The sequence below is a fragment of the Columba livia genome, chromosome 7 (genome assembly GCF_036013475.1).
Source record: "Columba livia isolate bColLiv1 breed racing homer chromosome 7, bColLiv1.pat.W.v2, whole genome shotgun sequence".
NCBI lineage: Eukaryota > Metazoa > Chordata > Aves > Columbiformes > Columbidae > Columba > Columba livia.
Genome location: NC_088608.1, coordinates 31,441,869 through 32,336,575, shown reverse-complemented (window position 1 = coordinate 32,336,575; position 894,707 = coordinate 31,441,869). Strand labels below are relative to the sequence as shown.

Sequence of the window (894,707 nt, the reverse complement as noted above, 5' to 3'; positions counted from 1 at the left end):
CAGAATCAGTGCTTGAATTAATGTAAAGTAACCAAAAATAAATGCCCAAAGTCTTTGGGAAATGAAAAAACAAGAATCTAAAAAAAATGCTAATAGCTGGTCTGAAAGGAGAGGCACCAGTTTTACTTGCAAGCTTAAAAAAAAACACAAAAAACTTAGCAATTAAAATACAATCTGAAGATCAGATAAAAGTGAGTGAAAATGAATTATATAATTCAGTTCAGACTACAGCCTGAAAAAAACCATGATGCAGTCCTGCAAGAGGGTCTGTTACTTTGTAAAACTATTATTTTAGCATTTTCTTTCCAGAGATTGTAGCATTCCTCTCCCATTTTAGACACATCATTGAGAAACTATGAGTACTTTGGCACTGTCAAAGTCTCCAAATTGTAATAGAAGAGCAATGTTTTGGCATCAGATCATCACAACACTGCTGAGGCAACAAGAACTGTTGTATTCCTTCATAAACTCTCTACTGCCAGCTTCACCACTGGGTTGAGCTTGATATACATCAGGGCTTGAGCTCATCTGGGTTCAAGAGATAGAGGGCAAATATTGGCATTCCTTTCTTTTTGTCTTGCAGGGTTGCTTTTTCCCCTTCAGAAGAAAGTGATGTGACCAGAACAATGTTCTTTCATCCATATCCAACCCAAAAGACTAGTCCTGAACTCACAGAGAATCTCAAAGAACAACAAAAAATAAGCAGAAGTGGCATCACAAAGTGCAACACCCAGGAGTCAGTATTTCCAAACCTGGGAGATTAGAAAGAAGTCACAATGCAGCTGGGAGGGCTTCAAATGAAGTCCTTATTCTCTTAGGGAAGTTTCCAATTCCACCAGAAATCACAGAGTAAGCATAGCTGCACTTATATCATACAGGCAAGCACAGCTGATTACCATCATGATACTTCTCTCAGCAACAGGTTTGCTGTTAGCCTTTTACACAGAGCTGAACAAACAAAATGCTAAGCAGCACCCTTGTCTCCCTTCTCCACTGAGTTTTCTCTGTGTCTGCAGGCCTAACTTTGCCCTACGATTTTTACAGAAGACTTCTCTATCTCACTAGAATTTGGAAATGTTATCCACAATCAAAGCCTCAGAGCTTTAAAGCTCTGAAAGCTTTAAAAGGCCTCAGAGAAGTGCTTTAGAGAAGATTAAGGCTGAAAAACAGTAATGAAGGACAAGAGGATCTCAGTCTTCTTGGTTTATTAAAGGTATAAGTTAATAGCTTAACCAAAGTGCAGAGGTAGTAGATTTGTTTAAAAAAGCCTACACAAATATACATGTCCAACTATGTCAAGAATTAAAAATAAATTACAACTAAAAGAGGAAATCAGTTAATTTTTTAAAATTTGCAAGTATAGTGACAGCTGTTCGTGGAGAACTTTAGCAATGAACGAGTTCTTCATAAAGTTTATGTTCTACATTCAGTCAAGAGCTAGTTCAGGGTGTCCCATGCTTTGCATTTTCAAAAAAGGTCAGATACAGTCATCTCAATGACACTTTCTGTGAAACAAAGTTCAAATGAGAAGTTGTACCAGTTCTACCATCTGTGGAGATTCTCTAATATCCTAAAACACCCCCAAAGTTTGTTTGCTTTTAAAGAAGAATCACTGATTATTATTCTCCAAAGGTTTATACCTTTGTTTGGAAACAGTGTTTGGTTGGCAAATTCTAAGCTCTTTATGTCATCCCATAATGACTCTATAAATGACCTGATCGTACAATATTTTTCCTTCAAAAGGCATAATAAGCCAACTTGTTTCTCTCCACCATATTGAGAGCCACCTACTATAAATACATTATATTTAGTTATTGCTAAGCTGAATTCCGAACACCCAATTCACCCTGCTTTATAGCCTCATAAGAGTCTGAGTTATAAATTATTATCCTCTCACAAATGGCAATAACCAATGTTGTTACTGCATCCCATAACTTCTCATGAAAGAGACACAGAAGCAGCATCTGCTGCAGCTTGAGCATTTCATTAGACAGTTTACTTTTCTCACGCAGCAAAGGCTAAGCCATGCACCTTAGCCAGACAAGTTAGAGCATCTGAAAAGTTCAATCATGAAAACTGGGTGAACTAGAATGTTCCAGAGTGGTGTTCATGCTCCCAAGCCCTAAGGGCCAAATACTCTTTCAGCATTCAGAGCAACATGCCCCCTTCTACTGAATTCAACAAGCAAACTGACTTTGATTCTGGCAAGTTGAGTTAAAAAAAAAACAGAACATCCATCCAAGCTAATTTCGGTTATTCTCGCCCCCCCCACCCCCCCGCAGGAAGGGATCCAAAAGGTCCAGTTTATGCACCTCATCACAACAGAGAAGCAGCCAGCAAAGAATTATCTGCCCCACTGACTTTTACACAACCATTTCTGATTGTTCTTCAGTGCAGCTTTTGGGCAGAAGGGTCAAGGGAATGTCATCACTTCAGCTTTTTGAATGAGTGCACAGTGTGGCCAGAAGGACTTTAAAGCCATTATCAGAGGGACAGTCAAGAGGCTATTGCCCACATGGTCACGGTGGAACATGGGACCACAGCTGGAAGCCGGAATGAGTTGGCAAACATCTTGTTCCAGCTTCTGCTGTGCCATCTGGCTTCCAGTTAGGTGACTGACGTTAAATGTCTTTTCTCCATATTACCATCTGGCAGCTGCTTGTTCAACAACAGAGTAACATGCAGAATTTTGGCTAACGATTATCCTAAGAATCGTATCAAAGATACTTGCAAGACAGACTCCAAAACTAAACAAAGAAGCAAGCAAACAACAATACAACTTACAAGGGAAGTTTCTTTAACCAACAGCATTACATGCAGGACTAAAGGAATTGATTAAAACAGTCTCAAAAAGATGGCACCTTAACAAAAGTGTCATCTAAAAATCTAAGTATTGCCAAATAAAGTGTAATACACTATGAAGTGCAGTGTAATAGCTGTATTGCCAGGTCTTCATATTTATAAAGGTCACATTTACAAAGCTTAGGGGCCATAGTAACCTTGCTGGGCCTTAACTATAACAGTACGAGGTGCTTTAAAAAATGGAGTAGGATTTTTAATAAATATGATCCCCTACTAAATCAATACATTTTCTATACTGCCTCCTACTGTGCATTCCTGCCTCTTTCCTTGCTCCTGTGCTGGTGCTCAGGAGACCCCCAAATATTTATAATCTGAAACACACTAGTGCAGATAAGAAAAGGGGCTGTTTTTTGTTTGGGTGGGTGTGTTTCTGTCTGAATGCTAGATATTTTGCTTTCAGAGTTAAGGTGAAGTTATTAAATGTAGTACTATTTTGTCTCCACTCTGCAGAAGAACATCCCATGTAAAAGCTTCTGCTGAGTTTCCAGATATTTCTCTAGATGAGACCTAGGACATACAAAGTATCTGAAAAGAAGAGTTTGAGTTGAGATTGTATGAAAACAAGAATGCATCAGCACTTTTGCTGGTGTTCATTTTCCTAAGCATTTTATTAAAAGCATCACTAGCAATAGCTGGAATACTAGTGATACTATTGAATCACCTAATACAAAAGCAGTTTTTCTTTGATAAACTTCTAAAATTTAGTCTGGCTTCAATTTCACATAGCTCTTTCACAGGAGAAAATGAGACAGTGCTCTGCTCAAAACCCAGTTACATGAGTGCCAACAGAAGTATGAAGGTTTGACTGCACTTACAGAAAAATTTGGATGTGAAGAGTCAAGTATTTTGTCAATAATGCAGAGTGATCACACAGCACAGATTTTACAGGGTGTAACGCTGTGAAGTGCAGGTTTCCCACTGGAACTGTAATCTATATGGTCTCATCTGTACACTGGAACGTGTAATAAAAGTTATTCTATCCACACTGATGCTGCTGTTCCCAAGAAGCCTCTACATCTTTTGGTAGTGTTGCCTCTGAAAATTCTCAAGAGCATTGGACAGACAGTACATTTTGGGTCTCCCTAACCTATACTGGGGAATATTTCTGCATCACAAACAAGATTAAATTTCACTAAGAGAAGAGAGGTGGCATACAGTCATTTTTTATTTTAGCAGTCTAAGTGACCTGTGTTCTCTTTAAATTCCAGTTTTATGGACAGTTTTTTATGCCGCTTACAGAAACTAATGATCATCTGGTTCCTGGTAATTAGGGGCTTCTCATTTGATATGTTCTCTTTGAAATTAATTTTAGTTAATATGCTTTTCAAATTTAGGTAAATTTTACTATAAAGAAACTAATATGCTGGTACTACAAGCTAAAAATACTTATATGTAACAGTTGTATAAAGGAAAGTCACCATCCTTCACACAGAAGACCAGAGAAAGTAAAGTGCTATATTGTCTTTATGTGCTTAGTAATAGAGGCAAAAATTGAGACTCCATTGTGTCAGAAACCACACAAACTAAAGGGCAAGCAACAGAAAAGCAAAAATTATTATTTTATTTTACTATGCTTCCAACAACCCACTACTTGTTACCCAGGTAATGCATCTTCACATTGGAAGCCTGAATCTCACACTAATTAGCAAATGCCAGAATAATTTTAGCTGGTTTCTTTGAGAGAGAGTGGGAGAATATATGTGTGCACATGAAGACACAACACAGTAAAATTTCCTGTCAAAATCAGATTTAAAGTATACATAGAGGAATATATCTAGCAAAAACCAAATTATTCTAAACTGTTGGGTGCTTTTCCTCCATGCACCCAGTCCTTTCTGTATCTTAATCAAATACAGCACAGAAAACTTCACTTCTCTTCACTCTTGTTGCCCTAAAACATGTTTTCCTGCTCTCTGTTGCTTTCTCACCTTGGACCCATTGTTTCCTGTTTACTTAGGTTTTTTCCTATTCTGATCAATCTCCTTTGAAATCTGACAATTTCCATTTGTGTTTTTAGCAACTTTGAGAGTCCTTGGGTATGTCTTCAACAGGTTTCTTTTCAGAGATACAACTAGAAGATATTGCATTACAAGAAAAAAAGCCAGAAAGCTATAAAAAGAAATCGGTCTGAGAGGTCACAGAATTTGACGCCAGATGGGCAAGAACTAGTAGGGGGGATTTGTAGCCAAACCAACTTTTGCCACCAGAGTATTTAGCCAAGCCTGTCACCAACAGCTTAGAGCCAGCTGCATTGATCGAGACCCAGCATGGAATTTTAACTTTATCGCTATTATTTTGTTTGCTTTTAGTGCAGCCTCATTTTCTCACATAAAGAATGTGAAGACAGGTAATTAGAAGTCAAGCCATCCACATCTAATCTGTCTTAGCTGAGGGTGGCAGTGCACGCCAGCTTCTGTACGTTAATATATAACAGAGACTGCGCACAGGCTGTCTCTTTATGTCCAACTTTTTCCTTGTTATTATTAGCAAATACACGACTTGAGGCAACAACTCTAAAAATAATCTTTTATCCAGAATGTTGGATTTTTACAAAGTCTTTTACATCCAATACTGATTGCAATTTGTGATGTGAGTGAAGGATTTCATGGTTTTGATTTTCATGTATCTCTGATGAAAGCAACAGTACAATATTGACACCCTATACTTAAATGTCAGAGCTTTGCTTTGTTGGTTTTGTAATATTTTGTTTAAATACTGAAGTGCCACAAAAAGTCTGAAAATGCTATGTTTAAGTTCATTACTTTTACCTTCATGTTGCTTATAGCACAGCCGTAACTTCTGCTATCAGCCCATTTGCTCATTTTGGTATAGAACAGAATGAGCAAATATTGGTAATTCAGCTTCTCTTAAAATATACCTAAATCCTGGACACTCTGCACTGCATTTGAAGATGACCAAATGGGTTTAAAATGTGCTAGTTCACAAACTAGAAGCTAATTATTTTTTTTAATGAACTCTTACTATGATTCATGACACTTTATACTTCAGATACATTCCCAGTAATTTAGAGCTAAATCCCCAAGATAAGCTGAGAATCTAGAGAGGCCTAAAGGGATCCAAGCACCTGAAACAAGAGGAAAATCCTCTATGTTTCCACTCACTGTGAATCCTTAAAATTGGCCCTGCCAGCTTTTTCCCCTTTCTGAAAAGAGCAATTGCAATGCTGGTGTCCAGGAGAGGTTTTGCTTTATATGGGCTCTGCTCTTCTTCAGTCCACTCCCTGCCACCAGGGATGAGGTACCCAAGCCCAGGAGAATGATGTCACTTCAGATACAGCTCTCACCAGTGCTGTGTTGTGACCAGAAGAGACAGTTCCCAGCTCTGTGTGTCGATCACTGTGCCACCATCTCCAGGCAGCCAGCTGTCAAAACGTGGTTACAAGACAGTCTGGGGCTGCTGATGCCTCTCTGATGCTCAGGAAGAGAAATGTAGCCTTACTTTTAACAGTAGTTTATTCTAGTGGAAATTAAGGTGATACAGTTATTTAAGGACAACAAAAGTTATTAAAATTTGCCAGATTTTAACAAATACTTTAAAGGCAGTTCTCAGACCCTTCAAAAAATACAGCTGGTTTGGAAGAGTAGCATCAGAATTCACTCAGATTAACCTCTAATAAGTTATGGACATATATTTGTACTTTACTGGGACATAATCCCCATATCTTCATTGCCAGACCACCTGTCTGCCCATCTTCTCCCTCACAGCAGATCCACAACTCACCTTGCTGCACTTCATAGAGTTGATCGCTCTTCAAATGGTTCTGCCCAGAAATGGCTGTTCAATGCCAGCTCAGCAATGTGTATTTCCCTATCTACCACCCTTTTCTCATGGCCAGAATCAGTCCAAACTCCACATCAGAGCGTTGCTCCTTACAGTCTGTTCCATATGATGGGGGAAACAAAAATATGGGAAGAAAAAAAATAGGGTGCATAGCCCACGTGTATCCCTTTTGACATTTCCATCACAGATGTGCAATTTTCACTTCCTACAGTTCTTTATAAAGGTTTTTAAAGCAGAAGGAAACGTTTCAGTTTCCACAAGCGAAGGACTACAAATCAGTGTTTTTTAACATGACAAGTGACTACAGTTGTAATTCCCACTCATACTAAAGGCAAGATCACTTGCTCTATTAAAAAAAAAGAATATCACAACTTTATGGACAAAAACATCTTTACATATGAAGTTGGGTTCTGAGTGAGCTGGAGTTTTTTCAGGAGTACATATTTGTCCAGGCACAAATTCCTCCTTGTTCACTGTTCAGGAGGTACATGCATGTATGGCACAATGCCAAGTATGTCTGTCTTCAGGTGCCCTGATAGACTTCACATGATGTCAGACCCCTGGTGCCCCATCAGCTGGAATACTTCTAAACCTGGACAGCCTTCCTTTTATGCTCCACTTGGCAAAGCAGAGCATCTTGCCAAGTCTTCACACCCCCCCCTTAGCCCATGCCGGGCAATTTCACAGTGAGCCAGCAATTACTCAGACTGGCACATGGTCAGGTCGTATGTCAAAGACATTTATCTCATTTACAAGCAGAAGATTCCCCAATTAATAATTCGGAAAGAAACAATCACCTTCATGGTCCATTTTTCTAACACAAGGCTCTTACTCTAACAAGCACCCACTGAACCTAGTAAGACATATTGACTACAGAACTAGCAATTTAAAAATCACTGTGTGTACCTCATGTGCAGACATCACCCGGTGATTTTACCTACCACTAAAGGCAAAAAGTAACCTGTTGGCCTGACCCTCAGATGAGGTTTCCCTACCAGGTTAAGATGGAGCTGGACTGGATCTAACAAACTGAACCCATAATGTCCATCATTCACAGGCTCTCATCAGAAGTTAAACTACTAACTTTCTGGAAGCTACTTGTTATGTCCTTTTCAACAGCCACGGGGCACACTGATCTGCACAAAACTTATAAAAATGGCTGTAGCTTCAATATGATATTGCCCAGCAAATTTAACGTTAAGGAAGGTGAACTTGATATCAGCTATGTTTTCTTCATCCTTCCATTTTTTAAATGAGATTTGCAATACTTCATAAACACACAGCTAAGTCTGTTTCCTCCTAATTTGAGCAAGAATCTCTATTATAAATGTATTAAGACAGCACAAAGAATGTGTTTCTCACATCTGTATAACATCCCATGGGCTACCTTACTTCTGCAAATGAAAAGGCTTAATTTTTGGCAATTACACAGGAAAAATATAATTTATGTTAAATAGCAAGTCTGATGAAAAAGCATAAAACTTAACCTATTTGCCTCAGTTTGCTGTGTTGTTTTTTTCTTTTCATACTAAGAAGGGCCAGCAAGATCAGTATAACTGTGATGTCTATCCCAAATCCTCTTAGATCTGAAGGAGGATGGGTAGGACCAAAAGCAAGTCCATTTTTTTTTTCTAACTACATCAGCTAGTCTAACTCAAAAAGATTGTCATTCTTATCAAAATTCAGCTGTTCCTGATACTCCCCACTGAAGATGGCAGCCTGTATAAGTGTTGTAACTGTCAAACCCCATTAGACACCTTGCCTGTTTCATCATCACACTGAACAATGTCTTAAATGTCATTTGGTTAACAAGTAACAACATTCTAAGTACTGGGAAAACGTTGACTAAATTGGTGCCCGTGTCTGGCTGTGACAGCAGTGCCAATACACACAGACCAAAAGCTTCACTCTGAAAACCCAGTCTGAACTGGCACTGAAAGCTGGAAACCAGCTCTGGGTCCAGGTTTCACAGATGGACTTTTAAAAGTCAGCCAAAACCTCCATGCCTGAACATTTATTCTTGCACATGCCTGTAAACCTGGATCACAAATTTGCAGCTTAGTCCACCTTGGAGTTATTGAGCATGATGACACTTCATTGCAAACACAGTTTCATAGAGCTACCAGTTGTTAGGATACAGCTTTGTTCTCCACAGTTAAGCATACCATCTCAATTCATCATGCACCCACCATACCATGAATCTGTTAATTAAAGAGAGACTCCTCTTCTGCTACAGTATTTTTGCAACAGCCTTCCTCCTCTGCACATATTCAGTTATGTTTCTTCCGCTAGACTGTATCAGCTTTATGTTTCCACTGGTCACAGCTAATTAGGACTGAGTGAGCTATGCTATTGTAAATCTGAAAGGGTGATGTTCTAAAGCAGTTCATACCCATCTCCTGCCCACATCCCGAACCTGGAAGGGTGAAAGGAACCTCCTGAAGAAGCAGGACTCTCTGTTGCAGCCTTCCTGCTTTCCTGGCCATAGCTGCTGCTTTCTGCAGCCCCCTTAAAGCTGTCCAGGAATGAAGACCAAGCAAAACTTGGATCAGGCTCAGCTGATTTCAACACCAAAGCTTGTACCCAGCTGCTGCAAAGAGCAGCCAACATCCAGTGGGTCAAATATGAAAAACTAGTATAGCAGAGGGTCTCCACATGTGAACACTTACAGAAGGACCATTTGACTTCGTCACCATTGAGCCATGTACTTTATCAATACCAAGCGCCTGTATGAGAACTGTTAGCTTTGCCCATAAGAGTTGTCTGTTTTTCTGCAACTGTATCAGTGAAAATGAGGGCCCTTAATGGGGATATTTCTAACCTTAGACTGAACCATCCTCTTTACTCCTTAGCCATTACTGCATAAAGATCTTTGCTTCTGCACAGGGAATTTATATTTTAACTCTGTCAGTTAATCTAATAGTGTATTAGCTGTTCCTTTATTAGAGGGAAAAATTCAAAATGTGTTAAAATAGAGGAAAGGATCCCATAGCGGCAAATGGTTGTTCGATTAGGTCCTCATGGAAGCTTTTTTCCTTCCAACAAAGCAGAGTAAGTTTCCACAGAACAAGCATTATTAAGGCAAACCATTAATAACAATTAGAAACAAACAAAAAGCCAACAGCACCAAAAAATGAAACAAACAAAAAGGCAAACATTTGCAACTTTCTTTCCTTCTTATCTTCCCAGGTGTTATCACTTCAGCTTGTCTCCTGTAATAGTGATAAACCATGGCCATGAAGGACTATGTGTTGTCTATAACTGAAGGAGAGACAGTGAATCTCTAACAGAACACTTTTTTCCGCCAAATTAAATAAGAAGTGCACATAGTAAAGACCTACATGGTATTTAAATTATGAATTAAGACACACAGTGCCCTCCTCTCCCTGCAGCACCTTACACAAAAAAGCATGGCTGGCAGAGCCAGGATCCCTGACCGGCAGAGCCACACACTCCAAGGACCACTTTTATTCCAGTTTCTTGTCTGTCCCAGGGAGCTCTCAGAGTGATTACCATACAACTATATAAGGCAGTATTCTACTGCATAGTACATAGGTAAAGGGTCCCAAAATACTTTTCCTGAACAGCCTACAGATCCTCATACTTTAAATACCTTCTCTAAGCATGGACAAACCTAAAAAACCCTTTTCCTTACCTCAACTTTCAGTGCACCAGCTCACATAATAAGAACTTTTCAAAACTTCTCCACATGTTACAGATTGTCCTTCCATTTAAAAAGAAAATTATTTTTTTCACACTTAAAAAAAAGTAAGGCACTTTTAAATTATCAGGTATTTGGGTCCTAAGCATGAGGGTATTTTGTAGATCACGCTTTGAATTCGTTGTTATTTCCCCAAGGATGTTGCACTACTCAGTTTCTCTCCCAACCAGCAACTTTACAAATTGACAAACTATAAGAAGGGCTTCTGCTACAGAATGAAGAATCAATAGCTGTCTACTTGGATAGCCTCAAAAAGTGCTTAACTTTTAATTGAACGCTGGAAAAGAAATTGCAAAGCACAAGAGCTCAAAACAGCATGAAGCCTGCATAATTATCTTTCTCCTTGCAGTTCCTTATGCAGACTGGAGACTAATTAAACACATGTGCAGACTAGAAAATTATTTGCAAAGATACATCTTTTGTCAGCTTGCAAGAGGACCTAACCAGAAGAAAAGTACAAGCAAGGAGCAGGAGCCATTGCCAGCTGCCTTGTACTATTGTTTTCACTAGTACCTTGGCTTTTAATATCACCCATCTACAGCAAAGACAAATTAGATTTTGCATCTGCCTTGCAATGAGATGTACAAAGTTCAGAACAATGGTTAACTCAGGCTCCAAGAGTAATAGAATCACACACATAGGGGTTTTAAAGCATTTTGGTTCCAGCTTCATACACTACACAAATACATTTCTCAATGTAAAGCTACATAGCCTAACATGACTCATTTATAACACAGAAACAAATGAAAATAAGGTTTTCCTTCCTAGCATTGCAGAGAAGCAAAACCAATTAAAGCCTCTAATTTTAAAAATCTATTTTTTTAGTGTTTATAGTGCTAACTAGAAGACCTAAAACAGCCATTAATAAACATATTTAGCAAAGTATTTCTCTAACAAACAATCTCTACCCACCTCTTCTTTCTCCTTTCCAGGAGAAAAAACACCTCAGCTTGTTCACCAGGGCCTTAAATCATGTATCTTTTCACATCCAGAGTGAAAGCACCTGCTCAATCTGGCTCTCAGCTGGCAGGATTGAATTAAAGCCCAGCAACCATTGCCCTAATAGGAGGCAATATTATTAACTTTAATTCATTCACATCAGCATTGATCACAAGCAGTTACTGAGCATCAGGAAGACATCGGGATGTCAGTACATGGCGTTCAAGGCCAGTGTAATTACCGCAGAAGGATGCTGTGATCAGTCCAAACAGTCGTATGTAATTATAATGGAAAATTCTGATCTTTTGTGGTTTTTATCCTGCATGCGCCATCTGAAGACTCACGTCATTCAAAGTGCTGTGGTTTCTGTGAGTCTGGAGTCCAAAAAATTTGTGTCAGCCGCTCCAAAAACTGTAGCTAGCGAGTACATTTTTAAGGTAATGATGACAATCTTCAAATGATATTTCCCACTAGTGAACCACTGTAGAGCAAGAGAAAGGCTGCACTGCTCATAAACGGTGCTGCTCCAGGCTTTCAAACCCCTGCTCAAGTTAAAATGAAATTTTAATATGTTATGGCACTACGCGGTCCTGGCAGAGTAGTTCGATGCCACTTTGGGATCCCAAGAGGCCTGGTGGAGTGAGACTTTGCATGTGTTAGTCTCTACAATAAAGCATTAGTTTTAGATATCCAAAAGCCTGAAATCCCACATGCAGAGGCATGCTTTCCAGAAAACACATTTTCTGCGAGAAGGGCTGTGTTAGAAGTTGGGAGAAGAGAAATCTTGCAAGATGAGTGATCCTCTCTCATATTTACCAGCAATTGCACTCCATCACCATTTTAAAACCTCCCATGTAAACATCCTGACTCGGGTTCTCCTCCGTTTCCCCAGCTCCTCTCCTCCTGCCAGGCACCCACTTTGTCCCTCTGCATCTGGGGAAGCACAGGAAGCATTGCAGGGACGCACCATTGGTGACGACTGGTCTCCTTTGCTCTCACTCAGGTGCTCTCCAGATGAAGTCCCTGTCATTAAGCATCACTGCCCCTGGCCCCAGCAGGAACTTTCTGGCCTCAAACTCCACCTGTCATCTTTCCAAAATGCCGAAAGGAAGAGGGGACAGCGGGGACAAGAAAGCCGGTTCCCCATTTGTATCCTCACTGTGGCAAATATCACGCTCAGATTCAGCTCAGTGAACACCACCTGACCACGCATAGGCTGCCTGGGGCCACAGAACATCCCAGAGCTGTCAGAGATCAATGCTTCTAATTTCAGCGTGGGGCAACATCAGCTCTGCAGGAGCTTTGCAGGGCCTGGTGGTGTGTGCACAGCTCTTATAGCTCAGCACCTATAGCTCCTGCAGGATGCACAGCTCCTGCCAGCACAGCCGGAGCTGCCACAAGTCACCATTGCATGGCCAATGCTGCCACCCAAATGCAAAGCAAAGAACAGATCTGCAGCAGGCACAAAGACGTCGGCCCCATCCCTGCACCCCACAGCCCTGCCACGTTCCTGCAGAGCCCGTCAGGGACCCCAGCTGGGGGCATGGGGCTGGGGGATGTTCTATCTGCTGATTTTCAGAGACTGGAGAATAGGCACAATAAGCCTCCCACAAGGCATGGGAGTTTATCAGCAAGCTGGTAAAACAGATGTACAGCACTATAGGTGCAGCCCTTGCTGATGGAGAGCAGGGAGAGGAGAGGCCACTTGCCCTCCTCATACCCTGTGTGGTCAAATGAAGAAATAATTTCTTATGTGCTCTTTCTCACAGTCACATGATGTGAAAAATCGTTAAAAGAATCCTTGAAAGGCTATCCGGCAGAGCATTAAACTGATAGAAAAAGACTTAGTGCTGTCATTTTTATCTATCTTAAGACATTAGGTAACATGAATATTTTAACAAAGCCTAGAAATATGAAGAATAGCTAAAATAAATGCTCTTGCCTATTAGTTTAATATTTTCTCTGTGTGAATATTTCACTAATTTCTTCTCCAATGAAAATTTCCTCCCAAAAAATGGCAATGCTGACATCTACTGTCAGCAGCAGAGAACCTGCAGACGGGTTATCCCTGTGCCAGGTTTGATAAATAGCAGCTCTGGTGGAGGGCAAACACAAGTACCAATAAACTAAGGAAATGTAACTAATGCCACGATGTTACAGCCCCAGAGAACGATCTGAAATGCAAATATTTATGGAAGGGTGTATTGCACTAATCTCATTTTTGTTATGGGCTAAGGTACCTTCAAAATGTACGTAGTGTGGGTAAACATTTGCTTTCTTTAGAAGACCCACAGGACTTTTATGCATTAATTCTCTCCTCCTCCTAGATTTATTTTCCCTATTAAGTTTTATACTGTTCCTTTCATCCAATTAGTACTAAAAATTTCTTTTTTTTTTTTTCATCACAGTGCAGATAAGAAACTTTTTATTTCCTGCAGCAGGAAAGAATAAACTGCCAAAAAAAAAAAAAAGCCTTAAAGATTACAAATGAAGCTTATAAGTGTTTGTGCCTCTGCTATAGTGTTTAAATGCTGCATCTCTAATAACATTTAAGTGACATTCAGGAGCCCCTTGTGTACATTATCAGAACCATCTATGGGGGGAGGAATATACCTTGAAGCTGCAAAGCAATGCAACACTGAGAGACACCAGCAATTAATAGGAATAAAGAAATTCTGTATGGCTGTGCATACATTAGGGGAGTTAAGAAAAATCCACCATTTGCATGCACAGCCAAATAAGCAAACTGGCTTTCAGTTCTACATCAAAAAGATGCAAAAGTTTACTGTAAGGTGAGTGATTCCTAATGACATTTTTAAGAGTGCCCTTATTGGAGCATTCCCAATTATAAGCATATATTTTTTTATAAACTGGTACTACAGCTATTCCTGCTGGCATCTCCTCAACACACCATGCACAACAAGCAGCTATTGGTGCAAAGTACGACAGACTTCTGAAATGATCCTGCCATTTCTGATGTATGTCATCAAAAGTCACTTGAAAATAACAGAAGCTTGGTGCTTGTTTTTCCTCTCACACCTTTATCAGTATTCAGAGCTAGTATGCATGAGGCCCAGCTGTGGTGCATTGGCACAAAACTATGTAAGATCAACACCTGATGAGCATTTTAACTATAATACAAGGTGTATTTAAGCAGGGGTGATGGGTTTAGAGAGGCCCTTGAGAGGAAGATGGCAGCTAAGTTGGTTGGAAGTTGTCTGATGAAAGACTTCAAGAAGATAAAGTCATCTGACAGGTTGGTAATGGTGGGGCTCTCTGGTATGCTGCAGAGCTTAAGCCAAGCCCCTCTGTTGCTCAATTTGGCTTTATATTTTCTTCCTGCTTTCTTTAGTGATGGCTAATCTGGACTAGCAATGTTTCTTTCTCTACTACTTCTTCAGCAATGTTGTATTCTTTTCCATTAGAAAGAGAGAACCTTGAAAACTCCACTTCTCTGCAAAACAAAAAAAGAGGTATCTTACTGAGTTGTTTTCTCTCCTATAATAGTATTTACATTGCAACACTATCTGTCTCTTTTAACATGTTTGTGGTACATATGTACCACAAAGAGCTGTTTGCTGGGTGGATAGATGCAGGAAGGCCAGTGGGGTCACAGTGCTATCCCAGCTGTTTTCTTGTGGCTAGTTCTGGTTTTCCCTTTGTAGGAGCTTACATGCTTCTCCTGCACCAGAGTGCAATGTCTCCTGTGATTATGTGTATTTGTATTCAGGAAACACTTGCAGACCCTCCCTATGGTGGGGGACTTCATGCTCTGGACACTGAACATAGAAGAGGTCCCAGTTGAGCATCAGGGAAAGAGATGGAGGAGAAAGGGCTGCATGAGCCAGCAAGGTGAGGGGATAGGAGTCTATGACATTTTGGTGGCCACAGACCACCACCCTGCCACCATAGAGCCATGGGGACCTGAGCTAGCACACTGTCATCTTGGCTGAAGCTCTATGAGCAAAGAAGAGGGTTGGACATTTTCAGGAACCTCCAGCCCATTTCCTGCAATATGGGAGGTCCTGCTTGCAACCTCCTAAATTGGGAGAGATAAAGGCATATGTGGAAAGGCTGCTTTGAGTTAGATGTGGTGCTTTCCAACAGAATAACAAAATAAAACCCAGCTGTCTCTGAATGCAAAGAGGGAGAAAGCCTTGAGATCTATGTTCTTCTATCCTAATTTGGAACACTCAGCCCTACCTGCACACTGGGGTGCTAAAACCAGTTGGTGTATCAGCAGAGCAGAGACAAGGTGATGTCGGATCAGAGCTGGCTGCTCTAAGTTATCTTCTTGGGTTTTGGGGGTGCCTACAACTGGAACTTTCCAGCTTGGGGAGGCGTGGGGGAAAGTATTTTGAAGCATTGATATAATTCCACTTCTTTCTCAGTGGATGAGGTAATGAGTATTGTTAGTGCTTATAGGTGCTGTGTGGAGCTGTAGGGCATGTGTGAATGTCAGTGTTTTATGGAAGGGGTGGTTTTACTGCCAGCAGACTTAAAAAAAAAAAGAAATCCCTGCAGTTTATATTAATAAGACTGGATGTTATTGCATGTCAGGAGTTATTGTGATTTATAAAGTACTTTTTACTTGGTGTGTAATGAAAACATTTGGCTCTCAGTCCTAGTCACTAACTGGAGATGATAGCAGCTTTATCTGCAATAGCCAACTTGACCTGGAACCTTCTATCACTTTTAATGATATTTTAGTGTTGCCTTTTGCTTTCACCTGAGCTTAGGGTAGCCTTAACTTTCCCAATGTGAATAAATAATAGAATCCTTTTATTAAAAAGAAGGAATTTAAGAAAAAAGGGAGAAAACTGCACTGCCTGGTATTCATGCCCCAAACAGCCCTGCTCCATGAGTGCAGATCCCCATTGTGCAATGTTGCAGAGTAGGTCCTTTAATAACATGCTCTGCTTGCTGTTCCCAAGCCTCTCATTCAGGACTATTATTCTTCTGTTGAGAATTTGACACATATTAAAGATGCCAAAAATATATCAAGGGGAAAAGGGTGGAGATGGGTGTAAGTAGATGGATGGGTCTGGGGCTAAATAATTGTTCCCAAGTGTGCTGCTTTGAAAAAACACCTTGTATTTAACATCAACAGTGTGTTACTGTGAAATAACCATGAATAGGGAAAAGAGATTTTCAGAAGGGGGCTTCTCAGGACCATGCTGGATTATTTGTTGCCCCAAAACCAAATATATGCATTTAAAAAAAAAGCTAACAAAAAAACCAACAGAGCTGACATGCACAAGGCTACCTTTGTTATCACCCTGTTCAGCTGTTCTTTAAATGATTCAGTAAAGTAAGGGTATGGCTTGATAACTGGGCATCACTAGCCTTGAAAAAGTAGGGCTGGCTCCTAAGATAATGCCTTTGTTTCCTATTATGAGAATACAATCCATTATAAATCTTTTTACCTGTGCATCATCTCTGCATTAACTGTTTAGTACAATCCTATGGCATCCCTTGGGTGAGAGTAAGTGGGGGATTACTGGGACAGCAAAGCAAACTCTGTGTGGATAAAGGTGTCCAGGGAAAGTTTTATTAAAAAAAATAAAATTAAAAATTATAAGTAACTAATCCATCCTGCTGGTCTAAATTTAATGAATCTTCTGCCTTTCCCTGGCAAACTGGGCCTATCCTGCTGTGCCCGAAATGGGCTGCATGAAGCTTGGACCACCCGGCAGGGAGCCAGCAAAAAGCTTCACGCTTGTGATGCTTGTAAGCTGGCTGATGGAATCAAGTATTAATACAATATAACTCTTTTTTAGGGGTAGAGAAAAAGAAGTTTCTGCCTGGGAAGGGGCTGAAAAAAATCATAAATACCCAGAAATGTGTCAGTTTTTGGCAGAGAAGATGGGTGATGTCACCTGGTTTGCTTTGGACCTCTTGTCTGTCCCTGGTGCCATCCAGCCCCACTTGGCGTGGGAAAAGCTTCCACCGGCCTGTCACTGAATTTCTACACTTGTAAAATCCCATGAGCTATTTCACCAGCAGTTGGGACTTGTGATATGGCCAAATCAAGAAGCTGGAAAAACCTGGGTAAAAGGAATTGCTACTAGATATATCATGTTGGCAATCCAGTCTTTTAGTTCATGCTTATTTTATAACTAAATGTGAGACCAGGTCCAAGGTGGAAATACAATGTAAAAGGAGAATAAAGATTAAATACACTGGACTTCTTTAGGTGGTTAATGCTGTCCTCCTTTGAGATAGAAAGGTGCATCAGGAAAATGGCAAGGAATAGTCTTACAAAGAATTATTGTAGCAGCCCTGAGAGCCAGGTAGAAGGGACAGTACAATTACCTTAGAGAATGGCAAATATTTTACAGGCAGTGTTCCTTTGAAATGTGGGTGGAGAATGACCACAGATGCTTACAGGAGACTTAATTGTCCTTGCCAGCAAGGCTCATTATCTGTACATAAACATATGTGCTGCTTCTTAACAGCAAAGTGTGTTTTTTCAAGAGAATATTTTAAATATGAACTTCTTGAGTGTCAAATTAGTTGAGTCTGGCTTCATTTTAATTACACCAGCCATTGGATTGTGCAGGAGGATGAGGGATGTGGTGCTTTTGTAGGCAGAAGAAGGTATGTTTGCGGAACTACTACCTATAGAACATTGCTCTGTCATTCAGCATTGCCACAGGAGCAATGTCAGGGGTCAGTGGTGAGTCTTAATGCCTGATTCAGTGGGGTTTTGCTCAGGGCCTCAGCCAAGGTTACCTTTTTAAGAGGTTTCTGCCTCTTGTTGATTGAATAGATGTAAAGTGAGAGCTGCAGCTTGGGTCTGTTACCCTACACCTCCTGCAGTCCCTTATACCAGAGCAGGCAGGTGGAAAACACAGCCAGGTTAGATTAATAACTTTTAAAATCCTCATTCTGCATTTGTGTAAGGCACTGGTGAGCTCAACCCCAGGGAAATGGGCAATTTCCTGCAGGAATTTAACAAGGTGTGGCAGGAAAATGAGGAGATGGCAGTGGCTCTGGAGGCAGAATTGCCAACAAAGCTCTTTTCTCTCCTCAGGCTCCATTTATAACCAACTTGCTGGTGATGAAGTTGAGCAACAGGTACTTCAAAGCATGTATGATGTTGGGAGTGGGCTCAGAAAGAGCAGCCTTCGAAGTGTGAATGAGGAGCAGTGGGCTGGGCATGAGGCAAGAGGGGTGAGCATCATGACAAGTGGAACAGGTTGGATGAAAGGAAGAAGGGGATTTTTTTTTTTTCCCTTAGCTATTGTATCAGTATTAACCAGGAGACCTCTTTCATGTCTCTTCAGCTTGGCCAGATTTTTCAAATAATAGTTAACTGTGGTAGTCATCAGACTGCTGGATATTCTAGTGAGTGAAGTATAATTGAAACCTCCCAGAACACAGCTGCTGTCAGATGCAGCTCAATCAGTAAAAGGGTTGTCATGAGCTGGTGTTCACTGCCTGCTTTCATGGTCATTGTGAAGAAAATAAACAAACACAGCCTATTCCAGCAACTGGGCTTGGTTGGGGCATGACACCCCAAGCTTGCAGAGCTCAGGTGATCCTGCGCTCCACCAGAAATTAAATAAAATCACCAGGGTTATTTTGCATGTACCCTGACCCCAGGTGAAGTGCCTCTGGGGTCCCAACACCACAGCTCAGCAGTGCAAAGGGACACTGCTAACACCACCTCTGTCTCCCCACAGCCTAAGCATGCTGTTTCTGAAGCACAATATGTGACTTCATTTTTATTTCCTAGGACTGAAAAAGGTGCCGAGGACAACAGAGGCCTGTCAATGCAAGTTGTACCCTTGCATGGGTTCCTTGTGCAAACAGGATGGTGAATTTTCCAAGTGTGGTGTTGGGGTGTTTTTTTCTAATAGCCAACTCATTACATGTGAATGTGGATTTTGGGGGCTGATGAAAGCCAAAATTACAGTGTTAAAAGCCTTTAAAAAGTGCATCTGTCCTTGCACTGTTAATGGAGCAGGAAAAGCTCTATGTGTGTAGGAACAGAAACCTGATGCCTGCAGCAAGTCTCTCTCAGCTCATACCATTTGTGAATAAAGGTTAATAACATTTGAAACTCTTAAAACTCAGAGTTCAGTCTGCCATCCTTAGGCAAAAAACAAACACCCAAGCCCTTGAAGAATTAATTCAGGATTTCCCTTGTCAGAGCAAGGCCATGAACTGGGGTTCTGCAGGCTCCTGAGTGCTGCTTCTGGAATCTCAAGCCACTTGGCACTCCTTGTATTCAAATTGCTGTTCCTTCTAAACAAGCACTGTGTACTTGCAACCAATAACACATTGTGTTGGTAGTGCTGCTATTTCCTGAGTAGTTCAGGCTGTAGCCGGTATCAGACTCTATGCACAGAGGGAAAACAAGTTGTATGTTTTGTCTCTTAGAGAAGTGAAAAGCAAAAACCAAACAAACCCCACACAACAAAGCTAAAGTATAGCTCACCAAGCAGTAAGAGATTAGAAACCAGAAAAAGACATTATAGTCCATCATACCTCTTACTGTAAATGCTTCAGCTTTATAGCTTGCATTCTCACTTTTCCCAGCTGAAGGTGCTCAGCTTTCACTTTTTCCTATCTCCCCTGCTATGATAAGCTTTTACTCATTAAAAAAAAAAGAGATATTTCTAACTCCAATGGGACCTCTAGAAATCAAGGTGATGTCCTGAGGCTGAAGTCACAACCACAAGCAATGCTAACACATTGGATAAAGCAGCAACAAAACAGACAATTAGAATAACACCCAATGTACTTATATCTCCCAAAAAGGCACAAATCCATTAAAGAAAATATCTTAGCCCGGCTGGCTATTCCAGCTGCTGTGGAGGGAGTCATAACTGCAGCCCCACAGCATGGCTGGAGCTTGGGGGAGACACGGGACTGGGGGAGTATCTGAGGACTGGGGGTGCTGCTGAAATCTTGCCCTTATTTGGATTCCAAAATCCCCAGTATTTGGCGTTTCCCATGTATTCAAAAATTATCAGCCAAATCCTGCAGAAACTGTTTTGCTTTTTTTTTTAAAAAAAAGCACCCCAAACCAGGATTTTTCAATCTGTTGTTTGCTTGCTTTCTGGGTTTTGGAACCCATTAAGTGTCACTGAATGAAAGTTTTCCATACTTGTGAGAGGTACATACTTGCCTCTGAAAAACTACGAAATCACTTGAGGTACTGACAGAAAGCCTGGTGATGGAGCAACTTTGGGATTTGGCTACAGCTGAAGGTGGTCACATTGGCAGCTTTCAATTACCATCAGCTACAGTCTGAGCTCTGTGGCTTGTTAAGGGAGAAGTATTTTTGGCTTAAAAGCCCCCTGCACCTCACTGAGGACTGCCCTGAGTGAGGGAGTGTGAAGTTTGAGTTCTTGTGAATATGTGGTTGTGAAGCTGCTTGGTGAGTCCTGTTGCATTTGTCCTTTTGGGGAGTTTGGAGGTCTGTTCTCCAGTGTGTCCTTTGTACCTGTGACGGTTTTGTGAGCTTGGTCCTGGGTGTAGCTGGTGGCTGCTACCCACAATATATAGGGTCTCTTACAGTGTGGTCTGAATCCTAACTTGATTCTCCAGGAGTGAGCAGAGTATAAAGAAGGACAGTAATATTGTTGCTTGTGCTAGTTTGGCTTTTTCTCTTATCTTGCTTGCAGAGAGACAACTTTCCCCATGTGCTCAGCTTTCTGCAGTAGAGCACTTGTGGACCCCAGCCTCAGAACAGTCATAATTTGGGTAGAAAAGCCTCACTTGTACTAATAAGGTCATAAATCTTCTCTAGTCCCACCCTGGGTTGATTGTCTTCCAAGGAGTTTGCTCAGAGCCTCTGAGATCACTGGAGTCTCCCACTGTGCACAGATCAAAGAGACCAGCTCTCTGTGATAAAGGTACGAGCTATCAGGACATCAACAAATAAACTGGATTTCTGGCCAAACTGTCAGAGCCTGCAACTGAATGCAGGGTGGGTGATAGCCAGGCACTATTATTATTACGGAAAATATCATATCTAAGATGATATCCCCTGGCCCTGTTCTCCCAGAGTCTGCCTTGAAGATCTTCCATTTTGAGCTGGCTTCTGTGGGGAGGAAGGGAGTTGCTTCAGGTTACTCAACAGCTTGGGATAGAGCTAAGGATAAATGTGGGCTTTACCAGTTGTCCTAGCAAAGCTTGCATATAGCTCTTGCAACAGGAATGAGCTGTCAGCTCCCATATTGCCTATGCAGGGACATCTTGTAAAAATATTCGTTTCTTTTTTTTTACTTGCTCACTTTCCTATTTCCCAGGAGACTTCTCCTGAAAATACCAATGCTGTAACGTTTGTACACATGTGGCAGGGTTCCTCTAACATTTGGTCTCATGCCACCAAACCCATCTCGCGTGTTGGCTGCTTCCCCTTCTCCCCTCCTGCGTGCCTTCCTGGGGAGCACAGGCTGCAGCCGCCTCCAGGTGTGCTGCCTGAAAGGGCCTTGCCAAAGTTTTGCCTGCAAATTTGCTGCTGTCAAGGTTTGCTTTGTTTTCCCTTAACCAAACTATTGTGAAAGTTTATATTTAGTAAGGGAAGAGCCTCAAAAGTGTCAGTTTCTGTGCTCGGGGGAGAGATGGCTGCTTCTTTTAAGATTTTCTTAAAAAGTGCATGCTGCAGAAGGAAAACTTGTGCAACAGAGTCCAGCAGCTGGCAAAGCAGCCACCTGCTTGGTTCCTCTCTTGGTCGTTTTCAGGATGCTCAGGTGCTGTTTTGAAACACACCAACAAGCTTTCCATTGCCGGTGAGCCTGCAAAGAGAGGCTGTTCTGTGTGGGTGATTATTTTGTTTTCTTTCTTTTTTTTTCTTTCCCCCGCCTCAACCAGAGCCTTGGCACAACTTCTGGCTCTCCTACGTTGCCATCTGACTGCAGACGGTGCCTTGCACGGTGGTTGGCACCTGCAGGCACCTGCTTTTGGGGAGGAACAGGGAAGTCTGCATGGTGGTAGGGATGCAGTGCGGCAGGCTGTGGTCAGCTCCGGGTTCACATGTGTGATGTCCCTCCTGGGGCTCTTTTCCCTAGTGCTCTAATGGGGAGTTCACCTCTGCAGAGGAGAGAGCAGGCAAAGGAAAACCAAAATTCAGGCATTGTTTTACCTCTTACTTATTTTTGAGACCAGGCAGAATGCCTTCCTTATTTGTCATTGCAATTGCATAATGTGCATCACTTCCCTTCCTTAAAGAAGTTGCTTAAAAAAAAAAAAACAAAACACTTTTCTTTACTTTTTTTTTTTTTTTATTCCAACTAATGGCAAAAGAGTCTCAACTGAAACATACTTGTTGGTTAACTGTATGCATGTGCATTTCTAAATGTGCTCAGAGGGCTGTGAAAATCCCCAAGCCTGCAGCAAAATCCAGCCTGGTAGCCTGGTCTCCCACCCTCCCTCCTGTGGGCACCTTGTGGCAGCCTGAAGTTTGAATGCCTGGAAGCACTCGGGTATGGGCCATTAGCGCATTTAAATGTTTCTCCTAAATGCTAGGAAAGGCCTCAGTAGGGGAAAAAATAATTAGGATGCTTAATTAACTGATCAAGATAGTTAATACATGCCCAACTTCAGGCCTGCAGGGAGGGTGCCAGAGTCAATGGAAAGAGCTCTGTGAAGTTTGGCAGATATTAACCCTGTGCATCGCCTGCTGAATTAGTTCTGGGATGAGGATGTGCACGGGGTGCAAAGCCCTGGCTAAGGGATTTTGCAGGCTTGGGGGAGACTGATTTGGTTTAATGGACAAATGACCGTGGCCCATGGACCCAGCTGTTAAATAAATTTTGATGGTAAAGCTGTTCTCTGCTCCATCGGTGAGGTTGTGAGAAGTGTAGTGGATTAATGTCTTTTTGTAGCTGAAATATTAGGATATCCTGGCTCTTTTAGAGCATCAGGGTTTAGGGGACTTTCTGCTCCTGGGCAGAAGAGACTTCCTGCACAGGGCAGAGATTGCTCCTGCCTGGCCCTGGCATCCCTGGAGCAATGGTTGGGGATGCTGAGCTTCTCCAGGTGCCTTTGGAGAAAATGCTGCCAGGCTTGGGATCTGCCAAGCCTTCCCTGTGGGTAGACTGGAGGTGAAAAACAAGCGTGTCTGTTCCACGCTGAAAATGCCCACGTCTTGTCACACAAATGTGCAGCACAGATAAAAACAAAAAACAAGCTACAGATGGACACTGGAAACCTGTCGCTAAGCACAAGCCTCCAAATTCAAAATAAACATAATGCAGCAGCTATCATCTTCTGAATGAGATCTGCCGAATTTCCATTGTGTGATGTCTTGATAGTCGTTTGTGATTGGGACTTAATTTCAACTCTAATTTCAACAGCATATCAAATTCCTGGATGGGTCATAAATTCTTGTATTGGTTATTGGTGCTGCAGGGGCATGTCTGAGTTCCAGTGAGGTATAAAGGCCCTGGGAATTGCAGCAAGCTTGGCCAGAAAAGACTGCTAAAGATGACTAGATCTGTTCTGAGACTTGTCAGTGCTGCTTAGGTCACCCCTGAGAAGTATCCCTGATCTTAGAAAACACCACCAACAAAGACACCAGAACCTTCAGGAGCAATTCACCTCTTCTCATGCCTGTATCCCCCTGACATTAGGAAGTTTTTCCTTGATGCTTCTCCTGGCTCACCTTGGCTGCGGGTGGCACCTCCTGCTTGCCCTGTCCTGCGCTGTACAAGCCCAGGAGAGGCGGCAGCTCTCCCCAGGAGGTCAGGCAGGCTGCTCACAACAGAGAAATAGCCGAAGGAAACCATGCTAACATCATTCTCAACTTATATCAAACTGTCCTGGCTAAAGGGGGATGTTTCTGGAGGGCAGAGCTGAGGAGAGCCCTGGGCAAAGGTATTTCTCTAGAGCTGCAGCTCCTCTGGGCTGGCTCCCACGCAAAACTTTTTCTGGAGGAACTTAAGAGGCTTTAATTCAAGCTGCTCGCTGCTGCCAAGGCTTTCTTCTCCTACCTGAGGAGATAAGAGCAGCTGTGCTTGGCCAGACCTGAGCGCCCTCTCGCCCAGTATTTTCTTTGACTGAGATCAGAGGTGGCTATGAGGAGGGGAAGGCAGGCGCCTTCCCTCATCTAACCTCTTCACCAGCCCCACATCACCTGGCTGTGGTTCCTGGAGCCCCAAAAAACCTCAATGCTCACCTCTCCCTGGAAGGGGGTCCCAAGGGGACACGGGGGAATCAAGGGCCAAACTGGGGAGAAAAGGTTTTTGTTGACTGTGGTGGAATCCTTGCGAAGTTCACTGTGCTCCAAGTAATTAATCGTGGAGTACATGGATGTGTGTGTCCAGAGCAATTAACTGAAGTGAAACACATGTATTTCTAATCTTACATGCTGTGGTTATGATAGAAATGAAGACGACCATCAAATTAAATTATTTCTTTATTAGCAAGGCTCAGGGCCATCTCTACAGCTACATGATTAATTTTAATTGTGCATCTGAGTGACTCCTGTCAGGGTTTCAAGTGTGATGCTGTATTTGTATCCCATGAGGAAGACCATGACTATTAGTGTATAGGAAGGTATACAGAGAGTGCGGACTTGCTGACCTGTTTTCCTTTCACATTTGAAAATTTTCAAGCAGACGAAAATAGAGAAGCTGTTCCTGAGAATGTCTGTCTTCATCAACAGACTGAAGAAGGGATCTCTGCACGTTTTATTCTTGAATTTACACAAAAAGAGACTGAAAACACAATGACTGCTCTGGTCCTGCAACTATTTTCTCAAACGACATGACTGACACCAGCCACTCCATTGTGAGCGTCTCTGAGGTCTCGCATCTTGCTCCTACTCACGTCCACCTAAATTTGTTCAGTTGGGATTTATTACCCAATATCTGCTTCTTTAGGTTATGTGTAGCTTCCAGGTATGTCAAGGAGTTTCTTGAGTACATTAATGTACATGTGGAGGGCACATGACAGCACAGGCAGGAAAAGAGGCCATGGAAGGACTTTATTCTGCTATTTTCTTTGTCATTAAGTTGTTGAAAAACCTGGATGAAAACAGCAGCAGCTTGACAGTTTTCCATACCATTAAAAGCTGCATCATTCCTGGGTCTCTATGGCATCATGTAGGGAAGCTCCGAGGTCGTCTTTGGACAAATGTGGCTGTGGTTCAGTGGGTAGAGGGGGCACATGGCTGAGTGCAACATCATTATAGATGGGGGCAGGGAATGCTGAAATGGGAAACGCGGGCAGAGCAGGGAAAGTCCTCTGCTCATCTCCCTGTTTCTTGAAGCAGGTATAACCTGTCATTGCGACACCCTGTTTCTAGTTATCTGCATAGTAACTTAAAATGTTTTTCGAAGGCTTTAGTGTTAAAGCACAAAGCAGAGTTACGAAGTATGACCTTTATCATTATCATCATGGAGAAAATATTTCTGCTGTCTTAGCTTTCGTTTGCTGATTAAATACCATCTAGTAGCATTGGGGGAAAAATAATCAAACCAACAAACCCCAAACTATGCTATGTTTTAATTGCAGCCTGGCTTTTGATCAGATGTGTATTTCAGAGAAGGTGGGGGTGGGAAAAGGAGGAGAGAGAGAAATGTGGCTTTGTGTGTATTCTGTGTTACATTATTATTCAGTAAGCCCTAAACCACAAAAGCTCCTACGGGAAGATTCATTATCGCATTAAGCACGAGATAGGGAGGGGATGCCTTGCTGGCAGTCGAGACAATATGTTGCTGTGTTTTACTTTGTTTGGGTTAGTCCCCCCCCTCCCTTTTGGGGGCTGCGTGCTCTAGAGAAACAGTTTAAAACATTGTTGGGTGTAAAAAAAAAAAAAAAAAAGAAGCAAAGGGCAGGGGTGGAGGGGGCAGAGAGAGGCAAGTGACCGCAGTGGAAAGCTCTGTTTCGGCAGGCTGGGGGTTTCTAACGGCTCCCCTCCGACTTCACACGCCTCCCCAGCCTGCAGACAGCCCCGCCGTGCGGCTCTGCAGCCTGATAAGCATCGCCAGCCAGAGATGCTGCAGTACCGGCATCTCCACACGGTACCCAGCCTCAGCCCACCGGCACCTCCTTGTCTCCCCGTGGGCTTTCCAGCACTGTGCCAGGGATCCCCACCCTCTCTGCTCCTCTGTGATGTTGGGTTTTCTCCCCTGGTCTTTTCTTCTCCTGCCTTCTGAAAGCTTTTCTTGCTTTCCCTTGGGAGTTGGGTGCTGTTGGGTGATGGGGAAGGCGATGGCCCAGGTCTGTCAGGGAAAGGACCTTTCTGGAAATAACCAGAACTATTTGTAGAACACCAAGATTTCTGTTACTTGCAACACAGGGAAAAGAAAGTGTTTTTTTCCCTAAACTGCTGATTTGCAGTGGCTTAACTTGTGTGTGACTGATCAGAGACAGACGGAGTTTTGGAAAACACTCGACACCTGTCTTCTGACAGGACGCAGGTTTCAGGCACATCATATGGGATGCTCAGTAATGAATAGCCTGACAAGCAGGGGCTTTTTTTAAAAAAAAAAATAAAAAAAGTTTAGGCCATTTTCTCAAAGTGGTGATACTTAAAAACAAACAAACAAAAAAATTAAAGTCCGTTTATTTGCTTTGAAAACTGAAGTCCATGCAATGGAGGCCATGCCTGGATTGTTCTTTTGGTTACAAAACCTCCATTCTTCCTGCAAGGGAATTCCGCAGTTTCAAGACTGACTGGTTCCCTAATTTGTGTCTTTAAAAAAGAAAAAGACAAAAAAAAAAGATACATCACTTGCACATTACATTTTATTGATGTTACTGTAAAATACATATTTGCTTGCATTCCTAATTGGGGAAGCACAGATGGCAGTGGCTTCTGCTAGAGTGATATGCTCTTTAAAATATCTGGTAACATTACAACAAAGTACAGTCATTAAAATGAGTGTCTGCATGTGCCGCAGGAGTTTCATTCTCAGGAGCAAGGCACTCTCCTGTTTTAAGTAGGAAGAGCTTGGTTTAACCCTTACCTGGGCTGGTAACCAGAATGGAAGGATAAATCTGGAACAGCAGGATGAATCCAATACAGTTACATGAATGTGGTGCTGTCTAAACCTCTTGCTTGAGGACAAGTTTATCCTTTCTGCATGGAGGTGTTCATAAGAGGGTGATGTACCTGCAGGGTCCAGAGCTAGCAGAAGTCATAGATAAATTTATTTTAGTTTTGTGTTCCCTGCACACAGTGTGTTCAATAAGAGGAGAGCTAAGGAGCAGCAACTGCTTCCTGGAAAATGCATTGGTGCTTACTGTGTCTGTCTGGAGGACTTGGCCCTTGGAAGGATAGTACTGCTTTGAGAGAGAGGAAAAAAAAAAAAAAAAGTAGTATTGGATGCAGGTAATTCATCTTCCTCAGAAGACTGTTTTAATTCTCTCTTCTTATCCAAATCAAGCTGCCATGAGCAACCGCAGAGCAAGTGAGCAGCATTTTCCAGAGCGCTTGCAATGTGTTGGCAGCAAGCAGGGAGGCAGGGGAAAGCTCCTTCAGTCGTTTCATGTTTAAAGGCAGTTTTGCGATGAAACTGCCGCTGTCGGGTATCCTGTGCTCTCTGAAACGCTCCTCTCCCCTGCTGCAGCTCCTGCCCAGAAACCTGGCTGTGACCAGGGCATTTCAGCACTGACATTTCAACCCCTCCAGTTCAGGCACAACTCTGCCTTTAACAGTGCCCTTACACCTACCCTCCAGTTAGGAGGGTTAAAATACTAACAGCTCGTCAGGAGCTGGAATTTCATTAACTTTTTGTTTTAAAAGGCTCCCTTCCAGCCACATGTTTGCATATGTACCTGGTGTTATTAGTTTTGCAGTCTCTGGTGAGGTTAATTATGTGCATGGCTCCTCTCAGTGTCCCTGTTCCTGTCAGATGGTGTTTTTGGGAGCCTTTCCCCTGTGCAGGTCAGGGGGGACAGCCAGGCTGCCAGCAGGCACTATGAGACACTTTGAGCTATCAACTCCTTTGGTTTTATTAATAATTAGAAGCCTTAACTATCCAGCTCGCAGACCCATGTGGTTATGAGGGCGTCTGTGTTAGAGAATCATTTTGGTTGGAAAAGACCATTAAGATCAGTGAGTCCAACTGTTAACCTAACACTGCCAAGTCCACCTCTAAGCCAACTCTCTAGTCACCACATCTCACGCCTTTCAAACACCTCTAGCAATGGTGACTCCACCACTTCCCTGGGCAGCCTATTCCAATGCCTGACAACCCTTTCCATGAAGAAGTTTTTTCTGATATCCAATCTAAACCTCCCCTCCTGTAACTTGAGGCCATTTTCTCTCATTTTCTTACTTCTTACTTGGGAGAAGAGACCAACGTCCTCCATGCTACAAGCTCCTTTTAGGCAGTTGTAGACAGTGGTAAGGTCTCCCCACAGCCTCCTTTTCTCCAGGCTGAACACTCCCAATTCCCTCAGCCACTCCTCATAAGACTTGTGCTCTAGAAACTTCAATATCATGGTTTGCTGTGGAAATTAAACTTGGCTGGTAAAAATCCTGGCCTTTGGTGCAAGAGGGAGTGAGCAGCCTGATGGCAAGGTACGGAAACTGTGTATCACCTACGCATCCCTGCCTGCTCTGCGCCTCTTTGCTGGAGTGGAAAACATTGCAACAGGGTGGTATATGATGGCTATAGGGTCATTATACACCTTCTAGTGGCAAGTTTGCCCTTCATTCAGTGGTAGCAGAACTGAACAAGCCATAGCACTGGTGCCTTACTGGAAGGATGGGACACTTTGGGGAGCACTCCAGCAGCGGCTGACCCTGTTTTCCACGCAGAGCAGGTAAGAAGCTGTAGTCACACACACAGCCCTGGTTTTGACTAAGGTATCAATACACCTCCAGCCAGGAGGGTGCGGGGGGAGGAGGGCAGGAGAGAGGGGGCGAGGTACCAGCTGCATTATTAAGCCTGATCTCAAACCCTTTGAAGTCAATAGAAAAATTATCCTTGACTTTGATACACTTTGGATTTGGCCTTTTAAGTCATGTGAAAGACATTCATGTTATTAAAACAGCAGTGGCAGAACACTGTCGGTTACATCTGCTTTTATTTTTTAATGGCAATGGTAGGTTTAGCCTTGGGCACTATCTGAGACTCATAAATAACCCATGTCAAGTGTAACACACCTACTGAACAGCCACAGAAGACAGAGGACTTGGCTGTTTATCTCCCTGCATTTTTCAGTAACGAGCCACTTGTACATTAGGAGGGGTAGATGTCCTCTAGCATTCATTAATAAAGCATCCTTAAACAGCCAGGCTTCTCCTTGGTCATGCAGGGCTAATGCGATAAATATCTTCTTTCCACACTCTCCTGACAACTGAAAGACAGGAATGCAGTCTAACTTACAACGTCAGTTGTGCAAGAATATTACAGGACTTATTTCTTGTACAGCTAGGTATGGCACCCGCTTGTTGCTGGGATAATGAAAGCAGAGCAAGGAGGCCTTCTGGAAAACCATTCCCAGTGCAGTGCTGGAGTCACCCCCCATGGTTACGGGATAGTGTGAAACCCCATAGGAAATCCAGGATCACCTCTGAAAAATTATTCCATAGGTGCCCAGATGGACATGCTGTGTCAGCCCCAGCCAGCTCTGTCAGTGAGGTGCAGCCAGCAAAGGTCAGGTGCCACCACCAAAATCCTTCAGGGATGACCAGTTGCTCTTGGGAGTCAAAGAAGGCCTAAACCATCTCAATCTGTTAATCATTGCTTCCATCCAGTGTTTTGGTTTCTTTTTCCCAGTGGTTCATTCCAGCAGGAAGGCCCTATATCAATATATATCACTGATAAGGTATAGATGCCAGCCATGCAGCCATTGACCTGTGGCTCCAGTGTGTCCCAGAGCAGCTGTGGAGAAGCATCTGTTTAATTTGGGCAGCACAGAATCACACTGGAGATGTAGTTTAGACCATCACATCAGTTGCAACCCACCAGTTCTTGAAAACCCTGTGCATGGGGGCTTGCATTTTGTTTTTTTTTGTTTTGTTAACTCACGTGTTTTATTTATTTCCACCTCTTTCCAAACAGGCCGGTGTCTTGTCTGAGCCCTCCTGTTTTCAGAGAGAAGGGGAGAGACTCAGCTGCTATCAGTGCTGCGCATAGATATTTATTTTCTCCTTTATTTTTACCCCTGTGTTGTTAAGCATCTCTCTTCCCACCTCTGCCACCTGCTAATGATCGAGGAGGTCTATACCATTGCTGAATGAACCAGCAGCTCCAGGGCTGACATTGCTTGGGTGGTGTTGTCTCTCCCCGTTTTATTGTTGATTTACCAGTGAGGCAAAGCTGGGGCTTCCTGCTCAGGAAGTTTGAGATGTTTGGTGGGGAACAGGTCTGCAATGAGCTGTGTTTGCAGTCAAAGCAGCCGGATTGCTGGGGACACCTGGTGTAGAGCAGCCTAAAACATTGATCCAAAAAGTGTTTGTTTCTAAGCTATTTAACCCCTTAAAAGAAAAATAATGAGGTCAACCATGAAAGGGAATTTAATAAATGCAGCTCATATATAAACATTTGCTTCTGCTCCCAAGTGCCTGATTCCTCTAGTTTCTCTTGCTAAAGACGAATACCCATGGGATACTCAAGTTTAAAAATGTTTCTGTTTCCAAAGCTTTTTAAGGACCTTATGTCTATACAGTCTTTATTGCTCTGGGGCAGGGAGAGGGGCCAGAAGGGACCTGCAGATGCAGAAACAGCTCTTCAACACATTCCCTTCTCCCTGGGTAGGGATGCAGAGCAGATCCTCCTCCCTTCAAAAAGTTTTTACCTTTGTCCTTCCCCTCCCTGCACCCTGACCTGGCAGCAAGTCGAGGTCTGTAAGGGTTTCCACCCCCTGCTTTTGGAGCAGATCCACCCTATCCTCAGGGCAGCAAAATTCACAGAGGAGCGCAGTGAAATGGCATCTCTGGAGCTGTGAGAGTAATTCCAGACTTGTCCTGCTGCAGAATGGGCAAGTTGAAGATCGGAGCTCAGGCTCTAGCTCTTTGTGTGGGTATGAACTGGGCTGCAGGAGCAGAGAGCAGGCAGGGCTTTGGGCAGGAGGCTGCTTTAGGGGAGTGTGAATTAAGCCCCCTCCTTAACCCCTGTTCGAATGGTCACAGGCCGGAGGGGATTTTAACAGAAGTTAAAGGCAGGCACTTTGCTGCCTTATCCCCATGGCTTTGTATTTTCAAAGGAATTTGAGTATGCATAAAGATTTTTTTACTCCACAGAGGCAATGCGTTCTCAGCAGTCTCCTTTTCTTATGCCGTCTTTTCATCTCCATGATCCTTTTCTCCCCATTGCTGAGCCACATGTCTTTCCTGAAACCAAAGCCTACATTAAAAAAAAAAAAAAAAAAAGGAAGGCAGTTTGAGTATTCAACCTGTGTTTTCCTCACTAAGATTTGGATGTGCAAGTGACAGTCCTTTTCAGCAGAAACCTTAGAGACAAAGTGTTAATTGCTGAAGATTTGAGGTTTGGTTTTGCTAAACCACAAGTGCAAGTGGAAACAGTCTCATAGGATACAGTTGCGCCAAAAGCTGGCAGGTGTTAAATAGCACACCCAGGGCTTCAGCATCCTTCGGCTCTGCAGCTTTGTGGTGGTTTCTGACTAATAGGCACCAACTTCATTTTTTACCTTTGAGAAGCCTTGGCAGGCACTCACTGAACTCCCCCAGGGCTCAAGCCACACTAAGTTAAAATTGTAGTTAAACCCTTAGAGGCATACTCCATCCCACAAACCTATGTATCAAATGGGGCTGCTCCAACAAGCATCTTAAAAGCAGCTTTCCACTCTTGCATGTGGGCAGAAACCCTGAATCCTAATGACATGTATGTGAAACTGCCTCTTTCATGTTGAGCAGTTTCCATCCAAGACACTGAACTGAAATTTTATTTTGACATATGAAGTGTACCTAAGGTTAGTTTCTTACTGGGCAGGAGATGGTTGCTCCAGCCATCAAGAAGCAACTATAAGATGGTTGCTTCTAGTTTCAGAAAACAGATCTTACCAAAAGACCATTTAAGAAACTCCCTTGTCTCCCCAACCTCCTCTTTCCACCTCCTGATCTTTTTCACAGGTAGGAACAAAAGTTTGTTTGCTGACTTGCTGTATTTCTGGCACCAGATGCTTTGCTTTCATGAAACTGGGCTGTTTGCTGCAGCACACACACACACGATCCTGTACCTAGACTTTACACATTTATCATCCTGTGTGTCCAGCTGGCCTTTTTTAGCATAAGAAGTTGGTTATTGGGTCTTTTAAAATGAAGAATGCTCTAAGTTTCCCTTTTAACTTAAAAATTAAAAAAAAAAAGGGGGGGGGGGGAACCGCTGGGAAGCTCCTGAGTTTACCAAATCTCACAGCATTTCTGCTTATATCAAGAGAGTTTAAATGAGAGATTTTTCTAGCCCTGATGCTTCTGACTGAACAGCTGAGCACAGGACCTGCCTGTGTGCTGAAATCCCAAACCAGACTGGCAGCAAGGACCAGTTCCACAAACTGAAGATGCATTTTCAGGTGGGTGAAGGGAGAACATCTGGTGATGCAAAGCACTGATAGTCCAAATGCAATCAAACCAGCATTAAATCTAGGACATTTATAATGAGTAGAGGTCATCTGTTCCCCCTGGCATGTTGCAGAGGAGAGGTGACTGAGGGTCTCCAAGCCAAGGCAATGCCAGCACACAGATTGTGGTGCCATGAGTAAGGAAGGGACTGTGTGCTCCTTCTGCTTGTCTCAGATACAGAAATGGCTGTTTAAATGCAGCTGTTCGCATCCACTGCCTCATACTGTCCCAAATCTCTTATCTCCTCACCCTTCCCCCTGCACACCTGCCTCTCTCTTCACTTGCTGGGCTTCCTCCCTCTGCCCACAGGACAACATCTCCTGCTCCTTGTCCCCACCAGCTGCCAACTCCCAGCGTGCCTTCTGGCAGCATAATGGCCATGTTTGATGCAGGGGAAGCTACCATCAGAACAAGCAGCACCCCCTGTTTTCATGACCGTGAGCAGGTGGGGAGAGGGGGAACACCCAGCTTTCTGCCAGCACATCTGGAGCCCACAGCTGGCAAGCAGGGCCACAGCTTGCTCTGCCCTCAGACATGGCTCTTCCATGCAGAGAATTTTTGTTTTTTTTTTTTTTTTTTTTGTGGGAGAAAGAGTGAGAAATGAAGGAAGCACATGAAATACGCGGGAGGTAGCAATCAGGGGGTGGTATAGCCAGAGCAGGGAGGCTGGGGAAGCCACCATACCCTGTGTCTTTTCAACCCTTTGTAGTTACGCTGCTTACCCCAAGCTCAGGGGTAACTGGTAGTTCACCCAGCCCTCTGATTCTGCAGGACCCTTTAAGACCAGTTTTTCACACCGTGTCCAATATGTTCCTCTGAGACTGGTCTCGGGCAAACCTTCTGCAGCAGGTTTCCCTACAGAAACCTTTCCCAAATCCTGACAGCATGATTCCCTCCTGCCTGCCTGCCTTCAGGTGTGTCCCTGTCAGTAGTCAGATCCCAAACCCTGCTGGCATTTTGGGCTGTGCATCTTGGACCTCACCATGGCCTCCCTGTGACCATGGGGACATGTGGTACCTCTTGGGGCTGCCTGTATCTGAGTCCAGCAGTCAGTGATTAAGCATCCCAACTGCATGGCCCAGCCAAATTCATCCTCTAAACAAAGCCAGACTTAAAATGCTCTGAGAGGGGAAGAGGCGGGTACTTTATGGGGGCTGTCAGTATGGCATTTTTGTGTTGTAGTAGTTCTTTTTTTACAAAAAACTTGAAATTGAGGACTGTTTTTCATCAAAATGTCCCTTGTATACATGGTAAGAGAGAGGAAAAGATGGGGTTTTGTTGTTTGTTGGGTTTTTTTTGTTGTTTTAACCTGCAGAACATAAAGGAACTGAACCATCTCTGCATATCTTAAAATCCGTATTACTCCTGTGTTCACTCAGAAGCCAAAGATGAGCAGGGTTTAATTTTAAAGCCTTCGTTCTATGTCTTTGAAACAAACACTCTTTTCCTTCTGATAAATGATTAAAGTAAGAGCAATTTATTTTTAAAGGAAAAGATCACAGGAATTTCTGAGCTGCACAACTTGACTCAGGTATAAATTTGTCCTTGCTGAGGTGATACTCCTGTCCTTTAACTGTCATATACTTCCCACCCTAGTAACACAGGGAGCAAAATGATGTTGCCCTGAATTAATATGTGCAGTCACAAAGAGATTGTGGTTTTATTAAAGTTTTCCTTATATGCTTGATATACCAGTTTCCAATAGTGACTTTGTGACATTGAATCCAGCAACAGTGAGTCTGGCTTTTCAGGTTGTGGTGTGGGGTTTTTTTTTGTTGTTGTTTTGGTTTGGGTTTCTTTGTGTGTGTGTGCTTTGGCTTTTAAAAAAGTTATCACAACCAATGTTATGGACAAACTTGAAGGTGTAAGATTTTATTCTTCCTCTGCTACCACAGATAATGAAGCTTTATCAACTCCCTTTTATTATAGTAATCTAAAACTGTATCATGTAATAGGGTCATAAACATTTAATGAAACTCAACGCTCTATGAATAAAAAAAAGAGAGAAAGAGAGGGTCCAGGGTGGACAAATGGAGAACAAAAGAGAATTCAAGTAGCCTGGGTGTCTCTAGTCCAGAGCCTCAGCAAACAATGCTCCTCCATCCTCATCTCCATGCTGGTGTGTAGCCTGAGCACTCTTCCTTAATTTCCTTTCATGAGATTTTGCCCTGGGTTTAACTTTGCCATACTTGAAGTGAGGTGTTGAAATGCAGCCCTGATCTTTGTGATTTTTTTTTTTTTTCCCCCTACTGTTTAAACCATTTCTGGTGTGTTCTGTGGGGACTTTTAATGTATTGTTTCATCACATACTTAAAAGGAAGAGGATGTTAATTACTCTGACACCATGAAAAGCACAAATACTGCCTAACTGACATTCACCGGTGCATTTCAAAGAGCAGATGTATATTACTATACCATGGCAGTTACATGTGCACAATGACAATAGGAAAAACTGATAATAAACATCAAACTCATCTGCCTTTTAGCACAGAGAAAAATAAAGTTTAAGTGTGGTGGAAAGTTTTGGAGGTTGCTTTGTAAATTACCCCTTGCTGCCCTGCTCTAAAACCTTTTGCTGGGGAAAGTTTTCAGGCTGGAGAAGACAGAGAGCAAGTGGCCCACGTGCTCCCTGATTCTGGTTTTGGAAGAGATTCTCGTGACGCTGCTGTCCTCTTGTGCAGAGGTTTTATCTGGGCACCCTTGTGAGGATGGCAAAGAGCTCAGGAAGGATGGGGATGGGGGATTGATAATGTCCCACACAGATGGATCTGGAGAGAACTGGGAACTGTGTTATTGGAAACATCAGGAGCACGTTTTGCTCTGGAAGGGACGTTCAAAGATATTCCCTGCAAATGTGTGTAACTTCGAGGCAGCTTCTGCAGTGACATGTTTTATCATCTCAATCCTTCACAAATGCAAGCCTAAAAATATCTGTCATTAATTTTAGGTAGCCAGCCTACTGTGAACGATTCCCTTGCTGAGAAGTGGCTGATATTAAACAAAGGTTGATAACCTGGCCTGTTATCAAAATATGATAGCATGGCCTTTGCCGTGCCAAAATGAGCTTGTAGTGCCCTAAACCAAATAAGCGTAGGTAGGGGTAGGAGATTAGATAGCGCTTTGGTTTTCTTACTGGTAAGCATAAAAATGGGCAGAAATACTATAGTTCCTTTTTTGTAAGGGCTGTTTGTTGGGAACTGCTCATGCTCAGCAACATCAGCCTCAGTTTGGGCGGGCGGGGGGCTGTGTTAAAATACACAGAAAAAATGATCTGGAAATCTGGAACACCCTGATATTTGTGACTGTGGCCTTGGTTTCATTTCTCAGATTTGGTGGGAAGAAGTCATTGTATATTGGGGCCTGTTAACTCTGAACAAGGCACTTGATGAGAATCAGGCAAATAGTATTATTCCTTAATTATTCTCAGTGTGGTTTTCCTTTCACTGAAGGTTTGCTGGGGGCTTCTCCTTGTTTCTTTCCTGTTTTCAGTGTGTTGCCTTGCCTGTGGCTATGGACTAAACACAAGATTAAAGCTTAATCAAGCTGGAAAACTTTCTATCTTTTTTTAACAGAAAATTTTAATTTTAACTAAAAAAAAAAAAAACAACATAAAAAATCATTTCCATTTAGCATGCTGGTTTTTTCCTTAAGAAAGCTGAAGACCCCAAATCCAGAAATATCTGTTCAACAGTAGAAAACTTAAAATAGAAGTGGACTTCTTTTCAAGTTTGGCAGAAAACAAAACTGAAAACCAAAACAAAAACAGTTTGGGTTTTTGATGGAAAATGTTTCACCAAACTACACATTCTCCTGTGCGTTCAGCTAAATTGTAAGGGATGGGTCTCCATGTATTACACAATGAATTTGCATAGGTTATTTTATTTCCTATTCTGAACTAATGATATTGACAAGTTTATAGTAATTTGTACTAAATTCTAGCTTTCCCCTATTTTTTTTTTTATCTTACTATGTATGATGTAGTTTGTAGCCCAAAAGAACGAATGTGATGGAAGTTTTATTCTTTACACAGGTTTCCCTTTAGGAATATCAGAGGTGGGCTTTCCCACACCCCTTTGTTTTAGTGAAAATGGGGAACATCGTTGTGAAAAGGGGAACTTGAAAAATAACTTGCGATGTGGAAGCATGAGTGCATAAATTATCAGAGCCAACTTTGGAAACATGCATTTGCAAGTGTTACAATCAGACATGTTTCTGAAAGTAAACTAGTAGTTGTAAGATAAATGGCTCCCCAGAGGAAAGCAATAAATAGTACAGACACATGCTTACTATGCCTCGGCTGTGTATTTCCATTACTTATGAAAAGGTAGAAAGCAAGCCACAATTCCAGAAAACTCTATGATCAGTCTATTTATTTTTTCAACTACTTTAAAAATAATATTAAAAAGCCCAAAACAGAAGAGTCAATGAAAGGCTATAAATTTGCAATGGCTTTAAAACATGCATGAAGGGAAAAAGTTGGGATAACTACAGAATTTTCCTTGAAATCTCTCCCTGATATCCATTATTCTGCAAAAAAAATATTACACCACTGGAAACTAATTCTTTTTGTGCACATGATGTTGCCCTTTGTTTCTCTGTCCTTGCTTTTTATATATGCAGATTATAACATCTTCGAGCCATTTTGTTCTGTGATGGCCATGAGAGACTCTTACAGAAAATACTAAGTACTGTTACTATCAGTGTCTGGAGGGGGGGGTTGAATTTATGTTGGAAGGGACACCTTTGAAGCTCATCCAGTTCAATCTCATAATGAGAGAGAGAAAAAGAAAGGCTAACTTCAAATGAAGATATTGGTTTAAGTGCTTTGTTGGATTGAGACTTAAACCTGAAAACTCAAAGGCAGAAGTCTGTATGTTTCACACAGCTGAAAGGAAGGCTGAAAGACCACAGAAAAAAAAAAAACACAAAACAACAACAAAAACAACCAAACAAAAACCAACCACATTTGCAGTTCTGTCTTATCAAAGTAAAAAACAAGCAGTTGTCTCATGACAGAAACATAGCTGGTAAAATCACGGAAATACTGGTTATGAGTCTGTAAACAAGTTTGCATTGAAAACACAGTTACAGCTGGCTCTTGAGATTTTTCTCCCTGAATTCACGTCACTTCTAGAAATTGTCTGGATTGCACATCTAGGCTGGATGTCTGGATCTCTGTATAGATTTTGAGGCATCTCAATGAAGGTATGGGATGTCAGAAGGGATGTTGGCCCTTCACTTTTTTCAGGGTTTCAGTGTCTTGAAGTTCTTCTCATTTTATACTGAACCATCAGACAACAAGTAAACATATATAAACACACGGTAATGTATGGGGTATGTGATTAGTCTTTTCCCAGCAGCACAAACTTGCTGGGTACCTTTTTATTCCAGTGAAATATATCCGTAGATGACTGTGAATGGTCTCCACATCATCTCTTTTTGAGGGGCTTCTCAGCATCCAAACCTTTGAGTGTGTCAGTGTCCGTTTGCGAAGGGCTCCCATGTGCTTTTCAGAAGTGTCCTCAAATCATTTGTTGCTATGTAGAGAAGACTGTTGCTTCCATTGCTGCAGATACACCATTTGGTGTTAATATGAGCAGATGGAAATACGGGTAGTAAGATACTAAGCTCACAGTTTATGGCACAATGAAGAGGTCTCAATAGGATGCAGAAGAGTGGATGTGATGTTTAGTTTTAAACAGCAAAATATTAATAAGTTCAGGATGGTACATACACTTAATATGGACTTGGGAATTTGCAAAGCGGAGACACCCCACTATAACTCACATCCAAACAGGTCCAGGGCTTCAGAACGATGCCCTGATCACAGGGGAGAGTTCAGGGACTTGGTGTTCAAATTTGTCAACCTCTTCTTGTGCCTCCGTGGTGAGAGCTGGAGCAAATCATCCCTCTTTGCAGACCTTGAACAAGCAAATACTCAGGAGGGCGCTGGGGTGGGTCCTTTTTTCAGAAATCGCTTTGAAAAATGAAATTTGAAAGCTAAACAATGCAAGGTTCATCTATATAAACAATTCTCTCCCCCAGGAATCTCACTATGTAGAGATAAATCTAGTCTGAATAAGAATATTCAAATGGAAGCCAGCAGAGAAAGCATATCATTTGTGTGGGTGTGAATAGAGATGGGGACTTACCCATATCCTCACAACCCTATGGTTACCTAAGGCATAGCCTGAAAATTCCAGGGCTCTTTATTGAACATCTTTTTTTCCTCCCCTTTTTAACACAAAAAGCAATTTACTGACAAATCATTCTGATGTAATGGATTTTTGTATGCCTGAAATCACGGCTAAGCTTTAAGCAATGAAAATCAATAAATGATATGTAGCCGTCAGCCATGTATATTGCAGCTTAGTATTATTTTAATAATGTTATCACTGCAGAAAGAAAGCTGGGAAGAGGTATCTGCTGCTTCACTCCAGTGCTGAGCATGACCACCTCTCTGTAGAGAGGGCTCAGGGAGCCCAGTTCCCCCCAGTGAGGCCACAGGGTGTCCCCTCTGTCCTACCAGTGGCCACCACCTCTGGGAGATGGTGACATCTGGGGATGAACATGCTCCATATTCTCCAAGTAACCACCTCATCCTCTGGCCATGAGGCTGTGCATCATAGTTTTGGAGAAACTGAATTTCAGGCAAGACAAGAAACCGAAGTGAGATGCAATAAAGAATATTTTTACTGCGATGGAGAGCTTCCCGCTTGGCACTTTCTGTAATAACTCTGATGAAGCTGTCGACCCTGGACTTGGGAAGTCAAGATGGGATCTTCCTCCCTTGTGATATTGATGCTGGGTATGTGGCAATGAGTGGCCCTAAAATTTTTGGCCACTTCCCACTGACAGATCTCCCCTGACAGATCTCCCCCCGGCCTGGGATACAGCCTGTCCTGAAGTCAGGCCGTGGGCATGAGGAATTCGTTGAGGCTCAAGTGGATATAAATAGCATTAGTGAAATAGAGAGCAACACTATGGCCTCTATTCATCTTAGAGAGGCTCCTGTCACATGTTGCCTTCAACCTTTTAACCAGTTATTGAACATCAACAAATAATCTTCTAATTTCATCAAGTTCATCTAAAGCAATGCATGGTGATCTTTTTCTCACCTGGAGAAGTTAAAAGCAAAAAGAAGAACTGTAAAATGGAGTCAGAGTTTAATTTCTGTTGCACGTTTCCAAAAAAAACTTATTTAAAATATTAGAGTAGCTTGCCTATTCTTGAAAAACCTTGTGAATATGAATGTATGAGTGTTCAGAAAGGGGGAGCAGAGTTTACCCTGGTTTCCTTGTTCCCTTGAGCTGAGCCAACCCAGGCAGTGGCACAGGCAGGGAAAGTGTGTGTGGATGAAGCTGCTCAGTGTTAAAAAAAAATTCTTCCCCATTTAATGATGTAAGTTACTCTACACTGCCTGGAAACTGTGATAAGAAACAGGACGGTGCTTTAGAGAGACCATGCTTTAAATTTAGAATAATGTACTACCGGGATGTTTAAAATACCTAAAGTACAAACTGATCACACAGGCATAAAAGGGCATGCTGGTTACATAAAATATAATAAGGTACCCTTCAGCAAAGTGACATCTTCCATGTAGAATATAATGTACTATATGAAATCAGTAACATACAAGAGAGTGGAGAAGAGTTTCAAAGACCAGACGGGAGCAAGGAAAAATACCAGAGAGTAGAACATGATGATACATGACATGTGGAGGAAATAACAGAATTAGATTGAATCTCAGGGAAGATTGAACTTCTCCATGAGGAGATAAATATAATCTAAGCCAAAGGTATTTGGAAGGAAGGAGCTACTTATAAGGCAATTGTGTTGGAAGTGCCAAAGCAGATAGCAAATCAGACATGAGCATGCAATGTGATTGAAAAATAAATGTATAAATGCCAATGTAATTCTGGCCTACGCAGTGACAGAGTGGCAGAAAGGGACACTTCTTTGCATGACACACAGGTGACAGTACTTGGTAGGAAACATTATCTTTGGGAGCCTTGATAATAAAGCTGCAGCGATCGGAGGTGACGGCATGATGAGGAACAAGGGTACTGCAAAGACGTGTGGGATGCAGAAGAGATGGATTTCTGCTGGAGCAGAACTGAGTAAGTCTGTCCGAGGGGCAACCAGAGCATGGATGGCTGCTTGCAAATACCTGATGCAGGGGAGTGTGGTGGACCATGGGCGCAGCAAGCCTGAGATTGGTCAAATGAAATGCTTTCTTCAATTTCAGGGGAAAAAATGGTCAGTAAAGCCAGTTCGTCTTCCTACGGAAAAGGATAGGAGCCCTGTCATTTGTCTTGTAAAAGGAGTTTATGCGACCAGTCCCCTAAGGAGCAAAGGGGAGCCTGAGCATCACATCATGCATCCTCACACTCCATGGCAGTGGGGAGTTTGGGACTCCCACTGCCAAGGTAGAGGCCATGTGCTGTAAGGAAGAAGAGCTGAGACGAGCTAGAAGGTTGTTCCACTTCTATTGCTCCTGCTCTGCCCTGAAGCAATGGTTGCTCAATAGCTCAAAGTATTTCAAGTACTGGGGGTGGCCAGTGGGTGTCAGTTTTGCTCTATGAAGCAGCTGATGGAGGTTGCCTTATCTATAGTAAGAAACTGCCTCTTAAAGGAGGCAGTGGGAAAAAGCATTCCCATTGAGAAAATCGGGGTCAGCCCCACGGTTTGGCATTCCTGTTTTTTTCACAGCTCTGTCTACTTTAAGAGCAGTCACAGATAGTGATTCTTACAGAAGTTGTCATCTTAGTTTTTCCTGTTTCAGTGTCTCTGATTTTAGGGAGATGACAACTAAGTGAGGGTTTTCAACAGAGCTCTTGTCTTACAAAAGAAGCAGCCACCATCTACAGCCAGATAAACACCTCATTTCAAAGGGTCATATGTGCAAATGTGCAAAAGTCTTCCATGAGCCATCTAGGATAACATCACTGGAGGGTCATGATTTTGTTGCCAGGCAATTAAGACAACTGAATATAGTGTGGTAATCAACTTTAGGATCAAGTCAATGCTAAAGACCTGTAGCTACTTTGGATACAATTTCCACGGAAAACATCTTCACGTTTTAAGGATCATTTTCAACAGCTATTTTTAACCAAACTTCAGAGCTGAATGTAAAATTATACCCTTGTTGAATTAAAAACCATCCCAACAAACCCAAACCAGCAGCAAGCCACTATGAAAACCATTTGCCTTTCTAATGCACTGAGTAAGCTGAGACCTGGGACTGCTATGGGGCTTCATAATAAACTCTGTGAGTGTTTTGCATGAGCAAAGTTTTGTTATGAGAAGAACACTCTTCAGCAGTGTACAGATGCAATAAACCAGCAAAAGCAATTCAGAGAGGAATTTTTAAGACAAAGATGATGGTCATATCTGCAAAGGTTTTTCTATTTATGTCCTCATTCATAATGCTATAAAATTTGAATCTTTATTTTTCACTTTTGTAGATTTTACATGGGCTCTTTCCAGCTGAAGTCAGTAGTAGATTTTTTGTTGATAATAGCGGCATAAACTGAAGCCTGTGTAGGGAAGAAAAGATACTTGATAAAATGACATCTTCTTTAGCCATTGTTCTATCACCCAAAATCTTAATTGTTGCTAATAAGCAGAAAGTAACATTTTTTCTTCCAGGTCACAATAAAAATGGCAGTGTATTGGCAGTAGCCGGGAGTAAAAGATCGTCTTTTTAATATAGAAATTGAATGATGTCCTCATTGATTCAAATCCCCAAAGAAGAACTAAGAAACGGAAACACCTCTCTCTTAAAAACAAAAAAAAAAAAAAAAAAGAAAAAAAAAAAAACAAACCAAGAAAAAGGAGGCAATTTCAAACTACAAGAATGAAGTTATATTTCCTTTGCTTGCACAGTTATGTGTGGGTAATGTAGAGAAATGTTATTCTTTTCCTGGAGTAAAATAAGAATAATAAAAACAACTCTAAAAAATTAAGAAATCCGCTACCACTAAACAAAATCAGTCTCCTAAAAAAAGGCCATGGAGCACTTCATCAGCTCTGCTGCTAGAGCGAGGCAGAGGAATGCTTCACAGTAAAAATTAACATGCAGCTTTTAAAGGCTGTGGTCAAACAATTCATGTAACATTCACAGCAGCGTAAAAAGATGCTTATGTTTTATTTTTATGATCTGAATTGTTGCTTGTGGTTAATCAAAGTTAACCTGGCTCCACTTCAAAACTGATTATGTGGCCAGTTAAAGTGACCGTATTTTCAGTCAAACACGAGGACAATTGATGGCAACACTTTGCTTGTGGGCACAAGAGAGGCACACAAGCCCCCCAGTTTTTCAAATGTCTCTCTCTTGCACTCTCGCACGGTCTCCGTCACAACCGTACCCAAGCCCCTGCCCCTCTTGCTGAGGTGCTCCTCATTCTTCACTCACGTGGCAAAGGAGAAGAAATACTATCAGCTTTATTTTCTAGGTGAAGTGCAGAAGTATAAATGAGTATATTTGCCAACTGTAAGTAACTAATTTAGCCAGCTGATATCTCCAGCTTCTCTGTATAGTCACCAGAAAAAGAAATGTTCTACCAGAGAGGGACTACAAGCCAGAGTCTAATTTTGGTGCTTTGAGTTGCAATCTGGACACATCAGCTGTTTCAATGCACTCTGGAAGCAGCTGAGGGAGGCTAAACAAGGTTCCTATAGCACAATATCTTGTGTGAATGGAGGGAGAAATGAATGTCCCTCTCCAAAGCAAGGCACTGAAAGCAAGTCGTCCACAATCCAGACTCAGGCTTAGTCTCCAGGCTGTCCTTCACCTCTGAGATGAGTGTCAGCCTGTGGCTCAGCTGTGCCATTTCTGGAGGTGGAGGGCTGGGCGTTTTTGTTTTCTCTGACAATTTTACATTCTGACTTCATTACTCATGAGACTCTGATGACATGCTGTTTCTGCAATGATCAGAAGACTGGTTCGGACAGCAGCTTTTCACCCCCAGTGCTCACTGCAGAGATGGTACTTCACACTGAACTGTTCACCCCAAGACCACGCATTGTGCCACAGAGGGGACTAATCCCTGGCCTGGGACCACCATGCCTGTCCCCTGGTTCAGGCCATGTTACAGAGCCCCACACCAGCAGGAGCTGCTGTCAGGCTGAAAGATGGTTTTGCTGTTTAATCCCTGACCACTGCCTCTCCCCATCTCCCTACAGACACTAGCATGATGCTGGGAAAGCAGTGAAGGAAGAGGGACAAGGACTAATAATGGTAAAGTACATGCCAGTAAATGTGCTGACTTTTTTGTAGCGATGTGTGGCGAACAGAGGTGGTGTTGCTTTTGGAAAAGTGGCAAGTGAGGAGTGAAATGAATAAACAGGACATCCTTCAGGTGTTTTGAAGAGAGGTCCTGGCACCCTGAGGGAAATCACACAACCACCCAGGTAGAATCAGGGAAAACAGCCTGTGTAACTTCCAGGGAGATCTGCAAGCTCCTGCAAGAGAAGGTGAGACCTGAGCTTAAAACATACCAGTTACTCCCCTCCTGAACAGCATCACTCTTCAGCAAAGGAGGAGGGGATGCCAAGCAGCTCCTGCTAAGCCAGAGCCTGCACAGTCAAATAGACTATCTGACTTCATTATAAGGTCAGCTGTTTGTTCCCTTGTTTGAAAACTCCTACACAGAGCTGGTCAGAGTTGAAGCCGGGTTGGTTGGCAGTGTGAGGACCCTGAAGGCACTAACAGATCTTAGTGACCCTCATCAGCCTCAGCTGGGGTCTCCACCAAAACTCCTGCTATTGGGCCAAGAGCCCATTTAAGCTCAGCCCCATGCTTTGCTCTTCGTTTGGGTGGTGGGTTTGGAGTGCTCATCTTTGTCTTGGTCATAGTTGTGCCCCTACTTAGCCAAGGACTTTTCTGATCTTGACTTGCAGATTGACTTCTTGCCTTGTCCTCAGACTTGGCTCATTGCTGCAAACTTGCCTGAAGATCAGGGTTCTTTGTTAGATCTGGCCACCATCTCTGGCCTGCCCCACTCCCTGACTGGGGGCTGTGGGGTGGACCCTGGCTGGTGAAGTTCCTGCTGGGCTGGCCTGGGGCACCCCTGTGGCTCCTGGCCCCCAGGGAGCCACCAGCTGCTGCTGTGCACTTACCGGTAGGTTGGATTCAAAGAGAAAATGTCCTCATTCCTCAGTTCTTTACCAAACTTCAGAGAGCTGTGGTGCAAACTCTTTTCAAGTTCAGAAATGTAGGCACAGGGTGGCCTTATCTATTCTATGTTTCATCCAGGGTGAGAACTATGAATACAGCTGTAATATATGAGGTTGAACCTGGAAGGTGTCAGAAGCCTTACAAGACCTGCTCCCACAATGTTTGCAGCCTAGTTTGGTAGAAGTCTTCTGTATTGTGGAAGCCCCTTCAAACACAAGTGGCAACTTTTGACCTTTTGAGATTCAAGCCTTCATGTTAATTCTGTCATAGAGAAATGGACGAACTCCATTCCCACCAAACTGGTGCAAAGCCCTGAGCCTGGTCATTTGTCATTGAATACCAGTTCCCTGGTACTTTGCAACACTCAGCATAACTGACACCTAAAATTTTGCCAAATTTCAGCTCAAGTAACAACTGTCTCTCTACCTAAATGTCTCCAGCAGCTCCAGTAATTTAAATAGATCCAGCACACTTTTGTATCTGCTGCTTCATGAACTTCCTAATTCTGTGTTTTTTGTTGTTTGGTATTGGATGTATGCAATTCATGCTCTTATTGTGGTTTCCGGCCATAAGCACAGCAAGAGTTAATTCTTATTTTTGTTCAAGTACTAAGTGGGAAGCTAGGTCATGCATAAATCCTCACTGTGCTAGGTGCTGTACAAGCAAAGAATAAAAATGATCCCAGGCTCAAGGCTTCTGTGTTAGTAGCTTGTGTCATAATTAAATTTTGTTAGAACACTTTAGAATTTCTCTTCCTCATAAGTGATGTATCCATATACATTTATATCTCCATAATAAAAGAGAAAACCTGTACACTTTTATTATTGATAATAAACCAGGAAATATAATACTATTTTCCAAGTAACTTGGATATAGTTATTGGAACACATTGGGGTGAGGTAAAGGATCTTTGTTGCTTGCATACTTTTGGGGTTATATGCACCTAAAGTCCACTTCATAGAAGAAGGAAGAAGTATTTGTTGTGAAAATTGTCTCACACGGAGTGCACTGAATTCAGGTGGAGAGTACAGAGCAGGATTTGGTGCCTCTTTAAGAATCAAATATTGTGTCTTCATGAATAAAGCTCATAGTAAAGATAAGAGAAGAAAACACAGCAACAATGTGATATACTAGCAGAATGTTTTTACAAAGTCCCCCACAAAGCATCCGCTGCTCTTGAAAAGCCTAACCAGCCCAAGTGAGAAACTATTCACAAATTTAGTATTCAGATTACATACTCTGCCTTTTCAACTGCTCTCTGTACAATGAATGCCTGTACAACTACAGTAACAGACACAGATCTACAGTTTCTGTGGCCTTTGAGCTATTATGAGTATTGTGCCTCTCCATAAATTACATCTGCACGTCCTGAAAATACCAACTGTTTTAACAGGAATTAATCTATAGGCTTTTATCCTGGTGAAATACAAGGGGTACAGTATGTTGTGTCCCTTTTAAAATTAACAGGGTATGCTCTGAAGATATTCAAGGATGTTCATTATTTTCTTTATAGGTCTCTTCATTGATGCATATAAGCATAAAACAGTGCTTTATTGTGGTAAAGAGGAGGAGATGGAATAATGAATAGATTAGTGCTTATATGGTTTTTAGATTGCCCAACGCACAGTTAAGTAAAGAAAGGTCTACGTTTGTCCTCTTCAAAGTATGTTGGGATCTGATCCAGTTTGTCTTCAAAGTGCCCCTTCTGCGAGTAGAGAAGAGAGGGTTCAGTCTAGAGGCAAGAAAGCTGATGCAGGGGTCTGCTGCTCTGTGGTGCTCACGGCTGTCCAAGGCAACAGTGTGTCAGATGTGTCTTTTTTAATTTGCTAAGAATAAATAAATCTGGAGCTTATGCTGTGATGAGCTACTGTTTATGTGAATACCTAATACAAGCTCCTTGGGAGTGAACTGCTAGAATACCTTGACCTTATACAGGCATATAAATATACATATATAATTAGATAATTTAAATCAGAATTTATATTAAAAAGCCCTATGGTTGTTTTGTATAATAATTCTCACGTGCATGTTCATATGCACACATATATAGGGGTTAAATTTCACTAAGAACAGGCTGACCCCCTAACTGACCTATCAAAACATGTTACTGAGGAGCCATGAGGAATTAAATTCTCCTCCCACGGTCCCTGTGAGATGGGGGAGTTCTATGATCTCCAGCACACAGGAGGAGAACTGAGGCCCATGGAGACAGAGCAAATGCCTGGAGGGACATCACGGGTGTCAACAGCAGGTGGCTGTTGGCACAGCCTGTGGTCTCTGGGGCAACTGGGCTTGTGGGGCAGGACAGTGTCCCAGGGCAGGCAGGGCAGCGTGAAGGCTGCTTAGGTCTCATCAATGGAAAGGGAAGGGAAAGAGTCTGCTCGCTGGAGCTCCAGAGATGGCTCTTTCAGAGGTGTGCTGAAGTGACCTCTATAATGTGGCAGACGTCCATGACAAAGCTGAGATTCGCTCCTGAGGCATTGTTCAGCACAAGAAATCTCTCATTGCATTAATCACTTCATTTTAGAAGTGGAGAATTGAAACACGGAGAAATAATGACTTGGCTGAAATGGCGTGGAGGGCTTCTGGCCATGGCTGGATGTGAACCCTGGGTTCCTGATCCCCAAACCATCACTTGGTCCTCAAGATCATCGCAGCTGCTCTGCCAAACATCATTTGGGGGCAGGCATGTGGTTGATGTTAATCATGGTGGAGCTCTTGCTGCAGCCCCCAAGCTGAGTTTTGCATTGAAACCAGTGATTCACCCCCGTGTTGCTGTAGTGAAGATGTGCTCATCTCTGCAGTCCTTGGAGTTAACAAGACTATTTTTAAAGGCAAACCCTTTCACTTCATTCCCTGTCCCTCTTCCTTTGGTCACTCTTCCTTGTTTTCACAGCTTCATTTGGTTTTGCAAGTTTGTGGAGCAGCAGGATTAAAAAATCAGAAATAATTAATGTAGAGGATGGGTCTGGCTTTTCCCATCAGCTTCAACAGCTCAAGCAGGTTCCATCAGCTTTGAGAGAAAAGCTGTTAGCTATTAAATTATTACCTGTAAGGAGAGCCAGCTGGAAGCTTTCAGATTTCAACATTTTGATGAAAAGCACCATAAAAATCTCGACAACAAGACTTGTAGCATTTCAGTGACATGTTTTGCATTTGTCCTTGCTTTCCAATGGCCTGTAAAAGTGATCAAAGGCTTCAAAATATTGCTGACATCCACATCTTGGGAATTCTGACCCCTCAAAATGCAAAGAGGAAAGGGAAAAAAAAAAGAAAGAAAAAAATCCCAAAGTGTGTACTGTTGAATGAATTCACTTGGACAGCTTTTGGGAAGACACTTTCCATCTGGAGGAGAATGTCCGCAAAGAGCGTTATTCCAGCATAAACTGTTATGGTATAATTACACAGCTATAGCTGTGCCAGTCTATTTTCTGATGTAGGCAAGCCAAGTCTAGTTGTTGAAACGTAGGCGTGGGAAACAAGAAGTCTTGCTTTCTAGGCTCAGCTCTGAGTGCTCTTTGTGGCCTTGGGCCAGTCCCCTAACCTTCCTGCCTCCTTCCTATGCAAAATGAGAAGAGTTAAATCAACCCACTTCACAGATGTGGTGTAATGACTAATTGGCTAAAATTTGTAGTGCTGAGGAGAGAGCTGTCTATTAACTTCAGTGTCTTTGGCTAGCTGAATAATTTAGTGTACTTTTAAAAGTGGAGTTTGTCTGCCTCTCTCAGGATAGGGCAGCTCTGCCCCAACAAAGCAGAATGTCGTTTCATGTGAAGTAGCTGAACTAATAAAATCTGGATTTTACTGCCTCTAACAACTGTTACACTCATGTGCAGATGGAGCAAGAGTTAAGGCTGTAGTTAAAGATTTTGCTTGAAAGAAAAACTTACAGGTATCTAGAGCCTTTGCAGGCTCGATACACAAAGAACATGGCTATGTAGTGATGAAGGTACCCTCACCAGCACATGTATGAAACGCACTGGCAAAAGATGTGTGTGGTTGGGACCAGTTGCAATAAAGGATAACTCCATTATTCCTGTCGGCTGCTCTATTGGGTGAAAAGGTTCAAGTGCGCGTGGGCAGCCTGAATTCTGATGCTTCCTCATGTTTGTGTGCTTAACTTTGCAACTTAATAATATCTGTGTATATAACACATGACATACACAACCAGAGCTTCTTAATGGACTGTTAACTCTGGTGCCTAATGACGGCATCACCATGGTCACCAGCACCCAGCCGTTCAGCTTCAACGTAGAGATGCTCGAAGGAAAAAGGATGATGCTGTTGCACCTGATCTACGACCTGTTGAAGGCAGGGGAAAGCTCCTGCGAGAAAGCACATCAGGCGCTCACTATCAGCACTGAAGGCGTCCGTGCCGGATTTGGGCCAGGCCCTGGGATGGGACCACGGCACCCGGCAGTGTCACTTCAGCCTCGGCTGTGAGAAGAGCCAGGGTTTTCCTCGGGAGAATAGCGCTGGGTCTTCCCCTCTCCCCATCGCGCCGGCTTCTCGGGAGATGGGAAAAAACAGCCTGCAAAGGATTTTATTTTAACCGGGCTTCCTCTCTCTTAAAAAAATGAAATAACCTCGTGTTTACTTCGAATGCTCGGTGCGATAACCAGCACGGCAGCTCTGACCCCTTCCCCTCCGGCTGCCCCCCCGGGGCGCAGCCAACCCGGGCGGGCGCAGCGGCGGGTCGGGCCGCGGCCCGTGGCGGGCGGGCGCTGAGCACCCGCGGCCGCCCGCCGGTTATAAATAGAAGTGCTGAATCATGACTCCGCCGGCAACTTCACCCGCCCGGCGGCGGCCCAGCGGCTGCGGCTCCCGAGAGGCGGGGATCGCCGGGGGGGACACGGGGGTGCGGGGCGGCCCGGGGTGGGGGTGCCGGGCCCGCGGCGCTGCCCTGCGGGGGCGGCGCGCGCGCGTGTGTCCGTCCGCGTGAGGCGCGGGGCGCACACGGCGGCGGCACTTGTCCTCTAATCGATTGCCGAGCGTGCTGAGCGGCCCTGAGCGTGCGGAGCGGCCCTGCCGGCGCGGGCACCCGCCCCCCGCGCCCCCCCGCTCCGCTCCTTCCCCCGTTCTCCAACCGCCCCCCCACACACACTCCGCGCTCCTTCCCGCTCCCGCCGCGCGCGCGCTTGGGTGAGGCGCCGCGGGGCGGCTGGGGCGGCGCGCGCGCCCGCGGGGCTGCGCGCCCCCGTGCGCGCGTGGGGGTTGGGGGGGGGGGGGGGTGACCGGCGGCCGCGCGTGTCTGCGCGAGCGTGTCCGTGTCGCCGTGTGTGTGTGTGTGAGTGAGTGCGGGCGTGCGGCCGCCGCCGGATCGGTTTCTCGGGGTTTGACCAGCTGTCCCAGGCTAACCCTGCTCTCTGAAGATGGAGGAAGTAAAAACAGGATTACCCTTAGCTACAGCTCCACTGCCTTAGTTTCCATAGCCAACTGCCGTGCACAAACACACCTCCACTAGGCAGAGAGAGCCGACACTAATAAAAACACAAACAAAAGGGTGATGGAAGTGATTCACTGCCTGCGCGGCTGAGGTAAATCTGCGCCTGGCTTCTTTTTATTTCTTTCTTTATTTTCTTTTCTTTTCTTTTTTTTCCCTCCGCTCCCTCCCTTCCCCTCCCTCACCCCGGTCTCTTTCCCCGGTGGGAGGACAGCTCCGGCCGGCGTGCGGGGCCGGCGGGGCCGCGCGTGTGTCCGTGTGTCTGCCGAGGGGTCCCCGAGTTAAAGTGCGGTCGTGCGCGGCATCTCCCGCACGGCGGTGGGCGCCAGTGACTTGTTGCTGTTAGCCCCCAAAAAAACCGCCCCCCAAATGCATCCCGAGCGGGCGGAGAGGGGCGGCGGGTGTGCGTGTGTGGCGGGGGGGGGGGGGGGGGGGCTCGCTCGGTCCGTTACTCAGCGCCGGCCCCAACTGCCATTTCCCTCAGCGCCCGCCGCCACCTGCGGGCCCCCGGGGGGGCTGCGGCCTGACGCGGCGGGGGTGCGTGGAAGGGAAAGGGAGAAAATAAAATAACATGAAAAAAAACCCCACAAAACAACCGAGACAGGACTTCCATGACTTTGACAGGTTGTGGTATGGGCGGGGAGAGGCAGGGATGGGGCGCGGAGCCCGGTGTCGCCCAGGGCCGGAGCAGCACTCCGGGGAAGTTGGCCTGGGCTTCCTGCGCGGGGTGTGACTGCGGCTGCCGGGCCCCCCCTGCCACATCCCTCCCCGCATCCCCTCGCCCCATCCCTTCTCGCATCCCCTCCTCTCCCCCCGTTTTCGTGCCGATTCGTACGGAACCGGTGGATCAAGTTTTTCTATCTTTCCTTTCTCTCCTCTCTCTCTCTGGTTAATCGCATTGCTTTAGCACCGACTGACCTCCCTCCCTCTCCCTCTCTCTCCCCCTCTTTTTTTTTTTTTTTGTTCTTCATCTTCCTTCAAAGTATGTGCCATTCTTGAGAGAGTTTCCCCGCCGGCTCATCCCCGGGGCTGCCTGGCTCCGCATGCCCCACCTGTAAGTGCCGGGGACGGGTTTCTCTCCTCTGTCTCTCCCTTGCTCGCACTCTCTCTCTCTCTCCCCCTTTCGTTAAAAAAAATATTTTTCAAACTTTCCCCATCTTGCTGTGTCTTCAGCCCGAGCAGAACTCTCTCTCTCTCTCTCCCCCTCTCTCTCCATTCGTTGTGGAGAGGGAGGCTTAGCAGCTGGGATTTGCCATCACCAGCCTCAAAATTGTGACCAAACTTTTTTCTTTTTCCTCCTCCTCCTCCTCCCCCCCTTCCTCCCTTGAAGAAATAAAAAATAAAAATCAAACCGTGTTTTAATTTCGGTTATGGATGTTTCTGTGTTTCTTTTTGTCTTCTGTTCTCTTCCTCCTCCCTTCCTCCCCTTTCTTTCCTTCCACTTCATTGGCTGGGATGATCTTTCCCTGTTGCTTCTGATGTTTCTTTCTTTTTCTCAGTGTGTGCCTGCCTACCTGGACTAGGGGGAAGATAAGGTAATTTTGAAGGGCTTGAGGAGGCAGCTTACCTGTTTTGAAAACTTTTTTTTTTTTTGAGATTTGTTTTTAAGAGTCATGTGAAAATCAGTAATTGAAGAGAGTTTGGTAGCAGCTGGGCAGGTTGAAATTTAAGTGTTATGTGCTGAATGCCTTGGGAATTTGATCTGCTTTATACCAAAGAAGAGTGCAGAGAAAAGTATTTATTTATTGGGGGAAAGGCGGGGGGTGGAGGGAAAGGAAAGCGGGTTAAGGGAGGGGGAGGGAAGTGGTTTTGGAGACAAGAAGTGAAGCTGCCTGTTTTCCAGTAAGTAATGGAGAAATTCCAGGAGCCAGGGCTAAATATACTTGGCGATCAATACAGAAATGGCTCATTGTGAATAATTTAGCTGCCTGGTGCAGTGAGAGTTTTGAAACTAAAGGCAAAAAAGAGGCCGTGGAGGGAGAGAGGAAATAAAATTCTCCTCTGGTCATGTCAGATTCTTAACTTTTCCACTTAAAAGAACATAGTTATGATTATTGATCTCTCTCTTTTTTATTTTTTTTTTTCTTTCCCTTCAATATATATCGAATGATAGCTAGGGGGTGTCATTCTATACAGTTACTTGGGTTTCTGGAAAGTAATAGCTTGTTCTGTGTCAGCAAAGTGCTTCCAGAAACTTTAAGATTGCTTCACACCACAAAATGCATGATCTGGGATTATTAAGTGTGACGTTTGGCCCCATGCTGTGGCAGATAAATAGGGTTAGAGTGAACAGGTGCGTATACAGGTGTGTGTGCACGTAAGGTGGTGTGAGACAAAGAGTTGTAATAACTCTCTCTTGAAGGGGAAGAGACACGGGAGGGCTTTATTTTGTTTAGATCAGGATGGAGTCTCTCGGAGTGTGTGTGAAAAGAGCAATTGTTAATTGTATCCATCTCCTCAAAGTATCTTCTGGCTGTGAGAGCTGATAACTGATAAAGCATTACCATCCCAGCTCAAGTAAAATAAGTGGAAAGTCAGGGAAAAACTCTCAGATCAGGTAAAAATGCAGGTGAGGGGCAGACAGGGGTATGGTCAGACCAAGGTGATCCCAGTGCCACCTGCCCAGGTAGCAGCTGAATTTCTCAGATGATTTGCAGGAAGGGTTCAGTGATTTGCAAACGAGCATACACAGTACACTTGTGTGTTTCTCTAGGCAATGGTTGCAACAGCAGCAAAATGTGCAACTACTTTGGGCTTTAAGTAAGTGTAATCATTTAATGGTTGATACTGACAGCCGTCTTTGAGGGTGTACTTTTCTGCCTTACAGCACCGCACTTTGACTATGGAAGCAGAAGCTGCTGATGGATATATAACATGTAAGTAGTAGTTTCATTTGATTATTCTGAATTGTTTTCCTTTCCCCACTATCTTTTATATAATGCAGCGACCTGAAACTTTACCTTCATTGTGTATGGTCTTTGCTTTGAGATTATGCTGAATAAATAGCATTTTAGCATAAACTTTGTGTATGATTGAAAAATGTGTGGGGATGGGTGCATGGTTGAGTAGCTCTAGATTTAAACATTTGCTGAGGATGAATGAACTTTGCAAATGAGAGAGAGTTCATTTTCAGAAATTCAAATTGCAGCAAAAAAACTTTTTGTGCCTTTCACTCTACATTTCTCCTGTTTTCTGTATGAGGATGAAACATCTTAGTTTCTTTAAGTGCTTTGCTTAACTGTCAGTTTACTGGGAGCTTTGAGGGGAAGGTCTGTACAGTGAAGTAGTTTTTCAGTCTTCTGCCCAGCCTGGATTCTCAGTGTAAAAGTGGAAAAGTAATCCTAACTTCTCTTGAGATAAAACAGCTAGCGCGAGGTTTGTCACAGGTGTGTGTGGAGAAGACTGATGAGAGCAGGTTAGGGGGGGGCTCTTAAAATCAATCAGTCAAATGTTTGCTTGTGGCCACTGAGAATCCAGTTTTTACAGGCTGTGGAAGACCCTGCTGATAAAGGAGGGAAGGGCGAAGGGAGCAAGTTGTACTTTTAAATGGCTGTGTTGCTCTGCTGAAGGTGGGCATGGAAACTTACGTGGGACATGTTTTGTGAAAGCAGGTGACAATGAGCTTTCGCCCGAAAGGGAGCACTCCGGCATGGCCATTGACCTCACCTCCAGCACACCCAACGGGCAGCATACCTCCCCCAGTCACATGGCAAGCAGTAAGTCTCTTCTTAAACTTGCGCCTGTGGGTTAGTCTGGTCCTCGGCTTGCTTACCGGGTCTTAGCCACTGCTGCAGGCATTGCTAATAAAAGAAGGACAGGGTAGACTTTTTTTTTTTTCTTTCCTGTGTTTCTTGTTCATGCTGGTGTCTCATCTAAACATGAACGGGATTACTAGTCTGAACTATCCCAAGGTGGCATTTGAGAGCTGGTCCTTACCTGTTCCAGGTAGGAAAACAGTAGGTTTGACATGTGGTGGTTTTGAAATCCAGATGGGAATTGTTGTTATTATTACTTACTGTGCTTCCCCAAACAGCTTGAAGTAGCTTTATTTGAAAACAAACACATTTTATTTACAAAAAGGCTTTACTCTGGCAAAAGTATAAAGTTAAAATATCTGGGTTTGGTGGCAGATTGTACTTTATTGTTCCATGTAGAAACTTCAGCATCCTATTCAGTACCTCAGCTTTGCCCTGGCGAGTCTGAAAGCAGCTGGGATAATTGGAAGTTTATTGCACTCAGTAGTTGACTCTAACAAACGAAAGGATTTTGGTTTAGAATGTCAAGGGAGAAATTGACAAAATGTAGAGACATTTGGGAGGCTCCACAGAGTGTGAGATGCTCATAGTATTTTTATAATTATTTTTGTGCTATATTTTGGAAGTGGATAAATGTAGTTTACACAGATTACATCAACATCTTTCCTGTGTGTGAGTGCCATAGCTTATTTTACTGCTGGTTACAATGTTACAACAAGATATTTACTTTAAAGTAACTCTGTACTTGTCTTCAAAAATAATGTAACATGCTTTGTTTCCAATATACTTTCAGAGAGTTTCTGTCTATGTCATACTGATTTACTTTCTAGTGTGTTGTACTATAGATATGTATTTATATTTTTAAATTGAATGTTTGTATAATAACCCACTTAAAACTGTAAAGGAAAAAGAGAGCTTTTAAGGATTTCTTGCTTTAAAACACAGAGTGTATTGCCTTCAGAGTCTTTCTTACTGCGAGAAAGATGTTACTTTCCTTTAAGAGTTCTTCTTTCCTCCTGCAAATTATGAGTAAAACACAGTTTTTATGAGCCTTTAAAACTGAGGGTTATTATGAAGATCTCCCAATTATATACATGTTTCTAGAGAATATGATTGCTAATACTCTGGACTGAACTTTATATGACAACTGATCATAATTCAGCATCTTTAGACAATTCCAATCCGGCTGCACTGGGATTCTGATATATTTTATTATGTTGTAAAAGTTTTACTACTCACTTTCTTCATTTTCTTTGTTTCCTTTTTATTAATGGGAAGCCTTCATTGGGAGGGGAAAAAAGCTCCCTGTTTTAAATCTTCTTTATCATCTAGACTAAAGACCAGAGTCAAATTAGGGAATAAAAAGCTCTAAGATGAAGTAATGTAGAAATACTTTAGCACATCAAATATTTTCCCGTTCATTGTGTTAACATATTCAATGTTTTTTAAGCTTTGTTAGTGCTTGCAAGACATGTATCTGCAGCCTTGGTGAATATCTTATTTTTTTAGAATTTTTTTTTTTTTTCTTTTGGTCTCTCACAGGTGTCTCAACTGCTTTCATCACTGCTGCTTTGTGTTAAGCATGTGCTATGTTGAAAAATTAGGGTCTTTGCCTGGGTTTCCTAAGCCAAGCAAAACTTGAGCTTCTTAAATTTGTTGTAATTTACTTAGCCTTTGCAGGCATAAGAATGTTTTGAAGACAGGTGGTTTGTTCTGTCTTAAACATGGAATGTATTGATTGGAGGTTTGGGACTTTTGTGGCAGCTGTTACATTGGCTCATTTAAGGTTTTTGGCCAAATCTTGAATCTGGTACATGGAAACTAAATTGCCAGGCTGTGTTTTCCACTTGTGTTGTGGGGCACAGGAAATCCTTTTAGAGGTTCAGTAATCCAGGGGCCTATGAGCTCTTTTTTTTAATTTTTTTTTTATTTATTTATTTTTATTTTTAAAGGAGAGGTGAAGGTGGGAGAGTAAGGAGAAATAGCTGTTCACAAAATTTTGTATGAATTTGGTAGTTCCCAGTGGGTTGATCCACCATCCATCCTTGGAAGCGGAGGAAGTGTCTGCCTCGTATTTCAATACAGTTTAATTTCTGGTGGAAACTGATTGACTGTTGAGCTGCCATTATAGTGAAGCCCAGGGCATGTTGTTTGCGGCTGGGTAGGGTTCGCCAATGGAGGAGGTGGTACATAAGATGGTACATGGATCAGACCCCAAATATTTCACTGCCGGTTTTGTTGCCAGTCCTCCCCAGAAGGAGGATGGCCCTATTTAGCTGTGCACTCAGGATGTGCACCTGCAGGGCAGAGATCTGTGTTTCAACCTTTGTTCTTGCGTTCCATTGAGTCGTTTTGAAATGCAGCTCTTAATTAAGCCTTAATTTGTGTCTGGCTCAAACAGACCTGCTGTAAGAAGCAAATTTCTTGCATCTGTACCAAAATGGCTGAGCAGTGCCCTCCCAGCAACAGTAGAATTACGTGCTAGGTAAAGAGTTTTCTGTGTTTGTTAGGACCTGGCAATCCATGTTAGTCAGAGTTCTGGCTGGGCAACTGATGTTTTTGGGTTCTATTCCAAAAGGTTTGGGGTTAAATAATTTGGCTTCTTTTGTAGAGTCGTCTACTGCATCCTTTAACTTATTATCATTTTCAAGTATCTAGATGGTACGTATAGGTTATGGATGGGGCTGACACTCAATTTTCCTTGTGAATGAGAAGATTCTGAAAGATAAATCACAGTGAATCGCCTGTCATAGCTAACTAATGATCTTACATATACCTTACGGTATGTAGCAGCCTTTAGCAGCATACTGTAAGTATGTTGGCAGATGCTCTGTTCTAAAATACTTTATTGTAGTTTTATGTAAGCAAAGATTTTAAATACATGTAAACAGTCAAACTGAATAGGTTGATACATCACCCGAATTTTTCTCTCGAACAAAAAACAAATTAGTGCTATAACTGCTGAGTACAGATGACACATTTACATAGCCCCAAATCTGGAAGTCCAGATTTTCTTCCTATCTTTTGTAGTAAAACTCATCCAAAGGCTAGCATCCAGAGCTGCATGTCAAGGTCCTGCTCCATTAACTTTGTGTTGGTACTAGAGAGTTGTGTGCATGGCCCTAAGCCCTCCTATGGACCCCCCAAGTTCAAGGCCATCTGTCTTGTCGCCTTCGGTGAATGTTGAACTGGGCTGTAAGTGATCAGGAACTTCCAAATAGGAACTGGCATGCTAATTAAAGGCTGATGGAGAATCCTTATAAAAGAGGCTTTAGAAAGAAAGAATTCCCAGTCACCTCCTCATTAATACCACACTGAGTTCTTACTATAGTTATTAGAGATACATATTATTTTTTCTTCTTGTAGGTTAAAGTGGACTTAAAAGAACGTCCCCCTTAGAAACTGCAGGGGCACAGTTGTTTGATTATTTGATTCGATGACCACTTTATACAGGATGAGGGATACTTGTCTAAGACCACTTACCTGGTATCATATGGAAAATAATAGCACCAGCTATTACCATCTGACAGTCAGTGACAGAGAAAATTTCCTCTTAAATTAGCAACTTTACAGTGGGTGTCCTAAATAACTTTCTTATCTTTGCTTTCCTCGACAAAAGGAGCCCTTAAACAAAATGCAGTCTGAACAATCATAAATATCAAACCCAACATCTGATGTTTGAAACTGATTAAAATCGTAGTACGCTTTCAAGATGTATTTATAGTAGCTTAAAGGGTTACTAAGTTATGAGAAATAATTTATTAAGAAAATAAGCATTGTCAAATGACTGTTGCATTTTCTCTGTGGTGGGGAACGATCGCGCTGTCTGACAAGATAGCTACTGGGACAACAGTATTGAGTGTGAGTGATTTAAGCAGCAGTATTTTAAGAGAATTTGGGCAAGGTCTAATTATAATGTACCTAACACTGTATTTCCAGTGATTGCGGTGGACTATCAGTTGCACTTTTTTTTTCGTGTAACTTCAAAGCCCCAAGTCTTTCTTGATTACTTTTGTTTTTCAACTCTAACTTGTCATACAAGCTCTGTTTTGTCACAGTTGTGTTGCCCCAAGCAGAAAGCTTCATGAACCGCAGCTGTAACAGCACCACATCTGTATGGATAAAGAAATGTAACCATGGAGTCTGCCTTTTGGAATAAAATAGCGTAAAATTAGAGGTTGCTTCATGCCTCAGCTACGCGGCAAACAAGCCTTCCATCGCCAGAGTCTACTGCCCAGGCACGTGAGGCTGGACCTTGCGCTGGGATTCTTTTTGGCTCAGGATGTGTGTTTTTTCACCAGGATGAGGTGGTAGAGGCTGAGCCTCTGCAGGAGGCTTTTCTTTAGGGGGGGTGGTTGAAGCTGTCTGGGCTGGGCTGCAGGGGGGCAACTGAGTTAATGCTGTGCTGCTGTCACTCCCCTGGCACATGCACTGGGGCATGAAGAATTCTGGCAGCCAGACTGCTCTGCTCTGAAATGGGGATTCAGGTCTCCAGTTCTTCCAAATATCTTGGAAAGTGTGAAACACTGCATATGGTGCTAAAAACTTGGACTGGATAACCTTGAGAAGCTGAGAAATCTCTTTCCTTAGCTGCCTTTAAGGAACAGGTAGGCAACATCTCTTGGCCTGTGTATCTTTGATCCTGCCTCAGTGCAGGGAGGTGGACTTTTGACAGTCACTTGATGTCCTCCAGTCCCTTGTGTCTGGTTTTCCAACCTTGACAGTTTGATATTTAGAGAGTTCAGCTGTGGAATTTCATGATGATGCCTGATATAGTCATACCTATGGTTTTACAGGTTGAAGGGTGGTGAAGATGCACTATGCCAAGATGAGCTTAGACATAAGGGATGAGCTTAAGAAAATGTGGTAGAGTACTGGTAGAAGTGAGCTACTTTGATGCTTACACTCCCTGAGAATTGCCAGGGGAATAATACTCATGAAAGTTTTGACCTCCTTAAGGAGGAAAAAATGAAATAAGAAAAAAGAGGTGACAATCAGGCTTTAAGCAGAAATCCAGGGTTTTGTCCACATGTATGAAACTGAAGCTCTGTAGTAGTGTTACACTGTGTTTTTGTTTTTTTTTTCCTTACAAAAACCCCCCAAAAACCAAAAAAGCTTACCTGGAAATGAAATACCTGTGTGATGCACCTTGGATTGTTCTACCTTCACAGATATCAGCTTAGATTTTTCACATTGGTATGGTTAAAATCATGAAGTAGTTGCTCTGATACAAACTCTGCACATAGATGAAAACTGGGTAGCCACTGAAACTAATAGGTGTTTAAGTAACTACTGTCTGTAGCTCACACTCCAATGGTGAGGATTCCCCTGTGTATTTTTCCTATCTTCTGTCATGGTCTCTCTGGCATTCCCTGGCTGCAAAAACATTCCTCTGTCTCAGTGAGTGTTGTAATGAGGGTGGAGTGAAATGATAATTTAATCTCATTAAATAGGTTTTTATTCATTCTGATGGAAGCCTCTTGAGAGGTCATCTACCAGGGCTTTGTTGCAGCACACACCTTTCTTGAGGAGCTTCTGTTATTCTCTTGGACTGTCAGATTCAGTTAACTTTCCTTGGTACACACCCTGTTACAACACTCTGTGCTCTTGCTTGCTTTGTAGTCAGCAAGTTTTCAATATTTGCTTCTGGAATTTCAGTTCCTTTTCAGACATGCCAACAAAAAGAGCAATCCTTGTCTTCCTTGAAATGCAGCACTTTGATAGCAGCTAGATGACGAGATACCAGTTAGAGACCACTCTGTCTTTCCCATCCTTGAATCTGTTGAAATTGATGAGTAAAGGATCTAGGGCTTGTTTCCCATTCCTGTGGGCCACTGTCTCTGTCTAGTCCTCCAGCTAAATGACAGATTGCAGGACTAGGTTTTACAGGTAGAAATGCAGCTACCTGTGCCATCTTTGTGCATTTCTGAGGGTGAGCGGTGTTTTTTCTTCCTGTGCCGAGAGGACACCTTGGAGGAGCAACACTATTCTAGCCAGGAGGAAAAGGCATGGTTGTCTCCTGCGTTTTTTTCCTCAGGAGTCCCAATAAACAAAACTCCTTTCAGGATCCACCTTGAAGCAAGTCTATAGAAAACTTAAGGCTGTGCCATTGCTCTCTGTAGTAACAAGGCCTGTTGCCAGCCTGGGTGCAGAGCCCATGCCACAGCATGTTGTCCCTTGCCTAGAGCAGTGAGCGCTAATTTGGAGTCCAGGTGGCTGGCTGCTGCATCGCAACGGAAGGAAGCAGAGTTGTGGTTATCACTGAGAAGTGATGAGGCTTGACAGGTATGGTTCTGGGCTAGGTGACCAGAGGACCAGTTTTTCTCCCGACTTTTGTCATCGTAGGAGAGTTCCTTCATCTTTCTGTGTTGCTTTTTTTCCTCTTGCCTTTTTTCATGAATCTCAGAAGCTGTAGATAACCCAGGATGGAGGCTTGGATGGTATGTCTTAGGCCTTGTCAAAAGTAGGAATTTTATTATTATAGTTGCTTTACTTAGGGGTTGTTTTACGTTTAATTTTTACAGCCCCATAAGGAGATGCATTCAGAAGTACCTTAATAGTAGCTTATATTCTGTCCCATCCAGGAATAATTGTGGTACTCATAAAGCACCCTGTTCTTGTGTGATTACATTAGAGCAACCATTGCATTTTAACTCTTCCCGTACAGCTGAGCATTACTAGGTCTCTGTGTGGACAAACCCCTGCTTACACTGCCCAGCAAAATGTGGCCTTGATATGGAGCCAGGTCTACATTACCGGCTTCTGCTGGCACTGCTGTGTCAGCCTGTGGCTTTGAGAAGCTGTAATCCTTCACTGGCAGAGAGATCCTGGCAGAAATTCCTGCTGGGAGCACAGCCCTGGCTGGCAGAATCACCTGTGAGTGGTGTTACGGGTGGAATATTGGAGCAGACCGTAACACAGGAGACACTCTTCCTGGAAAACCATGGTCTTGATTCATCCACCTCAGATCTGTGCTTATAGGTCATTTAAACTTCTGTGAGTTAGAACCTCTTTTAACCTATTTTTTCTAATAGCTTTTGCTTTTTTCACACCTTTTCTTTTTTTTTTTTTTGACCTTGCTTTCCAAGTTTTGGGTTTATTCCTTCAATGCTGTGTGGCCGAGCCATAGCACCACAGAGCTGGTGGGCTCTTGTGTACATGTACCCACTCTTTTAGCTCATGGTTGCTCTGTGTTTGGCCTGTCCAGGGAGCTCACAGAGCTCTCAGACTCCCCCCGATGAAGCTGAGGTTGCTGCTCAGACCCCTGTGCCCCCTCAGGAATGTGGGGACACCTCTAGGTGATTGAAGGTCAGTCCTAGGGCCAAACTGCAGTCCCAGCTCTGGTGTGGAGAGGGTGAATATCTGCATCCAACAGACAGCAGATTTTAACCGCATCATCTTCCTAAATAGGTAGGAATCCCTTTTTTTAGTAGTCTGTGAGTTTTACACAAGGCATGAGCCAAGGAATCTGACTCCAGACCTACCTGCACTATCTCCACCATGGCTTCATGTTGCTTGGAGAAGCTGCACAGACTGTTTATTTTCACTCCCTCTTTTAGCTCAGGTATTGGTACCACCTGTGATGCTGTTCTGGGCACAGGTGCAGTTGCTCCAGCAGGGGAGAGAGGAAAGGAAGACTAGAGAGAATATTAAAGTCCTTTTCCTGTCACTGGGCTGGAGAAGGCTTTTTGAGGACTTAGTTCTGCTGTCCACCCTGAAGCTTCATGCAACAGGGATAGAAGACCCAGCCACATGTTGGTGCTGGTAGTGTCCTGGTGGGTGGAATAGTGAAACAGTTTCCAAAGAAGGTAGGACATACAGAAGCATAGAAAATCCATTCACTTTGTCTCCCTGTAGTGTCTATTGCCTTTTTTCTCATGAAGTTTTCTCTTATGTGAGAGGGTAAGACAGTCTTTCATCTCTAGCTAATGGAAGATCTGGGCAGGGCTTACAATAGAACTGCTCCATTTACAGTTAAACCACATACGTGACAAAGCTTGAGTTTCCAACAAGGGCTATTTTCTTGCTTATCACTTTGTTCCTCCACTTGACAAAACAAATATTATCCTGAAAATATTGATGCTGTGACCTTCCACAGTAGGTGGGAGTCTTCTCAGCTCCTTATTAGTGATGATGTCCTGTTTCTCCTCAAGTGACATGTATTCCCTCAGTCCATGAAAGTTATGTTGGTGAGTGGCTCAGAGAGCTGGCTAGCGAAGCCTGTGATATGCCCAAGTTCGTATTAATTCTTCTCATAACTATTCTTTAATTTGGGTATGTGTGTGTGCATGCAGTCATATGAGAATTCACACCTACTCTTTCCTAGTCCTCAGCCTTTGGACATTTTATTATTCCCTCTGCAAGCAAACGTGCTCTCTTAGGTAATGATCTAGCCATAAAATATAAACAGAGAGAATTTTTGGTAACACTATCTGTGTATCCTTTAAACTCAAGCAGCAGGAATTAAACACCTGCTTCTGTCCAAAGTGCAGCAAACAGGATGGTATGAATTCCGTTATTTTCAAAATGAAAGAAGTTGCCTTTTTCTGTATGAAAACAGCAAGTCTTTTTACACAGAAGAGGTACTAGGTCTATTCATTTGGGGAAGGGTAGCTATTCTCTTCAAGTCATGGAGGGTTTAAGAGTTTCCAAGAAAGAGTTAGAGTAGATTGAAGACCTTGTTCTAGTTATAAGCCAGATCTGTGAAAGGGGGGAAAAGCTCAGACAAAAGCAGACAACGGTGTTTCGTTTGGGTGGTTTTAAATTTTATTTATTGAGAAACTGATATCCTGCAGTGTGTGTTTTGCCTTGTCCAGATAACGGTCCCTGAAGGAGAACAAATCTCATTAATTAGCAGTTTTGTGTACTGCTTGTAATTGTCTGTTTCAAGGTACATACTTTGTATTGCATGTGTGGTGTTGTGGTGAGGGGCCTCTCTCCTTCCATCTCTGGGAGAGTCTGCAGTGATCTGGCACCGGTGCAGAGTTTGCCCAAGTAGAGAAATATTTTGGAATACACCATTGGGCCTAAAATTCACTCAGTGCCTTAACACACATCACCTTTCAGGTGTAGGCATGTTCTAGATATAGATGTGTGTAATAGTTTTACACTTTAATCTCCCCAAATTAGGTCAACTTTACCAGTTGTTTTGACCTTCTTACCAGCACAGGTGGTTCCTAGGTGAGTTTAATACATCTCCATGCAGTTGCATGGAACAATCTGGGGTATTGGCTTTTACCTGAAACCCCTGTTGGAAATTTTTCCCCTAGCTTCAATACACAGGCCTCTCTCTCAGTCACTGTTAGGTATTATCCTTTGGATAATCTATTCTTATAGAGTGTAATGTAATAATATCCCCTCATTATATCATGCTTTTTCAACAATAAATCTTTAAGAGCTTCACAAAGGATGCCAGTTGAAGGGATACGAATGGGTGAATAAAATTATAGACTGAAGAGGTGGAGAAAAATTAGAGAAATTAGTACTGGTGTGAATTCAGCTCCTATAGGTGGGAGGCAGTCAGTTTCATCATTTTTGTATGTGACTTCAAAATGTCAGATTATAGGTAGCTCTCAGCAGTTCACAAGAATGATATGCTAGTTGTATATTTAAGGGTCAAGTAGTACATGATGTTTAGCAGACTATGAGAACTCTGTGAGTTTATTCTTGCATTCTCTTAAATTTGTGTTGTCAGTTGCACAATTTCTTTATTTCTCCAAAATCCCATGCATTTATTTGTGAATCCCAAACCACAGCTTTCTCAGAGTATAAATGCCATCACCAGTCAGCTGTCCCCAAATTTGCTAATACCAAGTAGTGAAGGTTGGCAGTTGGAGAGAAAAAGACAAAAATGTGTCCGGCTCTGTTTTATGACAAACCTGTACACATGTGATGTGTGAAAATACAAATTGAAGGCACAGAGTTTCAGTCACATACGATAGGGAGGTACAGGCTTGAAAAATATTAGAATCATGCAAGTCTCATGAAAATAGGAAGCCAGAAAGAGGAGAGGTATGTGAATTGTGCCTCCACTAAAGGAAAAGCTATTAAGCGCCACCCTTTTCAAATGTCAAATGCATGAGAAAAAGTTGTTGGAAACCAGTGTCTGCTAAGTCTGCTGCTTGCAGAACCTACTTTTTGTTACATGTTCGTCAAAATCACCTCTCTGGTCAGACTGAGACCAGACATGACTCAGGCTATCAGCATGTTACATGGTTTCAGGTTGCTGTCTTACTGCTCTTGCGTTAAAATGCTGTAAAGAGGTATTTGCTTTTTCCTCACACTTTTAAAGTGCTTCGTTTATTTAATGTCATTAGTGCTATTGTTATTCTGACTAGTAATCATTAAATATTTATACAAAAATCAATAGTAGTGAGATTTTTTGCTGTAGTAAATATATATCACATATGTATTCAAAACCAAAGCAAACTGCAGTGCATTCCAGGAAATAATCTATAATGATGCTCTGTAAAGTACTTGCTCATCTCCACTTCAAGATACTTTATCTGTGTCCCAAGTGCAGCCATTCCTGCAGCGTAACCCTGGTTGGTTTTTTTTAATAGCCTAGAACAACACAGAACAGGTTCTTAGGATAAGAGTAAAGATGATGTTTTAATTGTAGAAAAGTGAATGATAATTGCAGATAATTATTCAGGTTTCCTTAGTTACTGTAGGTGGGGAGATCCTGAAGTTTTGTGTTGCATCAGCTAGACAGCACACAAGCAACAAACTACCGTGCTAGAAGAAAATTGCCCTATGTTCTGCTTTGCATATGTTGATCGCTACCATCCGTTCTGTTTTCTCAAACATGTGAATGTCGTTATGTGCCCCAACTTGTCATGGTTTCCTTGCCTTTGCTGTGGCATCCGAATGCCCTTATGAAACTAGTGGTGTATGAGGGTCCCTTTGAGCAATTTCTGACGTGTCTTCTGTTGTGAGATCAGTACTCAGGTCTGGGTGGAGGCAAAACCAGCCCTGTGTTTGGGAAGGGGAAAGTGGTTTTGAGAGAAGATGGCAATGTGACAACTGAAGATGATGCTTTAAAAACATTTAAAACCAATGTCTGATTAAAAAATGAGGACTGTGACCTTAAGCTAGCCTCAGAGGCAGACTAGGGTTCACTGGAGGGGTATTGACAAAGGCATTAGATGTACGGGATGTCTGACATAGTGGAGAAAACAATTTCTTCTCCAGTTTGAGTCTCTGCATCATTCTCTCATGTAACTGTAAATGGAATAGGTCTTAGTAGACCATCAAGGAGATGACTTGAATTAATTGTTCTGGCCAGGTGTTTTGGAAGGAGGAAGCTTCCTTATGAGCTGGCAATAAAATTTCAATTTATAATTATGACTGTAGTTTATAATAATAATTCTAATTATATATATAAACAGTTTAATCTACTATAATGTAATATGGTAACATTTGCTGAGCTTTGGCTGGTTTCAGATAGTGAAAATGTGCTGGTGGTTGTTGGCTAGGATTCAGAAACATTTGTCAAGATTTTGTGCACTATATGAACAACAAAATTTTGTGTGGATTAAGCAGTTATTAATTCTCTCCCATTATCCGTCAGATAAAACTACAACTAAGTCATTAACCAAAATTAATCATAAATAAAGCCGATCTGTTGTTGAGGAGGCTAATTAGAATGGTAATTGTGTAATGATGATGCATTTAATTTCAAAATGCAGATTTAAAAGCTATTCGTTTTGGCCGTGATAGAGCAAGGTGTTCTGAAATGAAGCGGGATGCTTATTGCTGTCATTGTCCTCTTAATTAATACCACCAGGGTTGCCTGTGTTTTCAGTCTTATTGTTTCCCCTTTAGAACACTCGCAACACTCCTAATTCTGTTCGTATTGAAGCTAGTGGTTAAAATGTGGGATTTTTTTTTTTGTTTGTTTGTGGGGTTTTTTTTGTTTGGGTTCTTTCTGTTTGTTTGTTTTACTTCAATGGGAAGGAGGTGCTGTGTGGAAGTGCTAGTGTAAGACACTTCACACTCCTGGGTTTAATAGTGCAGCAGTGCATCTGCATGTCTGAGCTCTGGGAATACCAGCTGCACTTTGGGATTTGCTGCTGACTTGCCATGGAGATGGATCTGGAGTTTCAGGCCAGCAAAACTGAATTGTGACTCAACATTTTAAAAATGATTGAGTGACTAATATTCCATGCAGTTTCATTACAGTATCTTTTGCCCCAAGGATTATTTACTGGAGATTAACTGCCAGCAGTTCCTCCACTGCTATATGTAATCTGGAACTTCAATAAGAAAGAAACTATTTAAATAGGATTGTGTTTTTATCCCAAATTTCCTGGTTCTAATGGTAAAATTAGCATTACTAGTAAAATCAGCAGTTGTACCTGCTAGACTGCATGCACAATTTATGGTGTTTTTTCTTAGTTTGTTGTCAAAATATATTAGATGCTATTACGAGGTGTCAGGGTCTTTTAGAATAGTGTTTTTTATTGTAACAAACTACCATTTGAATCATTAACACGGAAATGGGCATTGGATACAGAATACATGATTCACGTTGTCTTATCATTTGTAATCACTACTGGCTTTTTTCCTTCTGACTTGGTTTGGAGGCAATAATAGAACTGAATCACAGAATTAATCTTGAGTGTTCCTACTAATGAGACTTGAAAGGAATATTGAGCATAAATACACTTTACCTATTTTATTTTTATCTTTTTCTCTGTGAGTTTTGTTGTTGTGCTTCCTGGTTCATGGGGAGAAAAACCCTCCAAGCATGTTTTAGTTACATCACTAATATTAGAACTGAGTAATCGGGTGGCTTTGGCAGCAGTCTCGTTTATAAATTGTTGGTGAGCAGATGGCTCACCAAGTTGGCATGCCAACTCCAAACTTTCACAATCATGAGTCAAGTTTGAAATCGCAAGATTGCCTTAGATGCCATGAGAGATTTTTGTGTGTGTGTTTGTTTAATAAGTGTAATTCTCAATGTATCTTCTTGTTTCTGAGCTGTGTTTTGCACCGGAGTATGGCTTTTCAGCAAACTCTAGGATTGGGAATGCCTTTTTTCCTCATTTAATGAAAGTGGAGACTCTTCTAGTCACTTTATCTGAAAATCTTTCTGCTAAGAAAAAACAGTAAATATCAAGCTGAGAGAAATTAAAGTGAGACTTGGTAGTCCTGGTTAATGTCAAATAGTTCAAATGATTGAGATTGTTCACAATTATGCTTTTAGCAACTTCTGATTTGTAGGCACAATAATTTACTAGAAATTATTTGCTGATATCTGTAATCCTGAATATGCAAATCTGTGCAAATTTGTTTCCTGAGTGCAGTGCTTAAGTCATTAAGGGGCATAGAATATAAATGTTACGTTTTGAAATCCAAGAGTGAATATTTTCTTTAAGCAAAACGTAGCAATAAGAGAAGATTGTTGAGCTGAAGTGCTCTGATGTTCTCACTGTGAACACAGTGAAGTTCCAAAAAGGGTCAGATCTCGATCCACCTGAGAATTTGGACCCATATTCCTGGAAGTGTATATATATGTATTTTTTTTTTCCTTATTTAAGCTATTCCTTCAACTAAAATTAACATGGTGTATGTGGGTTATAATCCATTGTGGAACCTGTTACAGAATTAGACCTTATTTCTGAACTATTCCACACTAAGTGTGCTGTTGTAAGTGCTAAACAACTGTGTTTCATCCATTATCATGTAATTGGTGTGTGCACCTAATCATTGTGTGTTCAGTTTAGGCCCAGATTTTTTGGAAATGTCTCCTATTCTGGTCCTGATTTAGCAAAGCTCTTAAACAGATGATTAACTTCCATTGGCTTTAATAGGACTTAAGCACATTCTTAATCAGGGGCATTGTGTCAAATCATGTCTCTTGGTGACAATTGGAACAACCTGCTAGAGCCGCAGTAAAAATATCTGTAGGTCTTCCTTAAATTTAGATTAATCATTTCTTTAACTTGTGAAGCATTTTGTTTCAGAATCTGAAACTCTGTGCAGATTTTTGTGTGTATATATATATTTATTTTTTTTTTAAGCAAATGGTTATTGTCACAATCTAATTGTATGTATAAAGATTTTAACTAGCTTGGCAGGAGGCTGTTTACATCAAATCTGCTCAATACACCTTTGAGATGGAGAAGAAGAAAATATGCATCTGAGAGTGCCTTGCTGGAATATAAATGTCAGCGCTGATAGATATCTATGATAGAAAATTTGTGTGGGAGTAATAATTTAGTAATAAAATAGGTCAAATTAATTCTTATGCTGAAGGGGATACCTTACAATAACCATTTTGTAATTTTATGTTTGACAGTTTGCTCTGCATTATGTGGATAGGTGGAGCTGAGATAATGTAATCCATTTCCAATTGTAAACAAGATTGCTTTAAGAGCTGCTGTAGTAAGATGCGTGTTGGCTGACTTTAAGCTGAAAGGTAATTGCCTCTGAATATTAATGTGCATGTGGGGATTTTGTTTTTAATTCTGGGATTTCATCTTTGCCCTATAGCAGCTCTGAAGAGGCCCTTGTTTTCCCAAACCCTACTTTCCTGCTAATTGAAGCTGATGGCAAGTGTTGCGCTTTGGGCCCTTTGCTTTTATTTTATGTGGCCTGTGTACCTCGGAGAACGCTGTTTTCTTTTTGTGTTAACCACCTTTGGAGCAGATGAGGTTTTTCAGAGATGCTCTTGCTATCCTACAGCAGCTATGCCTTGTTCCTGGGCTAGGGGAGGAATGATACGTTATGAGAAAGGGGAGAAGTTGCTGCACTAATTGAATTGTAGCCTCTTAGATTAAATGAGAGTTAAGGTGCAGATCCTGTGCTGTGTAGCTGGAGAGCTTCCTCAGGAGTAATTTAGGACTTGATCCAAAGCCCCATGTAGTCTGTGAGAGATACTCTGTCTATGTCCACACACTTTTGGAGCAGACCACTATCATGGGGGCAAGTTGTTGTTAATGACAAGTGTAGTCTGGATGAACACTGACTGTCTACATTTGTATATGAAATTGTTTTAGGCTTGGAAGGGAACAGCCAATCAAGTTGTACCCTGTCTTTCCACTTAAATTCAAGCACTTGGCTTCTATGAGCAGTATTACCTGCTGCTTACGGCAAGGCTCAGCAGCGGGTACTGTGGGGCTGGGGCTGGTGCTGAGCAGGATGGAACTGCAACTCTTCTCTGGAGCAAACTCCAGGCAAACAGCACTGCAGGAGCCTGAAAATCTGTTGTGTGGGGGGTTTTAACCTGCACATGTTTTAATGGTGTTGGATGTGTAGGCTGTTGTTAGTTAGGACTCTTTAAAGACGTTATGACTGGCCAGTGCCCCACATGCCCTTCTAGCAGAGATGACTATTCCTGAGGCGAGCATTCAAAGCAGAGTTCAATGTGCCTTGTTCTCTGTCACAATGCCAGCGGTTTTTCTAAAAAAGAAAAGCCAAACAACAAAATGGGGTATTTTTAGCTTGGATCGATTCACTGATCCAGTTTACTGCATGGTCTCACACAGTGAGAGGTGGTGTCTGGAGCAGGGCTGGGAGCTCCTGATGCTGGTGTTTCTGCAGAGGCCAAGGTGCGCTGAGCTGTGCTAATGATGCCAGGAGTGAACAGATCTGTAAATTGTGTTGGTCCAGGAGGCAGCAAATTGGCTTTTCTGCTGCCTCTGGCCCAGTGCAAAAAGTGGTCACCTCTTGGTGGAGAGGGGGCCAGCAGCTGAGAGACACTGGCTCCACCACCAGCCTTTTTGCAAGGCTCGTGGTTGGACAGTGGGCTGAGGACAGGTGTTGTTATGGGCGGGAACCACTAAATAAAGCTAGACTTGAATCTTTCACATTCTTGTGCCTCTCACCAACTTTGGAGTATTGAACTTTTTGTTTTATAATTATTTTAAATTTCCATAGTGCCCCATCTCCAGTGATTTGGTCTGACACTTATTGAAGTCAAGGGGAGTCCTTGTGGTAATTCAGTCATTTTCGCAACGTGATGCTGCTTGTAGTAAGGCTGTTCCATGGATGCCTTTGCTAAAAAATTACTGAGCTGCAGAAACATTTGACTGTAGGCTGGTAAGCAGAAAAAGTGAGGGTGTGTGGGTTTGTGAATGTGTGTTGCCCATTAAGGAGTCTCGCTCTATGCTGGGGCTGCTTCATTACTATGATAAAAATAACACAAAAGGATTCTGATAACTAATTAACTTGTTCCCTAATGGATCAAGCATTGTCTTAAGGGCAGTAGTTTAAAAGAGTCGTTTTAAAGAAAGTTGACTGGAGGTATGTCCTGTGGCTATTACAAACTTTGTTTTATAAGAGCATGTATTTTTCAGTAGCTCCTTGCCATGCTGTAATGTGGTTGGAGTGGGAGAAATAGAAAACTGGCCATTTCCCGGCAGATAGCTATAAGTTTCTACTCAGTCAGAATGCTCTATACACTGTGATAGGTTTATAATTATTATCCTAAGATTGATGTTTTTTGGGGAGTGTAAATTTGTGCAGCAGTAATCCATTAAGAAATCAATAATCATTCCATCCTGAAATGCAGTTTCTCTACGACATTATAAATACACACCAAAGATTGGAAACTCTGCTTGTGTCCCCTTCTCTGCCCCCCTCCTCCTGTTTCCCTGAACTCCAAGTTCAATGTCCTTTGCTGTGTTGGAGAAGCAATTATGTGGTAGGGCTCTTCTGTTGGAAAAATCAAGGGTGATAATATTAGCTTAATCCTGAGATGCAGTAAAACCTTTTAGTGTGAACTTTGCTTCCCCCCAGTACCCTTTTGATCTTGGGGAAATTCCCCCTCTCCTCTGCATAAGTATCATCCCTGCTAGATGGGGAAGATGAAGGTTCATGCCTTGTTTCTCTGTAGAGCACTGTGGAGGGGAAGTGTTGTATAAGTGTGAAGTCGTGGTATGTCTACATTTCCTTTTCTTCACTCCTCCTCATTTAGTCTTGGTTCTTCATGTAAAGAGTACAGAGGCTTGACTATCAGAGGTCAGCAGGTCCTGCAGAACTTCCCTTTTTGTTCTGAATTCTCCCCAGTTGGGAAAACACATTTTTGAAATATTGCTATAAGTTATCCCCTGATCTAGAGAGCTGGAAACCTACTTTATCTCAGAGTAAAGGTGTTTGTAGCTGATAACTAGTAGACTTTGTGAGGGAGACTGAGAGTATTATTTATGTTTCTCTGTGGAAGATTAAATTATATGGAGCAAGGTGCTGGGCTGGGCTGCCTTTGATCTTGCAGAGAAAATTGTGGAACAGGCAGGAAGATGCTATTACTGTAGTAAGTACCACAAAACATGGAGTACCTTTAATATTACGTTTCTCTGTCTTATTTTCATTCTTCCTGTACTTCCTTTTTGTTAGAGCTGGTTGAAAAATCAGTTTTAATGAAAAATACTTCAATTTTCCTTTTAAATTTAAATTGCTATTATTTTTAGCCAACTCTGATGTTGATTAAAAACCGGGGCATTCTTTAATGATAGAATTGTATCTTACATCTGTGATATTTGTTGTCCAGGCCTGATTTCACTCTGTTTCTTCATCTGCCCTGGTAAAAGGCATGTTTGGCTTGGGGTGGGTGTGATAACTCAGTACCTGCGTTTTACTCTTCTCAGAACATAATCATCGAGTGCATGGATGCTCACCAGCATTTTCAGCTTTGAGAGGGAAAGACAGACCAAAGTGTTCATCACATCTTCCCTTTTGAGATTTGAGAATCTCGGGTTATATCCAGAGGTCTAGCAAGTGTGAAGCGTGAGTTTTGCTTGTGATTTGGCACCTGTATACCTTGGCTTATCAGAGCACCCCATGGGAATACCCACACAAGTAGAATTATTCATGTGTTCTTGCATCATAGGCATGGATTGTGGAAGAGCTGGTGAGGAGCAAAACTGGACACTTAGAAATCAAACACTCTTGTCTATGTAGTTGCTCTAAAGTGATTTAAGGGTACTGTTGTGCTAAACTCCCTCACTGTAGTCCTATATCAGGAGAGATTTTATGCGTGGCTGGATTGTGGGGCAACTTGACTTCCACTAGTTTGTTTTGGAAAGTGTGAAGTAGTGATGCTAATAGGAAAAGGCCCAGATACCAGCAAAAAAGTTTGTCTTGTCAATTGTGTTCAGTAAGTTTCTATTCAGCATTGACGCTTTTTCTGGTGAATTGCTTATTTTCTTCTTTAAGGCCAGGAACCCCATACTGGGTTGCTTTCCTATCAATAAAGAATACTCTTTCGTTTACCTAAAAGTGTCCCTCTTGCTCAGATGCTGGTAGCATATGAGTTTAGCGAGAGCTGGCACTTCGTGGATTTTAACTCTTAATTCAATACCCTGTAACTTATGTCACTTCTCCTTTGGACCACATACCGATCAATGGCATTTGTATGTCAACACCATTTTAAATTTTTGGAAATAACTATTTTTTCCCCCCTCCAGTCAATTTGTGATGTAGAAGCAACAGCTGATTGACAGCTGATTTTTCTGCAATGATTTGCTGAAGTGTTCATGCAAATGACATGTGGCTTTTCAGCGAAATAGAAAGACTTTATCACATCTTTTTGGGTTTTACCCATTACCATTATTTTCCAGTGGTTGCAGCAGAATGGTGAGTGCTAAAAGCCCAGTTTCAGCTCACAGGATGCTGAGTTTAACAGATAGAGCTTTATTAGCTCTCAGCTGCATTTGTCTTTACTTCACAAGTCTCTATTTAGAATTACCTGTGAGTGGTTATTTTTTCCAGTGTGGCTTTCTAAGACAAACCTTTTCATTTTTTTTTTCCTTCTTTTTTTTTGTTGCTGCTGGGTTTTTGTGAACTACTAAAAGCTCATCACCATGAGCTTTTAGTTAACTGTTTAACTGTTATGAATGTGTATGTGTCCACCAATAGCTTGAATGGCAAGTTATAGAAATCGGTGCAAGTGGCTCTTTGGTAAGAAAATTTTTCAAAGAGAAAAATTTAACAAATTGAACAATTAAGAGATACCATCTCAATCAATAAATTAGAGTTAATCGACTGTGTACAAAGCATTTTTAAATAACTTCTGTGAAGATTCTGCATATTAGGCTTAGGGTGCATTTCTAGGTAGGCCAGACTGTGAGCCTACTTTCAAAGGTCGCGTTCTTCTGAAACAGGCTTATTTTCAATTTTTTTTCTCATTTCTAGACTCAAAACCATTTTGCATTGTAGCTATAGATCTCGCTGAGTGAGTTTTAAGACTGTTCAATAACAGCTTTGCCGTTCTTTTTTTGTGTGTGTTGTCTGCTAAGAGTATCCCATGCTCTAGAGGCTGCAAATTGCTGCTCTAGAAAACAGTCGCCAGCACTGTCAGCCCACAGGCAGTAACAGAGCTGCAAATGTATTTCTGTCTCTTTGTCACCTCATTTTTCTATTTCTGTGGCTCTGAGCATTATCTAAGTCTTTCAAGTGCAACAGGTTGACCACAAGCCACGTGTTAGCCAACTGTCCTAAATTGCTAGTTCAGCTTTATGCTTGTTGACATGGCTCAAACCCTAATGGAATTTAAAAAAAAAGTACCCCAAGCCACCTTATTAGTTCTTGCAAGCTGTGGATAAGGAAGGATATTTCATCCAAAGGTTTCAAAACCCTTTTTAATGATGTACAAGCAGTGTTCTCTGTACTGTAAGAGAATGGAGGTGGGAAGAGCTTGTGCCACCTGTATTTGGGATGCCTCACTTGTGGTATTCTAGGTCTGACTTTTAGAGGTGGCATGGATTGCTAGGTCATTTGAAAATTCGTCAGGAATACATGAAGTTGGACACTTGAAGAGTTGGTCCTAAGTGACCTGGTCAATGACAGGCAGTGAGTTCATCGAGCCACGAACAAGCTGAAATGCTTGTCTTCCACTAATGGGTCCACTTCAATTAGACCAGTGTTTCTCACTCTGGGGGCTGTGTAGAAGTGTTAATGTATTTAATGAAGCTCCCTCCATCTTTTTCTTTCTTTCTCCCCCCTCCTCCATCACCTCAAAAAGTCAAAGTGAACTGTAAGAAAGAATGAAATCACTAGCATAAAATCAGTATAATTAAGTAGTGCAAAGCATAATGCTTTCTCTTCCTTAAATGTCTGTCCTGGAAACTGTTCTTCCCTTTTGGCACACCAAGGGTCCTCACTGAGACTCGTAAGCTGAAGGAGGGAAATAGTCCTCGAATATTTTGAGCAATGCTGTGTTCAAATGGAGAAATATTAACAAATCTTGTTCAGGGTAATTCTCCCTGGAGTGGTTGGGAAAAGTGGGGGGTGGGAGGGGGGTAAATCATTGAGTAGGTATATCTTCCATTCAGCAGGAGCTGCACATGATGGGATTATTAGTAGTTCTAAACTAAAGCCCCTGACAGATCCTTGGATGCTTAAAGCTGTTGTGATGCTTTACCAGATGGTTCAGAAACTCAGGCTGGAATATCTCATTGGCTGGTGCTGAACAATGACATTTCAAACCCACACGTTCATTTGGATTTTAATTTTCAGGAGGACTAAAGCTTTTTGGGATATGGGCTGTCTCTTTCCATATATATGCTCAGCACCTTATGTAGTTTAGATGCTTTTTCAGTGCCTTTATAATTCACCGTATTACTTATGAAAGAGCAGTTTGAACTGTTGCACATTCTTAGCTGTAAACCTGGTCCAGCAAAGTGCAGACAGAAGCGTGCAAGTTGTTGCCTCACTTAATGCAATGAGCATGGCGACTCCAGCTGCTTTGTGTTGTATCTGCTAATTGTGTGAACATGAAATTTTCGATGCTGTATCCCTCTGTTCTTTTCACATCTTGTCTTTGAAGCCCAAATCCTGCAAATACTAATGCATTTGCATAACTTGTATCAAGTAGAGTGGTGATCTTCATTCCTGCTAGGTGTTGAGCTCTACAAAGTACTTTGAATGAGACCCTGCTGCTCTGTGGGAGATCAAAGAAAATTGGTTGGGTTTTACTCCCTTTCAGTCCCATGGCATTTTGGCAACAGGATGGAGTGCCCCTCTGGCAAAATTAAACAAAAAATTTTAGGGTCTGCCAAGTTAGGCAATCCTCCCTGGCTGCTCACGTGACTGTCCTGGTTAGAACTAGGACCTTTCTGCTACTTCTGAGCTGCCATGAAGCAGGGATGGGAGTATTACTAATAAATTCCCTTCTACATTCCTTAGGGCAAAGATTGCTGTTTTGTTGGGTGTAGATATATCAGGTGATGGTAGGTTACTGTGTAAAAATGTAAGTGCACAGACGATTTTGGGATCAGGGGAAGGACTTGAGCTTCGTGTTTGGGGAATGGAAAACTTATTTATAACACTTGTTTAAACAACAATGCTAATACACGTTCTGCAGAACAACGAACCAGGATGTTTTGCTGACAAGTCTGAGAGGTTTTGCTTTTTTCTTTTTTTTCTGGCCTGTCTTACCCCTGACAACTCTGTTAAGAGAAAAACATTAGTGAGGAAAGAGTTTGGTTATGTTTAGAAGAAAAAGGACATTTTATATAATTTTTTTTTTTGTTAGACTGGTACATTCAGTCCCATTGTCCTCCATATGATTCATTCTATTTGTACACAACTGTTGCACGATATTAAATAATGTGCAGGGTTGTGGTTGGTTTTTTTTTTTCTGTTTAACAAGTATTCCCTTACCTTGTCACAAAAAGCTGACACATGTTCATTCTTCACTCAGGGAGTTCTGCATCTGTCGGCACTTCAGACATAATCAGTTTAGATTTCAGCAGCTGATTAGTGCTCACCTCTAACCAAACTGAGAAGCTGCTCCTCCAAATGGTAACAAATAATATCCTAATTAGTCCTCTGCATAACAATAGCAGGAGTCTTAGCTGAAAGCTACTGATCTCGGAGGCCTTTCTGTTCTAGTCCACTGCCTTTACAGACTGTTGGATCAGCATTTATGCTGAGCTTTTATTCCCCCTGCCTCAAAATGCCTCACAGAGCAATTAATTATGCACCTGAAGATACGCATTAGGCACGCAGCAATATTCCACACACAGTTATGAACGTTTCATTAGTGCCAGTTAATTTATATATGATTATGAAAGCAAGAGCAGGAATGTTGGGCAGGACTCCAGGATTATCCTATAGCACTTGTAGATGTTAAGTGTCCCCGTGAAGCTATTTGACCTGGCCAGCCAGTACAGACAAGCACAGCTTGTGCTGCCTTAAATACTGGTTTGCTCAAAGCAGGAACCCAGAGTGTGAACGGAGCAGCAAATGAAGGGAGTAGAACAATAGGGAGAGCGACTCCTCTGTACCCCAGAGACTGGCTGGTTGTGACAGCACCAGGTTTTACCAGGAAGTTTTAAATGGGTTTATGCTTTTCTGAGTCTGATTAGCTAGTTAGCAAAACATGCCCATCCCTGTCTATTAAACTCTGTGTACTTCCTCTTAGCGAACACTATTTTGCACAAGCCTGGAGTTTTTAAATAAATAAATGTCCACAAAGGCATAATTTAATAAATACAACTTGCAGGGATGGTAGAGTAGCCACTGGCATATCTCAGCACAAAAGTAATGTGAGCAACTATAGCTGGATTAGTGTGACCTCAATAGTACAAAGAATTGAGGAAAAAAAAAAGAGGAAGAGAGGATGAGGGAGAAAACGCCTTAAGATGCCTTCAGGAACATATGCAACCAAAGTTGTCCAAAGGTAAGCCGAGCAAGCTGAACACCCCAGTACACAGATAACCAATAGTTCCAAAAGGGAGTTTTAAAATGTCAATTGAATTTTCAGGTTCAGTGCAACAACTTTTTAAAACCCTGCTTAAGTTTGAAATTGAGAGCCTATTTTAAGATATAAATTGACTGTGACAGAAAAAAAAAAAAATCACTTATTTAAGCAGCACTTTTGCTGTTATTTATTGCTGCTGAGATGTTAAGGAATGGCTAGCTACTAAAATTTGGGATGTCACAAAATAAGCACCTAAAAGCAGAGCTGTTGCTGAAAGTGCTTTATTACTATAGTTGTTGCTTTTTCTGTTGGTATAGGGATATTTTCCTCAGTTTATTCACAGTTCAGTCAAAGTGGGTGAGACAGCTCGAAGATAAAGCAGAAAGACTCTCCTCTGCAAGCTGGTGAATGAAAACTGATATGAGAGGTTGAGGCCAGTTCCAGTTTGCATTTAGGGTAAGGTTGACCCAAATAATGAATTTAAAAATCATCTAGGAAATGAAGCTGTTAATTATCTTTAATATATTACCATGTAAAACAAATGTGTGAATAAATGAACATTAAGCTTTTTAAATAAGTACACAGTATATTGCCTGAGGCAATAAAAAGAAGTTCCCGATCTGCTATAAAGCTTACATTTATTTTTAATATCACTGGTCTCTGTGGCTAAAAGTTTTTGTTTAGAAAACAACTGAGAAGTCCAAATGTGAGACAACCTTCAGCTACAGTATTTAAATGGAGGTATCCTGGTTGCTTTTTTTAAAACCCCAGCTTTAAAAAGCTTGATGATTAATTGATTCACCATTACTTTCTCTTTAAAAATATATATTTATCTTAGAAACAAGACACACAGTATACCTGATCTACCTGCATTTTGATAGAGCAGCTTATATGCTGTTATTGAGAAAGTTGCTCTATCAACTTCTGTCTTCTTAGTTTAACTATTATAAAGCACATGAGAAAATGTCTAAACGGGGGTCATGGCAGGCTATAATAGATAGGAATTATCAGGCTATGAGAAGGTTGCAAACTCTTCCTGGTTCAGTCTCAAAACAGATATGTTTCAAATATTTGTTAATGGATTGCCATTAATAATGAGGAGGTACTGATTTATCTTCCAAGTCAAATCAGAAGGCAATATCAATGTGAAAAAGAAGCAGTAACTTGTACAGAAAGAGTTGACGCTTTTGGGCTGGAGTGATGAAAATGAGATGAAACAATATAGTGAATGGTGCAAGGTTGGACATACAGGGATTAAGAATTTCTGTTGTAACCTGCATGCCTGAAAATGATGGAGAAGGAAAAAGATCTGAACATTTCTAAGTGACACAAAATGTCTGTCAGGCACCAACACGATAAAGTTACGAAAAGGCACATGCCATGATGTGATATTGCAGGTAAAGCGTTTCCAGCATAGAAGGGAAATGTTGACGCTGTTTTACAAGCCTGAGAGTCGGGGTAGCTTAGCCCACGCAGAGGTCTGCGCTTCAGCGACTAGACGTCTTCCGTTTCACAAACTGCCTTGTAAAACTAGTTCGGGAATCTCTCCTCTCTGTCAAGAAATGAAGGTGCGTTCTGCCACGTCTAGTCAGCCTGGTAAGTTAAACCTTTTGAAAGGGCATGGGATTGGGCCTATTGAAAAGTATAGGAAGGGGTAAATATCAGATAGGATGGCAAGCTATTTAAACTTAGGAAATTGTCATGAGAAGCAGCAGACAACGAAAAAAGCTAAGTTACCCTTTCACTTCTGCCAGAATGTGGGCAGGAGTCTGACACATTTCTGAATGGGATCAGATGGCACGACGGCCTGACAGCGGGGGGCTGAAAGTCACGTAGGGCGACAAGGCGCTGTTTCACTTTATAGAGGTCACCAATTGTGTGGCCTGCCTGGAGCCATAAGCAACGCCTTCCTCATCTTCTCAAATTCAAAGGCTGATGACAGTCCCTCTCTACTCCGAAGTCCAAGCCAAGGCCTGCAGTGTCTGAGCACATACACAAGGTCTTGCTTTTCATGGGCCACAGTTAGATTTTGCAGCAGTAGAAATATTCTTTCCATGCACTTTTCTTGACTTTTAGCAACTCCAGTATGAGTTTACTACCCTGTTGTTTGATGTGAGCTCTGGTAGGAAAACTGAGGTTTTCCTTGGCAAGACATACACTGGGTCTATAGCAAGGAAGAAGTTGCCTATGAGAAGACTTGAGATACATGGAGGCATGGCTAAGAGCTGCCTTTAGTTGGATGAGATGTTCCATATTTTCCTATAGATCTGGGGAAGCTTGCAGTTATTGAAGGCTGGGAGTCTGTTTATTTTTCTTTCTTTATTTTTGTTTGTTTGTTTGGTGTACCATAAAGCACGGCAAAAAATGAAAATCTTCAGACATTTGTGTTTCCTCCTCTCCTTATGAGAGGAAGGTGAAAGAGGGAAAGTTATTTCCCTGGGCAGCTGTGGAAGGAGTCTAAGTGATGTAACATTTTGGCACTATTAAGTGTTGTGCTTCGTTAGCTGTTGGGAGCAAGGTGACTTCACTTCTCTGTAATAACCCTTGCTATCCCAGCTTGAGGCCGGCCATGTGTCAGGCTAAATATTTTGAGGAGGGGAAGAACGAGTGGAAAAAAAAGAACATTTTAAGTAATATGTCTCTATTCCTAATAAAATTAAAATATGTACGTTTCCGTCTGACATCTTTCCCTCAAACTATGTTTCATACCCCTTATATGCATTTTAAGTGGCTTACATATTATTTTCTGTACTCCTATACCTAATCTTGAGTACAAGGGAAAAGTTAGATTGAGAGTGTAAGCTTGAGGATTCAGTGTTTCTTACTGGTGACAAGTGACAGTAGGTGTGGAGTCTGAAAACCTAGCGTGTTCCCGAGGAGTTGGTAAATGTAGTGCGTTACTTTTTCTACTTGCTTTGTTCAGGGCAAGGTTAAGCCCACCTTTAATTTTAAATGAATGAGTTGTGGCAGAAAGCAAGGCTCAGGCCTGTGTCTGGAGCACTGGAGTTTTAACTCTCCCTTGGATAACTGAAATTCTAATGGTTATTACAATTTGGCTAAGTAATTTTTTGTTATTATTTTTTAAAAATAAAACCTATTGTGGGTTGTGTATAAATATTCTGGAAAACTGGCTTTGAATTCCATGGAAGATATTCATACGGTATGAAAATCCTCAGCCGGTGCTGAATTTTCATTTGGTGTAAAGTGCCATCAGTATAGATCTAATATAGTGCTTCTGATTTAGAGTACCTGATGTTCTAGTTTACTAACATTTATTTCTTTTTAAAAAATGTGCCATCATTTTTATTTAACATAAAGCTCCATAATAAAACATTGTTTGGTTTCCTTTCTCATATATTTATCATAAGAGAAGGAATGCCATTTTTCTGTGGTGTGGCTGAAATAATTAATTTGCTCCTGTGATCAAAATTCCATTTTACAATCTAGCTCTCCTCCCCTGTGAAGTAGGGTGGTGTAATGTCACTTCAGTCAGACAAATGAGGTATCCTGCTCAGACAGTAGATGAGACAAAGGATTAATTGGGGCTGGCTAAATGGAATTTTTGGATAATAGTTTGTAGACCAGTGTTTTCATACAAAGAATAAATTATAATGTCTTCGAGATTTGTATAATAAACGTGCATGTTAATGCCAGAACAGTCTGGGATATATTTTCCAAGCAGTGTTCGCTAATCCTGTTAACGAATAATGGGATTTGTGTGTGTACCTCCCATAAGTTGCTTTGAAAACGTACCCTTAAGTGTCAGAAGTTTTCTGGACACAAGTTTAAGACTTGCTGTATTCTTTAGAGAGTAAGAATAGGAATTTCCCAGTGCTCTCAGGTTTTATTGTATCTAAAGTAGCTACTATAAAAACTACTACAAGTGATTCTTAAAAAAAAAGATTGCCTCAAAATGATCTTTTAATGCAGAATTTTCAAGTTTCTGGGTTGCCCGATGTGACAATGAAAGAGGCTGGGCTTTTCTAGGAGATATGTTCAGTATCTTTATGTAAGAGAACATATCTATAGTGCTGTTCAGGAAAAAGCTATTCTAACGACCCTTACCTCAAGATATCTTGTCTGTCAAACCTGAACAATGAGAAATGGTGCATGTATATGCTTTGAATATAATTTGATGTTTTGGTATGTTTTCTGGGGCGGGGGGTGGGGGGTGTGTGTAAAATTCACCACAGATTAGTACCTGCTCACCCTGAGGCTGGTTCTTGGAATATGATAAGTCCTTATCTTACAGACAATGAGACAAATAGGGATCAGTTCTTGCAAATTTGTTTCCATGTCTACACCTATTTCCACTGCTGGGTTTACTATCTTTACAAGGGCTGCTTGACAAGAGGAAGCAAAAGCACATTTTGATTGAAAACTATCACTGAGTTTTTACATGTTTCCTTGAAATAGAAGAGTGAACATAATGCTTTTTTTTTTTTTCCTTTATCGAAGTATTTATTTGCTGGAGGCAAACTGAAAAATGGCACATGAGGTCTGTGGGTGCTAATAGACCTCGGTGTAATACGGCATCCTTTCAATATTGCATTAGCAATATTAGTAAGACTTGATAGGTCCAGAATTTTTCGATGCCCATGGCCTGCAATAAAGCTGAAGAAACGCAAACTTGTGAGGTATCTGTGTCTAAAAGCCAGGAAGTAGAGAAGCATCTTCCTCTGTCCCCATGGTAGTTCTGCTGAATAATGATTTGGTAAACAGCCATGACACATTAGAGAAACTCATGGTTGTGGTTTATGTATAGGACACCCTGAGAGGCCAAGAGCTTTGCTAACATTTAGCTGGATGTAGGAAATGCTTTGTGATAAGAATGGTAAATTTCTTCTTTTTCTTGAACCATGTCAGTGATCTGCAGTATTTGAGATACTTAGTGCAAATGAGCAAAGCTGGTGTTTTTGTCTGCTTGATGGCGGTGGAACTAGCGAAACTGAGGACACTTTAGGGAGACAGTCTTTGAAATTATTTTTCTCTTCTTTCCTGAAAAAAATATCAGACGGCCTGTGTTCACTGTCTTTCATTCCCTCTGAGCCCCTGGAGCTGGATTTTGGCTGTTGGTTGGCTTTTCAGCAGGGACTGGTCCAACACAAACCAGTTGATCTGGGAGCTTAGGTGGATTTATCTAGAACTGCTATTTTGTAAATCTTCTGTAAGTTCAGTTAAAAACTTCAGTTTTCTTCAAGTTATATTTGCCTGAGTTAACCAGGCATTGAAGCAAATCTGTTTACTTCTGTTCTTCTTTTTACACAGCTTCTTCTTTTCTGGACCTTTTACCACTGTGAAACAGTTGGTGTGTGAATGATGTCTGTCCCTCCTGTACTGATAAAAACATTTCAAAAGTTCTCCTAGAAATTTTCTCTTCTGCTGGGAATCAACCTGCTTTCTTCAGTTATTCTTCATAAAGTATGGGTTTTGGTATTTGGCATTTTCCTGATTGCTTTTCATTGTGCTGTTTCTGGGATAGTACCAATATGTCCTTGAGGAACTGAATCGGGTTTTATACAAGTTAATCGATACAGGTATTAAGTGAATGTCTTGGATCGGAATTCAGTAGCACAATATTTAGTTAAACCGTTACGTGCTTGTTTAACTTTGAGTAATCCTCTCCCTGTTCACCGGGGGTCTGAAGACACTAGCAAGCCCCTTTGGCTTGTACAGGATTTTTGTGTGCACCTAAGACCATTGTTGAATGAAACCTTCTAGAAGAATAACCACATACTTTGCTTTTTTACTGTTTTCTGTGTATGGTACTGCAATTTCTCAGCAATGTTTTTGCTGTGATCCCTAGTTAAGAATGGAGGAGCCTTGCTGTCCTTAGCTGTGACAGAGGCAACTATCTCTCAGTTTCCTTAAGCTCCACATTGAATTTGGTTAGGCTTTTTGCCCCCTCTTCTCCACAGCCTTTCTAGACCTTTTCTGTTTTCCAAAACAAATGTCTTTGTGACCCATGTGAATGCAGCCTAATCTGTTTTGTTTTTGTTTGTTTGTTTTTCTTGACCAATGTACTGGCTTGTGGTTTTGAGTAGGTGTGTGTACTAACCCCCAAGCATGAACTATTTAGTTTAGGCACACATGGCTGTATGCTGTTGTAGCTACTTCAGGCTCCCATCTATCAAACATCACTTGACGTGTGATGGCTCTGGTTCTTTACTGATCTAGTCCTGTTTCAATTCAGGTTCATTCTTTTGCTTTTTAGCTACTGTAACGTGATGTGCAAATGCAATACACTGAAACATGGAAGAGCACACCAAAACAACATTATGGGCTTATTATACTTCTGTCAAATACATGAATAGGCAAGAAGAGCCTATATAAATAAATGAGTATAGTGTATTTTTTAAAAAAAGATTTAAACTGACCTCTGGAGTGATGTTTTGATTTCATTCCAACCTGAAACTTTTTCACTTTTGGTACCTTTTGGCTCCTGCTCTTAAGTCTATTTACTGTATTGGCTCCTACTTTAGTTCTTAGCTCTTGACTTAGCTATTGCTGTCTGGTGCAGAATCTCGTGAAATTCTTTTTAGTGCTCTGAGTATACAACATCCCCCGAAATTCCTTTATGTCACTGCCGTGCTGTCCCTAGGGAATTCCTGAGGCTTTGCTAAGCACAACCTCTTTTGCATCTGTCCAACTGCCACAGCCTTAAGCTCATCACTTCCCACATTTTTCTAGCGTTTCATTCTTATGGCATGCAGTTTCCAAAATTTTCTCCTTGCAGTTGATTTTCAGCATTATGACTAATAATGTCACTGCTTATCTCTTGACCTGATATAAAGTGATACTAAACTGAAGGTTTTTCTACCATAATTCACTGGAGATTAAGCACGTGTTGTAGAAATCTTGGTACAGGGTCATTTGTGTGACAGCATCGTTCTTGACGATGGACTTGAGTTAAGCTGCTTTCTACATAAAAGCTCGTATTTCTTTTAGAAGTTTGAAATGAATAAAAAAGTTTTTTGGCTCATTACTCTTGGGGATGCAAGTTTTGTGGCCTTCCTTTGTTTTGTTTTGTTTTTTTTTTTTCAGAATGGTATTATTTGAAAACAACGTAACATGCTTATTTCTCTTTTACAGAGAAGGCGTTTTTAGAGAAAGCTGAGAGTGAGCCAAAGTTTCTGAAACCTTATAGTTGTGGTTAGCAGACAGCCAGGCTAGGAAATTAGGTCACCATTACCTCACTTTTTTTCATATATATATATATATGTTTTTATATATTTTTTTATTATTATTATTATTTTATTTTTTTTTAATTCTGTAGTATATCCTGTGGTTGACACTGTTGCTGTCTTACCAATGCCTCTGAAGATGGATTGAATTGCAAGCTGGCAGCAGGAAGGAGACTGAAGGAAGGGCCTGAGGCATCAGAGGGGTCAGTTCAGAGTGTGGAATCAGTGCCAGGAGCAGAGCAGCAGTGGAGGTTGGCTGGATTGTTTGGGAGGGATGGTCTAAGCATAAACTGGTCTCTGACACTGTAGGAGTAGGTTGGATTTGGGGAACTCGATAGTTTGCAGAGCTCATGGTAGGAGTTGCCTCCCTGAGGAGTTGCGGCTCATCCGAGAGGAGGCCAGGAGCAATCACAGTCCTTGGGGGTGATGCGGCTACAGATGCTCTCTTGCCTGAGTGGGTATTTGCCTCTGTGCTCTCAGCTGTTACAGCCTCCACTGCAGCAGAAATCATCCCCGTGTGGGTTGGTGGGATGAGGTGGGAGCAAAAGTAACTTGAAAACTCATATACCTATTTATATAGATATTAAAAACAATTTTGATTTTTCTTCTCTTAGAAATGCTATTAGCAGAGTCTGGGAGTAGCTGAAAGCTTTATTCCCATCTGTTACGCTGTACATGGCTCTTCTAAGGTGTGACCTTATCAAAGCTGGAATCAAAACACAAAGTAAAACTCAAGGCAGGCTCAATCTAGTTGAGATTCCCTTCAGTAGACCATGGCAATGGGGAACAATGGATGTATTCGTTCTTTCCTTGAGTGTGGTTTTATTGGCAATTAGTGTGTAAAAATAGCACTTACTGGCTTCAGGATCCTTCCCCCAGCTTTCAGACTTGTATTTGCTCACTTTGCCTAAAAATGAGGGAGGTTTCTACTCCAACTGTAGTATTGACTGAGCCAATAAGCGTCCTGTCAGAACAGGTATTTGTGCCTTGTCAATGGGGTTGTTTGTTAAGTTCCAGCTGCAGAACTTTTATTGTTGGGTTTTCTTTACAGGCCAGGAGGAGAACAATTTAAGTCTTGGATTAGTCTTCTAGGATCAGGAAAACAAATCCTTTCAGAGAAAGCTAACATAGCATTGTACGGAACTGGATTTTTTGGGTTGCTTTTCAGGTGTGCTTTTGGTGTTCGTGAGTGCTTTCATGAACCAGTGGGAATATTGTGACTAACTTGGTCACAGTGTATTGTTGGGAGAAAAGACTGAAAAGGGAAAGGAGGGATCCAGTGGACAGACTTCATTTTTACTTGTCGGTAATACCGTGACTTCTTAAGCAGATAAAGGTAAAGTTGGCATTTCCACCATTAACCTGAGTCTCTCAGGCTGCACCTGTTTTCTAGGGAAAATGTTTGACCCCAGAAGCTTGGCTTTATGGAGGAGTGATTGTTTCCAGGGAGGTATTTCTCAATGCAAATTGGAAGATGTGAACTGTATTTGGTATATATTTAAGTAGTTTTCAGGACCTTAACAAATACTAAATCATTAGCCTTGATGCCTTTTTTTTTTTTTTTTTTTTACTACTTCATCTGTGACAGCTTCAGTTTACAGACTCCATTCTTCTTGTGGAAATTTTATTGTGTGACCGTTTCCTTGTTTAGTAATACAGTGGCTTGGGAGGAAGCAACTTTATACTCTCGATCTAATTTTAAAGCCTCAGAATAGGTCATTCACTCCTTCAAAAAACAATTTCTAAAGGTTTTCAAATAAGGCACAACTTGATTTAGAAAGCAAGGAGTAAAGTGACAGGGCCAAAACTTTGAAGGAGCTTTTATGTGTAACCTTATTGGGATTTTTAATGGGCTAAATGCAGCACTGTAGGCAGAAGCTGTAAGCTGAGAAGCCCTCCATCTCAGCATATCCTTGGGGATATGCCCTTGGGAGGGTTTCATACTGCAAGAAAATGTGGAAAAACAAGAAGATTGCTCTGCAGGGATGGACATAATGTAGGGAGAGGTTGGGAAAGATAAATCCTTCTGGCCCCCTTCATTATGAGAGTAAAACGACACTTTTGGCTAGAGGCCAGTGAAACCTGGGAGATCTAGGATGGTGCAGACAGGACTAGCAACAAGTTTTGTCAGGGAATGGATTGGATGAGTGCAGATCTGCCTCAGCTTTGTGGTTTTTGTTCTGAATACAGAGTGTTAACCCCTCCGTTCCTGCTGCTTTCCAGAAGCAGAAATGAGGCAGAGGCACTCAGCCCCTCAGAGCAAATGGGAAAAAAATCGTGGTGGATTTTAATTAAACTTGGAAAAACAAGCGGGGGTAGAGGAATGCTCTGATGGGAGGTGTAGGATTGTCAGAGGGGCATGTTGTTGTGATGCTGACCCGACAATACAGAGGTTAACAGCCTGTGTCGTCCCCTCACAATCACAAGGTTCAGCAGCACTGTGGAGAGGGCGCTGCCAGGCAGATTTGCTTACTCACAAAGATTATTAAAAAAAAATGCGTTTTTTAAATTAAAATAAACTGAGAATCATTTTCAGCAAGAAATGTTCCAATCTGTCATACGGAAAGGTGGTGATTTTGATTTTAAATGTTGGCACACCCTTTTAGTTTCCCTCAATGTTGGCCCGCTGAGGTATGGCTGAGGTGCTGCTTTCAAGGAGATGGAGAAAATGCTTGTGTAAGTCTTAACTCTCAGATAAGCTAAAAGCAGCACCTTTCCTATGGCTATGGAAACTCACTTATTTTTCTGTAAGTGTAAATTTGTCAGGTCTATGACAGGTGAAAAAGTCTGTTAAGAGCTAGTTTTTCAGAAGAAATTGGGGTCACTCTGCTCCCCTGAAAGCACACCTGTGGTGTGGTCATAGGTATTTGCATGATCTCGTGATTTTCAAGGGATGGTATTTATTTTTTTTATGGGACCTGCATGTAAACATGGGAGGGTGGAATTTGGCCTGTAAATAGGATCTATTTGGGAATAAGCCTTTTCCAGAACTATATAATGATAGTTTTCATTTCTTCAGTTAGAAACAAATGAGGGCCCCAATCCTAAACAGGCCTACGTGGATGCTTTATTTTAAGTTTCACCAAGTACTGAAATTAGTCTGTAACTTCAGGGCTTTTAAGTTGTGTTCTTTTTCAGAGCCTCTGGCCATAGAGCAGTTCACCTCAGAATATTTGTGCAGTTCCAACTGCTGTAAGTCTAGGCACGACATCTTTCTGTTTTCAGAGCCTTAGATTTATTTTGAAGTCTGGCTTTTTACAACCAGGAGATAGCAATGGGCATTACTTTCTAGTGATATGAGGTAGAACTGGCCGGTTTAATAACATTTCCTATTTCTAACTAGGAGGAATTAGCACTTGTGCTTTTAGAATAGGAGGCCAGAACGACGAAAACATCCATGGAGCGTAACTCTGAACTGCCTGGTGTCATCAGAATTTTTCAGCAACCAAATCCTTAGGAAACATACTTTAAAAGGTTTGAGGGCACGAGGCATTTAAATTTACATCCCTTGGGTTTTTGTACTGGCAGTGCCCTAACGAATGATACCATTGATTAAAAAAGTTATTATCCTGAAACTTGTAACTAATCTTTTGCCATGTGAAGAGGAAAAATGTGGGGATACAGTGCTGAGTTGTTAACTGAGCACAGACCCAGGGATTCAAGAAAGAAATCCAAATTGCCTTGTGTCTGAAGGGTTCAGAGGGCACTGGAGAGGTGTGGAAAGAGTTGCTGTTTGCAGTCAGGTTGTTAGGCTTAGTGTGCCAGCTTAGTCCTAATTTTATGCTTTTACCTACTTGTATCATCAGCCTCCACTGTTCCCAGGTTGCTTAGTTATAAATCACACCAAACCTTTGAATCCTTCAGTCATTTTTCGCTATGACTTTTCCTCCTCTGTGGTATGAAGTACATGCGTGTTATCTGCTCACCTGGAGCAGATCTGAGAGGTGGTGTGGTCTGCAGGAATGAAAACTGGGTTGGGAGGCAGGAGGTGGTGAAACCTAGTTCTAGCTCACAAGGCAGACTTAAGCAAGCTGCTTCACCTTTCTGTTTCATTTTTCTCACCTCTGTGAGGGAAAGGGTAAGGACTTTTCCATGCCTGCCTCCCAGGATGGGTATTGGGCAGAGGAGATAATTAAACTCCACCTGAATCTCCAGAAACACCATCGTACAGGACAGGAATATCCTTTAATGGCTTTTAAAAGTGGTCTGATATGCAGCCATGGTCTGTCCTTATTTACTCTGCAGTTGGTCTGTGTGGTGCACGCATGATCTGTGCTTTCTGCATTCCTCATCGTGTTTGCCAGTGGCTCTGAAGGAGACGTCGCAAAGTTTATCTCCATACACATTACAGACCAATATAAACCCCAGTTTTCTGGTGTGGGGTGTCTTTGCGCTCTGACATACACTTCAGTTGTTCAACATGGTCAAAATGTGCATGTCCACTGGACACTGAAAAGTCACGTAGGGGAATCCTGGCTCTCACTTTTTGCTTTTCTTCTGCCGTTTTACTTTATGAGCACCTTTCCTTCAGCTGGGGGAAAGGCTGGCAAACAAACACTCTCACACCTGCCAGCAAGGACCACACCTTGGGCTTCCTGAGAGTCATAGCAGTCAATAATTTATTGCAGGGAGTACAAATCTGTTTTCCAGCTCTGCTCAGGCAGCAGCCAAAGAACTCAGACCAACTAGTGATAATGTCTATTAGAATAATCTCTAATTTGAGAGCAGCCGCTCTTAATATAAGCCAAAAACTAATTTTTCTCCCCTTAAATAGCATAGAGAACCTGTTGAGCCTTTGCAGTTTCACTGTAGGAAGAAGTGATTATTTTTTCCACCACTCAAAACAGGATCCAGGCTTGAGTGGCGTTGCCGTGTGGTTGTTCCAGCAGCAGTGGATGGGATAGGACCCTCATCCCTTGCCTGCTCATTCTCGTATCCCTGCTGCCACAAACTGTACACTGCCTGTTCTTCTGGTTGAGTTGTGTGGCCAGGCTTTGCTTCAAAAATCGGGAGGAAAATCTGGAGCTGTGGAAAGCCAGAATTTAAAAACCAAAACACAGTGTTTTGTTGGGGGGGTGAACATAGCTGGTACAATTCTCTTGAGCACTAACTAAAAGTAACTAACTAAAGAGAGTAGTTATTTTTCTCCATTATCTTCTTTTTTAATGTCAAAAAATATCCAAGTGTAGCTAAATTCTCTGTTTCTTTTTTTTTTTTTTTTTTTTTTCCCCCTCCTCTGAGTAAGCCTGTGAGGTTTCTTTTCTGTGTAAGCTTATAGGTCTCTTCTACAAGATCACTTCTTTCGCGAAGGGTGGGGAACAGTGTGAGTCAGCTTGCAGGACTTCTGCCCTAGCAGCACTTCTGGAGTTAGGAGGAACTCCAGCTTCTATTAATCTGCTCTTTTTCCATGGCTATCCTTTCATACGTGCTCATAGCCTGAGATTAAACCTGGCCTTGCCCAAAGTCCTGGCTAGAAGTTTGACGGGAAGGAAGACTTAGCATGGTGGCCAGCCAAGTGCAGCCCTATGCCCCGGTATTTTCAGGGCAGATCACAGCACGCCTGTAATGGATCCTGAGTTAATTACATCAGTCACACCATTAGAGTTCAGGACTGTCCTCAGAAGAGTTGTGTATGTAATGTGCTTGCTATTCACGAGGGAGTGAAACAAGTTGATAGGAACCTTTGCACTGCCTGCCTCTGGCACCCGCGGAGCAAGAGCGTCAGTGGTTTAAGGAAAGATAACAGCCAACAAGCTGTGTCTTCAGTGCAGGCACTGATAGGAGAAGCTCTGTGAGTAGAGAGGTCAGACTAGAAGATCATGGCAACCTCTTCTGATCTTAATGTGTCTCAGTCCTACCTGGCTCTGGACTTAAACCACACTGCACTCTTTTCTATTGATAGTTTTCCTTTCAGTGTTTCACAGTGACTTAATGGTAGGTTCTGTCTCACTAAATGACATTTTGTGTGAATGCTTGTAACCTTGTTGCAAAGTCATAGTATATGAAAGCTTTCATAGGTGAGTTTGTTTCTCCACTTCTTTTAACTCTTGCTATTTCTGCCTTGCGAACAGGGGAGAGAAAAGGGTCTTGTTTTTACCACTGTGTAGCGGAAGAGTAGATTTTGCTCATTGTTGGAAGACAAGTACCCATTATTTTTTCCTCTTCCCAGTTCGAGTTTTTATTTGTTTCTGCAAGAATCAATAAGATAATTAAAATGACAAGGGACAAAACAGGCAAGAAAATAGAATGGAGGTGATGGTGGGCAATATAAACATCCCCCCTGTGCTATGGGCAGGCGTAGCAACATAGTCCAGCTTTGCTTGATATCTAGTGAGGATGACTTCTAGCTCTGAACATGGTTTAGAGCTGTTGTCTTAGTAATAAATGGTTTCAGCTGCAATAGCAGGTAAAAGATTTTCCAGCTTCTGTGGAAGGGTCTGTGAAGTTCTGCACTGAATAGTCCTGTTCATGTGGAGTTCATTTTGAGGAACTTCAGCCCTGCAGAAGCTAGATATCCAGTCCAAACTAGTAATTCGCCTTATTCTGTAGGCTCTTTCAGAAATCATCATCTCACAGAACAGGTAGGATGAAATTATTTGCCCTCTGGAAATGCTTATTTATTTGGATTGACTTCACAAGAAACCTAGGCAGTGCTAGCTGGGACTTGGCTAACTAGCTGTTAGATGTGTAAAACTAGGTGGCATAAATTTGCCCTTGCAGCAGTAAATGGTGAGGTGATAGTTAAACTTACCATGGCTAAGGACAAAGACAGATGGGAATGCGTACACAAAACCGTTCTGGAATTTGAGTATGTTGAGGACATCTCTGATGTTGGTTACTTTAAATACAGTGGTTGTTTTGATATACTATATGCTCATAACAGTAATGATCTTTGTAGCATCACCCAGGGTGCCATCTGCTACTGGAAATCGTATGCACTGTAATGAGGAGTTTGGTTAAATACACGTACCACCAGATTACATCTGAGATTAAACTGGGGATAAGAAGTACAGACTTCTCCATTTGCTCAAATAACAGAGACATAGCAACTGCTGTATGAGCTTGATGATACTTTTTATTCCTTCTGGTATTACTGTGGTACCTGGAATCCTTACCAAGGCGCAAAGTCCTTAGAAGTATTTATTTAAATTTATAAATATGAAGCGGTTTCACTTTTCCCTGCTCACTTTGCTGATATGATAAACTAAACTAGCCAGCCCTACTCAAACTCTAACAGTCCTTATGCAACACTTCATTCAGGCTTATTTCTCCACCATCTCCCATTGCTCATCTCCATTCTGGTTATTTACGCTGTGGACTTTATGGAGTTTTCTGTGGTTGGTATTTTGTTTTGTATTTAATAGGAAGGAGCTGGGGAAATGGTCCCCGTCTGGAAAGGGCTTACACTTCCATCATGGTCAGAAATATGTTAAGGCTCTGCCTTGTTCTTAGGTGGCCCCTGAGTAGGTGGTGTGTCGGTTTTTGTCTCCTTGAGGATGTGATTAAACCAGCATCACACCCGGCCTTTGGTTCCCTGTTTCAGTTAAAGTGGATATCCACTTACAACAGGATGGATTCAGAATGGCTTTAAGCTTCATCTAGAGCGAGGCTTCAGCGTCCGCCTCTGGATCGGCAGCTAGACAGCACAGCTGCTTTGTGAAGGGCTGGTTTCACTGAGGGAGCCTTTGTGGATTAAGATCTAATTTAGCATTTGTAAGGTTGTCACAAGTAATAGTGGAGCCTGACAAACAGCACCGTCAAGAAAATAATGCAGTCCCTCAAGGTACTATAGTTTTCTGTTCTAGATGAGGTGCACAGTCCAGTTTTGGAATTACTAGGTCTGAAGCTTCTCTTGTTCACTAAATTGTAAGTTCAGAAAAACAGTTTCATTGAAAGCAGGAGGACATAGATGGCATATGAGACCTGCCACTGCCAAGACTGGGCTCATGAGCGTTGGTCCCAAATGTGAATAGTATAGAGGTTTGGTTTTGTTCTGTTTTTAATTCATAACAGTGGCCTGCTGCTGAAAGCTACTGAACTTTTTTAAAGTGGAATTTCTGCTGAAAAAAATGAAAATTCTGAATAAATAATGAAATATGAGGCCAGTCTGTTATCTTCAGTGCATTCCCCACTATTTCTGCATCTCCAGATATGTAGTTTTGCAGGCTGACTAGATCTTTCCCTCCCCCATGCCTTCTAATCCATCAAATTGTGTCCAGATTGCTACAATTCTGAGGTTTTCTGTTGTTGTTTGGTTTGGTGCTTGTTTGTTTTTTCTAAACTGGGACAAATCCATATTCTCGGTAACAAATACCCTGACACTCAGCCAACACAAGTATAGAGCTGGCTACTAGTTATTTATCATTTGTTGTAAACTGTTTTTCACAAAGCTCCCTCACTATATCCACTGCTCCCTTAGACAGCAACTGGGTGTTAATCCAACAAGCAGAAAGGGTGCAGAGAAACTGCTGCAGCCTTTGACCAGCAATAAACAGTCTTGATAGCATCTGTTGTGTGAGGATAAGGGCTGGAAATGGTACGGCCAGTTTTGGAACAGCTATATATTTTTTTCTCTACCCTTGAGGACGAGAGGGACAAGTGCCTACATGTGTTGGATTTTGTTAGCTGGATCCAGTTGCTCTGTTGAGTTAATGGAGGTCATGTTAGTCTGTGGAATGCTGGGAAAGCAGGAGAAGCCGAAACCGAGCTGGCCCATCCCCAGGCAAACTGGTTTTAACCAGGAAAAAGTCAGAGAATGCGAAGAAACTTCTTGTACATCACCTCAGGCGGTTATGTATTCTGTTTCCTAGTTACATTTTTTTTTTTTCCTGGTATCAATTCCAAAACAAACAAATGGGGGGGGGGGTGAAAGAAGACATTCCTTAAAACAACCTTTTAACGTCTTGGGCCAAATTCTCCTCTCCTTTAGGCCTGAAGATGCAGTCTGTCTGTGCCGATGTTGGTAGAGAGCACCCCAGATATATGCTACAATGATTGTAGAATGAAACTCTGGTCACTTTTTATTCAGAAGTTGAGTTGTAGGACTGTGGCATGTATTAGGCACTACACTAAATAACAGGAAAGAGAAATGAGCACTGCAGGTACAGACCTCCTGACTTTCTGCTGTTGCACCTATTTCTTCTCTTATGTAAAACAGAGCACCAGGCAGCACGGGACCCTGGCATTGTTTGCGATCTGTAGGCACAGCTCTGCTGGAAGGGGTAGTAGTAAGTCTGTTCAAACAGTAACTTGGATATTTTGTAGTTCAGCAGAAGTGTTTCCCATTGGGCTCACTGGGAGAAATAACAGAGCCAAACGCAGCTCCCGGGCTGCTCTGGTTAGCTGACCTGCCCTGGCAATGCTGAAACCTCAGGCCTCCAGTGCTGGCTGCAAATTTTCACTTCACTGAGGTATTTGCAACGCATGATTGTCATACTGCAATGCTTCAATAAACCTTCTTTTTTTGTCTGTGGGTGATCGCATCCACTTTCCCCTCCTACTGTGTGTTATTCTAGTCTTTCAACTAACTTTCGATTCCAAAAATTTAGGGAGTTTATCATGCCCCACTTTGGAACTGACCATTTGATCTGCTTGAGAGCAAAAGTAGAAGACACTTCTCAGCTTCCCTGCACCGCTGCCCTCTATGTCATCCTGTTTCGAGCTTCTCTATACAGCTCTAAAGTGCTATATAAGGTTCTGAAAAGTATCGTGTTGCTTGGCTCGGCGCTTGAGGCAGTAGGGCACACAGTCTTTTTGGCGTGCTCCAGCAGCCAGTGGAAACAAGGGTAAGCCAGCTCATGTACATCTTAGCTTTGGCAAGGATGATCAGAGCCATAGCTCAGCAAGAAATCAGCATTCCCTCTGCAAGTGAAAGGTCAGGAATGCAGAAAGCTCACTGCCTTTTTAAGAAAGTTGAAAGTTTGTCCTCCCTTTTTTCCACAAAGAGGGCAAACAGGAGGATAACCATGCCATTTTCTGGTTTGTGTTTGGCTGAGAATGTGTCATCTAATCCATTTAAGGAAGGGTCACGTGTAATATTTTGCAAGGTTGCTAACCTCTGGGTCAAATCTGTTCCATTCAGTCCTGCCATTTGTTTGACTCACCACTGGCCAATGATATTTGGTATCCAGCTGACATTCATGTTCTTTCCTGCACCTAAATTCTCCAGCCACCAGATAAAGATACAATAGAAACAAAACCTGTTAGCGTAGGCATTTTCTCATTAAAACCTGTAGTGCTGGACTCTAGGACGAAGAGTGTTCTGATGAGCTCAGGATGCTGTGATATTTTTTAAGCAGGGGCATCAAACCCAAGCTAAGAAAAGAGCGTAGCTTCCGCAGCAGAAGCACATGTGTGTACATATATATGTATGCGTGTACCTTTTCTATCCAAAAGCACAGGTACAAATGTACTGTTATCAGTCTTGCTGTGAGAGTGGGTGGGAAACTATTCAGAGAAGCTTTTTTCCGCTGGAAGCCTTTGGTGTCTAGAAATCAAAGCTCTCTGCAGATGTTTGCAAGTCTTGATGAGATCTAAATTGAGAAGATTTCCAACATCCAGATGGAATTTCTGATGAAGACAGATGTGTGATCAACACCCTTGCCAGCTTAGAAGGTAGAGGCTGTGTCAGTGCCGTGGAGAGCCTGGCCTCAGTCAACCTGAGCAAGTGCTTCAAGTGTCACTGTAGACCCCAAAGCGAGGTGGAGGTTCTTCCCCTGCTGGAATCAAGGCCTGCTTCATCTTCATGATTTTTTTTTAATGACAGCCTGGACACTTCCTGTATAATGCAACCCCTCTTTAAAGCCAGCTTTAGTCATACACTGTGTTTACAGAGGGAGAGAATAATAAAATGTATTAAATACTAGATAGGATTTTGTTCCATGTCTCTTCAGATAGATACTATTTCAGCAGATGTAGTTACTTTTTCTTTCCAAATTACTATTAATGAAATACTTTCAATTAAATTAACATCCAGAATATGATTTTTTTTTTTTTAGTCAATATATTCTGTTTGCAATATAAGAAAAACTGACTGTAGTGACACAAATTTATTTTCCTTCTTAGTGTAGTACCCAGCCATACTTTTCTTCTAACATTGGAAACAATGAGTCATGGAATCAACAGCACGTGATATGGTCTTTGTAAAAGACATCTCAACTGGCATGGGGTCATATTAATAAGACATTAGCATTAGAAATTTCTTCCCACTCACTTGAACAATTTCTCTTTTGTGTAAACATATGCAAAGTCCTGCCTGCCTTTCTTTTTCTTCCAGCCTGTGTTAAACTTCAGTTTTGCTTGATTTTACATTCCAAGTAGTTCTGCATCAATTTCATTGAACCCAACAGTAGAGAACTTAAAGTATGTACAGAGATATTTTTTCTGAAGGGCTCATAAAAGAGGCAGGCTGCTACTACTAGCTTGAGCCAAAATATATGCCGTGAAAATTGTTCAAGTTTCTTTGTGAGCAAATGTATCTTGGCCCTGGTAGAGAGGCACTGGTTTTACAAATGCTGGGATTCCTTTAAGAAGTGTGTACTACTTACACTGAATTAGGATTTGTTTCTGCTTCCATTGACTTCAGCACGCGAACATTAATCTCCAACATTAATCAATTTATTGTCACTGAACCCCCATAACACAGAGAGTTACAACCTCTATTTTGTAGATGAACTGAGTTGCAAAGAGATTTAGATTCTTGTTTAAACATGTGTTGGGGCACCTAAGGATGCAACTAGATGCCAAGTAAGATTTATGGAAGTGCCTTAACTGATTCTGAGTAGAAGTTTAGGGCCCAGAGAAGTGAGGGGTTTTTATAAATTCAGCAAGGGACTGAAGTATCTATAGCAGCCATGTGCTGACTTCCCTGGTCTCACCTGTGTTTGCGAGCAGAGCTGGAACCGAACCCAGACTCGTACCCCACAGAAGGCAGAACGTGCAGGCACGAGATGAAAGATGGGTCCTTGAGGAGCCTGTGGATCGCATTGGGGTCAGCACTACTCCCTTTTTGCATTTATTCTCAGCAGCCCCTTTCCTGCCTGAGGTCATTTTTTCAGCTGGCACAGCAGAGGGTATGGCACCAGGACCCATGACTGGGAGGTGTAAGGATGGCAGAGTTTCTACAATCTGGCTGGGGCTGGGCAGCCAGGAGAACAGTGAGGGATTCTGAACTGAGCATCTGTGCTGAAGAAAGGGATAGGAGGTACAGCTGTTTCATAACCATACCATTAGAGAGTTAAGCGCACATAGAGATTTGAAATGTTTGCTTTTTTAGAGTGAGTTAGTTTTAAACAATGCCTCTTTCAGAAATTCCTTAATTTAAAGGAGTTTAGTGCTCCATTTGTTCCTGATGCAAAAGACTAGCTTGAGACTGGTTTGCATCCTTACAGCCTGCTGGGAACGACCTTGCTGTGAAAATGGCTAGGTGGACATGACAAGTAGTAAATTTATTGAAAAAGGCAGTTTGTGAGTGGCATTGGACTGAAATTTAAGTTAAGTTAGATGAAAATGTTGAGGGAGAAAACACTTCAGCAGCGTTGAAATAGCTTCTGATGTTTGAAAGTAGAAAACATTTCCATGTTTGTTTGATGTATTTCAGCTCAAAAGGGCCAGCACTTGAAAGGACGAGGTTATACAACTCAAGAAATGTTATATTTTCTTTTGCTCAAATAAAAGTCTTGAGTCAACTCAAATTATTTTCACAGCAAATGAAGCATTTCTATTTGTTTGACCCATATGATTTTTTCTTTCTTTTTTGTCTTCAGTAGTCACTGCAAAAACGCCTTTTTCCTTATGTCTCCCACCAGAACTAAAAGTTGGAAACTGGAATATTCCACCTCCGTGTGTGCGGGGTGCAGCTGCCTAAAATAAATCTCCAAGCTTTGAGCATCTTGGGCTCTGCCTCATGGTAAAAGCTTTATTCTTACCCTAGAGTGAGAATTCCCTGATGATGTTATCTTTAAGGAAGCCAATGATCCCAAAGCCCCAGGCCAGAAACTTGACAACAGAATTGTAATGAGGCATTGCTTACATGAACCAGTCACTTTCTGCAAAGACCGTTGAGCATATATGCATGGATAACGGTGGTTATGAATGTTCGAGAACATTCAAGGAAATCAATGGATCTGCTATGCACATGAAAGCAGATAAATGAAGCATCACATGTGATATATAAAATTATGTCCTACCTACTGCCTCCCTGGACCCCTCAGATCAGATTTGGCACCAGAGTAGTTGAATCCGACATGGTTCTCATCGTAACCTTTGCGACTAGATTTGTGCGGGCACGTACATTTGATGAGGATGTGACAAGAGAAAATTGAATGTGAAGTCTGCTAGACAGCCAATAAATTTGTTTTATATCTTTATCTCTTCCTTGCTTGGCAATTATTACAGCAGTTGCTGAACTACTTTCTGCTTGCTGTGAGCGAGGCTACTCAAATGACCTACTGTAAATTCTTGATATTTCCTGTACTTAAGAGAAGACATAATCATCTGAGGAACTTGTATATTTAGTGTGGACTAAGACAATTTTTTAAAAAGACCGAGACTGGTCATAACTAGTGGTAGGTTACTTAGTACAATAGAGCTGAAATGTGTTTCTATTGCCACCAAATCACTATGATCTATTTTTAAAATAGTGAGGTGGAGTTGTCGCTCAGGTCCATGTACATTATTTGTTGTAATTCAGTAGGCTGTTGATGACAGCATATCGCTATTAGGTTATAGTCCTCCTAGGTTATGATTTTTAGAACCGTAAAGCAAGAGTTGCAGGGTTTTGGAGGCTGATTACAGAGAGAAGTTTATTGTTATTTTTAACACTTAAATCTACTAGGTAAGTTAAAACAGCTGAGCAGGAGATCTGGAATAGAAATGATGTGCAGTTAAACACTGAAAAATCTCTATCTCTCCTATAGAGGAGAGCTATTAAAACTATTGCTTATTGTACATTAGTATTCTGTATTTGTTACCTGAAATGCTACTACAGGCAGTAGTTTGAGCAGGCTATTACCATTTCTAACTTCATGCTACAGTGTTCTCGCTTGTCTGCACAGTTGACCCGATCCTGTATGTCATCAGGGAGGAGATGTTTGACTTGTGACACTACTAATCCTTTCCTGAAGGCTTTTCGTTCTTCCTGAATGTTGTCCTTTCGTTGCTTTTGTGAGCTGGAACATGCTGGCTCAGCCCAGTGATGAATTCATGTAATTACCTATGTATGTACTGAAGTCCTGTTGACTTTAGCGTTGAAGATCAGTGATTGCTTAAGTTTTGCACTGAATCAGGACCCCCCAGGCGTTTTCACATGCACAAGCTAACTTGGGAGTTGATACATCTTGTAGTTCTTCACAGATGGGAATGACCAGCAGGCTGGGGACACTACCACCACCCGGCTGTCACTGCAAGTGCCTGGTTGGGCACAGGGACAGACCAACTGGGTGCTTATCTACCCCCAGGTAAATCTACAGGCTGCAGCTGGCCTGTCTGCCTTTGCATTAGTGCAGGTGGGATATGTGACAACAAATCATGATGTTAGATGAAGTTCAGAGTGTGCGTTTGGTTAATCCAATTCTGGAAAGGCTCATTAGCCTGTGTGCAGGTATGACTTATGCAAACGCACATGTCCACACCAGGAATGTGCATCCCAGTGTAGGTCTGGGTGTGTACCTCTGCAGAAACCCTGTTTGCAGGAGCTCGTGGTGCAGAGTCCTTTTGTTCTCAGCTAGGTTCTCACACGAGGATATGGATGTTTTTCCATGTGCCTCTTCAAAATGTGTTTGTCTCCTCATTTTTATTTTGCCGATCTAAACACATCTAATGCATTGTGATAGTGCTGTGTGTTATAGAGAAAGCTGCACTGCTGTCAAGCCAAAGAGTCCAGGTTTGTCTTGGTGTATGTAGGCATCAGGCCTTCAGAGAGTATGATTGTCCTCAGCTGGAATGACTGACAGTCCCAGGAATTGCATCTGAATTACGAAAAGCTCCTTGGGTCTCTGGTTCATATGGTGTCATAACTCAGTAGACACAGTCTATGTTCCCTGTAGAGGCTCATTCATGATCCTTTCTGATACGGTTTGCACTCAGGATAGTGTTAGCCCTTTGATAAGAGGGGAGATGTTGCTCTTAGAGTAGTTCCAGTCTGCTGGAGCTCTGTAACATTGCTTTCCCAGGTTGATGATGAAGGATCGGACTTTTGCTTTCTCCATCCCTTTAGAAACCATCCGTGCTGCTTCCTTAGTGCTTTGATACTCTGCCAGCTGAGGGAGGGAAGAACCATTTATAAATATTTCTGGTAATACAGTAAGTACTCTCACATGTTTTGCTCACTCATTTTCCGTATCCAGAAATCTATCCGACCAGAATTGGTTCACTCTCTTTTATTAGCAGAAGTATATCCACAACAATTAAAATTGATTAAAAAAAAAAAAAAGACCAAAAAAAATTGAAAAAAAAAAAAAAAGGAAAAATAAAAGAGAAGCAGCAGCAAGCACAACATCATATTGACTGTGTGTATATTCACACTGGCTTGCAATCCATGGCTAATTACCCCTCAGAGATTGTGTGCTATGTACAGTACAGTGATGGAATTATGCACTTTAAAGAGCTTTAGTGAAGCTCTTAGGATGCCAAATTATTTATTTCTTTTTTTTTTTTTTTTTGATCCTCCTTTTCATTGCAGTGACTAATGATTTTTAAATGCACATGACCCATCCTCAAAAACAAAGGCAGGCATGTCAGTGGTGTTTCGTTTCTCTGGGTCTCACTTTTCTGGATGTGACACAACAGAAGTAGAACGCCTATGAAATGAAGTCTGGGGCATGGTCAGGGGATCTCCCGGGATTGCTGCCCTTCGTTAGTAAGGGGAAAGGCAAGTGGAACTCAATCTGTTTGGCAGCAGGTATCTTAGTTGGGATTACTGCAAGGAAAGAGGACTTGAAAGAGACTGTGGGTTCAAATCCATAGAAAAGCAGGCTTCATTTGTTTGGCTGGTCATGGATCACCTTGCCTGAACACTAAGAACCAGTGGTGGTGGTTTCTCCGTCTTTGTCAGAGCCAGTTGAACTGTTTCGATTTGCAGTTTCACATCAAAAAAAAAAAAAATAATACTGCCTACAAATTTCAGACCAAATTGTTTTGGCAAAGTGATAAGTAAGTAAAAAACAGGGCCTCATCGTAGGAAGTGTCAAGCAATCTTAATTTTAGGCAGAAATACCAGCTCCTCCTAGAGGAAAAGAGCCAGCACGTAAATAGCTCCCAACAGATTCTTAACCCAAGGAGACAAAAGGGTGACGTGCAGAAGTTGCTGCTAATGCCAAATTTAAGCTTTCCAATGGGAAAGTGTCATGTACATGAGGTTTGAGTTTGTCTGTGAGATGTGACTTGATGTTGAGGCAGGGGTGCTTCTTGATACTCTGTGATATTTTGGAGGTATTAACAGCTCTCCAGATTCTTTGGAGAACACCTCCAAAGGTACTATGATGGGAGTTGAAAAAGGAGGTGAAACACAGCAACTGGGAATGAAGTTGCAGGGCTGCTGTACTCCTCTGTGGCGGGCACTTGTTCTTTGACCATCCCTGCAGCTAGTAAGAGTGAGTGGTGCTGTGTCCTGTTTCACCAGCCTGGACCAGTGGGCTGTTGTTTTAAAGAAGGGGCTTCCAAAGACAGCTTGTTGCTCATGAAGGGACTTTCCAGCTGGGACAGATGGTAGCAGCTCTGAGGTCCCCACAGCTGCCCTCATCCTGCTCAAGGGTGAATGAAGGTGGGCCTGGGTGTGCTCCCAGGGCTAGGTATGTATGTAGAAGTTGCACAAGCCAGCCCACGTCTCCCATCCCACCTTATTTGTGGTCCTGAACCCCAGCAGGAGCAGTGTTACCCACATCCCCATGCAACCCAGGCAGCAGAAGCTAGAACAAGGCAAACAAGGACCTTCCTTGATGCTGCTCGGCCTCAACCCCTAATGAAACAAAGGGCACATGCCGCTTTGCAGTTAACAAATAGTTCTGCTGTTCACCAGAGAGCTGTGTGCACAGCTGTACATGGCGGTTGAACGTCTTCCTGAATCTTCTGGAATAATACTGAGTGGTGTTCAAAGTCACTTGCAGCATCTTCCAGGTTGTTTGGTGACAGTGCATTGTGTGTCCTCCTCATCAGTCTGAAACATTTCAGCTTGGGGTTCTGTCCTGCAATCCCCAGCTCTTTCTCATTTGAGCAGTCAATTTGGGGGGGTGTCTGCTCAGCGCTCTTGGGAACTGTGGTGACAATGTGCTGGATGCTTTTGGTGTTTAAGTGGTTGATATGAGAAAATGTATGTGTGTGTGTGTGTATGTCCCCTCTATTCTTATCATTGCTTTAATCTAACTCGAGGAAATATTCCTTGCTTGTTAGATATGTAAATTTTTAGGTACCTAATTATCTGTTTTATTTGCCAACTCCCTCCAGCCCCTTTCTTCCATGATCCCACTACCCTCTTTCATTTTCATTCCCTTAAATATGTGTAGATGATGAATAGCAAATCTTCTCAGAGAATTCTTTAGGAATATTTACTGTAGGGTTTTGCTTTTGTTTGCTTTTCTGGTGACTTGGAGATGGCATGGTGAGAAAAGAAACATGTGAGCTAAACCTGTTGGTTTGAACATTGTGTCAGAAAATATCCATAAATTGCAAGTTACTACACAGATGTATAGATTTAATGAGACTGTGTAATGCCATTTATTTATGCTAAAGAATCTGACACATACGGTACTGAAAAAAAGTTAATACTCTAAGAGTTATTTTATATTTTTCCATTGCCATCTGTCACTGCCTACATAATAATGATACAGGTGAAAGCCTAGCAATGCTTAAAAAAAAAATCCGGAATGAATAGTCATTTAAATATCTTGCTGCTTTAATAGCTGGTGTGTTTCAAGTTGAGAAGGAGGCAGCAGAGATACCCCCCCTCCCCATTTTTAGTATTTTAAATTTTGGGTCTAAACAGATTTAGATTCTTGAAGTGACTTCTGAAAGTGGCAAATGATTACGATCAGTTCTATCCTTGAAATTTGGAAAAGACACTAAACCAGATTCTACCATCCTTATACCATCAGTGTCTGATTCTAAGAGTAGCCCTTTTATGTACATCTTTAGATGTAGGTGAATTTTATGCTCTGAGTCCTGCCTCAATGTGCTGAGTTCAGTACTGCTGAGGTCACTGAACTGTGAGTGGGTCTCTTTAGATCCCAGCTCCCCAGATCCTGGTCATTATTGGCCATCTGAAATCAATTAAAAACAAACAAACCAACCAAACAAACAAACAAAAAATGTGATGGAAATATACCTTTTTCAGCTGTCTCAAGTGAAAATACCTGTCTCAAAGCAGCACAAGCAGCACTGTGCTTACAGAACTTGGCATTTACAAAGATTCTTAACGTTTTCCTTCAACTTTTTGCAGCTGTACTGTGGCTAGGCAAAACTGCTTTCCCTTTTTTCTTTTAATCACGGTGGTATCCAACACAGCAATGACTGTGAAGTGCATGGAGAGATGTCCCTATGCTCAGATGTTTGCAGTGATCCCGGGCTGCAAAAGGTCCTGTACCTGGGGATCTGCCCATTGCTTTGCATTAACCACTTGCCTCCAAGGGTGCAGACAAGGCTTTGGCTCAAATAAATGAAACAGGTTTTGTTGTTAATCTCCTTTTTACAATGTGGTGACAAAGACAGAAAATATTTTTGTGACAGGCACTTATCCTATAATTTTCCATGGGTTGATGAGTCAGGGGAGGTGCCTCCTTCAGAGGAGGAGAACATGGCTAGGTCAGGTTGCATTAAGATGATTTAGAGTTTATATAATTAAAAATGAATATATTTTTTCCTGAAAGCTGTGAGTGATCCAAAGGTGGAACTTGTAATGAAAGCCTATCACTTACTTAAAATAATGTCTCTAGTAGTAAAAATGCCAGAAAATGAAACCGAGTACCCGTTCCAGACCCAGGGAAGACATTCCACAGGGTTCAAACAACTTTGTCAGGTGTGTATTCAAATATAGTGCAGATCCCTAATGGAAAGTCCCTTATAAACGAAATAATCATTACTATTATAATTACTACTCCTTGTGTACTTTGGAAAGCATTTTAGGAATTTGTGTACTTTTTAAGAAGCAGAGATGACAATGAGTGAGCAATGAGGTTTTGGCCAATTTAAATGGATGTTATAAATCATTTTCTTTTTGTTTATAACATATGATCCATATACAGCAGTAGTTTGTCAGCATTTCTCAGTACAAACTTCTAGTTTTGGGTATCACATAGAATTCTCAGCAGCCTCTTAGAAAATCCAATTAGAGGTGAATGTCATGTCATCGCTCAATGAGTATGTTTCTTCTGCTCCCTTATTAGAATTTGAACCAACCTTAAAAATAAAAAGGTGTTCGTGGTCTTAATGTTTTGAAAGATAGTGTTTCGCTACCAGACGGAAACTGAATTTATTTTTCTTCCTCTCTGCTTTCCAGTGTGCATCTGAAATAACTCTACTGAAGTAAAAAGAGCTGTGGTAGGAGAGGAGACTGACTTACAGTATTTAATGTACATGTTGCAGACAGTGAGAGACTTGCTTTAGATCAGCAAGGGCTGTGAAAGACCACCCACATCACTGAACCTGGCCTCCTGCAGCTCACAGTAACTGTGAAATAAAAGTTTACGATGAAAGGGGGCCCTGGAGAACACCTGCTGTGCACCACAGCCCCCCCACATCACCTGCCTGTCTGTAACAAGCATAAAGTCATTAAAACAGAGGCAGAAAGTCTTAGTGATTATGATGTGTGTCAGGAGAGAAAAGGGGACTACAAGGGCTGACCAGGTGTTGCATAGAGGCAGAAAGTTTGCTAGATGATATTTACCCAGAAAAAGCATGTTTCATGCAATAGAAAAAGGAGAGGAAAAGAAAATCCCTATTCCATCTCACCTCATCAAAGTAGCCAAAAAAGTAGCAGAGTGAATAGATGTATAGCCAACAATTGTTCCTAATTTGACCTTAGGGAAAAATCCATGAGTTCAAGCCTAATAACTGGCTTAGCCTGAGCATCAGTAGAGGGGGCGGCAGCAAGGAGCCGAGTGCTGCCGTGTTCCACTCTCTTTCACAGGGGCTGGGTTCTGACATGGCAAATGGGTAACGGAGCATGGGGGTGAGGAAAGCTCTTCCTTGCACCTATGGGGAAACAGCAGAAACCTTGTGTTACGTTAAGCACGATACTTACTGCACCATAATTACTTTGTAAGTAGAGGCAAAAAGATAGGGGGAGGATGGGTCATGAGGAGTACTTTTCGTACCCTGGGTTATGAATACATGACTCTCATTTGTGCAAGTACAAGTTGCATAGTTGTATTTGTGGGTGTAATTTGGCCTGAGGTCCTTCTGGAGAGGAGTCTTGCAACACTGAGCAATCATATATATTCAGTTAGGAGTTACTCCTGCCAGATGGAGGTATGCAACATGGGTGACTTGTGGTGAGCAAACACTCATACCTCAAGGCTGGGCATGTGGGGCAAATTCTGGTCTAGATACTGCCATCCTTACTTATACCAAGGTACTCCTTACTCAACCTCTCAGGCTTTGTGCTTCAGCAGGGTTCTCACTGGATGCAATTCAAAAATAATTTAAACCATTAGAATTTGGTCCTGTGATAAAAAATTCAGGTCTTCATGCTGCACTCGCAGGGGCGTTGTGTGTTTAAATCTGAGCCCTTCCAGCTGTAACTGTGGTCTTTTCAGTTTAATATTTGTATAAGCTTGTATAGACATTTGAGCATAAAAGTTGTTCCACAGGTTTCACTGCTGCAGTCCTCATTCCTTGGCTCTGACCATGGACAGCTGGGTTGGGAGAAGCTGCCTGGTGTTTTAAAACCATTGCTTCTGAAAGCATGCAGTGGCATCCAGGGTGCTGCTCCACATCAGCCAAAGCTGGTTTTGGGGAAGCCCAGTCCGCCCGGTCAGGGGCTTGATCCAGTGGAAAATAGTTGATTTTTCTCAGGAAGGTTAGTTTGCAGACAGATTGGTTTACCACCCTGTTCCATTAGCACTGGTGCCAGTATAAAAGACGGAAAGGGTGGGGAATGAGAGGATGGCAACCATGGTTTGTGCTAGCTAAAACCTGACTGAAGCTTGGCTTAGCTGTGCAACCACATCCTAATTTAAACTAAACTTGGGTTTAACAGATCTGTTAGTCTACACTTACTGCACACACCACCTCCAGAAGATATGAAATAAGTATTCTGTTGCATTTAGTAAGAGTTTAAATTGACTTCAGAGGTAGCAGGCTTAAACTGAGATTCCTCAAGTGAAAACTAAAAATTTCTAAGGGTGCCTAAATAAGCTGATCATTTCTCACTGAATTTCTGGCGTATTAACCACCTCCATGTGGGTTTCAAGCATCTCATTTGCAGCATACAGAAAAGCACTGGGCACAAGGCTTCTAAATCTTTCCTTTTCCCCCCCTCTTTTTTTTATTAGCTATTAAATATTTGATGTAACTGTTATGAATGGACACAACCCTGCTGAGGTCACTGTCACAACATGGTGTCAGCATCTAAGATTCCCACCTACCCAGTGGCCAAAAGCTAAATCTTTGGCAGCTTGTGATAAACAAATTTGACACCCAGCATCGGGGATGTCCATGTGTAATGTAAGAGGCCCTGCTTAGGCTTATGTCACGTGACTTGAGAAAGGAGTTGGGTAATTCCCCTTTCTTTGCAGGTGATGTTCACCCTCATTTGTTCCATCCAGATACAACTTCTATCTAAACCTCCAGAAAGCCTCAGTCTACTGTGAAAGCAGAACTGGCTCCCTTGAAACACACCTTTCTAACCCCAAACTGAAACATTTTCCATTACAGTGTTGTTAAAGCAGTGTTACCCACAGGTGTCATTTAAGACATCTTCCTTTCTCCTGGAGATCATGGAGATCTACCCCAAAGCAGCAGATGCGCTGGCGATGCCTCAAGCAGACCTGGCTCTCCTTATTCCTCAGCATCCCACCTACACAGCTTTGGAGCGATACCTGCTTTGCACTAGCGCAGCACGAGGAGAAGGGGTGGCCTGTTTGTTTCTCGGGAGCTAAATATAATTTCCAGCTAATTTGTTTTTTAATGTCAATGTGTTTGCCAAGTGCTTAGTGGCTACGAGGGGACAACAGATCAGATTCCTTACCCAGTTCTGCCACTGCTCGGTTGGCATTCACACCCTTTGTGTGTGTGTCCTTTTAAAAAGTGAAGATTTGTCGGTGTTCACTTGTTTACACGTTTAATAGCTCACAATTATGCTGAAATGGACTTGAAAAGCCTCATTAATTAAGAGCCAAATTCTCACAGCAGCAAGAAACTCAAAAATGAAGTTTTCTTTTCATTAAGACCCCTTTATACTATTCCAGGAAGAAAGTATGTTTAAACATGCATTAAAGTCTCACTACACTTCTGGAGTGGTGTAAACACCCTCTTTGAGGACCCTTTTTGCTACCAGAGTGCTCTTAGACTGAACAAGAGTTGGGGCTCATTGTTTCCAGCTTCTAGCATTCCTTACCTTGAACTTTCAAAATCCAACAAGGTCGAGTTTTCCTTCCTGCCTCCCGCTGCCCCCCATCCTTAACTTTCATTTTACAAAATGCTTGCTGGTTTGCCACCCCAGCTCTTAAAATTGAATGTATTCTACTCACCATTACTGAGTGCTTTTAATAGTATAGAAACAGGGCATTTAATAGTACAGAAGCACACCGCATCTGAGTTTTGCAACGTGTAAGAACTAGGCACCAAGGTTCAAAACATGCAAGAAGTTGGGTCATTTTCTATTTGTCTTTAGCTGCCAATTAGCAATGTCATTAATCCAGTGCCTAGGAGAAGTTCATTATTAAAACAGATGGTGTCACTGACCATTGACAAGATGATATGCAGAAGGTTGTGCTGTAACTGCCTGTCACTGTGCTGTGGTAGTTAAATCTTGGTCTCATTTTCCAGAAGAAAGTAAAAATTTGTTAAGTTCTTCGTGTTCTAGGGTAAAGACATGCATTATCCAGGCTTTGAATATTGTATTAGGTTGTATTCCAGACAGGGAATCTGCAGCAGACGCTGGGAGAGTGAATGAACCGCCTGTCCCTTCTCTCAGATGAGTTTGGTTAAAGAACACGTTGTGTCCGTGTTAGCCCCAAATGTCCTTCTCTGGGTTCGCCCACAGAGCCACCCCAAGGCTCGTTGGGGGCGGCAGATTTAAAGTTTTCCTCCTCAAGGACGAGTATCTGAAGCTGGGCCAGAGCTTTGTTTCCTGATGGCAAGAGAAGAGGAATGGGGGCAGAGGCAGGGGAGGGTTTGAGGGGTCAGGTTTGCTTTTTCTGCTGCTCCGGGGGCAGCAGGAAGAGGCTGGTGGTGCATGGCTGCTGCCAGGAAAGGCTGACCTCCAGCTGGAGACCACAAACCCTTGGTGACAGTGGCCAGCCTGGTTTTCCAAGGCCACGGATAAAATAAGCAATGACCTAGGACAGCAGACAGTGGAAGAGACAGAGAAGCAGCGTCCTGATGCTCACTCCCTGATGTGTTGGACAGAAGGATTTCTGTTCTGTAGTGGGAATTGCACTCTAGCTTGCTTGCTTAAGAAAAAGATGACCAGTGCTTTAATGTACATCCCACCTGGGGATCAGATCTCTCAACAAGACAGGAGTTTTGTTTTGTTTCATTTTTTTCCCCAGATCTCACTTTTGAGGGAAACAAATTTCCATGACAGAGCATGAAATACTAGGGATATATTTCGTAGGTGGATCTTCCAACTTCTGGTTTGAAACTATGTTAATTTGAGGGTGAAGGAAATATTTTGGTACTGAAAACTTGCCAAAATGCTGTTTAACAGGGGATTGCAGTTTAATTAGCACTTAGAAGACATTAACAATAATTGTATTTAATTTGGACACTCAGGATAAAGTGTGATTCAGGATCAGCTGGTTGGTGCTCTGAAAAAAAAAAAAAAGAAACGTTGCTGCGTGGTCTGGTGAATATGTGCCATTAGCTCTGTGTTCATAAGTAGAAGCTTTTGTGGCTGCTCGACTCTTCCTCCCCCTGTCCTTCCTCCCCCCCGCCCCCCGCCCCAAGTGTTGTGCTGGCTGGGAAGAAGTGGAAGGAACTTGTATTAACTGGATGGGAATGGTTCGACTTCAAGTTCATGCTTTTGCAACAAGCTGAATTACAGTTTATCCCTATCTCTTTTGCTGTGATTTTTAGGAAAAGTGCCAACAACTTTAAAAAAAAAAAATCCATTTACTTATTTTATGCTTTGCTTTGCCAAGGAATGAGAAAGCTTGCCACTTTTAGCAAGCCTGTGAACAAGAAAGGCAAGGAAACCCGGGGTGAAATTTGACATGGAGACTTGTGTACGATGCAGGATAGCCATACACATCCCTTGAATATTTCTCTTTTCTTTGCAGCAGAGTTCATTGTGCACTCTGAGTTTGTGGCTGTAGGTGGAAACAGAGACAGTGCCACAAAATGTAGTTTCAAAGTCTGGCTGAGAACAGAGGAGACAAACTATGTACAATTTAAGCACCTGTTTGTATGCAAGCTACCACACAAGCCTAATATATACACCAGTATGATGTAAGGCAGTGGAGATGACCTGATTAGCAAAGCCCTTGCAATGAGCTGAGGAGATCCCTGCTGCACCAGTGCTCCCCTCCTTGGAGACCTGTGACTAGTCCCAGCTGAAGGAAACCTTCCCACAGCAACAAGAGCTAGCAGAGGGTTTCTGCAAATGGCAACGAGAGTGCTCTGTGTGTGCGTGAAGGTGAGGGAAGTAAAAGAGTAAACAGCCTGCGCAGCTTCGCAGAATAGCTGGCATATTATGAAAGATGCAACATGAATTACTTGGGCTTTGTGAACTATGTTTGCAGGAGTTGTGGCGTGCTGTATGTTTGGGGGGGACTGCATTTCAGCAAAAGGCTCGCTCCGTTTTGTTGTGCTGTTTATCTGCTTGGATGAAAGCTGTCATTCAGCAGAAAGAAACGCTATGGCAAGATAAAGTAAGTGATCTTCCAGTTTGTAAGCTCTTGCAGCCTTGCTTTTGTACGTGCTGAGCAGGCAGAGGTCCGCAGACTTGAATGGGAACTTCTGGTGCTCGGCACTTATTACAGTCAAGTGTTTATTATTCCATGTCAGAGAAATAGAGACAAAAATTTATGTACGTAGGAAGACACGTAAGATACAAAGCTTTCTATCTCTCTTGTGAGTATGTATAAATATACACAATTGGTACCAGGATTTTATGGTTATTTTGTGCATTACTGTGCATGGAGGGTGTGTGGGCTTGTGGCAGAAATACGGGGTTTTTGGTGAGAGGCTCAGGCCACCATTTTGGCTCTGCCCGAGCTACTTGTGTGGCCAGATGCATTAAATCCTGCTCCTGAAGGCAGTGAACTATTTATTTGGGCTTCATTCTCAGGCTTGCTGAATACCCCCAAAGGCTGCTATTATTAGAGGGAACTGCCGTTCCGTAGCTCTGGAAGTGGGCTCTCCGTAAATCACCAACGCGTGCTTTCCACAGGGAGGTGGGACTAGGGCCTCAGCCTTCTCTCCCTGCCTGTGGAGCTGGCAGTGCTCCCGCTCTCCCAGCCCCTCTACATAGGGTGCGTCCTCCTGGTCCGAGGCTGGTGATGGCAGTGCCACTCACCAGACCTTGGGCTTCCCATCGCTTGCCATGGTGTGGCAGGGCCCTCATGCTCACCATGCAAACAGCCTCCTGCTGTTCCTGCCTTTCCTCCTCCCCTTGTTGAGGTGGTGGTGGCTTCACAGAAGAAGCTATTCAGAAAAATGTATCTTGTCTTTGGGGGGTGATCTGCAATTGCTTAAACTTCAGGGTGTCTTTTTCATGGCTAGATTTGCAAGAGGCTGTTTTTAACCACAGATTTCTCTGTGCGTGCTGGTGGTAGCAGGGTTAACACTGCAGAGCAGAGACCTGTCTCGGGGGGACTGTGCTGGGTATAGGTGGGATGGCCGTCCTGCACCAGCACAGCCACGTGCTGCCCAAAGACACTGCCATTGTTTATTTATTTAAGCAATAAATTCATCTCTGTGGCAACAAAAATATCAATTCCATTCTATAAATGAAGCACTCGAGTATTTTCTAGTTACAGACTGTTTTGATGATGGTGCCAGCACTGATACTAGTCTGCTGTGATCTGATCTGGCTGTGTCCTTGCTCTGAATGGGCTTTGCCGTAATAGTACTTTCATTCCTTAGCTCCCATTAGTGTCTTGATGAATAGTGGAAGATGTGTTTCAACAATTTTATGATTAAAAAGCAACATCTTACCGTTGTTTGGTCTCTGGTGCCTTTACCCTGCTCATTATGCTTTGCCTAGGAGTAGCAGCAGTGATTTAGAGTTACAGCATCAACATCAGTCTCTGAACCTTGTGTTTTCTTTAACTGTAAATTCTGGGGAGGAGAAGGGAGGATGAAGGTAGAAGTCCGAGTAGTAGGGTTTGTTCTGGCATTTCCAGGATGGCTGTTTGAAATTCTAATGTCTCACAGCCCTTAGATACATTTACTCCCACCTCTCTCGTTTGGTTACCGGATGGGTCCCCTTGGGCAGCTGCTCTGGATCCCGCCTGGTCAGGGTTTAGAGACTCTGGCCAGGCCCAGGGCACACATTTGCACTCTGGGTTGGCTGCTGTCACCAGCATTCGTGCTAATGGCCTTAGTACAGAGGTCAAAGACTGCTTAGATATGAAGGCTGAGTTGCCTCCTTTTTAAACCCCTCAGCAGGATCAAGGCTTAGGGAAGCAGGCACGTGGGCTTACCCTCGGGCTGGCGCTATGGATGTGGAGTGTGGCTCTGGGACCGGTCTATCAACAGTTTCAACCAACGAAGGAGGAGCTGTTGAAATGGGGGTGTCTGGTGATTAAAACACCCCTGCACCAAAACCCCATGTGAAAAAGCCTGATGCATTTATTTTCTTCAAAGATTTGCTGATCTCACCAGCTTTCATAGTTATTGGAGGTTTATCCTCTGACCTGAGGATCACAGAAATCAGTGACGAGCCCATCAGTATAATCATGCAGATATGAAAGATCTTCAACTATATTTATTTCACTTGCAAATATAAATAAACCAGCGGCCTATGCTGTGCTTCATACATGTTTGCCTGGATGATGTCCCATTTACGTGAATCAGAAGATGGGAGCAAAAAAAGCACTGGAGGCTCATCCAGAGATTGGTCTCCCCTCTGTCAGGAAACCTGCCTTTGCAGGCAGGGTGATCTGGAGATTACTGACACAGCCCACAAGCCTGGCTTCACTTGGTCCCTGCCTTTTGAACAATCCTGCTTGAGAAGGGTGCTTGTTTCTGTGAGCTGTGGTGGTGTCATGTACTGTATTTGGAAACCCTGGTCTTGTTGCATTCGGTAGGAAACACGTGGAAGAATCTGCTGTACCTATGTCCTTTGCTCTTGTGACCAGGGCTCCTTGAAAGGAAGGGAGCTACTGTGTTTCAAGGTGAGAAGCAGGAGGTCCGTTCTTAAGCCTGCTGCATCTCTGCAACTTTTGGTAGATCTCTGGATCACTCTGTGCCTTAGTTTTGAATCTGTAAATTAGGGATAGAAATTAGTAATTAAAAATAAAATCTAAACCACACAAACCAAGGCCTTGAAGAAATATGCAGTTGTGACTTGTGGTACCATCACCACCATGAGGTCCTTGTGTTGGCTGAGCTTCAAGGCTGTGCTTTATTTTTTATAAAAGTAGAAACGTATCAATATTAGTAATTGGGAATGTAGAAAGTACAAATTTTTTAATTATTTTTTCCCTTTTTTTTTTTTTTTTAATTTCAGCAAATTCAGTAAAGCTAGAAATGCAAAGTGATGAGGAGTGTGACAGGAAGCCCCTGAGTCAGGAAGATGAGATCAGGGCTCATGATGAAGGAAGCAGCCTGGAAGAGCCCCTCACTGAGAGTAACGAGATGGCGGATAACAGAAAGATCCAGGAGTTAACGAGCGAGGGAGGAATCCGTCTTCCGAATGGTAAACTGAAATGTGACGTCTGTGGCATGGTTTGCATTGGGCCCAATGTGCTAATGGTACATAAAAGGAGCCACACTGGTAAGCAGCTGAAAGAAATTCTCATGACTGCCTGTGGCGTCTGATGTTGATGTTACGTGACAACTCTTCTCTCTTCCCTTTTCATTCATGGGGTAACAGGAGACTGGGGAGGGGAAAGACAGGCTTCATTGGTTTGTTTCTCTTCCTGCTCCACAAATTCTGGTGATGCTGTTCTTCTGGCAAGCATGGTGCTTCCTTGACCTTGATTTCCAGCCTTTGGTTCTGAAAAACAGCACAGAAGTCTGGAAATTGCCTTTTTTACTGTTCTTGACTAGGGTCAAGTTGGTATGGCGACAGTCATTCTCTGGCATGTGGGGGTGTGTTTGTGTGTATTCATGTGCGAGTACATGTGCAAGGCTTTTGAGCCTTGAAGGTGAGTCTTAGATGGTCTTCCCATGGAGGTGCTCACAGGTGGACAATGCCAGTAGTTTCCTGGGGATCTCACACCTGCTTTGTATGTGTCTGGGCATGATGCTGGTAGCCCAGCAAACTTGGGATTCGCAAACCCCACAGGGGACACTCATTACCTAGCAATCCTTATGCTAAAAATACAGGTGGTGCCAGAAGATAGTACTCTTTGGTCTTGCAGAGGTCTACTTGGCAGAGCCATTGATTCAAAAAAGCACTTAAGCTTGTACGTTTATGAGATTTAAGCATGTTTAAATCATCTGAAGTGCTACAATACATGCTTAAGATACACACTTAAATCTTGTTACAGTTAAGCACAGATTTCTGTGTTGGACCCTCAGTGGTTTTTTGTTCTTCATATTTTTTTGGACAAAATGAAAGATATTTTGGTTTCTATCTTTCTCTGCTATTATTTAATGGGGAGACAGACTCACAGTGACTGAGATATCTGTTAGGATATAAAAAGAAAAGTGGGATTTTAAGGTAGCGCAAGAAAGACTTTGTGTTATCCCTTTGCAAACCTTGTAGTTTGCAGTCAAGTAGTGTGCTCTTCGTGGGAAAGAAATCAATAGATTTTCTGTACAAAGCAATAATAAATATATATTACATAGTTAATGCCCTGTATATAAGTTATATTGATAATAACTTAATATAAATGTATAATGCAAAGCATTGCAATATCATTTATGATGCAGTCATGATTTTAGACAGCAATTAGGACAGATGAAAAGCGTTAGCTGGAGGACCAAAATCTTGATTAACAATTTGACATGCTGTTACTAGAAAAGGGAATAAAGAATGTAACAGACTGAATCCCCAGATTTCAACCTCCCTAAAAGTTTTTGTTGGCACTTACATGTATCTGAGCCATATGTATTGTAGGTGCATTGGAGTCCACATATTTGAACTTGAGCAGCTAAATTAGACCTGCTAAATTTAGATTTAGGTACTTAATTAAATGGTCTGCATTTTTTGAGATATTGAATCGCTCGAGAATCTTTTAAATACAGACCAGCTGCCTTTTTCATGTTACAGAAGACATGCAGATTCAAAGCCAACGGAACAAAATCTCCTGTGCGTGCAGGCAAGGCGGCTGTGTGCGGTGCATGGGTAGGAATTGTGTAACTGGTGGCTTCTGCCTTCGGGCTACTGCTGGTTCCTGTAGAGCTCTGACTCTCTTCCCATCTGAGCAGAGGAGCTGTGATGTATTGCTCTTTACAGATGATTTCAAGCAAATGGAAATGGCATTCCTTTTCATGTGCAGCTCAGTGCTCTGCTCTCACTAAACCAGTTGGCAAATTTTGTGTGGGACTTTTTTTTTTTTCCCCCTCTGCTTTATTTGTTTGTTTTTTAATACATACTGCTACTTCACTGTCCGCAACAGAAGGAGAAGTTTGCTTGGATTTCCACATCCTTGCTTTTAAGGAGTATTTTTAACATACTGGTATCTTTCTTTTCAAGTGCAGTATTTTAAAATCTCTTGCCACTTCCTCGGCAGCCAGGCGCGATGGGCTGGCCCCAGCTCTGGAATGAGCCCTGACCTGTGGGTAGTCTGGTTTTGCAGCCCAAGGGAGAATGGTGGAGGGAAGGGAGGTTGTCCCTGGTGAGTGGAAACGGATGATATTCTTTATCAGCTAATGCAACTGGCATGTAAATCCTTACCTCTTAAAGCCAATTTAAGTATCTCTTGGGAGCTGAATCCCGCCTTGCTCTCCTCTTTCTCAGTACACAACCAAAGCATGCTCTGGCCAGTTGTTTGCATTGGCAAAAACTAAAGTCCTTTTCCCTTCCCCAAAATCCTGACAGCATTCTCTGTAAATCACACGAAATTCTGCAGTCCATAGTAGAGGCTGTAATTTGCATGTATGCTGGGGACCAAGGCTTTGCGAGAAGTTGTGCCGTATGGCTTTGGCAGTGTGCACACATAAAGGGGCACGGTTTTCTCCAGCCGTTACTCATCTGTTTCTAAGGAGCAGTTGTTTCCCCTGCGATGTTTTGATGGTTCAGTCAAACAGATACAGGGATGGGGAAAATAATCTGTGCCATGGCTGAGGCCAGAGTAGATAAGCTCAGTGTCCCATCTTTCATCCTCATTTGCTGGAGCGTCCGTTCCCTCTGATGTCTGCAGTTGCCCCTTCCCATGACACATCGAGCTGGAGGTTTCCCATTCATCCTTTGGATCCACACAAGCACTGCCTCATGCACGTGGTGCCAGCGATGTTCAGGTCCATGGCACCTCTGTCATGGAGCCCGTGGTCCTGCTCATGTGATACCAACGAACACAACATTTCTCTGAAACACTGATAATTTGAGGGAAGCATCTCTGTAATCTGTATGGGCATCAAGGAGAAGGCTTTTCTATTTATTTGTCATTACTGACAGTAAATAAATAAAACATTCAATGTGGGAATTAAGTGTGATGCACTCCCCGCTTTTGTGAGCAGGTTAACCCTCGCCCTCTCCCTTACATGCCACATCTTCGTGTCTGAAAAGTAGCATGTGTCAGGTTTTATTTATTTTCCTCCTCTCCCATACTATCTTCTCTTGGTCCAAATTTCATATTCCACAGCACATGCCCTGAGTTGCAGCATCTTCATCAGAGTTTTTTGTAACTGCAGGAGATGACTGGTCACAGAATATTGGCACTGGATACTCCAGGGGCTTATGCTTGGGAATGTTGAGGGAAGGGGAGAAGGGGAAGATAAAGTCAATAATCCAACGAGGTAATGAAAAGGAACTTCAGTGATTTCTCATCTCTTTAGGCTTTCTGTGAGTGGGCCTCAATGAAAATTTCCTTGCTTCTCATTTTTGGCAAAGCAGAAATCATTTGCTGACACAGCTGTGCTGCTGCCTCTGTGATCTGCGAGGTCCATGTGTTCTTCTCCCATGTGCTGTGAACTGTGATTTTTCTCAACCCAAATGTCTGGTCCTTTATCTAGTCCACTGCTGGATTCTGAAACACTTTCTAAGGGTGGACTAGGATCATGCTGCTTGTTTTAAGAATGCCCAGAGGTTAAATGCTTTCTCTGTCGATGCAGCGGAGGTCCCTGCATACACGGCACAAGGCAGCAGAGACAGCAGTCTTGCCCCGCTTTCACTTTGGGCTGCTAACAGGTTATTTTTAGGCTTTTTGGGGTTGCTAACTGCAGGAGGGTCTCAGATCTTTGCTTGCACTCTACATGCATTTTAGTATCATAAAGTCAGTGAAATGAAATACATTATGTGCTTAGGAGGGAAATCTTCACGTTCTGCCTTAGCAGCATCCATAGCATTATAACTGAACAGACGCAACACTGGAACTCTGAATGCTATTTAATTTTTTTTCATGCAGAGTTCAAGTTTTTGAGACACAATTAATAAATTGGGAAAAACCCAACCATGCTGTTCAGTGTAAAAGACTTTTATGTCTAAAGAGCTAACCAGGAACAAATTTAAACAAATGGTCATATTAACACATTACAATTAACTCTGTTGGACTGTCTGTCTTATTATTCTAGTTGAAGGGTTTGATTTGGTTTCACTTGTAATTCGTAACCTAGCGCGGGCTCCTACCCCGTGCAATATGAATCAGTTTGGCACTGAATCAAAAACTGTAGGGCCAAATTTCTACAAGTGGTGTTTTCTACTTAAATTCCTAAATCTAACTTTTCCAAAAGTCTCATTTTCTACTTAAGCATAAGGAAGGAGAGCTTAGATTCTTTGAAATTGCTCTCTGCAGAAGGATGTTTTACTTGCAGTACGCATTAACGAAACTCTTCTGATATTTTTACCAGTTCACTTAAAGGATTTTTCTCTCCTAAGAATACACTTATAAATCTGCGTACAGAGGACTGTCGGAAATCACCCAGGATTTCCCAGGAATTTTTCATGGAAGATTTGTCACTACTGTTTTATAATAAATTATCCTATCGGCAAGTAGGTTTTCACAACAAAAAACTAGTGAAATCACCAATTTCAGATGGTGTGCAGCCTGTTGAGTGAATCTGATAGAACAATAAGCAGGTACGTGGACTAGATAGTCCTCAGGATAACAAATACAGAAATAAAACCAAGTTGTCTGCTCTGTATCTCGCCTGGGTGAAGGCAGGTTGCAGCTCACTGCCTGTTGGTAGCACAGCTGATATTTCATCTGTTCTCCAGGGACAGAACAGAATCAGAGCAGTTGCAGCATCTGATGAATCAGGAGAAATGTTTCATTTTAACTGAATATTAACCAAAAAGCCTGCTACAGAAGGGTGAAAATTAATATTATTAGTATGAACAAATACTTTCTGATGGCAGCATGGGCATAGTAATCTTGCATTAAAAGGTTAATTAAAAAAAACAACATCCTGTTTGAGAAGTACCTAAGCTATCCCTTGCATATCGAAAGTATGTGCCAAACAAAAAAAGCCAAGATCTTAGATATACATTTAGCCAGGACAGATGTTAAATGTAGTCCATCTGGATCCAGTTCTTATATGTAGAAGGACTCTATCCTGGCTTTCCTTGTTATTTTGAAGAGACTTTAAAACCAATGTTATTCAAAAAAAAAAAAAAAAAGGAATTAAAACATTCACAGGATGGGACTGGAGCACTGCTGTGCAAATGACCAGGCCTTGCCGTCAATAAGAACTAGTGCACTATTTTGTGAGATGCCCCATTCAATTTCAAGGGAACAGAAGTTGTCAGCCAAGGGTTGTGAAAATCTAAGTCTCCTTGGTTGCAAGTTCTGCAGGCTCTTTGTCCTCAGTTAAATTTCTGGTTTGGTACAGAAAATATCACTGATGTATTTTGCACCGGTATGAGATTCAAAGAAGGATAACTCATATTGAAACTTCTGCGCAGCACTTCCGTGCTGAGGCGGTAAAGGAGAGTTATTGCATGGGGAAGCTTCCAATTAAGCAGAAAAAGGAGTTGGTTTGCTTTCTGAAAGAACGTTTAACATATACGTGGTAAAATATGAAAGCTATTAGTAGGAAGTTAATCAGTTCAGACGCCTGGTTTCAGGTTGTATCAGCTAGACAGTGTTGGTAGCTTGCGCTATGAAGTCTCCAGCCAGCTGCCATATATTAAAGATACTTATATGTTGTTAATAACCCTGACTCCATTGGTCGACTTTGCCTTTCATCTCAGTATTTGTTTGCACAACAGCAAGATAACTTGTGTACTTTAGATACTGGTCTAGCTAAAGAGCAGTAATATTTCAGTATTATTTTTCCTGGAGGAGACATAACTGTAATGGATAGGTGTTAAATAGTGAACTGTGAAGTTTCAGCAGTATTTTAATGTAATTTAGAGGTTAATGTTTGAAATCGTACCTTTTAATTAATACTTTATTTAACTGTAAAATGCTAAACCCCGATAGATTTATTTATTATTTTAATTTAATTCTTGAGGCTGTTCCCTGGCATAAGCTTTTCTTACTAAGCCTTTAGGAAAGGTAATACTCTGCAGCTCCAGCTTCCCTGCCCTGTCCATTCCTGAAGTAACTTTAGATAACTAACTTCCCTGTGCTGGAGAACAAGGCTTTTTAAGCATTCTTGGTTTTGTCTGGCTTTAGATCTTAAATCTGGAGTTTAAAAGAACCATCTTGTTTGATTAACTGTTCCTCCCTTCTCCCCACTCAGAAACTTTTTTTGTGTGTCACTAAAGTTTGAGGTTTTTCTGCCCTGGTTTACTTCTAAAATAGAGAAAAGGTTTGATACTTAAACTAGACTAAGAATATTTTGCAGTCATATAGTTTTCAATGTTGAAAAGCAAAATGCTTGCTCGGACATCTATCAGTAAATGCTCATCTTATGAAAAGTTCTTATTTTAATAAATCAGTATAAGTTTATGGAGTCAAACAGTAAATACGTAGGTAGCTATAATAGTGAAATACACACTGTGCTGCTTATTGTCTGTAGCCCCATGTAGATATGTGCCACTTGTTTAATAGGTCTGTAGTTTCTGGCGTGCCTGTGCTGCCATCACCCCCAAAGACAGGAAAACATTTTAGGCACAGTCAGGGCCTGCCATGTAGAGAAGAAATTTATTTAGATAAAGACTTTTTGTGAGTGGATCATTAGTTCGAAGGATGATTAGTTTTAGCCCATGAATAGAAACTTTTACTTTTCACGGAAGCATAACAGAAGTGAATAAGGATGTCAAGGTTGTTATTCTGTTATTAGGAAATAATACTGGGAACTGTTTACAAACCTACTAAGAAAAGACAGCAAGACAAATAATTGGAAAACAGTCCTAAGGCACTGAAGTGGTAAAGAAGGCTGGTTTGCTAGTATCTGGAGGGGGCATGAGAAAGCAGAGTCCTCTGAAAACCAGCAGAATCTTCTTATTATTCAGTTTTTACCTTTTTTCTTTCTTTTTTGTGCACCCTTCTATTGCATAATTGTCAGATTAGCTGTGCTAAGTGTAAAAGCTGCTAATCAGTAGTGTGAAGGTGTGACTAAAATTACGGTCATCCCACAAGCCTGCAGCTTAAACAAGGAGCAAGAATCAAATTATAGGAGCAAGTATAATAAACAGATCAAAGCAGTTATTTACCCTGAGTTAAGCCAGTAGGAAAAATGAATTCATGCTGGCTTTAAATAGATACAAAGGTTATTTAAGGTAAATTGGGCTGTTGTAGCATATTCTGTCTGTTGCAAGAAAGAAGCAGGCTATTGGTGACTATAGTGGGTGTTTTCATGTCATCTTTGCCACGGAACTTCAGTGCAGGGATTATCCAAATTCCTGCCCAAAGGCTTTCAGCATCTATTCAGCTGCCGGTTTATTGAGGAATAATACCTGCTTGTATGCGGCCTCCAAAATATCAAAGATAAGTGGGTGATGTAGTGGGTAAAACACATTCATTGCGGAGTTTGAAACACAGCAGGAGTAAAAGGAAAGACTTTAGACTTGGTAAGAAACTCACCACCTTCTTTAAAGTTGTCATCCTGAAACTGAAGCTATCATTCCTGAATACTGAGAAACCTGTCAAAGGAAGGGGTTTTGCCTGTTTTCTCAGACAGTGAAAGCAAAACAGAAAAGAAAAAAAAGAAAAAACAGCTTCATATATTTTTCTGCCGCAGTCTCTTTACATATCTCTGTTATGGACATTTTTAAATGACATAGAAGATAATGGCTAATCAGATCCTTTAAGTACAGTGTGGGAGTTTAAAAGGGAAACCACAAACTCTTTATCAATTCCAGTGAGCTCGTGCTCAGCACATTGGAAGAAGAGCTGTCTGCCCTGATTTTTTTTTTTTGTTTTAATTATTTTTTTTAATCATTACTGTGTAATATTCTTGGCAAGATTGTAAGAACCTTAGTGTCTTCTTCAGTGCACCTGCAGTGCTTTCAGATGGAGTTTCCAATTCAGGCACATGAAGTGAAGTTGCAGACATATGGCACATACATGGCACACCTGCCTTCTGCTGCCCTCCCGATAGGACTGTAAAGCTGGCAGTGATTTCAACCACTGAAGCAAGATTTACTAGTACATACCTGTAAGAGCTTTCTTCCTCCCTCTCTTATGAAGGATTACCATCAAAATCAGTTTTGCATGTGTGTGAGAATGCATGGGGTGAAGTGAGACGGTAAAGTGTAGAGTTTATTTTTTTCTTTTTGTTTTTAATCAAACGAGTCTTTTTTATTAGTTTTACTTAAAGCACAAATTTGCTTATTTCACAGTTTAATGGAATAAGATTTTTCTCAGTGTTTGCTACTGCCCAAAGCTTGTGGGTCTGATCCTCACTTGCATCATTTTTCTTTATATCACTCCAGCAATGCAAAACAGACTTCAAAAATGGATTTAAATTAATTTATAATGTAAGTAAAAGATTTGGTTTAAAGCAAAGACCTTAATATCTGTCCAAGTCTAATTGTTACGATCAGTTCTAAATACTCACATGGATTGGACCTAGACTAAAAATAAGTGAAAAAATATAGAGACAGGTACCACAAAACCATGGTTATGGATCTAAATTTTGAGCAGAGCTCATCTTTTGTGAAGGATAAAACCTCAGAGGTGGAAAACTTTATGAAAATCAGGCTGCGTTGATCACCTCAAGCTGAGGCTGCAGAAGAGCCTCAAATCGCTACTGGAGGCTTTGCTCCTTGCACAGAAGAAATGGCCTGTGACTTTAGCAAGTGCCATGTGATAGTGGTGGGGACTATACCTACATAAACTGGCACCGTTACAAAGAATGGGATAATGGGCTCTGTGCAACTTCCCATGTTTCTTGACTGCTTCCATTTCCCTTCCAGGTGAACGTCCCTTCCACTGTAACCAATGTGGTGCCTCTTTTACCCAGAAGGGGAACCTGCTGAGGCACATCAAGTTGCACTCTGGGGAGAAACCGTTCAAATGTCCCTTCTGCAGCTATGCCTGCCGACGGAGGGACGCCCTCACAGGACACCTCAGGACGCACTCTGGTGAGTCAGCCTTGTCTTCTCTTCCCTCTTGTTTTTCCCTTTGCCATTACCGTTTAAGTGAAGGAGGTTGTGAAAATAACTGTGTGTTCCTGGTGGCTCTGGGTTTGTACCATCCTCTTCAGATAGTCCAGCTCTGAACTTTGGGAAAGCCTTGATGTGAATCAGAAAAGCTGCGGTTCAGCCACACCTCTCCTTTTGTGTAACTGAGCTCCTCTGCTGATGCTATCATATTTCCCTTTGAACATCTCCTTGGGTGTATCCAGGCTTCACCGGCAGATTGTTTTGACACTCTCAGACCCAAAGTGGCTGTGAAATTCCAAAGATTGCAAAAAATAACTGTGCTTTTGGAAGCCTGTTTTGCTTTTCATACCTGCTTCTTCATCTAATAAATGCCATGTGCTGATGGAGTTCATACTTGTTCAAAAACCTCCTAATTGCTTTTTTGATTCGGTTACATCTTGCTGTGAAATCCTAATTCATGGCAGCCTCAACACTCACGCTAGAGCAGGTGGTGTCAGAGAGCCACTGGGTTTGTCTTGCTACTTGATAGTATCATGTCTATATCAAGTCTACTTGATACGTTCTGAAGAAATAAGCGTTGCGTGACGGCACGTTAGTAGTCACGTTGGTAGCCCTGATGATCAGGATCAGATGTGTTTCTAGTCCCTGTGCACAACACCAAGGGGCTGCATTCTGCCCACTTACTCATTTTGTGTAGGACTCTTCTGGGAGATCTTAACGTGCTGCGTTTTTTATCTCCCAGGATATTCAGCTTTTGTGTCCAGGCCATTTATAGAAAACTATGTTTTTCATTGTTGAATGAGCAGAGATAATTGGGCTGGTTACAAGTGACAGTGTTAGAGATGAACTTTTTTGAGGTGTTAGCAAATGTGTGACTACTGAAACACAGTGGTTGAAGTGCAGCCGCAGACAGAAACTCTGCATGTGAAAATGGAATCATGGAGCTTCTTGACTCTTTATACATGTTTCTTCTGCAGGGTCAGCCTCACTTCAGTAGCGGTGTCTGTTTTCTGAGCATTAGGGTGGTCTTAGGATCCAGAGTTGCTGTGACATTTCCAAGAATCAGAAAGGATAAGCTAGTAAGCTTTTCCAGATAGACTTTGGGGCAGTCCTGCTGACAGAAAGCTTGAGCTTCCACGGCAGTACAAGTGTGGGACTAGGTTGAGAGGGAATTACTTGAGAGTTGTCAGCCGAGAGGATTTGATCTGAAAGTCAGAAGGGGAAAACGTCTGTGCAACTGTGAGGTGCAATTTTCACACGTCTAGCCATAGCTGTAGTTTCAACTTGAAATGCAGTAAAAAAGAAAACACAATAAAAATATTCACAATAGGGAGTTGTGACATAAAATAGCCCACATTACAAAACATGAACATTGCGGTTGAAGACTGTTTTCATAATATGAATATAGATTTTGTTACCTAGATACAGTCATTGATAGTGATTGTTCGTTCTTCCTGTGTGAAAAGTACATGGCTGGTGTTTCTGCTTTTTGCATAAGGATGAAATGTAAAGGTGTGGGATTTTCAGAAGGCACCTAAGCTGCTTAGGCACATGAGTTCCTCCGGAGCTCCTTCCCTAACTGACCCAGAAGTGTTCAGCAGTGCTCCATTTGTAATTTTACATTTTGTTTTCAATGGAGAAAATGTCACTGCGCCCAGTATCAGCCACAACAGTTTTCATCAGAGGGCCAACAGGAACAGACAAATGCTCCTGCAATACTCTCCAAGGCAATTATTCGAGTAGCACTTAGAGATGAAAAGTTTAAAACCTGGAATATAGCCCTAAAACCTGGCACCCACCTACACGAAAGTGAAATGCCAATCTGAACGTGAGCACGGAAGTTAAGGTGTCTTTCTGTCCCTGTCGTGTAGGCAAGTGTGGTTGGCGTGTGCATGCATACGTGAACCTGGTCATGGAAAAGATGAGTAGATGCTTCCTAGAGATTTTCAACAGTTTTCTATCGGTGTACTATACAAGCACTTTCTGCTTTAATAAAACGCACACTGACATCTGGAAGTAGACCTTGAAGGTATAACAAATCTAGTAGATTTCATAGAAGGTATTTTCAACCTAAATAATTCTAGTAATGTTTACATCTTCTTCTGTTTCTGTTCAGAAAAGAAGATATCAGATAAAATATAGAAAGAAGAGGTTGAAAACTATTTTGAAATGTGAGACTTCAATCCAGTTTCAACCCAGTATACTTAATGTCTAACTAGAAGTGAGTCTGAATATGTTTTTATATCTATAAAAGGAAAACTCTTTGTATCAGATCCTCAGCTGATACAGATTGGCATTACATCCCCTAGGCAAGGAAAGTACTGCTGGTTTGCACCAGCTGAGAATCTCGCACATGATTTCATAACGCAAGACCAATTTCCTTTTTTTATGTTGTATGTCTGTTTCCTCTTTAAATAAGAGAGTGCTATTAATCAAAAAACCCGACTCTTTTTTCCTTCCCAAGAAGGTTTTACAGTACTCATTTTTTACAGAAGGCAGAGTATGCAAGAAAGGGATTGAAGAATGGTTTTTATTTTTCTTTTTTCTCCCAACTAGTCTGATCTGTGAATTGGAAAGCATTTTGTTTGTGTCACCACTTAGTCAGTTACACCCTCTCACTACTGTCACTTAGTCAGTTTTTCCTGTGCTTACAGTAGGGTTTGCATACAGTAAGACAGGAAAGGTGAAAAAGTAAGGAAATGTAATTGCAAACAGAAATTAGCAGAAGCATCTCAGAGATATTTGAAATAGCTGAAACTACTATTAACTTGAAAAAAAAATTACAGCTTTTTTTTTTCTTTGAATTTTTTGTTCATGCTTTTTAATATTATTTTCTATTTATTTGAAAAAGTTTCTCAGCATCACAATCCACATTTTGCCTCCCCTTCTTGTGAAGAATAATATCTTGCTATCTAAGTGTTCCCAGGGTGAGTGTTTAACAAAATATTAGTTTGCATCTGTAATGTTGCTGCTGTTTGACCCTAAATAATTAAGGACTTATCTTGCAGTGGTTTACTCCTGCGATTATTTACCTTTTACTGACATATGGAGTTCTGATGAACTTTGTCTCTATATTTTTCTCCCACATGCAGCTTTTTTGATTTCAGGAAAATAATGATGCCTTCAGGATATCGGTAGGATAATGCCTGGGGAGAGATTCATGCACAGAATTACACTAAGTGTGAGCATGAGCCTTGAGGTACTCATAGGACTTTCAGATGTTGTTTTCAGAATTAACTCCGTAGTTCTACAACACAGATAGTACAGGTGAGGTGCCTGAGTGGGCTGGAGGATATGAGCTTAAGGACAAGCTGTGGAAGGCTGGGGCAAAATTGGTAGCCCCTCCTGCAGGATGCACTTGACAAAACAGCAGGGATTTGCTTCACTTTCCTGCCTTTTGCTGCTTTTAAAGAGGAAAACATGCAGGTAAAGCCAATCTCCTGATGACAGTCACAGAGCGCCTGCTATCTCACCCTGAGACATGCCCATCTTCTCAGACTCACACAACGAGACTAAAGAGGACACAAACCAGATGAGGTGAATTCTACTGTAGGCCCTTAATAAACAGAAAACCAGAAGTTTTAAAGAAGACAGTTGATCTGACAGATCAACCTGATGGCTAAAGCACCTAGACGTTGACCTGCGTACTTGGAAATGTATGACGTGCAACCTGATGCTATTTCCCCCTGAAGAGCCAGGCATCCTCAAATGGGCATGTAAAATCAGCAGTTATGTCTTGACATGAATTTCTTCTGTGTCTAAAACAGAGCCAAATCAGCCCTCCACTCATAATGCTATTGTAAACATCAATGCTTTGATAGTTCTTTAAAAAGTCAAGGCTGCAATGATGAGTAATCTGGAAGAACCTATAGAAGACATTAGTGCATTAGTTTTCAGAGCAGGGCTTGGGCGGTAAGGGACAGGATTACTTGCGAAGGGGAAAACAAAACATAGAATAGGTTTTGATGAAGTGAGAACCACCCGTCCATCCTTTGTGCTAAGCAAGGATGGTACTGTGGGCAAATTATTTTGTGATTTTTGTGATCAGAAGCCTATCTTGTCATGCATACAGACAAACTAGCCATATGAAGCGTTCTCAGGCAATCTTAATTCTGGAATTTCCTGATTTTTCTCTATTTCTTGGCAACTTCAATCATGTTCCCTTACTGTGGGAGTATGTAAGTGTTATGCATATATGAAAGCAGTTTTACTGTTTATTTCTTCCTAAAAAATGGATAGTCAGATCATTATTTTTTTTCCCGTCACAGAAGCTTTTCCTCATGATACATTTTAAAATTTGCTTCCAGGCTACTGTTTTCCTGTTAAGAAAATGGTTTTTTCCCCTTTTCTGGTTTTAACAAATATTTGTTTTTTCCTCCTCCTCTTCTTCCTCCATTGCTGCTGCACATTGTTGTTGCCCAGCTCTTCAATAGCACTGAGCTAATGGTATCATTTTATTTGCAAAAGAAAAGCAGTGAAGCATTTGTTTTGAAAAGAAAGGCTTAGGCAAAAACTCCCGAAAGTACAATCTTAGCAAACTACGAACAGTGTGCAAGATAAAAGGCATGTATAATTAAAAAGAAAAATGCCCCCTTCATGGAAATGTAGTTTAGTAATTCTTTCTATGTTTCTTGGTTTGCAAGTTTATCTTTCTTGTTTCTTTTTCTCCGTGAGGACTTTATTCTCAGCCCCTCCTGGCTGGCAGTGAGCCCTTTGAGGTGTCCTGCGTGCCTGCAGTTGCATGGCTGTTGTTGGCAGAGCTGACGAGTGATATCTCTGTGTGCCACTGTGCTCAGAGGCAGGAGGAACCCGATTCCTAATTCTGTCGATGTGCTCGACTCCATAAGTGTTTGGGAGAGTCATCCCACCTGTGAGCGTCTCGGTCCAGCTGAAAAATGGAATGAACAAGCACAGTACTGAAAAACACAATGCTGGGCGTCAAATCCTGCCTGTCAAAAGCCAGTAAGAATTATTGAAACAGTGGTAAGGATGGTTATTAAGAATAATGAAGAGTCAATGTTTCAAACTGCTTTTTTCATCTTTAAGAGACTTTTACCACTACTAATATCTCCATTTTTAAAAGGCCCAGGATGCACTCTGTAGCTGTATTTTTGAGGATGGGAACATCATAATTAGCAGGATCCTGGGACCTGTAATTCTCATTGCACTCTGAGCTGGATTGACCCAAACACATTGTGAATGGGGAAAAAAAAAAAATAAAAATGTGAACAAGCAGGTTATTATCTGTGAAAAATGAAGTGAGCATGTGAAGAGGTGAGGGGATATTTCGCATACAAATCCCAGTTCTGCAAATAGGTTAGCAAACAGCATCTTCCCCCAGTTGTGATGAGCTGGTAGGCATTTATTCGGTTGATCTGATATCTAGAGCTCTATTTAATCACGCAGGGCTTCTCTTCCTCTCAGGTTTTCTTATGCTGTTTCAGTTAAACTCAGTGGAATTAAGCTCGTCACAAAATCATTTTGTGTTTTTCTTATCAGACTTCAGGTTCCCAAACTGTTATTAGCATGTACACAATACTGCAGGAGCACTGCTTTCTTATTAATGCTTCCAGTACCTAGAGGCCTTCACTCTCTGTTGTAGAGTCTCTAAAATCTCTGGTATTCTGGGTTTCATATTGCTTGTGTGTGCATTTTTTGGAATGTAAGGTCAAAATGTGTACAAGGGTAGGAGTTTGGTATGCCAGGTCTTTCATCCTCTAGGCATCCTCATTTCAAGTTTAATCCTCGGTAGAGCCAACTTGTATCCAATACTTTGCTAAAGCCGCATCTAACCCTGATCCTTGAAGTGGTGGAGTCCTCTTTGCCTCCAGAGCACTGACAAGTATTAGTATCAACTATATGAAAATATCATCTTTTATGTGCTCAGAATTATCTCAATATACAGGCTTGGTCATGTTAAACCTTTTCTACAGAGCACAATTATGACTGAGAAACCATTTTTTATTTAAAGATGCTGTAAAATCATGATCTTTCCAGGAAAAAAAAAAAAATTAAAAAAAGGTACATTTGGGCTTTGTTTTCTGGGGGAACTTGTGTAAAGATATGGTTCTACCCAAAGCAAGAAGAGTTGACTCTTTTCTAGTTGGACTTTTCAAAGTCTTGAAATTCCATAAAGATTCCCTCTTATCTGCAGTACTATGGACCAGTCTTTGACATTTCAACTCAGGAGGTCTGTTTCCAAGAGATAAGACAGAGAAACAGGAGAAGTGTTGCTGGTGAGCAAAGGTAGATGTCTTGTGTACCAGCATCATGAATCTCACTCTCTCCGAGGACTGGGTGTCAGCTTTTTTTCCTTTCCCCCCACCAGCTCTGTCTGGGGTGTGTGATTGCGATAACAGGAACAGATACCGTGTGGCTCCCTGCTTCTCGTGGTGCCCCAGCATAAGCAGGAGGTGGCTTGTTCCTTTAGTGCTTGGTGGCTGCCTGTAAATTGGCTGAAGAGAGAAAGGCTCACCCACTCTGCCAATGATGAGAGGCACCAACACCATGGGAGTATCTTTGTTCTAAATATCAGTTCACAGCAAGATTGGTAGGTGCTAAGATTTATTGTAGTATCTGTAAGGCAAGTCTTGTGCCTCCTTCTTGTATGTCTCCATGGAATATGGCCTTGCTATGACTCTGCTGCCAGAGAGAAGGGAGAGAGCAGGTCTGGAGGGAGGTTGCATCATCTCCTCCTTTCTGTGGTCAGCCAAGTATCCTTTCCTTAATGAGTCAAAGTGGTAGAATTGTGTATTTGGTGTCAGGTTAAGTCTTTGGACCCTTAGCAAGGAAGAGTTTTGTGTTAAAGCAGGAAGGTCTGCACCCCAAAGGGGGAAGGATACTAATGCCCCAACACTGGAGCTTTACCACAAGGGAGGGTTTCCCCAGGATGGATTTTAGTTCTGTAGTGCAACAAGGTGCTCACAAGGAGGGAACAGGGTGTCCTTTGCCCCTTTCTTCAAGCCTCCTGAACCTGCTTTCACCTCGTGCAGAAGGTCAGATAGCACCACAGTGCTTAGGGGTAACAAGTTCCTTGTTTAGACAGCATCATTGTGGTGTGGGATTCGTGTGGGATCACCCCTCATTAATTTCAACCAGTTCCTCTCTTCCTGATGGAATGCCTGTGCCAGGATGGAAGTTTGTGCTTGGGCCAGGAATGCTGATGTCCAGTTTACTGCGTGTTTTCTGTCTCCACCCCATGTTAGCAATTCACATCCTGGCACCATCAGCCAGACTCTGTCCCTCTCTGTGTTGCCTCAGGCCATATACAACCGGAATGAAGCGCCTTGTTCTGCCCTACTGGGCTGCTATTTGGAGAGAAAACAGATACTTCTCCACTGCTGGGTGATGCCAGTTCTTTTTCCTTTCTTTTTCTTTTGGGCTTTTATTCTGTCACAGTGCTACATGTGGGATTTCACTGGCATCAAAAAAGCAGATGAATGTGATAAGACTTCTGCGTCTAGAGCAGCAGTCCTTTTAAGCAGGATGCCTAACCTGTTTTTGAAACATCCAGAGAGACTGTTTCTATTGCCTCCCTAGGGAGACAATTCCACTTCCCAGCTGCTTTTTATAGCTGTGACTCTCATCCTGATATTTCACCTAAACTAGCCTTTCTTTTGCTGCAGACTATTGCTCTTCTTAACACTATCTTCTGTGACTCTGAGTTATTCCTGTGCTCAGTTTACACTGTGACAGTACATAGTCATATGTCTGGCATTGATTCTGTTCTAGTCTGTCTTTATCTTCCAATCCTCTCATGTCTTTTTTTTTATTACTAATTTTGAATTTTTTGCTTCTCCTATTCACTCATTTATGAGAGACCTAAATTCTTAAGTTCGTAAAATGGTTTGGATTGGAAGGGACCTTAAAGATCATCTAGTTCTACCTGCCCTGCCACGGACAGGGACACCTTCCACTAGACCAGATTTCTCACAGCCCTGTCCAGCCTGGCATTGAACACTTCCAGGGATGGCACATCCACAACTCATTCGGACAGCCTGTTCCAGAGTCCCACCACCCTCATGGTGAAGAATTTCTCCATTATCCAGTACATCCAGTACAGATGCAGACACCTTAGCCTCATCTTTGCCTCAGTTGCCTGTCAGTGAAATCAAAATAGAGAGAACTTATCAACCTGTCGCAATGGTGAGAGGGCAGGATACACAAATGACTGCAAGCCGCACATGTTTCTGCAATGAAGGTCATGTAAGTACATAGCAGAGTATTCCATTGCTGCTGGCACCCCTGCTGCATAGCATTGCATGTTATCTCCTTAGTTTTACTTAGCCTTTGTGCAATAGTGAAATGAGATAATTACAAAGTGGAAGGAATAATAACTTTGTATTGTTACCATAACCACTAAGGTATTATACTCTGATACCAGTGTGATTATCTTTGACACAATAGTAAGGTGATTATTAATAATACTAAAGGACTTACTACTTAGCCTGCAATTTTTGAGTCTTGTTTCCTTTACGAACCCTATCTATTTCATCAGCCCAAAGCCTGTGTGGAGTGTGTGTTGTTCCCTCATTGTTATCTGTTTTTCAGTGAAGGGAAAATGAAATAGGATAAAAACCCTGTGAGAGCCAATTTGTAAATTCAGGTACCTTCATGTGAATTACTTGTCTTTCTGCACCAGAACTACTATGGACAGCCTGGCAGGTGAGGGTGTAGTAGCTTAGGTTTTTAAAGATATGTAGTACCTTTGCTCCTTTAAGTTCAAGCTGTAAAGGCCTCTTTTGGCCTTGTTTTACTTGTCATCAAGTATTGCTTCACAAATCCAATATTTTTATGCTCGGATTGGCATATGGACATACAAAACCAGAATTTAAGGTGCAGCTGTAAACAGAGGTGTTGCACAGCAATGCTCCAGACCACCTTTGAGAGCTGGGTGTCTCATTGCTTTAGAATAGGCCTGAGGGATGAGGTGCAGTGTACTAAGAGTTGTTGAGCTGTAGAAGCAACCCTCTGAGGTAGCTGCAGTGGCTTTTGCAGAGCAGAGGTCCAAGTGGTAACTGAGAACTTTCTCGTACACTTGTGATGAAAACACAGTTTTGACTTGACAAAGCCGTGTCTCAGCAAAACCAAGACCACTTCTTACACATACGCTGATCGAGTAGCAAAATACCACAGCAGCTCTAAGGAAGGAAAAAGTTTGGCTTTTTTTTCCCCTTCCTAAGAAAATTATTTATAAGGGCAAAAAGCTTTTGCATATTGTCTCCAAGGAAAGGAGATCCAGCATTTGGAGCTGGCCTTTGTCAGTTCGTGAAGGAGTTTGTGAAACCTTTCAGCTTCAGAACATTTGAGCTTAGAATCAAATGGTGGTTTGAGGCCATCTTTCATTGCTATCTCAGAGCTGTTTTATGGGACAGTGTGAAATGGAGAAGCACCATTGACATTTTTGATAATATATGAGTGTTTTAAGGTGAAAGAGAGGTGTTTTTGCCATCTGGAAAGGAAGCCAAGAGAAAACAAAGGGAAAAAAATATAACCCAGTTAAGACCACACCATAGCAGAGCTGCAGAAAACTGCTACTGATACATTCTCCTGAGCTCTCAGCAACCTGTAATTATAAATTGGCTTACAGGTAAGATATTGATGGATATCACTCAAGAAGGAAAATGAGAATGTCTAGAGGTTTTTTTACAGTGAACCTGTACTGAACTCTGTGTGACTCTCCTCCTATTTATAACCCTGTGTGAAGTTCAAGGAAACTTGTCCTGGAGGTTTCCCATGAGAGGGAACTGTGTTTTTACCTGACTAAAGCTCTCTGGATATTTTCCCATTTTTTATTTGATCTAAGTGTGAACTTTCTCCACCCTCTGCCCCTCCTTCCTTTCTGGAGTGGTTAGAGAGGCTGATTACAGCCAGGATTACACAAGAGATGCCAGTTGCACACATGTTTTGCATAACTGTGCTGTGTTGATTTCAGACAGGGTGCCCCAAGTTCCCTCCGTGCCTTGCAACAGAGAGTCAAGATCTCTATCTTCATTCCTGAAGCTGGAGAAATGCTGGTGAGGCCCTGCTTATTGAAACGTTGACAAAGAGCACCTGGCTGGGACGCTCCCCAGCCATGCAGTTATCTGCATGCTCGAAGCACTCACTCTCAGAAAAGCCTCTGCTTAAACGTTGTTTGGGCTTTTTGCATTAAATACATGAGTTGCTCTGCCCCTGTGGGAAGCGCTGCAAGTAATTGGTGGGGCAGCATAACCAAGTAGGATTTTCATTGTTGAGATGCTGCTCCTGCCCCAAGACTCCTGCCCAGAGGGCCAGCTGCTCTGTATTAAGGATGGGGGAACATCCTTTCCCCCCAGTCAGAGAGGTGTGAATGCAGTCATGTACTCTGAGATGCTCAAGGGCCTGTGGTAAGGATCCTGACCACAAGATTAAGACAAGCTCATCCCAGTCCTGATTCTGGGACCAGTTCACCATGGCTCTTATCTTCAAAACCACTGAGGTCTGTTTGATTTCATCAAGAATTAGGGGCCTGGGTCTCAGCCCGTGCTTCAGTTGCTTTTGCTGGGAAATAGATACTTTCTTGCGCCTGCCTCTTTTCAGTTTGGAGTGAAAGCCTGGGACAGCAGAGAGCCTCCTCACAGCCCAATGGGACCGGGGCTGCTCTGAGCTGCCTGTGGCACAGTACTGAGTCATGGGATAGAGCTGGTCTCACAAACAGGCAGAGTCCAGACTAAAAAGCTTCAGGCTCTTCCTAGAAAATATATCACATGCAAGGGATACACTGCTGAGAATCTGATGATGAAATTTTTATATAGAAAAGCGACACGGGCCATAGACTCTCTCTCACTTGGATACCCTTCGTGCGCATGCATTTTGCTCGTCTCCTTGGAGACAGTGGCTTGTCTGAGAGCAGCTAGCCTTGGCTAGGAAAGGCCTGACATTTCTGGTTTGTGGGATGAAGCTGTGCTGCTGAATTTTCCAACAACCACAGAGACATGATTTGATGCGAGCATAAGCAATTCTGTACAAGGCTATCGTGTGAGCATCTTTCTCTGATATCTCTCCGGGGACACCACCGGAGTCCCTGGTGTGAAAGACAGATTTGAAGATCCTTGAGGAGAGCCGAGCAGTCCCGTCCCTCAGATATCAGAAACGTTTGTGAAATTTCTCTCTTCCCTTTCCTTCTGCCGAAGAGCTGAGTCAGCTGGACTGGCATGTCTGGAACTCTGTGGCATCGCGAGCAGGCAGTCTGCCAGCTGCATTACACACCGCATCCAAAGGAACACGTCACTCCTCTCTCTCTTTCTTTTTTTTTTTTTCCTTTGCAATCTCCACCTCTCCCTTTTATTTTTCCTTGTTGATCCGTGTAGGTGAGTCAGAGAAACCTGCTCATCCACAACCTGTTCCTTCTTGCCAAATCCTGGAGCAGCACTCCCAGTTCTTGTTAGGTGTCAGGAGTAGGTTATGAAAACAAAATCTGATACAGGCAGCATACTCGGTATAGAGCGTGTACTGTAAATGAAAATTAAATGCACAGTAAACGTGCCACTTACAATGTGTTTCTAATAGGGTGATGTCTTTTGTAGGAGGGCACTTTATTCTGTGATTCAACATTATATAACATATATAACATTAGTTTTCTTCCTATGAAAAACCAGGATGAAACAGGGAAATTATTTAAGGCATAAGTAAGAGCATATTTAGGGAGAAAAGCCATCTTAACTCCACTGGATTTTAAACCAACAGAAGAGTGGAAAATTTCCGGTAGGAAAATAAGTGATTCCTGAAAGCAATTTTGAACAAAATGACTGAGCTTTTGATGTCAATTGTAATTGCACTAATCTGAAGAAACTCCATTTATATTGGCACAATTCTTCAGTGTGTATACTATTGATGTGTTTCTAAACCTAGAAATTTAAAAAATCATGAATCTGGATGCCCCAGATCATAGACACTTAAAATGAGAGTGAAAGATGTTAAATTTGCCTTCTTATTTACCTTATGATATTTATTTCATGAATGTGGATGGAATGAGAAAACATGCAAGCCAACTCTTCTCCTTGGTCAACTGAGTCCAGGAGCTGGAAGCTGAAGGAAAGCACTATATCATATCTGACATAGGGTGGAACTGCAGGTGCTGGTAAGGCTGTAGGATCAGTTGTGTCTCAATATCCATGGCTACATTTCCATCAAGCAGCATCAAAGGATTGATTTTTGACATGTTTTGTTGGAATGAAGCTACTCAGCTTCAAAAAATAGATCATCCACCAGGAAAAGTGCTTTGTTTGACTTTTACATGCCAAAGTAAAATGTCCACGTTAGCTATATTGTGAAAAATTTATCCATTATGTTCATATCATTAGTCTTCTATGAGCAATGAGTTTGTCGCAAGAGCTAATGATGAGCCAAGTTCAGGAGGCTGCAAGTACAGTTTTGGTTGAGATGCATGAGATTTCTGCTTTGATCAGCGTGAAGTCTGGGATGAATTTGACCTGGCTGGTGTACAGTTCCTGGTGAAGAGAAGGGAAAAGGCTGTTTGGTGTCAGGTAATATATAACTCATAGTGAGAAACAGTCATTTCTCAGGGAGTTCAAGTCCAAGACAAGAAGGCTGCAAGGTTTGCTGCCCAACCACCTTCTGCAGAGTATGAACCTAAAATACAGACAAGAAGGGACTTGTCAAAGGCATCAGTGTTGCAGATGGGAATGAACCCAGAGGTCTTAAGTCCCCATCCACTGACTCGGTTACAAGACCTTCCACACAGAGGAAAAAAAAGTAGAAAACTTTAAAAGTAGGAAAATGAAAGGTCTTTTCTTCTCTCAAGTATTAAGAAATGAGAAGTTTTACACCCTTTCACTCTTGATTCAGACTTCACGGAGAAATCACCTGTTTTAAATAGCCTAGTGGAGGCTGCAGTGTGAATTTTTGTTTGGGTTTTTTTCCATCAAGGAAAGCAGTTCAGCATATTCAGAGTTTCCTAAATTCCCTCTTTTTACAGGAAACCTTTTGAAAGTACTTCTGGACACTTAGAGAGCTCTGTTTCGTGTTCTCCAGCTTTTTCTGTCTTTACTTGCAGCCCAGGCAGCTGCTTTTTCTTTCCTTCTTCTCTTTTTCTTCCTTTTGGATTAATTTCACACCCGTATTTAATTTCCTTTCGTTTTTGTCTGCCTCCCTTTCAGCCATGATAACAGTTTCTGAATCTATCCAGGCCTTGTAGTGCAAAACTAATTGCAGCAAAAAAGAAACATCCTAAAACCCCAAATCTTTCCTCCCTCCCTCCCTTCTTGTTCATTCCACAGGGTAGACCTAAAAACTCATAGGTTTTAGGAAGTGCTCTGAAACTGTAGTTACTTATCTTTTGTGTTACCAAAAAAATAACAAACCACCAACTAGGAAAGACATTGAAGCTAACAGGAATTGCTGAATTTTATTACCCAGAAAGGATTAACATAGCTTCAATGTCAGACATAGACACTTGGTGTTGAGGTTTGTGCTAGAACAGAAGCTGCCCAATATCCCACAGTCATGTCTCAGAGAGTTAAAGGATCCCATCATCCTTTAAAAGATATCTTTTCTGTTAATTTTTTCTGTGCTAGGAGTTGTTTTCGTAAAACAAAATTATCCTGGCTTCCTGCCAGGTACTATGACTGACTTGGCGTATGGAGCAGTGAGCACCACGAGTGTTGGTGATGAGCGTGGCAGGGAAGGGAGGTGTCTGCCCAGCCCTGGTGGCAGCACGTTCGTTTGCCTTGGTGAAGCTGAGTAAATGGGATGGGAGCTGGGATGAGCTTTTGGGAGTAGGGAGCAGCCCCAGAAAGCCTCTTCCTGGAAGAGCCTTAAGCATGAGGTTTTCCCAAATACACAGCACAGCGTGGCTCAGCGCTGTCTGCTCGAGAAGAGTCCCACCCTGATTTCGAGCTCCTCTGTAAGATTGCTGGTAAATATATGTTGTGAGGCGAGTTGGCAGAGAGCAACAGGAGCAGATAGGAAAACTGCCTGAGTAAAAAGAGTCACTCAGCTCTTTTTCTGTTTGACCTTATTTGACATCTGTGCAAGAGATGACAAAACCACATGCTTGAGCAGCAGATCTTTACGAGGGTAACACAAAGGCATGGGCCACATGAGTTCTGGGGCAGTAAGGAAACTATGAATAAAAATTGTCATGTCCCAAAGGGGCCCATTAGTTTCACAGCCTGACCTGTTTTTGGAAGCAAGGTTCCCTTTACTGCTGGCCTTGATCAAAATAAGCAAAAACTCCCAACTTCAGTGATTAGGAAAAGAAGAGGAGCTGTCAATATTATTCCTCCTGTGTCACTATTATCTTCATGACAGCTTGCTGTTAATAATCTGTTTCCAAAACTTTGTTTCTGACAGTGACAAGAAAAGGGAAAACTTAAGTAAAGGGAAACTGGAGCGTGTTCCTGCTGTCTCCTAATATATGACATAAAATTGAGAGATGCCAGGTGCTAAAAGTAATACGTGTAGATGGAACAGTGGACTCATTGCCACAGGATGGGAAGAAATGAGTGAGAGTTAAGGGCTTGGTCAGTGGTTTTATGCAGATGCAGAAGGAAACTATCTAGTGCTATAGTGGCAGCTAAATGTCATACATTCTGTCTCCCTTTGTTTATGTAGTATAAAATAATTGGTGATGCTATATTTGGCACTGCTTCCTTCAAATAATACATTGATGCTACTGGCTCTTCAATGCTTAAGGGTTCTACAAGATAGGTGGGGGGCTGCACTTGGAACAAATGTAGAACAGCTGATGTAAATTGACTTCAGGGTATTACTTCCATTGATACTACCTATGAATTTGGCCGAACACCTACATTTGTTTTACCCAAAGAGGGGACGAAAAAACCCAAAACCAACCAAAGCACTTCTCAAGGGAGTGTTTGTCCATCAGCATTCCTGATCTGCACCAAGGGACCCACACCCTGCACTGTGTGTGTGTGCAGCCGGAGCTCAGCTCACGGTGACGTGTGGCTCTCCAGTCACCTCCTCACATTCCTGCTGAGCTGTGGCACTGACGGGGAGCAGACAGGACAGGGCAGAGAACAACAGCCTGACCTGAACTTGTTTTCATTTTTCCTACTCACCCGTTTTTTGGAGCTGAGTTAAAATGAAGAGAAGCCTATGAGTGTATTTTGGAAGGTTTGTCATGTGAACCAATTAATGATCCACTTATCAAGTCAACTTTAATATAAAGCTAAAGGTCTGAAGTGAAGTGGAAAGTACAGACCTGGTACATACAGTTAAGGTTTAACCTCTGTCTTAAGCCGGTTCCCACCCACATACAGATAGCGCGGAGGCATTGCAGGGAGGAGCCTCTGTTCTGGAGTCACCTCTCATATTCATTGCAGGGCCTCTCCCCCTTTAAAAGTCAGTTGTGGTAAACCTGGCTGCCTTCAAGTGATTTTGAAGCTAACTAGGTGATAAAACACCCAATTATTTTGTGGACTTCCTGGTTTCTGTTAGTTTATCTCACCACCAGAGTGCTATTTAAACAGAGTTCCTTTTTAATAGTATTTAACCATTTCATAGTTGGTGTAAAATTCCTGGGAATCCCACCGATGCCTGGAGGATTGGGCCATGTTGTCCGTGCGGGACAGGGACAGCACTCCCAGCTTGGTGACCTCACAGTGCAAGTGCAGAACATTTGCACTTGAGATTTTTCAGAGATATCTGGGGGCATCTGAGAGCTCTGTTGCCATTAATATAAACTGAAAAATGAGTGTCAGGTGCCATTTGAAGCTCTCATATTGGAGGAAATAAGAGTAATGTATGAGGAGAGCTTCTATCTGTTGCAATATGTATTTCCTGGGACACAGAACTGGAGCAAGTATCCATGGATTTCATCTTTTTCAGAACTAAATACAACATCAGTGTCCTTATGTGTGTTTTCCATGACTTACTACATAATTTATTTGCATGGTTTCACATAGATACATACATTTTTTTTCTTCATTTTGCATGCATACATAGATACAGCATACAAACCTACAAAGTGATCTGTTTGTCTTCCGTGCTGCAATGAAAGAAAATGGGGTGTAAGATTCTTGCTTTTCTGTTTTTTATTGTTTAATAGATGCTGTGAGACTGTGGCAGGAGTCCTTCAAGTATCTGGACAGTTAGAGTGATTTCAGTAATTCTGTGGCTGTGCCAATGAAACAGGAGTTTGTTTGTTTGTATGTTAAACTTCTGGCACAAAAATGCCACCTACTTATTTATAACCCTTGTGGCAGATTGTAACATTGTTTTCTCTGTAAAATGCTGCAGATTAGTTAATAAATAAAAACAATCTGATGAATCAGATTAAATAACAGAACCACCAGTAGCTGCAGATTGAATTGTAACTACTAAAGTAATAAAAGGCTACAGGCAGAAACATCTTGAAGGTACAAATAAGGACCACAACCCTTGAGCTGTTGTACATGAGCACTAATGTTTACTGATTTACACTAAATTCTGGCTTTGTGCTTTATCTATAGAGAAGCTATAGATGCTTAAAAGTTTCTCCTAGCTAGTGTATTGACTTGTTCTCCATATGTGCATGTTGTCCTGGGTCCATTCTACCCAAAACATAGCACAGATGATACATTCAGAGTTTATATCTAATCTGATGTTTAATACTGTTTGCCACAGAAGATCAAGAGAGGATTGAACACCAGTACAGTATTTCACCACTAGCTGCTTATTTTACAATACTGTAAACAACTGGCAGGTAGATGCAGGTGTCAAGCTGCTGATTTGTGCCCTGGAGATATTTATAGGAAAGAAGGTATGTCTAGAAAACAAAAGGTGTGTAGGCACGATGTTTTGCCCTTGTTTTACTGCATGCTGATGTACTAAAGTACCTGGTGGTGTTTCACTGCTGGCTGCACAGGACTACTGTAATGGTGCATGGTAGTTGTCAACAGAAATAGCTTATCATTGACTGCCACTGTGCAAAAAGTCAGGAGAAGCTGTTATTAATTTGCTGGGAGGCTCACAAAATGTTGAACAGCCCCATATATTTCAATAGGCAATTGATACTAATCTTTACTAAGAGGCATAAGTGCCGTGAGATCATGAAGTGAGTCAAGTGCTTAATAGCATGTGTGTAGGCTTCTCCTGTTGTAATGCTGCATTTTGGGTTTTGAACCTTTTGGGGTGTCCAGAGTGTCCAGAAGCCTCTTTAAGCACAGATCTAGCTGTATGATCTCCTCTACTGTGTGATCTAATCAACCTATTCTATAGCACATGATCTCACAAACCCTAAAACTTGGCCCAAAAATATGATAGTCTAAAAAGTTCTTGTAGAAGGGAGACATCAGAATTCCATGAGGACTGGAAAGCTGAGTCCCATTAAATGTACCCCAGGTATTGCTGTCTCTGCTTGCACTGGCAAGCATTAAAAGATTAAGGCAAAGTTTTCATAATGTGTTTAGAGATTTAGTTCTTTCTGAAAACCAGACTGCTTTATGCTGTCACAGTTTGGATGCTCAGAAACAGAGGTACTTGACACTGTGTGTCACAGGTCTGTGTGTTTGTGTTGAGCCTGGAGCCTTATCTTAGATGTTTGCATGTTGTGAATTCTGCATGCAGGTTGTCTTGGATGGTCTCAGGTTAGCTGTGGGACTCGCTGCTATTTCTGAGCTTCAGTATATACTGCTTTGTGTGTGTGTGTGTAATCTCCCAGAAAAAAAATTTAAAAAAGGTAACAAATCAAAGAACCCTCATAAATTTCAGTGAATGCTTTTACAGTCGTTAAGCAGGGCAGAGAGATAGCACATCAGAGTGGGAGGCAGTTTCCTTTGCAAAGCTACATGCTGCTTAGGGCCAGCATGGGCTTAGGTCTCAGAATCTTTTTTGGTGATTAATTCATACAGGGGTCTGTTATTCACATAAATATTTTGGTGTGTGAAGCTTTGAGCTAGGCGGCTCTAGAAAAGCCCAAGTGCGCTCTTTAATTACAGTAGCGAACCAGAGGAACTGTGTATTGTCTCTCTGCAGCCTCAGCCATCCTGCCGAAACCTCAGCGCTGCCTCAGCCCTCCCTGGCTCTGACAATTGCTTCCTCAGCTTGGGGAACCTGGAGGTGGGAAGGATCGCAGCAGCTGTTATATCCACCTTTTTGTGACTAGTGCATGCTCTCTTTTTTTCCTTTTTGTCCTGTGTAGTGTTAAATGCCACCAAGCTCAGGGACATTTTACATTTCCCTGGGCTAACTGTTTCACGGCCTAAAAGGACACCTTACCTGCAAATTGACTTATATGCTACCGATTTTTTTTTTACGGGTTTGGTTTTCTTATTCCTGCTTGATCCTCTGCTCGGTGCCATCCTAACTATCTCTTCCACTCTTTAATGTTCACTCCCATATCTAATAAAATCACAGTGTGTTATTAAGTCCTTAATTTCTCAGTAGAGATATGGGCCGTATTTTTCTGTGTCTACCCTGCTTGTGTGAGCTTCACCAAATTAGCCTCTGTGCCTCTTGCAAAGTGCATGAATTCATTTACATGCTGTGAAGAAGGGAATTATTACCTTAATCATATATATGAATAATTGAAGCACAGGAAATCAGAATAACTTGCCTGCAGTCACAAAATTTGTAGCATAACTAAGAGTTGAACCTCGTGCTCCCTAGTTCCTACCCAGTGCCTTAATCATATTTCCTACCTCTGTGTTAAAACTGATCTTAGTGTGATAAGTCCCGTTCAAGGCAAAGGGCTGTTTTGTGGTAGGCACTGTGTAACTGCAGAACTGCTCCTCGCTCCCAGTCAGCTTCCAGTTTTAGGGATGAAAGAAGAAATATTGAATTGAGACTGGTTATAATAATGATAGACAATTCTGCAGCCTTACTGATAGGTGTAAACATCAGACCAAAATAACATTTTAACTTCCTCAGTGATGCTTCAGAAAGCTTCAATGGGAGAGAGCTGGGGTTTTCTCCAGCTCTGGGATTCTAGGGGCCAAGTGGGAGATCAGATTTTACAGAAATAAATTATGCTTGGTGTGCTGCTATCAGAGGGACTTGCTCAGACTGAAAGTAGTTATGTCAGATGGCCACTTAGTTCAGAAATGTTGGCTGGCTCTCCTTCCAGGGAGATCACTTCAGGATCTCCTGGCCCTATGCCTCTTAGCAAAGATTATCAATTGCCTTTGCTTCCTGGTGGTCAAAAATAATAAAAGCATGATACAAAGCTCAGTGCAAAGTCTCTAGTCCTTGGATTGGGCTGCCATATGTCACACAGCCATAGTAATGCCCTTTCCTGTGTGAGCTGGTGACGTTAGCAGTTGAGCTGTCACAGGGACTCAGGACACTTGCAGGTGAGTGGGAAGGCATTCTGTGCTGCTGCAGAGGGGAACATGGTATCCAAAACATGGAAAAGTGCGAGTAGTTAATCCTGACTGCTGAAACTGGTGTGTGTTTTGTCATTGGTCTTAATGGAAACAGGATTTTAGTTTGGTGAAGTGTATCACTGCTCTTTAACCTGTTCTGTAAGCCTTTCTCATGTTATATGCTTATGGCAAGGTATTACCTGGGCTGCCTTGTTATTTCCCTTTGACTTACTTTATATTCTGCTGTGCACTCCCATCTCTTTTGAGAACAAAATGCTGCACGAATGCCTTACGGGCTCTTTCTCTTTCACTGACCTTTTTTTATGACTTTAAAGAAGTTTCCCTAGGCCCAAGTCTGCTTTCTGTCTTGAATACTGACCTTAGAGTTACACCATCTCATTGTCGCTGCACGCAGACTTCTCAGCTATCAAAGTTCACCCACAGGACTCAAAGTATTCCTAAGTCAGAAACACCTTGTCTTTTGTGTCCTTTTCTTCCCCCTCCTCTGTCCACATGAGCATTTTAATTTTACAAGCAAACTCTGTTTCTCTGTGAATTTCAACAAGTGGTTTACCTGTTTCATGGTAAAAATTATACTTCAAATTTAAATGTCTTTTTCGCTGTGACTGTCATAATATTTTCCATTTGAGGCTGAGACTCCACTGTGGGTTTTCTCTGCCGCATTGTCATCCGTATGAATCTGAGCTTAAATGTGTGGAAACTCCAACATTTCATTAAGAAATACAAAGTGCTTTTTTTATATTCTTCAAGTTATCTGTTTCATAGGTATGGCCACTGGGTTTTACCCAGTGCCGTGGTCTTTCCCAGTTTAACAACAAATCGAAGATTTCTCAAGATTTTGAGCTTGTTTGCTTTCACTGTATTATGTCATTTCTATAAGAATGACTGATGGTAGTTTTTAATCTGATTACTTACTCTGAAAAGGTGATAAAGGAATAATTACCCCAAACCAGGGATTTCCAAGCTGACTTGGCTTGGGTGCCACCACCATTGGCAGTGGTTTTACGTACAGTGCTCAATGAGGTGTCTCGGTACCATGGTTTTCAGTGAGGTTCTTGGAGAAGGCAGCTTCACAACAAGCAAGCCGAGCTAAACTTTGAGCGGCTTTGTATAATTTCATAGTATAAATCAGATTTTATGCCTGTGGGGCTATGATGTCGTTGCATCTGTAGAGCAGGGGGAACAGAATTTGGATATGAACGCAAGGGAGTTGTATTGATTCTACTTAACTGGAGCACGTAAACTTTGTTCTTTACAGTAGGGTCTGGGCAGCTTCCAGTTGGGTCTTAAGCAACATGACTAACATTTATCACATGTTGTTTATTCTCTTATCTTCTCCCCAGAGGAAGGAGTGTGTGTGCTGGAGTATTTCTTTCCTTGGGGAGTTACATCCTTCAAATCCCATATTGCATGTAGGAATCATGCCTTTATCATTAGTTTTTATCATCTCTGTTAACCTTGACATCCGATGGAATTCAGGTAGCTGAGCATCATTGGAAAATCTCAGCCTTGTTATGTTATGTGGAATTGTTGCAATGCAGGGAACAACCAATTGAAGATGTGTAATACCACTGTTTTTTTGGTTGTTGAATCAATGTTTTGTACTGCAAGCTTGTAGGGGAATGTTTTGCTATGCTAAACAATGATATATATTTAATTAATTGTAGCTGCCTCTGGAATAGCTGAAAGCAACCATCCCTTTCCCTTGCATCATACAGTTTATCTGAGTTGCTTGATAACCTGGTGTAGCCAAACCAGGTGGGCTGATTCAGCCCTGCTTCAGCTCAGTTACCTTAATCCCTTCAATTGCAATGGGTTTTTTTGATTAGACAACAAGTTAGCTTATAATAAAGATATCAGACTGACAGACATTGCTGCCATCCAGATGCGTGACGAAGCATGGTAATGTTGATAATACAAGTCTCTCCATCCCAGTGAGCTGCCAGTGTGTTTATTTAGAGGAGCTTCCAGAATGAGGTGGCTGGTTTATGGTTAAGAGCTGAGGTTTGATCCACATTGTTCACATCAAGGGCAATTCCTCTGGGAATGATAATGAGCCCCACACTCAGCCTCCACTGAGATTCCTGGTGCCAATGCCAGTTATGGCAACAGTGCAAGCTAGAGAGCAAAAGAAAATAAAGACCACAACCACTGTTTCACTGAAGACTCTTTCCTGAAGGATAAGCCTTATCTCTCAATAAGGAGAAAGAAATCCACAGTTTGGATGCTTATTTAGAGCAGCTTTTTTGAAAAACTTGGTCGTGTCACTGAACCGCACATACAAACGAACTTTTCGAGAAAAACAAAAACTTTCTGCAAGTGTGTTCATTTCATCAAACTCTTTTTTTTTTTTTTTTTTCTGAGACAAAAACATTTGAAACTTTTTGACCAGCTCTGGTACCAGAGGCTCAGGCTTTTTCATCTTCCATGACACAGGAGACAAGGGGCAAACACAGGGATATCTGCTGCTCCGCCCTGCAGCCTCTCCTGCATTTTCCCTTCCTAGTGGTGACAGTGCATTTTAGCTGCAATTAACACAGCTTGGATTTCATTAAATAAATGATAGTGAAAAACTTTCAATATTGGGAGAAGCCCAACAGAAGAATTTATATTATCCAACAGAGAGGATGTTCTCAATTTCTTTGGATGGAAACTAAGATCTTCGAAACTCTGGAAGAAGTTTGACCTTCCCCATCCCTCAGCTAGCTCTGGAAATTGTAGCCAGTGGTGTTTTACTAGACTTGCAGTACTGACTTAAATTGCTCTTTAGTTATTGGAGAATAAACATTCATGTTCTACAAGTTTAAATTATATTAAAAACCTTTATTAGCATGGCTTGGCAAAATACACTTCTGGCTAGCTTTCTAGCCTTGGGTTAAGCCATTCTTGTGGTTTCTTAATTACATGCTACGAAAGGGATATACTTTATAAGAATCTGGTGCCAAGTTTTTTATGTATTAAGAGGCATTTGCTATTTGTTCTTAATGCTGCTGAATAAAACAAAACAAAATTTAAAAATCGGAGCTATGTCTTCATCTGGCTTAATTTTCATCATATATGGTCTTTCATATTGTAGTATATTTATATTATATTTTAATATTATCTGGTCTCTATGAATTACTGGTGGCAGCTCAGTTCTGCCATGTAGGAGTGCTGTTGCCAAAGTTACTTTCTGTTGCTTACCAAAGTTACTTTCTGCTGTCTTTTATTTTCCAACCTTCCCTTAGTAATTCTGGCAAAGTTTTCTCAATGAAAGAACAACTCTGTGCCACGTAATGGGTTTCCCCACAGTGGGGAGCAGAATTAGGCCACTGGGGCAGTTCATTTTTGTGAAGGCAACTGTTTGTACCATGGGCGAAATGTCTCAGAAGTTTCTTTCCCACGAGACTTGGTGACACACAGGCAGTGCTGGGGTGTGATTCAGCTGTTTGGTTTGTTTTCCCCTCTTGTCATCTGTTTATTTGCTTTGCGACCAACAAGTCCGCCTCTTTTTCCTTCTGCTGGTACCGTGCTTTAGTGTGAAAAACGTGTGGGGCGAAGTACCCAGCGGGTGGGAGGAGGTGTGTGTGGTGGGAAAATGAGGCTGGGAAAAAGGTCTTGGACTTGAGTAACCTTTCTTAGGTGTCTTTCCATTGCAGGTGTTGTTTGTTACAAAGGTGTGATTTTGTTTTTTTGGTAGCAAAAAGTGGGTTGCTGTGGATTTGACCTGATGCTCTTGTTCTCTCCGCAGTGGGGAAGCCTCACAAGTGCAACTACTGCGGCCGGAGCTACAAGCAGCGCAGTTCGCTGGAGGAGCACAAGGAACGCTGCCACAACTATCTGCAGAATGTCAGTATGGAGGCTGCCGGGCAGGTCATGAGTCACCATGGTGGGTGGAAACCGCCTTTTGAGGTCTCTTGGACTTGGAGCATCTCTTGAGGGTTTTTTTTCCATCTGTTTTTCTTCCTTCCTTTTGGCTTTGCATCACTTCCGTCTTACAGGTTGCTTATGCTCAGATAGGCAGGAGGGGAAAAGATGGGCTAAAATGCTCACTCTGTCCATTTTAACAGCATTGGTTTTGCTGTGTTTTGTTTTATTGTTTTTGGGTTTTTTTTTTTAAGTCAATATTTCACTTTTTAGTATGTATAAATATGTAGATATGGAAATAAAGCAAAGCCAACTGTGCAAAGTTATCCTAAAAATTAACTAAGTCATGTATAAAATGTATGATTCACTTTCCTTTCCAATAGTGACTGATAATTATAAGAGATAAGGATGGTGGAGGTATTCAGAAGTCATTATTCCTTTTCCCTGTAATGTTATCTTATACCTCCCAAAAAGGGAGGGTTAGATATAAAAATTTCCAGGGCAGAATGAAATTCAACAGTGTTGATTAAAGTAATTATAACAACAAAAGAAGTTTATATGCATTTACATGTGTTAGTATTACTATGTTAACTAACACTGCATGTGTTTAATATACATAAGGACTGAAGATTGCCAAAAAGATGAAAGCAAGAAATGTCAAACTCTATGAATTTGTTTTTGGAAATTTCTGTAGCTATTAGTATAGATAATGAGCATAATGTCTCAGACTACAGGATTGTAGGCACTAAACACTAAATGGTAGCTGTACAAAAATTTTAATAATTTCATTCAAAATTAGTGTTTCAGAAACTCTTCTAAAACTAAACATCTTTTAACTTTAGAATTTGTCTTTAGATGTTTGATACTTGTATTTTAAGAATTTCTTTCTAATCAGAAAATATTTAAATCGCACCTTTTCCATTTTTATTAAAAATTACCACACACCTAAGAATACTCAAAAGTTAGATTGTGGGTAAATGAAAAGGCAAAAGAATGTTTCCTTCTTTTTTTTTTTAATTTTCTTTTCATTGTTGGGTAGAGTTATATGGCTTTATTTGGAAATGGATTATGTGAAAGTTCTGAAAGGTCATTTTTAAAAAACTAAAAATACAACCTGAAATACAATCTATTCAGCATTTCTAGTACAGGCTGTTTTTTGGTGAAAAAAAAATCACCAAAAATTTTAAAGAGTACTTTTCCATTAACAATGTAGACCTATGAAGGCATTATAAATGAATTTAATATGTATTGCCAAAATGTTTATACAACTTTATTAAGTAATTATTATCTTTATAGGCACCCTGGAGACTAAAATCAACATTTAAAATGTAATGTGTTACTTTAAGGACATTGAAGTTAGTGATTATCTGCTTTAGGCTTGTCTTTACGCTTGTAAACGTCAGCGGAAAGACTGATTTCAAGCCTTTGCTATTTGTGGGTACCTGTCGTGTGCTTGATCTGTTGGATGGAGCGCTTAGTTGATAGCAGGAGTTCAAGCACCAACTCCATTCTCAACAAAATACCTGGTCTTCACTCTGCAAGGGTGTCCCTGTGTGATTAACCAGCAAGTGGATGATCTCCACCTTGCCTGATGGGAATAGCAGTGAGCTGATGTAGTGATGACAGACAGGATGTTTCAGAGACCATATTGTAGAGGATCTTCCCAAATTCCTCTCAACTTCCTGGTTTATTATTCAGTTATTTATTGAAATTAGGTTTACTCTGGTTGACAGTGTACTTCTGAGGAAACATAAAGCTTTTTCTAAGCTGTTTAATGCTATGACAAGACGGTTAAGTCCTTTGTCTGCCCAAAGAAGCTGGAATGGTTGACCTTGCACTGATTTTCCTACCAACTGAAGTTAAACCAGTGCAAACCCCATGTGGACAGTTTCTTTATTTACAGCCTGACTGACTTTGCTTGGGCTTAAAATAGAAAAATTCACATGAACACTTTACTTTTCTCAACAAAATTGGCTTAAAACCGCACTTGGAATTCGACTAGTGCCTCTTTCTCCTCTGGGCAGATATGCCTAAATCTCCCTGCTGAATGTTTAGGGGATGTTTGATCTGCTGTCCTCATTGTGCTGTTTAGTGAGGGAATAGCAAGGACAGGCAGCAACAGGAAGCTCCAAATTCAGCTGGGACCGGTAATAAATCTCATCTCACTCAGCATCACTCCCACCCGTGAAGCTCATCATGGGAATGTGAGGGTCATGACCACCAACCTGTAGAGGTCTGCAACAAAGTTCTTTCTCCTGGGATTGCAATGACACCAGGGAAGAGTATACAAATGATCGCTCAGCTTAAAGTTAGGTCTTAGTCTAACCCTGAAGAATGTATTACTTTCCTTCTCTCCCATGTCACATGTGGAAAGGGTATTCCTGAGGATGAGTGAGTGCATGCTCTGGAGATTGTGATCGTTGGTTTATTTTACATCATGTTTGGTTTAAGTTTCCTGACTCGTTTCCCCAATACTTCTGAAGTATTTTGTTCTTGCTGAGTGTTTTGAAGCTTCTGAATACATTTTGGTGTGACACCTGGTCAGAACTTCACTGTAATGCACAGAATAGGTAGTGGTGCAGATTTTCTTATCCCTACCAGTATCCTTTAAGGATGTAGGTGGCCGGGCTAGGTCTCAACCAATAAGGCCAACATTTAACATCAGCCTAAATTATTTCTGCAGAGATTAATTGTTCTACAAAACTTAAGGCAGCCCCTAGAGAGCCTGGATGTTTTTCAAGCATTGTGCTCAAGTTGATCAGTTTATAGGCATGTTACAGTCATCAACTTGGGTGCTTTTGCCATGGCCTGGTGAGGCCTTTAATTTCAATTATCTCTGTCTTGCAGATGGCTGAAGCCAAAGAGGGGAAGGCGGGCTAGTTTCAGTATGTGGGTAGGAATGTACAAGTCTCTTGCAGGGTGCTGGTTGCTTGCCGAGCTGTCCTTCCTTGTGAGAAGGTCCTGTCGCCTGCTCAGCACGACATGAGAGCTCCCGTGACTGGGTTGGTGGCAATTCTCGGCTGAGCAATGCTGGCCCCAGAGGTGGACCTAGCCAGGTCTCCCAGCTAGTGGTGTGCTGGGGGAGACAAAAGTGACAGTCCGTGAACTAACAACATTTCTCTTTGTTTGTTCCTGCAAATATAATGTTAAATGCTGGCTATGGTTTACACCCTCTTTTACTTCTTCTTCATCTCCACAAAGCAAAAAGTCCAGGGAAATTCTTAAAGTGGAGTGGAGAGGATGCTCTTTTTAGGAGAAGGAAGCCTAGCCCTAAGCTGCATGAGGCTCAAAGGCCAGCTCCACATGAAACACACAATGCCCTGGTGTCCTTCCCTCTTACAGAGTTGCTTAAAACATCGTTAAAATGCTGGTCCCACAGGAGACTTCACACCAGGGTCCATGGGAATATTTCCTGTCATTTCTCTCCACACACATACTTTTTTAAAATAGCAATATTGTGAGCTTAGGAAAGGAAATTGAGGTTGATGGAGTAATACTAATTTGTACCAGCTGAGAGTTAGCCCAGTGTCTGTTGTCTGCACACAGAAGTATTCATCAGCAAAACACACAGTGGGTATTTTTTTTACATTTTTCCCTATTATTTCGTCACTGGAACAGCATAAACTTTTTAATAGTATGTGATAGTATGTGTAGTTTCTAACAACTTAAGAAGCAAAACTAAAAGATATCTACTTTGAGCACTATGATTGAAAGACTAATGTCTTCAGGAAAATAAAGATTTTGTTCTGAAGATCATCCAGGATTGTGAATAGAGAGTTTGGGCTTAGAAACAACATTTGGTGTTAACTGCATCTGAGAACATTAGCAGTGTCAGAGATGGTGAACATCTGCATGGACAGTCCAGGAGAGCACCCTGATAGCTGGTTAATAACATCCCTGAACAGTAACATGCTCAAGCGTGGGCTTTTCATGGACTAGACACTTGATTTTTAGAATAAAAAGGCCTTCCTGAGCTGAGATTGAAGTTCACAGCATAAAATGAGTTGCTATATCAAAGCTAGTTACAATGTGTCAGCTGTTCTTCCTCAGCTCCCACTACCAAGGTCATGAGGAATAGTACAATGAAATAAAACACAAGAAAAAAGGAATTGCATTTACCACAGAGTAAATGTGTACGCTTGAGCTTTGACCACAGAGCAACTGATTTGTGATAACTCTTGGTTGTGTGCAATCAGTTTGTTTTTTGCCTTATTTATTTTGTTTCCCCACCCCCCCAAAAAAAATATGCAGGCTGGGCTATTTGTGCTTAATTTGTATATCTTTAAATTGAAATGAAAATTAACGTATCCAAAATTGACAATGCGATCTTTAACTTAAGGCTTTGGGTTTCTAAAATGTGACATCTCAGCCATTTGGTCCACTTTTGCATGCAATTTAAGTGGTTTCAGAAACTAGGCTATTTACATCTCTTCCTTCTCCCAGGAAATCTGCATAACAAAACATATTCCAGTAACCTATTCCCATTGTAACACAAATATTGGCATGATTCAGTGATTCTGTTGCAAAAGAGCCATGCCCTGGATTATAGAGTCGAGTTCTGAGGTGAGGAAAAGAGCTTGCATCATTAAAGACAGAAAAGAAAATGCTTTTATTGGCGATGATTTTACTTTTAGAAAGAGTCCAAGCAGAATTTTGCCTGATTTAAAGAAGAGCAGATGTCTTTTTTAGCACTATTCATTTTTCGTGGAAGAAAGGTTTCAAATTCAGCGTAGGAAATTTTACACTCATATGCCCAACAGTAGAATTATTTAATAATTACTTAATTGTTATGAGACATACAAATGTCACTGCATTTGGGGCTTAATCAGATGACTGTGAAAGTAAGCAGGAAGTTTTCAACTGATTTTCTGGGCAAGTACAGTCCTACAAAGCCACCATACCTTTAGGGAGTCTTCCTAGAAAGGATTTAGACCCCTCTGCACCTCCCCAGGTCCCACCAGCAGCCTCGCGTATCCTGTACGCAAGCGGCTGGAAATTCTTGAAGTGGCACTGGCGTGCAAACCTGGGATGGGTTTTGCCAGTGAGCAGGGATGCAGGGTTTCACACAGGGTGTGTGTGTGCATGTGCGTGCAGATGCAGATTTTTGGAAAGCCAAAAGGACAGTCACCGCCAAGTTCCCTGTGAAAATCAACAGACATCCTCTTTCCTTTCTTCTAAAATCTCCGCAGTAAACACTTGAGTGGAGCTAGTGTGGATAGCTCCTGATCAAGCACAGTATTTAAATAACTTGAAAATTTTTGCCTTAGCTATTAAAGTATGCCAGACCTCCCAGTCTGCCCAGGGCATTAATTAGGTCACTTGAACACTGCATCCCATTTTGTTGCAACATTAGATTCATTTCATATTTATGCTTTTTCTTCGTCTCTTTCACTGCTGCCAGCAGGACTGCCTTGTAAATGAGAAACCATTGTGTTTCTCAGGGGGAGCATCCCGTACAAATAAAAAAGCAGCAGAGTAAATCATTTTATAGCATATGGTGGATTTTAAGCCTCAAAGTACTCAGCTTTCTGTAGCAGCAGAGGCACAAATGGAATCAAATGAATAAATTGCCATGTTTTCTTATTATGAATGTCTGAAGTGAGAAGTTCACCTGAGCAGATACTCTGTTTTGTAATTGCCTAGTATTTGCTCTTCCTTGCTAGAAAGAAGGCAAAGACAGGGCTTTTATCACCCCATTTTTCATATATTATGTGCTGGCAAACAGCTGTGTGTTTAAGAACAGGGTAGTGATTATTCCATATTAGGATCCTGAAGGCAGTAAAGCTACATGGGAGGAAAGTAGGCTGGTGGGGTTCATTTGTGGCACAGTCTCAGACAGAAAGATGTCTGTGACGTGAAAGGCTGATGTGTTGAGAGACCAGAGAGGAGGACCAGCAGAAGATGTGGGTTTCAGTCTTTGTCTGCTACCTCTCCAATATCACTTGTGACCTCTCTGGAAGATTTATCTAATACAGAGAAATTGGTTGCTCACAGTTTACAAGTTGTAGGAAATCTTTGCAAGATCATCCCAGTTTCTATTTCTCTGCCATCCATTTTTCTCCACAAATAACTTTTTACACCTCAACCATCACATCAGCACAGGGACTCATGGCTGATCCTTCCCAAGATTTTCTTGCTACCTTCTAAAGATTAATATGGGACAATAAGAGCATGTATTGAATTAATGGAATCACACTTGAAATATATGGGCCTGATCTGCAGCACGCTACCACTGACCCTTCTTGGCGTTTATAAGAGGACGCTTAACAAAAACGGAGTGCTTTCTAGGTATGTAGTGAATAGCTATGTCAGCAAATGACATAAAACCCTGTGTGAGTTCGTTACTACCCTGGCTGGTAACTAATGTAATTCCTATGCTTCTCTCACTCTAGCACCTTATTCCCTAACTCAGCAAATGACAGAGTGGAAGCAGTAAAGACAGAAAGGGTCGTTCACTTCTTGTTATTGTCTCAAAGACCATTCCCCTAACAGAGTGAGCACAGGAATGTTCCCTGCTGATCCCAAAAAGTGGGAAGGTGGATATAGAAGACTTGCATTCAATGTTTGCTAGGTCTGTGTTTGAAGGGATAAAATATTAATTAAAAAATTGATAGTTTCTGAGGCTGATTCTGTAGGGCATTTCCACACAATGTATGTAATTCCAGTACAGCGTTTGCTGATTTTACAATCTCACGTATGGAAAGAGAAAGAACATGTTAACAAACAGATCCTTCATTCTGGAAACCTTTATCTTGGGGAATGCACAGCCAGGCCCAGAAAACACAAGTCATCAATACCTTGTATGTTTTTTAGTCACTGAGATTAGCATGAAAAGAAAATAAGAACGGTAAGCACACCATTTGATAAGCACGAAATTAAGGGAATACACAAAGAATGGTAACTGAAAAGTTACAGTGGCAACAGGTGACCGTAATGAAGAGAGAATAACAGAAAATGTCATCTACAGAGGGAATTTTCAGGAGTCTCCCCTCCTCACTGGGGATATTGAGTATTCAGAACAAAACAAGTCCTTTAATAAATAAAGTTGGGCTTCTGCTAAAGAAGATATTCCCCAAAAGAGGCATTTTGTAAATGTGGCTCTGCTCAAAGATGAATGCTATCTTGATGCCCAGTGTGTTATTGCACCTTGCTTTATTTTGTGTTGCACTTGTGCAATTAACAGGGCTCAGATGATTTGTGTTGTCTATGAAGTGTAGACCAGACTTGTCTCATACAATTTTTTGGTTTTATGTAGTACCTCCTATGGAAGATTGTAAGGAACAAGAGCCTGTGATGGACAACAATATTTCTCTGGTGCCTTTTGAGAGACCTGCTGTTATAGAGAAGCTGACAAGCAACATGGGAAAGCGTAAAAGCTCCACCCCACAGAAGTTTGTGGGTAAGCTTGAAATACGCCTTTTATTATTTTTAGTGTATAGGTTACTTGTAATTTGTAGTAGTCAAAAGAACAAGGGTTCAGAACTTGGTTGTGATGGGGAGATATAACAATGGAGATGGTTAAATCAGAGCAAGAAATTCTGAAAATTATTTAATTCATTTTACCAACCCAGAGAATTCAAAAGTGAGGCCCCCAGAATCATGAAAATGGATTAGAAAATCTTGGGTTTTTTACAGTGCCTTAAGGCTGTGTTTTTTTTTTTGTTTTTTTTTTTTTTTGTGGGTTGGTTGTTTGTTTTTGGTGGGGTTTTTTAACTTTTCTCTAGCCCTTTTGAGATTTAGACTTGTCATCTTTCCAGCTCCTTCTCCCAGCAAATAATCTATGTCTCTCACATAATTATTTGTCTTTATATGTGGATGTGTTTCAAAAAAAAAAAAAATAAAGTATCTCAAGACTTGTAACTTGTATTAAATTCCTGAGAGCTGGAAACAACTGGTCTGTTAATACTGGCATGAGGAAATAAAATCACATCACTTCTGTTTGAAGAAGCGCTTGCTCTAAGTGCAGTGTTTTGCACACAATAAACTTATTAACACATGAATATAGAACAGTATTGGGTGAGTTTTGGTTACCAAATTTAGAAGCCTAGGCTCAAAATTAATATTTTGTTGTGTATCTTGACATCTTAAAATTGTTTAGCTTGTAACAGGAGACAGTATGGGGAATTTTACTTGGTTTGCGTTGTACCCTAATGCTGCTTTTTACTGATACTGAGGCAGTGCTAAACTTCTTAGGAGGGGAGCTGGGACAGAATTATTTGGGGTAAGTGTATGCTGCTAGACACCAAAGTCACATAATGGGCATTTTCCACACTCACTCCCTGGAAAGACAGTCGTACAGATTTTAAGGGTGTTGCATACCAATTCTGCCTGTGCTGAAGACTCTTACAGAGAGAGGATCAGAGGACTGTAAACAATTAACACAGCCATTTAGAAAAGTCATTGCCCCTCAGCTAGATGCAGATTCAGCTGGGTTGGGTAAATGACTGCTGAAGGTGGTATTAAGCGAACCCACATGCTTTTAAATAGTAGGGGGCAAGCAGCATGTGGCAGCTCACCTGAGGGGCACTGACACACTGACCTGGCCGCTCTCAGTCATCTGACCCTTCCCAAATATCAGTGCTAAGCCAAGGTTAGGTCAGGAACAATCTATTCTGGCATACACAGGGAACACTGGGAGGCATCAGTATTTCCTGTATTGTTACTAGTCCTTCTGCGATAAAAGTTTAATTCTTAGGCTGTTGTCTTTAAGTATGGTCTCAAATGAATTACTGTATAGCTGATAAGAATGGGAGAATTTAAACTCTGATTTAATTTACTGCTGTGACAACAGTTGGGGTTGAAGAGGGTGGAAATGGGAGCAGAACTCTCTACTGACAAGCCAAATGCAGCTTTTATGAGTCTGTAAACATGGCCCCATCACAGCAAGTTTTCCTAGTGTTGCCTCAGCGAGTGCTGTATGTTCTTGCAGGTTGTGATCAACAGTGAAATAGTTAACCCTGCTGACACTTAAACTGTGTGTCTAGATCTCAGAAATACTACAGCCTCAAAATGAAGAAGGGCAGTTCACACCTTGGGCTCTTTTTTCCCCCAGGTTGTCCACAGGCTTGAACAGAATTGTGTTTGCAATACCTCTCAGAGGTTTTCTTTGCAGGGGCTGGAGACTTTGTTCCCTTCCCTTAAATTCTGGTGTCCACGTGCCTGCTCTCAGAGCAGCACAGTTCACTGATTATAAGCATACCTCACAACTGAGGCAAGCCACTTTTTAGATGGTATAAATTGAATCAGTTTTTTGGAAGCTGTAGATGATGGTCTCTTTTTTTTAGACCAGGAAGGTTATTTTACTTGTCCACTCACATGCAGTTGACCATATGTTGTCATTGTCTTCAAAGGCAAATATACTGCTTGGAAATCCTTGCCTGAGATGCACTGTAGCAGATAATTCTTCTATTCAGTAGGGTATACTACTTTGTTGTTAGATAAACCTGTCTCTTCTACAGGTGTAACAGATAATTTTGGTATTTCATTTTTCTGGGGCTAGGAATTCAGGATTTCATGTGACATGCAGCCTTCTATGAGATTCGGCTGTAAGGAAGAAGAGTCCTCTCTCAAATTTACTGTATCTAATTTTTCTGCCTTTTCTGATCTTTCATGGCATCAGAGTGGTTGAACTGAAAAACAGCAGGCTCCGCTTTGCTACTTTTTTTTTTCACCGTGACCTCACTTTTCTTCCCGTTTTCTCCCCAATGAAATATTGTTCAGCTGTATCAGGAAGAACTTGTAATGGTTCTCTTGCTTGCAGGAAATTTTCCTGTGCATACTGCAAGTGTGGCACCTGTCCAAAACAACTTAATGGTGTTTATGAGAAGGTCATGTAAGCATAAGCTAAAATCTTTTCATGCTACATCTGTCAATGCTTTACTGCCTTTTCTGATTAGCAATCTCCAAGGGACCTTGGTTGTGGACCACAGTCTCTGCTCTGGCTGAAATTTCGGGAGGAAAGGAAGCAGCATACAGCAAGTAGAGCTAATTTCTGAGTGAGACGCTTGGTTATATATCTGCTATTGAGGTACTAGTCTTACCAAATCTGTTGAAAAAGTGGAGGCAGAAAGTGTAATTTATGCTGCGCAGGAGCCCGAGTGCTTGGGTTTGCCTCTCTTCCACTGAGGGGAGAAGCGACAGTAGTGAAATTGAAACCAACGTCTTCAAGCTGATCACATGAAGCAGATTCATGTCTCTTCAGTTTGAATGTGGTGCTCACTCTCGCAGAGTGTCACTGAGGTTAAGAACTGACAGGATACAAAAGGAGACGTTTGTGTGACTTACCATAAGACCACAGTTGTTATGGGAAGAATTAAAAATACACAGGCAGCTCAGCACAGATGAAGATCAGCCAGCTTCAAAATTAGAGTCAGCTTCTAGTTAATGGGGGTCAGGATGAAATTTACACAGTGGGAAATTCTGTAACTGTTTTCTCCAAGATTTCTTGCAGCCTTCTCCCAAGCGTCCAGCATCGCAGTTGCTTTAGATACCTGATGAGGTGGACTGCAGGTATTACAGGACAGCTTTGTCCGTGTGCTTTGATCTAGCCTCAAATACCTGTTTTGAGGTGGTTTTGAATGTCATATGGTAAGATGACCACAGCAGGGAATGTTTCCTCTTCTGCTTTACTAATGTAGGGCAAGAATAAATAGAATTCGAGCATAATTTTGCATGAAAGTTCAAAATGATGAATCTGATTAGTTAGTTTTAGCACAGATATGGCTAAAGAGGAATTAAAATTGAGAACCATGTTGGACTGGCTTGTTAATGTTTCTTTTGAGCTCTGTGTTTTATACCCTCTCTTCCTCATGTTATAATTTATTTTACTTTTTTATGTCACTCTCCATTTATAAGGCTCTATCATCTTTGGAACCAGTTCATAATTAAAGGAATGAATAATTCAGGTCACTGGCAATTTACAGTTTTCTCTACTCTGCTGTCTGTGGTGGACTAACTAAACAGGGAAGATAAAAAGAATTAAAATAAGGTTTGCATCATTCATCCAAGTAGTCCATAAAAGTATTAGTTCTTGATCTATAAAGCCTGCAAAGGACTGGCAGCATGTTTGGCAGCTACATCAGAGTCTCACCAAATCCAGTTCATTTTTCAACACAGGTGGCCAGAGCAGGTGACAAGGACCAATGGACTTTTCCACTTTCATTTCTTTTTTCCCACTGTGCCGAAGACACCACGTGTCTCCTGGAGCTCTTCTCCAGGCCCACTTTGGTCCCACCTGGGAAGGAGCTGTTCAGTTTCAAGTGAGGCTGGAGCCACCTCCCGATAAAGAGTTGTCCATCTTCTCAGTGGCAGGACAGCTGGCCCACTGTCGCAATTCTGGAAAGACAGTGTTTGATGGCAAGGATTCTTGGCAAGGTCATGTTAGGTTACAAAGGCCATTGTTGAAGCCCTCCTTCCCTCCTTCCCTCCTTCCCTCCTTCCCTCCTTCCCTCCTTCCCTCCTTCCCTCCTTCCCTCCTTCCCTCCTTCCCTCCTTCCCTCCTTCCCTCCTTCCCTCCTTCCCTCCTTCCCTCCTTCCCTCCTTCCCTCCTTCCCTCCTTCCCTCCTTCCCTCCTTCCCTCCTTCCCTCGCTAATCAGGGCTAAGTTCCCAAGCAAAAGTGATGCATCATCTCTAAGGATAACATGATTGTTCCACGGGTAATGTAAAATTATTTCTCTCTCTATGCATTGCTTGAAGATAAGTCACACTAAGTGGAAAGAGGTATATAGTGAAAAGTAAAATGCTGAGTGATAGCTGTGTTGAAATGTACTAATGATATTTGGAAGAGATTTGGGATTACAGTTCTGTTTTGTTCTTATGGTGATTTGTACACATTTTGTTCCAAGCAGTTTTGGCAAAAGGGGATAGAAGATTCTTGAGTTCTTTAATTCTTGTGTAGTCAAACCAGTTGTATGTAGTGATTCCTTGAATTTATTAGCTTACACTATTGAATTAAAGTCTGGGTTTATGTACTGAGGCAGTGAAAAGTAGCAAAGACAACGAACAGAAATTATTTGTCAGACTTTGTAAAATGAGTTTCAAAAGTTAACTGTTAACAATTAGCTAATATTTGTGTGTGTGAAGACATACGAGCATGTGTATCTTGTATCTCACACATAATTATGCATATAACTTGTACTCTAAGGCCATCCCTGGAAAAGCAGAGCTGCTGAGTCCTGATGTAACTCATAGTAAATCTGTTAACTTCAAAGGAGCGCTGTGCTACGCAGTGTGCCCTGTGACTAGCATAATTTACCAGCATGTGGTTCTGGTTTTGCATATCTGTAATGCCATTGATTTAAAAAGGTTACAAGGCTGTGAATTTAGATTCACATAGTGATGAATCAGCCAGCTTCATCATCATTATGTATTTATTTATCCTGTGTCAATAAAAGTTGCTTTTGCTCTTTACCAGATGAAACTAAGCTATACAAGCATTTTCTCTATTTTTGTTTTCTTGCCTAAATAGACACTGGGGGGCACATGTCTTTTTTTTTTTTTTTCACTCAGTTCAAAACATTGGGATGGGATCTTTTTCTTGAAGGAGAGAACTACAAAGATACTATAGCCTGAACGCAAAATGGCAGGTCAGCCCCCGTTGCTCCTGTTATTTGCCCCATTCCGGGGCAGCATGCAGGGATTTTACATTTTTCCTTCTGACTGAAGGATTTACATACTGTTGCTCTAAAGGTGACACTGTAGCAGCTCTCTGTACCTGTTCCTTATGTTTCTGACTATGCAGCCATGTTGTAAATGGTATGTGTGAGACACCTCAGAGTGCAGGGGACATTGTGGCACTGCCTCTTTTAATTTCGGAAGAGTATGTCTGATGGCATAAGGCAGCGGAGCTTCATTGACGTCGATGGTTCAGTTCCATTGTCTAGCAGTTAACATGTGTTTCCAAACTTGAAGCATGGGCACAGCCAGGCTCAGTGAAAGGTTTGGTATTGATCTGGAGGATGTTGCAGCTGCATGTTTCATCTGGAACAAAAAAAAAAGCTGTTGGTGAGGTTGCTGTTTTACCCATCTCAGGACAAAACTTTGTAGGAGGTCAATAAACAAGTAGAAGGAGGCTAACATTGGAAGGAATTTCACCCCAAGTCAGGGGTTTCCTGTCTCTTCCCACCCCTTTAGCAATGAAACCTTGGAGTGAATATGTTGTTTTTTCTCATTCATTTGCTCTTGTCCCTTAGGTGAAAAGCTCATGAGATTTGGCTATCCAGATATTCCCTTTGACATGAACCTCACCTATGAGAAGGAGGCTGAGCTGATGCAGTCTCACATGATGGACCAAGCCATCAACAATGCAATCACCTACCTTGGAGCTGAGGCACTTCACCCTCTGATGCAGCACACACCAAGCACAATTGCAGAGGTGGCCCCAGTCATCAGCTCAGCTTACGCTCAGGTCTATCATCCAAACAGGATAGAAAGGCCCATTAGCAGGGAAACGGCTGACAGTCACGAGAACAACATGGATGGCCCGATCTCCCTCATCAGACCAAAGAGTCGAACCCAGGATAGAGAGGGCTCCCCCAGCAATAGCTGCCTGGATTCTACTGACTCAGAGAGCAGCCATGAAGACCGCCAGTCCTACCAAGGAAACTCTGCCTTAAATCCCAAGAGAAAGCCAAGCCCGGCTTATATGAAGGAGGACGCCAAGGCTCTGGATGCCACAAAAGCTCCTAAGGGCTCTTTAAAGGATATCTACAAGGTCATCAATGGAGAAGGGGAGCAGATTAGGGCTTTCAAGTGCGAGCATTGTCGCGTCCTTTTCCTGGACCATGTCATGTACACCATCCACATGGGCTGCCATGGCTACCGGGACCCGCTAGAGTGCAACATCTGTGGCTACCGAAGCCAGGACCGCTATGAGTTCTCGTCACACATAGTCCGAGGGGAGCACACATTCCACTAGGCCTTCTCATCCAAAGGGGACTCGTATGAAGTAGAAGAACTGCACATGAAGAAATACTGCACTTACAATCCCACTTTTCCTCGGACATTGAGACACCTATTTTGTTGTTGTTGCTGTTGTTGTTGGTGTTGTTTAATTATTATTAACCTTATTTTTTGTAGACCCAACCTCATTTGCTCTGCCCAGCTTAAGAATGGAAAGAAGGAAGGGAAGGGATAAAAGAGGGGTTAGTTGTTGCCATCACTTTTTGGTGAGTGACCTGCATCACTTTCTGTGGGAAATGAAAGGCAGTCTGTTTCTGTCTTAATCAGCTGTACGTTGTGTCCTGTGTCGGGATCTCACTCAACCCTGCTAGGTGCTTTAAAGTCCCAACAAGATGCCACTCATTTGCAATTTCAGACAAATAGGTAGAAACTTTTCAGAGGAGAGCTTTTTTCAAACTTGTAGATACAGTATGGAGTTTCAGTGGCTGGAGGAGAAGGGAGGAACTTTATTCTGCAGAATGAACAATTATTTTTAAAGCAAAACTCTTAGGGTTTTAGGAGCATGAATAAAAGTCAATATTCCTTTCAAGATTACTTTCCAGGCTGAGCTTTTTTGCTGGGTTCAGTGTGTATTGCCCCTCTAGAATATAACAAAAAAAAATAATTATGTCTTAACACTGTTCCATGTTACAGCAGTTTAGATTCACAAGTCTGAGGGCCTTCTGTGGTAAGTCTGAGGCTTTGTATTTTTATTTTCCTTAACTTATGAAGCACCTTTTTTTTAGAATTGTTGATTTGCTGTTACTCCATGCTTATGTGTTGACTCACTGGCTTCTTAGAGACCCTGGGAGCCTTACTTACTTAGTTGCACCCTATGTTTTAAGAAATAGCATTTAGAAATAACATTTAAACTTGCTTCTAGGACAGTAATTGACCTAGGAGTGGGTAAGAGAGTCTGTAGTTTACTCAAGAGGTTCTGCTGCTCTTCTGAAATAATTTTGTTTTAAAATTATGGATATGTCATTATGACAGAAGTACTAGTAGCAAGGTGTTCTTTAAATATCATTAAATATTTCTATATACCTATAGAAATACTTTCTCATTCTATTATCACAGTGTTAAACTCTTGGCAACAGTCCAAGCTAAGACTTGCAGCTGGGAAAACACTAGGAGCAAGGTCTTTGGCCAGCATTAATCCTCTTAGCTCCATTGAATCGGCTACATCAGGATTCGAGTCTTGACCATTTTTTTTCATCTTGTTGACATTTTATTTGCTAATTTGCTGAACCAGCACCTTCCTTGGTTTTAAGTCATCAATTCTGCTTTAATTTAGGGGTGGATGTGTTTGCTGATTTTGCTGGGTAGCCTTTGCTCTTGGAGAGCACAGAAGCCCTGCAAACAAACATCACATATGACCTTCTCTACTTCTTTAAAAAGTGATAGGTGGAGATGCAGGTGCGGTGCTTCAATTTGGATTTGCAGATTTCACTTTTATTCCTGATTTATTAATTTCACTATAGGGAATACAGATGGAGAAACAAACTCCAGAGCAAGTCCTTGAACTACAGACTGGACAAAGGAAAAAAAAAGTCTGTTTTGTTTCCATTCTTTCTCTCCCAATAAATAATAAAGCCAGCAACCACCCCACAAGTTGCAGGTTGGATCAGTAAAAACTGGGCTTAAACCTACGTGACAGATTGCCATTGAAACCCAACTGTTTGTACCAATCACAATTGAAATGTTGTTGTTTGGCAACAAGAACACAGCTTGAAAATGGAAAGATCTGCATGGGTTTAACCCCCTCTGTGCACGTGGTCTCCATGCGCTTGGTGAGACCTTTTCCAAAGTGTAAAGTTACTGAAGTATGAAAGAGAGAGCAAGATCAGGCCATAATGAGTTCCCATCTGCTCACTTCAATTTGCATACTCAATGCATATGCCAGTTTGCTGTTCGTTTTGAGGGTACTGGGTTTTTTTGTTCTTCTCTTCCTAGACCTGGAGCATTTGAAAGTAGAAGCTGAGTGGTATTGATTGAACTCTTTTTATGGTGACATTCTTGGCAGCTAGAACCTGTGTTTAGAAAGGATACAGTAGATCATGGCCAGATTACCTGATGACTGCTTCCCAGCACTGAAATGCTATTAAGTAGGAGCTGGTAAAGTCTTGCAGTAGCCTATTAATTATAATACAATATGGAGAGAAATGTCATCTTGTGTAATGTGAGAGCTATCAAGGCTGGGAATATACGGGCTTTGGAGAGACAGATTTAAAGACCTATTCCCAACATTGTTCTTAATGTCGTTGGGTTCCTCCCCCTCCTTCTTTCTTTGCCCTAATGCAGAGGAAACTCAGGCAAATGAACTGCTGCCGTCCTTCAAACCATTCTCATTTTCTTGTGCTTGGTGCAATCAAAGGAGTTTGTGCAGGAGAAAAAGGGGGAGATGCTGGAGGACATCGCTTTTATCCTGTACCACTGATTCTCTGCAGCTATGAAGGTTGGTCTAGGAGGCAGCTGGTGTTGTTCTGCATCAGGATGTGCTTGGAAATTCAGAAAAGGGGGCTTGCTTTTACAGCATACCTCGAAAAAGTGACTGTGTTTTCTGCTGAGGCAAGAAAAGGTGTTTTAAGGACAATGTGCAAATGGAAAGGTGCTGGGCCTAAAGTCCCTAGGCTTGCACAAGGCTCCAGAAAGACTTGTCCTGAGCCAGAGAGAAGGGTGGCTGGCTATCTCCTTTCAGTCTTGGGGGTACAATTTTCCATTCTCCCCTCTCTGGTCAGTGGAAATAAATGGACTGTGATTTCTTGGAACAGCTAGCACTAGGGAAAAAGTGCTCAAAAGACATGTCTGTGTTTGGGAAAGCACCACAGTACAGGAAAGGCAGAGAAGCTCTTGTGTATCCACAAATTAGTTGGCTGCAATTTTATCTGCAGTTCATCAGTGTGCACTTTCATTCATTGGTACCTCCTGTAGCGTGTATTCTGTAGCTGTTCAAAAGGCCAGATGGGGAGGCTCAGTGGTTTTGTAGCTGATTTCAGTGAAGCCCAACTTCTTGTTCCAATGATAACATGTGAAATTTGCATGTGAGCACTGCCATGTCCTGGTATCACAGACACAGAGAGCTGGGGAGATGCTGGTTTAATTATCTTCCAAAAACTGCATTTTTGGAGAGCAAGTAGCTGAAGCATTGCATTAGTTTTTATTATCAATGTCCTTTTCTGAACAGTCACTGAAATTTTCCATCCTAGATCTAGGGAAAGGTAGGTTAAATTCTAGATCAAATTTCGAACAAAGTTTTGGAGTAGCAGTTATTTGAACATTCACTTCCTACTGAAAATTATTGGATAGCTTTATATAAAATAGTTTGCCCCTACACATAAGTGTGCAAAATGGGACATTGGAGATTTTTTTTTTGTTTGCTTGCTTTCTGCAGATTTCTAAGAAAAGCTCTTGAGTTTTGCCGAGTTCATTAGTCATTCACAGTGTACTAGGAATTTCAGTAGAAAATCCTTGGCCTGCAGATCCATTCATTCTGAGTATTTGGTGTTGGAAATTGAACCTGGCTGATACTTATTGGACTCTCTTAAAATTCTTGGAATCAGGTTTCCAGTTAAAAACATGCATTTGCAAATTTAGAATTGGCTTCCTATGAGCATTCCCCATTTTCATTAAAAAAAAAAAGGCGCCATTTCGGCACACGTCCCTGCCAGTAAACCCTTTCACTTCTTTTTGCATCAAAAATGGCAAGATTCTGACTCAATTTAGAGTATTACAAGCCTATTAATTGAAATAGAAGTGTGACTGCTTATTCTACTCCTGGTATGATCCATATTCTTGGAGCAAAGGGCATTATCTATATATCTACTGTTATGGCTAATGAATTTTACAGCCACCTCTCTTTGCAATCAGTTAGGGGTGCACATCAAAATATATAGCATTTTTCAGTAAAGCCAGCTCTTCACTCAGTAACTTATGGGATTTAAACAGTTTTATTCTCCTTAAAAAGTGCTTCCATCTCTGATGTGATATGAAAGGTGTCTAGGCATTAACCTCTGTTGGTCAGTATTAGGAAGAAAGAATCTAAATTTGTTAGTTGGCCTAATTTTTTTTTAATTGTAGTAGTTTCTACAATGTGAGGACACAGCTCACAAAGTAGCTATGTGGAACTAAAGTATATTTACTACAAGGTGAAGAAATTAACAATTTTAAGTTTCCAAATATTTTCCTGTTTACAAGGGCATTCCTAAATTGGGGCTGTCAGGCAGAAGAGGAGGCCGGGAATTAAACCAAGCCCTTCAAAACTGGCCTTTAATAGGACATTTTTACTGTTGTCTAGGTCCTGAGCTGGCTTTTTCATATTTGAAAGAAGCCAGACAACGGACACTTCTTCATCCAAAAAGAAACTTTAGAGATAATTTGGGGAAAGGTGCTTATTTCAGCCAAGGACAGGAGCTGCAGTCATAGCATTCCTTTGCTAGGTATAATAATACTCCTTTAACTCTCGCTGTACATTTTAATATAACAAGGAGCAGAAGGGAAGCTACACTGAGACTGGAGTTACCTAAACTCAGTGTGAGATTTTAGGAAAAGTGTTATCAAATTGGCTTTGAAGCTAGAAATTCGCATCTTAGCTTGGCTTAGTATCATTTAAAACCAAGAGAGGATGGTAGTCATGGCCTGTGGTCTAGGGCAGCTGGGGATTTTGAGGAAGTATATTTTATATTTATATGGTACCGTATAATTAGGTATATGCTTTATTGTATATGTGCCTTTTTCAAATGCATTTTGGAAGTTTGTGGTGTTGTTCATGATATCCTACCATAACCCTTTCAGAATGCAGGGCAAAATCCAACCCAAAGTAAACATCCCTTCTCCCACGGCAGATCCCACTCCTCTTCTGCACCCTCCTCGGCAGCTTGGCCCGGAGACAGGGACTGTCTTAGCACTTTGCTGGGAGATTTCCTGGACTCAGCTGGCTTTTTTGAGTGGGAAGGGCTGAAAATTACCCAAGCAAAGTGCATTCCAGCTATCCAGCCAGAGCTGGTCTCAGAGCTGGTCCCAACCAACACGGCAACCAGAGCAGCACCAGGCCTCGCTGCAAGAGCCCCCAGCTGCACAGTGCTAGGGCAGCCATCTCCTGGCTTCTTCTCCTCCACAGCTTTAAATAAAGAACACTTGCAAATGGACTTTGTTGTGCTTTTAAGTTCCCACTGAGGAACAGGAGCAGACTTTAAAGCATCTGCCACTTGCTTCAATTGGAAAAAGAAATCCGGCAAGAACAAAAGTCTTTTGGAAATGGTCGCACTGCTGCCACCCTAATAATTGATGTAGAGATTAGAGAAGCCCATCTGTAGAAGAGTCGATGGGGGTTTATTAGCTGTGAGGCTTTGGTGAAAATTGCAGTGTTGTTTCGGTACTTCCCTGGCAGGTTGGTGACCTAGTTTCACCCTGCACAGGCTCAGTGTCTGAGGCTGCCGGCATGGGCACGGTGTGAAGCCCATGGCAGGGCAGGGGCCAGGCTGGTTCCTTGCACCTCTGCTGGGCTCTGGGCCCACCGCTATCACAGAGACTGTGCGCCAGGAGGAACTAGGTAAAAAAGAGACAGAATTTGCTTTGTAATAAATATATTTCCCATTGAGTTGTCCTGCAGGCCAAGGAGAACATCACCAGTTTCTAATTTAGCCTTGTACAACCATGCCTGGCAGTGTGTGATTTCTGTTCTTCTTCAATGAGACTCTGAAGTGAACAGGGGGCAGTCAGGAGGAGGTGGTATGCTGATGTTTTGCCATGCCGCACATTTAAGAGGCCAAGATAACTATGAATCTGGTATGTATTTAAATCACCTGGCTTTTCAGTTGTTCGTGCAGACACGCATTCTTGGTTCCTGTTCACTTCCGGCCTTCGGAAAGGCGGTTATAAGTATGCTCATGTGGATCCTCATTTGGGAGGAGAACAGTCCGTGCTCGCTCCTTCTGTAAAAGCTTTTCCTTTACATACAAATAATGGGACCTAATTAATCAGTGGACAGAACTATCAATTTCAACAAATACATTGCTGTAGTAAAAGCCTACTATTATCTACAGTTACAAAAGAAAAATTCTGTGATGTATTTACCAGCAGTATGTGAAGTACATTAACGGAGTGAATGGCAACAAAGTTGATCAGATCACGTGTTGAGAGGGGCTCGTATGGTGTGTACTCAGTTTGCAGAAAGGCAGCAGCTTGACCCAAAGCTGGCACTGATGCCTCCTTCCTGCACCAGGTATTGATTTTGGTGACTGCGCTGCAGCCCAAGAAAGCATTTAAGCACATGATTAGTCTCCTGCATCCCTTCAGTCAGGTCTGGAAGCACACAGGAGCTTTGCAGTTGACCGTGTGCCTAAGAATTACCAATATTTGCGAGATCAGGGCCTTATTTGCTATGTGGCACGACAGCTCTGGTCCGGTCTTGGTCGTCAGCACTCGTTGGCAGGGCTGTTCAGTGAAGATCTGTTTGTGTACAATTGGGTCGTAGCCTTAATCCCTTTCACCCGGCGGTACGGGAATACTGGTACCTCTAGTCTCTATTATTAATCATGGATAAAATATGGTCGCCTTCCGCAAGGCGTGGTGGAGAGCACGACTCTGTTATTGGCACAATGAGGCCAGTTTGCAGTAAATCGGGCCATTTAGTTTTACCTCAAGTGACATCGAATAAGAAAAGCTTCTTGAAGGGGTAGAGGTCACTGAATCCCCTACTATGCACTTACTGGGATTTGACATTGCTTACTGGAAATGGATGTTCATTCCTGAACGCACTGTAACAAGGGAAGGACTTTTTGGTTATTTTTGTAGTCGTTCAGATTCTGAAACTGTGATCAATTATTTGACGAATTGTCAAGTGTCCTCAGAGCTTGAACATGTTGGCTTCCTCTGCCATGTAGCAGTCTCCTCTGGTTTTCAGTGGTTTTCTCTTTCTTTCTCCCCCTTTTCCTTCTCTGAGCTTTAAGTCTGGGCCTGCTCCTATCTCGTGTAGCTTTGGGCTGTCTAGGGGTCTGGGGGTTTGTTTTGGGGGGTTTTTTTTGTTCATTGGCTGTACAGTCTGTTTACATATTTTTGTACTCAAGTGTAGTTTTGTATTAAAAACAGGAAAAAGAAAAAAAGATAGTTGATTTGAGAAAAAAAAATATTAAGGTACGTATTCTTTGTAACACTTTAAAGATCTAGGGTACCTTCTGAAGTGACTCCACAGTGATGTAATTATAATACTGTATATTTGCCTTCCTTTTTAGTTGGTTTTATTTTCTGGTTGTATTTTTTTTTCCTAAAATGTTTATCTTTTTATGAGAAACTGGAAGCTTTTAATGCAAATGTTTAGAAAGATTTAAAATTGTAAAGTAAAAAAAAAGTCATATAATTTTTTTTTTTTTTCTGTTGGAAGAAAATGCTTTAAAAAAAGTTTTACTACTGTTGTATTCCAGGGTGGGGGTTACCAACCCCAGATTTGCTTCTTGTGCTTCATTCTTGGATTTTGCTTTCTAAACACGCTCATTGCAGACATGGATGATTTGCTTATATTTGTTAAAAAAAAAAAAAAAATTGGCAACAAAACCACTTTTTTGGGTTATTTTCTGTTCAAGTGCAATACTTTCCCTGACATCTTATTAATGTACGATGGTTTCTTTTTTCTTTCCTCAGTCCACACAAATCAGTGAAACAAACTGCTCTGTCTTAAATACATTGAAATATAAGGTTCAAGTAAGTCTGTAAATTAAGATTGTGACTGACAAAAGGTGAGCAACTGTAAGTTAAGGCTAAAGCCCTTACCTTAACTCCTGCTTTTATTTGACATTGAAACACATCCAGCGTATGAATTAAGGACATACCTGTTCTTGCCTCTTCCCTCCTTTTCTTTTCTAATTGCAGCTTTCTTTTTAAGAAAAGCACTTAATATTGATGTTTATTAAAAATAACAAAAAAAAAATCTTTTGGTCTGATCCAAAACCCCCTCAGTTGGAGACTCTTGGTAACTTCGATGATGGATTTTGGATTAGGCCTAATCTCTTAGCTAGGGCAAAACTCCCATTTACTCTAATGGGAGAGATTTGCCTGTGTAAGAATTACAGGACTCATGTCCTTTATCTACCTGAGAGACCAGAAAAGCTTCTTTAGAGTTGCCCTTGTCTTACATAAGTTTAATGGGACTTGTTTTACATATCATACATATTTATATATATAGTGTATTTTTAATGCCTTCTCTCCCCCACCCCCCAGTAGACTGAAGCCGCTGTTCTGTAAATATGTATTTAGGTACAGAATAAAATAAAAAAAATCCCATGGAGATTTCTTTGAAAGGCAGTTACTGCGCATGCACAGTAGCCACTTTTGTCTTTTAAAATTATATTTAAGATATTTCTTTTTAATCATAACAAAGGTGAGGAGACTGTATCCCGTTCTGATTGTTTGCCAAAATTATTTCCAAGACTCTTGTGTTTGCATTCAAGAGGAAAAATGCATTCAGTGGGTGACTGCCATGGTTGCCCGTGGGTTCTCGTGCTCCTAGGGCCAAATTCTGGTAACCTCGCGTAGGATGTTGAGGTCCCCACATGAACGGGGCCCGCACTGCGGCAGTGGGATCGGAGCAAAGCTCGCACCCTTTTGTGAACGGGGTTTCAGGCTCGGGGCTCTGACCCCTTTGTCACAGCATCTTCCCTGACTCGTATGAGTTGCACTCTGCCCACTTCAGTGCTGTTTTTCTGAAGCAAGCCGGGTGAATAATCTGGCAAATGACCACTTGTCTCCCAGGTTACGATTGTTTTTCTCACTTCTGCAACAGATGTTCTGAGCTCAAATTGAGGAATCTTTAAAATAAATAAATAAATGGAAATCAGAGTTTATTCCAAAAGCCAGTGAAGACACTGGGAATTGTCCCATTGCTTTACATGGTCATTGGAATGTCCCCTTATAAAAGGAGTTCAGAAATGATCACTATGACAGTGGTGCATGTGAGCAACCCTAATGTATACCTGTATCTCCTTGCTAAAAAAGTTTTGCCGCTATAGACTGAACTATGGAACTTGTTATTATTTTTTTTTCTTAGTATACATGCATACATATGGTTCCACATCTGTATGTGTGTACTCTGTACATGTGTGAGTGTTGTACAGCCACGTGAGAGTGTGAGTCTGTATGTGTGTATAAATAAAAGAAGCTGCAGAAACTTTGTAATACTTTGTGAAAAGGATTATATTATAAAGGTTTGTACTGTCTTGAGTGCACAGCTACTGGAATAAATGTAGGGAATCTCAGGAACAAGCATATAATTTGTCCAAGAATTATTTCTTCTCAGAAGTGTAAGTGCAGTTTTTAATTCTGTATATTATTTAATATTTTACCAATAAAAATAAACTTCTGACATGAAAGGGTTTTCCATTCAAGCTTTCTGGAAACATTGGTGTATGCATACATTTTTCTTTCTTGCAGCAGGAAAACACACATGGCAATTTGGCACCTCAAAGGAATCGCATTTCTACCCAATAAGAAATCCTGTTAATTAACTAGAGACTGCATGCGTTATGAGTTGGGGTTATGAATGCAGGTTATGAGACTGGTGAACTGGGTGCAGATCCATTTCAGTATCCCTTGAAGCTAATGACATTCTTTTCATCAGCTTCAGTGTGAAATTAGAGAAGTATTCCCCCTAAGGTCCTACTATGTAAAATTGTGGCATTGGTTACCTGCCACTTGGTCTACCATGAAATGAGTTAGTGGCCCGAGGTCCAACTTCTTCTGGAAAATACTTGCACCACCTAAACAATTCCTTTGAACCCTTCCCTCCTCATGCTTTTTTGGCTGAGTTCTCTGTTGTATCCAGAGACGATCTTCCCAGTAGGGAGTTATTGGGTAGTTCACATTGCCTAACTTGTTCTTTCTTTCGTAACTCAGCTATCAATCTGGTAGCGTTCATGGTACAAACTCTCCGGAATAAAAAGAAGATCTCATGAAGCTTCGTAAGTTGTTTGTTGTTTGTTTTAAGAACTGCTTGTAAAATCTTGGTTAAAGATTGACCAGCCTCTCCCCATAATAAAACTGTTCATCATTGACATGATAATGGAAACTCCTTCAGATATTATCTGAATAAAACTTGATCTTCCTTTAAGTCATGTTTGGTGAATGTTGTCTCTGAGGAGTGCTTCTGTCAGATAAGCAGAATTTCCCATTTTCTTTCACTCAGGATTGTCAGATTACTGGTTTTGCTTTGAAAAGACCCAAGATTCAGCTAATGGGACAGTATAAATATTTAATGCATAGAGGAGAAATCACTTGCCATTGTAAGACAAAAATGACTGGCTTGACTGACTCAAGGTCCTGTCCCCAAACTTACTGGAGATGGTCATCCTCTTGTCATTGCCTTCCGACGAGGATCTGAGAAGATGAGGGGAGAGCTCATAGGCAAAATCTAAAGAACGGGTAATCATTAAGGCTGCTGAGTCATTTGCAGGAGAGAGATTCTGTGTATGGCCTCATGTTATTATTTATAAGAGTCTTAGGAATCTCCTGGCTGTGATTCAGGGCCAGCATGTTTTTAGTGCTTGTCAAAGTGTCTGGGTGAGAGTCACACCATGGTACACCATCTCTAGATCACCCTGTCAGCAGCTGCAAACACAGGGCAGGTTGACCTTACCCCTTCATTCTATCCAAGCAACAGGGAATTGTGTCTAATCCTTCCCCTGCATCATTTTTTTCTGTTTGAAAACAGCTTTTTCCTGCTTTACAGAAACAGAGACGTTAAAATTACTCCGGAGACCAATGTCTGTGTATGCTGTCATCATCGAGTCTTCATTTGGTCTATGGGAGGCGAGTGGTTTCAAAATTTTTCAGAGTTTTCTCTCTTACTGGATCAAATGATGTAATCACAATGGGTCTTTTAAACTTCAACATCAGCCTTCAGTCTCGTAGCCAGGTAAGTGACCTGCCTGTCTAGCGCCTTGGCGTTAAGCCAAAATTCCCCTTGTGACCAACAGGCAGTGACAACACAAGTCAATTCTGAGCAGCGTGTTCTGACAAATGCCTTCGATAACTTTATCAAAACCAATATAATTTCGCCAGTTAATAAAGAGTTGTTTCCTGGATTTTGCTTCTATAGTGTGAATATTCCTATTTTTATGCAGTAATTTCAAGAAATTGCTGAAGCTTCATCTGAGGGTAAATTTGTGTTTTTAAAACGTGGTGAATCAAAATAAGCTTTTCGCCATCTCTGTGCTCAGATGTCAAACCCCAGCCCTCCAGTGAATCATTTCCCACCAAGACACCACAAAGTGTACAACAGAACCATTTTAATGGGAGGCAACAGGAGGCCCTCAAAATCGCGTTATGAAACTCGCAATAATCGAGGGACTAAAAATAAACTTTGCTTGGATTGCAGTTTGAACATGCTTGTGTTTTGGTTTTTTCTTTTTTCTTCTTTTTTCTCCTCTTTTTCTTTCTTTCTCTTTAGTCAATCATAATGCAGTTAGTCCTTCAATAAACCCGGCTTTACCCTTCTGCCCCTCAGTGCTTATTTTTGTCTCTTCTTGGTGCGTTGTAATAGCATGTCATAATTTCCAGCATGCAATTATCAGTGTTCATTTTTTTTCACAGCAGAGTACCTTAGGAGCCACAATGACTTCTGGACTCAATGAAATATGAGTTGAAAGGATTATGGTGTAAGTACTCAGGTCGCTTAAAATTTAAGAGTAAGAATGAAAGCTCTTTTCAAAGGAATATACTCGTGAAATAGCCTCTGTATGTCCTATTAATTCCTGGTGTAGAGATTAGGGATGGGACCCCAGAATACAACATCTCCCGGGGATTTCTGTCAGTGGAGTAACCGAGCCCTTCTAATGAGACTATATAAATGCTCAATATTATCTCATTATTTTTCATTAATCCGCACACACCAACTCGCCTCCGCACGCTGTAATTCCATGTTACCACCCATGTTCACATTAAAATAGGAACAGATTATTCAAGACTCCCACACAAATCGTGAACCTCTATCCCTTCTGATCTGTCACCGGCCATCCCTGGGACAGAGGAACCTTTCCCCCAGGCAAGAAGTCATCTTTAACCCTGGCAACCCAGCCCTTCGGATCTAAATGCTTATTTTTATTCCTGGCAAATGGTTCTCTGGCATCCAACATCTGAGCCCAGATGAAACTTCCCTGTCAAAACTGATTTTAACAGAAAATTGCTTTTCAATGAACCCATTCTCTGTGGAAAGTGACTGCTTTTCATAGATTTGGGAGGGTCTGGGTATTTTTTTTCCTCGATAAGAAAGCCTGAAGCTCTAAACCCTCTGAAGGTTTCTGGGTTATTTTGTTTGGTTTCAAGAGGAAATACTTCCCTGCCCTCAACTCCTGTTTTCATATCAGTTCAAAAAATGTCAAGACACTATTTGCTGCTTTTTCCCATTATTTTTCTTACTTTTCCTGTTTCAGGCTGTCTGTGTGTAGTTTATAGGGTGTGGTGAGGAATGTAAATTATTATTTTCATGTAGGTGTGGTAGCTATTCAGTTGTAAATCCTGTTTTCAATCCTTCTGACTATTTTATTTGTGATCTGCAATATTGATCTGTCTTCAGGGCAGAGAACGCTGCAATCTATCAGGAGAAGGGACTTTTATTCCTTGCTAAAATAAAGCATTCAAAGCACTCCCAGAAATCTCCGAGATGGCAAAAAAAGGAGATCTTGCTTGAAGCTTTTATCTTTTTTTTTTCTTTTTTTTTGTTTTTTGTTTTTATGTTTTTTCTCTCTTTGAAATGAGTCAAGGAATTTGTTTCTGGGGTTGATTTGTTTTTATCAGTTAGTTGGAAAATCTGACTGGTCTCCCATTTTGAATTAGTCTATGGTAGCCTGCCACTGGCTGTCTCTTGATAACTGACTTCATAAAAAAAATGAGAGAGAAGCTTAAAGGTTGGCCTCTGAATGTGATTCATGACAGTGAAGAAACAGGACTAATCTACAAAAGGGAGCTCTGCGGTTGCTGTTGGACTCAAGCAAAGTTATCAAGCTGTGTTCAGTTCCACACGAGCCACAGCAGACGTGCCCGAAACGCAGCTGTACTTCCACGCAAGCTGAGAAGAGGCATTTTGGTCACTTCCTGCCATCCGTACCGTAGATGCTCTGGCTCACCAAAACCCTTTAGTGAGCCGGTCCCATCTGAGGAAGGAGGAGCTGCTGTGTAAGGCACGAGGGGCTCCGTGGCCTGTGGGACAGGATACCCAGTAGCTACAGATCTGAGTGGCCTGGCAGGAGCTAAGCTGATTTACCTTGGTTCTCTGGTAGATGCCAGTGCTCCTCTGAGCTCCCTGGGTTGTTGTGAGTGCGCTCAGGGATGTGCCCTCACCTGAGCATGTCCTCTCATCTGTACCGGTTCTGGTGAGAGCTGTTATAACCACCAAAATGGGGGATTTTGACACAGTATCTCCCTGTGGCAGTGCAACTTGACTTCTAGTTGTCAGTCCAGTCTATATCTCATTAACAGATAAATCCAGACATCTAAGAGTTGAGTCATTGCAGATTTTTTAAAATTATTTATTTGGATGGTTAGCTTGAGGCACGTAGAGCCCTTGTGCCTGAGGCTGTGGCTGGTATCAGTCATCGGTCTCCATGAAAACTCAAGTTCAGATGTCGTGTGCTGCATAATTGGAACTGATGGCCATGCTAGACTGTTTTGGCCAGTGCACTATGAAAAGTGTGGAATATAATTTTCTTCAGATACCTCTCTATGTTGTTATCTAGCAAAGAGGTGTTTCAGTGGTTGACCTGGAAACAACCAAAGTCCTACCAGCTTGAAAAGCTTCGCCTTTTGCTGAAGTGGCAGAAATGTCTAGTGTTTGGCTGACGGTTGTGTTTCCCGAGCAGCAAATGCACAGTGCGTGTGCCTGCAGTACAGACTGAGCCTGATGCTGCTGCTGTGTGGCCATGATAAGGCATTTAAAGTGCTTTTTCTTAGGAGTTCTTTTTAAAAATTAATTTCTTCAGTCAAATGTTTCTCTTTATTTGCCTTCAATTTTGTCCCCCTTTCTTCCAGTAAGAAAGCAGAATTAGTTAGTAGACACTAGAACACAACAAGGTTTAAATCAATTCAGGTTGATATTGATTATTTGCATCATGTTAGTTCTTAGAAGTCCTTCAGAATGAGGTGGTGTTCTAGCACAGGGCAAAAATAGGTCCTAGCTAGCACTAATGATTTTAGCTTCTAATTATAAAATGAAACCAAGCTGATTCTAATTTTCGGAAGTCCACAGATATTTTTGTAATACTATTAGGACTCCTTTACTTGTTCAAGCATGAATGACAGACTTGGAGACAGGATTCTAGTACCTGTCTTGCTGCTTCTTCTGGGGACTGTTCACCATGTACTTATATATGAGTATACACAGAGATATAAAGATATGGAGATATATATCTTCATGTTCCTATAAATGGCTTTTCAGTTCTTTGGAGTACTGAACAGTGAGCTGTGCTTACAATTGTGCGTTGCACTTTTACCCTGTGTTTAGCTGACTTCTGAGCTTTGGTTGAATCACTGCTTTTCAGAATACAACTCTCCTCCTTACAAATGAGACCAACATTTCTGGTCTTTGGGTGTCTGATTTGGAGTCTAAATGTGCTAGAACACATCTTTGTCAAATAAGTCCAGCTACCCAAGAGATCCAGATGGCTTTGCCTAACTGACATTCGAGTCTTTATCGTGCTGTCACAGATCTGCCTTATCTGCCAATGTTACCGCCTCTATTTCTGTGGGTTTTTTATTAGACCTTTTGATAAGATATTAATTGATCTGGGTCAAAACCAGATCTAGGTGGGAGCTTGCTATAAAAACTGCAGGTGGATGATGCCCTATTCACAGTTTCTGTTGAAAACTCCCCAGTACATAGATGGGCTATGATCCACTTAATATGTGATCAGTGATTTTATGTTTTCTCCAGAGAGGAGGAAAGCTACAATGGTATCGATACCATACCGTTTTTATGCTGGTCATATCTGCTGGAATAGAAGTTTTTAAGATAAGGTGGTGTCACACACTCCATACAAGACACTTCAACTGCTCTTAGGAGACAACTTTATGTAACAAATGAAAGGTGAAGGACTTTCTGGATTTGGTGTAGACTCAGTTATAAAAGAAACCTTAAGCTCTTAAGGAAGGAACGGTTTTGAAGATAATATCACTACCCAGTTCATTCAGCTTTATGTGAAATTACTGATATTTTAGTGACCTCTAGCTCTTCTGTCCTGCCAAATTCAGGTTACTGCAGCACTGCCTGCATACTCCATTTCATCGCGTGTATTGCCACGTTGCTGAGACTTCTTTGAGATCTAGGCCGTTAACCTTTGCTGTTATTTCAGGCTGATTTGCGCCCATCTAAGCTGGGTGGAATAAACCATGGGTGACCTCTGATGCAATTTTATCTGTAGTATTTGCCCCATTCCACTACCAAACTTACACAGTGCCAGAATCCCTAACCCGAAGTTTCTTTTTAGGGGAAAATGGTGATAGAATGAGCCAAATGGGGAATTTACAGCACAACAGTCCTTTACTGCTTCTCTCTCAGGGTGCCTTCTAATTTTTCATTCTCACAGCCTTTGCACCACTTGATTTACCCTGTTCCACACTGGACCAAAAAGAGGGTTTAGTGCAAAGCACCATGTATCTGTCTCAGCAGGTATTCAGGCAGGGGTATTCCACAACAGCTATTTTGGGCTGTTTCCCCACATAGAGAAGCTCTAGTGCTTATCTAGATGGAACGAAAGTCAGGCCTGTTATTCTAGATAAAATGCTTTCCCCTCCAACTGCCTGATGGCTTATCTCTGGTCTTGCAGCATCACCCATAACCCTTCTCCTGACCCACTTAACTTTCTGCTTTTAGCAGAGCTGGGGTGAAGGCAGGGAGACTTGATTAATGAATAATATTCACTTTCTTTTAATGTGAAAAACTCTTCAAGTGGTCCACGCTCTCATAATTAGGAGAGAAATCTCTATTCTTAATCAGCTGATAAATTATCTATGGGCAAAGCTTTAAGAATGTATTTCTAGTATATTTGATTCATATAAATTACTAGGTTTTAAGCATTTTTAAGAACCTCCTAACAAAGAAAAGGTTTTAAATACAATTTGATGCTTATCACCTTGTTTTCTTTGCCTGTTTAAAAAATAACCCCAAAACTGTGTTATCCATTTTCCATACCCAAACCAATTTCTATGAAATCAATAGCAAGTACAACAATCCACTACTGCTCATCTTTCAAGCTTCAAAAAATTGAAAAGGACAGAACATAGATAGTCAAGGCAGTAAATGTGTTCTCTTAAATCTCAGTTTCAGCCCAGTGACAGGTACAACCAATGCATGCTTGTTTGTTAATTTATTTGGAATTAAGCTGGTACTTTTAAGCCATTTTCTAGTGAATTATTATCTTTAAAAATGTTTTTATCAGGTGGAGCTGACTGTTGTTAATTGAGATAGTTTCTTGGAAAGCCACCACATGTGTAGTTATGCAGAATTCGGTCTGGTTTCCTATTTGAATATTAATTTTTGTGAATACCTCTGTTCTGCACAGCATGGCAGGGATTGCTCAGAAAATGCTCTTCTCCCTGAATCTGTGTGCAAACAAATCCAGCAGTGTGATAGAGATGGCCCTGTTTATATATTGCCACTGGATGGCCTGGCGAAATGAGGAAGGATGAAAATTCTGGCAGTTGTAAGTTTGTTAAGTTTTGGGACTCTAGACTCTCCAGGACAGGCTGCTGGAGATGAAGCCATGGACCCTGCACTTCAAGTCATGGTTATGAGGCAGGCTTAACATAAGGGTTTTCCACTTCCTCCCCAGACCAGTTTAAGGGACTGGTTAGAGGGCAACCAAAGTGTAGGTGACAAGATGCTTGGCTGACTATATAGTTTCAGTTCCAAGGAGAGGAAAGAAGGGGTGTAATCATGTGCACATCCAACTTGTAGGTATTGTTGCCAGATTCTGCTTTTGGGAAAAGGCAAAACAAGGAAGTAAATCAGTTAATGAATATCTTCACATGGCACACAGCTTTTTGCATTCTTGCATTTACCTTCATTGCTTTCATTAGTTATATGAAGTGTCACCATTACACCCGCTGCTTCCCAAGGACAATTTCACCCCGTCACCTTTTTTTTCCCCATGCATTCATTCACAGGTGAAGAGGAAGAATGCAACCTGCTTTACTTAGCCAGTATGGAGTTATGATTTCGCTACGCTGACATACTGAGTTGCAGCCATGTGTCACAGATCTTTTAATTGTCACCTCCTGTGTTCTTACTAGTCTCTGTCACTGTACAATTAATTCATTGCTAATCACTCACTCCACCCAGATGATACCCATATTCTTCTACTCACAAGGCACCAGCTGATGCTTCATTAGGGGAAGATGGAGAGAGGGAAAAACAAAACCTGAGATTTGTGCAGTGAACCAGTATAATTAATATATCCCATACGTGACATTTAATTTAAACAGTATGAAGACTGAAGCAGGCTTTTGATCAGAGCATTGCTTCTCCAGATATTGCCATGGAATTTTGTCTACACAAGGGAGCAGAAAGAGGAAAGGAGTCACATCTTCCTTTCTGAGTTTCTACAGGATCTATCACTCTTGGGTCTTGGTGGGTGACTGGGGCAAATTGGCATTAACACCATGTGGATTGTATTTATGTTAGAGTAACTATCTTCTCTGTGTCATTGCCAAAGTTGCTTTTGGTAGCTGTGCTCTGAGTCAGGCTGGAGTTTTCTGAATCACAGAATGGCTGAGGTTGGCAGGCACCTCAAAAGATCATCTGGTCCACACTCCCTGGTCAAGCAGGGTCACTTAGAGCAGGTTGCCCAGTGCTGTGCCCATCTGGGTTTTGAGTATCTCCAAGCATGGAATCCCCACAACCTCTCTGAACAACCCGTGCCGGCCTTTGGCCACCCTCACAGTTACAAACGTCTTTTTCTTGTGCACAGATCATGGCAGCGTTGGGAAACAGGGCGCCCATGTGGAGCAAGGTGGGGTGTTGCACGCGCCGGGCGGATAAGATCAGGGCTGAGCTCCTTTTTCGGTTGGCGCCAGTTGCTGGGCTCTGCTCCCTGCTCGCAGCACGTGTAGCAACGGGGAGCTGCCTTATCTACCAGCCCTGAGCAAGGAAGCCTCAAACCATGGCTGGGAACATTTTGAAAGATATTTTTGTCACCCCAGAGGAAACATCATAGAGAAATAACAGGCCCTTGTATCTATAAAGCAGTGATGACTAGATAAAGGCACCCAACTTGTCTTTGTACATGTCTAGTAGCATAGCAGCGGCTAATTTTTAATCCCTTTGTTTCAGGGTGGAAAAGAACAGGGACCTTTCTCTTTCTCAGCTCTTCTATCTATTTTGTTTCCTAATGTAATGTATGTGTATACCTATTTTTCAATGTGTATATAGATATGCAGGAGGCCTGGGGGTCTGTATGCACATATGGAGAAGTGCCACGTGCGAAAATGATGACCTGTGGCATGGAGTTTGAGGTAACATGACTATGAAAGTCAAAAGGTTTCCTGCTGTGTTGTTTGGAGCATCTCAGGTACCACTCAAGAGCCCAGAGACACAGCCCTGATGGCTCTGCTAGGCTTGATTGATGTGTCACATCAAGCCAAATTTACAGAACTCAATTTTGGCCAAAGGCAGAACCTTTCTCTGCTCAAAGGATGCCTTATGCTTGCAGAGGAGTTCTAGAAAAATGTGAACGGTGGAAAATGCGCAGAGAAGGCCAAGTGTGGTTCAGGTAGTCTTCTTCAGGAGACAAGTTGGGTTGATCTGGTGGCTGTCATCAGGTAATTGATAGCTGTCATTGCTCTCCTCATTAAAATAATGGACTAAGTATTAAATCTTTGTGGAGAAGTGAGGGAAGCCGGAACATCACTCACACGTGGAATAGGATCATATAAAAAGCTGCAGTATTCCAAATAAAATTTATTCACTGTATTTACTTCAAAATAAGCACCTGAACCAGTATGAATCAATACTAATGGAATCAATAAATGTATCTCAATTTAGTCTAGTCTAAAATCTATTTCAAAAGACAACCAAAGGGTACGCTCTTGGAAAGCATTTTAATACACCACTGCGTGAAATACTGCAGTCAAATAAATTCAGATTATCCTGGGTAAGGGCATTATAACACAGAATGAAAACCGGCAGCAGAGAAATAAAAGCAAAGAAACCATTAGCCCCAGTTTCTTGGGAAATGTCAAAAAGAATGAGGCGAGAAGTGGTGGTGTTTGAGTCCCATCACTAGCTAATATTTGTATTGCTGCTGTTTGCCCTACACTTCTGCAGTGGTAAGAGATGGAGTTCAGTCACCAGCAATGCCAAAAAATACTGTTTTATTTAACTTCTTGAATTTTACCAATAAATTAGAAGTACGTCTTGTTTTTATTCAAAACTTAGTAATCTCTGACATACCTGGCACCACTTCTGTTTTGAAAAAGGTGTTATTGTTTCCCAAATTCTTATGATTCCTGAATTCTTTGAAACCTAATTGTGGAGTACATTAATCTGGTTTTTACAGTGTTTTCTTATGTGAATTGGTGTCGGTACATGTTTCTGCCCGCTTTGCAATGTGTGCCACCAAAAAAGATGAAGTGAACATGAAAGCCAACCAAAAGCTGGACTAATGAAAAGGTCAAATATGTTATTAAGCATTAAAATTCTGAGAAGTCCCTGTTGTGCAGGAGATCATAACACGAAGAGGAAACAGCACAGCATGAGCAATCTCTCATGATAAAGATCTGGTGAGCAGAGAAGAGCAGAGGAAGTGGAGCATGTCTGATGATTCCTGTTACAGGACGTGGCCCTCCTCCTCCCCATCAGCTGGCATCAGTTGGTGTGCTCAGGGCTTTGGCTGAAATATGCTGGAATTTGGTTAAACTCAGAAATAATTTTGCCTTTTTGCTTATTTCATCAAGCGAATGGGAACCCTTGTTTTTATAGTTACAGAAGGCTGAAGTTGTCTGATCCCAATAAATCATCCTCTTCTCCTCTGTCCCCAGTGCACCCTGGACCAGACCTGGAAGGAGCTGGTGCCACATCTCTCCGGGATCACCGTCTCTGTGCCGTGCCTTGTATGTAACTCAGACACCTATTTTCTGAGACCTGGGATACAACTACTAGCCCTGTCCCATTTTGGCACCAAGCAGGTTGGTACCCAATTGCCAGGGCTGCTGACAAGCAGGGCTACAAAGACTCCGTTTAAGCTCTTCTTGTGAAAAACTTAAAGGTTTTAAAGCCTCTGTCATTACTGTAAGGCTTGAGTAGGTTTGCAATATTTAGACATATCATCTGAGGGATGAGTTGGTTAAATGACCTCAAATACAAAGAAATAAACTACTTTTCCTGGCACTCAGTACAATCTGCTGTGTACCTCCACCATGGGGGCTTGTTTTGAGTGTCACTTAATGATTAGGCTCTGCTTTTACCCACAGGCAAACCTGATGAACAAGGCAAGGGTGACAGAGATCCACCTATTTCCATCTGTACCCCAGGTGAGGTTCATCCCATAACACACAGATGCTGAGTCTCAGAGGATGGAGTGAGATACTACGAGCTCTGAGGGTACCAAATTGAGGAGAAGAGGAAAACAGTCAAATTTCACAAAGCTCATCAAACAGCCATGAGGGGTTAATAGCTGAGCGTTGCTCATGGCAGACTGGGTAGGATTTGCTAATTCACCTGTGCATGTAATTGTACTGCGTGGTGGGAAGAGATGATGGCATTGCAATATGCCATGAAAAGCATTGGGAACAGCAAGGAGTGAGGCGAAAAACCTGCTCTGTGCCCAGGGAGGAGAGGAATCACCTCATCTTTTGCATTTGGAAATTGCCGGTATATGCACAGAAATGCAGGTACCAACCAGGAATTTATGTTGGTCTAGGGGTGTTTTGACATGAATAAGGTTATTCTAAAATGTGCCTGAAAAAAATAAAGGTGAAAGAAGTGACTCTGTCACCTTTCCTCCCCATGCAAGTTTTCATCTAACTCCAGCAGTAAGTTAGAAGCACAGAAATGTAGAGCTGAAGTGGACTGTTGGAGACCAAGCAGTCTAACACCACCACACAGAGACAAGAATGAGTCTCTCATGTGCAGTCTGTCTGCAGGGGAGATTTGCTGTGCACGGGGGACGAGGCCCATCTTTACCCTGTACCTGCTCAGGCCACCTTTGTAGGTGGTGACAGTAAATCCTGGCAGCTTGTGGTTGATCTCTGCAATGCCCTTGGTCCTGTGGTTTGTGTTTCCCCATCGCACCCCAGCAAACATCGCTGCTGCAGGGCAAGAGGGGTGGAATCACCTGCCTGGCCCCTGGGAGAGGTTCGTGTTGGAGCCAGGATGTGCAAGGCTGGGGATAACAGAAAAGGGGACTTTCGGGTGCTGTCTTGCTAATTATTCAGCACTCATCAAAATAGCTAGAAAAATAATTTTGCAGATTGTATCAGAATAGTTTGTGGTTGGCTTGAACTGGTGCTTAATTCTGTAGGGAGTGAAACACGCAGCCTTCTTAAAGGCCTGGACTTATATAAAATGTTGACATAAGGGTGTTTTTCATTTCTTTCTTTCCTTCCCATTCACATAAGAAGGAAAAAATTGCTGAACAAAAGCCTATTTGATGCCTGTTGTTTTGCTTCCTTCCATGTTTTTATTTCTCCTTCTTGCTTGCTATGTAGTGTTTTCCCTGCCTTTGGAGATGCTTGTGAAGAAGCAAAAGGGGAAATGAAACTCTGGTGATGCAATATTTTCCAGATACATCTACATTTGCTGTGTGGGGATGAAAAGGAAAAGCTTGAATCCAGCCCTGAGATGTTTCAGCTTCAGGCCTCTGTATAATATTCTCGCCCTCTTGGAAACACTTTAGGACAGAACTTGTCTTACTATGGATATAGATAGAAAATAAATTATCCTTTTCTGATTGTACTGTGGGAACTCCTTACATTGTGCTATCCTACCCATCATGCAGCTGGTTCAAAGATCCATGTGATTTATCTTCTAAAGAAAAAATAAAATCATAATAATCTTTCCCAAAACAAAGAGCTTCCTTTTACCTCCTTCAGATGCCTTTCTGGTGAGGGCTGCTTTTAGGTCAAGAACCTGCCTCTGGTTTCAGGTGGCAGCTTGTCGGGCAAGATTGTTTTGTTTTGTTTTGTTTTCCCCACGGATGAATGATTTGCCTAATTCAGGAATTCTAAAATTATTATTATTCTCTCTGGGCATGAGAAACACACCTGTAATTTCTCACGGAAAATGCTTTGTGGCAGAAAAATTGCATTCCCTCCCTCGTTGAAGCGTGAGATGTATCCTTATGTAAAGAGCAGCTTAGCTCATCTGTTTATTGCTCCATCAGACTCTGCGGCTGTATGTAAACGCTTGGTGTGTTTGTTTGTGTGCCGGTGGTTAATGCTCATTAAGCAGAGAGACTAATTGCACTGCCTGGAGCCAAGCAATGTGGCAGGCAGTTACCATACGAATTTCCCCAGCTTGATTTGGCAAGTGCGGGCGGTGTTTAACCTCCGGCACCTCTGCCAGCATCGACTGCGTGAGCTTGTGCCAAAGCCCAAGATGACTTGATGAACAGCATCTCCCTGCACAAAAGGTGCTGATGACTGGGGTGAGGGAGTGGTGGGATGTTGCTGGATGAGGAATAGTGATGGAGCCATCCTGGTGGTCCTGGTCTGCCTGGGTTTCCTTTGTTTTTCCAAGCTGTGGTCCCCTCTGCTGTCTGCTGCTCCTCCCAGGCATCCTCCACTCCATTTTCATTGGGCTTTGCTGGCTCATTCTCCCCCCAGCTTCTTCTTTTGCACTCAGGGATTATCTACATCTGACAGCAGAGGGGAAACTGGGGCACCTGGCTATAGAGTGTGTGGTGTGAGAAATGTCAGCAGTGGTGTAGTGCTAAACTATGAGAAAATCTCACGATGCTGACAGGTCAGAGGAAGATCAGAGTGCTGATAACTCTGCTCTCTCCAGGCAGGAGAGATGGGCCAATGCTGAAAATCTGGCACAGCACGAAGGAAACACGGTTTTCCCCAACCTGTTTGCATCCCATGCGCTTGGAAAAAAGGTTCAATTAGGGAGAAAGATGAGAAGCACTTTGATTTGTTCTGTAGTTTGATTCTCAGAGATATGCAAGCACTAGGTATCCAGAACAGGTTTTTCCCCCAAAAAATTGTACCTGTGAAGTTGGGGTGTCTGCAGAGCTGGCACATATCTGTCAGTAAGTGCGAGAGTGGCTGCGATAAGAGGTGTCCGCAGAGACAATGCCCAGGGGGTGTGCCTTATCGGCGGCATCGGTTCCCAGCTCTGACAGCTATGAAATCACCTTGTCAGCTGCACTGGGTGGGAGAAACACAGAACAGACCCTGCAAGGGAGCAAATGTGTGAGGTGGTTATCAGGGAGCTGGGCTCCAAATGGAGTAACAGGTTTCTAATGTTAGCGTTCATTAGAGTCGTCTGGTTTGGACTTGGCAAGATTTGAAGAACTCTTGTTGCATGACGGGAGGGATTATAGGTGCGTGCGGCAAAGGCTGGGGTCTCACTTCAGGCAGACGTTGAAGGTATTGAAGGTAAATGTAGTGTGATGCTCCATGCTGTGGCTGGACGCTTCCTGAGGCATGTTGGGGGACATGACAACAGAAGAGCCTGTGCATAGGCTGGCTGAAGGGTACCGTGTTTGTGGAGAGAGGGTTTGAGGCATTGTGCATCACTTATAACCAAGGAAGAGCTTTTCTTCAAAGTCTCCTGGGAGGAGAAGAGCTGCAGGGGTCTTCGCTGAGGTTTTGGCTGCTCAGGATTGGGCTGGACACAGAATAGGTGAATATGGCAGAGAAGCTGGTGATACCTGGTTCTGCCTGCCCTGTGGCTCTGGCTGTGGCCATGCCAAAAGAGGCCAAGCTTTGGTCCAGGCATATGCAGAAAACCATACCTGACTGTATGTCATGCAAGTAAAAACAAAACAAATCAAACAAACAAACAAACAAAAAAAAAAAAAAAAAAAAAAAGCTAATCAGTCTTTTGTGTGATTGGGGATTCTGCCATATGTGGTGCATCTGGCTTTAAGTCTCTTGGGATATCAAATCCATTGCACTTTTCTCTCGTAGAAACAGGAAGATCTCAAGTCCACCGAGAGATACTCTACTGGGTGGTCAAAGAACAGACAAATGAAGTCTGAAGGTGATTGTTCTCAATGCTTATGGTTAAGCAGGTGGTTAAAATGGAGAGTGTTCAATACTAGAAAACTAGGCAGTGCTTACAGCGTCCACAGGTTGTTTCTATGACAAGCTGTGGCTGGAATGTGCAAAAGTGTCTATGGGATTTGAGTACCATTCTCACTCATTTTGTCTGACAGCTTTGGGCTTCTCAGCCTCTGCGAACTTCAGTGTAGCTTGTCTGGGTGATGAGTGCTTGTGTTCAGGTTATTATGTGTAAATAACTTTGAGTATCACTGAGTGATGGTGGCTCCATAGTAAAAGTTACCTTTTTCTCTTGGATGAGTTAGTCTTGAGTGACAATTTTGTACTTTCAGTGTGCAGAAAAGATGCCTCTGATCTTCAAACAGAAGCTGAAATTAGGTCTCGTGTTTGGTGAAAGTATTTTAACCAATGAGGTATTGGATGAAAACTTTTTTTCTTTGGGAGAGAGAATTTTCCTGCTCCAATTCTTACTCTGAAGGACTGAAGTGTCTCATTGAGGAGTGAATCTCAAGCATGACAAAGTCCCAGGAGTGTGAAGTTATGAGGAGGTGAGATGAAAAATACCTCCAATCCTCATCCCTCCACTGAAGGTTTCCTGGTCCTTTAGTTAAGCTGGGGTAACTGCTCCTTCATGTAATGCTTAAAAGGACCTTGTCCTGAGACACATGGCTCTTCCTACCCTTTCACAGCCCAGGGAACATCTCCATCCACTCCAAGCTCAGGTTTCTGCTATGGGTACCAGCCTGCTGGGAGCTCTGGTCAGGCTCAAGGCTGCAGCCCTTCAGCACCTTTCTGAAGAGCTTGACCTGATAAAGTCAATGGAAGTGTAACCATGGCCTTCTTAGAGTCTTTGGATTCATGTATATCTAGGAGCACATCCATAAGGATTGATGTACTGAATGCAAAATTCTGGAATGAGTTGATTTATTTTGACTTAACTTAATACATGTTCTTATTCTAGCTTAAGAGCATCCAGAAAAGCTCTTCTAGTCAATTTTCAAGTGTCAACAAGCTGTTTTTCTTGGTCTCACAAACTTATCATTGAAATGGGAATAACTTAGTCGTCCATATGGTGTTGAAAGCTACTTCATAGCGGAAATCTCCTGTATATTCATACAAAATTTTAGAGGAGCAGGTGGAAATTATTTGGCAATTAAAGTTAGTGCTATGGAGCTAGTACTTGGAATGACATAGTCAATCTATTGAAAGTTCACATCTCCCACTGCCAGCAGTTGGTTATGTGAATGTTCATCATGCTGCTCCTCATGGAGGGAAAAAGCCCTTGAAGAGATGGCAAAAGATTTCAGCTGATTTCTGGTAACTGCATTTGAGCAGATGATTACATTTATCCGAACGGAAATGGTTAAAAGCAGTTCTTTAGCAGTTCTGGCTCTGACATCGTTCTGCAGACTTATTGGGCTATTAATGAAGAAAAGTAGCTTTCTGTGAATGCAGGAAGTGGCCTCCAATAAAGTTTACAAAATTTCACAGAAAAACGGACATTAAAAGGTCAAGACTCTCCTCAGACATTCATGTCTGATTTTATTTCGAACAGCAGAAATCTCTACTCACTTATAATACTCAGGTTTGAGCAATAATATAGGATGGTTGCCATCATCTTGAAGGGGAAGTGTTCATCATCCTCTTGCAGCAGCAGCTAAAGGTGTATCAGTCACCATTTTTCAGAATTGTGTGGTATTTTTGTGACTATTCATAGCTGATGTTAGATCACCAGTGAAACGTTTTTCTCCGTTGCAGAAATGGCAAACTTCAGGATTCTTTTCTTTGTTTGTTTCTCTGGCTTTCTTCAGTTTATGCAGAACTAATTATTCTCATAAGTCCCTGAAAGGATTTGCTCAGACTTTCCAAACTAACTTGACTGCAAACCTGAATGAACTATTTCAGTCCAGGATGCACGACTTGTAGAGAGGAATAAGTATGTATAAACAGCTGGTTTGGCTGGAAATTGGCTTACAATATTATTTCAAATATATTAAAAAAATGAAGCACAACACTCCAGCAAGGCACCATAAACGGCAAGAAGATTTGCTACCTGTATCTTGTAGACATTACTCCTGTTTAAATTTCTCTCTGATGTTACTGTGAGGAGCATCATGGCATTGCTGTGATAACGTTGATTGGCACTGAGAATCACAAAGAGCATCCTCAGCAGTGTGGATGCTCATCCATTCCTGACCAAAGAGGAGTATGGCTGGTGGGAATGGAGGAGCTCCCATGGGGTGGCAGCATGTGCAGGTACAGACTGTACTGATGGACAGAAGTGCTTCGGGGTTAACCGTGAGGGTTTTGAGAATCAGCTGGGGTTTGTGCCATTCTAAATACCTAAAATTGCATATTCACTTCACCATGTGAGTAGTAAAAATGGGTCTGAGCAACCCAGGTGAGACCAGTTCACTGGAGAGCAGATGCTCAGGGATCTTAGAGCCATTTGAGACCTGATGATCAGGGAGTCAAGGGCTCTCTCCATCCCACTGGGACCAGAAGGTGATCAGGGATTTCAGCACTTAGAGTGAGCGATCTTGAAAGAAGTGAGAGCTTAACTGCATAAAATTAAGTAATAAAAATTAAAAGGCAGCACGATCAATCTCAGCTGGAAGTTCATGCTTTTTAAATATGGGATGATTCTTTATTGCAAATACCCCTGCTTTATTACAGAAATTGAAAGAGATAGCTTTCCACAGCAGGATAAGCACTTGACTTGGCTCCAGGCACAGCAATAGCTAAGAACCATCAAAGCTAGGAAGAAAATACCCACCAACAGTCCTAACTCAGATGATCCTGATTTTCTACTTGCTCTGTCAAAACCTGCTCCCTCGTTCCTTTCTGATGGAGCCGAGGACAGGATTTCCCTTCGAGAGCAGCTTTTGTTCCTACCCACGTTGACCATGTTTTCTCTGCAGGGTATGAAGAACCTTGGAAAGAAAACTCTCTCTGCCTTCCTCTGCTTCGCAGGCAAGAAATGGTGGGTACTGAGCACAGAGGACACATGAAATGGGAAGAGGTTTGACTGCTAAGGTTCACAGTGTGCCAGCAGACAGCAGCAACACATCTAAAACAACATTCTGGAAGGAACTTTTGCAGAAAAAAAGATTTTGCCATTGCAAATTACCAAAGGAATATTGTCCCTTGCTTCTGGCTACAGCAACTGGAAATACCAGACCAGCTCTTTTTTTTCCCCTCCTCCCTGAAATTACGGTGGGAAGCCAGGTAAGATTTCACCACCCCCTGGCAAGAAAACATATGGGCTGGAGAAATCTGTATGTGCAGACTGGGTGGCTGCTAGGAGATGTGCACCATTAGGTGACAGGATTCTGGTCCGAAATAAACCCAAAGCCTGAGTGTCTGAAGTTTCCCAATGCAAAAAATGAATATATTTTTGCAACTGTTTGCGATGGGGACTCTGTGCATGCTGTGCAGTTCCAGTGTTTTGTTTTGCATGCTCACGGAGCACTGCAACTGGAGTTTTATGGTGCTTTTTCTCTTGTTCTGGGAGGATCACCTTCCCAGACAGGTCGAAGAAACCGTGTTTGAATGACCAGCTAGGTTGGGTGATGTATAAAAACAAGAATGAAAAATATGACATTCTAACTGGAAAAAATATAAGCTTCAGGCATTTGGGCACTTTCATAGTCCTTTAATGTAACTTGGAAACAAATGGTTAGAAGTTGGCTAATAGTATTTATACCTAACCACAGATTAAGAAAAATGTCTATCTTATTGCTTTTTTGCCCATCAGGCTGTTTAAAACTACTAAGAAGTTATCTTGACTATGGGTTTTCATGCATATTTCGAGCTGCACACTCTTTTTTTCTTCTAATATGTAAAAAAATTTGGATTTTGAACAATATCATAGGTTTGAAGCTAGTCAGACGTAACTAATGGTTATGAAATATAGAGGGGGTTTCAGGTCATTCCTTGAGGTTAAAGCCACTGAAGAAAACCACGATTTGGAGCAGTCCAGCTCAAATACTTTCTTTGCTGCAGCTTTTGCTCTGTCCCGTGATTTTCCATTCTTTGTCAGGATATTTGGGATAAAGGCTCACCTGAAGAAAAATATCTTTTAAGTAGTAAGTAATATTTCAGTAAGAGTGTAGGGTGTGTGGCAGGTGTAAGCTGGACACCACCCTAATGGGATGGCTGATACTGAAATTTTGAACATGCAGTCCATGGTTTTGAAGGAAAAAATATAGGGGGCTTGCCTTTTTTAAGGAATTTGATCTTGAACTGAATAATATAACCTTTAAAACCCATAGTGGTGATGCCTGTCTTTCAGAAATCTATGCTGGTGTGTAACTCAGTGTTTTCGTACCCATGTATTTCTTCATGGACTAAGACTGCAAAATGTTGCACTGAAGTGCAATAATATTGCTTGGGGAAACTGAAGACAGCCTTGCCTTGAAATCCTATCTCCTCATTGCTATATGCATCTGAGTGTATTAACTGACCTTATAGTCATATGTTATACAATTATAAGCTATATATAGTTATAAGTTATAGTTATAAATAGCTATAAGCTACTTGGATACCCTAAAAACTGTGGAGGGGGAAAGGAAATGTTTTGGGAGGACCTGGGCAGCAAGAAGAGATCGTGCTCAGGGACACATCTCCCCTGTTGCACACAGACATGCAGGAGGGGAAAAGGGAACTTGAAGAGAATCCCCCACTGGGTGTAAGCAGGAACCTTGGGATGCTACTGCCACGGCCATGGTGGTAGTGCCCAGCTGTAGCAGTTGTCCACACGTTTGCCATTATTTGAAGGTTTGGGTCTGGTTTGGAGTGGATTTTTAACATCAGTGCAGAGTGTAAGGGCTGCTGGTTTGCATTTGGAAGGAGATGAGCAGTGTGTTTGTTCATCAGCTACTGTCAGCTGGATCTCAAGGCAAAGAGGGAAGAGGACAAGATGTGTAAGTTTGCATGATGAAGTGCTCTCAAGACTATGCTGCCTCAGCCAGCTCTGGTGCTTCCCAACCCCTTGCTCCTCCTTTCCCTACACCAGGGGTGTCAAACTCATTTTCACCAGGGGACACATCAACCTCGCGATTGCCCTCAAAGGGCCAAATGTAAATGTAACTGCCCCTAAATACAGTCCTAAAATTACATTCAGCCCTTTGAAGGCAACCATGAGGCTGATGTGGCTTCCTGTGAAAATAAGTTTGACAGCCCTGCCTTACACCTTTCCAAAGGGCTTCAGATTTGGGTCTCAGGTCTCTTTTACCCTCCCCTTCTTTCCCAATCTTACCCTGGAGCCTGGGGTGGCACTGAGGTAGGCAGAGGGAGGGTGAGCTTGTGCCCCCATGGCAAGGTGAGCCCTGACAGCGTGGGTCAAATTTGTCTGTCTGGCAAACCTGAAGCCTCCCCAGAGAACCCCACTGTGCTGGCTTGCAGGGTGGAGGGGAGGGAGAAATGGAAAATAAGGCACTAAAATGCTGTTCTTGGTGCATAGTAAGTGTCACAGGGCTCCAGAGCAGAACTGAAAATGTAACTCCTCGTTACATACAAGCTGTCTCTCCCAAGCTTGGGAGCAACTCTTGCTCTCTGACAGCCCGCAAGCAGCTGAGGAAGCCAGTGTAGTTGCTGTCATTGTGTTATGACACATCAGAAAAAGGCTCATTCTCTGATGCAGATTTTTACTCATCTATATCCTTAGAAACACAGGCCAGACAGGCACAGCATCCTCTTCTGAGCCTGCAGCAACAGGTTCAGAAGCTCAAGTCCCTCATAGATCCTCTCAGGCGCTTGTCATTGATCTTGGAGATGCAAATTGGTAGTTACTGAGAAGATTTTGTTTTTCCTGGGGTTAAAAGTCACATTTTGTCAGCATTGGCTTCGACTCTAAGACAAGTTTCCTCTTGGTGGTATCTGACACACAGCTTGCCACTTGCTAAATCTGAAATTAAGATGCCAATTTGGATCAAAACAAAATCCCATGCTATTGAGATATTATAGCTACGTTTTCTCCTGTAGGGTGCTGAAGTTTCTATTTAAAGGTGTTTTAATGGGAAGCATCCTCTTATGCTGATGGCAGCTCTGTCTGCTGTCTGCCTGTAGAACTCGAGACATTCTTGTTCTGTTTCTAGGTATTATGTCCATATGCTAAACTTCAAGATTGAGTTTTTCTCAGGAGTTTTTTTGATCTGTGACCCTCATTGGTCCAGGATCATGGTGCAAATCCTATTTTCATTTTTTTTTTCCAAGATCAGTATGATCAGGCCCTATGATCTGTCTGTGCTCTGCGCTGAGTGGCCACAATGTTCATCCCTGAGTACCAGCATCTCATGTTAAAAATGAAATAAGCTCATTCTGATTTTGTAGGTGACAGTCATGTTACCCAAAGACTGCAAGGTATGTGCAGGAGTGTATACTTGGTACAGATCTAACTACACTTTCAAGGAGAATTCCCCTGGGGTTTGTGGTTCACACTTGATATTACTTATCTTTATTTTCAAATGCAACGTGTCAGCTCGAAGAGAAGACTCTTAATATGGAAAAAGTCATATTCCAGCAAATGTGACGCTGGATCTGACCCAGATTTCTGGCCAGAAACTCCGATCAGTGTGAAGTAGCTACCCTGAAGTTCTTGCTCTCCAATTAGGGAGATGTCGGCAAGCGCAGGGCTAAGCGACAGTCTGGTAAACACAGGGATGTTTTTATTAAACAGCTTCGGGATAGAAAATTATTTATACTGACCTTGTTTTCCAACTCTTCAGAGGCCCAAGGAGAAACCTTGAGGCTCTGTAAGAAGTAAGGCTCCTTCATTATACTGCTTCCCATCTGTCAGGTTAGTTTTTAGGATCTGTATGTATTCATCTCTCGGGGAGCAATGGGGATTTCACAGGCAAGAAAACACATGAATGAAATTTTGTTTGTCAATGAAGGGTCTAAGAGCACTTTCATGTATCATACGGACATGAACTTAATGACAGCTGAGCGAGTTGCTGGGATGTGAGCAAGCTCAAGTTCATTCCCTGCTGTACCTCGGAACATGTAACCTGTAACTGCTGCATCCAGAAGCATGGGTGGATGGGGACTATAAAGTGAGACCTCAGGTTCATGTACAAAGAAATCAAAGCTTTTGGGTTGCAAGAGGAAAGGGAGGGGGAGGTAACCTCTCCCCTCGGTGTCTGCGATGATAATTTCCTAAAGATATCATACAAGGTTGTGGTTCTCTTGAACAGCTGAGAGCATGACAGGCAGGAACTGCTCTGATGGTATAACCAGTGAGAGCAAGCCCCAAGAGACTCAACTTTTCCACTTCAAGTCTGACAATTACTTAAGAGCATATGTTTCCCTTTTTCCTTTTTAGTCCCCGGTGAAATTTCCAGTGGGTTAAAGGGGGAGCAGCCACCATTCCTGAAGCACAGCGGCTGTGAGTCGGCTCCTGACGAGCATCAGCTGGGTAGAAGGCTGTGAGGAGCAAGCCGGGCTCCCTGGATCTGGCATGGCAGTAAGTGGGGCTTCTTGTGAGGGGTGACGTGACACCAGGCTTGACAAGCAAGCACCTGGCAGTTCGTGTTTGCTTTAGTGGAACTATTTATTACCTTTAGGAAAATGTAATTAAAAGTGAAATCACCCATTTTGACATATGGTTTATTGGACCCATCTAATTAAAGTCTGCTGAAGAAAAAAGTGCTGCAGTGAGCACAGGTGGGATCTCGATGAAATCCTATGCCTGAAATGCCTTCCCAGGGCATGTGCAGACCAGCGGAAAGAAAGATGGAATAAAAATAAATAATGCTGGCTGCAGAAAACAGGTGAAATTATTTCCTATTACACTTAACACACTTCTCCTCATTGCCATCCCCAGTGAATTGAGGCAAGAGCGGGGCAGTGCAGCACATGTGGGTTAATCCCCCAGCTGTACTCAGAGCTGGCAAACTCATTGTGAGTTTTCAACAACATTCTGCACTGCAGGGGCCCCACGGAGCTGTTTGTCTCTTGCCCTGCCTTTGATAGTCTTTCAGGTATACTCTTGTGATTTCAGAAAGCTCAGTCAGTCCTTTGTAAATTGGAGGCGATCTCTTCGGCACTTTTGCTCGGCATTGTTCAGCAGGTTAAAACATGCCCAGAAGTCAAATGTGTTGATGCTGACTTTTTTTCCCCATGCAGGGACAGGCAGGTGCGTTCCTCTGTGCATGGCTGGGATGTGTGTGGGAATTGCAAAAGTAAGCACCTTCTTTAGGAGGAGAGGCAGCTTTGGCAGCAGTTTAGGAGCAGCTTGAAAACTTGCAGCAGTTATTATGTCTTACAGGAGGAGTACATGAGCAGCACTGTCTTTGCAACGTGGGTAAGTCAATGGGCATCGGCTAACATCAGGCTGTGTCCACTGAACTCTGTTTGCTGGAGGCTGTGCTGCCACCACTGCCTGTGCTAGCTGGCTTACAGCAAGCCGGCTGGTCAAGATGCAATGACCAATGTGTACTGCAGTATTGATGTTCTTGATCTCTTTTATTGAAGGACCTTAAAACTGAGGTAACTCCTGAGTCCCCTAGAAACAGACCTGTATAAGTTAGAAAAAGGTACCCCCAAAACAAACAAACAAAAAAAATCAGTGTGCATCACCTTCTGTAGCTTTTCTTACCCAACCTGGTATATGTTATATGAGTTTAAATGTATGGTGAAGCACATGGCATAGAACCATGCTCAGGTATATGGAACATGCTCAACACCCTGTACCTATCTGGGCCCAAATACTTTGATGTTGCTCTGGCAATAGGGGATTTGGTTGTAACATGCATTACCAGAACAAACTGATTTTTTTTTTCAGTATTGCCCTTATGGGATTTTGTACTGCTCTGTCAGTGTTTCACCTAGCACATATTTTCAGATAACTGATGGAACACAGAGGATTTCTGCTCCTGTTGGAAAGCATGGGCCTTGCTCAGTGGCTGCAGCTCCCAGCCCAGTGCTCTGTGTTGCCCCAGGCTCTGCTCCTCCCCAGACACTTGCCCAGACCCCTCCCAGTGCCTTCTGAGATGCATCTGGATCTCTTCTGGGCACCTAGGTACAATCAGAGCATGTCCCCAGATCACTGTGCATGAGTGAAAACCCTGAGACAAGTAACCTTTCTTCATTAGTTCATGAGTTTCAAGGCGGTGCTGGGATTCATTGAGGAGCAAGTGGTCTGTCAGCTCTTAGAAGCTAAGGGAGTTACTCCATTTGGAGTGGCAATGGTGTGCCCACCTTCTTAGAGGCAAAGTAGTCATGGCATCTCCTCCTCCGGTACTGAGCCATGTTCAGCCTATCCCACAGCTCGTTCCCATTCTCTACAGTGGGGTTGCTCTAGACTAAGACAAACCTTGGAAGGAGGTGCCTCCTCTGAGCTGGTGAACGAGGGAGAGCTCTGCAAAGCTGCCATGGTGAAGCGGGAAGAGCTTTCCTTCTGCTTGCTGCAGAGCTGGGCTCTGTGGCACCCCCCATTATTAACCCTTGCTCTCACACCTGTTCTCGCTCTCGCACCTCCAGAGCTCCGGAGCCACTTCTTGCACCTCCCACAAGTGCACATGCTTTTGCTCCAAGAGCCTCCCTGGATTTCGGACCTGTATGTGATCAGAATGAATTAGACTTGGCTGAGGCATGGGATTATTGCAGACCTGTCACTTCACAGTATGTTCCTGTTACAGCCCACACTCATGTCTGCTAGTATTTTAAAGTAAACCTTAATTAGCATCTTCCAAAGAGTGTGAATAAATTGTTTTGTTGTTGTTTTAGGTTTGGTTTTGTTTTAAGGAAAAGAGTGTTTACTCACCAAGGACATGTTTCCAAACTCTTCATCCAATCTAGTCCTGGTTTTCTGGTATCTTGCTGTGCGTATAACTGTGAAGCTCTGCATGGTGCCATTGGTGGAAGCTCAGCAATGAGGTAGGATGTGCCGTGGAGGCACACACGAGCGCTGGAGTGGTTTTGGATCATGTTGAAGCAATACTGTCAGACTCCTGATGGTCAAGTGTCACCCATTTACTAGCAAACCACTCCAGGTTAAGTAGATCTGTATCTGCCTCGATTTGGTGTAACAGCACCTTTACCTATAGACCGATGGGCACGGCTTGAGCTCAGTGCCCTCAAAGGTCTTAAACAGCTTAGGATCCTCTGTCTGACAGAGATGAAACCCAGCAACACTGTAGAGATCTCCTCCTTACTGTAAATAACATGTCTAAGGTTCTGTTTGCAAGAAGTGTTCAGCATGTTTTCCAGCCTTCACTCCAGAAAGGGTGAATCAGGTATCTGTTGTGGTACAGACATCAGATCTTAGAGAGCAAAGGGGTGCAAAGGAGGCTAGATCCCTGAAGAATTAATTTACTGCTGAAATCCGTTGTATTAATACTGTATAAAGGTTTCTACCCACCCAACCCATTTACTAGATTGAATTTGTGAAAGTGGTGGAATAATGGACTGGAAGAGGATGAGCTACAGACCTCATACATACTCTCTGTATGGAGAGAGCATTAAGGAAAGGCTAAGAAATCAGGCAGGTGGCATTACCTGCTAGTGCTGGCACAGGGTGCTGATCCCCACACCATACTGTCTATTTTAAAGGGTGTTGTGTGATGTAAGGAAGGTAAACCTGCTACTCAGAATGCTGGAAGCAGGAGGAAATACACTAGCACTGAGGGAAAAACAGTGAATGTAAAGGTCTGGGGTATTAAGCTAATTTTTTTCCAGGAAAGAAGGTGTTGACTAGGGTAAACTGCAAGGACTCTGTTGGCTTTTGCATTGCAAGGAAATGTACTTGAGCAAATGTGCTGATATGAAGTATTCAGGCACATACGTTGGCTCCTTTTAGTTTCACCCATGCATGGCTGCAGTTCCACCCATCTTGTTTAAACAAACATACTTAGTGGGGATAAGGCAAGGAAAATCCTGTTCTTTTCTTGTGTTTGTTCTTCCCTCTGCTTCTCCAGCAGGGATACTCGAAACACAGATGGAGCTCAAGGTGGTCGGTTTTAACAGATCCAAATCAATTTGATGTGCCCTTAAAAATTCCCACAGCCATTTCCAGTGGCATCCACAGAGCTGCTAACAGTTGAACATGTGCCCAGTCAATAGCTGCTGCATGTATTGGTTTGCCTATACCAAAAACCATGATTTTCCTGTCATGTGAAGGCTTCAAGTGTGGCTTTTTGGTGGCATCAACACAAGAGCATCTTTAGAAGCTTAAAAGTGGCATTATCTGGAGTACCAACATGGGCACAGCAGGGCTGTGGAGACTGGGTTGTCATTTTGTGCTTCTAAAGCAGTTGTTCCCAGTTTCCTGGTGAGACCTCTGTCAGTGAGTGCCACATAAAAAGTCTCTCTGTAGATGGTCAGAAAATGGATAACCTCTGGGAATTGAAACACCCAATGCTCTGTCCCATCAGCAGTGAAAATGGGCCTATGCTGTGTCTAACTGATGTATGGCATTGTTTGCATTTGCATGAAAATGTATATTTGATGACTTGCAAAAATAGCAAGAGGCTTCAAAGCAAAGAGGATTGTTCTATTTATGCCACTTCTGCTTTCTTTCTTCCCCCAGGGTCTCATAGAAGTGATGGTGGTTTTGGACTTCAGTAGGTCTGTAATCCAACCTCCTGCCTGGAGGAGGACTGTCTCCAACACCAGATCAGGTCAGCTGTGGCTTTGACTACTTGAAGCTCAACCACTCCTGTGGAAGGAGATGTCACCAACCCCCTGGGCAGTCTATTCCAGGTCTGTGCTACCCTCCTCGTGCAATTTTTTTTTTCTTAATGTCTGAACTGAAAGTCCATTCCATGCAAGGAAAGACTGTTTCTTTCAGGAAAAGTTCACTTTCTTCCATGGCTTGTTCTACTGAAATCAAAGAAAGAGATAATTGAGTAGCTATTAACATTGGTTATCAGTATGAAGGGTTATAAGGAGCTGAGGTCTGATCAGGAAGCTCTGATTCAAGTTCCCAGTCTTCCCTATACTTTTCCCCTTCTTCTGACTCACCTGTTCTGATTGCTGCGTGTTGCCCCATCGTGGGGGAAGCAGAGCACTCAACACATTGCTCACCTCTCCTGTGACCCCTCTGGTGCCACACCTTTGTTGGATGACAGCAACAAAAACAGCGCAGAGAATTCCCAAAAGGGTGAGGACTTCTTAATCCCTTCAGAAAACCAACCCGATACTTCGTGGGTGGGTCCCTGCTAGTCTCAGAGTAAATTAACATCTCCTTCCTCATCCAGAGCTCTCTGCCTTTCTGATCACACTAAATGCAGTGCCGATCCCATGCGCCTCTGGCCATTCTGCCTCCCTGTTTGCAAAGGCGGTGCCTCACGGGGACAAGGGTCTCACCCTTTTAAAATCCAAGCCATTTTCCCTTTTCCTTGTTCCACGTATGGCTATCTAATCATGGGTCAACTTGTCTGCCTAGCAGCCAGTAAGAAAGTCCCCTCATCATCCCTGGATTAGATTGGTTGACCATTTTGCTGCTTCTTCAGTGACCTCCGTTAGAGTTTTCCATAACTGTGTTTCTCTGCGGACTAAATCCTTCTTCTATTTATTTAGCGTCCTTCCTCCATCCTATATTTTGTACAGTCATGTCACCAAAGTATCAAGGATCCCTACAGTCTGTATTAGATGTTAACCATTGAGATGTTGGAGAATTTGCCTTCATTTTCAGACAAAAAGGCTAAAAGCAGTCAGTTTCCCAGGTTATATGATAGACTGCAGGTGAGATTGAACTCGGGGACACCATTCTTGTTTAGTCAGATTATCCTTTCCATCTGGTGCCCCAAGAAAGTCATGCTCCCTGGGACAGTCCCAGCTCACAATCCCAGAGTTAAGAGATCTTGAAGTTTTCCTGCTTTCCCCTGGATTTGTAAGGTTGTGATTTATCAAGCAAGAACATAGCAAACCAATGTCTTGTTCTACAGCTTCACTGCAGAGGTGATTCACATGGATTGCTGATGGCATCTGGCACCAGGTTTTGGCTGTTCTTCTGGAAATACTGAGCCCTTTGTGGATATCTGGTCATTAGATGATGAGTTTTTGTTTGCTCTCACCCAAACTTCATTCAGACTTAGGTGCCACGCATCTTTATTAATCCTCTTAGCCGTGATTTGGTTGCACCCTCTTACCTGAAAGAAAGGAATTTGATAATGCACCGATGAAATGAGCTGCAGTGATCTGACGTTCAAATCCAGACAAACAAAACTCTCTCATCTCGCTTGGAGTAAAACCACATCAATTACACTGTCAGTTATATTTACCTTGTGCAGTCCCAAACCATCCCAAAGTTGAAACATGTGCTGTCAACCTCTGGGGCAATGCCTCTGCAGTTAAGGATGTTCCCCAGTTGCTGGGATGGACTGGGGGTGCAGCACACAGAGGTGCATCTATGGGCTGAGTGAGGCTGCAGGAACGCTGAAGAGCAAAGTCTCCAACACACAAATGCCACAAAATCTGATTGAGGTTAGCAAAGCACATTTTGTAAGCTTGGGATTGTTTAAAAAAAAAAAAAAAAAAACATATATATATAGGAAGAGAGAGGGAGAGAGAGATGTAAAAAGGGAAAGGGGAGGAAAAAAAAAATAAGTAAGAACCTGCTAGAAAGGAGGGGTTTCCCAAGTTCCTGCAACTTTAGACACTGCCTGCATTCCTGTGCCATGAGGACAGAGTAGTCCAGAAACGCTCACTTTGTTTGTTTTTCCCCCCCAGCCTTTGCTTCTTGTTTATGTCCAGCAAATTGCACTGTATGGCAATGCTCTTCTCTCCAATTCCTGGGCTGAGAATGGAAATGTTGCTCCTTACGGGAAGCTGGAAATAGCTGGCTGTGTGCCTGTGCAGAGGAGCAGTGGTCAAGAGCCCAGCTCAAGCCCTGGGCTTGCAACACCCATCGCTTTTGTCTCTTTTCCCACTGCTGCATCCCTTCTCCAAACTCGGAAACCTGCCATGGCAGCTCTCGAGAACAGTTCTCCTCCTGAGGCCGACAAGCAGAGAATAAGGAGGGTATTGTTTTGCTGTCATCTACCTCTTGCACGTTCGATGGGGAAAATTAAAACAGACACATGAGCGGATTAGGTGTCAGAAAACGTCTAATTATGGCTCATAAAATTACCGGCTCAGTGGCTTATGAATGGAAATGTGCAGGGGAACCCTGTTTCACTGTAGTCTCCAGCTTATTCCTGAAAGCCTCACCTCCAGAAAAAAAGGGAAAGGAACAAACCCATCAGAGCTGTCCTCTATGGCTGTGGAAGATGCAGACAGTCCAGATCCCATCATGTCTGGTTCCTTGAGAGTAGTGTATACCCTGTGTTTCAAAACACAGAATCACAGAATCACAGAATCACAGAATCGACTCGGTTGGAAGAGACCTCAGAGATCATCGAGTCCAACCCTTGGTCCAACTCTAGTCCGTTTACTAGATCATGGCACTAAGTGCCATGTCCAATCTCAGTTTAAAAACCTCCAGGGACGGCGAGTCCACTACCTCCCTGGGCAGGCCATTCCAATGCCTGATCACTCTCTCTGTAAAGAATTTCTTTCTAATATCCAGCCTAAATTTCCCCTGGTAGAGTTTAAGCCCATGCCCCCTTGTCCTATTGCTAACTGCCTGGGAGAAGAGACCAATCCCCACCTGGCTATAACTTCCCTTCAGGTAGTTATAGAGTGTGATGAGGTCACCTCTAAGCCTCCTCTTCTCCAGACTAAACAACCCCAGCTCCCTCAGCCTCTCCTCATAGGTCTTATGTTCAAGTCCCTTCACCAGTCGTGTTGCTCTTCTCTGGACCCGCTCCAGCACTTCAATGTCTTTCCTGAACTGAGGGGCCCAGAACTGAACACAATACTCCAGGTGTGGCCTCACCAATGCAGAGTACAGGGGAAGGATCACTTCCCTTGTCCTGCTGACCACGCTGTTTTTGATACAGGACAGGATACCGTTGGCCTTCTTGGCCACCTGGGCACACTGTTGGCTCATGTTGAGCTTCCTGTCAATTAGCACCCCCAGGTCCCTTTCTGTCTGACTGCTCTCCAGCCACTCTGCACCCAGCCTGTAGCGCTGCAGGGGGTTGTTGTGACCAAAGTGCAGCACCCGGCATTTGGCCTTATTGAACTTCATCCCATTGGAATCAGCCCATTTTTCCAGTCTATCCAGATCCCTCTGCAGAGCCCTCCTGCCTTCCAGCAGGTCGACACTCCCTCCCAACTTGGTGTCATCAGCAAATTTGCTGATGATGGTCTCAATCCCCTCGTCTAAATCATCAATAAAGATGTTAAACAGGACTGGACCCAACACTGACCCCTGGGGAACACCACTAGTGACTGGCCGCCAGCTGGATGCAGCCCCATTCACCAGCACTCTCTGGGCCCGGCCCTCCAGCCAGTTCTTAACCCAGCGTAGAGTACACTTGTCCAAGCCATGGGCTACCAGCTTTTGCAAGAGTATATTATGGGAGACAGTGTCAAAGGCCTTGCTGAAGTCCAGATAGACCACATCCACAGCTTTCCCCTCATCCACCAGGTGAGTCACCTGATCATAGAAGGAGATTAGGTTGGTCAGACAGGACCTGCCCCTCCTAAACCCATGCTGGCTGGGTCTGATCGCTTGTCCATCCTGAAGGTGCTGTGTGATTCCATTCAGGATGATCTGCTCCATAATCCTGCCAGGCACCGAGGTCAGGCTGACAGGCCTGTAGTTGCCAGGGTCAGCTCTGCAGCCCTTTTTGTGGACTGGGGTAACGTTGGCCAATTTCCAATCATATGGGACCTCCCCAGTGAGCCAGGACTGTTGGAAGATGATGGAGAGCGGCTTGGCAAGTTCTTCTGCTAGCTCCCTCATCACCCTAGGATGGATCCCATCTGGTCCCATAGACTTGTGAGGATCCAGATGGCTCAGTAAATCACCAACTATGTCCTCCTGGAATACAAGGGGCCTATTTGGCTTCCTATCTCTACCAACCACCTCCAGAGATGAGTTGTCCTGAGGGCCACCTGTATTACTGGTAAAAACTGAGGTAAAGTAGGTATTAAGTACCTCAGCTTTCTCCTCATCTTTGTTAACTATATTTCCTTCAGAGTCCAACAGAGAATGGAGGTTTTCCTTGCCCCTCCTTTTGTTATTAACATATTTGAAGAAGGACTTTTTATTATCCCTGACAGAATTGGCCAAGTTAACTTCAAATTGCACTTTTGTTTCCCTGATCTTTTTTCTGCATGATCTAGCTATTTCCATAAATTCTTCATAAGTAGCCAGCCCTTTTTTCCACAGTCGGTAAAGTCTCTTTTTATTTCTGATTTCATTCAAAATCTCCCTGTTTAGCCAAGCCGGTTGTCTTCCCCGCCGGCTAGCCTTTCGGCACACTGGTATAGCCTGTCTCCTTCCTGTAAGATGGCAAAAGATACACTGCTGTTCATTACACGGATCCTCTCTGCCCACTCTCAGCTCCTCGGAGCACTAACGTGGTTTCTGGCATGTTTTTTTTGCTGAACAGTGGGGACTAATGCTGTTCTCTGCACCGCCACAGTGCCTGGAGTCTGTGCCTACACGTGCAGTGGTTCAAGAAATTCAGATGGAGGCCTTACCCCTCCAAATCTATGATTTGATGGCTTAATGGTTATGTTTTGGTTATGGTTTAATGATATATAATGATTTAATACTTCTTGCTTTTAATAATTTTCCTTGAAATGCAGGGTTGCTCTTGGTTTTGAGCATAGTATGTTTTTGCAGTATAACATCTGTATGTTTGTATCCTATATGACAGAAACTGTCCCCAGAGCTGTTTGCCCAAGCATGGCAAGGCAGAGGTGTGACTCCTCAGTAGGTAATTACTTGTTTATCAGAAGTTATTGGGAGTTTTTGATGGACTTTGTGTGCATGAGAAATTCCAAATAGGAATTTACTGAGTTTTTTTTTCCCAACAATCTCCTTAAACCTTTCAGAATAGGTGTTTCAGTGAAACTTTGGTGCAACAACAGGAAATGTGTGACAAATTATTTTGTTAACTTTCTGTAAGGTAGCCAAAATCTGACCTTTTGATATCATACCAGCTACATACTTAACTGCTGGAGAGCCTGTAATCCTTCATCTCGGTAACTAATATTGCATTCCTGATATGTCATGTCCATCTTCCTGACTGCTCACAAGCCAAGTGCTGCTACAGAATCTGAGGGCCAAATCTTGGAACAGCTCAGCTTGGTATCATATAGACCATATGTACAATGGCTTTTTGTCCTAGTGACTCATGAAAATAGGTGTGCCTTCAATTTATTTTTGAGCATTTAAGTGGAATAACTCAAAAGGAAAGGAAACGCCTTATGCCTTGCATTGTGTGCTTGTACTGGTCTTACCACTGCACTGGTGAAGACCCAGAGTTTTAGTCCAGCCTTAGAGACATTCTAGGCACAATGTTGCATGGAGAGTTATTTAAACTGGGTTATTTTTTACAGGAAATAATGTTTGGTCATTACGCGTTTTAAAATGGATTGCAAGGCATATGAATCCCTGAGCTTCAAATCTCCATCCTTTGAGTATTTACCTGTGCACACTTAATGAGTGTTTTACTCATCTTTTCTGTGCAATTTCCTATAATGCCTTAGTTTCATAACCAAGATGAAGTTTTGCATGAGAATATCCCTGAGCTGCTACAGTAGGTACACAATCTGGATCATAGTAACTTTGAGAGCAAAGTTTTGTAGCAGTGGGAGACTAAGTATAAAAGGCTCTCCAACAGAGCTGGTTGCCCTGAACAGGTCACTGTCATACCTGAGATGGCTGGGGATGTGTGTGCACAAAAAACTTAGAGGCTTGGGTTTGTCTGTCTTCTCCTTCATCACCATATTCATGCAAATTTTAGGTTTTCAGCAAGTTAACATGAAAGTATTAACTGAATCTGCTGGAATCAAGACTTTTTCTCCTCCAAGGGGGCTGGGCAGGTATTATATGCCAGCAAAGTGAAAGGCTGTATTGCATCACATGGGTTTTGCAGGCAGAACTGCACTGCCCTGGCCACACAGCCTTCCAGCTGGCTGCTTCGGAGCAAGTGTGAAAGGAAGAGCTGGTGTGGCTTTGGCAGGTGATGCTCTGAGCACTGCTCAGCATATTTGCCCAAGCACAGCATCTTCAGATTGCACGTCCCGCTCAGGCACAAGTCTGCAAATGGCTGCAGTTAACATACCCACGGGCAGAAACATGGTTTGAATATTGGGAGCAGGTTTGGGGCCATTGGGACCATTTCTTGGTTGTAGCTGTGGTAATGAAATGGTTTTGATGGGATGTTGCTCCCTGTAAAGAGCGTGACCTAGAGAGCCAGTTTGCACCTGTAAAGGTCAGTGACACTTTCAGTCAACACCATGCAGTGTTTAACATCCTGAAGGAGGAGTCCTGATCCTGACACGGTGAACAGCAGAGCTCCAGTTGGGCTGAGATTTCACAGGACTGTTCCAGAAACACAGCTTGTCAGATTTATGGTGCAGCTTCCTCTTTTTCTCTGGTGCAAAGTTGGGGCTTTTTGACTAAAAATGACCTTTTTCATGTGCACATCTGCTTTCCACCCCAAATCTTGATATTTATATATCATACAACTGGCAACCAAGCTGTTCTGGCCGAAAACCAAAGTATTTTTGTGCAAAATGGCATTAGCACGTCTCATGGGAATTATGGTTTTCAGTACCTTCTGCTTCCATTCTCTATTCTGGGCCAAGTTTTTTTGCAACATGCAGCTCCCAGGATGTGCGTGGACAGAGAAAGTATGTGTGCTAAGCTAGAAAAGCCTTTGCTTTCAAGGTCTTATGAATTTTGGTGAAAAAAACTTAGGCTACAAAACAAAATGGGGCAGGGGGGAGCCTTAAGGGACAAAAAACTGAAGCACAGTGACACGTTTTTGAGTCATGATATTTCACTGAAAAATATTTTTCTCCTCTGGAAAAATCTGATAAAACCAAAATTGTGTGTCAGCACTTCCTAGAGCACAATTCCTTTTCCTTCAATTTTCATTCTAGTCTACTCCTATAACAAGAAAAAAGTTTTGACTGTAGCTGGTTTATGTGGGATTTTAACAGCCCAACAGAATGCATCAAAAGCCTTCAAAATATTTCACAGAAAAATTATCTTGAATTTCATGTTTGTTCAGTGTCCTGTAATTCAGGAAAGTATTTTGATAGCTGAAAGTTTATTTGTAGAATTACTGAGTTGGATGTGTAGCTGGCTGAAATCAATCTAACTCCACTGACTCTAGTGCTACAGTGATTCACAGTGCTGGTGAGGGCTGCTCAGTGATTTGAGCTTGCAGCTTGCCATGTGTACAGCCATCAAAATCAGGGCCTGCTTGGTATGAGCAACCTGTGCTGTTTTCATTCATTGATATGGGAAAAGTGGTATAATGTGGCTCCAACTGTTTATACACATGTGCTTGTTTCCATGAAGGGATAGACTTTTTAGGTTTTTATATTTGTTTTTTAATTTAGCCATGTCCAAAAGTAGTGGTTTTCTGGTATTAATTGTGTTGTGTAAATTAGAGCACCTCTGCTGAAATACTGAGAATTATATGTATGCTAGTCCCATCTGAGAAAAAATGTGCTTTTTGAAGTTAAAAAACTCCTCTCAGAGTCAGAAAAAAAAAAAAAAAAAAAACATTCAGCTATGTCAGTCCGTGGAAATCACTGCTTGTGTTTATACAGCAATTAAAGGGGGATTACAGCTGCCGTGGAGCTCGGCACCCTGTCCCCCCCCCTGCACGCACTGGGAGCCTCAAAGCCACATTGTTCCCCATAGCCATCAACGCCAGCCTGGGGACAAGGTGGGTTGTGAAAATGGGAGAGGGTAGTTTTTGCCAGAGAGTGAGATTGAAAAAAAAATAAATTAATAAAGGGATGATAGTTATGTTTTTTTTTATTCCAGAGGTGTTTTGCACGGCCACACTTGGTGCAGGGCAGTGGGGAAGGGAAATGTCCTTTCCAAGTGTGCTCTGGAAATGATCTTTCGATGGATGTGTTGTGCAAGGTGCTGTACAGGCTCATGGACAGATGTTGTCCTTGCCCTGAAAGCACTGACTTAGCGTGAAGGACTCTGTTTGGAGTTGGCATCCTGGAGGCTGGTGCTCCTGCTCTGCTCAGAGGTCTCGCCAAGCCCTTGTGCCACGGATGAGGTGAATCACAGGGGCAAACGTGTCTCCATTTCAGCAGGATCCCTTAGGCTCGGTGCGGTGGGATGGCCACCAGCAGAGCTGGATTCTTGCTCCCCATGGAAACAGCCTCCTACAGGGCCCATCCCTGCTCAGACAGCGCTAATCCTCCCTCTGGAGCCTCCTGGCTCTCTTATCAGTGAGGATCTCTCTTTGGCAAATATTTGCAAGAGGCTGCTTTGCAGGGAGGGCAGTGAGCCAAGGTGGATGGTGGGGACCCACACCATGGAGAAGGTGCTTGGCAGGGACAGGATGGGGTGGCAGAGCATGGCTGTGTGGTCTCTGCAGCATGTGGGGCTACTAAAACCCCCCCATCACCCTCCTGTGTTGGGGACACCTGGCCATGTTCCCCTGGGTTGCAGCATCCCCACCTCTGCTACCAGCAGAAAACCTTTAAAACTAGTGTCAGGGCGACTCACCCAGGAGGAGATGATCACTTGGTAACAGGGAGCATGACTGGAGCTGGGGAGATGTGTTTTTACCACAGAAAAAAAGCAGAGAGCTTTTATTGCAGAGAGAGGGGAGGGATGGAGGATGGAGAGCCCTGCTTCATGCCAGGGAGTCCAAGTGCTGAGAAGCCACAGGCTATTGCTGGGAGACAATGTCTTTGCATGTAAATGGTCAGATAGCTTTGTTCCCAGCTCTCAGATTTATTTTTTTTTTAAGACCCACCAGAAACCAAAATCCAGCATTTATCCTGTATACCTCATGGACACAGTAAAGTGCAGAAGAGATGTTGGTCCCTCCTGATGTCGGGTATAGATTCAAGCCTCTGCACAGTTCACCTTGATGCTCGCACAGACACTTCTTTCCAGGCTTTCTCAAGTAAATGTGTTTTTACTTGGCGGTGGGGTAGGAGCTGTTTTGGCGGTGCTACTGCAGAGGTTGTGAGCTGAAGGCCCCTGAGCAGGGGCAGCGTGTGGGCTGGGCGAGCAGTGCCAGGCAGGGATTTACAGCCCTGACAGGAGAAGGACCCAGGTTGGTACCTGAGAGGGAAAGGCAGGGCCAACTCAGGAGCAGAGGAGGAGGCCTGGGCACTAGGGATGAGGAGGTGGTGCATGCACAGTGCCACTGAGTTTGGACACAGCGACTCGAAGTGTGGGACTGTGAGAAAAGCTCGAGCGACCGATGAGAGATGATCCCGGCAGCAGTGTCATGGACAGGCCAGCAAGAGTCAGAATGAGTCACGAGGTGCTTCCTGCTCAGCCGCTCCATCCGCAGGAGGTGCGTGTTGGTACAGATCAGGCTGCAGATCCAGCCCCCAGATCTCCCTTTTTCTGAGTGCTCAGAAGTGCGTGGCCAGATTTGTAGCTGAAATTCATAGTGAAACTGGTGCTCGCCCCACCCACGGGGGGCACAGGAGTCTTGGGCAATCTCTGAAAAGAACATGGAGATCTTCAGAGGAACTGAAAAAGAAAACACCACCACCAAAAAAACAAAAACAAACCACCAAAAAAAAAAAAACCAAACAAAAAAAACCCACAACCCCAAAGAAAAAGGCTTTGGGAAAATAACAGGTCTTGTCCTAGCTTTTGGTCTGACCCTGGTCGTGATCACAGACACACCAAACCTGAGTGTCTCACTCCTAAAGATGACAACAACTTGGGCACATAAATACCTGTGCCTATAGCGTAAGCTCACTTTTTCTTTCTTTTCCCTCTGCAGCAGGCAGCATGCAGTCAGTCATGCCTTACAGAGGAAAAGGTGAATGTGGAAGCTGGAGGGGCTTTGTTACCCTGCTAATGGTATGTGAAGTAAGTGGGGGCCTGAGAACCATTGAGCTGGAAGCAATAATCAGCCGGTGTGATAACATCCATCTCCCTGGACAGGCAGCATCAAGAGCATTTGTCGAAATGAGTTGACTCTACAGAGTGCAGCACAGTAAGTAAACGATATCTGGAGCCCTTTGTAGCATTTGTTGGCTTTTTATATCTCCCTGTGTTGCCTTTTCATGCTGTGCAAACTGGCTGGTGGAAAAGACAGCGCACCTTCACTTGTGCAACAGCGCAGGGGTAGGTTCTGAAATCCCTTCACATGCACGTCCCATGTAGCTTGTTATAACAAGGCGATGCTGGTTACAGAGGTAACATCATCAAAAACCTTGGCAAGGATAAAAAAAATAAATCTACTTGCGTTGAGTCTCAGCTTTGTCTCCTGTGCCTGCTGCAACCCAGGCGGTGCCCAGCGGACTGCGTGGCGTGCAGGGGCATCTAGTGGCTGAATGCTGCAGAAGTGGTGGGGTATGGCAATGCTTTTATTTGTACCCTCCCCTCATACCGGCTTCTGTCAGTCCTCTCATTTCAAACAGGTTAGTGTCCCTCATTACACAAATACAATCAGCACCTGGAGGTCAGAGATGTTGTCAATAATCCGATTTAAAAGCTAGCCCTCTTGCCATTTCCCCCATTCTTTGTTCCCATAGTACCCACTTTGGACAAAGAACAAAACTTTGCAGGTGGTTTCCATCCTTCTTCTGTTGAATGTGTGGAAATGATGCTTAGTGGCAGTGGCATCCTTTCGGACATCACTGTGGCTCCCCCAAGCACAGTGGGGAGCTGCAATAAGGAAGCCTGAATGCAAACATCAGTTTGGAGGAAGCCTGCTGCTGCTCCAAAATTTTAGTTGCATAATGTATTTAGCTTAAGCATGTCTTAGCTTAAAAAACCAAAGAAATCACAGAATTGGGTGGGATGAAGAAAAATCATCATGTGCTGCTTTGCAAAGGCAAAATTTCTTAGTGTGCTACAGGTGTTCAGGACCAAAACTGCTGCCCCTGCCAGCAAGATGCTCAGGGAGAGCGTTGCATGGCAGTGGCTGAGGCCATCCCCAGCTCCAGGCAGGCTGGACACCACAGGGGACAGGCTGGACACCACAGTGACACTGAGTGCTGCGTTCACTTTCTTTAAATCTTCAGAGGCCGATACCTGTGGCAAACCCTCCCTGAAAGTAGAAGTGCAATATAGCATATTTGAGGCTGATAAACAAGGCTCTTTTGTAAGGACCTGTGACTCATGTCTCCTGGATTTTATAGGAAAATGCACATAAAAGCAATTACTGGGGTGTAAATTATTTCATTTCTTCATGGCCTGACAGTTTTGACAGCTCTTAACTTGTTATCTATCACAAACCCTCTTGATCTCCCAACTTTAACATGACTTTTAATTATACTTTCATATGAGTAAAAAGACAGACAATGTCTGGTTTCCATTCAGTCTAACATATTTAAACAATACGGGAAACTTTACCTTTTAGCAGGGTAAAAAAGGTGATTTGGTTGTCTAATATGGGAGATATATTAAAAAATAAATCACAAATAGTTCAGGGTTTGTATAAACGGAGGGTGGATCAGTGTGTTCCTCCCTTTCAGAGCTGCTGGGAAGCTTCTCCTCCTGGCTGTGAATTAAGGGGACTTTGCTACACTCATGTTTGCTGAGAGGGGTTTGAGTTTGACATGCAGCTGCGGGTGCTATTCCTAGTGTCCTGGGCTCTATGGAGGCTTCAGAGCTCTCCAGTTTAGGGTAAATTTATTTTCATGGTGGGAGGAAAATGTCTTTTGGTGAACCTGGTAGAGCTTTTGGTTTCTCACCTAATCGCAAACATGTGCAAGGCTGCTCTGCATAACAACAGTTGCTTCCCCCAAAAAATTGCAAAACTAGCTAATTGCTCTTCATAGTTGAGAAAGGAAAAATCTTTTCGTTCAGAATTTAGGAAATAGGAAATCATTTGACCACCACAGGCCTGAGCCATCAATGCCTTTGCGATGTGCCTGCTGTGGGGACAGTAACTGCACTACCTTGCCTGAAAGATGTTTTTCCTTTCTAAAATGCAGCCTTGAATTCCCATTCCTGCTGATGTTCGGCAGCGTTGTGCATCTCGCCCCCCATGGCCCATGTTCCTCCTGCTCGGCCCCTGGTCCAAGAGCAATGTCATCACAGGCCAGCACTAAAAGGCTAGATATATGAAGGATTACAAAGAACTTGGGAGCTCTAGTCATGGACATCACATACACTGGAAGAGGTAAGATGTGAGCTGGAAATAAAGTGTAAATCAAAGTCAGGAAGGTTACACTAAGATTACAATAGAAGTCACAATGAACAAAGTTACAAACTGTGTTTACTGTGTTCTTCCAGATCAGTCATTTAAAAGCTAGGGGGGGACCAGGGATGCTTGTACAACACTTTTTTTTTCTCCTTATGTATGTGCATAAGCTGGGGAATGACCTATTAGACAGCAGCATGGGGGAAAGGGACCTGGGGGTCCTGGTGGACAGCAGGATGACCACGAGCCAGCACTGTGCCCTTGTGGCCAGGAAGGCCAGTGGCATCCTGGGGTGGATTAGAAGGGGGGTGATTAGTAGGTCAAGAGAGGTTCTCCTTCCCCTCTACTCTGCCCTGGTGAGACCACACCTGGAATATTGTGTCCAGTTCTGGGCCCCTCAGTTGCAGAAGGACAGGGAACTGCTGGAGAGAGTCCAGCGCAGGGCAACGAAGGTGATGAAGGGAGTGGAGCATCTCCCATGTGAGGAAAGGCTGAGGGAGCTGGGCTTCTTTAGCTTGGACAAGACTGAGAGGTGACCTTATTAATGTTTACAAATATATAAAGGGTGAGTATCACCAGGATGGAGCCAGGCTCTTCTCGGTGACAACCAGTGGTAGGACAAGGGGTAATGGGTTCAAACTGGAACACAGGAGATTCCACTTAAATTTGAGAAAAAACTTCTTCTCAGTGAGGGTGACAGACACTGGAACAGGCTGCCCAGGGGGGTTGTGGAGTCTCCTACTCTGGAGACATTCAAAACCCGCCTGGACACCTTCTTGTGTAACCTCATCTGGGTGTTCCTGCTCCGGCAGGGGGATTGGACTGGATGATCTTTTGAGGTCCCTTCCAATCCCTAATGTTCTGTGATTCTGTGATCATATATTAATTTTTCCATATAACCTGTTACAAACATTTCTTACACTATTGGAAAAGAACAGCATATATGGCCAGAAGGCCTCTGGACTTGCAGAGATATTAAATAGATCCCATACATCAGTTGTTTGGTCTGTCTAGTGACAGGCTGCTGTTTATCTTATGATAAAATAGCATGTTAGGGAAATGCCTCTCTCAACTGCATTTCTATATAGAATGTTTTTGTAGACAGAAAATATAAGGACAAGGTAAGATGAGAAAAGTGAAAAAAAAAAAAAAGAAAAAAAGAAAAAGTAACTTGAGAAATTCAGGGGCAATAAATCACCACAGCAGATGGTATTCATCTGTGAATGTTGTGCAGAGCGATCAATTTAAAAAATTGCACAGGAGTGTGCCATTAAAATGCAGACATAATATCTGTCCATTTTCACTGCCCATCTTTGCTGTGTCTGAGCAGGTAAGAGGTGACTTGGTTCCACCTGCCAACATCTTGAGGTGCCTTCAGAGCCCAGCCGGCATCCCCACTACAGCCTTGGAAACTTGGACTCTGTGGATTATGTATCTGTTTATTTACTATTATAATTCTCTTGATTATCGTGAGGAAGTGTAATTAAATAAGTGTATTCTGAATAATATTTTAAAAATCCATGAGATATTGATTTACAATGATCTTTCTGCCAGCTTACACTCCTGCAGAAAAAAATACTTTATGTCTAGCTCACATGCCTTTTGTCCTAGGTTTTAGAGGGCTCAGGATGTGTTGGCCCTGTGTATGAGGAGGTAGCCTCCAGTACACCTACTGAAGATCAGGAATCAAGTTTCATGGTTGCCATCAACATGCAATCCAGCGGAGGCTGCTGTGTTGCAACAGTCAGACTGGAGTCAACACTACTCTGCAGACCCATTGTGGTCACCCTGCGTGGGGCTTTTCAGGTAATTCCCATGATTGGGCGACAATGGGTGGAAAATAATGTCTTAATCTGGCCTCAGCTCTGCAAGGTAGAGCATCAGCAATAAGAAAGCATCTCCAGCTGATGGGTGGGAGCTACCTGCCCTCCCAGAGAGCAATGTTATGTAGGGACCAAGCTATAAAATAGTGGGTGCGTTCAATCAGTATGTCAGATATTGGGGAGGGAGGGAGGGGGACAGGCCTTGGCATGCAGGGAAAAGGCACTTTATCTAATTTGGGGGTTTTATACATTCTTCGAAAGTGTTGGACATAAGGGAATCCAGGAGAAGGTGCAGAAGAAGTTAGTGCGCAGATTGAAAGCCTGAGGAATTGCTGTCTGCTTAAACTGGGACTTCAGTGATGTAAAACCCCTTCATGTCCTGAATCCTGTTTTCCTTACTTGATGGATCACAACGTGAGGATAGATTCAGTAAAAGACTGTGAAGTTATGGCAGGTAAGCAGTTACATAGAGCAAGAGTCTTTGCAACTGGTAACTTGCAGTGGGGTTCTGCTGTCATTTAAGATTTGGTAAAGAAGGAGGAAACACAGGTTGTTTCAGAAGCTGTGGCTGTGGCAGCGCACAGGCGCTCCTGCTCGTTGTGATCGGAGCTCCCTGCCATGCCGGTGACATGGCTTCTTGAGTGGATCGAGAAATGGGGCTTTGGGGAGCAGACTTCGCCTCAGGGGGGAGGAAGGAGGGAGCTGGGGACGCAAGCCGAATTGGGTGAACTCTCCGTATGGGCTCATAAGTGGGAAAATATTTCTCCTGTTTTAGATTAAAGTGGGAGATGCTGGCTTCATGCCCTGTGAGTCCTGTTTAGAATATATTCAGAGTGTGGGTACTTTTTTTTTTTTTTACACTTAATAAAGCAAAAAATGTGTTGTTTCATTTGCTAGTCCTAAGATCATGATTTGTAAAGAAAAGTAAATTCATTTAAAGGCCTCAGGAACAAATTGAGGGGTCAATTCTGACTTTAATTCCAACAATTAATTAAGGAACTCTTCTGGAGAGGTTTGTAAAATGAATATTGATCTCAGATCTCAGGCACTCTGCAGTCATGTCTCCGTCCTGGTTTATATCCTCCCATCTTGATTTATGGATGGGGTTTAGCAATAGTGAAGCTAAATGACAGGGCTGCTCAGCAGCATTGTGCGAGCGCCCATCCTGAGAGCACAAAGCTCATTGCAGTCATCTGTACAGCGGAGCCGGAATATTTTAACAGTGTGAATGATGGATGGGACACGTTCAGTGTGTGCTTTGATGTCCAGGAGTCATCTACTGCTGTCCTGCCCCTGCTCACCCTCCTGGCTTCCAGTTCATGTTTACCCGAGCAGTATTTTTGTCCCTATAGCAGCATAATATGAACTTAATTCTGCATTGTTCGGAGGGCAAAAATGCATTTGAAACTGGAAGAAGCAGAAATAGTTAATGGCTCTTTTTTTTTTTTTTTAAGGAAATTTGTCTGTATAAAGACTGCCAAAGTCATATTCTGTCATTCTGTCTTTTGAGCTCTTTAGGTCAGTTGGGTTGGGATTTCTTCATGGCAGGGCTGGAGTCTGGTTTGCTCCATTGGGATGTCCTGCTCCATAGCACGGGCACTGCAAGGCTGGGCAGAAACACAGCATTCGCTCCCTCAGGAGTGTGTCTTTTCTCCTCCTGCCAATATCTCATCCCATCCTGAACAAAAAGAAAAATCCTGAAATACTTACATGGAAAAAAAAATATAAAATCAAAACTATCTCATAGACATTTTCTCTTTTATTATATTTTCTTGACTCTCTTCTTCCTGCTCTGTTTGTACACTTCTTTTAAACCAAGATATTTTAAGGGCAAGAATTTGGGGTGAAGGACATAGCTCTGTTTTCAGTCAACCTCTGCTGTACCATAAACAGGAACTTTTGGGAAGGGTTAATCTGAACAGTGCCCACAGCACTTCACGTCTTTCTCTTCTCATAGCTGCCCTTCATAGTGACTACAAAGCACAGCTTTCTCCAGCTGAGTGAGATGGGTTTGCCAGGAAAATCGCCTCTTCCCAGGAAAGGCTTGGTGATACAAAAACGGCTTCAACCTTTGCAATCCTATGGTAACCAAAAATATCAAACAAGCAGAAGTTTCTGGTATCACCTGAACCTAAACCAAGAACCATCAGATTTAACACTATTGATGCATGTAGAAGCCTGGGAAACAAATTTCTGGCTTCAGAAAACGTTTTTATCCATTCAGTATAAATCATGTCCATTCTTCATGAGAGAATGATAACATTAAACAGGTAAGAGATATTTAGCATAACCTGAAAAGATTAGGTGTGAACTCTAGTCACAGTCTAGTGTAAAAAGTAAAAATCAAAGTTTTTTAACATTGGGAATTACTGCATGGCTGAAAAAGCACCCCTGACTATGAAAAACATAAGATATTTAGAATCATATTGTTTTATTTACTGCTGCATTTACAGCTAGTTATCCAACTACTTATAAAACATTTAATGTTTGGAGGCATTCAGTATGTCTATAAACTGATTTTTAAAGGCATGCAAATATAGTGTGTTAGCAGCATTATACACACTGAAGTTCCCTCTGGGAAAAAAAAAAGAACCCCTGTTTTTCCAAGTAGACTTGACCTGAGTTTTGTAATGGACTAAACAGCTCAAACTGGTTGACTTCCCGGCACTTGATGGGAACCACTTAAAAGGATAAACTCGAAGAGATCAATACCCCTTACATACTATAAGTGATGGAGCATCAAGGACTCTGGGGCTGTTAAAAATTCTGCGATAAAGGACTGCTCAGAAATTATACAAGAGGGAAAAAAAACCCACACAGTGGTTGTGGGGACTTAGTCGCACTTCATTGCACGGGGAATTTATCTGCAGAGCTGCGGGCTGATGATAATCTTTCAAGCAGGTTTTCCCCTGGTTTTATTCCTGATTTATACCGGTAGCAATGAAAACAATATCAGATGGGAAGACTGTGAGCAGGCGGAGATGAGAAGAGGTGCCAGAGAGACACCCGCTTGTGTGTTTATCCATTTATGAAAATGGGGAATCCAGAGGCAAACATGCTCAGCAGTCCCTCGGTGCAGATAATTGAAAGTGAGCGCTGAGAGCATGTGCTCCTGTTTCATGCTCTAAGGGTTAATAGTCTTCTGGGGCACTTAAGACGAAGCTCCTTCAGGAATCCACATGATATCTCCTGTCTATCCCTCAATCATTACTTTGTTTCTCTTTTCAGTAAATTCTTATTATTTAGGACGGAGTGGTGTTTTTTTCCCCTGACAAAATTCATGCTGGCTCACCCTTACATATTAAATTCATCAAGAGCCTTTACAGCTTCCCCTGGGGATCTTTGCTGTGATTTTTCCTGGCAGTGTGAGGAGGGACTGGGAGTCCTGGGAGAACCATTGGTTCCTTTTGAAAGGATTGATATGGACCTGGCCTTCTTCCAGTCCCTCCACTGTAGAAATTGTAATTTATCATACATTATTTTTGTTAGCAGTTCAGCTACTTCATTCTCAGTTCCTTCAACTTTTCTGGATGGGTGCCATGGAAACCTAAATGATTTATTGTAATTTAGTGGTTGGGATTGAACGGGCACCTTTTTATCTCTATCTGTGCGTCTCTACCAGCTCTGTGCATGGTGTAGAGCAACCCAGCCCTGACCCCTGGTCCAGGAGGGTCGGTAGGATCCAGAGGTATGGGGAGCGTGTTCAGCATCAGCTGCTGGAGTTGCTCAGCTGTGTGACAATGGCAGCAAGCTGAGTTTGAACTGGAGGCAGAGCCCAGCTTGCTCTTTGCTTCACACCTTCCTTGGGTGCATTGGGTCTCTGACTGGAAGGAATAAAGGCAAGAGACACCTCTCCTCCTGTGTGCTGCAGTATGAACATATTCATATATCTGGGCACACATCAGGGCTGCTGAAAAGTGGTGCTGTGCATTGGTTATTTTTCTGTCACACTGAGGTACATGCAGTGTCCCATGGCAAGCTGGCTCCAAGCCTTTCCTATAAAGCTGACCTATAAGACTGAGTCTTAAACTTGTTTCCTCTTATCTAAAAAAACCCTTGCTGCTTTGTTTTGGGACACTACTTGCTGTCCTATTGACATGGGAGTCGGAATAAGAACAGAGAGACTGAAGACTCACCAGCATATTCTCCATGAATCCTTCCTCTTCATTGACGTTTAGAGATTTTTTTTTTTTGACTTACTCCAGATATTTTCCTCAACTCAAGAGAAGAAACTCAGCAGAAATATTGCAATAAGAGAAGTAATGATTCTGCACTGCCTTAACGCATGTAGGAATGCTACACATGCTACACTAACAAATTTATAAACCAGAGTAATACAACAAGCCTTCTGCTGCCTCACATCTGCATGCACCTGTGGACAGGTAATATACAGCACAGATAATGCTGCCTTATAGTAACAGCAGGTTGGCTAAATAATACAGGACAGAAAACTTTCTCTCCTGAGATTATTTTGCTGGTGTAGACACCAAGACTGAGACATTTAGATGAGAAGATACAGATCCCTGAGGCTGAACATAAAATATTTATATGAAGAGACCATGGACCAATAAATTTCAGTTATAAATGTTTACAGCTGAAGGTAGTAATAAATAACCTTCCAAAAGCAATATTTCAATTTGCACTTATTGTACTTGTACTATGCGTTGTATTTTCAGGAAACAATAATAAGTATAGCAGGACATGGAATTAACTTACATTTAATGAATGATTACCCAGTTTAGTTGTGATCATTATAACATCAGGACAAATTAAAACTGTGAAATGTTGTTTATTCTGCAGAGAGGTGGGACTATTTCTCCATGAATACCATTTATATGTCCAACCAATGCAAAATCTGGTCATTAAATTGTGACAGAGGTGGGTACACTTAAATAAATTTGTCAGACAACTTCTAGTTCTTGCATTTCTAGTCATCTAATTTCAGCTGTGCAAGCTTCACATGGTCTTTGGCAGCAGAGGGTTAAAGCCAGGAGAAAATCTTCTCCTCACTGATCTTAATGGCCATCTCCTGGTGACCTGCAAGAACCCAAGTTCAGATCATCGCAGGTCATCAGATCATCCCCTCGACCCCTCCTGCACATTCACTGTACCCAGCATGGCTGATTTCTCCTCATTACTTAGGCTAATAGTGTTGTTATCTTCTGTAGCCTATGAATCTCTTATAGAGCAAGGCATAATTTTGTTTTAAGCTGTGATCTTGCAGTTAAATGCTTGGGATAGCTTTTAAAGAGAAATTCCTCATCTGGTGACACAGATGTGAATGCTGTGTTGACATCTATGTGAGGTTGATCCAGACTTGTCTGATGCAAGTGAAGTGGTTTATGCTACACAAAACTGAGTCATTCTTGGTGGGAGACAAGCACCTGCTAATAAATTTGGTTGTCTATCTCACCTTCTGGTGACTGCAGCTGTACTGTGGCAGAGACTGGAAAGCTCTTCCCAGAAGGGGAGAGCTCTTGGGTTGTCTGTCTGGCACATTAACCTCAGGGAGTGAGACAGTAGAGTCACAAATAACTCTATGTTGACTTTGAATGCAAGATGGAGAACTCTTATCTAACCTGAACCTGCAACAGATGGGCTTCACCTTTCGATAGGAATGGCAGCTGTACAAAACTGTTAAGCACTGTCCTTACGCTCCTGTGGGAAATGTGGAGAGAGGGAGAGATATCTCCTAAGGATAATTTACCCGCCCTTGTCATAGGATGCCACGAGTCTTCTCCTAGGAAAGCTTATTGCTTGTTGTTGACTGTAGACTGCACTCTACAATGGTCTCTGACAGATTAGCCTTCACTAGACAGACAGCTAAATATTGCTAAATATTATGAGATGACATCTGTGCTCACTGTTTTTGATATCCTCTGAGTGTCTCCTGCCTGATTGCACTTCATTATAATTTTTCCCTTTTTTTTTTTTCCTGCCTTTGTCTTTCCTCGGTGCTCTGTGTCTGGCTGCCTTTATTTAGCCTGCATATCTCTGTGGAGAAAAGACTGATTTTGGCATACAATGTGTTCTTAGCCTTTCCCAGAGAGGACATGACTTCTTGCAAGGATAGATGGGAGCTGTAGACAGAGTGAACCACGGTGCAAGGTCCTCCAAGCCCTCTGTAGATAAGTCTCAGAAGTGTCTTGGCCAACCTGGTATTCAGGACACCACCGAGGGGTGATACTTGAGATGTGAGGCGCTTCTGTAACTTCAAGGCATGAGTCTTCATGATAATGCTGTGACTCTGTTGGTTTCAAGATATGGGTGAAACAAAGTCTGCAAGGACTGAGTAATGTATGGAATAAACTACCATAGCTAGCAGGAGAAAACAGAAAAGTCTTAGGTCATGCAAGTGTAGAATAGAAACAGCTTGTTAACAAACCCAGAAATTTCAATGCTAAATGCAAGCTGAGCATGTTCCTCAACATGTAGTTAGTTTAGCTGTGAGAAAACATGATGGGCACAAGTAGAGGGTTTATTGGTAATATGGGAGAGGTGATTAGATGGCTATCTCCTAAGTGAAAGGTATCAGCAATTCATAATCTGGACAGCTTTTCACTGGGTTTGCAGTTAATAAATATGACAAGTATTTCCCAGGCAATGTCTAGATCTGCTTGGTGGGCGTTGGACTGCTGCACTTCTCATGAAGTTTAGTATCTATGGGAAAGACGTTTGGAGGCTGAGAAGTACAGTGCTGGAAAAATGGTGAGACAGAGTTTACTTACATTCTCCCTGGTCTAATGTCCTTGATAAACGTCCTTCTCTCTTTTCTTTTCTAAGACAGTAGGAGGAGGCTGCCCAATTTCCCCCTCATACTCCACATCTCCACTAATAACTACCTGAGACAAATTTAGCTGAGAAACCAAACCAGTTGGGTTGCCTTTTGTGGGGAAAGCAACCAATTTTCAGGCTTTGATCTTTGCTATGACATTTGGAATGTGCAAGGAGACAGAAAAAAAAAGAGAAACGGGCAAATATTTGAACGCAGCCCTCTGTGACAGCTCCCCTTAGTGAGCATTCCTCCCAGGAGCCCCTTGGAGAGCTTTTGGCTGTGTTATCTCACAAGTGGCTCTTAAATGTGCAGACAAAGACAGCAAAGCCAAAACTAAAAGTAACGACAGGTCTGGTAAGGATGCACAGTCTTTCCGCACTCCCCTCCACACTTTTCAACATGCTCTTGTACGAAGTTGTGACCCTCATACCAAAAAAAGAGTATCTCAGGCAAATTCTTCCCATTAACAAAAGCAGAAAGAGTATTTCTGAAAGCACAAAGGTGGCTCTGCTGCCATCAGTGAACAGCTCTTGCTCTTACAGCCAAGGCTTTGGTTGAACACTTTGGTGTGTTGGGACCTTGGAGTAGATGTGAGATCATGTGATGCAAAACGCATTACTTTGGGCTCTTGTTCAGTGGCTTTATGGTAGCTTTGTGCAGAACAGCTAGACAGATGGCAGAATGGGCACACTTAGACAAAATAATGAAAATATTAATACATATTAAGATTTCCATTAAAAACTGAAGTAATAATTTAGCTATTAAAGAATAACTATTAATATTTATAGCATCCAGATTGGTGAAGATAGATTAACCACAATGACATAATTTAACCAATATTTTTGAAATGAAACATTTGACACATAACATTTCCACCATTTTTACATCTCAAAAAGTGTGAAGGGTTTATAAATACATGCAATCTTTCTGATTCTAAACCACGGGTTTGTATGTTTTATTTTTATTACGGATTGCTTTATTGTAGATTTTATCCTCAGGTTGTTTCCCAACAAACTACTTCTACAGTCTCTATTACAGAAAGAAACCTATGGCAAGATAAACTTATAGTAACAACACTATGAATATATATATATATGGTGTAAGTATAGTAGTAAGTGCATAATATGGCTCCATTTCTCTCTACTGATTTTCTCTTTCTGAAGTCTCTATGACGTGGTGATTGATGTATACAAAAACCATTCAGGACATATTAAACTGGAGAGTCAAAATATTATTTTAAAGTTTTCCAAGATACATTGATCCAAATTTATTTCAGAATCTCCTGAAAGGTTACATTGGCCCATGCTTTGCAATATTCATTTTTCATTGCAGAAGTTCCTACATGACATCTTCCACCGCAGTGGAATTGTGGTATAATCTAATACATATATGCAAAATGGAGAATGCCATGAAGAAAATTTCTGAAACAACACAAGTGAAATTTGCACTTTCTGCAAAACATCGGATTTGTAAAAGCTTGTTTGGGCTTCTTTGTCAAAAACGATTTGCGTATGTTTTTATCCGTAAAAGGCTCATTCTATTGGAAGAAAGGTTTTTGGGGAAATCACTCCACCTGATCTTACAATAAGCCTAAGCCTGCCAAATTTTTAAGGCTCATCTGTTGGAACTCTTTGAACAGATGTTTGCTGCGTGTGATATTATAATGTTTTCTCTAAAGTATTTAACTGTGCTTCATAGGGAAAAATGATTCTTTGATTTCCTTCACAATAACATCATGTCAAAAATAGACTCGAGGTCTTGTTATTTATATTCCTGAAGTATTGAATGGCCTGGCCTGAGAACAGGCTGTTCTAGAGTTAGAGTAACTAACACTCAAAGTAAACAAGACAGACAAGGAGAAGACAAATGGAACATCCTAAAACCACCACACAGAAGTGATGGAATACAAGTGGCAAACCTAAGCCATTTTCCAAAGTATCCCACTGTTTTCTGTTTATTCATCTTTCTTCCCCATTCTACCTCTCTGGAAGCCAGGATGGGCCTGGGATGTGTTCCTGGTGACAAGAGGCAGAAAATTCCTACTTTGCTTCAGTGTTCATACTTAGAAATGAGCTTATTAAGGAAGCAGACCTAGAAATGCCCCAGGTTATACCTTGTAACTCAGCTGGTATTGAGCCGGTAGGGAATGGGGATGACTAAATTTATTCATTCAGTGGGTGGACATTCCTGTCTTGCAAACCATGATAACTGATCCGTTGTAAAAAGTCGGGCTATTAAATTGCTATTTAGCAAATGCAAACTGAAACACCTCCTGTACCTCTGAAATGATGCATCTTTGCAAGGTGTGGGGGTCAAGCTGGCCTGCCTGCCAGTGCAATTGCTTTAGTTACCTCTTCAGAGGCATGGCTACTGGTCCTTTAGGAGGTCATGTTCCCTGAAGCTCAGAAAGGAAGCTGGCTTACAGGTTCATTTTATTTAGATGTGTCTGTTATAATTTATTTATTTATTTGGGGGGAGAAAAATTACCTGCAAATGTGCAGTTTTTCCAAAGCATCAGAGTAAGTTTCTAATGTCTTCATTAGTGCCCTTTTCAGGATGCACGTGCCAGTCAATGTGGGTGCTCTCAACTTCAGTGTCTTCTGCCCTGGGTGATATCACAGCTTGTAACCTCCCTGCCATGACTTTACTGCAGAATATGTAGAGTTTGCAAATAATTTTTCCTTGCCTGAAAGGCAAGGTGATGCTTCTTCAGCAGCTGCTGTTCTTTGAACTTAACAGAGGGGTTTGTCAGCAAGCAAGCTCTCTTCAGGATTCTGCTCCCTCTGATATATTGGAGGCTATTTCTTGGCATGAAGTAATTAAAGGCAAGGCAATTTTACAGCGGAAGGCACAGGGATGCTCACTAATCACGGCCTTCTCCCTGCTCAAGTGCTGCGCTCGTTGCCGAACCCCTCCTTGCTGGAGGCAATTGTGTTTTCTGGGGCAAATCGGGTCACTGAGATCTGCACGCTTCCTGGTGGCGAATGCAATAAGCTGGAGCTCCAGGAGACATCTCTTCAGGATGGCTCTTGCTATGGGTCAATGTGGGCCCCCTGTGATGTGAAGGCCATCATTAACTGTTCACCTGGCAGAGTTTGGGGATGGGAGCTGATCTGGATGGGAGTTAATTTGCAAATAGGTGCTTGTGCTGGTCCAAACACAAAGAGGGAACAGGCAATATTTTTTCTGGAATGGGAGACTTTTCCAGCAGAGTTTGTGTGCCACTTGAAGTGATGCATTACAACATCCCGAGCCCCCTCAGAGGGAAAGTGGAACTGCATGAGGCTGTTGCACATCCCGTCGACAAGGCTGATGTTCCCCAATCCACTGATTGTTTTAGAAACACCTCTGAATGAGCAGGATGTTGGCCTGGAGTCTTTTTACTGATGATTGCAAATGTAAATGGAGAGTTTTGTTGTATGGGATATAAGGGAAGCCCAGATGTGACTCACTAAGTGTCTGAAAGGTGTGGCCTCTCACTACAAATAATGAAACCTGTTTAGCTCCCTCTGCAGTTCAGGTCACGATGATCTTCCAAAACTGAAGCTCTTCTCACTTTGGCATGCAGAGTTGGAAACTGCTGCTTGTCTACAGCCACAGGACCAGTGTATAATGCAAAAAGCTTGTTTTCTGTTAAGTATTGTGTAAGGTGTTGTAGTTTCTCCAAAAAGACAGCAATTCTCTTCCTCACCTTTGTCACCACAGCTGGAAGCCAAAATGGATTATTTCATTATTTTCGAGTATTAAGTTCCTGCAAAGAAGATTCAAGTGGAGCTTTGCTTGGTGGGACTCTTCCAAAAGGTCTCATTTCAAAGTTTCCATGGAGAAACTGCTCAAGGGCAGATGTGTGTCAAAACAGCAGTTTTCTTTGCCAGGAGGTATGTGGACAGAGGAAAAAGGTGGCAGTAATATAGCAGGTTTTCCTGTTCGTACCCATTCTTATTCCTGAAGTTAAAATCTAGCACCCTTGCAGGAGGAGCAATGCAGAATGGGAGCAGTGCCTTATCCTTTACTGGTGATGTCACACCTGTCAAGGAGAGAAAACAGAGAGAAAATGAGTTTTCTGGAGGAAAAAATGTCTTCCCAGCAGATGGCTCAGCCACCCAGTGAGGATTACAAACCTCTTTGGGAATCCTTTCTTTATGGCTAGTGAGAAGGTGATATTGCTGGTGACAGCACAGAAAGATTGGCTGAAATAAAATAAAGAGGTTTCCATGGTGATCCCTTCCTATTGCAATAAATATCATCTTGCAGTCAGCTGGGTTGTGTTTCTTCGCCCAGAGGAAGAATCCTTGGCCCCCCCCCTGTGTTATTAGTTGCTACCAGTGCTAACGAAATGCTGGCAAACCCAGAGCAAAGCCGGCGACACGGACATCTCTGTGATTGTCTTGTTAATTATCCCAAAGAAATCGGACTGTCCAGGCAGCCTGCAGGTGCTTTAGAAATAATCCTGCTTTCTGTTTTAAACTGTAAATAGATAAAGAGTAGGTACAACAATGTAGCTGTGGTTAAATATAACAGAAGAAAGAAGTTTCTTCCTATTTTACATCTGAGGAAAGAACCATAGTCAAATTGTGCAAATGCCCCAAAATCAGAGCCCAGCTGCTGTTCAAGAAGGGAATTGAACTTGTAAGTCCCAAGCTCCAGCACAGATGACACCTTTTCTCCTGAGGCTGATACTGGGGAAGGCAATGACCTGCAGAGGGGAAGGGAAGCTCTTTGCTCTTGGTTGACTGGTGCGCCATCACCTACGGGAGCGCAGCAAAGGGAATAGGTGAGGGATCATCCCAGGCTGTGTGTTTACAGGGGTGAAAACTATTTGACAAAAGGATGACCTATCTTTTGGGTTGATGGGGAAACCCCTCCAGCTGTCATAGCTGCATACTCACCAATTCCACGTAAATGTGCTCTCTCCTACAGCGTGGAAGAAATGAGCAGCTGCAAGACGTGTCTTGCTGTGGGTAGGCTTAGCGAGGAGCTTCCCGGCTTGTTACTGGGATGACAGCATCTTTCCATCTGCATCTGAATTTGAGAGTCACGAACGCAGTGCTAGTCAAGCTTTGCCACTTGAAGCATACTTAATGAGAAAAACGTTTCCCTAAGAAGGTGTGTCATTGAATGCAAATGAATGCTGCCTTAGGATCACGTTAATTTATGCTACAGAGCAAATCTCTTCTATCTGCTTAATGCACTACACAACCGAAAAAAATTAACCTACCCATGGCCACACTCAAACCTCTGTTAGTGGAGTGTCTTTGAGATCATTTGTTTCATGTTGTAAACAGTCTAATTGATATGCCGGAGACTTGAGAAGCAAAGAGGGATGTACAGGAGGGATGCCCTGAACGTTGCTAGCTGTGGTGGCTCAGGGTGTGTGAGGGCTCTTGGGAGAACAGAAGGTGCATGAGTGTGAGCTGCTCTTAAACATCATAATTGCTGAGGGTGGCTACCAGCTGGGAACTCACCACAGAGGAGGAAAAAGTGAAGCCTCTCAAGGCCTTTTGCTTTCTTTTTCTGCTGAAGTTAATCTTTCTTTCAGAGCTTGGGAAAGCTGAGATTTGTTTCTCTTGAAGCCATAGTGCTTGGCTTTACTGAAATGATGGATCCCACCTTCTGCTTTCCTGCTTGTAAATCTGCTACTACTGCCCCATCAGGAAGCCAGGAGCTGTGATCACAGCCCTGGACTTGCAAACGGGCCAATCCTCATGTTTTCTGCCATCCAAGCTCTGCACGGCAGCTGTGGTGGCCAAGGGCATGACGGTGAAAGGTCCACTGGCCACCAAACCAGCTGGCTGGACAGGCTGATGCATGCGGAGGTAATTCCACAGTCTGCACTGGGGAATGTGACACTGGGAGCCTCAGGATTAATGGCCTTGGGTTTGTCTAGCTCCAGCCACTTTTCAGGAGAACCTTTCATCAGGTGTGACACGTTTTGAGACAACCTTCCATCAGATGGAGAAGATAGAGAGGGAGGGAACATCGGAAGCTGCTTGAAAGATTTGTGCTTTTTGTTAGATTTTTTTTTTCTTATTTTGGTGTTTGGAGGAAAACTGTCACATTCAGAGACAGGAGGACTGGATCAGTGCTCCACAAAGATGTTTTTTGGCAGGACCAAATGGGAGTTTTGGTTGGGAAAGAACTGGCATGAAGTTGCCACTCTGAGCAAGAAAGTCATTCCAAGTCCTAATTTCCTGCTGTTGTGGATGTGAATTGGGGCTCAACCCTCCAGTTTGCAGTAGGGCAGCTACAAAAAAACATACTTGGCAGCCAACTTTTAATGCGAAACTGGTGCCATTCATATTATTATGCTTAGGGAAAGCTGTGATACTTTCCGCAAAGAGTTCTTAAAAAAAAAAAAAAAAACAAAAACACACAGAAAACAATGAGAGATCAAGACACATGCTGACTGACTCTGTGAGGAAAGTCTTATGAGGCAAAATAAAATGACCCAGGCTGGAGGCTGTGATTTTTATCCCAGCTCACTGCTGTGGAGCTGCAGTGCCTGGGCATCAGCCAGGTGATGTGCTCAGAGTGATTGCTCACTTCTCCCCAGGAATGGCATGTGTGTATTACTGGAGTAAATTTGCTTTGCAAATCTACCTTTGTCTTTAGAATAGCTTTATTTGCTCAAGGATTTCAGAGGCAATATGAGGGAATATTCGTGCTTCTGTTAGTTAAAATTTCTGCCTCTTGTTAACATCATACCAGCATGTCATGCAAGACAAGCACCTAATGTGGGTACTTTGAGGATGAGAGATGCATTTTTTCCTTTTCTTTTAAATAGTTTCTCTTGAAGTTACTGAATCCATTGTAAGTTTCTGCTGTGCACATTGTTGTGAATACAGCTCAGGTTGACCACTGGCTCCTGCTTTTTACAAGGTGGGAGTGCTGCTTAGCAGCACAGCTGAAAAATCACTGAGCAGGGTACGTAGAGCGAAGTCATCCAAGGACACATGTAAACATTAACAGCACCAGCTGTGTAGGTGTGCTTTTGCTGTCCGGTGCTCTCTGCTCTCCTAGCACTGCTGATGGTGCACCCTTCGTCTTCATGCGAGCACCTCTCAGACGTGCAACCTTCTCCTCAGAACGCGACAGTGAAACAGGAGTGCAGTATGTGGTCTTCTGGCTGTGAAGGCTAAAAAGTTATGTCTTACCACTTGCTATTCTGAGCAACCCAGCATTAATTTTGAGGATGATGTGAGAAACAGAACCTGATCACCTGTGCTGTCAAAGCTGGAGGGGAGTGAAGCAGGGGGTCCTGGGTCATGTTGTTTAGTCACCTGACTGTGCCAGAGGAGCCTTGAGATTCTCTTATTCTAATTGGAATAATGTATCATAGGCTTCTTTATTTATAAGCAGAGATAAACTCCTCTCAGTAGGAATTTTTGCCTGACCAGCCCTGCTCCACAGTGGCTGGGAAATCTGCTGCATGTCCAAATGACAGCCTAAAGACCTCAGCGCATTGCACCATGCAAACATGGGAGTTTCAGTCAAAGACCACGGGCATATGCAGAGAAGAGTCAAAGGTTTTCTTCAAATGATAGGAGGAGGAGGAGAGAACTATTATGGCTTTTTTTATAGCATAATAAAACACAATGAAATTGCACAAAATTATGAGTTCTGATCTCAAAATTGTATCTTTGGCTACCTGGCAAAAAAGCTTCAGCTTTACCACAAGCAACAGTCCCTGGAGATAGGCTAGAGATAGCAGAGCAGAACAGCAGGTGAAAAGGAGTGGACTGTTGCCAGAGAGGTGATACTGGACACCACACAAACCTTCTTGGTATGCTTAGGTGAAGCCAAGAAGGTGTCTCATTGCCTGTCCTCAAGCTCCAAAGAAGCAGAAGTCTGCTTGGTTTAGGCACCAGGCTAGCTGCCTGGGATCCTGGCAGACATGGTGGCAGGGAAGTGGGCGAGCTGCAGGAGAAGAGCATTAGGCTAAATGTGCTGCCTGGATGGCCCAGACCTCAGGAATTACCCAGAGTTCAGAAGTGACAGAGACCTAAGAAAAGCTAGCAAAGCAGCCTTGCCTGAATCTCTGCTGAGGTTCAGAGGAGCCCAGAAGTTTTTATCAGCCAGTGGAACAGGCTGCCGAGGGAAGTGGCAGAGTCACCATTCCTCGAGGTGTTTGACAGACATGTAGATGAGGTTCTTAGGGACATGGTTTGGTGCCAGTATTAGGTTAATGGTTGGACTCGATGATCTCGAGGGTGTCTTCCAACTAAAATGATTCTATGATTCTATTTTCTGGTGTCTTGGTGTTTTTCTTCACAGGCTCTGAAACCAGGGAGGGGCTGTACCCTGCTCTCCTCCGCTGCAGGACTCTGCAGTTTGCGGACACACGACTGCACATGATTGACATAGACATCCATCCACTAGAAAGCCTTAGCAGCATGCTCAGCAATTGCATTGAGGTAAGCAACCACCAACTCCAGTAACGTGTCATCTGCAGGAATTTGTTACTCTTTATGAAAAAAAAAAAAAGGTGAAATTTTTTTTTTTTTTACAATTCCCATTTGTAAATGTGCAGGCACCTCATTAACTCTGATGGTACGATATTTTTGGCTAGCTGCATTGCTAAGCATGTGTTAAGATCTGATGAAGTGCAAGAAATTACCTTTGTAACAGCAGTGGTGTCTTCTGAATGCAGTTAGCGCCTCCCCAGCACTGATAAAGGTGCGAAAAATGATCTTCCCATCTACAGTTGTGTCAACTGAATGCAATTAGCACCTCTACATGTGTTTAAAATCATGACCGCAGGTTATATGTTTCAGCAGCCTGCAATACATTAGCACTTAATCCCATCTTTGTGAATCGAAGAAAAAATTGCTGCAAAACCAGTGCAATGAATACAATTAAGTGCCATTAACATACCATTAACTATTTTTAATGAAGTAAATCCAATCCCAGATTGGCGAGCAATGGTCTGGGGACTTTTTGGAGCTCCCAGGCAGCAGTTGCTTGCTGTATAGACATGTGTCAGAGGAAGATCTCTTTACACCTGCAAGACCTTGTTTAAATGGCTCTGTCAAGCTTGGGTGGCAAAGCTGTGCTTTTCTCTTCATTCTTAGGGTACAGGCATCCCAGGAAGCAGGGAGTGCAGGGTGCGCTTCCCAAAAACATTGCCTTTTATGAGGGGGAAAAAGAGAAAGAGGGAAGAAAAAAAGCACAGTGGATATTTTTTCCTTTGGTGCAAGTAGCCAAGTTCTAGGGTATTGATCATTTATTATATTCCTCTCAGACAATTAATCTCTTCTCTAACTGCACAAAATGAGATCTGGTCTATGTCTCTGTGTGGAAGTCTATTCATGTCCAAATAATTATTGTCAGCAGTCTCCAGACTTCTTTTTCTGCTGTTTTCCCTCCAAGTTTGATTGACTAATACTTACTAGATGGAGGATTAGAGCTTCAGTAATTTCTTTCATGCAAACACAGGGTGCGTACAGAATAGTCATCTTCAGATGTCAAATACTTACACTTTTCTTATGAATATTTGAAAGCTGTAAATGAGAAAATAATGCAGACACACACCTCATGGGATTGAAAAATACTTTCATCTCAAACACATTTTTACAATATATATTGAACAAATGATCAGTCCAAGCCATCTTCTGCACTGGGACTTGTCTGGCTCTCTGTGCACAAAGCCATACTTCTCAAGCACTTCTGCTGAAATCACTGACAACGCCTCACGAAGAGAACATTCCTGCACTGGAGCTTGGCATGGAAGATGAACACAACAGCAGCACCTTCTGCATCTTAACTCTACTAACTTTTTAAAGGCCAGCTATTGATTTTTCACTTTGAGGAGTGTTCTGTAACAGATGTGAGATTTTGTTTGTGTGGTGGAATTGGTTTGTTTGCTTTGGTGTCCTTTTTTGTATTTTTTTTTCCCAATGTTTCTTTCTTTCTTTTTTTTTTTTCTTTTTTTTTTGCACTAGATTTGTAATTGAAAGGGACAGATGCCCATCTGCGACACTTGGCAGTGGATGTACAGGGGTTCTCCTGCTGCTGGCAGCAGCCCCATGCTGATACAGAGACTGTGTCTGATTAGGGCAGAAGGAAACTCCATCCCTGACTCATTTCACTCCCTACATAACACAGGATATACAGCTTTGCTCCATGATTCCTGTACAGAGCCAAATAACTTGTGGCTGAGCTAGGGCATATCTTTGAGAAAGACACACTCCTTCTTGCTGTAATTTATTCCTGACCATCCTTTCTTTTCCCTGTATTTTCACAATGCACAGCACTCTGCACAGGAGTAACTGCTCTGAGAAAAATTAACATCTGCAGAGTGCTCTGTGAGAGTGACACTGTCCTCTTTCTGAGCCTGAAGCCAAACCCTACTCCTATTAATATAAATGTCTACTGTGAATTTAGATGTTCACGGCTTTTTTCTTCTCAATGAAGCAAAGGTTGCTGCTGCAAGTTGGGCTGGGGGACTCCTTCGTTTCACCTCTCTCCCCTGAGCACAAGATGAAGTTATCATTCAAGATGATCGTCCACATCAAAAATGTCCTTCTTAGCCCTGAGAAGCCTCCAAGATAACTGGGATGTGAATGCAGTGCCTGGGATGCTGCTGTTGCCTTTCGCCTTGACAGAGCAGCACCAAGTGTCCTCCTTCTCTGTGTTCTTCTGAAAACCGCCTTGCAAAATTCCTTTTGCCAGCTGTAAATATTGCATTTTCCTGAAGCAGTGGGTGTGCACACCCTGTGTATTGCTGCAAATACAACCTGTGTTCCTCAGTTGGGCCAGGTCGCAACTTCATGTACCACAATACCCTGACCTTGGGGAAGGGTCACCATCTTTCTCCAGGTACAAAATATTGAGCAATCCTGATGTACAAGGCCTGAAGTGCTCCTGTTTGCATTTTGCAAGCAAACAAACAAAACCACCACCACCAACAAGAAATAACAACAACAAAACAAAAACAAACAAACAAAAACAAACAAACAAAACCACAAAACACACCAGTTTGAAAGGTTACACTTCTACACCCACGTCTTAGAACAAGAGCTTGGGTGTCTAAGTCAGTCTTCTGGATCAAGAGCATTAACCAAAAGTGGCCTGATCTGAGGCTGCTGAAGGCAGTGGGATTGGTGGTTAGGTCTGGTTGATGTTGTCTTTGCTGGCTATTTGTTTGACTTTTTGGTGGGCCTTGTATGAGATCTACAGGTCCCAGTATGGAAATCAGATACTGAGGAATCTCACCTGTACTTTTATTAAATCATCTTTTAGCAGTTCCCTTACAACACTAGGATAAATGCCTCTCTGCTATGTATATCTAAGTATAGTGTTACCTGAAAGTGTCTGAACCCTATTTTTTGCTGACCTGACACTGCTGAGAGCCACACCACCAATCTGAACATGCTGCTTTTCTTGGGACAATTCCTGCTGGCTCAGGGCTCCAAGAATTATGCCGACTGCTGCAGCAAGAGCTGCCAGGGGGAAACGGCATCCAAGCAAGATGAGCTTGCACCTCACAGGCAACACTGACTGAGGGTGAATTTGGGGACAGAGTGGTTGTGCTGACCTGTTACCTCCTCGCCCCTCTGACAAGCGATGCAACGTTGTGGTCAACAAAGCAGGTTGGGAAGAATTGAATCAGTTTTAAGGAAAAGTCCTGAAGCTGGAGGTGAGAAGAGACAACTCAGCATTATTCAGAGTAAGTGGATTTGGGGCGGCGTGCCCGACCGGGATGAGCCGGCGCTGCCGCAGCCTCCCGCCTGGAGCCGGAGCATTCTGCAGTCCCGCACGGATGCAGCCGGGAGGATGCGGAGCTGACAGCCATCCATTCTCTAAATTAAATTTCACTCCCATCGGTTGTCCTCGGCTCACGGCCCCGCTGGCTTGCTGAAGGATTGCTGATCGTGCAGATTATTATGGGCTGAGTCCAAAACCTGTGGGATCAGCGAGAAAGGCTTCAACAGCCCAGGGAGATGTGAGCTGGATGCCACAGGAGTGGGTTTCAGCTCACATGTTGTCTCCATCCAGGGGCATGATCCTTACTTGTGACTCCTGCTGGGTTTTCCAGTGAGATGCTGGGGAAAACCAGTCTATTTAGGCTACTACACCATGTAGGCATTTATAAAATTGTATCCATTTAAACAGAGGAATGCGCTGTTTCCTAATAAGGTCCCTCTCAAGAAACAGCAGTATGTTGCTTGACCCAGGCCTTTAACTGAAGCTGTCTTGGCAATTTAGTGAAATTAAATGGCTGGATTATGAGGAGTTCAGTGGTATGTAATCCAAAGGCTAAAGTTTTCAGAGCTAGTTCAGCTCTCAAACAATTATTTGTGTTCGCCAGATTCAGTAAAGCGAAACCCCCTAATAGGTGCTGGAAATGTTTATAACATGTTCATCTCTGATCTGGCGACAGTAACAGAAGTTCTGGGGTGACTTCATATTTCTGCATGAGATTTCAAAATGAAAAGCGCCTCCAGGATGGCCATGGGGTCCCTTGTGTTTCACTGGGCAGGCTAGGATGGATTTGCAGAGGCACTTCTGCTGTTTGACATCTCAAACCTCTTTCTTCTGGCAAAGCAAGTGAGGGAATCTCATTTCTTTCCAAACAAGCTTTCTCAGGCAGCTGCTGCTGCTGCCAGCAACGCAATGCTGAACCTGTGAGGGACTCGGGATTTCTTGTCACACCAGGCCACAGACAGGATTATGACCTATTTTATTTTGTGCCATTTGCCCAAGAGAGGGCATTTTAAGAATTTTGGCTGGTTGTAAAAAAGAATGCTGAATTGCTGCTGATTTCCTTTGAGTGGCAATTCAGAGGAGTGAGAAGGGTAAGAATCTTCTTCCTGCTGTGTAAAGGGAACTAGAAACCCAGAAACCGCATGTGAACATGCTTAAGTTTCACAATATTTAATTCACCAGGTATAAGCAAGATTTACAAATGAGTGAGCTGCAGCACCATGAAAGCTTTGGAAGGGAGTTCACTAAAGGATGCTGGAGTTAGTCAAAAGAATATCCTGACTCCAATATACCTGAATTTATTTTTTAAGGTAGCATGTAAAGACTAACCGAACCCTGTGCTGGTCCTTAGGGGCTGTCCACCATTAAAACCTTCATGGAAGGCTACGTATGACACATCCTAGAACTAACATTTAGTTATAAAAACCAAAAATCTCTTGAGTGAATTTGGTAGAAGTCCAACATAATAATGTGATGAGCCTTTGCATTGGAGCTGAGGGGCTGTGGATTAGATCCATGCAGGAAAACTTAAAGCTGTTGGTATCCAACAAGGAAACGGGGTTTTTCTGTAATTGCAATCCCTTTAGTGGAAAAAAACTTGCTAGGTTTAGTGTAGCTACTGCACAAGTTCTTCTAGAAGTGAATAATACCATCTGCCAGGTGCTTCTTGCAAAGAAATTCTGGTATGAATATTATAAAGGGGAAAACATCAGTCTGAGTAATAGATATCCTAAATATTGTCAGATCTGCAGTGGTTCCAGCAGTGCAGTTTTTGTTCTGGAGTGCAGAGAATGCCTCGAGAATCAAGTGGATTCTGAAAGGATGGTCACTGCCAAACATGCAGGGACCTGCGTATTTTTACTGGGGGTGTGTGAACCTGTCCTCATTTACACCAGGGCACTGCATCCCCAAAAACCTTGTGCTTAAGTGGGCATTGCCAAATACAACTTTCATGTCTTAACTTTACAGTATGGAATAAGACTGGAGATGTTATCCAGAGGTGGGATGTGAAAGGTCTCATGGCAGCTACAGGAGATTTTAAGTTCTGCTGAAACCTATATAGCAATCTCGTCTTTTCTTTAAGCTCGGGTCAGCTGCTAATCTTTGCAGGCATCTTGTCCCCCTCCAGGCTTTTGCTAGCCTGGCTGGCTGAAGTCCAGGGGCTGATGAAGAGCCAGTATTAGCCACAGTTCTAAAAAATCTCCATTCCCAGTGTGGTGTTGGGAAAAGCAGTCCTGTGCCTCCCTCCACAGGTGCTGTGCAAGTGCAGACATCCACCCTACAGCAACAAGGGGTGTGTTTTTATTTCTAAACCCTTCTTGCCACATAAGACAGAATCCTGACAATCCCATCTGAGCCATCTTTCTGCACTTGCTATGCCTGTCCAAGGCAGCCCTGCACTTGAAGTCCAGAGAAGACAAAGTCCATGCATGACCCAGCTGGGGTCTCAAGGTGCTGCTGTAAGTCCTGCACACCCATGCTGTGGCCATGGCATGGGATGAGACTTGTGGACTCTTGCTCATGCACTGGGTTAAGTGACTAGAGCAAAATGTGAGTACCTCTCTCTAAGGCTGGAATTTCAGCAAGAGACCAGCATGGGTCAGGTCCGTAGCTTCAGCAACATCAAGCAGGTTGTTTTGCTGGGCAGTGTGGGAAACCTGTCCATAAATGTCACTAGAGGTGTTGGATGCTCCCAAGGAAATGGCCTGAAGCACACGAGTTTGGATGGGAAATGCAGAGTGGGGATGGGCAGGAGGGACAAAAGCAGCACAGCAACGACATCTTGTGATGCACAACGATGGCTGCATGGGAGAGCCAAGCGCTGCCATGGGGGAGCCACTTGTCCCCTGCCCAGCTGGAGCCCTGGGCAGTGTCCCCACTGGGAGGGCAGGGTGGGTAACCGATGGACAGGGAGGAACGTGTCCCACAGCATGTTGTGATGAGCAGGAGCCAAAGCAGGATTTTGGCAACAGCAGTGGGGATGGGAGCAAAAAGGCTACGAAGACAGGCTCTGCTTATTGCAGCCTCTTTTTTTTTTTCTTTCTTTTAGTACATCGTTGCTGCAAAGCACTGAAATCTTTCTTGAGTGCTCTGTGGAAACCTGTGCTCCAGCCAATTGCAGGTATCTGCTGAAATAGGTACACAAGTAACATTTGTGTTTTTGCAAGAAGTGTGCAAGTGCAAATATTCTGCTTTATATCTGAGGATCACTGTGGCTGATGACCCATATCTCAAGATGCAGATGAGCATTTCATCCCAAAGTAGGGCAGTAGTATCCATCCCTTCCCGCTTCGACTGCACTGAAGAGGAGCAGTGGAAAAAGTTACTCCAGACTTGCATCCAGGGATTAAAAACTCAGAGTTTCTAGTGGAAAGGCAGCAGTGAAGGCTGAGAGCAGGTGGAGTTGGTGCCCCACCATCGCCCACCTGCTAAAGAGAGGACTCTTCAAAGTGTCAACCCAACCCATCAAGTGGACAATTCTTCTTAAAGCCTTTTAGCTGTAATCTGGTTGAATTATGATCACTTTTTTTACTGAACTCATGCAAAACAAGCCAGTTGTAGAACTGTGGTGTCTGAGTTTCTTTTTGAGACATTGTTCACATCAGTGCTTCAGTGCAGAGCTTGCAAGACAGAGGTCACACTCTGACATATGTCAGAAATAAAGGAATGCCTTTGCATTGAGCCCCACAACATCAAACTGCTGCACTTAAGGTAATTATGAGCAGAAACCAGAAGGCTGAGCTGTGCACTCCTGTCCAACCTGTGTGGCTTTACCTCTCTGGGTAGGATTTTCGGAGACACCTGAGGCACGCAGCAGTAGAAGCCCTACTGGAAGTCAATGAGACTTTGTTCAGAACAGCCTCAGGTGCTTTTGAAAGACTTGTCCTGTTGTGTGTTGCTTTAAAGACTTGTAAATTAGAGTTAATTCCTATGGCTTATGTGTATTAGCTGATAGAGCCCAGGATTAGATTCCTGTCCTCCTTAGGATCCCGCTGCTGGGGCCTCCTCCTGGGCAGCCTGGATTGAAAGGTTGGCAGGGCAGTAGCAACTGTGTGAGAGAGCCATGTGTATTGCTCATGTCCCCATGTCCCATTCCCCAGTCTGAAGGGACAGGACTGCATACCACAGCTGGGACAGTGCCCTTTAACCACAAGAACTTCAACTCTTTCAATGCAAGCTGCTGGGGAGCAAATAAAGAAGGTTGAGCTATGGTCATTCTCCAGGTCACCTCCAGCTGACAAAAAACACGCTGCTCACAGGGCAACTCTACAAGGAAAAAGAGAGCAGCTGCTGTTTTGTGTGGTTTGTAGTGCCAGCTTCTCTCTCTCATGTGGAAACAGAGGTCCCCATTGCACTCAGATTGAAATTAATGCCAGCAAGGATTGTAACTAAGCCTCCTGCCTACAAAGCCATAGTGCCATTACACTCCTGTGGTTTTCTGTTTGACTTTGATTTGGGGCTTTTTTAGGGAATATCAGTCCTTCCCATGTTATTAACAGATAAGCAGGAAGAAGTACCTGTGTAAATGAGATGAAAATCTGACAAGTCCCTATCTGACCTGTTATTCACTTTGGAGAAAGTTCTGAAGTTGGCTGCAGGTGGTGAATCAGCTACAAAGTTTTGTCTGCTTCATCGTGGGTTTTTCAAGCTGTTCTGATCAGAAACAGCTTGTTGCCTTCAGTGAGCCCTGGCCAAGGCTGTTGGCTTCAGATAGATCAAATTATCTTGTCCTATAGGTCAGATGGGTAAAACACAGTCCTCAGGTAACTGTAGAGGACTGAGGGTAGAATCTGGGGGGTATTAACAGTCTGTTGGAGAAAAGTCTCTGTTTTCTGTCCAGAAACCAGCGTTAGAGCTCAAAGCATCATAGACAAGGGATGTTGTTTTCATCTGAGTGCTTGTACAGCACCTGGTATGTGGGGCCACCAGACTCAGTTTCATTGTGCTGTTGGACTTTGGTGCTGTACTACATCAGAAAGGAGGCACAGTTACACCTGTCCTCTGGGTCTAAGGGAAAGTTCAGCTCTCAGGGGCAATTTGCAGAATTGTGACAGCATGTCCCAATTGTGCTAAAATTTCACAGAAAAACCTCAGACAAACGTTAGCTGTCTAGCTATCTCCACAGGCAGGTTCAAAATGAAGACCAAGGTTGTCCTCTCTGTGTGTAGTACAGTAAAAAATAAATTCTAAAATATATCCAGGAGGTTTGCTGCTCAAAGTCTTCCCCCGCTGGACTGGAAAAGGTGTATATAATTTAATTCATAATAACTTGGGGGGAGCTCAGAGTAAATGGTACTGAGCAGAAGACAAGGCCACGGCTGCAGACAGGGGCTCCTGTCTGTGCCTTGGGCTGTAGATAAGTCATTATGATGACTATCAAGTTTTGTGGGGCTTTCCCAGTGCGATCGTCATGACTCTGAAGGTGGCATTGTGCAATGGAACTGTAAGTCACCGTTGGCATCAGATCCTGGTTTGGAAACTTTTTCAGATGGTGCTGGACCTGCTGCCTCATCTGAAGCAGAGGAAGAGCTTCAGGTCAGGGGGTGTTCCCTCCTGTCCTGGGTTTTGAAGAGTATGCTGACACCAGAAGCTGAGCTGGGTAAAATCACACCAGGGACATGCAGTAATCCAGAGGTTAACCATGTCACCTTCTTTTTCTTAATCCCTGCAGACAGAAAGTCCAGCTGCTGATTAATCAGGAAATAGTGATTCATAGTAGAAATGGCTCTTGCACTAAGAAGCAGCCATTACTGTGTCTTCATGGTGCCCACACTGAAGACTAAAACCTTTTTATTGAAATTGGGAAGGATTGTTGAATTGTTGTTAGTCATCTCCAATGCTTGTGTGGATGAGGGTGGAGGTGGGTGGCATGTATGTCTTGGGTTTTTTTTAATTCTTTTTCACTTGCGCCTACAGATTGAAGTATCTGCAGTGCTGTTGCTCGCAGCAGCTCAAGGGTGACCAGCTCCTCTGAACAGTGCTTGGAGGTCGACGAGTGCTCAGACTTGCTCTTGGGACTACGGGGCAGCAGAAACAGATGAATGAAGACAGGGGAACAAGTCTATGAATCAGCCTCAGGGCACAGGGCGTTGTGGAACAAAATGGGTCTGGACTGACACTGGCATGCTTGTCGAGGAGATAGACGCCTGTCTGGGTGCAGTGGAAAAAACTTTCTGAGTGGAGTGCTCATGAACTATTTTAAGGTTGCGGTGCTGTTCATCTTACAAAGATAACGTAAGCGTGAAACCCCTTGTGGATTTTTAATCTCTTAAAATAGATCCTTAGGTGCTACATTTTCTGCTAATCAATGCACAAAATGATGTTGTGCATATAATACATCAGTTAATACAAAAGAGAGGTTGCTCGTTAAGCTACAGGGTTTGTACAACATCTTGTTCTATGATTTTTGTAAACAAAGAGAAGCCTTGTGTCCTTATGAAACCACTTCATCATCCCCTGGGAAGATTTGAACTTGTTGACTGATTTCTGTCACATCTTGTGTTTTTTCCAGGCCTTATGAGAAGAGGTTGGGTGAAGCAGCACTCCCTGCAGAGGGTACCCAGGGACGGATGGGCTCCTGGTGCAGGTTCACCTTTTGTTAATTTCCAACAAATTCAGTAGCACACAAAACCAGAAAAGAGGAGATTTCTGTCATTTTGCTGCTCATGGAACTGACTTCTCATCTCGATTAGAGAACTATTTGTATAACTGTACGGGAGGAAAAACCCGCTCAATACCTCTCTGTGCTGATTGCTGTCTATAAAAAGATCTCAACAACCTCTCCTGTGAAAAGCGCTCACACCTCCACGCTGCAGCATGCCTTTGATGCTTTAGCAAGTGGGTTCTCCTCAGGCTACTGAAGCGCCTTTCCTTTGTCTTCTGCACTGCTCAGCTCCTGCCAGCTCGCACTTGGCGGAGGTGAACCCCCTAGGTAGGTCAGGAGCCCTCACCTCAGTCTTCCTATGCCTTCTCATTACCTTTCCTTTTTGGAAGCAATAAGTTAAGACTCACATTCTACTTTAGAGGAATAAACCAAACCTTTGTCAGAGCTAGAGTTTCATGCTGAGATTAACATTTATCCTCTTTGGGGACATGTGTGCTGCTATGACAGCCACATCCACAGCTGAGATCCCCCCAAGAGTACCATGCTCACAAGAAATAGGATGCTGAAATCACAGCCTTCTCAAGGGTCACCCACTCCCTCTCCACTGAGGCAAAATCAGGCAGATCAAATATTTACTAGAAATGGATCCAGTGAAGGCTCCTCACCACCCTCAGCCACTCAGTGCTTCTCCCTTCTCATCATCAGAAATCTGCTTCCCAGTGTAAGCTTGAACCTCTCAATACTTCCAACATTTGCAAGCACATTAAAGAAATTGTTTCCCTCCTGTTAATAGCACTGATGGAAGGAATTATATGTTGTCTCCTTCAGACCTGATCTTCCATCCTCTTCTCATGGCTCACATGTTTTAGATGTCTGCTGCTGCCTGTGCTCTTCTGCAGCCCATGTCTTTGCCTTGAAGTCAATGCTATGCTTACCTGAGGACTGCAATAATCCTGCAAGGGCTTTTTCTACCTGATATCAAAGACAAATTGTTCAAATTTTGATCCCATTGTAAGGACCAGCCTACCTTTTTCACAAAAGCTGGAGTCAGCAAGAGAGATTTAAGTTAAGCAGCATTTTTCCTGTTACCTAAGACCTTTTTACTTTGGACTGGGTGTAAAATTAGTTCCACAGTTATCACTAAAATAATGTAATGCTTCTACCCAGATTAGCAAAAAATGCCTGATTAGTCCCCTAAAAACTCCTAAGTGCCTAAAAGTTGTGGTTGTAGCTCACAGAGGCTTTGGATCCAGCTCCATAACAAACTGCAGTAGACATCCTACCCTATTGCCTCTGATTGCTTTTGGATCATTCCCCGCAACTCCGATTTGATTTGATCTAACTATAGCTCGCTGGGAAATGACAATTCATGGTTAGGCAATTTTCAAAGTCTAATTGCTCCAGAGTTTTCTCAGTACTTCAGAATTTCTTAATTGTATTAGCCAAGGTGAGGATAATTGCTGCTTTCATATCCTTGAAACTTCTCATACAAAAGAGGCTTATGCAAGAATCTGCTCATTCTCTTCAATAAATGATCTCTCTGTTATTAAGGAGTGTGCATTGGGGGACTGCTGGGAAGCATTCCGCTGCACCATTATGTACTTGAACAAAACCTGAAACTTGCAGATACAAGACTAAATTATAGTCTGGGGCAATCATCAGAACACACTTTTTTGTTGTTTGTTTTTTTTTTTTTCCCTGGAGGTTGCTTTTTCAGAAGAAACAGCCCAAGTCTACAAATAACCCAGTATTTTGCACTTTGGGGATCTTCTGGGTGTGTGAAACCTCCTATTTATATGTTGCTGGTGCCCTGACATTGCTCCTCATCACAGATACTGATGGTGTTCCATTTAAAACTAAAAGTCTGGGCCAGTCAGTGGCCTTATTTTTGCTTTGTTCATGAAATCTTCAAGCAGGGACCATTTCATCCCGTTTTTTTCACAGCTTCAGGACCTTGAGCAATATGTAGGGCTTCTAGATGTCTGGGTATTGTAGCTGTGTGCTTGTGCCTGAAGTGCAATAAAGTCACTCCAGCAGAGAATTAGGCATAATGTTCTTACATAAGCTCCAGCAATTAAATGTAAACATATGCATGCACAATCAAATGCCATGTACCAGTTCTGACACTACAACCATTATAAAAAAAAAAAAAAAAAGAAGAAGATAAGATGAACCATGTATTTTCTATCACACCAATTCAATAGACTGAATGTGGGAAAGAGGCATTCCATGAGTCAAACACTTAATCCAAGAAGTATGTTTTACACAAATTGCTGATAAGGTAAGCAAATTTCACAGCCTGTTCCGGGAAAATTATACATTTCATGGTGCTTTATAGAAGACAAGAAATCCTACTGAAATCCTGAAAAAATATGTATACAAGTTAAGGTGGATGATGGAAACGATCCATGATTTTGGATGCAGAATAAGTGAAATTAACATCTCCTAAGGATAATAGCAAGTATCATAGAGGTTTTACACAGAATCCTTGGTAAGAAGTAATCTTATCATAATTACAGGACCAATTTCTCTTGCACTGCATGAAATAATGCTCAGAAATGGCCTAAATATTTCTTTCAGTTGCTAGACAAATTTAGGTAATAAATAAGATGGAGACTAACAATGAGCATTTGAAGGACTGTGAGAATATCAGAACTTCCAGGTAAGCTGTTTCCTCCTTCCAGGGCTTTAAATCAAGGTTGGCTATGCCATCATTTTGAGGCTGCTGAGCTATAGTTTAGGAACTTTTTCCAATTACTGTGTCTGGTTGAACTACAATGGCATGAGCTTTGCAGAGGCTTTAATGATTGCTTTTTAAATTCAGATGCCAGTGCTCTGGCTACAGAGCTATGTGGATGCAGGAGAATGTGCTACCTACGGTGTTCCCTGTCCATCTGGGTGTGAAGTGGATCCACATCCATTGGTACCAGCCTTGGCAGCCATAACTTTTGTGTCACACACTCTTGTTACACATGCTTTTAAGTCATTCATCTGGATTCTGTCTCTCCAGGACTAGATGGGTCTCCAAGTAGCTCTGAAACTTCTGGTAGCAACATAAAATTTCTCCGAATCAGGAACCAGCTCACCCAGAGTGAACTCTGCTCTATAACTACTGTTGCTGTTGCTTTCCTGTCACCCAATATGAAACCAATATTCTGGAATAATTTTCCTGTGAAACTTAATGCCAACTTGTTTGTTGGACTTCAATAAGAACCATTTCTTCTTCATGACAGTCAAGTACTGGGGGTGCTAAAATGGTCATAAGTGACCTTCTCTAGTGAAGGATGACAAATTATTAGCTGGTGGGGGCTGTGTCAGTTATCAAACACTCAGAAATATTCAAGGGGAAAAATTGCCTCCAAACACAGATTAGTTTACTAAAAATAGCACCAAGAATTACTCTTATGTCAAACGGTGTGAAATGATGTAAAAACCAAAGACTTCATGAAAGCCTCTATTACAAGGGTTGTATGGGATGCTGCTATAATAGTCATTTATATGGTTGCCTGCCAGCAGGTCCATATATTTGTTACCAGCAATGAATGTTCATGCTCTTGGAGGGAAAAATGTTTGTCCTCAGACTCTAACAAAATAGGATATCCACTTTGGATGGAGAGAGAAGCTTTCAAAGGAGAATTATATTCCTAGTTGCTCACTCTGCCTCTGGAAGCTTTTCCAAGAGCATTTTCACAACTGTGCTACTAGCCAGCTCAGCTCCTGCGAGCTTTCACGGGGGCACACTGACCTTGGACATGGGAAGAAGACATGAGATTTTCAATTTGACAGTCAGGGTTTGGATGTGAAATTCTGGTTGAATAGAAAGAGATGAGACATGCAACCTTACATATGTGTCTTCTCAGAGGGAGGGAAATACAACCTGGAAGGACAAACAAAAGCTTTCTGACAAGAAGAACTAAAGTTGCCCAGTCATTGTGGAGAGTTGCGGAGGGGACATGAAGGTGGCCCAACGGCACTGGAGGAGCAGGAGAGGGGAAAGGAGATGTCAACAGGGTCCAGCGGCTGAGGAAGCCCAGGATACCAAAGGGTCAGTGCTTCCTCACTGCTCCGCTGGCGTGACCGCTCATCTGACCCACCTATCACACTAGGAACATTTTCTCATTAAAAAACTTCTAAGAAGGAAAATACTTCTAATTTTCTTTTTCAAAATCCAAATAACTAGAAAATGATCTTGGAAAATAAAAAGGAGACTTGAAACAACGTTCAGACATGAAACTACTTGGTATTCAGGTGTAAAACTGTACAACTACAGTGAGGAAGCATTTTTTTTATTAATATTTTCAACTAAAAACTGGCTCAATGATGAGTGACAGGACAAAACACTATGATGAGGTTCCTGAGTCTGTAAATACACAGTTAATAACATACTTGTCTACATGAGGGGAAAAAAAATAAAGAATATAAAGGTTGGTATGAAGTAGCAAAAAACTGGCATGTGCCTTTTGGTATGGGAGAAACTGCCATCATTATTTAATAGGAAACATTAGGAAATGCTTTTGCTCTCAGAATATGTGATGTTTGTTCTTATAAACGTGCTCGGAAACATGTTTTAAGCTGTTTATATAAAGCGAAAGGGGTAACTGTAAGAGAAACTGTAAATCTCATTTTAGAAATGTTCCTCCCATTTTCAAGAGGAGCTGAGCACAAAGCAGGACTGCAGGAGATTTGTGCCTGAGTTTGGGTCCCAGTATGTGTTCGGGAGCAAAGGCTGGTGATATTTGCTGACACTAGCTGAATTAATAGGAATACACCAGATTTATGGGAAACCCCTTTTACTATGCATTTTTCTGGCATACAAAATGGATGGGTAAATTTTCCTGGGACCAAGATCCTAGATTTTCTGTGGTGCTTTCCTGAGAGTCTGGAAAAGTTTCTCAGGTGTAGCTACCTGCTGAAGAGGCACTGCCAGCTCCCTGCCAAGGATGCTGAGGGCTGCTTATGTAGTTTAAATAAGTTGCAGCTGCCTTCCCTTCCAGGCGTTCAGAAAAACTGCATGCTTTCTTGCCAAGAGTGCCCCTTGCAGAACTGCTGGAGACTTCCTTGAAGCCCGGAGCAGAGGCTGACAACCTTCCCACTGAAATGTGTTATGCTGAAGAAGCTGGATTTGCAGCTAATCAACTCTGCTGTTTCAGGGAATGATGTTCTTTTTGCCTTCTCTCTTGACAATGTTTTTCTTACTCTCCCAGAGGTACATTCTCTGCTCCATTAGATCTCCTGGAGTGCCATTGTCCCCATGGTGAGGCACCACTACCAAAGCCCTGGTGGTGTGCGTCCTTGGCTTCAGGACACTTCATGTGGGCCTTACTGCCCCACCATGCAACAAGACATGTAGACATGATACTTAGGGACATGTTTTACTTGTGGACTTGATAGTGTTAGGTTAATAGTTAAATTTGATGACCTCAATCGTCTTTTCCAACCTAAATGATTCCATGACTCTAAAAAGATGGGAGACCTTCTCTGGTAAGAGAAGGGGAAGAAAGCCCAGGACTCCTGACTGGGCGCTGGTTGAAGGTGAAAACAGTTTGGAAATTATTAAATGGGAAAGGTCACATGTGGGTAAAAGGAGAAGGTGTGGTTCTCCATTCATTTTTGGATGTATGTGAAAGTTTAAAGCTGGGAGATTGGGCTGTGTACCCTTACTTGGCTGTGATCTAAGGCTTTCTGTTTCTTTGTATATGATCCTCAAAGCTAACCTTCTGAAATGTGGGTCTTTCCCCTCTTGAAACATTTCTGACTTCCTATAGGGGCACCTTCAGCAGAGGAGGATGAGCTGATACAGACCTGGCTTTTCCCAGCAACCTGCTCAGAAGGTGCAACTATGGAAGAGGAAACATCTTCTTACCTGGTACAAGGTTGTTCTTACGCTATGGGGATACAGGTTTCTCTTCTGTTTCTCATCAGCCTCAAAGGTGGGCAGAAACAGTGTGTTGTGGCTTGATGCTGTTAGAGGAAGCAAATCCACATCAGATCCTATGGACATCATGGTGGAGCTTCCAACTGGACTGGGAACTTGTGGATAAGAGCATCTTGAGTGCCTGTTTGTAATGCTGCCATTTGCAATGTGATGCGACGCTTTCAGGAAGTGTTTAGATGACTTAATGGACACCTTATTGCATCTGAGAAGACAAGATTTGACATTCCTTAGTCAGTGCTTTGATGAGGACAACATTTGTATTTAATTAATATTGCTCTACAATAATGGGTACAGGGCTGTGGAAAGCTGAGTAAGGATAAGAACTACATCCCCAAGTCCAGCAATGCAGAAATAAATAATTAGACTAAAGGGGCATGAAATTATCCGTTCTGTTTTCTCCAAAGTTAATAGTACTTCACAATATAGTCTGCAGTGGCTGATGAAACCCTTGTCAGGGTTGTCCGTGCAAGAAAACCAAAAAATCTTTGCCTTCAGTATAGGAGTCTGATGGGTTGCTGTATGAGAACCACTCACAGATTATCTGCCCCTGGACACCAAAATGGACCAAAGACTGTTCCCTGGCAAAACTGACCTGCTTATTCTTTTACAACTCCTTTTTTCTTTTAATTACCCTCTGGCACAGCATTCAGAGGACTGCTGAGTATAAAGGGTATTTAATCAAATTCATGAGTTTTCTGCAAGGCACAATGGTCACAGGATGGGTTCACTGCAGGTGCCTTGCAGTGGTTGTGTGACAAGTGGGAGGAAATGTTCCCAGCTCAGCCTGGGAGTTACAGATCCGGATGGAGAATCCAGAAAATGCTGAATTGGGTCCCTGAAATCACTAATGCCTAAGACATGGGAAATGAGAAACTGAACAGCTTTCTTAGAGTTGATGGATGATAGCTGGTAGTAAGTTGATGGATGACAACATGATGCTCTAAGGAGCTGTTTTTAGTTTTTTCCAGGGAGGAAAGCTGGCTTCTCAGGCTGCTTTGGGCACACAGGTGTGGGAATTGAACAATGATGTTTCTCCAAATACTGAACAGGCTTTTGCATCTTTGTTTTGTCCCATTCAAATGGTTGAAAATTTGTCCAAAAATAGAACTATTTTGGAATAAAATTGCCTAAGAAGCCTTAAAACATAGATGATTACATGAATAGTTGAAGGCCCAATAGTGGATGAGTGATAAAAGACTGAGTGATAATAGACATTCCTCCAGCTCACCTGATCCAATTAATAGCAAAATCTCAGAACCCTTCACTGCATATGAAGTCAAAATAACTTTCCAAACACTGGTTTTCAGCTCAGCCTTGAAAGCCGTCCTATTCTTACCCCATTTTGAACCCACACCAGCCATTCTTGACTCAGTATCCTTTACCTCTGTGGTGTTGGTGAAGGGTTCTTCAACAGAAATGTGTAGCAATATGAGAATTTGTCTTGCTGTTGTGCGGATGGAAAATTGGCTGCTCATCCAGTGTTAATTAGATGTGGCTATGTGGCACGTGGCCCTTTTCTGATGTACTGCCATAAACAGAGATGCTGTTGAACGTGACAGAAAGGGGGAGAACCTTTAAAATTAAAATATAAACATTAAACACTTGCAAATAAGTAGCAGCTGGCTGAAATTACAGCTGTTAATGGCCTTATATGAAATGATTGAGAACCTGTTGCTTAACCAGCCCGTCGAGTCTTACAGTAATTGTTCTGGTGTTGAAATCAATGGCAAAACTGTTGCTTATTTCCCAGGAACCAGGCAGAAACACAAATACTTTCTATTTGCCAGAGATTTTAACTGAGTCATGAACAATCCTTTAAAAGAAAGGACTGAAACCTTGGGTCTAATCTACATATACTTTTACACAGGCATAGCATAACTTGAGTTACACAGAGCCACCCTGATTTGGACCTGCCTCTGATATGCAGGGCTCACCAGCTTGTATTTCTTCTATGCTTTGGTAGCCTCCAAACTAGGAGACCTTTTATGAACATCTTTAGACAATAGCAGGAAGGCTGAGGGCTCTTGATCAATTTTATCTTGTCTAAACCAGCCTGACTATAAGGAAAAGCATCTGACAAGTGAGTAGCTTGCAGCATGTGGAGTAGCTCTGCCTTGCCTGGTAGCAGTGGCTGCAAAACCAAAAGTGCACAGCTGATGGCTTATTCGTAAGACTTCAGATGTTTGGGTGCTTTGCTTGGAACAGTGAAAGGCTGACACAGTCACAGTTTTCCTTCAGCAGCACTTTGTTCTGATTGTGCATTTTTTTCACGTTGGTAGGAGCCGTGGCCATACCAAACCACACGCTGGGTGCTGACAAGTGGTTCCTGACAGGGTTTAAAAATAACCTCATCGTGGATTGTTAAACTCTTGCAGCATCTATCTGCTGGCTCTCCCTTCTCTCCCAGTAAGGTGACTTGACTTTTCAGTGGAGAATGTATTTCGCCAAAACAAATTAGTATTTTGTCCTAAGATTTAAAGTTGATTTATTGTTGATTGTATGATTTATTGCTTCCAGCCAATGCAACAGTTGAAATGTCAATTTATATTATCTTCTCTTCAAACCTGTATTAATAGTGACCATTTGAGCCATTGTTAAAGCAGCAGAACAAAAGGTGGCTGGGAGAGATCTCTGGTCACCCACTGTGGGGACATCGGGCTCCAAAAGCCACAATACAGCGTGCTTCCCAGGGCATTCATCTATTGCTTTGGAGAAACTGCTTTGTTGTGTCAAAAGCTTTTTACATCCCATGTTAAGAAGGGAAACGGTTACTGGTTCCTATCCTGCTGATCCTGGGTCTGCCAGGCACACACTTTCCTCCCTGAAAAACCCCTCTGCTAAGTGTGAGTAATGGATGCCAAACTTCCTAAGCGTGTGCCGGGATATAATGTAGTCCAGAGTGAATAGATGTGCTTTGACTTTTTCACACTGCACTGATTCAAGGCCCAGACTCTTCAGTCTGGAGGAGCACTAATGTCTTTTCAACATTTGTGATGGGATGGATCATTAGATGTTTGGTTCGTTGGCTGTTTTTTGTTTGATTTGTTTGTTTGTGTATTTTTGTTTGAGGTTTTTGTGTGGTTTTGGTGTGTCTTTTTTTGTTTGTTTTTATTCTACAGGAGGTAAACCAGAAAACTGGGTATTTTTAATATTTTTTTTTTCCTTTTGTCCAGGCTTCGTCTGAAAATAAGTCATAAGTGTACCATTGTATTTGGCTGCATCCTTACCTCTGAAGTGCAAAGGTCCTTGATTTATTCTTCTAGAGGGCAGTTTAACCTTAGATTTAATTTCAAATATGAGCATATCCCTGTCCTTTCAGTAAAGTTTTAGAGTTTTCCATACTTGCTTGGAATCTGGATGACTTTTGCAACACTTCATTTATGAATAGTGGCATAACAAGATTAAAATTGATCTTTCTACAGCAAAGGTGCTCCCCTACCTTTCCCCTGGGGCCTGTATGCTGCTGTTGAGTATAACTAGCACCACATACTTGAAATTCCATATTGACCTTAGTGCCTAGATAGCCTGTAAGAAAAATAAAGATTTATTTATTTTGTTATAGCTACTTGATGATGCACAATTTCTCATTCAATCAACACATGCAAAGTGAGATAGAGCCTACATCTACTGGTGGACAAAAAATAACATGAAACCTGCCTTTAAAATGTGCAGGTGTTCATCTTTTGATATTTTTTTGTTTGCTACTCCTTTATAGGTCCTTCATTTTTAATAACTTAGGAGTACTTTGAATGGCAAATGACAGTCCATTGTAGCTTCCCAGCACAGGCACCTTTGATGGTCAAAGAGAGAGTCAAGGGGTCACTCTCCTTCAGCCCTGTGCCAGGGGCATAGTGGGAACAAAAAGGATTTGGGGGAGGACCAGAAATGTGATACATCTAAGGACCACCTGAAAAGCAAGGAGATCTGCTGATTCCTGCAGTTATTGGTATCTCAGGAGGCTGCATAGGTTAATTTAAATTGTATTTGTGCTGAAGTCCAGCCCCGGTCAAGCCAATGGTCTGTGTGGAAATTTACTACAAGCTTTGTTTCACGAATGCTCGTCTTCAAGGACTGAAAACAGTTATTTCAGGAGGACATAATTTCAACTGATGTAAGGCAACCATGCATGGCATGATCTGCAAAGAAATTGTAATTAAGCATGTCACCTCACATGCACACCTCACAGGGTGCATGAGTAGCCTAAAGCTTCATTTCAATAAGATTTTTCATATTTGGACTTAAAAAACATAATCCAAATATACTCAACCATCCCACTGTTGGGACCCCAGGTAACATCTCTGATCCTGGTAAACAGCAACACACTCAGCAGAAAACACATGGCCATGAAAACCTCCCTGGGTTCCTTGTTGTATTGGAAAAGGTCTCTGGAGATTCCATCCCAGCTCTGTGTGGCTCATGGTTGCACAAACTAACACTTTATCTGTGAACAGAAGCTCACATCAGCTTCAAAATCCCATGTAAACTTCCAGAAAACTAGAGAAGACCTTTCCTTTCACCAGGTTTTTAGGCAGGCTGAGGCCATAGCTCTAGGCAGTCAGGCACTGTGGTTAATGTGGTCCCTCTCCTGTCTGTCACAGCAATAAATCCCAGCTGACACCTTAGCCAAGTGCAGGTGGGACATGCTACCAAGTATGTGAGAAGCAGGGTAACAGGTATACTGAGGTATTAATTAAAAAGTATAAAGAGTCATTAGTTTTTGAGTGAACAGTGCAAGTTGGGCAATCCTTGAGTATTTTTCTTTGTGTTTGGACAGAAGCTAAAGGCTTATTTATGAGCTATTTTCTTTCCTTTACTTTCCCCCAAATTTTTAAATCCAATTTATTTTAAAAGTGCATTGCACAGACTGTGTGTGCACAAGGAGAAGGGACAGGACTGTATTTTAAGCCACGTAAAATATTGCTAATCTGATATTGAGATGACAACGGGATACAATACACCTAGGTTAAATTTTTCTTAATCAGTTGATTTGAGAAATCTTTTATTTTCTAATTCAAATCTAAATGAAAGTTGGCTGTCCTAGTTACCTGAATCAAAGATGTTTGGGATACCTCAGTTAATGTTGTTGATGTGTTTGAACTAATTTTGTAACCTGGACTTAAAAATAGTTTAAGATCTTAGTAAAATTGCTTATGACAAAATTATGAAACTTTTTCATATAGCTAAAAAACAATTTGATTTCTTTTTCCAGGTCAAAACCTTGATGAACATTATACGATGTAGAAAAAGGGTTTCAGAGAAATGGGTATGTTTCCTTCCTTGTATTAAAAATTCTTAGCTAGGTCTGTTAAGTTACTCTTAGCAAACATAAGCATGTCTTTTTAAAATTTAGATAAAATTGGCAGGCACTGTCTGAAGTGGAATTAAGATATCTTTTGTGTCATGCATTTGTTTGACTCAGCACCTCTTCTTTAAACTACTATTTCCATGCAAAAACGAAAGGGGGAAAGTATGACTTTCTTTTGGAAACCTGTTGACCACCTGAGAGAAGGAGATTTTGCTGCTATTTCAGTGTGGCCTTGGTACTGAAGATGCTTTATGCTTTTATTTATTTATGTATTGGTAACTCTTCACTGTGACTGGAAACTTCTGCAAGTGTAGGTAAAACACTGACATCTAGTGCCTAAAAACAAAGCATCCAAACATGCTTTGAGAATGAAGTCTTGTTTCTTCTCTGCTGGGTGTTGACTGTCCAATAATACTATGGATTGGAGTATATTATGGATATTATATTGATATTATGGTTTGTATCTGGATTGGTGAAAGGAAGCTATTCATTTGTGCACTTGATATCACGAAATGTAGCTGAAGGGCGGTTGGTGAGATGATGTGGGAGATGAAGGTCTCTGTCTAGTGGGAGCTGGTTGTTCTGGGATGCTGGGGTGGAGTGGTCAACCAACCAGAGAAACAAGCCTTCTCGCTATCTCTTACTGCTTTGAAGATGCATTACTTTTGAAATTTCTCATGTTAAAGTACGGTAATATAGCACATTTAAATACAGGTTATAAAGGGTTGTTTTGTTTTGTTTTGTTTTGTTTTGTTTTAATGAGTCCCACTCAAATGTCTCATTTCTGTTTTAAGCCCAGTGTTTGCTGACCCCCACAAAAGGATGCCTCATAGTGTGGTGGTTTGGATGCTGGTGGCCTCATGTGTTCGAGGATTTTTCTGAAACACCCCAAGTTTCAAATTAAAATCCCCATGGAGGCCAGCACATGGGAGGGATGTGAACCTGAAGTGTAGCATCAAAATGCAGCATGTCTGTAAGTACATGCAGTCTTTGACATTGATAGATATATTGGGCTTGATGCGTTGTGTCAGCTCAAAAACTGGAACTGGTTAGAGTCAGCTCTATCTGTAAATGGCTGATGTCCAACAGAAAGACGAACTTTCTCTGTTTTTGCAGCCTTGCTCTTATACGCCAGTCGGTCAACATAAGACTTAGAGCTATTCTGGGCTCACCAATCAGCCCTCCTGGCCATGTCACCCATGGCTGAATACTCCAACCCAGAGGAAAGGCTTTTCCCCCAGGTAAATACAAAATCAAACAATTTAAAAATCTAAAAAAAAAAAAAAACCCAAACCAAAACAAAGCTGCTTGATTGTGCCTCTGGTATGTTACTAACTTGGCTTAAGCAGCTAGAAAGACAAGAATCCTTCTGGAAACCAAGAGTACAACAGGGCTAGCAGGTGCCTCTCCCAGAAGAGTGCGCAATGTGTCTTGGACACAGGACCCAGAGCAGCTATTTCTTCATTATTGTCACCTCAGCTGTAGGAATGTCAAAATGCTGGTCCCGCTTTGCTGGCAGTCAGAGCTCAGGGAGATGGCAATATAACAATGTCAGTGTTTGGAGGTGCAAATAAGCAGGCCCTGAGGCAGTTTGCTGTAGTTATTTGTTTCCCTGGAGCATTTAGCATGTAAAAGTATGTGGGAAAAGGCTTGGAAGGTTTGTAAAATCTGGGGATATCTTGAACAGGTCTCATATATGAGTGATGGTTGAAGATGTACAGAATTCAGTCACAGAACATTTAACCCTTATCTTAAATTTGGCGTATGTTAACTGATGTTTATTATTCCCAGGTGTAAAGATTAGCATAACCCTAGGTGCCTTCATAGACAAAAAACAAGCAAACAGGGTGTGCCATTAACCATCCTGGAAGGATACAACTCCTCCTCTGAGCTGAGGACTGTCAAGTAACCCCTTGCATAGCTGGGTCAAGCCACACATAAGAAGTGGCTATCTCTTCTGTCCTGTATTATTAATTTTAGAAGGCTGCTCCATAAATAGCGATTTCTAATGATTCTCAAATCTGTTTCTAAGTTCAAACTTAAAATATTTGTGGCCATCTAGACTGACTTGCTTCCGTGCCATTTCTAATATTCCTTTTCTACAGCAGACAGAAGGAGAAGCTGAGCTAAACACCAGCTAATAGAAGCAACTCCTTAAAGCGGTCTATCTCACCATGACTTTCAGTACCTTCCTATCTCCTCCAAAAAAGGGTCTCCTGATCCCTTTGGAAGTGATTTTTGCCTTTTCCTTGGCAGTCTCATGCTGATGATCCAGAGACAGCCTACAAATAAGCCAGGGGTTTCCCCTCATCTGTTGTTGCCAGCTGATGGACTGTGCTAGCAGCAGAGCCACTACTCATTGCAAAATGTTACTTAACATTTTATGCCTTTATTATTATACAGGTTCTTAGAATTGTTTATTTCCTTCTGTTTATGATGATCTGTATTAATGATGACCTTCAGCAAACTCTTCCAGAGTATCTCAGAGACCCACAGTTACAGAGACCAAAACTTTCAGGAATTAAGAATTCTGTCAACAGGACTCCTCTCCCCAGCTTCACTCTTTAAACCCAGAAAAAAAAAATACACTTTAAATGATGTGCCCCTAGATTTGATTGTTCCTTTTCCCCACACTCTTTCCCCTGCAGCAACCAGCAGCGTCTTCAACTCCTCTGTGGCTCACACACCACAAGCTCTTCTTGATTTCATCTGAGGCAACGCACTTGCTGTGCACAGCCACTTTACTAAATGAGGGATGCCTGCTGTGTTTTAACTGGCATTTTAAAAATTAACTTTTTCACTTCATGAAACTGGCAGAAGAAAGTTCTGGTTTGCTTTGGTACCATTGCCCCCTCATGCCCTTACTCCCTTCCCCTTTTTTAATGCTTAGTGAGATTTCTTTTAGTCATTCTGCAAGATGAACAGTGCAGACATGCACAGGTAAGTCCGCTAAGGGAGACCAAAAATGCAGCGGGCTTTGCAATGCTATTTTTTCGGTAGGTCAGGTTTTAGTGACTGGACTGAATAAAAATACAAATTCTTCTGCCCCTGCGAAACTCCAGATTGTAAAAGAGGATTTGAAATTCACAGTCAGGCGGATAATGTATCCACTTAAACGTCTTTAAAAAAAACAAACTAAAAAACTCCAAACAAATGAACAAAAAAAAAATATTTGTCAGGTATTTCCATGTGCAGAAACCAGCAAGGCAAATGTTAACTCACACTTTATTTCTACAGGCATCTCTGGTGTTTCCAAGTGCAATAGTGAATGAAGCCAAATTGCTTTTGTATTGATGCTTTCTTAAAAAATGTTTATCAGACTTCCCAGACTCAACATTACAGAAGTCCCTTGCCTTGCTCATGACGAAGCAGAAAGGGCAGCCTATAACATAGGCTGGGAACCACAATGAGTGGGCTATTAAAAAAAGTATATATACACATAGCTGGCTACACCTATTTCTCCAGAGAAGGTAGCTTAGTGTTTAAAGTCATCTAAGAAACCAGCTCAACAGCCTGGAATAATTATAGGGCATTTCTCACTCATTTTTGTGTAATCCGTTAAGTATATCTTAGGTTTACCTTCCTATTTGTGCCGTTATATGTCATTTGTCATTTCTAGTCTAAATAACTGTATTTATGGGATTAGCCAGCAGACAGGCTGATGAGATTTGGTATCTGGGACCTAAGCTCAGGAGCAAGGATTTTTCAGACTGCCATGAATAACCAATTTGATATTTATTTTCAATCTCTTGTGGTCTAAATGAAGTAGTGAATACGTTCTAGATACTTCTGTTCCATTCTGGCCACTAAAATATAGGAATTACAGAAACTTTCTATGCCAGGCTGTCTTTTAGGAAACCTGAAATCATGCCTGAGTTATTAATGTCAAAGTTTAATAGCTTGGGCAGGGTGGGGTGGGGAGTAAATACTTCCCATAGCGTCTTTCTCCATCAAGAATTTTGTTGTAACCCTTGGTGCAAAATTATTCCACTGGCATTATAAACTGCAGTGTAACGTCTTATAATGTCACCTCTTACTACCACAGAGAAGCCTTTTATGTTATGACTTAGATAATACATTCATAATGTACACCAAAAATGAAGATGAATATAATGAAAGGGAGATAGCTAATGTGTTAAGGTGGCATTTAAGCTGAGAATTTTTTTCTAAAATATATGTGAGAACATGGAATACATTAGCGATATCTTTGTCTTGCCAAAAAAGGAGGCAGACTCAATTATCTTAAATAGTATTTTGCCAATTTTCCGTCAATAGAAATGGTGTCTGTAAATCTCAGATTTGCTTTTGCCTTCACTGTTGATCCTTTAGTGGTTTTTTTGGCATGGTTACTGGTGATTTTTTTTTTTTAATGCTATAAAGTTGGGTTTGTCCATCAACTATCAGACTGATGGTCCCTCATTTACAGCCTTCATTCACCTTTTTCTTCACCTTTCCTCTTTCCCCACCAAAAACCCCACACAGACTCCAGAGAACACAGAGTTGGTGAAGAGCACCATGTGCTACAGCCTCTCCATCCCCAGGGGCTCCTCAGCACCTGACATATCTTGGATCTATGTCAAATAACAGCCCCATTGTAGTGTATGTTTTAGACTAGCTAGAACACCCACTTGTGTGAATAAGACCTTTATCATGCCCACACACAAACTTGCATGACACCAACATCTGCCTGTTTTGACCTTATCCTGGCAGGATGGGTCAACAGCAAGGCTTCCATGCAAGGCTCTGCTTACTAGACATGGTGGGACTTGATAGAAGGTGCATAAAACCTCTGGAAGACTCAGAGTTTACAGCTGATCCTAAATTTACAGAGAGCCAGCTCTCCTGCACCAGGTATGGAGGCTTTTGTGAATGTTGTAGGACCATAGGTCTGACATTTATTAGAAACTATTGAGATGTCCTTCCAGGACCTCTTTCCCATGAGATCATACCCCACGGGAAGTCATACTATCAGAAACAATGCTGGGAGTAAACAGTGCTTATTGGTATCTCTCTTGGCACCTGTGTCATCCCATGCCAAAAACAGATGCAGTTTTGATCTGGTGACTCTTCGTGCATGAAGAAGATGGAGGTATAGCAACGATAAGCAAGTAGACAGCCATAAATACCAACAATATGGTCTTCTGGTACATCTTCAGTGAGCTGTGAATTATCCTGACCTTCAGCTGGCCAGAACTAGGCCAATATTAGTTTATTTTGGGTGCATGAGAAGTGCAACTCATTGTCTGACCTCTTTGACTTCAGAGATTTAGGGAAAATGAAGCTAAAGCTGGAGCAAGTCTGGATGTCTCATTTAATGCTGAAATTTCTTCCATGGCTGATCCGGGGAAATCCTTGGTTTTTTAATGGAAGACAGTCCTTACTGTGGCGACTTGGTAGGAAAGGTACTGGAGATATTAGATCCTTCTTTTTTCCCGTTCTTTTGCTAGTAATAACTTCATTGATATGAAATTCATATTAGCATCACAGCATTTCAGTGTCCTTCCTCAGAAATAAAGTCTAGCCAGGCATGGGTAGGATGGCAGTGAAGAGAGTTTCCCATGAAACCTTTTGCTGTTGGAAAAGACAGGATTTGTTCACATAAAACACAATGCAGGAATGTGTCAGCTGTAATCAGCAGTGGACAGAAGAATGTCAGACACTAAATCTTTATTTGCTACCTGTTCGTTTTGACGTTGAAATGTTTCGCTTGAACTTTCTTTAATTTAGTTTTGACTTTGTGCTTTTTATTTCAAACTTAAGTGTAGGATGTTGCACTGAAGAATTCATACAGTTTGGAAAGAGGAGTATCTGTATAAAATTTCAGCTTTTTTGGAAAGAAGTTACTTGGTATTTTTGCATTAGACTGTTTTATGGACTTCTTTTTTTTCCCATAGGCTTTTGATTAATCCTTAAATGCTGTATTGCTGGGATGGGGAGTTAATTTCTGACTTCTTCTGGACAACCACAACCACATGGGAACTTAATTGTTTTAAAGGCATCAAAGCACATTGAGTTCTTCAGACTCAAAGCATCTTCCAGCTCTAACTGCCAGCTACAGCCTGAATTCCTTTTTCTTGTTTAATTGTTTTTAATCGCAGCAGTCATGTTATAGCAAGGTTATTTGCCTTGCCAAAAGATTTCTTAACGCCCATCAGCAGAGACAGGTTTATGACACATGCAGTGGTTCTACGGCTCGTATTTCAAGTGACCCTTACAATTGGTGAGCATCTACTGGCAGTGAAGCTTCAGCATTAAACGGTAACTTCTCTCATTTGGGGTCTTAATTGTGCTTTGAAATATTTGATGGCTTGGCTGACCTTTTTCTGGGTTAGCTGAAGACTGAGATTTGTCTGCCAGGAGAGAAGCCGCCAAGGAAACCTTGGAGCACAGCACTTTATTGGTTTCAATTAGACAGCGTGGTCTGGTATCTCTCAGCATAGAAATGTCTCCCAGGTTTTTATGGGTTTTGAATGGAGCTATAGGAAAAAGAAGACACTGGAAATGCCAGGAATTTTACAAGGAGTAGACAATGGATACAAGCTGAAGAACTACTTGTGTTAAATGCAGGGATTGGATGCTGTAATCTCTTTTTGTACTTCTAAAGCATTTCTAAACCTTCTTTTTCCCACAGGAGGTCTCACAGGGGTGTGGTGGGTTTCCCCTGTACTGGGAAAGTCCAGCATTGCCATTTATCCCAGACTGCTGCCCTGCTGCCACGGGGATAGTCGCCCTGAATCACAGCACCAGGTGAGGGCACCCTGAGGGGGCTGGATTGAGACCTTTGCCAAAAAGCATTATAGTTTGCAAAAATGTCCTTTTCTGACCTGAAGCTCTTTTAGAAACCTGCAGTTTTCTCTAATACTAACAATTTTTCTTTTTCTTTTTCTTTTTTTTTTTTTCTGTAGGTTCAATTCAACACTACATACAAGGACAAACAATGCATATGATGACTTTTCCCCATTCCTGTGAACACTCTCAATTTCCACGCTGGCCTTACAGCTCCGTGCTGACATTTGTTCTGCTGGTCTCTGTGGACCTCAGCACCAGTGCTGCGTCCCATACCACCTGATGGAGATAAGGCCTCCATCACCATGTGGTTAGTCTAGGAGCCATGAGACATCAGAAATCTCGCCTGGCCCTGTTTATGCAGGGGCTGAAGGGCAAAATCAAACACAGAAGGTAAGCAGGAGGCAGACAGTTGAATTCAGCCTGAAGGATGATTTGGGGCAGTGTGACTAGTGAGGGGATGTCATTTGAGGGGGCTGCAGGGTCTCCATGTCACCAGTGACCAGGCAAAAGGGAATTTGGTGCCTGAAAACAAATCCTCTTAAGACCTGTAGTAAAGATGCACAGGCTCATCCCAGATTAGCTGCATCCCAGCCCACACATAGTGCCTGTATTCCCATCAGAACTGTTAGCCTTTTTGTTAGCAGGACCCATGGGCTCTGGATCAGACCCCAGCGGGAAGGACAGAGTGATGAGGAGAAGAGCTGGCTTCTTTCCAGTCCTCAGGAGAAGGAATGGCATTGGCAGCTAGGGGTGCAGCACATTTTGGTAGAGATTATGAAATCATCTGTTATCAACCTTGATGTGCATGATGCTGGCATCTTACCTGGGGCTCCTGCTCTCTATGTAGCATCCCCATGGATTTAGAAGTCCTTTTCCTTTGGGTGATACCTTGTTAAATACTGGCTTCAAGCAATAATATTTTAGCTTTTATTTTTAAACCCAGAGGGCTGAAAAAGAAATACTGAGATTAATACAGTCCATTACCTTACCTTCATCCTTCAGAGCTTTGGGTTAACCACAGCCACTGAATAACTGTACCTGCAAAATAGGTTTTATTGGAAGAAGCAAGTGCTGGAGAACTCTGCAGCTGGCAAAGATCAAGATCAGTTGCCTTTGTAAAACCATTTCAGGCCTTTTGGCTTGAGACTACATTGTTACCTTATATCAGTGACTAATTTATGGACTATTTATTTTACATACACAGTTCAGTCCATAAGCTATTTTCTCTTCATTGTCAGCATGTCACACTGTAGTGCATTGTAGCTAATACTGAACCAAAATCCAGTTTGTACAGAAACACCTTTTGACTTCTTCACTTGCCATTTATCTCTTATCAGGAATAAGTCCAGGAGAGTTTGGTCTCTCTGCAAAATCTTGCCACTTATTTTTATCTTTTCTGGCAGGCCTTGGTCCTCAGCTCACTGTTGATGCTCCATTGAGATTGTGGTTTAACCATCCAGTTGGAGACATTGTGGAGAAGGGCAGTGATGGCATCTGAGAAGCAGAAAGTTGCTGAAGGAGAAAACGAAATGTCCGTGGAGCTGGAGGCCGCATGTCTGCAACCAGAAGGTAAAATTTGAGCATCAAAGTTTTTCAGTGAGTCTTGCAGATCAGGAAAAGACTGAAGAGACTGAAACATCATTGTGGATGGCTTACTGTTAGTCTGGGAGCATTCAAGTACAGCTCACACTTGTACCTGCCTGTTTTATTTCCAGCTCAGGAATGTGAGCTATGTAACTGAGATGTATGTATGGTCAACTTTTAATAGTATCTTGCACCTTTATTTTTTTTTTTTTTCTGGTAAAAGTGCCTGAGGTGCACAGGGAGTTATTTACTTGAAAAGTTAATCCAGGAGTTTCTTATACAGAGGAGAGCTGCAGAAGTGGAGCTCAGGGGGCACAACTGTGCATAAACTGAACCCCTGCCATTTGGTGTGGGCACAATTGACATGCTTGGGCCAAAGTAATGTGCACAAGCTGGTGGGAATGAGACAGGGCAGAAGAACAACCTCCCAGCACCGCCGAAGTAGGGTTTGGACCTTGTCAGGGGGAGGCTGTATGGACACAAGAAGGATCGACAGTGGCATGGAGGCCTCTTGCCCCTTCTTGGTGCCAGGGTGAAGGGGCAGGGACACCACACTGCATTTTTTTCCCCCCTCCATTCCAGCCATATCTGCTGCCCACACACCCTGAGTCATCCTTCATGGCCTTGGGGTAGCACCCAACTCAGTTTTCCCAGGCACCCATGGTGGCAAATCCTGCTGCCTTGTCAGCTATTGAGGCCACCTGCTCCAGGCAAAAGTCTCATCTTACCTGGGCTTAGTGCTGACTTGATGTCACCAAGGGAAGTTTTTCTGTGTTAAGAAGGAAAACCAACTCTTTTCAGTTTGCATGGCAAGGTCAAAGCAAAAACACTTGTTGGCAGCGGCTGATGCAGTGATGTGTGCTTCTGTGTTTGAGTGTCTTTTTTTGTTTTTTACGTGGGTGTAAACCCATGGAGAAGACTCAGTTCAGCACAGAAGCGAGGTGTTGCACCACACCGGGCATTGGTGGCTCAGCTGTCCCTTTGGCTTCTTCACCCCTGTATCAGTGACAAATGGCTGCAGGGCAGGGATCAAACCCACCCGTCTTATCTTCAGCCTGGGGAGCGGATGCGAGATACTGGTACCCAGATCCCTGCAGTGCTCTGCCCCCATATAAAATGGGGTGTACCTCCCAGCGAGGCTACAGCTATTAAGGGGTATAAACTCGGGGTTTTAGGCTAGGATTGCCTGTGTGCCCCGTAAAGGTCACGTTTAAGCAGCAGAGGAGCCATGAGAGGGCAGTGTTGTATTGCAGGAGGAGGATGCTCCGGCAGCCGGGAGACGGGGACCGCGCTTGCGGCATCCCCGATGGTCTCCGGGAGCATTTATTTTGACTGTATTTTGTGGTGTTGAGCTGTGGTACCTTGCAACGGGCAGTAGTTGCAACATGTTTCCTGTTGCAAAAATAAATTTCACATTCAAAGGAGTTTAAAAATACAAGTAAAACCTCACAGTCAATGGCTCACAGGTGGGCAGGTGCCCCAGCTAAGATGCCCACGATGCCCCACCACATCCCACGTGCTCCTGAGCCAAATCTAAGCGTCGCAGCCACCTCTGCTGCAGCTGTTAAGCCCTGGAGAAGTGGTTACACCACAGGTTTTCCCTGGTGTAGAAAGAATAAAAAGGCCTCATCAGTGACAAAAGTTTAAATACGTGAAAATGTGCTATGTCATTTTGGTTTGTGCAGTGCAAAGCTGCCTGATTCCCTACACTGCTTTGTTTGATCTCATTTTTCAAATGCTTAGTGATTGTGAGTCATCTTCTCTTATTTGATTTCCTCTGCTTTCCTGGAACCAACAACTTTTGATAGGTGAGAACTATTGCACCTGACCAGGTGTGGCAGTGAGCTGCCTTCACCTCTGCCTGATGCTGTAGGAGAGATGAATCCACACAACACCAGACCATTTGCAGATAATTACCCTTTTTTTTCATAAAAATTTACTTGTCTATCTAAATGGCATGTCAAGATGGAAAAACAGGAGTTCAGTTTCTCCCACACGGTCAGACAATGAAGAGATCATGATGATGTTTTTTCTCCAACAGCAGGAGATGCGTGTGAACTAGAAAAGCAACCAGCACCAGCCTCTTGTTGTTTAAGACAATTCACCTGCAATGGCAGTGACATCTGTAGCCTCCCCTTTCAGTGAGGTGGCTGTCGTGCTCTGGAAAGCTGGGGGCATGTCCAGCCCTTGATGGCTCCCCAAGGCTTGCTCCTGCAAGGGAGCTCAGTGCTGAGAAGTCATCAGGAAAAATGAAGTGAAGCCTTGTGAAGATCAGAAAGCTGCTCAGGAAGAAGCACTGAGTTTACAGAGGTCTGACTGGCTGGCACCTATGGTTTGTTTTACCTGGTTTCCACTGCAGGGAGGGAAGGAAGGACTAGTCATTTTGATCTTTAGTAAGTCTAGTAAATATTTAAGAAGAAAGTGATCTGTCTGTTCCGCATAGTAAAAAAAAAAAAACCAAACACACCACACCCCAAAACACAATGGAGGGAATATCTGTCTATCAGTGAGGCTAACCTGGCATTTCAACCCATTTCCCTGGGAAATTTTTCCAAGTAGTTAAAAGAAACAAGGCGGTATCAGAAACGCTCCTCGTTTCATGTGCTCGGGGCTTTGTTAAGCATGGAGAAAACCAGAAATGAATACATAACGTTTATCCTTAAGCCTAAGCCTGTGAAAAGAGAATGGGTTGGTTAATGACTCTCTTTTTACTGAAGTCCATCTTTGTAGGTATCCTGGGGTTTACAGTGACTAATGTCTTTCCATAACGCATCTCTCTATCAGCAGAGACAACTATGCTTACAGGGCAACATTTTTCCCCTGCTTGTCAGTGTGTCAAGCACCAATAAAACACACAATCTCCTTCTGAATCCCACAGCTCATCATTCATGTTTAAATCATCATGTGGTGTCAGTAATGGTATTGAGGTGGGTTGACACAGCCATGCTTCTGCGTTCCTATGAAGGGATGGAGATATTCGAAGCATCTACCAGAGAGGTGCCACCAGCTCTTTCCACTTCTTGGAAGTAGTTTGGTGGTGTGGTTTTTGTTGGCTGGTTGGTTTTGATCCGTGTGTATGTGTATTTGGTTTGTGTGTATGTGTGTTTGGTTTGTGTGTATGTGTGTTTGGTTTGTTTTTTCCTTTTTTTCCCCTTTTTCTCCTTCCTTTTTGGCTGTTAACAAGTTGGTACAGTGTTGACAACAGAGCTTTTCAGCATAGTGGGAGGCATAATCTACTAAATGTCACACAGCAGAACAGCCTTTCAATTCACATCTCATATACAGTGGCAGCAGAAGTTCCCCCAGATAATGCAAGCCTCATGTTTCACTTCTGAGGGAGGTTTATTCATAATGAAGGAATAAAAATTCAACCGTGGAAGGGAAAAATCACGCTAGGGGATAAGCCACAACTCATATATGTAAAAATCTGTGTTACAAGTCTTATCATTTTAGCTGTATTTTTCCAACCCAAATAAATATTTCTGTCAATTTGAAAAGAACGTAATTTCAATTTTCATAAAAGCTCTACAATGATCACGTTATTAAAAACAGAGGGAAAAGATAAATTGGCAAGTTGAAGTAGTTGCAGCCACACAGTTGTTTTCAATGATCCAGTGAGTCACTACATCTGAACAGCCTTTCATTTCTCCCTGTGGTTCAGACTAAATTGTTTATTAGAATTTTTGTGCATTATTTAAATTTTTTTTAAAAAAGGAAATTGTAGCTTTTTATTTTAAAGACTGCTGCAATAAAAATTCAGATTATTCAAATTTATCAAGTGCATTATATAAGAGAGTAACCACAGCTACTTTTTTCTTGATACCACAAGATATTCACTGGCTTTTCGATCTCATTCATAGTCGTAAATAGGTGGACTGTTTACAAGACATCACTATAGTGAGGAAAATTATTATAAAAATGGAAACTTGATCCAACCAATGTCTGAAATTGTAATGAAACACCTAAGTGGAAGGTAAACACCAGCTTAATGTAATGCTTTAAAAGTAATTCTTGAAAAGTGATGCGTAATAGCTGCTAAGGGGATCTGTACTTCAAATATTCTCCCATGTAGAGGCGTGGAATACAAACACAGCTATATGCGTATACAGCTACAAACATAGCTGTGATACACACAGGAGCTGCCAGAACAGACAAGCACAAATATCTGAGATATTTCACTAATTTTCCCTCACTGCAGGGTCAAAAATTCCTGTCAGGACCAATAATCCAGGAGCCTTTTGGGACCCTGCAGCAGCACCATTCCTTGCTCCTTGCCTGTCGCTTTTCCCCTGCCATCTGAGGACTCTTTTTCTCATTTACTTGCTGACTCAATATTTGGATCAGCAAAGCTTCTCAGTCATGCAGGGTGAGGGAGGAAAATGAGAACAAATGGCTCTTTAAATCACAAAGGTAGTGAACTTGGGGTTTTGTAGTTGTTGCTGTTTTTGATGGTGTTGTTTTTTGTTTGTTTTTCTCTGGAAATTGGGTAATTTTAAAATAAAAGGCTGTCTGCAAGCATCCCAGCTCTACAGGGATTTCTTGTGCCATTTCAAGGGAAGATTCACTGCGTTCTCGAATGTGTAAATATTGTTTGGCACTTGTTTTGGTTTTGTTTTTTGCTTGCCAAGTAAACTGAACCTTACAAACATAATTAGCCAGAGGCTGAACATTTAATCTTAAATTCTGAGTCTTCACTGAGTCTTTATTTAAACCCTAGGAGTGAAGGTTGCAATGATTCCCCACTTATAGGGATGGGTGTGATTTCTCACAGGTTTTTAGGGCAGAAGAGGGAAACTACTCAAATGATGGAAGCTCAGAAAAACTGCACTGAAGCCAGTAAGCGGTCAAATGGCTGTATCATGGATAGTGGGACAAGATCCGGGCTCAAGTCACCTCTTGCATGATCAAAGCAGGCTGATTGGGAAATTAGGTAGATGGTATGGGAGAGGTGGAAGGCTGAGTGGGTTGAACAACAAGGGTTTTTCCTTTTTACAAGGGCTGTTCCAAATCAGAATGCATTGCTTTGGGGTTGTGGCATTTTTTTGTCAGTGGTTTGTGGTGGGTTTGTTTGGTTTTGTGTGTGTGTGGTTTTTTCTGTGGGTGATCTTCCAACAAATGGCCTTGTTAGTTTTACCTAAAAGAGGAAAAAAGAGTAAATGTCTGAATTTGGGTCATTTTTCATCCATCTATTGAGACAAATTAAACTGCTATTATTGGACTTGAGATAAATTTCTAAATTAGAGATGGGGGGGAGGGGGGAAACTGAAGGGAGAAAAATTGCTTAAAACAAGACCTTGTATTTCCTTCTGCAAGTGCTTCTACAAGCTGGGAAATCATAGAGAAATGTGAAGGGGCTGTGATTTTTCCCACAAATGCTTTTCAGCTTTTTCAGTGATAAGAGGTGTTGAGTCACACCTCTGTGAGGCACACGCCAGACTCTCTGCACACAGAATGAGGCCCCAAAATCAGCAAAATTAAGTCCTGTGGCTTTTAATGCCAAATCTATTCACTTGTTTGATGTTGTCAGGGTGATGTGACCTCTATCATAACTTGAAGTAGCATTGTTTGGGGTGTTTTTATCTGACAGCTAAATATCCAGCCAATCAGTAACAGAGATTAAAAATAAATAAGAAAATAAAGTATGAAATTATATAAGAAGATTTGTATAATACCTAGGACTTGCTGGAAGTTTTGTTTTTTTGGGGTTTTGTGTGTGTGTGTGTATGGTTTTATTAATTTTTAAATTATTTTCTAGTGCATGCTCTTAAAGAAAGAAAGAAAGAAAGAAAGAGAGAGCAGCGTAAGAAGAGAGCATTCACCTCACAAACGGCTGGATTCCAGGGGAAAAAAAAAATAAAAGCAAAGCAAAAAAGGGAAAATTCGGGCAGAGATTTGCACGGCTGCCTGCAGACAAGGCGACGCGCTGGCCTGCTGCCTGCTCCTGCCCTGCCAGCGGAAGTTTAGCTCTTTCCTTGGCAGCAGCGCTCTGAAATTCTGCCGGGCATTGTGCTGCGGTTCCTGGGGGGCTCCAGCCCGGGGGTGCCTGGCGTGCGACAGCGTGAGCCGCCTGCCGAGCAGCGCCCGCAGCCCCGGGTACCACCTCGGCATCAGTGGGCACAGCTCCATCGCCTCCGCTTTCACCACCTTGAGCAGGACAAGCGCTTTTGCTGCCTGGATTTATAAAAAGCCGGGTTTTAATTCCTCTTTGGCAAACATTATGCCGAGTTACTGAGTGCTTCTCCAGAGGTCCCTTCCAACCCCAACCATTGTGTGATTCTGTGAGTCTGTTCACAGGGGCAGCTTCATGACTCCTACAACCATTTGGAAAATGAAGGATTAATAGAACTATTTAACACGGGAACAACAACCTTGCAAGGCTCTGACTACTGTAGTCAGCATTTCAAATAAACTCAGTATGAGCCTGCGCTCAGCTGCTTATAAGCAAATGGGCTTGCCCCCTGTAAGCATCCGTACATCTCATCCTGAGCACCTTAATGACCAAGCTTAAAATAATGGCAATTTTTGGAAGCAAATTTTGATAACGAGGCTCTTTTTGGAGCTATTTGGAGCTAATAAAGCTATTGAGGTCCTGGGAGTGCCCTTTGCCTCAAGCACAATGGGAAACTCTTCTCAGCGGCTTTGCTATAGAAATAATGAATTATTGGGCAAATGGTACCATCCAGCAAATTGTGCCAGACTGGGGATCTGTGCTGATAACGCAGTACCATTAATTTTCCCTATTTTTCTATAAGTAGAGCTTGCGTTGCCTATAGAAATGTAAAGAGGCAGGTGAGCTGGAGTGTCTATTATTTATAGACACATTCTGTGCTGTTTAAATGAATTTTTCATAGGAAAACTTTGTACAAAAAAAGGCATCAGAAACTGCTTCATAAATAACCATAACTGGAAGCTTCAAACATGCTTTGAGAAATGCATGGATATCCTGTAGTATCCCTTAAAATTGTCCAGGTACAACCCTGAAAACAGTGGAGTGCTTTGACCACAGAGGAGAAGTCGCAGCCCTGTTATTGTCAATCTACAGCACCAGGTTTGCAAAATGCTGAACGGCAGCTTGTATTGCCTTCAGTTGTCTTGCAAAAATGAGTCCCAAATAAGCATATGCAAACGTTATTAGTGTGTTGATGTGTTTGCATCGTATGGCTTTAGAAGTGATGTACCAGGACCAGACTGATGTATGGTCTACCTACTACAAGCAGAAACAAGAAGAAAGTCTTCTGGTGTCAAGCAGGTGACTTCTATATTGTCCTCACTGCACTCTGTTCAATGCCAGTTGGGAAGAGACTCTTCTATTTTTGAAGAGGGAGGACATGAAACATGGCAGGAAATCATTGAGCTGTGAGGAGCTGGCTGCAGATGTGACACCCACCACCACCAGGATCATGAAGAAAGTAAGGGAGAGGTGGGAAAGAAGGATAAGTGAGAAAGGTCTAGGCAAGAGAATGCTGTATTTGTATGTTGTATATGACTCTGGTAGGACAAGACCACAAACACTCTCACCTTTTTGCATGTGGACAAGAGACAGTAAGGGATGCATCTTCTACTGGACTGAGATCCAGAGTGCTGTAAGCGAAAGAGCTGTGAAATGTGAAGCCTTTGGAAAGGCAGGTTACCAAGGCCATTGATCTATACAGGAGGACCATGGAACTTATTTTTCTTTTTAGAAAAGATAATATGATACCCAGATTCAGAGAGGAACTTGCAGACCTGTCTTAGGTCTCCTTAAATTAAGAGTGTACTTAAATCCTTTTGCTATGAATGGACAACTGAAAAGCAAGTGTGATCTAAAATGCTTTCTTGAGCTCAGTTCTTAATTCCAGAAAATGCAGTTACAAAGTCTGTGTTGTATTGATTACCTACTACTTTTGAAATTTCATGTTTTGTAGTTTTTCTGTTAACTACGTGCCTGGCCTTTTTCAGGTTCCCAGAATACACTTCTTTGTGCTCCAGGGAAATTTTTGTTACTTCCCAAATAATAATTCTGAAAAAAAAAAAAAGACAAACTAGTGCATTGCACCACCCTACAATAGGCTCACTGTTGATGCCAAATTAACTTGCCTCAGTGAATGGCTGAGCTCACATCTCACAGCCCACTTGGAGCTCCACTCTGCTCTGCCTCTGGGTTATGATATCATCTCTGAAGTCCTGCAAACACAGCTGAGCTCCACACTGCTCCCATTGTAGGTCCCACTTCTCTAAACATGGCACTGGGGATCTCAGCCAAGCGGCAGAGCATCTTCTCTGCAGTAGATGGAGGAGGCGATGGTGCCTCTGTGCCACTTTTTCTCCCCACAGATATTTACTAGCTATCCACAAAAGCAATGGACTTTCAAAATGCTGCTCACATGGGTGTTTATATCCTGTACTTATTGTCCTGCTTGTCTATGCATGAAGGGAAAAGCCTGTATCTACATAAAACCTCCATAATTAACTGTCTGAACGTCAATATGAAGGTAAGTAAGTTGTCATTTCCAAGGTTGTTCAGAGGTGAGAAGCTATCTCCTTGCACAAGCTTTCTTCTTGCACAATGTTTTGGCTACTCATCGTGCATAAGTAAGGCTGTGCTGGTGTATGGGAAGGAATCTGAGTGAACATTCCTCTCACACAAAGCATTTGCATTTCTTTCAGGGCTGCTTGCAACTTTTTGCTGGCCTGCTCTGTGGGAAGATGCTCGCTTCCAGCTTCATGTGCTCCAGCACGTGTTGCCTAATGACCAATGCTTCTCCCTCAGCACAGCTGACAAGGAGCGTCTCTGTCACCCCAGCTGACACACGCTTGCTTTGTTAAATGACATAGGGTGCTGCTGTGCAAGGCACAAGTTCTCTCATGCTTTCAGCTAAACAATTTACTACTGTGATGTACATATCTTTCTCCAGCCCAGCGAGCAGGAGGAACGTAGAGTTTGTTATACATGCGCCAGCTTGGCTAGCTCCAACCCACTTGACATTGCAAGAAGCAGTGAAAATAAAGTGATGTACTGACCTAATGGCTTACATGTAAGATTCAAACCTACTCTGTGTGAGGTGTTTTGCACTCTTGAACTGCCTACTGGGGTCTAGCCCTGTGTGGCGTTTTTTGCTCTGCAACATTGCAGATTCCGCAGCCCTCCTGTCTCTGCATCAACCGGGGCATAAGCAAATTCCAGGGTTTGGAAAGCACGCTTTGCTTGTCCACGCAAAATGCAGTATCTTCTGCAAATCAGCGACTGGGAACATAACCAAAGAGTTGAGGGAGGAGAGGAGGAAACCACGCTTGATCCCACAGAAACCACAACCCAATTTCACATGTAAGGCAATTAGCCAGGCACACATTTGGTTAGGGTGGCTGCGCCACTTTGTAAAACATGACCTTTTAATGAGCTCGGGGTTGGATCTGTGTTTCTGCTAGTCCACACTGGCCAAGGGAAAGGACTGACAATAAATTACCGTCAGGAGAGGGGAGCAGGGGTAAAGCAGCCATTGAAAATGCCACGGCATCCTTGGTGTGGCAGCGCTGACTCAGGCAAACGGTCCCGTGCCTGCTCCCTGATGCTGCTCTCTCCCAGATATTTCACAACTAGATATAAAAATCCCTGACTTAGACGTTTGTGGCTGCGCTCCTTGCAATGGGAAGCCGTAAAATGCCGATTTATGCTCTGAACCACAAAAGATTTTTATTGCTTGTATTTTTTTTTTTTTTTTAATGTAACTGTCTTGCCATTAAATGTCTAATCCCTTTCTAACAGTCCCATGGAAGCGGCAGGGCTCGGGTATCCAGCAGCAGCACGCTCCACGGGTTGAATGTTCTGTTTTTCAAGAGGACCAAGATGTTCACCAGCTCCCCAAATCCCTGCTTGCTCTGGCAGGGGTGAGCCTTCTCCTCACGGAGAGGGGAGGAGGAGCAAGCTGTCTGCTGCCGGCGTGGCCCAGCATGCTCCCCCAGCCCTCAGCCTTTGGAGGTTGTTAGAGGGTTATTCTATAGCTTGGAGTATTCCCTGACAGTCATAGGAACAGCTGCTCCTTTGGGAGAGGAAAAAAACCCCTAACCGAAACAGGGATTTAGGAGTCTGACTCCAGGCATATACATTTAAAGATATTGCCCAATTATTTCTTGATTTTTATTAATTACCATTAGTCATTTATGGCCTTTTTTAAAATTCAAGCTCTCAAGAAAAATATTACTTTAGGAAAAAGAGAAGTCATTTCATGAACAATTAGCAAAAGCTACAGCTGTGCCATAAAAAGAAATACTTGGGGGGGAAGAAATGTTTCAAATTGAGCAGGACATGAGAGTTGTCAGAGGGATGGAAAGCCAGCAAGATCCTAACACCAAGGGTGATGCTGGAGAGGGGTGATATGGGCAGTGGAGAGTACACAGCGCAGCATCGCTGTGTTCATCATCACACCTGCTGTCCATTGCCAGCTTTATTAAGGATTTGAAAGCAATGGAAAATGTTGTGCTAATTACATTGGAAAAATCACACTATGTTAGGAAAAGCTGAAAGGAGCAGTAAGAGCAGAGAGAGGTGCAGGAAGGCTGTGGATGGGAGCAGAGGGCCAGTGGGATTTTATTTGATTCAGGCTCCTGAGGCTTTTGTGCGGTTTTCCCCTGATAAAGAGCATCAGTATCGTTTGTGGGTGCAGAGGGGGCCCATGAGAGGTCAGACAGGAGGTCTGGTTGGAGACAGATACCCGTGGGAGCCTTCTCGCTGCTGAATAAAATCAATGGGCTTGGAAAGGTGGCTGATTTCAGAAGTTCTGCCTGCCTCTGGATTATATGGTGGAACATGATCTAGCACGTTTAAAAGAAAACTGTGGTGCTGCAGAAGTTAACGCATGGCTCTGACTGATGTGCAGCCAAACTGAAGAAAGCGGGAGAAACAAAAGAAACAAGAATCCTAAATCCAGATATATTTAGAAATTGTGTTTAATGACAATCTAGAGAAACCATACGGCAAAACCAAGGGAGTGAGCTGCCGCAAGCTGTCATGGAAGAAACCCTCTGCCCACCGGATGCCACTGTTGCTCAACATTAAATTATATGGAGAAAACTCCTGTGGCAAGAGAATATTTGGTGCTCCAGCCATGCAACCACCGCCCCTTTCAGCAATGCACTTCCTACTTATTTGGTGGTGGAGTTAAATCTTTTTGCAACTCACTGTCCCAGAGGTAGGCAAAGGTGGCAAAGCCAAGGACGAAGGACTGCATAAAATTTTACTTTTACTAAGCAGGACCTAAAAAGCCCAACCGGAGTTTTATTGCGTGAATCTTCAGGCTGACAGTCTCCATTAACCATTGGCTAATACTGCAGAGTCAGAGCAAACCTGGTGTCACGGCCTTGCACTATTAGAAAGCGTCCTTCGTCCCAGCAAAAGACCTCGGGGTGAGAATATTTAGCATGAAGAGCTATTGGCATAAGAGCCGTGCCTCTCAGCTCTGCATTGCAGTCGGCGTGGCACACGCCATCCCTCCACGTCACAAATAAAACCACAATTTCTCAGCTGGGTGCCTTTGGAAGCCACATGCTAATATGCTTATATGGGAAGAGAGACCAGACAAGGTTCAAATAAAGAGCTCATGTAATAAATAAACATGAGGTCAGTATGGGAACAGCAATAATTGCTTTGTATGACAAGATTTGCATAGCAAACATTTGTGATTAATGTACAGCTAACATTAGGTAAGGAGCCTTCACTATCATTGCTCCATCTGCACCTTCCAATCTTGAAGGTACAGCAGCTCCAGCCAGAGCAATTAGTCACTGTTTACTGAAAGGCAGATAGAGCAAAATTTTTCTAGTTCAATATTTGAGCGAGTTTCATCCCACAGCCTCCCGTCAGATCTGTTTCTGCGACAGAAAGGAATTACACTTCTTTCCCCAGTCTGGCGAGGAGGGATGTTTAGCATCACTGCTAATCCCATCAGCAAGGGCACGGGCTGGCTCCTGGCCTCTCCTGGGTGGGCTCACCCAAGTGGTGTTTTCATGGAAAACCCTAAGCAAGACGTCAAAGACTCCACACGTCAGGGCTCTGCTTCCCCACTGCCTTTTCTTCCTCCGGCCACTGTGCTGGCTGGCAGAATCAACGCTTGGCCACCACTGATGTACGCCAAGCTGTCCTGGGGCGGGGAGATGCAGCGCCAGGGCAATGAACCTTCCTTCTTTACATCCCCTTTTCTGCAGAGTCCAGCTAATTCTTTTCAGCTAAAACTTTTGGCTCTTCAGAGAATAGCTGTAAACCAACTTGAAATTCTGTCTTGATTTGGGGATTTTTTTAAATTTTATTTTTTTTTAAAGACAAGCAAGCCTCTGGCTTTGCTGGAAAAGAGGCAGTTTGGTGGGATGGGCTGGGGTGGACCCTCTGAGTTTGAGGTCATTCCTATGGGAAAACTCTGCAGTTGGAGCTGGCTGGAGGGAAGATGCTCACTGCTGTGCTCTTCCACTAAATCTGCTCCAGGGTGCCAGGGAAAGACGTCAGGGTAACAGGGAACAGGAGTACTCTGAGAAGCATTGCACAGACCAGATAGAAAGGAACGAGGAGAGCTCCTTCATGCTGAGGAAATCCACAGGGGCTGGATTGGGTTGAGGAGGGAGTAAAGACTTAGAGTACACATTTCAGGGAAGTAAAATGAAGAACTGAAGATGCTTCTACAGCCTTCTGTTGCACACTTGCAGAGTTCAGTTCAGCTCTGACTGAGGCTGTGAGGATGCCAATCATCAAGAGTGATAAATGGCAGCTGCTGTCTCAAAACTGTGGTGAGATGTTGAGATTTTTGGTCACTGTCTTGCTGAGACAAGCCTTCCTGAGATGTCAGGCCCCCTGGACCTGTTAGGGAGAGTGTCTGTGTCAGCATTTCAGCCCTGTGCTGGGGCGGGCACAAGCAGTGGGCAATAGTGAGGGGGATGCTGTGGCAGCTTGCCTGGTGCTTGCAGGACGCCTGCACTGCAGCTGTCCCCACCGGGGTGCATCTAGGAGTTGCCACCAGGCTGGCAGGAGCCATTGCGATGGTGGATACTTAACCACCTGAGTGACAGGTACCTGCAGCCCCCAAATTTAGCAGGGGGTGGCTGTCCTGCGTGGTACTCTGGTGATGAGAGCCTAGTGCAGGTGCCTTGGTCTTTGCACGTGAGGTGGGGGGGTGTGGGGCTGCACACATCCCGGGCTGTGGGGGCAGCACCCACGGAGGAGGGCGATGTGCCACGTCCCTGTGGGATCAGGTGTCCGGGGAAGCCCAAAGTGGAGGAGCCCGAGTGTGCCCTGATGTTTTTCACACTTGGCTGGTACCACGGCTGGGATCGGCTCGGCCCAGCGCGCGTCCTCCACCGCTTCATTAAGATTCTGCCTCCGCCTTTTGCGGGGGGATCCCCTCCCCGTGGCTACTGCGGGGGGTGTCTCCGTGTCCCCCGGGACAGGCCCCTCCCTGCCCCGCCTGCGCGCTGCCCCGGGACGGCGGCAGAAGTTCCCTGCGGCGGCACCGCTGTCCCTGGGGCCGCGCGCGCACGCCCGCGCACACGCACGCGGCGGGGATTTTCGCGAGCTCCCTCACACACGCCCGCACACGCGCAGCTGACCCCGTTTTGGTTTGTTTTGCACGGGCAGCGAGCGTGCACACGCGCAACCGCACGTGCACAACCCACCCGCCCTTAATTTTCGTCGGGGAAAGGCTCGCGGAGGCGCGCGGCGATGCCCGCGTTTTGGTGTTTTTTCACCGAAGAGTGACATCCCCGCGCGCGCACCTGTCCCTCCGCGTTGCACGCGGGGCGGGAGAGCCCCCGCCACCGCCCCGGGCGGCTCCGCAGGTGCGGAGGGAAGTGTGGGGTGGGGGGTGCGGCGGCTGAGGCGGGGCGGTCCCGCGCGGCGCCGGCCCCCGCCCGCCCCCTCGCTCCGTCCCGCCGCTCCTCCTTCGCCGCCTCCTCGCGGTTCCGCGCCGTTCCGCGCCGCTCCGCTCCCCGCGTGCTGGCGGCGCAGCGCCCCGCGGCCGGCAGCGGCGGCCGCCCCGTCGGCTCCGCGGCGCGCCCGCGGAGGGGCGGCGCTGGGGGCGGTGGCTCGGCGGCGGCAACTTTTGGGAGCCGGCGGCGGCAGCGCGGAGGCTGCGCGGGGGATGGCGGCGGCGCTGAGGCGGCGGCGTTGAGGCAGTGGCGGCGGCGCGATGCCGGCGGCGGCCGGGGGGCTGCTGTGGTGGAGCTGCTGCGTGCTGGCGGCGGCGGCCGGGGCCCCGCGGACCGCCGCGGCGGCACAGGCAGGTGGGTGAGCGATCCGGTCCGCGGTGAGGGACGGAGAGGGGATCTTAGAGAGTCGGCGGAGCGGCGTCCTTCCGCTAACTTCTCTGCAAGCCCGGCGGGGTTGCGACCAGAGGGTCCCCATCCCCTTGCGCGGGGTGCGGGAGTTTGTTCGGGTCCCGCGGAGAGACGGCTGCCAGAGGGCGACAAGCGCTTGCGGGAGCCGCCGCGCAACGGAGCGCAGCCGGCGGCCGCGGATCTTCCGCACAGGTCGCCGCTTCCAAGCAGTGTCGCGGCAACACCACTTTATTTTTGTTATAAATGACAGCGTGTGCCGCGCTGAGGATCTGCCTCGGAGCCGCTCTCGGAGCGCTGCCCTTTCTCGGCAGCGGCTCTCCGCTGTTCTCGCTTTGGTGGCGGCTGCCCGGGCTCCGGGGCCGCTCTTTTCCTCCACAGCCCCGGCCGGGCGCGGTGTCCCTGCCGGTCGCGCAGGTGCCGCCGCTACCGCTCCGACGGGCTGCGCGCTCCGAAACTTTGCGCTGCGCCGGGCAGACGAGGAAGCTTTTCCCTCACACGTATACATTGTAGCTATAAGGTGTGTCCAAACACTGCAACATAAACACAGGTCCAAGTGTATTTGCGCACGGGGCAAAGCGAGCAGGTGGCTTGGAAGTTAAACCCAGGAAAGCAGCGTTTTCCTCCGGCGGAGTCTCCCCTGATTTTTTAACTTTCTGGTGGGAAACATGCAGCGTTGGCTTGATTTTATGTAATTTTTATTTGTCATCGGAGCAGCGCTCTCCAACGCTGGGGTACCGGGGCTGTGCCGGTGTAGTCGCCCGGGGAGGGCATCGGGATCGCCTCCCGCTGCGTCGGCTTCTCGGGCGCCTGTGCTGTGAATAAAACATTAAAAGAAAATATCTTCAATCTTTGTAACTTTTTTTTTTTTTTTCCTCTCCTCCCCGGTGATGCAAAATGTATGATGTTTGGGCGGTATTGGTGCAACAGCTCCTCATTCTCACAATTCAGTTTATATTTTGGGGCTTTATGTAACTGAGATGATGCCGTGTTTGACGAGAAGTGAAAGAAGCATGTCCCGGCTCTGCTTGCCTGGTTAGGCTTCGCAGGCAGTTTTTGATCTTGATGCACAGTTTACTTTTCCTGCGTGTGATTGTTTTCTAATCCTTGAAATCAGCAGGGGTGAAACACTGGGCTGCTGCTGCTTTTTCCTTGTGTTGTCTTTTCCTGCGGTTTGGATCAGTAAATCGCAGCTGAAGGAGCATTTCATTTCAGGTTTCACAGGCTCTGGCTTGCCATACCTTTTTTGCCTGCCTCCCTGTTTACAAATAGCCTCTCTCTTCCCCGACTTGGTACTTTTCTGTATCAGACTTTCCCTGTAGTCTGTCCCAATTTTGTGCAGCAGCCCTCCTGACTGGACTGCTCCCTTGCTCTCCGGCCCTCCTTCCCCACCGCTCAGCTGTGGCCGTTGGAGTGGACAATCATAAAGATGCTCCCGTGCTGGATTTATAACCCAGTGGAAATAAAAGGCATTGGTCCAGGATCGCTGTCCTGTCTGTCTTGACACCTCCGGGGAAGCCTCTTGGATTTGTGATGCAGAAAAGCTGCTGTGCCCTGCACTGTGCAAAAAATAAATCTGTTTGTTAAAGTAATGGGGTTGGAATGACATTTTCTGTTTGGAGGGGTTTGGGTGCTGCTGTGGGCAATGGCAGCTATTAATGATTGACTTGCTGCTTGGCACTTACTGTAATAGCAAAGTAGGCTGGCCAGGTGAGCATTGATTTGCAAATGTTTAGGATGCCCCACAATATGGACTCTCCTGGCTTTTGGGGATGTTAGGATAGGGCTGTTGCTGCCACCTTCATCAAGGGAGATGATTATGTCTTCAGTCATGCAAGCAAGTTGTTGGCCAAACTTTTGATTTCATTTTCCCACATCTGTTGGTTAAGATGCAAATATGTGAATACTTTGGAGTTGTTTTTTTCTTTATTAATTGTGTCTCTGTGCTCGGGCATATGTTTGCAGTGCACAGCTCAGCCAGGGTCACGTGAGCCAAACAGTTTGGGCTATTACCTGGAAGCTGGTGAGTCTTTGTTCTGCTTGGAAATAGCAGATAAATTAACTCCTTTTTCTGATATATGGAGCTGTTGAGTTGTTAAATAATTACAGCCAAATTAACTTAGTGCTCTTTGAAGTATTCAACTGCTCTGAGAAATTAATTGTACTTAAAATATTTTTGCAGCGTGTTTTGTTGGTGGTTTGGGTTTTTTTGTTTGTTTCGTTTTTGTTGGTTTTTTTTTTTATGGTTTTTTTTTTTTTTTTTTCCTCCCCAGTGAGAAGCACATTCAAGGTGATGGGTGTGCAAGGCTTTAATTTCATGCTGCTGCTCCTCTCTGGGCCATGCTGGATGGGACATGCCACATGCCCATGGAGAGATGCAGCTCCTCTCCTTTGCAGCAGCCCTCCTTGGCACCCCTCCCGTTTATTCCGCCACGATGTCTATTTGATGGTTAAAATTAGGCTGAGCTCTGAGTGCCTTTGCAAAGGCACGTTAAATATTGACTGGAAGTTTCAGCCCATAGCTGCCATCAGATGACTCAGTCCCTGCAAAGGAGGTGTCCCATCTCAGCCCTTTTACCAAGGGGGAACAGGAACTGTTATGGAGTCCTGCTCCCCACAGTGCATGTCTGTCTTCAGGGCTGTGGTGGGGGAGCCTCTGCATGATAACCAGAGCAGTGCCTGAGTGACTTAATTGTGACTTCCTTTTTTTTTTTTAAAGAGATGGTAATTGATGTATATGTTTATGGATTCTGGCACTAAGAGCTGCGCTTGTAATTAACATGAAAACAGTAATAATAAGGACCTGAAATGCCTGCCTACGAGTAAATGAAATGAAACGTGGCATTAGCAGCTCGTGAGGGGAGAAGCCTTTCTGCACGGTAGTGAAGCAGGATGGGGAGTGGGATAAGCCATGTTGGGTCCCTTGTGAGTGTGGCAGCTGAGGGTGCAGCAGCCTGCAGGTGCACTGAGTTGAGCTGCAAGTGCTGCTTTGCACTCCTGACCTTAATTTGTAGTGCTGAGTGGTTCTAAAATGTGTCCTCAGTTCTCTGACAAAGAATTAGCCACAGCCCTCAATTTAACTAAATGTTTCATTCTAAATTTCAGGGGATGTTAAGCTATTTTTATTTGTTTTGAATTAGATACATTTAAACAAACCACAGCTAGTTTACTCATGCTGTATGTGAAAGTGGAGCTTGTCATCAAGAACATGCACATGCTCAAAGGCTTTATGGAGAAAGAGCTTTATGCAAGTCACTGCCAGATCTGGTGAGGTGCTCGGGTGGGCTGTGAGCCTTTTCTGTGGGGTGCGATGATGGGGTGCCATGGGGTGTGCGGGGCGGCTGCCCGCAGCCTTGCTATGTGAGCATCTCTAGGTGGCAGCAGCCCCCAGGAGCTCCCAGGCAGCAGGATCCAGAGTTGGAGATGTGATTTCCCAGGCTCTGGTCCTGCTGCTCAGCACCCCTCCACACCCTCTCCCTGGCTAGGGAGTAGCTTTTTGGTGCCTAAAGGGGAAAGGGGGTACAACAAATCGGCCATCTCTGGAGTCCTGCCCCCACCTCCCTTGCCCTTGCTTGCAGGACAGGGGAGGTGTAATAGTGCGCTGAGAGAGTAATGCAGAAGACCATGAAGTCCTTCAAATGAGCAACCAAAGGAGCTCAGGTGACTTCAAGGAGGAGTTAAGGATGGTTTGGTTGTACTCAGAAGTGCTTAAAATTGGGAGTGAATTTCTAGGTTTAAATTCTAGAGGACCTGTTAAGCTAAGCAGTAAGTCAGGACCAGACTGGGTACTGAAGGTGAACAAGTTCAAACTAGAAATTAGGTGCATGCTCTTAATAGTGTAGCAAACATTGTGGCAAGTTAGAAAAGGAAAGAGAAGAAATCCTATCACTCAACACAATTAACTGTGGTCAGATGGTCCTTGTAAAACACATGCACTTGCTCAGAAGGAAGGTATAGTCCATAGTGCATGGTGTGGTTTTGGTTTTGATTTTCTTTTTATTTGTTTTGGGCTTTTTGTTTGGTTTTTGTTTGTGTGTTTGTTTTTGGGTTGTTATGGTATGTGTGTGGGTTTTTTTAATATTAATTCTGGTCCTTTCCTTAGAGTGCAAGTGCTTCAACATCACAATGAACTCTCTCCTGATTTCGTTAGGACACTAAGGGTTAGCTTGTGCATGGTGGTTGGCATGGGGAAACAGGATGGTTCCCTGAAAGCTTCTCAACTTGGTTAGTGCCCTGCCTGCACAGATACAGGTTTAACACTGTGTTTATGCTCTTAAGACTATTGGTAAGTGATGGCAACTCTGTAGGAACAGCTCAGCCTCTACTCTTTGTGGACTCTGCTTCTCTCAGTGTGCTGAGGCAATTTTGCCAGGAAAGAAGTGGGGGCTTGTTCCTGGGATTTACTTTTTCCTGCGGTATGAGTGAAGGCAGGAGGAGGTGATCACAGCTCAGCTGTGTCCTGTGTCTCACATGTGTGCTGAGCTGACAAGTCCTCAAGGTGTTCAATGGGCTCTTGTTTTCACTGACTTAAAGCTTTTACTTTTGCAAACAAGTGTGGGTTGCTGGTGGGTTTTATGTGCCCGTGTAGCTGAAGCTGAATTATCCCATGGGAACACTGGAGTCTGCCAGAAAGATTTGTCATTTCAGCAACTGTAGTTAATGTTTGTTTAGCAACTTCTTGCTTTGGACGAACAGTTTAAGCTGTGCTCGGTGGCAGCTTCCCTGTGATGATCTGTGTGTCCACGTGATAGATGGTCTAATTTCTGCACTGTCCGCTACCTCTGCTGGGCATACGGGTGCCATGCCAAGCCTCCTGAAGTCTTTGAACAGCTGCTGCTATATATATATATTTACTTTTTTTTTTTTCTCAGCCTGCAAGGGAAAGTTGTCCTTCTTCCAACTTTGCATAAAGGGGGGGTGCAAAGTCCAGGACACCTTGTGCATCAGTGATACCTGAGGGTCTGACACTGGAAGGCATTTGGGCAGCAAAGTCTGTAATTTAAACCACAGGAGCACGTACTAGTCGCACTGTAAACTTGTACTGTAAGAATACCAAGAATATAAAAATGTAGAAGGTATAGAAATTCACACTGTAAGAGTATCAAGAAGTATTTCTGTTTTCCAGTGTTAACTATGTTTTGTTTCCATGTCTGAAGCCTATAAAATATAGCTCCTGACAAAGGAGGAGGTGGGAAAATAAGTAAATGGGAAAGTAAGTCCCAGCCCTTTAGTGGATGCAGTTCATTTCAGAGCTATAAAGAAAAAAAAAAAAATCAGTCATCCTATACTGTTTCTGTAAATTCCCTTTTAGAGATTTCTAAGATGGACTAAGTTTGTGTTTTGATTCCTCTTCTGATGTCAGCTAGGCATACAATAACTGAACAGGCATTTATAACTTGATCTTTCTTGATATTTTCCTAATAAATCAGTGTTGCAACGTGGGCTCTTGTCACATAGTGACATGAATCCTGTATCTCACCACCAGCTGGTGTTGAGAATGCAGAAATACAGCGCTTATAGATATCTTCCAAAAAACAATCTGAGTGGGCACTGGTTTAGGGGACCAGTCTGTAGCTGATGCCAGGGAGGGGTGAACATTTCCTCCTCAGTGTTTGTGCCTGGTTTCCAGCCACCCCATGGTGATGCTGATACACCCTCACCTCGAGCAGCATTAAACCACTCCACCAAAAGTGAGGATTCTGTCTCCCTGCTCCTGCTGTTATGCGGGGTGACACGTACCCACCATAAACCTCAGTGCTTCTGTGTTTTGGAGTGTGCACCAAACTATCAGAGCAACCAGGAGTGGAAGAAAGTCGGGGAAATGGGGCTCGGCAGGACTTGGAGAAGGCAGGGGCCGTGAGGCAGAGCTCAGCTGTGTGCTGGCCAGGGGCTGAGCTGCCCCATAGCAGGCAGGTCTCTGTCCCAGGCTGCTCCCATGGGGTGTCTGGAGAGGATGCTGAGCTGGGGGACATGCTGCTGACAGGTTTTAAATTCATATGTGGAGGTTACTGTAGCACTGCAGGACAATATCTGACCCTTCAGACACAGCTGCTTGACTAATCTGCCTAGTAAATGTTTATTAAGAGCTGTGATACCTGACCTCTCTTTTTTCATCCTCCCTGAATTTTGCGGCATTGTGATTCATGAAGGAAACAGGTTGAGTCAGAGGGAGGTTGAAGAATAAAGCTTGTGCACTGAAAACAAACAAAAAAGCCCAAACAAACAAAACCCCAGCACTTTTCAACAAAGTTGTGTTATGAATAAGTTGGAAAAGCCCAAAGTTTGTGAAATGGCAAGGGTAGCCTTGGTTGTAGCATCACTGTGAGAGAGCGTGCTACTCTTGTGTCCAGAGGAAGCCTCTGAAACCTGCCCCTGTCCTGGGGACTTTCTGCATGGCTTGGCTCCTGCCACTCATCTGTGCGTTTCCAAATGGTTCCTCCACACCTTCATCTCCCGTTTTCCTAATAAAGGATCTCCTACAGGGCAGGTGTCCCTTGCTCATGCTTGCAGCTTGGTGAGGCGCTGGAGCAGATACTGTAGATCCACTTGCATGCTTTCCACTTAAGCATGTGCTTAAATACGTCGGTGCAAAGATCTGAACGTGCCAAAAGGTTTGTAGCAGTTTGGCTCCCCGAACACCAGCAGGCTGCTGAGGAACGTCTCCCGTGGACAAAGCTCCTGCGACAGGAGCTGGCACTGGTAGCGTGGAGCTGTTTTGGTGCACGAACAGGAAGAAAAATCATCACACTTAACTTGATGCACATTCTAATGTTCAATTTCCATTAATTGAAATTACATTGAAATATCAAGCATTTTAAGCATAAAAGTTTATGTACCATGGTTAGTATGCTAATGGAATATTTTAGTAATCTTTTAAGGTTAGCCTCACAGACAGATGCAATGGTAAGCATTTGTTTGTAAGAGTTATTTTGCTTTAACCCCTTTTCCAAGAGTGTCCATATACTGGCGACTGTTCATTGGCTGTGATGTGGCTGCGGTCCTGCTATAATTTTAAGATTATTTTTTTTTTTCTGGTCCACTATGCAAAGTTGAATTGTAGATATTTTTGCTCATTATCTTTGGTAGCAAAAATGTGTATATCTAAATTTAAATTGCTGTTTGCTGAGGATATGTGACAGTATTTATAATTCAGTATTATTTTATTATCTCTTTGAAAGGATAAAAAAGGCTCATTTATTTCAAGAGATATTTCTGTAGAGCATAAAAATACCAGTGAAGTAGCTAACGTTTTCCAGTTGTTGTTGACTTCAAATTTAGCAACCATTGTCCCTGTTGATATATTTGATGCTCTAAAAATGTACTTGCCATTAAGTAGGAAGCTGAAGTGATTGGTAGGCAGATAATATTCTTTAGTAGCTATTAATAATGTTCGGAGGACGTACGCATTGGAGCGTATGGAAAAAGCCATGGAATTGCATAGGGAGGAGGCAAAAATAATGTATATGGCTGCTTTATTTGAAAGCTGCCTTTATTGCTCTATCTGTATGTACCGCAGCGATTGCTGCCCGAATTAGCACATCGTGAGCTGGAGAAACGGATAGGCAAACAGAGTGGTGTGCAGCTAATTTCGTTTAGCAAATTGAGATCTGATCCCTGCTATTTCACACCCTTGGCAAGCTGACACAGTCGCTCATCGCAGTGTCCCAGTGAAATGCCTGGGGACCTGATTCTGCCGGGGGCTTGGGTGGCGTGAGGCAGGACTCGCTCCCCCTGGTGCCACTGGAGCTCCTGGGAATAAGGGGATTAATATCCCGTTAAGAGAAAATGGAAATTTTCAAAACAAATGCGAAGCCATTGCAGCTTTTCTCTCTCCTTTTGTCTGTTCTTGAGCTGGAGGAGGGCTTTTGTGCTGGTTTGGATGTGCCCTCCAGTTGCTGTGAGTTTCTCCCTGGATTTCTCTGTGGGGAGGATTCTCTTTCTTTGTGTCCCAGAGTTTTGATCTGCTCTTAAAATCATGCACGTTTGTGTCCTCTTGTGCAACACATTTAAAACTGCTGGGAGCTTGAAGAGCTGCGCAACCTTGGTGTCACCCTGGGGCTGTACTTTGTGTTGGGAAGGTCGTATTAGAAAAATGTAAAATTATGAGAGCCTATAAATAGTGGTGATAACTTTTACAGCATTTACCTCACCCTTGTGCTGTATAATATGCTGAAGTTACAGGCTAGGTTTCCTTCTACTGTTGCTTCATGTGTCAGTGGGAAATCTCGTTATGTCACGATACAACAAGCAGCTGCTGCATTGATAATGTGGTGTCTGTGGCACAGGTTTCTTTCTAGAGTTGCTAACAACTGTAGCAATGCTTTACTTTTTCTGTGGCTCTGTCCAACTGCTCAGAAAGGAAATAAAATCAGCTCTGTGCTGAATATTTTTGGCTGCCCAAGGGTTTTGGTGTGCAGCTCAATCCTTTAATAAAATAGCTTTTAAATAGCCTTTTATTAGTATTCACTTTCTTGTAGTAACTAAAGACTGGGGACAGAAGGGGATTTTCTTTTTTTTTTTTTTTCTTAAGATTTGCAAATAGATTCACACAGTGTTGTTGCCCACAAATTTCTTCATGTTAATTTTATCCCAAGATCTTAGAGTTGTGAGAATCTCAGTCTTTGCATAAAGAAGGAAAAGCATCTTTAGCTCCTCTGTGTGCAGATAAAAGTTAAAGCTCCTGTAGCTTAAGAAACAGGGACATCCAGGAATTGTTTTTATAAGCCATGGTTTTTAACTCATTGGTAAGATTTTATGCAGGGGCTGGTTGACTTTTTTTTTTTCCAATGTCTGGGAAATATTGCTGGTGACTTTGGAGATGGAAACATGGGTTTATTAAGATTCTAATAGCTTTAGTCTGATTGCTGCCATGACATGTGGTTAAGGCATTAAAATATAGGGGTTATGCCTCATGCTATAGTAGAGCAATTACCGGGTAGGTGTCCTTTGATACTGGAAAATGAGCTTGCCAAACTTTTGCTGTCAACTTGAATAATCTCAGTCTCACTGAAGGCCCACAGAAATGAGAATAAAAACATTGTGAATATTAGCTTTCTCCAAGTAAAGGCCATATGAGGGTCTGTGATTTCTGTAGGTCCTGTCTGTCCCAGATGGTTCCTGTCCATTTGGACAGAAAGCTTCTGCTCCAAATAGTATCTACCCTGGGCTTCTCCTGGATTAAAAGTGTCTAAATTGTCCTATACATGAATTGCTGTGGTACTTGTTTCCATTGTTTTTTTAAGTCTAGCTTTTTTTTTTTTTTTTTCAGTGACGTGATAAAATGACATCAACTACTGGTACATACATGACATCAGTATTTGTAAGAGCATCCTTTTTGGCTCACTGATGACTGGGTCCTTCCTCCAATGGGGAGCTTTGGTGTTGGGTAGCATCTGTCAGGCTTAAATCTGTTTGTCTTGCCATCTAGGGCCAATTTAAGTTTTTTATTGTTTGTCCTGAGCCTTTATGATGCCAGTGTCTCCCTAGGGCACAGTTGGTGTTTAAGCACTTTATGGAGTCAGTGCTGTTGCAGGCTTTTGCAGGAAGAGCACTGGAGCAATGCCAGACAAGGAGGAGGGATGCACTGCTACCTGTGGTGTTGCTCTTTGATTTGGATAGTGCTGATGTGAGCCACAGTGCCACGTTTTTTGGGGATGCCCGCTGACTCTTGCAGAGCATGCCTAAGGTGACTGAAGGACATCTTCTGTTGTGTTTCTTAAACCACTCGTTGATTAAATTCTCTGAAAACTCGTATGAACTGGAGCATGCCTGTGTTTCTAGGAATATCTGGAATAACCCCCCTGTTTATTTGGTGGCACAGGCTCAGAGGCTTTCCTTCCTTTTTCCAGTATGAGGTGCTGGAACAGTGTCACTTCTCAGATCACACAAACCTTAGTAATATTGAGTATGTAGATGCCAAGTGATATAGGGCTATAGTGGCATGCAGAGGTATGGTAGAAATAAGCATAAGCAGCAGGTACCAGATTACCGGGAAAGGGTGGAGAGAAGAGCAAACACTACCTTGAAGTCCTCTCTGTGGTCTAACTATAGGTTAGATGGATTAAGTACAGGTTTGAGGGTACTGGAGTTGCTTTTTCCTGAGTCTCTGCAAACATATTTTAACGTATGTCTCAAGAACTGTGATAACAGGTCTTTCCACTGACATGCATCCCAAGGGAGCTGGCAGTTACTACCTCAGCAATAGCCTTTGTTTTTTAACAATCTGCTTAATTTCTTTCCCACCAAGTTTGGGTTTCCAACAGTATGATTACTTAGAGATTTGTAAATCAGAAATAGCTTGGTAATTGCTATATTGCTTTGCCTGCGGCAACAATGAGCGTCTTATATTTAATGCATCATCCGCACAGAAAATTGATATTTGGCCAAGACTCCAGGCCTCTGACAACTAATCTTAAAGACTCTTTGGTTGATGTGTAAAATAGAGACTTGTGGATAACATGCACAGGAAAACTGGCAGTCTTTAGGATTATTCCATAAAAGAAAAATACTCCCTATGATTGGCTGAAAGTACTTGAGGATGATTAAGTTTACATGGAAACCTATTAGTCAGCAGTGTGAAGGCCTGGGACATTAAGCACTTGGATCACATGCAAAAACCCTGCACTACCTCATAATTCAAAGTCTGAATTTCACCTGATATTCGGGGTTTGCCCAATGAAACCACACTCACAAGCTGCTGACCTGCTTGCTAACATTAAGTTCCTTTTAATGTGCTTTTGCTTCCATTTTTTTCCTCCCTTGAATACAACTGAAGCAGCAAGAATGCTCCAGAACAAGTCTTCCTCTGAAAAAATTACAGTAAGAGATGTGCCAGTGTTTCTAATGAAGATATTAGGCACATTGGTACAGATACTGTGCCTATGTTGATTATGTATTTTGCTGGCAATTGCATTTTAAAGGACTTGAAGTTTCAGCAGAGTAACTTGTGGCTCAGTTTGGTGGGCACATGCTACTTTATACCAGGGTTCCTTGTTACTATTTTTGGGTAAATACACACGTCAATATTTGGTTTTAGGTCAGTAGATCTGGATGACTTTGCTTCAAAAATACTTAACATCTATTTATTAAATACAGCGCTTGTGTTCAACGGAAAATGTAAGACCCAATTTCAAAATTAGGCCCACACAATTATGCAATCAGGTAATTGTGCATGTAATTGCTTGCACAAATGGTCAGTTAGATGTGTAACTGTCCATTTGCATGCAAAATTAACCAGTTTTGCAAACTGAGCTTTCAATATTCATGGTAGAAAACATAGCCTTCTAGAGATGGCTGTGTTTTGTCACACCTTCCGCTTCTACTGGTGTCCCTCCTTTACAATGCTTGTGTGTTTTGTCTTTACTTAAATGTTAGTAAGAAGCTGCTGGAAGTAAAGGAATGAAGTCTTTTCCCTTTCAAATTTAATCTACATCAGTACACTTTCAGTTGGTAAAAAAGATAATATTGTCTGATGAGAAATAGCCCCAAAATGTGGGTTGTAGTAGCTCATTACTGTGGAAAAAGCATGCTAGCAACTTTGCCCGACTGGTACAGATGAGCACCAGATAAAGAAAATACAGAGTACCAGAAGCCACTTGCAGCTATGTGGAGGTGTTTAGTGAGCAGGTGGCAGGTTGCACAGCAAAGCTGTGGATGCAAGTGTTCTGTTGACTGCAGGTGAGCCAGCACAAAATGTGCTCTTCTGTGTTCAGCTGTTGGGCTTGTTGCTGCCTCCTCTTAGAGGTAGCACTGTCCTCTGTGCTTGCAGAGGGTGATTCTTACATTCCTCATACAGTGACTTTTAATAGTATTGCAGCTGAGGTTGGTAATGCTGTTGGTGTTGTATCTGCAAGTAAAGCAGTGGGGAGGAGTATGTTGGGTCCACCTGCCAAGGGATTTCCAATTTAAAGACAAAGGTGGAAAGAAAAGGATGTGCTGTTGAGGAGTGATGACATATCACCCTTGTACAAGTTGGGGTCAAAGCCCAAAGCAGCTCTGGGCTCTCCTGACTTAAGTCTAGTGTGTTGGGGTTTTGCTTTTGCTGTGGCATTGGGCCTTGGATCTGTGACAGCTGCTGAAAGAGCTATGAAGGGTATGTGTGTGTTACACCTCTGCATGTGTATTAGATTTAAGACCTGCTAACATACACACAACCTCATTGCTCTGGAATTTACTGCTTTGAAAACATGTAATGTGATGCTTTTGCAATGGCAAAAGCAATTGTTTAATTTGTAAATTTTTAAAATATATTTATACACACACTTAAGAGGTTTTTTTGTTTTGGTTTTGTCTGGTGTGCTGCCAAAATATTTATTTTCAAGGAAAGAATTCAAAACCATAGCTGAAGAATGTGTAGAAATTCTTGCAGCCACCACTTTGCACTTAGTGCAAGCTGTTGTTTGTCTGCCACAGTCCTTGGGTCTGGTGGGAGCAAGGTTTTTGGTCACTGTGGTCGTGGCCATTTGGCATGTCAGAAGAGGGAGAATTAATGTAATCTCCAATAAAAATGGAAGAATTGCGTAACTAGCTAATGCATGTGGGCTGTAACTCCCAGAGACAGGCAATGATTATTTGTTATCAAAATTTGGCGCTGCTTCCAAGGAGTGAGTACTTGTTTGTAACTTTAGAGAAAGGTGTGTACTTGTGCCTCTCTCCAGAGGGGGATGAAGGAGATACTGTTGTTTGAACCGTTCCCACAGCCACATTGCCATCCAAGGCATTATCCAACAGCACTGTGCTTCTCAGTGCAAATCTCTGGTGCGCGTGCCTGTTTTAGGGCTCGGTGTGGCAGTTTCTCATCTGTGAGAAGACTGGTTAGACCAAAATATTCAGGGTTTGTTGTCTGGGACCTGAGTTTTGAAGCTCTGAATGAGAGAAGCCACAGGCTAGCAAAGCCTTCAGGCCTGACCTGGGGCAGTGGAATGAGCTCAGGTGGGCATTATAAATAAAATATACTACTTTTTTTTTTTTTTAAGTACTTCAAGTTTTTCCTTGGAGTTTCAACAGCTGTTGTGCCCTTGTGCTTACCTGTGGCAGGATGGGTGCTCCTCTACAAGGTGCTTATGGCTCCTGCATAGGTGGGTTGAGAAGCAAAAGCAGTTTCTCATATTAACCTCCTTGGTAAAGCCTGTGTTTTTGAGCCCAAACCCCCTGACTATCTGTGAGAACCAGCTGTCTTGGGTGGTTATCTGAGAATCAGGTCTGCACTCTGTGCTTGCCAGTGTTGTGCTGTCTGGGTATGGATGCAGCTGCCCTGTTCTCGATGTGTTGCTGCTGAGCAGGAGAGGTGTTATTTGACAGCCCTGTGTGGTATCTCTCTTCCTGCCGTGCTCCCTCCCAACAAGGGATTGTCCACAAGGAGACACCCAGTGCACATGTGGGATGGATGCTTTCACCTAAAGGTGATGTGGTACCTTGGTTTCATGCTGGTTTGTCTTCCCAAAGCGATGGTACACTGAGCCCAGGAAGGATTAAGCAGAAACGTATTAAGGTCACTTTTTATTACTGAGTGAGAGGTTTATGTCCTCTGTGCATATTAATTTCACAGCTTGGGACATGGTAGAAAGGAGAGCAAATAAGAGTGCAGACATGTTGGGTAGCCTCAGCAATTGATCTGGAAGAGAGAGCTCAGGCTGAAAAGCCGCTTTTCTCTTCCATGCTGCATTAGCACAGCTGCTGTAAAAATGGTGAAAAAGCCCAAACTCCAAAATGACTTTTTTGTTTTGTTTATTCCTCTGTGGCATTTAATTCATTTTGGCTGGCATTTGTGGGAGGTTACAGGGAGGAAGTACAGGCAGTTGCAGGTTGCTGTATGCAAAATTTACATCTTTGTGTCTTATATGCATATAAGCCAGAGCTTGCAAAACTCTTCCTTGCACCTTCCTGGTAGCTTTGAGGATTGTACATCCACAGAGGGTGAAAGAGATGGTGTCAGAAAAGCACAGTTTGTAGGTGAGCTGCATCCAAAAACACAGGTGAAGGGTTGCCTCTGAAACCATGTTTGAATGAGGCATCTGGGAGCGGTGCTGGAACATGTGAGGATTTTGTTGAGCTCTGTCTTGACCCACTCTGGTAACCTAAACATTCTGTGACTTTTTGCAGGATGCACAGGCATTCTTTCCAAATTTCAATGCAGGTGACTGTATTTTTATTTTTCTGTGCAGAGACCCATCAACCTCCCGCCCTTGGGGGAGGATGGGACCTTGGTAGGGGATTTCTGGGCAGGAGCTGGTGGCTCCTTGGTAGTACCTGTGAGGCTGGTGTTGCTGGACCTCTCAGAGCATTTCAACATTGCTGGAAAGGCTTTGGTGGTGGTTGGTGACCATCAGCTTGCCTTTCTGCTCTTGGTAGCCTGAGGACTGGGAAAGAGTCTTGAAGACTTGAACACTCTCCAAAGACATGAATTTCTGGTCCACAGTTGCAGTTCAGGCAGTTGTGATGGACAGTCTTTGGAGTAAACGTATAAATCCATAAAGTATTTTGGGATAGGAAAGGGTAAAAAGTGTGCTGTGTGAATTATACTAATTATATTATCAGCAGCAGAGCTAATAGCTATCCCTGCTCCATAGCAACTGCTATGCTCTGCTATAGATACAGCTGTGAGAAAATGCAGATGAAAGGGTTAAAGTATGTTATCCAGTGGTAATTGATGTACAAGAGGATGCAGGACCATGCTCCTCTGGGCTGTGTATTGGTCTCAGGGGTGAGAGTTGGCTATATGATGTGGGGGTCTGCAGGCTGTGGGGCTCGACCTCATGGGTGGGTAAAAGCCAGCCCCGTGAGGAGCTTGCAAAAGCCTTTTTACATTCACGTTTGCGTTGCTCTGCCTCTCCCTGGATCACTGCTTGCAACTTCTACAGCCTTGGGTATAGACTTTCTTATATTTTAATCTGGCTGTGAAATAAAATATTAGATGTGAATTAAAAGATCTTTTTGTTAAGGCAGTTCTGGCTTACTGTTAGCAACCTAAATATAGGCTGTGGATATCTTTGGTTTTTAGAGGCATTTTAAAATAAGTAAGGAATGTGGTATTTTATACACAGCTCTTGGTTCTGTATGAAAAAAGCAGACTACAAAGCACAGCGCAGGAAAATTGACTTATCATCAATTTATTGCTTGGAGCTCTAGGCAAACTCATCTCAAGACAGAATAGAGATCTATAAAATCTTTTCATCTGAAACTATGAATTAAATTGGGAGGAACTGCTGATGAGAGACCAGAACCAACCCTTAAACCAGACAGGCATTTGGGAATGGGTCTCCTGGTGCAGCAAGGGGAGCTGAAGAGTTGATGCTGATTTACACCAGCTGATGATGTGGAGCTTCATTTCTTATTACCCTGTTTCTTACCTTAATGTGAATCTGGCTTATGCAGGAGCAAGCCTACAATACTCCCACTGTTCCCCCCCACCTTGATTTCAGTGTAAATTTTCTTTGTCAGCATGTCTCTTTAATCTTTCAGTTTCTTTTCCTGACATGTACTCTTTTCTGCTATTGTGTGTGTGTGTGTTGTTAAACCTCCTAATAACAGGGTAACTTGCCTTTTTCAGCAGGAAGCCTCTGAAAACAAGCTGATGCATCTCAGTTGTCAGATTGCTATATAAATAAATAAAACCTGTTCATATATTCCCTTCGAAGAAGTGAGACAGTGCTAAAGAACTCTTTTTTTTTTTTTTTTTTTTTTTTTTTTTTTGCATTGGGGAAAAAAAACAAGCTGTATTATGTCAGCGACCTGTAATAAATAGCACTGCAATGAGAAGCGACAGTCTCATTCACCTTGCATCCATGCAGAAATAACTAAGCTCTCTTCCCATGCCTTGGGAAAAAAAAAAAAAGGAGAAAGAAGGGAATTAAATAAAAGAATTGACCTTGGCTTGCAATCACTCCTGTACTACCAGAAAACAGTCTACCAGCAAGAGACTGAAGTTTTGCTGGCTATTCTTGCAGGCGACGTATTGCCTGTGTTACTGCAAACTATTCAGCCTGAAGTGCATGAAGTACAGTCCCCGTCTTCATCTTACTCCCTGAAAGTGTAGTTAGCTGAACTCTTAATTGGCAAAAGACAGTGGTTTGGAAGGCCTCAATATTTCAATGGAGAGGAAAAAAAGAAAGATTTATACAATAAAGAGGCACAATCTAGTCAGAATGTTTCTCTGCAGTCTGTTATTTTGCCTTTGGTTTATCACAGTTTATTATGAAGTTAAGGTAATTTGGAAGCTTTATTGTAAATTAAAGTAGATACCAAATTAATGGGGGGGGTGAATGTAAAAGGTCTTTAAGGGAGCTGGTGGGAGACAGGCTGACAAAAAAGTAGTTTTGTATGTTTAACTGATTGCACAACTTTCTGTTACATCTGTGGATGGTTTTCTTTATTGCTTCCTCATTGGCATATTTGACTTTTGAAGTTTGCAAGAGGCATTAGAAACAAATGCTACTTTGTTAGGTTTATTATGTGTTGGTTTTATATCAGCAGGTGCTTCCCCTTGCCCTATCTGGCCTGCGTGGATCCACTGTGTGGATGCCACAGGCACCGCATGTCCCCTCTTTTGGTAACCTCTAGTGGGAGCTGCTAATTCCCTAGTAATAGTCCAGCACTTGCTGTGGCGTCCAGCGGGTCGGGATGACTAAACTCCTCCGTTGGCTTGCCTGGGAAAGGCGAATGGCAGCTGTCATATTGTTTTAGCATCAAGTTACTTCTGAGCGCAGTGCTGGTGTTATTTTTAATGTGTGTATGTCTGTCTGCCTGTCTGTTCTGTTGTCTACATATGACTGCATGGGCCTGCATTGGAGACAAGGGAGATTGGCTCTTGCCTGGAAAACTGTGGTCTCCCCTGGCAAGGTGAGGAGGGTAGAAGGATGCAGTTGGAAAGACAGCAACAGAGAGAAAATATGCACTTTTTTTTTTTTTTTTTTCTTATGAGCCCTTTCAAGCAAGCTTCGCTTGCTGGAGATCATAATCAGCTCAGGTCATCCTGAAGTAAACACAGTTATTGGCCCTGCCCCTTGCTGAGCAGCAGAATTCTGATCACCTGGTGTCAGTGAAATTGCACTTGGTTATCTCCCCTAGCCTGGTCAAGGCTCCTTGTAGTAAGAAAATGCAGGTTTTGCAGCAGGAAAGTCTTGCTTCCCACCACTGGAAGGGCTCTGGTCCGCAACAGCTTGTTAGAAGAAATGTGTATGTGCAGCCCTCTGTGAAGTGCATCCTTTTCACTTAGTTGTGCCACCTCCCTCCCTAAAAAACCTCACTTGACTCTGTCAGGGTTCCGTGTGGGTTGCCCAGGCTTGCCCTTTCCACCAGTGGGGAGTGGAGATGCTCCACAGGGAAGAGTCAGGACCTTCCCAGACTTCGGCAGGGGAGAACAGTGGTGCAGGATGGTCTGGTGAAAGGCAGGGGAGTGGGGCCTGAAGCACACTGGTGGCACAGGACAGAAATGCATGGAGGAGAAGACCAGGTTTTTTATTAAGTCTCAATATGGGAGGAGTAGGACACTTAGCCCTGTTTCTACACTATCCCAGATCCAAGAGATGGGAAGATGTGTAGTAAAAGCACTTCTTGCTCTGCTTCTATTTCTTTTTAGGGTAATATTTTCTTGCAGTAGTTCCTGCACTATTCACTTGATATTCGGTCTATAAACAGTAAAAATAATGAAGCCATTTAGTATTGCTGGGGATGCCACATGTACTTCTGAAAGTATTTTATTATGGTTCAGCATTAGTTAATGGATGCTTACAATAAACAGTTATCACTTGGCTTGCATCTCATTTCTTTGAGTGTTTTTCTTCTTTAACACGAAGTACCATGCTGTTTTAGTTCATGTGATGCTTAAAACATCATGTGGCAGTAATTTATGGAGAAAGAAGGATAAACACATGTGTGGTACAGAAGCAATGCTGGCTGCTAGTGGTCGGGTCTCTGTGACGAGGGTGGGGCGAGGAGGTGGTCATGGCTCTCCATCCTGGCTGGGCAGGATGCTGCCTGTGTTGGGATAAACTCACCTGGACATGGAGATGGGTTTCCTCTGTCCTTGGCTTTGCAGCTGGGACTAGTGGGCAGGCTCTTTACACCTACAGTATCCTCCTTACACCTACAGTAACAGCACTGCGGTCAGGGCAGGCTGTTTTTGTTGGACTTGGCCACAAAGAGCACCTGGACAGATGCAACACTCAGCAATCGTCCAGAATTTACTTTATAAAGGAACCTGGCCAAAAATGAATGGAAGAGTTAATTGTATCTGCCTGTTGGCTTTTTTTCTTTTATGCAATATTTTTAGCAGGTTAATACACATCTTTCACTTTTTTTTTCTAACTACTCTTTCTAGTGTTTCATTAAGTGTTTGTTAATTAACACTTAATGACTGGGTTATGATGGAACTGTGGGAGTCTTATCTGAAGGCAAAGCAATTGGCAAACGGATTCGTTATGATCAGAGTGACTTTAATGAATGTTAAATTAATTCATAATAATGTGACACTTAAAATCAAATGTTAAGCATATTGTTAATGATTACAGATACACTTTTATCTGCTTTTAATATTATTTCTTTTTACTATGTATACTGGAGGGCCAGCTTTCAATTACCTGTCTTCTTACATTGATACTTCTATAGATGCAAATAGCTTAATTACCTATTTGTCTCTTTCATAGTAATTAGATACATGAGTGTGAAAGCTAGCAAGTTGATGTAAATATATATAATTTATTATGGAGATTCTGTAACTGCTGGTTGTTACATAAAAGTGACAGTGTAATTAATGAGAATGGTCTCTTGTGTGCTATCTTTCATGGGAGAAAGGGGAGGGGAAAAAGTCAAACATTCCCACACTTATGATTAATACAATATCTGTGGTTAGTTATTACAGTTATTTGAGAATGCAAAGTGGTTACTTTTAAATAAAATTATACATTTGGTACTTAGCTTTGAAATAGTGCCTGAAACAAGCTTTGCACACCAAGCCCAGCTCTGAGTTGTCTTGCTTGTATTTGTGGCCTTGCAACTTTTTATTTTTCTTGCTTATCTGGTGTCTTAAAAATGGAAACTATTAGGGGAAAAAAAAAAAAAAAAAGTAGTAAAAAATTGTCCTAATGACTCTGAGGTACAGTAGTGGCTGATGGGAGAGTAGCAGGCACATCCCGGTAACGTGAGACAGGACAGTGTGTCCTATCAAATGGCTTCAGTGTTTAAAAAACACCCATTGCTTTGGACTCAAAGATGTTTATTAATACTCACTCTCCCATCCAAGCACTTCAGTATTTTTCCTTCCTTTGCTTCCAAAGTACTCATAATGGGGCTATTTGCCCTGTAAAAATTTGATGGACGTGTCATGTCTGTTTCCCAGCATTGCTCCTCCTGGCTGGAAACAACAACAGTTAAAAAAAAGAGGAAATTCACCGTGGCTAGAATGAGAAAAATGTTACCAAGGGCCTTAATGGGTGTTCGGTGCAGTGTTCATGTTACAGTGCACCATCACGGATCTTACAAGTCTGTGTCGATATTTGCATTATGATTGAATTGGCCATGGTATTGGGGCAAGCCATGGTCTGGTAGAGCCTGTTGAAGGGGAATTGTTTCAGTGTGTTTTTTTTGACTGGCCCAGTAAAGTCATTTGGGTGCAGAAGGGTTGCCTTGTACTGCTGAGAGCAGTGGGGCTGTTTTCTGCTCCCACCAAGAGCAAAAGGGTGTATTGTTTTAGAAAGAAAAACACAAAGTGAATGCTCTAATTCTATTGGTGGAAAATAGTGATCGATAGTAATTAACTTGCACCACCTTATTTCTTTCCTCTTTGCAAGGAGTGCGTTAGTGCTGGTTTTGCAAAGCTGCAGCGGCGCTGCCTCCTGCTCCGACAGCTCTTTTCAGGCTTCGGCATGAAAACCTCTGCCAGGAAGGTGGCCCTGAAATCCCTGAAGTTGCAGCTGCTGTGAGGCAGCACCTTGGAGGGGTGTTTCTATTTTATCTTGGTTTTGCCCTCCTGCAAACGGCAGTGTGGAAGCCAGAAGGCAGGCTTGTGTGGCCTGTGCCTCCAAAGGTCATATAACACTTCGTGTTTTCCCTGACATGACACGGCGTGACAGAACAAAGTATTTATCTTGTGTACTTGTCAGCTTCGTTCTACTGGCTCCGAAATGATGAAATACTACCAAATATGCTGCTGCTTGTTTCCTTTAGGGACTTGTGCTGATTTGTTTAAAGTGTCGTCTGCACCCAGTAAATGCTTCATTTATTACAGCTGACACCTGAAATGTCTGAAGGAAATGTATCAAGGCATCATGCAAATATTATTTTCTTTATTTGCTGTTGTTTACTTATGTCCTAATATAAATGTAGTCCCTAATGATAAATTGTGTTTCTTGAGGGTGCCACCTGTGTGTGTGTGTTTTGAGCTGCTGCGATGAAGCTTCTGGAGACGTGCTCCACTTCCATCAGAAAAATGCGTTTTGACTCCTGATGGGGTCAGCTTAACTGTTAATTATCACGGTGAGTCACTAATGAGCTCTTGCCTCAGGAACTTCGTAGGGCCTCTCCTCAAACTTTTCCCCATTACTTGTTCTGATGCTTAAGCAAAAATAAAAATAGATCTCTTGCAAAAGGGGTGCGGTGAGAACTAGATGTTTGAGATGGTGATGTGACCCTGGTAATTATAATATTTGATGCAAAAGCTTTCAGATTTAACTCTGAGTCTCAAGTTAGGCTTTGTGGGTGAGTTTTTTAATTTTTTTTTTTACATTAAGCACTTCTCTGTTGTCCCTGAAGGATAATGGAGAATCCAAGTTCCTCTCTCAGCAAAACAATCTGTGCAAAAATAACAAACATCAAAGAGATGGAGGGAAGCAGTTTGCCCACAGTACTAATTGCTAGCATTAGTGTGTGTCAAAGTAAAGAATTAAAATGTGACTCCACATTCCTAAAAGTGCACTTGCTGAGTTTGAAGGCTGTGTGTGGTTCAGGAAAGCAGCTTTGTTGCTTTTGGTCCTCTGTCCCCTGGGCGGTCCTGATGGTTGTGTGGGACAGCAAAGGCATAGGCAGTATTTGGACCTCCTGCAGTTCACTGAGCCCCTCTCACTGCTGTTCCAGTGCCACAGCTTTACTTGGCCTTAAAAAACACATAATACAATGTGTCTGCATGTTCCTGTGTCCTGCTATGTATGCATCTATGTAGTATACAACGTGTGTCTCTACAACATACTGATGCTGTGTATTGGTATAGCAAGTGATGTAACATGTATTTTGGATACTTCTGTCCTTTCAGTGATCTGTGCAGGTTATATTACAGAGATTATGCATTCACTGGAAAAATACAAATCTAGGAGAAAAATAAGCATATTTGTATGTTTCACTTCCCCAAGGTAAATAAGCAGTGCTGGGAAAGCAAGGCCTTTTCTATATGATGAGAACCTGAAAATGGCAAATATATCGCATAATTGCATTAATGCTGTTTTGTTTTGGTTTACAGCCATTGTTACAATTTTAATTAGCAAAATTAGATTCCTTGCTTGAATAGCATCCTTGTTTTAATTTACTGTGGTGTGCCTTGCACTTGGTGTGGGCAGGCTGGAGAGGAAGAACAGCCCCACTCCTCCTCAGATGTGGTTTCTCTCTGCAGCTCCAGACAGGGTGGTTGAACAGGGCTTTGCCATGATGCTCAGGAGCTGGTCCAGAAGTGCCCACCCTGGGTTTCCTGGCATCCCCATGTGTCGGCTGTTTCTCCCCTGCCTCTATTCCCACTCCCCTGTTTTCGTCTTATGGTAAGGTTTTTGGATGCAAGGGCTGGTTTGTTTTTGTTTTGTTTTGTTTTTCCCCATGTGACTGTGCACAGATGCTCCTGGATTTTGGCTTGTGGTGAGAGTATCAGGTAGACAGTTCCCACAAGGGTAATACGAGGATAAATCTCATGAAGATGGAATTGAGGAATTCAGCTACGATGTCATCTATGTTGTGGTGAGCAGTTTTTGCTGCTGTTTTCTGCTAGGCAAAGCTATGTGTGTGCCCAAGGTGGTCCTGACTTCATGTGCTCTTTGGCTGCGTTTGTTTATGGAGAAAGAGCATGAAAATGTGGGGGTTTGACTACTGGCTGCTGAAGTGGCCGAGTTTCTACTCCAGATGGGGGGAGGATTTGGCTTGAGTGGGAATTGTAAAGAGAAGCAGGTGATCATCCCTGGGGGATGCTGGTTTGCTCCAGCCTGGTGATCTGAGATAAAGCAGGAGTGGTATTTCTGTCCCCTGCTTTACATGAGCCAGTCAGAGCTTGTGAGGGCTCCCTAATCTCCCAAAGTCTGGTTAATCTTAGTGAATGTATGAGAAGTGACCGTAGGTGCCAGGCTGTTTTCATCATGTACTGGGCCATGCATCCTCTCTCTGGAGAGGAGGACCTGTGTGTCCCTGCAGGAGGGCTGTTCCCATCATGTACTGGGCCATGCATCGTCTCCCTGGAGAGGAGCACCTGTGTGTCCCTGCAGGAGGGGTGAATGCTTGCTTTGGGCAGTGAGAGCTGAGGATGCTGGTCCTATTAAATTGATGATACTGGAAAGGTCCATCACAGGTAAAATACTGGCTTTTCATGTTCAAGAAAGTTTGTCCACTTTTGTATCTTAGTCCCTTTTAAGAGAAATTACTTCCTGTCACAGGGAGAGCTTCAGTTAGGTGATGAAATGTCACTGAATCACAGAATGTTAGGGATTGGAAGGAACCTGAAAAGATCATCTAGTCCAATCTCCCTGCAGGAGCAGGAACACCTAGATGAGGTTACACAGGGATGTGTCCAGGTGGGTTTTGAATGTCTCCAGAGAAGGAGACTTCACAACCTCTCTGGGCAGCCTGTTCCAGTGTCTGTTACCCTCACTGAGAAGAAGTTTCTTTTCAAATTTGTGGAACCTCTTGTGTTCCAGTTTGAACCCATTACCCCTTGTCCTATCATTGGTTGTCACTGAGAAGAGCCTGGCTCCATCCTTGTGACACTCGCCCTTTATATATTTATAAACATGAATGAGGTCACCCCTCATTCTCCTCCAAGCTAATGAGACCCAGCTCCCTCAGCCTTTCCTCATAAGGGAGGTGCTCCACTCCCTTAATCATTGCCCTGCGCTGGACTCTCTCCAGCAGTTCCCTGTCCTTCTGGAACTGAGGGGCCCAGAACTGGACACAATATTCCACGTGTGGTCTCACCAGGGCAGAGCAGAGGAGAAGCACAAAAGAGGGCAGAAGAATCTCTCTTAACCTACTAACCACCCCCCTTCTAATAGACCCCAGGATGTCCTCTGTATTCAACCGAGCTCCTTTAAAAAAATAATCTGTGTCAGTCGTTTCTTTATTAATATTTCACAGTGGCTAATTTAGCAGACAGATGGTAGTCCATATTATGGCATATGAGTGGGGCTTTTCCCTGGGCTGGAAGATTACCACTCCAGTTTTCAATTAGCAAAGCCTGCCAATTACCTGGAGTGGTTTTCCTTTTAATTATGCAGCTATTAGGGCAGGTAGGTAGCCAGCCTGGGGGGAGGAGAGAGCTCAGCAGCATGGGTGAATCCTTATTAAGAAAACCCATACAAACAAACCAAAAAGGAAAAGCCATATGATAAGAAAGAGGAGGGCAGCATGATGTATGAGCTCTTTCTGCTGCTGTGAACATTTAAAAAAAAAAAAAAAAAAGCTTTAAAATGCTCATCTGACAAGTTGTGGCACGTAGGAAAGGTGAGGTCTGGAAGATGCTCTGTTTTGGCAGTCTGCTGGCTGTACACTTATTTTTAGCTTTATGGAGTTGACTAGTTGAATGAAACAAGCTAAGGAAAGCCAGCCCACAAGCAAACAGCAGGATCCTGCTGACTTCTCATGCTGGTGCAGGTGTGGGCAGGTGTTAGTTTAATGCCAAGGAGTGGCAACAGGTGACATTGGATGATTTATGTAGTCTCTGGTTGTCATCTTGTTTCCTATCCTAGCTAATAACAGTCCAGGCAATGAAAAGACTTCTTTCATAATTATAGACATCTTATTTTCCCTTTGAGCCCCATGTTTAAATCATCAGGCATCCTCTTCATCTGAATTGTTTCCTTGAGCTTATCTTCCTCAGCAGATCAGTCTTTTATTGTATTTTATTTTGACGAGACCGTTCATCTTCCCTTGGCTCTGCTGCTACAGAAACCCATTTTCCCATTGTCTTTGAGGAGTGGGGTTGGAGATGGAAGAGGCTTGAGGCTTGAATTAGCCAGTGATGAGGTTGGGTCTCCTTTGGGACGGAAATATTAATGCAGCATCATGAAATATGAGTTCTGTCTTCACTTTAGGTGACTCCAATAATCAAAGAATATATTTAATCACGTTTGGCACTGCAGAAGATATGTAATCTGGGGAAAACACCTGCCCTAGAGGTGGCAGTAGTACGTGAGGAGCAACAAAACAGGAGCTGCAACAGCCCAGGCTACTTCTGTAGGAGTTTTCAGCAGTGCTTGGGGGAGCCTTTAATGACAGGATTTTGCCATAAATGTGTCCCAAGCCTCCTGCTGTTTGTTGTGTGCAGCCCTTCTGCATGCATCCCCCTCACAGTCTCCCCCAGCAGAGCAGACACTGTTGCTTGGTGCAATTCATGGCGCATTAAAAAGCAGCACGTCGTTGCTGAAGTGCAAGCTAGGTTTTGTGCTTCAGCAGCTGGCTGCTGCGGCATGCACCATAGCATTGCAAAATAAGGAAGCCCCTCCAACTCTTCACTGAGTCAAAAGTAGTTGCTTTGCTTACTCAAGTAGCTGATTCAGCCCCAAAATAATTATCCTTTATTTATTAGCACATTAAAATGCCTTTAATTAGGTTTTGATGCCATATCTTGAATCTTTTGACTTGAAAGTTCTCTCACTCATAAGTTAGAAGTCAACCCTTTGGTGTGTTATAGCTCCACAGATAATGTGTGGAGCTAATTAAGTAATAACGATTGAGGTGCAGGGTATTTTCTTGGGATTAATGACTGTCTGGGAGGAGTTGATGGCCCAAGGTGTAGCCAAGGGCCATTAACACGAGCCAGCTATTAATTCTAAGAAAATGCCATGTGCCAAGGTCGTTGCTGCTATTAGAAGTTGAGGGCAATGAGCAGGTAGATGTGGGGGGAAGTGAAGTAACATGGGAAGTATATGGATTTCAAGAAAATGTAATGTGGTTTTAATGGGTATCTGCACGATGCACCTGTTGGTTAGCCTGTCTGCTTCTTCCCTCCATTCCTCACTGTTCTGTCCAGAGCTTAATGATGAGGATCATGGCAAGCAAGGATGATGCTTTTCTCATCTGATGCTCTTTTTCTTAATGGTGGTCATATTATGTCCATCTTAGAGGACACTTCATGCATATTGCTAATGCCATTTTTTTTCTCCTTTTAGGAGAAGCTTTAAAAACCCAACCTAGCAGCAGCCAGAAGCATTGAGAATATCATGGCTCATTGGGATGGGATGCTAAGCTGTCTGTGTGAATAGGAGGGAGAAGAGTGGTGCTGTTGAAGAACCCATAGGTTAGCCAACTGCTAACTCAAGTTTCACTGCAAATAGTGTGTCAAAGCATCTGTTTCTGTAGTAACAGGATCATATTTTAAAGCTGAACTGTAGTTGCGATATGGCATCCTACATTTTGGGATTTTGGTGGAAGGCTAAACCTGACTGGTCCCCAAGTGCTGTAGGATAAAGGTAAATCTTCAGATAATTGTTGTGTCTATATTAAATTAAAAGCTTTAAGAGACTTGGATTCATATAACTTGAATTGTCATAGGTGTTGCTAGACTTCAGTTATGATCTTAGGATCTCTGGCAGAGAAACAGATCTAAATTGCACGGGCTTTTTTCTTTAACTTAATATCCCCAGCATCAAAGGAGTAGAGCTTTTGGCTATGTGAGGCTGTTGTCCACTGGTGAGTTCTCTGTGTGCTCTTCCTTTCCAGGGTAAGCTCTGGTATGAGTACTTGCCTCTTTCTCCCAGTCCTAATCTGATCTGCAGGTGCTGACATCTGAGTTTATACTTCTAAGGATTCAGAATTACAGGACCCAGATTTCCAAAACTGGTGATATTGAAGGCTGTTTGGAGGAACCATCTCCTGAGTGGTGAATATCTCATGGGTGGAAGCGTTCAGCCATTTTTACCTCAACATGATGGTTTGAATGAGTGATTAAAAAAAGTTTATGTATTTATAGAAGATGAGGGCTGTAGGAAAACCCATCAGAGGGCCCATCTCAGCTGCTCAAGGCAGGAGATAAATATGTTGGTATCCATGGTGTAAACAACTGATTACTCCCTCAAGCAAGCCCTGGCCTCTGACAGAGCAAGGTATTTGCCACTGTTTTCAAATTAGATCTGGGTTGCCTCTCCCAATTGATTTTTGTTATTAGTCCTTGTGAAACCTGCTTTTCTTGTGTTCTCTCATTTGGCTGGAGCTGAGGAGGAATGAGTCTTTTAGAGGCGAGTCTTCAAGGTGCCTTTTTCAAAGGGACCTTGTTGAGTTTATGATGGGGTGCAGGCAGTTTTGGAGGAGTCACAGGCACTGAGCACCCTCCTGTCCTTGTGAGAGGCTCCCAGCAGCTCAGCTGAGCAGCCCTGCAAAAGCTGCCTTGGGAAACTCCCTTCTGCTGTCTCTGGTCATGTCCCAGAATTGCTGTGTCTGGCTAGTGAAATGCATTTTTTTTAATAATTATTTTGTTCAGATATTTAAGAAAAGTTTTGAACAGAGTGCAGACAGATGCAATTGAAAAATCATGTTTTTCATAACTTTGTAATTTTCTTTCATATCATTGGAATATTAATAATGATAAATAATCTGTTAAAAGCAATTATGACCTGAATAATAATCCTAACTAATAAACAGAATGTACTGTGTAATTTTGGTCATTTTCAGCCATCTGGCTACAGTCTCTCTAATTGACTTAAAGCATAGCAACAATGTCAGAAATATACAGTGTTTAGCTTGGCTGAAATTCCCGAGCAGGCATTCCTTACAGAAATAGAGATTTTTTTTTTTTAAAAAAAGAAAAAATAAATCAGTATATCAAAATTATTACTAGCTCTATTACAACAGCACAGATCATGAATCCATCAATGTCTTCTACTGAGCTCAAAAAACCTTATTTATAATGATTTGATTGTGTACAGTTTCATTATTTTCTAGTGGAACTGCAACTGGAAGACTCTGAATGTATCCAAGTATCTAAATTCATGCTGGCACTTACTTCTGAAGCTGCCAGAATTTAAATGCTTTCAGTGTTGACCTGACTTGAGGCATCTCTTAAAACTTCGGCATTCCTTTCAGTCGGTTGCTATTTGTGGCTTTTTTTTTTTTTTTTAATTCTAACCTTTCTGAGGTTTGCACTTGACCTGTTAGATCCTTCAGTTTCATTTGCCAAAATGAAGCAGCATGTCCATCTCTGTTTTTTTCGGTTGCAATGGTTTGCCAGGTTTGAGCTGGGTGTTTGTTTCTTTCTATATTTACTGCAGAGATGGCTTGCTGTCTAATTTTCTAGCCGAAGAGGCAGCGTAGCAACTTTTTGGTTAGCTCTGCTCGGTCTAGGTTCTTGCAGTCTGTTATAATTACCATGAAGAGCCTGAAGTGCCAGCCCACTGTTTAACCTTCCTGCAAGGCTTATTTACTGGGAAATGGGGTGTTTGCTCTTTTGCAGTGGGTGAGCTTTTTTCTTTTGGACCTAGTGTGGAAGGGTTGAGCAATGGGGTAGGGTGAGCCTGCGTAGATGCAGAGCATACAGCAAGGTGTAATGATCCATGTGAGAACATACAACTTGTCTGGCTCAAACCATGGTCCTCCTCAGGCAGTACCCTGGCTCCCAGTGCGGGCACCACTTATACCCTTTGGAGGATATAAGAGCAAGACTCACATATAAAATTATTCCCAGAAGACTTTATTGGGCTCCCACTAATTTCTGACTCAGGCCCCTGAGCAGGAAGTGGAGAGACCTGTGTTGAATTGCATTTGATGGAGTTTTTTCAGCTGAGAATTTGCATGCTTTTTTGAACCCATACAAAATCTGGCATTGGCAGAACCCTGCAAGCTGTTTCTTTGCATGCTTTGAGCTTCATATGCAATTTCCTTGTGCTCCCCATTGCTTTGATAGTTAAGACACTTCTCGAGCTTTTTGCAAAGCTCTATGAGACCTGTTGCAGCTTAGCCTGTAAAACTTCAGTGGCTATAAACTTGCTAACATATTTGTCAGTATGGCATCCATACTACACTAAAATAAGGTTTTCAGGAACTCATGCTGTGTTTTTTGCAGAGCTTTGGTGGGGCACTTGAGCAGAGCACAGGTCCCTGTTGCTCAGAAGCTGGACCTTTGCATCACCCTGTGCTCCCCTTCATGTGACTCACAGTCACTCCAAAGTATTTGTTCTTGGGGAGGATATTGTTTATTGCTTGGACTTGCTTAATGAAGCAAATAGCCTGGTTTGCCATTCCTACCACTGATGTCTTCTGCTTAGTTTGCTAAATTTGATTATGCTGTTTGGATGAGTTTTAATATTTACACACTTAGAAGGAAAAATTAAATGGCTTTAAGGAGCAGAAAGGTATAAATCGTAGCTTCTGCCCTTAATTTTGTGCAATTAGGTTGTGGTTAAAGGAGTTTGAGTGCTGCTACTCAATACACAGCATGCTGACTTACAGCTTATTTACTTTCACCTGTGCTACTGTATATAATTTTAGCTGCTCTCAAATACTGACCACTATCCCTTGATGTATATCATCAGATAACATTCACGTCTTTCAGGGGTTGAATGTGTTGCAGCTTTTCAGGAGATAATGATATGAAGGCTTGAGTAGAAGGAAACAATTTCTGTGAGATCTGGTGAGGATGTAAGGGTAGAGACTTGAAGTTCAGAGGGAGCTCTACAGTCTGATCCATATTTTTGCATGTTTGTTTATTTATGGATTTAGATTAACCTGTGACTTATCCAAGACTTTTCAGCTCTCAGAATGGGGGCAGAGAACTGCTTTGATTTAAGCAAAGCCATTGTGTCAAGGCCAGCATGGGATGTGTGCCAAAATCTGGAATGAAACTCATCTCATTTTGGGCTGAGACATTAAGATGCTCACTGGAGGATTTTTAAATGGCTTGTGAGTGAAGAGGTCTTCCTCAGTGTGCAAGGAAGGGTGAGCTCCAGTAAAAATCTCTCTGGATTGTGTGTATTTTTTTTTTTTTTTTTTTTTCTTGGGATATGTGTGTGTGTGGTTTTTTTTGTTGTTGTTGTTGTTGTTGTTTTTGTTTAGTCCTGAAAAACTATTCCCTGCTTGAAGAGCAGATTTTATTGGTATGTTTCTGGTCAATGTGAAGCCAGAGACCTGCTGGGAATACTCTATTAAATTTATTTATTTTTAAAGATGCTCGTATGCAGTATTGAGCACTCAGTCTGTGTCTTGGGGTAGCTGACAGGGAGATGTGAAAGCCCTTGGTTAGGTTGATTGCCTTCATGATATGCTCGATATGAGTTAACTTGTTTTCTGTACCTTATACCATTTTGTTTTGTCATAGCAAATAAAGCTTACATGTAGTAAACGTAATGTCTACTGCTGCTTGATTTTACAGGCCAGTGAATAGATGAACTTCCTCTGATATTCCATATCTTCTCCTAATAAACAAAAATGCCGCAGTGGGATGGTGTGTGAGTGACTGGGAATTACTTATCTCTAGCTTGTCTCCTTATAGTTGTTTTTCTCATGCACTTGCATGTTTGCAGTTTACCAAGAAAATAATTTTTGAGATCAGATTTAGAATTGGTGTCTTAAAGCTGAATTGGAGTACTCACCCATGTCATTGCTGAGTTGGTGGTCTGTGATTCTGCAGTGCTGCAAAGTCAGAGACGTTTGAAATCATATGCCTAATTGAATCTATTTAAACAAAAAGTTACAAAAAATAATTAGGAATCTTCATTGTTGGATAGTGAAGGGAGTAGCAACAACAGCTTTTTAGATGGGTTTTGGTCATGCACTGCTTCTTACAAGTTTCTGTTGTTTTCAAAACATGTATTTAAAAAAAATAATCATGGTGTGGGAGGCATTAGGGAGGCAGAGATTTTTGAAGATTTTGATGCATTACAAAATTAGTCATTCCCCAGATGGGTGCCCTCCTGTTTGCTGTGTGGAGAGGTGTTGGCACAGGCAGAGCCCTGCATTCACTTGCCCTGAGTCTGCTGGGAAGTGGAATGATGCTTTGCAGTATAGATTAAAGTCAACAGAAATGGGAATTGGAATGAATTCATTAGCATTGCACATTTAATTGGTAATAAATTCCAGGTGCCAGTGCTGCAGCTTGCCCGTGCTTCCTGGGGCATGGGCCAGGGTCACCCTGTGCCCTGCTGGGTGAGGAAGTGGTGCCATGTGTCCGACCTGGGCACCACGGAGATTCTCACATAGAAACCTGGGCATGTGCTGCCTTAGCTCCTCAGCAGAGCAAAGAGCAGTGACGTTCATCATGGGCACATAAGCGATTACAGGGCTTGAGGAGGAACCCTTTGTGATTAATGCTAAAAATATTCAGGTAACCATCTGAGTGCTTGAAGTGCTTTTTTTTTTTTTTTTTTTTCTTTTTTTTATGAGGCATGGCAAGGAAGGAGATGAAGACTCCTCATCTGTTTGCTGTCCTCATAGCACAACCTGCCCGCTGAATAGCTGAGTGACAGGCAATCTGGCCTATCCATATGACCATATTGTTTTCCTCCCCTAATTAGCCTGGTCCTTACTGTGCTGATGAGGAAACAGATGCACTGAGCAGCAAATTACCTTCATCTTGCCTCTGAACAAAAAAGACACAGCACTTAATTGACTCATTTGATCTCCAGCAATTCAAAGCAAGCAAAGTGGAAATATTTAAAAGTGGCACTTCATTTCAGAAAAGGGGGAAGGTATGTTGGGAGTGTATATACATGCATTTGTGTGTGCTTATGGATTCAAAGTGTCAAACCTGAGGGTGATGGTGGGCCTTCTGGTGTTGCTATTTCATGCCTCTAAAGAGAGGTACAGAGTCTCTTACTACAAAGAAAAATGATGAAAAAAAACCTATTACTTCCTTTGTCAACAACAATATTTGCATACTTAACTGCACTGATATTTCTTTACGGTTCTTTGGCAGTAAGTGTTCCTTTTCCATGTAACGTGGCATGCTGCATGTGCTGGCAGCTGAAATGGCTTGCTCCCACATCCCTGAGCTCTTGTCTCTGCTCCTGCCTGGGCACTGGCCATGCTGCAGGGCTTCTCTGCTGTCCCGGTTTCCTCTAGTTGTTTTTTTTCCTACACTTCTATAAATATTTATATTTTCTTCCCTGCTAGATTTTTTTGTTTGTCTTTTGTGTCTTATATAAATATAGAAAAAAACACAATGGATAGATGAGGAGGCTGGCATGGCTTCTTCATGGCTGACTTCTGCCGCTGGGGAAAGCATGGACTGAATCCTCTTGGTGGCCATTTCTGGCCACATGAGAAAAAAAATACGGGTGGTGACAGCAACGCCAACTCCATTGTTAAAAATACCAAGACTATTTCTGTAGTTTTTGTATGTTTATTGTATTATTTGATTATTAGATCAAAGTCCCCTTGAGGGCTGGCGGGTGCCCCGGCTGCTGGCCCAAACCTGGTTTTGGCAGCCCCTGGGGCACCATCCTATTGTTGCTGGTGGGGTGGCCTCTTGTTTGGCGGGGTGCCCTCAGGGCTGCCAGCCCTTCTCTTCAGGGCTCGCCGGGCTCTCGCAGGGGAGCATCTGCTGTCTCGGCTAAGAGTGGAGGATGCAGGTCCAGACTCTTCTGCGTCCTCCTGTGGCTCCTCTTGCTCCCCATGGGTGGAAACAGGAACAGAGCGGTTGCCACCGGGACCCCCACGAAGGGCAGCCGATGAGGTGCTGGGGATCTCTTCTTCCTCTGAGCTCTCAGGGCTGCTGAAGGTGGCTGGACGGTGGACAGGAGACCCTCTTTGGGTGGCAGCAGGCTCGGGGGCAGCTTCAGGGCTGCCGTCCTGCTCCTCCACAGCCCAGTTTTCCCCCAGGTCCATCCGACGTTGGGCTTCCCTGCTGCAGCGCTCCACCACGATGTCAACCAGCTGGTGCACGAAGCTGCTTGTGTGCGGGCCCAGGGTCGCCCGCAGCAGCTGGCACAGTGTTTCTTCATCTGGGCCAAAGAGGCTCAGACTGGACATGACAAGCCTCTCTGCTGACGCTACTTCCCAGCGGGCACCATGGAAGATCAACCGGAGCTGGTATCGCAGCCAGAGCACGAGGTGACGGAACAGAGCTGGGTGCTGTCGGAATAGCAATGCCCAAGTGTGGGGATGGAGGCCGCCCACAGGGGCCCTTGGCACCGGTCTTCCAGCTGATGGCTCGGATCCTGCAGCTCGGTGGCCAGGAGCTCCTCCTGTCAAGTGGATGATGAGTGATGGTGCTGCAGATGGAGCGATGACAAGCTCCTCAAAGTCATTGTCCCCCTTCACTGAGTGCAGAATAGATGTCACCTTCCTTTTACAGAGGGGGCACTCTGGTTTGTCCTCAGCCCACCGCCTGATGCATGTATAACAGAATTGATGGAGGCACGGCATCACATAGCTTGCCTCCTCCCATCTATCCAGGCATATGGGGCAGCGGTTATCCAGCTCTGTGGCCATGTTGATGTGCTGCAGTGGGTTGAGGCGAGCTGGGGATGTGTAACTGCTCCCTGGCACTGCAGTAGCAGGTGTTAAGCTGGAAAAAGAGACATCGTGGTCATTGGCTGGCCCATGAAGGGGTGGAAGAAATGCCCAAGTCCTTCCAAATAGAAACCCTCCCAGCTCACCAGGCCAAGGTGTCCCTGCCTGGCTCACCTCTGCTGCTGTGGGCTGCCTCTTGGGTGCCCTGACTGTCTGAACTTGGCAGGGTCAGGAAAAATCTTCTGATGGCTCTGGGTCAGGCAAGGAAAGCTGCAAGCAACTCCTCGAGTACGACACCAGCACCGACGATAGCCTCGTTCAACACTCCAGTCCTCGCAAACTTGCTCGGCCGGAGTGCGGTCACAAGACGGGCGGTTGAGACTTGACGCCCGGATATAAGCGGTGAAGGATGAGAGGTCACAATGTGTTGCGCAGGGACGTCATAGTCTGTTGCTAGGTGACATCACCGTCCATCACTTGGGGACATCACAACAGGCCATCCTCACCCACTGTTCTTGTCCCAGCAGCGCTGAGGCCCCAGCACGCATGTCTGGAGTTGCTGCAGAGCCACTGCTCGCTCCATCCCATCACTTGTGCTCAGCATTGGTGTTTCATGCTGGTCACCAAGGCATCAGCTGTGTCTTCCCAGAGCCTTGTCAGGTCCCTCTGCCTAGTGTAGATGTCTCCAGGCAGATCTGGCAAGAGGGTTCATAGAATCATAGAATGATTAGGGTTGGAAGGGACCTCTAGATATGATCTAGTCCAACCCACTTGCTACAGCAGGGTCAGCATATATGGGTATGTTTTGGAAGGTGCTATTCAGGGGTTTGAGGAGAGGTCTTATACCTGTGCATAACCAGTGCCTGATGTGCACCCCAACATTGGTGTAGGTGCTGTGTCCTGCCACCTCCTTGCAGCTCTTGGGGTCACTGGGAGGCTGTTGGCAAAGATGCATGTTGCACCTCCCTGTAATTGCCATGTAGATGAAGAGAATGCATCCAGCACAAAGCAGTCTAGCTTTAAAGGCTGAGAATAAATTTGTATTTTATTGTATAGCCTGTGTGTATTTATTTATGCCTGTAGCTGCTTCTCAGGTCCCCAGGGTGAAAGTCATGGTTGAGGTGAACGGTCACTCCTTGAATTCACCTGCTGGTCATGGTCATGCTTGTTTCATAGTGCCTTAATCCTTCAAGAGGATCAGCTCTCTGCCGTGAATGGTCTGCAAAAAGAAAATTTTCCATGTAGCATTATGGTAGACATCCCCTTCACTTGGACAGTGTGTTTTAGCAGATCCTAAGGGATGTTTAAGATGCAGATGTTTCTTTTTTTTCTCTGACCTAACTTCCCCATGTATGATGTACATTCTTTTGATTTGTCCTCCTGCTGTGCTTTGGTAAAACCTGTCACTAAGCCTGTTTCCTTTTTTACTGAACTTCTTTGGGGTGTTTTAAGCTTGGTCTAAGTGCATCTTACAGGGACTGCTCAGAGATTTCCATAGTAATAGTGCTTTGTTGCATACCATCAGGACGACTATTACCCATGCCAGCTTGTGTTTGGCATAGGAGGGATTTCTTAGTTTTTGACAGCTAACAATTTAGGAATGCTAAACTTTCTCCTTAAATGACTACAATTCCATATTTATGCTCGCAAGATGATGGGCAAGGTAGTTCTTTCCAAATCTGCAAAATCTCAGGGGTGGATTCTGGGTAGGATTTCTGACCAAAGGAGTCCTTGAGTCTGTCTGGTTCCTCAGTCTTTGGAAATGCAGGGAGTTGGAGACCCTGGGGTGATGCTGGAAGGAGGCCATGAGTGGGCAGGCAGAGCAAGCCCCCTGTGAGGGGTCAGTGGAAAGACTGGGATCCTCCTTCTTTGTTTATTTGACATTCCTCTTTGTCCTCCTGCTCCTCAGCCTAGGATGACGGAGTGGCCTGAGTATGCTCAGCGACTTATTTCTTGAAAATCACCCAGGTGTTTTTCAAAACAACAGCAACAACAACAAAAACCACAACCCGAAATCGTGCATTAAGGACAGGAAAAAGGCCATTAGTCTGGGGGGGAAAAAAAAAAAAAAAAAGAAGAGTAATTTTGAAACTTGGCCAAAAGGATCAGCTTTTGGGTGAAGTGGTGATCATCCTGGGTCTTCCTGGTGGTGGTACATCACCAGGAACTTGTTTTGATGCTTTCCTGCCTTAAGTTTGGAGTGCTGATAGATAAGTATTTGTGTATGGGCTACACTGCTGTGTTGGTCTTCTCATTGCAGAGTGGGAAATTAATTGTTCCACCACAGACAAGACTTGAATGCTGAGTGCCTTCCTCCTTCCCCCTCCTCTCCTCTTTTTTTCTTTCGATATTTAGTCAAGGCAGCTGAGCTTAAATCTAAGATTTCCCCATGTCTTTGTGTACATCATTGAGGGACTGTAATTCCACAAAGCAGACTAGGCTTCAATTAATCACCTTTTGAACTCAGCGGTGCAGCTAATTGAATGAAACTTGCTGGGAAAGATGGAAAATAATTAGCTTGTATCTGTTAGGTTGTCAATGTGTGGCTACTGTAACAGGATTTCTCTTTATTTTTTCCCCTGCCTTTTTTCCTTCCATGATACAGTGTCGGGGATTGGCTCAAGGAGCACAGACATGAGTCCACCAAGCAACTGTACGAGCAGAGCCCATTTTAGTTGACATAAGTAGGCCTTAGTTAGCTTGTCTATTAGGTCGTGGGAAAGGGGGGAACGGAAAAGTACTGACTAAAGCAGGGTCAGGATATTTTTGAAGAGATAAGAGTCAGAAGAATGTGGGATGCGCATAGCTAGCTAAACCCAAGTAGGTGGAGTAAGTAAATGTGCTTAGCCTATTAGATAGAGACAAGTATGCATAATTATGGTATTTGGTATAAATGCACGCCATCTCGGGCAATAAAGTTGAAGTATGCTTTATCACTCATATTGGGTCGGCCGCATTTCTTCCTCCGTCCGCTCGGGTCTGGAACTCTGATGGGACTTTTCTCTGCAATTGGCGCCCGAACCGGCGATCCGAAGCGGCGGATAGAAGCAAAAGGCGCCGGGAAAGCAGCGACCGGCGGGCAAGAGCGACCGAACACTGTGCTGCGGTGTGTCGACTCCGAAGCCTGAACCGACTGAAGTTCGCCAGTGCTGGGCTACAGGAAACAAGGGCTGCAAGAGGTCTCTTAATTTAGCAAGAGGTACCGTACTATAATGATGAATAACGGGGAAATAGATTAAAAATGATGAATAACGAAGAGATAGATAACAGAGAAACGGATTAAAAGTGATAGATAACAGAGAAACGGATTAAAAGTGATAGATAATAGAGAAACGGATTAAAAGTGATAGATAACAGAGAAACGGATTAAAAGTGATAAATAACGGAGAAACGGATTAAAAGTGATGAATAACGGAGAAACGGGTTAAAATGATGAATAACAGAGAAATGGATTTAGAAGTAGCCCTAGATTTATTACAAAGCTTTTTAGAAAAGCGAGGGGTTAATTATAGTTGCGTTAAACAGCTAGCTGGTCTAGTAGCAACGGGGAAAACTAAGGGGTGTTTTCAGGATCCTGATTTATTGTTTGATGAAGGAGAGTGGAGGAAATTAGGGGACGTGTTGTGGGATATGGTCATAGACGAGGATAAAACAGCTAAGAAACTGATGAAACCGTGGAGGGAAGTAATTAATAATATTAAGCGTCATAAAGTGAAAAAGAATTTAGCCGCGGTAGCTTCACAGAAACTCGGCAAAATGGAGCCTTCCGCTCCGCCGATGGAAACGGGCATATCTGCGTTATCAGCGAAGAACCTTAAAAGACTATTAACTTGGTGCAGAGACAATAGGTATCCTGCTGACCTGTCAGGAGTTTTTCAAATAGAGACTTGGAAAAAGATGGGAACTGTGTTGTGGAAGGCAATTAGTCACCGCGAAAGATATATTCTCGGCCTTGTAACCATCTGGAAACTGATAAATACTACAGTGAAGCAATTAAAACCTGAAAAGACTGTTACGAGCATTAGTGACTCAAAACTTGAACTTTGGGACAGTATAGAGCAGAAATTATGGGATAAAGTCAGCAATGGAGATACAGAAGCTAAATCATTAGTAACTACATGGAAGCTTGAACGGTCTGCTGCTGCCGGAATTTTTGCAGCGTTGCAGCCTGATGCATTTTAACCCTCTAACTTCCACGAGAGAACAGAAGAAGTCACTGAAAATAGAACTGGACAACAGAACTGTGTGACAGATTAGATCAGTTAACAGCAAGTGAATCTGACAGTCGGCAATGTGGACATGATAATCATGACGGGAAAGGGGGTGCTTCTGGGGACTCAGGGTATAAAACTTAGAAGTTAAGGAAGCACTGGTTTTGGAATTGGCAGTAGAGAATGCTAAAGTTTGCTATCAACATGTTATTTGTGAGTTTTACAGTGCATATTATGTGCTGCTGTTTATTGCCTCTCTGAAAGTCAAGCAGCTTGTCAGGAATGTGAGTTAATTGTTTCACTGGTTGTTGTTAGAATTGTTTCTTTGTGGTATAAGTGCACCGTAAAACTTTCTCTCCACTTTTCCCACTCACGCTGCAAGCAGCCCTGTGCTTTTCCGTGGGGTCAGAAATTACTGTTTTCAGTCGTGTTCATAAAAAATCGGTATTGGGAGGTGTTTCAAAACATAGGGAAGCACTTGGAAATATGAGGAAAGAAGATCTTGTAAAATATTGTAATTAATGGTGGCTGCTGTATAAGTTAAATGATTGGGAAAAGTGTCTGGGGAATAGAATCTTGAAGTATAACACCTTATTGCAATTAATGTTGTTTTTAGGGTGAGAAGAGTAAGACAAAATAAATCCCTACAAGAGATCATTAAATCATTTCAGACAGCTGAGAGAGAGTTAACTGATAACACACAGGTCACAGTAAACTTGCCGAAGTCTGCACAATGTTTTCCTTATTAGCCTGTTTTCTTTGTGGGTATCTGTTTAAGCATGTTGCAATTTTGGTAGGTCTTTGTTATATGGTACAGTAGGTTCACAGAGATTCATGAAAATTGGTTGACTCAAAAGGTGCGTTTTGTGATAGTACAAAAGATCATGAGTAATTTAGTTCCTTACTGTGTGAATGTGATGTTAAGATTTTATGTGTAGTAGCTGTTATATTTTTTTTCTAGAGTACTAGCTTTATTCCAATATCCAGACTTGCGCAACTCTGTGACAGGCTGTCTCTCATCTCGGTGCGCTAAATTTGGCCTTTTTGTATGCACATCAAGTGAAGAATCATGGTTTTAGAATAACAGTTGTAGCGCACCAGATGAGACACTAATAAAAGGCCTTGCCCAGTCCAGCTTGCTGCGGGGGGGGGTGGATGCCAAACGGGCCTCCAGCGCGCACTGACCCATTTTGTCAGGGAGACCCAGAGGTATCTCCACCTGGCTGAGCAGTGAGCGGTTCAAGGTGCAATGCAAAAAATTGAGATATTGTCTTAAATTGGTGTAAGTGTGATCCATCTGCTTATTTGAACTTGGTATATGGTTTTCGTATCTGAGCTCAGTGTTTTAGTTTGTGTATTCATATTCGGTACCAGGGGAGTCTTGTTTGGGGAGATAATTACAACGGGAACCGGTTCCACTGCTAAAATTCCACCTTGCTCCCCCTTAGGATGCATCCTTACACATTAAAGTAATCGCTTATATTGTTAGAAAAGCATTTAAATTGTTAAAATGCTATGATAGATGTGAATTTAGAAGAGGTTGTATTTAAAAGTTGCTAGAATATTAACTGATTTGGATCTAGGACAATAGAATAATGGATTTATGTTTATTATACTGGTTTATACTGTTTTTTTTGACATCTCTAAATTGTAAAAGGTAAATGGAGCTAAGGAATGTGACTATTGCTGAGCTACTTGAAATTGCATATAAAGTGTATTATGGCTGGAATGAAATGGGAAAACAAAAGAGCAAAATATCCCAGGCCTGTGTGCAGCTCATTGTAACTGAGAAGTTTCCCAGAGCCTCCTACTTCGTACCAGCCAGTGTGCCAGCTGCGTGACCTTGGTTATATCTACACTGCACAGAAAGAAAAAACAACTGGAAAAACCTGGCTGCCCGCTTTTAAAGCAGTGAAAGGGGGGTTCTCTCTCCCCCCACTGCAGCGATGTAATACTGAATGGAGCAGTCTGAGGGTGAAGTTTAAAGGCATCCTGAGCAGACCCGTAGTTTTAATTAAACTGGACAATTAAACCAAAAATTTGTTGGTAGACTTATCCTATGGTAATTAATTGTACGAGACTTCTTAGTAAATTCACCATGCTAGTTTTTGAGGTCATGAGAGAGAATGAAAGAAAGGCCATTTTTTTTTGAGACCAATAGAATGTCAAATTTGGAACAAAGTTTTAATACATGAATTCTTATAGTTGTTAGAAACTCCTATACCTCTCTTAGGTTAAGATTTGTTAAGTAAATTGTAAGCTCAAATAACGTTTTCTGAGAATTCTGTTTAGTTGCATAGCCTACAAGAAGCTGCTTGGATGGTGCAGATCTGCTTGTGCAAGTGAGAAATCTTCAAGGAACTTAGCAGCCAATGTTTTTGATAAAGCAAATACTACACTGAGAAATCTGAAACAGGACTTCAATCCGGTAAGGGAAAACAATATCCAATAAATATGACAGCCAAAATGGAGTTAGAAACTTTGAGGGATGAATTTATGACAACTTTACAGGATGACTGCATTTGATTGGACTTACAGATTTGTCTGTGAAACAACCTGTGGCTATTGTGGGACAGTATGATGAGAATGCTAACAGACTAATATACCAATTGTCACTCTGATCAAGAAAATGCAGGGAATTAATTTAAGGCCGTGATCCTTTTGTCATATATGTACCATTTACGAAATTTAAGGAACCTCTGAATTTGATTTGCGATTTTGAGTACGTAGTCAAGATCCAGCACACGTATCTGATTCTGAACTGTGTTTTTGTTTTGTTTTGTTTGTTTTGTTTTGTTTTGTTTTTTAAACAAAAAGGGGAATTGTCAAAAGGATTGTATGTGATGAATCACTTGTATCTAAGTGGTACAGCCTAAATTTGCCCTGTGATGAAACACTTTGTAACTATGACCCAAAACCATGCTAAATCAGAAAGAACCTGCATTAGTTATGGTCAAATCACTAGTTAACGTTCAATGGTAAAGTCCATACCAATTGATAACCTGGGGGAGAGGTTATGCTTATGTTTTTACAGATCAAGAGCTGCAATGGTTGCCAGCACGAAACGTGAAACCTGTGTTATCTTCCTGACAATGATTGTTGCAGCTGCTGTGTTTTGGATGCCTGCACAGACAAAGACTAACATGTGGATTACTTTAGCCAACATGACTGACCATCTATATGCCTAACTACGATGTCTCTGGAAAAAACGTTCCACACATGCTTGGTTGGTGTCTTCCTTGATGACTACAGCAGCATCACACGACTGTTTCAAATAGTGGTTGATGCAGAGGCATTGCAACGAACTGTAATAATACTAACACGGCACTTTGGATTAATTGCCACCTGGAAGCAGACATCGAACCACAGGAACTGGAATTGATGGCATCTATGCCCATGGACACTTGTATCCAGCCGGTTTGTGAAAAGTGTCAGAACAGTATACAAGAACATGAATGGACAAAACTACAAAATGTTAATGCTACTCTTGGTGACTACAGAAATGAAACTCGACGGTGTAATGCTTCACAGAAGAATGCAAGGGATGTCATTGACAGCGACCCTAAAACCTCCTGTATGGTGTATTCTTGATCTGTGAAGATAGAGCCTGACCAGGAATTCCTTCTAACGCTGTTGGAGGACTGTGTATTTTGGGACTATTAACTCTCTTAACGTCCAATGTATCTATGATAATAGATCACAAAAGAGCAAGACGAGAAAAACACTTTTATGGATTTACAGAATAAGTCGAGATCCATCCACGAGGAGATTAAACAACTTACGGACCATTCACAGAAGATCAGAGAGGATGTGGGCCTCTTTGGCTTAGACGGCCTCATGAACTGGTTTGGACTAGGAGGATGGGTAAAATGGCTTTTGCAGAGTGCTCTGGCTATCTTAATCATAGTAGTAGTTGCATTAATATGCTTGAGTTGTGCTATATCATGTATTAAGAAGATTTTAGAGCAGACACTTGGGCAGGCTCTGCTCATTAATAAAAGAAAAGGGGGGAGATGTCGGGGATTGGCTCAAGGAGCACAGACATGAGTCCACCAAGCAACTGTACGAGCAGAGCCCATTTTAGTTGACATAAGTAGGCCTTAGTTAGCTTGTCTATTAGGTCGTGGGAAAGGGGGGAACGGAAAAGTACTGACTAAAGCAGGGTCAGGATATTTTTGAAGAGATAAGAGTCAGAAGAATGTGGGATGCGCATAGCTAGCTAAACCCAAGTAGGTGGAGTAAGTAAATGTGCTTAGCCTATTAGATAGAGACAAGTATGCATAATTATGGTATTTGGTATAAATGCACGCCATCTCGGGCAATAAAGTTGAAGTATGCTTTATCACTCATATTGGGTCGGCCGCATTTCTTCCTCCGTCCGCTCGGGTCTGGAACTCTGATGGGACTTTTCTCTGCAATACAGTTTACATATTTTTAAAGTATAATTAACATAGAAAGACAGAAAATATGTTTTCTTTCTTTGTGCTGAATATGGCTAGTTATCACCTGTCAAGATGTCAGGATTTCAGGAATGGGGAGATAAATACTTCATGTTTCATGGAAGACTTCCCAAATGCATTTCCAAAGCAATCTCAACACCTGTGTTTTCTCAAGGTGGTGAGACCCTGGGGAAATTGTGGCAAGGTGGTGGGCACCCGGGTTACACTTTTGTCCCATTTCTTGGCTGTTGGCAAGTGGTTTCTCTCACTGCACTGCCTGTTTTCTGCGAAATGGAGAAAGTGATAAAAATTAGGTTTCCTCCTGTTTTTAATGTGTTTTGAGATTTGTGGGTGAAAATCTTCCTGAATGGAGTAGTATTCATTATGAAATGTCATCTAAGGTATAAACCTTGTGGTATTTACTTGAATAAAATGCTCTTGATTTGCTAGGAGCTGGACCAAAGCAAATACTGTGTGATGCTGTTTGTGGCTTGTGTTTCCCAGTGTTTTATCCAACACAAAAAATGTGGAAAACCTCTAAAATAGCTTTTTTTTTTTTTCTAAACTTGGTGTGAGCAGCTGGTACATATAGATCCTGCACCAGTGCTCACTGCTGTGGAAGAAGGCTTCAGTGAGCAAAGCACCCCGGTACATGTTGAACTTCAGCACATGAAATGTTTTCATCTGTATTGATGTGGCTGTAAATGCAATTTCAGAGGACTTTTCATTGGAAGAGAAGGATCGAAAAGAGAGAGTTTTTAACTTACTGGTGATTTAATCTGTGCAAGTGAGTTACCCTGTAGTTATTATAATGCCTGTTGTAAATTGCAGTGTTTGGTGTTTGCAGTTTTGCACGACTGTGGCAAGAGACAGGCTTCCGTGTGTGAGCCAGGCAGGAGGTGAATCCTGTCATTGTGAGCCCATGGGGTGCTCAGCTGGAGCTGCTTGCAGCTGGGGCTGTCCTGGCATTTCTGCCCATTTAGCCAAAGAGTGTTTGCTCATAACTTAGTTTCCCTCCTCCTCTTCTTACAAAAAAGTAGATCTAATTGAAGTAACTATCCTGAACATTACACACGCACAGGGGAAAGGTGAATACATGATCCATCTTCTGGTGACTCGCAATATGTGTTTGTGCTGTGCAAGATGCTCAGAGATGGTGTGCACCTGCAGGTTGTTAGCAGCGTAGTAGAACAAATCTGTCAAGAAAGTAGTTATTTCATTCATTTGAAAATAGATGCCTATTATATAATCTGGCTTCCTAAATGATTAATGTGTTTGCAGGCGATGCTGGTGCTGCTGAAGGGTCCTGGGCCCTTCGCAGCGGGCACTGCAGCATGTTTGCTTGTTTGCCTCCCAGTGTTTTGGTCCCCTCCATCTTTTCTCAATAGCACTTTTCTTTGCAGCATGAAAGCTTTGCATAGTAAGGACCTCACAGCACAAGAATGAGTGTTACTTCCTTTTCTTTCTTCCTTTTTTTCCCTCTCCCGTTCTGCTCTCTGCATCCACAGTTTTTGCTCTCTGCTGCCAGGCCAGAAGCTCTTTTGTTCTATCAATAGGGCTGGCCAAGCTGGGGGGCTGTAGCCCTCTTTCACCCCTGACAGCTCACTAGGAATATGTGTGTGTTTGTGCGTGTCTCTTTCTTTTTTCCTCCCATTAGCCTTTCAGAGTAATTAGTGTGGCTTTATGGCTGAAGTGGTGAAGAGCATAGCACAGTGAAATCTGCCTGTACTGAAGTGCAGCAGAGGCTTTTATTAAGCTTATCATTGAGGAAGAAATCAAAACTAAAAAAGTAATGACTTGCAAGCAGTGTAACAATTTGTTACCCATTTCATTTATGCGGGACAGCAAGCTGCAGAGAGGTCAAACTCTGTCTCTTGTCATGCATCTCTAATCCTCAGCAATTTGGGGCTGCAGCTTGTGCCCCCTTTGGACCCTCCCACTGAAAACCTCTTATTTCCCCTCCCAAACATTTATTTGCAAAAGTTTCAGTTAAAAAATGTTGTGCAGAGAACAGTTTCCAAATACGGTATGGAAAGCCCTGTGTTGTATTAAAATGTACGCTTAGGGGGAAAAAATAAAGGTACTGTGGTGTGACTGGGCTTCCGGAAGATTTTGGCTCACCAGATTTCCTCCACATCTGAGAACTCCTGTGTGAATGCCAGCTTATCCCATGTTAGTGCCCCTGGATTTGAAAACCAGCGTGATATCTAGTTGACTTTATGCTCAGGTAGCTTTCTTGTACAATACTTAATTTTCATTAGCTCTCTTATTAGACTCCTTTTTTTTTTTCCCCATGTAGAGTTTCATGTAATAATAATAATTGGACATTAGTTGAACAACTGTAAGTCATAAGGTTTTGGCCTATAGAGAGCACTTTTTTTTTTTTTGACAGATGAGATTCTTTTTGGTAGAGGGATTTAGGTAATTTTTTCTGATCTGCTTTCTGTTGTCCTACCCCTAGAAGAGGGTTCCCTGTAGGTACCTGCTGTTTCCATTAAATGTCCAAATGAGTTGCTGCAGTGTGGGGCTGAGCCTCATGTGCTGGGATGGGAGGACTGATGCTCAAGATGAAGAGCTGTGAGACATGAGATGCAGGATTCCCTGGCGTACCCAAGAAGGACTGTTTGCTTGAGTGAATGTGAAGAACTGGGATGACAAGTGGGGGCTGGATTCTAAAGGTGATGAGCATTCAGCTCATGTATTTTCATGGCCTTGAATAAATTAAGGTCCACAAATCTGGATTTCAAGAACACTGGCTGCTTTGTGCATTCACTTTAGTGACCTGTTATGATGTCTCAGTTTTTTCTAGAGCTGGTCAAACTTTTCCACATGAATAACTTTCCCAGTAAGAAAATTTGTTTGACTTAGTTCAAAGTTTTCTAGAAAAGAAAACTACTTTTCTTGGGTTTATTTTTTTTTTCCCTAACAGTTCAGTGTTCAGTCTGCCTTAGCTTAATAACTGGAAAGAAACTGTTAATTTCCCTCCTTCTTACTCAACTTCTTTTTATCTTTCTTCTTAAATGAAAATGAAATAAAACATCTTAACATCCTGAAATAGGCACCCAAATGTTTTGCAAAATCGGAAAGCAAGTGCTGTGGAAATGAAAGTTAACTGAAAATGGGAAGTCACTTCTTTAAAAGGGAGAAAAAAAAAAAAAATCTGTGCTTCTAGAAGGAAGTTCCTTGTGGAAAATCAAATTTTGGGAAAAGATCCTTTCTTTCTCTGCCTTTTATGTATTGTAATATTCTGCATAAAAATCTCAAATACTTGTGGCTGCTTTGCGTTTGGCAGTAAGGGAATAAATGAACAATTTTACATCCATGGCACCTCTGAAAGGTGCAGAGAAAATTATTCTGCTCTGCCTATTGTGCCTCCCCAGGCAGAAAGAGGTAAGGTGGTGACAATGTCCCTCCTCCTGTAAGGCAAACTGAGGTGATTTCATTTTAGGGAGCAAAGTTGTCTTTTAATAAGTGCCTCTCCAGTGGGTGCTGCTGTGGGAATACTGCTGATGACTCTCCTGGCCACGTCCCACTGCTGGTCCGCCTGGACATGTTGCTGTTCCCATGGAGTCTGGGGTAAAAAGGTGAACATAGCTGCATCACCACCCAGGGGAAGTGAGGATAGCTAATGTATTTTGTGGTCCAGATTATACATTTCTTATGTTCTTTGGAGATTAAATGTATTTGCTTCATAAATTTGAGCAAACTACTACAATTCTAACCCAGCATGACTTGTTTTGAGGTGTATATTTAATAAGATTATTGAAATGCCACGATACTAAAATCCAGACTTTGTCAACAGTGTGGAGCTGCAGTATATGGCTGCTTACCTTTTGCTTTAAAATCTCCTTGTTTGTTCATTATCTAGGGGCACATCTCCATACAGACTGCATAGCGTTGTACACGGTTTCCTGGGGCCCTGGTTTAAATGAGAGCTTTTATAAAAGGACAGAAATTATTACAGCACTAACTCCATGCATAGTTAGAAGAAAACAAACAAACAAACAAACAAACAAAAAAAAAAAGTAAATGAAAGAAGTATAACAACCCTCATCAGTCTGTAGGAGTTGGGATGAAAAGAGCTAAGGATTGCTATCTAGGTGATAAATGGGTGAATGTCTGAAAGGGCTTTGGCAACAAGAGAAGACAGATGAAGGCAAAATGGCTGCTGTCTGCCTGCTTTCGTTCTTTGAAGAATATTATGATTAAAGTATGTTTAGCATTCTAGCCCCTAATCGAAATGATGTTTTGAATGAGAGGGTACAACAGTAATAAATTAGGGCAATTAGTGACTGTATCGCTTTTTCATATAAAAGTGGTGTACCACAGCCTCACACAGAGAGGGAGAACCTGATTTCAGAGCATGACATGAGCACATACCTGTGGGAAACCTGCATTGGGGTGTCTTCAGTTGATTGCTCCATGGTTCTCCCCTCTCCAGTAGACAGACCTTGCATCATTGTCCATAGGACTGAGATCCATGAGGTGAGGAATAATTCGTGTGGAGCACTCTGTTATGGTCATGCTAGAAGGCGGCTGAAGGGATTGGGATGGGAATTAGGGAGTTCATTTTGGGAAACATTTTGATCAGATCTGACCGTGTGCATTGAATTTGCTGTGCTTAGATAGTTTTTGATGGTCTCGTTCAGTGTGAGGGAGAACATGGTACTTTTTAATGCCATGTCAGCCCAGTTCAGTGAACAGTCAAGGACCAGGTACTTCAGAGGCACCTTGTAGATCTTTTGTGGTACCTGAGATGTTGCTTAAAGTTCATCATACGTGCTTTAATGTGGAGGGGTGAGTTTAAGCATGTATGAGAGCTTTATGGGATTGGGCTGCAAGCAGGAGAGGAAAGTGCCTTTTTTTTTTTTTTTTTTTTTTTTTTTTTTTTTTACCTCTGTGCTTCTCCTGAAAAGGTCATTGACTTGGTGGGATCCTGCCCTTGTGGAAACTGCAGCTCTTTCCTTTTTGAGATTTACCTGGAGAAATGTTTCTGGAACAAAGAGATCAGATAAGATGTCTTGTCTGTGTGTGGCATTTGGGTTGTTTGCTGCCTGGTCCTATCAATACCAGTAAGTGGCATAGGGCTGTGCTCATCCTAGGGGAGAGTTGGGTGCTGTCTTACCCACTTTGTCACCAGTTTGGAAGTTGTCTCTTTCGGGCACATTGCTGTTGCCTCCAGTTTGAGGTGTTGTTAGCTCATGGCCTTTACAGAGCTTGTTTCTCAGCCTCTCCACCATTAAGGATGTAAAGCCAAGTGTCTGCAGTCTCACCATCAACCTTTGGCTCGTAAACTGTGCTTTCACTTCTGTTTTCCCTTGTTCCCAGAGCCTATAAAACTTAACTTCTAGTAAAGAGACACAGGTGATGTTATTCTAACAGTAACTCTTACTGAAGGGGTACCTCCTGCTTTTCAAGAAGATACAAGGCTTATATAAATAAGGTAGGCAACCAAGTCTAACCAAGAAATGAAATGTGAAATTCAAAATTCAAGTGCCAAGTCGTTAGAGGCAGTGTCAGCCTTCTGATAATGTGCTGGTCCCTTGAACTTTTAATTGATTAACCAATCCACTATTCTTTTATTAAACACTTACATACTGGATGAAAGTAGTATAGTGGGCTTTGATTGTGTAAACAAGTTAGTCAGCTTTATGTTTATATGGTGATATCTAAGTTATAATTCTATACAACCTCTGATAGTAGCAATCATAGACTTTAATAGAATAAACTGGTATCAACTGATTAAATTCTATAGTTGCTTCTCTAGTTCAAGTGACTCATTTCCTTAGATAAGCATTAACGCTGTGCTACTCTCCTGTCACAATTCCCAATTTAGAAATAGCTTAGTCTCACCAGATTGTCAATGATCTGCAGTCGTGCTTAAAGTAGATATTTTGATGACTTCCAGTTAAAACAAAATAAAACAAACAAAAAAATCAGTGCTCTATAGGGAATTTTCAGTGTTACTGGTCGCTACCCTATAATTTGGTCTGCAGTTCAGTTCTCTGAAGTGTTCAAGCTGCCTTGGGGCAAAGTTTTGTATACCTACCATAACCTTGGATGATCTTCCTCAAATTGTCTTGTATGTGCAGCAGATTTTTTCCAAAACTGCTCCTCAGCTTCTTGCTCCTTGTGTGACCTGAGAGTAGAAGGGATGTGCTATCCTCCCACTGGGGTTTAGACACCTCTGCATTCACAAAGACTCAAATAAATGGAGAATGAGGTTTGTTGTGTTGCCAGACATGATAAATTGGGACAGGAGAAAAAGGGCTCACTTTTACTTCCTTCCAGATTTCACAGGTAGTTGAGATTTTATCCAGGACCCAACCTGAGCCTTGTGCTAATCGTGGTGGCCCTGGTTCTTAAGCAATAATGGAGAGACAGCTTGTGTCTATGCATTTCACTAACAACAGTGATAAAAGTGGTTGGCAGATGGGATCTCTGATCTGTTCACAAATTCATGTTGTGCTTTGGGGGGCTCAGCCTGCTTTGTCTAGTGTCACGTCCCTGACTTAACATGCAGCACGCACTGTCCCGTCTTTGTGATTTTTGGAGAATTCTTCAGAAAAATACATTCATTTTGTCATCAAAATGAACTCATGCAAATGTGCAACTAATCATCACATCAACTGAGATGGTGTATTTACTAGCCAATTATTATTTTTGAAGTTCTGCAGTAAATCCCCTTTCTCCTTAGCTTTGTTTAGCAAAGACCCTATGTCTGTCAGGACCTATATCTTTTGCATTACTTTTCTGTAATGAGTCAGCTCCTCAATTTTCTTCAGATTTTTCACTACCCTTTTTGAAATCACTGCAGACTATGAAGGCATTATGTAGAAAATACATAAACTCTACTATTGGCACTTATTACATTGCAGTGCCCTAGGGCATGGGTGAGTTCCAAGAGGAGGACTTCCCTGGCTGAAATTTTTTGTCTTTTCAACAAATTCATATCTGGGTGGGGGTCAGAAGGAAGGACTAGAAAACAGTTGTTAATCTGATAGATAATGTAGGTGAAGCTCGTGAGACCTTGGCTACTTCCTTGAGGAGCAGATGGATAGAGACCAGCTGGAGAAGAGAGTTGGGGGCAGTTGGGCAGAACTGAACACTGATTAGGGGAAGAAAAGGATTGCATGTGAGAAAAGGCTTTGATACTTGATTAGGTCTGGACAGCAAGAGAGGTGAGATGATGCTAGAAGGAAGGAACTACAAGCATTAATCAAAACCTACAGGTTTTGAACCTATGTTGTTCGAACTCATTAGGTCAAAATTGTTAAAAGTTCTTGAATAATCAGGTGTACGTTTCTGGGTCAAAAGTTACGTAACCTTTCTGGTCCAGTAGGACATACACCTTGATGAGTTGCAATCCCATAGTGTTTGTCTTATAGTCCGTGATGTCCTCCACCTCCAGCCAGAGGTGGTCTGCTCTGACTTCCCCTCCAGCAGCAGGGAGCAGGTGGTGAGCCGTGATGAAACTTATTCTCTGCAGCCTTTTTGGGATTGAAGCCTTCAATGTGAACAATTATCTCCTTAAGGGGGATGTTGTGAGACTCTTAAATTAGAGGCACCTTATTAGCCACACTTCATATGCTAAGCAATAGTTATAAAAAGATGCACCTTGCTGCTAAGACTGAGTGATTAATTTGCAAGCCAGCGAGGAGTTACATTGTGCTAACAATTACCATATTTGATAGATTAAAGCCCACACTAGGATATCTGTTGCCTTGGGAGTTTATTTACAGTTCCTGAGCTGTGGCAGGCAAAGAATTTGTGGTGTGACAATTACTATATAATATCTTGACAATCTTGTGTCACATTTAAAAATAACGCCCAACCAGAAAATTTCGCCCATCTGTTTGTCATGCAGGGTCCCAGCCCCACCAATCCTTACCATTGAGAAGCTTAGCTTCTTCTTACAACAAGTATCTGTGGAAAACTTCCCTTTTGTGAAAAGAAAATTAAGAAACCAGGAAACTTGTGGTTTGCCCTGAAATGAAGAAGTTACCTTTTGGACCATAACTGTATAGATTCTGTGGCTATAACTGTATTCATGTATAAACTATTATAACATAGAGCATGCACAAGAAACTGCAGTTTCTCTTGTTGGAGTTACTCCAGTATGGCACTGAAGAGGTGTGATTATTTATACAGGGAAAGACGATTGAGTTTATGGTCTAGTGGCCTGAGAGCTTCATATTCCTCAAAACAGAGGCTAAAACTATGAGGGTTGATAGTGGCAAAAGAAGAGGAGAAGGAAGTTACCCCTTCAGCTCTTGTTCTGATGAGAAATGGTGTCCTATAAAGTGACAATGAAATTCCTAATACTTTCTTTTTTTTGCAAACCAATATCTAGCTGGCAAAGAGCTGTTGCCCTTGGTGGGTCTTGGTGTGAGCATCATAACTGGTGTTCAGATCCCTGCATTGCAGTAGTGTTGTCCACGAAGACAAAAATAGATGCGCCCCTTAACACCCATCCCTTTAGGAAATTTTTGACCTGTGTCCTTGCTTATGTAAAGTTTTTGTACCTTTTATCTCCCTCTTTTCCAAACAGCTTTATTCATTCCGACTTGCTATCAGGCCTTGTTTTAATAACTCATGAGTCTCTCTTGTCCCTGCAAAGCAGAGAGAAGGACTCTGCACGTCAGAAGCCTTTAGCAGTGCGCAGCACACAAAAGGTCATCGTCCAGCTGGAGTGATTTATGGGCCCTGGGTGGCTGGGGCTCTTCCCTCCTCCTCCTCATTCCCTGCATACCTTTGTGCCTATGTCACCATTGGGCACTCTCCCTTGGTCCTCACCCTGTTGTATTACTACTATTAGTTTGTTTTTTATTTTTTTTTTGTTTTTAATGTTGAAATGAATGATGGTAACTGCCTCCTATAAACAAGTTTTGGGGAAAAAAAGGCGATGTGAACTCCAGCAACCCGGACGATGTATGGGGAACAATGTTTCCCTTGTTCCAGTGTCCCTTTCAGGCATCCGCAGCTTGCCCGGCTCCGGAAACCCGGCTCCATCCCGGGGATGTGGGGCAGGCACGAGGACACAGCATGCTGTGCCGACTGGGGGCTTGCAAAGGCTGGCGTGTCCCTTGGCATCCCAGTGACGTGGCATTCAGGACGGCGCTGTGTCCTGTGCATGAGTTTAGTAGTCATGGGGCTTGGAAAAGCTGCTTTTGGGTGTTTTTTTTTTTTGTGGTTGGTTTGCTGTTTTGGGGCAGTCCTGCAGACCAGCTAGACTTAACAAGATGATTCATAGCTGTTTAGTCTTCATTGTCATCATATTGATTCTGCAATCATCACTAAGAGATTTCTATTACTATATTTTTCCTTTGGCTTTCAGTAAATCTGCCTTCTGCCCTTCCGAAAGCCAGTAGCAGACAACAAGAATGCTTTGAAATTGCATTACAGGGATCGCTGCTGGTATAAATAGATTTTACTTTGCTGGAGCTGCTCTGATTTACATGATCTGAAGATCAAACCTTAACTGTTTGTTTAGCTCTGGTATTTCTGTTAAAAAATGGCACTCGGTGATAAATTCCCATTCATTAGAAGAGAGAAGAAAAGGAATGAAAGGGACAGCATCTTTTTATCTTTGTCATTTTGTAGACAGAGAGGATTTATGTTCCCTGGTTTGAAGCTGCATCATTTCTCACTTCTTTAACAGGGGTTAAAATTTTTGTATTCAACTTTTTATTCTTTATGGAAAAGAAAACTAAAAAGATTATGTTCTCCACTCAGTACCTCTGCTTGGCATCGCAGGTAGCATCCTGAGAACACTCCTTGTCTCTTTCTTACCTCTAAGTACTGGGTTTTGATACTTATATCAAATATAGGGTTTTGGGAGGGTTGTCAGACCCAGTCACATGAGTGAGACTACGTATGAAGCAGCTTCTCAGGAGGCATACCAAAACCAGCTCCTTTGTTTATAGCGAGCAAGATGCTAAATAGGATGGATTTTCTGTAAGGTAATTGTAATTGAACAAGAAATGCATTTATCAAATGCAAATTATAGAAGAGAAAGGAATTAATGTGTGAACACAGGTGGAAAGTGTCAAGTTGTTATTGCAGAAATTTAAATAAAGGTGGTGTGTCCTGTAGTGTGATGAATCACAAACAAAACAGCCTTCGAGGAGTGATCTTCCAGCTTTAATGCTGGTGTTAAACACATCACCCAGCCATCGCTGTCTTGAGGTCCAAGGGATTCCAGTAGCGCTCTGTCATGAAGGGCAGTGCAGATCACAGTGGTTTGGGGCAAGCCATGAAAACTGCAGGAACATGTTTTCAGAAGCAGCAGAGCACTTAGTAGGATTTAAAGCAAAACTGTTTGAGTTCCTGATTAAACTTATCATTTCAGTTGGAAAGGCTGATTTGTTAGGTAACTTTCCTAGTCAAAATGGTTCAGACAGATCAACCTGCAGTCCTTCTCCTTGCCATGAAGACATGGGTTTTCTCCAAGGAGGACCATCTGGTCCACAAGAAAACCAGGTACCTGACACACCAGTAAGACTTGTCATGAACTATTTCTGGAGAAACAAAGAGGAAAAATTGCTTGGAACAGTTAAGGAAAATGGAATATTTGTTTTGTTTTTTTGGTGACAAGATATGAAGAGGTGAAAGAAGACTGCTGTTTTTACTGAGTGTTGGCAAATAGCTGATTATTAGCAGTTAAGAAATAGGGCTTATCTTATTGCTAATAAATTGCTATCAGGTAACAATCTGAGCACAAGCACTAGGTTTTTCTCCTTGCATCTGAACCCTCTGGTGGTGGTACAGTTTTGCACTGGTACGTTGTGGACATCCGGAGTAGTTAAGGGAAAAAAGGTGGAGATAAAATCAGAGTTCAGACAGAAGAGGTGCCTGCAGAGACAAGTGTCATATAGATTTTAGTATTAAAAAAAAATTAAGGCAATAAAGCTAGACACAGAAGTGGAAGAGAGGCTATAACATCAGTGGCCATATGCTACAAAAAAACAAGCAGGGGGGAGGATTGGTGTAGTGCGACGTAAACTGAAAACTCTCCAGTGGGCTTAGCAGGACTTAAAATAGATAGGAAGATAATAAACAGTGCAGCAAATACAATGGAAAAGAAAAATACTCCAGCATGCTGAAGAGGTCAGCCAGTGTCTGCTTTAAAAGCTGTGACAAACAATCCCTCATTTTCTGAAATTGTGCTTTGGGGTCCTTGGTTTGTTCCAGGATGCAGCACAGTCTGTATACAAGCTGCAGAACTGAGAAAGGACTGATATGGTGCTTCACTGTTGCAAAGCCTAAGTGCCTCAGTTTCCCCGTCTGTAAAATTCTGCAGACTTCTTCATGAAATTCTTTCTATAAAAAGCTACAGCGAGGATTGAGGAGATACCTGACTGTACACAGAAAACAGTTGGGAGTTGATCTAACGTCCTTTTGAAGACATAACTCAAATATCTGTGCTGCCTGTAGAAGGGAAGTTGTGTCTTTCCTTAGAAGGATATTATTTCTATTAATTCTCCACAAGTGACATGACAATGTTTGCAGCATTAATGGGACTGTCTGTCCAAGTAGGAAATGTAGGACTCTTAATTGTGGGCCCTTTTTTCACTTACTTTTGCTTTGGTCCTTGATTGCTACATTGATATTTAACATTTGTCATAAGTTCGTTTTAGCTGGGTCTCATTTCATGTACTTGTTACTTGCTCTGTTGCTGATTTGAGAAGCATTTCCAAAATCGTCGGGATTTTTCTGGCTTCATACCGTTCTTTGAATTGGGTGTTCTAGGAGATTTTAATGCATCACAGACGATGTTTTTTTGGCTGTATGTCAGAAAAGTGTTCTTGGGGATGATACGACTTCACTTTTTCACTAATTTACTTGTCTCCCAAATGCAACAAGAAGCATTTTTGTCGAGCAGTTGATTCCATCCTCCCACTCTTTTGGCTTAAAAAAATGGCAGTTACCCAAAATTCACACTTAACTTGTCACCTGTAGACAAGGCATCCCTGGTGCCTGGTGCGAGCCGCTCTGTGTTCTGTGACAGGCTGGTCTGCACCAAAGCTGGGGTGGGGAACTGCCTGGGCTGGGCAGGACCCCATGGATGGACCAGGCTTCAGCATACCAAACGATGCCACACTCACGTGTGTACACAAGCAATGGTTGTGTGTGTGTACATACAAAATAGGTGGCTATATGCATGTGCAAGTTTGTGGAATCCTGTGCAAAAAGCCTGTCTAGGAACCTCTCTGATACTTTCTAGACCTGTTAGCAGTGAAGCTTCCTACCACTCACCACCTTGAGAGCCAGAACACTGCTTTGGGGTTAGGGAAATGTATATTAAACAACCAATAATACAAAAGGGTTTTTCAAGCTTGCCCAAATAGCTCAGAAGCTGTGGCCTGTGGTCCATGTCTGGTGAGGGGCAATGGAAACCTTTTTCCTGAAGACACTTCTGGTATCACTTGCTGCAGCTTTGGTTCAGCTCTTCCCAGCTGCTCTTAACTAGAAGTCAGCACATACCCTGAAGCACAAGCATTTGTATTTCTTCCAAAGCTTTTAATCATCACAGTAGTAACCCTGGTTGGTCTCCTTTTAATTTGTGGATTATTCACATGTAGTAGAAAAAGCAAAATGTGTTGAATATATTTTTCATGATTAATGGTTTTGTCCAGAGTTATTGCTGGTGAAGATCTGGGCATAGCAGTAGGGGTATTTTGTTGTTGTGGTGGTGGTTTGGTTTTTATTGGCTGACATATCAAAGCAAGGGAAAGCCAAAACTGTTTGGTTTTTTTGTTTTTATTATTTAATAGATAATTCAGAATGTCCATTATCTTATTGGTGTTATTTTTAGGGATATAGAAGGAACAGGTTGTAAGATGTGAGTGGTTTGATTTTAATTAGTTCTACTAAAAGCTTTGTTACTCTTTCCTATTCTCTTTCTGTGAAAGTGACAGCAAAGCAAAGGCAAATGTTTGTGATTCTGGCTGCTATAAGAAGGTGCTGATTTTCAGACCTTGTGACACAGCTTGTCAGCATCTCCAAATTTCTTTGTGATCCCAAATGCCTGCGCTTCTTAAGTGCTCAGCTCTACCTAGAAAAGCTGTGGCAAATGCTATCCATGCCAGGCAGTGGGTTGAGGTTATTAAAGAATTTGTTATGGTTATTTAACTGAGTGTTTCTTTCTTTGTTTGTTTGAACCTTGTTACATGGAGAGCAGCAGCATCTGTTATCTTTAGGGCTTTGAAGTTATTATCCAAAAATAAATAAAGAAACAAACAAACAAGACATGCATGACCCTCCCCGCTCCTCCCCCTCAAAAAAAGCCCCAACCAAACCCAAAGAGTAACCACTGCCTGTCCTGTAGCACACAGAGACAGGTTTTCCGTGCTCTCCCAGCTGCTGTGAGCTCTGCTTATGGGGGCGGGTGGGGAATTGCAAACCCTTTGGGCAGTACTGGGGATTTCAGCCATTTGCTCCTCTTCTTCATCTCTTCTTTGTCTACTTCCATGAAGTCAGAGCTGAAAATCATCCTTCATGGAACATGCTGCTTAAACCTCCTGTCACTGTTTTGTGCAGAAATTAATTTGCATACACTAGAAAAATAGTGTGCAAATTCAGAGAGAAAATTAAGTTGCAGGCCATAGTGATCTATTCCAATCTATGGACTGGTTCTGGAGAGCTCAGCCGGGCTGTGTTGGCCTTTGGAAACCCTCTCTGGTGAGGCACTTCCCAGTGCTCTCCCCTTTTCCTGGAGCTTTGTGGCATTTACTTAGTGCTTCAAAAATCTCCTTGTGCTACTGGGCAGGGAGGGCAGTCTTGCCCAGAAGGTGGCTGCTGGAGAACATCACGGCTGCTTTTCCCAGAGTGTGGGGATAAATGTGCAGTTTTAAATGACTTTTCTAAACCTGCTGTGGCCCTCAGCTCTCCTTGCCTGCTACCCAAGATTTCCTGCTGGGCTTGAGATTTTGCACTATGTTGAGGTTAGCTGGTGGACTCTGTCCTTGTGTAGCCGCCAGAAAGCTGCTGGTCTCAGCAGGAGAGCTGCTGCGCGGTCAGGATTTACCTCATTTTTCACCTCCATCCTCCTGGGCAATGGAGTGCATTCATTGTCTCAGCTTGCTCCTGTTCCACAGCCCTGATGGGATGGACCCTCTCAAGCCCCTGGTTGGCTGCAGATAACTCTGCTGGCTGGGAAGCCTGGGGTGTCCATCCCAGAACGGGCTGCGGTGTATGACTTTGCTTGTGTTGATGTGTGCTGGCACTCCTGCCCTCCTAGTCTGACTCACTGCATCTTTCTCACTGAAGAGTTTGGCCAGGGCAGGTTTAGGTACCAAAATAACCTGTTCATCCTGTTATTTGGATCCCTGTGAGTGCTGGGGGGTTGATGCTGGAAGGATGAATACTTTGCTTTTACTGCTGACGTTGTTTACTTTTAGTGACAATACAGCAGGTCTCCCTTTCTCTGTTGTTATTTGTCCTGGAAACTCATTTTTCACATGGTTCTTTTTGGGGAAAACCTTTGAAGCTTGCTTGTCTGGCCCAATCCACAGCGCTGCTGACGCCAGCCTCCCGGGGCTCTGCCTTTACAAACAGCACCGAAAATCCACCCCCCAGCCAGCTACTTGTGTTTAATGAACTTGGCTGCACAGCGTGAAAATGCAGCTCAGCCGAGTGCTGTGATGGCTTTAGAAAAACAACGGAGGGGAAAAAAAATCCCTAATTGGATTCTATCAGGTAATCTCTCAGTCAAGCAACACAAGTGCTAATTACTGCTATTGGTGACAGGTAGAGTTATTGAAGCATAATGCTGCTTTCAGGTTCAAAAAAAAAAAGACTATATTTACAAAAAATAAGTTATTTAACACTCAACAGGGTGCATCTCGGATAGCGTTGCAATACACCTATTAAATTTTTAGTGCCAGATTATGATTCACAGCAAGGGTACAGAACTTGTCGAGCAGCATAACCCAAGCAACAATTATTAATTACGCAGGTGCTAAAAGTGCCTAAAGAGAGAGGAGAAGCCAAATACGAGTCTCCCTGGGATACAATATACTTTTTTGTTTTTAGATTGCAGATTAGTTAAAGCATGTATCATAATGTGATGCCCCCTTGGCAGATATTGCATGCATTGTTCTTTCTGCCCGTATTAATAAACCCATTGATGAATACTCTCCTTCTTGAGACTGTTCACGAAAATGATTTGCAATTGTAGAAGCATTTAACTCAGCAACTGTATGTACTGCAAAGAAACTTCAGGAGATACTGTAAATTATTTTGACAGATTTGAAAATGCTGTTTATATCCATTAGTCGCTACAAATGCCAGGATGTTGTGATTTGACTGCCTGCTTCTTCCTTACTGAAAAAGGATGTGTTAGGTGATTTTGAAGTCAGTAAAGAATGAGGAAAAAGTTCTTTTAGGGGAAAGAAAAAAATAAAGAGAGTACGTAGGTAGTTCTAGTTTTCTCTCAGGGTTATCTATTAAGTTTCCCTCTGGGGAGGGACTGGTGGGTCTCTGGAGCAACCTGCACAGCACAGTGCTTTGTGTGCATCCCCAGGAGGGGCGAGATGCCATTTCCCACAGGGACAGTGGGGGTGTGTTGGAGCCAAGGCAGGGCTGCCAGAGCTTCACATACATATTGCATTGTAAATGTTATCACTGATTGGATTATTTTCACAAAAAGATATCTGATTTTTTTAAGGCTTCCTAGGGTTATTTTGAGTGAGAAATAATGTATGTATTGGAGCTTATTAGTGCATCTTGAATGGTCATTTTTGGTGTCACACTCGTTCTGTTAGCTCATTGTTTTCAGTATGATTAGTTTGCTTTCTGGGAGCTCCAATGCATATGCATTTAAGAGTGACTTGACCTCCTCTCAACTTAGTTTTCTTTCTTTTTAACCAATGAGTCCAGAATATATGTAGGAGGACAGAGGAAAATAGGACACTGAGGGAGAAAGTCTCGTTCCTAAAGATAAAAGCAGCATCTTTGCAAGGGTACATCAGATATAAACACTGCTAATAGCAGCAGCGCTGTTGAAGCAGAACACAGTGCTATTATCAGTCTTACTGGACATCAGTTGGGAAGTTTATGACTGTCCCATTGTCCGTGTTGCATGCACTGCTATTTCTCCTTGCCTGGAGGGGATGTGCCTTGAGCAAACAGCTTTGCTGCAGCACTAGTTCACAGGTGAGGTGTGCTGCTCTGATTGGAGCTGGGAACTGGCCTCTGGGTCCTACCGTGTTTGTTGCGGAAATGCAGAAAAACATGATGTATCGCTTGATGTAGTATCAGAAGATACTGCTTTACATTTTAAAGTTGTTGTTTTGTTTTGGTTGCATTTGGGTCTTCAGTTATCACTGGTATGTCCTTGTGTTCATGCAGCTCTTCATAGGGCTGCTCCAAGAACTTGGCAGGTGAATTAACTGGGCTTAAAAATAATCCCTTTTTTCCCCCTTCCTTTTTTTGTTTGTTTTGTTGGTTTTTATAGTTGTTTTGTGTTTTGTTTGTTTGTCTGGGTTTGTGGGTTTTTTTGTTGTGTTTGTTTTTTTTCCCCACAGTTGTTGTGAGCAAGCAGCTCAGGGGTAGGAAGTGGTAACTCCTTAATTCAGCTTTGCAGTTAAACACCTCCCATCATGGAGCTGAAGATTCTTTTGCCCACCTTGCCTGTTACAGCTGAACATAGTGGTTAATTCCTGCTTAAAACAAGGGCTCCACAGTGTTTTCCTGGGTACAAAGTCAAGGTGGATGCAGTTGTTGCCCCCAGCACTTCTTTCAGCCCATCAGCTGTGCCCACCTGGTCTTACAAAAGCATCGTGTAGGGTAGGGATTGAGACAGAGAATTGGAGTTGGGCAACATTGGATGTATCTGTCTTGTAACTGATGGTTTGTATGAGCCCCTGCTGATGCTCAGTGCTTGTTTTGCTGGTTCTCCATAGCTTTGTTGGGAGACTTTGGTCCATTGGTGTAATGTCACAACTTGGGAAGGTAAACGTGTACCTTTTTGATGTAGTTTCTCAAACACTGTGATACATGAAAATTAGTAAGGAAACCTATGTTGAGCTGGAGATGGGCTGGGTGGCAGTCTTGGTGTATCATCAGTAATTTTTGGAGCTTCATCATAAAGTGTATGGGGTCAGGAGCTGAGAAACTTGTAGTTGTTTGATAACTGGGTTTTCTGCTTGGGGGTTCTGGGAATGGCAATATGATCAATGGTCATATCTTTACTACCCAGCTGTCATTCTTGCTTTTCATTTGCAAATGAAGAAGCTAGTAACCTGCTTTTTAACATATGGCCCATTAGCTACCTCCTTCTATTCAGATGGTAATGTAGTGGACCATTGGTGATTTAGAGCTCTGACTTGTATGGAAAATAACAGATTGTTTACGCTGGTAATTACGTTCATTTCCATATCAATTGGTCCAGCTAGACCAATGCCTTAAAATAAAAAACTTAGGGCAGGATGGTACTTACCCAAACCACTTAATGGCAGAGCATTGTGTTTATCTTGGGCACTACTTTGAATTGTGGGGAACCAGACAAAGCAGGAGAAAAGGCGGTTGCAGATGAATCATGTATGTAAGAAGTGAAGACTTGGGGTGAGTTACCAAGTCTCAGCAGGCACAATGGATGTGAGGTATTTGATGAGGCTGAAAAAAATAATGTCTTTGAAGGATTAGTCAGAAGATACTGTTCTAGATCATTAGCAGATAAAAGTCAGCAGAGGACTCTGTGGAGCTATGTATTTTTAATACAGACAGGACTTCTGGCCTCTTGACCTCCCTGAAGTGGTAGTGATTCATACTGGTTGAGTATCTGAACAACTTCCGTTAATTATTTGTGTTGCAGTTGTACCAAGAGCAGCTGAGATTCTCCTGCTGTTCTTGATAGCCAACAGGTTTGTCATCAAAACAGAAATAGTTTTTTCTGAAATGGTTGAATGACAGGTGATTCATGCCAGTTGCAGGAGTTCTAGACCAGAAGTTGGCAGTGATAAGGTGGCTTGTGAAGATCACACTTGATGCTGCTGTCTGAGCAGGGATTGTCAGAGTAGGTGATTCAGAGAGGTCAGCATCAGCTGTCTGTTGGTATTAGTCCCTCCAGCCCCTTCTCTTCTTGAACACCTTGACATATGGAGTTAGTAAAGGTGTTGATCCCATGAATTAGTCAGACGTGTGTCAGAATGGCAGTGATAAATGGGATTGCAGGGCATAGTCCATCCACAAAGGTGCACCAGGACCACTGTTGAATATAAAGTTGGACTGCACATTGTCATCTCAGGTACTGTTTGTGAGACTTTGTATATGATTTTTCTTTTAACCTGGTCAACATGTGGCAGTTTCGGCTCAAGCAGTGCGCTCAGGTGGACGTTGAGTATCCCAATGGGAAGAGGCAACTGGGAAGAGCATGAAAGGGGAACAGCAAGAATGGTTGGGGGCCTGTGGGACAAGATATTTGTTAAGGCTGGTTGTTTAGCACACAGAGTAGAAGACAGACCTGGTGACAGCTTTGAGGATTGCTGTAGAGAGGAGGAGATATCCACTTCCAGACTAGGCAGGATAAGGGGAGATGGCCCGAAGCAGTAACAAGGGACCATCAAGTTAGATATTAGGAAATACATTCCATTGGAAGGATTAGTCACACATGGGGGATTCTGTTACTTAGGTCCTTCAGATATTTTACATATATCTCTTGAAATTTTTAGGCGCTGCTGGTCTTCCTTTGTGGTGTGGGATATTAGTCTTGATGTCCCTTCCAGGTCGATCTTAAATTATTCTGTGTGTTGTTATTTTAGACTTAGAAGGGAGTAACACAATGAAATGTGAAATTTTATCTTTAAGGAGTGAAAGAATGGCATGGGAACAGAGAGGTTTCCAGAATTTTGGTATTACAGTTGCAGTCTTTTGCACAGAAATCCAAATGCCCATGAGAGGAGGTGAGACAAGAGGCTGTAACAGACCAAGAAGGCATCCCAACATTAGCCGTGACAAAAGAGGAACAGAGCAAGGGAGTGCCACACATTCCAGGTTTTCCTGGAGCAAACAGTGATGGGGAGCTTTGGAGAAGTTCATGCATGGGACACCATGGGCTTGTTTGTGAAAGAGCTGCTGGGCAGGAAACTTCTCACATTCTCGGTCGGTGAAGCTGTTGATGATGCAGCAGAATTTGTGATTATTTAATAGCAATCAGTTCCAAATGAAATAAAAAAGCAAACAGTGACAAAATGGGTCCCTCAAACCACAAACTGAATATGCAACTCAGATTCTTCAAAGATGATGGGCAGACACGCCACTTGACAGAAAATGGAGATTGGTACCATATAAAAGAGACAGATTGTTGTTGTGACTTTCTAGTACATTTGGTTTCCTGAAGTTCCCGGGGCCACCTTTATTACACGTTAACATTTGTTGCATACTTTTAATGCAAAACATAAAAATTACATGTGTATATTCCAAATGTGGTGGCCACATTATATTTGGAAAGTAAAATGGTCCAGAAGAAAAATAATACATAACGAATAGTTATTACAGGACAACTGTTACAATTATTGTAACAATGTGTGGAGCTTTTTCCTTGTCTTCCCCATTTCACTTCACAGCCATTTTTGGAAATGGAAGACAGTGACTCAGACTGAATATTATTGTGAATGGAACAAAGACCTTTTTTTATTAAAAGATGCAGTAGAGTACAGTGAAATATCAATAAATGTTTGAACTGTGGTATGACATAGGGATGTACTTTTGAAGATGTGCAAAAATGCTGTTTGGCATTGCAAATGTAGGAGCAGGTTTTATTTTGTTAAGCACTCAAACATGCAGCATCCATCAGTGAATATGCTGTAGTAGAGTATCTACTAATTTGTGGAGCTTGTAGAATACCTGGCTCAAGATATTGCAGTACGTGACACTTTTTTTAAAAATTATTTTTATTTGGACATTTCCTGTTGAGGAGCTGTCATCTCTGATCTGAAAGGTGTCAGACTGGAGAAGGTTGAGTGAGGCTGTTCTTTGTAGGACAGGTTGTGGTGAAGGTTGAGGTTCGGTGATTAGCATGTGGGGGTATTTCCAGCAAGGTGATGTGATGTTGGCTGAAGCGTTGTAGCTTCTCTGCGTCCTGTTTTTTCATCTTTTAAACAGGTGAATTTGAAGGACACTGGGGAAATACCAGAACTGGAAAAGGGCTTTATGTAAAAGGTTCCATTAACTACAGCTAATTAGGTAAACATCCAACCTGCAAATACTGCTGCTGCCTTGCACCATAAATTTGAGGTCTAAAAGGTGGGGGGGAAGTAAATGCATTCCTTAAAATGAGTTACTGAATAAATAAGACTTGCTAATTGGTAGGAACTGGGATAGTTGCTTAATTTATCTAAGAAATATTTTTTCCACCCTTTAGTATATTGTTTTTAATAGGAAAAAGGCAAGTGAAAATTTGCTTCCAGGAACATTTGGATGGCACTCTCTGTGGTAGGTGGTATATTGGAGAGACATTAAATATTGCACCGAAGAACAAAAAGCAAATTGCACCATTCAATAAAAATGAAGACAAATCATGAAAAAGATCAAAATGAAAGCATGAACAAGTACAGAGTGCCATACAGAGCCAATGCTAAACTACAGCATGAGGATGTGCTAAGGCACCTCACCCAGGATTTACTCTGACAGCTTTCACTTAACCTTCATCCCTGTCTCAGGTCCACCACAAAAAGCTTTCATGTAGTTACCACTAAACCTATCTTGCCTTTCTAGGAAAAACTCTTAGCTGCACCTCCTTGTAAGAAGTAGCTGATTATAAATAACTGAAAGAGAAGTTTCAAACAAGCTGTTATCCAGAATGTCTCTGTTCTCAAGACGCACAGGTTATATGGTGGAAAATATGTTGTTGTGTATCGATAAGGATCATGGCTGAAAACATTGTGGCAAAACTATTTCATCTAGCCACAGGAGATGACACATCCAGTATAGGGTGAACTGCAATTTACATATTAAGGACAAGCTAACGAGCCACAGCCCAGGCCGGCTGGCTGATACGGGAGGTGGGGGATGAGCTGGAGGGCACGTAGCCCATCTTCTGATATGCCCAGCTTGGCACGCAAAGGGGAAAAACTGAGACCCTTCAACATGGCCTGGCAGTTGTCGAGACTTGTCAATCTTTCGCGATCACCCCTTCCCCCCGGACTCTCCTCTACTCGGAGGGCTATAAAAAAGCTCACCTAAAACAGCACTGGTAGGGAACCCACCACGCTGAGGACTTTCTGCCCACCAGCCTCGCTGTGGGAACAAGACCAGATACTGGAGGACGCTGTGCTCCTGAACTACAAACCCCAGCATCCTCGCCACAGAACACTGGAAGCCATACATCATCATACAAGTCTAGTCATCCACGCTGCGGAGCTGTAAGAGTGGCTGGATTCCTCACCCTTTTCTTTCTTCCTTTCTCTCTGCTCTTTCTTTCTCTCCTTTTTCTATATCCCTATTTCTTTGTCTTCCGGAAGTGGTGATATATTTCTCTCTCTCTCTCTCTCTCTCTCTCTCTCTCTCTCCTATACCTTAGTTTTCCTTCCCTCTCTGCCATTTTTTCTCTCTTACTTTAGAACATAAGGGTAACATCATCTTTAAGCTCTACTGTTGGATTCTGGTTAAATTTTGTATTATAGCTACTAATGGTTGCCAATACGTTGCTTGTAGAAGGACTTTTGCTGTTAATGTGTTGATAAGTTCTGTGATATCATGAAGTACTTTTGCCAAGCCACTATTCACTGTAACTAGTATCCCAACACGTACTATTAGTAAAACTCATAATTGAATTGGACCCCTGAAGTGATTGTCTGTCATTCACTTTACATAACTGTGCAGAATTAACCCAGAGTTAACTCATACCTGCTCTTATCTGTTGAGTCAGGGTGCGTGTCGTGTTCAGAGTTAACTCATCCCTCATCCCATCTGTTGGGACAGGGCATATGTGATTAAAAACAAATCTGTATTTCAGTGGGAAGACACATATGTATAAAACCAGCACTCTGCAAAGACACCTCAATTTCAATGGAGGTGATCAGCCACTTGGCTAGAGCGAAACCCCATGGAGAGCTTGTTATGGCCTGACTTGCATGTTTCTGTCTGTTTTTAATGGGGTTTTCTAGAAACAGCTTTAAAGAGTTTATTTAATATAAATTACTAGCTTTTGCTTTTGTAACTGTTCTGAGGATATTGTGTGTCCAGTCCAGTAAGATATTCAAGAGGAGATGAAATCAGGTGTAATAATCCTTAAATTTTCAGTGTTAGACATTGAGGGTTGGACTACATGATCTCTAAAGGTCCCTTTCAACCCAAACTGTTCTGTGATTACTTTCCATTCTTCACAGTGGTGCCTGCAACAACTCTTTGGACCTAAGCCTTATGGGAGGGGGAACCTAGATAACCTTAAATCACAAATGCAGAGCTCCCAGTGCATTCAGCAGCTTTTTATGTCTCCAAGTATGTCTCCTCAACATCACTTTGTGAGAATTACAAGGTTTTTTAAAAGTTCCTGTTAGCCCAAACAATGCTGTATTTTTTTTTTTCCTGCAGCCTTTATTTCCCTGAAGGAAAAATAATTTGCAATAAAATATTGTGGGGACTATTCCAAGCACTGTGTGGACCAAAGGAAGCTAAGACAAATCCAGCCTATCATTTCTGGTTCAGAGTCAGCGAAGTGCAGAATGCCAATATGCTGATTTTTATCTTGTACGTTAAAGAAATTGGGAAATCCTGCTAGAAAGCAGTTTTCTCCAGCCATCATTTAGGGGTTGCATTTATCCAAATTTTACAGTTCCAGTTCAGGTGCTAGTACTGGAGTAGAGCGTTGGACCTTTTGCCTTTGGACACAAGTTTGTGCTTGCCCGGCACTGGAAAACAGCATGGTAACGGGTTTAGTGGGATATTTTTAAGCCCATTATGTGTTGCAATTCTGCACGTGGTTACATGGTTCGTATTTGTCAACGTAACAGCTAATAATAAGATTGTTAACCACATCTGAGAGGCAGTAAATTGGAAAAACAAATATTCAACTGGAAATATTCCCTTCTATTCTACTGAAACTTCTACCCAACACATACTTATCTATTTTGGGGAGTTTCCATGTCAGACCTTTTTAGTGCCATTGGTCTAGGTCTTGTTATGCTTCCTTTCTTAAGAACGAAACATTTTTAACAAAAATGGGACTGTTTTTTTTCCCCTCTATTTTGTTATGAGAGCTCTTTTTCCAGGATGGAAATTTTCTTTACAATCCAGTACCTATATTTTATGGTTAAATTATCACCAGCTGCATGTTCCTTGTAGGTATTTATATAATCTCTGTCAACAAAGGATTTGGGCCATTATTCCTGCTTCGAGCTTTGTGCGTGTAGATATTTCTGCTCAGAGGTTAAAATAGTTGGGTGAAGCGCACCGCGAGGTTAGAGGTTGAGGAGCAGTGTTACCTTGGCAGAGGGTCCAGCAGGAGCCTGACCCTCAGCAGATGGTTCTGCTCTGAAAAGTTGACTGTGCTCAGGAAGAGCCAGAGATCACTTTCAGGTTTTGGAGCCTCCTTCATGCCGCAGCTTCTTGTTTTTTTTTCTTCTTTAAACTAATTTTTCTAAAACAGAACAAAAGAGGTGTGTGGCAGAATTGGATAGTTTACTTGCAGCAGGATGGCCACGTGGCCATAAAAACCTGCGTTATGGCCATTTACTGTGGCATCCTTCAGCATCAACATAAATCGATTCAATATGCTTCTTGCTTCTCAGCCATATAAAGTCATTGGAAAATGAAGTAAAAAATGCTGCCCTGATTTCTAGTAACTTTACTCTGCGGGAACCAATTTGGAAACATTTGAATGCAGATTTGCAGGAGGATCTGAGTGTGAGCGCTGCAAGGTCTCCAGCAGTACATTTCCTTTTAAATACTGTAATTTGAGCCTTGAAATTTCTTTAAGCGCTTTATTTTAGAAAGAGCTGAGGTTTTGGAATGAAGTCATATAAAGTTATGGTGGCACTTCACAATTTTAGGGGACTTTTAGCCTACCAAATTGGAGCTGCGGTATCGGTATGCACGGAGCCTCTTCCTCAGTGCGGTGGCAATCATGCTGCCAAACTGCAGGCTCTAAATCACAGCTATCGGCTAGAGCAGCGGAAAATGAGAATACAGGTTTTTATGACCTTTCGTGAACAGGACTATGAACCTGTCACTTGTGAAGTTTTACAAAACATCCCCTTAAGAAAGGGAATCGTGTCGGTGACATTTTATGCAAGCAGATATCATTAGCAAACTCAGCTGCTGGTGGCTTGTGAAAAAACTGACCGTGTTCTATGTAGAACTGAATTTCACTGATCCTGTTGGTATTTTCCCCTTATATCTTTCTGTCTTTTTACTTAGGTATGAGCACAAGAAAGTAGGGTGTGAGGAGCTGGATGTATGTTCCTCTCCTTATCCCACCCTAGAAGTTACTACTTTGTGATTCTTTCATGGGTATTACTTTTAGCTGCTGTTTGTTTTTATTTTCCTGATAGAAAACTATTACTTGCTAATAATTTCTCCTGACTTGGGCACCCCACCCAGCACCGCAGTCTGAAACTTGTGTGTGGAACTAGATTTGCCATCAGCTCCCTGGAAGGTATCAGGGCAGATCTCAGCACTAAAGAATGTCTTCATATCTTCGGGTAAAAACAAAGCAAAGCCTTCATATTCAGCTGTCATTTATATTTCTTGCAGTAATTTAAGGTCTTCATAAATTGACAAACCCCCCATGAAACCAAGGCTGTGTTGACAGAAAACAAATGAATCGTACACATCAGTCACATCCTTTGGTTGGGCTTCACAGGGAGCAGAATAGCAAATAAATGTAGTGAAGACCCAGGCTCACATGTGAGCTCCCTCCTGCAGGTGTATTTGTATCCAGAGGGAATCGTTTTCTCTGTAGGGATGGGAAAGCCAAATGTCAAATTTGAGAGGAAGAATCAGCAGCTGAAATATGTTTTTAATAAAGCAAAAAAGCAAGGATATCCAATCAACCTAAAGGGTCTTTTTGACTCTTTCTGGTTTGTGAATGCGTTTAGGTCTCTAATGACTTGGCAAGCCTATGTGGAGCTATAAATCTGTCTCCTCAATGTACTCCGCTAGCAGGCTTGGTTTTCCTGCTATGCCACAGCTTTCGGCAAACATTATGCTGTTATGTCTTTCCCATAGGTCATATTCTAGCGGCACACAGGGGAACATTTTGGTTCAGATTCCAGTAGCAGTTCTAAGGCAGATCCTTGTACCACCCTCACTTATGGCATGCTGGTTTGGATCACAGTGTGTCCTTGGAGCAGTTTTCCTAAATTTCCTTTTCAGGAAACAAAGTCTGGTACTCCGCTTCAGATGTGCACCAGATGTGCTTGCCGAGAGACCAAAGTGTCTGAACCAGTCCTGCAAGCACCTTCAGTCCACACGTGGAGCTGGGCTGATGGGCTCATGGACCACTCTGAACCCTCCCCCTAAAATTTTACACAGTTGTGGTGTTTGATTTTGACCTTCTGGTCTGCTCCTCCTGTTGCATCAAATTACTTACACGTGTGGGTATAATCTCTATAGTGCAGGCTGGTCTTCCTAACTTCTGGTTGTTGTGCTTCCCTTCCACACTGTGTACAGCATGGTAAAAAGGAGGAGATGGGGGCAGGGGAAAGCCCAGCATGTGTCATGCCTCATCTATGTTTTGTAAGGCAAAGTATCTCCCCATATGTGCTATTCAAATTTTTAGTATTATTATGAATATAAATATAGCAAAGCATTTAGAAGTGGGCAAGGTTTTATCTGGAAGAGCTTTCTGTCTCTCCCAGGTGGCATTGGGCCAATGAACTGTCACAGGGAAATGAAACATTGATGTTTCATAACCAAAACTCTTCAGTACTTTTGTTCCAAGAAAATAATTAGGGTAATTTGACATTGCTGTCTTGATCCAGGATATACGCCCCATGTCTGGCTGGCTGCAGCACTGGAATTTGAGAGCACTAGATCTGTGATCCAGTTTACACATGCTCTTAGTGTTTATATATGGGGAGTTTTAAGCCATGTGGTTTAAATTTTTTTTTTAATTGATGAAAATTTCTAGTGGCTGGGTTACTCACAGTGGAGGAAGTCAAGATTGAATTACACTTGACATCTTTAAGAGTAGCCAGGAAGGTGCCTCACCACATCATAATACTTCTGAAGTATTTTATTTCATGTCAGCCCTGTGATTGATATTGTGTGCATCTCTTTTTCCTTCATACACAGCGTTAGCTTTGGTGGTCAAAGAAAAATGGTAGTATATTTCTATAGTACAAGCAACTCAGGAACTTGTAAAGTTTTTTTTTTTTTTAAAGAAAAAAAAAAGGAAGAAAACCATACTTGACTCTGACTCTCCCTCTCTTCAAAAAAAATACCAAGCCTTTTTCTGTATATGTCAGATTTTGAATGCTAAGATACCTGTCCCTTGAGGGCTGGAAGCCTTTGTTTTTCTGGCTTTGTAAAGGTTAAAGAGTCACAATTTCTAGGTTTTGGTGGGTTCCAGTAAGCATCTGTTGTGTTTTCCAAACTGAGGCCAGATTCCCTGGGAAAACATAGTTTAAAATGAGCAAACTAGCTGACAAAGCTGCCGGCCATGTGGATTGTCCTGTCAAGGTGCTGGTGGGAAATGCAGAGGTTTGAGTTAAGTACATTCTATATTCGCTGCTTGTGTGATATCACTGTGAGCTGCTGTGGAACAGTCTGGTCACATAAGCTCAGATTGCTTGTCTCAAATGAGATTTATCTTATTTCATAGTCTAAAACTCTGGCTCTGATATTAAACCCATCATGAAGGCTCCATCCGTGGGCAAGAAAAACTTCTTCCTGAGACCAAGGCATCCTACACATGCTTTAAGATCTGTATCTTGGCATGGGATCAGGCACCTCGGAAAGGAGCTGGCTATAGAGGAGCCCACATGACTTGTTTAGAGCAGAGGCTCAAGTTTTGAATGGTGGGTATGGGGTGAGGAAGGTTCCTCCTTTTCCCCACAGGGGATGTTTGGGAGTGGGGGTGACCCAGGGCTTCTCACGCTTTTACACTTTTCACAGACTTTTCTGAATCTGATTTATCTGTTTATTTTGTCTGGATGTCCCAGTGCTGGCCCAAACCCCTTCCTACACCTCTGTTTATTGAGCAGAATTTAGCCTGCATTAAGTTTAATCTCTAACGACCTTGCAAAGTCATTCACGTGTTAACTTGGCTCCTCCTTCAACATAAATCTCATGTCCAGCTTTGAGAGTAAGGAGGGAAGGAGCACAGTGAACTCATTTAAAATGAGCAAACGCCCTTGGGCTGGGGCTTTTGATCCTGGCCTGACGCAGGGGAGCATCACAGGAAGAGATTTGCCATCCTCTTGCATGAGGCTGCAGTTACACTGCTGCTTTGGGGAACCCATTGGGGTGTCCCTTCAGGTACCCAGTCTGGCTGCCCATTGGCCAAAGCACATTAGATGCAGGACATGGCACCGTTTCACTGTCTTTAGACCCTTAAAAAGGTCTTCAGATCCTTTGTTTTTTCCTTATTTTTTTCCTTCTAGTAGCCCATATCTTCAGTGCTTGTCAAATGTAGAACAGGCCTAGCTTTTCCTGACTCAAACCCCCAGTTGGTTATGTTTATTCTAAAAAAGTGTAGCATATAAAGCTTAGGAGCTAGGGCTGGCAGAGGGAGGTTGTTTCTGCTCTGCAGGTTGTCTTTAGACATTAAATGAGTCTTCAAAGTTAGAAAGGAAATGCAGTATTTTTAAATTGCACAGAATAGCTAGGATTAAAAAAAATAATTCAGAAATAATGAATCATTGGGTATGTGTAAATAGAATGGTATTGAGTAAAATAAATAGAAATATAATTCAATTAATATACATGTCTAAATAAAATGACAAAGTTGAAACACAGCTACTCTGTTCTTATTGAACAGACATGTTTTGACAGTATTGAAATGAAAAAAGCAGAAACAATTATCTTGGAATTTTACCCATTATGTTTTTGTTCAAAATTACACGTTACATTGAAATACTTTTATTTTGGTGAAGGTGGATTTTGCAGTTGATATAATTCTTGAATGAAAAACAAACAAACAAACCCCACCAACCAAACAAAAAATGGCTAGTGGAATTTAAAGCACTTTTGGCATATTAAAGTTCTGCCACAGGGAATAAACCCATGCAGGATAACCACTGAGTCTCTGCAATTGTAAAACATGAAATACCATTATTATTATATCATCAGTATCTTCTCAGATAGCAAAAAGTGTTAGACCTAAATTAAGATTTGGCCAAATGTTTGTGTTTTGGAGACATCTGTATAAGGATTGTGATTCTAACCATTCTCTTTAATAATGTCCTTTATTCTGGAAGAAGTTTAAGCATGTTGTGAAGTCTAACTCTTTCTCAGTAAGGAGTGTGGTGAGATGTTTAAAGTCTGTCTGAGGTACCTAAAGATGGTACTTAGCAGGGTTTTTAGAAGCAGAGCAGTGAACTTAACTCTAGGTATATCTGCACCCTGGAGCATCTGAATGTTTTTAAAATCCAGTCCTTGTAGAAGAACAGAGGGACACTTTCCTGACCTTAACTGATATTTGGCATATTTTACTTCACATCTGAACATTGTTTGATCTGGAGTTCATCCCTGATTCTGAAAACAATTTTTTGAACTGAATAAAGCAGGTTGTGTTTTACATTTCCAAGTCCATCCGGTCCTTGCTCAGGAGAGCTGATGCTGGGTGAGCTCTGGGAAAGGACAGCAGACAGCAACATGTTTCTGCTCACTGTCTCTGTCAGTTCTGGGCACAAAAGGATTTCTGAGCTCCAGGGTTTAAGCCTGGAAGTAATCCGACTGACAGTCCCTTAGTGAGCTGCCAGTGGGAAACTTCACTATGCTAATACGATGGGTCTTCCTCTTTCTTTTAAGCTTGACTTTCATGGGATCAGTTAATGATGGTGAGCTAGAAAACTGGTTGTTTTACAAAGTCAATAAATGGTGTCAACGTCAAATGATTTTGTTACAAATCTCTCATTACTGGGCTGAGGAAATAAGGCAACTTCCAGTCCTGATGTTTGTTGGCAGCAGGAACCCATGGATAACCCAGTATTTTTTTCTCTTACCATGAAAAGAGGTCTGAGTAAAACATCAGGAATGTAAAAAAAAATGCACAGAGTGAGTTTGATTAACCCAAATTGGGGCAGCTTTTGAGTGGAGTAAAATACACTAAAGCTCTGATTGCATTCCAAGCTGTTTGCCTTTCACTGCCACTCATTTTGGGAAAGAACAATCGGAGGACTCTGACATGCAGAGGTGTTTGTGTGCATGCACCTTTCACACTGCTGATTTCCATGGGATCCACTGCCTACACAGTTAGTACAGGTTTGTTTTACTTACTAGAAAAAATATTAGCAATAAGTGTATGCTGGTTGGTGCAGTCCAGGAGATGACACATCCATTGCCTCTTGCATCTAGAGTCATTGTAAGGTGAGCCAGGGAGAAAAGCCCTTTACCATCCCAGGAATTCATTGCCTGTGAGTGCTTCCCCTGCTGTGTGAGCCCAGGTCTGGAGGGACAGTGGTGGGGGGAGCTTGGTCAAGGAGCTCCACTGATGTTGTAGGGCTTTCATCCTGTAAAAACAGCAAGGCCATAGTAAGTAGGAGACTGATAATCTTTGTCTGAGAGAGGAAGGGTCTATTCTGGTATAAAGTGTCCTAAGGAGGTGTTACCTGTGTATTATCACACTGTAGCCTTTAAGTCATGCTCCTACAATTGCACTGAACAAACTGATCTCCGCAGCCATTTTTATTTGCTTTGCTTTATTTTGCTGCTGTGGAGGCTGTGATACAGACCTGCTTTCTGCCAGCCAGAGGCATCTGTAACTGTAAGGTGGGTGTGCCGGAAATACCTGCATTCCATCTTCAGAGTAGTGGTTTCTTGCCTATTTCAGGAGATCTGGTGGTGTTCAGATTTATCCTCATCGGTATTAGAAAAGGTCCTGTTGGCTGCATGAAAAGCAATACGTCAAGGCTACTTTTGAAGTCTTAAGGTCTCTTGATGCTCTTAGTCCTTCCTAAATAGTACTGATATTGCTATGTATCTGAAACCATAGCATAAAAAACCACAGGTGTAATATCAACTTGATCCATAGACAAAATCCACAGTGCATTCAGTCAGGGGACTGAAGGTTTTTGCAGTCCCCGTCATTATGCCTTCCTGTTGTCATCCCTCCACAGCCCTCAGGGGATTGAATTCCTGTTTTGTTTAGCTTAATAGCTATATAAAGCTGTGTACCTTGTCACTTATTGCATGCTTGATGGTGATGTGCTTTGTGATGTCTATGAAAATGCTTAAATAAAAAGAAAAAGAAGTCTCTGTATGTAGGCATTAATTGTTATTGGATCCGTACATTTTGAACCATGAAACGACTTGTTCCTGAACAAGCATGCATTTGTTTGCTCTGCCTAGGCACTAGTGAGGTGCTTTAGTATCTGTCATTAATAGGAAAGGAAAATAGTTGGTTTAGCTGTTTGGGGAAAAAGGAACAGTGGAAGATGAAGGTCCAAGAGCACTTGCCAAATTTCTTTCAACCAAATCAGCTGCTAGTGTGTAGTGTGAATGAAGAAAATTGAGAACGGCAGCTAAGGCTTAACTAATGCAATCCTATTTGGGGCTGCAAACAAAGGCTTTGGCCTCTGTTCACAGGATCTGACCTTCCCATTGCAGATTGAAAGCTGAAATGGTTGTGGGATGCAGTTCGATCAAGGAAATGCCAGGAGAATGAGACAGAAGCAGAAACCCTGGCCAGATGTTGCTGAAAGGGCATTTTGTTTGCTGGAAAAACAAAAAGCTCCGTCTTCATCCACAGGTGTAATTTATAAGCAGACTGAAGAAAATCCTCCAGGATTTCAGTAGATGATGGTGTCCATCCAATGCCACAGGCATGCTGGGTGGTTAAATAATCCCCAGCCCTGATGGCCTGGGGAGTTATATCAGCCATTGTCACAAGTTGCATCCAACTGTCTCTTGGGGGCATCTTTTTCCCATTAGCAGTTACTCATATGAAGAGCTCTTGGGTCTCATCCAGTATTAGCTCTTCATTTTCTCTTTTGTTGGATGCCCAAGAAAAGGCTTTCCAAGAGGTGTCTTTCTTTGCTGTATTCACAGGCCACTCTTGGCTGATTTGCTGGGAAATCCGCACACAAAATAAGGGAGCCCATCTGTTCCCTTAAAGGAAGTGAGTAAAATCAGCTGCTGCAGAAAAGATAAAGCAAAACTAACTGAGGGTCTGCAGCATGCAGGTCTGAGCACACACTTGCAAATGTGCCTGTGCAGCCCCCTGGTGATGGTCAGACCGTCCCAGAATATGTTGACACCACAGAGCAGGCTCCTGCCCCTTGGGGAGAGAAGTAAAAATAATTTTCTGGGCATGTCCTGAAGCCAGATGGGCTGTGCTGTGTGTGCCCAAGGGTTTCCTCACATGTTCAGTGACATTAGAGGTGCGCTGGCAAATGGAGCTGGACTCGGTTCTGGTGTTGTGTCTGAAGCAGCAGTGTAGCTGACTTGAAATGACACAGGAATTGGCTTTAACAAAATATCTATAGTTTAACAAAAACAAATGTTCTTTGAGTTGTTTCCTACCCTTTTTTTTTTTTTTCTCAGCAAAGCTAAGCGAGTCAGAAAATATGGAAGTGTTTTAGAGTATTGCTCAAAAATTGTTTTAAGAGGCTTATGCAAAATCAGTTAATAGCAGGAATGTATGTCAGGTCCTCTTTCTAGCCAAATCCTAAAATTGTCAAATGTGGTGGCACTTAAAATACTAAAGCCAGTTTTCTCTTTTTTTTCTTTGAGCTTTCAACAAGGCTATACATACTCCACTACTGTCGTATTCACTGGATGTCTCTTAATGGTGGGTATGTAAGGTATTGGGGAGGTACAGACAGTCTACACTTTAGTATTCCATTAATAATGTTGAGAAAGTGGTTTGCTTATCTAATGACAGCACACTGCTACTTTAGCAGCATTTAAGTGACAGAGTCATCCCTACTCAGTTAGGAGGTGAGCAGGCAGCCCATCTGCAGTTGTCTCCTTACTTGAGGATCTACCTGCACTGGGGTTGATGCTCCTGAGCCATGCGATGAGCTCAGCAGCATGGCTGGGTGTTAGCTTGGATGGCTTATCCTTTGACAAAGAATTAGGGAAGAATAATTTGCCTGTACGCAGTGAGGGAGTAGCTGCTAGTAAGCAAAAGTTATAAATAGAAGACACCCTGGCTTCAAGCAAATAGTGAAAAATCCATTTGCGTATTTAGCAATGCAGCATTATGTTCAGGGAAGATGAAGCACCTTCTTTTTTTGCCTTAAAACACAGCATTTACGTGGGCTGTGCCACATTCCAGCTTCACGACTGTTGCAGGTGCCTTGAGCAGTATGGACACCCCCATTGAATTCCTGCTATAACGTCAACAAATATAATTGCAATTTTGCGGGAGAACTGACCATCAGATTCAGCAGTCAGACAAAAGACTTGAAAATCCAGCGCTTTTGGACTCAAAGCTATCTATCCAGGTGTCCTGTGCTCACTCAGGCTGTCCTGTGCTGGTGGCCCTGCCCATGTTGGGGCAATCTCTTTGAGACGAATCCAATGAGGCATTGCAGCCCTGTGTGAAGATCTCAGCAGTTGAGTTTTGGGGTGCTTATGTTCTTTTTTTTTTCCAAAGAAAACTGACATTTTCCAATAGGGAAGCATACTTTTGTTTTTTATCATCCAGAATGTTTTCCTTTTAAAATCAAAACAGAAGCAAAATGAAATATATTTTGACAGGAGGGGGTAAAAAAAGAAGTATTGGCTGACTGTTCGCATGCTATTTTTGATTTAACTCACCGAATATGAGTTTCTGAGAGTCTCCTTAGAATCCCTGTGCATCATAGGAGGCTCCTTGATAGAAGAGAAAGTGAATGGCAAACCCTGAGTATCCATCCAGGCTGGAGGCAATGGATAGAGAGAGAAAAACAAGAGGGAATGCTCTTGGGTCCTTGCTCAAGGAGAAGGGGAGAGCAATAGTAAAGGCTTCTTCAAGACATAGCTGAACTCTTTCTGAGAGAGCGGTAAGAGTACTTCAGATTGAGTTGTTAGGGGCTGCTTTTTTTTGCCAATTGATGTTTCTTTTGAAATTTCTTGGAACTTTTAAGAACTGAAAGTGTAAAAAGCTTCAAATTTACACTTGCTTTTTTTCCTTCAACATTTCCCATTCTTTATTTTCCCAGAGATAACATTAAGAAATAAATGTTAATAGTGAGAAGTATTAAAAAAAACAGAACCAAAAAAAAAACCCCACAGAAAATAGTATTTGAGTTTTCCATGTAGAAAACCACAGAAAATTCTCTCTAACCCCTGCTTAATGTTCAAAATAGCATTGCAAAAAATACTCAGCATTTTTTAGAACCTCCCCAAAATGTTCGTACTTTCCGCAATATCACTATATTTAGGCTTAGTGTAGAATCTTCTCATTGCATTATATGTTTCCTGATGGGTCTTGGAAATGAGATGTTTGTTTAACTGTACTACACTTCATTTGCTAATTGCTTTTTTTCCTCTATGACTGAAGATCTAGGTTTTAAATAGTTGGTAAATACACGCACGCACGAGCTCGTGCACACAGTCACTAACATGCCAATCTGCTTCCTACACGCTTGCCTTTTTAATGCTTTTTTGTTGTTGTTGTTTGAAAAATCATGTAAGCATAATAGGGATAATTAGCTTTGACTATGAGCAAATCTGGCAATAAAACACATTAGCTACAGCTTTAAATCAACATCTCAGCCTGCAGCCTTGACTTAACTCATAGTCCTGGTAAAATCTAATTAAAACTGAAATGATCATCTAGGAATTTGATTTTAATTGCATGTGTGTGTATGTTTGGCTATTTGGCCTGTACAGCTGATTTTCTTGAAGAAGCTGAATTTGCTGAGAGCTGCTTTGAACCTTATGTTATAATCATAGGGAAAAGAAACAAAAACTTAGCAGAGACACGGCTATTAAGTTCAAAGCCTACTAATGGTGTTTTGAAAAAATACTCTTATAGGTACCACATCTCAGTTGCATTATTAGATGTGTAACAGTATTAGTTATGCTTTGGCTTAGACTTGAAGACATCAGGAGTATATTTTTAAGTCTGCATTCCTAGAGCAAGAAAAATATGCCAGAAACTCAAGCTGAAATGTATAATAACAGAGCCTTAGCTTTCCCCTACCCTTGAAATAAGAGCTCTGGGTTGACTGCAGCCATGAAAAGACATTTGTAATGCAGATTGAATCTGTTCACAGGGGGAATTTGTGGGGAATTACAAACGCATGTTAAATTCACGCTCTGACTTACTTGGCACTAATTTCACCTTGTAAACCAGCCCTCCACCTCAGCAAAAGCCGGTGGAGGTCAGGCACCGGACCCCTTGTGCCATTTGGAAAACCTTGCTGGGTATCGCCAGCACAGGAGTACCTGATGCCTTTGGAAACACGACCTTATGTGCTTCTCTCCTGTGAATGTGTGTGTGCTGCCACTGATTTATTTTGACTGAGAATGTGACCTCAGGTTTCTAATAATAAACACAGAGACAACAAATAAAAACAATACAAAATGTCTCGTGTCCTGTCAGAAGAACAAAGTCTAACACTTCTCATGCGAGCCCTTTGTGATCAGCGGACATCTCTGGGAGTGTAATATATCATTGGGAACCTCAGAAATCTGCTGGGGTGTTTTTGGACACCCTGAAAACTGTGTAGGCTTACACAGCCACCCTGGCTGAGTTTTACACCAAATGAAGCTTAGAATGGAAAGCAAGGACATAGCTACTTTGAGAGCACATCACTGGATTTAAGTGAGGCCAACACTGAAATGTGTGATTCCATTTTATTTCTCAGTGCCACCTAAAATAAGCAGAAGCAGCTAGAAAATTTCCATGTGCTGGGTAAAAACAATGATGTGGTATTTTAATATGTGGTATCCATGGTAGGCTGGGTAGACCCTGAGTTGTATGAAGTATCGGAATTGAGGCAGTTCTGCAAAATGCAAAAAATACAACCCTTGATTTCAATGGCCACGACTGAAGGTGAGTTTGAGTCAGACCAATGGAAATGTACAAGTGCACACCTCTGAATTTTGTTTTTTGCAGATTCTGGATAATGGTAGTTTATAGCTGTGTAGCAGCTGCTCTGATGCAAGTAATGGCTTCAGGTGCGATGTGGCAAAGTCGTCTGAGTGTTTGGTAAAGGCAAAAGCTCCAGGCTCTGTTCCCTTCTAACGCTGAAGGCAAAGTGGTTTTGTTTGGTGTCTTGTGGGTTTGTGCGTGGGTAGTGTGGTGTATTTTCTTTTTGTCTTTTTTAATTCATATGGGCTGCTTGGTACAGGCCAGAGTTTATTTTGCATTTAGGGCTGCTGTGCTGTCTGCCTCATGCTTGTTCAGCAATGCTGATCCCTGTCACCTTGCTGCTAGGCTGAGTGGCCTTGTTGAGCTTGTAACATCATTTCACAAATTTCTCAGACATCAGTCTAATGTTGCCCTGCCTATCCAAGGCTGTCTGGGATTTCACATCTTGCTGACTGGTGGCCTCCAGCCAGGATTATCCAGCTTCAGTTCTGCTGGTGGATGTGAGACCACACTGTTGACTGATTTGGCTAAGCCAAATGGGTTTGACCTGTTGCCCCAAGGTGTAGTTGTTGAGTATTGACCATGGGCCTCCCTTGCCTTGACTAAGAGTAGGTAGGTAGAGAAGTTCAGCCCAAATTAAGGGGTAAGGTAAGGTTGGGTATGGGGTGTGCCAGTCTCAGCTCTAGAGTTGATCCGCAGTGCTGCAGAACAGGCGTTTTAAGAAGAGAGCAGTTGACGGGCATGGGAAGAGAGTTCGCTTTTAGAGTTAATTTACCAGAGCAAACTGTTCAGAGCATTTCAGCTGATGGTGCACGGAGTTCCCCAAAGAAATGGTAACTCGTTGCCTAAAGCCAGCTTCAGCGTGAATGCTAATGATTAATGCCTGGAGATCCCAGTGGTCTTGGAAGCAATATAGTTAAGTAAAAGGCAATGGGTTGAATAAAAGGTCTTAAATCAGACTAATGTTGGCAAATGTCACTTGAAAGAGAGGGGATTTCAGAGGAAAAAAGAAAAAAAGAAAGTGAGAGTAATTTAAGAATAAATTCAAAGGAGGGAAAGCAGACATTCCCACAAACTAATAAAATCTCTGCAAATGAGAAAATGAGGCTGCTCAGATTGAAATTTAATCACAGAAAAGATTTTATTGTAACAAGAAGAATTATAATTACCACTTGAAAAAGGAGAGGATTTTCTGCCTCTCAGCCTGCATGCAGCTGCCAGAGCCCGGTGCTGAGCAGGAGAGACAGCGTTGAGGAGGGGAGGGAGGGCCACAGCAGTTGTCCTACCAGTAATTAATACAGTCTCTGCCAAAAACTAAACCAGATCCATTTAGAGAGGCAGTTGTGTATGTTTCATGTGCAAGTACCATGAAATCATTGCTCTAGCAGTGTGCATCTATCATCCCCAGGGGTGCAGAGCTGCCTGGGGATGCACCCCTTGAGGTCTTCATGGTGCTCCTCTACCTGAGCTCATACTGAAGTATGATTTGGGGCGGGGGCTTTGAGGCATTTGAAACCCTTGTGGGATTGTGCCACAACTGTAGTTATGCTTCATACTAATTTAAAGCCACCCAAAAGGTCAATAGAAGCAGAAATGAAGTGCAACATAAATGCAGAAGTATTTCAGTGAGCTAATAAAAGAGTATCAGCATGCACACCTTGTATTTCCTTTTGAAAATTAGTGAGTATTGGTATTTTTGTTCCCCCCAAAAAAAAAAAAAAAAACAAAGAAAGAAAAAACAAAAAAAAATAAAACAGAGGAGACATGATGATAAAAATCCCACCTGTTGTTTGTAGTTCAGCAATGTGAATCCTTTCAGGAGCACGCTGACCATGTGGTTGCACTTTTAGCTTTATTTAGAAACAATTACCACCTCCTCAGAGCTCAAAATACGTCTGTAGCTTCTCTTTAACAAGTCCATATTTTCTTTGCTATTCCCCTGCTAAATAGGTTGTTGTTTCCTTCCTTATTTTTTATAGATGTAATTCAAGCTGGGTTCATTTGATTGATATGTTCTGTTTCTTCTCTCTGTTTATGCTATTGAGCTCCTGGAGTCTCCACTGAATTCATTAGTATATTTTGGAAAATACGTATCCTCAGCATTATTTTCTCTTCCCATCTTTGTGGGGGAAAAAAAAATACAGTAGAAAAGCACACTAAAGCCTACTTTAAAAGAAAAAAAAAAACAGGTAGTTTGTGCATACAGTGGAGTGGGGAATCATACTGACAACATTTAACAAGTTCCCTTGTTAGTATTCTATCAACTTCAAGGTTTTTCAAAGAAATGAATATTAACATAATGTTTGACAGCTTTTACCACATTTAAAATTGCTGCTGAAGTGCTTGGTGGGCAAAACTCGCATTCTGCTTCCTTAATTTGGTTTCTTAATAATTATTTTACATCCACTTCTCTCCTGCCGAGTTTTAGAGATGTTGTTTGCTTCATCTCAAATGCTCTCGTGGCTGATCACGTCAGGAGGAGGGGACGTGTTTCAGATGGCAGAGAGCGAGCATTAGCATGCGGTCGCACCAACCATCTGACACGGTGTGAGGCAGGAAAGGAATTACAAGCATCGCTGTCCAAATACACGTGACCCCATGTTGGTGGGTGCCCCAAGTCCTTCCCTGAATGTGGTGGGTTACCAGTGGGCTGCCAGCAGAGAGTTTGACGAAGGTCCAAAAAAAAGAGAAGTTTAATGCCAATATATGTTTTTGTGTCGGCACTGAAAGAATTAATAAGATTGTTTTCTTTTTAAAATTATTTAAAACTATTTCGCCAGAATAGGCAGTATAGGCACAGCCTGTGCTGTGTCTCTGTCTTTCTGTGCCAGCAGAGGTGTTTGGCTAGTGGGAATTAAGCAAAGCATTGTGCAAACATTGGGGAGCATTGCTGAAATTATTCAGCATTCATTTTTTTCTACTTTCGGATTAATTTGTAAATTTGCTCTTGACAATCATTTGTAAAATAACCGTAACCCTGAAATATTTCAGGTCACAGCAAGATAGTGATTTAAACATGTTGAGCCTGGTAAAATGAAAAGTCAATCAGAATAGAAATATGATTACTCTGGTATTTTATATGGTTTTGAAAAGAATGATTTCAGAGAACTGAAAAAGAGAAGTGAGTCCCTGGACTTTTACATTTGTGTCTAGTGCTGTCGCAGTCAGTGAGCTGTACTTCTAGGGACTCTCTGAGAGCATAAATACATCATTTATTTTTTTTTTCTTTAACAATTTGAAATTCTGGGCTCTTTTTAATTATTTCAACTGTTAAACAAAGAACAGTAAAACATGCTTTTACACTGTATATTTTTACAGCAAAGCATTTAAACCATCTCCGTGAATAATTTCATGCCGTATTAAGTTCAGTAAGACCTTCTCGTATGCAGCATTTTAAATGCTTCCTATATTTTTGGCCATAAGTTTTTTAATTACTGTATGAAGAAATGTAAAATTAAATCGAATAAGAAATTATTTTTGGTCATTTGGCTTCATCTGTTTCAGTTTTTCAGATGCTGGAGTCGGTGTGGGTTGCATGTTTTGTTTGGAAATCCTCAGGTCAGGGTAACCCTGCCCATTGCTCACCAAAGGCTTCTAAAGCAGCTGCCGTGGAAGGAGAAGAGGTTTTATTAGGATAGAATGTTCAGCCTCTGGAACCAGAAGGGTGATTGTAATTCCAGCACTCACAGCAAGTCATTAAATGAAGATGTTAATGGTCTCCTGGCTTCACATTGCTCACAGGGCCAGGATTTGGGAAGGAACACCCCAGTGGCACAGGGAGATGGTGGGCTGGGATGGTTGCTCCTGCCTGTAGCCTGGGCTTAGTTTCCTCTGCAGCAGGCAATACTTTCCTTACTCTAACAAAATTTTGCTTTGGTGGCATTTTGAGGCATCATCATTTTCAAAAAGCAAAGGAAAAAAGTTTTGTCAAAAAAGATTCCTAGTTTGGTCTAGTTTAGAGCTGCAGGCTTTAGCTGAGCAGTCCTGGGATGCTTTCCTTGGAGTGCTTTTTAGACTAGACCTTTCTATAAATACTTGAAGTTGTATTTCTAATGCTGATATCTGCTAAACACTAGCTGTTTATGAACTGAACCAGTGTTATACCTGGAAAGCCTTTTCTGTTTGCGATTTTTAGCATTGCAGATCAAATATACTTTTGAGATCCAAATTCAACTTGGATCTTGAACTTGCAAAACCTTATTATGGCCCCTGACCCCACAAAGGGTTTGACATGTGCTAGGAATTCATCTGTAAGGACAGGTCCTTTTCAAAGTCAACGGTACCGTGTAGGTGAGCAAGCCTTGCCATGTCTATCAGTCTTCCTTGGGAATGGACCTAAGGTTTTGCAATTGTCACAGTTGAAGATGCATGCAGATGGCTCCCCTGTTGCCTAATTGTGTTTTTGATTAGATAATAGCATAGGGCTCTCATGTTATCAATGCATTTGCCTAACTACTGAGCATTGTGGTTGAGCTGCTGAAGAAACCAAATCTGAAAAATCCAGATCTTACCCAGGCTGAAATTGATGCTGGTTTGGTGTTCAGTTCAGATGTGAGTTGCTGAGCCTGGAAAAGCAAAATGAAAACTAGGATGTTCTCACTGCTTTACAATTTTAGGGACATCTGTGAAAGCATTTGTCAGACATGTTGATCGAAAGACTTGTGGGCTGTGGGGGAGTGCATGCATTTATTTCAGCCCTCTCTGTGCTCTGGAAATTAAACCAATCCCAGAGGACAGTAGGTGCTACTCTAATACCGCCCTGTTCTTATTCTCAAATGCTTATTAGAGAGGAATTTGTGGGACCAGTCATGGTTTGTCTTTTGTGCTGAACACTAAAAATGTGAGGATAAAAGCCCAGCTGGGTGACACATGGAGGCTTGAGCTTGAAGGTTGTCACCTGCAATGTGTGAAACGAAAACTGAACCATTATGGTGGCTGTGGGACTGGAGGCGGTTTGACCAGTGCATTCGTTTTGGATTTCAGAGCTTCCATTTTCCATGGCTCAAAGGTCCATGGACTATGTATTTTCCCCAGGAATGTAAATTACTGCTGCTGGCTTTGTCTCTAGGTAATTAAAGCAGTGCTTGGTTATAGACTTAGGGCTGGACAGACTAGTGTTGGCATTTTTTTTTAAATTCCAGTTCAAGTAGGAGAAATATTCCTCATTTTGTTTTATTATAAGGTAAACAAAATTACCACGATATATCTTCTCCAATTTCTGTTAGGACCATGCTTTGAAACTACAACCTATTTTTAGCTGAAAATCCTTAGAGAAACTCTAAGAAGACAGAAAATGCTTTAGTGGGAAAGTGATATGTTCAAATAAACCTTACAGAGATAGTGCTCACCCAGCAGATGAAAATATTAAGTCTGGGGATTGTTAGGCAGAAGAGTATCTCTGAATCTCTCTTTTCTTTCTATCTAAGGTAACCTGATTATCACTGTAATCTCTTTTGCTCTGTCAGTTTGAAAAGACGGTATCATCTGTCATTCCATAGGAAAAAAATCAAAACCCCCAAATAATGGTAGGCAAAAGCAAATATTCCTTATTTGAGCTTTAGTTCAAAAATGAGAGTAATATTCATACAGGCAGAAGCTTATTATATATATACATATATATAAGAAGGCACTGCTTTTTTTTGAGCATGGGCACGAGGTTTACACTCTGTACTGTTTTTGCAGGAGATATCTGGGCTGTTGGGCCGTTACCCATTAAATGCTTTATCTTCTTAGTGGAGATCTTCTGCAGAAGGGACTGGCACTGCCTGAGTGTATCTAAGCCTGCATGTGCCAGCACATACATTTGTCTTCCAGAAGTGGACTTCAGCTATGCATAGGACTAAACCATTGAAGAGCACTTGAGAAATAGGAGGTATTTGCTCCACCAGCTAAGATGCTTATGGAAATAAAATTTAGTTGGGATAGATAATGGGAAGAATTGAATTATATTTGGTTTGTCAGTCTATCCTGAAAAAACAATAAGTCTATATGATGTGATAACTTATTTAGTGGGTTAACTAAGTATTCCTATTCTCGAAACAACCTAAATCAGCACTAAGTGCTTCTCCCATAACCAAAGGGTGCATTAGCTGGACAGCAGTTGCACACAAATTCACAGATTATTGTCCTCTGTGAGCATCCAGCCCACACCAGGTCTCTCCTGACCCATCCTGAGCATCCCTGAGTGCTGGGTTCTGTTTGGGGGTCTGGTTGTGCTGAGCAGTTCCCTCAAGAACGAAGCTGCCTAATTTCAGCATTGTGGGTTTTTGAAATACAGGGCGGAAATCCTGGCCCTGCTACATTTGTGGGAGTTTTTTTCCAATGAGATCAGTGGCGTTTTCATCTCTTACGTTTAGTGTTGGGCAGAAGAGTATTTCCTCAGCATCTGAAACTGATTTTGTTGAAACTGGAGAATATAATTTTGTTTGTTTGTTTAACTATGCATGATAAAATAAACTGTGATTTTATCGTCAAGAGCAACATTGGGATAGGTGCTTCATTGGTCTTTGGTGGTGGTTACAGCTGGTGTTTAAGTTCCTCTGGGCAATGCCTGGCAGAGGGAACTGGAGCACCTGGGAAAGGCTTTGAAAATCAGCAGGGTTCCCCTCTGCTCTATCCTGGCGTGGTTTCACACTGGCAAGAGGAGCATCCTCCTATCAGCAGAGTTCAGCAGCAAAACACAGCTGATGTCCAGAAGTGATTTGAATGGCAGCTCCTACAGCTTCATTCAGTTCACATGGTTTCAGGCCTCTGGTCTCCTGCGTTTGCCATAAGTTCACCCTTGCAGTCTTAGGACACGCAGGTGAAAACTTCTAGCTATGGCCATTGCTTGCTAATGCTGCCTGAATCTGCTTTAGCCCATCAATGGTGGGACACTTCACATTAGACATTTATAAATAAGAATTTAGTGCAAGTGAGTGTCTCGTGCTCTCCTAGCAATTTCCTCAAATGCTTAACAATAGACACGTCTCTAAATATATTCTCCGTCTCTTCATTAAGAATTTTAAGCTGTTACAACTGCTTCATGATAGGAGAGTGGTGTGTATAGAAGCTTTTATTTCTTTTTATTAAAAAAAAAAGTGATTATGCATGTTTGCCTTGTGCTTTGTTAAATGTATTTTCCCACTCAGTACAACCGGACCTGCAAGTAAATGATTAGACCTCTAATATGGACTGTTTTAGGTGGTGCTTTTCAAGTCATGCCTGCTCTTTCTTTACATCACCTCAACAGAGCCAAAGCATACAGAGAGTGATAACAATCATAATTAAACAAAATCTAACTTACAGGAGCTTAAAAACCAAAGGATACCGTTCCCCAGGGTACAAAGGATTAGAGCTAGTTCTGTTTTGGCTTGGTAGTTGTTTTGCTGGAGGTCTCTGTAGGCTGCAGATGATAGTAACGTCACAAATTTTGCTGGCAGGTGTTGATCTCTCAAGACGGAAAACAAGCTTTCTCAGCCCACCTTTGAGCCTCTGTAGTTCAAAAAATGGCTTTTAGCAACACTCCAGACAAGCATTCCCTCTTCATGCAAGCCTGAGCTTCCTAGTAGACTGCCTGCGTAAATGTCTGGATGACTTACTTGAGGGAATTAAATGGGGGGGGGAGGGGAATATAGATATATATATATATATATATATATATATATTTTTTTTTTTTTTTTTTTTTTTTTTTTCCTGGAGTAAGTGCAATGTGTTATTTCTGGTCTCAGTTTACTTAAGGAAAAAAACAGCAAAAAAAATTGTCTTTCCCAATATCATGGCACTTTAGCCAAATATCTGCAATGCAATTTGTAATGAATTATAAATGAATCAATGATGCGGCATGAATTTGATATTCAAAAATATGCTATCATGTCACACTACCTTCATTTTCTCCTTTATTTCCAGGGCCTAGGTAGACTGGTAAGATTGGCAGATGCAGAGTGTAAACAATGTAGTTTCTGATTCAATGGGTGCAGCTTGGAATCCTTCATGGAGAACAGTCTCCCTCATTTTAAGCTGTCAAAACAGCACTTGATCAAGCCTGCAGTTAGCACAAGCACCATGTGATGTGGAGAGTAGCCTGAGTATTGAACCCTTGGTCATTTGGGCTTTGTTTTCTCCCTGGACTGCTTGTGGGCCTTCAACAAGGGATCGCCTCCATCCTTCTTCCCTTCTAGTCTTACACCACCAAGATGGCTAACTTAGATTGGACGGGACCCTGGGAAGTCATCTGGTCCAACCCCAGCCGAAAGAGGAGCCAACATGGACATCACATCAAGTTGCTCAGGGTCCTGCTGATCACTGGGTATCTCTACCATGAAGACAGACCTGGGGGATATATTCAGGTCAAAATGACTCCTGAGAAACCATAACATGAACATTAGTACTACGTTATTGTGCTGGGTAGTTTCCTGATAAAAATCAGTCTGGTTTTATGCTCTGTCAAAATCTATTGATGACTTTAGGGTTGTTAGCTGAGCTGTGCAGTGGGGACTATTGGGCTGTTCCCAGACCATGCATTTGTGGTGTTAATAAGCAAAGGCACATCACCAGCTCTGACACAGCTCACCAAGGGCATGCTCAGGCAGTAAAACATTTATGGTATCTATTTGTACAGTTAAAAACCAGCTGAAGATAGAAATCCTGTACTGCTAACTCCAGTCTCTGCTGTAATATCCCAGTGATCAGTATTGGGCTTTCCTAACAGGCTGCACTGATGAACTGCTGCTCATGTCCTTTCTCAACTCTCCATAGTTAGGTCTTGTGTTTACCTAAACAATTCAGATGTTTTTTAGTATATTGTGAGCACAATCATTAGCTTCTGTGCTTTGTTAAGGAAAACACAGTAAAGCAGTGTGTTTTCTTTTCTGCTTTGTTTTTGTAATACAATGAAGTCCAGCTTAGGTGAAAGGCTGAGTCTGAGGTTCAGATTTTTCCCAAGGAAATGGGAAAGTCAAAAACTCTGAATATTGATAGGGGTTTTTTTGTGACGCAGGTTTGTAACTGTCATGATTTTCAAGATGTGGAAGTTGTTGGCTGTGTGCTTCAGGAGCAGAAAAAGGAAGATCTTTACAAGGGATGCTGGGCTAACATTGACTTTGCCTCCAAGACTGCATTGTAAGAGCCTGTTAGGGAGTGGAGCTGCCATGGTAATGCTCTGGCTCAGAGTATACCTAAGTGCTGTCGTGCCCCTTTTCTGCTCGTGAACAATACTGGATTGATTAACTCATTCCCATAACTAATCAAAACCATGTTTTGCTGGCGTGGTTGCTGAGCTGAATTCCAGCGTTACATTTCCACAGATCCTACTACCTTGGAAGGATTAAAACTCGTTTAATTGTCTGGTTTGTTACCACAGCAAGTGTCTTAATCTTACCATCTTGTGTCATCTGCAGGATTTGCTTTCTGCTCTCAGATAGCGGGGAATCCCAAAAGTTCACTTTTTTTCATGTTGTTTATATTAGGTACAGTTATTCTTGACTTTCAGTTTCTGTGCCTGTATGAACTCTGTGCCTTGATAGTTTTTAGGCTGGGGAAGGTAACTTAGAACAGACCTACTGTCAGAGGGCTTTGAGATGATGCTCCAGGTCAAGATCAAATAACAGGTGTAATAGATATTGATGATTCAAAGGACTTTGCTAGCAAAGATCTGCTGTTAATGCTAGAGGAGCCCCATGTAAGATTTCATGGGACTCTGGGTGACTTTCAGGCAATTTTCAGTAGAAAGCACACAGATTATGCTGACTGAAATGAGATGTGAAATAATGTGTTTATAAGGAACCAGAATGCTAGGTTAATGGAGTAAGTGATGTAGGCGTGTTCAGGATAGTCAAGAAAATGGATAAATAAGAGGGGGAAGGAAAAAATGTCAAACTGATAGAGACTTAAAACTTTTTATTTTCTCCATACAGTTTTTAGAGTTCTTGACAGACGTGTGTGCAGCCATGAAATCAGCAAACAGGCAGCTTTGAACTGTGCAGCGAATGCACAAAAAAATATTGATTCATCCAAGCTTTCAATAACCTGGGTAATAAAGTACTTCAGAGTCCAGAATTTCAAATGGACAAAGTGTTCTTCAACCTTTTTCACAATTTACTAATCACAAACTGGCTTTTCTTCAACAAAAGGCATCAGGACTTCTCTGTACAGCAACATTTTCTACTAAAGAGATGTGAATGTAGTAGAAGTGATCTTCCTTCATTTGGACCAGTTTTGAGGTCCTTTCTATGCCCTTGCTCTGTCTAATACTCTTTGTTTGGTTATCTGGAGTCCTGGGAGGGTGATTCTTAGGAAAACAAACAAAAAACCCCAAACAAATGACAAAAAAACCCCACCACCACAACAACAAAACACAAAAAACAACAGAAACCTGGTACACTAATGTAGCTTTTTGTTATTTATCTTCTACATAAGAGCAGCTGTTTTGTGACTTTGCTATCATTTGTATTGATTTTTTTAAATATATATATATATATATGTATGTATAGAAGAAAGAGTTGTTTTCAGTACTTTCCTCCAGGAAGAGAAAAGCATAATCACAGGATGTTTTTGTGAGGTTTATTTATGCTCTGTTCTAGCAGGACAAACGAGATGATAGAATGAAAAATCAGGTTTTTTTTCCTGAAGCAGTGTAGGAATTCCCCTCTTTGAAGCTTTAGGCTGGTACCCCATGCTTTCTCAGGCAAGGTGCGCTCTCAGCTTTAAGATCCAGCAGTGCAAAAAGAGGTTACTGAGTAGCCTTTCAGGTCAAAAATGTTCCACACAGCTTTTCATTATCAGTTGAAGGAATTGTGGTTTTTACAGCAGAAACACACATAAACTGTGATTTGTTCTGTTTCAAATGAGTAACTGGTAAGTGCTTACATAAACTTCTAGTTGGTCACCAGCTCTGTGGTAGGAGGTTTTATCCAGGGCAGCAGGATGTATTTCAGTGTCAGAAAGGGATTGAGAAGAGGCAGTGAATGCAATGTGGTTTATGTGATACGTTGCAGGACGTCTTGCAGGAAGGTTGTTTCTCCTGCTGCTGCCACCAGTGGTACTTACCAAGTTATGCATCTCTCTCGAAGGGCTTGTTGCTGTGCCATGGCTATGCCACTCTGAGTTTCTCTACTCCTTGGGTTGAATTTGGATAGGGAAAAGAAGCCTTGCCTTCTGCACAGCTGACGAACAGGAGTGTGGCTGGGTGGTGATGGTGTGTGCCTTCACCCCTGCAGGACAACTGGCCACGTCTCTTCACAGTCACTGCATTTTCTGAGCTTCTCTCCTTGGATTTGCCTGCCAGATGTTTCCCATTCAAGCCATATTGGTTTCCATTACCACCATGAAAATTGACTTGAGGTGGAAATGAATATTGCAATAATATTATTTACTTTTGGATAAATTAGTGTCATTTTTTCTTAAATACCCTGCCATTTTGGGCAAGTTGCAGTGTGTTAACAAATAATAGTAGCAGTTCGAAAGCATCATTTGAAAGCACCCATAAGGGTGGTGAGACTCTGGAACAGGCTGCCCAGAGAAGCTGTGGATGCCCCATCCCTGGAGGTGTTCAGTGCCAGGCTGAACAGGGCTGTGAGAAACCTGGTCTAGTGGAAGGTGGCCCTGTCCATGGCAGGACGGGTTGAACTTTATGATCTTTAAGGTCCCTTCCAACCCAAATCATTCTATGATTCTGTTGTTTCTGAGTTCAGGGAAGGGCTTTTCTCGCAGCTTTTACAGACACGGCTCCTGAAGCGACGTCCTGCTGTCAAGGCAGAAATCTGGACAGGGTTAGGCAGCGTCTGACAGGAGCGAGCGGGGTGAGCCCCACAGCCCTTGGCCTGTCCATCATAAGCATCCAGAAATGTCACTTGCCTCCATGTTCCCATGACAGCCTGGGCATGGAAGAAGTGGAGGTTGAGTGGAGGGTGCAAAAAGAAAGTAGAGGGGCACAGTTTTGCGGGGAGTTGTCATTCATGGGAGCCTAATGCAAGTACACAAGAGTTAAATCGAACTATGTAAAATCCTTAATACAGTACTAGATGTTTTCTTTAGGAATCATGAAGCATGTAATGTCCTTATGTTCTCCAAAGGGTTTATTTGGCAGCCTGTTAGCATCTCACTGTGACATGACTGAAGGGGGAATAACCAAAATAACAGGGAGAGGGAAAGAAGGCAGCAGTCACCAAATTGGAATAACAACTTCATAGCATAGTACGTTTGAATCTGCGACTGTTCTTTTTCCTTTCCCTGGATGGGTAGCAGGGCTGAATGCCCTTGAAGACAACATTGTGCCGGTCAAATTGTGATTTGGACTCAAGTAATTTTGCCTAAGGTTCCTGGTCGCTGCTGGATTTTAGTATGTCTGAGGATGAGCCAGTCCATGTAATCCAAGGCGGTGTTTGCTTATTCACTTTGGTCTTCTGCAGTTATCCAAATTTTAAGCTAAGAAGCATCTTTGCAGCTGACCATGGAAGCATGAAGTTGCAAGGTAAATATTTCAGACAATGGGAGGATCTGTGCTATAGGTAAAGATTGCTGCTTATAAAGAGACAGTAAGTAGTCAAGGTAAGAAAATAAAAGAAAGGGGGTGAACAGAGTAAAGGATTAGGGCATTCAAATAGCTGGTGGATTAACAAGGCACAGTACATATCTTTGGGTCTTCACTCTCTTGATTTAAAAAAACAAAACAGCTTCCAGCTCGTCTGTGATATTAATTTTTATACAGATACCTTTAATCCTATAGTTTCAATTTTCAGAGCAAACAGAGATGTGTTTATTTTTCTTATAAGCCTTTTTGCTATTCTCTATGCAGTATTTTTTAAACTAATGACCTAGATAGATGGAAACCAGAGGAAAGCGGGAGGAGGGTGCTGATGACAACTTGTCGAAGGCAGCTTCAAGCCACAGGCTGGGTCTTCCCACAGCATCCTTGCCCAGCCCCTGTGGAGGGGTGTCATGGACCAGTGTGGTCCCTGCAACTCTGGGCTGGGAGTCACTTGCGTGTGGGCTTCCCCGGACTGTGGGTACTTGGGGAGACATATTTATATTTACAATTTTCCATGTGTTTAATGGAAATGGCAAACCCATAGCCATCCCTAGCATCTTGCTGCTTCGGAGTAGTCTGTCCCACCGCACTGGCCTGTTTTATTGGCTTCTAGGTTGTGAATTTCTTGGAGTGCCTTTGGGAACCCTTCTGTTTGGGAAGGTTGTTGCATTACAGAAAACCAAGATGGGATGCAATGCTGTGAAAGCAATGCTAATATTAGGAAAACACAATACATGTTTTATAGAGAAATTCCAGAAAGAGCAGCTGTAGGAAGCTGTGGGAGCCATGGGAAATGTTTCAGTGCTTCCCTAATCCTATTGGTATTCTCTTTTGTATTATTAATAATTGTTTTTTCTTGCTCTCAGTTTGCTGTGCTTTGTACTGGGACAGCTTTCTCCTCCTCCCCACTTCCTAGCTTTTCCTCTCCTCTTGCTGAAAGCAGCAGCCTTAGAAAAGGGATTGCAGAACTTGCAGTTCCATGCAAGACATGGGGAAAGACGCCACTCCTTTCTTGTAAACCTTTTCTATGACATTTATTATTTTCAAAGTTTGCGTCTTTTTGTTTTCTTTTTTTTTTAACCTCCCTAAAATTAATGCGACAATACGGTGTCTGTGTGTCTAAATATATATGTGTGTGTGTGTGCATTTATCTGTGTATAAATATAAGTACACACATAATCTACCCAGTCAAAATAGTTTCCCAACACATCTGTTGCTGAACAGGTGCTTTCTGTTTCAGTTTATTTGGCTGTTGCTGGCTCTCTGTGGTTAATGTTAATGTGAATATTTCAAGAATAATGAAGATCTGGTTATTCTGGTATAATCTGACGTAATGCAGGAGAATCCCAAAGCTTTGACTTGCCTGAGGAGTGCTACCTTCCCCTAAAGTGATGTACAGTTGAATTCACTCCTTTAAAGCAAGAAATCAGCCATGTGACTTTGGTTACTGTATGTAGCGGTCCATCTTGAGCTGTTTCAAGGGAGATGTGTAATGCGGATTGACCTCTGTCATTTGAAATGCTTCCTAGCAATGGCATGTAGTCAGTATTTACAATAAAAAATGAAAACTGTGGTAAAATATTCAAAAAAAGTGAAAGGTAATACAAGGTTGTAAGAAAGGTTGTAAGAGTCTGAATTTTGTAATATTTAAGAACTTAATACCTATTAAGCATTTACTTGCCAAACTCCAGGGTGTCTACTTTTAAAACCTTTAGAAAGTAATATTTTTATACAAATAATGCAATTATCCCTTGTGTTCCCATGTATAATGTAGAGATACTCCAACTGTTGTTAATTAAAAAATTATTACGTGGGTGGAGGAAAGAATACTGGTAGTGCTGCAGGTGCTGGTGGTTCAGTTGTGGTTCCTTAGTTATGGATCTCCAGGAGCTTCAGCAGGAGGAAGAAATATCCGTGTCCTCACCCCATGGCTCCTCTTTGTAGGGGGGAAGTATGGGAATAGAGAAGCTGGGCCACCGTGCTCTGTGTCCTGGGATATTGCATCTATGCAGCAAGAGTTTGTTTTCTCTAAGTGTTGCATCTGTCTTCATGGTAGTAACTGCTGGGAGGTGTTAGTCTTGTGTTTGAGGTTTGCCTCTTTTTTTTATTTAATTACTGTATGTTATATACAGTGTGTGTGTTTGTATATACATATCTTATATACACGTGTTGTCCCAGACAGAAAACTTGCAGATTCATCACTGGAAAAAAACACACATGCAGCTGTAATCTCTGCAAATACTTACGTTTGCAATAATTGTGTTTATAGCATAATAATTAACCAGCCCTTTCCCCCCACCTGATGATTTTATACAGTGCCTGAGCTGATTTAATCAGTGCCCTTTCTAGCAAGTATGTCCTTTTTGAAACAAATGGATTTTCAGCGGGGTGAGATTCTCTTTCAGACTCTTTTATTGCTGGTTTCTTTAGAGATGATTTAATCGCTGTAAAACTGGTCTCCGTGCTTGCCATTCTTGATTATATTACTACTTAACAAGCTGTATTAAATGCATGAAAAAAAGCAAATCAGAAAACTGAGCACTAGGCAGTAACGGGCAAAACATTTTTAATTTCAGTACTGTTGCCACTGATGGGAAGTGTGTGTAATCAAGTTATTTTTGAATTATCTTTAAGCTGGGGGGGAAAGAAAACTTTCGATAATGGATAATTTGAAAGTAACTACACAGAAATGCCACTAAAAATGATGGCCCATAACTTTATCTTGTGTAGCTCAGTCTATGCCTTCTCAACTGAACCTCTTGTTTTACATGTGCGTGTACTTTGTTTGGCTGGACCCTGCCAGTGTGGAGGTTTAAAGGTAGTTTGAATGAAGTTAGTATGGTGGAAGGGGACTCTCCTCCTTGCTCAGATCTTGGCAGATATTCCCCAGAGGCAGCACTTGCAGGATCTGCACAGCAGATCTGACCCATGGTGGGCATGTGGGCTGGTGGTCAGCTGCCAGTGGTTTCAATGCTCTAGCTTTAGGTGATTCCAATGCCCTAAAAAATATCTATAACTAAGAAGAGCCATGGTACATGGCTACAGTAGAGTTCTCCAGGGAAGGGAGCCCTCCCAAATCACAGCACACCCCTGAGAATAAAAATCAAGTACCTCTTGAGGGCCAGAAATGAACGTGAAGCTTCATTCTGATAGAGCTGAAGGCAACAGCGAAGCTCTCAGGGCTTCATTGGTATGTAGTCAGGGCTGGAGAACCGCAGCGTCTTTGGGCAGCAGGGTCTCAGCTGCTAAATAGTAATACTCCTGTCCTCTAGCACGTTTCCTGCTGTGACCTCCTTTTGGTTTTCTGTAAGAAGAAGGGTGGTGTATGGTGGTCAGGTGCCCAGGACTCACAGGTGTGTCCCCCTGTGAGAAGGGACAATGTAGAAAGACCAAGTTACATGTACCAGGTGGGATGCAGGTGCATAGGATATGGACAGTGCTCTGCAAAGGTGTCATTCTCTGAGCAGAAATGCAAGCGGCACTGTGAGGACTCAATAACTTACTCACAAAGAAAGTTTCTTTCTAATGTCTGTCATTTAATGGTTGGCTTATGCCCTTGAAGCAAGATGTCTTATATCTGTAATATAGCCACGGTAATTTCGTTCTAAAGGTACCATATTTGATTAAGAACCAGCCATGAAGGCAAATATCAAATCTCTAGGTGGAAACTTGGCCTGGCAGGAGAGAATGAGACGTTCCCATTATGTGGGGCCGGCTGGGGTGTCCCCTCTGACCAGGGACGCAGTGCGGCACGGCCCATTTATCACAGCAGGAATATAAATTTGTTTTCTATTACTGACATGTATTTGTCCTTTCCTTTATTGCAGCAATAATTTCTTCAAAATACCTTAAAAAAAAAAAAAGCTAAGTGTCGAGAACATGTAAGTTTAATCTTAATTTTGTCCTAACCTTTACAAAATTGATTCAATTACTCCTGAAAGTAACACCAGCAGCTTTGCTCGCCCCGGGCAGCGATGGCCTGTGGAGGCACTTGTGAAAGGGGTGAGTTCTCCACCTTGTAATCGTCCTTAGAGCATGAAATGTTGACTGCATTTAAACACCAACAAAAGCTGATCTAGTACCACAGAGGAGCACAGAAACGTTAAACTAGTCTTGGTTAACTGGAGGTCTCTCTCTGCCACCAAGGTGGATTTTTTTTCCATTCGTAAATTTTTACGCTGCTATAAAAAACACTGAGACACTTTCATGTGATGATACAGCACCAAATTATCAGAGAAAGCGGAGGAAGGAAGGTGTTTTACATCAGAGATAAATAATTGCTTTTCTTGAAGGTTTATGGCAAAGCTGTGTGCCTGGAAGCATGCTGGCACCCGGGACAGTGTTGTAAGCAGGAGCCTGGGATTTAACTGTCATGATGGTGGTTTTATGGAGCAACCTGCACCCATGAAACTGTCCCCCCAGAGCAGCTGAGCATGTTTTAAGCAAAGTGAGAGCAACAGAAGAAAGTATAGAGTTACAGAATGTTAGGGATTGGAAGGAACCTTGAAAGATCATCTAGTCCAATCCCCCTGTCAGAGCAGGAACACCCAGATGAGGTTACACAGGAAGGCGTCCAGGCAGGTTTTGAATGTCTCCAGTGCAGGAGACTCCACAACCCCCCTGGGCAGCCTGTTCCAGTGTCTGTCACCCTCATTGAGAAGACATTTCTTCTCAAATTTAAGTGGAACCTTTTGTGTTCCAGTTTGAACCCGTTACCCCTTGTCCTATCATTGGTTGTCACTGAGAAGAGCCTGGCTCCATCCTCATGACACCCACCCTTTGTATACCTGTAAACATTAATGAGAAATCGTCTGGCTGCTGACAGTGTCCCAGGCTGAAGGACAGAGGAAAATATCTTTTTGTTTCTGATTCCTTCAGCAGGAGTTGGAATATTTTTCATGGGCCATGTCAGTACTAAGATGATTTTATCTCAGCAAACCTGGGGGATGTTTTTGCTTTTGTCAACTAATAATCAGAGGTTATTGAATTGGTGGGGCTAGTGATGGAAGTGGAGAAGAAAAAGTTTGTTATTTTTCCTGAATCAACTCCCTTCAGTAAACCTGTGCCTTTTAAAATAAGATAATATATTTACATTCTTCCTTGCACCCAGTTGTAGGTCATACACATCTGCCATAGTTACTTGTGGATCCTGGGGAAACTCTTGCAGTGTGTCTGTTTGGTGTTGCATCTGATACACGTGGCAGGGGAGGTGGAGTGCCATGTTGGAAAGTTTATTTTTTTCCAAAGCTGTATATGTGTGAAACCAGGGTGATAGTTACTGACCTGTACCTGGAGGACCAGCCTCTCCCTGCCTTCCTAGACTGATGTCTGCTGGGTGTATGGTCTGCTCCCAACCTTGCATTTATGGTCTTGGCCCCGTTTCCACCTTGAAATAAGCCACACAACTCTTCTGGCCCCCTGTTAAACAACTACAGCACATTTTGCTCAAATAAATTGGGGTGATGCACTAGTGCTGTAAGAGCTGATTCAGCTGGCTTTACAGCAGAAGAATAGTTTTGTTGGTGGTTTAATTTTCTTCTTTTTTTTTTTTTTTTTTAAGAGAAAAACAAAATAGAAATCTCAAGGGACAATATGTAAATCCAGCTGCCCTGGCTTGCAAGGATGCTGACCAAGGCTTCTTTATTTAGTATTACAGCAGGAGCTGAGAGGTTCAAGACAGAAATGCACGTTGTTGTTTTTAATAAATAAAAGTAGGGGCTCCAGCTGGAGACACCTGGGAAGGAACATTTTGTGTATTTGTAAAAAGTCCTGGTCAAACCAGCCTGTGAGTGGATGCGGGGCAGCGGGCAGAGGCCTCAGGGCACAGCTGGGGCTGTGGCAGCTCCAGCCCAGGCACTGGTTTCTCAGCCCTCCTTCAGGATGCTCTGTGGTATTTCTTTGACTCCTTTGCTTTAGAGTCTGGCTCGATAGTTTTACTGTTTTAAGCGTTTAATGTATAAAAAGTCAAGCTCTCTGTGTGACGCTCTAGTCATTAAAAACAGATCACCGGGAAGTTTGGCAGCGGCATGACCTGGTGCCTCCCCCTTTTTCTGTCTATCGTCATTCATCTTCAGCTGCTTGCCTTCAAAATAAAGGGCTCGGAGTGACCCTCTGAGCTGTTATTGCTGTTTTACTGAAAGGTGCTGTGTATGGGCACGCAGATGTGTGCTACCATGCTGCAGGAGAGTTAAAAATACATGTAATCACACTGCTGCTGTGCAGGACTCACCAGCATAAGGAGTGCAGTGCTAAAAAGCTGGTAATAGACAGACAGTATTTTGAATTTATCAATATGGTGTTCTCCCAGTAAAAAAGCTGCTTCATCGTTGGCACATAGAAACTGGCAGCCTGTAAGTTGTGATTAAAAACACATTTCTAGCTATGTGAAATGTCTCCGGTGTTGATGCTTGACAATTTCTCTTGCTTACGTTTTCAAGCAGGGAATTTAATAAATAAATGAATTAGTCAAACAAAAGTACAAAGTGAGGGGAGTAGGCAGAGAAATAGGGAGCTAGAGATGGGGGACAGTGCGACACACAAAGTGTTGTTCAAACATTCTTCCCTGTCTTGTGATTGAATGGCTATTTGCATCAGCCATGTATAGAAGTGCACAGACATACTCATCCAGGTCTCTCCAAAAAAATGGCTTTTCAGCGGGGCACCTGCAGCAGGTGTAGGGGACAGGGCTTCTTTCCCATGTCTTCATCTCACCCCAGGAAAACTGTTTCCCTGTGGCTTTCCCTTGGCGAAGAGCTGCGAGAAAGGAGCAGGAGGAGGTTGAACTCTGCTGCTTTGCTTTTGCCAAAAGCACAAAATAGCCCCAAATGTGGTAAGAAACAAAGTCCAGCCACCTTTTCCAGGAAAGCCAGCTTGTCTGTCTGCAGTGAATGGCGGAGGCCAAATTAATCTCTAGCAGGAGTAGACACAACTCATCGCTGGTATCAATCACTTATTTGTGGTGGTGACAACTTTAAGCCCAAGTTCCTGAGTTCATTTAAACACCACTCAAATCAATGACATGTTTTGAAATACAGTGGAACACATTCATAGAAAAAAAATATCATGGAGGGTATTTCAATGTGGAGAAACAATCTGTGGCTCTGGAGGTTACTCTCTGCAAGCTGCTGGGGACCAGGGTAGGATTCTGAGAAACACAGAGAGAGGAATGATAGTACCTGCTCCAAATGCATCCCTCGTGGACCTTTATTAAGTTCAGAAACATCACAACAGGGCAAAGCCAGCCAAGCTTTTCTGATGCCCTTCAGTTGTGTTCCATACCAGTTTTGGAGCTGTGTGTTCCCCAGACCCTCCCCTATGCCCCTGAGGTTTCCCCACACAAAACCTGCTTTCAGCAGATTTCTTATCTGCTATCAAGGGAGTGTTTACAGCAGCTAAAGATCTTAAGTGCCTGGTCTGGGAGACTGATGGTTATAATTAAAGCAGTGCTTTCCAGCCCTCTGCTCTTCTTCACAGAGTTGCTGGGAAGCAGGGAACAGGGTTGTGCCAGACAACAGGAACCCTGAAAAGTCCATGTTCAGCGTTTTGGTGTATGTTATTTATTTGGCTTGTTAGTATGTCCTCACTGCTGGGTGAAGCTATCTAGCTTGTGAAAACCTCCAGGTAAAGAATTGCCTGACAATTGTAGGTCGCATATTTTTCCTTTTGCGCTGAAAAAACCCACATCATTATGTGATGTAATTTAATCAACACAAACCCCCTGTGTGTTGATTTGTGAAATTATGGGAAATGGTAGTAGGACAATATCTTTTGGGATAAAGAATAAATAAATAATGAAACAAATGATTTATCACGCGCTACAATTACGAATTAAATAGCGCAAAGCAGCATCCGTCTAAGAGCACAGGCGCAGAGATTGGAGCTGATAATCTCAGTGACACCAGGATGAGTTTTCCTAGAAGTGCTGTGAAATTGTGCAGTAAATTATGTTACATGAGATGTATTATTTCCTGGTTTAGTAAACAGGACTCCTGACAGGAGGCCCCAGCGGGGCATTTGCAGGCGGCTTCACCGCTGCACTGGAGCTGGGGCTCAGTGCGGCTCCGGCAGTTTGGGAGCCAGGTGCTCCAGGAGATGCTGCCGAGGGCTCGTGCACTTGTGCGGCTTCTGTTGTCTTCCTCGCCATCTTTTCCTTTTGTCAGCTCTTCAGTCAGGCTCCGTTCTCATCTCTTGCCAGCTTATTCAAAGTCTGGCTTTGTCCTATGGTCCTGCATGGCCCGTTCCTGCAGGGGAGTGAGGACCACCTGGGCTGCTGCCCCAGCCAGGCAGTCGCACATCCACAGCTTGTGGCCCATGCAAGGACAATGTCTTGCTCTCTGGTCCCTTCATCTGCCCGTGGCATGGGCTGATCCTCACTTAAAACCATACCACACTCCAAGTGGTTGGCACGGGCAGCATGTTTTTGCCCCAGCTGTTCCTGGGCAGGAGACCAGAACTGCTGCTCCTGGCCATCTCTAAGGCTGGATTCTAGGACTTGGCTTAATTTTTTTAACCTGAGAAGCACTGAATAGCTATTAAAGAAGCTGAACTAAGGCCATCAGGGTCTGACCTCTGGATAAAAATAAGGAAATTTGTTCTGAAAGGAGTGCAATGAGAACATCCAAAAAGTCAGCTCATGCATGAAGCCCCAGAATGCATCAGGTGGAAGCTGGTTCCTTAGCCTGCAGCGCCTATATCTATTACTCAAATTAGCACTCAGCAGAAGGGGGGCTCTTGGCCTCACTATGCTCAGCATCTCCTTGCTCCTACTGGGAGGGGATAAGAGAGAAATTATCTGTCTGAACTTGTTATGTGCTGTCGTGTGGGTAATCGCTGCTACACATCATCTCCCTGGCAGTAGGTGCTCTCCAGGAGCTGAGGGATGGTATTACAATATCTTCAAGTGGTTTAATGATAGCATAGAAAATGTGATCAATGTTCAGTTGACTTAAAATGTCAGTATTCAGTTGTAGTGTTTGATTACATGTAGCAGCTTTCTTCCCTGCAGTGGCTGTTAGCATCATTGGCCATGGCATCCTCTTGGTACAGCACTGAAATCTTGGGCTGTAGTTTGCTGTCCAAATCCTATTTTCTCTGAGATACCTCCATAGGCAATGAAAATAAATGTACTGATATGCTGATTTGGAGATTTCTTTAGTAAGGAGGTGTTTAATAAGCACCTACCAATATAAACAAATTGAGTTCCTTGAGTCACAGCTGGAGTAGCAAATTTGTCTCTCTTGATTATCTAGGAATATATTCTGCATGGAAGAATTCACAGTTTACCAAGATGTCTGTTTGCTAAATAATATAATTAAAGTAAATATAGCATAACAGGGACCTACTCCCATGTCCTTAATGAGAAGAAAGTAGTTTTTGGGTGAGTGAAATGCATTGGCTGAAATTGTGCTGGTGGAGGGAAAGGGAAAAAGGAAAGAGCTATGGGGGGAAACCAGAGAGAACTGGAAAAATGCATGGAGGAGAGGAGGGTGCAAGAGAGAGGGGATGAGGGTGGCTCTGTGCTAGAACCTGAGGTAGATGGTGGTGCTGGATGTTGCTGGTGGTGGAACCATGATAATGGCAGTAGATCCAGGCGATCCTTCAAAACTGGCAAGGCACATCTAGCTGGGTGTTACTCGAAGTTATAAAGGCCCTTTTATCCCCCAAAGTATTTGTATAAAGGGCATTTTTCTTCTTAAGTAAATGGCTTTTCTCTTTTACTGTTTTAATATTTTTGGAGAGTGAAAAGCCAACTGTTGACAAATCTGTGCTATAGTTAGTTGTTGAAGACAAACAGCTCACAGGAGCAGGTAGATGGAAACCAGTTAGCTGGGCTTGGCTGATCTGCTCTTCGCAAGCCACAGTGTTTGAGTATTCTACTTGAGGAGCTCTAGAAAGGCTTTTCCAGTCCTTCCAGCAAAGGACCAGCGTGGAGGTAGTGGTAACCTTGAGCCATCATCTCCTGAAGGTGTCTTTTCACATGGGCGAAGCCCAGGCAATGCCTTTGTCTAATGCGGGGGAAAGAAGGTGCCTCCTTTGCTTCATAAAAAAAAACAGCGCGGTATTTGGGAGGGTGTTGCTGTAGGGTCTCATCCCCGGGGCTTGGCTGTACAAACATCCTGGTATTGCTGCATGATGGGTCTTGCTTTCACTGTCTGAGCTTTGCCTTCTCTCACTTGGTAGCTGCAGTGCTTATGGTGAGTTCCTTCTGTAAGTCCTCTCATCTGAGTGATCATTTTGAAGATGTACTCTGCGGTGGTTACTTTCCGGTATCACTGAAGGTGCACACTTTTTCAGCAATGAGGGTAGATTTGTACTTTTCCAGAAAGTTTTGGAGGAATTTTCAGACCAAGGATATTCTTCCTGCCCCATTGTAGACCTGGGTTATTTTGGCAGACAAACATGTTTCAAAGATCCTGGCAGGGCAGACAATCCCAAAGATAATTCTTTCAGGCACAGTTTGGAGAACCGCCGCTGAGATAATAAACCCTGCGCCTGTTTGCCTGCAAGACTCACGTTGCCTGTTCGATCCTCATTGTCTCTAATATTGTACCCAGTAGGAATTAAAGACAGCGATAACTTTCCTTGCTCTGGCATTGGCACGTCTCTCATGTTCTCAGAACAGCCAGCGCTTGCTGTAAGTGTGAGCTTGCCGCCGAAGGACGATGCATCACGTTGGTTTGGAGAGGAGAGGCACGGAGAAGCTGTCACTCAGGGCTGCGGGGGGAGGCGAAGTACACGAGGAATCACTCGCTCGTTTTCTTTACCAACCACAAACAAATTACAGCAGATAAGTGTGAGTGTGGGTTTGTGTTATTCTCTTACTAGCTCATCTCCCACAAAGCATTCTGTGGCTACATTACTACAGATCTCTTTGTGAGAAAGCATCATGGGGTTAAGTGATGCACTAAATGACAGGAAAAGCTGGGTGAGATAATAGTGCCAGAACAAGGATTCTGGTTTTATGGAAACCAGGCAATAACTAGTCTTACCTTTCACACATTACTACACAAACCTTTTATCTATTCTGATCTAAGGATCATCTAATTCTCATCTAATACCCTGCTACCATATATGTTTTCAGTGCAACCTAAGATATTTTTTTAGTATATTTTCTGTTATTTTAATTTTTGTATGACTAGTTGCATATAGTGATCTGCGGGTGAACGAGCATTGCACTGACCTATGGCTTCCCCGCAACAGCAGTGTGCAGGATTGCGATATCCCTTACAGAAACCATTATAGTAAAACTCCCCTGTGAACTTCTAGTATGCAAGGCAAAATGACCCAAACCAAAAAACCCAAACATCCAACTAATAATCACTCAAAGCATTTAATAGAGGATATTTTGAGTTTAGTCTGCTGTTCTTGAGTTGGTATGCGGTGGAAAAGTTCATAAGGTTGCTCACTTTTTTCCTATACCTTTGTGATTTTTGTACACAAGAGAAAGCTGCTCAGACTGATACAGAAGCAGCAGGCGGAATGGGGCAGGAGCAAGCAGTGATATCAGTGTTTACCTTGCTAACGCAATAACCATGCTGCTGAATATCATCCTTGTGTTCTTGGGCGCCACGTGCCTCGCTGCTGCATAGTGCTGGTTCCCGAGAGGAATAAACCCGAGAAACTGAAGCTTTTCTTACACATCTGTGATTGTACAGACCACACACTGAGTATATTCTCTATTAGTGTGTTCCTGCATTGAAACCTTTGTGTGAGGAACTGATTTATTTGCTGCTTAAACATGCAGAGCAGTAGCATATGCGAAAACACATACAAGAAATGTATGGTGTAGGTTTCGTGTTGTTGTGCTTTGTTTGTTTGTTTTCAATGGGATTGGTTGCCCTTGTAATGGAGAGCATTAGTTTACATGGTGTTCTGATAGCTTTGTGAACTGCACAGGGAAAAAAAAAATGCCTTTGGGGACAAATGTCTAAAGATAAATTAACTTTTTGTGGTGTTCATGCTTGAGTCACAGAGGGGTGGAAATTCAGTACAGTGCCCTCAAAAACTGCCTCCCCAAAACTGCTGTGTGCTGCAGAGGAGGATCCGGACAGTGCCTCCAGGTTCCCCACTCCTTTTCAACAAAACTTAGAGGAAAGGGCAGAGAAGAAGTTGCAAATACTGGTGCATTTTGAGCTTGTGGACAGTGCATGGGGGGAATTTCCAGTGGCACTTTGCAAATCCCCAAGCAAGGAGCTCTCTGAGCCCCCAGCACTACACAAGCCTCACTTTATTAAATGGGCAGCCTTGCAAGCTATCTAGACTTATTGTAGGTATTGGCTTTATAACATTAGATGGCCTTTTTTGGGTTAGTTTGCACATGTTATAGAAAACCAGTGGAGATGGTTCAATGTGGTGCAGGCAAGGTGGGTGCCTAAGAGGGAGGGAAGCCAGCAGCGATGGCTGCACCCATCTGAGCTGTGTTAGTATCACATTCTCTCATCTCTAGGGTTTTCCAGTGCTCTTCAAAAGGCTAAATTTGGGAAAAAGTGACACAGCAGCAATTTAAGGACTGCCAGAGTTTTTCAGTGGCGTAGAGCTTTGCTGTGAAGTGACGCATAGAGAAAAACTCTGGTCCTGGAGCTAGTCTAAATTTATCACTGTGTCACAGTAGATAGTTAAATTTAAATGTGTGTCCAGTACTTGCCATTTGGGTAGGTTGCAATCAGCTTGAATGGATATTACCTGAATAAATCAAGGAGCTGAACAGCACATGCATTTCTTATACAACAGAGCAGCTTACATTATCCAGGGGTGAAGGGAGTTGGTGCAGAGCCTCTGGCTGGTGGTACCATAACCACAGCTCAATGCTGCAGTGTGAAAGAACAAATTTTGGTGTATTGTGGACTCCTTCAAGATGGGAAGTGCTTGCCACAGCAGTGTCCAAACTGGTAAACTACTGTGATTCCATGTACAGAGATCACATAATCTGTTGAATGAATACTGAGCTGCTGTACCTACCATCATCTGCCCAGGGGCATTCTTCAGAGTAATTAAAAATGACAGGCAATTTGTTGTGGCTGCATTCATTTTTAGGACAGGTCAGCTTTGGGCAACACCCAGCAGTTTTGCCTGCCTGTCATACATCTATATTTTTTCTACGGTCTTTTTCTTGCTGCTGTTCCAGGTCACATCTGGAGTGAGTTTTTGAAGTGGATTTCCTGACTGTCCTCACTTACTGTGCTGGGGTTCATGCTGTGGAGCTGCCTTAGGGTGCCTGTGCTGAATTCTTCTGGAGTGCAACCTCACTGGCTGATGTGCTCCAAATCTCTGTTAAGCCTCTCTGGTTGCTCGCAAGCGTTTAGTCCGTGGGATCGGATAGGACCTAGCCTGCATTCAAATTCCCTAAATGAACGTGCTGTGGATGTTGGGTCCTGGGCGTTGCTTTGTTTCATTCTGCAGGTCCACTGGCACTACTGAGGCTCATTAGCTAATGTAGGCTTAGGGGAAGGTGCGTGGAACTGGGTGGTGTGTGCGCAACCCAGCACATGTCTATGTCCAGCACAGGGAAAGGGGTGACTCTGGTTGTCTCTGCTTTCCCTGCACCAATATATTTCTGTCCAGCATGGTGTGAGAGTGTCGTATATGGGAGGAGGTCTCCTTGCATGCTGTCTGTTTGCTCTGGACAGCCTTTTACTGTTTGCTTTCCTCCTTTGCTCATTGCTACTCTCCTACAAGATACTGAGAAAAACTCCATGCTAAATCAACCTGATTTGATTTTATCTGGGAAAAACAAACTGCTTCCCATCTTACAGCTCCATCAGTTTCGTGAAGTCTTTCTTGTTGCTCAAGTTTGTGGTTTTTCTTACAGACGTATAGGGAGATAATCACATCTTTGTTTTCCTCTTTTCAGCCCACCACGAATCTTCTGCTGCTCTCCTACCTTGTTTGTTTCTTCCTGATTCCCCTCATTAAATACATCACAGCCAGAATGTCCTGTCAGACAAGCAGTAAATTAATTTATTGCAGCCCAAACTTCAAAAAGGAAAAAAGAATTTGATTACAATGATCCACATCCTCATCCCACCATGGTCAGGGATATATTTGCTGTTGACTTAATTGGGAACAAGGCAAGGTACTGCTCCCCCTAATTTTGTGTTGCTTCTTTATTATCATAAATAATTTGGGTATCCCAGTTTGTACGGTGGGCAGTCACACTGGTTAGCCAAAACCTTCCCTCTTTGTTGATAAAATGATTTGGCAGGATTTGTGGCTATAGGCCAGCAACCTTCTTGATTGAGCTGGAAAAGGGAAGTACCACCTTCATCAGGGGAAATCAAAAGAAACTCTGAAATATGAGATACGAAATAACATACCAAGTGGGTATAAAATGCATTCATTTGGCTCAGACTTTTTTTTTTGTTTAAGTTCTGAAGAGAAGGCCATATGGAGATTATCATTCTGTTTTATATATTGAAATACAGGAGCTCGGGGACAGAATTGTAAATGATGCAGTTATGAGTTTACTCTGCACTCATAGGTATGTTCCCTTATCTTGTTATATGCCTGCTCCTAGGAATCAAATATTTAAGTTTACATTACACTACTTTTGATGGCTGGAAGCCTTCATTTTTTCAGATGATGCTATACATCAGGTTTACAGTTCTCCTCGTAGTTTAAAGGAAAGGGAGAACATGCTCTCATGGCTCTAAACAAGACTTTACAACTCTCTGGCACTCTCTTTTCCTGGAGGACAAGATATATTTTGGTCATCTACAAGTGTTCGTTTTTCAGTGACTGCAATTTTTGGTGCTGTCTGGAAAGCAAGGCCACTTATTTTGACAGAGAGAGGGTTTCTGTCCTTCTTGACTTAGGAGTAAAAAAGAAAAGAGCACTTCAGTTCTGTTTTCCTCTTCAGCATATATACACTTTGTCATTATACAGTAAACGTGTTATTCCCTTTTGCTCCTGAAACACCTTTTTCTTTCAGTCACTTGCTGTTGTGGAAGCATTTCTGGCACTACACGCCACAGCATCTTTGTTCTGCAAACGACAACGACCTAGAGGCAACACTGGAGCTGGATTTCAAACCCTTTGCTGAAAAAAGAAAAGGACAAACTTTACACTTGTATATTAGTACATGAGTCATGATCTAAAGCACATCACAGACTGGATTTGTTTTTCTGTTGTGCATCCTGACTTTGTCATATTCCCATGATCTTATGGAGTAGAAATGAAGAGTAAGTTGTGTATCTGGAAGGCTTTTGCTGTGGTACCTTATCACCTACCAGGAATGTCTTAGCCCCTCTTTTTGTGCCACTTCTGTTTTTCCAAGTGTGTTGACCAGCTTTCTGCATTTCAGGGCATCACAGTGAGTCCAGGCTTGTCTTTGCTGCCTTGGGGAGTTAAAATGAGTGGTGTGGGGTGGTGCCCCATGGCACAGCAGTCAGCAGGCGGGCAGCATGCCCAAGCTTGGGAACACCTACTTATCTCTCGCTGTGCTGTAGATTCAGAATGCACTATGAAGAAGTAATTTTGGTAATTCAAAGGTGTTGCTCTTGCTGACAAAACACACATATTTCTATCTGTGCTTTGGTTTTGTTTGGCTCTGTTCTGAATATAAAAGAAATGCTGTGCATAATGATGGCACACAATGGATGTCTTGCTGGGGAAATGCTGTGTCCCCACAGAAATTGGTGCCCACAATGCTGCTGCAGAACAGGGTTTTTTCCAGCTGAGAGGGGGTTATTTTGTGGGGGAAGAGCAATGAGCTGTAGCCACGGGTGCCTGCATTGCCTGTGGCTGCGAGTGGGGACACCCAGCACAGTGTCACCGTTCCCAGCAGCATGTGGGGTGCGTGGCTGCACAATCGGAGCCGTTTTCAAATGCAGAGGGAATTGCTGATCTGAATCTGTTATGGTTTCCCTAAAGCTGTGTCCTGCCCTGGGCTAAGACATCCTGCTCTCAGGGGACACAGAAAGTCACCTCCATCCTGGCTGAACTTCGTTGCAAAACATGCCCGTCCGTGATGTTGCAGAAGATGGGTGCTTGTGTTCACCTCCTGCACTTCTTCTGTGGCCGTGGTGTCAGGAGCTGGCTGATGTCTTCGTGGCGTATTCGCCACCCTGAGACTAAACCAAAGGAGCGAGTGGAAATTAATAAATGTTAATATGTGCTAATTTAATTGAGAAGTGCTGTTTTCATCAACTGCTATTTGAAGAACAGGCTTAAGTATGTTTGTAGGCTCAAACAAATGATGGGTTTTTAAAGCTGTTGCACAAATACAAGGATCTTGCTGCCTTTAAAGATGTTTAGAGCGTTGAATTGTCCGGAACTCAAAATCTATAGGTAAATAATGTGGCTGAGACTCAATAAAGCCTGTTAAAGATAACATTTTTCTAACCAGTAGCTTAAGCCAAGACAGCTTTCAAATCCTGGACTTACACAACTTATTTTGTGGGTAGCTCCAGCACCGCAGCGCCCAGCCTTCTACATTATTTGGAACAAGCAGAAGTGATCTTCATCTCCTTCCTGTTTACAAGTGCACAAATATGTTTTTCATTCACATCTTGCAAAGGCTTCACCTCTGGTTTGATGATCAGGAAGAGCTTGTTCTGCACGGTGCTGAGGGAGTCTGTCCATCCCTGCCGCTCTTCTCACCATCCTCAAAACAGAGGAGTCTTGGGGCAGTAATTATCATATGGGCAATTGCAATCCCTGAAAGCAAAACTGAGAGTTATGTTTCAAAATATTTGAGAAACCGGCAGAGACATCCTTGTGTCTTGAAGGTCAAGGGACATTCAGCTTAGAAACATTTTTTTTAATTATTTTTAGGTGAAATCGAGGATGCTTCTGTAAATTAATTACACTTGACAGGTAAAGTGCAACGTAATTTAAAAGTTATAAACCAGAGCAGCTTTTCAAGATTTGTGGAAAAGTCTGAAGGCTGTGGACCTGTTCTTAAATGTCGTCATGGTTACTTGGTTTTACAGAAAAGTTTGTGCCTAATCCACCAGGCAGGTAGGAAAGATAAGAGCTATTAACTACAAGGAGTAGTTGGAAAACCTTGAACAAGTGTGCTTTGGGAAGGAGTGCATATTAATAAATAAACATGACTTCAGTAGGTAAGTTCATGCACAGCAATATGCATACCGAGCGTCTTTCTCTGCATGCAAACCCAAAATAAGGTTGCTCTTTCAGAGACGTGATGGTCAAAGTATGGGAATTAGGATGTCCTTGAGTTCAAAGTGAAATCCCAGCTTGAAAGCAGGCTATGAGGGTCCTGAGTTCTGGTTAATTAATTCTCATGATTTCTCATGGAAATGGCCCCTTAGTTATTTCATCGGTAGCAAAATTAAAATGTAGCTCCTAGTCAATAGCAAGAACAATAAGCTCATTGTGGTATGCCACATGGCACTAACCTTTCTTGAATATAGCCACAGATTCAGACTTGTAATATTAGGCATAACATGCTGATTATGCTATCCGAGACCTTTGCAAATCAGTTTTCTCTAATTGAAATAAAACCTGGAAAAATAGACTGTCCTGCAGCTCTGATCTCCCGGGGAGATGAGACAAGCATCCCTCGTCGCAGCACGAGGATGCTCAGGGCAATGCATATATTTGTGTATCACCTTCCACCCCCTTCCCTGCCTCAACCAGAGTTCATTTTAACTACTCAGGCTTCAATAGTGAGCAAAAACCTTTTACATGTGAAGTGCAGCATTTAGCCACCGCTGCTGGCTCTGGGTTGGGACTGACACGGGCTCTGTCTGCGCACAGACCGCTATTGATTTGGCTGGCACAGATGCTGATTCAGGAGGAAGGGGCTGGCTCCCAGCACCGCGGCTGTGGATTGTGCAGGAGTGACCGGGGTCGGTGTCCTTCCCCTTGGGAAAAATGGGCCACTTCAAAGGCGTTTGTATATCAAACCTCAGCTGAGGGGCAGGGAAACAGAAACATGAGTATGGGGATTTTCTTGTTTTAAAAGTGTACAAGAAGGGTCTTTTTGTGGCTCTAGGCAGATCAGTTTCACTTTTTTGTTTTCTTTTTTGTTTGTCCCCCTCTTACTGCTGCATTTAGCAAAGTTAAATCAAAATGCAGGAAGCTGCTTCATGTGGTCATGCTGTGCCAGATATTTGAGGCAACCCCAGTTGTGACCAAGAGTAGCTGTGAAAATCTAAACTGGGCAAAACACACTTGGTATGCAGAGACTAATGGCATTTGCAAATAAATAATCCCATGTAGTTGTTTATTTTCATCACAGACAAGATCAGGAAGCTGTAGAAGATATATCAACCTGACTTCCTAAGTGCTTTTACATGCAATATATGGAAAAACTAGGAGGTAGAAAGCAATCGAATGTGCGTGTTGCTTTTCAGAAGTCGTAGCTTTTCTTTATTTGGTTGCATGTTTATATTAAGTAAATACTCTTATGGCCAAAAGAAAATATTTATGAAGGAAGACAGAAATATTAAGTGGTCTTCTAAAGTCTGTAGATAACCCAAAGGCACAGTGCTACGGTATTAATTCTGCTGTAAGAAGAGGTAAACTGGAGGCTGGGGACGGTTTCTCTAAATGCACAGAGAGGGTCTCAGTTCACTGCCTGAGGGTGATGGGGAATGGAAAGGAGCTGCCATTTTAGGCAGATTTTGACCATGCTTCCACTGGTAGAAAAGATGCACAGGACCAGCTCTGGAAGGTGGAAAAGGTGGGGTTTGCATTGCTCGCTGCACACAGCATGCAAGGCTAGATGATAAGAGAGTAAGCACTGGTGTAAATTAAACTAACACAGTGGTGTGGACCCTTGAACAAAACAGAGATTAAAATCTGGAGGCTGGGAAGGGTCATGCCCCTAGAGGGCCTGTGTGGTCTCCTGGGCAGGGGTGGTGCTTAAAATGGGACATTTGGGAGGAAGAGTGTGGAGGAAGGGAGGACAGCATGCTCAGGAGGGCTTTCAGGAAAGCAGGGTAATGCACAATATTTGGGGGTTTTGGTTAAGAGAAAAGTGAGTGTCAGGACTCTAAAACTTGACAGCCTGCCACAAGGGCTCTGTGGAGAGCTGTGATGGTTATTTTCTCACTCTGTTTTTTATTCGTCATTCCAGAAGCAGGAGGGCAGTGCTCAAGGTCTAATGCAAAATAAAACAGAGCAGTTTTTGATTGTGCCGCACAGTCAAGTGGAAAAATGCGATAACTGGGACTCTGGTTTAAGGCACATCTAAACCAAGCCAAAGAGGAGCCTGGCTCCAGGTCGTGCGGCGGAGCCATCAGGGCTGCCTTCGGAAGAGAAGCTGAGTGATGGCTGCTCAGCAGCCTCCAACAGGGAAAGTTGATCAGAAAAAGTGATTTGTGTTTTGTTTTGGTTTTGTTTTTTGTTGGTTTTGGTTTTGTTTTAGACTTTAGAATGGCTGTGCTGTTTTGAATGTGCTTTAAGTGCCTGAAGTTTAGCTGCCTGGTAGGGTGATGGGCTGGGTCATACATCCTTTACTTGGAAAAACTCCTGGGGCTCATATGAGACTGTGTAGCGGAGATATTACCCAGGTGAAGAAAAGTTGGCAGATCAAATACTAGATTCTTAGAAATTTTGGTAGGAAAAACTTCCTGTATTTTTTTTTTCCTTCCTCCAGCATGGAATTAGTCAAGATGCCTGTGAGATAAAACTGAGTCACAGTGTTTACTCCTTGTGAAAAGTAATTCTCTTTTTTTCCCCTCCCTGAGGTTATGTTTTTGCAAAGGCCGATGCATGAGCATCACTCGCTTCTTCAGCAGCTCCTGGCTCTGAGCACAGGCAGAAATGACTGGGGGAGGTGAGGCTGCTCTTCCCTTTGATGGCTGCCCATTGCCCCATTGCTGAGCCCACCGGCAGCGGAGTGGAGAAATAATGATGGGAAGAAAAACAACTGGCCATGGAGGCTCTGGTTAGAGTTTGAGTAACATGTTTTATTTACCAATTTTGGTGTAGAAATAGTATGAAACAGCAAGAGAGGCAAATACTCTCTTCCAAAAAGATAGAGACACTTGTACCTGGGGCTGGGAAACCAGCTGTGCTCCAGGAGAGGCAAAGCCCAGCCCAGCACGGCTGCCTGCTCCACACTCTGCCTCGGTTTCTCTGAAGAACAGCAGCACATCACTGTTTGCAGCGCAGCACTCCTTTGGAGGCTAAACACCATGCAGGCATGAAAAATATTTTGTAAGTCTATAGGCACCAGCAAAGTGAGGAGTGACATCAGAACTGGGTCAAAAATAGGGTCTTGTGGTTTTTCTTTTGCAGGGCTTCTGTGAAAGAGAAGCGATGCAATTACCAAAAAAGATATCAGGATTAAGGGCTCATGGAGCTGTGGTCTCTCAAAAAGTCCTGGACTCACCAGTTCTTGGAGAGAGAACAGGGTGCTGTGGGGGGGGAGTTTTGCACTAGCACGGGTATTTGTACTTGAAGCATGTGCTCTTCTCTCAGCAATCTTCTGTCTGCAGTATGTTTTGCCCTCTCATGTTGTCGTGCAGCGTTATTTTAGTCTGTGAAGAAGTTCAAGGGAACAAAATGCTGTATTTTTCATGAATTCTCCCTGAATAAAAAAAAAATAATAAATTTGGCAAGATACCTGCAGGGATGCTGAATGCCAAGAATGTTCGTGGGTGAGGCAGGTATTCCTCAAAGACTGATGTTATTAGTATTGCTGCTATTCTGGGCACTCAAATGTACAGAAAACCAATGAAGCCCGAACACATTATGCAACTGCTGACCTTGATCAGGTTCAAAATTATCTTAAACATTAAACTGTAGCAAGCCTGACTTTTATCGTGGGAAGTATTTTACACTGCATTCAAGCATGATTGCTGTGGTCAGGGGTCTGGGTTTGACTTTATTATGCTCCAAGTCTTTCAAGTTAATTTATCAAAATAACATACAGCTCTGGGGGAAGCTCTGTGGTATATGATTGACTAAATAATACCCTGAATTTCTGAAAGGTTTTTAAAGTTCACTGCTTTCACACCAGGTGTATTTGTTCTAATGCAGGTCACTTCCTCTCGTAGTTGCACCATCCTCCAAGCATAGTACAAACAGTTTCTAATGACATAAATTGGATTGCAGAGTCGAACAGCCATGTGTGAAAGGGGTTTTTTTCTCATCCCAATACGATTGAGCCATTTTGTTTCCTTTCCTTTCCTTTTGACATACACATCCATTTTCAGACGTGATTAACAGATTAAATGGCGAATTTTGGTAAGAGCTTTAGCGGCAGCGGTCATTTTGCAGAGTGGCTGTAGGCATCGTAATATCCTTCTTCTTCTTGCTTCATTTGAAATTCACCTGTCACTTTCAGTGGAAAATGAAATAATTTTTTAGACCTTTAAAGTATTACTCATGGCATGATAATTTTAATTGTTTTCCGTTTCTGGCTACTAATGAAAGAGCATGAAATTTGAGTGTCCCATTATAAACACATTTGTATTTGAGAAAAATGTTGAAGAGGAAAGGCTGAGGAGGAAATGCAGCCTGGGCAGTGCCAATTTAGGGCAGCAAAGTGAGGAAGATCACTTTTATTTTCAGGCGCCCTATCCTCCACCCTGTGTGGTCTTTTTTTGATCAAGCACTGGTGAGTTGGACTTTTGTTTTGTTTTGTTTTAGAGAAATACCTGTTTTTTGAAGCCAGACGTTTTGTGGCAGTGCATTGACTCTGATGGATTTCCAGCGGAACAGAGATCTCTCCCCAGGGCAGCTGCAAGGGACAGGTGACCCGGGGCCAAACCGGTGCCCTGCCAGCCCGGTGGGTGACAGGCACCCGCAGGGTCACAGCCGGAGCCTGCGCAAATGCCTGGGTGCCAGGACTCAGCTTGGGGTTTGACAGGTAACACTGACATCATTTCAGGATGGGGCCCATTTCTGTTTCTTCCCAGGGAACATCAGCATTTCTAGCTTCTTAAATTCCAAAATAGGACTTTAGACAGAAATTCCAGTTTTTGACAAGTTATTTGTCATTGCACCTAAGAAAAGACAAGTTTCCTATTGTATTAGGGAATCCACCAGAAGTTTATTCTCTTTCCCCAGCTCTCTGTGGTTGTTATTGTACTTTGCTAAGCAGTGATATAGTTGTATGCAGGGATTTCTTCCTTCCAAAACCTATTTTCTAATCTTTCTTTCTAGCAGCCCACCTCAAAAGAAAATAGTTACCTTACAAATTTGCCAAGTGCTGAAAAAGGACCAAAGGGACTAGAAAGTCAGAGCAGAGGCATCTCAGGAACAAAGTAGATTAGATTGAGAGAAAGAAGTGGAGAACAGACTGAAGAGTGTGGAGAAGAAGCAGAGTTGCCTGAGTCATAATTTCCTTTTTGCTCTGAAATAAAATTCACGGCCCAGCATAGACCACGTTATGCGTTATGTGCTCTATTAGCAGACAACACACTGCAAGCATTGGTCGTGTACCATCAAAGGTCTACAGAGCTTGATGACTGGGCGAACAGCTGTATTGCTGTAACAATTTCTATTTCAGAAAAGATAATGAAGTGTTTGTGAAGGCTTGAGAACAAGGTTGAGAGGAGAAGCTGTTCACGCCAAGCGATATGCTGAGCAATAAAGGAGCTTGGGGGTGTGATGGCCCTCTGCTTTCAGACCTACCCAGAGCTGAAATGAGGTGCTGAGAGTGCTTGGCACTAGGATATAATCATTTCGGTTTGGAGGTCCGTGATTGTATGCAAGGTAACTTGGAAGTGAGACAAGGTGATGCGATGTCACCCCTATCTGTGTGAATATGTCCCGTGTTTTGTAACCCCAGCACTCATACAAAGCCAGAATTGCTATCACTTGCAAACTAATGTGCATACAAAAGCAACAGAAAAATAGAAGCTCAGTAAGATTTGTGGGAGTAGCTCTTGAAGACGGTGCATGGATATTAAGCTGGCTCCAACTGACATTAATAGGAGTGGTGTAGCAATTCTTTTCATCCCTTCTCCTAATTGCAGATGCTTTTTGAGATATCTTGATGAAGATTTTAGCAAACCTCCTGAGGGTGACATCTGCTCCTGGTAGGAGGCTCCAAAATTGTAGGTTTCCTTTACTGCAACTGTGCACTCTGGAGAGTCTGCTAAATCTTGCCTGCTTAGTTGAAAATTGGAAATTTTAGTTCGCTGACTACAGACAATGTGGGATTGGTAATGTAAGTGAAGGAGCCATAGACGGCTTCAGTCACACAAATGTCTCTGACTGCTTTTCAAGCAAACTTTTCCATGTCTGTGCCTGCCCTAACTCTAAAAGTCAGTGCATGCCCCACTTAGGCTCCTTTGGCATTTGCACTGCCTGCATCTGCTGGAGTAGATTAGAGCGTATGCTACTCAAGCGGGGAGCAGGGCTAATCTGACAATAAATGTGTATTTTAAGTGTAGCTGTTGCATTGCATTAATGTTGTTTATCTTGTGGTGGTAACCCTGCATTGGCACATGACATGAGCGATATTAATGATGTGTGAAAGGCAGGGCTTTGCAAGGGGCCATGCGGGTGCAAAGTCGAGTGTGGTATAATTAGAGCAGTATCTGGTCTGCTGATAAAATAAAGGCAGCTAATTGCCAGCATTTTCATTTTCTTAGTCTCTCTTACTCATCAAAGACCTTGCTCAGCTTGGTTGAACGTGTCCCTTTCAGGATAAGGTAACTTGTGTGAAAGCATTTGCAAGATTAATTTCCACTCATTCTCAAAACAATTAGTGAAGTTAAAACAAACATGTAGATTGCCATTATTGTTTTCAGGCATATCTGCCCACTGGGGCTGTTGCTAAGATGCAGAAGCGGTAGGTAACATAATCATATAAAGAAAAAAATCTTCAAACTGTCAAAATCTAAATGCAAAACTTCCATCACCGAGGGAGGAGGGTGAGCGGAGCCGTGGCTGTGGGAACTCCAGGGGATCAGTGTTGTGTGTTACTCACACCAAGACGAGCCTGTGGGTGATTCGGCATCACAGGACACTGAAGCCCAGCACTGAAAGGCACAGGTACGTGGCTGCTTGCGCTTGAGGGGGACTGTGAGATGCGGTGCCAGATCAGGGGAGTGATGCTGAGATGCAGCAATGGCCGCCTCCCATTGACACCCTATAGGCAGGCTTGACCTTTGGTTTTTTGAGAGAAAATAACGTACGGCACACCACCGCGGAAAAGCTGCCAAGCTGCAGTGCCGACAGGTGCAGATAGGGAGCCTGAGTGAATGAAGCCTCTGTTTTCTTATGAAAAAACCATGCAGCGTGTTGAACAAAGCCAGCCTCTTCCCACGTACAAGGCCCATTAGGAACTTTTCAGCTATCATTTATTTAGACAGGAAGTATATTCTCCTTTTACAGTAATTTATTGGCCAATTTATAAAGGTTGCTAGTTAAATCTGTTGGAGTGGGAGGGCTGAAAAATGGAGACAAACAAGCAGCTAACTGAAAAGCCAGCCCTTCTCACTTGAATCATGGTCAGTACTGTTTTCCAAACAGGAATGTTAATAGCAGTCAGTTATTTCTTGTTGTTTTCTTTCAGCTTGGTGGAAGCCACGTGGTTCCTGTGCCACTCCAAATACTCTTATGAGATTCCTGAATCCTTTGCTAGTTAATAAAAATTTTGAAGTTGGTTAATGTTGTAATTGGGAAGATTCAAAAGCTTGGGCTTGAAATCTGTTTAGATGCATAAATTTAGTAGGCTAAAGAAATAATGATTATATATAGAAGAGTACTGTTATGTGGATCTCTATGGGTCTATAAAGTCAGTCCATTTCTATGGAAATAACCTGGCATCGTTAGTATCTTCCTTGAAGATTAATGCTAAGGGTCTGCTATTTATTAGATATTTTTATTTTATTAAAAAAAAAAAAACAACTAGAATATAGGATTTTTGCCAGCCTCTATCACATTTAAGTCTATTAAATCCCCTGTATACCCTGTTATCTCTCAGAGGTGGAATACCAGAGGCTTGGAGGAAAGTGTTAAACCTGCAAAGCAGACATGTAAGATAATATGGCCATAGGCTTCACTCTGATCTTTAATAGTGAGAGACTGCCTTTGCCACCAAGGTTTACAGTTTAATATTGTTTCTGAGATGTGCTGTCATTAACCATGGATTTGGAACTAAATCCCATGTCTTGTTTTATCTTTGGGACTCTTTGGCTTACAGTGTTTATAGGCTGGAAACTAGAGGTTTTGTGGCATCACAGGGATTGGAGTTACTTCAGTGCATTGATTCTCCTGCTCTGGCAGCTGTAGCGAGACAAGGCCAGGGCTTCCTAGCACGCTGCTACTGTGTGCTAGAAACACCAGAAAAAAACAGAATAGAGCCTATTCAGGATTAGTAAACATGGGGAAAATTATACTCTTTTTAGTAGATGCTACTTCATTAGTTTCTGGGTAATGCAGAGTTTCTCTCAGCTCTCCATATTATGTAACGATGCCATGAAAATAGATGTTGTTGACTCTGTGGGTTGTCTTTCAGGCCTTGTTCTGTGATCTCAACGGACAATTTCCTTCATAAGGGCCTACATTTTATCTGCTGTAGGCTCTACTGACCCACTGGATATGCCAAAGGAAATAAGAAGGGCCATAGATTATTGTGGAGCAATATTTTCTGTCTTTGTGGAGTCCGCATTATAAATCTGCTATCCCTGTTCTATCTCTTTGATTGCAAGAGGAGTAAGTGCAAGGATTAAGTAATTTGTGAGGTAAACCAGGCTTGATACTGAGAGGACAAGTTGCTAGGAGGCAAAAGAGGGGTGAAAGTTTAACTGACTTTCAAGTGGAGCTTAACTTTCATCCCCATGGATTGGGGACTTTCCTCATGGGGGGCAGCAGCTCCAGCTGATGGTTCCTCTCACTATTCCTCTCCCATGGAGAGGCAGCACTGGTGTGGTCTGGAATTCAGGCTCTAAGTGAAAATTAAAGTTCAGTTTGCCCTTTATAGTCCCAACATAACTGAATAGAAGAGGATGAAAAACAAAAGCTGGGTAGAGAAGAATGAAAAATTTACATGTGGGATATAGAGTTCTGCAGTGTTTAGTAACAATAACAGACTGGAAAATAAAAATAACCAACTTGTGTAAGCTATCACCTGTGACAACTATAATTTTGCTCTGGGCATGAGATGATCACCATATAACACGCCTTAACTCCAGTTTCTAATTTGGTAATTCCTAAGCAATTGTAACTGTCAAGTATGCTCAGCATAAGCTACTATATAAACCATTGCAACATGGCTGGCAAAGATGGCTTGATGGTGCCAGTGGATGCTGGAAGAGTAAAGGATGTCTAACGATTGCATCTCATATTTATATCTACCTCAAACCTCTTATTAACCTTCCTGTAATGGATCGTTAACTGTTCTCACTCAAGAATGCATTTAGGCTTGCGCTTGGCTTTGAACACGTTTGCAAACCTGGCTGAGCTCTGTGGAAATTACACATTGCTTAACTGCAGTGCTCAGCCAAGACCTTGGTTCAAGGGCCACCCTTTTTGACCCACAAGTTTTTTTCCTCCTTGGTGAGCTGGATAATGTTAAATCTTTGATTCCCATCCACAACAATTGCCCTTTGTCTCAATACAGGTCTGCCAGACTTCTTGTTCTGGGTGAACGTTATTCTTTTTCAGCTCATATAAGCTATGATCTTTCAAGAGAAGGAGGTTATTCTCAAACTTAGATCTTACAGATGCCAGTGAGGAGCCCTCACTGGTATATGTGGAAGTCTTTTGCTCACAAACTTGCTTCTAGCTACCATCTGTGAAAATTTATATATATACATATGTGTATATATAAGATTTAGATATACATATATTCATTTACACATTTTTATGTAAATATCTGTGTAAACATATATATATTTGTATACATACTTATATGTATTATTGTTGTTTGGTGACCAGCATTTCTTTGATATGTTTCTGAGCAGAAGGATTAGAAATACCCTCTCCGGCAGGTATCTACTTGGAGAGACTTAATATACAGAGACTATAAATGATATAAAAAGTGCTTGTTGTTAAACTGTGATAAACTTAGCTACAGGGAAGCAGCTTGGACTTTATTGCCTGTGAGTTCCTTTGTGCTTCTCTAAAGCTCTAGCCAGACAATGGCACATTTATAATTTTTTTAAATTAAATGTAGGGTAGAAAGGGCCATGTTAGATTTGAGATGTGAGACGCTCCAGTGGGAGCGCCTCTAGGTCATACGGCCACTGAAAGCCTTTCTGCCTCTTTTCGTTGTCTGTTTGAATGCCTCTGTTTCCCTGGGAGAGAACAGTGTAAATAAGTGACCCCAGCAGAGCAGCTCTGCACCTCCCAGAAAAATGGATGAGCCTGGAAGTAGAGATACCCATTTAAAAACTATTGGTGATTCCCTGTCATGGACCAGCAGTGGCCATGGCTGCTGGCACTCAGTAGTTGCTAGGTGTAGCCATCGCTGCAAGCCTCCTGCAATGTCTCCCATCAGAGTTTGGGACTGCTCATATAAATATGTAGAAACATCCTTCAGTCTCGAAACAGACATTTTGATTCAGCAGAACAATCCACATAATCACCTAACTCCATCTAGTTTGATACCGAACTCATTATGTTTTATTTGAATTCATATATTTAAAGTCAGTGTATTTTCTCTCTGCATTTTCAGTAAGCCACAGATTTTTGCAGTGTCTACATACGACCCCCTGGTAGAAGCCCTTGGTCATGGCTCTTAAACAGAAAGAAGACGTATTTCCAGAGGCACCTAAATATCTCCCAATAATTAAAATGTGAGCTAACAAGTCTGGTGGTGTTACAGGCAGAGGAGTGAGGTACATGCTGAGTGGTTGCCCAGACCATGAAGGAGCTGGGAACTGGTCCTGTGCTTCCCAAGACATGATCTGATGCCACAGCCATTTCTCCTTCCCTGACAAACGTAGGACAACAGCATGAGCTGGACATTTACCACTAAAGCAATCAGAAGTGAAATGGCTTAAGATATCATCATTTAAAATACCATCAATTGGTTGGAGCTGATGTGTCTGTGTTAAGCTGCCTGTAGATCTCAGAAAGATATCATACTCCTAACTGTGTGATAGCTGTTTCATCTCTGTCCGTTGATCCTTCTTATATTTCTGCTATAATAATTGTAGTATCCTATGGACAATCAGTCTCCACTTTGTTACTATGATTGTTCCATTTGTAGTTAGGTGGAGAGCTGACTAGTACAAATGCATATTTGATGCAAACCTCCTGGAGTTAGACTGAGGAAACTGCACTGTTTTCGTGAAGGGATGTGAGGCTAATGTGAGGAAAAGGCAGCATGTTGGTTATGGGAGACACGTGTGTCTGAAACCCACTCTAAAATGAATAAATATTTAACATTATGTCTTCAGTATGTTGCTAGCAAGGCCTAAGAAATGTTCTGTTTATTCTAAATTCAATATCTGTGTGGACATGTCCTATGGACTTACTAATGCCTCTTTGAAGGCAAATAAGAGGCCAGCACTGGTGTCTATAAAGTGCTATGTGTGCATTGAGTTTGCCTGGTATTTTTGCAGTGAGTGGCTGTCTGGGGGTAGAAATTCAAGCAAGAGCAGGGCTGAGGAGATGGACTTCTCTGACTTACCCTAAGTAGTCAATAGTTGCGTTTTTCACGGTAAGCTCCTTTTTGCAGCCATTACACCTTCCCTGTATAAAGGAAAAGGCTGGAGAAAGTGTTTTTGTTACAGGGTTATGGGTCCTTTAGGAGGACTGGTACTCAAATACACATGCAGCAGGGTGAAGCCTGGTCTCAGCTGGGGGCAATTTCTTTAACTGCTGGTGGGGCTGGAGAGCACATGAGTCAGCCCAGTTGTATCAGGAGGTTTTAGTTCTCTGGTGGGGAGTGGGTCAGAAGATGTTCCCTGAAAGCATGGGAAGACTTCATTAACTTGCTCCATGCTTTGAAGCAAAGGAAAACTGTCCTGGAAAGCAGGGAAGGGTGAAATGGGGAGCAGACTTGATTGGACTGGAGGTAAGTCCTAGCAGCTGTGGAGCAAAGAGCTCTGCAGGCAAGTGGGAAATAGTTGCAAACCTGAGAAAGAGTTGTTTTCTTTTTAAACTTGTGTGGTCATGGACTACATGTCTCATGATATGGTTACAGAAAACTCACCTGTGTAATTCATGGGTGATGAAACTGGAGGCAGTGGTAGAAATGAAAGCAGAACTTAAGGAATCCTGTTTCTGGTCTCTAGCTTTGCTCTTTATCAGCAATTAAATAGAAACCAAAACCCAGCAAATCAAAACAACTTGCCTCAAGTACACATTTGCTGTAGAGTAACTTCATGAACAGCTTTTTCTCTCCTTCTGAACTGGCCCCTGCATTAAACTTCTCTAAGATCCCTCATTGATGCTCGGTTTGAAGTCTCAAGGCTCAAGCCATTTTTATCTGCAGTAAGAAATGGCAGGCAATGCAGTAACCTTCAAAACATCTGAGAAACACCAGTTCTTTGTCAGAAAGCTGTATAGGTGAAACAGCTTGGCCGAACTATCTGAAGTTAGAGGGCGGAGAAAATGAGGTTGGTTACAACTCGAGTTTTATAGGTGTGTAAAAAGGATAGAGCTCTTTCTGATGGATTTCAAAGGCTGGTAGAGTGAGTTACTGACAAGCTGTCTTGGTACTACAAAGCCAAGTCTGGAGACTATTTCTCGGTGAGTCTGTGTTGAAATACATTTGTGTTTTTACCAGCTGTGAATGAATGTGTACTCAGCCATCTATATAGATATAGGTATAGAAAATGTCATCCTGAAGGCATTTTAAGGAGAATGAGCTAGTTTTTGACTAGCAAATTTAGGGTTTCCATTTTATGAGGCAGTTTTTGCCTTTTTCTTTGAACAAAACTGGGGCTGTGGTGGTAAAAGTGTGGTTGTATTTGGAAAAATCTGAGATGTCACCTCGTGGGGAGCAGAAGGCTGTCCAGTTTAGTCCTCAGTTGTTGCAAACTGTTTTATCATGTAATCCCTTCTGTAAAATTTACTGTGCCCTGCCTTAGAGTGTTAGGTTGCCATTTTTGCTTTTATTCTTGCTCTGAGAGGACAATTCTGGGATTTCTGGGATGTTAAGGAACCCTTATTGCCAACCTGAGTCTACTCTGCCCACATTACTCTTGTTTGTTCTAACGCCAACATTGTATTAAACAAGTTTGGTTTGGGTTTTGTTGGTTTGTTTGTTTTGTGGAAATATATTCTCTCTCTTTGTTAACGTGTGTAGTAAACAACTAAATGCCCTTTGAACCTTTATTTTCTGAGTCTAAATGAGCTCAATTTCCAAGTCTACCCTCTGAAAGTGGGCCCCCTGTTTACTCTGCACGCTCGTCTCTTGGCTTCTTTCTGTTTGAAATTGTCTGTGCAGAGGAAGTTCCCGTGGCTTTCTCACCAGGCACTGACACAGATGTTTCTCTGTCTCTGGAGGAACCCTGCTTGTGATGCTGCCTGTCTGCCTTGTAGTATTTTTGTGGAGAAAAAACCCAAACAACTGCTTCCTCCTCACTTCTTCCTTGCGATTTTGTCTATGGTTTCCCAGTGTGCTCTCCTGTACAGCAAATTTACTCCTCAATTCAGTTTCTCATTTCCTTGGTAGTTTTTTTTTACTTCTTTTTGGATGCCACAGATATATTTTTCTTGTGTAAAATCTGTACCTAAGTACCTGCAGGTCTTGAATTGTCCACATTGCCTCTCTGCTATTACATCCTTATTCCTGCTGTCTGAGCTTCAGCATTGTTCCCAGCTCCTTCTCCAGCCTTTGTACCATTTTGATGCCAATCTGCAAGGTATATTTCATGCATCATTTCTGCCAGATATTTACTCAGTGTGCGTCCTATGGATCCTGTGTCCTTTCATGCTTGTTGTAATTCTGAAATGTTTTCTCAATACTATAATCTTTTTTTCTGTGTAGCACTTGCTTATCTTCAGAGAGAAATTGAACAAAATCCCTGAATCTCTCCCTTACGAAGCCTCCTGTTTTTACTCTCTGAAAAATCCCAAACTTCTTGGATGTAAACCCTTTTCATCTTGCCCTCCTGTTCCACTGGTTAAGCTCATCTCTGTGCTATAGCAGAGCTCAAAGGCAGGAGGTTACCTTCATTTTTTAGAGCAGTGCTGCGCTCAGTGTATAGCCACAACCTGAGCGCACCAGCAAGCTACAACCAGACAGCACCATCTTCAAGCAGCGAAAAAGCCAACCACCCAGCAACATGCTAATGTTTATCCACACCAAAGGAATACAAACCAGGAAAGGAACAAGTCCCAGGCAAACTCCCTTGGTGATTTTGTTGTTGTTATTCTGTGCTTCTTAACTTCTCAGCAGGGATATTGGCTTTTTGCATCCCTGCCTGAAAGCCAACAAAACCACATTGGTAGTTTCAGTTTTCTGTGTGAGAGCAAGCTGCTCTGTGCCTGAGAGGAGCCCTAGAAATCTTAGCAGGTACCATCCTCAAGATGTATATAGCTATATGTCTCAGTTAATTTCAAAGTGTCTTCCATAATCCAGATAATAATCTACTATTCACAATTAGATGTAGTTCCAATTTCTTCAATGCTCAAGCAATCATTTTCTTTGGTAATTGAGTTCCCCATAGAATTCCACTATTCTGATCTCCTGCTCAGAAAATGAAGCATATTAATTTGAAAAGCTGCATGAATGCCTGGCCAGGATAATAGTAGCAGAATAATTGCAAGGAAATCTCTTACAACAGGCTTCTTTTCATCTAATAAAGCTTTCCCTGACGGTTACGCTGCATGCCATGAATATGATACAAGCTCTGACGTGTGCATGTGTGCTTTTGCATGTGCAACTCGGTTGAGTTTTAACATTCCAATATCTCTTCTTTATATTTTTTATAAGTGTTTAAAGATCTTGTTTTTTAAATGTTTACCGTTCTATCTTTTCATGATGAATTTTGGGTAAGAAATGGAAGTGGCTGAGAGGAGAAGTGATACCTTCTGTCTGTAAGATTTATGCATATATAGTATGCATTTACACACATTAGGATAAAGGATGCATTCCAACCTCCAAATTAAGTTGAGGTTGTCTTAACATTAAGGGAAGGACCAGAAGTCTTTACAAAGAGCTTACAGCTCAGCAAAGCAACAAAGGAAAGGTCACTGTCACTGATGTTTGGTAACAGTGAGAATGAACGTCCATCCATCACATCAGCGATAATACTGGCTGGTTTGCAGTAAGTCTGCTTTGACTAAGTAATTTAGTTTTAGTTCAGCAGGTTCAAGATGATATCAAATACCCTTTTTTCTTCTCCTATGGAGGGTTGCCTACAAGAAATGTCCATGTATGTTCAGACCAAGTAGCAGATGCCGTTATCATGTGAGATATGTCTAGAGAATTGTGTTCAAATCTTAAGTGCTGCCCTATTAATTAGTGCTGTTGAGCTCCGGGCCTGCAGTTGGTGAACGATAGGCCTGCTACATTTCACATTGCTGGAGTTACTCTCCCCAATTTTATTTTTGGGGGTTATCGTCCCTCTGTTGTTTCACCTATTAGAGTCTTTTGTGAACTGGATGCTTAAATGACAGAAGACGTGAAGTGAGGTAGTTAACGAGGGTTCCTGATAGCGAGATGGAGTTGGCGCTTGTCTTACATTTCTAGATAGGATGTTTTTCTCTCATAACAAGGTCAAGTGGCAGTCTTGCATTTTCGGAAGAGCTAGGTGGCCAACTCCCATTTGAGGTTGACTGGATTACACAAATCTGTATCTCTTGAGATCTCAAATGCATTTTGGGCCTGTTTTCCTTTCATGTATGTTTTGTAGTTTGATAGACTTAAAGAGACCCAAGGATGCAATAGAAGTCAAATGACTTGAATCAACATAACAGAAAAGACATCAGAAATATGGCCCATGGTGGAGCTGAAGTACTCTAGAGATGCAGAGCTAGTTATGAATGAAGAACTGTCCTTTTCAGACTTGCTGCACCCCCCACTTTCCATGAAAGATAGCACAATCTATAGATAAATGCCTCCATAAATATCTGCTGTATGTCAACAGTTATGTAATTATTTACAAGTAGCTGCTGTAGAGGTTTTGCACAGTAATCTGGTAGGTGGAGCATTTCATATAGTACTTTTACTTCCTGGCAATCAGACGAGTGATGTTTTAGATGTCAGATTTTCAGAGGAAGACTGGATGTGCAAAACCCTGTTCAGGACCTTTCCCCTGCCACTAACATTGATCAGCTGAAACTATTTCAGAAAAGACTCTTATTTTCATTGTAAAAATTTTAAGCAGCACCTAAGAGAGATTTTCCTTACCACCCTTCCTGGCACCTAGGGCATGGGCAAGCAGATTCCTCGTCTGACCAGAGGTCTACAGACCCAGTTGGAAGGGACTTACAATGATCCCATTTCAGGGCTGACCAAAAGTTCAAGCATGTTATTAAAGGCATTGCCATATTTTTGTGGAAAATGCTGTCTGTAATTCCTAGGATGGAGGAGGTAGGATTTGGGTCCCCACTTCTATGTGTAAAGAATAACAGTGCCTTTGTGGTACTCGACTTACACAGTGGTTTGCATTCACCTTGAGCTGTGTTTGTAGTGACACAGAGACTGGTTGTGTGTGTTTGCTGATAATATGGGATTTTGCACAGCAATAAAGCAAATGGGGATGTCAGGCCATGTTGCTGAAATGGGTCAGTTTCCCCCCAGGAAATTCTGGAATTAGTTCTGTCACTAACTCAGGTGCAAATTTGGCTATATGCAATGGCAAATATATGCCTCTATACATAATGCTGTTGCCTGATACTCCCATCTAGGTACCACAGTGTACTGAGGTGCAGCAGGACCAGAGGCTGAAAGCAAAGGACAAATAATCTTTGTCACATATGAATAAATAACAACAATGAAAATATAGTGCATGTACCTAGCCACAGCTATGCTATTATATTTCCACTTGCTGGGTTGACTTAATGTGATGTAATGATGAGAGGCTGAACATTGAGGCACTTTTCTTCCACTTCTATCAGTGAAGTCACTTTCAGTTTTTGCATTGCCTCCCTTCCGCCAGTCATGAATGTCCTTGGCAAAATCACTTTTAGTATATACACAAAAGACAACCCATTCCTGGCATATTTATTTTCTGTTTTCCTCCCTTACTTTATTGGATGGTAGAACGAGCTCCCTATGTCTGCCTGTCTGTGCAGATATGCGTATAGATGTGGAACCATAAATGTTTAACTAATATCGAACGTAGCATTTTATGTAAAGCAGAGGGTAAGCTGCAAAAGCCAAGCTGCTGTTTTTGCCAGTGAGTTTTCCCTTATTCTCTCTGTCAGCAGTGCTGGAGTTTTTCTTGGTACGTTGCAACATCTCTGTTGTTATCTGTGATCTATTGCTAACCATCTTTACAAAATGGTTTTGTGGGAGGAATTTATATTTTTTTTTTTTTTAGTGGAATCTGCTTTGTTGGACAGTAGCATCACTTGCCTTGTAGAAGACTTTGAAGGTGATGGTGATCTTGAGGTGTCTCCAGTTTCCTTGTGCCCTCTCCCCCTTGCTGGCACAGCGTGGGGAGGGGGCACTGTGCTGAAACCCCCCGGGACCTTTCCCTCCAATAGCATGAGACATCTGAGGCAGCTGGCTCTATTCCTTCCCTGCAGTCGCCTCCCTCCTTCAGCAGGAGACATCTGGGCTGCTTGGCTGCTCCCTTCCTCGCCAGCTGCTGCCCTGACCCCATGCTGCCAACCCCTTGCCCAGAGCAGCACCCTGTGGCTTACCTCCCCTTGCCCACTCCTTGGTCACCGCTGCTATGACAATTAGCCTTTTTGGATGGCTTAATTCTGTTTGTGTGGATTGCCATGACGCACATGCCTGTGCAACATGTGTCTACTTGTATAGGAGTTTTTTGATTCAGGTTGGTGGATAAGCATTTTGTGACTGGCAGTAGCAGTCTCAAAACCCCTGTGTGGAGCACTTCTCTGAGAGTAGCTCTCATGTTGAAATGGGAGTTGGCATCCTATTTGGAGAAAATGGCTTTAATTTTTATGGGATGGGCTCCTGCAACTCTGCCCCCAAATTAATGGAGGAACGAAAGATTTCCACATTCTGGCTTTGTAGGCTCAAAGGTCATGACAGGTTAAGACAACTTTACATTCCTTCTGTCTCATCGCTAATGTATTGACCCTCGGAGAGTAGATTAACTGTGTCCTTAGGGCATGCAGCGGCATTCTTTAAAAGAAAAAAAAGCCCTGTCTTGTTCTTAGAAGCCAGACAGACTATGTCATGTAGGAGGGCACATGACTGAGGGGAGGCAAGCAGAAAAAACAACAATATGTAACAAATTACATGTGTTGAAGCAAAGCAAGTAACACAATGAATCAGGCCAGCCAAGAATTCCTTGATGTCATCCATGGTTGTGCCAAACCTCTGCATAAAACACTCAAACTTCAGTAATGAACTGCAGAGTTCAGTTGCTAGGTTGTTGTTCTTTCTTCCGCCTCCACTTTTTTTTTATTTCCACACAGTGATTTTTTTATTTTTTTTTTTTTAAATAGCAAACACCAGAAACTGAATATGTACCCTACACCAACAGAATATATTTGTTAATATAGTTTGACTTTCAGAGGTAATTTGTGTCAAGTATTGAATATCTGTTTTCCACTCCACTGACAAGTCCAAGGAAAGAGCGGGACATTGGAGAAGCATTGATTTCTACTGTATGTCATTAGAAGTGCATTATAGAGCTTGGCACAAGGTTTGTCTTAATACACCTTTTCATATCCTTTAGAGAAGAGGGAGATGAGTGGTGTCAAATCACCAAGTACCTCTTCTATTGAAAGCTCCCGCATCTGAAAGCAGGAGTACCGGGGCATAGCTGTTCTTCCAAACTTGGATCAATAATCAAAAGTGAATTGAGGCACTGTCCTTCCAGCCATCTGTTGACTTTGGCACCTGCTGGGGTGAAGGATGGCCATTGGGACACAGCTTCCCCTTGCTTCTTGTATGACAGGGAATGTCATCTAGCTCCCTAATGACAGGCAGATGTTGATTTAGCTGAATGTTCATTTTCTGTATTCTAACAGTAAGCACTATAAGGGTGATGGAAAGAAATATGGCAATAAAACTGAAGGACAAGTGGGGTGGGAGCTGGAAAGAGGTGTTCATTACTCTTAAAAACTCACTTGTTTTGCTTTGGCTAAGTGAGATTTAGTGGGATAAATCTTACAGGATTTAAGGAGATAAATCCTGGGAGCTGTGCACTTTCTCATGGTGCTGCCAAGAATGAAGTGCACAAACTAATCCCTGTTCAGTTATCTGAGGCAACTCAGGTGGTTTTTAAATCAGGTTAATTTCAGATTTGTTGTTTTTGTTTGTATTAGAAGTTTTTCCGCTTCCTGCCTTGTGTTTTACAAGCTGTTCCTTAGAGGTCTGAGGCTTTCAGTCATGTCTTGCTTGATATGTAGTTATGGATTCATTTTTTTCTCCAGTTTGAAGAGGTATAATTTGTCATTTCTGCCAGCATTTATCTGCCTCACCTGAGACAACTAGTGTTCATATCAGAGCCAGCTTCTCATTGTGGCAAGTGCCTAAAATCAGTGAGATTCTGTGTTGACAATTAGCTGTGGCGTGTCAATACTTACAATAAAAAGATATTTGCATATGTGTGTGTATAAGCATATATTTGATGTGTATGTATATGTCAGATAAATTATTAAAAACAAAAAGAAAAAACAACACAGAACAAATAACCCAAAACCAGCAAACAAAAAATGCAGGTTATATGCCTTGCCAAGGGGTTTAGGCAGTACTAATTATGAAGAGACAATAAGCTGTGGCCAGATGATGTGGTAACCTTAATTTTTTACACTTCTTGACTCTGGAGATCTGCAGCACTTTTAAGTTGGAGCTAATGCAAAAACACAGGCTTTTGTCTCCATGTATAAGGTTAGAGCTAGGAATTTCTGGAATGCCACAGTTAAAGAAAAGGCATATTCAAGCTGTTAGCTTGAAAAATAATAATGCCTGGAGCTGTATAACCTGTTAAACCTCAACATCCACTTTCCAACCAAAAAGAAAAATATCCCCCTCTTCTTTAGAGAGAGGCCAAGCTGGAATACTGGATGAAAAATGAATTATTGGGGGGTATTTTTAAAAATAAACTACCTGGATTTGAATTTTTTCCTGACATTTAAAAATTATCCTGTTTTGGTCAGGATAAGCTAGTTGCTCAGTTCCTGTCCATCAGCTGACACTACACACTCCAAGCAGGCAATTTCTTTCAGTGCTTTATTGACTAACCACTTTCATCCAAATGCCGGGAGCAGTGTGGGTGCAGTTCTGAGAGAGAGAGTGGCGGGGAACTTGCTCACAATCACTGGGGACACCAAGGCAAATTTGCCTGAGAGCTTGTTTCTGTGTGAGTGAGAGTTACCATGCAGCTTGTGTACACCCAGTAGGAGAAATCTAATGATAAAAGTGCGAGCACAAAGTGGGAATTGGAGTAAGTATTTGCTTGCTGCAAATATGCAATCATTGAATCTGGTGAAAAAGCAACTTTGAGGAGCCTGGATGTTTGTCATAGCAAAAGGCCAGCCAGCTGATTTCCACAAAGAGAAGGTGATGTTGGTGTCCAAGTTGTGTTTTCCTCAAAAGTTGAGGCATAGTGAAAGTTATTTAAGTGCAACTTACTTGTTTAGTTTGCTGAGTAAGACTGTGAGCTCAGAGTTTGTCAACAGCTTTTGCTTATTTAAAAAATTGTCATGACAGTAAAAGGAGGAATTCAAGACCTGAACCAGAGAAGTTGCATCATAAAAGATACATAGAGACCTGAGGGGACTTTGCATCTCTTGTAGGAGCTGAATCCTTCCAGTTGGTGCATGTTGAGAGTTGATTCCGTTTGTCACTAACTGGCGTACATGACTGGTGCCACATTAGCAGGGTTAAATGCTATTTCCCAGTGCTAGGGCTAAATACAGACCTGTGCCCAGTTTGGTTCCAGGGTATGGAGCTGAGATCTGCTTTGCCAAAAGCTCCCAGCTCTTGTGCTGGCTGCAGGTTGAAGAAGCCTTGGGGTTCATTTCTCTTACTTGTGCAAAGGTTGCACCTTGTAAGTTTGGGCTGTACAAGTGCTGGGTACTGTAGCGAGGCCTTTTGTGCTGGTCACCTGGAGAGATGGCATTTGGGTTGGCTTTCTGCTGCCCCAAGATCTGTTTAAATGTTCTTGGCTGGTGAAGAAGTAGACATCCAGTGATGATGATGCATGTAGAATCATAAATTTGCAAGGCAGTATTTTATGTGTGTTTGTGACTTTTCTCTTCTAGAGGGCTTGGGTAATGTTTTTGGAAACACAGGCAAAAATATACCAGGAGGCATTTTAAAAAAAAACAAAACCAAAAACTGGTAGTGCATTTGGACACTAGAAACTGGGAGTTCAGAGATGGGACACAGCCTTTTTCAGAAAAGTGTCTCTCTCTTGCATAAGTTTAATACCCCAAACTGAAGCCACTCAAAATAACTAGTCATAGAAAATTTAAAACTTGTTACTCATCTCAAAAGCTGTGAAAATAATAATCTCACTGAGAATTACTGCCTCTCAACGACTCCATCTCAGACTGCATTATTAGCTGAATAGTAGCATTTTTGCTAGACATTTAACCTTATATATGTATAATTGATAGTGGAGTGATTTAACAAGATTTAAAATTTGCAGAGGAGAACAGGAGTTGTGATCCTGACTGTGGATAAGCTTTATTCATATCTGCTCTGCTCCTTCCCTTTCCTTTGTGCCAGGCTCTTCTGTGGCAATTGACAACACCTCCAGCGAGTCACAGCCAGCAGGCTGCTTGTGTGGATTAGCTGGGTGTTACATGACTGTCTCCCCCTTGGCAAAGCGTATAATTTTTGCTATATACTCATCCCACGCAGGCCCAGAGCATCTGACCTGTGTCAGATCTGGAGCTTGTCTCTCCCAGTTAGCAGTTCATTTATACATTCATCATAAAACTGGGCTGGCCTTGATTGTTTTCATTGTCCTTGTTTTTGTCTGTGTTTTTGTGCATGTGTGATTTGTTCATGTTCTCCTTGGTGGAAAGCAGCTGTCTTTTGATATGCAGGACAGAATCAGATAGGTGAACAGACAAGGAAAAACAGGGTGTGTGGAAGGGAAGATGAAGAAACCCTCAAATGGAATCACTCTACCATGCTCCCAGCAGGGAAATTTAATTTCTGGCAGTACTGATTTGCATTGACTCTAGCTACTATCTGAGGCCTGTTGCCACTAAGAAAGTAGTATTTGTGGCACTGGGTCCTTCAATATCCGGCCTATTCTCTTTCTGAAATGCCTGCTTTCTCATTGGCATGCATGGCCGGGTTGTGTGACAGAGCTGGAAGCTCACAAGAGCACCTCCAGCCACAAGTAACCCCTCAAAAACCTCCAAGAAATCAACTGGCATTTTCTGTCTAACTTGGATCATTAATTAATTCTATCTCTGCCCCCATTATACACTTAGAAATATTGCCAGTGTCCAGATGCGTGATTACTACATCTGTTAGGAAAGGGAAGAAACAAAAGAATTGATGTTGATGATAATTTAAACTGACATACCAAGGATGGGGAAAGCACTCGGGGCACTGAAGACCTGGCTGGAGATTTCAGCTGAACATTTGGAGCGATCTAATGATTTAGTCAGATTTGGATATCATTCTTCCTACTACTTCTTTTGTTTTTCCTTTACCTGCTGCCACCCAGTGACCCAAAAGTCTTTTAAAATACACTGTTCACACATCAACACTGGAAAATATTCCAGGGCTTTGCAAAGATTTGGTTAGCAGGGAAGTCTTTCAAATGGATTTTTTTTTTTTTTTTTTTTTTTTTTTAAGCATTTTGAAGGATCTCCTGAGGTCCTTCTGCATAGCACTCTGTGTTTGTATCCCTGTGCCCATTGGGTCAGACAGGTAGTTCAGCCAGCCCAGTCTTCTGCCTCTTTCCATGAAAAAAGAGACTGGTGTTTAGGGAGAGGAGGCAGCGTGGCCACTTCTACAGCACCCCCTACCACTCATGGTTGTTTGGTGGACATCTGGTCCCTGCTCGCCATCCCAGTATCTGTTGGTGGCCCTGTTGTCTGTGAGTTTGTCCAACCCCTGGCACTGCCTGCCTCTCCAGCCTTTTGTGGCACTAAGTCCCAGGTGTTCACCATCTCCTGTGCAAATAAATTATTTCTTTTATCTCCTAAATTGATCTCCTCCTAATTTTACCAATTCCCCCTACTTCTCATTCTGCAGCACTTAGCAAACTGCGGTTCCTTTAGCTTATCCACTGCATCCATGTTTTTCTAAACCTTAAAACAGTAAACTCTCTTCAGCTTTTTCCTCCTTGAGCTGGATAGTCTGAACCCTCGTACTTTCTCCTTGTGCAAAGGCAGCAGCTCTATCCCGTTATGATATCAGTTGCCCTTGCCTAACTGCTGTGACCATCCCAAGACCAGGATTGCATAAAGGATGGGGAGATGCCAAGGGCTTGTGAAGTGGCAAAACAACACCTGTCCCTCTCACAGTATCCCTCCAGATGATTCACAGCATTTTGTTGATTCTTTCTTTGGAGGCCACTGCACAATGAGCTGATGATTTCAGATAACTGTCAATGATGACTCCAAGATCCAAGTTGTGACTCCCATGAGTTCAGCATCATGTGGGCATGGTTTAGAGGGGTTATTCCTACGTGAATTGCATTTAAGCTTATCTAATGAAGCTCTGCTGCCGTCTCCATGCCCACTGACTTGGCTTTTTGAGTTTCTGCTGGCATTCTTCACCATTGCTTTGCCATTTCACTGTCTAAAATGATTTGTTTTTTTCTGCAGCTTCTGAGATTTTGGTTTCTCCATTCTTCAGGTCAGTGATGAAGGTATTCAATGAAATCTTCATGAATGTGTACTCCTGGGGGACCCCAGAGCTAGCTTTTCTTCATCCCCAAACCTTTGCTTCCTAACCAGCTTTTAGTCCACAAAAGAGCTTTTCCTTTGAGTCCATAGTAGCTTAGTTTCTTTAGTAATCTTTTGTGTGGGACTTTGTCAAAGGCTTTTTGAAAATCCAATTATTTTGAAAATCCCTTTCGTTCACACGCCAGCTGACCACCCTGTATGACTCCAGGTTATCAGTTTGGGATTTCTCTTTATAGAAGATGTGGTAGTTCACCCTGCTCTGGGTGGAACAGCACTGTGACTGGGTGTTGGTGTCCCTCAAAGGGCCCGGGGGTTTTGGGGTGTTTTTGCAGCATTTCTGCACTGAGGAAAATGGGGCAGCAGTGGGCAGCCTTTGGGCTGGAGTGGTTCTGGAGAACTGGTTTCTGACAGACAAAGCTGGACGCTGGTAGAAAAAACACCCATGTTTATCCACTGGTGAAAGGAACTTTTTGAATCTGTCTCTGAGAGCATATATGGAGCAACTTTAGGGGAGAAATTAAAAAAATAAAAAAGGTTTGGAGGAAAGAGATTGTGTTTCTATATAGCTCTTCCTGTGACTCCAGGAAACATGGGTGTCATGAAGAGCTGAAGCCACCATGTTTCTGAAACTTCAAGGAAGCTCTAATGAAGCATCACCAGCTCTTCAGTGTGATAGTTGTCAGAAAAAATTCAAATGTGGCAGGTCTTGCATGTCACTGGCTCAACAGATGCTACTGTAAATGTGATGTCGCAGACAACACTGTGTAATTAACACTCCTTAACATGATGGCATTTGGATAAATGCAAATTGAAAAAGCATTAAAATAATGTCATTATTAATGCATTCTGTTAATAGCGGGGGGAAGTGGGGTGGGTGCTGACTCCTGAGATTTCTGATGCTCATATGCAGTTGATACAAAAGGAGCTGGTGTTGGTCATTTTGCTGTGCTCCTCCCTTGCAGTCTTTTAAAATATTTGGTAACCAGACAAAAAAACTTGTTTAGCCTGTAGGGAGCAGGTGCCTGTTGTTTTAGCATTTTGTTACTCTCCTGCTAAAAGTGGCTCCTGGCATTGTGCTGTGTGTTGTCTCTAATGCCACCATTTTGAGGTTTGCTGGGTGCTGGCAGGGGAACCTACCGGTGGTGCTGCCTGTGTACCGGTGCCTATTTCTGAATGAGGTTCTCTCTGTTCTCAACCCAGGAGAGTGGGGGAAATCTCGATGATTAAAGATGCTGTACTTTCTTTTTGATTTCTCATTTCTCCTTATCAATAACTCTTCACAATGCTGCAGCGATATGTACTCCCTATGAAAAATTAATAGCTACAGGCTCCTCATTACTGAGGCAGCTTTCTGATGCCCTGACAAGGGAACAACATACCAGCTTGCAGGCAGCAGAACAGCAAGTCGGGATCAAGGTATTCCTCTTGATATAGAAGAGAGCTGGCTGTCTTGCTCTCTTTTTACTTTAATTAGTGCATCAGTATCACACATGCTTTTAAAACTAGAATACAACTTGCAGTGTCATGGATCCTTCATGAGTTGGTTTGTTCATCACATACTTTTCTTGCTTCTTAAGTGGGTTTAATTAAAGTGGACCTTCTAACGAGCTTGCCTAATTTCAGGAGATGATGGAGGTTTCTGCACCATTCTGGCCTCTGCAGAACATGCTGGGCTGTAATTCTGGCCACACTGAAGACCATTGCAAACTTCCCCTTGATTTCAATAAGGCCAGGGTGTTATCTGACCTGTTAGTACAAACCAGTATGCTGGCTCATTGCTGTTAAAATGTACATGTGCTTTTTGATAATGTGTGTGTTCTTTGCCACTATATACACCAATACACCTATTAAGTCAACCATATCATATTTTGTAAATCAATGATATAGCACTGTGTCTGCTCTAAAGATGAACTAATGCTGCATTGACTTGGCTGCATTATTTGCTAGTCAGGTAAATTTGTTACACGCACAGCTGAAATTAAGTTAATTGGAATATATTTAATTGGAATAGCTTTCTTGTTTCCTTCCTTTTCTTAGTTTCTTTCCTGAAAATCTGTAGTCAAAAGGGAAATAAATAGGAATATTGACACTACAGAATATTTGTTTTCTCAAGGTCTATCAGATCAAAGCTTTTGGGGCCCTCTTTTTTCCTTTTGAAACCGAATCTGAGATTGATTTGTAAAGCATGTTTCCTATTGCTGGAACAAAGATGGGTATCTTTATTCAAACTGAAATTCCGATCCATAAAAATGTTCCTAATTTTAGATGGAATACTATTGATTTTATTGTTGGAAAGTCCCAGTTGCTTCAGCAGTAAGTTGATGGCTGAAATGCAGCCGAGGAAAGGTAGGCACATCTCTGTAGGTTATCAAGCATTAAGAAAATATTTTCCCTTTCATTAGTGCTTGTTTCCTTGTTCCCATGGTGATGGCTATTAGTGGATGGACCAGCTCTGAAGTTGTAAGTAGCACTAGCCCAGTTGTGTGCTATATGCTGCATGATAGAGTAATTTAGTAATAGATTTTCAAATGTATTTGCAATTTTTGGGTCACCAGCTGGAGCCGCTGTAAAGAGATTTTATTTGCAGGGTCCTAGATACTGTGCAGATTTCCTGAAAGGAAATTCCTTTAGGGCTTCTTAAAAATCAGACCTTCCAAACTTGCCTATTGCAGTTTTTATACATAATGTAAGCTTGCAAGCAGACGAATGTTTTTTGCTTGCGTGTGTGGTGTTGTTTGTTTGTGTGTTTTTAAATGCTCTTGCAAAAAAGGCGATGTTTGGGGGGAGGTTAGTTAAAAGGAGGAATTATGTAGAGCAAGTGTTTTGCACATCTATCACTGTATGTGCTGCCAGACAAAGTAGCTACTTTAGAAGGGGAGCATTTTAATAACCTCAAGCAGATCTACAATCTGTCGAACAAAACTGACTGTTAACTCTGTTACTGGAGAGTCTTTCAGGAACAGAAACTCAGTGACTGAGACCAACCTGCTATTGAAAGGGTAAGGAAATATTTAGGCATTGGTTAACATGCATAGATAATGACATTTATCCAGAAATACTGGAGTACATATGCTCAAATTTAGAATGGCAGCAATCTTCATGTTCTGATATATCTGTGCTCCTCCATTGAATCTCCTGGAAGGTAGAAAGGCTGCACGTGGTGTATTAAGCACAGACTATTTTTCCTTGTTTCTACATGGTCTGATGTAGGAGAGAGTGTCCTGGTTTTCTAAGGAGTGTCTGGGGGGAGTATGGCATGGCTTTTGAGTTTCAGTCTGGAATCAGATAATACAATGGTGTGCGTAATGTCTAATATTTTTAATAAAGTAAACAAACAGTAAACTAAACCTGGTTCCCCGTAACTGCAGCTGGCATTTTCAGAGCAGCAGAAGCAGGGGTAAGCTAGGTGGGAGTTGAGTGGGAAATGTTCTTTCCATAGTGGAAAGAAATCCCCCCGCAGTGTTACACACAGGCGGGCACACACGCGTCCCCACAAATACAGTCTCAGCGCTGTGCTGGCGTGAAGGCAAAGCTGTGATGGATGGTTGCCTCTCTGGAGAAGTCAGTCATGGGTGCCCCTCACCCGTTTCATTATTTAATTACACAACGGTCTGAATGGCGGGCAGTAAAACTGCATTTTCACCCATAGCTGATTTCCATTTAGTCTGTCATGTTAATAGTGAAATAAATTGCTCTAATTGCCTGCAAACTTCATCAAATGCATATTTCTTCCTTTCTTTTTATTGAATATTTATTAAACTTCATGTCATGTCTTGCTTGGCTGGTAGAAGTGGTCCAGTCTCTGCATAACATTATGCTTTAAAATAGAAGGTGTCATATTTTCCCTCTTCCTCTTGAATTTTAATTTAGATTGTGAAGTTTTGCATTTGTGTTCATTTTAATCACATCATTTGGAGAAAGAATGGCGAGTCTGCAAACCATTCCTGTCTCTACACAGGCTCTGGTTCTGGTTGAGCGTCTTGTTTAAAGGAAAAAGCCCCGTTGGGTTCAAACCTGAGGCTGGTGTGAGTTCTCCTGACAGGGGCTGCTGTTGGTGTGCGTGGACTGGGAGCGAGAGGCAGTTTTCAGAACACCAGAGTCAGTTTATATTTGTGAAGTGCTTCTCCCTTTTGAGCTGTATGTGTTAATGTACTTTTCAGATGTAGACACATGCATGAACGGGTCCAGTGAAATACGTGGGAAACAAGTAGCAGCAGAGTTTGGTGTCCTCCAGGAGCATTAAGGAGAGAGATTCTGGATTTATTGTTGGTTTAATGCTTGGAGGTGAGGGAAGAGGAGAGTCCCATTTTAAGTATCCTTGAGAAAGTCAGAATGTTGTGCTAGAATTGCAATGAATAAACGTTAGTTTTACATACTGTTGATAGCATTTCCCCTTCTGTTTTTCATATATCTCATGATATTTAGCGTTCTTTGACAGTCTTTGCTCTTGCATTTGTTGATCCACTGCATTTTGATCCACTTGCATTTGTCAGTCTCCACTGCCACTTTTTTTTTAATTCGTCAAAGTAATTTTTGGACTTCATGTTCTTGAGGAAAGTATAAAAGAACTGAAAATTAAAGACTCCAAAACCTTATGGCAAAGAAAAAAAAAAATCAAAGGACTAAACTAATATTTTCAGTGATATTTTTTTTTTTCTCTAATCTCATAATTTGGGTTCAATTTGATGGTTTTATCTATTTATTTGACTCCTGGTTTGTGTACTGTGTGTATTTGTGAGGCTGTAACTTTAGAAACCTCTAAATAGTGCCATAATGATTGCATAACACTAAGCAATGTGCACATTTCTTCCCAAGATTTAGGCATTCAGGGCCGGATATTGAGGAGCAATTTTAGGTACTGTAATTCCAATTCTGTATTTGCTTGAGGGGGTGGATAAAGCACCTTAGCTCTCATGAGAGCTATGAGGATGTTGGAGTGGTTTGAGCATCGCTTGGTTGCTTTGTAAGCTACCTTTGGCTTTTAGCTTCTCCGGAATTTTTCCTTTTTTCTGTATGGCTAAGGTGCCTCTCTCTTGACTCTTGAGGATGGCAGCACCTCTCTACCTCATAATTCCTTGGCAGCAAGTGCTCCCCAGCTGCTTTTTCACACACTGATCATCTGGGAGCACTGAGTCCAGATCCCTGACTCTGGGTCCACCAGTGATGCCTATCAGCTTTGTCAGTGCTGCTGGGCAGATGGGTGTCCACCTGGGGAGGTCTCGCTTCCTGTGCTTGCCTTCATAGAAGATCTTGGAGCAGTTGTAAGAACAGTTGCATTTTTATGCTCTACACCTTAGATAAATTTTTGTTTACAAATATGTACTTAGATTGCTATATTTGGCCTCTCTTGTCGGCTCTGTTGCTTCCAAAACTTGCAGGAGGTAAAATTCAGCCTGCTCAGACCCAGAGGAAGGTGGTTGCTTGCCAAGTGCTCCTTCTTCCAGCTGCGTGTAGGTTTAAAGCGCTGCATGTCCTCTTCTTTTTTCCCGCTCTGCCATTTAACCATTTCAAACATGTCCTTAAGAATTAGAATTAACTACGTCTTTTGTTGATATTTTCTTTTTTTTTTTTTTTTCTTCTTTTTCTCTCCTATCCTCAAGCTCTCTAACCACACTAACTGGTATTATTCCTCATGCATATAATCAAAATATGGTATTTGTACGTAAACAAGATGCTGAACTGGGAATGTATCTTCATTTAAAAAAACAAAACATGAGGAAATTAACCAGACTATTGATCAACCCAAGCAGCAAATGCACCGAAGAGGGTTTATCTCTGTGTGAAAGGCTTTTGTCAGAATGCTGTTGGAATCACACGTAATAGTAATTCATTCGTTCGTAGTCGGTTGTGGTGTTGCAGTGACATAGACTTGCTGAAAGAGAACTAGCCCATTTCACTGGAGAAAAAAGAAAAAAAAAAAAAAAGAAAAAAGAAAAAGAAAAAAGTTAAGAGTATGATTTGTATTCTGACTAAAGAAATGAATGTGTAAGTACTTATCAACAGGCACAGCTTTTCGTGTTTATTCATCCAAGGACTAGCAGCACATATTTTAGCATCTGAATGATTATAAATATGTTTACTAGCTATCAAAATCAGAGCTATTTAATTTGAGAATACCAATTCATATTCAGATGTGTTTTGCTTTTCACTACTAGTGTTAGTTATCCTGTTCAGCATTCATAGTTCTGGCATTCATCATTTTCAGCTCACAACATATTGAGATGTAGCTGAGGACCGGTGTCAAAGAGGTTAAGGGACATGGTTTTATGTTTTGATTACTCTTATGTCAATGCGTCTTGTCAGAAAAATTGGATGGACACATTATGAATAAATGCAGTATTACCCACTGTATTGGTAAGGTGGCATTTATCAGTTTTTCTTGTTTCAACTAAGGTACTTGTCCAAGGAAAATATGAAGTACAAAGTCGATAAATAAGCCTAAATGAATTAAAAATTATAGATGCCTGCCTCGAAATAGCCATCTCCAAAGCACACCTTTTTGTAGCTGGAACAGAGCTGCTGCTGATCATGCTGTAAGAACTCACTGGGGCACACTTGCATGATGCTGCATTCATTTCCCAACACCACAAAAAGCTCATTTGCTGCAGTTCCTCATTTTTGTTCTTTTAAATTTTATTTTCCCAAAAGTTCATCCAACTGGAGCCTATGTCAGCAAAATCAGCAGTTCACCAAAGTTTCTTGGCATTAAAAAAATAAAACAGACAGAAACGGAGGTCAGCCCAACACTCGCAGGTTCTGGATCGGGTCCTGACTGAATTTGAGAGTGGCCTTTGATTTTGTAACTAGCACGTTGAAAACAGGGAGTAGGGAACCCCTTCCTCATTTTGCACAAGTGGGTTTTGCTGTCACACTTAATTACCTAAACTCATATTTTCAAAAGTTAGAGGCAAAACACTGTATATTAAAAGGTCTGATTGGAGTATAATTCCTTCCTTCCTTCCTGTCTCAGTCCTGTCTGATCTCTTTCCTAAGCTCTGTAACGGGTTATTATAAAATACTTGGGTGTAATAATAATGTTTAGGAGCTCACTTTCTCCCAAACCTCCGGCTTGCCTCACGAACCAAAGCACAAATTGCACTCAGGTGGTTGCACACTGATTTGTGAACAGCACTTGGCCTTTCAGCAGCCCTGTACTGGCCTCTGAGCTGGATGGTCTTGGCAGCTCCTGCCACTCTGGTGCTGATTTTTCAAGTTTTTTGGGCCTGTTGAAGTAAGTTGTAAGAATTTGTACAAGCGTTTGTGAATTCTACTATGGGCTACCCTTTTTGTATTGAAGAATCGCTGGAAAACAAGCTCTCCCTGAGGTTTCATCAGACTGAAGGGTCACTCAAAATGCTTTGCTAGCTGGCAGCTGCAGCTTAGGGAGAAAAAACAAACCAAACCCAACAAAGCAAACAACAAAAATAAACAAAACCCAAAAACAGCAACAAAAACCACAAACAAAACTACACAGCCACAACAAAAAACAAACCTAAAACCAAAACAGCAGACCTGCTGATGTTTTACTGATGTCCTTGATGACTTACAGTAATATATAAGCTAAATTTAGCTCTTTTCAATTGGGCTTGTCTTCTTGTGCTGAAGTTTTATTTTGTCCCCCTTGTTTTGTTTGTGTAGGAGCATTTTGATGCTGATGGGTGTATTTGTAGCTCTCTGCATGCTTTCTCTACTAGCATCCTACTTGCCAAGCATGGCAAAGCAGTTTGTTTTGTGCCACAACCAGGCCTTTGCTGTTCTTCCCTTCCTTTCCTGCTTCTTCTTTCCGAATCTTTGACTTTTTTTTACCGGATGACTGATTTACTCCTTGAAATCTTCCTTTGTCACTAATGCAAACAGCTAACCCTGCTGCAGCCTGCAGATGCGGGCAGTTCTCCTCCACACATTAGACCTAGTGCTGGCTCTCCCTTGAAACTCTCAAAGCAGGGTTTTAGGTGAAATTGAAGTTTGCCTTGTACTGATGTTCTGGGCAGAATTGCCTGTTTCCAAACTCCTTCCCATTACTTGCAGGCCTTGGAGACTTCTGTGATGCCACGTGGTTTCCTGCTGTATGTCCACTCAAAATTAAAGGATGGGTGGAGCAAGAAAAATAATGGGAGTATTTTCCTATCATATAGTGAAAATTCTGCAGTTCAATTATTTTTCCTCCTCAGAAGTTTGTTCTCCATTACCCAGGTTCTGCATTAATAATTTTGTTTTCCAGTGTGTTATATCCTTCCTTGAGAGATTTCTCCCTTCCCCCCATGCCTGGCTTGCATGCGCTCTGTTTTTGTATTTTGTGTGATGCCAGCAGTGGCTGGAGGCAAATACTGTGAATCTGAAATCAAGGCATACTGCACAAAGGCGATAGGAGAGGAGGGGAGTTTTCCAATATATTTGGTTTTGAAAAATATGGTTGTCTTGGGAAGTGTTATTATGATGCATTTGGTTTAGATGCTCTTTGGGGTTCACATTTTAAAGTGACTTGTGATTAACAGATGGTTATTAGGACCGAACGTCCAAAAGCACTTGGCATCCTGCAGCTCCTGCTGGGAGCAACTGTGGCTGCTGGGGTGACCACCCTGCTGTGCTAGGGCAGGAGGCTCATGGGGATTCCTCTTGCTACCCTAGGTAGGGGGTATTTGAACCTCTCTGGGTAATGTCTGTCTAGTGATACTTGGGGATATGGTTGATTTGACATAAAACTCCACATGGAATAATCCATTTAAATCGCTGTAACTGCAGCAATGGTGTAAGTCCACTGGAGTTGAAAGAAATTAGATCTTTCCATTATAATTCTCACTAACTGCTATAATTTTGATACACTAAGAAGCAAGCATACAAATTCAGTGATTGTTGAAGAAACCTCCAAGTGAGAGGAGGGCTTAGTGGGGAGAGGGAAGCCTTCAACTTGGTGGGAATTCAATTCACAAGAATTGTTGTTTTGCCAACAAAGCTTTCAGCATGTTTTGCAAGTTCTGTCTGTCCTTCAAATTTATCCTTAAACTATAATAGTACAGTGTTGCAGTAGCGACTTCCCAGAAAGATGCCTATTTCTGTGGTCTTGGCTGTCAGTTAACAGGAAAATTGCCCATAATGTTGGAGTTTAGCTTCCTCCTCAGGTGAACCTGGTAGTTTGATCTAGTTAGTGATTCTGAAAAGTGTGAATACTCCCAAAAACACCCATCTACAAAGAATCTCCTTTGTTTCTTAGGCAGGGGATCCGTAGCACTTTCTGAAGATTGATTGTTTTTCTCTGTATGGGTTAAAGTACCAAAAGTGGCTGCTACTATAGGGAAAAAATAATTTTCTTTGATTCTACCACTTGAAAGTTTTAGTACTGAGCTTTAGTTATTGCCTGGTTTATTTACTTTTTTTTTTAGGTGGAAAATATGGGAGGAAAGTATCGAGCATTTGTAGAATGATGCTTGTGTTCTCCTGCCAGATACAGAGGCGTGAAAGAAAGCATTATGCATAACAAGATATTCTCAGGAGATCTGTTTAGCAGGAGGGCAGAGTGTTAGATGTAATTTGTTTACTGACAGAGTTTCCAACAATGGTGCAATGGACCAGGAAACATCACTAAAGTAATGAGTCCTTTCCTTTTTTAAAGTGATCATGTTTGAACAGTGCAAATTAACCTGCTTTTTGAGGCTGCTGCTTAGGTGAGACAATTTGCTGGTGTGAAGACATTCTCAAACTTGCTCCAGCAGCCAAGGTACAAGGTGCGGAGTCCCTGTGTGCACTGGAGAAAATCTGTTATCTGTAAATCAAGTGTGAGTAGTAACCAGGCTGATCTAATCTAGGACCTACTGTAGTTAAATTGTGAGGCTAAAAACAAGGGCGTTATACTGTGTATAAAGAAACTACTGTAAATAAAGTTAGCTCAACTGGAAGAGCAGCAGACTTCCTGGGGGAAGAAAAAGAATTACTACAAATACTGTGTTATCTCTTCACCCAACAAAAGTATCTGTCAGTGATCCCTGCTCGTTCCTGCCTGCAGTCAGGGATTTCTGCAGCCGCTGTTCATCTCTGTGGCTTACTGCAGTCATCGGGCACAGACATTATTGGGGATGTTATCTCTGAATAACGCAATGTCATTACAGCTGTGTCTCAAACCCTGTTTCACATAGCTGGCAACAGTAAGCCACAATTTGAGGTCTCCAGAGAAATCACTCTATATCTTGCGAAGGGCACACAATTAATAAGCAAAGGTATAGTGCTTTTTAGGCAAATGTAATTGTTTATTCATGCTTCATGGAAGCAGAGATGTACATTATAGCATTTCTAGCCAATTCTGTTAACTGTCTGCAAATGTCTTCTTTTTACATTGTGGGGGTTTTGTTTGTAATGAATGCAAGAAGAACCATGTGCTCATCTGAAAATTAACTCAAAAGGAGTATTTGGCAGTCCAGTGTAAGAAGTCATATGGGAGATTTCCATAAGCCCTGCTGAGAACTGGGCTCGAGTACCAGGGGGAGCTTAGTGCCCAGCTGCCATTTGTCTCTCTTAAAAGAAGTCTTTCCATAGAAGCAATGCTTAATGGTAAATGAGTATTTTTCTTTCATGTGGTCGACTGAAGGTTCACCCAAAGGAGAAGAATGGTTTATCCTCTTAACAAATACTTACAAAATTATTTGGGCATATAGTGCTGAATTCCTTAAATACTGGACTTGAGCTTGAATGACTAAAACCACTATTATCCAATGTGGTTGAGTCTCCTGATGGAGACATATAACATAGCCCCTCAACACAATGTTTTATTAACTACTGTGCCTGCTGGTTAATAAAGCCAAGAGGTACCATTCATAGTAATGCAAACACCTCCCTGGGATTATTGACTGTCCTCCAGTGAGACCTGCTAACTTGAAATGATCACCTGTTTCAGAAAAACACATTTGCGTTAATGACTTTCAATGTCTCTTTTGTGACTGCTTCCACTTCAGTGACTAACACTGTTAATAACTGTAATCAGAATTCTTTGTAATGCCATCGTCTGATATAACTAGTAACACTAATACTTTTGTTTTCCATCATGAAATGTATTTTCTGTATAAAAATCATATGCATATATATTTATTTCCAAAGTTGAACAGAGCTACCCAGAATTAAGCACTAAAGCTTCTGCTTCAGTGTTAGAAAAGTCAAATATTAACACACCCCTTTTTCCTTCCTCTTGGCTGAGTTACACAGGAGAGATTGGAAAGCACGTGTTAACCTTGTGCGAGTGAGCCTTTGAAAAATGTTCTGCTTCAGGCTGAACCCAGTTTCTTCCACCTCCTGGCATACAAAAGATGATTATGACCTCTCAGTAACCTTTGGAATATTCAATGACGTTTAATTCTCAATTAAAAACTTTGTGGTTTTCCTGTTTGCCAGCAGATGACGTTACCGTAGGTTTCCCTGCGCTTAGCCTAGGGGCTAGCTGGGGAACACCAGACAGCATCGTAATGTTAGTTCATTGCAGTGATTTTTGGCAGTAGGTGTTGAAAGCTCATACAGCTATTATGTCTTGTAAATTCATCCCTAATCCTGTTCTTCAGCTTTTATTTATTTTTGCAACTTTAATATTAGCTGGCAGAAAACTAGGAATTAAATCTGTGAGTAAAACAGGAAGCTGTCAGAATAAGAAGACAGGAAAATAGAAAGATGGATTGAAAGTGCACGTTCAGTAGTTCGCTCCCAAGTCCAACAGCCTGTTGTGATTCTGATGCAAATAGATCAAGCGCAAGCACAGAGAATATAATGAAAGAAAAATGCTATGACATTTCCATCAATAGTTAATAGATCTTTATTTTGTTCTACTCTTGTGTCTTACTGTGTATTTCCCTCGGTCTTGCCTCAGCAGCACATACAGAGAGTCAAGGCCTTTTCTACTTCTCACACCCCCCACCAGCGAGGAGGCTGGGGGTGCACAAGATGCTGGGAGGGGACACAACTGACCCCAGCTGACCAAAGGGATATTCCACACTATATGATGTCATGCTCAGCATATAAAGCTGGGAGAAGAAAGATGGAAGGAGGTGGATGTTCAGTTATGGCGTTTTGTCTTCCCATGTAACAGTTAAATGTGATGGAGCCTGGAGATGCCTGAACACCTGCCTGCCCATGGTAGGGAGCGAAGGAATTCCTTATCTTGCTTTGCTTGCGTGTGCAGCTTCTGTGTTACTTACTAAACTGTCTTTATCTCAGCCCACAAGTTGTACCTCTTCTCTGATTCTCTCCCCATCCTACTCGGGGAGAGCGAGCGAGCGGCTGTGTGGTGCTCAGCTGCCTGCCCGGTTAAACCAAAACACCGACATGCAGCTTTTATTTTTATTTTTTCCTTTTTTCCCTCCATGGCACTGCAATTTAGAAATGACTACTAAAAAGTCTTCAGGAAAAGCTAGCTCACTTAGAAATAACATTTATTTGGGGCAAGAGAGTTTCACGTAGGCTTTGAAGTGCTGTTTTGTTCACAGACAGTGGAGGTCAACAGTGAATTATAAATGCAACGGATGTCTGGAAAATTACTCTTGCTGCTTTTCCTAGTGGTGATGATATAGGCCAGGCTTTTGAAAAGCACCAGTTAAGTGTAATAATGATTTTTGTCTTCATGTCTTACAATACAAGTACTCCAAAATGTTCACTGAAATTGATGTAATAATTCCTAGGGAAAAATCTCTGTTCAAACTTGTTGCGTATTTAATACACAGGTGAATACAGATGCAGTTGAGCTGGGAACAGGCTTTGAAGGAATCTTCCTTTTGTCTTTTTTTTTTTTTTCTTCACACTAAGATGATAAAAAGTAGTTTTATGGATTTGTGGCACTGCGGAAGTTGTCCCTACAGAGTTCTTCTCCCAACTCCATGCTCTTGTTCCCTGAAACCCCAATACCAGCAGCTGTTTGGATGTGCTTGTGCAGTTTCTGTGCCTGTGAAGGGCAGAGGGCCTCCCCGATGGGTACAAATCTTCAAGTTGTAAATGTGAGGGGCTTTTGCCTCTGCTCGGGCAACAGAGGCTCTGGTCTGTGGTGATTCAGTTCCTAGATGTTCCCAACATGATTGGAATCATCGGGTGCATATTGTACCTGAACGTTTGATTTTATTTGATTTTTTATTCTTTTTTTAAAGGTACTAGCATGTTATATTTATTTTGATGTATGCTAAATTGCTTCTCTCAGGAGATATAAAAGCTTTTTCCAATCACTGATGCCAATTCTCTTTAGGGGTAGCTCATGACATAGCAATGTAAAAGTGATATCTTATATTAATCTGCAGTAGAGGTGTTTAGTTTCCATGGGTCTAAAGAAAATGTGTTTCTTTGAGTTTGATTATTCTCACTTCTGTGTGCAGAAAGACAAGGAGGATTAGGGAATCCATTACAAAATACATCAAACTATTTCTTGCTATTAAAAGCGAGACTTAACTAAAACCGCAAACTTACTTTTGAACTACTTTGTGTTGTTTTCTTATTTTAAAAGGGGAAAAAGAGATGACATTGCACTATCACCAAATAAAAAACAACAAAAAAAGGATGGATTGCCCAATCAGTAAGATATTTGGTACATCCAAGTTAAGGATCAGTGATTTTGGTCCTATATTTTGTGGCATTGTCACTTGCAAGGCCAATGTCATAAAATGTGGTTCATTATGGATGTACATGTTTTCTGGGTATCTAACATACCATGTTTGACAACTGAAAAGACAGCAATATCTTGTCTGTTTCCTGCAGTCCATAGCTGTTTATTAGGAGGCTGTCTTGTAGAAATTGATGCAGTTTTTATTCTTCCCTCCTTTTTGTTTGTGTTGGCAACTCAAAGTGAATCCATAAGTACCGTGTCTCTGTTCTGAACGATCTGTGTATCATATGCGTATTTATGGCAGTTCCGTGCTCACAGTCAGGTGCAAGTTATTGATCACACACCATAACCTGGCAAACCCCCATCTGGCTCCACAGGTTTGGATTTGTTGGGAGGCTCCTGCAAAGGTTTCTCCTTGCCATGCTCCTACTCCTCTGTAGGCATCTGCCTCAGCTGTGGTTGGAGTCCAGGCTGACCTTTCTGCTCACCCAGCACAGAGGCTGCTGTAGAAGGATCATTTCATTAAGTTGGAGTGGTGCTTGACCTCTGCTGTCACAGCTTTCTCAGCTACTCCACGGGGTTTTCTAATATGCATGTTGAATGACCTGTGTGGACTAAGGACTGGTAAGGCTTTGGTAGGAGAATGTGACGTCGTATGTGAAACTCTGCTTACCTGAGTTTTGCAGTCGTCCAGGAGCTGAGTTCAGCCAACCCAGATGCAGGGCACTGATTGCAGGACTGACGGCTGTTCCACCAAAAGGCCAATTGTTGGAAGACTGGATAGGTGCCTTTACCTATAATTGTAAGTAGAAAGATGGAAAAATACTCAACTCGGTCTCCTGGCAGTAAAGAAAATATAATAATGAAATCTATAATATCTTTTTCTGCCATGGATGCTTCTTTTTTTTCTTTGCCCCACGTAGTTAAACCTCTTACCAAATGGGGCAGTTGGATGTTTTCCTGGATGTCAGCAAACCACAGAGCTGTCACTTGGGGAGCTGCTCAGGCTGCTTTGGTGCTTTAAGTTCATAGCTAATGACCTCTGTAGTGGTCGTACCACCAAATGTCTCACTCAAAAGGCTGGAAGTCAATGAAGCATCCGGGCCACTCAATAGATCAGTATTTAATTGACAACATGAAAGACCTGCTTGTGATTTATAGCCCGATAAAGGGACACACTTTTTATGTTCTGCCAACACGATTGGCAGAATACTTTAGGCACAGATGGCACATTAGCCTTGGACAGCTGGTTCCCTCTCTGCTGTCACATCCTAGGACCGTCTAACTAATACTGTCACACACAACCCAGTTCACTGGGTAACTGAGAGGGGTTCTCACGCGCGGCTTTGTGTCGGCCTGAAGGCACAGGAAAATCAATCTGCTAAAACACTGCCTCCCAGGGCTTTCCCAGACTTAGCACCCTACCATGCCCTTCTGGCTGTGCACTTGCTGACCTCTCTCTTTCAGCTGCATGAGCGTAACCAAAGAGTTTCTTCCTAGTCGTGCGATGTGCACATGTGCAGCCTGCAGATTGTGGTTCTCTCCTTGTAGTGTCCTTTGCATATGTAGTGTACTTTGCATATGTACAAATGTGGATTTAAAAAAAAGAAAGTTAAGGAAGCAAAACACACCTATGTAGCATGCATTTCTTTAAAGCTATAGAATGAGTAAGGATCAGTGAAAGGTGTCTATTTTGAAAGGTTTATCTTTAATACTTAGCAGGAAAAAAATCAAGAATACATAGTAGAGAGACAATATATAGTGGCAGTGTAAATTATACATAGATGATAGCAAGGATGAAAGAACAGAGGATGAAGTAGAACTTGAAATGCTTTCTGAAAAAAATAAAAGAGACCCTAATATTTTCTGGAATGCAGTCAGGCAGGAAAAGTCTGAGATGGAAAGCTGAAAGCTATGTTTGTTGGTAGATAAAACACATTTTTCATATCAGAAACTTAGTATTTCAAGGTATGATCCCAATAAAAATACAACAGTTTTATTTTTCCAAAGCATAGAAAATATGAGGTCCATAATTTCTTACTGTTCTGTCAGAGCTTCCCTGACTTTGCTGCAAACAAACTGCTGTGCAGAAAGCCTTTAAAATATATTTTGGTTTACGACATCAGATATAGAGTCTAAGAAGTGGTGATGGGATTAGGACTAGCTTTTATTGACGCCAAGCAACTAGACCAGAAAAAAATGGATTTTTGTGTTTAAAGCCATAATTTAAATAAGGTAGAATACAGTTTGTCGTAGCATAATGCTCTTGGATTGTGGAGAGGTAACTGGCTGGGGGGTGTGTGTACTGGGAGGGAAGAAACATCACCCTTCCAGGGGACTGCTGCAAAAACCCCCACTTGCCTCATCCCTGATCTCTTCTGTGAGCAAAAGCTTCACTGTCTGCGTCTGGAGAGCAGCTCGCTTGGTCTTGGAGCGGGGAACACGTGGATGCCTGTATGCAACACGATGCTGATGATATTGAAGGGCTGACAGAGAAGGTGTCTTGGTCCCAGTACCATGTAGTAGGATTTCAGTTAACCTGCTTGGGTGTTACTTGGGTGTTACTGCGTGAATGTGCTATGAGGTTCTTCATTTAACATGACATGGAAGCAGATAGTGGCAGTTCAACTCCATTTTAAGTGAAATCAGCATTAAATTCCTGTCTACAACAGGAGGAGCAGATGCAGCACATCTCTCTGAGCTGTATTGTGTGTTACGTGCCTCTGTAGAATTGCTGAAGTTGTGGGCTTTAATTTTATGGATTCTTGAATATTTCAACATGAGACGTGTAGAGATGGGTTTGACCGTGGCGTCAAATTTCATATGAGTCACTTGCAGGGATCACAGAATCACAGAATGTTAGGGATTGGAAGGGACCTCGAAAGATCACCCAGTCCAATCCCCCTGCCGGAGCAGGAACACCCAGATGAGGTTACACAGGAAGGCATCCAGGCAGGTTTTGAACATCTCCAGAGTAGGAGACTCCACAACCCCCCTGGGCAGCCTGTTCCAGTGTCTGTCACCCTCACTGAGAAGAAGTTTCTTCTCAAATTTAAGTGGAACCTGCAGATAGGATGTAAAAAGAGCTTTAAAATCTGATTTTGGAGGTATTGAAATATATTTATTTGTAAGATTTCTGGTATACATCTCTTGCTTTCATACTTAACTAACTAAATGTCTCTCAAGAATAACATTTTTGAAGGCTGCCTCAGGGTTAGGTAACCTTTTAAAGACTTTGTGCTGTTATAGCACAGTAAAGTACATCACACTGATTTAGTATCTCAAAGGATTTGGCAATCTATAGCTAACAAATTAGTGCCAATCAACAGCCTGTTTGGACATGAACAATCCATTAGCGTTGGGATTGACACTGATATGCTTCTGAATCCTGGTATTTCATTCACCAGCTGAGGACATTTGTGCAGGAGGGTGTGAGTATCTGCTGTAGTCTCCTAAAGTGGGGAGCTTGTCAACCACGTAGACGAGTAAATACATATTTGGGGTTCCCAAGCTGCTCAGGGTTGCCGAGGGAGCCAGCTGGGGAGGGGGTAACCTGTGTTTGCATCACCTGTGAATCCTGCGAGTGAAATCACCTCCCCTCCCATTTGTTTTTTTTCCGTTTCACTCCTGCCTGCTTCCCACACTATAAACAGTGGGGAAATGCCGATCAGCCAGATCCATCAAATGTGAGCTGTAATTTCAAGTGAAGCCATTATCCAAAATTAAAGCATATGTGGCAAAGAAATTAGCAGTCTGCCACAGAAATGCAGGTTTGTACTGAACACCTGGAGGTGTTATCTGCCTTTTGTGTTCTTTGCTTCAAAATTAGGCAATGGGTAGCCCGAAATAAGTGTGGACATGGATGAAAACCATCTTTTTGAGCTTGTTTGGTTATTTCTAATGTTGAAATGATTTTTTTTAATCTTCAATGAAAACTATACATTCCATTTGGTTTAATTACATAATGGTACTTCTGCTTGCACGCGAGCCACAGGCAAAATCATCAGCAAATGGATGGACTTTTCTTGTGTACTTACTGGCATGGTAGTTATTGTTTCAGCTCATACCATCATCCTTTCAGATCATTTAAGTCATAGCAGAGATCATGAAAGCATTTATCTCCTAACCTTTTATTGAGAAAAGAGTTGGCTTCTTACTCCTAATGAAGGTTGATAAGAACTACGCATCTCTAAGCGATGTAGTTAACCAATGTCTTAAACACTTGCTCTTCTGGATTTTGGGCATGAGTGGATGGGTAATGGAATTTCCATTCAGTGCCCGAGCAAAAGTTTACTTAATGTTAAGAGTGGGTTATTTTCTGATGCCATTTCATTCTGAACTTATTTATTTTATCTTAACTTTTCCTTAAATGTGGTAGATTCTAAGTGAAAACAAACAAAAGCACACACACACACACACAAAAAAAAAAAAAAAAAAAAATCATCAAACAATTAGTTAAAAGAATACCTAAAAGCTTCAGTATTTAGAGGACAAAAATTATTGACATAAAACATATTGGCAATTTTTTTTCCTCCCTAGAAAAGGTGTTCAGTTAATTCAACTTGAAATTGTGCTTTTCAGCTAATTTTCAATGCATCTAATTGGAACTTTTTTGTCTATTTCAGTGGCCGTAGCAAAACTTTTTTTATTAAACTTTACAACTTTAATTGACTAGTATTGAGCAAGTTTGGTGTGTCTTTGTTTTTGTTTGTGTGTTGTTGTTTGGTTTTTTTAATGGGAAAAAATTGCAGAAGAAAAATACTTGTGCTGTCTTTAGGACACAACTGAATTTCTTAGTACCTAGAACTTATTGTTTATGCAAATATTTTTGTTGCTAGCTGCTTCCGAGTTTTGATTTGGAGGTTTTGCTACAGTGCGAGAAGACTGTGGATTGAAGAAACCAGTTCTCCCAGCTTACTCTGGCAGGAATATTATTGCTGTTTGGGGTTTGCACTTGCTGAGCAAGAGTTTTATCTAAATCGGTGTACTTCTGTTAAATTGCACTGACCGGTCCCTGCAGGGGACTTTATTTTCATATAGTTTTAGATTTAGTAATTTTCTGTGCTTTCCACTCTCTCCAAGTGTGGAGTGGCAGCTTCATGGCACGTGCTCCTCACCTCAGCCGAGGTTTAGCTCTGCTCTGAGGATGCTGTGCAGTATGCAGAGCCTTGCTGTTGATCAAGGAGTGCTCAAAACTCCAGGTTGCTGCTGGCATCCAGCACTGGGCGTCCATACAATACTAAAAAGCAGCAGTCCTGGTGCAGCAATCAAGCTTGGCTTTGCTGGGAAGGACCTTCACGCCCTTCACAGGGGGACTCCATGTCACGGTCCTGCCCAAGCCCATCAAGGTGTTGTGTGGACTGAGGGCTCTGGCATATTGCAAAATACTGCTGCTGGTTTAGTTTCTAAAGAGGAAATGTTCATAACTGGGCTGGGCTTGGCATTTTGGGAATATTCTGAGTTGCCCTGTGTTAAGAGAACAGGGAACATTTCCCTTCCTGAGGGAAAACTCAGACAGAAGTTGACTCCAGCTGAGCTGTTAAGATTTTTGGCAAAAGGGAGATTGTGTTTTGAATGAAAGTTCACTCCAGGTGAAACTTCAAAACCATATTGATCACCTCCATGAGTTTCATACAGACTTTTCTTTCTTTGTGCTACGGTAGTTAGCTTAGGAAAAAGAGTGATGTGTCAGGTTTTGGTTCATTACAGTTGGACAGCTTGCCCAAGTATTCTTCTCAAACAAAAAAATGAAGTAAAATCCAGAGTAGACGTAGAGAAACTGGTAATGACAACTTTAAATCACTGCTCTAATTAGTGAGCGCTCCCTGGGGACTCATTAGAATTGTAAAAGCATTATTGTCAGTTATGCAGTGGTTGGAACATGTCGAGTTTTGGGCAGTTCAACAATACTACCTTGAAGAAAAGAGTTTTGCAGCCTTTAAGGATTTTCTGTAGTTTGGGAGGAAGCACAAATTGCAGTGTCCTAGAAATCCTTCATGAATTGGGCCTTATGTTTGCTTTTGCAAATAAGGAGGGGTTTTGAGTTTATATGCCACAGTCTAATAGGTACATAGTGACTGCTTAATGGGATTTACATTCACTCAAACAAAATTAGGTTGGTAAAAGACAATACAACATGCTGTAATGTAAATGGGACTGACGGCAGAATTAAATGTTTGTGGAAACAGGGCAGCAGATCTATCAAGAGCTAATTAGACAGAGTTCGAAGACAGACTTGGGAGTAAACAGCACCAACAAAGAGAGAAGGAGAGCAAGACAGAGAGAAAATGGAGTCTTTGTGCAGCGATGAAAAGGAGTTATAAACAAGGTTATTTAAATTGGAAGGTCTGGTGGAGCCTATCCCACGAGAAGGACTTGGTCTTATCTGAACCCGTTGATTAACACAAGTTGAATGGCAACTTTGATAACCCTTTTTATGTGTAAACAGTTCCTCTTTGTTGCAGCTTGCTATTGACGGTACCTTTCTCCGATACACTTTTTCATCACAGTATAATGTTTCCATTTGCTGTTCAGCCTTTCTCTCAGACACCAGTTTAAAAACAGACTTTGCCCCGAATGCTTCCAGCAGGAGGAAACCAGGGAAAGCAAGAAGGTTTAGGTCTTTCCCGTTTCCCCCAACCGTGCGTGCATGGGAGGAGGACACCCCTGTGGAGGGCGATGGGGTGAAAATGGTGCTGGTGGCACAAGGGCAGACTGTATAAACCTGGCACAGAAAGGATCTTGTTGGCCTGTCGTGCAGTCACCTATGGCATCTCTGCCATTACTGCTGCATTCGGCACAGCTGCTACCTTTTCTGGGCTCCTATTGTCAGCTGAAGGAAGCAATATCTGTTTGAATAAAAAATGCATATATTTAGTTGACAAAGGTCAGCCCCTAAATTCAGTGGGAAAAGGGTTTGATTAAAATTAGTTATAAGGCAACACGCAAAATCAAACCCAAACCAATTGCTGAGGTATTTAAATAATTTTTGTTTGGTTTTCATAATGTCTTTCTTCAAACCTAGCTTAAGAAATTCTGGATAAGAGATAACATGGTAAGTTAGTGATTTTTACATTTATATGAAGACAGTTTGGGACAGGCCATGGCATTTCAGTTGTTACTGTCTTTGGCAAGTCTTGATTTGGGTTTATTTTTGTTGGTTTTCTTTCTTTGCACTGGAAATAGATGGGCTGTGCTGAATTTTGCTGATGGCTGATGCACAATGACGTTTATACTTGGATGGGATCAGAAAAACACTTGTGCTTTTTTGGTTTTATTTAAAATGGGAGAACTGTCCTCTGTCTTTTGACAGCAGAGCTGGGATTATAAGCATCTAAGAGCTGGGACCAGAGGCCGTGCTGGTTTATCTGACAGAAAGTGTCATTTTTCAGAGGGATCCATAAAGCCTTGTTACAACGGGTTGCTGAAGCAGGAAGAAAGGAGTGCCGTGTCTCAGGGCTTTTCCCTGAAATTTGAGCACAAATTTCTGTCTGAAACAAAATCCACCAACTCTGAAAGCCAGATCAGATAGGAGCAGGGTGTGTGAAGCATCTGACAGAGCAACTCTAGTTTCAACAGAAATACACCTTAGAGTTTTGTCTTGTTTGCTCAGAGATGCTGACTCTAGTAGGTTGTATTATTTTATCCCCCAGGGAGTGTTATTTGATGAAAGACATCAGGGTTTGTGCAAGGAGGATGGAGCCCGTGCTGGTTCCTGGGGCTGTGGGATAGGGAAGGTGTTTCTACAGCTGCAGACCCGGCTCAGCCCAGGGCTCCTGGGTGCTCCCTGGAGGGAGTTTGGTGCAGTTTGTCCCTGTAGGGCTACTGCAGGAAATCCTCCTGCATTTCTTCCCTTAAAACAGGTGGGAAGAAAGCAGAGGACAACATGCTTCAGTCCCAGAGGAGCCAGGCTCTTACCCAGCTACCAAATCTTACTGAAGTAGATGCTTCAATGTCTCCTAGATGTCAGCTGCACCCCTCAGCTGTCAGAGCTATGGTTTCCTGGCCAGGATAATTGTACATAGTGCTGTCCTCCTCTCTGAAGTCTTTGAAACACTTTTGATGCAGAATAAAACTGAAGGGTGGAGGACAGTGTGAAGAAGATACTCACTGGGGCCAGTCCAACCACCGCAAGCTGAGGTGCCTCATCTGCCTCTATAGTCACTGGGAATGACATGTTCCCCCAGAAGATGATCTGGAGCAGAGCCTTAACTTTGTAGGGTCCAGGTAGTTGATTTTTCTTCTCCTGCCTGCTCTCTACATCTTAATGCCACCTTTGCGTTGGTAAGAATACAGACTGGGCTATGACATGTGCCTCATAATGAAATGGTCTATAGAAGGTTTTGTTGTTTGTGTTGGTTGGTTTTAAGTAACTTAGTGGTTTTATTGTGATGCTGATAATCCATGCTGCTGAGATGTTCAATTTACACAAAATCTTACAATATTCTCCTTTCCCTAGAGTAATATTGCTGCAAGGCTCAAAATTATGTGTTTTGCTTTTATTTATTTTTTTTCTTTTTATTTATTTCATCTGTGCAAAAGGCATTCTTCAGGGAAAGCAACCTGGCCTGGTGTGGTAGTTATCCATCAGAAATGGATTACATTCTGCTTTTTTCCAGCTTAGTGTTCCGACAAGTATGGGTCACATGTAGTTTCTTTGCCTTTACTGCATCACAGCAGCATCCTTGTATTTGCAAAGGTCTGTGGGAAACCGTTGACTTTCATGTTTGTTTGATTATAGTTAAAAAATGAAAAGTCTGCATTTTGGCACCAGCAATAAAAGCACAGGAATGTTTCTGATCCCCTCTCTTTGGTGTCTAATGGAAAGAGAAAGGTGAGCTTGTGTGTTTCAGGGAGGCTTCAATGGCTCCAGGTTTTCCTTAGGGAGCAGCTGGGGTGTGAGTCTGGTACCAATGGGCAGAGAGTGGTGGAGACAGGAGGTCTCTGGGGTATGGTGGTCATGCACTCGCTTTTCCCAAGTCCTCAGGCAATATCTCTGAAGAAATTTGTTTTGGGGAAGGATGCCCACACTCAAATGGTAGGGAAGAAGCAATCCACAGGTAAGAAGCTGAAACTTGTTATGTGGTGAATCTAATAGATCTCTTGCCGTAATAATAATAGATTATAAAAATGGACAACACTAGTTGTGCAGCGTAAATTTAGCAGAAGCCTCAACATATGTTATTACTTTGCTAGAAACTGTCAGCAACCTTGTGATTGACTGCAGGAGGATAAAAATCACACACCCTTCCACCTTGTTTCAGTCCTAGTAGAACCTTTGACAAATTATTATCTTGTTTCTTGGGTTTTGGCTGAAGAATGCAAAGCAGCAACTGAAAATATCTGAGGGTGTTTCACTACGTTTCTCACAACAACAAATAGATTTGCTATTGTTTGCTGGGAAAATGCAGATAAAAGTATTAATGCTCAAGAAATGCAGCTTGGTGGCTTTCATTTCTGTTTTTTAGGAAGAGCCAGAGTTGTCCAGTGACAGTTTCTTAGGAGAAATTACCATCTTTGAACTTGAGGTGCAAGGAATACTTTGTCTTGCTTGCCCCCTGCTCACCTTGCTGGTTTGACGCAGTATCAGCAGCTCCATGCTGTGACCGTACGAGAGCATATGTGTGGCAGATCTCACAAAGGCTTCGGAATGAAGGATAACTCCTGCTCCTTGCACTTCAGCTTCTCAACACATGCTGTTATTTATGAGTGTCTTGTCTGACAGCGTTTATTTAAACAGCCCTCTCTGAAATCTGAAAATGCACTAGCCAAAATAAAGAATGGTGATGTCTGTGGACTTTGGCTTTCAGAACCCGTCTGTAAAGCTCTGTTTTACTGGATAGGAAGAAGTTTGGCCTAGGTCCCTTCAATTGTTTTACAGGTTATTTTCTCTAAAAACATAACATCTAATCTTTGTCCCTCCCTGGGATACCCTTCAGGACTGAAGTAACCTCTGGTTCAGTTCACGGAAAGATAGGTAGTGTTTTGGCAGGGAGGTGCTTTGAGATCTTGAGCCCAGCTTTACATACAGTCAGTGTCTGCAGCCACAGTCACTGGCTGTCACAGGCTCCTGGGGACTCTCACATTGTTTTATTACAGTGCTTTGAGGTTTTATAAGAATTCTTTCTGCAGGAAGTAAATATTTGTCCTAAAGTTTCATCCTCTTCATTTTTTGCCACATTCAGAACATCATGAAATGCATCAAATCATCACATATTTTTAATGAATTTTGTCCGGTTATAAACACTGTATAATTTCAGTGCAGAGATATTTTCACAATGTGAGGTCACTATTTTATATCCAAGTTTCATTTTATTTCATGGTAGGAGAATTTTGAAAAGTAAGAGTAAATTCTTGGATGTAAAAATCTGCCAGCTTGAAAAATCTGCCCTCTTTGAGTTTCGACTTCACAAGGCTGAGCATTGCTCCACTGTTATCTTCTGTGGTGTTCTAGTAATACAAAATTGTATTGATTGATTATAGTTGCCAGATACAACTACTGTACAGGCGTACTCTTGTTTAAAATTTCAGGTGTAAGCAGATTTTAGTCCATAGCTTCTCATCTTCCTCCTAGCTCGTTTTTTTTCTGCCCCCTCCCACCTCGCATCCTTGCCTGTTCCCTCACGTGATAAATAACACTGTCTTATCAAGGTCAGTCAGAAAGGCCCTTTTTACATATCTCATAAATTTTAGCCAGGTGCCACCGATGTGAGATTAATGTAATGGCACTACAGCAAGCACTCAGGCTTGTCTTAATTATGCTAAGGTTGCCGGTTCACCGTTTCTCTTCATCTGTCTCCCGCTTTAGGGAACACTAAACACTATGTCATTAGATCGTCTGTTCCACAACATTGGCCCTTTGCATTTACAAAGTCATCAGATGGCTTATGACCTAGCTTTTCTAAGAAATTAAATTAAATAAATAGTGAAAACAAAAAATTACGGAGAAAAGGAGCCTGCTTGGGAGTGAGGGCAGAGGGGGCTGGGAAAGGGGGTGGTGTAGCTCTTCAGAGCTGCAGGCTTTGATGGAGCAGGGTTTGCTGGCAGGACCATCATTTTGGGGATGCTCTGCAGGGCATGGATGTCAGGTGCTTCCTTTTAATAGTGTAAATGCATGTCCTCAATGTGTCACAAGGTCTGCAATGGGAAGGGCTGAAAGCTTGGCTTTTTCTCCTGTTTATTTATTTATATTTATTTTTGCTTTGGAAGCTAAAAATCCTCTACTGCAGAGTCAGTGTTTGGGGAGCCTGTTGACAAGGGGTTCCCATGAGACCCCCAAGGTTCCAATCAACCTTGGACATTTCTTCCCTCGTTTCTGGGAAGGGGAGAGAGCACAGCGGAGTCCTGCAGCACTGTGCCAGTGACAGCTTTATGTCCTGCAAAGGGGCAGGGAACTGTTCTCTCCTTACATCTAGAAGATTATGAGAAATAGTTATTGGATGTTTGTTTCTTTCCATGTGCAGGCTCAGTTTAGCAGCCTGGAAAAGGCTGGTCTTGATTTCTATTTTATTTATTTCATGCTTTATGGCCACATTGAAAGCGACTTTTGATTCTTATCTGTTCATCCTCTGCTAGCTTTCCAGGGAGGCAAATTTTGAGATAATCAGATAGGACTAATTGATGCACCAATTTTAATTTCTGTCTACCAATAAAAATAAATGCCTCCAAAGGGACTGAACAAGGCTTGTGTTGGAGCAGCTGGGCTTATTGGCTGCACTGGGCATGGGGGAGTCTCAAACTTCAGCATGAGAAAAGAGAAACTAATTATCTGGCACAGTGGGGTAGCAGCTACCTGAAATGTGCTTAGATGGCTCACTCTTACTTTTTCCAGTGGTATGTGAAAGTTGAGTATTGTAGATGACACAACTTTATTTGTTGGTTGCATAGCCTGAGTACCAGTCCAGTTTTAACAATTTTTGCAACCAGAGTTAAATTACTCCCTTTACTTCTTAGGACTTGTAAGAATGTTTTGAAAAGAAAAAGTATTCTTCATAGAGAAGTGCATTATGTGAGGCACAGAGAGCCAGCCAGAGCAAAGCAGTTGCGCTCTGAATACCACACGGGGCCAACCTTCCTCCAAGCCGCTAAGCAAAGACAAAGGACCCGATGAAGAAGTAATGAGAAGAATTGAATTTTTTCCTGTGTTGTACACAGAGCTGCTGACTTAGGGCACGCATGTGCTTGTGGTGCTGGCCAGAACCCTCCTTGAAGAAGAGAGAGTCTGTTTATGACTGAGGTTCAAACGGGAGAGAGTGGGGAAGTGTGATGTGCTGATGGGGGCTTCTCCCTTGTCAATGTTACTGCTGGGAGAAGGCGGTCCTGTACCAACAGTGTCTCCTCTGGCTGGGTGTCTTTTTGTACCTACAGGCGTCACAGGGCTTGCTGTGGTCTGGGGATCCCTGCCTCATTTTCCCTGCTGTAGGTAATTAACTGCCACATGTAACATGCGGTCTTTTCCTACTAGGAGGGAAAGTGCAGGTGGTACACATCTGACCTTTTAAAAAGTGCAAAACATTAGTTTTTCAAAATACACCAAAGCTAATCTGTTTGGTCTGAAACTAAAGTTGCTGAAGACTTTCCCATATAGACTATAAATCACTTACTGGTTACTCCATCAACTATTGGTGGCTCCAAAGCACAGACCAGGTATCTGTCACTTTGGCATCTAAGCCTTGGGTCAATAAAGTAGGCATGGGATGTTAGTAATTATCGGTAACATGGGAATTACTGCTGTCATTCTATTAACATAAAGATTTTTTGTTTGTTTGTTTTTTTAAGTTTTGTTTAGCCAATAGACTTCCTATAGTTGACTGTCCAAGAAACATTTATTTTTCTAACCCTTAAGATATTGCTTTAAATTGAACTGCAGTATGCGCATAGGCAACTTAATTGAAAGCGTTTTGAAAATAGTATTATCACCTTATTTAGGTTCAGTCTCCTGTCAGCATAATTCCAGTGCAAGCTCCTGTCTGCAGCAGAGTTGACTAGCTGTTCCCAGACGTGGTAACTGGAAATGTGGTATCTAACAGTGATCTGTGCTGTTGCTTTATCACACCATTTTAGTGAAAATAGCTCCTGTCACCACAGTAGGAAGCACATCTATGACTTCTTCTAAAATGCCTATGAGATAGGATGGCTATGACAAATCCAGCCCTAATGGCACAGTTCAGAGCATGGAAGGTCTTGTGAGATCAGCTTATCTTAGCGGGAAAAGATTTATTTTAAAAAGTGGATTTTATTAAGGTGAAACTAATGTGTTCCTGCGCAGCCTGAATTTCAACTTTGTTTTGTTTGTCTGCTAGACGAGGAGAAATGCTACTTCCTTGTTTCCATGAATAGCATAATTGCAAAAACATTTATGAACAGGCTTAGGTGACCATATCCCCACAGAAGACAGACCCCTGTCCCTGACTAGCAGAAATTTGGGCTGTGTATGTTGTTCTTGTCATAATTCTTGACTTTACTGCAAGGACTATTGGTAAGTATGTGAGCATCTGTCTTGATGGCCTTGGGTGGAAGACTGAACCAAAAACATTGATTTTGGTGCCTGACCTACCTGTATTTCTCAGAAGCAAAGGAATGGGGGGAGGGAAAAAGCTAGCAAAAGTAAAATGGAAGGGAAATAGTGCAGTGTCTTGTTTTGTAAGAAGCCAAAATGTTTAAAAATGAAGTGCAGATGTGGCGTGGACAGATGTGCTTTAAAATACCATTATTTCTCACTGAAAATTTTCAGTCTTGTGGGGGTTCTATGTTCACCTAACTAATTTCTTGCTTTGGTTGAGAGTAGTAATTGCGTGTTTAAAATAAGAAAATTATTCCTTTTAAACTAAACTTTTATTTTCCGTGTCAAAAAGCTTGTGAACAAACTGGTGGGTTTGCCTCTTTGCCCACCACAACGTTCATGTGTTAACCAGGTCCTTCAGAGCTCCTTGCCCTTACAAATAGGAACTTCTCTCCCTGCTACCCAAACCCCCTGGTGATAAAGTCAACCTCTTTTCTAGTGTCGCATCTGTATTTCAAGAGGGTGAATGGGAGAAGATGTCAGTGGAGAAGCTGCTGAAATGCTCGCTGCAGTCCACGGGGCCTTTTTTGGCTAAAAAATGAAAATTGCTTTTGCAGCAAAGTGTGCCATAAGGTCTGCAGGGACCGATTAGCACAATGGCTCTGTGTGTCCTCTATAGTAAATGCTGCTTCAGTGGTTACTGTAAGAAAGGATATGAAGGTGAGAGAAGTTAAGAGTTGCTCAAGCCCCTCTGTTTCACTGTTACCATTATATTACAAGATAGAGGAACTCTGTTTTTACTTAAATTGGCAAAGACAGCAATCGATCAGTCAGACAGTTTAATGCAGAGTTTTTTTGTTGAATGGCTTGTAATTTCATGAGGCATTTTTGTGCAGCTGCAACATAAGTAGCTTTTTTTTCCCTTGATAAGTCTGGATGATGACCTGCTTTGATCCTTGCTGTACATGGGTAAGAGGGAGGGAAGGGAGTTAATTCTGAGCAGGCTGGGGAGGAGCAGGGTTCGTGATGTGGATGCAAGATGCCATGTCTGTTTTGGGTTGGGATGGCACTGTACAGTCTTCAGAGGCTGGTTTAATTCACAATTCACCCTGGTACTGAGAATGAGCCCTCAGCCCGGGAACAACCTAGTGATCCCGAATCAGGGCCAGAGCATTGCTATTAACTTCTCTGAGTAGACCAGAATAGCTCTTCGGGCATCTGATTTTTTTTAAGAACTGCCTCAACCATACCTTGTACTTGAATGGGAATTTTGCATCCAAATAGAAGCTTCCTTTACATATTTTCTATGAACAGTTTGTCATCTTCTTTGGTAACACAAATCTCATTTCACTTGTGATTGTAAAGTAAGAGCTATATAAGAAAGAAATATTTATGAGTAGAAAAATCAGTTTTAAAGTACTCATGATTCAGTTTAAGCTGGGAAATAGAGGAGAGCTTTTAACTGGCTAGGGAGTGAAGCTCTGGAATGGTTTCCCACTAGGAGCTCTGGGAAGAGGAGTCCAGGCAGTTTTCTGTGTGAGCTGGAAAAACATGAGGCAGATTGAGCAGCCTGGGAAGGTCGTTTCTGATTTTGTGCAAGTTATTAATGCAAATGCAAGTTATTTTTGGTGCAAGGCCCAGATGTTTCACATGGCCTAAGAAGCCTCTTCTCCTCCATTGTCTTCTCAAGTTCCTGAGCTGAGATGCAAGCACAGAAAGCCTGAGAAGACACAGTGAGGAACAGGAGCCAAATCTTGGACGTGATGTGCAATCACTGGCCCTCAGAGCCTCCGAGAAATGTCACTTCAGGAGAAGTGCTTGGTGAGACACTCTGTATGCCAGAGAGATCTGTGTCCACCCACTTTTGTCTGCAGGCTGGCAGATGAAAAGGGGACTTCTGTGCGTGCAGAGAGGTCATGTACATCTGAGAAAACTGAGCTGCTGTGGATCATTTCCCTGCGCAGTCCTGGGTTAGGGCAAAGCCTGCTTGCAGAAGAAGAAAATGAATCCTATAAATGGGTTTGATATTATTAGCAGAGAGGGCATCAGAACATATGTGTAGAAGAGGAAGAGGTTGTGGCTGGATGTGCTGCCTTAATTGTAGTGCTTCCTGGCTTGACCTTACTAAAATGTCTTTTCAGTAGGGAATATCTATTAACATAGCCATAAAGTGAAAGCCATGAATAATAAACCACAAAGCAAATATATACATTTATGTATCTGAAACAATGCTTCTACTTCTTATTTACACTCTGTATATGCGTGGTGGGCTTGGTTTATGGGCTGTATCTTGCAGGTTTTACTGGCACAGGGCCACACAGTCTGTGCTCAGGAATAGATTTTTAATGTGTTTTCCAGGTTACAAAGACAGTAACCCAATATATGTTAAATATAACAAAAACTCATTTTAAAAAATTCGTTCAAAATAACAAAAAAAGGGTAATTGCTGGTATAAGTAAAATGGCTGGAGCATGCTGGACTTGGTAAATTGCCAGTAAAAGAGACTCATCCCCTTTCCATTACCTTCCTCTAGAGCTTCAGTGGGCTGAGTGGTGGGTGCCCGTTCCACCGAGCTCATGAGTCCGGTTGCCGCCTGTTTGTCAAAGTCTTGTGTTTGGTCGGTCATGTGTGTATCAAAAGTGAAGCTCAGCATTAAACATCTAAGGTTTTGATGTGGTGGAATTGGGGTGTGAAAGATGTACAAAGTAAATATATGCTTGGGAAGATAGATATTTGTTTCTGTTTGATTTTAGTAAGAGTGAATGAAATGCTGCAGAAAAGTTCTTGTCTGGGACTGAAGTTACCAAAAGCAGCTGATGCTGGTACTGAGCTCTTGCTGATTTATCTCAGCTAAATAATTACCTCTTGTTTTCAAGAGTCTGCAGATGCAGAAAAAGGAGTTGCTGCGTTTAAACTGACCTTTTTAAAAAAACTATATGTATAATGCCTTCTTTGTTGCTCAGTCCTTTAATCAGGAAACTTATTTTTAATCTTATTTTGACATTTGTGTTGGAATTAATGTGATTGGCAGCAGAATCCAATAAATGAAAATTTCAGAGCTCTTTCTATACCTCTAAGTGAACCTTTGCCTGCAGTTTGACTTGGCAGCACTTGTAGAGTTCAGCATCAGCTGGATTTTATTGTGTGGGGAGATGGATAATCAAAAAGGGAATCGCACGTGCCTGCAAATTAAACATTTTGTTGGGAGCGCTCGCTTCCCATTGAACAGCAGTGTAATGGCAGGGAGAGAAGGCGGGGGTACGTGAGCCCGGTGCGCCGAGTGCTAAATGCCTCGTCGTACAAAAGTACAATGGCAAATGTTCAACAATGCAGTTGTGTCAAAACAAATCAGATCATGAGCAGCACTTGCTTGCTTTGCTTTATTTGTAGGGAAATTCTTGTCATCCGTGCCTTATGATTAATGCTGCTGAGAAGCGCAGGGGGAGTTACTGTATACAGCTTCTGTGTGCTTTAATACCTTATTGAATATTAATTTCCAAGCAGAGATGTTTTTGACATTTAGCCCTTTGCAAGCCTTCCAGAATAAGTCCTGATACTGCTACATAAATGCTGTAATGGATTTAGTTTCTCCAATATATGTGTTTTCTTTTTTCCTGCCTGTTGCATTCAGAAGGCATTGCACTGTGTAGAGGAGAGAGGCATCCAGAAGTAGACCTGACCTCTCTTCTACCAGGCCAGGAGCTTCAAAATCAATGCGTCATGCTCTGCTTCTTGGATATAGAGCTGGTCTTGCTGAAGCATGCAACGCTAATTTGTCTGAATATTGATAATACGTTGGGAGAAGTGTTACTCCTCCCATTCCCCTACCTCAATGGACCTATTGATCTTTTTGTTGTGATTCTGTAATTTATGGACCTCAGTCTGGTTGCTAAAGAAAATTATCTACTGAGCAAAATGATTTTCAGTGTATGTTTTTAGTACTATGAGGAAGGGGAAGCAACACAAACATACAGAGTTTTTCAATTGTGTGTGATGGGACATGGTGTGAGCCTTGTAGCTATCAAGTTGGTTTTGATGTGTGGAAAATGTTGGGCTCTTTGTGGGGATGAGGGTAGTCAGCCCATGCATGTACGTGTGATTCAGGCACTTGATGAGCATTTGTTTACATTTAAAAAAAGAAAAAGCAAGTGGTATTAATGCAAAGCAATATAACTTGGTTTTGCTGTTCGTGTCTGGTATGTGGACAAGCTTCACCTGGTGTTTGCTCCTTGCGTGTTCCCGAGATGCATGTTCATCCGAGGGTGCTGAGCTGGGCTTCTCCCAGAGCCAAAAGTGGGGTTCAGGAGTGATTCTCCCCAGGGGGATGGCACTCGTCCCGCGTGGCTCTGCACACACTCTGCCTGTTTGGTGGGTGCTCCTCATGCTATTAAAACGAGATCTACCAGGTGGCTGATGTTAGCAAATACTGTTTTCATAAGTACCAATGTGTTGCGGGATTTCTGTGGGGGAGTTTTGTGGCTATATCCGAAGGGCACGTCAGAATATTCTGTAGTTCAGCTTCGTACACGTTCCTCACCACAGCTACCATTTTAGAAAGAATATTGCATGTTTTAAGGTAGTTCCAAGTCTTTTACCTTTGTTTTCTGTCCCTTTTGCATCTCAGTAAAATGGTTAATTATTAATAAAGTTAATGAAATAACAAAATGATCGCAATACCGTAGCTTCATAAAACGCTCCAGGGCTTAAGAAATTTTAACTATTTAGGGGGTATTTGGCTGAGTTACAATTCCTGAAAACAAACAATATTTAAATTTTGTTAAAAGTCCTCCTTGCTGCTGTCATTTTTGGAACATGGTGTTCCAGTAAAATGCTGATAGTTGTTGTAGCCTCCCTGGACGGGACCGGGATGGATGACTCACTCTTTTGGTGTTTTAAGCCTGCAGCTGTCGGTCTGTAACCAGAATTTTTTGCTTTATTTCTAGAAGGCAGTGTTTCTTTTACTAAAGATACAACCTTTGCAATTACCTTCCAGAATAACTCCAGTGCTTTTCTCTGACAGGTAGATCTGGGAATGGTAATGTATTCTCCCACAAGACTTCTTGTCTAGATTGAGGTAGAGACCTTTGTGTGCTGAAAACTGGTATCACCATCCTTGTTTTGGGACAGAATGAGGAGCTTTGTGCTGGTGAAGTAAATGGGGGTTCAGATGTGGAGCGTAGGAGGTACTTTGAGGCAGTTGCCAGTTGAGACCTGTGCGTGGTCTCACCTCCTGTTAAATGCAAGATGGAGCTGCAGCTGCACCCACTGTGCTGCTGGGTGCTCCAGGAGGTGCTGCTGGGTGCTGCCCCGGGCCCCTTGCTCTTCATGTGGACATATGGCCTTCCTGGGGGCATCCCTGCTAGGAGGAAAGAAATGCAAGATATATTCATGTGGTTGGTCCTGTAGCATTCACTGAACAGTTTGAAGCAGGGGTGATGGATCAATAAATCATGCCAGGACACTTTTTTTGCAGTATTCTGTTTATTTGGCAGGTAGCGGATACGTAAAGAACAAATACACCTCACAAACCTTATTAAAAGAACACTAGGGTTGTGGTGGTGAGCGTTTGGAAAATCTTTGAGGAATTGCATTGACCACAGAGCTTTGATTTTGCCCTTTTTCAAATGCAATGTGAGGTTGACTTCAAATGCATGATTCTTTTCTCCTGTGAAACTTCTTTCTTGGGCAGGCTCTGATTCAGCAAGGCATTTAAAGTTATTGGCAAATGCAGTGACTAGACATCAGTCTATGCTTGTGTCTGCTTAAATAGGTACACAAACATCCTGGTGGCACAACAACCCACCCAGACAGGGTCTGTAATGGAGAACATTGTTATAAGAGTTGTGGTTCCTCATTAATTAACACATGTGATTTATACTCTCTCTATCTCTCTCTCCCTCTCTCTCTCTATTCTATTCTTCCATCAAATACTTTGAAATAATTATTTTAAATCCGTCACTGAACCCTGACTGGAGGCATATCCTGAGTGTTACCAAGAAGGCTTGATCAGGTTACCTGGGAGCTGGTTTTCATGGTGCTTTCACTGGCACTTTGCAGTGATGAGCACTATTCCCAGTGGGCGAAGCAAAATAAAATAACAGTGCATGCCATGGATTACCCTCAATAATATAGTTTCATTCAAAAGAATAATACTGAATATAAAAATCACATCCCAGCACTATTCTAGCCAACATTTTAATTACATGTGATGTAAGGAGACTGAACACTGTTTTTCTTTCCAACTTTTTTTTTTGTTTGTTTAAATTTCAGCAAAACCAGAAATGGCAAGCAGCAAAATATAAACTGAAGGTGTATGTCTTGCTGTGTATCTAAACAAACAAGAAAAACAGTCTCCAGGAAAGCCATCGGTTTGCAATCTGAATTGTCCAAATCATAAATAATATATTTAGTCTGGCTATTCTGACCAGGAGTTTCAGCTTTAATGGGCATGCTGGGCTGAGCTGATGGGCAGAACTGAACAGATTAGACATGTAAACGACATGAGCCACAAAGAGGATTTCATCTTTTCCGGTGTGGAGGGAAAATCCTTCATCAAATGTGTAAGATTTCTTTATTAACTAGACCTGGCAGGGAAATACATGGAATTCCAGCAGTGATAATCAGTGCTTCAACTCACTAGAACAACCAGCACATCAAAAGATTTGCATTCACCTAATTCCTGCAGGACTTGAACATGGGAGTGTCATTGCCTTCATGCCAAATAAGGGCACATACAGAGAAAAACAAAAGAAGGGATGGGTTATGTCTAGATTTTTTTTTTCATGATTTAGGGACTGCCTTCTACAGATTGTTTCCTATGCTGAGTCCCAACTAGACCAGTGTCCCATTACAGACAGGAGTCAGCCCACTTGGATACTCCCCAGAAGCTGGTGTTTAGCCCAAATCCTCTTTCTCCAACAATATTTGCCCATAGTGCATGTAAGCACGAATTTACCTCTTGCATCCACTACACCCAGTGGCATCCAGTTGAACTGGTATTTGTAGATCAGGTCTGTGACTTGCTCACTCTGAGCTTGTGCTCATTGTTATTGTGCAGATGTTTGCAGAAATTGGTCAAGAAGGGCACACCTGTTCTCTGAGGTCCCTTGTCTCTAGATGCTGCAGTTCAACATAGGGAAATAGCAGTACCCACCATCCGGGGCGGGGTCACCATTGCTCCCAGGGGTCCAAGAAAAGGGGGGCTTCGTCAGAGTAAAGCCTGTGCATCGGTTGTCCTGTTTTATGTTCGGATACAGGATTTAGGAGATGATGTGTCACTGGTCACAAGTTACTTTCCACCTGTGTGCTTTGCTGGTACATGAAAATCCCGAATACATGCGTGTCATACCTATTTCTCTGTGTCATTGGTGGTAGCTGCTGGTTTTATTGATCTCCTTGGGATGAAAGATGGTTGGGAGCCTCCCACATCCATAGCCCTGTTACTGGGAGGAGGCTACTGGAAAAAAGAAGGTCGAGTGTGCCTGATTTTCAGGGCTTACCATGGTACAGCCCTGGTGCAAGACACAACTAACCTTCCTCTCCGTCCTGCCAAAACACACTCTGGGAGACCTTAGCACAAAGGTTCATACTTCAGCAGCAAGGAGCTGTAGCAGAAGTAGTTATTCACTCTTTCTGCTGCAGCTGGGCTTGGGGGCCCTCAGGAAGGGTGATTGGTGATGAAATTCCTGAGCTCTTGTAGAAGGAGTAGGAGGTTAAGAGGGACTCTTGAAGGGAGGCTGAGCTGAACTCAGTTGGGATATTAATACTAGTAGGCTGACCTGGGAAGCAAGCAGGAGCACAGTTTTTCTCCAGACCCTGCAGATGCTGTGAGAAGGCTCTTTGCTGCAGAGAGTACTCTAGACCTCAGATTTAAAGGCAATTTAGAGCTCCATTGACTTGTAAGATAAAATGGTGGTTTGAGTTTATTTCATTCCTTCCATGACTAATGGGTGGTGAGCCACTGCAGGGGAAATATGAACTATCTTAGCCTGACCACAGTCTTTACTCAAAGCTTGAAGGCAAGCCAGCCCTTTGCTGTGTCTGAGGAAAATATCCTTCTTCAGATGTAGCAGTGGGCAAAGCCTGTGCAGTAGGAGATTCTCACCTGCACCGAAAAGCATGAGTTGGGATGGCTCAAGGGGGAAATGGAAGTTTGCTGGAGAGTTTGCTCCAGACTTGAAATACAACTGCAGCAGCAAGTGTGGGGAAAAATTGCAGATAACTTTGAAAACGCTTTATATTGTACTCTACTTGATGTTTCCCTCACTGTGGAGATGGGAGAACTTGGCTTCTTTCCTTCTGGTGGTGTCACTGTATGTGTTCTTTTCTTTCTCAGGGCAAATAAAAGTAAAGCTCAGCAGTGGCTCCGAAAATCCTGGGTTACTGAATCAATAGTATCTCTGCTCTTCTAAAAATATGAGCAGCTTGATTTTTAAAAGTGAGATGTTCAAAAGCCAGGCAGTCCTTCATTTCTTGGAGCTGCACAGCAGGGACTTGGTGCAGCACATGGTCACACTTAATTAGACAGCCTGGGGCTGGGATGGTGAAATGCTGCCTCTGCTGAACCTGAGCATGGTGGATATGAACTTCAGCACAAGTATTGTCTGCTTTTATCCACCCTGGAAATGGAATAGAAGGGGTTTGTTGTAAATGTTGCAGGGCTGCTTCTCATGAGCCAGCTTGTAAGATCCCACGTCAAGTTTTCTTCTGCATCAGGGGTGTAACGACTTGGGACTTTGCCACCAAGTTCTCTTACATGGTAGATTAAGCTGGATTTGCGTGTTGGAATCTCTGGATCTGTACAGTGCTGTGTAACCTTTGCTTTTGTCACTTGTGTAGGCTTGTGGTTTAGGTCATTTATCTTGATAATGAGTTCTGTTTCACACCTCTTCAGACAAGCACAAATCTGGAAACAAATGCCATTAGGGAAGGAGGAGGATCTGGAGGCTGAAGTCTCCAACAGATAAATAGGGTTTTTACCTCTGGCAGTACATAGAGGTCTTTCATTTTAATACCTAGCAAGCAGCTGATGTCCTTGCTACCAAGGAGAAGATGAATCTTGTCCTTTCTCTGCTGTTTCAGACAATGCCAGATGTCCATCGCTAGCCCAAAGGCTGTGAAACATGTGGGAAGGGTAAATCTGTTCTTCACAAAAGCTCATCTGATGAGCGAGTGGTGCCTGAGATGGGCACTCGAGACAGGTGGAGTTTTTATCTCCTTCCAGCTACAGCCTCAGTTGTGCAGCTGAAAGCAATGTGGGCATTGTCTTTTCGTGGTGGTTTCTTGGTTTGGTGTTTTTTTGTTTGGTTGTTGGTTTTTGCGCGTTTGTTTGTTTGTTTTTAAATGCTTAGAGCATTTTATTATAGAAATCCAAGTCTGAAAAAGAACTCCTCCTCTGTGTAAAATGCTTTAGCCTATACCCAGAAAGTGTTGCAAATCAAAAGGCTTGAGCTTTTTTGTGAAATGAGGCAGGTTGTTGCTGAGCATTTCCAGAGGACAGCTGCTGTTCCTGGTTTTCAGAGAAATTTTGTTGGGGGAAAGAGTGGCTAGAAGGGCTGGAACAAAGCCTTTGTTTGCTTGTGGTGCATCCTCTCCTTTCCTCTTTCAAAAGCTGCACCAGAAGCTTACGGAGGACAGGAGCTGCTAGAATGAGGCTTTGCAGAGAGCCAGGAAGGGCTGCCAGCCTCTCTCCTGGGAGAGCTGGAGGGATTCTGCCCCTTGGAGGTGCCCCCTTTGGGGAGGGCACTTAGATCACAAGCTGCCATGTGGCTGTGTGAAATGCTTCTGCCAGTGCTAGGCTCTGAGATGGGTTTCTAGGAAACCTGGATTATCATTCTGCTTTTATTGTGCTCTTTGAAGCGTTCATTGATCTATTTATTTTTATGACAGGAGACTTCTGTTGCATTGTCTCTCTTGGGCTGTATTGCAGGTTTCAGTAGTAATGCCTGATGCGGCAGATTTTTCTTCAAGGGACTAATCCTTTCACGTCAAGGTCTTGCTTACAGCCCCTTAGTCCAATAGTTAGGCTTCAAGCTTTTTAAGTAAGGACTTTGCGTGTGTATATGTGCATTTGGGTGGGGTGTGTCTGACACAAGAGCCATGATCCAGCATCAAATGTGTAACTGCTACTGCAATGGAAACAACTGCTCCTTTTCTCTGCTTAGCACGGCAAAGACATGCAGGACTAGGAAGTTATGCAACTGAGGCCTGATCTTGCATCTTGGGTACAAGTGCCCTGTCCTTGGCATGTTTAAATACTCCAGTTTACAGCGGATCAAGAGGGCACTGCTGCTTGTGAGTGGCTGAGGATTGGCCATGGCACTTGTTTACAGCATTCAGCTGGTTTCAAGCCTGGAAGCTGGAAGGACAAATCTAGAATTTTGGGCAAGCTGCAAAGCCTTTCTGAGCTTTTGCTAAGCAAAGGAGCACGAGCAGCCCCATACCGTGCTGGAGGGCATGGGCGTTAGGGACTGAGCTGTTAGCTGCTGTGGGAATGGAGGCTTAACAAGTGTTGCAAAGGTGAACAGATCCTGCACAAAGTTGCTCTGCAAACTGGCTGCTGTTGCAGCTGCTAGAACGCTGGAGATGTGGGCAATTCAGAGATCAATTTGTTGTGGATGTTTTGTCACCCCAAAGATGCTCTGTACATTACCAAACAAAAACTGATGCTTTTAATAAGAAAATATACTCTTGATGATAAATCATTTTGTTTTATTGACCCTTCTCACGTTTTAGCACTCAGAGTCACTTTCTGCCATTGAGCTGGTTGTGGTTTCCAAAGAGACTCCATGGAAGCAGGGACACTGGGGCCCTGGAGATCCTTGGGCATAGGAAGCCTTGCTGTTCTCTGTGTAAGCGACTTGGCCAAGCTAGTTTGCCTTCTGCTTTTTGTGTTCTTCCAGGTAGCAACATGAAGGGGAAAAAAAACAAAACCACCCCCCTGACACACACACACAAAACCCCCAAAACAAGCCACCCAGAAAACCCACTACACTTTAAAAGCACAGAAAAGTGAACAAAAACCTCAAAGTGCTGACACCCTTCATACCTTTAACTGAGTAGTTTCAAGCTGAGGCTATTATAAAAATAAACAAGCAAACAAAAACCAAACCAGCAAACAAACCAAAACAACCCAAAAAACCACCACAACCAAACCAGCACATTGTCATTGTAGAGATACCATATATTCTGAAAGGGTTTAAGCATAGCTTTTAGCTTCCTCATTTTAAACTAGCCATTTCAGGGTGATAATCTCTCCCTATCAAATAATGATTTTGAGCAATTGGTATCTCTGATATTAGCTTTAACCTTTCCTTTGTAAGCTTGTTAGGATAGAGAAAACATACCGGGGGAAACCACACCATCCTCGTCTTTCAGTGAGTAGCCCTTCCTCTTTAGGAACAGGAACAGCTTAAACAACTTAGCAGTCAATAGTATGTTGTGGTTTCTCTGTGAGAGAGCTACAGAATAAATGAGGTGGTAGATTTGTGAAAAATCAGTGTCACATGCCACTGGGTGGTGTCCCCCGCCAGCTCTGATTCTGTCACCTGCAGGCTTTGGTTCAGGCTGTTGATCCTTCAGCAGAGGGGACTGAGCCAGCAAACCCCAGCAGAGCAGGGCAGGTGAGGGAGAGCACAGCAAGGAGGAGCAAGGTGCTTATTGGTATTGCTAAAACTGTGATTTTTTTCAAAAAAAAAAACACATAGGGGGTTTGTTTCCTTTGTGAGGTGATCTCTGCAGGCAGATCCAGTGCTGCTGTCTGTATTTCAACCTAATCTGTACAATGTTGATCTGTTGATGTTTAATGAGTGGATTGGTGTGAAATCAGGCTTCGGGCTCCCAGACAGTGGCTTAGTAAATACAATAAGCAGCCGCTCTTCTAGCCTGGAGGGGTTGTTATGAATTTTTTATCACTGATTTTTGTGACATGCCGTTCTGACAGCATTTGGGTTTGTAGAAAGAGAAAAAAGGACAGCCCTCGCTTTCCCAAGAAATCTGCATTTCAAAGGTTTACACGCTGCAACAACTACTACCTAATTGTTGGTGGGTAAGCCCCTGTGTGGTTATGCAAGCAGAGGAGGCAGACATTTGAAAAAATCATCCCGATATTTACTCTGACAGGCAGATAGAGAGATACTGTGAGGCTGGTCAGAGGGTGCCGGGCACACACTGAGGAGCTGCATGGGAGCCCAGAGACAGGCAGAACTTGCTGAACCCCATATCAATTTTATTTATTTTTGTTTTTACTCTGTCAGCTGATGCTTGGACTTCTAGCAGCGGTAATTTTGCCATCCCCGTATTTAACAATTCTCAAAAATGCCTTCTGGAGTAGCAAGTGGATTGATTCTGTCCAGTTGCCTTATTAATGCAGTTTCAAAACTATTGTCTTGCTCTTAGTCACTTGAAAGAAAAAACAAACAAACAAACAAAAAAACCCAAAACCACCAAAAAAAACAGAAGACTGTGAAATTAAGAGCAGCCCCTTAAAGGTAGTTCTGCTACATCAGGGTGCAAAGCCCTTCTTAGTAGGAGAACGGACGGGAGCAGAAGCAGCCCCATTCTCGAACTTTTATGACGAGATTACTTGCGCTACAGGGACACATAGTGCTGAGGGCTGTGCAAATACAGCCTTGGAGCACTCGTGCCCTTGGTACACGAAAAAGGGACTGGCAGAGGAGGGAGAGGGGGGAGGAAGGGGGTGCCCTGGCTCCCCAGAGCAGGGCAGTGGGGGACAGCGAGACCCTGTGCAAGGAACAGGCTGAGGGGGCTGTGCCACTAGCTGCTGTGAGTTTGGCAGATCCCAGGTTGCAGCCCTCCCCTGGGGTCCTGCCCTGATCCACGGGCTGTTGATGAGGCTCAGCAGAGTCCAAATGTGTTCAGGTATGTGCCAGGCTGCTGTGGTCCCATTGCGCTCCTCAGCATTTGTCAAAAGTGGGTGGGTATAAAATGCTGAAACCTCCTTTTGCACAGGTGTAGTCAGCTGCCCAAATGAACAAAGCGATGGAGAGGCATGGACGTAGCTCAAAACCACCTGTACCCGGCTATACAAGCAAATCCTCCTTATTCTATGCTGCTTGGTGCTGTCAAGCGGGGTTTGTGGGATGGCGGTGGGGCAGGGGCTGCTCCCTGCAGCTGCAGGGCAGCCGTCTGCTGCAGCACACGCAAACCGCAGAGACGTTGGCCTCCTATTAAAAACAGGTAATGGGCTGTGTCGTCCACCAAATGAGGTCTTGTGATAGTCACAACAAATGCGATGTTTCAGGCGGATGAACGTAATTCTGTCAGTGGGATTAAAAGGAAATGCTGCAAAATTACGCAGATGGTTTTCCAGAAGTCGTAAAAAGTTAATTGAAATGTTTTTCTTTTATTAGTTGTGCGCTATGTTGCCACAGAGCACTGGGCATGTGGATTATAAAAGGCTGTCTGGATTTTTAGGGAGGTGAGGTGTAGTGGGAAGCACTCTATGGGACCTGCTATAAAGAGCTGAGGGGAGTTTTTTTTCTGCCCTGTACTGTACCTTTGTGCCTGCCCAAAAGGAGGAGGGTGCTCCTGTTTATAGCTTTTAGCAAGGCTAGCTGGGAGGGGGAGGCATGAGTACACCATGTCAGTGGATGGGGTGGGCACGGCTGCTAGGGTGCTCAGGGCAGCAAAGGAAAAAGTCAGTGTTTCTTTGATTCTCACCCCACCAGTGCCATTTCGCTTGTGCTGAGGAGCAGGCCAAGTCCACAGCCTCCACTGGCAGCTTGTGCAGAAGGCAGTGTCCAGTTTTCCCAGCAGCGTGACTATGAAAAATTAGAGTAGTCTGAGGAAACCTGGGATGCGTATGGGCTTCTGCGTCCGAGTGCTTCAGCTGCAGCCAGCCCTTCCAGCTGAGCTGCGGGCCCCAGCTTTCAGCCTTCGCAGCCAATTTCGTTCCTTGAAAATTGAGTGCATGTCACATCCACAGCACAGAACTTGACGGAGCAAGCGTGCGCCTGCTCTTGCAACCGTTTCTTTCTGACAAGATGTGCTTGTTGCAGGGGTCTGTGCTAGAAATTAAATAAATACTCGCTTCTCCTTGCAGAGCAGGAATCTGAAAGCCCTTGGCTGGGTTTCTTCTTCATTGCATATCCAAGCCTTGCAAATGGCTAATGATGGTTGAGAGTGACTGCGCTGTCTGTAGCATTTACCAGCTTAGCAAGTCAAGGGTGGGCTTTGGGAATCCCGTAAGATGAATGCACTGGAATTCAAAATATTATTTATTACCTGTTTTAAAAATAACACAGAAGCACCTTCACTAAGATGTGAACTCCTTGTACAGAAGGAGACAGTCTTCACCCCAAACACATAGCAGACTAGTCAGAAGGTGAACCAGAAGGTAGAGGCACAGAGTCCAGGCAGTTTGCCAAACATGATGGGTAGAATTTGCTGTCATTATTTGAGTGTGCAAAGCACAGATGGAGTTTCTGGGTCCTGGACACCCTGCAAATGCCCACATGGTAGTCAGTGCCTTATAGCTGGGCTGAGAGGACGGATCTTTTTCTGCAGAGGTTGCAAGCATCCCATGGACTGTCCTGCCCTGTCCCATCCAACCTGTGTGTGCGGCTCAGGGCTTGGGTGTCCCTGAGACATTTGCCAGACTTGTGTTCCCTTCCACACTGTGATTAGCAGAGGTCCAGAATGGGAAGATCTTGGGACTCTGGAGTCTTGCAGAAAGAGCAAGGAACAATTTTTTTTCTGCTGAATATCCAGTGCTGGCATCTGTGAAATGCTGCTAGTGATGATAATGAAAGCAGCTGATGAGTTGACTGTAGAGCAGGAAAGTTGGGAGAGCAACAGCACAGGAGCAAGCTGTGTCTGATGAGGCTTAGATGAAGTGGGATACCAAAAATTATCACCTACGTGTGCCGAGTGGCAAAACCAAGCTATGAAATGTGCTGGCACCTCCTAGGTTTGTGGAGGAGGCAGTGCAGCCGTGTCCTCTCCCTGTGAAAGCCAGGCAGGCTGTTACTGTGGGTTTTGGCACAGTCACCTTTGCTTCAGGCATGTGTCCATGGGCTGAGGTGGTTCAGACCTGCAGCATGGTTCAGATGGGGCCTGTGAACCAGCACGCAGCCAGCAGCTGCGTCTCAGCCAGTGGTAATGGTGCAAATAGAGACCAAACCCAAGTGCCTTAACAAGGCAAACAAATACTGACTGTGGTGGGTGGAGGTGGGCAACGTCCCTCTAAGATGCTCTGTAAATGTCAAAATCTGAACCAGGGCAGAAATATTGTTTCTGCAGATGTCAAGCTACCAAGGAGCAGGAGTTCCATCTCCATTTGAGTAGGCAGTGAAGTTATCTGCTAACATTACTCCCATGTTCATCGCATGAAGGTGGCACTATGGGAAAGCTCAGTCCAGTCAATGAAACATCTCCCTCTGCAGAGCTGCATCTTTTTAGTGTTTTACGGTGACCTCCTCGTGCACGATGATTTTGTCCAGTCTGTGAATTGGTGTGTGGTATTTTAGAGCTTTATTCTTGTGGATAGGTTTTTGGCTTCAAAGACCTGGGTGAGGAAATATGTTTCAAAGACTTCTGAAATGTTACAGCGTTCTGCTCCTACAGTATCTGAGAGTTACTATCTTCATGTAATCCTCACCTGATGTTGCTTTGCCTATTGTATGGCTGTGGGAAATGCTGGAGAGATTTGCATTGGATTTGTTTGGCGTTGCCGTGTGGCTAGTAGGATCAGAGTGCAGCGGTTTTATCAGTCTGTCAGTGTGCATCATTTTCTCTTGGGAGAAAATAAGTGATCCGCTTGCCTTCCCTGCTTATTTCACATTTGACTTGATGCTCCCACTGTGGCAAAGAGACCCTGAACTCTTTTAATCGCGCTCTTTTGGAGATGGCAATGGTGATAAAAATTCTGCTCTCTGAAGACATTTCCTCAGCCTGCGGGCTAATTGGGGCCACTGGTGATTTAAAGTAAGCATCCTTGTAAATGAGCCCCTGACCAGGTTTTGTGTTTTTTTTGTCTTGCTAGTCTGTCCTCACGTTTGAGGGATTTTGTTCAAGTCTCTTGTCTGATGCATCAGATTTCAGTCATAGCTGTGCTTAAAGCAACTCTTGTTATCTCTTTAAAGCAAACTTTCCCAATTGTAAGCAGGTAAGGAGGATCAGTGCTACTTAGTAATTAATCTCTTGTTCTTTAATATGCTTGTAGCCCCCAAGGGGACATGAACTGACTCCAGTGCCTCCGAGTTGAGGCAAATAGCTGGACCAATGAGGCAGCTGGAGCTGGAGGCTCAAGTGGGCCTGAGGCAAGAAATAAATCCTTGTCCTCTGTGCAGGTACTCATCCAGGCTTCCCCCTGGCTTTGTAGCTTTGAAATCTCCAGCTCCAGCAGCCCCGCATTGGTTCTGCTGAAAACTATTGAAATCTGTAGCCAGACAACAGGCAGAACTGCACTGAAATTCATCCTTGAACATTCCCTGCATCCATGATGTACCTGGGGGATGAGTTTCAGATTTTCCATTGTAATTTTGTCAAAATTGCTTTATATGAAGTGCTTTGAGACTGAAATAGAAGATGTGGTCTTGTCACACATCTTGTTTTGTGATTTGGGCTTGTTCCAACCTTAGAAAGGGAAAATGTAGCATGAAAACACCCTACTTGAATTAAGCACATGAAAATGTGGACTTGAACCGTCCCCGCTATGAAGCAGCATCACGTCACATGCCTGTGGCTCCCAGGGCCACTGGAAGATTTTCTCAGATGGTGTCTGTGTTGTGTGACCCTTCAAAAGCAAAATGCAATAGAGGAAAAGTGTTCTCACCAAAAATCTTGGGAACTTCGCTGAATAAATGGTCTAATTGAGACTGAAGAGGGCTTCAGTGCTCTGAAATACTTGTGAAGTGCTTAGTTGAGTAGGAATAGACTGAAAGGAAGAAAACTTAAGGGTTTTTTTTTCTTTTCCTTTCTTGCTTGCAGCCACTGGCAAAATCAGTGGTTTCATCTTTGCAGAAATTCAGATGCTGGTGTGCATAGTCACAACCAAAACACTTGAAATGGAAAGTTGTCACATATAATAGGGGCTTTTTAAGCAGAGCAATTGGCAGCTACCTGCTTAATTTGAATTATTTTATTAGTAGAAATTAGCCATTTTTCTTTCAGTTTCTTCCACTATTGTGTTATGGGTTTATGTGCAACCTCCTGTACATTCTTGTTTGTTAAAGATATTTAAAATGGACATATAATATCTGTCTCTATTCCTGACAACTCATAATTACAACTTGTCATTTGTTTGGCAAAGAGAAGGCAGCTTTCCTATTTTCCTAGTGAGAACTGAGCTTACCGCTTTCTGTAATGGTACACAGAAGCTGCAGCTCCTCAAGCAATGGCTGTCTGGAGACTACTCATCACTCAGATGTCCACTGGTGGTACCAGTTTGCTGTGCTTCAGTTGCATGGAGTAAGAACAGCTGTAGTGGGTCAAACCAAAGAATCCATGTGGCCTTTCTGCCCATCTCCAAAATACTTAGTAGAGGGTATATGGACTGGAGAAGCAAACACCCCCATGTCCTGGAGGATGGGATATATGGAGTTACCCAAACCCAGTGGCGTTTTCCTGAAGGGTAAGTACCCTGCTGGCAGTGCCGTGCTGCTGCTACTGGGAATGGACAGGAACTGATGGGTTTCTGCAGGTAACTCTACAAGATGCAGGAAGCCAATTCTGTTAATTTAGGAGAAGATCCACCTTCTGTTACAGTTTTCCAAATCATGTTGCTGTTGGGCTTTTTTTATTTCCTGATGCTTAAAGCATGTAAGTTAAACTTAACTATCCTCTTTTCCAACAATTGTAATCTTTTCTGCTTTCTACCATGGTCTCAGCCTCTTGCATAGTAATAGCTGAGCTGTGAGAACACTTGAAAGTTGAGTGACGGTCAAAAGCTGATTAGAAAAAATTATTACGGATGCTGGGTATTTCATTCCACTGTTTTCAGCGCTGGCTGATCCTGTTGTTTTGTTGTGGTTTTTGAGATGACCCTGCTCTAACTAAGCTGCAACAGGGCAGTGCTGGAGAGCCTTGGAGGCTACAAATGGGAATTTAAACAGCTTAGATGGGCTAATGCATTTTGAAGGAAGAACAGCCAACCGATAGTAATTATCTTGAAATGGCAATTAAGTTGTCTTGGTTCACTGTTGTGGGCCACTGCTTTTTCAGATGTCAGAACAGGAGCTCGGCAGCCACAACCTCAGGTTTTGTCACTGTGATCGTTTTTCCTCCTTTCATGCTGTCAACTTCCATTTTGGGCTGTGTCATGTTCATGCAGGCAGGATGCCTTGTGAAAATCTTTGCCCGTGTGCCTCGTTAGCATCCTTTACAGATTGTGAGGTTCTATTTATTTATTTATTTATTTTTTAAATCACATTCTCTTAATACATCCTGTAGCAGAAGATATTGTCTGGTCACTTGGCCATGTTTCTCTGACGCTTTCCTAGACAATCCACTGCCTTGAAGTGCTCTGGGCTTCACCTGCATTGTTGGACAACATATTTAGTTCTTTACTTGTTTGGTTCCCTATCACAGTTGATATTTTTAGGAGATATAGTAGTTATTTTTAGGAGGTATCTTCTGCTGTGGGTGATGAAGCCTTGCACAGGGTGGGTGGAGGAGGAATGTGGCTGGCACTGATGCAGCATCCTTGAGGACACTGCAGTTGCCCTTACTGATGTTACTATAGGGAATGTGCTTGTGATTGCTTCACCCCTTGTAGCTATGGTTGCTTCTCCTTTTAAAACAAATACTGTCTTTGCCTGCATTGGAGAATGTGCAGAGATTACAGCTAATGGTGGGCAATTAGTTTAAATCCAGCAGAAGCTCTGCTGTCACAAATGGCAGCTTAACTTTTTCTTCCCTCATTCTGCTGTCGGCAGCTGTAATTGGGTCAGATGCTGCAGCATGGAGGGGACCCCACCATTCCCTGTACCCCGCAAAGCTCCTGCACCGCCCTCCACCACGGCGTGAAGCAGCTGATGGCTGCTGAGCCCAGACAAGGCTGGGGTTGCATGTTGCACTGACCAGACGTACCCAGTGTGAACTGGTTTTCTGACAACCCAAGAAGCAGGAGGGAGAGGATGTGGCACCTGGAGCAGTGTTTATTTGTTCTTTCCATCGTGCGAGATGGCACTGACAAAGAGGAGAGGGTTTCTTGCCTCTTTTGTTGCTGCGCTTCTATGTGGTTAGAGACCAACCCTGTTTGAAAAGTTTGTGGGTTTATATAGGTTAAGTGGGAGAGAAGTACAAATTGTTTCCATTTTTCCTGATGGGGGAACTGTGAGACAGAGCAGTGTTTGGCCTGCCCACATCACATTGCTGGCATTTGGCACAGCTGAGTATTTTGAGAGCAGATTTCTTGAATGTCAGGCCAGTGCCCTATAAACACAGGTTGCCTTTTGTTGTTTGGTGGGCACAACTGTATGGGAGAAGCAATAAAGCGGCTCTGTAGGCAGGACACTGAGGAATGCTTGCTCCATTTGCATATGAAAACATTTATCCTAATACTCGGAGCTTACATAGCTACCAGCGAGGGGTTTCCATGGGCCTGAAGTCTGGCAGAAAGAGGGTCACACCACCCTCTTCAAATGAAATGCTTTAATTTTAATTAAGTCCACTACCTCCTGGGAAGCTGCAAGTTCCCAAATTTCTTAATTACCTACGGTGCAGCTGAAGCTCAATTGTAATTTAGGACTTGGAGATTTTTTTTTTCTTTCTTTCTTTCCTTTTTAATCGTAAACAGCAGCAGAGAAGGAGCGTGTACTGCAGTAGATGCCCTGGCAGTGATAGATGAGCCAGTGCAGAGTGAGGCAGAAATAACGTGGCAGGTTGGCTGTGGTTTTTAGCCGTCTAGGAAGGCAGCAGAAGAGCACTGCCCGCACACCATCTGGATGAGACAGCGAGTGGTGGCGAGCTTCACATGAGCACGGGAAGAGGAGGGTGCTTTTCGCTTGTCGGAGATCAGAACTGACACCTCGATGTGTTCAGGGTGCCATCTACCCTGTCTAAATATTTATTTCTTGTGCTGTGCTCAGTCTAATGCAATCAGACTACAGTGTGGAGGGCTGCCATATCCTTTTAGCTCTGAATTTGTCTTGCAGTAACAGGCTCTACTGCCCCCAAACTACGCCTGCATATTGCAAGTGAGGAGAAAAGTTGGAGCACCAGCTTGCGTTATGGCACCTCGTGTGTTGCCTCTGGAATCGCAGTTGGTTAGATCTGGCAGAGCTCACTGTAGGGACCACCCTAAGGTTTGTCGTGCAGAGCTAGAGAGATGCTAACCAGGTTACATGCAGACTTGATTCCCTTTATATTAGTAGGGAGATAAATTGGCTAGTATTTTCTTTCAAAATGTGAAAATGTAAATTGACTTCTACTGATACTAATTTGTTTTAATATTTCAACTGAAAATTGAATAACGCACTCTACATATTTTCTGTATATTCCCACTAGCTGAAGAACAGTGTGCTGTGACAAAACCAGTCTGAGCAATTTCTCTGCTAAGCAGAAACATGCTCAACTTGAGCATACTGACCATAAGCTAAATCATCCGTTGTGTGTGCACTCCTCCACCCATGTACAGACTGTCCTCTGAAAACACCCACTGGTGCCTGCTATCATTGGTCCTATGTTACCTGTCATCTTGGTCTGCAGAGCTCTGCATAAACAGTCTTTTACTCGGAAGAAGAGTGGTTATTCTGCTCAGCTCAAGCATGATTGTGATAGCTAGGTTTGGTCCTTTGTTCTTCCAGACCTTTTTTAAAAAACCAAAAAAAACAGGATGGTTGACTGAACTCACCATCCTGTTATGTCTGTAGCCCAGACTAAAACTGTTTCAAATAAATAGCATGGAGAACAATTTTTCAAGCTTCTCGCAAAGGAAGAGATAAATCATTGAGTAATGTGCTTGTAGCACTTGGTCATTACTGCAACATGTGGAAGGGAGAAGTTGATACAGAAAAAGGCTGGACCCCATGTGAGAAGTGAAACAGGTAAAACAAGCCCTTTCTGCACTGCCCACAGCTGATGTAGGTAGTTGTAGATATTTGGAGCATCCCTGGGCAAATCTTATTTTTGGATGTGGAGAGTAATCCTGAAAGGCTAAAAAAAGCACCTTAGATTGGATATTGGGAAAAATTTCTTCCCAGAAAGGGTTGTCAGGCATTGGAACAGGCTGCCCAGGGCACTGGTGGAGTCACCATGCCTGGAGGGGTTTAACAGATGTGGAGATGAGGTTCTTAGGGACATGGGTTGGTGCCAGTGTTGGGTTAACAGTTGGACTTGATGATCTTGAGGGTCTCTTCCAACCAAAATGATTCTGTGATTCTGCTTACTACATACTTTTTGTGTCTAGACACTTGTTGGGTGTTAGTAAATGTGACACTGGACCCAGAGGAGACCTTCAGTGATGGGAGGACACCAGGTGAGATGTCTGCAAGTATCTGAAATGTCCCCACATGCTGATATCTATGGATTTGAGTATCACCCAAACTTTCCAAGCCACATTGTCGCTGTGTACTCATAGAGCTGCCTGGTTGCGCCCAGATGCCATGGTCAGATGGAGGATGGAGGAGCCCCAGGGGCTCTGGCACCTTTCCCAAGTTCTCTGTGGAGAAGCGGTTGTATGGAGCTTTCCCTTTGGCTTTGTTTTCTTGTATGTCAGCTGTAAATGCTGTGGGACGGGAATCTTTCTGCTTGGAGGCATCTGCCTGCTGAAGGGCTTGCTGCTGCTGGCACCCCGTGACCAAGATTCAACCCTGACTTGAGCCCCACTGTGTGGCAGGACTCCTGTGTCTTCCCCTCTCCCCCTGGAGCAGGACTGGGTTCTAATGCAAAAGCCTAGAAATCGTGCTGGAACTGGGAAAATATTCTGTAGTGGTTTTATGGTTTTTTGTTTGTATGTTTTTAAAGTACAGTTTAGCTCAATTTGGTTTTATAACGCATCCTTATGATCTGTTGCAGACATTTGCTTTAATAAATTTAAGGAAACAATGATGAAGAGATACTCTATAGTTTTACAAGGGAATTACAAGAATAATCCCTGAAAAAAAAAAAAAAAAAAGGTTTGCATACGTGCATATATAAATAAATTTTCATGATCATGTATAATTTATATATGACTATGTATGTTCACTGTGGGATTTATAGTATTTAGTTATTAACTGTGTTAAACATCCTTTAAGTTGTACTTACAACTTAATGCCGGATAAGTAAATATGCTTGTGATTTAAGGGCATCATCAGCTGAATGGGAACTGGTTAGAAAAAATTTCTTCATTGAAAGGATTGTCAGGCAGTGGAACAGGCCGCCCAGGGAGGTGCTTGGGTCACCATCCCTGGGGGGGTTTAAAACACACGTAGATAAGGTTCTTAGGGACATGGTTTAGAAGTGGACTTGACCTTGTTAGGTTAACAGTTGGACTCTATGATCTTAAAAGTCTTTTCCAAACAAAATAATTCTATGATGAGCTCAGCAGGAGGAGAGGGGATGTTGTTTGTGTACTTGGTGGGTATTTTGTTAAGGTGGATGCATCCATGAGTGCCCCCATAGATGAGAGGCACTTGGTAAAAGATTGTCCCTCTTCAGCACAGTGGTCTCATAGCCAGCCATTCCCAGGAAAATTTTCCAAGATGACATGGGTTTTTTGTTTGTTTTTAGCATAGGAGAATAACTTATTTAAAATACCAAGATGGAGTTTGGTGCACACTGTCAGTTCAAGGCAGGTTCCTGGAGGAACTCGGCCCCAGAGGCTTCTCTGCTGTAGCACAACAGGAGGGCAGGATTGCCAACCCATGAGGGTACCTTGCTTCCTCATCTTCTGATGAGAATGAGCACAAGAGACAGTGGAGGCAACAGTAATACTTATTTAAAAGATACACTGTTGTCCCCTGTGTATATTTGCCACTGTGTGTAATGTAATTAGCATTACTTTAAAGATGCGTGGAAAAAATACCTGCTCCTTTGGGGATGTGCTAAGCAGCTAAAGGACTTTGTGTGCAATGTCACCCCTTTATTTTTATGGAGTAGCTAAATGCAAAATAGGTGCTGAAGCAGAGCTGGAAAGCTTGTTAGTTTGAATAACACAAGGCCAGAGTTGGTTGTATTTGTCTGTGTTGAGGTTGGTGGGGGACCATCTGTGTTCTTCTCCCACAGCTGCTGTCTTGTGTGATCTTTTGGCCATGCCAGGTCCTGTGGCCATGGTGGCAAGGCAGATCCTAGAGTCCCCTGTGTGCCAGCCCTGTTCCCAAGTGAGCCACTGTAACATCCTGCTTTGCCAGTGCCTCTGGGACCACAGGTGAGATGTCACAGCTCTTCCAGTCATCAGGAGGTGGCATAGGAAACATGCTGGATGCTTTGCCTTCTCTGTAGCAGCTAAAACACAAGATCAAAGAGAGGGAATGGGGCTGCGCAAGAAGTGAGGGAGCCTTCTAGATGGTCCTTAGACTCTCACTGTGGTTTTAACCTTCAGATGTATGGCTGGACCAAGTGTACCACTGATGGACAAGATCTTCTGTACAGTCTTTGTGGCTGCATGGATTATTTTACCTATTTTTGAGAAGTTTATACAGCTGTGCCATTGCTTAGGTCTTACAGAAGCCTTGACTCCCCAACAAACAAAACTCACATGCTCTCTTGGGGTTTGTTACTGGAGCCTTTTCTGTTACTTCCCCAAAAAGGTGTTCAGTTTAATTACATGTATTTTACCATTCCAACATCTCTATATTTTCTTTACTTAGTTTAGCCCTCAGAGGTTGTTTGTAATTCTTCACTCTGTTTGCATGAGGGGTATTAAAAAAAGAAAGTGTTATTCCTAGCTCTGTGTGAGATCTCGTTGTTTATGAAATTGTACCAGCTTGAGACATGATTATCACAAATAATTGCCAAGAATACTTGCTCTAAAATCTAAATGTAACGTTCTGGTTATTGTTGGCAATGCTTTTTACAAATTGATATTGGCTATTACAAGCTGAATATGATGTACTTATACTTGGTAATCAGGCAGTGAGACTGTGTGCTACAGTAAGATTTTATTATCCTTAAGTGGCATTTTATTTGATCGAAGGAGTGAAACAAACAAGGTTCTGGTCCTCTACATGATGGGGACAAAGAATTTGGGAGTCACTTCATCCTTACCACCCTGCTAGGGAGATGATGTGGTGGACAAAATAATCGCAACATGTACGTCAAGAAAACCATGTCCTTTCTGATAAAGGAAGCTTAAGAAGATGTGGTACTGTAGCACAAAATCTTTAAGTTATTTCTCAGCTATACCAGGTGCCACTCTGTTGCATTGTTAGTGCTATGGACACCTTGTCCTTTTGCTGTGGGATAGGTGAAATGTGGATCCTCCCTTGGCAGCTTTTGTGCCAGGCTGCTGGGAGCTGCAGGAGTGCTGGTGTGAAGGATGAATGCTACTTATCACATGCTATGGGGCAAAGATGCTTTTGGTGGTTTTCTTTTAGTTCACTTTTCTTCAAAAGTTCAAATTCATGTATGAATAGGAATTTCTCAGATTTTTGTTAAAAGAAATTAAAAAACCAAGTAAATTACTAAAAGCAAACATATTTTGCAGTTTTCTTTTTGGAAGAGAATTGTAGAACTTTTATTGAAAAAATAGATTTTTCTTCATTCATCAATATACCTTAGGGCCGCAGGCGTGGGGCAAGAGACAAGAAATAGAAAGTATATGAAGAATAATACTACTAAAGACAGACAGCGTGAGGTTTCACCCATTAAACCCATCTAGTCGGATGAGAAACTAGAATTAGCTGAGATTTTGGGGGACGAGTCCCTGCTCTTTGCAGAGGTCAGGTACTAAGAGCTGTTCCCTCTGGTACAGTAAGAAGTGGGAGATAACAGCGGGCTCTGTCATGCTGGCCGGGCTCTCGGGTGCTGCCCCATGTGCTTGGAAGATCAGCAAATGGCCAAATAATGCCACACTGTGCTCTCTCACAGGCTTCTGGTAGGACAATAGCTTTTCGAGGAGTTCGTGGTTTTAGTCTCAATAGCATTTTGTTATCGTTTCCCTCAATGGCTAGTATATGCTTTTATTTTTAGATAACGTGTGCTGGTGGGGCGGTTTATCCCACCACTCTGTTCCCTGAGGAAAACCTTTCAGCTGGTCAAAACCAACTGTCTCCCTCAAAAGGGCATTTGCCCTGAGATGTTAGCCATGAGTGCAGTAGTCACAGGAAATGTAGGATTGTAGGAAGGATGCTGATGAAAGTCAAGGAGATTGGGAGAAATACTGACTTCCAAGGGTGGTCAGGTGGCTTTGCTCCTGCAAAAGACCATGTTTGCTGGTCCCGCCATCCCATCACAGCAGTGGAGCTGACGTTGTGATTTCATGGTTGGAAAGGTTTGAACGCTGTGATGATAAAGTTTCTTTAACTTTAGACAACCATGAAGCAAAGTGGCTCCTTTTTTATTTAAAAGTTATTTCCAAGTTACCACATGTGAGCTCTTTTTTATTTTTTAACTGTGCAGAATCATTGCATAAGCTGCTATCATCCCAAAGCATCAGGTCTTAATATTCAGATGCTGAGTATCTGCATATTTCCCAAACTCCAGATGGAGTTTTATTTCCTCTTAAAATCAATGTTGTGATGTATGAGAATTTCAGTTTTGAAAAAAGAAAATTGGAGAGAAACAGGAAAATGTAAACATTTAAATGTGTAAAACAAGCCAAGGAAAACTCCAGCTTTTATTTTTAGTTATATAGGTGTTGTATGTGTTTATAACAGAAATGATACTGAGCAACTCCATTCCCTGATATTTGCATGCTGATGTGGTCAAATTAAACATGTAACAAGGTCACACATAAAATGTGATGCAACTATTCACTGAAAAAGATGTCTTCATGTTAGAAAATACATCCTCTTGTATGTCTACAAATATTTCATTGAGTACGATTCCAGGACAGAAGTTCTTTTTGTCTTACAAATAAAACATAGAGATGCAACGGGTTGTCCTTAAAAGCAATTCTTTTGTGAAGAATAACTAACTGAATTTACTGCAAAAAAAAGCATTACTTGCTGTCAGAAATATGGCAGATCTCTAGACACGTGCTTTTTTGTTACTGAGGTAACTGAGAAAATTAAAGAATGATCCCATTTGGCACAAAACATCTGCTCGGGCATGGGGCTGGGTGCCTTGTGCTGCCTTCTTGGAAGTCACTGGGGAGGGAAGGTGCTGGGGTTCCTGCAGGGCTGGACTTTAAATGCAGGTTTTCTTCTCTGTTGTTTTTGTAGTTCAATCATTTGAGTGGTTCTGTTTGCAACTGGAGGATCAGTTAACAAGTGATTTATTAACTGAGTGGTTTTCTTCACTTTTAAAAGCTTGCTCTATGCCTATGCACGTCCAGCTCCTGCCAGCTCTAGGGCATTTGTACATCTTTAAGCATGTGAGTAGCTCCCAAAAATCAAGGGCATGGCTCACGTGCTTTGAGTATTTACAGGACTGAGGCCTTTAAAGAAAACCTGGTCTAAATAAGAAACATCCCAGGCTGCTGCTTCTGTGAGTGATTCTGTGAGTTATATTGAGTAGGAACTTTATGTGAACATTATTGCAGGATGAGACTCTGAAAAGAGGGAGGAGAGAGTCAGACTGGGGTGCTCAAAAGCAGCATTTGAATTGGGGTGGTTTCATAGGTGGGCTTCCACCTTGGAGCTCCTCTGAGCATACAGCTTCTTTAATGTGTATAATCCTAAGGACTGCAAGTCAGTAACTGCCTCTGGAAAGAAGAAAAAGGAGATGGGGAAGAAAATAAGAAAGAAATGCCAGGAAGAAAGAGAGCAAAAGCTAACAGGAGTAAGTATTTTTAGACAGAGATTGAAGTAAGTGATGGACAGTTTTCCCTATTTTTATACGAGCTCTTTATCAGTGTAATAACACGACTGGTGTGGCATGGCCTTTAGCTGGAGTGGGCTGGCAGGGAGCCACTGAATCTCACTTGTTTTTGCTTTGACAGTGCAATGTCAAAGGACATGGTGGCTCATCGCTGTAAATCTCGCTGCTGTTTATCCTGCACCACTGTGCATGGGTCTTCTGGCAGAAGTCATCTTTCATAAGGAGTTTTTTATATACTGACCAGCAATCCATAGGGTCTGAGCATGATCTCTTCCATCTCTAGTCAAGATCAAAAGAAGGTCCCAGTGTGATGAATAGGGATTTTTCCTTCTGCTGCTGTGGTTAGGGGCATAGCAATGGGAAAACAGAGCACAGTTCAAAGATCTGCATTACTGAAATTGCCTTGTAATGCTTTATTCATATCTGTGATACTGCCTGACAGAAGGCAAATTTATTCTTTCTATTACCTGGCTGTGATAGAGAGCGTAAGTCTTAGAGTAAGAAAGATAAGTATCACAAAATCACAGAATCAGTTTGCAGAGATGCTCTTAAAGCCTTTACCTGTTGTTTTTGGGCTGCAGAATGATGAAAATGCCACCAGAGGGGCCCTTTGGAGGTCACTCGGCTTAAGCGCCTGCTCCGGGGAGCCCCCAGCACCCAAGCAGGTTACTTATGCTGGCTCAAGGAGCATCGCTGCTCCCAGGGATGGAGTCCTGCTTCCTGTTGGGAGGGAGCCCCATAGGCAGCTTGGTGTCCCTAACAATCCTCTGGCCCTTCTCTGCAGGGCCACTGCTCCCCTGGTCACTGCGTGGTGTTAGTCTGCACCCCCAGGCAGAAACTGGCCCTTTTCCTTACCAGATCTCACTAGGTTTCTGATGGACTCCATCCACAGGTTCATCGGGTCCCTCTAGTGTTGGGTTTTATCTGTTTTTCAAATTGTTACATCCCATGGTGTAATGTTACCTGCTGATTAGTGTAGGACATACGTGTTGCTGATGATGACCTCGATATTGACCCAAATTTCTTGTGGTCCTTCACTGCTGGGAGGTGGATGCCAGGAGGATGTGCTGCCAGGGGCTTACCCAGTGTTCCCTATGGCCTCCCTTCCCAAAGGGTGGAGGCAAAATCAGCCTTTCCCCAGATGTCAGGGACCTCCCCAGTCACCAGTTTTTCACAGATGATTTTTCCAGTTTTCAGTTTTATGGGTTTGGATTTGCTATTTTTTTTGTTGTTGTTGAGTAAGTGATGTGACACGTACACAGAGGATATATTACAAGCTGTAAGGTTTTATGGTATATCAGGAATGGAAGCAAGCAGATCTAGCTGTTGGCAGCAAGTATTAAAAATGAAGCGGGTTTAGAGAGGATTATTTCTGCCTTTTCATTTGGAGAAATAATCTCCATTTAAAAGTTAGTTACTAATATGCCCCATGACTATACATTCATCTTTACCCCTAATAATGGATTTTATCATTAATACACATGAATTTTCACTTGTGTTATAATCCAATCAGCAGCAAATCTCCCTTTTTCAATGCAAGGTATTCAGCAGAACAGGAACTCTCGGAAACTTTGTGGTTGAGTAAGATGGCTTGAACATAGTGGAGTGAGGTTAATTTCTTGATGCTATCTGACACAGCAGAAGTAGCCTTTGGCTGTATAATTTATGTTTTCACATGTACAGCTTGAATGTGTGGAATGAAGTATTTGAATACCTTGTGCGAACTTGGAAGCCAAGGTGGGAAAACTCCAGGGTCAGGGTTTTGTTTGGTACAGGGAAGGTGATGATGGATGGGCAATGGGTAACAGGGCTTTTCGGGGAGGAGAAAAAATGGTCAAGCCATTCTGGAGAGGCTTCTCTTGCCTTTGATTTGGCATCTCTTCTAATTGCAAACATGTCCTTGGATTATCTGCGTACTCGCCATGAGCTGCTCTTGAACCTCAGGGTCTTTTACAAGCACTACTGGAAAACTGAGCGCTTGCTTGGGTGGCACAGCTGAGAAGGTCATGGGAGCCATAATTCTTTGTGCTGTGCCACAGCCAGCACCCCTGCACGGAGCCTGTGGAACTGCTGGTCTCTCCCGTGGGCAGGGACAGGCTTGAGGGGGGACGTGGTGTGTAAAATCATAGCAGGGTCCTTGGCTAATAGAGGAGGATTCAGTGTGAGCAGAGATTTTGGTGTTTTTTCTCCTCTCAATTCCATATCAATGAAGTGTGTCATCTTTTTTTTTTTTTCCTAGTGGTGCTGATGTGTCATAGACATTGGGCTTTTTTAATTCAGTTTTTGGTTTTGCTAAGACTTTTTCCCATTAGAAGCTACTACTTGGTCTGGGTTTGCCAACCTTATTTTCACTTAGGTTTCACTGAGAATTTTTAATGAACACAAAATGATACCAAAGCTTGCTTCAGCAGTTTTGGGGTGGTAGGTTTTTTTCCTTGATGTAACTCTATCCCAAATGTTATAGTTTTCTGCAAGTCATTAAAATAGTTTCAGGATTCACTTATTGACACAACAGCTTGAAACTGCTTTTCTTTTTCCTCTGTCGTCTGCCACTCTGGAGTTTCTGGTGTTTGAACGTTGAAGTGCAACTGGCAGAAGAGACAAATCCTGTGTGCCTACCCTGTCAGGAAGCTGAGGAAAACCCTGGAAGCAGAGCCCATCCTAAATGATGAAGTGATATTGCAGCTCCTTATGGTTTCTAGTAGTTCAGCCCTAGTGTGTGCTCAGGACCTGTGTAATGCTTCACAGCCTCATCTGTGGTTCATTAACTGGTGATAGAGGAGAGGAGTAAATGCCATTCAGAGAAATATCTCCTTTTGTTAGGGCCTGATGTTTCTGACCCTGAATTAAGCTGAAGGAGACCCATGCAGAGCTCAGTTCAATACTTATTCCCTTCCTCCTTTCTCTGCTTGCTGGATGCTGAAACGTTGCTGGCACGGGGCAGGTGTGGTAGCAGGACCACTAGCCCATGATTAAGCTCAGGAGGTCACTATTTTCCAAAGTGTGGCATTTTGGTGTACCTTAAAACTCTGAGTTGGGAGCAGAAGGGAAGAGCCCAGTGCTTTGCTTTCCATCCAGCTAATGTGTAGCACATGGGGGGAGCACCCTCCACCGCAGCTTTGTTAGTGGGTGTGCATCTTATTCAAAGGCACGTGTCGGTGAGTTATCCATCACTGCCACCGCTCCTTACACCTCCCTGGCTGGCAGCGTGTCTGCCATGGTTGCTGCCTCTCCTACTACCCACCCTCGCTGTTTAATTGGCCCCTCTGAGCTACTTGCTGGGACCCTGGCAGACCAGCAAGATTTGGGATGCTGAATTTGGTGTTTTCTTATTATTCCTTGGGCAGAGGCTAACGCTCAGAGCACTGTTCTCCCCGGGTTTTATGCCATCTTGTGCTGGGCTAGCAATGTAAGGTCACCTACAGCCTTGGCTTTGCCAAGTTGCTCTCCGTTGTCACTAACTAATGGCTTGGGTAGAAGTGTTGTTGCTCAGTTCTTATAGGAGCCTATCACAGCACTAAGGGCGTGTCCCGCTGACTTCTTGCATACAGGTTCTACTTTAAAGCTGTTGGTGCCTAAAGAGTGCAACCAGGTGCCAAGCTGGTACCAGACCTTGTGCTCATAGTAGGCATCTGGTTCACAGGCTCTGTGATGCAGGCAGTGTATGTATGCTGGAAAATAAATAAGAAAACATCATGAGCCCAAAGTGAGATTCATTGAAGTATGCAGCAGTACAGAAAGCTAATTGAAGAAGTGCTTTGGGGAACATGTCCTGCCAAAAGGTCTTTCTGCAGGGTCCTGTGTCTGGAGGACTGTGGGGCTTGAAGTTCTCTGTTCATACAGAATGACTCTGATTATCTTGGGAATGAAAAAGCAAACTGAATTCCCTGCTAAATCTTGAAAGCCATAAGGTGTGTGCTGAAGTGTTCATAGTGCCACAGGAGCTTGGGGCAGGGATTAGAATTAGGGATTTACCAGGTCACATAACATGATGCTTCTTTTAAATTGTTTGTACCATGCTGATGCCTTTTATTTTGTAGTGTTCAAAGTCCACAAACATGCCTTATGGTGAGGGATCGTGACTTACAAATAGGCAAGCTGGGCTAAAGTCAGATGGACTTGTGCCATTTTACACAATAGGGTCAAAATTGCACACAGTGAGAGCATTTAGAAGAAGGTAAAAAATAAACCCACTGAATATTTGGATAAACCTGTAGCAGTTCAAAATGTCGATGGCTTGATTATTTGCCTTTGTCTAGTTAAATGTTGTTTTTTAAAAAATCTTTTGCTACCAAATGACTGATCTCCAAGACACTTAGAATAAAATAAAAATATTTAATTTGGAAAAAATCTTGCAGGGAGGAATGTATTTTTGCTGGTTTGCACAGTAAAAAGGCAAACTACTCTTCATTCCTGCTTTTTTTTTTTTTTAACTGGAAAAGGCAGCTTTCAAAGGCAGAAAATTGTCATTTTGCCATGAAAGGCTGTTTTTGCTGACACAATTGGTAGTTTAGCTCAGCTTTAATTTCCTATTCTAAATATGTTGTAAGATTATAGGGTACATCCTGAGAAATATTCAGCATTTTTTTTCCTTTTGAATTGCTTCAAAATTAAGAGAATGATTATGAACATGGCCTAAGTCTATGCAAGATGAGGTTTTTTTTCATCTCTCCTTGACATTCAGTGTGTGCACTCTTGGGATAATATTTTATTACAGGACATTGATTCCAAGAAGATATTTTAAGTACATTAGGCACGAATTGCAAAATAAATGTAAGGCCAGAGTCTCAACTGCTGTAAATCGATGTCACTCCAAGTCAGTAAAGCTATTCCAGTTTATCCCTGCTGGAGATATGACCTATGTTGTCCATAGGGTAGAGCTGGTTTTGCCACCATAGGTAAAATTTGCATGCATCTGAGGAAGAGTGACTTGGTAATTTATAACTGTAAGGGAACTTAAAAGGTGATTTAAATACTTGTCTCTCCAATGTAGGCAGAGACAAGGGCTACATTAAGGAATAGCTTCTTTTTACTTTTTCTTCATGTGCCTCTGAACTCATAATGATTGCTCATAAGAAATCAAGATATCGTCTAATGAATTGAATTACTGCGTATTTCCTCAGTGATTTCCCAGCAATATAGAAGTTTTACCCAGCCATGGAAAAAGTGACCCATTTCTAATTCAACTGGCCATCCCCAGGGGGTAAGGGATTGGTTTGGGACTCTGTCTCTCCTGCTGTAGCCAGGCTTGGATGTGTAAAAGAAGTGGCCAAATCAAAGCCCTTTAAATGATTGAACACCCACCATCTCTGCTGCAAGGGGGCTACTATTTATTCCCTGATTTTTCCAGCTAGGTGTCTCTGATTTGTCTTCCCTGACATGGTCCTTTTCCTCGGCCCCTGCCCCAGTCAGCCCTTTGCCCAGAGCCCATCTCCAGCAAGGAGTGGGACAAGCATGGTACAGACCAACCCTCTCAATAATTTCTTTCAAATTGGGGTGCATCTTTACAGTGGCATAGGTTGTACTGCTCAGCATGATCAGAACTAATTTCAGTTTTTCAGTGACTCAGTCATAAGAATTATTTTAACAGATGCAAAACATAGTTTTCCAAAATCTCATTTGTGAAAATGATGAATTTGTTTTGGTACTTCCACCATTACCGTTTCAAAGGGAGATAAAAGAGGCAGGCAAGGGAGGTGGGAGCCTGAGCGATGCTATTGGATTCACTCATAACAAGAAATGTAGAGCACTTGCAGAGTCAAGGCAGGGGCACTGCTCCATCCAAAATACCTCTATCACTGTAACATTAAATTAACCTTGAGGTTTCACAAGTTCATTACACACAGCTGTTTACATCAGCTTTTTACAAGAGAGTTTTTATCCAGGGAGAAATCCCTAGTTATGCTGTTTTTACAGGCGGGCAACCCCCTGTGGTTTAGGGTTGGGTTTCTTTTGCCTGCATACTGATGCCAAATGCTTGCAAAATGTGATACAGATCGAAAAGTCTAAAAATACATCTTTTGTGTGTATGGAGTCACTATTGCAAATGTCATGTTTGCATATTCTGAAATTAAAAATCAATACACCATTACGTATCAAGAAAGAATATTTCACAGCATGTGTTGTAAAAAGGTTATGGATTTCCTCATTAGCGGCTTGCTTGTAACAGAGCTGGATGAGGAGGAGGGGGCTCTCGGCAGGCGGACCGAGCGGCTCGGGGCTGTGCCGGCGCTTACGGTTTGGGATGCTGCCGAGCCCGGGGTTTGGAAAACATATCCCTCTGTTTTCAGGAATTTAGTCATGCTCTGAGTTGGTGCCTTGTGTATTTCTCTTGTAAGGCCAACTCTGAACTGCTTATTCTTGTACATGTCAGGTAAGGGATTAGGTTTTTTTTCTTGTAAGTAGCTATTGATGCAAATCTTCCAGGACAAAGCAAGAGAGGGATGAATCCTAAATCCATGTAACAAAAAAAAAGTTCACATACCAGGAATTAAAATGATAAAACTTAAAACCTTTTCTTGTCTTTGTTTAACCAGTCGAGGTGATTTAGAACAACCTATGTTGCTTTTAGCTTTCACAGAGTTTCCCTGTATGCCACTGCAAAGACATAGTACAAATTTGTATCCTGCCTACAGCTGTTCAGTGCGTATGGATGCATGGGCATGTTTGTATTAAGGCCATATGCAAACAGCCCTTTAAGTGAAAAAAAAAAACAGATATAAGTGCTTAATGGGGAATGAATTATTCTTTGAGTCAAAGTCAGTGATAATGTATTGAAGTAAGGATTTCCTTATTGTTACAAGAATAATTTGTTTTGGTGAGTAGCACATAAGATTTATGATATGATTCAGCTATTAATCTCTTTGATTTTAAGAACACACATTTTGTAGATGATGTGCTAGTAAATATAGAACTCGCTAGCCCTAAGTCTCCTGTTGAATGGATGTGTATGTAACTAATTCACCTTCTGGGATATAAGCAAACTGTTCTGTTTATTAGTCATAAAGTCTCCTTATGGGCCACCAGTTCCAAGTGATCTCATTTGTGTTCACTTCTTTGAAGTTTCTGGAGTGAGCCAATATGTAAAGATATCTGTAGGCCAAGTGTTGGATTAGGTAAGCCCTTGCATGGATAAGTTTGTAGCACAGCATCTGTTAGAACTGATCTGGGGTCAGTGTCTGACCTGTCTTTTCTTTCCAACCACTGTATATCTTATCAAATTTTACCAATTTTACAAGTTTCCCAGGACTGATCACCCTCTTTTTATGTCTGCAGGAGACACTCTGTGACTTGTTAAATGAGAGAAAATGAAAAGCAAGAAAATGAAATGTTTGGGTAGTATTTTGTTCAACACCCAGGCTACTTTCCCAGTGTTACAGTAAGTTCTGGGAAGACTCCAAGGGCTCATGTGAGAACTCAGAGCCACTGATGAGTGGGGTAGGGGAAAGAGCAAATAAAACTACAAGTTTTGCTCAGAGTTGCCATTGCCCAATTATTTGTATTATTACAGCAGCTTGTTATGGTTTCAGACAGTGATGGGCTGGGTCCTGCACCAACGCTGGATGAAAGCACAGTCCCTTCCTAAAGATCTCAAGCCAGGCAATTAACGACCTGATTTCTGAATAAATTGTGCCTTAAAAAGTAGGGTGAAGTAGACTCAGGCAACCAGATGTCTCATAAGCACTGTTGTACTGGTAGGCTTTTGTGTTTTCTATTTCTAAAATTACTTTACAAGTCCTGAAAAAATAGAAGAGTTTGAGCAGTTAGTGTTCTTCAGAGCTGTGTCACCTCAGCCTGGGGTAATTTCTCCCTGTTTGTTGGGTTTAGCCTCTGCTTTTCTTCATGGTCTTCATCCTCTGGAGGTGATGTCAATAGGGCACAGGAGTGGGAACATCTACACTGCCCTTTGGAGACTGTGGTGACAGTGAAGCCACATCTTTAGTCTGTGCCAGAATCTTTATAGCTTTTTGGGTGAGGGGCAGGGGGCAAGAAAAATGGAGATAAGTGGTTAAATACCTGTCTAAATCATATGCTTCTTTATAAAGCAGTCTCAACCAATAACTCCTGAAGCTCTGCTGTTGTTAACTTACTCTGTCTGTGCGACTCTGTGCTTTTGGAAGATTAAAAAGTGTATTAAAACAAACAAACAAAACACCAGAAAGCCAAGTATGAAAGTGTTCTACCAGTTTTTCAAACATACACTGTCAAAAAAGCTAAGTGGAAAAGGTGAAATATTGCATTTCCCCTAAAAGAGAATAAAAAGCATGGTCGTGCAAATGTTTTTGTCAATGCAGAACACTGTAAAGTAAGATAGTTTGGTAAAATGCAAATGACCGTTATTCAAAGTGCTGCTGGAAAGATAAAATGACTGTGTGTGTCTGGATAGATGGTTGCGGAGTAAAGATCTGTTGTGCACTAAGTCGTGTGGCAATAAAGATAGGCAGATAAATGCAGGTCAACAGAGAAGATAAGACAGACTATATAATGATGAGCCACTGTTTGAAGGAATATATAAATCCCTAAGAGGCTTTGCAACAGATGATATGAAAACTTAGAGCACAAGTGTTTTACACACAACACCAGAACAAATCTTTTTTTTATTAACTGAGTTGAACTTTAAAATTATGTTATGACCAAAAATCAATAAAGAGAAACTGATTTAAGTTCATCCAAGTGTGAAGGGGTTTATTACTAGTGCTACATCACTCTAATGATGTACTCTTAAAAATTTGTTTTTGTGATATATTACATCTATTATTGCTAAAAGGATAAAACTGCAAAGCAACAGTGGACATTAATAAATCAATTTAAAGAAAAATGGGCAGGTAGCCAGGGGAAAACGAAATCCAATTTGCAGTTTCTAAACGTTGTGCAATTGTAATATATGCAAATGGCACCCACAACAAGGCCGTGGGTTTTCAGTTGCTAATGAGATTCTCTTCTGGTGCTTATTTTGTTTGTTTGGTGTAGGATAATCCTCCTAGGTAACTGTGCTGTGACAGTACACCGATAAGTAATATTTCTAAAGCTAATTTTTTCACTTAACCTTCGAGATAGATCCACACTATAAAAACAGCCCACAGGGCTTTGTTGATCGGGTTGCATGAAGCATTTCTTGGAGTTGATAAAACACAAAACATCTGTCTTCCTGTCTCTGTTTCCATCTAAATTTATTGTCCTGGCTGTCAAGCGTGTGCTGTGTGGAGAAGTGCTGAATTTGTGCTAACTGCTTATTAATGAAAGAGTTAAAGTAACAACCTATACTGGTTTGTCTTTGAACTGTATTTAAGCAAAAGTTTCCAAAAATGTTCCAAAGAATTTGCTTGTTCTCTTCACCTAGCTGTAACCAAAATAAATTTAGCAGCGGAATGTATTTTTTGCAAAACAAGTGAATTTCTGCTAGGAAGCATTCATTGCCACGTCTCCTAATGCTATCTGCTTGCGGATTGTGTTCTTCACAGGGAATTACATGAGATCCCTCTTTGGCTGTGACCTTTCTTATTCTAATGGCACCTGACAGTGAAAAATGCTGGGATTTTCAAAGGGCCCTGGGAATTTAATTGGACATCCACCTCTTTAAAGCTCTTTTAGCAAGCCAGGCTTATTTATTTTTATTAATATGCTCACAACTCTGGGAGAGGGCGATAGAGCTGAAACCAACCTGTGTACATAATTACACAGAATTTGTGAAACTCAGAGATTAAAATCAGGCAGCGGTGGATAAATACACTTTTGTCAGCCCTGCTCTAGAAACTCTTCAATCTACGTTAAGTCCAGGGGCTTCTTCATTAAGGTGCCATTGTGCACAGAGAAGCGATGCTCTGACCGTGGCAGCGTCAAGCTCCATGTTGATTGTTTCCTAACGATTACCATACCAATTGTGCTTGAGGCCAGGAGGGGAGGGGGGAAGTTTGTCGTTTGAAGTGTCAGGGTTTAACCTCCATTGGGCATCACCTTGAGAGGAGATGCTTTGTGCTGGGGTGCACTGCTCGGTGCACCTGTGTGGGTGGGTCTGGCTTGTTCTCTGTGGATGTGCTGACCTCGTAGAATGGGCAAGGATGAAAAGTTGTGAAAGATATTTTTCATTTTTTAATGCACAGACTGCAGAGGTTTGGAGACAGGTTCATTAGGGATGGGTATCTTCCTTATTTGCTGAGTGCTGGGCAATCTTGTGTGAGGACTCGGTGAAATTAAACTGTTAGGAGAGGGTTTGTTTTTTTAAATGGAGGCTGCAGTTGCACGTGGTGCACAAGGAACGTATATTCAAATTAGTTTCTGTAATGTCATCCAAATGCTCCCTATAAGGTCAGGGAAAGCTGAATAAAATGTAGGTGCTTTTGGAAGTAGTTTTAACCACCAAATAGGACTGGGACCTTTGCTTTCTCTTACTTTGCTTTACAAGGTTGAAACCTAAGTAATCTTGAGCTTGTTAGCAACCACTTTCATTTCTTGTATCAGTTTTTAATTTCACAGAATCACACAGAATCACAGAATCGACTGGGTTGGAAAAGACCTCAGAGATCATCGAGTCCAACCCTTGGTCCAACTCTAGTCCATTTACTAGATCATGGCACTAAGTGCCATGTCCAATCTCAGTTTAAAAACCTCCTGGAACGGTGGGTCCACCACCTCCCTGGGCAGCCATTCCAATGCCTGACCACTCTCTCTGTAAAGAATTTCTTTCTAATATCCAGCCTAAATTTCCCCCGGCAGAGTTTAAGCCCATGCCCCCTTGTCCTATTGCTAACTGCCTGGGAGAAGAGACCAGTCCCCACCTGGCTATAACTTCCCTTCAGGTAGTTATAGAGAGTGATGAGGTCACCTCTAAGCCTCCTCTTCTCTAGACTAAACAACCCCAGAATTTCCTACAGTCTTGTGCATTACTAATGTAAAGTATGGACTTTAGGAGCAGGTAAGTTAAAATGCTTATAAACTGAGGAATGGGATCAAGTGATGAATTTTGAACAGCCCATGGCTCAGACTACGAGAATGTGCAGATCACCTTCAGGAAGCTGGAAGGTAAATGCAAGCCAGCAGTCAACAGAGGCATCCCAAAGCTATTGCAGAAGGATCACTACAGTGATACTTGAGCACACATCTTTATTAATATTGAAATGTCAATGGTATTTTTAGCCCAGCAGTTATTACCCCTTTGAGCAGGGGGGCCTAAATGTATCCAAGTGTCTTGATAGATGTCGTTCCTTGGTGCCTGCCCCAGAATAGTTGAGAACCAAACAATAATTACAATCACTTCTATACAGGCAAAAGAATGATAATCTTGGATCTTGCAATTTTCTTCTGTCTTTAGCTTTCATGCAAGTCTGTCATTCTTGCAAGTTTTAATTTCTGGCATCTGCTTGGCAGGGGTAAATTAGCCTAATTGCTGTAAGATTTTTAGAAAGTCTTCCAAGTGTTACTCCAGCAGAAAAATTGTATTTGCCTCTCCACAAAGAGAAGCAGCCATGGTACGTGTCCCAGAATGTATTACATACACTTGCTAACGATTTCACTGCTAACCTCGGAGTCAGAGCACTGGTAAAGCTTGACACGGGAGAGCGGTGGCAAAGTTATCAAGCAGAAAACTTCTCTATGAGTAGTAATCTCTATTATAGAATCACAGGATGTGTTTTAGTTGATTAAAATGTGATGACACTGCAGGTGGTGTATAAGTATGAGCTCCCTAACTGTGTGTTCTGTTGAGAGATGCCCAGTGAAGCGTTGGACTGCTGCTTGCTGGCAAGGATGACTGGTGAAAGACAAATGTGGATCCAGGTTTTCCCAAACCTTTGGCATATTGAAGCCTCTCAGGGACCCACTCGTGAGAGCACAGCAAAGTGTGTACTACACATGTCCCCATAGGAAGAGACAAACAGTCACCTATCCACAAGAAATTACCAAGAAATTTGAAGCAAAATATTGAATAACTTTACATAGCCCTGGGGGGATCCTTGTTGCCACATCAATTCAAATTACTAACATGGGTAGTTGTTTCAAAAAAAAGATTATAGAGTCCCCAAATCCTTTGTATGTGCTCTGGCATGGGGTAATTAAAGGAGTGAGACAAAGGAATGTCATAACATGTAAGATTATTGCTGTGCTGCCACCTCTACCTGCTCTGGGAAGATTTAATGAGGCAAAAATGGTAAAAACCAAGCCTAATATTTTTTAGTTTTTTTTTTTATTTTTTTAAATGCTTTAGAGGAAGAATAGATTTAAAAGAGCAAGAGGAAGTCATTTTATTGAATTTGCAGTTTCTATTTACATGCTCCCCATGGCTGAATTGTTTATCCGTAAACAATTTGTTACTTTTTTTATGATGGAAACTGCTAGCTTAAGAGAGTTTATTTAACATAGTATAATAGAAATAAATACCGTGTTATTCAGCAGCATGGACAAGGGTTCAGTATTTTCTCATTTCTCAGAATCTAGAAATTAACCGCAGTTGAGCTGTAAAAGGGAACGTGTCTGACATCTCGCCTAAAGGCTCAGCCTTTATGCATCACATTGTGCACCCGTCGTCCTGTACTATATGGATTTGCAGCTGATCAAAACATTTACTTTCATTTAGCTTTTTGTAAATACTGAGATACAATTTGAACCAATGTTGTGAAGCTGAATTTTATACATCAGTAGAGCTGTTCAAACTTAGTGCATACTGGAAACTTGTTTCTTTTGGACATTATTTTTTAATGTCTGTCTTTGCATAGCACATGTGGTGCTATCTGTCCAACTGCAGTCGCAACAGTAAGTCACCAGCAACCAAAATATGCTGTGTCCCTCTCCTGATCCACAAGACTTTCAACAACCTCTGAGAGCTGTGCATCAAACCTTTCAGTGGGGGGTGGAGGGAAAGGCTACATTGCTGTTGTCTTGAGTGAAGCTACATTTTGTGCAGTCTTTCAAAGACCCAGAGCTTCCAGCAAATGTCAAGAGATTCTGGCTGTGTCTGAGAATCTGTTAGGTATCTGTTAGGTTACAGTCCTTATTTCATCAGTCCTTCCTCTATGAGCAGTGCCCCTGAAATTGCCAATAAAAGTATCTAAAACGGTGAGGAAATTACATGAGTGAACAAGCAGGAGAGTTGCTCTGCATTATGCAGGACTATTTCTTGATAAAGACTTCTCTTTTCTGTGTTTGTTTCAGCAAGGGCATATTGAGTGAGAATCAGATGGAGCCAGTTTGGCTGGATTTATATTGGCAGGAGATAAATACTCTAGATGAGAAACATGTTTGTCTGGGCCAGAAACCTGGTGTTGCAGAAAAGTCCAACAATATTCATTGACATCCAGTTTTCTTGGCAAAAATGGGTGCAGCTTATTCTTTCAAGATACCTTCTGCTTCCTGCAGTAATTTAGCATGTTGGCCTGATGATAGTCATTTAGCTTTCACAGACCTTTAAGTTCAAAGTCATTAGCTGCAGTGAACTCAAAACAGAGTCAGGATTTATTTAAGTTGTGTTCTGCCAAAATTAGGCGGTAAAAGGTAATGTTGTCAGTCAAATAAAGCATTGCCACTTGTCAGATTAAAAACCTGGTGGTTCTGGTTGACGGGTTAAACGAAGCTGCTGATTCGGTCGCTTCTGAAAGGACATGTCCTCTTGTACTTGAGAGATCAGAAAAGCTGTAGGTGTCATATCCCCCTGAGCCATAAAGCTTTCTTCTCTTTTGTTGTTATAAACTCACATAAGCCTTTCAAAAGCTCCTCAAGCTTGTCTAGTTAGAAATCTCTTTATCTGTCATTTTCTTTAAGATTAAATACTTCATGGAGGCACCGGACTTTCGACAAAACTTTTTGGAAGTAATGTGCTTTCATAAACTAAATAATAGTCTGGGATAGAAGGGACCAGAGTTGTAGTTTCTGGCTTTCTTGATTTGGCAGCTTTTAATGGAGTTTTTCTTCCCTGGGACTACACAGCTTGCCATTTCTGTAAGAAATTCCCAGTAGTCCAACCTGTGATGTTTCAAATGAAATGCTTGGTCTTTGGAGTGTAAAGGTCTTTGTTCAAGCAAATCTGACCAGCCCTAATCAAAAGCATCTGGAAGTGGGTAGCTATTTTCCCAGCATTGTTGTGCAGTGGTTTATTGATGGATAGGAAGGAAATAAGTATCGGTGAGTGTACAGCCCCCTGGGGAGACCCCGGTCAGAAGCTCAGGGCCTTGGCTGGGAGCCCCCGGCACTTGAGCAGCCCTTAAGCTGCCCAGTTCTTTCCAGAGTCCCGCAGATGAAATCTCTCTGCTGTTCTTAGTGTAAGTGCACAAATGCCTCATCAGTGGAATGGTTTGAAACAGACTTTTTAAATATCAAACAGCAGCACCTGCTATTGCTTATCCTGACCTCATTTCTCACCTTCTGTCCTGACCCCTTTCCAGTTTTATATCCCAATAAAACAGCTGCATATTGTACAGTTTCTGGCTGCTGCTCCTTCAGGAGGTTTATTAAGGTCTTTTAAAGAGTTTATAGTTATTTCTTTAATGAACTTTTCCTGTTCATTGTTGATTAATTTCCAGGCTCACAAACTGGGATGACGAGAGCCAGCAGTGCTGGCACACCGGGCCTGGCATTGCAGGAATTATTTTGGTGTCTAGCACACCATTTTCCATCTAATTTTTCATTGTTCTGTATTGGGCAGATGATACCAGTGTGTAATCTGATGTTCCTCACATATTCTCATCTTCAAATTGTAACATGTTAGAACATTCTTCCTTGGAGGGGTGTGAAGGAATAGCTATCTATCCTTGGGGAGAAGCGTACCTTCACATCTAATCCTCCGTCCTTGAGTGCAGTTGCTCTTGAACTTGTAAATCTGAATGTCACACTTACCAAAGTAACATCTAAAGAATGTGGAGGGTGTTTTGGTTTGTTTGTTTGGGTTTTTTAACTGATAAGGTTTTCACAGTTGGTTGCTTTTGGCTGAAGTCTCTTGACATAAGTTGCATTGTTTTCACAGAAAAGTTTTAAAAGGCCAAAAAAGGCAAAGTTTTTAATAACCTGCAATGTCTTATGTGGGATCTGTCTGCGAGTTTTGCTCTTTTTTTGTGTGATTAGAAAAAGGCAGAAATTACGTCTCTGTGTGTCTGGTTTTGTTTGGTGATGGTGTGTGGTGGTATGTTTTTTTGTGTGTGTTTTTATTATTATTTTTTAATTTATTTTTTTTTAAAGCCAGTACTACATGGCAGAAAAACAAATATTGTTTTGCCTTGATCCTGAGGCTGAGCAATGCCTTGGCATTTAGCCAGACCCAGTCCTGCCAAAATATCCTGGCTAGGATACCAAAGGCAAGGCCCGCAGCATATCTGAAAACAGGGACTAGCTTGGAGTCGGGATGATGAAATGATGAGGGCTATGTGATTGCAAGCATCTTGGCAATGATTTACAGTTCCTATGTCATCTGCACTCTTATTTGTTTCTATTAGTCTGGTTTTCTTCTGAATTTTTGGCGAAGTGGTTGTGGAGACTGACGTGGACTTGGCAGAGTAGACCGGGGAAATTAATCTCTGCCCAGACATAGGGCAGACAGATTTAGCAAGCTCCAAGTCTGGGAGCAGGAGAGCACCTAGGAAAAGTTCTGTCCAGCCGTTCAGACTGCTTCTGAAGATGTATCTGCTGTAATTCTGCACTGGCTCGGTTGCAAAACTGACCTGGGTTTAGTGATCCTGGACAAGTCTTTGCATACTACTTAAGCTCTGGGTTGCAAAAGTGGCTTTTCCATATAGGAACTGCATGATGGAGGTTTGCATGCCCTATCTAATGAGGTCCATGGGTGACAGTCGATTAAATCCACAAACCTGGGGAAATAAAAATGTAATGGCTGCCTGCAAACAACACCTTAGGTTCGTTTAAAATTTTCTCCTAAGATAATCAGTGTTTATTAAAATAAGATGTAGGTAGCTGGCCCCAAGACCTCAGGATAGTGCCAGTGTGTGCTGTGCAATATCTGTAGCACTTCTCTGTGATGTTGTTGCGGCAAAGAGATACAGTATGTGCTGCTGAGGTATATTAAAGAAAAAAATCTCCTTGGTTATATTATTTTCATCAGATGTGCTTGAAAACATATAGTATAGGGCAATAACTAACCTCTGGTCCTGATTAACTATCAGCAGTCTTAGAAAAACGTTTGCTAAGCATTTGTGCAGATTTCCGCAGATCAGCCAGATCGTCTGATACTGAATTGCAAACTCTAAAGGAAAACAGTGACCAAATGCTATGCCATTTATTGATCTAGTAGATTTGCTAGTGCAGAAATACAAACACAATGAAGAAATGGGGAAATTCAGGGGTTTATCTGCTGTGATGTGTTTGATGCCGGCTGTGTGCCTCATTCTTGCTGCGGTGAGCACAAGGCAGAGCCAGTCGCGTGCTGGTGGCATCTGACATTATGCCACTATGTCCCCTTGAGAGAGAGAAAATGTGGTTTTCTAGAAAAGTGTGTGTTTACACCTTGGTGCCTTCCATTTTTGCCATAAAGATCACTGGTAAAAGCTTTTTCTAGAGCTGTCCCTTTATCACATCAGACCTGTGTCCATAGAGTTCACTGCATTGCTGCCTCCGACAACCGAGTAGGAGTCTTTAGTATCACTTTCTTTTGTTTTTTTTCTTGTTTTGTTGTCATAACCCTGGGGTAGTTTCAAATGTGCCTCTGTATTTTTGTCAGCCATGTAAGAATATGCATTTGTCAAAATCCCATTAATGTGAATATCGCTCCTTTCAGGTTTGTTTTAATGGAAGGCACTGCCAACAAACTTCCAATTTGAGTTGTGCTACTTTTCTCTTCCTGTGAATTAGTTGAAAAAGAAGAGTTAGCATAATAACTAAATTAGTTATGGTCAATTTATCTGATACCAAAACGATGCCTGCAGTGCTGCTGCTGCCCTGCAGCAAGAACACTAGGAAATTTTTTTTGTTGTTTTGCTGTGTTTCCTAACATCAATATATTTATTTCACATTTACTTTATGGAATTACTTAAATCTGAATGGTATGTCTAATGACAGATCCTGTCTTGCTTCAGAGGTTAACAAAAGACAGAAGGAAGTCAGCCTGAAAAACTTGGACCAAACTACTCTTTTGTTCTTGAGAAGATTGGTCTAAAGACTTTTCAAAACATGACCAGAATCAAAATGAATGGTGTGAACGTCTGTGCTGAGTGACTACCCACAGTGTCTTCCAAAGGTATTCTGGTATCGTTCTCAGGTGTGATTTCTTTCACTGCAAAGGGGAAAAACAACACACTCCATTGATTTTTAGCATTTTAAGGTAATTTGACATAGTGGGAACTGCATGTTGATGAGCTGATGATAAAGAGGGGAATTAATCAACAGACATTAGGTACTTAAACATTATGACAAGTGAAGAGAGAACTTGCGGAGGAAAGTCAAGAGTCCTCTTTTCTGTCCTTTTTTGTTTTGTTTTAGTTCTGGCTTCCTTCTTTGCTTATTTCAGGGTAAAACAAACATTGTAGGTGAAATTAAGTTACATTAAAAACTTACAACTCTGAATGTTTGTTTTGTGTGTATTACAGAAAAATATTTGCCTTAACACCAAACCTATACAAGCAATTAGTAATTATCAACACAGAGATCTGTTTTTTCAGTTAATTTAATGCCAGAAAGCAGGTAGATTTTGCTGGTTTCTGTGTCTGTATCCTTATCTACCACAGGTCTACAAGCTTTACATAACTCATGGGTTTGACGCACTTCGAAACAGTAACCTGCTATTGCCGCATGTGTAATACATGGTTTTATGAAGTGCTATTCAGTTTGCCATTGACTTAGTCTTGTGGGAAAATAATGGTATTTTTAGATATTCAAACACTTTGGGGCTGGACCTTGCTTTCTTCAAAGCCTGTTGAAAAACAGAGCAAGATGTGGAGAGCAGGCAGAAGGAGGGAGATGGCTTTATTTTCTGTTTTTTTCAAGAAGAAACCAGTGATTTAACATGATATAGAACTACAGAACATAAAACCAGATCAAGCAATCTTTTGCTGGCTTAGTTATGTCACTTTGGTTGCATTCTTTAGCCATGCATTTATATTAAAATCTTAAAATGAATTAATCAATTTGACTGGCACTTTTCAGTGGTGTCACTCAGAAGGGAGAAAAACAGAAACTCCGAAATGTTTCAAGGCACAACAGGTATTGGCAAAGGAATTAGCACAAAGCTGTGGCCCATTGAAACTACTGGGGAGAGTCCTCTTATCTCGGTGACTTCTTGATTTCTCACGTGATTTATGTACAAAAACTTAGCGTGAGTGAAACGTAGTCCTCTAATTCCCTAGCCATTGGGTGCTGCAGCAAGCCTTTATTGTGATGGAAAACAAACATGGGAGTGCTGGAGAGGATCCCCATCTTTTGCTTGTGCTGCTCTGTTTCTAGATGTTTCCAAGCACGTATATTAATATGTTCCCATAAGAGTGATATGATATACATATAATTTGAAGAAGACTCAAGGACAAAAAGTACTCACCACTTTACCTAGCAAGAGTCTAAAACCTTGGAGAAACACGATCTGCTGCAGAGCTGTCCAGGTACATGGTGGGGACTTTCTAAAGAGCAGGGAGGGAGGAGAAGCAGCTCTAGGTGTCCATGCTTGCCTGAATCACAATAGCAGTATGTTTTTTTCCCCCTTATTCCAAAGGAGGGGAAGGCGAGGGAAGGACTGATGGACCAGGGGAGGTGAAACCATGTGAGCATTTATTGCCTGTGTGGTTGGTTTCATGTTTCCGTGGCAACATGCCCTGTGTGGTTTGAGATCCAGGGTGAAATGGTACCTGTTGTGTCTGTGAGAGGCAGGGCAAAAAATATGTTCCATGAAGCTAATAAAAAATAAGTTTGCTTCAGGCACAATTGGTTTTTAAACTAGATTTACATGATAGGCATATGGCTTATATGGAGATAGAGACCTGAGGAGTAACTGAGGCATGTTATGGTTTGGTCTTAGTTCAAGTGACACCAGGAGGGGAAATGCAGAGTAAAATAATCCCATTTAACTAATTTTCTGAATAAATTAATGTAAGTGCTATTTCTAGTGCAGAATTTGAAGTGAATAGTGATGGTTGAGGGCTATGAATGAAGGAAGCACTTCTTGTGGAAAAAGATAATGTTTTGAGGGAGCCAGTATAGAGAAAATGTACAGACAAATCTTTTGGGCTGTGCCTTCCTTTTTCAGCTGATTGTCTTCTTTTTCCTGCTGTTATCACTAAGTCCATTAGGGGTATCTCTATTTTTGCTATTGGGCAGAAGCTGAAAACTTTAGCGCACAGTACTGAGTTCATATTGAAGAGCTACTCAGCACCCATTAATTCACTTAAACAAGAGCTGAATTTTCAAAATTCCGTGGTTCTCGGCACTTCCCAGATCTCAGATGCCTCTCTGCTAATAAGAAATTCTTAAAAAACACAGCCATCTATTCAGGTGCCTAAATAGGCATTTATCTTCTCTGGAAGTATGTTCTGCAATGTTGTGGGGGTTTTTTTGGTGTGGTTTTGTTTTGTTTTGTTATTTTTTTCCAGCATCATGGCATGGGGGAATGTAAAAGCACGTGCTTGCAATGGCGTGGAGTGAGACGAGTGACAGGGCTGGCTGGTGAGACGGGACGCTCGGGAGCCCAGCTCCCCAGCCTCTGGGCTGTGACACTCTGCACAAGGTGATGAAAAGCCATGAGCCCAGCATCACAAATCCTGGCATTAGCAAAGCTCTTTCTGTATAAAAGAGCTTTTTAGTGTGATTGAAACCATTGCTACCTCCTGTAGCAGAGGTTCTTCAGTTGTTGGATTGCCTCAGTCTTGAGTTTTATAAGGTGCCCATATCTGTGCCACCTAGGCTAACCCACGTGGGAAGTCTTTCAATGATGGAAAGAAGGTTTTGTGATCTCCACTGTCTGTTGTAATAACATATTTTTACAGTATGGGACAAGGCACTTCAAGACCTGTTTCTGTGAGGGGCTGGGACCTCCCTTTCGTGTGTTTGGTGGCTGATGTCATCTCCCTGGAAATGGAAGGATGTTGTCTCCCCAGGGAGCTTCTCTGGTCCCATTTGTGGCCAATTTGCCTTGCTTTCCCATCATCAAGGATGGCAGGTTTGGGGTGTGTGGTCCTTTGCCTGTCGTACTCTGAATTCCCAAATACTGAGCTGGCAGACTGGTTGTTCCCCAAAATATTAAACCTTAAATCACTCCTATACCACTAAGTCTGAAGCAATTAAAATCTTTTCTCCTCCTCTGCTAATTAAATTCGTTTGGAAGCAGACGTAGCAGTCTCAAAGGACCATCCTTTTAATTTCCCTTCGATGTGTAGCAATTAGCCAGGGTTTGTTGCTGGCTGAAACAATGAGCTCACTGAATAGGTTGGTGTGTTAAGTACAGCAAGAAAGTTGTAGGGCTCTAATGGGCGAATGTAGTGCGTTGTCAGCCAGGGCTTGACATAAACTGCTTATTGTCAGGTAAGCAATGCCTGGGGAAGCCCTTTCCCTCTGGCACAGGCTGCTGGGATCCTGTTTTAATCAGCTTTTAAAGGAAAACTGATTTTTAAAAAAAAAAAATTGTTTTGTTTTGTTTTTTCCTTTGCCCTCACAATGTGTCAGATATCAATCCTGGATTGCCCAGAGAGACAGCTGTGTTTTTTCAGGGCTGCATGAAGCATTCTTGTGGTGTAAGTAATTTCTGCATTGTCTGGACTACTCAGTTTTTCATCATAAAACGTAAATCTAGAGCCTTTTTAAGGTCCTTTTTTTTTTTTGTTTAAGTCTTTATCACTTGGCAGGGATATAAAAAGTTAATAACAGATTTATAATTTTATTAGCATTTATGCTGCAAATGCAATAGAGTTCCCCAGCCTGAGTTTAATGCATCTTTAAAGTCCTTTTTATTATCTTGTTAATTCCCAACAGTGCCATTTTATGGAAATGTGTATTATGGTATATTTTTTTTCTAGAGGAGAAACAGTGGTTTAGATCCAGGTGATGCAAATGTGGGGGGTTTTGGTTGGGCTTTGTTTTGGTGATAGTTTGTATTTGAGTTTTAGTGGCTTTTTTTTTTTTTTTTTTCCTTTTAAACAGGAGGAGGGCATAATTCTTCATTTTGACTTTCCCGAAAGTGATTGTTTTATCATAGTATTTTATCATAGTATTTCAAGTACTTTTGAGAGATGGCGGTAACAAGGAGCAGGCATTCGGGGTTATCCTTTTCAGCAGAGAACACGGCTGAGTGCTGGGCAGGTGTGAACACTATATGCACAGTGGGAGCACATGACAAAAAAACCTCTTGGTGACCCAAACCTGCCCATTCTCTTCTGTTTTCTGTCAGACTTGGCCCAGCTCACACACAGGTTGGGTGCTATTTTTCTTTTTCATAGGTCTGTCTGTCAGATATGAGGTCCCTTACTCATACATTTATTTTGAAAAATGCTCTTTGATGTTAACAAGATATTTTGACTGACCTTGACTTTTTCCACACCCCGAGGATGGAGAAATATTTCTAAAATAAATCTCATTTTCTCATTCCATTGGCAAACTGAAAATGAAAATACTTTGACGGGGGAGCCCTGCATATGTGTCAATATGTTCGAACTGTAGGATTATGCCCATGTTATTTTTATTGTTCATATAACAAACAGGATGGTGTAAATTAAAGGTGTATGGTAGCTGTCACACCCTATATAAGTGCTCTTCATTGCCTGTATAGTCACCCATCCACGGTTCCATGTGGGAGCAAAAGAATTTGTGGTGGTGGTTCTGTTTTGCACATAGCAGTAACTGGCAGCAGGCTTGTGCGATGAAATAGATTTGAAACATTTTCCGTATCGCTAATTGTAATTTCAAAGGCCTCCTCTGTGACAGAGCCTACAAAAGGGAGCTTTAATAAAAACTATCATTAGCCTTGTGGATCAATATGGTTTAGGAAATACAAAACAACTTCAGTTGTTTAAAAATAGGAAGAGCCAGAGGGGGTTCCCACCTCCGCGCTGAAAGCAAATCACAGGATTGATCTGTCTGCGGTGTAACTGCAAAATTTGCAGAAAACAGGTGAACCAGCTGGGAATATAAATGAAGTGACTCTGCGAGCCGGTCCCTGCATTGTTCTCAGCCCTCCTGGGAAACTCACTGCGGGGGCTCCGCAAATCAGCGGGTCGGTGCTGTTTGGGGGAGTAGGAGGGGAGTTAATGCCTCTCCCAGCATGGCCTTGTTGCATTTCTCTTTCTATTAATGTTTTCTTATCGTCTCTCTCCCGCTACCAAATCAGAACAGTTTCTCAGGTAAAACGCAAGCCAAGGAATCCATCTGTGAACACAGCACAAGTCACAAAATGAGAGAGAACCCAACTGGAATGATCCCGGTAGCCTAGCCCTATGTCAAGGATGAAAAAAAAGAGGACACGTGAGCTTCTGAATGTTTAAAATACATTGAACGGTTGTTTGGGGCTCAGTAAAATGTTCCCCAGCTAATTTACACAGTGTTTTTAAAAGATGGAGCCAATTTCAAATAGTGTGTGATTGCAAATTGAGTCCATCTTTTTGAAGCACCCTGTACTTTGGGGTTACTGAAATAATCTCTGCGAGTTCCATTTCTGTTTACTCTTCAAGGTTAGAGTTTTACATCCTGCTATGAAACACATTTCCCCTGCTCTCCTTGCACACCTGCCTCCAAAATGACTGTAGGCTTCAGCGTGGCAGCTAGCGTATCCCCAACACTTCAATAGGAAGAAGAATTTGGCTTCATTTATACAGTCCTAAAATTACATTTGGCTCTTTGAAGGCAAGTGCAAGGCTGATGTGGCCCCCAGTGAAAATGAGTTTGACACCCCTGGTTTAGAAATTTAGCATTATTTTGAAGCATGACTGTTTGTCTGTGGCAAAGCAGCAGAAGGTCCACAGGGATCGTCCTGTGAACCTGTCTGTGTGATATCCTGATACACACTTTACTGTTAACATTTGTTGCATGCACGCTTTATGCAGAGCACAGTAAGAGCCTTCCTAAGATCACAGCTATGCCATTCGCTGGGCTTTTCAGGGATTAAGGTCTGTAGACTTTCCTTTTTGGTATTTATTAATGAGCGATTTATGAAGGCAAGCACTCGGTCCTCCACCGTTAACTCCCTATCGTATTACAATCCTTCCCAGCCCACAGAGATGCTTTCCAGGAAAAATGCATTGGGAGTAGGACAACAGCAACACTGATTTTGATGCATCAGTTTCTCTTGTGAGAATGAACGTGGCCAGCTGTAGTTGTCCGAAGAAATTTGAATTACCTGGTAGCACTGGGCTCCTGTGTTTTCTTTACCGTAACCCACTGGAACCAAAGTTTCTCTCCTAAGTGTCACATTACTTCCAGGCAAGGAGGAATTTTTGATTGAGTTGTTCTATTTCTATCTCAGCTTGCCAGTACTGAATCAGCGACTTATTTAAACTGGCATTTGAGCTTGCCAGTAGAATCCCAAATTAAAACGTCAGGGTGATGAAAGCCATCTTTGTCTTGACCAGGAAAGAAACTGTGGCATCCCAGGACTAAAAATGTGAATTTCTGTGGGCTGAGCACATGTCTGAGAGAGTTTATTTACTGAAGCAGTGGCCAATCCTGTGAACCCGGGATTCTTCCTGGTCTGGTAACGAATGTCAAACCAGTGCATTAAATCAGCTTATGGGAAAACTATCTTTATTCAGCTGCAAGTCCAACTTGGAAAGTTATGTTTGAAAGATACTAATTAATGTTTTGCAGTGCATATGAAATCAATTACAAATTACTATAGAACTGTGATAAACTCATTGAAGGCGCCTAACTTCCATGATGTGCATGTCCCTGTGTGGATCAGTCCAGGTGCTCGGTAGCTCAGGAAGCAAGGAACAGTTCACAGTTTGGATCCTAGACCTGTCAAGGAAAAACTGAAATCTAAATAAACCTATATTCAGAAGCCAGGAAGGTTGACTTCAGTTAGATTTAAGAGTTGCTGAAATATAATTTTAAGTACTAAGATGCCCATGCCAGGCTCCCTCTCTCACCAGTGGATACCTCTAAGGTTGATTTTATCCCAACCAAAACCATCATTTAAAGCTGAATTGTCTCCTCTCAGTAGCATGCTCAATTCCAGACTATAGGCAAAAAGTTCCTAGAAAAGCACAGAAAGCATCCCACTCATCATGTTATTAAGACATCTTTGATTGTATTATGGCATTTTAAGAATCACTAGCCTAAAGATACACAAGCAAGCATGACCGTTTAATCCATAATTAACCTCTTTACTGAAGGCTTTATATAGATTATAATAATATATTACGGAGTTTCTGTGGTTTCTCAAGGCATGCTTAAATATCGTAATCTCCTGTTATGTATTCAGTGAACTCATTGGCATTTGTGTAGTAGAGAATAACTGAGGGAAATGGTCTTATCTTGCAATTTAGTATCATTTACTGGAAGCTGCCAGGGTTTATATCTGAAGATGACATTCTTACACAACTGTTTCTTTAAACCTCCTTTTTTTAAATACTACAGCATAGTATTTCAAGACAAAAATTCAGACTTCTCTGAGTCTCTGAAAGCTCCACAGATAAGAAATATTGCACACCATTAGGAAAGATACTATAGATCGGCTAGGGCTTATGTAATAATATCAGTGATGTCTCAAAGACTTGGGCCTTTGAAAATGCTTGATGTCAGGACATCTTATCTTGAAGATCTAGTGTTCATGACATCATTTTTCATAGACTTGTTTTAAAATATGAAATGGTTACTTTTCCTATTTCTAACTTTTCCTTTGTTAAGAGCAACAAATATAATAAATTATTCCATAGATTGTTTTTCCTTTTGTTGTTCTAAGATATTTTCTCTTTTCTCTGGCCATGGTTTTGCAGAAGAAATAAGAAAAACATGACAAAAACTGCCCTATACTTATACCTTTTTTATGCCTTTGCCGTTACTGGCTAACAGAAAGGAAGATGATGTCAGTCGTACACCTTTTCTTTCCACAGTAAATTAGGTGAGGGGAAAAAAAGAATCCCTAAACTGGAAAAATTTACTTAAAATTCTTAAATTGAGTAACAACACATGCAGTTTTATTTAAAAAAAGAAAAAAAAAAAGGCAAAGCTTGATTTTTAATAGATGACCAGCTTTAGTAATGCTATCTGAACACAAATGTGGGATCTGAACCTTTCTGTATTTGTCCTCTGATCCAATGTGGCACCTGAGACATAGAGCCGTTTTTCATGAGACAAACACAGAGCCTGTATCTGGGTCTAAATGTGCCTCGCTTAAAGCACGTTACGAGTCGCTTTGAAGCCAGTGGAATTACTCAAGTGCTTTAATGGAAGCACATGCTGCAACACCTTGTTGTATTGAGAGGGCAATATACAAGTCCAGGAGCCACCCTCCTTTATAGTTCCATCAGAATAGCTAAATTCTTTATTCTCTTGAGCGGTTTCTGTTTCTAGTGCCTTTGATGCAAAAATACAGTGTCGCAGAGAGAAAATAATAGCCACAATTAAATCTTTCGAAGCTCCTCTGCAGCTGGGAGCGTGGCAGATATTCCTATTGGCACTCTGATTATTGTAGCAGAGCACTGGAACAGGCAGGCGGTCCTAATATTATCAGCGATGGCAGAGTATTATCTGAAATATTCAAAGAACAGCTGTGGTGTTTTGGCTATTGCAATCTTGATTGTGTCAGCATAGATAGATTTCTTTCTGTTTTTCCCGGAGAACATAACAGTCAAATGAAACCTGGCTAACTGCAGCCTTGGGGCTGAGTTGGTGTTCTTTTACCTGAGATGTGATTGCAATTTTTGACAGGAAGACTAATGCGTGTTTTATTGTTGTGTATTTAAATTTGATTTGGGGGTAGAGGGAGAGAACATTTTATTAAAAAGGGAAGGAGAATAGCTTCTTCAAATATTTCCGGTTGCTCCTCAGGCAGACTGTGGAAGAGAAGACAGGGAGATCCAGGCAGTGCTTTTTGTTTGAGTGGTTTCTGTAATAATTCCAATCCAATATAGACGTTGGTTAAACAAGACCATTTAAGTAACGGCTTAAATCCACCCTGGTTTAGCAATTCAGTGAAGCTAAGCACCAGATAAATTGCGCCTATATTTTGCAGCAGCGAAGGTTAAAATCACGGTGTTCCCCTGTCCGAGCAGTTTGGAGCATGGTGGAAAGGTGTGTGCAATGCCCATCTCTTGCACACAAGGCAATACTTGCTCCATTCAGTGACAGCTGTGGAGAAAACCCCTCTGAGCTCCCACTGGCTGAACATACTTGCCCCCCTTCATTGACAAAGGGAGTGTAAGATGCTCCTGGTTTGCAACAAGGAGCTGTGGTGCAGTTTCCTTCTGGCTCCACCTGACCCCTGGCAAAAGTATAATTCTGTGGCTCTTTTCTCCTACATATAGAATAAGGATGTGGTTCGGCCATGTAAAGTATTTTATGAGTCTTATTTGTCGCAGACTGAGCACGGGGAGAGTATTTCTCCCATGGAGCTTGAGAGGTCCAAGACATCTGGTGTTGCTGCCATCCAGTGTAATACCTGGAGCTGAGCTTCCGAACCAGCTGAGAAAATTCATGGGGGTTTTGGGAAACAGATTTTGAATTTCCTAATAGTTCTTTTCTTCTGGAGAACATCTGATTTCAGAGAGAAAAAAAGGGGGTTCAAGGCTTTATATTCTGAAATAAACACTTTGTATATTAAGGTTACATATGTAAGGTGTGCTGTATGTAGGGACAGTGTTCCCATAAACAACTCAGGATCCTTTTAGAACAGGATTTTGGAATTGTGATTTATCATCTTAGGGGCCTACGTGCATTTTCTAAGGGGGTCCATAAAATGCAAGTAAGAAAAGAGGCTTGCTGTTAACAGACATAAATTTTCTGTATGTAGTTGCAAGCTTCCACTGTAAAAGCTTTTTTTCTAGAGCCCACAAACTGGAAAAGATTAAACCTACTTTTTTGATAACTTGTAATAATAACAATTATTGTTATTGTTGTTATATAAGAGGAAAGAATGCACAAAGTGATTCCGGCTTCATGGTTTGGTTTGTATACGGTTGGGAGCAGGCTGTCTTTGCCTTGAAGATCCATACATACAAGAGCTGAACACAGGTGGCACTGGCCAAAATCTTAGGAGCATTTTTATTTTTTAAATAGGTGAAACTCCTTTAGGTCCAGTAAAAATAAAATACAAATCCTGTATGACTTGGCAAGATGGAGACGGGTGTGAATCATCATTGAGTCAGATGTGAGCCATTGAAGTAAATGGAGTTTCAACAATTTACAGCTCGGTTCAATCACCAGTTGATACTGTAAGAAGCACTGTCATTCCTTTGCCTCGGTAATAACTGCGGCAGCACAGGCAGTTCGCTTGCTCATTTTCTGGGCTTAGAGTCCCAGTATTCATCATGAAGAGGAGTACTAGACCTTTTTTTATTTTTTAAGGGAGAAGGTGGATGGGTGTGGGCAGGAGGGACAGGCAACACCTGGCACTGTACATGCCATTTGTCTTTCACTTTCCAGGATCTTCTCAATCCTCAAGGCAGGGTGACCTCTAGCAGCCTCAAAATGAAGGAGTGACAAATGATTTTTTTCTTTTATGAGATATGCAATAGAGATGGCTAATAAATATAATACTCTGATGGGCAGAGAGCTCATCTGGACATGAGGGAAGTGAAGAACATGATCCCAGTTGCAAGCTGCTCATGAACAATTTGCTGTTGCTCTCAGCTGCTTCCCTACCTCTTTGTCTCCCTGTAGCATGGGAGAGACAACGTAAAATAGGGTATCACTGCTGGAAATTGTAAGGAGAGGAGAAATGAGTGTTTGCAACCCTGCAGGTATTTCCTGTGGGTGCAGTGAGCTCCCCTGTCCTGTCTGTTCCTGGTGAGGTCCAGGTGCTACATCCAGGATGGGAGGGGAACTGTGCAAGTCATGGCTAATAGGAGCATCAGCCTGACCATAAGCTGTGAACGCAGAGATGTTTGTGAGCATATTCAGAATGGAAAGTGAGGTTTGATCCAACTCCTTGCAAATTTATGTGTGTTCATTGTTTTTACCCATTGTAAAATCCTGTAATTTGTCTGTAGATCCTTCTGGACTTAGATTTATATTTCCTGGGCATGAAGTGCAGGATTTTTCACCTTAAAAACTACTGGCAGTTGAGGGTTTCATGGATAACTAAGAGGGATTCAGCTACTTAGCTGCTCTGAAGTCAGAGGGGAGTCCCGTGGGTGTACAGCCTCAGGTTAGATTTCTGCAGCCTGGCTGGAAACTGTTGCTCTCACTATAGCTGAAGACATCAAGGAGAGGTGCCACCTGGCAGGTCTAGAAATGAGATGTTAAAATCTAATTATTAGAACTATTTAGTCACCATTTTTTTTAGGGAGATTTAAGCAGAAAAATACTATGGTTATTACTGCAGATGGAAAAAAAAGGTATCCCAGGTAGAGTGTGCTTCTAAGTATAATAGATTGAAAAAGAAAAATGTCTCTAGTCTGCATGAAATCTTGGTGCTGAGCTGGATCTGACTTATCCACATCCACGGACTTTGAGCTCCCTGTTTTCCCTTTGCTTCGTTGCCTGCAGTTGTCAGCTTCTGGCAAAGCCCATTGAAGTTGCTGTATTATTTTTTTTTTTTTCCCAAAAATTGTAAGCACCTTATAAACCAAACTAGAATCTGAGGTCTTTTCTATTAAAAATGGGTTTTCAATGATGGGGTAAATGCTCTCCCTAAGTATCATTTTTCTTGTCTGTTGTTTGAAAACCTGCTGTTTGGTGTTTTACTTCAGTCCTGCTTCTTTTCAGAAATGATTATGGATTTTTTTGATGCTTAGGCACTTGTACTTGGGGTGATGTGGCATACTTCTTGGTAAAGTCTAGCACTGTGAAAACTCCTCTGTAGGGTGCCCCCTGCATTCAACATTTCTCTTCCATAATAGTGATTAATGAATAGCACAACATTAAATTAGTTTTAGGCTTATTAGCAGAGCTGGTCGAGTGCAAAAACATTTAAAGGTGTATCATCAGTCAAGAATCAAATTTACGGTTGCAAATTGAACTTGCATTGTCTTTGGAGTTACGTGCAATCTAGTAATTTCCTTTATTTGCTAGCACAGCGTTCTCTGCTCCTGTGGAGTCAATACCTGCTTGTCGCAGCTCCTGCCATTGGGGTTCATAGCTGGTCAGATGCCACTTGCTCCTGTTGGTGTCTGTGACCCTGTCCCCTGCCCAGAGCTCTGTCCTTTGGCAGCTGGGCACTGGGGATGGCACCGGCTCGCACCTGGAGAGGCTGGTGCAGCACGAATATCATAGGGGACAAAGGCTTCCCTTTCAGAAGTATACAAAGAAGAACAACAGAAAAACCTTTGTGTGGGTTTTTTTTCCCCTCTCTCTCTCTTTTTTTCTTTTTCTTTTTCACCCTCCTTCCTTTCTTCCCCACCTCTTACCTTGGGAGCCTGCAGGCTCTCAAATGATTGTTGGCTCTAATTGGAAATTGAGTCCCTGGCTTTTAAAATCTTTTCATAAGACTCTCTCCTACTTCATTAAATCATTAAATGAGTTTAGCAGGTATTAGTTTTGAGCTTTATTAATTGTGACTTGTTTTTCATTATGAGATAATTGTCAGTCAAGAAACATAACTTCTGTAACATATCTGAGCAGACAAAAGTTTCCAGGAGGCAGGGAGAGGAAATACAGAAAGGTCGCTTGTGTAAAAACTTCTTTAAATAAATTCTTGCTGTGGCTGTTTAAGGATTCCTGGGAGGTACCTTGTTTGGGATGTAAAACCAGCAGTTTAAAAGCTTCTCTAAAGCATCAGGACCTCTGGCAGGAGATGGGTGGAGAACATGATGTGTTTATGGTTTGGATTGACTGTGAATGTAACCAGTCCTGCTGTCAACGGGAGATATTTCTGATTTCCAAGCTCTCTTGCTTAGGGTGATTTAGCAGCATGGCAGAGCTGTACAGCTTCTGGAAGGCTCAGTGTATCCTGAGGGCTGAAGAGAGACATTCAGTTAACTTTGAGACCTGGGGCTGCTTGCAGCCAAAATTGCTGTTTATTTTCACAGGATACACAAATTCTCGGTGTTCTGTGGGTCTCCCTAAGCCACTCAAAGTGCCTCCTGTGTCGAGGATCACAGCAAGGTGTATGAACGTAGGTGAACGTAGGGCACCGTGGGCTTGCCAGATCCTGCAGTGGTGATGGGAACGAGACTGGGGCCTGCCTGGGCTCTGTTGACAAGAGCAGTGCAATTTATCTTAAGCTATTTTCCCAGGACTTCTGGGAAACAAATTATGCATCATCCTAAAGATGCTTCTATGAAGCAATTAGGCTGTGTTAAATTATTTCTACTTTAGTGTGTAGCGCTTCCTTGGCAGAGACAGACCTTGATGCACAACTCCAGGGAGTGGAGAACAAATCCAAGCTGCAAACCTAGTCTGGAACTAACACCTGGTAAATACATTTTAAAGGTTTTTTGAGCCTCAGTTATTAGTCTAAACATAATTCATCCTTCCACTCAGAAGAAATTACAGTTGTAACGCTGACATTTGCAAGCAGTAGTGAGTGATACTAGTAGCCTCTGAACACCCATTCTTTACTGAAAATAGATTTCCCATTGCTAAGCGATAAGATACAATCTTTTCTGCAGATGACAGCTTCTGGAATATTAAAAAAATATATAGTTTCTGAGAATCCTGAGAATAAAAGATATGTGGTCTTTTAAGGGCTGTGTCTTGGAAACCACACTGCTGCCGTGTTTTCAGTAGCCTGGTATTTCATCTGTTGTTTAATGGGCTAACAGGGTAAAATATCACCCTGTAATGATTCTTGAATGTGTGTGGGTTTCTTTATAGCCTTTCATGGAGATCCAGACTTCTATTTTGTCCTGAAGAAGCTTCTAATATAAATGGGTAATAGATCAGTAAATCAGAGAAGACCTGTCGGTGAGGAGGCAGAAGGATGGAGCCTAGGGGAGAGCGGCGCAGGGGAGGGGACAGTGGTGGCTGCGAGTGGTGGCAGCTGCGTCTTGCTGAGCCCCTGCAGACATGGGGCTGTTCTGCACCTTCTCCTCCCTCACCAGCACCCGGGGCCCATCAGGGTGGGCAAGGGAAGGCTTGTTGGTCTTCAAGTGGGGCCGGAGGAAACAAGTGCATAGTCTCTAAACTGGGTAGCTCAAACTCATTTTTTTCAAGTACTCATGGGGGGGTTCACCCAGTAAACTTTTTCTATTCTGTTCTGCACTGTATTAATAGAAGTGGTTCATTAAAGTGCTTCTGCTGCAAATGTATTAATATCTAAAAGTCATTGTTGAGAGCAAACTTCAGAATTGGAGCTTAATCCTGTGTGTGGCAGGACCTTTCTGTAAAACATCTAGTGTGTTGGAATGGATATGAAAGCAAAGAATTTCTGTGTAACAGCCGTTATTAATTTGGAGGTTATGGGGGATGATAAGCTGAAAGCTAGGCATGAGCTCCTGCAAACAAAACTAGCATCATATTTGGTGCTACAAACAGAGTATCTCATGAGGGGGATGTGAAGCTGCCCCTCAGCTGTAGCATTTGCACCCAGTTTTGGGCAGACTGAAAGAAAAAGGGGAAGAAGGATGAGAAGTTTGGGGTAGAAGAGGCCTGGATTGGAGGGAGTAGTTCATGTCACGTGCGCAATAGGATGCTGCAGAGAAGGACATGAGTTGAGTCATGGTCTTACATACCAGCAAGAAGGACAGAAGTTAGGCGGATCTTGCCAGTGCTGAGGATTGCAAGGCATTGTAATAGATGGAGAGATTGTGGGATCTTCATCATTGGCAGAAATCAGGAACAGAAATGGTTTGAATAGGATTGTTTGATTGTCTCAGAGATGCCAGGATGTCTGTCAGAAACCAGTAGGGGTGAAGGTGGACTAGGTCCTGCTGTATGTAAGCCTGAGCAACATGCGAGTTAGAAAAGTCTGACTCTCACTTCAGGCACAGTCCTTGGTAACCATTGAAGAAGTTTCTTAAGAGTCACCACAGGTTAATAAAATCATTTTGAGATTGTTCTAATGTAGATGATGAGCATTTTTTGGAGACGTGATTTGCTTCTCGTTCCGCTAGTTGGTGACAGAAGCTGAGTTACTAGGTTAGGTTTTAAAAAAAAATCTCGCTTGTAATCTGTACTTATTCATCAGCAGATGCAGTTTCTTCTTCTTAAAGCTGATAAATATCTTTTGCTTATAAACCCAGGAAGAGAAATGGGTATTCTCCTGTGTGTACTTGGAAACCTTCTACCATAGACTTTGATTCACTGCAGTCAGTGGAGTTTGAGATTGTGCAAAGCCAAACAGCTTTTTTATGGAGTCAGTGCAAGTGTTGTTTTTAGGACTTTTTTATTTAGCATCTTCCTAGGCAAAGTCATCATTTCCCTCTCTGCTTGCAAACTGCACCAGAAGCTAAATGTTACATGCTGGAGTTAATCAAAAGGCTGGACCTGATGGAGTTCCCATCATCATCTTCAGCTCTCCTTGAAGGATGAAGATAGCAGCATTTAACTTAGCGGAGAGAGGAGAAAGAGCAAATACTGTGTTAGGGTTATTGTCCGAGAGATCTGTGTGCCTTGGCAGGCCAGCTTCTTTATAATCACATTGTAAGTGAGCAGAATGAGAGATCTGGCTGCAACTCTGAAGCCATTAGGAAGGAGGATTATTGTAATGAGTGCAGGCTGGTATGGAGAGCTCATCCTTCCAGTCTCTCTGTGCAACAACTGTGAGGGATCGCCCCCAAAATATGTCCCACTTTTGGCTGGCTGTCAAATCTAAAATGAAACACCTGTTTGCAAGATAAATTCATGGATATGAATGCTAGCTAGTGCTGACCACCCGCCAGGCTTTATGAACCTGCGTTTATTTGTGTGTGTGTATATATATTTAATACCTTTTTGTGTTTGGTTGGTTTGTGGTTTTTTTTTGTTTGTTTGCTTGTTGTTGTTTTTCTTTTTGTCTTTTGTTTGGTTTTGTGGATTTCATTTGGGTATTTTTGTTGGTTTGTTTTTCTTTTGGGTTCTCCCCTGAAGTCAGCTGTAGTAAGAGGTCAAGCAGTGTATGAATACATTGTGTACAAAGCATCGTGTCAGGGAATGGGAGTTGCTTATTTGCCTTGAATCTAGACCCCTCTGCTAGAAATTCAAACAAATGCCTGTGGTAGTTTTGGACTTTGCAGCTTGATTTTTCTTTTGCTGAGCCTGGGGTACTAAGAAGTCTTAAAACTGTCCCCTCCACAGGTACTCAACTGAGCTGGATGCCACTTCTCTATGCAGAGGGGAGGATTCAAGGTCAAACTTGATGGTACTACCTCATTTTCTGCTAGTTCCATTAGCATTCACAACTGAGACTCTTATTGTGTTTCAGTACTTACCTCCCTGCAGAAATATATAGGCTCTCCATGAAGATAGGATTCCATATGTACCCGCTTTCGGTGAAATCTGTTTATCTTCGCAGTTGGCCAAGAATAAATAAAACAGCCTTATGGTTCCCGTGAGTACACACTATATGCCTCGATTATTGGTGCATTATATTAGTAGCAGATGCTACATTCCCCCATATAAAAGGGAAGAAGATTTCTGAACAGTAAAACCAAATTTTTTGCTTATACACTGTAATTATCACCATTCCTTCATTTCAAAGGCATCTGTCTGACATACCCTAATTGTGATGTGTTGTCTTACCATTTGCATTACATTTTGTTCCTGAAAATAACAGTGACAGTGACGGTTAAGGTTGCAGAAAGGTTTCTGCTTGGTTCAGGTGCTTTGAACCTTGCAGTAGTATTTTCCTTTTAGCTTAAATTGTTTCAGGCTTTTCTTCTGGGCAAGTTGAATAGCTGACTTGCTTTCAAGAGAGCTGGTGCAGATACAGACCCGCTGGCATGAAGCTGCGTGGTTTGTGCTTCTGGGAGCTGCCCAGGGCAAGGGGCTGGACAGGCATGCAGCTCCGGCATCTCCAGACATCATCTGGTTTGTTTTTACTTCTCTTAAATATGTTACCATCACACATCTTGTCTCTGTAAAGAACTTCGGCCAAGCAAGCCTATGGACTCACTTGTTTTCAAACCACTCAACAGGAAGATTACGGTACTTGGGGCGCAAAAAAGAAAAAAAAAAGTGAGATTGGGATGGGCATTTTTGCTACACTAAATGATTCCCTTTAGGCTGCTCTGGTATGATATAAAATCGACAGTTTTCAGTAATCTTAGCAGGCTTCCTCCCCAAGTGACATAAACCCCACCATTTCACCTTAGCTTGCTTATGTATTTGAGTTTGCAGCTCCAGTGTGGAGTGTTGCCCCTCCCCTCTTGCAAAGCCAAACTGAGAACTGCTCTGCAGCTTTGCCCCTCTTTTCTTGTAGGCAGTATGATGGTAACACCAAGAAAAGGTATTTTAGCTGTCTCAGATTCTTGCACCCATGAAACTTTTTAATAGACTTCTAGCCTCAACACACCTCTCCCTGACATAGTCTGGCCCCTAGGACATCAGCCTCTGGTAATTTTTCAGTGTTCACTTGCATTGTGTGTGAACTCTAATGAGGTCCTTTCCATTTGATTTCATCTACATTGCCTTTTGCATCTTGAGCCTTGCTGGAGTAGGTTGACAATTTTTCCCCTGTTTAAGGCACAACTGCGTCCTCTTCTGCGTCTGTCTTATGAGAGCTGATGTGACGGAGGCAGCTTTGTAGGGGCACAGGCAGGGAACAGGGGCTTGAGCGTGTCTGTGGCCTCAGCCCCTCCCAAAATTGCCACGTAAATGTTATTTTCCCAAAAAAACCCTCTTGTGAGTCATCTTTAGAGACGCGTTTCGCTCTAGTTCGCTGCCCTACCTGCAGCGTTCAATCAGCGCGGCGGCAGCAGCAGGCTGTCTCACAGCAGACCTTTTCGGAGACTCGCGGTTAATGGGAGCAGTAGCGGGCCCCGAGGTGTGTTTATACAGTCGGTCTCGCTTCCTCCACTCCTGTGATATATTAACTACTTCGGAAGTTTCCCAGCTGTTTCAGCGGATAAATAATGGCAGTGGGAGCCCATATTTAACCTTCACCGTTCAGGCTGTGTGCTTTGTAGTTGTCATCTTTTATCTCCCTGGCTATCTGGGAAAGACTTTCTGCTCTCTGGGCTGCACTGTTCCCTCTCTCCGCCTGTTACCAGGTACACAGGAAGGCACAGCCACTCGTGTTTGTGTCACTCACAGCACGACCTTCATCCTCTGTGTTGATGGATGCTCTGCAGGCGGGAGGCTGGCTCCCCCACACACCGGTCAGGGAGTTCCTGGAGGCTCACCCAGCAACGCCTTTGCATCCTTCCTCTCTGAGCTATTTGTTCACGTGTAGCCTGTCACTCATTTTTGTTGTGTATTTTTCTCTACCTGGGTGGCTAATTAATAGAGGTGTGATTTGGGTTGTTTTTCTTTATTTCAGTGAATGATAAATAGAGCTGGTTTGGGTAAATACCAGTGAATGTCAGCTGTGAGATTTCTTACACCTCTTACTCCCCAAGAAGGCTCCAACCTGGATAAATCCTGTCCTGGCATGAAATAATTTAAGGTATTGGCTGTGACAGAGTTGCACTGGACAGGCTGCACAGGGAGTCAAATGCAGCTGTGCTGAGACATCCTGGCAATCCCTACTTTCACCCAAGTGTTACTTACCTGGGATAAAGCTTTCTGGTTTTAAATGGGTGGAAAAGAAAGAACCAGATGAGCTCTTGTGGAGAGTGAGTTCCCTTTTGGTGACAATCATGGATGGGACTGTCACTGAACAGCAGATAAGGATTTTCTGTACTGTCAGTCTGAAGCTATTAACAAGTATTAAACTAGTTTGAAATAGGAAGGAGAAAAGGGTTTTGTTCTGAATTCTTTTGGACTACAAGCTGAGCAGGTGCATCTCTACGGACCCCAGAGCCATCAAAGGAGGGAGCTGTATTTGGCTGTGTAGGGCTGGGTACACAGCAGCTGCTGGCCAGATGAGAAGCTGCTCTTGACCCTGTAGTGGATGACTATGCTGAATGGTTGGTTGGGATTGCTGCGAAGAGGTGTGAGGTGTTGACATGCACCATCAGTGCAAAGCATGTGACCTTTACAAAATCCAGTGATCAGAGACACAGGAGAAAGATCCTTTCACACTGGTAAGAAGACAACTGTGGAAAAGCCATGTAGGCGGCGTGGAGAAGAGCAAAAAGGAGAATTAGTTTGGTTACCCTTTCTTTTAGTGTTGTATACCATGATATGTTAAAGAACTGATTGAGGGAATAGGTGTCACAGGTACTATACAAATAATGTAGTTAGTCCTCAAGATCTTGCAGCATAGCAGTTAGGACAGCAAGAAGTAAATAGAGGCAAATGAGATGAAATAGGTGATGGGATTGTAGAAGAGATATATGGGCATTTATGTTCATTTTAACAGTGGACTTGGTGGCCATATAATGAATGGTATCCAGTAGTCATCTTGGTCTTTAGTAGCATGTGAGATTAGACAGAGAATTTTAAATCATATTAGTGAGGATTATATGGCTGGGCAGAGGGAAGGGCTCTGTGACCTCCCAGGGCCTCTTCTGGACCTGCTTTCCTAATTCTGTGATGAATAGTTTCCTGAGAGTTATTTTGCTGCAAAATTCCCTGGTTTGGTTTGTCTTACTGCTTTCTATGTACACTTCTGTGTCCACCCAAACATCCTCTTTGATCTTAGTGCTGGCTGCTTCTGTCGCCCTCGTTTCACCAAAGTACCAGCTTAAGGAGCTACAGGCTGAGACATTCATACTTTTATAAAGGTATGCTTGAACTTTAGGATTGTTCAGAAGACACAGTAATCTTGCACTTTAGTTTTTGTCTGAATCCAAATTTCAAACTGGAATGGCCTTGCTTGTGGTGGTTCAAGGGTATTCACCTTGTTACGTTCACCAAATGAAAATACATGCTGTTCCAGAACAAACTGACTTCTGTCCTTGATACAGAGATGAGCAAGATATTATTTCCTTGCGTCTCTGACTTGGAGGCTATAGAATTATTGTTGCTGGCTGTAAACAATATCCTCAACTATAAACAGTGCTGGAGCAGTTTGTTTTAAACTACTGGGTTTGGAAGATACGCAGTTTATTCAAAACTAGTGTTGAAACTCTGAATCTGGCAGTTCAGTACAGACACTTTCTAGCTAGATATAGCCTCTTGTTTAATAAAGTTACAGGACAAGTCGTGGGAGCTGTGATGTTCTGAGGGAAATGGACAGTAGAAAGTTTTTATGCACTTCATATTATTCTTGTTCTCAGTTTCTCTCCCCTTAGGTTCTTAGCAGTATCTGGTAAGGGAAGCTCATTTCGGAGTGACTTGTGGTCGACAGTGTACAGCCAATGCAACAAAACGCTTCAGCGTGGTTGGCTTTAGGCACTGCTCCATTCCTAGTGACTTCAGGGAAACTGTGCAAGTGCTAAATGAAAAAAAGATGTTTTCTCCCTCAATTGGAAACACAGAAAAGAATGTGCATTGTCAATTTGGGAGCAAGTCTTGAAAAACCTACTAACTTATTTGAGCATATTTAGTATCCAGTCCTCCTCTAAAGCCATATTAGCATCATCAGTGCCCCCAAATCATTTTGCTAACCTTGTCTGAAGGATAAAGCAGTTACAATTGTCTGTTCTTTCCCTGTAACACCCCTTCTTTTCACTTGTTTAGTGAAAGTTGGCAGGTGCTGTTACAGCTCTCTTGGAGATGCTGGTTTTATTTGACTCCAAAGGGGCTGTGGTGGAGGATACCTGTTCTAATGAGTAGCTCTTGGAAGCCATTTAAAACCCTGGGAAACTCGATAGCTGATCAGGTAGCCCTCGCTGACGTCTGTGAAGCTGCTGCTGCTGCATCCTCCCTGCTGTGCCAGGCGATAAGGCACAGTTTGACTCTTCAAATGCCACCGGGAGGATGATCAATCTGAATCCAGCCCTGTCCTTCTTCTCTCCACCAGACAACTTCTACTGAGGGGGAAAAATAAAAGCAGCAGCTTTAGGGCATGGGATGTTTGAGGATAGTGGAGTCAAAAATCAGTCACGACCAACAACAAAGGGTTTGTAACTTAATCTTAGGGAACGTCACTGCTGTGGGATCCCAAAAGCAAGTAAAAAAACACAAATGCAGACGCAAGCAAAGATGATAATTTTTGTATTCTTCCTATTATTATCCTCAGTGGAGGAAAAACTGCTTATTCCATCCATTCACCAGACAAACTGAAGTAAAAATAAGATAGAGGGGATCCTGCTTTTCTGGTGCTTGTGACAGTGTTATGCAGATGGTATACAGCAGGGTATTCGCATAACAAAAAATAAAATCTAACATTAATCCCCAAGAAACATCCTACAGACCTGAACACAAGCTGCTATGCATTTTAATCAGGGAGGGGTTTTGAGTGATAGATTTTTTTTTTTCTTCTACTTTTTCACTACTTTCAGGAAATGGAATATTTTCAGCCATTTACCTAATGCTGTCTCCACCCTAAATGCCTCAAAAAGGGAGTAAGACTTAATGTTTTGAGGCTTGATTGGTCTTTTGTTGTTTGTTTGTTTTTAATTTCAGGATAGGGTTGACACCTACATTCTCTCAAAGGACTTGTTCCTTTTGCTGAGATTTTCCATCACATTTGGAAAATACTTGTAGCTGTATAATTCTTTAAGATCTGACACTCTGAGGCAGATATTTTAAATATAGGACTTAAAAATCCATATTTTGGGCTACTCTCTATCAAAATGTATATTCAAATAGACCATGCTTCGATCTAAGGGATGCAGCTCTTTGCCCTACCTGAAATCCAGGCAGTGATTAAATGCCTGACTGTTCTTTAAGTACCCAAAAAAAAAGCTTGGACATTTTAAAATTAGGTGTTAATTCTTACAGGGAGGTTAATTTAGTTGATGCTGTTTAAAATAAGAAAAGAAACCCTGTTGCTCTTACTGATTGCCAAGCCACTGAATAAAAGGCTTCAAAACAAGTAACAAAACTGCTTTTATTTCAGGCTGAGTGGTGGCTTGCACCTTCCCAACCTTAAAGCCATGTTGCCATCTTGCTTTCTGATGGGGTGTTCCTCTTCCTTGGTTTCGCAGATCCCACATCTTTTGTTATTTGGTGTTAAGAATGCAACATCTATCCTTCTGAACTCTTTTCCAGATGATGATTCTGGATCTGTCACTCTCCCCGTTGCAGTAACTTTCTCTCTCCTCTAGTTTTTTGGACACCTTTTACATTCAGGGTGCTTGAAATTGGGGTTTCACTGGTGTTGCTTTGGGAGCAGAGTTGGGTTTGAGCTGTCAGGGGACAAATGTGAGTCGTCTGGGGAGAGAGCTTGAATTCAGCACAAAATTTAGTCCCAGGTGAGATCTTCTGCATTGACACACCACATAAGGTCACAGTAATCTGTGACCAGATACCTGAAGACTGAATGCAAAATACAATTGGTGACATTGTTAACCCAGAATGCACCTAAAATGAATGAAAGTGTTACCAGAGGTGATTTGCCCTAAGCTATAGACTCTCTTAAAATTAAGTAATCTAGTGATAACAATGGTCTGATGGAAAAGAAAGAGCAAATATCCGAGTTTTCAATTAAACTTTTTTATTAAATGCAATGACCTGCAAAATGTGGAAATCTCTCTTCCTGTCTGCTTTTTACACCAGCGCGAACACTTAACGTCTGCTTGTACTCCAGGTCTGCTCTTTGCAAGGTAATTTATCTGTGTCGAGTTTGCTGCGTGTCTATAAAATCAAGAGCCCAGCTGAGTAAATTAGAACTGAATGAAAAGTTTTTTAGTCTGGGGACCAACAAGGTAAATCTATCATACAAAATGAATCTGAATTTCTGCCGGGTAGTGTTGCTCGGTATTGTTTCACATTATTTCTTACAAGACTTTATAAGAATTGTAACAGTTTCTCCCAGCTGGGGGAAAAAAAAAAAAGAGATTTTCTAAAGTTCTTACATTTACTTTTTTTCAAGACCAACTGGATGCCAAATAATGGCAATACATCCAGATCTAGAAATAGGTTCTGTTCTTCTGTTCTGTGAGCTGTCACTTGTAGAGGTTTTATTTCAGGATGATTAAAAATCACCTGTGCTTTCCCTTTGTGCACATGCTTTACATCTATGGTGTTGCATCTCTAATCAAACATTTGGAGGATTTCACAGTAGAAATGCAAACCACTACCACCTTTGTCAGTTTAATTCTGAGTTTAAAAAAAAAAGTTAATTTCTTTCCTGAAGTTGGGGTTAGAAATGATACTCAAATATGATTTATTTGATCTCGTCTGATTTCTTCAGCAATGATGAAACATGTTAGGAAACCCTCTGCTACTTTACCTCTTTATGGTTGAGAGTTTCATTGATTTGTGCAATTACAGGGTTGGAAAAATGTGACCAGTGTTTGCACACAACATAAAACAGCCTATAAGGGCAGGAGAGGCCGGGAGATGGTATTGCACAAAAATCAATCCTTTCAGTTACAGTTCACTCCTATTAACTGAGTCTTGAACGCTTGCAATTGAATATGTGCACCTGTAATTTGCTGAATTGGTGCCTGCTTGCCCCTTCCAGCACTAAAATTAGCCCCAGTATGGTCTTTGACCAAAAGAATGGTGGTGCTGGCAGAGCGCACCCACCTGCCAGCACTGTGTGCTTCGGGTGAGTTGGGTCAGTCGCTGCTGTTTAGCAGGTTTCTTTTACCCCACTTGAGCGGTTTTGGCTCATTGTAAGTGGGGCTTAAAACTGGCAGCACCAAGATCACCTCAGGGCTCAAAATGGCAGCACCAGAACCACCTCAGCTCAAAATGGTGGCACCATCTCAGGGCTCAAAATGGCGGCCAGACGGGTGGTGGGATCACCTCACATCAAGAAAGACCTTGTGGTGCTGGAGCAAGTTCAGAGGAGGGCAATGGAGCTGGAGAAGGGGCTGGAGAAGGAGGCCTAGGTTGGAAATTGAGAACAATTTCCTCACAAAAGGATTGTCGGGCATTGGAACAGGCTGCCCAGGGCAGTGGTGGAGTCACCATCCCTCGAGGGATGAACAGACGTGGAGATGATATTCCTGGAGACATGGGTTAGTGCCAGGGTTAGGTTAGCAGTTGGACTCAATGATCCTAAAGGTCTTTTCCAACCAAAATGATTCTGTGAAATATGGGGGCTGTTAGAAGATACGTGAGCAAACAGAGCGGCCTTGCAGATGCATGCTGTGCAGAGGGTGCAGATGAACCCACGCTGGGCCATCCCTCGGAGAGGAGGGGCAGAAGGAAAGGTGATGGGACAGGGCCAGATAAGGCAGGAGAAGCATTGCCATGGGAAACCTTGGGGGCAAGGACCAGGCCACTGCTCTGCTGAATAACCCTCTCCCTGGAGCGCTGCACTCAGTATTACCACGTAGCAACAGCGTGAACCCTGGGCACCAGCTGAATATATAACCAGGTAATCCAGGCCCATCAGTGGAAACTATCTGCTGAGCTGACAATAAAAAAAAACAAAAACAAAAACAACTTTGCAAGGTCTTCACATCCTCTGTGAATCATTCCACTTTTCCCATAGCTTTTAGTGGTGTTCTCTGCAAGGTGGTGTGGTAAGCGCAACAACAGAAAGGGAATCAAAAAGGCAGGGCAGCCCTCAAAGGTGTGCATACAAGCCTGATGCTTCTATGAAGCAAAAGCAATTTGTCTTTAAGAGAAAGATTTGATTTATTCCATTATATTGGACTGCAGTTTGTTGATATCTAATATCACGTGTGCTGGGAATAGCTAGTGAAGAAGCTGCAGCCCCAGCCTTTTTCCCAAGTATGATTTTGGGGATGGTTCTAGAGCTCAAGTACATTCTCACAAGCAGAAGCAGCATGAGATGAGAAATACTTTGATCAGTGTTCTGAAAAATCTATGAGAGGCCATTTTTTTTTTAATGTTAGTATCAAGTTAATGCATTATAGTAGATGGCAGAAGAAAATCACAGATACTCAATGAATCAGGAAGCAAGATCTTTCCCCTGGAAAAGTCTGTGTCTGCAGTCGGGCAGCTCGGTGGTGGCAGAGCGCTTGTCTGAAGCAAGTTTCGTGAACAGGAGGAGAGGACGGGTGGTCCAGTGGTCATGACACAGGCACAGGAGTCTGGCAACTCGGACTTTCAGTCTTTGATTTCTTTGCTGCATATTCCTGGTAGGTTTGAAACTGAGACATGTAAGTGCTGTAGTGAGCTGGAGATTTAGTTAGTAGTTTTGCTGTTTGATAACAAAAAGGCAGGTGCAAAGGAAATGAGTTCCAAACTACTCAGCCCTCCATCATCCTCTGCAGCCATAATTCATGTTAGCTTTCGTGAAAGCATTTCATGATTCTCCTGACTGGTGGCCCAGAAGTAGGGAGGACAGTTTTGGATCAAAAAAGAAAAATATAGGAGGAGCAAGGGATGTAATTGGAAGAAGACTAGGAAAGGGAGGAGCTGCCCTGGTGGGATTTCAGATTGCATAAACTCTGTCTTAACATGATGCTTTCAGCTTTTGTTATAGGGCTGTGTGTGTGACTAAAGCCTGTGAAAATCCGTGTGCTGACAACACCATGGAAGGGGAAGAGGTTTTGGAAAGGTGCATCAATCTGACAGTAGGGGGGTATGCACTGACATCCCAGGTGGGCAGCACTGTTGGTGAACAGGATGCAGAGAAGATAAAGAAAAGTGATTTTGGCACCGTCATTTCCACTTCTCCCATTACCAAAAAAAAAAAAAAAAAAAATCATTACCAAGATCTGTTTTGAAATAAAAAGCAAGCAGCTGTGTAATACTGCTACAAAGTACCTGAAGGAAGGATCATGATAGAATCAAACTGCCACAGAGAAAAGCAGTTATGGCTGTGGAAAAATAATCTTGGTGCTTTTCCTACTCAAATACAGGTATGTGGAGGAACATCACAGCATGGAAATGAGGTGATACTTGTCATTTGTGTGACAGAGACAAATTAGAATCCAACCATCTCAGGGTGGGAATGATTTTTGTGAAAATTAATGACTTGATTAGAAGGAGAAATGAAGCTTCTTCAAGGGGACATGCAAATAAAGGAGGAATCACTAAAACTGTCACCTGATGTAAAGTGAACATTACACAAAGAAAGATCGGTGGGATATTGTAGAAAGACAAATTTGGTGTGATATTAATCACATAGTGTGAGCGGGAACAAAGGGGAGAGGGAGAGAAAAGATCAGCCCAGTACGTGTCTTATTTGAGGAGATTATTTCTGCTGAAGCAGGGGATGAGTGTCCCGCTCCCAGGCGAGCTGGGTGCATCTTCTGCATCCCCGGGCTGGGGTGCCACTCTCAGCTGGTTTGCTAAACCCCATATTTTTCTGGGTGGTGCTTCTCACTATCTCCAAGCCCAGTGGAATACATTTGCCTCCTTTCACCTAGAGGCAAGGCTAGTGGAGAACCATTAATTTCCGCAAGTGCCGGCAGTTCCCAGATGGCAAATTTGCAGAGCATGGTGGGATCTGTGTTGGGTGATTTCTGCAGTCTTTCAGGAGGAGCAGGGCCACTGTATTTTAAATGACAACCAGTTGTAATCTCTTCTGGGAAAGAAGCACATCAGGTTAAAACAGGTGAATATTAAACCCAATTTTGAACTTAGGTTTGTTGCATTAAGAACCAAGTCTACAGGGGCAATTAGTTTCAGGTTCAAGCCCAACCTTACCTTCCTGGCGAAGGAACATGTTTGAGGACAAGCAAGGTAGTTAAACTGAAAGTGGTGTTTTTCTTGAGCTGGAATGTTATTTGCATCCATGATTACAGACATGCAAGTTGTATGTTCACAGAAGGCCTTGGTTTGAGTTTGAGGGGTGCCTGAGAGGTTTTCTTAAGTTTTCTCTAAGTCTAAATGATCTGTAAGGTGTATTTTTGTTCTGTCACCTCCTTTCCTTGGATGTGGAGATCTACAGACCTTTCAGCCTGATGTAGGTAACACAGTAGGATCCAAAACTGTTTATCAGACACTGTTTTTTTCCCCAACCAGCACTACTAGCATAAAGGAGACTAATGCCCGACCAGTTCTCTTGATTATGTGTTTTGTCAGACTTAAGTTTGATGAGTATTTGTCATGGCAAAATGAGGGATCTTGCAGAGACCCAACAGAAAGTAAAAGTCTAGTGCCATTCTCTAGCTACACTTGACAAAAAGACGTGAGGAGATTAGTTGATAAGCTCATGATGTGGTGACTTCTGTTTCCTTGGTTGCTGAGCATTAGGTAGCGCCGGTGACATCGAGCCAGCTCTGTGCTCTTGGGATGGTGATGCTGGGGACAAGTAGGATGGATTTGTGCTACCAGGAGGCATATTTTTGGCCCATCTATCCGCAGAAGCCCTGGGACAGTTATCATGCATTGAGACACATTTTTACAACAATATGGCTTTGATTTTATTTAAATTTTAAGGAAAGTGTATGTTACTGAGCATACAACAGCTTTCCTGCAGGAGGGAGCTTTGGGGCAGGAGCCACCTTCTTTCATTTCCAATTTTAACCCACACGTTCTTGGTCTACCTACTTTAGAAAATGTCATTTTGACTGTTGGTAAGGACCCTGCAACACTTGGGTTTCTGTCTGTATCACATCTGTATTGCAACAACCTAGAAACAAATTGCCTCCTAGCCAAGCATTGCTACCTTGCATTCCCTCTGCCTGCAAGAAGGCTGTGTATGTTCTCTTTTCCAGAAAATATATGTACTTTACTGGTCCATACAGGACATTTGTTTCCCTGAGATCAGGGCGATGGCTCCATGCAAAGCTACAAAAAGTCTTGTGAAAACCAATCTGAGCACACGTGTGCGGTTTCCATGCTGAGTTTCACAGATGTACCTGGGGCTGCGCACCTTGTCTTGCACAAATGCCCTTTGCGTGTTCACATTTGGCATGCAAAGTGGATGCGTGTTTCTATGCTTTTTCATGCTTTCGAGACTTGATCCTGTAGGACCACTTTATCCTTTTTTGTTTGTTTATTTTTAATAAGACAAAGCCAGCTATTGCTGCTCCTCTAGGAGCCAGGAAATACGGTTAGTAGCAGGGTCCACTCATTCTCCAGTTAAGAATTTCCCTTGATCTCCAACAAAAAGCTTTGAAGCCTCCTCCTTTTCCCTCTTGTTTGAAAGTAGTCGCTGGGACTGTCTTCATATTCCCCATCTATATTTAAACATAAATTGCATCTGACTGCGGTGACACTAATTAAGGCAGAGGCACTCAGATGCAGCCCCCCTTGCGGGGAGCGTGGCCAATAAACCCGCCATGACTGGCAGGTGTTTCGACCGCTTTAGACATCTGGAATTTCATAAAGTGTCCTTTTTCGACTGGGCAAGGAGGAGAGGGGACTGCCAGGCCCCCTCCAGGGCACTTTTTAAGGCTGTTGTCTCCCCTTTGCTTAAATACAAGGATTTTAATTTCTTTTTTTTTCACCCGCACTTCCTAAAACATGAACATTTCCCAGTGATGTGCTCCTGAGGTGTTTGACCAAATATTATTAAAACTCTGCAAGGGCTAATAATCCTGGAAGTAGCGCGACGCCTTCCTGTGACATTGAAATCATTTAGTAATTTTACAGTACATTTGAATTTCAGCATTGCTCAGCCGCGCAGTTTCCATTAACTTTGCCTGGAATTTCTTATGTCCGTGCACACAAGCAAAAGTGTCAAGTTTCTCCTTCATGCTTCAAAACACCACCTGAATCACAATTGTGCTGCAGCTAATTGTTATTAATTAAGCTGTTCCTAACAGTCCTAGCTGGGTGGTGCTTTTTTGTGTTGTAATAAAAAATGAATGCATTTAGTAAGCACATTATGAAGGAGGGAAAACAAGGGGGCCCTGCTTCTGGGAACTTCCCTGTGCCCTGTGAGCTGGTTTTGGGGTGGATGTGGGTGTTGTAAAGGACAGACCCACCGTATCGGCGAGCGGTGCTGAGCCAGGCTTGTTACCGTTGAATTAGTTTCCCTGACCTTTGCTGCCATGTACCCGTCACAGGCAGCTTCAAGGACATTTTGCAGTGGATAAATTTGCACTGAGCTGCCCCGGCCGCACGTGCTCCTGCATCACTTAAGCACATGGCCATGGCCAAAGCCCCCAGCACAAGGTTTGGCTGGGATCACATGCCAGGCACCCTGTGCCTCCCACCAGGGCTCCCCCTCCCTCTTCCCTCCTGTTTCTCAGGTTCAGCTGAACTTGGATCATTGAGCAGAGGGAGCAAGAGGAAGGTATTAATGTAACGGGGACCCTGGGAGCAGCGTCTTCACAGAGAGCTTGCATTGGGGAAAACTGCTTCTTGGTGTTTTCTTGTTAATGAGGGTGCTAGTACTGTGCCAGTTGCTTTCTACCTGGTGACGAGGAGCAAGGCACCTGTCACTCATCTGCCTTTCTCAGTGTTTGTTTATGAAAATAAAATCAGGTGGGTAGGTCTTTGGGCAGAAATGCTGTCATCTACTTGTGAGAGGCAGGAATATGAAGCTGCATTTGTTTTGTGGGAATGTGTCATCCACATCTTTGAAAGAAGCAACCAGCCATCTGCTGTGTCTTTTCCTTTTCTCCCCCTTGCTTTGGGTTAAGAACTAGAAACCAGATTATTTTGGCACATCACTGGGACATGTTATTTTAAGTGAGCTAATGGTTACCATTTGCAGGATTAAGGTGCGTGTAAACATACTCTGAAGAGGTCGGGAATAGTCTTGGGAATTTTCAGAGTTGTAAAGGATCAGAGAATGGGTTGTGCCCAGACAGAAGAAATAAATGCAAGGGCACAGGTTGGTGGTCGCTCTCGACTGCTCAGGTGTAGCCTTGCTGGAACGAGCAGCATGGAAAGGGAATCCCTTGGAGAAGCATCACAGGTGGTTGTTGGGGTGGGTGTCTCCTGCACCGTGCTCAGTTTTGGAGTGATTTTTCTCCTGATGTTCTCTGTACGCTCCTGACTGAAACTTTGCTCTGTCCTTGGGTCCTCCCAGGGCAGCTCCAGTGTTGTACGAGGCACTGCCTTTCTTTCATTCCAACAAATTCCTTGGTGTTTTGCTGTTACATGTCCGTTCTGCTGGTAGTGTTTGTAGAAAAATGACCAAATATCAGATAGCAGCCTGAGCAGGGGCCCGGGAAGTTGGTGAAAGGCTCTGTGGCCATTTGCAGGGCTAAACCCTTCACCCCATTCTTCCAGAGTCTCTTAGGACTCCTCCCCAGGGTTGCCGTATTTGCCATAGCCTCCTTTATCCCTGGGGAGGGTCCGGCCAGTGGATATGGGCAGTTTGCTCCCCAGGCAGTGCCCATCCTGTATTGCTCTCTTTTTTCAAAGCGGCTTTTTTCGCAATCTCTGCGGAGGAGACCTTGCTGGCTAATGTGGGGTGTGCATCCCTCTTCTTGCAGATACAAGAATCAACCCTCTATAATTTCTGTATTTAAGTTAAAAGGAGCCTGAGAAAATTTCCACCCAGGCTCCAAAAAGGCCAGTCATTATATATGCGTGTATCTATGTGAGAATAGCTACTCGTGGTGCGGTCCTGTGTTGGCGGCAAGGGAAAATCTGTTGGATTGCGGTGTCACATGTGGCAGATTTGAGTGCAAACGGGCATTTGCTGCCTCCTGCCTTCCCCAATTCCCTGCCAAGGCTTTGCAGTTTTGCCCAAATCCGCAGTTAAGGGAGGCAAGCTCCAGTGCTGATTGCTCCAGTGATGAACCAGTCCTGCTGTTGCTGAGTGGAGGATTCAAAACTAATGGTGCTTCTGCTCCTGGGATTTACCATTTGGAAGATACTTTACTGCTATCTTGTGACATTTCCTTGCACTTTTATGCTCATTTATATAACTGTTTTCTTTGATTTATGGCGGGTTTTCTTCATGTATAACAGTGCTATAAATTGTGCAGCCCTACTTTCGATGGTTATGAATTTGAGATATTCAGTAAACTGTGGGATGGGGGGAAAGGGCAGAAGCCTTTTGAAGAGGCTTTTGATCACAGCCCCAGGTAAAACAACCTGTTCCCTCAGTACAGTTCTGAAGCAAGCATCAAGATAAGTTGGCATAGTCTGTTTCTTGACTAGCCAGCTGGTTGAGGGTTTTTTTTTTTTTTAGTGCAAAATGTAAGTTATTCATATATGATAAAAGTGTGCATGAGGCCAAACCCACACAGTCATGACATTTGTGTGGCGATCCCTGAGAGCGGAGGTTTTCAAAGGAGCAGCAAATTAGTGTTCTTCTTGTCATAAACCTTTCTCTTTCCCTTCATAAACCTGCTTTTTCATATGTTATTTTTTAAGACCCTCAAACAAGCTCGGATTTCCAAGCAGTGTTCATCAGAGATCTGAAGCCTATCAAAGCCACTGGTCAGGCCAGTGAAATAAAGACCTTGGGTTTTGATTTTGTTGGCATCTTGCTTTGTAGAGGAAGAGAAACAGCTCATTTAAAAATTGCTTTCTGAGTTCAGCTGTCAGAGAAGCTTTCTGTTGACCTTTACAAATTGATACCGTCACAATCAATGAACAGAAGTTTAAGGGCAGTCTCTGGGGTGGTGGTGGGAGGTGGATAAATCCGGACATTTATAAAATATATATGGAGTGCATTTCTTTTTAAAATGCACTCAACAGAAAGAACAGAAAGTATTAGCAGGAACCACATTTGAACAAACTGATCTATAAAGAAGTTAAAATACATTATTTTGATAGGAACAGTTACTTAGAACCTACCTTTTGGGACAAATTCTGAAAAGATATGAAACAAAAAAAACCAACCAGTAAATATGCCTGAGGTTAGTCCAGTGTAGCAATAGGTTGGCTGAGGAAAACAATTAGAGATTTTGAAGTCGCTTTGCCAGATTTGACTGCAAGGGAAGTGCGTTTGAGGAGCAATTTCACAGAAGCTTTGCCTCCCCACTTGCAGCCTTGGAACGTGAAACAAAGGCTTGGTAGGAATTGCATGAGGAGAGGCAAGTCAGTCTGGGATTTTACCTGCTGGCTCACTCATTTTTAAAGAATCAATGAGACAAACCAAGAAGCTCATCAAACACAGACATGCAGTCCTGACCTCCCAGGTAAAGCAGGTAGAAACTTTGCCCTCAATACACTGCTCATATATGATCAGGTTATCAACTCAAATACAAGTCTTTCATCTGTCCTCTTAGGCAGGCAGCCTTTGCCAGTGGCTAAAAAGTATTCCCTTTACTTTCTGAATAAGAGGGAAAACATCTTCATTGTAGCAGTATGGTGTTGCATGGAAAAGCTTATTAGTGTTACATGGAAGAGCTTTTTGGGCGCTCAACATGTATGAAGGATAGGCTGATTTTTATTTAGCTTTTTCTTATGTTTAATTTAAATTGTGCAATCCAGGACTTGGTTGAAAATGTGCAGGTTGCAGAGGGTGGAAGTTTGGTGTTTGCAGGCACCTCCACACCCAGTGTGGCCGGTGGCAATGCCGTACGTCACCATGTGAGGCTGTTTGTGTGAGACATGCACTAACTGCAACCCTTGCAGGATTGTCTGTGGCAGGGGATAGTAGCTTAGAGTTCAGCTGTATGTTTTCATACCTAGCATATTGAAGTAAAAAAGGTTCTTGTATGGACTTTAGTTGTTGAAAGTTTGTTTTTCTTGCCTGAAAACTGATATCTGAAAGCACTTGGTTTAATAACACATAGGTTTTATGACTTAGTTTAGCCACGGGCAATTAGGAAAATACAACCATCAGTTTAAGGAAGGCTTGTGTAAGAGAGCACTTTAGATTAATTCTATGACTCAATGACCTTAATGTATATGGCCGCCACAGATTCTAGGTCCCTTTTTCCAGGCCTGGTGTATTTTGGCTCCAGACAATGTGCAGCATCCACCCCGTGGGCCTGGCCAGCCCCAGCACAGCACCTGCCTCTCCCCGCAACTGCAACGCCATTCCCCTCATCTGCAGTATTTACAAGTTTAGATAATTACCATTTCAGCTGTCTTACAGGAACTGAATTCTCCTGTCTGCTTGACAAGGTTATCATGTTGCTTGAGAGCCTGTTATTTTCATCAATGAAAAATAAACTGCGTGCAGTTTCAACTTAATAGACCCTACGCGTGTTGGTTAAAATAGGGTAGTTCCTTTAATCACATTCTCCTCCATTGCATAGTCACCCTGAAGCAGTTGGGTAAAGCAGCTCCAAAATGTTGGGCTTGCTCTTGCTTGGTTCATAGGGACACCCGAGCCCCGGCATGGCCACCTCAAGTGCTCCTTGTGAGATGTTGTTTTTCTTTATTTCACAAATATTTTATCCAGGGACCTTTTGTTTAAGCCTCTCTGCAGTTTTGTCTTCCAGGGTTGCCAGAATCTGGGGAGGTTGTTCTCTCCGAAGCAATCCATTCCTTTGTGTTTAAACTTCGTAGTTATTTTAATCATTTTATTAGGTAGTATTTGGGTTGTGTGATAATTACTAATTTAATGTGAGAAAAATTTCTATGGGAGATCTTGGGGAAATACCTTTTTTATGTCATAAGTGGCTTGCGCTTATCCTGTAACGATGCAGTGGTTGCTGTGTGCTTTAGTGGTGACTAATGACCCACAGTTACATTAGCAAATATAAAAGCACCTGTCCCACCTACCCTGTCTGAGCTGTGTCTTTTACATAAACGGTGCTTAAATAGTAGTAAGTAGGATCTGAGGGCTCGTGTGCATTTTGCCAAGTGTATTTTAAATGTTGGAGAGGCAGTGAGGACTGGAATCCCGTTCCCATCGCAGCGGCTGCCAACGCTCCCGCTGGATTTCTTGGGCTGCGCATCAGGCAGGAGCTGAATGAATGCGCTCCCCGTGCACACACAAACTCGGTGTGTTTGTACAATGTTAATTAAAATGCATTTAAGTTGAGTGAATGCTTGCGGTATTCAGGGGCCCTCTGGGGGAGGAAAAAAGAGAAAGGCAGGGAAAGGCCCCTGGCTGTTGTGGAGCTGCATGAGTCCTGCTGGAGTGGCAGGAGCTGCTTGAGAAAGTGGTTACTGCCGCAGCACAGTGACGATGCTCTGTACAAGCTGAGCACCCCTGGGTCCCCAGGAAAGCACTGTGTGTGGGGGAAGGAGCCCTTCATGTTCCCAGCAAAGCAGCCTGGTTTGTGAGCTGGGACGTGATTTCAGGCCAGCCTCACAGCAGATGTTATTGGCATCCCTCACTAAATTGATTTGAGTTGAAAGCACATGTACAAAACCCGGTCCAAGTTCCTGTGGTTTGTGCTCCATCATCTTCCCCAAACTCCTTCCCCTGGCATAGAAGCAGCATCCCAAATCCTTCCCCCTGCTGAGACCCGTGGAGGTATCCACCTCTTCACCCTGGTAGGGAGCCAGGATACACCATGGTGCAGTGATGGAGGGAAGCAGGTTGGATGAACTGTTACTGCTGTGTTCAAGTGGGACTTGGGAAGGGCGGGTGTTGGAAAGCAGGGAGACCAATGTTTGCAGACTCTTGGGCCGTCAGCTTGGCACTTTGCTCTGTGTTTAGCTGTCTAAGAACATGTGGCTTTGTATTACTCATTATCATCTATCTGCAGACTTATTAATTTTAGAAGGTGTTGGTGATGGTTTGTACTTTGCTACTGTAGGGAAGGATTTTGATCCTTAGCATTATGAGTTAGATTCACAAATTTAATTTTGGGTGCTTGCAGTCAAGTGGCGAAACTGGAGACTAGTGCAAGAATCAACAGCCTGTAAAGGTCTTCACCAACAACAGGGAGAGTGATTCCTCTGCGCAGTGGTTCAGAGCAGCAGCATAATTTATGTGGACTAACTTGCTCTCTGGAGTGGTATTTAATTTCCTTGGGAAGGAAACATAGGTTGGTTGGAAAAGGGGTGCTGGTGATATTCTTGATCATACTGGGAGAGCCATTAAGGAGCCCAAACTGGAAACCTGGTAACAGAGAATAGTCCTGCTAGTGCTCGGAAGCTGGAGGGCAGAGGAAACTCATGTTGTATTTCAGAGCTATTTGAAAACCTTTGCACTGTCTCTAAACAAGGCCTTACCCGAACTAAGCCAGGTATTGGGCGCAGACTGCTCAAATCTTTCTTAGATAACCAAAATAATCAATTAATAGACATTATGGACTTTATTGGGGACTGAATTATGAATGTTAAAGACATTTCAATGCAGTAAATTATTTTTCACATCCTGCCTCCAGTAAGAAAATCCCACACTCCTTCTAAGTTATCATGCCACATAAGTGGCTGTAAAAGAAATCTTTAGTTTTAAATGCTTTTGTATGGCTTCTTGTATGCCAGTAATTTGCCAGTTTGACCACCAGAGCCAGTGAGCACCTCCTTGGAGCTGGCTTGATGGGGATGGTGGGGAGCAGTGCAGGGCCACGTGTCACCTCTGTCCCTTGGGTTCCCCGCCAGCTTGGAGGCTTATCTGCTGCCGCCTTGTCGGAGCAAGCACTTCCAGATTCACAGCAAGACCTCAAGGAGAGCCAGATGATAGAGCAGATGGCAGATGACTAATTTGGCAAAGTTAGATGAGTGGAAATTGTTTGCTTTAATTGCTTGTCAAGTCCAGTACCTACATTATAGTTAAGAAGCAACTATTTACCCTCAAAATAGAATGAAATGAGGAAAGAAAGTGTGTGTGTCTCTGAAGAGTAGAGAGAAAAAGTGAAGAAGTACCCAGAAATCATAATTTGGTAGAAAGGCTTGGGTGGGAAGAACCATTGGCAACACCTTGTGTATTCATTTCTGCCTTTTTTTTTTTAATGATATCTGTGTGCTATAACTCCTGCAGTACATTTTTCCCATTTTGTCCTTTCCAATTGCTGTATCATAATATATGCGAGGAAAACTAAAAGAGAAACAATGTTGGAAATATTGGCATAATGCAAGCAGATGACAATGGCTTGACATGGCACAGGCAATTATCCTGAAATGCTGCAGTATAAATCTAGCCAACATTTTGATGCCATTTTTTGGTTGGTATGGAGTGCTGCATCAGTAAAATATGCTGTGTAACATCCACCAAACAGATTTTGGAGAGCTCGGTGCAAGGACAATGTGCCAGCAGCATAGTAAAGTGTTATCACACATCACTACTCCTTCCTGATGAAGTTACAATCACTGTCAGTCTTTACTGTGCCTATTTGTGTTCCTGGTCATAAAATTGAGGAAGGTCTTTCCTTTGTAGGTGGCATCTGGTGAGCCTTTACTGGAGGTGGGACCACCCTGATAACACACATCCCTGCAACTTTTCTGGAAGTGCTGGGAAGCTTTTACAGTGGCATGTGAAACAATATTGGGTGTTCAGTGAGCAAATTTCAGGGAATTAATCAACCCAAGGCCTGCTTCTCCATGCAAAGAAAAGAAAGGCTATAGAAGTGTTTCAGAGCATCCTTTCAGCATTTCAGATTAAAGTCTGGATGGAAAATTTTAGTTAATTTGTTATTTTAGTTATTATTTAGCTTTATCTAGCAGTTGTGGAGAGCTTGACTTGGAAATTAAAACAAAGAATAATGCTCCTGTATTTCTAGGCTGTTTGCATGCGGATATAAGGGATTAAAGCCATGCTGGTGTGGGTCACAGCTGCTGTGGGCCTCCCTGTACCATGTCAGCTCATCGTGGTGACTTCCTGCCAAACTGAAGGGCAGCTGGATGGCAATGCTGAGCTGCTCCTCTCCTGAGCATGCAGCTGGCCAGGGGTTCATGGCAACTGGGTTGATTGCATGCAACTGGATTCAAATGGGATGATAATTTTCTAGTGTAGAGTAAACCTCACGGAAGGAAAAGACTTGTGCCAGCTGAGCTTTTAATTAGGAGTACAGAGAAAATTGTGCTCTCCTTCATTACAGTCTCTCACCTAGGGAAAGCAAGCCTCTAATTTTAAAACACTCTCCAAAACCACTGGGTTTACGGGAAAATGGCTGGTGACCTCAAGGAGTTTTCTGCCTTCTCCCAGAAGACTGTAAGTGCAGGCACTCCCTCCCTTCAATAGGATGTGCCTAATTGCAAGAAAATTCAGGGCTTTTGCCGCTCATTCGAGGAGAGCTGTAAAATAATAATGAAAGGATTAAAATATGTTTACCCCTTTCTGTGTGCATGCATGATAGGATGCCCAGGCTGTTGCTGAGGGTGCAGAGCGTAATGAAACAAACAGAGACTGCAGTGGTGTTGCAGGTAATTAGTTGTTCCTTAAGGGGCTTGACTATTTCCCCCCATCTGGGGTTCTTAACAGATTGCCACGAGTGTTTGCAATTATTAATAAACAGTTACATTAACTGCCTTTCAAGAAACCCTCTCTGTAAAAATACAGCTAATTTTGCAAATAGATGGGAAGGATGGGAAAAATAATGTGTTAGAAAGAGGTGCTGACTGTGGTTGGGTTCGTCCTGTCTGGGGTGAAGGAACATGTGATTGATTCTCTTTTCATAAACGCACTCCTGAAATCAGCAGGTCTGAGTGTTCAAGCTTCCTCTTGTGTTTTTGGCCCCCTTGACATACCACTGTGCTGTGTTCAGGCGGAGGCTGGTGCAGGGCAAATGCATCTTTCTCCCACTTCCTCACCAAAAAGATAATAATGAATGTTTTATGATTCAAACGAATATATCCAGAAGCTCAAGATAACTCCCTTGGAGATGATGACAAGGATGCCTCATCACTGCTCATCTGGATGTGGTTTGGGAGAGGAGCGAGATGGTATTGCAGGTGGCAGTGACCATGCCGGAGACTGTGATTCACTCTTCCTGAATAACTCCAAATGTAGGCAGATCCGGAGAGGGGTCGAATAAGAAATGAAACAAATTGACATCCCTCTAAAAGTTAGTTCATCTGTTGAGCTGGGAGGATTACAAAATCCATTAGTATTACAAGAAACAGAAACTAGATTCAGTCAAATGTGATTTCTTAATTTAATGCATAGATTTATCATCAACAGAGCAGAGCGAAATAATGGCCTAAAAAGCAGAAACTAGAGGACATTTTTAAATGCCTCCATTATTTGCTGCCTTTGAGTGAGCATCTGAATGATTTGGCTTTGTTATGAAAAAAAAAAAAGTCAATGGGAAATTAATTTCCAAGTCATGTGCATTGAATATTGATGAAAAACATAAATTCAATTCAATATAGATGATTATTACTGCTGTAATTGGGGCCATTAAGTGCTGAAGCTCTTCTCCGTCACTTGAGGTAGCTGGTAACAAGTAAACAACTGAAGTGTGAATGTGTTAGTGCCCGAAATCCACTTGTGTGATGGCCAAGCAATGCTCTGCCCCAGCGCCCACCCACAATTATCCGTGTTCAGGGTGCAGATGAAAAGCAGCCATGGGCTGGCAGCCTGGCTGGTCACCATCACCATTGCTGGTTTGGGACGTCTCAGGTGCGTGTCCTTCAGCTTTGGGATACGGTTAGCAGTGGGTGTCTCTGGGCACGTACACACGTGTATGCTGCAAGGTTTGTTGCCAGTATACGGCAAGACATGAATTTGCCACATGTGTGTTGGTGGAAAGCTGTGCTTGAGAGCTTCAAGACAAGCTGGAAACCTGGTACAGGCTGTCAGTCAACAGCTCACTGGGGCTTCCGTCTGGGAAAATGTAAGGGGGTGTCAGATTTTCCTGGGTTCGTGTTGAAATGGTGCTGAAGGGTTTCACTCATTGAGATGCCTCTGTAAGACCTCCTGAGCAAATCAGGGATGTACATGTTTGTAGATGCTCAGCAGTGAGGGAAGCTGCAGATGGGAGGTACATCTTAAGCTGCTACTTTTTTGACCTCTGTTAGAGGCAGGGAAATTATAATACTACTTTTTATTATCCAGGAGAGGTTCTGCTGCAGGGACTGCTTTTAACGTGCAGTCTTTATTTTCTTGCCGCTCATCAGTTTCTGGGGCTATATAAAATAATGTGCCTAACAATATATGACAAAGTGCTTTGAAGAGAGTTTATGAAATACAGATTATGGGGGTTTTGCATGGCATGACAATGAAATACATTTTGTTGTGCTCATGTTTATGCCTATATATGGCTGGAGCATCCCTGATAATATGTATTATTTTGGCACTTAACTTTCAAGAGCTGTTACAACCCATAGATGCCTGTTGCTGTTCCAAGAGATGAGCAGGAGTGCGAGGGGGATATGTTCGAGCTCAGGGGCAGGGGGAATGGAGAGCCCATGGGACCCCTGCTCGGCTTCTACCTCACACACAGTTACTTTAGTGCTCCTTAACTGTTTTGGCAAATCAGACCCAGAACAATTCTTTTTGCCCTGGAGCAGCTGGGAGTTGCCTCCTGTGGCTCAAAATGGGGGGATGTAACTTATTGCTAACTACCTGTCCTCTGCTTCCTTTCTGGCCTCTGTCCCTCCCAAGTTTGTCTCTGTGGTGTGTGTGGGCAAGCAGGAGCACCTTTGGAAGTGTACATGGAAGCAGTATTTCTCCTTCATGGCAGAAATGTCTTTTTACCTCATTAGTTGTGTTTTACCTTAAAAAAAACACCGACAGCATATCTAATCACTCTGTTCTAAAGGACTCTGCAAAGGATGGACGTGCTTTCCCAGCTCTGTCCTTCTGCAAGTGATGGTTGATCTAATCTTCTTTTCTTAAATACTTTTCACGATTTTATATTTTGAATGTGGCATAATTATTACGTGCATCAAAATTATATTTTTAAAACCCATGTGGTAAAGCTGAGGTACAGAGAAATTAATGGCTTATTATAATAATGGTTTATTAATGACCCATGTTTCACTTTGGGGACTTCAACTTGTTCTGCAGGCTGGGGGTCTCTCCCACTCCAAGAACTGTTTCTACATCATTTGCACTGCTGGTTGGGTACCCATGGCAAAAAAATTGCATTGCTGCACCCCCCGATTGATGTGGGATAGTCTCACTTTTTGGGTGTAACTTGATTTGAGGCAATCTGTAACCAATTTCTTTTGTTGTTGTTGAGGGGAGATGACCTGTCAGGACAGTACAGAGCTGTGAAAGCCGAGCCAGGTCACGCAGTGGTTAGGAAGGTTGATGCTGGGCAGTGACTTTCCCTGCTTTCCCAAATTTCATGGCAGAGCAGCCTGGGAGGATCCACTTGCTTGTTCCTTTTGCCATGTATCAGGCAGGCAGCCAATGCCCAGGTGTGAACTGGAACAAGGAGATGTTTTGTGTAACAGAGGGCATTTCTTTTAAGACAGAAATTAAACGCTTGGAATTGCTATGAGATAAATTTAAAGGATCAACATAATTTCTTCTAAATTTGCTTTTAAGATTTTATTCATCCAAAAGAATTTATTTCCATAGCAATATCAAAAGCTGGGAATAGTTACTGCAATAGTTTCATTGTGCAAAATTAATCTTACTCAAATAAAAGCTGCAGGCCTGGCTTACATCTGGGCTGGCTTCACCCCCATCGAATCCTCTTGCAAGAGCAGGCTCCAGGTGTTCTGCCTCCTTACAGCAACAAATGGCTAAATTAGCTTTTGTGAAACGTTTAATGGGTGTGCAACATGAAATACCAGTGTTGCAGTATATAGCTTTATTAGCTGAGCTGCTGGAATTGTTTTCTGAGCTATGTTGATCCTTAGCACTAGTTGCAAAATGGACCAGAAATTATTTATTAGTTTCAGTGGAGCCTTAAGACAGAATAATACTTTTTCATCTGGAAACACAGTCAGTCTTGTTGTTATAGATGCTGCTACTGCTGCTACTTTGAAGGAAAAAGCAAACAAACCGCTTCTGTAATTGGTAGCAAACATTTTTGAAGTCTTCTGGCAGGGACAGGTGTGCGTCTCCCTGGAGTGTGGAGGTGCTTGTATGGTAGATCTCGAAGTCGTTCCAAATAAAAATTTAAATACGAGCTACGATAGGGCTTTGTATTTTGAAAGGAAAGATGTGCCATCCCCTAGCAACAGTGGTTAATCCTTCCAGGTGTTCCCGGTCCAGCAGAGCTATGTCAGGTCCCAGTGGGACCATGTCTTTCCATCTTGACAATCCTCAAAAATGGCTATTAAAATATTATAAACAAAATCTTGTTTAGATATGTTTTACAAGAAAACTTTCAAAGCAGGACTTTGTGCTTTAAATTAAGCCTTGAGTTGAAGTGGTAGTTTTTATTTTAAAACATGAGTAAACCCCAACCATTTTTTTTTTCTGCAACACAATATAGTGAATATATGTCAAATATTTCAAGTTTTTAAACTTAGCAAGGACTTTTATTTTTACTAAGTCATAGAAAGAAATTTTTAAAATTGCCTCCTTTAAAATATCTCTGGTATCTAGACTGAATATATGTTTGGAAAAGAGGTCTCACATCATGCCTGTTCAGATTTGGTCTGTGCTCTTTAGCTGCTAGGAGACACAAAGCCCAAAGATGATCTGATAAATCTGTCATTCTGTGAATGGCTTGTGATGAAACCAGCTCCTACTGTCCCTCCCTGGTGGGGAGTTACGGTTCAGGAGGAGCAGATTTCTGCTGCCATTTTCAGGGCAGAGGAAGTTTCCTTGGGAGAAAACTTTGAGCAGTTTGTGGGGTTTTGGCTGTCCCCCGGAGCCCTTCGCCAAGAGGCTGCTCGAAGCTCGAATCACCCTGGCACAAGAGCACATTGCTCTGTAGCAGAGAGACTGCAGCGGAGAACAGGGAATGAGGAAAAAAGTGGGGGGTGTAGTAAGTAAACAGTCAATAATAGTAGTACTCATAAACCTAATTACTTTTGATATTTAAAAACAGGACCTGCATCATTCAAAAGAGCATATTTTAACCAATTTTACTGATTATGCCTACAGTCAGGGAGAAATTTGTTTGTATTGATCTAATCCAGGGGTGGGAATGACTCTTCTGGTCTGGCTTGTGTTTTGCATAATATAATGCCCATTCCAAAAGTTTAGATATATTCATATTAATTTGCTCGCAGATAAGATCAACCCACAAGCTGTTGATAAAGAGGAAAAATAAGTGCATGCAAAAAACAAGTCCAGCCTCACACTTGACCATTTCAGTAGCATCGCTGTCTGAGAGCCACATGATAAACAGCTGTTGGAAAATGCTGCTTCTGTGTTTCTTTCTGCATTCGTTTTTGTCTTTGCTTGATGCACAGCAAGCAGAGATGCAATGCTGCAGTAGCTTTGGACTGGACTTAAAAATTCAGAGCAAAGGATTATGGTATTAAAGACATCTTCTGAAAATTAAATGTATGAGGATGATGTTTCCTAACTCATCTGACATGTCTCCATTTGTATGTTCGGATCACAGTCTGGTGATTTGTGGAAGGATGGCATGTGTTTTGCTGTTGTCTGTCTCCTATTTAATTGTGGAAAGCTGGGAAGAACCTGGGCTCTTAAGGAAAAGGATGGGGAAAACAATGATGAGTATAAGCCTTTTGGTCAGGTTGCTCTTGCCTTGTCCAACAGACCCTTCTGAGCATCAGTGTAATAGGGAAAGTGTTGGATTACCCAGGTCAGCTTGGATGCGTGGGTCTCTCCAGCCTTGTGCCCTTTAATCTGTGACTGGCACATCCCTGTTCAGTGTCCGATCCTGTCACGGGCAGTGCTAGTAGGGACTTTGCTGAGACTAGGGTTTGGCCCTTTAGGTGCTGGGTCAACTAGTTTTGCGTTTCTCCTGCATTTCTGTGTTTTCAGCCTTTCTGCATTTGGTGGTAAATACCAGCACTTCTTCCCATGTGCTGAGACATGTCTAAATGGCTGACATGATCACAGACTGTATTTGTACCTGCCTCTCACCACTGAGGATATTCAAGTAACTTCTGGTGTGTTTTTTTTTTTTTTTTTTGAAGGACCCAATCCTGTGAATAAACCAGGATTTTTGTTACAATTGCCTGTATCCCCATATAAAAACTCTATTTCCTTCTCTGCTCCTGTACCCCTCTTCCATACTCATTCTGACTGTGTGTCCTGTGGTTTCTTGCAGTGTGTGCCGGCACCGAGAACAAGCTGAGCTCCCTCTCTGACCTGGAGCAGCAGTATCGGGCCCTACGCAAGTACTATGAGAACTGCGAGGTAGTGATGGGCAACCTGGAAATCACCAGCATCGAGCACAACCGAGACCTCTCCTTCCTGCGGGTAAGTGATCTTCGTTTCTCTTTGGAAGTAGCCAATGATACTAGTCTGGATAAGGGTGGGTCTCTCTCCCACAAGCTCTACTACAATATAAGAGGATAATAAAATGTCACAGATGTGCAGAGAACAAAAGCAATGTCGTTCTGTGACAGATGCTCTGAGTACGCGTCATTTAGATTTATCAAGGACTCAGGGGAGAAAGCTGTGTCACTACACAGAAAGGTGACACCTTGCAGGTCTCTATCACTGTGTGTTGCCAGCAGGTACGGAGCAGGAGCGGGTAAGGTAGGGTTTAGAAAGGTCAGAGAATCATGCAGATAAGCACTGGAGGCTTGGAGAAGCTAATCCTAATGAAATGCTATATATGGACTGGTTGATAGGCTAAGCAAGGGAAGAACTCTGGGCAAGATTTGTGAAGCATTTAAGAAAGGAAAGGTGATTACTGAATGAACATAAAACTCTCTTCCTGTACAAGACTAGAGTTACGAGCCTAATTGAATCTGCAGCACCCAGGGGAAGCTGTGATAGATGCAGGCTATCCTACCACTATGGAGCTGGGGTTGTGCACTCCCTCAGCCCTCCTTACATTGAATTTTGAGTAAATATCATGCTTCCGGGTTTGCGAAGGAACATTTCAGTGTGGTTCATATGTTCTCTGTTAACATTCTAACAACCACAAGGAGGGAAAGGTGAATGCCAAATTAAAAGAGTGTAAGCCCAGCATTATTTGGCATTCTGAAACTAATTACGTTTGAAAAATATCCCAGTAAAGGAGTGATCCAGTAATTGGTGAGCATCTGAGGATGCTGCAGGTGATGTGGCTGTGACATGGAAGAAACTGGAATGTAGGTGCAAGGACCATGGTGGTAAGGGCAGCCCACGGCAACATGGTTGTAGGCTGTGCTGGTCTTAGTCGCCAATAAAAGAAGTCAAGCCATGACAACAGATAAGGGTTTACAGTGCTTGTACCATATGGTATCCCTCATGAATACTTCTGCAGACTGCTAATGTCATGTTTCAAGATGTGTGTGTGTACGTAACCGGCATTTTCGTGAACACCACGTAGCGGGAGTGGTGAAGCTTAAATCCGGCAGCAGGAAGGGGGAGGCAGGAGTCAGCCCGGCAGGTTGTGTTACACACAGTTGGTCGGTTTGCTGTGTCTCGGGTGAACCTAGTACTCAGTTTCAGTTTGTAAAAATGTGAACTTTCCCTTATGAGTTCTAACAAAGGCGAAGCAGATTCTCCAACAGCGTGCTTAGCTTTGTTTCACGTTAAATTTGTTGGGGTTTTCACAGGATTTCCACACTATACGTGGGCCTAGATTTACTCAAAACGTACAGCAGGCTGCTAAAAGATCTGCAAGCAAAATTCAGCTACCAGATATGTCTGGAGTAAAGTTCGGGGTGCTAATTGCACTCAGACTAACAGGTTGCCTGTTAATTTGAGCGACGAATGCCTAGGAAGTAAATGCTATCTATACATTTCACAGTTGTGACAGGTGGGGAAAACACATATGCTGGTGCTGTGAAATAGATATAGCCTTGGTGCAGCTGGACTGACGTTTTCCGTGGTGTTAGACAGGCGGCAGATAGATACCTCCTGCGAGGGCAGGGTCCTTGCACTGATTCAGGCATCACTGGAGTTTCAGATGCCTCCTGAAACCCCTGACTGGGCCATTCTGCGCGGCTCGAATTCATCACAGACGGTTCTCCCGCTTCAACTTTCCTTCCTTCTTACGCTGCCTGCTGGTCGGTAGGGAAAGCAAATTATTCGGAAATTAGGGAATTAACGTTCCTTGCAGAGAGCTGCCATAAGCAGAGTGAAATATTAGTGGAAAGTGGGCAGTAAAATCAGCAAACGAGAGCAAGAAAGAAGGGCCCTGTGTAGTAAATGAAGGTGGTTCGGTCACTCGTGCTTTTTGGTGACAGCTACTATCGCTTTTTTATTAGTTTTATTACTTCTCTTACCTGTGGCTGCCCTCTTGCAGATGTCTCAGCAAAAAGCAGAACTTGAAACAAAACCCAGCAAACTGGAAGTCTAGTTAATATGATAAATTGTAGTCATTAAAATAGAAAACCAGAAGAGAACACGTTCTTGGGGAGGCAAATAAATAAATAAATGTTGGCATATTTATGCCGATAATTCGACATTCATTAGTTAGGCAGCATTACTTGGTTTATCCTTTCAAAAATGGTTTTAATAGTGAAATGAATGTGGCAGAAGGGAGATAACTAAAAGAAAGGCTGTTTGTCAGACTTAAACATAGTGAACTTGTCTTGCAAGATGTTGCTCCTTCAGCCTGCTCCGATTTTCCTTATTCTCTGTTGCAATAATTACCCTCTTTCTCCACAAAATGGAATACAGGTGGGCAGCTGACGCACCCCTGGGTTCTATCTGTACATCCGGCTGATGAGTACCGTGGCTTTGTGTGCCCACCTGCCCTCTCGTTAGTCCTCAGCTTAGCTGGGCAGCCTCTCACTCCAGGACAGAGGGAAGACCTAGCGAGCTAAGCATGCTGAGCCTTTTTATCATGCAATAATAAATGAACACCATAAATGAATTGAAGTGAAAAATCCCATAATTTTATTTACCCTGCAGAGGCACATTAAAAGGTCAGCATCCCATCTCTCATATTTATTTAGACATTTATTCCCTAAGTAGATTTGCTTTACGTCTATGAGTTAGCTGTCTGAATATCTGCTGATTAAGACTAAAAAGGGCTGCCTATCACCTGAACAAAGCGCTCAACCACTTGAACTTCCAGGTCTGCAAGCGAGTGCATGGCTTTGAGCTCAGAAGGAGATTCATTCATGTAAGAAGGGATTGCATATACTAGTGGTTTTTTCCCCGTATTTTTGCATGTCTGCAGAACAGGAATACAAATCTGGTCTTTTAGTTTTAAGTTTGTTTGTTTGTTTGTTTCTTCTGGTTGTGTTATAGCCTTGGGTATTGTTTGCCTGTGGGTGGCCAAAACAAGGGTGTGCAATTGCAATGTGAAGTTCTACTGTGCACATGCTACCCTCCAGCTCTATCAGCTCTGCTGCTGCTGCTTCCCTGCACTGCGGCCACAAGAGGAGGCTGGGCAGAAGAAAGGAGCACTTGTAGGCAGAAAAAATGTGCCCACACCTGAGTGCTGGGAAATACAAAGTGTTTGATGGTTTTTGTTATTCTTCTGAGGCTCAACCTACCCACAGAAAATGTACGCTGTGGTAATTCAGTCTTTGGAATCCCACCATGGGAAGCTTTGGCAGTGAAATGAGGCTTGGGTTAGTGCAGCGCGTTGCTGCTGGAGCAGCACCTTCTGTCGTGGCCAAGGCAGGCTCCCTGCTGGCACAGGCTGCAGCAGGGAAAGGCACTTACTGTTTCCAAGAGCATGATTGAATCAGGCATGGCAAAAAAAACGGGTGGAAAACAGGCCCCGAGGGCTCCTTTGTTCCTGTTGAACGTCCAGGCTCACCCAGCAAGTCGGCAGTGACGGTGGGAAGAGGTCAGGCTGCGTCTCCCACTGCTTCCCAACCCACCGGCATCCTTCAGCTAATTGCATGGGCTGGGCTTTTGCACTGGGACTTGCTCTGTGACACTAGGTAAGCTGGTTGAGCTGGTGTGTCTTCAGTCTCATCAAGGCTTGAGCTGACATTTATTTCCCTAGTTTTGATTTCACTAAAAATCAAGAAAAGCTGAGATCATGCAGTGGTTCATATTGCAAATGACTGGTTTCAGAAACAGGAACCTATTTTATTTTCACTTGGCAAAGCTGACAGTTTGTATTGTGGACAGTTCTTATTTCTTAATAGCATCTCTGAATTCAATTTTCGAAATTAAATACACAATTAGTATACTACAAAACAATCTTCTGCAAGCACTCTTGTTCTGTTAAACACATTTAGTAAACGAGAGTTATCTTTGACTAATCCCCAGGCTTTTAGCAATTCAGAGTCAGTAAATTGTCTTCATGTGTCTGAATTTTATTTTAACCAATTCAGATTATTTATTTTTGAAGACATAACCAAAGTTCTGTGCTGTTCCCTGCAATAACTCTCCCCAATGATTATGAAACTTTTTTCTAACTGCAATCAACAGCCTTTGAAGATGATCTACTGGTGCTTTATAAATTCTTTTTTTCATTTACCTCTGTAGCACTGTCAGCCATGGCTACATTGGCAGCTACCTGCCTGTCTTTTAACAGGATGGGGATTTCGTGGTGGGCAACTTTACAGCTGCTGCAATTCCTGCACAGACATCCAGCCCAATCTTCCCTCTGTCAACACATGTAACTGTGTTCTTGGTGAAAACCTGTGCCAGCCTATACTTATCACTTTCCTTACAATCACATTTAGACTTTGTGGTGGATGGGATTTTGGGTTTTACGTATTTTTGCTTCTGTTTGTGTTATAGCCTTTGGAGGAAGATGGGGTCAGACAGACCCCTCCGTGGGGGAGAACTGCCAGAGCAGCCACGGGAAGAGCTGGCTGCAAACTGTGCTGCCTGACCCAGGCGTTCAAAGCTGCTTCTGGTTAAAAAGAAAAAACAAGTAATCCATTTTCTTAAAAGGCTTTTTGGTCGTTTATAGCAAGATGGGTCTAAGCAGTACCTTCTGAAAGCTCTGGTGGGAGAGCTCAGTGGAGATGTGTGTGTGGAGAGAGCCTGCAGTCTGAACAGCTGTGACAGGAGGGTATTGCCTTGTCCAGTTTAGACAGGAGGGTACTGCCTTGGCCCATTTGCTCGGCAGATCACTCTGATGATACATACCGCTTCTGCGGGCCTGGCAGCACAGCTCTACATCCTCTTCTGCAGCAAAATTATATCTTAATTCCCAGTTGACAGGCTTCAATAAGGTCTCAGCTCAGCAGAAAGGGAGTGGGATGTGGAACAGTGATTGTCAGGAGTCCCCAGAAATAGAGGGGGTGGTATATGTCTATGTGGAGGGGGGATTTCCCCAGGAGTGGTTGGAAAGCATTTCAGTCCGGCCCCATACCAGTACAGGGGTTTTGGGGGCAGGTTTGCTGGGCAAAGCTGCCCTGTAACATTTGCCCTGCAGTGAGTGGCTTCAGGAGAGCCTCACCAGCATGTGTTGTCCTTGGCTTGTGAGGGAAAGGGCTGTGCATGCCACAAAATTTCAGGTGGAAAGAGAACCCCTCCAGCTTGCTGCGTACACCTGGCATGGGCATCCTGCACACACAGTGATAAACACAGCTGCTGTGCTGGGCGGGTTATGGGAGGCCAGCTGCATGCCAGGCCGTGCTGCTGGCATGGGCAAAATGTTTTATACCAGCCGTGATCAACTGCCAACTGTGTTGGATGAACTCGAGCTGCATTTAAAGCAAGCTGGATCCCAAACTCAGAGGATGGAGTGGGAGCAGAGGCTCACTGCAAAAAGCATGTGTGATACAGCTCTCCTCCGGGAGCACAGCTGCTTCCGCCATTTCCCACTGCTTTTGCAGGAACAGTAGTTTAAAATAATCCCAGTGGTTTAAGGTGGCCTCAAAATGGCCAGGGAGCATTGATTGCCGAGCTGAGGATTGCTTTGTGGGGCCTTCCAGACCTGTCCTGTGCTCAGAAGCAGGTGGTGAAATGGGAAGCCCATGCTGTGGCTGTGGTGAGTAGCTGAGTGCCAGGCACTGTTACAATCATTGGTGTTCACTTTGTCCGTGTCCTGCCATGTGTGGGACAGCACCTCTGTGGTCGATGCCTGGTCACTGCTATTGGAGACAAATATTGCACACCCTGTATTCCCTACCCTAATGTCACCAGCTCCACCACTCCCAGAGCCTCCCACCTAGTAGGTAGAAGGCATCCAGTGGTTTCTGGCCTAAATGTGTGTGGAGGTGTTGCATTAATTTTGTGCTTCAGCTGCTTATCCCCCTCATGTTACACTGATAGGAAAGCATCTGTGTCTCCACAGCCTCTGCTTTCCTGTGCTGCCCCTGTCAGATATCTGTAGTATAGGTATATTCTTTACAGCCTCTGCTTCCCTTCCTCAGATGCTATAAAACCCCTTTTCAACAGCCTGTCTGGTTTCAAGCCATTTTTGGTGGACACAGGACATGGTACTGCTCAATTCCTACCTATGCCAAGGCCCCTCTGGTGTAAGCCTCTAGCTGCTGCCGGTGCATCTCCTCTGTGAGAAGCAATGTGACAGCGCAGGGACCCTGCTCACACCTCCCTTTCTTCCCCCCAAAAAGCTGCCTGCAGGGGTGCCAGCCTCCCATCTGCCTCGCTCCCTGGAGCTGCGGGGCTTTGTGGGGTGACCCCGAGCCCTCTCCCCACCTCCCACATCCTCCTCACCCTGCCATGACGGCCCCATTCACCACGCAGTCTAGGTCTTGCAGAGGCTTTTTTAAACATTGGTAACGAGCCCAGCAGCTTAATCTCTCCAAGCAGCTAATGCTTTTGCTAGTTTCCCACAGCCAGATTTTGACTCGGGATTTATACTCCTCCTAGGCCTATTATTTTATTTTTTTATAGCTGTCTGGGGTATTGCAACAGGCAGAATAACTGGGCTAGGAGGCTCCTTTCTCTTCTGTACACAACACCAACCTCCTCTCCCTAAAATAAACTGAAAAACCCACTTGTGAAAGCTCTCTTTCCCCTCTTGTCCTTGCCCTACCAGCACCACAACACTCACAAGCAGCCCACATCAGCTCTGCAATGCAATTTGGGCTTTGCTTTTTGGCTGAGAGAAACTTAAAGACTCTGCAAGCTGATACTCTTCTGCTTGTATTAAATGTTTAGCTTCTGCAAAGCAAACATAGAAGAGAATTAATATACAATTAATCTTTGAGATGGGTTTGCCAAGCCATAATCAAATATATATACTTTAGCTATTGCGCCATTAATTTAGCAATTATTTTTGGTGGCTTCGTATGTAAGGTATAGTTTGAAACCACTTGTGCTTAGGAGGAGAGCTGCGTGCTGTGGAAATGCAGCCTCCCAGTTTGGTGCAGGGACCGGCTGTAAAGCTGCCCTTTCCCTCCGTGTGGCTCAGGTGCTGTGTGAACCCCCAGGAAGCATTTGGGGGGGGGGGGGGGGTGTGGAATAGAATGGGGCTGCAGATGATGCCCTTTTCCAGGAGGGTCTGGGCCTGCGAGGGATGTTATCGGGCTGCTCCTCAAGTTCCGTCTGCTGCAGGGCTGCTCTCAGGAGCTCTGCCAGTGAGCGGCTGCATTCCCACGTGGCCTCTTCCCTCTGATCCTTTTGCTGTATAAAACAGGTGCTGTTGTCGTGTGGAGCGATGAGCAGGTGGCATCAACAGGCCTTTGGTCAACATTAGTGCATCCATGTACAGGTAGTTCAGAGAGGCTCCAGCTCCTGGGGGACATGGGGATGGATCCCAACCTGGAGCTTTGTTTCCCCCATCATTGTGCTGACAGCAACCAAGAGCTTCCCCAGCTCTCCTACAGCCTCTGCCTGCGTCCCCTTCAGTTGTGGGGAGCATCTTCCAGCTGCATCACATGTGGAGAGGAGATGTAAAGATTGGAAGTCCAGGGTGATTAAGAAGTCTCTTTAAATTGTCTTTTAGCATTTTCCTTTCAACTCCCATAGTATGGGAGGCACCCCATCTCCAGCTGCCCAGGAAGCCTGTCTGATTCATGTCTGTGGCAGCGGTAGCGACTCTGGAGTGGGAGAGAGAGATAAAAGAAGCCTGACTTAAATTATTCAGAGTAACCCAGACCCCCGCACATGCTTGAGATCAGTAATATCCTTTTGGCTTGTTATCCCGTAGTTGTGGTTGCAGTGAAGCTGCCCTTCATTAGTCAGAGCAGAGCGCTGGGGAGGTGATGTGGGGTGGCTCCCCCATGCCCAGGTGCTGTACCAGTCCTCCTTGAGATGTGAGGTGGCAGTTTGTCCTTCTCGCTGGTCTTGCTGAACCTCACAAGCTCCTCTGGCATCTTTTGGGTACTGCTAGGTGCCTGCAAGCCCAGGTAGGTGTGGGATGCACAGTGTGGGAGCATTCTCTGTTTGTGATGGGGTGCCAGCCACAGCTGCAAGTGATGTTTGCCATTCAACAGTATTTCGACCCCTGTTCCAGCCCCATTGCTGGAAAATTATGAGGCGCAAGAGGCTCCAGTATCAAAAAATATGCCCAGGACATGAGGTTCACCGTTTCATGTGGAATGCGTTCCAGGTTTGGCAGAGGTAACTCGGTGGACAGGTGCCAGTTGGCAGTAGCTCAGCTTGGGCAGCACATGGAGGGTGTTGGTGGTAGGGGAAAGCATTTGGAGTAGCCAGCAAAGTCTACCGTCTCCCCAGGAATGTGACAAACAGGTCTGGGGGGGTCTGTGCTTAAACTGTTTAGCAGTCTGCAAAATGGGTGCGTTCCTGTGCTTTGGTCATGTAGCATCAGCATTAGCCACAAAGACCTTTCTTCTCTCTAATACAGATCTTGTTCCCTTCGTAGTAGACTGCTGTATGGGGCTGTATTTGAGGTTACATGCTGACCCCAGCCACCAATGTGTGCTTATGGAAGCACGTTACTCCCTGGGCAACGTCTGCCGGGGATCTTTGAGGTGCAGGTCTGGGAATCTTCCTGCCCTGTGTTGGTCTAGGGTAGCACCTGGGCCAGCCCCATCACCTCGCTTGTCTGCCGTATGACCTGTCTTCACCTGTGCATGGCCAGCCAAGCATCTGACAAACTGGTCGTGCTTTCCAGCTCATCCTGGCACCCACAAGCTCAGCCACCAGCAAGAATATGGATCAGGAATTGAATTCTTCATGTGAACAAACACAACTGTTGAGATTTGTGGCTCTGTCTAGGCTTGTTTGGTTTTGTTTGGTTGGTTTGTTTTATTTTGTGTTTATTTTTATTACTATTTGTTTTTATTATTATTATTTTAAATTAAATACACACTATTAATCTATTTCTTATCATTTAGTGTCTCATCAGGGTCTTCTTGCTGTCTGTTCTTTTGTCTGATGCTTTCAGCTCCTGCACATCTGCAAAATACATGTGGCTAAGCCAGAACCTGCCGTGACAGGTACTATAAAAATGCTGGTAGTGGGGGTGGACATTATTAAAAATAAAACAGTGCAAACCTTCTTAATTAGGTGTTGTTTCTCTTAGAAGCCGATCTTCCCTCTAGGCGAGTGAAACCAATTATGCTCTCCCTTTCAAGCACCTTATGCTGTTAATGATCTTACTCTTGTAAGTGTAAACCTCTCCCCTACCAATGCAATTGGAAATGCTGGACTAATTGAAGCTGGACTAAAGCAAACAATGAAGTAAAGTTATAATAACTAACAGAAAAAAAAAATAGTTGTGAATGCTTTTAAATTCTAAATGGATTTATTAGTTTGTAAAGCAAATGAGTAGTTTTCTTCTAACCATGAAAAGAAAGGTTATTTGGTGTAAATGGTGAGTGTAACGAGTTTTCAAGCTTTAACCCTCACTAGGAGACACCATAAACTCCAGTATTTCACGCTGTTTACTGACAAGCTTTGCTCAAGTGTTATTAAGGCTTATTTATTAATCTCTTTGTCCACCCACCCTCTCAAATGTAGAACAGATGTTGAAGTTGAGAGGCACAGACAAGGTACAGATAGGCATATAGACACATATATAGTAGTGGTATAGCAGCCTGTAACAAGTGGAAGTATTTTGTACTTTCCTTTGAGTGACATTTTTCTGTTTTCCTGAGCATTTAGGCAATACGGTGCCAATTTGTCCTCTAGCCCTCCCTCCCTCCAATCCCATTTTACTATGGAATAAAATGAAATTAAACAAACCGACTGTCAGAGAGCTGAATAATCGTGGATTGTAATACACTGACTCAGAGTCCTGGATCAATGGACTTGAATTGCTGTTAAAAGCCGCAGAAAGGGAAAGCAAAGTCTTTTGCTGTGAGCTGTGTCAAGGGATGGAGGAGCAGAGGGACCGATGGAGGCTTAGCCAACAGTTTTTGTGTTAAACCAGATCAATTTTAAAGGTTTCCTCTGCAGATGCCTGCCAGAGGGCTTTTCTAGTTCAGAAATGTCAGCAGAATTTTGCAGATTGCAATGTTCAGAAACAGCAGCACTCCCACCCCAAACCTGATATTAGCATGGGGCCATCGAATGATGTGGCCCCACATGGTTCACGTAGGTGCTCAGGAAGGCTGGGTGGGTGGAGGGAGAAGTTGACCTTCCCGAGTGTCCACCTGAAAAATAGAATGTCAAGGGAGCGTTCTCAAGGATGTGTCCCAGCAAAAGCTGCTCTGGTGAGTGGAGCTGGTTTGAGGAGCCAGGGAGACTGGAGCTGGCCAAGGGAGTGACAGTGGCCGTATCTTTCAGGGATTGAAGATGAGCATGCCCAACCTGAGGAACAGCCAGCAGGGACATCTCCGTCAGGCTCACGTGGTGCATGTGGGTGTGCAGCGTCAGCTGGTTCTGAGTGCTGAACCCTGCAGGGTATGAAATCAAGCACCTTTGACTTCTCAGGTGAGATGTCCCTGGTGTCAAACATCGTCATGGAGAGGTGGAATAGAGAGATTTTAGTTAAAGCAATGAAGACCTAGTTCAAGGCATTACTTCTGCAAGTGGTGAAGTGCAACCGGTCGCATTGACTTCTAGTATTCATGTTTGAAGTAGGAAGGTAATAGCATTTGTATCCTGTATTGAATAGCACATAGTGTTTCTTTTCGCCCTTTGGTGGTGATTAGTTATACTAGAGAGGAAGAATTAAGTGCTTTGGAGTACTTTCTGAACATAATAAACTTGAAAATGGCAAAAGGTGAAGTAGAAATATCATGCCACTTTTGACAAAACTGTACTGTTTTGTGCAGGAAAAATAATAGCGATAGCTTAATGTTGCTCAGTAGAGAGAGAGTTTATACCAAAAATACATTTTGTAGGAGAGTTTATGCTCATGCTGTAAGAAGACAAACCTTAACAAGCCCAAGATAGAGAAAAGAGACCCTCAAAGTAAATGCTGTTCAGGTTTAATAGGAAAAAAGAAAAAAAATGGCTGTAGCCAAGTGGTCCGAGAGCTTAAATGATGGCCAGAGGCTGATGTTGCCACTCATTCAGATTTCTGATGTTTTGGGATTGATTCAGATCCTAAGTTCCAACAAAGGAAGCATTATAAATTGCTTTACAATTCTGTATAATCATGATGATAGTGCATGTGTTTGTGTCTTGCTGCAGGGGACAACCAGGGAAAAAAAATTAGAGGGAAACCCAAGGAGACCCATGGCTACCTGCAAATATCTTGCTGCCTCCAAGCAGGGAAGCCTGAGACTTGAAACATTATTTCTTTAAATGCTTTTCAGACCAGAGTTGCTAGTTTACATTTAGAAGGACCCCTCCTGCCTTGAATTTGGAAGGAGGCTTCTGAAAACAATCTCTCAGCTCTGTTCCCCTCCAGAAAGGGCCGAAGGGCAGAAGACAGTGAAAGGAATGGTGAGGTGCGTGTCATATTGCTGCTGTAAATCAAAGGCAACCACCTCATGTAATACGTACCTCAGGAATGATAATGACAGTTCATCTTTCAAAAGTGTATGGTGCAGAGTGAAGGCCTAAGAAAGGAAAATCCATAATGAATTTCAAGGAATTAATGGCCATCTCTGCAAAAGTGTGGAGTAACCTCTTAGGGAAGCAGAAGATGTTACTGGATTCCTTTCAAACCTGCTGAGCGATCAACTAGAAGCAGATGTATCTGTTGTAAGGAGCTGTCTTGCTCTGATATGGATGTGGATAACCTGACTTAATAGGTCTTGTAGGTTGCTGTCATTTTTTAAATATCATTTTAAATGTCTTTCGAACCTGGTGAATTTTTGGGTAAAAAGAAGAAGGACGAAGTTGCACTCTGCAGATGGGTTACCCTCCTGCTCTCTGAGCTGGTGAGCTCAGTGCAGAATGTCCCTGCTGCTGTGGCAGCCAGTCTCTGTAGCCTGGTTATGGGAACACATTTATATTTCCTTGGCTGTGCAACCTCAGTTATCTTCAGGTTATTTGGAAAAGGCTCCTGTGCTTAAAAGCACAGAAGGCACCTAGGGAAAAAGAAAAGGAAACTACAAACCTGTGTTCTTTCTGTGTTTCTGTTCCTCTAGTGTGACATTCTCGTGAGCAGGTGGCTCCTTGCCTTACCTTGCATAAAAATGGGAAACCCATTAAAAACAGCCATTGCAGGAATCCCCATGGAAGGGCACAGCAGAAAGGGATGGGGTGATTTTCAGTTCTCAGTAATTGTTAGAGATGTTCAAGCAGAGGCAATTAGAGGGAAATATTTGCAAATATTTGTGGTGTGTTAAAACTAGCGCAGGGAGCAGAGACAGCTGTGCAGCTTAAACCTAAAACATTTTGCTGGCATTTGTTGCAGTCGCAGTTGTCTGACCAGTGGCTGAGTATCCTCCTTCCCCGCCTCCTCTGCCTATTTGTTTGCTGAGAAAAGCTGATATTTATAATTGAGGCCAGGTGAGGTCCATCAATTCAGCAAACCGCGAGCTGATCCCAGCCACGCTGTCAATTAGCCTGGTGCCCGGCATCGGCGCGGCCGGAGGTTATGGCAGCGGTGCCCGGTAATGACAGCGGATGCCGAAATGCGCTCCCTTGTCAGCTAATCATTTCGGTGCCAAAGTAATCACTTGATCTCAGCAGAACAGCTGGTTTTAAAGTACAGATTATCCACTACTTCATCTCCTCACTTAGCTGCGGAGCTGATTTGTTTCAGCTATAGATCAATTATACCCCCAAAACAACACTCAGTTCACTTGTATCATGTGAAATGAAGATAAAACAGGTTCAGGCGCTAATGATAGATCTTCCATTACAGACCTTCGGTACCTGCACATAAATACCCATCACCGGGGAGTGAGTATTCATTCATTCCTGGAGCCAGTCATGCTCATTTCATTAGGATACAATGAATTATTTTAGCAGAACGCTGCATATGTAAGAATAAAATGCAGTTAAAAGGGCATTTATTTCTCCCGCTGCCTATAAGTGTCCCTGGTCGGGTGACACCAAAAATCACTCAAAGTGATGGTTGGAGCCTGTCAGGAAGCATTGTGTATTGTGTGCAAGGAAATCCAGTCATTGAAAGCTAGTGTTTTCATGCTATCTTTTCCTTGAAATTATTGTGGCCCTTTGGTCTTTTTTTTTGTGTGACTGGCCAGTGAAATTGAGAAATTTTACTTCATTTGCAATGAAGACCCCTCACCTTGCAAATCCATCTGGTGTGTGCTCACCTGGTGAATGCCTAGACTATGCTGATGAAACAACAACGTCCCAGAATCATGAAGTAATGGCATCACTACAAGCGTTCCTGGTAGACAATCCGGCATTTCTTTGGGCAGAGTAGGTCCAGTACATTTAAATCTATAACGATATCAATGTTTGCATCTTTCACAGCAGCCTTGCTTTGGGATTCGATTCAGCTTGTGTTGGTGGACATGCGGCTGAGCAACATAGGGCTAAAGAGAGCTGGCTGGAAGTGTTCAGAAAGCAAATTTTGGTAAAATGTTAGAATACAATTTTGCTTTGGCTTCGTAGTCCTGGTGTTTGACCAAAACATGTTGTTTTTATTTAAGAGAAGAGGCAATTGGTAAGTGTACTTTTCCCCCATAAAGATTGCAGTGATACAGGTATCTTATGCCAGTTATTATCAGAAAGTTCCCCAGTTCTTTCTGCCACAAGCCTTCACCCCCTTACATTCATCACATTCTCTGGTGTTCTGAGATGGAGCGTAATGCTTATTCAGCATTGATGGGAAATACTGAGTTTGTCATTCACTTCAATATCATGTTTTCAGTACACAGAGGTTTAAAGCATCTGGTTCCTGGTGTGAGCAGGTGCTTTTCTGTGTGCTCGGCTCTTCCCACTTTGGGTCAAGTTCTGCTTTTCCAGCTTCTGTTAGAAACGTGTCGCTGTTGGGAACAAGGAGGTGTGCTGGGAGCTGGCATGTGGGGTCTGTCTTCCATCAGGTGGCTGTGTTGTGTCCTACAGCACTGGCACCCATGCCCCGAGGGCTGGATGGAGAGAGAATGGCTCAAAGCAGGAAAAATCCCACTTCATCCGACTGTTTTGCTCCTGTTTTGATGGTTTAGATATTGTTTCTTGTTCTGGTTAGATTTCCACCACAGCAGTGCAAGGTACCTGATTTGCACAGTGGAGCTCCCACTGTGGATCCATTGCTGATGCCTGCATGCTTTTGTGCATCAGAGAGGAGGAAACTACCCGTGGGTATATCTATTTTCTGAAAAGGGATTTTTCAGGTGGCATTTGGAGCAACCTGTGTTAGGAAGTTCTCTGTCTCTCCTGAGCCAGTGGGAGAGGAAAACATTGTAAAGGTGATTTCTGAAGGCCCGGTGTTGGGAAGTGTGGAGCAGCTGATTCCAGTGGACCTTATGACACTCATTAGTCCTGGGGCTGGTGTCCTTAGCTTGATCAGCCTGATGATATGAATGTGAGAGGAAACCATTTCACATAAGGTAATCTGTGCACACTTGAACAAATGTATCGGAGCCAGCTAAGCCTGCAGCCAGGAGTTATAAAATTCTTATTTATTTAAATGATTTTGAATAGAGTTCACACACTGCCTGAGATTTCAGTTTAAAAAGAAATAATCTGGATTACATTTCTGCACCTCAGCTCCTCCCAAAAAGGTCACAGTTTCTCCAGACGTGCCTTCAGATTTGGAGCCATAGTCCTCCTCTTTGGTTTCTCTCCTTTTAAACATCAAGTTGTTTGTAAAGCCCTTGCTCAGCTGCTGTACCTAAAGCGCTGGGTTTTACCTCTGACCTCTGGAAGGAAATTACATATCTTTGTATGTCTAATAAGGAATGAAATTTTGTTAGGTGAAGCAACTGGCGGTTTTACAATGTCTGCTGCCTGTAACTATCCCTGCGACTGCGAGGAGCCCAAACCCAGCAACTCCTTAAGCTTTTTTTTTTCTGCCGTGAATATGTAATGCTTCATCGTGCCATGAATTCGTAGTGGATGCAAATATTTATCAGATCTGCTGCAGACAGTGTCCACTGGATGTTAATTTGCCAGAAGGATGAACCCCATTGTGTCTGGTTAGCAGGCGCTTCTCAGAAGCAAAAAAGGAAAGCTCCCAGTAAAGGCTCCTCTTATTCCCTTAAATAAACGTCTTCAGCTCCATCCTCCAGCGGCATCTCTAAATGCCCCTCTGGGGCTCTCACCAAACAAAAAGGGCTCTTGTCTGATAACACTTTTTAGAGGCAATGATTTTTTTCTTAGCCCCCACTTAACTGGCGGGTAATCGGCCATCATCTCGCTCAATACAAGGCTTTGTTTTTATTTGTTTATTTTTTAATTGAGCTAAATGCTTTTTCTGCTTTCCTGCTGCCTCTGATCTCTGCTGGAGAGAGCAAATCTTAGCAGCCTGGAACATCACACGTTTCTCTGATGGCTTTCAGCTCCCATATGCTCTGGTTCAGCAACAGTTTTGGCTGATCACTGTGACAGCAAAACACCTTTTTTATTTAAGCTACAGCTTTCTAGAAGTATGTCTTTGGGCTTAATCAACATAACCTTCAGCGGTTCTTTGAAACTTGGGATCTGAAAGCCATGAATGTCAGAAACACTTTATGGCATGTGGGAGTCTTTAGTGCTTCTGACAGATAAAAGCGGAGGAGGGAGGAAGAAGCCATCAAAAAATACACCAAGTACAGGCTGGAATGGGATTTTTCCTGGTCGCTGACAATTGGGCCCCTGCATTCGAAAGGACAGGCTACTGAAAGAAAAACTTATGACTAAGAAACTGAAGGGTAATGTAAAGCTGAGCATAATTGAGCAGCCAGTTGGGTTTCGTACAGTGCACTGGGCTTGGGCACCCTTTATTGGCAGAAATAGTCCTCCGCTGAAAGGTCTTTTGGATGTAAGAGTTGTCGGTTTATTATTAGAACAGTAGAATAGTGTTGTTATTTTTAAGAAGAAGGGGAGAAAATGAGAATAAATTACAGTAAAATGTCAGCAACTGCTGAAAATAGAGGAGTAGCAACAGTGTCTCATTGGCATTTTTGCAGCCAGGCACGCACACGCAGCAGGAATAGTGCCAGTGTGCAATTTCCATCAGCTCCAATTACTACCTCAGCCTGTTTTTAAATATTTAAAGTTCAATGTTTAATTTTGGATGACGCTGAATAACAAGAATCAAAATATGAAAATTCACATTAAACTATTGGTTGCAGCAAGCACATATCAATAATGTAAGTGGGACAGCACTGAATGGTCTTCCAAGAAATCTTTTCTATTTCTCTAGTGTTCCCTGTCTAGACAAGATTTATTAAACAATCCTCTGAAGGGATTGTCCTTCTCCACTACCTTTTATTATTGGTGGGAGCCAATTTGAGGCTCACTTTGTTGTGTGAGGGGCCGGTTCCCTTGTGTGATTGATGAGCCGGGTGGGAAGTGATTAGACTTTTACAAGCCCATGCTGCTTGGAACAATACTATCAGGAAAAAAAGCACCTGTTCTTCAAATTTTGGATTAATTTCCTATTATTTCCAAGCTTCAGTTTCTTTTTCCTCCTCTTCGACATATCCTCATTTTTCTCTTTCTTTGCAAGATAAGGAGAGAGAGTGGAAGATCTGCATGGTGCAGCCAATAGAGGTAACTGTAGGAGGAAAAGCTGCTAGCTCTTGTGGGATGTCTTGCTTTTTTGCTTTATTATTGTTAGTTTTTTAATGAAGATTGATAGCGATTTCCCCTTGATATACTTCCCTAGAGGTCTGACTTCTTTAAAGAGAGGCAATAACCTGGGCAAGCTGTGGGACAGAGCTGACAGAAGGAACAGTAGGACAGGTAGGACATAGGTGCTGTTTCCCTAAATATAAGGAGGGACAAACCATGATCCCTTATATTGGGGCTGTCATTGGGTAACCCCTTTGCTCTGTTGAAGAGCATTTACCAGGTCACTCTGTGTTTTGAATGCAATGATGGCCGAGCAGAGACTTTTCTCCCAGGGATCCCAGCAAACCTGATACCTGACTGTGTGTAACAGGCAGCTTTGCTCCTGCCTGGGACTGGGGTCTGCAAAGCCTTTTTAGAAGCAGGAATCCAGGTCTCCCCTGAGCCATCCATTCACCTTTAGCACACAGTTTCTTCATCTGACATTAAGATCAGATGCTCTGCTCCTTCTCCTCTTCTGGGTGCCCAGCAGAGATTTTCATCCAAGAAATATAAGAAGGTACAGAATCATCCTTGCCTTTAAGATTCTTAATTTAATTCCTCTTGCTTTTATTCAGGGGTTTCCACCTTATTTATTTTTTTCTAAGTCTTCCTCAGGAGACCTCTAAAACTTATCCACTGGAGCAATGGCAAATTTAAACCAGACGGCTGTTTTTCTTCAGCGCCTCTGAGGACCACTGATGCAGGTTGAAACATATACACTCTACAGCAACCAGGTGTTACAGTGAATGAGGGAATCCTATTCCCCTGGTAAAAGTCCAATGAATTTTTCCATTATAGCTTTAAAACTGAGCTCTTTATGCACATACCAGAGCCATGGGTGACTGTCCCCTGTTGGGGCTGTTAGCCAAAAGTCATCACTGAGGCCAAATGGAGGCGATGCCCAGTCCAGCTCCACTGGGGACAAACATGCTGGAGAGATGAGCGTGGACCCCTCTGCTCATGGCATCTCTGTGATGTGATTTAATCTTGTTAAGATGGAGTGGAACTTGGGGTGTGGGTGCTTGTTTGGTGGCACTGAAAGGATGTTTTATGAGTATTTGTCCAGCTGTAGATGATAAAGCTTTTGCAATAAGGACACAAAGGTAATGGATGGTGTTTTATAAATGAGAGACCTAATAGTGACAGCAGATACCCGGGTGAGGGGGTAGGAAAGAAGGATTTGTGACCAAGAAAAGCAAACTTCTGTAAAAGCCGGAGCCATGCAAGTACTTGACACTCGGTGACTGAACTGGGAAAGAATTAGACAAGTCATTTGGTGTTGCCAGAAGTGGAAAATGCTTGGGGTGTGGTGGTTTGGGTTTGATTGTTTATTGTTTTGGGTTTCGTGTTTGGTTTTGTTTGTTTGTTTTCTGATTATAACAAAAATACTGGAATATGTTACCTTGTGCCAATTGAGATTTTTCATTCAGCTCAAAGTTCGTAATTTGTTTTAAATAACATGTTCCGGTAAATTACAAAGCAATGAGCACCTTGATTTTTCAGGTGTTTTTCCTTCCCCTTCCCAGTGAGAGCTATTTGCCACATTCAAGATTAATATTTAATGTACTTTGGTCAACCAAAAATGGATATTTTTTTTTTCTTTCCCCTGTGCTCATATGTTTATTCTTTGAAAACTTTCTCCAACCTGATAAGGATAGATTTTTTTTTTTCATGGCATTTTATTAAATCTGCCTTCTCTTTGCTGGGTTAAAACTTGATGGAAACAAATTATTCATAAAAATACAGGTCACTTTTCATTGTACTGAAAAGAACTCTTTCCTCAGTAAGAAATATAATAAATGAAACACAACAAAGATCACAGATGTAATAAAATTAGTAAATGCATGTATCATTGAACTTCATTGAAATTATTGTAAAAGATGCTGTTACATTGTTTGATTACATATATTTGCTAAGTCCCTGCTGGAGCCTGTTCTCTTAGATTTACAATAGGTCATGGTGGAGTATGTTTCTTATTACTGTCATGAAGGCACTAATTGAACTGGATCCAGTTGCTCACGTTGACAGGTTTTATCCATAGAAGAATAATTTATTTCTATACAAATAGTTCTTCTTTGCCATATTTATCTGTAGCCATAGAAGAGATGGCAGAATTTATAGTCCATTAAAGCCTTTTCCTTCAAGTGTCATCTGTGAAAACTGTTTTGGGCATGAAAAGCAAGAACAAGATAAATGCAGTTTTGGTAAGTCTTGAAAATAGTTCTCTCCTGGTGCACAGCCAGCCAGCATGGTGAAGCTCTGGGGACTTGTATAAAAGAAGTCAGCAATGTTGGGCTTTCTTTACATACAGATATATATATATATATATATATATGCATTGAGAATCCTCCTCCAGAAAACCTAGGAAATGCAATGTTTTTGTTTTGCTTCCAGAAGGTTTTATGGTTTCTCTCAGAGAGCTGAGCAGGAGCTGGGAGCTGCAGAGCGCAGCACGAGGTGTTGCTTTGCTCGATGAGCCTGCGGGCAGAGAGGCGTGTGGTGCGTCTGGCCCTTGTGAGGCTCAGCTGACACTGTTAAGTCACCCACACAGGAAAGGTGGCAGAAAGCTTGGGAGGTGGAAGAGCTCATCATGTATTTCCAACCTGAAATCCCCCCGCTGCCAGAGAAGAATCCAGTCCTTGTGAAGACCGGCATACTGATCCGGTGGATCCAAGGATTTTGCCTTGTTAAGCATTTCAGAGCATTTGGGGGTTTCTTCATATTGACCATCCAAACTAAACCCGCTCAATAATATGATAAATAATTTATTTGCTGACACTTTTCCCAGCCTGCTCTATATGCGTCTCACATAGGTAGGATGTGAAAGATGAACGTGTGCTTCCCAGAGGTTGGCTTTGCAGGCAGGGAGGGCAGCAAGAAACAAACACAGAGTTCAGCTGGAGCCTTTCCTGTGAGCATGGCTGCTTCAGGCAGTGCCGAAAAGAGGGAGAGGAGGGTGGATCTTCTGCAGAGCCTGGAGAAGGCTTTTAATGCTGCGGAGACCTGTTAGGGTAAAAAGTGCATGCACGGCGCTGTGCAGGCGGGACCAGCTTGTGCCTGGACACACAGCTCTCTATTGTGTTTGAGCTTGAACCAGGTGGGACTTCAGCTTTTAGAAAAGGCCAGACCACTTGAATTCTTTCTCTGCCCATCTGTAAATACAAACTTGGCACAGTTTAACATGTGCAGGCTGTACCCATGGAGGTCGATGGATGTAAATACAACTGTCTCACCTCTCTGGATCAGCTCCTCTGCCTCAGCTCCTTTATACACCCTCTACATTGCTCCTAGAACCCCAGGCATGGCCTCAGATGGAGTGACAGCACACCAAAACTCACGTCAGTGGTTCCTGGCAGGCACGGTACCTGAGGACATACTGGAGCTGTCTCAGCAAACACTGCCAGACGTGTACAAGCTTATTCAAAACTGTTTCCATCAGTGGTGGAGTACATTATTTATTATTCCATTTACTCTCTGTTTGGAGAGCATTTATCAAATCAATCAGAGAATTCATTAGGTAATTATTATTTTTTCATTATTTGCCTAAGCCTTGGTGTATTTACCCCACACAAGTAGAAAAGCCTCTAGTAAATGGAATCAGGAGCTTGAAATATCCTTTTTCCTCCCTGTAGTGCAGAGGAGCAGCCCAGGAGTGGCTCTGTAGGGTGACAGCTAGCAATGAAGTTGTGATATATAAGAAGTGACAGGGCACTGTTGAGTGTCATTTGTCATCTGTGGCCTGAACGAGACCGCTTCAGCTCCGTGCTGGTGGATGGCCACAGACAATTCGTGTCCCATTTCATATATGTGCAAGTGGGACACTGAGAGGTTATAAGTCAACACATATGAGAGTCCCTGAGCAGCTGCAATCCCACAGTTTAATCCTGTTTCACAGGGTTCTCTGCATCTTTGTTAGCATTCTGTCCCACATGGTGTCCAGTGCCACCTCTGCCATCTTCTGGTGGTGGTTGTAGTTGGAGCTTCCCAGAGCAATACCAGCCACCATTCCTCTGCTCTTACCTCAAAAAGGTGTTTGTTTGGTTTTGTTCAGACAGACTCATTTGGTGATTTTGCCAAGGACAGCCCAGTGGTGGGTGGCCTGGCTGGCCACCAGGCTTGAGGCAGGGGCGACAGTGCTACTCCTGGCACATTTGTCATAGTGAATGTGCTTCCAGACCTCACGTCAGCACATGGTTTCTGTAATCTGGGATTTGCCACTCCCTGACCTGCAGTGACAGGGAGGAAACATGTTTCTGCTGGATGAGGTTATTTCAGGTGCACAGGGTACTCCCCAGTGAATTGGGGCCACCAAAATGCAATGGTTCCCGTTTCCTGGTGCAGGGGAACTCCTGGACCAGACTCTGTGATCAGATGAGAGTGGGTGAGGAACGATGGTGATGGCAAAATTACAGCAGTACCACATCAGGTCAACTTAAACTGTTGTAAGAAAAGCCACAGTTCCAGATGTGCTTCAAGAGCACCTCAAGGTGAGGGACTGGGTGGGTTTGGGTTTTGGAGTCTCTTCCAAGACACTGACCCACTCAGGCTTAGGGGATTGCTGGGAAGATCACTCTGCATCCGCCTGCGTGACCCCTGTACCCCGCCTCACCTACTATGTGGGGTTTATTATCAATTAAGTGCTGGGTTTCATTCTTAGCACCTGCTTGCAGTGTACAAGGCATCCTCATTGCAATGTTAGCACGAAACCTTTGTGGTGCAGTTTTTCTCCAGGTGACCAAGCTATTCTGAAAAGCATTAATGGCCGCTGGACAAAAATGTATGCTTTATAATTAATGCAATAATTGTATAATTTTATTCCCCTTTTCATTAAAGTTGCTGTACACAGTGCATGTATTAAATATGACAACAGTGCTGTTTCCCAAGACAACTGCTGAAGATGAGTTAGGAAGACCTCAGTAGGCTATTCCAGTTAAACATTTTCTTTGCAAAATAAATAAAGGCTGTCTTGTGAATAAGAATGAGATTAGCTGAAGTCATTAATTAGTATGACTTTTTGAAAGGAAGCTGTAAATGGAATAATTTACCACGTGTGGCATCTTAATTTTCTTCACTGTGAAATAGTTTTCATTTTATTATTTACTCTCCGTTGCCATTAAAAGCTGCTTTTAAGTTCAGAACTTCTTTTTTTGGTGGGTCGCTCCTGGTTTTCTGCCTTGTTTCTTTTGCTTTCCTGTTGTCTGTCGCTCCTCCCGGGTTTTGTACAGAGACAGCTTTATAGTTGTGCCCAAGTCATCTTTGCCTTGTCCCTCCCAAAGTTTCCTGTCCCATTGGGTTCAGCTCAGTGACCAGAGCTCAGCACCTGAGATGGCCAGATTTGGCCTGGAGTTAGCTAATAAATTTGAAAAGGAGATTGCAGGGCTAGAGGTCTCTGAAGCAAGGAGAGCTCGGTGTTGCCACTGATTTTCTGTTAGCTTGTGAACATCACCAGTGCACGCCATATCATATTATCTGTTGTCAAAAGTCCTGACGGCGATCTAGAGACCTGAAATCCTGAAATGGGGCACAGAAAAGCTCATGGGTTCTTTGCATTAACCTGTTGTCTTCATGTTTGGTTTTGGAAACTGTTAAAATGCGTGTTGTAGGAAAATTAAAATGGTCCTTTGTGGTGGGTGGAAAGGGTTAAACTGAAGTTAAATAAGAAAACTTTTGAGAGATTGTTTCGGAAAGAAATTCAGAAACTTGAATGGTTTATTTTTATAGCTTTTCCCTAAAGCTTGGAGCAATTGTTTAAACATTGATTTTAACATTTCTTTTCCTACTTTTTTTTCCAGTGGCTTAATTTCCATTCCTTGTCTGGTGTGACTGTTAATTTTGCACGCTATCACAAGCCTAATTCTTCTCTGTTTCAAATGAATATCATATAAATTAATTGCCATATGATTACCATGTAATTACATTGTGACTCATGACAGTTTAGACAAAGTATCATAGCTGCATTTTAAGAAATGATAAATGTTTGACTAATGTGTCAGAAAAATGTAAATATATTGTGATTATTGTGGCACTTTTAAACATTAATTCTCTCTCTAGTTTCTGTAAGCTGTCAGTCATGCTGTGGCAAAGAGCAGTCAATCCGAGCATCTAAATTTATCCGTGTTTAGGCACCGTTTAGCATTTGGGGAGGATTTTTCACCGAGGGCCTGGGAGGAGGTAGGTGGCCTGAGCTGCGCTGCGGTATCATGCAAGACGCTCTTGAGACCTGTATCTTCCAAGTAAGCTGCTTATTAAATAAGTTTATCCTGTTACACAGTTCCAGCTGCCTTTTCCTGTACTTCACAGCACGGGCATGATTTTATTCCAGCTCGGCATCAGGGGCTGTCAGGTAGCTCTTACTCTTTGGGGCTCTCCTCGCCTGCCCTGTCTGCTTGCCAGGGCATCTCCACCACCAAGAACCTCAATACTGGCCATAGAACTGGATGTGCAACCACTATTAGTGGTCAAAGCCATTTTGTATCTGCATCTTTTCCAGTCTCTCACTCTCTCCTGTTCTCCAGAGGTGTAGAAAATTATAGTTAATTAGTGTTTAAGCACATACCTTGGTCTGTGCTGGGGCATTAACTGGAAACTAAGACCAGCGTTTTGCCTGTGGAGTGTCACCCTGGGGAAGCCCTGCGGGCTGGTGGTGGGATGTGATGTAGCTGCTGCCAGGAGGCACTGGAGCTGGAAAGGCTGCACAGATCCACAGCTGTGGCTGTCGTGTGGCTGTGGAGCAAAAATGAATGTTGTAAGCGGCCCAGGTGCTGGTGCTGAAGATTTGTCTGTCCAGGCTCTGATGATCACTTCTGATGTGTACCAGTGGGAAAGATCAGTAAGTTAATGATCAGTAAGTGAAGTTCTATCTTTGGATGAAAATTATTAGTGTTTTCTATCATATTAACTAAGTTGCTCTTCAATATCTCTTATGGTCAGTGTAGACGGGGACAAAGCTTTTTAACAGCTGCCATGAGGTGTCAGGCAGACCCTTGTTGATTGCAAAAACATGTTTAGGATTGAATTGCTTAAAATAGCATTTTAAGTATCTTAAGTTTAAATTGCTCTGAGCTCTGTGAAGGTATTAGAAAACAACAGCAATGCCAAGGGAGTCACGGAAAGCCAGGTAATGGATGTTTGGTTTCACTTATGAGTAACTTCACCACTGATCTTATCACTTCAAGTGAAGTGTCCTTTGCAAGACAGCAAGATTGCAAGAGAGCACTTAGCTGTTTTACAGTTTCTTCTGTGCTTGTATGTCACCACCGTGCAATAAAGTCAGGATAAAGTGTAGTTTTTTAGGCCTACAGCGATGCTGAGAGCTTTTTGTCCACGCAGGTTGCCAGCCCACTGTCACAGGGATTCAGCCTGGGACATCTCAGAGGTTCGTCTTGTCCTCTTTTGTGTGCCGGTGGCTGCTCCTCTGCATGTGGTCCTACCTTTGCAGCATGTCCCTGTGCTACTTGAGATGCTTGCCAAGGATTTAAAAGGGCTTCCCGAACAGTTTCAGAGTGGGACAGATCTGGTTATTGACCTCCCCCTTTGATACTTTTCTTTAGGGATTTATTTTTGTCTGGATGAGCAGGCCAGTTGCTGCTGCTTTCCTGACCAAATTAAGCAGCCATCAGTTGCAGTGATTTACTGAACTGAGTTAACAGGACAATTTCCTCTGCTCATTTTAAGGTCCTGGTGCAAGACTATTAGCAGTTGACAACAAATAGGCAAATCCATTAAAAAAAAAAAAAAAAGGAAACCATGGAGTTTGAGAGAAGGGGAAGGACAAGGGGAGGTGATTCTAGTAGGTTTACAAGCTGGAAATAATCAGCCCCATGATTTAGGATCCCCTTCCTTGCTGATGAATGACAATTGAGTTAATCATCTGCCTCTGATGGGCTTTAAAAGGGAGGGACAGCAGGGAGCTACTGATGCTGTGGGCATTCCCAAGCCACCCATTTACAGCCTTCCAGCTGGAAATCAGTGTCCCAATGCCCTGTAAACAAAACTGTAAAGAAATTGTTTCAAATCTGTAGCCTCAGTAAAAATGAAATGCAGTTATCTTAGTTCTGGGAGGTGTGAACTTCAAAAGCCAGAGCTCATTTAAATATTAACGGTGTTGAACACAGGCAGTTTCTTTCGCCTTCCTCCTTGTTCTCCTTTTATTAGCTGAGAAAAGTGGGGAAGAAAGTAAATTGAAAGACTTGGTTAATGCAATGTGTGACATTAGAAATTGCCTTAATAATGAAATGCATGATTAGACCAATTAGAGAGGTAGCATGGAAATGCTCTGTGTGTCGGTAGTGCATGCTTAGCATACACAGCCCTTAAAAAAGAAGCTGATAACCATCAGGGAGTCCAGAAGAGAATTGTGTTTCCTTGGCTCCAAAACTCTGGTTTGAAGGCCTTTGCTGTGGACAAAGCCAGGTCACCTTTGTCCTCTGGACATTCATTTGTGCTGAGATTGCTGATTCTCTTCTCTCTTATGCTGTTCTCATCATGCATCTAGTGTTTCTTCCATTTCTTCTCCCTTACATTTCACTTTGCCTTTTTGCTTTGCTCCTTCCCCAGAGCTCTGGCAATGTAGACCTCAAACACCAGCACAGATTGGTCTCAAAATTAAAACCTTGCTTTGCTTCCCAGAGATGTGGTAGCTTTGTGCGAACATAGCAGTTGCAAGGGAGCTGCCAAGCGAGGTTGGAGGAGCAGCTCTGGGGCTACTGGGGGTGAGCACTGCCTCCTGGTTTTCCCGAAAACATGGGGACTGGCCACAGCTGATCATCTGTGTGCCCCATCCCCATTCCTCTCAAGTTCATGGAAGATGATCATTTAAGTCATCTCTGCTGCGTGACAGATAACAAGCAAAACCTCTGCTTGCAATCTGGTGATGCATTATCCTTCCGTGGCCACTGTTCCCATGCTGAAATCTTTATACTCACAAATATTTCTGAGGTGCATGGTAATGCATGATTTCTGGCATTAGTGCCAAGTGTCTTAAGGAGATTTCATTTAGATAAATTATCAGCCAGATATGACTGAGGAACAATAAATCAAAGAAAATTAGCTGTTTCAGCCAAACAGGTTTCCTATCTATAGTGTCCTGTTTTGTTTTTTAATTGAACAGGACAGTGGTGCTAAGGCATAGTAAAAGACATAGGCCCAGCAGTGTGTTTAATTATAGTTTTGTGAGCTAATTTTTTAATTCTTTTTCTTACTATACCTTTGAGAAAAGACCTTGCTGTTTCAGTGAGTAGACCGAAAATGCGCATTTTCTAACAATAGCCAGTCTCTCCTGCTAAATGTGGTGTAAGGCTTCTGGAAGGTTTAGACTATATCCTGTAGGTGATGCCACAGATATATGATTACAGCCACCCGTGCCTGAGGTACATACGTCAACAGTTTGCATGGAAAAGCAGTACTAAGAGAATACTTATGTGCTTGTACAGTATATACATCTGAATCCTGCTGGAAAGCAGCTTATCTCTTCCATCCCTGTAGGATCACACATCTCAGCAGATCTCTCCTTCAGTTATCACTTACCAGAAACTTGAGAACTGCTGATCTGTGTCTTGGAGATTTATATCCCTCCCATCCTCCTGCGCCAAACATGTGTGATGCCACCAATCAGTGTGGATCCTCCTCAGAGAGAGGTTTCTCCATTTTTTTCCTGAAAGGTCTTTCTTTCCCTCATTTTTTCCTAAATCCAAATCGCATGCTCCGAGTCCCTTTTCTGGGGTGCTGTGCTCACAGCTCTTTCCCCAGGCAACCATTGCCATTCCAGTTAGCTTTGTCTGTTTCCTCCCACGAAGTAGTGAATTAGGGATTTTTTTAAAACTTCTGTTATTAGCAAATGTTGGTTTTGTTGTTAGGAAATGTTGGTTTTGCCTGGTCAGCATCTTTCACAGAAACTTATCAATATGGGCTGGGGATTTCGTGCCAGTGCAAACTGAAAACTGATTTTTTTTATCTCAGAGTGGCTGGGAAATAGAAACCTGTTTTCCAGCCAGGTCTATTCACATTACCTTATATGAACACAGTAGAACTAACATCATGGTAAATTGTATTAAAATGGAAGAAAAGGCTATAAAAGTTAATTCAGTGAGGTATGCTGGGTAGGCTTTTTTAATGTTGTTATTAGTGTCCATGATGTGAAATACACCTATTTCTGACTGTATGCAAGACTCAAAAGTGGATGGCTAAGGAGATAAATGTTAAAATCTGGGGCAGTTTTTAACATATCCCTTTGCGTTAAATCGGAGTATTCAGAGTGTACTGCTTTTTCTTTTTTTTTCATTGTTCCAAATTTTGTTTTTCTCCCCACAGTATGAATGAGCTGATGGTCACAGCAGAGATTTCCTTACAGAGCTCTGCTCTGTCACCAGGAAGGCACGAGTATCATCTTCATTACAAGCCCCGCACTAAGAGCAATGGCAACATAAGGCAATATAAGTTGGGGAATGACCTATTAGAGAGCAGTGTATGGGAAAGGGACCTTGCGGTCCTGGTGGACAGCAGGGTGACCATGAGCCAGCACTGTGCCCTTGTGGCCAGGAAGGCCAATGGCATCCTGGGGTGTATTAGAAGGGGGATGGTTAGTAGGTCAAGAGAGGTTCTCCTTCCCCTCTACTCCGCCCTCATGAGACCCCATCTGGCATATTGTGTCCAGTTCTGGGCTTCTCAGTTCAAGAAGGACAGGGAACTGCTGGAGAGAGTCCAGCGTAGGGCAACAAAGAGGATTAAGGGAGTGGAGCACCTCCCTTATGAGGAAAGGCTGAGGGAGCTGGGTCTCTTTAGTTTGGAGAAGAGGAGACTGAGGGGTGACCTCATTAATATTTACAGATATATAAAGGGTGAGTGTCACGAGGATGGAGCCAGGCTCTTCTCGGTGACAACCAGTGATAGGACAAGGGGTAATGGGTTCAAACTGAAACACAAGAGGTTCCACTTAAATTTGAAAAGAAACTTCTTCTCAGTGAGGGTAACAGACACTGGAACAGGCTGCCCAGGGGGGTTGTGGAGTCTCCTACTCTGGAGGCATTCAAAACCCGCCTGGACACCTTCCTGTGTAACCTCATCTGGGTGTTCCTGCTCTGACAGGGGGATTGGACTGGATGATCTTTCGAGGTCCCTTCCAATCCCTGACATTCTGTGATTCTGTGATTTCTCCTCTGCCTCTCGGGGAGATAGTTCAGCATTTCACATATTTTCTATCGCTTTGTGATGCTGGGCACTGTCAGTTCTCTTTTGTTTTCTACTGTTGCATTTTCAATTACAGGTGTGTGTTGGTATATTCTGCTCGAGGGCTGTTCTTTAGATTGCTGGGTGTTATACATAAGCAGGCTTAAACGAAGATGCTGTATTGAGTAATATGATATTCAAGGGCCTCATTTCAGATTGATGGTGATGAATGAAAGAAGGGTTACAGAACAGAATAGACCTAGGAGTCAACTTAGCCACAAGAAAATACTTGACACAATAGGAAAGTAGGGAATTAGAAGTAACAATGCTTACCTCAAGTGCAGTATTTTATTTTATTTTTTTTGCAAGAGCTAGCAGTTGTTTAAACAGAGGGAATTTAAATTATACTGCCATTTGGCACAATAGTACTTAGTCCAATTTTATCAATTACAGTATAAACCCATCAGGAAGAATTCTGATTAGGGGCACACTGTTTGGCTAAGGAGTGATGTGGAAGGTTCAAATAGGTGCTAAGTGCCTGGTTATTAACTTTATTAAGTGGAATGTTTTGCTTATGATGTTGCCGAAGGGCTTCCAGGTTTAAAGCGAGTGTGTGTGCATCCACGCACACATGCAACTCTCTCCAGGAGATGTGGGTAAACATAGGAATTCAAGTCTGGAGGTGCCAGAAAAAAGGTGGCCCCTGCTGCTTTAGTTTCACTGTGGTGTCTGTGGTATGATGCAATCCTGGCTGCGCTGCAATGCAATTCTTGCAGTACACTTATTTTTCCTCTCTGGACTTGTGTTTTCCGCTGCGTCTGGGAAGTGTCAACGCACACTGGAGTGAATCCTTGATGTTGCTGCCCTTCCTAACTTAAGCCATTGACCCAACTTCTGTCTAGCAATACTTTTGTCCGAGTAGAGAGATGGATTTTGAAGACAGGTGTTTTTAATGCTTATTTCCCAGTTACTCCTATTTGTATAGATGTTGCGGAAGATTTAGGAAGCCCTGTTATGGTACACTTTGCTGTGCGCTGGTTTAAAACACGTCTGTCTCCAGCTGCCTGTCCCACCAGCAGAGTCCCCTCAGGCTCAGGCCACAGCTACTCTGCTTTGTTGGCCAACATATTACTGAAAGCCCACCTCCGCTGGCAGCTGAACTCAAGAACCTGCCTTCTCCACCTGGGATGTGTCTGGGTTGCGAGCACTGGCCCCTGGTCACCTTCTGCTGACGCCACTGTTGCAGGGCCACAGCACAGACGGGCTGGCTGGACATGTCCAAAGCCTCAAACTGACGCAGCAAGACTCACGAGGGACCATCTGTCACTGCCCAAAGTCCTTTTTCTCTGAACACAGAAGGAATTTCAAAAATCGGGGGAGGTAATTGCTTTAGTTGCTCTTCCAAGCTTCACCCAGCAGTCACTGCTCAGCCCCATGTGTGCTTTCCTTGCATGGGGCTGGGCTTTCTCCAATTATAGGGGCTTTTGCCTTGTGTTTCTGCTTTTTTCCTCAGTTTCTCTGGGGTTTTCAGTTTCCCACGCACATGCTGTCCCTCAGCGCGCCGGCAGACCTTCACCCCATGCAGCCGAGACATGGACATACCTTTTGTTTTGGTGGCATCTGCTGTCTTCTGGTCCCTGGCCCTAGTTGCTCTTCCTGTTTATCCCAAAGGAGGGGCAGCGTCTGTACCCACCAGTTTGAGCATTTATTGTCTCCAGGCCTCCTGCCTTTCCCTCAGCAGGAGCTGGAAGGTGTGACATTGGCCAAGGCACACTGCCATGCATTAAATGGCGGAGATGGAAAGAAATGCCTGGCGGTGACAGCTGCCTCTTTCTCCAGCTCTCTGCACAGCCTCGTAGACTTGAATGGGCATTGTATTCCTCTGCCTTGGGAAATAGCAGTGTCTGGCACACCGATGAGGCCTTGATCTTCTGGTGGAAATGATGCTAAGTGTTCAGCCTAGGTGTCTATGTCAAGGTGGTTGAGATTTTGCCTGGGTTTTTGCATGTGCTATGTAAAGGGTGAGGTCTCGGCTTAACAGTACTAATAGCGTGGGACGTGTTGGTGGGAAAAAAAAATCCCTGTGAATGGCAAGTCTGAATGATCTCCCTTCTCTCATGTTGGTTATTGGAAGGAGTTCTGCACAAAGTAGTAAACAACATCCCTGTTGATTATTTCATTTCTCCTACTTCTCAGTTACAGCTTTGCAATAAAAGGCAGAAGCCATTTCAACTTTGCTTGTGAATAGGTACATGTCATCTTTGAAAACCATATTTACTTATTTAATCTTGGGATGAGTCTGGTGTGGCACACTCTTGCTTGACCACAGTCCTTGTCAAAGAAAAGGTGCCATGACCAAGAAACCCAGTAAGCAGTTTGTGCTCTTTCCAGATAAAGAAAGGAGTGGTAGCTGGGACATAAAAGGAGGAAGGACTGGTGCAAGGATGAATTTGATTTTGCCACTTGTCACACATGTGTAATTGCCAGTCACGCAGCTGAAGCGCTGCTTATCTCACTTGTTAATGAAATTCTTGGTGTGGAGTGCTTTCTCCTGCCTTACTGACCCGAAATGGAGCCACAAAATTCTAGTGATTATTAAACTTGGCGTTATTAGCCTCTTCTTGTCCTTGTTTTGGCTCGTGCATGCCCCTGAGACCTTTATGACAGGTAATGGAGTTGCTGGGGTGTGGTTTGGCTGCTGTTGGTGCTGCAGGAAAGCCGTGGAGAGCCTGAGAGATTTGGGGGTTTGGGATGTGCTAGGCTGACGATGCCCCAGGCAGTGCTCTAGACTATCTTTGGGTGTATTGGTTTTCTGGGTTATAAGGGAAGAGACAGCCCCACTGAGATTTTCCAGTGACCTGCCCAAAACCCTAGAAAGCCCTCACTCCCACCCACCAGCTCTAGTTTTGTATCTGTACCTGCCTTAATCAACCAGTTATTGTCTTGGTGGCTATGGGGGCCCCGGCTAGGTCTGGTGCAGGCATTGCCTCTGGGATGATGTGCTCAAAAAGCCAAAAAATTAATGTTTTATCAGAATCATATTGGGATGAATTACTAGAATTATTTCCTAATTTTATTTGGGTGTTTAATAACCCAAATCCCAATACTAGGCATATTAAGTCTGTCCAATCTAAATAATTTCTAGAACCACAAAAATGCATATCCTGATTTTATTTGGATTTATGATAATCCCTATCCTAATATCAATACTGGACATACAATCTATGTCCAAACTAAATGGTTTCTAGAATTTCAGTAAATACCTTTAGGTGCTAAAGGCCAGATCTGCTGCCAGTATAAATTAGCTGAGCTCAACTGATGCCAGTCATGCTGTGCAAGGTTTTATTGGCTAAGCAGCTGGTTTCTTGGAGTTAAGACCTCACAAACTAACCTTCAGTGTGATTTCAGAGGAAACATAGTCTCTGTTCATCTCTGAGTACTGACAGTCTGCACCTGAATTTTTCCTGTGTCATGTCAAAGGGTCAAGTAAATGCAGAGGCACGCTTGAGCTTGCAACCTGCATGTTTGAAGAGACCGTTCTTGAAACTACCATCAAGTTCACCAGGAGCAAAATCCACAGCTTTGTGAAATTCAGTGGAAAATTGGTTTCAAGGAGCATTAACTCAGGTTCTTGGTGAATGTCTTTCTTCTTTATTAAGAGAGGGAGGGTGGGGAATAAAAGAGCACCTTTAGAAACTAAAGTCACTTTTTTATTTTCCCTACAAATTTGAACTTGTCCACTACTTGGAGTATTTTACTGTTTTATTTATTGCTAGTGAAGCAGAACTGGATCTAAGCTTAATACTAGGCTCCAGATGGTTTTTAGAAGGTGATCACATTTACAGTCCCGAGATTTGTGCATAGCCGCTTCCCCCTCCATGCCTTACGGCTAAACCCCGCTCTCTCAGATGTGTGCTTCTGGAAATGCTTTATGGCCTTGCACAGTCCTATAAAGGAAAAGATTTCTTTTTTTCTGCAAAGCCTTTGTCACGATTTTTGCCTCTGCCAGTGTGAGATGGCAGCACGATTTTTCCCAGCACCTGGGCATGCATGCGTGTCTCAGTGGCACGGAGGGGTGATGGGCAGCTCTGCAGCCTGGGCTGACCTTGCTGTGGGGTCTTTGGTGAGCTGGAGATTTTCATCCAGTCCTCCGAGGTCCAGTGGGGCCACAGTTCTTCCAAGCTGCCAATGGGGGCTGAGACACCCCGAATGTCAGTCATCGTATGGTATAACCGAACAGCTGCTTGGCTGGGGATTTGGAATGGGGACTGAGACTTTTAAATCATTTGGTTTCTGTTTTATCAAATTATTCTGAATAATGGGATCTTAAGTTGAGATGTTTTGCTGCTCCAGGTCAGTTCCATGTCAGAGGATCGTGTGAGCTGCAAAGGACCCTCTGGTTTTCCTCCTTGGGTGGGTGGCTGCTGCTTCTCCCACCCACCACACTGTGGGAGAGCTGGGGTCTGTAGCTCCCTCTGCTCTGAATTGTACTCAGCTTCATACTGAGCGTGATAATTTTATTTTAAGTGCCAGAGTATGGCAGTGTGTTGTTTTGTAAGAGGAGTGCACTGTGTTATCCAGCTCGTGGCTTTCTCTCCCTTTTAGCTTTTTCTTTGCAAAGACAAGCTATGAACCCAGCATTTCCCAGTAAACGTAATGCAGGAGTGTCCATGAAGTGCACTAAGACAGGATCTGCCCTTCACGTGCCATCCCTCCCTTCTTGTAACCCATGCCACAAATGTGTGCATATCCTATTTTTCATTAGCAACTAGGAAAATCTGTCTTGGTTTAGCAAAAAAGTATGCAAAAGCTCTTTGCTTGAAGAGAGGTTTGGGCTACCAAAACCTTACTGAGTGCAGGTACCGATGCTGGAGAACAGCGTGAGGAAGCACGTGTTTCGGTGTTTCTTTGTACGTTTGGTTTTCAGCTCACTTGTGTTAAGCTTTTCAGTTTTTGCATCTGCTATATTATTTTGCTTTCATTTTTATAGTGTTCTGTGTACAACTAAACTCACATCAGGATGATCTGTTTTCTCCTTTTTGTTTCTTTCCAAGGCAATAAGACATCTGGCTGCTACTAGTGTGAATTATCAAGTCGCATCCTTTTAACCCTCCTCAACATTTTATTTGTAAAGTGCTCACCCGCTGAGATACCAGGGGCCATGTGCAAACAGTTTAAAACAACATTGGGAAATAAACAGCATGGGCAAAAAAATATGAGATGTTTTTTAAAGCTGAAAAGCTGCGAGTGATGGAAAAAAACCATATTGTTGGGGAGGGATGAGGAGAGAGGTCAGATCAGTCCAGCATAGCTTCAGAGACTGAAGCTGACCCTTCTTCCAAAAATTAAGTGTAAGGTTCAAGTCTCTAGTCATGAGTGGTGACCCTGGCAGGCATGGGGATGTGCCAGTAAATCTTTTTCTGAATTTAACCAATTCTGTAAGAAAAGCCATATCCCTGACTGTTTGAGAGAGCAGGAGCCCGGCACTGCTGGGGTGATGGTCACTACAGGGGGAGACTAGAAAACTTTAGAAAGTTGAGCTTTTCTTCTGGAGGCAGCTGGCAGGGAGATCTTTGCATGAAAGTGCCAGCTCCCTGGCTGTTCATGATGTACCCGCACCAGCCCTGTGTGCCAGAGCACTCTCTCCAGAATCTCTGCTAAAAATGAAATTGCAGTAATAAAGCCTGGCTGTCCAAAGCATTTACGTTGCTCATGCAAGGTCCTCGTAGGATGGGTAAGGATGGCTATGTTTGTGTGCCGCGTAGACCAAATGGTTGGTTTTTGGAAAGTGCACCAAAATAAAAAGCCTGAAACAACAATGTGTTGCCAAAATGTTGAACTTTCTATCCCTGCTCCAGCAAATAGAGATATCAAGAAAGCAATAGCATCATGCTGATTGCTGCCTGTTCATGATGCTCTTGTTCTCCTGAATTCATGTGTCCAGATGGCAACACCAGCCCGTGGCTCCACAGGGCTGAGGTGGAGCTCGCCAGGGTCGTGGTGTGAGATGCGATCGCATGTGAGTGATGCTGTGACCTGTGTGTGCAGACATGGGACCGCAGGGATGCGTCAGAGGATGGGAGGGTATCAGCCCCTGTGTGCTTTTTAGCTGTTTATTGTCTTGCAGCACTGTCTTGTGCTTTCACAGCACCTTTGTACAGAAAGAATATAAATAGGAGTTTTCTTGGCAAATAAGAGGGTCATAAAACAAATAACACATCCTTGATGTGTATGATTTAAAAGTAACTTCAGTGCAACAGTTGCCAGTAGACGAAAAGAAACTTGCGAAACTGTCATGGGTTTTAATGGCCACCAGAGCTGAGACGTCAGTCTCTCTGTCCAGGATTAACACGGCCTATCCAGAGCAATGGAGGAAGCAGCGGAGAGGGCAAATGCTGATTTTCCTGGTGCTTTCTCATCTGACAAAGCCTTCCAAGTCTCGCATCTCACCCAGGGACTAACGCAGGGAGGAGGCAAGCGAACTCCAACCTTTCCTGTGAGCAGGGTGCTCATGTGGAAACCTGTCCTGCACTGGGGGGCAGAGGACCAAGGGACACATCAGGGAATGGATGCTGAACACCATTGAGTGTGTTATTAGCAATGAGGTGGATGCAGGTGTTGCAGAAATAGGGAGCCTTCAGGAAAGAGTGAAAAAAAAAGTCCTTTGTGCCAACTTTCCATCCTCTGAATGTTTATTCAGATGCCATACATTTTTAGTAATCCTCACTGGGACACATTTAGTCAGGTCTTTCAGGGTTTTCTTGGGTAGAGATGAAGGCAAACACAGGCTTGAGTACTTCAAGGGCTGGTGCCTACAGCAAAGGGGGAATTTTGCCCAGTGACAGCTTGAGCATGGAAATGAGAAATTCAGTTTTGCTATGGTAGGTGGCAGAAGACTCAGTGGGTAGGTCAGAAAGTGAGGATTTTCATAAACACGGCAAATAATGGGTGTGCTTTTGAGCAGCTGCCGTTCTCTTCAAATGGAAATGTAGGGTTTCTGATACTAAAAGAGGTGGAGAAAACCCCCTGTGGAAAGCTTGGTAGGTAGATGGGGAAAGTCGCTGCTGTTTGGTGACAGACTGCTTCCCAAGCATCTGGGGCCAGACGTATCACCAGGGCCTGCTCTGTAATGATACAGAGGCATTTTGCTCGTATTTCTGTGTTACTAAATCAAAACCACTGTGTGTTTGATTACAAAGTGTTGATTGAAGAGCAACAACCGTGACACAAAGTGTGGCTGAAAGAAAGTAGGAAATAATCCCAGAATGGAAACTGGACAGCCCAGTGCCACCTAAAACTGATGCATCCAGTATTTCCACCGATGCAGTGCTGGAGACATTTTACAAACATTCCAATTATTTTAGCTAGAAGCATGCGAGAGGAAAGGCTGAACAACATACCAATTGCTTGCAATGATTGAAAACCAAATGAGCAATTCTCAGCCACAAAAATCAAGTGAGAGGACAAAGCAAATGAGACCTACAAGGCAAGCTAATAATCAAGATAAATGCTGGAGTTAAAAAAAGTCTACACAGCATTATCGTGTGCTGTACAGTGTTTGTTAGGAGATTTCCTATACGCCATGAGCTTTTGCCGATGCTGTTGTCTAGATTGAGTCAGGCTTCTCGAAGTTACACTGAGCTTATTATCAACATTTTTCTTCAGGATGTTACCAAAAAGAAAAGTGCGAAAAATACTACTGCTTTTTTCCTTCAGATAAAAGTAGCGCAAATATGGGGATTAAAACTTTTTTTTCATGTTTCCTCCTTATTAGCATAATTTCATGGTGTGGCTCAAAGTGTTTTGAAGGAGCAATTAATGATTGATTTCTTATTTTTACACAAATATTTCTCTGACGCTTTCCTATTCTAGTCAGCTTTTGGAAAACCAAACCAGTTTGAACTCAAGAGGAAAAAAGTTTAAAATATTTTAAACAAGTTAGCTTCTCTTAGGACCTTAACTAGCATCCTCTCTTGGAATTTTAAATGAAATCATTTGAATAAATTATATTAAGTCCTTTTTTAAAATGGAGGGGTAAAACCAACCTCTGAAGCAAACCAGAGAAAAAGAAGATAATAGTGCTTGGAAAGCAACCTCTTGGCAAAGAGGAACAAGAGCAGTGGAATAATTTAATTGCTCATCAGCTAATTATACGGTATTATAATGTTAATGTGTCTTCATCATGACAATGTAATAGGTATAGATTGAAGCATATGAAAAAGAAAGTGTTGATGCAGTAATTATAACTAAGAGCAGAGCTGTTAGAGTAATTATAACGCTTCATCAGGTAATTAACGTATTGTTCAACTTGAGACAGAGAACAAAGAGTGGAGAAGTTAAATATTGAAGGACGTGCCTTCCCCGCTCCAGGGACACCTTCCTGCGTTTGCCGCAGAAGGTGATACTCCATATTGATACTGTTATTTTCTTATTTTCTTGTAAGTATTTTATTGAGTGGGGGAAAGTTGTTGGGGTGCGTGCAGCAAAACAGATCGGCTGCGTGACAATTGTTATTTTAAGCTGTTTATCCTGAAGAGGATAAGCTGCGGAGGCAGTTGGCTTGGGGATGGGTACCTGGGACAAAGGACAGCAGATGCTGCCGCAAATCGACCTCTGTCAAAGACGCTATTCTGCATGGGCAGAACTGATTCACAGGGAAAGTGCTGGAGGAAAACCGCTGCCCAAAGGGCATTTGAGTTTATCCTCTCTGTCGGCGCAATTGCTTTTGGGGTGCTGGGGGCATCCCTGCGGGTGCACAAATGGAGATGTGGAGCTGGTGCCCTGCACGTCTGCTGCTCCTGCATCTCGCTCCTGCTGTCCCCAGAGTCCCGGGGAAAAGTGGCACTAGCCTGGCTCTGGTTACGAAGCTCCCAGGCTGGGAATTTTGCTTAGCGTGATCAAATCCACCTCGTGCCCAGCAGCCTGGTCTCCAGCGGGAAAGGTGTTGAAGTGCTGCCTGGCACAGCCCCATGTGCAGCCGACAGCGTGACTCACCCTGATCCGCAGGGCTGCAGACACACTGGGGAAACTGCTGCTGCACGGCTTAAGGACTGATCAGCAGTTTCGTATCGATGTGCCCTGAAGAGGGATGTGAGATCTATCCTGCCTGTGCAATTTGACTTATGCTGTAGTAAAAAGCTGCTTTGGGATTAAGGAACAGTGCTTCGGGGGAGGTTGATGAATCTGAGTTTGATTTTTCATTTGCTGGTGAAATGGACTGAGTGTTGGTTTCAGCTTTGTACAAAACTAGTAAAGAAGCCCTTGCATCTTGGGTAGCAAGTTATGGCAATGTAAATATTACTTTTAAATATCCAGCTTTGTTTCTATTCTCTTCCCAAACCAGAGTTAAGAGTTTCTCCGTGTCTCCCATGTCTAAGTTACTAGGCCAGTGCTGTAAACGTGTGGTACACTTAACCACTTACACATACACCTATGCTAACCTTGTAAGATCTTATTCCCATCTTGATGCATCAATGTTGACATATCAATAGCTTTTGTCAAGTTTTATCTTGGTGATGTCCAAGCCTAAAACCCGTGGCACATGGCAAGGGAGCACTGGCCCTGTTTTCCTAAAAATAAGACAGGGTCTTATATTAATTTTTGCTCCAAAACTTCTTTTTTACATGTATAGCTGCCTGGACACTATTTAAATTGACTTTTAAATGAACTGGGAGTAGGGCTTATATTTTGAGCATCCTGAAAAATCATGCTAGGGCTTAGTTTTGGGTAGGTCTTATTTTCAGGAAAACAGGGTAACACAGGGCAGGTTTGCCACCTGTCCTTGATCCCTCAGGACACCCTTAGCACCAACACCTTCTGCAAGGCTGCAATCCACACGACTCCATGGAGAGCTAATGATATTGTTGACAGCAGCTTTTTTATTTTTGGCTTAACTTACCTCTTCCACATCAGGATAGTTTTCTACTGAAAATCAAACCACTTCACACTGATTGTCATCATCAACAGCATAAATTCTGATGAAATGAGGGCAACAGTGGGACTGCTCTGGTCAGTTTGTTTAGTGATGTGCTGATTTGCTGTTCAGTTTTATGCCTTACTGCATTTTATTTAAGTGTCGTGTCCTTTTGCAAGCTTTACGGCATAATGCTGTGTTACTATACCCAGCTAAAGTACTGAGTGTTTGGTCACTAGGAAATGAATTAAATATCACAAAGTTATTTTAAGGTGAATAATGTCATGTGGCAGAAAGGAAGATGATGTGCTTCTGGTGTAAAATGTGGAAATAGATCCTGTATGGTATTAATAACAGAGTGGTGGGATCGGTGTAAGCAAGTGAGATTTGGATGAGCTGTGCTGTGAGGAGCTTAGCTGCGTCTTTGCAGTGCATGAGCCTCTTTAGGTGAGTTTAAGTCACTTAAGTGCAGTTAAGAGAAGGCTGAAAGGAAATAAGATTGCTGGTGGGAAGGAAGAAACTCAAAAGGGTGAAAGCAGTATGACATCTAAAAGGATGGAGTTACATAAGGGCAAACTGACTAAGTTTCAGTTAAAATAAGGTGTCAGAGTATCAGGAACAGAAGCTTTGGAGCGACCTTCTGGTTGTGATGGTGAGTGGAGTTTCAGGATGGAGGTGGTTAAATTTATAAGAGGAATTATATGCTATAATGCAAGCAAGAGGAGGCTACCTCAGGTTCTGTGTTCAAGGGACCTTGTTCCACCTCAATTGAGAACAACCTATATGCACCCTGCAATGTTGCATTGTTTTTGTTTGGTTTGGTTTTTTGATGGGGCAAGAGAGGGGAGCTGGAGCTCCTGCAGCCTGTGCTGACTGTGCACTGGGATGTGCAGGTGTGTTAAGCTGACTCTGCCTTGGGAGCAAAGTAAATAAATGTGATTAAAGTCTCTTATGTCTCCATCTGAAATGCTGTCATTTAGGACCTCGATTCATTATTGTTTAATAACATGGTGTGTACTGAGTTCACGTATTAGCAGCATGCTGCGTTGCAGTGAATACATACTAACCCAGCGCAGCGTGCTTTCTGACTGTTTCAGCATGGCTGAGTAGAGTCTCAGTTACTCTTAAAAACGAATGAAAATCAGATATCTACGTCTTTAGAATATCTGGGAAAAAATAGCCTTAAAATACAGTTAAAATGATGCATCCTATACATAACAAATCATAGGCAAAATGTGATGAAGTTGTTGTATTTTAAAAAAGGATTTTAAAACTTTGTTTGTTTGTTTGTTTGTTTTTTCTAGAATGTAATTGCCCTGGTCTGCAGAAGTTTTATCGAGTGGAATGATGTATTTTTTGGTTGGCCCTTTCCTGTTAGGAGTTTGGGAAGTTGGTTACCTGATAAAAAGCACATTCTTTTGTCTCGTAAGGATTTAATTGTGTTTCCATGAGCGCCTCTGTTGCAGGCAAAGAAGATGTGTTATTTTAACAAGTCTGTCTGTTTGGGGATGAATGTGTAATATCAATAGCACTCTAGCAAAGTTCCTGTAAGTGAAACAGGAAAGCAGTGGTGACGGATGGCCATAGGGTATTGTCTGCTGGATTGTGTCTGACCCTGCACAAATAGCTCGGGACGAACCCAGTGCAGTGTTTCCAAGCGGAGGAATCCAGTTCTCTGATCAGGATGGGGCCCCTCGGTAACAGCCACTGTTCATCTTGACTTGAGGAGCTGCTCTTAATCCGAGGGTCCCAAAGCCTGATCAGGGTGAAGCCGGCTGCTGCGTTGCAGCTGCTTCAGCCGATACAAGTGTTCCTGTTAATCCATCCGGAGTCACTGCTCAAAACTTGAATGGATTCTTTCTGAAGGGTTCAACTTGTTTATTTTTAAAATAGTCATCATTCATTCTTTTACCTCTGCATTTCTGGTTTTGGGACAAACATAGCAATTGGAAATGATAACTGGAGAGGTGGTTCGTAGGCTGTTCCGTGCAGGCAGCAGGTGGAGTAGCCGAGAGAAGGTGTTTCTTGAGGGGCTGCCAGCCCAGTGGGGCTGAGCCCATGGGGCTGGACCGGGCAGTAACCTGCAGGTCCACTGGCAGTGGGGGCAGGCGGTGAGTCCTTCCCCAAAGACAACACTCCTCCTCAGCCCTGGTTGCAGGCACAGCTCTGTGCCCCAGGCCTGCAGGGATTGCATTTACACCTTTAAAAGATTTTCTGTTATGCCTGAGAATACTGTTATCATCTTTTCAGCTGTGGGATACTTACTGAAATCCTTTTCAAAATGCATGAATTTAATCATACCTTAGAGCGGCGAGATCAACAGCTAACTGGGCATTGGAATTAATTTTTTAGTGTTCATTTATCGGGTTTACAATTGGTGGCTTGCACATCTTTTCAGTGACAGTTATACATCTGTAGGGAGGCTGAATAGAATTTTGCAATCCATCTCCTCCCCACCTCTTAGTCATGGGAATATTTTTGTCATTTCTCCTCTTCCTTTCAAGGGTCACCCTTTTACTATGGCTTTCTTTATTTTGGCTTTGTCCTTTCCATTTGTGAACATGACATCCCACGTGCACCCAGACTACCTATACACACAAGCGTGTTAAAGCATCTCTCTGGTATTTTTTTCTCACTTTATTCCTCCTAATATTTTACACTCTTTTCTGATTGCTAGTCCATTCAAATATGGAGTTACACCTTTCAAAATAGCCAGGACTGACCTGTTCAGAAGTACTCGATTGCCATTTGCAGAAGGGAATTAAAGCCCCAGGTCAGCTATTGAGGTGGATATGAAGTCGTGCCTGTCTCCTCTGTCCGTAACCTCTCTGCTCGCACTGTGTGTGCACTCACCTGCTGAACCATCATCCCAGCTCCAACCTGGTGCCCTGCAGGGCAGCCTGGGCTGTGGGCTGTTACAGAGCCCACAAATTTTCAGACTGGAGTTGTACTAAAAGATCTTTGGTGGTTTTGCCTGTCATGGCTGCGTTCACAGAGGTTTTCTTTGCAGGTAACAACAATCAAAACCTTTTCTTTATCCCAGTACGGCTGCATTCCATCCATTTTTTCCTCCCTGCTGATCCACACGTGCAGTTTAAAAGCTCAGCCAGGGAGGTTTTTGTGTTGAAGCAGCAATACAAACACATTGGTGGGCTTTATTTCCCTCTCTAAAAGAACATTCATTCTGCCATTGACGCCAAAGCTGGGCTTAGGCCATACCTTGCTGAATTAAAAACTAAAAAGCAATTAGAGGAGCCCCTTTGGAAAATGTCATTCAGCACAGCTATGACCTAATACTCGTGTCCTCCACTGTACACCTTTTAAATTTATTTTCTTTTCTTGCAAGTTCATCCATTCAGATTGCCTGGGAGTGGAAAACAGAGTTATTGACTGTCTTTTCATGAGCTGTCATGAAGCAGTAAATAGAAGCAAAAGACAAATGTAAGCACATCCAGGGAAGAAAAATCATAATTAATATTTCAGGAGAATAAGGTGCCTCTATAAGGACAAGAGTGAAAATAAAAGGAGAAAGAGATATTAGCTTGACATATATCAAGGTTTTAGCTATATTATATATATTCACATAAATCTATACTGTGCCTAGTATGCATGTTCAACTAATAGGGAGCATAAAGGCAGTATAGACGTGAAGCCTTTGAATGAGTTCTTAAAGAGTTTCCATCAATTGTCAGAGGTTGGATGTCAAAGTTGCAGGAGTCATGGATTTGCTTTTCCTTTTGGTGGGGCAACTCTAAACACTTGCAAATGGAGCATTTAATGCTATGCTGTTAAAAAAGTTATGAATGCAATGTATTAAATATTTGTATATATATGTATCACAATGCAATAGGTAGCTATAGCCTTTTTATATAGGGGGTTGTTCTTTGCAAAAATGGATTGGGAATTTACATCAATAGCAAAAGTATCCACATTTGTGGTAGGCTAAGCTGAAGAAGAGATGTCAGCTTTGAGCACACAGGTTAGAGTCAGTGTTTCCCTCGGAGGTGCCAGAATAGCTGGGCCCATCATGCAAGGGAGTGCCAGGAGGTTCCAGGGTATCAACACAACATCCCTTGCCCCTTCCTTCTGCTGTAACACTACCCCGCATGGTTACCTGTCTGGATTTTGGAGGTTGACACCGTGTTGCAGGTGCTGGCAGAGGCCGTTCAGTGGAGGACACATTTTGCCAGTCCTGTTTGGGGGGCACCCTTTTCCCAGGACGGTGCCTCCATGGAAGGACAGATCATTCTTTTCAGAAAGGGTTGTCAGGCATTGGAACAGTCTGCCCAGGGAAGTGGTGGAGTCACTGTCCCTGGAGGTGTTTAAAAAGCATTTAGATGAGGTTCTTAGGGACATGGTTTAGCGTTTCGGTTAGGTTAGGTTGTTGTTGGACTCAGTGATCCTTGGGGTCTCTTCCAACTGAAATGATTCTGTGATCTCCTCCTGTACACCTCTGCATACAGACTTGCTGTGCTTGATCCTACTGACCAATGTGGAGCATTTTCAGAGATCCTCTCTGTAGAAGTGACCCTGGTAGCCCACAGTGAGACCTCCTCATGTTTCTCACGATATTTCTGGGAAGGAGTGTCCTGGAAGCCGCAGAGCCTGAGGTCTGGAAGGGGCACGCAGTAAACTTAAAAACTGAAACATTTGCCCTCTAATTTATGTAGATAATTTGAAAGTACAGGCCTGAGGCCAAGAGCAGATCAATTGCTCTGGCAGTATCCAGTAAGTTACAGCTATTGTGTGACTACTAAAAATTGTGGGGTTTTTTTTACAAGATACATGTCTTGCATAAATGAAATTACTGTAGTCTGCGTCAATCAGTGCACATCACTGATTTCCCTACCAACTTGGTATCTGGTTAGTACTAAATTTAATTTGTGTTAACAAGCTTAAGGCAAAATTAGCTTGGCACAGTATCATTTAGCAGTATTTAGACATAAAATAGTTTGGTTTTCCTTTGCTTAGGTTTACTGTAGTACGATGGGCAACTTGATCCATCGTGTTAACCTAAAAGGTTTTTCTGTCTGGGAAAGATCATCTCTTTTGTCAGGGAGGTCGCAGGTGTGGACATTGACATTATAGGAGGTGTAACGGTCACAAACTTATATGTCTGAGCTTACAGAAAAGAGTTCAGATGGGAATAATATGAGAATATCAATAGAATATTTCTTAGGAGTCCAAGAAGCATCTCAAGCCCATGTTACAACTCAATAATACCTCTCTAAATGCCAACAGGAGTTGCCTTCGGTGCTGTGTAGGCTTAAGGACTTGAAGCTTAACGTGATTTAGAAAATATTGTCAAAGTGTAGCCCACAACACAGAGACGCTATGAGGAGTGCTTCCCTGCTTCTGAGACCAGGCAAATGCTGCCTTTGATTATACCTGTGAAATCTCATTGATGTAAGACATCATCATTTTGTTTTGCAAAGTCAACTGTTCTCAGCAAGACTAGCCATAGCTGCACTTGTGTCCACTAATACTGTGTGAAATGCTTTTTAAAAAGGGCAATATTAATCTCTTTAGTGGCAACTTTCATATGCAAATAAGTTAGGGGAGCACACATACCCCATAGCTTGGAAACCTCAAGGCACTGGGGCAGTTCTGTAAAGTTATTTTTCATTTGCCCTTTGAGCTGCTCCTCCTGTTGCTTCCCACTTGATGGCTGCATCAAGACTGATGTTTTCCCTACAATCAGAAGAGACTAAAACCATTTTGCTTGAGCTGAGTCTTTGCTTGGCTTTCCTGAGCTTGAAGAACAAGCTTTTTGTTGTGCCTCTCTATTTACGTATCCCCTTAAATGAAGATAGCACATTCTTACCTCCAAATAAACTGTAAAGTGGCCCAAGCTATTCTTTTCCTGTGTAAAAGAGCACACAGCTCTGATTGTTTTAGTAGGTATCTGCTGTTTTACATGAACTGAGGATCGAGCCTGGACCTCCTTCTAGTCAGATGGGTAAGAGACTGCCTGCAGGACCTCAGTTGTCAGTAAAAAGCCGATGTTAGCAATTTTCATCAGGCAGCATGGAAATTAATTAGCCCAATTTTATGGAAATTAGCTCATTATAAATAATTTTAGCTGGCCCATTCACAAAGCACTTTTCACATTAGGGAGAAAAAAAAAAAAGGAAAAAGCAAAGCTCTGTGAATTGGATACTGAAAAAACTCTTTCTCTCCTCTTTCTAAAAACAAATGTATTTCCACAGCTGTGCCATTTGCAGGGGAGGGGCAGCACCCACAGATTGAGCCTCTAGACTTCGCTTTCCCACTCAGCAGCTAAAAGAGCATCAGTGAGTGATTTGCTGGGCTGGGTATTGTTTGGGGCTGCAGATGTCCCTGCACAGCCTGAGTTTGCACATTCTGCTGTTGCTGCCTTCGGGCTTGGCCGAGGGGGAGGAGGTGGGGAGAACAGAGATGGGCATCTCTGGAGGCATCTCACTGGGGACACTGGTCCTGTGGCTAATCAGAAATAAAATAGTTCAAACAAATACATAATTTCAGGGATGAGAGCAGGTCAGTGCGATGGAGCAGTTCTGCTGTCTCCTCCTCCTTAGACTTTCCAACTGTAAGCTCTTGCACTGAAGAGTGAGAGGTGTATGTGAGTGCTGTGGTGTCTTGTATTTCCATGTCTATCACAGCCCCAGAACGTCTCGTGTATATGCTGGGCCTTGTGACATCTCCAGATGGTCCAGGTCAGATAATCCTGAGCCTGATGTGTTTTGATCCCCATTTTTTCTAAGGATTTTTTTGGTTCTGAAGAGGATCCTAGCACAAGCTCTATTTCCCATTGCAGTTTTTGCTCCCTTCGGTGCTTTTTTGCCAAATGGGGTTTTGACGTAATCTCTCTTCAGATTAGTCGTGAAATACATAGGTCATGCAAGGGAACAAACACTTTCACCCCATGCTTGATTTCAGCGTTGTCACTTCTCTTGGGAGTTTTCTGGAGTTACTGATCTTCAAGATGTCTAGAACTTTGTCCAGTTGAAAAATGTTTTTTCCTTCTCAAAGTATTATCTCTCATCCCCAATTTCATTCTTCTCTCAGATCTCAGTGTTTTTTGGACTCTTGTCTTCTCTCCCTTTGGGAAATGCTGTTCTTGAAACCCCTGGAAAGAACCTGGGAGAAAAAACCCAACAACAACAACTTAATTTTATTTAGGGTGCCATGTGTCCTATGTTCCCAATGAGCCTAATGCGCTCGGGTGCTTAGTTCTTCAGCTACTGACACTGCTGTTCACATATATAGCCAGTCTACAGGAATGGATCAGAGCATTTTGTCATAGGAGAATTTATTCCCTTTTGCTCTTTGTACATCTCTTTGCCTGGGTATCTCCCCAGCAATAATTAGTGTCTGATTGGAGCATCTACAAGATTCTCTTTCCTTGGAGCCCCCCATTAGGTGTCTGGTATTGCTCATTTCACAGATGGGCGACTAACACGTAAGACAGATGAAAGAGCAGAGTACCCCAAAAAGCTCTTGGGCTGGTGCAATTTGGGGTGCAGGAGATGAATGAGGAATGTGGGCAGTTTGCAGGTGGGAATCACAGACATCAGGAGGGGATGAATCATTTTCCTGTATTTTAAAGTCTCTTGCAGCTCGGCCACTCCTGCCCCAAATATTTACAAAAGTCTTTGGAAAAATTGCCATCTGTTTTGCAACAGGGATTCATTACCATGCCACTCAAGCTGAAGGGAGAAAGGAAGAGGTGTATGGGGGTCTATGAAAATTTTGTGGAGGGACCTATTTGTAATCAATTCTGCTGCAATGAAGCGTTTGAGAAAACTAGTGCCAGAGTCCCAGGCAGTTCTGGCTGGGCAGCTTTGAACACCACGGACTCCATTCTCTACCAAGAGAAACCATTGGCACACGGTCATAAGTGTGTGATGATGCTCGTAAGCATGTGACAACACAGTTGCTGCTATAACATGTGTTTTCTGAAAAATGCTATTTAGAAGGGATTATACCACAGAAGATTTTAGTTTGTTTTAAAATGCAGAATTTGAATAAATTGAAGCCAAAGGAATGTCTCGGAGGTGTGAAAAATCTTTCTGGCAAGTGACAAGATCAGAATTATTACTTCTTCACAATTTGCTTAAGCAGCTACTATAAACAGCTACTAATCAGGCTCCCTTGGTGTTTGCAGATATCTGTGGATTGATTTTAATTAGATTGGCACCTCTTTGTTAATTCTATAATGTTTGTTTGCTTATAAGTTAAAGTATTTGGGTGCTGTGAAGCTGTTTGTTTAACTTCATTAGTTAAATTCAAATTAGTATGCCCTTAGGCATGTTTTTCTCTCTGCTAGTGGGGTTGTGCAAGAAATAGAATTTGGCCTGATTTTTTTGACACCCCAACTGCAATTTTTTATTTAAGCACCTTAGGGCACCTTCGCTGAAGTTACTAATGTTACCAAATGAAATGCAGAACAACGCATGGACAGAAAAAAGGTCAGTGTTTGGGTGTCTTACAAGGTAATTTGGGTGGTTATTCCAAAGCAACAGGTTTGTGATACAATAAAAATCAGACGGAAAAAATACTTGCATGGTGTTTCAGACCCCAGTAATCCCTGGCCCAGAGTTTTATCTGCAGACCTTAGCAAGCAATTTCCATGTGTTTTACTCCAGACCGAGGAAGGGTTTAGATCTGTGGCAGCAGTGAAGATGCTGAACCCGCACAAACCAAACTGAGTCTTTTGAGGTAGGAAGTCAGGTTTTGCTTTCCCCACTTTCCTTCTTTGATGTGAAATTATTTTGCTGCAATAATACCTGATTATGTCTCATGTGCGCCTTTTCTATTATGATTTTTGTTGATTTACCTTGATTTAAGTTTGTTTTTCTTGGTTGTTACAGATTTTAGCCTACTTCCCACAGGTTATTGGAGCTCTTCCTATGCTGAACCTATTTCTGTCTGATTATCCAGGGCTTCCCCTGATGTGATCCTGATGAAAAGTAGGTAGGGGGCTTGTAAATTGAAAAATGAACTTTAAAACAACCAACCCAAAATGGAGAGTGTTCTCCCTGAGAAGAATATTTGGTGATTAAACGACGTGTGCTGTACTCTCTTTATAAATTTGAGACTAGGAAATGAGACGAGGAGTGTTTTATCACTGATGTAATCGGGCTCTGCATAATTGCACCTGCAGCATCCTGTGTGCAACCATGGTGGATTTGTTTGTCAACCAAAAAAGCAACTTTGGAGTGAAGGCTGGACCAGGGAGAAAGTGGTTACTGTCACGGTGGATGTGTTAACACAGCAGTGTCTGTTAAGGAGCCCTAATATCCTTCAGCCCCAAGCGGAGGCCACCCCAGGGCAGCATGAGGGGTGGAGAAGGGGCTGGCAAAGGGCAGGAGAGGGCTGTGGCTAGAAATCCCCCACAAGCACCATAAATTTGGGCTTAGGGTTAGGCAAAGGCTATGACAACATGGGGGGTGGTGAGATCCATCCCAACCAACACTGCATAACCAACCTGCTGGCTCTTTCTGGTGTTTATTTGCCTCTAGCTCAAGGCACTGAGAGAGCAGGTATGCTGGAACCAAGCCCAGCACTATGAAGTTGTCCATGTTTTTCTCCCAGGACCTTTGTACAGTTATTTCAAATCTTCTTTGGGCTTCAGTCTTTCATCTGGCATTTCTGCCTTTCATCCTAGAGCGTCTCATCTCTTCTTGATTTCAAATCTGATGACAAAAACAAACCAAACTTTCTCTTGCTGCAACAAGTATTTAATTCAAAGGCTATCTGAAGACTGAGGGAAGAAATTTCACTTTTTGCTGAACTGGTTGATCCAAACAGCTGTGGAAGGCTCAGTCTTTCCCTTTTTTTTTTTTTTTTTTTTTTAACTTTTATTATAAGCAGTGATGCAGTTCTCTTTGAGTGGGAGCATTTGGATTCTTAAATTTGTAAGAAAGCACAAAATAATACCTTGGGTCTAGAAGTTTTTGTACAGTACTGGTATGATGATACAGTCCAAAGAGCCTCACTTGAGTGTGGCTACAGGGAACATTTTTTTGGAAGGGAGAGTTCTGCTCTGCAGTATTTCTGTCCAAATAGTCCAGGGAGCCAGAGAGGTTGGGAAAAATGTGCAGAAGACCTTGCAGGGGATGTCTGAATGTCTGGGCTGCTTCTCTCATGTCTACGCCAAATGGTTGTTGGTCATAAACTTGCAGTATTGGAGGAAAAGGGTGTTTGTTTATTCCTTTATTTTATTGTTTAATTTATTGTAGGTGAACATCTGTGTGTGAGTGGTAATAGAGAAGGTCATCAAGCACTAGGAGAGGACTGACTGAATACTGTGTGGATAGGGTCAGCATGAGAATGGCAGCACTGTGGTTGCAAATGGATAGTGGGACGGACACAGCCACCGTTAGGGTCAGGATGGACAGGTACATCTCCACTGAGGTATGTTGGTGGGTGCCTGGCTTAAAATGTTGACATTTTAACCAGTAAAAGTGGCATTGCTTATGGTTTGTTTAGTATGTGTGAAGCAGCAGCTAAGCCCTGGTATGGGGGTGCTGTCTTTCAAGGTGCCTTTGCCTCCATTTTTTTTCTTTCCAGTGATAAATTTGATTGCACGTCCCTCTGCAACCTTTGCACTGGGCCACTGACATGGCATTGGCATGAAGATCTAGTGCACTATTGTCTCTTGGAAGTATTTGCATATGATGCCCACCAGCTTTAATACTAACAGTACGTATCAGTCCAGCACAGGTGAGCCCACAGCCAGGATCCGAGCCATGTACCTTGTGTTTCATGTGGGGTGAGCTCTTAAATGTGTTCAGATTAGCCTAATTAGACACACAAAATCCCACAGAGCCTCACGGTGCCTTGCTCCTGTAAACTTCAGCTCCCAACTTCAGTGAATTCTGAACCTTTTTCTCCGTGAAATCCCTGTAGCAGTTTTTCTGTGTGTTATTCTATAGCTGAGTTGGAGGTGAGTGCCTTGCCTGTGCTTCCTGACTTACAGGCTAAGCTGTTTATTCAGCAGCTGTCAGTAAAACACGAGGAAAACAGGGGTCTCACAGGAGGTGTACAGAGCAGTGGTTAACAGCAGAGAGGGTTAGGAGGTGTACCTGGGTGTGGGACATACATACTCCCTCCTACATGAGGAGATTACCTTAAAGGTGTTTGCAATAGTCTGACTTAAACCTCTAAATGCAATTAAATCCTGAGTTAAGCCTGGAAAATGTGACCTGACATTCTGCCTTTGACTCATGCGGTTTTGTGTTCGGGTATTACAGCGAACGTTCTGTAACAGATCACACACTCCAAAGAGTCTGCTGCAATAGCCAGGGTAAGTCAGGGACAGCACATCAGCCTGGATTTTCATTCTCAACCATCAATTTCATTTTTCTAATGTGTGCTAATGTCTGACAGCTGAATATGTATTTAATGAGATTTTAAAAACAACAGAGTTTTGATCTGTTAGAACAACATGCCATGTGAGAAGGTGCCTGTGCTGCTGCAGAGCTGAATGCTTCAGGAGAATTAACTCACTCAAACACTAAATAAGGCTGAAAACCAGCTTGTTAGAGGGAAAGATGCCGTCTGCTCTGTCCCAAAGCATTGCCTCTGCTGAAGGGGGAACCCCAGACTTTTTTAAAGGCTCAGAAATGCTTAATTAACCTCACTCCTTCCATTATTTTTCACTTTGTTATCCTACGTAGCCTGCCAGCCCTTGCATACAGATGTCCTTCAGATGCTGCCTCCCACCCGTCTGGTGGCAGAGGGGCTCTTGATGGAAGTCCAGAAACCTGAAATCTGCCCTCAATTCTGAGTAATTCTCTCAGCATGGGGAAGCATGGGCATGTTCTCCCCAGCTGATGGTGCTTTTCAGGTTCATCCCTGAGCTTTCCTTTTGCTTCTCCTAAGAGATTGCTACGTTTCATGGTTTTCTCATATCTTTGAGTTTGGTTATCAGTTGCCCAAGGAAGGATCTTTCTCTTTAGGTCCATCTTGCTCCCAGCTGCTGCTGCAGTGCAGGTAATAAATAGCATCCAGGAGAAATATAGCAATAGGCTGAAGTGGAGGGTTGTTTTTTTTTCGTCTGCACCTGTCAAAAATACCAGGTATAGTAAAAAGTATTGGGAGTAGCAGAAATATATCAAAGATTGCCTGTGAAGAGCTTCTGCTGCAGCCTTTCAGGCACAAGAGGCCAGGGTAATTCATGTAAGCATCTAAAACACAGGGATTTATCTAAACTTTGAACTTCTCTGCAGCTTACTTGTTATTCATGTGGATCAGCCACCAGCAGGTTTCAGTAAAGTAAACCTAGCCTTGGTATAAGAGCTGTAGCTCATAGCTGTTTCCTTAAAGCTATCGTTAGCCCTCTGTGCTGGAGATTTGCAATTATTATCAAAATCTGGAAGGATCCTAATTACTAGCATCCTCCTGTGTGGAAAAGCATGATAAAGTTGGCCATACAGCTGCTGAAGTGCAGTGCCTGGTCTATCAATTTCAATAAATATTTAGAGGTGCCAGGATAAAGGCAAGTGCGGAGTGAGGTGATGTGCTGTCACTCCATCCCATTTCATGGTGTTGATAAGGGCTGATGTGGCGCGTGGCTGTAGTCTGGGCTGCTTTCACTAGTGAAAGTGTGGTAGCACTGGAGCCATCCGGGGGAATTTCTCCATTAATTTCCATTGTGACTTCAGATATCTTTTCATTTCTGTGCCTCTGGCTGTGACCGAGCCAGTTTAAATCAATTTAGCTTCAGTGACAGGCTGGTACCTAAACAGACACCTGCATATCCTGCCTGTTGCAATTTTTTAAGCCCCACTAGCAAATGTTTTTTTGCTAAAACAGTCGATGGAAGCAATGATGAGCTGTGAGCTACCTGAATCGTGCCACAGTAGATGCAAGGAAATGCGAAATCGTATTGCCCTTCACCTGAAACGCTGCCATCTTGAGTAACTCCCTGTATTTCTCCTCTCTGACTGTTGGTGTATCTCTGTTGGTTCTGTGACGGCTGGGAGTGAGACCTGTGCCATTCCTCTTGCGGGTCCAGGAGGGCCGTGAGTGTCCACTTGCCAAATGGCCACCCTGGTGACAACAGACAAGTGTGACAAGTGGGATTTCTCTTGCTTTACAAAATGTTCCTTTCTCAGGGTCAAGTCTCACAAAACAGTGTAAAACAAGAACCTAGTAACTGCAGAAAGGTGTAATTTAAAAGCTGACGCTTTCCAAAGGCAGGGAGTAGGGCTCTTTACAAAGATAAACCATGAGAAAACACTGTAGCCATGTCAGGTAATGCGGAGATGGTTGTCTTTTTCTTTCAAGCATTTAACTTTTGTCCTTGCCAGGGTAGGTCAGAAATATTTATCAAAAGCAATAAATTTGATCATTTCCTTAGATCCTGGGAGAGGACAGCGGGTAATCACAAAAACGGGTCAATTAACAGCTCAGGGCAGTCATTAAGCAAGGGTGAGGTCTCTTTTTATAGAGAATGCACTTTGATCCTGGGCAGTTGGGAAAAAATATTGCAGGGGTTCATACTGCAGGCGGAGTTTTCCAATCCTGATATTTTTTATTTCTTTATTTTATTATACAAAGCATTTTCTGTGGTCTTCAGCTAAAGAACAGGGAAAAGCTTTCCAGCTTTCCCCAGCTCCAGGTCTGCCAGAGGCAGCTGGTGCAGTAGGAGGCAGCACTGTCAGCTGTGGGGTGGCTCAGCATCTCCAAAATAGCTCTGTTCATGTGCTTCAAGCTGATCCAAGTGATCTTGATTTTAATGACCAAGATAAAAATAAGTACTATCCACCTGGTTAATTTCTTTTTTTTTGTTTCCTCCAGATGTTTTCAATGAAACTTTTTTTTTTTAAAAAAAACCAAACAAACAAACCAGAAAATAGGTTCTTATAAAACCTCTGTTCATTTCACATTTTGGTTTTGTTAAGAAAATATTTCCTTTCACTTTTCCTTGAAGGTCTTTGTGATTTATAGCTGTGTGTGTTGTTTCTAAAAACTGGCATTTCTTGGCCAGATGTGTTTCAGGCAGCATGTCTGTTTTTCTCTGCTTGAATATTGTTCTTACCCTTTTTCAACTTCATCCTCTCAATCACTGACATTTGCCAGGGTGTGTTGCATTTTGAAAACTGAAGAAATGACTGTTTAGGTTTTGTTGCTTTTTACGGGAAATTACTCAAAACAAAGTGTATTTCCGTTAGGTGCTCCAGTTGCATTTTTCCCAGAGAGTATCCTGTCAACAGGTAGCACATGAGTGAGAAGAATTAGTGAGTCAGGTTTTGTTTTGAGTCTGATTTGCGGTTCTTTCTGAACTGAAAGTTTCTGTGGATGCTGAGATTTTTAACTTTTCCTTCCTGTTCTTTTCTTGCCAAAAGTGGAGCCGGGATGTGGGGAAGGAAAACAGCCTTCATTTGAAAAAAAAAAAAATTAGTTTTCTGTGATTTTTAGCATGCACATCCTCTGTGTTTCCTGGGTAAGTGTAGGATCTGGAAGTCGTGTAGCTGATGGGACAACCTGCCCCAAGCAGCAGCTGTGCCTCTGCTCTAAGAGCACGGAGCAGAGAGACACGGGGCAGTTATTTCAAGCAGCAGGCTGTGAGGCTTTCCACGAGTCCTTCTGAAATCACAGTGGTAGAAATTGTATTACTAATTCCCTGAAAGATGTCAGGCTGGCAAGAGATGGGGATCCCAGCCATTTCTTGGTCACAAAGTCACACCACTTGAACTCCAGACTGCCTTCTACTTATACAAAACTATCTCTCTGAGGATATAATACATTTTAACTTAATTTTATAAACTGTATGATTTTATTTTCCCTTTCTTCACTGTGTTTTCATATGTAAGCCTTCACAGTACAGAGAAGTTTCTTTATAGATGCTGGCAGTATAGTTATCTCTGTATCATCAGATCCATATTAAACTCCGTGTTACAGGGTTTAGGAATAGGTTAGAAATGTGTCTGCTGAAGATAGGGGCACTGAAGAAGTCTCTGGAGAGTCTTTCTTTGAAGACTATGTCCCTGTAGGTGTGATGAGATCTCTCAATTATAAAACAGTTGGACAGATTAGAACTTGCGTCAATTGTAGTGATCAGAGGAGGGATTTCAGGAGAATCAGTTGATTTCTGCAAAGTCTAAGTCCCCCCCCCCCCAATAAAAGAGCACACCAACAAACAAAAAAAAACTGCAGCATATTGTTCAGCGATTTTATTTTTAAAGACAAAGAGAGTACTGGTGATATCAAATTCAGATACCTGCATGATGTTCCTGGGGTAGGAGGTTGTATTCCATTGGGGAACGGTTCAGACCAGCTGTGTTAGACTGTGTTAAGCAGTTTAGATACCCTTCAAAACACCCCATTCTGGGGGAATTTTATAATTTATTTTAATTTTTGTGATGGTTTTGTGCCCAATGCTACTTTAATTTCCTCTCTAATCAGTTTGCATCCTTAGGATGGACTTATTCAGAAATCTTATTCCAATGCACACTAACAGTGCAAAAGCTTCATTCCACTGAGGGAAATAAATCTGCCTATGAAAAAGCGAGCTTTAGATTAAATCTCTCTTTAGTCTTCTTTTATGTACGCCTCCTTTGTGCATTAGGTCTCCTACATCCATGTAAAAAAAAAAAAAGCTTACTTACCAAGCTACCAACAAATAGTAGCACAATGTGCAAGTGGTTTAGCTGTTATTTCTTGCCTGGTCTCAGAAGATTGCTCCGGTAAGCGCAAATCTAATCAAGGCAGCCCTTTTTCACGAGGGCTGAGCCAAATGTCAGCTTGGACACTGAGTTTTTCCCTGGAGTCCCTGGTAGCAGCTGGTCATTTATGGGCTTGGGCAGTGGGAACCGCCAGCCGTGCCTCGGAGACCGGAGCGGTCAACTTTGCTGCTGCTTCCAGTTTTCCGCAAATTTGGTAAAATGAGTCCTCAGGTGGCTGTGGGGACTTGCCCTTGGCTTAAAACCGCAGGACTGCTGGAGAGGGCATGGGCTGCATTAGCCTGTGCTCCCCGACGGGGTCAGCCCCACTGACCTGCACGCCTGGCCATGTGTTTTGGGGCAGCAGCTCAATAGAGTGGTGCCACCGGTTGTAAAGGGGTAGTGAACACTGACTGAGCCTCTTGGGGTTTTTATTCTTGTTTCTTGTGTTCTGCATGAAGGTGTGTGACTGCGTGGTCTGCACAGGCATTTGATGTCCTGAAAAGCTGCCTTGTTTCCCATTTACTATCACTGCTGTTTTTGCTGGGTTATGCTGAACAAAAATAAGAGTATGGATATCTATGCAGAGGAGGTTCCCATAGGGCTTATACAGGTGAATTTGTGCCTGTCCTGTGCCATGTCCCAGCTTCACTGGCCTCTGCCTGGTTGGCTTTAGTGACAACTGAGAGCGTAGCATAAGCAGCAGCCATCAACTTTTTTCTGTACCCTTGGCTGATCATATGGGGTTTTAGGAAGGATTTCTGTGTCGCTGTGTTTATTTCCTTTTGCCCAGGGATGTAGTTCAGGTGGTTTTGTATTTGAGATAAAACCTCTCAAATTGTGTTGAGTTTTCATGTACTTGGTAAGACACTGTTTAACCTGTTTGCTTGTGGAAGAATGAGGGCTCTGTATTTGTGCTCTGAGCAGAGAAAATGGTGAGCAAGTCTCTGAGTGGCCCATGGGAGATGTTTTAGCCACACCAGAACCATACCAAAGTTGGACAAATGGCAGGCAAGGGAAGGCCAGGCCTTCCTAATTTGGGCTCCAGCCAAACTTCTCATGGGGATCCTGGAAAGTGAGATGATTTGCCCTTCTGCATTCTGACAGTTGGAAACGATACACCAACGTGAAAAGAAAACGTCTGGTCATGATGGTATTTTAGTCAGGGTTTGAACATGGGCACAACTACAGGCTTTCAGATCAGTCCCTTAAGAGATTAATGGGAAGAGAGACTTTTTGCCCTTGTTTCACTTGTGTAAAAAAACTTGAGACCTAGAGAAAGTGTGTAACTTTAAGTGATCTCAGGATATAGCTCTGACTATCAGTGTTCATTCTTATACTCTTGTGGTAAGTTAACAAGGCTATGAACAAAATAAAATGTGATTACCCGTGTTCATTTTCCAAACTAGTGAAGAATTCAGGAGGTTGTGAGAAATGGCAGTGAATCACGCAGAGATATTTGTGATCAAAATCAAGTTCTGCTCTTTTCCAAAGAAAAGTGTCTCTAGATTTTAAGGCAAGACCCAGGGAAAAGATAAAAGGTGCAGTGTCAGCAGCAACTGAGCTGATTGCAGTGGGTCTAGGTCAGGACTCGTTATGTGTGATGATAAATCAATACAAATGAACCCAGCTCTTGCTCTTGGGTTATTCTTTGGCAACAGCTAATTTTTGTTGCTCGGAAGGAATTTAGCACTGAAGTGTGACTCCCATTGTTTAGGAAAATAGACTTTTTTCCCTAAGACTGTAACAGGGGAGATGACTGCTCCAGGTATGACCTGCTACAGAGTTCCATGAAGTACGCTCTGGGGAAGTCATTTGCCTTCCAGTCTGGTGTTCACGTCTCAATGCCTCTGTTGCTGCAGTGAGATAGCCTTCAAGTAGCTCAAGTTTGGGGCATGGAAAAGATGATAATGCTTAGCATGGATGATGCTGTTAAATCACTCCAAAGAGATTCGGGCTTGGGGAGCCTTTGGATATTTTTTAAAAGAGTATGACAAGCTGAAGTTTCTCCAGTAGGATTTCATGGCTTGAGGAAAGACCACATCTATCAAAAGCTTCACAGGACTGGCTTAGTTATTGTGTCTAATATTCAAAGCTTTTTTCAGATCAGCTTCGGCTTTGAATCCATGACAGCCTCATAAATCTGGTTGGTGGTGGTTCTTCACCCCTCCTTCTCCCCCCTGTAATTAGAAATAAAGAAAAAATGCAAAGACTTTAAAGCTGTGCCATAATGACACGAATAAGCAGTCTTTGTATGTTTACTATCAAAACAGCTGTCTTTTCCCATAGATTAAAAAATAGTCAGAAAGGAAATTCACTGAGCAAATGTAGTGCCTTGAAATATTTCAAAGAACCTGAAGGCAGTGAATATTTCCCTGCTCTGTGCTGGTGACCCTAACGGTGCCCGAAGGAAACGCTGGTGTCGAGAGACATTTTGAGGCATTTATGAAGATCTGTGGACTTAAATGCTAATCTCTACTGGTTTAAATTGGTAGGATTGCATTCTTACCAGCAGATGGGTCCCATCCCTGAGATTTTGGGAATGTATAGTGTGGAACTGCATTAGGCCTTTTTAATACTGTTCAGAACGAACATCTTACTTCTGACAAGATATGGTACTTTCTTACATGCTTATTTTTCTAGAGAACATATTCTCTAGAGGAAGAAGCCTTCATGTTTTAACCTTCCAGCTGAAAACTGCTTGCCTTTGTGAGGCTTCTTGAAATGCTACACAAGATCCCCACTCTGGACCAGGAGACCACAGGGATTCACACTTTGTAAGGCTCCAGGTTGTATTATAGGCTTGAGCATATATGTCCAGAAACTGAAAAAGTAGCATTGAGGAAGGATTTTCCTGGGTCACTGTTCTTCTGGAGGTGGAAAGAGCTTTCCCGCTGCAGCATGTTAGCTGAACTGTGCAGCCATCAGCTCCTGCGTGTTACTGGGACAGGTAGAGCACAGGACCTGCAGAACTCTGAGGTTTTGAGCTTCTTTACTCCTGCAAGGGCTCATTCATTTGGTCCCAAATGGTTTTAGTCCATATAAGAGTTGTATTGTGTGGAGCTAAGGCTTCTGCACCAATCAGATGTACTTTAGAAAGAAGAGATGCAGTAGGTCATCGTGTAGATCACCAGGAGCCTGTCCAACACATTTGTCTCTTGAAGACCATTTTGCATGTTATTTTTTCTGCATGTATTTGTCACTGTGTTACTATTTCCCATCACTTATGATACCATCTCAGAGATGCATCAACCATTCATTTCAGCCTGAACTCCATGGCAGATCATCCAGGAAAGCTTTTTGACATCTATTTAACTCAGAGCATCTGGGTAAATGTCTTTGGCTTGGGGGACTTCACTACATGCTTCACTATGCTAAATAAAGATGAATTTAAGCACTTGCTTATTTGAAGTGATCACTTTCTACTGATCTGAGGTTTCTACTCCTGATGTGGTTCGCAAACTGCTGATGGCTAATTTCATATTCTTCCCACACTTTTGGTATTTACAAGATCTTGCCATCTAATCTACTTTGGAAAAATATTTCCCATACCATAAATTGGCGGTGAACTACTCTGAGGGATATTTCACTGTGTTTTGCTGGTCAGGTGTGTTCCATCACACGAATCCTTGCTACCCTCTACAGGTGCCATCCTTAATCATTTCTGTTCTCTCACTGGGTGACTGGAACTATTTTTTAAAATGGTTTTCATGCATTGCTAAAGACAAATAATGTTTATCATGTGAATCATTGAATGGAGGTTCACATGTACTAAAACTCCTGTAACTGTTAAGTATGCAAATAAATTCTTCTGGCATCATTCAAGTGCTCTTAAAATTTGACTCAATAAATGAAGGTGAATCAAACTCAGTTATGATTCACAAAATTATGTGTGAACCTCTCATTATACATTTAAACTATGTCCACTCTTAGAAATAGAAATCACAATGCCAAGTTGCAAACTGATTTCTAGAGAGTTGTGACAGCTTCTCTTGTGCTTTGCCATTTCTGCAGCTCCTCATCCATGTTTCGTGAATCTGATGTTGCGCACCAGTTTATCAGAATTACTGACTATACCTTGGATGTGAACTCTATATTAATGTGTTTTTATGTAGCTATGATGTGCAAAAAGTTTGTAGCTTTGCACATTTACTGCCACCTAAACATGCTGATTCATTGATGTGGCCTGTGAAAAGGCTGTTTCTTTGAGGTGTCCAGTGTGCGTTTCAGGCAGGTTTTGCAAAACAACTAATAGATCTGGGTTTGAGGTTCAGTGATCAACCACCAGACTTCGGCTGGAAAACAAGGAGGTCACTGTGTGCCAAGGGTGAAGGATTCAGGGTATTTTTCTGAGTTGAGCCCAGGCAGGAGCAGAGCAAGACCCTTTACCTTGCAGGGTCTCTCAAAGGGGATGGCTGGAGTTGGCTGCAGCTGGCTGGGAGCAGCACTTGGTGCAGCTGTGGAGCTGGGCTCGAGGAAGATTCTGTTCTGGCGAATCTCCTGCAGGGAAGGTGCTGAGGGGCTGCAAGGACTGGGCTGGATTTGTGCGGGGTCACCAGTTTGGGAAGGGTTTTGGGGTGTCCTGTGTGGGAGAAAAGTGCTGTGTCAAGGCCACATATAAATATACTGAAATTACATAATTTCAGTCTATACTTCAGTATATGTATTTTCAATATAGTATACATAAATACAAAGAATTCTTGCAGAACACTTAAAATCTGGCCTGGTGTGGGGATGGCCACCGCTAACCGTGATGCCATGTCTTGATTGATTTGAGCCTCGAATGGGAAATTCAGTAGTTTTCAAATTGCTCCAGTCCTTAACATTTCAGTGACTTTCTAGAGCCTGTAAATGCAGATTTTTAAATACCTTGCATCATCTGCTGCATTAGAGACCTTGTCTTTGAAATGGTCCCGTACGGGCAGGGAAGCAGAGCCCGAGAGGGTTGGCTACCAGCTTGTTACTTTCTCCTTAAGAAACTTGTCACAACCAGGTCTGCCAAACTTTCTCTGTAAATCAGTCTGGTAAACTATGTATCAAAGGGTGACACAAATAAATTACTGGCATTCACTTGTTGCTGCCTGGTAATACTGAACCTAAGTCTTAACATTCTAAGGCTGAATAAATTATGGACGTGTTAATTTTATGTTGTTTCCAGCTTGCTGGTAGCAATCCCGTCGTCTTGCACAGCTGTTCTGCCTTTGTCTTGTTCCACCGCCAGTGACATCCAGTGCCTTGGCTCATCATATTCCTTTCAATCTCTTTCTCCCTCTAGCCCTTTTTAATTATTTCAATCTATTTCAACTAGTCTTGTGCAAAATTTTGTCTTCCTCATGTACTTGCCTCTTTCAAGATCCGTTATTCCTCTGCCAGCATGTGGTACACGTTTAGGAATATCTACATGGCCCTTGTCTAGGGCTCCCTGGTGAATTTGCTGAGATCATTCTTTGAAGAAGGATGGCAGAGCAAGGCCTAGTAACGGTGATTATGTCTGTATTAGATATTCATACATTTTTGGTGAGGAATCTGTTGGTTGGGCAGCTCTGCGAAGGGAGGAAGACAGAACATCTGTGTAATTGTCATGGTTCCTTTTTTAATGCTATGGAGTCTCAAATCTGTTCATTTCCTATAATCTCATTAAAGACTAATTTGGAAAACTGAAAAAGACTTTGGGTTTGTCTAACTAGAGTTAAAATACTCCTGGTTGTTGAACTAGCCAGTTGAATGTTGAACTAGCTCTCCATTTCAAGTCAGTTTATCAGCAGCTTGTGCTTCCATAGGTTTAGCAGTCTGGGTGGAGAAAGGGACGACAGGAGAATTATTCTTTCTCCTGACATAATAAGGCCTTGATAATTCTTGCGTGAAGCAGATTTTATTTATCTCCTTGATCATTTCATAGATTTTCTTTTATAACTAAAGCAGAGGTACTTTCTCATCTTGTCACAACTCATTCCTTCTGCCATCACCTTGGTGTTGATTTTCACTAGCTGCAGGGTCAGCAGGACCAAATGGCTTTTTTATTTCAATTCTTTGGTCATTCAATCTTGGCAGGGCTATTTTGCCTTTTTTTTTTTTTTTTTTAAGTATGCATTTCCAAATTATTTTGGATAGTGAGCTACTGAAGAGCAGCAGGAAACTTCTCCACTACCAGAAGCGATGTAAACTGCAAGGCTAAATGCAGTCTTGGTATTCCTGCCTTATGGGAAAATTTTGCTCTTTCAACACTTATGGTAATCCTGATTTGTGATGACAAGTTAAAATATCCAGAAATTTGGCAGAATGAAATGCCCACACAGAAATGTATTGGCAATGACAAGATGATTGTGTTGTGAGGTGTGAGGGTACCAGCTGCACCATGGTGTTTTCAGAGTTGCAAGTTCAGCTGAAAAATCAGCAAAGCTGTAGAATCATAAGTGCCATGGAGCAACACTTTGGCAAGTTAAAGATGAACTGAATCAGGGTATTTCAGTCAGTTCATCAGAAATATCTCAGTCTGAAGTCAACCAAGACATCCTTTTTTCCCTTCAGGATATAAAACAAATACTGCAAAAGACAAAATAAAATAAAAATCATCAGTTAAATAAAAAGATGAAAAGAAGAGAAGGAGGTCTTGCCAGGAAACCAGGCTTGGGTTAGTGAAGTATTTTTGGCTCAAAGGTTGAAATCTGTCTCCGCTGCCTTTTCTCTGCTTAAGGGAAGCTGTGACTGTCATTTTGGGGCTAAACGGCCCTGACATGGTTGCTGCAACTCCAGGGTATGGGGTTTCTGTGACTTCAGTGCTATTTACATAATCTGTAACAAAGCAGGAATAATTTTTATTGTTCAGAGGAATATTTAGGAGGGTGTCAAAACTGAGCAGGAACAAGTAAGAAATGGAAGGTCAAATAATTGTTCATTCCTCCATCAAGACGACAAAGAGAACACACAGTGCCAGGCTCTAGGGCTTTTGTACGTCCTCCAAAGACAGCCGATGGAAGTAATGAAAAACTATGAAATTTGTGCAACAGAACTCGATGGATTTTCTGTGAAACCGCCTCTTTTCATGGTGTCGTAATTCAAACGTGCCTGAAATTCTGGGTTATGCCCATCTAAAACAGCAAGCAAATCCTTTGGACTGTGAATTCTTGTGTAACAAATCGGGGATCACTGACAAAGTGCTCCAAGGCAGCTATTCTTAAGAAAGCAAGTGGTTTTCTGGAAGACACAACCTTTTAAAAACATCTGTATGTCTGGAGGAGCTGGTACAGCTGCTGAAGACTTGACAGAAACATAAGGAGGTTCTGAGAAAAGCAGCCGAAAAGGGAATTTAGAGAACTGAGCTGGTATGAAAAGCGATTCCCAGAGCAATTATAATTCACCTTTGGGGTGTCAAAAGTTCACAATATTAGGCAAAGGCAGCTATAGATCTAAGTGACAGACAGAACTATGTCTGCACTGAAAATGAAGCAGTAGCAGCTTGAAAACTAATTTTTAGAATATACCTAAATCTGTAATAAAATTGGTTAGTAAGGTAGAATAACAGTTAAAAGGAAAATGTTTGTATGTAAAGCCCTCTGATATCCTGACCACAGGAACTAAATTCGGTGATTAATTTGCTTTGCATTTTGCTTTATCATACATGGCCAGGTCAATGATATATCAGGGGGCAAATTTGGATGGTGTCGGTAAGGGAATCGCAGACTTGCCACCTGTCTCCAAAGAAGTGGCTGCTGCCAGGGGACCAGGTGCATTTATTCTCCATCCTTCACATTCACAGCCCAATGCAACTTCTGCGGGAGCATCTTCTCTTGTGCCGTGGTAGGGCCCTTTCTGCTGACTCAGTGATGGATTTAATTCCTTTCACCTTCAGCAGCAGAGGTCGAGGACCGTTTTGCACCTTCAGGTCACCTTCCTCCTTCTTCAGTGTGTTACTAATTTTAGAAGTTTTTATAGTGTAATGCATAGGGGTTCCTAGGTGTGGTAGCTCCTTGGTGTTTTTCAGTAGGCTAGAAGAGTACTTAGGGTGCGTGGTTTTAGGTAGCAGAGATGACAAAATCTGTTCTGCTCCACTTCACACCTACCAGCAGCTAAACCTCTCTCAGCTGCTGCCTCAGAAAAAGATTTACAAATGGAAAACTCACAGTCCTCGAGTGCCTGCTGCGCCGCGGTCTGGTCCCTGTGTTTGACACTGTGTTAAGAGGTGCCCTGCGCTTCTAAAGCAATTTTCTTACCCGGCATTCACGGGCTATCTTTGCACAGGGGTCACTGCTTCCAGCCAGCAGTACCGTGAGCTCTGACAAAATGGGTTTTTGAATGTTACTCGTGTTGGGCATCGTGCAGTGTGCAGGTGCATCTGCTCCTGCCCTGCCTTGGCAGAGCCGTGGGACAGGCAGCTCCTGATTTGGAAAGGAGTTGGGCTCTTGAGTTCAATTGGAAGCCAAAGGTTATGCGAGTTCTAACTGGGGAGTTTGCTTCGAAAATAAGACATAAGGCCCCAGGTAATTTGAGGTCAGTCGGAAAAAGTAAGCGCTTGACGTGCATTTGCACTGTATGAGCTCTTTTAGAAAAATCCTTATATACTTCAGGGGTGCGTGCTTGATTGGAGATGGACAGCATGTATGCCAAAGTGAAGGGCCAGGAGAGAGAAAGATACTGGGAATGGGGAAAAAAAATCCTTCATATTATAATGTGTGTGTGTATAATTTGAGAGGTTAATTAAAATGCAGTGTCTTAGCATTTCCTGGGCAACGCCTCCACAAAACACCTCTCTATTTCTTTTAAAGAGAGGTTGGGTAACTTGCCTGATGAACACGGGGTAGCAACACAGATATTTTTTGAGGTGGATGAAGGAGTGATCAGAATACCAAAGAGTGATCGCAAAAGGCATGGAGATGAGGGGAAGGGCTGAGCATCCTCTGTGGACCTCTGGATAAAGAATTGTCGCTGTTTTACCTCTCCTGCCCTGAGGGCATGGCTTCTGAAAAGCAGAGAACGCCAGCTGGAGGAAAAATTACATATGCTAATTACTTCAAAAATGAATTAATTGCTATTAATTATTTTATCACAAAATCAATTAGTACTGTACTGCAAGTCATTTTAATTAAAGTAGTCGATAAAAATCAGATAAACTGTAGACACAGCAAAATTATGGCAAAATTCCAAAATTAGTCCCTAGTAAGAAAAGAAGCCCCAAACAGTTCAGCACAGAGATTGAATTAGCTGTTATTTTTATTGAAAAATTAGAGCCCATGGCAAAACCATGAAAGCAGAAGCATCTTTGCAAAGGAGTAGAAAGCTTTCTATGTTCATGAATAAAGTTGGAAAGGACAGTAGTAATTATGGGGGTTTTGTATCTACACATTTCTGAGATTATTTTCACCTTAATTAAAAAAAAAAAAAAAAAAGGTGTTTTAACATGTTTAGATTATTGTACTTAAAAGGGTGCTTTAAAGGGACTTGATCCTTAATATTTCACTATAATCTTTAAAAAACCCCCATGCTGCTCTGCTAGTGAAACACATTCATAGCAGTTTTGGTCCTAATCTTGAAGTAATCAGGTTCCTAAGGGGAAGAAAGAAAATAAGAAAATTCAGTTTTGTTCAGCTTTTTCAGTAGACATGTGGCTGAAGAGATGATGTGCAAAAATTCAGGGCCAGATCTCATGGTGGCGTAACTCAGGACCGCTTTGTTGGCATTCGTGGCGTTTCTGCCTTGCCCTGCATCTGACAGACGCAGCCGCCGCTGAAAGAGGCTTCAGCGAATTCAGGGATGCCAATCTTTCAGAATTGGATAATAGCGAAAACAAAAAAACTGGAGAATATCAGAGGCATAATTAATCCGCCGCTTTTGCTTTTGAGTCATTATGTGTGGTATGTGGGTGGGTGGAAGTTTGCATTAGAAAGGAAGATGTTGTACTGCTGTCTAGAAAAGGACGCGGGTGTCTGGTGTGTGGCAGAAACATGCAGGTGGTTTGGATGCTGGTATTTTATTATCTAATGATTTGCTCGCTGGTTAATGACAGCAGCCAGGAGAAATGGATACAGGCCTTCCAGAGCGCGGGTGGTTTTTGCAGGGAGATGCGAGAGTGCTGTCATGCCTGTGCCTAATCAAGCCACATGAAAGAACATTTCTGTTCTGACAAACACACAAAAAAAAGGCTGCAAAAGAAAAGTTATCTGGACTGAATTTTTGTAACTCATGAGCAGAATTTAATGTTTGGGACTTCATTGACTAATGCACAAAGCAATTGGAGTAATGAAAAACTACTCTTTGTCAAGTGAGAATATAGGAGGCATTGATGGAAAAGCTAATTTATTTACTCTTTTATGGAGAGAACATGCTTTGCCCAAGTTCAAAACTGACTGGGCAGCTATTGATGAGTATTCCTGTGAGCAAAATGGCTAATGAAAGCTCTGACGCTCTCCCCATGTCTCTTTTGAGACTTTAAAACGCATCTTCACTGTATGGCTGTAAAGGAAGGGTTCACAAGTGTTCCATGAGCATTTGTCACTGTTGCCATGTGGTAAAATCTTGGGTTTTTCAAGTCTCTAGTGCTAGAAATAGCTTGTTTCAAAGCATTAAATGATGAAACAGCTGGAAGGCGTTTGGTGATTATTAACCCCGTCCTGGCTGTCCTTGTCCTTCTCTGGTCCTGCCCTCTGCAATCTGTGCTCTCTTGAACCTCCTCTGCACGTCAGCTACACCTGTGGCTCACTCCAGCAGGATCTCTGCTCCACTATTTAGGGGCGAAAGAAAATTTGCTCATTTTTCCTCTGTTTGACAAGATAGAGTAATTGCTCTAATTTACTGTGGCCTCTATCTCAAGCAGTTCTGATACCGTTACATATTTATGGGTCCCCATCTGAAGTCTCACTCCTGATGTGCAGTTTGGGAGCAGTTTGGTTCATAATTCCTGATTTTAGGTCCTTGTAAAATTTTATTATGACCCGTTTAACATCCATGTGTGGAAATACCAGGTGAGTTGTGTACTCCAGCTGGCTAAACCCAACTCCATCATCCTCTAAGAGCTGTGCCCATAACCTGGTTACAACAGGCTGGTTGCCTGAGGACAGGAATGCTTTGTGTAACTGGCAGTGTAAAATCAGAGTATAAATCATGAATTTTCCTGAAGCTTGGCTGAGGACCTGTGGTTCCATTCTTCTCTTTGGCACAAATCTGTCCCGATGTTTTAAGCTGCAGCTTTTGTGCAAAGCCATTAAATGGAAGATGTTGGGGACCCTTTTGCTTAAGGAGGGGAAATGCTGTTTGGATGGTGGAAGGAGCTGACATTGGAGCAGTTCAGTGTCAGTGCTCTCCCTCCCTGCCCTAAGGAGTGAAGATTTGAATCCTTACCTGTTCACTTCTATCCACCTTCTTTTAGACTTGCTATATCATATCCATGAGCTCTTGTTGCTTATAAAGCTTAAGAAGTTCTATACATAACAACAAGGATATAGCAGCCTATGCTAAAAGGTACCAGTTTCATATAAAGACAGAGAGCTCTTTGAGTAAATATTTTAAAATGCCAGCAATCCTCTCTCTGAAATTAGTGGGCGAATTGCCTGAAAAGACTTTATGCTATGGTCCTGTAAAATTCATCTCCCTCTGTACAAACTCCTACGACCACGTACAGAAAATGAATGCCAGCTGAACAGTATTCACATACACATACAAGTAGGCTGAAATGACACTCGTGCCCACAGTCTAAACTATGTTAATCCCACAGACATTTTTGGTGGAACCATATCACGCTAACCCTTGATGAATTTGTGCAGACCCCTGCAGGAGGCTGCCCACATTGGAAAGCCACACTCAAGTTTGCTGTGGGGAAAGTCTGTCCCACTCCCACATGCCGTGCGGTGCCAGACAGCTGAAGGAATGCTGTCCTTCAGACAGCACTAAAGGAATGGGGAAAAAAAGTGTGTGAACATATCAGTGTAAATACTGATGTATTTTTTATAATGCGGTATTTCTATTGACCTGTTAAAAACAGAATTGCAACGTGAGCTAACAGGCATGACTTTTGGTGATAGCCCTTAAAACCAGTAGCAAAACTATTGTTGCTTTCAGTGCCTTTCTCATTCCACAGCTATTATAAAAAGACCAAAGCAAGTTTCACCTGCCCACACCCCCATCCCTTTTCCACTGCCAGATAGAAAAGCCTGAGCTGCAATGGCGGCTGTACCGCAGTCGTCCTCGCGTTCAGCAGGGACGTTGGGCGTTGATACCAGCAGTAGGCAGAGGATGATGATGTGCACCTTCCTCCTTGCCTGTCCTCCTGAGAACAGCTGCAAGGCTGCTAATAAGCAGGTTAGTCTGGACTCACCCATGGGTATCCCCGCGTCTGCCACTTCATTGACATCCTGAGCTGAGATCAGAGAGCACCACATTTTACTCGTTGCTTGCCTGGATTGTTTTCATGCCACCTACCCAGAAGTGGGAAACCTCTCCATGTCTCTGTACCCTGATTTCTGTACTTTCTGCAAAATATTTTTTTTAAAAGAGCCTTTTCTAAGAAAGATATGTTTAGAGCTTTCTCATTTTGTTTTACACTTCACGTCATGTTGTTATCGATGTCTTGTTTCATCATGTCATGTAGCATAATGTAAGAAGACAAGTGCAGTAAGGTGCTCACTGTGTAGGTGAAAAATTTGAAGAGATGGAGTTCTCTGAAACATATGGCTGAGCTTTATCATAGATTTTATTTTTTTTTTAATGCTTTACTTTTTCCAAAGGTCAGCTTGTCTGCAGGAAAGTGACATTTCTGTGAGAGATGTGATCTAGTGGGCATGTACAGAAAAAATAAAATGCAGAGCAAACCAAATCAGCCCTGCCTGTGCTTTTGAGCAAATAAACCCAGCCTCGAACACCTCCAAGTCAGATCCCTGGTGTGACAGGGGCTGCTGCAGAGAAGTCAGGATCCTACTTGGCATGCACTGAAGCATTTCTCATCCAAGGGTCTAGGGTGTTATGCAAAATCCTCGTGTGATAGAGAGGAAACAGGCAGAGATGAAATGTTTTGACTAAGCATTTGGTGAAAGTGGGCTTTCAGCTTCCTGGCTTCCAGACGTTTGCTCACTAGATGGTCTCCAAAATGCATGTCTGAACTGGTCTCTTCTGAAAGGAAGACTGTCCTTGTCTTTGATTGATTTTTCATGAGGTTTGTGCAGAGGGTGACTCATGTCCAAAACATGAGCACATCTGTTTACTACGGAGGCCTGTGTGTACTTCCCAGAAGGATGTTTTCTCTATCTGTTTCCATGGATCTGACAGAACTTGCTTTTATCTGTGGAAATGTTTGTTCAAAAGATGGAAGGGAGAAAGCAATCAGGGTACATAACATTTTTTCCTTCTTTACACACCAGAACTTTGAGACCTCTTATCGTAGTTTTCTACATTAAATCCAACTTGGATGGAAACAAGCAACCTCGGAGATCTACAGGTACTGCACATCATTTCAGGGGTACTGGTGCAACAGGGGCCAGAGATTTTCCCCAGAACAGGATGTCTCCCACAACTTTATCTCCCTTGAAATTAGTGCTGGGTTTAAGCATGGGGGACACAGGCAGTGCTGCGAGGAGTTGAGGTGATGGGCTGGCTATTCCTTGGTTCTGGGACAGGGAGTTGTGACAGTGTGTTGTGCCCAAGGTAGGGACTCTTTGGACTGGCTTGTTCCTCTAGGTTTTAGCCACTAGTTTTAGTGTGTACGGTGTCCAATGTTGGCTCTGAGAAAACACAGCATGTTTTCTATAATTCTCCAGACCCTAGGGTTTGCATATGCATTGCTGTGACTTGTGGAAGTGCTGTGAGTGTTGAATGCCGAAGTACAAATGCACAAGATCCCAGTGAACCCCATGTACCATCCGCTAGTGTTTCATAGCAATTTGATACATGGTCCTTGGCTCTTAGCAGTGACTGGCTGGACAGCAATTCTGTTGAGGGTACCCTGCTCTTGAAAATAAGGTGAATATTCCTCTGTGTTCTGACTTTTCATGTGGCTTTCAGTGTGGTGGTTGAGCAGGCTGCCCAGTAGGGCTTGTTCACCATTTAATGGGGGCTTGTGATCAGAGCTACCCAGCAAAATTGCCCCGTATCGCCTGTTGTTGCCCATGAAGGTTTATTCTTAGGGAAAATTTCTGGTGAGTCTGTTAGTCCGGAGGTCGAATGCTTTCCCCTGCCACGCTCCTGAGAAAAGCCTGGGAGCAGCAACAGGAGCTGGAAAGCCTCTGCTTTGAGGTGGCCCAGCCGATCAGCCTCAGTAGCTGTGTTTATAAAGCGGTTCCTAATGAAGGAAAAATAAACTGGAGAGCTATTTTCTAAGAATAAAATATTCCTTTATGTTTTTTTGAAAACTACTTTACACTTTGCACAAATGATCACTTAGCATCTGGCAGGCTTGGGTTTTGCCTTGTGTGGCAGAGGATACAGTTTGTGTAGTTGCAAGCAATCTACTCAAAAAGCTTTTGTCTAGTCCTGGAGGCCAGGAACTTGTTAATTTTGAGCAGTCGTTTTCCACATTTAGCCCATTAGAGACACTATTTTTGGTGACCTAGTTTGAGCTCTTTAAAAAATAATCAAGCAGCATTTTTCAGATCTGATTTGTAGTGGGTCTGTGGATTGGTTTTGCAACATGAAATGAAAGTTGAGGGGGGAGTGGATAGAATCTGCTTTTTATCTGCCTGGTCCTTCAGAGCTAACATTTGCAATTGATTTTAGAAGGCCTCTAGGAAGGTTAATCTGACAAAGACTATGGCTTGGCTTCACCACTTCAAGGGTTATTGTTTGACCAAGCAATTGGGGCACACGCCAAAATGGGTTATGTACTGACTCTGCTGTGGCAGGGCTGGGATTAGGGCTCAGACATAAAGATCCTGTTTCTGTGTTCCAGCTTGGCTGTGGGAAGTAGAACCATGCAGGAGAACTACTGGCCTCTGGCTTCTTGTGCCTGCAGGAAGGGCCCGGGCAGTCACAGCCCTTTAATTTTTGCAAGAGGTTAAGGATGCTTACAGCTGAGAGCTGCCCAGCACCAGCTTCTTCAGGTGGGCAAGTGTGAGAAATTCTAGCAAAACAAAAGCAAAGAAAAATACCTGAAAATAAAACCTCTGCTTCTGACTTTATATATGTGGGTTGGTTTTGCATTTTGTGGCAATGCAAAATTACAGTCCTAAGTATCAGGTGGCCTGGAGCAGCATCACAGTGGCAACATACTGTTGTCATTTACCTGTCCTTCGTTTTTTTCTGGATAGCTCTTCCCACACTGTGGCCAGCAAGCTGCCTTGCTTGGGAGCACACCCCAACTTCAGGCTCCCTCCTGAGACCAGAGAGAGCAGCCTAACAAAGCTGCCATTGCAAGGAGAAGCACAGAGGGATCCTCTGCATCCCCAAGGAAGAATCTCTGTGATGATTTTAAGGATCTGCAAATTTAGGAAATAAATCTGCCGATTCAGTAGGAAGGGAGAAGACAGACCGCTCTCTAGGAGACACAGCAGTGGGGGGCTGTCCCTCACATGGAAAAGATCAGAGGTTCTTGAAGTAAGCGTAGGAAAAATGTGCAGCCACCTTGTGTCATGGATGTGTGCACCTCCCAGCCGTCACCCTTGGAAACTCCTTCAACGGGGCACATGTAGAGGGAGAAATGGAGCCAAAACATGCAGAAGTATAGCAAAGGTTTGGAAGAGCTGTGAGACTCCTGCTAGGGCCAACTGGCCCCTCCTGTTAGGGAGGTCAAAATTGGTCCTTCGTCCCTCTTCATCCCTGCTCAAGGCCCAGCTTGTGTGGGGCTGACCCACAGAGCACAACTCTGCTTTGACTTCAGAATTTCTCTGTGCCTGTTTTGTCAGTGTAAATACTCTTACAGTGGCTGGGAGTTGGCATAGAAGATGATATAATTCAATTGAGATCAGATTGTTTGTAATTAAAAATGTTTGGCCTATTAGAAATATGAGACTGCTACATTTAATTTAAATTTGATTTTTTTTAAAAAAAGAAGGAAATCAGTAATTCACCAGTTTCTATTGGCATTTTTGTATTTCTGTAACTCAAAAGTATCTTGATCCAACCAGTGAGATATGTCTAATGTTCTAAATACTGTTTAATTTATTTTTTTAACTGAAAAAATATGTAAATGTCTGAGAAATTATACTTTGAAAAGTGACTACTGCAAATTAACAGCATTTCACATGGATCTTACTTTGCATTTTTAATACACATAACGCGTGTCCCAAATTACATGATTTGCATTATAAACCAGAATAGCTCCTGTGTCGCTGCTGCTGTCCAACAGTTGAATAACAAGGCTTTTCTTTCCAAACTGTATAAATACATATTTACCCAAATGATGCAATTTAGGGCTCTTTTATTTACATTTTTCTGGTCAGTCAATCACGCTGACATCTTTTATAGTCAATGCTTTTTAAATGCATCCACGTAAATCTAGCATTTGAGGAATGGAAGTGCCAGACATACGCTGGAAGGAATCATTTCATTACTGCACTGGCATTTTGGCTCCAGTGTTGGCACATTCTCTGTCTCTGCCTTTGGCTTCCATAAAACGTTGCCTTATCGTGATGTGCCATCTTCAGCCGCGGTGGTTTTACCTTTTGCCGCTGGGCCCATGACATTGAGTGTGGGGTTGGGGACACCCTGGTTCTTGGGTCCAGTCCTGTTCCAGCCTTTATTCTGCAGGCAACTGGCACGTGTTTCATTGGGAGACAGGATTGTGAAAGCATCTGGCCACTGTCCCTCCACCACCCCAGAGCACGCTTAAGGCAGGGGCCTCTTGCCTTCATAGTCTTCCTCTTCCTCATTCTGCCTTGTTTCTCCAGCCTTCTGCTGTCTGAAGCACCTAGAAAAAGAGCTGAATGTTCTTCATTATATAATAATCACATCACTGTCAAAACTTTTAATTGTTCAAAGCCCTAACTTGGGTCATCCATATAGGTTTTCGTTAGTTTTCTGGGGTTGCTGATCCTCATTGTTCAAGGTGATTTGGTTTACGGGTTTAATATTCCTGCATCATTAGCATGGTATCCCCACTGCTTGAATTTCATTCCAAGCTAGAAGTCAAAATCGTAAATTATCTTGAGTCAGCTCACTCCAGTACATGTTGGCTTCTGGCTTGAAAATGAGGCAGGAAAAGGTAAATGGGTGGATAAACTTGATGTTCCTTTAGTTCTGTCTCTGTTACCCAGTCCCTTTACAGACAGGTTGCTTAAGTATTCAGGGGCTGTGTGTACCTGTTACCCAGTCTCCTTCCCTTTTAACTTCCGTTGTCTAGTTTCAACCAAATTTGTCAGACAAGTAGAGCTTCCGATGACAGTGTGTTCCAGACAGGATTGAGAAAATGGTCACGGGGTGGGTGGCAGGGACTCAAGTCAGAGATTCGCTGCAGCTCAAGCTTTGCTGCACTATTAGTCTCGAGAAGATTCCCCCAGGACACAGTAGGGAAAGCCAGCAGCTGTGCTTTCTGCTGCTCACAAACCTGCTCCTCTGCCTCACCTCTGGCTCTTGAGCAGAGCCCTGCAGCCACCTGAGCTCTTGTTTTCTGTCCTTGTGCCACCTGTGGGAGAGGTTACTTGTGGCAGATGAGGTGAATTAAGTGAACAGGGCAGTTTAAATATCTCTCACTTAAATGAAACAAACCCCAAAGAAGAGCAGGAGTTCTATGTTGCATCTTAGTACCTAATCAACAGGTATAGTATTTGCTGAAATTGGGAACATGCAAGTTTAACTAAGAGCTGTCTGAATCTAAGAGCACTTGGGAGTTGAATGTAGCCATGTCCGTGGTGACAGCATCACTGACAGCATTTGCTTGAGTGTTGCTGTCTGCTTTGCTCTGTGTAGAAGGTCCCTGTGGTTTTGTACCTGCCTAGCAAGTAAATGCTAGTAATTTCATGTTTCTGGATCCTAAGACAGCCTGTCCTCGTGGTTATCGCTGTGTACTGCCAGACTGTGTGGTATTAGGGGTGTGACCTGCAAATCTAGCCATGGATAGCCCTGGCCCGAACTTTTAAGCTTGTAGGGCTGCATTAGAGCCAATGTTGTAGCTCTGTCTGCAGCTTGTGAACTAATTTTCACTTACAAACATGCTTCAGGAGGAGGGGAAATAGCCAATGCCACAAAACTAGCCATAGCTGAAATGCCTAGGAGGTGAGGCCTTTCAGAGGGCGGGGGGGAAATATTATGTTAAATGATTGAAACAACAGCACTTTATGCTGTTCTAATAATATCTAGCCAAGTGAAAAATATCCAATAAATGCCTGTGTTTACCTGGCTGTGCAGGACCTGTGCTGGTTCCGAGCAGCATCCAACACAGCCTCTTCTGCTCATGAAGGACTGGGGATGAGAGCTGGTCGCTGCGTTGGCTGCTCAGGGAATTATTTCCCGTGCAGGAACCGTGGGCGGCAGGAGCTCTGGTGGGGCACCCGCTGAGCGCCGGTGCCTCGGGAGGGCTGGTGGCAAGCAGCTGGTTTGTGTCAGTGAGCAGCCGCCTTTCTCCTGCATTGAGAGGGCTGAGTGCTCCCCAAATGGAAGCCAATGCAATCCACTTTAGGGTTTGCCAGGAGCTGCCAGGCTGAGACTCAGGAGAGGTAAAGGACGTAGTGAGGGAGTTGTGGTGGATCTGGCAGTGGGAGGTGAGGTGTGTGGGGCAGCCTCACGCTTAGGGATTGCCAGGGTTGCTACCAACTTCACGGACATTCACCATTGACACAGCACAGGATTGAAGCAGGTTTTACAGTACTTTTCCCCTGCTGATCGCCTGTATTATGTAAAGCAAGTGAGTTCTCAGCTCACTCTCAGTAAGCATCAGGGTTATCTTTGATAAATAGAAGCCATGTGCTGCCTCTAATCAACATTTTCATGATAGCCTATTTATTGCGCTGGTCTTAGTACGGCACTGCAGACTGGAGGGATCTCACTCCCTGGCTCTTTCTCCATTTGCTACTTTGATATTGCATTGGCATGACCTCCTCCTTCCCTTGTATCCCACTCCCTGAACCATGTTTCACACCTTGCAGTAGTTAGAGACATCTAGTAAAAGGCTGTGTACTGCATTTCATGCATATGCTGATGGCTGTGTCCTTCTGGAGTGTGTAATTAAATCCATAGCTGCCGAAGTGAAACCACGCCGTGAAGCTACCGCTAGTTACATCCCTATTTTCAGGACAGTAGGAACCATTTGAAGTCTTCCATACTTTGTTTCCAGCCTGCATCTGTAACGTGGAGAGCAGGAGCTTATCTGCTGAGTGATGCACAGGAGAAGTGCAAAGGAGCAGAGCTGTCTCCGTAGCAACACACGTGCACCTCAGAAGTCATCTCTGAGTTGAGGAGAGGAGAGGAATAGCAGCAGTGGGATACTGAGAATTGGGAATTGAAGACACATAACATAAATAGCTCTTTTGCCAGCTGAAAACCCAGCAGGATGATGATAAAGTGCACAATGTTTATTGATATCTGAATGACTATTTGTTGCCAGAAAATGCATTTTAGAACTTAGCATAAACTCAGTTATCTGATTCTAGCACAGTTTAGTATTTATTAGGAAATATGTGGCTTTTTTATAGCTATTGTTCACCTTAGGGAGAAAATAAAAAAAGGGAGAGAGCCATTTTATTTTAATAGCACTGACTTCCTAATCTAAGCACTCTGTACTCGCAGCTTTTTTACAGAGTGGAAAGAAATGGTGGATATTGCCATTTATCCTTTGTTATGGAACACTATCACCTCTCTCTATCTCCATCAGCAGAGCCAGGCAATAATTTACTGCAGCGGACGCTGAGGGATATCAGCTCCCAAGCCGCTCCAGTTCAGGTAGTTTGTCATCACAAGCTTTCAAGAAGGTAAATAAGTTGATTAAGGGGGAAGATGTGTCATGTCAGCATTTTTACCCACCTAGAAGGCAGCGCTCTTTTTCTTCCTCCTTATCCTACCCCTGTCTCTCGTGCTGACTTTTCTTGTGTACATAAATAGCTTTGATAACTAGTTACTTTCTTAGCTGTGCCTCAGAAATACGAAGTGTTATCTATATGGAAGTATAAATGATGCTGATTGGGCAAGTGCCGTGGTTTGAGGAGAAAAGTTCAATCAGAACATGAAGAGCAGGAAGAATCTTTGGGTGCCCCATGCACCATCAGCCCGTTAGCAGCTGCCAGAGACTCCTACTAATGCTTGGAAATGCAGGGCCTAGGAAAGGCCATCGGTAACTGTAAAAGCTGCAGACATAAGCCTGGTGAAAAACTGTCTTTCTAGAGTGTGCATTTGCACATGCTAAACCTCCTCTGACAGTTTCCACATTCTGTAGTGTGTCTCTAAAAATTCATAAACACGCTGAATAAGTTAAGTGTTGGGAGCCAAGGAACAGGGAGAAATTCAGCACCCCAATAATTTACCACTGTCTCGTGATTCTTTGTGATTAGTATGTTTAGAGAGCTGAATGCCTTGCAGTAATTTTTAGATCTGGTCGTACTGTAGTTAGGCTCTGAATAAGTCATCAAGGCCGAGCTTGTGGCTCTGATAATTTATGAATGCGTCAACCCATAGCAAAACTTCATCATCCCTCCTGATCTGCTTCAGGTGGAGCCTGGTTAAGACCCACCACAAAGCACCGTGCCATGCTCTGCTTAATTTTTAGTTTTCAAGGCAATACTTCTTCTCCAGCACTAGGTAAGTCAGATTCTGGAGGTGGGAGATGTGGCATGCTCCATGCCTTAAGCCAGGGCTGCCATCTAGACTCATTCCAGGGCTACACTATGAATTTTCTCCTAATAAAGCAGGAAATGTGACAAGGAAGGACTAAACCCAAACGTCTGCACCATGGCAGTCTTCTGAGACACTGGCCTCCAGAATACAAGCCAGCTAGAGCTTTGCATGAAGCATAGCTTCAGAGAATGGTATCAGAAACTTCTTCTTCTGAATAAATCATTTTCACTTCAAAATGCTCTTAGCTTGGAAAGGATGATGATGGAGTTTGACATGCTGATGTCACCCAGGGAGGACATCCTGAGGGAGAAAAGAAGACATTTCCACCTGCGTTGTGACAGCAGCAGCTACGTGTGTTATGTACTTTGCAGAGCAGGGACAGGTCCATGACTTGCATGGTTTGGAGCACATCCTTAAAGACAGAATTCAGAGAGCATGTAAGCACATGCTTTAGCTTACAATTACAACCTCAGCTGAAGTCCCTTGGTTGTAGCTGGTCTTAATGTGTTTTTTGCCCTCTTGCCTGAACTGAGACCAAGCCTCTGCCAAGGAGGACAGGCATTGTCGTGGGAGAGCTGGCTACAGCTGTGATAAGCACAGCAAAGCCTCTGGGGACACAAAAGGGAGTTTCTGATCTTATGCTGCAGTTCAGGAGCACCCCATGTCAGCCCTGAGCCCATGTGCTCCTCCAAAAGGAAAATATCTCCTCTCTCTTGGTGTGTCACATAATTGCTAATATTGAAATACACATGCAGTGTTGTTGGTACAGTTGAAGTTAATCCCAGGACAACTTTCCTAGAAGGAAAATACCTGCTGTGAGGAGCTGTGCAAGTAGGCAAACCTCTGTCCATCCACCTGTTCTGCAGCCCTCTCCTCTGCAGGCACACGTATGTACACGCCTGCGATCCCATCAGCAGCTCTAACCAGTCCGGTTCCTCAGGTGTCCTGCAGTGCCAAAAGCGATGATTTGTTGGTGAAGATAAGAGTGGAGGAATATTTTCACTTCCATGAAAGGACATAGCGTGTAGATAATTAATTAAAACTATTGGGAGTTCCTTTGAAGCAGCCTGTGATTAAACATAAGGGTTTCTTGTGAAACAATTCAGTAAATTTGGCCTCAGGTATCTCCCCGGCACTTCTTGGCCCCTGGTGGGGCAATGATGAAATTCTGGTTTAGAGCAATGCTTTGTTAGAGTTTTATCTGTTTTAATTGATTCAGCTTCAGTTATAAATCTCATCAAGAACAGCCAAAGCCAAGGATGCATGTTAATTTGTAAGTGTCCTGTGAGTTAAGTTTGACTTTAGCAGAAAAGGAAAATGCAGTTGTTGGAAATACCAGAATGTGAAGTCACAATGAGCCTGCAGTGCCTTCCAGATCCTTGTCTCTCATCTGTGTCTTCAGTTTAATATTTGCAGTGAGGGTGGCAAAGGCTGTGGCAGTGAAGTTTCTCCAGCAGACATTATCCCTTCGCCCATGGTGCTGTGTCGAGAGCCAGGGACTCGGTTCTTTGTTCCCTGAAGTTTTCTGCAAAATTGGTCATTTGGGTAATGGAGTCCTACACAGATATTTGTATCATTTAGACAATATTCTGGCAAGTCAAAGCTGCTGGAGTGCCAGGGCTGTAATTATCTCTTTAGACAGGGAGCGCCTGCTGATTTTTAGGTGCTAGTGAGACAGATTAAGACTAGTCTTTTGGCTTCATGTGAGCCCAATGTGAATTGTTGGAAAGACAACCAACAGTAGGACAAGGGGTAATAGGTTCAAACTGGAACACAGGAGGTTCCACTTAAATTTGAGAAGAAACTTCTTCTCAGTGAGTGTAACAGACACTGGAACAGGCTGCCCAGGGGGGTTGTGGAGTCTTCTACTCTGATGACATTCAAGACCCACCTGGATGCCTTCCTCTGTAACCTCATCTGGGTGTTCCTGCTCCGGCAGGGGAATTGGACTGGATGATCTCTTGAGGTCCCTTCCAATCCCTAACATTCTGTGAAAGACAACATGGAAAAGCCAATGAACCTTCCCTGGAAATAGCAGTATTGCTGGGATCTGTAGTACAGGGTGTGCAGACATTATCATTGGCCCTGCTTTAATGAGTAATTTGAAATAAATGCTTATATGGAACAACAGCTTTTCAGCAATTTTCACTGAACTCTAAGCACTGACCTGCAAAGATCACAGCCGGTTTTCTGTAACTACTGATAATTTGTGTTTTACTGTGACTTTATTTCGGTTTAGAATTCCATTATGGAGCATAAGGACATCACTTGACACAGACCTTTCCCTTTTCTGGAAAGCTTATAACCTAAATGGACAAGAGAGAGGGGGAAAAAAAAAAGGTGGTGATTTTATGAAGGCAAAGGAAAATTTGCCAAACCCTCTCTTATAGATGGGGAGCAGAGAAGCAAAGAACCAAACCACTGGGCTGGTGTAAAGGAGTGGAGAGCCTCTAAAAGAAGAAAATAAAAGAGCTGAGTTTAGCTTCTTTAGTAGTAGCAGAACGAAACCTCAAGTGGTGTATTAATTCTTTGGTTTTAAGAAGGAGCGGGCAGGTGACTGTTCCCTTCTTTTTCACACTCTGGTTCAATAGAAGCCAAAGCCCAAAGCTCTTGCAGCGTCAGGCCTTTAACATTCGCAATGGCACATGTAATTAAGGTCTGTGAGGGTTGCATCCTGAACAGAATTCATCCCTTGGTTTGTAATGCTTTAATTTAGTATTGAGTATTCATGGACTGTCAGGGTCAAATAGGGATAGGAAAGAACCGTAACAGACTTTGGCAAAGTAGGATGTGAAAGTATTCAGCTGAAAGGTCAGCCATCCGTGGAAACCCATCAGGAAAAATACTGTAAATATCTTCCTGCATCTGTGAGTTCGAGAGCCGAACATGAGCCGCTCCTGCCCCCGGCGTGTGGGACTTCCAGGCTGTGAAGTGCAACGTGAGCAAGCTCGTGTACTCACACACACACAATTTTTCAAATCAGCACACAACCAAGGGTGCCAATGTTTGACTGGTTATATAGTTGCACATACAAGCTTTTCCAAATGTTGAAGCATGTGAGGTGTGCTCTACACATAACAAGTCCATCATATGTCTTGGGTTTAAGGGACAGAAAAGGTTGGTTTTGAGACATCCTGGAAACATCTGTGTAAGGTGGTTGTATGGCTAAATGATTTTTTGGGGCATGCCCTGACAAATTAAGGACATAACTCAAAGCCTGTGAAATGATGTTTATTGACTTCAAAGGATCAGGGCTTATACTGTCCAACTTAATGCTCACAAATGTATTCAATTAATTAAATTATTGAATTAATTCCTTAAAATTGAATGGATTTTTTTCATTCAGTAAGGTGTTTTTGATGCCTGAAAAATGCTTGGTGCATCTGGTAAGGAGTTCTCAGGTTGGGAAGCCTGGGTCAGAAAACAAAGGCAAACAAAGCTCTTGGCCGGTGGGACCATGCAGAAAGTAACTGTAATTATTGGGTAAACAGGCTGTGGAGCAATATGGAGAGAGTAGTTGTTTGGCTGCAACATCTGGAAACGTGGTGCTTTAGGAAATAGCGTGTGTGGACACTGTGTGTATATGACTATACTGACTATGTGCTCCATCTCCAGGAGTAAAATACCCCTGACCTACCATCTTGTTTTCCCAGTTGACTCTCAAAAGCACTGGTAGAAAAGAGAGTTGGCTAAAAAGAGAGGAAAAAAAGTTCTTTGGAGCCAGAGATGCCTGCAACTTTAACCTGATATTTATACCTGCTGATTGAGCCCTGAAATCAGGCTGGGTGCTGTGAGAATGAGAACTGCTTTTGCTTAACTGAGGAAAAACTGTCATTTTAGCCAGGATTTTTCTCTTGTCTTACAGCAGCATGCAATTCAGTGAAGACACTACCTAAGGTTTACATTTTTAGACACCAAAAATATCTGAAGACAAGAAATTCTGCAGGAATACAAACGCGTGCACTTTTTTGTTGTTTTGCATATATGTATTTGTAAACACATATAAAAACTATATATACACATACATACACACATCCATGCTGTGCAGAAGCTCTGAAATTTCTGAAAACTCCAGAGTGGCAAAACTTAATTCTGCAAAATCCTCAGGCACTTTTTAGAGTTAAATTAATACTGGTGTAATTAAAATGGTAATACTATTTGTTAAAAAATAATTAAAAAAAAAAAAGAGTATTTAAATAATTCATTTTCCTGTTGGTTATGTGGAGTGTGCTTAGGTTCAGCAATTATATGCTAAGTAAAAGCAGCCTCTCCTGTAACGATTTCATGATAATCTGACCTTTGTGGTCCTAGCTCACAGCAGCTGGCACATTTTGTATACTTTACAGACTGTAAAGTAATTAATAGCTATGAAATACCACTGCTGGGTTTCTGATGTAGTTGGGTCCTTGGGCGCGCCCTTTTCTCTCTCTCTCTCTCTTGCAATCTTTTCTTTCCTTGTGCCCCTGAATACTGAAAGATGGGCACATTTTCAAGGCTATTACCAAACCAACTTTTGTCAGAGGAAGCCCTTGTTGGAAGAGAAATCTTGGGGCTTGGATGACCACTCTACCCCCTGGGCCCTCTTTCCAATGGGGAATACACCCCCAGTGTGGTCAGTGAGGTTAAGAAGAGGCAGTAGTGGGGAATTTCAGTCCACTCAGCTCAGACTTGACTGTTTCTGTGGATTTTTGGACACAGCCTGGCTCACTTGGGTGCAACACTCAGTGTCTTGGGGGTCACAAGTGGATGGTGAGTTTTTGGGGGTCTGGCCCCTGGACCCCTCCTGCTGAATGGCATATCCCAGCTGAGGGTTGCACTTGTGAGCATTCTCTGTTTAGGGGTTCAGAAGACATAATTCAATATCTGCCATGCTTAATTTAATTTAATATTAAGTACAATAATAGCTCATGAAAAACTGTCTTTCAGGGAAAGGTAATAAGGGTATTAATAAAAACAGGTGAGGAGAGAGGCCCTTTTTCATCTTGCTGCATTATTTTATCATTGTCAATCAGCTGGAAACTCCTTTGAGATTATTCCTGTATAGTTAATAACATTGTTTCTGTGATGACTTTAATGATTGAACGTCTCTTCCATCCTTATCTTTGACAATAACCACTCCGCTTTTTCTCCTTCAACAAGCTATTGTGTGTGGTTCGGTACATTAAGGAACATTATTAAATATAGAGGTTTCCACTAATTAAGCCATTCACAAAAGATTGCATGTCCAATCATTTACCAGTGATAAGTATTGAAGGAAATTATATCTTGTACAAAGTATTACACTTTTCCTGCCATGCTTCCCCTAAAAAATAAGAACAAAATGATATAAAAATAAAGCAGTAAGATTGCAAACTCAAGTACTCGGAAATTAGATATTGCCAGAATGACAGCTGCCTGAATCTGCCTTGTGTTAGGAAAGATATATTTTGTCCTCCTCTGCTCCTCGTCACAAGCAGTTCCCCTCTGCTCTCTTGCCCTGTTCTCCATCTTTTCCTTTGATAAAATTGCCATTTCTTCTGGAGTCTTAATTCTTAAACTTTTTAGTGATATATTGAAGGTGTCTGGTTGTTCTGGACGTTATTTTAAAAAGCTTCCATCTCCTATAAGATCATGTGTCTTGCTTGGTTCATGAACCCGACAGAAAATGCAATGAGTGGGAGAAGTTTGCAACATGCCTTCTCAAAGAAAAGTAGTGGAACTAATGCAGAGAAAAATCTTATCTCATGGGTAGTTCAGTCACTGCAAATTAGAGGCTGTTTTCCTTGTTGGTGGCACCCTGCATAATCTAAAAATCTGGATTTTATGTGTCCTTCCTAAGGAATGCCCCTGAATTTGAAAACCAGTTGCATTTACAAATTGCTCACATCTTAGAAACTATGGATCTATTCTTGCAGGAGGCTTTAACAATCTATTGAAGTCTGAACAACAGAGCTATTCTCCAGCTTCTAGATAAAACAAAACCAGAGCTTTAAAAACAACAAGAAGCCTCTTCACTTTTTATCTTAATAGAAATAAACCTAATCAAAAGCCAGCGATTAATTAATCTCTCCAAGGTTTCTATTGTTGAAGAGATTAGACTTACAAAGGCAGAAACAGTTTCAATAGGTAGATGTGATGTTGAGCTCAGCTCATGTATTTGTATATGCTCAGCTAGAAAACAGAGATGCTACAATCCAATATTTGGATGAAGATTCTCCTCTTCAGTGAAACCAGATAGTCAACAACTCCTCCAATATTCACTAATGTATGTGTGTAAAAATGTCCTAGAGTGCCAATAAAGCCATTTCCTCCTAGGAAATGCATTTAAAATACTCATTAAAGAGTGGTTGTTGCACATATGAAACAAACTGAAAGTATGGTTTTAAGGAAGTATTTTCTGGGAAAGAAAAGCAAAGCTCTCCAGAAGAAGCTGACTGCTTTTTCAGAATCGGACAGCCAGCCATTCGCTTCTTGAAAGAAAACCCAAACAAAACCAAACCCAAAAGCTCAGGCTGCGGTTGTTTAGCTGAAATTTGGTAAGGTTAACACGTTTTCACTATGTGTCGTCAGTCCCTGTGTTCAGAAATAGAAACAGCCTTTTGCGTTCAGGAGTTGCCTGACACCTTCACCTGCAGTTTGAACAGAAAAATATAAAAGTCCTGTTGTTCAGCTCCACCTCTGTACCTTATCTCAGGGATGTTTAGTGCATTCTGCATCACTCCAAGGACTGGGAATCATGCCAGCCAGGGGCTCCCATTGCTTCCACAGTAGACTATGAATAAATTTTAATAAACATGTATAATTTATCTGGCTAACTATAGACTTGCCAGTAATTCATACCAACTAACCTGGCTGTGTACTAGGAAAAAAAAAAAAATCTTAATGTATGATGTACGAAACCTGTCACTCATCAGATATTAAATGAACAAACAAAACCTCCTTCTACTGTTAAATGCCCACAAAACAATCCTAGGATCTTCGCAGTCAGCTTGCTTACAGCGGCCTGCAATTCTGTAGACCCTGTTACAGACTACACTCTGTTTGTCATGTGTGTTCTTCCATTTGACTTCTTGATCAGACACTTGGCCTTTCTTAACCATGATGGGAAAGACATCCTTTTTTCACGTCTGCTTTTTGTTCCCCGAACAGAACTTCATCCACTCGTTGTCTCAGGCTGTGTGTAAGCTGGAGAACCTAGGAGTGCTGCTGAGCTGGGACAGACTGTGAGCTCCCATCTTGCTGCTCCTCTTCCATTTGCTTTCCATGGGCAGGAGAATCGGGCACGGATGGGTTCCCTGGTCTGCTCCAACCACTTTTGTGATCTGGAGGACTAAGTAAGCAGCCTCCAAAGACTTAGTTCAGCTTAGACACAAATGTCATGGGGATTTAGAGTGTCACAAATAAGAGCAACACTGAGAGGAACCCAATGCTTTTTTCTTTTGTAGATGACATCTTATTTTGCCAAAAAAATAAGATGTCCACTAACACCTCAGGATGCCTGTGGCAGTGCAGTTGGTACTTTGTGTAAATATGACCATCAAACATTGTGCAGTGAAGGTAACAACTAGGGTCAAGGCTGCTTGCATTTTTAGGAAAGCATCTCTGCTCCAAGGTCTAGATATTCTGGCTATGAAACAGAAACAGCAGAGCAGATAGTGGATGTGGACATCCCAATGCAGCTCCTGTGCTGCCTCTCCACAGTAGTTCCAGGCATTGGTTTGATAAGACAGCCCTTGCTTTGTCTTTCCTGGTGAAAGCATCCCAAGACCCTTGAATGTGCTTACGGCTACTCGTAGGCTTTGGCCATCTGAGGGAAATTGATACAAGGCAATGTATTTTCCCATGGTTATTACTTTCCTAAAATCCTTGCAGAGTGCTGATATTATTTTGTTTATGAAGTAGCAGTTTGTGCAATTTTATGTTGCCTGGAAAGTAACAATGATTTACTTGAATGAAGCTTCCAAATGCAGAGAAAGCAAATGGCATCAGTCTCTCCCCCTGAAAATTCTATAACTGGGCAGTTATATGCTGTTGTACTTTGAGTTTCTGCAAAATGCAGCTTCTACTAAACAGTCCAAATGGTAGAGCATTTTGTAACAGCACAATGCTCTCAGTTTAGTCTTTTTGATCTAATTTATGACTAAGTTTTCCCTTGGGAGATGATACAGTAATCTCTCCTGGAAACCACTTTGCAAATATTTCGAAGGCAAATCAGGTATTACAGGTATAATGTCAAAATTCCTACAGACTTGCTAAATATGTAGTCATCCATAGCTTTCCTCCAGACAGAAAGATGTTAGCTGGGAAGATTGGCTTGCTACAGACTAGAGACTCTGTCTAGGTCATAATGTTCCTCAACATAAACAGCTTAGGATTTATTGTGTGCACTCAGGCAGCCTGTGTACCTGAAAGTCAGATGCTTCCTAAGCAGATAACACAAACAGAGGAGTTACGTTTTACACAGAAAATGTTTGGAAGACTCTCAGATATTGATGTAAGCCTGATCAGTTTCTCTATTTGTATGATATTTTTAACTGAAAAGTAGGCATAGACACATGGTCCCGGCTGACACCTGAGCTTAAGTCTAGCTCAGTCAACAGCAAGGATATGTCTTTACCAACTGCTTCAAAAGTTGAAAGCAAAATGGTTTTGATCCTGTTATTTACCTGATATTTGTATGTAATGTTACCATTCCTACATTGTTGTGGTTTTTTTTATTGTTATTATTTTATTTTTCACTTCCCACCTATTTTTTTTCCCAGCAGTACTTTGCAAAATTAGTCAAGATACACATTTCAAAGGCTCCCCATGCTTTTGTCCATCACCATCACTTATGTGTTATTAATGAGGCTTCCTTTCCAAATGCCAGATATGGGCATTGATCTGCAGTTTAATGGATTCTAGACTGGCATTTGTTTTGCCTCCAAGACCTCCCTAGACCCTTCTGTAACGTGTATTAGCTCAGACTCAGCCTAACTTACCTCATGCATGCAACAGTGTGATTTCTACATCAAACTCTGGGAATATATAACTACACAGCTAATCCTTCTGTTTTAATGTATGAAAAGTCCCACTCTTGGAATAACAAAATGTAAAGATAACAACTGAGAAAACAGAAGTCTAGTTCAGCAATTCCCGAGGTAGGTTCTATAAATTATGTTGCAAAACATTCACTTAAAAATTTCCAACAGCTTTAACAAAAGATGCATCTAACTGACTGAATTTGAGGAAACTGAATGCTGTGTTCAATCCATTGACCTGCTGCTCAGGATATTATTAATATTTTGTAAGCATGTTACCAAAGAAGACTCGATGTCTGTGAGGACAAGAGTATGATTTAAAGTTTCTACCAGCTGTATTAAATACTGAATCACCGTTCGATTCTGCAGTCATACATCAGCACAAGGCTCCTCAGGTACAGCTCCTAACAAAATTACAACCAAACCATTCCTTTGACTTTTATACATCTTAAAGCAAACTGAAGCACTACCAGAAGTTTGTTTTGTTTTGTTTTTTTGGTAACAAATTTGAATCTAAACTGCAACTTTAGTATTTTGTACAATAAATTCTCTGCAGCTGCCAAGGCAACTCTAGTTACGATACACTGCTTGCTTCTGGATCAGGCACCAGAAAAATGTTTTTCACAATCTGTGTTCTGATATTCATCAGTGTGCTCAAACTTGAGGGATTTTTGTTGAAGCTTGTACAGCGTATCTGAAAAACTGCTGGTGCTCAGAAGGGCTTAACATCACAATTTCACAAGTGTTGAGTAATTGAAAGATGCACAGTGCAGAGGGAAAAAAGACGCGAGCTTGTTGTGGAATGAAATTCCTTACATGCGTGCTCCGTGTTAGCTTTGACATTGTCTCTAGATGGAGCGTCCTCTTAGGCGTGAGAAATGTCAGTATGTACTACATATTTCTCATGGTTATGGATGGGGCTTTGAGAGAAGCCAGCAACAGCCATGCACCTGAATCCTGTAAACACATCTGCTGAACTCCTTTGAAAAATCTCAGTTTATCATCTCATTAAAAATTCATAACCGTCAATGAGCAATGCATGGAAGAGCTAATAGAGCTCCATAAATTGCAATAGGCCAGCTATTTCCACATTTTGGATATTAGCATTTCCCTTAGAGTTAGCATTGCAAGTGCGGTAGCTGCTTAGAGGCCCCCTTCGGGGTTATCCAGGAAACACTAGTATTTTAATTGTGACAATGGAAGATGTATTGCATAGCATGGGTGAATATGTATCAAAAAATAATTAAAATTAATTGATGGTGTTTTAGGTTACCAGTGCATTCACAAACATGGCCAACTGAATTTTATGACAGTAGATATTATGATTACCCTGAGAACTTGTTTATAAGCTAAGCAAGTGTTGTCTTTGCAGTATTGTGGTTTTTTCATTTTAGTAAAAACAGAAAACAAATTTGGCCAGTTGGGTGTTGCATAGTTCTAACCAGATATAAGTGTGTATCTTTTAACTGATCAAAAAGCAAGGTGTGAAGTGCTCTATTCAAGTCAACTTGAGATGTGAACAGCTGCTGAAAGAGACAACGTGGTGGTACCTTTTCACATTATTTTAATCGTGACTTCACTGTGGCATGTTAACCTCTGTTAAGGTAGAAAAAAGGATGATGCGCTTAGTGAATATTTTTCCCTTTGTATCGCTTAGAAATCTGATTATTTAGGATTTAATGTAGCACAACAAGGCATGGAGTTCACATTGGAGGGTCAGCTCAGCACCTTCCATCAGGAGCCTTGCCATTGCCTTGTGAAACGAATATCCCCTGAAAATAGAAGTTACTGTAGTTGCAACAGGTGGGATGAGAAGTGTCCACTTATTACCTACATATATCTAATTTAAAGTTCTTTGCCCTTACTGCTTCCCTCCTTGTGGTAGAAGAAGAAGAAACCCCCTTCCCTATGGAAACCCCTGTGCTTCCCCAATTTTTTCCCAGTAGCTGCCTTTCTTTGGCTTTCCCTGGGGACCAAAGCACCTTTTTCTCGCTGCAAACAAAAAGCAAAGGCTTTTGTCTTTGACTCTCGAGTGAATATACTGAATATAAATTTCTTATGCTTTTGTGTGTGTGTGTGTGTTTGTGAATTAAACACACCGATTTATCAGGCGATCCTCCTGCAGTTGTGTTTATTAGCACTTTCAAAATGAGATCAAAGCAGACTTGAAGCATATGTAGCTTTTATGGAAAAGGGCAAAATTAACCTAAAAAATAATTAATTGGGGCTCTGACTCCCGTGCTGGGGACACGTGTCCAGTCAGATGAAGCTGCAGGGACTTTACTACAATCAGGTTCAGTGACTGGATAAATAACGTGTCTGCAGCTGAAATAAAACCTCCCAAACCAGCTCTCTTCAGTGCCTTAGCCACAGTCTAACCTTCCCCAATAGATGTTAAGAACATGTGATAGTGTTTATGAGAAACATCAGCTTCCCTAATCGTTCATTGATCTGTTGTTCTGGACAGAATGATGAAGTTTATGCTGTTATTTTGCTCCGTTTCACTCAGATTCGTTTGATTCGAGTCGAAGGATGATTTAAGATGGCAAGGAACAATCTTGCCTTTTACTCCCAGCTGACAGGATAATTCTGGCTTTGCTCTCGTAAGCTTCAGATGCTTTACCCCTGCTCAGCTAATACTAGTTGTAATTAAGGGAACGGGTTGTCTAGAGCTCATTTTTACAGTTCATCACCTGAAAAAGAACCTCAGAAAATAACACGTTATTTTTGGCATAATTTTGGGACCCCATTTTTCTGTTCACCCCAGCATGGCTGAGGGGAGCAGCGGCCGCCATGTTGTGGAGGCCCCTGAGGTGCAGCAGCCACCTGGGGCAGGGCAGCACAAGGAGTTTCAGGATGTACAGCCTTTGCTGAGTCTGTTGTCATTGAAGGGTAATGCATTTTTAGGTTTAAAAACAAAAAATTGACTGTGTCAGGAAAAGTAGAGGCTGGTAGGAAGCTGGTTTGTAGGCTGGCATGCCTGTTTTTGGGGTGCAGGACAGTGCTGGGCCTTAAGGACAGCACAAATACTCATCTCCCACCGGAACATGAAAGTAGATGAAGAGCTTTTCTCTGGTAAATATATCAGGCTTGGATCCTGTGGCTTGGCATGTTTTTAAAGCAGCTCATGATGCTTTAGATTTATAAAAGATAAATATTTTTTTTTTCTGTTTTTCTTCTCCCATTCCTTTTCCGGTCGAAGCATTCTCTTTGTTATTTCAGGATCTGACACCTAACAGGCCCAGCCAGGGGAGCAGACACCTTTGGCGCTTGAATCCTCAGAGGTGTCTCCTCATCTGCTTTTGAACAACCAGGCACCTGCTCAGGGACCTCAATGTCCCTTGGCGACAGGGAGCCAAGTTGTTCCAGCCCATTCGTTGTTCAAATCTACACACTTGTTCCTGCTGCTGTACCAGACAGCTTCGGGGAGCCAAAACGCATTTGCCGAAGTAGCTGGAGTGCTCCAGTAGCCTGAGTCTTTTGCTGCCTCACTCAGTTGCTTCTTCACATAACAGGTCATGTCTCAAGAGCTGGAAAGGTGACAAGGAAAGGCAAGAACACACTGGCCAGGAATTCCCAGTCACAATAACGCTGTAACGGGGGCAGGAGGGAGTCTTGTAAAGCCACAGTGGTTAGTGGGCAAGACTGGAGGTTGCCTGAGTTCATTTGGTTTTCCCCATTGGAAATTTGCAGCTTTAAGTCTACTGGCAATTAATCCGCCTCTTTCTATTCCAGTTGTAGGTTATAAAACAAAATGCAGTTGTTTGCATCCTTATCTCCCTTTTTTTTTTTCCTGAGGGATGGACTCATGAGAGATGTTTTTTTGCAAGGACCTCCATCTTTAGCAGGAGAATCAAACTAGGAGGTGGCACTCAGACTAGTAGTGCTGTGAGTCACTACACCTTCTTGGTGGAACACAGGTTAATGCTGAAGCATAAGCAGCTCAAACAGAGCGTTAGGATACAACAAACAGGGGTTATAACCAAGTTCAGGGTATAACTTGAACAGGAAGGTTTTCAGCCGTGTATGCAAAGGATGAGAAGTTCAAATCACACCTAACCTTGGCATGAGTTGCAGAGGGGATCAGGCTGGCTGATCCTGTCTGGTGTGAGGATTTGTGAGTCTGCATGGAAGCCAACAGGCTCCAAACTGGCAGGTGTCCATTTTCAGTAAGAATCATGTCAAAACTTGCAGTGACTGGCAAAGTGACAGTGTTGGCCGGGAGCGGCCAAAACCTGAGCTGCCTCCTGCACTCTCAGTATATTTTTTCAGGCTGGACCAGTCAGACAACACACTATTCTGCAAAACATGTTATTGCTCTGCCTTTTTCATTCAAATTCGAATTAAAAAAAAAAAAAGAAAAAAACAACAACAAACCCAAATTGATATAACAGGCCACTAGATTTGGTCAGTCAGAACATTGCTATGTTCTAGAAAATTAGAAACCCTTTGGTTATGTTCATAATTTTGTTTTGCAAATATTAACATGGCAGTTTCTCCAGCAAATAAATAGATGTTGCAATATGGTGGAAGCCATAGGACTGGAAAAGACCCTTGGTTTGTCAAAATACTTTCCGTAATTTGTCGTTACAGTCAGATAAACCAAACAAAGAAAGTACAGGGCTTCTGGGGTTGTTCACAGATACCAACAACAAAACTTTGTCCTTTTCTCTTTTTTCTTTTTTTTTTTTTTTTTAACTTTGGGTTGGAGATTTGCTGCTAGGGGTGTGTGTGCTTAACTTCAGTGCCATGCTGAATTAAGGCCCTTTCAGATGGACTTGCTGTTTGTCAGTATATAAGATATTGTCTAAAAATAGAAAATGTGGTTATAAGTGACAAGAATTGGCAGGGAGGACTTGTTTAGATGCAGTTTTGGAATTGCTTTTATTTTTTTTAAATTCAATTCCAAGTTAAACATCCCTTTAAATGAATTAGAGCAATTACAGTATCCCTAGAATATCAGTGGAGAAAAATGAAGCCATGAGTATGATTTTAGTATTTCCTGAATTCTGAAGAAAGGCTAAAAAAGCCAGTTTAAGGAAATTTTTGCATACAATGAAAACCATATTCCTGACCAAACTGGCTAAGATGAAATGTCTGAAAGCAAAGAGCTATGATGAAAGTGCTGGGAAGCTTCTGATTATAATGGAATCAGTGTCCCAGGGTATAATGCAGCTCTACATTTAATACTGAGCTACTGAACCGTACTTCTCAGCCCAGCTCAACTCACTGGGTTCTTGTCAAAGCCTGTAATGACACTGTGCTCTGTTTAGATGCCAAGCAAGTCTTGAAATAGCTCCAGAGCTTTTTCAGCAGCTTCAGCTGAGAACAGACATTTGACTTTAGGAGGACAGATCGTGCCTGGAGTTTGTGGCATACAAATACTTCTGTATGGATACTGCCACACTTGTTAATAATCTTATGAACTTTTATAAACTTAATTAAAAGGCTCTTGCACACTTACGTATGAAATCAAAGCAAAGCAAAAGCATGTCCTTTGGGTTGCAAATCAATGTTGCCATTCTTTATTAATGATACATACACAACAAATTTAATTTGATGCCTGCTATTGTTTGCCTGTTTGTTTGTATTATGATATTGACTGGAGTCCCCATCATGTTAGTTATAGTCTGTGCACGTTACTCTAAGCAGAATTTTTTTCCTTCTGTGTATTGTTTAAGGTATCGACTTTGCCAAAGGGAAGAAAAAAGTGCATGCAGCCACTTAAGCACACAAGTAGTTATATCAATTTCTGTCCATTAAATATACATACACACATAAATATACATGCACACAGTGGTTGCAGGCTGCTGCAGGCATGGAAGTAGGTGAGATTTGAAAACTGTATTTGAGAGACCCTTTTCAATGTAAATATTCTGTTTCTGGAAGCAGCTCTGGGCAGGAAGTTCCCTCAGCCTGTGTAGGGATGTTGGGGCTCTACGTGAGTGCTGAAATTACACTCTCTAAAGGCATTTACAGATTTCTAGGCCATTTATTTAAATTCCTTAGAATTAACATTGTTTTCTAAAAAAGCATACTTTAAGGTCTTTTTTTCTTTCTAAAAACATCTTAGTTCTGTTAATATTTTGGACTTCGAAAAATTGTTTCTAGTTATTGGGTTTTGCAGTGTTTCTTCTTTTACAACCCAGGCAGTCAGTTCCTGAATATGAGCAAGAGGGTTACTGAGTAGTTCACCCAAAGCAAACAAAGGTGTCAGCCAACCCAAAGGTGCAGCGGTCATTTTGCTAAAGGTTTTGATACCGGTTTTGATCAAAGCTCTAGGATATAGAGCATGTGTGGTTCCAGCACTTCCAAGTGAAACTTGAAGTTAAGTATTTCCAAGCATTCAGTGATTGATTTCATTTAGAAGTATAAAAGTAAGTGTAGTGATTGATTTTATTTAGAAGTATAAAAGTAAGTGTTAACACGTATGTGCTTTGTCTGTCTTTACCCTTCCAAACCTGCCTCTCGTTTCTGCCATCTGTTCTGGTTCGATGGTGAGCTCTTCTGGAGGTGACTCTCTCACACCATGTTGTGTCTCACCCTGGAAGATCCTGCACAGCAGAGAGTTATTTGCAGACAGACAGTTTTATCTGAACCATGGCATTGCCCCAGGGGTTCTGCTCGTGTCCTGCAGAGGCCTGGGATCTGCTCTCTGCTTTGGCTTGTGCAAAGTCATCCTTTCATGCGTCTTTAATACTTCACTGTGAATTTCTGTTCAATTTTAATAAAACTGATAAAAATGGCTACCTTTTTGTTTTCTACTTTTCAAACAAGTATCTCTAATAAACACAGTTGAGATAGGAATGTGCTTAAAATCAGTAAGTTGAAACAGAATTTGTTTTCTGAAGTGTTGTGTTGTTTTTTTTTTTCCTTGGGTACCAGCATCTCATCCTAAATCATCCACTGTATAAGAAATTCAGAACAATTAAAAATGGACTGTTTGTAATGTGTTTGTTTCATTGTTGTCTTTCAGTCTATCCGAGAAGTCACAGGCTATGTTTTGGTGGCTTTGAATCAATTTGAATATCTGCCATTGGAGAACCTGCGCATTGTTCGTGGGACCAAACTCTACGAAGAGCGATATGCTTTGGCAATATTTCTTAACTACAGAAAGGATGGTAACTTTGGACTCAGGGAACTTGGCTTGAAGAACTTGACGGGTAAGTGAAACTTGCATATGTGATGGATTAGTCACAAGAAAAAAAATGAGCTTGTTGAATATTTGCCCCAATGCCCTCGGTCACTTGCATTCTGCAAATAATGGAGGTACCATGAGAGACTGGCAGTTGTAGGTTGTTTGAGAGTTTTATCAGTATCTCATTCTTTTTTTGGTTAACATCTGTACTTTTCTCAGAACTGATCAAAGGCTGTGTATGGAAGTCATGCCAAGAGCCTATTTGAAACAAAAATAGTTGTTGAAAGAGTAGATGAACTTTTTTCTTAGTTTTGATATCATGAGCATGTTGTTTTCCTAGTGATCCTTGCTTATTGCATGTGTGCTGCTTCAGGTGCTGCGTATTTTCTACCATGTTAGTTTAGCATTAGCATCCTGCTGCTGCACTGGGGATGGGGGAAAGGAAGAGGGTGGGAAGAAGAGACTGTATCTTTGGTGTATTTAATTTTAGGACTCCCTGTTCTAAGCAAAAATAATGCTTGGTATATAGTGAAAAAAGTGTGTATTTTCTTGAGACACAAATGTAAGCCAAGTCCATGGGTTTGTGTTCATCTGTAAATTCAAGGCTGGATCATGATGTGGGGTAGATGAACATTTCATTTCTCCCAGCTGGGAATCTGCAGTCAGTGGTTTGAGAGATTAAAAGTTGGCTAAATATCACTGAACTGTAACTTAATAAAGTGCAGGCAGTGAAAAATTCTTTTTGGGGAGTTCACTGGAAGTATTTTATATATACCCGATTCCTCATCAGCTATGATCATTTCTATCCTAAGCTTTGGTGATTGTGAAATGGCTGTATTTCTGCTAGTGGCTAAACACTGACTGAAAATCACTGACCTGAGCTGAATGTGGAGTTCGAATGTGAGTACAGAGAGGTGGGAGCCCTCTGAACTATATTTAGGCACTCTTCACTGCTTTCTGTGTGTCGCAGTACTCAGAGCTGCACGCAAGCGCTTACAGCTCCCTATTGTTCAGGCCTTGCGGGGCTGTACAGCTAAACTTTCACATACAGGAGGGAAAAGGAAGCTTGAAATATTTTAGAAAATAAAACAGGTTCGGTTGACTTTTTCTGGTCATATTTTTAAATTTTTTTTTTTTTTTTTAACTGGGACAATCGTGCTGATATCAGAGTACTTCCCAAGGTCTCTAAATCCCTGCCATCTACTACTCTTCTCTCTATCACTGTCATAACTCAATCTACTCCTTCTGTTCCCCTATTTTTTCCCATCTTCCTAATTTAGGATGTTCATTGTGACTTTCTTTCGTCCACATAATACCAAGCCATAGCACCGGGTAATACTAGTAGTGTCTGATTCTTTGTCTACTTTTTCTTGTCTGTGGGTCTCAAAATGCTTTGTAAAAGACACTAAGCTGGGTGAAACTGAAACGGAGAGGTAGTGTGAGACCAAACCCAGAGGAAGACGGGAACCCTTTCCTTTTGAATCTCAGGTGGTGGTTCTGCCAGGAGGCGATGGTTGTACTTTCAGTACTTGTTTAGCTGTGGCTTTGCTGCTCGGTAAGGTAAAAAAACGTATCTTGTAGGCTATGGCTCAAGATTTTCCTCTTGAACCAGCTGCCTTGTGGCAACAGGCGGTTCCTCTGACTCCACAGATTCTCTCTGGAAGCTGCTTTTATGTGATAGGCACAGCACCAAAAGAAGTGGCATAAGAAATCCTGCCTTAGCTCAGCCTCTGAATCTTTCCTAACGTGAGATCACCACAGCCATTTCATCTGATTTAGGTGTTTACAAAGGCCTCCAATGGGATTATTTGGCTCAAAATGCATTGGAAGAAAAGTGTCCTAATAACACTAGCTTGTCTCCACTGACTACTTAAAATAGCTTCTGGGTGCTGAATGTGAGCCAGTGTGTGCTTCAAAATACTCTTAATATTTTCTAGATAGAGTGTGCCAGGGCCTCATGAGTCTCTTCAGCAGCTGTTCTTTGACTGTTTTGTATACTGGTTAAGATGCACCTGGCTGTTTTAACCTACAACCTGCTTCTTGTTGCAAATGCTTTCCTTGGAGCATATTAATTTATTTCCCTAATACATCCTTAGCATTAGTGGCTGCATAAACTAACAGGTGGATGTGGAAGTCAGTGATGTTGCAAGGCTGTCATAGATCACCTGTCTGAAGCTGTCTTGTGTTGACCAACTGCTCCATATTTACAGCAGTAAAAAACAGTGATTTGTTATTAAATTTAAGGTGAAGCAGCTCCTGTGAGCTTGCATCCTTCTAGTCCACTGCAGATCTCAAAAGATTGGCTTTCAATGGTGCATCTCTTCCACTTGAGTAAAATATAAACATAACTCTTGCCTTGCATGTGAAGAACTGTCTTCCAGGGCTTATGCATTGTTCAAAGAGGGTTTGGAAGTTCTGTTCTTATTTGTGTAGTGTTGGATGATGGGTTCCTGGGGGCATTTCTGCCCAATACTGCACGATACACAAATACAAACACTACTCCCTGTGTTAAATAAATAAAGAAGCTGCTCTCACATGCAGGTTATCCTCAGACTTAACCAGAGACAGGGTTTTGGCCTCCTGTGCAGTACCATTGCATTATTTTCAGTGTGTTGTTAACAGCTGTGGTTTTATTGCCAGATATGCCTGTCAAGTTTTCATATTTAAATATAACCTTAAATGCTTGAATTTCCTTGCTTGCACTATAAAAAAAATGACAGCATAAAGGCAGTAAGTTTTATCTCACACAGAAAACATGATCCAGTTCTCAGTCATGGAGTCTGTCAAAACATAAGGGAGTTTTGTGCAGTGCAGGCCAGGACTGTGTCCTAAAATTCATGTGATACTTGCAAAAAATCTTACCTATAATAATCCTTTGCTCACTTGTTATAAAAACTTCATCAATTGTTCCACAAAAGCATCAAAAACAGACATTGAATTAATGAAGTAGATTCTGTCATCTCAGCTAGACTCATCTCAGCTTGCAGATTCAGCTGCCAAGTAGCCTTAGAGTAGAAAGGAAGGTTTGACATACTGAACGTACTATTCAGCCTGAGATTAGCAGAATAGCTGATGCTGAGGCAGAAAATATGCCACTTTTTTCCTTTCATTGCCTATGAGCAAGTGCAAATCATTCCTGTCTTTCCCAGGTAGCCAGGCAGTCAACCTTAACTTATCCAATGAAAAGGCATAATCATTGTTCACACTTTGAGTACTCCAAATATAGAGAATACCTGATGGCTGTGTTTCATTGCAGCATTTATCTTCATGAGTGGGGAAAGAGGGATAACTCACAAGTGCCAAAACCACTTATGAAGTATCCCATATTTTCCTCTGAGGGAAGATGAATAAGAGAGAACTACAGCAAATGGTCCATCTTCGAGCAGTGATAACCTCATCTTCCTTATTGGCCTTGGGGAGAGAGGCTCCCCACATATCTGTGCAACCCTTGAATTCCTTTAATATATAAGGATTAAAAGGATTTAGCAGTGATTAGTTCAGTAACACAAAATGCAACAACATCTGTAGTTTCTTATTTGCTTGTCTTTCCGGAATGCAGATAAATGGTAAATTAAAATAACTGAAGTTCAAGTGACAATTGCATATTGTAGCTGAAAAGATTTGGTTAGTGGTAGCCAGAGGAAGGAGATATACTTTGATGGGCAGGAGAATCATAGGAAAAGGACTGTTTTCACTGTCTGTAGAAAGTGATCCATTTTAAATTTCTCCTTCTACAGATTTTTGTCATAGGTTTGATTTTTTAAAGTTTTGATTAAATTTGTTTTTATTTGTTCTGTAAAACAAAGTTCTGAAGTCCTGCGATCATTTCTTTAATATTTTCAACATTCTTTTTTCCCCTACAAGAAATAAAAACTGCTAGGGGGTGCTTGGGTAGGGGAATGGCATCTTTTATGAAAAAGATTGGTTTTCTACCAGTTGCTTGTGTTTTGGGGTTTTGTTTGTTTGGTGGTGGTTTTTTGTTTGTTTTTAACAAGGACTCCTCGCTTACTGTAATTATACTGCAGCTCATTCAGGGAACGGAAGGGAAGGGCATGGGAGGAGTCAGATTTTCTTTCAGCTTTGTTCACTGTGCATGTGACCTACAACTCTCTTGGAAATTTTGTTTGAATGCCTGCAAAGGGCCTGAGCTCCTTCAGCACTGTGTGACTTCACATTTTCGTGGCAGGGATTAAGGCCACCCCCTTTTTATTGCCCTGATCACAAAGTCCTCAGCCTATGTCATCAAGACCTTTCCTTGGACATCATGTAAGTCACTGCTGAGTTCACGATGTTTAGAGATGCGAATGCCTGTGTGCAACACCGGGCCTGAGCAGATGAGACTGGGCTGTGCCGATTGTGGCACCTTCCTTAATCACTGCGGCTTTGTACTAGTGAGGGGAGTGGGGAAGAAAGCAATATGTAACTTGCCTTAGGCTTCCTATGCAACAGGTGGGCAAGGCAGCACATCTCTAACCTCGGTGAGGTGTTGCTAGGATACATGGAGGAATGAGGAATTTGTTTAAAAAATCCCTTTGGGTACCCTGTGTGTGCAGAGCTGCTGCAGGAGTTCCCTGCCCTGTAGAAGAAAATGCAGGGGCTCTGTGACTACCCTGTCTTCTTTCCCTGTATCCTTAGAGCTGCACTGACCACAGAGGCATTCGTATCCCAGCACATCTTTGCTGACTGACTGGTGGGTAGGAGAAAAGGGAGGAAAACCTCGAGCATGGCTGTGCTTCCCTTGGGAAAGGAGGGCTCTTCTGTGAGGTGGCACAGACCTTGGGCATGGTGCAGGACCTGCCCTGGCTTCCTCTTGCTCACCCCGTGCCTGTGGAGAGAAGGGCCAAGACTTGGGGCTGCCCCTGTGCTCGTAAATGCAAGTGTGCCTGCTAGCGCATTGCTGTCTCCTCGCCCCCAGGACACTGTTAGACTGTTTCCTAGAAAAAAAAAAAAAAAAATGCCTTATTCCAACTACTGCTCTCCTCAGACATTGTAGGCGTGATTTGACAGCCAGGAACATCCAGAGACCAATCTCTGCTGGCAGTCGGTGCACAGCCACCCTGTGCTGAGCACGGATGCCATTACCAGTGCAGATCCAACCCTGCCAGTTGGCATCAGCACCTGGGAACACTTCCAGGCACTCCTGGGCTCACGGCTGCAGATGTGGCCCCGAGGAATCCCAGATATGGGACCTGCAGGCTGAGGAGCAACTGCCTTGAGCTAGAAGAAAATTGCTCACAGGTGGTATCAAGGCAAATAGGTGTATTGTATAGGGCCAGAAATAAAAACAGATTTTGAGCCCCATGAGATGAATACTTACGAGTTTATTATGATCAGTAACAAGAGTGGGACATTGTTTTTTAAATTTCAGTAAGGCTAGGATTTTGCACAGGCTTTGGATATGCTTTTGTCATGCTAAATGGCGTAACTAATGTCTGGGTTCTTTGCAACTTGTTGATCAACAATTTATGCTTAATTTCAAAGCACTTTACTGTTCTCAGTTCTGTCTCTAGTGTTAGAAATGCACAACCTTGTTTAGAATGATTATGACAAGAGATTAAACTAAAAGCTCATCATAATAATGATGTCTTGGTAAATGTTCTTAACTGGAAATTCAAAGCATCCCGCAGAAAGTTGTTTGCTGGTGTCCCCCTGCCCCCCAATATTTTCATGTGAGCTACAAAATGCATATAGTGGATTTCAAGTGGTCCAAACTAGTTTATTGACAGGAATACACAGAATGTTTGATGTAAGTCTCCAATGTCACGCGGCAGGATAAGTTCACATCATGCAACTTCTGTAAGAAAACAGGGCTTGAAATCATGGGGAGGAGAAACTAGGCTAAATCCTTAGCTGGTGTAAATTGTCTTATTTGCTTTGATTTCCTAATGAACTGAAATTTAAATTGCCCTTTACTTTCTTCAGTAGATAATTTAATTCATGCTTTAATTTATAAGTTGACTAGTGCCAAACTCCTACTTAAGCCCTTTTAGGGATGTTTTGCTGAGGGTGCTCTGTGAGGATTAATACCAGCTGATGATAACTGACTCAAGGCATGTCTGCACCATGTAGCAGGGCTCTGTACAGGGAGCCTTGAGCTAGCATTGAGCAGAGCTACCTTTAGAAATAGTGTTTATCACACCACTTGGGTCCTTTGCTTGGGCTAAATAACCCAGCAAGGTGGACATGGCAGATTGCTCCTGTGTAACTATGGTCTCTGCAAACAGGAACACATTTTTCTGGGCTTTCAGGGTCTTGATTGTATGGCTGCTGGGTAAAAAAGGAGAGTGGACTGGGAGGAAGGACTGGGGTCAAGAGCAGATGGACAAAATCCTTCCTAGCCCTGTGGTGTAACCTACGCCTCTGCCGCTTTCTGTGGTGAATCACCACTTCTACAACAGAGCCAATAATGCTTGCCTACTTTAATTAGGCTTGTTTTGAGAGTTTGGTATGAAAATGCTGCTCAGGGAGGATCTGGTGTGATGTGGAATTTAACACTGATAAATGTTAGTTTAAATGTCATTATAAAATATATCCAGATATGCTGCTATTGTCACCTGATAATGCCATGTAAAATAATAATACAATTTGTTCACTTTTTCTTGACAGTTTCTCCTTTCCACCTCTCTGCAATAGTTGTCTCTATGTGTGCATTTTTCAATTATGAAGTAAGAAATTCTCCATGTTCTGGAGGTGTGAAACACCCTTTAGCTTTTGAGAAATATGGGCAATCAAGATAAATCCAGTAATACTGAAGTCTTCTAGTAATGGAGTAGCTTTGCCTGACTTCAGTGACTCAAGAGCTTTAGCAGCACAGGGATTTCTCTGGCCACACGCTTCACAGGGAGTTAAACATCTGAACCAAGTAATCCCTCCATTTCAATCATGCGGGTCAGGAATGGGTGGCATTTCAAAACATCCAACTTTGGCAGACAGATCTGTGTTGAGCTACACTATAACTTAAGTAAAATGCAATAGGCATTGCAAGTGGGAAAGAAATAATGCTGTTTGTAGCAATAGCAGTGCTGAAAAAATATATCCCAGCTCCCTACCTGTTAGGAGAGGAAACAAAGAGCTGGGTTGTTCTCCACAGCCCAGGCCAAGGTCTGTTCTTGACTAGGTATTTTAGAGATTAAGATCCTTGTTACTCCAGTAGTACATCTTCTTCAGTTACCGTGAATGAAAGAAGCATTAATGTCAGTGGGGTTTTTTTCTCTCTCTTTTTCTTTTTTTATTTTACCTCTTTCTATCTAGAGTCTTCTGAATTCATTGATTTTCTTATTTTCTTGTGTGTGGATACAGCTGACAGGGAATTTGGTGCTTTTGTAAAATAGTATCTTGTGCTACATGGGGAATGAAACCTATCAGCACTCTCTAGCAAAAGGCAAATTACCGAGCAAGGTAATTTCAATAGCCGCGGGGCGGTGGGCTCTCTCCATCGCTCACGACCGGGATATGAGCTGCGAGCGGCTGGTGGGGCAGAGGGACCCGCCTCCAGCAGTGGGGGGTGCTGACGTCTAGGGCCCAAAATGGCATGAAACTCTGGGGATCAGGTGTCAAGTTTGGCTCCTTTACTTAAAGATCAGCAAAGCTCAGCAAAGACTTTTGTAGCTTCGCAGCCTATGTCTGCAAGGCAGCGTATGCTTACAGACCTGGATTTAAACCCAAACCCTAGAGTGAGCTTTTCTTGCCCAGCCTAGAGGAGTAAGGGCTTAGGACACCAGTCACTGCAAACACAAAAGTCCCACTGAGTTCAAAGAAGGGTGGATCAGACTCCTAGTTATACACAGTGGAAATAATCGGTGTTCTTAGGATATTTTCATGCCTGTTCATTTTCATGTCATTTGCAGCTGAGGGAAATTCCCTAGAAGCTCTCTGTGGAGGGACTGGAGAGGCAATGAACCAAAAAGTGTTTCATTCACTACATCTAGCTCCAAGGAAGCCTCTGCAGACAGAGGGGGCAGAGAAGCCCTGCCAAAGACTTGGCACAGAGGCGAGACTGTCACATAGCCTCCACTGCCTGCAGGCTGATAGAGGCAAGTGCTCCTACCTTCCACTCGGGCAGCTCCATCCCAGGCTGCTTGTTCCTTGCCTGCACACAAACCTGTTTCTTGCAGCATTGCAAGTCTCAGCCTGGCCAGCACTGGGACTAGTCTTGTCAAAACCAACACAGGGCGGTTTTAACTTGGATGGGTCTGCAGCAGCCTCGAGATGTGTGGCAGTGCATGGCCGAGAGTGAGCAGCAGTTCATGAAGAGTTTATCTGAAACTGAGTTTGATCACACAAGTTTTGTATGTTGGGATGTGAAAGGGAAATGCTGCTGTTATGAGGATGCATTGTGTTTTAGTCTGTGAAAGAAGTTCCAACAGATTGAACCTTTCTGCAGCTTGACAGGTCCTGCCTGCAGTTTCCAAGGTGAGGAAAACTCTTTTGTTAGCTTACCCACATTGAATACTGATTCTGAATTTGCACACAGGTAACAGCAGTTCCTGATGAGGAGCAAGGAATTTACCATCAGGAGCTTTCCTTATGTATCTATGAGAAGTAAAAGGGACTGACAATTACAGTTGTCTCCAGAGATACTTCCTGGCCTGGCTCATTTGCTGTCTCCGCCCTGCCCCATGAGAGTGGATGTGATGACAGAGATGACTGCAAGGGCAGCAGTTCAGGGTAGCTGAGTGTGCGGTGACCGTGAGTGTGCTTTGTAAACACTGAAAAACGCAGCCACCTGCCCTGCATCTCTGCAAAGCGCTGAGGCAAACACAGAGATGGGCAGGAAAAGGTAACCTTGAGGGGAACATAATAATAGAAATGCAGACCTGTACAAGAAGGGAAATCATCGTGTGAACAGAGGTAAGAAAGTGGGAAACATGCAAGTATGTGCCCCACAATCTAATGTTGAAGCAGAAGGATTCACCTTGAACTGTGACTGCATTACAGACGAAGGAGCAGACAGGCTGGAGTTCGTCTTGATACAGAACTGCTGGAGTTTTCTGGAACTCAGGACTCTCTGGTCAGTCCCACCTAGCTTCTCAAGAGCCACTTTCCATATAAAATGAACATTGATTGGTCTGAAGTGACAGTGAGAGGCTATCGGAGCAGGAGGCAGGTAATGCATGTGGACATAGAGCTGTTCGTGAGCTGTAGGAGCCTTTTGTGCATCACTAGGACCGTGCCTGCGGGCATGAAGGGGGGGAACAAAGGTATCAGATGAGGAGAACAGACTGGAGGCCTTTTTCTTTGATGTCTGGAAATCGCTCAAGGGGCTGTCTTCTCTGAAAGCCCTTTGCCTTCCTTTTTTTTTCTTTTTTTCTCCCCTCCCCATCTCATTGGTGAAACTTTCATAGATGTACTTTTATTTCTTTAAGGCTTAAAAGCGAGAGGGCATCCATCTGGCCAGCCATAATACATCACTGTGCTTATGCTGGAGTTTCCACAGGAGCTGCCTTCTGCTTCTGCCCATCAGAAGCAGCATAGCCACATGCTTTGGGTTTGAAACCCTGGGTACTCCCAACATGGGGGCACAGAAGAAGGGCAGCATCACAGACGACTCTGTCTACTGAGCTGGAGAGAGGAGATTGTGGTAGTGTCAGCTGGGCACAAGTTCAGATTGATGCTAAAGGCTGTGAAAACTTTGGGAGCTGGTTCCATCACAGTGAAGGGTCTGTAGAGTCAGTCGGCTTTGAAAATGGCTTTTGGGCACAGGTACCTGAGGGCAGGATGCAGAAGTTGGATTTTACATGGAGAGGTTCTAGATGTTCTTGCCAAGACTATTGCACATGTTGAGAGAAGCTCATCTGCTCCAGTGTCCTGTGTGCAGACTTCGGTTAGAGCTAGTAGCAGATTTTTTGAGCACTTTTTAAAAATAGAAAATTGTCTGATAGGTAAGTTTTCTGTGAGAAAGGAGTAGTTTAAACAACAAGGTGGAAGTGCTAAAATAGTTAGGTACCATCTTTCATTTAAAAATTAAAATGGATGGCTTATGATATTAAACAGCTTTTTATGTTTTGTTCTATAAATTAACTCATATTTTCAAACAATAACAACAACAAAAATTGTGTTAATTGAAAAATAATAACTGAATCTGGTTTAGACTGGATTTTCTTTTCCATCAGACTTCAGCTCACTGTAGTATCTGTTTTTGGCTTGTTTACCTGGTCTAGGAAATGAAACGGTTTCCAAAACTTTTAGAAGGTTCAAAAGTTGTTTTCTGCTCATATTTCATCACAGTATCAGTCATAAGATACTTCTTTTGTTGTAAGAGGGAGTCCAGTGCAGAACAGAGCAAGTTGTAAATGAATCAGGTGAGCTGCTGGTTTTGGTGCAGGTCTATCAAGATGGTTTGACATGAGCTACCTGCTTCTTGGCAGAGTCAGTAGTCTTTTTTTTCGGAGCTGCTTGCTGCTGTGTCTGAACTTAACCCAATATGCCAACTACAGACTGCTGTGAATGTCCATAGAGCTGGCAGCAAACATTTCTGAAGTTAAACCAGATACATAGCCCTGACTTCTGCATCCCTACTAATTCTTAAGTGATATGACTAATTCTGGGCTTCAAGTATGTCTCTCTCTGGTTCTGTAGTAGAGAATTGAATGCCAGGAGCACACTGTAGCTTGGAGTGGTTCCCTTGGTTTACTGTTGTTATAATTTATTTTATAAAAACATGCCAGTTCCTTTATTTTAAGCCAAAGCAATGCCAAGTAATTGCACCTGAACTAGTAGCAAACTTTGTGGCGAGCTTTAGGTCATGACTGAGTTCACTCCCTAGTTTGAGGGCTCACTCTGGATCCTACTGAAATTACTCTTTAGTAGATTTGTATGGGAAGCAAAGTGGATATATAGCCCAGGAGATGGGTTTCTCTTCTCTGGTGGAATCAACTGAGTTTCACTTCCATAAAATAATAATTATTATTATCTTTCCCTAATACCTGAATTCTTTACAAGTCTCAGCCAATTAAGATCCATTATCCTGAGCACAGTGTTGCAAACACCAATAAAAATGCCATACAGAAAAGGGGCAAACATTAATAATGACAAAAAAGTTGTATTACGGAAAAAGTTAAGGCAGAGGCAAGGAAGATAAAGTCAAAGCTCCCTGTCCCATATATGGCTGATGGGGAAGCTGGGGTATTCACAGCTTGCTGACCGTGTCCGAGGTTGTGTAAGAAAAGGCTGTGGAAGAAGCCCACAGAGTGATTGCCAATTTTCCTGCATGTTTGATCGATAGTTATGACCTACATTCTGGGAAAGTCAGACATTGACCAGCATGGGCAGGATGTCTGGAGACTGGCATGTCATAGTGTTGGTGCTCTCAGTCATCCTCACTAGGACTGAGCAGGAATTGTGTTTTGTTTGGAGATGGTGATTCTATGCTCCCTATTTTTTTTTCTCAAGAAGTAAGCACACTGCGGGCTCTTTTTACAGACCAAAGTGCTGTTTCTTTATTTCTTTAACAGGAGATGTATGCTACCCTTCAGTTAGAAGGCAAAGCCCTGCCACTGCTCACAGACACAGGCAAATGCAGCCAGGCAGCTTGGGCTCGTGCTGACGGCTCATGCCATCAGTGCGGCTCTCTGAGCCCCAGCTCGGGGCTGTGTGGGGGAAGCAGCAAAGTTATTACAGTATCACAGTATGTTTGGGATTGGAAGGGACCTCAAAAGATCATCTAGTCCAATCCCCCTGCTGGAGCAGGAATACCTAGGTGAGGTCGCACAGGAACATGTCCAGGCGGGTTTTGAATGTCTCCAGAGAAGGAGACTCCACAACCTCCCTGGGCAGCCTGTTCCAGTGTCTGTCCCCCTTACTGAGAAGAAGTTTTTTCTCAAATTTAAGCGGAACCTCTTGTGTTCCAGCTTGATCCCATTACCCCTTGTCCTATCATTGTTTGCCACCGAGAAGAGCCTGGCTCCATCCTCATGGCACTCACCCTTTATATATTTATAAACATTAATGAGGTCCCCCCTTAGTCTCCTCTTCTCCAAACTAAAGAGACCCAGCTCCCTCAGCCTTTCTTCATAAGGGGGGTGCTCCACTCCCTTAATCATCTTCATTGCCCTGCGCTGGACCCTCTCCAGCAGTTCCCTGTCCTTCTTGAACTGAGGGGCCCAGAACTGGACACAATATTCCAGATGTGGTCTCACCAGGGCGGAGTAGAGGGGAAGGAGGACCTCTCTCGATCTACTAGCCACCCCCCTTCTAATACACCCCAGGATGCCATTGGCCTTCCTGGCCGCAAGGGCACAGTGCTGGCTCATGGTCATCCTGTTGTCCACCAGGACCCCCAGGTCCCTTTCCCCTACACTGCTCTCTAATATGTAATTTCCCAACCTATACTGGAACCTGGGGTTGTTCCTGCCCAGATGCAGGACTCTACACTTTCCCTTGTTAAATTTCATTAGGTTATTCCTAATAAATTCTTAAGGTGGTTGAAATTGGAAAGGATTATTTGTTTTTTTAAACACTCCAAGTACAAGATGAACTGGGCAGATCAGGACTTGAGTCTCTTTTTTCCTTTGCCTACATAGGGTGCGTAGGAATTCCGAAATGATGTTGTGACTACATGGTTGTTGTTTTCTTTGCTCATGTTGGGTTAACTATTACTTGTGGCAGCTGCGCTTCTGGCGGTCACACTTAAGTGCTGATACAGGCCAGTTCAGGAGCGTGTTGTAGTGCTGCTGTCAGGTGAAGGTGACTGTCATTCAGCAATGGCTCCACTCAGAAGCTCTTCTGCTTTAGGGACTGCTGATCTTTAAGTGGGATTTGATGTCTTAAACGGAGGCACCGAGCTAAAATACTCATAGTGTAAGGCTGCAAGGGCAGCATCCTTCTTGGTGTGTGTCAGAAGAGCTGAGCAGGATATTTTAATGGCTGTAACTGCATAATGGCTTAATCCCATGGGCTGTGCAGTTAGCCCTGCATGAGCTCAGTAAATCTCACTACAGCCCCCATTTCATCCAGGAGCAAGACTTCTGGATCTTCAGAGCTGAGTGGTTTTGATTTAATATTCAGAGGCATTCAGCTTCCCAAATAAAGATAATAGTTTTACTAATTGAGAGGTTTATTAATATCTTAATATGGCTGTAGTTTTAGCCTTTTATTCCTCCCTTTCTAAAAAAAATTGAAGTTTGGAAAAGTAATCAAAGCTCTGCTGAGCAAATTCAACTATACTTGATGGGTTGAATGAGCTGTGACCTCTGCTGACCTCATTCTGCTCCATTTCCCCTTCAGGCTGGTAGCAGTGGCTGGAAGTAAACATGAATTTGTTAATTTAGCCTCTGGTATAAATAGAAAAAACATATCATTGTAATCACTATTTTGTCAGTGGGCCTATCCAACCTTACTGCTTGGCTTCTGACGAAGAAGTGGCAGTGCTGCCTGTGTGCGTCTCTCCTCGGAGGACTGTCCACCCCACAGTATTTGGAGGGGGGAGGTCATTGCTTGCTTGTCACAGCAGGAGGGCCAAATAGGGCATGGCCTTCCTGGGCATATATCCTTCAACAGCCTCTTCTGCTAACTCTTTGTTCTTGCATCCTTCTCTGGAGATAGCTGCCCTCCATCTTATTTTTCTTTGGGTTTTTCTGGGAAGAGATAAAGTTTGCCTGTATCGAGACAGGTTGTGATAGGTGACCTTCCTGTACCAGTCCTAGAAAAGAAAACATGGGGCATGGAAATAATGTCCTGGCATTGAGGAAAGGAGGGTTGAAAGGGACTACCTTCAGCCTGGTTGAGTTCAGAGAAGCATTATGGTATATGTAGCCCTTTACAGCCTTCTCAATGGCCAGACATGGATTTTTTGGGGGGAGGAGGGAGCTGGGCAAATGGAGCTGCAGCTTTCTTCTTGATTTCCAAGCACTGGGGTGGTGAGTTTGTGTGCTACAGGGCACACAAACAGCTGCGTGGCTGTGGGGGCTCTTCTGGTTGGGGTTGTGTCTCCTGGCGAGCACCAGGTTACAATGAGGTGGGTGGGTTGTTTGCTCATGCCTTACAGGGCCATTTCAAAATTCTGTTGTTCCTGTCTGTTGTTGGGATCCAAACCAAGTCAAGATCTTTCCATGAGCACCATGAGAAAGCTGCCTTGTTCCTTCTGAGTCGGCATGGCATAGCCTCAGAAGATGGAAGCTGTGCTGTTAGCAGCATCTCAGAGGCTACTGGAGGAGACTTCTGGCTCTCTCCTGGTATATTAGCATGTGACTGGTGATTATGCGCTTTGGCATTGCATAGTGGTGGTTTCACTGGCCCAGCAATGGGACATTTATGATACGAGGTTCTTACAGCTGGTTTCACATCCATCTTCTGTGTGATCTGATGGAGAGACTCAGGGTAACCTGTGTGGATATACAAGGGTTGCTTTCCTCTGCCCTTTCTTATATGGGCAATTAGTGTCATCATCTAGGGTTTAAAGATAGCTCACAAAGAAAACTTAGTTGGTTTTAACTAGAATTGCTCGTTAACACAACTTGTTAAATTGAAACAAACCCCACACAAGTGTTCTTTTAAATCCATTTACAAGTGTCTTGTATTGATTTAGCCTGCTTCAGTAACACAGATGAGCTAAACTGATGTCTGTGCACTAACTTAAGTGCATTCACTTGGGATTTCATACTTACTGATCTGACTTGATTTCAAAACTGATTTTAGTTAAACCAATGCAAGCCTTGTGTGAAGAATAGGCCTTTCTTATCTGTCGCTACTGCTTTGATCAAGAGCAGTGTGGCAATTTAGGGGAAAAGTAAATGCAGCTGAAGGGGAAAGGTGACTCTCACCCTGCTGACTGTAATGCTGGGGTGCTCTACTAACTTTGTCCCTAATTTTCTCCCTGAAGTGATACTAGCATTGCCCAAATACCATAGTAGCAGCCTCCCTTCTGCAAGGCTGTGTTTGAAAAAGACTGTTTATTTAACACTTTTACTCCCAGGTGCACCATTACCTAATATCTGGAGAAAGGAAGAGGATCAAAAGGCTTACAGACCTTCTTCTCTATTGTCCTGCCTAATGCTCCTCAAGCCAAACAAGAACAGTTAAGGGCCCTTAAGCAAAGGTTTCTTTTGCTCTTCAGACAGTGTCTTTCAGCTCTGGCTGAGCTTGCTGTCTCTTAGTGCTATATAACAGAGTTTCTTCAACCATCAAGCCAACACACTCTTTTTATCTCAGCAACCAAGATCTAATCTTAAGTGCCCAAACTAACAGTTGTGACCAACTCTCTGCTCTGCTGACAGTGTGGAAAGGAATTGAAACCTAACCCATCACCTTCCTGAGCTGGCCACTGGGCCTGCAGCGTGGGCCACAGTTTCCCTTCAATCCTCTATGAAGATAGGATATGGAAGGTGATTACAGGTGTGTGAGTTACGCAGGTTCCTTAGTCACTTGTCCATAAATTACCACTCAACAGTTGAGCTGTGATAACTGGTGATGTACATGCTCTTCATGCTCCAAATGACTTACAGGAATGTGTTTTACCTTATTTTTGCTTAGGATTACCAGACCTATTAACAAGGTTTAGATGGTGGGATAGTGTTAAATGGCAACACCCCAGTCTCCCAAAACTACTGTGAATAAACACTGAACTTTCTCTTACATGTTGAGGAAAGTGTTACTGCATAGGCCTTTCTAAAGTAAGGGCTGTGTTCATGTTTTAAGTAATGAGTTTGTAAGTAAATGCAAACTTTTGTAAATTTTAATCTATAGACCTGAGCTACATTTTTATAGAACACAAGGGTCATCAGCTTACAGATGACTTGTCTTTAAGTAGCACTTCCCAGTCATGAATCAGAAACCCATAGAAGAAGAGTAAAAAAAATAGCCCCTGCCTTAAATATTATGGTGTGATTAAGAAAGGAGACCAGCAGTGGATCCAGAGAGGTGGATAAAGCAAACATGGGGAGACAGAGCAGCTTCTTGGGGGGATCATCAGTTCTACACATCACATAGCAGCGAAGTTTCACTTCTATACGAGGGCAAAGAAGGTTTGAGGGAAGGGTTTGAAAGAGGTCAATGAGATAACTTGCTAGATGTCCACATCTTTGAGATACAGTACAGAGAAAGAACAAAAGATGTTTGAAAACGTATCTTGTGTTTGATGAAAGGTAGCGTGATAAGCTTATTGAAGATGGGAGAAGACATAAATAGTGTATGAGATAATGATAGGCTCTGGAAGATCCTGAAAGTGAATAAAATTTGCTTTTTTTTGATGTGATGAGGAGGCACGAAATGCAGGGGAGATTAAAAAAAAAAAGGCATGTTTAGAGTGGTGAGCTAGAGAAGTAGTCACGCAGTGGAATTTGGAAGAAAATGAGGTGAGATGCTGTTGTCAAGACATGAGAAGAGCCTGGACAGGAGCTCTAGATTCAATGATAGACAAAAAAGGCCATGTTAGAAAGAGAGAACAGAGGTAGTGTCAGCTGTGTCTCACTGATTGAGAGCCTGGAGAAGAGGTGACAGGAGAAGGGGCCCCAAATCGCTTGGGCAGTCAGCAGCACAGGCCACAGGGGCTTGGGCTGAGCATGAGGAGAGAGCCCTCACAGGAGAGGAGGTGCAGAGTTTGTTCTCTGTGACAAACATTTGTGGAGTATCTAGCCTGGCACTTAGAAAGGTGCTGTCTAGCTCCAATCCGCGATCACCGTCTCCAGGTGTATCACAACATGCTAAGTACCTCCCGGGAGGTTTTGTGAGGAACTCTGGACGCCGAGCAGTTGGGGAGGATTGTCCAGCCTCACCTGCTATCAGAGCCTGTGCTTTCTTATGTCAACAGTCATACTCACAGCTGTCACCAGGAAACAAATACTGGCTTTTGCAGCACAGACCCATTTCTGATGGGAAACACGTATCCCAGAAGGGAGAGTTTCAATAAATGTACAAGGAAGCTGCAGTGGTTGAAGTTTATGTTGTGTTTTTCTTGTTATCACACTTCGTGTATTATCTAAAGAGATCTCTGAGTGAGGTGGTAAAACAGGGCTTTTTTTAATTATACATCAGCCAGCAAACTGATAAGGCAAACAAAGCAGGCAACCAAATAACACAGGCAGGAGCCACTTCACAGTAATAATGTAGCAAGACCAATAGGGGAGTAATTCACAGCTCCCTAAGAAATTTTCGCAGTTCAGAGGGGGTGAAATAACAAGCAGCTATTGACTGTTTTCCTTTCATTTTTTTCCACCTGTCTGTGATGTGATTGGGAAGTATATTACCCAGATCCTTGCGAGAGGTTTTTACACTGTCTTAAAAGCCCTGCTCTACAAGAAACGATCCTAATGGAAACTGAGATGCAGGTATGAAAAGCATACAGGGAATGGAAGAAGAGTGGCAACTAATTTAAATATAGTTTAAATCCTTTACGACTGCTGTTACTTGTAGATGTACAGGAACAGCTCTGGCATTTCCCTGGCCCCTTTGGGCACCGCAGAGTGGGATGCACGGGCAGCTGCCCTGCCCAGCACCAAGGGAGTTGGTTCCCTTTGGGGTTGTGCACCTTCCACCAGCACCAAGGCAGGGAGTGAGAGGGAAGGTTGGTGTGAGCTGGTTGGGTGCGTTCAGCACAACAGCCAAGTGTTAGTCCAGCACCACACAGGTTTCGTCCAAACTGAGGTTTACAAGTACGTCTGGTTGACAAAGGTATTTGCTAACACAGGGAACATCTAGTGTGCACAGCACAGGTGCTGCCTCACAAAGCACCAGCCCAGGTAAAAGGTGAGAATTGCAACCTCAGTGTGTGAAGAATTTAGTAATTCTGTGGCCAGATGGTGCAAGGTGGTTGTGCACAAGTGCTGAAGCGCATGTCTGCACCGTGGAAGCCAGGGATTGGAACCCCAGCGAGCCGCCTGGCTCAGCTGCTCTTGGCAGTGGAGCAAGGGAACCCAGCACAGGCCACAAAGGCTTCCAGAGGTACTAAGTAACCATTTGGGCTGCAGGCCAAAAATGATCTGCATGCTACCCAAGTCACACTGTTCACAGTATGAGATCTAAGTGGTCTGAAGCCAGCCCAGAACATCTACTTGAGATACCATGATTGCAATACAGACATAACCTTTAAACAAGAAAAGGCATTTTGAAATCCTAATCTGCTTCAAAGCACTTTGCATTTGATCCGCAGTCCAAACTGGAGGAGAAAATAAAGCTCTCACGAGCTTGTCTGTGGTGCTTTCAGCTTCACGGTGAATGAACTTGAGGAATTGGCCCACAGTTAAATTTCTTCATCTTCAGTTTTAGCATCTTCCTTCAGAAAGGAACACTTACATGCTAGAGAGATTTAGCAGAGGTATTCATTGGAAATAGACTAAGGCCTGGAATATGTTTTCAAATACTGAATAAGCACCCTGACTGGGTTGTGTATGTGTGAAGGCACATGTTGCTGCTTGTTTTTATAACAGACCAAAGGGGACTGACTGCAAGACAAAGCTATCTCAGTCTAGAATTTGCATGGCTAAGCTGTGCTATTTGTCTTGTATAACTTCATGCCATTTGCAAGACTAAAGGTCATTCCTATGTCTCTGTCTCTGAAAAGCTAAAAATTTATTAATGTATAAAAAAAGACTGGCAGCATTCAGTTGTTAGCATTTTTGGAGTTTGGCTTGATCCTGTTAAGAGTTAGAGAGGTTTGGAGAAACAAATTCCACTTCTCCATATCTGTTCCAAACACAGATAGAAACAGATTTAATCAGTGTTTGCAAGAGGATGGGAAGAAGAAAGTTTCCTGGTTCTCTACATGTGTCCATCTATCTATCCTTCCAGTTTACCACTTTTCTTTTACTTTTTTGCTAATGTGGCAATATTTTAAGTATAATTTTCAAAAGCCAAAGACCTAAAATAATAAATCCTGTTTTCAAAAAGTGGGAAGGGCCAGATATTTAAAAGTAGAGAAGCATCTAACTCAAATTAGTAAGACTTAGCCATCTAAATACCTTTTAAAATGGTACGCCATCTAGGAACACAAGTCCAGTTTGGAAAGGGTGGGACACGCAATCCTGAAGTCTCAGGTTCCTGTGCTATTCTGAAAAAGAGACTGAACATCTTAAATTACATAGACAGGTTTGAAAAAGTCAATTTGAGGATTCTTCTTAAAACCTTAGGTGCTCAAGATTTATTATGACCTGAGTATTTCAGCTTCCATTTAAAAATAAAGAAATCAGTTTCCAGCTGTTGCAAATGTGGAACAAAAGTGAAAAATATGAATCCTGAATTCTCAGAAGCTAGAATGCACATACAAAAAATAACATTGATTATTTTTAACACCTCAGGATTTTTTAGTTATGACTTCTCAGGGGGTGACTGAGATCCTGGAATGCTGGGGGCTGGTTATCCCACATTTGTAAAAATAGCACATGTCTAGCAAAGGCAAAAAAACTGAAAGACTTTCCATGCCACCTTTTATTGTGTGCTTGCAGGGTGGTATAATGTAACATACTTTTTGCTTTACTTTTAGAAGGTCCAGGTACTTATTAGGAATTGCACAAGTCATTTCTGTTTCTGTGAATATGTCGTAGATGATAAAACTTTCTGTTGGCCACTTTCCAGTCAGCGCTATCTGTCTGTTACAGGCCACATGTAGGAATGGAGTCATAAACAACTTCTTACTTTGGCAAAACCAGAACACTAATCACTTTTGTATTAGCTCCAATAAATCCTGAAAAAGTACATGTTGTGGATTAAAAAGATAATAATGTGCTAATCCTTTCTGTGGTCACTGACCATTTTAAGCTGTTCCATCTCTCATGACTGAAGGATAAATCCTCTGGCTCGTGATGAAACGCTAGATAGCAAATTATGTATGCACATCAAACACTGGGCTTGTTATCAACAAGTGCATTTTTCTCATTATTGCAGGTAATTTTTGATCCACTTCCAGTCTGAGATCTCGCTTTTCCCCCACCCCAGTCCCTGGTCTTCTGGCACCAGGGCTCCCTCATGGCACGCTGGTGGAGAGATGGGTCTTACAGAAAGACCTTTCTCAGTGCCTGGCTGGTGATGGGGGTTCAAAGAACTTTCTGGCAGAAACTCTCCTGTATGGGAAAAAAATATGTGAAATTCCTACAGGGGCAAAGAAACTGATAGACTTGAAGCGATAATACTGAGGTCACTCAGTTTACGAAGAAGTGGTTAAAAAGTGAACAACAGAGTGTTATGGCCATACTCTGACACCCATTGAAGTCAAGGGAGAGGTTCTCCAGATTTCTATGGGCCTTGCTGGGGTGGGCTGTCTCTTCTGGGAATGGAGTTGCCCTGCAGCAGAGCCAGAAGAGGGGGAGACAGGGTAGCAATACATCTGAAGATGTGGAGGTGATGCAAATAGTTTTCAAACTGTCTCCCTCCTTTTCAAAAAAATGAAATAAATCAAAGCTTGAAAGCACTTCTGAATTTAGGAAATTCAGTAGCTGGTTGTAGAAGTTTCAGTTGCATGTGCCAAGCTGAGATATGAAGGTGGAAACATTCTTCAGATCAGTTTCTGCTACTGATCTCCAATAAATATTTTTAATGGGTGTATCAAACAAAGCTACAGCAAGTGCCAGCGTGGTCTGTAAGCCATTACTTGCAAGATTGTTCACATTATACAGCAGTCATCACACTTCTGATTTTTCATATTTGGCACTGGAAGTGGTGTTTTTCCTTTGAAGAGTGAATATTGTTCTTCGCACAGAAACACAGGAACTGCATAGTGCGTAGAACAAGCAGTTGATCAAAGATTAGAATAGTAATGAATGTTTTAAAGTGGAATGTACTTGGATAATTGATTAATTGGTGCAGTCTAAGCTACTTGCAGAGCATTACATTCATCCTCCATTAAATCAATCTCTGTCTCCTCTCCAAGCCTGGTGACTGAGAGCTGAAAGGTAAGAACAAAATATTGAAGTCATCCAGATTGCTTCTACTGGAACAGGGGGAGCTGGTCAGTGCCCAGGAGCCCATTTGCAGCCTGTTGCTTGTGCTGGATCTCACGCTTACGTTCCAGCAGTAAACTGTAATTAGTCGTGCTCTTATCTTCCCATAGCCCACTTCTGCATTTCTCCCACCTTGTTGCTGCCTTCTTAAAAACAAAACTGTGATCTCATGCAGAAAGAAATGTCACAATGACATTTTAATTAATGTGTTCATCCAAGGAAATATAGGATTGCTGTGAGAAATTGCAGCCTGGGATGGGAACCATACATTCCTTAGCAACACAAGAATGCTAGAAAGGACTCCCTTAATACAATTAAAAATCATGTAGCAACTGAAAGCCACGGACTCATTACTCTGGGGTAACACCAGAGCAACAGGCTCTGTAAAGCAACACGGTGTCCAGAACTAGTTATTGTGGACCAGGGAGAAGAACAAGATGGGATAGGACAAGGTTCTTAGGGTCCCTGCTTTATGAAAAGCTTTTCTTTCTTAATTGTAATAACTTTCATGGCCCAGTGAAGAGAATACAAGGTCAGTGAACTGATGAAACACGTAAAATGGATGGCAGACTTTGTGCCTTTTGTGAGTTTTTTTCCAGGCTTTTCAAGGTTCATGATGTTTTCTGCTTTTCTGTTGCTGTGCCACTTCTGCTCTCACCTGGCGATTTGCACCAAGTCAAACAGATGAAAACTCATGGCATGTGCACACACATGTGCACACACATGTAAACACACGTGTTTAGAGAGTTTTAGGATAGTTACCAGCCGCTCACTAATTTGATCTAGAGATGGGAAAGCCCTTGTTCTCAGAACACTTCATCTCTAATGTTCTCTTGACTACTGTGAAGAACTGCAGCTTTGTGCAATCTTTCTCCTTGGTGACTCTGTCCTAAATGGATGTTTCAGGCATCAAATCTGTTTATTCTGCTCACAGTCTGTTGAAAACAATGAGTGAATCTTTTGAAGCATATAACAAACACAAGCTGGAGGAAGGCTGGTCCTTTGATTCAGAAGCAGGATATGGTCCCATCCCCAAAGTCACTGGCATCTTCTTTTTGTTATTTGCTGAAGAGTATTTCAACAGGCTGCGGGGCTAGGATTTAGAAAACTAAGTGCTGAAAGTGAGACACTGACATAAAATAGTAATTTCCCAAATATTTAGAGAAGCATGTGTATAAACGTTTGCAGAATTAGGGCCTAGAGTGGTCTGTTTGTTTCTAAACCCTACAAGTATGAAGTTGTTTGAAAGTGTCTTTTACTTTGATGCCTAAACATGACCTTTTAGGAGGCTTCCTTTCTGTTGTTACTTTAAAAATGCATTGTGTGTTTAGCTTTTTATTTCTTACACAATCCAAAGCACTACCAAAACCCACTGACATTAAACATTGACTACTGTTAGCACCAAAAATTACAGCTTGATTTCCCAGTATGAATATTCAGAGTTGAGAGCCCATAACACTGTAATACGATAAACACCAAGGCTGGAGGCTGCCACATTCACTTGCATAGGAACCGTTTATTATCAGCAAACATGATTTTGACAACCACTTTGAGGCAATACTGCTCTATATCAAATATCAACAGAATTAGCAAGTGTTTTCATGTTAATTACTGTAGTGCACTGTGCTGTGTGACGGCCAGGGAAATGCAACAGGGAGGTCTGTGCTTTGCCAGTCACTTGCAATGTAGAATTCAGCTAATGCAAGTTTATTAGCTCTGAGGAACAGCATTTAATGAGCTGCTAACCTCACAATAGGCCTGCTTTCCAAATGGTTAACAGGGCCTGCCAACTCATAAGTAATGTATGAGAGAGAAGGAGGACACGCCAGTAGGTTTCTGGTATTCATTAAGCGGGCCCACAGTAGTCACAAGTGGCAAAGTGGGGTGACCCTGTGGTGATCTCTTAGAAAGAGAAATAAAATGTGTATTCCACTCACTGGCTAATGGGCAATTATGTTTACAACATTATTAACCAAACTGTATGGGAAGAAAATATAAACTTGCTTTGTTTTCAGCCTCCTGGCTTTTTCACCAGTGTTCGAAAACTTTACAAAGGTGCTGTTCATTAACAGCACCATAAAAACATGGGTGTTTCCTTGGGCTCTTCTGTGATATAAGGATAATTGTAAATTAATAAATCAGATACTCATGTTGTAATTTAATGTAATTGGAAAAGAAAAATCCTTGATGGTCTTCTCTTTCTCATTAGTATGGTGTAAATACGCTTAATAGCATCACTGTAAACCATCAAGTTCAAGAATGCTCGGTATAACATTCAGTGTAAACTGCTCCTTTCTCAGTGCTGCTGTTACTTTGATTTGTTCCTATAGTAGAGCTGCTAGTTTCAGCTGACATACCGGCTTCTCCACTCTCTTAATTGATCATTGTATTGGTTTATTGTTTTAATCAGGACTCTAAGCTGCACTAAAAAATGAAAAGGAGCCCATTTCGTAGAGACAGACAGTCAAATCTTTTATGTCTAGTTTCTTTAGGCAACTGTCTTTAACCTCTCTGATACTGCAACACTGATTGGCGAGAACAATTTACCAGAAAGGCATAATAAGGGATAATGTAATAAAATGTCACCAGGCACAGCTCATTTGCAGTTGTTTGGCTAAAAAATAGGTTTCATAAAACTTAGGTGAACTTGGAAATCACCTGAACACACTGCTTTCCAGATTGATGGCTCAATAAGCTTGCATATATGCTCATAGCCACTTCAGAGTACTTCGATGATTCATCTCACCTGCAGTCAAAAATTGTGCAGAGGGCTGGAATCAGATGTGTCAGGGAGCATCTTCCCAGGGGCTAACACTGGCCTGAGGCTCTGGAGACATGGCTGCTGTTGTAGGTACAGGCACCCCATACCTGTGCGACCTTTGGGAAGTTACATCTCTTTATGGCCCCTTATGTTGTCCATTCTTGTTCAGCCAGTAGTGCAGTAGTATAAAATTAGCTTATAAGTTAAAAAAAGCAAGTTTCTTGTGAGGTACTTGGGACAGAGGTGGGTACCAGACTCATGGGGTCCCTGACCAGCCTTCTGTAGGGCAAGTACTTAATGACAGTGGTGTGCTTCCTTTATAGTACTCTTGAATTCATATTGCCATTCCTACAGACACATTGAGTGGCACCCAGCTATGAGTTTTGCCCCAAATATGCAGCAATATACAAAACCATCCTCAATTACAAAGGCAGCATGAAGAGAGAATACACATGGCTCTATCAAAGAGACTACAAATTCACAAATGGCTCAAAACTAGTTTAATCTAATGCTGTCCTACAGCCTGCCTAATATACTTCAGTGCTGGTATCTCAGAATATGGGCTTCTCTTCAAAAGAGGAACAAAAGTAGCATCCGTACTCAAGTAGTTTGCTCAGATTACTGCTATGGAAATTATTTCCTGCATGTCACCAGCACTATTGCTGAGCAATACGCTCCATCCCAGAATAGCACTGAAGCTGCAGAGAACTGAAGTCCCTGGCTTGTGTTGCAGTTTCAGACACCTGTAGCACTGTCCTTACTGTTAGCAGAAAGGTGCCTTTCTCATTTCTCTTCTGCTCTGAAAAGGCAGTTTCTCGCTCCCGCTCACTTGCCAGTTCCTGGAGTGGGACATTGTCCTGCCTCTGGCAGGAAGAAACTGGTGGCATTACTTAGTGTTTCCAGGATAAGGAAAAGGTAGCTGAGCCCCACACCAATATTTTGTTGTCGTTACTCATCACAGAATTCATGTTTGAGAGGCGCTTGATTTTTCAATTGATTTCAGCAGATATAAAGTGGCTGCTCACGTGTCTCTGGGCTGGCGTTGCATGGATATTGGGAACGGAGGAGGCATTTTGTATTCAGGGACATGATTTTTGTCTGATACTGTCTTTAGGCAGACACGCTTCTAGAGTGTTTCAGTGTTTGGTGTAGTAAAGCTGTGTCTGGTTGCCCACAGCATTTGCATGTTCAAAGGACTTCCTTGCTTTCAAGATTCCTTGCATCTATTACCTTAAACTTTCCTCTGCTTCGTATGGGGTTCTTTATGTTCTTACTGTCTTTGGGACTGTAAGGTCCCATAGTTTGTGTCCTGGCATATATATGAGCTCATTACCTTACAAGTTACTGCACTCACAGTTGCATTTCTTTAGAGAAGCCAGTTTGAGCTGGGTCAGTTTTTATGTGAGAAACTCTTTCACTTGCCAGCAAGTCTTGCCTATACATGTCCCAAATCCAGTTAGAACCTTCTTCTATAAGGCCCAGACCAGGCTGGGTGTTTGCACCAGCTTGAAGCCTTTTGCCCGCTGCCCTGGCTGCTGCTTTCCACAGACCCCTTGCTCTCTGTTTCTTTGTTCGTGACAAAGCAGTTAGTTCTGAAATGGAGTGACATGCCTGAGATTAATCCAAACCAAAATGAAATGAATTAACTTTTTCCATTGACTTTGGATGAGACCTTTCATCATTAGTCTATTATGTATTTTAATTTCATAAATTGTTTTACATTTCCCATGACAAAAGAATATTTTAAAATGAAAATGAGGAATTTCTTTATAAAACATCAGATTCTTTAGTGATTTGCTGTATGAAAATTGTGCATTATTATGCTGTGAATCAAGTAAGATGAACGTTTGCCCAAAATAAAGGTTTGTGTACATGTGCCTATACACACAGAGCCTAAAGCCACAGCTTTAGCTTTAAAGCTTTTGTCGAACTGATCATACTTAAATTAAAAAAAGTATACGTGTCTTAAAAGCATACATATGCTTTACATGCAGTATTTTCCCTTTTTGGTACATGATGTTTCTGAAAGCCATAAGTATATGAAATGTGAGGGCTCTAATGCAAAAGAATCTTGTGCTCAGAAATGGTGTGTACTTGAATTTTCCAAAGCTACAACGCCCTACAGCTAGCTGGTGTCCTCGTCGCTGTTTGTTGAGAGTATTGTTGCTAGTTTTCTCATAATTTCTGTTGTGAGGAAGCTGCATTCCCCTGTTTTCTGGGTGCTGTGCATGGCTGGGGTGGGATCTGTCTGGGAATGCACGTGGTACCCGCACTGTGCCCCTGCCAGACACCCACATGCCATGAAGCTGTGCCTCCCTTAGCGTTAGGCAGGACTCAGCTTCTAAACTCCACAGTTCAAAAAGGCCTTTCTAAAATCTGATCATAGGAAGGGAAGCATTTATTTGAGCCTATTCCTGGAAAGGTATTTTAAACAGTCCCTCAATGTACAGTTCCATTATATTTAATGTGAAGAGCCAGAAGAGCAGAGATGAAGTGTTGGCTTGCAGGCGCAGGCTCAGGTTGCTCACACGATGAGCTGAAGGGAGTTGTGTTTAACTGTTCGGTCAAGCAGCATAATGTGAGTCCAACAGGAATTTTGAGAGCGTGGGGCTGGGAGATGCTTCCTTTCGGTTCCCACCTTGCATGGATGCACTTGTGCGTGTAACTGTACACGGTGTGCAGCTCAGCTGTAAATGTGATCCCACTGCTTGACACTGACCTCGGAAGTAAAATTTTTCAGGACAGCATAACTTGGATGAGTTTTTAAATTATTTGAGATAGAATTTCATAGGACTCATATGATCATTTAAATTTCAACAGGAGAAGGGTTTATTTAAGAGATGAAAACTTTTCCTGATTTCTTAAGTATCTAGTGAAAGACCCTACATGTGTACCTGTGTAAGACCATCCACAAAGACTGTGCTCTGGTTTGAATATACCTCGTTAAATTCCTACCTTAAGTGGTGCTAGCACGACATGCATACACAAGCCCTTGGTCAGGATGCTGCCCTTGTTAAATATGTTGTGGTGCAGCTCCAGTAAGCGTTAGTTTTTAAGACAGATAAAGCCTTTTTCTTGTAAACAGGGATTACAAAACAAATGGTTGGCATTAAAGCCACAGCTTAAGTGAGCTGCAGAGTAAAATACCAGGCGAATGGAAGTTCCTGTGTGCTTCAAACACGAGGAAGTTTTCCTGCCGCTCTCGTAGGTTTACAAATGCCTGAAGTGGGAGTGTTGGACCACGGTGATCCGTGTCACCGTAGTGTTGTAACATGTTGAGGGTTTGTTTCTAGGACTTAGACGCTGGGATAGTTATTTGGGTGCAGACTCAGGGTTAGGTGGGGTGAGAAACTCCTGAAGGAATCTCATGTGGACATGTTCCTAATCCCTTCATTCCTTTATAGAATCTGCTAAATAATTGCCTTTTTGATGTAGGAGTAGCAATTACAATTTGTTGCTGGTCAGGGAAAGGTTAATCCTTCCTCCAGGCCTATTTTTAAACGTGGCAACAACTGTCTTCAGTGTTTATAATCTGTCCAGAAATAGATACCACTTAACAAGAACACTAAGCAAAAGAGAAGCGCCTTTTTCAGGAATTCCCACTCTTCACAGGCATTTAGTTTTTGAGATCACTTTCAGCCCAAGAACACTTGTGGCTGCTGGCGGTCAGGTTGGTGGCCCTGGGCTGTGCTGAAGCTGCGGGCACGAGCAGCACCTTCTGGAGCTCAGGCTGAACCACAGCACTCGGGGAAGGGAGGGAGGGTGTCGGAAAACCTGCTCTTACAAAAGCGAAGGGCTGCGCTGAGATCAGGAGGGGCAGTTTCCCCAAGGCCAACCCAAGCAAAGCCAGCTCAAGCATAATGCTGGGTGGACAACCCTGCCACCCTGGAGTGTGTGTCTTGGTCGTAGTTTGTGTCTGCACCTTATCATTGTTAAGCCAAATCATGTATCAGGTGATTCTAGTGTGAACAGTAGTTTTGTACTTCATTGACAGGACCTGTTAAATTCAAACCAGTAAAGCCAAACTCGTCATGTCAGAGAGGGGGAAAAAATATCTCCACAACTAAAAAAATTCCCCAGCTTTCTCACCTGTTTCAAAGCAGTTCATTCTTTGGGGGTTTGATATTTGCAGAAAATTAATCTGCCTTTTCTATTCCTCGTCACATGTATTGGGTTATTTTTTATATTGCATATTGAGTAGTGCTACAATATGTACAAATATCTAAAATAGACTCTGGAAAACATGGAAAGCCAGCAAACGCTTGGCTCCCTTGGTTGCTACCTGTGATGGGAGATGCATCTGCTCACTGCTTGCAACAGCTGCCTACCACAGTGGGAAGAGCCAATATGTCTGTGTCAGTATTACAGTATGCCCAGGCAATTGAGCCCCAGACCGCTAATTTTAATCAAGCCAGAGACCTATATATACATGCATACAAGGCTGGATTGGGTGTGATTTTGAGTCTGAAAGTAGCAACAGCTGCCTTTATAAAACCACATAAGTATGGGAAGCTGCTTGAGTGTAAGATGGTGCAGCGGAACTGAAGGGCGTCTGTACATTTGGCACGCAGGGAACCTCATAGGTTTTCAGGCTTGAAACCACGAAAAGCTAGGGGACCCATACATAGGTCCCCAGGTAGATGTCAACCTAAATATTAGAGGTGTTCTCTTGATCCATTGAATCCAATGTACATTTTGCCATACTTGAGCAGGATTGAGCCCTTTAAGGTGTTATTTTACTTAAGACATAGGAAGCTGGCAAATTTTTATTTTAAAATAGAATAGAACACAACTCAGTGTATGCAAGACATTGTCAGTTGCTAGAGATGGTTCTGGCATACTGGCAAGGAGTAGTGCTTTTAGTAGGAATTGAAAATGTGTTTTTCTCTGCCAGGGTTTGAAGATTATAGCTGGCTGTGATGTCTATGTCTGATAGTTCTGAGCTGTGAAGGGAACAGTTCATTCTCAGCCAGCTCTGATATGTGAGAAACCTGGGATCTGGTTTTAGAATATCCCTGAAAGCTTAATTTGCAACACTAAAGTTACAACAGCTTGTGATCAGTTTAACAGATAGAGCCGGACCTGAATTACGTGGTTCATGGTACAGGATAGCTTCTAGCTGCACTGTTCTTAGCAGGAAGGCAAAGAAGTTGCTTAGCAAAGCCAAATGACTTGCTTTTGCTTAACAAAACACACATATATATTTGAGTAATTTAATAATGAGTTTGAGACAGCATGTTTTTATGTTGCATTTATTCCCATGTTTCTTAAATTGCTAGGTGCTTAATACAAGTGGAAAGTCTGACTTTTAAATTAACTGGACTTCAAAACAAAATTATGGAAAGTGCTAGGGACTGATAAGACATCTATGAAACTTAATACACTTTCGCATCAAGGCCCTGTTTAAGAAAAACAATACAAAATGCTGTATTCATTTCACTGTTCCATTGAGGGCAGAGATTAAAACTCTGCCCCACACATGTGTAATGAAGATGGAAGTGCCTGGCTGCATGGAGAAAAAGTACAGGAGAAGAGAAATGGAGGGAAGTTGTTAAAATTCTAATCCTCTTAATAGAAAACTGTAAATTAGGTGATGGTTTATGTTTCTGACCCTTCCCGTTTTATAAATTAATAAAAAGAATAGTCTGGGGAGGGGGGAAAGTTGAGAAGGGGAATGTCACCATGGCAAATGAGGCACCTGATTCTACTACCTGTCTTCTTGCTGCAAAGGGATGTTTCCCCACATAAGCTCTGTATCTGTGTCTCTCCCATGGTTGAGCTAAGGCTAAGTTTAAACTTGAGAGAGTCCTCACTCCATCCTTTTGTGCATCAGGGGAAATGGGCAGGCAAACTGATGGTTCTGTGTTGCTTCCCTGCACTTCCCCTCATTGCTGTAGTGACACACATAGCAAGGAAATGGATGTACACAAAAGTTTCATGGGGTTTTCGTACCGTGTGGATTAGTAGATTTAGCAAATTTAGTATTGAGGGAGTTCTATACAAGTACAAAGTTGTGCTTGGTCACCATAACTTAAACATTTTTGTTTGTACTGACTGGAGAAATGGCATCCAAATAACTTGGAGTGAATTGCTTTTGAAAGCCATATGTAATTTTATTTCCATTATTAATGATGCATAGACACTTTGGAGATGCCTCTGCTGGGGCACATCAAGTATTGATCCTTGGCCGAGGAAGACTGCCTCATGCCCAAGTACCGCTGGCACTGGAACATATCTGATGAGTGGACTATGTGTTGTTCCCACTGGAAGTCATGATATATTCTATTTACACAAAAAAGAAGTTCTAGCAAAATATAAAGATTGTTTGAGATGAAAAACTAGCAACCCAAAGCTGCTGGCTATTAAAGGGAGTTCAGTTTGACTGTCTTTGCTGGTTTGAGCCAAAGGACTAAAAAGAGCAGGAGAGAAGTAAGTTGAGATGAAGAAATTATTTTTGTTAGGTCAATATGCTACACTATTCATTTTTAATTAGGCCATGGCAGTGAGTCTCTGTCTGTCTTGCACTAATCATATATTCAAAGATCATCCAGAATATGCTAATGTAGGGCTTTTAGTATCCTTTTAGGTATACATTTAGCATATTAAAAGCATATTCTGAGCATTAGCAAGACATACCGTACTGGTGGTTCACAGTCAGCCAGACCCAGAGTTTACTTAGGCCATGGTATACTCTGTGTCCTGTAAATTATTACTGTGTATATTTTTTAAATTGAAAACAGGTCACTGTTTTCCATAGTAATTAAGGCTGGAAGCTTATTCCACTGTGCCCATCTGCTTTAATGTGCTGCTCAATAAAGTCTCTGTTCTTAACTGATTTATTCAAAACATATGGATGCTTCTTAGATTCTTTGAGATCTTTTCCATCAAGGCAATCATGACTAAGTAAACATAAATGGGTGAGTTTATCATTTAGCCATTGTTAGTCAGAATTCGGACTTCGTAGAAATTCAGGTGGAAGGGAATCACTGTGTCCACTGGTCTCTAGCTGCTGGCTGTGGAGCCTCTCCCAGTGATTAAGACCAGCCATTCAGAATTGCAGCAGACTGGGGAATCCTTATTCATTCCTCCTCCTTCAGTGAAAGTAGGCAAACATTTTCACCCATCTATGACTGAGGCATTTCCCTATGACTTCCCTGGCTCCTCTGTGCTTCAGGGAGGGCTTCTGTCGTCTTTCCATCCCACTTCACTGCTGACCTAAAACAGGCCACCTTTGGACGAGCAGTGACTAACAGCAAACCTGTCTGGAACCGAGAGAAACCTTTGAAAGGATCTCGAGGGAGAAGGAATTATGATATGTAAACAGGAAATATTTCATATCATAAATGGCAACAAATTTTGTACAGGTAGATCTCATTGCATTATATTAACATGTTTCCTACAAGCTTGCTCCTGGGGCACCTGTTGTGGAGTTGGCTATGAGAGCTGGTTTGAGAATAGTAGAGGCACAAGCTTTTATTATTCACTGACTTCCAGTCCAAATTAGCAAATGGTGAATTTAGTTTTCCAGAAGAGCTAGGAAGTTAATGGGAAGAGGTGCAGAAAAATAAACTTCTCCTGTTAGAGTAGTAGCTGGCCATCAGCTTTATGGTGGTTATTGGGCAACAGCACAGGAGTCACTGAGCCCTCTGTGCTTCTGCTCCCAGCATCCCTTACTATTGGTCTTCATTTCTCTTGTACTACTGGGCCCTAATGAGCAGCTAGAGCTTCCTGTCCTTCGGAAATGCTTCAGGCCTCTTTGAAGATGTGTGTTTCCTTCCCTTTGTGGTTCTGCAATCATGTGTGAGAGACTGTGCTGCAGGGTTGTTCCAACACCTTTGCTTGTTCACACCTCTGAAGGAGTGTTGCAAGAGCCAACTCAGAACGGGACACTAAAAACTGCAGGCATTTTATAGAATTAAGTAATTTCAAAATTAACATAGCAATTTGCATAAATTACTATGTAATCACTTTAATATTTTTTCAAGCTCCCCAAGGCAATGTTTTAAGGCATGTTATATAGTAAAAGTGGGATGAAACAAATTCATGCACGTAGGGCAGGATTTTCTAAACTGATCAGAGTTGGTGGTGTACTGGCAGGATTTTCCTTCACTGAATTAATTGGTGAAAATCTCACTAGATTCCTGCTGAGAACCCTACCCATATAGCGTGGGGACCTGTGAGCACTGGCTCCAGCAAGTCCTGCAAGGTATAAGCACAGCCTAGCAAGGAGCTCGCCTCTAGGAGTAGGGTCATAGACTTCCATGTTAGTATTTGCATATTTTATTTTAAATGCTCAGGCTTTTAGAGGACTAAGACCCTTTGACCCCACGGTTTCCGAAGATCATCTAATTATGGAGCCTGAAAAGGATATGTGATTATGTAGCTATATCTCCTGCATGAAACAGCCTGGAAAATGTCCATTGATTTGTATGTACTGGCGATGGCCCATGTGCCTTTTGAAGGCAGACTCCCATGAAGGAGTTTTGCCTCAGTTCTGGCTGTTTGCTGGGCTTGCTGGTAACTTTCCCATTCAGAGCACATGCAGTATTTCTTGCCTGAATTCCTGTAGCATTACTCATCATGTCCAGAATATTTGCTAGAATGAAGAGCCTTTTCCTATCCAGTGTCTGTTCCCTGTGTTGGTATGTGTGGATTGTGATAAGGTCAGTGCTTAGCTCTATTTCAGAAAAGGAAATAGATGGAGATTCAGAAGCCTTTCACTTTAAATGATGATTTCTAATGGTTATGGCTCATTTCTGAAGCTTATTGAGCTCACTTCTATTCCAATTTTGTCACCAAAACTGGACACAATGCTCCAAGGTCCTACTGGTGCCAAACACAGCACCTATTCCTCAGCCCTTTCAGACAAAGCCCTGATGGGAGAGCCTGTGTTGGGCTCCTGCATTGAGAGCCCGTCTTCCCGCAGCCCCCTCTGTGCACACAGCCCCACTTTGACATTCTTTGACAGCTTTGGCATCATTAAAGTTGTTTGGTGAGCCATTTTATAGGTTTCAATGTGTGGTAGACTGTTAGTTGTCCAGGTGGGATTTAGCATTTTGCAGCCCTGTAGTTAATGCTCTCATTTGGTTAGGCAAAAGCTTAAAATAATCTTGTGAGAAGGGTAAAGAGAATTACTTGCTGGTGTGTCTTTGTGCTTGGTTAGTGCCATGCTTGTGTGCCATCTTGTTTAAATTGGTTTGTTTTTTTGTTTCCTTTGGTTTGACTCAAGAAATGCATCTTGAGCACAGTAAGAAAGTTCCCGTATGCAAATTTGTTTTGGAACTGGTTTTGTTGTTCATCACAAGAGTTATTGAAGATGATCAAAGTCATACTAAGCATTAGAGAAGATTACGACAATTATTTCTTTATTTCATGTGTCAGTCTCTTATTGTTCTTTGTTCTAGCTGCCTTTTAAAAAAATCTGTACATTTTCAAAATGGTTTCACCATTCTGTTGCTGAAGATTCAGCTTTTTTAGTGAACCATCAAAGAATCAGTTATTGACTTTCTGTGTTGGCAGAAGAAGTGCTTACCTTTCAGCTTCTTCTCTGTGTAACAAATCTGCTTCTTTTTTCCTTTGCTAGGCTTAAAAAGAGTACCGTTTGCTAGGGCCTACTGTGCAGTAAATTAATTCCAGGCTGAAACTGAGAACACTTTCAACAGGAAAGAAATTTTAAGAGCAAGAGATATGTGTCTGTGTATGCACTTTTTAATTTTTCTTTCTTTCTTTCTTTAAAAAAAAAAAAAAAAGTAGGCACGAATTGGTCTTAATATTACACATTTGTTTCTGCTGTAGTTTCAATACAACATTTTATAAAATACACTTTTTATACACCCAGGTATGCATGTGTACACACATGCACATGGCACACAATTTTACATAAACTTACAAAAACTCCTACTTTAAAAGTAATCAGTCTAAAAGTCTGAAATGCATTTCCTTTGCTTATTTTTCCACAAAAGAAGTTGGCACTATGAACACCATAGGGCAAGTTTTGCTGATCTTCCTTATATGGATACTTTGTATTGTGAGCATTAAATGTGTCTTAAGGAAAATAAAGTGCTAGCATGTTTGGTTTGGGGTTGGTTGGGGTTTTTGTTTGTTTGTTTTTGGTTGGTTGTGGGTTTTTGTTTTGTTTGTTTGTGGATGTTTTGTTTATTTTTTTTTTTTTTTTAATTGATTAGTAGATCTGATTTTAAATCATTGTCACCTGAATTCATTTTTAAATGCAGGTAGTGAGAGTGTGCTAGGGAATGACTCATTTCTGGCTTACTCTGTGGAGAACCACATGTTCTGACATACGGAGATGTAGTTTTCTCCTTCATGGAAAGATGCAGCTGCTTTAGGTTATCACACTGGCAGGTCTAAGTTGTAAACCCTTAAAATACGGTTTGTGGTAGTGCTCTGCTAGTGTTAGTTGTATAATTTTATGTAGTACTTTATTTTTGGACAAAGGCATATACAATTTGAGGTATTCCAAAGTAGATGGAGCTTACAAAATTAAAACATGAAAGTATACATAGGAGAGCAACAGAAATAATACAAGTTATGTAGGTACTTTTGTATGAAATAAGTTTTCGTTCACAACTGGAGAAGAGAGCAATCTGGGGAGGAAACTGAGTAAAATCATCTGAAGATAAAGAAATGGGGGAGGCTGAAGCATTTCTGCACGTACTTGATTGGATTCACATGAACAACTGTTTTATAAAGAGTGATCCTATATGCCGTAGTCCAAAGCCTGCCAGGAGAAGCATGTGTCTCCTGCAGATTTGACGTTGTGTGTAGCACTGCCACTATGTACATATATTTATTTTTAAGGAAATATCTTCCTTCTTTGTGCTGCTTCATCCTCTTGCTCTAGTTCTTTTTGTAGCCCATGCTCATTATTTGGTTAGTTGCCATGTCACTTCTGTGAGCAGACCACAAAAATGCTATTTGCTTCTTTTATTGTTCAGGTTACTTTTAAATCTCAGATACTAACTATTAGCAAAATTTATGTTTTAACCTCGCTAGAAATAGGATTTAGCTAATTGAGCCATGTCTTATTTTTCTCTAAGCCTGAAAGAGTTGCCACTTTGGGCAGCGTTGAATTCACTGAGACATTTGCGTATCAGTGGGGTGGCTCCACTGTTGGTGGCACGGTCTGGGGAAGTTTTGCTCCCATCCTCCCAGCAACCCTCCATTAATGTCTACAGACACTTTCATTTCTCTTCCAAACAAAATAGGGAAAGTGGGGGAAAATCAGAGAAGTAATTAGAATGGCGAGACATAGGAAGCAATAGACCATCATCAAAGCTTTAGGTTTATACAATTCTTTAATTTAAAGCTGGGGCTTGTGAAGGTATAACACCAAGGTAATTAAACTTGTTTTGTAGTTTGGTCACTTTGCCTATTATCTTGCTGATTTGGGTGGTATTTTATTAATGATCTCTCAAGGGAAAGCTACTGTAGCTGAGAAATTAATGAAATATTAATAACAGCCAAAGAGATGCATATGATTCCACTTTGGAGGAGCCTGACCTGAATGTGCTCTGTGAGCAGCAAATTCAGTGCAGAGGACGTGTGCCCCGCACCGCCCGAGTGTGCCCAGCGCGGCATCCCTGGGGGACTCCTCGGGGGTGGCAAGTAGGAATCCACAAGGAAAGCAGAGTCAGCTGTGGGCAGCGGAGCAAGATCTACGAGCCTTCCGAACTGAAAACAGACCTGGAAGATCACACCAGACAAGATTAAACCTATGGGAACAAAATCTCTGTGGAGGTCTGGAGGAAAAGGAAAAACGGGCAGAGCTGTAACCATGATTCAAAGAGGTGGAACTGCTGGAGGAGCCCTTCTTGGTTCTGAGAGGACAAAAGTACCCCAGTCCAGTGAAGTCCCCTTCAAGCACCTTCCCTTATTTTTTTTTCTTAAATCCGTCCCCTAGTGCTGTGCAGGTGAACAGGTGCTGTTCTGCAATAAGTGCCAAATCCTCCTCTCCTCAGTGTGTTTATCATGGTACATCTTTGACTTCAGCCTCTTCAGGTAAGTTGAGGTGAAAGCTGTGTCTTGGTTGTGTTTTCCATTCGTAACATTAGTTCATTTGCCCCAGTCATAATAAATACATATTAAGAAACTGCTGCTTTACTGGAGGAGACTGGAGTAAGCTTGAGGCAGATGTGTAGTATCTGCTAAGATAGCCGAAATGAGGTTCATGAAACCTGTTAGTTAAAATTTTTGCTAGGCCTCTGGCAAAACAAGAGGTTTTTGGAGTCATTCAGCCTTATTAGCTCTGAGAGTGTTTATGTACCTCCATGTACATGAAACACAAACTGTTTAAAAATAACAGTATTCAGAGGGTGGCCCAGATTTTTGAAGAATAACAAGTCATTTCCAATTCCTCTGAACCCTTCCCCTCTTTCCCTGAGCATGCCGCATTTTCTTAGTTTAGAAACTTTTTGATCATTTAGGAAATTAACATTGCAGTGGCTTATGAAGGGATGTGCTCATCAAGGAAACCAATTCAGATAACAAAAAGGCACAATTGTTAGTTGTCTCTATCATTACGGGGAAAAAAGACCCTGCAAGTTGATCAGAGTCCTCTGTAGCTGCTGGCTGCCAGATAGCACCTTCCTCCCTCTTCTTCCCACCCTCCCGTTCCCAGCAGCTCTGTGAGCACCACCACCATGAACATGCCTCTTTATTGTATGGTGGTACAAGATAGGAAAATTGGTCATTCATCTTGGGTTCTCTCATGGGAAAACTGGGCTTCCATCTGGCCAGATGCCTGTGGTTGAGAGTCTGGGGAAAGGAGAGGTCAGAGAGGGAATGAACATCTGTTTTGTGGAGAGTTTTCCCGCACTGAATGGTATAGATATGTAAGGATGTGAAAGAATCATGTAGCGTAATAGGTTTTCCTTGGGAGATATCGGCTCAGACATAACTTCTGACTTGGGTAGGTTATCTCTACTGTCTTTACCTTGTTTCCCTGTATGTAAAATGATGCTGCTCCCCTTTGGATTTTCTTTTTCTTGTGCCCATATAAATTTGGGGGAAAAGGCTGTCTCTTCCTCAGGGTTCATACAGTGGCTGAAGCCTTGGATTGCCTTGTAATCAGAAATAGCCACAAGGGTGAGTTGTTGGGTTTTTTCCAATTTTGAATATGAAGTCACAAGACTAATGTATTTTAGCAAGGGATGTATCTGTGCAGGTACTTATGCACACACACCATTAATGTAGTGAGTGAAGCTGCTGAAAAATAAGCCATTGCCAATACTGCCTCTTAACGTGTCTTACACTCCAGTGCACACAGCAACGTTATTGACTGGTGATGTGGAAATGTTCTTTCAAACTAAGCATTCATAATTAAACTGAGATCAAATACCCAGCCTTTACTCTAGTGCTAATGATGCGGAATATCTTCCTTTTCTTGTATTATTTTTTCATGTTTGTGTGTGTATTTTTGCAGCAAGCTGGAAATTATATTTTTAGTCAAGAGGACTAATTAATAATTCATTCATGAATAATGATGAAAGTAGCTGATTAAAATGTATGTCTAGCTTCAAAAGGAATAATCTTTAGAAGTTATAAGTGTTTATAAAGTCCATCTCACCCCCCCTTTTCTTCCCAGCCTCTGTGCAACAGCTGTTGTTATTTCCATTCATAGGTATCAGGTAATAATTATACTAGGGAATATGATTGAAAGTAATAAAGCCTAATTTTCTGAGGGGGTGGGCAGCTCCCACTGACTTAGCATGGGTGGTGCTCAGCTCCCCAGAGTACAGCGGGAAGCTGGACTGTGTCTCCTGATGGCAGTGCCACATGGAGCTTCAGTAATGGATCACCGCAGCTCGAGTGATGGTCTGGTGAACATGTTGCTCAGAAATCAGAAATGCCCAGGGTGTTACATGGGTATGCGTCAGAGCTCCCACAACAACAGGGCATACCTGAAGATTTCCTAAAGATGACCTTCATTTTGGGGGTCTTTTCAACCATCCTGACAGCACACGGGGTGGCCAAGGACGGGGAGCATTACAGTGCCATGGTAGTAGCTCCTCTCTTTGGTGTCTTGTGACCATCTGAGTATCATATTAAATGTCTTTGACTAGCAAGCGGGCCTGCAAATGGCACACTGCAGTTATAAGAGCTGGAGGTGTGAGGGAAGTCAGCTGCAAGTCTTCCTTTAGCCTTGTATCTCTTGGTTCAGTGGGACTGCGTTGGATTGTGTCCTACTCACGAGTTCCTCAGCATCTGTTTTCTCTCCTTTAGTCTTTCTTTGGAAGAAAAAAAAAAAATGAAAACAAAACACATGAAGAAAAACTAAAAGGAGAAGAGGGATCAAGGTCTCTTGTGAACAGAGTGTGTGTAGAACTACCTGCAGGGGCAGATTTGTCATGGTACATTTTTGCAAAAATCATTAGCTTGTCGTGGCAAAATGGAAAAAGTAATAAAACAGCAGTAAAAAGAAGTTAAATTCTGAGCCTGGAGGATCAGCTTGTCTAAAATAAATGACACTTTTTTAGGGGTCAGCTCTTACTTTCTCCAATCCTGTTTGACCATCACCCTTTTCCTTTTAGCTTAGTTCTTTTCCAGGCCTCAACGTGTCTGCAGCATTTTGAATTTGACATGTTGAAGAACACTCATTATTACCCTTTCCCCTCTAAATGATTTTTTTTTTTTTCATCCTGGTGATGTAGTGGTGGCAGTACATGAAATTATAGTTCATTCCACTGGCCTAATCCTTTCTGCTACTCTCAGCTTATATCGTCAGCTTGAGAATACTTGAAAAAGTTCTCAGGCAAAAGAGCATTTGCTTGTTAGATTGCTGAGGCCTCTCGTATTGTATCATGTCTTCCTGAACTATGAGTCCTTATTTTTTGTTAGTGCAGATATGCTTATTACTTCTTGTGAAACAAAGTCACATTACACGCACAGTTGCCAATGTTCAACTCCTAATAACTCATCTGTATTTGCATTCTGAACTAAATGACCTGAAAAATTGTAGGTTAAAATGGAAGGGAGAAGGGGGGGAGAATAGACACATTAGAAAGAAGAGAGGTTCAGGAATGCATTTAGAACTGAGAAATCTTAATTTTCCAGCCCATCTGAAATTGGAAAGCCATTGAAGGTATAGGACTAGATGTTCATCTGGTGCAGATAGACATGGTTCACTGCTTATAAGGGAGCTACACAAATTTATATCCGCTGAGAATGCAGCCCACGATTTTTTTTTTAAAAAAAAGGCATTTAGAGACCAAAGGAAGAGTAAGAGAGCTGTTTATTTCTCGATAGCTGTGACAGGTTTGCCCCAGGTCAGCAATGAGCAGAAGGTTGGTGCTCCCTGCTGGTGCCTGCAGCTTTCTGACCCCATTCAGCCCAACATCCCTGTTCTCATTCGCTCCTGCAGAAATCCAGCTGCAGGTGTTGCTCCATTTCCAGGCTGACAGGCAGCCCACTGCTGCCACAAATGACACCTTTTTTGGTACCAGATGAGTTACCCCTTGGGATGCTGCCTGTGGGACAAAGGTGATGTGGAGGTGATGGTGGCATTGGTGCCACCTGCTCTACGCTCTTTCCTGCTCCATGACTGATGTCTCATGTGCTCTGTTGGGGCAGGGACTCATTCCTTCCAGTAGTATTGAATGGTACTACAGGCATTTAGCTGGAGTAGCACTACCTTAGCTAATGCCATTACAAGTTAGAGTTGCTCTTGTTTATTAATTAGCTTATTTTTTTTCCCAAATATAAAAAATTCTGTTGGTGAGAGAGCAGCAAGCAGGTGGTATAATATAATGGCAGAGTGGGTAAAAAACACAGGAACCCAAAGATATTTACACACACAAAATCTATCATCCCCCTTTAAAAACAAATATGATGTTCTGTTATTTTGCTAATTTATGCCCCAGGGTGAAGCTCCAGCATGTGGTCTAGCAATTGTCAGTTCCACATTGCTTGAAATTCAATTGCAAAACTCCCTTTGGCTGCTGAAGGATTGAATGTTAGGTCTGCATTTCTGTATTTAGACCCTGTGGTGCAGGGAGATCTTTCCTGTGCATTGCACTCTCTGTGCAATGTGACATGCTGGATAGTATTTAAAAATATATTGTGGTTTTGATGTATTGAAGCCCTGAAGTGTATTAAAAAAGCTTTTGGAAGATCTCAGGAAAAACAGAAACTTGTATGCATTGGGCTTTGGGATTTTGTTAGTCGATGTAAAGCAGTTTTCTTTGAACAGGTGATCTTTTCTTTGTGGTTTCACCAGCTGGTGGTGGCTGTCCTGACAGTGTACAGGCAAGGTGAACTCTCCTTGTCTTCACACTGAGGAGGTTGCAGAGACCTGAATTCACCAGCGACCAAAAAACTGATTTACAACATGACTGGTGGTTGCAGTGGTGGTATACACATGCATATGTTTTAAAATGCTGAGACTATATTGCCGTGAAAGATGCATTTTAGTACTGAGGCTGGGAATAAATTTGTCTGTTTTGATTCAGGACCCTGAAATTCCAAAGTAGACCCTTAAGTGATTAAAACACTTCACTAAAAGCAGCAGACTGACATCTGTGTTAGCTGTTGTTCTTCAGTTCCTCGGTTGATCATTTCTGTGCTCTTCTTTCAATTATCAGGCCTAGCTTCAGTCCTCAGCAACCTCCTGCCCATTTCCTACTCCTTAAGCTAGCTAAGCTTCACCCTTTGGCAGTTTTTCAGTAAATACAGAACTTCAGTTTCCAGCTCAGCTCTGTTTGTGCTTCAGCACCTCCTGTCCTTTCCATTGGACAAATGAACTTGTATTTTCATCTCTTCTTGGTCTCACTAAAGAAACAGTCTTGGTTGCTGTAATAGTCCAGTGGTCAGATGTGGTTTTGATATCTGTCAGTCCAACAGCTCTTTTAGTTAAAACTGTAATCTGCAATATCTTGCATTTTCTCTTATTGTGAGAAATAAAGCATTTGTGGGTGTGCCAAAATACGACTGTTTAAAGCAAAACTGAAGCATGCTTTTTATCAAATTAGCTTTTGAGTTTTGCTGTCAGTCATACTGCCAGGTTTTTCTTTTATGACCTTGAATCAGGTTTTCTCTCCCTTCTCAACTTTTCTACCCTTTTTATTTTCACAGCTTTGATTCTGTTCAAGCTTCTGTTCGAGCTCAAACTTCCCTTCTATTCAGTGGTGATCTGTAGGTGGCCATAATCTGGAAAATGCTGCTATTGCTTGGCATTATTTTAATTATTAATATTTCAGTTGTTAATATTCAATACTAACTCATTATCCAAAGTTTATATCATCCTGAAGAGCCACAGCTTTAGCAGGGTCCAAAGCACCTGAGGTTTCTTCTGAGAAAATAAAAATTTATTATATTTACTGTCAATAAACCTGTAAGATAAAATTATATCAGCAAGGGGGTAGAAAAGCAGAAAATTGCAGACTAAGTTGTGTGAAGAGCTTACAGAATAGAAGGGTTAGTTAATTATTTATCTTAGATGGGTAGGATGGTGTAAAATCCACAGATAGCAGTAAATGGGGTGACTCATTCTGCGTTTGCTTTTTTAACACTTAAAAAGTATACTATTTTTTTAATAAAAAATTGGACACAAACTGCTTCCATTAGTTTCATGTAAAAGTTAGAAAACAAAAAGTGATGAGCTCAGCTGTCTCTTCCCAGGAGGATGCCCATTTAATTCATCTGCTCGAGATGTAATGGACTGCCTGCAAATCAGAACGTTCCCTGGCCATCTTGGTAGATGTAAAGCAGGAGGTGAGACCTTGACCGGTCACTGTTAAGCAATCAGCAACCTTCCAAACAATCAGGACGTGATTTGGGTAATTGAGGAAAAAAACATGATATTTGTCAAGTTGCCGAGGCACTGGAAAAAGACGCGATGCTTTTGTCCACTGCGATAAATCCACCAGACCTAGATTCTTATTATCTGCAAGGGCTGCTTTTGACAAGGTTGTGACGTACAGCAACAATCGGTCTGTGGCTCCACGTTTGCTGCAATGGGGATCCAAATTGGTTTTTGACAAATCCTTAGGAAGGCTGCCAGAAGCCTTCTGGCACACACTAACAACTGGTTTATGGTTCTGCACAAACATACAAACTCCTGACAGAAGTTAAATGTACTGCATTAGCAATTGTGTTCTATTTTATCATACAACAGGAAGATGTTGTGATGAATTAGTAATTCACTTGAGACTAGTTTGAAAATATTGCAAACTTGACAGATGGCAAAAAGATAGCTTAGCAATACTGCATTATTCCTATTGCGTTTTAATTTTTAACACCTCTGCTTATCACATATTAAAAACAAAAGTAGTATACTGATCTGCTTTTTGTTGCAGATTTTCAATACACAGTTTCTCACCTGGGGAATCCTTACCTTCATTTACATACTAGAACTCACAATATTGTCTTTTTGGAAGAGTGCAAGCAGAACATCTTAACTCCACTGATTGCAAAGTGCCAGAAGTACACAACTACTGCTTGGTTTCTTTATATTCCGCATAGTAGCTGGAACAAAAACATAGAAGGTGGCACACAAAACCAGTTTATCTCATAGCCCATGTTCAGAAAAGTCTTTCCCTACATATTTTCATGTGGAAGGCTTTTAAGGTGTGGCAGTGCAACAGGGAATCATTAACTGTGTGTTTTCATGCAGGATGCCACCACAGAAGAGTACTAAGTATGCAGGTCTCATTGCAAACAGCCTTGAAATAGATAAAATAGGATTGGTGAGATATCAAATTGGCCCCAGGACAACCGGGGACAGAATTGAGGCTGGGGCACTGCTCTCAGCAGCCCATGGACTGGCCTGGAGTCCTAGTGCAAGGAAGAGTCGTTCCAGGGCAACCCTAGTCCCTTTGATGACAGTCACCTGCCGCTTACTCACTCTTGGTCTCTTCTGCCCACTTCAGGCACCTTAGTGCTCAAACCGAGGAGGGGAAAGAGGACCAGACCATGTTAAACTATATATCCTAGTGCTGTTTCGTTCCAGGTTTTCTCACTTTCTGGGACTCCTCACCTACCTCTACAGTGCAGCTTTTAACATCACAGCTAGAAAAGGGACCTAGGAGAGGATGGTCCAGCCCCCACAACCACCAGTGAGCCACCCTTGAACTCTCTCCATTCATGGGTGTGGAGCAGGACAGGATTCCTGGCAGTTTCACATTCTCAAAGCTAACAGTTTCTTTAAGCTTTGTCACCATGCCTGTCGTGTTACATTTAGAGATCTGTCATTCATATTTTCCTTGTTCTTTGCACTTTGTATTGGTTTTGCCAAAGGAAACACTTTCTTTTGTCCCATCCATGGCAGGTTTGGCTTTCTTTGCCCCCCTTTTTTATTTCTTTTCTCTTTCCATCATCATGCTAGTAGTCCTTTCCATGTGATAAAAAAATCCAAAAAAAGGAAAACAAAGCATGCTTTGTTACTTCATGTTGTGCAAACATATTCTTCAGGACAACCATATTTTATCCATTAAGGAAGAGTATTACTTTCTTTTACAATGCAACTTGCAAGCTGCTGTGGGATGATGGAACAAGTGTTTTTCAGATATGGTAAAATCATCCATGTGGAAAACCAGACTGTTAAATGATCCAGACAAGATAGCTTTTCAAACCCCTGACCTGCAGACTAGTAAATAACCAGTAATTCAGGGACCACAGGTTGTTTGGCTGATGAAAAAAAGATACATCAACCTGTTGCCTTAAAGGGACATTGTGTCATAGAGGTGTTGCAGTTCCCCATGCCAGGGCCTATCAGTGCCCAAAGTCTGATTTAGATGAAGAAATTCTGTACAATTTGAACTGCAGCTGCTTACCAAGGGTACAAAATAAATAAAAGCCCCAGCACTGGTGGGAATTTTTGGAGCTGCTGAGCTGGTATCTCAGAAGCATCATGGCACAGAGGAGCTGCTTTGGCTTCTCAGGCTTGGACCTCATCAGTGGCCAAGTGCAGTGATCAGAAGTATGGTCAGTGCGCAGGGTCCTGCTAGGAAATGCCAGGAGTTGCAGGACTCTGGGTGAGGATCACCCATGATTACAGCAGTAAAACAGGACATTTCTGTTCTAACTCCATCCGCCTTGCCCAAAGCTGCCAAGCAGAGGTGGCTTAGCTGAGCCTTGTGGCAAGTGTTAGAAAGCCAGTGTTGTTGTTTCTGTGCCAGATGGTCCTTTTCAAATGCTTGTGGGTGGAAGGGGAGGAAGATTTAGAGGCCTGGAGAGAAATGTGTGAACTCAGTTTTGTCTTGGCAGTCAGAAAACCCTTGTGAGCTGTGATGGGAAGAAGGAAGGGGTCTGTTCTAGGGTATCTTTCATGAGCTTCAGGGAAAAAGAGAGATTTCTTAGCATTGGTGTTTCTTCCTCCTGTTTTGTTGTGCATAATACTGGCATAAGCTGGAGTGAGTTCAGACAAGGGCAACAAAGCTGGTGAGGGGCCTGGAGCACAAGTCTGATGAGGAGTGGCTGAGGGAACTGGTGCTGTTTAGCCTGGAGAAAAAGAGGCTGAGGAGAGACCTTATCGCTGTCTACAACTACCTGAAAGGAGGTTGTAGCATGGAGGGTGTTGGTCTCTTTTCACAAGTAAAAAGTGAGAAAATGAGAGAAAATGGTCTCAGGTTACACCAGGGGAGGTTTAGATTGGATATTAGGAAAAATATCTTCATAGAAAGGGTAGTCAGGCAGTGGAAGAGGCTGCCCAGGGCAGTGGTGGAGTCACCATCCCTGGAGATATTTAAAAGACATGTAGATGAGGTTCTTAAGGACATGGTTTAGAGGTCAATTTGGCAGTGCTAGGTTAACAACTGGACTCCATGATCTTAAAGGCCTTTTCCAACCAAAATGATTATATGATTTTACATGCCTTATCTTCTGACAGGCTGCAGTGATAGGTATGCCCATTTGTGATGAGAAATGATATTCTGAATGTGTTTTGGGTAATTGGGGGTGTTATGTGGTTTTCAGAGGAGAATGGCCCCATCTAATTCTCTGCCTGGTGTTTCAGCAAAGGGGTGCTAGAGAATTAATCAGACTTGACTTCTTAGGAGGAGACCTGCTTACACTGCTGACTGCAGGGTGGCTGAAGTTATGTCTGCAGTCTTTTACGGGTCAGTATGAGTTTGCTTTGCTCACGCCTACAGCTGAGTCTGAGCTGTCTCTCTTCAGGAACAGCGTGCTGAGTTGTGTGTCAGAATATATTAGCCCAAGTCTAGCACCGTGCTAAAAGCAGCTGTGTAGCTTTCAGGGGACTTGGAGCATAGATATAGCTTGTTCATCTGTACCAGGGGAGTACCTACTCAGAAAGGAACCTGAACTAGCTCAAAATGAACCAGCTTAGCTACCCAGCACAGCCTAGCTGTTGCAACATAGTGAATTGCTCCATTTGCAATGCCCACATGCGCAACAGCTTGCCAGCTCCCGGTATCTGTGAGCTGGTTCCTTCACCGCCAGCCCTGGGGAGAAGCGGGTGTTTCTGTGTTACATCTGAAGACCATGTAATTTCTTCTGATGCAATGCAACAGAGAAAAAGCATTTGGTCTTTGCTACACTGCTCTCCACAGATATATGAGTTGGGCACTTGGGGGGAATTTCAGTTGCTTTGTTGACTGTCTTGAGAGTCTTGATGGGCTACAGGGTGCCTTGTGTTGTGCATCCAAAAACTGTGGCTCTGGCCACGATGGAGCCACTGCTGCTCTATCTCACTGCGTCATGCAGGTTTGCGCCTCTCTGCCTTTGCTTTGTCTACCTCGTCCATCCTCTGTACAAGCTGCTCAGGGCAGACACTGTTACACTATGCACAAGAATCAGGTCTTTATCGAATGCAAAGGATCTGATTTTATACTATTATTGATAATAAACAGCATCACAACATAGCGACAAATTGATTTTTTTTAATCATTTAATCTTCTTCCACTGCTATTAGATGGGATTATTCTGTCTGTTAACCTTTAAAGCTATGGTACTAATTTGCTTTATTGCTTAAAAACCAATGTGAATTTTCCTGAGGCTATTTCAGAGATTACTTGCTTTGTTATCAAAGGATCAACAATTCAGTGAAGACATCTTGTTTTTTTACCCAAAGCTATTATATGAAAAGAATATCAATATATGTATAAAGAAAAACTATTGAAGTAGTTCAGAAAGTACTGCTGCTCCTTTAATAATCTGTTCACGGTGCTGTGCAACAGTTGTACCATCCCAAAATGCTCACTCATCCCTAGAATGGTGTGCGTTGTTTCAGGCACCTCAGATAAATCTTTGCATGGAGTTTCAGGATTTGTATTTCATTCTATTTTGTACTGTAAACTGAGCAGACCCAAGAAAATTGTGCAGAGAGACATTTACCTTAAAAATAGACACTTCTTTTAGACACTGTGTGACAACAGAAGAAGGAAGGGCATAGAAGAAAACCTAGTCTGAGCTGGGTTGACTACTTTTGTGCTCTTATATTACATTTCTCATGCTTTGTGACTAAGCTTTTACTTGTGTTTGACCTCCTAAGAGCGCACTTTTGACTCTGAAGCTGGGTTGTTTTCCAGAGATAACTGCAGGAGCAATGTTTTGGGTACAAGCTATTCTTCTTGCCTTTAGATTTATGTTAGACGTGGAGTTTTCCTGCCATGAAATACTATGCTGGGTTCATGGAAGGCATGTTGTAATTAGTTCATTTGTTTGACATGATGCTTTTAAACTACCTTCTGTGATAGCGCCACTCTGCAATTGTCACCTGCTCAGGTCTGCATTGGTTATGTTGTTCTTCCTTTTGTTCTCACTCGTTTTTATGATTTAATTGGAATTCAGCAATGACCCTGACGGAAATGAGGAGAAAGATTCAGGCAGGAGAAAGCGCGGTATGTGAAAATGAACCACAGTATAAAGGAAGTTTTTGTAAATTGGATACCATGGAAGGTGAAATCTAAGGAAGTTAGTTTTCTGAGGAGCACCTGATTTCATTCTTCATCTGCTTACTGTATGTAATGAGTGAGATTGTCATTAACACTGAGGCTATTTTGAGTGGCCCATTTTGTCTGTCAGAATACCCCTGAGTGGTGTAGGCTTGTCTGCAGGGAAACTGAGACTGTGGGAGACCAACTTTCAAGAGCATAGCAAAATCACTCTCCCAGCTTGGACCTGATGGCAAGAACAGCTTGTTTGGTCAGGTCTTCTGCTATCCTGCATCTCATGTGGTGATTTTTGCTGCCACAGAACTGGGCTAGCATGGATGCTGCTGCTGGAGTTTCAGAACATTTTCCAGTTTCCAGGGACTGAGGATGACTACAGGAGCAGAGGGCAGTGAGCAGCAGAACTGTGCTGTATGTGAAAGCGGACCTCATGCACATTTAGATCACACTGAAATAGCAGTGAAGTGGGCCTGAAGTGCTGCCCAATTGTCTGCTCTGCGGTCATTGTGGGAACACCTACTTAAGGGGTCAGGAAAGTGGAGCAGCTGACCTCTTGATGGACCATGATTGCCTCCTTATTGATGTTACTGTAAATCAGCAGAGAAGGAAATGGCACGGGCAAAGGTAAAATGAAGCAAAGGAAACTCCTCGCTTCTTGTGGGGTTATGCAGGTGAACAGCTAAAGCTGCAGTGTAAGAAACATGCATATTAAAAGCATTAGTATTATCTGTCTCTGTGAGGCAAGCAGGAGAGCAAATCAGGTACTGGTGTGTCACCTCTCACTGAACTCAGCTGAATGTTTCCCCTTAACTTGGCTGTGACATTGCATGCATTCTTTTGGCCTTAACTTCTGGTTTATGAGACTGGCCTGAAGCCTCACTACAGGGGTTTCCATGATGTGAATCCTTGCGTTTAAAGGGTTACTGTTCCAGGACATCCTTATCTCCCCTAACAATTTAATGAAGATTTGCAATTTGTTGTTCTGTATGAGTGGTCCACCAACCTAATTGAAGAGCCCTAATGTGATGTTCACATTTCTGGTAGCCTATTTAACGTATGGTTTTCAAAAGTCTATAATGTTCTTCAGTTAAATTCATGGAATATTTTAACTTTAAAAATCAGCTACTTTTGCAAAGCAATTTTTTAGAAGTAAAAAGTATTTTACTCTGGCTATAAATCTGGAATAGCCCTTTCAATGTGTGACAGTAACAACCTAGCAGCTGAAAAAAAAGTTAAAAATTGTCATCATAGGGGAAAGAAGTCAGACTCTGGGAGCTGTTAGTTTAAGCTAAGTTTGGTTTATGCTTACTAGGAACCAGTTTATCAAAGAACTCTTTTCATATGTAACAGATTTTATATGTGTTATATTTTACATTTATAAAAATATAGTTAATACTATTCTTATCTGCATTTCACTTACACTATTACTGATCACTAATACATTTGTGTTGGAAAGCAAACATTCTTCATCTTCTCTATGTATGATTTCAGCTATGAAGAGAGAAGAGTATCTTTGCAGAGCTATTTGCTTTGAGACCTAAGTTCTTTTTCTAATCCAATGTATTTGCATCTTCTGGAACAAACAAAAGGAAAAAAAAAAAGAAATACACAAAACCGCACACACACACAAAAGAGAATTACAGAACAGCAGTAGTTTCTTTAACTGGAAGCAATGAACAAATGGTTCAATCTAGGGTGCATTGACACCTTTCTATAGTTTATTACACATTTGGAAATGAGAGTCATGATTCCCTTGTGCAGAATGCTCTCATCCTTCTTGCCAGAAGAGCTGACAAGAATGGCCAGATCTCCCAGGGCTTCTGGGCAGCTCTGTGCTGGGTGAGCTCCTGTGTGTCCCTTCCCTGAAGGTGGGAGAGCAATGTGCCTGGGAACAAGAGGACACAGTGTTGTCCCTCTCCACGCCGCGCCCCCCTCCCCACCCCCCGACTGTCAGTGTGATCAAATCAAAACTTTATGTAGATTGAGGTTGGTTTTGACAAATTTCCTACATTTAATTACTGTCAAGATGCATTCTAAAGGAAGAAAATTAGTGAAATGGAAATGCCAATAATCTTAATTCAGGTTAACAAAACACTCAGTATCGTTATTTCGAAATAATTTATTTCAAAGTTGGTCTTCCATTTGGCACAGAAACTTCAGTCACATTAATAATGTGGGGGAAACCTCTAAAATCTTCAGAAATCTCTATTCCAGTGTTCCCAGTTGGTAGTGAGTTACAGTAGACAGCCCAGGAAGAGAAGCGCATGTTGTATCAACTGGAAGAGGGTTTGTCTGTGTGCATCTGAGAGGCTGAAAATATGACTGCCTCACAAAGGGTGGGGGGAGCACTGCTGGCCAGTGGCTTATACGAGGAATTGAAGCAGTTCAGTGAACCATGCTCAGACACAACTGTTTCACAGAGATCCTGCTCCCTTCCATGGTGCTAAACTGAGATATTACAGACACTGGATTGTGACAGCTGTCAGTCAAACTCAGATGAAAGTCAGCTGGTAAAACACCATTGTACTTTGCTGCATGGATCAGTACTGAATTTTGCCCAGCTGTCATAAAACATAGCAAATTTCAGGCATCTAACAGCATCACAGCCTAATTTTGTAAAGAAACAGTTCTGGGACCGTGTGCAGAGCTACCAATGCTTTGCACATTATTGCCTCCAGCTGCTGGACCATAGCACAAATCAAATCATAACGTACTTCATAATGTAGATACAGGGGGACCCCACTCATACTCTGCTTGATGTTGTCCAGTCATAAAAACACTAACCCTGTCTGTCTCAAAGCACTAAAGAGACTGATAGAATGTTAATTAGATTAATTGCTGAGCCCCAGTTTGCAGATTAACCAAATCATTAAGCCAGTGTCATCCTTGACCTTCTCTGATTGTGCCCAGCAAGCCATTGAATGCTTGAACCTCTTTGTGGATGCACTGAGCAAGATAAGAGCAGCTGAAGGTGTATCAGCTAACATCTGAGAAGCATAAGAGACAGTTGTCCTAAACCTCCACACAGCAACTGAGAACTGCCCCTTCCTCATAGCAGAAAGGTAGTGCAAGGTGACCTGTGTGCTCTGAAATAAAACCAGCATTTTCCTTGTAAGCTTTTGGTTGTGCTTGAATGCTGGACAAGAAAGCAACTGAGTGCGCAGCAGGTTGGGGCTGGCTGTGCTGGAGGCTCTGTGGGAAGCTGATGGTGACAGCCTGCTGGGCATCTGTACGTGCTTCAGTTTTACCTCTTAGCGAGAGCAGAACAGAGGTTTTGGGCTTTCATTGTGTTGTAGACTCTGATAAAAGCAATTCCTTTCTGGGAGGAGAAATGGGGGGAAGAGGAAGGGCAGCAGAGTTAGTGAAATGAGGTGTGTTACTGCCCCTTCCCCCAAACAGCGGGTAGCTCAGTGGTCCAGGTGATGATGGGAACGCAAGTCCACCTCTCCCCTTACCCTGTCCCAGAAGAGAGAACCAAATCCCCCCCATACAAGCCTGAGCACAAACTGTTTGTGAAGAAGTTGGCTGAAGAGGGTGGGTGTCTCCCTGGGTGCTCCCTCCCCAGTCTGAAATTTGTCTCTGCTGAAAGACTTGGTTGAAGTTCCATTTTCACAAAAAGTTTGGGTTTAGACAGGTTGGCATTTCCCCAAGAAAAATCCGTTGGAAAGTTTCCAAATAGCACTGGTGCAAAACAATGCGATTGAATTTCAGAACACCTTTAAAACTGCAAGATGGGGGAAAATGCTCACAGAGAGGTGCAGGCAGACACATGGATTTGCTTTGAAAATGGAGTTAAAGAAGCAGCTCATTTGACAACTACTTATTAAAGCCATAACTGCAGAATCTCAGATTCTGAAATTAGCCTCCTTGCTTCAGTAGAAATGTCTTTGCTCACTGTCTTTTTCGTCTCTTTCTTCTGTCTCCACTGGAGCTGTCTCGTGCAGAAATTTCTAACCAGCTCTTCCCCCCCCCCAGTTTTTTGTTTATGTCTTGGACAAAGAGGACTTTAGCCTAGGGATCAGATTATTTACAGAGTGGAAAAATATTGCTTTATAATAAAAGGAGGATATTGAATAAAACCCAGATTTAATACCCAACCTAACAGAACACCCTGATGAATGTAATTGCATTTTAAGCATTCTGATTGAATTTTTGATCCATACTGCATTTGTTTTGCTTGTGAATCTTTTATGAAAAAAAAAAAAGTGTCTGAAGATTAAAGGATTACCAAGTTCTTAAGAAGCCCAGGCAGCTGCTAAAGCATCTGAATATTCTTGCCTAAATTTGGTGGGAAAGCTATATTAATCCTGTCTATTCTAGCAACTGAGATGTCTTAAGCCAAAATAACCCAGAGGAAGAGGTACAAGAGAGATGTAAGGGACAATTGTTTCTACAGGTGAACAAACTGCAGGGTATTAGCAAGAGCTGGAACAAAACAGTGCTGTAATTGAAAAAAAAGAGTTCATTTGAAATGATTATGGGGTAGGATGAGGATTTTCTTTTTTTCTCTCTTAATTTTTTGATGAGGTGGAAAGTGTGAGCAGTAACTTGCATACACTTGGATCATGAGAGTCACCAATTTCTCTTCTCCTTTAGTGGTGAGCAGTGTGGGCAACGTGTTGGAGCCTTTAACTCCTAAAAATAAAGTTCCTGCAGGAGATGTGGAGACAGCAACTGCGTTTGCAAAAGGGGTTTCAGCAGTGCAGGCAGGACTTCAGCAACCATGTTCAGCACACAGAGCAAGTGATGGATTTAGCCAAAGGAAGTGGCTAAAGTCATTTAGGGTCAGGGTGTGCCTCTGGGCAAGATAGAGGGCAAGTGGCTTCACTTTAGACATAAACACACACAGCTCTGGGGAGCTGTGAAATTCTGGTACTGACTGGAAAGTCATTGTCTATTTGTGCAAAGCGCTGGTTATTATTAGGTCCCAATGACCATTGTGTGTGCGTGTAAAAAAGAAGCAAGTAAACTTCTGAAAGCTGACTGCACACAGAAGGAAAAGTGTCATCTCTCAAGGACAGAAAAGATCCTACCAAGCACTGGGAAATCAAGGGAGGTCTTTCAGGCTTTAACAGGCTCTCCCAAATCTGTAGCATGTTTTACCAAATACTGATGCCTCTCAAAATCTCCTCCTAGCTGAACAAAATCTCAAAGCAAATATTAAGAAATGACTTCCAGTCTGATCAAGGTACATGATAAGCAAAGGACAAACTTGGAAGTGCTAGTGGGGAATGGCTTTTGGCTGATGGTTTTTGATCTGTGTGAGCAAGAGATCACCACATGCTGTTGTGGTTGAAATGTGTTAAGGAAATAGAGTGGTAATTGTTTTGTTGTCCTGAAATGATACAAACAATATTTATTTCCAGCATTCCAAAACTGTAAATATAGTATTTTACAGGTAGCACCACTTTAAAGTATGCTTAGTGTAATTTCTTTGCTAGTCAAAGCTTTACAAACCAGTACAAGTGAGAACAGAACTAAAGAGCTGAACAACAAAAGCAGCATTGGAAAAAAAATGCCTAGAGAAAGAACTTTTAAATTTATTTTACTTCTATCTAGTACTTTTGATTAGACACACAACGTGGGGTTAGCAGGGAGACTTTTTCTCCAAGTCTAGAGTATGTAGGTGAAGTTTGCTATTTCTAAACATGAGTCTTTCCAAATCCATTGCAATCTTCCAGAACAGTGCAAAGTCTGAAGTGCATTTGCTCAGGACAAAGAAGCCCCTTAGACATGGGAGAGAGGGGAGAAATCTGCAGTAGGAACATTGCAAGGGGAAGATCAATGCCTGCGTGAAATCTCTGGCTTGGTTTAAAACCAAGCTGGAGTGAAGCATTTTTAGTCTTCTGCACAGGTCAAGTTAGGCATAACCCATAAGCAGAGCTGTAGATTCATGTCTGTTCCTCCCTTTTTTTCTTAAAAATCCTGAGAAGTGTTTAAAAGTCAGACTGAAATTTGGGCTTTTGTGCATAATGGAGACATCCATTATGTTACTCCATACACAATCAATTTTGGGCAAATTTCATAACCCTAAGCTATGTTCTTTGGGCTCATTTGTCATTTTGTAGCAGCAGAAGCAGAAAGACAGATATACCCAGAAGAAAGGGATATCTTTGTAACCAGAATCTTAAATGTGGTAATTGTGTGATGATCTCGGTTTCTGTGGACTTTCCAAGCCAAGTCCAAGAATTTAAAATGGCTTTCTGTGTGCACTCTTAGTCTTGAACCAAGCTGAGCCTGCGCTATGAATGTGTTTCAGGTGCCATTATACCTAAGCAGATATCCTCTGATTGATAAAGTGCACTGGCACTTGTGTTCTTTATTTGCTCTTTTATCTATATACAGCAAGAAGTGGTAGATGCCTTTGAAACTGTTCACACCAAACCCTGCATCAAATGAAAGTGATAAAAAGGACTGGCTTGACCTGCCCATCTCATCCACAGCAGTGATATCCTGGCCGAAGAGCTGCTGTCTTCACCCATCGCATTTCTGCCATCTAAGCTGTGCGGGTCGACCCTTTTTGGCCCCGTTTGGATGTGCAGGGGGATCCAGTTCAGAAGCACTGTGGTTGTCTTTTTTGAGGTTGTTGATGGATGTCAGCAATCAGCTCAGAAAACTTTGGGCTTGGGATGCAAAGGGCAACATTTTTTCATGTTACTGGAGTGGTAGCACCCAGACAAGCCCTTCTTCTAGCCTCCTGCACCAGTCTTTCCGGTTACCAAATGGAGTAAAGCTTTAAGAAATTAAATAAAAGGGTGAGGAAAGAGAGAAAAAAAAAATGGTAACTTTTTTTTTCCCCTCATTATATATTCTCCTTCCAGCACAGGGGTGAAACTGTCTGGTTTTTACTGACCACTATGCAAAGATAGGGCAGTGTGAAGTCAAAGCTCTACAAATCATTGAGAATGCAATTGTGGACAGCCACAGTCCTCTGCTCGGCTCTAATAATTCATATTTGGATTTGCTTGTGTCTGTCATTGCTTTGCTTATGATGATAATTCTTATGGAGATGGAGCTTAGCATCTTTTTTTTTTTGTTAGAAGAAAAAGATCCTTAAGTCCCATGTATTTAAATGAACTCATGTAATTCATAGGAGCTAAAAGATGAAAAAAACACAGGATCATAATTATTTTTGCCCAGAAAAAAAAAAAATCCATTAATCCTATCATCCTTTCATTGCTAGAGGCAGTCACAAAAGCAAATCACTGAGGTCCTTCAGCAATAATTTACTAGCGAGCTTTTTGCACTTTTTTGACCTCTCCTCTGCTCTGATGGGAAAGAAAGGGCAGAAATGGGAGATAACTGAGAGTGTTGCTCCTTGCTGGGAAGTAAGTATGTGTGAACCAAGCTGTCGTTGTCATGCTCAGAGCAAAGCCAGCTCCGCGATCTCCCTGCTTCTGCGAGCTGAGGAGCCAGCCTGGGCTGCAACTGCACTCTGTTTGCAGCAGGTGTGTGTAGCAAACAAAATCAGCTAATCACCTAATTCTGACAGGTCAGATAGGTTTGCTTTTGAAATGGCCAATTCCCTCAGTGTCAACTTGCTGGTAATAAGCAATTTGCAGTATATGATGGTCAAATGTTAGAACCAAACCGTTTTTCCATTCAAAATAGTACTGTAGATCCTACTGCACATATTAATGCTGTGTGAAATCATCATTAATAGGTTCAGAACACACAGTTGGCACTGTGACATGTATTAACAATTAAGATTTGGCCAGGCTAATGTTCTAATGCTAAACTTTTTCTAAATATAACTAGATGTTTATTTTAAACCAACGAGTAAACCTGGTGCATAATTTGGAGTCACAGATCACTGAAGTCAGGGAATGCATTTTATTAATTTTGCATGGAAACTAGAAGGTCAGGGAGAACAGCACAGGAAGAGTGCCCAAATAATGCAGTTTTAAAACAGGATGATACATATTCACATCAAAGTTTTCTGTAAGAGAACTGTGAAGCTCAGTCTCAATATGCTTTCTGAAAACAATCCTTCCTTAGTTGGTGTATGGTTGTAGCAATGCAGCCCAGACGGCAGTTGTGGGGCGCAAGGGTGATGCTTAGCTTTTGGATTAAAAGAAAGAACAGGCTTTGTGGTGCAGAAGGAACCAATCAACATATATCTCAAAAGCTCAAAAAGAAGGCAGCAACTATCTCCAATGAAAAGACAAAAAAGAACAAAGCCAAACCCTTCTCATTTTTGAACCATTCATGAGAGTTTGAGGGCCTTTTTACCCTGAAGAGTTAAGCTTGGCCTTGCTAACCCGGTTAATGGATGTTGTTGCTCCCTGGGCTTATCTTGTTTAGCAGGAATGGAGGGAATGAAGCACACCAGAGGAGAAACTCTGTAGGAGAAGGAAAGGGAGCTACAGCCTTGCTGGGAAGGGAGGAGGTAGCACTGCCTATCAGTTCTCTGCAGATTTGATGCCTACCCTCAAGTGTAGTCTGAAATCTTCAAAACATCAACAGTGCAAAACAACCTTTCTCCAACTTGCCTTCTCCTCAGCTATGGCAGGCGATGTGTCATTTGTCTTTTTTATTCTTTTTATGTCACAAATTATAATACAGTTAGGGTGAAAAGAAAGAACACTTAATTATTGTGAAATAATAAATATCCAGGAATCAGAATATTTTAATAGTTCCGGTCACTGTTTTACAGGAAACTGGTTTCTCTTTTAAAGCCTTTGTAGTTTCTGTAGATATGATTAATCAGACGTCTTATTTGTGTGCAGGTTCCTTTTACTTCTATGATAACTTGTTTCAATACAAAATGTGCTCATAAGAGCTCCACAAGTAGCGTATATTGGTCCTCAATGCAATTCAGTTTACAGTAAGGATAAAAACCTGCTGCAGGGAGAGGATGTCTTGGAGCTGAGCACACCTCTTCTGAGGGGCTAGCCTTGATCCCCTGAAAGGGTTCATTGCAAATGGTTGAAAAGCAATTAAGCATGGGTAAAAAGTCCTGTATGATTTGTGTCAATTACTATGTCTGAATTGTATTGTGATAATGCTGTATACCATAGGCTGTGGCCCTGCTTACCTTGAGCTTGCTTATATAAAGGAATGCTTACAGAGGTGTGATTTTCAAAATTGTTGCACCTGAAATATCAGCTGTTCTTCAGGACCGATGCCACATTCACATAGGATTTCCTTTCTTGTTTAGGCATGTAAATAACAGGTATTCTTTTCAGAAACATTTAGCAAACCGGTGCTGTCATGAAAGGGAAAATATGTCTTTTCATATAGCTTAACACACCAACCTATTTTAGGCTTCTGTTTTCATAAGGTACTTCCATTTTTGGAGGTCTGAGTTGACATTCCTCAAAGTAGTCTGTTTTTCCAAGAGAAGTAGTTCTTTTCCTCACTAAAAAAGGGTCCCCTTCTCAGTACATTAACTTACCCCCTTCTGTTATCATTTATCATTACTGAAAAATCTTGGCCCAATGGCATAAACAAGAATTCTTTTGAAACCTTGGCTATAATTAGGGCTATTAAACAATTGGGAAATTTTTGTCTTCAGCTCTTCTGATCACAACTGTTTAAGGAAAATAAGTTAACTAGACAAATAATAATTAACATTTGAATAAAGTTCAGTGAAGAAAAAGATACTATTGCCTGTGGCTTTGAATGGGCCTTCTATGTAATATGCCCCAACAGTCCCTTTTCTTTTTGGAGGCTGAATCTTTCTGAGGGTTGGTTTTGTGTGTGCTAGTAAGGGACATTAATTACATGCTGTAATTAACACCCTCCTCAAACCTGCTGCTTGCTTCCTAGGTGTGCAGAGGTACTGTCAGGACTGGATGGCATTATAGCTGATCACAGAATTGTTTCAGTTGGAAGAAACCCTCAAGATCATAGAGTCCAATGGTTAACCCAACACTAGCACTAAACCATGTCCTTAAGAACCTCATCTACGCAATTATAGTTACCAAAAACTAATTTGAAGGTCTTGCCACAATGTGTAAGAAAAGCTACCTTGGCCATACACACTTTAGTTTCCTTTGGTTGTTTGTTTTGTTATTTGCAAGTACTGATGACTCTAGATAGAATGTGTCACCTGACTTTGCCAGTCAGATTTGTACTGTGATTTGTACAAAATTCAGTGATTCACTGAATTTTGATCTTTTGATGAGTGAGTTCTCATTCATTGAAAGCACTGTTTTGCTTTAGTTTTGCTTCACTTTAAGCTTAAGATGATGCGAAGCTAAGTGCTTCCCATCTCCAGAGCACACCTCTTAGCCAGGCACTACATCTCAGTGAAGAGTATTGCACCTCCTGGACAGCAGAAGTGACTGGTGGGCGGAGGAGACATCTCATGCAGCGAACTAAGTGCTCTAACAAGGGTTGCACAAAGGAAATCACCTTGCCAGTGTTACAAAGGAAAGCAGCTCTTAGATCTCAGGTGACTCCTCAAGGCAAGCTGGAGTAGGTCCCTGTGCTTCACTTTTTCTGAGCCCTTCCTCCCTCTGCTGTAGCTCATTACTTCATGTGTGTTCACCATGACCAGGGGAGGAGATGATTCCCTCCCTTTGTGCAGGAATGACTTTTATCACCTTCCTCCTCAGTCCTCTTTTCCTTAGACCAAACCACCTCCTTTCTTTCTGCCTACCCTTGTAGGTCTCTGCTCACTTCTTATTTTTTTCCTCTGAATTTTCTCTGTGGGTCCACCTCATTTTGAAGTGCAGTGCTCAAACTCAGAGAGTGTTTGAGCTGCCGTCTTGCCAGGGATGAGCAGCGTGAAAGGATTATCTCGTAAACATTGCAGGCTCTGTGCTTCTCTGCACACTGCAGTGTGCTGTTCACCTCTTTTTGTGACAAGGTGTCACAGCTGGCTCGTGACAATGTCTTAGGGCTGCAGATCAAAATGTTTTCCTGAAGAACTTCTCTCTCTCCTCTTTTCTCAGTGTTTGTACAGCGGATTATTTCTGTCTAAGGATAGTGCCTGGCACTTGTCCCTGTGAGTTTTGTTCTTTTCAGGCTGTTTTTCCTATTTGCCAGAACCATTTGAATTCTAATTTTATTCTCCCCTTTTATTTGAGGTCCTTCACAGCTTGACATTGTCTGAAAATGTATGAGCATACATTCTTATCTATCACCGAGGCTGTGGCAGTAGAGAATCAGGCGGGTTCCAGAGCATCACTCCCTGTAGGGCTCCGTTTGGAGCTCAGGCCAGCAGTAGCTATTCCCTCCACACAGCTACTCAACCAGCTTTCACCCACCTCCATGTTTTCCCACGACCGTCTGTTTCTAGTTTGCTTATGAGAATATTAGGCAGGACAACCTTATGTTCCATCTCAAGTAGAAGTATGTATATTTTCTAAAAAGGTGCTCGTGTTTTTCTAAAGTTGTGTCCTTCTGAAATGAGCCAGGAGCTCCCGAGGTGAACGCCTCTGTGATGTTCTGCGCTCTCCTGCCGGGCTGGCTGGCAGGACACAGTGCTCCCGGCACGGCAGCTCTTCCCGCAGGGGCTTACAGAGAATAGAAATGCTTTAATCAAGGCTGAAGAAAGGAACGCCTTGGAAGAGTGCCGGTCTGGAATCAGCGCTTCTGATCTCCCACAGAGCAGTGATCCTAATTGAGGCGGTGAGCGTGATTTGACAGACCTAATGCTCCTCAAAATGGGTGCGCACTTGGATCTACGTGAAGAGGCAAGCTCCAGGTGTTAGGAGGCATCTGCCCAGGGAGGGACACAGCGAGCTGATTCCAGGCTTTTCCAAAGGGCTTGTACTGATAGCCTTGAGGCACCTCTTTCCACTGCTACCGTAGATCCAGACTGCAGCAGCCAGGGCAACATAAAACCATCTAATTTCTTCCTAGCAAGGGACATGGTGGCTTCTTCTCTGGAACAAATGTTTTTGTCATAAAGACTTTTTTGAAAACACTTTTAAGAAACACAAGATGAGAAACTAGGCAGCCTTACAAGGCCATAGTGTATACCAGAAAATCGAGATGCTGACTCTGCATTAGAAATGGTACTGTGAGCTTTGTGAATGCAGGAAAGCAAACTGTTATTTCATTTAGTCCTTGTGAGAAGAGTGGACCATTTTGGTACCCACCATCTGGGTATAACTATTAGAAGAAAATGTGTGTACTTGAAAATATTAGGTCTGTGGAATTCCTACTTTTGCAGAGCGTGTGCTTACTTTGATGGTGAATTATAGTTATCAGTACTGCATTCCTTTAGGGGAATAAAAGAAGTATTTCCCTGCTTTAGACCACATGAAGGTCCAGTGCTGCTGAGATAACATTGTGCTCTGCCATCTGAAGCAGATCTCTAAATTTACACTGTCCTTTCCCAGTACATCCCAGCTGACAAATACAAATACTGATGTTGGAATTGTGGTTCTTCAGTCTTAGAGCACGCATCTGTGTACTGTGTTCCTTTGTCTTGCTGTATCTCCTGAAGTCTATAATTTGGTAGCTTTTCATGCTGCAATACCTTCTGGGATGTGGTGTTTCCACAGACACCGTGAGTATCCGTATCGCTGTTGCACACAGGCTGCACCCCTCCTGAGACTCCCTGGCTACATAAACACACTTACACTGCCCAATGTCGGGCGTGGAGCAGAATCCACCCCAGCGCAGACAAAGGTTAAATGCTGAGGGTTATGCTGAGCAAACGGGAAGGAGAGGTGGGCAGTTTTCATTTGGAAGGGTCAGAGTAGTTTAAGAAAATAACCAGTCCTTTCCAAGAGCTGTGGATTTTTCTCAACATTGAATCCTGTGTAAGAAAAGTGTGTTTTGTCAAGAGCAGGTTAAGAAAACAAAGTACTTGAGGAGCTACTAAATAGTGAAAAAACTGAAGGGAACGGATGCAGATCAGCCATTAACTAGTGTTTGCTGCCTGAAGTGTTTCTGTGCTCTGCTACGGCCGTCTAAAATGATTTATTTGTGTAGAACACTATCACTCTTTTTTAATCCTTGGACCAGTAATTTCAAGACCATGGCATCACATCCCTGATTTGGGAAGCAGAGTGACCATTGCTTCTGCCCAGGTGCTGGTGAAGCAACCTACAGCATTTGCTGTCTTGCTTTACGCAGCTCTAACTGGGATACTGAAATATGTTTATCTGATGACCTACCTGAAATGCAGAGACTTTTTCTTTTTAAGGGGCACCCTCTGGGTCTCGCTAACATGGTTAGAAATGGGAGAGACAAAAGTTCAGGCTGCACAGCCTCCAGCTCTTCTCAGCATCCAGACCTGCTTATGAGCACTGGAGCAGGAGCCACGGGTGTTCCATGTGGATGTGCTACTATGGAGTGTACAGAATATTTCATGTACACTGGTAGTGAGGATCTGGTAGGAAATGGGAAGAGAAATAGTGGGATTTTTCATTCGTAAGGGACTTTGCTTCCCCTTAAATAACTCCTCCTACTCTGTAAAAAACAGTCGTAAATGTGGAGAATACTACTAGAGCAATGCACAGATTGCTGAAGTACTAAGCTTTTACTCATGCAGCAGGTATTGTACTGAGCTACAGCAAACAGGCTGTGCTGGTTTAGCTTCTGGCTTTCAAATAGGTTTTTTAAAATTCTTTTCCTCTTCGTCATTATTCTTGATTTTCTGAAAAAGCAGCAGAGGATTTTGTGTATACAGCAGCAAAGCTAAAACAATCAAAACACTTACTAGGATTTAATTACATGTTGGCAACTCAGTGTTATAAATAACACAGATATTATATGTGCAATTTTTATTTCTTAGGCAAATACTCTTCTGCTGTCTGGAAGTCATTCCTATATTTCCAAATTCTGTTTTAGCACACTGATCACAAGCCTAACAGTCTTTATTTGGCGTTTACACCTTATGTTTATTTTATGGGCATGGAAATAATACTAATAAAAACATTTTAGATTTACACTGTTAGGAGCGTTTGTTCATTTCTTCTGTGAGAACTTGGGGAAAAAAGGCAGAAGCATTAATTTCAAACTCCAGCCCGCAGGGTAGCTACAGAATATTGTCTTTGATTAAAGAAGAAAAAGTTTTGAAATTCCCAAGGGAAGTTTCTGTATTTTTGGGCTGAATCATTGAAGTAGGATATCAGAGTCATCATTCTTTTCTTAAAATAAAACCAACAAGCTCAAAACATTTCACTAAGTAAAAAACCTGTTAAATGCAAAAAAGAGTAGTTGATACTGTAAACACAATAGTCCTAATTTAATCCCAACTTTATAGAAAGAATATTTTCTTGTATATTTTTATTTCTTGCTCCAATAAATAATCCTGCATTTTTTCACTTCTTGTACAAACATCTTCAGACTCCAAATGTTTATGCATATATTGGGTCGCAGCTTGCTTTGAGGTGGAAATCAGCCTTTGAGAAAAACTGTGAAACGCTGGATGCCTGTTTGGTGCAGAAAGGTAAAGGGAATATTGCTTGTTAACTGAAAGTGCAAGAGGTGCATTATTTCTCATTTTTGGTATTGGGCAAGAACTATTTCATATACTGCTTTATAGTAACTTTTTTTTGAAAGGTGATAACTGCTCTTTCTGCTTTGTTTTTTAAAATTTGATAAACCCTTTACTGAGAGCAAATATGCATTTCGTTTCTAAAATATCTTGCTGTTACACTCTTCATAGGCTGTGCACACAGACAAGTAATCAACCTATTTAAAAAAAAAAAGAGCACTGTTTTTTCTGTAATTGTAGTTAGCTCTAATCAAAACTTCATGACATCAATGTTATATTGAAAGCAATCACATTTGCCTCCGCAGAACAATATGGATATGAATAAACCAGTTCCTTTGGGAACTGAAGAAAGCAAGATCCCTCATGGGGCAAGGAGCCAAGGTGCATATTAGTTGTTTAGCCAATGAGCAAACTTGCAAGTTAATTAGACCACTTAATAATTCTGTTTTAGTGCTGAACCTCTGTTGCCCTTGTGGGAGCACCAAGGTCTCGAGACACTGTGGTATGAAAGCCCCTGCCCTCTGAGGAATATCCAGCAAAGAAGATGAAAGATCTTCCCCAGAGCCACTGTGACACGCACTTCCAGAATGGAAACAATAAATAACTAGTAGGTGGCCCTTATGTAGATATATAAGTGCTTCGTAAAGAACGGGGGATGGATTTTGTGCCCCACACCTGTCGCACACACAGTGAAGCATATTTCTTCTTCCAACTCCTTAGTATCCTGTGGAACAGCCTTTCCACAGCCAGAATGTAAAGTTGCACTGTTTGATTTGAGGTTAAGATAATGTTCTTTGTTCTCCTGGCCTCAGAGAGCAGTTGTATGTATTTGACAAAGGGTTTAAAATGGGAGTCTTCCAGACAAAGAGGCTGATCCCTGCTTCTCTGATGAAGCAGCTGTTATTTTTTTATGTACTGGTTTCAGCTGACAGGGGATCTCGTGGTTGTTAATGTCTGTACCTTTATGGCATCCTTTGGAGTAAGTGACTTGCTGCTGTCCCTGTTGTTCTGATGGAGACCAGGACAGGAATGGCTTGCCCATGGACGCAGGAAATTTCATGGCATAGCAAGAAAATTACACCTGGATCATCTGTGTCCCAGACCTTGCTCCAGCCACCAACATATTCTGAATTACAGCTCTCTCTTCTTGTAGAATGATGTCCAAAGGTGCTTAACTATAAGATATGTAGGAAAGTAAATTAAAAAAAAAAAATAAATCAGAAGAGACCTAGGAGACTGACCGGGCTGACTGGAGCACAGTTCTGTCCCAGCAGGATGTTTCTTGTACTTAATAGACATGTTGTCAACCTCCCATAAGTGCCCAAATCACATTTAGTGTTGCAAATATATGCACCACTTTCCATTGCATTTCCTTTGTGAGATTTTTTGTTTTACATGGGGAAGGAGACAGAAACTGCTTATGAATTCTGAAAGTTTTCTGATTTTCTGTGTAGATGACTACTCATTCCAGAGTTCACCAGGAACCATGTTACCCAGTAACCTGCTTTGGCAGGGATGTTGCACTTACCCAGGCAGGAACAGGAGGTACCACCAAGTCTCTCAGGTGACTCCAGCTGTGTCAGGTGATTGCAACTGCAGCTCTTGTTCTTTTTCTAAGAATGGAGGTGAATTTAGTGATAGTGAGAACAGGTTACTGCATAAGTTATTAGGGCCAAAAAGGCATTATCACATTAGGAACTTTTCTTAGCTGCCCTGATGGCTGTTTTGTCTTCTCACTTTCAGGATGATGAAGACATGTAGTAATGTTGTGAAAATGATGTCTCCTTGAAAACTTAAAACCTTGCTGTATAAAATTATTGTGTATTATCTGTAATGAGTAGCTTAGAATTTACCCAGAGCGAACACGCCAAACTGTCCAAACATGTGAGAGTTTCAGGCAAATATCATTAACAACACCTCAAAAATAAGAATCTATCATACAGTACTGTCATCTCTTGTCTTAAAGACTTTGGGAAACCTGTTCATGACCTTTCTTGTGAAGGTGAGGATGAAAATGTTTCTGGACTTTTTGTGTATTCCTAATCAAAACCATAGTCTGATAAAGTAGTTGATGCTCTTATGTTTTATTTCAGTCATCTTTGCGAGTTTTGTGCATCTGCTAGTATCTTGTTCATCATCAGATTCTCTTGTCAAGATTGCAAGGCAGGAGGGAGTTTTCTGACAGTACAACCTTACTGTTGCCTGGGGGAACATATTTTTAGTTTCCCAAGACAATATTTGTTTGCTTTTTAGAGTCTGCACATTTTGAGAAAAGATCTTAATTAGAATTAGTTCTGAACATGATGAAAAGTAAAAGCTGTTCATTTCAGGTTTCATATAGTCCATTTTTTGAAAGACATTTTGAGTACTGAAAACTAGTAACAGAACAGGCAATACTCTTCTAATTAAGTAATATACTTAATACTTCATTTACAGTGGCCCATTTCAGCAGTTGTCTCTTTTTTTTCAGTTGCAGCTGGGAACATGTTCTTCTGTTGATTGTGCCCTGGAGAATGTTTTTAGCCTAATTGATAGAAGGACACATCTTTTCAGGGCTTGTCCTATGGACTTTTTTAGGCCATGAGACATGTCTTAGTGGGACCTTGGCAAAGCCACAACTGAACTGTATTCAGTGACAATATGTGGCTCTGTCAGAACTAGAATGATTTTGTAGACGTGGCTGTTTCAGCAGAAGTTACTTTGGGGATTTCCTGACTCTCCCAAGACAGTTTTGATGATGAACTACTTCAGCTTTTCATTTTAAAAATATGTTTAGCTTTGAATATTTTCCTTTGTAATATATATTAAATTTTTCTAAGGGCAAATCAAAAGGAAATATTTACATTTGTTGAAATGAAATGCTTCAAGTAATCTGAGAAAGAGATCTTTTTGCCAGAGGAATTTAAATTTTTGACTTTCAGCTTAAAAGACAATGAAGTCAGACTTCAGCATTTCAAATCCCCTGAAAAGAGGTCTTGCAGTTTTCATGTAACATGGTTATGAAACCATTTCGCATCTTTTTTCAATGTAGCAGCTCTGCAGCTGGATTATTTGCTGATCTAAAACAACATGTCTTCACTTACTGGTTCAGGAAACTAGGCCACATAATACCAATGATTTAATCCCAAATCAAAATATCACTCATAGATTTATCTCCATCCTGCATCAGTTCAGTCCTGTGCAGTGAGATATTTCATCAGCCACACTAGTTAAGTGCAGAAAACGGTATTGGGCAAATAGAATTAACATTGCTATTTTGGCAGTCTCTGGATGCAGCAGGATTTGTCAAAAGAGCTTGTAAATGCATACTAATGATAAAAATCTCCCATTCCTTTGGGGCTCTGGTCCTCATGCTGCACCACTAAAGTTTGTTGGGGCTTTGGCCAAGCCCACATCTCCTGATGTTTTTAAATCGGGTGAACCCTGTGTAATTACATAGTATTGGTAGTAGTACATCTTACAGAATACCCATCTTTCTTGCTAGAGTGGCCAGCGTGGGAGTTCCTCGAAATGCCATCACATAGAAATCCTGACTGGTTTATTGCTTGGGCCAAATCTCCCATGAGGCTTGTGTAAACATTGCAGCATCCAGCAGTCAGGGCTGACCTGTGCCTGATGGTGTACATGTCTCTGTTCTTTCACTATAGCTTTACTGTTTTCACTGTAAAGCACCCAAAAAAGTATGTCAATTTATTTCTACTGCAGTAGTACCCAGAGTCCTGCTACCTACTGAATACTGGTTGATTGCTGATCAGTCGCTGGTGAGTGCCTAACTAATAAATAAAACACTGCTTATCAGTTATGTTTGTTTTAGAATTTGGCTGTCCACTACCAATGAGCAAAACTTACTTCACAATTTACCACATGTGGGTAAACCCAAAAAAGAGCAGTGCATCTTGCACTCTGTGCATTTGGTGTTTTTTCACCTCACCTGTTTTACACCACTTTCCATCTGTCAGATCCTTCACTGTTTTGGTCTGATATTTTTAAGAGAGGATCTTAGATCTTTGTGCTTTTGGCTAAGTGCTTAGCCACATGAATGTAGAAATGATTATGCCTTTTTATCAGCTGCGTTTGCTTTTTTGTTCTTCATGTAACCATTTTTCATTTGCCTCCATCGTTTCTTGGTTTAGGAGAGACATTCTCTTTCAAGAGATTGTCAAGTTTCATACATCCTTTTTTTTTCTTCTCAGTGTTATAATTAATTTCAGGAATTAATCATCTCAAGGTGGCTTGTCATTGGAGTAATTTGTTGGGTTTGAATCTTCTGTGATATTGAAACAGGTAGTGAGGAGGTCATCCCAAATGTGCTCCCTTCTGCCATGGGCAGTGAGCACACAAAGTGCATATAAATGGTAAAATCTCCCTCTTCATTGAGGTCTGCAGTACATGGTGCATCACTGGAGTCAGGGAAGGCCTTGAACAGACCATCAGATCCAAGCTCGTGTCTCCTAATATTTTGCAGGATTCCTCTGTATTCTACAGGCATCCAAGAAAAGCATTTTCATATTACCAGGCCTTTGATTTTTACCACAACCTGTCCAAGCCACTTTCATAGCGAAAGCTACAACTGGGAACGATACACACAATACATGACATTCTCAAGGGATGCTCATCAGCTCTTTTGACTCTTGAGAGGCCAAAAGTCTTACGCTCTCAACAGACCCTTTGTACCAGTGACCTCAGTCCACCTTAGATTTCACCTTGTTCTTCCCAAACTCTGCAGGGGCAGAGACTACAACAGTGCAGCTTTTGCTCTGGTTGGTCCAGGGGCTTGTTAGAGCTGAAATATGCTGCAGCACTAAAATTAGGTGTTTGTGATTACTTGACAGGAGCTATCTCTCTGCTGGTTTATTTCTGACACCATGTCATCAAAGCTCTTCTGAAACAACATGCACTCATGTGGGAACAGCAGCATGTTCTCAATACATGGGCAACACTTCTAGTCCTGACGTGCTGTGGGTTTTCTTCGGGCTTATAATAAGAAATTTAAAAGGAAGCAAGCCAGCCATTACAAAAGTGGGGTGACGGCACAGAATATTAGAAAATGTTTCATGTTGATAGAACTTGTCCAATTCAAAAAGAATCCATATTTGGAAGGTCTTCAATTTTGCATGGGATACTGTGGAGGGCTGTGAATGCTGCAGCAATGAAAGCTTGGCTTGTTTCTTTGCTTTAATTCAGAAAGAAAAAGCCTGGCCACAGGGAATGAGCTGTAACAGAAGTAACAGAATAAAATGGACACAGAAAATTGTTGGTAGGAAGATTTTGCCAATAATAAAGCCTGCCTAGGCTCTGATACAGACTTCAGAAGTGTCAGAAGTTCTTTGTCCCGATTTACTTGAAGTTAGCCCAGAGAAAGCCCTTTGGGAATGGACTGTTAGGATTGTTTTGCAGGTTGCAGTGTGATGCAAACTCCAACTTCTAAATGTCCTTTCTGTGCAACCCTGCATATGAAGCCTGTGCAGCATCCAAAGCAGGAAGTTTTTGTGTTCAGTCATGATGAACAGTTAACATTTGTTCTTCAGAAAGTGTTTTTATGAGCCATTAGGTTGACACTTAATTTGCGTAGCCCATTCAATTGTAAAAAATAAAGAAATCAAAAGCACCGTTCCAAGCATTGCCTACTGAGAAAAGTCAATGTGTTCAGCCCTGCCTCCAATGTGACCAGGCTGTGGTGGAACGCAGCCCTGAGTCAGAGTCCACTTCCAGAACAAATGTGGGGAACATCCAGCATGAAGGCTGCTTTGCTACAAGTATCTCTGAAGGGCAGTTGGCATTTATCCTGGCAGAGCATCTTTTTCCTGAGCGATGACTTGTGAGCTATCACAGAGAACGGTGAGCACATTGTGAGGCAAAAATACATGCTTAAACGACAAAGCAAAAAATGTAAGGCTGAGTTTGCAAATGCTCTAAATCAGCATGGCTCCATGGACTGAAGTGTGATCCTCAGCCATGCTAAGGCCACAGCACTGATAAAATAAGAGCATGCAGGTCCTTCTGGTTTAAAAGATGCTCTGATTAAAGCTGCATGTTGATGGCCTCCAGTGGGCCAGGTGTTAGCCAAATCCCAGTGAGCCACAACAGTTGTCTCCAGAACCTTTTTATCTCATGATAACCCTTGACAGGCATGTGGGATGGTGAAGGGTAGGGCCGCCCTGGGAGTGTTATACCACATGAGGAATCCCTGTGAAAGAGGAATCTGGTACGAGATAATAACCTACACTAGGACAGCCCTGGCAGCCAGAAGTGCTTAAGGACAGCCTAGACACAGAGCAGAAGGTCTTAAAATAACTCTGTGGGCTTTGCAAGCCAAAGTTCATTGCTTCCCAACCTAGTGATGTCAAGACCACAAAGTGTCAACTATAACTGAAGTGCAAAAGCAGACTTTGAGGACTGGAGAAAAAAGTCAATCTGTTATCAATATATAGCTTTCCTTTTCCAATTTCACTGCTGCTACCAGCTCTAGGGTATACAGGGAATGAGAAGGTGACAGGGGTGTTTGTTCATTTTTATTTAAACTTAATTTGACATTGGAAAGTGCAACTTTTGAAGCAGGGAATAATTTCTGGGAGAAACATAACACCCCATGACCCTTGGAGGAGTAGAAACCTCAATTAGAATCAGCGATATCAAGAGAGAAAATTGAGAATGCAGTATCACGTCTTCCAAATGGCAAAGCACTGAGGCCAGATGGCTTCAACTCAGTTTTACAAGTATTTACAAGAACATCTGGTTTCTTGAATGAATCAGCTGTTTCACCTCTTTCCAAGCTGTAGTAAGTTACTTGTTTCTTGTGTTGCTACCTCTCTTATGCATAGTCCTAAACAAAGGATAAAATCAGTGTGCAAGCCATAATTACTTATGCCTGTAATTAATCAAGAAATTAAAATCTTACAAGTTACAATTGACTTCATTTACTCAGTCAGCTATAATATTATGAGAATGTTGTATTGATAAAACTTGCCAAGAGTAGCTTCGTTTTGATGAGGAGGTGTGTTCCTGACTATGTGCACACCCATATTCTTATGACACAGCTGATGTTTTGGGAGGCTGTTTTAGTTGTTTCAGAGTTGTAAATTTAAAATCCCATGTTGAAACTACACTTTGCAGATTTTGAGTGTTTTCTCATGATCTTGTGATCCTACAGCTCTAACTTCTTTTGTTGTTCATCGATGAGTACTATGAGATGAAAAAAGAATGCTGCGAAGAGCTGGTGGTGTTAGAAATTGCCTTGTAATGGTTCTTGTCACCAGAAGCTTGTTCTTCGTGGCCTTTGCACCAGAAATACCATGGGCAGAGTGCTGCCAGTTTTGACTTCTGGACTAGAAACCTCACAGGTCTGCCAAAAACACTGTTAAGCAAAAAGCCTTGTACTGTCAAATACTGTAGCTGCGGCTTTCCTGTTTTAAAAGTGCTGTCTTCACTGATGCTTGGAATGGATTCCAGATGTCCCTGGGCTGAAGTTTTGCGAAGTGAGTGTGTGTAAGGGTGAAGGAGAAAATAAGACATTTCATGGGTTTCGAGTTTTGTTTTGTTTTTCTTCATTACCTAAAAACCTCCGGTCATAAATAAATAGGTAGAGTGTTTGACCCAGCAGTCTGTAGAAAGTAGGAATCAATGGGAGCTTCGTTCTGGAACTGCATCTGAGAGACACACGTGAGGAGAGAGGCAGCAGCACTTGCACGGTGAGCTGAGCATGCGCCGTGTTACCAGCAGGGAAGGAGAAACTGGGTCTTTCATTATTGACCATGTTATTGACTTTAGCATCTGGGATGTGTTGCAGGGACTTCAGATTTCATCTCAGCCTTTTAAAGCTAACACTCTGGGTCTGTTGAGGAAGAAGCAGCTTCCACAGAACGTGGAACCTGCCCACCTCAGTGTTTCTGCACAGGCCGGTGGAGCTGGTCCCTCAGTCATTTGGGTCTCTGCTCCCACTTGAGCAACGTTGCAAAGCCAGTTGAGTGCCAGGGCTCTCAGTTGGCCTCTGGCATCTGAGTGATGGCAAAAGAAGCAAATTAGATCAAATAGCTTGTGTGATTCTGTTGCATGTCCATATATTTTTGGCAGATGTACTCTGAACGGATCCTTTACGTTGCAATATGTCGATCATGTAATCTGCCTGGATTATGGAGAGGGGAGGTGTTAGAGCTTGAATCCTTTGCATTTCCCCTGTCCACGTAATATAGATGTGGAGTATTTCAGAGCTCCAAGTGTGTGCACAACGACCCTTCTCTCTCCCTCTTTCTTTTTTGGTAGGTGCATGTTGTTCTTTAAATAAACTAAAGAAAAGTGTAACATTTGATTTTAAAGGCTTAGATGTCATATTTGGTTTACATATTTGATAAAAGGCATGGTTTTGCATCCTTTGAAAAATATACTTTTAGCAGGGCTTAAGAAGTTTTGGGGATTTTTTTCAGTGGTGGTATTTATTCTTTGAATACAGTGGAGCACTAGATAATTAATAAAACCAGGAACTGATTGAACAATTCATGAAGGTATCAACTCTGGCATGTGTAAGTGTGTTTCATTTACTCCTTTTGTTACAGCAACAGTGACATCTTAAACTGGAGGGGTTTTGGCAGAGGTTCCCAAGCACTAAGTGTTTCTTCATTTTGTTGTTATTTCTCCGTTTGTTTTTAATAACAATCTCTGGCACTCTGACAGATGCCTTCTGTTTGCTATTCCAGAGAGCAGGCATGCCCCTCGAAAGCTTGGCAAGACAAGAAAGTGGGTCTGTGACAGGTGCTAGAGCAAAGGACATGATATCTATACCAAGGTTATCTCTATAATATGAATCCCTTGAAGAAATAAAGCTTTGGAAAAGACCGCTTGCCTGCGTTTACCAAAGAGGAACATTTAAGCCAATGCCTTAGGCTGCTGTCCTAAATAAACTACTACTTGTCTTTTCTCATGTCATTTTACATCTTCAACAACTTTTAAATTAGATGAAATCCATTTATCTTTTTTTTTATTTTTTATTTTAACTTGCTTAGACTTTATAGGAGAATGATTTTTCATTCTTCTCAGACAGCTGAGTTGGAAATGGACTTTTGAAGGATGGTGGTCCTGCCAGTGATGGAGAAATATGAAGTGTCAGGGCCTGGTGATAAATCTTCCCGTTAGTCCGGCTTTCTCTGTGGGAAGTTGGCAAAAGGCCAGTTGCAGTAAGCCCTGAAATATTCCGCAACGAGAGCCTGCGGCTCCACCAGAGGCCACTGAACGTTCCCATCCCTGAGAAGAGGCACCGTGCTAGTGGGTCACCAGGCATGGTGTAAAATCCATCGTAAACAGCTTGCTATCATAGATTTGTGAATGTGCTAAGTGGTCATAAACATCCGAGAACAGAATTTGAACTCACTGAGAAAAGGGAACTGTTTCCAGAGAGCTCATTTTGATATGTAAATCCTTCCGTTTGTTTTCTAACCACACCAGATATGAGCAGTTCTGAAATTCTGGTCTGCCAACTGATTGCCACTAAATAGTCAGCAACAGCTTTAGGGAGAGGCAACTGAAATTTTCTATAGGTTTCACATCCCATAAACTTGCAAATTCTCTGGGATTTATCATTAACCGAGTTGGCATTTTAATGGAAATTGCTGTGTGCATAAAGACTTGAAAGTCCCTATAAAATGAACCACATTTAGTAAACATACTGAGGCACAAGTGAAATCAAAACAAATCAACTCCTTTGTGGTGTAATAACATGCTACCTAGACCCTTTCTAGGTTTTTCTCCTTGATTATAGGCGTTATCTGCTTCATTAATTTAAGTACTGTTATTGTATCAATCAAGTACTTTGCCAATTTCTAATTGCCAGGCTGGGAGCTGAGTCACTAAGTTATCTTGGCTAAGAAACAGTTCAGGAATGACAGTTGTTTGGGTATTAATTTGTTTTCCTAAAGGCCTTGATTACTTTAAAATTGTCTTGAGTTTCTTGTATTTTTATTTATTTTTATTTGTACATTTTATTTGGCCTTTAAATGGATCACCCCACATATTGGCCTTCAAGTCCATTTTGTACTAGCAAGTAATATATTAATAATATATATGAGCACTGATACATTTCAGCAAAAAAAAAAACCCAGTGATGGTAGAAATATTTTCAAGTGACCCAGGATTACTTTATATTTTTGTCTAATCAAAATACTATAAAGAACATTTGAAATGGTAAAAGGGTGCATTCCTCAGCTGTACAAATAGGCATGAGACCCAGTGGTTTGAGAATATGGGAAGAGTTGTTCTTAATGTAACTACAGCTTGGAGTAGTTTGCAAACAGGCTCATGCCCTGTTGGTATTTCACTGTAAAACTTTTTTTAAAAAAAACAAAAACATTTTATCTTTCAATAAAAATAACACAATAGGTATTTTTACTGATCAGGTTTATCTAGGAGGTGCTGGTAAAACCATTGCAGTGAAGTTAAATTGAGTTAAAATTCTCGAAAGGGCATGATGGCTCGTCCTGATGGTCCTGGCCTTCATTTCTGGTTCTTTGTGGAATGATTGAAACTCCCATATGCTAAAATATGCAGTGAGAGACATTTCAGGTAATGCACATGGATTTTTTTTTGGTTTGAAGTGATATGCAAACTCTTTTATGTTGGTATCTGAGATGTTCTGGTTTTCTCTTGAGCAGGAATTTACTTGCCCAAACAATCACAGCAAGTAAAATAAAACATTTGGGAGCTACAGCAAAATGTGTTTGCAGTCTTTGAGAAATTTCACTTGCATAGAGTGAAGAAACTCTAAGCCTAAAAGTTAATTTTTCATGTAAGAGAATGGGTAAGGTTCATTAGAAGTTTCATCTCGTATGTATTACCACTCTTGAGTACCAAACAAAAGCCATATTCAGTCCTAAATATTTACTGTGATAATTTGTATAATTAGGCCAGGCTTTCGTTTTTACTGTTCCTAGTACAATACCATTTAAGAACCCTGCCTATGTGTTATTTAGAAAGGCGCTGACACATACACAGGGTTTTTCAGCGATTCATTGAGTTTTAAGCACAGTTTAATGACACAATGAATCAACAAAGAGAAACTTGTGAAGTTGGTACATCCTTTTGCAAATATATAGCAAGGTTAAAAGTTAAAGACTGCTCCCTCTCCCTTCCTTATGTATTTTTCAAGCAGTGAGGGAACAGCACTGAAGAAATGCATCTTAACATCCCATCCAGTTTCTACTGTATCTCCTGTCCAGCCCAACAGGCTCTGCAGAAGAGCCCAGTGATAAATTCATCCCAAGCAAGCGCTCACCCTACCCCTTAGCAATGGGAAGCACATGAAAGCTGCCAGGGCAGGATTGCACTATTTCTCTTCACGGTTTCTTTTTGGTTCAGTGTCTTGCTTGCTCAGGTGAAGAGCATTGGTTATTTAATGAACAAGTCTAAAATTATTGGAAAAAATTCTGAGGTAAAGAACAGTGTGGTTTTGGTATCCCTTATGTATAGAGTGCTATCTACTCCAATTTCTCTGCATCCAGGATACTTGCACTGAATTAATTTGAGATAGGTATTACTGGAATAATAATAATATAGCATAGGGAGTACCTCAGAGAAAAATACCTCATCCTTGAATTTGCCTGTATGGAACACTGTTCTGTATTTTGTGGAATAAGGACACATGGTGCTGATAAGCAAAACTTTCCTACATCAGTGGGATGTTGTTTTATCATTTTCTGATAGGAACAGTCAATTTGTGTATCTATGTTCATAGCTGATTGATAGCCTACTATAACAGCTATACCAAGGGAAATGCTTTTGCCTATGGTGGCTTCTTCTTTATTGGATTTTTAAGTTAGAAATTTAATAAATCTCAGTTCTAATTAACAAAGTAAATATAGAACTGAGTTATGGGCTTAAAGGGAAAATGTACAGGAACCTCATGACTGAACAGAAGATCTGACTTTTTTTTTTTTCCCCCCAGCCTTGAAACGTATTTATTCTCCTGTTTATTCTTGTGTGGCAAGAAACATTTCATATGCTTGGAAAGGTTAATTATTCCTGAAAAGGCATCAAAATCACCAAAGAAAAAAATTAGAGGTGGTTGTTTCATCATCATAAGGTTTTTCTTCTGTGTATATGATGGATATGTGGCAATGTTTTCCTTCTGTCTTCTTGTAAATGAGTGCAGTGAGTACTTCTATGTTTTTTTTCTTAGCTGACATTTCTTTAAGACTCCTCCAGGTACCTACATGCAATGCATTATGTTTAATTTACAGTACGGTTGCTACTGTGGCCTTTGAAGGATGCAAGTTCAGGGCATGCTGAGAGTTAGGTACAGGTAAGAGATGCCAGGACTTCTGATTTCTGTCTGCTGTGCCAGAGCAGTGAAATAGAGGATGTGGCTCCTGAGTGAGATGCAGTTACCAACATGCTGCGTGATTCGGGGAGAGTGGGCAGTGTCTGGGGGGGTACAGGCAGAATGGACAGCGTGTGGGGGAGTTCAGGTTGCCACAGTGGCCGTGTCAGCAAGTTTGTACTATCAGCATGTTTGTTAATGACACCAGCTGGGAGGAGTGGCTGACACACCAGAGGCTGTGCTGCCATCCAGAGACCTGGACAGGCTGGAGAGTTGGGTGGGGAAAAGTTTAATGAAATATAACAAGAGAAAGTGTAGAGTCTTGCATCTGAGTAGGAACAACCCTATGTTTCACTATAAGTTGGGGAATGACCTATTAGAGAGCAGCGTAGGGGAAAGGGACCTGGGGGTCCTGGTGGACAACAGGATGACCATGAGCCAGCACTGTGCCCTTGTGGCCAGGAAGGCCAATGGCATCCTGGGGTGTACTAGAAGGTTAGTAGGTCAAGAGAGGTTCTCCTGCCCCTCTACTCTGCGCTGGTGAGACCGCATCTAGAATATTGTGTCCAGTTCTGGGCCCCTCAGTTCAAAAAGGACAGGGAACTGCTGGAAAGAGTCCAGCACAGGGCAACGAAGATGATTAAGGGAGTGGAGCATCTCCCATGTGAGGAAAGGCTGAAGGAGCTGGGTCTCTTTAGCTTGGAGAAGAGGAGACTGAGGGGTGACCTCATTAATGTTTACAGATATATAAAGGGTGAGTGTCACGAGGATGGAGCCAGGCTCTTCTTGGTGACAACCAATGATAGGACAAGGGGTAATGGGTTCAAACTGGAACACAAGAGGTTCCATTTAAATTTAAGAAGAAACTTCTTCTCAGTGAGGGTGACAGACACTGGAACAGGCTGCCCAGGGGGGTTGTGGAGTCTCCTACTCTGGAGACATTCAAAACCTGCCTGGACGCCTTCCTGTGTAACCTCATCTGGGTGTTCCTGCTCTGGCAGGGGGATTGGACTGGATGATCTTTCGAGGTCCCTTCCAATCCCTAACATTCTGCGATTCTGCATGTGTTCAGCATGGCACATGATGTGCTTGGGAGAAGCAGCTGGTGTTTTAGCAGTTGCATTTCTCCGTTGAGGCAGCTATCATCTCTGTGTAGATTTAGGCAACTGTGAACAGAGAGTTCGGGTTCAAACTTGTTTGGATTTAAGTCACCTCTTCCATAACTCAAAAGCAAGTGAAGAATAGCAAGTGCAAGAGAGGCATCAGCACCTGTGGCAGCAACCATCGGGTCCTGACAGCACTGACAGCTCCTTAGAGCTGCTCGGAGCTATGTTTTCCATCCCAGACCAGCAAATGTGTGAACCCAGAGATCTAAGAGTGGCTGCTGGAGCCCTGAATACTTTGTCCCTCTTGTGACAAGCACTGGCAGGCAGTCAAGGACATTTTCTCCTCTGTTCACATTACAAGAAGGGACAAGACTTGAGCTAGCTCATACTGAGCTGATATTCGTGCAGGGGAAGTGCTTCACAGAGCTTGAGGAGGGAAAGGAGCCTGAGCTGAGGTTGCTTATCCTAATTCTTGCTTGATCCCAACTGCTCCTTCCCTAGCTGTCCAGCCTAACCCTTCAGAGAACTTCTCACACAAGGCAAATTCACAGGAGAGATGGATGCTGTGGACATGCTGCTCTTAGGCCTGAGCACCAAGCCCCATTGTAAAGAATGTGCTGCTTCTTGTCAAATGTTTCCTTGGGAAGGAGGAGAAGGAATATTGTTTGTTTGCAAAAATTCCTTCTATTGTTCTAGCAATCCTAAGCTTCCCTGGAAAGCATCTGGCAGCTTTTGAGTGAAAGACAGCTCAGCATCTGAAAACTGCAGACCAGAATTGGCAACACATGTGCACCCCACGCAGTGCCCCTGTGGGAGCTCTCTTGGACCACTGAGTTGGTGTTAAGTCAGAAGGATGATGAGACAGGAGACTGACACAGAAAAACTTCACTTGGAAAAACAGCAGTGCCTTAAAAACAAACAAACAAACAAAAACCACCCCAAACCTCTAAGTCCATGATTACCAATATGGTTTTAAGTCGATGTTGGTCCAGTTCATCTGAGAGTATTAGGTCTTTCCAAAATGTAGATAAATCATCTGTGTCATTTCCAGATATCACTCAAACATGCCTCTCTGCATGGTACCTCTCTTGCTCTGGTACATCATCAGAGCGTCATGTGTGTTAGGTATTTTAAGAATTTCTCCTCTCTCTATGTTGAAGGAGATATGCTTTTCATGCACAGACTGTGATTTGCGCTAAGGGTATTGCCCAGAAGACTAAGGTTGAATTTTATGCTATGCCTCTTGGAACCTTTTTCAGCTCCTTCCTTGCCAGCTGGCTTAACCCAGAGGCAGGGGAGCTGGAGAGACTCCCACAAGCTGCTCCGCAATGGGCGTTCATCCTCTGGCCTGTCGGTGGGGGTGGCCAGCGATGCTGCACCACCACATTGCACCCCAGGTTTGGCTCCTGGTGGGATTTCTCTGCAGGTTTTTGTGTCTGCAGAGATGGGGGGGGTGCTCAGGGGATTGTCTGCTTGTCCCTTAGTAGTGATTTACAGCTGTTTCCATCTGACACATGGGTCATTCACAGAGCTGTTTTCTAATAATTTAATTCTAAAATGGTGTAACACGAGGGAAAAGGGAAAGGCAAGATCATCGTGTATGTTAAAAAATGAAAGCCAGTGATTAACAGGCTGAAAACCTGGAATAGGTTTGTTCACACCACAACACGCAGCCTAACTGCCCTTTCCTATCCCTTCCCTGCAAAGTGGTCCGTGGAGTTACCCAACTTCACTCTGTCCTCTCGTTTGACATGTTCTGCAGCACCAGAATTCCCCCAATTACCATCAGGCCCCTTGCCCTGCAGGAGTGAGAATCTTCGTTTGAGCTTGTGACGGGAAAATGACAGCTTTTAATAGGGTAGGTGAGATGTTGACGATGGCGTTTAACAAACCGCCTCTCTTCTCTGTGGGTGAGAACGCTGTGCTTTTGCTGTCTCCTGCGACTCAGAGAACGGGCAGAAATGGGCAGGGGACACAGGGGAAGGTGCTTTGGCAGCAGCTCCTGTGTAGGTGCCATACAGTCTGTGGCAGAAGCTGCGGTGGGGCAGGGAGAGGAAGATTGCAGTGGGGAGGAAGGCTGCTTCCCTGCGCTGAAAGAGAAGGCTTTCTGTGTTAGGAGACAGCCTTTAGCATGGTGTGGGGAGCATGGTTTGGGAGCTATTTTGTTTTCCTCTCTTGTCACTGTGTCTGTGGGATCAGTTGCTCTGAGCACCCACCCGGGTGCTCCATGTGTGGGGAGCTGTGTCTGGGAGACTGGCTGGTAAATTTGACAGGTTTTTTATATTCTTTATTTTCATTTAAACATTTACATCACATCTTGTTACCTTCTCTTGTCTGTAATTAGAAATACTGTGGAATTAAGAGCCATTAAATTCATTGAGATTTCAGCTTTGGGAATTTGCCCAGAGGCACACAGCTTACAGGCTTTCACAAGGCTTCACTTCCCTGGAGCCATCTCCCCCTCCCCTGCTTCATCCAAGCCTTTGTAAAAAGGAACCATCTTTTCAATTTAGCTAATTAATTGCTCTTACCAACCAACAGATGTTTTGTAGCCTTTGAAGACCAGGAATAGCCAGGTATATAACTTCTGCAGCCTTACATTGACTGCCCATGTAATTTGAGCAAGAACTTCTGAAGCTCAAGAGAAAGACAAGCTATTAAAAAGGAGTTATAATAACTCAGAATAATATACTTTCCCCCTGTATTTCACTGGAAGAATTTTCTTGTTCCTTTACCAAAATTTATTCCGTTCTGGGGCACAGCACTCACTGGGCTGAGAAAGAAATTATCATTCGGGATAGCTCTCACATTTATTTATTTATTTATTTCTAAATGGTGCCTGAGATGCATGGCAATGGTAAGAAAAGCCACAAAGCTCACCATGGGTAATGCATGGGAGATTCAGGCTTGAACCCTCCGCAGCCGAGGCTGCTTTGTTTTACCCTCAGCTACTCTGTTTGCAGCCCGTGGTCTGTTCATGTGTTCTCCTTTTCTTGTGTAGGGTTATTTGGGACACGCTTTGGCAAAAAAATTAGTAAGACTTGTTCTTAATGCTAAGGATAGCAGTTAGTACAGCAGAATTGTTGGGTCTGGGCGCTTAATCTTCCCTCCTGTTGTCTACATTATTAAAAATGATCTCACTGAAATAAATATCATCAATCAGTGCCAGCTGCAGTTTAGCTGGAGTGTAGACAAGGACAAACTGTGTGCTCTGGCTGCCTGCAGACAGAAAGTGTTCGAACTAGTGTAGCTGCAGAGCGGTAAAATGCTTGGAAGCGAACTGATCCTTTTTGCGGGAAGAAAGTGTATTCTGCTATCAAATATGACAAGGAAATCAACCCTCTTTCCTGGCAAGGTTGCGTGAGTACAGAGCAGAAACAACTGTCCACCATGTGACGAGCCACTACCAGAAGCAGAGTATGTCCTCTGTTGGTGGTGGCACAGATCTCATGGCAGTTTTACTTCCATGTCACTCCAGGCCACAGCATCACCCTTGATCTACTGCATCATAACTGGGAGCAGCTTGGGTTCAGTGCAGTTCATCTGCTGGGAAAAGTGTGTGTTTGGAGAACGGTTGCAACCATGTTGGTTGCAAACAAAATATTGATTGTAAGAAAGAAGATAATGTTTTCATTCTGGCTTTTAAGAAGCTGAGTGCATAGAATGAGGCCTTTACCGAATTAAGGTTGGTGAGAGATGAGAAGGGCTCATATTTAAGAGTGGGCAGAAGGACTGGAGAACACTTGAGGTGTTGCTAGTCTTAAAAAAGTGAATGAACCAACTCTGAACTCTCTCTTGTGCTTAGGACCTTGTCACCCATCACTTTAGGTCCTGCTATCCAAAGTGGTAATTTTGGCAAGAATTCATATGTGCTTATTTACCTCACCCAAGCACCTGGTTGAGGTTAATAGTTTAAGGAAAATTGGCCTGAATTCTTGTTTGTGTTTTTTTTAGGTAACAGCTGCGTTTTAGTTGTCACCACTGTTTCATTCCTACCTTGTAATAGATGCACAGAACATGAGCATAATTAAGGTCAAAAAGGATGCGGTCAAACATGATGATCACAGAGGGCATGTGAGTTTTGGGGAGGGAGAACAGTTAGCAGGAACACGTCAGCTGTGTTTCCACAGGGTCAGCAGCTCAGCAGCCTGGACAGGTTCCCTGACGTTCTGTCGGATTTGAAACCTGAATTTAGTGTGCATGCAAAAGCAAGAAGCAGGACTGACAGTCACCTCTTAGCAATTACAGAAATAAAAGGGGAAAAAATATGAGTTGGGATGCTTCAGGCTCAGACCTTATCAAACTCGTTAACTTACAAAGGCCTCACTGATTGCTGTGATTAACATGCACACTCCTGAGTTTATGGGCCTTCTTTTGGCTTGCTGGCTGTCCCCATTCACAGCCCTGGGAGGGAAAACCAAGCCAAGGTCCTTACAGCTCCAAGGAGCCAAAGAAAAGTCACTTCACAGTCCTCTGTGCGGGAGGAGGATTTTCAGCATGTCATTCACAGAGTCTGAGTACAGGAGAGCTGGGGAAAGGCACAGGCACTTCCCACCTCAGACAAATTTCAATTTAAATTCCTCTTCGAAGAGTTGACGCTGTATCTCAGGAGAGGTTAACAATGTGGCATAGAAATGTGAGAGCGTACTTGAACAGATCCCATATAGAAATTGTAAGCTCAGCGGACACAGACTCCTCTTTCGAGCCCAGAAAAAAAGATTAGTTAGGTTATGCAATTGCTGGAGCTGGCACAAAACCAGCTGCATGCCAATTACCAGCCCCTATGCAAATGCTTGTACCGAAACGCAGGATGCAGCTGGACGTGGGTCTGGGCACCCTTCCAGGATTATTCCAAGCCACATTATGACAGTTTTGAAAGAGAAGGGCTCTATGGAGCCAGTAATTTTTCACAGCCTTTCAGAAAATGGAGGAAATTACCACTACATCCCGATCTTAGCTATTTTTTTCAAAGGGAGAAGGAATTTCTGCATGTTGATGCCAATCAGGACGTACTTGAGGCACTTACGCTCCAAGACAGAAGGCCATCAGTCTGTTTGCCAAGTGCGTGGCCTGAGTGCCAGATGTGCCTGGGATAGAAAGCAGGCTTCTTGAATTTGTCAGTGGTTGTATGAAAAGAATTTTAAAATATACCACCAAATAATGCCAGAGTTGAAGCTCCTGGGGATGCTGCAGGGAAACCCTGCCACATTCAGTTGCCCCTGGCCCTGCTGAGGTTTCTGTTCCTACTGCTGTTTGACTTCCACGTGAAAACCCCACTTGGAAAGGGTGCAGCAGCAAAGGCAGACAAAAGGTCATGCAATATTTTCTTGCAAGAGGCCTCTTATAAAGAGCCGATGCCAGGGGAACAGGGACACAGCAGTCTCACAGTTACATCTCTCAGCAGATGGAAAAGATAAATTGAGAGCTACCACCAGCAAACATGAAACATTACAGTTTAAATAAAATATAAAGCAAGTGTCCTGACAGGAGAGGCATTTGAAATGCTTGTGTCTAGCTTGGCAACATAGAAGAGAATCAGTCAAAGTATGTAGCCTCATCCTGGGTGGAGAAACTATATGACCATCCTATAAGGAAAGAAGCAAAGTTTAGAGGAAAAGATAAAAACAAGTACTCTTGGAACCATTTTTCAAATATGGCCCACATAGCTGATATGGAATGTAAGGTAGTGGAGAGCTGAATTCCTTAAGGGTTCAGTTTGGCTCAGTGGACTTCATACCTATTTGGTGGCTCCAAGCACCACCTTTCACTGTTCTGACCTGGAATAGGACATGCTCTCCACTTCTGCCCCATGTTTCCTCAGACTCCTTTGACTGTTGGCTGCCTGTCCTTGAGGTCAAGGAAGGAAGGAGGTGGGATGAGTCCCTGTTGGAGCAGTGGGACAGTGAGGTTCCAGTATTGTGCACCAGGACTCTGAAATAGCAGAATCATAGGGGAAGGAGGACACCTGAAGGATCAGTCTGCAGTCTTACCTCTAGGAAGCCTTGACACGTGGTTCTCTGTGGAGTTTGTGGGTGAATTTGCAGACAATGGAAACCCCCTGGAGGCACTTGGAAACTTTGCTGGAAACCACTCATGTTACTGTAGGGCTGACAAACAAACATACTGCCCCTCACAAGCAGAAACCATTCATCTGGAGAAATGCTTCAATCACAGCAAAAGCTCTAGAGAAGTTGTGAGGAAAAATTAATGTGAAACTGTTGCGGAGGGTCAGGAAGGGTGGCCTGGTTGTGTGTTGCTACTGCACGTTTGAAGAGGCTGGTCAGTGTGACAGATCAAGGTGTTGCAACTGTAGGGCATGGATAGCCTTTCCAGAGGGCTGAAGAAGTGACATTGGGGTCTGTTAAGTGTTCACTGAATAAATTTGGAGGGTGCCTGACACAGAAAGCAGGGTCTGTGTCATGAAAGACTGGAAGGCAAGTGCTCATACAACTTCTGTGGGTTACTATACCGGATGATGTCCCCCAGGATGCTCACCATTAAAAATAACCAGACAACAGAAATTAATTTCAGTACTGGGGTACCTGTCAGAGCTTTTAGGCTTTCTGCAGCCTGCTGGGACACCAGAGAGACTTCGTTTGCCATTTTGGTGCACCCAATGTGCTGCACATCATCTCCCCTTCTGCACCTTCTGTTGGCTTTCTGCCAAAGAATAAGAGCAGGGCAGAAAGGAGATGATTTATTTTGGATTCAGCAGGTTTCAGTAACTTTTGAATAATCAAATGCCCACAGCTGTGCTTCCTTGCTGAAGCCCATACTCAGAGGTATGGGGTTTGGAACAACCGAAAGAAAAACACTTTTACCGGAGGACTTGGTGAAGAGGCACATACCCGCGCTTTGCAGAAGCGGCTCAGGAGGATCCTGAGCGCGCGGTCACTGCTAACCTGGACGCAGGTACCTCCATGGGGTAGGGCTGTGCTATCTGAATGTGAAGTCATGACTCCTGCAAGTGCACTGACTACTCATTTCTGGCTGTTGGCATATTGCTGCTCTTACTGAGCTCAAGAGCGTGACTTTTGGGGTGAGCTGGTGATGTGTCATGCTCTCCATAGACAGTAATTTGAAACTCATCAGTGATTCATTACAGTGACTTAAATGAATACAATTTTCTTTTTTTGCTAACAAAAATCAAAAGATCGAAGGGCACCAGTTCTTTCATGCTGGAAGCTATAATGTTTCTTAATCCAGATGTCCCCTTTGCATGAAATGGAGTACAGTGATGGTGACAAAGGTTCTGTGTTTCAAATACTGTAGCACTTCTTTATATACACACGTGACATGCTTTTAAATATATGTTATATTCCAGATGTCCAGTTTTGCATCATCAAATACTTATCAGTAGATAAAAATTTAAAATTAAGTATGCTTAATACATGGAGAAATGGAGAAAATGGATTGCTTATGGAGTGTTGTAAGTACTGTCATGGCAGATGATTAATAATCATAGAACACCAAAATAATTTAGCTTGGAAGGGATATCTAGACGTCATCTGGTCCAGTCTTCTGTTCAGGGCAGGACTAACTTCAGACAAGGATCAGGTTGTTCGTTGTTTATGAAAATCTCTACAACAGGAGACAGCACTATGTCTTTGGTCAGTCTGCTCCTGTGCTTAACCTCTCTTGCTGTGAAGAATATTTTTCTGATGTCTAATCAGTGTTTCCCACATTGCAGCTTGTGCCCATTGCCTCTTGTCCCTAAGCTTTGCTCTTCTGAGAAGAGTCTAGCTCTGTGTTCCCCTGTAGCCCTCCTTTAAGTAGAGGCAATCTGCAGCCCAGTCATCCCTTCTTTGTGCCGGACAAGCCCAGGTCCTCTCACCTCTCCTTGAGTTACAGTCCTCCAGCCCCTAACCACTACAGTGGTCCTTCCCTGGACTCTCTTGTAGTTTGGCAAGAACCGTGTTGTGCTGGGATGTCCAAAAGGGACCCAGTGCTTCAGATGCACCTTCATGAGTGCCCAGCAGTTGGGCATCATCACCTCCCTCACCTGCTGGCTCTGCTTCTGCAGCCTGCTGTGGGATCACCCTTCATCATGCACTGCTGACTCACATCCATCTTACCACCCACAAGGTCTGCCAGGCCCTTTTCTGCCTCTCTCCCTGATTTGGAGGAACCCACAGGAAGCCAGGTGAATTGTTACAATATTATGGTTTATATCTGTTAATCTACCTATCACCCCCCAAAATTATATTAATAAAACAGTAAATCAAGCAGTTGGCTGCTCACATCAGGATCAAGATTTGACTGGACAAAGAAGTCAGTCAATTAGCATTTCCTTCTGAAAATTAATATCCCTGTAGCAAAGTCAACGTTTTGCATTAAAGCTCCTCACCTGCAAAGTCAATGGGGTCAAACAACTTTCAAAAGCTAGTGATGGGAAAAGAAGAAAACAAACGAGGTGAGTAACATCGTAAACAGCTGCTGCTGTTTCTGCAGTTAATAACTGCAAGGGAAATTCTGGAGCTAAGGCTGGGCATACAGCTTTCTGTCTACCCTGTTGTTAATCAGTATTAAGGGTATGCGATACTGATGGCAGCTGTGTGGTTAACAATACTAGTGTTGGTTGGAATCAGTACATCATCTTACTCTTTGTCAAAGCAGAGTAGTTATTACAGGAGCAGGAAGCCTCCTCCAGAGTGGAGGGGAAGGAGATGATGGAAATGTAAACCTGGGCCTAAAGACTTGGGGGAATCAAGATCCAAGTAGGCAAAAGTTGCTTTGGTCGACCATTTTCTTCCCTTTTGTATGCGTGAGGGTTTTTTGTGATATTGGTTTGATTTAGCTGTTTCTACTGTCTTCCATAGTATTTTGGATTACTTTCTCCCTGCAGTGAACCTTTTGGGGCCATGTGGTGGCATTTTATGTGCCTTAGGGTCTCAATAACTGCTCAGGGTGCAAAGTGAAATGGGGCCCGTTAGCCTGACACCAACTTGCACTTCTATGAGAACAGGGTGGTAATGGAATATGTATTGTAAATCTGGCATGTTTACTGCAAAGGACGGGCATCATTTTTTCCTTTTACAAAGTAGCCAATTAAATGATTGGATGTTTTCATTTTGATAAGGCTGTGAGAAAGAAGAATTGAGGGCATTCAGGGACAGAGGAATAATCTGAGCAGAAACGAATGGCTTCTTCTTTGAGTTGGTTTAATATGGCTGAACCTGTTCATAAAACAGATACTCCCTTTGGGGAGGTCACTAAAGAAAGAGTTGACCAGAGCCTATTGTCCTTTAATGAAGTAGCTAAATGATTCGCAAGGATCCTGTGAGTCCATCTTTACAAGCATTTGCGGTGAAATGGTGAAAAGGTACCCCATTAAACTCAGTGAAAGGTAATGAAATTACTCCATTTTTATTTAAGCAGCAAAATAGGTAGCTAGTTTTGGAAGATTTATGCTCAGGTGCTACAATCCAGTGTTCTTAGTTGTTGAGTAGTTGGAAGTACAGACCCACAGGCTGCACATAACACTGAATGTTTTTGATAAAAATAAAGAATATCTTGCTGTTACCATCAAGCCTTGAAACTGACTTCCAGCTAATGACCCACATAATCTTTACTTGAAATTGTATAATTGAGATCGAAGGCTGTCTGTGGCTTCTAGCTGGTACACAAATTCCACATCCATGAGCTTTAGAGTGTGGTCATTGAGCTGAAATGGAGAAGGTTAAAACTCTCATTTTCATTACGAAGCTCCCCCCATCTCCCAGTACAAATGTGACATTTCAATTTTACACAGTCCAACTCTTCTTAAATCATCTGTATAAAAACTTCAGATCTTGATTGATGACGGATGAGCTATTGTCTCCTAAAGCACCCAGTTCTCATTACCCTTTAAGACATAGCTTATTAATGATGGACCTGAAGTGCTTTCCCAGTGGGTCACCAGCAATCAACTGTGCTAAGAGATCAAAAGACTTGGTTTGGCATGAAATTTCCAGGCCAAAGCCATTTTCAGATAATGCATTCAGCATCTTGGGAGAAATATGACAGTGTTTTGAGAGTGATACAGTATATGACAACATATTGCCATCACCTGAGTGATGGTGGCAAAGAGCATGCAAAGGTGCTTCAGTTCTAATTGAGGCTGACCCTGGAAATTAAGGTGTATTCAATATGCACGATGTGATATGTATGTGCAGAGTACACACTTCGATATGGTGTGGTGTAAAAGACAGCTGTTTCCTTAGGAGACAATCAGCTTGAAAGTTATAAGGTATCCTCTGCTTTGCTTTTGAGGTGATTACGGTAGACATGCCCAACAGTTTTTCCTATTTAAATCCTTGCCCTTTCTCTGCCCACTTTAGAGCTAGTTCTTTTCCCTCTCACTGTGCCTTCTTCCAGTTCATCGTGGCAGCTGGCTTCATAGCACCAGAGAAGAGCTTTTAATTCGCAACCTTGAATAGCCATAACAATTTTATAAACAATTTTACAATAATTTTAGAACCAGTGCCTATTGCTAAACGGATTTCTACAGCCCCACTGCATATCGACACACACAAGTTACTTGGACTTCAGCATATGTTGCACAATGTGAACATGTTTTGCCAATTTAATCCACATTAGTAATTAGATAACAGACCGTGAGGGATTACATTATACACAAGAAAAAGTCAGCTGAAGAAAATGCCCTTTTAACAGATGGATGAAGATGACTTATTTCCATCTCTGGTCTGAAAAGACAACACACTTGTAGAGCTTGTGTCACTTTGTCTTATTTACGGGGATCTTAAGCTTCTGGTGGCTAGTAATGTATTTTCACTGGCTTCAGTCAATGTCATTCTATTAGAATAGTTTTTATTAATTTAGCCTCTTTTTGAAATTAGGAGACTAAAGTGTGTGTTCTGTACCTGTCTGTGTTCCATGGCACTTTATGGAAAGTGCAAAATACTTGTATTTCATTGTTGCCAGGAACCTGTATGTTTTCATTTCTTCTGTTAGTATTCTAAGTATTTTATGGTAAGTCACCCAAGTTATGTGGTAATGGTTCTGGTTATTCACTGGGCTAATGGAAGCAAGAAAACAGCAGATATAACGGACAATACATTTCTGATTTAACTTCCTGAATAAATAAACATTTAACAGAATTTTAATAGTATGCAGACATAAGTTCCCCACAATCATTTGGCAGCAATGAGCAAAATAATGTCAGAAGTCAGTGGCAAGCGGACTTGCTGTTTTGTTTTCCTATAACTTTGGTTACAGAATTATGCTACTTTTAAGCCAATAAAATAGCTCTAGTAAGGAAGATGATAAGATTTTGCACTCACTTCAGAATCAAGTGGCCAAAGACCTTGGAGCTACCCCTTTGCTCAGGGAACCAGCTGCAGCCCTGGTGCCAAAGCAGGAATTCATTATACTGAAGTGTGGCCACCAGTACCTTACAAGCAGGCATCCAAAATCACCAGACACCTTTAGAAGCTCTTTTCCCAGTGAAAGCCAGTGGGACTTGTGCTTTGAAATCCCCTTTTGTAACTTGGTGTCCCTGAGCAGCGTGGAAGTCCAAGGGTAACGTTTACTGCCAGCACGGTATGATGGGTATTGCAGGCACCAGTTGATAGCACAGAGTCCTCTGGCTTCTGCCCCAGGCAGCAGTGATTGTAATTAGACTTACAGTTTTCCAGTGCCACAAAAAATGGTTTTAAAAGACAAAAATACTCTCCCCAAAATGGTATTTAAAGTACGTTCCACTGTGAGCAGTGCTTTTTAGCACTTGTTTGGCAGGAACAAGCTTCTTTTTTTGCGGTAGAAGTCACAAAATTCACGAGGAGACCTGTCGTTCTCTTTCCTGCTGCAGGCAGGGAAGAAAGAGCTTTTTGCCTGCCTTCCTTTGCTAGCTCGTCTGCACAGGCAGAGCTGCCTGCCTTTCTCCTCCTGTTTGTTGTTTACCTTTATCTCTCACTTTCAGTGCTGTAAATTAAAATGAGATGACTTTATGATGATGACTTCATTATACGGTAACTCTATTGTATATTGATTACATTTGTGCTTCATTTGCTCAACATGTAACAGGGTTTATTAGGTCTTTCTAGGCATTGTTCTTGCTAAGAAAGGGCAGAGAAGTGCAAAATGCATTTGAGTTTAAGTCAGTGGAGCTGATGCATCTGTGCTGATTTACACATGCTGAGGACTCAGCGTAAAGAAAAGCAGGATAGCAGGTTGGAATGGGAAAGTAGACAGGGATTGAATCTGGATCCCACAGAACAGGAAGAGTCAAGCACAAGTACTTTAAAGATTGTACTAAACTTCCAACTCAGGATTATTTAATATCCATAAGAGCACACCTTTCTTATTTTTATGCAGGTTTATTAGTGCCTCACCGCATGAAGGGACCTGTAAACTTTAATCCTGTCACCTGTGAAAAATGGTACAGTGCAGGGCAAATGAAGATACTGAATCATGTTTTTAGGGAAAGGCAGAAGGAACAGCACTTATTATTCAGGGATGAGAGAAGTCCAAGCGTTTTCCATGTTTGCTTTTAGTAAATCACAAGGAAAGCTGTCAGCTTTCCTTCCAGTATAGGGGAGACATGTTCTGGTTACTTTTATGCTGAAAAAAAGTATTTCTCCACAACTCAAAACTATTAGAATTACTTTTAGAATGAGATGCTGCCTGCTCTACAAGAATGCATCAAAGTTCCTAGCAGAAAAGAAAATGTGATAGGTATTGTCATGAGTGAATGCTCTAAATCCCAGAAATTATGCCAGTGGCAGGTGTTCAAATGTACCAACTGATAGTGACACTATTCGGAATTGTGTGCAAGTGTTTAAGAAGCTATGCATGTGTATTTTACAATTTTTCATGGTTTATTAGATGTTACTTTTAATCAAAATCTGTGCCATAATGGATTAGATAATCCAGTATAGCTGGCACAACACAGAGAATTCATCACTAGTCATGTTTTCTTCTAAGTCCCACTTTTTCTCCAGAGCAGAATTGCTAGCAGATGCTGTATGGGTTTTTTCAGGGATCATAAGAATATTATACAGATCATTGCTATGTCTCTAATCTGGACTCTTTTCTGTATAAGATTATTATTATTGTTTTCATTTTAAGCCCCTTTTCATTGAAAAGCCAACCTTTTAAACCAGAGGTTTCTAAGAAATAGTATTAATAATACTTTGAACTGAATAATATGGTGGAAGGATGTATTCACAGATGATCCTTTATTTAATATATTCATTTCTTGGGGGCTGCCTCCTCTACATGCTGTAGCCTGTAAACCCTGAAATTAATAAAAAAATATGCAGTAATTCCTTCCCTGTTGTTTGTCAGAATTAGCATTCCCACTATAGCTTTTAAAGGTTTTCTTGGGAGCCAGGACTATCAGATGACCTTAATCATTGCTACCATAGTCAAGATTTGCTCTAAATGTCTGTGTGAGAAGTGTGACACTCCTGGCTCTATAGCAGCACTTAATGTCATTCTAAGGTGCGATTAGTAACTAACCTTCAACATTTTTTTGCTTGAATCTCTGACACTAAGCGGTGCAGGAGGTTTTAGCTGCGTAGCTCCTGTTAACTTTAATGAGATGCACATGGAGTATCTTTTGCTCCGGAAATATGAGAGCCAGGTTAGAAGAGAAATGGTGAATTTGAACAAGAATTTACAGGGTAACAAAAACCAAGTTATTGCTCCAGAGGAAACTCGATGCTACAACCAACAGCTGTAAGATCATTTTTGTGTTGAGATTTAACAAATCAAGTCTGTAGAGACATGGGAACAAGCCATATTTTTACACCAACTGATATAAACGTAATTATTTTTTTTTTAAAAGGCAAACTTTTATCTGCTCAGAAAACACCTCAATTCGACACAAAGCTTCCAGCAAGGCATGTCAGTGGTGGTTTTGGATCATAGTACTTGAGATTTGGATCATAGCTAATTTAGTATTTGAGTATTTTGGGTCATAGTATTGCAGCAGCACAGTCTGATCAAAAAACGTGCTTTCCCAGACATTGTGATGACTGGACCCTGCTCATGTGCTGTGGGCTCAGAAAATTCCTCCGATATTATCCTTCGATAATAAATGTTAGTTTATTATCTGTTTTAAGCATTCATACCTGTTAATGAAATACAGCATAGTGTGGTTAATTGCTTGTGTTTTTAAAGTCAGTTAAGTCTTGAAGGACATTTTACCCGCGAATAATGGTACTGTTCCACACTTTATTGCACTGGAACAACAGGTAAACTCAGTAACTCATCTAGCAACTTCTGCATATAAATAAATGGTTCCTGTTTACTAATACCATAAGCTACTTGCCCTCCGGTTTTCAGAGTATTAAGTGAGATTACAGTGAGAATTTTTTTGTATTTAAATTTCATGCCCTCTCTCTCCAGTACACAAAGCAGCAATAACTGTGTGTCTAAATTCTTACAAGTATGTTCTCTTGTTCTTTTATGCAGAAATACTGAATGGAGGGGTGTATGTTGGCCAGAACAAATTTCTTTGCTTCGCAGACACCATTCATTGGCAGGATATCGTGCGTAACCCCTGGGCCTCCAACTTCACTTTGGTTCCAACAAATGGCAGCTCAGGATGTAAGTACTGGCTTTATTCTTAGCATTGTCATCCGCTCAGCATGAAAGAGTATAAATATGACCACTAGTTTCCCCCAATCCTCTGTTATGGATAATTGTGTTTGTAAATTTTCCCCGCATTCTTCAAAGTTTGTATGCTGCTTGTCAGAACACTTAGTTTAATCTTAAAAACACTGTGTAGAGAGGATTTGTGAATATCATACATTTTCTGAATTTTCTGTCATCTGTTTTCTCTCTTCTGTGAATTCTTTTTACTATTTGTTGCTAAAGCCAGTGTGCTGCCATGGAAGCACAGCCGTTATTGTTTGCTTTGCATTTGTTCCTGCTGCTCAGTCTGGTCCTTGAGTCACAATGATCTGTCTATTGCATCATAATTAGCTGCTGGAGTAATTATGGCACAAGCTCACGGATACCCTGACTTTAGATGAGAAATGAGCCTCTGAGAAATAGTTATTCTGTTGTCTTGTGTGTATCTGTGAAGAAAGAGACTTTGCAGAGGATACGGTGGTCTTCACAATATAGCCAATATTTCTCTGTTTTTAATCTGTTTTCTCTATTTTAATGCTCTCTATTTCAAACTTGTATCTATGTATTTTGATTAATGTCTGATCCATTTCTTCTATTTCCCTTCCCTAGAGTTATTCACGTTCAGTAGTATTTTGATGATTCTTGAAGCAGTAATGAGTTCTAGTGAATGGTGGTGACAGTGATCTGAAGTGTTTAGGTAAAATATTCCATAATATAGTGAAGTCCATTCAGAATGAATACCCTGCCATTAAACCCTACTCTAAAGATGTATCGACATTGGAATTCAGATATAGTCTGAATTGTATCTAGTTGTATCTCATCTCAGGAGTGACACCAGAGCAGACATATTGTTCTGAGCATTGTGGATATAGGGACATTCTGGATTGCTTGCCTTATCCCAGGAGTGTCAAACTCATTTTCATCAGGGGCCACATCAGCTTCGTGGTTGCCTTCTAGGGGCCGAATGTAATTTTAGAACTGTATAAATGTAGGAGTTACGTTTATACACTTATAAATTTATAAATGTAGTTACTTTTATACAGTGCTAAAAACACACTTGGCCCCTTGAAGGCAACCGCAAGGCTGATGTGGCCCCCACTGCTCCTTCACCTTCCAGCTCTGGAGCTGAGGCTGAATTCTTCTGCCTTCTGGCTGGAAACCTGACACAGTTGTAATGCAGCCAGCTATCTTATTTGCATATTAAAAAGCCTCATCACTGGTGATGATCAGTTCTAAGCAGAACTGATAAAACCTGTGGAGGTTAGGGAATGCCTGTACCCTTTTATGAGTCATTACTTCAACAAGAAAAAGACTTAGTTTTTGTTCTCCTGTTAGGTTTTCTTTTAACCTTTGCCAGTTCTTCCAGAAAAGTGCTTCTGCAACAACAAGGTAATAAGATGTTTTAGAAAAGCAACCAACATCAATACTGTCTTTTTGAGCTAACAAAAGTTTTACTGGTGACTTCAGAGGAATCAGAACAAGATCAGTGCTGAGTACTTTTGGAATCACGCTCTGAAAGTAATAAAGGCAAAGATTAGCTCCCACAGCAAGATGAAAGAATATATGTACCTAACTCCAGTTTTCTTAAAACATTTTTTCTTTCCTTTTGAGTTGTTTTGGAACATAGGGAAGGAACAATTTGTGCTTTGTCATTTGTGCTTGATAAACCTGATAAACAGTGTTATTTCAATGATGGTTGAGAGCTATGTAGCAAGGCAGCTTCATTAAGAGAGCCACCCAAATTTTGCTTTATTTTTCCTTGAGATGGAGCAGAGTGCAGTTGAACTGTATTTAATTTAATAAACATAAGACTTCTCCAAGAAACAGGATTGCATCTCAATACTTTTCATAAGTCCTGTGAAATTTGGTTAAATTAGCTAATCCAAACCACTTCTGTCTTCACAACTTACACAGGTGGAAACTTAAACCCCATTATACAGAAAGCCAACAGATACCTAAAATGGTTTAACAAAGGTAGTAAGACTTTGGGAAACAAAGAATTCAGGTACAGAAATCACAATTTAAAATAGCCTAGATAGCTTTCCATGTGTGCATGCATGCATGCATGTATGTAAATATATACGTATATAAAGACTTCAAATGAAATCACTCAAATGTGGAACCTTATTACTACCTGTCAAGAGGTAGGAGAAAGAGTTTTCTTACAAAAGAATTACGACAATTTATTTGTTCTGGTGCAGAAAGGACTTGGAGAAATGAACATTGAATTATAACCCTAGAGTGGAAATCGGTATAAATTATCATTAAATAAGGTATATGCTTCTCAAATTTGGCTCACATGTCACTTTTTGTAATCTGCTAGGCAGTGTGGATGCTTGCTGGGCCCAGCCTTGCTATTTTTTCCACTGCTGCAACCAATGCTCAATGCATTACAAAGTCTTCGGTACTTTTCTGCATAGATTGTGAGTCACATATGCATGCTGGATCCAAAAAAATGTTTGGGGTTTTTTTATGTTTATTTTATGTGACTGTGTTAAATTGTGGGAAGTCTCAGGTGCCTCCTATCAAATGCAAATCTTGGCTAAGTCCACTGGAATGGAGTAAGTACCCTTTGCTTGGAATTACTGAGAATATCCTAAGTCCAAGAGATGTAAGGAAACTAACACTTTCCGTGTTAGAGTATCTTGAAAAGAATGAGTGGGGTTTACTGCTTCTCTGAAAGCCTTTACAAGAGAGGAAGAAGGTCTGTTAGAGAAGCTGTATCAATCTGTGAATGTAAACCAACCAGATCTTCTGTGTCATGCTCAACAAAGTCCATAGCAGTAGTAATTTAGGAAAGTCTGTGTAAATGTGTGATCATGCAACACCTGGGTTGATGCATTTGCCTATGCGCTGTGTTAGCCGTGACTGGCAGGACTGGAGGGTAGGATATGCCCCAGGAATTGTTAGGGCTGTTTCACCGTGATCACATCAGTAGTGCTCCCCGGAAAATAATACTTTGGGGACAAAAGGCTGGGACCTGCCATGAGTGTCAGGATCAGACACTTCATAATTCCAGCAGGTCCTAAAGCCTGAAACACAGTTTGGTGTTTTGGCATTGCCAGCATTGCTTCCAGCCGCACATGAAATCTCCCCCAAGATGTCTCCATGTCCAAAAGAACAAGCGCCAGAGAAGAGCCCAACATACGTGTGCCGTTTTTTTTCCAGCGCCAGAGCAGACTCCAGCAGGTTGATACAAACGCCCTGTCGTACCGGGGGCACTCGTGCGTCAGCTCGTGTGTGCTCGGGGTTCAGCCGCTCTCCTTGTGCATCTTCCCCAGGAGGGAGCCCATGGTGCAAGCTGCCCCTGCTGCTCTTTCCCAGCCAGACAGAATAGCTCATAATGGTCCCACTTCAGGGATAATTTCACTTGCAACCATCCCCGCTGCTCCTAGGCAATCAGCAGAGGGGGAAGACAAAAGGGTGGAGTGAAATGAAGATGCTTAGGGATAAAATCAGTCCCCTGCATCTGTGCTTGTTTCATACCTTGGATCTACGAGCTCTGACAATCACTTTAATTTACATCAGTGCTAGACAGAAGATAATATGGCCAGTGAACTCTAGGAATAAAGCTTTTCTGATTCCCTTCTTCACAGGCTTGCATTGTCACATTAGTGTTAAGAAGCCAGTTGAAAAGGCCACGGCGTCTCAACCGCTACGATAGAAATACTCCAGACATATGAATCCTAAGTGCTCCTTCTCCTTTTTTCTTTTGCTTTAGCTTGAAATGCATTCTAGCCATTGCTTCATGTTCTGATCAAATGCATGCAGAAAAGCTTGTGTTAGAAGCCTCTAATTACACCGCCTTACTGTTAGGAATACAGCCCATAGTTGCCAGTACAGTGTTTGTCATGTACTGCTGAAATGTAATAAATGTGGTACCAGGGACCACACACACACCACAGCTCTCTGAGGACAAAAACCTCTATACCTGGCATTTTGAATCATATGCCGAAATAATACTCGCATTTACTGTTTGCAGATCCTTCCCATACTGCCATCTTGTAGCTGAAGCTTTTAAAATTAATTGTGATTTGAAAGCAGCCTTCTCTTCCATTTACCTGAAACACTACCCAGTGTCGGGTTTTTAAACTGGGCACCTTGCAGTGGGAATCTCATAGTGCTTAACTGTCTAAGGAACACAATTTCTCTTTAGGTATATGCTACTGAATTTCTATCTGCAATGCTGAAAATCTGTTTTATCTACTTCCAGAAATAAGCCATGAATTCAATCATTAGCCGAGCATGCTAAAGCCACACTTTGCAAGAATATATTCCCCTGTTACCAATCCACTTTTTGGATTTAGTTCCTTAACTGAAGATCTTCAAGATCTGAAGAGCTTCAGAGCTCGAAACCCAAGGTGCAGTTCTTAGTGATGGTGCAAGAAATAAGCAGGAAATAAGCATTAGACTTGTTGCCTAAAATGCCTCTAAATTGGTAAGACAACTCCTCTCTGATCAGCCTCAGGGAAGGTCCAGTGAAAAGCCTTTTGCTTTGGTCTGTGCCCTCTGTGTTCTCCTTGGTTTTGTTTTTAGCCGGAACTGGACCAGCCCCACATTATGCCAGGTGAGCTCTTTTTCAGGATTTGACAAGGACCGTAGTATTAAATCAGAATTTTAGGTGGAACTTTACTTGGAGATTTTGTTCCATAGAAAAGCCTGAAGGGTTTGAATTATTGCATTGAGGTCACTTGCATAGCTAATAGCATAGCTCAAATAAATCAATAATGCATTTTGAAATACTAAAAAAAAAATAAAAATAAAAAAATTACTTTCCATTTTCAAGTTTAACAAAATGCTGCTTTTCAAGAAATAATTCAAGAAAAATGCAGGATTGCATGTTGGCACATGCCCAGAGTTGTGAATACTGACCTCTGTGAAAATTAAACCCATTTTAAAGTATTGTCTTGAACTGGAATTTCTGCTCAGACTCTGGAGTGCAGAGAGATCTGTGGAAAAATGTCCCTTGGCTTGAAGTGGCTTTTTGACTGTGCCCCTGTTAGCTGTCAAAAAGCTGGAATTTTTGTCAAGATATTTTTCGAGCCGAACAACTTCAGTTACTTGCTATTCATAATATAGTACTTCTGTGTCACTGCTTTGTGTCTAATTGCACCTGGTAACATAAACACACCCAGTTTCTGAGCTGTGCAGAAGTACTTCTGCATTGTTACATGATGCATAGGAAGAAAAAAAGGCTTTTGGTCTTTAGCTGTGTACCTGTGATTCAATAAATCCCATGATGTATTCGAGGGAAACACTACTTTAAAATGTCTTCTCTGTTTTTTACCTATTGATTAATAGAATTTTTCAAGGGCAAAAGAGGCCTTGAATCATCATTAGCTCTGATTTCTTCCATGCGGAGGCCCTGAGGTATCATCATCTTGCCTGGCACTGAGCTCGGTAACTTTCCTCACCGCAGCATATCATCCAACCCAGCTTTGCGTTTCAGAAGCAGCCCCAGCCCTGGCATGGCCAGAGCTCCCGCCACCACGGGACGGGTGAGCGTGGAGCTCTGGTCCTCTGTGCGCTCTCATGGCACTGTCTGAAGCTTTGCAGAAGTGCAGCCATCCCTCAGGAAGCTGCTTACTTCGCTAGTGTTATAAGAAATAATACTAGCTGCCTTTATTTTGAATTCGAACACAGTCTTAAATTGCAGATGTTGTTGCGTGTTATACCTTTTCCAGCTAGCTCAAAGATCTCTCTCATAGCCGGCATTTTCTCCCTGCAGAAATGGCATTTACCGTGTAATCAGCTCACCTCCTGATCTCTTTTTCATAAGCTAAACAGATAGAGGTTCTCACATGTCTCACAGTGAGGATTTTCTTTCCAGCCCTAGAATATCTGTAAAATATCTGTGTTTTTCAATGTGCTTTTAGAAGGCGGAAACCAAAGTGTGCATAGCATTTTATTAATGATTTAACCAATATCCTGGAGAAGTAAAAATGGTATCCCTTGTATTTCAGCTTCACATGAAGAACGTGTCATTCAGGCAGTTCTGACATCTGTGTTTTAGAGACTCCCTGTTTTCCAGAAAACGTAGCCTGCATACTTTATTCCAAAAGATGCAATCTTATGTTTAACTGTATAAAAGACGTTTGGTGTGGGTGACTCCAACTTACCCACCAGCCTGCCTCACTTTCTAATACCGGTTGCTCTTCACTGTAATTTGCTGGTATTTCAGTTTTCCTGTCATCCATATGTTTTATTGCCTGGGATTTTAAAATAATTTTTAAATCTTTGACTGTAATATTAAAAAGCATCAGTTCTCTGATGATCCCTAGGGAACCACACCCCAATGGTATTACAATTGCTCATTTACAGCTATGTTTGGAGAGCCCGCAATTAGCTGGATCTTAATGCATTTTTCATGTGTTTTATTAATATTGAAACATAGAGACAAATCTAATTAAATGTTTACCATTTAGCCAGTGCTTTGCATTTTAATTAAAGGAACAGAAAATGGACTAGCCAGCTGCACGGTTGCTTAGGCAGTCAGGTCTGTTCTCCTGGTGCAGACAGTCCAAGCTGTGATGTACCTTACCTGGGTGCAAGTGGGTTTGGAAGCATTATAGCTCATTTTGACGTGCTCATCTCCGTACAGTATGTATTTGGTTGACGTGAGTCAGTGCTGGCTCCAGTTTTTTTGTCTTCATTGTCTCTGTTACACTGTCTTTGTGAGTTGCTTTCTCTAAATTAATCTGCTAGCCCATTGTCCCTGATAACTGAGAGTTTGCCGGACCATGTTTTTCTGCAAGTTTTCCACATGCTAGCAAAAGGAGTAATACAATTTCTAAAAAGATACTTCTTTAACATATTACAAAAAACGGAACAATTTGGTAGAAATGTCTCTGTCAGCCTTGTGGATACATGTACATCCCTTTCAGCATACATAGTATATTCTTGTAGTGTGTTTCACAAAAAGCACAACTGATGTAGGCATGGGATTTTGTGTAAGTGATAAGCTTTGTTCTCCACTGAGTGTTAACAATCTGTGTTTGGAGCTGCTGGCAAGGGACTTAGGTGAATTTGTGTACAGCCATTTGTAGCAGCCACAGAACGAGGTCTGATGGGTAGCCAGCCCATTGATTTAATGTTCAGTAGTGGCCTTGTAATTCTTCACAGAGCACAGTAACTCGTGTTTTGTACCAGTAGTCACAATATTAGAAAAGGATCATTTTTACACATAGTGACTTATCTGGAAATATATACTTAGGTCAGACCATTGGGTATTTAATTCTGAAGTAACTATGTGATAGTTATGAAGAACAGGCATTCCCCAGATCCTTGCAATCTCTCCCAAAAGTCCCAACCATCCACCAGCTCTCAGTTACACTGTGGTTAGTTTGTAAAAATGCTACACATCTGCACACGGGCGTTTCCAGCTGGACCATCCAAAGCAGACTCCTGTGCAGGGCCAGTCCTGCTCCCACCGGGGAGCCACCCAGGTGAAGTGGGGAGCTCTGGATCAGAGTGGGGGGAGGATGGAATCCTTTCCCACCGTAAAACCGGCATCGGTTAGGAAAAAATGAAGAGAGCTGCACGCAGTATAGATATAAGTACATGGAAAGCTTTCCTTTAGACAGGTGGATGCTCCTGTAACAGGAGACAATGATGTGCAGACACTGAATACATGTAAATCAAACCCCAACCCTCAGCACCAAGACACAGGTGAGCTGACTGCGTTCTGTCCCATTACTCCTTCAAGATACTTTGTGCTTTTTCAAAGCACAAGGATTGTGCTGTACAGAAGACTAGAGTAACAGCGGTATATTTATGCTGGAGAAAAGAGGGAGGTGACTAATTCACGCTTAAAGCCAACTTGCAGAATAGCTAGTGTATCATTTCTGGTGTACATCTAAATTGGAAACTACCTATGGAGAAAATGGCATTCCAGAAAGTACGTGCTGAAGACATTTGTTATTGCAGAGTTTGTTAAATTATAACCTTTCATTGAGGTTATTACTTGAAGTTCAATTAACATTTTAAATGTATGTTTGGAGACTAGTGAACGGGCCCTGTGCAGACAGGTGGTCTTGGTACAGAATACATTCCCTGCTGCCGGTGTTACCGTGGCAAAGCCAGGAGGAGAAGCTGTTCTTTCCAATAAAAAGCCACAAATAACTAAACCATTTTGTGAAAGCTCCTTAAGTGTGGAACATACTTCAAGGGCTTACAGCATTGCATTTTAGCAGCAGTTTCACAGATATCTCAGTTGGAAAGAAAATTTGTATCAGAGCTGAATACAGGCAACCAGAAAGTCCCATAAGTGCCTTTTGTTCAGGATACGGGAAGCTTGCTTTTCCTACCATTAAGGAATCTCTAGTCAGGACAGAATTTATTTATTTACCTGGAACTGAATGACAAATACAGCAACTGATTTTAAATAATAGTTTTTGCCAAGCATATGTAACTGAAAATGGAGGAATATGTGAAATCCAGTGATATAATGAATTTGGTTTGCATTAGTATGGCAAGCTGGACTGCTTGAAGTTTTCTGTAATGTTTTTCTTCAGCCCAGAATGGTGTGTTTTGAATAAAGGGAATCAGTTTCGTTTCCTAATAAGTACCGTCAGCCAGCATTTTCAGAAGGGATTTGTCAATTGGTGAATGCCCTTGAAACAGATTTGAAAGGCAGGCAGACGTGGCATTTAATGGAAATACGATGCTTGTAACAGTGGAGTTCACTGAATAAAAAGTAAGTAACAAACACAAGTATACCTAGCTAATACGAATAAATAATGCTATGAGGCACAGAACTCCTTAGGCTTGCCGTAGCCTAATCCAGGGATCTAGCAAGGGAATTGCTACAAATCCAGGGATCTTCAGGAGTCATGCACACAGAAAGGAGGGCATGGAGAAAATCAGCATTAACAGCTTCTGAAGAACCTCTGACACAGGCATCTCTTTGCAGTGAAAAATATATTTTTCAAAAGATAAACAAAAGCCACCCAACCCCAAAACCAACTCCTTCCCTGCCAAAACGCTGACCTTGTTTTGCTGAGCGTCTCTAGCCCTTCTCATAGCAGTTACAGGGTGAAGGTCACCCAGCAAGTGGGTGGCACTAGTTCTGGAGCTACAGAATTTAGGTAGCGTTCCACATAGTAGAGTGTGGCAACTGTTGGTAAATGCTTATCTTTTAATGGCAGCCTGTGTATGTATAATGTATTACTGTTATACCACCTGTTTGTAAGCAGATTGGTGTTTAAGCAGTATATTGCACAAAGGAGAGATTTTCAGTTTAAATGAAAGTGTCCCTTTCTGTTATAAGGAACTCGCTTTATCACCAACACCAGTGTTTCTTCAAAGTAGGAAATAAACCCCAAATACTCTGAATATTTAAAATAGTCTAATTGAATGGTAATTGGCAGATTTGTAGTGAGTGGGTGGGTGGGTGGAATTGATCTTTCACAGCAAGCTCCAGCTGCTCTACCTAGCTGCCTTTGAAGAGCTGCTCAAAGAAAGAGGAAGAAGGACTATAAAATCAGTCACTTAATTGCATCTACTGGTTCTTGAAGCTGCTGTGTGCCTCCCACCCTCCTGAAGGTGTCTGCTGTTCAATGTGCGAGATGCGCGTCCAGCCACCAGCTCGTGGTGGGCTGGGTTGGTGCTGCTGCGCAGGGCAGGAGGGTCGGAGCATCACTCGGTGTTACGTGGGGACTGGCCAGTCCTGACAGACTGTTCTGTTGCTTGCATAAAACACAAACCCACCCCAAGTCTTTGTTGCTATCATAGATGCTTTTTTTTAAAAACAAAAGGATTTTGTTACACATGCCTGTCTTTGGTGGAAATTTTTAGAACTGCCACTAAGGTTCCTGTCCTGCTTTTGTGGTCAGCCTGGCTAAAGAGCTCTGGCCACTGCTCTGCTCAAACCCTGGGCTGTTTCAGGGGCTTCTTTCTGATCCCTTCGCACCTCCTGCAGGGAAGAGGACAGTGCTGGGGCTTCAAATGAAGCTGAGTGACTAGAAGGGAATTTTCTGTCTGCCAAGCAATGGACAAAAGTGTGTAGCAAGTGGGAAAGCAAAAAGGAAGAGTGTATTTTATGCTCCTGTGGCCCTGCACACTTTCTGTCCCTGTGTGTAGGATCTCCACGTTCATACCTCCTTGGACTAGTACTAAAAGGAGCTTTCACATCTCAAAATCTTCTTTTTGGTCCTCTTGTAGGAACTTGTAATTTACTTTCAATACCTCATAAAGCCATAATCAGTGAAGTGTTCTGGCCTAGAGGAAATGTTGGGAATATTTGCAGACTAAGATACTTAATCCAGGGTTTTCAAGTGGTTTTATACAAATTGCTACATATGAAAAGAACTTTATACCTAATTTATTGTATTACACCTCAGTGATAGTCACAGAATGTCCACAGCATCACCTCTGTGAAGATCTCTGATAGCTGAAGATTATGCAGGAAACTGCAGTTTGAAATTTGTTTAAATTATTATTTTCATTTAATACTTTTGGACAGCGAACACTGAATCTAGGTATCAGAGTATATGTCCAAGCATTGTTTTCCAACAGAGAAAGGGCATCTGTTGTCCGAATGTTGTTTTGTAATAATTTGTTTCAAATAGCCAGAGATACGTTTTGAATAAGCAATTACATTTGCATAAGCGTATTATGGTACTTATCCAAAGTTTGTCTAAAACTGAACTCCAGATTTCACGGGAATGGGGAGTTCCTTTGCAGTATTTCTGCCTAATTGAATCCAAAGTTGTTAAAACATTAGCACACCTAACGCCACCCAGCTGGACTCTAGGAATATTACATGGCATCAAGGAAAAGTAAAATGAATTTTAAAAGCCACTTCAGTTTCAACTTCTGATTTATTTTCTTTGAGGTTATTACTTTGTTTAAAAAACAAAAACTGTAGGCTCCTCTGTTCAAACTTTATTACTTCTCTGGCAGCATTACAGGAACTTTATTACAGGACATTATTTTGACTTACGTTAACATTGACTGACTTGATCTGTTTGAGGGGTGGAGGAGTTGGTATTAAACAAGCACAAGAGCAGCCCTAGCTTTGGCACTTTTCGGTGTGTCTTTGAGTTTGCTAAGAACCTCCTTTGAAAATCTCCTCTAATGGAGCTGAGATTTCTTGCCCAGTGTTACACATTTTGATTAAAAAACAAACAAACAAACAAAACAAAACCCAAAACCACAACCCTGTATCTTTCAGTTCTCAGTCAAGATTATGCACTGGGCAGTAAGTCTGCTGCTGTACCTGAGGACAGATATCTGGCATAAGATTTATTACAGGCACTGATATGGGTGCACATCTAACTGCTGTGTTCAGTAGGAGTCACTGCTGCTTGGCTTGCTTGGGGTTTTTAATTTCATGTGTTGTCACATCATGAACTGAAGCACCAGGGCTGAGAGCTGATGGGCAGCATCCCAGGGCAGGGAGGGGTGTGGGTGTTGCTGTGTTAGGCATTGCAATGGCTGCTGCTTAGATCAGAAATTCATGTACCTCAGGACACCCCAGTGCAGAGGAGAAAGCCTGTTAAAATAGTACCTGCCTGGAGCAAACCAGGGGGAAATGCTGAAATGAATATAAAGGTATAGAAGATATTGGCTTTTTATGGTGTCTGTCTCCTGGGAATCTGCAGTGCTTATCTGCCTGCTGCCTTCCCCTCACAGACCTGTCTTCTGCTCATACTCAAATTTCTTCAATAAGACAGACTTTTTCCCCCTGTTATGAAATACATTACCAATTTAGGGGGTCCCCAGGATGTGGAGGAGCAGGGTTCAGTTTCCTACCTTGCCTTGCCTTTCCACCTCCTGGTGGAAACTGCCCCAGGTTGATCTGAGTTGGGGTCTTTTCTACTCCTTCTGTTGAAATTCTGAGTATTATGTAATCATAAGGTAAGATACAGAAATAGCTGTAGGAGCATGGACTGTACTCTTCTCCAGTGATCATAACCACTGAGCTGTGGGGCAAGAACACAGGAACGGTCGCATGGTGTGTCCAGCTCTCTATATTGAGGGCCAGTGAGCTCCCTATGTTGTTGGGAGGAATGGCTGCCTGCTCTGTCCTCTTCCCTTCCAGAGAACAGCCTGAAAACTCTTTCTTAGGTTCCTGTCCTGGGAGGCAAGAGTCTTCATCATAGGACACAAAGGAGAAAGTGGGATGTGTCACCCCACATCCTAGGCAAGTGTTAACATCTAAAGATGGTGGAACATTGCCCTCTCCTCTTGCACAGAGAAAAGACAAAACGAGAGCTCCTCCTGTATTTTGAAAGGCTCTGGGATTGTCTGGATCTATGTGCTCTGAGGATGGTCCATGTGAGGGAGGGTGTTTCATTTCTACCCCAGTGCAGACAGAGATCAAGCTGCTCTGCTGTTTAGGAACAGAGGTCCTGCTGCAGTGCACGAGGATGGGCGGTTATCTGTGGCTTACTGAAGGGGAATATATTTTTTTTAACAATATTGATTACAAGGAAACATTCCTGAGGGTTTATTGTTCTTGATGAGCCTGCAAGCAGCAGGTATGACTTGACCTGTCCTTTTAGCCTTCCGGCTGTGTCTCCCCATTTGCTCAGGATCCCAGGGTGTGTGTGTGTGTGTGTTTGTGTGTGTGTGTTCAGAAAGGCATTTGATGCGGATGGGAACTAATTCACCACCACAGTGGGGGAAATTCACTTACATTGCTCTGTGCTAACAGCTCTAAGCAGTGATAATTAATAGCTCCTAAGTGCTTAATCAGTGTAAAGTTTTAGACTATGTCATATGTGAAGTTTTTTTATTTTGTGTGGATGACTAAATCCCCAATTAATGCATCGAGTCATACAGCCTTACCAGAGCTGTCTGTTCCAGGCAGAGAAAAATAGCCAGTGTCTTCATTACCCCCGCAGGTCCCTTTCTGTAGTCATTACTATGGCCTGAAGACATTTTTCTATAGCAGCTGAAGTAACATTACAGTGAGCTTCCTATCAGCTCAGAGCTGTCAGCGATAGATATGAATCCACCAGCCTGAGCCCGTTCAGTGCTGCTGACATGCTCTTCTTGACTTTCCATTTATTCCTTTTCCTCTGGTGGCCAATCTTTCTTAAAATCAAAACTGTCTGCCACTAGAGTATCTAGCGATACTCTGTAATTTCGCAGTTCTCAGCAGATCCCTGGTCCCTGTGTGCACACAAGGGTTTTCTCCATCCCACATTACTCAAGGAAATGCATCTCCGTTTGGTATTCAGTTTTTGTTTTCCTCAGTGCTGGCTCAATTTTATCTCTGTTCCCTGTCCCCACTCTTGCTCGTGCTGGCCCTGTATCTCTCTCCATGCCTGTCTTTCAGGGCATATCTCTTGGATTGTTTTCATTTCCCAGACTTATTTCCCATGCCACCTTCTTTTCAGCTGCCTCTGCCCATGTCCCTCTCCATTTGTGTATGTCTCTCTTCTTATCTGCTGAAGAAGATGAGGGAAAGATAGAGGTGTTGAATGGCACAGCTGGAAGTCCCCATTGGATGTGAAAGTTAGACGGAGTTTGTTTTCACTGTTATTGAGCCCCAGCCGCCCCTGTATGCAGGATACACATGCTTGGTAGTAAGGGGCTGGGCACTAGAAATCTTTGTCTTATGGATAATGGTGGCATCCACAAAAGCTGCTGTGGTTCTCCACAGTGTAAGTATTCATCACTGATGAACACTATGTGAGCTTTCACTGTAAAGGAATCCCATTAATATTGGTGCATGGTACTTCTATGGGGCATGGAGGCTTTGAGGTAGAAGCGACAATACAGGTATGAGGTGGAAAGGTCAGTTAAGTGCTGCCATTTACTGCGACAGAAGTAACAAAATCAGTGCATGTACAGCTCGTTAAAGGAAAGCCTGAATTTTATGGGACTAATCCCATGTTGAAAAACTATTTGGTGGTACATCCCAAAGCGAACTCATTTAACATCAGTGGAAGCAACACAGTTTGATAGCAATAGAGGAATTGACCCTTGGATTACTATATCCCATAACGGTTCTACAAAGAAGAAGAGAAAATGAGCACTAGATATTTCCATAAGATGCTTTCTTCTTTCACAGAAAGTTTTACTTTCTCTTGCAACATGTGTCTTTCCTGCCATGAAGAAATGAAATCCTGAAAAGTGTGGCTCTCTGTTAGGTAATTAACTTCCAATCAATAGAGGAGATCTGAAGGCCAGCACAGGGCTGGTAGAAAATACAAAATGATTTTTACTTAACAAAGAAGTGTGAATGAATGAATGAATGAATGTGTGACAATAGGAGTAGTCAGACAAGGACACAGAAAGCATTACAGCCTGATAAAGGCAGAACAATCCATCACAACAATAGTATATTTAATTCTTGTTAATGCTGTGGTGCAGTGTTTGAATTATATTTTGATTTTGTTATCTCTTCATACGTAAAACTGAGGAGTTTTAGCTGCCTGGAAGAGCAATGTGCAAGTGTATTTAAACCTCTTGTCCCATCTAAGCAATGATCAGAAGAGACTGGGACTCTTACTGCAGGGTGTACCTGGAGCTTCTTGGACCTTTGGACTAGTTTTTTCTAGAAACACCTACATCGCATTTAGTGTTTTTGCAGGAGTGAATATGTTAGGTGAAGGACGAGTTTATAAGTAGTTTCCAGAAGCCAACAAATGATTTATAGATATTTCAATATTTAATCAATTATTTTAGACTGTTAGATAAGATGTCGCTTATAACCATGGCTTATAACCATCAAAGCCACTTTATTTTGGCTGTGTTTATTTTTATTCATACTTCAGTATCAGTGTGTTGCAGATATCTAACATTTATTAACCTGGTAGAAACCATCTGTAAATGCAAGCTTTGTGCAAAGTGAGACCATTTCTTTGGTTATTTCTGCTTTCCTTCTCCCACTGAGAGAGGTCTGCTTGAGGCAGCTGGCACAGCTGATGGGGAAGCAGCAGTGTTTCTTCTCTGTACTACACGGAGCTTAGAGCTAAGAGGAGCACTTCATTTTTCTTGTCTTGTCAGTAACTTAATCCTTTGTGGTTTTACTGTTCCTGAAATAATAAAGTCAGTCTGGAGCCAAAGGAAAGCCCTTCTCAATTCTCAGGAAAGCACAAGGATGAAGTAACCTTGGTCTTTCCCAAGCTTGTGAGCAAGCATTTTCTGCTGGTGACTTTCCCTGGCTGGGAGAGCAGAAGCATCTCCCACAAATAAAACTCCACCCTGGAAGTTACAGCAGTGAAATTCTGCACCAGAGTCTATAAGGAAGATCTGTTTGGCTAAAAGCAGATGTGCCCAGGAGATGAGCCATTGGTTTTCTGCATGGAATATGCCAAAGCAAAATTAATTCTCATGTTCCAGTGTGAATCTGTCCTTTCTAAACTCAGGTTATGTAAATCTCCTTTTAACTCCTTCCCTTCTCCTCTGCAATCAAATGAATAAAATTACATCGTGTATGCAAAACAATGCTACTGCTCCAGAGCAGAAGCATACTCTAGTGTCACATCTGTGATAAGACAGGAGACTTTTCCATGTTCTTCCTCTCCACATCTTACTTAGAAAAGAAAAAGAAAAAAACAACACTTTTTGCTTATTTGCCTTCACTAATGTGCAAGAATTAAGTGAATGGGCAAGTTAGAGGCCTGCAGAATGTTGTTGGGTTTTTTTTTTTGGGGGGGGGGGGCGGGGAGAGAGGGGCAAATCCCAGCTAATTCTTGAATCACTGTTTGATAGCAATAAGACTATATTTGAGTAGTTGTTAGAGATGGGCTGTTTCTCCGTGGCTGGGCGTTCCTACGTTGCACTGACTGCCACCAGGACTTTAGGACACTCAGCACCTTTTGACATCGAGAACCAGTGGAGGATATCACAGGCAGGAGTTTGAAGCCTTTACTCTGCTGCATCAAAACAAAAGGAAGAACACTTCTGCAGTTTCATAGTTTGCCCTTTCTTCATTAGTTTTTTCCTTCAGCTCTTAGCACTGTATTTTGGAGAGTCTTAGAATATTTTAGAGAAACAAGGGATAACAGGATTAATTTCTTTTATGCCAAGAATTGTTTGACTTTTTTTCTGAAATCTGTTGTCTCACTACAATCTAAAAATCTTAAGAAACATATACAGAAAGATCTGTGAATAGTAGTGCATTTATTTCAAGGACCTCATCAGTCTCAGGGCCAATAGATTTAAGCCTAACATATAGATCTAATCGTGAGACATTTCCCTCACATGAATACTGCTTATGCTTCTGGCTGCTTATGCTGACTTCCCTGGGACTATTTTTGCAATAGATTTACAAAGCTGATCTTGAATGGGTAGCAATCTGTCCTTATTACAGTGAGGAAAAGCAGGTGAAATACTGAGTTAAGTGAGGGCAGAATCTGGACCAGTTCATACTGAGAGCAAAGAAAGTTATTTTTCTTTTTAAACAAACCAATACAGACACACTATTTGGAGGGAATTTGGGTTTTTGTTTTTAATTCTTGGTATATTTGACCTTCAAAAGCACATGTAACAATGAAGTTCAGAGGTGTGCTGCCCACAAACTCAGCTCCTTGTGTCTCTACAGCTGAGAAAAGTGAAAACAATGAAGCAGATACTTTGAGTTCCCAGTGAGAAAAAAGAAAACTGGTAGGGGGTTTTTTGCTATATTGTTAAATTTCTCTATTTAAATGCAAATGATCATCTGACACTGCCAAACAAAGTCAGGTACCAGGAAGCAGACATGCAAGTTAAGAAAAAAAAAAAAGTTTTAAATGATTTTTGAAGATTCTGGGTTGTTTTTATTCCCAGGAGGAGTGGAGTTGGCTGAATACGTTTTTGGTTGTGTACCAAGGGTCAGCTCAGCACCCAGGAGTTTCAAATATGAAGATTTTTATTTTAAGTGTACCTTTTGCAGAAGTGTGGGTGGCCTCTCTAGTTAGAGATCACTTGGAGGGGTGTTTGAAGTTTCTTCTGTGTTGTCTCACAGCACGTACTGCAGTGGAAAGCCCCTTGCCTTTGGAAGTTGGTAGAATTCAGGGACAGAAAGAGGAAGAAACAGCCAAGCCGGTGCCTTGTTCTGCCTCAGGAATATGTGGTGACAAGTGATCTGTGCAGTGCTTTATACTGCATCTAGCTGCAAGACTTCTGGCTTTCTCCCTAAACCTGAGACCACTTAAACTAGGCAGGCATGAGGTCTGATCACCAAGGAAGGATCCTGCAAGAGGAGGGTCTGTTGCCCATGGGTTGTCATTGCACCTTGTCTCCTTCCCACTTCTTCTATTGGTCAGGGATAGTCAGTTTATAAAATGCACTTCCTTGGTATAATTTTTATTCAATTAGGTAAGTACCAAATCCAACAACTGAGTCTCCTCTGTTAAAATTCTTCCTTTAATTTGCTGTTTACCCCACCTTCTTTTTAAACTTCCATTCTTATAAATCAATATGGATGTATTTGCTTTCTGCACAGGGTTCCAATAGTCTCTTAATAATAATCATAATAATCATTATTACTGATTAAAGTTGCATTATTCATGCCAGATGGAGTCCCCTCCCTGTCAGCCAGAATTAGTTTGCATTATGTAGTTATAGTACATTTGTGATCTAAATAAACAGATGGCAGAATGTGACAGCAAATTATGTGTTGGTGATGTCAGCAACAATGCTTCCCAAGTGGAATTGCTTTAAACGAATATGCATGAAGCAAGGAGCTCGTAGTTTTAACAAGGCAGTTGGCATAGAGTGTGGTAATTACCATCCCACATCATCAGCAGAGCCATGAATGCTGTGTGAGTGCTGGGGGAAGAGCTTTGAAACAGCACTGAGAGAAAGTCTGACTTTACACAACTGTCCCAGTAGGTTTTTCAGCTGTATGATGTCTCATAGGCATAAGCACACCTCTGCCAGAGGAGCAGTGTTTTCTTTTGGGGTGATCCAGCCTTTGTTGAGAGACATTTTATGTTTTATCCAACTTTGTGTCCCATCAGGGTGTGTGAGAAGTATTTGATTTAGTGTAATGGAGCAGCGTTAACAGCAGTTGCTGTTAATACAGGATTGAAAGTCAAGCTTCTGGATCAGGTTCAAAGGGGAAATTTGCTTAATAGAATCTCAGCAGTGTTCAGTGATGAATAAAAGTTTAATCAAAGATGAGGTTACGTTCCTGTAGTCAAAAGAGCAGCAGTAAGAACTGTCCATATTCTTTATCGATGCTGCTGTTGGGTTTCTCGGTTTGTCCCTTTGGGTCAGGCTGGGTGCAAAGGGCTTGGCTGCCCACCCCTCGGGCACTGCCGGCCCAGCGGTTCAGCACCTGGGGCTCGGGCTGCAGCAAGGCAGGATTGCCAGGCGCACCCTGGGGGCATTCAGCATTTGGGAGGGAGAGGCACTAAGAGCAGGAGCGTGGCTGAGCTTTGGCCACCTCTGGATGGGAACTGTGGAATGAGGTCTCTGTTCGCTCACAGGCACAACTGTGTCAGGACTGTCCAAGTGTTTAGCCAAATCATATAAGATGCAGCCAGAGGAGAACGTGCCAGTCCTGCCTGCTTTCCATTTCCCTGCACAGTGGTCAGCATTTAGCTGTGAAACGGGAGATGTGAACTCCCTCTTACTCCATGCGAGTTCCAGTTGCTAACCACTAGGTAGTTCATAACAGTTTATAAAGGCTGCCATTGCTAACTCTTTTCACCTTCATCTGTATTTTACAGTGAAAGCACTTACAGTTCCTTTTCTCTTGAGGGACTAAACCTGTCAGCATGTGGAAGGATGACGTAGGAGTAGTTACATTTATACAGTCCTAAAATTACATTCGGTCCTTTGAAGGCAACCATGAGGTTGATGTGTCCTCCACTGAAAATGAGTTTGACACCCCTGATGTACAGCATCACCTCTGTGTTCTGAAGGAACACAAGGTTCCTTCAGAAGCACAACCACAGGCAGCAGTCAGGAAAGCAAAGGTTCTGGGAGCTTTGCTGTCACTGGGGTTAAGTGGTTGCACAGGGCACATTTCCTTCACCATGATAGTGGACATGAAGTCTATGCAAGGTTTTGGGGGTGGGGATGGCTTTTAATCAAAGGCACTGAGTATATCACCTCATTGTTCAGTTGAGATAGATAGATGATAGACAGATAGATAGATAGATAATCCTCTCCAGCACAGCCATCCCTTCTCCTGTGGGTCTGTGGAATAAGTGGATCTTACCTAAAATGTAAAGAGCAATAGTAACAGCACTTGAGTGATGAAATCGTTCCTCAGTCCTCCAGGCTTGTTCTTCTTTGTTTTGTTTTGTTTTAAAATGTCCCAGTCAGTGTACATAGCAGGTAGGTATTTAGGGTATAAAGCACTTTGATAAGTACCCGTATTTGATATATGTTGGACATCAATTCTAGCTATTTGTCTGGGCCTTTTTTGCAGGCACTATTTCAACCTTGGTAAAGCATAAAACCCCTCCAAAGGCAAGATGGACCATCCTCCTCAGCAGTTGCTGGCTGAATGTTGAAGAAATGAAAGTAAGCTACATTTCTAATCTCTGTCTATCTGTCTGTCCTGCAGGTGGTCGATGCCACAAGTCCTGCACAGGCCGATGCTGGGGACCCACAGAGAATCACTGCCAGACCTGTAAGTGCGCAACACTGTGGGCAACAAAGGCCTGAAAAACGATGTAATAGGGATCCTATGTTTTGTTTGCTTGTTTGTTTTTAATTGTGAAAGGATACTAGAAATTCTGGTTACAGTATAATTCTAAATTATCTCAAGGGTTTTTCAGGATGCCTTTACTGACAGGTGATTGGGCTTTTTCCACCTATGTGAATTAACGTTGTTCTTTCCTCCTTTGTGCTTTCTAAAAATACTTAAGCTGACTTGAATTTTCTTGGCGGCAACATGGAACATGGCTCCTGAGAATATTGATGGTTATTTTGGAACATGCTGAAATGAATGCTACAGGAATAAACTACAAGGTGGATTTGGAGATCTTTAATGACAGCCTGACACTGCAAAGTTCCTAATGTCAAAATACTCTGTTAATTTCAGTGGAAGCTTGGGAATATTGGTTATCTTGCAGAATTGTTCTCTTTTAAATAACTCAGAATGTATTTGAGTTGTACTGAATGAGAGAATGATTTTTTAATTATTTTTCTGTGAAGGAAGTAGTAAGTGAAGGGTTGTTCACAACGTCTGTCCTTTTGAATTTAGGTAGCATTAAAATGAATTTAAAAGGATTATATTGAGAGAGTTTCTTCCTAATGTGCTTTCAGCTCCTTCAGAGAGGCACTAAAGAGCTAGAAGTGCAGTCACAACATTAGCAAATAGAAAAGATGAGAAAATTGAGAGCTGTCTTTCCTACAAGTTTTTTCTTTTTCTCCTCCTTATGAGAACAGAGCTATCCTTTTCCTTTCCTTTATCTGAAATTTAGGAGAGTGGAAATGGTTTGTGTTTACTGGAGTCACTCTTCCCAGGAAATGAAATGGTTGCTGATATCTCCCCAAGAGAGCGCTGCTCTAGCTTGTGCTTCTTCCCTTGGCTGAGCTGTAGATAGGAAGAAGGGATTGTGGCAAATTAACCACTATCAAGCGAGCACACTGACTAACTCTCTGAACTGGTGATAGCCCGATGTCTTCTGCCTCTTTTGTTGGAAATATTAGGAACCGTGCAACTCTGTCCTTTTTTTTAATTATTACATTTTTTCCTTTTTTCTTTTTTAACTGTTTGGAGCAAGAGATAAGAGGAAATTAGAAATGGCAGACAGCTTGACGTGAACAGCAGCAAATCCAAACTGACCTCCCACCCGTGGCAAAGCAAGGGGCACAGATGACAGAGCTGCGCAGCTGCAGTGGCTCTGCCACCCTGCCGGGCGATGCTTTTCCATCAGGAGCAGCAACTGATGTTGCTGGCAAAGCTGGTGACAGTCACAGCTCCACTGAAGTTCACATGTGCTTACATGAATATTACTGTTTTGTATTGAGCTTTATTTGCAGGTGTAATTAAAACTGCTTTAGGACAGGTTGTAGGAATATCTATATAACAAATCAGGTTCAGTGATGCTAAGCAGATTCTTCTTTATGTGAATTGAGCTAGTACATCTGCTTCCTTTGCTGGCAGTCTTTATGAAAGCCCCAAGGAAGTCAGTGCTCAGGAAGCCCCCTTACATCAAGGTTTTGTGTTAAAGTAGATAATGGAAAGGGAATTAAACCCTAGCTGACCAAATTATTTTATATCATGGCTAGCTTAGAATTAATTAATGCTTGCTCTTTCTCTGTCCTAATGAGAGGTCTGTTTATCTATATTAAAACTACTAACTCTGTAAGAACCTGGGTAATTCATCCCAACTTGACAAGACTTATTCAGGCCTTATGTGGCTAGTTTATCTGAGAATACTGTAAAACCTTGGCGCTTACATAAGGACGATATGACGCTGGCTCAGGCCTTGGCTCCGGCCTTATCTAAAGCTGGAAAGTCCAAGTGGACGCGGTGTGGCTGCAGAAGTCCATGTGGCAGGATCTGCTCCCACGGTCTCAACCTCTACAAAGCACTGCTCTCCGATAAGTGAACCGATTTGGGGGATTAATGTACTAATACCAGAGAGAGAAAAACTTATCTGCAGTGCTAGGAAGTCAGAAGCTTAGCAGAGCTGCACGGCAGGTTTGCTCCAGGAGTGACAGCTGTCTCTGCACAGTGACTGCCCTCTCGAATCCAAACACTGGGGACAGGCTAAGGCACAACTGTGCATTTAAAATAATAAACTATGGAAAGACATATGCCATCTAAGTTCCAGGGAGATACACAGATCACATATTTCTAATTTGAAATAGCTGCTCTACGCCCTTTTAGCTTTGATCACACTCTGCAGCCTCTTATTGTCGGGGACAGGAGTTAGTTTTATATTGTATATTTCCTCTTTGCCTCCTGACCTTGATGCACATTGGGTAAACAGCAGCATTTAAGAAAAAGACTGAATATTAGGCTGGCAATGGGCATTTCTTCATTGCACTTTCTCAAAATGTGTTTTTCTGCAAACTGTTTGAAGCCAAGAATATGAGACTACAAACATAAAAATGCAAGTGGTGCTGTGCTTTTCCTGCCTTCATTTCTGACTTTAAAAAGCATGCCTGGCTTTCAGGCTCATAAATGTTATTCTTAGATACAAGCTGGAGATAGGATGAATGGTGTCACAAACATAGTATGTACCTTAACCTGGTCACCTTGGAGATGCACGTCTTTCAAAGGCCTGTAGGAAAACACTTCAGTAGGACTACATCCTCATGTCGAACTATTTTGTTCCTAGAAACAACTCAGAGGTACATCTGCATTTTAATAATGTCATTTTTTTTATTGAGTCACTGAAGTGAAAAATTCTAATGAGCCCCCCTCCCAAGATAAGATTTAAATTATTTTCCTGGGAAAGGATAAAAAATGAAAGATCTTAATCCGTGTCTTTCATTTCAAATTACCAAAAAATCAAAATCCTTTTGTTTTTCTTTTGCTTGAATATCATCTACCTAGCTGCTTCTTATGTTGCCTTGCAGCAACATTACTCTGTACTTCTAACCCTATCTGAAACACCACCTGCATCTAACTCTGTCCTAATGTCTCTCTAAACGTGACAAGAAAATTTACGTCTTTAAGGAGTCAATGAATAGGAAATTTAAAATAAGCTGTTCTCTTAAGAGGTAGAGAAGATGTAGAGTACTGCCTTATGCAGTTAACAATCCATTTTTTCTTTTACAATTAAAATATCGGTAAATATTAATATTGAACATTTAAATGCTAGGAGATATTTTTTGTTTCAGTGTTAGGAAAAGCCTATGTGGAAATACTTTTTAAAATTATCTATTTTTCAAATAGTATTGGGCACCCACTAAATAGAATGTAAACCACTTAATAAAAAAAAAAAATCACCAACCAAGAAAACCAAAACAAACACCCAGAAGAACAAATGCTTTTGGAAGTTCCTAATCAAATTGGAAAATCTATGGTTAAGTTGTTACTCTTTTTGCTGTTGGTCTCTGCTAAGAGTTTGATTTTTTACTTTTTTTTTTTTTAACTTTTCATAGTAGAAGAAATTGAAAATTTTACTAATTGAATGTATTATATTATTAAAACAACACATTATGCACTTTGCTCTAGAGGAATGTCATTGAAACAAAAGAGAAAAATCAAAATATAGGCCCAACTAAGGGAATGCAAAAAGGGCAAGTGGCTTTTAAATCAAACCCGAGACATAAACATTCAGCAGATGTAAAATGCTCCATGACTGTGTATGTGTAGAGGAGTTTGGCCTGAGCTGATGTTGCTGGGAAGAAGGTGCCGATGCAGTAAGGACCCAATTAGAGCAGCAAAAGCCAAGCGGGAGCCTGGTGGGAGAGACAGAAAAAGCTGAACCAGCAGCTCAGATCAATCAGGGTAACCCAGCATTTTTGCTTGGAGCCAGCATCTTTAATGAAAATCCTTGTAGTTCTCTAATAACTTTGCATGTTCATAAGACTTTTTCATTGATTTAGTTACTTCTAATTTTTTCCTTCATAGATTTGTAGTGCCCTGACATAATTAAAGATTAAGGGAAACAATAAGAGAAGCTGATTAATTGCCCACATATATGAAGTGTGTTTTACACCCCATCCCCAACATAGCTTTCTGCTATATTGCAGTGAAATATTGGTAGACATTGGCAGTCAGTGTTCTGTGCTCCCCAGAAACCTGTCTCAACACACGGTGTTTGCCACTGTCCTTTGCTGTCCCGGCCCCAACTGTGACACTTCTGTGCAGCCAAACCTCAGCTTCCTTGGGATCCCACAAAGGATCAATAGGCATCAGGATGGAAAGTTGTGCTGACCCTCAAGAGTCTGATTTGAAACTTGGGGTTTCAGCTGTGACTAGCGAAGGCTTTCTTTGCAGTTATGTTGGGTGAAGAAATTATTTTCTGGCACCTAAAATGCCTCTGGGGTCCCAGCCCAGAACTTCTGGATCTCACGTGTGTTTCCAAGCTGCAAGAAGGACGTGACATGAGAGGTCCTGATCACCCTTGTCCACCAGCTCGAACCACGTGTCCCCTCTAGGAGCCACCCACCAACATTCACTCTTCTGGATAGGTCTTGAGCCACAACTAGAAAATCAATTGATTGCATTTGGTGGAAAGTTATGTGGAAAAGTTTGCCACCTTTTAAGCCCGTGCAGCTATGTACCTTTTCTATAGGGTTACCTCCTGATAATGATTGCAGGAACTGTTGAATTATGTTTATTGGAATTTGAACAATCAGATGGTTTCACGACTTCAAACAATACATAGTATTGTCTTGTATTTGTTTTGCTTTGGGGAAAACCCTTCATTGCAAACCGTCTTCAACAGGAGTCCTTAAAAACATGCAGAGCCTGATAATCTCTTTTCTGTCTTGCTGTGTGATGCCACTGAAGACATCTGACAGGTCCTCCAGTGAGTGGCCTCTCAGTGGCAGTCGCAATGCAAACACTGCATGCAGTGAACCAGAAGATAAATAGAGTACGTTGTGGCCTTTTCCTAGAATGAAGGGTTGGCGTTTCTGTTGGCATTGTTTGCTTCCCCAGTAAAATAAACAATTACGGCAGAACAGTGACAAGCCTTTGCTGTAACTGTAAATTTTGCAAACCACTTTATAATTTTCTAGTCCTCAGGAAAACTCAGAATGTTCCGTATCCTGAGCAGCATGGGAGAGGCCCTCATTAAGCTGGTGCATAATCATAAGAAGAGTGTGTTTTGGAGGCACTCTGTTTAAGTATTTTGCTGAAAAGGGGGCCCAGCTCAGCCCTGGTGTGGGGAATACTTGTTTGTTTTCAAAAAAGAAAACTTACTCTGGAATAAATTCTTATAGTCTCTTAAGAAGTTAGTATTTTTTTAAAAAAAAAAAAAAAGGACAAGCCTTATGGTGGGGCTCTAGCAGAGAGTAAATAATTTAGTCAGTAATTTTCTCAGATGTGTTGCTGTTGTTGGAGCTGGTTGCGCAGCGCTGTTTAAACTGCCTGGCCTGGGGAAGCGCTGTTACCTGCAGCTCAGTGGGTAATGCTGCAGCAGGGCCCCGCTCCCTCCAAGCAGCGGATTCCCCTCCTCAGGGCTGGGATGGATTCCCAGTACCTCTTGCAGCCCATGCTCTGGGACATGCTGCTGGGCCTTGCCCTCTTTGCCCTTTTAAAAGGCAGGATGCCTCCTCCACAGGGAAGCAATGGTTATATAGTCACGGCGGACATCTTGACCTGCTCCTAACAGCAGCCGGCACTGAGGTAAATACATTGTAATTGGATTAATTAGGTGGTTTGTACCAATTGTCTGCAATTAGTGCTTTACTCCAAAACTTCCCAGGTTTAAGCAAAATGTTAAATTGCTGTGGAGCAATGGTGAGGAATGCTTTTTAGCAGCGTTCTGCCAGCAAGCAGCCAGGGTTGTGGTATCATGGCGTCTTTTCCTGTTTGTAGCGGTGTTGATTGTATCCACCTGAAATATGGCTCCTTGGTAGTGCAATTTAAAAAAAAAAAAAAAAAAAAGGAAAAAAGAAAAAAGGAAATAAGGGAAATATGCTGCACTTTTTTAGGCTGATAGCAGCGGGGTCCTCTGGTAAACAGGGCCCTCCTTCAAGTCAGAGTGACTCTGGGCTTCACACCCCTGGGAAGTGGAAGCAAATAGTGTCTGCTCCGGTGCAAATCAAGGTGCTATGGACCAGTTTCAGAACAGGCAACAAACAATATGCAATCACTGCCTAAATGAGATCTTCATTAATTTTCATGAGATGAGACTCTCAGCTGATGGTGTGGTGGTGGCAGACTGAGACATGAGTGTTTTGCTTAACATATGACACTGTTTTATATTTCTGTCCTAGTGTTTATCAATACTGTTACTTAAATAAACAAATACTTTTGATCTGTTTCTCTAGCCGTGTTGACAGCAAGTGCATTTCCAGAAATTCCCCTCATTTCTTAAATCAGATTGCATAAAGCACTAAAGTGTTTTCTGTCTGGGGGTTTGCCTCTGGTATCAGCAAGATGGAATGACTCTAAAAGTGCATTGCTTTATTCCGTAGATTGTAAACGATGATTCTTCATTGGTTATTTATATTTTCATGTACTAAATACATACTTTGTATATCAAGAAGCTCTGGTATTACCTTAAGTATTTCCAGAAAGTTGTGGAGGGAATTTGGATTGGAAAGTACTTATAAAGGAGTTACTGATATAATAAATAGTAGAACTGAGCAGCAAGTTGTGTGGAATTTTGCATTCTGTGTCTTCTTGAAAAGTGTTTTCCATAGAGAATTAATTAGATGTTTTTAACAAAATAAATGGTAAAGGTTAATTACAGAAGTGCGACAACCCTGTTTTTATCAAAAGACAGCTGACAGCACAGCTTCCTGGCATTCTCTAGGCAGTGGTTGGTACAGTCCTGTGGATAATATTAATTTATTTTTCCATGAAATAAAGACAGAAGCTATAGCTGAGTGAGAAGATGCTCCACTTGTTGACCATTCTTTGCACAAGACTAAGCCCTGAGGTACAGTAGTGTGGTACCACTTAAACCATCGTGCTTTCCAGTTGGTAGAATATAGTTGTTCCCCTGAGAATGAAGACTGGATTGTGTTATTTAGAAAAGGTAACTGGTGTTTCCAAATGTGTTCCAATCTGCAGGTTGTATTCTGTTCTATTATCTCCTTTCCTATTTCTCAAATTGATTACCGTCGAGAACAGCATTTGGCTCTGAGATTGTTGCTGTTCTTTGTGGAGGGAAAATTCACAAAGAACCGGTGGGCTCCTCTGTTATTTTGTAGGTTGTGGTTTTTTATATGTGTGTTTTAGTTTTTGTTTGGTTGGTTTTTCTTTCCCCATATCCTTCCATCAACCGTTTACAAAAACTAATAAGCTGAAAATAATATTCCACCTGAATTTCTGAAAGGTAAGAGCAAACACTTTAAAAGTTTTTCCTCTGCAGTCCTTGAGCAACACGTGTTTTCCTAAAGAGAGTATTGTGAGGTATTCTGGAAGGTATGATTGGCCAGTACTGTTGAAGCAATTACCTTAAAACCTGTGGTTTTGTTCAGTATGCAGTTCAATTTATTGTCTTCCTCAGTGTGCAGCTGAAGAGCTCTCTCCTTAGTTCTGTTTCTGACATGATAATTTTTCCTTCCTCCTCCAAGTAACCAAGACGGTGTGTGCCGAGCAGTGTGATGGACGGTGCTACGGGCCCTATGTCAGCGACTGCTGCCACCGGGAATGTGCTGGAGGCTGTTCCGGACCTAAAGACACTGATTGCTTTGTATGTTTGAGAATTCTTATTTTTCTCATTCCTGAAAGTCGCACTGCAAATTCTTAATGCTTTAATCCGTGAAATTCAGAATTTTGTCCCTTTTAATGTATTGCCTGTGCACTCCCAGGTTTAAACTGCAAATTTTAGCATTAATATTTTTCACATATTAACATCACTTATCTGCTTAATATTACCCATTAACAGATTTGCAAATACAGATTGGGATCCATTAATATGCTAATCTCTGTGATCTTTATCTCTTGCTTTCTTAAAATTAACTATTAGAGGTGATACAGAATTCTAAGAAGTATTTATCATTACATATGAGCATGTCTTTTATTACCTCTCCATGTGCTTTTTATTTGAAAGCCAAGAATACAATTTAGCTTCAGTGTGAAAGGCATTCCATATTACTGCCAGGCTGGATTTAAACTCAGCTTTTTTACTGGGTTTGGTTTTTAGTGGCGATGGAAGGAAAGTGGTTTCAAAAATACTCTACCTCAAGTGCATGCTTCTGTGTGTGCTTAAGATGAAAAGGGCTAACTTCTTCCTTTAAAAAATAAACAAGCTGAACATACAGGCCTTTAGACAAATTTGTCTTGTTTGTAGTCCATTATTGAAAATCTTAGAATTGTAGAATCATGAAATAGTTTGGGTTGGAAGGGACCTTCAAAGTTCACCCAGTCCAACCCCTGCCATAAGCAGGGACATCTTCACCCAGCTCAGGTTGCTCAGAGCCCCGTCCAGCCTGGCCTGGGATGTCTCCAGGGATGGGGCATCCACCACCTCTCTGGACAACCTGGGCCAGTGTTTTACCACCTTTAGTCTAAAACATTTCTTCCTTGTGTCTGGCCTGAATCTCCCCTCCTTTAGCCTAAAACTATTACCCCTGGTCCTGTCATAACAGGCCCTGCTAAAATAATAGTGTAAGCAGCTTCGGAACCCAACAGTGATTGCAAACCTTTGTAACTCATCACACAGGGTTGCAGAGACAAGCTTTGCTAATGTTTTCACAGGAAAAAAACCTAGGCCTAAAAAAGCCTAGAACTAGAACATGGACAAAGAGATGGATTTTCAAAGGTACCAAAGTGACCGAAGAGACAAGTATCTACAAAATTGGGTAGCTTCCTTTTAAAATCTGCCAGATAGGATTGAGAGGAGGGATATTATGGTATAGACAGTTGCAAATGTTTTGATAGGGTAGGCAAGTGCATCACACTGAACCAGCAAAGATGAATCTTTCCCCGTCTGGACTTGAAACTTGCTCACAGTTCAGATATTGTTTGATAGTGGTAGATGTTGTGCTTCAAAACCACATTGTAAATGCTATTCTTTTGGTGCTGACGAAATGCAGGGATGGCCTGACTTAACTAACAGGTTTTACTAAAACTGTTCTTTGTGGTGGGGACTTAGCACAAGTTGATACTCAGCCCACACATGATAGGCCTGATCCAGTGCTCACTGGAAGTTCTGTGTTGGCTTCGGACTGGAGAGATGGTAAAATAACATTCATTCCCTTGTCATGTGCAGTCTAAATAGGTAAGGAGTTAAAAAATGCACTTATAGCTACTATATGATTACTGAGGAACATGCTCAAAGCTGACGTGTTGATGTGTGTCCACTTTCAAAGGTCAAGGACAAGTGATTTGTAGCATAAGTTCCGTAATACTGTAGCCTGAAAGAAAACTAGTTACTTTCTGAATTGTGGCAGTTATGGAAATATGTATGCTGAAAATCAGCTAGTGTGTTTGTTCTGATCCAGCAGAGAACCACCCAGGACTTTATTCTCATTCACTCCTGGCCTGAGAGCAATGTAAAAGAAATTCAGCAGGGGTCTGGCAATTTTCAGGACTAGTCATTATTTGCTTAGTACCCACTGGGTGAAAAGTGTAACTCTTTAGGCTGTAGACAACTGTGTTTAGCTTTTGGCTGAGAGATACAACTCTTTTTTTTTTCCCTGTGTATGCTCCTGTGCTTTCATTCACAAATTAGCAGCATTTAGCACCAAACACTAGAAGGTTGCATATGTTATCAAAGCAGTTACAAATGGATACAAAGCATTATAGTCATAAATTAAAAGTTCCCAAATCTTCTAGATGAGCTTTTCCTGAGAAATGTCATCTCTCTTAAGAGTATGGGTGTGCTTTGCTTTATGATTGTGCTAGACTGTTATCAGAGGATTCTCATGTACACGATAGAGTATCTTTTAAGTTAACAGTGGATGTAAAAAAGTGTTGAGGAAACAAAGTAAATTAATATTTGTTAGTAAGTAAAAGTACAGTTTATGAAGCATTACAAATCCTTCAGCATATTATGGCAGCTTGCAACAGCGTCCTGTTGTAAATATGGTTTTAATATTTCTAGATAAAATTCATCCGCCCTCCTCCATATGCTGCCATGCAATCATTTGCATATTTGGTTCTAAAAGCAAGGCAATAATCATCATCCAACATAACTGCAAGCAAGCGTGCTAAAACAAAGCTTTAGAGATGTTTGTATCTTGCATTCAAAACCAAGGCAGATCTAAAACTTGAAATGCATAGGAGGGCCTGGTTTAGTGCCCAATGGAATCAGTAAAGGGTCACAACCCTATTGATAGGGTCCAGTTCTTAGTAAAGAATTAACTGACTGTATTTACCTTTGTAAGGAAAACAAACAAACAAACCATCAACCTGGTTCTGTGAGAAACTGCCAGTTTTTGAAATAGGCATTTTAAAGAACCAGAAAAGACAAGATCAGGAGTTTGGCTCCATATAGGACTGTGCCTTCATCATGGAACCCCCTGTTTGTCCCTTTCCACAGCATATTTTGTCCTTCTCCCTTGGTGACATTATTAGCCTCTCCCTTCTGAAGTCTTCTGAGATGACCAGTAACCTCCTTCAGTCCTGCTGGTCCTGTTCTGAACAGAGACATGGGCTGTTAATGAAAGCAGCAGAACAGAGGAATCTTTTTCACTTTTCCCTCAGTCTCAGCCATGGAGGGGAGGAGACTTAACACACATGTTGCTATACTTGTTGACTGTTTAAAGATTCAAAACCATCTGTATTTTTTACAACCTGGAAAAGGACCAGAAATATTCATCCTTAGACTAAAACTTCGAAAGCAACCTGGCTTCTGGAAGAGAGGTTAGTGGGGAAGCAGAATCCAGTAGCAGTTGTTGCTTAAACTGCTAGAGGGATCTGAGCCAGGCTACAGCTTTCATATTCACATGAAATGTGACATTTACAGTATGCTTTGTGAATATTACTCCAACAGTTTTTCATAAGCTGTGCTTAAAACCATAGACACAATATGTGGTGATAAGGAATGTCAGAATCGGTGGGGTTTTTCTATCACTAATTATCAACCTTGCATGGCCAATTATTTTCCCTGCATACCATTACTTTCTTTATGCACACATTTGTCAGGGCTCTGTCCTCTGTCAGCTGTGGGTGGCTGAGCTTGAATGCTAAGTGATACAAAGTCCTATTTTCTTTTCTCAGTGTGTGAAGCAACTGACCTTGTTAAACTTGCCACTTAGGGAAATGACCCCCTACTGTGCTAGCTCAAAAGAAGTTGTTATCCCTCTTGCTTTCTAATTGGGAATTTCAGTTTTCAGCTGGACGATGGACTCATGCTGTAAGAAATCTAAAGGTTGAACCTCTGAAAAAGTCATTAGCATTTGTTTAGACTGACTATGACAAATAGCTGTTCACTTTTGGCAGCTTTAGAATTTAGAAGGTCCTATTGCGTGTGAATTAGTTGATTGGTAGTAGTAGCAATAGTTATGAAGCAAATTACAGTGTTGTTATGTTTTTGTAGGAAGTGCTGTAACACTCAATTGTGTTTCAAATTAAGGGGACTCAGTGAACCCCCTTTCAAAGGTCTAAGTAGCCTGAAGGAAGGTTAGAAAACTATATATCATATTCCTCACTGTTGCAGCATGTCTGAACAATTAAGATTGTATTTTAAACTAAAAAAAAAAAAAAAAAAGCAAAATAAAACCAACTAAATTGCTTAATTTATTTTTTTTTTCTCCTTTGTTTTGCAGGCCTGTATGAATTTCAATGACAGTGGTGCATGTGTCACGCAGTGCCCCCAGACTTTTGTATATAATCCTACCACCTTCCAACTGGAGCATAATCACAATGCCAAGTACACCTATGGGGCTTTTTGTGTCAAAAAATGCCCACGTAAGTGCTCTGTTAGCTGCCTTCTCCTGCAGTGATGGAAAGTTTTAAGTTGTATTTCAGGAGCCTTACAAAACACTGAGAGAATGAGAGCTGAGTGCATAGTGCACTGTCTCAAATCATTCCACATGTGCTTGCAGGCTGTAGTAACTCAGTCGTGTGTTAACTAAAGGCAGTGAAAATCGGAGTTGCTGACACTTGCCAGGTATCCTCTACTCTAGTGATTTTCTTAAAGAAAGAGAATTCTCTGGTTTCTGTTTTCTTGACCACCACTTGTCACATTCATGCTTTAGATCAGCATCTGTAAATTTCAAAATGAACTCTTAAAATAGTGCCAAAGGCCTATATTAGTTAATGGGATTGTAAAGGGCAGAAATTTCTATTTCAGGAAAATAACAGTCCACCACCAGTACTACCTGGCACCAAATGCTTTCAGGATACTGATGTTCTTTTCTTAACATGAAGTAATGATGGTTTGACAGAAAGTTACCATAAATATTTTCTGAGCAGTTCTGTACCAATGAGGAAAAAACATGCAATACTGACAACAACAGTCTTAAAGTTCCAGAGTAAAATTGGAGGGGAGGAGGGAGTTAAAAAAAAAGAATAATAATCCCATGCATGTAAAAAACACATGCTTCTGAGATGCCAGACAGATGATGACAAGTAACAGAAAAATTTAAAGGGTCATCAGTTATGTAGTCTCTGATATACTGGTTTAGTTATAAAGAAAAATAAGGGAGATGGTATTCTTGCTCTCCCTTTCATTCCCACCAAGGTTTACAGTTCTGCTATGCATTAATTATTTTATACATAAATTACATATAAGAATGATGAGTAATCTATAATAAATGGAACCATAATTCAACCCAAAGCTAAATCTGAATTTTCCGTCTCTCTGCTGGAGTTCAAATTGACAGTAGGCTGAGGCTGTTGACTATCAAAGCTTAGTTCTGTTTCTAATAGAGTGATGGGTTTTTTGAAGCAAGATAATTTTTTCTTACATACCATACACTACTTAAGGGATATGATTATTTGTCCAAATACTTCATTGACCTGTTTTTTTTTATCTTTTGTTTTTTTCCTTTCTTGACATTATTAAGCTTTCAATTATGCACGGTCAGTCTGTGTCCCCTTTGGCAGTTGTTTTACAAGGTGAAATTGGAATACTCGTTATTGTCTTGTTCAGTGTTTTATCCCAGAGGTATATATTTGTGTATGTATGGAAGAGACATGGCAGAGCATCTTGCTTTCTTTTTCTCCAATTGCTGTATCTTTTTTTTACCAAAAATAATGGTAAAACCAAATTAGGGGAGGATGGGGGATTGGGCCTGACAATTCATGGATTTTCATAAGTATCCTAAAACATGCTTGATTTGCTTGCTTATACACCTCTGAAAACACTGAACATTAAATGTTAAGGTCAATATGGAAGTGCAGAGATAATTAATAATACAAATTGACATAGAGTCCAAAACATATGTCCCAGTATTATTTAGTCCAGTGCTTTGCTTTCTGACAGTATCTTATTTTTCTCTTCAGACAACTTTGTGGTAGATTCCAGCTCTTGTGTCCGTGCATGTCCAAGCTCCAAGATGGAGGTTGAAGAAAATGGTATTAAGATGTGCAAGCCCTGCACTGACATTTGTCCTAAAGGTAGGCAGTAGTTCAGTATGAATTTTCTTGAATGTGATCTACTCTGTAGTAGAGCAGAGCAGGGTATTATTTTGGCATGAAATACCCTTCCTGACTACATTGTAGAATATTAATAGCCTTTGGTTATCCAGGGAACTTTGAGCTATGTAGGCTGAGCATGAAGTATATACGATAGAATGAAAATGTATGGTTTGTCTTAGTAATATAATGTTAGATTTCCATTTATTTCCTGACACAGTGAATGCTAAGTGAAGGCACTATCCAGACCTTTAAATTAATTACAGTAAATAAGATTTTTGCTTAATAGATAGTTTTATACATAAAAATACGTGTGTAGAGTTCCTGTCAAGCTCTTGGCCTTAGTCTGTGTGGACAAAAGTTACCACATATTTGTAAAAGGTTCATGTGTACTGCTGCTGGTTTCTATTAGAAGAGCCCATTTAGGGAGATATGATACATTATGTGATGGAAAGCAAGGAGGATTTGCTCCTGGATGCATCATGTGTCCCAGAAAATGAAACTAAATTACGTAGAATGGCTAAACAGAGAAGTTTCCTCGCTGGGTACTGAAGTTTCTGCAGGCCCCAGTAATTTATTTGTTGGGATGATGAGTAAAGAATTAGTTGTATGTCCTGTGAATGGGTAAGTTCACAAATCCACCAGAGCGAAGGGCACCTCTGGAGCTACCAGCGTTAGGACGTCTCAGTTTCTGCAGCAAGTAGCATGAATAGATGGCATGGCCACCAGGCCAGGCTGAGGTAAGTTATCAACTACCTGTTTACAGCTGGCTTGAGTGGGATTTTGTGTGGTTTATACTTGCCTTAGATCCAGTGTGAAATAGCTTAACTTGTGTGCAAGGATGTCCTCCTGTGGCAGGTACGTTAGCTTATTGTTTGTTTTAAATTGGTATGTGCTTATTTGGGAATATGGGTAGAGCATGCTGGTTTAACTCCTCTCTGCTGCTTTAACTGTGAAAGAAATGAAGACTTGGGTCTAGAAAGCCATCGTGTTCTGATTTAGTAATTGTTTTTCCTAGTTCTTTACACAAACTCCTTCTTTTGGCAGCGTGTGATGGCATTGGGACAGGCAGTTTAGTGTCAGCTCAGACAGTGGATTCCAGCAACATTGACAAGTTCATAAACTGTACCAAGATCAATGGCAACCTTATCTTCCTTGTTACTGGGATTCATGGGTAAGTGGCAAAATACGAAGATGTTATGTCATGGTGCCAGTTGAAACAAATTGCGTCCACCTCTTAATGATGTGGCCACAAGCTTCTTTTATGGAATACCAGATCAAGGATAAATCAGTTCTCAGCTTCCCATTATGAAGAAAACTGTTCACTTGATTCTTATGATTCAACCTTTGGGAAAAGAAAGGATGAAGTAGATTGTTTGCTCTAGACAGAGAACTGTGATCTTTGGTTACCTTATGAGATCCTTGATAACTAGCTTACAATAATGGCTGATTAGAAAACAGAAGGGAGAAAGGGAAGTTACCTTCTGTGAGTTTGTTTTCAGTTTTGTATGACCAGCAATCTAATGTGCAGAATATGCAGAGGGAATGCCTCACCCAGCATAAATTGTCACAGCCTGAGTGCCTGGCACTGCATTTGCATGTAAAAAAGCTGCCTTCTTGTCAATCAGTTTTGAAGTATATAGTCAGGTTTCAGTTCCAGAGATACACAAAACTCACTGGTATTTAAATCCACTATTTTGATTTAAATGTGGCTGTATATTGAATAAGTCTTAGTAACGGTTAAAGATGTGAAGGTATGGAATCAGTATTTAAAAGTCTCACCGGTGTCTCCTTCTAAAGGAAGATATACCAGCCAGATAACTAGTGCCTTGTTGTTTATAGTTTGGTGCACTCTGTGTTTGCTGTTGTAGCAAAGGTGAATGTGTGGCACAAATGCTTCAAGGGTGGGATGTGTCCTGGGCAGACAGATGTGCTTTGTTTTGATGGTCAGGTGAGGTCTGATGCAACTGGCTGCTTTCTTGCATTGTGTTCTTTCTGTCACTGAGAGAACACAAACATAACTCCATCTTTTTACTAATTCAAGCCTCCGTGTTGTAATCAGCCATGGTGAGTTACATATGACACTTGAGGTGTTTCAGGACCTATTAAAATTAGCAAAATCTTAAAAACGTAACAACAAGATTCAACCCTTTTGACCCTTTGTTGTGATAAGTATGCAGATACTTTGTGCTACATTAACAGTGTAAAGTACTCAATTGCTTCTACCACTGCATAGGCTTCAAACTTTAACTTGCTTTTTAGGTTCCTTGGAGCTTTCAACATGGCTTGAAGCTGATTGTCAAGAGTTGATAACTCAAATACAGTTCCCAAACCAACTCCATGTTTGCAGCTTTATGATGTAGTTAAAGTGTCATTAACTGAACGTCTGCAGATTGATATAAAATGGAATTCTGGCATGGGCAGTGCCAGCACATTTTTCTTTAGTGTTTCCATAAATTAAGATATGTTTAGATCATAATAAAGTGGTTGACACCAGGCTGTCTGGCTCAGATTTCCCTACTAGGTGAAGTGGAAAGAAACAACTTGTTTCCTTGATTTGATACGTGATTGGTTGTAATGCTTCACCTATAACTTGACTCCAGCCATGAGGAAGACAGCTGAAAATCCACTTTAGTGGAGCCCTACAGCTCAATGGTTCTCAAAACGCCAGCGAATGTGAACATTGTGTAGTTGGTCTTCTCTCCAGCAGGGAGTACAGTGTGAAAGGTTAATGTAGCATTGGGGAAGAAGGACTTTGGTTCAGATGGTTTGAGGAAATGCTGCATCGAACTTATTGAAGCCCTGGAGAAGGTCACACAGGAGTCAGTGCTCAGGCTGCCACACGTTCTGATCTGGCCAACTGGCCAACTGAGAGGCTGGATGTAAATCTCTTAAATCTCACAGGACAGAAGGTATGCAAAGGCACATGCAAAACCAGCAGCTAGAGGACTTGAGCAATTTTGTGTGGATTATTCCAGTGCATTACGTGAAATGTAATTTTGAGTATTAGAACTTCTTTTGTTGCAAAGTTGTATTAACTGCAAAGTTATGAGATTAAACTTTAAAAAATCATTAAAAAAAACCTGTCAAAATTAAAGGAACCAATACCAACCTTGAATAAAACTGTATTTGTCTGAAAAATATCTAAATTATGGACTATAAAGCAGGAGGTTAAAATATTTTGCCTCATTTTAACAGAAGAATATGAGCCTAAGACACATAGTTCTGAAACTGTGTAGCACTTTGTCTTTCACTCTTTGTGAAGAAAACTCAATCCAATGAGTCTTAATATGAAGATGTAGAGTTCTGCAAAGCTAAGTCTTTTCGAGTGTAAACAGCAGTAGTGTATACTGAAGAAAAAAATTGAGACTTAATTTAAATAACTTTGTTTCTGGAACAACTTTTTGTTTAAAATTTCTGTTAAGTTTGACAAATCAATAATAGTGAAAGGAGTTTTAAAAAATGACACTAGCTACACAAGCAGTTTATTATATAAATGGGCAGTGTGGAGCAACAATAATAACACACAATACCTAGTTGGCTTCTTAAATAGTTGGAGAGTCTTTACTCCTTTAAAATTAGGGGAGGGGGGAAGTATTCACTAACTGATGACACTCTCAAAATCAAGGTCAGCTTCATATTTTTACACTGTAGAATATCTAACTTGGAGATTTTAATGTTTTATGGGGGTATTTCATTTTTCAGGTGACAAACTGGCTTGGCAAGGATTTGTGCTTTTTGATGTTTTCTGTGGAACACTTTCTAAAAAGTGTACCCTTTTAATGCCATGTGTTGGGAACTGCCGGCATGCTCTTAGTTTTCCTTTGCTTATAGCTTGTCACTCATTTCAGTAGCAGTTTTGTTAGCCCTGGTAGTACAGTATCACAACCGTACCATTTGATCTAGTGTTCCTGGAAAAAAACGTTGAAAATTCATCTTTCCTTTAGGGAGGTCACTCATGGCTGTGTAGAGTCCCTTAATTTTCCATGAACATAAATATTTGCAAAAACATTAATGATTTGAACCTTAAAGTTGCTAAGTACCATTCTTTTCCTGCAACATGACTTGGGAGAAGTTAGACACGGGTTCTGCAGGAGCAATAGTCCGAAGAAGCTGGAAATCTGGCACATATGCAGCCTAAAAGCAAAGTGTTGACCTCCTGAATACTGTTTCCACATGGTATGGCTTTGAGAACCTGATCTGCTTTTCTTTTCAGCATCACATTTTGTGCTTTTATTCTTTCAGAGACCCATATCACACAATTGCCGCAATCAATCCAGAGAAATTAAATATCTTCCAAACAGTGAGAGAGATAACAGGTAACATGTTTCTGATTTCATATAATCTGAACTTCTTCTCACTTTGCATTTATGGTTGTCATTTGTTGGGTTTTCTGAAGAACACAAGGTGATTTTTTTTTTTTTTCTTTAAATTCATCAAGCTGTAAATTTGATAACAGTTTAATACACAACTTCAGTATCAATTGGTATTCACAAGTTGTTGTCCTTTACTCAGGAATACAGAATGCCCATTATGTTTGAGGTGCACAAGAACCGGAGAACCAAGACCTTACTGTTGGGTGGGCAAGGGGTCTTGGTGCTGTGGTAGCCGAGTGGAACAAGTGTTGGACAAGGGGAAGCACCTAGCGAGGAAAATGGTGCTGAAATGTGGGAAAACATTCTCTTCACCTGAAAAAAGGTGAAATTTGAAATATGCCTTGGAAAAAAAATCCAGACAAGCCAATCTGTTTTTGCAGCTACTTCTCTTCTAACAGAAGATGTTGGTGCAAATTAGTTTCTGTAATTTATAGCCAAATGTATAATGTGTGAGGTGATGGTCCCTCCCATCTTTTGCGACTTTACAGTGCAGTTATGTAGCTAGAATTCAGTACTTGTTTTTTTTGCATCTTGCTTCTTGTTTCACCATTCAGGGAACAGGGAGAAAGATACTTTAGTTTTGATTTCTTGATTGATTGCTGATTGTGTATGAATAGGGAAATGCCAAAAAATTTCTATTTCATGCACAAAAAAAGTTCTTTGGACACTGTAGTGTGATTATAGCTGTGTGGAGCTCAACAAGTGTTTGGCATTGGAAATGAGTTCTCTCCCACATGCTTCTCTTCTCAGAAGTTGTGTATTTCGGCAAACCAGTGGGATTAAAAGTGAAAGTAAGCTCTAAATTTCCCTTAATTAATGTCAAAGATAATCTGGCATCTGTGTGTCTGTAATTTGCCATTCTTAAACACACTAATTGACAGTCTCAACTCCACTACTTAGGTGGAATTACCCCTGTGCCTAAAGATGTACTGCATTTCAGTCCAGTACTGAATGAAAATCATGGAGAACTGCACTCTGTAAAGGACTGTGTAGCACAAAACGAGTGCTCCCACACACCTGTGCAGAGAATATTCTGGTGATGGACAGTCCTCACACACACGTTCAGAAGCGAATGTAAATTCTTTGTTTTAGTAAGTTTGTCATCTTTCAATGAACCATGACAGATGTCTCAGCTTCTAGGTCTCTAGCACATTTTAAAATGGAATGTTCTTAATTCAGGAAGATCATTTTTTTCTGCTGCTATTGTTTAGAAAAGGCTGAACAGCCTTGCGAGGTTCTAGCCTGTGTTTAGGTTCAGCCTCACTATGGCTGTTGAAAGTGGATGTAGTGCTGCTGTGACGAGTCCTCCTTTGCTTTCGTGGTGGAGACAGTGGTGAGCACCCTGATGAATTCAAAGATGTTAGTCTGCAGCATTCATTACCTATTTATTTATTTTTCTCAAACCAGCACTAACTTTCATTTATAGGCTAAGCCTGTCCTAACTCATGTATGCAATAATGCAGCCTTTATGGCTAAAATGATTGACATTCATGTCCTTGCCTATTTGTCCTTCAGGGTATTTGAACATACAGTCATGGCCTGAGAATATGACAGATTTCAGGGTGTTTTCTAACTTGGTTACTATCGGTGGAAGAGCTCTCTATAGGTAAGATAGTTCCTCTGTTGATTGAATATTTTATTATTATTCAATGATTCTTTGTTCAGTAGCACAGAATGCAACATCCTTTGGGAAAGGCATCATAAATTGATGTATTTTTCTCTGTTACCAAGGTATTCATTAACAGCATCTGCTAATCAGTTGTTTAGAATGGGTAATACCTTCTGAGCCTAATGTTTTGGGTTTTTTTTTAATAATGTCTTAGTTCATTGCTGTAGCTTATTGTCTGTAAAGTACAATTTATAGTTTAAAATCTTTTGTGAATGTGAAACACAACTTAAAAGACATTAATAGTAAAACTTAGCCCCATTATCAGGAAATTCATGTGGTTGCAATGGCAAGTGCAGGCTTGTGTACCTAAAGAACATGGTGGTTTAAATAAATGGTAAAAGATAAATACATGGATAATTACATTGTTTGAGGAGAAGGAATGTGGTGAGAAATAATGGGGGAAGCACAAGAAGGCACCTGAATGATTTATACAGCAGACCCTGTTTCCCTGTTGTGTAAATGTAGTAAACCAGTCTTGGGATTCTGCTGGCATCTTAAACAGCAACGCAAGCGCAATATGAGCAGCAGTGAAACCTTGAGATTGAGTTACAGCCCAGCGTTCTGTTTGGAAGCAGCAATTTTTATTTTAAACAGCTGGAAAACAATTATAATCATTAAAATACAATAACATAAAGGGTGCCCAGAAACTGGATATTGTCTTCCCTAATCTTCAGTCATAAAATATGTGCAGTCATTTCCGTGTTACACAGACAATAATTTACCATTCCTTTGATGAAGAAAGGTGATAACCAGATAGTACAACAAAAGAAAAATGGAATTTAGAAAGTAGGCTGGAAAAAAAACCTTGAAAACAACATTTTCTTCCTGTATTACTATAAATGACATTAATTTGATGCCTGACAGAAGATGTTAATACATTTTGCATGACTTTGTCAGTTTCTCTTTAGCATATAAACTATCACACTATTGATTCTGTCCAAAAATAACCCTATGAATTTTATGCAGTTTTTTCAACAGCACTTTATCTCAAAAAACATGTTAATGGGTGACATGTAACAAGTTGAGGAGTTCTGCTCGTCCACTTGGCCTAGCACTGTGAGCATCACAGCTTGTGGTATGGCAATTCTTACAAGACTCCTGATTTTCTAGGCAATAGAACTAGATATAGACTCATAAAATATTTGTATCAGCCCAAAGTAAAAGTTTTCTGACCAAATTTCATTTTTGCCAGAAAGATCACCTTGACATTAGGAACTAATTCTATTGGGAATTCCCAGCCAGCTCTAACTGAAATTCTACCTTCTGGATCTAATTCCTGTTTTCTCATACTTTATTTTTTTTTTTTTTTCATCACAGTGGCCTTTCGTTACTCATTCTAAAGCAACAAGGCATTACCTCTCTGCAGTTTCAGTCCTTGAAGCAAATCAGTGCTGGCAACATCTACATAACAGACAACAGCAATCTGTGCTACTACCACACTGTCAACTGGACCAGCCTCTTCAGCACACCCAGTCAAAAGACTGTGATTCATCGAAATAAAAAGGCAGAGAACTGCAGTAAGTATTGCTGCTCAGTGCAAAACTTCTCACCTATGACTGGCTCACTTGGGGGAGAAATGATACAATTACTGGCAGGATACAGGCCAGGAACTTGGCTGGTGTATCTTGGATCTCCATGGACATCAGTGGAGCTGTGATCATTCACAGAATCTAAGGATTTGGCCCAGTCTGCCTCTGAGCAGATTCATAGGCAAATGTAGTGCTTTAAAGTATGAACAAATGAAAGGGAGAGAGGGAGCACTGCTTCCTTGCCATTATGTGAATTTTCCAGATTAGGGATAGAGTTTCGCAAATATGGATTTTGAACACCATTAATGTGCAGTGAATGTGGTGTTCCTGAAAGGCATTGATTTTACACACTGAAAAACTACATCCCTTTCCTTATGGAGTGAGATGAGCATCTTTTACTTGCCCTACTCTGAATCACCAAAGTGGCCCTCTCTTAATCTAGAAAGGTGACTTTTGGGACTGGTTTTGATCACTGGGTTCCTTGTCTTTGTACTTGACCTATCTGATAAGGAAGATTATTTTTAATTGGGTCTGATTGTCTTTCAGGGAAACTTACATGACAATACCTGGACTGAGACTACCGTACTGAAAAGCAAATTAATGCTATGCAGCAGATGAAACAATTTGGTTATACAGAAATCATGCAGCAAATTGCATTAATACAATCATATTGTAGCAGCAATACAGTTCATTTTAAGCATTTGTTAGACTGCTAGCAAGACAGGAGATTTATTAAATTGCTGTATATTTAAGTGTTAGTTCTGGGTTTTGTGCTTTGACCAGCCAGAAGTGTTTGCTTTTTGTTTTTTTTTTTCAGGCTGTGGTCCTACATTTAACTTATTCTTTTATTTGTGGAATTTTTGTTGTTGTTTTATTTTTCTTCTCCCTCCCTTTGAAGTACTATTCTTCTATGCTTTGAGAAAATTTGTGCCTGTGCTCATCCCTGTAGTATGAGTGTACCTTCCAGTGTCAGGTGAAACAACTATATATTTATCATTGCTTCTTGATATTTTTTCTAATTTCTTCTGCCATGTAAGAGCTACATGAAGTGAAAAGTCTTGTTTGGTAAGGCTCTGCATGGTTTTGTTTGTTCTTTTTGTTGTTATTATTTTTATTATTCTTTGGCTGTTTCTTTACATGCAAGTTAAAGTGATGGTGAAAGAAATGCCTCTTGCAGTTAGTAGTAGATAGTTCAATTGTGATAATGCCAGAGTGTGTAGAGGGAAAGGGTTGTTGCTTAACCTCCAGCAGACCACTGTCTACTTTTAAATTGCAGCATGCTTTATCCTTTGATGTAAACATTCTGTTACGTGGGACAGAAGAACATGTTGACCAGATAATTTCTCCGTAAAAGTTCTTGTGCATGTTTGTAAAAAATGTCCTTGGCGTAGGCTGTGAAGCTATGGATTAGATCCTTACATTTGGTAGAACATTTTGTGGGAAGGCACTACAGAAGGTGAAGGTGAGCTGCAGTGTCTGCTGCTACCTCTGTGGTGAGGGAGTGCACAAGGGTGTCCTGTGTATGGAACAGCTCTGTGCCCTGATGTCCTTGCTGCTGTAACCCAGCCAAAGGTGAGAGTAAATGAGTCCAGGGGGTTGTCTGTGAGAGTAGCGTAGCTCTCTTTGTCATCCAGAGATGACTGAACACGTGATGATAATGTCCTGTAGGAATGAAGTGTTGAGGATGAGTCCAAGAGTTATCCTGAATAATGAAGGGAGTTAACTAGTTACAGGATGAAGAAGGCTGCACGGTCTCTATTTTCCACATACCAAACTTCATCTTGTTTTGAATTAGCTCCAGTAGCTCAACATCCATGAGCTTTATGTAATCATATTAATAGCTTCTGTTCTCTTGTTTTTCATTTTTTCCATCTCAAAGCATTTTCTTAGTTTTAAGTTTGAGGGTGAATATTATTTGAATGTTGAATAAGATCAGCCTTGCAAGGGAAAATCATGCATTTCCTGGCAGCCCCAGCTCCTTTGAAACTTGGAGGAAAGCTACTGACTTCCCGTGAATAACTACTGCCTTCAGTCTTGCCAGCTAGGGCAGTTGTAGATGGCTTGTATAATAATTCCAACTATTAAAAAAGATATATTATTTGGCAAATGTAGGTGTTGCCAAGAATGAGAACCACATCTGCCCAGCAACAGTGGAATGCTAGTTGCTTTTCCCTGCAGTGGCGTTGGAATTTAATATGATCCAAGTGGTGAGGAGGAACCTAGTTCTGTGCTAGCAGTCTAGTAAAGTTATTTTCCAGGAATAAAAATACTCCTAAAGATACTTTATGAAATTTAACACCAAGGGAATCTTCCTGAGGAAAACAAATCTTACTCATTTCATTTTAAGAAGTCACAATGTAAGCTGCAGTACCAGGGGAATAGTTTTAAAAATGGACTTTAACCTATATTCATTAAAGAGACTGTATATAATGAACATAGGGTAGGAGCCAAGTTACTCTGATCAGAAGGCAATGTCTTAGAATCCTTACAGGGAACAGTGGTTTTCTCTATGCACATCTCTATGAATGAATTGATTAATATTTTGTGGCCTTTTGAGAGTCAACATCAGATGAGAAGAGCTATCCTGCTGCTTCAACTCTGCCTGTCAGTCAGCACCTCTCTGGAGTTAAGTGGGTTCTGCTGCAGGTTAAATGTCTAACAAAAATCTTCACAGTTACTTGGAGTAAGGCAGAGCTGTCCCTTAGAGCTAGATGCATTACTCCAGCATCCTCTGAAACATCTGTGATTTTCAGCATAGGCAACAGACTGGGCTTCAGGAGAGTTTTCTCTGAATCTTTCACTGCCTGAATGTTTGAGATTTGAGGGCAAGCCTCTAGGGTTTCAATTTCTGCCTTTCAGTTATTTTGCCTGCTCTAGATCCTGATCCTGCAGATACTTGGGCATGCGCCTGTGCCTCTTTGAGTGACAAATAACACTAATCAGAACAGGGAAGGGAAATGTGAACTAAATATTTCCAGGATTGGAATCCATCCTCTATGGTAGAAATACTGTCTGCTTGCATAGTAACTGGCAGGGTGTGAATTATTAATAAAAATATCCATTAAAGATTTTTTCACATGATTTCTAGTGAAGAAGCCAGTCTAGACCTTGTTAATTATTACAGCCACCCTTGGGTGTGTTTATTATTATTCCTTTCTATATTTTGAGTCACTACCAGCTTTTTTTTTTTCGCTTTCCTCGCTACCTAGTGATTATTAATGGCTTAAAGCAGATAACAGCAAACATTTGATGTTCATGTGTATCTTATCTGAAAACTCAAGTAAGAACTTCCAAAATCTAGTCAATATAGTATTTAAGTGATTTTTAGCATATATCACAAGATGGCAATGTCTTTTCCATGCTGTTTAATGCTGTGTTCAGATGACCATGCAAGTCAGTGAGGAAATATTGAAAAAATTGTTGAGGGAGTAAAATATTTCTTGAAAAGTTCAGTCTGTTGTGATGTTTCATCTTTGAGATTATGCTGACATTATAAGGTCTGGCAGAACTCTTTGGTTTTGTTTTGATTTTTTTTTCTCAATAAGGAAGATAAAGATGACAGACTTCAGTCAGTGGAAAATGCTGTAGAATTATCCAACACACAAAATATACTCCTGATACTGTAAATTATTTGATCTTGCTATTTCTCCCACTTCTTAACAATGTTAAAATAGTCACCAGATATTTCACCACCTTCTAGATGGCTTTTTCAAAAGCTGGTTAAAAGCCTAGGGCATACTTCACCTGTTTGTGGAATGTTGAAAATACAGGAGCAAAATGTATGTGTGGGTTTTGAATTAAAAAAATCCATAAACCCCACAATACTCTATTGTCTGTGTTGTCTTTCTAATATTGTCCCATGCAGGGCCAGAGAGGCATGGGTACCTGGAAGGAATGTGACCCCTCCTTCACCTTCCCCACACATGTTCAGGGACAGGGCTGTGCCCAGGCTTGTGTTCACTGAGAACATAGAAGAAAGAGGCACCTTTGAGGCTGAGCACCATGGAAAGGGTGCCAGTACATGGTCATCAGCAAGGGGCTTCCGAACTGCACAGACCCTGAAGACTCCTAGGCCTGCGGACAGGTTCCAGGAGGAGACTTGGGGCCAATGTTGAGGCTTCAACAGCCATTGCACCTGTAGCACAGTCTCATAGTGTCTCCTAAGGTTGTTTTAGAGTTTAGATGGCAAATGGGCATCTTCAAACTGCGCATAAAATTTATTCATCATGAACATTGTTAATGCAGAATCAATGACTATAAAGTTATTGGCTAGAGAATGTGCTCTGGTAGTTACATGTAACCATTTCTCTGTGCTGAAATGAAGAATCCTGCTTTTTGTCCCAGCATGGGTTTTTTAATGGAACAATCAGAGATGACTCATGTTAAACGAGTGCACACAAAATAAACGTAGAAAAAAATGTTCTTTTATACCAAGTTATTTAAATAATGCCTTTCAGCTTTAGTGATACCTGCAGTGTACAGTGAAACCTTTCTAGGCAAAGTTTGTTATAAACGTGATTGTTATGAATTATGTCAATTTAGCCACCAATTAACAACTTGAATAAATGGTTACATTCATTATCAGGTGGGATGCAAAGTTAATTGAAGTCTGCAGGAGCTTTTCAGTTGAGTTCCCAGAGCTTTGGATCAGACCCATAAGCATCTGGCCAAATAACAATAATTTTTCTTTTTTTATATAGCTAATTTCCTTGTGTTCTATTTAGGTTGGAGAAAACATTGAACCTTTCTGTTTCTAACCTGTGTGACCCCATTAATAAGGAATGAACACTTGTTCTAAAACTCCCAAGGAAAATAAGTTCCTGTCAAAAACATTATTGTTCTGTCTTTCCACATGTGGCCATGAGACGCTGGAGTTTCAGAACATTCTCAGCCTGTGGAAATGCCAAATAATTTGTCTAAAATGGTAACATTTCTTTAGCTGTCCCTGTAATTAAGGAAGAGAAAGAAAGACAAGCATAAAGGCTTTTTATAAGTTGTCAAAAAAACCACTCCCTTCTTGCCAAGATTAATTTATGAAAACATGTCTATGACTTAGAAATAAGCCGAAGGAAATAGTTATTATTTTTTCTATTTATTTTTTCATAGACTGCAGCCACTATGTTGGCTAGATTTCAATGGGGTAATCATGATTTTCTTTACTGAAAAGCTCTCATTTTATTTGCATAAGTAAATTTTTGAGCTATCTTGTAATAGTGTCATTTGCTATTTGAAGGGATATTTTAGTGCAACACTGTATGCGTGCATGTGTAAATAAATCCTGATCCCAGAGTAGTCTGATAGCTGAGAACAGTGAAAAGAAAGGAAATCACTAGTAATAAAAGCTCAATTTTCAGTTACAAAAAAAGGTGAGAAAGCAAACAGGAAAATGCATTTTGATGGTGAGAGTGTATAAAATGAAATCAGAAGAATTAGGGATATTCTTAAGATTGAAAATGAGAACAAAGGGATCTCCAAAGCAGGATGTTATTATTTGTTGTGTGACAAGTACTTAGAATGAGTCAGTGATGAATAAATTGCTTAATTAGAACTGTGGTAGTTTCTGAATTTGAGTTTTTTCCTTCTTCTTTTTTTAATTTAGTGATAGAGTTTGAGCCTGAAGCTCTCTGTTAATCCCCAGTGTCGCTGTGGCAGCATCAGACAGGACTCACACGTTTGCCTGGTCGGTGTCAGTCACGCGTCACCACGAGACTGGCTGAGATCAGGGGACACTGGCAGACCAGGTGTGAAGTGCTGGAGTTGGCTCTGAGGGAGCCCTCAGGTGTGCCCTAAATCCTGAGGCTTACTTGGGGTTCCCCTGCCATGACCAGCCGAATCACCCAGGACCTTTTCCCAGGTGCTCCTGTAGGCAATGAACATGAAATAGGCCAAAACTTGCCATTAATACCAAATCAATGCACCTGCTGAACTCTACTGCACAAAGCCAGCTTTAGGCTGAGATATACATGAGGTGTCTAAAAGTAGGTGAAAAAGGAAAAGGTAGGCTACACATGCAACATTTGATAATGCAAAGCTTTCACCTAGTTTCTTTGATTTCTATGCAGTTTAGTCAGTGGCAGCATAGTAGAACTACTGGCATCTGATAGTTGTTACCAAAATGTTGCCAGGCTTAAAAAAAAAGTTAGTATTGGACAGGAATGAAAAGCTGAATTTTTTGTCTCTCATTATACTGGCTTTTTGTGGTGTGGTTCCTTCAACCACAGCAGAATGACTCCTGATTTACAGCAGAGATCAGGGAAAGACGAGACATCTCTATGTAATGGTATGGTGCAGAGCTCAGGTGTCTTGCTGTACTGGAATCTCTGAGAATTAATATGCTTTAAAGGAAACTAGATGACTACCTGCAATTACTCTTAAATGTAATTATTTTATGTTTGGCTATACGCAATTTGAGACAAAAGAAGAACAAAAAAGATACTTCTGAATACCTTCTGCCTGTGTCATTAAGAAAGTATATGTGAGATAGATAGATGATAGAAAGATAGATACACAGACAGATATGTATTCAAGCATACCAGCCTTGCTAGACAGGTGTGCAGACTCTTCATGGCTGAGTTTCCTTGTGGTATGGTATTGAATAACATAGTGCTCATCTGCCTGCTGAATTCCATGTTGTGCCGTGCAGGGTCAGCAACAGCACTGTGTGAGTAGGAAGCGTGCTGGTGAATCTCTTGTTCTCGGACCTGTTTGTCTGCAAGGGCTGGAGGACATTAAATCTTTGGTTCCTATGCTGCTTGTAAAGCTGAAATGTCCTTCTTTGGTACCAAATTATGACAGTGTTCTAGGCACAAAACCAAGCAAGTAGGTGAAGATCTGCCATTTTCAATCTCGATAAAGCAAAATGTCCTGTTGCAAGAAGAAAGGAAATATGGAAGAAGCTTCACTCCTCTTGCCTACTCACTTCTTGGATGAGGAGAAAGAAACCATGCACACAACTGTTGTGTATTTTTTTTCTAAAAAGTTCTTTCTAATACATTCAGTGGTCAGAAAGCAGGGTGACAGTGACAGGGCGGGACAGGTAGTGTATCGCAAAGGCAAGCACCCTGCCATCCTGCCATGAACTTCCTGTGGCTCAGTGGGCAAAAGGGGCTGCAGGAATTGCCTGGTAGGCAATGGAAGAGGACATTGGCGAGGCGTGCTGGATAGGTGTGCTTGACAAACACAGTGCCAACATCGAGCAATGCCGTGTGGTGCAAAGCGGCAGTTTTGGAGCGGTTCAGGAGAGAGTTCCTCTGTGAAGCAATGTGCTCTCCTGTACAGTGGGCTGCTGTGACAGATAGTCAGGGGCTCAAATGTGGGACATTATGTACACCATAGCATAACCAGCGTTAAAACCTGCTGTGGAGAGCAGAAAGTGTCTTTCTGCTAAATCTTTAAAGATTTAGAATGTCTTTGTGCTTCTCAGGTAATAAAACTCAGTATAATCTTTAATTGTTAAGGTAGATTGTAATGGGCAGTACCTAACTGCACTGTTCCAGCCTTGACAGAGGAGAGAAAACCATCAGGTACCCTGCAATGAGTAGAGGGTTTGTTTGGGGTTTTTTGTTTGTTTGTTTGTTTTTTCCCACTCACCCAGCTATGCTACTATACTGAAAGAAGTGTAGAAAAATAGTTCATGAAGGGCTACTGTATTTTAAATAATGTAAAACTTCCAGGGGGATTTTGCATTTTGTGAAAAGATTTTCTGTTGATTTTGCTATTGCCACTCCTTAGATGTGTGCTGGGCATATGCAGTTGCTGTTCTATACGTGTATTCAGTGTGTCTGTGTTTGTTCTCAACTGGGCATCTTCATTGCTACAGCACTGAAGGAAGTGGTACAATTCTACCAGCAAACCTACTCTTATTATTTGATGCTTCCCTCAAGTTGTTTCCAGTGATTTAAAAAACAAGTGTTTATATATTTGCCATCTCTGATATTTCAGGTCTTTGCTATTTTCATCCACTCACATGCCAGGGTTTGGCTGAAACCAAAGTGAACTTTCTTCAGCTGCTGGAGAGATAACATGTTTCCTTTTGCTCTGCTCACTTTCTCCATCTATCACAGTCATCTAGATATTTATGTAGAGGAAGACTTATATAAAATTAAATAATTAATTGTGTATTTTGAAACAACCTTTCTGCTTCATCCCTGTTCATTGTTTATTTTGTGGGGGTTTTTGGCTTCTAATATAAAAAGGCTCTTTGGCTCTTCTGGTGCTTTTGTAGTAAAAAAATTAAAAATCGCAGTTAATGGTGACTTTCCTTCAACTTTTTCTTCACCACTCATAAGTTTTATTTCAAGGAGTCCTCAATTCAGAGACAGCATTTTATATTTTAGTCCATGTGATTTGGACAATTGATTTTAAAATCTTTTAATGTTTTAGCATTTGCCATGTCCTTTGTCATGGAATTTTGTAGCTAGATCTATACTTTCTACGAATAAAAATCTCAGTTTTGAACCCTATTGGGTCCCTGTCACTCCGAATGCCCACAAACGACTTGGAAGAAGCAATGAACAATTGTTTCATGCTTACTTATCTTCTTATTGTCATTCATGATTTTATAGACCTTTATGATGTTCTTTCTCAGCTCTAAGGCTACTCGTCTGTTTAGTCTTGGTATAGAAACCCTTCCCTAGTTTTGATCAGCACTCTTGCAGCACTCTTCTAAACAGTTTCTCACTCTGCTATATCCTTTCTGAAAGGAACACACCAGAAGTTTGTGTATTATTAGAATTCTATCTCTTTAGTGGTATGATGATAATTGTCTGCGTTTTCTCTATTCTGTTTCTAGAAAATCTGAACATTCCATTTATTTTTTCTGAGTGTGGCAGATTGCTGAATGAAATGTTTCCCTTTGGATTTCAGAGGAGTATGTAAGCGATGTGTCTTCTCTCTCTGCAGCTGCCGATGGGATGGTGTGTAATGAGCTGTGCTCAAGCGATGGCTGTTGGGGGCCGGGGCCAGACCAGTGTCTCTCCTGCAAGCACTTCATCAGGGGAAGGACCTGCATTGACTCTTGTAACCTGTATGATGGGTAAGATACTTCCCTTGCACTTCTCCCTCAAGTTGCTGACTACATTGTTCAGGACTTTCATGAGTAAGTTATTTTGGTTTTACATTAATCAGTGGCTGTTCCATTGCCAATATTACTGATTTTGAGTAAAATATATTGTGGGGTAGGTTTTAAGTATTTCCAAATCTGAACGTGTGTAGAAGGCTTTACCTAGTATTCTGCTGACTAAAATTGTCATGCAACATCAAGTTTGCACTTTTTGCATTCCTTATGACCTGGACAGTTTGGTTTAGGTGAAGACTAACCCACCATTTAGCCCTACTTGAATATTGACACTCTTATTCAGAAACATATACAGTTAAGTCCTTTCAGATTAATTAGATATAGGCATGTGATAAAGAGTAAGGAACCCAAAGTAGAAAAACTGTCTCTCTTTTTTTTTTCATAATGCACTGTATATGTGTACACACACATAAATAATAAAAGCAACATAAATTCTTTCCCCCTGCCCTTATCCCATTTGTGCATGTGCATGGGAGGATGGGTGAAGGGAATACCTACATACAGCACAGCCAGGGTGGCTGGATCAGACTTATGACAGAAAAATAGAGCTTGTATTAGCTGCAGCAGAAAAAAAAATCACTGTTAGGCCATGGAGGCAAGCAGGTGGAACTTCCCTTCCTATGTAACAGTATAGCAAAGTCCCTGGCATCTCTTTTAAAGTCAGGACAAAATAAAATCTCAATAATTTTAACAACCTTTTTCAGCTCAAACTGCTAATTGAAAATAAGATCACTGTATAGTTTTGGTTTGTTGTTTGGTTTTTTTTTTTTTTTCCTCTTTTCTTGCCTTGGATGCCAGCTCATGTAACTGTTATGGCAAGAGTATTGAATGGACTCCCATGTATGTGTGAAAATATCCTAAACTCTTCTATCTGTACAATGCATGCAAAAAAATAAATCTTGTCAGAGTGCAGTTTTAAATGCTCGATAGCCCATCTCCTCCTCCCCCTCTTCCCCCTGCCCCCTCAAAACAACACCAAAGCCAAACAAGCAACCTGCCACAAAAACCAACCAAACAAAAAAGCCCACAAAACAAACAAGCAAACAAAACCACACAACCACTAAAGCGGTAGAGTTGCAGACCACTGTTGTGTTTTCATATGCACTGGATTATGTTGGACCACATTTGGTGGCTGGTTTGCCATGAAGCCTATTGCAATAAGATCACATGGAGGCTTCTATGACCAGCCCTCAAATTGGGATTTTCTGATCTGTGTTCATCAGTGAGTGATATTTACACTTTCCACAGGCTCAGTTCCTTCCTACCTATATGAAGTAATTTGTGACCTGGGCTTGAGGAGATTTTCATTTGTTTTTTTGAGAGGGCTGCATGTTCATCTCACACAGCAGCAGCAGTGCTTCAGGGTAGGGTCAGATGTATTTTACTTCTATTTTAGTCGTCAACACCAAAGCTCTGTCTCCAAAGCCAGAGGGGAGTGAGCTCACTTGTCATGCTCAGGTGAGGTTTTCCTCAGCTGTGTTGTTGCAATAGATCCTAGTGGCTGTAGAGGAGCAGAGGGAGAACACGAATTAACTAAGCACTGAGGCTTTCACCTGAATATTACTAGAGTTCATTAACGTGAGTGTACAGCATATGTTTAACTGTTTAATGCAAATGTTTTTACTAGCTAATGCAACAAGATAGGATCCATCTTGTGTCCAGTCTGAGCTAGTTACACAGGTTCTCTCTGTGGTTAGTGGGGAAGAAGTGACCTGTTCAGATGTTAATTCATCTCAGCCCTAGAGGAGGGTGACATGAATTGTGTGGAGAAGGAGCTGGAGGGGGTTTTGTGAGTGGAAGCCGAAATGAAATATCTTGATAGCAGAAATTCCACCTACTATCACCACTTTTTTCTCCCTTATAAGTGGTTAATAAAAAACAAAACAAAACACTTGGGCGATAGTTTCTTGTAAATACAGAAAATAAATGAGCAAAGGGATTTGTTTTGACATTTTATAGATTCAAACCAGAGTCTAGGATTGTTGTTGATGAAAAAGTTATGAGCCTTTTGGAGAATGGACTTCAAAGAAGGACCATGCACAGAGACTTAACTAAACAAGAACAGCACTGTGATCAATGCTCTTTCTAATCCTTTCCCACCTCATAGGGAAATCTCACGTGTAACAAGTGGCTTCCTAATTCTGAGCCATGAGGCACAACTCATACATAAAAATCCATAGGTAAAAACCTAGAAATGAACTGCTTTGTCCTGTTAATGAGGTCGTTGTTTCTTAAGAAGAATGGAGGAAAAACACTTTAGTTTTGTACTGGTAAACAAGATGGTTTCTGCTTCACTTGCCTGTGAAGAGGTTGCTGATGGGGCCTGAGTTTCAGCTGGTGTAAAGCAGCATAATGTTGTTAACAGAATTGATCTCAGCTGGCACAGTCTGTTGGCCTTAGTGAAGCTGAAATCATTTCCACCTGGTGGAGAGTCAGCCATTGTATCTCTGTTTCGGTCTCTCTCTTGCTTTCTTGTAAGCTGCCTGCAATATATTTTCCTAGGGAATTTCGAGAATTTGCAAATGGTTCCGTTTGTGTGGAGTGTGATCCCCAGTGTGAAAAGATGGAAGAAAATATGATCACGTGCTATGGGCCGGTAAGAACACAATTCAGTATATTATGGGCTATCTTGTTAAAGTGTGCTAAAGCATAAGCATTTTTTGCTTGTAGAGTTTGGAGTAGCAGTTGAAAGTTAGTGTTAACAAAAGCAAAAATTACAGATATTTTGCACAAAAGAAAATAATTCTGCTCTTGTTAAATGGTGCTGGGAATAAACTTTCTTGGATAAGCTTCCTTAAGAAAATGGTTTAAAAAAGTGAAGTGTCCTTTTCTTTCCTGAGTTGTCTTAATGCCGTAGTGGTACTGATGCACAAAGTTTTTAAACGGCAGGTAACATTCAGTTGTGATTTGTGTGCCCTCTTTTATCGCTGTTTTCATTCTTTATGCTCAGTTCTGTACTGTTCCACTACTTCAGTTTCTTTTTCTACCCCCTCCTGCAAAAAAAACGTGTGGGAATTTTTCTCAGTCTCTCAGCAAGCTTGAGCAATATGTTGGTTGGTTGTTTTACTTTAGGTTTGCCTTTTAGGATTTTTTGTTAGAGATTTTTTTTCATGCATTGTAAATGCATATTAAGTGGAGCTATCCGCTTTATAATGGTCAATGAGTCTTCTGTCAAAGGTTATTGCTCTGTTATGAGATAGAAGTTGCCTCTTTCTTTTGGTCTTTTGTATATCACCAAGATTAAAAGTCACAATTATCCTGGGCTATTGTTGTATTTTAGGCTCTTCATCACTGAGAAAATTTAACCCGTAAGTTTTCTTCTTGTTTCTGTGAATTACCAATTGAATGAAAAAAAAGGGCACTACCCTGACGATCATTCTCATTTTCATGTTTCTTGCAATGTTATGTTTTATGCAATACAACCATCAAGTAAGAAACTAATGTTTCAAGTGTTCAGCCCCTGAGGGAAATTTGCATTTGTAGCAGAGCTCATGGACACAAAATCCTGGACATCACACCTGGTTATACACTGGCTTATCATCACAGCTTTAAAATTTTACTTTTACATTGTTGAGGAGCCTTGGTTTATAGTTCTTAACAGTCTAATCTGCATATGTATTAAGAAGTAGACTTTGTAGGTCTTTGGTATTGTATGTCCCCATACCATAGACAGAACACAGTGCGGAAAGTGATTCTGGAGTGCAGAGGCAGGGGATCCCACTGAAAGGCCATTGCAGTTGGTTTTCAGATGTGGTTCAGAAGTGAACAGCATTGCAGGAAGTTTCTCAGGGTTAAAGTGGGCATGAAGTGCATTGTGTTAAGCACATCAATAATACTGAGAAACTTATTTAGAAGCTGGAAATCAGTCTTGCGCTCTACAGAATAAGTTTATGGCTAAAAGCACCAGGATTTCTTAACAGAGACTGCAACCGTGCAGCTAACTCATTGTTTGTTAGGAGATAAATGCTACTGCAGTTATTGCTGAGTGTGCCATTGTGTCAGGACCTGCAGCAGGAAAAGCCAGAGTAACCTGAGCACACTGTGTTTCTTTCTACCACATTTTCCAGGGTCCTGACCACTGCACAAAGTGTTTCCATTTTAAGGATGGTCCAAATTGTGTGGAAAAATGTCCTGATGGCTTACAGGGGGCCAACAGCTTCATCTTCAAATATGCTGATGAGGATCGTGAGTGCCATCCATGTCATCCGAACTGCACCCAAGGGTGAGTGCAAAATCTGTGAAGTGAGCCGTTCTATTAACTGTTTATAGCATATTGTGATTTAGCTGCAAGTTCAGCTTGGTAAAGCATTTATCCCATGCCTGAAAACAAAGTGTGTGCAGCAGTAAATATAACTCTTGATTTCCAGGTTTCTCATCGCATTCAGGTTCCAGTCATGAATGTCCAGCAGCCTATCAGAATAAAAGCTTACACGTCTTTTGAAAAGCATGGAGAACAACTTTTCACAGTATTGCCCTTTTCTTCTAGCTAGCACTGGTTTGTAGCAAATGCTGCCATGGACACTTATGTAAGTGTAGGCCTGTACAATTACTATATTTTTAGTATTTACATTTTGACAGGATTTTCAGCTCTGCTTATTGGTGTTGACAAACTTTTCCTGGCAACGTTACTGCAAGACAAAAGTGTTATTGCTGTCTTTCTTTTAGAGGGCCTGATGCAAAGGGTATGTCTGAAACTGGACTCTGTACAGGAGTCTGAACATCAGTTTCTCAAGATCTGTCAAGTGCCCAAAATCACTTGTTACGTTTGGAAATACGCAGCCCATGTATCCGAGCTGGAATCAAGAATCTGTGCAACTAAATGGTAGTAGTCATGTACCCAGCTGTTGTTCCGCATGGGCCATGTAAGTTATAAATGTCTTTTCAATGAGTCGGATGGTGGTGTCCAGCATACAAAGAAAGGGAGAGGCAGCCAGGGGAAAAAAGAGAAAATTTTAGCCAGTGAAATAATCTCCGACAAGAGGCTCTTATTGTTTAGAAGCTAAAATTAAACCAGTAAATTATTCAATGTAATCTTGATGTCAACAGCTGTTGCCATTCAAAATGAGACCTTTTGCTGGTTTTGCAAATCTAATTACAATAGAACCATTAGGGAAATGAAAGTGAGATCGCAAAGACACAACCAGGATCTGTTACAGATTTGTCTTCCCCTTAGACCCTTTAAATCAGTTATGCAATAAGAAAAATGCTGCTACTATGGAAGAAGAGTGTAAGAAGAAACAAAATGAAAAGATGAGCTCACTTTAGGAGCTCTGGTCCTGGCTTTAAGAGATGTTGGAAGTGCCAGTTCTGATGGAATCTGACAAGCCCAGATGATAGATTTACTGTCCGCCCTGCAATAAGAAGTACCCTGGAGAAATGACCAAGTACCACTAGTAAAAGGGCCAAAGGTCTCGTCTAGCTTACAGTTGTAAAGGTGTGGTTATTTCCCAGAGGAGGAGCCATCTCTTTGCCATGAGGCAAATACTATTCCTCGCAGAAGTCCTCATACACTTATTAAAGGGTAATATGTCTACTTTTAGGTATTTTGTCACCCCTCATGAAAACAACACCCTAACACCCCTCAAATCTGGGTATGCATGGGTATTCTTTTCCAGTGTTTCTAAAGACTTTCTGGCATGTGATTATGTTAATTAAACTATTAATGACTGCCGCAGATGTTTGGGGATTATGGGTTGTCCATCTTCTTGCCAGCATTATTAGGGGCTGAATATGCTCACAGAGAGAAGGGAAAGCAGTTACTCTCTCTCCTTTTATCCTTCTGTACTGAATTTTCTTGTTTCATACCATTCCTTTATAAATTAATATTTAAATTCCCCTCATTCAGGATTCTTCAGTGAAATAGGTTGTGGAGGGAACATATCTTGATATTTAGCTCATGACTAAATGGTACAGAGACACCATAATTCTACTTTATCTAGCATGTCTGTTCTCCTCTCTGTCAGATCAATTGCTGGAATAAAACTGATGTCCTCGCAGTACAGCTTGGATACTCGTCAGAAAGGGTTGAGCTGCTGCAGAGCCATGCTCCCAGTGTGGTATTATCTCATTCCTGCAGTGCTGCGCTCTTTGAATCAGAGTCCTTCCTAAAATGGGCTGTTCTCATACGTCATTTCTAGTCATCCCCACCTGTTGCTGTCACCAAGGAAGACATCTGTCCCACCTCTATGTTTCCTGTGAGCATTTTGCCACAGTTTCATTATGGCACTCGCAGATGATTGCTTTACAGTCTACAGCATGAGATTTGATAACACCATTCTCCTCCCTTGTTCAAGTATAATGACTGCTTCTGTTAATAAGTGTGTAATATTCCAGCCCTATTAATGATCTTACGTTGACTAAGAACTATTAAGGAGTGACTTCCTTGGATGCAACAACTGTGCTCTTGGCCTTGCACAATAAACACCAGCTACTTGAAGCCAGTTTGGAGCAGATTTGAGGTGTGGGGGGCAGCTATCCCATTTAATTCAAGAGAGTCAGAAAGCATTTGGCACCTCTTCTTGCAGAGCTAGCCAAAATGGGACACTTTCACAGAAATAAAATACTAATTGTATAATAGCATTTGACAGTCTGCTTCCTCGCTGCGCATGATAAAAATGTGAGATCTCACCGGACACCACTGCTTATCATAGAAGGCATTTTCTCATGCAACTTTTTGAAGGAAATGTGTTACTCTTCACCAAAACTTCATTATTTTTCTAAGCCAAGTTCAGAAAAGTCATGGGAGCCGTATCAATACATGTGTGGTCCAGAGGCATTTGAAGGTAGTAGGACCGTCTTACCCTTAAAATTTACTTATCTTTTTTGGAAGACATTATGAATTCAAGACAAAACAATAGTACAAATTCAACAGCAGAAAACTGTGAATAAGAAAGTGTTACTATTTCATTGTTGCAAAATTTCTTCCTACCCCCTGCTCCAGTTAGGTTTTCTTACTGCCACCATCACTATCTACCTTCTGTTAGCTGAGTAACCCCCTGGTTTTGAGTTTTCTGGCTTTATCCATAGCAATAGTTGGATGACCAGATCATCATCACAACTAAGGGTTTATCCTCTCCAGGGCTAATCCATTTATGCCATTGTATAATCAGTTTTGTTTGTCTCCTATGACAGACTTTTTTAGAATTCTTTTGACTAGAAATGGTTTGGCTACTCCACATCTGTGAACAGTTAAGATTCCACCTTTCTGTCTTAAGGAAGAGTGATGACAGCCAATATTTGCGACAGGGAAAAAGGATTGTTTCAGGAAAAAAACAGTTGTTAGACCAATTTTCAAAACTTTTTTAACTCATCGTTTCTTTTCAGAGGATGATTATCTGTAAAGCTTGGTTGAGCTCCAAGTATAATTTTTTGTATGAGCTGTATTGGGCTGTTGTAAGGTACTGAATATATAATGAATAAATTGGCATGTATCAGTTAACCAGGTCATTTTACAGAGAAAACTTGGAAATGAAGACACCGGCCAGACTCAAAGCAGAAGGAGCCCTGAGCGTGAATGGAGTACCAGTGTATGATTGTGTCACGCTTGTACTTACACATGTCAAAAAGCCTGAAAACAAGAAAGTCATTTCCAGAGGAAAAATAACCGATGACTTGGTGGTGCAAATCAGCTTGTTAATAAATATTGCTGTTACTCACACAGTATTATACTTTACTGCATGTAACCAGGACAGCCAGAGAGGAGGAGGCAGTTCAACATGGCTAGGAGTAATGGAAATTACACCTGGACAGAGTTTTCCATTTGGGGCTGGGCATTCCACTGAAGAAGATCACAGGTTTAAATAAAAATCAATGGTATTTCAACTTGGAGTGGGTGAGGTCCAAACAGCTCCCTCTTCTTGGATTCTAGTCCTATTCTCCAGAAGTCTGAGAGAATAAATGTACAGACGTGAAAGGGCTCCAAGACCAATAGGCTCTCTTTGTTAGTTTGCCAGGTATCTGAACTAGTAATGGGCTCTCAGACCTCTCATTTGACGATGGCCTTCTTTTTATTTATAGCGAGAGTCTGAGCTCAGCTTCTCTTGACATGCCAGGAAATGGAAGAGCTGAAAAATCTTTTTTTAGTCTCCTTCATTGCTGATCTGGTTTTCTGTAAATTGCTGGAAATGTCTTGAAAGGAAGAGATGTTGGATATGTTTAAGACTGGCTAGAATTCAGGTAGTCCTGACTGCTGAAGTCCTGAAGCCCAGAACAGCTGAATTTCAAAAAACACCATCTAGAGTTCTAAGTTTTTGAACTGTGTTTAAATCTATCCTTTTTGCTTCATGCATTATCTGGCCACCTGGGTATATAATGAATCCTTTTTATGTCTGCCCATTTGCCGAATAAAATGACTATTGAGGAAATCCTTACAATTTCTGTTTGCATGTCGCAGTTTATTTTTGTAAAAATAGAAATTCAAGTAAACAAACAAGAGGTAAGGTTCACTATAGTTTTTTTCTCCCTGATGGGCAGGTAGGAGAAAATTGAATTCACTGAATTTATTTTATAATGGCAGAGTGATAGCTAATTTGAATGCAGCAACAGCTGATGAGTGGCAAGTGATGGTGAAGTGGGAATAAGATCTCATGGGAGCATTTTTGAACTTCAGATTTCAGACATGCATATCCCTCCATCAAAACCAAACTGAAAGCAGAAGACTTTTAAGATATGATCTCCTGACTATTTTTTTTAACTTTAAAACACCTCAACAGAGGCGAGTTTCAGTCTACTGATGTGTCAGATCACCTGCTCCTGTAGTAGACATACAGCCTTTAGCCTGTTAATAGCATGGCTCTGAGATCTAGTTAAAGAGTTGAAATAAGTCCTTTAGTTTCCTTAAAACGCTGAGAGCTCCATACTCCCCTGGCTCCAGAGGGACTAGCTGGGCATTCAGCACTAAAGGGTGTCAGGTTGTCTTAAGTTTATATATCTGTCTCAGATTTCTGACTGCTGTGTAAATTTGCCATTGGCTTGCTATGTGAATGCAGAGGATCTAAGACACCACTTCACCTACTACTCCTCATGAGGACAAGGAAAATCCACTCATACCCATGTGTTGCAAATGGAGATTTTTCCCTCTGGTTGTGCTTCAGTGGTGCTGTGTCAGCTGGTTCCCTGCATTTCTGACGCCTTTGATGAGCCCCTGCTCATTTTGCAGGTGGACATCCTTTGGCAGTATCTAAGGAAAGCAGAATAAAATGCCTGAATCAACAGACACCATTTTGCTCTGTTTTTTGTTGTTGCAAGCTCATCATTGAACTTCCTTAATAAAAATATAGTCAGCTTCCAAAATATTTCTGCAGTTGCCCTAGCCAGGAGCTCAGAACAGAATGAACAATTGCATCCATTACAGAAAGAAAAAAAAGTTTTGCATTTTGCTCCTGGAGGTCTTGTCTCACAAATGAACAGCTTTTGTGCAGTAATCACTGGTTTGATGGCATTCAGAAAAAGCAACTCTATTGTCAGGACTCCCACATGTGCAGGTGAAACCCTCAAGTGTAGTTTGAGCCAAGATATGTCCAACCTTGAAGTGCTGTTTATGTTGCTATTATTGTTCTTGTTGCAAGCTTGTTTTTGTCACAAGCTATAATTTTGTGGTGCCCTGGGTCTCTCTTGAGAATTATAATTAAGAATGTGACACGAAGGAGGGATTCCTGCTTCTTGGACCTGTAAATAACAGATTTCTCTCTTTCTCTCCCTATTTTCAATTTGGATTTGCTGCAGGTGCATAGGTCCACGTATGGAGGACTGCATCGGCCTGATGGATAGGTACTTGCTGAGTGATCGTTCCCTGTGTGTCTTCCATCCTTCACGTGTGGACAAGGGCGCATGTGTGTGCATGTCCTTGTGAATGGCAAATGACGTCTTTTGTTCTGTAATTGCCTGCAGGTGTAGAGGTCCCGCTAGTCATGACTGCATTTACTATCCATGGACACGACAGTCCACTTTACCACAACATGCTAGGTAACATCCAGCACTTCTCCATTTTTGTACCCAAGGTCCTTCCCTGGTTACCATGGGAATGTTATACTATCCAGTTTGTGCAGAAATATGGCTAATTGGGAGAATATAATTTGTACTTAAATAAGATATGCCTCTGAACATCCAAATTTACTTTTCTATTTGAAAGCCAATTAAATATCTTACTTTTTTATACTGATTAGAAAATGCCTTTTTTTTTAATTTTTAGGTTAAATCAGTAAGGGTTAAATTCTGAATTTTTCTGTGGAAATACATGTTCCTTGGTAAAATTTTACAAGAAGTAATTGTGGTGCAAACTCTGGTTAAATTGGAATTTAGCTTTTTCCTGTTGTTTTTTTGTTTGTTTAAGACAGAGCTTAAAAGCAAATGCAGCTTTTTCTTTCTTGCTTCTTCTCTGGAAAAAAGAAGTGTTTCAGCAAAATGAATTTCTTCTTTAATTCACATAACACTATTATCTTTTTTTCATTTTCTGTTTGATAAAAAAAATAACCTTGCAACAATTTTATTTTTCACTAATGATGATTGAAACAAATTAACAGAAGAAAAACTTCCCAAAAATTCCAGTTATATTCTGCATTCTTTTTCATGTAAGCCCTTCATTGCCATTGAGTTTGTTTGTTTTTACATTCAAACTGGTTAGTATGACTTCCAGGCTTTGGGTTTACTTTCATGAGCTAAGACTGAATGAAAAAAATAGCATTTCAATCAACTTCACCTCATTAAGGGTTTTACTTTGGTTTCTCTTTTTTCTTGTCTTTAAAACAAGATTTTAAGATTGCCTTTCCTTCCTAGCTGTGTATGTAATGTGGATGTTCTTATTTCTAGCTGTTGAGGGAGAACGTGTTTAGACTTGAAAAAGGGTAGTCTATAAATGCTATCAAATGGTATAATTGTTTAATTAAATCAATATCAGTTCTGGCTTAATTAATGGACCAATGGGTGAGCAACAGGAGAAGACTGAGTTTTTCAATATTTTAGCATTTTTTTTAATCTTTCCGATCTGGGCTGTCCAGTTTGAGATACTTCTGTGTGGGACTCATTTTCAGATGTATGAATCCAAACTGAGTTTCCCAAACCAAGCAAGCAGTTTTAAAGGTCTCTGTTCCATCAACTTTACTCAAAGCACAAATATAGAAAATGTATTATTATTTGCACAAGTTAAAGGGCCTTGCTAAACTACAAACAAAGGCCATGCTGAAGTTCTTTGCTTTAGTAACCTGTTTAAAAATAACATGTACTTCATCAATTGGATTTTTAATCAGTTTTTGAGGGAACAGTGAGGGCTCTATACTGGGAAGACAATTTGCTGGCAGTAGTGTAACTCTGACAGTGTTATAGGCTGCTCGCTCTTTTAGCTCAAAAGCCATTCAGATGTTGTTTGCTGTTTAATTCAGGTGGGATAACTCCAAAACTTACCTTTCCATTGAAAATGTTCAGGTAGTAGTAAAGTATCTGGAGGTACTGCCAAGTACCTGCTAAATTTGATGGAAAGGCTCCTGTTAATCACAATGGGCATTATATTTAAAAGTGGAATTAAAGGAGCAGAACCTCAAACCTGATGACACAACACTAAAGAAAGTGTTGTCTGGTAAGGTGACAGGCCTAAGCCCTGTGTTAGCAGACAATGCTTATTTTGGTTTTATGTTGTGTAAATCATAGGTTTTGTCTCCTTTAATTTACTGTCAAGGTAGTGAAGCAAATTATCAAGAGGGCGTGGATATTAAAGCAATTGTTTTATTCTGCTCAGGTGAATAATTTCCTGCTCTGTTCAGTATGAGGAGGAAGATCCTCAGCTGTTTCTTTTAGATCTGATGGATTTTTTTTCCCAACTTTGCTGCACTTATTTTAGGAAAATTACTGCACTGTGTTTAAATGTCAGTATGTATTCTTTAAAGCCAAAGACAGACATTTCATACCTTTATATTGATTGTGGATTATTATTTTCAGTGAAAATAGTTCCTGTTGTTTGGGCTAATAATGGGCAAAACTGCACTGGCAAAAGTGATACTTTTTATTATGGTAGGAATGTAAATAAAAAATTGCTGTGCCTCTAACAATTGCATGACCTCCCTAGACTTACAGACCTTAAAATAATTAATAACCAGTTCTACCTTTATCCATGGACTTGAATTGCTTCCGTTGCTGTGAGTTAGCAGTGAATTGGAGGATTTTGTGCTGTTCAGGCAGCTGAAAGCGAGAGCAGGGCTCTAGCCACGATATTTCTCATCTTCACCTATTTCCATCTTCATACCAGTGTTGCTTTTCTTTCCAGTTTGCAGTTTGCATATTGTTTTTTGCCATGATGTGTTGACTCGGAGGCATTTGTAAGAGTCTGTTAGAACAGCAGAGGAGTTCTTCCTGTTGTGTTTAATGAAGATGGATCCAGATGTGCATCACATGGGTTGTTGTCCTGATGGCTGGTGAAACTTCAGTTTTTCTGCTTATGTTTGGTCACTTATATTTAATGGAAAAAAAATTCCTTACTTGTGACATTGCATTTCTTTTTGCATAGGTTTTTTTGAAACCTTTTGATTCATTAGACTTCTGTTGAAAACAATGCAAGGCGATTTTGTTTTCTAGTGCATGAGAGATTGCAAATCTGAAGTTGTGATCAGAAGCATGTGGTGGATATGACAGGAAAGAACTAGCACCTTGATGTTATTGTTCTGAGGAAGCTGACGTCTCTCTCTATTTATGCCCTAAGAAAATGTCATTCACATTTCCCTTTTAACTAGCAGAAACTAATTAGCCGGGACCACCATTGTCAAGTGGTTACATAAAATGATGCGTAGATGTTAACTCAAATTACAATCCTAATGCTAGCTTTGTATCAACAAAGGACGTCCTCTCAACAAATCATCACTTCCTAAACAAAAAAGCTGTTTTTATGTACTGCGTGTGTGTATAAGAGCTAATTAACTGTAAACCATATGTAATGCAGGCAAATCCTTTCATAGCTGTTTTGTACCCCTGCACAGTATGGCTTCAATAGAATTTCACAGCAGCTCTGAGTAGATGATGGGGAAGGGAAACCACCTCTAATAAACTGCTAATGTTCATTGCTTTTATGGTGCTCTGTTCCATTGCTTGGAGGAAAGTGTTCCATATGTTCTGTATTTTTATAGAATAATTATAGTCATTCTGGAGGGAAGAGGAAGAGAATCTCTGTGTAATATAAGAGGAGAAGTAGGATCTGTGAGTACAAACTAAGCAACATTACTTGATTGGTAAAAGATGCTACTCTTGACAGACTTTTAATATGGATCTTTCTGATACTGTATCAGAACAGAGCAGTTGAAGAAATGGATTTCTATATTTTTTTAAGAATCAAGTCTATAAAAACAAGTAGTTTCTTGTTGTGCCTTTGTTGTTTGGGTAGAGCTTACACTTAATCTTTTTAGGTCAGGCTGATAAAGAAATCCCTGTTCTGTGTGAGAATTTGATGCTACCGAACTGGTTCTCAAAACAGAGGTTTGCTGTGGGCACTTTAATTGTCACAGCAACATGTCACTGCCTGGAGCTTTAGGAGAAGTATGTTATGAGTACCCCTTTGGCATGAATCAAAGTCCCTGCAGTGATGTCTTGAGCTCTCCTGCTTTTTACCATTCTCACTTAGTAAGACTGGTTTACTTAGGAAGGGAGCCAGGTGGGTTTTCCTTCTTTTCTGCTGTATGGATCTGACCACAGATAAGAAAACTCTCATTGTATTAAAACTTCAGTTCTATAACGTGTTCTGAAAGATTTATCTGCGATCTGCCAGGGCTTCTACTTCATCTGCTTGACTCAGCATGGTTGGCTGGTGTGGTCTCATAGTATGGAAGGATTTGGTAGGTTCTTCTACTACAGAGAGAAATAAACTGTTAAGGTTGGGAGAGTCAAAGAACTAGAGGCAATTGTCATGCAAGTGCTTTTTAAAATCCATTCCGTGGCTCTAATAGTTTGAAGCTCCCATTGAGAGTACGCAGGATAGAATTAAACCAGAAATCTGATGTTTCTGGTTGTTTGTTATACAAAGAGTGGAATACTCCTGCAGTATATTGAGGTTGTTGATGCCCATAGACCAAATTTCTCAACAGCTCTGCTTGTTTAGTCGGTTTGGTTGATGCTCATGATTGTGCCATGTTGCACATCAAACAGAGAAGTGCTACAATGAGGTTACAGAAGTTGCCTTAGCATGTTGCACTGTGACTAAGTGTGGCAGTGCCTGTTGTCTCATTGGGTATGTCCCAGCCATTGCACCTTCTTCAGCTGCTGAGCTCTGAAGAACCACTAGAGCAGTGCCCAGTCTTACAAAGGGAAGCAAGCAGGTTTCTTGCAGAAACGTGCAGGGACTTGTATTTGGTCGGCTTAACTTAGCACCCAAGGTAACATAATGAAATACATAGTACCTCTGTTATCCTCAAACTTCATGCCAAGTGTTCATTAAGTTCTACTACTCAATGGCTTGAGTACAAGGTCCAACATGATGAGCTGCATGCATATGTTCAGACCCCCTGAACAGCAAGCCTTCTCAGTTTCGTCAAAAGTGTCATGAAAAGTACACAAAATGCACTGAACACAGTATTTTCTGAGCACCAGAGTTCTGTCAGGTCATCGCCAAATTTCTCTGCAAGGACTTCTCTCTAAAAGCTTGCTCTTTTTCTTTGCTACCACAAGTTGAAAAATAATTTTTCAAATAAATTTGAAATAAGAAAATTTGTTGTTCAGAAAAGTGACTAAATGATTTTTTACTGAAACATGAGCAGAAAAATCTAGAAGTGATTAGGGTGAACATGGTAGGTCACTGCTGAAAGACAAGAAGCATTTGGAAATTCCAAATTGAAAATGGTTTATTAGAATGGAGAACACCACATAGCCCTATTGCAGAGGTCACTTTTATTTCTTGTCAGGCTACATAAGCCTTGTGTTGTGTGTCTGTACTGGTTTGGCTACACAAATAATATATGACGCAGAAATAAAACTGTGCCATGAACAAGTGACCTTATTGTAGAGCAACAGTATGTATCTCACCACTCTCCAGTGGGTTTCTTTTATGGCTTGAAATGAGGATTTAATTTGGATTTAATGTTGGTATAAATTAATTATCTATTATTAAAAATACATTTGTAGAGCTTTAGAAATATGTAAGATATAAAGTTGTTTAAACCTCAGTGAATGGTTTCTTAATAATACATTAATATTTATCATATAATAAATCAGAACTAAAGCTTGCAGTCCTACTTCCAATCTACCTGCGTAATGCAGGATTTGTCACTCTTTCATATTTAGACAATTTACATGACAAATGTATTTGAGTTCAGAGTCCAACCAAGACTTAATTGTCTGCATTCTGGCTTACTTGCTGTGACCTGTCAGGAGATAAAGGAGCTGCAATTCTTGCATTTAAATGGGAAGCTCTTGGTTGGGATTCTTTAGAACAGTACAGTGGTGTAGTGGTGGACTTGGTTTGTAAGCACATATACAGTCACGTCTGCTTAATTAAAACTCTTCAGATCAAAGTTAGTATCTTAAGCCGTGCAGTCTACTGCAGGTGGGGACTGCATTTGCGTTTGGGATAGATTTATTCCTTTCTGGTATTCATAAAGTAATCTTGCAAGAATTTCCCCCATGCATGCTTTTCCCTTGCCTATTTAAAACCAATTAAATATTTGCCGGAATGATCAAGTGTAGAACACTTGATGCAGATGACAATTTGTACTTGAAGTCTGCAAATGGCATTACCTTTTTTTGTTTTACATGCAAAAGTATATGTTCTACTTCTCAAGCTAATTTGCAGCAGTTTTTCCAATATTACATAAAATAAAACTTGTTAGTGGTGATAATACGGTTCACAGTAAATCTTTTTCATTTGTTTTTGCATAAATGGGAATACCAGCTTTGAACTTGATAAGACATTTTCCAGTTTTACCAGTGTATAGGCTGCAAACACAATGGTAAACTAATAAAACATGCTGCAGGTTTGAAGGAATTAACAAGCTTCTGTCCCTTGGTGCTATCTGTGGAAAGTTGTACTGCAATAGTTACCAAATGTGAAAGCATTACCACAAATACCAGCAACTGTACAGGAATCGAGCATTAGTAAATCAAGATGTTAGACCAGATTACTATATCTTACTGTAATGTTTTTCTTGTCATGCTGTAAACTGAAGTAACAGGGTGGGAAAATATATGTAGGGTTTCAAATAACTACATTCAAATTGTAGTGAGAAAGGGGGCCTAATATAATACTAATCTCATTTCGCATGCAATGTGCCCTCTTTGTTAGTTCAGCTTATTTTCCATCTCCTGTAAAACAGAGTTATTTTGTGTGTTTTCTACCTTGTTTTATAGGTAGTGGATAGGATTGAACAAGAATGTAGACCCTGTACTTTCAGAAAGACTTAGTCATTTCCCAGGACTCTATGTTTAAAGAGATTTTAGAGAAGAGTCACCAGCCTGGTAGTGAGGAGGTTTGAGAGCTCAGACTGCTAAAGCTTTTTTTTGGCTGAAGGTCAAAGTCTAGAGCCTAATTATTATCCAAAAGTACAAAGGTAAGGAGCAAAAGTTTGCTTGAAGATGCCGTTGGTCTAGCAGACTGAAAAGGAGAGTGGGGTGTCTGTGAGATAATTTATTGAATGAAACCTGAGGAAAGACACATTCAAAGCAGCAAAATGCCAGTGCATTTCTAATGAGGATTATTAATCCCTGGAATTATTTTTCCGGGTGATATTCTGTTCTCCAGCACCAGACTGGAACTTTTTCTTGCAAGCACAATGACTTTGTGCCAAGCTTGTAGGCTGTGCTACACAGATACTCAGGCCAGAGAATTTTGCTGGTTCCTCCTGTTATTTTTTACAGTGTGTGACATAACACTTTCATGTCTGAGATTATAGTTTCCAGCTATGATCAGCTTTTGGCTCATTCTCTAAGTTTAGGACCCAGAGTTCCTCCTCTGAACTTTGATTCCTGCTGCTGACTTGGACACAAACAAGCAAACCTATCTGCTGAATATTGGGCTTTTGTTCCTGTCAGCTTTGGTGAGGCACAGAGTGAGAGTTCCAAATGACTTTACACAAGGTTCCTGTTATGCTGGCACATCTTGTTCATTGTCAGTTAAAATTCTGAGTTTTCAGACTGTCATTTGCTACAGTAGAGGAGAAACTCATTCAAATCTTAACCTGTTTGACTGAAGTCTCTTGCTTCGTGCCTGTATTCACTTAAATGAGACATTCATTTTGAATAAATGTAGTAGCATTTTTGTGTGTTAGTCGTTCAGCATTTGTATTTGATATTGTGCAACGGAATGCAAATTGTTTCCCATGACTAAGTATCACCATTAATGACACAAATTCAAAGCTCTAATTTGTCCATCTCTATCAGGTTTTCTAAGCCTTAGATACTAGTGAGGTACTTAAGTATCTTATATTGTTCTGCAGGGCAGACTCTTTTTTTTTTTTATTATTTCTTTTTTGATCCTCTCCCTCTTCTTATTTTCCCTCCTTCCTTTCCTGGAAGATACTTTGGTGAAGCTGTATGTTTGGTACTATGAAGTTTTAGAAAGCGTGGCCTCTTGATATTGGTTTTATTTGTATGTAACCTTGGAAAGTGAAGTTTTCTTTAGAGATTACAGTCCTTTTGTCAAAAAAATTCACGCTTTTGTTCAATCTGATGTAAATTTTTAATGACACTATCTTCACACACTAGTGAAAAAGCTCTTTTGAGGACATATTGGCTATTTAATCAATAAACAATAATGCTGCTAATAATTTATGTAGTTATCTGAGATTAGGCAAATGATCGAACAGCAAGGAAAGGTTATAGAATAATGTGAAAAATGTGCTGGCTAGTTCTGACTGAGCTTCTCATTGGCAGAGAGTTGTGAGGAGCTTACTCTGTATTTGCCTGTGCTGGTACACCTCTCTGCAGGGCTGGTAATCCCTCATCCTGAACAGCTGTGGTATTTATACAGAAATTTGAGAACAAATTCAACCTTGTCATCAGAACAAAAGCCAAACTTTGGTTAAACATGGTCCAGTCATGATGTAATCCCTGATTTGTAAATTATATGAAGTTTTCCTTGTAGTGCCTGCAGAAAAATTATCTGAAATGCAATCAACCTTTTAATTAGCAGGATGACCATGAGCCAGCACTGTGCCCTTGTGGCCAAGAAGGCCAGTGGCATCCTGGGGTGTATTAGAAGGGGGGTGGTTAGTAGATTAAGAGAGGTTCTCCTGCCCCTCTACTCTGCCCTGGTGAGACCACACCTGGAATATTGTGCCCAGTTCTGGGCCCCTCAGTTGCAGAAGGACAGGGAACTGCTGGAGAGGGTCCAGCGCAGGGCAACAAAGATGATGAAGGGAGTGGAGCATCTCCCGTGTGAAGAAAGGCTGAGGGAGCTGGGGCTCTTTAGCTTGGAGAAGAGGAGACTGAGGGGTGACCTCATTCATGTTTACAGATATATAGAAGGTGAGTGTCGCGAGGATGGAGCCAGGCTCTTCTGAGTGACAACCAATGGTAGGACAAGGGGTAATGGGATCAAGCTGGAACACAAGAGGTTCTGCTTAAATTTGAGAAAAAACTTCTTCTCAGTGAGGGTGACAGACACTGGAACAGGCTGCCCAGGGGGGTTGTGGAGTCTCCTTCTCTGGAGACATTCAAAACCCGCCTGGACATGTTCCTGTGCGACCTCACCTAGGTGTTCCTGCTCCAGCAGGGGGATTGGACTAGATGATCTTTTGAGGTCCCTTCCAATCCCAAACATACTGTGATACTGTAATGGATTCAAAGTGGAACACAAAAGGTTCCACTTAAATTTGAGAAGAAGCTTCTTCTCAGTGAGGGTGACAGACACTGGAACAGGCTGCCCAGGGGGGTTGTGGAGTCTCCTACTCTGCAGACATTCAAAACCTGCCTGGACACCTTCCTGTGTAACCTCATCTGGGTGTTCCTGCTCTGGCAGGGGGATTGGACTAGATGATCTTTCGAGGTCCCTTCCAATCCCTAACATTCTGTGATTCTGTGATTATTGCAAACTCTTTCATCAAATCATTTGTCTTAGGCTGCCGATACGTTGCTTGTGGCATAGTCTGTCCATTAGAAACACAGGCCATCAAAGCAATACACCATGTTACTTGCCTCTTAAAATGCTCTCTTGGATTTTCATTATATGTTCTTATTTTACTTGCTGTTCCATTTTAAATCATAGCTGTATACTTGTAGTAAACCTCGTGATGTTTAGGTATGTCACTGATATTAAGTAGCACAGATATTTCTTAGAAAGCAGAGAAGCCATAAAGTACCATAACCTGAATGGAAAGAAGAGGTGACAGTGGAAAAGTAGAAGCAAACAAAAGGATGGAGAATGTGCGTTTAATTATTTGTTACCATTTGTTTTGCTCCAGTTAATGCCGTTAAGGTTCAACCAAGTTAGAACCCATGGGCTTGATGTCAGTGTTGCTGAGTATAGTCTTACAGGTCGTGCTGAAGAAACGGTAGGATATGGCGATCCCTAGTTTTGGCAATATAGCATGTTAATCTGCAGATCAATCTGAAAGCGATGAGAGTTGGACTCAGTGATCCTTGCGGGTCTTTTCCAACTCAGGATATTCTATAATTCTATGATGCTGGGAAGAATGACGATGATGTATGGATCCTGTAGGTTGGTTGGCTAGAAGCAGAGTCAGTGATGACTTTGTAGACTGGAGGGAGGAGGGCTAATTCTAGTTGTGCAAGTCACCAACGTGGCAGTGGCCAAACCTGTCACTTCTATGTTCCTACTAGGCTTGAGTCAACCTTTGGGAAGTTTTCAGTTCATTTCAGTGGGCTCTGTATTGGCAGGCATTGCTTTGTTTGATTGAATAACCTTCCTTAAAGAAAATGTGTAAATTTCAGCAGTAAATTACCCCTTTCCCTGCCACTCATGGTCTGATGTAGGGGGAAAGGAGGGGAAGTAAAGAGGTTTCCTGCATTAAAAATGGACAACTAGTTGTTAATATGCATAGTCTCAATCACAGTAAGGATAATAAACAAAGAACAGATTGAAGAGATAACATTCTAGCTTTAAATAGTCCCATCTCCTGTAGGTATGTTTTTCCCTCTCTCGTGGTGGCGATGTCTTCTGCATGTAAATGACTCGGACGCAGGCTAAATTCAGTGTCTCACCACTTCAGCTGTGCGTGAACGCTCGCTCTATCTGATTTCCTGATCAACCAGTGGATCAGATTCCAAATTCCAAACATTGGGATGTTTAAGTCATCTTTTAATCAACAGATTTTTAAAGTAAGGGAGCTCCTTTTCTTTCCAGGAACATTCCAGTGGGTAAAAGGCAGTTACTAAGAAAGCAAGCCAAAACCTATAGCTGTAGCAGTTATGTTTGTATGTATTCTCTCTAGCTAGTTTCATCAACCTTTTTGTGCTCTTCTCACTTAAATAGATCAAATACATATATCTTGAAGTGGAATGAGGGGCAATCCCTCTCTCTTTATGATGGAGGTAGGAAAATGAAGATGTCTGAGTCTTCTCTAACATTATTTTCTTGAGCCCTAATGAGCTTCAGAAGCTGTGAGCCCTAAGAGGCATAAAAGGTCAGCAGGATCTGCTGTCTGCTGGACAAGCTGGTACTTAGGTTTGGGGGTTTGGTGGAAGGGGGAGAGGAAGGTGTTTGTGGCTGAAAGAAGAAGAAGGTATTTTTAAACTGGATCACCATTTTCCTAGATGTTTGGCCTGCTATGTTCTGGGAGTTGAGCAGCTATTGGAAGAGGACTATTTTTAACATTGGGAAGATTCATAGTTAAGGTAGTATCTGCAATATATTCTGGAATCTTCTATTATACTGAAATTTGGGAGAAGGAAGAGCTGTTTTACTAAATTATGATTTGCCTTTATGTGGGCTATACTGTACTGTGAAATAATCACAATGAAACAGCTGTTGCAGAGTCTAGGTTACTCTGAGCAGTCTCCTCACCATGGACACAAGCTGTTTTTCTAATCAAGTCACATCTGTGACTATCGAGATGATAGGAAGTTGCTGTGTACGTAGACACACACACACACAAAATCATCAGTACAGCTGATAATAGAAGATGAGGATTATATTCACAAAGACTGGTTTCCCTTGGCTTGCTTTCCAGCCAGGGAAGCAGAATAGATTCCTTTGGGTGGCTGTGGTTACAGAAGAGTTGAAGGTGGGTGGGTTTGGAGCTTCTAAGTTTAACTTCTTTGGGTTTTTTTCTGAATGGTTTCTGGGGAAATGCTGGCAGTGGGATTACAGCTAGAATTAAGAGGAGTTGCAAGATGCATCAGAGTTTCTTTCTGCTCCATTTGGCAATATAAGATCTACTGGGAGATGACTGATAAATTACAGACATAAAAGAATTTTTGGGCATATTATAATATAGAAGATGATCCTGTATAAGCCTTGAGTCAGAAGGAGGAACTCGATTTTATGTGAGTTTTTCCACGTAATCATATAGGATTTTCTAATGATTGATGTAATTTGTGTAGGGTGTTTAGACAGAATGCTATCCTTGTAAAATAATAGTGATAAATCCAAAAGTAGCATCAGGCATACTTAGAAATAAATTCCTTATACCCAGCTCTTTATCTACCTTGGATTTTCCTTGATATTTATGAGTACTGGCTGCATTTATTCCCTGCTATGCTCTACAAAGATAAATTCCGCATATTTAGAACTCAAATGAGGAGTAGCTAAAATATATGCTGAAGTTAACAGCATCATGGCCATTACTAGTATTCTAATAAATGTCTCAAATGCTATATTTATGTATACATTTATACCAGTGTGGAATGAAGTGTTACTGTGTTGAAGCATTAATATTTTGATTTAGACATGGAAGGAAAAATTTTTAATAATATGTGGGGTGTGTGTATATATATATATATTTATATATATTTATATAGTATGAATGTATGGAATACATGCCCGATATATGGGTGCATATTTCCAAACACATTCTTCTACAAATTCTCCATGCGCTCTAATCTCAATGTAGGTCCAGAAGATACTTTGATACTGCCACGTGTTAAAAAAAACTCAGCTGAAACCCATGTAAGCTCTACATTTATCACAAAACAAATGATTGGATATGAAAAGAAACTTGAAGACTGGGAGCAGAGTGTGACAGTTCTGTTCTCATCAGTTTATTATGTCCCATTTTGTTTTGATATTGTGTTTGTGGGCTTTCTTTTTTCTTTGTTGTTTGTTTGGTTGGTTTGTTTTGTCCCCTCTGCCAGTGTCTGGTGCTGAACCTTAGTCTGAGTGCTCGCTTGTGTGAAGAGGCCTGTTCACCCTGGTGGGATGGCTCATGGGAGTGTAGATGCAGAGCTGGACCAGAAGTGGTCTGACACGAGTTAGAGCTCTCTTTAATTTACAGAGTCTGTTCTAACAAGGAGAAATGTGAAGTCACAAAGACTTCAGGAGGAGGGAATCTGGGACAGAATATGAGACTTGGTCCCCAAATACAGTGTTTGAAGGTTCCCTGCTGTGAAATACTCCTGGAGCTTGTGAAGGCAAACACTTGCTGCTCCATATGATTCTAAGATGGAACGGAAAGGAGTTCAGTATTCACAGCCACTTGGACAAAAAAAAATCTCCTCTGTGCTCCTTAAATCTTATGAATGATTACTCTCAGGAAAGACTGATATTCCAAAAAACAATCAAAGGAGGCAGGTGTAAAAAGACAGTTCAATGCATTTTCAAAAGGTGATTTGTGAAGTAAGGTAAAAATGAAGGACATGGTGTAGAGAAACCTTCCTCCAGCTCCTTAAAGGTAGGTAAACCACCTGTGCAGTCGTACCGGCAAAATTTTGCTTAGTTGTGTGTGGTTTTGGAGAGTTTGTGTGTTCATTTGCTCAATTTCTGTGAACACTTAACTGGAGCTTAAGTAATTTACAAGCATTTTCCAGTGGAATGTGGAAAGTGTTTAAAAAAATGCAGAAAGAAGAGTACAGGATTCAAACAGGTTTCATCCTAATGGTTATTTTAAATACTCCTGAACATTCCTTCCCATCCTCTATTCTTTACTGTTTGATTTGTCACCCAACTGAAGTGAATTTCCCTCCAGCTCCTGGACCAAATACTGGGTACCAAAACTTCTAGAGAACAAACTATTGAATGTCTAATTCATCATGAATACATGTCCTCAGAGATCAGATTTTTTTTCCAAACTCTGAATCATACACCGGTCTACATAATTGTTTGTTAAATGTAAAGAAAAAAACAGCATTCATTAGGCTGAATCAAGCTGCCACCTGAAGTGTTAATAAATTCCTATTAATACTGCCTGCAGTATTCACTCATATGTACAGTCACTGGTGCAGCAAAGCAGAGGGCAGGTTTAAATAATTTCTGAGCCATTTAGGCTCAATTTCAGCCTTCTGCTTGAGAAGATTTACAGGTGGCAGGGTGAAGGTAACTGGCCTGTCGTTGTCTGCTAAAACATATAATAGAAAACAAAATATAGCAATTAAGCAAATGTTACAAAAATCTGCCCTGAACACCTGTTGCAGAGTGGAGGAGGAATGTTCCTGCTCCGTTTCAATAGCCACTTTTATACTACAATTTGTATTCTCTATGTGCCGCAGCTCCCATTGAGTGTTTTGGCTACCTACTGATATAATATGGTCACTACTTTGTATTTCTTCAGCTTCTCAAGTGGTGTGATGTGCTCTGCCTCAGACTGTGCTGCTCTGTGGTACTTTTGAATTTGATTGTTAATGGATAAAAAGCAGGGCTGCCACACAAAGTAGTCTGTCACCATATAATGTCAAACAGGAAAACACACTGTTTGAGAAAGCCATGTTTTCTTATTTGTAATTTCACATACACAGACATAACGTAGAGCCAGTTGACTGCAACTGATTACAGGGAAGCAGGCTGGGTTTATTGCTTCTAATAGGAATGCTTTATGCAGAGAGAAACTCTTTGAGTTAATGTTGATAGTTTTAGTTTCAGAGCAGTCCATCAGCGCCCATGGTCATTACAGGTCTAGTTTTCCTTATTTTCAAGCAAAGTTTTCTTCCAAAGAAAATGAGAAATATGACAAGTGTATAAAGAAGATTGTTCTTTTACTTGATGAACTGGCTTCACCTGTGAGTCCAATCTAGGGGATTTAACTGGCTTTCTGTCACGGATAAATCAATCTGCATTATATGGGGCCTGACTTGGCATATTTTACAAGGAACATTAATCTGCTTACTTAAAGCACAAGCCTTAAAACAAAGTCACTGTGCAAGTTCTTAACAATAGCATTCATTTTTTTATGTTGTGGCAGGAGAGAAGAATCTCAGACTAAAAATACCAGGGGTGCAAGAGATGTCAGATGGGTTTTAAAGGGAGAGAAGCCCATGAAAAGCCTCCATATTGGTACTGTAATCCCAGAGATTTCAGCATTTATTCCCAGTCAACTGCATTAACAGGGAGTTAAAATTGTGAGTGCTTTGTAATTTATGGTGAAAACATAACAGAAATGTGGTTGTTGTCCTAAATTATGCAGTTCAGATTTAAAACTAGTTTTAAAGAAATCCATTATGGGTGCTTAATGACAATAAAGATGTCATAAATTTATAATCAGCATGTATTAATGTCTAGAATGCTAAGTTATATTCATTTTCAAAGCTATATTAAATATTTATTTTGCTCAGTGAAATGCGAAATCCTACCTTTTTTTTAAAAAAAGAGGCATGAGTAGGACACTTTTACAATTTAAAGAATGTACATAATATAGGTGTTTGCATCTTGTTGGTGTTTTGTTTTCAATAAATGCCATGATCACCAAAATACATGCAAACCGTGAGTAAATTATGTCGCTACATTAAACATTTTGATGTATCCTAACAGCACAGTTGCTCTCAAGAGCACATCTTGGTTAGTGGTACACCAGATTGGAAAGGGTATATGTACGATGTCCAGTAGAGACCTCAAGTCTCTGTTCTGCATGTTCTCATTTCGCAAAGTCAGTGCAATAACTTGATTATAGTGGTCTAGAAATGTCTTTAAATCCTTGCTTGAGGAAGGCTTCCACATACAAACCAGTGTGGGTAAGGGACAGTTTGGGCTATAGATCCCTGTTTGTCAGCTTTAGCCTTGTCTGAAGTGAAAACTGTGTTTGAGGTTAAACTGCTGAGTTAGACCTAAATACAGACTGCAACATTGTTGAAAAATTGTGTCTAGAACTACCTGCCACCAGAGTTCAACTGCAGCTAGGTGACAGTACAATGGAATGCAGTTTGCCCTTATCTGGATTAAATGTGGAGTTGGTAGTAATCATGAGATCAGCTGTGAACTAAAATTTGTGTTTGTGCATGAAAAAAACTCCTAATCTGTACGCAAATGGTGACATTTGTTGGTGTTCAAGCATGCCCAGATTAGGTGGGGAAAGGGAGCCTTTTTCTTGAAAAAGAAAAACATAAAGTAAAGTGTGTCTTAAAGTGAGTATATAAGATTAATTCTTCCCAGCCCAGGGAGCGCTGCTTGGTGAACATCAGGCACTCTGGAAGTTGTGGTTGTAGAGCTCTGCCAGGGGAGTGCTGCACAACAGAGAGAAGCTGTTAAAACATACACAAATTTGCTTCCCAGTCTGGTTGTTTATCTTGTGTATTTTTAACACCAAGTTTATCATTCCAGGATTAGTAGAATCCATTAGATTTCTAAAAGTACAGCTTCAAAGGTGGCTGAACTCCCCACTGATGGAAGGGGTGAGGAATGCAGTATGAATCATCCATCAGGAAAAAACAATGCCTTGATAATGAAAACTTACAAGAAGTGACCACTTAGCAAATACTCAAAGTTATAAGGAATCCTGTTTGGAAATATAGGTGAAACTCGAAGGTGGGGAAGGTTGAGGCAGGAACTTAAAGCCCTCTAACAGCTCAGCTTCAAAGCTCAGTTTATTTTCATATCATGTTAGGTGGGTTAATGGCCAAGATAGAAAAAACAGGTGTTCTTTCTCAACTTTGCTCCATGGACCACAATTCTATTTCCTTTCTCCCTTCTGCTGTGCTCTCCAGTCAAGAGTACAAGACCATGTACTCATCTAAATCAGTAATTAGGCTTTAATACCTGCTCTCAAAGCACTGTGGGAATGGCAGATGTTTTGATGTTTTGGATGGATGGAATGATACCGGCCCCCCTGTTGCGCATCCTTGTCCATCTTGGAATACTAACTTTGAAATTTTTGTCTCAATTTTGGTGTGTGGGAGTGCGTATTACATGATTTTAAATATGAAAACACAGTACACATTTTAAAAGAAATATATATTATTCATTTCTCCTGAGGGAATACTAGAATCTTACTTTCAACTTTTAGCCACAGATACACAGTTTCCAGTTTAAAGGCAGGATTTTTCACATGTTGTGATATTTTCCCTCCCACTGCCTCCCCTGCTGCCGCCTTTTCCAATCATTAATTGGGCGTTCTGTCCTCAGCTGAAGGGGGATAGCAAATTAATTATATGGGGTTGAATTATGATTCATATTTCTTGGAATGCTGAGTCTCTTTTGATGAGCATGAAAGTCCAGAAACAGCTAGCAGAGATTGTTTTTGTCCTTTCGGGTAGATTTTCAGTATGTAAAGGAAAGCAGGAGAGTATCAGGAGTTTCCTGTTGGGGAGTTTGTGGTGGAGCTGAGATGTGAGCTGGGATTGACTTTTGGCTGCCCATTATTTATGCTGGACAGGCAGGTCTGATGTGGAACTAACTCTCTTTGCTTGGCTTTAGCCTTCCTGAGCCCTAACAGAAATGGAGTCTCCATGCTTTTAAAAATGGCTTTAACAAAATAGAGATTTTATAGTGAAATTTTTGTCTCTGCATCAACGTTGCTCCTATTAGCTTTCATGGAATTAGGTTTAAGCGGGGAGTAGTCTGAGGTGAGAAAAGGTAGCAAATTGCATTCGCAAAGGTGGTTGTGGGACAGTAACGCAGTGTATCATGGTTTAGTGGTGGACTTGGTAGTGCTAGGTTATTGGTTGGACTTGATGATCTTAAATGTCTTTTTCCAACCTAAACAATTCTATGGTTCTATGGATTAAGCCTGTAATGCCACTAGAGATAAGGAGATATGTGTGCCCAGCTGTGTGTGAAGCTGAACTGTTGTTTAGGTGCACATCCAAAAAATTGATTTGATTTGTAAAAAAACCAAAACAGTAGAAAGGTTTTATATCTTCAATGCAGCATCGCTGATGAGTACCACCATGCAGGGATCCATGTTAAACAGACTTAATGATGTAGAGGAAAGGTAAATAGCATGTTAATGAAATTCAGCAGGGTATTAAATATAAGACACTGCAAATGTGAAAATAGTAGAGAAATGATACGTGATACTTGAAGATGCTAGTAAAGTAGATTGAAAAGCAAAGTCAGCCTAACAAAGATAAGTAAAAATAACCCAAATGCAGTAGGTGACACCCAGAAAAGTGGGCTTAGAAAATAATTTTTCTGTGTTTGGAAACAACAGTGAACTGCACTGATGATACCAGAAAGCACTGAAGGCAGTGATTTGTCATTTGGTATTGTAGCAAATAAAACATGTAACTGTTGACTTTGGGGCTTAGCTCAGTAGCAGAGCGAGGAGAAGCCGTATGGTACACAGTCGCATCTGTTTAGGTCTGTGACGTTTGTGTCAGTCGTGACTTTTTTTTCAAGGATAGTGGACTTAATAGTGAAGGAACCTGAGCACCATTTGGGTTCAAAATAAAACTTCTTTTGCATTACAGTTATTTGCTTAGCATTTAAATATGTTTTTTTACCTCACATATTATATTATTCCTCTTACACTCCCTTTTTAAGCTTGCTTAACAGTGTGTTTAGGTGGTACCTCCTTAAAATTCAGATATAATATGCAATTACATCATATTTCACGTTAATGACTAAATGGTTATTTGGTGAAGTTTTTGAAAACTACTTAGTATTTTTCAATTCATTGCTAAACATGATAAGAACTTTCTTTTAAAGTCAATGAGAGTTGACGCAATGCATCATAAAGATTCATTTTGAACCCCTGTACTCTACAACAATAAAAGGGCTGCAAGGAATTTGTAACTTCATTTTATTTTCTTCACTAGTCATTATGTTTCCTTTGGAACCACTTCCTTATTATGGTCTATCATGCAAACATGGTTTGGACCATTTTTAGTGTTCACCGTACCATAAAACTCTAATTATTTATTTTGACAGCTGTTATGATAGTTATTTAGTAGGCACTTTAAAGCTGAGAGATCTCCTACCTGTTTTGTCAGTCTGTAGTTTGGTGGTGTTTGTTAAAAATTACATGATTGTTCATGTGGCATAAAAAAACCCAATTCCTCTCCTGAAGAACATTAGTCAGTAGTAGCTCCACAGAAGTCTTCTGATGTTCAGTGTTTGTTGCAATTGCCTATTAAAGTTTCTTGCATCAGCATCATGGAAAGGGCACACAAATAAAGAGGTGTGCTGTTTGGGGTGAATATGCCAGGTCCTTTAATCTGAGTTCTGCACTCAAAATCAGCAGAGTAACCAATGGGATTAGAAAGGGGACTGTGCCTAAAGGCCCAACTAGAGGAAGGAGGAGTGTCTTTGCCTGAGGAGTAGGTGGTGCTGGAATTGGAGCATCATAATCCATTTCATAGCCAGTCAACATTCAGCTTCCTTTATCTTCAGGCTTATGGTTTCCACAGTGCTGTGTAGTGTCAATGTGTTTTTTCCCTCGGCAAACGTGAAAGTGTTTCTTTGAACACTGTGCTTTAATAACTAGATGTGGGAGTATGAGGACTGTTCAGAGGTGTGCTTCAAAACGGTACTCAGTGGTAACATAGGCACACCTTAATATACCAAACCAGGTTAGATGGCACTACTTTCCACTGCTCAGCTTTATGGTAGGGCGTAAAAAGAAGAATAAAGGGACAGATAAATCAATTTACTGTTTTTGTGGGAGAATCCTTTAAATTTTCAGTAGGTGTGTGCTTTTTATTAATAGGCCATAATGTATCTTCTGTCATCATTCAGACATAACTGAAGAAGGCTGTTAAAGCATGGCAGTGATATTTCCACAATCTTGACAATAGTTAACCTATTTACTGTAGTCACCAAGAAGTTGTTCTGGCACCATTTATACTCTGCAGTTGTCCTGTTGTCTCTTTCTGCCTATCTTTTCAGATATTGTTGGAGGGATGTTAAACATTGTGCGTTTATGCTAGTAAGTTGTCGGTATTCTGTGAAAATGCCTAATTTAAGGTTTTGGTTTGGAGGTTGCTACCCACCCTTTAGACATGGAGCAGGGAGAGAGAAAGAAAACTGAGTCAGAGCACCTATCACTTTGACTTTTTCACCCGAGGGTGCTTGCTTCTCTCCAGTGACTGTGGACGTTCTCCAAATATGGGCATCTAAGTCAGGGTGACTCTCTGAGACTGTCTTTTTGTTTTGTACTTGTGTAGTATCTGCCATGATGCCGGCCTACTACTTCTTATTACTATGGAAAAACAAGTTAGTAATTGTAGCTCATGCTGCTCAAGATCCTGGAAAGCTGAGAGGAGTTATAGGAGTAGTGGGGGACAACGGGTCTTGTGCAAAGGTTGAACACTTGGCATTGTTCACAGGAGCTGTTGGGCTCCAACACATCAGTCTTTTGGTCTGGGATTTGGCTGTGCTGAAAAGCCACAGAAAAACCAGGTGAGTGCAGCCATAAACCCAACCAAAATATTTGTGTGTAATAGTAATGAACCAGGAGTTCCCAGAAGGTGTGTGGTTCTAGTCATGAATTATGTTGTTCTTAGATAAGTATCCTCCACTTGAAGAAGGTGTTATGAGTATGATGCCTCCATTTTTGTCTGTGAAACACCACGTTTGAAGTTGCCTCTTACTTTCTCCATAGTCAGTAAGACGCGTCATATTGGTAGTTTGGGAATGTTTCATTAGTTTGTTTTCCCCTAAATGCACAGCCCATGAGTTAATCTAGATGTAGCCAATAAATAAACATAGTTAAAGTTCTTGAAGGAAAACTGCAGATATCTGTATCCTCATTTTGCCATTGCAGATTTGCGTTTGCCATCAAAGTGCATGTTGTGTCTCCTTGTCCACACAACTCCTCACATGTGCATGGTGGTTTGGAAAAAAGTAGAATTGGTATATTGATTAAAAACAGGAAAAGCCATACCATAAGTTAATGTGTTTTGCCTGACTTCCCATTAGGACTGACTTAGAAATTGTGATCGTGAGATAGGTAATAAGCTTTGCAAGTGATTGTGTTATATGTACCCAACCATTCTTTGGTCTCTCTCTCTCTACTTAAAAATAAAGTCTCTGATTCTGATTGCTAGAACTCCTCTGATTGCTGCGGGAGTTATTGGTGGCCTCTTCATCGTTGTCATTGTGGGCCTGACGTTTGCTGTGTATGTTCGGCGCAAAAGCATTAAAAAGAAGAGAGCATTGCGAAGATTCCTGGAGACTGAGGTGAGCGTGCTTGTCACAGAATATTTGAAAATACATGCAGAGCTATTCTCCTTTTCTGTTCAAGATGTTCAGGTCTTCATTTACCAGGGAGGTCTGCAGAAATCCTTTTGCTAACTTCTGCAGGACCAAACTGATGGAATGAATGAAGTTATTTCAAGATGTTAGTTTTCTGTACATATACAGATTCATGGCTTTTGAAGACCAAAAAAGATCCATGTGATCACAAAGTCTTGTTCTGCCAGATTTTTGAACTCCCATCCTGCTCTTAATTGAACTTCTATCCCAGTTCATCAGTACATTTAGCAGCTCTAATGCTTAAATGTTACAGGTTTTCATCCAGTGCACACTGAGGTCAACTTTTAAGACTGAAGTAAGTTCAGCAAGCTCTGATGCAAATTTGAGAATGTTTAAATGCACAGATTGTCGCTTACTATTCTTCCCAGTGCCTGTATTGCCTTTGTGGTCTAGATTTTGTCAAAGTTTGTAGCCACAATCATGATGTATTTTATTAAGCTAAGATACTTCCCAGAGCCTTACCAAATGAGGTTCATGGTTCTACTAGCAAAAAATATGTACTGGAGCTATAGAATGGTGTGCTGTGCCCACTTGGTTCTGCACTTTGTAATGCCAGTGATGAAGGGGACAATCTAGGAAGTCTATTTAAACATAACACTAAATCTTCGTTAGCTACAGCAAAGGTGATTACTACCATCTCCTCAATCCTATCTTTGAGACACTTTGCAAGTGATGATAATTTTAAATTAGGGTTCCCCTTGTAAGATGATGAAGCTTGAAAATATTGTTAGATAGGGATTCTTTGATATTGTTGTTTCTGTTCTGTTCCAAGGGTCCTGCTCCCGCACATCTCTACTGTAGAGCCTGGGAGCAAATGATACGTGCATCCCCCTTCTGTTCTGCCTGAGCATTTGTGTGCCTAGCTAGAGTTTCTGTTGCTTCTTAAATATTGTTTAGTTGTATAGAAAGTTTAATAATACTCACTGCCTTTAGATATGCAAATCTTGCCATTGTGTCAGCCTTTACTTAAGCACAAATGATTTTAAGCAAGTAGTTTTCACTGGATTTGAGTAGTATTGGCTTCTGAAGTCCAGGTCTTATTGTCCGTTTGGTCAGAGAGAGAGGCTGTGGTTGACAGCAGTTCCTGGGGGACCAAGCTCTTCTATAGAATATGTGGTGAAGCTCTTGTCTTGGCTGAAGGTTACTGAAGGTTAAATCAGGAGCATCCTGAGGTAGACACACAAGTGACTATGGCTTCAGCTAAAGTCTGTAGTTTTAGTTGGAGGCAGTGACAGATCTGTTCTTTCTGTAGATCATCCTTGGTAAAACTCTACCAGCATTTATTTAGACACCCTGAATGCTTCTCCCTGACATACCTGTGTTGGTGGATTGTGGCACAGAAGCTGTTTTTACCCTTCACAAAAACACAGAGGTGTACTGCCAGGCTGTCTACCTTTCTTTTACACTAAGTCTTCTTTCTTTCACCATGTAAGCACTGGGTATCTAAAGTGAGAAAAGAGAAACCACTCTATAAAAAGTACAGCTCACAAATTATTTCTGTGATAACCTGATCTGTTGCTGTTTGGTTTTGTTATGTTTTCTTACTCTCATAACTTCCAGATACTGGTATTTTTTACCTGAACCAGAGTAGTCTGGTCAACTAACTGAGTAGTTCAAAGAGCCACTGAAGTCGTTCTCAAACTGCAGAGCTTCATGCGTTTAGCCTTGTAAACAGACAACTTCGAAATACTGCTGTGGTTTCAAACCAATTTGAGTAGTAGCAGCCCTGAATTATTTTCTTCATCCTGTAAAGGAACAGACTATTTTTCATTGTTTAGAGTATTGTCCTTTTCGTGGATTTTTAATTTATTTTTGAAAAAGCGTTGTTTTTTCTGGCAGAGATGGTGTAACATTGAGATCTGAGAGCATTTTTAACTGAATGTGCCATTTTGGCTCATTTACAAAGTTTCTTGGGACATCTTGAGCAAATTGTTTAATTTTGCCTTTTTTTTTAAGTAGATTAGTGGCCGTTCTAAATTAGTGATCTGCTATAAGATGTTTTTTCCTTAAAGCTGTTCTCTTGTGTGATATAACAGAAGTTCATAAGATAGTCCATTCCCCAAATCAGAATAAGAATGTGATGAGCCATTAAGTCAGGGCTATTAAAAAGAAATATGGCCAAGTTAAAAGGCACTGAAATGGGCAAAAATAGAATGTGGTGCACTGATAATAAATGCTGTATTTCTGTCATGCAGAAAATATTTATACTGCCTCCATTAGCAAAAGTCCTTGGGTGTGTTATTGTGACACCAATTCAATTTCCAGTTCGTAACTCCATTGTGCAATTCCTAGTGGAAATTAGGACAGGTTGAGTGAGGATGTTCTTTATTAGATCTCTTGCTCATTTGCTTTTGAATGTGAGAAATCCCTCCACAGGTTGGCAGGTCAGTGGTCAATAGACCCCACCCCACCACTGTCTTACAGTTGTTTTCAGTGTAAACTTCTGATGGTTCTTCACATTTTCAAATATTTAAGGCTCTCGGATTTTCCTTCATAGCTTGTGGAACCCTTGACTCCAAGTGGCACAGCACCCAACCAAGCACAGCTTCGCATCCTGAAGGAAACTGAGCTGAAGAGAGTCAAGGTTCTTGGCTCTGGAGCCTTTGGAACTGTGTACAAGGTAAGTGTCTTCAATCTACAGGAACAAGTCCCCTCACTTAACTTTTGAAACGTAAAGTTCTGCATTGCAACAAAGTGTCCCATACTATGGATGGGTTCATGAGCCCTTTGTGTCTGGGAAAGTCATTGGATGGTGGAACTGTGGGAGAGGAGGACATCTTCAGACTCGAACATTAACTTCATTTTTAATCAGATGGGCAGATATGACTTCTTGGTTAAAAAAAGCAGTGTCAGCCACAAGCATCCTTGCACACAGAACGACTACACAAACTGGGCTGTCTTGATATGGAAATGCAATATCAAAATTTATCATCTGTTCTTACACAATGGCTTTAGAGTATGATTTTGGAAAGCTAGATAAACTTTCATTTCACAAGTATCATATGGGTCTTGGAATAATAATAATATAATGTAAAACAATAGTCATTAACTAAAGAGCAATACTTTTTATTTCTTCCATTTGAAAAGAGAGATGAGTTATGTCAATGCACGCTTTGACAATGAGGATGCAAGAGCAGAACCCACAAGGCAAAACATACTTCATTTAAAGATCTTTTTCTTTTAAGGTCTGTTGGTCATGTCCAGTTCTGAAAGGCATGAAGTAGGGCTTAGTGAGCAAGTCAGACCAATTGCCGTACCCTTTGGGAGCAACACAAACCTGCCAAATGGAGGTTGCAGGTCAGAGCAGTAGAGGAGGACAGATACTGCATCTGTCTTCAGACTGGGGAGGACCTGGAGGAAATACAGACCAGGTCACTACAGCTACAAGGTCATGGGAATACATTTTTGAATAATCAGTTTGTATATGCTTAGACTATGGTAAAGTGATAGAGATGGTTGCCAGGAGGTTGCCAAGAACATAGCACTAGTCACGAAGGATGGCAAAATAGCCCAAGAGACACACAGTTTGTGATTTTTAAATTTAAAATTTACCTTTTTGCCATCTCAGCTTTTAATTCTCAGATAACAAGAAGTAGCTTTGTGGAGTCTTTATTATTTTATAACTTTGTGTATTCTCAATTCTGAGGTTTGTAACTGAACTGCATAATGTGACAAATACATCAAAAAGAACTGTAACTCTGAATGAAGTTTCTATGATTGTTGGTTTATGTCACTTTTTTTTTTTTTGTAATCTTTTCTAGGGCATTTGGGTCCCTGAAGGAGAAACTGTAAAGATTCCTGTGGCCATTAAGATCCTTAATGAGACCACTGGTCCAAAAGCCAATGTGGAGTTTATGGATGTAAGTAAGAGATGATCAGCGTCTCTGAGTCTTGAGGGGGGCTGTCTTTCTGTAGTCCACAGAGATTGTGAAGAGGAATTTCTGCCAGTTTTCTTTCCTTATATTTAAATAGTTGAAAGAAGCTTGTACACAGGACTGATCTTTTGCTCATGTTCAGCAAGGGCTACAATATCATGTCCCTAGAAAAACTCAGCACTTGAGATTTTGTGTGTAGGGCATTTCCCACCTTCTCTTAGTCTTTGACAAGCTGTCTCAGTGTTAATGCATTTCTATAGCATTCACTATTGCGGCAATGTTCAAGCAAACAAAACCAACCAACCGAAAAACAAAAACCAAAGTTATACCTCAGCTGCAAGTAGGTCAGTGCCGCTTCTCTGAAGCTGTAGAGCTGGGCAGATCTGCATGAGGCAATGCTCTGCCCTGTTCAGTTTATTACACGTAGATTGTTCCAGAACTGTAAGTACCTGCACTAGCAGGGTAAGGTCAGTGCCGTGGTAATGAAGGGCAGTGCAAGTATCATGGACCTGAAGATACCTGGAGTTCTTACAAGTGATCTTCCCATCAGTAGAAGGCTGAAACTGCTCTGTTTTGTGTGCTAGGTATTTCACCTTTCCATGGTAGAGAAGCTAGAGACAAGAGGAGGAGTTGCAGGGGAGCATTTTACCATGTATGCAAGTCTCCACTGGTGCAGAACTTGCGAACAGAAATTTAGCCTCAGCTCTCTCCTGCTTCAGTGTTCCTGAGAACTAAGCACTGGGAGTCTGGAAGCTGTCAGCTGCAGTAAAGCATAACAGGGAGGGGAAAGAAAATTCAAATATGCTGGATTTTAAGAGCCTTTTTGTTTTACTAATCTGAAATATTGTTAGTAATAGGTCAAGATTATAATTTTCATGAATGTTTTATATTCACAGGGACTATGCGCTCTTCTTAGCTCTATATCAAGATCAAGCTTTATTGACACTGTGAATGTGTATGTCTTATTCAGTGACTTTTTTGACAAATCATATAAATTTGCACTTTTTGTAGATCCCTCTTGTGAACTTAAAAATTACATAGGACATAGTCTTGAAGATCTGTTCAGTGTATAGGCTTAATTGGCTTAGCATTAATGAGACTATAAACCACAAGGAGAATGTACTCCTGTTGCATGGTCTGTTCTTCATCTAGAAATGAATAGAAATGTACACTTATGGATTTAGCTATTTCAGACAAATTATGATATGTCAGTTCTTAAGCAATTGAACAAAGGCTGCAGAGATGAACGGATTTCCTGGGCTTTTTACAGAGCACTGCACATTTCTGTTGATGACATTCAGTAATCATTGTGCATGAAAAAAAAGGCCTTTTCATTTTGGCCCTGTTCAAAAAGAATGAATTGCATTAAAGGGATAAAGAGTATTAGTATTAGAAGTTTGTTAAATGGACAAAGTAGTGGTCAAGAGTATTGTTGACAGTGAGCTCCAGAAAGAGGAGAGCTGGTGTTCCGCACCCTTTTGAAGTGACTGTGCAGGGAGCACAAGGGCGCTGAAAGGGATCTGTGCTTCACATCTGATGCCAGCGGTCGGTGATACAGATTTCAGCCTCAAGATAAGAGAATTATCACTGTATGAAAGTGGAACTGAGCAACTTGCACCAGTTGAGGATCTGACCCTTTATCTGATAGAGAAATAATAGTAATATCTCCTTCTTTGATATTGATTAACCTTGAAGCACTCTACAAAGAAAACATAAGGTCCTTGTTAAAAGACAAAGTTACTTGTCTGAGGTTTCATAGCTCAGCTTGATCAGCTGACTTAATTCACTGGACCACATTTCCCTCCAGTGTATGCATCATAACCTCTGATAAATGGCTCTGAAATAAGGAAGGTTTTTTGGAAACTCCAGAGATTTTAACTATGTAAGGTACAGCCATACTAGGAAAGATTTCTCTTTAAAATAACAGTTTATCATGAGTCTCTGACCCAGTACTAACAAGGTGAGAAAAAAGTGGAGGTTATTTTTTGTCCTAGAGGTTAATAATAGCCTAAAGGTTATTTTTAATCATAATAAAGAAGGAATTGACTTAATTAGTTAATATAAGTGACAATAAGGGGAAATAAAATGTTTTCTATCAAAGCTGCATTTGATAGATGTTCAGCAGTCTGTAAGGATTGCATTGATGAAGAACAAGATTTAATTTCACTCTTTTGAAATAATTGTTCATGCAATTGTACACATGTTCTTGTCATCCTCATCTACTAACACAGTTATTTATTTCCTGAGACAAGCCAAATTTTTAGAGAATGACCTAGGTATTGTTTATGGTTATAATGTGACTACTCCTCTCTGTCCCAGAAAGGACATTGTTTTGAACTTTTATCTACTCATACTAGTTTAAAGTTTTAAACTTAAATATATTTCATTGAAGAGTAAGTTATCGTAGAAAAATGTGGTTTAGTCATTCTCATCCAATGCTTTGGTCAGTATATCTATCCTGATAAAACTTGATACTGTTTTATGTGTCGTTTTATGAGGAAAATATGTACATATGAAAGCAAAATGCATCAGTTGTGATTTCAGTAAAAATAGTATTATGAATAGTCATTAGTTAAAAGCAGTTGTATCAGATTTTTTTAAAGCTATGTATGTGGCTAAGTGCCATTATGAACATAGTGGGGGTTCTGAAGGGTCTGACATGTCGGTTATGAATGGGTAGAGGTGGCTAGCAGGAAGGAGGTGTCACTATGAGAGTCACACCCTTGACTTTTTTTTTGTACCTGTCAAGTATAGTTGTGTTTCTGCCAGCAACAACTTCTTATTTGATTGTGTATGTCCTTGTACTTGCAACTAAAATTTAGCATTCCTTTTAGAGATGCTCTGGAAAACATCAAACAGTGGTTTGTGTACAGACTACTTGGGACACTTCAGTGTCTACAGAAATATCTGGTGTAGATGTTAGTGGCATTGTGCATTGGCTTTGGTTATGACTCCTAAAGTTGGCAGAATATAAGTTTAAAAGCGCTCTGCAAGCTCCTGGAATTCTGCTAAATGTTATGTTAAAAGAGTAAAGAACAACAATTTGGCTACTGGGCTGTCATTTCAGCACCTTGAACACCCACTAATGGGTCTGTAATGACTATAATGGTATAATGCATGATGGTAACACCTGCTATGGTCAGACATGTCCCATCCTCCTCCCATCAGGGGATGATGAATTGGCCATGATCAGAAAGTACATCGCTTATTTAGAATTTTTCTTTGAGGAATTGCAGCAGAGTCCATTTTTCAGGCTTCCTCCACACATTCCCAGCTAGTTCTTTTTCTTTTACTCTGCTCCCTGCTTTCTAATATAGTTTTTATCACTGCAGTTGTCAGTGTCTGTTACAACAGTGCCAGCTCAAGTCTACTAAGTAACCCACACTGCCTTCTCCAGTGCAGAAGCAGAATGTAAATGTGGACTTCTATGGATTTGTTTTCACCCTGCAGAGGTTGTTGCTGCAGTTTTGTAAAATGTAGGTTTACCATTCTTCTATGTATTTTTGAATACGTATTATGCCTGGAGTAATTTCACAGTGTAAAGAATTTTGCCTGAGGTGTTGAAATGGTTAGGTCCTTAAGTTATGGGGAGTAGTTTCTGCTCCCTGCTTGGCTGGTCACACTCCACTGTCCCCAGACAGGCACTGGAATTTGAATTCAGAGTGCAGGTGTTGTTATTGATCTGCCTGCAAGCGCATCAGCAAGGGGAGTCACCAGCGGACGCAGGGGGTGTCAGAAGAGAAGGGTGTCCTGCTCCTCAGCCTAAGGCTGGTAACAGAACGTATGAGGGTCCTGAGTTTTAGGGAGTGAAGAGAGTCTCCTTGTGGGGAAAAAAATAGGCAAATATGTGGGTAAGAGGCTACTTGATAGTAGAAAAGGGACTTCACTTGTGAAAATTATTTCCCCTCTTCAGCCTCAAATTATTTGACTGTTTTGACTGTCTGATCTGTTGATTTAATATCAAACCAGATGCTCAACTGATAACGTAATACATTTCAAAGTCATGCTGTCGTTCAAAAGCACAGCAAACCATCTTTGAGGCTTAAAAAAAAATGTATCTTTAAACTAATATGTCATGGGGAAACAAACAATGGATGAGGGCCTTTTCTCTCTAGCCCTCTGAGCTTGGTGTTTCCAGGAAGTAATCCTGTGAGCTGTGATTCTGTCCAGGGTTTTGATGCACGTACAAGTTTAATCTATCCTCTCTGAACTTAAATGCTCCATTATCTGTTAGAAAATAATTAGAGGCTGCAAGCACAAGTCTGCATACACAGAGTTCCCTGGGAGTCCCTGAGCTCATTGAGATGAAGACAGTTTGACTGATGGTGGTCAGCTGATACTGGGCCAGAAGCTAATAATAGAAAGCAGTGCTGCTTAGCTAGGTGAGAAAGTTAACTTGGGAAAAATTAAACTGAAGGGTTTGGGATTTATGGGTGGAAATAAATCTCCTGTTCTCATTTGTTTCCTGGTAAGAGAGCTTCAGTGGTGGTTGGTTTCTTTTATGGTTTTATAATTAAGATCTAGGTGGCTTCTTGACTTCGCTTGGACTTACTGCAGTTCCCTGCTGTCTCTAGGAGCAGTGTTTAGCGTGCAGGAGAGCATTTGTCAAGTGAAGTATAAAGGTAATAAGTGACCCCCACCAGGCATGTGGCAAACAAATTAAAGCTGCATATAGGGTACTGATACCCACATCCTTTTATTTATGGCTGGACTAATGAACTAAATTAATAAAGCAGTCCATCGTCTTGTACTGCAAAAAAGAAAGAGAAGTGGCTTTTCCTAAATTGTGAGCCTGTCTTATAATAAAGTCCTCAAGACATACTGAACTTACCTTTTGTTCAGAGGTTTCAAGAAGATCAAAATCATGTAACTGACTAGCAAAAGAAAATTTTATTTCCTGTTCAGCTGAAAACCCACAGACATCTGGAAGGTCTAGATGCTTTCTCTGTTTCTTCAGATATGTCTAGATGCCATTGTGGAAAGTACCTTGGAAATACAGCTAACTAGTTGGAGGGGGAAGGTGACAAAAGACTTACCTTTTCTTGGTTGCCACCATTGGCATTAGACACAGACAGGTTCTAAGCTGAAGCCTTTGGGTTCCTTCCCTGGCTCTTGGTGGCTTTTGTAGAGCCCATGTGTTTCCCTGTGGACACACGCTCTGATGCACTGTTTCTCAGTTAACACATTCATTTATGCAGAGTCTTCTTGTAAGATCCTGCCTCATATGACTGTGTAGGTGACTAGAGAAATATTTTTGTCTGGCCCTTGAATTATTTTTAATTCTTTGAGTACATTTCATGCTGCCTAGCCAGGTGTTTGACCCAGGTCTTCAATAGTCCGTGTAGATGATTTTGAAAATCTGAAAAGACTTTACCCACTAACAGTAGTTGGATAGGACATCCAGGCACCCCCCAGTCATTCCACTGGCTGCATGGCTGCTTGGGAAATACAGGTGAGTTAGTCTTGAACCTCAGTTTAAAGGGCAGCTTTAGGATCAAATCAAATCCTTTATGGCAGCCTTGAGACATTTTTCCTTAGCCTTGTTTGCTGTCATTAATGTAAACATCCCCTTTTCCACTTGGCACACAGGGTCTCTGTAAGAGCAGCTGATACTGAGCAGCAGTGCTGCTGCGCTGCCTGGCAGTCTGCTTCAGCTGTGACTCAAACGGCTTTTCACTCCATCCTGTTAAGTTGCTGGGGTGGGGAGCAAGGAGTGACCTGACTCATCTGATTGTAGACTCCTTTTTGTGGAGTTTCTCTTCTTCCTCCCACTTAAGCACACTGTAAGTGTGGCCACTTAGGAGGGGGAGCTGTTTGCCTGTCAGTTCCAGGCACAGAAGCTCACTGTGATTGCAATTACAATTTCCAACTTGTCCAGAGATGCCAGAAATCAAGCTGTCCTTGAGAACTCCACATACCATCCACAAGCCCCGAGAGTGATCAGCCTCTACAGAAGCTGAAAGTCTGATCACTATTGAAGGTTAACTGCTCTTAGTCATCTGAAGATTAACTGTTAAAAGGCCACATTTCTGTTATTTCCATTTTAAGTAATAATTTTATTTTTTAATGTTTCTTTCAGTAATTTTTCCTGCCATAGTATGTAAGGGTCAGATGTGTGTGCAGGGGGGTGTTAGTTTTCCATATGCAAGAGCATGTGGCTGTATGGAGAAAATCTATAGAGGGAAAGGATCAAGCAGAAGCACTGACAGACAAGCCAGCAGAACAGGAGAGCAAACACCCTGGCATAACACTCTTAACTGGAAAATACAGTGAGAAAGAGTTTGCCTGCTAGTACTGGCGGTGCGGGAAATCTGAGCCCTGTTTAAATCAACTGGAGCTGTGAATTTGCCAGTCAATTCAGCAGAACCGGGACTTCACCTCTGGAGTCATCCTTCTAAAAAGTCTGTCACAGGTTTAAGGGAGAAGCACATGCTTTAGTGAGTGGCTGACATTTTGAGTTACTCCTAAATGAATGAGGAAGTATATTCAGAAGCTTTTTGTTGATGGAAATGGCAGAACTCCTTATTTAAAGTTTGGAAACCGTGCATAAGATCGGGTAAATCTGTGAGTGAGGAGAAGATGAGGAATGAGTGTTTGTTTATTTACTGGGAAACATACCTGTGGATTAATTGAAACTATTATAATCAAATTCAAGAAGTAGTTTTGGATGTGAAGAGTATGTGTGTGAAGGAAACATTTTGCACTGATGTCTTGTATTCCAATTTCTTTTTCAAGATATGTGAGGTACACCAATAACCTGGTTCATACTTGTTGCTTTGGAGTCTACATTTGAGCTTCGTTACTGAAACGTGAAGTCAGTTATTTGCGTAGCTGTATTTGTGATTGTTATGAAGGTCAGGATCCCTTAGTTGCCACTGTTTTATCGGTAGGAGAGAGGTTTTTTGAAAAAGTGTTTAGAAATTGAACAGGCAAAGGATGGGAATATTAAAAAAACAAACAAACAAAAAAAAGCAGAATAGTCTTGCTGCGAGTATCAAAAGTGGTACACAACAGTTTAATTAGGAGGCTTAATCAAAAGCTCTTGAGATTTGTATTTCCATCATGAGATTTCTGTTGTTTACAGTACCCCGGGTGTCTAGTTCTTGGCTTTGCGCTGTATGTTGCCACCCTTTACTATATGCGAGATCTGGACCTGAGCCAGAATGCTCTCCTCCAGCTCCGTATTTTCCCAGGACTTATGTATTTTGTATCTGGATGTGGGCTTTTAGGAGAGCAATCTTACACACTTGAATAAAAATTTCTACTGGATACCATAAAGCCATGAACTTTGGGACTCGCCTCTCAACAAGATAGTACCTGCAGGTGCTGGTCTTTTCATCTGCACAAACAGTGGCTGGTATGATTTAAGGCAGAAGGGAAGATGTTATCTGTGCAGGAACAGATCTCGCTGGAGTGGCAGGCTATAACTGCTAGACTTGTAATTACACACATGAGAAACAGCTTTCCTTAAATATCAGCAAAGTGACTGGGAGCACTGGAATTCTTTGCAGAGTCTTTCTGATGTTTAGATTCAAAGTGCAGAAATACAAATGAAAAGCTTGGTAAAATCGAAGATAAGGTTACTGAATAATGCTTGGTATGTTGTGAGAAGAAGCCAACACAGATACCCAGTTTTAAAGCAGATTTTGGCACTGAGAACTGGGCAACTAGTGCTGACTTACCACGAAAAGAAGCTAAATGCCTGTCTTTAAGAAACTTCCTATTGCTTTGCATTTTTGTTTGTGCTTCCAGCTCACATTAGCAATATAAAATAGGCACACGTTAAATTTAAATTCCTAAAGGGCAACCTTATGCCAGAATGTTGTCACACTGATAAAAAACACAGGTGTTTTATGGGACCTCTGTTAATGAAAAAGAGGTACTATTTCCATAGGCTTAACTGTAATGCATCCCAAACAAGCCATCACTGGTTCGAGGTTAATGGTGAATCTAATGAGGTTTGAGGGGAAGACTGAAGAAGAAATGTCTTGATATTTTAAGTCAGAGGAGCTAGCCGTAAAACTGTATGTATGTGCTGGCTAATAATTTTTGAAGTACGCTTGTCTGAGATTTAGTTCAGCACCAGATGGGCAGGCTATTACATATCAGATTTTTCGTGAAAGGCTGATGGGGCTGCGTGTGAGCTCCAGCACATGCTGCAGCGCACAGATCAGCAACAATGCAGAAAGTGAGCAAGGGCAAAGGGCCCTGGAGGATCAATGTATTATATTTGTCATGCTTGGTTTTGTACTGCCAAAGTGCCAAGTCAACTTAAAGTTAAGAGAGAACAAGGTTTTTTGTATTGTAGGGAGAAAAAAAATCCAAGACCATGTTATGCGTACAAATACTCACATGGTGTCCGTTTTTAACAGAAATTTAAGGATACAGGCTTATAGGAGCTGAACTTGAAGTATCACTGTCAAAACATATTTTAAGTCTTCTAAGAAACTGTAGTTTGAAATACTTCTCCCTCAGTGCTTTCTTGCAGATAACCCTTCAAAAATTAAGTGTATTCCAAGTCTCAGTGCTGATCCAAACACCTCTGATACATCAGCAACTGTCACAGACTTATAAAAATGACATAATTAACATCTGTTCATATTAATATTCTACATATTATTTACAAGTGATAGTCAACTGTCCCTATCACGGCTTGTCACACAGTAGTAATGGAAGAAATTGGACTGGGAAATCTGGTACATGACTGGCTTGTTGATAATCTTTGTAATATTCTGCCGATACCTTTTTTGACTTCAATGCAATAACAAGGATAAACAGAGATAGAGCTGAGGTCACGATGTGCCTGGCTGTCCACAGAACAGTAATTGCTGGTTTGAAATGCTTGGTCTTTCAACGCTGAAACTGTAGTTCAAGAAATAAACAAGATTTTGCAGAGCAATATTTTCCATATTAAATTCAGTGCTGCTTCTCATTGTAATGTACAGCATCTCTTAGAACTATTAAGATTAGAAAACCTTTGTGCTGTGAAAACATGGTGGGCTTATCCCTGAACTGAAAGGCTTTCAATCAAGATGGATACCACAGATACAGGGTAGAGAAATGATTGTTATTATACCCATTTATAAATGGGACTCTGTTAATTGCAACACAGATCTCATAACTTCTAAGGAAATTATTTATTTTTTTTAATTAATTTTTATTTTTAATTATGTTCTGGTTTTAAATCAGCTTGAAATGTTTACTGAGAAAGACATACTCTATGAGGTTTGTTTCCAGACAAAGCTGCTTTATCTAATTAGCCACTGAGAAGGTGTCTAAAATGTTCTTTCCAAACATCTCTTGTTATCAGTCAGTGCTTGCCCCCAAGTCAGGTATCTTAAAGAAGCTGATAACACTTGATATAAGGCAAATTGTCTATTTAGCAACAGAAGAGAGAATAGGTATTCTTACCTGTTCCTTGTAAGGTGATTGCAATTGTATCCTGAAGGTTTCTGCTTTATATAGAATATCAGGTTTTTAATTGCATAGACAAAATTGTACAAAATACAATTGAATAGGTTTCAGGTAGACCCAAGGCCTCTTCTGATCTTAATGTTTTGCATGACAAATGATATTAAAAAGTTTAAGAAAATACAGTTATGTAGATTTTTGAGCTACGTTGACAAATTGCAGCTCTCTTGCATTTGCTCAACACCGGCTTCAAAGCCATTCATTGATTGACTTATATTGGTAAATCCTGTGATCTGGCGCAGTGTCAATGCAATGGTAGGAAATGGCTGAGGTACAGTCAAATAACAGTTTAATCTGATGGAAATCAGACCTCAATAAAGTAGGGGCACATGGAACACAGACTAGCTATGGGCAGTTTCCCAGTCTTCCATTTAGGGAGTGGAGGTAACGTCAGGCAATCCCCAAGTTGAATCCATCTGGAAATATTCTCTGACCTGGAGGGTGCTTTTGCTGGCTGGGGAGTGCCCTTTGCTGGAGTTCGGTGCCGTGATTTCTACATGCAGATAAAAGCAGAATTTAGCTCTTTGTATGTTTTCTGAAGCCGAGCTAGTGGCTAGAGTCACCTACTAATAACACAAGTCCTCTGATATGTAATTTTAGTAATGGAAGTGTTTGGAGGAGGCTTGGAAAGAAAGTGTGTTTGAAATGAGGAAAGAGAGTGAGTTTCCTTGTTGAAATGGTTTCTTGGCAAAATAATGAACAAATGTTTCTTGGTAAAATGTATTAACTTGTTGGAACTAAAAGGAAGAGTTACTGCTGAAGCTTTCCAGTGAATTCCTCAGCTACAATGTTTTAGAAATATGTTAGTGACTGAAATACCTATTCTCAATGAAATCTGCTGGATTTCTGTTTTGAAGTCTTTGGTTGTTTCAAAAGTCAGACTATGTTTATTAGACAAGAATGTTGTTGCATCCAAATTAGAATATTAAACATTTTTCCTTTGTCATTGTGGACAGCAGGGAGAACTGGGCAATTTCTTATGTAGCTGAGTAAAGGATGGGAAACATTTTCCAGTGCTAGGTCTTTTCTGAGGATCTGAATTCTGTGTCCTGTCTGATTTTAAGCAGATTGGGAAGATGCTTTTGGTCCTTCTGTGACTAATCTCTTCTCTCAAGTGAGAGCCCAATTTAAGTTCTTGATAGTGCTGTCGTTGAGATAAGAACATAGACCTGATCGATACTCTAGACAACCAGAGGTTGTTGATGTTTATGTGGCAGCTTGGCAAGCTCTCAAAGTGTCCTACAGCTCCAGGAAGTGTCTTAAACCATGTTGTGTTAGCATAAAAATGCTTTTAGCTCAACTAAAACTTGCATATGAGCCCTCTGGTCTGCAGTTGAGCTAGTGCTGAAAACATGAGTGGCAGTCAGTGCTCCACGTGGACATAAAAAGTGTCACACGGAGAAAGCATTTTCTTGTCACGTAATATCCTTATATAGTCCAGTCCTGAAAGATGTCTTAAGATACAGAGATGTCTGTCTCTCTCCCTGCCTGTCTAAATGAGACAAAATTCCAGGTCACTTTCAAATTCATATTGGCTTGCCCATATCTGCCCATACCCATTTTCTCCTTGTCTATGTAGTCACAGTACAATCTAAACATGCCATCTTTATTGACTTCCAACAACTTCTCTCAGGGAACACCCCTGTAAGGCCTCTGGTGATGTGCAGCAGCTTGCTGTGGCTTTGGAGTTTCACTGGCACAGGATCTGCTGAGGATGACCAAAGAGCTGGCAACTTGGTGTCGTTTTGAGCTTCACAGTGCACCTCTTGAAGGCACAGCTTATTCTTTGATCCCAGTCAGCTGACATACCACAATAGTATAGGTCTTTAAAAACAAAATTTTCAAAATATAAATGTAAATGCATACAACAAGGAATAAGTAGGATGGATAAATTTTGTGTAACTCTACTTCACTTTTATAGAAGTCATCCCAAAGAGGTAATAGTGCTGTTTAGAAAGGCTGATGGTGTAACAACTTTTTTTTTTTTAAAGATTTTTAATTTTATCTTCAGGAAAGGAGCAGGTCAGCAGGATGGTAAAAGAAAGAACAAAGAAAGTAGAGAAGAACGGGATGGAGGAAAAACTGTAGAAACTCAGGAGAAAATAGCAGGTAGAGTAATGTTGAGAGGAAGAAAGTGCTATACTATAGGAAACTTGTGACAGCTTTTCATGACTTCATGGTTCACTGATGCCAGCTTGGCCAAAAACAAAACAAAACATGAGTGTGCCATCTAAGTCAAATGAAACCTTTTTTGTTTAAATATCATCATCCCTTTGCAATACTTGAGTCCCGAGTGTGATACTCTTATGCAACTGAGTAGAAGTGAGGGAAGCATGGAGATGAGCCTATTTTGAATTCTCAGTTGTGAGATATTAAATACCTGGGTTATGGGCAAAATGTATCTTTGATTAAAACAACTCTTAATGTTGATAGTACACTTGATGAAATTAGGTTTCAATCTGATGCTGTCTTTTTAAATTGATCCTGAAGGAGGAAGGAGCTTTGAGTGTGTGATTATAAAGTCAAGCTTTTCAGTGATACCGGAAAATTCAAAGCAGTGCTCTAAGACTCTTTAGAAAAGAGTGAGAACTTGATAGATTTTTTTTTTCTCTATGACTCATTCTTGAGACCTTGTCATCACTCATCTTAAATAAAAAATTAAAGCAATAACTCCCTCCTTCTGAAAGAAATCTGCCGCTAAGTCTGAAAATGTTTATAAGCTGGTCAGTGGTAAGGTCTTTTTACTCTCCTGTTTGAATAATGTTGAAATTATTGCTTTTTTTAGATTGTACATTTAAAACGTCAAACATTTTTTGCTGGTTGCATCAAAATAGTAAGAAACAAATGACTTTTAACAGACTATTCTGAAATAATGATGTGTGTCAAGCTGTAAGTAAAACATTTGTCAGAAAGTTTTTACAAAGAGGGGTCCATGCTGCAGAACCATTTACACCCAGTCTGCAAGGGGGAACGGCCAGTCTGAAACCCACTGTTACTTCTCTTGATGGCTTTAAACAGAAACATTCTAGTTACTGATGTCCTGAGCTCGTGGCCATTTATGCATAAAAGTGAACTGAAAATGATCTAGAGTTTTCCTTCTAATCACCAGAATCAATGTTTCCAGGCAAGATTCACAGAAAGGCTGGTAGGAATTGTCCCCTGACTGGGTGTTTGATGGAAAAGCTTCACTTACTTTGTTATACACTAGAGGTTTGTTCCTTTAGACTTGAGATTCCTCCTCAGCTGTCTCACACAGGCTCTGATGAACTGAGAGACTTAATTAGTACAAAGTCATCAGGGAGAAGTAAGGAGCATATGGTGTGTGGGTTCTACAAAATGTCTCCTTCACTTTCAAACGTCTGAGCATGTGCTTAACTCTTAAGCACTTGAGCCCTGTTGGAGTCAGCATGGTTGCCCGTGCCCTCAGTGTTTGCAAGACAGGGATCACAGTACTGTTGTGGGGTTTCGTTTGTTTTAATTTATTTTATGTTGCCCCAAAATATATAGTGAGCCAGATTTGCTTCTATAAGCGCATGAAGGTATCTGTTCCTGCATGAATAAGACCTACTGCTTCTCTAAGGTAGGCTTGAAATATTTCACCACAGTGTGTGGTGCCTGCTGTGGAATTTTCTTTTCTTTTTCATTCTTAGTCTTTATCCTGTAAAGTGTTGGGTGTAGTGGCACAGATGACTGTCCAGAACTTTCCGAAGGAATGACTTAACTTTACCATTTAACGGTGCAGCACACTTGTACTCCTGTCTAAGCATGCAGTGACTCTGCTTAGTACCCAGTGGACCTCTGGTCAGGCTCCTCATTGGAAACCGAACTTAAAAAAGGTCAAATGTCTTATGTGTCTACAAAGCCCAGAACCATCCATTCTAAGCCTGTAGTCTCTCTAATTGTAAGAATTTGTCCTGGCTCTGAGGAAACACGAATTAACAAGGCTCATAACTGTTACCTTCTCTGTTCCCATAGACCTTCCTAAAGCAAAGGAAGCATGCAAGCAGTTTCAAGGAGAGGATGGTTAGTGCAGAACTGTAACTAACAACCCATTAGCCTTTCTTCATAACAGGGCCTTGACTTAGACCTCTAGTTGTTTCTTGCTATGCCAGCCAAACCAAATGTTTCCCCAGAGAAAAAGCAGTTCGTCATGTGTGTGAATATAGGATTTGGACCTGAATATGCATTTTTACACTTCTGTGCAACAACTGTTGGTGTAACTGGACATACTGTAAGTATTCATCTTGCTTTATACATGGAGTATGAATGTGAACATACAGGATTTTTTATTTTTTTATTTTTATTTTTTTTTAAATACCTTTCTTCATTTCCTCTTTAGCCCTGATTCTCAGTGAGATGTTGAGAGAATTTGTTGTACGTGACCTAGGTGTTGTCGCCATCTCCCAGGAGGGCACAGTGACAGAAACCTGTTTTGTCACAGGACACAGGTTATGCTGCTGCATTCACATGAGCCAAGTTAAAGCGTGTAGCTCAGTCCTGCAATAGTAACCTCAGGATTGAATCTGTCCGTGCAGCATTCAAGTGCTGTTCACTGTATTACACATCAGTAAAATTGGTTATAGAAGCTGTTGCCAAGTCCCCAAATGAGACTTTTGCCTGAAAGTGCCCTGTTAAATGTGTCTGCTCCTAACTGGCTGTAATGGTTCCTGGAAAAGCAGACCTGGCATTTTATGCTGTTACCGTCCTCCCTCTGTTTGCTACGGTCCCGCTGTGGAACTCTGATACGCTTTTTTGGTCCCTATAGCTGCATCTCTCATTTCATCTTCAGAAGCATCTGAGACATTTCAGCAGAAGCTTTCCAGAGAGTGTCTGCCCAAGTGGTGAAAAATTGGAGCCCAAGGGTTGAAAGTATAGCGCTGCTGTAAAGCAGTGGAAAACAGCATCTTGCATAGGAAGTACAGGGGAAATAAATGAGTATCGTTGTCATACCATAAATGTGGGCATGTGTGCTGTGGAGTATATAAATTGTGCTGTCTCTCAGCTTAAGTAGTTGTGCAGACTGCATAGGCTAAGTTGGCTATAACCTAAAAAATTGGTAAGACATAGGAGACAAACAAAAGGCATTGAAAATATGTTGGACTGTAATCAGGTCTGCCCTGAAGCATGTCAGACATGCGTTCCAGACAGGTGTTTGCTCTAGCCATTAGAAGCATTGTAAAATTAATGTAAAAAGCAGTATATTCACTGTAGTATCTCTCCTGTTACCACAGCATGGCTTATGTTTCCAGAAAAATGCACAGAACAGTATGAAGTCAGCTTTTAAATACGTTTATTTATTCAACAATGATTAGGAAAAACAGGTGGATTGTTCTTTCCTGGCTGCTTTTGTTTTGTTTTGTTTGAGGTTATTTTATGGCAAGAACAGTTAGAAGCAGAAGGTTAGGGAAACAAAGATTTTTCAGATTTTGTCCCTGCTTACTGAACTCTGTCAGGTGCATATGTTCATCTGGCTTAACTGGGCTTGCTGAATTGGGACAGCAGATCTGTGATACTTCTCTGGAACAGGGAGCATGTTTCCCCTGCACTGGAAGGGGTGTTGATTGTATGTAAGTGAACTTCTCCTGGTGCTCTCTGTGTTACGGTTATTGATGCTCAGGAAGCTCATGTGTTAAACAGCAAACCTTCAGAAGGAGTATCTTTTCCTTTCTGCCAGATATTTAGATCTGATATAAGGAAATAATGTTGTTCCAAGTGCCAGTTCTCTGGTTAGATGAAATCTTCAACAGCAAGAAGGTGAGGATATCAAGCACTACATTGGAAGGTGTTGAGATTCACCACACAGTACAGGACTCCTAATGACACAACCTGTTAACATGTTTCAGAGCCCCCCTAAGCAGCTCAGGGAAGGTCTCTTGACTGATTCTGATGTTCAGATTTCCTTCAGAGCATGGTTTTGCACTGGGCAGGGTGGTGGCTTGCTGTCAGTTCTTCCCCCTTCCAGGGCCCCAGGGGTCTCAGGAGTTGCCTGTATACCATCTTTACCATCTCAGGAACAGTCTGCCCAGGGATGCTTGACCATGTACTGAACTCGTGTACTAATTAACGAGCACATATGCTGGAAGAGAGTTGTATTCTGGACCACTCTGGGTGGGGGATAAATTTTCAACATAGACATAAGTATGGCATTATTTTGCTGACACATGTACCTTGCTGAGTCCACTGGTTTACAAACTAAATGGTCAGGGAAACAAAGCCAGTATCAAAGGATGCTCCTCAGGGACCATCATGCTGGCTAATATTTATGTTCAGTTGTAATTGTTAGCAATAACATATCAAAGTAGAAAAGGGGGAAGTTAAATGCCATCTTATGAGACATGCTGTAAGGTGTTACTCAGAGCATCCTTTCTCCTTACAGTCTTGAGAATTGTATCTCTTCCACATTCTGGAAGGCTGAAATGAAAATACTGTTTTAGTTGGATTTTGAGTTACTTTTCAGAAACAGCAGTCAAATTAAAGGCATTTCAAACGTGACTGCAGAGTATGGATAGATCAGGAAACAAGTGGGATTTTCAAAGCCATCTAAGGAATGAAGGTGACATAAGTGACCTGTGAGCACTCAGTCATTAGTTCCCTTCATCATCTGTGTTCACAAGTGCTCTTAGCCTGGACGTAACTATGCGTTGTATCATTACAGTGACAGCCAGCTCTCATGAGTGAAGTTCTGCTTGTCTAAGCATGTTTTGGTGGTCTAATGACCAGTGCTCGGTGCTTCTTCTGGCTGCTCACTGTGGTTTCGCAATTGCTCCTTGTCAGAATTTACTGACACAGCTGTGCTGACAGAAACCAGTCATGGGTCTGGTGATGTCTCACCAGGACCTACAAACTCACCCTTCTTGGATATGCTAGTGTGTTACTAAATGCACATGACAGATGGATCAGTGTGAAGCAAAAAATAACGTTTATGTCATTGTTTAATATAGTTGTTTAGTATAGGGTTGTGTATATAAATCACAGGAGTTGAGCTTATGTGGCAATCATTCAATCACATTTCAAAGGGGTAGAAGAGAGGAATGGTCAATGTGATATGATTGCTTTATATATATAGCATATCTGATAAGTTTAATGCTGAGTTGAACGTAGAAGGCTCTATTAAAGTCACTTGCTGTTCTCTCTGTGACAAGGCTAGGAGGACACAACAATGGTTTTCCCAAGCTACTTGCTGGATTAGCTGCCTTCTGCATCAAAGTCTTTCTTTACCAGGCTTCCCCTTGGATATATTAACACTGTAAGCACTGCTGTGAATAGAATATACACACAGTGTCTTGGTTTTAGGTAACTCATTTGAGATCTTATATTACCTTAGCCTCAGCTGCTCAGGGCTCACCGTAGACTCCAAAGTACATCGTAGAGGTAAGGCCCAGCTGAGCTCTACAGCTACTACCTGTGTGTAAGCTGGCTTGCTTACAACCATCCTGTGTATGGCTGCCACACACTGCTGTGATAACTAATACCCGAGCCACAACAGTGTAAAGAAACTCCAGGAAGAGATTCTATTTGGCAGGGGACTTACTCTTGAGATGAGACTTCTTGCTCCTGCAGACAGATGAGGAAGAGTGCCTGATGTGCAATAGGAGCCTTTCAAAACCGTCACCACTCCTGTCATTTCTCAGATGCTAGTGTAAGCACGTGATGTTACAAAGACTTTGACTCCTGGGGTAAAGATAAAGTACCATATCTTAATCATTTATCTCCCTTCTTCCCCTTTTTATTTCAACCTTCCAAGAATTTTTTCAGGACAGAAAGATAAAGTGATCTGGGGCGCGGTTCCCACTTCTGCTCTAGGCTGCCGGTGTGACTGTGAACAGTAGGTTGTGCTTTTCTGTACCTCAGTTTCCTCTGCATTAGATTAGAATAGACCCAGTTTAAAAACCATTTGTGTAATTGTGCCAACGGAGTGCCAACAGAAATTGTGCCAGAATTGTGCCAACAGAAACAAGATCTGCAAGGCTACCAAAAGATATGGGAAATTGTAGAGGCTAGTTTTGAAAGATGCCTGTGTCAGACAGCCAAGGCTGTGGGTTTAGGTGCCTTACCTGATTAAATGTTTTAGAAAATTTAATTGGGAACCAGGCTGCAGAGTGCCTAAGTGCCATGGAGACTGTAGCTACAGCAACTTTCATGTCCAAACATTTTAAAATGGGGGCTCATATTCCTTATTTGCTGAACAGGTTTTTAAAATGCTACTAAGTCATAATGTGTCTGTTGTTGTTTGTCTGTTTTGTCTAATTAGGCTCTAGCAGAACAATTGCATTCTCTTTTACTTTGTGTTTTGTGCTGTGCTGGTTAGACATAAGCCTGAATTTAGTTCTCCTGTAGATGCAAGTTCAATAAAAATAACAATATTTTTACTAATGAGAACAACTATGTGAAGCCAGGATTCATGCTAAATGAGTATCCATTAGTGACACAGATCTATAATGACGGTTTCCTTGCTCTCTGTTGTGTGTCTCAATTCATTATAGAGCTGTCCATAATATTTTATTAACAACATTTAAATTTTTTTCTGGAACCATTGCCCAAAACTATTGGAAGAACATGTGCTTTCCCATAACATCAGAATGAGACAAGCGGCACTCTTTATTTTTAATATTGTACAGAAATGTCTTTCCTTTGGACTCAGACTTTGTAAATGGCAAGTAGCTGAAGACTAATGGAGCACGTGCTTCAAAGCTTTCCATCTGGTCCCTTGGTGAGCAAAGAGAATATATTGTCTATATTCCAGTCAGTCCTCATTATAAAGAAAAGTACTCCTGTCCCACGTTCCTGGAGGAACTCTTACCTTTACTCAGAGAGGGAGAGTACAAGTACTATCCCCTTATGCACCTGCAGGAGAAAAATGAGTGGGATAAAAAGAAAAAGAGAGTAGTTTTGTGCTCTGAAACTGGATAATGCACCTGTCAACAGGTGTTTATCTTGGTGACCTTCAGTGACATTTTCTAGTAACAGCAGAAGAGAGGCTAAAATTGTTTCAAAGAGACCCCATGCATAGGAGTTGAGTGAGCAAGAACTATGTTAATTTGAATGTGAGCAAAATTATTTAAATTAAGATCCCTTTTCTAATTTGTTACATCGGAATCTTCCTCAGAGCTCCTCCTTCAGTCATCTCATCAAATAATCCCTACTTGTTTGTTTTACTTCTTCACATACATTTGGGAAGAAAAAGGAAGAAGATGCTCCCCCCAATGGAGACCATCTGCTCTTTTCTTATTGGGGGAAAAGAAACCCTACAATTAGAGCCTTGTTCATCTTTTAGTTTTAACAAAAAAAGAGAGGGAAAGAAAGGGAGAACTATTATGCAAATACGCTGCAATTTGGTTTCAAATATTCTTTGTACTATGATGAGCAATTTCCTTTAATACAAACTCAGCCTACTTGCCAGGCCTTTTTTTTTTTGCCTTAATATAGGGAAGAAAGAAAGAAAAAAAAGCCTTTTATGAGTTGGGGGTATGCTGTGTTCCTCTGATGCCAACTTTTTCTCATCCTTTTTTCTTTCTTTCTTTGGCACTATTACAGCTGTTATTCCTTAAGTTGTCAGAAAGATGTCATATAGGTTTTTTGAGAAAGAGAGAGAACAAAAATAGCTCTACAAAACCATAGATTCATCTCACTTTTCATTGTTCCATTGCCATGATGAAGTGGTCTTGAAATGGAAGTCTCAGCTTAGTGAATGTCCTTTTTGAATGCCAGTTGCTTGTGATGGCGGCATCACCTCTAAGTACAGATATGCAGGGTTTTTGGAAGGAGTTCCCATGCTATTTGTCAATTTTTGGGCCGAGTAGCATAGCCAAGATTAAGTTATGGTCCTTGGTATTGGACAACCCAGCTTGCTAGCTGAAAACATACAGTCTGGAAAAGAAAAATAAAATGTAGAAGAAGTAAATGAATGTTATTTCTTGTTTACTGTATGGGAAGCTGAAGCATGGGAAAAAAATGAAGTAACTCATCTAAGATCTCTTGGGAGAGGACTTTGGAAGAATCAGGAGCTGAGCTGAGAGGCTCAGATGTAGAAAGCTGCTGCGTTCTGTAGTGGTTTTGTGGCAACATCAGGAGATGGGCAGCACTGCTCCTGCGGCTGGGCGGCTGCTGCACAATCACAACTGCTAGCTCAGGCTGTTGCTGTACAGCGGGCTGGTTGTATCCTAACGGCCTAATAAAAGTAGATGACTTTCAGTAGGACTCTGAGCATCAGACACATTTGAAAAGCACACAGTTAACCTCCTGATTTGTAACCTTTCGCAGGTTGAACTTTGGGAAAGCTTCAATCAACACATAAATGCTACATGCTTAAGCTTATAAAATATGAAGCGTGAAATGTCTGATCCAGTAAGGGATTTTAGCACAACTTAATCGAATATCTTGCTAAATGAGGCCTAACTGGCCATCTCACTACATGAGTGGCATAGTTTGCTTGCATTTAAAAAAAAAAAGCTGATGACCAGTGGATTGAACACAAATTGGGAAAATGTATTAAAGAAACAAAATTAAGGGAAGTAAAACAAGACTAATGAGACCTTTAAGAAAAGTCAAGTGTGTCACACTTACATTTTTGCTTCTGTGGCTGTAATGGGACAGGAAATATAGGGCAGTGCAGGATTTCTGATCTGAGCCTTCTCTGGATCTGTTTAGATAATGTGACCTGTTGCTTGGGGCTCACTACATCAGAGTGGATTTTGCTTAGATATGCCTAGCACTGGATAGACAACATAGGAATTCGTGGTACTGAGGGGACACTGATCCCGTTTAAGACACTCTGTGGGAGATTTTCTATGCAGAGAGTGTTTAAGCACACTGGAGTAACTGGGTCACTTTTGTTGTTACAGGAAGCTCTTATCATGGCCAGCATGGACCATCCACACCTGGTGAGACTCCTGGGAGTCTGCTTGAGCCCGACCATCCAACTAGTCACTCAGCTGATGCCTCATGGCTGCCTGTTGGATTATGTTCATGAACATAAGGATAATATTGGCTCCCAGCTTCTGCTAAACTGGTGTGTCCAAATAGCTAAGGTATGTAGTTCATGTTGCTCTTTTTTTGTCATTTTCATAACTAACTGAAAAACAGTCATGCAAAAAAAAAAAAAACAAAACAAAACAACAACAAACAAAAAACAAAACAAAAAACCCTTCCCTTTTGGGTTTTTTTGTGGTTTGGTTGGTTTGCTTTTTGGGCGTGTTTTTGTTTTCAAGAAGGTTGAGTAGCTCTTGAAATACACACTTTTGGCTACTTACACTATTCGAGATTACTTGTTGATGTGTAAACCAGAGTATTTTTCTTGACTGTCTTTCCAACTCAGTGTTAATGGGGGCAGGGGGGATCTTACAGAGGAGAAGGGGAAAGTGAAGGAAGAAATCCCCTGTGTGACATTTGGGGGGACTGAGCACAGAAGTATTTTTCAACCTCTACTACTGTTCAGTATTCATAGATACCAATTTAACCTGATTGTAGTTTTCAACCTTTCTGAATCTGCATTGCCAGTTAAATTCTGATATGCCATCAGTTGTCTGCCCCCACGTTGCCAAGAAGATAAATATTCACTTCACATCACTCCTTTGGGAACTAGCACGGTTCTGCTGTGTTTAAGACCTATCAAAACAGCTGAGGTTAGGGGGTAATATTGCTACTCTCTGCAGAATGGGAAATCTCAAGTGCTGGATCCTGCTTTGCTTGCTGTGGCATAATGCTCTGTGCCTTGCTGTGGGGTTTTAGGAGCAAGAGTGAAGCCAGTATCGTTCAGATACAGAATGCACTTCAGCAGAGGTGGAACAGGGTATAGGTTGTAAACAAAGCCCTAGTGTAATCCTTTGTGCAATGTTTTACCTGTGGTTTAGGTGTGTTTGTGTATTCAGTGTTGTGCCAAGACCAAGTTATTGATAATCAGTTGCAAATGGTAACAAGATGTAGCAGTGTGGAGGGCCATAGTTTTTATATATTTTAAAGGCTTTTGCAACCAGAGTTGTGTACAATGATGTTACTACAAATGTGAATCTGGAACCTACTTTTTATTTAGAGTTATTGAAAAGTTTAGATTATTTTGGTGAAAATGCTTTTTACATACAAATGTGTGCCACAGCTTGCCCTCTTGTATTAAATCTTTCACCTGAAGTGAATTTGCTACAACAGGTATAACGAAGTCTTAATTCAAGTTGGAATGTTAAACTTTTAGCACTGGAGAGAAACCTGGAGACTCAGCAATTGTTTTGCTGGACCAAAGAGCAGCCATCAAGTAAACGTTCACTAGTTTTAAAAACTTAAATGCAAAATCATCATTAATAGGGACTATTATCTTCCCAGGATCAGATCTGTTGTCAAACCTGCCTGAAGGCGACAGTATATGAAAGGACCGTAATGCTGGGTAGATGGGTTCATCCATAGGAGGGGTGGGGGACTCCCGAACCCACATTTTGGCGTTGCAACTTTTTGTGGATGTGTTAGTATCTGTGATTCTGTTGTGGTGGTAAAGCAGCCAGAGTTGCACAGAATATTGGAGCACACTGATGGGGATTGCCTGTATCTGGAGATTTGCAAGGGTTTGTTGAGGGCTGTTATCAGAGTGAGGAAGGTGGGGGAGAAAATACATATTCCTGTTTGAGTCCTTTCTCTCAACACAACCTCCTTCCCATCTGTTCTCCATTCTCTTGATTGATAGTGGCTGTTATTATTTGTTACAAAACATATACACAGTGGCATACGTGAGAAGATAACCCACCTTTATTTTCACTTTGTGTGTGCATATGGCCATTGACTCACTGGACTAATAGCTGTACTTGCTTTGCCATGGACTTTATGTGGGCAGCTGCTTTAGAGAAGCCAATAGCCTGATCCATAGTGGAGGCTTCCAGAGCTGACACATCCGTGGGAGGGTCTGTGGGAGCCAGGTCATGTTTTCCCACAGTGATTCCTATCAAAGTGAAACAGATTCCAAACTGATTTCCATTGTAAGGGGTTTCAGCATAATGTGGGCATTGGATTTAGGTACAATCATTTGAAAATCATTGCCTGCTGGTTTTCTCGATCACTGCGTGATGTGGGAGGAGAAGATGAGGTATTACAGATATTTGAGTTCTGAGGTGGAGGGTAACCAACTAGTGCAAAGAAGTGAGATCATATGTGTAATATTAACTGATAAAGTGACAGGAAGAGAAAGGGAGTTTCTTTATAACAGAAGTTGGTCTGTTATTGAGGGGAAGTTTAGTAAAGTTTATCTAGTTTATTGAAGTTTAGTTAAACTCATCTTCTTCCACATCACAATAATCTTGAGGTTATTTTTGCCTTGGCCTTGTGTTGCAGCATGAAGCTCATCCACTTGGTTACCCATAAAGGGGACAGCAGCAAGTGACTGTTTTCCTGAAAACGTGCAGTACTTGGTATATATGGCAGACATGTTAACGCTGGGACATTGCAGTTTGTCTGGATTATTTTATATTCCGTTTCTTCATGTGTCTCTTTCCCTTCTTTTATTTTTACTGCAGTGGTTGGTATGGAGACAATCAGTACGTGTCTGACAGGGAGTTCTGTGTTTTGCTGCTTTGGGATGCATATTGGGTGGTATTTAGGGGGGATGACTCTTTACAGATGAGAAGGTCACCGCAGGTACCAGCTACTTGCATACCATGCCAGCGTGGTGCAACCCTATCATGGAAGTAGACTCCAAAGAATTAATATGTACCTTTAACTCTCTATTTTCTTGTCTTTCAAAACCTTGCATGACAGTTGCATGTTGATAATCTTCCCCATCAGGTTGCATCTATGCGTAAAGATACATATCTTAATTATCATATAGGAGGCTATCGGTGAAGAGAGGAAAGAGACAGGGACGTATGAGGCCATGCACACCGCATAACATATAAGAGTAATGCAAACGTTGCACAGAATTTTCTGCATTGCATTGTGCTTTTTGATGGGATATGGGAATGCCTATTCCCTTCCTGTCTCTCAGACTGTGATGTGTATTGGGGTTAGAGAACATACACAAGAAAATATTTCAGAACTGGTAGGAAGAACAGTCTTTGAGATCACCAGACAAGGATTCCCCTTAGCCCAAAAAGTGGAATAAATGTGCTAGTCCCCTGCTAGCAGCAGGGTAATAGTAATACTTGTTTTCCACTCATCTGTAACATTTAACAGTGCCTAGGAATCAGTCTGTGGCCTGCAAATAGGAAAGATTCAGTTTGTGTACAAATAGGCTGGTCTCCAGAGGAATGGGTGCAGAAGGTGGCTATTGCATCGAGCACAAGTTTCCGTTCACTGCGGGGAAGGTCTGTGTGTCCCATGTACCTGTATCCGCTGTGCTCACATTTCAGGCTGTGCCACACAGCTTGAGAATGTCTCTCCGCATCTTGCTTTTCTAGACTTTTGGGAATGATTACTTGTGTCTTTCTGAAAGCTGCTAAAACTGTGATTAGCAATGTAATAAGAGGCAAAAAATATCAGTAACCTTCCAGCTCTGTTCTCTGCTCCCTGAAGTAGCTTCTGGTATCTTTTGTTAGGTACACCTTTCTACCTTCACCTTCCCTCTTCTTATGGTGAGAATTTTCCCCAACAATACCTCAATTCTGAAGTTCAAACTGATTTTTACGAATCGTTTAAAATGAAGTTGCTGCTGCAATACAGTTCCTCCCTACTGCGCTTTTCTCCATCTGCCAGTGTGCAGGCATTTATTTATCGAAGTCGTTGCTTCCGAGTTCACTTGTTCTGCCAGGCTGTTCATTTCCATATGTCTCTACTTCTGTACAACTAGATGGAAAAACTAGTTAGACACCGTGCCTGGTTGCCAACCTGCATATGGCTCTGGAGATCATTTCTGAAGGTTGATGATAGGGCAGTTATTAAGTATTATCTACTGCCAATTGAAAATAGCTTGGATGCTTTTTCTTTTTGCATACACAGATTGTGTTGAATTTATTCTGACTGTTATATCATTGTAGGGTAATTGTGTTCTCTTTGCAGAAGCTTTAGCTTCTCATTTTATGATGAAAGTTATAAAAATAGAGTAGCCCCTAAGCGTTCTGCATAAAATGTGGTTGTTAGACAGCAGCTGAGCGAAGGGGGTTCTTCCCTTCTGTTTTGCAGATGCACAAGGCATCTCCTTGTGTCTCACTTCTGTGTGTACTGTCTCACTTAGGGACCAAATGTTTAACGTTTTAGCTCTCAGTTCAGCACAGCAATTTTCTGTGGAGTTTGTCTACTAAAGTGGTAAACTATGCTCATGTGTCAAGATACTTCCTAGAGTGGGAGCAAGAGTGATAACGTGGTGACCTTAGGGTATGGAAGGATGCTTCATGAACAACCACAGTGTTGACTACTTGAGAAATGGATTGAGATTCAAATTCTGTAAGGTTAGCACGAGCCTAGAAGTTAAATGTCAGTAGGTGAATTCTTGTCAGCCAGTGTGTGAGACGTACATGTAAATCAGGAAGATTTAACAAAAAAAAAAAAAAGAAAAAAAAAAAAGAAAAAAAAAAGATTGTGTGTATTGATATTTCAGTATGTTTGATATAATTTCTCTCAGCAAGGGCTGCCCAAACACACTCCCTGGCAAGTTGGCGGTGTGGGGGTGAGGACATTCTTCCAGAAGTGCATTCAAGAAGAAAAGAAACATCTTGAGGTTTCTTATCAGAAAGAGTTGGTTATACTCTGCCACTATGTGTGGATAACTACAAGGCACCTGTATTTAAGGCTGATACCCTCTCAGTGTTACCTGAGGGGAAAAATCAGCTTGAGTCCTGTTGAAATTATTATTGCGGCCCTTTGTGCTGTGCTAGTGTCCTTGTCTGACTCAAGGGCATATAGAAATGTATTTTTGCTTTGGTAATGTTGCATACACCACTTGCTAAATTCAACATAGACGTTCATCCCAGGCAGCCCCATCTACTGTTTTTGTATTATTTCTAGTACAATTATGGTTGCATTCTGCTGCTTTTGTGTTGCATCTGCACCAATTTTCCTGAACAGTGTTCAAATGCAGAGAAACTTTTCCTGCCCCAAAGAAGACAGGGCAGAGCGAGAAAGGCAGCAATCTTCCTTGAACAAAGCAGCTTGCCTACGATCACCTCACTTGTAGAGGAGCTCAGCTCTCCTGGGTCTTAGCCAGTGCCCCATTCTGTTCTGTCCTGTATCCCCCAGGGGCTGCCAGACCTGTTTTTTTACTTTCTGAATGATAATAATTCATTCATAATCCCTCAGAATACTAACAAGGTAAAGCAGTAGTAGGTTGATACAGTGGAATGTCATGGAAGGAAAATCAAGTACTTCGGAGAATTACTTTATATACCTTTTCAATATAAAAGAATTCTCAAATTACCTTAACTAAAACCCCGCACAGTATCAGTTATCCAGGCATGCAGGAAAACAACATTTGAAAACACTCTAGGAAAGAAAAACAGAGAAGAACTTGGGGATTGAATTTTAATGAAGCAGATGCACATCTTCAAGTCTGTTGAGTATTATTCCAGCCCACTTGCAGTCGTTGCTTTCTCTAAAAATTCTCTGCCAGCAGTGCAGATCTGCAGCTGGGGGTCTTCAGGAGCCATCAGGCCAAAGCCTCCAATACCGCTGCTTTCTGCCATGCTGTTCTCTCTCTTTTAAACTGGTTCACGGTACAGGGCTCACTGCCCTTCTGCAGTTCTCTTGGCAAAAAGGAGGTCCTGTCTGCTGCCCACTTTTTAGAAAGCCATATTTTATTATTGCCCAGGGCACTGCTTCTCAACAGGGTGTAAATTCACAGACTATATGAAATTTGAAGGATCTATGTTGATTTATGCAACTGAGAAGCTGACCCAGAAGCTGGGACAGCGCTTATCTCGCATCCTAAATTAAATAGGTTTTGGCCTGTGCTGCTCATTTATAAAGGGAGGGCTGGGGGCAAGTGAGGCCCCTTGGCTGCACTGTGAGCTGAGGAGCCTTTCTCCTCCGTCAAGAATTGATGGATTAGGAATTACTTGTTAGAGACAGCTTTTGTTATTCTTCTGCAGATGGGATGAGAGAGAAGCTGTGTGAAGTGGGAGGAATCAGGGGTAACTGGACATGTTGGGAAGAGGTGGAGGGTAGTGGCTGTGGTTCAAGGTCTTCCTTTTTCATTAAAGAAGCCTACTGTTGAGCACAGTGACCGTTCCATCATGGAGTGAACAAAGGAGCTTAATGACAGTCATCTATCAGCTGTCCACATTTTAAGCTTCAAGATGTCTCTATTCCCAGAGCTCCTTGCCATGACAAGGCTAATTGTATAATTATAATGCTATATCAGCCCCTCCTGACGTGCTCACACTGGCAAGGACCAGGGCTAAGGGCTGTGATAATTATCACTGCAAGCAAGTACATTAGCATAGATGTAGTTTACTAATGGGGCTGCTCTATTAACAAGTGCAGTGTATAGAAGAGTAGGATCTAAACCAAGGACTATGAAATTAAAGCCATATTGAAACAAGGCTTTAATTGTGTGGAGGAGCAAAATCAAAATATGTGGGGAAAGTATGATTTTACTACCCTGCATCCCTCCATGCAGTTTTCTTATTAATTGTCACTATTTTTCTCACTCTGCTGGCAAGCCTGGATATCCAAAAATGGCAGATTGAAATGAAGGACCCTTTTTCTGGTGTCACCGGAGAGCTCTTACTGAAAGAGGGAATGCCATCGAGTCTCAGAGAGGAATTAATGCCTTGCCCATACCTAGAGACTTTTTGGTACCCTGCTGGGCAGCTCCCTGGGTTACAAAGATTCGTGTGAACTTGAGAAGCTCTTGCAACAAAGTTTAGGTGGATCTTGTGGAATTCTACATCCTAACTTTTGACTCCAAGTGATGAACAGATTTCTTTCTTGCTGTGGTTACCTGGACTGTCTTGGGCTTTTGTGAGATACTGAAGAACTGTGCTTAATTCTCTAAGATATTAAGATTTTATATTATTTTTTTTGATCTGAGGCAGGGCAGGAAATAAATTTTAGGACTTTGGCCATTGTGTCTGATCTGCCATGCTCAGATGAATGTGGTTGCACTGAGTACAGCTGTTGCTGTAGCTGGAAATCTCCAAATAAATCAGGGAATTGGATCCTATTAAAAATAATTACAGCATCTCTGCACTTTGCATGTTTCCTTGGCAGGCACAGTATTCCACATTTTGCTGTGTAGTTGCATGCCTATTTATGAAGGCTTTAATGCAGTTCCCCCATGTTTTCACTAGTCACTTCATCTGGAGTATTTAACTGGTTTAGTAACTTCTTTATCTGTTCTATGAACCTCAGTTGTCCAAAGGAGAAGTTTCCTGTGAAAAGTGTTAGAATGAAGAAATGCACAATAGAAATCATCAATCTAAATGTTGAACAAGTTTTTTTTCCCCTTTAATTCCTCACGTTCTCCTTTTGTCTCAGCCTGACTGTCCACTTGTCAATTTCACACTTTCTTTTTCTGTAATTTTGTCCATTGCTTTCTTTACTTTTCCCCCTACTTTTATAGTGTTTTGTCTCCGCCTCTGTTGCTTGTTGCTTTCTTCAGTGTCATTATTTCTCCTTTATTCACATTCTCTGGCTGCTTGGCTCCCTCTAGCTGGTACCCGTTCAGTGCTCTCAAAGAGCACAGGAGCGTCAGGCCTGCCACCCACCAGAGTTTCTATAATATGTTGTTGTGTCTCATTACAGGATTTGGAGAGGACCTCAGTTTCCTCATTTCTCTCATAATAAGGCATTTGGCATTGAGGGTTTTAATACCAGTTAACCGATGACTGCATGAACCACATTTGCTGTTCTAGTTTGTGGGGCAGGGATATTTGAGTCTGGAAGATTGCATCAGAACCACAGGAACACAAATATAAGATTCACTTTATATAAAAATTATAGAGATATCTTTCTTTCAGCTTTGTGCTCTGATCCTCTAAGGCTCTTCTGCGTGCTATAATAACCTTTGTTTAATGGTATTTCAGTTGTTTATGGTCTTGTATGTATATATATGTATATATTTGGTCATTAGCTCTAGAGCTGGGTGGAATGACTCAACCTTTGAAGGTGACTATCTCTCTCCACTGACTGTGCTGTCTAGAAGACAAGCGTAGGCTAACCTTGTAGCTTTCTGACAGCTTAATTTGCAGGGGGATAAATGTGAAGGGTGCGGGTGGTGACAAGGACACACAGGGAATCTGGAGCAAAGCAGGTGCTGGAGGACTAAGTTAAGGTTGGAAATACTAACACAAGTGTGGTTGGATTCTTTTCTGCACAGTATGGTACATGTTTTAGAGAGCTGTACCCTTCTGTACTCTATAAGGTCCTGTGAGCAGGAGAGGTTTATAGTGGTAATTGTTCTTTTTCCAGTCTTAATATGACTCCTTCTAGATCATCTAGGCTTCCTCTTGCCTCCCCCCCAAATCCAGTGGTCCCGAAAACAGTTCCATGGTTCATGGTTGTTAGAAAATAAGAGGCAGATTCTTTTCAGCCATTTACAAATCATGTCAGCCTTTGCAAAGGCACAGAAATTAGCTGTTTATTGCACAGATATAGACAATTTATTGTTTTGTTAAATGAAAAGTGCACTTAGCACTGACATTTATAGGGACTCTGATACTGGGGACCTGACAGCCACAGGCTGCATAAGCCCCAAAGGCTGGCTTTGTCTGGACTTACCAGCATTCTCATCAAGTACGCTGAGCTGCACTGGAGAGGGGGGAAAAAACACCCATTATTTTTCCTAGCAGTCCCCAACAGACTTGCCTGGGGAAAGCATTATTGAAAACCACTCCTAAATCAAATTCAAGATATTATAGGAGCACCTACTAGGGTCTGTCAGGATTTCCATTACAAGCCCATATTTTTCAGGTTTATAACTCAACCATAAAATTTTGCTCTGGACTGTGACTTGGCATAAAATGTCTCAGCCTAAAGCATTTTTTTATTATTATTATTATTCAAGAAATATATGTGGTTAGATATTTTTAAGTTCCTGAAGTTCAGATACAAAAGCTGGATTTCTCTCTGTATATACCCATAAATTAAAATGCTTTTTTCCCTAGTGAATGCCTTTCTTTCGACATTGTATTTTATAACATAATGTATCCTGCTTGATAACTACAAAAAATGAATGACCAAGGCATTGATATTTAAAGTTAGGCCCCCCCACATTTTTGCAAAGTAGCACAGTATGCCCGTGCCTCACAAAAACCTGCTCCTAAAGCCATGTTAAGAGTCTGCAGGAAACAGCAAGGCCATTTGCAAAAGGTTCTGGGACTCTCAAGGATGTGCCCACGTTTGAATAGAGCTCAGCCTTCACAGATGACTGGACCTCCAAATTCTGTGCAATCCAGTGCTCAGGCATCAATCCAGTAGCGCTTTCTACCAGAAAAAAAAACTGGCCTGTTGAAAGGGAAGGGAGATGCTCGGCAGAAGCTGTTCCCGATGAGGGCTGCAGTCTGTAAGTGTGAGATCAAACCTCGCAGATGTCTATTAGCAGAAGAGCTATTGACCATGTCCCAAATCCAGATGTATCTTAAAAACAAACAAACCAACCCCACACATCTCCACTGTCCATGTAAAACTGTTTGGCTGTCCAAGGAGGAGTCAGGAGTGGCCGTAGACTGAAGCCTGTTGTCTCCTTGTCCTAGTGTCTCCTGCTGTATCAGGGTGCCATGAAGAAAGTACAAAACCAACAATCATTTAATATCCTTTTACGAAACCTTGCTGAGGTATACCTCAAGCCATAAATGAGACCTGAAGACAGCACCTTACATCCCGGTGCTTCCTTGATACGTTCCTTCCATCCTAAAGTAGAGTTTTACAGAAACACCAGAATGTGTCAAAACACAGAAAATCTACCAAAACCACGTTTCCGTAGGACACAGCAATGAATACACCCACAGCAGTGACCAGCAGTTGGATAAACAGCTTCTCGATATACAAAGATATAAGGGCAGTGTGGCTGAAGCAATGCACGTCCTGGGGATGCTGTGGGATCTCGGCATGGGCTCCTGTGCCATGCAGAAGAGCAAGGTGAGGCTGCTTAATGAAACGTGAGAGGGGAGAGGGCAGGTCCAAGTGGCTGCTGGCACTGTCTCAGGTGCCACGCCAGCCCTCAAACCTCCAGGGTCATCTGGCAGTCAGGTGTCATTAGTCAATGCTCTCCCGCTTTCCCACACCCCATCTGTTTCTGTCTAGCCTGTTTGTGCAAATTACCTCTCAGCATGCAGCAATTCCCACTCTAGTTTGGTTTTCTTTCTTCATTCTGTGACCTTCCTGCTTCCATAAACTTTACCCTTGTCTGTGGGCCAGAGTAAAATCCTCTCTTTTTCTATTTTTATTTACTAATTGTCCATGTTAGCAAACAGAGGGAATCATATTCCACACGGCGCATGATTTAAACCTAAAGTCCTGTAACACGTTAATATCTCTCATCAGAGGGAAAATAGGGTTGGGTTACGTACCCCATGAAAAATATTGAGCGTTAAAATAATGCGTTGCCCTGAACTGAAACAGTTCTGAACAGTTCCGAATTTTCCAAATGAAGACTGTTTCCAAGACCTTTGAAATGTCCTTGGATTTATACTACTTTAAAAAAAAAAATAATAATTTTAAAACAAATTGGCTTGAAACAAAAAAATACAGCTGACTTTCATAAACATTTTTTTGTTTTGTTTTGTTTTTTTCAAAATGCTATTTTGTCAGGTTGTTTCACACATATAACCAAAGTCAGTTTTAGAGAAGGCAACTTTATTTTTTTTAAAAAAATATGTGACCAGTTTTTCCTTGGAACGTGTATATATAACTAAAATGCTACACTGTAATACAATTTGGTTTTGTGTTTAGGCTCAACTTGCATTACTTGCATCATGAATTCCTTTACATAGGGACTAGCCTACAGCAATGTCTCCCATGTCAGCATTCAGTAAACCATTCCAATTGCATGATATAGTTGGGGAGAAAGAAGTGAAACATCAGCTATCAGAAGGGGACTTGAAAAGGCAGAAAGTACATTAATTTCTATATGTTTGGGAGTGGAGACAGTCTAAGAGAGAGGTGTCAGTGAAGGAGTTTGGCATTGTGAGTGCAACAGTAACTACAGTGCAAAACTGTGACTGACAGGTAACAGTGGTTTTACATTAAGGCTTTTGGAGGTGGCGCAGATAAGAGTAGCTGCCATGCTTTACTGACTCCTGGGCAGGGCTGTGCCAGCTCAGGCTGCTGCTGTGCCTGCTGTAACAGGTGGTGCTGCACCCTCGCTCTCCCTGCGAGCATCCCTGTGCATCACCTCATGTGCACGGCTGGCTCTGCTGCTGAGGAAGCTTGACCTGGAGTCCTGTTCTCTGTTTGCTGGCATGTTGCTGCCTACGCTCCTGCATGTGGTAAGTCATAAAAGAACCCTGCAGGTCTGTGATGTGAAGCCACTGGGACGTGGCCACAGGTGTTTCTGAGTTTTGCATTTTAAGTAGCTTAGCTTGAAGTTATCTCATCCCATTCTTTGTATTATCATTGTTGTACTCCCCTGCCATACTTGGGCATCCTCAAAATGGTACTGTCTTCCCACCTGTCAGTCCTAATACATATCTGCTAATCAGGGGACTATCTTTGTCCTAGTAGGTGAGGAACGGCAGAGTCAAAAGACCAGGTGGTGTGTCAGGCCTCTGACACTGGAGTAGATGTCCTTATTCTCCAAGATTCAGGGTTCATTTCCTAACCTTTGAAAAATCTTTTATTTCCACAAGGCAGAAATGCTATTTACATACACAAAACAAATAGAGGATTTGCTGTTTCTGAACTGGAAGGAACATAGATGACTCTTTCTGCAATTGTTTCATTTTTCTCATATTTTTAAATACAAACTTTGGTTTCCCATATAAAGATAAGTCTAAAATACACCAGCCAGGTCATTTTAGATAGAGACAGGATGTTTTGTTATCACTATATGAAGCTCTGACTTTACCTCCTCTGGATAACAGTGAAAAGCATCTGCTTGTACCTAAAAAGTGAAGTCCAATTTCAACAAATGTAGTGATTTGAGATTGTGTGAAGTACATCATATGAGAGGCGATTAAATCTTTGGATGTATTTAGTTTAGCTAAATTAAGCTTTATATGCTGAGTGTAAGCTATAAATTTAGCATGGTTAAATACCCAAGAGGAAAACAAGTATGTAAGGTAAAGGACAACAGAGGCATGAGAATGAATGAGTCTTAACTTGCTATGAATAAATTTAAAGTGCAGATTAGAATAAGGTTATTAGCCACTGTAAGTGGTGAGGTTCTCAAACCTTCTAGTAGAAATAATGGAGGCAAAATGCTGGCTGACTGCTAAGATGGAGCTTGATAAATTCATGAAGCAGAAGTGGGCTGAATGGTACAGTTCTTTCAAGGGGCAGAATTTGATGACATGGTTGCTTTTAGTTCCCTGTTTTGACACTGAGTAACAGAACAAGAATAAACAATGAAAGGAAGCGTTCCCAGGCTTTGCTGGGAGACAGCCCAGGTCTCAAATTTGGAGCTTCTGCAGATGGAGATCAGGTTGTGTTTTGCACTTTGGATTGTTTCTTGTTTTTCTGTTTCTTACTCACCTTACTCATTCTTAATTCAAATTAAATCACATTCTGATTCCATTAGCTGAACTGAATAATGCATTACTCTGAGTTTTCATTGAAATCAGCAAGCCTATTCATGCAATGATGATGCTATTCTTGTGAGTAAGCATTAACAGAATCAATCTCGTGTGTTCAGACTGCTTCACCCTGAGAAAAAAAAAAAAATGAAGTTTTCACTTTAGCTCTCTTTTTTCCTTTTGCCTTTGCCTAGGGCTTGCTATCAGTAATTCATAGTATGTATACAGTAGGTGGAAAACACACATAATGGAATTATTTAATGAAGACTTTATTACATTTGAACGTAGAGTGTTCTAGTTTGTGTTAGAGACTAATGACCCACAATGTTTCTTTTGCAAAACTGATGGTTCAAAGAAAAGATGAAATAACAGTGTCTTTGATTTTGGCTACATTTAAAAATACTTCATTATAGTTCAGAGCTCACCCACCTGAACCACCTGGACAATATGTCATTGAAGAGGGAATTCATTCCACATTTTAGCTCTCTTGCCTTACGAGTCTCTTTGTTTCTTGTGAAACATTCAGACTTAGGGGTCTTTTTGAACAACCTGTAGTCACAGAATAATGTCTCATGTTTTGTCTTCCACAGTTCTTCTGTCCCTCCCATTAGTTATTAATTCTTTACTACTCTGCTTCTTACAAATGCAGCTTGTTACCTCCTCCTCTGTAATCTTTCCAATTTTGCTCGCTCTTGACTTTCTTTCCCATTTACCGTTCTGTCTTCTTAAGACTAAAATCTTAATAATGGTGTTATGCTCCGCACAGTTCTGTGTATCTTGAATTGTAAGATTAATAATAATTTTTTTACATCTCACTTTAAAACTGTGAGTGTGTCAGAAAGAAAGGAAATACAATCATAGAAATGATAGAAAAAGTGTGGTTTGACATATCTATATTGGTACTTTGTTGTGGGGTTTTTTTGCTTTGCCTCTCAAACTGAGGTAAGCATAGATTTAATTTGTAGTATTTTTTTTTCCATAGAAAATTGCATTTGTAGTCATTGCTATGATAAAGTAGAACAACCCACTTCTTTGAATTGGGTTCTGTGCTTCTGAAGCAGATCTTAACATTTGAGAAGAAATTTGAGATCCCTCACACTGGCTTGATGTTATTACTTGTCGTTGCTGCCAAGGGGCTAGATTCAGATATTTGTATGGACCATGTCTGCGCCACTGGCGTGTATTGTATTTAGTAGTGTCCCAGGCAGCTGAGCAGTGCATGAGCTGTTACTGTACCTCAGGGATGCTCTCCCTTTTCTGGCCAGCAGAGCCAAATGACTCCTGTTGCCCAGCCTTCTCCTTCCTGTTCCACATTAGCATTCCCAGCAGCAGAGATGTTGCTCACAGCCCCCGGTTCTATTATATGTGGAGGTTTCAGTTCTTGGCAACCATTACACAGGACTGTCCTTCTGTGCAAGGTGGGACATCCAAAATACTCTTCCTAAACCTGAGGGGGGTTTCTGTTTTGGGTTGGGTTTAAGTGGTCATTGCTTCTCTTTGTTGCATTCTTCTACCATGCTGTTGTGAACAGGCTCTTAGGTGGGGCAAATTGGATTTGCAATCAGTGGGGCTACACTGAGTAGTGCTACCTGAATGAATGGGATTCAGGGCTTTTCCATGCATGTTAGTTAACTGAGTTTTTCTTTAAATCTGTTTCCTATAAAGAGAAAAAGTGAAGAAAAAAAAAAGGCAGAAGTACATTAACGAACAGGAAGGAATGTTTGGTACCTGCACATTAAGCAAAGTCTTGTTTAGGAGAACATTCCAAGTTGAATTGGAGATTTGTGACAGATTAAGAAGCTTTTTCTCATGAACATCTGTTATAAACATGCATTGTGAGATCTTTCCTTCTTTTAAGCTCTGCCACTTTACCAAGTTGATCACAGAAGAGCAACAGTGCATTTATTCAAAAAGTGTTGTCTTGTTATTTTAATTTAATTCATAAGAGCTTCCTTTCGTTATTATATTAGTTAAATCATAGGCTCCATTTTAGTGTGTTAGTTAAATAATATTAATTTATTTTTAGTCTTTACCTTTGAATCACTTACTGTAATCTTTCTGTGTTTTAACTAATCTCCAGGCCATAGTTCTTAGGAAATTTTTATTTTGTCTTCATGGAAAACTGTTGTAATACAGACCTTCAGAAGCAAGCTGAGGAAAATGTTCACTTACACATTAATAGCCTGCCTTTACATCATCACACTCTTCTTTTATGCTAGCACAGTGTTGTTTGGGTTGTAATCCGTGTGTAAATCCCAGCCCCACTAGCCCTCACAGCTCACTGTTGTCTTCCAGAGAGGCAGGATTTTACCTGGGAGTGGTTATCTTTCATACTCAGCTCTGCTTCCTTTCCCCTCTCACATCCTCCCTTCCTTCCCCTTCTTTGTCAAAATTTCAGGGTAAAATAATGTGCCGCAGTCCCTCGGTCCCCAGCTGTCACGCTTCTTGGGTGGAGGCCCAGGATTCACTTTAGGGAAGGTCTTTAAACTGCTGCTCTATGGTTGAAAAGACTGACTTGAATTTAGCGCTGTTCTTCCTCAGGGACCATGACAGAGTTAAGTGATGGTCAGCCAGTGATCTCTAGAAACACACTTATTTTAGGATTAAATTGCAGAAAATGACAATAAATAAGCTATCTGTAAAGCAAGCAGGATTTTTACCCTTTAGCTAATGTAGTCCTACATGATGCCTGTTTTGTGTCTCTTACAAGTGAGTTAGAAAGGCTCCCTCTATGATATAATGTCTAAGATTTGGAGTGTTTTTTTAAACAGCTTGTGGGTTCGTCCAGTTCAGCCAGTGAGTTGTGTTTTTGTAAAATCTCAAGGGTGATTTGCTTACTGTTTGACCTTCTTTGGAGCTGGTTTCAATTTGACTTCCAGTCTTTACCTTGGCTGCTGCATGAATGGGTTGAAAGAACTGATGAAAAGCATATGAGGAAGCTCCTTTTGGCTGACAGAGCTGGCCAGCTATCAGAATTTCAATATTTGGATCATGAACAAGATTACACTTTCAAAAAGAAGCAAAAATGCACTTGACATATTTTGTCTTGAAATAAACTCAGAAAGCTCATATAAAATACATTAATTTCATATATTTACCTTATTTTTTGGAAGGTATGCTATGGTATGTCAAGAGTATCATATGATAACATACCTCATTCTGCCATATTATAATATATAGTTATATATAATAATAATAAAATGTAATTGGAAAAACTTTTGAAGATCCTTTTGATTAGAGCCTATTTTATTTCAACACAAACAGGGAGATGCTTTTATCAAAGAAATAATATGTTGCAGTGTTCTTTAAGTAGTAGCTGCTTTTAATACTTGTTAATGTAAAATTTTATTAAAAAAATTGATACATTCACTATGTATTTTATCATGATGCGGTGTCACATTATGATTATGGAAGTACATGTGTCATAACAGTATAAAATAATATGCAATTATTTGAAGAAAGGGAGAGAAATTTAAAAAATATGTTAAAAGCTCTTAACCACATGAAGGATTTATATCAGAATTTTACCAGTGATGTAACAAGTTCCAGAATAGTTACAGTAATTGCATCAAAACCCGCTTGGAGAAAAAAACAAGTGGCAGGTGTCTGGGGGAGGCTGAAGTGCCCAGATGCCGTGCAGACTGGTGCTCATCTCCAGGTTCTGGGAGACCAGAAACCCTGCTCTTCTGTGCACGGGCAGACTGTGCAGTGAGCCCAAAGCTGCAGCACATTCAGGACATGTCACACTAACGGTGTTGATGATCTGAGCACACATAGATTTTGCACAATTCATGCGAGACACGTTGAATGTACTCCAGGGCACACTTGCTTGATTGTCCTGGAAATCCTGATAGACACATGGGAGTCCAAGTGCATTAACAAGCTTGTAGTAGATTCCAGGGCCTATTTTCATGTAGTTTATCTTCATATCCTCTTATGACTTTGTAATTAGCTGTACATATCAACCTATGGGTTTTTTCTGGTGTGCTCATTTACCTTTTCCTTTTTAATTGCATGTACACGCACATTTCTGTATTGGCAGCAAACTGTTAAGTCTCTTGGTATTTTGCCCAGCAAAGAAAGAAAGAAACTGTACATTCCATTCTTTAATTTATTTTTGTGGTAACGTCCAGTTTTCTGCATCCTGATACAATGGCTATATCTAAACGGGAAATCTGCAAAATGAGAAGTAGAAAAACAGGTGTATTGTAGAGAATTTTGCGTTAAGTGCCAAATGTGTGCCTCCTGCTTATGTAGTATGGGAATTATGCCAAAGGAGCGCGGATAGTGGCTTGCAACTGAAGCGTCAACCACGTGAAGTCATTTGGCACTTACAGTAAAGGAAACCTCAGACCATATTTTATTTCATAGTCAGTTCGTGTGCAGAACCTGTCAGGAGGTGCTTTCTAGTTTCTCATCATTTTCGTGAATGATAATCTTTCACTCCATCCAGACTGTGTGCAGTGAGGAGAGATACAACTTTTAATCTTGAATGTGTCCCCCAGAACAAATTCAGGTGAAGAAAAGATCACTTGCATTTTAAAGCAATAGATGACAGACTGCCATTGACTCTTAAGCAAAAACCTACTCCAGGCAGTTGCTTGTGTTCTTTCTTCAGTGGTACCTGCACTCAGTGGTAGTTCAGAAGGGAAAGATTCAAACGGTGAAAGACAACATACAGGGTTAGATAGGGCTGGATTATATTCTTCACTTTTTCATGGCGGGGAGGGTGTTGGGGATGTTTGGTTATGGGTTTTTTGTTTTTGTGGGTTTGTTTTGTTTTTTAAATGAGGTTTTGACATATCAGTTAAACTATTTTCAGCAAATGCGCTTGCAGCCTTTAATGAAATAAAACATTTGGAGGTCCTCTACTGAAAGGCTCTACACAAGTGCCAAGTGCTATTGCTCAGCTGCTTCAAATTGAGAGAAAATTATGTACGCCAGACCTGGCATTGGCTTGTTTGTTTACAGTTACCTGAAGATAAGTGAAATATTTATATTTCAATTTTCAGGCAAAGCATTCACCTTTCTGATTACCTGAAAGTATGAGAATTGGCATCTCTTAATAAAGTTTCTCCTGGCAGCTGACATACAGTAACCATTTGTTACAGCTGTTTTTTACTTGCACAACAATGTGATTATGTGAGGTCACTTTTAGGTAGACTTTTTAGCTAAAGGTGGTTTATGTTACCCAGTTGTACTGTGCAATCTCAGTGGGTTGTAGCATACACACACGATGTTTTATCAAACCAGAGCCAACAGGTGCTAAGTCTGAGATGTGACAATATTTGTCTAAATAAATGTAGAATATGCATAAAAGCCAGCATGAAATCTTTGCGTCAAATATGCCACATAGCTAGTTTTCTCAAGTTACATGGACATACTTTTATTTCCATCTCAGTGGTTTTTAAAAGTCTCATTATCTCTCTTATTCTATCCAAGAACATTGCTTGGCAAAGTCAAAAGTGTTTGAGCCTGTTACAATACTCATAAATACTATGAGTAAGAATGATTAGGAACACAGATACCTATCTGTGGAGTTACACCATATAATTTAAATCTTTGGCTTTCCAAATGCAGTTGACACGCACAACACCACATCATTTATGGCCTGTTGTTGGTTTATGAAGTCAAAGAAACATACTTACCAGAAATGGACAGCAGAGACACATAAGCAGTCTGGCTTATAATTGATAATGTAATCTTTCACTGCCCTGAAGAGAGACAGCTAATGGGTATTTTGAGCCCAAAAGCAAATTGGAGATTGTTAGGAACAGCAGGTATTTTAGCTTCAGCAGATCTGTAACACATCATTTTTCTGAAGTTTATAATAGTCAGTACAGGTTTGATAATGAAAAACACATCTCTGTCTTCTGTGCAGTTTCTAAAAAGAATCCCTAGCTTATTGCCAAGTACTTTTTGCAATTTTTTAGGAAGAAAGGAAAAAAAACCACACAAAAAACAAAACGAAACAACAACAACAAAAAGGAAAGACATCCCTTCATTTCAAGCACTGGCAGTCTCCAGAAGAGTCACACTTTTTGCTATGCCATATAATGAGTCTGATAATTCTACTTCAAGTCTGCTGATGTACTTGGGTACCATATGGAGCTGGATGGCCCTTCTCTCCATTCTAGCTAGCAATTAGAGGAAAACTTAATCCAAACATTTACGTATCCAAAGCTTTTCCCATTCCAGGAAGTGAATTTTCCTGGCTAGCTACCATCTTTTGAAGGTATCTGGGCTTAAGCATGGTGATCTAATAGCAGGACTGGAACATAAGAGCCCAGGTAAATGTTATTTAATTGAATCTCTATCTATATACCGATGTCTATCTGCAGAACACATTCTTTTTTTCATCCATCACCTTGCTGATGCTCATTTACCTTGGCATTTGGAAAGGCTTCTTCTCAGATAACATCACAATTAAAGAATGAGTTCTGAAATTGAATTAGCCTTAGTGGAAACTAGTAAAAGGCATGTAAAACCATTTCATGTATTAGTACAGCATGCCATTTAAAAGCAAAGTTATAGATGGCATTCCAAAGCTTGCCGTTTCCAATTAGGTTCAGCGTGGTTCAGACTTCAGTCTCTTGGCTTGTATTGTCATAGAAACTTGAACTGAAATTACAGCCCCATAATATCCCCACAGGGACTAATTTATCTTTTCTGCAGTTACTGGCTATATTAATGTTGCCTAAGTGTATCATTAGTGGTCATTGGCATGTGTAGGGTGGTGCTAGTGAGTTAGTGACACTTCTCTAACACAATTGTTGGAATGTCACGAAAATTTTAGTGCCTAAATAGCTTAGATTTATAAAAAAAGTAGAGTGACAGAAAATGTGGCATTCTGAACTTATGTGTTGATCTGTTGTCTTGGTGCAACCAGTTGTTTCCGTTTTCAGTTTTATTTTTAGCAGACACTGGTAGAAATAACATGACTGCAATGGGAAGGTTGTTTTTCACAGCAATAGTTCTTGAGTTCATAGAAACAACCCACAATGTAATCAGCCACTTACTGGGGATCTGCTTGGTAGAGACTGACCAGAACATACAAAATTCTCAGTGTTGTAGCCTTGTCTTTTTTCATGGAGAAATGCTGGACTGTCTTCATATGAACGCAGCTTTCCCTTTGATTAAAGAATGCCAGGCGGAGTCTGGTTTGTGGTTTGAGCTCAGTGTAAGTTATAGTAACAATTGGTTAATGCACAGATCCAGTGAAGGGCCTTCTCATAGCTGGATGGAGAAGTATGATCTCTTATATCTTCAGGGATGGTGTTAATTATAGATCTTTTACCCATTGCCTATGAAAAAATGTTTAGAAAGCACAATGTTTGAAAAATTATAGTTTGATTTAAAAATAGTTGGAGAAGTAAAATCAGCACTGGTGATAGTCTTGCTCTGAGAAGAAAGTTGGACTAGATGACCTCCAGAGGTCCCTTCTAACTAACATTTCTTTGTCTGTTCACAGCTCTTTGCAGAGAGCATGTAGACTGGTGTAAGTTTCCCACTTGTGTAATTGCCTTAGTCTAAGCCCAAATCCTCTCCAGTCACAAATGAAATAAGATTACATATAGGCTTTTTCTGAGTGTTAGGTCCTTGTAGATAATGGCTTCTGACAGGCATTGCCCATTAATTATCTTATAAATATAGTTTTCTAATCCGTAATTTCAGGTAAAGTCAGGCAAGAAAGTGTGGTCCCAGGCTGAGTAATTCTGACAGCTTAGTAAAGGGCAAACAAATACTTCTGTGAGGAGCACTGTTAGAAATACACATTATCATAGCTACAAAATAAAGTATAAAAAGTATTTCTGTACTTTCATGCCTTATAATGTCTCTGAATGCTGAACTACTAATCTTACTTTTTAGCTGTATCTACTCATACATGTGGAAAAAAAAGTGCTGTCCCTCATAGGAAGTCATAATCTGTCTCTTAGTGATTTTGTGCTAATGTCAAATAGGCATGCAATTGTGCAATTCCTAGAATTCTTTAGCAATTTTGCCATCATTCAACTTCTGCAAAACACAGCATCAGCTCCCAAGAAAGATGTCCTCATGTTTCTCTTCTGCTTCAGGTGCTCCTTCCATTCAATATACAACCTTTCAAGCACCAAAAGAACTTATGAAAAATAACCTCTTTCTCCTGACCTTCTGGGTCGTCATTACAGAGCCCTCCTATGCTGTGTGCAATAGGCAGCACAGCGTTGGAAAGCGAGTATTTGAGTGATGCAAAGCGCCGGTTAACTACAGGTCATCAGCCCATCCAGATGCACTTGGACAGATAATGGTTTTAAACAGATTTTTCTGAAATCTCCTAAATAATAGCTAATGGGATCTCTAAAGTAGGCAAGCCAGTCAATTGCACTGTCCTAAGCATCAGTAAATTCTCTGCTGTCTCAATTGTTCTTTGCCTGTGCCCGATGAAAAACACATATGCGCAATTCTCCACCATGTATTTGCCCACTCTTCTCCCAGAGTTAATTAAAAACCACAAACCATAAGTCAGAAGCATTTACCACCTTCCAGAGCTTCGTATGCTGCTGGCCAGTGACTCCAGCTGAAAGGTGACACTTTGCAAGCAACTAAAGCAGTGGTACGTTTGGACACGGAGACAATTTTAAATTATAGTCCTGATTTGGAGGGAGCCTTCTGGGTAGAACTGAGCACAGTATTTGGAGTGTATGACTTATTAGATTAATTAGCACACCCATCCCCCCTGCCCTTTGTGAATTAAGAAAGATAAGCAAAATGCTGACTGCCTGTCATGTTTTCATCGACACTGTGATGCTCCACCTCCAGATACAGAGAAAGTCTGCAGTTCCATTTTGTTCCAGGTGGTTGCTTTTGGTTTTCCCAGATTCTTTAGACAGCCAAGGGTCTATAGGAAGTTAGCACACATTAAATCGTCCTCTTTGATATTCACTGTGCTTAGTCAGGCAGTCCAGCAATGCGTGGTGCCGACAAATCCATGAAATAACCATTTGCCAGTTAATCTTATTCACCACACCCTTGTAAACATACCTGATCAGAGGGAAGAATCTCTCCTGTCATTTGCAATTATTGTGTGAGTTTTAAGTTACATTCTTTTGGTATGCAGGTCACCAAAATACTCTGTTATGTTTCTCATTCTATTTTCCTTCATATAAAAATAAATGTCAGGATGATAATTTAAATAATCTTTTTTTTTTTTTTTCCTAAAAGGGTAGGTACTTTCCTTTCTGTAGTCTCCTGTGTGCCTTCTTTCTGCTTAATGTAACCTTTCATAGATTAAAAAGGCAACGATGTTAATAGAATTGCATAATTGCCAACAGATATTGTTCTGCTAGTGAAATATAGCTATTGAGGCTTAGCTAAAGCATTTATAGAAAACAAGCATGCAGAAAGAAAACAAAGATGTTTATTTTCAAGTGACACATCTTTGCCATCCTTGGTATCTAAATCCTCAGAGATGTCACTCAGTCTCTGCGGGACTGGAACCCCAGCATTCCCAGGGCAGCACTTATTACTGGTAGGTTTCTGTCGAGTGCAAGAAGACTCTGGTTATGACCAGAGAGAAGCAGCAATTTCAGAATTCAGAATCTAGCCTTTCTCAGAGATCCAGGAATGTCAGGAGGCTTGATTGTAGTGGCTTTTATTTTAATTCCATGCCAGTTTTCTCTTGTGCCAATGAAATTACACAGGGGAAGAAAAGGTAAAATGGGAGCAACTGGGCTCATACCTCATCACTGCAAACAATCCATCTGAGGTACATGATGAAAGATTAGATTTCAAAGCTAGTGGGAATGGTAACCAGTCACTGGCAACTTCATTTCTGAATGTTAATTACAGAGTGGTAGTGGACGATTAAAGTAAATTATACAGTGTATAAAAAAATATTTTGCCAAGAGATATTGGTAGTGACAATGGAAAGGTCTGTTTAGAACTGAGCAAAGGACTAACAGCATCGGGTGGTGTGGTCTATAAGGAGAGGAAATCTAAGAAGGTAAAAGCTGTACATTTCTGGAAAACTAGGGAATTGGCATGTTCTTCTCTGAAATAATAAAAATAGCAGAGTGCTCTCTTTCAAAATGCTTTTACCTAGAATTCTCCTTTCTGGATCAAAGTATGGTTGAGTATCTAGTTGACAGACAATGCAAGTTACTGCCGCTAAGAAAGCAACAATTTAAAATCTAGAAGTAGATGATTTATATAAAGATACCTTTAATCTTGCAAAAATGCCTAAAGCTCAGAAAACTGCTTCAGTTTCCTGTTGGCAGTTTCATGTGTGAAACCATGAAGTGGTTAATGGGCTTCTTGTGTCTTCTGCGGTCACATTTGAGACACATTGCTCAAATGACATGATGAACTGTGAGCTGGCAATATGTGGACAGTGGCAGATCGCAGCATGCAGGGCTGTCACCATCCCATTGTGCACAGCCCCCAAGTCCCTGAAGGGGGTCTCTGAACCCTCTACCTGACTGAAAGTCCAGGAAAGCTCTGCTCCTATCTCAGGCACCTCAAAATCAAGTAATTAAAGGATGATTTTTGACTTTGGGTGTGATTAAGGAGGGGGCATTAAGCAAGTGCTCAAACTTTATGTGCTTAGTGTGCCCCTTCACATACAGGGAGGTTTTCCTGAACTTGAAGTGTCTCCTGGCTGACTGGTGCTTGGAGTGACAGCCAGTTGCAAACAGATGTGCCAGCTGTGGTCTAAGCCAAACACATGCTGGTGGTTCAAAAGGAGGAAGGCACCTACCTCCTTCTCTGGAAGCGTAATGCAGAGATGCTTAACCTGGGTTATTAAACTGTGACATACTTTCAGGAAAGAGTTTGTGAATTGGATTTAGATTTAAAATACTCTCTCTAATACAAGATGTTTTCTAAAAGTGATGAAGCGGATCCCTTATTCAGCTGTGCACATGCTATAAGCATATGTACAATCAGCTTTCTGTCAAGAGGGTTGCGTTTGGCTGTAAGGAAGGGCTTTGTGCCCTCGTGAAAACGGCAGGATGGATGTGTGATATTTTCAGCATTCGCTGAACTCCCTTAGTCTCATTCCATACTTTTGCTGTCAAGAAGCGAGTGCTGGATATGGTGCCACAGCCTCACAGTGCTTGTGTTGCAGCAGCAAGCTGTGTTAATACTCCCACTAGAGGCACTTTGCTGTATTTTTCAGTGGAAACTCTAACATCCAGAACTACTTGCAGTCCTTTGCGAAGATTCTGTAGGAATAGCATTGTGGTATTTAAAGTGGTTGGCAAATCTTCTGTCTGTGTCTCTAGAAGTGGGGAAAAGGGAATGTGGTGATGTACTTCAGCAGCCCAGCAGCATTGTTGCAGCTGCTGAAAGGCTGGGGTGAGGAGGGGGCTGTGTGTCTGAAGACTGTCCAGTGGTACAAGGCAGTTACCAACATATTAGTGCTGTCTTAAGAGTCTGGTGTGTTTTGATAAATTAAACCCATCTCAAATGCAAGTTTCTAACTACACCAGAGAACAGTGGTTGAGCATATTGTAGTAGGGACAATGTTAAGTGCAAGGGTTGTCCCCCCAGCTTATATTAGGAGGATTTAAATTTCAGACAAAGCCTAACAATAACAATATGCAAGAAGGTTAATGTAGGCAGATAGTGGATTGTAGATTGAACCTGTTGTCACGATAATGAACGTGTTTGAAAAGATGTTCATGTGGCAAATGGGAGCAAAATGAAATGAAATGCACACATGCATGCACACACAAATGGTGTGACTCACATGCACATATATATAAGTGTACTTTTTTAAGGATTCTGTGTTGACCTATCTCCACAAATCAATATAAGAAGCATGACTATAGATTCAAAAGAACTCACCGTTAATACTGATCTGTGATAATTTTGCCTGACAGCAATGACAGAAGCATTTGATCTGAGTCAGGCAGAATTTTATAGCCCTTTTAGATGTAATTTCCACCCCCCTCCTCCATGTGTATTTTTTACCCTTCTCTCTTTTTCATTTTACAGCATCATAGCAAAGTAGCCCACAAAATAAGTCTGTTTTACTGGGGCCTGGAGTGAAATAGATTTGGTTTAGTGAAAGATGAGAATGAAGTTGTATCTGTTCATCTAGTCAGGTATTTAGTCAAAACAGTACAGACTTAGAGCTTTACATTTTATTGAAAATCCCTTTGAAAATGAGTTAATTCCCTCCAGGTGCAAATCTGTTGGAGTCAAAGCATGTATAAGGATTTGTTCAAGCTAAATAAAAATAATATGGGAGGTTAGCCGTACCAATGACACGGAATCATTTTGCGTATTATGAATAACACCACTTTTGAAAATGATTCCTGATCGGACATACTTGATAAGTGTTCATCTAAATTATCTGGGCTGGTTGTCAGCACCTGGTTCAGGACCTTATACCCAAGAATTCTTGGTGAGACTTTTCACTTTTAGGCTTGATAAACTAAGGAAAAAATGGTTGTCCTTTTGTCATATTTGGACATCTCTGGATTGAGATCAGGAGGCTGTTGAAGTCCACAGCAGAACAGCTGAGATCAACATGAGTGGACAGAAAGGGACATAGCCCACTTCTTTAGAATTTATATTGTACATGAAATCTAACAGAGATTTAGGATACTTGCAGCTTTTTCAGGCTGTATCAGTTGAATATGTCTCTGTCATACCTATATTTTTCTGCAGCTTTTACTGAAAATAAAAGACTCAGGGACATAATTACTGAATGTATTGGAAGCCTATAGAAAATGCCCTGTGTATTTTTACAAACCCACCAATCCTTGGCTGAAGAAAAATGTCTATTGCTGTAGACAGAGGCAAAGACTCTTAATACAGCCTATGCAGGGACTGCAACACTATCAGGCAAGGTTATGTGTCCACGGCAGTGGTAATTCTCCATTTGGACTTCTAACAGATTTTAGTCTTTATTGGCTGTTCTTGCAATAGTTCAATGTCAAAATTAAAAATAATTAGTCCTTCTTTCAATAGCCTTCGAAAAAGCCTTACTTTTTTTCTACGCTTTCTTTCTGAATCTGCCCATAAGGAGTTGTCGTTTTCCATCATTTCCATTTTCTTCAAACTGTGTATGCAGCTCTTTTTAAATATTCATTTTCCCATTATATTTTTAACCTCACTGTGATTATCTTTTGCCTAGTTACCTACCTGATTGGTTTCAGCTGTATCCTAAGGGGGAATGCCAGGCTAAACCAGCAGTGTCACTAGATAATGTCTTGAAACTGGGAAGCTAGCAATAGCTAACAGGGACCCAGGCTTCTCTGGCAAATGACAGTCACCATAATCAGTGCAGACTAGAAAATGATTTTTTCTTTTTAATTTTTCTCTCATTTATTCCTTCAACATGGCATCGTCGTTCTTTATGTAATCATGCTTGCAGAAAAAATTGCTCAGTATCTCAGAACACACTAATCAATGCTATATTTCTGCCTAAAGGTTTCCAGAATAACACACGTGAGTAGTGGTAGTGACTTTGAGTTGTACTAGTGTCTGAGAACCCCAGACCGGGATCCTGGGCCTTTTGCGCTGCGTAACACAGAACCCAAAAGACACTTGTTACATTAAAGTTTCTCAACTCATCCTTTCTATTTTTATCAGAGAAACAGGCTGGAATAAACAGAAATAGCAATTGTTACACTTAAATTCTCAGCTGCCTACTTTGCAGATGCAAATATTTATCTCCAGGACAATCTAAATGTGCGGTGAATTGGAGAATCAAAGCTATGTTAGCTGTGTAGACACACCTGCTTAATTTCAGAGACTAGAGTAAACAACCTGGAATGAAATTTTGGGGAAGGAAAAAGGTATTTGAATTGATCAGTCTCATTAGCAGACTGCTGCACTCACCCTTTTTCTTTGAAATCTTTGCTTGTGTAATTAATCACACCTTTTGTACAGGGATTTCTGGTATTTATACAGGTACAGCTGTGACAAGCAAGATACTTATCAGCTCTCATGCGTTTCCAGTGGTATGCATCTAGTAGGGAGAGGAAGAATGGCAGAGATGTTTCTGGCTTCCTCCACAACTGCTGGCAATTGCCTTTGCATTGCTCTCTGACAGGACATACTGCTTGGCTCCCCAGCCATATGGAGTTCTCTGAAAAGTCTTTATAGAAGACTATAGGTAGTAACCTTTAACATCAGTTTTATGTATTTGTTTTCAGGCACGGTGTCAATTAACAGGGTCAGTCTTTTATGCTGATAGACAAAGATTGAGTATGATAGGAAGGTCACCTAGTGAAGCATGACAGGAGCCTGGCCTAGTGCTGGAAAAATAGCCATTGTCTTGTTTACATTGGCCTGGACGTATTGATGTTTTCCCTGGGTGACATGGCTGCACACCACTGCAGCAATCCTGCTTCTCAGCTGGAGCCGGCCAGCCCTGCACTGGCTTCCCCGGCCCTTGGACAAGGGCTGCAACACAGCTCATTCCATGCTTGTCAGATCCCAAAGCTCCTGTAAAAGCCTTGCTCTTTGTGAATTTGACTTTGTATGATTTTGTTTCTCTTGTTCCAGACTCTTGAATTTTAAATAGACTTTTTAATAGGGATGCCTAATGCAGATCTGGCTTTGCTTGGTAATACAGACCTTGGGAGTGCATGCGCTTGCTTCTAAATCCAGCTTTGTTTTGGCGCAACCGACAGCACTTTATTTGGGTTGATGTGTAACAAAAGGAAGAACAAAAGCGCATTTAGCTTAGAGTGCATTGTCACGCGTTTTTAGTCTCCACCAAAACAAAGAGCAGAGAGCGAGAGAACAGGGCTGTTACGGAGATTATCATCATTCTTTTGAGATGTGATGGTGTTTTCCCAAGGAGGCAATGACATTTCTTAATTACTCTCTTCATGGGTAGCCATGTGTAGAGATTACCAGGGGCTCAGCAGTGCATTGTTCTGCCGAAGCCTTGGAGAATGATAATGCTGACAGTACAACCCTCTGCTGTCCAACGCTCTTCTCCTTTTTCTCACTCTTCATTACACCAACTAATTACTTCTACTACTGGTGGCTGTGCAACATTGCTTGTCCCACATAACCCCAGCAGCCCTCCCCAGCCAGGGTAATTTACAGTAATACCATAATGCTCTCTTACTGCTCGAGCTTGGCCCACGTGGAATTCAAAAGCACCACTGTTCTTTTATCAAGCTCGGCTGCCAGATCAGTGGCATTCAAGTGAGTGGCAACCTGCACATGTAACTGGGAAAAAAATATATGAACATCAGTTAATACTGTGGCGTACCATAAACAGATCTTCAAGGAATTTTGTTTCTGTCTCTGCCTTAAAATATATGGGAATGTATGGGTTCATTTCTGCCCTCAGCTGTTCATCTCCATGTCAGTAGTAGAGTAAGAACAGGCAATTTTTTTCAACTTCTCACTGCTTCAGCTTCGTTTCCTAGCAGAAAAGTTTGAAAGTCCTAGTACAATGCGGTATTACAGACACCTTTTTTGTTTTGGTTTGTTTTTTTTTTGCAATTATGTATATATTTTTCTGTCTAAACAAGTCAAGTACACAGACATGTTTTTACCATATATAAAATATGTGTGTTATGTAATGGAAAAGTACTAGACAACTAATTTGTATCTTTGAAAAGCTCACTTCCTTTCCTACCTGTACCACAGATACATATTCTATTTGTGCCTGTGTGTTTAGAGAGGATGAAAATAAATCCAACTGCTGTCTAGAAATATATTCATATTTTGACTCCATTGACAGCACACAGCGATGTTATCATGTGGTATTAAACTTTCAGTTGATAAGAAGTCTGAATGCTAGTATCAGGACTGCATGAAATATAGTTGATTCTGGGTATATAACAGAAAAACTGAAAACAGACTTATATCGAACCACGGTCTTAAGAGCTTGGCAGTTGTAGCATTCTCCAACCGAGTAATTCAGATGCTATATTAATAGAAGAATATTTTTGGGTATATAAAAAAGCAAGTCTTCCTTCTTGGTTTAAATAAACTCAAGCCAGAGTGTTTTTGTAACAGATCTACAAACAAAATATACCTAGTATATAAATACTCAAATATTTACACAACAGGGTATAATTATGTATATACTTACAAACTAATATAAAATTAACAAAATTGTTTATTGAACATATTAACCGCCTAGAACCATGTTTAAGTAGCCTGTGACCCTTTTCTGAAGGTGTAAATCGGTGGTGCAGAAGTTTTCTTTGCCATTAAGCCGGCAGTCTCTGTCCTACCACTCTTGAAGCCACGAGTGGCCTCTCCCCCTCCACTTCCCAATCCACTAGACTTCAGGACATGCCCCTTTCCTAGAATATTGAAGTATTGTATTCGTAGTCTAATCAGGTATATTAATAAATATAGGCAGATAGATCAAGGCATATTGGATTTATTTAGAGTATCCTACCACACCAGCATACAGTTTTGCCATCCTGTCAATGACTGACTCAAGTTCAGAGCTGTGGGAAACTCAGCCTTTCCCTTCAGTAATTTGTACAGTAGATGCAAATTCCCTTTGCGAGGAAGCCAGCATCCTTTGGTGCCATCAAAATTCTTATGATTCCTGAAGATTTAGAGCTCAGTTCAGACTGACTTCAACCAGAAACATCTCTGTTTGTTTTGTATGAGCTTCATTCCTCATAAATCCAGTCTGAACTGGGCCTGTTAGATACAGTCAGGTCCAACCATGTGGCTCATGATGACAGAGTCCCTTTTAATCTTCTGGACGCTGCTGGAGCAAGAAGTGAAACACAAGCTCTCTCACATTTCTCTCGTCAAAGCTTGGACCCTGTGGTGTATGAGTTCCTGAAGCATAACTGAACTGCTTCATTTTCATTATCAGAATACATCTCTGCTCTTTTACTAAGCTGGGAGCAAGGGTTATTACTTTGACCTCAAAAGACACAATTAGCTGAGCACAATCACAATTGACATGAGAGCAATGCAGAGGAGCTGAAATGTCTGGGAAGCTCTTTGCTTTCTGTGTCTGCTGTTGATAACCTTCTTTAAGAGCGGAAAGCCAGAGGATTTGGCTGGCTCCCCATTATGCCTAGCCGGTTCTCACGGGCAGTGGTCTGAGAGCATCACTTTGTTCCTGATCTCTCTTGCTAAATTTGAACATGTTGTAGCTGGTTCTCTCTGACAGCAGTTCCCCTTTCTCAGGCTTGTTGTTACTGGCCTAGAGACTGTGATTCCAGCTTCTAAATGAAGGTTGTCCTGTTGTTTGGCCCATTTAGGATACAGCTTTATCCCAGTAACTATAACCCATGTATTTACTTTTAACATTTATTAATGAATGATTAGTTGAAGATGAAACTTTTAAAGCGTTTTTGTAAAAACCCTGCTCTGTAAGGTGTGGTGTATCTAATAGAAGAAAGACCTGGGAATAAGTCATTACTGGAGTTGGCATCGTGGTGTTAGAGAGTTAATTGCCCTTACACTTGCCTAAGGCTCTAATAAGCAAACTTGGTGGTAATGACTGATTTCATGGGGCCTATTGCTTAATTCTAAAACATGGAAGCTATATAAACAGCTCTGCAGTTCATTACAAAGTCAAATGCATTTTGGCATTTAAAATTGAGAGAGGTGACTGAGATTTAAGCGTTCCTATTTATTTCAACCAAATATGCTGCATGTAGCAAGATGAAGGAACATTGGATGATTGAAACACGGGATTCATCTTGGACAGTGTTTATTTGGTGCCTGGGCTTTTTTTGCATGCTAGTTTGTTCTTTTTGTTTTGTTTTTATAATCTGATGGCCATGAGGAGAACAGTGGAGTCAGGAAGAGAATAGCCCTATTCCCTAATGTAAAAACTTGAAGCAATACATCTGTTTGAAGAGGAATTTGAATACACTACCACCTCGTAAAGTGTTAGAGGAAATAAAAAACAAAAAGAGAAAGAAGTTTATAGTCTTAATTCGTAATTGAAGTCCCCTGAAAATAGCGTAAACCTCCTGTTAAATACTGTTGAGTTGGTGAGTGTGCTGTGAAAGCAGATAGTTATTAAAAAGGAAATTGCAGTCTAAATCAAAAACGAGGATCACATTATTTATTTATTTACTTGCTGTAGAGGCAGTTTTGCAGAATGTACAGTCCCAGAGGGGTTTTCCATAAAGCCGCTCTTTTCATCAGCCTAAACTGCAGCAGCAAAGCTTTGGGAATGCTTGCGCATGTGTGTGCATGCCTGGGAATGGAGGAGTGAGGAAGGGTCACTTTATGGTATTGCCTTTAAAGACTTTTGATAGAACAACTTCACGAGAAGGTGCCTGGGGTGAGAATGTGCCAGGGGTTTGGCAGAACACGTCAGCAGGCTCAGTGTGGCTGCCGTGCTTGATGGAGAAGCAGAGACCTGGCCACAATCTTTCTGCCAGCACAGTCTGTTAGTGTCGCCTGTGTTATACTTGAGTAGTGCATTGTCTTTCCCCAAATTATAGTGTGATGATACCTATTAATTTTGTCAGAATTATTAAAATCCTCATATGTATCCTACTCACCACAGGCATCGGGCTATAAAATGGTTTTTGTTTTTGTTGGTATTTCTATTTTTTTATTATTGCATGGTGACTGATTTTAATTGAAGTATACTGGACACACAGGAATGCCAATGAGATACTTTCCGTTAAAAATCTACAAGCCAGCAGCATCTCCATTTGATGCAAACTTCTTATTGTCACAACCGCCTTTCCTAAGGAATTCGTGCACCTTAAAGGAAAGTACAATGCAGTAAGAGAGACCGCATGTCAGAGCAGGTACAACCCCAAAATCATATCTGTGAATGTTATGCAAAGAATAAGATGGGTGTTCCCTCTCTTTCTCTCTCATGTTGGTGCTCTCCAGGTCTATGTATATACATAGACGTGTGTGTTAATGTACAGCTGTACGTTTATTAATTTCATCGTATGTGGAGGTGGTACAACCGTCCCGCGAAACAAACTCTTTTCTACATTACTGTAAGAAAGGAGCATGAAGATTGCAAACCCATTCTCATTCTGCACCTTCTACAGCAGCATACCGCTGGTAAGCCAGAATGCCTTATTGGAGCAGGAATGAGCTGGCATCTGCATTGCATTAGGGTGGCAGTTGTGTTTTCCAGTCTCTTTCATTGAACCTCTATCCTGTTAAGTCATAAATGATGTGATGATATAGCAGGACAGCCATGTTTTCTGAATTGTGTCACCTGCTAGGAGATTGTGAAAAGTCTCTGTGTTCCTCCAGAGCCTTTTTGGGCCGGCATCATTGGGAGCAAAATAAAGGATTGATTGTGTTCAGTTGTGTGAGGTGCCTGTGCCTTGGACAACTGGGTGAGGAATGTAAGAGATCGGTTACATGGATACCAGTTAAAGTGGAATTAGACAAATGGAATTGAGTGTTAGAGGACTTGCGTTTATTGCCTTTTTTTTTTCTCGTTTTCTTTTTTTTTTTTTTTTTTTTTTTAATTTAATGAGGCCTAATATTCTCAGCCAGCCTGGTGCATAAGACCTTCCACTAAAACTGTCACCAGTTAATGAGGCTTTTTCAGTGTGCTTAACCTAAGGCATAAAAGAAGAGCACAGATGTGTCAGTATTTCCTTGATTTGACTGTATTCTCTGAGCTCACAAGTAAGACGCTTTGGGTGCAAGGTGGGGATTTTTCTAATGTAATATAATTTAATGCCTTTTTTTGGTGCATTTATGGCAACAGAACCTTGACTTTTTGGTTCCCCTTCCCCATGAGGATGCCTCACCCCAGCAAAGCTACCTGGGAGGGCAGGTCCAAGCCTGTGCGTGTGTGTTTGCAGAGATGGGGGGGGCATACGTGGGGTGGGCAGCCGCCTGTCTGCTCCTTCCCTGCAGCTGGGGGAGGGAGTTTTGCCTTCCAGCTCTCTTCAGTCTCATTACATGCGGGATCAGGTCTGCGCCGTTCCAGACTTGTGCACAGCGGCTTCAGCGGGGTCCTCTGGAGAGCTGTCAGCTTTCTCATATCTGCCAGTCTGGTTGACAATGCAGTACATGAAGTTATGAAGCATAGAGCTCTGCTACCTTAAGGATTGGGGTTTTTTCCTATTTCCTTTTGTTTTTGTTTCTGTGGGGGAGAATGTTTAGCAGGTTTTTCCTTTTTTTTTTTTTTTCCTGTTTTTTGCCAGAAGGAATATTTTCTAGAGGAGAACAGCCTTTTTCTTATTTGGTTGCAGGTTCTAAATTACGTAAGGCTTAGAAAATCAAATTGGTTTTAGTAATAAATCCCCTGGTGCATTATCTGTTCTTTGCAGTATTTCATGTATACAAGCTATTAATCTGATTCTTTTCTTATAAATCTAATTTTTAATCAGTCAGTCAATATCATTGACCTTCCTGTTCATTTGGTGTATAATGATAACTTCTTACAGGATACTTTTTTTTACCTGTTAATATCATAGACACCCCTTCTGTCCAACAGCCATAAAGGCAGACATTTATATGCTCTTTCACACCTAGGAAAATGCTAGTGCTGGCAACCAGACACCTGAGGTTATTACTATTATTGTTACTTGGGGAATACTTCCTGCTTTTCATATGCAACGCCTACTAGCGCAACACTCATTGTCACAATACCTTATTATTTGAACATCATCTCCCCACTCCATATCATGGCAGGAATCCCACGCACAACAGGGCATTCTCTGATCCTGTTGTGTTTTTTTCCTCAGAGGCAAACATTTGCTCTTTACTTCTAAAGCTTAATGTTTTTTCAGCAATAGTATCTTTCTTTTCTGTCGCTCCTGGTTTTTCTTCTGAGTTTTGTCCTCTGGGAGCGCTGTGTACATTCCTGTCCGTGTTTGTTATTTGCTGCATATTTTATACGTGCAGCTAAATAGAATTAATAGCCCTTTGTCTCTCTTTGGAAGTCTCTTGTCTGCCGTGCATCACTTCAGTTGCTAATAGACATTTATGTAGGTAGTGCAACCCCTTGACTAGGCAAGTCATTCTGCAGTGTGTTCACGAAGTTCAGATGCATGGGACCAGAGTATAATAATTAAGAAGAAAGGGGAGGGAAAAATGCTGAAATGAAGATGCTGTTTCATAGTGTAACTCTTTGCAGAACTGGCTTCTTAGAGTACTCAGATTTGTAGAACCTAAACTCAGAAACTGTTTAAGGTTAGTCAGCTGTTCAAGGAGCCTGTTGATAGACCATCATTGTCCTGGGAAAGAGACAAGCATACCCAATATAATGCTGTTTAAATACATTAGTGCATTTTTGCAGAAAGCAAGAGGAAGTTTATATAGAGGGATATCAGCTAAAAAAGCTGTGTCTTCTCTCCCAAAGTGTAATCGTGATAATGACCTGGTTATCTCAGGCTCTCTTTTTCTTTTGGTTCTGCAAACTGAGGGATTTTGTAAGTTAAACCAGAACAAAACTTAAATGGCTCAAAAATATAAGATGAAATCAAGGCCTTGTCAGATCTCACACTTACTGACAGACAGATGATTAGTTAGATCCCAGAAAGGGCAGAGACCAAGCAGAGGAGCAGGCAAAAGGCAAACCTGGTTGCATTCACAGACTGACTGTACATGGACCCTGTAACCTCAGACCCAGCTGCAATGAGCTTATGAAGTTGCAGAAGCTACAGCCACATTTCCCTTCTAACTAGAGCTGAATGAATTTGTTCAGAAGACCTCAGAGTTGCATTAGAGCTCCACGTGAAGTGCAGGGCATAAACCTGTTGCAATGTCATTGCAAGCAGATATTTTCTCTTTCAACTAAAATGTTTTATCTACTTAACTCCTTGGAGTGCTGTGAGGCACCTTTTTTACCTATCACAAAAAGACGGCTGACCCTTGACTCCGGTTAAGTGAAGACCATTGTGTTGAACAACAGTACTGACTTATAAAGGGGAAGCAATTCTGTGTAATGGTTTATAAAATCTTTCTCAAGGGCTGCTAAGCTTGCCTTGCTGAATTTTATTTTTTATATTACTGTTACTCATGGAAAGATTGGAAGAAACCCACACACTGTTACAATCATCCATCCCCTTGCATATGACTCAACCTGGCAGCTTTCAGTCTTTAGCCAAATGTCATGAAAACCACTTTTGCACAGGTCAGTACTTCTGCAGGGCAGGGTTCCCAGGAAAAGGGGACTGACCTTTACTATCTGAAGCTGGATTTCTAAACAGTGAAGTCTGAAATTGCTATTACAGGATCTTAATTTGTTGTTGCTTTTTGGAGGTCCTTGTTGCTTTTCAGAATATTCGTTTTTCAAAGCAATCCCCTTCCTCAGAGGCAAAAAGCTGAAGTCCACTGCAGAGTTCAGGCCATCATTTGAGCAGTCCAGTAACTCTCTATCAGGTTCACCTTTCTAACAGGTTCTCTCTATGAAGTATTTCATTATCATTTGCTGACTTAAATGTAATCTTTGTGTTCATTTTTGATAGTAGCATGCACAAGCATACTACAGAGAAGTGGAAAGTGGCTGCTTGGTTCATAATAAGAATGATAAGCTGTTACTTTTAGAGCTTCACATGTTGACTGTCACTCCATTGTGTCAAAAGCAATTGTTTATCTTCAGGTTCCTCACTTGCAATAACTTGGGCGTTTTGTAATTCAAGTGATATCAAAGTCTTCTTGCTGTTGCAGCTTAAGGATGATGTCCTGTTTTAATGGCAGGTGGTGGGTAAAAGCAGAACACTGGGGCTGGCTTGAGCATAAAGAAGCCTGCTGGGTTCCTTGTCTGTGATAGCTCTCAGCCTCCTTGTTTTGCAGCAAGGATGGCCTGTGATACTTCAGGGGACATGTCCATAATGGCTCAAATTACAAAGAGAAAGATCGGGAGTGAAGGTAGTGGAGTAGGTAATATTTTAAATCACCTGATAAACTTGTTAGAAATAGGTAGCCCTGCTAGTGAGAAGAATCCCTCTTTAGGGACCTTCGGCAGATTAACACCACCACATCACACCAGTTCACACTGACTGTGGGGGACTAATAGGCACAGGCAGTCCCAAAAATGAGGGGCGGGTTTTTTCCCCACTTCATGTAGTCACACACAAAGGAAGTTCAGAGGCCATGCTCTGTGTGTTTCTCTTTTTTTGCTTTCCCCCTCTCATTTTTTGGTGAACATTCTGTTGATGAGAAAATGGGATTAAGTCACTGTATTAAACATTTGATCACCCCCACCGCACCAGTAAGGAAGTCTGCAGGGGAAAGTTAGCAAACACAGACGTGCAAACAATCTGGATGCTTCCTGCTGCCCAGCTGAAATTCCCTTTGTTGCAGTTTGTGGCTCTTGGCTCAGGACACTTGCCTCTTGGTGCTGTGCACCTGTGAGAAAAATCTGGCTCTATTTTCCTCTGGAACCTGCCTTTTGGTAGCGGAAGTGTGTGGTTAGACCCAGCCATTAGCCTCCTCCTCTCTCGAGTGAACAAACGCAAATTTCTCCAGCCTCTCCTCGTGTTTTATCTAGTCCATTCCCTTAACCATCTTAGTGGACTCCCCCTCTGCTGGACTCTCTGATCTATTGACATCTCCCATGTGCTGTGGAGAGGTTCATATGCAATTTCAAACAAGTAAAGAGGACTAATCTTTTCCTTTGACCTGCCAGCTGTTTCTTGCTCATACAGCTCAATGTGGTTAGTCTTCATGACTACAGTGGTGCATTGCTGACTGCTGTTCAGTATTGTGTTCAAATGTATACTACAGATTCCTACTAGCTGAACCAAGTATTTTTCTACCAAACTCCCGCTATTTTGCAATTTTACTTTTCTTTGCAATGGTGAGAAGGTACGAAGGACTGAGAGTTCATGTCTGGTGGCTGTATGTGCTCTCCTTTCATCTGGAGGCGAGGAGAACTCTAATTATGTGGTGTAAATAGTGTTGGGATGCAGCCCTGATGATGAAACTGTCTTGGCAGCATATTCCTTTTCTGTCTTCATGTCTCCAGCTACTACTTAGCTAAGGAACACAAAGGGGATAAGTAAGATTAACTGTACTTTGGCATGTATTCCTCTGGCAAAGCAAGTGAATAGCCAGAGGGTTCAGAATTGTTATTGAGCTTTAATATTCATTCTCTGTCTAGTGGTACAGGTGTGGCTGTGATTCTGGTTGGGGATCCCTGTCTGTCTGTCCACTTCAGATGTCTTCTACAGCATCAGGTTTCCATTCAGCATGGACTTACAGGAGATCACGGTCTAGGGCAAAAAGGAAATTGCCGGCTCTGTGGGCAACATTATGTATAGTTTAATTTTATTCTTCTTGTGTTTGTGTTAAGTGAAGAACTTCATAATTCAAAAATGCAAAATCCTACACTGAAGTTGAATATATGACAGAGACTTTATGTTATTTCCATACTAAACTTTTACAAGATGCCAAATTCCACAGAGCCAGCTGTGTCTGAAACATATTGTAAACTTGAAAAATCAATGTCCTGGATTGTTTCTTTATTAACCTTCATCCAGCCTTCTCCCAAAACAAGTGTGGTCGGATTTACCATCTTTTGAATGTGTCTGCAGCTATGTTCAAGTAGCTATTGTGTTGATTGTTTTAAGGGAGGGGATTAAACTCCCAATCTGTCAGAAGACTGATATTCCCACTGTCGATTTGATGTTGTTAACATCATGCTGTATCAAGAGCAGATAATAGTGTCCTGCAAGCACGGGTTGTCTTCAAACAGTGATAACAGCACAAGATTGGGAACAGTGTTCCTGATTAATTCGTGGACTTTCTGTCTCACCTTTTGCAGGCCTCTTGATCATCCCTCCTGTGTTTCATATTTCCCTCTGTGCAATGCCAGTGGAAGTCCTTACCTACTTAATATATAAACATAAGGAAAGTGAGTTATTAGGTGGGTGTCTTGTTCTCTAAACTAATTTGTAGAAGACAATATAAAGGCATAGGATTGTTGCCAAATGAAATCATCTGCTCTGTATTTTAAAACTTAGATGTATTTGTAGCTTTATCTCTAAACAAAACTCACCTTCTTGCACACAGGGAAAAAAAATGGCTGGAGCTTGATCCTCAGTTCATTCGGATTGTCCCTCACTGTTTGAATGGTGCATGGGATCAGACTCATAACGTGTGTTTCTCTCTCTCTCTGTCACTTTCTGCTAATCCACTTGGTATTTAATCCAGGGACTTTTCCCAGTGGCAACAAATGTCTGGCTGACAAGTTGGCTTTAAAGAGAGGTAAAAGCGAGTTCCAGTCCCAGAACTCAGTTCTGCACAAAGCCAGAAGTGGCAAGTGTGTCGAGAGCATTCACATTGCTAAGGTCCTGGGGAGACACAGTTCTATCATTGTCTTAAAGGCGCAGGTGGTTTGGGGGTGAGATGCTCTTAGCAGTACGTTATTTTTAGATAGATATTTTCCTCCTATTATTTTTGGTCAGAAACAAGGAAAAAAAAATATGTGAGCAATATTTTTCTGTCAAGCTGAACACTGTCAGTTGGGTTTGTGTTGATTCAAGTATTCTTCCTCAGTGACCTTCGTCTCCCCATGCCTGTGAGATGTGAAAGATGCTGTTGACACAAGCAAAGGCTCAAGCTCCCTCAGCTCATATCCCAGACACCACTTTAACACGGCATGTTTGATGCTGCATATTTCTGTCTCGCCAACAAAGTGGCAGTGAAAGTTATTGCATTCATCTGCGAAAGGGAATGGAGCAGAATGAAAGCCACAGTAAACAGCACTATCTCCCCTTTTTACCCTGTCCTCAGGCTCCACCGTACCACATCTGAATGCAGGAGGCAAAATAGAGAGGTCTAGGCACTTCAAACAAGGCTTAGAAATGCACCCTACAAAATAAGGCCTAAAATTAAATCAGTAGATGAAAACAATCCCAGGTCTTTATTTGCAAGAGTGGATGCTTCTGCATTTGTACTAAGAAATCAGTTTGCATGGATTGAAATGATTGCAAGATAGTACTAGATGTGATATTAACCCTCCCCGGTCATGCTTGTCTTACTATACTTTCCTCAAGTGCATTACAACAGCACAGAAATCTGGAAGAAAAAGAAAACTACCTGTTTTGCTCCATGCACACATCAAGGCCAGTGCAGATTTCCTTAACACATTTGTTGCCAAATCAGCATGAAATAAGGCACTGGAGTTTGAAAAGGCAGTATTAGGAAAAGTTCAGGATAAGCAATAATTTTTAAAATTGCTGTTTGGGGTCTTTTTATTCTCTGGTTAAAACTAGGCCAGCCTCATGCAGTGGCCGTTTTTAGTGGTGCCATGGTTCATTGTAGGTTTGGATTTACAGCACTTTGCTTTGTTGCGCAGAGGCATCCAACAGACCATTGCTGTGCAGCAACACACCTTGTCATTTCTCCGTCCCTAGAAGTGGGAGCTCATCTTCATGTTTTCTCCAATTTTTTCTCCTTCTTTTCCTTTTTCTGAGAACCTCGTAACTCCTATCTCCATACTAAAGATGTGCGGGCAATGTTTTGGGGGAAAGTTTTGATCCCTTGTACTACTGCCACTTGTGGAGTGTGTAGGGGAGGCCACAGCTCTCAGTGCAGTTGCTCTGCTCCTTGACCTGCCAGCCACCACATCTGGGGCAGGGCTGTTGGGGGACACAGTCCCCTCTGGCTGTGCCCATGCTGTCCAAAGAGGTCACTCCTCCTGGACTTGTCATATGCTGCTTGTGTCTGTTTCAGTTCAAATCAGACCTGTTTCAGTCTGAATCAGCTGGGCTGGCTGGAACAGTTCAGAAAGGTTGGTGGTTACTGTTCCTCTGACCTGAGAGAAATCCAGGAGCGCCAGTGTGAGTCGGACAGGTGTAACAGTCGCTGCGGCAGCTGGAGCAGGAGCCTCGGCATGCACAGCCAGGAGAGAAGCCTGTGGAAAGGCACAGAGCTGGTACTGGGAGAAACAGGCCTCGTTGCTGGTGCAAATGAGTGGCGGGATGCCTCTTTGCCAGAGTGGAAACATAATAAAGACAACATATGCTGTGCTCTCAGTTTGCAAAGCAAGGAACAGTTGGTTGGAGCTCATTCCTCCTCCACATCTCATTTCCTTTGGCCTGTAATCTGTGTTAGTGCTACCTGTTACTGCTCCTCTTTTTTCACTCCACAAATGCTGCAAGTGAAGTACAAAGCCCATTTAAGTTTCGTGCCCTGAAGAATATATCATATTGTTTTCCTTTTGTGGGATTAAATAAATCTGTCAAATAAGAGTTGCAAAGAGCAGGTTCTCTGTTCTGACTCTGCTTGGAAGTTGTTTTAGCAGAACAAGCTGACCATCACCTGACAGGCAGGGAAGGAGGAGGACATCCCTGTTGTGGGTAAGGTGTGGAAATTCGTAAGACCTCAGAAGCAGGGGGCCTGGCCAGCTGGAAAGCTTCAGCGCTCCTGGGTGCTGCCATCTACTGTGGAAAGCTGCCCCCGGCCAGAGCTGCGGCACATTCCTCCCTTCCACACACGGCACTGCAAATCTGAATGTGCATTTTTGGTGTGTGCCATCTAAATAACAGCTCTGTTGGGTGAAGTACAGAAATAATTTCCTACGCCAGCTGGTAGGAAATCATGGTTATAAAGTCTATCAGGGAACTGCAGTTTAATCGCAGTCTATAGTAGAAAGACTGCACTACGGTTTAGGTTTTTACATGAAAGGCTGCTATTGAAAAAATGTTACCCCCCACTTGAATAGATCTTTGCCACCAACTGCAAGCAGTTGCAGCTCTATTTAGCTGGCAGAGTTCATTGTTGACAGACTAAGAATTGGAATTAAAATGTGTGACAGTGCATTAAGAAAACACACTAAAGGGCATTTAAAATACAGTCAAAGAGAGGCAGACAGAGGGGTGGGAGAGAGGAAGGCAGGAGCTGAGCAGCTGAATGGCTGGCTGGGGTGTGTGGGTGGCAGTGGCAGGGAAGAGGTGAAGGGATCACACTTTTTTGCCTTTGGAAAAATGTTTTATAAGCAGCTAGCAAACATTGATGGCATTCTTCTGCCAGCCAGCCCACAAATAGCTTAAGCAAAGGAAGGGAATAGAGCAGCGCAGGTCGGTCTCACAAGCCGTGTGAGAACTAGCAGCTCTTTTTGTTTGCGTAATAGCGAAAGTGATTATTTCTGCTAGCATCCTAAGATAATGGTGCTCCTGAGGACCTCTCCCCACTAAGTAGTTGCAATTACCATGGTCCCAATCAGAACTGGGGCAAGAGGAGAAGAGGAGGGCGTTTGAGATGAATAAGCCCTCATACGTTACCCTTCCTATTGGCTTATTTGGCCTTTACATTTTCTGTTTCCATGTTCATTTGTGAATGGCAGCTCAAAACCTGGGGGAAACAAACAAACAAAACAAACACATACACACAAAAACACATGAAATGGAAATGGGCAGGAAATATTTGTCAGGAGGTACTTGCTGCAGTTGCATCTGTTGTCAAGCAGGTACCTGGTGCTCGCTTTGTTCAGAGCCACATGCAGGGTGTCCCCAGAGCTGTGTAACTCCCTTATCCTACCAGCATGTGTCCAGATTTCTTATTTTACACATGTGCCATGTGAATGGGTGTTCCAGGATGAAATGGACAAGAGTGTTACGTTTTTAAATGTCTGTGATAGTCTCACTAGTCTGGTCTATCTTCACAATACCCAAGCGCCTTTCCTAACAGGAAAGGGACAAAGTTCCTTGTACGGTCGCAGCAGAGAGACACAAAAGAACCCAATATTATTCGCATTGCTTAAAATCAGTTGTGAGCCCTGAGATGCTAAATACAAAGTAAGAAAGAAAAACCTGCTTCACAGGAGAAAGATGAAGAGAAAGTCTACATCTTATTCTAACTGTTGTACCTTATTAAATATGGTCCTAAATAAGGCCGTGGAAGGCTCTCTTTGCTGATTTTCTCTGTGGCTGAAAAACTGTGTACTGTTTGTAACTATGTCTTTTTTTAAAAAAGTCCTTGTCTATTGATACCTCAGGCTTTAGGGCTTCTGAAATAGTCTCTTTTAAGTTTTGTTCCTTGCTGTCATTCCCAGGAGCTGCTTATTTGTGAACAGCCTCCCTAGATTCTGTGAAACAGGGTGCCCATGGAAAGAGGTGAGCGGCTGTTGGAAATGCAGGCAGGGACAGCTCAAGGCCAGAACAGGATTTTTTTAAACCAGAAATTGCTTCTCTCCAAGTGTGGTGGTCTCACTGTACAAACTCTTGCTTTTTCTGTAATACATCTCTATACTAACTCTGTCATCCACTTTCTGTGAAAAGTAATGTCCAGAAATCAGTCTGGGCTGCAGAATGTTGTTTTCTGTCTAGTAGGAGATGGATTTTGTTCCATTATTTCAGTTGGTCTTATAACCATGCTGGAAATGCTGTTACATGTCATCTGATGACTGTTGGGTCTGATCAGCCTCCTGATCACAGAATAACGACAGGGAACTGGAACCAGGATCAGCTTAGCTCTTGCTCTGCTCTGCTCCAGCCAGCCTCCATGTAGAGCCTAACCCTTCAGTCCACACCTTGCTGCTCAGAGATGCTTGAGGCTTTCAGTGGAATTAAGGTTGGGAGATGATTGTTTATACGTCATTTTCAGTCCTTTAGTGATCTTCATTTGGGCTTGATGTAGAAGCAGAAGTGGCTTGAGGTTTAATTTGGCTCAATCTTGTGAAGCCTAAGGAAGGACCTGTGGCAACTGGCAGACAATTGATATCTGGAGCTCTTGTACCTGTCCAGTAGGGATTTAAGTTTCCTGATGTCCATGTTCACGAAGTGTTTGCCAAAGGGGTAATGGCAGAGTGCAGACAGTCCAAATGCAATTTGGATCGCCAGCAAAGATGCCAAAAGCAGTGAAGATGGTGATTTTTATAAGCAGGAAAACCCCAAGGTAAAATCCACCATGGACTTGACAGCAAGTATCCAGCAGCAATGCAGAATTTGATAAATTTTATTTTCAAATATTGATCTGTTGAAGCTGAACCTGATAATAATGCAGTATTTGAAGGTCATCATGAAAGTACATTATGCTTTTTCTTAGCTGCTCTCTAGCTTTTTCACTGGACTCACTTTAATCAAGAGGCTATGGAAGTTGAGAAGTCTTTTCACTGATGTCAGATCAGGTTCTTAAGAGGTTTTCTGTATCACAGTAAACATTTCATATTTGCTTTTTTGCATGTGTGTATATGAAAATAATTATTCTGAGAGTTTTTGGGAATGGTCCCTGTTGCTCCAGACGTTACTGCTAGAGTAAGTCAATCAGCAAAGCTACATGCAAGAAACTTTTTCCTTTCTGTTGTCTGAAGAAGATTCTACTATATGTAGTAATATGTCTGCTAGGTCATTCAGTAGTTGAAAGGAATATACTGTAACGAGGATATGAACAAATAAAATGTCCTGGTGTCAGCATTTGTTAGTTGTAAAAAGTAATTGGCTTTGGTGGATGGTAGAAGAAAATTCTATTTCTTTTAATAGAATAATCTGTTTCTCTGGTCCTGGTTTTGCTTGAATTTGTGGTTTGATTTTGTTTGAATTCATTATTAGTGTGAATGCTACATGTTCTTGTTGTCCTCTTCACTTCTGTTGGTATTCTTTTAAAATAGTCATGAATAGGCATAAAACTTTGACCATTAACAAGATCCCTAGAGTTTCTTAACGCGTCTTTTTCCCAGTATTGGGGGAGTTAGTGGTTGGAAGCAACTGAATTTGAGTCAGAAAGTCTCTGTACTGGACTAGGAATGGACACAAAAAAATCCTTTGCTTTGCATCTTGTGGGCTTGCCTGTTTGTTGGGGTCATTCATGTTACCTCTTCCAAGGTTCAAAAAGAGAACAGTATCAAAATCTCGACCTGGAGGAATTGTTAGGATTCAGTGTAAGCATGCTTTACATTTAGGTGTTTTTCCTCCCATAAGCTCCTTAGAGAAAGAATTATCACCACTTTGAAATAATGAAATATCACAGCATTTATGTCACTTAATCTCAAAATTTAAAAATAAAGTCTAGCTTTTCACATTTGGATACATATGTATAGTGCATTCATCGGTATCACCTTAAGGTTCCTGAATTTCCTAGTTTGCAAGCGTACTGTTTTCTCTGAGGTGCCATGTGTGTATATACTGAACTTTAAATGTTCTGTTTTGGAAATGCAGATATGCAGTTTCTGTGTTGTGGCACTTGTCTTATGCTTCAGTCTGAGATCCAAAAGCCCTTAGGTCAAAATGGTCTGTTCATACCTTTGAAAATCCCATCCATTTAGTTGTGTAGCTTATCTGTATTATTATAGATGTTGTCTGCAAGCAGCGCGTTCATTGATTCGGCTTCTGTTGTGAAGCAGCTGAAGAAATTAGCCCAAAGTAGAAATGAGTCCAAATTCAGATCTTCATGAAGACTTTCCCCATGTTGAAGAGCTGTTTGGAATTGGAATCCCAATGCATGCTCATTATGGAAATAGGTCTTTTCTGCACCATTTGGAGTGACATTTCCCTGAACTTTGTCAAATTAAGATATAGGAATGTGGTTTGAACTCATTGTTAGGACAGTTTTAAGGGCTTCATTCTTTTCGAGGCAGATGTGATACAGTTAATTTCAATGGGTTTAGAGCAGCATAAGAATGTCTTGGCAGAGTGTAAAATTAAGTTCCTACCAAATAAAAGGTGATCTTTTTCCAGAATCTTGCTTTAGCAACTGACTTGTCTGGTTTGTACTTTATAGCTATGTGCTAAGATTTATATTTACTGTGTCATTATGCACAAAGTCTTCCACAGAGATTTTTTTTCTTTCTCATAATTAAAACAGTAGGAGTTAATGATGGACTGGGGAAGCTTGCTGTTTCTGCAGTAATGAAGCGAACTACTTTCAGTGGGTAAGAAAAAAATGTTAATACGGTGATTATTTTGGTCCAAACCAAGTCCTGTCATAAAAGATAAAAGTATTAAAATTGGATTAGACATATAAAAATCGCAACCCAGAATAGTAAACACATTGCAACTGTGTAAGTAGTATAGCTTTCATTCTAAAGCTTGGCTAATTACAAGAGAAAATATGATCATTTCCTTCAAAATGGCAAACATTAAAAATGACCTCACCTGAGGTCTCTTGACAACTAAGCACTGCCCTTGTAAATTCATCTTTTTCTGTCTCCCTTCCCATTTTTTCTGTTGTTTTGGGTTTTTTTCACCTAGGAACTTTTATTTAAAAGTTACAATCTCTTCTGCTGGCTTTACTGAACCACATCCCTGTCACCAAATCAGTTCTGCCCAAAACAATGAATTGTTCCCTTGCTTTTTATTTGCCAGTGTTTTAGCTCTCAGTGTTTTCAAAGGGACTGATGCACGTCCCAGGCTGCCTGCTGTAGGAGCACAGCGGTTCGGCAGAGCCAGGAGAGCCAGGGAAGCTGAGGACAAGGGCTGGGATTGCCCTGCTCCTGTCATTGGAACAAGGAACAGCAGCTCGCTCTGGAGTCTGGGTTTGCATTTGAGAAATTCCATAAATTTTGGCAGCTCAGGCTGTTTGTATTCAACCTTTTGTCTCTGAAATATGTTCTTGTCCCCTCTCCCAAGAACACTGTCTCTTGATGTGTTGTGGTGCCTTCGAACCACGGGGACATTCAAAGATTGAACACCAGTAATTACAGACTTACCTGATCAGCCAAAAATTGAGATCTGTTATGTTGTTTCCATGAGCATAGCAGTGAGATAACATCTTCAAGTTTTTCCTTGATGACGTGTAGTTAATTTAGGAATATATGGAAAAGCCATTCTTCCCTGGAGACAGACGCTGACTTCCCCCTGCCTGAATTCACTGCAGAAGCCATCATTCTCAGGTTTTTATGGAATTGTAGAATGTCCTGAGTTGGAAGAGACCTACAAGGATAATCAAGTCCAACTCCTGTTTTCCTTCAAGCTGTGCTAAAAGTCTTGTTCTAACTTTCTTTGTCCTCCTGTCTGCATGTCATCCTGTGGCATCCCTTAGTCTCATACACACATGCAGTTGGCGTTCAGGCTGTTCCCTCTCTCCAAAGCTGGTTTTTGACCCCACAGGAGACATCTGAGCTTCCTGGCTGGTTTCTTGGGGGTGGCCTCTCTTGCTTCAGCCATCTAATCCATTCAACACACTGAATCTCTTCTTGCATTCGTACTGAATGAAATCAGTTTTTCACTCCCACCTGGTTCTGTGTTGTTTCACACAACTCCTGGGATGATATTAGCCATTTTCCTTTGCCACTGTGAACTCTCTCATAAGAAATGTGCAAAACCACCTTCCTTCTTAAAAATACAGCGTGACCCTTCCAAAACATCAGTGTTTGCTAGGTCAGCTGCTTGTTGTGATTTACCTGTTGTTTGTTTGACACATACCAAGACTCTGTTGTTCAGGTGTTGAAAATGTAAACACGTACATTAATATTGACTTGGGGTTGTATTTTCATTGGCAGAAGAAGGCTCCCTAGCACACTGGGTCTAGGAGATATAAATTATAAATTGATAGTATGAAAACTGCAGTATAAATTATAATAGATTTAAAAGATTAACTACACTTTTAGACCTTTGAGAGTCAGTTGTTTGGGGGTTGTCTTTTGCTATCCAAGTCTTCTTGTACATCGACACTCTTGCTGTCAGTTGTGTTGTAAACCACCGTTCCTCAGGATGTTCTGGAAACTCAAGCTCTGGTCAGACTCTCTGGGATGTTCTACTTTCATTTAAAGCAGAATCAAAGAATGGATGAGCCTGAAAAGAGGGTTGAAGTGTATCCTAACATTTCAGAGACCAAAGAGCAAAAGAGACTAGTACCCCCTAAGTATTTTTAATTACAGAATTTTGTAAGTAAGCAGCTTTTTTTTTGAGAGAGAGGGGCTCTGGCCTTGGTTTTTCAGCGTTTGAGGTTGGCAGTATTGTGTCTGTTATGTTGGCTGTAATTCTACTGCATAGCAAGACCTGAACTTTGTCTATATAACAAGTGTATTGGTGAACCTTCTGGAGTACTGAAGGCCTTCTATGATGGCTTGGCTGCTGGGGAATTACAGTATTACTGCACTTACAGGAAAGATCAGAAACATATCCCTGGAAAAACAAAACAACCAGGTGCTGCCCAAGCTGCTCGTCTGGATATGCCAGGGAGCTGGTGGTCCAGTGTGTGATACAAAGATGCTCCAATATGGTCTCTCTCCTGAACAACAGCTCACAGTTCAGAAAGAGAAGATGGCAGTTACCATTGCTACATGAGGTTCGCCATCCATAAAATAATGCCCAAAGGGTATTTTTGTTGTTCAGGCTTTTTCTCTCTCAGGATGTTGCTGGATGGTTGTTTTAAATCTCCCTTAAAATGGAAGGGAAACTGTTTTCTTTTAAAAGAATGTGTAAGGGCTTGGGTATTCTTAAAGTTTTTTGGACATAGCCTGGTTTTCTATGGAAATTAGCCTCATTGCAATCTCTGTGTCTGTCTTCAGTTTCCCTTGCAATAACTTTTCAAAATGTTGGTAGAATTTATTCAGATTTGACAGGGGAGAAAAGGACTCAAAGATATTATCTTTCTATGAGTTTCATAAAAATAGGCATCTAGATAGATGAGACTGTGATTAGTACTCCCGCTAAAGGAAAAAAAAAGGCACTGTAGGCTCAAACACATTATTAAACAGCTGAGAGTCCATGTGGGAGACTGCCACAGAAAACCTGTCTTCAGGCTGTCTTGGAGAGTCTTGACCCGTGGACCTGCAGCATCAGCAGGACACATGAGGACCGTTAGAGAGAACTCAGTGTTGGAAAGCTACCTAATTCCCTCAAAACTAGATGTGATCAAGCCCTCTAAAGTTCAGAGGGGGCTTTCAGTTGGTATTGGAAGAGACTTCAAGGTCCTTGAGAAGGAGAATATTAGTGTGCGTTAAGCCTCATGAAATCTTTTTGTGGTCTGGGGATGTCATCATCGCTACAAGGTAAGCTCTACAGGTCATACTGGAAGACAGGACAGAAATGTACACGTCAGTGGGAACCTCTGACCTGCAAACGGGACTGTGTGGTGCAGTAGGCACCGTACAGGACTTAGAGTTTGCCCCAGATGCAGTGTCCTGCCTTGCTGCCAGGGCATTTCTATGTTGAGAAGACCTGGGCTACCTCTGTACCTACATGCAGTGTGAGGCTCAAACAGTTGCAGTGCATCCAGCCTTGACCTTTGCAATGTGCAGACAGTTTAGGCTTTCCTGATCTGCACATCCTACCTCGTGCTTCCAGTTCCAGAGTTAGTGAGAGGAAACTGTGCTTGGCTGTGTCTCTCCCATTCCTGAACACCTACTGTCCATAGGGTACACCAGCACATAAGGGACCATAGCTACTGTATATGTGAGGCCAGGTAGTCTTCAGCCCCTTGTGGGCTAAGTTGGGTGATGCTATGTCACAGAAATTTGATGTGAAGGACAAAACTCTCAGTAGTTTTCCTGAAGACAAGCTCTCCCTGACCCCATTACCAGCATCTCTGTAGCTGCCACCCTTATTGTCATTTAGCAGCTCAAGGGAAAGGGGGTTCAGCATCTCATGGGTAGTTGTGTGCTGTTCTTCAGCTCCCCAGAGTAGGTGCACCGAGCCCTAGTTTTAGGCTAGATAAGTGTATGTAAATAGGGCTGCATTTTTTCCTCCAGTAGAACTTCCTGCAATTTGTGATCAATGAGGCCCCCTGGAGCTCTTTAGGAAAAGCAGCTTTATGAGCAGGAGAGCTACTGAAAGCTGTTTGCCTATGATTTATGTCTCGTGATTAGGTTATCTGGAATTTAATATGTTCCTAGCGCTAGTTAAAGTATCCTTGATAATGTGTCTCTCTTACATGGAGTCTCTAGTGCCCAAGAAAGACTGTGATCACAATACCAGAGAAAATATTAGTGTCTTTCTCCTCTCCTTGCCTACCTGCTTTCAGGAAACTCATAGGAATGCAAAACTTTTGAGGCAATGTGGTGCCAAGCTGGGCTGAAAACAGTTAAAAGCATCAAAAGATAAATAAGCACACATCACACTTGCAGCAGCCTGATTTGTTAGGGAGCTGAGTACATGACCTGGCACAGGGGGGTGAAGTAAATGTCAATTCAGGTGAGAATAGAGAATAGTCATTTGTGAGCTCTTGCAGTATAAAAGAATTGCAACTGCTGCATCCCATCTCAACCTATTGGCATGACCATTGGCAGATGCGGTATAGATTCTGAGAAGCTGTTAGTTCATTCCTCCTGTATGTGCTTGGCTAGAAATTTATAAAATTAATTCTAATATTTCTGGAATCTGGGATTGGAGGTGCACATATGACCTGCGCTATGTGTGCTGCTCTGCTAAAAGTAATTTTCATAGTGGTGCAGTTTGGAGAAAATGCGCGAGTTTTGTGGAGAGGCAGAACCAGAATTATATGTCGGTATGTTATGTTCTAGTAATAATCCTGTGAGCAAGAAGCCAGCTGATAGGTGTCTGTATGTGATCCCAGGCACCTTCATCCATCTGGGTGCCTCTAGAAGAGCTGCTTCCATTACAGTCCATGCCACCTGATGTCTGTGCAGCATTTCACAGAATCACAGAATTTAAGGGATTGGAAGGGACCTCAAAAGATCATCCAGTCCAATCCCCCTGCCAGAGCAGGAACATCCAGATGAGGTTACACAGGAAGGTGTCCAGGAGGGTTTTGAATGTCTGCAGAGTAGGAGACTCCACAACCCCCTTGGGCAGCCTGTTCCAGTGTCTGTCACCCTCACTGTGAAGAAGCTTCTTATTGAGCTGATCTTTTTTTGCTTTCCTCAATGACAGCTTGATTCTCCTTACCATGCTTCTAAAGAGCCCTTACTATAAAGACCGTTTTAAAGGTATTTCTTTTTGAGAGTCATGTTGTGCAAAGGCACAACACGATAACAGTTTTAATGTGTTACACTCAAGTTACAAAAACATTTGAAGCCTGGTGCCAGTTAGTTTTAATTGAAGAGGGGAAAAAAAAAAAAGAAAACAAACAGCATTATTGGGTCCTTAAGGAAATGGTGTGTTTCTATAGCTGAGCCTTTGAAATATATAGGCAGTTTAAAAGGGAGAAGGAAGTAACTGTGAAAGAAGCAGTCAAGAGATGGAGGTATGGCTGAAAAATTCCAGCCAAGAGATGTGGAAACTGTGCTTGGAGTTTTCTCATATGTTTGGAAATGATCCAGATGAACTAAAATTAACAGGAGACCTGTCTACTCACTGCAATGATTTTACTGTTAGCAGATCTTTGCTTTTATGAATCTTCTCGTTTCCTTACTAAGAAAAAGAAGGTTTATATGTCTATGTGGCAATTTGGCAAAAACAATTGGGGCTATATGGCAAATCAGCAGTGCTGGAACAATAGTCCGAGCATGGAAATGCTGCTGCAGAACTACAGTAGCTGTAACTGAAGTATTTGCTGTAGCTGGGAAGTGTACAGAGATCAATTAAAACAGCCAGTTCTCACTCGCTGAGAAGTTTCTCAGATTTGGGAACTGAAACCTCCAGCACCTGGAATTCTCCTTAAAAGTTAATGGCTTTTGAAAGCTTGAGCCAAACCACGTTCAGATATTTCTGGAATCTAGGCAAAAAGAAGAATTAGTTTTGTTTTGAGGACAAAATGGAGGTTTCTTTTTTAGACTTTTACAGCTTCAGAGGTAATTTCTCCTCTGTGTAGGATTGTGGTCCCTTGGTAAAACTGCAGAACCACTTTGCAGGACGACTCAACTGAAGTAGAGCACAAAATATTACTGCAGTCAGTGCTCCATAATTGTCTGAGTCCATATACCTAAGGGGCAGAATTATACTTTATTTTGTGTAACCTGTAACCAGTAATGCGAGGGCTTGTCTGAACTTGCCTTGGAGGTGTTATTCCCACATCTCCGTGGAGTCGGTGTCACTGTCTGGATGGGGCCGAGCTGAGGGATGGGGGAGCGGGGCAGGGGCAGGTTGTGTGCTCGTGCAGCGGGCAGTGCTCAGCCATCCTTTACCAGTGCAACATCACCAGCTGTTGTTTCCATACACTCAGGGAGCATATGGACCTTTCATATATTCTTGGATAAATTATCTGTGTTATAAACATCCTCCTCAGCATTACGAAATGGAAAGAAAAAGGTGACAAGCTGTATTTAATGATTAACCCCCCACACACACTAAAGACTCTTCAGTCTGAATGTGTACAACTAGCAGGGCACGGTGGCAGTTTGACTCACACCAGTGGGCTATTGCTATCAACATAGTGATGCTCCAAACCATTAATAATAATGTTACGTTTTAGCTGCAGGGAACTATGTGCCTCTTGAAACCACATTTCCCTCTTCCACCCACCCCACTCTAGCATTCATCTGGATTTATTGAATAAGGCTAATAGATTATTTAGTACATTTCTCCAGCCATTATCAGGTAGCACACTCAGTTTATGTGGCTGGCCTCTCCTGTTCTGTCAGCTGTCATAAGCTTCTCAATTAGAAAAGGTAAAAAAAAAAAAGCATGAAATAGGTAACTATGGTTACCTGTGATGTGGGTTTTTAAGAAGTGCTCAGAAACCTAGTGGTAACAGTTTGGAAGTTCAAAGCTTTAATTTATTCAAGAACTCTCTTGAATTGGAGTATCAAAAGCACTTAGAATAAATTTGGAACATTTTCTTTTGTAGAACAATATTGCAGTCCTAAGCAGAAGTCATCATGCAGACCGACTGCTTGCTCTGCTCACGTGAAAAGAAAATAGGAGCGGGAGGGAGTAAATATGCCCTCGTTCCACTCTTCTCCTGCAGAGCCTGGTGGCCCTTGCAGTGGAATAGCTTGTGAAAGTGGTGGGTTCTGGAAGAAGCAGTGCTTCCATTGTCCTGCTGGATTCCTATTTGCATTGAAATGATGATTTTTAAAGTGTTCATACAGAGCCATGAAGCTGTGTGTGCTTCAGGGGCATCTTTCAAGTAAATTCAGCCCCAACCATGAGAAAAACAAAATAAAATCATCCACACTTAATTTGATGAGATCAGAGGGTAATGCTACAAGCTTTTAATTGGATCAAAAGTGCCTTAGGAAGCATGTGTATTGAGCTCAAAAACTTCCCCTCTCAAACGTTTCAGGGGGACCAGTGGAATTATATGCATACTGCCTTTTGTAAAGCGGGGAGCTGCTGTGTCCTCTTCTTGTAGGATTTTCATCTGAATACACAAGATAGTAGCCACTGCAGTGTTCGGTGAGCACTGCCCAGGAGAAGGGGAGAGTAAGTTCAGTTGTCCAAAAACATTGTCTCATCTGATCCAGCCAAGCACAGAGTACAGGAAAGACCTCTTTTGTAATATTTTATGATCATAACATGCAACATAAGATGAATACTGGAAAATCTTGCATCCATTGCATGACGTGTCATTTTATTGCTGTACATCCAGTGGTAAATTATTATCCGGTAGTGGATCAGTACTCATTTCCTAAGAAAGCTGTCTGAAAAAGGTGGGTTTGTAACTAAGGGAAGACAGGTGTTGTATTGGACCTGAGATCGAGGAGCAGTCCCTGTCTCTGTCCCAAACCCAGTGATCTTGGGCAAGTCATTTAATCTGTCTCTTTCTAAAACACACCTTTGCTTATTAAATGTTTTATTTCTTTCTTTTATTACAGTGTTTGTTAACATAGAGTGGTTTGTTTATCAGAATCTTATCTCCTGGAAGCAGGGGAAAGCTCTTGCCGTGGCTATTTGCTGTTCTGCCCCGGCCTGGGCTGGCAGCTCTGGTGTATTCTGAGCTGCTCTGTATTTTGTGCATTGCATGCTAACACTGCTGGGCTGTGGAGGGGGTGGGAGGGATAGGGTCCTGCCTGACAGAAACCAGCAACAAAAATGCCTTTCTCCAGCCCTCGCCCAGCTGCTTCTAAACCCAGGCAAATTCAGTCTCTCACAGTAATTAAGCATTCATCAGGTTGCAAGGTGTAGTCTTCAGGCTGTTGGAGAAGTCAGATAACTGAATTCATCAGTTATTGCTGAATCCTGAGAGTGACCTCCAGGAGTCAGAAAGTGAACTTATCTGTCTGTTAGATGTTTGCTGGGTCCAATCTTCATGCTGGTGGATTTTGCTTTGTCATAAGATCATTTTCTAGAAAGCTAGCACAGTAACTCTGAAGCCTCTGAATGCTTACCCCAAGTCCTCTTGTTTAACCAACTTGACATAAATAGCAGATAATTTCTTAGGGGCACATAAAGCTGAGAATATTGCAGTTCAGTCAGATGCAGGGCATAGCCATGAAAGGTCACAGTTCTTACGGTGCTGTTTGAAGTGCTGGAGAATTTCCTAATATGTTTGTGCTGTGGCTGCATTTGTTCTGAAACTTAGGGAAGGCTGTACTTGTATCTGTTAATCTGGAGGTTCCTTATTAATAGGCTGCACACTTCATTGATTTTTAATTAATTTCTGAAGAGACACAGAGGATAAGTGCCTCAGCCCACAGACGTCTCTGTACTTATTGCAGTCCACATCTCTATTGATCGCCTGCCTAAGGAGCAGAAGTAATCCATTTTAAATACACTTTCTTGGAGAGAGTGAATGCACTACACAATATACTCTCCCGATTATAATTGCATTGGCAAGAGGTCAGTGGCTAGGGAAAGGTAGCCCATTATTTAGTATGCTGCTGGCCTTCAGAGCACAGGCTTCTCTGCAAGCTTCGTTTGAAGAAGGCCAAGTTCTCTCCCTCATGGGCAGTTCATAACTATGGAGTATTGAGACAGTGCTGGTCACAGCTCTGCTGTTGAAGTTGTGCTGGGAGCTCCTTTACAGGACACATTTAGCCTGGCTGCCTCTTCAGAGGAAGGAGCTGGAGCCAGTCTAAGTGCAGCAATTAATCTAAGATTGACGAATAGCATTCAAAAAGCCCTTTCAAATTGTTAATGCACTTATAGCTCTCTCTTTGGTTGCCACTTTGAAAAGCATCAAACACTTTGCAGGAGTATGTGATCCACTGGGAACTGAATCCTGAAGTCTCTGAGCACTCCCTAAATCAGAGGATAGGTATGTTCTTCCTGCTGGCACATGTGGCACAGGTTACAAGGATTCGCTTTTGAAACAGTAATTCAGAGTCTTTGCCATGAGCACTGTGTTTCTGCCAGCCTCTTAACTGTAGTTACTTGGCAATGAGTGTTTATTGCCCAGCAAGGACAGTTTTGCAGTAATAAGTTTGTTATTTAGGCAGTTCTTATTTTAAGGCTTTTTTTTACAGAAAAAGGAGTTGACAACACGTAGCTGTGGTTGCAGCCAAAACAGTGCTAAGTACTTCTGTGATTCCTGGACAAAGATGAGTTCTGTTAGCGTTAGTGGGCATGGCAAGCATTAAATTCTGATTGGCAAAGCCCAGGCCAAGTGGTACATCTGTGGAAGGGCATCCCTGTGGTAGAACAGAAATCTGCATCTGAGTTGTCAGTCTTTTCCTTACACAGGGACCCTCAGGAGATTTCTACCTTGCTTTGTTCTCTTCCTACATGGGACAATGCACCCAAAGGACAGTCTTTTGAAAACACCTGACTGGTTAGTGTACTCACCTTCAGAAGCCCTTGTGAGCAGCAGATACTGCAGAGCTAGCAGAGTGGCATCAGATGCCAAGTACTTTATCAAAGTGTTGGGGATGACCCTTTACTCATGAGTCCCTGACTTTATTAAGTTTTTCCTATCACATCTATTAGTCCTGTTCAGTAATTGGAGAGTCAGAAACTCTCTTGGTGTGTTTCTGCTGCAACGTGTATTTGTGCATTGCATTTATGTTGGCCTAGTGCGGGTATGAGAGGAGCTGAAAAGCTGTATCCAGGTTACCATGTCCTTACTGGTGATACGCTTATTATAAGCGCATCTACAAGGTACAATTTCTCAGGCCTCTTTGGGCTGCAGTACCATAAGCTGCCCTGTGATTTTATTCAGACATTATAGGAAAACTTCATTGTCCTTTTGACCACTCTGTGAACAGGGAGGAGGTACTGCAGGAGATTCATGTAGTCTGTGTCCACACAGCCCAGGAGGCTGGGACACCCAGCCCAAGTGAAGTGGTAACAGAACTGATAGAAGCCACTTTGCCCCCTAAGGCACTCAAGCTGGCGCAGGAGAGCACCTTGTGCCCAGGAAACGCTGTGGCAAGAGTCTGAGTTAACTGCAAAATGGAGATTCGACACAGCTCCACAGCTCCCTCCCTCAAGAATGTCATGCACAGGAATGAACTTTTTTTTCTCCTGTCCTAACCAGCCCATGTAGCAGCTGCACAGATGCACCTGTAGGTGGAACCAGAACTTGGAAGCACATGCAGTATGGGCAGTATTGAAATAACCTGTTTTGCAGCTCATTGCTTATGCTACTAAATATATTTATGTCACATTTTTCATCAGAAGAACATGAAGTGCCTCACAGACTCTTTGTGTTCAGCAACACCTGATCTAGATAGCTGCATAATTTGAGGGAGCTAGGGAGACAACTCATACTTTTCACAGTAGTTCAGACAAAGGACGTGCTTGATGATGACAGTGGAACAAACTCCTCTTCTGGTGATGCCTGAGGAACTTGAACACCCACCCTAGATAGACAGCATCATTTTAAGGACCCCACAACCTAAGAACTGTGAACCAGTCAGTTCAGCTGTGACTTGTTTATCTGTGCTTTGAAGGGGTCAAAAGGCACTCCTGAGATTTTAATTTAGGATTGCAGTGGGTCTGGGCCCATCAAAATACCTGCTTAGTCCAGTCAATGAAATGTCATAAGCTTATGAACTTGCTTCTCCTCTCAGTTCTTTCTACTTTTTCTCCCTGTCATTTTGGTGTAGCTTGCATTTTTCCTGTAATTCTCATCTAAACATTAGCCTCATAGCCTCTTTCCCTTCCCTTTTGCTTCCTGACTTTGTTTTGACCTGTTGTGCTTTAGTGTCTTTTTTATTTTGTGTCTTGGGCCAGAGCTCAGCAATGCAGTAAATCAGGCTTTAGGACTCCGGTTACTGGAACAAATATACCGCAGCAGCCACATGATGCAGAGCAAAGATCTGATGTAGACTTTTTTTTTCCCCAGGCTTGTTCTTTTGATGGGTAACTGGCATGTTTATACTGCCACGGGTCGTGTGTGTCCTCTTGTGGTTGGTATGAAGCCAGCTCGTCTCCATTTTGTGCTTCAGCTGAGTCAGAGAATGTGTGATTACGCTCCCATGTGTGAGAGGACAGAATTTGTACTTCTGGGTGACCCACAAGGGCAGAGATGTCAGACTAACCTGTGTGCAAAACCTCACTGTTAATTTATTTAGTGGCAGAACTAGCTTGAATTACCTCTGCAGGAGTTGTATTTGCACTGGTTATTTTTCTGTAGGTGCGATAATCCAGCTGCACTGGGATCCTGCCTCTTAAGACAAATACAGATAGTCTTGGGCTTGCTTCTCTGAGCTGTTTAGTCTGAAGCCGTTTAGCAATGTCACAACAGGACTATAAGAAAAGGGATTTATTAGCAGGCATGAATACACAGCATCCGCACTACTCATGTCACACCACCTCAGAGTGCAGATCTAGCAAGGCTTCAGTCGTCTGGTCCTGGTCAGGTGGATAGGTCCAAAGTGGCTGTAGGAAAATCCAGCTGGTTATGTCAGCTCTGTATCCTAAAGCTGCATTTAAAGACAGCCAGCTTGAGACAAAAGCACTGGTACCCCAGATACGGCTTGTTACATGTGAATAGCCCATCGCTTCAGACTTAAGTAAACTGTAGAGAAGATAAACTTTGAGAGAGTGAGCTTAGTTAAGGTAACAGAAGATGGGAAGAAATGCTATCACATAAGCTTTCTTTTGTCTACTTTTACCAATGAGAAAGATAGTTATTAATCTGCTCCATATAAATCTGAAGTAATTGAACCCCTAAATATTTGGGATGACACCACAGCCCAGGATGCAGGAATGGACCTCACTTGCCAGCTTTTCTGGAGTTGGATGAACTCCAGGCATTTCCAGAAGCCCTTGGCAGCTAGCCTGGTGGAGATGTGCATGCACAGCACAGGGTACGAGTCCTCAGCTCAGTCTGGCAACTCTGGACTGAAACTGTTTGTGTTCTTCGCCCTCCCTTGGCTGTGAGGATGACCTCCAGCCCCAGCTCCCAAGCAGAGCTACATAACAAATCACACCTCTGCAGCTGAGTGAGTGTATTTCAGAGCAGTGTCAGTTTTTCCCTCCCACAGCTATCTCCGGAGTAACAGCTACTTAGATGATTCTGGTTGCTCCTGACAACAAAGGGCACCGCGTTTTCCTTGAAAGCGTATTTAGCCCCAGGTAAAATTACACTTTTTCCATGGGGTAAGCGGGCGAAAAGATGATCATTTCAAGCTTTCTGTAGTGATTCCTGTTATTAAGCTGGCTGGCAGTTATTAGGATAAAAAGAGAGCAGTCTCCAAGGCTGGAGATTAGTGTCCATGAGATTTGAGTTGGACTTGAAATTTTCTTTCTCCACGTACCTGTTTGATGAATCTGCCATGTGTGCTGGCTTTGGTGGGTGGAAGTCATTATCGAAGAAAGGCAGGCTGCTTTAAATTTCTGGGTGGGTTAAGATCAACATTCGCTCTATTTAGGGAGAAAATAATGTTTATTATAGAAAACAGCAAAAAGTCACACCAGAAAAAAAAAAAGTGTTTATAGTACATCTGCTGTCTGCTGGTACTGCGTAAATTCTTTGAGCAGGTGAAGGCCTTTGTTTTATTTTTTTAATATGAATGGTCTTGCAGAATGTCTTGCATCTTGCAAGGACATACATATATACTTCAGGTAGCGATTCAACACACTTCAGTTCATCACTGGTAATCATCCTAAAGAGACTTTGAAGAGACTAGTGAAACATACATAACCTGCTTAAACTCTGTCCTGAGTAATTAATAGCTTTTTTTTCTGGAAATGAGGTACAGGCACCTAATGGAAAGGGCTTTCAGACAAGGCTCATGCAATTCAAAGAGATAGACATTCTCCAAACAGCAGCTACCACCTTTGAAATGAATCCAGAAGCATCTTCAGTGGGGAGAAGGGACTCTGAAAAGTCCAGAAAAGTGAAGGAAATCAAATAACAGCATCTGAAACAGTCTGTGCTTGCAACTCTTTCACTCTGAGCTGTACAAATGGATTCCGTGCTTAAAAACTGCCCGCAGGAACTGCGAGACAAATGACAGCAGCAGAAAGTAAATCTGGTAGTAAAGTAAGAAAACAACAAATTGTGACCATGTCTTAAAGGCAAATCTCAGAGGACAACCCCATAACTTTCCCAAAAAGTTTCAGTTTGCTTTTTGAAAAAAAACCCTTTACTCTTCTCCCCCCTCCCCCCCCAGCCTGCCTTTGAGGATGCTCCTCTGTAGGTCTCTGCAGCACTGGAAGTCCTAATATTTTATGAACCTAATTTGGTACTTTGTACTGCAGTTCAGCACATGGAAAGATCAGAAAGCTGTCCCATCTTACTGTCTGCTCTCCTCCTGTGGATTTTTTTGACACAAAGGCTCCTTTCCACTCTCCCCCATCAGTTTGTTGCTAGCACATGTTGTCTCATTTTCAGGTCTGTCTTATTTCTGATGAAAAGAGCATGAGCATACCTGTCCATACCTGAAATGATCATACCAAATCTGTCTATCCACAGTCCTGGAGACTTCACAAACACTCTATAATAACATTGGGAAAGATTTTCTTCATTTATAGCTCTTAATGACTAATTTTTAGTCTACTCAACAAGATAATTTTTGTTTTCTGTTATTTCTAGCCAGCTCTGAGTGTAAACTGGTGGGTAGAGAGCAGAATTCACCTCAGCTGCTAATAAAACTGCTGATTTTTTTGCCCCCTAGTTATTACATGGAAAAATATCAAGGCTGAAAAGTGACAGGTAGGAAATTCTTGCTGGAGTTAAGCTCCTAGTGGGCATTTACATCTTTCCCGTCCACCTCTCTTCCTTGAACAAAGCTGTCTTGGCTTATTACAAGCCTTTTCTACCCCTCAACATTGCTATTAGTTTCCTTGGTGCTGTTGCAAGCCTTATGTGAAAGGTATAAACACATGGGCAGGTCAGGTTAGTAATTGCATAGGCAAGGACAAAAGACCTTTAACACTAATCGAAGCCCTGGCAAGGGCATTTGTGTCTGCTTCTGAAAGGAGAATTTACATTTTCATAGTTGTATAGTCACATGAGTAGAAGGGATCTAGGCTACAGGCAGGTTTACTGCTATGTATGTCTAGGTAAAGATCCATATAGCACAGGTTTGTCTTTGTACGTGACTCTGGTACTGGGTGAGGATAGAGGGTGCAGTTGTGAAAGATAAAAGATTATTCCTCACTCATCCTGAAGTTCCAAAGGGACTTCCTCTACTTATCTGTGTTAGAGCTGTTTGCAGTGGCTGTTTGACTTCTTAAGCATCAGGTGCTGATTCAGAGAGTGATTTTATGTTAAGGGATCCTAGCAGTAATTGCATTTCTAATGACATTCTCTGTGAGGAAACCTCTGCTGTGGCTGTGATGAGGAAGCAGCAGTGATGGGTAGGTCATGGCTGATTCTTGTGTTCATGTGAGATGAATCTGGGCTCAGAAATAATGGGACAACTGATCTTTAATGGTGAACTTTTTCCCCTCACTGGTTTCAGCATAAAAGTCCCACCCTGCTGTGGATGTTCTAACACATAAAGTGTGAGGTTTCTTATTATCTGAGTATTTTATACTTTGATAGTTATATGGGATCTGCATAGCTCTAATCTGGACAAGTCCTTAAGGGTGCTTCATTTCCCCAGCCTCACAGATCACACAGCATAGTGTCTGTCTTTTGGTTCAGGCTTTAAAGTGTCATTTTTACAAACAGTTCCCTTTCCATTGTCAGGGTCTGGGGTCACTTGTAGTTCTGCCTTGTAACTCTCATAAAATGCCCTCTTGGTATTCAGTCATGGCCTTGTTGGGTAGTGATGGCAGCAGCTGTGTAATGCAGAGCGTATTGGTTTTATCGTACTTCTGTGTCATGTGAAAAGATTAGAGATGTATGTAGAACACTTTTACTAAAAGGTTAGAAAATGCCTTCAAATGATGATTTTTGCCATAGTATATGTTTAGACAGTATTGCTGTGGTGAATACCGTTAGGATTTCCATTTTTAGGTTGTTTTCTTTCTGCTTGTATAATCTCAGCTATTGAAAAAAGATATACATATATATACCTTTTCTCTTATACTTCCACCATCCACCTTTAAAACTTGTTGATAGGATACCAGGAAAATTCAACATGTTTACACCGGATATTCCTAAGACAATTTACATTTCTTCAGGTCAAGGACCTGCAGAGGATTTTGTGGCTGTCAACCATACGTGGGTTGTCTTTAGCTTAGCAGATAACACAGGTGGGAAAAAGCCCTGAGAAGCTTGTTTGACAGAGGTGAAGTGAACTGTAAGTACAATGATACACAGACAGCTATTTCTGCCCTCTTTCTGGATAGGAAAGAAAACCAGGTGTGGTATTTGTTAGGAGCAGTATTCATGTTGGTGATTAGATGATTTTTCGAGTTCATAAGAGAGTATGAGGTTATGTTGAATAAAATATAATTTTACTAGGCTGTTATTAAATGATAGCACAAGATTGAAATAATGAGTAGAATAAATAGTGAAGCATCCTAATATGTTAGCCTATGTGTTTAAAAAATGCTTGGAAATTAAAAACGTAGAGAATTTTAAAAATAGCAAGGAGACATGGTTAAGGGTTTTATTGTTTAACTCTTTCAATGAAGGATGTTTCTGGACACCTTACCACCCATTCCTGCCATCAGTAGCTAAATACAGGAGGCTAAAGTCTTGGTACAGGTCATCTGTTTTCACTTTAACAAGACAGATATTCTATTTCTTCATTTCTGCTAAAAGAAATCTGCAGTATCTTTATATCATTTCAGTGCTGATAGGTGCAAATTAATCTATTAAAAATGACGATTTTATTTGGGCCTAATGTATTCTGATACCAACAGTATTCTCTCCTCACATTCCCTGGCTTCTTGTGGCCTCATCAGATTCTGCCCACAAAGATCCGTTTGTAGGTTTGGACCTTTCTCTTCCCTACCTCTGAGGTATTGAAAATTTTGACCAAATAAGGATATTGGAACTTATGTCAAATATATGAAGTTTTAGAAGTATTTCTGTTCATTCTGAAAATTTGAGATATTTCCTGAATTAAGTAGAAAGGAAGTGTAAGCAGCACCTTGAGACATTTTGTTCAGAGAGGAGCTCTTTTGCAGTGAGAGATGCAGGACTGACGAGAGGAGCTTAATCCTGTGGAAGCTGGAGGAAGAGATAGTGAGCTGCAGGAGAGGTGTGTTGGGGGGAAGCACAAGGGCAGCGGTGTTGGCACATGGCTGCAATCCTGGCTTCAAGGGCGGCGCTTTCAGGAACTGCAAACAGCCAGTATAACTTCAGATGGGTGAGGAATGACTGTGGTATATTTAAAGGCACCCTGAAGCCCCCCATAAGATCAGATTCACTCTCTGGAAGAGCAGCAAAACCAGGTGTGTGATTGTGGGCCAGAGGCTGTTCCCAAAGCATGCAGAGTCCTGCATGCAGTGTTCAGCCCAACACAGCGCAGGCACAGTGCTCACACAGTGGCTTTCTGAGGCACATCCAGACAGGCTGGTTGACACCTACCTGTAGACATCTCAGCAGACTGGCTGCAATGCCCTTAGTGACGGGGAGAGACATGAGGCTGGGAGGTTGCTGTGGTGCACCTCCTGGCCAGAGTACTTGGTATGAGCAGTGTTGACACTGCCCTGAAGCCCTTTCTGGTTACTGTTTAGTGATAGAGGTGTGAAACAGGATTTATATGAACTCCCAATCTGAATTCTACAGGGCCACTTTTGTGGTTGCTTTTTCTCTGTTACATGGTGGTGTCTTTTTCTGGTTGGATTTCTTCAGATGGTAATTCTTGTGTTAAGTGATGGTGCCTCTGTTTTCATGGTGTGTTTGTTGTGTGACTAAGAATTGTTTGACCTATAAGGTTTATTTGTCCTTTTTCTACAGGTTTTAATTTGATGTCAAAACCCATTATGCTTTCAAAGACTTACAGTTCTGATGTTCAACAGCCGAAAGTATTGATTTGCAATTGGCAGGAGGGTGTGTTTGTTTCCACAAGCAGTGCTTTTAAAAAGTAATTCTGTTTGCTCTATGCCAAAGAGTCCCTGCATCCCTTTTCAGACCATCTTCATGTTGACTGCAGCAAAGCCTACCACATTAAAAATGAGATAACGTTTATGCCAAACATTCTGGCACATATTTTTGAACCTTTTAGCAGTGTTTGCACTGCAATTTTTCATCTAAATGCCACAGCAGTTCAAAGCTCCACTTGATGCTTTTTGTGAAGACATCCACTTTCTGTCAGGGAAGGGCTATGTCCTGGCACAGTGACTGTGCATGTTGGCTTACCCATATGGATTGTCCTCATGGTGTGTATGGGCATGGGTATGTGTGAGCTTCTTATGCTGTGAAAGGGCATAAAATCTGGCCCATGACACTGAGTAACCTGGTTATTTTAATCATTACCTGTGACTCTCTGAATTATCAGCTGTATTATGGGATAATATGATCTCTTAGGCATTCAGCAGTGACTTTTTAAAAATTACCATATATATTATACAGAGCTAATATATTAAGAGATACCTTAAGGGTAATTATCAAGTGTGTAATTTCATCTGTATGTTCTTATAATGATGGTTAATGTCATAAATGCCTTTTAATAAAATTATAGGCTTGTAATCCTGCCTGACTATCCTTTGTGTGTCACATAATTAATAAGACCAAGTTTTGGTGTTCATCTCAGTTTCACAAAGCATCACCTAAATTTACGTACTGATGGTAGATGGTTAATCTCTCATCAGAGTAAGAGTAAGATTAAGGCCAGGCAGCTTGAGTATATGTTACCTTGTCTTCACAGGCAGGTAGATGGGCTTGTTAACAAAAGTACTTCTAACAGAATATTTGTGTTCATAAAAAACAGGCCATTGTTCCAGTGTCTTATTATAATACTCCATGCAAAACTTTAAGGGAATGAAAAGGCAAGTGGGTTGCAGCACTTGGAATGAATAATTGTTCTCCTTCTAATTCAGTGAGAGCAGTGAAAATTGGTGTCCAACTTAAAAGCGTTTGGAGATGGGTAAAACTTACCTGGAATGTAGAAGAGCTGGGATTGTTTCCCAGTCTGACCTGATTTCTGTGGGGCTCCGGCTAAGTTAATTATTTTTTATGGTCTTTGTATTTCCTTTCTGAAAAATAAGGGCCGTAATTTTTCTTTTCTGTGTCTCACATTTCCAGATTTTAAATTTGCTGGAACAAATTTGTGTGGTTTGTTTTGGTTTTGTTTTCTTTGGCAATTGCCATATAATCTTATACAATCATTCACATTGGAAGGAACCTAGGGTCATCTAATCCCATCTCCTGCCCAGAGCAAAGGCAGCATTGAACTTCTGTCTTCTAGGCCATTTTCTTATTGTGAACACCAATAAGGGAACTAGAAATTTTATGTCACCAGTGAAAAGGAGTTCTAAAAAAAGATTGTTTTACTGTTCTTTGTGCTTCAGGGAATGATGTACCTGGAAGAAAGGAGACTTGTGCACCGGGACTTGGCAGCCCGTAATGTCCTGGTGAAGTCACCAAACCATGTGAAGATCACTGACTTTGGCTTGGCCAGACTTTTGGAAGGGGATGAGAAGGAGTATAATGCTGATGGAGGAAAGGTGAGTACTGAACATGTCTGGCAGTAAATATATCATACTCTGACAAATTTTCTGAAGTTGCTCTTCGGGGCAATGTATCCCTACGGGACTATTATCTGTGTAAGAAAGTCTGTCAGTGACTTAGCAAAACTTTGTCTTCTAGAAGAACTGTGTTGTGACAGCACACAGAAAAGCTGCTCGTTTTTTGCTAAGTGAGCTTCTCCAGGTGCTGAAATATAGTTGTCTGAACAGTTTTCACGCTCAGGATTAGATTTTGTTCATATACTCCATCTTGTGTCTTGTTTTGAAGATTTCTGAGTGATGGATGTTCTAGGGCATTCCTGCCAAGCCCCTTCCTCTGGTCAGTAAGGACCTCTATAACTTGCAATTCCATTTTCCCAGATAAGTAGATTTTCAGAAAACAAAAAAGAAGGCCACAGAACATGTTTTATTTGTAGCATATGAGAGTTTACATATGCTCAGCAAAGAGCCACTTCTGTCAGATTGGAAGAGCCTGCATACGTGTTTCTTGCCTCCAAGTCTCCGCTACCATGCTGAATGCCAGGCAGCTAGAAAGCTTGCTTGAGGATAATTTTGAAACCATTTTCCCTGGGGTGTATTAGAAGGGGGTATATTGGAATATTGTGTCCAGTTCTGGGCCCCTCAGTTCAGGAAGGACAGGGAACTGCTGGAGAGAGTCCAGCGTAGGGCAACAAAGATGATGAAGGGAGTGAAGCATCTCCCGTGTGAGGAAAGGCTGAGGGAGCTTGGTCTGTTTAGCTTGGAGGGTGTCCTCATTAATGTTTACGTCCTCATGAGTGTCACGAGGATGGAGCCAGGCTCTTCTTGGTGACAACCAATGATAGGACAAGGGGTAATGGGTTCAAACGGGAACACAAGAGGTTCCACTTGAATTTGAGAAGAAACTTCTTCACAGTGAGGGTGACAGACACTGGAACAGGCTTCCCAGAGGGGTTGTGGAGTCTCCTACTCTGGAGACATTCAAAACCCACCTGGATGCCTTCCTGTGTAACTTCATCTGGGTGTTCCTGCTCCGGCAGGGGGATTGGACTGGATGATCTTTTAAGGTCCCTTCCAATCCCTTAAATTCTGTGATTCTGTGTGATTCTGTGATTCCCATGCTACTTTTCAGCATACCACAGAACATCATACAGTGCCACACCCGATTTCTAATGCCTTCAGATTAATGCGTTGTAAAATTCTGAAGGCTGTAAGTACACACTGCTGCTGGCTGCTCCCTAAACATCTTGAAACTCCACATTTCAACCTGTCACAAAATCCCAAAGGGTTCTGCGTCTCCTGTCATTCCATTTCCTGAATGTTCAGTTTGTTTTCTATCTACTTGCTATCTGTGTTTTTCTGTGCTCGCTTATGCCCTTGTCTGGGACAAACAGCTGTTGCCAGTGTGTGCTTTTCTCCTGGATTGCCTCCTGCCTTATTTGTGTGGCTGCTGCCTTTGGCAGCTATCGTGTGGATTACATCAGCATTTCAGTCAATGAGGTGAAGAGCTTGAAAGGAGTCACCGATGCTTTCCCATTTCCCCGGTAAAGAGACCTCCTGGCAGGGAAGGCGGAGTTTTGGCAGTCTTCCCTGATTCCTTCAGCTCTCTAATCCCCTCTCAGTAACCCCTCTGTCTCTTGCCTCCATCAGCCAGTGAATGACAGAAAATGAGCTGGTCTTTGCAAACCAGCTGTTCCCTGGCAGCTGTTAGATGGTGTCTTGGACTTGTGAGGCCAATCACACTGCTGGGAGTTTTGGAGCAGGATTTATGCATCAGATATGTCACTTCCCAGTCCTAGAGAAGCATCCTGTGAAATTTAGAGGATATTTTCAGCTTAAAATTGTGTTGAGAACATGCTCAGACAGATTCAGAGTGTATAAAAGGAAAAACTTTTTCACTGTGAGGACAATCAAGCAATTTATCATGTTGCCCATGGAGGTGGTGCCACTTCTATCCTTGGAGTTTTTTTGAATCCAGACTGGATAAAGCCCTGAGCGACTTGGTCTGATCTCATAGCTGACCCTGCTTTGAGCCCAAGGTTGGACTAGAGACCTCCAGTGGTCCCTTCCATTCTGAGTTATCCCATAATGAACAATGAAAATTTGCTCTCCTTCAGCAATTGTTCCAGTTTGGAATAACCTGATCATATTTAATGGTAATGCAATCAATATATTTCTTCAGAGTTTAGTGGAGGAGGATGAACCGTCTTCACGAATGCTAAGCCAACCTTTATTAAAAAGTGCTATTTTTGCCACAACTGTATAGGTTATGTTCATTAGTCAACTTCATGGAAGGTATTTTCATAAGGGTTTGAATGAAGACACATCCTCTGCTTTTACACCCACCACCTGCTCAGATTTTGCATGCAGTTACAGATCTCTTTGGTTTGTTCCAGTACATCTTCCATAGTTCCGAATTACCCGTGACCCATAGAAGTCCATGCCAGGCAGATATCGGTTAAGCGTCTGTCCATTAGAAGTTAATAGCTCCAAGAGTGTGCCTCACCAGCCCAGCTCAGGAATAGGGAACACTGTGAATCTCATTTTGACATGAACTCCAGAGGGTGAACCCTCATGCAAAACATGGGTTTGTGTTTGCCCGCACGCCCTTCTGGGTCAGAGGCAATGAGCTCTCCCCAAGGGCGATTCAGAGCCAAGGGCTGACTTGGGGATTCCACTTATTTTTGGAAACAACTTTTCTCACTGCGGTAACAGTAGAGGACTGGGAAGGCTGAGTTCCTAACAAGTATTAGGAATTAGAAATTAAGCACTGTAAATTCTCCCTGTTGCCTGTTTACTCTGAAGATAATTATTTGCACTGTGAAGTGCTATGGACACTGCATTGTTGACTAGCCTCATTAGAGAGCAATCGAGATAGGAATGTCTGGTTTTGCAAACTGTCGAGGCAAAAGAGCTTCTGTATTCCACCTTCTGTGCTGCACTTCAGATTTAAGGGGATTGGATGTGATTTTTGCTTTGGTCCCTTTTTTACACAGGTATGATGAAAAAGTGAGTTGTTCCATTGCATCAGAATCAGTAAAATTTGGGTGGTATGAGAAGTTCTGCAAGATAACTGGTTTATATTTTTCACCTTCGTATGTTTTACGAGGAAAAGCCCTATTCTAGAGGGCAGGATCAACCATTTCCTCTGCTGGATTGTGCTGTTTTGTTTTGTTTGTTTGTTTGTTTTTAACTTGCAGTTAAAAAAGGAAATGGGGAGGAAGCCAACATCTACGTATAGGATCTGTCTGTATTGTTCTAATGATGTATTTCTAAGGTTACATTTCTCTTGTCTTTCCCTAGATGCCAATTAAGTGGATGGCTCTGGAGTGCATACACTACAGGAAATTTACTCATCAGAGTGATGTTTGGAGCTATGGTAAATCTTCATGTGATTAATTTAAAAATGTGTCTCTTGTAGAGCATTAAACCAGGTGGTATTACAGTGTTAAAGATACCCTCTTTTCCTAGAGGAGGTAATTCTAGTGGGTTTCGACCTTCCTTGTTTGTTTTTTGCTTGTTTGTTTTTTTTTTTTTTTCTACTTTTTTCTGGTGGTTTGGTTTTGCTTTTTTAATGTGTAATTCTAAACAGCAATTGTTACTTGTCTCCTGCGTTACTTCTATGCTCACTAAAATACATTATCATGATGTCCCTGCTGGGATGACTGCCGTAAGGTCTGGGCTGGCAGAAGTTTGGCTGATTATTATGACAGAAGAAGGCCTCTTTCAGCTCAGCCACAGATTCATAAAAATACAGCTGCAGGTCATAATTTTCAGCAGTCCTTTGAAAATCTTAACTCTAAAAGCCATGAATGTCAAAAAACATTTTCAGGCTTATGGGACTTTCTGTACCTACAGTCAGATAAAAGTGAATTTGTCATAGTACAGAGCAAATACAGCAAAAGAAAGAAGAGAAAGAGATGAACTCTCCAAGCTAACTAAAACAAGCATTTGTTTCGTTTCACAGATAACTTGGGAATTGGTTAGACAGGTCAGCTCATGTGGGCTCCACACACACCAAAGCAAAAGTCACATTTGAGAAATGAGATGTTCATTTGCTGTTGTTAATTCTGTCATCCAGATGAGCTGTTGTGCCACATACGCTGAGCTGTCTGCCTGTTTATCTAGTGTACCTATTATTAATAAAATCATGTATACCTTTCTAAGTGGAATTTTTCAGCAGACTCTAGGACTAGGGACTCCTATTTACATTTTCTATTGCCATATTGTTTTGAAACACAATGGTGTACAATTCTATCCATTACTCACTTTTACCTGTGGGTAGCAGCAAAAGACACTGTTTGCTGTGGCTGGTTAGCTGCCGCCTTCTATTTGGCTGAGAAAAACATATGAAAGTTAAATTGATCATGTAAAGCTGCTCTTTCTCCTCAAATTCTGTATACCTTGTATCGCTTAGAAAGAAATATGCCTTCATTTACGAAATTCATTTTAAATGCAGGAAGCCCAGAACATGTACAATCAGAAAGGACAAGACCAAAAAGAATTGGCAAGTTATAGTTATTGAACATCAACAAAGAGGTGAATGAGGGTGAAGTAAATATGTGTTTTATACAAATGGTAATTTGGCCCATCACCTTTCACATTAGCATGACAGCTGGCAAAATGTGGTTACTGATCTGGAGGCATGTTTAAAATGACCTTTGCAATAAAAATAAAAGTTAAACTGGTGTGACAGGAGCATTTTCAATATTTAAGATTTTGTTGGGGGACGAATTCTATTACTTATGATATATGATCCTTATTTCCAGCTCTGATGCCAAAACAAATCCTATGGCTATTCAAAAAGAGAATCTTGGTTTTGAAGCATAACACTATCATAACTCAAATCCATTAGGTGATTTAAGGAAAAAAATAATACAAGTGGCTTTGAATGACCTACAAGGCAAAGACAATGACATAATGTTACTCAGTGCTGTACCTTTGTGGGAAATCGATGTTCTACGTTAGGGAACATCTGCGTTTTTTGCCTTTAAAATAATAGAGTACATCAGCCATTTATTTTCCTTTTTGATATGATAAAAGAGTATGATGCATTCTTTTCTTATTGCATCCATTTACTTTACCACCATTTATTTGTCTTAGACCTTTCTCTTGTGCCTCAGATCTATCATCCTGCTTCTTACACCAATAAAAATGAGGGAAATTGTTTTTGAAAATGAACAGAAAGTGCTGTTGCACCATTTTATTGAGCTTTTAAAATGGCAGACCAAACGTCGGTGTTTTTGCGGGCACTGGTGTAATGAAGAAGAGATAGCAGTCCAGAACTGGGCCAAAATACTGTGATGAAAGAAATTGTGAAGGAATCTTAGTATGACCTCAAATATTAACACTCTCTTTTCCATGTCTAGGAGTCACTATCTGGGAGCTGATGACCTTTGGTGGGAAGCCGTACGACGGAATCCCAACCCGAGAGATCCCTGACCTGTTAGAGAAGGGGGAGAGGTTGCCCCAACCTCCAATCTGCACTATTGATGTTTATATGGTGATGGTGAAGTGTAAGTAATAGTTGTTTTTATTATCCTTATGCTCAGTGCAAGAGGGACACTGTTTTACAACATTTGTGTCTACACTCTCTGACAGCGCTGGGTAATAGGGCAGGCTGCTTCAAAACAAAAGCTTCCCAAGATACTGTAAATTCCATTTAAATACTGTATGCACATTTTTTTGCATTTGCAAAAGCTATAAATTTAGCCATGAAGGATTGAGTTAGCTCAGCTTTTTATTACTGTCAGATGGTATCTCATATTCTTGCTGTGAAGTCAAAATTGTATGATTGTTATTGTAAACGCTTGTCATTTCCATGACAATTGATTTTGATGTTAAAAAAGATAGTATTAAACATAATTATGGTACATGGATACCCAGCCAGTGAAGGTTGTGAGGAGAAAACTGGTTCTAAATATTGAGGAAAGAAAGCATGAATGTTTTATTGTTAGCAACAAGACTGTTGATTGCAATCGTAGTAATGAGAAGTTAAATTAATACAAGAAATGCTACGGAAAGGGTATTTTTTTGTCATTTTTAGTCCACTACCATAATTTATGAATATTTTTACTTTAGCAAAAAAAGGAAAAGTCTGCACATGGTTTCTTCCTACCCCTTTATCACCAAGATACCCACATGAGTGACAGTATCCTCCAAGGCTATGCTTCTAATTTAAAAAGAATTAGCAACATCTCTCTGGTGTTTCTGACTTAATTTAAGTGAGATTAGCACGCAAATATCTCATCCATCTCATACAGGCCTTTCCTTTTTGCTTTGTACATAAAAAAAACTGAAATAAAATAACACTACAAGCGGTAGATAACGTATCTTCTGAAAACATTTGTGCTGTGCATGCAAGTGTGGAAATTGTCTGAACAGTGCAAGGGATTCATGTTGTTTTAGTGCAAAAATGTTCTATCTGATAGGATTTCTAATGAGTGTGAGAGTAATCTCAGTGGACGAAAGGAAGTTCTAGTAGATGGAGTATTCTGGAAGATGGAAAGTTACAGCGAGACGTACAGACTTAGTCCTGCAATGTTTGTGTGAAGTTCTTTATGAGCTATAGTAGCTTTGTTTTTCCTGTGTTGGTCACTACTTCAGTTAAATGGCACGGAGGAGATAAGGCCTGCCTCATTTAGTCTCCCTGGCAAATGAGAACATGTTCTGGGGAAGCTGCTGATAGAATCTTCCATTAGAAAAAGCTGACACCGAGATAAACTGGTCGCTGGTGGTGACTGCCTCTGCTACTTGCTTGTTCTGCACAAAGCATTAGCATGGATTGAGAATTGTTGTTCCTAATGAATGCTTCTTGGAGAGTGAAGGACAAAAGAATCACCCTTACTAAATTAAAATAGCATCTAATGCCTTGTGTGAGGTTTGTGTTAATGCTGCAGACACGTGAATGCAGAATTATCTGATAAGTGGATGTGAGGTCAGTCACACTGTAGATCTGTTGAACAGATCTTTTTAATCTAAGTCACTGTGGAACAGTAGGACAGTTAAAGGAAAATTGTATTTAGTAGTAACTGTTAATAAACCCACTAGATTCAGATGAGATCAGATTCATTATACTAGGAGTTGAACACATCCATAATAAAAGACAGTCGGGGCTGACATCTAAATGGGCAGGATAGACTCAGAAAATGGCAAGGTGTTGTTGTCTCTGTTTTGGGGATAGCGAGCAGGAGCTCAGAGCATATTAAGAAGAAATCCATGCAGTGCAGAACATCTGATCTTCTCTGACCAAGACCGGATGTTTTGCATTTTAGATGAATGATAGTGTTCTAGCTTTTATTCTTCTGGACTCTTCATTGCCTGTCTTCTGTAGGCCAGAGCTATCAAGGATAATTTTAAAAACTGATTTCTTCTCTTGCCAGTTAACTGTTTTCTTTCTCATCTTTTATCTGTCTCCAGGCTGGATGATTGATGCTGACAGTCGGCCTAAATTCAAGGAGCTGGCTGCTGAATTCTCTAGAATGGCTCGAGACCCTCAGAGATACCTAGTAATTCAGGTAAGCAGCCCTGCAACATCAGGGGGAACTAGGGGGAAAGAATTCTGTCTGCCAAACCTGACTGTTAAGGGGGTTACCTTTGTATGTCTTAAGTTCAAGGTGTGATAGACCCACAACGGCACGATTCATCACATGAAACCACATTGTGGCAGCTGTGCCGTACCGGTGTAGCCATATGTGTTGATTACATGTAGCTGGAGCTGTGTACGCCCTGAGTACAGGCATATGTGGAAGTTTTTTCTTTTTGCTCCCACATTCTGGAGGAGCCTAGAGTTGTGTATGTGTTTATTACAACTCAGATTCAAGCACCAGCAAATGAATCCAGCTATTTGGTAAAGTCCTTAGATGGTCCCAGTGTGTGTGAGCAGTTAAAATGAAAAATTAAAAGAAGATGGTGTTGAAATACTAGAAACCAAAGCACAGAGTTAGTTTGATCCAGTTAATGATACTCTCATGCTATATCTGCTTTACATCGTGGAGTACAGGGCAGAGATACATCCAGCTGTAAGAATTCTGATCTGAAAAGCCTCCAGAAGTAGCGTCGCTGCCACTTTGTGTCTCCTGATGTCTTCTGGCTCTAGTGCTAGTCTCACTGTAGTGTTTCATTTTGCTGTGTAGACATGCTAGCCTACTCATGGTGTGTTATTGCACAGCATGAATGTGTGCTACTCTCCTTCAGCTTGAGGAGAAGTCAAATATATTTGAAAAGTAAAATACTAGTCAAGAGGATTTGTGGTGCTGAATGTGGAATTTCACTTGCAGTATTTCACAATGTGTTAAATTGTAAGCTCAGCTGATACCAGTGATTCTAGGAAAATCAGTCTGATTAAATTACTTCATGAGATAGGACATGTTTCCCTATTCCAAATACCTCTTCCCTCCGTTTCACTCACCTGTTGTATAGTCTGGTGGGTGTTTCATCCTGTGAGGCTTTTTCTCCAGTGATCCTTGCAGACAATATAGGCCATGTGCTTCTCAAGGAGAAATCAGCTAACTCCATTGCACTGGTACCTCTGCCCTTACCACTCCCCATTCCCTGCAGATGCAATCACAAATGATGAGCTTGCTGTTGAGCTTTTAAACTGGTCTGTGTGCACCCAATAGCACAGCCATCATTCCCTGCTGGATTCCACATGTGGCATAATAATTCTTACAGAGCAGGAGGCCATTTTTAGCCATGGAATTAAGTTTGGCAGCATTTCTATGGAGTATTAGGTGTTTGGGACATGAGCTGCCTTTTGGGATGTTTTGTGGCAATAAGCAAAGTGCAGCCCTGATTTACCTCTCCAGCCTCATAGATGCTATTTCAACAAAAATACATATCATTGTTGCTGCTGTTGTTGCCTGGTTTGATTTTTATTGCTTTCAGCCCTATTACGTTCTGCAGAACTTTCCGTATGGATGAGAAGGAAATTTAGCCCCCAAGTCTCTAAAAATACAAATGAAAATAAAGCAAACACATACACACAGCAGTTTCCATGTAATTCTCTGCCCTGCCCCCTCCACATGAGCCTAAATAGCTGAGATATTTCACCAAATACATCAGGCCTTGACAGAACTTGGGTCAGAAACTGAGCTTGCATGGGAAAAAGAGAAGAAGAAATAAAAGCTCAGCCACCAGAATGCCAAAAAATGCCTTTGCTTGATTTATACAGTTAATTTGTTTCTGTCATCATATTCCCAGTTAAAAAAAAAAAAAAAAAATGACGTGGATGTGGTGCTTTAGAACAAACAAAACAGCATGTGTGGTCCCTGCAGCCTGCCTGCCACGCCATGGAGAAGGCTGAATTCCCTGTTGGGAAATTAGTCCATCTTTTGACTGTTTTCTCTCTCAATACAACCTATTTAGGGAGATGATCGTATGAAGCTCCCAAGCCCAAATGACAGCAAGTTCTTCCAAAACCTTCTTGATGAGGAAGACCTGGAAGATATGATGGATGCTGAAGAGTATCTTGTTCCTCAAGCCTTCAACATCCCACCTCCCATCTACACCTCGAGGACAAGAATTGATTCCAACAGGGTAAGAGCAGGCTCTGACAGAAAATACTGGTTATTATAAAAGCACAGGTGGAGATTTAAGTGCAATAATCAAACACAGGCCAGAGTTGCCTTGGGAATTACAGGTTCCCATTGTAAAGAGATTGACTATAAAAATGTTGTCACTGGGTTCCCTGTTCATTGTGCCTCAGTGAATTATAAATTAATAGCTCAGCCCTGAGTGCACAAAGGCTCGACGTGATCTGCCTGTCCTGAAAGCACAGCTGAGACTTGGGAAGTCAAGCAGTGTTGTTTCTCAGCTGTTGTTTCTCACCATCCTGGCCAGGAGGTGCATAGCTCTGATTCTCCCATCCCTGCAATCCTGTTGTCTTGACAGGACTGGCACTGATATAATGGAGGCAACTGCAAGATATAGATAATGCTGCTTTTGTGTCTGGAGCCAGTTTTCAAACCCTGCCCCTTTTCCTGTTTGTATGTGATACTTTCACGGCTGTCTCTCACAAATATGTGTTTTTTCTGAGCACATCACAGATTTTAGCATGTTGATCTTCGTACCATCCCTGTCAGGGGAGGAAATGCTGTTCACTTTACAGGGGGATCTGAGGCACAGAGATTGCTCAGGTGGAATTCAGCTCACGTAACTCTAACCATCAAAAGGATGAGAATATAATCTAAGATCTTCATCTAGTCTCATTTTGTGTCATTGGAAACAAGTGTGTGTGCCCAGTGCCTGCCTTGGACATTTACAGTACAATAAGTTACTTTCTGGAAGTGTCTTTATCCACTGCTCCATTTCGTGGAAAGTCACATTTTAAATACTAAATGGAGTCTCACTGAAATGCTGGTGTTTATTCCTCATGCTTTAGAAACCTTTTGGACTTGTGTCCTTAGTTGAGGTAGTTCCAGATTCATACCCTGGTTTGAACTGATTACACCATGTGAGGCAGGGAAGAGGTAAGCGAAGGAATCCAGTGTATAAACCAGATCGGTATTCGTGCTCTGACCATACACTGCATGAAGTTCTTTTGGCTCTGCTGAGTAAAGTAGTGCTTTTCTGGGATAAGGAAGACAGAATCTAATAATAAATAATGTCCAATCAATTCATAAGGAAATTGCTACTGTTTTTAAAGGCAAGGAGGCTAGAGAGGTCTTTGGAAGAGGCTGCGTTGTAGTCCCACTGGCAAAGCTGGATTCACGCAGCATTTCTCCTGCATCACTGAAAGGCAGTGAAGTGGGGAAGATGCATGAATTAACAATAAGCAAGAAACCTCCTCTTTATGGTAGCATGAGTTAATTTTTAGTGTTGATGCTGATCTGAAATAAGTCACTTTTCCTCCTAGCTGTCACTGGAGAGGTTTTGTTTCCTTTGCTGCCAACTTCTGAGAGAAGAAGGAACCAACAATAGTTACCTTTGAAAGGTGTTCACTGTTACACTAATGTAAATCACTGTAGCTTAGTGGAGTACTGCTATTTACCCCAACATAGGGCTGAGAGGCCAGAGTCAGACCCATAAGCTTTGCTATATTCATCTTACTCCTATATTAGTGTGCTACACTGCCCATTTAAAGCAGAAGGAATTAGCAGGAAAATGTAATTGCCTTTTCAACAGGTCTTTTGCCCTCTGTCGCAAGTGCCAGTCAAGCAGAGGAGTCCACTAGAGCTGAGGGAATTAATTCCAACAAAAATCCAAGAGTAAATATTCTGACAGAGTTTTTTAGAATGTTCCATTTGGACAGACAACATGCTTGCTGGCATATTTTTTTGTTATTATTCTAATTATTATTATTATTATTACTATTACTATTACTACTTTCTCACAGTCTTTGTCCAACTTTAAACCACATGTTTCCAACTACTTGAACACATGTCATCCCCTAGAAGTCAGCAGAACTGCAGAAAGAGACCTTTATTTTGCCACATAGAGAGTCTCCATCACATTCTTGATGTGACATCTCCTCTCTGCAGCTCACAATTTCCCGCGTTGGCTTGAGACTTCAATCTTGTACCGCTGAAGTCAGTGGGAGCTTTGTTTTGCAATTCAATTTAATGACAGTAGTGAGACTGCATCCTTATTTCAGTAACTCCTACCACTGGGAATTTTTGTCTGGCATCACACAACAATCTAACACTTAAATCTGGAATTACACTTTGCCAAACGTTTTCAGATTCTGAGCCAAGTTTTCTGACCTGAGTACGTGAGGGACAGAAAGCTTGCACCCAGCTCTGTATTTCTGCACCCCTTCCAACTTCATAGCCTTTTTCTTTATTGTAGGAGCCTCTTTTTGGAGGGGTTATTTTTAAGGCCAAAAGAAGAGGTGGGCAAAGAGGTTGCCATGGAACAACCAGCTGATTTATAGCACTTGCTAATATCATTTGAGACTGACTGCTGTCCTGGAACAGGATTACCAGTAGAATTTTGATGCTTGTCCATTGTCTCAGCTTCAGTCTCAACTTTGCTAACAATTCTGCATCTCCTAAGTGCCCTGCTAGTACTGCCACATAGGCAAATACATCTAGATCACACGAAGGCCACAGGATCTTGTTGCTGGAGGGGCTTGGGACTAAGTTGAAAGCCCTGTAGCACCTTAGCATCGCCGGTTTCCTTTGCAGAGAGGTTTTTTTTTCTGGATGCAGTACATTTGTTTCCTCTCTGTGCAGAACTCCGTGTACTTGTCTGTTGTTTTTCTGAAGCACTCAGGTTCTTGGTACATTAACTATTCTTCCAGTGAAGATTCACCTTGATTTAAAACAAAATACACAGTAGCTCCTTCAAGGTAATAGTGTGTCTGCTGTGAATAGTTCAGTACAGATGGACATCAACTATAAGAATCACACAGAACTGAAATGCTGTCAGAGCTCTCTATCAGCAGTTGTGTGATTTTTGTCTTTGTGTTTCCTTTGTATAGTTTGTGATTGATACTTATTTAGTGTGGTGAATATTAATATTACAAACTCATTATGGTGCTGCTACAGCCATAGATGCTAAGTGAATTGATATAGCTTAGGTAGTTTGTGTTCACTGTATCTGGAAAATTAAATTCAATGGGGAGATTGGCGGACAGTTTGGTAAGAAGTAAAACATACAGACAAGAGCTACATGATCTTTTTGTCATTTTCAGAGATCAGAAGCATGAAAGACACTGTATTTCCCATCTTAGTTGTTCTGATTATAGTTTCAGTGAAGAAAGAGTTGGTGATGTGGTGGCAGGGTGTTGTGTTCCTTCTCTGGGCATGTTGTACTGACAGCTTCAGTTGAGTGTTCCGGCAGCGCAGCTCTACAGGGTACAAAAGTTCGCAGGAAGAAAGCAGGGAGATCATGAGCCTCCTCACACTTAGGCTTTGAAGTCAGGGAATTAAGGGAGAGCAAGAGCATTTACTTTCTAAGGGAAGCTCTGAAGTTTCTTTAGGGTGATCTCAGTCCCAAATCCTTGCAGTTTGTTTCCTGGGGGAGGCGCCACTGGATGAGGTTTGCATAAAGCACTGTACTGCTTGCTTTCTCCCTCCCATGTGAAGAAAAAAGCTATTCAGATATGAATTAATAGCACAGAGCTGCAGCCCATGGAAAGCAGATTGGAAAGAGGGAAACCTTCCGGGGAGCTACCAGCTCCCTGGGAAGTGTCACATCCTTCTTCCTCCAGGTATTACTGAGATTTATGAAGCTGTGAGGCTCAGGCACAGCTTCAGCATTTTCATCACACCCACACTGGCTTCATACTAGAACGTCTTTAGGATATAGCCTGTAACATTGCCCTCTGTTATGAAGTCCAACCTGAGACTGATGCAGCTTTTAAATAAAAATTAGCATCCGAAGCTAAATTGAATTTTTTCATTGCATCTGAGATTCTTCAGTTGCAATTTTAGCTCTTCGGCTTTTCCCAGCTTTTATTTTCCGTTGTTTAGAGATACTCTAGAAATATGGAGTTTTAGAAGCTCTGTGCTTCTGAGAGATAAGCTGAATCCTCGGCAGTGTTTCCATGAGCACAGGACCCCAGCTAGTGCTCGAGTGTCCTACATTCAGAGCTATTAGATGATTCATTCAGGTATTTGTAACAAGTACTGTCCTGTGTGCACAGAGATAATACTAATACAGAAGGCACTCTGTGTGCCTCATGATGCTTTTTGCTCTAAATCCTTGGCTAATTCCTGCTGAAAACTGTCTATACTGTTTATTACTTGCTGATACTGTCCTTGTAATTTTATTCCATATGCTGTATATCATGGAAGCACCTGCCAACCCTGCAATTAAATATCAAGCTATTTTTCTCAGGGATGTCTAATTCATATGTCCAGGGAGACTATTTTACTTGGCTAAAGCAGCCTCTGGAATGCCAAAATCCAGGTTTCAGTTTCCTGAGTAGCATCTGTTATGCCATTGCAGCAGTCCTGTCTGGTGTTGGGTCTGGTGGTGTTTCATGTCTGAACATCTGTATATGTCTGCATAGAAAAAGATAACTTCTCGCCTGGTTTCTCTCTGGAATTATCTTTATGATTAATTTGTTCTGGTTTCTAAATTTGAAAGGTAGCCTTTTTCGAATCACAGGATTACAAAGGAGGTGGTTGTTAGTGGTTTTGAAATGTATTTCACATCAGCATGGTGAATGGCATCTTTCCTTCCAAAGCTTATAATGTACAACAGGGACTACTCACCCAGTGGGATCACTACCAGATTGAAGTGACTTTTATTAGATTTTTAAATAACAAGACAGAATTTCTTAGGCACCTGCAGTGTTCCAGTGGTAGAAGATCAGATGTGAGGTCTAATATGACCTCCTACACATCCTGAAATACAGCAGATTTGGAAGGTGGGGGACAGTAAGCACTGCCGTCCTCAGTTATGGCTGGAAGGAGGGATTTTGGAGAAAAGTCAGAATTTGGAGGACACTTCCCAGTGTGTGAGCACAGCTGAGCTAGTGCAAGAGGTACTGTCACTGCAGGCAGGGAGAGCCAGCAGTTTGGTACAGCATCCTTTCCTCTTGGCAAAGGAGGCAGAAGGAAGGAGTCATGATTCATCCATGGTTCTCCTTGTGTCCAGGGCTATAGTAGCAATCAGTGCTTTCCTGGTTCCCATTGCTTTTTCTGTAAGAAAAAAACAGTTAAGTGTTCCTGCCCAAGCTCTCAAGCCAGTTATTTTTACAGGTGTGTCCTGGCCATGTGAGGCTGATGACAGTAAAACTTCTTCAAAAGTCAACAGATAATTTGTGTGAAGAGATATCCAGGCTAGATGGGGCCATTACAAGCGTTTTGTCTAACCTTCTGGAATAACGTAGGCCAGAGTCTCCTGTCTCTTAATTTCTGCATCAAGTACAAGAAATTCTGCTTGAGGTGGAGTTTGTCTTTTAGAAAGATTGTCTTGATTGTATCAGGTGGGATGGAAAATACATCACAGGGTAGAAAAGATTCACTGGGCAGTTAATGCTGACTCTTTAGCAGGGTTTGGATCCTATTTCTCTCCGCTGCGTGCCTGGTTTTGTGCTCACTTAAGGAGATGCCAGTTACCAGAAATCCCTTCTACTTAAGGAGCTGAGTAGAACAGTACCATTTGTATGTGTTTGTTGTTAAAGAAGAGCAACACTGATGTCTCTCTTTTATTTGGTTTATTTGTGTTGTTTGCTACCCCTCCGCTTCTGCAATATCTTCCCCAAAACACTATGACCAAATCTTTCCTTAAATTTGATGCTTATTACTGCAGTATGTAATGTATTGTATTGTAGACTTTTTTTTTATTTATTTCTATCCCCTGTCTTCGATTCCTTCTCCTTAACAGGTGATCAAAAATTTTCTCAAAATCTTAGTTGTCTTTTTTTTTTTACTTTCTACTAGACTCTGTTACTTCCTAATCAAGTGTTGCAATGAAATCTCCAATGCCTGAACAGATGAACTTATAAATTAACTAGACATTGTATCAAAGAGTTTTGTAACATTTCAGAAGATTACTTTGACACTAACTCTGTATTAGCTCTCTCGCTTCCTGAAAAATTGCCTGATTAGTTAGGCTGTATTAATACATTCTATATGTCTTCCATTAAATACTAGATTTTTATGTATCTTCCTAGTGGAGTCCAGGCAACATTGTACCGGTTAATGCAGTTGCTGCCATCAAACCTTTAGAGTCACTCTGGAAGTTCCACCAAGCTCTCTTTCAAGATCTCAAATTCCCATTTTTTGCTTCTCCAAGTTTTAGTGCATCCTGGTGGTAGAGGGCTCCTGTCTGCTGCTCTGCCTTTCACAAGACACACTTCTCAGTAGCTGTTAGTGTTTTGTTGGCATCTAGTTGACCATCACAAATATTTTACCTCCTGTAATTTTTTTACTTCTGGGAAATTCTTTTGTGTCTATTTCTAGTCCTCGTTGGAAATGGAGATAACACAAGGCAATCTTCATCCATGAAAAGCAGGAGGTGAACCCAGAATGATACCAGTCAGCCTAATTTCTGGGCTCAGGGTGAATGAAGTAGGAAGAATAAACATGCAAAAATACTCTGTAAAATACATTAGATAAAAAATTATTTCAGTCTTAATAATTTACATGAAAAAGGAAAGCTTCTTGCAAAATATGTATATTTAGAATATAAGTATTTAAATACCTTTTTAAAATGTGCTAAGTTTGCCAGAGGAAAAAAGATGAAAACTCATATGAAGGACTCAAAGAGAATAGGTGATGCCTGGCTCTTCACAGAGAATTCTTTGAAAGTGCTTTATGGCAATTAGTCTCTGCTTTGCGACCAGCCTGGCTGAAATCAGTGGTGTTTCTCAAGGAGTAAGACCTTCTCAGCCTGACTGCATTATCAGGACCAACTTGTCAAATTGCCTCCTGGTTTTGCAGGTCAAGTGCCTTAAAACAGGAATTTTTGAATGCATTAGCTGTTCACTGTCGCATTTAGGCTCCTGAATTCGGACACGTGCATTTAGAGTCAGACTTTCTGAAGGTGTTGGATGGCGTCCTGGTTTCTACAAATTCAGTATTAATATATAGTTAATTACAGATCACTAGCTCACAGTAATTCCTGGTGAGACCTACTGCAAGTTAACACTCAGTGGTTTTTAGTGGAAGAGTCTGTAGCTGTATATTGCTTCAATGCACGACATGTGAATTTATTGAGTTTTAATATAAACTGGTTTAAAATCAGGCAGCATCTGCTTCATCCGTGAATAGCTGCTGGCTGTGTTAACAGTCAAGAGGGCTCACAGCTGATCCATTTACTTTTCTCTACTGAAAAGAAGTCAATAGATATAAAGAGAGTAAGTAATAAATATTTCTACACTGCACTGATGAGGCATTCTTGGAAAATAGCAAGCTAAACAACTCTACATAATTCAGTAGATGGAAAAGTGGACTAAGAGTCAGGAAATAATTGTGGGAGCTGGAAGAAAATTTTCCTTCAGTGACTAGATTTGAAACAGAAATTGTTAGTAAAAAAAGTCCATTTCTGAGGAATCATTTTTGTGATTTTCTTAAAAGAATAAAAGCACCTGAACATACAAGGGGCTGTGATTTAGAAACGCACCTGGCAGGGCTCCAAAGAGTTGTCATTTAAACACCCGTATGCGTGGGACGGCCGAGGCTCACGAGCTGGAGGGTCCCGTCCACAGTGTCCCCTGGCAATGGGACTCCTGTGACGGTGCTTCGAGTGTAAGGTGGCAGGAGGACTCTGGAGCATCCTGTGCCAAATACTGTACTTTCTAAATATACATGCAATGGGGATAAATGCCAGCACAGCCAAAAATGTTAGCCAGAGTAAAGAATCTGTCTGTCTTATTAAATGCTGTGGTAGGAGAAATAAAATCTACAAGCTATAAAAAGACTCACCAAAAGATGTGGTGCGGGGAAGTGGGAGAAGGCACAGATGAAGTTTAGATTTATAATGTTAAAAAATGATTATTTTATCCAAATCAGCTGGATGGTTATTTCTTTTAGCGTATTATTGCCACCAGAACCTCAGCCCTGCTCTAAATCAACTCAGCATTTCATCAAGAAGCCTATTCTTTGCTATAAGAGACCAAGAGTGCACAATTATGGGTTTCTTTTCCCCCTTGCATAATAAAATTGGGAGATTATCATCAAGTTTCTATTCAGATTTTAGGAAGGCTTTTTTATTTTATTTTTAAAACCCATCTTTGTCTGTAAGAGCTCCCTGTTCAGGCCAGCATGCTGCAATGATTACTGCTGTAAAGGCTTCAGTGGAGATGTGCTCTATTTCATTCTCAATGAAGGTTGATGGCATTTTGAGAGGCTCAGAATATCCTTTGATTACTGTATAAAACAGACTGGGGAAGATGGCAATGCAGCATGCAGCATAGGAGGGGGCTGCTGCTCTGAGTGTTGCTCATCAACTTTCTTTTGTGCCTTTTTTTTTTTTTTGCCTACCATGTCGCAATCACAAATCATGACCATGTTGTGGTTTTTGTCCCATTCCCCATCCTTTTCATGTTTTGGGATTTGAAACTGAAGGTTTGCACAGAAAAGGAGCTGCTGCTGTTCCCCTGTTTTGGACAGATGCTGCAGCATACGAGCATGAGGAACGCCTTGACCTGTCTCTCCCCCAGGGAATTGTTAGAGGAGCCAGGAAATGGTGTGTTGTCTCTTCCAAACTGCGGGGTGCTGGCCCAGTGTTAGAAGGTGCCATTTACTGTAAAACATCATGGAGAATGTATTAAAAAAGGAGTGACAGAAGACTAGTCATGGGTGACAGGAATGGGATGGGAGCAGGAGAGATTGAAAGGGAAAGGCAGACACATGCAAGCTGGATCTCTTCCTTCTCTCCCGCTTGTTTGCCACTCATGGTGTCTTAATACAATATAATAGGGAAAAGAAATTCTTGCATCTTCAGTCTTTTGTCATGCTTAGATCGAATTTCATATTGTGCCAGCTGAAATCTGTTTGCCAGCCACTGTGGAGGGTGGAAGGATGAAGGTATCCAAGGTCTGGAGGACAGGGGGTTTTGAGGGAGAACATTTGATGCCATACAGCAGGAGAATGCTTCTATTCTCAGCCCAGGGGTAGGAGATGAGTCTACGGAAAAGCATTTCACCTACATTTCCTTGTCAGTGTGCTTGGGTACTGAATTTTGCACCCACATTGTGCATCTCTTACCAAGTTATTTTCATTTGTCGCCTCATAATCTGTGACTTGGTGAAGTGCTAGACTGAAAATGTATGGCATATGTCTGGTATTTTCCAGTAACAGCACAGGAAATATTCTTTGTAATATTTAGGTATGTCATTTCCTTTACCACTATGCCAAGATTGTTAGGCATGTTTTGTTTGTGATACATGCCATTTAGGTTCACAGTCCAGACTAAATTACTTCTTGAAAGCTGTATTCAGGTTTGGGCATCCCACTGGGTATGGTCTTGAAAGTCTGGAGTCTGAAAGACTTGATAAGTCTGAAAATAGACATCTGCTTGGAGAGAAAATTCTACAAGAGAATGTTTAAATGACCTATCTGAAGCTATGAAGTAAGTCAGTACAGACACAGGTCAGCAGTGAAACGTCCATACTGATTTTGAACAAATTGTGGGATGTCTTAACCCCATCCTACTGCCAAGATGTGGCTGGGTGCATCTAGATGATACAGACACCCCGTGTGAGGTCAGACTGCCTGCAAATCTTACTTCTGTTCTGACAAACAGCCACCAGAAAAATCTTATGTACAGAAAAGACTTATTCCTTGTTTCTTCTATTTATATTTTTTCTCTCACTGATCTAAACTGGATGTTTTGTGTCTTGATAGTAGAAGAAGCAGTCACCAGAGACTGGAGCAGACACTTTAGCTAACACAGGATGGTGCTTATGTTCTTGTCTATACTTGCGTATCAACATTCAAGTTAAAATGTTTACATACATTCTGAGAAAGGGTAATGCTGGAAAAGGGACAGACACTTCATAATTTCCAACAAAGATTCATCAGTCTCTAATGGAACCTTATAGCCATCGAATTAAGGGCATTGTAAGTTGTTGCATAGCTCCTGTCTGCAACCTGTGTATTTTATTCCTACCTTTTATTTTTGTTGTTGAATAATAGACTCCCCTTTGTTCTCACTGGATAAATATACGTCCTGTTTTGCTACATTAGCTCAGGTGGACCACATTGCTGTTTGTGTGCCTGAAACAGGTAAGAGACACACACACATATCCCAAACCAGTTTCAGAAGACATACATCTCCAGTATGCTGTGACTGTTTTTCTGTGTGCTGAAATGATGCAAGGTACCAGCAATGACCTGTAGCTAGGGCCAAGCCATGACACTTGGCAGTGATGCTAACAGGAACTTTTCTTCATAGTCCTAAAGTGTCCAGTGGGGAATGGAGTTTTCTGAAGTAGGCCTAAGAGTTCAGGCTCAACAGAAGAGAGAGCGTGAGCAATGCCAGACTTGTGTCAGGAGCTGCGAGCTGTACGGACAGACATGGTTTAACCGTAATGGCTGGGGGGGGTGTTTGATCCTTTCTTTTTATATATGGCCCTGCTCTGAGCAGGGGCTAGGACCAGAAATTTCCAGAGGTCTGCAAAGCCTTCTAGCTATTACTATACAAACAGCATTTCATTTCTATTTAACATTACACAGCTATCTCATGGTATACACTTTTTCTTCCCTTTGATTTTCATCTCAGACATATTTGCTGTGGGCTCTCTGAAGCAGGGCAGAGCAGGCTGTTAGCTCTGTGGTCAGAGGGAAGCAGGACTGCTTCTGAGCAGAGGTGGCTGCTCTCCTGGGGTGGCCTTTCCTATTTGAATTTCAGTTCAGATCAGCTGTAAATACCAGGCTGCTCCCTTGAAATACAGCTGAAGTTTGCTCAGGGCTGGTGGGACAGCTCTGCGTTGTGTGCTCTGCCTGCAGCCCCACCAGAGCATCCCAAACATATTATTCAGATCCACTTGCATAAATCAGCTGTCCTTCTTCCTACAGAACTGCTGAAATCTTGGTGCTTGCAGCAAGATCTGCTCAGCCTGGTATGTTAGGAGGCTGCAGTTTGGTTATTCAAGTCTGGGTACTGACTTGGTTTCGAATCAGGTAAACAGTCTCTAGGGGAAGGAGAAAGGTGAGTTATTTCTGGGGGCACACGGCCCAGGACTGAACCAAGTGTTGTAGATCAAAACAGATAATCACTGAGTTGCCTGAAGCACAGACCATGAGATGCCCCTGAACAGGACGTGTGAGGAGCATCCCAGTGAGAAGGTGGGAGTGGTTTACTCCTGCTTTGTGTTTTGATGCTTTTCGGGTATGAGAGCAGAAGTAGAGTGAAAGGGAACTGGGTTTTCATGTGAGCAGGAGCAGTATCAGAGTGGGTTCAAACGTCTCTGTATGTGTGTACATTGATGTTGGCAGAGCCTTATGTTTTGGTAAACAAAAGTCTTTCAGTCCCATGGGCTTAGCAGGCTGCTTAAGAACAACAGTAATAATTATGCAAACCTGTCAAATTTTCATGCAGATCTTGGTGGGCGACAAGAAAAATCAGCTCTGCAGCAGCAAGGATGTTGTTGGGAGGCTGTGCTAGCAAGCAAAGCATGGGGGTACCGGATCATGCTGTAAAACATTTATTTGTTTTCTGTTTGGTGGTAGTCCTGTACCACCCATAGTCCCACAGCAGCATCACGTCACTGAGTACCTTCAGCATTTTTTCCACTTGGAATCTGCTGTGGGTCAGCTTTGAAGGCAGCTGTGGGCACTGTGGGGCTGGTGTGGGATGAACAACAGCACAGGCCAGGGAGGAACAGCTCTGGGTGCCATAATCCAGGAATGATGCTGGACTCAAATGAAAAGAGACAAAACAGATGCATATTCACACAACTACGTAAATATGTGCGGCAGGGCCCAACAAGGCTTTGATTTCATTACAGTTTAACATGCAGCCAGAAAATATTACATCGCTGCTATAAAGGAGGAGATATTTACCTTTGGGAGATTTTAGAAGCAAGGAATTGGAAAATGAAATTAATGAATAGAAAGCAATAACACAAGCCAATACTCACAAAAGTGTTATTTACCTCTCTTTTATCAAGGCTTTTCTTACACAAACGTTAGTGGTTGTAATAGCTGATACGTCACTGGTATTTAATATCAACAGGCCTCTAAAAATGCTTTAGAGGACATTTGCTTGTTTTTTTATCTTTTCTCCCTGATGCCCTGTTTATGCCTAACGTTCAATCATGTAGTATAAAGAATGAAATCCTGGGCATCTCTGGTTAGGGCTGCTCATGGCCAGTTAAAAATGTGAGGCTCCTTCTGGGGGATGCTTAGAGTGTAGATGTTGATGGATATGTACACTCCAGAGCTAATGGATATAATGTGTATCACACTAGCAAAAGGGGGTGATTAGTGATTCATCTTTGGGGTTTTTTTAGTATGTGAGTTGAGATTTTTTAAGTGGTCTTACATAGTGAGGTCTTTGAGCAACCAGCCTATGAAGTCTCTGTCCATCTCAACCAGCTAGAGATGGTCAGAATGTCAGGATCAGAAATTCAAAATCCTAGATCTTCTCAGTACAGGAACATCAGCTCTTCTTTTTTCAAGACAGCGTTTAAGATGACAAAAACAACAACAACAAAAAAGAATCAACAAAGTAAACTAGATTACAAATACAAATCAAGCTATTTAAGTTTTACATGGTTAAGGTCCAAATACATTTTCTGCTCACAGTGCGATTCAGTTCCTGACCAATAGGAGTTGGCTGGGGCTTTCAGTACTTATCTTGGAAGCCTCCAAAATTATAACATCACATTACAATTAGCAGGCAATTTAGAGACATTTAAACAATTATGTCATATTTTCAGCCCCACTAATTTGCACCACAGCAGTTTTCTTTGCCTCCTTTTTTTTGAACAGTGGCCACAGGGTATTATCTTGTGGGAGAAAATAGTAAATTATTTTAAAAGTATGTGGGCAGCAGTGGTTTTGAGAAGAACTGAGCTGTTTGGTTCTGTGTTAAGGGTGTTGTAAGGCAGCTAAAGGAGAAGCTTGAAGAAAATACCATTACCGTGGTCTTCGTTGGCAGGTCACTGACTGGGAAGGGTCTTGTCAGCAAAAATATCCATAAATGCATTAATGCTAGCCCATTCTCTCCTGGCGTCTGGGGATAGGACTGTTCTAAGGAGGCCTGTTGTTATAGTTGCATAGTACCTATTTAAATGTTAGAGTCATGGCCAAGAATATGTAAAGATGGGACAGTGGGTTTAGCCTTTAATGATGAGAGTGAGTAAGGTATGCTGATGCACAGGTAATGTGTTCACCTTAGAACGAGATTTTTTTTAGGTTGCTAATCACCTAGACATGTACTGGCAGAGGAACATAGCCCTGTGTACTGAAGCCAAGCTCATTGACAAGAAACTTGCTTTTCTAAGTTACCTTAAAGAGATCAGTGTGGGCTGTGAATTAAAGTAGTTCAAGACAGCTCTCCCCTTATTAATCTAGGATCAGTGAACCTCAAGTTGAAACTCATGGTAGTGCCTCTGTGAAAACAGAAGGATGTAAATTCAAGCTGTGTAATATAGCACGGCTCAGTATGGAACAGAAAAGGAGCAGTTGCGGTCACTGGTTTAGTGTCTGTGAAAAGCAGACAGCAGCGAACTCTGCTCCCCTGCATGTCCCACTAGCACAGTATTGCTACAGCCCTTTTCACTCTCATGCAATCTGGAGGCTTAAAGCCTAAGCATTCATTTATAAAGTAAGATATTTGACTGTGACCATCATCTCCATCCTGATGTTTTGGCAAGAAGCCTGTAAGGGAAGGTTTGACTGTAGTACATCCAGTTGTTACTATGTGAGGATATATGTCATCTTTTATTTTCATTTTGGTATATTTCTTGGTATGGATATGTTTTTGGAACAATCTGCATGGATACTGTGATGTACAGCCTCCAGACTTCTCAGTAAAACCCCTAAGCCTATGATACAGAGGTAACGTTAGAAGGGTGGTATATGTTGAGAGCAGGATCACAGCATGCCAGAGTCTTGAAATCCAGAAGCTGCTGTGCTATTTGGGTTTACCAAAGCCTAGGCACTGTTTTTCCTTTGATAGTTAAGCTAGCTGTGACAGTCTAATGACAGTCCTGCACCCTCCTGCCCTCCTGCTTATCCCTCTCCTGCTCTGTCTCTGGGAAGGGAAGCCTTGGCTTAGGGCTCAGTGCTTTCTGTGCTTCTCTTGCCCTGTGTTTCCTCTGAAGTTGAGTGCACCGTCCATCATTCTTTCTGTACGATCTGCCTTCCCAAAACTTAGACACGAGACATTTGGAGGATATACAGGTGTGTATTACCTGTAGGTGCCCTTACCCAGCCAGAGGAGCTCAGTAGCCCTCCCTAAGGCTGGTGAGGCACACAACTTGTTAACGTTGATGAGACATTTGCCATGATTGAATTCTTTGAATTTTGGATTCAATTAGGAAATCCGATATGCATGTTTCTCCCCATTAGATCATACAGCTCATGTGACTTGTTTCATTCATGTGACCTCCTATTATGTATCCACCATTCCATTTTTCTTTCCTATTAGAGTGAAATTGGACACAGCCCTCCTCCTGCCTACACCCCTATGTCAGGAGTAAGTATTTCACATTCAACCTTCATCCTTTAGGTTTTCCTCCTTCCTTCACTACATATTTTCTGTTTCAAACCCCTTTTTCCTACATAAATGGCTCAAAAACCAACAGCGAATGTAGTGTGTATGTAAGCAATCGAATAGCCAGGATCTCTATACTGCATCTGGATTCATGTGCACGCTTTATGGACCCACATGCAAAATTCTGCCAACTGCCAGATTTTCTTGAAAAACCATTTAGGTAACAGGCTTGTATGAATCTGTACATTCTTTCCTTCCTATTTGTAGGTCATGGTGTCTAAACATCCTTCCACACCCTTGCTGTCAAGCAAAATGGTAGGTTGAGTTGAGGTACCAATAGGAACATGGTTCACCAGCCTGAAATGCACTACCTGATGGAATTACATAGTGTTTGGGGGACTGCAAGGTTGTCACTGCAGGACACCCTAGAAGTAGTTCCTCCAGGAACTAAGTTCAGAGGGGATAATGTCCTCCATCCCCAGTCCCCTTTGCAGAAGGAGGTTTCCCTAACATGAGATTTAAGGGTTTTGTTCCCAAATTAGAGGAGATTGCCGAAATAATAGAAGATACTGTATTTGCCTCTTGCAGCTATGTATATCCAACCTCCACATCTTGACATAGGAGACAAGTTTTCCTGTCCCATTTCTAGGCCTGTTTCCAGACCCACACAGCCAGTTTGCTTCCCTGCTCCCCTCCCCGCACCCATGGTGCCTCTCTGGGAGGGGAAGCTCACCCAGCACCACCGGGCAGATGGATGCTTTGCTGGTCCACAACAGAGCCTGTGCTGCTGCTGATCCCACAACGCTGGAAATGCAGTAGTCTGTAGGATGGAGAAGTCTTCTCCTGCCCGGTGAAATGTGTCATTGAGCAAGTTTGGCAGGAAAAGCACAGGAGCCGCAGAGATTACTTGCTGTTGGATCTTCTCTCTCTTCAGAGCCTCCTTTCCCATGCTGCCTTTTTCTTTTTCAACAGAACCAGTTTGTGTATAGAGATGGTGGCTACGCTGCAGAAGTGCCGATGCCGTACAGAGCTCCTGGCTGCATAATACCTGAAGCCACAGTGGCTCAAGGGGCCACAGCAGAGATCTTTGAAGACACTTGCTGTAATGGCACACTACGAAAACAGGTGACAACGCTGGCAAAAGAGGACAGCAGCACCCAGAGGTACAGTGCTGATCCCACCGTCTTCATACCCGAGCGGGTTGTCCGGGGAGAGCTGGATGAGGACGGCTACATGACGCCAATGCGAGACAAGCCTAAAACAGGTAAGAAATTGTCTTTCCGAAGAAGCTCCTGGTCTAGTCTGACTTCGTTCTCTGTGTTTCTACATCAGCAGCTTTTCACCAGAAATGGCTTTATTGAGCAACGCAGCCAGGTTGAAACGTTCTGGCTAGGTTAATATTTCTTTGCATGAGGATTCATTTTTATTTACTTAATTTTCTACTAAGAAAAGCTCAAATGCACCAATATGTCAAGTTTGGTGATTCCTGCTTTTCTTTCTGGGAAATAAGAAGAGAGAGGAATAAAAACAACCCAAACCCCCTTCTTATCCAAACACAAATCTTCAGTGATTTCCAAGAAAATGATCTATCTTGGGCCATAGTGTCCACTTTGCTTTGTTTATTGATCTTCTTCATCTTCATGGCATTGCACTTGGTAAATGTCACGTTGAACATATCACAGAGCAGATACACACAGTTGGCATTTTATACCCAAGAGAAGTTTAGGATTGAAAGAACAAGATGTGCTTCAGAGAGACCATCACTGCAAGGTGAAGCTTTCCTCAATCTGTGCCAGCTCAGAGTGCTACACTTCCCAGTTTGCCGTCATTTGTTTCTTCCTTTTTAAATAGTGACAGCAGTCATTTAGATGTGAGGGGATGTGTCATTAGTAATTTGCTTCCAAACCTTTGCATTAGCTTTAAATAAATTAATTAATGCAAATGTAAATGCCAAGTAACTACTGAGTTTCCTTCAAAATTACCCTTTGTGTTATGTGGTGGAAATGGAGGGAATCCTGGGGCTTGGCCCACAGCAGCAGTGATTTTGGGAATGCACTCATGGCCCTGCACTTCACAACCACCCTTGCACTAGGAGATTTGATGCTGTGAGTTTGCTTCAGAATGAGCTCGTGCGTATCTTCACATGCTGGTTCACCCTGGGGAGCCTCAGAGTTCTACAGGAACTTCACAGGTGCCACCTGAGCCCTCGGGGATGCGGTAGTAGCAGCTTAGGAGGAGGCACCTCTTTCCAGTCTCCCTGGGCACAGGCACATGGATGTCACAGTGTGACCACAACACTCTGTGCTCTCTGTCAGCTGGGGGCTTTGAGTCCAAGCACTTCTTGGTTGTCATCACTGAAAAAAAAGATACTCTCACAGTGCTTTTGGTATGGGCACATGTACCTGTTCCTCCTCTTAGATTCAGCAAAGTTTTAGCTGTGTGGCCAAAGGTACTTGCAAAGTCTTGAACTTTTGCATTTAATAGTTTTGTCCCTGTCCTGGATAAAAGCAGAGCCGAAGTGAGGACCATACAGAGAGGGGCCTGTTTCTTTGAAAGGCAGAAGTGGATTTGATCTGATCATTTCCAGCCCTGGATGAACTGGACGCTTTTGACTATCTTGCCGCAATGGTCCAACCCCCAGTTCCTTTTGTCCGTGGCCCACCTCCACGCCATTGCCTTTGCAGCCCGCTCGCAGTGTCAGTGACCTCCCTCCTGCCCAGGCTGATGGGCTTTCTGTTTTGCAGCAAGACCTTTTTATACACAGAGCAAAGCAGGACGTGGCACTCAACACATCCATTGCCCTGTGTGGCTCAGTCACCTGTGTGTGACCGTGGGCGAGACTTTACTAAGCGTGCCTTTTTAACCTAGGACAGCCAGTCTCTTTATGTTTCTCTTCCCTCCCCACCCCCTGTCTAGCTTTCCACGACAGCATTAAAACCTTTCTGCACATCAGCTACAATTTTTTGTGGTGTTAATCCACAGAAAGTGATTTGAAACAACTGTAGCCTGCTCCAGCTCCTGGTTTGGAGCTGGTGTAAGACTCTCTTGTACCCTTTCCAGGGCTCATCTGAATCATTTTTTTCATTATGCTTCGAGGCCCTTTGTCCTTCAGGGATGGAAGGTTTTTAATCAGGCAAATTGTTCTGTTAGAAATGAAGCTGTCTTAGAAGTTAGCCCTTGGGGATGGTGTTTGTGCAGGGAGGCTTAGCTAAGGTTTCTATAGAGCTTTCTGGGTGGAAAGACTGTGGAGCAGGGGGTTTGACTGATATGTCCAAGGTTGCACAAAGAGTCAGCAGCAGCGGCAGAAGTTACTTGACGTGCTTGGCTCTGTCAATGACACGCAGAGGAAGGCCAGGATCAAGCAAGACACACGGGCTGTGGCTCAGCAAGAGCTGTAGTTTGATTTCCAGCTTTTCTGGAATGAGTGGCTGGGCTGGAAGGATGCACAAGCTCCAGTACTGCTTCTGGCACAGCCTGGTGGTAATACAGATGGATTACTCCCTCTCTTTGTTGATTTATTTTTAATCTTTCCTTAGATTACCTAAACCCAGTGGAAGAGAACCCATTTGTTTCCCGACGAAAGAATGGAGATCTCCAAGCTGTGGACAACCCAGAATATCACAACGCTCCAAACGGGCAGCCCAAAGCAGAGGATGAGTACGTGAATGAGCCGTTGTACCTCAACACTTTTGCAAACACCTTGGAAAATGCCGAATACCTGAAGAACAATTTGCCGGAGAAAGCCAAGAAGGCCTTCGACAACCCAGACTACTGGAATCACAGCCTGCCCCCACGAAGCACCCTCCAGCACCCGGACTACCTGCAAGAGTACAGCACAAAATACTTTTACAAACAGAATGGACGGATCCGGCCCATTGTGGCAGAGAATCCTGAATACCTCTCCGAGTTCTCCCTGAAGCCTGGCACTGTGCTGCCCCCGCCGCCCTACAGACACCGGAATACGGTGGTGTAGCGACCGCGGTCTTACAGAAGTGGAAAGGCAACCCCTTCTAGCTGCCTCGCTCTTTCTCTCTCTCCTTTTCTGTCTCTCCTCCCTCCCTCCCTTTCTTTCTCCCATGAGCTTCCTCTTCTCGCCAGTTCACTCATTTTTGATATTTCCAAGTGAATGGATGTCTTGGAGTCGTTTGCAGATTGGGTTGGGAACCTAGAAAGAAGGAAGGAAAGAGACTGAAAGAAGGCATGTACAACCTGGCGTTCCTCACTTTCCGCAGATCCGGAGGGTCGGACAGTCAGAGAAGCTGGACAGCAGCAGGAGAGGCCAGTGGCAGTGTTGCCTGTGTTGGAGCGAGTTCTCAGTGATTCAAGCCAGACGTGGTAGGGAAAGCCACAGAGAGGCTGTTTTCTTTCAGCAGGAACTGATGAGAGTCTGTACAGCATTCCTGGAAATCTCAATACAGTTTCCATTAGGGTGAAAAATGGACAATTTTTATATCATGTGTGATAGCATAGTAATTGAGATTGAGAATCCAATTTCTTTCTCTAACACTTTCTATCCCAGCGACTTAAAATGGCTAACCTGGCTTTTCATAATCGTTCAGATCTTCATTGTGGCTTTCCAAGAAATGATGATGTGACTCTAATACATAGCTAAAGCCTTTCTCTGAGCCACACCATGATTTTGTGCCAATTCCTAACCGCAGAGACTCCAGCTCAGAACTGGTACATGACATGACCATTTTTGTATATGTGCCAACTTTAAACAAAAAAACCCTTTCAGAAAAGAGTAACAAAACCACACCTCCGATATGTTCTTTTTGAACCTACAAGGCCAAGAAACCAAGATTTGTATGCAAACAGCTTTGCTTTCCTGTTTTATACCTGCTGATTATAGATACATAGGAAGACCCAAACAAATTCTCCCCTCTTTTTCTTCTTCGTGATCATGAAGGGAGTTGGGGATGCTGTCAGGCAACACTGAGGACAAGATGGAGAACTGGAGAGCTTGATATGGGTCATGAAGTCTACTGGTGTTCTGTGGGGTGGTGGTGGGAAGGGTCCTTTAAACTGGAAGACACACACTGGACTGGAGAAAATGCACATAGTGGTTCACTGGAAAGATAGTTTGCACTTAAGCTCTGATTTTATTTGAACTATTTTCTGGATTTTGAATGAAGCAATATGGAAGTGACCAGCAAAATACAAAATAATAATTTTAAATTAAAAAAAAAAAAATTATATGTAAAGGTTGACTGTGGAAATGCCAAAATGAAGCAAATCAAGTCTTTGGAACAATGTCTACCAGTTCTGAGAGGCCATTGCATTGACTGCTTCAGAGAATACAGTGACAGAGCAACCAGCTCTTGCTGCTGCCGCGTGAAGGACAGCACAGCACAGCACAGAGCAAGCCCTGACAGGGATCGGAGGAGACGAATGTCTTGCTCTGGCTTGCAGCACAGGATGGAATACTTTTTTCTAAAAGGAAGATTACTCTGGCACAGAAGATGGTGCATACGAGGTTGGAGAAGTCAAAATGCGCATGACTCACAGAAGCTTTCAGTCAAAAATGTAAATAATTATGAGTCAGTGTCCTTGCTCTTAGTTCTGCTTTCATCAACCTCAGTTTTTAGGTAGACACCCCCACCCCACCCCCTGGCCTGCTCCTCTTTGGGAATATCTGTCAGCCAGAGTTCTGGACGTTTTTAGCAATCTGAAGCAGATGGAGCCGGGAAGGGCCAGAGACACTGATTGTTTGCTCCTGATGCGCCAAGACCCATGTGTGTGAGAACATTTGCATACCTAGTTCTCACCAAAAATCCTAAAGAACGACTAAGTACCTTTGAAGATCTGCCTGTGTCTCTATCCATCACGGCTTTTAAACAGGAAGAAACACCACCCGATGGATGGCAATCTTAGGTGATACAACAGTATTTCAGTTTATGCGCTTCAGTACTGTTAAAGTTGAGATATTTGGGGTGATGGCAATGAAACCAGCAACCACCAGTGTTCTGGAAATGGCATCGAGCTCCTCCAGAACCCTGCCATCTGAACAGCTTGCCACCTTTAATCATAGGGGAATAAGGGAAGAAGTAAGAAACACAAGATAGTCACCCAAATCATAGTAGCTGGGGGTCAGCCTGATGAAGGTATTAAGAGATTTCAAACCTGGGTTGGGTGTTACACTTGTAGATGGGGGCCAAATTGTATATGATGGCTAGGTCAAGGTTGGTTCAGCCAACAGCCTGTTTCTGCATCAGCTGTGTTCAGGCCGGTGTGAACCAGCTGCAGGGTGGATATTAAACCTGTAAACCGAGTATGTAGCTGAAGAGTCTGAAAACAGCAGGAACAAGTACAGATCTTTGAAGGGTATTACAAGATGTCGGGTCAAGTGGTACCAGGGTGGTCTCTGGTGGCTGCACAAAGTGACCGGCAGACCTCTAAAGCGGGAAAGATGGTTGCAAAAATACCACACCTTGCCTATTGCTGGTGCCGTCTGTAGCTCCTCGTGACCTTGGTAGGAGACAGAAGAGGACATTGGGCAGGGGCTGGAGATGCAGGGGTGGTGTGAGGCCCTGGAGAGCACACTTCAGGGAAGGTTTGCCAGCAGTAGTGCTCATAGGGCATCATCTGAAGCACAGGTGAAGCTCTGCCATGCTGGGATGCAATTGCCAAGCTGCCCAAGGACAACGACCGGCACGGGATTGTGGCTGACCTGTTTCAGCACATAAGCAGCTCAGGTTCTGTAGGTAGGTGGAGAAAGGGGTTGGTTTGTCCCCGAACAAGTCTCATATCAGAGTAACTCCTAATGGAGAAAAAATTAAATCCTGGTACAGCTTATGTGTTTGGATTCACGGAGGTGCACTCAAAGGCTGCTGGGCAGAAGCACACACAGCTCCACCCGGGTGGGACAGGGCTGGGATGTAGCTGCTGACGGAAGGCGAGGCCAGTTTGTTTCTCTGGTAATTAAAAGTAGTACCAGTGTTGGAAACAAGCTCGTCGAATAATCAAAATGTAAATAATTGTGCTTTTTAACAACTTAACACTTTATTTCTTACAAAACTTGAATTATTTATTCATTTTGTTGACTGTGGGTGTGATAATATATATTTAAGTAGCGTGTAAATGCGGAGGTTCCTTGAAGCGAGGCAGCGTGAAGGCGGGAACAGAAGCTGCTTTGGGCTGGGCCGTGCTGGCTGTGTGGTGACTCGAGGGGGCAAACAAGGGGGTGATGGACACAGTCGTGATGGTGGAAAACTCAACAACTGCAGCCTCATAAATGTCTGGCTTTTTGTTTTGTCTGTTTGTGGGGTTTTTTTGTGTTTTGTTTGTTTGGTTTGATTTTTAGGGGGAAGTGTTTGTTTGTTTTGTGGGGTTTTTTTGTTTTTCCCTGAGCTTCTGGTTTGTGTTGAATTTGCTGAAAATGGTCCTTACGTTTCCTGCGCTGCCAGCAGGTGACGTTTGTTCTGCCCGTGGTGCTGGGCACCTGGGTGACCGGTTCCTTATACCCAGAAAGAATCACGATTGTGCGAACGCAGCCCGTAGATGCGCGCGTTCCCTCTGGAAGCTTTGACAGGTTTTTGTCTCTTGGACAAAGTTTAACCACGGTTAAAGAAAAGAAAAAGCAAAACTAAGGGCAGAACTGTTCGGCAGCTTTAATCTGATCAGCAGAAATACCTGGCTGGTCCTAACTCACGTGTTTGCCTCAGTGGGTGTCAGCTGCTGGCTTGGTGAAGGGAAGGTGGGCAAATGTACACAGCAAAATCATGGCAGATATTCAACTGATTATGTTGTGAAAGATGGGGGTCAGGCTTTTTAATTAATAGTCACAGGTTTGGGGAAAACAAACAAACCGGTATTTCCACACAAACTGCATTTCGTCAGCACAAAGCAATAGGTGAGAACATTAGCAGAAGTGTTTTGTTTGGCTGTAATTAGTTCTCTGGTTCTTGTATGGTATCTGTACACAGCACTGTCAGGTTTTATGGGTTTTATGATGCGTTCTCCTATGTGTAAAAGTGTTCCTTTCCCTGTGCAACTGAAGAGCAGTGACTGACTTTCCTAGAGCAGATACCTGAGCGTGCATCAGCCGTTGTCCAAGGCAACGCACTGAATGAAAGAGAACAACAGCTTATTTTTTCCTAATCTCTTTCAGTGACACTTGTCTTAGATGTTATTATCTACCTGAGGGTTATGTCACACAGATGGGGATGCTGGATCCGATTGACTTTCTGTAACATAATTGACTGAAACCAACTATTCTTTCTTCAACTCTTTTCAAATTTTTCTACAAAATAGCCAGGAGAGATTCTTACATGGCTGCTCGCTCAGATGCAGCAGAGTATTTACAACTTGCCTTCAAACAGGTCATCTCGCACAGGTAGCAAGCCATGGAAATAAATCTGAGCAGGTATCAGCAGTAGGAGCCACCACGTGGGTCTGTTTCAGCTACCTTAAGCTCAGCCCAGAAATCCTTTGCACAGAGAAAGGTTGTGTTAACCCTGCTTTGTACCAGTCATTTGGTAGAAAATGCATTTCTCGACCGCAGTACTTGTGTGGAATGATCTCTTTTCATTTATTTCTGGGGATTGGAACTAAATGATCTTTAAAGTCCCCTCCGACCCAAACCATTTTGTGATTAATGGGGAAATACGTTTCCCTTGCTGTCCCGCGGCGGGCAGGCTGTGTGAAGGGTGCCGGAGCAGGGCAGCCTGTGCGCACACCACCGCGCGGTACCTGTTTGCACTGAAGATTTGAGAGGGAATTACAGGGGAGCGTGTCCACCGTGCCCAGCCTAGAAGCAAAGAAAATGGCAACTCTGAAAGACCAGCTTGCCCCTGACTTTCTGTGGATCCATTCTTTCCATTGCTATAGGGCGAGCTGGGCAGGACAATGGAAACATGAGCTGTGAGGTAAGTCAGCCTAGAAATACACCTTGAGGTTGGGGTTTTTTTGAGGATGGAGCTATATGGGAAACTTAGGTATTAAATTGAAAAATCTTTTTTTTTCTGATAGGGGGTCTGTGTAGGTGTCCTGCATCGTGGTGGCAGCTAAAGGCATTAAGGGATTATTTGAGCTCCATTGTACCACCTGCAAGATGAGGCTTTGGCCCAACTCAGAATTAGGCTGTTGGTCTTGTCATTCCCCAGGGTAACCGAAGGTGTCCCAGTCAGCCTTGCTTCACCCTGGGCAGGTGTCTGTTCATGGACAGGGTGGCAGCCCCTGCAGCACCTGTGTGCTCACACCCGCTGTCCCTTTGAGGGAGAGGAAACGGGAGTGACAGAAATGCCGCAGGCAGGACTGATGGCTGGGGCATCGCTCACCTGTCGGCATGGATTTTTCCATCACTTTGCACAACTGGAGTATCAGGGCTTCCACCGCTATTTCCCAGACGCATTTCGGAACTGTTTGCTCAGGTAGGTATTCACCTGCTTTGAAGGCCGTTTAGGTTGAGCGTGCATGGTAGAGCAGAGGGGTTTTTTTTTGCCCGAACCAGAGCTGGGCTTCTGATTTTCAGTCACGTCTTTGGCTCTTGCAGAGCACCTCAAAGGGGACAGTACCATCTCCTCGAGTTCCCTTCGGCAGGTAGTTTTGAAAAGGTGGTGTTGCGGTTACATGAAGACTGTGTGCATGTTCATTTTTTAGCTCTGACACTTGCAATCTTCTCATTCCTGTGTATCTCAGACCTCTGCTGCTGACACAACAGCTCATCTATTGTTATATAAAACCTTTTATTTGGGTTTAATTGGTTTTTAGAAAACCAAGGCTGTGCAGGGTGGGTTTGATTGGCTGCAATATTCACACTCCATCACGTGCAAAGAGCTGCGGGTCGTCCCTCATGGCAGCCTCTGTGCCGGGTTGCTGTGTTTGCAAGTTTCCCTCTCATTTTTATTTCCTGGCTCTTGCTAAGTGTTACACAGGTACAAAAGGTCGCTGTTGCAAATGGGACTTTCAAATTGGGAAAGAAAAACAGAAATAAAGATCTGTGGTTAGAAGTACCACTGTAAAACATCTGAAAAAAATCACATCATCTCCACCTTGGGTTTAATTGTATTTTAGCAGTGGGTAATATTCCTGTACTGTTGAGTGGATTATAATGCTGTTATGGTGGTAGGCTCATTGCTCTTGGGGAAATGACTGACAGGTCATTTCAGGGGCAGCTGGTGGGTGTTCGGGTCTGACTGATGGTGCCAGGACTTGCTTCAACTGCAGCCAGAGTTGCTTCCACCCAAGGCATCTTCCAGCTGGGGTCTGTGCAGACAAGCCAGGAAAAGGTATGAGGGGGAAGCCTAAGGACATTGTCCCGATTAGGAAATGAGGACTCAGAGCTGGTTGGTTCGTTGGTTTGTTTTTTTCTTTTCTTATTATTTAATTTTGAGAGAGAGCTTTGTGGACCTTGGTAGAGAGGGGTTTTAAGGGAGACCTGTAAGGTGTTACACAGGGTGAGTAATTATTTCCCAGTCCTTCTCCCCTCCCCAATTAAAAAAGCCATGAAATTGTGTTCCAGATGTGTTGTGGATGAAACCACCAGGGCAAAGGTATGTCCCGCATAGCACCGTCTCACTGGTGGCTCGGGTGTGACCAGGGTGCCCAACAGCGCCCTTTGCCAGCACGTTTGGCGCCACCAGCCCCGTGCCCTGCCCAACCTTTGAGCCCTCCAAGGGAGAAAACACTGTATTGTCCATAGCACTCCGAAGACTAAACCCTTTTGGGATAACCACAGTAATAAACTGTGAATGGTATTTTATAAGTAAGTGGAGATATGTATGCCGTTCTTTTGAGGTAAGGTACTATGACATATGTAGCATAAACTGGTACTGCTGTTAAATGGGTCGATAATTAACTGAGCAGCTGTGTAAGGGGTAGCTAACTTTGAATGCACCAAACCACCCTTTCTTTGGAGACAGGGACTGAAGGGAGTTGCTGGGTACTTGTCATTTTATGGTGGGGTATGTTAAGAGGAAAATGCAGGTCAATAAAAACGCATCACTTTTTATAACATTTTATTGTTGGAAATTGGTACATACTCAATACATTATTCACTGTGGTTTTAATATCTTTTTTGCCCAGTTTTTGCAATTTCCCCAAAATCATAAGCCAGAACTTCTAAAGCAGTAGCAGCCCTGCTGTACGGGGCGGAAATTAAGGGGAAAAAGCAGTCTTTTTCTGAAAACAGAGATATCCAAAATATATTTCCTGACCTGGCACTCTTGAACTATTGACTTTTTCTTCCTGATGAGGCTCAGACTCCCAGGCCCGGAGGATGGCGTTACTGTCCCCTCACCATCAAAAGCCGAACCCTGGCTGGGAGATGACACAGGAGCAGCACTGAACTCCTGCGAGATGCTCTGCAGCCAGGGAGGGGGGCGAGATGGGGCCAGTCTGGGTTGTAGCCAACTCGCCTTGTTCTCAAAGTGCAAAGGAAAAAAACAACACCACCACCAACAATAATACTTCTGCCTTAAGAAGTAAGTACCTTCAGAAGAAGAGAAACATCAGCATGTTGGGGAAGATGCTAATTTCTTGCAAAGTGATGCATTCAGAGTTAGCTGCCTTTCTGAAATTAAAAAAAAAATACAAAAACTACTGTATGTTACTTTGAAAATGTGAATAGTATTTTTATAGCTTGTTAAAGACACAGCTAGTTGCATTTGTAAATAAGGATAATGTTGCTTTTATTTTCCTTGTGGACACCATTATTTGGAACATAATTGTCCTTAGAGTTGATTTGTATATAGGTAATTTGCTTGTGATTTAAGCCGCTCCTCCCCTTTTCTTTCTCTTCCTTCCCACCCTCTGGTTTTGGTTAGAAGTACCATTTTTGGCATTCTGTGTGATTCTGTGTTTTAGCACTATTGTGGTGTGTTCAGACTTTCTGCACTTGCTTACACAGTAGGGTATGCCAATTGTATGTGGTGTAATGTTACTTTAACCTTTTGTTTCTCATATTTTAGCTATCGAGAATTATGCACTGTTAAAATACTCACCTGGGTTAATATTAGGTACATATTTTAGCATAATTTCCCTTCTTTTCATGGTTTCTTGTTGTTTTTTTGTTTTGTTTTGTTTTCTTTCCTTCCCTCCCTTTTTGTCTTGTTTGGAGGCTGGGGAGAAACCTGTGGATCTTCTCTCTGTGTGGTTATATTTCCTGCCCCCCCGCCCCATGTGCAGTCCCGAGTTTCTCCTCACGGTCCTTGGGGTAGAGCTTTATCTGTTTGTTAAGGCAAATGTAGACTGTGACCCACCTTGCACCAACCCATGCTCATCCCAGCTGAACAATTTGAAAACTGTTCTGCCTTTTTGTTACATGAATCTGTCAGAAATATATTTTTAATTTAATATAAATGAAATTCAATAAAATATGAAAGAAACTCTCTCTGTACATGTGAAATTTCTTGCCAGGGCTCAAGTGCTGCCAGCAACAGGGACTCAACACCTGCTCAGGTAAGGCCCCGTGTGCGCACACATCTGTGTGTGTGAGGGCAATGCAGGCATGCCTGGGGTGGGAGGAAAGGATGGAGAGACAGAGAGAGGGAAAGTGGAGGGGAGAGAGAGTAAAAGGAAAGGAAGGAGGGAAGCTGAGAGGAAGATAAAGGGAGAAAGAAGAGAGGAGAGAAAAAGGAGGAGAGAGCAAGACGAAGATGGGAGGAAGAGCAAAAGGAAAGAGAAACAGACAAAAACAGGAAAGAGGGGAGGGGAAAGTTAAGAGAGCGAAAAAAAGAAAGAGGAGGTAAGAGAAAGGGGGAGAGAGTGAGAGGAAGATGGGGAGGAGGAAGGAAGGAGAGAGAGAAAAGGAAAAGAGGGAAAGAGGAGGGGAGAGAGAGTAAAAGGAAAGAAAGAAGGAGGGAAGACAAAGGAAGAAAGAGAAAGAAGAGAGGGAAAGGAGATGGAGAGGAGAAAAAGAGAAAGGGGAGAGAGACCAAGATTGAAATAAGGGAAAGAAAGAGAGCAAAAGAGAGGAGAGGAGAGAAAAAGGGGAGATAAAGACAAAGAGAAAATGTGGAGAGAGAGAAAAGGGAAAGAGGAAGAAAGAGAGAGAAAGTAAGAGAAAAGGGGAGAGAGTGAGAGGAAGATGGGAGGAGGAGGGAAAGGAAAGAGAAACAAACAGGAAAGAGAGGAGGAAGGAAGGAAGAAGGAGAGAGAGAAAAGGAAAAGAGGGAAAGAGGAGAGAGAGTAAAAGGAAAGAAAGGAGGGAAGGCAAAGGGAGAAAGAGAAAGAAGAGAGGGAAAGGAGATGGAGAGGAGAAGAGATAAAGGGGGGGAGAGAGAGAAAGAGAAGAGAGAAAAA

The 894,707-nt window shown here is 42.1% G+C and overlaps 3 protein-coding genes and 2 long non-coding RNA genes across 22 annotated transcripts; 4 read left to right on the top strand and 1 right to left on the bottom strand.

Moving 5' to 3' along the window:
- Positions 1 to 50,214: 50,214 nt before the first annotated feature.
- Positions 50,215 to 158,600, top strand: IKZF2 (IKAROS family zinc finger 2). 15 transcript variants are annotated; one of them, XM_065069070.1, is made up of 9 exons: positions 51,139 to 51,500; positions 51,946 to 51,981; positions 53,274 to 53,322; positions 54,058 to 54,162; positions 111,863 to 112,129; positions 120,767 to 120,934; positions 143,993 to 144,130; positions 151,364 to 151,507; positions 157,300 to 158,600. In XM_065069070.1, the coding sequence occupies exons 3-9, from the start codon at positions 53,289 to 53,291 to the stop codon at positions 158,022 to 158,024; spliced, it is 1,581 nt and encodes a 526-aa protein (XP_064925142.1). In that variant the 5' UTR covers positions 51,139 to 51,500; positions 51,946 to 51,981; positions 53,274 to 53,288; the 3' UTR covers positions 158,025 to 158,600. The 15 variants fall into 15 exon arrangements, with proteins under 15 accessions (XP_021142306.1, XP_064925146.1, XP_064925148.1 ...); XM_021286631.2 differs by lacking the exons at positions 51,139 to 51,500; positions 51,946 to 51,981 and adding an exon at positions 50,215 to 50,540 and having other exon boundaries at positions 54,055 to 54,162; XM_005501694.4 differs by lacking the exons at positions 51,139 to 51,500; positions 51,946 to 51,981 and adding an exon at positions 50,276 to 50,540.
- Positions 158,601 to 193,371: 34,771 nt separating this feature from the next.
- LOC135579972 (uncharacterized) lies at positions 193,372 to 206,387 on the top strand. Its single transcript, XR_010473913.1, has 3 exons — positions 193,372 to 193,951; positions 204,049 to 204,264; positions 206,213 to 206,387. It is a non-coding gene; the product is annotated as an uncharacterized LOC135579972 (long non-coding RNA).
- Positions 206,388 to 222,420: 16,033 nt separating this feature from the next.
- Positions 222,421 to 235,994, top strand: LOC135579877 (uncharacterized). The gene is made up of 3 exons (XR_010473734.1): positions 222,421 to 223,433; positions 232,642 to 232,959; positions 233,237 to 235,994. It is a non-coding gene; the product is annotated as an uncharacterized LOC135579877 (long non-coding RNA).
- A 30,839-nt stretch (positions 235,995 to 266,833) lies between these two features.
- ERBB4 (erb-b2 receptor tyrosine kinase 4) lies at positions 266,834 to 893,791 on the top strand. 4 transcript variants are annotated; one of them, XM_065069063.1, is made up of 28 exons: positions 266,834 to 267,180; positions 510,656 to 510,807; positions 600,793 to 600,979; positions 689,674 to 689,808; positions 709,295 to 709,360; positions 716,893 to 717,011; positions 721,033 to 721,174; positions 722,714 to 722,827; positions 723,893 to 724,019; positions 727,091 to 727,164; positions 728,737 to 728,827; positions 730,208 to 730,407; positions 739,321 to 739,453; positions 741,998 to 742,091; positions 743,563 to 743,717; positions 749,384 to 749,458; positions 769,763 to 769,895; positions 772,468 to 772,590; positions 773,732 to 773,830; positions 794,158 to 794,343; positions 857,247 to 857,402; positions 860,706 to 860,781; positions 862,772 to 862,918; positions 864,822 to 864,919; positions 866,769 to 866,939; positions 881,400 to 881,447; positions 882,438 to 882,729; positions 885,002 to 893,791. In XM_065069063.1, the coding sequence occupies exons 1-28, from the start codon at positions 267,087 to 267,089 to the stop codon at positions 885,436 to 885,438; spliced, it is 3,924 nt and encodes a 1,307-aa protein (XP_064925135.1). In that variant the 5' UTR covers positions 266,834 to 267,086; the 3' UTR covers positions 885,439 to 893,791. The 4 variants fall into 4 exon arrangements, with proteins under 4 accessions (XP_064925135.1, XP_064925136.1, XP_064925138.1 ...); XM_065069064.1 differs by lacking the exon at positions 749,384 to 749,458 and adding an exon at positions 749,219 to 749,263 and having other exon boundaries at positions 266,838 to 267,180; XM_065069066.1 differs by lacking the exon at positions 881,400 to 881,447 and having other exon boundaries at positions 266,843 to 267,180.
- Positions 298,571 to 300,278, bottom strand: LOC135579876 (uncharacterized). Its single transcript, XM_065069068.1, has 2 exons — positions 300,022 to 300,278; positions 298,571 to 299,902 (listed from the first exon to the last, which is right to left on the bottom strand). The coding sequence occupies exon 2, from the start codon at positions 299,824 to 299,826 to the stop codon at positions 298,837 to 298,839; it is 990 nt and encodes a 329-aa protein (XP_064925140.1). The 5' UTR covers positions 299,827 to 299,902; positions 300,022 to 300,278; the 3' UTR covers positions 298,571 to 298,836.
- Positions 893,792 to 894,707: the final 916 nt, after the last annotated feature.

Excerpts from the sequence above, each read along its gene's own strand:
- IKZF2 (XM_021286631.2), top strand. The coding sequence starts at position 53,289 with ATGGAAGCAGAAGCTGCTGATGGATATATAACAT. Across the intron at positions 120,935-143,992 it reads ACACCTCAGGACGCACTCTG|TGGGGAAGCCTCACAAGTGC; the intron begins GTGAGTCAGCCT and ends TTCTCTCCGCAG. Across the intron at positions 151,508-157,299 it reads CACCCCACAGAAGTTTGTGG|GTGAAAAGCTCATGAGATTT; the intron begins GTAAGCTTGAAA and ends CTTGTCCCTTAG.
- ERBB4 (XM_065069063.1), top strand. The coding sequence starts at position 267,087 with ATGCCGGCGGCGGCCGGGGGGCTGCTGTGGTGGAGCTGCTGCGTGCTG. Across the intron at positions 862,919-864,821 it reads TTATATGGTGATGGTGAAGT|GCTGGATGATTGATGCTGAC; the intron begins GTAAGTAATAGT and ends ATCTGTCTCCAG. Across the intron at positions 866,940-881,399 it reads CAAGAATTGATTCCAACAGG|AGTGAAATTGGACACAGCCC; the intron begins GTAAGAGCAGGC and ends CTTTCCTATTAG.
- LOC135579876 (XM_065069068.1), bottom strand. The coding sequence starts at position 299,826 with ATGGCCACAGAGCTGGATAACCGCTGCCCCATATGCCTGGATAGATGG.